Here is a 1,133,765-nt window from a genome sequence, read left to right on the forward strand (position 1 = left end):
TATTATTAGATATACTAATACTATGCTAGATATTGCAGTTTCTAGCCCTTACAAGTGCTCTTCTTGCATTACCTTTTAAAAAAACACAAAACAGGGGATCCCTGGGTGGCTCAGAGGTTTAGCCCCTGCCTTTGGCTCAGGGCGTGATCCTGGAGTCCTGGGATCAAGTCCCACATCGGGCTCCCTGCATGGAGCTGCTTCTCCCTCTGTCTGTGTCTCTGCCTCTCTCTCACACATCTCTGTGTTTCTCATGAATAAATAAATAAAATCTTTAAAAAAAATAAATAAATAAAAATAAAAAAATAAAAAAAAACACAAAACAAAACAAAAACCTTCCATTTCTCCTTCCCTTCCCTCTTCCTTCCTCAAGTTTGCACCAGGTAATAGGCAAGATTTAACTCAAACATAGTATCATTTAGACTTATACTTTGTTGTCCATTGTGTTGGGGGGGGGAATATATGCAATCTGTAAACTGTATACTAGTAAGTGTTATTTAATTTTGCTCCTAAAGCCTTACATGTAAGAATGGCTTACATTTCAGTATCTCCAGAAACAACATTCCCCGAGTAACAACTAATCTATTTCTCAATAGCCATTTACTGTTTCACTTTAAACATCTTCCCCATCACCAATCCTCACTGCCAGGAGTACAACTTTGCAGTCTAATATGTAAGACCAGCAGAAATAAAAGCTTAGCTTTTGCTTACAGAAAAAGCTATGCCTCCCTAAAAATTGACAGACCCCTGGGAATCCTTTTTTTTTTTTTTTAATCTTCTGTTCACATAAAAAGGTGTTGTATAATTTTCCCAGAAAGGACAGTCCTAAAGATAGCCAAGAGATGCAGGAAGACATTCACTCTCATTCTGAACTGAACCACTCATCTTTTATTTCCATGTTCGCACATTTATAAATTCTCTCCTTTCAGTGATAATAACTTTCTTAAAAACCAACCTTCAAAAAAAAAAACCTTCAAGACAGAAACCAGCTACTGATTAGTCTGCTAGTCAAGTCTCATATCTACCAGCCAATGCATTTCATTTATCACAATTCTTTAAATATTTTGTCATTTCTGGCATTAGGATATATGTTGCAGTCTGGGATACTATAGTTTAATAAGAGTGATTTTTTTCTTAGTGGCACGTAAAATAAGGATCCACCTGAGATTTGACAAAATAACTTTCTCTCCCAACAGGCTCTGGTTGACTACTAGAGATAATCTATGTGAAGCAGTGAGCACTGGAGATGGCATACAGTAAGTGTTCAATAAATCTTATTTGCTATCATCATCATGTTTCTAAACCAATAACCGAAGCTTCAAAAATAAAGGTAAATTAAGTTAAAGTTTGGATACATTCCCCTTATACTACTTTTTTTCTCTGAGTGCCTTTTGTTTGTTTCTGTCCTAATTTTCTAAAGTTTCCATCTGTCTCTACGTGAAAGAACAGTAAAAAAATCTGATGGAATTGCTAAAGGTTGTGCTAAATGATAACTCATAGTATTCAAGCCCAACAGGTTAGGATATTTTCATATCAAAGGAATTTGAACATCAGATCCTTTAGCTACCAAATCAAGAAAGTAGGAATCTCATTGGAAAATAGACTATGGGACAATTTCATCATGAGGAATCTTTGAAAATGGCTCTAATCAATCATCTTTTTTCCCCAACTAAATGTATCAAACCTATTTTTAAACCATGTGAGCTATTTTCTTTCACAACACTCTTCTACCCTCAGTCTTTTTTTTCCATTTCCATAAACAGCAATTTGAAATGTGTTTCTGCTTCAATTAGAAAGCAATCAATTGATTTTAAAGATTCATGCAGTCATTTTGGAATTGTCAATGAATATGAAATATAACAAATATCCAGATTTTAATGAAAAATATAATACAGCTACAGCATTTCTAAAAGTGAACAAATAAGGCAAACAGTATAGCTTTTTGGTATTTTTATATATGAAATTGTTTCTTTATTTTGTTCTTTATGGTTTTTGCCTTTCTCATATTTAAAATAACTTCACTGAAATCATAGTATAATTTTATCTCTAGTCAGGTAAAAAGTATACAGCTAACTGTAGTAACATTATTCTGTAGCAAAAACTATTAGATATTGATTCAATTTGAATCCTCATCTGAACAGTGTAATACAACAAACTTAAACTATAGTTCTAATTATTGAATTTTGATGTATCATATTGCCCTAAGATCAGAGAAATAGAATTGGCAAATTATTTGCATAAATACAATATGGTTATAATTCAATATAGATTGTTAATCTTCAGTTTTTAATTTTTTCTCACTAAAATGTATGAGGCCATAAGAAACATGAAAAGTATTTTTAAATTCTAAGAAAAATCACATTTAAGACACATACTCACAATACAGTCTATGTTCCTCTACTCTTTTATCTACACATACTTTATTTTTTAAATATTAAAATTATAGCACCACCATTTTGTAACTTTTTTTTAAATTTGATGATATAATAGCATTTTCAATATCCTTACATAATCTTCAAAAACATAATATTTGAATGGCTGCAACTGTGCAGTCCACCATTTGGAGAGGTCATAGTTACTCAGCAAATGACTGCTTTGGACATTTAGAACTTTACTGCTATAATAATGCAAGAGTCAACAAACCCTTATCTTTGCTCTGGTCTCTGACTTGTTCCTTAGGAAAAATTTCTAGAAGTGGAAAATGTTTATTAGTAAAGTTATGTAAACTTTTCCCAGGCTTTTTATGACCACCACCAAACTACCTTTGCCCACTTTCCCTCAAAGTCGATGCTTTTTCTCCACCCACCCCACTTTTTTTTTTCCCCGTGGCTGCTCTTCATACACAAGTGATAGTTTAGATACTGCAAATACTTTTTAAGGTTCTCATTTGCTTTTAAATATCATTTCAAGTTTTTTGACAAATAAAAAATGTTCATCTTACATAATCAAATCATTAAACTTTCTTTCATTAATACTTCCTTTGGTTTTATATCAAAGAAAGCTTTCCTCACTGTACTATCAAATGATTCATCCATGCTTTCCTCTAACTATTTTACAGTTTCCATTTTGGATATTTACTTTTTTAACCCATCTAAAATGTATTTTGCATAGAGGCTCAGTGGAGAGCTAATCATATTCTTTTCAGACAAAATTGTTCTAACACACCAAGTTTAAACCACCACTTTTTATATTAAATGTATAATTAATGGTCTTCTCACACTTTTTGAAACCTTTTTTTTTTTTAAATCTAGGGTATAAATATGTAGTAGCATATCCTATGTTTTTAGCTTCTTTTCCAGAGCACAGTATTAAGATTCTCCTTCATTTCTACTCTCTTATATTATCAGTACTATGAAGTACAAGAATCAACAGAACGTCCTTTTTGGGTTTTTTTGTTTGTTTGTTTGTTTGTTTGTTTGTTTTTTGTTAAACGTCCTATATTATAAAGGAAAGTTTTATGTTTTAGATCAATATACATCATGACAAGTACATCTGTAATGCACTACTTTAAAAAGTGGACTCAATTCCTCTAGCTATTGAAAAAGATCCAAAATTAAAAGCAGAAGATAAAGCTACCTAAGTTCTATCTTAAACTACCATGAAAATGCCTGCACTATTTCCAGTATACCAACACAGTACAGAGTGGGCTTTGATGAAATGTCAGCTTGCCCCAGAAGCATTTCCTGGCCCTAGACCCCCAATCCAGCTGGTTGAGGTGCCTCTCCTGGGGCTTTCCAAGCCACCTGAACACGTCTAATCCTAACACTTAAAACCTTGTATTCTACTTTCTGACTTACCAACAAGTTTCCCCACTAAAACATTAGAGCCTTAGAAGTAAAAACTTTATCTCAAAATATCATTTCATCCCTATCATCAAGCTAATAGAAAGCAGTTTGTAAATACTTGTCAAATATCATTTCATCCCTATCATCAAGCTAATAGAAAGCAGTTTGTAAATACTTGTTACGTGAATGCATGAGTGCAGGATTTCAAGACTTCTAGGCTCTTTCAAGTCTGTCAATTATTAATGATTAAAATAACAAATGAGTCATTTAAACTTTGTAAGCCATGCTGTCAAATTCAGAAATGGGTTATTTCTTAATAAAATTATCTATTGAATCTATTCAGGATCAAAATTCTGTAAGGACATGACCTCTATTTCCAGAACTCAGTCTTATACTCCCTCTGCTTTGTCTCCTCCTTGATGGTATTTCCAAGCTCTGACCAGTTTGGTTCTTCTAAACTGTCTTGACCTTCTCCACCCCACCCCACCATCCATTTCAAATGTTCTTATCATGTTCTCCTTAGGGTTTTTGTACATGATCAACCACCTTTACCTGTAATCTGAATGACAATACCTTTTAAGGTACCTTCTTTGTGCTAAGTTTACATGCAGGTGCACTGCATGACTTAATGGGAAGGTAGGAGTGATATGAGACGTTCAGGCACTAAGTCTGTGGAGCAGCTCTCAGTCTATCCTAACTACATCTTTGGAAAAAGCAAACAGCATGAGGCATGATTGCATTTCTACTCTGAAATAAATTATCTCTGTAGTAAAGGCTATTTTATAATTTTACTACTCACATTTCCATAATGATCACCAACAGAAAGGACACTTATGATTTTTTAGAATCATACCAAAAGAAAAAAAAAAAGAAAAGAGAAAAGGACTAGACTAATGAGCCCTTCTCAAATCTATTCTTATAGGTCTTATGTTTATGTCTTTCACTTTTTCTCCTCATTTCTGTTTTTTAAATACTTCCAGAAATTTTCAGAGTAACTTCACTTTGGACTGTACAACTTGCTTTTATTTTTTTTAAGAATTTGATGACATGTGGTGAGACTGTGGATTTTTTTTGAGTTGCCTTAAAATTTTAGCCTGTTGTTTTAAATGTAATCCAAGTTATAACAGGAGTTAAAATGAAATCTATAAAAAAGAAAGGAAGAAAGAAAATCTGTAAAAATATTCCAACTTGCTAGTGAATATTTATATACAAATATTTAGAATAGCATTTTAATTCAACAAATATTTTCTATTGCCAACCTGTGCTAAGTGTTACAGAGGAGCTAAGCTCAACTAACAATAATACAAGGTAGAATAAAATGGTCTTCAAAAAAAATAAATAAATAAACACATTCTCTAGTGGCATGAAAGAGTTTTAGCATTAAAAGAATATACAGGTAAGTAGAGAGAATTAAAACTATAGCTCTAATACCCTTCTGACTTTCAAGTATTTTTTGAGCAATAAGTAAGGGAGAAATTACCCAACCATGGCCTTTCCAAAGACACACTGCAGATTATGCTTCCAGCAGCACTTACGTAAAAATGGGCTCTGACTGGGAGTAGACCACTGCTTGCTATTCAGTAGACCCCTCTACTATCCATGGGAAGTGAGTAAGAAAAAAGTCAGGCAAGGTATGGTCATACACAGCAATTCAACTGGTAAACGTGGACTACATGACTACATACCAGGTCAGGTGAAAGGAAAACTTTGAGATGCTATTTAACAATAGAACTGGGAAGACTACAAGTTCATAATTAAACCAACATTTATTTAGAGTTTCCAATCATCCAAACATAATATGAAATGCTAGGTTAGTAAATAAAATCAAGGAAAAATGTTCTCTGGGAGACTGTGTCCCATGTTATACATTCATGTTTTAAAAGAAAGCAATAAAATCAGAGACCAATCCTTCATATATTTACCCTGAAAATATCCTATATATTCAAAACAAAGCAAATCAAAAGCCTTTCATTCTGAAACTACCTTTTTATAAAACACCTCAACTGGTAATCTTGGTCTGTCGCATCAAGTTCTCTTATTATATATATATAGATTCAAATCTATACATTATCCACATGATGAAATGGATTCTCTCTTTTCCTTAAGATATTGTTTTTATGACTATTTGCTGAAAAAACATAAGAATTTCCACTTACGACAAAATCAGATTGAAACTCCTCAAGGCAGCATTCAAGATCCTCCATCTCTATATATCCAACCTGTTTCCTAATAGCTTCCCCATAGGAATTTTCTGTTCTAGTCACAATATCCTACTAGTCCCACAAACACATAAAGTTTACTTGTATCTATTTATACTTGTTTTCTCTATGGCCATCCTCATATGACATATCTCTACATCCTATCCAAACTCACTCCAGCTTAACTCCAAAACAATTTCTTCCAAAAAGTCCTCTTATATCCTTCCTTCAAATCTACACTACTTTCTCCCTTATTATATATAATGTTCAGTTTATCTTAATGCTGTTTTAAATTATGATCAGCTGTTTTCATAGAGATTATGTTAACATTCTCAAGGTTTACCTTTTATTTTGTACTTCCTAGGATATTTAGTATATCACAGAGTGAACAGCAATTGTTCAAAATATATGCACTCTTTAAAAATGGTTAATAATGTAATCAAGTCTAAAAGTCTTTTTTTTTAATATATGAAGAAACAGGGAACAAAAAGTATTCCAAAATCACATACAATTTGATAGCTAAATCTGAAACCCAAAACTCTATACTTTTCAGATGGTTAAGAATCCTGCAGAGGATCCTGGAAAGGTAGAAGCAAGGACCCCTTCCCATGTAACACTGTAGAAGTTAGGATCCTTTGATTGAAAAAGCAGCTTGAATTCTGAATGTGGAATTACCATCATAGCCAAATGTAATATTTGGGCTAAATTAGTCATGTTATTTTGAAGTCTTTTGGATGGTTTATGTTTATTTTTTAATTGACATTATTGTATGGGCCATACCTAGAACAACCCCACACATATAAAGTAATCAATAGCAAATAACAGTATACCGTATAAGGAGTTTTACTGTGAAGGCATTACTTAGCCATCATATTTAACAATGCCCTAGCTCACAGTACTTTATCTACTTGGCTAGAAAAATAAATGGCCACATAAATTCATACTAGTCAATTTCTTTTCTGAAATATTTTGGAGTACAAAGAACATAAATTCATCTGAGAAGATCATTAATATATCATGGAATCAGGCTCAATGTAACACAATTAAAACTGGTTACCACAAAGAGTTGAAATAACAGGAGTGTTAGGAGACCCTTTTAGCAAAAAAGGGTTTGCCCAACTGCTATTGTAATGACAATGAAAAATGTTCTTTCTTGATGATCTCATCTAGAACACATTATATTTGACAGAATACAAAAGCATTCAAATATAATAGCACATAGGGACATCAATTATGACCACCCTCTCCCACAAATAAAAAAATAATTTTTGAGCAAAACTATAAAGTGTTTCCAATGCTTCCTGGAACTCTCTTTTTCCATTTAAGAATAAATGACTATATACAAAAGTCTGTGGAACACTCAGGCACCTAACTATCTTAGTAAAAAAAAAGGTAAAAACAAAGTCTATATACTCTATTTCTCATCCATTTGAAAAAAAAAATTTAATTTGGAAAGCACATCATTCCATTCTTAAAGTCCCTATACACTAAAATTAAATTCATTCTAAACTTTCATATTTGACAAAGACAATAATATCAAACAGCAGCCCACAATTCCCTAAAGGAGTGATGTCAATTGGTATTTCTTAAATTAATTCAAGTGACCTACAATAATGTGAGTTCTTTATACATAATGTCTGTCAGTTGGCAATACAAAAATTTCAGAATCACTTCTGGTGTCTGAACTCCTAAAAGCTACTGAAAAAAAAATGTATCTTAAGTAGTTCCTTAATTCCTACCTCACCTGGATCTGTTGCTTACAACAATATCAGAAAAATAAAAATTACACCAGGAACAGCTTACTATAAATTCAATTCTACAAATTAAATACAAGTTTAAACAAGATTTCTGCTAAAAACCAGTCATTTTTCTGAGCTAAAATCCCAAAAATCTAGGAAATCCCTTCTACCCACTATGAGTTAGTAAGCTTACAGGTGTTTACACAGCTCATTTTTTAAGTTACTTCATAGACAGTGTACAACTACATTCTTCAACTAAGATTTTAAAGGTCTTGAGAAATGGAAATACTCAAATTTAAGATTTATTTGTTATCCCTGAACTCTACTTTGACTATTCCTGAGAATGTAGGTGCCCCCCACACAGTGACCACCTGAAAATTCAGGAACAGAAAACTTCAACTACATCACCTTAACACATAACCCTACACATCAGATACAAACAATATATGCAAACGATAATATATGCATAACAATATTTGGAACAATGCACTAAAAATTTTTATTAGAATTCCACCCACAAAATATATGAAGAGTTCTGAGCATTTTACATGATACTACCCGTAAATTCTAGATAACAGTTAATAAAGAATAATATCAGAGAAATAGTATGTTTAAGACCAGAGGAAGTCAGAATATTACATATTTAGATTTACATATAAATTATTTGTACAATTACAAATATAAGTGAGAGGAGAATAAACATAAATTGTAAATATAAACACATTTTCTGAGCTTCACTCTGGCATCATTAGCTCTTCCTTCTCATCCCGCTGGTTCTAAGTTAGATTACTGGGGCTCACTAAAGGTTCAAGTCTAAAATCTCTTCTTTCTCCATTTACAGGCTAGCTCAGAGAAGAGCAAACCACTTCCTGCAGGTCAAGTCCAACCTACCACCTATTTTTATAAATAAAGATTCATTAGAACACAATCATACCCATTTGCTTAATTATTGTCACCATATTTCACAATACAAGAGCAGAGTTGAATAGTTGCAATAAAGACTGCATAATGTACCCATCTGACTCTTTACAGATAAGGTTTGCCGAACCTTTAAATCTATGACTTGACAACTCACAACATTCTGTCTTCCGTCTCAACCTAGATTTGCATTTCAACTTTTCAGGCCACATCTACTCTTGGATTTCTATTAGGCATGCAAATTTCACAAGTCTAAAACTGGAAATTTGCTTTCCACCTACCCCCTACCCGCTCCTACACCTCTCCTTTCTCAGTACACACATTTCTACTCATTCAATTGCCTTGGCCAAAAGCTTTAGAATCATCATCGTTCATTTCGCTGTTTCTATTCCATCCCATGCCCCAACAATCAAAAATTTATATCCTCAAAATATATTCAGAATCTTGCCATTTCTTACCTACTCCAATGCTACCACTCTGAGTCAAGCCACAACCATTTCTCACCATTCTCACCATAGGCCTCCTGAATGGCTCCCTAGTTCCACTCTCAGCCCCTTACATCCTATTTTCACAGAGCATCCGGAATGATCATGGAACCCCACTGCCAAAAATACTTTAAAGGCTATGCAGAGTATGGCTCATCAAAGCCCTACATGATCTGGCCCTTGGGTACATCCACCTCTTCTCCCTCTTTTGTTTCTTCACATGGCGCTCCTTGCTGTCAAGCATAATTCTGCCCAGGATCTTTCCACTCACTGCTGTGTCAGGAAAATTTTTCCCCGGATAGCTAGTTGGCTCACTTACTCTTTTTTATTAGAGTCTGCTCAAATAGTAATTCAGACTAGAGGCAGTCTCTAAATTAGTGACTTCTATCAACTCTATTTCTGCCATTGTTGGATTCTCTGGGAAACGAACTCCAAGACTGAGATTTGCATGCATTTGGAGGAGTGCTCTCAGAAACGACATCTGGAAATAAGTGAAGGAAGCAAGACAGGCAGAAGGAGACTGGACTGCAATGCATTTTTATCAGGGGCTTTAGCCAATGACACAAAAACCTCAAGTTGGGAATAGCCTTTCAGAATTACTCCAATTAAGGCAAGGGGCTGGGTCTTTGAGCCCACATACTGATGTATTATGAGATGTAGGGTATCCCAGAAAGGGGGCATAAACCAGAAGAAACATGAAAATGTGGTTTAGGGAATTTAGGAAAATGAAAATTCAAACCGCAACAACATAGTATTTTATGCACACTGGAATAGCTATAATCAAAAACATGGAAAATATCAAACATTGGCGAAGATATAGAGAAACTGGAGCCGTCACACATTGCTGATGAGAATGTGAAATGTTACACACAGCTGCTTTAGAAAACAGTTTGGTAGTTTCTTTAAAAATTAACATAAATTTACCACACAAACCAGAAATTCCACATCTAGGAATCTACTCAAGAGAAACAAAAATATAGGTCTATAGACTTATAAAGAACATTTGAGGATGCCTGGGTGGCTCAGTCAGTTAAGCATCTGCCTTTGGCTCAGGTCAGGATGTCAGGGTCCTGAGATCAAGCCCCACATCGGGCTCCCTGCTCCGCGGGGAGTCTGCTTCTCCCTCTCCCTCTGCCTGCCACTCCTCCTACTTCTACTCTCAATCTCTCTCTCTTGGGCAGCCTAGGTGGCTCAGGGGTTTAGCGCCACCTTCAGCCCAGGGCGTGATCCTGGAGACCCGGGATCGAGTCCCATGTCAGGCTCCCTGCATGGAGCCTGCTTCTCCCTCTACCTGTATCTCGGCCTCTCTCCCTCTCTCTCTCTTTCTCTCTCTCTCTGTCTCATGAATAAAATATTTAAAAAAAATAATTTTAAAAATCTGTCAAATAAACAAACAAAATAATATTTGTAGCAGTATTATTCATAGTATCTAAAAACTGCAAAAAAAACCCTAAGGTCCATCAAATAGCAAACAGATTTTTGAAAGGGAGTACATACATACACAGAATATTATTCAGCTATGAAAAGGAATAAAACATTTATACTTACTACAACGTGGATGAACCTCTGAAACATGCTCAGTGAAAGGAGCCAGACACAAAAGTCCATTTGTTGTATGATTCTACACAAATAAAATGCCCAGAAAGGACAAACTTATAACAACAGAGAAATTACTAGTGGCCTGGGCTGAGGGTAGGCAAGAGGAGTGACTACAAATAAGCATAAGGAATACTTTTAGAATGGTGGAAAATGTTGAGGCACCTGGTAGCTTAGTCAGTTAAGCATCTGACTCTTAGTTTCAGCTCAGGTCACGATCTCAGGCTCATGAGATCAAGCCTCACACTGGGCTCATGTCTCCTTCTCTCCCACTCTCTCTTCCTTTGTCTCTGGCCCTCCCCTCACTAGCATGCTCTCTCATTCTCTCTCTCTCATAAATAAAATCTTTTTTTTTTAATTGTAGAAAATGCTCTAAAACTGGTTTGTGGTGATGGCTACACAGCTCTGTAAATCCACTATGTATCACTGATTTCTACACTTAGCGTTGGTGATTTTTTGGAGATGTAACTTACACATTAATAAATATGTACAAAGGAAAAGAATAAAAAAAATTTTGGGAGACTCTTGAATTATCTAAAGTGATAATAATGATAATAACAAAGACTCACTGAGTTCGCTAGGAATCAAGACAGGTTCTAAGAGCTTAACATGGATTAACTCATTTAATTTTCACCATAATCCCATGAAACAGGAACTATTTCATTTCCATCTCAGAGATTAATAAATGACACACATGGAAGTAAGTGGCCCAAGATCAGAGAAGTAATATATCAAGAATGTATTAATTTATACTCATAAAAATAACTAATTCTACTTTGAAATGCTAAGTAACAGCATTTACTATATACAACAAACCAAGACAGCATCTTATGTGTATAAACATGGTAACTTTACCATAAGTAGCATATTTAAGATGGTCTAATAAATTACCATATTGCAATACTTCTTTCTGCTAGCCAATGAAACCAGCCATTAATATATGTTCATTGTAAGACAGCTTGGTCAGTAACAAACATATGTGTTAGGGACTTAATTATTATAAACAAATACAAAGAATATCCATCATCTAATACACTGAATCTCTGTATTCATAAAGCTACAAAAATATAATCATGGTATATATAAATATAACTTCATTCTGCAAGAATCATGCATAAGTATACTCACAAACACACATTGAATGACATATACTATATAATAAAGTTTTTCTAGTTCACCATGTCACCAAACTAAAGGCATATCATTGCTCCTATAACTGAAAAGTACAATGGGACAAGATGAGATGACAGTGTGTTTTATCTTCTTCATATGAAAGGTTAGTTATAAATTTCACATGGCAGTAAACCAATATAAATGGAAAACCTGGTGACAATAACTTCTCATGTATCTTTCAATAATACACTTCCAAATTTGAAAATAGCTCTAGATAAGAGAGCTGATAAATAAACCTTGTATGTAGCTAATTTTTTTAAAACTAAGGCACTTCATATAAATGATCAGCAAGCCTACATATTTGACAACAAAGTCTTTTGAACAGTCTAATAAAACCCAATACTCGGACTATGTAGGAAACAGGATATCTAACTAAAACTACATTCACCTTCAATACATTTGCAGGCTAAGACTGAAAAGCCCACATCAGCACTTTCTGTCTAAATGATATATTGATGGAAAGCTAGAATAAAAATGGTGCTGAAAAATGTACCATTTATAACTGAGAATAAATGTTTTAAGTGCTGACAAGCTTCTGTCAGTTAAATTGCTTTAACATAGAAATATTTTTCCCTAAATGTTTCTCTAGTATTTTTATTAGAAAACTTTATAATTAATTTATGTTCTAAACTAATAATTAAACACTTTTTTGCGTGTTAGTTCCAGGAATTAGTAATGTGTGTGTTTAATGCATTCATTTATACTTGAAGGAAACATTCCATAATAGAAAATTAATTCCTATTCTTAATTTTCTTAGAGCATAATATGTCTGCCTAGAAAGCAATACATCAATAATAAATTTATGATTCAATATGGATACCAGAACATAGCTAAAAATTTGTAGATCTATACAACCAAGTACATTAAATAGTCCCCCTGGGTAACATACAGCCACGCGTATTTCACAGAAGTCAATATATACATACATATAATACATGCATACATACATACAATAAGAACATTATAACAACGTGTGTTCGTTTTGAGTCCCAGTCCATTTTAAAAGAAGCTGTAGGTGTTATGAATGTAATGAATGAAATCATCAACTTGAACCCCCCCCAGAAAACAAAAGAAAACAAAACAAAAATTAACAAACAAAAAAACAAAGAACAAAAATATGAACTAAAAAGTATCTTAACCACTGTGAAAAAATTCTATTTTAGTTTTTTTTTAAGATGTTGGTATAATTTTGATACTTTGATTAAATAATCTTTTGATTTCTATATAAACAATTCTTTGAAATTCCTGAAAATAAAAATACACAGTGGGACACCTGGGTAGCTCAGCAGTTGAGCGTTTGCCTTGTCTCACTCGGGTCCATGGTCCCGTGGTTCCGGGATCGAGTCCCACATCAGGCTCCCTACATGGAGCCTGCTTCTCGCTCTGTCTCTGCCTCTCTCTCTCTGTGTCTCTCATGAATAAATAAATAAAATCTTAAAAAAAAAATACACAGTAACATAAAGCTTGCTTCTAATAGTAACCAGATTCAATATTCAGGTTTAAATAAACTTCATTCACTACAATAAATATAAGCAGAAAAAAACAATGATGCTGGACTGCTAAAGGACTACTTTCCCAATCATGTGTGTAACTAGAAAAGTAAGCAAATTATATGAGTTTATCTCAGCTACTGGGGAAAATGGCGAGACAGGCCTGTGACTATTAGGAGAAGGGAAACAAAGTAGGTGCTCTCCAAAACTGCCCACATTTCAAACTGGAAACCAAGCCCAGATTGTGGTATAGGAAAAGGGGACCCAAAAAGAGCCTCACAGGCTGAATATGGAGAGATACTGAAACTAGTGTTTGAGAAGGCTGAGATAGCCAGAATTTGTGGGACATAGTGCTGGTGAAAAGGGAGCTGTGCAGAGAAAAAAGCTATAGTAATTGACATAGAAATCCCCTTAAGGCTTTAAATATCAAGCTGTGTTTCCTTTTTTTTTTTTTAAGATTTTATTTATTTATTCTTGAGAAACACAGAGAAGAGGGAGGCAGAGACACAAGCAGAGGGAGAAGTGGGCTCCATGCAGGGAGCCCGATGCGGTACTCAACCCCAGGACTCCAAGATTATACCCTGAGCTGAAGGCAGCACTAACCCACTGAGCCACCCAGGGATCCTTCAAGCTGTGTTTCTTAGGGTGAAACTTCAAGAGGTCAATTGAAGAACAACTAGAAAGGAAAAATCAATTTCAGAGAAGCTATCAACTGAACAATTCCTAATTGTAGAGACCATGTTGAATACTCAGTAAATTCCATAGACTCCAGAAAGTTCATGCCTTAATAGTGAGGGTAAACTAGCTCTAGAATAAATACTATCCTAGATCATCCTATGAATCCTGATATTCATTATCTATTTTTAAAAAATACTAGAAAGGTATCTGACAGGTAAAAAGTCAGAAAATAGTACCCATAAGTAGGGGGGTGGGGAAATCAGTCAATAAAAATGGACCCAGAAATTGAAAAGATTAATATAAAAGGACTTTATAATAGCTATTAAAATAAGCTAGGTAGGATTAAAGACTTAAAGGAAAACACAAATACAATGAGAAAGGAAAAATATTTAAAAGAACAAATTAAACGTTTAAAAATAAAATACATAAAAAAAATAAAAAATAATAAAAAATAAAAAAAATAAAAATAAAATACATGACATAAAAATTTCACTGAATAGGATTATCAGCAGATTAGACAGCATAGAAACAACTTGTCAGTGAAACTGAAGACATAGTCCTGTGAATTATCTTAACCAAAGTACAGAGGAATAGTCAAAACATGAATACAGTCTCAATAACAGGTAAGACAAAATCAAATAATCTAACATTTGCATAATTAAGAGTCCTAAAGGAGAAAGAAAGTCAAAAAAATATTTAAATAAACCATGCCCCCGAACTTTCTAAATTTAATACAGGCTATGTACCTATGAATCCAAGAAGTTCAAGAATGCTGAGGCAGATTAATAATAATGAAAAAACACAAGACGTGTTATAATCAAATTGCTAAAAACCAGTAATAAAAACAAAATGTTAAAAACACACTGGGGAAAAAAGGTACATATACCCACAAGAACAAATATACAAATAACACAAACATTTCGTCAGGAACTATGCTGGCCAGAAATATAATAGAAAAATGTTTTGTTTTGTTTTTTAACTTCTAAAAGAAAAAACTGTGAAACTAAAATTCTCTATCCAGCCCCAATAGCTTCCAAAAATGAATACAAAAGTAGAGGGAACTTGGAAAGATGGTGGAGAAGGAAGACCCTAAGCTCACCCTGCCCCATGTTTACAAGTAGATTCCTTCTACATCCAAGTCAATAAACCAGAGAGCAATCTGAAGACTGGCAGAAAAAACTCCACACCTAAATATAGAGAAGAAAATAAATCTGAAAGGTCAGCAAGGTCAGAAAGGTGGAGGGAAATAGCCCAAGGAGGGAGGGAGCTGCACATAGGGAGAGGACAGAGAAACAAGCCCTTACACCAGTGAACTCACATAGGGGAGACTAATCCCAAAAAATTTGGCTCTAAAAACCAGAGAGATTGAATTCCCTGGGCTTTTAAAACCAGTGGGATTTTTGAGCCTGGAGCTTTAAAAATCAGCTGACTCAACAAATTTAACTATTAAAGAGACAACTGTGTTTTGAGACAAAGTAGAAGAGAGTTTTAGTTATTTTTAAGTACCTAAAATGTTCAATTCCATTTTATAAAACTTTAATGATTTAAAATTGGTGAAAACATAAAAAATAAAAATAAATAAATAATAAATAAATAAAATTCAGCTGATTCAGCACTGAGCTGAAAGGGGGAGTGATGCCTGGCAACCCTTTTTAAGGGTTGCCACCCTTAAAAAGAGAGCAGCCTACACAAAGAGGCAACATAAAAACAGCAGTATACACAATGCTAGGGACAAACGGGAAACAGATCTGTTCATACTGATTTTGGAGCATGTTGGAGGACTTCTCCAAAAATGAGGGAGCTGGTAGGGACCATTTTACTCCCCTACCCACCAGCATAAACATAGAATAACCTGCGAGGAGTGGTGCTACACAGACACTTGTGCCTAACCTTCTAGCAGCATGCCACACCCACAAATTCTTCTGAGGATTCATCCACTCCAAACCTGCTAGGCTGGACCCCTAGCTCCAGGGCAAATTTTGTTAAAGTTGCATGCATGCTCTACTTAGCCTCCAAATGCACTGCTGCTGCCATATGTCATATCCAGCCACCCCACAGAGCCTAGCCACCACCTGGTACCATGCCCAGGCTCAAGTCCCCAGCTGACCCAGTACACAGTCCCCAGATATCACAGTGCTTCGGAGGATACAGTATAGGCTAGGTGCCCAGAACAAATTTTGCTAAAACCACTGCCCTGCTCCCAAGTTCCCTGGCAAGCATTCCCTCTCAGAGCTGGTCTGTCTGGGTCCCGTTAACACCAAAAAGACCAAGTGGAGCCCACAACAGGCAGGGAGTCAGTGCAGCCAAATGCACTGAAAGGAAAAGTGACTCAGAAACAATTGCAGGATATAATCCAAAAACATAGGTTACTCTTCTGAAGAGGAAGGGTCAAGCAAAGAGAGGACACTGCACTACAAGGGCACTCCAGAACCTCTTCTTCATAAGTCACTACTTTCAAGAGGAGAAGACATAGCTAACTGAGAGGCAGACAAGAGAGAGGAGAAAGAGAAATGTATCCCAAATGAAAGATAGATAAGGCCATGGCCAGACGTGTAAGCAAAACAGACATAAGCAACATTCCTGATAGAGAATTTAAAGCAATGACCATAAGGATACTCACTGGACTTGAAAAAACAGTGGAAGACATGAGTGAGACCCTTAACCCAGAGATAAGGAATAAAATAGTTGAGATAAAAGGCTTAATAAAAAAAAATGAGAAACACACTTGTCAGAATGAACATCAGATGGAAGAAGCAGAGGAACAAATCGGTGACCTAAAAGGTGAACAAAAGAGAGAAAAAAGAATTATACAAAACAAGAATGGACTTAGGGAACTCAGTGACTCCATTAAGGGTAATAACATTCATATTATAGGAATCCCAGAAGAAAAAGAGAAAAGGGGACAGAAATTTATCTCAAGAAATAATAGCTGAAATCTTCCTTAATCTGGGATATCCAGATTAGATATCCAGATCCAGAAGGCACAGAGAACTCCCACCAAAATCAACAAAAGCAGACTCAAACCAAGACATATTGCAATGAAATTGGCAAAATATAATGATAAAGAGAAAATTTTAAAAGGAGCAAGACAAAAAGAAGTCATTAGCTTACAGGGGAAAACTCAGACTAGCAGATTATTCAACAGAAACTTTGCAAGCCAGAAGAGAATGGCATGATTTATTCAAGTGTTGAATGGGAAAAATCTGCAGCCAAGAATACTCTGTCCAGCAAGGCTATCATTCAGAACAGAAGGAAAGATAATAATTTTCCCAAACAAAAACTAAAGCACTTCATGAACACTAAACTAGCACCACAAGAAATAATAAAGAGAACTCTTTGACTGGAAAGGGAGATCAAAAGAGCCACTATAAAGGCAGAAAAAAAAGCAGTAAAAATGAATACTTCTGTAAAAAATAAGACAAGGAACTCACCAAAAAAAGAATATAAAAAAAATAACATATACCTAAAACATGGGAAGGAGAGGAGAAAAGAATGGGTTCAAACTTAAACAATCATCAATTTAATATAGACTGCCATATGCAGAAAGAGTTATATACAAACTGAATGGTAAGCATATACCAAAAGCTATTAGTAAGTATGCAAAAAATAAGGAGAAACAAACCAAAATATATCACTAAAGAAATTTAGCAAAACATGAAAGAGAGAAAGCCAAGAAAGGATCAGTCAAAATCATTAGAAACAACCACAAAACAAGTAATAAAATGACAATAAATACATATCTATCAATAATTATTCTGAATGTAAATGGACTAAATGCTCCAATCAAAAGACATAGGGTGACAGAATGGATTAAAAAAAAAAAAGACCCATTTATATGCTGCCTACGAGAGACTCATTATAGACCTAAAGACACTTACAGATTGAAAGTGAGGAGATGGAGAAATAGCTATCATGCAAACTGATGTGAAAAGAAAGCCAAGGTAGCAATCTTTATATCAGACAAACTAGACTTTAAAACGAAAACTGTAACAAGAGACAAAGAACGACACTATATAATAATAAAGGGGACAATCCAATAAGAACATAATAATCGTAAATATTGATGCATCCAATATGAGAGTACCCAAACACATAAAACAATTAATAGCAAACATAAAGGAACTAATCAATAACACAAAATAATAAGGGACTTTAACAACCCACTTACATCAATGGACATATCATCTAAACAGAAAACCAACAAGCAATCAATGTCTTTGAACGACACACTGGACCAGATGGACTTAACAGATAAATTCAGAATATTCTATCCTAAAAAAACAAAATACATATTCTTTTCATGTGCACACAGAACATTCTCCAGAATAGATAATTTACTAGCTCACAAAACCAGGCTCAACAAATTCAAGATTAAAGTCATAACATTAAAAAAAAAAAAAAAGCCATGCTATGCATCTTTTCTGACCATAACGCTTTGAAACTAGAAAGCAACTATAAGAAAAAAAATCTAGAAAGAACACAAATACATAGAGATTAAATAACATGTTACCAAACAATGAATGGGTCAACCAGGAATAAAAGAATTTAAAACTACATGGAAAGAAGTGGAAATGAAAACACAATGGTCCAAAACCTTTGGGATGAAGCAAAAGCAGTTTTAAGAGGGAAATTTATGGCACTACAGGCCTAACTCAAGAAGAAAAATCAACCTAGGCTTGCATCTAAAGGAGTTAGAAAAAGAAAAACAAAATCTAAAACCAGCAGAAGGAAGGAAGGAATAATGATTAGAGCAGAAATAAATGACAAAGAAACTAAACAAATATACAAAAACCATCACTGAAACCAGGAAATGGTTCTTTGGGATGGGGGTGAGGATGGGAATCAATAAAATTGATCAACGTCTTGCCAGATTTTTCAAGGAAGAAAGAGAAAGGGCTCAAAATCACAAATGAGAAGAGAAATAATCACCAAAATCACAGAAATACAAAGAATTAAAAGAGAATATTATGAAAAACTATATGCAAACAAATTAGACAACCTGGAAGAAATGGATAAATTCCTAGAAACATATAAACTACCAAAACTGAAATTGGAAAAAAAAATCAAATATTTGAACAGATTGATAACCAGTGAAGAAATGGAATCATTAAACAAAAAAAACCCCAGCAAACAAAAGTTCAGAGCCAGAGTTTTCCTATCTTTTCAAACTATTCCAAAAAACAGAAAATGAAAGAAAACTTCCAAATTCATTCTAGGCAGCCAGCATTATCTTGATACCAAAATCAGATAAAGACACCACAAAAAAGGACAACTATAGGACAGTATCTCTGATGAACATAAAAATAAAAGTCCTCAACAAAAGACTAGCAAATGAATTCAATAATACATTCAAAAAATCATTCAACACAATCAACAAGGATTTATTCCTGGGTTACAAGGGTGGTTCAATATTTTTAATATATCACATTAAGAGAAAGGATAAGAATCATATCATCGTTTCAATAGATGCAGGAAAAGCATTTGACAAAGTACAGCATCCATTCATTTTAAAAACCCAGAACAAAGTAGGTTTACAGGAAACATACCTAAGCAGAATAGAGGCCATCTACAAAAAACCCACAGCTAACATCTCCCTAAATGGGGAAAACTGAGAGCTATTCTCTCAAGCTCAGGAACAAGAAAAGGATTCCCATCCCCACCACTGTTATTCAGTATAGTACACAGCAATCAGACAACAAAAAGAAATAAAAGCCATCCAAATCACTGAGAGGTAAAACTTACATTATGTGTAGGTGATGTGATGTGATACACTACATAGAAAATTTGAAAGACTCTACTCAAAAAAAAAAAAAAAAAAAAAAAAACTAGAACTGATAAACCTTACCAAAGAGGTAAAAGACCTGTACCCTGAAAACTATAAAACACTAATGAAAAATCTTGAAGATGACAGAAATAAATGGAAAGGTAGTCCAATGCTCATGGAATGGAAAAACAAATATTAATAGTCTATACTACCTATAACAAGCTACACATTTAATGCAAGCCCTATCAAAACACAAAGAGCATTTTTCACAGAACTAGAAAAACAATCCTAAAATTTATATGGAACCAGATAAGATCTTCAAAGCCAAAGCAATCTTGACAAAGAAAAGCAAAGCTAGAGGAATCACAATTCCAGAATTCATGTTCTTTATGAAGCTTCAGTAATCAAAACAGCCTGATACTGGCACAAAAAAAAAAAAAAAAATAGACACATAAATCAGTGGAACAAAATAGAACCTAAAATGAACTCAAAACTTTATGGTCAATTAGTCTTTAACAGAGTAGGAAAGAATATATAATATAATATAATATAATATAATATATAAGAAGAGTGTCTCTTCAACAAATTATGTCAAGAAAACTGGACAGCAACGTACATTAGAATGAAACTGAACCACTTTCATATACCATACACAAGAACAAATTCAAAATGTATTAAATATCTAAATATGAGACCTGAAACTATAAAAATCCTAGATGAGAACACAGGCAGTAACCTATTTGACACCAGCTATAGCAATGTTTTCTAGAAAAGTCTCCCGAAGCAAGAGAAACAAAGGAAAAATAAACTATTGGGAGTACATCAAACTAAAAGACTTCGCATAGCAAAGAAAACAATCAACAAAATTAAAAGGCAAACTATGAAATGGAAGAAGATATTTGCAAAAAAAATATATCGATAAAGGGTTAGTATCCAAAATATACAAAGACCTTATAAAATCCAACACCCCCCAAAAAGAATAATCCATTAAAAAATTGGCAGAAGTCATAGAGACTTTTTTCCAAAGAAAACATCCAGATGGCCTACAGACACATGAAAAGATGTTCAACATCCCTCATCACCAGAGAAATGTAAATCAAAACTACAATGAGATACCACTTCCTATCTGTCAGATTGGCTAACATCAACACAATAAACAACAGGTCTCCTCAAGAATGTGGAGAAAAAGGCACCCTCCTGCACTGCTGGTGGGAATGCAAATTAGTGCAATCACTGTGGAAAACAGTATAGAGGTTCCTCAAAATTTAAAAACAGAATTATCCTAGGACCCAGTAATCACACTACTATATATTTACCCAAAGAATACAAAAATATTAATTCAAAGGGATATATGCATCTCAATGATTAGTGCAGCATTATTTACAATAGCAAAGATATGGAAACAGTCCAAGTCCATCGGTTGATGAACAAATAAGGAAGATTTGATATACATACAATGGAATGTTATTCAGCCTTAAAAAAGAATGAAATCTCATTTGCAACAACATAGATACAGCTACAGTATACAATGGTAAATGAAATAAGTCAGAGAAAGACAAATACCATATGATTCCATTCATATGTGAAATTTAAGAAACAAAGCAAATGAGCAAAGGGGAAAAAGAAAGAAAAACAAAGAAACGGACTTAATTAGAGAACAAACTAATGGTTACTAGCAAGGAGAGGAGTATTTGAATGAGCTAATAGGTGTTGGTTATCACAGAATGCATTTGTGATGAGCACCAGGTGATGTAGAGAATTGTTGAATCACTGTATCATACACTTGAAACTAATATAACACTATATGATAACTGGAGTTTAAAAGTTTTAAAAAATGAACACAGGGGTGCCTGGGTGGCTCAGTCAGTTAAGCACTGACTCTTGATTTCAGCTCAGGGTTGTGAGATCAAGCACCAAGTTGGCCTCCATACTCAGCAAAGAGTCTGCTTGAGATTCTCTGTCTCCCTCTGTCCCTCCCCTTGCTCATGCACTCACACACACAATTTCTCTCTAAAATAAATCTTTTAAACAAATAAATAAATAAATATTTAAAAATTAACATCAAATAAAGGCAGAGGTGTTGTAGATAGCTCATCTGCATTTTAAGAAATGTTGACAGTGGTTTCTCAAGTAAAAGGAAAATAATACCAAGGAAAATAATAGCAGTAATACCTTGCATCTACATAAAAGGCATGAAGAATATATATAGACACAGTATTTTCCCCTAAGTTTTCATCTCTTTAAAAACATAACTGACTATGAGGACACCTGGGTGGCACAGTTGGGTTTAAGCATCCAACTCTTGATTTCAGCTCAGGTCATGATCTCAGGATCATAAGATCAAGTCGTGCATTGGGTTCCATGGTCAGCATGGAGTCTGCTTAAGACTGACTCTCAGTCTCTCTCTCTCTCTCTTTCTGCCCCTCCTCCCTGCTCTCTCTCTCTCTGCCCCTCCCCCCTGCTCTCTCTCTCTCATACATAAGTAAATCTCTGAAAAAGTTAATTGACTGCATACAACAAAAATTATGTACTATGGAGCTTATAAATATGCAGAAGCAAAAAATAAGACCACAATAGCACAAAAGATGGCAGGGGCAACATAAAGTATACTATTTTAAGATATTTTTATGCCATTTCACTAATAGTTATTTGAAAGTACAATGTGATAATTTACTAATACCTACTAGTGTAACCACTAAAAACTAAAAGAAAAAGGTATAGCCAATAATGGAGATAAAATGATATATAAAATATACACAATTTTCCCAAAACCAGGCAGGAAAAGAAAATATTACAAACAAAAAGGAGAGACAAAGAAACAAAGTGGCAGATTTAAATTCAACCCTATAAATAATCACATTATATGTAAATAATCTAAACCAGTATCTTTACCAGGGCTCCCAGAAAGAATTAAGCCCTAATGCTCTAAGTCATAAGTCTAAGTCTTACAAAGCAATAAATTAACTTGTCTTCTATGTTACCTACATTGGTACTTGAAATGTCCCATCCTCAAGAAACTGGGAAAACAATCATTAAAATCATTTTCCATAGGGTTTAATTCTCTTGCAGAAGCCTAACTAAGCAAGGCCAGTACATGTCCAATTTAAAGGCATAGATCATCAGATTTAACAAAAGCAAATGCATGCTATCTAAAATGAGCCCAAATTAAATATAAGGACACAAGATGTTAAAAGTAAAATGAATTTAAAAGATACATAAATCATAATAACACTAAACATAAGAAGGCTTGAATAGCTACAACAATTTCAAAGTAGGTATCAGAACAAGGAATATCACCAAGGATAAAGATAGATATTTTATTATGATAAAGTAACCAATTCATCAAGAATACCAATCAATTAGGCGTCTGGTGGCTCAGTTCATTGTCTGCCTTTGGCTCAGGTCATGATCCTAGGTTTCTGGGATGAGGCCTGTAATTGGGCTATCTACTGAATGGGGAGTCTGCTTCTCCCTTTGCCCCACCCTCCACTCCTGGTCTCTCTCTGGTTCTCTCTCTCAAATAAAGTTTTAAAAAAATACCAATCAATCCTAAATACATATGCATTAAAACAGAATTTCAGAACACATGAAGCAAAAACTAATAGAACTGAAAAGAAAAATAAACCAAGATACAATAACAGTTGTAGATTTCAACAGTCTTCTTCCAGTAACAGATAGAACAATGAGAAAAATCAGCAAATTATAGAACACCTAAATAACACATCAACAAATTTGACCTAATTGAAATTTATAGAACACTCCACCACCTATGAGTGACAGAATACATATTTTTCCTGTGCACATGAAAAATTAACAAAGAGAGTATGTGACAGGCCTTGAGGAAAAAAACAAAACAAAACCAAAAACAAAACAAAACAAAAAAAAACTCAATTTGAAAGGACTGGAATCATTCAGAATACTTTCTTCAATAGCAACATAATTAAACTACAAATCAATAAAAGCAAAGCCAAAAACCTCTAAAATACAGAAGTCAACCAATATACTTCTAAATAACCAAAGGAGAAAAAGAAATCACAAGGGAAATTTTAAAGTCAATGAAAATGAAATGAAAACACAAAATATCAAAATGGGGAGGGGGGAGCTAATGTAATGCTCAGAACAGTGCTTCATAAAATGTGCTACACACTAGAATCACCTAGGGACTTTTTAAATATCCCATTGTACCCATTATCAATGTAAACAAATAAACCAAAATGTCTGGGGTTGGAAAACAGGCATCAGTAGTTTTTAATGATTCTCATATGATTTCAATTTATAACAAAATTTGAAAGCCACTGGTTTAGAAAAAATAATTTATTTTTAAGAAACATAAATTTCTATCTCAAGAAAGTAGAAAAAACAAATTAAAATACATAGAAAAACGAATAAACAGTATCAGATAAATCATAAACCAAAAGCCACTTTTTTTAAACTTTTTTTATGATAAACCTCTTACAATGACTAAAGGAATAGAAAATATAGAAGACACAAATTATAAATATCAGAAATGAAAGAGTACATTCTAGAGATGCTTCAAGCATTAAAACAAGGGAATAGCATAAATAAGCTTACACTAATATTCTTGATAACTTAGATTACAAGGATAAATTGCTTATACGATGCAAATTACAAACAGGATGCTAAACCAATAAACAATTTCATAAATTGAATTTATAACTAAAAGTCTTCTCATGAAGAAAATCTTAGGATCAGATGGCTTCACTGGTTAATTCTATAAAATATTTAAGAAAAGAGAAAAATCCTAAGCAAACTTGTCCAAAAAAGAAAAGGAGCACTTCCCAAGTTAACTCTAGAGAGCCACCAAACCACCAAAACCAGATGCATATTCCAGGAAAAAGAATATGACAAACCAATATACTTCATGAATATACACATAAAGATCTTTAACAAAGTAACACCAAATCAAATCTAGCAACATATAAAAGGATAACACATCATGATCAAATGAAGCTTATTCAGGAATTCAAGAGTAGTTTAACATTCAAAAATCAAATCAAAGTAATTCACCACATTAACAGATTACACAAAACCAGAGGACCATCTTGATAGTTGCAGAAAGTAAGCTACCATATTTGTTACTGATTTTTAAAAATTCAAAAGCCAGGTCGCCGCCGGTGGCTCAGCTGTTTAGTGCCATCTGCAGCCCAGGGCCTGATCCTGGAGACCTAGGATCGAGTCCCACGTCGGGCTCCCTGCATGGAGCCGGCTTCTCCCTCTGCCTGTGTCTCTGCCTCTCTCTCTCTCTGTGACTCTCCTGAATAAATAAATAAAATCTTTAAAAAATAATAAAAAATAAAATAAATGAAAATTCAAAAACCACTCAGCCAAGTAGAAACACCAAGTGTGGAGTTACAATTCCTTGACTGTTGGCTTCAAATCCACCCTCCATTGCCCTGCTGTGTTATACTGCAGCAGGTCTCTGTATTTGTTCCTTCCCAGCTGCCATGACGTTGTTTTGTCAGGAGAGGGTACTACAGGAACACTGCAGTAAGAAAATATTTGTTTCTGGTTTCAGTGTGATTTATACTTTTCCTGCTCCTCTGACAGCCAGTAGCATAGGGGTACCCGGAGGCACTCAACCCCATTTCCCCAGCAAGTTTCAGTAGCACCCACCTGAGCAACTTCTCAGGCAGTTTCCCCAGCAAGTCCCACAAGCCCCAACCAACAGTTTCCCATAAACTTTCAACAGCACCTCTGTGATCTCCTTCCCTGTGAATTCTGCCCATTGCTCGGGGTGGCTCACCGCTACCATACACCACAGGAGTAAGACAATCGGGCACACTGGACCCACAAAGAGAAACTCCTTCCTCCTGCCCTAGCAGGAGGCTGCCAAATGAATTTCAGTGACTCCTCCACAGACAGCTTCCCCAAAATGCTCAACAGGACCAGGGAAGGTAGCTTACTCGATAAACAACTATGGTACATCTATATAATAGGATATTATTCAACAATTTAGAAAAATGAGCTGACAAGCCCTGGAAAGACATGGAGGAACTTTATTTTTTTAAAAAACATTGATTTAAGAGAGAGAGCATGCACAAGTGCATGGCAGAGAGAAGGACAGAGGGAGAGGAAGAGAGATGACCTGAAGCAGACTCTACTCAGAATGAAGCCTGATGCGGGGTTAGATTTCACAACCCCAAGACTAAATCAAGAGTCAGACACTTAACCGACTGAGCCACTAAGGCACCCCACATGCAGGAACTTTAAATGCATACTAGTACGTGAAATAAGATAGTCTGGAAAAGGCTACATACTGTATGGTCCCAACTATGTGGCATTCTGGAAAAGTAAGCGATTAGAGAAAACAAAAAGGCCAGTGGTTACCAGAGGTACAGGAGGAGGCAGGGAAGGGTGAATAACAGGTGGATCACAAGGGATTTGTAGGGAGATTAAACTCTTCTGTTTGATACTGTAATGGTAGATATACAATATTATGCATGTGTCAAAACTGATAGAACTAAACGCAAGGAGACGCAAGGAGTGAACCCTGAATGTTAAGTAAGAACTTGCCTTAATAATATTTCATCGATAGAGGGTTCATCAATTTTAACAAATGTACCACATTAAATATGAGACTAATAAGAGGACATATGTAGAGAGAGCAGAAATATGTGGGAACTTTACTTTCTACTCAACTTTTCCATAAGCCTAAAACTGCTCTAAAAAATATAGTTACTGATTTTAAAACACACATTTTTAAAATATCACATAATTTATAATAATGTGTGGTAGGGAGAATTCTAAGTAGCCTCCAAGATTCCTGCCTCCTGCTGTACACACCCCATAATCTCTTTCCCTTGAGTGTGGACAGCACTGTGAATATGATAAGGTTCACTCCCTGTATCAGGTTACATTATATGACAAAGGTGAAGCGATTTTACAGATGTAATTAAGGTCCCAAAGCAATGGACTTTGAGTTAATCAAAGGGAGATTGTTCGGGGCTAATCAGGTAAGCCCTTAAAAGGGACTTAAAGCCTGGGACTTAAAAGAGAAAAGCCTCAAAACTTGGGAGAGATTCTCTGGTTGGCCTTCAAGAAAAAGGATCATATGGGATCCCTGGGTGGCTCAGCAGTTTAGCACCTGCCTTTGGCTCAGGGTGTGATCCTGGGGTCCCTGGATGGAGTTCCACATCAGGCTCCCTGCATGGAGGCTGCTTCTCTCTCTGCCTGTGTCTCTGCCTCTCTCTCCGTGTCTCTCATGCATAAATAAAATCTTTAAAAAAAAAAAGAAAGAAAGAAAAGAAAAGAAAAAGAAAAGAAGAAAAGAAAAGAAAAGAAAAGAAAAGAAAAGAAAAGAAAAGAAAAGAAAAGAAAAGAAAAGAAAAAAGAGAAAGGAAAGGAAAAGGAAACGTAAAAGGCACAAGCAAAAGTAAAAATGCCCCTTGAAAAAGGAAAGGAAATGAAGAAGAAAAGAAAAAAAAGAAAAGAAAATAACAAAACATAAAAGAAGAAAGAAAGAAAAGAAAGAAAAAGCAAGAAGAAATCACATAGCAAGGATCACCTCAGAAGGATTGAAAGCAGTCTCCAGACAATAGCAAACAACAAAATGGGGACTATAATCATACCACACCAACATGGGATAGGACTTCATGAGATTGCAGCCCCACCATGACCTTGGTTTTTACCCTGTGAGATTCTGCTCACAGAGTCCAGCTACGCCCAGACCAGATTCTTCACCCGCAATAACTATGGGATAATTCATGTTCTCTTCAGCCACTAAATTTGTGGTAATTGTTACATAGTCATAGAAAACAAACACTGTTACCCTCCAGCTGACAAACTACCAAAGTCAACAAATTAGGCCAAAGAAGTCATTTGGGATTTTTGTTTATTCTGAAATAAGTACTGTCATTGTTATAAAAATGCAAATTACTTTATTTTGCATATAGCTGGCATATGACATTTTGAAAAGCCAAAATACAACAAGCCTATATGACACAACCAAGGCCTATTTTTAAAAATGCACAATCAAGAATAAAATACAAGAACAATTCTTTTGGGAAGCAACTTTATATATATATATATATTTTTTTAAGATTTTATTTATTTATTCATGAGAGACCCAGAGAGGCAGAGACATGCGCAAAGGAAGAAGCAGGCTCCCTGCAAGGAGCCTGACACAGAACTCGATCCCAGGACTCTCTGGGATCACAACCAGAGCCAAAGGCAGACGCTCAACCACTGAGCCACCCAGGTGCAACTTTTTTAAATGCTACTTAGTATTTTGTAAAATGTCGCCAAGTGATAACTTTAAAAATAAAGGGGGGGGTCAAAAGACCCCCAAAAGAAGTACAAAGAGAAATCAAAAGTGTAAAAATTTGCAAATAAGACATATTATGAATCTCGAATTTCTGAATATAGATTTTACATAATTTTCAAAAGCAGAGTCAATATTAATTCTTTTCTATGTGCCAATCTCTAAACTAAAAAAAAAGTAAAGCCCACCCTAGTGAAACAAGACATTACACACCAAAAAAGCCCTTATACTATGATGTAACACATCTTATATCACAAAATTCAAAATTCTGGTGAGACTCACCATTTTTAAAAACATGTATATTCACTGATATTGAAAAGAATATTGAAAATTTGAGATCTAAGTATTTTTATGACTTTTCTTCTCCGTGTGGATAAAGAGTATTTGATTTCTATCTTCTTTTCTTATCAAATTATAGTGGAAAAAATGGTATCAGTCTCTGAGAAACCAAATTTTCTTTTTCTTCCAGCCATATCATTTTATGATTCATCATTAAATTTACAATTGTATTAGACTATATTATTAACATTTAAATAAATACTTTAAGGGGAAGGTCATATGGTCAACCAAGGCTTATAACTGGTTAAGATAAATTACTGAAAAACATAGTTCAACTGTATTTTAAAAGTTATTCTAATGGATAAAGCAATAAACAAAATGTGGTATATCTATACAATGAATTACTCTTCAGCGTTAAAAAGGAATGAAGCAGGGCAGCCTGGGTGGCTCAGCGGTTTAGCGCTGCCTTTGGCCCAAGGTATGGTCCTAAAGACCCGATATCGAGTCCATGTCAGGCTCCCTGCATGGAGCCTGCTTCTCCCTCTGCCTGTGTCTATGCGCCTATGTCTCTCTCTCTCTCTCTCTCTCTCTCTCTCTGATGAATAAATAAATAAAATCTTTACAAAATTAAAAAAAATTTTTTTTAAAAGGAATGAAGCAAAAAAACAAAAAAGAAAAAGAAATGAAGCATCAACACATGCTATAGGGTGGGTGAGCCCTGAAAATATTATACTAAGTGAAAGAACCAGAAACAAAAGGCCACATGGTTTATTATTTATATAAAATATTCAGATAAGTAAATCCATTCTGGATATGGGAGACTCCGTTAGGAATAATAGCTTTTTGGAACTAAAAGGTGACACAGCATTGTGAATGCCAATGAATGATATGCTTTAAAATAATTTTATATTATGTGAATTTTACCTCAATTTTAAAAAGTTAATCTAGTCAGTCTAAACACTGAATTATTACATATAGGTGACAGAAATTGGGAATAGATGGTCTCTGTACAACACTCAACTGTGCAAATAAAAATCACTAGCACATGAACAGAAAATCATTAACTATCCTATTTAAGTACACATTAAAACTTTATACATGATGCTTGAAAGGTCATCTGTTCACTGCATGAACAATAATGGAAATGTTCTATCCTGTGCTAGACATAAAATGTTTGCAACATTTTTCAAAAATTATATAAAATGTTAAGTGACAATGGCAGTTCACATAATTGTACTGAACAATATGCATGCTTTCTCTTTTCTCTACCAATTAAATATTCATAAATTATTGCCAAATGCCATGTTGCAGAAAGATAAGATTTAACCCAAATTTTGGAATCTGGTTTGAATTACTAGGATTAGCAAACAAAGCAGTCAAATAAAATATTAAGTATGTCAACCAAATAATACACTTTCCTGTTGTTTTTGGAAACACTTTATTAAATTTCCAAAGAGAAAAACATTCATACAAAAGATCTTAACCACTGCTTTGAAAACACACGTTTTAACCCATAATTGAAGATTTTTCAGTATGTTTGGTTCAAGATTATTTTCTAGTAAGACAATCAAAAGATTCCAATCAGAAGAAACACTTTAAAGGTATTTTTTCAATAATTTAAATAGATTTACAAGCTAAAATCTTGTCCATAATTACGAGAGTTGCCTACTTTACTCAGTAGGCAATAAATGTATCATATGAAATACAGAATGTAGGTGACAATTCAGAGTTCATACCTAAATGACATCATAAGTTAAGCAAAATAGAATATGTACTATCTTTAATAAAATTAAATGAGTACTAATATTATATGCAAGTAGTAATGAAGAAGGCACTAGACCTGCACTGTCCAATAGAGTAGCCATTAACCACATATATCTATCTAAATTTAAAGTAATTAGAATTGCATAATAAAGACTCATTTCTTCAATTGCACAAATTATCTTTCAAGTCTTCAATAGCCACAGAAGAAGGTCTAGCAGCTACCATATTGAACAGATTTCTATCAATACAGAAAATAGTACTTTTTGACTTGTTAACCATACAATTGCCCATGAAGCTTAAGCTTCAGGGCTCCTTGCTTGAATAGACCCTTTCAGGGACCTGGGAGGAGCCTTAGCAATGTGTTCTCATGATGATGCATTTTCATACACGATGCAAAATTTTAAGATGCTTTAGTCATAAAAAAATTCTTTCTCTTGCCCCTCCAACTTACACTTCACCACCCTTGCACTTGAATGCACATTGAATGGCATGAGTGGGTAGACTGGGATTCCAGCAAAAGAAAAGGTGAGTTAGAGATATATTCAGTTTCGGTTTAGTGGGACATATGCATGTGGGTCTCAGTCATTTTCTCATGTAATAAATTACTGTCATATTGCAGGATGGCTTCTGGGAATATACCTTTTTCCTACTACTTCACCTCTCCTAGAGTCATGAAATGAAGATGCAAAATCAGATATCAGAGGTGACATGAACGTGTCTCATGGCAACTAGAATCACAGGCTATATAAGTAGAGGAGAAACAGTCTGAAATGTACACAGCTAGAAACGAATCATTGGGAAATTTTTCCAATCATGAGATACGAAACAGTATAAGCAAATAATTTCCATTTTTAATCAATACCTGGCCAAATTTCTCTTATTATGAATATAGTTGATAATATATTTAATTATAAATGCACCATATTTTTTTTCTTATTGATAGGACTCATGAAATGGAATTTCTCTGAAATTGTACAGCACAGATTTGTAACACTTCTACAAATACTGGGCGTGTCTGTAAGTGAAACTGCATGTTTCTTATACTTCAACTATCAATAAAAACAAAATTTTAGGGGCACTTGGGTAGCTCAGTGGTTGAGTGTCTGCCTTCAGCTGAGGTCAGGATCCCAGGGTCCTGGGATCAAGTTCTGCATCGGGTTCCCCAGAGGGAGCCTGCCTCTCCTTCTGCTTATGTCTCTGCCTCTCTCTCTCTGTGTCTCTCATGAATAAATAAATTAAATGTTTTAAAAAAATTATTAGCCAAGTTAGAGCAAAGATTTATCTTTGGAGTTTCTTCATAGAAAATCGTATTATAAAAGCATTGTGATAGAAGCAAACACTAAACATCCTATACTTGTAGAAAAAATAATTTAAAACTACAATCAACAGTTTTAAAATGTCATTTTCTAAATATTGTGGTGATTATGTCATTGGCCTCTTTTGCAATCTGTAATCTGTTCTTTTTTCATTCTAAAAAAATGTTGACTTTTGTACATAAACTTGTATTTGTAATTTTGTACTTCTTTCTTAAAAGGGAACCCCCCCCCCCCAACAAAGATCTGTTTCGGTCCCCAACAAAACCTTGATCTGCTCATGGTGCTAGGAAATTATGTCTTGATTAAAATATATACTTACTAATTAGCAATATCCTCATTTTTGTTTCTTCATTTTACATTTGTTACAACATTTAATAACCCAGTCACATCACTATCATTAAATCCCAGAATTTGAAGTGGTTAATTTGAAATATATGCCTTCTACTCTCACTGAAGCTTATCTGATATCTCTTCAACCTTCAGTACAAAAAAAGTTCACACCTCACTAGCACAGATACAAATGTCAGTCCTGGTAATTGAGTTACACTGGGTGCCTTTGAGCTTTGTATTATACTGCTGCTAATGGCAGTTAAGTTCTTAATACAATTACAGTTATAGTTATTCAAATGACCAAGGCTTTTTTTTTAAGTAAACAATATATTGAAACTAAATGCTGGGGAGGGCAGACAAAAAAAAAAAAAAAAAAGAAACTAAATGCTAATCTAACAATAACAATTCATTTAAGTAAGACAAAAAGTTTAGTCTTTTAATTATATTTAGAAAACGTTCTATCAACATTTTAAACCAACTTTATGTATTATGAAAATGTACTTACAATAGTATAAAAATGCCCAATAGGTAATGCCATTCATGCAAATATTCCCTAAGTTACATTTTATTTTTTATTTCATACCCTTTACACTTCATTAAGCCATACTTCAGATAACCTAATTTCTCATTATTGTATTGCAAAGATATTCTCAACCTGAAATTACATCAAATAAATTGTAAATCAAATTTCTGAAAGCCATAACCATAGGTGGAAATCAAATGAAATGCTTAATTTCACATAAATGGCTAAAGCTTTAAATGGATTGCACTTATTTAATTGCCTAGGCACACTTATTCAGAAGTGTTTTTGTTGCTGTCTCCTCCTATAGCTGTAGGATGTTATTCTAATATGTAAACAATACATTGACAGTTAAGACAAAAAGATTTCAATCAACTAAAAAAAAATTAGAGGCTATGTGAAAAAATTAACTGAAATTAGACTTGGAAAGCATGTATTCTAGTATATTCCTTTTCTCTGATTAACCCTGTTTGATAAAAAAGAAAGAACTGAAATAAGATTAGAAGTAAAGAGACAACCTGTCACCCTTACTCAAGAAAAATGGTTTTATTCAGAGACAGAAGGTGGAATGGTGGTTGCCAGGGGTTTGGGGCCGGGAAGGGCGGGGCAAGGTTTGGAATAAGCGGTTACTGAGTTACTCCTTAATAGATACATACTTCCAGTTTAGGGAGATGAATGCTGATGGTTGCCCAATGAGAATATACTCAAATGCTACAGAACTGTACACGTAGAAATAAATGGCTGAAGTGATATGTTTTATGTTATGTACATTTTATCACTAAAAATATTTAATTCTTCTAAAGTAAATATACTTACATTTTTATGTTTTTTTTTTCTTTTCTGGGATTTAGCCTGAATTGAAAAGTACTTTGTTTTAAATAATGAAAACTAAGTACTTAAGTGAATCATTAAAAGTCATAGCTAATAAAATGGAGAAAACTAATTCAGTTTCTTGCTTCAGGCTCTGAACATTTTTCTCTACTACTACACAAATTGAGAGATCACCTAAGAAATTCCAAACTTCTCTCAGAATACTTATTTCAAAACAAATAAAATTATATATTTTATATGATTTTATAATGTTTTTATATAATTTTATAATTGGTCCTATCTATTGGACAAAGGCTCAAGTGAAAATTTTTCCAAAAAAAAAAAAGATAGCAAACTATACCTATCACACACTGAGCATGAACAGTTGATACAGTGGGCAGTATCAGTAGGAAAGCAAGTCCAGTTGTCAGTTGTGGAGAGAAAGGAATTAAGTCAACAGTATGAGCATGCAATTAACTTCCAAGAATCTATCCTATCACAGATACCAACATGTCCCATCTTCTAGAAACCCCGTTCACAAATTCTAGGATGCATGATATTTTTAAAAATGAGTTCTAAAAAAAAACAAATAAAAAAAAAATAAAAATGAGTTCTAGTTTATTAGAAGTTTATGTTTATAAATCTGAGTAGCATCTGTAGAACCCATTTTACAATAAGGGATATGCTACAGTAACTCCACCTTCTAACAGAGTCACATAGGAGGTAGAAAATAAATATGTTTAATTAGCAAGAAAGGAAGGAGAGAGGTAAAGGAGGAAATTGAGGGGGGAAAAGAAAGGGAAAGTGGGCAAATGGTTCTATGCACTTTAACAATCCATCAGCTGGCACTCAGAGTCTGGCTGTGCTGTACAGAAGAGAGGCTGGAAGCCGTTGATGGACAGTCAGGGCAGGTGCCCAGACTAAGCTGTGCAATTTTGTACATTTTATTGCTGGCTTCTTTCTTTATTGAATTCAAATATATTAGTGATCTATACAAAGTACCTGAACAACATCTGGGATTCATTACAACCATACATGATGTACAACTACACCATTAAAACTTTAAATACAGTCTTAATCCAGAGCAGTTTTATATATCCCAAAGTAGGTTTCTTCTCTGTGCAATAACTAAAACTCTGCATTTTTATCAACATTTTATGATAGATCATTTTGAAGCCAAATAGTAAACAATTATATCACAAAAGCAAAACATTTGAAATAATCATTTCAAATATTTCAATTTTATAACCTTTATAAAATATGAGCTTGTTTTGGCCAGAGAATTGTGTCGCTTTTTGCTGACCACCAGGCAAAAAACCTCTGTCAAGTGACTTTCAGGTTGATACACTATGTGCCATTATAAGCAATTACAGGCTGAACAGAATGCTAGCTGTGTGTACTTCTGGCATTCCCCTCAATCCATGTCATTAGTCATTTCATGAATCATTTCAGCTTTCCTCTGTCAACTACCCTCTCAGATTTTTCAGCTATCATTCTTAAGATCAATTCACAAAGCAATTCTTCACCTTTCCGTGTTCTTTTCAGGCAAACATTTACATATTTTGATTCCCTAAAGATGTCATTTTTTTGGCAAAACTAACTGGTACAGGGTTGGGGGCAATGAACAGAAAAATGGTTGCCTGTAGGGTGTGAGGGCAGAGTTTGACTAGTAATGGACATGAGGGAACATTCTGGGCTGATGGTAATATTCTGTATCTTGATAAAGGTTTGGGTTACACAGGTCTACACATATGTCAAAACTCAGCAAATGTTTCCTTAAGACTTATACATCTTTGTTGTATTTAAATTTTACCTCAAGAGGAAAAAGAAAAAAAAAAAAAAAACTATGACTGAACTCTAGTTAATGATATGCATGCTGAAGTATTTAGGGATAAGTTCCTGAAATTTACTTTGAAATGCAAAATAAATAAGACGGATTGACACATGAATAGAGGGATGAATAGTGGATAGATATATAATCAGAAAATGCTAAAATATGAGAGGTAGGTATTCTGCTCTTCACTGTAGAATTCTTCATTTGAAAATTTCCATAATAAAATGTCTTAAGGTTTGTAATTTCTTCATAATCCTTTTTTTTTTCATAATCCTTTTCAATTTAATATTCACCCAGTAAAGAAAAAGGCATCAGTAAATGTTCCCAAAGATTTTGACCATGACCTTGGTTACCCCCTTGCTTGATAACTTTCGATATTTATAAAAGTTGATCCAAATAGCACCGGATAAAAATATTGTTAAATTGGGGTGCCTGGGTGGCTCAGCTGGTTGGACATCCACCTTGGCCTCAGGTCATAATCTCAGGGTTCTGGGATTGAACCCGCATCAGCATTGGGCTCCCTGCTCAGCGGGGAGTCTGCTTCTCCCTCTCCCTCTGCCCCTCTCCCGCTGGTGCTCACTCTGTCTCTCAAATAAAATAAAATCTTTAATTAGTTAAATTAATTAAATATATAACCTACTCATCCATTCCTTCATTCATTCTACAAATATCTGTCAATCACCTTCTATGTACTAGATGTCTGTAATGCTAAAGGAAGAAAGCCAACTTAATTGTAATACGATGTGATACGTATCAAGTGATAGAGGAATATGACTGGCAGGACATTTTCCGGACTGTAAAGAATGAGTATGATTTTTCCAGATGGAATACAGGGAGGGGGGAAATTAATTCTAGACTGGGGAAAATTGAATAAGTAAGCATATAATACAGAAACTTTATTTCACATCTAAAATTAAGTTTATGGTAGTTGCATCTTAAACTTATCAAAATATCTAAAGTCAATTTACATATATTAGATGTCTCCTCCTACTATCTTACAGACTACTTTTGGAAGATTCTGCAGTCTTTTTCAGTCACCAATATAAATCTAGGTGTATCTTTTTTACCACTGACTTCAAGCTGCATATATTTCACTTAAATATTTAAAGGTATGTTCATATTTGATTTTACTACTAATTAGGGTTGGGTTGTTGTTTGTTTTTTTATATAAAGCTTTTTAGCTGGAACTCACTTTGGGAAGTTCTGGTCTAATGTCTTGAAATTCCAGGAGTGAATGAATACTAAGAGATTAAAAAGTTTCCCAGATCAAGCAGCAAATAAAAATGCAAATTTCTAACACTGCAACTCAGCTCAATATAAAATGCACCAAGGACAAATGTCAAAGTACTGTCTAAATTGTAGACAATCTATTTAGATATTTTTAATATTTTATATCCTTTTAAGATATGTAGATGGTCCTTTAATGACTACTTTGTCTCTCTAAACATTTCCTTTCATGACTACTTTGTCTCTCTGAACAACAAAATTCTAATATCTGTGGGTTTACTACAATGGGTTTTATCCACAAAATGTGTGTAGTGCTATAGAGCTCACATGCTTAAGAAAATTAAGTGAGATTTTTTTAAATGAAAAGGAGTTAGTGCTACTGTTCAATAAATAGTAGTAACTCATATTAAAACATAGTTATCCACATTCATACTCATGCAATTGCACAGATGTGCTTTTTGATCTGGGCCACAAGCTAAAGTGAGCCAGAATTCATCTTATCTTTTCAGTTTAGTTACAAAAGTCCTAACTCTTAGTCTCATTGCATTACTGACCACTTCAATGTCATGATAGCTTTTCATTTGCTCCCTTTCAGATCCAAACTCCTTACTTCACTGCTCACCCAAGACTGGCACTCTTTACAGAGTTCACTAGCAAAGACCTTAGAATTCTTTTATCATTTATCCGTTAGTGGCTGAGAATAGAAATATCACTGGACCTTGACCTCAAATAATCCTCTAAAAAAATTCCCAGTGACTGAGTTGGGCTAGAGGTTCAGACTCAAGATGCTTTGTAATTTGTTTCAAACCATTTTCTATAGGTACCTTCAAATGATCCCTAGGCTGAATGAGATGTTTTGTTCTGAGGGGCTTTGAAAAAGTCAGTTAGGAAAGGTAATATTAGGGGAGTTCTTTAGGGCTGAAAACTGAATTTTATAAAGAATATTCAGAGACCCTATGGAAAAGATATTTCTAGGGTGAAAAAGAATTAAATAGCCTGATTTCACTTGTTAGTACCTATAATGGCTATTATTATTTAATAATAAAGTACATTATCACTTTGAGCTAGAAAAAAGTGAGGATTTGAGGTTATACTTTGAGATCCAATTAAGCAGCCTAACTCAATCTTCAACAGAGGGGGGACGTTTGTGTGCAGAGTGTCAGAACAGTCTGTAAATTTGGGAACAACCCTGCAAAATGATCTTTACTATTGATCAATTTATTAATCTCCATGTTATGTTTCCATTAAGTGAAAACTAAAATAGTCTAGAGATTTACTGTTAAATTATAAATCTAGCCCAACATGTCATAAAGATTTAAAAACAGTTAAATCTTTAATAATGCCATAAGAGCAAATAGAGGCTAACACTCAATCTTATTAGGCAAGTCCATAACATGGACATTTTCTTCTCTTAAAACAGGTTGAATTTAAGATATAGGTATGAATCTTGTTTTGCTGGAATGCTAATTATACTCATTAAAAACCTGAAAGCTATTAGTCCTGATTTTCACTTTGTCATCTTTATGATATGCTCCTGATATGAGTGGGCTGTGAGCAGCTGTGCTCATGCTGCCCTCCTCGGCTGACTCCTGCCAGCAGGTTGTATGCATTTGAAGCTTCATGTTGCTCTTATTTGCAATATTCTAACAGAGTGATTTTCTTTACTGTCCCCTAGTCCTGTATTTCAATCTTAAAGAAAATGAGAGGGCCATTAGGGTCTTATTTAGCAAATAAGTCACCCTGCTTCCCTTGTCAAATGAATGAATGAATGAATGAATGAATATAAATAAACAGATGGTTTCTTAAACTAAATGAGGACACAAGGTAGCAAAAAAATGAAAACTAAAAAGGTTAGAAGAAATGGAGATTTCAACAATAATTGCTTACAGAGTACATAAAAATTTGAATGTCTAAAAATACTTGGTGAACCCATACAATCCTAAAAAGCCTTTACAAAATGATTCCTATGATAAATAAATAAACCTGTTATTTCAAAAAGAAAAGCAAAACTTTTTAGTAAAAGGAATAAAATCTGATTCCATTTAAAACTTTTTAAAAAGTACTTTGATAGGGAAAAGGAGAGAAAATAAGTGGGAAATATTAGTGAGGGTAAGAGAACATGAGAGACTCCTAACTCTGGGAAACGAACAAAGGGTAGTGGAAAGGGAGGTGGGCGGGAGGTTGGGGTGACTGGGTGACTGGCATTGAGGGGGGCACTTGATGAGATGAGCACTGGGTGATATATGTTGGCAAATTGAACGCAAAAAAAAAAATATTTAAAAAAAAATAATAATAAAAATAAATAAATAAATGGCCAGGTGCCTAACAATTTTTTTTACCCAAGAAAATCCTATTCTGTCTTTACTGACAATATGCTTTATTTTAAAACTAGAGTAGTACAAAAAGTTCAAAGGAAGACTTCCCAAAATACAAAAAAAAAAAAAAAAAAGTCTAGGATATACTAAGCCACAGCTAGAATGACTAGCTATACACCTTCCCAAATCTGTCAGGCTTAAAAGTATATTATAAGACAACATAACTATTTATATATTTCCTACTTGTATAGTTCTCAGTTGCCATGACTTATTCTTTCATTTTCTGCAAGTATTTAAAAAGCAGTACTGATTTTAAAGGAAAGAAAAAAATAAGTAGAAAAATAAAATGCATTAAGTTTTCACAAATAGAAAGCATATGATAAAAGATGGATAGATGGGCAGGGGGCAGATAGATTATGGGTGGATACACAGGTGGGTGGGTAGATACACAGGTGTGAATCAACAGATGCTCAGAAAGGCAGGTGAATGGATAAATAAGGTGCTTTCTATCAAAGCAAAAACAAAAAACAAAACAAAACAAAAAACCCACAATCTTTCTTTTCTCTTTTCACTCTTACCTGTAGAAGTCCTTAATACAGGTGTTCTCAAGGTCAGGAGAGAGTTTATGAGTCCCCATGGAGTCCCAAGGAGGGAGATGCACATTGATAGGGGCAGACACATGAATGTGTATGTGAAAGAAAGAGTGTGAGTCAGTGCGTGTATAGACATTCACTGATGCATTTACTGGAATTAAGAGTTCTTAAAGGTCTGATGACCTAAAGGAAAGTTAAGGCCCACTATTGTAAAGTGTTTTACATGATTCACTAAATGATAGGGCAATGCTAGAAAATCTTCTCAAAGCTGGGGAGCCATGCTAATAATTGCAAGAAAACCTAAGGGTTTTCTCAAACTCAGGGTACTCAGTTAACTCTTAGCTGCCTTAAAGAGGTTGAAAATTACACTGTTTAAGACTATTTTTTAACAAAATTAAAATTAAAAGCCTAAGCAGGCACTGACTGTTCTCAAAATTTACTTTTAATAAGACTGAAGTTAGGACACAAAAGTTCTCAGTTTTATCAGCATTCAGTACTTTGTGCAAGGAAAATTCTTAGCACTGAGTTCCCACAATGTGCCTTAAGATAACATACAGATGCATAGAATAGAAATAAAGTCCATTAACAAAAGGACCCCTTCTTTTGATCTTCAGAAACAATTGCCCTACTCTTTTTTAAAAGTGTACTTTGGGGACACATGGGTGACTCAGTGGTTGAGTGTCTGCCTTTGGCTCAGGTCGTGATCCTGGGGTCCTAGGATCGAGTCCCACATCAGGCACCTGAGAGGGAGCCTGCTTCTCCCTCTGCTTGTGTCTCTGCCTTTCTCTCTGCGACTCTCATGAATAAATAAATAAAATCTTTTAAAAAATAAAAATAAAAGTGTACTTTGCCAGAGTCACCTACCATCCAAAGAAGCAAGGCCTGAGTAAAAAGAATCTGGCAAAGCAGCTTGAACAAACATTTTCCATACATATAGGGAAGCTCTGGCACTCCCAGATGGTGCCAGGCATGGTTCCTGAATTCACAGCAGCAGGATAATATCCACCCAGTACATAACAAAAGTGCTGAAAGTCAGCTAAAAAAAATAATTAATTCACAATATCTTCCCTGATTTCATATTTATTAAACATCACCCTTTCATAATTGCCTGGGTGAATTAAGTAAAGGATTTAAAGATACACAGAATTGAACTCCAACCCAGATGAAACACTGTGTTTCTTAAGATTCCAAAAGCTAAATTTTGTCCTTCAAGAGTAGCAGAACTTCAGAAAAAATGGTATCTTACCAGAGATCCCTTTTGAGATTTTCATAAACATTTATCATGGTGGCAAATAATTTCATAAGTTACTTTATTGGACATATCAGCTCACATTTAGAGAAATTCAGACCCAAGAAGCAAATTCACTGCAGGAGGGGTAACACAGCACTGTGGAAAGTATGTTAGACCAGATTCAAATCAGAAGACATAGGGTCTTAGTGTTAACATCACATGGATGAATGTGAGCTCCTGGGCAAGCATGATCATGATGTAGTTTGCTTTCAGTTACTGCTGCCACATGTATACAAAGCAAACATGGGCGGGGGGGGGGGGGGGGGGGGACATTATAGCCTTGAGCCACTCTAGTTTTTGTCTCTCTGGCTTTATCTCATAAATAACAAAGTCCTGCTTGAGATCCTGATTAGAATACTAAGTTTTTTAAAAATTGGAGAATACATAAAGATATTGGAAATTATTAACATTAGGGAAAATGTATTTGATATTTTCACAGTTTCTGCAACGTGCATCCTAAGTATGCTAAATGACTTATGCCTGAAAACTACTGCCATTTTTTCTAAAAATAACTCAACTAAAATACTATTCTTCCTCTCTTTCCTGGTATAAAAAAATATTTTAAAAAGAAAGTAAACTTATAAAGTCTTAGGGAAAGCTAAGGATATCATCAAGTATGCCTTTTTAGCCTAGTCTAATATATTACTTTTTCATTTGAGTTTATTTTTTTTTAAGATTTTATTTATTTATTAATAAGAGACACACAGAGAGAGAGAGAGGGGCAGAGACACAGGCAGAGGGAGAAGTAGGCTCCATGCAAGGAGCCCAACGCGGAACCCGATCCCGGGGTCTTCAGGATCAGGCCCTGGGCCAAAGGCAGCGCTAAAGGGAAGCCACCCCAGCTGCACTTTATCTGAGTTTTTAACAGACCTATAGCTCTCAGAGTATCTCTTGATGCTAGTCTATGGGAAAGATAAAGACAAATTTCTTATCAGCTATTCCTTAATTTACTAGATATTCTAAGCTCAAGTCAAAATCCTTACTTGAGTAAAACGAGTAAAATTAATCACTTAGAAAAGTAATGGGTAACTGTTTTTAAACTATTCATTTACAAAAATAAGCTTTAAGAGATCTAAGTAGGGTAGCCAAGTATTTTCCTGAATGTTAGGTGTATAAAGTAAGAACTTGTACACGCGTGATTATTTTTACCATTTTGTCTTACTACAGGAAATAAACAGACAATAGACACTATTAAATTTAAATATGCTATGTCCTTTTTTATCTTGAGAACAAATGGGCTCCATCTCAGTAGTGGTTATTATACATGCAGCACTTCCATGGGATACAGCCAGGATTTATAGAGCTTCTGTTAGAAAACAAAACCTAGATAAACCAGAAAAGAAATGCAATCCTTGGTCAGATAATATTCATCACTCATGCATTTTGGACTTTCTTAAGATTTTACTGGCCAATGGAACAGAAAATTGTGCACTCATGAACAAGTCATTTTGCTCAGTGGGTCTCAGTCTTCTCATACATAATATTTATTATAAATTTTATTCATCTACAAACCTTTGTCAGAAGAGCTCATGGTACCCTGACATCTACCCATAATAGGCTGACAAAAACTAATGTGCAGGATACAAAATTACAAATGTTCTTTCCAGTCTATTTATTCTTCATTTCTTTAATTTCTTAAGTATTATCTTTGTGTGGGTAAGTCCATAAAATGTAGCAGAACATATAAGAGAGTGGAAGATCCATAAAAATGTGGTAAAAATTGAAGACAAGAGAAAGAAACAATTTGCCAGAGTTGAAGATTAGCTAAAGAACCATTTGCATTTATCTTTTATATTGTTAGACCAAAGTTTTCAGAGGATTCCAGAGACAGAAATTAAGATATGAGAAGATAAATTAGATCAGTTAAATCTTAAAATTGTTTTTTGATAAATATAAGTAATTCCAAGCTTTGATTATCCAACTTACTAAGAGTTGCCTGCATCAGATTTTACCAAAACTCTATCTAAACCTCTAGTGTTAAATTTTATAGAAAAGCCATAGAATTATAGTTTCTCTTCCGATTTCTCTTTGCTTGTTTTTTCCCAGTTAAAACTTTCCTATAATGCCTAATCATAATTTGAATTACCATAAAACCAAAACCTCTCTAAATTCCTTTTTTTGTTCGTTTTTTTTGTTTGTTTGTTTGTTTGTTTGTTTGTTTGTAGAGGAGGGAGAGGAAAGGAAAGGAGAGAATCTTAAACAGATTCCGCGCCCAGCAGGGAGCCTAACACTGGGCTCCATCTCACAACCCTGAGATCATGACCAAGTGTGGTACAATCAACCAACTGAGCCACCCAGGTGCCCCTTCCCTAATTTCTTTTTTAAAATGTTTATGCTTTTTGGGCAACAAAGAAATTAGTACTTAGAAATTCACATGTGGACAATCTTCTTAATATTCCAATATTAAGGAAAAAAGCTGTAAGCCACGAAATATTTAATACAAAATTATTGATAACAGTAAAATTCCAGAATTAACTAAAAATTATTAAAATAGAATGATTATAGAAATTGTAGCATACCAACTTGATCTTCCATTTTGAAGCCATTAAAAATGATGGACATAAAACCCACATTATGATGTGGAAATGTTTTTTTTAATATACACACACACACACACACACACACACACACAAATAGGCTGAAAGGAACGGCATTATCCCCCAAAAAGGGAACAGTTTTAACCAAATGTTGTAATAACACAAAAGCAAAATCATTCCTCATGGTATTTCTTAAAGAAACTAGAAAAGTTAAATTAAATAAACATCTTTAACTATGATAGGTCTGAGTTATCTTCCAAATCTTTTCTCCTCATACTTAGTTATATATAATCACTGAATACTTAAAGAATTTTTCTCATTATGTAAAAATCCAAATAAAGTCACTCAATTTTTTAAAAACTGTTTTATTATGTGGAATCCTGCCACTGAGTTAAACTCATAGAATTTAACATTAGATCATTATACAAAACTACACTTGTTTTTTTATGAAAATCAGACAAAATAGATCTTTAAAAAAAAAAAAACTCATTGCTATAAGAGTTTGAAAAAAATCCAGAGAGCAAAGAACTGTGTCAGACTTAGTACCCTCAGTAACAAAAGTATAAAAACGACACTCTCAAAAGATATGAATACAGAATAAATTTAATGGTGTCACTTAGCAAAGATTTTACTTTCAAATTACCATTTCTTTTCATTTCAGTATTTCTTCATGACCACCTAATTTTTTTTTAAGATTCTATTTATTTATTTATTCATGACAGACACAGAGAGAGAGAGAGAGAGAGAGAGAGAGGCAGAGACACAGGCAAAGGAAGAAGCAGGCTCACTGCAGGGAACCTGACGTGGGACTCGATCCCGGGTCTCCAGGATCATACCCCGGGCTAAAGGTGGCGCCAAACCGCTGGGTCATCGGGGCTGCCCGTGACCACCTAATTTAATCTTGCCATCAAATTACTACCACAGCACACTGTTTTAATTACTTATATAGCACTTATTTTAAACTGATATATATGCCTTTTATTTATGTATTATCTATCTGGCCCTCTAGCAAGTAGGCTCCCATAGTAAAGGAGTGTTTTCTATCTCATTAATAAGCCCAAGAGTCGTCACATATAGACATGTAGGTTCTTCATACATGAATAGTATCTCACTACAGTTATGCAATGTGCAACCTATACAAATGAATATGACAAGTCTGTCTATGAATAATTACCATACATGTCATAAAATACCAATGATCTTAACAGTACCAGGTCTTCCATGGTGATGGTAATCTCACTCTCAACCTGCATGTCAGGAAAAGCTGTTCCTCTAATTTTTCAATTCCTACATTTTCTTTAGCATTATTTCACATAAGCATGTATGAATCTGTTGTTATTCTATGAAGTTTATAAAAGCAAACTATTCCTGAGGCAGAAACCAGTCCATCAGAGTTACTTATTAAAGGCCAATCAGTATGAGTTATGATCATAGCAAATTTTTTAAAGTATTTTTCAACCCAAAATTACTCAGTTGTTTAGCACTAGGTACATAACATTATTTTTAAAATAACTTTCTAATGGTTTCAAAGAATACTATTACATTACATATATACCATAATATAATTCATAGAATATTAAGCATAGAAAGAGATCCTAAACATTAAAAATTATAGAACTATTCTTTCTAATAGAGTGCCATTTCTGTTTCATTATAGGGGCTTCAGAGTTTAAATTATTACATTCAGGTATCCCATACTGTTTCCAAACATAGTTCTTTTTATAATAATGTCTGACAATCCTACAGGAAACGAAAGCTCTACTTGTAATCAAAGTTAAGGCTAAGAACTATTTCCTGGGAAATCCAATTCAAAATAAGCAATCTCTTTTTTACTTGAGATTGTCCTATTCACACAAAACTGTGTGGCTGCAAGAAATGATAATGGAATATAAAACCTTTCTCTTCTGGGTTATTGTTTACAATCCAGATGAAGCTGATAGCCAAAAGAAAGCATACAAAGGTCAATGTGAAAAGAATCATTGGATTGGTCATTCTTCTTTCTACAAGACAAATGCTGACCAGTATGACTATCAGCTACTCAATAACCTTCTCATGCCCACATCCAGACCCCACACACCCACATAAAATGGAAGTTATAACCCCTAATCCCCACTTGGCAAATATGAATTAAACAAATTTTTGTCTACTATATGGTAGGCATCAAGACAATAAGAACTAGGAAAACACTACTTGCCCCCCAGAGGAGCTTCACACTCATAGGAAGACATTATTTGACAATGAAGAATCATGGACACAATGTCAAATCAAGGTGGGGCTCAGCAGTTAGAATTGGCCCTTCTATGGCTAGACCTAGGGCAGACTAATCTCAAACCATGCTGTTCTGCATCCCAGTATATAATCCTCTTCCGGAACTGCTTCCTTTGGAAGTAAGACTCCTTATGTAGCTATTCTAGCAACTTATTCCACAGCTAATATCTTCATCTCTGCTTTTCAGAAATGGTGCTTCCCAGTGGTCTCTTCCAATTCTTGTTTTAAAACTCCAAGGTCCCCATCTGAGGCACCCTCTCTACCTCAAGAGTCCTCACACCTCCTCAAAACCACACTCCCAGACTTGACCTAGGGAGGGAACATCTGTGTCTGCATGTGATGTAAGAAAAAGACAAATACACATCTAACTATAAAATAAGGAAGACAGGAAGAAAATGCATGAGAGCTCTGCAGGTAATGTGGTCTGAGTTTTTTATCATAAAAATGCCCAAAGATATATAGATGTTTACTGCAGAGTAGGGATTCCTTTTGGGGAGCCACCAACCATGTACTAGAAATTGGTCTGAAGGTAGCTATAGTGCATTTTATCCACAGGAACTTACAGTCAAAACTATTTCAGTCTTTTGCCTTCTCAAAACAAGCTTCAATCACTGGAAGTAGCTTTAGGGACATATATTTGAGAACTTCATCATTTGCAGTTGACTGATTTTCTAGACCTTCTCAATACTGAATTTTACCCTCTTAATGACCCTCTGCTCCCAATATAAACTTTCATCAATGCCAGGATATTGAACAAAATAACTCTGAAACCAGCCTTCAGATTAAGGGTGGCAACAAAGTACATCTCTAACCTTCAGTAATGGCCTGTGCTAATGAGGAGGCACAGGTGTTCGCTGCAATATGTATGTGTAGCTACCTCAAACGATTGCCAAGTACCAACAAAAAAGTCTGGCACGAATAAACTAGGACTCGATGCAGCTAATAAAGCTCAGAATACTACAAGGCTGAATATAAATACTAACAGAATTTTCTAAAATTGTATGCCAGTAGATCCTTTGTACATCATAGGAGGATAAGTGTTTTAACATTCAATTCCCCCATATAGTTAACTGCTGTGCCCAAGCAAGTCCTGGGAATTGAAAAGTTAAATGGAGCTGGCTTGGACCTACTTATAATTACCATTTAAGTACAAAAGAACAAAAGTCTCTATGTTGACAGAAACAGTATCAAAGTGGAACAGAGGCCTCACACTATCATCTAAAATGTCTCAATTTCACATTTGCTTTGGAAATACAGAGGATTTTTCACTTCACTTTCTCCTTTACAGAACCTCCAACAAAAAATCAGTTAGTAAAAATATATACACATAATAGCATTGATTTTTTTTAAGAAGGAGGCTTAAAGATTACTTCCTTCAATCCTCTTCATTTTAAAGATGAGAAAATAAAAGTGAGAAAGGATGATTCACTCAAGACCACACAATCAATTAGACAAGAATCCCTCTATTATTTATACTTATGCCCCATAAAATAACCCATTTTTCAAATAAAATAGAATAAATTATTTTACAAATCTACCAAAGTAACATACTACCTTCAATACATTCAGAGTGTTAGACCTGTCGGCAGAGGAGGACACTTGAGTAGGCTGGTCAAGGAAGCAGAGGACACAATCATGGTCTCTGATTTAAAAACAGTCCCAAGAAACACGGTAAACTTGAAGTGACTTGGTACAGCAAGGTACAGTGCTCCAATATTTATCAATCATCCTCTGTACACTTCTGAGTATGATGACATATTCGTGTACTGTTTTACATTCCTTCTCAGTCCAGGCTGCTACAGATCAAACTCTCCTCAAAATCTCTAAGAGGGACTTCAGAATCCTTTTTTTTCAAATGTTCTGATTTAACATTGAAAAGGCTGAAATTATTAAAAAATCTCAAAAAACTCAAAATCTCAAAATATTTAATTCAAATACATGCAGCTGCTACTCATTTCCTTTTTTACTTTTAAATGTAGGAGTTATTGTAAATATTCTAACACTTAATGCATTGTCACTTCTTTCTATACAGCCACAACAGAAAGAAGTGGTGAATTAAAAAGGGAATAGTTTGATTTTCCATCCCTTTTATAAAGGGAGGAAATTTTTAAATGACATTATATGTGCAAAAATTGGACCTTAAAAAAATATTGGGTGTGCATCTTGACAGCATCAAATTTCAAAAGGTAAAAAAAATGTTTAGGCTTCTAAATGACTTCTCTAAAAATAACACACAACATTAAATATACAGCCTTAATTTTGTTAAACACAGCATTTTTATAAAAAACTCAAGTTTCTTTATCACTTGGGAGAAATAAGGTTGTTACTATTTTCTATATTCCCCCATTATCAAACTCAAATTTGTTTGTTTTTCCTCCATTAATTATAATACCCTTTGTCATAATTTAAAATAATCTTATTCATTTATCTGTTGTATACCCCATATTTATATTCTGGCTCAGCTAATGCACAGGCAAATATGTACATGTACACATACCCACATATGCAGTCATATGATACATATATACATATGCACAGCAGGAAGACAGTATAGTGGTTGAGGTTCTAAAGCAATACTACTTGGTTCAAATTCTGGCTTCACCACTCAGAAGCTTAGGCAAGTTACTTAACCTCTCTGCACCATAGTTTCCTCACCTGTAAAGTGAGAATAATAATAGTAACCTGCTTCTTAGGATCTAAATATGACTAAATAAAGATAGATCATTTGTAAAGTGATTAAAATAGTCTATGGCACTTTTCTAGTATCATTGAATAGTGTTGAATTTTAGAAAATTATTTTTAACTTCCTTTTTCTTTCTTCTCCATCTCTCTCTCTTTCCTTCATCATCATTTCCACGGCAACATCTTTGTCAAGTGCTTAAAATCAAACCCAGCACCACAGATGATATCTATACACTTCTGACCCTCAGAAAATAAGTCACACTTAACCCTGATGATAATGTACATTTATTTCTAACACAAGCAAGAGAGTACGAGTAATAATCAAGGACAGAAACTACATAGTACAATCTACTTGGTCTTCTACCTGCAGTATGTCTACTCCTATAATGACGTGAAGACCTTTCTAAAAGGTGGTTAGACACACAATATTTTCAAGGGAATCAATTCCCAGAACCTCAAATTCCATATAAACTCTTTGCTAAAACCAATCTATGTGATAAAGCTCCTCTCACATAGGACCTCCTTTTCCATTTCCCTTCTCCCAACTACCCTCTTCTCTCCTGCTTTATAGGAAAACAATTGTGCTCTCACAGATCCCTAAGCATACTACAGTGTATCGTTCTGAGATGGAAAAGCCTGCATCAAAAATAAAAGTACAACTCCTCGTGTATTTTGCCACTGTTGGCACTCCCTGCTGAAGATAGGAGTATCTCCCCAAGTGAGCAAACCATACCCTCTCTCTCCTTCCTAACAAATTCACCCACCTCCTTCTTAGAAGAAGGATGGGGAAAAAAAGAAAAAAAGAATAGATACATGCAATACATACATTAGTATAAGCTGCTTTAGCCTTCAAAGGAGCAAATACATACAAGGTCATGGTGAATGACAAAGAAGCACAAAGCTGAAGACTGAGAGTAATGAAACTTGAAACTATGAATAGAGAATGGGAATTCAAGCACGTTCTCCAAGACATTCTGAGCATTTTCAGATGTTTCAGAGCTCAAATTAGAGGATCCTTTTTGTGCATTGCTGAAAGGGTAAAGGTTGGAAAATAGGATTAACTGAAGAAAAAGGAGGAGCAAGAACAAGCAAAGTAGGAAAGAAAAGAAAAAGCAAGGCAAACTGATTTAGAATTAAAGGAAGAAATCCTATGAAATAGACCAATCACATAAAGGCCACAAATAATTAATAGTGCATAATCAGTGACTGAAATGCTATATTATCAAAACAAAATGCCTAAATTCTACTTTGTCAATAAAGAAATCCTAAATTTTCTCTGGACATATCACTAGTAGCATAAGAAGAAAATCAATAAAGACTTGCTTAAAAGGAAGGCTTAAGCAGAAGATAAGAGAAAATATATAGGTCACAGAGAATATAAAACTAATGGTGTCTCTACATACAGACTTAAAACAATTCTGGGCACTAATGGGCAGTGGGGCTGAGGGAGAGAGATACCTTTAGGAGATACTCAGTGATACGTGGAATAGTTTAGACTTATCTTTTCCTAGTAACATTTCTATATTAATCAAGATGCAGGTTTATAGTTTAATTCTGAGTCTTACTGTAAGGTTCTTATCAACAATAATTTCGTATAATCTTCCATGACTATATATATGCATCACATTCAGTAAGGCTGTTACAGGGTGAAACTTAGCACGTCTGAGTCCATAATGCCTCTATTTCCCTTGCTGCTGTGATCTATGGCTAGAAACTTCTGCTTAGACATGCTACAAGCAAAGATTTGCAAAAACTGCTTTTTATCAGAATTCTGCCTCAGATAAGGGAGTGCATACATACATGACTATGCTATCTTCGATATTTACAGGAATGACGTGACCAGATTCTTACACACAAAGATCAACTGACCAAGGAAAAAGAAGTTACACAACCTTCTCTGATGTCAACAGATGTTGGTCACCTTTTGACCCAGCCCCCTCCTTCCCCCACTCTTTCTAACATAAAAGGAGCTCAATCTCATGCTTGACATATGGGCCTCTTGTGTGGCAGGTAGAATGAGCTTGGACTCAGTTGAAATTAAAAGCCAGAAGCAAACAATTATTTTAACAAGCCGTGAAGATAGGCAGTTTTCTTAAAGAAACATCGTTTATACTGGTCTTTTGAAAGTAGATGAAACTTAGAATTCCCTCAATAAACCTGTTACACAAAACTGTCATAAAATTCCTATAAAGCATGTGACCCAAATACTATCAAAATCTTTCCTAAATGAGATTCATTTTCAATAGACTACTAGTTTTTAAATTCTGACAATTTCCTGCCCCTTTTTCTTTAACATTTTATTTTCTCTTGCTCAAAGAAAGGACAAATGAGCATCAGAGGCTTATCTTTTATTATTATCATTAGTGAATTTATTACCATGTTGAAAAATACCCAACAGCTGACTTCCTGTTCCTCTGCCACTAATCTCTCTCGGGCAGGCCCAACCCCCCATCCTCTGGAGTTCTAGGAAAGAAAAGGAAATCTGAGTATCAAGTTGCTACCTCTCTTGAACTCAAAGCCAACATATTATTCCATTTATGTCCTGCCATCATCTCCTCCAACGCTCCTGGATCCCCTTGAGACCAACCTTTTCTAAACTTATATTTTAATATGCCATATAATTTGACATTTATTATATATAATATTTTAAATAATCTCTTGTCACTAGAAAAAAAGTAATCTCCACATGGGCAGGCATCTATATCATTTTGTTCACTGACCTATCCCAGCTACCTAGAACAGTACCTGACACATAGTAGGTACTCAAAAACATACTAACCCAACAAATTCTTATTTTGCCTAGGGTTCTACCTGTACCAAATTCCCCATCTGAGGTGCCACAACTAAACAGTTGCTCCAATTTTAAGTACTTAATTTACATGTGATTTTTCTCACCCTAATGTCATGGTCATGGGTAAGAATTTGTTGCCACAAGAATGGAAAGTGATATCAGCACAATTCAGCTTTCATTAAAACCCTAACAAGTACTTGTGTTCTTCATTTTATGGCCACAAAAAACCAAACATGTAAGAGTTTAGCTTGTTTCTTTTCCCTCCTTGGGCAGTGTCTTCAGAGTCTCCTGCTCTGACTACCTCTCCCATAAATTTACTACCTCCATTCATTTCTACGTACCTTATCCATTATGCCTTCTCCCAACCCTTACAGTAGACCTACTCCTCTGACTTTCCCTTGACCAACACCAATGTCCCTCAAAAACTTCCATAAAAAAAAAAAAAAAAAAAAACTTCCATAAAGGCCCATTAGCAGAAGAAGAGGTAATTAAGATTAGGTCATTGGGGTGGGCCCTCATCTCAAATGACTGTTATCCTCTTAAGAGGAAAGTTGGAAGGAGTCATGTGCACAGCCAGAGGAGAGATCATGTGAAGATACAAAGAGAAGACAGTCATCTACAAGGCAGGGAGAGAAGCCTGTGAAGAAACCAACATTGCCAACACTTTGATTTCAGATGTTGTTTAAAACCAAAAAAAAGTCATTGGTAATAGATTCACATACACATTTGCGAATCTATTAAACATATATAAGTAAATGCTGTAACATGTATTAGTATAAAAATATTCACAGTAAACTGTAGCTTTACTTTAATCTGATACATGTAAAGGTAAATGCTACTATAGAAAAGAATGAAATGAATAGCTCACTTTATCGTGAATATGGAACAACTCCAGGGCTTGACTACCTGCTCTTGAGTCAGTGAGGGATAAGGAAAAGAGACTGGGGTGGGGGGTGGGGGGAAGATGGCTGCCACCAGGGTGGTTTTGAGTAGTGCAGGTATTAGGTGATTAGCTACCTCCTACCTATAATCAATGTCTCAAGCTAACTGAAATATGACTATTTCATAAACTCAATCATTCCTGTTCTTTTAATTGTAAAAAGGAAAAGCTCCCTAAAATAAGATGCATTCATAAGTAGTATATAGAAAGCATTCAATAAATACCTGCTGAATAAATTAATGAATCAATGAGTATCTCCCTACGGTTTGGGAAGTTCAGCCCAAATTAAATGCCAAAATTTTACATGTAAAAGATTAGGTCTCAAAAATGTGTATTAATATAATAACACAATAATATATAATAATAATAATGTGATAAATAGAATAATAGTTAAATAAGTATAACTGGATGCTCAATAAGAACTTCATGCATTCATACATTTCATACATTCAACACATCCTCAAACCAATGTGAGCCAGTTTTACAATAAATTGAAACACTTTTGATTTGAATCAAATAATTCTCTAGTGACAATTTGTCAGTCATACAGCTACCAGAAAATGAGAATATTTGTTTCCTAAATTAGTGGGTCAAAAACAGTAAGAAAATTAATTTTAATTTACTCTCAATTTTGAAGTAATATGTATTTTGTTATAATAATTTTGATTCTGCCCTCCAAAGACATTTAATTTTCTATTTTTCCATATTTAAGATTAATCACATAAAGTAGTGAAAAACATTTCATTCTCAGCTCACTAAAATATAAAAGGCATTAAACACAAAGACTCTTTTTCAAATATAGACAAGCTCATTGCAAATATCTGTTGTTGTTCATAACATTTCAAAAGAACATTGCTAAAAAGTGTTGCTAGAATTCTTTTTTAATTTGCACAGCCTTCTTACTAAGAATTCATTCTTGAGACAAATGTAATTATTTTAATTAACTGGGCCATTACAAGGTAGGTGATCAAAAAGTATTAGTAGATTCTTGATTTTAGGGATCCCTGGGTGGCGCAGCGGTTTGGCGCCTGCCTTTGGCCCGGGGCGTGATCCTGGAGAACTGGGATCGAATCCCACGTCGGGCTCCCGGTGCATGGAGCCTGCTTCTCCCTCTGCCTGTGTCCCTGCCTCTCTCTCTTTCTCTCTCTCTCTGTGTGACTATCATAAATAAATAAATAAATTTTTTTAAGAAAAGATTCTTGATTTTAAAAGGTTTTTAAATAATTTTTTCTCCACTCAAAAATAAAATCTGGGCTAAATTTGATCTTCCAAATCAAAGATACAAATGAGAAATTCCAAATCATTAATACCTTGAAATACAGCTAAAATATAGAGTAATGAGTGGTAAAGGAAAAGGCCATTAGAAAACAATAATCTTTCTAGCATAGTGTGAATATAATCCTCCCTAACAAGTTCAAGTTCAGTAAAAGGCCTGCTGGGAAACCTTCTAAACTCTAAGATTTGTCAGGAAACAATGTGAAAAACTGTGAAATAGTCTAAAAAAATATATATGACATTTTTGTCATAATACTATCAATATATGATATAAATACATATTTATTGAAAATGCTACATATTATATTAATATTTATTAGTGGGTATCCTGACTAGTATACCCTTCTAGGTTATCTGGTTCTATAAGTCAAGCTTTTTTTTAATATTTTATTTATTTATTCATAAGAGACAGAGAGGCAGAGACTTAGGCAGAGGGAGAGGCAGGTGTAGGACTTGATCCCAGGACCCTAGGGATCACGACCTGAGCCAAAGGCAGATGCTCAACCACTGGCCCATCCAGGTGCCGCAGTGCTTACGTTTTTTTAATTTTTTTTTTTTAGTGCTTAAGTCTTTTATTGTCTTTCAGCTACTTTACAACCCTGCAAGGTGTAAAACACGAAATAATATAAATGATTCTTTTCCATTGAAATGCAAATAAATTCTCACATTGGAGAAAAAAAAATCCGTGGTGATCATAATCTACAAAATCATTGCCCTATGCATATTGACCAACTTTGTATCTGTTGTACATTCATTTCAACATCCCTAATTGCCTGTATCTATGTGCTCTTCTAATTCTCCGTGAACAAGCTGTAATATCATACTGGTTCCCTCAATTAAGGAGCTAAATAAAATCTTTGATACTTATCCATTTGATATTTGAGTAAGAGCCATGATTTTTTTTAAAGTAACCTTTAGCACTGTCTATAACTAAAAGTATGAGTTTTGAAATGACAATCACTTTCCATGAATACACATTCTTAAAATTTCCACTAGGTCATAAGTCATCCCATGTAAATTATTCAAGCTAAAATAATATAGTATGCTTCAGTGAATCCAAAACTCTATCATTATATGATATTCCTTTATTGTTTATATAAGAAAGGGAAAAACTGCCAACCAAACCATGAAACAATGTTTTCCTATCATTTAAGATTTCTTGTATTTTTTTCTCTGTGTTTTTCACTTTTTTCTATTGCTCTGCTTCCATGACTCTGTATCTAAGGCCAAATCGAGGATCTGGGAATTATGATAGTACCTAAAATACACTTAAACTCAATTAAAGCATTGATGCTATCCATGTAATAACAATAATAATCATATCAAAACCACCACCAAGGGCAACCCAGGTGGCTCAGCAGTTTGGTGTCTGCCTTCGGCCCAGGGCGTGATCCTGGAGATCTGGGATCGAGTCCCACATCGGGCTCCCTGCATGGAGCCTGCTTCTCCCTCTGCCTGTGTCTCTGCCTCTCTCACTCTCTCTGTGCTTCTCATAAATAAATAAATAAAATATTTAAAAATTTAAAAAAACCCACCACCAATCCAACAGAGAATGTATGAAGCTATCAATTTAAAGATGCTTGCCAATTTCAAGTATGTTGAAATATGAACCGAAATGTCCATCTTAGAAACCACAAAATACCATTGTGATAAATGTATAAACCTATTATAACATGATTATAAAAGGTAAATGGGAAACCCTATCAGAAACCCTATCACTAGATGGTCATCATTTGCTTCAATCAGAAACCCTATCACTAGATGGTCATCATTTGCTTCAATATTGGAACTAGTAAAATCCATGTAGATTGCTAGAAATGTAATTGTCTTAAAAGTAAGACCCAAAATCTCAAGTGAAGGCAAACAGCTCTTTAGAGGTAAAAATGAAATGTGTGGTCCTCAAATGAATCAAGGTTATTCAATCTCCTATTGACTGAAAGATTAGTAATGGGTCTTTATCTCTAGTAGAAGGGCAGGAAAGATACAGCATGAAAGGACTGGCTTATAATAAAAACAATGACAAAAAAAATCTCCACCATCCTTCTTAAGCAAATAATCTTCCTTTTCCTTTTTGATGAACTAATTACATATCTTTCCCATTTTCAGTCTAGTATAGATTAACAGCTTGCTAAATTGTTATTTTAACAACCACTTCCACTAATATAACATAAGGCTTTTTTCTTAAAGGATTGTAGCTCCAACTAGTTGTAATCTCCTTGAGGATAAAGGAGACAAAATTCTTCTTGAAGACTCAGGTACTTTTTCCAAGTAAAAAACCTAGTATTGTAAGTACTTATCAATGACACAATCAGATTTCCTGCTGAATTTTATTTTTTAATTTTTGGCTTTCCATAATTTCATAAAACTTTTAAAAGTTTTCATTGTCTCTTTATTGCTAGGGTTTGCAATATTGCCTACAATACCACAGTAGTCATAACCACTAGTAAATTTGTTCTTGACTCCACAAGAACCTGGATTCTCACCACCAACCAGTGAAGTAAGTATGGCAACAATCATTATTCCTCTTCAATACATGAAGAAACTTAAGTTTAGGACTTTGCTCAAAGTCACACGGTTAATAAATAGAGTTGTCAGAACTGAATCTCAGGCCCTTTGACTCTGGGTCCAGAATATTTCTTATAATCACAGACTTAATGCCCATGGCTAGGAGCTTTCCTTCCCTCTCTCTTCCGTCATATAACATGATATTTCTCCCTACATCTGGCTTGCTCAGTTACAGAAACTCTTTCAACAGGCAGTAAGTCATTCTTAATGTGGTAATTCTCTACCTGGTTACATGCAGCTAGCACAGATATGGTAATATTAAGTACAGCAGAAACCAGTGGAAATACACAATATTGACAGTCAGATTCCCCTGAGACTTGAACACTTAACTTTCCTATGCCTCAAATTCTTCCTTCACAAAAGCATGGTGAAATGAAGATGATCTCTCAGGTCTTTTCCTAATTAGAAACTGAATATTCTAAATCCTTATCAATGATAACAATCAGACCTAAATTTTCTACTTCTGGATATCTAGTCTTTCATAATGTGTTGAAAGAAAAAGAGGAAACTATAGAAACTTAGCTGTTAAATTCCAGCTAAGGATTTCAGTGGGAGAAGAATGGAGAATACATAAACAGAAATGTTAATATATTCCAACCATTGCCTAAGAATACTGACTGTACTCATTTCAAACTAGACAGTTTTGAGGATAAAAGAGATCTATATGGACACAATTGCCACAGAAGCCCTTCTAGGTATACAGGATGCTGTTAAATTTTACTGTACATCCTTTTTTTATACATGGAAAAACTACACTTTTCTCATTACAAATGCCCTAGTTTTTCCCACAAAGTTATTGTCAAGTCCCAAACGTAACTAATTTGTCCCTTAAAGCAACATGTGAAATACTCTGCCATATGAAAAATGTTCACCATGTCCTTTAGTTGCTTCAAGATACAGCATATAAATCATTGAGCTTCTAAAGAGAACGATACTATCTAGATTTTTTTTGCCTAAAAGATTTTAAACAAATTTCCCATATTCCGCCCCCCCACCCTCATTTGCAGCTTTCAGGTTACTTAACCTGCTTCAATCTCCAAGATATAAATTATTTTTTCAATCGGTGAATAAATAAAATTGATATTTTAGACTACCTAGGTAGCATAAAAAGGGTTGTATAAGCTAATTTTCCTTGTATGAGTACATCTTTGTAAGAGTAAATTTCTATTAAAATGTAAATTATTTCTATCAGTTGAGCCTGTCACTAGAAGTACTTTTTAAATGGTCAGAAAACTTTGATCAACTTTTATAGAATGCTGTTACTACCAACTAATTTCTATGATAATGCTTTGTTTTAACAAATGCACTACCACTGTGCTGCCTTAACTTATTAAAAAAAAAAAAAAAAAACCTGCCCTAAATCATCAGTAAAACGATTCTTCCAATCCCTTTCTCCTTTGCCTCTCTGCCCTATTTCCCTTCAAAAGTTCTCTTCAGGGCACCTGAGCCGGCTCAGTCAGAAGAGTGAGTGACTCTTGATCTCAGGGTTGTGATTTCAAGCCCCATGTTGGATATAGAAATTATTTTTATTTATTTTTTTTAAAGATTTTATTTATTTATTCATAGAGACACAGAGAGAGAGGGGGGCAGAGGCACAGACAGAGGGAGAAGCAGGCTCCATGCAGGGAGCCCAACGTGGGACTTGATCCAGGGTCCCCAGGCAGTGCTAAACCGCTGCGCCAAACCGCTGCGCCACCAGGGCTGCCCTAGAAATTATTTTTAAAAATTAAACCTTAAAAATTTTTTTTAATTCTCTCCTGAAAAATTTCCCAAAATGACCATTTTTTTCTCCTATCTCTCCTATCTCTTCATCCCTTTCTTTGGGATCCTCTTCATCCTTTCTTCCCTTTGATTCTCTGCCTATATTCACCTTCCTCCTACTTCACTCCTTCATAGGTCATTCGCTTCCACAAGCTCTGAACATTTCTATGATGATGAATCCCCAAGAACATCAGCCCTCATCTCTGACCAATCTCTAATTCTGCGTTTCCAGCTGCCTTCAGGATATATCTACTTGAAAGACTTGATATCCTGTTAGAATTTAAAACTTCTAGTTTCTCTACATACTCCCAATCTCACTAGTCATAATCTCATATTTAGGGACATCTAACTCTCCTAAGTAATTCTAACAATTTCAAATCCTGACCATACTGCCAACCACGATCCCAGAATGAATTAGGCTACCTCCTTTATTTCATCCCAGGATGCTAAAATGTCACTAAAAATAGTCACACACACAAAAAAGTGTGACAACTGTTTTCAATACAAACTGACAAGTTCATAGTATTCTCTCTTTTATTTTTTAAGATTTATTTATGTATTTGAGAGAGAGCGAGAGGAGAGAAAGAGTGAAGGCGGAAGGGACAGAGGGAGAGAGAAAGAGAATCCTCAAGCAGACTCCCTGTTGAGTGTGGTGCTCACTCAAGGACCCTGAGATCATGACCTGAGCTGAAAGAAAGAGTTGGCAGCTTAATCCACTGAGCCACCCAGGGGCCCCACAGGTTCATAGTATTCTATGAATAAATGTACTATGGTTCACTCTTTCCCTACTGGACATTTGCTTCAAATTTTTCGATTTTACAAATAAAGTTACAATGTTCATTATTATAATTCTTTTCATGTTCAAAAGTATTTCCTTAGTCTAGCAATACAGAAGTGGAATTACTGGATGATAAGGTAAAACGATTAAGATTCTTGATTAACACTGACAAGGTGATTCTTAAATAGTGCTCAAAAATATTAGCTCCAGGAGAACAGGGATCTTGTCTGTTTTGTGTGTATTACAAGTACTTAGAACAATAAGCAGCAAACATTACATGCTCAATAAATTTTGATTAAATATATGAATCAATCAACCAATAAGACCTATGAAAGTGTTCACACATACTAAATAAACAATCCTGTCAATCCTTGCTCTATTTTCCAGTCCTTTTTAAGAATGGCCATATCAACCTTTAACCAACAAAATATGAGCAAAAAGGACATAAGATACTTCCAGGCAAAAGTGTTAAGAGCCACTTGTCATGTTCTTTTTCCCTGTGACAGCAACCAAGGTGACAGGTAAATGTTTCTCTTCTGTAATTATTATTTATCATCATTATTTTCACAGAGTAAAAGGTAGAGGGTTTTTTTCCCTTGAAATACACCCTTTTATTAAGCAGAAAGTTACAGGTAATGCCCTTAAAAAGATCTGCATGCAGGGAGGCCCTTTGATAGGAGCATTACAGGTGTGGAATCCCAGTCCTAAGAAAGAATATAGAGCAATAAAGAAAATTGCTAAAGTCAGAAGGCATTCTTGACTCTCTGCTTTGAGATCAAGCAGACTTTGAAAATCAGAGAATACTTTAATTCAGAGAATTCCACTAAAGTTTTGTTAGAGTTCAGTGAAATAAAAATGCTTCATAGTGCAGCTCACAGATAGTTTTATTGCAGGTCTAGAAGCCCCAAAAAGCATCGAGAAACCAGGCAACATGCTTCATTTTAAAATTCCTATATACGAGGTGAAATGCACCCTAGCATAAGGCCAAGGAGATAAAGAGAAGGTAGCCAAAGCCTCAGATACAAAGTATAATTCAACTTGATATATTTTAACTGCAAAAAATAAACCAAACAAAACAAATGTATAAATATGGGGGCACATAATTTGATTTTCTAAAGAAATTTTAACCGTATGATCTAAACCCCATTAGATAAAGAATATGTCTTCCACAGCTAAACACAGATGTTTAGAAGTTTTATTTCAAATTCTAAGACTTAAAAGAATGTAGAGGAAGTCCAAATGGAAATGAGAAGTTTAATACCAATTAACGTTTTACAAAAGATAGAAGAGGAGGGTATTTTCTTATTGTTTTGTTTGTATTTCATAAGTAAAGGCATTTGTGGGAGATGTTTAAATAAATACTGGCTTCTTTATTTTTTTAAATAGTAAAAGAGAAAAAGTTAACTAGGAAAAGGAGGGAATAAGAGCAGTCATTTGCAAATTTTGCAATCCAGAGGAATCCTCAGAATATCCTTCTATGATGTTATTTGTTCTCATACTTAGTTCCCACAATTACCATAAATGATTACAGTCATGTAGTACAATTATCTAAAGCCAAATATAGTTTGTCATGCTTTCATCACAACTGAAGTTTGTTATATTTTTCCTATCATTAAACTAATTCATGGTCAATATAGAAGACAGGGAATTCAATGAACAGCAGGCAAAACGTGGAGGGGAAAATCATTTCCAAAACTGTGATCTAAGTAGATCATTACTTCATATCTTGGTATAGCCCCCCTCTCATATTTTTCCCAGAAGAGTTTCTGCTTGTTCATTTGTTTCTATATACTTTAATTCTCCATTTTTATTACAAAACATAACAACATAAGCTTTTACTCATGTTACCTCAATCTCTTCACAGGCTTCATTTTAATATAACATTCCATCAAGTGAGCATTTCACAATATGTATTTTGCCTTAGTGCTGGGTAGTTGCTATCAATTTCTTTTACTATCATAAATAATTCTCTGAAGAACATATTGGGCATAAAGTTTTTCTAGTATTTAAAATTCTTTTCTTAGAATATATTCCTCAAAAGTGAACTACTATATAACAAAAATGATAAAATTAAAAGGCAATATGATGTCTGGGTTTATAACAAACTAATACAGGGTAGGGGGGTGAGTGAGAGTTACAGATGAAACAAGATTGTGCATGTAGAAAAGTTTCCACAATAAGATGTTCAAACAAAAAAAAAAGCAGAACACATTCCTAGAATATATAATTTTTTTTTTCATTTTAGCAAAGATGAAAGTTTAAGGGCTCTTGATGCACATTGCCAGACTGTGTCCCTAAGGACTATAATCATTAATACCAACATAACCTTCAGGTTTATTGTGAAGGCTTCTTTTTTTTTTTTTATTATTCATGAGAGACAGAGAGAGAGGCAGAGGCAAAGGTAGAGGGAGAAGCAGGTTCCAAGCAGGGAGCCCGACTCGATCCCAGGTCTCCAGGATCACGCCCTGGGCCGAAGGCGGCGCTGAACCACTGAGCCACCAGGGCTGCCCGTGAAGGCTTCTTTAAGTCTTCTTTTCTTTCAAGTCTTTGTTTATACATGGACTTTGGTGTTGCCTCTCTAACCTACTACAATTTTTTTATATTGAGATAGGTTTCTGAGTTTTCACTTGATTCTAGAAACTGGTAATTGCTTTTATATGCTCTGTTGTTCATCATGGAAACATGATTCCACTCAGAACAACTGGATAACACAATGATTTACCTACAGGGGTGTTTATCATATTATTGTTTACAAGGCAAAACTGTATCCTAGCATTATTTAGCAAAATTTAGAAGCAATCATTACAGTATCACTTTCAGGGGCTATGCAGTATTTCATTTTTTTTTTAATTTTTATTTACTTATTTACTTATTTACTTACTTAGGCACACAGTGAGAGAGAGAGGCAGAGACACAGGCAGAGGGAGAAGCAGGCTCCATGCACCGGGAGCCCGACGTGGGATTCGATCCCGGATCTCCAGGATCGTGCCCTGGGCCAAAGGCAGGCGCTAAACTGCTGCGCCACCCAGGGATCCCCTATGCAGTACTTCAAAATGTAGGCTACAAAAATGTTTGTGACATAATCCTGCCTTGCTTATATTATATACACACCCATATGTATACATTCACATGGAAAAAAAAACTAGAAGTACATATACTAATAAAAATAGTATCTTCTTAGGGGGTTGATATTGATATTATTAGTGATTTTTAGAAACATCTTTATTTATATGCTTTAACAATAAACATTCTAAATTTTTTAATTAACAACCAAAGTAATTCCCAGCATATAAGTAATCACAACCAAGTCAATCTAGCCCCAATTATTTTAAGTGGACCCTATCTCCCCTATCAAATGTATGCTAATAATATATAAACACATAGCCAAAGAGTTTAACTTTTACTATCCAAACTAAAGGCCAAAAGGTCAATAAGACTTATCACTCCTGCTATACCTGACTCGCTGACCCCTATTTGGCAGTACATCTTAAATCCTCAGGAGTTTTTATGTCCTTACAATTCCTGTTTGATGATTTCACTGTCAGACAAGATTTTGATATTCATCAATCCCCCAGCCAGGCTATTCCTAGGTACGTGTAAGATACCACATTCAACTTACTATCCCAAGCTCTATTTAGCCTGTTAAAAGATAGTTAACAAATCCTCCTTTAGCCAGAGATAATGGCACTTTATAGTGATTTTCATCCCAAAATGTGTATGCTTGATTGGGGGGGAGAGGGAGGTTGGAGGAAGGGTTGGGTTTTTTTTGTTTGTTTGTTTTGTTTTTCTTTTAAGTAAGCTCCACACTGGGTGGAGCTTGAACTCACAACCCTGAGATCAAGATTTGAGCTAAGATCAAGAGTCTAACATTTAACGAACTGAACTATCCAGGCATCCCTATGCTTGATTTTGTTTAGGGTGGAGAAAAGAGATGATGTTTGAGGCCAGATGTCACTCTTTAGTAGCTTTTTTAGGAATGGGTAAGGAGCTGTGGAGAGAACTTGCAGAAGAGAAACTCTTACAGATATTTGGAAATTGTTAGCCTTCTTTTTAACTTAAAAACCTTAATTTAAAAAAAATCCCTTACTTGGCTTAGCAGAACATATCTTAGCTGCAACTATAATCAACAAAAAGTGAACACTGTTACTGTATAAAACACTTGAGATACATTTAAATGTACTGTATGTGTGTGTCTTATATAAAGGAGTAGCTATAGAGTTCATTGTTACAAAATCAGACTGACTGCCAGGCTAAATGACTAATTACTGGAAGAGAGCAATGATCAAGAGTACAGCTTTGAGGGGAAAAGGCCCTGGTCTGAATCCTCACTCCAGCATTTGCTGGTGACCTTGGGCAAGTTAACTCATCTCTAGGGTCCATAGTTTTCTCATTGTACAATAACACTTCTTTCCTCATCCAGTTATTAGTATAACTAAATAAGGTAATTTATAGAAGTCATTTAGAACAATTCTCATCACATAGTAGGTCCTCAGAAACTTCTGGTCCTAAAATTTCCAGCTGTATATATTGTCCAGCACTATATACAGTTCTACAAAAGATGGAATTGGTTGTAACAAGAGCATTTTGTTGCAGCTATAGTTTTTGGCTTGTTTCCTTCTACTTTTATGAGTCACACTGCTTACATTCACTTAAACACACATAGTACAGGTGATTTTAGAAAATAAATTTTCAATGATAACTGATGTTTACCTTGGATGCTGGATCCTGAGTTCATGACTAGGCTTCTTAGAATTACAAAGATGAGGAGGTTAATTACCATTTTAAACATGATGATTGGCTGTTGCCTTGTTTCCCTTTTGAGAAAAGGGCAAAACATTCTTACTAAATGCAAAAATATTCCTGTTGACAATTTATTCATTGCTGTTTATGACCTCTAGTTTTCTTTCAAATCAAGCAATTAGATTTTAAACAAACACTCATGAAATAGAAGCAAAAACCACTTCCTCAGCATATTTAGTACTTCTTAAAGGTCTCCCACAAGTAACACCCTCCAATTAATATTTATTCTCTTCCTCGAAACATCAATGACTAGGTTGCCTAAGAGAAGCCAGTTGCCAGCTAAGGCATAGAAGGATAATAATAATGTTGCATTATAAAGAACGAATATCTCATCCAACTGAAATATGCTAGGAGAATAAAGAAACCAGGAGACAACCAACTGTAAAAATATTAAGAAATACATAACAATTAAAGTCATTCTTTCTCACTCCAACTAGATCTACTAACTGCCAGCGTTACTTTCTTCTTACATTAGTATTACCTCAGAGAATCTATTGTTTTCCTATAAAAGCCAGCCAGCTGCACAGCTCAACCAAGGTATTTCTCTATATTAGTTTTCAAGTATAGAAAGCTTATCTGTAAATAAAAGCATACATCATTCATTGTTACCAAGATGTTATTAACTCTTGCTGCTCAGGAACCAAAATACAGGGATTTTCTTATAGAAAAACAAAAGAAATCTACTTGTTAACCTAACTCACATAAGAATCATGTAAGTAAACCATGTATTCAACCATTTGTTATGAGTATAGGAATGCTGTCAGGTCATACTATTCAAGCATGATGACTAGTTTCATGCTTGACTGGCCATTAAGAAGCCTAAAGTTTCATCACTAAAATAATTTTAGGTCTTAAAGGATTTCAGAGAGGGAAATGCAGAAGAGAATGTCCAGATTTAGACATAGAAGAGTCATCTAGGACTTAGATGCCACATAAGAAGAGAACAAATGGAATCAGTATGAGTTTTAAACAGACTAATTATCTAAATTGTGTTGAAAAGAACTCTGGAAGTGACATGCAAAATATATTAGAGAAAACAGTCAAAGAAAGAGAGAACACATGGGATCTTAGTAAGAGGATCCAAAATGAAGCACTGCAAAAAAGAGAACAGAGAAATACCCAATACATATTTCATAGGTAGATCCAAAAAAGATTCTGTATCTAACTGTATGAAGATGGTAAGAAAATGGAAATAAAGATGATGGCAAAATTTCTAACTGTGACTTGTAACTAAATACAGTAATGTCAAAAACTAAAATTATATGCAGAAGGAGAGAGCACGTTTGGTATGGGGAGAAGGCTGTGTTATGTTGGAAGAACCACAGAATATCATCATGTAGATATATCCAGTAGACAACTAAAAATTAAATCCTGATGCTTAGGAAAGAAGTCAAGTAGACAAGAAGTCAAAGACAGTGGGCAAAGAACAAAGAAGAGAAAACTGAGAAAGTAACCAGCAAAACAGAGAGCTAAAAGGAAAACCAAGAAAAAAAATTAAGGTAGTACATGACAAAGGACAAGAAAGTTCCAAGGATTAAGTATTTATAGTGTCTGATTCTGCTAAGATATCAGGAAGCATGCATATTGTGACCATTGTATTTAAGCATTGAGAAGGTATGGTAATTTTTCCAAGGAGTTTCTACAGAGTATTTGCGATTTAGATATGATTTCAATGGATTGAGGAAATAAGCAAATTAAAGAACTGAAGAGAATTCAGACTACTCTTTCTAGAAGTTTGAAAATAAAGAAAATGTGCCAATTTAACTCTAAATCATGATTGATTCTAGGGAGTGAGAGTCTCTGTTACCACTGTATAGAAGAGTGAAGAAAACAAAGGAAATTACAGGTAATTCTAAAGTCCCAAAATTTGGGTAGTGATATAGGGATCTAATGACCTCCGCTACACTGTCCAATATAGTAGACATGAGCCTCAGGTAGGCTACTGAGCACTTGAAATATGGCTCATCCAATTAGAAATATGCTCTGTGAAACTCACACCAGATTTTCAAGACTTAGTATTTCAAGATTTAGTATTTCATAATATTTTAATATTAATTACATGGGAAAATAATATTTTGGATAAATTGAGTTAAATAAAATTTACAGGGATCCCTGGGTGGCGCAGCAGTTTGGCGCTTGCCTTTGGCCCAGGGCACAATCCTGGAGACCCAGGATCGAATCCCACGTCGGGCTCCCGGTGCATGGAGCCTGCTTCTCCCTCTGCCTGTGTCTCTGCCTCTCTTTCTCTCTCTGTGTGACTATCATAAGTAAATAAAAATTTTAAAAAAATTTACAACTATAATTAATTTCTCCAGTTTCTTTTTCCTTTGTTAACATGCCAACTAGACACTTTGAAAGTACATATATAGCTCATGTTGTGCTTCTGTTGGATAGCCCTGATCTAGGGAATAAATACTAAATTGGAAGAAGAGCAGGATTCAAAAAGGCTCTGAAAGAATTGGCCCTTATGTATCTTTTAAGGTGAAATTTCTAAAGAAGTCACCCAGGAAAACTTCATGATTATATAGTTTAAAAAGCTAAGGTCCTAACTGATTAGATGGTTTACTCAGGTCACCTGCTTCATTAGAAGGAAAACCCAGAGGAGAACTCATCCAGAGGATTACCTCTATTATTTCACTTCTTGATTTGTCAGTGAAAATTAAACAATTTGAATTTAAAAAATTATAATAACTTAACTGTTAAATACAACTGATTCTATACCACATCCAATAAGATGGCTACCTGTGGTAAAAAAAAAAAATAATAATAATAACCTCCAACATTAAAATCATGACCTCAATAAACATTCAGTTTCCTATATGCACCAGCCAACCCATAACAATTTAAGGCATGTCAACCCAGAATTTGTTTTGCTTCTGTTTTACTTTGGGCATATATACACTCTGAATTTATTTCAACCTAATTCCACACTAATTTTAAAGATGGTATCACCCATTCAAGTATATACCTCTTTTAAAAAGTTGTACAAAAACATATTTGAACAATTTCAAGGAATTTATTTCTCAACTATTATGTCATTACCTGTCATTTGCAAGTGGTAACTCACTAAGACATCATGGTGCTCCTAAGTACGATACTTACAGCAAGTTAAAAATTAGAAAGTTCAAAGTATTGCTATGGTATATGATCGTATACTATATATTCCAAGTTCAAGCAGCATTTCAAGTCCTAGTTTGCCCAATGAAACCTTCAAAGCTCATTCAATGACTATGTTAAAGGTCAGCCTCAGTTTCAGGATCACCAACCAAATTATAACCAACCAAAATCTCTGGCTATAATTTCTTGATTATTCTAAGCTATTATAAATCTATTTATACTTCCTATGTAAGAAAGGGCATATCAAGAAGGTGAGGAAAAAAATGATATTTATGATATTTTTCTTCTCATGCTAATTTTCCATGTGAAAATTGAAAAAAAAATCACTTTAAACTGTACATACACAGTACTTGATTTTGTAGGGTAGCTTAAAAAGCTAATAACTGCTAAAATCATGCTAGTTATTTTCTTCATACAGTTATTGCTCCAAAATACAAAGCTGAAAAATGAAAAACAGATTATTTGATTAGACAGCATGTTTACTTCATTCTGTACATCCACCCTCTATTTATTTTAAAAAATAAAACTACTATTGGTATTCTAAAACATCATTATGGAAATTGACAGAAATAAAGAATTCCAGCTCCCACTTCTTGAATATCTGCTGCTATCTCAATGCATCACACAGATAAAAGGCTGGTGTGAACCTAGCATGGAGTTAGGCATGCACAGGGTGACTGTGCATTTCAAAGCAGGTTTCCAATTTTGATCTACATGTTTTCAATTCTTTGCCTTATGGTTTGTGGCCCCTCTACAAATAACTGGAGTTTGTGTACTCATCCATTTCAAAGGCATTCTAGTCTGGACTCCTATAGGGCAGCATGCCCACTGGCTGCAGTTATCTCCTAAAAGTACAGATCCAGGTGTCATTTAAAGCTGAGCAGCAGCACATTCTTAAAAGAGTTTTCCATTTTTCCCTCCACGCATGTGTCATTCAGCTTAATGCATAGTAGGTACAAGTGTCCCACCATCATCCATTCTTAGCAAAAGCATAATCCAGCATGATACTACAGAGGATCATTCCCCTTCAATGTTGGAAGACTGCATCTCACAGTGCTGGGTGTTTATGTCAACCTACCTTATATTAAGAATAACTGATTTAACATGATGGTGAGGAGGTTGTCTAAGGATCTGCAGCAGATTCGATATCAGTATTCTACACATAACATCTGAAGCCTTCAATTTGATATTAAGCCCAAAATTTGGTAGAAAGGATTGTTTATTTCCTTAACTTTCAAGGCATCACTCAGAGATAAGGTCACTAAATTCAAAGAGTCTTCCATTTTTCACTGCTAGTGAAAACCTGGCCGCGTTTAGGACTTCACTAGGACAAGGCTAATAAGGGATCCAGACATTGTCATGCTCATATGAAGCTAATGTTTGACACCTTGTTCTAGATCAACAAACCTACTCACCACTTCCTCCATAAAACTGTAAACACTTGCCTCAAAATATTTATACATGTTCTCTCTAAAATTTTCTTGCTGCTTCTCTGGTCAAGTATGTATCACTTCATCTTTAAAATCTAGTTTTAAATTCACATATTTTTCTTTCAACTCCTCTTCAGTAATTCATTAGTATCAGTATCCTATCAATGGTTGTTGGTATGGCTCTATAAGCTCATTACACATCATGTGTCTCTGACTCATCTCTTTGCCTGACCAACGATATACACAGGTAGAAACTACGTCTCCATTTCTGCTGTGGCACCTAACAACACTCTAACAACACTTAGCACCAATGGTATGCTGTTAAACCAGATTACTTAAAAAAAAAAAACACTTTTAAAGCCCTGATGTGTAGTGTTGACCAATTTTCATGATATAAATACTCCCACCATAGCTGACTTCAGGCTACCACCACTGACTTGGGAGCTAATTCAAGACAATGTATGATGCTGCACACAATGGCTGATTTGATGAATATGCAGTTTCCCTTCTAATATGGCCACCTGCCAGAATTTTGACAAGTGTCAAAAAAATCTATTTTTAAATCTGTCTTATTCGAGACATATTCATTCAGTAGAATGGTTAAGTCCCATGAAAGGAGGTATTTTGCCTGTCTGTTTTCTTTACTACTATATCACAGTGGCTAGTTCTATGCCCAGGGTAATCCCTTAGAAAATATTTGTGAGATGAATAAGTTGTTGGTTATTTAAATATAATAAAATACTATATAAGCATCCAATAAAAGCTGTGATATGTCTCTATCATAAAATAATTAACCTATACATGTAGAAAATAAAATAATCACAGAAAAAAAACAACTGTCAAGTTAAAGCGTATGTTAGAAATTATTGAGTGCAATCCCTTCATTTTATTTAAAAAAAGAAAAATCCACAGAAGTTAATCAACAAGAGTCTCTTGGTGCCAGAGTGGGCCTTGAACCCAGCAGGGCTGTTGGTATCTGGTCCAAGTCTTTTCTGAATAGAGAATAATGACTGCCCCTTGGGTTATTGTCTTCTTGAGCTTATATCCTATTGAGGAGCTGCCATTATTTTAAAAAGCAGATTTTTCATTGGTTTTCCACATTAATATACAATGCAGAACTATATTTGGTATAATATCTAATAAAAGAAAAATCAAGGTAATTATAAGACTATCAATGACCAAAAAAAGACTATAATTATAAAGGATATTTCTGTATATATCAGATAACCTTTTTGTCAACATAGCATCACAGAAGCAAAGATTAGTCCAAATTTTGTATTCATACCATCTTTAAATTTGGAATCATCTATGAACTTAATTATATTGATTACTCTATCTGATCATTAGTACAGAGGTCATGTGTAAAACTAGACCTTATATTGATTCCAGAAATGATTACCAAGATCTTCCCACAATTCAAAGGCCTAAGACAAACTGTAAAAATGGTCAAGAATTTACCAACATCTTTATAAAATTTTAATAATTTACATATATATAAATTATTGGGTTAATTTGAGAGAAAAAAAATCTTCCTTTAGACAATATTTGGGATTTCTACCCATTTATGTCTTTAATAAGACCTGAACTGAGAGAAACCCTTACAGGAATCCTAATTTCTTATATTGCATTTCTCTGAATGGTTCAATTAGGTTGGCAGCCTCTAAAATGTTTCCCTTGTCAAACACTTAAGTAGAATCCAAATTTAAAGAATTAATCAATAACAAAAAATGCATCATAGCTAAAATTATAGTATTTTACTGAACGATAGATGATACCCTTTTCATGAGAAATTATTTTACTCCATTTCTTTATTTGTTACCATTTAAAAGTCTACATACAATAAATGTGTTTAAAAAATCATACCATTCTGAAGATAACTAAAAACATCATTCCCCTCCATTTCTAAAGTAAAAGTGAGTATTCAAAGATAATTGCAGGAGGTTAAGTTCATTAGCCAATATTCCCCTAACACCTAAGGCAGTTTTCTGATTTTTTTTTCAGTATGATCTTATTACTGCCTAATTATCCATATTGCTTTTCTTCCTTTTTGTTCAACTGAAATTCACAGAAGCAGTTTAACCTTTCATTTAGAATCATTAAATATACCCCCCTCCTTCACTAATAATTGGCCTCTTTCTTTATTAACTGATTTCCCCTCTTGATTTATTATACATCTTTTTTGCCAAATTTGGATCCATTCTGTTAATACATTTTTTACCTTCCTTCAACTCAATTAACACACTGTCACGGTTACCAAAACTTTCCTATTATTTCTTCAAGTTCTTATTGCACTTTAAAGATCCTCTAGAAGAATAATGAATTTTTAATAAACTTGAATATTTAAATGATTCTTCATTAATTCTATAATGAAATTTACGTGAGACATACTACTCACAGTGAAATGTTTCCTACTGTTTTGTCATAACACTCTAGAGTAACTTTTCAGCATCCAAATACACAGATCTTTGCAATGTAACTTATGACCTCTAAAAGAACAAAAAGCCATATTATAATTATCATATCCATAGTCAAATCCAACTGAGCCAGCTTCTCTGTCAGCAGTTTCAACATCCATACAATTTTTAATAAAGTGAAACTTATATTTGTGGTGCCTTCAGTAAATATGAACATGACCTCTGAATGTGAGTAAACCTGTCACTAGATTATCCAAGGAGTAATCTTTCATAATATGGGGCATTGAGGCTTCTCGCTAATGGAAATAAACAGTAAAAAACAACAGCAGCAAAAACAGGATTCCTGTTCCCTTTTTGGACAAGAACATTTTCCTGAGCTCCAAAGCACAGATAAAGTTTGGTGGCTGTTGCTTTTAAGCCCTTTCCCTTTCTTATCAGCCACAGCCACATTTCCCAGCAACTGCTACCTCCACTCACCAAAAACAGTGCCTATTTTTTTATAAAAGGTAAAAAAAAAAAAAAAAAAAAAATGGAATGGTGACTACTGACCTTGGAGCAAATACAGTTATGTTGAAGTTTTGAAATTCCTTCCACATTTCCAGGACCTAAACTATGAAACAAAATATGGACACTGGCATTTCTTGTAAGAGCAAACGAACAGTGTTGACCAGCAGGAAGTGCATCATAAATTAACAAAACAGATAACCAGAACAAGAATGACCATTAGAAGCTTAATAGCTCAATTCTCAGGGTAAATTAGAAGGAATAAAGAAATGTACACTTTCTACAGCTTTCTTACTTATTTTAAATAATTGTAAGCAAGCGGGAAAAGATTTTGCTCTCATCCTCCTGTAACACACCTACTTGCCAACTTTTAATTTCTCCATTTTCAATAATTTCTACTGAAGACATAATCTTAACAAGCAGATTCATTTGATGCCTTTGACCAAAAGAGCTTTGGTGTTCAAAGTCTCCTTATCCATTCTAAAACTTCTGTTTCATATGCCAACATGGCTTCTTTTCTTTTAAAAATTTAAAATTCGTTTTGACTACTGCTTCACAAGTATGCAAAAGTCTATATTTTTCTGATATTCTGAGTGATTGATTCTTATGTCCAGCTCCTTAAAACTATTGTCATGCAATCTTAAAATGGAAGAGACCTTGGAGATCAACTGTTAGCCTATACTTTATATTTTGTATATGCTAAAACTGACACAGAGTAAATTAAGATAACTGGTACGAGGTCACAGGACAGTTAACAAGTAATATAGCTGAAAGGAGAAGGAAGATCTCCTAAGGCTTTATACTACACTTTGTACCAAGAAACTGGCAGGTACAGGCTGACAGAGTTGTTTTCTGTAAAAGAAAATAATTTTTATATTTTTTTAAGATTTTATTTATTTATTCATGAGAGACACAGAGAGAGAGAGAGAGGCAGAGGGAGAAGCAGGTTCCATGCAGGGAGCCTGACGTGGGACTTGATCCTGGGACTCCATCCTGGGACTCCAGGATCACACCCTGGGCTGAAGGTGGCTCTAAACCACTGAGCCACCCAGGCTTTCCAAGAAAATAATTTTTAGATAGTTGGTCAAGTTACCTAAATAAAATCAGTATTTACAAATGCTTGTAAGAATCTTTTGTAAAAGTTCACTTTACTTTTCCATATATTTTAAGGGTAATATTAGAACTGTTTTTAATTTTTAATTGTGTAACAAAATTTTCTACTGCCCCTAGAGCAAATTAAAGCAAACTTAGGAAACAGCACTCATTCATTAGCTCACCATTCTCTAGGACAGAAGTCCGGCAGGTTTGGCTGGGTACTCTGCTTAAGTTCTTCAGAAGGCCAAAATCAAGGTGTCTGCTGCTCTGGGCCCTTATCTGGAAAATGGGGGAGAATCTACTCTAGGTCTTATAAGGTTGTGGGCAAAATTCAATTCTATATAGTTACAGGACTGAGCTCCTGATTCCTTTGCCAACTTTTGGTCAGGCGTTATTCTTAGCTTCTAGAGGCAGCACACTTTTCTCTGCTCAGGGCCCCTGACTCTTCAAAGCCAGCAATAATGCTTCAAACCTTTCCTGCATTTGGATCTCTCTGACTTTTCTTCTACATCTCCCTCACGTCAACCGCTGCTTTTAAAGACTCATGTGGCTGGGTGACGGGCATTAAGGAGGGCGCACGATGGGGACGCCTGGGTGGCTCAGCAGTTAAGTGTCTGCCTTTGGCTCAGGGCATGATCCTGGAGTTCTGGATTGAGTCCCATATCGAGCTCCCTGCATGGAGCCTACTTCTCCCTCTGCCTATGTCTCTGCCTCTCTCTCTCTCTCTCTGTCTCTCATGAATAAATAAATAAAAATCTTTAAAAAAAAAAAAAAAAAAGGAGGGTGCACGATGAGATGAGCCCTGGGTGTTATATTGTATGACGGCAAACTGAATTTAAATAAAGTAAAATTTAAAAAGAAATTAACTCGTGATTAAATTGGGCCTGGATAATTGAAAATAATCTCATTATTTTGAGGTCAATTAAAGGTCAACCTTAATTACATCTGCAAAGTCCTTTGGCAATACAAGGTCACATATTCATGGCCATGATATTTCATCATATTCACTGTCCTGGGGATTAGAGTATATAATCTTCTTGGAGACCAAAATTCTGTCTACTATACTTACCACCTATTTTGTCAATGTAAACTTAAGGAAATGTGACTGGTTTGGGGTGTTTTGTGTTTTGTTTTAAGATTGATTGATTGATTGATTTTGAGAAAGAGAGGCAGAGGCCACATAGGAGAGGAGGCAGAGGGAGAGGAAGAAAGAAAGAATCCCAAGCAGACTCCCTGCAGAAAGTGGAGCCCAGGATAGGGCTTGATCTCATGACCCTGAGACCAGGATATGAACTGAAATCAAAAGTCTGACACCTAACCAACTGAGTCACCCAGATGCCCCAAAGAAATGTGACTTATTTTTTAAGAGATTCATATTGTTCACACTTTAACTAAACATTCCTTTTCTCACCTCTAATATTTATGCATCTGTTTCCAGTAATTGCTCACATCAGCCCAACTGATGTCCAATGCTGACCCCCATACCAATCACAGGGCCAGCTTCCTAAGGTTGCGACCAGTGCAATCACACAGGAGTCTGAGGCTCAGACAGACCACACACTTAGGCCTTAATGCTCTCCAGCTGCCATCTTAAAATTCTTACTAGTTTGAATGTTTTATAAGTGAAATCCAATAGGACAATGGACAATATGCTAGGGGGTGGTTGTCTGAAAAAGAGTATATTTCTCTTTGATTTTTGAAGAATAGTTCTAAAAGGTACAAAATGCTAGGCTGGAATTTTTTTTTTCCCTTTAGCACCTTACAGACATCATTCAGTTATCTCCTGCCTTCCATTGGTTAAGAAATCAGCTATTTTTTGCTTCTTTGACAATGTCTTTTTTTTTTCTCATTTCAAGATTTTTCTCTTTTTCTTTGGCTTTCAAAGGTCTATCATGTGCCTTAAATGTCTTTTTTCATTGTATTTATCCTGATCAGATTTGTAGTGCTTCTTGATTCTGTATGTTGATGTCCTTCATAAGTTCTGGAAAATGTCTGGCCTTTATTCAGATAGTACTTTCTCTGCCCCACTCTCTCTTCCTCTTCTGCTACCCCAATTAGATAGATGCCAGCCCTTTTCACTATGTGCTACACGCATACCTCTTGCACTATTCATTGTATGTCACAATCTTTTATCCCTCCGTATTCCAGTCTAGATATTTTCTAAGTCCTTTCACCCTGTTCATGAATCTTCTCCAAGACTATATCTAATTTGCTGTCAAACTCATCAACTGAGTTCTTGTCCTCAGTTAATACTAGTTTTCATTTCTAGAATTCCTTTTAATTTTTTTTTATAGATTCTGTTTTCTGATGAAATTATCCATCTTTTCATCAATTTTTCAAAATATTCATTATAATTATTTTATAGCCCATATCTGATCATTCCAACAACTAGATCATTATGATTGTTTCTATCATTTATTGTTCTATTTTGTTTTTATCTTGGTCTTGCCTTCTGACATGCATGGTGATTTTTTATTGAATGCCAAGCGTGGGATACAAAAAACTTAAGATTCTGCATGATGCCTCTTGCTTCTGGCAAAGACAGTTAAAGAAAAGGCAGATCATCTTAAAATCAGGATTTAGTTTATCAGAGACTGCATCTCAATTATTTTAAGTTATGGTCTATTTCTAGTTCTCCCTAACTCCTAGGATATACCCTTCAAGGATTCCAATTAAAAGTATGGAGTATTTACCAGGGTCCTGCCTCCTCCTTGAATTCTAGTTTGACCTCCTAGCAGGGTAAAACTGTCAAAAATTCTGCTCAGCCTCTTACCATCTTAGCTGCCACTCTTTGGCTTCTCAGTTTCATGCCTGTGGTGCTTACAAAGTGACAAGTAACCCAAGATAAAAAGTAGCACTGAATACAGGGTGCACCTCAATGTGTTTCTCTTCACTCTGGGATCTTTGCCCTTTGACAAAGCTACAATGCATGTAATTTTTTTTAAAATGCAGCTTTCTCATGTTTCTCAGTATGGGACTTAGTTTGAAATAAACCAGTCTATCACAGATGAAGATGGAAATCAGATACTGATTGATATTAGTGGCCTATCTTTATATATGTACCTATATTTTAATGGTTCCAGAAGTATTTTTAAAAAGTTGCCATACCTATGTAATAGTTTATTTTTCTGAGTTATATTTACTGTTTGAAACTTAAATTGTCTACTTCCCCAAAATTCTTATTATTTCTCTGTTACAATTATTTAAGCTTATATTCAAAAATTTTTTTTTTTAAGATTTTCTTTATTTATTCATGAGAGACACACAGAGAAAGGAAGAGACGTAGACAGAGGGAGAAGCAGGCTCCATGCAGGGAGCACCACGTGGGATTCAATTCGGGGTCTCCAGGATCATGCCCTGGGCCGAAGGCAGGTGCTAAACCGCCGAGCCACCCAAGGATCCTTCAAAATGCTTCTCCTTAAGAGTTCAATCTGACTCAGTACATATAACATAAAATGTGTATTTGGGAGCACCTTTATGAATTCTGTCCTGAACTTTTTTTTTTTTTTTTAATAAAAGTCACAGTGTTCTCAGATACTGGATTTTTCCACAGTGAAAATAAAACAGTTACAACATAACTAACTGTTTACAATAAACCAGTTACAAACCTAAGTACCTACTATTTCATAGAATATCCCCTGTATAAATTTATTCTTTGACAATTTCTAGTCATCTCTCGAAGGATATAAGATTTAGGAAATGGGTATATATCTTGCTATACAAGATATCCATAGCTTCTGCTCATTACCATAAAATCTCGATAATTCAAAAGTGAAACATATGATCACTGAAACATTTCCTAGCCCAGAACTAAGAAAATGTTTTATTGCGTAATTAAATGTATAACAATTGTGGAGGTAGTTTATCCTACTCAAGAAAGCAAATCGATATTAAGGGCTACCTCAAAGGCACCAACTTTTTGCATGCCTATGAAGAGCAGTTACAAAAACAGTTTAATCTATATCAAATAATAGCAATAAATACTTACACTGTCTCATTTTTTAAGGAATTGTTTGTAAATAAAGTTAGTAATGACTGCAAACAACAACGGGTAATTTAAAGTGCTGAAAACTAAATCTCTCATCAAAATAAACTGCAAACTGGATTTCACTGTACAACATTTTCACAGTCCATTAATTTAAAAAGAAAAGAAAAAATTCTGCTTATAGAACTTTTCTTTGAAAGTCATGGTCTTTCTAACTTTGTGTCCCTGAAATATACAATATTACCTACAAACTCAGAAAAATTTTTGGTTATAAACAAAAAAAAAAAAATTGGGAATGCATACAGATTCAACAGATAAGCATCCACAATTCTTCTAGCTCAAGAGATAACTGGCTTTTAATACAATTACAGGTCATCAGTCAGTATTATCCCCGCTCTGAGTATTTGTTCAAAACCTGAATTTGGTTTTTTAACAGATTCCAATTAATTTACCTCAGGGGATTAAGGGATATTTAAAGATTTACAAACACTCCAGACACAAAGAAACTAGCAAATTTCATTTTTTTTCCAAAGGCTCTATTCTATTTCATCCATTTTCCTCGCTGAAATCTTCGTAACTCTTTGCTCACACTCACTGCTAGAAATGCAACCATTGTGGTGGCCATCTGTCAAAAAATGGCAATTAGTTTACATGTCACAAACCAGCTATAGAAATTGTATGCACACTATATGTTCATAATAATGTCTTGCTGCTATTAATGAAGAGATACATTTCATAAACCACTATATCAGAAATTTTATTACAGAAATGGGGATATGATAGATGCCAAGATATTAGGGCCTGCTTGACTTCTCTGCTGAGAACGAGTAAATGTCCTCAACCAGAGCACCACCACTATATATAGAGGCTTTACAGTTTTAAGGTTAAGACCACAGGATTTGAGGAGAGGCACGTCAAAACTTTGCTTTTCCATTTACTAGCTGTACATTCTTAAGCAAGTTACTTAACCTCTCCATACCTCATTGTTTTGTCTATAAAATAAGAATAACAACATTATCTACTTTTGGGGGGTAGTTAAAATAAGGATTGAATAAAAATAAATATAGAACTCTTAGCCCTGTGCCTGGAAAATAATAAACAGTCAATACATATTAAAAACTATTGTGGGATGCCTGGCTGACTCGGTTGAGTATATGCCTCTTGATCTCAGGGTCATGAGTTCAAGTCCCATATCTGGCATGGAGTCTACTTAAAACAAATTCAGTTGTGAATATTTTTTTTCCTCTCTCTCATAGACTGCATGTATTTTTTTTTCTTTTGAACCTTATCACCACAATACTCTTACCAATACAAAGTGTTTAGCTATCTTGGGGAGACTGCCTTTGCTTCATAGAAACTACCTTAGTATTTTGCCACCCCAGACTTTTGAATCTAGGAAAGCAGCAGTGGTTGATGGAAAGGGTTTAAACACTGCGGTCTCCGTCCAATAAAAACAGAATGTGTGTCACATGTTTAATTTTGAGTCTTCTACCAGCCACATTAAAAAAAGAAAAAGAAGGAACGCCTGGGTGGCTCAGTGGTTGAGCATCTGCCTTCAGCTCAGGGCGTGATCCCAGTCCAGGGATCGAGTCCAACATTGGGCTTGCAGCGGTGGGCCTGCTTCTCCCTCTGCCTCTGTCTCTGCCTCTCTCTATATATCTCATGAATAAATAAATAAAATCTTTAAAAAAAAAGTTTAAGTTAATTCTAATAAAGTATTTTATCTAATGAATATATCCAAAATTTTGTCATTTTAACAAGTGATAATAACTACTTCAGCTGCTCAGTAGCCATATTTACCAGCTATGTCCAACAGGACAGGTTCAGAGTCAAGTAGGCCTGGATTCTCATTCTAGCTCTGCTATTCACTTGCTATTTACTTGTTAAATCTCATCTTCACTGGGTTAAAACTATCTCCAGACATTGTTATGAGAATTAAGTAAAAATAGCATACATAAAATGCATAGCACAATGCCTGATATACGGGGCACTCATTAAAAGAGAATTTCCCCACCCTCACCTTCTACTAGATCTAAAACCTCACATGGGCTCAGTATAGTATCATCTAGGACCCAGCCTTAGCTCCTTCTCTTCTATCTGTACTATAAACTTTAGACTTTCCCCCACCTGCACAGCTCTTCCTCCTTGCTTCTTAGCAGCAGTAACATGCTTGTGTAGACTTCGGGAAGCCATGGCGTCTCTCAGTCATGACCCACGTATGTGGTCCTAAGAAACCAGAATGACTTACGCCAGAGTATTTGCTTCTCTGGCCCTGTCTCATCTACCTCCCCAGCTCTTACCACCACTACAGCTTCCCCCGCAACTGCCATCAACAGCAATGCTTCTCCACTGGAACATACACTGACCTCAGAATTTCTAAAGGTAAGTATTTTTCTACAAAATAACTGGCAGAACCCTTTAAAGGTGTCAAGATCAAAAAAGATGAAGAAGAAATGAGGAACTATTACAGATTGGAGGCAACTAGAGAGACATTAAAAAATAAAAATGAAATATGGGATCCTACAATGGATCTTGGTGTAGAAAAAGGACATTAGTGGGAAAACTGGTGAAATGCATAGTTATTTAATAGTACTGTATCAATGTCAACTTTCTCATCTCAGTAATTGTACCACGGTAGTGGACAATATTAATGTGGGGGGGTGTAAGATCCATACTCTATGGATCAAATGGATAACATGGGGACTACAGCTGATAACACTGTATTGTACACCTGAAATTTGCTTAGAAAGAACTTAAATGTTCTCACACACACACACACACACACACACACACACAAAAGGTAAAGGTGACAGATGTGCTAATTAACACAATGAGGTCAATCCTATCATTATATATATATATATATATATATATATATATATATATATATAACCATCTCATTTTACATTTTAAATGTTACAATTTTATTTGTCAATTGTACATCAGTAAAGCTGAAAAAAAGATTATATGAGAACTCTCCATACTACTCTTACAACCTTTCTTGACATCTAATATCAAAATAAAAAGTTAAAACACTTTTAAATGTGATCATTTGAAACTATTATGAAGGAACCTCTGTCCCAATGGATTTGTTCATTGAAACATCACTGTAAATATGCTACTTATGTTAAGCCTATTGCAGTAAGGCCATCACACAGGTTAATGAAGAGTCAATTCCAAGGTATAGAAAATCCACCTTAATCACCACTATTAGGTTGCAAATCCACTAAGAGAGTATGATGTCACCTACATACACTCAATAATACTAAGCACTTGATGACAGCAAATGTTTTATGTGACTAGTAATGTTACTAAATAAATATAACTTTTGATTTAACGTTACTGAATAACATGTTTAAACATTAGCTCCACTATTCATAGAAAGAAAGTGACAGGAAAAGATAAGGAAGAGATGAAACGAAGCATATTCTAATCTGTAGCTCCTCAGACCCTTCATGCTTTAGGGAACAGCCTTGGTCAATAATCTCTGAGCAAAACCCACTGCAACAGAAAAGAAAGTCTGTTCTGCTACAGCATGTGTTTCTGTAACATAAATTAGCTCATAGGCACCATGGAGAAAGAGTTACAGTATAAAGCAGACGTTGCATTAGTTCATAAGGAATTTTTTCCCAGATCATTAATGCACTGTCTCATCAATAATAGCAACTGAAGGCTAAGTACACTAACAGCAATAAGCCAGAAAGGAATCTGTATTACATATTCAATCTTCTTAGAAGTGCTTATTGCAAGGTTAACTCTGATCTTTGTTTTAAATAAATAAAGTAAGTAATTAGGTAACACTGAACAATGAGCAGAGAATATACCTCCAGTATCCGTACATTTTATACAAAGCTTGCAATCTTTTCACTATTTGTAACTTCTAATGAAAATGTCCATCTGCCCTTCCATCAGGTTACCTTCAGCTTTTTTGTCTTAAATAAATCCTACATTTATTGCAGTGCTTATTTATAAAAAATTTCATGTCATTTAAACTGTGATAGCACTTATATTGAATTGTTTTTGTTTTCACTAGTGCTCTAGTTACAAAGTTGCACAAGCCCTACTACTTTATGAATTTGCAAACTGAACTTTTCCAGAAATGTATATATAATACATAATAAAAATGCTGTATTACTACAAACACCGAATATATGCAACACTGTCCCAGGATTTTTTTACTATAAACTGTTATACTACCTTGTTTCCAAAGATTGTATGTATCAATGAAATATGTTATATCAATTTATAAACAAAAAAAATTACAAACATTTTCTATTTAGCCTTAAATTCAAGTTTAGTCACATATTTCTTGAGTCACGCATCTCTTAAATACAGAAAATGTTCTGATGTACTAATGATAATTATGATCTAAGTTAAAACCAGACTGATAGATTTTCTAAGAAAAGCAAATATTCAGTGTTGATGTGAATTAAATATATATTCATGAACATTAATCAAACCAACATTAATCTTTTGAAATGAAGCAGTCTATAAAATATATATAAATATAAGGACATTTAAAAAGTACTTTTGTTCATAAAATTAAAAAGATACTTTAAATAATGTCTTTTATATAGTATTACATCATGCTAAAAAAGAATTTAGCAAAAGACTTTTTGTCTCTCAAAAAAAATCATTGCTTAATGATTATTTGTTCTTAAAATATATAATACCAATCACTAAGCATTCTTTTATGTAAATGGCTCCTTCTAGCAACAAGAATTATAAAAGAAAATTTGTGTTATTTGTACATGACAGAGATATAGCACATAATTAACTCATTAAAAATATAGCTGAACCCAAGTAGCTATAATTTATTATATCACCTTCAATTCAGATATGCTATTTTTCAGTTAATTTATATAATATGTATCAATTAGTTTAATATTTACATAAGAGAATAGTGTTCTGTTTTTCACATAGTCCATGATATGCTAGTGTACTTTCACAAACCCATGCAACCCTGAATTTCAAGGAGTCTCCTTTTTCCAATTATCTATTCAAATTTACCTGCTTCGAGATAGTCAGCATGTTTCTCTTGGAAAAAAAAAAAAAAACTGCACAATTGTCTGCTTACAGTGTGACCTCTTTCACTTGGGTGGGTATCCTCTCCATCACCGACTAAGTGAGAATGTAACCTTGTCAAACCAAAGGCAAAAGAATAATGAGCACACAACAGGCTAACCCAGCATGGAAAAGGTTGTTAAGGAGGTTGCAAAAAAAAAAAAAAAAAAAAAAAAAAAACTACTCTGAATGACAAAATAAGAGTCCAAAGAGTAGGTTAATATTAAAGAAAGCACTCAAGAACATGAGAAGCATTTAATCCCTATCCTTGGATGTCTGCCATACAAAACTCTATTCAAATGTTTTTATTTTATGAGTTACTACCAGATTTAGATAATAAGTTTTTTCAAATGAATCCTAGAAAAACAGGCTTGAAAGAGACACATTTATGAAACATCTATTTCCACAAAGTACTAGCCAAAGATAAGTTTGAACAAGTAGATCATGTTTTACATTTACCGAACAATTATAAATTCTCATCCAACAAAAAAGCAATCATTCCAATTAAAGAACCAGAAATATAAACTGGAAGTCTTCACCAAACACCAGGAATTTACTATCATTAAAACAAATGACAAAAAAAAAAAATGACAGTAACTGCTATATTAATTGCTACCCCGACACACTAACTGCCATAACAAGGAAGCATATAAAAACATTTTTATAAGTAGCTGAAACCAGAAGAAGTCAGGCAAGTTCTGTTAGTCTTCTCAGTGTGAATTTACTTTTAAAACAAACAAATCTCAAATCTAACCCATTCAAGCATGTGCTGGGACTGACTATGTATTATATCATTGCATTAGTTATGCACACTTTGACATTCTTTTTCTACATTAAGACTGGAATGAAATTTTTGCTCTGGACCAGTCAAAATGCTTTAACAGAGAAACAGTGCCACCTTTTGGTCCCAGACAAAAGCCTCCAGTCTACTAATCTTCCAAACTGCCTTATTTCAGTTCAATCACTGAGACATACACAGAAATATCAGTGAATTTCGTGTCACAATTATCACCTTTTAGAAATATTGTGTACCTACACAAAGTAATAAAAATGAAAGTAACATAAAGGTTGCTTCCAAGATGCAAAATTCCCAAAATAATCCAAATTGATACCGATTACATGTACTTTATGATCATCAATATAATTTCTAATCAACATTTCATTAAAGACATTTTACCAAATTCAAGTATATCAATCACTGGATATATTTTAGACATAAAAGAAAAATCCTTTTTTATGGCAATGTTAGGTTTCAAAAGTGATTTTTAAAAATATATTACATTTAAAATGTACCTATTAATGTAATAATTGGCAATGATATTAACAGCAAATTACGAGGTAACTCAATTATAAATAATTCTATATGCAAATATTATATGTTTCTGATTTACTTACACCAATGACACAATGTCACCACGTTGTACTTCAAAATTCCTCACTTTCCAGTGGTTCAAAAGCACCACATCAGATGACTGGCTCCCCCCAGGATTCAAAGAAGGCTAAAAAATAAGGAGAAAGAGACACATCTATCATTTGTATTTTTCAATCTTCATGGTTCCTTGCACTTCATAGCTCTAGTGCAGTGCAATAAAACATTTCTAATATAGTAGCTTTCAATAAATTGCTGTTCTAAAGTAACTGCCAATGATGAGTTTTCAAAAAGACTCATCGGTATTCTTCACAGGTGAACTGGGGGGAGAAATACATTACCAATACTTATTTGAAAGGAAAATGTGCTAGATATTCAAATCTTTACTAAGCTCCAGTAAAGAGGTATGAAAAGCTTTAAGAAGGATTATTTAAAAAAAAAAAAAAAAAAAAAAAAGAGGAGGAAGTGAATCAAACCTCCCAAAGGAATAGTCACTTGGGATCTAATTTCACAGTAGTGCACATCACTGTTCCGTTTGGGAAAAAGAAATAATCTTCAATCAGCCAGGAAAACAGCCCTAGGAAGAAGAGAAGGGAGTGGAAGAAACAAGAGATGGGATAATCATGGAAGATGTGGGCATTTCCACTTCAATCTCTCTTTTCTAGAGAGAGCAAGGAGTGAGGGTCCTGGTCCCAGTTGAAACCTAATAAGGGACATTCACGCTAGCATTCAGATGAGTCTCAACGTGCCTGAGGATTGATGGAGCAAAAATTGAGACGCATTTTGTGTGAGAATTCATCTGAAAGTCAGGAGCCATCTAGGCATAAAAATTTGATGGAGGAACCATGAAGCCAACACACCTGTCACTTGGATAGGGGTGCTGAAAAACCCGGTGAATAAGAAGTCTGAAACCTGAGGTGGGAATAGAGAAAATAAGAAAAGAATAAGAAAAACTAGGAGAGCTTTCTCATCATTGACTCTCCAGGGTCTCTGAGAATGCCATGAGGGGAAACGGCACTCTCTGTGCTAGTGGGAAGGTGCCAAACCACAGCTGAGCCTCTCCTGCCTTCATCGACAGTGGCAGCAAGAGGAGACACAGCCCCAGCAGCCAGGGCAGGAGCCAGGAAAACAGTGGATGCCAGACAAGAGCCAGTCCCAGAAGCAGTAGTAATATACTCTTTTTCAAAGATTCCTGAAATTATTTGTAGATTTCTGCAAAGCAGATGTGGGCAACACTGTAGAAATTTTTGTGTGGGGGCAATTATCCATGATCTTATTTTTTAACTCCCCTGGTTTTGTCATGGCCAAAATATATGGGTCATTTTTGAAGATCCCACACTCATAGTTTCTATCAACTCATTTACATGACGATAATGCCAAAGTATCTATATCTTTAGTTTTGAATCCCTGGCTACTCATTTTCCTTGACTGTCTTACATAAAATTCAACACAATCATATGGAATTTGTCATTATTTCTTACCAAAAAGAAGGTTTTCTTCCTTATTTTCTTACATCTTATTTACCACTTTCCCAGTCAACCAGCTTAAAATCTTAATCATCTTTTTACTTCATATCTAACCAGTCACCAAGCTAAGGAGGTTTTTTTTTTTCCCCTCACAATGCCTTTCACTTATGGCCCATCTTTTCTCTTCCCTCTCCCATTAATGTACTTCAAGCACCAATTATATAACTCATCATGTATCTACACTAATCAGTCTTTCACCTCCAACTCAGAAACGAATGATTCCATTTCTTTCTAGATATACGATTTTCGGCAAGTTACTCACATTTATTACATTTCAATTTCCTTACTGGTAATTGTGGTGATAATTAGTAACATAGCTAATTAGTAATAATACGCAATAATAGCCAATACTGATCCAATGCTTGCCATGTACACTGTTCTATGAATAATAACCAGATATACTGAGTGCTTACCATGTGCATGGCACTAAGGGCCTTACAAATATTCACTTACTTGGTGGATTATTCACTTTAAGTACATAGAACAGTTCTTGAGCCATAATCAAGTTCTCAGTAATCTATATTATTAGTAATACTACATCATGATTTTAATTATAGTTTCGTGTCCTCTCTCAGGTTCCTCCTCTAGCTCCATAATAAAGAACATAGTTGATATAATTGGATGAATCCAAGGGGCTTTGTTGGGCCACGTGCTATGAACGGAGCTTTTGCCATCACACAGTAGGGTTAGATTAAACATTCAGCTTCCGTTGGGGGTTTGTTCTCTAATTCACATTCTCTACCTCCCTCTCAGTCTTTGAGTTTAGTATCTTGTGAGTCCTTTTCCCTTATTTCTTTTTATTTTTCTTCCTATACAACTGATATAATTAAACGTGGCCTATGGGGAAACCATCTGAATCATAAAGAGAGAATCTCCTTCCCATTGCACCTTCACTGACTTTTTCTTTTCCTTGCCATCCGATTAGTGAAGAACAAAAGTGATTAAGTCATTTCTGATTGCTCTTCCTTACTTAGTGTCTTTTATTGGAGTTTTTCAAGAGTTTGTGACCACTGCACATAATGAGAAATGCACTTTACACACATGCACAAATGCACAATTCTGAACAAAATTTCACAATAATTACCTTTACTACATATACTGACATTTTTTCTCCCCTAACCTGTTTTTAAAATTCTGTCTATAACCACCACATTACATTCATATCCACTGTCTTTATTTTGTAACCTACTAATAAGTTGCAATCCACAGTGCTAAAACCATAGCTTTAGATGATTCTTCTTCAACCATTATCCTATGAAGGTTGCATTTTTCCAGAATTCTACCTATAGTTCATTCATTCATGTTATTAAATTCTTTCCCTGAAAAAAATCTCATTAACATTCTTAGTTGCAAATACCACCCATATACCAATGAATCCTAAATGCCCGGTCCCAAAATCACTTCCTCCTCAATCCATAGCACTTCACACTACAGCATGTACATTCTGTAATGTAATTTTTGCTTACCTGTCTCCACAAGTAAGTAGGAAGCACTTTTTATCCCTTATGTTAGCCCATGCTTAGATTTATACTTTAACACCAACTACTTCTCTGAGATTCTTCTCTGCCATCTCATCTCAAGTCATTCTCCTACCTTAAATCCTTCACTAACTTCCTAACACTACCAAAACAACTGCCTTCCATCAATCCCCACTCACACAGTTGCTTTTTTAAAAAAAAGATTTTATTTATTTATTCATGAGAGACATAGAGAGAGACAGAGACATAAGCAGAGGGAGAACTAGTCTCCCTGCAGGGAGCCTGATATGGGACTCAACCCCAGGATCCCAAGATCACGACCTGAGCCAAAGGCAGACACTCAACCACTGAGCCACCCAGGTGCCCCCCACTCACATAGTTCCTACGGGTTACATTCACTGACACTTTCAAGGCATCATATAAGCAAATATTTCTGTCTGAAATGCTTCCCCCTCTTTCTACCTTCTGCCATCTGGTTAACTCCTACATCAAAACATTTGAGTCTCATAAGGCAATTTCACAAGAATTCTTTCCTAACCTTCATCTCTCCTTCTCCCCATTCCCAACTTCAGTGTCCACTAGGTTATCAAAACTCACAAGTTCCTCATCACCAACCTGTGATCATTTCTATCACATCGTATTTAAATGTGCACTGTTATTATTGCCTTGTCTTTCTTTCCAAGAGCCTGTAAGCATTTTGAGAATATGTTGTTTCTTATGTCTGTGTTCTTGACCCCTAAGCACATAGGATGATTAATAATTTTCAATGGAAAGAATCAAAAATATCAATGACTGAAATTCCCAAAAATTTCCCAAATTAACATGCCCAGAACAGAGATAATGTTCCACACCAGCTCCCAATTGTATTTCTGTATTCCCTTCCTTAGTTAACAGTATCACTATTCACTCTGCTCCCCAAACTAAAATACTTTTGAGTCAGCCTCAGTTTCTAACTCTCCCTTTTAGTCTCTCATCATTTGACTATCTCCTCTGCCCTGAACACGTTTCCCCTACTTGGAAAATTCTACTTACCTCTCAAAGCACAGTTTGGATGGTGACTTCTGCATGAAGCCTTAAACAAACAAACACCTGCAGTTTCCTTGTAGAAATTAGGAAATTACACCCTGGTGCTCCAAGGTCGAGAACAGAAGAATCCCCATAGACTCAAATCTTGACACTTGGATTTATTTACCTTTCCCTTAGAGACCACTCATCAACCAGCTTTTCTAACTCCAATTGTTAGAACTAAAAGGTAATGAGTTGTAAACAAAAGATCTGTGTAGGGAAAAAAAAAAATCCCAGAAGGAAGCATATCTAATTTCAAACAGTAAAATATTAGAATCATCAGTCAACACTTAGAAGCCCTTGTTTGATTTTATAAAGGAAACAATAGTTTTCTTTTACCTTTCCTCTCCTCTACAAGGTTACATTTAATCATTCCCCCATCAGTGCTCCCTTAGCTATTTAGGTTAACTTCAATGATACTTTCTAAAACCTTGTTATTGGTACCTGCCTACACATATGATTCTTTCACTCAATTGTAAGCTTTTCAGTTGCAGAAATCATGTCTTACCCATGTTTGTATGCCCAGATGAAAGGCTGGAAAATAGTATTTCTGTACTTTAAAAGATTAAAGGTTTTTAAAAGTATATTTAAATAAGATGGTTCCTAGGCAATGTACATTATCTAAACAACTTATATATTTCTTTCAGTGAAAACATATTCTACCTAAGTCTAGTAAGAAATCTATTGTGTTGCATCAAGTTAGGCAATTTAAACACTAGAAATAAAGTTGAACAGTGCTTTATATTATGCATAATGAAATAATACTCTTGTATTATTCATAATGTGAAATAGAATAAAACAGAATAAAATTTTCACAACAGAATAAAATTTTTTCTTTACTGTTCATTTATGAATATGAATTACACTTATAAAGAAAAATTTTCTTAAATTACAAAACTGTTCTACAGTACTGTAACAACCATAGTTCTTTGTACTCCAATTTAAAAATTTATTAAAAAGAAAAAAAAGCACTTTAGTTCCTGAGTTTTCTAAAACAACTTTTGAGAAGAAAAAATAATGAACTTCAAAATGAAAATTTTATATGAAAATGAAGAAAATCTCATTCGAATAATGCTATCTCAGAAAAATTAGTAAGTCATGTTATTACTTAGAAATTTTACATCTCATTTTCCCTTGTGGGAATGGCAGTTTATGCTTCAGACAGAGCAAGTAATCTTTTCGAATCAAAGAAGTTATACACATGAAATCTAAATTAAAAGTCATAAACTTCCGGAATGAAGAGTCTGTATTTTCTTGTCATGTTGTTAATACCTTAAATCCTATATTCACCGAGACTACATCAAAATTATAACCAACTTAAGATAATAAACTTTTTGGAAGTAAGAAACCTGAGAATATTTAATTTAGGAGTTTCCACCTCTATTTAAAATGTGTGACTGTGTTAGATGTTCCTCCTAGTAGTTTAGGAGATTTCCAGTAGTAAAGGGAAAACCACTGATAGGATTATCAAGAAAGAACAAAACAAATCCCACAGCTGTTCTGTCTTCCTTTTCTTCAGTGATTTACATCCTCAACACTCAATCTCTTCACAGGCTTCTACCATGAAGGATTAAGATTAAAAATCAACAATTTACCCAAAACCAAAGTCCTCACCAAGCAGAATTACAGACCAATATCCCTGATGAGTATGGATGCAAAATTCTCACCAAGATACTGGCCAATCGGCTCCAACACTACATTAAGAGGATTATTCACTAGGGCAAAGTGGGATTTATTCCTGGGCTTCAAGAGTGGTTCGGCATCCACAACATCCACAAATCAATTGGTATGATACACTGCATTAATAAAAGAAAGGACAAGAACCATATGATCCTTACAAAAGATGCAGAAAAAGCATCTGACAAAGTACAGCATCCTTTCTTGATTAAAATCCTTCACAGTGAAAAAAAAAAAAAAAACCTTCACAGTGTAGAAATAGAGGGAACATATCTCAAAATCATAAAAGCCCACAGCAAATATCATTACCAATGGAGAAAAACTGAGAGCTTTTCCCCTAAGGTCAGAAACATGGCAGGGATGTCCACTCTCACCACTGTTGTTCAACATATTACTAGAAGTCCTAGCCTCAGCAATCAGACAACAAAAAAGAAATAAAAGCCATCTGAATCAGCAAAGAAGTCGTCAAACTCTCACTCCTCACAGATGATATGACACTCTATGTGGAAAACCCAAAAGACTCCACTCCAAAATTGTTAGAACTCATATAGGAATTCAGCAAAGTGGCAGGACATAAAATCAATAAACAAAAAATCAGTTGCCATTTCTATATACTAACAATGAAACAGAAGAAAGAAATTAAGGAGTCGATCCCATTTTCAATTGCACCCAAAACCATAAGACACCTAAGAATAAACCTAACCAAAGAGGCAAAAGATCTGTACTCGGAAAACTGTAGAACACTTATGAAAGAAATTGAGGAAGACACAAAGAAATGGGAAAAAAGTTCTATGCTCATGGATTGGAAGAACAAATATTGTTAAAAGAGCTATGCTACCTAGGTCAATCTATACATTCAATGCAATCCCTATCAAAATGCCATCAACAGGGATCCCTGGGTGGCACAGCGGTTTAGCGCCTGCCTTTGGCCCGGGGCGCGATCCTGAAGACCTGGGATCGAATCCCACGTTGGGCTGGGAGCATGGAGCCTGCTTCTCCCTCTGCCTGTGTCTCTGCCTCTCTCTCTCTCTCTCTCTCTCTCTCTCTCTCTGTGTGTGTGTGTGTGTCTGTGTCTGTGTGTGACTATCATAAATAAATAAAAATTTTTTTTAAAAATGCCATCAAAATTTTTCACAGAGCTGGAACAAATAATCCTAAAATTTGTATGGAACCAGAAAAGACCCCAAATAGCCAGAAGAATGTTGAAAAAGAAACCAAAGCTGGTGACATCACAATTCCAGACATTAGGCTATATTACAAAGCTGTAATCATCAAGACTGTATGGTATTACACAAAAAGAGACATACAGATCAATGGAACAGAATACAGAACCCAAAAATGGACCCTCACCTCATCTTCAACAAAGCAGGAAGGACTTTCCAGTGTTAAAAAGACAATCTCTTCAACAAACGCTGTTGAGAAAACTGGACAGTCACATGCAGAAGAATGAAACTGGACCATTTTCTTACACCATACACAAAAAAAGACTCAAAATGGATGAAAGACCTAAATGTGAGACAGGAATCCATCAAAATCCCAGAGAAGAACACAAGCAGCAACTTCTGTGACCTCAGCCACAGCAACTTATTGCTAGACACGTCTCCAAAGGCAAAGAACACAAAGGCAAAAAATGAACTATCGGGACACTTCATCCAGATAAAAAGTCTTTGCACAGCAAAAGAAATAGGTGACAAACAAAAGAGAATGGACAGAATGGGAGAAGATATTTGCAAATGTCTTATCAGATAAAGGGCTAGTATCCAAGATCTACAAAGAACAAATAATCCAATCAAGAAATGGGCAGATGACATGAACAGATATTTATCCAAAGGAGACATATAAATGGCCAACAGACACATGAAAAAAATGCTCAACATCACTTGACATTGTGGAAATACAAATCAAAACCACAGTAAGATACTACCTCACACCAGTAAGAACTGCTAAAATTAACATGTCAGGAAACAACAAAAACAATTAAATGTTGGCAGGGATGCATAGAAATAGGGGAACCTTTGTACACTGTTAGTGGGAATACAAGCTGGTGCAGCCACTCTGGAAAACAGTATGAAGGTTCCTCATAAAGTTGAAAATAGAGCTACCCTAGGACCCAGCAATTGCACTACAGGTGTCTACCCCAAAGATACAAATGTAGTGATCTAAAGGGGCACCTGCACCCCAATGTTTATAGCGGCAATGTCCACAATAGCCAAACAATAGCCCAGATGTCCATCAACAGATGAATGAATAAAGAAGATGTGGTATATAGATATATTGGAATACTACTCAGCCATCAAAAAGCAAAATCTCACCATTTGCAATGACCTGGATGGAACTAGAGGGTATCATGCTAAGCAAAATAAGTCCATGAGAGAAAGACAATTATCATATGATCTACTTCACATGTGGAATTTAAGGAGCAAAACAGAGGATCATAGGGGAAGGGAGAAAACAATAAAACAAGACAAAACCAGAGAGGGAGACAAATCATAAGAAACTCTCAATCATATGAAACAAACTGAGGGTGCTGGAGGGGAGGGGAGTGGGGGATGGGGTAACTGGATGATGGACATTAAGGAGGGCACATGATGAAATGAGCACTGGGCATTATATAAGAGTGATGAATCAATGAACTAATAATACACTACATGATAATTTAATTTAATTTTTTTAAAAAAATCAACAACTTACAGGAGTCTTTTGGATAGCCCTCCGTCCAAAGACAGAACTGTGGTCACATCTTGGTACCATTTCCTTACTAGCCAGATTACCTTAACCAAATCATGTTTAGAAAGGTTCTCAAATCCTCATTTCCACAACTACAAAATGGGGATTGCATACCACCTGTTAGAGGGTTGTCATGAGAAATAAAGAGGGTCCACAAAGTGTTAACACAGTGCATGATACAGAGTAAATATCAATAAACTAAGGAAACAAAATCAACTACAGTATTATTTCTGAAGGATTCAAGGTAAGAATAAGCATTTACATATTGCCCTGAATGTTTTCCCTTTTAAATAATAAACTGGAAGTCTTAAGACTGAAAATTCTACCTCTTCTTTCTAAATGCTTAAATTCTTTCTTCATTTCTTTTTTTTTTTTAGAAAAGTAGAGAAAGAGAGAGAAAGATGAGAGGGAGAGCAGAGGGAGAGAAAATCTTAAGCAGGCTCCATGCCCAGCATGCAGCCTGATGCAGAGCTCGATCTCAGAGCCCTGACATCATGACCTGAGATGAAATCAAGAGTCGGAACCCTAGGAACCCTAACCAATTGTTAGGGTTCCAATTGTTAGAACAATTGTTAGAACTCTAACAATTGTTAGAGTTCCAATTGTTCTGATTTTAGGAATTAATCTTCCCAAAATTTAATGTGCACAACTATTTAGTTAAAAATATTTTCTATAGGGACACCTGGGTGGCTCAGCAGCTGAGCGTCTGCCTTTGGCTTGGGGTCCCGGAATCGAGTTCCACTTCGGGGGCCCTGCATGGAGCCTGCTTCTCTCCCTCTGTCTATGTCTCTGCCTCTGTGTGTGTGTGTGTGTCTCACATGAATAAATAAAATCTTTAAAAATATTTTTTCTATAAAAACATTACACCCATTGTTTGAAGTTACCATTTTTAAACATACACACATATATATACATATATATATTCATTAAAAATCCAACAGTCATTATCTCTGATTGATGGTATTCTGGTTTCCTTTTCTTTCCTTTTTCTTGAGGGGGGGGGAATTTGTAATATTTAAAAAGGCTATGGTATGATTTCCTCTGACCTAAATATTATATCATTCACTCTAAGAAAGGCAACATAAGTCAGCAGATTTCAGCAGATGTTAATAAATTATGCTAAAGCTAGAAATAGCAGATTTCAAACCTGCTTTTGGAACAAGTACAACACAGCAGTTGGGCTTTAATGCTATCTCTGATCAAAGACTTTGCTGAAGGATTTTTTATTCCTCCTACAAACAAATATTATTGTCAAGGTATCCTAAATTCTCAGCTTGTGTCTAAGTTCAAACCATATGACAGTTTTAGAGGAATTTATGTCTTGGTTTAGAAAAATAAAACTCCCCTAGAGAACTGAACAGAGACATGATGGACTTCTTACCTTGTAAAATTTAGCCACAGCCATCAATCAGTAAATGATATTATTCTGACTTTGATTTTTTTCTGTAAATTTCTCATTCATGTTTTGCACATTCGTTTTTTAATTAAAAAAAAAAAAAAACAAGTTCACAACCTATAATTCACTATCATCTACCAACAAAGCCTGGTTTTAACCTCACTTCTCTGGGTGCAAAGCTTTCAACTCCTTCATGTCTAGAAAGAGCACTACCCACCCTGGCTATATACAATCTAAAATGTTGGAATATTAAATATTGTGCTTTTCATTGAGATGGTCCCCAGTTGCAACCATGAGGAACGAGCAGTAGCCCTCAGATTTCTTTTGAAGAACCATTATTTTAGAGAAATGATAATGGCTTTTTTTTAACTGCAGCACTGGCCAAGAAGCATGAAATACAGTTAAAATAAATGTATATTCTGATTATAGAATTATTTTTACTATGAGGAGCCACACTTTTGAAAGAATGTGGATAAAATGGTCTAAAATATCATCTTCCTTCTCTTGCTACTGAGGCTTCTAGAGTTCTTGGATTTGTCTCACTAGATGTACAAAATAAAATGGGTAATAACTGTGCCCTAGTCTCCGTGAAGGTTTAAGTTAGAAACGGACCATTCCTTTCAGACAAAGGATGCTTATTATCCCTTCCCCTTACTACTTGACCCCCTTCAAGAGCCAACCATCTAATTCAAAAATTACTCAAACTTTTGTCCATAGGGCCCTTAACCTGGCAAGGGTATTAAAACCTAGAGTCACACATACATAACGCTTGAATGCTAAAAGAAGAAATTCAAATCATAAGTCATTGCAGGAAATATATACTTATAAGCCCTAGTTATATCTGACACTTTATTAATAAGTACAGAATAGTGGGTTCTTCATGCCTGCTCCAGCTTCCAGAGGCTCTCCCACAGGAGCATCCTGGCAATATCATGAAGTTCCCACTGAGACCCCTCCTTACCAAGTCATTTGAGAGCCCTGCTCTAAACCAAACAGTCCTGGAAGCCTCTTTCTACTCACATCTGTAGACTTTGGACAGGCCCCACAGGAGCTGGGTAAGAAATATATTCTTCACATGTCCAACTTAAACTACAATAGGGAGAAAAAGGATGCGTTCACTATAGATGTGAAGCTATAAAAATTCATTCATGCTTCCTTTCACATATTCATTCATTCCTTCATCCCTGAAAAACTACTGAATTCCAACTCTGATAGGCACTGTGCTAGGCAATAGGATTCTTCGTTTTTGCAAATCCAGATATGGACCTGACCACATTTTATTCCAAGATCTGAGAGCCTTTTAAAAAAATAACTTTGCTTTAATCTCACCCTCTATTTTACAGATGTACAGTTCTTCAAGCATTCCCTGCTTAAAATTAGAGTGAATATTTTCTTCTTCCTTTTGATATTTCTGTATGAAATTTCATTCACATAAAAATAACTTGTATTTCTGTAGACATTAACTTTCTTCTTTTTTCTTTAAAAAGCAGGTCCTGGGGATCCCTGGGTGGCTCAGTGGTTTGGCGCCTGCCTTTGACCCAGGGCGTGATCCTGGAGTCCCGGAATTGAATCCCTCATTGGGCTCCCGGCATGGAGTCTGCTTCTCCCTCCTCCTGTGTCTCTGCCTTCTCTCTCTCTATCATAAATAAATAAATCTTTAAAAATAAATAAATAAATAAATAAATAAATAAATAAATAAATAAATAAATAAATAAATAAATAAATAATACCAGGTCCTGAGAGCTATATTAATACAATTTTTAAATGGACTTCTACCATATTAGTTAACTTGGAAGTACAGTGAGTTGCTAATTTCTCATTCTTCTAACCTTTCAATATATTTCCTATGCACCATAGAATGACATATCACAATTTTATAGGTACTCTCATATATTACTTGTACAAATAAGTGATTACAAACTATCTACAAGGAATTTGCCAAAATAAATCTAGTCTATAAAGTGGTCCTATCCTTAGACCTGGAAATGTCATATTTGGTTAAACAATATGGTACAGGGATATTAAAAGCCATTGAAAATCTTACTGCAGAAAAATATTTAAGAATATTTGGATATGGGGCACCTGGGTGGCTCAGTGGTTGAGCATCCGCCATGATCCTGGGGTCCTGGGATCAAGTCCCACATCGGGCTCCCCGCAGGGAGCCTGCTTCTCTCTCTGTGTCTCATGAATAAATAAAATCTTTTTTTAAAAAAGAATATTTGGATATGTTTGGCAATATAAATTAGGTGGTAATATATTTTTTCAAAAGGTATAATTCAAAATAGAGAAAGAAGGGAGAGTAGGTGGGGAGGGAGAAAGGAAAATTGTACAGAAAAGGATAAGAAGAATCTATAGTAGTTCAGAAATGCAAATTTTGAAGTCAAAAACCTGGGCTTAAATCTGTGTAATCTTCAACAAATTAATCTCTTTGCTCCTGTTTCTTCATCCGTAAAATGGGTAATAGTACCTTCACTATAGAGTTGTGGGGGATTTTAAATAAACTATTATATTCACAGTGAATGGTGTCCTGAAATACAGTGATCTTTCAATATTTTCCAACTATTATTATTATTATTGCAGAACAATAATGTCTTAGAGTAAGAACTAATTTTTTAAAAGTAAAACTATCTGATTTTTGCACCCTCTTATTACAAATATTTATGAAGTATGTTTTCTTCTTTAACAAATTCTTCAGTGTCTAAGCATCCCCCTAGCTCAGATCGCAATCTAAGCATCTGCCTTTGGCTCAGGTCATGATCTTAAGGTCCTGAGACTGAGCCCCTAGTCTGGCTTCCTGTTCAGTGGGGAGTCTGCTTCTCCCCCAATACTCTCTCTTGAGCATGCTATCTCTCTCAAATAAATAAATGAAATCTTTAAAAAAAAATGTTTCTGTTCATAGTTAGCTGGGTCCCAGAGGCCTCTTTTTAAACTAACCATCCCTCTTATTTTTCTTTCTCATTGTTCAAATTTTAATTACAGTACAGTTAACAATCATATTAGTTTAAGGTTACAATATAGTGATTCAACAATTCTATACATTACTCAGAGCTCTTCGGGATGAGTGTACTTTTAATCCCCTTCACCTATTTCACTTATCCCCCCCATCCACCTCCTCTATGGTAACCAACAGTTTGTTCTGTATAGTTAGGAGTCTGTTTTCTGGTTTGTCTCTTTTTTTCCTTTATTCATTTATTTCTTAAATTCCATGTATAAATGAATTGATATGGCATTTGTGTTTCTCTATTTCGCTTAGCATAATACTCTCTAGCTCCATCTATGTCATTGCAAAATGGAAAGATTTCATTCTTTTTAAGGCTGAGTAATATTCCTTGTGTGTGTGTGTTTGTGTGTGCATATATATTTAACACTTCTTCTTTACCCATTCATTTATTGATGGACACTTGTTCTGCTTCCATAATTTAGCTGTTGCAAATAATGCTGTAATAAACTGAGGGGCCTATATCTTTTTGAATTAATGTTTTCATTTTCTTTGGGTAAACACTCAGTAGCACAATTGCTGTATTACATGATACTTCCATTTTTAAACTATTTGAGGAACCTTCATACTGTCTTCCAGAGTGGCTGCATCAGTGTGCATACCCATCAACAATGCATAAGGGCTCCTTTTTCTCCACATCCTCACTCACTAACACTCACATTGTCTCTTGTGCTTTTGATTTAAGCCATTCCAACAGGTGTGAAGTAATATCTCATTGAGGTTCTGTTTTGCATTTCCCTGATGAATGATGTTGAGTATGTTTCCACGTGCCTATTGACCATCTGTACGCCTTCTTTAGAGAAATGTCTGCTCATGTCTTCTGAGGCATTTTTTAATGGATTGTGGGGTTTTTTGGTGTTGTGTAAGTTCTTCATATATTTTGGATACTGACTATGATATGTCCTTTGCAAATATCTTCTCCCATTCAGTAGGCTGTCTCTTAGTTTTGATTGTTTCCTTTGCTGTGCAGAAACTTTTTATTTTGATGTACTCCCAATATTTTATTTTTGCTTTTGCTTCATTGTCTAAGGAGATATATCTAGAGAAACGTTGCTGGAGCCAATGTCAGAAAAATTACTGCCTGTGCTCTATTCTAGGATTTTTATTTCAGGTATCACATTTAGGTCTTTAGTCAATTTTGAGTTTATCTGTGTGTATGGTATAAGAAATTGGTCCAGTTTCATTCTTTTGCATGTAGCTGTCCAATTTTCCCAACACTTTTTGCTGAGGGGACTTTTTCCCATTCATATTCTTGCCTCCTTTGTTGAAGACTAATTGACCATATAATGGTAGGTTTGTTTCTGGGTTTTCTTTTTTCTTTAATATTTTATTTATTTATTCATGAGAGACACAGAGAGAGAGAGAGAGAGAGAGAGAGAGAGAGAATGGCAGAGACACAGGCAGAGTGAGAAGCGGGCTCCATGCAGGGAGCCTGATGCGGGAGACTCAATCCCGGGTCTCCAGGATCATGCCCTGGGCCAAAGGCAGGTGCCAAACCGCTGAGCCACTCAGGGATCCCCTATTTCTGGGTTTTCTCTTCTGTTCCATTGATCTATGTGTCTATTTTTGTGCTGGAACCATACTGTTTTGATTACTACAGCTTTGTAGTATAACTTGAAATCTGAAATAGTGATAACTTCAGTTTTGTTTTTCTTTTTTCAAGATTGCTGTGACTATTCGGGGTTTTTGGTGGTTCCATGTAAATTTTGACCATCCCTTTATGTATTCACCAATTCAAGTTCCTCAAAACTCTGTTGACTTCCTATTCATCTGATTGACATTCACTCCATTCCCATATAACTATATTCATAACTCTTCGCAAACTAGAGCTCTCTCTACTTTGTCAGGCTGCTGTGGTACAAGGACCTTCAGAATCTTACACCATTATAATCTCTTTTGTCTGGCTAAAAGGATCTACTCAGTCACACCTTAAAGCTTTCTGAGGTCTTACCAAAGAGTCTTCCAGTCAAGATTTGATATTTACCCCAGGCCACTTTTTACTTTGAGGATCTTTGTCTGGCAGAGACTGCTAAAGAAATAGTTTTATTTTTTAAAACAGAAATTACTGGACACCTTGTATTCCTCTAAGTTCTACTTTAAGTTCTTTTCTTTCTTCCTATACCTTGTACAAAGCTATAAGTAACCAATTGACAATGTCAATATTCTGCCTAGAAATCTCCTTAGCCAGATCCATAAATTTGTTAGGTACACCTTCTATATTCCAAGTTCCTACAGGTAAGTTTCTCAAACTGTTTCAATATCATGAAACATGGTCACCACTATTCCAGTCTCCAAAAACAGCTCCCTTACCACCTTTCCAGCTTCTAGTAACAGTTGTCTGTCATTTGTCCAACTTTTGCCAATAATCTCCTAGCATTTTTCCAGCCCCCCACTGCTACCCAGTTCCAAAACCAATGCCATCTATTTTAGAATTTTGTTTTGGCAGCTCCTCCCTAAAAATGGCAATTTTTGTTTGGGTTACCTATTGCTTCATAACAAACCACTCCAAAACTATCAGTCTCAAAATAAGAACCATTTATTCACTCATAATCCTGCAACACAGGTTTCACTCAAAGGAGCAGATCCTCTGCCTAAGGCCATTCATGTGGCTGCAATCATTTGTGACTTGAAAAGGGCTGGAAAGGCCAACGTGGTCCTATTCACACATCAAGCACTGAACTGGGGCTCCCTGGCCAGGATGTTTCACTTGTCTTCCAATGCCCCCTCTAGCAGGACAGCCTGAGTTTCTTACATGTTCCCAGTTCACAAGTACTGACCAAGTTTCGACTTGAGTAACATCTGTTGATGCCCAATTGGTTTAAACAAGCCCATATGGCCAGATTCACTGTGGAAGGGAACTTTGTAAATCAATGAGGGAACTGTGTTTCACTGAGGAGTCATTACTGTAAAAATCTACACATCTCCCATGCTAAGTAAATGGGCCATTCTCTCAGGTGACACTCTATGCTTCTTCTTGGTCATTTTAAAAACTACAGATGGGTGCTTTGGTGGCTCAGTCAGTTAACGGTCTGTCTTCAGCTCAGCTAATGATCTCAGGATCCTGGGATCAAGCCCCACATCAGGCTCCCTAATAATTGGGAGTCTGCTTCTCCCTCTTCTGCTTCACTCTCCCTGCCCAACCCCTGCTCATGTACACTCTGTCTCAAATAAATAATAAAATCTTCAAAAAATATAAATAAATAAATAAAACTACAAAAAAAGAAAGATGGTTTATATTCATAAAAAAGAAAGAAAGAAGATTAGCTGGCAAAATAAAAAACTGAACAAAAAAGTTAAAAGATCTGTTGATGCTTTAAGCTATAAAGTACAGCCCACACATTTAAAAGTTAAAGTAGCGGGACTTTAAGCTATAAAGTACAGCCCACACATTTAAAAGTTAAAGTAGCGGGACACCTGGGTGGCTCTGGAGTTGAGCATCTGCCTTTGGCCCAGGGTGTGATCCTGGAGTCCCGGGATCAAATCCCACATCAGACTCCCTGTATGGAGACTGCTTCCCTCTCTGCCTATATCTCTGCCTCCCTCTCTCTCTGTCTCTCATGAATAAATAATTAAGTAAAATCTTGCTAAAAATTTTAAAAGTTAAAGTAAGATAATATAAAATCAAAACTAGAAGAAATTTAAAGTACAGTCTACAACTAGAAAGAAAAATCAAAATGAAAAGTATAAATTGATATAACTATTGATGCAAGAGATTACAAGCAATAAAATAAGCTAAAACTAGCATAAATATATAGAGAATGAAAAATGTATTTTTAAAAGGTACTAAAAGTTAGAATTCAAAAGCTTAACACACTAAGACAATCAGGAGTTTTGAAGCAAAAGCAGTTTCCAGGTCTGGCAAATGCCCCCAAAATCTGCCCTACCCAAGAGTTGGGATTCTCTACAACAAAGGTTTCTCAAACGTATTTTTTTATTAAAGCATAATTGAGACATAACATTATATTAGTTTCAGATGTACAACACAATGATTCAACACTTGTATACACTGTAAAATGATGACCCCAGTAAGTCTAGTTACCATCCATCACCATACATAGTTATGAAATTGTTTTTCAAACCTGAGTATTTACAGACCTTGTCACAATGCAGATTCCAAGGTCCTAGTAATGATTCCATTTTCATAGAACTGGGATCGGGCTCAGGAACTTTAATGAATAAGCACCCCAGGTGATATTAATAAAAACCTAAAAATGGCACTAACTGTCAAAGGGCTTTCTCAGACCATGGGCCTCCTTATCCTTTGCATTGCATTTACAGCTTGAAGCCCTTAGGACAAGCCCACATTTAGAATTCCAGATTCAAAAGCTAACATCCTCCTTAGCTATAGCTCAATTTGAGCAGCTTCACCCTTTCAAGCCTCCTTCCAGCAATAAAGCAGCTTTTTTCAAATTACAGGTCATGACCAATGAGTGAGTCATAGAATCAATTTAATGGGATGCAACCAGAATAGAAAATATCAGAGGGCACTGCACATAATGATGGTAATTACAATTTTAGTATTGTTACATGAAACTTCTGTTTCAGTTGTGTGTGTATAGGTACAATGAAAAACTATACTACTTAATGAGTCATGAGCAAAAAGGTTTGAAAACCTCTGCCAAAAGAATATGATGGATTCATCAAGAAGCTAAAAAGTTTTCAGGTGAAGAGTGCAGAAACACCCTCAAAGTCAAAGAAAAAAATTTTAATGATGATAATTTCATTTCATCATATTTCTGTAGGGTTTAATTATTCAAGCACTTCAATGCTTCAAAGAACAAATTTAATATGCATTTATTCAGCATCCCTCTGAATGGGTAGGTGAGAGGAATATGGTTCTTTTCTTTTAGAAGCTTACAAAGTAGAGTTAAGCATTAACCCATGAAATAACTAGAAGATTACAAGACAATACAAAACATGTATAATCATGAGTTAAATTTACAGTGCTGTGGGATTTCAAATAAATGAGTGACAGAATTAGGGAAAGTTGCCTGAAGAAGATAGGACTGGAGTTTAGCCTTAAAGGGAGCATAAGGTAAAAAAAAAAAAAAAAAAAAAAAAAAGCAGAGAGGAAAAGGTATAGTAATAAGTCTTGTTATATAGCCAAATGAGGCTAATGCCTATAAAAGTCTCAAACACTTGGCATATAACACAATAGTGAGTACACATACCACACTCAGTCATTCAGAAACCCAGGTTCTTTCTATCTTATAGATCCACCATCTCCTAGGGCCTCAGAGCCAGACCGAGTCTGGAAATGGCAACTTACTTTTCATCCTCTTTCCATTGTCCAGAACTCAGCCCCATTTTACTAGTAGGAAAGGCAAATAATATAGCCTAGGATCAAAATGGGAGTGCCTCCATTCATTGCTAGTACTTTCTCTTACAACTAAAGTATCCCAAACATAATACAAAGAATAAATAGAGGAAGACTCTGAAAGATAGAAAGAAGACAGACTGGAGGTTAGGGACCGTAGGACTTGAGGAACGACACTGTGGCAAGTTCCCTGGGTTCTTTTTCTCAGATATCCTAGATAAGGTACTGAAGAAGCCTGCAACCAGGAGCCACCAGAACAGGCAGAACAAAAAAAAAAAAAAAAAAATTAAAGAAAAGCTTACTTTCTAGCCACAGGGCCAGGAAAAGGATGTCCAAGGATGGAAAACACTTCTAATACCTATCTTAATCCCAACAAACACCAAAGAAAACCCTGCCCCAACACCAGATGTTAGTGGGCTAAACAGGAAACTGGGGCTAAAACAGCATCAATGAGACTGGGTACATTCCCTTCACTTCCCCCTGTCCTAGAACAAAGAGGTAGAATGAGAATGCAGGACATGTTAGTCAATACACACACTATCATCTAACCCAGGATAGTTTGATAATCTCTTTAAAATGAAACATAAACGTACCATATGACTTAGCACGCCACTCCTAGAAGTATTATTCACAATAATGAAAATGTGGAAACAACCTAAATATTCATCAGCTGGTAAGCAGAAACAACGTGGGAAAAAAAATCCATACAATGGAATTATTTTTGATAATTTAAAAAAAAAAACTATTGATATATGGTACAATGTAAGTAAACCTCAAAACACATTATGGTAAGTCAAAGAAGCAAAACATAAAACACCACATATTGAATGGTTCTATTTGCAGAGAATGCCCAGAAAAGGCACAGGTAAAAATAAGAATTAACTTAAAATAGACATGAGGGATCATCTTGGGGTGGATGGAAATGTTCTAAAAGGTGATGATTACATAACTCCATAAATTTATTAAAAATTACTAAATCATTCACCATGGATAAATTCAATGATATATAAATTATACCTCAATAAAACTTTTTTTAAAAATAGACAGAAGGGTACAATGAACTACCATTTTACCCATTACCTAGTGTGCACAGTTATGAAGTCATGGCCAATCTTGTTTCATCTATACCATCATTCCATTCTTCTTCCTCCCATATTACTATAATGTAAATCTCAGCTATTATACATTTCGTTGTAAATTTTATGTGATGAATACAGAATTTTTTAAACTAACCACAATACAATTTTTATACCTTAAAAAAATATAAAGGGCAGCCCAGGTGGCTCAGCGGTTTAGCGCCGCCCTCAGCCCAGGGCGTGATCCTGGAGACCCAGGATGGAGTCCCATGTCAGGCTCCCTGCATGGGGCCTGCTTCTCCCTCTGCCTGTGTCTCTGCCTCTCTCTGTGTCTCTCATGAATAAATAAATAAAATCTTAAACATACACACACACACACACACATATAAAAGTACAAGTGATAAAATGGAACTTTGGTCATTTTAAATAATCTTTTGTTGTTTTCTCATATTTTCAATTTTGTCTTTTATTTCTTTGAACATATCACATTTAGCCACTCATCGTTCTAATACTAGACTTTAAGGTCCAACTCTGCCAAAGGATGTTACAGACTCTCACTTGTAATAGTGATCTTTGCCTTGTGTGATATTTTTACTGTGAGATCATGTTTATCAAACATTGTATGTGCCCAGGAAGATTGGTGATAGCCCCCACTGAGTGCCTAGGCACCACTAAGTCCAAAGAGAATGAAAATCTCAATTTAGGGTATTTCAATTGCAGTGAAGGTGAATTCAAACCTCAGTCCCGCATTTAGGGCTTTTGTCCTTTACTCAGAGTCTAGAATTTTTTTCTTGCAGAACAGATTTTGGTTTTAGTGTATGCATTCCCTAAAGATATGTCTCCTCCATAGTCCTGAATTTATTCAGCATTCCTGTTCCACCTCTCTACCCTGTCTGAGCCCAGGGCCTTATCTTCTGATCCCCACGTGGCTGTTAAAACCAAAAACTCTGAGTTACCCGGAATTGACAAATGTCCATAGGACAGCTGCTGGCTTGAATGCGTACTTACTATTCTGGAAATGTACTCCCCCTTATTTGTGGTCTCAGATCATTTCCATCATTTCCCTCACCTCCCTGCAAGGTCACTATGCATTTTTAAAGATTTTTAATGTTTTATTTATACTTTTTTATGAGTTTTGCATTGAGAATATTTTCTAGATATCTACTCTGCTGTATTTCCACAAAGTGAAATCTAACTCCTTCTTTTATGAGGTCTAATTATAAAGTTTATAATCTTCAGTTTAAAATCGGGCATTTTCTATAAACCTGAGTTTCAAAGTTTGAAATGCTTCATCTCTCACTATAACATTAATTTCTACCTTTGTTTTAATTCCAAATGTATACAGAATGATCCCAAAATTAAGTAACTTACCAATTACACCACTGCATAAACAAAAATAAAATGGAACAAAATAGCTCTGTGAGCAGTATTATAGGAAGGTATTATTAACACAATAGTAATAAAGCATGACTTTTATTAATTATCATTTAGTAAAATGGAAAGCATTACCAGAGTTAGCTGGAGTCAGTTCTAAAGCTTGATGGCTATGTGAGTTTAGGTAAATTACCTCAAATGTTTAGCCTCAGTTTTTTTTAAATGTGCAGTTTAGAACTTGGGTCAATATCCTTTAATGTAGCAAAAGTCCTATCCAAGGGAATCTGAAGAAAGTATTACATTTAAAATTATGTAAAAGATAAGCATTAATATGCCAATCAGCAATGACCATGACTCAGAAGAGTATATAAAAGTTTCATTAAAGGGGCATGATGTACCCAACTTAAATGGCTCAATAACAATGTTTTTGTGTATGTAGATACATACACAGGTATGTACGTGTGTGTATACAGAGAGACATCAATACCTATGTTTGAGAGAGAGAGAGAGAAAGAGAGGGAGGGAAAAAGAGAAAAGGAAGAAAATAACATAAATGTGACAAAATATTGAGAACCCGTGGGAGTTCTCTGTACTACTCTTACAACTTTTCTGTAAGTCTAAAATTACTTCAACATCTTTTTTAAAAGTGTTATAAAGTCAGCATTTAAATAACAGATATAACCCTGGCTCCATAAAACAGAAGCATACTGTTCTTCTATCATGGGAAGTGAAGGAAATCCATGAAGGGACATTATAAAGTTATCACTCACCAACTGTTTCGGTTTCACATATGTTTGTTGCTATAAATACAAACTGATCTATTTGAATTCTCTATTAATGACAGGTTGCAGAACTACATAAAAATGTAGAACATCCTGAGGGGTAAACACCTTAGGTGAGATTTTTGAGCCAAAGGTAATTTGGGAAGAAAGCTCACACATAAGCTGAAAAAGCATTCCAACATTAACTCCTGGCTTCCTCCAAAGTCAGCCCCAGACGGCCAAGGGGAGTAAGAACACAGAGCATTCAGCATCACAGGAAATGTGTGCCCGGTGGTTCTCAGCATCTTGGAAGTGCAAATTCAGCAGATAACATAAAACTCCCTAAATCTACAATAAATTCTGGTGCATAAGTCACAATATATCTCTTTCCTTAAGAGTCTATATTTGTATCTAGCTTCTCAGAATGTAATAATAATAATTATAAACAATGATGATTGTTGGATATTAAGCCCACTATAGATTTAAAACTTTTTAATAAAATAAATAAATGTGACAAGGAGAGAGTGTTAGCCTCTTTGCTTATGTATTTGACAGAACTTTTAATTTTAAACTCAGCAGGAAACAAGATAATGACTGTAAAGAGCCAAGAAGGAGCCTAAGAAGTTTATTACAAACGAGTTTCTTCAAGATCATTTGCAGGTAGCTGAAAGTCAAGACAATTTTGAGCCAATGAAAGTGTGTTACTGATTAGTAAATACCTCAAAATGCTGATTAAACTCTATTTTCTCTCCCATTCTCTAACTTTCTAATATATTCTGCATAAATCTTTCTCTGAAGTCTGAGCTAGAGAGATGGAATTGTGGAGTAATGTTTTCAAGTATTTTCCCCTCTGGCTATGCCAACTGGAAAAAAGAAGACAGTATACTATATAAAAATTCTGTAGCAATTACAACAAAACAAGACAATGATACCTACAGTTATTTCCTTCACTAACTTCTTAAAGTCTTAAATCTTAATTTTAAATGTAGAAGGCATACACCTTTTATAAGAACCAGTGACCCTACTGCAGGCATTCTCACTCAAATAAAAATCTAAAACTCTGGTGTGAGGTCATTAAACTATTCCTAGGGCACCTTTTTTACTCTAAAAGCCTCAGTAAGCGATTGAACTTCTAATTTGAATAATTGCATTCCACCAACATAAATTCCCTCTGTAGTTTCAACTGTATGCAGTATCAGTCTCCATTTCCTGAGTTAAATTAATGTTGAGTAATGTGGTGCTTCTTTAAAAAAAAAAAAAGTGCATCTACTTTCACAGTAACCTTTCAGCAACTAGTAGAAGTGATTCATGCGCAGTAGAGGGGAATAAGTCAGTATGAATAATCATTAAGCAACAATTTCTGCCAGCATTCCCTGTGTGCAGAGCATTGCTAAAGGTATATCTCATCTAATAAAATAGATATATCTATATAACTTTATTTTTAAAAAATCAAGTGTTTCATAAACAATCCTATTTCCCATTGAATTATATCATATCATTAAAAACTTTTTCATTTATGACTTACCTTCAACAACTGTGAGTCCTCATGTTTCATCAACTCTATCCGTCTAGTCAGAAACCTAATAGATTATAAATTAAAACTGGAAAACCTAACCTACTCAATAGGGTTTAAAAAGTAAAGATTTCTTGTAAGAGGGGATCCTCTTCTATTAAATCTCAAGCCAGCAGAATTCTAAAATGACATAAGAAAGTTCTGATGCGGGGCAGCCCGGGTGGCTCAGCGGTTTAGCATCGCCTTCAGCCCAGGGCGTGATCCTGGAGTCCCGGGATCGACTCCCACGTTGGGCTCCCTGCGAGGAGCCTGCTTCTCCCTCTGCCTGTGTCTCTGCCTCTCTCTCTCTCTCTCTCTCTGCCTCTCATGAATAAATAAATAAAATCTTTAAAAAAAAAAAAAAAGTTCTGATGCAAAATTTGTTACCAAAGTGAATTTCCAGTGTTCCTATAAAAGCATTTATTCAATATACTCAAAAAGACTGGTAATATAGTCTCTCTAATGAGATTTGATCTTTGAATCCTTGGATTTTCTTAAATAACATTTCTAGAAGTTGCAGAGTAACTTTTTAAGAAAAGCCACTCTAAAGTGATGATCCAACTGGCCCTGGGTGACTTCCAACCTAAAGACATCTAAAATGGATCAACCCATTCCAGAATTCAGTGACTCAAAATTTCAATCTATTAGTTTTGTCAGTCTTTGGCTCCAAAGATTAGGGTCATTGTAAGTAGACTCAAAGGTGAAAAACAACTCTTTAGATTACCTCTGAAGTCAACTAAATACCATTGGAGTCATAGTGGATGTACTCACCTACTCACTATTCTTCCTTACCTCCTCACTTTACCATGACTCCCTGATCTCATTGACTTTGGGTTTTGACATGTGACTTACTTTGACCAATGGAATGTGAACAGAAGAGTAGAAGTTCTGAACTGAGGCTTTAAGAGGTTCTGACTTTTTCCACTCACCCTCCAGTATCCTGCTATCACCCAGGAGAACATACCCCAAGCACCCCTGGCTCCTTCAGCATAGGTCTCATAATGAAAGATACATGAAGTGGACTGAACCAAAACCATAGTCTAGAGTGACTACAGTTAATCTATTGACTCATGTGTAAGAAATGATTGGAATGCAAGCAAATGAAATCTTAGAGTGGTTTATTTATTGCTGTAGTAAAAGTTAATACAGTGGACAACAGTAAGAGGGCTCAACATATTATTTTCTGGTACCTCTCTGTTCCAAATTAAAAATTTCCAGGTCCAGTCTCCAAAATAGTATGCTAAAGCAAACTGGTTCTCATTTCTGATGCACCAGGCATTGGTCAAATATGTCTGACAGCTTGATATCTTCTCGTCTGAAAATGCATCCATCATTCACGATTAATAACTTTGAACCTCTCCTACTAAAGTAAAAGTACATTGAAGATGGAATCCGTACCTGATTCGCCATCCCCCTATAGGACCTAAAACAGTGTTTCACACTTTCTAGCCATTTGATAAATGACTTCCTATTCCAACTCAAAGTTACCACTGCTTTTCATTATTATCCATATCCCAAAATGACCTCCAGAGTCACAAAGTGCTTCATATATTTGAAATGACAGAAATGACTAGATATGATCTTTCCACCTGAATATACAGGTATTCTAAGGCACTACACAATGAATGATGCTAAAGACTAGTAACCTACACCAACATGAATTCCTTTGAAATGGCATAGATTCCTTCAATGAATAGTGAGATATAGAATAGGTGGCTATATGAAATATCTAATAGTGCCACACATAAAGCATGGTGCTGCCATGGAGGCATGTCAGCATTCAAGGGAGGTTTCACAAAGGGACCTATCAATGCCTTCAGGGGAGCACATTTCTGTCTTGCTCTCTTTCAACATCAGCACACATCCAGAGAACTCCCTTCCTTCACAACAAATCAACCAACTGCCAAATACCAGATATAATCCTCAGGTCTCAGAGTCAGTAAAAGCAGGTGTGTTCCCATGGCCAACAAGCACATGAAAAAATGCTCCACATCACTTGCCATCAGGGAAATACAAATCAAAATCACAATGAGATACCACCTCACAGCAGTGAGAATGGCTAAAATTAACAAGATAGGAAACAACAAATGTTGGACAGGATGTGGAAAAAGGGGAAAACCTCTTGCACTGTTGGTGGGAATGCAAACTGCTGCAGCCACTCTGGAAAACAGTGTAGAGGTTCCTCACAAGTTAAAAATAGAGCTACTCTATGACCCAGCAATTGCACTAGTGGGGATTTACCCCAAAGATACAGATGTAGTGAAACACCAAGACACCTGCACCCCAATGTTCTTAGTAGCAATGTCCACAATAACCAAACTGTGGAAGGAGCCACAATGTCCTTCAACAGATGAACGGTATATACTCAATGGAACACTACTCGGTCCTCAGAAAAGGTGAATACCCACCATTTGTTTTAACATGGATAGAACTGGAGGGTATTATGCTGAGTGAAGTAAGTCAATCGGAGAAAGACAATAATCATATAGTTTCACTCAAATGTGGAATATAAGAAATAGTGAAAGGGATTATAAGAGAAAGGAAGGAAACTGAGTGGGGGAAAAATTAAAGAGGGAGACTAACCATAAGAGCCTCTTGACTCTGGGAAACAAACAAAGGGTTGCAGAAGGGGAAGCATCTGGGGGGATGGGGCAACTGGGTGACAGGCACTGAAGAGGGCACTTGATGGGATGAGCCCTGCGGTTATGCTAGATGTTGGCAAACTGAATTTAAATAAAAGAAAAAAATTAAAAATAAATAAAAATTAAAAAGCAGGTGTGTTCCTTGCAGGATGCTCAAGAACTTCCAAAGATGTCCACACACCCTGCCAGCTATTTTAGTACTTGTGTCATTAGGGAGATTTCAAGACAAGAATTTTTTTCAAATTTTTGGTCAAAAATTCTGCTGAACCCCATGGTCTAAACATGTTCAGTTCATCAGAGCTGAATGGTAGCAAAGATATCTTCAAAAATGCTTAATTAATTAATCACTATATCCCATTATTGCAATTTCTGCTCCTAAATAATTTTAAGTATAATTTAGTAATATCTAATGAAATATAAACAATTATAGTTAGAAAAAGTCAAAATAATCCCCAAATACAGACCCAACTGTAATAAACATACACCTTTATTTTCTTCCCAGAACATCCTTTCCTCTTTTATTCTGAAAATAGCCTGCCTCTCTTGTGGGAAAGGTCATGCCATCTTACCCTGAAGGCTGAAAGTCCCCGAGCCACAGGTTAGGGGTGTATACCTGTCTGAAGCTGGGCACCCCAGGCCACTGATCAAACTTTATCTATATTTGTATAGATAAGGGCATGTGACCAAAACTGAATAAATCACAGTCTTTTCCCAAGATCTTTCAAAGTGAAATTAAGGCAAGAGGAGAGATCTCTCTCATTCCTTAAGAGATGATTCCTTAAGATCTCATTCCTTAAGATCAGGCATCTGATCAGGCAGCCATGTGCCCCGCACTGTGAAGAAAGCTGGTCGGAAAAAAAAAGCAGCAGAAGTCAGAAACACAGAAGACTGAGCACCCTGCAGCATCCAAATCCCTGGTTCCAGTTGTCCCTGATGATTGCCACACTTTAGTCTTTCTCCTAGGTACATAATAAGCCTTCCAATAAACTCTCCTGTATATCTAACACAATTCAAGCTGTTTTCCTGGAATCAGTAGCCAAGGAAGTTCTACATAATATACCAAACAAACTACAAGGTAACAAATTTGACTTCTTGGGAGTAGGGTCAGGAACACTGTAAGAAATGTACCTGCAGCAAAATTAGTATGAGTTAATAGAATAACACTATTTAACACTTTCTTCACTACCTTCCTAACTGGGGATAAGCTTTGTCTTTTCCTAAGCCAATCAACTTCTTGTATTTTTTAGTGAATTAACCTGTTAGCAACAAGTCATGAACACAGATGTTCAGTGGCTATATACTGGGCTAAAACATGAAGATTAGGATACTATGATTGCCATATGATTCTCTGGACTATCATTAGATCCAAAGTAAGAAGGCTTGTGTTCTGGAAAAATCTACCTCAAGACAGTAATGGTTGTAAACCAAATAGCACTCACTACCAGAACTCAGGAAGAGATCGGATTTTCCATACAATAATTACATTTAAAAAAACAAACTCATTCTAACTCCTCAAAGCTGATACCTATGCCCTTAACTAGTTCTGACTAAAACAAAAAGAAAAAACAAAATGGTTTTTCTTTATATAACTTCAAGCTCTTATCAGCTTACATATTCATTTTACTTGTTTTATACAGTTATTTAGCACAATGTGAACTTCATACAAGCTCATAATGGAAGAAAACAAGTCATATCACAAGATGCAAATTCTTCTGAATTACATAAACTTACTTACACGGCTAGATTCAAGACACAAAGTTTAGAACAACAAAGTCTTCTCTAAGTTATTCCAGAAGACTATTTGCATATTAAATTTTAGAAATCTCTACTGCAAAATTCTTCCAGTGTAAACTGGCATTTAATCTTTTCAATCTGCAACATGCTTAAAAATAATATGTCCAGAACATGTGGGACCAGTGCTCTAGACTTTTTTACCTGCTAAAAGTGTCTATGTATACACATATATACATATACACATATATAAACATGCATAGATATGTGTATTCATGTGTATATATACACACATATATATAGTTTGTATATATTTTCTATGTGTATACATATTTTGGGTGTGTGTACATATATATATACACTCATATATTTATATAGACATAGAGATAGATATAGCAATCATATATATATATATATACACACACACACATATATATACACACACACATACACCCACACACACATATACACACACACACACACACAGTGACTGAATTTGATCCAAACCCATCCTGCAAGTATACTAATTTGGTCTTAAAAGGATATTTAAGTGTGGATTCAAATATAGATAATCAAAATATCCTAAAATCCCAGGCCATATCCACAGAAAATGGTGTCATTTAGTACAATTTCTTTAGAATCTCTACTTAGAATTCCTAAAATAAATAAAAACTAAAAAATAAATAAATAAATAGACATAAAGAACTATTTGATAATTATGTTTATTGAACTCTACCTGTTTATAATATGACCACATTAAAAGACCTTTTAAAAAAATTTAGAAAAGTTAAATTTCAGGCCAAGGCCTTTTTAAAACTTTTCAGGTCCCAGCATAGAAATAATATACAGAAATCCCATTGCTGGTACATGAGAAACCGTAAAGCATGTGCTACAAATAATGAAGCCAGATTCATTTTTACCTGCATTGATGCTCCCTCCACTCTTGCAACACAGGCCACCCGGTCCAGGAAAGTCACTGCCACAGGCACTGCCACAAAAAAACCCTTACAGAAGGCCTTAGCATATCTTCTCACCCAGCCTTGTGACTGTGCCATACCTTAAAACACACAAAAGAAAGTATGAGATTAGCTTCTAAAAAAGGTAAAAAAGAAACAAAAACAGCACAAGAAAAGTAAGAGTTAAGGAAAAACCTCATCTCTTAATATAATTAATTGTATTTAAGTATATAATTATCAATAATACATAATATAAATATAATTAATAATTATATATAATTAATTATTATAATCTTAGTTTCACACTTATCCCTGTAAGTAGTGGAATAAATTTGACTTAAATCTCAAAGGCAAGTACACTAACTCAGGTTAATTCTCTTCAGCAACTAAAGTCCACTTGCTAACTTCAGTGGAAACTTTCTCTTCACAAAGCACTACGTTAGAAAACAAACAAGCATTCCAAAAGGAAATCCTTTCAGGTTGCTGACTATTATGGCGGAGATACTTCTTACACTCCTGAGATCTGTTCTCTTCCATAGTCACAGAAGTTTTTGTGGGACATATGGCTTCCTGGCCTCCCTTGCAGGTAAGTGTGACCAGGTGACTAAGTCTGATGAAAAGGCCTAAGAGCAAAAATGATAAACTTCTCCATCGTGCCCTGAAAAGGAAAATGTCCTCCCCTTTCCTGTTGCCCTTTTTATGATACCATGATAACAAGGTAGTAGTAGGAGCAGAAATAGCCATCTCAAGTTAAAGATGGCAAAGCAACAAGATAGAAGGGTCCCAGGTGCCCAGCACCATGGAGGCACTGTAATTGTGCTGCACTGCTTACCTTTGAACTATTAAATGAGACATCTACCACCTTCCATCGTGTTTAAACCACTCCTATAAGAGTCTGTATTACAGTAACCAACCTAACCCTAACTAATACAACAATGAAATCTATGATACATCAAGAAAAAAAATCACTGAACGTGAATTCAATACAGATAACTATGAATACTCACTCACTCTGTAACCACTTGAAAATTTTTCAGATTTTCTAGGCATTAGAAATCCCTTCATTGTCTCATGTAATTAAAAATAAAATAGTGGGGATCCCTGGGTGGCGCAGCGGTTTGGCACCTGCCTTTGGCCCAGGGCACGATCCTGGTAGACCCGGGATCGAATCCCACATCGGGCTCCCGGTGCATGGAGCCTGCTTCTCCCTCTGCCTGTGTCTCTGTGCCTCTCTCTCTCTCTCTGTGACTATCATAAATAAATTAAAAATTTTAAAAAAAACTATCTTTAAAAAAATAAATAAATAAATAAAAATAAAATAAAATAGTGAGAGATCAAGATATGCTACCCTACCAGACCAAATAGAGGCAAACACGGTCCAACAGATCAAGAATCTTGATGGTTGGGAAAGATAAATGATCATTTTGTTCATAGTCTTACTTAGACAAGCTCCAAGGGCTACCCAATACTGAAGGAGGTGGTGAATGGGACGGTGAGATGAGAGGTCTCTTGACCTCTCCTTCTTTGCAGTGTGCAACTAGATCAGAGTAAATGAAAAGTTCCCTAAAACAATCACAAGGCTTGTTTAGCCCTAAACCTACAGGTCAGTTTGCTTCCAAGAGATGACCTAAGATTTCTTGTCCTTTTGACAGCAGGTTCAAAAGGGTCCAGAAATGCAATTCACACCAAGCATATACCAGAAAGGCATACACCAGAACAGTATTTAGACTTTTCATTTTTAAGTTCCCAAAAGTCATACTTCCAATGAGAGCAGTGTTATGATAATATTAATATTAAAGACATAAAAATAAGCTAAAGATAGTATAAGAAGGAAAAGAAAAAGATTAAATATATTCATGAGCAATTTAGGGAGAGGGAGGCAGAAAATAAGTAAATATAAATATGTAAGTATAATTATTTACTTATTTACATAATACCAAAAAAAAAAAAAAACAGAAATGTTTCAGTTAAATTCAGTCCAAGTACTCAGTTCTGAAGATTTACCCACTGACCTATATAATTTAAACTTGAAATGAGAGACAAGAGGAACATATAAACAGGGGATCACTTCCAATAGCTTCATCCAAAAGACTTCACTTCTCACTTTATTTTAAAGGAATTTTTCCTTTGGAGACACATACAAAAGAGGGTCATATGGTAATGAAGAATGCATAACCTTCTCAACCTGACAGAGCAAAAGAATTCTCCAGAGTTATCGGTATAGGACAATGGCTTTCAAACTGCTTTGCTCAGGTCCCACATTAAGAAATACATTCTATAGAGCAACCAAGTACTCAAGTACTCACTCATACACACATACACACATACACACACACACACACAAAGACTTACACATGTACCCTCAAAATACAGCAAATAGAATTGAAGTTTCACAAAACAGCATTTATTCTTATTACATAATAGCCTATCATTTTAGTCTGTTCTATTTCACCGGTTGGGACAAAATGGACGTGGGGAGACCAGATTATTCTAGTGGTCCTGAGCAAGAGATGATGGTAGGTTGGACTATGGTGGTGGTGACAGAGATAGAATAAAATGAGCAGACTGGGGTGCCTGGCTGGTGCAGTCAGTGGAGCAGGCGACTCTTGATTTCAGGGTTGTGAGTTCTAACTCCATGCTGGGCATGGAGCTTACTTAAAAAAAAAAAAAAAAATGAGCAGACTTATGATACATACTTTGGAGGTTAAAATGACAGGATTAGACACAGGTGGGCAATGGCAGGGAAGGGGAGAGAGTTAAGAGAAGAAAGCGCCAAGAGGCAGTAGTGACCTATGAAAGCATTGTGATGAAAGAGAAGAGAAGAGGATAGGACAAATGTAAATAGAAAAGCATGCTCCTATATATCTGTGGCTCTTAGAATTAAAAAAAAGCAAACATGACAGAATGAAAATGTTATCTTTGCTGATTCCTTGTGTCCTGCATGCATGGACCTTCACTAAATGACTAGGGATATGCGCAGAATAGAAACTAGGAAAGCTTTTTAGAATATGATGATGCCGTAGCAACCTTGGTTATAAGGTAACATGCATGCTTACAACGTAAATTAAGGGGAAAAGAGAACATAAGTTGTATTAGAATTAAAGTCCCAGAATTTTGAGCCTCCCCTTCTTTTCCGATATCCACTCCCTCATATGCTGCCACTCCATTTGGTCACTGTGGCACCCAGGAAGGATCCAGGGCCCTGGGGTGGCCTATAACTAGCTGTGTGTCTCACCAACTTACTTTCAGGCCTCAGTATTCTTGTCTGTAAAAAGAAAGAGGCTAGATTCAATTTCTAAGGTCCTTTCTATGCCCAACATTCTTACTTCTATAAATTTTTCAATTGTTTCTCCAGGACTTCAGCAGATACTAAAATTTTAAAAAGTCATTCAGGTTATTACTAATAAGAGACAGGAAGTTGCCTTTTAGATTTGCTGATTCCTTGTGTCCTGCATGCATGGACCTTCACTAAATGACTAGGGATATGTGCAGAATAGAAACTAGGAAAGCTTTTTAGAATATGATGATGCCGTAGCAACCTCAGTTATAAGGTAACATGCATGCTTACCTTTGAGAGTCTAAGTGTTAAAAAAAGAAAATACTTTGCTGTTATTAAACAGGTAGTTAAAAAAAAAAAAACAGAAGCTAGAACAAGTGCAAATCATGTCAAAGAAGATTTAATTATAGTGAAAGCCACTGCTCATTCACTTCTTGTCTTTACAACTTCACTGCTGACCATCTCCTACACAACAAAATCAAGACAGGTATTTTTCCACCGAGAGACTCTCAAAGAGTATGTGGGAGGATGCCAATCTGAAGCTGCACGGATTCTGCCCAAACCAAGGGAAAAAATAAAGCTACCTTGCAAACATGTTGTCACTATTTTCAGAGGCTCAAAAGAAAAGATTCAGTATAGTCCAGTCCTACCTGAACTGTGAAGGACACCTATACAACATAAAAGTCAAACACTTTTAAAAGCTTCTATCACTAAAATGTTAAAGAAATCACACATAAATGAAACAAACATTACATTTCCATGTCAGGTCATACAAATAAATTAAGTTCTATGTTATTCACATTTTATTAAAGTTTATGTATTTCTTTTTCTATAGAAATTGCCAAAGAATCAGAATCATCTGGTCTTTTGTTCACACCTTCAATGTTTAAAACCTCCATACTAATAAGTACCTAGCATCTGTTTCCTCTGAGAAAATTTCCTTTAAGCAATGACAATATGCTACTAACACCATCCCCAGTAAAAAGGGAATAATTTTTATCAGTAACCTCATTCTTCTAGTAACCATGCAAGTCATTTAGGTTCAAAACATCACTCCTGAGAAAATTGATGTGTAAGTAGTAGGCACACCTGGTTCATTGCTGAACTGAGAATATTTTTAAATAAGCTTTCAGATTCAGTTGAAATCATATTTGCCACTTGCTATATAGCACCTGCAAGGGAAAGTTTCTTGGTGATGCTGACCTCAACCACATAATGACCTACATCATAAATGCCTCTTCCCTCTTATGACTTGCAATGGCTTGATCATGCATGAATTCATCTAAAATGATTCTTAAACTTGCTATATTTTAGCCTCTACAAAGTCACCAGTCACTCATCCATAGCAACCAGGTGGATAAATACACCTCAAGTCATCCTAATTACAAACACTATTTAAAAATTGTGTGGGAGTCTTGAAGGTAAGAGGAAAATAATAAATTACAAGGCAGTATCTTATATAAAATGTAATCTTTCAATCATAATAATGAGCCTGCACATTTGGGTAACCAAATCAAAATTTTATTTCTAAACTCAAATCATATATATCAAACTATGAACATCAGAGAATATAAGAGCAGAGATTCAAGCAAACTGGACACCTAATTTTCGGCTAACTCAATATGTATTTATTGCTTACCTGCTATGTTTCTAGGAATTGTGCTAAGGGATGAGTACACAATGCAGAAAAAGGTAGGTGTATGGTCCTTGGTCACACAGAGCTTATATTTCATTCTTGCTACACTGTCTACTTTGCTAGATACTGTGCTAGGACAGCAAAGGTAAAAAGACAAAGTCAAGTTCCCTCCAAGGGAGACTTGTTACAAGTTCATAAGAAATGAGTAGATGACCATGCATGATCAGACTACCCTTCTCCATGGAGCTCTCCAGGAGCCCATTACCAATAACCTTTGGATACAATTGAACTAACTAATGCAAGATAAAAATAATAACTGATGAACTATTACAATTTTTTTAAATATTTTATTTATCTGTGAGAGAGAGGAGAGTGAGAAGAAGCAGGGGGGAGGGGCAGAGGGAGAGGGAAGAAGCAGACTCTACTGATCAGGGAGGCCCAGGTGGGTGGGGCTCTAGGTAGAGCAGCTCCAAGTAAGGCTCAAGGCAGGGCAGGCTAGACGGAGAGCTTGAGACAGGGTTCCATTCAGGGTTCGACATGGGGGTCAACAGGGGGCTTGACTCCAGGACCCTAGGATCATGACCTGAGCTGAAAGCAGATGCTTAACCCACTGAGCCAACCAGGTGCCCCTGAACTAGAACAATTTGTTTCTACCAGAAGCAGATTCGGAAAAGTAACCTATGGAAACCAACTTAAAAAAAAATTCAGGACCACCTTGCTCCTGTCATTTAACAAACAATAGATGATAAAATAGACCATTGGTAATCTTTAGAACGTGAACTCCAGCACCAATTCCTTTATCTTTTAACTCATGTGACTTAGCAGTTCTTACTCAAAAATTCTTAGAACGGACAAAATGGTAAGAAAAAACAAAAAATAAAGAAAAACTAGCCAAAAATAATAAAGGGGATAAATGTAATGCAGTTGGACATAAAGTGAACCATGTTCTGGCAAAGATACCCAATAAAAGTCAACACTAGTAGCCTAACGAAGATAATAATAGTCCTCTGTCTTGACCTAAAACTGCTTCTTTGATAGAGATAATTGTAATTCTCTATTGGTAAACTAACGAGCATCTGGATTTCAAGAGAATAGAGATTAAAATTGATGTATTTAATTTTGAGCCAGGAATGTTTAAATGTAAATGAGTTCCACAGTTATGTTCTACTATAACTGGCATAGAGAGAAAACATCACCAGAAAACAACTAGGTTATACAACTTGATGAGTTTTTGGTAAGGACTCCAATTTGCAAATGTCCAGCATTTATGCTCACCTTTCCCTCTGCCTCAGAAAAGGAGACCTCCCTCTGTCTGAAGAAAAGCCAGCATTGCTCTGCAGAGGGAACATCAACAAAAGAGGGAAAGACAGTAGAAAGTTGGTGGCCTCTGAATCTGACTTCAATTCAAATCATGATTCAGTCATGCAACTTTGGACATATTACTTCATCTCGTTGAGCCACAATTTTTTCATCTGAAAAAAACCTGCAGGGTGTTTTGGAGATAACAAAATGTTCACACATGTTGTTCTGTTTAAGAAAGCATTTGTATGAAGAAAAAAGAGTCCCACAAAGCTACGATCTAAATACAGAATATTGGAGAACAATGGCTAGAACATCAAATAAAAGGTATTTCTTCAGGTAAAAGCATTAGCCATATCTAAAGAAAGGGACTAGCTATAACAAATTGAAAAAGGACAAAAGACTTAAGGATGTCTACTGCATGCAATAAAACCAGTAAAGCCTATCTTCTAGGTAATGGGATATCTACTAAACAGAGTGATGCTTTTATTCTGCTTTGAACTTAATCTTGTTCTAGGATTTAACTAGTTAGGGACTATCATATTTACTGATATTAGCTAGCTAACAATTATGAAGTGCCAACATTGTAGCACTGTCTTAGATGATTTGAGATTATTTTAAAGGCAGAATAAAGGAAAAAAATGCCTTACTGCCAGAATTAGATCACAGGAATAAGTCATAATAGCCACTGAAGAAAAAAAAAAAGATAGAAGCTGAAATTGCAAGAAAAAAATTCACAAGAAAAAGTGGAAAGAAAAAAAATGAATTTAAATGTAGAAGATAGGTTTAAGAATGTCCACTAAAAAATTCTTACAACTTTTCAGGGTGCCTAGGTGGCTCAGTTGGTTAAGCGTTTGCCTTAGGCTCAGGACATGATCCTGGGATTTTGGGATTAAGCCCTGCATCACATCAGGCTCCATCACATCAGGCTCCTCGCTCAGTGGGGAGTCTGCTCTCCCTCTCCATCTGCCCTTTTCCCTATTTGTGCATTCTCTCTCTCTTTCTCTGTGTCAAATAAATAAATAAAATCTTTAAAACATAATAAATAAATAAAATAAAAAATTCTTACAACTTTTCTATACATTTAAAAACTGCCATTATCGAAAGCTACATTTGTAACTAATGAGTATACTATATGTTGGCAAATTGAATTTAAATTAAAAAAAGGAAAAAACAAAAAAATTAAAAATTAAAAAATAAAACTGCCCATTTAATCTTAGAAGATTCTTATGAGGATTAAATTGGACCACACATACAATACATCCATAAAATGTTAGCCCCTTTGTCAAATGCTGTTCCAAATATTTTAACTCTGATACTCCCGAAGGTCGTTCTCCAGCTTTGGTTCTCCAGATGTAGTTCTAGCCTGTATCTGTATCTGTGGAACTGCCTTGTGACCAAATTAATTATGGTATAATTTGCATAGAATAAAATGGCACAGCATTGGGTAGGTAATGCTGTGATGCAATTTGAAAAAAAAATTGCCATTAAAGGGCACCTGGGTGGCTCAGTTGGTTAAGCAACTGCCTTTGGCTCAAGTCATGACCCCAGGGTCTTGGCATCAAGCCCTGCACTGGGTTCCTTGCTCAGTGGGGAGCCTGCTTCTCCCTCTCCCTCTCCCTGCTGTTCCCCCTGCTTGTGCTCTCTTTCTCACTATCTCCTCTCTCTCTGTCTCTCAAAAAAAAAAAAAAAAAAAAAAAGTAAAAATCTTTTTCAAAACGTTGCCATTAAAATGTTGGAAATAAAAAGAGACATTATATTTGGTAAATTTCTCAAAGAAAAAGAAAATAGGATTCTGAGAGTAAAGATATCTATGGCCTGAAATAGTGAGAATGCTGGCCAGACCACAAACAGGATATATGTTAAGAGAATTGAGGAAGGGGTAGCCCGGGTGGCTCAGCAGTTTAGCACCGCCTTCAGCCCAGGGCGCTACCCTGGGGACCCGAGATCGAGTCCCAGGTCGGGCTCCCTGCATGGAGCCTGCTTCTCCCTCTGCCTGTGTCTCTGCCTCTCTCTGTGTGTGTCTCATGAATAAGTAAACAAAATCTTTTTTAAAAATTCTTTAAAAAAAAAGAATTGAGGAATAAGACTGGATTTAATACTTATTTTTTATTTTGCTATTTTGTCCCTTAATATGGAAACCTTGACTTCACTATTTTTGAAAACCATATAAAACTAAATCCATAATACCATGGCTTCTCTAAGAGCTGGTTCAGTCCACCCAAATCCTATAAATTATCTTTATATTTTAACTCCATATAGATACCATTTGACCACATTTACAACTAATGCCCAATCTTAAATTTGTTATTAAAATGTCATAAATTCTGCAAAAATAGTTTTGCATAAAAATTAACAGGCAAGTGGATAGCTTTCTATAGAGTGAGGAAAATCCTATAAAATGACACCCATTAGCAAGGAGAAGTTTGATAAGCTTTAACTCTCATAATCACAAAATCTGGACATCAACACCGCACTCTTTTTTAATAGAAAAGCATAACTGCTGTTATTAAGTAGAAACTAAAGGCAATGAGGATTTTAAGCTAACAATGTGGCAGCTTAAATATATGTGTAAATGAAACAGACCACGTACTCATCTATAACCCAAAGTAGTTAGAGAATTTTGGACTATTCACCATAAGCCTACTTATTCCTGAAACACTAACCTTTTGATTTAGCAAAAGAACATACTTCCAGTATTATAATATTTACTGAATAGCTTTAAAATACACACACACACATACACACACAATTATGTAGCATTCACTGTGTGTGAAATTGGCTTTTAAAAAAATCACGGGGGCAGCCCCGGTGGCACAGCGGTTTAGCGCCGCCTGCAGCCTGGGGTGTGATCCTGGAGACCCAGGATCGAGTCCCACATCGGGTTCCTGCATGGAGCCTGCTTCTCCCTCTGCCTGTGTCTCTACCTCTCTCTTCGCTCTCTCTGAATGAATAAATAAATAAATCTTAAAAAAAAAGAAAAAAAAAAAAAGAACCAGAACAGTTTAAAAAAAAAAAAATCATGATAGTTTGTAAAAGGAAAAAGCTTCCTTCTCAAAATAAAATCTTAAAACCCTTCAAAAATCAAAACTAAGAAATAGGAAGTAGGGAAAATAATGAGAAAAATGTAACATTGAAAAAAACGTAACATTGAGAATCTAAAAAAGAATGGCACAAAATAAATAAGAATATTGGAAAGTAACCATCAGGCAATAACATGAGTAATGGGAAAATGTCCCTGGAAACACCATGCGACACACAGTTCCTGGAGCACAATTATCTGAGGTAGAAGCTTTGCTGATCCTTACCTACCTTACGATATCAGATTCTGGCCCACTTTCTAACTGCTTCATATTCATTTCTCTTAGTTACTATGTACACTACCCCTATTTTTGCCCTATTTCTAAATAGGGTCTCTAACGGGTTCAACAGTAAGTGGAATAAGCAATTTTTTAAAAGAGCATGATTTAAAAAAAAAAAAAAAAAAAAAGAGTGTCTCATGAAAATCCTATCCCTGCCTCAAATAAACTGCTTTCTTTACTAAGCTACAAATGCCTGTAAGTGAATATAAAACATCAGCTCAAATTCACATGAAGAGATAAAGGAGGAAAATGTAGCTTTTCCTTTGATGGGGGTTGGGAATGGGAAGCCTGAATGTTTCTCAAAATAACCAAAGTCAACCAGACCCTAAAAGGGGCAAAGAGGAGAAAGCAAGGTCATAAAAAAAAGAAAAAGTAGGACTAGAAAATACAATGTAACCATCAAACTTCCAGCCAGCCCAGGGATCGTTATTACTCTTTACAGAATGACAAAGATAAAAATTAGAAACACAGGCTCCCCCAGCAGGGAAGCATATTAAAGCTCTGATTAGTCTGTCAAAAATAAAACCTGTCCAAATGGTCGGAAGTTTTGGAAGGTTGCCCAAGGCCCAACTCTGGCAGCTGCATGTCCACGGGGAGCTCAAATAAGAGTGGTACAGGCTCAGTGCTCAATAAAGATGCAAGCCAGATGAGATTTATGCAATTTAAGGTAAAAGCAACAGTAACTGATGCATTTGGAAGAAGTAGCTACATCCTTTAAATTTACAAGTGCAAGTATAGGGTGCGGAGTACACACTTGTTGAAATGGCAACAAATGCCAGGCTGGCAACATAAGTTTAAAAACAAATAGCAGCCAAAAGGTCAAAGTACAAAGAGGCTCATCCTGTGCAGCCTAGAGACTAAGGCAGATGGAGCACAGCACTTTCTGGACTCAAATGTCTGCTGCACAGAAAGTCCAGGGATCATAATGAGTCCCTGGTGAGTATACAGCATATGGAGCTGAGATGTTAGTTAGATTGCTCCCCAAACATAAATACCTTATTTTGGTTTTACCTACTTGCCAGTAACTCTTAAGAATTACTGTTTAAGATGCCTGTGAAATTGCATCAACATGCAATGCTCTGAAGCCAGGATGTATCTGCCAATCAAAACATTCAAAATTACTCAGAGCAGTATGAAATAATGTAAAACAAAAATTTTTTAATGCTGTAAGCAGGTACCTTCAGTGAAATACAATGATCCCTATGATATAATTTTTTAAAGACATTTATTTATTCATGAGAAACAGAGAGAGAGAGAGAGGAGGAGACACGGGCAGAGGGAGAAGCAGGATCCCCACAGGGAGCCGGATGCGGGGACTCGTACCAGATCCCAGGATTACTCTCTGAGCCAAGGCAGAGGCTCAACTGCTGAGCCACCCAGGCATCCCTCCCTATGGTATAATTTTAAAGAAGGAGGAGAACTTGGGAAGATAAGACAACTTAAAATGTCACCAGATTATTATTAATGTTATTTTGTATATCTGTTTTTAGATACTTAACCAGTAAGTGCCAACAGCTGTCAAACACAGTAGATCATAGCATTAGGTGACATTCCATCAGTTTGATACAACACTCTTAAAAAGTGTGATATTCATACAAAAATAGCCAAATATATGAATGGAACAAAAAGGAACCATGGTGGCTTCAAAATATGTCTACAAATTCCTTGACAGGCCTCTTTCAAAATGATGAGCCTAATTCCCATCTTCTTAAGGGTGGGTGGGACTAGTGACTGGCTTCCAGCAAAGAGAAGGTGGCATAAATGACACTATGTGATTTGTGTGGCCAGTCATAAAAAGGAATGCCACCTCCTAGTTCTCCCTCCTAATCACTTCTAGACAAGACATCATCTCCTGAGAACAGCTAGCCATGGGAGAGGCCCAGTTGGAAAGGAACTGAGGCCATCCTCTCCACAGTCGTCAGCACTACTGTGGCCAGCAATATGAGTGAGCCAACTTCAAGGCTGATCTTCCTACCTGAGTGAAGCCTTCACATGATGGTGGCTTGGGCTGAAATCTTAACTTCAATAGTAAGAGAGACCTGAATCAGAACTGCTCCTAAATCACAGACCCACGGAAACTGAGAGATGATACAGGCTTTAAGCCACTCTTTGGGATAACTTGTCTTGCAGAAATACCTAATAAAATAGTAAACCCAGAAATAGCAAACCCAAAGATACAAAGAAACACGCTAAATAATGAATATATTAGCATTGAGGGGCTTGAATTAACAAATCATGTTGAGGGATCCCTGGGTGGCTCATTGGTTTAGTGCTTGCCTTCAGCCCAGGGCATGATCCTTGAGCCCCGGGATCAAGTCCCACATCAGGTTCCCTGCATGGAGCCTGCTTCTCCCTCTGCCTGTGTCTCTGCCTCTCTCTCTCTGTCTCTCATGAGTAAATAAATAAAATTAAATTTTTAAAAAAATCATCTTGAAATAACCAGCCACAACTTGAAGGGGGGGGGGGGATCACAGATGGATATTTACTTAACTCATTATAGAAAAAAATCTCATATAACTCAAAGATTAAATATAAAAAATACAAATATAAAATAAAGGAAAATAAAGGCAGATAGTCTTTTAGGGGTGGAAAGAGGCATTTCTGAACATTTTAAAAAACCCAGAAAACTCTAAAGAAAAATACTGATGGGTCTGACTACATAAAAATCAAAACACACCATAAATAAGGGTAAAAGATAACTAGCATGATCTAAAAAGCTGCAATATATATTAATCCTCAAAGTTTAATATCTCTAAAATTATACAATTCTTACAAATTATAAATGTTCTGAGTGAAAAGTGAGCAAAATATGTGAAAGGCATTTCATTGAAAGCAAAATATGGATAGTTATAGAGTTATAAAGAAGATGTTCAACCACACTAATCATAAAATAAATACAAATAAAAATCACCTTTTTCACTTATCAAGCTGACAAAGATGTAGAGAACTAAAAGCACCCACGGTATAAAAAATACAACCTCTCATGTTCTCCTGGTAGTGCAAATGGGTAAAAGCTTTCTTTTACTCATTTTTTTACCCATCCATCTATTATGGAGATGTGCACCAACAGGTTACACAAACACACCTTCTGTGCAGGGCCCCACCTCTAGGGCACAAAGATATGATCATGGATTTTTAGTACTCCATTACTAATAACAGTGAACCTGAAAGCAATCTAAAAAATGTCCATGAACACACAGACTATGACCTGCATGCATGAAGTAGAATCATTTGCAATCATTAAAGAGGATATTGTATACCTATATTGCTTGCTTGACATTCACTTTTGAAAAAAAAATTGGAAAACTTTAAGTTTCTAATAAAAACTCATTTATTTGAAATTTTATATACACACACACACACACACACACAGAGAGTATCATCACCATATCATCGAGAGAGGTCAAGTGAGAGAATATGAACAAAATGATGGCAGTAAGCGTTTATTGTAATCAAGGGATTTTTACTTTTTACTTTGTACTTTTCCATATTATTTAAATTTTTAATAATGGGTTCGTATTATCTTTACAAACTAGAGCAAATTAGTCTTTACTGCTACAATAGATATCTCTTTCATGTAAATTAGCTCATATGCAGGAAAATAACTTCAGTTGTGCTGGCTTATATATTAATTTTCCTCAGCACTTCAGGAGCAAGTTTTCTCACACTTAATGAGAAAATTCCATTTCATGACTTCAAGACTTCCACTGTCTATGTTAAGCTACCTGAGGAAGCTGGGGGTGCAGATAAAGAAATGCACTTTTTTTCTTCCTGTCTTTAGAATAAAATAAAATTGGTAAGTCAACACCCTGGATCAGACTTTTAACTTTGATGAAATTAGTCTCTGGTAGAAGTGGATGATTTTAAGGATTTACAGCTATCAGGAGGAAAGCCAGGGTTTAAGGCTGCCTAAGATTAACTGTGATGCTGGGTGTAAATGCCAGTTGAGATTTAGCCATTTTTATTACAATTGTCTTTTTTTTTTGTATTAGTTATGTTTACAACATTCCACTGGTTTCAAATCATCTGTTCTCATCTGTTCCTAACCCTGTTTTCTCTATAAGCCCTATCACTTCTAACACATGACTTTGCAGAATTAAAGATTTTTCAGGAATGCAAACAGCATTAATAGAGAAATGCCTATGCTATTCTGAGTAAAATGCAAAGAGATAGAGAAACATTCTATAAGTAAAAAAAGAAAAGGAAACAAAACTTTAAACTTTATTTTGCTTCAGCCACAGTTTCTAATGAAAGATGTGAAACACAGGGCAAAACAATTTCAATATTCATGATTTACACCATACATTTTTATTGCATCTTATACATATAAAGAAAAAGAAATGGTCTTTGCTCTACTATCCATTTAAAATCTAAACAAGACAGAGAATTAAACAGGCATCAACTATGGAAGAGGCAGTGATCCAATTAACTTTTTTTCCCCCTCACTGGCACAAACAAGAGAAAGATTTATTTCTTTCTCATATAAAAGAATACCAGAGGTGGGCAGTTCATTCTGACCCTGCACTGTCCATCAAGGCAATTCACCCATCATCATTACTTTTTTTAAAACCACTTTATTGCAGTATAAGTGACATAAAAAAGTGCATATATTTAATGGATATACCTTGATAAGTTTGGAGATAAGTATACACCAGTGAAACCATCACCACAATGTATTTCACAAACATATGGGACACCTCCAAAAGTTTCCTCCCACCCTCTTTTAATCCCATTAACTTTTGAACACAGTATTCAATTATATACCCTCAGTTGGGATGAAGGGAAAGAGAAATGTAAATGAGTGAAGCAGCTCTGAAACTATTTTAGAGACACTGCAGCATTGACCAAATGAATAAAAGTGTTAGTTGGAAACTCTGGTGCTCTGTGGAAAAGAGGAGATACAAATACACAGGGGGAAGTCAAGACAAGACCTTCTGGAGACCTAAAAGCAAAGATACTTCAGTAGGGACAAGTACTTCCAGTACTAGGATCTTAGGTTCTAATACCATTCCTTACTATAAGGAACCTAAGCTCTTCAGAGAAAGGGTTGACACCAGGGCTGGGCCTGAGAAGGTACAAAATGAGCCTGGAATATTTTGTTATACCACTAAGCAAAGAGGTGCTCAGCAAAATGATGGAAGAACAGTAGGACACAGGATCCTGCTTGAAGGTATTTCTACTGACTAAATGCAGGAAAATTTGATCACTAAATAATTCACATCAGTAATAATTATAAACTATCAAAAAATACCTTTCAATTTGCTTATTTTCTGAAATTGGCAGTATTAAAGAATTGAGTATTTAGCCCCAAAAGGTAAATTATGCAATGTGAATTTAATTTAAGTAATACCATGAAATTATGTATAAACTGTTAAGTTTAATAAAGTGCAAAATATTACTTTAAAATGAGTTTCCTTTGCGATGACCATCAGATATATGATAGAAATGAAGTTAGTTCCCTTGCAGGTGCAAAATACATTCTCAATTCATAAATTTTCCTTCTATATTATTTCCAAAGTATAATTATCGAGAGGAGTATATAAGGCTTCCCACTACTTTTTGATTTTATATCTGCATGTCCAGCTGTTATGTGACTTTGCGATCCAATGGTAAAATACAAAAGTGTGAGCCTGAACCACTTTAAATGCACATTTTATTATCATTAGTCCTAGTATATAATGGTCAGACCCCTACGGTTTGTTAAGAAACAGCTGGTGTTGAAATTCCTAAGCCTACAGAGCTTTGGGAAGAGCAGAGAAATGATCACCAAAAAAGGAGAAAGAATTAAGTTGGCATTTCTTCCTTCAGTATTTACTCCTTTTATGTCAATAAATATGTAAGTACCTGCTATGTGCAGGGTATCACACCAGTTTCCATACTGAAAGAATGAAGATGTATCTGTGTATCTATATAGATATTGAACATTAAACATTGTTCTTTTGAATTAATCTAGCCTTGTGATAAGGTTACAAGGGCCATAAAACTAAAATGAAGAAAGATAGGTTTTATAAAAGAGATAGGCAATTGAGGATGTTATGGAAAGACAAACTACACAGTATTCTATAATCTCTGGTCCTTCTGCTCTCAAAAAATGACTCTATCATCCAAATGGCTGCCCCAAGGTCAACATTGTAGTTAGCTGAAGTGCCCTCTACTAAAAAAACACAAATCACAACTTCCTCCTGCTTGAAATCCTTCAATAACTCTCCATGTCCTATAGCATAATATCAAGCTCCTTAGATTTAGCATACACTTATCTTTCATCAGCACATCAGGCTCCAGCCAAACCCAGCTACATGCAATTACTACAAAGTGTCGTGCTTTTACTTGTTTTTGGGCCCTTACATATGTTCTTCTCTGTTTTTGTCATTCTTCCCACCTTCCTTTGTCTTGGCCAATTATTATTTTTTCTTTTTCTTCTTCTTCATCATTTTTTTTTTAAGCAAGCCCAGTGCCCAATGTGGGGCTTGAACTCACACCCCTTTAGATCAAGAGTTGCAGGCTCTACCAACTGAGCCAGGCAGATACCCATGTCTTGGCCAACTCTTATTTACCCTTCAGGTCTGCTCAGATGTCACCCATCAGGAAGTCCACCCTGACTTAGGTCTGAATTAGATGCTCCTGCTCTGTGTTCCTATAAAAGTTTATGCTTCATCTCCCAGAGCATTTATCACACCTGATATTCTCATCCTTACCTCCTCAATCAACTATGAGTTCTGTGAGAGCAGGGCCTCTTGTTCACTGCCAGACCTCAGCACCTTGCAGTAAAGTGTTCAATGTTCAATACAGTTTTACTGAAGAAATCGATAAATTAGTTCAATAATTACTACAAATCATTAACATAATTTCCTCTCCATGTAGACTATCTGCACTGTATTCAGAATATGATGGATGCTATGGAGACATGGATTGAGAGAAAGGCATTGTTGGACCCCATGCAACAAGTTGTGTGTGTGTTTGTGTGCTGTGTCTGAGCACATGGGTGAGCATGCTCATGTGTGACTACCCTCTCTCTCAACTGATAACTTTACTTGGCAGTTGGAAGATATTTATTGAGAAAGTATTTCTTTTTAAGTTATATTAATGTACGTGTATGTTTATGTATCCTGAACTTCAAGAAGTTGATTTTTTTGGGGTATTTTTCTTCAATAAATTATAGCACAGCATTCATGTCTAAAGGCAATAAAGACAGGTAACAAAGACCAAGTAATTTTTCACAATCTACTCAATTGTAAGACATCAAGAATTCTTTTTTTCAATTAAAATCTTACTTTCAGGAAGTGTTTAGCTTGGGTTTTCCTTAAAAGCAATGTTTTTCAATCCATATTCCACAGTGGTCCTCAGGATTCCCTAGAGGTACAAGGGCCAAAGGATGCGGGTACAAAGTGACCAAACCTCTGAGTCCCAATTCCCTTCTTCAGTCAGAGCCACTCTGCTTCTATCTGTTTGGTTTTTTTAATAACAGAATTCTAAAAAAGGTTTTCTTTGAAGAGTTCACTACATTAAAAAATAAGAAAAAAAGGATAAAAACCACCACTTTAAAGAATTAGAGGTGGACTGAGGCTCAGACTATGTAATTCAAGTCCTAATGTTTTTATATTTTTTATTTAAATTCACCTCTGTCAGGTTTATAAGCCCTTACTTGTGCTAAAATGAGAAATACCATTTGAATGCAGAGATACCCAGGTAGAGTGAAAACAACATGGGTTTTGAGAAGTGAATTTATTCTCTGATGCAGCTGTAAGATTATTTATCTTATAACATTTAATAGCATTATTTATGTACCAATCTTCAAGTTAATGATTCATAACACAGAAATCAAAATAATATGATGAACGACAGAAAAGCTCACTGTAAGTGCTAGCTACAGCTGTTTTATGTACAATAGATGAATATCCCACCCCACTTTAATAATTTCTTACTAAAAAGATCACCTTAGGTGGGAAAATTCACCAAACTCACACTTAAGTAGCAATTTTAACTATTTTGCCAATAAAGAAGGGGGAACAAGGTAATTGAAACCAGGGGTTGCTCTATACTGCAACATTCAGAAGACCATTCAGAACACCAGTAGGGAGAATTCGATCTGCTGGTGAACACACTCAGGAGTGATATGCAGAATAGGAGTCTCAAAACAAAACCTTCAGCCATCCTCTGCACAACAGCATTGGAATTGTGGAATGGTATTCGACTGCAAGTCAGGTAAATACCTGAAAATTCCCAGCTCTGTAACTTCATAAAGTAGGTAAATCTGAAATCTTTAGAGCTAAAAATATGTAATTATGCCTAAGATCTACTGAGCTGAGCAACAACTAATCTAATTTTCATCTCTTCTGAGATATATTACATGAGTACTCTAACCCCCAGCACCATTGTCTAACCCGAGACTCCAATGGCATATAGTAGCCATATCCTCATTTGGCAGCCAGTATTATTATCTTTTTTTTTTTAAGATTTTATGTATTTATTCATGAGAGACAGAGAGACAGACACAGACAGAAGGAGAAGCAGGCTCCCTGCAGGGAGCCCAATGTGGGACTTAAAAAATAAGAAAAAAAGGTTAAAAACCACCACTTTAAAGAATTAGAGGTGGATTGAGGCTCAGACTATGTAATTCAAGTCCTAATGTTTTCATATTAGTCCCAGAATTTTGCTAAGCATTTATAGGTGCTAAGTTTTTCTTGACTGCGTAATCTTAGATATGGTTTCTATTATCACTCACTTATAATGTAATGGAAAGACAGTTTGGTATGATTGTGTCAGACACTCCATTCCTTTAAATACCAGTCAGGAGCATAAGAAAGAAACTAGAGGGCCAGAGCAGGCTTTGTGGAGAGCCATCGAATGAATCTGATACAGCACTTCCCTACACATGCCACTCCCAAAGAACCAAGTGCCCATCTTATTCTAGAGCTTGATCATTACTTCTCTTCCTATACTCAGTACTAAATTAGAAATCAGAAAACTTGGATTCAGGTCCTAGCTATGCCAATGACATAGCAATTCATTTCATCTATCTGAGTAGATTACCTGTAAGATTCTTTGCTTCAACTAGCTATGAGTCTAACTTCAGCCCTTTACCTCCCACATCAGAAATCCATGGAATACACCCCATCATCATCATCATCATCATCATCATCATCGCACCCCTGCTCCAAGACCATTTCTGACTTTTACTGCATGGTTAACATGCTCATGAAATCATGTTCATTCTAATGATGACATGGTTAAATTTCTTGCCTGATCTTTACCTGTGTTCATTTAACAAACACATGTCTCATGGTTGGTTAGATAATACAAAATAACACACACACCTGGGGAAACTTCTAATACATTCTTGCTTTCAGGAGCAAAGATAAGTATAATCCATTTGCAAATAAGCACCAGTAATAATAAATAAAATCACTTTCATATGGGTCGCCAAATACATTGTTGTCAACTTAATCAATAGTTCAATAGTCCTGAGAATAATTTCCTGATCTTTCTAATTTTGTAAGAAACTTATTTTTATTGTTTCATCAACATCAAATGATATTAGGGAACATCACAATGGTTGTTATGGTAAATGGCTCAGAAAGAAAATTTAGTAACAATTTTGATAGTTTTTAGGAAGCATATGAGCTTAGTTAAAAATATATGAACCATATAGAAATTCAAAGAAACTTAAATTAACATCTATCACTTTTAAATAATGAAGAGGTTTTCCAGAACGTAATATAGCTTTGTTCTGGAAAAAGACTAAGCATATCACCCAAAGACCTTCCCCTTTGCCTAGCCAAGTAATTTGTTACCCAATTAATTACAAAGAAATGTGACAACTTCACTTCTTCATGTGTCTAGCAAAAAGACCCATAATAAAATCACAGAATCCCCCAGGCAATATTTAAAATGCTATTTTCCCTTGGCCAAAATTATACCAACATTTTGCTATACTTTGGATGTTAACTTCAGTACAAACATTAAACAATCACATAAAAAATTCTGACTAACAGTACAGTGAGGTTTTGTTTCATTTTTAATAAGGATAGAGTGATTGGTGGCCACTCTCAAAATCAGTCAGAAATACTCTTTCACAAATTATAAGATCTATAACCTCTGAAAAAAGCATTAATTGGAAACAAAGAAAAACTGAAAGAAACTATTTTGAAACCATGAAATAAAAATTTCTTTCTAGAAAAGAATATTCATTTGTGTTGTTTAAAATACTGTATAGCTATATTAATATAAAAATTGTTATTCTATTTTGTTACCTCGATTAATCTCTTCCATTAACCTATTTTTATCCCATTTTGAGAGATATAAACTAATACTCACAGTATTTAAGTAATCTTCCTAAGGTCACACAGATAGTAAGTACCAGAGCTAAATCCAGATTGTCTGACCCCATGGCCCATACATTTGAGTACTACATTCCCTGCCTCCCATGTAGTTGCCACTCCCAGTAAATATTCACCACTCCCAATAAACATAACAAGAGTTACTGATTTCATAACTGCTACTACAGCCCTCAAATGCAACTAATGTCAGTGTCCTGAATACACAATTAGTTCAATCCACTATATAAAAGATAAATGTTGTCTCATTAATTTCTAATATAAATTTTCAATTGGGAAAGGGGTTTTACAAAAGGAAGAAAAGTACAAATCTGTATATACAACATCAATTAATAGAAAAATATCACTGAGTTGTTTTTGGACTTACCAAGTACTAAAACTCTTATTACTGTGCTATCCCTTTCAGCTCCCCAAATTGGCTCTTAGAATTTGAAATTTCACCAGGGAAACGAAAGAAAGCTGCAAGATACGTGCATTCCAAAACATTGTGCCTTTTTGCAAGTTCCCTTCTACATTTATTACCCAGATCTTTAAACGCTCAACTAGGAGCTAAACCAATTCAACTATATGTATAAAATGTAAAATTGGAAATGCCACAAAATCAACATGACCTTTAAAATGTAACATTTGCCACAATCATTTACTTAATAGTAGAAAAACATTTTATAGTGTTTAAAGCATAGTCTTCATGTGTAATATTTTCAGCAAACATAAAAGCAAATACAGAACAAAGTACTTAAAAATCAACCACATTTTTTCAACAAAAGCTGCAGTTTATTTTAAACCACCACTTTTTCTGCAGTAGTTACCTTAAGTATTAAACATTCATAGCCATATTGGTGTGTTTCACTTTTCACATACAGAGCTGATGTCACCACTACCCAAACCCAGTACTGCAATTGGTAAGGCCTACCAGTATGACTAATTCTCCCCCAATTTAGCCATATTAGTTTGCTTGAGAACTAAAAGTTCTTTTTTTTTTTTTTTTTTTTTTTTTTTTTAGATTTTATCCACTTATTCATCAGAGACCACAGAGAGACAGACACAGACAGAGGCTCCCCACAAGGAGGCTGATGTGGGACTCATCTGGGAACTCCAGAATCATGCCCTGAGCGCAGACGCTCAATGGCTGAGCCACCCAGGCGTCTGGAGATCTAAAAGTTCTGTCGGATGAAGGGCCAAGATGAGCCCTCTATAAGCCAACAGGACCACCCTGATTAATTCCAAGACACTGACTTCAACATGTTTTCTAACCAGACTCCTCAAAGTACTGAGAACAAAGATAATAATTAGGTAGTTGGTATTACCATAAAATTAAATTTTGTATAAGAGTAAATGTAGTCTTCTATCTTCAGATCCAATCATATATTTGTTAAAAGTAAAAGATATGCAAATAAATGCTAATAGGATGGCAAACTTTCCCCAAGAGAGAATCACACTTGAGATAAATCATCACTCTCACAATTTTAATTCCATAATCAAGTAGCAATCCTTGAGAATATATCTTTTCCCTTTGACTACTTTGATTAAGTATTTTCATAGAAGCTGATCAGAAAATACTTTTTCTCAATTTTTTTTTTTTTTTTTGCTGCACTACTTCTAGTAGGAGATTAAAATTAGCAAGACAAATGAAGTCAGAATCTACATCATCCCCATTTATTGCCTTTAACATCTGAAAATTAGAAAGAAAAAGAGATCAAGGAAACAGAGCAATCTAATGCCTGGCTAAAGGACAAATTCTATCTTTAAAATTGAGTATGGTTCTATCAACTCTATGAATTCAGTTCTTTAATGAAAAGAGTGAAAGATCAAGGTTATAGCATGCAGAGACAAAACAGTGCCATATCAGCCAAACAACTAAATTAGATACCTCACCTGTCGCGGAGAAAATCAATAAGGCCCAATGAATTTATATTGTACACTGATTCATTTAAGGAAAAACTGTGAAATACAATGTCTTTAGCTTTTTATGTACTTAACATATTCTGCTCCATTGGCTGGAAGAAATCTAAGAAAAGATGGCCTCTATGGCAGGAAGCAAATAGGACGCAGTACAACAGAGAAGTAGAACAAGATGAAAAAAAAGAAGTTGGGAAGGGGGAATTTTCCATTTGACAGACAAAAATAAGGGCTTTTTTACAGGGAAAGGAATGTGACTACCCTAAGACAGAAATAATCAGAATCAGCTTTGGTAGAAACAAAACAACAGAAGGATTAAAGGAGCCCTGAAAGTGGTTTACACCCCACACAAAACAAGAGACAAACGTAAGTAGGAAAAATGTGGTTCAACAATCAAAGACGAGGCAGCCCGAGTGGCTCAGCGGTTTAGCGCCACCATCAGCCCAGGGCCTGATCCTGGAGACCCGGGATTGAGTCCCACGTCGGGCTCCCTGCATGGAGCCTGCTTCTCCCTCTGCCTGTGTCTCTGTCTCTCTCTCTCTCTCTCTCTCTCTCTCTCTGTCTCTCATGAATAAATAAAATTTAAAAAAAATCAAAGACGAGAATCTGACCTGATTTTTTTCCAGCACCATCTTGTTCCCTTGTTCTCTCCTCCTTTCCCCTTCTCTCTTTCTACCTTTACTTATGCTACTCTTTCAGCCTAGAATTTCTTTCCAATCTCTCCACTCAACGCCATAGTCTCCTAATACAAGCTCAAAATCTCCCTCCATTTTGTGAAGTCACAGGCAATCTCCAATCTCTTACTTACACTCCATGTGTAGCACCCCAAAGCTTTGTTTATACCTCATTGTGGGCATTTAGATTATACTCTGAATCACAGTCATTTATTTACATATTCATCTCATCTTCCCCACCACTATACCTAGGAGTTCTTATTTTGGGGGGAGTTAGGGATATATTTTTTTAATTGTGGTAAAATACACATGATCTAAAATTTACCATATTAACCACTTTTAAGTATATAGTTCAGTAGTGATAAGTATATTCACATTGTTGTGCAACCAATCTCCAGAACTTTTCATCTTACAAACTGAAGCTATGTACCCATTTAAACAACTCCTTATTCCTCCCTACCCCCCACTGCTGGCAACCATCATTCACTTTCTCTTCTGCGAATTTGACTACTCTATGTACCTCACATAATGGAATCATACGGTATTTGTTTTCTTGTGACTTATTTCACTTAGTAAATATTTTGTCTATCCATTCATCCATCCATGGACACTCGGGTTGCTTCTACCTTTTAGCTATTATGATTAATGTTGCTATGAACGTGGGTCTTAGAGGCTGTTTCAATTGTTTTTTTTCTTTAAGATTTATTTATTTGAGAGAGAGAGAGAGAGCGCGCACAAGCAGGAGGAACAGAGGGAAAGGGAGTGAGAGACTCTCAAGCAGACTTTGTGCTGAGTTCGAAGCCCAGCATAGGGCTCGATCCCAGGACCCTGAGATGATGACCTGAGCCAAAATCAAGTGTGGGTTGCTTAACCAACTATGCCAACCAGGCACTCCTGCTTTCAATCCTTTTGTATGTATTTGTAAAAGTGGAATTGCTGGATCATAATAGGACGATTTTCAATTTTCAAAGGAACTGCCATACTATTTTCCATAGCGGCTAAACCATCTTATATTCTTATTAAAAGCACACAAGGCTTACGATTTCTCCACATCCTCACCAATACTCATTATTTTCCATTTTTTTAATAGTAGCTATCTTAATGAGTATGAATTCATAGTGTCTCACTGTGGTTTCCATTTGCATTTTCCTAATGATTAGTGATACTAAGCACCTTACCATGTTCTTTTCAGCCATTTATATATCTACTTTGAAGAAATGTCTACTTAAGCCCTTTGTTCATTTTTTAATTGGGTTATTTGGTTTTTGTTGTTGAGTTATAGGAGTTTTTATATACTCTAGATATTAACCCCTTATCAAATATATGAACAACTGATTTTTTTAATTCATTCTATTCTCTAATTTTCCAGAGTAGATCACATGTAACACAGAAATACATTTTAAGTTGAATATGCTTCTTCCTTTTAAAAAAAAATTTTTATATAATAAAAAATTCAAAATATCCAAAAAGGGATATACAATAGAAAATAAGACAACCTTCCAACCCTGTTTGCCTGCAACTCCCAGAGGCATTTTGCTCTTTCTAATTATTCCCTCCAGAGATATTCTGTGCATATACAAGAAAACATGTATCTTAATTTAGTCTCCTCCAAAATATTAACCTACTAACACCTACTGTTCTGCACCTTACCTTTTTGACTTAATAATTATTCCATTTCAGCATATTTAAACTGCCTTATTCTTTTTAACAACTACATATTCTACTATATGTAATATAATTTATTTATCCAATCCCCCAAGAATGGGCACTTAAATTGTTTTCTATTATTACAAAGAATATCTCTAAATATATATTATCTCATCCAAGTACAAGATCTATAGAATAAATTCTAATAAGAAATCAAATTATATGTGTATATTAATACATATCATTTGATAACTATTTTCAAATCAGTCTCAATGAAAACTGCAAAACTCCATACTCCCATTGTCAATGATGATTCTATTTCCTTATATCCTCAATAACACATTGTGTTTTCAAAATTTTTTATTTATTTCTTATTTGTCAGTCTGATCAACTACTAAGCCTAATATTTGGGTCATTCACAATCCAACCTCAATCTACATGTCCAATGGCCTTTTACTATAGTAAAATAGTTTCTTATTGTTTCTAAATTTAGGAAGAAGGTATTTCCTCTATGCTTTGTTCAAACCATATCTGTTATTTGGAATGTTCTTTGTTCCTTCAAAGGTTAGTTCAAGATGATCTCTCTGCTCTCCCCACAAACACAAAAGACTGCATGGATTTAACAACTATTTAGTAAGTCTACTATATTATAGAAAAGTAAATGAATTCTGTGCTATGGGATATCAGAGTAGGGAAAGTCAACCTAGAATGGACAGTGGTCTCTAGAACATTAAGCTATACAGGCATATCTCATTTTATTGTGCTATTCTTTGCAGATAATTGCTTTTTTGTTTTGTTTTTTGTTTTTTTGTTTTTGTTTTTTTTTATAGATTGAAGGTTTGTGGCAACCTTGCATCAAGCAAGTGTATGAGTGCCATTTTTTCAACATCATTTGCTCACTACACATCTCTATCACATCTTGGTAATTGTCACAATATTTCAAACTTTTTCATTATTATCATCATTGTTATGGTGATCTGTGAGTGATCTTTGATGTTACTCTTATTATTGTTTTGGAACACGACGATTCATGTCCATAAAAGACAGTGAACTTAATCAATAAATGTGTGCATACTGACTACAGATGTGGTGGAAAGAGCACTTTGTTATGTCTTTGACCATATGATATATTTTGAAGATAAAAAAAGAACTTTAAATTAGCAGAAATACAAAAAGTGAGATTGCAATATAAAAAAGATGTTAATGAAAAAGGACATGACTATTAGAGTTTTATTTTCAACTGAACAACATCAAGCATTCTCAAACTCAGAAGTGTAGAGTTTTCTATAACTATAATGCATTAGTATGTCACTGACCATTCTTCTAAGTATTTTAAACTAGAAGGACACTTTGAAACAAGAATTGCATTTAATATTATCACTTGCCCCAAGATTTCAATTTCCTGGGCAGCCTTGATGGCTCAGTGGTTTAGCGCCGCCTTCAGCCCAGGGCATGATCCTGGAGACCTGGGATGGAGTCCCACGTCGGGCTTCTGCATGGAGCCTGGTTCTCCCTCTACCTGTGTCTCTGCCTCTCCCTCTCTCTGTGTCTCTCGTGAATAAATAAATAAAATTTTTTTTAAAAAAGAAAAGATTTCAATTTCATAAGACTATTTGTAGTCTCTTCCTCCAAAATCTTTCTACCTAACTCTGCCTTGCCCTAGTGGCTTTAATCACACAGAGATTGGTCACAAGAACTTTAGAATCGAGCCTTTTCTTACCACAAACAGCAAATACTGTGTCGCTGACTCTATAGAAAAGGTAACAATATAATTTGTGCTTCTGGAAGGAAGACTAATATCTCAAGCTAACAACTAGGTAATAAATACGATTAGGAGCCAAGCACACAAGCTGAATATCCCAAAGTGAATATCTTTCATAATAAAATACAAGCAGGCTTAATCAACAAGACATTCAGAGAAAAAAATGCATTTTTTTCTCAGACACAGCTAAATAATCAACTTTTCAGCAGTACTGCCTTCTTAACCCCAAATTATTATTTCCCTTTATTACTTGTCTGCAAAACCAAAAAAAAGAAAAATTTAAAATTAAATGTAATAACCAAGTATGACTTACTAACTGAATAATCCCTTACATTTCTTTATAATGAGTTAAAATTCACATAGGATTTTGTGTTGCCTGGGTGGTTCAATTGGTTAAGCATCTAACTCTTGATTTCAGCTCAGGTCATGATCTCAGGGTTGTAAGATCAAGCCTGAAATCAGGCTCTATGCTGGACCTGGAACCTGCTTAAGATACTCTTCTCTCTTCCTCTTCTTATGCCCTCCCCCAAAAAAAACCCTTTACATAGGATTTTAACAAATGGCTCACATAGGGCTCAAAAATAACCTATAAAGTACCTGTTATCTCCATTAAAAAAAAAAAGTTCAGAGACGACAAGTTCTAATTCACATTGCTGATAGAGCTAGTACTCAAATAAAGCCACTTTTTTTTTTTTTCCACTATATATCACCATTTTAAAGTCTAGAAATTTGGGATGCCTGGGTGGCTCAGCAGTTAACCACCTGCCTTCAGCTCAGGGCATGATCCCGAGTCCCGGGATCTGAGTCCCACGTCGGGCTCCCTGCATGGAGCCTATTTCTCTCTCTCTATGTCTCTGCCTCTGTCTCTCATGAGTAAATAAATAAAATCTTTTTAAAAAATAAATAAAGTCTAAAGCTGTAGAAGTCAAGGACACTCCTTTTTTCTCAATGCGTTGTAGAGAGAACAAAGTTTTCCTTGGGAAAAAAAAAAATCTTTCTAAATTTCCCCAACAAGAGAGCTTAATGCCCAGTAAAAATGGGGAATATATTGACAATAAATAAATAAATAAATAAATAAATAAATAAATATATAAAAATAAATAGTCTAGAAATTTAATGTCTATTGTTTTAGTTTAAAACAAAGGTTTTAATGAAATGTTTAGAATATTAACATCATGCATTCATATATGCCACACATCTCAAACTATTAATCTCAAACTTAGTTATTACTGTCATAACTCAAGTGTTCAGACTACAGTACTTCTCTTACACATGAGAAATCGACTCATAAAAAAGCTAATTAGTTTATGAAGTGCCTCCAACTATCTTTATATAACGATACTAAATATTATTAAATGAAACTAAATAATAATTACTTAATATTTGAATCTGACACTAATAAAACTCTTATTAAACAAATACACTCTTGGAAAAATACCAAAATGCTTTATAAATACTCTGCTATACCAGGCAAACTAAAATTTAAGGAAGTAAGACTCTATGATTCCAACTAGATGACTTTCTGGGAAAAGGCAAAACTAGGGAGACTGTAAAAAGATCTATGGTTATCAGGGTTAGCAGGGTGAGGTTAATGAGGGCAGAGCAGTAGACTCTGGGGCAGTGAAACTACTGTATATTTTAATGGGGGATACATGTTATATGTTTGTTCAAATGTACACTAGAATGTACAACACAAAGAGTGAACTCTAAATACTGACTTTAGGCGAAAATACTGTGTCAGTGTTGGTTCACCAGTTGTAATAAATACATCATTCTGCTAAGAAATGTTGATAATGGAGAAGCTATGCATGTGTACAGGTGGGAGTATATGGGAAATATCTGTACCTTCCACTCAAACTTTGCTGTAAACCTGAAACTGCACTAAAAAAAAAATCTATTTTAAAAAATTAAGACGACTTATCTGTGGCAACTCTAATCTTTTCCTGCCACCTGTTGCTGTAAGTCCACTATCTACTCAGCAAAAACATTTTTAACCATGAACCCTAACCTTCAGTTGAACTCTTCTTAATATACCCAGGACCCCTCACATTGCCTGCTCTGCTCCTCATAGCCCGCTCATCCTCAAACATGACATTGGTAGACTAAGTCCCAAGACAAGGAGAAAGTATGGTACAGACAACAGATGGAGAAGGAAGGTAATGGAGAAGGAAGTAAAGAATTCCTAAAGAGGAAAATCCACATGAGAGAGCAAAAAAGGAGAAAAGAATACTGAGTTGCTCTGAATTTACTGGTCTACATAATGTGAAAATCATATGAAATGAAATTACTCTAAAATGTAAAAGATATTACAAACATTTCCCTTCTTTAAAAAAAGTTTTTGCTATACGCTATTCTAAAAGTAGAACACTACAACTTGATGTGTTTACTATGTATCCTCCAGCTACAAGCAAGATGATTTTTCAAAAGCTGACCATAAATGCTACAAACATTTTTCAAAAGAAAGATATATAAAAGAGTGTGTGTCAAAGTGCCATTACAAAGACCTAGCTCTCAAGATAAACTTTTGGATAAAACTGCAAAGATTAAATTTTTATGATTTATTACATGGAAGAAAGATGTACACTTTTATCTTCTAGATATTCTTAATCTGAGAAGTCAAAAACCTGCTATGAGTTACCAAGCCAAGCAGGAGTACAATGCGATTTTGAAACAGTCATACAGGAATGACTGTGGGGTGTACGTCCTTACTTGCTTTGGCCCTTAATGAGAATAGGCTAAGCACCTGACAGATCCAAGTATTAAGTCATTAAGGAGAGGTTAAAGGCAATAGTGGTAAACCAGGGACCCATTAGACAGGCTTAAAGATGGTTCTGGCAGGAGCCACCACCACTATCAATTCCACCTGAGCAAATAATGACTCTGCATCTGAAATTTCAGGGGAGGCATAAAGACTGCAGCCGTGCTAGTGATCCAATTCAGTTCAGCTAATAGCAATTAAACACCAATGAAGTAACAGGCACTAAGTTAAAGGTGCCATAAGACAATGAAGAGTAAGATGCAGCCCCTACTTTAAAAGTTTCCAGCCCAATACAGGGTACTACACATCTGCAAATGACTATAATCCAGGCAAAGTAGAGAAAATGCCAAAAGAGAGATACAAAAACAGAGATTCAGAGATTGCATCAAAGAGACAGACTGCTTAGCATAAAACTTGTGGTCACTCAGTTGACCAACAGGTTCTTGCTCTGGTTACTGTTCTTGTTTATAATTTTCTCCCACAAGATGTACTACTTCTATACTAGAAGATATGAAAAAATTGAAAAATCTATCTGCTACTTTAATGTTTCACAAATGATTTTCCATAAATTCGTCATTGAAACTCAAAGCTATGCTATGCCAGGTAGAGGTTGTTATCCTATCAAGCGGCCAAGCCCCCAAGATGATCAAATGATCCATGCCTCATATCCTGTGTAGTCTTCACTCTGAATCAGGGTGGGCCCATGAGACCAGTAAGACATCAAAAATGGTGTACAATGTCCAAGGATAGGTCATAAAAGACACTACAGTTTCTAAAGAGATTTTTTTTCTTAATTTTTTTATTCATGAGAGACACAGAGAGAGAGGCAGAGGGAGAAGCAGGCTCCCTGCAGGGAAGCCAATGTGGGACTCCATTCCAGGACCCCCGAATCACGACCTCAGCTGAAAGCAGACGTTCAACCACTGAGCCACCCAGGCATCCTGGCACTACTGTTTCCACCTTGGTCTCCTGTATGTCACTCTAGGGAAGCCAGGTCCCATGATGAGGACAGCCCCATGGAAAGCCCCTTGTAGAGAGGAACCTGTGACCACCAGCTTGCCAGCCAATGTGAGTGGGCACTCTGGAAGTGAACCTTTTAGCCTCAGGCATGTCCTCCAATATATGTACCTCCTGCTGGCATCTGACAGCAACCACATGAGATCCTGAGCCAGAACCACCCAAAGTGCTGACCCCACAGCAAACATGATATAATAAATAATTATTGTTGTTTTCAGCCACTGAATTTTTTATTATGTTACAAAGCAACAGAGAACTAATGCATCCCAATTTTACATTTGACGCTCAGAGAAACTAACTTACCTACTACCATTTAGGAGTGGGTAGGGAAACCAGGTCTGGAATCTAATCTCTCAGCTTTAGGTTCATTCTTGCCATTAAACAACATTACTTCTCAGGTAAAAATAAGTTATAGCACCATAAGCATGATCATTCCTGTGATTATACCACCACCACCAATATATCAGGTACCCCCTCCCCCCCAAAAAAAAGACATAGCACATGTCCCTATATACTTGACAGACATGAGGAGACCTGCAATAAAATTGAATTCATGTGTTCCTTGGTACTTTGTGTTTTTACTGTGTTCTGGAAGATTTCTGGTTGTTGGTTTTTTGGGCTTTTTTAATGCACAGATTTTAAAAATAAAAACCTGGGATGCCTGGGTGGTACAGCAGTTGAGCATCTGCCTTCAGTTCAGGGCGTAATCCCAGGATCTGGAATCGAGTCCCGCATCGGGCTCCCTATGAGGAGCCTGCTTCTCCCTCTGCCTATGCCTCTGCCTCTCCCTCTCTCTCTGTGTCTCTCATGAATAAATAAATAAGTCTTTAAAAAGTAAAAATTTTAAAAATTTTAAAATTAAAATAAAAACATATTTAGAGCACTTAATACTCAAAAATCACATTACAGACATTGAAAATATTTATATAATTTACAATCTTAATCGCAATAAACATCGGTATAATTTTAAACAGAACTTAACGTCAGACAAGAAATGCTCAACAGCTGATTGCTTAAGGATGTGCATTTTTGCTTTAGGTCTTCAACATTTTAGCATTATACAAATGTAGTATAATATAGCATCAAAATGTTCTTGATGGTGAAGTCTTAAATCCCAATCCATAAAATGATTACTACCTTGCAGGACCAGGTGGCTAGCTCTTAGCCTGTCTACTCCTGGAGAAAGCCAACAGAATATTTCATTGTCACAACCACATCTACCTATAATATCCCTTCACATAATCACCTCTTTTGACCCACACAATTCTACAAGTAAGACAGGTTTACTACCATTCCCATTTTCCAAAGGATGATGGGGCTAAGAGAAGTCTAAGTAACTTAACTGAGGATACATGCTATTAAAAAGAGTATATAAATTCTTAAATATAAAAGTATTATAACTTTTTAGCTCCAAGTCCCAGACTTTTCTTCTGCACCATATTTTAGCCCAATGGTTCTCTACCCAGGCTGCCATTAGAACTGGGGGTATTCTGAAAAATATCAGTACCTGAACATCTTCCCCAGAGACTCTGATTTAATTGCTCTGGTCTGTTTTAGCTGTCTAGCATATAATAACCAGTAGTGGTAAATTCACAGAAAGCTTAGACTGCAAAAGGAGAAATGCAGATATCTCTATATGTAAACTGAAACTTACATTGGGAAACTTCCCAACTTACTCTGGGAAACTTTATTTCCCAAAACTCCCTGAAAGACACAAATCTCTTCAATAAAACAAAAAGAACAAAGAGGAAGAAGGGATGAAAAACTCAAACCCACTCTGCCAGTATTACGGGGTCACCAAGGAGTACTTTATTCCCTCGATCCCACTCTTGAACCTCATCATCCCATACCTTAACTCCACTGCAAGTTCTAGTTCAAGTGTTACCTCCTATGTGAAGTCTTCAGATCACACAAAACAAAGCAGGCCATTTTTTGCATCCATCTTACTTTGAACCTCTATAACATATTGCCTATGTCATTTACTTACACAGCCATTTCTCCCCCTGACCTGAGGTAAGGGCAGGATCTCTCTCATTCATCCTTCCCATCTTATGTATCTTTCCATCTTATACATCTTAAAGCCTTGATGATAGCGGATATTAATAAGTCTGCTAAATCAAATCATGTTTTATGTTTGGCATGGTTAATCCCCCCTGGGCTTCCTAGTACATAGTCCTTTGAAATTTTTCAGTTTTTTGGGATGCCTGGGTGGCTCAGGGGTTGGGTATCTGCCTTTGGCCCAGGGCATGATCCTGGGATCTGGGATGGAGTCCCACATAAGGCTCCTTGCAGGGAGGCTGCTTCTCCCTCTGCCTGTGTTTCTGCCTATCTCTCTCTCTCTCTGTGTCTCTCATAAATAAATAAGCAAATAATCTTTAAAAAAAAAAAAAAGAAAGAAATTTTTCAGTTTTTAATAAAAGAAAGGGGACTTTTTCCTCCCACAAGTGGATTAGAGATTAGGAATTATGCAAAAAGGCGAGATGTGGGGAGAGCAAGTTAGCAGTGGAATTCTGGACTAGGAAAAAAGGGTAAATAGGATATTGAAGGGTAGGGTCAGGTATGCATTTTGTTTGTTTTAAAGGAAAGATTAGGCAAAGAGAGTGACAATCTGATTTTTATTCAAAGAACAGTAATTACAGGCAACCACCTTTTCAACATCTCCCTGTCTGTGGGGTTCCTTCCTCTCAGCATACATACATGCTACCTCTCCCCTCAAAAAAAAGACCCTGCCACAGTGGTTCTCCTCCTGAGACACATATTAGAATCCCTTGGCGAGCTTTGAAAATTCTGGAGTGAAGATAAATGAAGACAAAATCTCTAAGGAGGAGCCTAGCCATACCTACTCTCTCCTCACTCCTCCCCTCCTGTTCACTCATCTAGCCACACACTGTAGTCTCCACTCCCACAAGTCCAAAGGAACCACCGACTTCTAACAGGCACTTTACAATCCTCATCATACTTGATGATTCATAGCATTCCATTTTTAACTGGGTTCTACTTCTTTAAACTCTGCAAGTTGGCCTGAAAAGTTGTGCTTTCTCCTTCCTCCCAGCCTCTCTCGCCACTCCCCTTCAGCGTCCTTATAGCTGTCTCTGTCTTGGTTTATCCCTAAAATTTCAATATTCTCCAGGACTTACTTTGAGCCCTTTTCTCTATGTAGCTCCTCTAAGTACTTTTGTCCTTACCCACACCTTCAATTACTCTCCATATAGTAAGCTCCCAGAAATCTGCATTTCCAGCTTCCACATCTCTTGTGATGCTCCAAGATCCTATATCCAACTGCCTCTGAGACAGCCCCAACTCACCAAGGATATGCCCTTCAAGTAATTTAATCACATGTCCCAACCTAAACTCATCAGCTGCTCCTCAGACCTGCTTCCTCATTGCTCCTCCCTCTCACTACCCGGAAACCTGGCAGCTATCTATTCCAGCATCCTCACTCTCCCATTCCTGTTACATTCAGTCACCAAAACCAGCCAATCTTCCCTCCTTCTAAATATTTTTCCTAAACATTCTCATTTCTGAGTATCCCCACTACTTCCAGCCTTGTTTCTGCTCTTAGGTTTCCATTATCCATATTAATGCACTGTCGGCTTAGATCGCCAATCTTGCCTCCCCATCTGACACCACCTCACTCCACCACCAATCAACCCAGCACACTGATTTCAGTGACCTTTCAAGTCGCTCACAATGCTGCACGTGGCATAGAAGTGTGCCCTGACTTAGCTATCCAGTTTCATCTCCTTTCATTCCTGACTTTGCCCTTCACACTCTAATATAACTGACCTACATATAGCTCCCTGAACACACTATGCCCTCATAATGCCATACAACTACTCATGCCATTAGCCCTGAGTGGAAATGCTCTCTGCTGCTTGTCAACTGGCCCACTTCTACTCAACTTTCAAGATTCAGCTCAAACATAACCACTGCTAAAATCCTCCCCTGGCATTTCCATCAGGGATCAAGAGCTCCTGCTAGCCTTCGTTTGTACTTCTATCTTCATTACGGCAAATAGCACACAATATTTGAACTGTTGGTCAAGATGTCCACAATTCTACTAGAAGATCCCTGATCAAAGACAGTGACTTTATTTTTATATTCTCAGCATAAGTTCAATGTACATAGCATAGAGTTTAAAAGAAAAAAAAATTAATGAACTGTAAGCCAGTGAAAGGACAAGAAGATCAACTGGACTGCAAGTAGAGAAAAAGTCCAGATCTAAAGGAAGTACAGAATCTATTATTAAGTCCCACCTATTAAAAAAAAAAAAAAAAAAAGAAAGAAAGAAAGAAAGAAAGAAAGAAAAGAAAGAAATTATTATTCAGGTGTTATCAAGGTAACAAAAAAAAAAAAAAACTTATCAATAGACTAAGCAAGCAATAAGAAGTTAAGAGTCTCTAATGGAGCAGCTGACAAAAGATCAACTGAAAGGCCAGAGATAAAGGTGGTTCTTTCAAGTCATGTAATTCTTCAGCCTAAGTCCATAGACTATGATTGGCATCTTCCTCTGTCAGTTCACCACTCCTCCCCTTTGTCATTATTCTCCATAGCCTTTTCCCAGCCCCCATTATTAAATCCCAGATTTCAGGAGTAATTTCCCTCTACTAGAGCCACAAGTCCTTCCAGTGGATTAGTCTGAGACGTAAGGCAGGGGTTAGGGGGTTGACAATCGTTGTTCTTGTGGCAAGGACCTAGAGGAAAGAAATGAAACTACTATTTATTGAGGGCTAGCTTTGTACCAGATATCGTGCTACTACTTTACAAACATTAAATCTCAGAGTAATCCTGAGTAATTATCCCATTTTACAGATGAAGAATCCAAGATCACAGCTAAGAAATCACAGAGCCTACTTGAAAACTCAGAGATAATAGCCTCTAGAGTATTTCCATACTCCTGACTACCTCAAAATAAAGAGAGTTGTGCTGGGGGGAAAAAAATGAAGAGAGCTGTGGTCTAGCTGTTCTAGGTTGGAACTCAGAATACATTATTCTCTAAAATACTATTATAAATACTGGCTAAAGTCTATAGTACCACGAATACATAATGGGCATACAATGAGTTAAAGTAGCTCAGTTGGTTAAGCATCCAACTCTTGATCTCAGCTGAGGTCTTGATCTCAGAGTAGTTTTTTTAAAAACAAAGAATAAATAAACAAGTAAAAAAAATAGCTTTGGCATCCTGATCTGGAAATCCAAATGTTATTTGTTATTTTATTCCTATATGTACACTGTTCAACATCACAAACAAAAAATGGACTTGAAAATGACTTTTCAGAATAAAATGGGCTCTTAAGTGAGGCTTTTCTTTAAAAATATTTTCCGTCCATAAAAAAATCACCAAGGACAGAAACTATTTTACCTTGTTAACCTGTAAGAACAATGACACTAGAAGACACCTGTGGGAACTGTGCTTATCTGACCAGGTGCTCGTTTACAGTGTGCTGTCATTTGAATAAAACATCACACTAAACCCTGTAGACCAGAGCTTATGATAGACTGCCACAAACTACAGCAGTACAGCTGATATGCCTATAATCTACTGACAAAATGTACTCCTTAGCAAAGTGAAACCAGATGTCTGGTGTAAAATCTGATGTCTGTGGACTTGTCTTTCTTGGCTTCCAGAGCTGTATTAGATACACTAAATACGCAGCTTAGCTGTATATTAAACCCACAACTTGGCAAAATCATGACAGTTTGGACATGAAGCATCAGCATTTTTATTGTAATTCTTATAAACCAAAGACATTTCTGAAATAGAAATCCTAAATTTAAGCACTCAGCTAAATGTGGTAGTATGTCTTCCCCACATTAGGAACAGTGTCAGAGCTTTTTAAACATATTTATAGAAACTCTTTCCCTTCATTTTTCAAGCTGACACTCTTAGGCATGGCTACGGAAATGATTTTAAAGGGGGTGGGGGGGTGGGATTCAAACCACATCAGGTGTCAGTCCTTGTCCCAGAAATTCCAGGATCAGATAAAACAGGGCGATCACTGTGAAAATGCAAACACCTACCTTCAGGAAAGTTAAGTACTAGATGTCTTGTTTCAATTGCGAAGAAGATCATTAAGAATGTGATAGGTGACCAGATAAAAAGGGAGGGGAAATTAACAGTATCTATATGCCAGACGCTGGTTTTTGCACACTTTTTAATATGCTCAAAGTTCTGTTTTGACAGCTGAGAAGTTAGGGAGCAAAGTTCTAACTGGTACAAAGTTGTAGGGCTAATGAGATAAGAGCCAGAACTCAAGCCCAAGTTTAAAAGACTCTAAAAGACATGCTACTTCTATGTGAGGACTGAGGGTTGAGCTCCCTATGGGGACATAGCCAAGAATATGGAGGTAAAAGTAAGAAATTTACAATTTTGCCATATAGTAACATATAATCATGAAACAAAAAGTTGAAGAAATAAACACAAATAGTTGAGAGAGCTCATCTAAGTTCATAAGAGACTTTCTACTTTTATATCCCTGCAAGACTCATATTTAAGTAACTTTCTTAACCTTAGATATCCTTTGCAACCAGAAAAAGTTATCTTCAATAAAAAATGAGGTTAAATGTACAGAAACTCATACAAGTGAACAATCTAGTATCTTTCTTAAGTGCATCATCCTTACTACTCTCCATGTTTTCTCATCTTATGTCATCTTTATTGGACGATTCAACATATTAGCCTCATCTCATTTTTATACTGGTACATTTATTACACTAGAAAATGACTATAACACATTATAATGGTACTCCAATCTGTCTTAAGGGTTAACTTGCCTCAAGCTTATGCACTCCTTGCTTGCCGACCTAAGTCCCTTGGTCTGTAGCCAAACTAACCTAAATTTCCTTGAGATTTGCAAACCACTGGCCTTGGGGAGTGAAAGACCAAACTTGCCCAGAAGATAACACCTAATCACATTTGAAAACAGCTGCCACTGATACCAGCAAATCAGTTCAGGGTCATGTCGACATATCACAAATTGGGCCCCAGCTTCTCCTGTCTTAAGCACCTCCCCTTTAAAACTCTCCAGCTTTGCCTGGACAGGGAAGATGGTCTTTGGGACATCAGTCCACCATCCTCTCAGTCTGCTGGCTTCCCGAATAAAACAAACTTTCCCTTCCCACTTGTCTCTCAAGTATTGATTTTCAAGCTGCCAGCAGCCAAACCTGAGTTCAGAACTAATTTTCTGTCCAGTAACACTATTCTAAAACAGGACACAAATCACCATGGTCATTAATCCTTGAAAGTTTATCTGTGAAAGACCTAGAAGGTGGAAAAATAGTACTATCCTCCCATAACACTGTACAGACCTGCACATGACTAAGATCAATAGCAAAGGTCTTATACATTAACACTTAAGCATTCCAATAATCCACAGAAAACTGGTGAAAGGCCTGCTCCAAATAGCCTTCTCCAAAGCCAGTGTTATCATTTTTACCATCTTACCTATATATCTGTGCCCCACACTTTGGTAGCAAAAGTTAATAAATATCTACTGAATCAATGAATGTACCTATCATCAATAAACAACTATTTTCTGGTTTTTCATAAATTATATGGTTGTCTATCACTTGAGTACAGACAAGTAAGAAGACAGGTTCAGGGCACACGCAGCCAACATCCAATGGCTACAGAGAGCAATTCTAGCTTTCTTAAGTATCCAAGAATGGTTTGCTACATTGCTTGTGGCTAACCTGAATTTTAACAAATTTAAAATGTTTGTTTATACGGAGCACAGGATGCATAAGGTATTCCCAAGCTTCTCAGAGGAGCTGTGCTTCAGGATAGTATATTGGAGAAGTGATGGAAAATTGGCGCAAAAGAACCAATGAGGGATCCTTGGGTGGCTCAGCGGCTTAGCACCGCCTTCAGTCCAGGGCGTGACCCCAGAGTCCTGGGATCCAGTCCCACATTGAGTCCCTGCATGGAGCCTGCTTCTCCCTCTGCCTGTGTCTCTGCCTCTCTCTGTGTGTCTCTCATGAATAAATAAATAAAATCTTAAAAAAAAAAAAAAAAAAAAAAAAAAAACGATGAAAGCGATCACACTGAAACTCAGAGCAAACCTTCAAGGGCTTCCGTGCGCTGTGTGGCTACTTTCCAGAAGTGAACAGAGTATCTGTGAGAGGGTATGGATGTGAAAGTCACGAGCAAAAGGCCCGGCTTGGTAAGGTCACCCTCCTACACCAAAAACAAAAACAAAAACAAAGAAAAAAAAAAAAAAAACCTTCCTCTATGAGCCTGTGAGAAGAACCCAAAAGAATTTCAACAGTTACCATATTGCTATTAACCTTCCCCTTTGGTGTTCTAAAGAATTTTGACAGGAGTGTCTTTTTAAAAGGTAAAGATCTGGGGGATCCCTGGGTGGCGCAGCGGTTTGGCGCCTGCCTTTGGCCCAGGGCGCGACCCGGGATCGAGTCCCACACTGGGCGGCTCCCGGTGCATGGAGCCTGCTTCTCCCTCTGCCTGTGTCTCTGCCTCTTTCTCTCTCTCTCTATCATAAATAAATAAAAATCTAAAAAAAATAAAATAAAATAAAATGTAAAGATCTGGGCAGCCCGGGTGGCTCGGCGGTTTAGCGTCACCTTCAGCCCAGGGCGTGACCCTGGAGACCCTGGATCGAGTCCCGCATCGGGCTCCCCGCGAGGAGCCTGCCTCTGCTTGTGTCTCTGCCTTTTTTTTTTCAGTGTCTCTCATGAATAAATGAATAAAATCTTTAATAAAAATAAAATGTAAAGATCTGAGGGACGCCCGGGTGGCTCGACGGTTTGGCCCCTCCCTTCGGCCCAGGGCGTGACCCCGGGGGTCCAGGGATCGAGTCCCACATTGGGTCCCTGCATGGAGCCTGCCTCTCTCTCTCTCTCTCTCTCTCTCTCTGTGTGTCTCTCATGAATAAATAAATAAATAAATAAAATCTTTTTAAAAATAAACAAATGACTAAATGAGATGTGAAGATCTGCGAGCGGGGCTCCCGCCAGTACAGAGGCAGGACCGTGCCTCCCCAGCAGCACAGCCTCAGCGGTGAATCCAAGTCCGGGGAGAGCCGAGGCAAGGGAAGGCCAGTTCTCTGTCAGGTCAAGTGGCCACGAGGGGTGTAGGCCGAGCTGCCCAAGTCCCGGCCAGTTCTACCGGCTCCTGGGGCTGCGGCCTAGGCCCGCCCAGGGGGCCCCGGGGCCTGAGGGAACCGCGGCGTCCGGCCCCCCACGCCCCCCGGGGCAGCCCTGGCTCGAGACCTGCTCCTTCCACCCCTGCCTTACTTCCATCCCTTACTTACCCTTTCTCCCGCTCTTCCTCGGCGAGAAGGGGTAAGTGGTTATTTTGTGCCCAATTTGGCCAAAACCCTAAAAGTAAAAATGACAGAGACAGGTGCTTTAAAATCCTGACGGGCCCGCCTCGGAACTCCCGCCACACGCCCCGCGGTGCACGTCCCCACAGCGCTCCCTCCCGGCCAGGGCTTGGAGCCGGAGCTGCCGCCTCAGGGGCCGACGAGCTGGGGCGCGACCCGGGGGCGCCCGCCGGGCGGGGCACGAGCTCGCCCCTGCCCCTCCCCCGCCGCCCCGCGCGGCGTCGCCGCCGTCAGGGGCCGCTCTGCAGCCGCGGGGGGAGGCGGGGGCGGCCGCGCGGGCCTCGGACAAACACGCGCGCGCACACATGCTCGCGACACCGCCAGACCGCGGCCGGGCGGCCCTCAGCCTCCCGGCATCCCCGCCCCGCCGGGCGCCGACGCCCCGGGAACCGGCCCCAGCCCGGGGTGGCGGTGAGGGCCCCCCCGCCGGCCTCTCAGGCCCCCCCTGACCCGCCGCGGGGCTCCCGCCCTCCGCACCCGCTGCGCAGCTCGGCCCGGGAGGGGGGGGAGGGCCCCACGCTGGCCCCGCCCTCCGCCCGCGGCAAGCCCCGCCCCCTTCCGCGGCGCGCGGGAGCCGCGCGAAGCTCCGCCCCCGGCGGAACCCAGGCCCCGCCCCCTCCCGCTCCGCCTGGGATAAGCCCAAAACCCGGCGTGGATGTCGAGCGGATCCAAAAAGGTCACCGGTTCAGCCAGCCAGATGCTCGCGCCCTTTCTCTGCGGTCTGCACCGCGCTGAGCCGCAGGGAGGGCAACCGAGACCTGGAACTCCGTGGAACCGCGTCCCCGGCTCCTCGCCTTCCTAGAGGTCACGAAGCGGAGACCCCAGCGGTGGCTTGGAGCGCACAGTCCGCGGGCAAAGAGCCCTCCCGGTGCTCCCCCTCGGGCTCCTCCGTTACGGTGGTTTTTCTACTCAAGAGTACACAGGAAAACTATTTCAGTTTTGCATTCTCTACGCAAGCCAAAAGGAATCGTCCAAAACAGGTGGTTTTCCTTTGGAAAAGCTGGAGTTTCACGCCTTAGCTTTTGTCTTGAAACTCGACAGGGTTATGACAAACGACAAAGTGAAACCTAAACCTACCAAACAGACCTAAAATACTTATTCTCTCGTTTATCCCTCCCCCAATTATATATATCCCTTATTCCTTCTGTCTTTATCTTATGAATACTGACAAACTACCCTGTGCATTTTCAAATCATTTAATACAAACTATTAGTACCAGATGCTCTGGTTCTTTGGCTCAAAATTAATCCTAAAGGTTTAAGAACCTACTCAGAGACTCCAACGACCTAGTAACTAGAACCCCTAGCGTCTCCTGAGAATAAAATTGCTTTCCTGCAAAGAGGGTATGTGCCAGTTTTGTAGTTTTTCTCATTCATCACTGAAATAATTGCGGTAGGGCAAGCTCTTCTCTGCCAAGGCTCAAGGATTTAATTCCACGAGTACTTGGCTGTGAGGACCACCCTCATCAAATAGCAGTTGTGACCCATCTGTAAATGGGACTGGAATGCACTGGCCTTGTAAAAATTAATAAAGGGAAACCTCACTAAAGTGGAGTTGGATGAGGCCTGTTCTACAGGCCCCAACAAAGCAATGCTCCACAGGAAAGAATCATCAATGACAGTCCTTCCCAGGGAAAGATGTACACTGCGTCTCCCGCACGAAAAGAGGAGCCCAGACGGTGAGAAACCATCATCATTCTGCACTCTTGCTTTTTTCCATTGGTTTTACATTGAAAGCAACACCTCCTGACTTCCTCCTTCTTCTCCTCTCCTTTGTTGCATTTGCCTGTAGTTTTTGCCACAGTTTGCATGTTCCAAATCATTCTCTACTATTCCTAAATAAACCCATTTTGCTGATAAAGTAAGTGGCTGTTTTATTTTTTAGATTAACAGTACTAATAATTAATAATCAATTTGGATGACCCCAAATTTAAATAGATGGAGTTCCTGGCCATTATTAGCTGACCTTCTGGAATGGAATATACATGGATAAATAACAAAGACAGGTAGGTATGATTTTAAAAAATAATAATAATAATGAAAGTTAATTAGCATACAAAGGGTGTTGCTAAGTCTGACTGGACTTTGTCACTAAGATTCATCAAATGTGCTTAAAAAACTGAGGTCACCTGGAAAGGCTATGGTATAGTGTATGATGCCAAGTATGTGCCATTCTGGAAAAGGTAAAACTATGGAAACAGTAAAAAGATCAGTGATTGCCAAAGGTCGAGGGGCTGCATAGAGGGAAGAATATGTGGAGCACAGATTTTTAGGGCAGTGAAAATACTCTCTATGATACATCACATTATAATTTGTCTACCAAGAATGAACTATAACCATACACTACAGACTCTTAGTAGCAATGATGTGTCAATGTAGGTTCATTGATTGTAACAAATGTGCCTCTTTGGTGCTGGGATATTGATAGTTGAGGAAGCTGTGCAAATGTGGGGTCAGGGAATATGTTGGAACTCTATACTTTCTGCTCCATTTTTCTGTAAAACTGTCTCTAAAAAATAGTCCTGTTAAAAAAATGAAGCTGGGGTAAATCCTCAGAACATCCCACTTTCTTCAAATCCATCAATTAAATTCTAAAGTGAATATTTGGCTCTATGTATGGAGTTGAGGATACAATGATTTGTCTTCTAATATTATACCAGTCCTCCAGGGACGCCTGGGTGGCTCAGCGGTTGAGCATCTGCCTTCAGCTCAGGGCGTGATCCTAGAGCCTAGGATCAAGTTCAACATCGGGCTCCCTGAATGGAGCCTGCTTCTCCTTCAGCCTATGTCTCTGCCTCTCTCTATATATATGTCTCTCATGAATAAATAAAATCTTTTTAAAACTAAATAAAAATAAATTTAAAAAAAGAACAATCCTCCATGTGGCATTAATGTCATCAGAGAGAAAATGACTCATATATGTATGATAAGGTACAAAATTAAAGTATGGTTAGATGTGTCTAATATTCAAGGATATATTTAAGCAAGGTTAACCTGAAATAATTAAATTTACAAATTCTATGAATATGTTTATATTTCAAATCTATTTCTATTCACACATACTTACAATTCGTAAACAAACAGTCCAAGATATCACAGACATTTTCAAACTTTTGGGTGTCTGGACACTTGGGTGGCTCAGCAGTTGAGTGTCTGCCTTCAGCTGAGGGCACAATCCTGGAGTCCCAGGATCAAGTCCTACCTCAGGCTCCCTGCATGGAGCCTGCTTCTCTCTCTCTATGTCTCTGCCTCTCTCTTTCTCTCTCTATATATCTCTCATGAATAAATAAAATAAAATAACAAACTTTTGGGTCTCAAGATCTCTTTACATTCTTAAAACTGAGAGCTTTAAAAAGGTTTTAGCCTGTATGGGTTATATATGTCTATATTAACTGTATTAAAAACTAAGAAAAATTTTAGAGATGTGTTTAATTCGTTTTTTAAATAATAAACCCATTACATGTTACTATAATGAACATTTTTTAATAATAACTACTTTTTTTTAAAGATTTTATTTATTTATTCATGAGAGACACACAGAGAGAGGCAGAGACATAGGCAGAGGGAGAAGCAGGCTTCCTGCAAGGATGCTGATGAAGGACTCAATCCCAGACCCCAGGATCACGCCCTGAGCCAAAGGCAGACGCTCAACCATTGAGCCACCCAGGCATCCCAAGGACTAATTTTTTTTAAAAAAATTAGAAAAAATGGACTTTTCTACATTTTTTGCAAATCTCTTTATTCTCAGGCTTAAGGGAAGCAGGTGAATTCCTACATTCTGCTTCTGCATTCAATCTGTTGCAAGATGTTGTTACAGCTAGGGATATTATGAAGAAAAGCAGCCCTTATTCAAATTCTTAGTTAAAAAAAGGAAGACCTTGCAAACCCCCCTAAAAAGGGTCTCAGTAACCCCAAGGTTTCTCCAACCTCACTTTGAAAATTGCTGCCAAATAGCATTTTGCATTCATTTAACTCAATATTATGCATTCCCACACCAAAGTCTGCTAACACTTGAAATTATAGCCCTTCACTTATTCCAAGCTAAAACTCAAATTTGACAGCTCTTATCAAACCATCACATTTCCAAAAGTTTTTTCAAAGCTTTTACTATAGCAACTCTGATGAAATTGATATTCTTATTTGAATACATATGAAAACATTTGAGATTTCATTTATATCCCTCATTTCAAACTTTCTGGGAAATTTTGAATATAAATTGTGCCACCTGGAAAAATGAAACACTGCTGTACCGTTATTAATCTAATTTTAGGTATACTTATAATGAAATGTGTGCATCTTCTTTTATATAAGTAATTTTAAAGTGAGTTTAAAATATAAATAAAACAAGTAATTATAGGTTTATTTTTTACCTAAATAAATACTAGATTCTAAAGTTACTGCTTTGAAATAAAATTTTATTTCATTTTTATTACAAATAAAATAATGTAAGTCACCCATTTTGGCTTTTTAAATATAATTTCCAACTAAAAGAAACTGGAGAAAAAGAAACCACCACCTACCTAGAGAAATGTCTAATTTCAGGTCTGGGGCAGGATATATAGCTGATAAGTGTGGGATAACTTGTGCCACAAAGCCAAGGAATTCATTTACAACCAATAAGGATGTCAAAAGTTCACAAACACGAAAATTACAGAATCCCTTGGCCTAAGATGGGATAATTTGAGAACCAACAAAAATCATGAATGCAATTGTTTGAAACATATTGAATTTATAAAAATCCATGAGTACTTAATGATACTCCAAAGGTAAGAAACCAAAATCAAAAAACAAAGAAAAAAAATTGATTGGACACTGTTGAAAGCAACAAGGGCACTAACTCCTTATTCTATAGGAAAGAAAAGAAAGAGAAAGAATTAGAATGCACATTGCCTTTCCTATTTCAGAAAATCAAATTACTGTTGAGGGAAAGGTGTTTCTTATAATTAATGTGAAAGGAATAAGAGAATTGGAAAATTGCAACTTCACAATCCTGTGTGAAATAAATGATTCAGGCAACAATCATCAATGGATGAAACCATTACATGAAAGGTCAATGATGTACTTTGGAGATTGGCATGTCACTACCTCTGTCTAATAGTCTAAGTAGTGCTACAGATGAGACTCAAGACACTGTGTGCCTTCTGAGCTAACACCATCTGAAGCACTCAGCACCCCCATGGTGTATTCTTGCAAACACAAACAAAACAAAATCAAAAATGGAATCTAAGCAAGCCTTAAAACTGACTTCCTACTCACAGGCTTACAGGAAACACGAGGATGACAGGAACAAGTTAAATGACACCACAAAGAAAAGAAACAGATAAATCTAGAGTGTAAAACAGTGTATAAAACAATTGACATAATCTTCACAGCAAGTTAATAACAGGACAAAAGAGAGAGGGAAATGATTAAGAGAAGCTGTAGATTAAAGACACGCAGGAACCAAATGTAAAGTAGGAACCTTGTCTGGGTCCTGATTCAAACATCAGCAGTAAAAAGATTTGTAAGACAATCATGGACATTTGACCGTGAATTGTTGTTAGACAATGTCAAAGAAATACTGTTATTCTATAAGGTGTAGTAATAGCGTGGTGTGTTTATGTAAGAAAATGCCCATCATCTTTGCAGAGACATTCTGGAGTATGTTGAAGTGAAATGACATACTGTTTGGGACTTGCTTTAAAATACTTTTAACAAGAAAAAGAACATAGAGGGGAGGAGGAAGAGAGGGAGGAAGGAAGGAAAGAGAGAGAAAAAAGAAAAGGAGAAAGAAGGGATAGATGACATAAACGTGACAAAAATGGGTAATTATTGAATCTGGTGATGAACAGATATGAGTTCATTGGCCTTTCCCTCAGCTTTCATCCATGTGTGAAATTTTTCATAATACAGATTTAAAACTAAATGTAAGTGACTGCTTTAGCCCAGATTTTCCTAGAAAAGAGTGCCAGAGAGAAAGTGTACATGCTAAAACTTTATTGAGTGTGGAGGGTCCAGTCCTAGAGAAGCAAGAATGAGGGGATAGGGTGAGTAGGGTGAGTGAGGCAGGGACAGGAGGAAGGAATTTGTAGGTGATATGTTACAAGCTTCACAGTACAGGTGACTTGACTGAGTGGGGACTCAGTCAAAACTCCACATATAACTTTTGACTCCCTGAAAACTTAACTACTAATAGCCTATTGTTGACCAAAAGCCTTACCATAACATAAGCAGCAGATTAACACGAATTTTATATATGTATTATATACTGTATTCTTACAATAAAGTAAGCTCGAGAAAAGAAAATGTTATTAAGAAATGTTACTAATAATAAGGAAGAGAAAATATGTTTACTGTATTTCTCTTAAAAATTCCACTTATAAGTGGACATGCAAAGTTCAAACCTGTGTTGCTCAAGAATCAACTGTGTATACAGTTGACTGCTTGGTCACAAGGGGCATCTCAAGGAGACTATGAAACCACCAGGCACTGTAACAGAACTGTCCCTCAGAAGGAGAAACAGCATGCAACTTTTTCTACTGGCTTCTTCCTGCCTTCTGTCTCTCATTCATCAATGTTTGCTCCACAAAGCAGGGCAAGCCTGTGGAGAAAAAGGTTGGGAGGGGCCTGAGAGTGGAAATGGAGAGGCAAATAACCGGGTCTCCTAAAGTGACTGAGGTTGATTTATTACAACAATTTAGAATTTAAACCAATCAGTGACTTTCAGGTTTAGTGGAGACTCGCCTGTTAATGTAACTTCTGTTGACTGGAATAATCATTCTGCTTGATCTTTTTACCTCAGAAATTTTATCCAGGCCAAAGTCATTATTTTTGATTAACAAGAGCACACCCACACAAGTGGTTGCAGGAACTAAATGTAGAGGAATGGCTCTACCATGGTGCCCTGGCAACCTGGCACATCTCCACGCAGGCCTGCACGACCCGACAACCACCGCTGACCACAGGCTTGATGTGACACCGTTTGATCCTCCCATGACACAGCATCATGGGAGGCTTGTAAGGCGCTGCCACCAGCCACGCCGTTCTCATTTGCCTCCTGGTCTATCACAAAGGCTGTCCCAAGATGCTTCTCCTTGCCTCCTGAGCCCTGATGAGGTATCAAAGTTCCTACCTCACCCTCTGAGAGCAGGGCTGCAAGCTCTAAAGCTGCCTCTCTGAAGCACGCCGTTGGCTCTCAAATGAAGAGTGTCCAGTCATCCATGGCGCAGTCATCTGGGACCTTTCTTCAGTGTCACCCATGTAAACGACACGGGTGCTGATACCTTTGGCCACACGTGGTTTTACCATCTAAATAATTCATAAGCTGTTCGAATCTAAAAAACGGTTTATTGCTGCCTTACTGCATGAATCTGTCTGCCTTGTCTTGCTAAATCATAAGCAGAAATTTTCACTCTGTTTAACCCCAAAGACAGTCTTTACTCTTCACTGTTTGCTCTTCGGTCAGCCTGCAGTGTGGATGCTCAGCACCTAGTACACACACTGATCAGAAGATATGAATGACTTAGAGTCACATTTTCAGAAACAGTACTTTTTTCTCTAAGTGTTGCAGGATAATTTTTGATCATTGATGGAAGAAGACTTCCTTCTCCTTTTATATATGTATTATATACAAATTAATTAGTGGCAATACTTGTACAAATCAGGTAAAGAATTAGACCTCCTAAAACATAAAAGTCAATCAGAAGCATTTTCAGGGATCCCTGGGTGGCTCAGTGGTTTAGCGCCTGCCTTTGGCCCAGGGTATGATCCTGGAGTCCCAGGATCGAGTCCCACATCAGGCTGCCAGCATGCAGCCTGCTTCTCCCTTTGCCTGTGTCTCTGCCCTCATCTCTCTCTCTATGTCTATCATGAATAAATAAATAAATAAAATCTTTTTTTTTTTTAAAGCATTTTCAACAAAGTACACACATTTTCTCTTCCTGGTTTGACATCATCCATGTTGGATTTTAAAGGTCTGGTAACCACTAGAATAAGAGAGAAGCAAGAGCCCTACTTGCTCTTTCACAGGTAGGTGACTGCCTCCCTTTCTTATATATAAGATGATTAATAATGATGCCATCCAGCTAGCACTTGGCCATTCTTATTTGGTACACTGAGAGGCAGGATTCCTCTGTTCTCTTACAGAGACATAACAAAGCAGCAAACAGGAAGATGACAGATGACAGCATAAAACTTAAAGACTAAGGAATAGCTCATTCCTTTCATTCCTTTTCCTTCCTTTCCCTTATCGTGACTTATGCAAATTATTTCTTGGGAATGGAAACGTCTAAGCCTTACTAAATGATTCTATCCTATCAACAGTTAACCAAATCCTTAGATCCACAAAGGAAGGAAACGGTGACATGGAAGACACTGATCTGCTTCATATTTTGTCCACGGGTTTCCTGGCACTCTAAAGTGGTAACATGTGCAATTCTTTTCTTTTCTTTTTTTTTTAAGATTTTATTTATTTATTCATGAGAGACACAGAGAGAAGCAGGCTTCCTGCAAGGGGCCCAGTACGGGACTCGATCCCAGGACTCGGGAATCACAACCTGAGCCAAAGGCAGACGCTCAACCACTGAGCCACCCAGGTGCTCCCCATGTTCAGTTCTTTTAATTGGCTTTTGATTGACAATCCTGACATATCTGAAGGAATTGCTTACATTCTCTCATGAATCAGCCAGATAATAATTACAAACCAGCAATCCATAATAACTACTTGTGGGAGAAATGATTCAAAATAAAACAGCACATAGCAAAAATTTGTTAAAGTGGAAAAAAACAAAAACAAAAACCCAAGATTCATTCTTGTTGATAACTGAAAACACTGTGTTAGTAGGTTTAATGGAAATAATCAATACAAAATAATTTACCAAAAGCTTAAACTTCTCATGAATAAGGTATACAATTAACAAATTCTGTTTTCTTTCATCTGAAGGTGTTTTTATATCTCCCTCATTCCTGAAGGATATTTTCACCAGATAGGGAATTGCCAATTCTTGTCTTTCATTCGAAAGGATATTTGAAAAATGTTGGAAAGGAAAACACCACCTGTTTCTGACCTCCACTGTTGCCAAATGAATAACCTGCTCTTGTTCAAATCTCTGTACCTCTGTAAACACTACAGTATTTCTCTCTGCTTCCAAGATGTTTTAATTTGTTTTTAGTTTACAGAAGCATTGGGATGTCTTGCCATGGATTTCTTTATTTATTTGGTTTTGTTTTCTTTTCTGTTTAGGGTTCGCTCAACCTCTTAAATCTGCAGGGTTATGTCTTTCACCGACTTTAGGAAGTTATCAGCTATTATTTCTTCAAATACTATAATACTATAAGACTTATATTCTTTTTCCTCTCCTTCTGGAACTTCAAGGATACAAATGTTTGCTCTTTTGTTACTGCCCACAGGTTCCTGAAACTGTTCATTTTTTTTTTTGTTCCAGTCTATTTTCTCTTTTTTGTTCAGGTTGGGTAAATTCTATTGATCAGTCCTCAAGTTCACCGATTCATTTCCACTCTACAGTTGAACTCATCTAGCAAGGTTTTTATTTTGTTATTGTGTTTTTTAGTTCTGCAATTCCCATATGGAATAAAAATAATTTTTTATTTTTTTGCTGAGATTTTCTATTTTTTTCATTTGTATCAACAGAATTCACAATTGTTAGTTGAACCATTTTTGTGATGGCTGCTTTAAAATCTATGTCTCCTCATTCTAACATCTCATTCATTTTGGTTTTGGCATTTGCTGATTTCCTTTCCCTCTTTAAAAAAAATTATTTATTTATTCATGAGAGACACAGATAGAGAGAGGCAGAGACACAAGCAGAGGAAGAAGCAGGCTCCCTGTGGGGAGCCTGATGAGGGACTCATCCTAGAACCCCGGGATCACCATCTGAGTCTAAGGCAGATGCTTAAACACTGAGCCACCCAGGTGCCCCTGCTGATTTTCTTTTCTCATTCAAGTTGTGATGTTCCTTGTTCTTGAGTGATGGATAATGTTCAATTATATACTGGATATTGTGGCTATTATAAGACTGGATTTCATTTACTCTTCTTTAAACAATCAGTCTCCAGTTGAGGTATAGCAGGAGGTCCAGGGGATTTTGTATGTTCAGCTTCCTACTGGGTACCACCAACACCACCAAGGCAGAAGCAGAGCACTCACTTTTCCTGCCCTAATGTTGGCTAGTGAGGTGCCTTTCCAAAGGAAGTAAAACACTTACTCACACCACCTAAATGTCTCTGAGTTGAGGTGCCACCAAGGAGAGGGAAAGTAGACAGGTGACTCACACCATTTTGTTACGGCAGGACTGGAGTGGAATCTCAGCTCCCAATTCTGCACTGGGCCTCACTGACACAGCGTGGGGCTGGGGGGTTTTGAGGAGTAAGCAGAGTTACAACTAGTCCCGCCTCTGGGAGTAGAGGCTCAGCCACTCACTGGGCCCTTTAACAGTGGGTGTGGGGTCTGAGGAAGAAAATGGAGAACTGACTAGACTTGATGCCTACCAACTTGTTTAGTCTTATTGGTGCTGTGTGGGATTAGAGGCTTAGCTCTGTCCTAGGCTCCACTTACCTGGTAGTGGATGGGTGGTGAGGTAGGAACTGAGGCATGGCTGTGACAAATCTACCCCCTGCAACCTCACCTCATTAAGTCTGGCTGCTGCAAAGCATAGCTGTAAGCTTGGCTCAGTGCTGGGCCCTGTTGATAACCATGCTGGTGGGGAATTGGTGAAGATCTGCTTCTGCCAGAAGATGGGGGTTAGAGGTCAGTTCCCAGTCAACCAATCAACACCACCCCGTGTGGGAATCAGAGCATTGCTGCTTGCTTCCAGTGAGTGGGGTGGAAAGTCAGCTTTCTCCTTGGTCTTAATAGGACCTCAAGATGGGGAAGGGTGCAGTTTTTCCATCAGTGTTTGACTAGAGTAGGACAGTTATTACCAAAAAGTTGTGGCTAAACAGGCTTTTCTTGGAGCCTTTTTTGTATGTGTCTGTTGGTGCTTCCACGTTAGAAGTTCCTGCAGGGCCCTGTCCAGGACATGTGAAAGGCAACAAGGAAGCCCAGGAAGCCCATCACCATGTCAACCCTCTAGTTTGTACAAATACAAACCTTGTATGCCTGGGGTTTTTAATTGTAAGAATTAGGACCTGGAAGGAATGAGGATACTTCAATTTGACCAAAACCAGAAGTCCTTTCTGTATATATTTTAATACAAGAAATGCAAAGGAGATATGAGTGTACTATTACAACATGAAATCAGAAACTAATCTAAAATCCAAATCAAAAGCAATATCAATTTCTGAAATCAGGGCAAGCAGATAAAATAAATGACCTTATACAAAAGTTATGTGTGCTGTAATACTAACTTCAAGATGCTTTTGGATATGCTTTTAACAATTCTACAGACATAACACAAAATAAAAGAAAATTCTCTATGTCTAGGTCATTTGTTACAAAACAGAGACCAAGGTTACCAGATAGGGCAATTTATGCTTTGTGCATTCTAAATTTTTTATTTTAGAAAGGATAACTTTTAAATATTTGTTCCTTTTTTTTTTTGTAAGTAGATGCCACACCCAGCAGTGAGCTCATCACAGGGCTCGAATTCACCACCCTGAGACTGAGACCTGAGCTGAGATCAAGAGTCAGATGTCTAACCAACTGAGCCACCCAGACCTCCCAAATGATTTATTTCTTTTAAATATTTTTAAAAATATTTTGTCAATTTTTAGTCAATTCTCTTTGATATTTAGTTAATTCTATTTTATTTTTTTCTATTATCAGATAAAAGTCATTTTTGATATGTTGAAATATATATTCCTATAACATGCACTTATTGTTTTGTCCTTATTTTTACAGAAAACCTCTAAAATTTTTAGTACAAACCTACAACTAAAACTTTTAGTACAACCCTATTTATACAGTATATACTGATATACTGCTTATTATTATGGTCACCTATCATTGTTAAAAACACTTAAGTACAATAAAAAATACATAATAACTTATGATTTGAGAATTCCTGGAAACTCCTATTTTTTTCCTAAATCATAAATATATCTATTATGAATTTGGAAGCACTATAAAAATGTTAATGCTCTTGACTGATTGTCTTATTAACAAAGTCTCTCTTTTTTTCTTATTCAATAATAAAGGCTTAATCAAATATTTTGTCTCTCCAACTCACGTGTCCAAACTTACTTGGGTATCCTAGGCACTCTGATGCAGGGAAATGATGATATATGTTTAAACAACCTGAAAACACTCAGCCTACAGCAGGAAAGGCTTGGGTGAGAATTTCATAGCTATCTTCATATACTTCAAGGGCTGTCCTGAACAAGAGAGATTGCATTTATTCTTTGTGACCCAAGAGGATAGAATTAGGATAAATGACATGGGAAGAAAATTTTTATTTCATATATATATCCATTTTCTAGCAACTATAGAACTCTGAAAAGAGAACAGATTGCCTCAAGAAATAGTGATTTCCTGTCAAGGAAAAAGGCTGGACAACCACTTATTGGGGATATTATCAAAGGGACTTTTAAGAGTTTATGATTCAATCTATCTCTATTATCTCATTTTATTCTCCTAGTGAGATACATAGGGCAAGTATCAAAATTGCCATTTATGGATGAGAATAATGAAATTCAGAGAGTATATTGGTTAGGATTCTTGATAAATTATAAAAGCAACCTGAGCTAGCCTAAGCAAAAATGAAAGACAGTATAAGATTGAGTGCTATTTCAGAGAACCTAAGGCCAGTATAATGCAGTGGGGCTCCAGAATGGGGCGGAAGGCATCAGAACTATGTGTCTTGACATTGCTTTTTTCTATAAATTGCTCTCTTCTCTTTCTCTACAGATGTATTTTCTGTGCTTCCTAGCCACATGATAGGTGGGAGATATTTCTCCAAGCTCATTGTTTACATCTCTATTATTTAAGAAACAAGCCTAGAATGACTGGCAGTCTCCATTATTTTGGATTTTATGGTGCCAATTCATGACACCATTCTCCCATCTGATTCCTAAGCCAATTGACACATAACTGTAGTAAAACTGGATTGGAGAATGTGACTTGGAGTTGGAGCAGAAATGGAGTTTTCTACAGCTATCCTTGAATTGAGTGCACTCAGCCTCAGGCAGATTACCAAACAATTGCATTTCTTCCCTCTCAGAAGCAAGCCTGACCTGGTGAGATTATCTCATGGGGGAGGCATGCAGAAAGTGAGCACACTCCATTCACATACAAAAAGAAGAGAAAAAAAGAGTTTGGTCGGAACATGTGCAATGACCCTTTCCCAAACTCATCATTAAGTAAAACTTCAGGGCAGTCCTGGTGGCTCAGCGGTTTAGCACCTGCCTTTGGCCCAGGGCATGATCCTGGAGACCTGGGATCGAGTCCCACGTCGGGCTCCCTGCATGGAGCCTGCTTCTCCCTCTGCCTGTGTCTCTGCCTCTCTCTCTCTCTGTGTCTTTTATGAATAAATAAATAAAGTCTTTAAAAAAAAAAAGTAAAACACTTAACAGCGATGAGAGACTGAATGATGGAGAGAAGGGAAAAAACTTGCTCCACAGTATTTTCAAGAAGTTAAGAATTTTATAGGATGGACTAAGGCATGGAGACGGAAAGAGAATATCCTTCCCTCAATTGCTAATTCCTACTTCTGGATGTGGAAAGACCAATTGGCCCACTTTGAACCAGGTATTCATCTAAAGCCAATTGAATTATCATTCTAGCACAGTCACTCAAGAAAAACACATGGCTGGCAGTGGATCACCGTTATGGATAGGACAGGCAATTCCTGGAAAAAGATGGCTAGGCAGTATCCCAATACATACACTTAGGTTATTGCAAGGGGAAGGCATCCAATATATGTGTACTTGCATACATGTAAAAAGTGCACATACTTCTATCTCTACATTATAAAGCTATTCCTGATATTAAGGTCCAACTACTCCATGATCCAGTACAAGCACACACAACCACTAACATACACTTTGCAGCAGAAGACTACTCAAAGTAACAAATAGATAATCCATTACACCCCAAAAATGATGTCTGAGGGCCACTTCTCTTTTCTTACATGATTTCCATGTGATGTCCATCTACTCCTCTAAGCCAGTTTTACTTATGCTCTTATCTTACAATGAGTAGACAAAATACAAATATAACCACCCCCGGGACAGCTAATATATTATGCTAGAGGGAAATACCCATGTAGAGAAGTAGAAAAGAAGAAAACACATAGTGGTTACTGGTTCAGAACATGTGATTTATTCTGTTAGCCAGTGGCAGTATGAAAAGCAAAAGAACCATAAGGGCATAATTTTGACTTAAGTCCTTTGGCAAATTTCTCAGTGATGCAATGGTGAACTTCCAGTGGGTGTTATTGTCCTTTAAATTGGCTTGGAAGATTTCCTAAGACTTGAGTCTCCATTTTATTCTGATTTGAGTCAACTATGGGCCACATTTATCACATTTAGGTGTTTGGGGTTTTTTTTTTTTAATATTTTATGTATATATTTGACACAGAGAGAGAGAGTACAAGTAGGCAGAGCAGCAGGCAGGGGCAGAGGGAGAAACTGGCTTCCTGCTGAGCAGAGAGCCTGACGTGGGGCTCAATCCCAGGACCCCAGGATCATGACCTAAGTCCAAGGGCAACACTTAACCAACTAAGCTACCCAGGTACCCCATGTTTAGTTTTTTTTACTGGCACTGCAACTCCTATAAAGATTTGTTGGCTGGCTGTCACAGTCGTTTTGGACTCCACTTGCTAAAATCTAGCATCATAAATCTTGCTAGTTAGTGCACTGAAAATTTTCTACTATCTGAATTGAATAACCAGGACTTGGCCACTGAGGCCTCTGTGTTTTGTTTATTTGTTTTTGAAGCAACTCTGAAGGCTCTGTCATCTACACTATACCTTACCCCAGGATGTGAGTTAGAAACTGGTCTGAGGTGCTGCAGTTAGAGTGCCAGAATTTATTTCTTCTAACCAGCTATGGTATATTGTCCCTGTTCTATTTTATCTAGTGAGTTGTACTTTGGAAGGATGAGGGTGAGGATGTAGGGATAAGATCAGTGTTTCCTAACTTCTCTGGTTCCTCTAGAATGTCCGCATTCTTCTTTCCAGAATCCCAGTTAAGACATTTTTCTTATGCACAAAAAGGAGAGACAAATCAGGACTTGATTACTGCAGTTCACACCTTCTTGATTTATTTCTTCATATGAACCTCAGCAATCTGTTTGGAAGCTCAAATTTCTTTTTATATTTCCAGTCATGCAAATTCAACTTGATGTTTTTTCTTCTGCTGCACCTTTTACTGACAACTAAAAAAAATTGTATATACTAATGTTTTCTACTAAGGCCCCTGATAGTTTGGTGGACAATGGTCTCAGTTCTGTGACACAATAAATAAATTTAACTAGTTACTTTAATGTTGCAATTAACTTCTGCACCAAGGCTTGGGAGGGAGGGGGCAAGGCTCCTCCCTGCATTCCGGCTCATCCTACCCCATATCCTGCCTTGACTTGACCAATTTTTTCTGATTAAGAATGTCTTCTTCAAACTGCCCCTGGTACCAATTTTGTATTAAACAGAAGTCTCTGTTGTCCCTAACTATATTTTGAGCCTAACCAAGCAGGAAAATAATTTAATAGTATAGAAGAGCAGTCAAGCCTATGGATGGAGCTGAAAATTGACCAGATCTTTCTCCATGTCTCATGTATTCTTCTGTATGCTTGCTTTGTTTTTCTCCCTCTAAAGATAGGCTTTCTCTTATACTAGGTAGATAGTGGCCACACAACAGCTCCCAAGTTTATATCTCTTTTACTTGACAGATGAAGGATGGTATGCTAAAATCAGCAGTTTCCATTCAGTGATGTTCAAGGAGAAAATCTGATTGGCCTACTTTATCTTTGATCAATAGTATCTGTCCAACATCCAAACATCTTTCTCATGATAGAGAATCTCAAACTAGGTGGGCAGAAATTTGAGCTCTGACCTCTTTGGTTCCTAGAATGAAGACATATGACTTAATCTCAGCCAATCTGATGCTCTTCCCTGGAACACTGAATCTGGACCAAAAAAATAAATTGTTTGTTTGTTTGTTTGTTTGTTTCTATAGCTGTGATTCCACTGGCCTTGGCATCTAGTTTTCATGGCAGTAATGGCAGTAGCAGCTCTTGGTTTCTGGTGATGCAGTGCTAACTACTCAGCAATGACAGCGGTCACATCCTAGCTGGGTTCTTTCTGCAGCACGACTCTGGCTGTCTTGTGTTATGGCCTCCCTCAGTTATTGCTCATTGTTTTCCAAGCCCAGTTCTTCAGGTCTTCTCATGGATTTCACAAGCATTCATAAATTCTTGCAATAATTATTTTTTCTTTTTGAAAACAACAGAATCATTTTGTATTGTTTACAACTAAGAATTTGCCTGTCTTCCAATCAACTGTTATAGTTGGTCAAGTTCTTGTAGGAAACCTGATTGTCATAGATCCACCCCTGTGAACAGGAAAAGCAATTTCCAGGGGAAAGAGCATGGGCAAATACCCCCAAATTAGTGTCTTTTTGCACAGATATCGAGTTAGTTACATCAGACCATAGAGGAGATTGATATCAGGATTTCAAAAAGTATCTATGTCTTAGCAATCAACATTGGGTTTATTATTTTGTCTTAGGATTAATTAATTTTAACTTGTGAATTAATAATTAATGGGGAAACATAAGGTCATGAATAGAAAGGCTAACATAAGCATTTCAGAATATCAATAACTTGCTATTCCACGAAACTTAAAACCAATTTAGAAGAAAAAAAGTCTAAATTCAGTTCAACAACTTGGTTCTTTCAAAATAACTGGTTACTTAATTAAGCTTTACTATTGCTCTATACTTTATAATCAGATCCTAAATACCATTATGCTAACATGGGTCAGAGGAATGAGATACTAATAAAATTCATAATTACCTAAAAATTCTGTTAAAGCTATTTTAGTACCATGTAATATAAAATACAACTGTGATTTGAGTTTATCCCCTTGTATTGACCTGTTTAATTTCTGTAAAGGAGGTAATTTTTTAAATAAAGCAAAGGAAAAAAAGAAAGGGAAATAATGATTGGAATAATCAGTCCCAAGTAAATAAAATTTGCTATTTGTATTTGACCTGTATGTACATAAGATCAGATTAAATTTTTTTAAGTAAACGCAATAGATGCACAGAGATCATCCTTGAGCTTCAGTAACTAAAATTAACTTGAATTTCAAATAAACTGAGGAGTCTCAGACTCCTGAAGACATGAATAAGACTGTAGAAGTCCTTAAAGTTTTCTCCTACTCTTCCATTAGCAATGGCAAGAACAGATCATAAGGGATTAATGTTTAAATGCCTAAGGGTATATGTTTCAATATTTTTTTTGAAACACCAAGAAGTTCTTTTTGTATTAATTGATAAGTTATCGTGTATTTCCGATACAGACTTTGGCTTTTTTGTAGTAATAAGCCAGACAAAATCTATTCTTCTGAGAGATAGGCTGTGAGAAGCTTATAGAAGAAATGGGAAATAGGATTAGTAATCAAGTATGGATTCTTGAGACAGCAGTGCTATAGCAAATGGAAACTTAGATTAAGTGTCAACGATGAGAACAGATGCATTTTACTCTTTACTCCATGGTTGGGGAAGTGTCTAATTCAGCTTCCAAATAACAGAGGCAAACAGGTCCAATGTACTCCCATGGAATTATAGAATATTAGAACTAAGAGGGATCTTGATGTATTGGTCAGCTATTGTATAACAAACCAACTCAAAACTCAGTGGCTTAAAACAACAAACATTTGCTTTTGCTCATTTCTATGGATTATCTGGGGGTTGGCTAATCTAGTCTGAGATCAGCTGAGCTGACTCTGTTCCACGTGTTTCTCATTCTCCTTGGACCACAAACAAACAAACAAAAATATACTACTGCGTACTTTTAAAGCTGCCACTTGTCGAGGGCTTACTATGTGTCAGACTCTTTACTAAAAACGCTAAAAATATTATTTCCTTTACTCCTCATAGAAACATTATGAATTGATTACCATTATTATCTTAATTTTATAGATTGGGATGCTAAGAAGAAGCTTTCTCAAGCTCATGAAGTTAGTATAAGATGGGCCTGGAACACATAAACACAGGTTTGTCTGACATCAAACTTTATGTTTTTGTGTTTGTTTTTGTTTTAAGATTTTAGTTATTTATTTGAGAGAGAGAGACTGAGAGAGAAAGCAGCAGCAGCAGGGGAAGAGGCAGAGGGAGAAGCAGACTCCCTGCTGAGCAGGAAGCCTGACTGGGGCTCCATCCGGGATCATAACCCAAGCAGAATGCAGATGCTCTACTGACTGAGCAACCCAGACGCCCCATCAAGCTTTATGTTCTTAACCACTCTGCTATGTTCTGCCTCGTAAAATACACTATTCCATTTCCAGAGAGCTCTAACTACCAAAAAGTTGCTCTTTATATTCAGGGAAATTATTTTTCCTATAACATTCAGTCACTGATCTTAATTTGGCCCTGGAACGCACGTAAAATAAATATAATATTTCACAAATTAGATGATATAGTAAAAGGGCCCCCCAAACACTATGTGTGCAACAAAGATTCATCTAAGTCCATCCCCATGATGGGCACAAGAGTCATTGGTATAATTTCAGTAAGACAGGGCCAGTGCGAATTGCATCTCATCCAGCTTGCACTTCTCCATTTTATGCAAAAAACTATCAGAAAAAGGTAAATGCGATGTTTAAGTCCAGATATACAGATATACCATCTCTTTAATCTACAAGCTGAGTTTCCTTGTCAAAAAAGGTAATGAAAAAAAAAAAAGGTAATGATTCCTAGATTGGTGAGCAACAATTAGAACTTGGGGGGAAGTAGGCAAAGATGAAAGAACATTAAATAATGTTTTTTAAAATTAATAAGCATATATTTTATTAACAGGAAAGTAGGGAAAACCTAGTAAATGCTGACTTCCTTTGTAAATGGGAGAAAAAATTTTTAATAAATTGGGAAAAATAGAATTTGTTTAAAGGTAAAGTGTTGTTTATACTGAAGATTCAACTAAAGTGACAAAAGAACTAAGTAAATAATCACTATTGAGGATAATAAGGTTGTATTTATTTATTTAAAGATTTTATTTATTTATTCATGAGAGACACACAGACAGAGAGAGAAAGAGGCAGAGGTACAGGCAGAGGGAGAAGCAAGCTCCATGCAGGGAGCCCGATATTGGACTCCATCCCCAGACCCAGGATCACGCCCTGAGCCAAAGGCAGATGCTCAACCGCTGAGCCATCCAGGTGTCCTGATAATAAGGTTTAAAAAGATGATTTTTCAAAATGGTAAAATATAAACATTATATGAACACATGGAAAAGATTTTGTTAAGTTCATTCATTAATGAGAGAACCAGTAAGGTATTACAACCTATTCAAAAAAGAATCCGATTAGGGGCAGCTGGCTGGTTTAGTTGGAAGAGTGTGTGACTCTAGATCTCAGGTTTGTGAGTTCGAGCCCTACGATGGATGCAGAGATTACTGAAAAAAAAAAAAATAATAACTTCTTTTAAAAAGGATCAGAACAGAGAATATAAGGCAATCAGTAGTCTTGAAGTGAATTTGCTAATAAATGCAAAGAGTAGATCCTATAAGTGCCAAATGATAACACTAATTATAATATTTGGAATCTTTTCTATAGAGAGGAAATCAATTATTGTGGGCTCCTGGGTGGCTCAGCAGTTGAGCATCTGCCTTTGGCTCAGGGCATGATCCTGGGTCTGGGGATGGAGTCCGACATCGGGCTCCCTGCATGGAGCCTGCTTCTCCTTCTGCCTGTGTCTCTGCTTCTCTCTGTGTGTCTCTCAAGAATACATAAATAAAATCTTTTTAAAAAAATTATGTCTCTGCAATGAAGTTCATTTACATGTCTATGGGCAACAATAATTTGCATTTTACTATTAGTCAGTTTTCTACAATTCCCTGAGTTATAAAATAGCTCAGTCAAGGACAGCTCAAAGAACAAGCCCAAGAGAATCAGATAACCCAAAGATTAAGCCAGACGATGTCCCATGTTCTACTGAAGGAATACCCAGTAATTGTGCCCACGTCAAAAACCTTTCCCAATTCTTTCTTTTTTTTTTTTTTTAAAGATTTTATTTATTTATTCATGAGAGACACACAGAGAGAGAGAGGAAGAGACACAGGCAGAGGGAGAAGCAGGCTCCATGCAGGGAGCCCAACGTGGGACTCGATCCTGGGTCTCCAGGATCATGCCCTGGGCCGAAGGCGGCGCCAAACTGCTGAGCCACTGGGCTGCCCTTCCCAATTCTTTCCAATGCAGTTTCCTAATAGGACACTAAAGGAAAAAACTGGGAGAGCTTTGTTGTTTAAATGGGAATTATGATGTTTGGAATATCTTATAATTTTTTCAGAAAGACACTATGAAAATCTATAAGAAATGGAATAATCCAGAAAAATCATGAGATTATTTTCTTAGGTTCTTCTTTGTCACATTCTTCAAGTAAACTGGTTACTCACTATACACAAAACCAGATGGGAACTAGAAAAAAGAGAAAGATTGGAAAAATTAATAAATTCTGCTCATTCAACTGACAAAAATTATATTTAAAAGTGGTGTTATGTAATTGATGACATTTTGTATGTACAGATGATCACTGACAAGCTGAAGATATTCCTGATCTTGTATTTTAAAAAATCATGGGGGGACGCCAGGGTGGCTCAGTGCTTGAGCATCTGCCTTCTGCTCAGGGTGTGATTCCTGAGTCCCAGGGAGCCTACTTCTCCCTCTGCCTATGTCTCTGCCTCTCTCTCTGTGTCTCTCATTAAAAAATAAATAAAATAAGTAAAAATAAATAAAATCTTTCAAAATAAATCTTAAAAAATAAGAAAAACACTGGTTGGAATTCAAAAATGGACAAAGAAAATATTAAAAAGGCCAAGAAGCATATGAAAAGATGTTCGACATTCCTAGTTATTAGGGAAATACATTTCAAAACTGAAATGAGATACCAGTTCACTCGCCTTAGGATGGCTATTATCAAAAAACAAAATAAGTGTTGGTGAGGATTTAGAGAAATTGGACCCCTCTGCGTTGCTGATAAGAATGGTGAACCAGTGTAGAAAATAGAATAGTGATGCCTTATAAAGTTAAACATATGATCTAGTCATTCTACTCCTAAGTACATGCCCAAAAGAATTAGAACCAGGAACTCAAACAGACGCTTATATACCAATGTTCATAGTAACATTATTCACAACAGCCATCAGGTAGAAATAACCCAAGTGTCCATCAAATGATGATGGTATTATAAGGGGCCAAAAACTTCCTTCTACCTTCTTAGGTTTCGTGGCTCAGCCTAAGAATTAAACTAACATAAGACCGATCAACAGGAGAAAAACAAATGTTATTTAATACTTTTTTATGTACACAGAAATTTCCAAAAAGAAAATGAAGACCCAGAAAAATTTTGGAGCCCCAAATCTTGAGTACCTTTTTAAACAAAGAATGAAAAAAAATAAAAAATAAAAAAAAAATAAACAAAGAATGATAAATATGGAGATGTGACAAGTCAAAGGGCTTTAAGTTAGGGGCAGTAAAGTGTGAGACAGTAACGAGGAACTATATGGAGGACACTGACGGAAGTTTTGTGGTTTTTTTTAAAGATTTACTTATTTATTCATGAGAGACACACACAGAGAGAGAGAGAGACAGAGACAGAGACACAGGCAGAGGGAGAAGCAGGTTCCATGCAGGGAGCCCGACATGGGACTCGATCCCGGGACTCCAGGATCACGCCCTGAGCCGAAGGCAGATGCTCAACCGCTGAGCCACCCAGGCATCCCCGGCAGTTATTTTAATAGTTTTGTACTAAAATAACTGAAGGATTATTTTAGTAGGTTTGTTTTGCACAGATCCATTTCAGTGTAGGCTCTCAGTCTCCAGTGATAAAAATGTTCTTTTCCTGTTACAGAAAGGATACTTCTCTCATGGGAAATTTTATGGTCTGCTTTTAAGTAGAAAGAAGGCGGTCAGAGACCCCTTTTTGTATCTGTTGTTTCTCAAGTGCATTTAGCTCAAAATAATCAATACACAAAGTGGCATATTTGGGGATGACATGTTCTGAACCCTTTCAGTATATAGATACAATAGAATATTATTCAGCCTTAAAAAGGAATGAAATTCTGATACATGCTACAATGTGGATGAAACTTGAAAACATTATGCTAAGTGAAATAAGTCAGATACAAAAGAACAAATATTGTATGATTTGTGATTCCTTATAAAGTTAAACATGTGATCTATCCATTCTCCTAAATATGTCCCCTAAAGAATTGGCATCAGGAGCTCAAACAGTACGCCAATGTTCATAGTAACAAGATTGAACGTAGAGCAAATATTGCATGAGATACCTAGAATTGGCAAATGCACAGAGAAAGAAAAAGGAGAGATTTTTAATCACTGAGGGAGTGGAGAATGAGGCTATTGTGTAATAGTGATGCAGTTCAGGACACACACACTACTACACACTACACAGTTCAAATGGCAACTTGGCATATTGATGTTTCAAACTGAAGGAATTTGAGAAATGGCATGTGCAGGAAGGACTTTCTGACCTTCCCCTGAAGTAGATCATAAAACCCTTCTGGGGAGGCACTCTCCCTATCTGGGGAGAAAAGGAGTGTCCTTATCTCTAAGAAAGAGGGTCATCAAGGAGAATCTGATGAACAAGACTTGCCCTGTTTACTACACTTAGGGCATCTTTGTCCTATCACATCACTCTTCATCAAACCTGGCATAAAAACACTAAGGTTTAACCATTTCTTTGGGTTATGAAGGTTCCCCCCCACCCCCGTCATTGTAAAACTTACATTAGATAAACTTGTATGCTTTTCTGTTAATTTGTCTTTGTCATTTTAATTTTCAGACCCACCCAGTTACCTTAAGAAAGTCAAGGAAAATTTTTTTCCTCCCCTACGATAGGTACAGAGTTTCTGTTTGAGATGATGTACAAGTTCTGGAGATAGATAGTGGTGGTGGTTGCACTACAAGGAATGTTCTTAATGCCACTAAAAGTGCACACTTTAAAAAAAAAGATTAAAATGGTGAGATTTATGTTATGTGTAGTTACCATACACACCTGTGCACAAATTTTATTACTTGGAAGTCAAGTAGGTTTCAAAACTCTTTCAGAGCTCCAAACACCTCAAATTGTCTTTCGATTTTTTCTCTCATGAAGTTAATTGATCAATAAGCATTTGAGAGCTTTATACTAAACACTCTGCTAGGCACAGTAGAAAATTCAAAATAAGACTTGTTTCTTTCCCTGAAATCCATGGTTTAGTTCTTCTCAAACCAAGATTAAGAGAAAGCTGGTTAACTTTTTACATGGTTTTGTTTCTTTTACTGGGAAAATGTTGTTAATCAGTGAGCTGAGGGAAAAAATTTTTCCTCTTTACAAATAAACCATTAAACAAAGTTAAATGGATTTTTTTAAAGATTTTATTTATGTATTCATGAGAGACACAGAGAGGGAGGCAGAGACACAGGCAGAAGCAGGCTCCATGCAGGGAGCCTGCCACGGGACTCGATCCCAGGTCTTCAGGATCAGGCCCTGGGTTGAAGGCGGCACTAAATCGCTGAGCCATCCGGGCTGCCCATTAAATCGATTTTTTAAATTGTGGGACTTCTTTAATATGCAAACGTATATTTTGAATTTCCAAACAGGATTTAGGAACCAGTATTCCTAAATTTATTAGAACAGAAATTCTTTATTCTCTTGAAGCCCAATTAATTGATATGTGCCTCTTTTCCTGTGACTGCGCAAGTGGGGGATTCTCTTTTTCACAGAGCTAAATGTATTATGCAATCTGTAATTATGGTATGAATGTGTGGTTTATCTTATCTCTAAGTGTTTTAGAATGTATATGTTTATTTTTAACATTTAAAAAAATTAAAAATGTAGATCCAACATTAAAAGACAATAAATGTAATTTTCTTTTTTTAATTTAAATTCACTTAGCCAACATATAGTACATCATTAGTTTCAGATGTAGTTGTCAATAATTCATCACTTGTGTATAACACCCAGTGCTCATTACATCACATGCCCTCCTTAATGTAAATGTAATTTTCTAATTTCTTACCTCAATGTATGGTTTTCTATCTCTCTTGGATGGCACTTAATATTCTTTTTTAAAACGTTATTTATTCCCATTTTGAGAAGGACTTAATAGATTTTACAGAAAATTGTGGTGACAAAATTGTGGTATGTAATGTCTAAACATTTTTAATTAAAAAAAATAGAGCATCGGGCAGCCCGGGTGGCTCAGTGGTTTAGCGCCGCCTTCAGTCTAGGTCCTGGTCCTGGAGACTCGGAATTGAGTCCCACGTCGGGCTCCCTGCATGGAGCCTGCTTCTCCCTCTGCCTGGGTCTCTGCCTCTCTCTGTGTTTCTGTCTCTCATGAATAAATAAATAAAATCTTAAAAGAAAAATAGAGCATCAATCCTCATTTTTTTCTTAATAAAAGAATTCCTGGGGGATCCCTGGGTGGCGCAGCGGTTTGGCGCCTGCCTTTGGCCCAGGGCGCGATCCTGGAGACCGAGGATCGAATCCCACGTCGGGCTCCCGGTGCATGGAGCCTGCTTCTCCCTCTGCCTGTGTCTCTGCCTCTCTCTCTCTCTCTCTCTCTCTCTGTGACTATCATAAATAAATTAAAAAAAAAAAAGATAAAAAAAAGGAATTCCTACTAAGCTGTATTCTAATCAATAGCTTTCAGGATCTATGATTTTCCTTTGGATAATCGCAGTGTATTTTGCAGCTAATTGCAATAATTGCAACATATTTTCCATCATTTATAATATGTCTCCATTTCTTCCGTTACTAGACCTAGACTTCAGCCATAACCTTCAACGATATAGTCCTGTATTTTCTACATACTCTCCAATTTTGTACCATTTCTTCACAATTAAACATGGTGGACCAATTTACGTACAATTAAGTTGTACTTAATAATATTCAATTAGTTCTAAAGATACAGCAAATTTGAGCCCACTGATGATTTTAATGTTGGTCTTAATTATATTTTCATTAGTGGTATCACTTTCATGTTTATAAAATATCAAGTAAAACACGTAAAACACATTAGGATACTTAAATAATTGCACAGGCATTACAAAGAGAGAAAATGAAGTTGCCAAGATCAAACATTTGGCAGTCAGAAGCACCTTGTGAAAATGGGAAATGCTTATCAATGAAGGATGAAAGTCTACATGCAGCATAGGAAAAGGGTATAGATGTATACACTGGATGGAAGCACAAATTATCTGAAAGTCAAACATTCTAAAGCCTAAGACCCCCTGAAACAGAATATAGGGCCAAAGGCAGACTGCCCCAACATGAGCCACTCTACCATGAAGATTATTCTGAGCTAAAGGCAATCAAAACTGTACAGGCATGGGACACCTGAGTGGCTCAGTTAGTTGAGGGACTGACTCTTGATTTCAGCTCAGGTCATGATCTTGGGATCCCCTTGGGCTCCACATTCAGTGGGGAGTCTGCCTGGAGATTCTCTCCTTCTTCTTCTCCCTCTGCCCCACCTCTGCTCATTCATGTATGCACATGTGCAGTCCCTCACTCTCTCTTTCTCTAAACTAAATGGAAAAATCTTTAAAAAAAAAAAAAAAAAAGACTGTACAGTCTGAAGAGAAACATTTTTCCCTCCCTTAACTACACAGAAGACCCTAAATTGGGGGCTCTTTCCCAGAATAAGGGCTATTAGCAGCAATACATTTTATCTTGGTGACCCATCTATAGGACAGAGCAAATATCTAATACCAAACCTCTGCTCTTACTTCCATTGCCTTGTAAATTGGATTCCTTCCCTCTGCAGTCCTAAACCCCCTAGCCCCTTCTCCTTAGTTCAAGAAGACGTATGTACCTCATTGTGCTTGATGTCTTTGGAATTTCCATACCTGTGTGGATTCCCCATACATATGCTATTAAATTCAATTTTCTCCTGTTAATCCGTCTCATGTCAACTTGATTTTTAGTCCAGCTAGGACCCTTGAAGGGGACAGGAATTGCTCCCCAACAAAAGAACAAACAATACATAACAGGAACTCAAGGATGAATTCGTATTGGATGACTATGGAGGCCTTCATGAAAGAGGAAACATTTGGCTGCATTCTGAGGGATAAATACAATTCCCACAATTATTCCCAACTGAGGAGAGAGCCTGAGATATGAATATATATAGTGCATCTAGGAGAGTAATTTGGTATGCAAACTCTAGAGGGTGTGAAGGATATGGATGTAAATGAGACTAGAAAACAATAGTTTGAGGCCAGATCATTAGTGCTAACAAGTTTAGACATTATTCTTTTAGTAACTGGGCGCTGAGAAAAGTTTTTGAGCAGAGGGCATGATCTGTGTTTCAGGACAATTACTCTTGGGCCCATAGGGAATAGATGAGTCTGGAATGAGGCAGGGAGGCTAGGAGGCTAATTAGGATGTTATAATTGTTAGTGAGAAACAAGGAAGACTTGATTGAATGGAAAAAAAGTGTCAGGGAGGGGAAAATTTTCCTCTTACCCTTCTTAGTCCTTCTGGCTGGTCTAATAATTAAATTGACATAAGACAGATTAACAGGAGAGGAAAAAAATTAATTTCATATATAGAGAGGTCTCATAGATATAGGACCTAAAAAGGGACCAAAGTAGGCTTCTTATACCTATTAGAAAATAACCAAAAAACAAAATAAATTTGTGAACAACTGACAAGGCAAAGAAACTTAGGGTAAGCAGAGTTTGTTTACACAGCCTTCTCTATGTCTCTTCTATCTTTTAACTTTTCTATCTCTTTGATAAGGATGTCTCCCTATCTCCCAGCACACAAGGGAGATTCATTTCCTGCTTTCAGGGGGACAGAAGGAGAGTCAGAGTATCTATCTTTCTTGCACCAGCTGTTTCTCAAGTAATCTTAATTCAAAATAATATGCCACTTTGGCATATTTTGGGTTGGCCTGCTCTGAGCCCCATCAGAAACAATAAATAGGAGAGACATTTCAAAATGAAAACTAACTAACTGAACTTAGTGAATAAATCTATTAAAAATACATTTGGAGGGACACCTGGGTGGCTCAGCGGTTTAGCGCCTGCCTTCAGCCCAGGGCGTGATCCTGGAGTCCTGGGATCGAGTCCCACATCGGGCTCCCTGCCTGGAGCCTGCTTCTCCCTCTGCCTGTGTCTCTGCCTCTCTCTTTGTGTCTCTCATGAATAAATAAATAAATCTTAAAAAAAAAAAAAAAGAAAAAGGAAAGTGACCAGATATTGCTAAGATTCTTCATTTTTTAAAAAGATTACTTTATTTAAATAGATGCAGGTAGGCGGTGCTGGTGTCCGTGCAGAAGTTTCACAATATTAGGGACATTTTTCAGTTCTCTTATTTTTGAGTCAAGCTGTTGAACAACCCTCTCCTTCATAGCTGATTGAGGTGTCATTAGCCAAAGCAGAGTCATATGGCAGCTTCTAGCTGTAGCACAGGCTGGGAAAATTGGGAACTGGAGTGTCTTGATTGCCTGAGATTGACCATGGTCCACAACTAGGGGCTGATCACATTGTCTTTTTTGAAACAATTATTAGCATGGAATAAATAGGCATTGGGTATTAGGTAGAGAATTAACAGTGACTAATTGGATAAATGGGGTGCAGTGGGATGCATAGTGTCCCTCTAAAATTTCTGTCCACTCAGAACTTCAAAATAGGACTTCATTTAGACATAAGATCTTTGCAAATGTAAATAAGGTGGAGAGCATGGTGAAATCACACCAGAATAGGATGGGCCCTACATCCTTATAACTGTCAAAGACAAAACCACACTAGTTAAAATGGTAAGGACGGGTTTTAATCAACAATAAACTACCACAATGGGTAGGAGGATCTATCATGAATTGATTTCAACCTTGATTTGTGCACAGGTGACGGGGCATTTTAAAGGAAGAATGAAAGAGTAGGGAGGGAGAAAGGCAGGGTTTGAACACTCTGGAAAGGGACCACTTAGAAAAAGTGGGAGGAGGAGGAAGGGTTGGTTCATGTGAAATCCATCAGATTTGCTAACTGTCACTGCTCAAAGTTAGGCTTCTACTCTCACACATAGACTGGGAGACAAGGGCGCCATCTTCCTCAGGTGTTGCCTGGAACAAACAGTAAATCCTTTTGGCTGCCTTGAGCTCTCCCAGGCAGACACTTAAGAGGTCTGGACTGATTTTCCTAGGAATTTGGCCTGTAATTATTAGAAATGATGGTAGTGTTTGTTCAAATCTTTTAATGCATTTGGAGGGGGTAAGGAAGAGGGGAGAATGGACAAAACCAAAATGCAGTTTTTATAGACTAAATTAGAGGACTAGTAGAGAAGAGAGATTAGAGGAACCTGACCAGAGGTTGATCAAGGAGATAATCCTTGTCATTAGAGATGCAAAGTGAAAAGGCTATATGAAGACAGAGGCAGAGACTGGAGTCATGCTGCCAAAACCCAAGGAGAACCAGGACCCATCAAAAGCTGGAAGTGGCAAGGTAGGATCCTCCCCCAGAAACTTTGGAAGGAGCACTGCTCTGCTGATGCTTTGTTTTCAAATTTCTGGCCTCTTGAACTGTTAAGAAAATTAATTCCACTGTTCTAAGCCACTCAGTTTGTCACAATTTGCCCCAGCAACCCTAGAAAAATAATACACTGGGTGAAGGAGCATAGGAGCTGGGGAAGGTACCATTGACACGGGTTAAGTGTGTTCGCCATGAGACATTTGAGAAATGTTCATATGGGGATGTTAGGCAGGAACGGGATCATGGATTTAGGCTTAAAGAGTGACTTAAAGAGTAAAGAGACTGCTGGGGGAAAAAAGTGAACTCCATCTCACAATAGTTTATAATTTAGAATATAATTGTTGTGCCCACTTCAACACAATGGTTTCCCTCCTATCCATTTCCAAATTGTATCTCCATGTGGGAGGAGAAGAGAAAGCTAGCATTACTGAGGATTAATGAATTTGGTTTACAAGGACCAGTAAATTTTCACAAACTAAGACTGGAAAAAGTCCTTAGCAGGGCTTTGATTTCCTGTTTGCCTTAGTAGCAAATTTAGCAGCATTTTCTAAACTTCACTGTGAATTACTGTCTTTGTTATTTTTTTAAATAAAAAACCAACAAACCATATTCTCACTGCTCCTAGTGCACTTTGCTCAGAATCCTAGTATTGCATTTATACTATTATTTTAATTATCATTCCATCTCCCCCCCCCCGATTGTGATTTTTTTGAGGGCAATGTACCATTTTTTATTTTTTATTTTTTAAAAAAAGTTTTAAATTTATTTATGATAGTCACACACACACAGAGAGAGAGAGAGAGAGAGAGAGAGCGAGAGAGGCAGAGACACAGGCAGAGGGAGAAGCAGGCTCCATGCACCGGGAGCCCGACGTGGGATTCAATCCCGGGTCTCCAGGATCGCGCCCTGGGCCAAAGGCAGGCGCTAAACCGCTGCGCCACCCAGGGTTCCCAATGTACCATTTTTTAAAAGTAATTAATTTATTTGAGAGAGAGAGGGAGTGCAAACGCAGTGTGGGGCAGAGAGAGGGGGAGATAGAAATTTTAGCAGACTTCTCAGCAGACTCCTCATGGAACTCAGAGCCCCCACAGGGCTTGTGACCCCTACCTCTACCCCACAGGGCTGTAGGGCTTTATCTCATGACCTAAGAGATCATGACTCCAGTGAAACCAGGAGTGGGATGTTTAACCTACTGTACCACCAAGGGGCCCCCAGTGCACCATTTTTATTTGCATTTGTATCTCAATTATCTAGCACGATATTCAGCATTTTAGAGAATTTATGTAATAATTGTTGGATAAATTGCAGTAACAATTGTATAATGGCACAGTTTCTGAAGCTAGACCATCTGGAATAAATCCTGGTTCTAATGCATATTAGCTTTGTGACTTTGGACAAATTACTAAAAAAAAAAAAGTCACTCTGTGCCTCAGTTTCCTCTTTATAATATGGAATAATAATAAGACCCTCCTCATGATACTGTTGTGACAATTAAGTAAATTCATACATTTAAAGCACTTAGTACTGACCATATAGTAAGTGTTCAATACATGATCGATAAGCACAAATATGCTATCAAATTATTAAGTAGAATAAAGCCTTCTGACACTCTGTACTGCAGTCTAAAGTAGGCCTGCCTTGTGCTTTTATTTCACATATTCTTGTTTCCTTCTTGACAGTATCATAATCTGTAGGTTCATTAACTTCTCTATTAACAGTTAAGTCCCTTGCGGGCAAGAACCTCGTCTGTTTAGTTTTCCGCCCATTCTATGCCTAACCCTTTGTCTTCATCCAGTGGAGATTAGTAACAGTTTGTCCAAGGAATAAATTGTTGAATGATCCATTTCAGTCAATGACCATTGAATGCTTTGTAAAGTCTAAGTAAAATCTTTCTCATGGAGCTAACTCCGAAACTCCTTGTTCAAAGTCAAAAGAAAGGTAAGGTGTAGTAATAATCGACTTTCAGGCAGATCTGGGAAAGGAGACCTTGCTAGTACATCCAGGACCAGCTGTAAGGGTTCCCAGAAAAAGGACAAACGTCATTTGATTCCCCCAGCTATTTTTGTGATCTGTGCCTTACTAGCCCTACTTGCCCAGGCCTACTTCTTGCAGAACCTCCTAGGAGGTGTCAGAATCACGGAGAAATGGAAAACTTTCAGTAGTTTAGAGTTTTAAGGGAACAAAGGGAATGTAAAAATGAACAGCCTAGAGCCTTAACCACATCAGACACAATCAGTGGCCAGAACTCCCAGTGCTGTTTCACAAGTAAGCCCGGCCCTGAGTTCCTCACCCAGCAGAGGAGCTAAGACCCTACCCAGAGCACATCCAGAGCCCCTGCCCCCAGCCCCACGGTCCCCTCTGCTTCATTACATGTCAAAGACTCCACCCTAAGAGGAGGGTGAGCTTCCCTAACCTAACATAGGATGATGCTCTTACAGCCAAGTTTTCTACCTCCTCCCCGCCTTTACCTGAGATGACAAAGTTCTGTTTCTGAATATTCATCCTAACCCTAAATAAAAGGAGCTCACTCATCCCTGCTCAGGAAGTCAAGCCTTTATAAGTTATTCCCAGCCATCTCCTTATTTGCTGCAAATAAAGTCCAACGCCTGATGGAGCCTCTATCTGTAACTCACCAAAGAGCAAATTCAGCATTAGTTCCCTTACAGAACTACCTGAAAATAAGATAATACTTTGCATCATTGCATTAACATACTCATTTTTATCCTGTTTCTGCTCTTCCGGGCAGCCTTGATAATATCATTCTGTTATTCCAAATGCTCTTAGAAAAAGACTGATCTACTCACTGGTCACAGGGTTCAGGACAGGTTACCCAAATATGGCAACTTGACATCTTAAGAATTTTAAGCTGAAGGATTTTGAGGAAGGGCATGTACACGAAATACTTGCTGAACTTCCCCAGGAGCAGGCTGTACAATCCTCACGTGAGCAGCGCCTTCCCCATCATGCAGACAGGCTGGGTCCAAGGGGGTCCTTGGCTACATGCATAGGATAAAAATCAAACTTGAACCAGTGGTGAGAGCAGAGTTTACTGAAGATACAGAGAGAGTGGAGGTACAGAGTGTCTAGGAGACTCAGGATGAAAAGGGGAGAGAGTGTCTTTTTTTGCTCAGGGTTGTAGTCTGGGATATATGTCCTCTTGGTCATTCAGAGACAGGTTAGAACAAGGACAGGGGTCCAGGTGTCCCCCAGAAGTCGCTTATTTCTTGGAGTCATGGGGTCTTGGTGCCGAGACATCTAGCATCACTGGTCTGGAATAAGCACATGACAGCTTCATCTCATCATTCTTGCCTGATCCCTTCTTAGATGTTATCGATGGTGCTGAAAAACCCTAAAGAAATCATGAATTCCTTGCCCTTTACAAGAGGACATACATTATGAGGCAAGTGTGAGAGGGGGTGCAGATCCTAACAAAAATAGAAGCAGGAAAAGGAGCAAAAAGCAGATTTTTATGGATTCTCTTCAGCTTCCTTACCTCATCTATACCTGGAGGAAAGGAGCATCCTTATTTCCAGGGATGAAGGGACACAGAAAAAAATTGCTAGGTACCCCCTTTTTCCCCAATGTACTACGCTTAGTTCACATTTTTTATCCTGCTTTATCTTCCCATGACTTCCCACTCCTCATCACACATAGCATAAAAACACTCAGATTTAACCATTTCTTTGAGTCTTCGTTTCCTTAGGAAGACTCCATGTCACATAAAGCTTATAGTAAATAAATGTGTATGCTTTTCTTTTCTTAATACGTCTTTTGTGATAGAGTTCCCAACAGAGAACTTAGAAAAGTAGAAGAAAAAGATATTTTTCCTCCCCTATACTGCAATAAAGTGAAAGTTTATTTCACACAAATGTTCATTTTCTAATATGATCCGTATAGAGAGCGTCAATGAAGACAAATCAGCCATTTTTCAAATTGATCCCTCCATCAGGATACTAAAAGGATTTGGGAAGTGAAAACCTAAGAGAATCTTTGTGGCATTAAAAGTTTCCAAACCAAACTACAAAACAGCCTTACTTAACATAAAGGCTTTCACATTGCTTTGTCCTGCCATCCTTCTAGATACACACTGACTCGGAGGGGACGGCAACAAAGGAAGAATATGTAAACATTTAAATCATTTCTCACTTGCCATCTGTGACAATTCACAGTGCTGAAATCAGAAAGGATGGGATCACTTTTCCATTTCTCTAAGGTCACCAAGGACAGACAAGCTCAGGACATACTGTATTTGTCAGAAGCAAAAGAGATGACTGGTGAGGTGGCAGTGACAAATCTGTTCTAGGCTTAGCTCATTTTACTGAAGAATGTGTGTCCCCTTCTGACATTTATCAAAAGAAATTCAATTTTATAAAAAGAAGGATGTCAAATAATAGTACATAGCTAACACTCATTCTACTGCTGTCAGAAGGCCAGATGGGGGCAAAAGGGAAAGGGTAGATGGAAGAGAAAGTCATGCCGGCAAGAAACAAAAAACCAAACAGGGTGGAAGGTCAGGGCTACTGTACTTACAGGCTTGAATACATTTCTAATTGAATCACCTATTCTTGAGATCCCCATTAGTGCCTGATTCACACTTTGGAACACTCGTTTTTTCATGTGCTCTGGATAAAAGGAACGACACCAAGCGGGTTGTTGTTGGGATTTTGTTTGTTCGTTGTATTTGGTTATGCTTTTCTGTTTGTTTTGTTTTGGGTTTTGTCTTTTGTTTTTGTTTGTTTTCCTGCCGCCTCACAGAAGAAGGCTAATGAAATCTGGTGAAATCCCGCCATCCAGGTACAATGAAGTACACCCTGCAGGCAAAGCCGTCGGTATTTCTCGGGGTGAGGGGAACGATTTGTCTCTGGCAGCAAAGGATATTCTGGGTCAAAAAAATAAAACCAGAAGTTGTGACAGAGGCGGCAGAAAAAATAAATGTCAGATTAAGATCAAAGGAAGGAATTCCATTAGGAACTAATGATGAAGTTGACAAAACACTGTAGCCAGTAATAGTGTTTTACCATACTGCATAAAAATATTGGATTAAGGTACAAATTAAATCTCTTTCTCGGTAAGGGGTTTCTGCAGGACAGAAGCAATTAGACTGCTGTCTAGAGAAAGCAGAAAACTTGATTAACAGATCCAAAAAGACAGCGTAGGGAAGATGGGTTTAACACCAGGAGGTGAAACACCAACTGTTATGCAAATTGACTTTTCCCAAAATGTTGGATAATTTCAATCAAGGACCAAAATATACTTAAAAAAAAAAATCACTGTTTTCTGGGCTTCAACTACTCAAAGGAGTTATATTAAGTAAATGCTACTCATGCATGTGTCCCAGTCAGTCTCCTGAGGTGAGAACTGAGACCCTACAGCACAATGAACATGTTTTTGCTCCTCTTCTTTCAATTTCCTGATATTCAAGGTGTCCCAGCTAAGGATGGCAGAGCAGGGAACAGCTTGTGGGACCTGGAGAAGGATGCTGCCCTCTGTAAGGTGCCTATTGGACGTGATCCAAGGCAGTCTTATTTAGAATAGAGACTTTAAGAAGATGCTAAAATTAGTCAATGACAAAACACTCTTGTGTATTTCTCCCACCAATAGGGTATTAGATGCTAAGTCCAGAGGTAGGAAACCAGAAATCCAGAAAAAAATCATAACTATTAATACTCAGTGCCCAAACTTGTACTTACTGTCTTTGAGATTTTCAAAATCAAGGCCCTAAAAGTTTTGCAGAATATTTTTTAAATGTAGCTGTTATCAAGTATCTCTTCTTAAGCAAAAACAAATCAAGTTCGGTAGCATATAAACCACGTCTTTCTGCTTCTTCTTAGAAGATTTTTGGAAGAATTAATGTCATATAGATGATCTTCTACATGGCATTAATATTGTCATTTTGAGAAGTTTTATGACCAGCCCAGCTTTCAAGGTTTGAAAATTTGCACTGGGCTGGCCACAAACATTTGCATTAATCCTTTTGAATATAGGGAATAATAAACAATAAATGATCCAATAAATGAAATAAGTTAACATACAAATTTCAACCCTTCATATCAAGGGTTGGCAAACTTGGCGTTCTGTAGAGCTTCTTGAAACTACTCAGTTGTGCTGCATGACACAACTGCAGCCACAAACAATACTGAACAGGGGCGTGGCTGTATGCCAATAAAGTATTATTTACAATAACAGGTGGTGGACTTTGACCTGCAAGCCATAGATTGCTGACCCCTGCTTCATTTCATCATTTCCCCTTCACTTCTTTTCATTCATCCTCTATCACAAAGTCACAGTTTTACACTCAAAATGCAGCAAAGCTGTGGCTACAGGCCAAACATTGTAAACAAAGATTGCAGGGGTGAACCTGAGAATCAGTTAAAAGTCTGTGCTAAATCATTAATGAAATATACGCTGGGAAACATTAGCGTTAACAACCCATTTCCCATCCTGCTGCTTGAATAATTTTTTTTAAATGCAAATTTGATCACGGAAACCCCTGGCTTAAAATGCTTTCAACTGGTTCTTCTGGCTCCTCCGAGGTTGACCTTGCTTTCCTTCCCTATCTGATTGGCTGCCATTTCTTCCTCTCACATTTTAGGCTCCAGCTACCCAGGAGGAATTGTAATTTCCAGAATGAAATCTGCTCTCTTGCTTTCCGACCCATGGCCTTGTCACCCACTGTCCCTGAAACATCCTTGACCTTGCTAGCTCCTTGAAGATTGAGCTTAGGTGTCTTAGGCGACTTTGACTCCCAAACTGTGTTCCTAAGACATCCTTTGCATACCTGTATTATTACATTCTCACAACTCTCTATAGATGCTTATTTCCTTGTCTACTGCCCCAGATATATTTAAAATTATTGAATGCTGAAAGTGCATTTTCTTTAAGTACAGTGCCTAGCACATGGAAAACAATCCATGAGTGATTATTGAATCAATCAGTCCATTAATTAAATGGTCTTTGGGCCCCTTCACTTCAGCCTGTAACTTCAATTGTTTCCAACTACAAGCAATTTATTTTCTTTTGCATACTATTTATAATGATGCCCAAACAACTAATAGAGAAATGGAAAAAAAAGTCAGCTAAAAGGGTAGCTCAATATCATATAAAGTGGAAAAGTATTAGTAAAACCACTTTGCATTTACCACGTAAGTAGAAATCCTTTCTCAACCGCTGGTTATATGAGAGCCAGGTTTTTTCCTGAAGAACAATTAAACATTTATGGGGTCTACAGGAGACATGAACAGATGCTATATAAAGACGTCCAGAATAACAGACAGTAGAAAAAATAAATTTGTGTTTCAGGGGAAAACCATGTGTTAGCTACATATAGCATATATCCTTCTGGGTTATTAGAATCTAGCCTTTCAAAATCTTTGAATTACTTGACAACTCTTTGAAAAAGTGAATACACATGCACATTCTCTCTGGTCTGGTAGAGTTTCAATTGACTTCCCATCCTCCTGTGTAAACAAGTTTTGCTCCCATTGGCAATTCCATTTCTTTACTCCATAGAAATGTGTGCCTTTTGACTTTCCTATAAACCAATTATAACATCTACCTGGTTCCTTCATTGAATGAGTAACATAAAATCTTTAACACATGCTCGTTTTTATATCCATATGAGAGTTGTGATTTTACCTTGCCCAGAAAATTATCTTTTAACAGTTTTTGAGGTTCCACTGAGATGCCCAGTGGATTTACCTACCAGAGCCAGGAAAATTTCATAAGCCGAGAAGCACACTCCATGGGCAAGTGTATGCCCGAGCTGATTTTTTTCTCGGTTCCCAAAAGTGAATTCAAAATGGCAATAGAATTTTTTGCTCACTGCTTTTGTAATTTTAAGTTTCCTCTCTGCCTATTTTATATTTTGTGTTCGGGTTTTGGATTGTTTGTGGTGTAAAACAGAAAACCACAGGCCTGAAATGCTGCCACTTCGGTTAAAGCCCCAAGTCACTTAACCTAAGCTTAATTACCTAACTTGACTGCAGTTTCAACCACCCAGAAATGTAAACTTTAACGGGGTTATTTCCTGATCAGCACTAGGAAATTTACTGATAAATGCTTTCCGCTCACTGTGATAGGGTGACCTTGCCTTTGCTAATAATTTCCTTTCTTCCACACCTTCTATACCTTTAAAAACCCTCCCTGTAGCCCTTTGGAGCTCCCCTCTGCTTGCTCTGTAGGCTGCTGCCTGATTCATAAACTGATTAATAAAGACAATTAGATCTTTAAGATTCACTCGGTCAAACTTTTCTTTTAAGGATATCATAATAGTTTTTTATTTTATTTAAATTCAATTAATTAACATATAATGTATTATTGGTTTCAGAGTAGAAGTCAGTGATTCATCATGATGTCTTTTTTTTTTTTTTTTAAGATTTTATTTATTTATTCATGAGAGTCAGAGAGAGAGAGGCAGAGACACAGGCAGGGGGAGAAGCAGGCTCTCTTCCCATCATGATGTCTTCTATAACGCCCAGTGCTCATTGCATCCCATGCCCTCCTTAATGTCTATCACCCAGTTACCCTGTCCCCCGCCCACCTCCTCTCCAGCAACCCTCAGTTTGTTTCCTATGATTAAGAGGAATGGTTATGATCTCTTATGGTTTGTCCCCCTCTCTCATTTGAACTTTTGTTATTTAACAGTAGTCAATACATTATTTCCCAGTAATTAAGAGGAATTTGGTTTTATGATTGGACTATTTGACAATCTCCATAAATGGATTAAAAGTTTATAGAGATCTCTGCTGGCAGAGAGATGGCAGAGAATCTGGTGTGTTAGTCTTTTCTGTTTGTCTGTCTATTTTGAGATCAAATTAAGAATTTTGGGAAGGTGATATCTAAACTGATGAGCTTATAGTTCTTTTTTTTTTTTTTTAAGATTTTATTTTTACTTACTTATTCACGAGAGACACAAAGAGAGAAACAGAGACATAGGCAGAGGGAGAAGCAGGCTCCATGCAGGGAGCCCAATGTGGGACTCAATCCTGGGACTCCAGGGGTCATGCCCTGAGCCAAAGGCAGACACTCAACCACTGAGCAACCTAATGAGCTTATAGTTCTGTGTTTATTCTTGACACATGGCTAAAATTTTAGATTAGAAATTATAAGCTTTCTCCCTCTCTGTGTGTATATATGTGATGATAATTCAGGAAAGCCTTTATTTTCATTGTGTGAGTGTGTAATATTTTCTTGCTTTCAATACTGTTAATAAATTAGATTATAAAAACTCTTAAAGAAATTTTATTTTGATTGGCCAACAAAGCTAAATAAACACATATAATTAAAATATTTCCAAAATCCTCAGAAAATAAGGTAATTTAATTCCTCATGTTTTCAATGTGTTAGATTTAAAAAGTATTCAGCCCAGAAATGTTTTAAGAATTCATTTTCATGGGCAGCCCTGGTGGCTCAGAGGTTTAGTGTCTGCCTTCAGCCCAGTGTGTGATCCTGGAGACCTAGGATCGAGTCCCGCATGGGGCTCCCTGTATGGAGCCTGCTTCTCCCTCTGCCTATGTCTGCCTCTCTCTCTCTCTGTATCTCTCATGAATAAATAAATAAAATCTTTAAAAAAAAAAAAAGAATTCACTTTCATGAGAAAAGCACTGGGTGTTATATGTTGACAAGTTGAATTTAAATAAATATATAATAAAATAAAATAAAGAATTCACTTCCACGTAATTTAATAAATGAGACAAATTTAATATTACCAGTTTTATTTTTAAAAAAATAGCTCTGTCTTCTCTGCTTTGTTAATGCTATATACAAAAATATGTATATACATATACAAACATATACACATATAAATGTATATAAAAGAGAAGGTTTTTACTCACATATATTCTTTCTAATCTTAAACAGATTTACTGATCGAAGTTTATTATGTTACTTCTACTTAATGTTTTTTTTTTAATTTATTTACTCATGAGAGACCCACACACACACAGAGAGAGAGAGAGAGAGAGAGAGAGAGAGGCAGAGACACAGGCAGAGGGAGAAGCAGGCTCCATGCAGGGAGCCCGATGTGGGACTCGATCCTGGGACTCCAGGATCAGGCCCTGGGCTGAAGGCAGGCGCTAAACAGCTGAGCCACCCAGGGATCCCGCTATTTAATGTTTAAGATTATGAAATATTTAAAATTTGTATTTACCCCAATTAAATCATTATTCTGATAAACTCCATTTCAACAGTAATTACATTTTGTCATATGTCAGTTTGAAGACAATTCACAAGATCTATAGTTGACTTAAAACCTTAGGCTAATGCTAACTGAAGTTAATTAAGGGACATTCATTTGATAATTAGCGTGTTAGTAAGTATTTAAGATAGTATGATAGAATACTGAAATACTGATTAGTAATCATAATTTTAAGTTTATATCCATTTGCTTCGCATTTTTATGAGCCTATCTCTTGGGTCTGTAATGAGTATGCTCATTTCTGCCACTTTGAGGAATGTATATAAATGATGGCATGTGGCTGTAGAGAGCGATGTTATGTGTATTCATGAGCCCTTCTAGTGTGCTGCAAAATGCTGGTGTGTGACAGGCAGACAATTATCCACTCCTCAGTTTTCTCTGTGAATTAGAAGTTTGTAACTTTCATTAAAAGTTATAATTCATGTGGTTTAGATCATACTTAGGAGCCATAGTTTTAGAGAAATACAGCTGTGTATGTACTTCCATTTTTTTTTAAGATGCTATTTATTTATTTATTTATTTATTTATTTATTTATTTATTTGAGAAAGAGAGTGAACAAGTGAGAGACAGAGATTGAGGGAACAAGTAGAAGCAGAGGGAAAGGAAGAAGCAGACTCTCCACTGAGCAGGGAGCCCCATGCAGGGCTTGATCCCAGGACTCTGGGATCATGACCTGAGCTAGGGGCAGACACTTAACCTACTGAGCCACTCAGTGCCCCTCTACTTCCATTTTTTTTTTTTTTTTTTTTTTTTAAGGAGAAGAGTAGTTTTGTCCTAAAGGAGTAGGTTATCTTTGGTCTTCAAACTCCTTTGTGATCTTCAAGCTAATTGAGGACCCCAAAGAACTAAAACTATTTCTGAAATTTCTCAGAGGTCTCCTTTGAAATCACAAAGATTTGTTCTTTCACATCATAGAGAAGTGCTAGGGGAAAAAAACAGGTTTATTTGATATGCTATTATTGCTCAATTGTGTAGGAAGAGTAGTCAAGTAAGAAGAGATGCTTAGCCTACCCTAGGTGAAACTTATATGAGAAAAATCTTGTTAATACAAGTATTTCAGAAATTGAAGCCAGAATGTGAAGTTCCTAAGAGATTTGTTAATTCCCTCATTGTCCAAAATGTGTTTCCATTTATCACAGTTCTGGCGCTGCTTTGCCTGATATCAGATAACAGTATAATACTATCAGTCATACTTCCAGTTATTATTTTTTACTTAATAGCCTTATTGAGATATAATTCACCTACTGTAAAATTCAACCATTTAAAGTACAATCATTCAGTGATTCTTGATGTATTAGACGACCATCACCACAATCCATTTTAGGACATTTTTATCACCCCAAAAAGAAATCCTGTACCCATTAGCAGTCACTCCCCATTGTTCCAAAAACTCACCAACTTGGATTTGCCTATTTGAGATGTTTCATATAAATGGAATCATACAATATGTGATTTCTTTTTTTGTTATTGGTTTCCTTCCCTTAGCATGTTTGAAGATTCATCCATATTGTAGCATTCCTAGTGCTTTATTCCTTGCTATTGTCAAATATTATTCAACTGTATGAAACCAACACATTTTATTTATCCATTTCTCAGTTTATAGGAATGTTTTCCCACTTCTTGGAATGCTGGTCTAATTATCCATGTACCAGGGTTTGTGTGGACATACTGTTTTCATTTCTATTTGGTTTATACCTAGTAGATTTACTGGGTCATAAGGTAATTCTATGTTAATTTTTTTATGGTAACTCCGTGTTTAACTGCCAAACTGTTTTCCAAATGGCTGCACCATTTTACACTCCCACTACCAGTATATGAAGGTTCAATTTCCCCACCTCTTTGCCAACACTTGTTATTATCTACCTTTTGATTATTGCCATCTTTATAGGTGTAAAGTGGTATCACTTTATGATTTTGATTGACATTTCCCTGATAGTAATGATGTTGAATGTCTTTTCATGAGTTTACTGGCTATTTGTATGACTTTTTTTTTTGAGAAATATCTACTCAAATCTTTTGTCCATTTAAAAATTGCATTATTAATTTTTATTATTGAATTGTAAGACTTCTTTTTTTAGTATTTTATTTATTTATTCATGAGAGACACACAGAGAGAGAGAGAGAGAGGCAGAAACACAGGCAGGGGGAGAAGCAGGCTCCATGCAGGGAGCCTGACATGGGACTCAATTCCGGGTCTCCGGGATCACCCTGGGCTGAAGATGGCGCTAACCTGCTGAGCCACCCGGGCTGCCCAAGACTTCTTTATATATTCTAGCTACAAGTCCTTCATAAGATATGATTTGCAAATATTTTCTCCCATTCTGTGTTGTCTTTTCATTTTCTTGATGGTGCCCTTTGAAGTAAATTATGATAAAGTCTGAATTCTTCTTTTGCCATTTGCATTTTTGGTGTCATAACTAAGATGGCTTTACCTAACCCAAAGAAACAAAGATTTACCTCCTAAGAGTTTTATTGTTTCAGCTCTTATATTTAGGTCCACAGTCTATTTTGAGTTAATTTTGTGTATAAAGTGGGAAAAGGGTCCAACTTTATTATTTCATATATGGACATACAGTCATATATTTTGGAATGATGCTCACTTAATCAAGCTCACTTATGATCATGTACTCTTTTTAAAGATTTGTGTATTTATTGGGGGGGGGGGTAGTGGTGGAAAGAGAGAGAATCCTGAATCCTCACTGAGCATGGAGCCCGACCCAAGGGCTCAATCACGGGATCCTGAGATCATGACCTGAGATGAAATTAAGAGTTGACTGCTTAACTGACTGAGCCACCCAGGCACCCTATGACCCTGTACTTTTAACAAAGGAAGGTTTTAGACTTTATGAATAAGTGCTTACAAAGACTGATCAAGTAAACTAGCCTGTACCTGGCTTATGGGGTTCCCAGCCTTCCAAGTGAGTATGGTCACTTCTGGTAGGTTCAAGAATCTTAAGGTATTTTGGGGAACTGGAAAAGAGAAGAATTTGCCCAGATTTATAGGTGCAGGTGAAATCTAGTGGTGAGTTCTTACCTCAGTCTCCTAACCTCAGAATAGCAAATAACAAGAGGCTTTTAAAAGTCCATTCTGAGATTCCTTATAAAAGCTTCCAGCAAAACAAACTTAATACCTATATATCAAAGTAATATTTTTACTGCACCTATTTAAATAACCAGGCTAAATTCACTAACACCAACTTTATTTTGTAATCAAGAATAATCTTTTGAGATTTTTTTTTATAAAAAGGGGAGAGACTGTAGAAAAAATATGTTTTAGTGGAAAACTATGCATTACCTACATATAGCATATTTTTCTATGTTATCAGACTCTAGCTTTTCATAGTCTTGGAACTATTTTACAATTCTTTAAAAATTGATAGCCACATTCTGTCTTGTCTGATAGAGTTTCAATTGACTTCCTTCTCCCTTAGAAGACCACTTAGTCCTCCTTTTGCAATTCCATTGCTTTACTCCATATAGATATCTGATTTCTGACTATTCATTTGAACTGGTATAACATCTGCTTGCTTCCCTCGTCAAATAAGTAAGTAAAATATTTAAAACGTTCATTTTTACATTGTTACAAGAGCCATAATTTTACTTTTTTTTTTAACTATCTTTTCACAAAGCATTTAAAATGGGATAGAGATGAAAATCAGATAGGTGAGAAAGGGACAAAAGAGAAAGCACAGGTTTTGGATATATCTCATTTGGACAATGTATAGGTAATGAACAAAACCTTAGTGAGATTGACTTGTCCAAGGTGATAGAACCAGAAGATAGGGGTGAAATGAAGGTGAAGGGTAAACAATAATTAATGGAAAAATAAATGAAAATCACCAAAAGCATGTGAATGAGTAGTCAATCCCATGATGGTCTTAAATCCCCAAATAAAACTCTAGAACTCTCTTTTCTTCTCTAAGAGAGTGGCAAACACAGGAAAGGGTGCTACTATCCGGTATAAGCAAGGGGTGGTAGGAATAGGCACATTTCTGCTTTATGAGTGAGTGTACATTATAAACTCTTTGGAAGACTAATCAGTAATATTTATTAAGATTTAAATCTGGATACTCCTCAACGAGCAACTCTACTTTTGAATATTTAACCAGTGAAAGACTTGCACAAGTGATGATATATATCCAAGGATGTTTATTTCCACTATTACAATAATAGAAACACTTGAGAACACCCTAAATTCCTATCAGTATGGAGTTGCTTCAGAACAGAGTATATAGAATAATGCTTTTTTTTTTTTTTTAAAGCCATGTATATAAAGTAGTTAGCTTAGAGGGATGGAACTATGGAAGTCCTCCACTACACATTTTTTTTTTTGCTTTATATGTATGCATTACTTTTGTAACATGCAAAAATAATATAGTGAAGATATAAGAGAATCAAAACTTGATGCAGTATCTTTTCCAGTGCTCCATGATGAGCCATATCATACAAATCAACTCTTTTTTTTTTTTTTCAATGCACCAGTGGAAACTTACCAGTGGAATTGGGGAGAGTTATAGAACATCATTCTGGATTTGATCTACATGGGGTGGAGAGAGGTGATTACTCTCTGAGAAGATTTTCTATGGATAGGCTCAATATTTAGACAAAGATTTAATACAGACCCACGTATCCTGCTCAAACTATTCATAGCCTTTACCTAACCAAATAACAATGTCTTTGGGCAAATAACCGGGAGAATTTTACCCCAATTATTTTGAACAGTTAACTTATGGACTGTGGAATATGTGTGTGTACATAAGTTTGTATATACATATACATATACATATACATATACATATACATATTTTTTTAATTGAAATTGTCTAGATGTCTTTTGGCTATAGTGCCCATTGAAGAATTAAGTTGCGAGATGATGAATTAATGCTAAATTATCTGAACAGGCATCATGTAAATAATCACTTATGAATTAATATAATTCAAATGTAATAACATAAAGTATATTAATTTGTGGAGTTAATTGATTTCAAATTGCTTATACTTCCAATTTCAAAATAGGCCAATTTGAAGTAAGTAAAGTACCTTTAGTAGATGCAGAGCATATTACCATTTTAAAAATTTAGATCACAAATTATAATAAAACCTATAGGAAATAGATTTGATCAGACAACCAAACCAATCTCATGGTTCACTCTCCATAAACACCATGGAAAATAAGAGTAATTAACCTTTACCACAGACTTAGTGCATTGGAATCATCTCCATCAATTGTGCCTCCAAGCAACCCAGTGAGGTAGGCTATGATTAACAGGGGTACCCTGGGGCACAGAGTAAGAAAAGGATTGACTCCAGATAGGCCAGGGAATCAAAGCCAGTACACAGACCAAAATCCTGGAGGACAGCTTCATCATATTAGCATTTACAAAGCCACATTTTGGGGCCTTTCACTTATTGAGAACAATTCTAAAGAAATAAATCACACACATGCACACGCAAATCCCTCCACAAGACTGTGTGTATAGATGAGATAACATGATAGTCCTGGCTAGCTTCTATCCCAAAATCGTTTGTTGTTGAATATATATAATTTCTAACTGCTTTCCATTCATACTACAGTAAAACAGGAGGAAATAGATACATCGTGGAATGGGAAGCCCACAGGGAGACTGTTCAAACTTCTTGGCAGCAGTGTTTAGCATTATGATCCGTGGTCTAATTCTTCTCGCAATGCTCAGGATTGGGCTCTGAGCACAGTAAACAACCAGTGGAGGCTGCTGATTGACTGGGAAAATTAGACTAGGTCACAAGGATATCAGAGACTGTATTTCCCAGGAGGTCCTCAACAAATATTTATCCGTCGAGAGTGAATAATTGGTGTGGAGGCCATTGGGGCTAGATTACTAAGAGATGACACTTTCAGGACTATAATTCTTGAGAAACTATTTTTCTCTCCTTCATGTTTGGTCATAGAAATAGTTAAATCTAGCCTCTTCTGATCTGGTACCTGTCTGCCATCCTCCCCTCTGGAGAAACTGATTTCTGAATAATTTCTCTTGTACATGCATTTTAGAGGTGTGTAATTAACTGGTAACAGGTTGTTAGGTAGCTGATGAGGTGTGAACCAGCCACTAATTTGTTTTCTTTATTTACAACTTTCCTTGCTCTTGAAGATGACAGCATGGTGTTTTTCATTCTCTGCTTACTTCACCAGATTAAAAAGTGATTTGTGAAGCCATTTTTAATTCCTCAAATTCCATTAAAAAGGAATATCCAGGGGAGTCTTAATCAAGACCTAATAGGCACTAAAATGTGATCACACAACAGCACTTCTCATGTGGCCCGATTTCAGCTGTTAATGGCAAAGAATTGCCTCTAGTTAACTGAACTCAGCCCTAACACTGACCTACAGCCTCTGAAATAACCTCCATGCAGTTGGCACTGGCTTTATTGTAAATGTTTGCAGCTAACATACTTTACAGCTTTAGAATTTATCATTTAACCCCCAGGGATAATTTGTTACAAAATTATTATTATTGTATTATCACCCAAATAGCTTGCTTTCCCCTTCAAATTGCCTTGCCTCCTATTTAATAATGCATTTTAAAAAACAGTTTGAGAAGAAACTAAAATAGAAACATAATGAAATGAGAATTGCTGAAAACACGAGACTAGAATACTGAAAACACAGCTGAAACAGAAATGGCTAAGGGTAGAATCAGTATGTAACCAAAGGGGTCCCTTGAAACCTGGGAGACTGTGGAGTCATCAAATCAGTTTGAAAAGACAAATAAGAATAAAAATTCTGTTCTGCCTGAAAAAAAAAATGACTGAAAGTTAAGCTACAGAACACGTGAAAACATATGTTCAAAACTTCCCATAAGACTTGGACAGACAGGAAACTAACACGCAACAAAACACAAACGTTAGGCAAGCAGCAACATTGCCCTTTCTACCTGTCAAAGCCTACACCAGTACTTCCATCTAGAGCACAGTGGCCTCTGGGATACTATTTTTAAATACAGATATGTCTTGGCGCATCGCCTCTAGAAGCTGCTACGGTGACCAGTTTTGTATGACATGAATAGCCAGTGTTTATTGACTTCCGGATTTAGAGGTGGCATTTTTTCTTTTTAAAGATTTTATTTTTAAGTAATCTCTATCCCCAGAGTGGAGCTCAAACTCACAACCCCGAGATCAAGAGTTGTATGTTCCACTGACCGAGCCAGCCAGGTGCTTCAGGGAGGCATTGTTTATTTTGAAATTGTAATAACATTTTATTTAATTAAGTATATCCAAAATATTACCAGTTTAGCATATGATCAATATAAAAATTGTTAAGGTATTTTAAGTTCTTTTTTTCCCATACTAAATCTCCAAAATCCAGAGTGAGTGTACATTTCACTTCAAAATCCAGTGTATCATATTACATCTCGATTCTTGAGTGGCCACATTGCAAGTGTACAACAGCCAGTGGTTCCCCACTCAGGGATTGTCTCCTACCCAACTACCTAAAGTGGCCCAGCCACTCACCTTCTACCACAGTACTATTTTGTCTTCTTTGCAGCCCTTACCAGTACCTCAAGTCATCTTACTTGCTTGTATGCTTGTTTGGTTCTTTAAGACAAGGACTCTCTTTGAACAGTGACTGGCACAGAGTAGGCACTTAGTGCATACTGTCCCTGCCTGAATCTGTGTCCAAGGATGTATGACAGACCCCTGGGCCTCCTCTCATCCATGCCTGGAGCCACATCCCTCATCTTCCCTTCCTAGGACCCATCCTGAGATGTTAGTTGGGAATGGTAGATGTGAGTGAGAGAACTCTGCTTTGCCTCTGATTTCCTAGGGAGACCCCACACTGCCCTCCTTTCTCACCAAGGTGCTGCTGCAGGACCTGCCCTGCAACTGGAGATACCCGTTGGTGAACGGAAGGACTTGCTACAGTAGGCACTTCACAGAAGGATCTGTTTCAAGTTCTTTTTAGTGTTCTAGGAGCCAAGGGCAGGCTGTCCCAAAATGGGCCACTTTGACATGAACATTATTTGGAATTAAAAGTAATCAAAACTCAGCAGATTCGGGGAAGATCTTTATCTCTCTCTCTCTCAACTTTCCACTTTACCAGGAAGAGAGGTATAACAGATTCTTCTTTACCTAAGAAATGGATGTATATAATAGGGCAATCTTCATTTCCTAAACATTTCCTTTCACATTCCTGCTAATGATCTTTCTCTCCTTTGTATCCTTGACCCCTTAGAAGAGGAATACCTCTTCTAAGCTCCTATAAGCATTGAATTGCCTCATTATTTGGAATTTCCACATCTCTGTGGATTTCCCATTTGTACATTATTAAATTTGATATTCTCCTTTTAATCTGGCTCAGGCCAGCCAATTTGATTCTTAGTCCAGCTAGAAAGATCTTAAAGGGCAAAGGACATTTTTCTTCCCCAACAGTATTCTTTCACTAAATCTCCATAATAACCCCACAAATAGTTGTACTATTAGGTTTCTTATTTAATAGACAAAGGAACTGAGCCACTATTTTGGAGTTAAAAATAACTTGCATAAGGTTAAGGTGTTGGGGAAATATAATGAGAAACAAAACCTGCCAACCCAGAAAAATCTCTTCACAAAGGTTACAAGAGAAAGTCAACAGTTTTAATATTGAATAAGCATCAAACCAGAATGTGATGTGCATCATAGGCAATCCACTAAGAGACTGCAAAGACAAAAGAAATCTCTACTTTGTTGTGTAGCCAAGCAGGTACAACCCATTACATCCATCTTCTTTACACGAACAATAACTTAGTCCTCCAACAAGGACTGGAGAGCACCTTTAATCATACCTAGTTCATCCTTACTTCAGCTGGCCATTGGGGTGGCCATCTGCATATTAGCTCATTGGTTTATTCCAAAGAAACATAAACTTCTCTTTTATTTATGACAAGAAGTTTTGCAACTGGGAGCAAGGTGCCCACCTCAGAGAGGCTCCTATTTTTTCCTGGAAACTGGGAGACTGGGGCACTCTTTCCCTTAATGTCTCCATCTCCCTTCAAAGAGATGGCTCTCAGGTCTTTCAGAAAGACATTATTGGGTCATAAAGCTGACACACAAAAAGCTTATCTAGTTTCGAAAAGGATTTATTTGCATTTCAAAAAAGAGGAGAAAGTACTTATTAAAAGTTTTCTAAAGTAAAGGGCTTTAAGGAAAAGGATGGGAGGCAAATCTCTACTCTTATTTTTAACTGAGAGAGTTAAGCCTCCTATTTTTAATTAGTATTTGTCCTTACTATAGCTAACAAATGGGGGAGTTAGAATTCTAGAATTCCAGACAGTCTGACATTAAAACTCTCTTTAAAAAATCAATGGTATATACTACTCTGTCAGCTTCCTACTTGGAAGCCAATGGAAGGAGGAGATGCACTGAGGGAATACATGCATTCACTCATTGGATACTTACTGAGCATCTACTATCAACTAGGCATTTTAAGGATACAATTATGAATAAAACAGACAAGCATTTTGCCCTCATGAAACCTAGGGGCAGGTAGAGAGACCTATATTACACAGTAGCTTTTCAAATCAAAATTATGAAAATTGAGAAGAATAAAAGTACGGGGTGTTTTGAGAGCACATTACAGAAAGAATATGAGCGAGTCTACTTGATCTGAAAGGTCCTATAAGTTGAAAATGGAGTTTGTTGGAAAGGAAAGAAGACAATAGATTATTTGAAGTTTAGGGTATTAAATCATTTGGGAAGAATAACATGGAAAAGTAAGTGTGCCACAACCTTTGAATGTTTATTCGGCCAGAGTAAAACAGTAACTTCTGATATAAAACATTGTATCTTTGTCCTTCATTGGTGAGACCATCTTACAACCTATAGAGAAGGCAGTTATGTTGTAGAAAATGGGTAACAATGCAAATGTTTCTTGTCCAAAGCAATGCAAATGCTTATTTTCTTTTATAAAAATCCAAACAAATGTTGTCTGCCAGAGTTATAGTTGATTTCCACCTTTTAGAAAAGATGATTCCCAAATATTACACTTTATTGCTCTATAGAGCAATATTAGCCAATTTGCATCTATTAAGAAGTCATGAACTCATTCTGGTAGTCTATATAAATGTCTGTTCTTTACATTTTTTTTTGAAGTAGTTTTAACTTCTTACCTATTCCCTTATTTATAAATGAGTTAAAAAAAGTATTTGAGGGCAGCCTCAGTGGCTCAGCGGTTTAGCACCGCCTTCGGCCCAGGGTGTGATCCTGGAAGTCCCGGGATCGAGTCCCACGTCGGGCTCCCTGCGTGGAGCCTGCTTCTCCCTCTGCCTGTGTCTCTGCCTCTCTCTCTCTCTCTCTCTCTCTCTCTCTCTGTGTCTCTCATAAATAAATAAAATCTTTTTTAAAAAAGTATTTGACGTGTTCATTTTATTTTGTGTAAGAGTCATAATTATACATTTTTGAAAATTATAAGTTAACAAGTATGGTGTAAGATCTAACATCATATATTCAGGCACCAGTTCTTCCTGGTTTGGTAAGAAAAACAAACCTGTGGCTGTATTTCCACGTGGAGAAGTGTAGATGTCCCATGAAATGCTCATCAGTCCTTTAAACTCTTCTAAAATTCTACTCCAAGAATTTTTATTAGGCTTATTTTAATCCTTAAGAAACTCTAAAGTTGGGATCCCTGGGTGGCGCAGAGGTTTGGCGCCTGCCTTTGGCCCAGGGCGTGATCCTGGAGACCCGGGATCGAATCCCACATCGGGCTCCCGGTGCATGGAGCCTGCTTCTCCCTCTGCCTGTGTCTCTGCGCCTCTCTCTCTCTCTGTGACTATCATAAATAAATTAAAAAAAAAAAAATTAAAAAAAAAAAAAGAAACTCTAAAGTTAATGTGATTCAAGAGGGGAAAAACCATATACAAAAAGAAAAAAAAAAACTGTTCAAAAAACATGAAGTAGCCATAGAAAGCTCCAGAGGTTCCATAAAACCCAGTCAAATTTTAGTTAGCTCTGAGAAAAATTACTATTTGGCTCACATCCCTTATTTCTTATGTCCAAGAAACCTCTCTTTTAAAATTATAACACAAAATCAGTGTGTGCCTGCCCTCCCCAGCTCCTCTAAGCTAATTCTTCCACTCTTACCCCTGACCTTTGTTTTCCCCAGGTCATACTAAATTCCTGAGTTGGCTCCCATCGACATTTAAACAAAACAAAACAGAGCACTGAAGCTCCAGCCCCATCTCTTCCAGTTTGAATTCACTGCTCACTGGAAGAGAAGCCATCTCAGTTTATTGGTTTGTACTGCTCAGTGAGTAGTGTTCATTTTCTGAATAATATTTGCATTAAAGATATAAACAAAGACATATGAATATTTTGAATATTTGGAATCACAGTGAAGTTCTCAAATAGTATAGACAAAAAGTGAGAAAGAACATATCACTAGGAACTACTTGTGTAAATAAAAAAGGAAATAAAATATTCGAGAATAAAATAGAAAAATAAGAATGAATAAGAATTGAAGATTTTAATCAGCAGTGCCTAACTATAACAAGATTTTAACTTTGGTAGTTAGTACTGGAATGTTAAATATCTTATTTAAAGTGATTTTTCTTTAAAATTTGAATTTTATACCATCTCCATAGTCCAAAATCCTTCAGATAGCTTCCCATTGTACTTTATAAAAATAATAAAAATTTTGATGGAGTCAGCCTATTCTTGTCCCATCTTGCACCCATGACCCTTGTTTAGGATTTGAGGAGTGGAAGTGGGGGTGGGTGAGTAGGGCAAAGACACATCAGTAGCAAACTGCATCACTTCATTGTCCCATCCCATCTAAAACAAGCAAATATTAACATATGGGCTCCACATCCAACTTCTAGTCCCTTCTGAGAAAGGAGAGCCTCAGCCATATAATCTGGAGCTTGTTGCTGTGTGGGGGTGTGGCAGCATTTCATTTTTGTTTTTGTTTTATTTTTGTCATTTGGAGAAGACTCACCCATTGTGTGAATCCATATTCAAAGGCTAACTCCACACACCCAGGTTTACGTGAGGAAGGAGGCATTTGCCTTTTCTGAAATAGAAAGCGTGCCTCAAAATGTTGCCCTGCCCAACCTATTCTAATTCTCAGCATTGAAATCAGTTCTATGGGGGGCCTGGGTTGCTCCGTCTGTTAAGCATCTGCCTTGGGCTCAGGTCATGATCCCAGGGTCCTCAGATCGAGCTGCGCATTGGGCTCCCTGCTCAATGGAGAGTCTGCCTATCCCTTTCTCTCTGCCCCTCCACCAACACTTGCGTGCGTTTGCTCTCTCTCTCTATGAATAATAATAAAAAAGTATCAGTTTTATTTGTAAAGGGTTACACTGTTTTAAATAAAATAGATTTCACTTTGGACATAGTTTAGTATAAATTCATTGATTAAATAAGAAGCTCCAATTAGTTTGTTAAATGCCACAAGGCTGTTTCTGCCTTTCACACCATTCCCACCCACATTCATGACCTGAGTTAAAATCAAGCATCAGAGGCTTACCCAACTGAGTCACCCAGATGCCTCTTAAGAATTTCTAATCATGAGAATAAAACCTGAGAGAGGAGTGCATTGAATTGGGGGGTGAGGTGGGGTCGGTGACAACAGAGGAAAGGGTTTAAAGATGGATAGAGTGTTGCTCAGAGACAGGGCATCAAGGCCAGGGGCTCCACGGGTACTTGAACCTGGGACAGGGAGGCAGTTAGAGAAGGAGGTGCATGCAGAAGGAGAGTACCCCAAACAAGCTTGGCCCACTTTGTACTTCCAACCAGAGCCAGGGAGAACCTCTCTTCAGGGATTCTCAGCTGAAGGAGAGCAGTTCTGTGACCGTAGGTGGAAGAGAAACCTGTATTGGGCCAGTGGCTCAAAAAATAGTTTAAGAACCCAAGTCTTAGCCAATTTCTCATTACTATCTTCTTCCAATGCCATTTAAAAAAAAATTCAACCTCTTCCCTAAAACCTTATCCAATTTACTTTTTTGAGAAAACTTTATATCCTTAGGGATCTCTGATACTTTCCTCAGATGCACTTCTTAGAGAAAATCTGTCCTGGTTTGTGAGAACTTTGAAACAATGAGAAACAAGGACTACCTGGAGAAAAATATCCAAAGGCTAAGGAACCTCAAATGATGAGAGCTTGCCTTCAATTGGGAACACTGTGGTGGACTTGTTGGGAATATTTGTGGTGCATTTAAAATCTGCAATATTTTACCAACACATCCAACAGCTTTTTGCTCAAATGCCAAGGAGGAAAGGAAAAGAATAGACAAAGATGGGATAAACATGATGGTGTGCGGCCCTGTTGCATTGGTCTGAGGCTGCTCAACACCAACATCAGTTCATTTTCTCCCAAGAAGAAGTGTTTGTAAATTGTATTAAAATGATTCTGGACTTTCAGGCAGGCTGGTTGGCCTGGACTCCTGGAAGCAGCTAGAGAAGCTCTCGTTTGTAATGTCATATTGGTTTCTTATTATTTAATATGTCAGCCAAGGGAGAAAATGCCCAGATATTTGTGCTCACAGCAGTGCATGGTCTCTTCCTGTGTGAAGGATTTTAAGAGGGAGATGATTACTTTGAAGTGCTTGATTAGAAGAAAGAGGTGCATATCTGTTATCGGTGGCTCATAACTATGTTTTCGGTTAAATTTCTGCTGATGTTTTTAAGCATTCTACTCCATATTATGCCAACTGTGTAGTTTCAGATTTTAATGGAAACAACACAGTTCAAAACACATTAGAAATATATTAGTGATTAGAGAGCAACTTTTAAATTCTGTTTACCTCTGCATTTTAGAAATGCTAGAAAAAATATCATTTATTCTCTGCAATACTGTTTCACACTCTGTTAAGAATGTGCAAGAAGAAAGAATATGGTTTCTTTCCGTTTGTTTCTAAATTATCAAATAATGATCATTTATTTTGTTGTTTAATATAAAATATATATACTAAGCTAAAAATGTCAATGCTTTTAGGTCTACCTACCATTTTTCACATTTCCCTAAATGTTTTCATATGTAGTTAACAATACATATCTTAAGACAAAAATCTTACTTGAGAATGTAACAAACCTCCATTACATAGGTTCTTTCATTTGCTGCTCTCCTTGTTTTATGTATTGGCAGGTTACTAAAATTGGAAGAATTGTTTAATAATTTAAGACACCTAAAGATGAGAGGCAATTACGTTTCTCCTCTGTAGTATTGTATTAACTCTTTCAGACTAAGAGAATCCTATTTTCTAGATTATTTTTTCTAATAGACTTCTCAGCATCCCAGAACGGAGGTTAGTGACATTTCAGAGAGTGAATGGGAACACTGAAAAGCATTGTTAGAAGTCGAAAAATCAATCAAGGAATCACTCACTTAAAGACATTTGAGTTCAGCTCAAGTTTGCTGGTAAGAAGCCAGTAGATTGCTCTCTTTTGAGAGGGTTTGATTATTTTTTCCAGGACAATTTAATAGGGTGTATTAAATTACCTTATTAAAAAAAGTAGAACTCCTCAGTTAAAGTTCCTTTGAGTAACATTTTAAAAGCAAAAGAATGCTTTGTATCAGGTAGTATTCTTAGTAAAAAGAGCATATAAATACCATATCCCTAAGGGGTAAGGTTATTGGGATGAGGGTGAAGGGTAAACCCAGGGCATGCAGATAGTTGCCATTTAGACTAACCAGGCTGGGCTTAGTGATTCAGTTGAAGAGCTCAGTTTTATATATTTCCAAGGACCAGAAATTAAGAGGAGAAGACAAAGATATATCAGTGGACACGCCCAGCCACCCAGTTCAACCCACAGACTAATTAGAGCAGTGAAATGTTGCTAACCTCTCCAATTGATGCGCTCTTTGAAAATCATTAAAGACTTCCATCCACCCTGATGAAAACAATTTGTCATGGGGGAAGCTTCCACCTTCCTCAGTGAGGATCTCTTAAATGAAGAACAGAGTTTTTTCTTTGAATCCTTTCCAGAGAAGAGGACTTTATTTTCTATAGCTTACATTTTTAAAAATGGCAGAGTTTTTGTTTTTTTTTAAATATAAAATTATTAGTGACATCGGGCGGCTCACCAGTTGAGCATCTGCCTTTGGCTCGGGGCGTGATCCTGGGGTCCCGAGATTGAGTCCCACATCGGGCTCCCTGTGAGGAGCCTGCTTCTCCCTCTGCCTATGTCTCTGCCTCTCTCTCTGTGTCTCTCATGAATAAATAAATAAAATCTTTAAAAAGTTAAAATAACTTTAATAAATAAATACATATAAAATTATAATGTTAAATATAAAACATGTTTTTTCAAAGTCCTACCACCACATAAAACAAAAAAGAAACATTTCTCTACTAACTGACTTGAGAGCCCAAATTTCCACATTAGTTCCATCTTTGGATTTAGGTAGCACAGGGATCCTGTTACCACCTAATGTGTCTTCTGGTACTTTTATAGATATTAGTATATCAGATTGGTTCAAATCCTTAGGAGAGTTAACATTTGATAAAGGAGCCAAGATATGTCCTAGGTAGGGCTGCCTATTGAGGGCAGCTTCAGATAAAACTGCTACTGACCGGAATCCCAAGTGGCCATGGAAAGACCCATAAAAAGAAGAGCCCTGAAAAAGTGTGGCTATACCTCTTTTTCCTTAATTGCAATAACATTTGTGCAATCCCTTGAAGGATTAAATGAGTTATATAGGACAGACTTCTCTGCTTGTCCATGGGGCTTCAAAAGATGTCATCAGAGATGGAGCAAGTGGAGCTAGTTGATTGAGATTTACAACTGGCTACAAATCCACTGGCTCATTTTTGTGCTATTGGCTATGTTTCACTGTCAGTTTTCTGGTGAATATGTAGCGTAAGAGGCCATGATGTTTCCCAGGATATACTATCTTTCTTTTGACCACAGGACTTAAAAACATCCTCTAGGGCAGTATGAAGGAAGAAAAATTTCTCCTCTATCTTTCTAGATTATTTTGACTGGTCTAATAATTAAACGGACCTAACGCAGATTAACAGGAGAAAAACAAATAATTACATGTGTTCAGGAGCCCATAAAAAATATGAGACCCAAGGGTGAGTCAGGCAGTTGAGACTTATATGCCACCCTAAGCTAAGGAATAGATTAGGGACCTAGGACTTCAAAGAGGAGGAGGGTCCATAAGAAAATAAGAAGAGCAGATGTTTGATAATTAGATGTTCATCATGCCATGCAGAGAAAATCCGATACTGTGAAGAATCTGAGCAAACCTGTCCTGCAAGCTCCACCCTCACCACCACCACCCCTAGCCCATACTCTTTAGTAGCATCCCTGGTATAGCTCTCTTCATAGACCAGCCTCTCTATCTAAATTCTTTTAATTAATTAAGGAAGATATAAAAAGCTCTTCCTTTTTTTAAAGATTTTATTTATTTATTCATGAAAGATACAGAGAGAGAGACAGAGACACAGACAGAGGGAGAAGCAGTCTCCATGTGGGGAGCCCGATGTGGGACTCGATTCTAGGTCTCCAGGATCACACCCTGGGCTGAAGGCAGGTGCTCAACCACTGAGCCACCCAGGGATCCCCATAAAAAGCTCTTCTTGAGCCTTTTGGGCCTTTATTGTCTTCAGCTTAAAATAATCCATATGCCAAAGCAGCATGTTTTGGGGAGGCTCATTCTGAACCTCTTCACCAGAGGCCTGCCTGGCAAATAGAATATGATGATGATGCATAGAATCAACTGCAGTTCTCCCCAGAGTTTTGTGTCTGTCACCTCATAATGATACATTTTGAAAAGTTTGAACAAAACCACACTCTTGTAAATCAAATCATATACTACCACTGACTTTTTTTGACTTTTTGTTTTTTAAGATATATGTTTCCACACAAGATAAATCTTGACTCTGAAGCACCATGAAAATTCATATATGCAATGGAAAAATAAAACTTTATAATAAAATAATAGTATCAAATAGTTACATATGATTTTATATGTAACTGCTGTTCCAAATGAAAAAGTACCTGTTTTCAGTGAAGAATAGGAAAGAACACTAAACATTTTGTAAAGGTGCTCGAAGAACAATTTTTCTCAGTACACAATTTCTTGTCTCAATTTTTAAAAAAAGATTTCATATATTTGCTTGAGAAAGAGAGAGTGAGAGAGAGCAAAAAGGAGCAGTGGGGAAGGGCAGGGGAGAGAGAGAGAAGGAGGCTCCTCCCAGAGCAGGGAGCCCGAAGCAGGGCTGGATCCCAGGACCCTGTGATCATGACCTGAGCCCAACGCAGATGCTTAACTGACAGAGCCACCCAGGTACCCCTCTTTGTCTCAGTTAATTTAAATAATTGGTTTCCTTTCAGGTACCTTTAAACTAAAACTACTAATATCCAACAACAACAGCAAAGACACCAAACCAAATAACAGATAACCTCCCCTCCCTCGGTAGCATTTGCTCTGCACAAAGCACTGTGCTAAGTTGTCTACATGGGTTATCTAATTTTATCCTAACAACGAATTATTATTATTATTATTATTATTATTATTATTATTATTATTGGTGAAGTTGTCCTAAACATATAGAGATATGGATTTGAAGTTGTTCTGCAGTGTTTCTCAAAGTATATTGCTCAGGTTGCCTGTGCCAGCATCACCTGAGATCCTTGTTAAGTTCATCTTCTTAGGCCCCTAACACATAGAGATTCAAATAAGAGGTTTTGGTAGGAATCTGGAATTTGATTTTTATTTTTTTTAAAGATTTTATTTATTAATTTGAGGGAGAGAGCACAAGCAACACCCGAACAGGGAACCCAACACGGACTTCTGCCTTTAAAAACTTCCTGTCTATGGAAGTACAGATACAAAAAAGTCTATTGCCTTTAAAAAACAAAGATTTTTTTAAAGAGTGTTCCTTAGGAAGTCAGGATGTTTTTAGAGAAGAGTTTTCCAGGTAACATCCAAAATAAAGGAAGTAGCATGTGCAAAGTCTGAGGTTTATAAGAGCAAGGTGGGTTGGAAATTAAAGTGTAGTTTATGTTGCTGGAGTGGAAAGCACAAGGTAAGAACTGTAGGAACCAGAGGACATTAGACTAAACAGGAGGTGACACTAGATAGGGATGTGGGACCAGCTCATAAGAGCTCTTATTTGTCATGTTAAGAGGCTATTTATTCTGTATGCAATAGGAAGTAGACAATAATTTTGAATGCAAATATAATATAATCAGACTTACATGTTTAAAAAAATCCTTAGAAAATTGAGTAGAGATGGCAACTGGGTGGCTCAGTGGTTGAGCGTCTACATTTGGCTCAGGTCATGATCCTGGGGTCCTCATATAGAGTCCTGCATCAGGCTCCCCACAGGGAACCTGCTTCGCCCTCTGCCTGTGTCTCTGCCTCTCTCTCTATGTCTCTTGTGAACAAATAAGTAAAAATAAAATCTTAAAAAAAAAAAAAAGAAAACTAAGTAGAGTTGAAATAATCTGGATCACAGATTATAAGACTTTGAGGAGCCATAGCAGTTGTGGTTGTAGGCTTGGAGATGACAGGACTCTTGGGATGTAGAACCAATAAGTCTTAGTAATTGATTAGACGGGCAGAGAAGGTGAAGGAAGAATTTATGATGTCGCTAAAATTTCTGGCTCGGGCAAATGGGTCTTTGGTAGTATCATTTTATGAACTAAGAATTAATGAAAGGGAAACAGATCTTTCCATAATCTCTTTCGGGTATTCGCAACCTTATTAAATACAACACGTTCTTTTTTCATCAAAAATTTGTAATATCCTCTGACCATACTGAAAATTCATGGATAATTTAACTTACATATACACATACTTTTTAACTTTAATGCAGCGGCCCAACAGTAAGATAAAGAATAAGGAAAAGAAAAGTAATTGGGGAAAAAGTATCTTTAACAATATGTAAATGTTCAGGCATAATTACATAAAAGCATAATGAAGTAGTCAGATTTTTGGACCTACAGGTGAAGTCACTGTGACTTAGCCATGTGTTAGTCCAATATACCAACGTCATGTCCCAGAATGTTGGAAGAGAGTTCATCTTGGTTGCAGTATTGGAGAAATCTTCACAATGCTGGTAACATTTCAGTTTGGCTCTTAAAGGAGGAATGGGACGTTGAGAGCTAGAACTAGTGGAAAGAAGACAAGGGCATTCCCAAGAAAGGACAGGACAAGCAGGGAATAAAGAAAGGAAATCACAGGGTGATCTTTGGCTTTGGCTATGACAGTAGTTACATGGAGTTGGGCATGAAGCTGGCAAAGCATGTTCTGGTTAGTTCTGGTTAGGCCCTTAAAGCCTACCGATAAGCATAGACTTTAATAATCTCAGTTGAACTTTTAACTTGCTTATTTGCATTAATCATCAGCATGAATAATTTTATTTTCCCATAAATATTGAACAGATCATCTTCAAGCTAGCCCTGCCCAAATTATCTCAAATTCCAAAGTGATGGAGTACAAATTAATGAGATTTTATTGTCCAAATTGATAAAGCTGCATTAAAGAGAGTTTGAGGGTAATGAGTGGATATAAAAATAGATTTCTTGTCTTTTCATATAATGTCGGGCTTGAAAGGTTCAAATGAAGTATTTTGTACTTTTTCTTCTGGATAATAATCTGTGAAGAGGACATTTATGATCTCTGCTGGAAGTGATGGCAGGAGAAGAATAAAATGCACGTAGATGATAAGTGCCAGCCTGAGAGAAGAGAATGAATTCTATTAAACAACTTCCTAAAAGAGGGCTCATGTTAACATCCTATCATTTAAATCACAGAAGCTTTCTTTTTCAAAATATAAAGGTGTATTATGTAATAATATTGAACAGGTCTAAGAGGTTTGTTAACTATCCTTGTTAAAAGACAATAAGAGACTTTTCATTCAAGCCAAACTCTTTGGAGAAAAGTTAATCTTTCTCATTTTATTTTATTTTACTTTACTTTATTTTTTGCCTGAAATGTCCCATTAGGTTTTCAAAGCCCTAGCTACCTTCACTAAAGTGATCCATTTGGCTAAAGAGTCCACAAGAATCAGGAATGGGATAGTTTATTTTTATTTTTTATTTATTTTTTTAAAGATTTATTTATTTATATTATTCATTATAGACATAGAGAGAGAGAGAGCTCCATGCCGGGAGCCTGACGTGGGACTCAATCCCAGGACTCCAGGATCACGCCCTGGGCCAAAGGCAGGTGCCAAACCGCTGAGCCACCCAGGGATCCCCAATAGGAAAGTTTAAACTACTTATTCTGTGCATTTTAAGTCTCATAAATAATTGAGTTACAATTGATGGTTGCTAGGCTGCAGTTGAATTCCATTTCATCCTATTCCATTAAAATGTAATTTAGATTTGTTTGGTTGTTGTTATGGTTCTTTAAATCTGATGGGAGAGGAGGGAAAGCTTTTGGTGATCAAAGTGCTATACACAATAGTATCTATTCTAAAGCAATGCTTGGAGGTATTTCATGTCAATTTTTTTTTCATGTTTGGAAAATGAATGTGTAGAATTCCCACGCTAGCCCCACCACTGACAAAGTCAAAGAGCATGAAAATGAGTAGGGCCTGAAACTTGCTTTCCTGGGTTCCAAAGTGACTTTTCCCTTCAAGACACTCAGAGCAGAGGGTTCAAAACTCAGTTACATCAGTTTCTTGGGTGGAAGTCACCATATCAATGGAGTCAACACGAGAGCCTTGTAGCATCTTGTATTTCAGCCTCAGAACACTGGATAGGTTCCTTCTTCAGATGACAACTTTAGTTGGTAGGTATTTAGAGCAAGGACCTACAAACTATAGCTGGCAAACTATAGATAACAGTCCGTGGGCTTAAACCAGCCAGCCACCTGCTTTGGTAAATAACATTTTTTTGGACCACAGCCATACTAGTTTCTTGATTTGCAAAATGGACTCAGAGATATGTTTTGTGATATTCTCATTCATTCCATATGATCTGTGGCTGTTTTCACCCTACAATGGCAGAGTTGAGTAGTTGCAACAAAGACTGTATAGGTTCACAAAACCTAAACTATTTATTGTCTGGTCTTTTACAGAAAATGTTTGCTGATCCCTGGCCTAGGGCATTATGTTGGGAAGACTCCTGAGCTAGTCTCAGGAATAAAGAATACTGTGATTGATTTTTTTTAATGTCTGCTATATTCATACAGGAGGAGTGCCATACATTTATCAGCCACACTCTACCCTCTTCCCAGAAGTAAGAACAGCATGATGAGAAATATGAGCTATGAAAAGATAGGTTCAGCATCAAACCCAAAGCCTAATTATCTCCACCAGGAATGGGAGGACATTGATTAGTATATCAAAAGTGTTGGTGGCAAGGATGTGGGAAGTGATGTCAGGGAAAAGAGGTGACTTGTCACTGGGAATGACAGATAATATATATAACCAAATCTATCATTCAAACTGTAAGTGCATTAAGTTTAGTTTTCTATTCTATGGATTGATTTGCACTCATTAGCAATACAGAAAATCTGGAGGAAAAGTCTCTATAGGTTTATTTAAGGGAAGAAAAGCAGGCAGAGTGGTAGGAAAGAATTCACCCTTCCTCGAAAAAGCCTGGCTCCTTCTTCCCTCTGTATCATCCTTCACACAAATACACATGCACTGGCATTCCAGTCCTCCCCGTCTCACAAAGTTGGCTGATTTCCTCTTTATTGCAGTCAGAACTGAAATATAAAGACAACCCTGTCTAGTGGCCAGTAGTCACTTGTTTGAAGTGAGCTTAAATACAGTGCTTGTGATTGGACAAAGGGAGTATCTTTCCCAGTCTCTGGATCCTAAAAAGCTTATTCCTATGCCTTAGAGAGTCAGAATAGAATCTGCAGAAAGACAATCTAAAAGTATCTGAAGGTTTTTAGAATGTGGCACTAGGAATGCTCATTAGTTGAATTGCAAAAACCTCAATTTGGGCAAGACACAAAGAATCCATTGATTGGCAAATTTGCAAAATAAGAGTGGTCAGGTAGTCACCAAAACAAATCTTTAGGAAGAAACCAGCAAGTAAGTTTAATTTCTTTCTTTGACACACCAACAAAGGAGAAATGATAGATGATATATATCCAGACTTCAGTCAGGCTTTTGATATCATTTCACATGACATTTTTTTTCAACAAGCTGGTAATGCATAGCTTGGATCACAGTGCTGTCAAGTGGCTGAAGAGTCGCAATCAAAGAACAGCTATCAATGATTTCGTCTCATCCTGAGGACATTTGTCAAGTGGTGTCCATCCATAAGGGCTAGTTGTGGGCCAGAGTTATCCACAGGGTGATGGAAGTGTGTGTAAGTTCAATAAATTTGCTGATAACATCAATCTGGAGCAGCTTCTTACACTGGCAAGACAGGAACAGCTTTCAGTGACCTTGATTAAGTCGGGCTCGTAGAGTGGGACAAGCTCAAAGCCAAGATGCCAGGCCAAGACACAGTGGGCAGATTTTCTATGCAAGAGAGCTTATGGCATGTTGCAGCAAAATTCGACAGTGTTTTATTTCCAAAATTTTCTGAGGCACTATAATTAAGTAACAACTCTCCACGATGCCAAGTGGTTTAGAGCTACTTTTATTATACTAGTTTCCTGATTTGCAAAATGAAGACTCAGAGATATGTTTTGTGATATTCTTTTAGAATTTAAAAACCCCTGGAAAGTAGTGGATGCTAAATGTTAGTTCTCTTCTTCCTCCCTCTTTTCTCACTCTTGCTGTAGTGGGACTAGCACTGGGAAGGAAAAGCTCTGAATTCAATACAGAAATTCAAAAGGAAAAGGGAATCTTCCAAGAAACAAAAATAATAGCATTGGACCTTAAAGCATCCTCTGTTGGATCAAAACACTATCCTTTAATAATATTTTAATCAAGTGGAAAATTTTTGCAACATTAATTAGCTAATGCAAAGATATAAAAATTTTAAGAAATTGGCCATCAACCATTGGGAGAGTTAGAGAATTACTGCTTCTTTTACTTCATAAATCTTAGAAAAGATTAGTCCCATGCTGAACCCTTGTGCATCATTGGTGAGAATGTAAATGGGCACAACTACTGTATATTGGAAAACAGTATGGAAGATACCTCAAAATATTAAAAATAAAAATACCATATGATCCAGTTATTCCAGTACAGGGAATTTATCCAAAGAAAACAAAAACACTAGTTCGAAAAGATATTTAATGCACCCTCATGTTTATCCCAGCATTATTTACATTAGCCAAGTTATGGAAACAACCCAAGTGTCCATCCATAGGTGAGTGGATAAAGATGTGGTATATGTACATAATGAAATGTTACTCCATCATAAAAGACAATGAGATCTTGCCATTTTCGACAGTATGGATGGACCTAGAGGGTATTATGCCAAGCAAAATAAGTCTGACTGAGAAAGACAAATATATGATTTCACATATGTGTAGAATCTAAAAGACAAAACAAATGAGCAAACAAACAGAAACGGACTCAAACACAAAGAACAAACTGGTGGTTGCCAGGGGGCAGTGAGTGGGCCGGGGGGATGGAAGACATAGGTAAAAAGAAATAAGATATACAGAATTGCAGTTGTAGGGATTCCTGGGTGGCTGAGCGGTTGAGCATCTGCCTTTAGCTCATGGGGTCAAGGATCTAGTCCTGTACTGGGCTCCCTGCGGGGGGCTTGCTTCTCCCTCTGCCTATGTCTCTGTGCCTCTCGTGAATAAATAAAAAAATCTTTAAAAAACAAAAAACAAAATTGCATTTGTAAAATAAATAATTCACAGAGATGAAAAATAGAGCATAGGGGATATAGTCAATAATATTGTAATAACATTGGATGGTGACAGATGGTGAGAACACTTATTGTGGTGAGCACTGCATAATGTACAGAATTGCTGAATCACCGTAATGTACATTTGAAACTAATATAACATTGTATGTCAACTGTAATTAAACAAAAAGTATTAGTTCCAATGTACATGGTGGGTACTTAGTAAATGCTTGTTGTATTTGCCTTGTATATTGTCAGAAGGAATGAATTTTTTATTGAAATGTAATTGATATCCAATATTCTGTTATGTTCATGTGTACAACATAGTGATTTGACATTTGTATCCATTGCAAACTGATCACCACATTAAGTCTAGTTACCATCTGCCACCATGGAAAATTTATACGGTATTATTGACTGTATTTCCCCATGACCTATTTATAACTAGAAGTTTGTATCTCTTGATCCCCTTCACCCATTTCCCTTACCCCCATACCCAGGAATGAGTTTTTAATAATAATTCTAAAGCAGGTATTCTTAACCCCTGTGGGATTAGATCCTGAAAACAAGGAAGGAGTAATAAGAGCCAGTGCAATAACTAAAACACAGTTTTATTAGTAAGATCTTATCCAAGCCTACATAGAAGAAGTCAAGGTCAGTCTTAAGCTGTACTCCATTAGTAATGTAGCTGAACAGCTCCTGGTTCTTGAAGCAATGGAGTGACAGGTTAAGCAATGAGATAGCTGGCAGGCGTTCTTGGTCAATCTCTTTCAAAAAGTCAAAGATGTCCTCAGTTGTAAATATCTTCTGCTTACAGAGGATAAGATAGAAAGTCTCCCACTTGCAATTCCTTAAACTCAACTGAAGAAAATAGAGAACCACTGTCAGGAAAGAAAGTTTCTGGTATTTAACATCCCTTCCCCTATCTTCACTCGTGGCTTTTATTTCATGAAAGAAACTGGCCAGTCAAAAGAGCTTCTCCATATTTCCATCACTGAATATACAAACTTATTTGCATCTGTATCCCAGACTTGGCCCTTTTCCCTATCAAATTCAACTTCGTGCACTGATTCCGTTCCCTCCCACCCCGCCTTATCAGTTGCTACCTCTCCGTCCCCTTCCTGGGATCATTCCCATTAGGGTACATGCAAGTTAGCAAATCTCTAACCTAATAAAAAATAAAAAATCCCCAAATATTTTTAAAACCCTTCCCTACATCCCTTTCTAGCCAGAAGGTCACTCTTCACTGCCTTTTACCTCAAACTGAAAAGAATTGCCAGGAAACAAAAGCAAAAATGAGCTATTAGGATTTAATCAGGATAAAAAGCTTCTGCAGAGCAAAAGAAACAGTCAACAAAACTAAAAGACAACCTACAGAATGGGAGAAGATATTTGCAAATGACATATCAGATAAAGGGCTAGTATCCATGATCTATAAAGAGCTTATTAAACTCAACACCCAAGAAACAAACAGTCCAATCATGAAATGGGCAGAAAACATGAACAGAGATTTCACCAAAGAAGACCTACACATGGCCAACAAGCACATGAGAAAATGCTCCGCATCCCTTGCCATCAGGGAAATACAAATCAAAACCACAATGAGATACCACCTCACACCAGTGAGAATGGAGAAAATTAACAAGACAGGAAACAACAAATGTTGGAGAGGATGTGGAGAAAGGGGAACCCTCTTGCACTGTTGGTGGGAATGCAAACTGGTGCAGCCACCCTGGAAAACTGTGTGGAGGTTCCTCAGAGTTAAAAATAGAGCGACCCTATGACCCAGCAATTGCACTAGTGGGGATTTACCCCAAAGATACAGATGTAGTGAAACACTGGCACACCCGTACCCCAATGTTCATAGCAGCAATGTCCACAGTAGCCAAGCTGTGGAAGGAGCCTCAATGTCCTTTGACAGATGAATGGATAAAGAAGATGTGGTCTGTATATACAATGGAATATTACTCAGCCATCAGAAAGGACAAATACCCACCAATTGCTTCAACGTGGTTGGAACTGGAGGGTATTATGCTGAGTGAAGTAAGTCAATCGGAGAAGGACAATCATCATATGGTTTCACTCATACGGGGAATATAAGAAATAGTGAAAGGGATTATAAGGGAAAGGAGGGGAACTGAGTGGGAAAAATTAGAGAGGGTGACAAAACATGAGAGACTCCTAACTCTGGGAAATGAACAAAGGTAGTGGAAGGGGAGGCAGGTGAGGGGATGGGGTAACTGGATGACGGACACTGAGGAGGGCACTTGATGGGATGAACACTGGATGGGTTTGTTTGTTTTTTTTTTGAGACAGCCAACATGCCAGCTGCTTTATTTTTATTGAGAAGAACATTATCATAAAGGACAGCCTGTTTGCTGTAAAATAAGCCACTACACTGGACACTGGGCCTGCCTTTTCAGCACTTGGAGGTTTAGAGTCTGGCCCGAGCCCATCTCCCTCCGTACATTAAGAAGGGAGTACTATACAGCCTTGCCCCCATGGCCATACAGTGACACTTCACTGTCCCCGCCACAATTAGGAATCTGCTAGCATCAGAAAAATTAAAAGACGTTTTTAAAGTAAGAGAACTGAGCACATTTATAAGAGTATAATAGTTTGGGCCAGAAATCTGTTAACCCCCATTTAGAACAGACACAGACTGTGAGGCAGATGAAGGTTTAGACGCTGGATTGTGGAGATGCTTTGTTTACCTGGAGTTAGGAGGCAACGGCACCATGGAGGCTTTGGAAGCCCTTAAGTTCTCGACCAAAATAGGGGAGGGCAATTTCCTGCCATCCAAGCAACTGAATGGTAAAAGCCTTAAGGCTTAACAACAACAAAAACCCACACACAACTTTTTGCACTTTCTTTTTCCCTGTAAAAACACAACCGGCAGCACAGTAAGACAGCTGTCTGTTCTGATGGTTTTATACCTGCTCCAAATAGCCACAGACACGGTACTTTTTCAACCTTTGCCCACCGGTGCCGGGGACAGAGGTTCCCACAATTCGGGGCGACTGGCCTCACTACCCAGCCTGGGCAGCATATTAGCCCGTGACTCAGTTTCCTGTTCTCCAATCACCACAGGGCCTGCCAACTGGCCGTGAACAGGCTCAGCCTCTAAGCCTCTGTGACAGTCAGGTCCCTGGTGACCTGGAAAATGGCAAGGAGAGCTCTCAGCTGAATCTTCTCCTGGATACCAACAGAAAGTCTGTACTTTGTGTCTGTCTTTTTGGTCAGTAAATGTGCTCGAAGCGAAGGTGGGAAGTCAACTCTGTGCACAAAAAGTTCTTTCTGTCAGGCTACCATGTAGCACCAAACCCCTCAGCGTTTTCAACTCCCTAACATTTCTGTAGGCTGTGGGGAAGCCTGGAGTCAGCGTGCAGGCCAGGATGTCAACAATGTTTGACCTGAGGGGGTGCCCGGCACAGGGGTGCACCATTCCCTCTGTCACCTTCCCAAAGGTGGGAAGTCAACTCTGTACACAAACAAGTGTCTCTCTGTCGGGCTACCACGTAGCACCAAGCCCCTCAGCGTTTTGAACTCCGTAACATTTCTGTAGGCTGTGGTGAAGCCTGGCTTCGTGGTGCAGGCCAGGATGTCAGCAATGCCTGACCTGAGAGGGTGCCCGGCTCAGGGGTCCACCGTTTCCTCTGTCACCTTCCTGAAGGCCATATGGGTGCTCCGCAACATGGTCAGAGGCCTCCGCATAGCTCCGCTGGAAAGGGTCACCCGTGGTTTCATCCCGTCCTCACCGAGGCCCACTTTCTGCTCCCCTACCACGTGTTCTGGGTGGGGAGCCATGAGCTCTGGGGTCAGGGGACCGCATGGAATCTCTGCACCGGGCAGCAAGGCCAGGATGATCTTTGACAGTCGTCACCCCTGAGGCCGAGTGTGTATTCTTGGTGAACTTCTCCAGCACTCTCCTCAAGGCATTCCAGTATTTTTGTCTACACTTCCTTTCCTCTAAGTCATTCTCGAATGGACTACAATTACACTTTTGTTTCCTCTGTTGTACCCAAATTCCTATTAGCAAGATTATAATAAACCTCCACATAGATAGACCCAATGATGAATGCCCGGTCCTCGTTTTAATTGACCTGTTTTGATCACTCCCCCTTTATCTGAAACACTTCCTTCAAGATCCCACTTTCTCTGGATTTTTCTTCTACGTCCCTGCTCCCCCTCCTCAGTCTCTTTGACTCCATGCGACTACTTTCCTGACCTCTAAACACTGGAGTGCCCCGAGACTATGTCCTCAGACTTCTTTTCAATTTTTGTTGGGGTCTACAGAGTCAAGTCATGGAAACTCCTCTGGCTTCATTTCCTACACAATCCTTTGCTCACGCCTCTCGAGACATACTGCCCTCTTTGTGTTCCTCTAGTACCATGAACTCATTCCTGCCCCATAGCCTGGGCCCTTGCTACTCCCAGTGCCTGGAACCCTTCCTACTCACAAATCTGCATGACTCTCTCTTTCATTACATTTAGGTCTTTGCTGAAATGTCACTGACTCCAAACACCCTATATGAAATCACATAAACACAATTATCTCATCACTCTCCACCCTAAAGTAGGGTGATTATTTTAGTTCCTTTGCACTCATCACCATCAGACTAATATAAATTTATTTGTTGTCTATCCCCATCCACTAGGATACAAACTCCATGAAAACAGGAATTTTTGTCTCCGTAATTCACTGCTTTATCCCCAGCACTTAGAACAGTGTTTCACATAAAATAGGTGCCCCCTTCCTCCAAATATTTGTTGCATAAGTACTGCCTGGTGCAATTACTCAGAACTACAACCTTTGCTTCAGGAGATTGAGCTAGGATTACTTGGAATGATTTAAAAAATCAAACTGCAACATCCACATTTTTCTCTAGAATAATCCTGCAAGTGTGAATACTTGGCAAAGACTTTTTAAGACTTTTTTTTTGTTGTTATGGATATTACACCTAAACTCTAATTTGGTAGTATATTAGTTAGGGCTCTCCAAAGAAACAGAACCAATAGCATAGAGAGAGATCGAGACAGAGAGATAATTTATTTTAAGGAATTGACTCATGTGATTATAAAGGCTTGGCAAGACCAAAATCTGATGGGTAAAGTTGGTGGGCTGAAGACTCAGGGAAGAGTTATAGTTTGAGTCCAAAGACAGAACTCTTTCTTGCTAGGGTGAGAGGTCAGTCTTTGTTCTATTAAGGTTTTCATCTGATTGCATGAGGCTTTCCCACACTATGGAGGGTAACGTGCTTTATTCAAAGTCTACCAGTTTAAACGTTAATCTCACCCAAAAGATACCTGTACAGAAACATCCAGAATAAATGTTTAACCAAAATGTAGACACTGTGGCCTAGTAAAGCTAATACATAAAATTAGACATTAGGTTATTTCAAATATAAATTTTTTGAATTTGCTTGCTTTGTCCCTGCACTTATCTATAAACTCCCTGGGTACATTGGTTTTCAGGAAAGCAGGTGATTAATAAATATCTTGTTGTTATGTTGTTTTTGTTTGTTTGTTGTTTTTCAGTAGACTCCATACCCAGCGTGGAGCCCAATATGGGGCCTGACCCTGAGATCAAGATCTGAGCCGAGATCAGGAGTGACATATTTAACCGACTAAGCCATCCAGGTGCCCCCCAGGATTGATAAATATGAGGTGACTTTCATATAATGAAGCCAAGGCAACATAATGAACAAAAATCAAAAATTTACTTTCACCTTTAAAGGTCTCCAGAAACTGTCCTGTTAAATTGCTCAGTTACTTTTATAAAAAAGGTCACTGTCGATTTTTATATCCTTTACACAAGCTAAGAGATAAGTATAGAAAGTCCTCCAAACAACCACTTCCACTGGAGGTGGCCTAACAGAATCTGGGTTCTTTGATGGACAACGACCTAGAATATCATTGTTACATAAGGCTTTTCTTGGCTTGGAGAGACATGTGAAGCCATAAGCCCTGGGTAAAAATCTTAAGCTCTACAAAAAGTTGGCAAAGAGACTATGATCATTACAGATTGTAAAATTTTAGCAACTGTTGTGATCAATGCAAACCACATGGGTTTAGAGGTCATTGTAAAGCCTGTAGATGCCCAAAATGAGAGGGTGTGTGTGGGTCTATGGGTGTATATGGTGGGCATGTGCCTTTCTATTTTTTTTTGACAACAGTGCTCTTGAGCATTTTGTAGTTAACCCCTAAACGGTGAGATATCACAGGATAAGGCAATGGCTTGTAGTCATTTCATATGCCAGCATAGATTTGGAACTCAATAAATGCTTGACTGTGAATAACTAACTAACCAAATAAGACATTTTAAAGTCTTCATGTGGTTAAGTCCAAGGCCATGAACTGCATTTTCTCAGTAGTTGATACAGTGTTTTAGCAATGGCTGTCTTTTGTCAAGGCAAAAAATTTGACTAACTTTTAATGGACTAGAAGCTCTTATTTTGTTTTTTGCTATAGATTTAGCAAGAACTATTGAAATATGGGGTCAAGAAAACACTAACAGTAAAAATATAGCTATTCTAACAGATTGACACCAGTAGCTCTAATTTCATATTTCTATTTTTTCACTGGGATCCCTGACAAATTCAGTTATCAGCTGAGATGATCCTGCCCTTTCAGATTTAAATAAAGTTGGTTTAAATTCTTTGTTCTCTGTCCTGTGGTAAGTCTAACAACTCTCCCTGATACTTGCACAAAGGCCTTCAGGATCATGTTTCTATAATTATATCTGCTCTGAGTTCCCACTTCTGCTGACCTCCTCGTGCCCTTTGGTCTGGCCTCCCTGCCCCCACTCTTGTACTAACCCAGATGTGGACTGGAGCCCCATTTTCTTCTTGAGAAAATCACACAGATGAGACATTTGAGCGTGTAGCAGGCTTTACCAAAGATATTGGGAAACAGAGGTTAAATCACAGCAAGGTGAACAACTTAAATTTTATAAAGCTTGAACCACTCATTGTGGATTTTCCTCTAGTACCTCCCACCCACACCCGTGCTCCCTTCCATTCTCTTAGATAGTCTGAAACCAACAACAGCAAGACTGCCTAAAGGGTCTGATGCTGGCTGTTATAAGTTTTTTTCATCCATATCTGGAAAGGTGACATGGGAAACTCCAATTCTCTGTCTCTGTCTCTCTCAACTTGGATCAGCATGTGCCAAAATACTGATGGACTTCTTGCAGTTTTTGCAATTTTATCCTTTTCCTGATTCCATGACAAACATCACTTTAAAAAAAATCACCTTTTAAAAGTTGAATGTCCTTTTAAAAATTCTACATTTATATTCTTATAGCTGTAAGTAGATCCTGGTGTAAACTTTTTGTAAGCTGAGAAGTAGTTAGAGAGTCTGAACTGATTTATAGACAGACTTTTATTTCCTAAATATTACCTAATCTACTGTAACAGTTCTCTGCTTACATTATTTAAATTGTTCTATATCCAGAAAACTAGAAAGCAGAGACTCAGTGTCATACTGGAAAATTCCAGAAGTATCAAATTATAAAGTAAATATACTTGGATTTGTACCTCCCTCAGTACATGAGGACTATTTGGGTGGTACCTTGAACAGCATTATTAACAGTTAGTTATGGGTAAATCCAAAGACCTTGGTTTAATGGTTGCTCAAAATAAAACTTTTTCATTGGAGCCAAAAGTACATTTTAAGAAGTAATGTGGTGGAACATTTGGATCCAGATGGAGCTTTCGGTTCCTCAGAGAATTCATTTCCTTTATTTTGACAAAAATATACTTAAATGTTCACTGTGTGCCAAACACTGTGTTAAGTTAAGCTGTATATGAATTAAATAATTTAGTTGTCGCCACCAGCATAGGGGTAGCTATTTTTATCTCCATCTTACATATGAAAATGCTGAGGTTCGAGAAGGTTGAGTAACTTGGCCAAGATCACAAGATGCTGACACATCCAGGTGTATCAGACAGGGTGCTGGCAAGAGATGGTTGGCACGTAGAAATAAGATAATTGAGGAGAGTTTAATAAAGGAAGTGTTAGTCGGGGTGTGGGCAGAAGTAAGCAGGACCAGCAAGGAATGGTGAGCCATACACGGGCTAACAACAGTGGGGGCCATTACCACCTCTAGACCTCCAGGACCACGGGGAAGGAGTGCTCACCAGAACTCAGAGAGACCTGTAGCCGCAGGAGAGGGAATAGTCAAGAGAAGCTGTAATATGAGGTAGAAGAAAGCAGGCACTGCCAAACTGGGGCCCAAAGGGATGGGGATTGACCGAATCAATTCCTCAAGTTCTCATCATACCTCCTGATCTGCTAGTGCAGGCTATTGACCAAAGTCAACCTTTAGGCAGAGGTCAAAGGCACCTGAGTGGTACAGTTCATAAAGATGAGTCTCCTTGAAGAGTAGAAACGTAATCAATGTGAATCCTTCTTCCTCTTGGATGGTAGATCATGAGCTTCCCATCACATGATCTAAATTCCCAGGTTGTGGGTGTCTGGGTGGTTTGGCAGTTGAGTGTCTGCCTTCAGCTCAGGGCATGATCCCAAAGTCCCAGGATCGAGTCCCACATCGGGCTCCCTGCATGGAGCCTGCTTCTCCCTCTGCCTGTGTCTCTGCCTCTCCCCCTCTCTCTCTCTCTCTGTCTCTCATGAATAAATAAATCTTTACCAAAAAAAAAAATTTCCAAGTTGCAATGATTGAAGGGCCACAGCCTTCTCATCAAAGTAATAGGGCTGTGCATGATTTGAAATGTAAATCTCTGAATTGTAACAGCTGATGGGAGTCCATGTCAGTAATTTCCCAAGCTTTCCATTATCTGTGTTTTGTTAAAACAGAAGCACCAAGAGATCGTCCTCTGGTGATATGGACTGGATGTTTGTGTGTCCCTAGATTCATACACTGAAATCCTAATCACCAACGGGATGGTATTAAGAGGGGGGCCTTTGGGAGGTAATGGGGTCACGAGGGTGGGGACTTCAGGAATGGGCTTGGTACCCTTATAAAAAAAAACAAAAACATGAGAACCCTTGCTTCTTCTCATCGTGCTCTCCATCATGTGAGGATACGGTAAAAAATTGACAGTCTGAACAAAAAAAAAAAAAAGAAAAGAAAAAAGAAATTGACAGTCTGCAACTTGGAAGAGGGCCTTCACTAGAACCTGATCCGGCTGCCAGCATTCTCTTAGACTTCCAGCTTCCAGAACTGTGAGAAGTGGGTTTCTGCTATTTATAAGCCACCCTGTCTATGGTGCTTTGTTACAGCGGCCCAAGCTAAGACACACAGTCTACCACGAGCCGGGCATACTTCTGTGCAGAAGCCTACAGTGGCAAAACCATAGCCCCTACAGATGCCCACCTCCTAATCCCCAGAACTTGTGAATGTATCCTGCGTGGCAGTAGGGACTTTGCAGAGATGGTGAAAGTTAAGGATCTGGAGATGTGGAGATTAGTCTGAATTATCTAGGTGAATCCAATCTACTCACAGGAGTGCTTAAAAGCAGAAAAGCATCCTCAGCTGCAGACGACCAGGAACATGGCAGCATTAAAGGGACTTGAATTCCTCTCACTGGCTTTGAACATGGAGAAAGGAGGCCACGAGCTCAGGAATATGAACGACCTCTGCGAGCCAGAAAAGGTAAGAAAACAGGATCCTCCCTGGAGCCTCCAAAAAGAAATGCTGCCCTGCCAACACCTTGACTCCAGCCCCGTAACTGTATCCGAATTCTGACCTACAGAATTATTAGATAATAAGTTTGGAACAATTTAAGTTGCTGAAGTCGTTTGTTAGATCGGAAAGAGAAAACTAATACAAGGCCATGATCTTTTTGGTTCAGGGTAGAAAGAGAGCCTCTCAGTATATGCGTTTCTGGATGTTTGATGATTGACCTCAAATGTGTAACGGGCTGCAAACGTCAATCTGTAAGCAGGGCGTCTCTACAAGCTCTGGGCTCGGAGCCGTATTTCAGTTACATGCTGGTGTTACTTAAGAAGAGGCTGCTGCTTTGTGCTGTTGGTGCTGTTTTTCACACTGTCGTTTTATTTGGGGGAAGGAGGGTAGAGAGAGAGGGAGAGCGAGAATCTTAAGCAGGCTCTGCACAGGAGGGCTTGATCTCACAACCCTGAGATGGGGACCTGAGCTGAAATCAAGAGTCCGACGCTTAACCCATTAAGCCACACAGGCGCCCCTGCCTCCTGATTAGAAAAAGCTTTGTTTGGCCTGTCGTGAAATAGGGTGGTGTAGCCTTTGAAACATGGTCCCAGAGCCAGTAGCCCAACTGGCGGCCTTGTGCGAGTGGAAGAGTGAAAACTTCTTAAAAATCCACCCTGGGTGGCTCAGTAGTTGAGTGCCCACCTTTGGCCCAGGGTGTGATCCTGGAGTCCCGGGATCGAGTTCCCCGTCGGGCTCCCTGCATGGAGACTGCTTCTCCCTCTGCCTATGTCTCTGCCTCTCTCTCTGTCTGTGTCTCTCTGAATAAAAAAAAAAAAAAAAAAAAAATCTTAAAAAAAAATCCACTAAGTCAGCCACAGGGCCTTCAGTACAGCAGACACCATTTCTGCACCAGTCATCGCTTCTGTTGCACACACGAATGTTTGCGAAGTTTCTGACTTGTGTTCACCGTGGAAGTTTTAAAACACTCAAGCTCCTCAAGTACCAGATGACTCCAATGGCTTCGTGTAGCCGCACACGAAGTGCATACTGAGTTGTGTAAACGCACGCCCCCTGTACCCGATGGGTAACAATAATAAGGATGAGAGGGGTGCAGGGAAGATGTGAGCTGTCCAGGTAACTCACCTGAATTCTCCATCTGTGAGCCCAGCACTCGGGCCCTCAAGTGTGCTGAGAGGTAACAGCGCAAGAAGGACTTCTGGTGCTTTGGCAACTGTGGAGCCTTAAAGGCTAATTCACTCCACAGAACAAAGCTGATTTTCCAGATGCTTCCCCTGTGTTGTAAGTGGCACCACCTAAGGAGCCTGAGAATCTGTCTTTATACGAAGGCTTCCTTTGTTATTTTTGCTTCAGACATGGTTTCTGAGTTTGAAGTCCCAGGATTTTTAGATGAAAAGAGTTGTAGAGTGAGCTAAGGGAGGGCCCTATGCGCCAGCGCCTGTTTGCAATCTGCCTGTTTGCCATCTCGCGGGGTGCCCACATGCAGAGTGGCTGATTAGACAAAGGCCGTGGAAAGAAAACAAGAAAGTGAGCTGCATTGGGATGGGGGATTTTGAGTTTCACCACGGTTGACACTTATTTATTTTTTACTTGTGATGAGTTTCCCAAGACAGAGGAAGTTGTCTCCCCACCACCACCTCGCCACCCCAGCACCGTAGCACACCCCGCAGGGCAAGGTGCGGGAGTCGCCTGCAGAGGAGCCGAGCAGAGAAACCTGTCAACTACTGCTGATTTTCTCTATAAAAGAGGCTGTTTGTATTTCATCTCTTCATCCTTCCAAAAAGTTTTGGCCCTAAGTATCCTTTTTGCAACTTTGGCAGGTAAACTGGAGACCACCTAATGCATAAGACAAGTATTTCTGTCCTAGCTCCAAAGAGTGGATTCTGTTAACATCTCTCAGAAAGTTTATTTACACAGGTTCACACCTGTTGATGATTTTTCTCACACCTTTGGGTAGATAGCAGAAATGTGCTTGTGCTTCTGCATGTTCGAGTAGATAGAGTAGAAATCACATATGTCATGTCTCTGGTCTTAAAAATAATCACTGCGTTTCTGGAAAGATTAAGTGTACTTTAAAAAAAAACTACTTACTTTGAAATAGTTACTGAAGACTCACAGGAAGTTATACAAATGGTAGTCTGGTATATCCTTTCCCCTTCTTCTGTAGCTGTAGTGGAATACCAACACCAGGACACTGACATTGGTGGGATACCATTAACTAGGCTATAGGTGTCTGTTTTGTTCTGTGAACTAAGAAAAAAATGTGTTGGTCTCTCTCCCCAGTTCCTGACCCAAATCTCCTAAAAAAAAAAAAAAAAAAAAACACCTTGTCATTTCCTGGTAAGAGTAAAGTAAAAGAGGTGCCAAGAGCATCCTTTGTTCTGATATTTGGTGTTTGATCCTATTTCCTGGCACAAGCTCCTAAATCCTTGTCATATTCCCAGTAATAGGGTCATCTTTTGTGTCAATAAAGTGACTCCTGGTGGGCTCCTGGATGAGGGCTGGCCAAAAGAAAGACCAAGCCATGATTTGAAACTTTGAATTTTTAGCTCCAATCTTCATCCTCTGGGGAGGGGAGGGAGCCAGAGATTGAAATAAACAGGACTACTTTATATGAAGCCTCCATAAATTCAGGAGTAGGAGAGTTTCTGGGTCGGTGAACATATACACAAGCTGAGAAGGTGGCACAGAAGCTTCTGGACTCTGGATCCTTTCTTGTTTAACTCTTTGTACCTCGTCATCTGGCTATTCAACTGTGTCTTTTGTCATCTCTTTTGTAATCAGCCAGGGAACGAAAGTGTTTTCTGGAGTTCTGTGGGTCATTACAGCAAATTACTGAACCTGAGGCGGGACCGCCAACTTGTAGCCATATTGGACAGAACCATAGGCCAATCTAGGGGACTGACTACTTGTTCCTGGCACCTGAAGTGGGAGGCAGTCTTGGGGAAACTGAGCCTGTAACTTGTGGGTTCTGTGCTGACACCAGGTAGTTTGTCAGAATTGAATTGTAGGACACCTGCTTGGTATCCAGAGAGTTAGAATGACAGATTTTCCTTCTTCTTACAGCTGAATAATATTCCATAGGTATCCTTTAACCATTTGTTGATGGACGCTTAGGTTGTTGTCCTACCTTGGCCCTAGTGAATAATAATGCTGCTATGAACATGGGGGTGCAGATAGCTTTCCAAGATGAGGATTTCATTTCCTTTGGATATATAACCAGAAGTGGGATTGCTGGGTCATAAGGTAGTTCTGTGTGTAAGTTATTGAGGAAGCTCCGTATTGGTTTTCCCGGCGCCTGTGGGCTGTGCCAGTCTACATTCCCACCCCCTGCAAACCGGGCTCCCTTTGCTCCACCTCCCTGCCTTGCTATTGCTTGTCTTTTTGTTAATCGACAGATCGAGCTCCATCTCACAGGATGTGAAAGCACATCGGCGCCTTCCCCTGATGATGAGTGCTGTAGAATACCTTCTCACGTACCTGTTGGCCATCTGTATGTCTTTTTTTGACAAATGTCTATTCAGGTTCTCTGCCCATTTTTTAAATGGAGTTGGTTTTTATTTCGCTACTGAGTTATATAAACTTTTTGTATATTTTGAATGTTAATCCTTTATCAGATACATGGTTTGCAAAAATTTTCTCCCATTCCTTGGTTGCCTTTTCATTCTGTTGATAGTTTTCTTTGCTGCATAGAAGCTTTTTATTGGATGTAGTCCCACTTGGTTGTTTTCCTTTTGTTTCCTTTGCTTTTGATGTCAACTCCCCAAAAATTCATTGCCAAGGCCAACATCCAGGAGCTTACCTTTTATTTTCTTGGAGGAGTTTTAGGGTTTCAGGACTTACATTCAAGTCTTTAATCCATTTTGAGCTGATATATATATTTATTGTTCACTTTTATTCTTTGGAATATAGCTGTCCAGTTTTTCCAACTCAATTTATGTCTATTGTATGTATATTCTTGTGTCGTAAATTGACCATATGTGTGTGTGTTTATTTCTGGGCTTTCTATTCTGTTCCATTGGTAAATGTGTGTGGGTTTTTGTGTGTGTGTGTGTGTTTAAAGATTTTATTTATTCATGAGAGAGACAGAGACAGAGACATATGCAGAGGGAGAAGCAGGCTCCATGCAAGGAGCCTGATGTGGGACTCCATCCTAGGACTCAGGGATCACCCCCTTAGCCAAAGTCAGACAGATGCTCAACCGCTGAGCCACCCAGGTGTCCCTAAATGTGTTTTTATGCTAGTACTACAATGTTTGATAGCTATAGCTTTGTAACATGGTTTGAAATCAGTAGCATGGTTTGAAAACAAAATCAACTTTGTTTTTCTTTCCCAGGATTGCTTAGGCTATTTGGGAGTCTTTTGGGGTTCCATAGAAATTTTAGGATTGTCTTTATTTCTGTGACAAAATTGGAATTTTGGTAAGAGTCGTATCAATTCTGGAGATGGCTTTGAGTAGTATGGACATTTTAGCAATATTCTTCCAATCCATCAACATGGAATATCTTTTCATTTATTTGTGTCTTCAATTTCTTTCAACAATAGTGTATAGTTTTCAGTGCACAGATAATTCACCTCACTGGTTAAATTTATTCCTATGTATTTTTTTGGTTTTGATGCTATTGTAAATGGGATTATTTTCTTAATTTCTCTTTCTGTTGTTGGCATATAGAAATGCAAATGATTTTTACATTAATTTTGTATCTTGCAACTTTAGTGAATTCATTAATTCTATCAGTTTTTTGCAATTGTCTTCAGAGTTTTCTATATTAAATATCATGTCATCTGCATATAATATGAGACAACTTTACTTCTTCCTTTCTGATTTGGGTACCTTTTATTTCCTTGCTTAATTGCTCCAGCTAGGACATCCAGTTAGTATGTTGAATAAAAGTACTGAGAGTGGTCACCCTTGTCTTGTTATTGATCTTAGAAGAAAAGCTTTCAGTGTTTCACAGTTGAGTATGTTAGCTGGGGGTTTGTCATATATGGCCTTTACTGTGTTGTGGTCCGTTCCCTTTATACCCAATGTGTTGAGACTTCTATCATGAACATGAATGGATCTTGAATTTTGTCCAATGTTTTCTGTGTTTATTGAGAGGATCATAAGACTTTTATCCTTAGTTTTATTAATTATTTATCTGTGGATGTTGAATCATCCTTGTATTACTGGAATAAATACCTCTTGATCATGGTGTATGAACCTTTGGTTGAGAATTTTTGCATCTGTGTTCATCATTGAATTGAATAGATGCTTACCTTCTAGAAAACTTTTTTGAAGCTTTCAAAAGCAATCCAGTATGAGTACTAAAAACAAGTTGAAGTTATGGATAATAACCCAAACAGTTGAATATGACACTATTAAAGCCTTCCCACTTAGAAACTAAGTTAGGGATAGTTGTGCATGATATATCTGAGATGCATTTAAATTTAAAGTATTAATTACTTCATTTTTAAAAAATGAGGCATGATGCTTTGCCTTAAGATCAAGTTGACAATGATATTGGTTTAAGAACATGTCCATCTTCAAAAAAGGTAGTGGTGGAATAGTTTCCAGGTAAACTAATAGATCCCCTTTGCAATTTTTGCTATATATGGGCACCACCTGGTTATTATCTCTTTAAATCAACTCACATTTTCTTAAATACGTGTGATTATAAAAAAGCTCTAAATCACCGTCCCAAACTGGAAAACATTATTGCTGGTCATGAATAAAAGAGAACACATAAATACAAATGAAACCAGGTCTTCTATTCCAGCTGGTTACCATTTTTCCCAAATTCTTCGTTAAAAAGAGATACTATCATTACCAGAAAGACGTTAAAAACTTATTAACACTAAACTGAGCCTATTACCTTGGTATGATCAGAAGGTAAATTTAAAAAATCTTTTTAAAAAATTTAAAAGAATGAAGGGCATCTGGGTGGCTCAGTTGGTTAAGCATCTGCCTTCAGCTTAGGTCATGATCTCCAGGTCCTGGGATCGAGCCCCATGTCAGGCTCCCTGCTCAGCAGAGAGCCTGCTTCTCCCTCTCCTTCTGTCTGCTGCTCCACTTGTTTGTGCTCTCTCTGTCAAATAAAATATTTTTTTAAAAAAAGAATAGAACAAAATCATTTTATTACTATGATTCAACATCTACATACCTAATGAAGTTTGTGTGGCACCAGCCGAAGCCATCAGGATTATCAAACACTGCTGTGAAGCATAACTTCCCCCTTTCCTACATAATTAATATTGCAGATCTTCATCCATTAAGACCCATGTAGAAAAAAATATCTTATGACAGATTTAACGAGGGGATAATGTCTGACTTAACTAAATGCTAACCTAGGTAACATCTTTGGTATCATCCCAGCTGATCTGTTTTACAATTCTTCTGCAGTCTATAGCATGTCCTCCTTGACGCATCAGCCTATATGTTGGCATGGTACCTGCCATCTGTCCTATAAAGCTATTCCCCTCTGTAATATTTTGGCACCCAAGCCTAGAATTATCATCATGGGAGCAGCCAGTAAAGCCCGAGATGGACACTAGGCAATATACCAAGGATAACACCCCAGCAGACATCCACTGACCTTGTTAACCTCAAACATAAAACCATCAGTTATTCTACCAGCAAAAATGTGTTTATTTGGGAAGAGCAGGGAATTTCAATTCAGTACACACAAACTATTGCAAAACCACAGGCAAGTGCAGAAAACAAAGGGAACGGTTGCTCTTCTGCAGAGGAAAGCCCAAGGAAGGGTAGTTGGGAGGGGTTCTTATAAACAAAAAGCCTATTGGAATAAACTGGGAGTTCAGTTCAATTCACTGAATTGTGACAGTCTCTCTTTGGGCTTTTTCCAGGCCAGGAGAAAACCTTTCTTCCTATTGGGGTGAAAGTAGTATCAATTTGCAAAGTACCACTCCCTGTTGGTTTTGCAATTGACTAAAATCATAGGATGTGAGAGCTTCCCCTCGTGGCCTCTGGACTACATTAGTAAGGTCTCCTTTTATTAATTTTCACAACGCTGGTGAGAACGGGTTGAGTACAGGCAGTCCCTCTCTATTGCTGGATGACGTTTCAAGCCAGCAATCAGGTACTTGTAACATGAGAAAATTGGAAATCATAAAAGGCAATGTGACAAGTGCAAAGAATTTAGAAGGTTTTTGCAAAGGGCGTTTCTTAGAATTGGAGGTCACAGCCTTCAGGAAGGGCTTAGCTGCTTCACCTGACTCCTGAGAACTTCAGCTGCTCCTCAAGGGGTATCAACCAGGGCTGCTGGTAGCAATAACCCAAGGGCATATGAAATGCCCACACCCAGCTTCTTCCCCGGAGACTGTTTTAATTAGTGTAAGGTAGCTTCTAGAAGTATTTTTAAATAGCTCCCCACATGGTTATGAGGTGCAGTCAGGGTTGAGAGCCAAAGAGGCATCATACTCAGCAGACAGTGTCTACTGAGCATTAAGGGCGGTTGAGGGGCTAGGGTTCAATATACACATTTCGAAGGTGGGATGAGATCCACGTGTGTCTAGAAGTAGACACTTCGCCAGCTAGGGTCTGCATGGCCATTTCCCGTTTTCCGATGGCTAGCTACATAAGTTTAAAGCTCTGCTACTAAATCAGTGTTTATGAATAGAACGGGATCCATAGAACATTGACTTGAAGCTGATTTCAAAACATTGAAAAACCGGATCAGTTATTCAGAAGGATGGATAAAAATAAGTATCTTCACATACTGTATGAGTGCAATTACTTGATAGGAAAAGTCACCCCATCTTCCTTTGTTAGAGCAAGTGGAGCATCGTGGTGTCACTTGTAATTCTGGCAGAATCAGCACATCTCCTCCCACAGGTTAGAGCTCCATGTGCTGATTGTGAGTGACAGGAACAAATGTCATTCCAACCACTGCCTCAGCACGAGGAGGACTCCTGGGTAGACTGTGGTCTTCTCCCTTGCTGGGCTATTGCAAAGCTTAATTAATGCTTGTAAAACACTTGGAGGACCTTAGAAATTGCTATGCAATTGCAAAAGATGACTGTGACGGGAAATGCTAGTAGAATTTACTGGGAGAGGAGAAGGATTTAATTGGTAAACCTTATGCTTTACTTTGAAAATTATATTAGAAGCAAATGGACTTGATACGCACATAAGAACAAAGGGAGCTATGTTAAGAATAATGATCTATCAAGGGTATTATTAAGTTCCATGGCTCAATTTAATTTTGCTTAAATTCATAATAGTACAACCCTTTTTACATTAAAACCATTTGTTACAGAAATAAAGATCTGCCATTTATATGATAGCTGTCTTAAAAAAAAAAAACTACCAAAAAACCCAACCCTAGTGCATAAGCATTCTTGGTTTTCTGTGACCTTCAACCAGCTACCATGATGGTAATTGGGTTTACTTAGAGGTCTTTGCATCTCCAGAAAGCTTTTGGATGCTTGTGGAAGCTGTGTATTATATTTGTTGGATTATATCTTGTGAAACTTGAATAACCTCAGTTATATCTTTTATTAGTTTTTGTTTTTCCTGAAGCAGAAGGTCTCCTTTGTGCTCTCTCTGTCAAATAAACAAAATATTTTTTTTAAAAAGGAATAGAACAAAATCATTTTATTACTATGATTCAACATCTACATACCTAATGAAGTTTGTGTGGCACCAGCCGAAGCCATCAGGACTATCAAACACTGCTGTGTTTGGGCTGGACTTGATGACGCAATGTTAGAACCATGTAACTTGTAGTGTTCCTCCCCTGCCCCTTCCCCCCCAGTCTATCCTACGGTACAATATTAATCTTATACATGATGCTCCCTTATGTGCTAACAGATTGGGGAGAATCATTATTCCAGCCAACTCAAAGGAGCCCAAGGTTTGCAAAACCCAGTTACTGTGTGACTCAGGGCTTGAGTGGCTGGGAGTTGAGCAGCTCAACTCAGGACTGAGCTTGTTCGTGTGTCCAAGGCTGCAGCTGCCTGTACCCCTACACTGTAGGAAATGGTGCGTAGATCACCAGTGCCAGCCCTTGTCCAGGCTGACAACAGGCTGACTGTAGGGAAAATTAACTAGGTTGGTGCAGCAATCCAGAATTTGCCAATACTTTCCTTTACCCAGGAAGTGCTATTTAACCAAGATACTCCCCCGATGGTTTAGGAACTGTGGGCTGGTGTGATCAAAAGGAGTCAGTTGGAAGGGAGGAAAGAGATAAGGTTCTCTAAGAAAATGGGTTAAAATATGGTGTAAGTCTTATGAGGAATGGTGGTCTTGGTATATGCAAGCCTCAGGGCGAGAGGCAGGAATGGGAGACTCCTGGTCATCAAACTAAGATATGATGCTTGGACGGAGATCCGGGGAGCCTGGGGTTAGTGTCAAAGATGAAAGTGAGGAACAAGACAGGCGCATGTGATAGGCCAGAGGCTCGGGGAAGGGGAAATGAAATGGGGTTACCTATGTCAAGGAGTTTTTAAATGGAGACGGGCTTAGGAGCATCCTCACCAGTAGAACCCTGAAATTTTGAACTGGACCAAACTGTAAATATTCCCAGGATTCAGCCCAAAAACCTGCAACTTGCTACATAGAGTGAGACTTTTCTAGACAAAGCCTTAGTAACCAATTATATTCGATCTAGATGAGAAGAATTCCTACTGCCCACACTAGTTTAAAAAAAAACAAAAGAAAAGAAAAACCTTTGTAATCAACATATACAAGCATTCCCTTTGTGCTTAAAAAAACTCCTGACTTTTGCTCACGTGGGGCACTATTTGGGTTGCTACGATATCTTGTACCATGAATTGCAATTCTTTTATCTCAAAAAAAAAAAAATATTCTTGCCTCCTGACAAGGTTAGGTTGGCAGGCAAGTTCTTCTGAGGGGGAGGAGGGGCAAGTGATGGCTGCGGTCAGTGGGGTGTGCCTCATGTGATCAGACTTCACTCCTGCTTCCAAACCTTGAGTGCCTTGACTATCCTCCTTGGGGCAACCAGGACAAAGTCTGATGACTTTGAACGTGGCCTGGGTCTTATGCTGAAGGAGGCTGGAGGTGGGGGAGAAACCACCCACCCCCACCCTTTGTAATCCTGTGAAGGATCAGCCTGCCCTTGCATGTTCCCTGATAAAATCCAGAGACCTTTTTTTCAGTGACTTGCTTGTTGTATAAAATCTCCACTATCCTCCCTCTCTGGAGACTGTCCTCACTGATGAATGCTCTCCCTTTCACGACAGCCTGAATAAAATCACCTCTTTAATTGTCTGATGCATTTTGTCTTTCACAAATCTGGACTCATTAGCATTTCACAGAAGGCCCTTCATGGTCTAACTCCTTCATGCCCTAACTCCACACTCCCTCCCCTCTTGCCACTCAAACAATCCTCCTCGTACTCCAGCCTCACAGGCTGCTTGAATTTTTCCACCAGCACCACATTCCCCTGGGTCTCTCCGCCCTTGCCCAAGCTACCCCAACTAGACACTATTTCTTGCCCAACTTCTCTTCCCAGCTAGTCCCAACTCCTCCTACAGGATGAAACTGAGCTTTCCCATCTCTGTGGAAGCCTTTCTCAACCTCATCTGCAACTCCTGGCATTTTATTGACCTATGTCAGAGTGTTCACCATGCTAGTTTGGGCGTATACCATATCCCAACTGTCCTGTTTACTTACCTTATGACAGGTAAAACCCTATTAGACTCTGAGCTACACAGTGCCTGGGGAGAAGTTACTTAAATTCTGGAAACAAATTTGTTTGAATACTGCTCATTGGTTCAGAGTGGACCATCTATGATGATAACCACCTCTGTGCTGTTAATGTGCAAACAAGCGTTACCGCTCTTCTGATTTGATTGATAGCACTCATCCTTACAAATTGGAAGCCCTAATTAAGTGTCAAAAGGGACTAAATTGCAAAGCATGAATTGTTTCTTAATTAAAGAGAGAGGGAGCAATTGAATTAAATGATCGGGTAATTTTTTTAAATGACCATGCTGAGTCCTTAGAATTATCCTCAGTTTCTTTCTTGTCTAGGTGACAAATGAGAGTAGAGGGGCAGGCATTAACATTGTCAAAAGCAGAGCCTGGAGAAGGAAACCTTCTACTACCTAAATGAGCAGATCCCTTCCTACATACTTGGCCCTTATGACTTTTTTCTCTGGTACACTTTAGTTTACTCTTTCCAACTTTGAGTCATTACAACACAAGATTTCTTTTTTATAATTCCTGCCACATCGATGTCCCATTAATATTTTTACATGGTTTGTGTTTTGTTAATGTACACTAAAGGCAAAGCTAATATGACAACCTTAACCAGTAACCAGTATAACTTATCATGAGCCAGAGATCACCTTGAAAATATATAACAAATTCTAGGGGCACTTGGCTGGGTCATTTGGAGCAGCATGCAACTCTTGATCCTGGGGTCATGAGCCTCACTTGGGTGTAGAGATTACTTAAATATATAAACACTTAAAAAGAAAATTCTAACCTGCTAGGAAATCAGATCCACACTGAAGAAGAATTCAGAGAGGGCTCTTCTCTTGGATCCTAAATATGTTCTTCCCCCTTGATGATCCGCTTTGTATGATGGGCTTTGTATAAGCTGAAAAGCTATATTTGAAATGACAATTCAGGTCCTCTCTAAAGCCAAGCAGCTAGTAAGTTGCCAGTGGTGAACACCATGCACCACCACTGGTACCCGTACCACACCTTGGGTAACAATGCATGAGTTTACGCTCTCAAGAGATGAAAGGCTTGTGACTATCTTGATCACTACTGTGTTAAGTAGGAATTCCTAATTTTTCCCCCTATATGTGCCCTAAACTACTTCTGATTACTTTAACATCTTCACTATTTTACTTTCCAACCATGTTAACCACTTCTGATGCACTGCTCTAGGGTCCTCCTTATGATAATGCAGCTAGATAGAATTTGGAACTGACATTGAGCAAGCACCTATCTTAGGATGATTGATATGGCCTATCTCTTTTAATCTTCATAACAACCTTGAGAGATAGGTATCATGATCTCTATTTTACAGATGTGAAAACTTTGCTGAACATTACAGAGCTAGAGATTTAAATGGCTTGTTTGTTCACCCCTGCCCCATGCTGTCTCATGAAAGTGCTGGAGTTTTTTTAGTAGTCACATCATGGCTGAGTATCATGGCAGCATTGCCTCGAGATTCCTATTGATAAGTGCCCTATTCCTAGTAATAAAATCAAATCAGCTATGCCCATGACTTATTTTCAGTTTGGATGAAATGGTTATAGTGATTCCAGAGATGGCAAATAGGTTTCATCTGAATGTCAATGCCAAGCACAAGGCAAAAGCTGCCTGAAGCTCTGCATTGGGAGACAGTTTGAGGGCTTGGCAGGGAAAGGATAATTAATTAGAAATGTCTCCCATGGGCTCTGGAGCAGGGAGTGGCATAATGAGTACCATGAGTTTGCCATGCTTGATATAATCTTTTCTGGAAGTACTTATGTGCTCGGTCATTTCCCAGTGAGCATTTATATGCTCTATATTTTTTTCTTTTATTTACAGCATAATAGCATTGGGTTTCATATTATTTCTTTGGTGACTCAAGTTTTAAAATTTAAATCCAATTTTGTGAAGGTACTAGGGAAACTTTGTCATTTCTCTTCTTTACATAACTCAGTCTTACCTACCTACCTAAGATGGTAACAGATAAACCAATATAGATACTTCACAGAAACAGCCACTAATAGCCTCCCTGAAATTTTATAATCTGTTAAAAAAAGATAAAATTCACAAAGTATACAATAAGGTCTTGCCAATTTTTTGCTTTTTGATTCCTAAGTCCAAAATCGTTTGCTTCTGTCTCGACAAGTCTAATGTCAAATGGATCATGTAATTCATTGGCAGTTTCAGAGACTAAATTTTTCTGAGTTTGAAGACCAGCTTAAGGGTTCAAAGACAATTTTGTCTTAAGAATTTCACTGTTTAATTTGTTGCCTAGAATTCAATAAAAAGTGATTTTTAAAATTTACTTATGCTTTTTAAAGTGCCAAATCATCTTTTTTCTTCCTTCTCAAACTTCAGTAAGCCCCAGATACCGGTTTGCACATAGACTTCTAACCAATACCTGAGAGGGTCATATTTTCTAATATCCCTAAAAAGAAAAAAAAAAAAAAAAAAAAAGAAATCCTTTGCTTTGAAATGAAGTTTTATGTAAGTATAGAATATCTTTGAGGAAGGAAATGAAAACATATGTATAAGGTTACAATGAAAATTCTTATGTTTCTAGAGTAAGGAAAGCACAGTAATTTCTTTCCTACAAAAGAGGATGAACTTCGGTTTCATTTTCATTAGTCATTCATAATTACAATATGCTGTGTTTAGTATTTGCATGCTGATTCTTGGTTTAAAAAAAAAAAAGGTTGACTCTAAAAACTAAAATTATCTGCTCCAAATTACAGTATTTTCTTTGAAAGTCTTGTCTTTTCTCAAGGACCCCAACCACAGGCAAATGAAATGAGAGCTCAAGTCCTATGGCAGTCTCAAGAGAAAATTCATTTTAATTGCATTGATCTTACTTCATAAGGTTAAATACAATTGTTTCCCAAGTTATATATCATTTTTATTGAGGTTAATGTTGAGTCAAGATCTAATTTCAGTGCTTCTTAAAGTTATTTGAACTGTTTCTGCCAGCTACATCATGATACTTATTGTTCATTTGAAATTTCAATTCACAATGTCTTATTCTACTCATAAATAGTTCAATATGCTTTTGATAAATTCTGGTTCAAAATAAGAATATGTGCTAGTTATGCAAAGAAACATCAAAGGAATTCCATTTCTGAACTTTGCCAAAATTGATAGCATTACAAAACAAAACAAAAATGTGTGGTTCTGGAAGTTTTGAAAACACGGCCTCACATTCTTTAACCCATTAAGAGCTGAAGTCAGTACCCCTCCCATTGAATTTGGGCAGGTTTGGAAAGGTGCAACAGTAGAGCTCAGCGGAAGTGACACTAAATGATCCATGATGCTGGAACACAAAAGACCATAAAACTTGTTTGCAGGAAAAGACCTGGGAGCCTTAAGCTACATGTAAGAAGTTTAGCTACTGTGCTCAAGAGGCCCCACATAAGTTCTCTAGCTGATGGCTCCAGTTGAGCCTACCTTTCTGCCCTCATCACAAAGATGCCAGACAAAAGTGAAGAGGCCTCCAGATGGTTCTGGTCCTTTAAGTTACCTGCAGCTATTCAAGCCTTCTCAACTGAAGCTCCTGACCACATGGAACAGAGACGATCCAACCTCCCCGTGCCCTGTCTGACTTCCCTCACTAACAGAATCTACGAGCACAATAAAAGTGTGGCTATCTTATGCCTCTAAGTTTTGGAGTCATTATTCAGCAACAGATACATGGAACATAACTTGGTACCTCAAAAAGGGATGTGATCATAATAAAACCAAAAACATGGCATGTTGGGGGCCAGGCAGTCGATGGAAGCCTCTTGAACTTTGAGGAACATGAGGTGAAATATAGAGGGAACTTGACTGCCTTAGGGGAAGTTGGAGGAAAAAAGGGTCCTTGTTAGTGGGACGTTTGGTAGCACTGTCACCTGTGATAACCTAGAAAATAGAAAATAGGGCAGCCCGGGTGGCTCAGAGGTGTAGGGCCACATTCGGCCCAGGGCCTGATCCTGGAGACATGGAATCGAGTCCCACGTCGGGCTCCCTGCATGGAGCCTGCTTCTCCCTCTGCCTGTGTCTCTGCCCCACTCCCCCTCTCTCTGTGTCTTGAGGAAATAAATAAATAAATAAATAAATAAATAAATAAATATCTTTTTTTTTTTTTTTTTTTTTTTTTTAAATAGAAAACACACCTGATAAACTCAGTGATCTAGCTGAAGGAGAGTCTGTGCAGAATATAAAAGGTCTCTCCTGGCTTCATTTCTCCCTCTAATGAAATGTGAGAAAAGAGAAATACATTAAAGAGTTTGGAAAAAGTAAAAAAGGCACAAGTGCGTTTTCCCAGCTTGTAAGGGAAACTAAGAAAAAAATCTCAGAGAAAGGACCAAATGCTAGTTGGTGTCAGGATAATGTGGTCTCAGGGAAAAGACAAATCTTAGGGTATGACCTTTAAACCCTGTGTTTAGGCTTTTCAAACAAACAAAAATCTTCTAGGGGTCTTAAGTGTGTACCTGGGAGACACTCCCATTAGAGACTTTGTGAGAGAGACACACAAACATAACTTGATGTAATAGACCAATCAAAGACTCTCAAGGTCATTGTTCCTTGGCAGCCTCAGAGGGCCCAAGATAAAGACTTCTCAGGACAGAGTTCTGTGTGTGTCTAATGAAATATATTAATGGATCAACAAGAAACATAATTTTTAAAGAAATACTTCGAATGAAAGGGAGAGAAATAGTATAAAATGAAATGAGGTCTTTGGACCCCTGGACTTCTATGGGCAAGAAGCAAACTGAGAATACTTATCAGATGCAGAAATGAGTTATTTATTTTAGGAAAGGATGGAGGACACACAGAGTAAACCCAGGAACCCAGAGTGTGGAGTCTAGAGTCATGGTGAGTCATTTCCAGGAAGGCACTGGTCTGGAACTTACAACATGGGGCTGACTGATTTCAGAATTGCTAAGAACTGGTGACTGCTGTGTGCCTTCTGGTTAGCACTCCCCTCCCAGCCCCTGTCCCTTTTAAAAAAGATTCTATTTATTTATTTTAGAGTGTGAGAATGAGTGTGCATGTGTGTGCAAGCAGGGGGGAGGGGCAGGGACGAGGGAGACTATGTATTGAGCCCGGAGCCTGACATGGGGCTAATCTCACGACCCTGAGATCACGATCTGAGCTGAATTCAAGAGTCGGTCGACTGAGCCACCCGAGCACCCTTACCCCCTTTTTGATTTTGAGTAACTATTGCAGTAATTCTAGGTCTGTCCTGGCCCTGAATGGTGATACAGAGGGGTAGATTACTTATCTCTTTAGTTCACTGGTCTTTCAAACAAGAGAAATCCTATCTGAGAAACTGTACCCCCAAGAGCCTCAGGTACACCTCTGGACCTGATTTGGTTAACAAGATTCTGGTCCTCAAACCTGAACTTGATATTGTAGAAGGATGAGACTTTTGTGAGATATATATATATATATATATATATATATATATTTTTTTTTTAATAAAGTGAGTATATTTTGTGTAGGGGAGGAATGTAAATCCTTGGGACCAGTGAACCAGTTATGGCAGTTTTAAAACTTGGCCATAAATTCTTTGACACTTTCCCAATCAGAAGGTGAGGTTCTATAGATTTCCAGTCCATGAACATGGATATTGACCATTTGTGTCTTCTTCAGTTTTTTATTGGAGGACTTCTATGTTTTCCAATTTCCAGTGCACAGATCTTTTACCTCATTGGTTAAAAAATTTATTCCAAGTATTTTATGGTTTTTGATGCTTTTCTTCTTTTTTCTTTTTGTTAATTTGTTGATGTATAAAAACACAATTGATTTTTATATATTTTTGCATCATGTAACTTTTTAAAAAACATTTATTGTGAGAGAGTGCGTGCATGCACACACACGGGGAGGGGCAAAGGGAGAGGGAAGACAGAGAGTCTTAAGTAGACTCTACACTGAGTGCAAAGCCCATGTGGGGCTTGATCTCTCACAACCCTGAGATCACCACCCTGAGATCATGACCTGAGCCAAAATCAAGAGTTTTAACTGACTGGGATGCCATGTTCTCCATGTATTATGAAATTTTACTAAATTTGCTTATTCTGACAGTTTTTTGGTGAACTTTAGGATTTGGTTTATGAAATTATGTCATATGCAAATATAATTTTGGATCTTCCTTTCTGATTTGGATGCTTTTTATTTTTTCTTGCTTGATTGGCTTTGCTAGGACTTCACTACTATCTCGGATGGGAGTGGTAGGAGTAAGCATTCTTTATCTTGCTCTAATCTTAGAGGCAAAGCTTTTAACCTTTCACCATTGAGTATGATGCTAGTTGTGGGCTAGTCATGTATATCCTTAATAACGTTGATGTTTGTTCCTTGTATATTCAACTTGTTGAGAGTTTTTATCATGAGTAGATGTTTAATAATGTCAAATTATTTTTCTATATTTATTGAGATGATTGTGTGACTTTTTTTTACCTTTAATTCTATTAATGTGATGTATCACATTTATTGATTTGTGCATGGTGAACCATCCCTGTATCCCAGAGATGAATCCTACTTGATCATGGTGCATGATCTTTTTAATGCTGTTAAGTTTTGTTTGAGAATTTTTACAGCTATATTCATCAGATATACCTGTAATATTTTCTTCTTGTAGTATCCTTATCTGGCTTTGGTATCAAGGTAATGCGGGCCAATGGAAGTATTCCCTTTCTTTGATTCTTTTTGGGAAGAGTTTGAGAAGTATAAGAGTTAATTCTCCTATAAATGTTTGGTAAAGTTACTAGTGAAACAACTGGCTCCTGGGTATCCTTCAATGATTGGTTTATTTCACTTAGTATAATGTCCTCAAGGTTCACTGATGTTCTACTATATAACAGGATTTCCCTCTCTTTTAGAGCTGAACAATTTCCCATTGTGTGTATATACCACATGATTCCACTTATATGAGTTTTCTAAAATAGTCCAACTCAGAGAAACAGAAAGTTGAATGGTGGTTGCAAGGGGCTAGGGGGAAGAAGAAATTGGGATTTGCTGTTCAATGGGTATAATAGAGTTGGAGTCATATAAGATTAAAAGTTCTAGAGGTCTGCTGTACAGCATTGGGTTTATAGATTGTATTGTCCTGTACACTTAAAAATGTTTTTTCTTTAAAGATTTTATTTACTTATTCATGAGAAACACAGAGACAGGCAGAGACATAGGCAGAGGGAGAAGCAGACTCCCTGAAAAGAGCCCAATGTAGGACTTGATTCCAGACCCCAGGATCACCCCCTGAGCCAAAGGCAGATGCTCAACTGCTTAGCCACCCAGGCATTCCTAAAAATTTGTTGAAATAGTAGATCTCCTGTTATGTATATTTTACCACAATAAATATAAATATATAACTAAACAAAATTACTACATTAAAAAAAAGTTGGGTACCTGGTAGTACAATCAGTTAAACATCCAACTCTTGGTTTTGGATCAGGCCCTGATCTCAGGGTCTTATTGATCCCTGATGCCTGTGTTGCGCTCTGCACTCAGTGTGGAGTCTGCTTAAGACAGCCTCTTCCTCTCCCTCTGCCCCTCCCATCTGCATGTGCACGCTCTCTAATAAATCTTTAAAAAAAATCATGGTTAAGGCACTTTAAGCTACATATATGTCTGGAATAGAGATCATTGTACATAGTAGTATCTCCTTTAAAACTGATCCACTCAGAACACACTGGAACCTTGCTTAGGTTCTAAGCACACTGCTGAGAAGGCCATAGCAGGCCTTGGGGGGGGGGGGGGTAGTAAGGGATCCTGAACGCATGGTCACAGAAGGTTGGGAGGAATGTGTAGTCCAGTACAGAGCAGATTAAGCTGTATTCAAACACATGAGACATTGTTCTTGAGCAGAGAGACTTGTTTTCCAAAGGGTTAGGCTTCAGGGGGCCAATGTTGCAGTGGGAAAGCCTTTGGCTTTGCCAGAGTGCCCCAGAGCTTCACAGCAAGACAATACAATGTCTCCTGAGGGGTGAGGCAAGTCATGTAGCTGCTGGGTGGCCATCTGCTAGGGGACGTCAGAGGAAAGTCCCTTCCAGCTTTGAAAATCCTTGACTCAATGACAATACTTATCAGTTAAATTAACAAATTATTCTGTTAGACAATGAATTTTCATCAAGAACTCCCTCTACCTATTCTCTGCTATGTGATAAATATTAGCTGTGACTCAGAACCTGGGGGAAAATGTTTAAACCTTCTTTAGAGACCTCTGTGTGAGCACTGACATGGTGCCCTGACACTCCGGTTTTCTGGCCTGTGTGGCAGGGGCCATGTCACCTCCTGCTTGGAGAACCAGGCTCTTGTGTCTGTGAATCATAGAAATCCTCTTCAAACCAGCATAAGAAAAATGTGCAATTTATCTTAAGTTTCAACAGAGCTATTCCAGAACATCGAAGAGCAAGAAGTATAGTCTAGCCTGAAGGAATTCATTGTAGGAAAGCCATCAGGCAGGCAGCCACTCGGTTTCTCCCTATGTCTTTGTCTCCCTTAATCTCAAGCACATGATCTTCTTATACTCTCAGTCCATTAGCTTCATTCTCCTCTCTGTAGATGAGTGTTCTTAGCTTTTCCCCATGCAAAGCTGTCCCACAGGGCTACAGGCAGGCTTACAGAACTCCCCAAACTGCTGGCACAGTCTTGATTGACTAGCTTGGGTCAGATGTCTGCACCTGCTCTGGGTGGTCGTTGGTCAGTGACAGGTGGTAGAAATATGGGGGTTTCTCTAAATAGAAGGTAAATCTCAGGGGTGCCTGGGTGGCTCAGATGGTGAAGCATCTGCCTTTGGCTCAGGTCATGATCCCGGGGTCCTGAGATCGAGCCCCACATTGGACATCCTGCTCAGCGGGGAGTCTGCTTCTCCCCGTTCCCCCCCTGCTCGTGCTGTTGCTATCTTCTCTGTCTCTCTCTCTCAAATACATCTGTAAAAAAAAAAAAAGAAGAAGGTAAATCTTGGAGAAAGGGAGCAGTTAATGAATAGAGAAGATAACTCAAGGTGTTATTGAGATGACCAAGGGATAGAAAGTTTTATCACAGTACTTGGTACAGAAAAATTGATAAAATAAATATTAGATTTAGCTTAGCTACAAATACCAAAAGCAAAAAAGTTGACCCGAGATAGGAATTTAGCATGGGAGTGAACTGTAATTTCCTATACTAGCTGGGTAACTTGAAGCTCACAGAACTCAAATTTGTGTCCTAACAGAGTTGCAATTCATAATATCGCAAACTTCCAAGTTCACTATTAGTAACTCAAGGTAGTGATTGCTGAACTCAATAGTGTCAGAGATCTCTGATAATTATTACAAATAATTATTATATTTCTTTCTGAAACATCCACTACTAAAAATTGCAAAGAAAAATAAAAAGGCCAGGGGTTCAATATTTAATTCTTAAGATATAACATTGATCATGGTCAAATAAGATAAACTTAGGCCACTTAAACATTTCAAATTTGGCCCCACATAATGACCAAAATAATAATTTAGGGGCACCTGGGTATCTCAGTGGTTGAGCATCTGTTTTTGGTTCAGGGCATGATCCCAGGGTCCTGAGATCGAGTCCCATATCAGACTTCCCACAGGGAGCCTGCCCTCCCTCTACCTATGTCTCTACTTCCCTCTCTGTGTCTCTCGTGAATATATAAATAAAATCTTTAAAAATAATAATAATTTAAAAGCAGCAGGAAGGATTATTGAATATGTTACATCTTTGAAGTGCTTTTTGAAAAGTATTAGGTAAACTTGGATATTTTACTTAAAATCATCCATCACTTCTAGTGAAACTTCCATTGGGAATATCAAAACTATCCCGATGGGGTTAAAATAGGCTCAAAGACTGAGAAAATTGCTTTACGAGAAAATATAATCTATGGAGCTGTAAGCTCTGAGTTGGTGTGATTTTATATGACAAAGCCAATTATAGGCATATCCACTCTCTACTTACTGAGAGCTAATTTAAGCTAACATTATTTCATATAATATTCTTTGGGAACTAAATCCTTTGCTTCTTAGATGCATAAAACTCCTTCTGACTTCAAAGGGAGTTTTGCCTACCTTAGAAACTGGATCATGTTCCTAGACATTACTCTTATATGATCTTCCTTTTCTCTTCTTTTTAGTTTCTTGATGCCTGGAGATTTTGATGGATGGGTGCAGCTCCCATGCTAGTGTGTATTAATGTCTCTCCCACTGGCCTCAATGGCCCAAGTAGCATTTAAGAATAGTTCTGTTGGCATGCTCCTGAGAAATTGCACACTTTAATAGACACAATTTTAAAAATATATCAGTAGGTATTTAAAACACTAAAGGATGTGCCAGATGAGAAAATAAATAGTCCACAGCGCTGGCACGATGAACAGAGACATGTGCTCTGTTTTGCTCTATTGCACTCGTAAAGCGCTCTGAAATGCTATGGGTCAGGTAAGAGGGTAGAGAAACTATAGCAAAGGGTAGAAACTCACCAATTATTTGATACTTTAAAGAATTAATGAAATACAGCCCATTGGCTCTTGCAATTCTTTTCAAATGAAAGCATATCATCAGTCTTCTGTGAAGAAAAAAAAAAAACTAGCTTTGTCAAGTCAAGGCTAATTTCATTCAACAGTTATATGCAAATTGATATTTTAGATGAAGATGTTTCAACTAAAGGTCAAGAGAATGCCCCCAACTAAATTGGGTTTCAAAGGGCAAAGAGGAACTCCAGACTCATTTGTTTTTATCAGTATTTTGCTGCACCCACAGTGCCTGTGTCCTAATCGGATTCAGGCTGAGCGGAGAAGCCTGACGATTGGCTCTTTGGTCTGTGATGGTACCTGGCTCTGGAGTCCAGATCTATTCACATGACAGACATGGTCTGTTTCCCTCCTTGCTGCCAATCACCATTTTCTTCCAGTTTGGGAAAGTAATGCCAACCTCAGTTACTTGAGTTGTTTTCTTAATTAATTGAGATTATGTGATCATAACTAAGATTTTGGCAGCAGTGGCTAGAACAGACTTATTAATGATGATCAATTATGACCAGGTGGGCTTTTTGACAGCTGATTTTTACCTGACAATATGTGTAAAGCCTTTAATTAGATAAATATAGCTAACAAGCTGACCTCACCATCTGCTGTCATTTCTTGCGTAGAACATTTCATTCATTGCATATGAAATATTAACCCTGTTTAGTGCAGTTTCTGCTGCACAGAACTTACAGTTGATCCATCTGTAGAGCCAGGGGTTGAGAGCCTCTCGACCTCCTTGTAGCCTCATGACCCAGAAATAATTGCCCAAACCTGGTTGGTGAAGATGTAAACATTTCTATTCTTGCTCCAAACCAAAGTGGGTAAACTAGGCCCCTTTCCCTTTTGGGCAGTTCATCAATAGCTTCCCGCCAAAGCGATTCTCAGGCTTGAAGGCTTGCTTTGCTGTGATGGCTGGTGGCAGGCAGCTGCAGTGACAGCTGTAACCATGGCAGCGGTTCAAGTACACATAGTGGAGCTGCCATACCAGACTTGGGTCCTCTTCAGGCCTGAGGTGTCCCTTTCCCCAGCAGCGGGGGTGAGATGGGCAGGAGTGTCTCACAGGTGTGCTCCCCACCTCCACCCCCCCACCCCCCAAATTGCTTACTCTCCATTACATGAGCTTGCTCAGAGCTCCCTGTGGGATCAGCTCAGGCTCTTTGGCAAGACATCGAAGTTCCTCTGCTCCCTCTGCCACATCTTGTTTCCTCGCCTTCTCCCAGTGTTGTTCCTCAGCTCCCCAATAAAAGCCCTGCACCCAAATTTCTTTCCTACAGTCTGCTCCCGGACGCAAGAGCTACAACATACAGTTATGTCGCAAGAGCTTGCTTGTAGACGAATATTGAACCAAGACTGAATTTTTGCCTGGTTTCACATTTCTGGGCGCCTGGGTGGTTCAGTCAGTTAAGTTTCTGCCTTCAGCTCAAGTCATGATTCCAGGGTCCTGGGATCAAGCCCTGCATTGGGCTCCCTGCTCCTCGGGGAGTCTCCTTCTCCATCTCCCTCTGCCTGCTGCTCCCCCTTCTTGTCCTCTCTGTTAAATAAAATCTTTAAAAACCAAAAAACCCCAAATCTTCACATTTCCAGGTGCCTTCCCTAGGGATAAGGGATGGTGGCTTTATCAATGCATTTTATTATGAAAGACAGTATACTGATGGCTGCAGCTTATCTGGGTTGTTCACCTACATTCTTTCAATGCCTACAGTTATATCAGATACAACTGAAACATCCATGCACTCAGTCAAAGATTTTAGGAGCATAAATTGACCTTGAAATGCCTTCTGCCCACATCTTGTCCATGCCTATGGAGGATCCCTCTATTTTCCCTCCCTTATGATCACCTACTCTAACTCCCAGAAATTCCCCTAATATATTTGCTCCTAATATAGTTTGTGTACATACATATTGTTTTTACAAATAGTGTGCTTTAAGAGTTCGGACCAGCTAAACCAGAGGTACTTAATAGATATCCAACCAGAAAAAGCAAATAGTCTATTTGATAGAGCAATCTTGGGGCACTTGAGTGGCTCAGTCTGTTAAGCATCCAATTCTTGATTTCAGCTGAGTCATGATCTCAGGGTTGTGAGATCGAGCCCTGCATCAGGCATGGAGCTGGCTTAAGATTCCCTCTCTCCCTCTCCCTCTGCTGCTTGCCCCCCACCCCCACCACTGCTCATGCTCTCTCTCTCTTAAAAAAAAAAAAATGATAGAGCAATCTTGAACTCAGAAGAAATGTGGGAGTCAGCATAACACTGCCATATAAAACCATGGGGAGGGAATGAGGTTATCTAGGGAGAGTGAGAAGAGAGAGACGACAACTGAGGATGAGCTTGGAGGTTCATTCTAGAGGCCTGGCAGAGGTTGTAGGGTCTGCAAAGGAGACTGAGAAAGAGTGACCAGAGTGAGAGCAAACAAGGACAATGTCATATTCTGGGTGCCAGAGTGCTTCAACAGGGACAGAGTGGTCATGTGTGGCTTTTTAAAAAATAACAGCATTTTTGAGATATAATTCACATATCATAAACTTTGCCCTTTTAAAATAAACATTTCAGAGACCTGAGCATCCATTACTGCTATCTCATTCCAGAGTATTTTTATCTTCCCCAAATAGAAATCACATGTCCACTATCGGTCACTTCTCATTTTTCCTTCCCCTGGCCTCTGACAACCACAGATCTCATTTTATCTCTATGAATTTGTGTGTTCTGGATAATTCATATAGATGGAATCCTATAATATGTGGTCCTCTGTGACTGACTTCTTTCACTTATGCTTTCAAGATTCATCGTGTTGTAGCATTATCATTACTTTATTCCCATTTATTGCTAAATAATTTATCACATAGATATGCCACATTTTTGTTTGTTATTCATCGGTTGGACACTTAGGCTGCTTTGCTTTTTGGATATTATGAATAATTCTATGAACATTGATATATAACTTTTCGTATGGATGTATGTTTCGTTTTCTTGAGTATATACCTAGGGGTGGCATCGATGGGTCATAACATAACTGTATTTAACTGTTTGAGGAGCTATCAGACTGCTTTCAAGGTGGCTTCACTATTTCACATTCCCACTAGCAGCTATGGGTGAGGGTTCCATTTCCCCATATCTTCACCAATATATGATATTATCCATCTTTTTTGACTATGGTTATCCTAGTTGGTGACCAGTGATATCCCATTGTAGATTTGATTTGCATTTCTCTGAAAACTAATGATGTTGGGTATCTTTTCACATGCTTATTGGCCATTTTTATATTTTCTTTGGAGAACTGTCTGCTGGAATCCTTTGCCAATTCAACTGGGTTGTCTCTTATTTTTGAGTCATAGGAGTTCTTTATATGTCCTGGTTATAAGTCTCTCATCAGATAGATGCTTTGCAAATATGTTCTCTTGCTCTGTGTCTTTCCATTTTCCTAGTAGTGCCCTTGGAAGCACAAAAGTGTTAAACTTTGGAGAAGGCCATCTTACCCATTTTTAGTTTTGTTGCTTATTCTTTTGCTGCCATAGTCAACTGTGCTTTGAGTACTGGGAGAGATTGGGTAGAGTGAAGACAGAGAAATCCCTCCAGGCCTGGCAATGAGGAAGTCACTGTGACCTTGGAAGGTTCCTGAAATGTTGGGGTTGGACTCCTGCTGCTGGAGTAGATTGTGCGGGGACTAAGCCCCCTCCTGGTCCTGAGGCACATGGGGTAAATAAGAAAGAAAACCTCAAGTTGAGAGGGTGGCAAATTGCAGGGGAGGAGGGGTCCTCAGAGGTGTCAGATTTTAGATCAGACAAGGGAGTCAAAGGGATGTTCAGGAAAGGGATTAAAGTCATTGAACAGTTGTTGATCAGTATTTGGAAGTTAGAGAAGCCATGTAGGAGGGTTAGGAGGCTGGTGTATGATTGGGATGTTGGGCTACTTTGAGGGGAATCCTGGAGTGAATTCTCATTGATCCTTTGTCTTCACATCACTAGAACAAGACTTAAAATCCTGAGGTGATTTATCCAGCTAGAAATCTCTGGCTGCTGGGGAGCAGAGAGAGATGCTAGCACTCTTGGTTTCCACAGTGGGAGACTGAGTAACTGCCTCCCACCAATACTACCCACCAGGAAGGCTTCTCCTAACTGAAAATGGGGATTTGATTCTGGGTTGTTCTTCCTCTCAGAAGACAAAAGTCTGCCACACAGACTATTTGTTAAATTTTCATGTCGTCTTTAAAAGAATGTTTTAGATAAAATCCTCTGGGCTAGGTGACAGAGATTCAATATCAAGTCACATTCACATATAAATATCTGATTTGCTGTCACTTTTAACTGCATGTTTGGTCTAGATGGTTTGAGGTATGAATTCTATCAGCCTAGATATTTTTTTTGGAAAGTGTAATCTTCAGAACTATTTTTAAGGCATCATATATTCCTAGAGTTAAAGTATTCTCAACACATGCACATACACACACAAAGACAACTCATTGAAAATAATCTTTCCTGTATATGTAAAAATATGCTAAGTGTCTGCTTTGATTTATCCCATTCCACTTATGGCTGCTTACTGCAGTACAAATATCCAACAAGAAGCCCCTGGCAAACATGGTTTAATTTTACTTGCATCAATCTTTAATTTAAATTCCACATGTGTTGGTTAAGTTGCTTTAGTACTGTGGATGAAATTAGGTAGAGGTTTTATTTTCTTCTCCCCACATAATCCTCCCCATGTTCCAGGATTGGTCAATGGCTCTGATCCCTGTCCAGAAAGCTTTGCTCCGAATGTGTGGATTCCATTCCTAGACCCGAGGTCACTCGTATAGTGCTTCCTGTTTGCAACTGGCAGTGAAGGGGAAGGGCTGTGGGGCAGGGTAAGCAGCTGGTCTCTGTGTTAGAGCTGCCCCAGAACTTGCATGTGTCACTTAGGGTCACATTCCATTGGCGTGGCTTTAGCCACATGGTCACTCCAGCTACAAGCACGCTGAGGAATGTCTTTGCTGGGAGACCAGGTAGGTCTACCAGGGGTGAGGCTCTGTCCACCAAATCAGGGGACAGCTAATATGTGGATTTCTATCTGTTTTTCCACCATTGCCTCTGTCCTTGCTGCAATGCAGTTCGAAGAGGGGTGTCCTATCTAACAAGGACTCTCTTACTGTTTGCTCCTTACAGAGAGAAAAGGCGGTTACCCAGCACATGAGCGGGGAGAGTGTGGGAGCTACCTGAGCTGGTAACTCGAGCCTTGCTGTGCACTGGCTCTGTGACTTTGAGTGAATGACTTTTCTGTGCTTGCATCTCTTCACAAAGATGAGAGGGACGAAAGGTAGCTGTGTTACAACAAGCTCTCAATTATATTAGTTTGTATTTCTAGTGGTCACCGAGGGTAATAACCTGCGTTTTGCTAGTATTTTTTTTTTTAAAGATTTTATTTGTTTATTCAGGAGAGACACAGAAAGAGAGAGGCAGAGACATAGGCAGAGGGAGAAGCAGGCTCCTCATAGGGAGCCCGATGTGGGACTCGATCCCGGGACCTGAGTCAAACCCGAGCCAAAGGCAGACATTCAATCACTGAGTAACCCAGGTGCCCTGGCTTCATGTAATGTTTCTAATCTCATCCCTTGCTTCTCCCCGAAGTTCTTTCCCATTCCCAAGACTTGGCTGTTTCCTGTTTTGGCTCATTCCACTTCCTCCTTCCAAAGCCCTTCCATACAATTCATGCTCAGAATTTCCTTAGACATTTATCCCAAGTCCCACCATCCAACCTGCCCCCCACAGCCATAAATTCTTTGGTAACTTGATAACACTTTTAGTTATTTGGGGTTAGGGATTTGTCCTTTTCACAATACCACTAAAGCCCTGAGGGTTAGTTTTTCTTTTAAAATTAAAAAAAAAAAGAAAAAGACCTCTGAAGGGATATGTTTGAACATATAATAGGTGCATAATAATGGTTGAATGAATGGAAAATGAGTCACTGAGGCCAGGGAAACCCAGAGGTCAGGATAACAATAGTGCTTTCTGTCTTCCGAACAGCTTCAGGGAGTCTGGCCTGGTTGTAATTGATAAGGAAAATAGGAGTCTTTAATTCTTTCCGATGCTGTCTTGTCTAATTAACACTACAATTTATAGCCAGTGGTTACATGGGAAAAAAAAATGTTATCTTGGCATTTATGCTAGTAATTCCAAATGTGACACAAATGACCTGGACGCTGCACATGGTAGAAAATACGAAAAGGGCTTAATGTAAAATCCAACCTTTCGGGCCTTCGGTGACCACCTCTGCTACTCAGGATCCACTCACACCTGACCAGCAGCACAACCTACTTTTAATCCAAGTGTCTGGTTCACCAGCTGTTCCTTGGATCATTACATTTGATGGAGTTCCCAAGGCCATGCAACTAAGCTTCTCTGGACTTTTTTTTTTTTTTTAAACTAGGGAGAGACAACAAACATTTTCATCTTCTCATGGCTGTTTTTAATGGGATGTCAACTTATTTTTTTTGGGGGGGGGTCATATTTGAAGCGATAACTAGTCAATGAAAAATGCTAGAGCATGAAGAAAAGCATGAAAAGAGGTACAAAAAAAATGACAAGTGGCCATCATTATAGTGCGAGTCAGTGAGTGAGCCATGGTAATTACACATATGTTGGTCTACAAATAATGTCACAGCTAAAATAATAAAATGTGTGTGTGTGTATGTGCAAGTGTGTATCTCTCTCTCTCCCTCTCATAGACACACACACACACACACACTCCAAGGAAGATTGCACAGAGGGCCAATACAGCCATGTACGTTACAGGAACATACGGTTACATACAGCCCTGTGTTTTGATTTCTGACTCTCCCTTCCCCTCGACATGAACCACCCACTTCCACTGCACCCTCTAAACTGCTCCTCCCGTAGAACTGCTCAGAAATGGTAATCACCAGTACCCAATTCTTGGCCCACCTTCCTCTCCTTCCAGTTCTCACTTTTCCCACATCCCTTCTTTGGCTTTGTCCAAACCTCCAGTCATCTTCCAAGTCTATCAGAAGTCCACAAGTTTTGACTTCCCTTCCTGCCTGACCCAACCCAGTGGCCTATTGTTTTACACGTGTCTTTGGGCCCTCGTCCTTCATGCCCTGTTAGGCCTCAACTTATAATAAACTAGGATGAAGGCAACTTTCACCTACTTTCCTGGAAGCCAGCCTTTGGCCACTGAATGCTCTTGGAGGAAGTCAGAAAATGGCACCAGTTGACGTTATCAAAGATTTGTGATCTCCAATCACAGCTGGCCCTCCACACTGCCCACTAATACTTAAATACTTAGATGTCACCAACTTCAACAATTTTGGCCAAAACTTCACAACAATCCTTATGCCTACTTTATCAGCTCACTGTCCTTACTCTCAGAAAATAATTCTTCTCCCACTACATGGATAAAATAGGGCCACTGGGTAGGAACTCTTCAAAATCCCACTATATCCCTACAAATGCTGGTCCATATTCAATACCAGGAGCATTGGAGGAAGGGGCATCCTTCTTCCTGTTCAAGAAAAATCCCTCTCCTGTCCCCTGGATCCCATTCCCATTCTCAGGAACACCTTCCCCCACCCTGTAGGCCAATGCTTTCTCTGGCAGATGCATTCTGTTATTTCTCTTGCAGATCTCTTACATTGGTCCTCCCTGTGTCTCTGCATCTCTGCCTTTAGTTATCCCTTAATGCAAACCTCTAGGAACTCCTGGCTGATTCTTCTTCTAGTCCATCCTCCTCACCACTGTGCATAATCTTACAACAATCTTTCTAAAATGTAAGTTTGAGCATCCCTTCCTCCATTTTAAATCCTTCCGAGGCTTCTTATATCTACTACGGGAAAAGTTTCGACTCCCGGGCATGGCAAACCATGCACTTTGTAACCTACCCACCTCCTTAGCAGCAGGTCTCTACTCTCTGCCACCTAAGGCTCCTGCAGTCAGAGCCCACTCACCATCCCTGAAACACTACTGACTCCTGGGTCTCTGCTTGTGTAGGTGTCTCTGCCTGGAGGTCTTACCCCTGTCAAACTTGGTGGTTCCTCAAGTCTTTGATCAGGGCTGCCACCTCTGGGGTGTCTTCTCTACCCACTTCACCCTATTACTCCCCACCTAGGTTAAATGCCTTAGCATCACCATAGTATTCCTCTCATGGTTCTTTTATAGTTCTTACCATGTCTTATTATTTATTTATCTGTTTGGCTATTGATTTCTTTATTTATAGAAATAATCATAGAAAAATAAAAAATATACATAAACAAACCCCCTCCAGAAAAACCAAATGTATAATCCCCCAGATTTAATCAATTCTAGCCTTTTGGCATATATCCTAGCATTTCTAAGTTTATATAGGAGTGTGTAATTATTTGATAACGAGTTAATGCTATACGTGCTATTTTACATCATAAAAATTTTGTTAGCAGTGATGTGAATATCTTTCTATGTTAATAAATAGGCCTATGCATCAAACCTTTTAAAAGCTGTTGAGAGTTACAATGTATGGATATTTTAATCCATTCCCTGCTATTAGCCATTCAGAATATTTTAAATTTTTCATTATTATAATCAATGTTGAAATGATTATGCGTAAATGTGCACATTTCTACTAGGGATAGTTTCTTGGAATAAGTATTTATTTTTCTTAAGATTTTATTTATTTTAGAGAGCGAGAGAGAGAGAGATCGGGCATGAGTGGGGGGAGGGGCAGAGGGAGAAGCAGACTCCCCGCTGGGCAGAGATCCTGACACAGGGCTTGCTCCTAGGACCCTGAGATCACACCCTGAGCCCAAGGCAGACGCTCAACCAACTGAGCCACCCAGGTGCCCTGTTACTTTCATGAATAAATAAATAAGTTTTTTTTAAAAGATTTTATTTGACAGAGAGAGCAGGGGGAGGGGGACGCGCAGAGGGAGAGAATCTTTCAAGCGGACTCCCCACTGAGCGAGGAGCCCAATAAGGGGCTCCATCCCACAACCCGTGAGGTCATGACCTGAGCTGAAACCAAGTTGGATGTATAACTGATTGAGCCATCCAGGCTCCCCTGGAATAAGTTTTTAGAAGTACAATTTCTGGGTCAAGAGGGGTATTCATAGATCCTCGGCCCAAGAGCAGAATCACTCTATGTTTAAATGCTTGTCCATTTCTCTTCCTTGCCATTAATCTGGAGCCTCCTTCAAGGTGGAAACATTGTCTTGTTAGTTTTTATGTCCCCAGGAGCACACTTGGAGTATTACCCCCTCATATCATAATCAAGTATGTCAGAGATTCATGCCATTCAGCTGATTGCCCTTTTCTAAAAATAAGGAAACCCAAGACAGGGCTTCAGGATCATCAGCTCCAGATTAACTTAGTTTCAGCATCTTCAAGAAAATCAAGTTAACAGCATGACAAGCACAGTGTTTGAACCTATATGTTGAATGGGATATATAGCATATGAAGTCAGCATTTATGGGCTGTGCTGCTAATTTCATAATGAATCACTTATTCATGTCCACGAATGGCTTTTCTTGTGATATTATTCACCAGTTAATATATATATATATATCATTCCTGGAAAACAGGGACAATTATTTTCTTTGTATGCTTATAAGTTTGTGTTCTAAGTAGGCCCCAATTAAATGTTTTTTAATCACCCAAATACATCTAGTCTTTTTTTTTTTTTTTTGAAGATTTTATTTATTCATGACAGAGAGAGGCAGAGACACAGACAGAAGGAGAAGGAGGCTCCCAGCAAGGATCCTGATGTGGGACTCGATCCTGGACCCTGGGATCGTGCCCTGAGTCAAAGGCAGACGCTCAACCGCTAAGCCACCCAGGTGTCCCTAAATATATCTAGTCTTGATGATAAAACTACTAGGGGAAAGGGAAGGGACTTGTTCTACTAATGTTTTCAGCCCCTGACAAAGAGCCAGATAAGAAAAAATTAACCACCTCGCATTCTGCTTAGATACAGTTGAAGGTGGCTGTCTCTGCCCCATGTCACGTGTCACTCACGGGTGACAGTGAGCAGATCATCTTGGCTGAGGCAGCCAGTGGGCATTGCTAACAGTCAAGTCTGAGGCTAAAGACCATTTCAGCCTCTCAAGTAAATGTACTTTTGCTGTTGCCACCCAGGCCCCACCCTCCAACCCATCTCTTCCTTTCAGCCCTGTGTGTCTGATATTTTCTGTATCTAACTGGAGCAAATTGTCTGAATGACATACACCTTCTACCAGCTTAAAGAACGTAGGAATATTCTTTAATAACAGGAATATGGGAGAAAAGAAAATGAGTCCCTGGGAGCAGTCACCCACTTAGCAGCTCGCTCTGGTAGTTTTGACTTGAATCCTATGGCAACTAAGCACTCAAGGTTCAAAATGTACCCCGGGCCTTTAGCCTAAAAGGTTTGAAATCACAGCTCAGCATGGTGGAGGGAGAGAGCAAGAAGAGTAAAACAGGTCAAAACTTACTAAATTATAAAAAATGATTATTAAGTAACTACATTCTACTAACTGGTCCAGGCCAAGGTAAGAACTGAGCCTCTCATTCCTGTGGGACGGTTTGACTCTTGCATAGCAAAGTCTCAAAACCAGTGTCTGTAATTGTGCCCTCTCATCTCCTCAGGACTCCTGAGTGGCCCCGGGCCCTACGCCGTCACCCACACCGCGCACCAGCTGGAGGTGGGGCTTCTCCTCTGCTTCCCAGCCTCCCAGGTTTCATGAAATGGGAGAAAGCGGGGCTGGGCAGCAGGGTTGTGAGGCTGCTGCCTTTTAATGGTGCAAGTTAAAGATACTGGGGATGACCCTGGCATCCAGGTTCACTAACTGTATAAAAACACAGAACACAGCAACACCCTCGAAGGAGAGAGAGGATAAAGTGCCCCCTAAATTTGGAGAGTAAGCCAACAACAGATAACTACATCCTCTTATTCTTGTTTCTCTTTTTGTGAAAAATGCGTGTAAACTTGCTAATTGGGAAATACGGGCATTTGGGAAACTCTCTCAGTCTGTGCCTGCATGTTTCCCACTTTTCCCCAGCACATGCCTCAAAGCACTGTCTCTCTCTTTCTCATTTTTAAAAAATATTTATTTAGAGGGTGAGCAAGTGAGCATAAGCAGTGGGAGTGGGCGAGGGAGAAGCAGGCTTGGGCCAAGATCCCAGGACCCTGAGATCATGACCTGAGCCAAAGGCAGTTGCTTAACTGACTGAGCCACCCAGGCGCCCCATCAAAGCACCGTCTTGCTGTTTCCAGTCTGTTGTTCTGGGTCTCCTGCTCCTCTCCCCAAGCCCTTGGCCTCCTCTCCTAACACTCATCCTTTTCTTTCTCTGATTCTTCCTCCTGCCCCCCTCCTCCTTTGACCCCATGGAGCTGTGTGACTCCGTCGTGAGCCAACCTCTTTTTCTTACCTCTTGGCTCTGTTTCTCCAAACTCTGTTATGTTACATCCCCACAGGTCCTAATTATAGTCCATTCCCAGCATCCCCAGAGCTACTAAGGGAGGAAGCTGACTATGCCTTGGGGTGGAAGGATGTTCCCCCCCCCTTTCCAACCCCATTCAGCTCTGAGAAGATGAGCAAAGTTCACCAGATCCATGCCTGAGGCTGCTCCTGCTTCTCCTCCCCGAAAATTTTCTCACTTCTAGAAAATAACTCTGAGTTGGTTGTTCCTTGGCCCTCTTATCTTTTTTGGTAAATTATGAGTAATTATTTTAAAAGTTGAAACATTAAAAATAAACACAAATCGTCATCCATAACTTCACTACTGAAAACAACTTTTATCAGTTTGGTGTGTTGCTTGAAAGTATGTGCTTAAAAAAAATGTTCTGTCGGTGAGAATGTAAATTGGGGCAGCCACTGGAAAACAGTATGGAGCCTCCTCAAAAAAAGGAAAAATAGGAATGCCATACAATCTGGTAATTCCATTACTGGGTATCTACTCAAAAATAGTAATTATGAAAAGATATATGTACCCCTGTGTTCACTGCTGCATTATTTATAACAGCCAAGATATGGAAGTAACCTAGATGTCCACCAAAGATGAATGGTTAAGAAGATGTGCTAGCTACACACCGTGTACCATTAGCCATAAAAAGGAATGTGCTCTCACCATTTGTGACCATATGGATTGACTCAGAGGATATTCTATGTGAAATAAGTCAGACAGAGATACATGCCATCTGGTTTTACTTACATATGGGCTCTAAAAAAGCAAAAAAGAAACAAAATCCATAACTACGTAGAATAAATTGATGGTTGCCAGAGGAGAGGAGTGTGGGGCGGATGGGCAAGCAGGAGTGAAGGGGAAAGGAAGATACGGGCGTCTAGTTATGGAATGGATAAGTTATGAAGATCAAAGGGACAGCATAGGGAATATAATCAACAGTATTGTGTTATATGGGAACGCGGTGGCTGAACTTGTGGTGACCACAGCACAACATATGCAGATACGGAGCCACCGTGTTGTATACCTGAAACTAAGGTAACATTGTCAACTGTTTCAATGTATTTTTAACTATATTTCAACTTAAGAAAAATTCCTGTAATCATAGTGTGCATATAAAGTCTTTTTGCATTTCATGCACTATTAGGGTTTCCTCTTTATTACCAGACTTCAAAAATATTTTAAAAGGTAGTGTGTACCATTCCATTGATTGGCTGTGTTCTATTTTATGCGACCATCTCTATACCAATATTTCTATGTCTTGATATTTTTGCCTGTTGCTTCTCCATATGCATGTCCCATTTTGAAATATTTTTTTAGTATAGATTTCCAGTAATGAAGTTATGGCTCAAAGGACATGACCATTTTTTAGACTCTTGATCCATATTAACAAATTGTATTTGAAAAGGTTATCCTAATTTAGTGCCACCAGCTGTATCAATGGATACAGCTTTTACCGATTCTTCTCAGAATTGAGTGCTATCATTTTATACATATAGCTAATTTCATCAGCAACAAATGTTACTTTGTTTTATTTTTCTTGGATTAGTGGTTTTTTTTAATTTCCCATGTTTACCCGTCATCTTTTATAAATTACCTATTTATTTGCCTGTTACCATATTTTCTCCCTTCCTTTCTGATCTCTGTGCCTTTTTTTTTTTTAAGATTTTATTTATTTACCCATGAGAGATATATAGAGAGGCAGAGACATAGGCAGAGGGAGAAGCAGGCTTCCTGTGGAGAGCCTGATGCGGGACTTGATCCCAGGACCCTGGGATCATGACCTGAGCCAAAGGCTGGCACTCAACCACTGAGCCACCCAGGCGCCCTGATTCTCATGCCTCTTAACAGTGTCCTTGTTATTAGTTTTAAAAATCTGCATGTATGAATTCTTTATAAAGATATTAACATTGTCAGACTTAGTGCAAATGGTTTTTTGTCTGTTCTTTTGTCTTAGCTGTATTTTTCTTTGACTTACTTAAGTTTTGAAATTTAACACTGTGAAGTCGGTCAACTTTTTGTATATCCTTGGGCTTAGAAAGTTGCCTTACCAAAGGGAATAAAAAAAATGAGAAAGACAGAAAATGAAAGTTATCCTGCTGTCTGGGTTGGTATTCAGTTATCTCTATTCTGGGGTTTCAGACTCAGGCACTTTCAGATCGCTGTGATAGATAGGGTCAAAGGTCACCACCAGATTCCCTCTCACTTCCTTAGGGTAAGGAAGGGTTTCTGATAAGAGTTCAGAGGAGGGAGGGAAGTAAGATGGGATTAGCTCCTGGATGGGAAGCTTGACTCTGATGAGGAGACCATCTCTTCCTCTGGGTTGGGAATGAGGATTTGTGTAGGTTGTAGGTGTTCAGGCAAGAATTTGAACGTGAGTGGAAGGACAATGAGTGTCACAGGAGATCCTCTTCCACCAAATTTCTTGCCTCTAGGCCTGAAGCCCACATAACACTCACTGTGTATCTGTTTTTTTCCCCGTGGAAGGAACTAACCTGGGACTCCTGGCTATTGTTGGCAAGCACGTTACACCCAGACCTATGTGTGCTTCTACCAGAATGAGAAGTCACGTCCCTGACACAAAAGGAACCTGTAAACCGGTAAACCTTGCAGTGTCCTTTCGGAATCCTGTCTCAAAATTGTTGCTGCAGGGTGCCTGGTGCTGCTACTAAAGAACAAAGAGGATCTTGTGCTTTAAACCTGCTGCAAATGACTTAAGGAGTGTGATTGAAGTGAGCTTGTGTTCCTGCCAATCACTTCCACTCCTGGAGGACTTTCACCTGGGTCCAGAGACCAATCCCCCCCTTCACTTCCAGCGACCTGCCTGCGTCCCGTCTCTATTCCTTTAGGTAGACACCTGGTGGTAAACTCCAGGCAGGCTTCTCAAAGAGTGTTAGCTCCTAATCAGCAATGTCATAGAAAAGAGAAGAAAAAAAATAAGTCGGGGAACATGAAACCAGCATGATGGTATCTGAATGTTGTAGAATTCTTTTTTTTTTTTCAGTCTCTTAAAAATGTCTCACAGTTATATATGCATATAGTTCTACAAAACCACGTGAAAGGCGTCCCCGACGGTATTTCTGTCCCTAGCCATTTTTAATTCCCCAGAGACCAGTATTTCCACTTTAAAAGTTATTTCTCAATGTTTGCCCTGATATCTCTAAGTAAAAAAGTATCTTAAGTTGCTATCTTTTGACGGTCTTTAAATTTCAAGCATTTTCTATTACGGGGATCAAGGGCAGGCTGCCTAAACTATGCTACTCTGGCCTGTTGATTACCTTAAATAAAACTTATTTATAGACAGTCCGTGTGAGAAGGACAGTCAGACCCTCCTCTGTCCCCCTGAAAGCTGCAAATAAATCTCCTATGTGAAAGGTCAAGAGACCTCCTGATCACCAAAGATAGCAAATTTAGAGCCAAGAAGGCGGTATAAACAACCCTTGTTACTTTTTATTAATTTACTCCCCTAGTCCAAGTTCTGCTTAGAATTCCTTACCAACTGAAGCTCCCAAAGTTAAGTTTTCTTGGTCCTGAGGTCAATTCCTCACAGATTTATTGTCTCTTGGTCTAAAAGATGTAAAAGCTGCCTGCATTGGTCATTTCTTTTGGTCTCAGTTGCACAAATCCATGTAATAAAACTTCGGTTTATTTTCTCCTGTTAATCTATCACAATGCAAATTTAATTCTTAGCCCAGCTAGAAGAACCCTGGACCAAGGAAAAGTTCTTCCTGTCTTCCACTTGACATAGCAGGATAAACTTCCACTGGATATTGGCTCTGATGATTTCGTAGCTTTGAGATCGTGGGACATAGGACACAAAACCAGCAGAAGGTAAGACGACTTTTTTTTTTTTTAAGATTTTATGTATATATTCATGAGAGACACACACAGAGAGGCAGAGACACAGGCAGAGGGAGAAGCAGGCTCCCCGTGGTGAACCCGATGTGGGACTCGATCCCAGGACCCCGGGACCACCCTGAACCGAAGGCAAACACTCAACCACTGAGCCAGCCAGGCACCCCGAAGGTAAGACTTCTTAAGTCAGCCTCCCCAAATCCCTGTCTTATAGGGTCAGATGGAGCAAGAGAGGTGAGATTTTTGTTCCTTCTAAATTTAGTAGATTAAGTACCAGAATAATTCCTGGGGCTTAAGGACTCTTGGTAAAAATATGGTACTCTGGGGTTACTGATCCATTTCCTCCCAGAGATGGCCTTTGTTTCTCCTTGCCTGTCTTTTATGCCATTTGTCACTACAAAACAAAGCAAAACGAAACTCACCATTGGGCAGAATGCAGGCATGGATCCTATAAGCTGACTGTTCAGACTGGCTTCCCAGATAGGGGAATTCAAAGATTGTCAGACCACCGTCTACTTTGACAAGCTTTGTTGTGGGTGATTGTGCATATGACGTCAAGGCTATTGCTATGGGACACATTGAAAGCTAAAGCTACAGAGCTGGTGGGCATGGGGGACGGGGTGGGGGGGGCACTTAGAAGTTGTTAGAGCACTCACCGCCTAACCCAGAGGCCCTCGTGTTAGGATAAGTTGGTCACGGAATGGGTTATTTTGACACTAGGTCACCCGGAAACCTCAAAAAGTTCTGTGCAATGAAATACACTACAAAACATACCATCTCCAACCCTGTGGCACACCCCTTCTAGGTATTAGCGTGTTTCCAAGAGATCCAAGGCTGAGCTAAAACTGTTAATGTGCACATTAAGAAAAATTGGATGAGATTTTTGCTTTTGTCTTGTTCTGTCAAAGAGCTTGACTTTGGGACCAGTGAGGATACTCCACATGGTCTTGACCATTCAGCGGGCGCACTTCCCTGGATGCACCTTGGGTGCCACATGGAATGGGGATCGGAGACATGTAGTAATAAGCAGCACTCTTTGTCCAGCCCTGCCAGCCCTCAGGAATCTGTTAACCAAGGTCCTTTGTGGGCTAGGAGCTATTATCTCAACCTTTGTTGCTTGTTAGGACTGGCACGTCCCATTCCAGTAGAGCCTGCCTGGACAGGTCTCCCATGTTCTTATCACTTGTGCAACCACGGCCTTTACTCTCATACCACTTTTGGGAATAAACTTTTGGATAATAGAGAAAATGATTTTTTAATTCTTACCCCAGCTAGAACAGAATCTTGGACTCAAGAAAATTTCTTCCTCTCCTTCACCATTGACATCCCTTTATAGAAGATGAGAATTTATTCTCCACACATACAATTCCTTCCTTACCTTCATCCTTCCAGTCTAATTACATTATAATTTGGGATTAGATCAATATATGTTTAACTTTTCTGTGGCTATGTAAATATTATATGTAGCTGACCCCCACAGTGTACTATAATTACATTTACTTTTATACAATTTTTTTTTATTCTCTGGAGTTGACTTCATTTTTTTTTTTTTTCTACTTGAATAGCTTGCTAGAAACCCATCTCCTCCACCCCCTGACCCCTCCACCCGTCCACCCACATACAAAGTAAGAACTTACTCTTTGGTAACTAAGTTCAAACACAACAGACTTTTTATCAGCCTCATCTTCATGGAGACAGTTGACTCAGCAGACTGTGGCATTTACCACAGCTGTTCAGGTCGCCGTCCTCGCTTCCAGGTTTTTGATTCCTTCACGGATTGTGAATGACAGGGGTAAACTCTGGATAAGTGAGGTTGTATTTGTGTACAGAATGCTAAGGCTTTTCTAGTAAGGATCTTCCTAGCAATTTCTTCTCTGGGATGAAGTATTTTCAGTAGGTGCCATGTGAATATTAGCATTAGCTCGTTTCTTTTCTGTCTTCTTATCGCTCCTTTTCATTTCCTTTGTAAAGACATCAATTTCCTTAGCACAAGATTCTGTAAAAGACTTATGAACATTTTCTCAAATTTTGGGTAAGGCAGCAATGTTTTCTTCCCACATAGCACAAAATACTGCATCAATATCCAATCACGGAAAGATATTGCTGGTGGCATTAAAATTGGTACAACACTTTTGGGAACAAATTTGCCAATACGCAAAAGAACTATAAAAATCCTCATTCCTCTGCCTCTGCAATTTCAGTGTAGGAATACTTTGTAAGGAAATAACAATCCAAAACCTGGACAAAGCTGCATGTAAGAAGAGTCAAAGTGGTGGTGTTTGTAGGAGCCAGAGGTTGGAAACAATATAATGTCAATTAACAAGGGAATGGCTCAATGAATTATGGAATATATTACTTTGCCTTTACTTATGTTATATGCAAATAGTATAAAATAATTTGTCTAGGTTTACTGTGACTATAACTATATAAAATGTATACATTGAGAACTGAAACTATCTCATACAGCTGTAGTCTACATGACTATGACTCCATATTCCAATGTTCATTAGCATCAAGTTTACGAGGACTCTCTTGGTGAGGCAAATAACTTTATTGTTCATAACAGGAACTTTTCAATCGATCCTATCAAATCAGCAACAGAAAGCATCAACTGACAGTTCCTATCCTAGCACTTTCTGAACCCCTAAGCCCAAAATTCTGATCTTGTTATTTCCATCAAACCTGAACAATCCTATCATGATGTTTACCCAATCTTCAACAATGCCTGCTCACTGAAAGTCCCACCTTAAACAAAACTTCAAAATTCCAGCAAAATCTGATCTTGCCCTTCCCTCCCTGAGACCCAAAGAAAGCTCTATTGAGGTTGTGGTGCTCTCCCCACTGGCAATGAGTTGGCCCTGTATTAACTGGTTATGTTGGTGATTCTTGGGGAACCACACTCAACAATGTAGAAAAACTATGCAATAAATATACGCAGAAAAAATGAAAGGAATGTGTAAAAATAGTAATAGGGGATTGGAATTTGGTCAAATTTTCAAGGCTTTTTAAATAGTATTCTTATGTAATGAGGGCAAGGCTTATTTCAATCAATAACTAAGAATTCATTTGTTACAGCCACGTTTTAATATGTAAAGATCAAATAAAGGCAAAGCTGTGCAACTTGTTATTCTCTTTGTTGTGTTTTGTGGAACAATCAATAACCATCCAGAGAGAAGACTACTTCGGTAGGAAGCAGAGCTATTCATATTGTAATTATGCTTGTAGAATCGAAATACTTATGGGCTCTGTTGTAATGAAAATGATCCAAAAATGCTCTAAAATCACTTAGTTAATGTTGAGAAACAATCAGGAGGACATGACTATGGCCTTTAAATGGGTTTTGGTATTTAATGGGATGGAGGCTTTAGACAATGGCTTGCTTAGCACTGAGTCACATAAATGTTGTAAACCTAACACAGAATAGATGCATCTCACAACATTAAACGCCAGGTTCTATTAACAGAAATCTTATAGTCGATGGGTTTTGCAGTGTTTGTCAAATAGGTTTTCTATCTTTTTATGAAAATCAGGAAGAAAAGCTGGCCCGTGGATAGAATTTGTCACAGCTGGCACCAGCAGCTATTCCTTTGCATGGTTGGCAGTTACCGGTCTTGTGTCAAGTTTTTCAATGTAAACAAACCTGGATGGTTTTAGCTTTCTTTTGAGAGAAAGAGACAGTGTGAGCACAGCAGCAGCAACGGGGCAGGGAATATGTGTGGGGGTGGGTAAGAAGGGGCGGAGGAAGGAGGGAGAATCCCAAGCAGGCTCCACGCCCAGCATGGGCCAGCACGAGCCAGGCAGGGAGCTAGATCTCAGAACGCTGAGCTGATGACCTGAGCTGAAACCAAGAGTTGGCACCCCCCCATGCCTTGACTTTTGAAAATGGCTCTGGTTAGGTTAATTAATAGTCTCCCGCCCAGGTAAATCTTGCTTCTCTACTGGTAGTGACCAATACCATTACTTTTTCAACTTTCTTTTCCTCTAAAGCATAAATAAGCTTTGCAGGCGGAAGAAGTACATCAACCAAGGCAAGACAACAACAAAACAGATCTATCAACAAAGGTTATGACCAAGAGATACACACAGCTTTTGTTTTGGGCGAAGACACACTGATAACAGGAATAAAGACAGTTAAATTAAGATTAATCAGGTAATTTTATTAAATATTTACCATTCAGCAGCAACCAACATGAACATCTGAGCTAAGAGTCTTTTGAAATGTTCTGCTATATAGCTGCTTCAGAAATACACGCACGTGATAAATTGAACTGTTCATTGCCAAAAAACTTCTTTAAAAAATGGCTTCAAGAGCAGATAACACTGATTTATACAGTGCCCAAGCACTAGTCAACGATCTATTAAATTACAAAGGAAAAGGAAATCAAAGAAGCTTTGTTACCTTATGCATGTCAACTTATTTAAATGGAAGGCTTTACTGCTTAAAGCAACAGGAATATGGAGCTTCCTATGTATGTGTGTGTGTAGATAGTTTTAAGAATGTGATTACAAACACAAAGTGTTATCATCAAAAGCAAAAGCTAGTTCCAGAAATTTCTGACTGCAAAACTTGCAAGATACAAAGCTAAAATTCGTATGTTCCTTTTCTCCATTATGAATACTTTCACTAAACATAAATATTTTAACATATATTAATCTTTCTGACATTCAAAATTGTAAAGTCAATAATGGCAGAATTATTGTTAAAAGCACATATGTACAAATATTCTTTTCCATACATAAAGTATTTGGCATAATTATAACAATCATACTGCATCCACGACTGTTTGCTTTTATTTTTACTTTTTTTTTTTTACACATAATGGTATCTCTTATTAAAATTAACCAGTTATGTACAAAAATACTTGAACATTTATTATAGAAAACCTCTATAACCAGCCTCAACAGCATATACCTGCTGAATGGTTTCATTAAGAGAATATAAAAAAGTGGTCACTGCCTTCCAGGTAAGCTATCAACAAAAACAAACACGGTTAAACTAAAATGAGCTTCCCAACAAAAGAGGGAAAATATTTAACAGTATGATTTAAAATACAGTCATATTTATCGTCAATTGAGTGTTATAAACAGTCAGTAAAAGAAAAAGACATAGATACAAAATCCATTACTACATACAAGGTGCTTTTTTCACACTCCTGCAACTGGGGCCTTAGCATCCCTACCCAGCTCTGAGACGCTGTGCAGCAATACCCAAGCCAGAGGGGTCTGCGGCCATCTCCCCCTTCAACAAGAAGTGGGATCCGCTACGAAGGCAAGCTCCGCTAGGAGCCTGGGGAGTTGTGAAGACTTTTCCACTCAGTGCAGGACTGAAAGTTAATGCCCTTGCCTTCTGAAAGTCCTTTTGCCATTTAATCATGCTAATCTATTTTCTCCAAGGTTTTTTTCTTCATTTACGCTATTGATTTAATACTGTCCTGTATCGATTCCTGAATTCTCGTTAATGGGACACATTAATTTGTGCCTATTTAACACGTGAACATCTGCTCTTCTTCAATGACAAAGGCTGCGGAGGAAACTATCAAGTACGGAAGCACAAGATTCAAGTAAACATTTATCCCGGGCTCCTCTGCTTAATCGAGCCGACTGCGACTCCGACAGTCAACTGTACCTCGAGAAGAACTACAGTAGATGCCCTGGTGTCGGGGCACTAAGGGACCCACCAAGCAATTCACAGAGCAGAGGCTTAAGAAAGCAGACAAGGGGTCGAATGTCAAAAGCAACCTCCAAGAATTAGTTTTTGTTTCAAGAACAAAATCACCTGCAGCCCTCTTCCTTGCAACTGCTTAAGTGCATGGCCTAGCGAAGGCCGCCTGAACTGGGAACTCGGGGTGGGCACCCACGGGCCCACGAGAAGCCTCCCATTAGCAGGGCCACCACGTTAGGCTGTGCGCGGCCTTTGCTTTTGCAGGGGACCAAGTGCAAGGTCACAAGGACACGACAACTGCACGCGCCCTGTGGTTCGGCGACAGCCTCCTGGTGTGGACGTGCAACTGGATTATAAAAAGAAATAAAAAGTGTGTGTGTGGGGGGGGGGGGGGGCGGGGGTGAACATAAAAAGATCCAAAAGAAGTCTTTAACGCTCTTTACCACTTTCAGAGGGGAGACACCTAAGGAAAGTCAGCCCCAGGCCACGGACCATCCGGCGTTTGAGATCAGTGACTTTTTTTTTAATATTGTGCAACGTGTTAATAAGCAGGTTTTAATTCCGCCGGCTGAGGGAGCCAGCGGAGAGGGTCCGGGGCGCCCGCCCGCAGCGCCCGCCGCGGCTCACAGCTGGGACACCTTGCGGGGCAGCGGCCGGGGCCGGGGGCCGGGCTCGGTCCTGCGCGGCCCGTTCTCGGGGGGCCCGGGCCGCGGTGCGGGCGGCTTGGGGGGCAGCGCGGGCGGCTCGACCGTGGCCGCCACCGCCACCGCCACCGGGATGGACAGGCTGTGCGGCAGCGGCCCGGGCCGCCGCAGGGTCCGCTCGTACACGCTGTAGGGCGGCGGCGTCCGGCTCTCCCGGCGGCCCGGCTCCTCCGCGCCCGGCCCCGCCGCCTGCGCCGGCCCCTCGGGCGCCTGGCTCTCGAAGCCCGAGGTCTCCGACGTGCTGCACCGGCTCAGGGAGGAGATGCCGCTGCTGTAGCTGCCCGACAGCACCGGGGAGTGGGAGGTCAGGCCCGGGGACTGGTACTCCACCGGGGAGGGCGTGAACCCCTGCCCGGAGCCCTGCTGCGGGGAAGAAGACGGGGTGGTGAGGGCGGGCGGGGTGGGAAGCGCCCCCCCCCAGCCCCCTCCCCGGCCCCGACGGCGCCAGAGCTCCAAGGACGCCTTGAGGGTGGCCCTCGCGCTCTCTCGCGCCCTCGGATGGGGTCCTCGGAGGAAGCAATGTGGGTGCAGAGGCGCCGCAGGTGCGCTGAGGCAGCGGCCGTCTGCAGGCCAAGGAGGGGCCCCCCCGCGCCAAACCAGGGGGCGGCCACCCTGACTTTGGCCCCCGTAGCCTCCGGGGCCTGGAGGAGATGCGGCTCTGCTGTTCGGGGGCCTGGCTAGGGCGGCCTGCTGCCAACACCCACACTCGGGTGAGACCGCGGCATCCCCAGCACGAAGCACTTGCCGCGCATTGTCCACCTCCCTGCCCACTTTCCTCCTCCCCATCCTCCGGGCAGAAAGAGGCTAAAAGTAAGCAGATGGAGAACTCAGAGATATAGAATTAGTCCCATGACTCGAAAGACATGGAACTGGCCAACACCAGAGAGCGCTGGCAGTGCCATTCTCCCCTTTCTGGCTCAGCAAGGGTGGGGCGGTGCTGGAGCCTGGAGCAGGGCACGGGGGCTGGGTGCCAGAGGCACCAGAGGCCTGCCTTCCAGGTCTCTCGCTCCCCAGACCCCCGAGCTGAAGCAGCTGCACACCGGCAGCTCTCAGGCTCTGCTCTGAAATAAGACTTGTTTCATCCGGAGTAGTTTCTCAAGACCTGACTCAGTTGCTTTTTTTTTTTTTTTTTTTTTAAAGAGGAAGATTTCTCCTAAACCCCAGATTTTTGGCCTTGGATAAATAACTATTAGTTCTAGCAACAATGGCTCGCTTTCTCTTAATGGAGATAATCTTTTGAAACCGAGCGGGAGCTTTTCCTTGGTGACGGGGCATGAATTCTTCAGGATACCATAGTCTTCATGCGGGGTTCTACAAGCTTCCTTGGCTCATTTATGGTAGCTGTCCACTCCTCTGGCATCTGAATCTGCTACTTCCCTAACTGGTGTCCGATGGAAATGGGGGCCTAGGTGATGCTCTGTGAAAGGACGGTTCTACCGGGGAAATGCGTAGTACTCAAGTCCTCCTTGACTGCATTCAAAGGGTAGGAGCACGTTAAAGTCTTACAATAAAGAAAATGAAAGGACTTTGCAGCCCAGGGTTGTCTAAACGTATCTGACCACAGATCAGTTTTTTTGTTTATCACATCATGGTACGTGATAAACGTTAATCAAAAACTAATGTTCTAAGCCAACCGCACCTTGGTCTCTCTTTTTAAACAAAATGCTGGGAGACACAAAGTCATTTAGCAGGAGCTTAAAATTAAGTGTTGCCAATGACGAGATCCAAATTCAATGCTGGTCACTGTCGACAGTTAGACAGCAAGGTTAAAACAAGGCAGGTAAGCTGAGTCTCCCCCCCCCTCCCCCCCAGGATGGACTCCATCATTTAATTGCTGAAAAAACTAAGTCAAGGCAACCTAACTGCATTCTAGGCATAGCGAAACTCGTAACCTGGTAGCAGTGTGCCCTCTAATGTAACGCAGGAGTCACAACAGAAACACTCCATTCATTTTCTCTCCAAACCCCATTTGTAAAGCTATGGCCGTGAGCTACACCTGGCTAGGGAGACCAGCAGCAGCTCTGCGGAGAGAAAGTAGATGCTACCTTGCTAATAAACAGGACTGTTGGGTCACCACTTGAGTATTTTCATCCTTCAGTTCTTTTTTACAGAATCAATCTCTAAGACTTACCATCTTATCACTACTCTGCAAAATCAAGTTGGAAAATGCAGATGTTAATTGCATAGCAATACGTGGGAGCTCCTCGCGGGTAAGGCTAAATGTAAGATGTGGAAACATCATGATGCTTCCTCTCCCATCACATCAAAGTGATGGTCCGTGGCTTCCAGAGTGAAGGCAGTCACGTGCACTTTATGATTAACAGCTGCATTGCAGAATGACAAAAAAACCCAGCAAATAATTTGCTCTCTCCAGCGAATTTCTACATCAGAAATGTTGGCAATGCAAATGAAATCACACTTCTTTGCAATTTTCTCCATTTGGGGGCTTTTGTTTTCCAGATTCTCAGTTTCTATCAGCAACTATCCTTAGCAACACAGATGCACTGGATCACGACCTGCCCCTAAGTGTTTTTAGAAGCTAATTTGTCTTTTTCTTTCACATTAGCTAGAAATACCTCCCTAATAAAAAGGACACAGAGCATGTACATCCTCAGTCACTCAGATCCAAAATCATTCTTTTAACACTTCAACTTCATATTTGCCTCTGGTGCAGTAGCTCTGAACACCAATGTCTACTGGTATTGACAATCCTTGCAGCCAGTCTGATTCAATTTGGATAGAGACTAAATATTATTCTTTACCTTCATGAGGGATTTTGTATGTTTAGAGATGTTAAATAGCCTACATTTATATATCAATTTAAACATCTCACCTTTAAAGCTCTTCAGTTTGTTGCCTAGAAATTTTTTATTCATTTTACTATCTTGTTTTTCACTGTCAAGTATATAACTCTAATGTAAATGAAAACCTTGGTATGAAATATTAAAGGAGAACAAGTTGGTTTTGACTTTGCCACAATGGGTGAGGCTGACAGAAGCAAAAAGAAACAGGAGACCATTTACTAGGCTTGATTACTGAGTTTTTCAATTCTTTTCTTTCACTCCTTTCTTTCTTTTCTACCTTCCTACCTACCTTCCTTCCTTTTTTTTCTTTTATGTCCCTGAAGCCAGTAAGACCAGACTGAAACATCCTAAGAAATACAGTGTATTTCCTTGTAAATACTTGTTTCCTAATTTAGTGTATACACAGACTCTAGCCTGTATATTCTCGTTGCCACCATTTGGGGAATGAGGCTAATAACCTGAACACAAATGACTCCATTTGTGGAGGCGGCCTCCTGAAAGGAAAGCCTAGTGTCTTCTTACCAATCTTCCTCCGTCCCTTGCCTAGTTTGTGCCTATGAAAGCAGCTCAGTGGTGTGCCAGGGATGAGTCTTAAGGAAAGAAGGAAGGTGGGGCCAGTGTCTGGCCTGAGTCTAAATATGAGACTATACCTTCAACGGAGACCTCCCAGCAGGTGAGGGGGACACGGACGTCGTATGTCTTGCTGGTGAAGCTGTGAACAGAGAGAGAGAAGTCCTTTCAATTGAGAAAAGCCAGGAGGTTGATTCTCTGCAAATGCCCTTGTGTACAAACCCATACAGATGGTCCAGTGCCTAAAGCCCTCCTAGGCAAGGAGAGGTAGGGGAGAAACTAAATGACGCCCATCCAAAGCAGATTCCTCACTAAGGATGGCAGCTCCAAGACATGGGCCAATTAGCGAAAAGTCACCAGCACATACATGATGCTATAAGCAGTGACAGGGGCTCCAACTGGGCCAATGTTCCATTTCCCAGAAGTCCCGGTGCTTTTCCACTGCCTGGCCCATTTCGAAAGGTGCTTTCATGTGTGAGGTGCCAGGGAGCAGTCTTTGGAAAAGAGCTGCTGACTGGTCTGAGCAGTAATGGGGAAACCCACGCCACTGAGGCAGACTAGCAGGGGTCTGTGAGAATAAATCTACACCCGCCTCCCTTTTCACAACCTAATCCTCCTGGAATAAAAAACCCTTGGCCAGGCCCAAACAAGAAGCAAGAAGTTTTCCATTTCTCCCCTGCAAGCTTATACTCAGGTCTTCCCTCTGTCCCGGCCGTGGGGTTGCGGTGGTGGTGGCGGTGGTGGTGGCAGCAGCAGCACTCAGTGGATTTCATCATCATGGCAAAGAAATGCTCTCTTTCTGTTTTTCCCTCTAGGTTTTCAAGCCCTGCACCTGGGATGCAGCAGGCGACGGCCCTGCTCTACGTGCTGGTAGGTCAGGCCCTGCCCCCTGAAACACAAGCACGTGTGTGGAAAGCTGCCGCGACACAGTCCACGCAGCCCGTGTGAGCCCCATTTCCCAATTCCACCTGCACAGGTTTCACTGAGTTCAGGCTTTGCTGCTCTGGCATGAGCTGCCATACTCCCTGCTGCCCAAGTGAGGTTTGCGACTCTTAGGAAAACTAGAGCGAAGCTGAAGGAAATACAGACAGACAGACCTCCCAACAGTGACCACGAATGACGACATGAGGACAGACCAGGAGAGCAATCAGTGCAGAAGGGAAGGCAGCCCTGCAGGGTTAAACTGGGAGCTGTAGGGTCACCTGCGTGCTCCCGGCGCTAGAGCCCAGGGAGAGGGGCCCTTGACTGCTCTGGGTGGGGGGCGGGTAATGCAGCCTCTGCCTTGCGCCCGAGGGCATGCCATCAGCACATGCCACGCTCAGACACCAGGGTCAGCTCTAGCCTGCCAGTTGGGGGTGTTGCTTACAGAAGAAAATCCCATATGGGTGGAGAAACAGATCCTGACTGGGAACCGCAGTCCTGCCACGCTATGTGTGGCGAAGTCAAGGTCCTCCTCCTCCTGACTCTGGCATTCCGTGACCCCACCGCGGTGGGCCCTTGGAGCCACAGCATGTCCACAGTGATGTTTCTCTAGAAAGGCATTCTCCCCCAGACACCTAAAATGGTCCCATCATTATTCTGGCCTCTAAGTCTGAATGGGCCTAGGATCTTAACTACCATCAATAACACTGTTCCTCTGAAGATGCTTTTTGAGTTTCCAACATTAGTGATACAACCAGTTTAAACTGCAGACTCCTTGAACATATGTACAGCATGAATAGATACAAATTACTTGGTTGATGAATCTTATTAACCATCTCGGGTGATGAATCTTATTCACCATCTTGGGTCACGGTGGCATTCTAGTGTGGATTATCGAGTAAGCCTAGTTATTTCTTCTGTTGAAAAACCTCATGTGCTCTTCAAAACCTACTGGTGACTTTTAGCTTTGGCAAGTACCGAACACACTGGATAGCACATGGTTTGTTTTAAAAAGACAGAGAAAGTCAGTAAAAAAAGAAAAAGATGAGATGCTAAAATATAGTGAATGAAGTATGAATGATCAACCCAGGAACATCTGTGAAGGACATGTCATATTTCCTCTTGCTTTAGGCCAGTTCTATTTGTAAAGCTTCAAAACTACTCTAGATGTGTGCAAATGTTGAAAAGACTCTCCTTATCACCAGGATAGGCAGAGTCAGCAGAGTCGGTTAAAGACTGTACCATGTCAAGGTTACCAAGGTCACCAAGCAAATGGCTTATTCGGTTGGAAAGCCCTGTTATTGCTATAAGCTCATCAAGAAAGTTTCTTCAGAATTTTCACTGGTTCCCAAAATCTAGAAAGGTTTGGTAAAATACCGATTCTACGGCCTTACCCCAGAAATGGTGAACTTCTGATTCAGTAGGTCTGACATTAGGCCTAAAAATTTGCTTCTTAAACCACCACCTGACGGGATGAAGTACCCTGAATCAACCCCTTGAGAAATCTCACCTTTTTTTCTTTTTTTTAAAAGATTTATTTAGTTTAGAAAGAGAGAGAGCGAGCATGCAAGTGAGTGCGTGAGCAAGGGGTGGGGGAGGAGCACAGGGAGAGGGAAAGAATCTCAAGCCGACTCCATGCTGAGCCCTATGTGATGGGGGGCTCGATCCCACGACCCTGAGATCATGATCTGAGCTGAAATGAAGAGTCAGACGCTTAACTGAGCCACCCAGGCACCCTGCGAAATTTCACTCACTCTTGAATACAGACCCCTCTATGCAAGGGACATCAATGGATGGGAGGTTGGATGCTCCCCACAAGCCTGTCAGAGTTAGAGTTAGTCAGTTCCTATGTTGGGGCAGTGTGAAACCCTGGCATCAGTCCTGAGTACGAGTGAAGTGGCTGAGTTAGCAGAAGTTGATAAGAATGAGGCAGTTCAAGCAAAGGATCCAGAAAAATGCTAATGGCTTGGTGAGGTTAGGGGACCTCCTCAAATTCTGAGGATGAGGCCTAGCAGCAGAACATTCTACAAAATCGGTCTATGGGGTTTGTAAGGAACGGAGCACGGTGTGACTTAGTGTAGTTAGAAGTTCAGGGAAGAGGGAAAACATTGTAAGTGGATTGGGAGACTAAGGTTTTTACCTCAGAACCAAATGCCTACCTTTCTCTGAGGAATTCATGACAAGCTGGAGTAGTCATAAAAGTTATTTTATAAAAGTGATTGTTCAAATGCTTCAAATACCCACCAGTTTGTGTGGGTCTTGGAGGGACAGGGGGAGAGAGAATTTTCCCACTATCCGACATGTTCTTGGCTTCTTTCCCACTGTCCAGGCTCCAGCTGCTAGGGGTGGGATTCACAGCTGGAAGGGAATAACACAGCTAAAAACACACGGTCCACTTTGCCTTTTGAACACCTGAGATCTTAGAAGAAAGTCAAAATTATCCAGAATGAAAAAAAAAAAAACCCAACTGGATTAAAAAAAAAAAGCAAAAACAAAAACAACCCAGGAAACCTCCTAAATACTAAATCTTTATTTAATTTTCTACCTCACAGTTATAATTGACATTTAATTGGACGATGTCATGTCTGTTTATTTCCCCTCGAGCAGTCAAACAGAACTACCTCTCTTGACACCAGTTCGCGGGATCTTGTTGAGAATCACAAATGCTGGATAACAGATGGAGGATGGAGTCAATAAAGTATTTTAAAACTTGGTTTTTAGTGGAAACTCCTGGACAACTGGTGCCCAACAAGGGGGAAGGCAGTAACAGGCTAATATTTCAACTACCTGGCAGGATTACCCCGCCACACCACCCTGTTGACGAACTCTTTGGGAAAAGGACCCTCGTTCCTGAAATCAATGGATTACACTGATGTATGTCCTAAGAAAAATGATTTGGGATAGTGACAGTATCATTCCTTTTTTTGTAATTTGTCTGTTCCACGCTTCAGTAAGATGCAGAAATATGGAACAACCCTGTTAGGAGCAAGGGCAAGACACACCAGATTATAAATAGCTGCTAGGAAATCAAGTTTACAGAAAAGCAAGTCTTAAGATTTCCAGTGGCTTGCTCCCTGTACAGACACTGCCATCTGATGGACACGGCTAGGATTTCAGCATTTTACTCTAAATTACCACATCGATTTAATGGATAGTGGAATCACCGGTCTTAAAATAATTTTTCTCAGTCATTTTAAATCGCCTTTGCGGTTTTCGTAGGTAGAAGGGCTGAGAAAAATACCAAGTTCTCCAGGCAAAGATTCATATTTGACTTGTCAACGTGAAAGCAAGATTTGTGTCTTAAAGTCATTTTGGCCACCGTCTCACTAACTTCAGTCTCCCAAGGAAAAGTTTTAATGTTAATCTCTCTGTGGACTCAAATGACAATACAGTTTAGCTCTTAACGAGGACAATTAAAGTGCACTTTACGGGAACGTTTCATTAGTCACTCGATTCGTTGGCTTCCGAGACTGGCTGGGCTTTTTGAGGCCTGACCCTGAGGGAGGCGAATGGGGGACCCGCCGCGAGCCCCCACCTGCACCGTGGAGCAAGTCGCGCGGAGTCCGCTCTCCATCTTCTGCTGTGTTGCACACACTGCTGCTAATTGGCTATTAAGGGCTTTGCACGTGTTTGTCATGTTTTGTGCGACCTTGAGGCAGGGCACACTCCATTATGCACTGGATTGCGATTCTTAAATAGTCTCTGAGTCACCACAAACAACAGATGAACCAGCAGAATGAGCTTCGTAAGGGAAACAAAGGGTGGGACCAGAGACTCGAGCTGGGCAGGTGCTATTTTCATGTGCTGAACAAGGAGCCTCACTGGCAGCTTTGCTGCGGGGACCACAGGGATCGCCTTGGTGACCCGACACCAAAAGCCAGCTCGCAGAGGAGTTCCTAATTTGCCTAGATTCTGCTGTTACACCCTACAAGAAAACAGTTTGGAAAGACTGTATCACGAGTGACCGCCTTTCACGAATCCCCAAAAGGGCAAATGAGTCCCGATCATTACAGACTGGAGATCTGCCTTCCACACAGACACACGGTAGACTGGAGAGAATGAAGACACAACGAAGCCGCACACCTCTCGGGACCGATGGAGGGGCTGGCTTTATACCCACCTTTCTCAGGTGCAGAGAGATTTGGGTCGCTGCGTGGCAAGGCTCCTTCTGCAATATGATTAAACAGCAGCCTCTGGAAAGTACAAGAGTCTATTTTCATGATGCAACATGCTGTCACAGTGAGACCTTCTAGAGAATGAGATGACTGTCTCATTACTGAAACTTTTTGTTCAAAATAATTTTTATATGGCACATGATGAGCCTAGGAACCAAGAATTCAATCATATTTAAGGGAAAAAAGGGGGAGAAGAGTCTCAAGTTTAAGAAGCTTGTATTAGACTTTAGGTGTAAATGGTAAATAAGTTTTCATAATAAGATGGACGGAAAACTGGTGAGTAGCAGTTAAGCTATGGTGCTCTTTATAAACAGGAATGCGAGACTGGCCACAGGAAACGTAAATAAAAATTGAGAAATAGTAGCTCAAGAAATCTCTAGTGGATGGGCACGTTTTCGATCCTAGGTTAAAAACATGAAATGGATAATATTCTACAATTTTTAACCCACGAAAATGCCGATTTTACGTGCTTCTCCCTGACACATTAGAGGGAAAAGTGCAAGTCCTTAAAAGTAGAGGCACCATAGCAATGTGTATTACTGAGGTTTTGGCAACTACACACTGCTTCACATTTTACCAAAAGCGGACAAGGCGGAGGCTAATCAAGGAAGGTTTTCAGGGTCCCCCGCGCTGGCACCGCGCTCCTGGAGCAGACGGGAACAAAGGGTGAGATTCGCTTGCAACAGCAAGTGACAAAGGGAAGGAAAACTGGTGAGCTGGTTCGGCCAAACGCACTCAGAGAGAGTTTCTGCGAGACATCAGTGCTGTGCAGAGGAGGTATCCTGGGGCTTTCGGGAAGATTACACAATCAGCAAAGATAAACCAATCAAGCCACATCCCACTCGCTCTCATCCACTTCCAGATGCAGCTACCGACTTCTGCCAGGATGGTGTAGAAAAACAGAACAATTAGCCGGAACATACATAAGTATTGTTGTCCGCTCCTAAGTCATTCCCAGATCATCGGTAAACCTCAGGGCTACCCAAGAATCTTCGCCTCTGAGACCCCCCCCTTCAGAGCCCTCGAAGTGCGCAGGGGGGCAAAGCCCTGTCCTCACCTGGCATGAGAGAGGCCACGTCAAAATCAAGTGGGAGCAGGAACTGAGGGCCACGCTCCTTTGCTCTTGGGGGGGGGGGGGTGCAGGGAAAGCCCAAGCACCCAACTGCTCTTCCCTCGGCGCACTGAAGAACGGCAGGGGTGACCAGGATTGTCCTTGCTCTCCTGGGTGCCCCAGAAAGGAACCAACTGAGGCTCTCTCAGACTAGGGGGACGCCAAGAGGAGAGGCTGCTGGACAAGTCCTGTTTCTGCTCAAGGGTCTTTTGCTAACATCGAGAGTCGCTCGAAATTTTTGCTACACACGCATGCAAACACACCCAGACACTCCAACGCATCCACCTAATTACCCCTTGTGATGGTTACATCAGGTCAAGGAGGGCAAAATCACTTCCCATTTTCCGCTCAGCTTTACTGCTCAGGCAACCACCCGTGTATCTGTATCGGAAACATGGCTCCAACAGAAATTGCGAACAACAGGCATGGGACAGAGAGGTTGGCTCTTCACTCAGCTTGCCTTGTCGTCTAACAGCCCATCTGGTTGCCTCTGGCAGGCACAGGGCTTCTCTGCAGAGGTATGTAAGCCATTCCAGACACTGGCTTGTTTCCTAGTATCTCCATCCCATAAGGACTACCTGAGAAGGTTCCACAGGTGTTGGATAGATGGCACTGCATGGCCTCTCTCGCGGGGACAGGCAAGAGTTTTCTCTGGAATGTTTGTGTTTGTCAGACAACAAAGGGGAAGCTGAGAAGAGAAGGAAAGGAAGGGTCATCAGGGGGTGGTGCTGGACCTGCCCGGAGGGCTTGTGTGCTGTGGCAGCTGGCCAGGGATGAGGAACCTGAAGCCACAGCTCCGGGGGCGCCCCGGCTCAACCCCACAGCCCGGCACTGACCTCTGGCACTCGATGGGGCGGAGCTTGTCACGTTAGGCGAAGCGGAGTGAGTCGAACTCAAGCTTGAGGTAGATGGACTTGGCTGCAAATACACGGGAGCTGTTATCACCCACTGCTTAGAGGCCCCAGACAACACTGACATATTGAGAACAGCATCGCTGCTCTTTTCTTTCAAAGAGGCCAAAAAACCCAAACAGAACAGAACGAAACAAAAACGAAAAGAAAAAGGCCACTTAGAAATCTAGAAAAATCTCAGGGACCCCTGGGTGGCTCAGCGATTGAACATCTGCCTTCGACCCAGGGCATGGTCCCGGGGTCCCGGAATTGAGTCCCACATCGGGCTCCCTGCATGGAGCCTGCTTCTCCCTCTGTCTCTGCCTCTCTCTCTCTCTGTGTCTCTCATGAATAAATAAATAAATAAAATCTTAAAAAAAAAAAACAAACAAACCTCAGACTGATAAGACTGTCTGGATTAATCAAGGACCCGAGATTTAAAAAACAAACAAAATACTCTGGGGGAAAAAAATACTCTGAGATTTTTGACTCCTGACAAAGGATCGCACTCGCGTTAGTTTTGTGGACGTCCTGGGACTTAGGCCCGGGGAGCAGTGCCCTCCCTGACTAAAGTACACTCTGGAGGCCCCTGCCTAGGGCCCCGAAACAGCCGATGCTTCTCAAAGGTGGAACACGCACCTGCTCGTTTTCTCCAAAAATGTGCTCAAGGCATGAGTTTGGCAACATGTATTATGCCCCCTTTTCTAAGGGTAGTGGTGAGGGAAGTTTCAGCTTATTCTCAATAAATTATTATAAATGCTGTAGCAGTGGTGTCTAAGTACAATTTTATGTTGCAGGAGTTAAATGGACTCCTGTCCTTAAAAACTACTTTTTTCCCCCTTCAATCAAAATCTTTTGATCAGGGAAAATTTCTGACTCGTAAGTAGGTAGAGGAATCTTAGAACGACCTCTCCACCTCGTACCGTGAAGCAAAAAGGCCACTTAGCAATGCTACGAGGCGGCTAGTGGGTGGTGACAGGCTCCACGCGTCCTGAACCCAAGGAGCCAGTCCCAGGTGGGTTTCACAGCTAACCCTGCACGGCTGGCCCGGGCTTTTCCCACTCTCGCTCACATCTCCTTGGAGTGGATGGGGCGGTTTGGGGAGACACGTCTCTGGAGACTCTGCGGGGACCCACAAGGCCGTGAGAGCATTTAAAGGTGAGTCCTTAACTTAGCTCTTGCCCGCAGATCTGCCCGATAGGACGGCAGAGTGAACAGAAACTCTCAGGATGGAGACAGAAAAGGAATACACACGAGCAGACGATTAAGAAGCCAGTCAAGTACCTGCATGTTAAAGACTTCATCAGAGCTTTCTGATTGCCCTGTAATATTGCTTACTTCAGCAGACGCTTGTGAGGACAGTGAGGAAGAGGAGTATCGGTTCACAGCTGGGTAACTTAATGGGCTGTTTTGGGGGGGAAAAGGAAAGGTCATTCACTCAGTCTCTGAGTTGCACTCTATCCCATGCTGGTGCGGTAGAGAACCGAAGGGGGAGAATACACACACACACACACACACATCCCCTTTTGTTGTCTCCCGTTTGCCTCAACATAATCCAGAGTTGGAGTCTGTTTGTTTCTCAGCTGTTCTGTTTTACCAGTGGCAGATGTCTGCAGCTGCCTCGCGGGTTAATTATTTCATTAAGAAATCGCGTGTTTGACAAATTGTGCCATAAAGAATGAGAGAATCAGCTGAGATCATCTTGTGGGGCTGCCAAATTGTCAGATAATTCAGAATATGACTTACCTGCGTCTAGGAATTACCCTGGGGCCATCTGGGCTCAGAGAAGCAGGTGCAGAGTTTCTACACACGCGGGGGCTTCCATTGGGAAAGTGGACTGGGCTGGCTTGTATGCAGGCGGAGAACTCCTGGAGAGGGAGGAAAGGAAATGTTCTGTGGGCAAAACAAGTCGTGAGGTGTTTGAGCCTACTGCTGTGGTCTTTACGTCGGGTTACAAAGGTGAGTTTCGGCATCCGTAAGTTTTCTCACCCTTTTCTGTTTTCATAAAAGTTGAAGGGGGCAGATAGAAGATGACGCAACTTCCATACTGGAGGACTCCCTGGTGGAATGGTGCAGTTTGGTAGGAAAACCAAAAGATGTCACTATTGGATGCTTCGTGGTCCCTCTAACAAAGAGCAACCAGCAGCGGGCAGTGGGCAGCGGGCAGACTGCCTCCTATGGACGCTTGGTGGACGTACCTGTATCCCTAAACTTGACTTCATCACAAAGAACTGGTCGACCAGCTTTTTGTGGAGGGGTCTCATATCTTGAGGCACAAACTTCTCGTGCACGGCCAGACCAAACTCCAAAATCTGTGCCTGGATAATAAGACAAGGGAAAAAAAAAAAAAACCCCGCATCAGTGAGTAACTCCAAGTGCCTGCAAGGGGGTCAAGCAGTGTACCACGCGTTTGGCACGTGTCCTCGCTAATCCTCTCAATCCCACAAGTAAGGAGTGGTCCTTCATTTACAGATGAGGACACAGAGGGTCAGAAAGATCCCGCAGGTACTAAAAGACGAATGGGGATTCCAACTCAAGGTCTGATTTTCCTTCTGCCCTAAGCTTCCTTCCCATGTATTTTAGATCTGTGATAACAACCCGTGTAAGCAGTTACATGGCGTTGGTCCCCTTCTGCACTTTCCAGGATTGGGCAGGAGCTGCTCTCTGTTAGTGGGTCAGGTGCTTCTCCCCAAGGGATCTCTTTTCTGGATGGCACCTCCTTTTCCATGATACTCTCTTTCTCTTCCATCAGATTCTGCTCTGCCCATCTATCCTCCCCTGGGTTTCTAAAATTTGTTGAAGAGGACATGGAGGTAAGATAGGAACAGGAGGGACGCCTAGGTGGCTCAGTGATTTAAATAATTTTTTTTAAAGATTTATTTATTTATTCAAAGAGAGAGAGAGAGAAAGGCAGAGACACAGGCAGAGGGAGAAGCAGGCTCCATGCAGGAAGCCCGACGCGGGACTCGATCCCGGGTCTCCAGGATCACAACCCAGGCTGCAGGAGGTGCCAAACCACTGCACCACTGGGGCTACCCTGGCTCAGTGATTTAGCACCTCCCTTCGGCCCAGGGCGTGGTCCTGGAGACCCAGGATCGAGTCCCACGTTGAGTTCCCTGCATGGAGCCTGCTTCTCCCTCTGCCTGTGTCTCTGCCTCTCTCTCTGTGTCTCTCATGAATAGATAAATAAATTTTTAAAAATCTTAAAGATAGGAACAGGAATTCTGTAATAGTTGCCATGCTTTTTTGCTTTTTGTTTTTGTTAAAAACTATTATTCTGATTCACTATTACAATGCAATAAGGAGAAGCTCCCTTCTTTAAAAAAAAAAAAAAAAAAGAGCGAGAAAAGGTTTCCTGCATTGAGGATCCAAATGAGATGAACACAAACATTCAAGTTTCTTTTGTTCTTCAACTACTAATAGTGCTTAATTCCTTTGAGTATTAGCTGTCTTTTACATTTTAAAAAATGCCCCATGCTAAAGTGGTTAAAAGAACAAATTTCATGAACTGTGAGGAAAGCCCATCACACCATCACCACAGTGGTTTTTCTCTTTACATTTTATGAAGATTCAAGATTGAAAGCTCAAGTCAAACAGGACTGAGCCTGGTGGGTTAGAGCGTCCGGCACCCTCTGTACAGGGATGGGAGGGGCAGAAGCAGGACTGGACTGAAAAGAAGCCGAGACACAGAGAAGTCACACCGGGGAGCCCTGGGCCTCAGCTTTGTATGTGTATTTTGGATGTGGGCCATCCAAGACCAGGTGGTCTTGGGCCGGGGAGCATTCTGCAGCTGAGGCAATAGCTAAAGGACCTGAGAGCCCAAGGTGTATGTCGACGGCCACCACTCCCATCAGCTGGGACAACAAATCCTTTCTGGAAGAGCCACTGGGGCAGTACAACTCTGAGTCTCCTAGAAGTTTACCTGAACCAGCTCACAGAGGTCCACAGGAGGATGGTGCGCTTGCTAGCCTGATCCCCAGTCCCCTACTACCACAGCCTCACAAAAATGGCACGGCCGGCCCAAGGCCACACGGCAGACGCTTGACTGCTTGTCCTATGACAGAGATCTAAAGGTTCCTTGTGTCACAGCTCTTGCCACAAGACCCTGTGAACATAACCAGGCAAGATATGGAGGAAACAAAGGTTTCCAATTTTATTTTTCTTGAGAGCCTCCTTGGCCCTTTTGATTTTAATTCTGGGGAAAGAATTCAGTCAGACACCAAGTCAGAGTCCTAGTGAGGCAAACCACTCGCTAGAGACTGTGCGCGGGTTAAATATATGTGATTTTGAATATCAACAAAGGCCACAATCATTCCATAGAACTGAATAACCTAAGTTGCTCACTTCTAGTATCTATATCGCCCCCAGGGCCACATCGAGAACTTAACTTATTCTCTATTTCCTTGCAGGTCAACTTAAAGTAACTCTTTTCTCTTTTCCAGAAGCTGCATAACTGACCCTCTTCCAGCCATGGTCCCTGTCCATGGCCACTTCTTTCTCCCAAGTATTAAGTTCTGTGGGTTAAGCCTGCAGAGCATAAAATATGGATGAAAATCAGATGCAGCCTCATCACTTTCTAACCCCAAAGGGCATGCCTTATTTGTTGATTAATTTGGTATTATCAAGTAGAAAGAGATGCCTTGGTTATATTTTATGATATGTATTCTATTTTTTATGGATCTAAAATGTCTTTATTTCCTATTGAACCCCAGCCTCTTAACCTCACGTCTCCTCCTTCAGAGGTTTTCAAACCTTTTTCAGGCCAGGAGCTATCTGCAGGAACACAGCAGGCAAGAGATTACTCTAGTTCTTTGTACTTGCTGGAACTAAATAAATAAACCATGCTTCTCTGGAGAAGAAAATGATGAGCTTGTATCCAGTTTTGTCCATATCATATTATCTATAGGCTTTAGTCTTTGTTTTAAAGCAAAGTCTATTGATTGCCCCCTCACTGGAACATTTAAGTAAGAATCTCATTCCTTCACTTGTTCATTCATCTATTCATTTATTTTGAGCTGGCTTGATTCGAGCCCAAAATTTTGAGGGAAAAGTTGGCATCAAGCCTACAGCAAGTCTTTAGGGAGAGAAACTTCAAGCATTGTTCCAAGAGACTACATGACGCGGTCTGTTGTAAGGGGCTTAGTTTACTCATAGTTTACTCATTGTTTACTCACAGTTTACTTATTGCTGATTCAAAGTGGAAAGTAAAAATAAAAATTAGCAAGCTGGAATACATTACAGATGAATCCCTAACCCCTGACTGATGGCTTCTCTTAGAACACAGACGTAGAAAAGCCAAGTAGATGGTCTCTGGGTAATCATGCATAGCTAGGCAGGAAAGAGAGAAGGTGATTGGCTTCTGCCCCCACCTTACCTGCTCAAGCATCAGCTCTCTTAACCGTGCAATTTTCTCTCCATCTTCAGGGTGACTTAAGATATATTCTTTGACAAAAAATGCCTAGAGAGAGAAAGGATAGTCAGTTTACTTCAGGGGAGTTAAAAAGAAAGTATGAGCCACAAACCTGCTCCTAAAGACCCAGCATCTTTAAAGAAGCACCAGTGTAAACCACATTTGTGGTGGCAGAAGGAATTACTCCTACTATGGACAGCTGGTCAGAAAGGGCCTATAAGGAAAGGATTGTTTTTTTTTTTTGTTTTGTTTTTGTTTTTTAATTTTTTTTATTTATTTATGATAGGCACACAGTGAGAGAGAGAGAGAGGCAGAGACACAGGCAGAGGGAGAAGCAGGCTCCATGCACCGGGAGCCCGATGTGGGATTCGATCCCGGGTCTCCAGGATCGCGCCCTGGGCCAAAGGCAGGCGCCAAACCGCTGCGCCACCCAGGGATCCCCCAGGAAAGGATTGTTTAAGGGAGAGCAGAAATTATGTAAATAAGTGTCTTTGATATAGCAAGCAAGTAGCAAATCCAAATCAATAAGCTTTATATCATAAAATAAAGTGCTTGAAGAGTCAGTATGACTAAAATGGTGGCCTCACCTTCCAAGCTGTTGTGCTTTTCTGTTTAAAACCACAAGGGCAGATGAAAAGTCCACTTAAAGAATCTTCTAAACAAGATCAGATTTTTCTATGCCCAGGAACCTCTTTGGTCAGGGAACTGGTTTTAGGTAGACATTTATTTAACATTCTTGATAACCTTTATTCATCCAAGAACACACACACACACACACACACACACACACACTTTTGTCTTCAAAATATCACATATAGGAAAATGGAGTAAGTGTGCATCGCAAATGACTTGTTTGCTCTACTTAACAAAGAACTCTGTATCAGTGGGAGCCCTATATTAGCATGTGGCAATTTGTACACATTTTGAAAAAAGACTTCTGAACCCCTAAGAAATCACACTTAAAAACTTTAAGATTTTATTTATTAGAGAGAGAGAAAGAGAGAGAGAGATAAGCAAAAGAGAGCACAAGCAGGGGGAAGAGGCAGTGGGAGAGGGAGAAGCAGGCTCCCCGCTGAACAGGGAGCCCCACAGAGGGCTTGATTCCAGGACCCTGGGATCATGACCTAAGCAGAAGGCAGACACAACTCACTGGGCCACCCAGCTGCCCCCATTTAAAAACTTTCAAACAACAACACTGAATCCTCACCTCTTGATACCTGGAAACCCCGCCATTCACCGCAGCATCTATAACTCCATTCAGGCACATGGTCAAGGGATTGATATTCTGCATCTGTCTTGTCTGACACTGACTAATCAGAGTCTTCAGCTGCTGATTTTTATTTTCCAATACTTCAATTGCATTCTCCAGAGGACTCATTTCTACCTGAGAAGCAAATGAGAATAAACCACATTTTGGATTTTGTGACATTCAAGAAGAAAATAGATTGTCCATGTTCTGAATGATCTGTGCTCCCCCCTGGCCCCCATCAATATCTCTACCGGGGGGCCATACAGTAGAATAGACAAGGATGTGGAAGACAAATGAACTGTGCATTCAGAGTTCTGGAAAGTGAAGGTGATTATACTGACTGGTTGAAATGAGGTTTGGGTAATCAGCAATCATCAATTATATATTAGTACTGCAACAAGCCATGTAATCCTTAAAAGAAAACTCGATCTCATGTCTATTTAAACTTTTTTTTTTTTAATTTTTTTTTTTTAATTTTTATTTATTTATGATAGTCACACACAGAGAGAGAGAGAGGCAGAGACACAGGCAGAGGGAGAAGCAGGCTCCATGCACCGGGAGCCCGACATGGGATTCGATCCCGGGTCTCCAGGATCACGCCCTGGGCCAAAGGCAGGCGCTAAACCGCTGCGCCACCCAGGGATCCCTCTTTTTTTTTTTCTTATGAAGGGTTAAGTATTCAGGGGCCCTGCATGTTATTATCACCTTTTCAGTTGCTTACTTAATGAAGAGCACCACAGGAGATACAAAGATGCATTTACAAATCCTCTGATGTCAAGGAGCTTTCAGCCCAGTTGGGAAGATGGGACATATGCCCATATGGACCCCATATGCATATATATCAGCACCATAAGGTGGCACAGGATGGTACTCAGTTGGGAGTTACAGAAAATAAGATAATCATATATGCTGCAGGATCTATTTGTTGAAGGAGAGCCAAACAGAATTATAATGAGTTAAAAATTCTAGGTTATATGGGCGACCTGACTGTGAAAATGATGAAAGTGTTCTTCAGATGTTAAACATTGTGGCCATTATTGTCATTGACATTCTTTTTGAAGTGAAGGTCTGCCAAGCTCTTAGCCGTAAAATAATTCAAGCTTACAATAAGCACATTTAAATATTGGTTTTTTCAGTTAAGGAAACAAATTAGATTTTTAAAGGTCACTTACATCATCTTAAAACAACACTGAAAAGTACTAGAATAATTTGACTATGTCAAAATTAAGATTATACATTCTTCAAGAGACACTATAAAGAGAAGGAAAGATAAGCCAGAAAGGAGAAGATATTAATAACATATAATGCCATCAAAGAGCCTCTGTCCAGAATATATAAAGAACTCTTACAAACCAATAAGAAAAAAGCAAGTGACCCAATAAAAATTGGGCTAAAGACTTCTATAGGCACTTTACAAAGGAAGAAATCCAAATGGCCAATAAATATATGAGACGGTATTGAACCTCACTTGATCAACAATGTGAAAAACAATACCACAGTAATACACTACTAAGCACCCACCAAATGGCAAAAATAAATAGGACAAGAGCAAACAAGGATGAGAAAGTACATGCTAGACTCTCTCGATTTTGGCTGTTGGAAGTTCAAATTGTTTCAATCACTTTGTAAAACAATCTGGCATTATCCACTAAAGTTAAAGAGCTCTTTATTATACATTACGGTCCTACATGCAGTTCTCTGCAGGCATATATCTGAGAAAAAAGCAGAGTAGGAGATGTGTGTACATGTATGTGAAGAAACATACAAAAATGGTCATAAGTGTCTCAAAAATCTCTATGTTCACTGATAAGAGAATGCATAAACATACCGTGGTATGTTCACACCATGGGACAGGACACAGCAATGCAAAGGTCAGTCACAGGTAATACCATGGACTAACGTTACAAATAGTACTGAGTAACAGAACCAAATTATAATAGAATATACACACTATGACACTGTTAGATACAGTTCAAAATCAGGCAAAAGGAAACTGACTTGTTTTGGGGAAACAAACTTAGATGATCAACCAAGCAAGGGAATGGATACCACTTAAGTGAGGATAGCAGTGACCTGTAAGGGAAAGGAAAGGGAGAGAGTTGCAACTGGAAAGAGTACATGGGAAGCTTCTGGGGTGCTCCTGGCAATGTTCTGTTTCTTGACTGAGTGCTGGTTAGTGGGTATTTATGACACTATTTATGACAATAAACCTTTGTCTTATAATCACAAAAGCTAAACTATAAAGGAAAAGTCTGAGGACTCTGATGGATGGAAAGTTAAAAAGTAAGATGTCTTAGGAAGTACAACAGGGGTTGCTAGGGGCCAGTGAGGGGGAAAAGAGGAAATGTTCAAAGGATGCAGAGTTTTAGTTTTTGGAGATGAAACTGGTCTGTTGCATAACAATGCCCACATAGTTAACACGGTTGTACCGTACACTTAAAAATAGTTAAGATGGAAAATTTTATGTGTTTTGGCTGATGGAGAAAAAAAATCATGCTCATCTCTATAGATTCAAATGCTGTTAATATGAATACTTAAAAAGTAAATAAAATGCAACGCAGACCAAAGATAAATAATAACTTCAGGAAATGTTTCCACAAATATTCCTAATTATTGATATTTCTCAAATACTGAAGAAAATCAGACATAGGATATAACCAGTGCATTCACAAAATAAAGAGAAACAAGTAAATAATATGAAAACATATCATCTCCTCCAGTATTCAACAAATGCCAAAAAAAAAAAAAAAATCAACCCTAGTATGATCACTTTTGATCTGTTATTTGGAAAGATTTATTTTTTTAAAATTATTTATTTATTTATGATAGTTGGGGAGAGAGAGAGAGAGAGAGAGAGAGAGAGAGAGAGAGAGAGAGAGACCAAGACATAGACAGAGGGAGAAGCAGGCTCCATGCACCGGGAGCCCGATGTGGGATTCGATCCCGGGTCTCCAGGATCGCGCCCTGGGCCAAAGGCGGGCGCTAAACCGCTGCGCCACCCAGGGATCCCTGGAAAGATTTAAATAACACAACCCTGTTGTGCCCAGGGTTGGAGAGGATGCTGGGAAGCTGGGTATTCCCTAGAACAGTTATTCCCGCCAGACAAGATATAAGTTGATAATATGCTGTTGTTGGTCCGTGAATCAAAGGTTAAACTATGGACTCTTTGATAGATCGTTTCACCCCCAAGGAAATTTTCCTAGGGAGATGGTCAGAAGTGTGCAAAGAATATTGTGTAAAAAATGTTCATCAAGGGATTGTTTTCTGCTAGTCCCCAGACTGTGATCTTTAAATTCCGTTTACCACTACAAAGCAGCAGGAGTCATTGGAGAAATGGTTGCTTTAAAGTCTGGGGCAGAGCATGTATAACTGAGCATGGAGTACCTAAGTCATCCCAGTAAGCCAGGAAGGCAGCTGGGAGGAAGGCATTAAAGCAGCTGGCCTGTGACCCTTCACTCTCTTTAACGGAGGCATATCTTTGGGGAATAGAAAAGGCGGCAGGTGAGAGGGTCTTATCCCCTTGTCAATTGAACCTTCAAGTAAATACATTAAGACTAATTACTAGGAGGGAGAGATGGTATCTGTGTCCTCAGCTAAAGAATTGCTTATACTAATAAAACCTAGAACTCTGCCTGAAGACCTGATTTCCTACAGATTGTCCCAGGAAAGTTTCATAACTCTCTGCCGCACAAAATGGAATATTTCACAATTTAAATGTGCCCCCTGCGTGAGAAATCCTGTGAGCCTCACTTAAAGACTTTATTTCAAATTATTATTGATGTGGGGAAGAAGGATCTAGAAGATAAGGCTTGAGGTCTCAGATGTCTCTGTGCTTCATCTGAGCCTCCTGATTGCCTTAAAGTTATCAGCCAAGCTTGCTGCCGATTCCCACATCTGATTTGACAATCCAGGCCTGTGTGTCAGCTCAGTAACGACTACTGGATACTATCAGAGACTCAGAAGTCAATCTGAAGAGGCTCCCAAGGGCAAAATGGAACAACCTGAAAATTAATAACAGCAATAACTGCAACGGATTTAAAAAACTAAGCATGCTTAAATCCATGAATTACCAATGATACGAAAAACAAAACCAACCAAACAAGAACTTCTGTGGTCACTTTTATAGGCTGTTATCCTTCCCCTGCTATACCTCAGGGTACTCATATGGTTGAGGAGAGAACCTTCTCACTGCAGAAGTGTTCCAATGAATAAACAAAGAAGGAATGATAAGATACCACCATTTTGTGACACCCAGTAGCTGGGGGCCATGATCATCAGTGGCTGCCAACTCAGCAACAAGAGAGACAACCAGAAGCATGTAACATCCCCTATGAAGTACTCTTGCAAAAAAAAAAAAAAAAAAGAAAAAAGAAAAATCCAAAATAACAGTATCTTATCAAACTCCTAAATCTAACTGCCAATTTACAAAAAAATATAGGGACAAAGAAACCCATTAAATTATCCCACTGGTTCAGTCTGCAGATTGCAAGGAAAAAAAGCAATTCAAGGAGAACCTATAGATCAAAAGAGACTTTAGGAGACATTTCAACTAGCTGCAATGTATGGCCCTTATTTGGATCTGAACTGAAACAACAAACGACTATATGTTGGCAAATTGAATTTAAATGAAATATTAAAAAATAAATAAAAAATAAGACTAAATACATAAAATCTTAAAAAAAAATAAAAGACAACAAATGACCAAAAAAAGACCCAAACAAAACTCATAAAATAAACAGACCCTTGGTGAAGTGTGAACACTGACTTGATATTTTATGTGAAGGAATTACTGTTAATTTTTTTTAGATGAGATGATGCATGATATTGTGGTGATATTTTTTTGTTAATATACATACTGGATTATTTATAGATGAAATGATAGGATGCCTGAGATTTACTTTACAATAACCCAGTATAAAACAGGTGCTGGTAAAACAATATTGGCCTTTTGGATGGCTGTTTAAGTAAAATGATGGGCAAATCAGGTTCAATATATATTTTCTTTATTTTTGTATGATACAACTTTAATTTAAAAGGGACACCGGGTACTCTGCACAGAGGTGATTGCAGGGGATTAAGGGAGAAGCACATGACCACTTAGGTAGGACACTACTGCAGAAACCAGACGCTAGATGGTGCTATTAGTGGGGGCTGGCGAAGAGTGGCTGGATTCTGCGTATATTCTGATAGGAGAGCCCCACGACTTCCTGATGGATATAACATGACGTGAAAATATTCTCATTATCTGTAATTGGCGTTTAAAACCTCATCATACATTTCCTTTATAATTTTTAAATCTTGTTTAAAAATTTTTTTAAATGAGCTTACTTTATTAATCAGAAAAAAGTACAGATTTTTTTGTTCTCAAGACAATAAAGGCAATTTCCAAGAAAACAGTAGTTCAAAGGCATTGTTATCTTCAAAAGAATAGGATAATATATTCTGGGGTTATGACTTAGTGAGTAAAGGCCCACAGCCTCCTGTAACACCTCTGGTGCTAGATGTTTCACATTTCAGAAAATTTCAAATTTTAGAAATGTGATATATAGCTCGAAGCATATTACATAATCCTCAAGAAAGGTCTGGGGAGACTCTCTTTAACCAAATGCATTAATATTTCTGCAGCAAAACATAGGAATATTTGTACTAAGTGAAATACAGATCATGAGTGGTCTTACGTCAGATCAGGTTAGGCTTATTGCCAAACTGAGTTTTGGAGATGAGCTTATGAAAACATCTTTTGGTTTTGAGAATCTTTTAAGTTTTGGCATTGTACATAAGGAATTCAATTCAGGTTGGGATACATGTATTTAGTACCTACTACATGCCCTGATCTCGAGGACCTTATATGCCATGAACTGAAGCGGTAAACCAGCAACTTTAGTAGAAGGTGGGGACATTCCAGGCAGTAGGAACAAGAGAAAGACATAAGGTTGTTATGAGTGGGCTGTGTTCAGAGAACAAAGTAGCCCAATTTAATTTGTTCTGTTTGACAGAATGTAAGATTATATATATTCTAATAAAGTAGGCAGCTGACGTTTGAAAGGTTGTGTTTTGTAACGCTTCTTTAATCATTATCAGCATGGTACTTTTTATGCCTATTTGTACGTGTGTGTGTGTGTGTGTGTGTGTGTGTGTGTGTGAGGGGGAGGGGGTTATATTTCAAAGGTTAGGACCATTGGTAAGGCCTCAGAGAATTTAACACTCTGGGTAGTAAGTAGATGAAAAGGCTCTCTGAATCATTAATGCAGGGCTAGATGACTAAGAACATTCCGTGGTTTTGGGGCAATGCCATTCAGCAGGAAGCATAATAAGACCTTCTGACGCTGTTGAACAGCCTCTCCTCTTCCATGGAAGGCACCAGGGTATACTATGTGGGCAACCAGCTCTGGGCACCCTTGACTCACACCCTACAAGAAGATGAGTACACTGAGGCAGTCTACTGAACTGAGTTCCATTTGTTTTGGAAGCCACGTGGATTTTTCAGCACTGTGAAGGGAAGATGCCCCTAAATCCTGAGCTTCATCGACCATGATAAGCTGAGTGGTTTCAGTGCTTAGTGAAGTTTCAGGTTGGATAAGCCATTCTTGGAAGATGATTTGGGCAGGAACTACTTACTCCCTGACAGAGTAGGCTTGTCATCTAAATAAGAAAGGGGTTAAATGATATTTTCACAATTGTCAGGTTTTCTATCAGGTAGAGGGCTACGGCAATCAAAGGGCTGGCTTTGATCATGATGGATGCCCCAAGGGAGGGAGAAGGGCTGAGGCTTGGGAGCAGGGCTGCCATGAGGTGCTGTGAGCCTGAAGAGCGGCAGAGGCACCAGGGCGAGGTCTCACCCCCATATAGCTGCTGTCGGCTCCAGAACTGGGGCCCAGAGCTGGAGCATGTTTTACAGCCTGAAGGGTTCTGGGGTGCTGGTTTCCAGGTTCTAGAATGCCACCTGCTGGTCTCTAGCTGGTGTTCACCCGGGACTGCACAGTGAGGCTAACCCTTCTACTGCCAACAGGAAGACAGGGTGCTGGGGCTCTGCGCCAGCCCCCCTGCAGCCCCTAAGGACACTGAGCTAAAAGGCATGGATAGAATTGGCTTTCGAGTCAGGAAAATCTGGGCTCGAATCTATCCTTTTTTATTGTCTTGATGTGAGACCTCTGGCAAAGGCTTTTAGCTTCTTGTTGAAACTTGCAAAAATAGGGGTAGGGATACATACCTCATAGTTTTGGTAGGATGAGTCAATAAGACAAGGTAGAGAACCTCTTCCCTCTGGCCTACAGGCATTCGAATTCCGGATCTTTTACTCAAGGACCCGAGTTGTTCCCATGCTGTAGTCAGAGTCCTTTTTGAGGAATGCCTCTCGCTGGCCGGACTAGGAGTACAGTAACTCCGACCTCGGTCACAAGGCGACCTTCAAGCCTCGGTCACACAGGGGTCAATACCATTAACATTCACTAACTTACTCTGTGCGCTTCCGGGGACTTGGAGTCAACAGCAGAAGCAATGAATCTATGGCGTGACTCCCGGTGAGCAACTGTGATGGGAAAGTACCTGAGAATAAGCTCTGATCCTTACCACTTCACGCTTTTCCACTTCAAACCAGCGGGAAATTCCAGGTAAACTCTGCACCAAGTACAGTGATGTTCTCTCCACCCAGAGACTCTACGGAATACAAAACAAATTAAGTCCCCAAGTGTCCCTTCTTTGTAGTTACTGAGCTATGACTAATGTGTGCCATTCAACTTGGTCAGGTTTGCTTATTTCTGTAGGCTTCTCTCCAGCATGTGGGCCATCCCTTCACACTCGTGAAGCCATCACAGTAAGATACCACCGAGGCCGGGTTAATAGTTCCATTCTATGTTGTCAGACACTTTTTCCTGCGTGGACTACATGATCTACTTCAGACAGCAGGCCTGAGATATAGGAAGAGGCCACTACGTTATTTCCTTTGCCTGTTCTTTCAAATTCCAACGTAAACCCCCATCACTCTTTAAGGTCTTGCCATTTTTATCTAGAAGGGTCAAGAGTATCAGCCAGTCAACACAGGATCAGAATAACAACATCCTCACGGAGGAAAGGTCCGTGAGGAATCATGTAGCTCCATCTTTCTCTTATAAAGAGGAAGAAGCTAAGCATCAAGGAGGCAGTGCTGGGGGGTGACCTGCTTGGGGGTATGTTCTAGTTTCCTGGAGAAGCAGCACAGACCCTATCTCCTAGAACTTCTGATGTCCTCACTGGGCCACATTTTCTCATGCCCATTTCAAAGGCCATCATCCAAGAGGATCTGTATTTAAGGAGCTGAGGCTTCCCCTGGCCAGGAAGGGCACCCCTGTGACACGTGAAGCCACAGCTGCCTTATGGGAGCCGCTGCGGGTGACAGATTTCTCTTTTGTCAACCACGTTTCTGTGTGCATGCCTCTTTTTTCTTACTTCAACAAAGTACATTCTCAAGAGGATGATAAACTGGACAAACTCCCTGAAACAGTGCCACTTATTCCAGAACAACAGAAAATGGAAGGATTTCTTCATGTCGGCCAAGATAGACTGAGACAAATAGGGCAGGGTCCCTGGGACGGTGGCTGGGAGGTCGGTGGGGAAGGGAGGGCTCAGGGCCAAGAGGAGGGAAGGTCTGAGGTGCGGGGAGAGAGCAGGAGGCCACAGGCACATGGCCGGTGGGGGGAGGACGGTGCTGCTCAGGGAGGTGACGCGTGAGCGGGCTGCTGACGAAGCGAGTAGGAGTTTGCCAGGCGGAGGGCAGGGAGGGAGGCAGCGGGAAGCAGCCCTGCACAGGCCCCATAGCAGGAGACGGGGGAGAGAAGTTCAATGTCGTGGGAGCCCACGAGGAGGGCAGGCGAGTGGGCTGTGGCACTGATGAGGCTTCTGGAAGGGCAGCTCGGAGCCAGATGCCAAGTGCTGCATGCACAGGCACGAGGAGCCAGATTTCTTATCATTTTTCTAGGGGGACTGCCATCCCACTGACAATACTTAAAGTGACGGCCACGAGGAACTGCGGTGCAGAGAAGGTACTAGAAGGTGTGGGTGGTCGTGTGGGGCTCCGGGTCGTTAGGACGTGACTTTGAGCAAGTCGACTGCCTGACTCCGGGGGATCTCTCAGACTTGGCAATCAGTGAAAACACCTGCAGCCAAAACTACATCACAAACGAACGATCGCTAATTGGTTTTGTGGGACACAAAGAAAAATGTAAGTATCCAAAAGGACTAGAAAATGATCGTGGGTTTTCTCAGTGACATCCCAGGACTGTCTCTTCCAACAGGTTCTTTGCCTTGATGCGTAACCCGTCAGCCTCCTGGTGCAGAGGACGGCTTCGGTGTGAGGCCCGTCGTGACACTGCGGCCCAACCTCAGCTTCCCGTTGCGATCACCGGGCCGGGCCCGATCCCAGAGCCACTGCTGTGGGCACTGGGAACGGACACTTGGGCGGACGGAGGCCACGAGGCAACCTGACATCACGCCGGCAATGCTAATCGTGTTAGGAGAACGTTTCCCAGCGTAAGTAGAGACTCTGTGATGAAAGAAGCTAAGCCGATTGGCCCACAGTAACGGGTTTGCTTTGTGTTCTGACTACCTGGGGCTCTATCGGGTCTCACTGTTATCAAGGAAAGAAGAGATTATAATGTCTCTGTGGCACCCCCCCCCCCAGTGGGGCTGTGACAGCCCGAGAGACAGCAAGGCGTATTACAGCTGGTGAGAACAGACAGCTCACAGCACAGGCAAGGGGTCTATGGGGCGCCTTCACTCTGTGTCTTCTCAGAAGTCCTAGGGACACCCCATCCTAACAAGAAAAAGCAGGGATCACACGGAAATCTTCCACCGTACCAGCGGTCTACCTGGCTGTTCCCCGTCTCAGAAGCTCCTCTTCCCTGTCGGTCAGGCATTCGCTACTCACCGCTGACTACTGTCTCTGAGAATGAACACCCTGAGGTCCCCTCCACTCGTTCAGCATGAAGGAATGAGAGGACTGGGCTCAACCATGACATCTTTGACATGGTCTGAGGACCACTAGCATTGTCACAAAGAAGCTGATCCCAGGCCTTCCTCTCAGACCTACTGAGGCAGGATTCCTGAGCTAAGAAGGCTGGTTACGAAAGCACCCCATGGCACTCAACTCATACAGCTGAGTTTGAGATCAACAAGACTAAATGATTTCTGGTCCCTTCTGGTTCTATCACTTGATTCCATTCTTTTTTTTTTTTTTTTTTAAGATTTTATTTATTTATTTGACAGAGAGGGGGAGAGGGAGAGATGGAGAGACAGAGAGAGAGCAAGCTAGCAAGCACAAGCAGGGAGAGGGGCAGAGGGAGAAGCAGACTCCCCGCCGAGCAGGGAGCCTGACTCGGGGCTCCATCCCAGGGCTCTGGGATCATGACCTGTGCTGAAGGCACCCAGATGCCCCTACTGGACTCTATTTATCGAGGGGCTTGTCCCAAGAAGCTCACAGGAAGCCGTATGTAATGAGAACTGCACGGTACCTTGAATTCATTCTCTTTATCTTTAGTGCCTTTGTGAAATGGTCTGTCATAGCGGAATTTCCAGATATGATTCACTTTATAGAAACTTTTGATGTTGTCCGGAACACCCTCTCTCTGCAGGACCTCCTGGCTCTCCGGAATAGGAGTCACGGCATATATCTGCAAATCTAGGATTAAAAAGTCAAGGAAGAAACCTGACTTGGCAAACGCCACAGAAACCTGACTTGAGCTGCGCTGTGGCAGAGAGCAGAGGATGGGTAACAATCTGGTGCTTCCGTTGGGTCAAAGTCATTTAAAAAAATTGCCAAGAAGGCGCCAAGAACTCAGTTGACAACAAACCATTTCTCAAACTACAGGCCTTGCACTAGGTTTAGGGAGGTGATTCTAAGCACCTGATTAAAATAACTCATGAATTTATGTGTCCCTGATTTTTTTGTTTCTTTTTTCCTCTTTTTGGTGTTTTGGTGGGGGTGGGTGGGAAGGGCTTGGATCTTAGGTACTCAGAATCGTATTAATCCTAATCCTCATTTAAGAGACACTCTTCTCTTTAGTTCATGCATGGCCCCTCTTAATTAATGTTTGTAAAATAATGTATAAATACCCATGCAACCGTGGCCAAAGACAGAAACCAGTTCTGACAGTGATTTATATTTACCTGTGTGATGCTCTGTGTCTCCAGCCTTCCCACACTTGGGGTATCACTCTCCCAAATCTTGTACTGATTAGCAGAGTATATCATGTAGATGATATTTTTAAAATTACATTAAAGGGTATCATATTTACTAGTATAGTTACCTTCTTCTCAAAGAAGGATAGCAAAATCTTTTCCCTGATGTAAAGTCTTGCTTCTGTTGCATTTTATTTTCTACTTTGAAATGGTATCCATGATTATCAGTGGGAGCTTCTTGTCTCCTTAAAGATCGTAAGTTTTAGGAAGAGGCAGAAACATTCTCAAGGGGTGAATTCCGTTTGTCTCTAGGGCCTGGGTAATTTCAGTTGAGTTGTTCGTATTTTAGTCCACGAGAGTGTCAATTACACAGCAATCATCAAAGGCTGTCCAAGATGCCATGGCTAAGAGTCCCCCAAAGATACTAAGGCACCTCCTTCCCTGCCCTTCCTTCCAGAATAAAAATAAAAAGGGAAAAGGGGCTGAATGGCATATGCCAGTAAATATGATGCTATCATTTCCTCCAACCGAAGCGGTTTCCACAGGATATGTTGGAGGAAAGTTATTCTAAGGGAAATCACTAAAAGGAGCTTTAAAAGCAGGGCTGAGATAGAAAAGTTTTAATTGAAAGGAAAAAAAAAATCTTAACCAGAATCCTTAAGGGATTTCCTTTCATCTGACATTGTGATAATAACTAGGACAATGTTGTTTGGAAGGAACTAAGCTAAAAATCAAGAAGGGAAGGAGGGAGAGTAAGAACTTGGCTATTGCAAAGGGGCCAGAGGCTAAACAACCTGGCACAAAAATGCTCTGCAGCTAATGGCCAGTGGATCTAACCCGTCTAGGTGTGGATACACTGAGCTTCCGCCTGGAAGATGGTCTCATCGGGCTGGTTGGCATGCTGCATGGCGATGGCGTGGGGGAACTCATTCAGCATTCTCTGTTGGAAGGCCTCCAGCCTTTCGTAGTCATGCCCTCGACACACAAACTCCTTATTCTGGAGGTGAAATTAAAAAAAAACAAAAAAGAGAGCCATGTAATTGAGTGCATTAATTACAGAGAGAAGCCAAAAAGAGAGGACACACTGGCAACTAGTGAACGTATGCCTCACCTCCATACACTATAACACAAAACCCCAAAAACAGTCTGAAAAATCTGCCCACATATGGAGAATGCAGGGCAAGGATCGTGAGCTTCAGACCCGGACGCAGTGTGCCACTCTTAGTGTCAGTGTGTCGGGGACAAAGAGGCATCTGATTCTCAGAGCACCAAGATTCAAAACAAGGCAATCGTGTTCCCCCTGAGCGCTAACGAGCACGTGGTAAAGTTTTTTTTGTTTTGTTTTTTTGTTTTTTTTTTTTTTAATAAGCTAGGTATCAGAGTTTAGGGGATACATTCTCAATATGGAAAAAAAGAAGTAAATGCAATCTTCAAAAATGCATTTTGCTGCATCCTTTGCAACGGCCACAGAGATCAGCCTCAACTCCGGATCCCGGCGTGGAAAAAAGAAAGGCTGCGCCTGTTTGTGTTCCTGCTCTCAGCACGGCTGGCACAGGAAGCTTCTCTGCCATCACCAACTCAGCACGGCTTCCTGTAGCCAAGGGTCTTATTTACGGGCCCAAACTGAGATTTAGGATTTTTAGGGACTTGCCAAATGGTGGACACATTTTTTTTCGTTGTTTTTTGTTTTGTTTTGTTTTGTTTTTTTTTTTTTTGGTTTGTTTGTTCTGTTTTACAAGATGTACGAGTATTCTGTGGCCTGGGACTGTCTCTCATTCCGGAAAAATGAAGGTTATCCTTGAAGTAGGCCCGAGAGCTGGGAAGGTGGGCAGGGGTTTCTGGAAAGCCCCAGCACTGGTCAGGTTAGGTAAGAGGGAACTCTGCCACTTTGATGGTTATCAAGTTCACTGTGGACAAGTCACTGACACTCTGCACATAACTTATTTAACCTACTAAGAGGTAGCTGGCTCCCGCGTGGCACCCACTGTAGAGCTGGGACCGAGGCTCAGTATCCCCACGCACTCTGTCCGCCTGCACCGCATTCGAGCTCAGGGGTGGGACCAAGGCCTGAGCTCGGGCTCTGCTGAACGCGGCCAGTACATCCAGGAAAAAACTCCTACTTGCTACCGAGACCACGAAAGGTGGTGTTGTGGGTGACATGCCCTGAAGATCTTTTCAGAGAAAGAGGGAGACGTTCGAGGTCTGGGAGAGCTTGCTAAGGCCCAATGTTCTCAGCATTTCTCTGCTTGATGAGGTTCCTCTGTTGTACAAAACTGCCCTAAGAAGAAATCAGAGCCACCACCGGACGACTTCGAAACCCTGAGCAGGGCGGGGGGCTCAGGGCTGCGGCTGAGAAAAGGCAGCGGCAGGCAGAGGAGACAGCCGGGCCTGGGCTCCGGAAACCGGGCACGATCCTTTGGTGACACAGGCTAAGACAGACTACGTAGATGTCAGGCCCCCCAGACGATCCCGTGTTTAATATTTTCTAGGTAAAAGAAGGTATACCTTCTGATGCTATGTGCTTTTTACTCAAAAGATAATAAACTTGCTTGATAAGACTATATATATATACATATATATATTCCTGCATATTACAGAAGTCCTAAAATAAATATCTGAGTGCTCTAATAACTGCAATCTTGTGTATTACAGCAGTTTGTAAACTCAGGGGTTATTCTAAGCATATAATCAGTCAACAGTGTTAAGGCATTCTGAAATAAAAATGAATTTGGAGTCTGGTATTGGAGTTGTCAAGAAATAAAAAGGAGGGCAGCCCGGGTGGCTCAGCGGTTTAGTGCCACCTTCAGCCCAGGGTGTGATCCTGGAGACCGGGATCGAGTCCCATGTCAGGCTCCCTGCATGGAGCCTGCTTCTCCCTCTGCCTGTGTCTCTGCCCCTCTCTTTATATCTCTCATGAATAAATAAATAAAATCTTAAAAAAAAAAGAGAGAGAAAGAAAAGGGAGTTAAGCATTGCCCCCATCAATCCATTTTTTTCATCACAGCTTTGAGATATAGTTCACATTCCACAAAATACACCCTATTGAAGGTTTTTAGTATATCAACTATCACCACGGTCAAATGCGAGAACATTTTCGTTACCCTGAAGAGAAACTCGTACCCTCTAACAGTCACTCCGTTTCCCTTCCCATCCCCCCAGCCTCTGGCGACCACTCCTCTACTTTCTGTTTCTATGGATTTGCCTCTTCTGACATTTCATATACATGGAATCATATAACATGTGGTCTTTTGTGACTGGCTTTTTCAATTAACATGATATGCTTAAAGTTCACCCACTGTGTAGCATATTTCAGTACTTGATTCCTTTCCTACTGCTAAATATTCCACTGTGTGGATATACCATATGTTGATGTTGTTTATCCATTCACCAGTTGATGGATATTTGGGCTGCTTCCACTTTTTGGCAATAGTGAATAATGCTGCTATGAACATTTGCGTATAGGTCTTTGTGTAGACATATGTTTTCAATTCTCTTGAGTATATACCTAGGAATGGAACTGCTGGGTCACATTTGTTAATACTTAAAATTTTTTTTATTATCTTTTTCTTTTGAAAAGGAAATATATATCTATGGATTAAAGAAAAATCCCAAACAGTACAGGGCATACAATGAAAAGTAAATCTCTCTCCCATCCTTGACCTTGTTCATTCTTCCCCAATAAATCAGTCCTCAGAGGTATTCTGTGCCTAAAGAAATTGTCAATAAAGAAGCCATTTTTCATGAGGGTAAAAAAAAAAAAAAATCTACTTAGATCATACACTTATATAAATGTATTAATTTATTGCAGCTTGAAAAATTATCTTGAAATTGATCAATAAGGGAATTTTTAATGTTGATAGTTGCTTGTTTTTAAATTGAAGGACTAGAATCTGATTTCCTAAAAAGAGGTCCAGCCCTGTGATTCTGAAGGGTGCGGTGCCCCTTAGAAACCAATAGAGGGTGACCCTTCACTTTCACTTTGAAGAAAATGCTATTTATATCTAGGAAAGCTGTTTTGAAAAGACTAATAACATAGGTTGATTTATTCTAATTGACTTTTTTTAGAAGATTTTATTTATTTATTCATGAGAGACAAAGAGAGAGGCAGAGACATAGGCAGAGAGAGAGGCAGGCTCCCTGTGAGAAACTCGATGCAGAACTTGATCCCAGGACCCCAGGATCATGACCTGAATCAAAGGCAGATAGATGCTCAACCACTGAGCCATCCAGGCATCCCTCTAATTGATTTTCTAACAAATTTTTTTTTTATTAGCCAATTCTGTTTTCTAATTTGCTAAGTTCCCTTTAAAATTGTGGCTCCTAAATTTCTGATTTTAAAAAAACTTTACACTTCTATCACGGTTTCATTTATTAGATAAGCATCTAGAGTAGTTTATAGTGTACTTGCAGCTGAATTCAGAATTTGAGCAGGGCCACAATATGACTTTTGTGGGCTCCTTCCTCTATAAAAAAGCATTAAAAATCATACTGAGAGACTGATTTGGCATAGGGACAAATGAATACACGATAATCTAGTGTATCAGATACAATTTAATATATATTATAACATTTTCTTCAACAAAAAAACCTCACTTTTTTCTTCTGATCTTTAAAAGAAATTAAAATGCTTTGGTAGGTAATATTATGATTTGTAAACATTATACCCACTATATGTAATAGATTGATTAGTCCTGAGTATGATGTGGAAGAAAAAGTAATCTTTTGCTTTGCTTCATTTTGAGCCAAGAGAGGAAGGGCATCTGCTGCACCAGAGTTATGTCTGTACCCTCCTGTGGGGTCTCCAGCCCTCTCTCTGTGTGCTAGATTGTTTCTCTTCTACTCACTACCTGGATCCTGGCCATGCATTCTTGGTGGGGGTTGCTGATGACAGTCTGGGCCTAGTACGTCCACTTTCAAAATTTAGTCTTCAAAGTCAGCAAGTGTTCTAAACCTGTCTCTATTTTTGATCCAGAATCAAGCTTTCCTCTGTCCTTAGGTCCACCTGCAGAATCAGCTTTGTGATCATGTCACACACCATGACCATCATGCAGTTATTTATTTATTTATTTATTTATTTATTTATTTATTTAAATATTTTATTTATTCACAAGAGACACATCTTACTTATACTAATATAAAAACAAGTAATGAAGGAGAAGTATCTGGAGTAATTTAAAAATTGAGCGAATTCATGACAAACTTTAAATCTCAGCATACAAATACTTCAGTATCTGTGTCGCTCTGCATCTTGCTTTAACTGCCAGCACAATACGAATAAATATAGGATGGGGATCCTTGAAGGAGAAGGGAGAGGAGAAAGATTGGACTTCATTGTTTGTTTAATAATCATCAACTTATCATCAACTTTTAGAATGAAAGTTTTATACGTATTTCCTTATTTATATATTTATATATGAAGTTTATCTCTATACGTATATGCTAAATATAGACGTAGATTCCAAAATATCCAAACGTCATAGGCAAAAATTCATTTTAGTCTTACATAGAGCAAACACTCAAATGACAGGTTGATTGAAATGACCATATGCTTTGATGCCATGTAGACATTACATAAAATCTCCTTGCTGGGTTAACAGGGAATCTGCAGGGGATCCCTGGGTGCCTCAGCAGTTTAGCGTCGCATTTGGTCCCGAGTGTGATCCTGGAGTCCCGGGATCAAGTCCCACGTCAGGCCCCCTTCATGGAGCCTGCTTCTCTCTCTGCCTGTGTCTCTGCCTCTCTCTCTCTCTCTTTCTCTGTGTCTCTATGAATAGATAAAATCTTTAAAAAAGGAAAAAAAAGAAATTTAGGAAGAAAAATCAAATAATTGTTTGATACCTTGGGAAATTATTCAAAACAAGGTATTCTAGATTTAATATAGTGTCTGCAAACCAAAAAGTTAAATCTTATGACGTTATTGTCCTAAAAGGACAATAATGTCATTAGCATCTTCGTTTTCTTGACTGGGATATCTATACTGAAGGTATAACAACAAGTTAAATAGTGCATTAACTTACTCTTAAGAAAAATGGAAATTTCTTCCCATAAAATCCAACTCTGAAGAACTCTGGTTCAAGGCGTTGCTGGTCCATGATTTTATCATACAAAGAGGCTTCCATCATCTGGAAAGCAAAGGAGATGTTCCAATAATTTTATCTCACCCTTCAGCTCTCCCTATTTATGGAAGAGGATATTTCTTTTCTATAAACAAGAACTTCATTGTAGTTTCCAGTTTGCAGAAAAGAAGGTTTCACTCCCTTTCTATGCTTTAAGGTGGGGATCAGCAAACCGGTTCTGTAAATGGCCAGAGAACAAAAAGTCTAGGCTTTGCAGGCCATTTGGTCCATGTCACTACTACTCAGTCCTGTGATGTTCCACAGGCTCCGTTTGTTGACCCTGTATTTAAAGGAACAATTTTACCACATGTTCTCACCAGAGAAAATAATTTCTATTCACAAAGTCTCTCAAAAAGATATTTTCTTCACAATTAAATAAAAATCAACAAAAATGAAAAGAAAAGGAAAGAATGATTAGAGGCCGGATCTTTCTGGAAGATTCTAGTGCCAAAGGTACCACACCTGTGGATCTGGTTCTCCTTGGTCACAGTAATTCAGGACATTTGGAGGGTGCAACCTTGCACAGGGATAAACCAAACCAAAGGAGACCCATAGTGCAAAGTGCTGTCTGGGCTGAAAGCCCTTAAGTGTGTCTCTGACAATGTTGGCATTATGAAGCACATAAAGCTTATGGTTTTCCATTCATGGTATTATCATCCCCAGGGTTTATAGAGAAAGACTAATATTGCACTTGAAAACTTCTCCCCCTCCCCCTGCCCCTAGTAACAGCACCCCAAAGAGCAGTTGGCGTGAAGTGTAATGCTCTGGGTTTATAAAAATCCGAGTGACTATGGTACCCAAGGGCTCTCCCGGGTAAACACTGTAACCTCACTTCTGTCACGGGGACAGTATGCCAAGAGATGCACAGCAACGTTTTTATATAAAACTGCAGGGCCTGCCAGGGCCAGCATGATGGACTGAAGTTAAAACAAGGTTTTTTCTCTTTGGTTTTCATGTTAGGAGAAACATCGATGAACCACTGGCATGAAATACTACGCCAGCAGTACAGGACCAGTTCCCGCAGGCTGGATGAGTTACTTGTGGGGTATGGGATTTTACGAGCTGTTAAGGGTTGACGATATCATCTCTTAAACTGCTACCTCAGAATTAAAAGGCAACATCATAATCTTCTTCCTACTTCAGAAACCCTGCAGAGCTTAAGTGTTATGAGATGACACAAAATGCTCATGGCTCTGAAGAGTAAGGACTCAGGGTGCAAGAGGGGCCCATTTGAACCTAAAAAGAAAAGAAGGGACAAAACATTTGGTTCAGGGATACAGAATATTGAACTCCTTGAGCTCATGAGTACTAAGACCTTGGTTCAGGGTTAGCAAATAAAACATATTGCTGAAGCTAAAGGGATGACACTGACAGAATTTAGCCCCGAAATAGTTCCAAATGGGTCAGCACGCCATGTCTACTGTTTTGCGGTGCAGATTACGAAACTAAGAATGGTATGTTGTTGCAGAGCTCTGCGTACAGGTGAGAAGCTCTTCAAACAGTGGGGAGATTTTTCTTCAATAAACCAAAAGAATTAATCGTGATTAGATTGTGTATTCCAGAGGTGATGTTTAGAAGAGATCCAAGGCTCACTTTTGCGTACTAACTAAAAGCATTTGCTATTTGTATAAATAGCTGAGCATGCTTCAGAGGCAAGACTTCTCTTTCAAAAGCCTTCTGCAAGACAGGTCGAGATGATCACAAAGTTAGTTTTTATGGAACGATACGGGAAAGTGAGTGAAAAAAGGATGCCTGAGGCTGATTAGCATGCACCCGGGTGCCTTACCCTCATCTTGCTCAGGTTTCTATAGTCGTAATAACTCTCGTACTGCTCTGCAATCTTCCGGCACAAGATGATACCGTTCTCCCAACACTGTGGACAAATGAATGATATAAATGCTTACGATCCCACATCTACTTATTTCCACCCAGAGGTCAGAGTGGGACTGCTTTCAGATCATCAAGCCTTATTTCTTCATCTTTATAATCTACCTTTAATAGTGTCACTGCCACTTTAAGCTTGATCACAGCATGCAATCAGCATGTAAATTATTAAAAATCTTTAGGAAGCGAGAAAATATAATCCACTACAACAGGCATTAACATATGGTGCGGAAGCATTTTCTGGTGTCATTTCAGAATCATCATCTTGAAATAACTACAGTTCCACAATGGCCAAGTACATGAATAAATAGGCCCTCGGTGCTAAGGAGGGAATTACCACTGACCCCTAAGGCCCAATTATCCACAGCTGGCATGCTGGATGCCTTGCTTGGCTCAATTGCACTTGTAAATTGTGAGGATCTAACCCAGCTGGTTGCTATCAGCAGAAATGCAAAAATTCTTTCGTCTAGCCCAAGTGTCAGCAAACTTTTTCTACAAAAGGCCAGACAGTAAATAACTCAGGCTTTGTGGCCATACAGTCTATGTCACAGCTACTCAACTCAGCCATTAAGGCACAAAAGCAGCCACAATGAATAAACTTGTCTGTGTTGCAATAAAACTATCAACTAGGGACACCAAAATGTGAATTTCATGAAATTTTCATCTGTCAGATATTCTTTTTCTTGTGGTATCTTTCAAACACTCAAAAATATAAAAGCAATTCTTGGAATGTGGGTGATACAGAAATGGATGGTGAGCCAGCTGATCCAAGGGCCATGGTTTGTAACCTCCAATCTAGCAAAAAACTTTTGGAAGGGCCAAGGTAAGCAGATAGAGATTTAATGACAATTTATCCTAAAGATGGAAACTTTACCAATGGAGGATACAAAGGCATTTCCTACTATTAATGTTAAAAATGATATGTCAGTGTATTTAGATAAATAATAAAGGAGAATCGCAAAGAGGCAATTCCCTTGCATCAAATTATGCAATTATGTTTTGTAAAAGAACGACAGCCACTGTTTGTATTTTAGTCTCCTGTTTAACCTTGGCATTTGAGGAGCTATATTTAAATCTAAGACAGGTATCATCAAAGCAGCCAAATGTCCAATCAAATAAACAACTGTGGTTGGATTCATAAGTTTTCCTAAAGGGCACTGCAAGCTCTTGAAGAGGGAGATGGGTGGGGAGCAGGTGAAGTAATGGGCTGAATGGCATCATTAGTTCAGTGAGGTTTTTCCATACCCCATGGCATCTCTTAAGTATATGATGGGATGCCATAATATTCTTTAAACAAAGTGAGTTTCATTTATTTTGCCTTACAAAGAAAGTGGAATGGGGCAAAACACATGCCGATTTGGGGAGGTGGGTGAGGGTGGTAATGATTTTCCAGAAAATAAAATACCTGGTGTTAAAACCTCTGGACCAGTGTTTTTCAAATATGGCCCCAAGTTTGCACACACTGGAATTTCCTGAAGCCCTTGTTAAAGTCACAAAATCCCCTGCTTATGCCAGACAGACCTAATCAGAGTGTCTAGAGGTGAGACCTGGGAATTTTAACAGACTCTTAGGTGTTTTCAATGCACATTAAAACCTGAGGGTGCCTGGCTTGAGGAGGTGGGCATCAAAAAACTAAATGAAAGGACACATGCCACCCATACAACCACCTTGAACGAGGCCATGGAGGGGGCGGGGTAGGGCTACATACTTTGCCTCGGTCAAAATTCTGGATGATGGCAAGGTGTAGGTGCTCCTTTCGCTGCCATTCGGTTTGCATGGGGTAGGTCAGGAACTCCCGGAGGGGCCGATCGGACCATTCCAGCAGCTCATCGTACAACAGGAGAGTATATGCAGCCTCTGAAAGTTGAGTGGGAAGGCTGTGATCAAGACAGGATCCCAGGGACACCTGGGTGGCTCAGTGGTTGAGCATCTGCCTTTGGCTCGGGGCATGATCCCGGAGTTGAGGGATCGAGTCCCAGATTGGGCTCCCTGCATGGAGCCTGCTTCTCCCTCTGCCTGTTTCTCTGTCTCTGTCTCTGTCTCTCTCTCTCTCTGTGTCTCTCATGAATAAATAATAAAATCTTGAAAAAAAAAAAAAAAAAAAGACAGGATCCCAAACAGCATCCCCTCAAACGGGGCTGGTTTGGGACGAATTGAAAAAAAAATTTGTTGAATTTCATGATAACGAAGAAAAAATGTTCAGAATATATGCAAGAGCAGACTGATGAGTGATGACTTCCCCCCCTGGAAGATGGAACTGTATATTTTATATTTTGGCTCCCTATATTAATTCTCTCCCTTACTTCTCTTTCTTGCTTTCTCTTCCCATCCCTCTTCCTTGCTTCTACAATGCTGCTGGGGTAATAAAAATGTTTAAGGATATATTGTTGGAGCTTGTTCAAAGAAATAGGGCAACATGCCTTTGATTGCTGGGGAAGTGCACTGGTAAATCCCTTGGGGTAAGACTATGGGCATCTTCCAAAGGACATACTAGGAAACGAAAAATGGTAATTAAATTCTTCTTGATAATAAAAGGCTGAAAAGTTTGAAAATGGTGTTCTGGGGCAGGGTTAGGAGATCGAGGCAGAATTTGGGAGGTGCAAAGAAGACAGAGGAGCTAAAGGTAGAGAAGAAAAAGAAAAAAATCTAGTAACAGGAGGAACTAGAAAGGGCAAAAGTGTTGGTAAGAAGTGTGTGTGTATATGTGTAAAGAGAGAGACAGGGATATAGAGGGAGGACTGTTGTGTGGTATGATGCTAAGTTGGCCCCACAAATCTCAGTAATGACGTGGTTGGGATTTCTTGGGAAAACATGTAAAGGGGTGATATTCTGTATACACACATGGAAATGGTGATCTGTAGGCCTAAGCACAGTTGGCAGGTAGTGCACTTAACAGAATACTTGCCATTCTGCAGGTCTCTCCCTGAATCTGGCCAAACAGATCAACAGGAACCAGAGTTCCATTGTCACTGATGAAGACTATGATTATTTTTTTTCCTTTAATATTGTGACAGCCAAGTCGTTTATTAAATTGAATAGACAAACCCTTATGCTATTAATCCATTACCATCCCTATATGTCTCTTAAATGACGTAATGGTTGGCGTCTGGGTGGTGCAGTCGGTTGGTTTCAGCTTGGGTCATGATCTCAGGGTCATGAGATTGAGTCCCATGTTGGGCTCTGTGCTTGTCAGAGTCTGCTTGAGATTCTCTCTCCTTCTCCCTCTGCCCCTCCCGCTCAAGCTCTCTCTCTCTCTCTCAAATAAATAAATCTTAAAAAAAAAATGTAATGGTAGCTTTGAACATAATACCAATAAATGGTCATACTTAATCTTCACTTATTTGCCTTAAGAGTAGCTACACATAAGGCTCTAAAGTAGCATGCTAAGTCCTACATGATTTGACCATCTCAGCATATAAAATGTAGCTGTAATAAGAAAGGTCTGTGTCCCTATCACTTTTTTCTTGCCTCTTCTGCACAGAAGTCCTGTGAAGCACAGGTTCTGGCTTTTCTTCTTCTTAATTACCTTTGGTGAGCTTAGTCTCCGGGCTTCAATAACTGCAAAAGCTTTCATAACCCACCAGTGGTCTCTTATTCCCCTCTGTTCAGTTTGCACACTGTTACCAGTATGATCTTTCAACCGCCAAGGATCATGTCGCTCCCCTGAATCAGGGTGATTCTCAGTAGCTCACAATAAATGTAGGCTTCCTAACGTGACAGAGAAGGCTGGCCGTGAACTGGTCCCTACCAACCTCTCTGCTCACATTTCCCTTTATCCCTCCACCCAGTACAGGTAAGGAGGAGCTCACCACGGTTTCTCCTAAGAAGCCTCCAGCCTCCATGGTTGGGGCCCCTGGATCCCATCATCGGCTTTTGCTGAATGAAACAAGATGTATCCTGACCTGGAAGCAGCTGTTGCAAGAAAGCTTCCCCAAGGGATGGAGGTACCTTCTGCTTTAATGGGCACTAGCCACAGCTTTCTTGTGGAAGCTGAATGTGACATGGACAGAGAAGAGTATTGGCTAAGGGCTGTTGGTTACTTGGTGGATGCAGAAACAGAGCCGAATCGCCACAACATAGGTTGCCATGGAAGGCTGCTTTTGACAGGACAAGAATGATGATAATAATGACTGTCAGTTCTGCACTGTATCTGAATAGCTTTCTAGTTTTCGGTGAGACATCCTGAGATGATTTCCTGATCTCTAATTCCCCACATATCCTTATAATAAATGCCAAGCATCTAAGAAAGCTCTGTGTGTGTCTTTGTTCCTCTGTCTATACACTTTGCTCCTGCCACGTGAATAATCCATAGTTCCCTTCATTTACCACATGGGCTGACACCTGCAACCCCTCACAGACTGTTCCTTCAAACTCTTGCTGAATAACTCCTTTTTCTCTTAATACACAGCACAGGAATGATCACTTTTATCTCTCAAATTTCTTGTGTGTCTCCCCCAGGCCTGCGAATTCACAAAATATTCTTGCGATTAATTATTTCATAGAGAAAAGGATGAGAAAGACTAAGTTGAAGCGTTCAGCTGCCCACAGGGAGTGAATGGAAGGGCAATGAAAGTCCAGTTCACAGAGCCAGAAGGTAGAATGGTGGGGGAAGAGAAAATGGGAAGTTACTGTTTCATGGGTATAGTTTTGGTTTGTGCAGATGATAAAGTTCCGGAGGGAGAAAGGTGATGGTCGCACAATAGTGGGAATGTACTTCATGCCACTGACATGTGACCTTAAAAACAGGTCAGATGGTAAATTCCATGTTACATAAATTTTACAATAAAAAAAATTAAAAGTCGGGAGAGGGGCAACGAAGGGATTTTAGTCCCTAAAGTGCTTTCCAAATCATGCTTGCCCTGGGATGGTCCCAGGGCGTGATAGAAGATGGGTGTGCCCCTGAAGATAAGCAGGTATTGACAAGCCATCAGAAGCTGATGAGTGACTGAATGGGGACATGGAAAAGTGTGAAATTAGTGACACTTGTTTCAGAATCTGATTCAAGAAAATGATGTCTTTCTGGGGAAAATGGTATGTGCAATGGAAGCGGTAGAAACTTTTCATGAGGGACACCTGGGTGGCTCAGCAGTTGAGCGCTCCTTCAGCCCATGGTGTGATCTTGGAGTCCCTGGATCAAGTCCCACATTGGGCTCCTTGCAGGGAGCCTGCTTCTTTCTCTATGTCTCTGCCTCTCTGTGTCTCTCATGAAGAAATAAATAAAATCTTAAAAAAAAAAAAAAAAACTTTTCATGAAATCAAACATATATCTGTTTGAGGCATGACCGACACAGGAGACTACTGAGGCTGATTTTAAACACATTAGCAAACTGTAGACGCCTTATGGCAATACATCGGATATTTTTTCTTCTGCATCTCAAGAAGACAATAGCATGTACTGAAGAGGGAAGAATGAATCATATCCAAAATTTCCAGCAATCATTGAAAAAGTATTTATAATTTTGAACAAAAGGCATCACCACATAATTAAATATGGACCCTCTCACTCCATCATCTTGACAAATATACAGTGAGGACACCAATATGCAACAAGGAAGAACACAGGAGAAGACTGGAGATAAATTAGGAATGAAGAGTACTGTCACGGAAGGCTGCAAAGGGTTAAAGCCATTTAAACAGGATCCTATAAAGATAGAGAAGTTTTCCCATTAATTTCTCTTTCTCCAAGGACACACAAAAATGAGGACAGAGGAGTGATGAATAAAATGCTGCATGGGAGGAGAACTTATTTCTTATGACTTTGAGGGACATAAAAACTGCAAGTTCAGTAAACAAATTAAAGGAAAACAACCCACCCATTGCTGAAATATAATCCAACAGATTTGGACTGTTTCAGAGAACCAAAATATGTCTATTACATAGCTGCAAGAGCTTGTCCTAAGTTCCCTCCCTCATTTCTTTTTTAATGACCTTTAAAATTAGTCCACAAGGTGGTTTCTACAGCTCTAATAACTAAGCTCACCATTTCTGTCAAAATTTGGCTACTAACTACTATGAAAATGGTCAGTGAAACTCCCAGACAACATACCTCCAAAATCTTAGTCTATTTAATCAAAACCATCAGCGCATCTGTGTGAAGAGATACTGGGGCTTCCTTAGTGACTCAGGAATTATCAATATTGAAGGAGAAAAATCTCTGCAGGTGTTAAAATTTAACCAAGTAAATTTATTGGTGATGCATTTATTTAAAAATCTCACACTGCTGGGGGATCCCTGGGTGGTGCAGCGGTTTGGCGCCTGCCTTTGGCCCAGGGCGCGATCCTGGAGACCCGGGATCGAATCCCACATCAGGCTCCCGGTGCATGGAGCCTGCTTCTCCCTCTGCCTATGTCTCTGCCTCTCTCTCTCTCTCTCTCATAAGTAAATAAAAATTAAAATAAAAAAATTAAAAATCTCACACTGCTGGGGCGCCTGGGTGGCTCAGTCGGTTATGTATATGACGCTTGGTTTTTGCTTAGGTCATGATCTCAGGGTCCTGAGATTGAGCCTCATGCCAGCTCTGCTCTGGGTGTCAGGCCTGGAGCTTCTCCCTCTCCCTCTGCCCACCACCCCCCCACGCACATGTGCTGTCTCTCAAAGACAAAAACAAATCTCACACGGCTAGGCACTAAAAGGAGAAGACTAAGAAGAAAAAATTACGTCTGTCTTCAAGGAATTCACTCTTTAACTAGAGATATCTCAAAAAAAAAAAAAAAAACCCTAGAGATATCTCTACCTACCTACCTACACACACCCCTTATATGACTATTAAATACAATTTGATAACTACTTTCATGAATCTGAAAAAATGCAATGGTTAAAGAGTGGGAATCATCAACTCAGGGCATGGGCGAGGGGTGGGGGGCATGAGGTTGCTGTGGGAAATAAAAGGAAGAGAAATCCAGAAAAAGACGGTAAAGACACACGCCCTGAAGGATGAAGACAAGGCACGTAGTCCAAGTGGTAAGATGAGGCTGCACAGATGGGCAGGTGTTGGTTTTATGATGACGGACTCTGAATAAAGAGTTTAAACTTTTTTCTTTTTTTGTAGAAGATACCAACTAAAAACAGTTCTATCTAGAGAAGGGGTTGGTGAAATTGTCGAAAGGGGCCAGACAATAAAAAAAACTGATAATTAAAATGATCATGATTTACAGTCTAGCTTGCAGGTGATGTGATTGTTGTTGTAGCTACTCAGTTCTGCCTTTTGTGGCACAAAAGCCGCCATAGACAATGTCTGCGGAAGTGAGTGTGGCTGAGTTCTAATAACACATTTTTTTAAAAAAGATTATTTATTTATTTGAGAGAGAAAGATAGAGAGCACATGCACACATACCTGAGAGTGAGCACAAGCATGGGGAGGGACAAAGGGAGAGGGAGAAGCAGACTCCCTGCTGAGATGGGAGCCCCATGTGGGGCTCGATCACAGGACCCTGAGGATCATGGTCTGAGACGAAGGCAGACAACCGACTGAGCCACCCAGGTGCCCCTCCAGTAACACTTCCTTTACAAGATCAGGTGGTTGGTCTGCAGGCTGCAGTCTCTGCCCCTCTGCTCTAGGGAAGAACTCTGGGGCTACTTAAGAAACAGTCCAGGCGTGAGACCACGAAGGCCGCACGGAGGCCTGTGGGGGGCAGGGAAGGGGGGAAACAAAGAAAGGGAAATATTTTTGAGAGATTGTTAGGAAGGGAAATGAATAGAACACGGTGAATGATTAGGTTGCAGGAGGCTCAGAGATACCGAGGTCTCCACACTGAGTCAATGGAGATGCTGTTAATTGATACAGCAACACAGTAGCTGGAGGCAATATTTAAATTCTCGCCACACAAGCACCATTTCTGAAAGGATTGCTTTCTTTTAAAGCTGGAGGAAGGGCCACAATTCAGGAGTTCCTGGGAAGAACAGTGTGGCAGCAGACTCAGATTTATAGTTCCTACATCGAGCTAAAGCATTGTTTTCTGGTTACAATGTAGGGAGCATCTCATATCCTATCTTTCCCACTGATTGTAACTAAAAACCCTAGGCAGAAAATATAAGGCAACTCTTGGAGGATTCTGAAAAGTAAAAAAAAAAGAAGGTAGGAAGAGTAAGAAAAACAATACTCAAAGAATGACCATAAAATAGTGAGTTCTCGGGGAGCCTGGGTGGCTCAGTGGTTGAGCATCTGCCTTTGGCTTGGCACGGGGTCCTGGGATGGAGTCCCGTGTCAGGCTCCCCACAGGAAGTCTGCTTCTCCCTCTGCCTATGTCTTTGCCTCTTTCTCTGTGTCTCTCATGAATAAATAAATAAAATCTTAAAAAAAAAAAAAAAAAAGTAGTGACTTCTCGGTTTTTATTTTTTTGCCTTTCCCATCTCCTGGCTTAGCCTTCCTGGTCTCCTGGAACTACAAATGGAAATGGACAGAAAAGGCTCCAAGGAAAGCTCCTCTGGTGAGAGGAACTTCCTGGGCTGGGTGGAGTACTTTTGACCCTTCCAGCCTCTTCTGGGTCCCAGGAACACAGAGCAAACTTGTGGGGGAGGGGGGACAGTGCGAACAATCACAATGGCAGCAGAGGCGTCCACGGGCTTTTCTTCTGTTCAGTGATTGGCTCCCAGGAAGACCAGCTGTATAGAGTGCATCATAATGTGTGTGTGTGTGTGTTTGGGGAGGGGGGGGAGATCAAGCCTTGGCTTTGACCAATTTGGCTTTGATTAAGCTAGAGTGCTAGGTAAAGGAGCCCTTGGGAGATAGGAAAAATGAGGAAGATCACAGAGAGGAGGCACATAGAGAAAGCAATTTTTAAATTTGGTGTGCGATGTCATTCAAACATCTCATTCATTTTGGTTTTGGCATTTGCTGATTTCTTTTCCTTTTTTTATTTAAAGATTTAATTTATTTATTCATGAGACACACAGAGAGAGAGGCAGAGTATAGGTAGAGGGAAAAGCAGGCTTCCTGCAGGGAGCCAAATATGGGACTCGATCCCAGGATCCCAGGATCACAACCTGAGCCCAAGGCAGACGCTCAACGGCTGAGCCATCCAGGGGCCCCGAAAGTGGACGCTCTTAAATAGAAAGATATAAGCTCCCTGCAAAGAAAAGGAAGCTACAAAAAAACCCACAAAACAACAACAACAAAACAAACAAACAAAAAACCAAAAGTGGAAAGGAAATTTTACAACTGAGTAATAAAGTAACAAAAATTAAAATTTCACTGGAAGGTCTCAGTAGCTGAATGGAAATGGCAGAGAAGAGACAGTGGATTTGCAAATGGATCAGCAGAAATTATCCTATTTGAACAAGAAAGAAAGAAGAAACATTGGGGAAAAAATTAATAAAGCCTCAAGAACTTATGGAACAATACCAAAAGGCCTAACATTCATGTCATCAGAGTCCCAAAAGACAAGGACTGGTACAGAAAACACATTTGAGGAAATAATGCCTGAAAACTTCCCAGATCTGGTGAAGGAAATAAGTCTGTAAATTCAAGAGACACCATGACCTAAACAGGATAATCTTAAAGAAAGCCCATGCCCATGTACATCATAACAAACTGCTGGAAACCAAAGATAAAGGCTTAAAAGCAACCAGAGAAACTTAGACATTAAACATAGGGACACAATTTAGATGATGCTGATGTCTTACTGGAAACCATGGAGGCCAGAAGACAGCAGAACAACATTTTTCAAGTACTCAAACAAAAGAACTATCCACCTAGAATTCAATATCCAGCAAATGTATCCTTCAGGGATAAAGGCAAAATGAAGACATTCTCAGATGAAGCAAAACAAAGAGAATTCTTCACTACTAGATCTAGTTTTTTTGTTTTGTTTTTAAAGATTTTATTTATTTATTTGAGAAAGAGAGGGGGGGGGGAGGGAGGGAGAGAGAATCCAAAGTAGGCTCTGCACTGAGCACAGAGCCCATCACAGGGCTGGAACTCACAATTTTGAGATCATGACCTGACTGGAGACCAAGAGTCAGCTGCCGAACTGACTGAGCCACCCAGGTGCCCCTCACCACTAGATCTACTTTATTTTTTTTTTAATTTTTATTTATTTATGATAGTCACAGAGAGAGAGAGAGAGAGAGAGAGAGAGAGAGAGAGGCAGAGACAAAGGCAGAGGGAGAAGCAGGCTCCATGCACCGGGAGCCCGACGTGGGATTCGATCCCGGGTCTCCAGGATCGCGCCCTGGGCCAAAGGCAGGCGCCAAACCGCTGCGCCACCCAGGGATCCCTAGATCTACTTTAAAAGAAATATGAAGACAAGTTCTTTAGGTTGAATAAAAATGGTAACAAAGAGGAGCTGAGAACTTTCCTGAATGAAGAAAGAGCAATACAAACAGTAATATGGGGTTTTCAATGCATGCACATGTAATACATAGGACAGTGACAACATAGCATTTAATTTGAAGTGCTACAATACCAACTGTAAGTGGACTCTGAAAAGTTAGATATGTATTTGGTAATTGCAAAAGCAACCTCTCAAAAAACAATGCCAAGTGGTATAGTGACAAAGCCAATACATTAAAATGGAGTATTCAGAAACATAGATCCAAGCAAAAATTTCAGTTTGGAAGTACAAATGCAATGCTTGAGGCCTCAGCTCTAAATGTAAAAACCCAGGGAGTGACATGTCTAATAAACCAGTGTCCAGCCCACTCTCCCCAGCCTGAGCCAAAAGACAGAAAGAATTACCTGTAAAGTTTTGGGCTTTGAGATGCAGATCATAGAGTTTGTGGATGTAGCGTATGTACATCTCTTCCTTGTTCAGTTCAGTTTTATAGAAGTTCTGTAAAAAAAGAATACAGGTATGGACCGTTTCTCAACAGTCAGGCCTGCAAACAGCTGCCTTTTACTCTGTAGAAGTTCCATGTCTGGAACCACGAGAATGGATGCATTCCTCCATATAAGTGTCTTTTTTTTCTTTTTTTTTTAATAAATGTCTTTTTAAAAATTAAGTAAAGAGACCCAGTGATATACTTTTAATGCAATACTGTCTGTGTTAAACATTACCTAGCAACTACTGGATAAGTTGGTAATGCTTGGATAGTGTCACTACCAGTGACTCACATTTCTTTTGTACACTATTTGTTAGTTTTTACTGCCTATTCAACTAAAAATATTAAAAATATGTAACACATTACTCTGCTTATTAAGCCTGACTACTGATAGTCAAAGGATAGCTTAATTTCAAGTTTCAAACATATTTTGCTCTAAAGAAAAAAAAGTTTCTAAAATCTATGGGTAAGGATAAATAAAAATAAGGTAAAAGCATTTTTTTCTTCCTCTGAAGAATCCTGTAAAAGAGGGTAAATGAAAATGCTCTTTACTGGTAAGGCACTATTCTGAGTTTCTTGTGTTGGAGTTTCAGTTTTTCCAGCCAAGGGATTATTAACAAGAGATTTCAAACTATTTATAGAGGGGCATGCTTACTGAAAATATTTTTGTTTATTTAAAGAAAAAAATATCTGGATCTTATTAAACTTCTCTAAAATGTTTTGAGAACATTCAACTCAACTCTGACGTACCTGGACACATTACATTGGCTTTTTAAAGGCGTAAGCTATACACACCCACATGTACTCCTTCACCACATTGTACAAAGTACCTCAGCCCTCACTGAACTTAGTAAACATAGAACAAAAATGTACATGACGTTAGGTTCTGGCAAAAAAGCAAGATGCCATGAGGTTCTAAATGGGGCATTTTTTGTTAGCAGATCATTGTACAATATGAAATCCCTGCTCAAGTCATCCAAACTACTATCACTGTTGTTGACTGATCTAGCCAGTATGGGGAAGAAAGGAAAATGAGTGGTGATATGGGAATAAATCTGTTGACCTCAAGGAGTGACAGGTTTTCTTTAAGGGAGAAAGACCAGGAATTCTAAAAATCTTTGAAACTGATTAGCTAGACAGGGCTCTGGTGATGAACCAAACTAGCCAACGTGGCTGCTTAAATTGTTCTTGGCTTCAAGCCTGAGGACTTTCTGTCAAATGTACTTTCTGTCCACTACCTAATAGGTGTCTATTCTTCAATATGAGAACTCTTATAACCTTGAGGCACTGACATTTAGTTGAATGCATTGTAAGAGTTTTTTTCTTCCAATTTATACCATTATCCTCCCTCTTTTCTTCTTATCACCTATAGATCTTGGCATTCTTTAAATATCTAAGCAAATAGTGCTAGTCACATCTCTCTTATTATAACCAAAATCATTTTAATTAGCAAGAATTGTTGTACCGTAAACACGAGTCTAACAACCCCCCAGCAGGCTTTTTATATTATTAAGGGATGATTTGCTCTAATAGCTTTCTGGTAAGAAGCAGCTTTTTTTTTTTTTTTATAGAAAATAAGTGATCACTTTGTAAATGAATGATTCTCCTTGAAAAAAAAAAAAAAAAAAAAAAAGAAGAAGAAGAGGAAAAATTTCTCCAGTCAGCAGATGAGAACTCTTCACATATGTCTGGCAAAACTTGTGACACAAAGAACAAAACAATAATTACATTTCCTAGTATTAGTCATGTCAAACATTATGCATTTTTTTACCGATTTAACACTAGTTTAACTTCAATCTTGTGAAGGATGCCAGAGCTCTCCTGAAGACTATCTGGAAGTGGTCTTTCCAAAGAGTTAAGAAAAATCTCTAAGAGGAAGTGAGTAGCTGAAGAGAACCATATTACTACCAGAAAATATCAAGAACTTTCCATATGGACTAGAAGCTAAAAAGATTAGCTTCAAAGTTATGTATCTGGCACTTGGATAATAAGCCTTCTTGTGCTAGTTTGAAATTAGAACAGCTCTCACAATGTTAACATTTTCTGTGAAGATTGTTCTTAGTGCAAAGCCAACAGGATAAATTCTTTGTGTCAAGTGAATCCTGCTGGGGCTACTGATTTTTATTAGGTGTCTGGCTTATTCCTGCTGGGGGACTACACACATTTTGGGCAGAACATTCATTCCTTCATCCGAGGAAATGATCTCTTTGGTTACACCAACTGAGGAAGTGAGCCTAGAGTCTTGCACGTACCTGTTTACCTGCACACAGAAAGCACTGTGGGAGAAGATGGAGACAAGAGAAGACGATTGTTCTGGAAAAAGGTAAAGGTTGTCCTTTGAGGTTATTTCTAAGACTTTGTGGCAGGCACTGGGAAAAGCTGGGGTTAAGGAGACAGATTAAGAAAACAGAGTTTACAGAGCACTTTGGCTCTTCTTCCCAACACTGATACAGAGGCAGCTCGGGCTGAGGATCTCGAATGTGGTAGAAGGCTGGCAAGGGCAGGCAGGACACTGGGGAAACACACACAGGAGACTTAAAAGTGGTAATGACTACGCTCAAGGTTAGAAATGAAAGCCCAGGGCAGCCCGGGTGGCTCAGCGGTTTAGCGCCGCCTTCAGCCCAGGGGCTGATCCTGGAGACCCGGGATTGAGTCCCACGTCGGGCTCCCTGCATGGAGCCTGCTTCTCCCTCTGCCTGTGTCTCGGCCTTTCTCTCTTTCCTCTCTGTGTTTCTCATGAATAAGATCTTAAAAAAAAAAAAAAAGAAAAGAAAAGAAATGAGAGCCCAGGGAGGAGGTGAGTGGGCTGGCCTCGTGAGTCTGGCCTGGTGGCCTGATGTCACTGTTGGGTCTGATGACAAAAATGATGGAAGAAAGCGCATAAGATGTGGCCTGAGAGAGGACTCTGGGGCACAGTTTTTAGTGACCAGTATTGGAGGTGGAGATGTGGTGCCTGAATTCGAAATGAGGAACAAGCAGCAGGTGTGGTTAAGAAGGACACGGGCACGTACCCGGAGGGGAGCACGGCTTAGTGAGAAGGCAAGTGAGGGACACTGGTAAGGAGAAAGCAGAAGTCCTGTGCTTTGAAGAGGGGCTCTGAGGGGAATAAACAAGACGGGCTGAAAAGACTAAAGCCAGTGAGCTGGGATCAGAGAGAATGAGAGGGGGGCAAAGGACACTTCTAGGGTGCCGGCCAAGAGAGAAGAGGGGGGCATGCGAGCGATCCCAACAACCACGGTCAAGATAAGACTGTCTGTACAGGCACTTAGAATAGCTGGTGAGGTTGCATCTCTTCTGCAACATAAGTACTCACAAATTTAGAACTGGAAGCAGTCACATAGTCTGTATTTCAAATCTGACTAAGGGAAATCATCAAAAGCATCAGTACACCCTATATTAAAAAATATATATACAAAACAAGAATGTCTCTATGGATGGTTATTCTTTAGCTCTTTGGTGGGAAGTGAATCCTATCAACCATCCTATTTGATAATTAGTCATGAGACATTTCAATACAGTTCAGTTTTCCAGGAAAATTCTGGTGCAGCCTGTTTTCCTGACATCATTTTTAATTTTACTCTTAAAAAAAAAAAAAAAGTCCTGTTTGGGTGATCGATTATATGGTTATCTAAGTTATAATGCAAAACTTAACCATAGTGGTATCAGACACTTAGTTTGCCAACAAACTAGAGAGCGAAAATTAGTGCGTTAAGCAGAAACTGTCATTTGTTCACAAAAGAAGAGATGACGAGTATTCATTAAAATGTAGACTGACTATAAGAAGAGGGACAGAAAAAAAAAAGAGGAGGGACAGAAAGAAAGAAACTGTCTGCACAGAGGTAAAAAGATCTCTACCCGGGGACCCTGTGCCTTTTCCTAGGAAAGCCACCAAAGACTCGGGGATGGTGAAGCAGTGCCACAGGAGAACAGGGGGCATCACTCTGATCTCACGGAGCCTCGGGGGATGCAGTGGGTGCATTCTACAGTGTTCGCAGCTGAGAGTTTTCTGGGATTTAATTCAACCTGAAGCTTCTTTTGAAAACACTTTTAAGCTCTTCTAAGAAACATCCAGATAAAAAAAAAAAAAAACACATTGTAAACTAAAAACAAGCAAAACAGTATTTCTGTGAAAAATCAAACATTAGGCTAAAAGGAAGAAAAGGGGAATATGTTTACTAACCAGAAGGCTAACTGTGCAGCCAATCTTTTTGCCATCTACCTCTCCCATTTTCATGCAGTCCCTAAAAACAAAAAGCAATCGTCAGAACTCAGAACTCCCTTCCTAGGGACAGCTTCTTCATTTTAAGGCAGGGGTGGGGAGGTGGGGAAGTACTGTTAGAGACCGAGGCAATTTGCAAGTAGTAGAGACAGAGGCTCTGGGGACCAGAGGAGCTGCCCCAGGCTATATGATCTCAGGTGAGACATTCCTGAGCACCCGTTTCTGGGGCGCACTTCACTTGCATGTGGACTGCGCTCCCTGTCAATAGATGGGGGGGGGGGTCCCTCTGGGAGAAGGAAGAGTGAAGATGTGTTCTTATACACCTTCTTCCAGAGGGGTGAGACATAGCTGGAAGCCTGGCCATCAACAATGAGAAGGAGGGATTCATTCTTAAAAGAAAAACACCACCCATTTAAATGGGATGAACTGCTTTAACAGTTGAGATAACTTAAAAATTAAAAAAAAAAAAATCCCATCTATGAAAGGTAACGGTGGTGCGCGCCACACAGCACCCCCTTTCATAAGAAAGCAGCATGACTGTACAATTTTCTGTCACAATGTCCTCACCTTAAAACCCACACGGATCGACTGGTTCTACTGGCTGAGTCTAAACACCAAAAAGGATTCCTTTACTACTGGGACTCTGAGAACCTTCTCAACTCACTCTAAGACTTTGAAAGAACCGTCAACCAAAACAAAGAGAGAAAAAGGGGGGAAAAATCAACAAAAAACTCAAAACCAGCCAGTTACAAGTGCATTATCCTACTGCACAAGGTTCTGCGATCTGATTATCAATCCTTTGCGTGATTAACTCCAGCGGAAAGTTGACTGCGTTTGAACTTTGGGATTTTCTAGCTGGAGCACATCACACCTGGGAGATGGGGGGACTCTGCTTACCTGTAATCTAACAACCTCTCCATCAGACGAGTTACGGTGGCGATTAATGAAACGCCACTTTCCCTCCATGTTTCCCGCTCAATTTTCTTTAGTAGACTGGAAAAGAAAGAACCCAGGGCATTTTCAACATTTATTTTTATCAGTCACCATGACAACCATTTTACTTTCATCAGTACCTTAAATGCCTTAGCAACCACTGCAACATCTCACAAGTAGCACGATTTGCAAACAATGTCTTACCTAGGATAGGGACCAAATAGTGGAATTCTAATCCAGGAAGCATTGACAAAGCAAATTGATGTTCAGATTATCCAAGTCATAAAATACGAACACATGCATATGATCATTTTTTACAAAATATACAAGCACCCCCATGGCTCCAAGACATTTCCCCCTGGCTTCTCTCTTACACTCACAGAGGCTGGAGCCTACCCACAGCAAATAACACCACGAAAAGCAACAACAGGAGTACCTCGAAGTTTACTTTGAAATAAGATCTTGCTTTTATTCGCAGAAAAATGTTTTCCTACCTCTCGGTGGAATGCATCTTCATCCAGGCAATTTTACTGCAATGCAAGTGCTAGAGGAAAATCCTTGTACAGACGGTATGACGTTTGGCGTTCTTCCCTTCCCTTCACATTTGCCCACTCAATACATATTGTACTATCTGTGCACTCACTCAACAGTTTCATTCATTTTGTCATTAATCACGGGGGATTGTCTATGTGGCTGTTACAGCAGATTGATGACGAGTACCGAACCACATCTCTCCTCCTACATCTCCCCTAATCTTAAGCCCCTTGGAGCAGAGGCACTTCGTAAACACAAAATCACAACAATCAGGATAATTAGGATCTGTTTGACTTTCACTCCTGCCTCTTGGCAAATTAAGATTGCGGTTGGCAAAGCCTTTAGGGACTGAACTTTCTCCGAAAGATAAAAGTAAGAGCACAGGCATGGCACTGGGAGGATCCTTCCCTGCCCCTCCGCATTTAATGATCTTTTCTGTTTAAAATCTTGCATCCCTTTCATCTCGGTCTCGGGGAATAGCGGAGAGAGAAAGCATTTCTCAAGACTACAATCTAAGTCAATCATATATTGTGCTTAAAGGAAAAATAAACATTAAAGAAAAAAGCCATTCTGCCAAAGCTAGCTAGCTTCCTTCTTTCCTTCCTTTCTTTCCTGTGGCTCTGCTCTCAGTTTCCCTCCCCACTTCTTGCTGTTGCCATTCCAATGTCCTGTGTCTTGTTTCCTCATCTGTTGCCCAAGCATCTCTGATCATTCCTTTCCTGGTTTCTTCTGACTTGCTTCCATGGATTAAGTGGGAGGAGAAAGGGAGCAGGGGAGGGAGAAGTATAGGAAGCGATGGGGCCTGCCCTGGCTAATCATTCCCCAGGGAAGGCCCCTTAGTTTGTTTAAATGTGTTTTCTTTAAAAAACAAAACAAAACAAAAAAACAAACAAACCTCTGAACAGCACCTGTTTCAAGCTTAAATGCCAAACTGGTATTGAACCAAGTACTCAAATGCAAATCTGCCTGCCAAAGCAATGCAGGATGATGGAGAAATTTCCCCAAGTGACAGCCCACACCTCATATACTTTACGGGCTGAAAAACAAAGAACTCAAGTTAAGTAATGATTCTAAAAATATATGGAGACTTCCTTTGTGGGCATGAATTTCATTAATTTGCACAGCTCCTGATGCAGTAAGAAATCAGAGCTAGAGAAGCCCTCCTGTAAGAAGGGGCACAGCTGTGCAGAGCCTCCTTAACCTCGACTAATCTCAGACCCTAAGAACAGGTCCAGAACCCAAGTCATCTGCTTTCACAGCCAGCCTGCTCTTTCTGTCAGGAAGCTTGTTCTCCCCATTTAACTGAGAAGGGGAGCCTATCAGCAAGAAGAGAAGAGTCTTTCTAGAGATAACTTTGGTGAGACGGGGTATTTTTTTATTTGGTCTATAATCATGCCCATGGGCCCAGGCTGAGGACACAGGGAATGCATCCAGTAACAGTGAAGGGTGATTTCTGATTGCCAAGTTGATAGGCAATGGGCTTCTGTAACATGGGAGAGAGGGATACATACACCACAGTTCTGTAGGATGACATAATGCTCAACGGGCTCTTACGCTGTGAAAGAATATTAACAGGGGGAGGTAGGATCTGACCTAAGTTGGCTTCTCTCTACGCCATCGTGCCATGGCCTTGAGGCCATCACTCCTACATGAAACACTCGTGTCTGTCCATGCTCTTCTTAATCCAAAGACAAGAGTTAGACATATGTATTGCATAGCCAATGCTGGTCTCCAAACTAAAATTAAATGTGTGATCACCAAAGAAAGAGCTTCGAGGGACGCCTGGGTGGCTCAGCAGTTCAGTGTCTGCTTTTGGCCCAAGGCGTGATCCTGGAGACCCGGGACCGAGTCCCGCATCGGGCTCCTTATGAGGAGCCTGCTTCTCCCTCTGCCTGTGTCTCTATATCTCTCTGTGTCTCTCATGAATAAATAAAATCTTTAAAAAATTAAAAAAAATAGCTTTGCAATAACTTGGAGTCTTATTTAATTACTTAGAGCAACACACGAGAAAGAAATGAGAGGGATGGTATCTCTTTCAGCAAGTGCCCTACTGTGTGCTCTGACAGCACAGTCACTGCAATGTCCCCTGTCCCAGAAGAAAAATTCATCCCTGACACAGGGAGGTGCTTGATAAATAAAACCAAATAAGTAAATCACGTAGAGTCAGGGGAGGCAGGATTTAATTCTGGTACTCTATTCGGGAGATATCACTCTGGTGTCTATGATCTACAATTTCAGCATTATCAAAAATAATAAATCCTGACTCAACTTATCTCCAAAAGATGTTTTCTGGGTCCCTGAAGATAATGGGGGGGGGGGGGGAGGTGAGTGAGCTCTTAGGAAGGAAACTACTGCACACATTTCAGGTCTCCTTCTAAGGAGACTACTTGGGCAATTGCTACATGTTCAGGAAGCAGGGAGCTCCTTTCAGCTTCTGAACAAATGTGAAGAAGTTTTAGATATGAATTACAGAGAACAAATGAGAATCTGTACCATAATGGCATTTGTTCCTAATTCATAATGTGTGCGGTGACTCACTGTGCCTATACTAATTCATGGTGACTTCTATTGCCAAAGAAGCATTTCATTGTTTCCTGAAATATAGTTAGATTTTCACTTTCTTTTCTGAGCCCAGGTAGTAATGATATTTAATTATCACTTTAGGTTTTGTTTAATCCCAATATGCTGATGAGAAAAGCATGAAAGAAAAATATTTATAGTAACATTTCTAATAATATGCTAAAAATCACAAAAGAAAAATAATCTTCATTGAATGAAATCAGGCACCTTAAAACAGTCTTAACTATAGAGGCTTAATACATTAATTATTGGTTTGATTCTAATGTCAAGGTACATCTTCTATTTCAAAGCCCCATTTATACACAAGCAATCCAAATTGCAAGCTATAGGCTTTTATTAAAGCAGATAAGAGGCACTATAAAATGATGTATTTATTAATCTTGTGAGTTTATTATAAATAATTAATCACAAATCTCAAGAGATTCATTTCACTGAGTGCTTGCTCATTTTATTTCTTTGTTCCAACCAAGGACTGGTAACTGAAATGAGAGCAGTTTTCAAAGGCAATTTATTACACTGGATGAGGTTTTAATCAGAGTTCTTGCTAAACTCCAGCTGTCATGAAACGCCGGCGCTTTGTACACTAGAATGAACAAGGGCTTGGTGAATAATTACTAAAAGTTCCAGTTTAATTACAGTATCAGAAGAAAATGGTTTTGTTCAGGATTCAGTACAAAGAATGTATTTTATCATCACCCACCACCATCCTAAGAAATCTGTATACCCTTTCTTGACTTTTCCTTTGAATATAAATTTCTTAAAGGGTTCAGGGATGATTCTGAATTAGGCAACTTGAAATCTATCAATCACTAATAATACTTCCTAAACCTGGATACTAATGTATCTACTTTTTAAAATTAATAATCATAACACGAAGTATACAACTTTGCTTTTGGCTTATCAATCCTAAAGCATTAATAGTTTTACATGACACTTAGGCATAAATACATGGAAAGGTACATTCTGTAATAGAAAAATATATTGCTGAATGATTTTTGTATTTCTGAAAGACTTGCAAACATTTTCCAAGCATCATAAGCTAGTCTTGCCTTCAAAAAGAAACACACTTATCAATATCCTAGAACTGAAAATGGTTAAGATCCACAGAAAACCATAGAGAAAACAAGTGTTAGACTTTAAATCCTAAAGTACTAAAACATTCTTACATGTCCTCACTGGCCATCTCACACAGTGCATGAAAATTTGGTATAAGCAATTCACCCTGGACTGTGATCACCTTCTATTGATAAGGACAACCTCAAAGCTCCCTCCCAGCACCCTGTTGTCATTCTGTCCTCCATCTAAATCCAAATCACAGAAACTACTAAAAATGACTTGCTTCTGTGATATTCTAATAAGAAACAGGTAGACAGTAAATGATAATGCTGAGTGAGCAATCAGTATTGATGAATCAAATCAAGCGCTGAAAAACAGATGCCAGCTAGGTTAGTTTCCCCACCAACAAATCAGCCAAGGACATCTTGCCTTGGAAAGCATTGCACACGAACATGATAATCACACCACTCCTCTCCACTCTTAACCCTACTTAAAATCATGATCTTGCAGCCCCGGTTTTAATTCTTTGGGTTGAAAAGAGAGAGGTTTGTTACATAACACAAGTGACCTGACCTAATCAGAGATTAAAATAAGGAGACGTGTCTAATCATCAACATAAAAAGATCCATTCGCCAGAGTTAGGCAATTATCTTTTATTTCACACTACACAAAGACAAAGCACTCCTGTGAGACCCAGGCTGTCTTTGCAGCTCTCAGTCGCTTAGCACTGACACCAAATCCTCTGAATGGAACTGACTTACATACACATGCTACTCACATACTGTTGAAGAGCTCGCGGTATGTTTCATCACCTTTGCCTTCCGACATCAGGCTATCCAGTTTGTCAATGAGCTTGGCTTCCACCTGAAATATACCCAAATGTTACTCCCTTTCTTCCCCTTTACAAGTGGGATCTCTAGGCAAACCGAAACGCATTTATATCTGCAAGGGGAAAAAAAAAACCCACAGTGAATTTTATGAAAGCAACATTATCATAAACTGTGGTTAATAGCAGACAGCCCCTCGGAATTCTAGGGGGCTAATTTAGATGGAGCAACATGACTTCAAACTCCCGGAGGGGTACCATTTGCTGCCACCAGAGACATCTATTTGTTGACTCAAACACAAATGCTTGCAGCCCAGCTTAAACACTTGGATTTTTTTTTAAGAGCTATAAAAACTGGCAAGTCCTACTTATTTATTTTTTTTAAAAAATCACTTTATGTGTAAGAATGTTAGCAAAGAAACATACCCACAGACGTTAATTTAAATCTTTGATGTGTTTTGTATCTATTTTCTTTCTCAAAACAGTTCGAGGTTGCACTAAATCTTTGCTCAAGTTGAGAACTTGCCTTATCCATGTACAGATGGTAGATCCATAGAAATATTCTAAGTCAGCAATAAGCTACATGAGAGAGAAGGGACATATTTCCTGAAAAACTGTAGTCAAAACATTTATATCTTCAAGAATGTAAATCCTCTGGGCCTTGAATATCAGGAAAGCAGAAATAGCCCTTCATCTGTCTATTGGAGGCAGCAGAGACAGGAATGAGACACCCCCGCACGGCCAGAGAGAGGTAAACAAGTGCAGATTGGGAGGCATATTTGACTTTGTCAAAGGACGAAGCTCAATTCTTCCTTTGAATCAAATTCTATTAAGGGTAAGAAGACCAAAAGGAAGGAGTGCCCCACACCCAGGAAAGGTTTTAAAAGAGCCTTCCATTTACTTATTAGTTTTTTTTTTTTTTACTTATTAGCTTTCTTGAAATGAGATATTAATACAGGTGAAATGCCATGCTTCCGACAGTAGGAGGGCTCTGTGTTGTGTTCAGCTTGCTCATACTGTTTATAATCATTTTTAAAATTTGAGAAAGGCTTCATTTGGAGAAGCATGAAGTGGGGGGGCAGATCCTTCACACAGGTAAGTGTGTACAGGTCACTGCAGTGAGTGTGTGAACAGAAAGAAGCTATTATCCTCAATTTGAGTGAGCTGGTGTGGTGAAGGCAGCTGATTTCTTATGTGATCTGGTTTTGTAAAACAACAACAACAACAACAACAACAACAAAATGTGTTCTTTCCAAAACTGGAGCAGAGCTATCAGAACCTATGTCATTGAGAAATAATAGGCTCATCTTGGAATCTCCTTTGCAAGAATTTCCACTGCTTTCCTGTTTAAATTATCCATGCTTCAAGCAAACAGCAATATAACATACTGGGCATCCAATGCTCAAAACAAAGCCATTCACCAAATGCAATGATCAGGCCACTGAAAGGTCCATGATGTTAAGAAACATTAACCTTCTGATTCCTCTGTGTTGTGTCTAACTGGGAACAGATCAAGTCTCTGCTGGCTTTTAAACAGAGACCTTGGAAATCACAGAATTTTTCAGCTGAAAGGGATTTGAAGGCTTCCCCAGAGGCTTAGGGGGACATAAGACTGGAGAGGTGATCAAGGCCACAGGAATGGGAGAAGGCAGGCCGGGCTGGAATCTAAATCCCTTGACAGCTGGCTCAGTGCTCATTTCCCAACTCAGAGTTGAATCTCATAGCTCAGAGGTGCTCAAGGAGAACTGAAACTCTCCCAACTGCTCTGAGCAGCTCATCCACCTACCTGTTTAAAATTGCCGCTCCGCCTCTGCTCCCAATCCATCATATCATGAAAAATAGGAATCATGACATTCCGGAGATCTGGCTGGGGTATCAGGGTCACTTCTAGGAAAGGGCCAATCAAGGCAGGGATAAAATGAAGCTTGTGCTCTCCTAAATTGAATAACACATTTGAGTTTCAGTATATTTAACCATAGCAGGATTTCAGAAAATTAATATTATTAAATTTATTTTAAATGACTACCACCAGTATATTCAATTATAGTTGTCTCTCCAGGCAAGAAAGTATTTCCCCAAGCAGATATGTAAACAGTAAATTTCCATATGTTGATCAATGTTTCTCCATCATTTTTATTGAAAAACTATAGATTTACCTTTTCACAGTTAAAAAAAAAAAAAAAGCTATAAGATACCAGGAAAAAAATTACACCACAAATTAAAAATGACATTACACCAAAAGTTAAATCTTCAAGAATTGGTTATATATGTACTATTATACAGTCACGAACATTCAAATTTTTATGTAGTCACTAAAAATGAGGCTTAAGAAGGATAATCAGGCAAAGTTTTTCAACATAATTAATTGAAAAGCAAGGTACAATACAGTATGGACAGGTACCTCTTTCATTAAAAAAAAAAAAAAGCTATATATAATAGTCAAGAAGATCATATCCCCTAATGTTAACCACAAAGGTTATGTCTGGGTGGTAAGAGTACAGTCAATTTTTATATATGAAAAAAAGTGGTCCCTGCAACATATAATTTTTCTTATGTTTTTAAACATAATAAACACATAGCCTAAATAAAAAACTAAATGGTACTCTAAAAAAAAGAATGTAACAATTTTCTAAAAGTTTACAGTATAATTAATAACAGTGACCTCAAAATGGGGTATTACCAAAGTACACAATATATGGTACTGATACTTCTTTGAAAAGGAAGGTAGAGGGTAGGATGGACACTGACGATTTCATCTAGCAGATGAGTACTGTGTAAACCTGAAGAGACTCTCGCCATAGAAAACTTAATCCCTTCCTGATCAGCAAAGCAAAATTCTTTTTTTAAATGTCATATCATGCTGCACCTTCGTCCTTGAATATGCACATGTTATTATTTTTTAAAAGATTTTATTTATTTATTCATGAGAGACACACATAGGCAGAGGGAGAAGCAGGCTCCATGCAGGAAGCCCGATGTGGGACTCAATCCCGGGACTCTGGGATCACGCCCTGAGCCAAAGGCAGATGCTCAACCACTGAGCCACCCAGGCGTCCCAGCAAAGCAAAATTCTGAGCTATGTATGACAACAGCAAAATAAACTACTTAAATGATTTCTTTTTAAACTGAAGATTTAGTATACTTTCCCCAGCTCTAATTGTCAGCCACATGGTCTTGTTTTGAAGTATTTAGGGCATCTGCTACTTGGGCTGCTGGAGTTTTATATTTATGGGCGCAGAACAGCCTGTTAGGGAAGTATTGATTTTTCTACGGCAGTTACAAGACACTGTGTTTGCAAATGCAGAAAAAAGAGCCCACTTTATATTTAGTAAGAATGTTGGTTCAACTAAAAATAGCAAGAAAAAACTTAACCTTGAAGCACAATGAATGCCAAAGATGGGACACAGTAGTCAAGACTAGCCTCTTTCTTAGTAGACTATTCTTGTCAGTAGTAATGTACAATATTTTGGGGGAAACTTTATGTCTTCCCTATTCCCTTGACTGCAGTTTTAGTCCTTCCACTGGACTGAGGAATAACACATTTCAGAAAAGGTATTTACTTTTCACTACTTGGTCCTTACTCTTCAAAAGAAAATTACTTTATCAAATCTACAAGGAAATACCACCTCACACCCATTAGCATGGCTATTTTCAAACAAAAAAGGAAAGGTAAGGGGTTCATGGGTGGTTCAGTCAGTTAAGCATTTGACTCTTGATTTTGGCTCAGGTCATGAATTCAAGGTTGTGGGATAGAGCCCCACATCAGGCTCCATGCTAGGTGTGTAGCCTGCTTAAGATTCTCTCTCACTCTCTACTTTTGCCTCCCAGCCTGCTCACATCTGTGCTCTCAAAAAGAAAGAGAGAGAGAGAGAGAGAGAGAGAGAGAACAAATGTTGGCAAGGATGTGGAGACACTGGAACCCTTGTGGACTGTGAACAGGAATGTAAAATGGTGCATCACTCTGGAATACAGTATGGCAGTTTCTCAAAAAATTAAACCCATAATTACTATACGATCCATTGCTCAAAGGTAAATGTGGGGGATATAATGATCAGACTTGAAAAGCGTACAGCTTTGTGCTTAAAAGCAGACTAAATTATATGCACCCTTTAGTCCTTGCTCTCAACAGAAGGGAAAAAACAACTTGTTTCTAGCGTATGCAAGAGTTTCTACACTTCTAGGTAAGCATCGATGACCAAAATCTGATTAAAAAATATTGTTCAGTAAAATCTGTGTTTGTGTATTAGACTAACTGGGTAGTTTCAAGTGTCAAAAAATACATATATATATTCAGTACTCTCAGTATTTCCTCTTTGCAATTTATTTTTTAAAAGTTAATGTTTTTTGGTATCTACTAAAAACTGTTAAGGATCTTGATTTATGAAATCATAAATCCTACTTGCTTTACTAAAACATGATGATTGGTTTTTATCAAGATTTTTCTTATTCACACAAATTGAACAAAAAGTTTAAAATATGAGATTTAAAAACTAAGCTCTGTACTGGTATGGACCATTTTTTCTTATATCCCTCCAAATAAGTTGCACATAGCCAGTGCTTCATCAACTGTGATAAACTGAATTTATTGGCCTGATCTGTTAAGAAATGCACATCTATAATTATCTGAATAAATTCTTCTTTAGCATTCAAAATACTCAATGTGACATATTTACAGATAAACCAAATTATAATAGATATATTTTCATATTCCTAAGTAACAAGCTGACTTAAGGTCTATAAGGGGTGTTAAAATAGTACTCTGAATACTTGATTTTTCTTATCATTTTGTAAAAATATACGTTGGAAGAGAGTCTTCCACATTTCTGAACATTTTCCAATTCTAGTCATTGTACAAAGGCAGTGACCTTTAGAATTCACCTTACGCTGTGGAAGTGTCAGAAAAGTCAGAACACAACTCTAGGGAAATACGAAGAGGATGAAATACCAAGAGGAAAAACCAAGGAACGAAGTGAAAATTTACACTCACCCTGCTTTGGAACTATGTCATGCTGGGAATTTGTAGCTGAGTATAATGAAACTTTTCTAACAGACTGCTAGAACTGAGCTAGAGCTAGTCTTTAGGGCTGGGAAAACAAAGAAAGGGGAGAGTATCTAAAACAGTGCTTTTCAATCTTTCGTCAAGAATCACCTGGAGAGCCTGTTAAGACTCAGTTGTGTCCCACTCTTGGTGATTCTGTTTCAGCAGGTCCAGGCTAGAGCCAGGTAATTTGCATTTCTCACAAGCTCCCAGATGCTGCAGGCCCTACTGGAATTCCAGTGTTCTAAAGAGTACTGACATAATGCGTTACGGGGATCAATATGCTCCAGAGATTTTCCTCTAGATTTCTGAGGAAATTTTTGAGAAATCATTTCACATAAAAGCCAGAGAGCTAGAAATATTTTTGTTTTAAAGACCAAAGAGTTGGGAAAAGTTTATGAAGAATACAAAGACATCTTTAAGGAGACTAACGGTGCTGGCTTTATTTAACAAGCCAAAGGTCATGCACAAGGTGCATAGCTATCCTGGCTTGAATAAAGATTTATGTGGAAATAATTATACGTTATTGGCAAAGCCAATGTTCATCTAGGAAAGGAAACCCTCCATGTCTTCTAACATTTGTCATCTGAGTTCTGAGAAGAGTTTAATCAACCACAATGGCATTCCAATGCAGAATTCTTCGGAAAACATCTTGTTAAATTAATGCCAAATGCAATATGGACACAACAGGGCTTTGAAAAACAACACAAAGAATTAACAGAACATAAAGACTGAAAGGAATACTCTTTAAATAAGATAAACCGATGCTATTTTAGAGCTGAATCTAAAGATACATCATGGACTTCTTCTGGCTGGCCTTAGACAGAGTTGGAGGTTGCTTTCAAGATGCTCACTTTTTTCCTGAAATTACCAGCAAGCACTGAACACCAGGCTCAATTATATATAACAAGGCTTCCTCAAACTGCTATGAATATTGCTATACATATATACAGATCGTGGTCAAAAATCACTCTGTAACATGAATTGAAGTAAAACGATAATAGTTCTATTTTCATTTACAGAAAACAAATCCTGCCATTTCCAAGATGTGCTTGGATGAGCCCAAGAGAAAAGATATTTTTAGATCATTACGTATTCAATTCAAATAGGCCCATCACTTTAATGAATCACAAGAAGTTTACAGTGCAGTAATAGTAAATGAATACTATAAACTTGCATAGTTAGCATACAAAATTAAATAAGTTGGAATCTCCAGAAATAAACCCTATGCCAATGAGGTTGTAAAACAATTTATTTTCCAAATATTATTATTTTCTATGCAACCAGGTCTGGGTCATCAATTTGCTGGAGTAGTATGCTCTATCTGCTGTGTCAGAGTAACAAAATTGAATTTAATAGTTTCTTAGCAACGGCAGAGGCTTTAAAATCCTTTGGCTACACTCTTTATGGTATAGGTCCACGGTGTCAAGTTTTCAAGAGTACTTTTGTGCAAGTCAATGTTTCATGAAGTTAATTTTAAATCTTTTATGATTCATAGACTCAATTCAGAGTTCTAGAAACTTTGAGTTGTTACAATCTCAAATTCTGAAAGGTTAGCTCATTGCTAAAAATGTGCATGTTATTGGAGCAATGCTAGATTATAAAATTTATCATTCATTAATGATGAAACACACAAAAGTAAGGTGAGTTTTCAGATATCGATTTTAAAAATTAGTTATAACCATATTCAGTGCCAAAATGTTGATTACTTTCTATGGATAACTTAATTGATTTAAACATTTGGTTTCAAATGCTGTCATTGGTAAATTGCCCTTCTTCAGTTATTCACTTAGGAATATAGTGATAAACTGTACAGTGGAGGCGGCTTCTCTTTCCATCACTTACCTAGGTTTTGCCACATGCTGAAAATTTCACAACCCATTGTGACACGCATATCACCATACCTGAAATAAAACAAAAAGCAAACCTGATACAAAACCTCCAACAAAGAAGTATTTGTGTCTCTTTAGGATATAGCCTATCATTCTGAATTAAGGGACACTATATTTGTAATTAAAGATGTTTAATGTAGATGTCTTGATGCTTCTAATGTAAATCCTTATATAAATCCTTTGATAATACAGATCTATCCTCTAATTTATTTGCTTCTATAATATATTGATTCCTGAAAGACTGAGGCAAAAAAAAAAAAAAAAAAAAAAGGGTAAGTTGAAAATTTCCAGAAAAGAATGCTTCTTGTCCTCTTGCTCATTGCTTCTCTATTGTCATTTCCAGTTATAGACATCTGATCTATGAATCATTTGAACTAAACACCACTTTAAAGGCACAACATTTGATTTGCCTCACGTTCCCACCCAATTATACCCTGGTACTTACTTTTCTAACACCTTTTTCTTTTTGGAAGGTGTGAACATCTCCAACTGCAGACATAACTGGTTTATAAAAATGACCGCAAGGTAAAAGTAGGAATCCCAAATCTAAAACAAGAACAAAATATTTAAATGCTATAGTGTTACAAAAATATTTACAGATTAAGTGACACGATATCTTGGATTTGCTTCAAAAGTGGTAAGTGGAGGAGGGTACAGTTGAAATAAGATTGGCTCTATGTGGATAATAGTCAAAGTTGGATATGGGTATGTGGGGGTTCATTACACCATTCGCTCTACTTTTATATATGCTTGAAATTTGCTGTAACAAAGAAGTAAAGCAAATAAATACTGTCTATTTATATACTGCTTCAGTGCTGCATCACAGGTTTCTTAAGCTCTTGGGTATATGTTAAATGTTTTGTTTCTCTTATAATATGTCTTAGTATCTCCATGGAAGCTGAGGTATAAGCTGGGTTACTTTATTCCTGTGAGAATTCATTTTTGGAACTCCTTTTAATGGAGAATTAAAAAAAAAAGGCATACACTTCTCTGGATATGCTAATTGCTTTAAATTCAGACGGTGTATAAAAATTCCCTACCCAGACAAATCTTTTGAGACTAAGTTTTCTTATACTAAAAACAGCATCAGAAAGAGATCAGAATAAAATTCCCAGAAATAAATTTAACCAAAAACATGACATAATGGAAGGAAACTACTTCTTTACTGACACCAAGTAAAAATTAGAAATAATAAGGCAAACCATTGCAAAGAATATCTTTTATATACAAAGAGCCCTTACAAACAAAAAAGAATATGCTTAGACTAAGCAAAATAATGAACAAAAGTCAAGAACAGATACTTCACAAAATATGAATTTTAATCATTTCAGGTTGGTATATACGTAGGAAATAAAATACAATTGGTATAATCTTTAACTCAATAATTTCACTTATAAATATTTATCCAAAAAATAATTAAGGAGGTATGTCAAATTTTACTTTGCAAGAAGGCAAATAGAAAGAGTAATTTAAAGAATAAAATAGCAGAAACAACTTGAATATTAGAAAACAGAGCTGTAATTATAAAATTTACATGTATTTATTATTATATGGCATGATATAAAGACATATTATACAACCTTTAAATTCCATTGGTGTTTATTGTATTTGTGTTTGTTTGTTTGTTTTGTATTTTCGAGTTATCCAATAGGGATAATTTATTCAATGTTTAATATGAAAAATGTTATTTAAAAAGAATAATAAAGATGCCAAAAACATAAAACATCATTAAGAAGGGAAGCCAAAATAGGCACTGCCCATCTTTGTTTACCATTTAAAAAGTAGTATATCAAGAATTCTTGGGCATATCAAATTATATTATAGATGTATAGTGAGTTCTGCCTTAAAGAATTTTACCAACCTTTTATTTTGTTTCTTTTCATTAATTCATTCTAAAAAAATGTGAAGATGGAGAAATAAAGGAACTGGAGCATTTACTTTGCGAATATTTTCTTCACATAAACTCTACTTTAAAAAATGTCTTAAAAACTTATGTTGCAAGTTCCCTTTGCCACACGTGAGGACCATACAGGAAAGAATGAAAATTTATAGTAATGACAAGGAATTACATACAGCCTCTTAAGCATTGATTTCTACTAGGTTGGTAAGCATGATTAGTTTTAACTTGTTCACAAATATAATGAAAACTCTTCAATATTATTTATCATGAAATCTAATATAGCCCAAGATTAAATTAGGGTAGGGAGACTACATGGGTTTTCCTATTATTAAGAGGAAGAAAATATGTTGGGAAGTTTCCTTAAGTATAAGGTAAAAGATTTCAGCTCATGCAGGATAGTTATCCAGATGGACACTTACCTTATAATCAAAGTTTTCATTTAAGAAGTTCTTACGAAGTGCATCTGACAGGTATAGAACTGTTGTAATAATAACACTAATGATAAAAAAAAAAACAACATTTTACATTGGAAACTTTGCATTAGTGAGAATCATTTATTTGATAAGAATAAAAAGCAATTAAGGTAAAAGATAACTTTTAGGGGGCATTGGGTGGATCAGTTAGTTCAGCCTCCAACTCTTGGTTTCAGCTCATGATCTCAGGGTCATGTGAGATAAAGCCCCATGTCAGGCTCCACACTCAGGGTGGAGTCAGCTTGGGATTCTTTCCCTCTCCTTCTCCCTCCCTTCTACTCTGCAACCCTCCCCTCCAATCAATCAATAAGTTTTTTTAAAAAAGGAAAGAAAACCTTCAGAAAGCATGTAAAACAGTATTATGAATATCCTGTGCTAGCTTTTAAAACTTTTATTTAAAGTAATCTCTACATCCAACTTGGGGCTTGAACTCATGACCTCATCCAGATCATGAGTCACATGCTCTACCGACTGAGCCAGCCAGGTGCTCCCAATGTGGAACAATATTAGATAATTCATATTTGAAATAGAAAAAAGGGACACCAGGGAAACAAACAAAAAACAAACAAAAAATTAAAAATTTTATAAAAGAAAGAAAAAGAAAATCAATCACTGAATTTGGGTTCTTTGTAAAATGATACCCAGATCTATAAATTCATATGACCCAGGCAGAAATATATTAAACTCTTGATGTTTTTACAATGCTTTTATTAATTTCTGAACAAATCAAAATGATGAATCCAAATATAATATTCCATATTTTATTAACATGGAAGAAAGTCACACTTCAAAAACAAAAGGAAAAAGAAACGGAGCCCAAAGATGAAATGGATAAAATGATAGAATATACTAAGTATTTATTAAAAGTCTTCTCTCTGTTCTCTCCTGTTTAAGGGGTTAGGGGGCATGCAAGAGCTATGGAAGGCGGACTCCCTCTGTCCTAGTGACAGAGTGCCACTAAAGAAACAATTACAGACTGTGAAATTGTCTATAACGCAGCGCTAAACTGTGTGAAACTGCCAGTGGGTGTTAAGGCAATTCAGAGAATGGGGCATCTCAGGGCTGGAGAAATTAGGGAAAGCCTGACAAGGGGACATATGCAGCCATGTGTACCTTGCTAGGGAGATTAAAAGATAAGGGTTTGGTGAACACTCGTGGCTAATTCTAGAGTTATACAACTTGTTCAAAACCTGCTCCTTTTTTGCAGCTATATGAGTTGACATTCAGAATCCAATGCATACATATCTAGTTGGTTCATTTAATATTACATACAGCATTACACTGAAGCAACATAGGCCATTCCCCCAAAATACTATAATATAAACTAATGGAATATATATGGTTGATACTCAAAACCTCCTCAGCCTTTGCTGAGATGCACGCCCAGTGGAGAGTTTGTGATGTGATGAGACTCCAGTTGTCACCACAGGATTTAGAATCGAGGGGTAGAGTTCTGTGGCCGCAAATAAAATGAAATGATACAGAACACCCCACCAACGTCATTCACACCTTCATTATCCTACTGGTAAAACCAGTAGGAAAACCAGTAGGATTAGAGGGATATTTACTAATTAGAAGAATATTTATAGTCTTTGAAGGACATAAGGGTTCATTATTGTTATCTGCTGGAAAACCCATTATTATAGCCTTCTCCTGGGATAGGAGAATATTACTGAGACTAAGGGGCTGGATGGTTGAATGAGAATAGCTCAAGGTAAAGAAAGGGAAAGAGAAGAGAATCACCATTTTTCGGGCACCTACTCTACCATAAGCAAGCATGTATGTTTTATGTATGTCAATTATATCTCTCAATGAATCTTACTGTGAAAGTTAAGTATAAGCAAAGCCTATGAAAATGAAAAGTCCCTTTTTTCCAACGGGTTTGCCACCAGAACACAGGTATGGTGAAAACCACCACTAAACCTAAACCAAAATGGGAAAGGAAAAGACTCACAACAACATTGTCATTATTGGACACGTAGATTCGGGCACGTCTACCGCTACTGGCCATCTGATCTACAAATGTGGTGGGATCGACAAAAGAACTATCGAAAAATTCGAGAAGGAGGCTGCTGAGATGGGAAAAGGCTCCTTCAAGTATGCCTGGGTCTTGGACAATCTGAAAGCTGAATGTGAATGTGGTATCACCATTGATATCTCCCTGTGGAAATTCGAGACCAGCAAGTATTATGTGACCATCACTGATGCCCCAGGACACAGAGACTTTATCAAAAATATGATTATAGGCACGTCTCAGGCTGACTGTGTTGTCCTGATTGTTGCTGCTGGTGTTGGTGAACTGGGAGCAGGTATCTCCAAGGATGGGCAGACCCGTGAGCATGCCCTTCTGGCTTACACAGTGGGTGTAAAACAACTAATTGTTGGTGTTAACAAAATGGATTCCACTGAACCACCCTCCAGCCAGAAGAGATATGAGGAAATCATTAAGGAAGTCGGCACCTACATTAAGAAAATTGGCTACAACCCCAACACAGTAGCATTTGTGCCAATTTCTGGTTGGAATGGTGACAACATGCTGGAGCCAAGTGCTAACATGCCTTGGTTCAAGGGATGGAAAGTCACCCCTAAAGACGGGAATGCCAGTGGAACCACACTGCTTGAGGCTCTGGATTGCATCCTGCCACCAACTCGTCCAACTGATAAGCCCTTGCAGCTGCCTCTCCAGGACGTCTACAAAATTGGTGGTATTGGTACTGTCCCAGTGGGTCGAGTGGAGACTGGTGTTCTTAAGCCTGGCATGGTGGTCACCTTTGCTCTGGTCAATGTTACAACTGAAATAAAGTCTGTTGAAATGCACCATGAAGCTTTGAGTGAGGCTCTTCCTGGGGACAATGTGGGCTTCAATGTCAAGAACGTATCTGTCAAAGATGTTCGTGGTGACAGTGTGGCTGATGACAGCAAAATTGACCCATCCATGGAAGCAGCTGGCTTCACAGCTCAGGGGATTATCCTGAACCATCCTGGCCAAATCAGTGCTGGATATGCACCTGGGCATTGTCACATGGCTCACAGTGCTTGCAAGTTTGCTGAGCTGAAGGAGAAGATAGATCATCATTCTGAAAAAAAGCTGGAGGATGGTCCCAAGTTCTTGAAATCTGGGGATGCTGCCATTGTTGATATGGTTCCTGGCAAACCTATGTGTGTTGAGAGCTTCTCTGACTATCCTCCTCTGGGCCATTTTGCTGTTCGTGACATGAGACAGACGGTTGCTGTGGGTGTCATCAAAGCAGTGGACAAGGAGGCAGCTGGAGCTGGCAAAGTCATCACGTCTGCCCAGAAAGCTCAGAAGGATAAGTGAATATTATCCCCAATACCTGCCCCCCCCCCCAGTCTTAATCAGTGGTGGAAGCAGGTTTCAGAACTGTTTGTGTCCACTGGCCATTTAAGTTTAATAGTAAAAGACTGGTTAATGATAACAATGCATCGTAAAACCTTCAGAAGGAAAGGAGAATGTTTTGTGGACCATTTGTGTGTGTGTGTGTGTGTGTGTGTGTGTGTGTGTGTGGCAGTTTTAAGTTATTAGTTTTTAAAATCAGTACTTTTTAATGGAAACAACTTGACCAAAAATCTGCCACAGAATTTTGAGACCCATTAAAACAAAAGTTTAATGAAAAAAAAAAAAAAGTCCTGTGTCCTGTGGTGTCTCCAGCCCCCTAAACAGCAGAAATCATCAGTGAATTTCCTATTAAAGAGATAAATCACCTGCGAATTACAGTATAAAGTGGCAATTTTCCATAGTTACTACCAAAATCAATGACGGTAACTGAAGAAATCATTAAAATTCCCAAAGTGGTTTATCTAAAACTTACGTTAGGAAACTAAAACTTAATTATCAGAATATGAAATGCTATCAAGCAAAGAAGCAGTTCATCCTTAACGTGGTTCTAAGCACGAACGTTCTGCTTTGGTATTCAATGGAGAAATACACTCAGTCCCACCATACCTGAGTTTTACATAAAAAAACCACCTTCTGGCCCATAACAGTAGCATGAATTGTTGTCCAGAAACAAGAGCGTCCATGGGGCACCTGGGTGGCTCAGTTGGTTAAGCATCTGCCTTTGGCTCAGGTCATGATCCTGGAGTCATGGGCTCCCTACTCAGCGGAGAGCTTGCTTCTCCCTCCGCCCCTCACCGCACTCATGCTCTCTCCTCCCCCCTCCTCACAAATAAATTAAAACAAAAGAAAACAAAACAAAAGAATTGCATCCAGTGCTAGTGAAACTTGACATATCTGGGATTTAGACTATTGGGCCTAATATCCTGGAAAGCAGCCAACAAATCCAACCTTCCATGTAAGAGGTTATTTCACAGCAAAGATGACCCATTTGTTAGTTATATGCTGAGTCCTAAACACACAAACAAAATTCACAGCTTCCTGAACTGTTCTCACTGGTAAACAATGTGGAGCCTCTGTGGCCTTCTTGTCAACCAGTGAGTCTTAACCTGGCTGCTCCCTGGAATCACCCAGGAGCATTTAAAATAGATAGATACCTTGATCACACCCCTGGAGATCCTCATGACTGGACTGGGGTGCAACCTGGACATCAGGAGTGTTAAGGTGATTCCCCTGTGCACTCAGAGCTGAGAATGGCTGCTCTAGACAAAGCAGTGCTTCTCAAACAGTGGGTACCTGGTGATCTAGTTAAAAAGATTATGACTCGGTAGTCATAAGAGCTGCTGCCATTTCTAACAAGCTAAGGGGATGCTCATGCTGTTGATCCTTGGTCTACACTTTGAAGAGCTCTACACAGACCTAAGCCAGAAAAACTTGCAGACGGAACACTGCTTCACATTCTCCTGACTTCTAGAATCATTATACTTAGGAGATCTTTCACGGGGCGTGTAGTCCTTGTTCTAGACTGAACACCTCATCTTCTCACCAAGGCTGCTTCATTGTTAGGCACAAGAAGCACAGTGCATAGGACTAAGATCTTTTGAGGAGCTTTGGGAAATACTGAGACCTGAAAAAATGCTATGTGATCAAAAAATAAAACTGCAAAATAAAAACTAAAAAAAAAAAAAGGTTAATTACATATGTCCACAGAATGCAACATTATTTTTTTCATTTATTGTCCAATTTCATACTTAGGCAACTTCTATAACATTAGGAAAAAGCATAGGTTACTATTTACACCTTCCAAAGAATTCCTAAATATACAAAAGTGCTGAGAAATCAGAAGCAATTGGAGTTCACTGGTTCACTCATAGGTCAATAATTTAAAAAGCAAAATGTAAAAATTGCTCTTTACTTTTTTTTTTTCCTGCAGTAAAATGTGGTATGTGGGTCTATTCAGTACGTTTGATATGTTGAGAGGTAAGACCTCCAAAAATAAGACTTCTCAGAGCTAGAAAGACCTAAAATGAGTCTACTTCAAATGCTTTGCTTTTACGCTTCTAACATTCAGCCCAAGTCACAGAGGAAGCTCCCGGAGCTTTTTATGGTAACTCAGCACTGAGTCAGGAACCTGGCACACAGGTCTCCAAGCCAGTTAAGGGCATTTAACATTATTGCTCCTTCACTGTAGTCAATACCTGTGGTGTTTAGGGATCTTTCTTTACTCCTCCAAAACCACGAGGCTCCTTTGGTTTTATTCTTTTACTCATGACTCAGTTTCTGAATATAAGGACATTTCAAATCTCAGCACTCCCGATTCAATAGCCAAGAACGGTTTGCAATCTGTTACTACAAACAGTCAAGTTACCGATAGCTGCCGTAGAAGTGCAGGCACAGGATCACTTCTGACAACCTTCATCTATGGGCACAGCGTGATAAAACTTACACATAAAAGAGGAACTGGTGCACAGAAATCAAAGTTATTGCTTCAAGATTTTCAGTTGCCACCTCATTCTGGCATTTAGAAAGTATTCTTTAAGCAATGCTCTCTCCCTGCTACAGAAATCTCATTATAATTTGTTTGTTGTAAACTACTCCAGCCCGACAACGTGCTTAAGCAAAAGCCCACCTCCACAAAATATACTTGGACTGGGAGATGCCCCTTTGTGGATAAACTGGGTATCAACAAAGACCAATGTTTACACATTGAAAACCTAAGGACTTCTAATCATGGAGGACAACAACTTCCCTTCAACCTGGTGGGTTAATAGGAGCAGAAGAAATCAACACAAAGACACGTGGGGGAGAGGAGACTCCCAGAAGGCCATCAAGGGAACTGATCTAAGCTAGTGGCTCTCAAACATTAGAGTATGTGATGATCACCTGAAGGATTCACAAGACTTCAGGGCCTCACCACCACTTATGCCCTGGTGAGTTCAAGACGGGGCCCAACCAGAGGATTCTAACACACATGATCATCCTGTCTGGTTTTGGGGACTGTGTCACAGATGGAAGAGAAGACAGCCAATGGCTGGACCTTGGAGAGGAACAATGTTGAGGAGAGCTGGCCTTGTTAACTAACCATGGGTTCACCATGGGCCTAGGCCACAGTAAGTCTTACTAAATGACGGTAGCCTCGCAACTATATTTAAACCTGTGATTTGTTAGACTTCCTTGCTGTACTAGGTAATTCTCAAATGAGAAGCTTGTAAAACACTATGCCTTTTTAAAAGCTATTTTGAAGGAAGGGACTGAAGGTACTCCAAGGGGAGGGGACAGCATAAGCCAAAATGGGGAAGCAGGAAATGGAGTGATCTTGCTTGCGGTCAAGGAAGCATGCAGTGTGATGAGGAAGAGTGAACCAGGATTGAAATGGAGGGATTTTAACAACTCCCTTTACCTTCTCCACTGAGTGGTACTGGCAGAAAGGCACTCATGTGTCAACAGGCTCAGTTTTAGCCTCTCAGGCTCGAATCTTACGGAAGCCTTTTGTTCATGTATTCATTCTTCCTACCAGCTCCTCACAACTCACCAGGGATGGAGTATGAGGGAAATTCTTGTGCAAATATTTGCTGTCACTATTTAAGTTTGGCACATTTCATTGTAGCAATAGATAGTTTTGTGGTAAAAATCAGTATCTTATCTCTCTCCTGGACAGAATTGTTTAAGGATTATTACACCTAATAGAAAAACACCACCACCACCACCACCACAAAACAGTAGTGGTGTTGGTGGGTGCTCAACAGATTAGTTGCTCCACCACCCAATTTTCCATCGTCACTATCACACACCCTGTCTTCCCTCCTGTTACCATGCCAACGCTTCTAGCTAAGGCCAAGCTTTCTTTGTGTACACAAGATCAGAGCTACTCTAAGTGTGGCAAGCTTCTTTCACTGAGAAAGTCTTACCACATTGGCAACGCCAACTAACCTAAACTGCACACCTCCATGGTTGGTTTAACTTCCAGTGCAAGCTGACTGTGGACAGGTAACAGGCAGTTCTCAACGGGCACACTGCGATATTGCACTTGTACCAACACCACTGGCCCCCACAACATGCTCCTTCACTTATTCCTGTTTTCTTTAGTATCATCGGTATTTCTGTCTTTGCTGGGCCATTCCTACTTGTAAGCCCAAATACTCTATTATTCCATATTTTTAAAAGGGTCTTAGTCCCATAATTCTCTCCAGATGTAGCCCCATTTCTCTGCTCCCTTTCAAAGCAAAACTTCTAAAGAACTGTTTTCACTTTCTCAGTTCCTATCTGATCTTGAATTCACTCCAAGGCTTCCTCCTGCATCACTGCACTCAAACAGCACATGTCATGGTCATCAGTATCTACACCACTCTGCCCAACCCGGGGCAACTGTCTGTCTTCATCATCTCCAAGCTCCCAGCAGCTCCTGATACTGCTTCCTTCATGAAATACCTTCTTCACAGAACATTATACTCTGCTGGTTCTCATCTTTAATCACGGTTGCTCCTTTTCAATCTCTTTTGCTGGATGTTTCTCCAGATCTTGACCTTTAAAATAGGAGCACGCTCTACAGCCCATTCCTAAGTACTTTTCTGTTTTTAATCTACACTCTCTTCCAGGTGCTTTCATTCAGTGCCATGGCTTCAATTATCATCCATATGCTAGTGATTCTCAAATGCACATCTCCAGCCCTAACCTCTTCCCTCGGCTCCATATAAACAGGTTTAGCTTCCTCTTCCATGTTTCCACTAGGATATCTAAGAGTACCTCAAACTTCCATTTCACCTAAGATTCTTCACCCTCCCTGCCCCCAAAGCTGCTCCTCTGAGTATTTCCCCACCAAAGAGAATGGCACCACCATTCATCCTTCTGTTCAGGCCAAAATTCTAAAGGCCATCTTCCATTTTTTTCTCTGCCACCCACATCCAGTCATCTGCAAATTATGTCACCTTGATCTTCAAAATTGATCTTCTTTACCTTCACTGCCATCTACCTGCCCAAGCCATCAGCATCTCTTAGCTGGACTGTTATATTAAGCTCCTAACTGGTCCTTCTTCATTGGTTTCATTCTTCTTTCCCTCCCTCCCTTCCTTCCTTTATAAGATTTTATTTATTTATTTGAGAGAGAGACAGCATGGGTGGCAGAGGAGCAGTGAGAGGGAGAAACAGGCTCCCCACTGAACAGGGAGCCTCATGTGATGCTCAGTCCCAGGACCCTAAGATCATGACCTGAGCCAAAGGCAGATGCTTAACCAATTGAGCCACCCAGGTGCTGCCTTCTTGGTTTCTCTTATGTTTCTCTACTTCCTAATATTTGGGCCCTGTCTCCCCCTTCTAACCTCATCATTACTGGTTGCTTCTCTCCTCCTGTTCCAGCCACACTAATAGTCTTTCAGCTTCTTGAATGTGCTGTATTCACTCTGACCACAGAGCCTTTGTGTAAGCTATTCCTGCTGATAAGAACATCCTTCCTTTGCTGTTTGCCTCTTAACTCCTGCTTTGGCTTTCAGCTCAAGTTTTACTTCCTAATGAAAGAGGCTTCCAATCCCAGTTCAGAACAAGTTCCTTTCAAAAACATATTCAAAGAACTATACTCAATCTTTATCTAGTACTAGATATCTTTATCTATTACTTTAGGCAATGAAAACTATTTGGTGAATGGATGGGTCAGTAAATGAATGAATGACCTTCCCTATGAATTTTTGACTCCATAACCACCTATTTGCTACACTGATCTTATTTGAAAGCTAAATTAGTTGAGGGTAATAGTCAACTAAATAATTCAGTGTTTGGTGAGAAAAAGCACAAAACAAAATGTATGCTACTTTTGAAGCCAACATGCACTCAAGATAAACAAAATGAGGGCCTGAAATTTCAACCAAAAGGCCAGAAGGTTTTACTTTCCTCAGTAAGCAAGGCTGTTATAAGATTTATCTCTGAAAATGTATAAAGCTGTGACTTTATTTTTGTTCTATATTTTGCAATGTGTATGGGAAGGGGGTGGAGAGAAGCTTGTCTCAAAGTGTCCTGTATTTTTGGTACTTAATTTTCATCTCCCTTATGTTCCTTCTTTCTCAAATTGAGCAGTTGTTCTCATCAGAAACATCTAACAAGAACTTAGCAGTGAGGACAATATAGCTTTGCACACAAGCAAGAAAGACACATGTCTTATCCTTGCACAATTTAGGCTGGACACACTTACTGTGTCACCCAATACTAGACATTCAGGTGGAAATAAACAAACACAAGACCATACTAATCACCAAATGTCTGGTCACAGCTTTTGGTAGGACTTCACATAAAGTAAAGAAGCTACAGGATTTGGAACAACATGGTTTATAGATGAAAGTTAAAGGCATTTAACTTACTTGAAAACATAGAAAGGACCAAGGACCAACACATAAAAGAATACATATTTTGAAGGATGGGCTATTCAGCAGGGTTCAAGGTGACTTCTCAGCTAGTTACTATGATTTGACATGTATTAAGCACATAGTGGGTAATAAAAAATGGGAGTTTGGGTAAAAATGCCTCTTTGAGGGGCCCTGATCAAATATTTGTCTAAGAAAGTTAGCACCATGGAAGAAAGGTGGTCAACTTCAGAGATGTAGATCTAGCTCCTGCAACTTGCTTCTACATAGTTTGGGAAAGTGATAATGTCTTCTTTCCAATGTATGTTCTTTAACATTTTTAAAAAGTATTTTAACAGCATCCATTCCTGATCAAAACTCTTCAGAGCGTAGGGATAGAGGGAACATTCCTCGACATCTTAAAAGCCATCTATGAAAAGCCCACAGCAAATATTCTCAATGGGGAAGCACTGGGAGCCTTTCCCCTAAGATCAGGAACAAGACAGGGATGTCCACTTTCACCACTACTATTCAACATAGTACTGGAAGTCCTAGCCTCAGCAATCAGACAACAAAAAGAAATAAAAGGCATTCAAATTGGCAAAGAAGAAGTCAAACTCTCCCTCTTCGCCGATGACATGATACTCTACATAGAAAACCCAAAAGCCTCCACCCCAAGATTGCTAGAACTCATACAGCAATTTGGTAGCATGGCAGGATACAAAATCAATGCCCAGAAATCAATGGCATTTCTATACACTAACAATGAGACTGAAGAAAGAGAAATTAAGGAGTCAAGTCCCATTTGCAATTGCACCCAAAAGCATAAGATACCTAGGAATAACCCTAACCAAAGAGGTAAAGGATCTATACCCTCAAAACTATAGAATGCTTCTGAAAGAAATTGAGGAAGACACAAAGAGATGGAAAAATATTCCATGCTCATGGATTGGAAGAATTAATACTGTGAAAATGTGAATGCTACCCAGGGCAATTTACACATTCAATGCATTCCCTATCAAAATACCATGGACTTTCTTCAGAGAGTTGGAAAAAATCATCTTAAGATTTGTGTGGAATCAGAAAAGACCCTGAATAGCCAGGGGAATTTTAAAAAAGAAAACCATATCTGGGGGCATCACAATGCCAGATTTCAGGTTGTACTACAAAGCTGTGGTCATCAAGACAGTGTGGTACTGGCACAAAAATAGACACATAGATCAATGGAACAGAATAGAGAACCCAGAAGTGGACCCTCAACTTTATGGTCAACTAATATTCGATAAAGGAGGAAAGACTATCCACTGGAAGAAAGACAGTCTCTTCAATAAATGGTGCTGGGAAAATTGAACATCCACATGCAGAAGAATGAAACTAGACCACTCTCTTGCACCAGACACAAAGATAAACTCAAAATGGATGAAAGATCTAAATGTGAGACAAGAGTCCATCAAAATCCTAGAGGAGAACACAGGCAACACCCTTTTTGAACTCAGCCACAGTAACTTCTTGCAAGATTCATCCACGAAGGCAAAAGAAACAAAAGCAAAAATGAACTATTGGGACTTCATCAAGTAAGAAGCTTTTGCACAGCAAAGGATACAGTCAACAAAACTAAAAGACAACCTACAGAATGGGGAGAAGATATTTGCAAATGACGTATCAGATAAAGGGCTAGTTTCCAAGATTTATAAAGAACTTATTAAACTCAACAGCAAAGAAACAAACAATCCAATCATGAAATGGGCAAAAGACATGAAGAGAAATCTCACAGAGGAAGACATAGACATGGCCAACATGCACATGAGAAAATGCTCCACATCACTTGCCATCAGGGAAATACAAATCAAAACCACAATGAGATACCACCTCACACCAGTGAGAATGGGGAAAATTAACAAGGCAGGAAACCACAGATGTTGGAGAGGATGTGGAGAAAAGGGAACCCTCTTACACTGTTGGTGGGAATGTGAACTGGTACAGCCACTCTGGAAAACTGTGTGGAGGTTCCTCAAAGAGTTAAAAATAGACCTGCCCTACGACCCAGCAATTGCACTGCTGGGGATTTACCCCAAAGATAGAGATGCAATGAAACGCCGGGACACCTGCACCCCGATGTTTATAGCAGCAATGTCCACAATAGCCAAACTGTGGAAGGAGCCTCGGTGCATTGAAAGATGAGTGGATCAAGAAGATGTGGTCTATGTATACAATGGAATATTACTCAGCCATTAGAAACGACAAATACCCACCATTTGCTTCAACATGGATGAAGCTGAGAGAAGTAAGTCAATCAGAGAAGGACAAACATTGTATGTTCTCATTCATTTGGGGAATATAAATAGTAGTGAAAGGGAATATAAGGGAAGGGAGAAGAAATGTGTGGGAAATATCAGAAAGGGAGACAGAACATAAAGACTCCTAACTCTGGGAAACAAACTAGGGGTGATGGAAGGGGAGCAGGGCAGGGGGTGGGGGTGAATGGGTGACAGGCACTGAGGGGGGCACTTGACGGGATGAGCACTGGGTGTTATTCTGTATGTTGGTAAGTTGAACACCAATACAAAATAAATTTATTATTTAAAAAAATAAAAAATAAAGGGTTAAAAAAATGAAAAAAAAAGTATTTTATTCATTTATTTGAAAGAGAGAGTGAGTATGCACACAAGTGTGAGTAGAGGGAGAGAGAGAATCCCAAGCAGACTGTGCTGAGCACAGAGTTGACACAGGGCTTGAAGTCATGATCCTGTAGACCATGACCTGAGCCAAAGTCAAGAGTCAGATGCTCAACCAATTGAGCTAACCAGGTGCCCCTGCTCTTTAATGTATTTCAAATACCTTTAACATCTTTCAGAAAATTACTTTTCTACCAATATTATAGTGGCTAATTTTTTTTTATGTATAGAGCAGAAATAGTTGAAGGCTTATTTCTGGAATATATTACATTCACAAGGCAAGAAATATCTTATATGGTTTCATAATATAAATGGGAAATGGCTAGGGTGGTTAAATGGGGAGAAAAGAGGGAAGCAGGACAGCAGAAAGCAGTGTCTGTTCCAACTTGGCCAGCGTTTTCTACCAGACTTGGAGTCCTCTCTACAAATTAGGTCGGACTTGCCATTACCCCTGGAAAAACAGTAACTATTTCTTATCAGCACCAACGTGAGTGGCAACAGTATGATGTTACTGCATTTAGCAAAGGCTGATGGCTTTTTTGCTTGGATTTGCTTTGGGAATATCTTCTGTTTAAATGTTTTACACAGAGCTCATCTTTAACTCACGCTCCTGTTTGGTTAACACTGTAGATAAAAATCTCAAGCATCGTGTGTTTACTCAAAAGCAGGATCTATACTTCTGTTACCCATTTGTGTGACCATGAAGTCTTCATAAACGGAGTAGAGATTTTTAGATTGAGAGAGAAGGTGTTTTAATATAAAAAAGCCACATTGTGGTCATGGTTTTCAGGAAGCTCAAGTAGAGCCAGTGTGCATAAGGAACAAAATGTCACATTTATTTCTGGTTTGAATTTTTGCCATTGAGTATTCTAATTCAAGTCAAAATATCCTTCTGCACACAGGGCAGGCATAATGACCAAATGATAATGTTGCATGATGGTGATGTCAGCAGCCTGGACCTCTTCCTGCCTGGCTCCCTAGACCACTTCATAGCCCTCCGCAGGTACCCAAAATGTTAGTAGATCTTTGGTAACAAGGCCAGATTCATGACCAAAAGCTCCCACTTAAATCTGTGGCATCTGGACATCCAGATGAAAAGATATTTGATTCTGCTCACAGATATCAAACTAAATATGCTAAATTCTAAAGAGAGCTATTTCAGGAGTTTCAATTAGTCTTGAACATGGAAAAGCTGCTTCTGTACTTATGTAAAACATAATATGCCATATTATACTATTTGTTACTTCACAAGTTTTTAACACATCGTTTTAACACCTCCACATCTATAAATGTATACTGCAGCAGAAGCCATATTAGGCATATCTTATCAAAATCCAACCCTATATGCCTGTGGCTCTTACCACCATCATCTCTGGCATCTGGGGAGGACAGATGGTGTCTTTGGTCTATGGATAGATACCTGGAGAATTCAACCTTTATCCTGAATATGAGGGTGTTCGGGGCTGGACAAGAGGAGGAAGGAGAGGCAGACAAATGGAGACTTGAAGGAAAGAATGCTTATGAAACAGAGTGAATTATAAGTGTGGAAGTAAACACCAGCCAGTTTCCTGAAGAACTTTACCTTCATTTTGTACCTTGAGATGACACAGACAGGAAGCGGGAGAGCAGATACAGCTATGACACTGTCCACTCTGGGAAGGCTCCTGCCATTGTAGCTGCCCCCCCAATCTCCTTTCCTGGCTCCTATTTCTCAAGTACTGATTTCAGAGCTTTTAGAGCTTTTATTTTTTTGCTGGATATGCCTAATACAAGCTAATTTTACCAACTTCCAGAGCTTCAACATTATGTCAGTATCTCCCCAAATGTCTTCTCTAGTTCTGAATTTTGCTGAGGGCATTATTTTCAGCTCTCTACTGGCCATATCACTTGGCTGTAAAAAAGGAACTTCAATCTTCATGTATCCAACTCAGGGGTAATATCTTATTCCCAGGGCTGAGCACATGGTAGATGTGTAATGTACTCTGTTGAGTTAAACTGAATTGAGAAAGATTAGAAATGACTCAAGGGTCCAGCAACAGGGCTAGTTAAAGAAATGATGGTACATCGATACAATAGAACATTTTATGACTCAAAAAGAAAAAAGAGAAACAGAAATGAACGAGGGACTTTCTATGTATTAATGTGGAAAGACTGCCAGGATTGTTAAGTGAAAGAGCAATGTGCTAAATAGTGTATATATTATGCCATCTGTCAGGCTCTGCATTAAGAGAATGCTGGAAGGTCATGCAAGAAACTAATAAAAGTGGTTACTACAGCCTGGGGGTAAGGGATAGACACAGTAGGTGGGAGGGGGATTTTTCAATATACACTCTTGTTACATTGTTTGATTTTTGAAATATTACATTAACATGTATCATCTGTTTAAAACAAATATAGTTTTTCTAAGTGAGAGAAGTTAATTCAGAGATAAAGAAAAAGAACCCCAGGATTTGAAGTTTCCAAACTTGAGATCAAACTAAAAAAATCGTCTTATACCTCCTCTCCTCCATACAATGAGCTGCAATTATCATCAACTTAAACGTCTTACTTGTTAGCCACCAAGCGCATAACAGTCCAGTCCTTTGGAAACATCTCTGGGCGTATCAATATTCGGAACACAGTAAATATCTGCAGCAGGAAATCCTTGGGTAGGGAGGAAAGAGACCAGTTTACTGAGTTGTTGTAACTGTCAACACACACACACACACACACACACACACACACAGCACTGTCGTTACCATTTCCAAAGCAACAACAGAGAAGAAAGCCAAGTTTTCAGGGTTCACCAGGAGCAGGAATCATCCCTCTTCCTCACTCTTACCATTCTCCACCCCCAACTGGCTTGCTACCCTTCCCAAATGTTCTCTTTTCCTTTTCTTTCTTGTACACAGTGCAGGTGACATTTCATTTCTGTTCACAAGCGCTAAACACTTTGATTTCATAAATAAATGTGAACATTTCCGTTCACAAGCGCTAAACATTTTGATTTCATAAACATTTTGATTTCATAAATAAAGAAGATTTCATAAATCTTCTACTGGTAGTAGAAGATTAGCAGGCAAATATATTCTCTTTTTTTTTATTACAGTGTCCTCAACATCAGAACTTTTCATATCGAGCAAACCCCATCAGCAGTCCTTCCCTTTAAGCAGGTGTCAAAATTTAGAAAGTTACGTTCATTAAAAAGCATTTTAAGCAGACACCCATGTTTCTTCGAGGGCATTCTGAAGATGCAGTATTAATGGTATGCATGCAGGTTTATAGGTTGAGTGTGCCAAGCAGAACACACTCAAACAGGACGTGTGCTACGCTGAGCCCAGTGATGAATGCTTAGTAGCTGTGCCGGTACCAAGGAATTCTTCACCAAGATGCCATGCCAGAGGGCAGTGGTATTTACTGAGATGTTATCTTTAAACTGATCACCTGGAGACACTCTTGACAAGAAGCTACTGTCAGACACAGAAATACCTCTTCTTAAAACACTGCAAGCAAGTGACAGGGCCCCAAACACTGCAGCATATTGCACTTGAAGGGGACTCAAGGAGACAACATACTCCATGAACTGAATGACATAAAGCATGCCCAATCAGAAGGAGAGTGGCTTCAGTCTAGCTTTTCTTTAGATTTATTACCTAGAAAACTTAAAGATAATGTTGGTAACCTTAAGCAATGCTAGGAAAATACAGCTCTCTACCAATCTGGTTGAAGGCAACAGTATGATGTTGCTAAATTTAAAACACACACACACACACACACACACACACACACGAGTTTTATTTACGAACCCTAACAACACATTGTGTTAAACATGTAAGCTGCTTGAACATAAGATTATGGTTATCATTCATATCATCAGAAGATAGAATCTGAAAACATAAGAAACATGTGGTAGCTGTGTGCGTGTGTGTGTGTGTGTGTGTGTGTGTGTGTGTGGTTTTTTAACATTCTGTAACAGATCTGATCAAGCCCATAAATATTTTGACATGAAATTATTTTAGCTTCTTCGGCATCAACACGCATTCGTTGATAGGTAGTATGTGCCATGTGGGAATATGACCGCTAGGTCATTTGCCTTTAAATGGCCAGACAGACAGATCCTTCTCCTGTAGGCAGAATCACAAGAGAAACAATTTCCCAAATGCATTCTACTGCAGGTCAGATAATTTGGTAAAAACACTTGACATTCTAGTCCTCTCTCAGGGAAAGTAGGTTATTAGCATGCTAAGACTGTGAGAAACCCTTTTGAATGCATTTCTTTTTTTCTTTTTATTTAAATTCAATTAATTAACATATAATGTACTATTGATTTCAGAGATGGAGGTCAGTGATGCACCAGTCTTCTATAACGCCCAGTGCTCATTACAGCCCGTGCCCTCCTTAATGCCCATCACCCTGGTTACCCTGTCCCCCGCCACCACCCCTCCAGTGACCCTCAGTTTGTTTCCTATGATTCAGAACTCTTAGAGTTTGTCTCCCTCTCTGATGTAATACATTTCTCAAACTTATTCCAAAAAGTTCTTCAGTGAATGTATATGAATATATATAATCCCTGCAAAAATGGATGTTTGCATTTACCTTTCAAAGAATTATATCCTATTTCAGTTTTCTATCTGGTTTGACTTGCTTAGAGAGATGTTATAAAAAAAAAAAGTCATGAAGTGGGGAGCCACTTCTCATAGTCTACACTTGCTTAGGAATATTTTAATTTCTAAAATATTGAAACTTCATCCTTTCCCCTCAAAACTTTTTGAGAATTGGAAATTGGAGGTAGCCCCCTTAGCGATGGGGTATGTGTACGGTGGTGGGGGGTGGGGGAGAGTAGGAGAGAGTGATGCCCATCGCACAGAGAAAAAAATGGGCTGAAGAACTGGTGACAGGAGGCAGGACAATCTGCCTTCTGGGCAAGCAATTTTGGTTGTTCTTTTGTAGTGCTGGGGACAAAGGGTACGATAGTCCAGGTGTAGGAGCTGGGGACAGACAATCTGTTTCTGTGCCATCTTTTTTTCTTATTCCCACTTACCTCACAAAATAAAAGGTATGGCATCGTGTGACATGTCCCAATGACCACTGATCATGTATTGACTTAAATCTTTACTTCCCCTAAGAAAATCTTTTAGCGTCTTAAATAGCTTTCTAGGATATCCGCACAAGCTCATCTACCTTTATAGAACCCAACACATTGTGGCAATCTTACAATGAAAGTGAAAAAAAACATTACACTGAAAATCAGAAAGTCTAAATTTTAATCCTGCAATGAACTAGCTCAAAGGCCTTGGTAACTTAACCTCTTTGGAACAGAACTCTCATCCAGGGTTTTCAGGTCCCTGGTAATTAGAAGGGGATTTTAAAAAGTTAATATGATCACTGATCTATTCATATACTAGACAAAAATTTTTCTTATTTCTCAGCTGTAGACTGATGTTTCATCAGATGGTAATATAAACACTTTCTACTGTGGCACTCACACGTGATTTAGTTCAGCAAGGATTTACTGTCAGCTGCCATACAACAGGTTTCATTTCAAGTTCAGTTCTATATTTTAAAGCACTAGAATGCTGGGTACTTCAACATCTCCCTGCCTGTCCTCCCCAAATCCAATGCGGTTTCCTTGTCTGCCCCAAGTACTTGTCAGTTCTGATCATTTCACTGAATGTGTGCTTTTGCACATATGTATCAAATTATTTTGTACACACAGCCATAACTAACAGATCTTTCCCATAATTTAAAAAAAGAACATCGCTATAATAATATTCCAGTTTGGATAGCAAGAAATAAGTGTTTCATATGCCACTATTTTAAAATTGGTAGCCTGGGAGCAGTTTCTTTTTTTGTTTGTTTACTTCAAATAGCATAACATGGTAACTGCATTGCTGGTTTTATTCCAATCAGGGTTCAAAATAGAAAAAGGAACAGGGAGATGGCACTTTACAGAAGCACTTTTGCAGTGCAAGAGGTCCAAGTAAGAAAGTTCACGTGAAAACCAAAACGATAAAAAGTCCCATACTCAAACAGAAAAGAAAGCAAGAACAATTTTTTTTTTAATTTTACAAATCATCAGTGACATTTATTCATTCATAAATACTGAGCGCTCTGTTACGTACCAGGCACTGTGTTCGATGCTGGGGACACCTAGTGGGTAAGATACATTCTTTAATTTATTCATGCAAGAGTATTTATGGAGTGCCTGTGACACGCCATAGCACAGTTAAGTTAAATATGATGCTTGCCCTCATGGAGCTTATAGTTTGGTGGGAGAGATGAATGTTACTCTAAAAACCACACAGAACTATACATGCACTACAAAAAAGGATAAGTCTGAGGACCAGGTATTCCACACAGAGGGAAGGGTACCAGCAAGCCTTAAAGGCAAGAGACAACACAGGGTTGCAAGGACTGCACCATGGAGTGACAAGAAATGGGGATGAAAGAGAAATAAAAGGTAAACAAATCTCAGTCCTGCTTCACAGTAGGGAATGCAGCAATTTATCCTGAGGGCAACGTAAGGCAGTGAGGGATTTTAAGAAGACGAGTGAGAGAATTAAATTTATGTTTTACGTTCATTTCCTGACTATATTGAACAAAAAAATTGTTTTGTGTTTACACACAATACTGTGGTACCAGAAAAGCACAAGACAGAAATGAAGTTCATAAAACAAAACTAGTGAGACACGGGAGGAAGAATTCTGAGATGATAAAACATGAGGTAAGAACTCAGGAAAATAAAGCATCATGATGTGAGCAGATGGACCAAGGCCCGGTCTCCTTACTTCAAAAGCAACGAATAAGGACAGAGCCTTCTAGGAACATATTTCCTTCACCTATGACTTATGTCAAATATTATTTTAAAAACTTGCCACAAATTTCAAATGTGTAACACCCTTTGTATGGGGTTTGAATTCAATTAAAGGGTGTTAATAATCATTATCATGTTGAAATTCATATCCTTAAAGTTGAATGTTTAAGCACATTATGCAAAAATAACTTCCAAGCGGTCTTTAGTCTTCAAGAGCTATAGAACTATTTTTTAATAATAAAATGAAGACTATAAGTTGAGATGATTGTACAAAAAAAGATGGTTTGTGAGGTATGCAGATATTTATTAAGAGGGTTGTTTCATTCAACAGAAACACCGTTCTGGGCTCTGTGCTTAGGACACAAAAGACATGGTCCCTCCTCTCACAGAGCAGTCATCAAGGATCCAAGGAAACAACAGTACAAGGCATTGTTGGGTGCTGTCACAGAGGGTGGGGGTGGGGCACCGTATTCTGTGAACACTTCATAAGTAAAGTGATCCTTGAGCTGGATTTTATAGCAGGAGCTGAAATCAAGGAGGGATTAACAGGGGTGAAATTAAGCAATTCAAGGAGTAGTGGTAGAATGGGCATTTCAGGGAGACAAAAAAATTATTCAGAAGAATTAAAAACTGTATGCTTGGTTGGGACTAGTAATTTTAAGTGGCTGTTGTGAAAGGGGTTTGGAGGAGAGTGGAAGGTAATGAGGACAGAAGGTAGACTGAGGACAGGGATGACCTGGCAGGGACTGGATCTTGTCCTCAGGGGTTTAAAGCTGGATTGTGACTTGATCAGACATGATTTTTCAAAGCTAGTGAGCCAGCATATGGGAGACAATGAGAGGTTACCCTAGTGCTATACTTAACTTCCAGAACATGTACAATGTCATACTTCAAGCAGGATCCCCACAGTTCTTTATGAAAAGTCATAATCAACAAAGAACAGGAGACTCACTGCTCTCCATGTACGAGAAGTCCCATGGATATGGGCAAAACTTTAGCCCTCAGCAGAAGGTGGGTGTATAATAAAACATTACTGGCTACAGAAGGAGGAAAAAAAACAACTCTAATTACTTGCTAGTCTTTGCTTTTGTTCATTTCTAAAATAATGCCATGCTCTACAGAAGGAAAGGGCTACACAATGCAGAGCACCAGCCCTCGGGTCCTTGCTCCTACACAGTTCTGCTGACATCGTGACTCACACCACTCATCACACAGAGCACCTGAGGACCCAGGAGGAGAAATGGCAATATGGTTCCAAAATGCCAGAAGTCACTCCAACAATAACCCTGGAGATGTCCTAATTCTTCTAGCAGCAATGGAGACAAAACACTAATAATCTTAGTAGTTACGAGAACTACACACTTCCAAAATTTGCTTTCATTTAGAAAACCACTGTGAAATGCAAGGCCACATCTTTCTTTGAATTGATAAGAAGAAAGAAAAAAGCAGTGATGCTAGGGCTAAAGAACATCAAAAATATTAATTTGAATATCTCAACATAAAATTTGTCAGTATCAATGAAGATTTAAAATGCACATATCCCATGACCCAATTAGTTTGACTTCCAGGAATTCATTCTACAGCTCTAAGGGCAGAAGTCCACAGAGACAGGGGCATCATGATGTCCCCTGCAGTGTCCTTTCTATTGGCAAAAATCAGAATCGTCCTGTTGCTCAGCAAGAGGGGAATGCTTAAATTATCAGCATCCACATAGTGAAATTCAGAAGAATAAATGATACAGTGAGCTCTACAATATTCAGGACATATTATTGTGTGAAAAAGTGCAACTAATATGAAAAGTAGGATTCCATTAAAAATACATATGGTGTGTACATATCATAAAATACAGTCTATGAGGACACAACCTTATGTATTAACAGTAGCTACCTCTGGAAATTATAATACACGTGTGTGGAGGGGAGGGGGACGTATACTTAATCACTTTTAAGCAGTAGGTTAAATGGGATTTTTAATGTCTAATCCCAGTATCAGTTATGATTTTCCATTAAATAGCACTTTAGTAAGCTGTACCTTTCCTTATGTATAGTTCCCTTATATATTATACATTCCATTTCTAACCTGAAGATAGTCACAAAAACCCCAAATAACTCTCCTTCCATTAATTTGGCTTTTTATCCCCCATTTCATGACCTTATTACTTTATACAGAGTTGACAAATGAAATTTCATGCAATTTGATAGCAAAGATTTTGGTTTAACAAACTTCATTAAAGTTTACAAAAAAGCTGAGTTTAGCTGCCTAAGCAAAGAGCTCAGATGTTAATAGAATTCTAGGTCCTCTCAATTACTTCCTTGCGGGGGTGAAAGGAGTTTGGGTGAGATTAGCAGGAGTAAAATGAGGAAAAAGTGTTTAAGCACTGCATCTGGCTCATGGCAGTGGGAGTGGGGGTAAGGAGATAGCCCATAACTGTCAGCGGGCATCGCCGTGTTTATATACGTCACACTCATTTATAATTTAATGATTGAGATGCTCTTAATAACATCAAAGCATTGACAGAGATTGTTTTGTTAGTCTTGATATCCTTAATATCTAGCCAAGGTGCTCAATAGATGTCTGCTGAATCAAATAATTGACACTTGTAATTAAATCATAATAGTGCCTACCTTTGGGGGTTCTTTTCAGGATTAAATGAGTTACTACGAATCAGCCTTTGAGAACAGTACCTTGCATGCATTAGGCATTTGCTATAAGGGGTTCTCATTTGCTGTAAGGGGTCCTTCCCCACAAGAGCAAAATCCCAAAGTAGCCTAAAAATTTGGGTTTTATAATCCATTTGGCAGCAAAACCTGACCTGAGCTATATCGTTTTTATTTAATCCCACTTAGACTGAATATTTTTTGACTGCAGAAATATTAAGATGTTTGATTATAGCGGCTGTCCCAAATCCTACTGGAGGGGCTACATCATACTTGCTATGTGCACCATATTATCTTTCTGAAGTGTCAAAAGATTCTAATTTCTAAAAAACACATGATAATAAGGACTTTGCCTAAAGGACTGGGGCCAGGGTTACTATCTTTGAAAGATCTTGTAATATAGGTTTTAGCAGTATAAATAGGGGGTGTTTGGCTTTGAGGAAAAATGAGAACAAGAAAAATTGTCTGGGATGCCTTGGGTGGCTCAGCAGTCGAACGTCTCCCTTCTGCTCGGGGGGGGTGATCTGAGCCTGCTTCTCCCTCTGCTTGCATCTCTGCCTCTCTCTCTGTGTTTCTCATGAATAAATAAATAAATCTTAAAAAAAAAGAAAAATTGATCTCTTAAAAGGTGATCTCTGAACTTTAAAAATACAGATTAAAACCAGATAATTAGCCTTTAGTAAAATAAGTGACCTTTAGCTTGCCTTCACCTCAGTTACCCCCCCTTCCATTCTTCCTCGAAGTCAGGGCTACTTCTGTCCCCACCTCCAGCCTCCCCGCGGCCGTCTCAGGGAGTCTCACTACCCTGAGGGCTTCTTCCTTACACCTCACCTTCACCTTATAATCTACTAGCTCTGATCAGCAACATTTAAACACGCTTCAGTCTCCTTCATCATAAATACTCCCATGATACCAAAGTTCTCCTTCCGTAAACACCTTATCCTCCTTTTCTTGAAACACGGTTTACATCTACTATCTCTTTTTCCCTTTTTCATCCCCCAGTTCATGACAGCTTGGCTTCTGTCCTCTGCACTGAAATTGCTCATCTAGTTCATCAACAATATTAAAGGACCCTTTTAGGATCTTAGTTCACTTCCTTGCAGTAGCAAGCAGTGTTCAACATTTCTTCCTTCTTAGTGCTTAAGATGTTTTTTTCTTAAGATTTTATTTATTTATTCATGAGAGACAAAGAAAGGGAGGCAGAGACACAGGCAGAGGGAGAAGCAGGCTCCCCATGGGGAGCCCAATGCGGGACTTGATCCCAGGACCCAGGGATCATGACCTGAGTCGAGGCAGACACTCAACCACTGAGCCACCCCGGTGCCCCAGTGCTTAGGATTCTATTTAGATTCCTTCAATTGCATATTCTACACTCTCCTTGGATGTTCACATTTACTCTCATGATGTCGATTACTATTTATTGGCTGACAATTCCCAAATCTGCATCTGCAGCCCAGTTTTCTCCCCTGAACTTCAGACCCTATCTATTAAGACATCTCCATTTTGATGTCCCTCAGGTGACCAAACTCTAGCTGAAACTGGATTTATGTTCGTTCCCAAACCTGTACACCCACACCTCCTGGGTTCCCCATGCAGTGAGTGGCACCAACATCTGGCCAGTTGTCAAAGAGTCTGGGAGTCATCTTCAACTCTTCTCTCTTTCACTTCTGTTATAAATTCTATCACCAGGACCTGCCAGTTCAACTTCCTAAATGTCCCTCGAACTACCAATATGATCACCTCACTTTCAGGGCATGGTCATCTCTAGCTCATACTAGTGCATCAGATCCTTTACAGGCTTCTGCCTCCTGTTTGACCTCAGTTAATTTATTTTCAAAGGTGCAACCAGACAGGTTTTTCTAAACTCAAATGTGATCATGGCTCTCCCTTTTTTCTTAAAATCCTCCAGCTTCCAAATGTCGTCAAAATAAAGTTCACAGACACTCTCTAAGCCTTGTGTCTTAAAACTCTGTTCCTCATACTCTATATTCTACCAAACAATGAACAAATGTTTCTTGAGTGCCTACAATGTGGTAAGCATGTTCCGGGATCTGAGGATACAGCAATGCTTCACACACCAAGGAGCTTATAATCTAGTGACTAGGGGCTGGGATTCACACAAATAAACTAAAACATTCCAGATTTTGAATAGCTATTAATAAAAGTGGTGCAGAGAGTATGCTTTGTTAGTATATTCTTTGTCATTTTAGTTGAGAGATCTGAATATCCTAGCCAAAGGCAGGTCCGCTACACTCCTACTCTCCTATCTCTTAGCTCTCAGCTGAGATCACCCTTGGAAACTTTTCCTCATATTATGAATTTGGGTTGGCAGCAATTCGCAGATGCTCCAAAGCACCATGTGCTCACCCTGGGAGTTAACCCCCACTTGTGGGGTTAATGCCTACTATCTGTCTGATTTCTCCCCCTACAAGGACTGGACAATTTGTACCTGGCTGCATAATAAAACCAGTACTTGCCTGAATTTCTCAATCGATATTGCTTAAAGGATAGATTATTAATAGCATTCAATAACTTTCCTGGCCTGAAGGCCCAGTTAATTTTGAAGTGGGAAATTGTGAAAAGGTGTGTGGCTGACTGAAATGAGGAAAGGCCACATAAAACACTTTATTCATTACTTACTTCCATTTACTTTGTTATTTATTTATTTATTTTTTATTATTTTTTTAATTTATTTATGATAGTCACAGAGAGAGAGAGAGAGAGGCAGAGACACAGGCAGAGGGAGAAGCAGGCTCCATGCACTGGGAGCCTGATGTGGGATTCGATCCCGGGTCTCCAGGATCACGCCCTGGGCCAAAGGCAGGCGCCAAACCGCTGCGCCACCCAGGGATCCCCCATTTACTTTGTTATTATTAATGTGAATAATAAGGCATAAAATTCAATACCTGGATTAAATTAATTATGATTTTCAGTGTATGTTTCTCTGCATTTTTTTTTATTCCCAGGCTCTGTAAAAATAAGTAGCTTTTCCTATATGAAATTTTGAAATATGAAGTCATAGTCTTCTTATGTAAAACCTAATAGTTCCTGGGGCACCTGGGTGGCTCAGTGATTGAGCGTCTGCCTTTGGTGTAGGTCGTGATCCTGGGGTCCTGGGATCGAGTCCCCCCGTCAGGCTCCTCGCAGGTAGCCTGCTTCTCCCTCTATGTCTCTACCTCTCTATTTCTCTCATGAATAAATAAAATCTTAAAAAAAACACCTCAAAACCTAATAATTCCTTAACTGTTTTACATATTTAACTTCTGAAGAAAGTTAATGACTGTATAATTATCTTCCTTTTTAACCACATGAATTTCTGTATGTAGAGTGAGCATCTTCTAAGGCCTTTTATCTGTTTTTAATTCTAAACTCAAGATTGAAAGTAAACATGAAAAATGTATTTTTAGGCATGGGTATATGCCAACTGACTTTCTGCTAGAGCAATTATATCTGCCCAAACCTGTTCTTTGTTTTGTGATTCAGCTCGTCAACTGCTCCAAGGTAAGTGAAAGATTCTTCTGAGGTCATACAACATCTTCCTGGCAGTTAAAAATCAAAGATAAGTGATTTCTGTGAGTGATCTATATTAAACAAATATACAAGTCTTTCCCTGAGGTGCTGTGAAGGCTTCTGGTCATACAAACGTTGCAGCACAACTGTTCCTACTGTCCTATAATTCAGCACCACCAGCATGTAAGCACCCCGTCCATTACAAGGGCTTACATATAAAGGTGTCTGGGAAACTCAAGAGATGGAAGAGAAATCAAAGTAAATAAGAAGAGATGACAGGTCATTCCTCCAACTGAGGACAATCAACTTCTAAGGTTTTAGTGAACACCACGAAGGAAATATTGACGTTCCCTAAATCTCAGCAAAGATTGAACTTTTATAAACCTGGCATCAATATTTTCTATTTAATGTCAGCCTGTCACACTAGCACAGCATATTGATTAGGCCGTAGCTGATAGAGAATATCAAATACAACTCTGCTCCCTGGTCAGAACGCTGTAGCCAGAACTCACTGTGGTTCTAGAGAAGGAGGAAATCAGCTAATGTATTTACAGATTCTCCCTTCTATTAAGGCAATATTTCTAAGTCCACCTAACTAGAGTTAGTCTATTTGCTTTTGTCTCATTAGGTCTGTGATTCTGTTTTAGTTTATTGGATTTTGCTGACAGGTATTTCAACTCCTATGTTCTTGTATAAAAGCAAAGTTAATTGCTTTGCTTGAGTTGTTGAAATCTTTAAGAGCCAAAATAGATAGACATGTGGATGAAGGTGAGAAAAAACAGCTTAGAATTTAACCGAAACAGGTAAAACAACTGTCAAGAAGCTCTCTTAACAATGATGAATGAGAACAAGGAAAGCTAGAAAGATGTAGGAATTTTTTTAAAAAGTCACTTACCCTTAATTCTTCCTTTGTATTGAAACTATCAAGAAGTTGTTGATAATGTCTATCTGTCATTTGTCGTAATAGGGACAGGAGACAAGCAACAAACTCTCCCTAATTAAAAAAAAAAAAAAAAAAAAGCATACTTTTTAGTAACAGTAAAAATGAACATCAGTAACTTACTCTGAACTGCCCTCATACAGAACATTAAAAAAAAAACCAAAAAAACAGTAGGATCTAAAGTAACTCTATGAAGTCTTTTAAATCTAAATTAACCATAATATAATAGTCAATGTTTCTTCCTGTGATGAATGCCATTTACTTTATATATATATATATATATATATATAGATATAGATATAGATATAGATATATATCTATACACACACACACACACACACACACACATTTTCGAATTAGGAGTAGATATTTTCCCTTGGGTGGAAGCTTCTCACTAGGAAAGTAACTTCACACACTTAACAGAGGTAAAGGCCATTGACTGGGCCTTTACTATGTCTTCATTCATTCTGTCATTTGAAACTCATTATCAGTACTATGAGGGAGGGGGTATAATATTTATTTAAAGATGATACATTGTAGGTTCAGTGGGCTAAAAGTCACATCACTCAAAAGTGGAAGAGTTGAAGTTATCTCTATGTCTTTCTGACTCCAAAGCTCTTCCTGTAACCTCATGCTCCATTTTTGAATTCACACAATCTCCTCCAACTCATCTGAGTGCTGGTCTGCTGACTAGCAGGGTATAGAAAAGCCATATATTACAATGTTGGTTTCAAACTCCTTTTAAAAACAGTTTATTATGATCCTATTCTGCTAGGGTGCTTTCTGTTTGACTCCTAAAAAGTCCATTCTTAAAGATTAATAATGAAAAAAATAGCATCCATAGATTTGAAGATCTATAAAATTGCTATCACTTGCATTTCCCAAAGTACATCTAATTTAAAATATTTGTGCTCTGATGCAACCTTTTCTGCTCAGCGAAAAATGTATCTACTTTTAACGAGAACAATAACATTTAGAACAATATGAACACAACAAGAAGCAATCAGTGGTAACTGTAAATTTACAAAAAAGTACTTTAATTGGGGATTGGTAGGGTGTTTTGTTTTGCATTTAAGTGGAAAGAGACTATAGACTTATGTGTAAAATCAGGGACTGAAAGCTCTTAGAATCGAGATTTTCCAACAGAGGCAGTTAAGTTAGGAAAGTCCCTAGCAGCTGCCAAGGAAGGGCTGGAGATAGTACTTAATCACCATGTCAGGGTAACCAAAGATGCAGGCTGGCTTCTTGCATGAGGATAAACATCTGTAATAGACAAGTATGACAAATGATTGTTCCTTCACACTTAATGGGCCAAATATTTAAGAAACTAACTAGTAAGGGCTAGTAGAAATCTAAGCTGAATACTTTGTTAATGAACAAAGAAACTCTTGGTACTTAACACAAGAAGTGGAAAATTTAAGGGCACAGTGAGTCATATTTTAGTGCATATGTGTGAGGAAACAATCCAAGGCTAGGAAAATAATGACTAAAAAGGACTGAGAGAACACCACCTGGTGCTCACACAGGACTGGGAATAGTACTTTATCTTATCAGCAAGACTGGAAAAACCTTGCCATTATTAGGGTATCAGAATACTAAAAAACATCTTCTTTCAGTAGCAGGGAAAAATTACACCTAGAACAAATGCTGCTCTGATCCTAAGAAAGCTCATATGCAAGATATATAACAATCAAATAGTTCCTAAGAAATTCAACCTCATTCCAGAGCAAAGTTCAAATATATTTCTAGGAATTAAAAAAAAAACAAACCATTTTCCAATATAAAATTCACAATGTCTTACATTCAATAAAAAATTACAAGGCACACAAGGAAGCAGGAAAAAATAATGATGCAAATGAGGAGAAAAAAAAATCAATAAAAACAGCCCCAGAAATGACATAAGTAACAGAATTAGCAGTAAAAGGCATTAAAATAGCTATTATTGCTGTAGTTTATATATTCAGGAAGCTATAAGCAAAGTTTGAAGATGTTAATTACAGACTTTAAAGACAGCAAAAAGACCCAAATTGAACTTTTAGAGATGAAGACTATAATGTGAGAGATGAAAATTTACTTAATAGGGCTAATGGCAGATTAGACCTCTGCAGAAGGAAAGATTACTGAACTTGAAGACAGTAGAAATTCTCCAACCATTTTTTAAAAAGGAAATAAAAGAAAAAGTATCAGTAAACTATAGGACAACTTCAGGTAGCAGAATATATATGTAATTGGAGAGTTCAAAGAGGAGGAGGGCATAGAAAAAGCAATTGAAAAAATAGGAGAAAATTTCAGATTCTCTGAAAACTGTAAATTTATGTATCAGAACATTTCAACAATCCTTAAGCACAAGAAACATGAAAAAAATACACAAAGTTACATTATAATAAACCAGAGATAAAGGACAACTTAAGGACAGCCAGTGGAAAAAAAAAAACACATCACATAGGTACAAAGACAAGGATGAGATATTTCTTATTAGAAATAATACAAGCTGGAAGACCATGGAGCAACACCTTTGGAGTACAGAAAGAACAAAAACCACTATCGATCAAGACTGCATTACCCAGCAAACATTTTTCAAAAAGAAAGACAAAATACTTTTCAGACATTCCAAAGCTTAAACAATACACCACTTCTATTCAACACTATACTAGCCAGTGCAATAAAGAACAAATGATGAAAGGAATATACATTGGAAAGGAATAAAAAAATCTGTTGTTATTCACAGACAACATATTTGTGTACATAGAAAATGCTATCAAATCTATAATGAGCCACTAGAACTACTTAATTGAATTAGAAAAGGTCTCAGAATACAAGATCAATGTACCAAAATCAATTTTACTTCTACATATGAGAAATGAGTCATTGGAAACCGGCATTTAAAATAACATAATTTATAATACTATTGAAACATGGAAGTACTTGGTGATATAAATGACAAAAGATCTGCACACTAAAAATCATAACATACTGATGAGAACAATTAAAGAAGACCTAGCTAAAAAGAAAGAATACTATGTTCATGGATTGGGAGATTTAATATTGTTAAGATGTCAATTCTACTCAAATTGATATACAGATTCAGTGTAATCTCAATCAATATGACAGCAGGCCTTTTATAGGGTAGAAAGTGACAATCTGATTTTAAAATTCATATGGAAATGCAAAGGACTTGAAATAGCAAAACACCATTCAAAAAAATAAAGTTGAAGGAACTTCAAGATTTACTATAAAGTTATGGTAGTCAGGATACTGTGTTACTGGTGTCAAAATGGGAAAATACTGATGATAGAACAGATTTGCCCAAACAAAAAAACAACCAAATGTTCACGAAAGGGTGAATAGACAAATGGTAGTATATCTATATAATGAAACACTATTCAGCATTAAAAAAAAATGAACTATTGATATGCACAGCAGCAATGAAGAAACTCAGATAATTATACTGAGAGGAAAGTGGTCAAAATGTCACCACCTCTCACCAAAAAAACCCCCCAAACTAACAGTAACTATGTACTGTAGGATTCTATTCATATAAAATTCTAGAAAGGGTAGTAACAGAAAACAGGTCAGTGGTTGCCTGGGGATGATGTAGTATGGAGGGTAAGAGGGAGAAGAGAGAGAGGGGGGCAAAAGGAAACTTTTGAGAGTGATGGATATGTTATTCATCTCGATTGTGATAATGGTGTACAGGAATACATATGTCAAAACTTACCAAATTGTATACTTAAGAACATGTACAATTTTTTTGAATGTCTACTACACTTTAATAAATTTAAGAAAGACATTATGACAACATTATCATTTATGGAAATGGTACTATGTGTAAGTTACTATATTTTGATTCTATTATCAAATTCACTCCCTAACAGAGTTGGGTGGATACTATTAAATTCATTTTACAGTAAGATCTGTTAAGGTTATGGTATTTATCCCAGGTCTCACAGTCAGAAAATGGCAAAGCTAGGATGTGAACCCAGCCATCTCTGGTTCTTCTATTACTGCTCAGACTGATTTGATTTATAGAGGAAATATACCAGAGTTTGAGGTTATATTTCAAATTTAAATAGGTATCTAAGAATCTATCAGGTGATAAACAATATCTGATTTTTTAACCTCTCTGTTAAGTCGCAATTAAAAAAAAACAAATCCTACTTAGTAGAAACCTATTTAATTCCTCATCTGTTTTTCTACATCCTAACTACACTATCTCTAATATAGCTCCTAGATTAATATTCTTAAAATGTTTATTCCTAAAACATGCCATCCTGTGAATAGTAACATACCTTAAAGTTGGAAGAATTACATATTCCTACAATAATTTTAGTAATAAGAAAAAAAATTATTCAAAAAACAAGAGCCTTTCATTAAGTCTTTACATTCAATGTACATAGGAATCCATGTTATTATCTATATTTGTTACATCTGTTATAGACTGCAAACAACTTATCCTGGTATCTCATCTTTGGCACATTTACAATGTGTTGTTAATCTGAACATCTACTCTGCAATGTCATTTTGTTTATTCACTTAATTTATTTAGGAACTCTAAGCATATGTCTATTGGCCATAGGAACATTTTCCTAGGTATATCTCCTAAGGCAAGGGAAACAAAAGCAAAAATAAACTACTGGAACTATATAAAAATAAAAAGCTTTTGCACAGCAAAGGAAACCATTAACAGAACAAAAAGACAACCTTCCGAATGGAAGAAAATATTTGCAAATGATATATCTGATAAGGCATTAATATCCAAAATATATAAGTAACAACACAATGCAACACCAAAAAAAAAATCAAACAATGTGATTTAAAAACAGGCAGAGAACCTGAATAAACATTTTTCCAAAGACTACATACAGATCGCCAACAAGTACACAAAAAGATGCCCAACATCACTCATCATCAGCAAAATGCAAATCAAAATCACAAAAGGTATCACTTCACACTTGTTTGAATGGCTAAAATCAAAAAGGCCAGAAACAATAAGTGTTGAAGAGGATGTCAGAAAAAAAAAAAAGAATTCTTGTGCACAGCTGGTGGGAATGTAAATTGGTACAGCCACTGTGGAAAACAGCATGGAGTTTCCTCAAAAAATTAAAAACAGAAATACCATATAATCCAATAATCCCACTACTAGGTATTTACCCAAAGAAAATGAAAACATTAACTTGAAAGAATATATGTGGAGTTTTCCTCAAAAAATTAAAAACAGAAATACCATATAATCCAATAATCCCACTACTAGGTATTTACCCAAAGAAAATGAAAACATTAACTTGAAAGAATATATGTATCCTTGTGTTTACTGAAGCATTACTTATAATTTACAATAGTCAAGACACATGTCCTACATGTCTATCAATGAACAAATAGATAAGGAAAAGGTGGTAAATATACATCATGGAATATTATGTAACCATAAAAAGGATGAGATCGTGCCATTTGAGACAACATGGATGGACCTAAGTGAAATAAGTCAGACTGAGAAAGAGAAATACTATATGATTCCACTCACAAACAGAATCTTAAAAAAATAAACAAACCTACAAAAAGCAGAATTAGACCTATAAATACAGAGAAGTGATGGTTGCCAGAGGGGATGGGAGTGAAAGGTTAAGCAAAATGGATGAAGGAGGGGGGAAACACAGACCTCCAGTTATGGTATGAGTAAATCACAGGAATAAAAGGCAAAGCATAAGGAATACAGTCAGTGATACTATAAAAACAATGCAATAGTACAGATGGTAGGAACACTTGGGGTGAACACAGCGTAAGGTACAACCATGTCCAATCACTAAGTTGTACACCTCAAACTATACAACATTGTGTGTCAACTATATTCCAAAAAGATGTCCAATATTTTAACTAACATGTTTTCATCTATAATGTAATTTTTGTTTTTAAAATATTTTAAATGTCCAGGGGCACCTGGGTGGCTCAGTAGGTTGGGCATTTGTCTTTGGCTCAGGTCACGATCTCAGGATCTTGGGATAGAGCCTCACAGCGAGCTCCCTGCTCAGTGGGGAGTCTGCTTCTTCCTCTCCTGCTGCTGCTCCCCTGGCTTGTGCACTCGCATGCATGTGCGCTCTTTCCCCTTCTCTCTCAAATAAGTAAATAAAATTTTTAAAAAATTTAAGTGTATGTATAAAAACCCAAGGCTCAACAATTTGTTAAGAAGAATAAACGAAAACCATTCGTGGCCAAGATTAGCTTTGTTTCAGTGTGGGAATTTACATATACATCACCTTTAAAACAGTAGGTGTCTCCGTGGTTTGCATCCATTTTATGTATACGTTGAGTATGGTGGGCATTTCTATCAATAATTGTGAATAACAAGAGTATTAGATGGCTACCGTGGCCCTCATGAAACCTTCTATTATACATATGCACTATTTTTTCCAGAAATTTCTTACAGAATTCTGCATCTCTTTCCCTCTTCTGACCACAAGCCCACAGTGCATGGAAAGTTTAGACAAGTGTATCTTTCTTAGACATGGTCTGTGTCGAGTTGAGTCACCTGCACTATAAATGGTGATTAACTAAATTATCTGCAAAGAAGGAAGCATTTATAAATTGTAAGGAATTCTGGAGTCCAATTAGTTGAGGGTGTGAGCAAATGGCCATATATGCTGCTTTTATTAAAACTGCTTCCACACATAATTAGATTTTTGAAAGGAACCGATTACAATGGTGTTTTTTTTTTTCTTTCTAGCAAAGAGAGCACTTCAAAGTTTAAAGAACAGTTGGTAAAGGAACAAAAAGTACAATCCTTTTAAATAGCAAAAATAAGGCTACTGTTATCTAGAATTATGATACAGCGGAAGCCAGACCTCCTGTCAGCTTTATGGGGAGGCAGGGGGCTAGCCATGGTACTTGCCAGAGAACTGGAACACTTCACCATGACACACTGTGGGAACTGCTTTTACCCACAGTACGTCTACTTATTGTAGGCACTTTTTCTGCAAAGATTGAAAAGTGTTCAATGGAGGACTACCATCTAAATGTCTTGCAGCATAAAATCAAAGGAGCCAAATAATTCAAGTGCATGTTTCCTTTTTTTTTTTTAAAGATTTTATTTATTCATTCATTCACATAGGGGGAGAGAGAGAGAGAGAGAGAGAGAGAGCAGAGACACAGGCACACAGGCAGAAGGAGAAGCAGGCTTCACGCAGAAAGCTTGACATGGGACTCTATCCCGGGTCTCTAGGATCATGACCTCGACCGAAGGTGGCGCTAAACCACTGAGCCAGCCGGGCTGCCCTCAAGTGCATGTTTCCTAAGCAAATTTCAATCCGCATACCTTGAGAGAGTTTGGTTTTTCAGGGGAGGTACAACGTGGGTATGCTGGGTAAGTTTCTTTCTGTGATTTTTCCTAAAATTTAAAACAATGGAAGAATAGCCTGCCTGCCCTATTCCCAACTTCATCTGCAAACCTGATTCACTGCCTTTAAGTCTCCTAATTTGCATTGATTATTACATTGGGAAGGCCTGAGGGCCATGCGTCCATGCATATCCCAGAGAGGTTTGTCACCGACAACCCTGCCTATGGATAGAAGCAGTCTGAAAAAGGGTTTTAGCTTCTGGCCTCAGGCAGTCTTTATCTGCAGCCAGGATTCACTCTGAGGTTTGCTGGGCCATTATAATTTCAAAACTATGTTAGAGCTGTACTGCCAGGAAGCAGTTAAAACACTGCCATCTAAACCATAATGAAGGAGAATTTTCTCCTGCTTTGGAGAAGATGGGATAGATATATTTTTACCTAATCCTCCTGCTCAGTACCACGTTTAAAACCTCGCTATTACATAGGGAACAAACAGAAAAGTCTGAAGGTGGAGAAAAGACAGCAGTCTGGCCAGGGACCTTGTGATCTGAGGAAGGACATGGTACTGAGTTCTCTGGGTGTTCTTCCTGGTTTGGAGATGCCACACCTGGAGTTGAAGAAGCTGGCCACTCTGAAACACCAACAATCACAAACAACAAAAATCCTCAACACAAGTCTACTCTCTTTGGCCAAAGGATCAGGCAAAGGGCGATTTAGTAAGACAAAACTTTCAGTCATAATGGCTCTACTCCAGTTGAACACCACAAAAAACTTTGGCCTCATCCACACTGAGTGGGCAGCTTAGACTTCCATGCTTACCAAGCTGTGCAGAGGTGCCCTCATATCTTCCTAAGAGAAAGCCAAATCAGGAACCAGTACTTTCAGGAAGATATGGTCAGTGTTCAGTGAAGACAGTATGGGGAACCAAACTTCTACCTCTGGCCATTGCGAGTTAGCACCCTCCCCCATCCCCTACTGGTGGAATCACATAAAGCCAGCTAAAACAAGGTTTATATAAGATTCAGAGTCTCATAAGATAAAAATGTCCAGACTTCAATTAAAAATCACTTATTAGACCAAGAACCAGGAAGATCTCAAATTGAATGAAAAAAGACAATATAAGTGAAAAGTGAGTAATAGAGTATTAGAATTATCTGGCACAGCTTATGCAAAAATTTGTTTGTTGACTCAAATGTAAAATACAAAACTGTAAAAGTCTTAGGAAAAAAACCTGGGAGATAAACTTTAGGGTATAGGTCTAGACAAAAGAATTCTTAGACTTGACAGCAAAAGCATGATCCATTAAAGGAAATACTGATAAATTGGATTTCATCAATATTAAAAACCTTTAAAAAGACCTTGTTAATAATCTGGCTGAATCTCCAGAGAATTATGCTGAGTTAAAAAAAAAAAAAAAGCTTATTACAAAATGTTATATACTGCATGATTTCAGTTCTACAACATGCTTGAAATCACAAAATTATAAAAATGGAGAACAGATTTGTGATTGTCAGGGTTGAGGAGGAGGTAGAGATGGGAAGGAAGTGGGTTGGATTGTAAAAAGGCAACATGAGGGATCTTTGGGGTGATGGAAATATTCTGTGTCTTGACTGTATTAATGTCAATATCCTAGTTGTGATATCGTCCTATAGTTCTGTAAGATATTACCATTGTGGAAACTGGGTAAAAGCTCTGTAATATTTCTTACAACTCTAATAATTCTTACAACTGCAAGTGGCTCTACAATTATCACAAAACGAAAAGTTTAATTTAAAGAACATGAAAAATAAAATAAAATCAACCCCCCAAAACCCCAAACTTCCATATCCATGATGAACCCCAGGAGTCTTAAGCAAGCAATGACATGTTTTGAGCATTTACTTTGGATCAAGTAGTGTGCTAAATATGCAAAGCCAAATGTACATCCCACGATGTAGGTACCATTTTCCACATGAAATTGAAAAATCAATTGCTTGCTCCTCTCTTCTTTAAATGAGGCAGTACAGCTATTACACACATCAGGAAGCTTTTCATACTATCTTTAAATTAATTTGTTAAAAGAAAGAGTTTAATTTTGTTTCCCAAACTCAGAGCTTGGTTTCCTCAGGTAAATCTTAGCTCTGAAAGCAAAGAAAATAAAATTCAAAACAACGTGGCCATCCTAAAACAGGAGAACTTGGTAGGAGAGTCAGGGCAGACTTTTTATTTTTTTAAGTAAAAATAAAAATTATTTTCATCAGAGGCTAGGCAAACATTCTTAAGACAGAGGTTCTGCCGTGGATGATTTATAGAAAGAATGGCAAACGCTGACATTTTTGTAAATATATGTGAAAGATATATAGCATCTACTACCATTTCTGATATTTGAAAGAACATTCTTAATCAGATCTAAAAAAAAAAAAAGTCCCATTCTTGGTCAACTGAATGTGAACTTTAAATAGAATCCACCCATCCACCTATCCATCCATCCAACTCTCTCTACAGACAAACACACACACACACATATATATACACATACATAAACTATCAGACACATTATTTCTTAGTATTTTCTAAATCACGTTATATTAGACTCATAAAACTGTGGAGCTTGAAGGTTACTTAGAAATTACCGACGTCAAACTTTCTCATTGTATAGCTGAGGAAACTGAGGCCTCCCTAAGTTAAGGTCCTTACTATTCACAGTGAAAAATCCAGAATTAGAATTCAAGGCCCTTGATCCCTGGTTCTCTATTTCACTATTCTCATTTCCTCGAGCAATTTGATGGCTAAAAAGAGAATGAAGAGTTATCAAGAGGACTGGGGACACAGAATCACACGTTAATTTAAATTGGGCAAAGGAGAGCTAATAACAAATTCGGCTTCCTGAAATTAAACATATCTTAACCCAAGATCTTGTAACAAACAGTGCTTCTTATCTTCATTCCCTGGTAAAATGAAAGTAGCTTCATGTGTATTTGAAACAGACATGGGTCACTCACCCAAGGTCACATTTCCCAGATTCCCATAGCAACCCACCCTCAAAGGGATACAAGCTTTTATAAGCACAACTATGCTCTGTTCCTATACCATTTGCTTTATGATCTTACAGTGACATCCTGGAACTGGAGCCGCATGGCAGAGCCGGACGGCTGAGGTCGACTGGTGATCTCTAATATGGTTCTCAGCAGGATATCCAGCAGGCTGGCCACTATCACATCTATTTCCTCCAACACAGATTTTTCCTTAAGAGAAAAAAAAAATAGAGTTCAAAAAATGGTGGCTTATGTATCAGTCTCTCTTTAACAGAAAAGGGAGGAAAAACCCATATTTCCAAATACAGAATCAAAAAGTCAGGGGACCTGAGAACTTGGATTGGGCCTCACCTATGTCACCTAAGTAAATGACCTTCTTTTCCAGAAAACAAAGGCACAAGGAAGTTCACAGCTCACTGTGAACTCACAGCTCACTCAAGAGTACTTAACGAGGCTGTGCAGTGGACACCTGACACGCAAATGAAAAGGTGAGGCGATGTTCTGGAAAGCAGGCCAGACTTACTCAGAGTAGCGGCTATGCACTGACATGGTGTGTGATGTGATCCAGTCAGTTTGCCTGAGTCTGATTCATCACTTGAAAGTCTCTCTTGGGCCCCAAAGTCCCTAATTCTTTTTTATTGTGCTTACATATACTCTTCTCATCACTTGAGTTGCACAGGTCATTTTCCAGAGCTGTCTTATAAGTGCAGATGACTACTGCTATAAAAATGATTTTTAAAACATTCTCCATGTAAGATGAGCAAACAGCATTCAGTGTTAGATGAACACCAATAGCTCCAGACTAGACGTAAGACCAGTGGCCATGGGGGGGCACAGCTCCTCTAAAGCAAAATTAGTACTTGTATCCAAGCCCCTGGGACTTGAGAGAGAAACCCAAATTGCTCTGCACTGACTGTATACATAGTAGAGTTGGATTCTTATTACATCTGCAGAAGACAAAACTCTGTGTCCAAAGGCTCCCTACCAAGAAGACTGCCATTCCAAAAAAGAACCAGCCAAACAAAAATAAAAACTTTTACAAAGTGTGGGTTTGAAACAGCTTTTTAGCCAGAGATTTATGATAAACTGTCTTACGCTTGCAAGATAACTACCAAGGGTTCCCTTCTACCTCCCAACCCCATGCCCCATCCCCAGGGCAGAGTTTCTGTTCTGAATTCCCTATCAGGTAGGTCCAAAAGCTGACTGTAACTTCCAAACTGACACAAACAGGAGAAATTAAAAAAAAAAATCTTTTCCACACTGCTGATACTGGTTTTCAGTTTTCGGCAGCGGGCTATCTCACTTAGCAGAATTACGGTTCGCAAAAACATTCACACTAGGCATGCGATAGCTATTCTTTACTGAATTACATAGAAAAGTTTCAAAGCAAAACTAGCATTTCCTCCCATCGTTGCTCTTCTCCCCAGTCCAGTATCAACCTTGTGGGGCCTGGGATCATGGGGATGGGTAAAAGTCAGTCTTCCCTCCCCAGGCAGGTTTCTCTTAATTGCACTTTTTATACACAGATCTTCCGACCCTTTCCTCTCAAATGCCAACCTGTTCCCATAGTGTAGGGCCCTCTCACCACTGATTCCACTGGGGGTGAGTGGGAAGGGGAGGTCCCAGGCCAGCTTACCACGGAGCCCTTCAGAAGGTGAAGGATCATAAGGATCATAAGGAAGAGTGACAAAGATGGGGAAACTATGTAGCATAGGTCTAGAAGGGAGGCAGAGAAATAAAAGTCCCTGCATTACTCTATACACGCTGTCAAAGAGGACCATAATGCCAACTCACGGCTGCAACTGACAGAACTAGAATAGGACATCCCTTATATGGGAACTTCACATCAGCCCCGTGAGCCATGGACATGCACACTCTAAGAGTTGTCCCCATTTCTAAGTAAGCATGTGATTTTTTTTTCTCTATTTGTCCTGTATCCTCTAATGCAACCACATTGCATCAAGAGTCAGGTACATCCATAGGAATTCCCAAATCCATAACAATTTAGTGATAACTGTTGAGGCTGAGTAATGACTGTAGTGAGAGATACCCTCAGTCTCCTGGAGCTTTCCTGTTTCTCCAACTTCTGTAGGGCAGGGCCCAATGGCCATGGCCAAGCTCAGAGCATCACCATGCAGCCTTCCACAGAATGAGCCCAAAAAGACTTCACTCTGCAGGCAGTAATTTATTCTTGCCACAGAGTATTCATCATATCAAGATTAAAGACACATGTAGGAGGCTTTGAGATTTCTAATTTTTCTCACTGGGTATTCAGTTCTTTCTCGCAATACAAGTTTAGGGAAGCCAGGTTATTTGGGGTTACAGCAATCTTACAAGGTTAAAAAAAATTATTTCAGAGGAAAAATAAAATGTCCGACCCAGCTGGAAATAAAAGTTCAGAGCCTCAGAGGGTTAGTCTTCAGTGTGGTTTCTCTGAAGACCTTAACATTTTTATTTCCAGAAGCCATTTGATGGGAACTACATACTATGACCTGTATTTACTTACTGAGCTATTTTTCTTGATGAGACAAAATACGTTGCTAAGGATACGTGCGCACATGATCAGGTCCTTCTGTTCTTGCAGGTGCATATGGAGGTGATGTAACACGACGGGCAGGAGAATGTACCTGGAATCTGGAGAGAGAAGCAGCGTTAGTGTCCCATCTGTGGAGCCCCACACCAACCTTGTACAAATCCTTATCTACTCTTTAATCTAATTGTACTTGTTAAATGATTAACACAGTTAAAAGGTACATGACTGATATTAAAAAGCAGTGGTTCCTTTCCCCAATCCATGATTCCTGCACTCAAGAGAGGCCTTTGATTCTTGTACTGAAATATTTTTTAAATTGTTTGTTTTACCTCCAAATATCTAAATGGTATGCTTACCCGACCATTTTCTGATTTTTTCATTGAGATCGACTATTCACTGACTTCTTACTGGTAGATGAAAATTTAGGTTTTTTTTTTTTTTTTTTAACCTTCTTTTCTTCTCCCCAGTCTCACAAAAACAACACCCCCACCCCCTCAAAAAAAAAAAAAAAAAAAACCTATCACAATTTCTGGCTAAATTAATGTTTTGTATTTGCTACCATTCTGATTTCCAGTGCTTTGCACATGACCATGTTTTTGTTTTACTTTTGTTCATCTGTCTTTGAAAGCTTTTGGGAAATTGTTTCTGGTAATTCAAAATTTCCTGATTGTGTGCCTTGCGTTGGCCCTTGATATCTATAAATTTGTGTCCTTAAGCTCTGGAAACTTGCCTTGAAATACTTCTAGGATTGTTTTCTTCTCTCCTAGATTTTCTATTCTCTGTCTGGAATTCTGACTACATTTACATCATGAATGTCTTAAACTATCTTCTCTTTTTAAGTACTTTACCATCCTTTTGTCCAACTTCTTTATCTTCAAACTCTTCAATTTTTTAAATTTATGCTCTCATACATTTAATCTCCAAGAATTCTTTCTTATTTGCAAGGCTAGTGTCACAGATGTGCCACCTGTGTGATAGCACAGGGACCTCAGAAGGGCCCCACACTTGTTTTCATGCCCTGTGGCTCCTATCATGCAATTCCTAATAATTTTCAAAGAAGAGGCACTGTATTTTTATTATGTAGCCACTCCTGTTTATTTCTCTGAGTGATATCCTTTTATAACATGTTTCATGGATCTTTTCTCTCTGGGTTAGTCAGAGATGATTTTGTGATATATTTTTTTTTCTCCTTGAATTATCTTTTTCTTTCAAGTTCTCTTTTCTGTTTCTTCATTTTGGCCTCTGCTTGCACAACATTAAAGGTATTTCTACAGTATCTGGTGATTGTTGGTTGTCTTTACAAGTGAGCATTAAAATGCTAACTGGGGAACAAAACACAACAGCGTGCCTTGGCAAGCTTGTGAACTGGTGAAGCTTTACAGCAGGAAGAGTAGGTATCCAGATGTTTCATCAGGAGACCCCCAAATATCAGAATCCAAGATGCCTTTTCTTAGGCTGGCCAGTTCTCTACAGAGAAATCCGCCAATCTCCTCTCTGAGGAGCATGACACCATCATCTTTTAGTCATTTGAAATCAAGAAAGGAAGGAATAGGGGTCTCTCTGTTTAACTGTGAGGTTCCCTTTATGGTGCAGATCCTAATTCTTGAATTTAGCACTGTCTGATCTCCTGAATCCAGGCATATCTCATTCACTTTCTCTAGGGAGTGAACTTTCCATTTTTGCCTGAATGAAAGGAGAGGACAGGGCAGGGTGCTAACTATTCCTTCTTAGGGCTTTTAAAAATCCAATTTCCATATTTCTAGCACCCTTAATCTGCAGATACCTGGTACTTTCTATTTTCCATAATTTTAAAAAAGTTTGTCTTTTTTTAGTAATCTCTACACTCATTGTGGGGCTTGAACTCACAACCTGAAGATCAAGAGTCACATGCTCTTCCAACTGAACCAGCCAGGTGCCCCTGGATAACTGGTATTTTCAATTCCTGATCCTTTCTGAAACCGTCTTGAGCCATCTGCAGTACTGAGAAGTAAACTAGTTTGTTCCTGGCTCTACTCCAACTCCACACACCTGTGTGTGTCAGCCTTCTCTTGTCTGCTGTCAGCTGCCACTCAACTTTGTAAAAACTGTTGATATTTACATGTTATCTCCTCTCTCATGCTCCTAAAACTTGTGAGATTACAACATTAAAAAAAAAAAAAAAAAACTTTACCGACCAAAGATGCAAAAATGCTTTTTACAACTTCAGTCAATCAATTCTAGCAATAGGTAAAATACATATTACTTCACGAGGAGATAAGGTTTATCTTAAAAGCAAAGTTGATAAACATCTGAAAATCATACTTGTATACTTTCATCAGGGAAGAAAGATAAATATAGCTGATTCTTGTTATTCATGCTAGGTAAGTTCGAACAAGTCACTGGGAACAATGAAACAGCAAATAATGAATCATTTCTCCTAGGAGAAATATACATACAAATATGATACATATCCCACATAGATAACACTGTTAAATCCTAAAAACAACTCATCCAGTTAGATTCTATTTTATTTAACAAAAGATAAAAAGAGGTTCAGAAGTGGTAAGTGAGTTGCCTGAGGCCACTCTACTAAGAAGGGCCAAAGGTGGAAATCAAACTATCAAATGGCCCCAGAGCTGGAGCTTCTTGCACTGCACTGCACTGCCCCCTACTGCTCCATCCTCTAGTTATCCCTGTAAGAGAGTGGAAAGGAAGGCAGAGCATTGCCTTGTTTGATCTCAGCTGGGAATGTCTGCATTCTGCTACTCAAATTTTTCACTGCTCTTTGCATGTCCATGAATGAATGTAAGAGTGTCACAAGTATTGATTTTGAACTTACAAATACATTTTAGTAACTGAACCCATAACTAGTGAATTTTGACTGTACAAGTATCACTCCTCCATTAACGCAAAGTCTTATATTTATCCCGTCATTAAACTAGTATTTGAAATAATAAAGTAACTTATTCAGTATGTAGTTCAATATTTTGGAAAAGAAACAAGTAAGTATGCTTATTGTCTTGAGTGTTTGCTTTTCAATAGGATGTCATATGCACAAAACTATTTTCTATTATGTGCCCATCATGGTCATATATTTGTGGATATGCCCACTTGCAAATGCCCTAGCCTCTTTCCTTGATCTGCTTGGAATTTTAAAAGATGTCAACTGTGCAACAATTTAGATGAATTATTCTTGATTTATTAAAACCCATGTGCTTATAAATAGTTGCATAAGTTATAATTCAACTTGACCCACTCAAGAAAAAATGGACAGCTTAAATAACACTATACCTACTACAGAAACTGAACTTGTAGTTAAGAACCTTTTCACAAGAAAAATTCCAGGCACAGATGATTTCTACAAATTCTGTAAAGCTTATGGAAGAAATCAAGTCTACAAAAATTCTCCCAGAAAATAGAATGAACAGAGAACACAACTAACTCTTTTTATGAGGCCAGCATTGATGCCAAAATTAGTCAAAGATATTATGAGACAAGAAAACTATAGACTGCTATCTCTCATAAACACAGATGAAAAAAATCCTTATAAAATTTTAGAAAAATGAATCTATTTTTATATATATATAAATACATATATATGTCCATATATATATAAATACTATGATTGAATAGGATTTATCATGAAGGCAAGTTTCATATAACATTTGAAAGTCAATCCATCAATGTTAATTCACCATATTAACAGATGTAGAAAAAAATGTACAAAATTTAGCATCCATTCTTGACAAAAAACTATCAGGAAGCTAATAATGGAAGGTAATTTCCCAAATTGATGATGAGCATTAATGAAATGCCTACCTTTAGCTAATATTAATACTTAACAGTGAAAGATTGAATGCTTTCTTTTTAAGATCAAAATGAAGGCAAAGATGGTCAACCAACAACTCGGTTCAACACTATAGTGGATTCCTAGCCAGTATAAGAAGATATATCCATAGGTAAAAGAATATACGATTCTGAATCCTAACAAAAATCATAGGGAATGCAAAATATTCATACCTGGGAAAGTGCTATTAATCAGTGTTCGCATGATTTCTCTTATTGGTTTACCAACACAAAGGGGTTTGGCCTCAAGTTTACCATTACAACAAACCACACAAGGTACAGGCCATTCCTCACAAGGCAACACAGAACATTAAAATCCAAACTTGTGAAGTAATTCATTGCAGGCTTCCTTTAAACTGTAAGTCTGACCAGGAAACTTAAGTAATCATTTATAAATCAATTACTTGACAAAAAGAACCAAGGAAAAGAATCTACAAAATTAAATGACAGGAGTCACTGCCTAGTGATGATTAATTAGAAAGGAAGATAAAGCTTATCTGATGTGTTCCTGCAGCCAGCAGAATTTGATTTCTAAAAATTCAGTTTGCAACCAACTGTTAAGAGAATATTTACTGCAAAAAAAGTGAGTAAGGTAGACAAATAATTCGTGTGTGGTGTGCATAAAAAGAAATATAGGACTACCTAAACTGCAGATTTGCTTTTTCTCCATTACAAGGGCAATGTCAGCCAATGCAAATGATACAGTCGGTGGGTAAATGCCAAACAAGCTGACTGGTTAAAATGCTAATTCTTACCTTTAAAAGGAAACACCTGGACTCATCAAGCAAGCTCCCCACCCACCCCCCAAAAAAGAAGAAATCCACTTTGAACAGATACCAACTTTCCAAACATTTAACAATAGAATCTGTTATGCAGTTTCTGTCCTTGAAAGGGTCAGCACACTCATATTCCACATCTCAGGCAAAGCTTGCTGTATTATGTATCTCATTGAGTGTATAAAGGAGTGACTCTCATTTACTTTTTATTTTGTCCGTACACACTTGAGTGGATAAAGCCAGCTCCCATGAGTAATTCTCAATGGGTGTGGGGCTAAGAAGGAGAAGCAGCTATGAAATGCTGCTAGATTTCCTGCTGAGGTTAATTTTGAAGAAAGTCAGAAACTGGTCTTTACCTCCTCTACTAACCAAGACCCTTGAAGTCAGCCTCTGTCCATAGAGGAGTGAGGTCTGGGAGTCCTGCGGTGCCATGCAGGGTTGCCAGTCACTCTCTACAATGGGCGACGCAGGCTGGACACCAGCAGGGCCACCTCCGTAGCTGCTCCCAGGCAGCCTCAGGAGGGGGGGATTATAAAGCAGGTGAGCAGAGCTGCAGGCTGCAGAGAAGCAGCAGCAGGGCAGAAAACCTGAAATCGGAGCTTGGTTGGGCCCTGGTGATCAAAGCCACCAGCACCTGAAATGCCAATGCCACAGACAGCAACAAAACCTGCAAAGGAGCCTTTCACATGCTGGAGGACAGACAACATTCCGAATGGAAAGGAGGGCTGACTATGCAGGGGCTCTATTCCCATGCAGACAATGTCAGGATCACAGAGGACAATGACAGGAGAGGCCGAAGGATGGCCTGACTGTGGCTCATAGAGCTCACTCACTGGATTTAATCCCACCCTGGGTGCCTCCACCACGGGGCGCCTTCCTACAGCAAAATAGATGCTATGAACACTTGCTACTTTTTTTCCACTGAGCTTTGCTTCTGCTCTGGGCCTCCCACAGCCCAAGCTGTTCTGTTGTCATATTTGTGCTCATCCTGAGCTCAAAATTCGCTTTTCCAGTAAGATTTCTTTATACAGATCATGTATTTACTTATTGGTACTCTATCCTGATCCTGAATGTATGACCCAGCAGTACACAGTATTCATTCAAGAAACCTCTACTGAACACCTACTATGCACCAGGCCCAGTTCTGGAAGCTGGGGAGATCACGGTCATCAGGATAGATAAAACCCCTGCCCTCTGAGGTTTTCCTTCTGGAACGAGGGATGAAGACAGACTTTAAATGACTAAAACCCAATTCTTTATTCAGTTACAGATGTGTCAGGTCATCCAAGAAGCAAAACGCAAAGCGAGTATGAGAGAGAGAACTGAGCGAGCAGGGCAGAGAGGAGATGCTTGAGAAAGTGAGGGTTAAACTGAGCCCCCAGCAGGTGAACCGGGATCACCCAGGATGGGAGGGCGAGGAGCAGGAGAGCGGGGGTTCAAGCAGAGTGAAGCATAAAGACATGGGACCAGGCAGGTGAGCAGGGCGAGGTCACGGGGCCTGAAAGCCCGAGTCTGTTCTGTGTCCTCAAAACAGAGCACAAGCAGGGGATGCGAGCAAGGGAGCTGGGGGTGACATCACCTGGTGTGAGTTCCAGAAAGGATGGGAGAAAGGAGAGGGATGCAAGTATGGACCTGAGGGAGCGCAGGCAAGGCGGCAGTGTGGAAGGGCCCCGTGGCAGGCAGGCGGGGGACTGGGGGTAGGGGAGGCAGATGTGAGATGCTGTGGAGGCCCCAGAGTAGTCCAAGAGAGGTCGGGATGAGGACAGAAGGCGGGGAGGTTTGCAAGGACAGCTCCGAACTTTCTAGGGTTTGGTGCTGCCATATACTGAGATGGGAGGAGCGGGCCTGGAGGGAAAGGCTTTCAAGTGTTCCCCAGTAATGTGCTTGCTCATGCCAATCAGCATTGGAAAGTTTGGAAAAAAGGTAAGAAAACTGCTTAAATTGGGCCTCGATGTTTGCATTTGTTTTCACACAGATCAAGCTCAGAGTAGCAACTGTCTGCACCATACTCTATGTTCTGAGAAATGGGAACTGGCAAGAACTAAGTACTTGATCTTTGACTGATTATGTGTCCAGCTGATGCCCTGTTGTGTCCTTATCTCTACTTTAACTTGTCCTAGTTTAGATTTATAATCTTAAATTGGGAAAGTGTCATTTGTACCATCCTCCTGGCTAAGATGTATAGAGTCACACAAGTGCAGCACTCTGAGTCTCATTCCTTAAAACTTTCGATCCATAAATAAAACTCATAGATTTCCAAGTGGGTTTTTTTTTTTCCTTTTTTAACCTTCTTACATGCAGGTTATCCATCTGAGGGTAGACAGACTAATGGTCCCCCAAAGAGGTCCATGCCTTAATTCCTAGAACCAGTGAGTATGTAATGGCAAAATGGACTTTGCGTAAGTGACTAAGGGTCTTGAGATGATGAGGTTACCCGGGATTATCTAGATCGGCCCAATGTAAACACAGGGGTCCTTACAGGTGAAAGAGGAGAGACTGCTGAGTCAGAGAGAGAGAGCTGGCGATGCTCCACTGCAGGTTTTAAAGATGGAGGAGGGGGCCAGAGGCCAAGGAGTGCAGGTGTAAAAGGCAAGAAAACAGAACTCTCCTAGACCCTCCCCAAAGAAATGCAGCTCTGCGGACTCCTTAATTTTAGTGGAGGGGGAAGCATTTCGAACTGCAGCCCTACTGAACTGTAAGATACAAAATTTATGTTGTTTTAAACCATTACACTTGTAGTAACTGTTATAGTACCAACAGAAAACTAGTACCCCCAAACTGTATCTGAACAGGGTCTGATTTCATCAAATTTTGGTGATGCCATTCAATTCTCTAGGTTTATAGTTTCGAGGTATGTTTTAACCCATTCTCTATCATTCGGTTACAGTTACTTCTGGGGATATAAGATAAAAATCCAAATACCCTAAACCAAACCAAACCTTTCCTCTGTTTTAAGAAGTGTGTGTATACATGCCTTTTTTTTTTTTTCTTAATTAGAGGCCCAAAACGTTAGACTTAAATTCTTTTACTTGTTGTTGGCGGTGGCCTACGACAGGAATTCCTTTTAATTCTTTGTATCCCTCTCCCCGACACCTTTAGCTATAGTTTTATATTGTCCTTCTTCTTCTCCCTCTAGCTAGACAAAATCAGCCTAAGTTTGTGAGATGCAGGGATCTACATTCTCCTGTTAATCACAACCTAACACATCCTATCCTGTCCTTTGATACTATCTATGGAGCCTACTATTTGCACCGCACATCTTCCTTTCCTCTAACATCTCATATTTCAACTGGACAATACAGATAGGCTCCATCTATCATCTAAGTCCATAGTTTCCAACTTGGGATTTTGGAGTAGTTACTAGAAACACTCTCCAGGTTTCCCTAATGCTAGTGTTGGTGCTCAGGTAATTTAAGCAGAGCATAGTTGGCGACTTGGGAAGTTCTCAGGTAAATTTGCTGTTTTCTTTTCATGAAGACAACCTGTTTCCGATATGCCTTGCCATTTATATGTAAGTTTCTGTTTTCTCCAATGGTGAATCACTCAACATCAAGCCAAACCTCATCCTGGGGCAGTGATGGAGGTCTTTCCTTTTACTAGATCTGTATGCTTCTAGGTGTCCCATTGATCAGGAGCTGCTTCTGCTTCTCCAGAAGGTTATGTTTCTCCATAATCATCCTCCATGGGGAACGTCGCACATAACACAAGAGACAGGTTTCCCCTTCTCCTCCTCCTCCTCTGCAGCACAGTGACACAGTCACCAATCTCCCAACATGGCCTCTGAGCCTCTCCTCCACATCACCAGTAAAGACACTCCAACATCCACATTTCCTGGGTCTCTTGAGTCCATCCACCCCCACCTCAAGACATAATCTTACCACCTCCCACAAAGACCCAATTACTTTTCTCCTGGATTCAAACAACTTCTTCTCTTTGTGTCTTCTTAGTCCTGATTTCTGTACCACCAACTAAGCATCAGTAATCAGTAAGAACTGAGTCCACAGACAGAACACATTTCAGAGAGGCATATGATGAACACAATCCCTTCAGATAATTTCTTTACCTTTGAGAACAATTTTCATGATCTACGTTGTTCTTTTGGTGTTAGACTTTAACAAAGAATTAACTGGCCAGTGAGGGAGAAATATGGCAGAAACAACCAATTCCTCTGAGATGAGGTGATTTGGTGAAAGCAAAATCTTGATTTTCTTGATTTGGTGAAAGCAAAATTGGTGTTCTAGTTACACCAGGTACCTGGCCTGGACCTCTACCCCCTACGCTTTGCACCTCTGTTCCTAACCCTGGGTCACTGCAGAAGAACCTCCATGTCTCTGAGGAGCAGAGTTTGAAAACCACTGCAAGAAACATCTTTACTCCAGGATGAGATGTTTTCCTGGGGAGAAATTAGAAGGTTTGAAATTTCTTTTATTCACTGAAGTATTATTTCAGGGGAAAAAAAAAAAAAAACCCAAAACAAACCATAAACAAAGTCTATCAACAGGAGGAAGAATAAATTAACCATGATAAATTTGTTCAGAGTGGAACGCTATCCAATAATAATAAAAATAATAAAAGGACTAGAGCTGTATCTAGTAGCTTGGATAAATATAAAAGTATAATATTAGTCAAAAAGAAGCACTCTAGGGACGTCTGGGTGGCTCAGGGGTTGGGCGGCTGCCTTCGGCTCTCCTGTGAAGAGCCTGCTTCTCCCTCTGCCTATGTCTTTGCCTCTCTCCCTCTCTCTCTGTGTGTGTCTCTCATGAATAAATAATCTTTTTTTTTTTTTTTAAAAGGAGCACTCTATAGAATGTCATACAACATAATATCATCATATAAAGACTAAATGGTGAAAGACATTTGAAAAGATGAAAAAATATTTTTATAGATTTGTAATAAAGGCATAGAAAATAGAAACAGGTGTTCTCTGACAGTGGGAATTTCTCTGAAATAAGTAAGTACACGCAGGAGGGTCTAAATATATCTCTAATGACAAATTTCTTAATAAAAGACCTAGAGCAAATATCTGGTATTGTTGAGATTTATTAATGATTTACTATCTTATACTCTACTCTTGTCTGTATGTTTAAAAGGTTTTACAATAAAATACTGTAAAAAAAAAAGCGTTGTTTGCTACATTTGAAATGCTATTTCAAAAATATTATATACACATATGTATTCATGTGGAAAGATAATTTTCAATAGAGTCAATTTTTAAAAGTCTATTTGGTGATAGTGATAGAAACTTCTTAAAATAAACTTTAAAATGAGGCTGGTACTTTATTTCAGGAAAAACTAGAAGAAAACAAAAGGCAATGGGATTTAATAACAGATATTATGATGAAATCAACTTAGTAACTGGTCATTTGCTACTAGGATAAAATAAAAAATGATAACACATCAAAACTTTCACTCAGTTTCAGAACATAAATCGATGGAAACATTTTAAGAACAAGACAAACAAACAAGGATCAGGTCCCTGTAAACATCTCTGAATGTAAATGTTAAATTTTATTGAACCAAAAAAATGAAATCTATAACAAGAAAATAAGCATGCCTGATATCACAACTAGTTTGTGATTAGAATCAATTTAATCATTAGGGTTTTCACTCTTTCTGGAAATAAAGCATTAATAGCCATACCACTGTATTTGGCTACTAAATAAATTCATCCTACTATCCAAATACACAATGCTTCTGAGAAAGGAATTTTCTGTTTCCTCTTTCTCATTGCTTCTGCTGAACTATGACTACTGCAGGTAAGTAATGGCTTTCCAGAAACATTGTCTCTGGAAGGAGACTCATCACCCTACCTGGATTGGTGTAAAGCTGGCTTTCCACGGTTTTGCCGATGCACTGCAGTTTAACGGCCTGAAGGGAGTCATCTACGTGTACGATGGTCGGCAGACTGCCCAGCGTGTCCTGCACCAAGTTGGCCACTTCCCTGACATCAAAGAGCTTCAACAGTTCTGAGTACACAGCTGGAAAGGAGCTCAGAAACACAGCCTTAAAAGGAAGAAATGTAAATCAACTCCAATATGCACCCAGAGAAATCTGCTATAAAATGTCAATGAATTTAAGACTGTGACAAATAATTGTGAATGATTAAAAAAAATGAACGTAAAACATTTCTGGTGCCTAAAGCTAAAAGGCTGCAATTTTTTAAAAAGTGTAGCAAATTAGAACAGTATTTTTAAATGTGCCAGGGTGCAATATAATAAAACTGAGAATTTCTGGAAAATCACTGACATTAGCAAAATGATTGGCAAAAAATCCCACAGAATCAGCAAAATGCAGCATGATCGAATGGAAAGAATGCTCAACCAAGACCTGGAATGCAGTCACTTATAGTTCATTTCTTTTTGGAGAAGGTTTCTGAAGAGCTCATATAAATCTCATTTACCTTTAAGAAACCAAACACATTGATTCCCAAAAGCACTGAAGTTATGGTTAAAGAAAGAAACGAGACAGGGACTCAGTAGACCTAGATTGTATATCCTACTAGCTTTGCTACTAATCAACTCTGTGACCTCAGGTCATTTTAGCCTCTTGGGTTTCAGCTTTATCACTGGTAAAATGAAAAGATTATTATAACTAACCTTTAGGTTGTTTTGAGATTTATTGTAACCCCAGAACTGTGTGTACTCAGAACAATATTCTTTATGTAAGTGAAGAAACCTGATAATCATTTTTTAAGGAAAAAAAAAAAGATGCCAGTATTAAATCCTAAGGGGCACAAACTGGGCTGGGATTGTACATCAAAACAAACCTAGTCTTTTAAATTCCACAAAAGGAGGGCAATGGAAGGAAGCGTCAACCAGCCTCAAGTCTATGAAGTGGGGGAAGGAGGCACATGTTTCTAATATGCTGATATTCAAGCACTAGCTGGCTTACCAATGAGACCTGACACCAGCAGAAAGTAGGTCGAGTGTACATGTGCTGATGATTCAAACGCAGACTCAAATTCAAATTCATGGGTTTTGGCATTTATCTATACAGCAGCAGCAAAAATATCTAGAAGAGCCAAGACCTGTTTTTGATGCCAGAACCATCAAAATGCTTCAGGTGCTACAACTGACAGCTATGCTCTCCTTGACTCTTAGACATTATAGATTTACTTGAATGCATTTAAAATTAATAACTTGGTATTCTCTGTTAAAGACGATATTTATATAACCTTCATTTCATCTGCAAAGAGCTGAGTCATACAGATGAAGTTAAAAAAAAAAAAAACAATAAAATGAGCCCAGCTGATTACTGAAAAGGCAACTATGCTGATTTTCCTGAGGAATCTTTTCATTTATCCATTAATTCTTTACTTAGAGCTCTTCAAAAAAGCACGTGAATGTGCCTGAAGTGGAGACACATGTATTAAAAAGGATAAAGGAACAAGGACCTTGTGATTAAGGACAGAGAGACAGCTGGACCAAGCTACCTAAACTAAGGATTTTCATTGCAAATAAAAAGAAAAGCCTACGCTTGTTTTGACCTTCCCGATAACCAAGACAAATAGATAAAGGTAATTATTAGGAACTTGGGGCAGGGTCTTGGGCCTCAATTCCTTCTGACATTCCTCTTCTGCTCTGAGGGATCCAGGATAGGTATCTATCTGTGGAAGGGAAACCAAGAGCCACAGCTCCAAGAGCTGAGTGAAATGGCAGTTCTGTTAGGGCAGGGATCCCAAAGACAGAGTCATGAGTGAGCTGGGTTTAGGGCATCCCGGTAGAACCACAGGGGCCAGCAGATCTGTGGGGGCACTAGAAACGGATTCAATGTGAAGGTTTTCTGGGATGGTTGCTCTGCCTCCAGAAGACAAAAATTGCCCTGAGTTGTAGCCTACAGGGAAAACCATGCAGAGGAGAGCAAGGGAACCAGGTTTTTGTCTTTAAGGCAATTTAACAGTAAAATTCAGACTAGTGGGTTTCCTTGGCTCTGGGTGTGACAGAATTCTAAGATGACTCCCAAGACTTTTTCCCCCTGGCGCTGTTCCTAGGACTTTGTTATATTACATGGCAAAAACGACTTGGCAGGTATAATGAAGGTTACTAATGAGTTGATCTTAAAATATGGAGATTATTCATATGGGGTTGTCCTACTGACATGACCCTTCCAAGCAGAAGTTTTCTCTAGCTCATGGTGGGAGAACTGAGAGAGATCTGAAGCATGAGAAGGATCTGACCTACTGTTGCTGGCTTTGAGGATGGAGGGGCCACATACCAAGGAATGTGAATGGGCTCTAGAAGTGAGAAGGCCTCTCCCTTCTCCCAACCCCTCGCTGATAACCAGCAAGGAAATGGGAATCTCAGTCTTATGAACACAAGGAAACTGTTTCCTACCAAAGGCCTGGAAGATTCTGAAAGTGAATTTTTCCCCAGGACCTCCAAAGAAGCCATCAAAGCCAACACTTGGATTTTGGCTGTAGGAGATTCCAAGCAAAAAATCCACCCTACCCTCCTGATCTACAGAACTGTGAGCTAATAAATGGATGTTATATAAAGCCATTAAGCCCGCGGTTATGTGTTAGGCAACAACAGAAAAAAATCACACACAGTGTCAATCAGATTAGTGACACCTTCCTTCTTAGAAAAGAGAGCTATGAAGGTGTGGGGTCAAGAGGGGACTTGGAATAAGCAAAGTGTAAAGTGTTCCCCACGCTCCCAAAATACAGAGGGACTAGGAAGTCCTCTTTGCTTAATAAAGAAAATTAACCACTTCATCGTTTTAGATGAAGCCTTTTAGGATCAAACTAAAAGAAAATTGTCACATCACGTGGGCTCATATTCTCAGTTCAGGGCAACTACTGAGATGCAGTGGAAACATAACTTAAGGAAAAAGAATATTTCTCTAACTTTATAGAAGGGAAAAATAAAAACCTCTTGAGTCCCTAGGAAGGCATGTCATTGAGAAACCATGACTTATGGCTACTCTTAAAAGTAAGAGAATATTTTTCAGATGTGAATTAGATAAGTTTGTCCCTTTAACCGGTAAAGGTTTAAGATTAAAAAAGAAGTCTCAAATATAATAGCTTTTATAAAAGTAGTGAGTTACTGAGAACTTTGATTTAAAGGAATACATAAGTAGCTTGTTGGATTATCCTTTTCAAATATCAACTGCTGGAAGTAGAGTTTAGCTAGTGGGCAATGTGACTTTGAGGTATCTGGCAAGTTCCTTAAGTGCAGTGATTGCACTATTGGCAACAGAGCCCAAAATGTCATTTAAAGGGCCTGAGTTGTATCCTTGCCCAGATGTAAGATCTGTCCACTTGTGTAAAGAAGAGATTAGCAAGAATAGCCCCCAAAAGTGAGAAAAAGCACAGCGCTGCTATTGGAAGGTTGGTACATTTCTGCTGTTTTACCATTCTATGTAATGCCTTCCAAATGTCAAATGGCACTAAATTATGATGATACTCTAAGGGATCTAGTTTTGTCTTCTAATCTCCCATTTCTTTCCCCTAATTCTCGGTGATTATCAATCTCTACTCTCCAGGGGATGGCAGCAAAGAGGCTGCTTCTCCATCTGACAGGTTTTTAACCAAGTCATTAGAACTCAAAGTGTATCAAAAGGATTAAGAAAATGTAGAGTAGATATTGAGACCGATTGCTCAGAACACTTCAAGGCCAACACTTCAAGCCACTTGGAAAGTGGCTAAATCCCGTTCTCAAACAGAACATGTGGAGCTACTTCAGGTAATGGCATGTGGCAACAGCCTCTCAGCACTGGTCATACAAGATCGGTCCCAGGACAACTAGGGTCAAGTTAAATAAAACAAAACAACATGCAGTTTAGCCAAGTCCAATATAATGAGTCTCAAGTTGACAGATTAAAATGCAGTGAAAGGGTTGGAGTAAACAACAGTAACAAGTCAGCTCCAGTGAACTTCCTTCCCCAAGGCTGATGGTGACAGCGTGTCTACTCATCGGCATGTGTTCTGGGAACTGAAATCCAGGCTGCTGCAGACCAACAGTCTCCCCAAGAAGAGGGAGAACAGTTGGAGGAAAGGCAACCTAACTTCTGCTCTGCTGGGGCTCAGAGACTAGGGCACCTTTTAAAAGTCTGCAAAGTTGCTTACGCTACAAATATAAACTGGAGCTATGGATTTCTCGTTGGCGAAAACATTCGCTTCTGCTGCTGTGTAAACACAAATAAACTGGACTCATTTTTGCTCTACTGAGCAGAGACAAAAAAGACATTACCTGTGATTGAGATAACGCTCCTGACCCTTTGCTCTCTTGAGAAAGGAAGAAACGGACCGACATAAGGAGCTCCTGAATGCAGCAGCGAAATTCCTCTTCATTTTGTCCACCAGTAGCAAGGGAGAAGAGCCTTCGGGATTGCACTATATACTTAAAAATATATTCTTGTGCCTTAAAACAAAACATTTTAAAAGTTAGCCTCAAAAGAAACCAAGAGCATTTAACAATGACACGGCATAAAAACCACGGACAGCATTAGATTGTTAAATTATTGATTTAAATGCTAAGACCCCATGAGATTTTCGAACAGTATTTACTTGTGGGCAAAGAGCCATTTTTTTTCTCTGATGCTAGTGAGAGAAAAGGTATAGATAATTTGAAAATCCTTTGTAATTTTCAAGATATATGAACTTGAAATGCTTTTGATCCTCAGGTGGTTTTTAGTTAACAGAGAGATACGTCTGTTTCTCAAAAATTACTGTGTTTTGCTGGCAGGTACTCTTGCCACTTAGCATTTTACCTCCAATCAGCCCAAGGCGATAGATTTATAATCAGTAAAAGACTTGTTTTTAAAAATGTATACCTGTCAACTTCTATCTAGTGACCTCAAATAGAGCGGCATTCAACAATAGGACATCAGAGGACCCTCAGAGCAGCTAATGGACAATCCCTTTAAGAACCTGTGTTCTTGGGATGCCTGGGTGGCTCAGTGGTTGAGCATCTGTCTTTGGCTCAGGCTGTGACCTGGAGGTCCTAGGATGAAGTCCCGCATCGGGCTCCCCTCAGGGAGTCTGCTTCTTACTCTGCCTGTGTGTTTGCCTCTCTCTGTGTGTCTCTCATGAATAAATAAAATCTTAAAAAAAAAAAAGAGCCTATGTTCTTTTATGAACATGTTTGCAAGTAAAGTGTTAACATCTCCATATACAACTGAACACAAAGGGTCCAGACACCTGGGCAGCATTAAACCATGAGACCCAGCAAAACCTCAGGTCTCCTCACTGTGACCCCTGCTAAGCCACCCTATTCCCTTTCAAAATTAGGACAAATCGCCCTCAAATGGCCTCTGTCAGGGTATTGGAAGCAAGAGCCAGGAAGTCCCAAGCTTAACTGCCTATGTGTGGTCTTCTGTCATGAAACCTCCCTCCTGCTAATCCTAGACTTCACTCCGAGTGTTCTGGAGCTCAGAGGTATAAGGATTCAATCCCAAGCAGTTCCAGTGGGTGAGCCTGGCAAAGTTTCTTTCAAATTTCATCAGCTCTGGAGGAGCATAAACTGATTAAGAGCCTTGAATTGGAAAGCCAGTAATATATCATCCCCAATTACTGTCTGTGTAGAGGAAAGCAATTAGTTTAGGCAGCATCATGCAACAGCTCCATTAGACTATATTATCTGTTATTGACAGCACGTCATTACCTTCAACACCTCCTGGATGTGCTCTTGCCGTTCTGCTTCCGTGATCCTGTCCACGTACCACTTGAGAACTTTGATGAGATCTCTAAAATACAGGGGAAAATGTACAGAAGGTGGACTTGGTCGAGTTCTTAGGTAAAAGACAACAAATAAAATGCTGTTATCACAAGGAAGGCTTCTTTCCCATCGGTTCTCACTGTTTTCTGTCAAACTGCTTGATCTGATAATGTTAGGAATCTGCACATCAGCATCACTACCCCTTTTTGAAGATGCAGAGAGAAACACTTCCTCCCATTGAGATTCTCTTCAGTATGGATATATCCCATTGACTCTGCTGTTTTCTGGCAAAGCTTTCCAATGGGCAGACACAAATACCAGAGAAAAGGTCTCTGGCCAAGAAATCTGGAAGTCTGACCATCATGGTCAATCCTGGACAACTGCTAGTTGGGATTTCTTCCCCAGTGACCATGTAAATAGCTGGATGAAATATTCAGTTGGAGGCAAACGGGGGTGTGGGGAAGGATAAGGGATCATCTCTCTACTTCAAGTCACATGCCTGTGGGTTTATCTAGCCAACTCTCTGACCTGTGGGAAGAAAAAGGCTTACCCTCAGAGCGCCTTAGTAAGAGAATTTCCAAAACAGCCAAGTTGTTTTTTTTTGTTTGTTTGTTTTGTTTTTTAAGGAACAAAAAGAGAATTTAAAAAAACCCAACAATAATTCTCAAGATTACAGTCTTCCTACCTTTACCTTTGTTCAGTTCTTGGTTTCTGGGAAACAGAGCAATTTTTAAAAAATGCTCCTCTTTTCTCTCAGTCAGAAAAGAGCACGTGGATGTTCTACTAGACAGGTGCTGCCAGGAATGTTATTTTGAAGATAAATGTCAGTGAGTTTCTGACCACCCATAGCCTGAGAAGATTCCATAGGCCTTACCTGTCTTATTAGGAATGATTATCCTGCTCTCCTGGCCAACATAAAGTGTTGGAAATTATGCCCTTCCTCTCTAGCTTCCACTGGTAATTTCAATCACAAATGGTGAGGTGCTACTAAGGCCCCAAATGTCAGGCCGAGTGGTACAGTCGGGCCAACGTCCCAAACGGTCCCTGATAGTACATTTCACCCTCTGTAAAAATCATGTTGACATACCGTTCACTTAAATGTTGGAGGCATAAATCTTCACGTGCATTGATAGGGAATACCCAAGGTAATAGGATCAGATGCTTCTTTGATTACTTATTATCTTTTATATATCACATGATGGGGAAAAACGGGCAAAAACATGATTCAATCTTTTTAAACACACTTCTGGGAAAAAGGCTCGTATGCACAGCCATAGTGCTTAAGGGATGAGGTACAAACGTGGGCAGAGTAGCAATGGCAGTGTTAGAATGGGGAGAAAGAACTTTGGGGGAACATTCCAGGGCTGTATTTAAGCAGGGCCAAAGCCAGGGAAGATATTATACATAGCACAGGAGAGAAGCTGTTGCCTTCTGGCAATTATCAACCAGGCTGCAGGGAGGCAGGTAGGAGCTACAGCTTGTCATTACTCATTTGCTTTAGCCTTGCCTGCAGAGTTTGAGCTCATCAGAAGGGATGAGCAGTTAAAACGGCAGCTCGTATCACAGGGTGGAGTCCATGGCTGCACTGCTTGTGGCCAGGAATCCGGTCTTCACATTAATCAGCATGCACTAGGCACACAGTAGGTACTCAGTATACATGAGCAGATAAATGAATGAATGAGTTAAAAAGGTATTTTGACAAAGGCTGTTTTCCCTTCACCTCTTGTTCGTAAAGACTTCTAGAATCCCCAAGGAACGTGGTGGTTAAATGGGGTTCTTGGCAGCCAAACTGAAATAACCAGTTATTTCAGACCAAAGCGTATCACATGAAATAGAGACAAGAAGAAAACACTTTATATGTTAGGTTTTAGGAATAGAATTCAGAAAGGTTTTTTTTTCTCTTTTAATCAAAGTAAGTTGCAGCCATTAAAAAAAGATGTGTGAGAAAGGAAGAGACTGACTCAAGAGACACTTCAGTTGCTGTGCTTCATTTCTTCCTACACTTTCTTTTAAATTTTCCTATATTGCTGGTTCTGCCTAGAAAAGCTCAAAAGGATCTGCTTCTGAACCAATTACAAGATAAAGGCCTTACCTGTATGCAAGTGCCCCAGCAAAGTGACTCTCAATGTAGGTGTCCATTACAGGTTTAAAATGATGGAATTTGCTATCTTGCAGCAAATTTATTATGTGAACCTAAAAAGAAAATTGAGCTTTATAAACTGAATGCAAATCAAGATTTTTTTTTTTTTTGGTTCTTTTTAAGTGACTCTTAAGCTATTAAGTGCACATTTCAGAAAGTCTTGGTCAAGACCAAGAGACAAAATTGTTAAGATATAATTAAAGTGAATTTAAACTCACCAACGAATCAAATACTTTAGACCCATATTTTTGGGAATTTTCATCTAAAATTCCAAATAAGGTATCCAGTGTATCTTGCAGAAACTGTCAGATAAAGAAGTAAATCAATAAAGAAAATATCACCTGTCCTTCCCCCTCCAAATATTCTTTATTCCATGAATCTCCAAGAGAGGGATAACAAAATAGCATATACCTTTACTATCTCTGAGCCATCAATTTCTTTTAATTTAGAGAGACAGCCTGTGATCTTGTCTGGGTGGGTTCTCCATTTCAAGAGATCAAGCATATCACCTTTTCAAACAGAAAAGGAAGATTAATTGCCTTAGCAGAGAATAGTCCGTCATGTGAAAATATTTCACTGGTAAAAGCTAGGTTCTTACACATGTTACCTACTCTTCCCAGTCATCTAAGTTTCAAGTTCCCCCAGACCATGACTAGCTCTCTAGGATGGCATTTATTACAATGTATTCTAATTATTTCTCCCTTCCCAATGCTCTTGATTTACAAACTCCTACTCATCCTTCAGTTCCCAGAGTAGCTGTTGCTTCGTCCAGAAGTCTTTCCTGAAACCTCCAGACTGAGCCAACTGGCCCCGCCATGTGCTCTCATCCCAAAGTGGCAATGACCCCAACTATTTCAGTTGTTTACCGGTCTTTGCCCCTACTAGTTTGTAAACTCCAAGGGAAAACAAACAAACAAACAACACAACTGACATGCGGAGTCTGGCCCTATGGCATCCCAGCACAGGTAAAGAGCAGCACATAGGAGGCAGGTGATAAATATCTATGGAATCATTTTCTGCCTCCTCCTGTTAAAATGGGAGTTTCTTGAGGGTCAGGAACCTGCTTTAGTCATGTTTGTGTCCCCAACACATAGCACTCTGCCTAGAAATCAATTCTACCCAGCAATGAAGGTCTTCTGGACAATGTGACTCAAACCGGGCAGGACTAGAAGGTCCCCTGCACAACGATGACAAGTCTAGTCAATTGTCGGGTCATCGAGTGAGCCCGTGGAGCTGAAGAGGGCCAGTTCCTGGACTCCACGGTCATCATCCATCCCAGATTCTGGGCAGGCACAGGGCTGAGCTCTTCAAGTCCCTCCCTTTCCTAAACTGACAAGACATGGGCCTGAGTCTAACAGAGTCCTCTGAGAACCTCTTCACCTGGTGAAGGGGAAAAAAATCCTTCTCTCAGCTTTCCTGGGCATAAGTTAGAAAGGCTCCTGAGCATGGTGTCCAGCTTTACTAGTCTCCAGAAGGAGCAGAGAGACAATGGTCTCTGGAAGCCAATGAAAGCAATTCAGAACTGACATCAGGCTTGTGTATGCAGGAAGCGCACAAGGCGAGGGAAGCTGGCAGGGCCGGCTTCCCAGGCTCAGTGAGGCTGACAGACTAGAACAGCCAAGAAAGAAACCAGGAGGGATTTTCCAGCCTTAACAGGGAGAAGTTAGCTTGAAAGCACTCTTTCAGGAAAGACCCAAATGGGACTTGCCGAGACACAGAAAGACCAACATGGAAACAAAAACTAGAAGAAAACAAAAACAAGAAACCAAGGAAGAAGTAGCTGTGATGAAAAATAAATAAATAAATAAATAAATAAATAAATAAATAAATAAATAAATAAATAAATGATGTAGCAAAAAGAGATGAGAAAATATATAACAATCTTCAGAGGAAAAAGAAGCAACGTTCACCGAAGCCAGATTCAAGAGAAAAACTTCACAAAGGACTTAATAGTGAGAAATTTAGTATTAAATGGAAATATTGATCTACATCAAACAGGGATAAGAGGATGGTTCAGAATCAGGAAAATGAGGGAATTTTAAGAATAATGATTTTGAAAAATTTTTGTCATATTCCCTAGTGGAAAAAAATCGGAAAATGTTTACTATTCATGTCTCATTCAGACATCCTAGAGGTAGGATTGGAACCATTAAAAAAAAAAAACCATTGGTTATATTTAGAATATCACGTATTTCCACAAGTGGAGACGCGCCACAGCAGAAGTGCTCTGCGTTCTCCCATCAGCTCCTGCCTTGCGCTTCCTTCCTAATTCCAACCCGGGCATCCTCCCTTCCAGTTCCCCACGGCATGATCCCTGCCACTCCCTCTCGCTCCTCTCTTTCTTGCCCCCCAGAGCCAGGCTGTTGCAGGGGCATCCAGGGCAAAGCCTGGCGTGAGGAGCGGAGTGTGTGCAGAGGAAGGAGGGGCTCTGCAGGCCTGCGAGAGGCCTCCCCAGCGGCTGCAGTGGGAAACCAAGACCAGCACTGTCCTAGCAGAGCCGGAGGAGAGATGACAGTGGTCCAGACAACCAGATCGGAATGGGGCTGCTGACCTTTCCTGTGAGCAGTCTGATGACTCTCTAGGCTGCTCGTAATGGGGGAAGCGGAAGAGTAAAGCAGTGTGTTCATCTGGATGTAATTAATCATGTGTACAAAGTGCTCAGAATTAAGTCAAAACTGTCATCTCTTAGGTCTCTCTTTTAGCTGCCTGCAGATACATTAGTTGCAAATTAAGAGCTATGGCCCTATTGCTGAAAACTGTGATTTTTAAGTATTCCATTCAGCAAGCATTTTAGACTATACAGTATGTTTGATCTACCAAGAGCTAGAAAATAGGTGGATGACATAATCCCTACTCCTTTTCTTCCTTTTCTTTTAAATCACACTCTCAGGAAGAGACTGAATAAACCGCCCATTATTTGGGGGAGAAGGGGACGTGCGGAAGTCAGCAACTGTACAACTAACTGGTAGGCTAAATTTAAGCACTGTTTTTTATTTTTAGACTTTTTAAAAGTTATGTGTAACAGCCCTAGGAAGAAAACAAAGAAGTAAAAAATTTCTTCCCTGATCCCTACATTAAGAAGCTTAAAATATCTACTTGATCTGGCAACCACAGATGTTCGGCAGGGTGCTCTCTGGCCTTGGTATGCTATCCATGAACAAACTGGAATACGGAATATGTGCAGACAGACACACTTTCAGGATCCTGAAATGCAAATCTTCTATAAGAAATTGTTCCTAGAGACCATATCACTTGCTAAATGCCCGGTTGTAATAGAAATGGGATTTGTGTATTTTCCAATTTGAGTAAAATGAATACAAAGCAATTTAATTCCAATTTGGAACTGGATTACTTCTGGTCAGAAATGTGTGTCTAGCATGTAAATTTCAGAAAGATCAACTAACTTCCTTCTTCCCATCTCTTTGAAACACAGTATTTATTTCCTGGTTCATTTTGGGCTTTGTTACATTGACAAGGGTAATCAAAGTCAAATGATAATTAACCACTTATCAAGTGTCCAAAAATGAGCCAAGCATTGCCTTCCACACAGTGAGATGTTTAACATAATGATTTCTGAATAGGTTTATTTACCCGTATCTACTTGAAAATGTTCTCTGCTTTTACAAACCTAATTTTTAGGTTTTAGTTCAGTTTTATGTTCACAATTCTGTCTGACATCCTAAACCTGAGAACAAGAACAAATTAAGTCTGCAGGACCAAATACTTTGATGGCAGATAAGCTATTGTTAGGATTATCTGGGTGGGTGGCAAAATGATGGCCCCACAGATGTCAATGTCTTCATCTCCGGTACCTGTGAATATGTTTACCTTTTATGAGAAAAGAGATTTCACAGATGTGATTAAGTTAAAGGTCTTAAAACAGGGGGGATTATCCTGGAATATCTAGTGGGCCCCCTGTAAAGCACAAGGATCCTTAAGAGAGAGAAGATGGTCAGAGTCGTGAACATGTAAAGATGCTCTGCTCCTGGCTCTGAAGATGGAGGAGGGGCTGTGAGCCAAGGAATGCAGCTAGCAGCTATCAAAGGGAAGCAAAAGGATTCTCCCCCAGAGTTTCCAGGAGAAATGCTGTTCTGATGATACCTTGATTTTAGTCCAATGAAAAGGATTTCAGATTTCTGACCTCCAGAAACGCTCAAAGATATACTTTTGTTGTTGGAAGCCAATAATGAGTTTATAGTAATTATCACTACAGCAAGAGATAACTAATACAACCTGAAATTCCTCTACCAGAGTAATCGATCAGTTAAATGTGAACCTAGGTTCTATAGCAGACATACAACTAATCCACACAGAATAAATAGATTTTCTGTCTAAGGGAGTAAATAAATAGCAGGTTGATTTTCTTATCTTCAAAATCTCTGTAGGGTAGACTAGCACCATAAAAAAACATCTGCTGTTTGGTGAATGCTTTATAAACATTATAGAGATCTGTCAGTGAAGTTTTTTTTTTTTTTTTTCAGTGAAGTTTTAATTTAAGGAAAACCACTAATCCCTGAATACAGATCAAGTCTTGAAGTTTCTTAACTTGGTGATGGCTACCTTCAACCAAATTTACTAAAAATACGCAGCTGATTTTTAAAAAAATTTTCCCCAAAAATACTTTTGGAAGGGGAGAAACAAAAACTAATACAAATGTGAAAGGATCATTTGCCGAAGTCCTACATAAATATAACAGCGCCACAAGAGGAATCGAAAGGGATCTTAAAAGAGATCAATGTTATAGTGTGACATTTTACTTCTTTTCTCGGGTCACGTTCTAGAGAGGAACTGTGTTTCCTCCTACAAATGCTGTTCTGTGACACAGAAGAAAGAGCTAATAGCACTTACCAATGCTGAGGCCCAGGGACACTTTGTGAGATTCAATACCTTATTACGAAGTGACTCTCCTCAACATCATGAGTCTGACTTATTAATACGGCACTGCAAATGCTAGCCAGAAGCCTTATATAGCAACCATGAAGAATTAAAAAATATTTAATTTCCTTCCTTCATTACAGATGATGTTTTCATGACAATTTTCCAAGGAGAAGAGCTTGTTTTATTAATCATAACTTGCTAAACAATCACTGACATAAAAAATATGGTAGAACAGAAAAGCAATATCCATCTAATTAAGCTAAAAACAGCCCCTTGTTCCAAAGCCTGCAATCAGCACTGTTTATGGCGCTATAAAACAAGAGAGATTAAGGTGGTGGTATCCTTTGTCTCTCTGTCTTCCTCTTTTTAAAAAGCAGCTGGGTTTTGATGCCTTGTGCACTTGGGTTTCCATACTGGGATAATTTTGAAGTCTTTAAATTACACGCATTAACAGGCCATCGGGGCACAACAGTTTCCATTTTACTGGAGGTCACAAACAGAAGGACCAACAGTTTTTCTGGTGCAAAGTTCTCCAATATAACACTGGTGTTTGTTAAACCTGCCTGCCAAAATTCTCACGAGCGCTTAAGTACAAGGGCTTTCAAATAAAACAGCATTAAACGTTACCATTCTGTGTGAGTTTCGTGGAACAGAGAAAAGATGTTATCCAAAAAGACTCCTTTGTGGCCTTCATGGCTTGGTGATTATTTCCAAGGAGGATGCCCTTGGAAAAGGGAAGTTTGAGGTAGCGGGCAGTATCCTGAAGATTTGTATTCTCTTCACACTGTTAAAGATATTAAAAATAAAATTAAAAAGGGAGAGATAAGAGACCTCATGAAAATTGTTAAGCATACTTTCCATTTCTGCTGTTTATAAACTGGGAAACATTCCACACGGGATTACAAGTAGAATTTGGCTTTTAAGTAAAGTACACAAAAACAGAGAGATGGAATTAAGCATGGATTTTTGGGCTCAGACCAATTTGGGTTCAAATCCCAGTTCTGCTACTTCTCCCAGGAGTAACTCTATCACATTATCTCACCTCTCGAGATCACCATTTCTAAATCTAAACCTCAGTGTGTTATCGTAAGAATCAGGTTCCATAAAGCCTTTCACACAGAGCCTGATATACAGGAAGTACTCAAGAAATCATATTTGCAGTAACCACATTTAAAACAAATGCTTATTAAATTCTTCCAACATCTCATCTGAGGCTGCTATCGAACAGCTCCTAACTTTGAAAACTGGCAATTACAGGAAACTTTTTCAGGGTCATCTAAGAGTCCCACCATGTGAGAGAAATCTCTACTTCACAGAACATGCCAGTTAACAAATATAAGAGGGATTACAAATTTAGAAAATATAGTTTCATATCCCTAATGTAATTCTTTCTTTAGTCAAAGATGGTCACTTAATGCTAAAATCAGCAAGAAAATTGTTGGATAAAGAACTGGACATTTGGCACATGGGGTTGGCTCGGTAGGTAGAGCATGCAACTCTTGATCTTGGATCATGAGTTCAAGCCCACATTGGGCGTAAAGCTTACTTGGAAACGCCACCCCCCCAAACTAGACATTCTTATGATGCCAATGTAGTATAACACACAGATTAATTTCCAGTGGCAAGAGGACAAATACAACTGCACACACATGGGGCAGGGGGGAATCAGGTTGTGGTTATACCGATGCACGATGGTACAAATATCGCTGTCTGTAACGTATTCTTACTACAGATGTTGAACCTCAGTCTACCACAAGTACAGATTCCACTTCCATTTCATAATAGATACAATGGACAGAACAACATGCTGAACAATACTATAGGGGAAGCAACTAGAAAAACCCTGAAGGCAGCATTTTCTGCAGGATGCCAGGCTTTGTCTCTTCAAGTCCAATGAAGAAAGAAGAAAGAAGAAAGAAGAAAGAAGAAAGAAAGAAAGAAAAAGAAAGAAAGAAAGAAAGAAAGAAAGAAAAAGAAATAAGAAAGAAAGAAAGAAAGAAAGGAAAGAAAGGAAGAAAGAAAGAAAAAAAAGAAAAGGATTGTTCTAGACTAACCAACACTTAAGGCAAATGTGACATATAGTCCCAGATTTGGATCAACCTACTGAAAAGGATTTTTTGAAATTTATACATTGACTTAAGTTCTAGATGAGATTGAAAAAATTCAGTGATTAGAAAATCATTTACCCCAAAGATACAGATGCAATGAAATGCTGGGACACCTGCACCCCGATGTTTATAGCAGCAATGTCCACAGTAGCCAAACTGTGGAAGGAGCCTCGGTGTCCATCGAAAGATGAATGGATAAAGAAGATGTGGTTTATGTATACAATGGAATATTACTCAGCCATTAGAAACGGCAAATACCCACCATTTGCTTCAACGTGGATGGAACTGGAGGGTATTATGCTGAGTGAAGTAAGTCAATCGGAGAAGGACAAACATTATTCTGTATGTTGGCAAATTGAACACCAATAAAAAATAAATTTATTATTAAAAATTTTTTTAAATGTATTAGTCTAAAAAAAAAGAAAGAAATCATTAACTGGAAAAGTAGGTTTTAGGGCAGTATGATATAATGGCCATACTATTCATTTGTCTGAACCCACAGTATATACTATACCTAGAGTGGATCTTAAGGTAAACTGTGGATTTGGGGTGATTATGATATGTCAATATAGGTTTATCCTTGATTAAAAAAAAAACATTCTGGTGAGTGAGGTTGATAAGGGGAGAGGCTATGTATGTGGGGGGTTGGCATAGAGAAATCTACCTCCTCCTCTCAATATTATTATAAACCTGTTTTATGGTTCTGTTCTATGATATCATTTGTGTAAAAAAAATCCACAGAGAAAAATATCTAAAAGCATATACACTAGAGGATTAATAGTTAACAGCACCCAGGTAATGAGGGTATTGTTTTTATTTTGAATTATCTCTGTACTTCTTTATAATGATAAAAGTGATTTTAAACTACAATTCTGAAAAAAAATATTTTCACAGATACAGAGTTCGTATAACTTAGGCTATTTTGAGTATAAATTTTAAAACTCACATCAGCTTAATTCCTTTAAATGTTTTCAAGACTAGTGTCTTGGTTAACAGGCAGGGGTTTAAACAGAGAATCCCTTTGGTATTCCAAAGTACTGTGTGTGATTCATAAAATATTTAAAAAATTTTAAATAATAAATTTTAGGAAAGACCTAACGAGTTCAAAGAGATGGAATCAGAATACTACAAGATGTTCTTACTAGCACACCTGCCCAGTAACAGGAGTACCTATAAACACAATAAGCAGCCTCTATAATTCTCTTCTAACGTTACAACTCCAAATGCTTTCTTTTATTACTGGGAGATATTTCATGGAGACAGCAGAGCGTGTGAAACACACATATATGGTTTAGAGAATCATTACAAAGTAAATGCTTCAAATGCCTTCTTCAGAAACAGCCCTTTGGCAAAGTAATGTTCTGGAACCCTTGACTGCCATCCCTTCTTGTCTTGTTCTTGGTATCGGGGCTCGGAAGATAGCAAGCCAAAGCATGAGTCACAGCACCCCGCACTGCCCCGTACTTCCTGCCTGGGTCTGGTCTGTGGGGTCAGGAACATGCTCTGGTCTCCCAGCCCTCACCTGACTTGTGTTCCATCTATCTAACCGCCACTTCCTACTGTGACAAGCATGGGGGAACACAACAGACATACTGTCCAGCTATTGCCAAGCGTCCTCTTCAGGAGCTGGAGAGGCTCTAGCCTGCTGTGTTCCATCTACTCACAGAAATTGTGCCCCTACAGATATAGCTCTTATTCCCCCACCCATCAAATAATTGCCTAGCTCATGAGCACTTCTGGCACCCTCTTAGAATTTCTGCTTGATACGCTCATCTAGCTCTGCTGGTGGCCACGGACTGACGACTTCTGTGACTGAAGATAGGATGGCTGTTTCATGTATTTAGGGAGCCCTGTGAATAGAAGACTTGGTTGTCTTCTCTTGGGCCAATCACTGTGGCCAGATGAGTGCCACCAGCACTGGTTCACTTTACTTCTCCTTCAGCCTGGGTGGGGGGGGGGGGGGGTCAAGACCTCAGCATCTGAATTTGTCTGAGGCGTGATACCTTAACAATTCTTGCAGCTGAACACTATCACTCACAGTCAAGTACAAAGACAATAATTAACATAAATATTAAGATGTAAAAGTCATTTCAAGATCTCCCGCCAACAACACTGGGTATGTGTGCATGAGCTTGCATGTGCTAGTAGGGAAAGGGCAGGTAGAGAAAATTCTACCCACCAATTCAGCGAAGAAAAGCACATAATCACTCTTTGGTCTCAATGAACCTTTTGATGAGAACATTTGCCAGGAGTTTGACACTGAATTTTTTTGTCCAGTAGGAGTCCAAGGAGATAATGCTAGGTATAGGGTTAGAGTTGGAGGTTTGGATCTATTTCTGAAGAACTTATGTGGCCTCAAGAAGTTGTACAGAACAATCTCATAGCATATCTTTTGTTGTTCTCTGAGGTTCTCAGCATGCATCCTTAACACATCATACATACACTGGAGATTTTAAAAGCATCCAAGCAATCACCATTTATGATGGTTTACTACATGTCAAGCACTGCAAAGCACTTTATGTGCATTTTCTTATTCTCATAATCACCTCACAAGGCAGGACACTGTAATCTGAGGAGCTATGTGATTTGCTCAATGTCACATTATCAGTAAGTGTCAAGAGTTGGGATTTGAACCAAAGTTTGTGTTCACAACTACTAGAGAACACTGTCTCCTTCAAATGTTGTTTTAACCAAGTTTTGAGTTTTGTTATAATGAATAAACATTTATTGATCTATAGGTAACATACTGAATGGTAGGTAAGGCTAAGAAAGACTAAAAAGTTCACTTTTCCAAAAAAAAAAAAAAAAGTCTATTTGTGGGAGACACCCTGGGAGGCAGCTCAGAGTGGCCTGTAGAGCTGAAATGGATTTCTGTCAATCAAGCCTAGGAGCCCTACAGCGAGGCAGCTAGGCTCTATTCTGAAACCAGGCACGGAGCAAGGAGGATCATGTGACATGACTGTAGTGGGGAGCAAGGCCAGGTAGGAGCAGATTAGGCATGACACAGGAGCTCGGGAACTCAACAGGTGAGTCAGAGATAATATGTCAATTCATCTGAAGAAAGAGAATCTAATGAAGTAAAAAGTAGATGAGGAGCAGTGAAGAATAGAAATGAGGTTCAAGAAGGCAGACCTACAAGGCAGGGGCAGGTATCAGCAAGAGCTGAAGCCGAGAAGGTTCTCCAGCCTTTCATGAGGAAATGTACCGTTCATTAGCAAGAGCCAGGCAGTGAGGAAGACTCAGCATCAAATTCCTGGGGCACCCTCAGCCAGGTGGGAGAAGGGAGGGTACTGGGGGCACAGATCCAAATCAGGACATAGAGTGGAGAAAACAACCAGAAGTGAACAACCCTGATCCCCCTACTCTTAGGCTAAGAGTCAGTTAAGTCACAGAAATGAAGCTGGAAAAGTCTGGTGTGGCACTGCCTGCATGTTAACTGTAAATACTGGTATAAATGAGTCGTGGTTGAGTGTCTGCAAGCCTGTGAGTCCACCGTAGCTTCCCAGGAAGCTTCTCAGGAAGGCGAGAAGTGGCTTTGTCACCACAGTAAAATCCAGTTATACCACTAACCTAGATGAGCTGTTAAATACAAATCACTTGCATTTTGGGGACTCGCACAACTGTTTGGGTTTGGGCATAAGGGCAACTTTTTTCATCAAATCTGGTGCAGGTGTGGAACAAGGCAACGAGGACATGAGAATAATAAGACACTGTCCTCCCCGTACACTTGTGACAGACACAGCTAATGTACTACCAGTGTGATGGCTATATGATGATAGACAGATGAGGGAACAATGAACTGAACCACTCTTTCTGGAAGAAACAAGGCAACATGATCGCAGCCTCATGAGGCTGCCACTAGATTACAGGAGCAAAACAATGCCATTGTCGCAGTAAAGGACAATTCTCTGTGTTTGCTCTGATAGGCTGGCATCTGTGCACGCCATCTCAAAATGGAGTAAAGTTAATTTATTACAAATTAAGGAGGAAGGATTAAGAATGAGTCCTCTGCTTTACCACACTTGAGACTGAAATCAGACCTGACAGGAGAAATGTGCTCATAGAAGAACTAAGTGCAGGCTTTGTGAGGAGGCAGTGGTAGTCTCCATGAGCTTGGCTCACAGGCTATTCCCTCGCTCAGAGTTGAAACCACTTGGCATAGCAATGAGTGGTGCATCATACCCCAGGCCACTGTTTTGACCCTTCGTCCTAGACAAGGGAAAGAGAGCTGTGATGGTCCGTCATGAGCAGTGTTCCAGAAATGTGGTATCTGGAGTAGTATAAGCTATGTGACTGAGCATTAAGCATTTAAAATTTATGTAGAAATAAACTGGTATGGACATTCATAGTACATTAATCAACTTAAGGGGTCTATAATTTGCAAAAAGTAAAGAATTAAGTTGAAAAAAATACAGTAAGTTAGACAATGCAGTTGGAACTGTATTTAACCGGTCAATCAAAAGCAGATTTAAACAGTTTGTGGTAGCGAAGTATCTTCTTTTGGGAACACTCTTAGTATGATTAGCCATCCTGAATGATATCACAAATTTTAGAAATTTATTGAATTCCAAATTACCAGTCCTTTAATTTGGTATTCAGAACGTACCAGGGAAATAAACACTCCCTGTCCCTCAGGGCATTACCTACCTGACCTCTGCACCGTTAACACCCATGCCAATGTTGTGATGAGGGCCCCTGGATTCCCGCCCTGCTGGGGAAGGGAAGCAGGGTCTATGGGAGCAGGTCTGCCTGACTTCAGTCAGAGAGAATAAGAGGCTCACCAAGCAGGCAATGGAGGAAAAGGCATATCATGTGGGAGACATGGTAGCTATAAAGGCCTTGGGCGAATAAAAGCACATAAGTGAGACTATGGGGCCATGGCAATGAGGTGCAATGTGGGATCCTCGACTGGACTCCCCAAGAGAAAAATGACATTAGTGGGAAAGCTCCTGAAATTCACCTAAGTTTTGTGTTAACAGTACTGCACATGGGTTAATTTAGTTTCAATAAATATGCTATGGTTGGGTTGTGTAAGATGTTAACATAAGGAGAAGCTAGGGGAGGGGTATATGGGAATGTTCTATACTATTTTTTGCAATTCTTCTGCAAGTCTAAAATATTTTTAAAACCTTTTAAAATATTAAAAAAAAAAAACCTTTCTTCTTCATCTTCTCCCTTTTTTTTTTTATTTTCTTAAGAAAGCACAGGTATATTCAGACAACTACATGTAGCTTAGTAAGGCTGGAGCATGGGATCTTTCAGTACCAAAAAAGCCTTGGAACTGCCCTAAGCCTCTCAATTAGGAAAAACCCAAGAGAAAAGTTCAGTTTGGGACCTGATGAGTTTGAAGTGTCCCTGGAGAAGGCAGCTGTAGACGGTCAGTGGGCTGCTAAAAGGCGTGGGCTGGAAATCCAGTGCGGCCTTCTGCAGCAGAGATGTGGTGATGAGCTAACCCGCGGAAGTGGCTGAGATGGTTTTAGACTGGAGGAGTCACAAATGGTGGCCAAGGATGAAACCCATGAAAATACCCTCGTCATGTAAGGTGTAGATAATGACAGAAGGGTCCTCAAAGGAGAAGGAGGACGAAACTCAGGAGAACACTGTTGAATAGAGGCAAGAATGTGGGATTTTCAGGAAGGGCAATCAATGGTGCCACATGCTACAAGGAAATAAGGAAAGATTCTGAGAGTGGCCAGTGGCTTTAGCCACTTTGGGAAGACTGAAGATGTCCTGGTATAATTTGTGAGAATGAAGGTGCTTCCTGGATGTCACATTAATAGCCTTCAGCGCTAAGACCACGCCTGCAGATTATTTTAGCCTTTTTTTCTTTTCTCTGTTCATCGTGGCACATTTCTGCATTAAATATATTGATGTACTTCTAATTTTTAAAATTTTATAGGTGTTTCATTCTTATTTTTTTTTTTAAGATTTTATCTCTTTATTCACGAGAGACACACCGAGAGAGGCAGAGACACAGGCGGATGGAGGGGAGCCCGATGTGGGACTCGATCCCGGGAAGCTGAAGGCAGACGCTCAACTGCTGAGCCTACCCAGGTGTTTCCTTTTTAATTTCTGTCACAGTGAGTAATAAACCAAAGGTAATGTGACCCAGGTTGGGCACTCGTGGCCTCCAGGGAAAAGTTCACCTGAGCCGGAGGAGCCAGTGGAATGCAAGGAAGCAGCTACAGTGGGGGAAGACCGGCTTTTCACGTAGACGGATGGTGCTGGGAAAGGAAGAACCAGTGTGCGGCCCTTTAAAAAGGTTTTTGTGGTCTTTGTTTTTCAGAAAAAGGCTCAAGCAGGTTGACGATCTGAGAAAACACGGCCAGAAGAAAGGAAACAGACAGAGTTGCAGGAGGAAGAGCGGACAATGGGAAGAGCGAGGCCTCCAGGGAGTCAGGAGGGAGGGAGATCCTGAAGGAAGCAGGTGGAAGAATGAGGAGGGAAGGAGTCTGGTCCCATCGCCTGAGACAGGAAGCAGGAAGGAAGGGAAGGAGGCTGGGAGGTTCGCAGGTGGCAAAGGAGAGACCATGGGAAGCTGAGATTCCTGCCTGGTGGCTTCTGTTTTCTCTGCTAAGTAGGGAGGAAGTGGTGTGGGGAAGGCCCAATGGTAAAATCTGGTCAGTGGCCCCTGGGGGGCTGCAGGCGAACTGGGGACAGCCACCCTTCGCAAGCTGTGTAGCAACGTGTGAGTCTGTCATGTGTCTCTCAGCCTTGATTTAGATGGTTTTATCAATAAAGAGGTCTGAAATTCTATGCAGTCAAACTTACACGTTTTTTTTTTAGTACCTGATTTCTAACACGTGAGCCAGTCTTAGAAAGACCCTCCTTACCTCGATAGTATAAAAATGTTCAATCATATTTTTGTAAAGCTCTTACAAGTTTTTTTTTGTTTGTTTTCTACCTTTAATCTGGAACATGTTTTGGTCTAAGAAGCAAGATAGGAATCCAGTTCTTCCTTTTCCCCCAACACCCATCATGGTCATCTCAACACCACTTATTAAACAGGCTATTTTTTTTAATTTATTCAATGCTTTGAAATCTACTGTGCCTCCATTTTTTTTTTCTTTTCTACTTCTTTTTTTTTTAAATAGTAAATTCAAGGCTGCAATTATCCGCAGGCCGTGTGCCTTCCTGCCATGGCAGAAGAAGGATAATAAGCATTATCCTCATAATATGGTTTTATAATCATTACACTACAAGAGGCCTCAGGCTGAAACTGAACTTGTTGGCTCAGTACTATGAAAAAGAAAACCATGGCATCAATGAGACTAAAAACCAAAGTTGTTATACTTGGCGAGTATCCCACACCTCTTTAAATCAGCAATACCGAAAAACCCCAATCATAAGACAACACAGCTACTTAGGTTTCTCCTGTGGAGCTAACACTTCCTGATGGGTCTCCTCAAAGTAAGTCTGCCCAAAATTAGACAATCTATAGGCATCATCCTGAGCCTCCCTTGTGGTCGAGAAAGATTACTGGGAACACCTGCCTTTTCAATTGCTCAAGCTCAAATAAATAAATTTTCCTATGCTTTATGGATCAGAATTCTGAATACTCCATGAAAACTTATACAAAGGCCTGAGCAGATCCACAGCTCTGCTTCTGAGAAAATTTTTGCCTTTGCCAACAGACACAGACAGGCCTCTGATATCAAAGTAGAATGGTTCCCTGTCTGGGAATCGATATATCAGTTGAACTGCTAAATGCTTCTGTAGAGAAACAAGCCATGAGACCTGTCCTCCTGGCATTTTAAGTAGATGGATGTCTCTAAACACCAGCTATGAATCTTGGTATTTTTTAATATTTAGAGTCAACCTGGACTTGACTGGACACTTAGCACCTGCCCTAAAACACTGTCTAACCCGCAGGTGAGAAAGCCCATACCTGATGTGCCATATAAAAGTGATTCATTCTTCTATATATTATTAGGAAATGGGAGCTCAGTTTTAATTATCTGAGCCTTGCCTTTTCCAAGTCAAGATTTAATGCTACACAGAGGTAATAGCACAAACACTCATACAAAGTACCATATGTCTTTGGGAAATTGTAGCTAAAGACATTGCCTGTCGTATCTCACATAGGGCACCTCTCACCCAACGGTAAGATAAACTGATCCTCTCAGATGTCTAGGACATTGAGCTCCTCTGTTTGCTTTACTGATCACTTTAAGTTGTTTTTTCTTTGTATTTGAACACTGTAAGCGTCCTTAAGTCTTTTTTGAAGTAGAGAGAATATAAGTGCCAGAAATGGAAGGGACTTTACCTGTTTTGTTCACCACTACATTTCCAGTGCCTGACTTGTAGTGTGTGGTTGGTAAATACGTTGAACAAATAACTAGAAAATGAATGATTAAACGTGCATAGCAGCAGAAATTACCAGGTGTGTTGTGCATCGACACTCATTTTATTAGCAATAATCCAAAGGTAAGGAAAGTTTTTGTTTGTATCTTCTTCATTCATTCCATAAATCTTTGCTGCACATGTACCGTGTGCCAGAACCCCTGACACAGCTGTCACGCTTAAGGGACACATTCATCTATTGGAATAAGCCAAGGGAGCATTAGATACAGAATACAGAGACAATCCTTTCAAAAAGACATAGTCCTTGCCAGCAATCTCCTAAAAAAGTGTTCTTTTCAGTCATTTTTTCCTCTTTTCCAGAGTGATAATAAGATAACGAGTTAATAATTCAGTCCTGTTTATCGCAGCCTGTTGCCAACATCTGACTGATGTTACCTTATGCACGATGAGCTCATGAGTGCCATCTGGAAGAGTCCTACCATCTTCTTGCATCAGGGGGACAAAGGAGAAACCAAACAATTTCTTCTCTCCTTTCTCCTTTGCTGTGAGAAAAGAGAAAAAGAATTACTTGCTTTTCAAAATGCTTGCCTACTCACCCGTGTTCAGATACACAGACTGCCAGCAAACATGTTCATCAAGAAATACAACCCACGCTCACCAGCTCCCTCTCTATACAACGGAGAGCAGCCTTTATGATGAGACCTCTATCTACAGTAGCCACGCTCCGACCCATATTCCTGCCCCGTAGCCTGCAAAGTATCCTGCTTGACGAATCTTCTTCATAGGACTATCTCAGAATATGTTTTAGAAAAACTTCTGGATTGCCTATTTTTTTCTCTTTGCATCCTACCCTCCACCCCTGGCTGTAAGCACCATTGAGGGCAGGATTCTTCTATTTTATTTTATTCTAACTTTGGTATCTCAAAGAGTGCCAAGCACATAGTAGGTTCTCAATAAGTATATGTTAAATCAATGAACAAGTGAATGAATGAACATGAAATTCAATGTTTTGCTTGCTCCTTGTGCAAAGGCAGTTTCCAGGCTCTGCCTTGCTCTGTAAAAGAACTTTCCCTACGTCCATGTGTGTGAAGACAGAGAGCGCCGTGGAAGCCACTTCCTTGAGCTCTTAGGCATGTGGATAAATGACATGAATTGCTATCTATAATTTAAGAATTGCTTATTAGAGAGAGTAGTACTCTGTGAACTGGAAACGGAGCAATGAGGTTTTCAGATCCCTAATGAAGAATTACAATGGCTAGAAAGGTCAAGGATCATTGGGAATTATTTGCAGAGAAGGAAATTGAGATCACATGATACTAGGTAACCTGCTCTAGGTCTCCAGTACCATTCTGGTTCTTTCCACCAACCTTCCTCTCCTCCAAAAATGGAGAAAGCATTAAAAGAAACTGATTGGTTCAACTGGACTGTCTCTTTATATTTAGATATGTGGGAGGAGTTCCAAGCCTGCAGGCCAGACAGTTATTATTTCCCACGTAGGTGTGCAAGTGGAGCATTACACATGATAGAAGAGTTCAGCTTTGGGATGCAGTAAGGCCTGAGCTAGAGGAGTCAGACATAGTGACCTTGAAGATCAGACAAGAGACTTGAGCAACACATCACTCCCTCACGATTGCTTCTGGCATTTAACCACAGAGAAGTGGGCTCCACATACAGGAGAGAAATTTTGGCTAGCTGGTTTTGGCCCCTAGCATGAAGACATCCCTGAAAATGTGATTCTAGGAAATTATTTTCTTCTGAAGTCATTAATTTCAACCCCAGAGAGAAACTGGGAAAATATCCATGTTCTTTCAAGTTAAGTGAAAATCACAGTGAAGAGCTCTAGGATGCGATTTCTATATCAATGAGAGTGCTAGCTATGGAACTTATGATTTAGGGAAGAACACTTATTTAGAAGTAATTTCCTAAGTTTATCTGACTATCTCTTTGGTGTAGATTTGGTTTTTAATTTGGAAGGGGAACAAGATTCCGTGAATGAATAACATTAGCAAAGGTAAAAAATAAAGCAATCGTTTCCCCAAATTTGTCTTTTGTTATAAAAGAAGAATAAACACCGAACAAAGTTTAAAGGGCATGGCCTTTTGTCCTGAGCTACTAGATCAGAATTAATAAGTTGAATGGACTATTATGCCTAATATGATCCCTTTTTACTAATGAAGACCCTACGTTCATGGATTCCACCTCTTGACTTTTCAATTCGTTCTTTCTAATATCTCAACTCCAACAACTTTGCCCTGGGACCTCAGAATTTACTGATGCCCTTCTCCGTGCCCCTCTGCTCTCACTTCCCATGTCTACTAGGCTCCATCATTCTAATCACTTTGAATCCCCTCAGCCCACTGCTATCCTCTACCCTTCCTGCTACACTGCTGCACTGGGCTGAAACCCAACTTGCACCTTAGTCTACATCTATGCCAGACTAATCTCACTTTAATTAACTCACATTAACCACAGATGGGCCCTGAGCTGGGCAAACCTTCCACATTTTCCTGACCAGCTCACCTTTTCACTTTTCTAGACAGGGGTTTCATGCTTCTCAGCCTCCAATACCTCAGCACTTTCCTCACTTTCAGCAGATGCAGAGAGGACTCCTCCATGCTCTGCCCATTAACGCTCCTGCATCGGCCGTCCTGCACTATTCCCGAATTCTCCACTTAACCAGGAGCACTGGCCCCACGCTTCCCTTCCTCAAGGGCACTGCTCCTACACTTGTCACCTCTTTCATCTACATCAACAGTTCTTCCTCTCTTCTGAATCATCTGCACCAAACATGTTTTAGAACTCCACCTTAGAAAAGAAAAAAATACCCTCCCATGACCTACCATTCCATTATAGTTACTATCCCATTTCTCTGCTCTCTCATATTCTTTATAGCAAATTTTCTGGAAATCTTTGTCTGTATTTATTGCCTGCCCTTCCTTTCTCCTCCACCTCACTCTTGGACTCACTCACACCAGACTTTCATCACCACAAATCCACTAAAACTACTTGTCAGGTTCACTGACTTCCATGATGCCAAACTGGGTGATCATCCCTCTGTCCTCCACTTATTTATTACTGGCACCTGACATATCAGATCAATCCCTTCTTGAAAATCTTTCTTCAATTAATCTCCTGGATTCTATTACTGGATACTCCTTCTACCTCACTGGCAATTCCTTCTTAATTTCCTAAATGGCTTCTTCTCATTCCCCCAAGACCTCAATGTGAAAGTACCCCAGAGATCCATTCTTTGGCTTCCCTTTGCTATCTAAACTTACTGTTTAGGAATCACATCCAGCATCATGGTTGTGAAAATCACGGCTGCCCTGTAGCGCCTCACAAGAGTGGACAGTGTGCATCTGTCCCCAACTCCAAGTTGAGTGATGGTCATGTTTGTAGCTTGAATTTGCCCATGACAGGAGTATTCACTGATGGAATTCAGGGCCCCCTTCTGCCCCAGCCCACATGCTGGTTATTAAATGTTTACAGCACACCACTGTTTGTCCTCCTCCTAAAGCTTAAGTCTCTAGCTTGAATCTCATTCAACTGTCTATTTGACATATTGAATATCTAAGAGATCTCTCAGATTTCACATGCAATGTTTGGTTTTTGCTCTCTAAAAACACTTTTTTTTTTTTAACATTTTATTTATTTATTCATGAGAGACAGAGACAGAGGGGGGGTGGGGGGTGGGGGCAGAGACACACAGGCAGAGGGAGAAGCAGGCTCCATGCAGGGAGCCTGACATGGGACTCTATCCCGGGTCTCCAGGATCAGGCCCTGGCCTGAAGGTGGCGCTAAACTGCTGAGCCACCTGGGCTGCCCCTAAAAACACTTTTCTTGTTGTCCTTCTCCACTTCATTAAATAATCACTTCATTCTCAGGCCAAAATCTTGGGGGTCATCCTTGACTTTTCTCCTTCCTTCATAGCTAGTTTCTCAATAAATCTGTGAAAAAGAATTGATCTCCTAGCATTCTAATGCAAATAATTTTAACGTCTTACTTGGAGGACTGCAAAAGCCTCTTGAATGGACTTTCTGTTCACACCTACAACCTATCATACAAAAGCACCATATTATCTTCAGTCTAAATTCTCCAATGGTGCTCCTCACACCAAACAAAGTCTCAAGTCTTCCCCCTGACTTACAAGACAATATGGGATCTGGCTCCCCTGCTACCTCTGTGGTGTCATCTCCAAACTCTCCCCAGCTGCTCACTCTGGCCTCCTTGATATTCCTTGAAAATACCAAGCATGTTTCAACCTTGACTGTTTTGTATTTACTGTTCTCTCTGCCTGTAATATTCTTTCCCATGATATCCAAAGGCTCATGGCTTTATTTCTTTTAGCTTATTGTTGATACATCTCCTTATCAGAGAGCTTCTTTCTGACCACTCTTTGTAAAAGAGCAACACAGCAGCATCATTTTTCAGCACTTTACCCCAATTTAATCTTCTATACTGCACTTAACAGGACCTGATGTAGTATGTGTTTATTTGCTCAGATATGGTCTGTCTTCCCTTTAGAACTAAAGCTCTATGAGGAAGTATTCTCTTGTGTTCACTCATGTATCTCCAATGCCCAGGAAAGTGCTTGACACATAGCAGGTGTTCGGTGAACATGTGTTTCACGGATAAAAGATACTTCTTGAATAAATAGATATACAGAGAAATATTTGGGAGCTTTGTGATAAAGTAATCATACTGATTATCCAGTTTATGGGATTACGGGGATTTCTTTTCTTCATGCTTGTGGTGTTTCTTCTGAATTTTAACATCGAATATTCAAAAAAAATCAAATATTCAAAAAACAAACAATGTGAACAATGTTTGAAACACAAGGACAAGAGGACAGAAATCTAATAGGTTTTACTGAAAACAGCCTTTATTTCATTTTCCGAGTTCTGAGTTAAAATAAATTTCTCCAAATGCTCTTTCTCTCTTTTCTCTCATTTCATCCTTACTTTTCTCCTATCTTTTTCTTACCTTAAAGCTTAAAGCTCGTATTTGGCTCGACTGAAAATTTATAACAAAGATTGGGGAAGGAATGTTCTGACACCATTCCAAGGGCTTTATGTTTTCCCACTCTAAGTCCTTTCCATGACATTCCTCTGGGAATTTGGAAAAATGGTAGGACCTTGCTATTCATCTCCCTATATTGTGAAACATCCACGAAAGCATAATTACTGGGGCTCCCTGAGCCAATTCCAAAACATGCCATCATCCCTACAATAGGCAGTCATCCCCTCTCTGAATCCTGTGAGAATTGCATAGCACTCAGGTGAGGTCACCGCATATCTATTGGCAATGCCCCCATTCTTTCCAGACTACAGAGGAGTCTGCTGCTCCTCCAGTGATGTGATTCTTCTGTACCTCTCCTTTGTTCCTGAAGCAAGATTCACCAGAACCTTCTCTAGTCACAGTGTACACTTCTGGTAGTGTCCAAGATATACGTCAGGGACACGGGGATACCAGAAGATGGGAGTGGGGGCTGGAGAGGGTGGTAGAGAGAGCAAAAGAATTAAAATAGAGATGTCAAGAGATGACAATTTTAGGGACAGTAATGCTCATATGGGCAAATCCTATATCATCTCTACATCTTGGGTTTTTTAGATCTGTGAAATGAAACAATGATTTCACGTCATATTTGAGGCATACTGGCATTACTTGTCATTTAAATACTGAGATTGCATTGTGATATGGAGATAAGCCACTCAGATATAAATCTGAGCCCATAAATCCTAGGAACTTCACAGGCCCAGAAAAGTCCTCCTGGGTTCCCCTAAGCTCTCCGAGAGCTGGATGAGCTCTTGGCTGGAGAGCAGCGGATAGGTCAGGACTGCCTTAGACCCCCTGAGCCAGACAAGTTTTTAATGCTGTGTCTCTCCCTTTCCATTCAATCTTTCTAGATTACAAAAATGATAAACTCACTTTTATGAAAATGATCAATTTAAGGCGAATCCTGTAGACTTCCACAGGTATTGTTTCCCTCCTTCTCCTTCCCGTATGTTTCCACAGAGGATACTGGTTCTTCGAGAAGTAGTGAGCCCACTCACCTCTCAGGACTCCACTGGCCTTCATTCCTCCCTCTCCAAGGTCTCTGCTTTGTCACACTTTCCGCAGATTGGCCCATATTAACACTACAGCTCAGTAAGCACCCTACCCCAACACGACAAAGCCAACCCCAAGAAACACTTACTGGAACAATGCCGAAATTCAAAGCGGATGTGCGCGCCCCTGAATTTGTCCACAGGAATAGGAAGTTTCAGCAGTTCAGACCACCTGGGACTGTTGTTATGATAAAGCACAAAGGAGTGGTACTCACTAGCTGGCGGCTCTCCAGAGCCGAAGGAGATAAAATCCTAACAAAGGAAACAAGCAGGTTAAAGACAGCTTCATTTAGAGATGATCTGAAGAGCAGCAGAGCGGCTGCTTTGCTCTGCTTGCCTGCTCCCCAGACAGCACTTCCTCTAGAATGACCTCCCCGTCCCTGGCAGGGCTGGTTTGCACTTGCTCCCGCCTGCGGCTGCACCTGTTTGATGCCCAGACACAGCCCCCAGGGCCTGCTGCCTGCAGGTGGGCCTCCGGGACAAGTGCGAGACGGGCAATTGCGTGCCCAATCTGGAGTCCAACTGTGCGGCCCAGTCCCCAGCCTGCCACTGTCACAAGGCTGCTGTGTGCCTGGCTGCCAAGCTCCGAGACTCACGCAAAAAACACTTTTGGCATAAAGGAACCTGCTAGCACCACCCCAAATCAGTAACGCCCCACTGCTCATGACTCACTTTGATCAAAATGAAAATAACGGGGCTAAAGGTGGTAGTTTTTACCTTATTTGTGTTAACCCAGTCACCAAAGTGTTCATCTCCAAAACTATGACAGATGAAAGGGGGAGAATGGAATGACATTACAAATGCTATGTTTAAGGAAGAGCTGCCACGAGGAAAGTACTGCCACAGTTCATTAAACAATCCAACCTTAAAAGCCTTTTGTTTCTCTACCTTCTTTTCTGGAAGGTATTTCAACGATTAAAAAAAAGGAAAGAAAACTACACAGGGGTGGAGGAGAAAAATAAGATGAATAGGACTGCAAATCAGAAATTAACCACTCACATTAAAGGTGAACCCAAAATGAGGACGTGGGATTGTTTTACCAGAAAATACCCAGTATTCACATACCTTTAAGATCTGGCCACTACTCTCCACAATGAACATGGTAACTTCCACATTTCTGGCCACGCTCTTCCCTCCTTTCTCAAATTCACCCCTTTCTATAGTGATGTATAAATCATTTCTCATTTCACCTAGGAAGATTAAAACCATGTTTATATATGTGTGTGTGTGTGTGTGTGTGTGTGTGTGTAAAACCAGGAAGTGTAATACTCTATCAAGAAGGATCTTAGTTCATAAAATGTACTGCTATAGCATACATATAAAAGTAAAATATATTATATTTACACTTTTATATAAAGGTCCCCACACTCATTGCCAATATCCAAGAGAAGTAAAGGCCAGCCTCTGCTGGTCTGAATTTGCAATACTGAAAAATGTATAGTTAAGAGGTGAATACGGGGATTGAGTAGGAAGGTGTTGTCAAGTTTCATCATTTTTCAATATTTCCCTCATTTCATTTATGAGGTGTGATTACAAAATGACAGCCGAGCAGGGTGGCTCAAAGAAGCCAGTCTTAATACTTTATAGACACAACGCTTAAGAGTAGAAGAAATACCCAAGTGGAATAAAATGACAGGACTGCAAAGGGTAGAGTTACAATTTAAATCTTTTTCAAAATTCACGGACAAAATGATCTCACTGCTAGAAGAATCCAGGTTAGTGCTTTACGAACAGATGTAGAATAAATCAGTTACCATCAAGCTATAAAACAAGTAAGATTCAAACTGACATACTCTATGAACACATATACCATTTATTTTTTTAATCCATTGGTTATTTATAAAACTTACGGCCCCAAGAAAAAGAGAAAGTTGATGCCAATGCGTAAACTAAGGCCAACAGGCTGAAAGCATGCTTTTACTCTCCTATTAGAATTAAATTAAGGGTAAGTGGTGAGTGACGAGGGAAATGAGAAAGAAGTAAACAAACTGTTACCAGAACGTTTTTGAAGATGAATATTGGTGAGGTTGGCAGAGCTGAACTCACTTTTATTTAACATAGCTTTCAAACAGAAGAATTATAAGCAAACTTTTTTCTAAAAAGAAACAACAACAACAAAAAAACCACCTCTCCACACACACACACAAAAAGCAGATCACTAGAAAGTGATAACCATACAAGTAAGTCCACAATTGGGAGATTTACAAAACTTCCTGACCAAAGTGTGTACAAGAAAGTACCCCAGCTTTTGAAACCATAGGGGAATACCAATGTGACTGGTCATCTTCCTCCACTAAGATCAACTTTTGATGAGGGCATGACGTGCGAATGACCTGGGCTGACCAGGAAACAGATGGGCCATAAAAGAGACAAAATGAGTAAGTCCCAGAACAGATGAAATCGAAGCCACCCTTTACAAAGAGTATGTAAAAAATACATTGGAAATAATGGATATAATGGTCTCTGGCTTACTCATTTCTAGTACTTTCTTACAAATCAATTTGAAAAGGCAATGAACTTGGAATTCCAAGAGAAAACCAATGTATTTCAACACATTTAAAATTATAGCTGTATGCTTTTTGTTTTGTCTGAACCATCTCTCTTTTTTTTTAAGAAAACGATCCTGTAAATTTTTGTAAGTTTGCTTGGTTTTATTACTATATGTACTCATTCCTATACATACACACATCCTTAATAGATGTGCATTTTAACAATTCCATTACAGAATGACGAGTACATTCAAAAACTCTGTCCTCTGAATCAGCCAATTTCAACAAAATCAAAATAGGCCTGGTATGTTGATGGTCCGCACACGTGCTATTTCAACAATATGTCTCGGAGGAAATTCTTGACAATAGTTTCCCCACTAACAGATTTGGCAGATAAAAAAGAAACACTCAATCAGGGTAATTTAGAGCAAAAGATGTCTGTTAACAATAGCAAAATTCCTTTGCTTCTTGGAGTAGGTGACACATAATGAGTAGCTCTGCTTACAAACAGACTAAAACATACTGATTAAGGGGAAGTACAGCTACAGGGATTTTCACCTTAGGAATTTCTCCTAATGAGTAATTAGCTGGTCCAAACCCCATGGGGATTAATTGTCCTGCAAAAAGAAGAGTAAGTGTTTCTTGGGGAGGGGACATTCACTCTCATCTGTCGGAAGGAATGGCAACTTGGACTTTAACGAAGGCAAGAGGGGATGAGGGAGGTTTGCAAGGTGACCAGTTTTCCCCAGTCTGTAGTCTAGGTCCGAAGGAGGAACTGGGGTGATGGGGAGAGGAATGTACTGCCGGTACTATGACATTCTTTCTCCATGTCGTCATTCAGCAAAGATATTTTTAGCACCCACTACATGCCAGATATTATCCTGGGCCTTGTAGACCAGCAGTGAGCAAAGCAAAGCAAAAATCCTTTTCCTACAGAGTTTAGAGTCTAGTAATGGGGCGGCGGGGGGGGTGGGGGAGTCTTTAATAAAGAAGTTAAATATACAGCACGTTGAATAATAATAGGAAATCCTGGGGATAAAAGTCAGACCAAGAAAGGGGCATAGGGAGTGCTGAATGGGGGCAGAGGGGGTGTTATATGAGAAAAGACTGTACTGAGAAGATGAGAGATCTGAGGAAGCTATGGTATATTTTGACAAAGGAGCAAGGCTGAAAACGGCATTAGTTCCCAAATTAAGCCATAAAGCCTGTTGCGCTTATACCATAGTTGGATTCTTCGAACTCTTCTGAATTCAAAAGAGATTCTGGGTTCAAATAAGCCTAAGGAATATAGGGTCACGGGAAGATTGGAATAAAAGATCTAGACTCCAGTCTTCCTCTCTCTACTGTCTGTTGTGTGTGATATCAGTCTAGATAGGTTACTATAAACCTCTGGGTCTCGAGTTATTAAAATGGGGACAGAATAAAGACAGAGGTATGGGTAAGACAGGTGGTAGGAGGGACAAGACTACTTTGCTATGTCACGCTGAGTCTGTGACTTAGGAAATTCTGAAATATAGAATTCATAAACGAGAGCCCCTGATGCACAAGCTTTCCTTTACTGGTCTTAAACGGTCACTATCCCTGCAACCCCTTCCTCCTTTGCAAGTCTTTTAGACTCGAGTAAGATGTCTTTGAAAAGAGAACACATGACAAGGCGAATATTTCTGCTGGATGACATTCTACATATGTCTCCCCAGGAATTCCGCAGCTTGCTATGTTCCAATACTGCAAGGTACCACATCTTGCCAAAATATGCAGCAGGATAAAGTTGAAACATGTGCTAATTAAAATCAATACACTTGAGGTCAGCTCTGGAGAAAACTAATAAGCCCAAACGGTGTTAAGAAAGCATCTTGGGTAATTAAGAGAGAAACCATAAAGTGAGTATGAAATGGAGTCATAGCACTAGTGTGAAAAGCTATTTTCCTGACAATGTTTATTAACACCTTGCACCTCTCTCTCATATTTAATACTCTGTAAATTTGATGTGCATAACACTTTTCTTCTGTTTAGCAGGCCCACTGCCTTTGCACATGTGAAGGCTTCTGAAAATATCACTGTAGACAGAAAAAATATAAGGTCACAACAATGGGAACAAAGTCAAAAGAGTTCAGCGATTGCAGTCAAATGGGGTCAATTTATGGCTTGACCTCCAGAGCCAAGAGGTTTCCATCAGTAGCTGAAAACCTTGATCTTTGATTCTGTGCTATGAACTCCTTGCATAAAGCCGCAGAGTGCAAGCTCACCACATCAAGTAAACCACTGCACTCAGCTACGGGCTGACCAAGTGCCTTAATGTGTGCTGGATGTTTGTTAAGATTTATGGAACTGGAAAAGAAAAGCTCCTGTCCTTTTTATAAACAAATCAACACGTGTCTAAGACTAACAACTTAGATTACACTAATGATGATGACAGTAGCAGTGGACAGATGGTAGTTAGGTCTCTTCCAGGCACTACAAAGAGCGCATTAAGTCCTCACAATGACATTCTAAGAAGGCCCTATTATTTCCATTTTATAGATTAAAAAAAGGATATGTAGAGATTAAGAAATGTGTCTAACATATTAAATATTTTTAGTATGAAAATAAAATCTTTTTTTAGTATGAAAATCATTTCTTTTTAGTATGAAAAATGGAATTCAACAGGGTGAGAATGGCCATTGAATAAGCTAGTGCAATTCAGCTTTCTTCACCTTGAGCAAGGAAGGTATGACTCCTACTCTACCCTGCAATGGTCAGACCAGGCTTGAAGCACCAATTTCAGTTCTAGAGACTATCCTTACAGGACTGGCACAGACATGAACAGTATCCTCCAGGCCATAAATAATACAGAGCAAGGACTCAGAACCCATCGGAGGAGGAACGAGGGTCCCAAGAGAGTTAAGTGAATTTAAACATGTTGAGGTTTCAAGCAGAAAAACTCAATGCAATGGGTAGAAGGTAGAGAGAACCTGGTCCAACATGACAGAGGTCATTCTGAGATATGATGTGTTCTTGGTCATTATTAATATTCAAGTAACATGCCAGAAAACCATTACCAGGAACCTGAGGAAGAAACTCATGCACTGGACACACAGCTGGGCTGCATGACCCTTCATGTGTGTGGCAGCCAGGATAATGACACCACCTGCACTCCCAAAAGATGTCCATGTCCTAATCCTGGGAACCTGTGAATATGTGACCTTACATGGCAAAAGGGACTTTGTAGCTGCGATTAATTAAGTTAAGGACCTTGAGATGGGAAGATTTGCCTGGATTATCAGCATAGGTTCAATATAATTACAAGGGTCCTTATAGCAGGGAGAGGGAGAGGGAAGCAGGAGGGCCAGAGTCAGAGAAGGGGATGTGATGAGGGAAGAAGACACTGGAATGATGTGGGGCCATGAGCCAAGGAGTGTGGGCAGTCTCCAGAAGCTGCATGAGGCAAGGAACTCAATTCTCTCTTAGAGTCATCAGAAAAAATGCAGCCCTGATTATAGGGCTTGCTTTTAGCCTAGTAATACCTCTACAAATTTCTGATCTCCAGAACTGGAAGATAACATTTTTTTGTGGTGTTTTAAGCCACCCTGTCTGTGGTGATCTGTAACAGCAGCCATAAGAAACCAACACAATGTGCCATCCATATCCAAGATTCCATCACTTCATGAAAACTTCATGGGTGGGGGGAGGGACAGGGACAAGATCACAGGTAACTGGAAATCAAAGTAGAACACAGAAAGGGGAAATTTATGCATGGGTTGAAAATTCAACTTCAGATTTCTTGCTCAGAGTGCACTTCTGTGAAATCTATTAATTTTTTTTGTATTTTTTTTTGTGTCATTCTTATTTTTGTCTTGCTTTATTTTAGGAGAGTATTATGAGATATTGAGCTTTTTGGGGGTGTAGTTTTTACTTTTTTGCTTATGCCTATTAAGCAAACAATGGTAAATGCCACAATAGCATCCATGACAGGCTTGCCAGAACAGTGTTGTGTAAAAATAGGAGTAGGGATGGGCGGGGGCTCCCTGATGTCCATCACATTCTAGGACAAAGAACGGTCTTCTGGTAGGGACAGCTGGGGAAAGTCCTACTCCCTTGTGTAAAGGGGCCTGTAAGCTTCAATATTTTGGAGGAACCAGCCCCCCACTGCTTTATGGTTTGAGGCTGGAATCCCATCTCAGCATAACATGGGAGAGCCTTAAGACTCACCTCTCTTGGATCACTGCGGTATTCACTGGTTGGAAGACCATGTCTCCCTTCCCCAGCATGATCATGGGGTTCAGGCCAAGTGGTTGCACATACATGGCATGGAGGCCCGGTGACATGCACTGAGAGGTGGTGGGGTTTGGTTAGATTTAGGATGTATCTTAAGGAAGATCAAATCATATCACACTGGCTCCCACCTGCTTTCGTCAAAAGAAATCTCAGGTAATCCCATCTGCTGATATGTATTGTGTCTGTCAGTGACTGGTAAAGAATAATAATATTTATATTTAAAAGAACAAAACTGCATATCTTCTTAAACACGAGACAAACATATGTACATTTTTCTTACCCCAGCCAGTAAATCATTATCTAGTCATCTTTGACCAAAGAGAAATTTGACTTATGTGAACTATCACCTAACAGTCAAAGAAGAAGGCGGCTTATTGAATGATGCTTGAAAAATAAACTTAAATAAATCTTGAGGTCACTGTCAAAGCTACTTCCCCCAAGGGCAGCCATTTGAAACACAGGCTCTGCTAATTGTTTTCAGTGTGAGCCTCTCCCCTCCAAATCTCAACCTCCCCTTCTTCCAACACTGCACAACTTTTACTTAATTCCTTTTAGGTTAGGAACTTCATAGACCTCGTATGAAAGACTGTACCAGAAGGTATTAATTAGGGGTTCCCTAACAAAGAGTGACAGTTTAACCACTTGGTACATGGGAACAAGTCTCTAAGGGAAGAGGGCAGAAATGGGGAAGAGAATGTAGGGAGGCCGTGATTAAAGCAAAGGTCATTTTGCCTAAAAAGAACCATAAACTCGGAATAAGAATGGACCTTCAGGGTGGGGAAGGGCTCCGTCTGACCTCTCTTGACATTCCTGACACATTAGCCAGCTTTGCTCAAAAATGTCTGCTGGATGGAAACTTCGTGCTTCCCGATATTCAGCAATGGCCCAGGTCCTGCTCTGTACAGTCTGCTAAGACATTTAGAGGCAGCCTGTCCAATACTGTAACCGCTGCCATGTGTGGCAACTGAGTACTTGAAATGTGACTTGGCTAGAAAGAGATGTGCTGTAAATGTACAACCCTCACCGGCATTCAGGGATGGAGGTTAAAAAAAGACAGTGTAAAATAACTCATTAAGAATTTTTTGCAGGAATTACCTATTAGAAATGATAATATTTTGGATGCAGTGGGTTAAGGAAAATGTATTATTAACATTAATCCCAACTCTTTCTCCCCACTTTTTTGAAAGCGGCTACTAGCAAAGTTACGATTACATTTGTGGCTCTCATTACATTTCTTCTGCAGAGCATGGATTGAAATGTTTTTGCTGCGCTCCCCGTCATGGGCTCAGAGAGCGGATCGTGGAACTTTTGGCAGAGTTACTCGGCTTGTAGGTAGCAGTGATGGAGCTTCAAAGGAAGTGACTTAGCCTCTTTGAAAATTACACACCCTGAGAAACAAAGTGCTGGGTGACCGACCCTTAACAACAGGGAAGGGTCACGGTAGCTCGAAAGCGCACAGCCGGATCACCTCCTCACACTAGGTGACATCGTAGACATGTGCCCCTGCCACCGCCAGACCAAGGGGAGAGTTCCTGTTCCTGTGCCTGCTCCCCATTCCGTAAAGAGTCTGGCACTGAGCACAATCTATGGGCCTCGACGGGAGTTCGGTGTACGCTCGCCTCAGTGTCAAGACCACAGACTCCTCCTTCTGCAGAGAGGCAGCAGCTATGTTGAGGAGCCTGTCCTGCTGGTCTGAGCGCGGCCTCACCTGTCCTGACCCCCACCAGCACACAAATCAACTCTGAAGGATGAGTCTAGAAAGCGAGAAAATAGAGAGTCATGCCAGCAGACTGTCACTGCCACCCTGGCAGCGGAAATGTTGTCCCCACCCATTTTCTCGTTGGAGAATTCAGCTCAAGCGCTCATGAGAGGGCCACCCTGAGAATCGACTGACAAGTCAACATTCTGAAAATGACCAAGGGAAAGCCAGCGCCACGTCTGCCCACGTAAAACAGTCCCAGGGAGGTTCGAGGCTGCTTTCCGCTGTGGATGTAAACACACACGTCCTTCCCCTCTTTGTCTAACTTGGAAGATTAAGACGCTGCAGGAGAAAAAGGAGGGGAGAAAAAGCAGCAAGTGCTTTGAAATGATGTGTTGGCGTGCCCAGCACTGCAGACCTGGGCCTGCAGGCCGCGGGCCGGGCAGCGCGACCACGGCGGCCGTGACGGGGCGCAGGGAGCCCCCTTCCACGCAGAGCTCATTCCGTCAGGAAAGCCAGACAAACGCGGCCTGAGCGCGGCACATCCCAGACAATTAGTCAGCTGGTGAAGTGTCATGTTGCTTTATGTTTTTCCACTTCTCGGTGATACTGCCCAGAGACCAAGCTGAGGAATTCTTCCAGCAGCTGTCTGCATTCTGTTCGAAAATATGTTTTTTATATTAGATTTGCCCATCAATTTGCTTCCCAGTGGCATGAAGGTTTTTCTTTTTTTGTTACAAAGGAAATACCAGTTATTTATAGCAACTGAAGGAAATAATGAAGGGGGTGCGAGAGCCACCAAGTAAACAGTTCTATAAACAGTCATTTTCAATGACAGTGGCATGAGATGCTCAGGCAGGCCAGGTCCCTAAGCCAGGTCGGGTCATCTCAGGAAATTTCCAGGCTCTCTCTCTCTCAGCCTTCCTTGCATAAACAGATTTGCATAAAGAGATCACAGGGATGCTGCAACAGGGCGATGCTGGTCACTTGCTGCATCACGTTAGGTCTCTGTCCAGAGCAGTCTTACCATTCCTCTCACAGCTGTGCCAGAGGCCTTGTCAGATGCAACTTCCCGTGCCTGCTTTCATACGTGGGCCTTAAACGGAGATTTACACAATCTCGTTTCTAAAAATACTGTTAACAATTTGAGGGTATTTCATCTGGTCTCCTTTCTGTCTTGGTTGTAGAAGGTGGGATGTGGGGCACTGAGAAACTACTACTATGTGGCATTTACTTCAATAGTGTGACTCTCACTAACTGCCACCTTCTCCACTTAGAAACAGACACTTGTTTTCGAGTCCTTTTAGGTTGCTAAAAGAGATCTGGATAGATCTCAAACAGAACTAGGAAAGGTGCAGAAATACATATGGTATTTGCATATGGTTGCTTATTTACATATACATATTCTGGGTAGAAGAATCCTCCAAGAAGGACCAACTACTGCTCAATAATTACTCTTAACAAAACCTATAAGGATTTCCCCCAAGTGTCTTTGCTAACATTTTCCACCAAAGTGTAAAATATTTTCTGGATCCTACCCCAGTTCTCCATCATATCATGGTCATACAGAATGCAGCACGGCCCTATAAGTTACTCACCCTAATATAATAAAAATGTAAAGATTTAAAAAAAAAAACTTTTGCTTATTTATTATCACATACCTCATTTTCTTCTTTAGCAATGGTCCATTTGAACTCTTCAAAACTGACCATTTGAAAAATTTCTCAAGTGTCAAAAACAAACATAATACCCATATGTCAACCTTTGGTCCATCCCACATCACTTACCAGGCATAATAATATTAGAAAAACCCAACTTCCTTGTTATAGACACTCCGTGAGAAAATACTGATGAGTATTCTCTTCTGATTTGCTCAATGTCTCCATGTAATAGCTGTAGGGAAACCGCTAAACCTAAAATAAATGAGAGATACCAGAGTAAAAAATAGGAGGACAGAAATAGCATGAATGGAAATCTGAACTTGTTTCAACAAGCCCACAACTATAATAGCATTGTTGTAAACGAAAGGTTACTATTCAGGCAAAATCAAAAGAATCTATAGAAATAATTTCTAGAGAACACTTTTCCAACATAAATATCTGAGTTGGCTGTGTTTAAGGAGGTTCATAGTGACTGGAAAAAACTTGAGCAGGATACTAAGAAGAGGAAGTCTGGTTTCTAGCCCCTATACCCTCTTCTCCAGGCCCCTGCCAGACGGAAATATCCCTGCTGCAAGGACGCTCATGCCAGCAACTGTCAGTGGCTATCTGGCCCTAGAAGACACTGATCTCAAAGGATGAGTTGTTATTTCCTTTAACTCCATAAAACCTATGAATAGTTACTAAATAAATATAAATATATATGATATAATAAGTATCATAAAAGGATACACAAATAAAAAGTCATATCATAATTCAAAGATTTTTAAGGATATTCACAGAGATTTTCTTAAAATTTAAGGAACAGGGGTACCTGGGTGGGTTAAGTATCTACTCTTGGTTTTGATTGTGATCTCAGAGTCATGATATCAAACTCCTATAGGGCTCTGTGATTGGCAAGGAGTCTGCTTGGGATTCTCTTGCTCATGCACACACACACACACACTCTCTCTCTCTCTCTCTCTCTCTCTCAAATCAATCAACCTTTAAAAACTCACGTAACAGAGGTGCTTATAACAAAATCAAGATTATATTATGTGCATTAGAAACTCATAGTGGCATTATTTTCTACCGAGAATTAAGCAGGATACAGGCTACTGTGACAAATAAAAGAGTATTTAGTCAGGAAAGTAGTAAAACTGTCTTTCTTTTAACTGCAATTACAATGACATTACTAAAGTAGGATACATAAAAGATGAGTGAGATACATTTTTCTTATCTTTTTTTCCCCCAACTCTCAGTTCTTCTGTAGGCAAGAACTACAGAAAGGAAATTAATGCCAGGCTTGTGACTATGTTTGTATGTTTCTGAGATGCCACTTCTTTCTGCTTTTTTTTTTTCAAAAAAAAAAATTTATTTATTTACTTATGATAGACACAGAGAGAGGCAGAGACACAGGAGGAGGGAGAAGCAGGCTCCATGCCAGGAGCCCGACACAGGACTCGATCCTGGGACTCCAGGATCGCGCCCTGGGCCAAAGGCAGGCACCAAACCGCTGAGCCACCCAGGGATCCCCTTCTTTCTGCTTTTTAATTCCTTCTTGTTTTTCTTCTATTATCTTTAACAAGAAAGACCAAAAAAAAAAAAAAAAAGGAAAGAAAAACAGCAAAAAAGCCCCTTAGTGATAGAAAATGAACCCGATCAAAGGGGGCTGATTTTTAAAGCTTCCAGTCATCATTGAACTGAACTCAATTTTTTCCCGTTTATTTTATTATTTGTTTTTAATTTTAGGTAGTTGCAACAGTGCACTATTGATTTCTGTAGAATTCAGTGATTCATCACTTACATACAACACCCAGGGCTTATCACAAGTGCCCTCCTTGATACCCATCATTCATCTAGCCCATCCCCAGCCCACATTCCTCCATCAGCCCTCAGTTTGTTCTCTATCATTAAGAATCTCTTATGGCTTGTCTCCTTCTCTCCTTTTTTCTCCCCTCCCCCATATGTTCATCTGTTTCCTTTCTTAAACACCACATGAGTGAGATTATATGGTATTTGTCTTTTTCTGACTTATTTCACTTAGCATAATGTAATCTAGCTCCATCCATGTCATTGCAAATGGCAAGATTTCATTCTCTTTGGTGGCTGAGGAGTCAATGTTGTGTATATACATATATTGTGTATATACACTATATATATATATCTATCTCACATCTTTTTTTTTTTTCAAAGATTTTATTTATTTATTCATGAGAATACACAGAGAGGAGAGAGAGAAGCAGAGACACAGGCAGAGGGAAAAGCAGGCTCCATGCAGGGAGCCTGATGTGGGACTTAATCCCAGGTCTCCAGGATCACACCCTGGGCTGCATGCGGCACTAAACTGCTGAGCCACTGGGGCTGCCCTATCTCACATCTTCTTGTCCATTCATCAGTCAATGGACATTTGGGCTCTCTCCACAGTTTGGGTATTACTGATAATGCTGCTACAAACACTGGAAGGCATGCATCCCTTCAAATCTGTATTTCTGTATCCTTTGGGTAAACACCTGGTATGAACTCAATTTTAAAATGCACTTGGATGGTAGAGTTAAGAGGATGATAAATCTGTACTCCAAAGACTATCTATATCATTACTTACCACGTGCAACTTATCATTCCCCTTTCATAACTTACAGTACTACAATGCAATATCAAACATGAACCATAAGAATGACAACAATCACACTGGAATAAAAAAGAAATGCAAAGTTTATTTAGCACACATCTACATTAGGATCTTGCTTTTGTTCTCCCTCAGCAGTATGAACAGACAACAACAAAAACAGTGTCTTGTTTGTTGGTTTTACTTGGTTTTCAATTAAGTGGTAACAACATCAGGAAAATTTGTTTAAAAAGAAGCATTTGGTTCAGAGAGAAGATGGAGCCATTTCTGGGGTTCAAGTCTGACCTAGATGGGGCATACCTAAGGGGCGAAGCCAAAAAAAAAAATGACAGGTAGGAGAGGACTGCATCATTATGTCCTCACACCTTCTAGTGTGTGGGCCTAATAGGATGTGTCAGAAAGCTGTTGTTAGAATAAGGTTGAATCTGGCAGGATTCAGGAACTTTAATTAAAAGCTCATTCCATTTTACTTACCTATCTTTTATCTCCCTCCCTGCCCCCACTCCATTGAGTTGGGTGACTGAAGGCAACAAAATGGAGGCACTTCTGTCCCTGAGACCCACGGGGAATGAAGGAGGGTAGTATAAGTGGTCTGGATGGTTTGACGGTGAAACAGTCAGTGCAGCTTTGGGATACTTTTATGTGGTGTGATTGGTTCCTTTTAAAACCCAGAGGCAGTGGATGAAGACAAAGTGTAGCATGTGTTATAATCCATCTGTCCCAGCAGCTATTTCTTCCTGACTCACGCTCTCCCACTATCCCTACCTCATTACTGGTGTTTCTGTTCTCTTCCCACTTCTGTCCTTTTGCCTTCAAAATACTCACCCACACCATCACCATCATCATTAACATCATCAGGAGCTGGTATCTGTAGAATAGCAGTGTGTGCCAGACACCGTACATAAGAACAGTCCCTCCTGCTGGGAAGAACACTATCCAAATCTGGGGGACCAGAAACAATGCTTTCAAATAGAGAATCAGATGGATTTAACAAAATCCTTGGGGTCCTACAATTTTTTTTTTCTTTTTACAAGTGAAGGTCAATTCACTAGGACTTCTCATCAAAGGATCTGATCAGACACTGGCGACATTATGTGCCATGTCTAAAGTAGGAAAAAAACCGAACAGTAGTGAAAAGCAAAGACATCATGCTATTCAGGGTAGGGGCTGGAAGAAGGAAAAGTGACTAGAATTCTGGTTTTGCCCTATTGGAGCCAGAATTCATTTTAATCATCAGTGATTTTCTTTTTTTAATGTAAGCTGAATACCTAACAGAGGATAAGACAATGAAAGAAGAAAAGCATTCAGTCAGAGATGAAGCTTAAGAAAATCCAAGACAGACAAATACTACATGTTACGGAAGGATATAGATGTAAACAAGAAAAGAAAAATACATTAATGTACTCTAAACAGTAAATGCCATAGAGATTAGAGAATGCAAAAGGATAGAGAGGATTCAATTAGGGAGTAACAGGGAAGAGCCAGCTAGTAGATATGTGAAGGGAATGAAGAAGTGACAGGGGTAAATCAGACAAATACTATGGGGGGTTGGGGGGAAGGAAAATACTGTATTTAGGAGTTGAATGCATCTTAAAATTTGGTTAGACAGTTCAGCAGTTTTCATTTTAGAGGTTTAGAAGATGCAGATTTAAGCCCTAGGTGTAATGATTTCATTTGTCTTGCCAAGTGACACCAATCTGGAGGAGAGGGGAAGGTACTGCCATTTAGAGGTGACCCAATTTCTTCAAAATAAAGAGCTCACAGAGAGTCAAGAATTGGAAAGGCCAACAGAACTGAGGACTTCACCACAACTTACTTGGCTTCTCCTAAATCATCGACTCAGTTTTCATTAAAAAAAAAAAAAATTTAAAAACAAAAAACCCCACAAGACTCAACATGCAACACTCAAGAGTAGGTGTACTTTCAATAAAACAAAGAAAGAACATGATATAATGTGAGTCCACAGGCACTCACCCGCAAGGAGCCATTGCAATACTACTTATTTTTCAATCAAGGAAACTCCTGATCCTACTTTCATGGTGTCCCTTAATTACCATGACAAAAATCAACAGGGTGGGTAAAAGAGTCATCAGAAAAACAAGAAATAATGTATTAAGATGAGGAAACTACTCATCACCACAAAGGAGAGACTCATCAAATACTCATTTCAATTATCCAAGGATTAGCCCTATCCTTTCAGGAATGGTCATTTATGTGTCATAAATTTAGTTTGTTCACAGAGCAGTATTTTTATTTCTATTATATTCCTTGTCAGTCCTTACCTACCGTACCTGCTATCTCTGGGGCTGGGACTTCTAAAATTTTATGTGCTGTACACCTTCAATGAATGTAACACTATATTCCAACTATACTCAAATAAAAAGTTTTTAATTAAATTTTAAGAAATAGAATTTTATTTGTACACTAGTTTAGTTCTGCCGCAACTCATACTGCCCATTTTGGGTGTGGCAGTAACTTTCAGCTTGAGAGGAAGGTGAAAGGTGGGCTATAAGGATATTTTTGATAAGGTTCCTACTCCAAAGGAACTGATATTCTAATACTGAATACAAGACACACACACATAAATAAATGTAAAGCAGAATGGGTTAAATGTATGATAAGGATATTGAAATAAGAAAAAAATTACTGACTGAGGAAATTTTAAAGTGCAGGGTAGATTTTTTTGGGGAAAAACAAGAATTTATGACAACCAATAAGCTGAAGAACTAGGTTAGATTTTTAATTTCACAAAATAAATCAATAATGTTTTACAATCGCTTTTTCCTGGTCCTTAATCTAAGTACCAAAAATGAAATTGTTAAGGGAGAACTGTTCCTTTTATTAAAAGATGCAATCATTAAACTGAACATTTTTATCTGCCTAGATGCTTAAGAGTCAATTATAATGATTTGATATCTAATTTTAAATAAAGGAATAGGCATTAATTAATCTAGAGTCTGTCACAAAATAACGTATTTTTCATGATGCAGCTACACTTACAGAGCAGTAGTACAGGAAAGAAAGGCTTCATATCTGATAAATCAAACATGGCTGACTATTTATTAGCTCTAATTTCATAGGAATTGAAGTTAACTCACTCCATAAGATGGTTCTTTTCAAATTCATGAAATTCTGCACTTTTATATAAAAAATTGCCAAGCTCAGCATGATTTATAAGTAGCAGGCAAAATTAATTTTAGACTAGATCAGCCATTTTGCCACCATTGAACCAAATAACATGGAGCTGTGAACATACAGCAAAGCAAAAATAAAAAAAAAATGACAAATACATTTGATAAATACATGTTGTGATTAAGTGTGCAAGTTAAGACCCTGCCAAATGTTAACTTCTCTGTGCTCTGTTTTCCACATCTATAAAATCAAGATAATAATGATACCAACTCCATTAAACACTTTGGGTGATATCTAGCACAAAGGAGGTGTTCGACAATGTTGGCTGCTGTTACTACAACTACCACTGCTGCTACCGTTATTATATAATATCATTGTTTCTGTTTTTTTTTTTTTTAAGATTTTATTTATTTATTCGAGAGAGAAAGGCAGAGACAAAGGCAGAGGGAGAAGCAGGCTCCATGCAGGGAGCCTGATGTGAGATTTGATCCCAGGTCCCCAGGATTACACCCTGGGCTGAAGGTGGTGCTAAACTGCTGAATCACCGGGGCTGCCCATTGTTTCTGTTCTTATTCCTCCCTACCATTAATATCAACAAATTATCTTCTATCAAAAAATGTTTGACATCCTATGTGCCATATGCAAAGACTATTCCTTTCAATAGTCATGCCCACTTACCACTAGATTAAGCCAAGTTTTGCAAATCTCCTGTATATTTGAAAGATGAAATTCTATGGTGGCTTTGGAGGCAAATCTGTCTATCATGAGCAAGACTCAATTACTGGAGATTTGGCAAAGACAGACGTGATAAATACAAGTAGGTAATATGTACAGATAGACACATGTGAAGATGGGGAAGTTCCTAACAGCACAGGGAAAGCCAGAAAAATAAGTAGCAATCACAGGGGTCATAATTAATTACTGATGAGCACATGTATGAAGGCAGGAAATGATGGAGGCTATGCTGACACAGTTACAACAAAGATGGGAAATAGTGTTTAAAAAGTTACATACTGACATACAAGAAGTTATTTCTTTTTGGTACATGAGATGTGGGGGAATGAGGGAAAATAAGGAATCATAAGAGACTCTTTGAGTGCCTGATCTGAGAAACTCTGTAGAAAAATGTGGCTGTACACTGAGTTGAGAAGATTAGTTAAGAAAGGAGAAGAAACAGCAATCTATATTGTCTTTTATAAATGCATAAATGACCTTGAGTGGTGTTATTTTTCATGGAGATTTGGATTATGGTCTGGGTCACTTGCTTTCAGCCTGAACAACTTTAGTATTTCTTGCAAAGCAGATTTGTTAGCAAAAAATTCTGTTTTTTTTTTTTTGTTTGTTTTGTCTTTATTTTTCCTAGAATTTTGAAAGATAATTTTGCTGGATATAAGATTCTTGATTGACACTTTGGTGGGTTTTTTTTTGTTGTTGTTGTCTTTAAAAAAAAAAAAAATTAAGCACTTTGAATATGTCATCACTGCCTTCTGACCTTCGCTGTATATTATAAGAAGTTAGGTAGCAACTTCCTTGAGGTTCTCCTGGGTATGAGGAGTAATTTTTCTCTTGCTACTTTCAAAAATTCTGTCATTGTCTTTTAGCATTTTTGCTATGATGTGTTAGGATGCATATCTCTTCCTGCTTATCATACTCAAAGTCACTGAGCTCCTTGGATGTACAGATTAATGTTTTCCATCAAATTTGGGAAGTTTTTCTGCTACTATGTCTCCAAATATTTTTCCTACTCCTTTCTTTCTCTCCATTCCTTCTGGTATTCCTATTTTGTATATGTTGGTGCACTTGATGGTATATTTTTCTGCAGTTTTTTTTTTCTTCATTCTTTTTTTAAAAAAACCTTTTTCCAAAGTCTCCAGTCTCAAGAAGTCCCACAGGCTTGTTTCTCCATACTCTGTTTTAAATAAAGTCATTTCCTTTCAGGAGGGCTTCTTAATTTTCTCTCCTCATGAACTACCACTTCTCCTTGGGCCAAAGCTTTGATCCATTGCTCCAGAGTTGGAAGTGCGTACAGTGGTCTATTTTTTAGAGGGACACCCCTGCTTCATGGGCAAGGTACCAGGCTGAGATAGTAATCTCTGGGTTTTCTTAAGTTGCCTCTCTTTGTGAGGCAGCTCCATCCAATGAGCAAGCTGGGACAAGGGCAACTGATGCCCAATATTCCTGGCTTGCTGGATCACAGGTAGAGCCACTGTCCTATGACTAAGCATTTGGCAGAAGAAGGGAGACTCCTCCATAACTCAAAGCTAAGGGTGATGAAAGGTGCTGGGAGCCTTTACCTCTCAGCCAGATATGGTATCCCTTGACTGAGAGCTCAGAGAAGGAGTGTCATCTTCTTGGTCACATGTGCCTGGAGCAGAACATCCATCATGATGAGCAGAGGCAGGGGGGAAAGGAGTAAATGAGTATTGGCACAAGTGTCACCAAATCTCTCTATTAAGATTTAGTATGACTCTTGAATAAGTTTCTCTCTATATGCTGTACGTTCTTAGAAAAATCTTCAGATTTTAATGTTTTTCAATTTGGAATGCATCTATGTAGCTCCTCAGGCTGCTCTTATGAAGCAAAACTCTAAAAAAAACTAATTTTTTAAAAAGATTTATTTATTTGAGAGAGAGACAGATGCATAAGTGGGGGTGGGGGAGAGTGCAGGGAGAGAATCTTCAAGTGGATTCCCCGCTGAGCACGAGCCTGAGGCAAAACCAAGAGTTGGACACCTAACTGACTGAGCCACCCAGCCATCACTAAAAACATTATTTCTTCACAATATTTGCATACTAAAACATAATTGCTAGGACTTCTAAACTTGGAAGTACAAAATCACTAACATAATGAGGTAGCAGCAAAACGTGCAAAAGATGGTATTATGGGGCACCTAGGTGCTCAGTCAGTTGGACATCTGCCTTGGGCTCAGGTCATGATCTCAGGGTCCTGGGATCAAGACTCACATTGGGCTTTCTGCTCAGCAGGGAGTCCGCTTCTCCCTTTGTGCTTGTTCTCTTTCTTTCTTTCTTTTTTTTTTTTTTTTTTTTTGCTTGTTCTCTTTCTTTTGCTTTTTCTATGAAATAAATAAAATCTTTTAAAAAAAAGATGGTATTATTAGATTCTTTCATAAAATTATCTTCAGTAAAGTCTGCTTATTTCCAAAATATTTAGGACCTCATTGTTATCAGAAGAAGAATGTTTACTTCTATTTATTCCTATGTGCTTGATTTACAAAAATCTATCAACAGAGTTTTGCTTTGAGTACTAGAATATTATATGTGGAGTCTATAAGGTAAGATAACTAACTTTTAGTATTATTATTATTGGTTTTTTTTTGAGAGAGAGAGAGAATGAGCATGCGAGTGCAAGTGGGGCAGGAGCAGAGAGAGAGAGAGAGAAAGTCTTAAGCAGGCTTCACATCTAGCACAGTGCCTGACATGGGGCTCGATCTCATGACCCTGAGATTATGATCTGAGTCAAAATCAAGAGTCGGACACTCAATCGACTGACCCCCCTCCCAGGCATTCTTCAGATAACTGACTTTTAAAATAAATACACTAAAAGCATGTATCTAATGTGGGCCCAACTCAAAGCCAAAGAGAACTTTCAAGAGTAGATTCTGGCTGCATCAATAAAAACCTGGCAGGATTAAGGGAGTATTTACACAGAGAGGTCAGAGACAGGATCTCATAGTCTCTGGAGTAGAGGAGAGAAGGGAAGCCAAATGTCTAGCAGGAGTGCTGTCAAGTAAAACAGCACTTGGAAAATGAGTCAATGGAGCAAAAGTCAGAAGCACTAAAAAGACACTAGAGTGTCAAAATGAGTCAGATTAGATAAAGAAATAAAATGGGAGCCATGACAGTACTAGAAGCCCACTGAATTGTTAGGTACATGGTAGAGGGGCCTAGTTGCTTAAATCCTCTGCCCAGCAGGACCAGATTACCCAAAGGACAAGTGTCCTTTAACACTGTCATCTTGAAAATCCAGACACTATATTATTAATGTTGCCAATGCTCAAATTTGGGGATGTATCTCTTCTTTCAGATGTAGTTTTAAAGCCAACTTACATTTTAAAAAAAACTGAAGAAGAGAAAAAGAAAAGAAAGATAAAGTAAAAGAAAATCATTCTCCTTTCTTAATAGTCTAGTCACACCTCTATTTCTGCCTTTCAACCAGTATTATTCAGTTTGTGAATAAACTGAAATAAAAATAAATAAATTTAACTCAGGAAGATGTGATTTTGACACCGCTGAGGATAATCAAAGGGTCTGACTATAGGCTCACTTTCTGAAGATCATTTTCCTGAGATCTCTGAACAGGTAACCCTACTGATTGGGATGCTATGGTCTATCATGTAAAAGGTATGATAAATATGTGCAAATATTCTTGTAATTATAACTGCCAGTCCACAGATCTGCTATTTCAAAGTCTTAGAAAAAACTTTAAAGCTTTCTTTAAAGAAGTGGTTAGCCCATGGCTAAGGGTTATAGCACAAATAAGACTGAAGTAATACATAACGAGTTATGGAACATCAAACTAAAAAACAGAAGAGACATCTGCAATTGTTTATTTTCATTGAGTCGTAACCAGAAAAGAAATTTACTGACCAGAACAGAGGGATGGAGAGGGCATGCGCTGGCATGCAGTGGAAGCTGTAATTATAGGAGTGGATGAGACCATTCAGAGGAAATTCACATTTCCTTCTTAACAGAGGAGAATTTTCATCTTAAAATTTCCTTCCTTGTTATGATTTTGGATATCAACATTTCAGTTCATGAGGGTTCTGTCAAGCTTCAAAAGGGTTTTGTTTGTTTGTTACAGGTATATAATAATCATCATTATTATTGATTTGTAATTTTTCCGAAACATGAAGCAGGTTGTAAGCCCCTGGCTGAAAACTGTTTTTTTAAAATGTACACAGAACATATCATATATGAGTATAATTTAACATCTGATTAGTTTATTCATACACTTGCTTTTATAAAATGCAAAGTTTTTCTATATAGCAAATCTTCCAAACAGTTTTACTAGTGACTAAATTAGCAAAATATAAGTAATTTGGAGAATAAAATCAAGCTCTAATCACTACTTTTTTAGTTTATGATTTGTTTTTTGTATATTTCATGAAGCTATAAAAATACTTTATACATATAATTCATATTTTGAACTCTTTTTTGTTCACTGTAATTAAAGGAGAATGGTTTAGATTAAAGGAAACTGAAAAGATATTACAACTGCATGTGATACAGCCTGGATCTCTTTAATTATAAAGGACACTGAGAAAACTGTCGAAATACGAGTATGTTAATTTCCTGATTTTTATCAATGTACTTTGGTTATGTTGTCATGTCTTGGAGTAAGCAGAAGTATAGAGGAATCATGCCTGCATTTTGTTCTCAAACAGTTCTGGGGGGGAAAGTATTTGTGTTGTGTATGTATTATACGTATTGTACACACACGTTTAAACATTAGGAGCACTGGGCCAATCTTAAGAATTATACCAATTCAGTGATGCTAAATTATAGATTATAGAAGGAGAAGAGATTGAGTGAGTATGAAGTAGAGAAGGATACAGCAAATGTATAAAATGTTAACCTTTGAGAAACTAGGAATTCTTTGTACTACTCATGCAACTTTTCCGGAAGTAAATTTAGTTGAAACTAAAAAACCCCAAAAGAATAAAAGAGAGAGCATGGTTTAATAATTAGGGAATTTCTAAAGCGAGCAAAAAGGTCACATCCCACATTTCCAGCCAACAGATGGTGCCAATAAGTACCAGCTTCTTTTAACAATATTAGAAAGCAAAGTTTCTAAATGCCATGCCCAAAAGTCAGGAGCATTGATACAATCCTCAAGAATTCTAGCAGTTCAATAATAATGAATTAAATAACCACACTGCTCTATAAAGGTAGGTTACTCAACCCCAAAATGCAATATAATGATCAAAAGCCTCCTTTTACTTCAGCCAAAGAAAGAACACTGCTCACTTCCTGCATAGAGTTAAACTGTTCTTCCTGCACTCATGAGTTCCTCATCTAGGTAATTCCTCAATCTTGTGGGGGTTAAAATGCATAGTTGGCAGGAATGCAACTCATCTTGCTAAGGCAAAAAAAAAAGTGCAGAAATTGACCTAATTAGTTGATATGATTTCTTCTAGCTGGAAACTACATGTGTAAACTGCAGGAAATAGGATTTCATAAATATACAGATAATATGAAAAGATTTTGAAGTTTCTCTCAGGACATACTGAACCAGAGCCAATGATTCTTACACAATTTACTTCAAGTCACAGAACTGAATTTGCTTCAGTAAATCACACTGGCTCAGTCTTAGTACACATTCCTAGCATTTCAATTGCTAATGCCTATTGGAGGTGACATTTATAATAACCATTTGCTCAACAAACCTAAACCAGGCTCATTTCATGAATATTTTTAGAATTTCAAATTCTTACAATATTACTTTTGGATTTTAAAATTCCCACAGAGCACAAAAATTTCAAATTATTCAGCCTAACTAAATCCAACCAGAGAGATATGTTAATTCAATTATTTTTTTCTTCATCTTTAAAAGATAAATGGATCGCTTACAATTTTCTCCCAGCTTCTAAACTCAAAGATAGTGGTTAATGTGCCTTTGCAACATAAGTCTTAGTTAGGGGGTACAAAAACCCAGTTAACTAGACAAATCCCTTTAACTATTTAACAGACAAGATTACAACTCCAAGAGATAGGAAGACTTCAATGAAGCATAAAGGGCCTGGAAATTTGTTGGTAGAATTTGTTCCGAAAACTAATTTCAAAGTTCCTTTTTTTTTTTCCTTTTTTAGTATCAATGACCAAGGAATAGTGGGACGAAAGCAGGAAAAAAACAATACTTTACTGAATGAACTCAATTTTCTTGAAGACATCTGACCACACTACTTCCATTTAATCAACAATCCCGTGGTTCAAGGAGAAAACTATGTAAGTCAACAGATCTAATCACTGTGATAGTTTGAACATTAGGTATCCCAATTTCCAACTTCAATTTTGTGTACCCTTGTCTCCTCCACTTTTTGTTTCTAAGGATTTTATTTTTAAGTAACCTCTACACCCAAAGTGGGGCTCGAACTCACAACCTCAAGCTCAAGAGTCACATGCTCTTCTAACTAAGCCAGCCAGGCACCCTGCTTCTCCCACTATTTTTAATTAAGTCATTAAGGGTCTCCCTTTCAATAATAAAGCCAAACAACTCCTATTTCTCTTCTGTTCTTATATCTGTTTTCTACAAGGAGAATGATCCACTAAGACTGAAGGGTAGAAATCTCAGTGGAGAGACCAGAAGAGTGGAAGGCAGACAGATGTTGGCTGTGGGCAGCTGGCTGAGGCTCAGGCTTAAAAGGAGAAGAACGGAGAGTAGTGGCCATTAGAACAGGAATAGATGGGGCTCTGCAGCAGAAGCCAAGTATAAAGCACATAAATCTGGCTGCCTCAGCATCAAAGTATCACAGTAGGCAACAAAATGGAGGAGGATGGATTCTGCTAAAGGCAAAACCTTTCATTCAGGGCTCTACAGTACAATGGTTCCTTTCACTCTTTCCAAAGATGCAGCAAATAGTTTTTCATTTCAGTATGAGGGTTGTAAACAGAAAAGGGAACACTCAGGGAATATGGTGGTTTAGATGTCACTAACTGGTAGTCTCACTCCGGAGCAAGGATAAATGGTCCGTAGGTCAGTAAGATTGACAGATCACATGGAATAGAGAGGCATGTCTAAGCTCCAGGAACTTCCCAAGGAAATAAATTGTGCTGTCCTTCCTTCAGAATTAATCTGCATAATCACAAGGACAACAATTAAATTTCAAAGAAGGGAGGGATCTTAGCAATTAAATCAGCAGAGATAAGATGAAAGAAACAAAGTAGGAAGGCCCGGTCAATGATCTAACCTATCAATAATCCAACACACTTTGCATATGCTTTCTCCCTGATAATCCTTAGAAGATGATATTATTATTATCCCAGTAAAACAGTACTTAGGACATCCTACTTCCTCAGGCAAAGTTCTTAGAGGCTATCTGTTTTTTTTTTTAAGATTTATTTATTTATTCATGAGAGACACAGACAGAGAGAGAGAGGCAGAGACACAGGCAGAGGGAGGAGCAGGCTCCCCACATGGAGCCCCATGTGGGACTCGATCTTGGACCCCGGCATCACGCCCTGAGCAGAAGGCAGACACTCAACTGCTGAGCCACCCAGGCATCCCAATGCTATCCTCTCTTTAAGATGACTCTCATCTATAAGCAGAGAGAAATGTGCAATTTGGCTTTACTGGAACTCTGACCTCACAGGATATAGAATCAGTGATGTTAGGAATCTATCTGGAGGCATAAATCAAAGCACATCATTGAGAACTTCATCATGATTCAAGAGGCAACTGGGAATCACATCAGAGTCTGGACAACGATATGCGCAAACAATCCAAGAACAGAGGAATTTTGTTCTGCATGAAGCATAGTGGAAGAGGAAAGGCTTTGGAGTCAATAAGGAGTTGGGGAAAAAAAATCTACTGGGGCAGGCCAACACGCACTGCTTAGGCAAGAATACATCTGTGATGGTAGTGAGAGAAGGTAATCCATGGGGGAAAAAAAAAATCACAAGGTCAGGGATTTGTTTATTCATAAGGAGGCAAATGCAAATTAGGAGTAGTAGGAATCCTGAAGAGACATGGAAAGAACTAAAAAAAAAATTTTTTTTTTAAGATTTATTTATTTGAGAGAGAGAAAGAGAGAGAGAGAGAGAGCGCGCTACAGAAATCCTGTGCGAGTGTGAGCAAATGTGGAGAAGGAGGGCCAGAGAGATAGAGAATCTCAAGCCAACTTGACGCTGAGTGAGGAGCCCAACGTGGGGCTTGATCTCATGACTGAGATCATGACCTGAGACAAAATCAAAGGTTGAATGCTTAACTGATTGAGCCACCCAGGCGTCCCTGAAAAAAATCTTTAAGTCCAGGGCAGCACTATCTAATAGGGATGCAATTGGAGCCACCAGTGAAATTAAAAATTTTCTAGTAGCCATGCTAAAAAGTAAAAGGAAACAAAATTAATTTTAGTGATGTATTTTAACCCATTATCTCCACAATGTTATCTTTCAACATGTAATCAATATAAAAGTTATTAATGGGATATTTTACATTTTTTTAAAGTACCATGTTTTCAAAACCCATTACATATTTTATAATCACAGCACACCTCAATTCCAGTGCTGTAAGCCTCGTATCTAGTGCTCAAAAGCCACATGTAGATATTGCCCAATGAACTGGAGAGCACAGGTTTAGAGGGTAATTAATGATAAAAAATAGTCAGTGGTATCATGAAACCCCAGAAGGTTTAGAACAAAACTAACCAGGATTTACCTAGAAGTCTGCCAACGAATTTGGCATGATTAGTTTTTAAAAAGTGGGATCTTTGCCATCTCACCAGGCGTACATTTAAAATAAATCATGTGGTCTGCACACAACTAGTGTTATAATTCTTTACCAGAAAAGGTGAAGACAAATACACATACCAGATTCTAAAGTATCTTATCACTTCACCTTGTATACTACTCCTACCATCTCTTCCAGACCCTTTAGGGACTCTGCCTTCTACTGCTCCAAGTCTCTTTGTTTATTTAGCGGGTAGATGGAGGACTTTGTGTGAATTAGGTCAAACTCAAGTTACCTCCCCAACTCTTGGGAAAGGGAGGAGAGGGTGATCTCACCACTCATAACAACCTGAATGTTGCCACATGTGTGACCTGTCGATGCTTAGGACTCTCACTGAAGCAGAAAGTTTCTGTCTATGGTTACTTTTTTTTTGTGGGTCAGTGTAGCCTAGTAAGATGTGTACGGGTCTGAAAAAAAGGTGGTTTGAGCTCAGATTCTTGTTCTAGATTACCAGGAAGGTTGGACAAGGGCATAAATATCTATACTCAAGTTACTTTGAAAACCAGTCTTAAAAAATAATGCATTCAGTTCTATAGATGACTTAATGTCAAGTTTTTTATGTCAATGAAACCACACAGCTGCACAGTCTGTTTTGCTTCAACTTGGATTTGAAGGGGGGGGGGGGACAGGGAGCTAAGAATATTCACCTAGTTTTTGTCCACTGACCAAACGTAAAAATGTCACTATATATGCTGTATGATGCAGTATCTATGAAGTTTCCAGGTTAAGAATACGTACCACGTATCATATATAACTTGTAATGCTCTGTATTTCAGTTCCCCCTCTTACTACGCGTGCATACGTTTTTCTGTACGTGAAACTGCAGCCAACAACATTTGTCTCCCTAGCCGATTTCAACACATGAACCTGTATGCTTGTTCTCCAGTATGTTGTTCTGCTCCCAGCTATAGGCAGGGAAGCATGACTTTCTTGGACCTAACTTCCGTCCATCAACCCTATTCCATACCACAGTCAAGAACCCAAGCATATTTGTCATTTGGGTTTTAGTGACTGGTAACAACTCAGAGGCCTCACCACTTGGTATTACTGAACAAATCCACATACTCTGCCTTGTTTCAAACCAGAACAGAATACATTAAATAGAGTTACTTTAAATAGAGTTATAGCTATAAACCCATCTTAGCACAGGGAGACGTACCAGATTGTTGACTGTACGTTTTTAAAGTTACAAAGTGAATGCAGAGAAAAACAAAGCATGGTTCATCTCCTTCTTACACAGATACATAAAATAAAAGGCCTGAAATGAAAAGCGGAGGGAGAGTCAGCCAGTCCCACACACTCACCTGCGTTGGAGCCCGTCAGATTGTAACGTGCATTCAGTTTTTTGATGATGTTCTCGTGGATTTGGTACCACTCACTCTCTGTGTTACACCTATGAAGACATTGACACTTGGTTAAGCTTCCATAATGGATGAGATCAAACAATGGCCTTAGTAGCACACCTGTTCTGTTTGGAATAACCATCAGAACGTACGCCCTTAAATCTCCTTGGGAACTCCCCCAAACTGGTCAGTGATAGCATAATTGCCCCAGGATGAGCAGGATGCCCATATCTGGTAAATGCATGACTACCTACTTCATGCCAGGAGTGGCTGTGAGGAATGAACAATTTATGAGAGTCCCCCTCACCTCAAAATCTCAGAGAACTAATGCACACAGTGGAAGGCAGTGCAGATGAAACGTGCTACTCCCTGGATCTGAACCCTCACCAATAACTAAATTATGTTCTTTGGGCAAGTTATTTACCCTCCTTGTGCCTTGATTTCCTCATTTGTGAAATGGGGTTAATATATTACAGTTAAATAAGCTTGGGTTTAAGATGATTCTGGGCTTAGGATAACACCTGACATATAGTAAATGCTCCATGAATTAGTTCTCATTAGTGGGTCTCTGCCTACAACAACATGACCAAGTTGGGCTAGCATCAGAATGCAACAAAGCAAGCAAAATGCAACTGAGGTTAACACTACTTGAAAGAGGGTAATTAAAAATTACCCTTTGGACACCTGGGTGGCTCAGTGGTTGGATGGCTGCCTTCGGCTCAGGTTGTGATCCCGGGATCTGGGATCGAGTCCCGCATCGGGCTCCCTGTGAAGAGTCTGCCTCTCCCTCTGCCTATGTCTCTGCCTCTCTCTCTCTCTCTCTCTCCGTGTGTGTCTCTCATGAATAAATAAATAAATCTTTAAAAAAAAATTACCCTTGCACTGAAAAGTTAAGCTCCCCAGTTTTTCCTCTACTGGTTAATAGGCATCTTTCCATCTTCTTACTCTCATAGCCATCTGTATCTTGCTCTTTTAGCTCTTGTCACTTGCTAGCTCATGTCATCTTTGTTTTACATGCTGTAGTTCACCCAGGAAACTTTTAAGGTTTCTTGAGGAATGGATCTAGGACATGTGTCCCCCTTGGGACTCTAAATACCAAGGGTGCTGAAAAATTAATGAGCTGCATCAATGAATGGATGGAAGTCCCTCTGACTGGCAACTCCTAATGGCCCCTAAATATTGAGGTTGGTTATCCTTCCTTACTGCCATGACTGCCTCAGTTAGCCGGGGACAGCCTCCCTCATCTAACTATGTAAATCACTACTTCTATTAGCCACAAATGCTCCTTTCCTAAGGGCCGTGAATATCAAGCTTCTATACATATCAGTCAAAGCATTCCACGGCAAGTTCCTTGTCTGTGGCTGAGAGTTCACAGTTCGATTACATATTTATTTCATCACCATAGGCTTTTCCAGGATGTACATGATGGAGGGCATTTCTGAGCCACTTAACAGTAGGGTACCAAACAGAACAGGCATCTTGGAAGGCTGAGAAATTAAGATGAAATGAAACCATCCCACCATCCAGCTGCAGGATACCAAATTGCAATTTAGTATATTCGGCCTCTAGTTTTCTTATTTCAGCTCAGGCGGGGAAGGAAGAGACTTCCTATTAGTGAACGGACTCCCGGATTCATGCTTTTAACCTACAAAACTCTACGTAAAATCAAAGCTCAAAGTGTGACTGAAATATCTTCCGGGCTCAGATGAGGTATTTGTTACTGTTCCATATTCGAGTCCCAGATGGGTGAGGGATTCAGTCATATTAACAAATAGAAATTTCTTCCAAATTGTTTCTAACAGGCACTTCCTCAAAATGTTTTACTAAAATCACACTTTCTGTTTCATCTACAGTGACTGTTTTGATTGGCTAGCATTCCTCCTGAAACACATTCATAATTTGCTGAACTGGCATTTTCAAGGGGATCTCTCTTCCAACAAGAATAATCTAAAGCCTTATTTGATGCTTATAAAAAAACAGATAGTGACAACCACAAAGAGAAATACAATTTATTTTTTATGAGAGTGAGTGTCTCCCATAGGCAGAGCTGGAATTCATGGGTCTTTTTCAGCAGGTTGCATAGCCAAGGGTGATGCATGCAACTGTTGGTCCTGTTTTCCCAGTGGCAAGATAAATATAGTGCTTGCTAGCCACACCTGGAAAGACTACTCTAAGAAAGGATGAGACTGGGTTTCTAAGGAATTCCAGTTTTCTTAAAAAGCAATGCTACACAACAGCATCATTATCACATCACTAGACAGCGGTGTCAAATAACACCTGAGAGCACGGGACCTGGTACGTGACAGCTTGCGTTCTGGAGTCAGATATTCCTGATTTCACATCTGGTTCCTGTTCTGATTAGCCAAGTGATTTTGGAGCATTATCCAGCCTCTCTGTCCCCTTACATGGAAATCAGAGGCAATAGCATCTGCTTTATGTGTATGTCATGAAGATAAAGTGACATGACACATGGAAAATGCCTAACAGTTCCTTGAACATAGTAAGCACATATTAAATGAGGGCTATTCTCGCCAGAATTATTTCAAAAAAATTATATTTTATGATCACCAGAATGTGGGAAGAGGATTGTCATGGAAATTGAGGGCTGCCACATGATAAAAAGAGTCGTGAGTTTTCTACCCACTAGTTTCACCCAAAGTTTTCAAGTTTAATATCAAGGTCACAGATTTTATCCCTCTTAAAAGAGATAAAGTTAAAAAAAAAGAGAGAGATATAGTTTGTGGTCCTAAACCACAGGCTATAGACAAATCTCTGTCAACTAATTAGCAAATGTGTGGCACAGGTCCAGGGGGCACTGGATGGAGAATTGGATAAATCCATGAAACCCTCCAGCAGTGGTCAAAAAGCAATTTGAAGTCTATGTCCTACAGGCAGTGGGCTGCTTATATTAAGCCAACATAGGAAAACTATTGGCATCCATTGGGTATATCAGCTCCACAAACAGAAACGAAACTAGAGCACGCTCACTCATGGAGGTGACCAGAAGTATGGTCCTCAAATCAGGAATGAGGAAACCCCATCCCACCCCCCTACCCAACTCCCTCACCCCAGGGTGGGGACACCACTGTATGTCAACTCTCAATTTCCAAACCTGTGGGGAGATGCTCAGGGTGGGGTGATCTGAAGCCATGTGCATTTAAAAAAATCACCTAATTTAAGATTTGGAATACATTAAGTGATTTTCTTAGTGGAGTGCTATGAGTTGAACTGTGTGTCCCCTTAAAGAGAGAATCATGAAGTCCAAAAACCTTAGTACCTCAGAATGTGACTTTATTTGGACACTGGGCCTTTACAGAAGTAATCAAGTTAAAATTAGGTCACTGAGGTGGGGCCCCAACCTAATATAACTATGCCCTTAAACAAGGGGAGATGTGGACACAGAGATGAAGGCAGGGGCTGGGTAGTGCATTTAAGGGTCACAGAACACCAAAGACTGCCAACAACCACCAGAAACCAGAAGAGAGGGACAGACTGTCCCTCCCAGCCCTCAGAAGCCTCAACCTAGCCATCACCCTGACCTAGGACTTGCAGCCTCCAGGACTGAGACAATCCACTTTTGCTGCTTCAGCCTCTCTCTTTGTGGGACTTTGCTGGGCAGACCTAGCCAACTAATATTATAGGAAATAGAAGGGAAATCCCCTACCTGGGTGTTTTTTCCTACTTCTAATTAGGTTATGTTAAAAACTATTTTCATTTTCCAAGAACAAATGAACTCTCTGGAGGTAAAGACAGGTTAGGTTTTTAATTCAGAGAAGGTACTCTGTGAAGTAGATGGTCCACCCAACTGCTAGTTTGTTTATACTCTTGGGTTCTTAATTTCATAACTCCTCTGATTGGTGAATGGTGGTTTGTGGGCTCACTTGTAGTTGAGTCACCAGATTGAGTTTTGGGGGAGTGGCTCATAAACCCAATCGTTCCCTGCTCTTCCATCACCCTCCTTGGAGTAGCATTCACCACGGAGGGTCCACATGGGCCTCTGCACCCGCCCCAGCCCCTGTCGTGCTGTGTGTGCTTCTTACATGTACACTTTCAGGATGAGGTCATCTTTTGTCTCGCCTGTCAGCAGGTCAGCAATGCTCAGAACTGCACAGCCAAAGGGTCGCCGGTACTGGACACTACAGGCATTCTTTTTCTCTCCTGCTCCCATTCGACCTGTTCAATTGAAAAGCAAAGATGGCCCATGGGGCCATTTGACTGGTGCCCCTTAAACAAATACAGAGGTCATAGTAAATGTAACTGGGCAAGTAAAAGGGCACAGAAGATGTTACTTCAGTTCTTGATTCTCCTTTCTAAGCACCTAGCTGGGTGACCTTGGGCTTATAGATGAATCTCTGGTCTCCAGCTGTCACCAGTGAAACATGGAGACTGGAGCTGATCCCAGGTTTGGGAACCCTCTCCCAAGGATTCACCACGGTAACCCAGAAGGTTCGACTTAAGAAATGCAAAAATGGTGCCTGTTTCATTTTTCTATTTTTAAAAAATTTCCATATTTAAAGAACTATTTCAAACATTATACCTTTGAAAGGAAGCAGTTTGAGACTCCCTGAAAGTAGAAGAACTAAGCACAGACGATCAAATGAGCATGCATGCCCCTTTCCTGACCCAGGGCTCAGGCTGATTATAACTCAGCCAATGGCTGAAATCTCCTGGGATGCTTTTCACTCTCATACAGTTTCAACTTGTTATATATTTTTAAGTATTATTGAGATACTGCTGTAATTTATTATTATATTTACCAGTGGATTATTGTGAAGACAGGAAGAAGAAAATATAGTGAAGCTGAAATATAACAAGTTAATGTGAGGAAAAATAATGAAAAAAATATGCAAATCTGTTTCCAGATGCTTGGCAACAGATACATAAATTGTTTTCCATTTGAGCAAAATTCTCCCATAGCACATCTAGAGGACTTCAGCACTTCCGAAATCCAATGTGAAACAGTGTAAAAATAAAAGGGGGTGGGGGAGGATGGCAATATCCAATTTGGCTTCCATTCATCGGTAATAAAGTAAAATTACCATGGCAATGCATCATTTTTAGGGAAATGCTTACAAACAGCATGAAAATTTCTCATTTTATCAGCTAGAATCAAAACTAAAAAACATGCCAGTTGCTTTGTAGAGGTGCGAAATTCAAGGAAACATGTTTCATGGCCTGATGCTGTAACGTGTGGCTAAACTTCAATCCATGTTTTAATATAAATTACACTGGCAAATCATATGCTTTACATGTCATACTTGAATTTATCAACAAATCATACTTTTATTCACAAAACTGACAATCTTAAAACTCTAATGACTTATTAAATGGGAAAAAATTCTAGGTTATCTCTGTTTTGAATATTATTACAGATTGGATTAGGATGAAGCATACTCTCCAATCTTTACCAATATCATGATTTATTTTTCCTTCTTGATCATTCCCTTGCAAATGCAAGACAACTAAGTGATTAGAAGATTTCTGAGTGGAGTATTTCAAAGTCCTTTAACATCACACAAGAAATTCAGTACTAAAAAACAACAAGAAAACCCTGAAACTCTCACCATGATTATTCCCATGGACTCTCCTAGCTCTAAATTCCTAGAAGTTTATGCAGGGCAAGGCTATCATCCCAATTTTTTGGCCCCTTTTGGTTAGAACTGCATGAAAGAAAACCCTGCAGGAGCCTGGGGAGGACAGCCAAGTACAGGGGATGCAGGAGGCCATCTCTCACAACCAGAGGAGACTGCAGGGAGGTTTTGATCCCTCCCTCTAACTGCAGGTCAGCATCACTCCTGAGCCTCTGCACCACTCAGGTCCTCAGACTTTCAATTTCAAGTTTTCTTTCCTGGCTCTGCAGGCATCACCTCTTTGAACACCAAAACTTTGGTCTAAGTCCTGTACTGAAAAGACTGTATGATGCCAGCCCTGGCGTTCCCAACTCTAGAATTAATAAAAGTTCACGGTTCTGGTCAGATTTCTAGGAAAATTCTCTAAGCAGAAAGGAAGGTAGGCGTGGGGAAGGTAAAAATATCTAGCTGTATTTAGTGAATAGTTTCAGCAACCAGCTAAAAGCCAAAAGGAGAAACACAGAGGTGGAAAAACCTTTAGCAGGATGGCTATGAGGATATGGAACTATTTATTTCTTTTTTTCTCCTCCTCTTCTAACCAATCAAAGATCCAGGCTTAGATTGTGAGGCAAGGTGCCACTGCTCCTGTTTTCTGCAACCGGTGAGGGTCAGCTTGCCCTTTTCTTACTAAAGCAACACTCCAGAAAAAGTAGGAAGTATCTGCCCCTGATAGACAAGAATCTTCCACTCCTTAATTTCACTGCAGCAGATGAAGTCTTGCCCTTTCTTAGCGTTTCTTACCTTCAATTTTATTTCTTGTCAGTCTCAAAATGTCAAACCAGTAAATGTGACCAACCATCAGGCAGTTTTGGCGGTAATCTCAGGGAAGGATTAGTTTGACCAAAACTCGTTGGGTGGGTGGGGAGGGGGTACAGGTAATGTCTGATTCAACATTCATTAATGATCATAAAAATCTTAATAAAGAATGCAATCGCTAATCCAGGACCATGTATTTGAAAGGCAGCCCTATGACTGGTAACACGAAAGCAGCTTCCTCAGCAGTAGAGCCACCTGGGCCACAGGTGAACAGGGCCCGGGGTCCCGCTGCCACATGGGCTACTACCACCAAAGACCTGCAGCTACCTTTTAAAAAGTTCTGAAAGCAAAAGTACTATACTTTTTCTCTCGATACTATAGAAGATTATGTTCAAATGCAACGTTTACAGGAAGGTATCAAAAGCCACATTTTACATTAACAATTGGCATTACAAATTTGAATTAAAAACACACACACACAAAGAATTACTTGACGAACTGCACCCCTGCCATCCTGGGAACACAAAAGCTTCATCTCATAAATACACGGTAGCATGCATTCCAACTTTTCCAACCTTTTTAAGGATTCTTTCTGATTTTCTCCGCATATATACTCACTTATAAAAAGAAAGTTAACACAAAAATGTTTACTTTTTTTATTTCAACTGTCCCTCAAATAAAAAAATAGCATAAAATGAAAACAGGTCCCCGGAACTGACTTTTATGAGAAAAATGTATAGAAAATCTATGTTAGGATAGTAACATGTTTTATAGTCTCTCGATGCATGGTGCACTTATCAGATGCATAAGATACAAGACTATAAAAATAAAGATCACTATGCAGGATTGCCTGGCAATATATTACTATCCTGCAGAAGCATTCCTAAGCAAATGATGTAGTACAGTTAGTGAAGAAGTGGAAACCAGTTTCCAGTATTAGCTGGTTAGCTTTAATACAAAAACTGTGTAGGCTTTACCATTCCTCATTTTACCTAGTTCCTCTGCCATTAAATATCTGCTTTTAGAGGTATTTTATGGGTAAAAACAAGTGAACACATTCTGGCTTTGTTGTGCAAGCTCGGTGTAGAACACCCAAAGTGTGCTCTGCAAGATATTAATAAATGTTACATTATATAAATGTTTCCATGGTCAAATCAAATTTGTAGAAAGCTAGGGCCAACCAAGTTAGAGAGGCATTTTAATATTTCCCGGTAGGACTTCTCAGACCCTTCAATGAGCTGATATTATAAAAGTGGAAAAAATACATAGCATTCAGTGTTCCATAGCCCTTTAGTCTTTAGTTATAGCACTTTTTTTTTTTTTTAAGTTGTAGCACTTTTTGCAATAATGCTCTGTAGCACCCTGCACTTTGGAACATGTCAGTTAGTATAAAATTTTCAAAAACTTGTAGGAAATCCAGATTCTAAAAGTAATTTATGCTGTTAACAGAAATTAGAATTTAAAAAGACAAATGCCAAATTTTGAATCAAATCTGTTTAGGGAGTCCAATAAAACAAAAAGAAGCACAACAGACTACCTCGTGACTTCTATGGAAAGAAAACAAAGTCTATTTGTGATGCATGGGGAAGCTGGTGGTGGGTTTGGAGAGGCAAGGGAAAAATTTCCAAATGCGGTGATTCTGGGATTCCAAACTGGCTTTCACTTCTTGCTGATCCAGATAGCAAAGAAATCACAACACAGAGACCTTTCAGCATTTCTTCCCCCTGCTGTGCTCCTATCACACTGACAAATGTTGAACTTACCAATTCGGATAATGTGCACAGTGATATAGATGTCTCTTCTTAGCTCGCTGCTGCCCAGATCCTATGAAAAGAAAAAAAAGCAAAAAGAAAAAAAAAGCATGATTATTTTAAAACTCATAATTTATATAGAAGCATTAAAGGTCAAAGCACATTATTTCCACAAATAACAGATGACAAAGATAATGTAGACACTCCTAATGGAATTTTGTAGCAGAGGTATATAATTCAAATCCTGTTCTAAAAATACCACTCCAATCAACTTAACACTCTAAGTCTACTGATGTCAAATAATACTTAAAAAAAAAACCCATTCTTATTTTAATCTCTTACTCACTGATTCTTTAAACATTTAGTACATTCTAAATACCTATACGCTGTGCGGAGCGTAACAGGCTCTAACGTACACCAAAGGAAGAGAGGTGTGTCTATGAAGGGTGATATTCAGAGTTCGGGGCACTACCGTACTTCGTGTGTTATTTACAAAGTTTAAGCAAAGTCACTATGTTCTCTCACAATACTTCATCTCCTTTAAATAATATAAAGTACAATTGGAAGAATTCACCTGTAGATGAAACAAGATCGACCTACCACAAAGAGAGAGCAATGCCGTTCTGGTTTATCTGGGGCTTTGGGAAGTCCATTTCTATTCAGCCTCAAGAAAAATCTCTCACTACAAGAGAAAAAAAAGTTTCATTTTCTGAAAATTATTTAATATCTAAGGGCTTGTCACTCTTCTAGTTGTTCTTCATCTTAAGTTAGACTCGAAACATATTAGGTTCTTCATTTGATATCAAAATTGCTTGTTAATTAGGAGGACGCCCAAAACAATAAACATTTGCTTCACTTCTGACAATACTGGCAAATCAGCAACTACAAAAGCAGAAAACATAAATATACATGCAAGCGAAAAATTAACTTTTAAAAGAATAGGTTTCCATATCCGTGAAATCATTCTTATTATTCCAAAAAGTAGAAACAGGTGCTGTAAGGGAAAAAAACATGATCTAACATCTTTTTTGTGTTTGTATCCAAGAATATTGTTTTTCAAGTTGTATGTCTTAGTAGTTAATTAACATCATACAAGGACACCATCCTGAGTGGCAACCATCTAATAGAAAGCTTAATATGTTATGCTCCAAAACATAAAGAGAAGGCCCAAGAAATGAATTTGCACTGGTCCACAAAGGAAAAGGAGACCCCAAACTCCCCACAGAACTTGTGTTTGAAAATACAGGGTCCCCAAATTTAATACAAACACAAATGCTATTGGTCAGTTACTAATTCAAATCAATAAATACTTGTGGATATCATTTAGATCCAAGGTAATGTTATCCCATTTATAGTCAAATAAATAAATAAAACAGGAAGACTATCAAGCCCCCAAAAATGAATGTATCAGCAACCATGAGCTTCTGAATTTCAATATCCTGGTGCCTACAACAGTATCCAGTAGCTGCCTGCCTCGGGCAGAGAATACAGAGCCAACAATCCACAGAATGTGGTACCAGGGGGTATTAGCACACAGTGTGGCCTTGCTTGGGGTAGCTTCAGCCTGGGGACCGAGTGGAGAAAGGGACTGTAGGGCATTAGTGAGGCTCAGAACTACCAACCCCATGCTTATTCACCACCCAATCCTTGCCTTAAATAATGGCTCTATTGACTCCAATCTTCCTTCTCTCATACAAGGGGAGAAATGAGAGCCATAACCACATCTCCAAGGAAGCATAAGGATACGAATTTATGGCTGTTTTGAACATTTTTATTCTCTTTTGTGATTTAAATCTAGATAGATCCTTGTAACAGATTCAACTACCTGACTTACCTTGTTCTTTTTTTTTTTTTTTTCCTTCCATTATACCTATTCCTGACCTCTCATATGAGAAAGGGCAAACCAATGCACATTTCTGTGGGGTCATTTCCACACCTATTATCTATGGGGTTTTTGGGCTATTTTTCCATAGAGCGGTGGCTGATGAGATCTGAATGAAGAGAATATAAATTGCTGCAAGGATTCTCAAGTGAAGCTAAAGTTCCCACAATATACAATTCTGAAGAAGAGGTGGGAAATGACAGCTCCAACTGAGGATGCAGAGTTAAATTAATGATACCCAATCATTATTTCCTATAATGAAAGGAGAAGAACTGTAAGCTTTCTTCACCATGGAAGATAATTCACTATTATTTCTAAATAAAGATACGCTAAAAGGGAATATGTAAAAATCTTCAGATAAATGAATTAAATAATCATATTAAGTATTACTATTTTTCCCAGAATTTACCATTTGATGGCTATTCTGCTAAGGACTTTACAGGGTTTAATTCATTTAATCTGGGCAGCCCAGGTGGCTCAGCGGTTTAGCGCCGCCTTTGGTCCAGGGTGATCCTGGAGACCCGGGATTGAGTCCCTCGTCGCGCTCCCTGCATGGAGCCTGCTTCTCCCTCTGCCTGTGTCTCTGCCTCCCTCTCTCCCTCTCTCTCTCTCTCTCTCTCTCTCTCTCTGGGTCTCTCATGTATGAATAAATAAAATCTTTAAAAAAATAAAAGATAATAATTCATTTAATCCTCACTATGTCCTTATAAAGACAGTACTATTATGCCCGTTTTATAGATGGGAAAACTGAGAAATAGTAAATAGTTTTACACCCAAGATCACAGACCTGGTGTGTGGCTGAGTAGTGGCTCCAACCCATGTGTTAATTCAAAACCTATGCACTTCATTTGAATGCTGTATGGTAAATCTTTCTTCTGCTTTGTAGAAATAGAGAGCCAATATTTCCAGAATACTGAGATAAGGGAAAAGCCATTTATTTGCTTGGGACAACCACTGATTCAGTCAAGCCTGGTCCTAAGAGTACAGGGTCACTGTCTCCACTCTTCCTGGCCTCCCAGGAATGAAAGAAGTAGAGATCTAGTTCAGCAGGTATCAAACCAGTCCCTGGCTTAAAATAGTTCCTTGGTAGTTTGTTCAAGGAAACATACATAGAAAAATAAATTGGGGAATAAATTATTTTATTAAACAAACGCAGAGCTCCAAAATGATGTAAGAACTTGGCTTTAGTGAAACAAAACTCTTGAGATTTAAGACTGGTATTTGGTTTTGCTTCTTAGTCATCAAAGAACATTTATTGATTATATTTTAGCCCCAAAACACAAGCAGTGTGACCACTTTCCCCTCTTCTGTATCACAGATGGCACATACTACTTTATGTTTTTATATTTTGTTGAGATGCACTTAGGTTGGAGGTTCCTCTTTATCCAACATAAGTGGTAAAACCAATTTCACTTTATCTTCTGACAGGCCAGTCTAAAATAATGAATGCCAATAAGATTACTATACAAAAGTCAACAAGGCATTCTAGATATTAAAACCTTAACTTTAATACTGATATAAAATACCACTCCATATTTGTAAGCTTCATCAATATTCTGGTAAAGCAATGTTTCCTAAAGTATTCTATTTCAGAAAGAGATTCCTTTTGCTCTGTCACTATTTTAATTTCACCAGTCTAGACAGAATCCTGATTATGCAAGTATTATACTATATCATATCCTGTTTCAGAAAGAATATCAATATGTACTAAGCCAATGACATATCCCTGAGCTTAAGCATGCCTTAAGGGGGAGATAAAAATAGACCAACGATGGGTACTATGGAAAAATAACTCATGTGCAATTTTTTAAAAACCAGACTTCTATTCAAAGGAAAAAGAAAACCTCTGTTGCTAATTAAAAACAAAAACAAAAACAAAAAACAAAAAAACCCCACCTTTTTTATTCATTTAGTGACAATTTATTTTACAAACTCAAATCAGGGTCTCTTCAGCTTTGGTGATACAGAACCTATTTAACCAGCGAATGATTTCAGAGTAAACAAAAGACTTATAGCGACACATTTCAGAACTCTAAGTAGACAGGTGGCATCTCTCATTAGAAAACAAAACTAGTTTTTGTGAGTTTAAAAAGTGTCCTATGATAAGATGTAAATCCCTCAATTACATCCTTTACATTTTTCCTTCATCATAGCAGGTTTGTGTGTTTCTATTACATTGTGAGGAATTAGAGTACAGGGTGATCATTATTAACCTTGACATCCCCAGCTGCTAGCCAATGACTCGGTACTTCCTCAGTGTTTAACTAAAGACTGAACACTCTTTTAGGAAAAAATACAACACAATCCAAATAATTGGGGAGCTTTATTTCCTTTCTTAACTTTCTCTCTCTTCTCCATAGTGTCCTTTACTTTATGGTGAGAAATGTAGGAAATTCTCCAAAGAGACATTTCAATCAATGGTGCCTCCCCACCAGATGTGAGAGCCACCTAATTAACTTCGTGGACCTCCCAGATTCTAGATCATGCTTTTAACCTTGTCCTCATGCGCATTTTATATCTTTATTATATTAAACATACAGTAATGGAAAAATCTACAGTGACATCATATATTTCCAAATGAGAATACTGCATCCTTCATCATCAAGGAATGAATAAGCAAATAGAAACACTTCCAGAAACACTGAGAAATGTGAATTGGTATTACCAGCAAGGAAAAAAAAAATTCTCATTTGACTTTTCCATATACTGCCATGTTCTCCCAGAGGAAATTTCACTGCCAGAGAAATTTAGTGTCCACTTGAATTCCACATGTGAGCCCTTATAAATCATTCTATATTATAAATCAACAAGGAAATACGTTCTTTGGAAATAAAGAATAAAAAAGCCATAATTATCTATTATCTATGACTTGCCTTTTTCTAACAAGGATGCAAGAAAACCAAGATAATGAAATAGAGTGTAAATAAGCATTTCCAGGATGGCCCCAGGGAAAAACAGTACCAGTAAATACATACCCTGTGCTAGGCACCACAACTTACACTTCACATGGATTCTCTCACTTAATTGTCACAACTGCCCTATGTGGTAGGAACCACCTCTGTGTCCCTACTTTACATATGAGAAAGCTGAGGCTTGGAAATATTAGGTAAATCAGCCAAACCTGCATGATCAGCAAGGATGGAGCCAGGAAATCAATTATTCAGGGCTTGACTCCAGAATCTCAGCTCTTAACCACAACACTATGCTGTATTTAAAAGAACAGATTACCTTGAACAAAGGAGAGCAAGACTAACCATGTCGTGTTAACTGAGGGTTTTTATTGTGAATATTTTCAATAAAATAAAAAGTAATGAAAACGCATGAATCTGGAAAGAAATTAAGAAAGAAAGGCAGCCAGCAAGTCACAAACGTATCTGTGTTCAGTGTACATCTGTGAACCTGTTCAGCTGTACTACTACATTCTGAAATATTAAAAAAGATCTCTGACAACGAAGGGTGTATTTCCATAGCATAGTTTGATAGAAAAGTCCTTACTAGTGATCAAATACTGTGGGGTGTGCAGCAGGGCCATGAAGCCCCCTGATGGCTTCTGTTCCCATTCTCAGCAGGGTAGGATGCTCCTGTCTTCCTGACCCTCTATCATCTTCACTGAGAAGTATCACCCTTTTGTAGGAAAGGCCCTGCCTAGGGTCTTGGAAGCCTGCAGGCCAGATGCGGAAGGGTGCTTCCAGCCTTCTGAGTAACCTCATCAAGTGGTTCTCCCATAGGGTGTTCCTAAGATATTCAGTTGGCTTCAAAGAGCAATGCACCTAAAGTTAGGAATGGCCAATGCCAAGAAGACTTTTACATTTCTCTGTATGGATTCATGTTTACCTCCCTACAGTTCCCATCTTGTAAGAAGCAAAACTGCCTGATGATTTCAGGTATGTGAAAATTGTACAGCCTGTACTTTGTACAAAAATATATGACTGGGGAATATCTTGGGTAGAAACATGTGGTGTAAAAGATTAGTGGTCTAGTCTGATCAATCTAAAAAAAATTACAAAGAATATTTCTAAAATCATTTGAACAGTTAAATCATTGAAATAAACATATGGTCCCCAAGAGGAATAATAAAAAAAGAGAGAAAACATTTAGATGCTCATGTTCTGGTAAACTAATGGGAAAAAAACCTGAACTGTCCAGTTCTTTTACACTCATACTTTATGGAACCATTGGCCGAAAAAATACTCCATGTAGTGCCTTTGAAAATACAAAGTCACTTGTAAAGTTAAAGGATGACAATATCGACTCTACAATGAACAGAAGTGAGGTGAGATGTGCCAGGAGGCAAGGAGACAGCAGTGGGAGCGAGAGGACAAAGGGAAGAGTGAGAAGAGGTGAGGGAATAGTTCAGCTGTGCTGACTCCAGAGCCTCTATCCAAAAGGCAAGAGAACGCAAACATGCAGTGATTTCATGCTTCTATTTCACAGCTTCTGCCTTTTTTCAAATGCTTTCTGACTGATGAACAGTTTATTTTTTTTTAATTTTTTTATTAATTTTTTTAAAAATTTATTTATGATAGTCACAGAGAGAGAGAGAGAGAGAGGCAGAGACATAGGCAGAGGGAGAGGCAGGCTCCATGCACCGGGAGCCCGATGTGGGATTCGATCCCGGGTCTCCAGGATCGCGCCCTGGGCCAAAGGCAGGAGCTAAACCGCTGCGCCACCCAGGGATCCCCTGATGAACAGTTTAAGATGCTGCCAACAGTCTGAGGGCGACCATTACTGTGTTCTTTTCTAGAACAAGTGGTGAAGGACAACTCAAAACAGGAAGACTCAAGAAACTTTCTAAATGTGGACTAATGCCCCCCATGATCTGGTGCTATGGTTGGTCAGGCAAGACTTCGGGGAGGTGGCTGGAAGGTGTGCTGGCCGCTGGATCAGGGGATTCATTGCTCAGGGTGGCAGAGAGGAAGATGAAAGGAATGCTCAGTAGGAAAAAAGGCACTGCTGGCCTTCTCATCCAGGGGCTCCTAACCCAGGAGTGCATGACATGCTCTTGGGAGTCACATAAAACCCATACCCTACCCTGGACTTCCTGACTTCCGACGTCAGGATGGACTTAAAAGCTCCCTGCATGTTTAAAAGCCCAATCATGTTTAAAGACCACTGTTTTGACCCATATGTCCAAGCCCCAACAAGTCAGAATTGCCTGCCGTCTGTTACGAGACTCATATATACCAGCAAGCAGGCAACACATGCCTGGTACCTTCAGGACAAAGACTCTTTTCTCAACCACATGACCAGTAAGGGACAGAGTTTCTCCTTGGCAATAAAGAAAGCAACTCCTCAAACAAGACTTCCTCAATAAACCTATTAACGTGCTTTCTAAATTTAAAACTAAAGCAACACTAGGGTCATGAGCTTTTCTGATTACAGGGAAATGGAAAGAGTGATTGTCGATATCAAGGTTTCTGAAGTTCACCTAAAGAGTACAGACTCTGAGTTTTCTTTTTTTTTAATATTAATGTCCATGCCCACATTCACCTTAAGAATATTGGAGGGTGAGGGACTAAGCAACCAACTAATATGATGCCTTTGTCAGGACAGCAAAGGATTTTTAAGTTGAATGATACAAGGGGAGGTAAGTTTTTAAACTATAGTCAACTGCATTGCCGATTTTGAACATGAAACAGATTCTTTCTTACTATTTACGATGGCTGGGAAGTGCTTCATGTTATTCTTCTTTTCAGAGAATAAAGTTACCTGAATTGAAACTCTTTCTAGAAAAGTATAACTCAATGAAAAAAGAAATTCCGTGCTTTGTAAAGTTATAAATAAGTGATATATACAGCACCTGCCATTTTACCTTACCTGTGCTATTCATCACTGATGAATTTTAAAAAGTGATCTCGGATCTCGGTTGACTGTTGATTTGAGAAAAACAGTAATGACTATAAGTTCAAAAGACCCAAGACCCCAGAAGTCCCAAGGTTGTACTCAAGTAAAATCCTTAGAAATAGTTATACCATTTGAGCAATCCGGGAAATACTCACTTGCATCTATCTCAAGAGAACTCATTAAGAATTTCACTAGAAAACAAGTTTCTCAGAGAAGTAACAAAAAGCAGGCAATGATAGGATCTGGTCAACAGAAACAGGAACCACAAAATAAGAAGGCCTATATAGGCAGGATATCTTATGCTTATTCTTCTGGGAATTTACATAATTTGATCATTATAAATACTGTATCTCGGACATGCTGTGAGGGAGGAAACACTCTGGGTAATTATTCTGACCTTTCTAACAATGCCTCTTCGTTAGGGAAAGCACCTGTAAAAAAGAATCTTGAAAATAGAGCAAACCAGGGCTTAAATATTCTCTGGATTGAAGCTCGCAGGTCCTTGCAAGGAAACTTTAAATGAAAACAGAATAAATAATAAAACTGGAAGTAAGTCAAGCCCTGCAAAACCACTAAGTACAACACATCTTTCATGCATTTATTACTTCAAAAAGATGTTCTATTTTTTTAAAAGACAATAAGCGAAAATCAAATTTCCTTTCTACAGTTTACTGACAGATTCTTTGTATTCATTACAAGTTTAAAAACCGAAAGCTATCTAAATCATGATTAAATACTACTTATTAGCTAGATGACACATGCAGCTGGGCTTTTTAAAGGTCAAATGATCTTTTTTTTTCTTAACAAGACAGCTACAAAGTCTCTAAACTGACACACAAATGTTAAGGTGCATGAGAATAGGTACATTACTTTCCAGAGAGATTTACAGTTTCTGTAAGTTTGAGAAGGAGCTGAAGGCACCAAAAGGTTAGAAAGTGCAGTACTTTAGAGACACTGCAAATATTTTTGTGAAATGGAACCAGCATATTGGTTACAATAGGAAGAGATGGTATAGAAACTGTATTTTAAAAATACTTCTCGACTTAAAGCTTAAGAGTATTAGAATCCAAGTTCTGGAAGAGCAGGATTTTTTTTTCCCCTGTATTACTCACTGATGTGTCCCCACTGCCCAGATTGGTGGCTGGCTCTGGGGAGGACGGCAGTAACAGCTCAATGAATGAGCATCAGTGATTCAACAGCAACCGTGTGAAACCATGATCAATGGAAATAAAAAAAAGACATAGGCTCTGCCAAACGTGCAGTCAAAAATCTCTAAATAGAAATACTTAGGAAAAGACACTGTATTTGTCTCCACCATTTTTTATTCACATTTTTTAGCATGACAGATTTTGTAAGTGATGCCCCCATAGGGACAGGTCTGATGCACACAGAGTAACAGGAAACGAGTCCATCGACGCTCTGGAAGCCCTCAACAGCTTGGCTTCTCCCTCTCACTGATAAGCCATCCCCGCTGGAATAGGATGACCACAAAAATGAAGACAGTAATGGCATGATCTTACAATGTTTTGCTTCAACAACCACAGAAGACTTGTAAGCTTCCTTTAGCGCATCAATGCCCACCCAGTGGGCACAAACAGATGCTGAGAGGATAAAGTCTTATCTTCAGAACAGGAGCCAATGAGGGCCAAACCATTCATAATTCCTTTGTCAGCGTTCAACAGTCTTACAACAGAAATGGCAGCGAATGCCAAAGAAGTCCTTGCAAGATGGATTACTTTGTGTGGCTGCAGCTTCTTCATTGGGGAACTTAGGAAAATGAAACTTGAATTCTCTACAAGTAGCAAATGCAGCGCAGGGAAAGGGAGGCAAATGACCAGGTTCACCGTCTTCCAAAATACGGGAAGAGTGGGGCACTTGGGTGGCCTAGTCGGTTAAGTGTCTGCCTTCTGCTCAGGTCATGTTCTCAGGGTCCTAGGATTGAGCCACGGTTGGGCTCTCTGTTGAGTCTGCTTCTCCCTCCCCCTCCTGCCTTTCCCCTCCCTCTTTCCTCCCACTTCGCGCTTGCTCTCTTGTGCACACTCTTTCTTTCAAATGAATGAATAAAATTTTAAACACACACAAACACACGCACACACAGGAAGAGGGGTAAAAGGGCCTTCTGGCCACATTCTAAAATATTATTACACTGTTTAAGTAGGAAGAGACAAGGAGCCAGAATAACTGGGAAGAGCTAAGAACAAGGAAGCCAGTACTGAATCCACTGACTCTATGAATAGTTTTGTTTTTTGTCACCTTGAATTTCCAGCCACTTATCATCACAATAATGTACTAATTTGCAATTTGAAAAATAACTGGAATTGTATGGCTTTTAAAATGCTACAGGGAGGGGAAAAGAGTGGATGGCTGGTACCCTGGGTATTCTCAGCACAAATGAAGCTATTTCTCGCTTCTTTTATTCTAATTTAGATCTTCCTCCTGGTCCATTTCTTAAAATGTCTCCTATTAAAGATATCACTACATCTCGAAAGCAATTATATGTTGTTGTTGTTTTTTTAATACATGACACTGAAGTGCGACCAAAGAGGAAGCAAACCACAAAATCTGATTAACTCCAAAGGGACAACAGTCCCAATTTTCACACACCTGCTGGAAGAATTAAATGATGGTAAAGAAGAGGGGGAGTGGAAAGCAGTAGTGCCTTTAAACAGGAGGCCCCAGGGAAGGTCACTGCGGGTCACCGCTGCACAGACACCCACAGTGAGATGTGTGCCAACATGTCTAGACACAGCAGGAAATGCTCTGGGCCGTATGGAATAGTTGATATTGCCACAATCCAAGGAGGATCTCTGAACGCCTTCTTCATCTATTTATGTTCTCAAGCAGAGTTGTGCCCCCTGCACGTATGGCCAGATTTTTTCTCTGCATTATTGCTGTGCTTTGGAGAGGTTACAATTTTGAGTGAGCTTCATCACAGAAAACTCTAAGAAGAGATCTCCACCAGCTATCTTTCAACATTCACAAACCATAAATGCTCTTAATTTATGACAAAAATATAAATGCTGCACTTATGTGATCACACTCTAATAAGTTGTAAATGATGTATGAAATGAGAAATTCTAGCACAGTGCTCAGAGAATTAAAAAATCTTATCCACTCTCTTAACTGTGTTCTGTACTACAATACATACGATGTACCGTAATACATACAATACAAAAAATACATTTTTCCTGGTCTGGGCTGAATAACTATTCTGACAGCTGCCTTCTATGAGCCCTTGAAAAATGTTCCCAGTAACCGCATTTTTCAAAAACAAAACAAAACAGCATTTCTTTAATTTCCTTTAAAAAATGAAAAGGCTATTATTAGATCACCTCTGCCTCTGAAGAGACCTATCGGAAGCTTCAGTTGTAATTTCTTTGATTCTCCTCTCCATTATGCTATATTCCCAATCTTCTCATCCTTTCCCAACTCTGATATTTCAAACTCCAACTCCCATCACCTGCATCTGATCCCTACTTCCTGAGCACCACTGGCAAAAGCTGTGTAACTTGGGAGCGAGGATTCAGTACCCCTTTCAGATGTCCCTCTTGGGAGGTACCTCACCACACGCAGCAATTCTGTTATTCCTCACTACCTCACTTCCTATCACACTTGTGCTCAGCGTCCACTTCCCTTGTTCCTATAAATCACTTTTGGCCCTCCATTCCTTCCCTTGCTCTCCAATGACAGCAGATCTTGCTTCCCAGCCTTGACTATACATGATCGAGGCCACAAACCCCATCTCTCCATCTCAACATTTTCTGTCCATTTCACTGCCCTTACCTTCCTTCCTCCCCCTTTAGAAGCAGTGTCCTTCCTCTCAAAGTAGATTCCTTCACTTGGATCCTGGATCCCTTCTGCCATTTGCTCCAGGATTCATCTTTGAATCTCCAGGAGGGTCTCATACTGCTGGCACACAACAGATACTCCTATGTGCTTGTGTAATGAGTGAGCAAATGAACACGAGATTGGTTACAGGCAACATGCCATTCACAGAACGGTTGCATTTCCTCACCTTCGAGAGGACAAACTTGTACTAATTCAGAGTTTCTGGGAAGCTGGCCCTAATGAAGACATAGGATTTTGCTTGAGCCTATAATGTACTTCCCCTCACAGGATCTTTATTAATCTTCTAAGAACTGCTATTTTGTTGTACATCATACAAATCAGAGTTTATGCTTTAAAGGTAATATTGTAATGTCCATGTTATAAAATACTGATGTCCTAGACCTTAGGAAAACACTCCTCTTAGGCTTTGTCAAATACATTATCAAGAGTATCACTCAGTTTATATGAACCCAGGAACATTATTATAGGCAGAATGGAATCCAGACCATCCAAGCAACTAGCGACTAGACCAGACTCACAAACTAGTCTTCTTCAAAGAGACTGAAGAAAATGCCTGCCCTCATTGCTTTTTTGCCAACATGCACAAAACACGTGAAGCAGGCAATTCATTAACCATACATACTATATTGCTAAAAGTTAAATCAAGAGCCCATATACCTAAAGGGAATCCACAACCATTCAATTTTATCACACTAGCTCCACCTATCCCTTTTTTCTTTTTTGTTTTTTTTCTTCTTATTGAAGTACTTTAAAGAAAATCATATACCTGATGCCATTCTGTTTACTAGTACGCTTCTCTGAATCTTATCTAAATATAACAACATACACCTAAAAAAAAAGTCAAGAATAATTCCTTGTAAAATATAAGAATTCAAGACCAAATACTATGTATCATTTCTGGTTATGTTAAAGTATATTTCCTATTTTGGGTTTTTGAAAATCATAATCTTTATAGCTAACATTTACTGGCCAATTACCAGGGGTCAACCATTACACTACAAAGTATATCTATTATCTCATTTAATCCTCAAATAATCCCAAGAGGAAAGTGCTATTATCATCTTCAGTTAGCAGATAATTAACAGCCATAAGAAAAATGGATTAACTACCCAGGCTGATGCATCTACTAAACTAAAAAACCAAGATTTGAACCCAGACTATGACACCAGAGCCAGGCCACTTTTATACTATACAGTGGTGCCTACATTAGATATAGGAAGATACAGGTCTTGAGGATGGAGATAAATTCAGACATACTTCATAGTTCTATATAAACTCATAAAAACCTGTACTCCACTAATAATATTTGCTACTTCTCTTTTTCTTAAATGACAGAATTAGAACAATACACTAGAAAAGAGGGTGATTGTGGGTAATATAAAATTTACATGGAAATGAGGCATTTCAAGAAAATGGAGAGTTTACATGTATGATGGGAGGAAACATAACATGACTTCAGGAAAGAATGTGAATAAGGTACTGGAAGAAAGTAAATTTTATCTGAATTTAACTACTATGAAAAGACTTTTGGAATTTAATTACCAGAATAAGACTTTCAAGGAGTACTACCCTCCTGCTATTTTCTCAAATAAAAGCCCATGCCAGCAGCGTGCATGCATGAGCAGCCCTGTACTAAGCTAAGTACCCATTTGTGGCACTTAGGTCCTATTAAATATATTCTCTGATGAGAATGAAATACAGTAATAGATTAGTTGTGAAACAAATTTACAGCTTTAATTAATGAAGCCTTAGAATACACCAGTAAACAAAGTAATGAAAATTATAAGGGAAGTAGTCAACCAGTGAACGATGTCATTTTCATTGGCCCATATAATTTACAGTCTGTTGTAGATTAATTGACACATATCCACACAGGGAAGATATGAATGAGTACACACATGCAGATCTGTACAGCCTACGGAAAAGAGAAACACTAGGAGTATGTCTGTTAGCAAATTGTTCAACAACCAATTTTAAATGCAAGCCAAAGGAGACATTTGTAGCATATAATGTTACATAGCTTGATTTCTTTATATATGTATTTATTTATTTAGTTTAAATAAAACACACACACACACACACATATAGTTTAAAAAACCTCCTGATATTCCCAATCCTATAGCTCAGTTTATGCACATCCATACCCTTACTGTTGTCCCTTTCTCTGGTTCCTGGCTCATCTCTCTGCCTGAAGTCTCAAGTCTATTTCCTGAAGCCTCTGAAGGGACAATGATCCAGCAAAGGCTTTCCCTCTCCCCTGAGTACAGCCTCTTTTGTTACTGGATCCTTCCTGTCAACAAGCTCCTTGTCTCTCCCAGTTTCTTCAAAAAAAAAAAAAAAAAAAATCACAAACCCTCAGCAGATCCCCTACTCCACACTGGTGAGTAAAACTTGGTTGAGGAAGAAAACAGAACATGGTAAGTACTGAAGATGAAGAGAATAGGTGTAGAAAAGTGATTCAGAGTACTGATGAGTGCTGCAAGTGAAAATACCAGGCATACAACATACCAGCCATGTCACCTATTAATCGCTCTATGCCTCAGTTTCCCCATCCGTAAAAAATGGGAATGTTAATAGTGCCTACCTCATAGGGTTTTTGCAAGGGATAAATAAGTAAATATTTTTAAAAGGGCTTAGAACAATGCCTGGCACGTCATAAGCATCATATAAGTGCTTTGTTAAACAAATAGAATAGAAAAGAATAAAACAAAATTATAGATGATATCTAGGGAAATGGCTGCCTGACTTTTCCCACCCTTGTAAGACTAGGGAAATTATAAACTTTCAACCAGAGAGATGTTCTGTAAAATCACTTTACTCATATAAAACTTAATAGCTCAAACTCATTTTTTTTTTTACTAATTATGCTTTATAGTGATAAATCATGTCAAGACTTTACAAAACTCCAATAAGTAAAAGTATGTTATATTTGCTGATAGTTGAGTCCAATGTAGCTTTATCTGCAGGGGGCTCTGGGCTGGTGCTGTTATACAAGTGGCCAAGGAAGGTAAGCTGGGAAAGTGCAGGGTAGGTGTATGTTAGCAAGATGGTGTCAGAGATGGAGTGGAAGTGGATCTAATCAATTATCTGGAATTCCAGATAAGGAATTTGTAAAATTATATGAGTCAACATGGAAAAAGTGAAGACTGGCTGGAGATGGATATTTGATCCTGAGGGATACTAATTTCTTAGGTAGTAATTTCTTTGGAGTTCCCCTTTTTCAGGATATAGCCCACAATATTTACATTTGAAAATACGATGTTGGGGATTTGCTGTCAAATAATCTGGGGGCAAGGAGGAGGACAGGAAAGAGGTGTGGTTAAAACAAGATCGGGCCTGAGCTGATCATTGTTGAAGCTAGAGGCAGGTACATGGGGCTTCAGTGAATCATTCTACTTTTTCACACATCTGAAATTTTCTTAAAAAAAAAAAAAAAAAGTTGAAAAAAGAAATATAAGTTGATTTTAAAATATCCCTACAACTTACACTGTTGGGCCTAAGAAGAAACACAACAATGTCTCAAAATCATATCTTACCTTTATAATACCCTTTCCTGAGAAGATGCAAATACTTCACACTCACGAGTTAGGGTGGGAGCAATGAGGGAAGCCAGACTTGTCAAAAGTTTCAAGATGAAGGAAAAGACAGATGGAAGTGAAGGGCTCAGGGCAGCAGTAGTCAACTGCAGAGATCAGAGTCCAGTCCAGTTTCCAGATCTGTGCATCCTCTTCAAAAGGTAACGATGACACTGCCTTGTGCTATCAATGGAATCGAAGCTACTCACAGCAAGGTTTTGAAAACTCCCCAAAGAATAAGCACGGTGCTGCCCAAGGCCTCAGAAAGTCAAGTAAATAAATCTGAGCCTGTCCCATCACCTAGTAAGCACATACTTTCACCCTTATTCATTCTTTGGCTGATTACCTTTAAGGTGATTATGAATTTGGCTGCTGAGAGCCGATGGTCAAGCTCAGTGAGTAGAAGCAGTGAAGAGGATTTTGACTTGATTTCTTCTCGGCTTATATGTATCAGGGGGATTATTCAAGGGAGTGTGTGTGACAGAGGGGAGGGGAGGGGAGAGGAAGAGAAAGAAAAGGGGGAGGGAGACGGAGGAGGCAGGCACATGTGGTAGCCTAACCATGTCAAAAAAGGTCCAGCTCCTGGTCTGAACTTTGGGGCCCCAAAAACATACGGGTGGGGATCCCGCACCCAGGTTATTTTCCTACTCTCAACAAGTGCATAGGAATAAAACAAGGGAGAAGTCTGTTGATCAAAACCTAAAAGGATGTTTTAGGAAAATTCAAAATGTTTATAACAAGGCAAAACTAAGAGACAAAGCACTATTAATCCTAAATTAATGCCCTCCTATAGTAATACAATGTGAACACTAGTGGCAAAGGGGAATCTATTGTCCTAAAAACCTTAGCGTAACAGGAATGAGTAAAACAGTAGAAGCTCCTGGTTCTCATACATTTCCTATAGTTTGTTCAATATGTTAGAGACAACATATTACATAGACGATGTTATAAGGAATTTTTGGTCAACTACCTGGAAGCCAAGCTTTCTAAGACACACTTCAGTATGTTAGCAAGTATTACTAATCTTTCACATTTCCAAAGCAAGTGCTAAGCTGTAATTTGGATCTGTTCTTCAAGTCTTTGTTTTCTTCCCTTTTTAGCACTGCCGAGTTGTGAAGGGGGAAAAGTTTTCTAACTTACCGATTCATTTCCTCCTAAAGTATATAAAGCAGATTTTGAAACTATTATCATTGTTATTTACACATCCCATAAATTCTGTCCTTGCCACCCTAAAATTGCTACCCTTTAAATTCCATGGATTCAGTCCACTGTCAAGACTAGGAAAGTACTCTTACTAGCAGGTAATGATTAAGATATAAATTAACTCACCAAAGATTTTGTGGCTATAAATGCATTAAAAATAAACTTTACACATATTTTGTAGAAAAAGAATATATATCAAAGATTTTATTTATTTATTTGAGAGGGAGAGAGAGTGAGCAAAGGCGAGAACACAAGCTGGAGGGTGGGGGGGATGGGTAGAGACAGGGAGAAGCAGACTCCCCGCTGAGCAGGGAGCCCCATTAGATACTGGGACTCCAGGATCATGATCTGGGCCAAAGGCAGACACTTAACTGACTGAGCCACCCAGGCACCTGGAAAAAAAGCCCTTTTGATGAGGAGAGAAACACTCCAGAATTATTTTGTATTTATAAAACAATGTATTTGACTCAGAGTTGCTTCAAATTGTCAGCATATTCATTATTTAAATAAGCATCATTTTTAAAATGATATATTTGATCATTTTAAAAACATTGTAGAGTTGGGTCATTATGCGTGAATTGTGTGATACGATTTTAAGTTTAAATTTAAATTTTTTAACGTAGAAGGTTGTATGCACTGTGTCTAACTTTAAAACAAATACAAAAGAAAAAACTTGAAACCTAAAGAAGTCTCAACAAGAGTGGAAGTTTTCGAATACCAAGCAAAACATCTACTATAGCTTTTTCCTAAATATTGAAAACTTGCCCTAAGAGAAGACTCTCAGAATTGAGAAAGGAAAAAAAAAGTGAAACTGTTTACCATTTCTCAGCTCTGAAACTCTAATGAGGTTTCCAAATACTTACTCCCTTTGTGATTTTACCTGATGTAGACAGGATAAAAATAATGTAATTGTTTACTGAAGATTTGAAAAAATAAAACATGTTTACCTTAATAAGCAAACAAACTTTGGGCTTTAGAAATATTATGTCTTCCTTGCATTATCAATACAAAATAACTCAAATAGCAGACCTGATATCAATGCCATATTTTCATTTAGTATTAATTATTATGGTTCCACACCCCTGTTGAGTTTCTCAAAGCACTTCAGTACGCATCACCTGATTCAAGTTTCACGGAAGCCTCCAGAGGGTAGGCAGCTTAGAAATCCAGAGTTCTACAAATGAGAAAATTGCGGCTCACAGAGGAAAAGTAGACAAGGTCATATATCCCAACGCTTGCCAATTACCAATGCTCACCATTCTGACACTAAGAAATTCAAATCATGTTTCCGTACGCAGTTACCTGATTGGTCGATTCTCTTTACTGTCAAAGAGTGAGAAGATGACCTCAAGCTCCTCCCCCAGGTTGGAACACATGAGGCTCTTCATCTGCACAAAAAGGTGGTGATTGCTGGCCTGCACAGGGGTATCCTTCTTCCGATGCCGGTGTTCCATCTGAGTAACACCCACCCCAGCCCCGACAAAAAAATCAGATCAGCATGAACTGAAGAAAACAATGTGATCCAACAACTAATTAGCTATGGTATGATTATGATGTCCTGTGCTATCTTTTTTTTTTTTTTTCCTGTGGATTTGGCATCTGGTTGGATGTTACATTCCAAATTTTCTTCCAAACTTCTAAAAAAAGAAACCATGAAGTTTGCAGACTATTAAGGAATCTTGCTTTAAGAATTTGGTATGTATGTATTTATTTATCCATTCATTCATTCATTTAGACAGGGAGAGGTAGGGGAGAGGGAGAATCCACACTCAGTGCAGAACCCAACGTGGGGCTCAATCTCATGACCCTGATATCATCATCTGGGTCAAAATTAAGAGTCAAGACGCTTAACCAACTGAGCCACTTAGGAGCCCCAATAATTTGGTTTTGAATCATTAATGTTAAAATGATACCAGCTTAAAATGAGTAGATTCAGGCATCATGACGTTCAAAAGATCCTACTGTTCCCTTATCAACTCCCAGGGTGAGAACAAATTATTAGTCATCTTTAAAAAAAACAGACTCAATGGTGTCTATCTGGTCATTTCATTGATGGTAGTTGAACAATGCAGCTATGATTTCATATTTCTCATAATTAAAAGTCTTTTTAAAGTATACTAAATTGTGAAATTGTGGTAATTTTCTGAGACGTGCTGTGGCAAGTGATATTCAATCACAAGAGCAAAAAAATGTTTCTAACTTGCTGTGGAGCTACGGGGAGGCAGACTGGGAAAGCCAGTGAGATAGATGGCTAAGGGGTGGAGCAGCATCTGTGCCCATCTTATGTCTGCCTAGCGTAGGTTACACTTGGGAGGCAGGATCAGAAGTGAGAATTAACAGAAGTCGAAGGAGGGAAAGAATCACCCATAGTTCCAGGGTAAAGAGTCAGGCAACACATAGTCGTTAAGTGTCTATTATGTGCCAAGCAGTGGAATGGACTGATGAGCAAAAAAAGAAATAGCCCCTACCTTCATGGGTCTTATCTACCAGGGGGAGCAAACATCAACAAAATCATCCCACATTCAGATAGGAAACTGCAACTGTGACAAATGGAGGGGAAGAACCAGATACTCATGAGGATCTGCAAGGAAGTGATCTGACTTGTGTCTGAGCGGTCAGAGCAGGCGTCCTGAGAAAGTGACACTTTGGCAGAGAGGCAAGGAGGGAGCAGAGCGATGAACCATCTAGGACAGTGCTTCTCAAATTATGTGCAGGAAAAAAACCAAGTTGTTCTTCCTCCTAACCTACTATAGGCAGATATTTCCACGAAATACAATAAGAATGTCATGGTAATGTTAGAATGTTAGGAAGGTTCCTAAATCTTTACTCACCATTTTTGTACTTGGACCAGTAATAATCAATTCATGGTCCAGCTAGTTCTTGGACCACCTTCAAGGAGAACTGGCTCAGGGTAAGAGCAGAGGGAAAACATATACAGAGGACTATGTATTCACAGAGTCAGTGCTAAGAACGTGGAGGATTTTTGCTTTCCTAACAAAGATTACTAATGACCACCTCTTTTGGATCACTTGACAACTAAACAACTAAACTTGACAACAAAAACAATAAAACAGCTCAGGTATTAATTCTACAGTAATAGGGTAATATCCTTCGCTTAGGATTAAGGTACATAACCTGTTTCTACATTAACCATCTTTTTAAGTTTCTTAGTTCAGCAATTGCTAACTGACCAACATTTGAAAGGAAAAAAACATGATCTATATTTACAGGTGTAAATGCAACAGCTTGAAATTACCAGAATTTCACTTTTATCTTTTAATTTGCACTATTCAAAAAGTAAACGGTTAAAAAATGTAATTAAGCAAATGCATCTGTAATCACTGTATCCTCAACAGGTACAATGGACATCTCTCCGTGAAACTGAAGAGTAAGTACACTTTCTTGTAAAGTGCACCTCGGCATCGTGTTATGTGTTAGTCATAATTGCTAGAAAAAGCCTCCTGCAGAGAAATATTCTAACTATAGGGAAAAAAAAAAAAAACAAGTATAATTCTGTCTTGTTTTCTGAGAAGGTTGCTCTTTTTGTGCTTTTAAAGTTCTTTTTTACCAGAAGAAAAGCATCAGACATTTATAAAACTCTATCTCTTTAACTCACAAAGAAGCTTTTTATTTTTTGAAAATGCTAACTTATTTTCTGATATACTTAAAAGTTTAGGTTAACGCAGCACAGAGTACTATGAAGAAATGAATAACTACCGAGGACCAGAGTGGGAAAAACAGGTATAAAAACCTTATTTAAATAAAGGACTTCAAGGAGGCATCTGGTCTTTACTTCAAACAGTGCAAAGTTCCTAGCATCAGTCATGACATTTGCTAAAAACAGAGAGAAAAAAAAAATTAGCTCCTTTACTCATGCAAGGAATTCAATATATCTAGATCAGTGGTTCTCAACCTTGACTGCACTTTAGAATCACCAAGAGAGCTTTTAAAAAATACTTATGCCCGGGATCTATCCCAGAACAATTAAATTAGAATTTCTAGGGGGTGGGGGTCCAGACAGTGATAGTTTTAAAAGCTCCCCAGGTGATTCTAATGTGCAATGAGGGTGGAGAACTATGGATTGAGATCATATGCAAAGACATGCAAATCACAGGCAAATGAAAAATGCATTTTTGCATCTTCTGTGCAATTATTGCCTTGGAACCTTGATCTTTGCATGTATGCTTGGCCTAAGCCTGCCTGCTTCCACTCTGATTTTGCACATGTGACGCAGGTCATCACAAATGGCACTGAAATCTCTCCTTCCTCACCCACCTCTCTTCCAGGTCTAGAAAAGATGTGGATGTAAGTAAGTTAGGATGACTTGTTTATCTCTTGGTAACTGCCTACGATGGGGAACTGCCAAAAAGGTCTCTGTGAAAATATTATAATAAAAACAAAATTAAAGAGGCATGTTCATACCTCAAGGGCTATAACTTGGTAGTTATAAGAAACAGATAAAAATCTATCTCGGAAATAAATTATGGTTACGAAGGAACCTACCAGATGCTCTAAATGTGCTTACAGTTTAACTAGACCTTTGATTAGGAAAAGAAACAGATTTATTCCAAAGATTTATTGGAAGGATGCAAATTTTTAATCTTCATATAATGTATATGTTACTGGGTGAACTATCCAAAGTTTTTCAACCTCAACACTACTGTTAATTTGGGCTGGATATTTCTTTGTTGTGGGGGCTGTCCAACATTGTAAGATGTTTAGTAGCTTTCTCTGGCCTCCATGTATCAGACCCAGTAGCACCTCTCCCCACTCCCACCCCTACCTCACCTCTAACTGTGAAACGCAAAAATGTCTCCAGACATTGCCAAACGTCCCCTCCTCTCTGTTTGAGAGCCCCTGGTCCACCCACTAAAGATCACAAAGCAAGAAGTTAACATGATCTTATAAAACCAAGAAAGGCTCATAAAAAGATACTCTGTATGCACAGATAACCAGAGAATCTAGCTACGGCTCTCTTTATTTATAGAAGGATTGAAATCTGGCCTTTGGCAGAAAACCAAATATTCCAAGTGGACATATGTTAACACTGTGAGGTTTAGCACGTTTTACTGCTTAGATGAACATAATTAGGTGAGAAAGACCTGTTAACAGGGCTATCAAAAACCTAAAGCAAGACTTTTTTTTTCTTCTAATGATGCAATATGGATTTAGCAAGGCACAAACACTTGTGTTTCAAATAGGACACAGAAAAGACATAGTAAAAAAAGACAAGTGGCAACAATCAAGCATCCTCTACTGGGGCATGCATTGCCATGGCCCTTGATCCCTAAGTGACAATAAACACCAAAACAACAACAAAAGCAACAAGGGGTTAGTGGGAGCGCCTGCAAACTCTCCCTGGCGAAGTCAATATAGTCAGTCACTTTTATGCTGCCCAGAGATTGTCCATCGTGCTGGTTAACATGCTGGACAATCTGATTAGTGCTAGGCCAGGGTACTAAACAGAATCCTGAAGCTTCCTTAAAGATAACATGTCCTTCTGAGGCTTGTAATAGTTTGGCTATTATCTATGCTTTACAAACAGTAAAATACAGCCACTACTGGGAGAAATTAAATTTTTATAGAAAATCACAAATGAAGACTTTGAGCTAGGATCTGAGCTATAAAAATGGAAAACATCTTGGACTGGCAGTCACTGCTCATCAGGGATAGTTTCTTGCACCACCAGAAGCTACTGCTCATCAGTCACAGACCAGATGAGACCCCAGAATTGTATCAACATAGCCACCACTAACAAATTTGAATATTGAAAGACATAAAATCAATTTGCCATCCCATACACAACATTAAGTGAAAAGAACAAAGACAAAATCACACACACAGAAAATTATACTAAAAAAAGTAAAATGTATTTGTGTCAGACACTGTTAGTTGCTTATTAAATATAAGACATCCTTAGCTAAATATGGGGAATGTGACTATGTTCTGGCCAATGATATATAACTGCAAATATTGTGTGGAATTTCCAGCAAAGCTCCTTACAGTCGTTGAACTAAGAACCTTTCTCCTTCCTATTGCTGGAGAGCAGATGTAATGGGCTAGAGCTCTTGCAGTTGTATCAAACTTTGAAGTACCCTTGATGATGGAAGCCACGTACTATACAGCAGAAAAATAAGAGCCTGTATCACTTTTGACACCATGAAACCACATGCAAGCCCAGGACTTCCTGCCTCTTGGCCTGCATATTGTGAGAGATAAATAAATTTCTTTTGTTTTCTTTTTTTAAAGATTTTATTTATTTATTCATGAGAGACACAGAGAGAGAGAGAGGCACAGATACAGGCAGAGGGATAAAGCAGGCTCCATGCAGGGAGCCCGACGTGGGACTCGATCCAGGGGCCCCAGGATCACACCCTAGGCTGAAGGCGGCGCTAAACCGCTGAGCCACCCAGCTGCCCGAGAGAAATTTCTATCATGTCTAAGCTTCTACTATTTCATTGAACACAGCTGAATCTAATCTTAGATTAGATTTAATCTTATATACTAAGATTTAGTATATAAGGTATCAATTATTCTTGCCATCTTGCCTCTGTAATAAGGAAGAAATAAAAGTGAGCAAGGAATGAAAATCAACTGAGTGTTTAGATGCTCTGCAAACATTAACTGTCAATGAAAGGTATTTCACATGCATTTCTTATTTAATCTTCATAACACGGTTAGAATTAGTTCCTTACTTAATAGAGGAACAAAATTGAAGCTCTGAGAGACCAAGCAATAAGCTCAAGACCAAAGATCTGATAAAAGGAAGAGACGGAATTCAAATTTAGTTTTTTGGATCTATACCCATGGTCTTTTCATAATACCATAGTAACCTCAAAACACTGAGTTATTGCTTATTAAGTGCAAAGCACTAAACAAGATTATCTGGGGCATGGCAGAGGAAGTATAAGACAGTGCCCACCCTGAAGAAACTTCCAGTTGGGTGGGATTTAAAAAGCAAGAGGCAAATTTGATGCTCAGTGAGTTAAATAAAGTAACTACAATGAAGATGTTCCATGAGAGGATGTGACTGGCAAATAAGTTATACAGATTTTATTTGTTATACAAGTGAAGAATTACGGATAATTTTATCTCAAAATACTCGTTTCCTTCCTTCTCCTCTGCCTCCCTCCAACTCACCTTTAACTGTGTTTTTGCCATGTGCCAAATATTCTACTTAGCACTGATGCCACAAAGGTGTGCCACATGAAACATCACTCTCAAGAACCTCAATATGAAGGAAGTTATAAAAAGCAGAATGAATCCCAACTGACATAATACGGTGTAAACTGAATAGATCAGCGACTAGGGAAAAAACTGAAAGTGAGAGAATTACTTTCTAAAATCAGACATAAGCTCTGATGGGTTTACTGATGATTTTTTTCCCACATTTCTCAGACCCAGATAATCTCGGGTCAAGAATACCTCACTCTTCTATGAAGAATATTGTACACTTGGGAAGCTATCCAAAAGGGGCAGGATCCTCCAAAAAGAAGTCTACTATTTACCACAGGCATTCTTCCTTTGAACATGACAGTAAGATGCATGGGAAACTGTATCAAAGTAAAATTACACTGGTGTAATGGCCTGGGAAAGCCCTTCCCAGCCACATTCTTTTTTGATTTGGGGTATTAACTAAGAACTTAGTTAATATTGAGAGATTAGGTAATTTTAAAACAAGTATTAAGAATACAAGGCAGATTGGACCAGATTTGGGGAAACCTAGATACCAAGCAAATAAATGAATCTTAACATGTAACTAGAAAAAAATCTGAAATTGTAGGTGATGGGCAATATGATCAAGTATTTTAGAATTATTAACAGACTTCAGCACTTTGGATGGATTAGGGTGTAGGACAGCAGTTGGAGGCAATAGAGGAGATGCTTTCAATGGTCTTTGCACATTGTAGTAATGGGGGCAGGGAGGGGGCAACATGTTGGGGAACAATAAATGGATATCACTGGTCACAGCACTGTCCTGGAACACGATAGATAAATACGTGTGATTTGTAGGCATTTCACTAACAAAATGTACAAAGATGTGTAAAAGAACTTAAAACTCCTTTGGATTTACTTCCTAGTATCTAAGACTAAAGAGCTCAGTAGAGCATATCAAAGGATTCTCAAACAGGTAGAGTGCCTCAGTTTTTTACTTAGGGCATGGTCACCTCAACTCTCAATTCTCTTCACTTGCTGCAAATTAAACCTGGGACATCCTGTTCTCACAAAATCAATCAAGTATGAAGAGCACCATGGAAACCACAAAATTAGCAGTGAGGTTGTGAGCCAAGGTTTCTTGTACCTACCAATCGGTAGAGCTCGGTAATGCTGATGTCCTCTGGGTCCACCATCGCATACTCTTTCCTAGGCACCAGATCCAGTCCCAGTTGTCTAGAAAACACATGGCAAAAGATTGGGGGAAAAGTCACCTCGATAGAATATATCAAAAATCATTATTTTTATTATATCACCCCGAAATTACATATGTCGCACACCATGCTTCTTTCACTCCTATTTTTTGCCTCGTATTAACTGGTTACCACATTTGGAGTAGCGGATATAACTAGGCTGGACACTGGGCATAACTCGAGAAACAGAAGACGACGAAGGAAGGGAAATCCGGGGGATGGGCAGGCACTGTGAATGGAGTGCCTCTGCCACTGGAGGCCTGGTGCTGGGTGGTGGGGAGCCATCAGCACCTCAAGAACTATCACCATAGAAACCCCTCCAACTTGAACTGGGGGAGAACCAAGAGCGAGACCTAATTTTGTTCCAGAAATCAGAGTTGAGAAGAGGGAAGTTTGGCCTTTAGGATGTGACCTGGCATTAAAATTATATCCAGAGCTAATACATTTCTTTTTTTAAAAAATATTTTATTCATTTATTCATGAGGGACACACACAAAGAGAGAGAGAGGCAGAGACACAGGCAGAGGGAGAAGCAGGCTACACGCAGGGAGCCCAACGTGGGACTCGATCCTGGGTCTCCAGGATCACGCCCTGGGCCAAAAGCAGGCACTAAACCGCTGAGCCACCCAGGGATCCTGAACTAATATATTTCTAATGTGAATCTCTGGCAGTGTGTGTAGACCTCAGTCATAGAGTTCTGCAGTCACTCATTAGAAGAAACTCAGAAAAGGCAGATGACAGAAATTAAGGCACTGTAGTTTTAGGCCTGCGGTGGCGAAATGGTTTAATCTCTTGTGTCAGCTTGACATGATTGACATGTGGCTCTGCGGTCATACATCCAGCCTCAGTGGGAAGCCATCTGGTGACTGATTTGCGAGGTCCTACCACAGAGGAAAGTGTAACTGCTAAGTTGCTTCTAGTGACCTTGGTGACAACCTCCTCTCCAGGGTGCCCACTTGACTACATTGCTATCAATGCTGTATCACTCTATTCATCTCCTTAACCTTCCATAACTATCCCAAAAATGTCACAATATCTGTGTAATGCTACTGTCTCTCCCAGACTCCCCCTCAGTTACCCCATTCCAGGTATCCTGCAATTCTCTGGTGCGAATTTGTTCCGTGTCCTTTTCACATCATTTTCTAACATGGAAGCCTTCTGGCATGGCATTTCCAGTTATAAAGCCAGAGCTTCCTCACTTGTATTTTAAAAAAAATCCTGAAATTCTGTATCCTACTCAAAACTTCATTAGAGGTTTCATAAGTAGACCTTACTAATTCGGCCCTTACTTCAAGCCAGGCACTGACCCAGCCATTCTGAGGGATGGTTGTTCTTAAGAAGATCACATCTGGACCCTCCCAATGGCAGTAGTTGTTTTATACATGGAAACAGTTTCTTAATTTTCTTTAGTTATGGTTTTCTTTGAGAAACTTAAAAATCACACTCCCCCGTTCTCTAATTTTTGTTGAACTTTTGAATCATAGACAGCACTGTGATCTGTTCTCAAAATACTCATGTTTCCCTGTTATGGACTGAACGTGCCCTCCCAAAATGTATATGTAGAAGCCCAATATGCCAACCCCATCATGGCTATATTTGACGATAGGGTCTATATGGTAATACACATTACATGAGGTCATAAGGGTAGGGCCCTGATCCAACAGAACTGGTGTTCTTACAATAGAATAGGTGTTCTTACAATAGACCCCACAGATTTCTCAATGTCCATGCAAGCACAGAGAAAAGGTCATGTGAGGACACAGCAAGAAGGCAGCTGTCTGCAAGCTGGCAACAGTGTCCTCACCAAGGTCGATGGTACCTTGGTCATGGATGGACTTCTAGCCTCCAGAACTGTGAGAAAATAAATGTGTCGTTCAAGCCACTCAGTCTATGGTATTTTGTTATGGCAGCCCTAGCAAATGAATACATCCCCCTTGGTACACCTCACCAGGGATTCTGATAGGATCTATTCCCCATTCTCTACTCCCTCCCAAGAGAGAACCACTGCCCTACAATGTAAGACATCATTTGATACCAGGTCAGTATCACTGAGGAAAGATGATCTAGCAAAGGAAAGAGGATATATAACCACGTATGAATTCACCTCACCTACCCTACCCCCAGCTCCTTCTATGAGAAGCTGTCCTACCCATCTTCTTTGCTAGGAGGCATGAGGGAGAGCTGAGGCAGTCTAGTCATCTGACCATCTCCCCTTCCTGAGCCACACCTGCCTGGGCACCTGACCTAAGGATAAATAATCTATGGACTGGCCAGTAGCTTAGGAGTGACTGGTATAACATGCTCAGTCTAAACAGGAATAGTAGATTTTGGCTTTCAATGAGATTCCTTTTTTGAGAATTCAGACCTAGAGATTCAGAGCATCAGCCATATGGTGCAAGGAAGAAAAGATACATGAAGGGCAACTGGTTGACATCACTGTAGAATAAGCCAAGACCAACTCTAGCTGCACAGGTGCTGGAGCAGGTGTGAAGTCCAGAAACTTCACGAGCTTTGGGGCCCCAGGAACTTGTAACTTGCAAGTCTCTCTCTCTCGTAAGGCTTTCATTGCTCAACTTCTGCTGGCTTCCTGGGTCCTAGCTGTGTGAAGAGAGTCCCCTCTGTTTCTGTTTTGTTTTATTAATTCCTAGGTATATCGTTAGGATAACTCTCCCAGTGTTTGAGATTTTCTTAGCTCACAGAACAGGAGCATGGCAGTGCTTTTCAAACCAAGAAGAAGATAGGAGGCAAAGTGAGAAAGGAGAAAATGCAAAGAGAGCTCTCAGGATGCAGGAAACCAGAGCAGTGGGGTGGGGGTGGGGGGCAAGTTCTCTCTCATTTCAGGCACTGCACTGCTCTGGGACATCAGGAAAGAAGGATGAACAGATTCTCCATCCTGTAAGATCTTAGCAGGAAAAGTCAAAGGACAGTACAGGACTCTATGGGCAACAGAAACAGACACCATTATTTTAACTCTGTGTGATACCTCCAGGTGAGAATATTTCTTTTCATGGCTCTGTTGAGGAACAAAATGAATAACTCCTCCTCCTCTGCCCCCCAAGCTTCCCACATCCAGAGGGCTTCTCTTTACCACTCTTCAGCAGTTGTGATACACAACTCGAGACTGAACATTCTTAACTCCGTTTCATCCAGAGATCTACGTGCTAACAGATAATTTTGCAGGACAATCTGATCCAGTTTAATATGCGGGAGCATTATTGGAATTTGCTTTCCGGTTAGTACTATTCCTTAAGAAAAATGACGTTTTCTTATAGTCCGCGCACAATCTGTGTGCTACAAGCTGTTTTTAACTAAGTGGTCGAAGAAAAAATGAGACCTCAGAAAATTCGTGAATTTGAGGATGAGCTATATAAACTATACTGTTCATTTTCACACATCAATGTTTTAACAACTTACCATAAATTAGCCACAGAACTGCCCAAAGTACAGGCCAGAACTCACATGAGTCAAAACTGAGTCATGATTCAGTTAGAATTAGTGTTTTTCTCTCGGTCATCATCCTCCTTCCTACAACTGAAAAAGTAACTTCTTGCCTGCTCTATATTTCTAAGTTATTTTTGATAAGCTACTTCAACCAACTGCCTTCCTATTTACAAACTAGGCTTTAAGCAAGGACCAGCATAATGACTAAGAGCCATTATAATTCAGTGAAAACTCAAAGTTTTTTTTCAAAATCAAAAAGAAACACATTCTAGACAGCATGGGCCCCTTTCAAAGGGCCTTGAGATCCACTCTGCTCGGCCTGCCTCGTCTCACACAGCAAGACCGGAGGCTCTTGGGCAAGTGGCTGCCAAGTTCTTTTCCTCAGGAAATGCTATGTGTTTGGACTCATACTGTCCTGGAGCCAAGAGGGCCCATGCACCTCCTCTAGTTTAACATACTCCTTCCACAGGTCAAGAAGGCGAAGTCAAGAACAGCTCAGACATTCGTCTCACATCTTAAAAAAGCAGCATTCCTAGTCCAATGTCTTTTTGCCATTCCACACCTATGGTTGTTCTTTTTTAATTCCCTCCAGGAATCAATCTTGTAGATGTAAATAATTTAGGGCAACCATGCTGGTTGGTCATCTATAAAAGGATGAATGGCACATCTTAACAAAATAACGGAAGTAGTCTGCGTGAGCACGAGGCTTAAAATGTGTCAGGAGGTCCATGTGCTCATGTCTGTAGTATGTCACGTCTCAGCAGAATCAGAAGTGGCTTCTGATAGAGCTACTCCCTGTCATCAGAGGAAGTAGCACTCTAGCTTCAAATCGGTTTTTCCAGATTCAGTAAGAGGCGAATTTATCTGTGGTTTATGTCCTGCCATTTTCTCCTTTCCTGCCTGCTTTTCTTTTATTCCGTAGCCCTAAGATCCTCTGAAGGTCCAAATAGCAAATGGGGATTTGGGGAGAGAAAAGGAAGAGAGGATGTGACTTTGACATTGAGACACCTTTCAACGTCTTTCAACAAGCCTAGGATCACAGTCCAAGCTTTTTCTAATTTCTCACCCACATTTTAACATTCCTACTTGGTACAATATCAGCTTTGATCAGGGCTTTAAGTGATGAGATTTACTAAAGTGCTTTGCTCTTATTTTACATTAGTCATAGTTTTCTTTAAGAGTAAGTCTTGGTCTGCCTTTTACGGAGTTCTCCCAAGCAGCTCCTCCAAGGGGCCACTGCGTACACACAGGCGGAATCAGGGCAATCGTGAATGCCCCACTGGTGCACCTGTTTTAAGACTTTCAATAGGCAGTGTTAGCATTAGTATCTCCCTCCAGATTTCTTCGGTGACATATTACGACGCTACGGAAGGGGTATATATTAAAAGCAAATACACATGCCAAACCTAAAGCCTATTTTTAAATAAGATCTATTTAGCAGAAGCCATATGTGGCTGATCCCTGTGAACACTCCCTACTCTGTGAGCACATGCACACCGTCTGCCCTCACGGGGCACTAGTGAACAAACAGCAACCTGGTGCCCTCGCCAGCTGGACAGGCTGTGGTTCTCAGCTCCATGGGTGACAATCTTCCCCTAAGTCCCCAAAAGGAAAAAAGAGCTGAAACATCCCCCTAGGGTGTTTTCTGGAGACATTACCCTGCAGTGGCTCACACCTGTGCGCTGCCAGCAGAGATCCCCCCTTGCCCCCACTGCAGTGGACGGTACTCACTCATTGCCCCAGTCCAGGCGGGCCGTGATGTGGCGTTTCACGTCCTTCATCCGGTCGTGGGTCAGGTGGCCCACCAGCACCTGCCGCCGCAGATCCAGGATCTCATTCATGATGTGCCACAGCCGGTGGAAGAGATCGCCTTCGTTTCTCTGAGAGGTACACAAACGTGGCATCGCAGGTCAGTCTCCAGAGTGAATGGTGAGGAAACCAGGCGGGAAAGGGAAGGACAGGGACACCTGGGTGGCTCAGCGGTTGAGCATCTGCCTTTGACTCCGGGCGTCATCCTGGAGTCCTGGGATCGAGTCCCGCATCAGGCTCCCTGCATGGGGCCTGCTTCTCCCTCTGCCTGTGTCTCTGCCTGTCTCTGTGTGTCTCTCACGAATAAATAAATAAAATCTTGAAAAAAAAGAAAGGAAGGAAGGAAGGGAGGGAGGGAGGGAGGGAGGGAGGGAAGGGAAGGACAGTTGTGCCCACCCTCCACGTGCCCGCCACTCCGCGGGCAGATCCTCTGTTCACAGGCCCCTCTCCCCTCGGACTCTGGGCTACACACCTGCTCTGCACGCTTTCACCCAGCTCCGCGGCTCCGCTCTCCTGGCCAAGAGTCCAACTTCACCTCTCAGACCGCCCAGCGTCCTCACTTGGCCTCCACACCCGGAGCTCACCTTCCCTGCCTCCTTTCCCACTTCAAATCCTCCTTTCTTCAGCTCTATCCAAATTCTACTGTCCTTCAAGGCTCCGCCTATATCCCACCTCGGTCAGGAATCTTCCCTGGTAAGTCTCACCCATGTTCTTTTCTCCCTTCTCTGAACAGTGGCTGCATGCAACGAAGGCCACTTTAACGGAAAATACTGTTTTCTAATTATTTCCTGCATGTTGGTCTTAAGGCTCTCCGGTCTTTCTCACCATAAGCTGGGTACGCTGGGGGCTCTCAACCTCATTCACGGCTATTACCTGGTCCCTATTCAGACCTCTGCAAATAAACACTGTTTTTTTTCTGACTGGTTAAACATTCGTGTAGATTCAAGATACTCTCCTGAGAAATTCGTCCAGCAAGGGCGGTTTAATGTAAGGTAAATGAGTTAACTGGTTTCAGATCCTGGTTTTGCTACTTACTTGTTTTACAGGCTTTGGAACGAGTTTTGTCACCTGTGAGACAGACAGTACTACCTTCCTGTGAGGTTGTTTTGTGGACTGGAGATAAGGTTCGTGAAGAGAGCAGAACGGCACAGTGACGAAGAGCACAGACTCGGGAGCCTGACTACCAGGCCTGCATTCCAACTTTGCCACTAACTGGCTGAAAAACCTTCGGCAATGTATTAACTTCTTGGTGTATATTTTCTTATCTGTATAATGGGTATTATAATAACCATCTGATGGGGTCACTGTCAAGATTGATGAGTTAATATACCAAAACTCTTGAGAATAACACCTGGCCTAGAATAAATACCACCCAAGTGTTGGCCATTACCAATACTGCTACTGTTGTGGGTTTCATCTAGAATAAGCCCTCTACAAATGTTGTGTCCTTACCAAAAGCTAGCCTATCTCTCTTACTCGGAGACATTGAGGGCAAAACCATTTCTCAACATCCATCTTTCATCTTTCTTAACCAGAAGTTATGATTTTACTTTCTACTAAGATAGTAGTAGAGGACAGAAACAGTGTTATGAAAGGATTGAGATTATCATACACGTGAAGTCCTCTGCTGTGATAAACTACCAAAAATAGCAAAAATCCTGTGTGATGGGTAAAGATGCTCGGTTGGAACACAATTTTTTTTATTTTAATTTTAAAAAGTCGTGACATGTCTTCTACTTTATCAAGACTTGGTGACTTGGAGTGTTTTAATGTACTGTGCAGGTGAGACAAATGTGCTGGCTAAACAGCAAAGCATTCTCCGTGACACCATCCCTGAGATATAAATAATTGTGCCTCTTGACTCGTAAAGCACTCTATGGAGCTTCTTCGTCTCGCTCTTTACTCATGTTATATGCTACCATACAAGTCACACCAGGGGCATTGTGATGCAAGACTCTGGTAATTCGCCGCTCAGTGTCTGTGCTCTCCACTTGGTGTCAACTCCCAACCATAGATGCTGGGTCGGCCTTGGGTAGCCCCAGCAGCTGGAGAATGAATAAATAGATACTTGATTTATAGGAGGTCATTCTGTAGATCTTGAGAGGCAGATCCTGTGTAAGTCATGTGAAACAATAAGGGAAGAAGATCAGGAAAAGCTTGAGGAAGTCAGTGGTCAGTGGAAAGGTCCATGAGAGTCAAAGAAGTCCCATAAGGAGGATGTAAAATAAGTCAACTCTCATGCAGCAAAAGGGAGAGCCAGCTCCATAGACCTGACTGTCACAGTGTGAAAGTCATCTGCCCTGCTCTTGGGAGAGGTGTTCTGCAGTCGTTCAGTAGGATGGACTTGATTTTTTAATGATGTCACCTCTAGTACTTAGGTTGAAGAGAACGCTGACATGAAAAGGAAGCTGGATCCTTTATAAAAATGAAAACCAGCTGGTCAGCTTTCCCTTTAGGGGAGGGGAGGCAGGAACACTGACATCCTGCAGTCATGACCAGCACACCTGCCCTACTAATGTGCAAGCCGTACGCCTCTCATCTGGTCTGACAGCGGGTCATAAAATGATGATTCATCAAAAACTGGATTTCAAACACTGGACACTTATGAAGACTATTTAGATAAAAAGTGCTCTTGATTTTAACATTAAATGAAAAGGGTAGGGTGCAATACCAAGCACTTGGAGTAAAGCCATATCTAAAAGTTCCTGCAATATATTGGAGCTGTAGCAAAAAGCCAATTGGATTTTAGTGTTTTAGAGAATGGGTAAGTTTTCATTTGCCTCAAACGAAAACAGCATAGGGTTTAGAGCAGCAGATCTACCTTCAGACTCAGGCCTTACCACTTAGCACGGGACCCTGAATACGTTATCTCTGCTAAGATTTGAGAATAAAAACACTCTGGCAGAGCCCCGAGAAGAAAGATATAAAATATCCAGCCAAAGGCCTGCACAGAAGTACTTAGTAAAAGATGGTTGCTGTATTTCTCCTAAGCTTTTTGCGGTTATGTTACTGGTATTTCATTAACTGATAGTTGAAAGAACATTATTTAGGCTCTTCCCAATGATATTAAAAAGAGCAACTAGCACTTCTCAAGCAAGTATTTACCATGAGCTTTTAAGCTACAAGTTCTACTTATACAAAGTATACCTCATAAACGGCTTACAATTTACAAGATCTTAGTATCCTCATCAAACATCTACCAGGGGAGAAGCCAGGCACCTTAAAAACCACTAGAAAAGAACATGCACCGACCTGAACCAGACACTGGGCTTGGAACACCTGGATTAGGAAAAGAGAACCCAGATGGTCCGACACAGCCAAGTCAGCCTCATTCTCAAGGTCGAAAATCTATTATTTCCAGGTCCAACTTCCTATCTGTCCCTAACATAACTGACTACCATGCCAGTCTCCAGGGGCAACTTTCAAATCATTCTCTCTGTGTGTCCATTACTCAGGACGTCAGGAAGTGGAAAAGTTACTCCTGGGGCTTACAGCACATAGATTTTCAAGCCAATCAAGTATGTCCCCAAAATAGATGCTCGCAACCCGAAAAGCAGGTAAAAATAGCTAGATAAGACAGACTCAAGAGGCAATTCAACTTTGTTCCCCACAAGCTGCCGCATAAAAGGCAAAGTGCTGGGGCTCTAGCTCAACTAATGGATGACACTTACACTGCCATTATTTTTATAACTCTTCTGTTGGGTGTTTAAGATGCAATGATTTGAACGTTTCAAATAGCTTCATTCCCATGTTAATATTATGCACAATGTTATTTTAAGTGAAATAATAGTTGGATTTTATACTCATTCTAATATAATTTTTTTTTTCCAAAAAAATCTCAAGAGGAGATCTGCGTGCATTTCCTTTGTAGCCTCTCAGCTCAGACCCCTTGAGTTCCTGTTATCTTGACTTTGCATTTACCTCATTCCGGCAAAGCTTAGACTGGCATTTAATCTAAGACTGCCTTGTGGATTTTAGGAGTGAGTCCTAAAGCCACCAGCGCCAGGAGGGCATGGTCAGAGAAATCCAACATCAAAAGGGGTTTTATTTTTAAGATTTTCTTGCTTCAATGAAATATCCTATTGCATTTTATATGTAAGAGACAATAAAAACTGTCATTCCGTGCCAATGTCCTTCGCTAATTTGGATTTTCTCTTTGACAAGCTGTTTCAAATCGTTTTGTCAGGCTAAGTACACCTTTGTATTTTGAACGCATCCCTTCAAATGATCAAGCTGTTCTATAAATGTCTTTGAAAATAAAAGGAGAAATAGTGTTCCTCATCCTCAAACCTCCACCACCCCCAAATTTGTGCTTATCAGAGATCCAAAGCACTAGATTCACATCAGAATCCCAGCCCTGCCATTTTCTGGCTGCGTGGGCCAGAGCCAACACTTCACTCTCTGCCTCTTGCTCCTCATTCGTGAGCTGGGGATGATCACAGTCATCATTTCCTTAAGTGGTTGTAGAGATCGGAGGAGATGCTGCACATGGAGGACTTCCACAGGGTTTGCAACATAGTAAGCTCTTCATAAGTACAATTTGTTATAAAAAGTAAGTACATGAAAACATACTCCCCAAACATTGACCTGACCCCCTTCCATTTTGTTTGAGAAGCATTCCTTTCTCTTATATATTTAGAATAGTCTTGTTCATTCTGCCTAAGGAGTCTATCATTTTCAGTATATCTGAATTACTTACAGAAAATTAATATAAAATACCACCAATACTCCAATTGTATGCAAATAAATTCCTCTCTCCTTGAAAATTAAAAATACTCAGAAAGCTTGACACTAACTAGATCCACGTAAACCATTCTACTTGGTGAGATGTGCCAGAAAAATCATCTTTTACATTTCTGCAGCTTGAAAAAGAACTTAGCCCATGCTTAGTAGACTCTCAGATTGCAGCAAGGCTATGTGTTATTAGGCTCTGTATGTGATTTCTAGAGCAGTGCTAATGCCTTAAAGTGAGTGCTCAACCATTGGCCGATGCTGACTCTTGCTCAAGTATTTCTTAAAACAATTCGCAATCCTAAAAAATTACACCATTAAAAAGTTACCTACCACATACAGCTGCTTCCACATAGTTCCCCAGTCTCTTAATGTCGATGTCATTTCTGTTATAACGGAGTCTTCGGTGGGAATAACCATTTCAAATTGTCTGTGAAATTAAAAGAGAAAAACAAAGTATATATGCAATTATCATAGATAACAATTTTCTTTTCAATCCTCCGAAAGATAAAACTAGGAAAGGAAACTGCCTATTAGTTTGGGTTCTGCAGACAGTAACAAGGATCTGATTAGAGACCTGTGTGAGGCATGTTATGTGGGTCATGGCAGTACAACACCAAAAGGACCAGCCACTTTATCCACATCAATTTTGAGGAGTGTGGTGAGAAGCAACAAAATCAGAAGACTTCTGCTCCAGCCACAATGTGACCACTAAACAACAACTCATTTAAGTTCCCAAGCCCAAAAGCCTTCATGTAACATGAGGTCACTGAGCCCACATAAACTAGGAAACAGCTTTTGCTTTTCAAGCACTATGACCATACGATTCAAAGGGAGTAACAGACTTGCTCAATGATCAGGATATTACGGCTGCAAACGTCCAACCTAACCTAGTGTTATAAGTACCTAGACACCGAGGTACCAATTAAACAGTCGCTTGATTTTATTAACACTTCATTTTTATTATTTGTAAATGGGACCATGAAAAACGATTAATATACTAGTAATGTCATCATGCGTCATTGAACTTCAAAGCTTTTGCTATCACAGACGTTCGGATATCCATTGCACAACGCTCTTCTCTATGATTAGGGTAATATATTTTTCCTGTTTCTTCTCTAAAAGTGAAACACTATACTGGGAAAACACTCATACCAGCATCTACTGGGGTACATACAGTGGTCTGTTGTTGAGGAGATCCATGAAGCTATGGACGAGAAGAAAACCCAGAAGATTTTCTTTATCCCCTGCATCTATCTCTGATGTACAACAACCTTTTCCCTCATCTCAAGTTTCTTTTTTCAATTTTTTTTTCAGTTTGTGTGCAGGTTAAAATGCTTAAGTGGCTATTATTACTACAACTTCTCATAAGAATGCTGCCAGCTATTTGATGGGGATTATTTTCTTAACATTTGAGTATGTATTTTTTTCAAGGACAACATCTAATATGTACAAGGTAACAGCATTTTAGACACTGAACCAGGTTGTCTAGATGATCAAGGGAAAATTACTTCTTAGCATGAGGCTAATAACTGCTCTGTAGCTCCTTTGTGATGTTATATCCAAAGGGTGTATAATTGTCTTTTGTAAAGTCTTCTTGACAGCGAGTAAGAGAACGAAAAATCTTCACCAACAGAGCCTCATTTCCTCATTTCATACTGCTGCTAAAATGCGTGCTCTGTGAATATTTCCCTTCTTTCTAGAGCTGAAACACAGCTGAAAATGTGAAAGTGGGATTCAAAACTAGAAATAAAAGTAAACAGTAGTATATGAACTGCGACATATACAGATCCTTACATCAAGTCTACGTGTGACATTTTCAAATGGTAGCGCCTTTATTTTGCTTTTGAAGCAGCTGTTGCAATTTAAATGATGAATATTTGGAGACAGAGATTATAAAATGATCAGATGTAAGGTCAAAAAGGGAATAATGAATTTCCAGGACAACTCGACAACCTACTTAACATTTAAAAAGTGGCATGACCTCAAGCAGCAATTAAACACTAGAGAAGTGGCCTCATTGTTCATAAACCATCACTTAATTTAAGGACCCCCATCAGCCCAACATTGCTCCGAAGACCCAGGAATGAAGAAAAAGGCAATTCAGTCTGTGAGAAGTTGATTTGGTGTTTGTTCAACCAAAATGTAAATTTTTAAGAAGCTTTACAAAATCACCGTTTTCGGCAAGCCAGCTGTTTCCTCTTAATTACACCAAAACCAAAGTCGATGTTCAAATAGTTGTAAGTAGTGGCCCCTGAAATTACATTTTGTTCAGTTATTCTGATACACTTTGCAGCTACTTCATCCTTCCGAGATATACTTTGCAGCAGCCATCAGGCTGCTGATCTTAAAATAAGAGAGGTTAATGTCAAAATCCAAAGAAGTTCCTCTTTGGGAAAGCAATCATCTGGTAATGTGTGTTCTCAAATGTTTTCAGGCTCAAGATTTTCTTCCAGTTAATGGTCCTAGAATCTGGAGTCTCAATTAATTCCAATAACTTTTTTCTTGTTAAGAAAATAAATTTGTATTCTCCCCACAACGTTCTCCTGCTACTTAATGCTCATTATGCCCTGTGTCACATGAAGAACCCACAACCAAGTCTTAAACTTACACAACTAAATTCTGAGAACACTTTATCCTTACTTAAACTTCCTCAGACTCAGGGAAGGGGGCCAGGTCTGTAGTTTCTCCCTGGGACAAAAATAAATAAAAGAAGGCACTTGTTTTGATAATGCCCCACCCCAATCTGCTCTGAGGTAGGACTTCCATGGGGTAGAACGATGCTTGACATTATCTTTGCTAGCATTCTCTACTTCCCTTGGTCAGAGTGTATGGTGGGGGCTGATCATCCCTTTGCTCTGCATAGTTAAAGGGGTAGGGCTGGGCTTGGGGCACAGGCAGCAAAGAGAACTGACTGCATGGGTCAACCCAAGTGGATATTTTAAGGATCGGGGTAGAGAGCTTGGGGTTTCCATATTGTCCAGCCCGGATCACTAGAGCAGAAAGCTCAGAACAAAGAGTGAGCCTATGGCCCAAGCAACTGCTAGAGTTTCCTCTGGTTTGCTTGAGGGGAGCTAGACAGTGCAAAGTAAGCCTGGCGGGAGGACTCCAAGCTTGACTCATTTCTGGTGCGACATTCCCAAAGGACACACACTGATTAAAACAGTAGCAGCAGTGATAATTATTCATATTAGAATTATCATGTTTTTAATCTACTATTTTAAATAATTACTATGGCTACTACTAATGATGGTAATATTGCTTCAAGCAGTATTGAATGACATACAGTATAAGATCTCCTAGAGATTTATCCATATAGGTAACTCTCAAGGTACTTATACCACAGATGCTCACCCACCTGCAGAAGTTATTTCAATGAATTAAGATTAATACTTTACCTTTATAGACAGTGGATATAAGAATCATCCATTTAAATAGCATGACTTGGAACTTCTTTGGTAAAATTCAAGTTTAAAGATCTCATTTACTATGATTTAAAATGTGCTTTAGGGGGAATCCCTGGGTGGCTCAGTGGTTTAGCGCCTACCTTTGGCCCAGAGCATACATAATACTGGGGTCCCTGGATTGAGTCCCGCATCGGGCTCCCAGCAAGGAGCCTGCTTCTCCCTCTGCCTGTGTCTCTGCCTTTCTCTCCCCCTGTGTCTCTCATGAATAAATAAATAAAAATCTTTAAAAAAAAAAAAAGTGCTTTAGTAATTCAAATAAATTTTTTTTTATTTGAAGTAAAATGTAATTTTTTTAAAAAAGATTTTATGGATTTTATGTATGTATGTATTTATTTATTTATTAAGATTTTATTTACTTATTCATGAGAGACAGAGAGAGAGAGGCAGAGACGCAGGCAGAGGGAGAAACAGGCTCCATGAAGGGAGCCCGACATGGGACTCGATCCCGGGTCTCCAGGATCACGCTCTGGGCCTAAGGCAGCGCTACACCACTGAGCCACCAGGGCTGCCCCAGATTTTATTTATTTATTCATGAGAGACACAGAGAAAGAGGCAGAGACACAGGCAGAGGGAGAAGCAGGCTCTATGCAGGAAGCCTGATGTGGGACTCGATCCCAGAACTCTGGAATCATGCCCTAAGCTGAAGGCAGACGCTCAACTGCTGAGCCACCCAGGCATCCCAAAATGTAATTTTTAAGGCTGAATCTGTATTCTTCCTTTTGTCATAAAATGACAATCATTCAGTGATCTAGTGCATATTTGTTGTGACACTGGCAGTGAATGTTTGGGTCCAAATCCATGGCCTACTTATAACTTTCTGCTCATGACAACCACTAAAATAAGCAAGTTCTACTGTTTTATACTATGGTATTTTATTTGAATGATCTGTTATCCTGACAACGACTTTAAGTCCTTTTGGAAATAGACTGGAAAAACTTTTTAAATGTATAAGAAATCTTAGGTGATCAATGAGCTCAACCAAACCAAGTACAGAAATACCATTCCCTAAAATAGAAGAGTGGCTTTGTGAAGTGGTCACACAAGAATATGGTATTATCCCCAATTAGGAAAAAACAGTCAGGCTTGGCTGCTTATAATCAGTGGTAAATCTAGGAAATGCCTGGGGTTTGAGACATGACTCAGCACTCCATGGGTTGACTGCCATGCTTCTCTATATAGCAGGAAACCAAAAAGAACCAACCCCTTCTCCTTAAGATTAGGCTGATTCCATGATTTGTGGACAATGAAAGACCTCTGAGGCCCTAGATTCCCCTCTGGTCTAGCACACACAGATGCAGGGTATTACATTTTCTCCACCAACTGCCTTAGTGTAATCCACCTTTATCAAACCACACAGACAATAGCATGATCTCCTGTAGTTCATTTTTCAAGACAATTACTAAGCCTTTCAATTTCTCGAATAAGCAATGGTTCTGTGAAAATCCCCTCACTATTAATAAAACTCATTTCTTACCCTTTGTTCTTCACACAGGCATTTTTCAAGTGAACGTAGCTGGAAGGAAAGATACCCTGCAGGAGAAAACATGAGGTTATGGTGCTAGGTGACTGATAAGGCGGGGGTGTTTTCACAAGTTATACGTATAAAACACAGTCATACAACCATAACAGTACTGGGAACAGGGAAAAACAACATCTCTACCACACTGGATCCATTCCTCTTATTTTCTGCTATTCATTAGTTGACAAATTCAGGGATTCTCTAAAGTAAATATAATAAAACAAATTAAATCTCACTTAGAAGTATTTTCTTTATAAAACAAAATTTCTAAATTTTCAGGAATTCTGCATAGAATAGAAAGCATGTTATACCAAATAAGAATTTTTTTTAGTATTGCATAGTTTCTTTAATATTACATTAGTTTTTGTTTGTTTTGGTAGTTGTTCATTTTCTTCTAAAACACTCGTGTCTATTTTAAAATATACACTAAAAACAAAATACCACAATGAATTGGGAGACAATACATACACTATGTGTTAGCGGAAGAACTTTGATGAAAACATAGTAGCAATTAATCACCAGGCTGCATTGTGATGGAACAAAAATTAAACAAAAGACAGCATGCTAGCTCAAAGCTTTTTATTGTAGACAAAAGACAGGACAAGGAAATTGTTCCTTTGTTCCAAATGGGAAGTTGAAAGAAACAACATAAAAAAACATTAGCATCAATTTTATTGTCCATTAAATGACAATATCTTCTGAATGATTTTTGATGTATCATCACATGACAAATTCAATTAAATATTTAGGAAAGCAAATGTCATTTGAATATATTATCACCATTGTGGATCCAAGGATAACATAAAATTTAATAAGCAAATTCTGTACAAACAATAGTAGTAAATAGATATACGTGTTAAAAATATTTTCTTCAAAATTTACACTAACTCAATATGGTAAGATTAACCAACAGAGTTAATTATAATTTTTAAAAAGTCAGAATTTGAGGTTAGAAGAGGGGCAGAAATAAGTCAAAATAAATTTTTTTCAAAATTACTCTAAATGAATAATTAAATACTGAAGCTACATTGGCATGTGCCTTGCAGATGTTCAAAAATAACTTTAAATGAGAGCTAAAGTATTTAAAAAAATAAATTTCTATAGTCTTTTGTCCCTCAGCCTCTCCTTTAGAATGACCAAAAATAAATGAAATACAGTTATTAAACATAGCTAGGTGATCCAGAAAAAGGTATATTTAAGGAGAAAGGCAGGTAGAAGAACTTAGCTTATACTGTATTTTGAGAGTAAGAAATGATACATTTTCTTATCTACAATCCTAATAAAGCCAGAATTAAACCAAGAAATGAACATGACACGCAAGAGAGTATTATAGAACCTGGGAAGTGTGGATGAAAGTTGGAGAGATTAGAATAAAGTAGACAAACACAGAAAATAGTAAGGATTAGTGTCAAAGTCATAAAGTATACAAACGAAAGGTAAAATAAAAATCATACTACCTCCTTACTATAATTTCTGAGGATGTATATAAACATATAAAGGATAGTGAGTCTTAGTTTCTGTCTGGAATCGTAGGAACAGGGAGCTCTTTGTAACACGGCTTCCCCATGTTTCACCTGCCCAAACCCAGAAGGGAATCTTACTAGGCTGCTGAAATAAACGTGTTTCTCCACATCACTCTTTTACAAATGATACCACAGAAATCTTAACACCTCTATTCAATTTTTCTTTTGGAATATCTATTTCCCCTGCTTGAATTTTAATTTCACTCTCTGCTAAACTAACACTTCAAAAGATTTTGTTTATAATATAATGAGCTTATTAAGGTCTTCTCAGCACAAACTGCAAGAGCTACTAGGATTATCATTTGAGTAGCATGTCTTAACGATAATCCAAGTTCAAAGGAATTCCCAAAATTATGAAAATCTGTATTGCCATTTGGCACTTTAAGAGTCCCAACTGTAATTTCAATTGTAAAATGAATAAAATAACTTTTTTAAAAAAATCCCATAATTATGATTATGAGTAATATTTTTTATTACCTTGACATTTGGGTTTTTTAAGGCAAATCCTCTGTACCAGCCTGTGGAGAAATAATCATGGTCATTATTTTGATAAACCATTATAATATTTTAAAGAAAAGAAATTATTACAAATCAATCTGTCCTTTACTGACGGAATTTTACCCTACCAGTAAATATTCTGTGTATGAATAAAATGGGGGTTGGATTGGGCTAGACTATAGCTCAAGTGACTAATAGTTTAAGCATTCTATTAAGAAACCATTTAAAAAATTGTAATGGAAATCTATATGAAAAATAGAAACATGCATAATGGAAGTACAGGGTTTGGAATAGCATTGGGCTTAAATTCTGGCTTTGCTACTTATCAGACTATTTTATTTTGGGCAAGTTAATTGACATGAGCATGGTTTCTCCACATTTTATAAAAGGCTACATTACGTCTCAGGGAAATTCAAGAATCTGCACAAGATTTAATAAGTTTCCAATTTCTCTTTGCCTGACTACAAGGCCCAGACCCTATCACCAAAGAATAGGGCTCAGCCAACAGTCATAGAGTGAATTTGCACATCCTTCAGCCCATCATCTAGGTTTAGGATCAGTCTGATAGCATAAGAGGAAAATCAGGTATCACCTATCAAGGAAAGTGATTGGCACTCTTATCAGCAAAATGTCCTACCACCTGAGCTCACCTTAATGTTTATTCTGTGGAATGCCTATGGCTTAACCTCCAAGCAATTCTGAATCAAATTTTCAGCACTATCCTGAAAGAGGAACTTACCTTTTTATACCTTAAAACAAGTACAGGGTATATATATATATGAAAATAAATGGTAAATATATACTCCCTCTAAATGTATTATTTTCAACTTACAGTTTCTTCAAGTATAGAACGATTTTGTTTATTGGTAAGAAGTTACCATGTAACAAATATTCTGTTGAATTATTTTTTTTATTAATTGAATTTTTAAAACAAAATATTTGAACTTTATATTTCAATACTCTGTTCCTTTTAAATTTTTTTAGAAAGATATATTGTAAAATGTCATACCTAACAGCTTTAAAATCAGTCTGAAGAAAAGCAAAATGAATTGAACAGAAACTATCTCAGGATTTAAAAATCCCTTAAAGACACATCCAAGAAATATATCTATTCTTAAATAATTACTCTAACAGAAACCACAACTTTTTGAGAACTGCTAAAGTCTTAAAAGGAGGTCTCTGTTCAATTATATTGCAGGGGAAGGTTTTTAGGTTACAAAACAGCTCCCATTAGCCATGGAGCCCATTTTCATGCACCAATTCAAAACAGATTTGATATTTATCTGTATACAGGGTAAAAATAGACAAAATGCATCTGACAATAACATGAAAGACCTGATTATACTTTTAGAGATCTCATTTACAGGGCACAGAATAAATGTCCATGTACCATCACCATTTAATGCCAGGTTCTAAGTAATTTTAAGAGTTCTGTTTGGAGGAACACAGTTTAATAAATCTTGCTACGACAGAATGTTATCATATTATAAATCCTATTAAGCACAACATTTCAGGAGAAAAATGGATATTTAAAATGTGGTCATCTTAACGAGAATAAAAAAAGAGCAGTCATTTCAACTGGGATCTTTTTAAATATGAGAGCTTAAGCATGTCTTGTGGAACAGGACTGGAAACATTTGAGAACATGTTAAGTATTTTGATTTAATGAGTTACATGCAGTATAAATTAATAATCATAAGGCCCTTACAATATATTCCACTAACATTTCATATGCATTGAATAACTTTAGTTCAAGTTTGGGGGTGGCAGGGAAGAAGACTGCAGAACTACAGCAGAGTTGGCCTTGGCAGGAGTCTTCTCCAAGGCATCTGGTTACTTAACCTTGGAGAAGCCATTTCTGCTCTGGATCTGTTTCTTCCTGTCCTGGGGGACCTATTAGACCCCTGAGATCCTGAGAAAGACCTTCTAGTTTGGAACTGAGTCATGAATCCCCTCAAATACAGTAGCCTCAACTGCTTTATATGTTGGCATCTAGTGAATATAAGGAAATAATATCAGGAAAAATATATCAGCTTAAAAATAGCAAATGATGCTTTTCCATAAGCCAAACATTGAATCTGCAAGAAATAAGCTTTGTCAAAAATGGATCACTGTGACCACTGGAAAAATCCCAGAAATTAACAGAAGGACAGAATTTGCAAACACTATGAACTGTCCAATGGTGATGAGGTTGGTTATACAACCTTGAACAATCAGCACTAGCCCACTTACCATCACACTTCTCCAGGATCTGAACTGTATCTCCAATTTCCAGTGACAGGCCATATGGGACAGTTCCTCGAAAACTGGCAATAACTGTAAGAAATGTTATAGAATATATGAAGATAATCATATCCGTTATAGCCAGTTATACTGCTTGCTATTAAATGTCACTGACTAGAAAAACGAATGCAAAGAGGAAGTATACTTTGAGAGCTAAAACCTGCTGTCATATTTAACTTTTATATGTTTTTGCAGAGTATCACTCAATAACCTATGTGACAATGTTATTTCCCGAAGAGCTCTGTGCCACTCTTGTATACTGCTATATTCACTCTGCATCCAGACCCCTTGCCCACAGTAGTTCCTCAATAAATGTGTTCAATAACAAATGAGGAATACATATCCTACTCGCTGTTCAGCTTCATCTACCTTCCTATTATGTTGCTTGTAGGAGATTTCTTTTCTCTTAGACTGTAAGCTCAAGAGAAGAGGCTGCATTTATTTGCTTACTAGTATGTCCCCAGGGCTTGGCCACGTATGTGGCATAAAAGCGGTCACCTTGAGTAGTAATTAAGAGTAACATTTTATTTAGTCTTGACTAAGCTCCACCCCTAGGATTAAATATACACCCACTCTGACAATTCCCACATGCCCCAGCTCTCTCGGAATAGGGCACGTATGTCCAGGGGAGAGTAGGGTGTCACCATTTAGCCTTACCTAGTGGTTATGGACTGACTGGTTTCTGAAACATTTCACAGGGCTGGGCAGGGCGAGGATGTTAAAGCCAGAAAGAAAGTGTGTATAGGTTAGTTATCTCCGGATACCTCAGAGAGTTACAGAGAGAATGAAGCACAGTGATTCTCCCCGGGAGAGTAATGCCTGAGTCAAAAAGGAGATGAGGATGGAGAAATAACAAAAATGCACCTCACTACATGAAAAAAGAAGAAACATCTCCCGCTCAATACAGTGCACTGTAATCAACTTTCCATTCACGTTTGAAAAATGATAGTAAAAGCTTTGACTGAGTGATTTTTAAAAGACCAAAATTTTGAGAGTGAATTCTATAACTCTGTCTCACATAGTAAGATTCAGATACAACCCCAAACCCCCAAATAAATCATGGCTACTGTTGAGAACGTATTTTAAAAGCTTGAAGAAACACATGAATCTGTCAAAAATCAGGACATGCCGGTAAGTAATGGGCTTTTACAAGAGGTCTAAAGCCCTTTCATAATCTCAAAACAAAATTAACAGTAGAGATCAAAATGCAAGACAGAAAGCATAACCCACAGTACATGAGATGGATGAAAATAACTGTAGAGTAACCAAGTTAGAACGTTTTAGACAAGCATTAATCCGTGATGTCATTTTCCAACCTAAATACCCTATGACCTCATATTGACGTGCTAGGAGATGTTCACTCAAAAAATAATCCAGGGTCTGTATATCTTGACAGATTATCTTAAACAACTTTCAGAGACCTCTTCTTACAAGAGATCACAGCTGGACAGTCAGTAGACTGATTAGAATTTAAAAGACTTCAGAGCAAGCCTGCACCCAGAATCCCCTTTCTACATTCATGAAGTTATCTAGACTCTTCACGACCCTAGTGGTTCCACGCTGCACCGCTTCAAGATTTGAGAGCACAGACTACCCAACACGGCTCTCTCTATAGCTCTCACCACTCACAAATGGCTTTGTAATTCCCAGACTGCATGTTCTCTCCCAGCCCCCATCACCTTCTTGAACACAGTGGTACCATCCATGGACTTCATTTCTTCCTCCCCCCTTCATGCTCCAGCCCACTCAACACAGCCTTCCATGTGCTCTGAAACCACACTAATGAAGTCACTATCCCCTCACTGTGACCACGAGCATATTGCTTTCAGAAGTTCACCTTCGTTTGAACCTCATCTCTCACACTCCCCAGCCTTCCTCTGTAGACCTTCTCTTCTTAGCCCTCTCCTTAAATGTTGGTGTCACCTAGCATTCTATGCCCAAGATGCTGAAGCATAAAGGCTGAGGTGCAGGACAACAGCGTCATCATGAGACATGAAAGGAGAGCCCAGATTTTAGCAGTTATTAGCTGCATGACTATAGTCAAGATACTTCTCAAAATCTGCATCACCTCATCAAGCAAATGGGGGTAACAGTAAAAGAACTGCAAAAGATACTGGAGGCTTAATTAAGGTGCCTACTGGAAATAATTTACTACACTCAGGAACGTTCTAGTCATTTCATAAATACCTCAGTTATTTAAACTGGACTTTTAAAAAAATAAATAAATAAACTGGACTTTTCCTTTTCTATCATATATATTCATTCTTCCTCTTTGGAAAGAGTTTCAAGACTTCTAGCATCACCTGTTGACAGATGGCTTGCCAAGTCCCTCTCCAGGTCTGATCTGTGCCCCTGAGAATCTGACACAGACTTGCCAATTGTGTATCCCTGTTCAGATGTCTAAGGACCCAAAACTTAGTATACTTCCAGCTAAACCCATCATCTCCCCTCATTCTCTAACCAAATCTAAGATATTTTCTCTTCCAATCACCTAATCTGAAATGTTAGTCTAAAATTGTAGTCTATTGCCAGTCCTGCTTTATCCTGCTATTACTAGGTGGATTTCTCTGTATCGCTCTACAGGGCCACTGGGAAGCCTTCTCGGATGTCTCCCTGGTTGTCTTTCCTCAACACAAGGTCCATGATGCCACTAGTTACCTTTGATTCCGTCGCGTTTGGCCTAAGGTTTTGTGGGGTTTGTTGTTGTTTTCTGTGTGTGTTTTTCTGTTTCTGTATGTAGCTTATATTTCTTCCATTAGATTTCTATTTCTTTTGTTCTAAAAGATGATTAAATAGATTGTGCCGTGCTGGACAAGAGCTTGATCAGGCTGCTTTCCTCTTATTTAATGCTGCCATTTAGTTCATACAATCCTTAGGTGTCTCCAAACCAGATCCTCCTCCACTGTTCCCAGTTCTATCGAATGTTAGCACTGTCCATTGACTGGTAAGGTCAAGAACCCGGGGGTCATGAACTAGCCCTCTCATCCACATATACAATCCAACACCATGTCGCAATCATCTTATCTCTGAAACACCTCCTGGAGGCACCCTCTCTCAACATTTCCACTCCTGCCACTCCCCACACTGACTGGCCCTCTCCTGTGGACTCCTAACAGGTCCATGTTTAGATACTCAGGACCCTTTCCAATCCTTTTTTCACATGACAGTTAAAGTGGTCATTTCAAAATGCACATGTGATGATGTCATCCTCCTCCTAAATATATTAGAGCTCTGAGAATGATAAAGAGATCAGTACCACAGCCCATACAGTCCTGCCCTTCTCTCTGGTACCATCCTGTACTCCTTGACTCTGACTTTCTGTACTCCAGTTACAGAGACCTTCTGTCAATACTTTGGTATCTATTCCCTCATACGCTGGACTTTACACGTGGCTGACCTCTTGCAAAGACTGTTCCTTTCACTCCTTACCAAGTTAGGCCATTTTCATCCTACAGATATGAGTTCAGGGGTCAGTCACTTCTAGGGCAGCCTTCCTTGATGCACGTTCACTCATCCCAACTACGTGCACTCGTAGCAACAGACTACTGAATCACAATCCTTATTTGTGCAAATTTCCACAAATGTAAGGATTGTGCTGGTTTTAGCTCCCCATTGTATACCCAATTCAGTACTGACCTTGGTACTCAATCTGAGTTCAGTAAATAATCACTGAGGGAATGAATGAGGGTGTGGTCATTACTGCTAAACACTCTGATCTTAAACAAGAAGCTTCCTTATTATTGCAAATACTATTTTTAGAGGGTACTTAAAATTTCAAGATCCAAATTATATTATCTGTCAAAACTCACGCTTTCATAGGAGTTGCTGAAAGTGGGATGACACTTTGTCTGGGTTTTATCTGTGTATCATCTCATTTCTTATCTAAGTAGTCTATATGGATGAATTCTGATTTTACTCTTCAGCTACGTAATATTTGAAAACTAATAAGAGCATGCTAGTAAGTTCTTCAATCCCATTGGGCTTCAGGTGCCTCCTCTACAAAACAAAGGAGGTAGACAGGGTGCCCTGTGCTCAGCCATACCCCAAACTGTATCAAGATCTTTTTTGCAGGCCTCAGTGCCTTTATACATATTATTCCCTTTTGGGGGGTTACCTATGCCATCCCTTCTACGCGGGGAACTGCCAAGGAGTCTTCGTTTAAGTTCTAGCTCCACGGTTAGCTCTTTTGATTTCCTGATGCTACCCTTTTTCCTTTCCTCATCCTTGCTTCAAGTGTAATCAATTACTCTCTCATCCGTGCTCCAAAGGGACTCTGACCACACCTTCAATAGGATAAGGCACCATATGGTATTCTACTACTTTATTCATCTCTGTCTACTTAAGAACATGAACTATTTCTAATTCACCTTCAAGACTCAGTATATGAGTGTCTGAGTACATGAACAGAGAATGAACACACACATGGGATACATGAAGCCACTTAAAAATGGCATCCAGGTTTTAGAGATTCACAGAATGTTAGGGTCACCTCTTTTAGCCGAGAACACTGAGGGGCAAGCATTGAACTGCAGATCACATTAGGGTATGAAGCTTTTTCAAGACATAGTTCAGGCATGACTTTGAACTTTACCCTCTAAAATGGTAAGCCATTTTCAATCTTTGACTTACACAAGTAACTCCACCTTGCAGTGTACTAAACTTGTCAATGGATGGATGAATGCTATATTATTTATGCTTCAGGTTATGAAAGAGAAAGGCAGTTCTGGGCAAAAAAGCAAAAGATTTGAAAAATGGATTGGCTCTTGTTTATTAGTGGTAGTGTGTGATATATCATAAAGTAAGCAAACTGGTTTAGCAAAGCAAAGATTCAGGAGATAACACAGGCATTCACAAAGCCTCAATTTGCATTTTCATCAAATGTACTACATGTTATTTTTAGATTCCATTGTGGATACAACTTTCTAACTAAATCCCTTTAAGATCCTTCAGGCATTTTTGCATAAAACACGTCTTTTTAACAAATAGTTGAAAATCTACTTTGTCCCCGGTTATTCTAATGAAGTTATATCTTTCTACAAAAGTCTTCAGCGTATACTTTCCAGAGGCGTCTTTCCCCTAATAATATTGGGGCCTACTGAACATGACACACATGTCTTGATCCTTTTTTTCTTATAAATTGAACAATTTTAGTATAGATAGATCACTGAGAATGAACTCTTCACAGAACCGAAAATGTAAAGGTCCAATGCTATTGTTTCAGTCATAAACCTTGAGAGTATAATTTTAAACAGCATATATAAACTACTGTATGGTATTGTGTTCATCTCTCCTCACTTGCTATTATGTAAAAAAAAATTTATTTGGATTAACATCATATAACCAAAGTTATAATCAATTCTTTAAGAATATATAGGTAAGGTCAACATGTTCAATGTAGAGCATAATCATCTTGAAAATCTTATCAATAGCTATTATCACTCATAATGTTATTACTTTATATGATAATCAGTTTAGTACCTATTGCCCATTTATTTAAAATTAATGGCTGTGAGAAACATCCTCATATAGACTCAGACATATCTTCTATGAAGAAGGTAAAAAGAAAGCAAAGTTGTTCTGTGAAGTAGGGACTCATACCTCAGTTTCAATGACACTATTTGTTCATACAAGCAACAAATTCACATTTTAAAACTTTTAAGCAGTACAGAGACACTCCATCATAGAGTTCTATGACTTTTAAAAGCAAAACTAGAAAACCAATGTTTAAAAAAAACCTACTCTAAGTCAACTATGGAGCTCTACAGTGCAGACAATAACAAGTTGTGCAGCATCATTGTCAAAATAATATTTATGCAATTCTGTCCACTATAATTCAATTCAAGCCCGGCAAAGCCTGCCCTTGCCCTTTATGGGCTGACAATCTAAGATGAATGGAACATACTGTAAAAAATAAAATAAAAATAAAAATAATGAAAATGCTTTGTCACTTGTGGCACAAAAGAAGGAAACTCATCTCTCAAAGTCAGAGTTTTGGCTTCATCTTTCTAATAATAGGATCTCCAACTCATGAACAGGTTGTGGTCTGAAAGGTCACTTGTGGGCTGACTACTTACAATACAGAACATGGTTCTATTGTTCTCTAATTCTGGAATTAGTCCACAGAATTCTATTTAATACAAAAATGAAACTGCTGTTTTGCTCCACAAAAAGCGTGCTATGACTGCACCAGAAACCAAATAAACATGTTGATGTGAGCAGTTGTAAAATCTTGAGGCACAGCAGGGACAGTTAGAAGACAATGATGAAGCAGGTGTTGACCATAGAGGCATGCTAAGAAAACTCTTCCTGAGAGCCCATTTAAAACTGGTTCTTGCCTGTGTCCGCATTCATTTCACATTTCACATTGTTCATCTCTGGCTGGTCATAGATGGATCTACATTTAGGTTTATCAGTTTTGAGTGCCATTGGTGGCTGGGGGAGCACAAATGGATAAGTGGAGAAAGAGGTAGGATTTCTGAAGGTCCTGGATAAGGACTGGAGGAAACAGAAGAGGGAAATAAGCTTAATGAGGAAGTCTTTCCTGGGGCTTTATTTGATGAAATGGTGAACTGTGGAAGAGAACAAGGGGTCACCTCCTTTGCACATGCACAAAATCCTCCTGTAGGCAAAGATACAATACGGTAGGGAAAACCAAGATACTAATCTAATCAAAGACTCTTCTTTCTTTATAGCTGCCTGGAATAGGGCTTGAGGGCAGACAGAGGTCGCTTGAGGATTTCTGTTGGTACCATCACTAGTACAGGACAGAACTGTCTTTCTCCCAGGTCCTCTTCTCTCTTTTCCCTCCACAAGTTAGGAGGAAGTGGTCTTTCCTAACCCCACGGGATTTCAGGCTGGCTATCAGTATGACAGCAGGACTGTGCAAGCAGATGGCTCAGAAAGACTCAAGAAAAAAATTGAGATGAAATGTGGGAGGGGGTGGTGCCTGGGTGGCTCAGTGGGTTAATGTCTGTCTTCAGCTCAGGTCATGGTGCCAGGGTCCTGGGATGGAGCCCCACGATTGGCTTCCCGCTCAGCAGGGAACCTGCTTCTCCCTCTCCCCACCCTGCTCATGCTCTCTCTTTCTCTCACTCTCTCTTTCTAATAAATAAATAAATCTAAAAAAAAAAAAAAAAAAAAAAAGGAAGAAGAAAGAAAGAAAGAAAGAAAGAAAGAAAGAAAGAAAGAAAGAAAGAAAGAAAGAAAGAAAGAAAGAGGAGGAAAGAAAGAAAGAAAAAAAGAAAGAAAGAAATGTGGGACCAGAGAGAAAAATGAAAAGAAAAGAAGAATGTAAGGGGGGGGAGATGGAATGGTAGCTCCTGAATGTCGCTCTGATGCTGAAAATGAACTAAGAAAATGAAAGAAATGCTGTGCTCCTTCTTCTTATCCTCTGCGACTTGCCAGGAGTTTGGGATCTGACTCATCCTGGAGGTGGCCCGTGCCCACGGGCCCCATACACCTTGCAGGCACAGCTGAGGGGCCCACGCGTAGGCTCACTTACAAGCAGGATTCCATTCGTTTACCATTCATCAGTCTTGAGACTCCCTTCTGGCCCAACTGACTGAAAAACCAAAAGCGTACCGAGTAAAATATATTCAGTTCTGACATCTCACACGAATCACCTGAAAATGTATTGCTGTCCTTGACTGTTACGAGGATAATTCTATCAGGAACTGCAGAACTTCATTCTGCTTGAACCACTGCCATTTGGACTCCAGGTAAACATCAAGTCTGTGGTGGCTGCTGCGACACCAAGCTTCCTCTTCAGAAATGCATGACTTATTCTCCCAGCTGCTGAGAGAATCAGGGCAGGTGGCCCTTGGCTGTCAGCCCCCTTCTGGAATTATCTCAGCTGAAGAGAGCTGCTTTCCCCAAGGTCATGCTTTCCTCCCAGGGTGGCTTGCATGTGGTGACAGACTGGGTGGGAGTAAGAGGGTCAGATCCTCCTGCTACCACTTGGTATAATTCTGAAGGGTCATTTTAGCTCAAGTGACCAAGGCTGTCACTGGCCCTGCCTCACAGGTCTTCTCCCTCTGCCCCGCCCTGCTTCCTTCCACTGCCCTCCATGCGTGTGGAGCCCTAGAGCACTCCCTGATAAACACCCAGCAAGCTCATCTCCAGCCCAGAGTCTGCTTTCTGGAGAGCCCAACCTGCTACCAGCATTAAAGCTTTAACCACTCAAAATTTATTTCTTGCAAAATTTGTTTCTAAGGGAGAAGGAAAGCAATCTTATTGCATGGCTACTTTGTGTTAAGGGTTTTGCTAAATTCTTTATGTATTATTTCTAATCTTCTATGATGTAAATGTTTCTATTCCCATTTTAGAGAGAGAGAAAATGAAGAGAAGAGAGGCAAACAAGGAAACAAATCAACGATATCAGGAGGGAATTATTCCACATTAAGATTCATCGGAAGATACTGTTGCCGTGGCAGTAAACGAACCACTTTTATTCTCCAGAGTCACAAACATATTCTTCACCTTGGTTTTAACGCTACAAAAGCAAAGGCATTTGCCTAAGTGGCTACAAGAATAACTGAAGGTCAAACAATAAAGCTCTGAACTAATTATTGCATCCGCCTATCTGTACTTTTAAAAACAACTTAATATGATAGAAAGGTTATGGTTTTGGCCAAGTGCCCGCCAAGAGGAGGGAAGAGACAAAGTTTAAACAATTATCTCAAAAGCATCCCAGCACTTAGGAAAGGGAGACAAAGTTGAAGAGAGAGAGGAGGCCTGGGGCTCAGCTCCACTGCTTATGAACCTGGGTCCTTCCATTTACTCTTCTGGGATGACATCACCTACCTGGCCTTGCTCACAGACATGTCACGAGGATCACACAAATGTAGGAGAATGGGATTTATGAGCCTATAAAATGTAAGGAAATATAGGATATATAGGATATTATATTTTTACCATCATTGCTAACCAGAAACTTGGTGTCTGGACCTGAGTCTGTCTCAGGCAAAAACACATTTACAACAGTAAGTCAAAAACTTTCTGTTATTACAGCTTCTTGGAAATCATTATTAACAAGTTAAACTTAGATTCAGGCTCAGCCATTCGAGAGAGGGGGGAGGAAAAGCTGATAAAACGGAAATCTTTGGCAACTGAGATTGATAAGGAACGTAAAAGAGTAAAGAGGCATCTTCCTAAAATGCAGAGACAGGACAGGAAGGAGATGCAGCTTCAAGCGTTCACTCCACCTCAAGAGGGTTTATCTGAGGGAAAGGGGCATCAGGATCAAAAAAAATCACAAGACAGCCTTCGTGTCACAGAGTGGAATGAAGTGACAGGAAACAGTCATTGCTTTGCCTGGATCCAAGTGAAGAATTTCCACTAAGAAGCAAAACACCATTTTCCAAGGAAACATTAAATCTACCACCAAATATTTGGTGTAGATAGATGATATATATAGGATGTATATATGCACATATATACATGTGTATATATATCGCATATTATCTATGCATATCCATAATGTGCTTTTTTTTTTCCAATGTGAGGCAGTTAATATGAAAATTATGCAATTTAGGAGAATTTCTGAAACACAGGATTAAGTTTCCTGACATTTTTTTAGTTTTAGTTTTTTTGCTATAAGGGAAGAGAAAAAAAAATCTGTTATGTCTTCCCTTGCCTTTCCTTCCCCCTGATTTCTCTCTCCAAGGACTAAACACTCAGTCACAAGACAGGGCAGGAGAACTGAAGGGCACACCTGAGCCCCAGCATCTGTGCCTTCTGCACCACGGCGGAATGACCTCCAGGCTGCCCCCAAGTGGGGAGAGCCTGGCTTCCTCTCCTCTCCTCTAACCTTTTGTCCAAAGCAAACTATTATTCGGCCCTGTCCCATCTCTGGTCATTCATTCCCCCCCACAGTGAAGCATGCATATTTCTAGTTTTGTTTCCACAGGCTTTTCTTTTTCCACTTTGAAGTTTGACTTCCATTCCCAATGTTGACTTCTCAAGAAGTCTGCTGGTCTGTCACCTGCAACTTGCATAACTCCCATGCGAAGAGAAGCAAACTCTACATTCCTATTTATTACCCTCCCTCCTGCTCTGAGAACTAAGCCAGTTTCCAATTTTGAACAAACACTAGTTCTAAGTGGTTTCGGCTGCTGAAAACCAGTCAAAATTTCTTTAGAAAACAGGGAGCCAGTGAACAGTTCAATGGAGGAATAAAGCCAAGTCCAAAGGTTGTTTTTTTTGTTGTTTTTTTTTTTTTTTTTTTTTTTTTTCCAAAATCCGGTTACTACACACTTGTGCAATCTTCCCTTTATAAACCACATTCAATGGTCACAACAGACCTCTCATGGGTCTGAGCAAATGCTTTTCACACTACTTGGGATTCTGGATTCTTGTTGCCTTTCCCCACCAGGTGTTCTTTAAAAACACTTAAGCATCCTCTTCAAGGAAGGCTTACTCCCCCGCCCCCATACCCCTCCAGTTATACATCCTTCTGTTAACACTCATCCCCTCTAGTTTTGCAGCAACTTTTCATTTCCAACACCCAGCACAATGTATGACATTGTATGACAATGTATGACACCCAACAGGTACTCAAAAAGTATCTGCTGAACATACAATGTAATGAAATCACCAAGGTGTACAATTCGTTCACTGACTTATTCAGCCAATGGCCACCTTCTTGTATATGCCAGCTCCATGGTGGGCACTGGAAGCACAGTGAAGACAACGCTTTGGCACCACTTCGTTGAGTTCATAAATCACAAGAAGGAATGTTTCTTATACTTTTTGGTTCCTATGAAATACAGTTATTTTTCTATCCCCAGTAACTTTTTTTTTTTTTTAAGATTTTTATTTTTAAATAATCTCTACTCCCAATGTGGGGCTCGAACACACAGCCCCAAGAGTCACATGCTCCACCGACTGAGCCAGCCAGGTGCCCTTCCCCAAGTGACTTGTAAAATTACACAAAACTGACACACTTACACAGTTCTGTTTCTTCTTATGTGAAAAAAAAAGAGAATCCACCGTCTATTTTGTTAATTTCTCATTTTGAAATAATTTTAGATTTACAAGAAACATCAAAATTGATACATCCGTCATTTCCCATCATCGAATATCAAGATCTTAAATACAGCACGCTTACCAAAACCAGGATGTTAATGTTGATATAATACTATTAACTATTCAACAGATCAATATGTGAATTTCTCCAACTGTCCAAATGATGTCTTTTTTCTGGTTAAGGATCCAAACCAGAATTCCACATTACATTTCATGTTATATCCCATTAGTCTCCTCCCATATGACGATATCTCAGCCTTTGTCTGAGGCTTTTAAGAATACTTAATAATAAGTTATTTTGTACAATGCCTCTAAATTAGGTCTGATATTTCCTCATGATTCAATGTAGGATAGGCAAATTTGGCAAGGATACCAAGGAAGTGACCATATGCCCTGCCCAGTGTACCTTATCAGGAGGTATACAATGGCAATATGTATCACTGCTGGTGATGTTAACCTTGATCACTTGGTTAAGGCAGTTTTCCCACCACAGACTTACTATTTTTTCCCTTGTAATTAACAAGTATCTTTGAAACTATGCAAATATACTGTTTTTCATCATATTTTATAGCATTCATTGATGATTCTTGCCTGCAACCTTAGCCATTTAACTCTGATGTTTTTTCATAGGGTTACCCAGACACAGATGAATTATCTTAATTGCAGTCAAAAAATACAATGGACCCTTTTTGAAGTGGGCACAATATCCTGAGTGTAGGCTTGATTTTTTATGCATAAGGCATAAAATTAACACCACTGCTACCAGAGGCAACCTTGAGATGATCTCATATTAAACAAAATAAAACCTTAACCTTCACTTGTTTCAGAAAGTGAAAAAGTTTCACTTTTTTGCTCAGTTTTCAGTATATCCCATGACCTCTTCAGGTCCATTTCCTTAACCAATGAATGTGTGTGTATATGCGCACATGTGTGTGTTTGGTCAAAAACAGTTTTTGAGTTGAGTTTCAACTCAACATTTTTAAGAAAAATCGGATGGGTCCTGTCATTAACCGTAGCCATGTGCAGGTCTGAATCAAACTCTTGGGTCTTTATCATACTTACTGGTGCCTAATAAGGGAACCTTGGTAAAATTCTCTACTTTTATTTTACAGAAGAAATCTAGCCTTCTATGATGGCTAATTTGTCAACTTGACTGGGACTCCAGGTACTCAGATGAAACATTATTTCTGATTGTGTCTGTGAGGGTGTTTCTGGAAGAGATTAGCCTTTGATTTGGTGGGTTGAGTAAAACATATTGCTCTCCTTGAGGTGGGTGGGCATGATCCCACCCACTGAGGGCCTGAAAAGAACAAAGGTAGAAGGAAGAATTCCATCTCTGCCTGACTCCAGGCTGGAACATCAGTCTTCTCCTGCCCTCCGCAAGGACCTCTAGTTCTCAGAACTTTATCACCAGCTTGCATTGTGGAACCTCTCTGCCTCCATAATCACAAGAGCCAATTGCTTATAATAAGTCATATATATGTAAAATATAATAAATCATATAGAATCCTATTGGTTCCATTTCTCTGGAGAACATTAATACACCTTCCTAATCATTTTGTGCCATAATACTTCTTTTTAGCCAAAGTCTTAGGTTTTACTGGTGTTTACATTGGCTACTATTATTTATTAATTCTTCACATGCTGTATTAGAACTGATTACTAAAATCTCACTTAAAATGAGACAATGACTTACAAACTACAGTGAATCTCTAATTTGCAGGTGACTTACATTTTATAAATTTGGTTATTTAGAATCAATAAGTAGAACCTCAAGCTACCACATAATAGCCTACTTAATCAATTAAGCAGCTTAAACAATAATTTCACATGCATTGAAAATTAGGGGATGAGAGAGACTTTTGTCAAGGATATACTTTGGGCGTGGTGGAGAGGTACTGGCCAATGTGGAGAGACAATGGGCTAACTCCTTCCTGATAGGATGCTTCTCATCCTGGTCTCCTGGAAAACCTCCATCCCAAAGAGGGCCACCATACCTCACCTTGCCACGACCTCGTAAGCCAACCACACTGCTCAATGCCCCCAATAGAAACTGCATAATTATGAAGACATCTTGCTCTTCTTCCTTTCTCCCCAGAGGAACATACTTACAATAAGAACACCTCTCTCTTTCAACTCCACTCCCATCCCAATACCCAGTGCGGACACAAGAGCCACCTGACCAGTGGAAGCTGAGAGAACACATGCCCATATAGTCTACGATCTAGTAGGTACCCAGCCCAGCCCAGATTTGCAAAGTGGTATGACCAGAAGAACCTTATAGGAACGATCACAGCATATATACAGGGTACTTGTAAACCTGGTATTCATGTAGCTCATTTTATCCAAGAAATTCATCTAACCCTATTATTTCTACTTTATAAATTCTCTATGAAGCCTTTCTGTTCCCCCTCAATTACTATTTTTAAAATTAAAAGATATTAAAAAGAAATGCTGCCAGTTTATCTTTGAGATTTTAATGACAAGTTAAGGCAAACTCATGAAACTATAATGGCCAAATCAGGGAACCAGGATAAAAATGAACATTACCAATTCAGCACTTATCAATTATAAATGAACTTTTAAATCCTTCCTCAGGGTTTTTAGAGGGCACCAAGTTTCTCTGGGGATAGTGCCTCTTCCAATTTTATCAAGTAATGAAGCAACTGCTTCCCAAGCCTTTCTTCTCACTATGAATTTCAGCTATTGATCCCAGATGTTGTCTATAATAACTGAAATCTGGATTCTTTGTTAGCAAAATGTGGCACTTTTTAGAAGAAAGTTCTTAAAACTCTGACACCCACCCCCCTCGGCCACATTCCTCCCACACAAGTATCTCTCTCTCTTTTTTTTTTATAAATAAAAATCAGAAATCACTGTGCTCAGCTGGGGTTAAAAGTCTTTGTAAATATTTATTCTTTCTCCTTATACAATGGAACTCGCCAAATAAACTAGCTAAGTTTCCAAAATATCTTCAAAAACAGACAACAGGTCTGGTGTTAGAGCCAAAACCAGTCATTTATTTCACAATATGTTAATTAGAAACAATCCATCTATTGCAATTCCTTAGTCTGAATGATAATTTTGCATTTGTTTTTATTTTCCTGAGTATTACCGGAGGTGACTCAGTCTGGTCATGAACTAAATCTGACAACGTGAATGCCCTTGGGGCTTACGTACAAAGTGACTGCCTTTAATATTCTAGCCAGTGCAGAGTAAAATAACAAGTGCCCAAATATAATAAGATTAGAAAAAGAGAAAAAAATTTCAAGCAACACAGAAAATTTGTTTTTTCAGAAGATAATCTCAAACAGCACAAAATAACCTTAACACACAAAATTAAAATGACCACGGTGTGTGTTCTTCCACTGGTGTGTGGGAATTTAAAAATAATTCCATTTAACAAAATTAGAAGAATTAGGATCTCAAATTCCTAAGCAGCACTAGAATCAGTTACACATCCATGAAAAGTATATATGAGAAGATGGTGTATTTCTTCTTTTATTAGCGACTACAATGAAAAGTATCTTGTTTCATAGCCTCTGGTGACAGCGGTATGTTAGTTATCCCTTATAAAGCATTGGTGAGGGATCCCTGGGTGGCGCAGCGGTTTGGCGCCTGCCTTTGGCCCAGGGCGCGATCCTGGAGACCCGGGATCGAATCCCACATCGGGCTCCCGGTGCATGGAGCCTGCTTCTCCCTCTGCCTGTGTCTCTGCCTCTCTCTCTCTCTCTCTGGGACTATCATAAATAAATAAAAAAATTTAAAAAAAAATAAAGCACTGGCGAATTACTAAAAGTTTCATTATTAATTATAAACATAGGTAAGCAGAGTGAATTCTTAAAGAGCAACCCATATAAAAGAGTAATGTAGTTATTTCTAAAAACAAATGAACAGATCAAAAAGTAACTATAGGCTATCAAGACTCCATAAGCTCAAAAATTCTGAACTTACCAACTTGTAAAATTCAAATTAAAAAATGTGAATAATTATAAATGTCCCCATCATCTCCCCAAACTGTAGCTCTTATACAGCTAAGTGAAGTATCAGAGTAAAGGATTAGATACTTCTCGAAAGTTTTTTCAGTTACTAAGTTTGAAGGTCTTTTTGTGTCATTGTTTGTGTCTTTTTTTAACCCTTTCAATGAATCTGGAGTAGCAGATTTGCCTATTGGAGAATGCAACTTAAAAAAATTCTGCATTTTCCTCTGAGTTCTTAAAAACATGGGTGTCCCAGAAGGTCATTTGTTTGTCTGTTTGTTTACCTAGGAGATAAATGTAGAACTAAGCTATGCTATGCCAGGAAATTCCAATTTACAATTGGAGCTGCAGTTAAAAATACCGAACAGTACAGGGAAAAACTTTCCTATGCTGGGTTTGAAGCTATGTGACAGATATTTAAAAAGTCCTAAGAGCTTCTCAATCGTCTCCTCCCTACCAGCTGCCCCAATTCTGACAAACACAACAGGCAAAAAACATATTAACCAAGATCTCATCAAAACAGATGAGTTAAAATGTACCCACCCTTCCCTCCATCAAGCTATTATTTCCCTTTCTTTGCCTTAAGACTGAACCCTTTTCGGTTCATGATACATAAGTAGAAATAACAGATCATTCTGTCAGTTTCCCAAAGACAAGTGGGGTCCTACTAGATGTAAGATATGTCAAGCGACTCAATATGCATCAATCTCAAACTCCCAAGGTGAAAGAGTTCAGCTTCATACAATTCCCTCGACAAGGCAGCCCTTCTGCTTGTTTTTAACAACAACAAAAGAAACAAAAACCGTCTCAGTTTGAATCCTTGATGCCCTTCATTTAGTCTGCAGCTTGCACCTAGTGGCCTTGAGAAAATGAATTCCTGAATTTACAATTGTCTTTGAAAATGAGTTGATGTCAATCATTTTTTGAAGTCTTTGGCTTAAATGATCAAACTTTTAGTATCCCAAACCCAAGGGCTGGGTAAGATCACAGGATTCAGAAGAGAGGCTGATAAGGATCTTGCATTCTATGCCAAAGAGCCACTTGTACTTCACAAGTAAAATTTTTAAAGGAAATGTAATAAATGAACAAAAGCTAGGCAACAGAGCCAGAGTGCTAGAATAAGGAAAAGCGGAGGGTGGTAGCTACTAATCACAACGGCCTGGCTTTTAGATGAATGTTATCTCCAGATTTAGGTCCTCAAGACTTGAGGATCTATAAAATAGTGTAGTTTCTTATAAGGAGTTAGAATCGGCTCCTGTAATCAAAAAGCACACAGCCCCACTGTCTTCTTCCACACACTCGAATACTGTCATGAGTAAGTTAGAACATCAGGTCATTTGGGGTAGGGAAGGTAGCCGGGTTGCAGAGGTCGGGGGTGGAGGGGTCTCTTGAATTTACAGGTCCACATTTGATTCTACAGCTGGACAGTACGCTTACATATTGTCCTCTGTGTTTCTCATTCCCAGCGATTTCCTATGCCCCTGAGCCCTCCTCCCACTGGGGGAGCTGCATGGCTTCTAAAGGGCAACAAACAAAGGAGGCGAACTCGATTTGTTTCCCAAATCAGCTTGCTCATTTCCCAGTCAACAGTTGTGAAAATTGGGGCACCCCTGGGTGGCTCAGTGGTTAAGCATATGCCTTTGGCTCCTGGGGTCCTAGGATCGAGTCCTGCATCAGGCTCCCTGCATGAAGCCTGCTTCTCCCTCTGCCTATGTCTCTACCTCTCTCTGTCTCTCTCATGAATAAATAAATAAAATCTTAAAAAAAAAAAAAAAAAGTTGTGAAAATCAAGGCTTTCATTAGCCAGAGGCTGGCTTTGCAAGGGCAAGCGTCTTCTAAACTCCAAAGGGTGTCCTTTAAATATCAAGGCTTAGAACCTGGAGGACTCAGAGTCATGCTCTAAGATACAGAACATGAAGTTGCAGAAGGCATTCCCACCATTGGAAGGAGAAAAGCTCTTCCAGGAGGAAGAAAGAGGCAAGCCATGGAGGGTGGCATACAAACCTAGGGCCTGTCTGGAATCCTACTGGGGTCAAGACCCATGATGGGGAGAGAGATTCCCTGATGGAATTTGAAAAATTCAAAGCAAAGAATTCTGTGCTCACTGCTCCATGGTCCTCTGGGAGGGGAGGAAACGATTAAGCAGAGTACAAATGGCAGGCTGGTATCGTTAATAAGTCAGGTCAGAATTAGCTAGCCTTCACGCCTTCCCTCAAGGCAGCCTTTTCCCCTCGAGAGGCAGTAGAAGGCAGCTGAGAATACAGAATCGCATTCCTGCTGGACCTGCGGAGGCTGTGGGGTGGACAGCTCAGAGTCAGGCTGCATGGACTGTGAGCTGAATCTCAAAGGCTCAACACCACCAACTAGATCGAAGGTGGAGGCCAAGCGAGGATGGGAGATGGGCCCGTGACCATGTCCTGTGCTTATCAGGAGACACACACCGGACTGGACATGGAAGACAAAAGGTGATGCCCAAAGCTGCCATAATATTTCTCCATTGTTTTGGTTCAGAAATCAGCCCTTTAGATTTGAGCATTAAAAAAAGAATCAATAAACTGCTAGAATAAATATCATGAGCTTTAAAGCATGGACTTCAGCAAACCCATGTTGTTTGTTCAGAAAATTACTTGCTAGTTACGGGCCATGTTGTATATAGGTGAGGTGAGTCCCAGAGATAGAAAAGGTTATAAATATACCTGTCCTCTAAGGGCCTATACCTATATGAAGAAAAGGGCAGATACAAATGAAAAAATAAGGGAAAACATCAATCCTGTTTATCCTTTGAGTAGCTCAAAAAAAGAAAGAAGTAGTGTGTGAATTTCACACATAGTTCTAGCACGTAGGCTGAATAAAAACTCCTTAGGCTTCCTGCAGTATAGGAGGAAGTCTAACGTCTTCCAACAGGCAAGTCAGGCTAATCCTCTCTGGGAGTCTGTCAGTTGAAGCATTTCGTATCATCCACAAAGGATCTCATCATTTCCATAAATGCACCCAAATCTACTCCGTAAGCTAATTTTCCCCCATCTGTTAACAGTTTCCTTAAAATCTATGCGTTTTCATTTACTTACTGCACAGAGTACGACTCTCAAATCATTTCTCTCTGTTGGACAGGACTGCACAAAACAACAGATCAAGACTTGCTTTTTATCAATCTTTATCAACTAATGTGTGTTTGATATATTTATATATATATATATATATGTAAACAACACAAAACTGTCTAAAGTACGAAAAGACCGTTTACCCCATCTCCAGCCACCTTCTTTCAATCCCACTCCCTGGAATTAACTGTTCATTGTCTCTTTCTCGCCTCTCTCCTCCCTCTCACAGAGTGTTTTTATTCATTACTGTTAAAACTTTGTTTTGTTGGGATCCCTGGGTGGCTCAGCGGTTTAGCGCCTGCCTTCATTCAGCCCAGGGCGTGATCCTGGGGTCCCAGGGTCGAGTCCCATGTCGGGCTCCCTGCATGGGGCCTGCTTCTCCCTCTGCCTGTGTCTCTGCCTCTCTCTCTCTCTCTCTCTCTCTCTCTGTGTGTCTCTCATGAGTAAATAAAATATTTTAAAAAACCAACAACAAACTTTGTTTTGTTTCTACAGACAAGACAATTCGGGCTCACCGTATACATAGTCCTCCACGGCCTGCTTTCCGCTCGGCGACACAGCATCAGGGAAATTCCTGTCAACCGCTGGTGCCCGGGATGCACGGCGCGCAGTCCCAGAATTTACCGAGGCGACCTGTTACCAACGGGCATCCGGGCCGTCTCTCATTTTTGGCTAATTCAGACCCAAGCTCTTTGTCATGGGGTTCCCTGCTCCCCCAGCCGAAGCAGGCCCGTCGGGCCCCCGCACCCACGGAAGGCGCAACCCAGAGGGCCCAAGGCTGCCCAAAGGCCCACGACCGCTGTGTCTATAAAATATGCACCGGATCATTTGTGCTCCTCAGCAGGGGGACAATCGAAGGGGTCCAGCGGGATGCACGGCACTTGGCACTGCCGCGCACGGTGAGCGCAGGTGCGGCGGGGACCCCGAGGCCTCAGGGCTGCCACCTGCACCTCTGCTCTGTTGCCGCGGGGCTCCTGGGGCAGCGGTGATGCTCTGCGAACCCCGCGCCCGCCCAGACTACAGGCCGGGGCTCCTCTGGGGCCTGAGCCGGGGGGCCACAAACACCACCCTGGGGCACCCTCAGCGACACCCCGGACGGGGCCCGGGTACGGGCTCCCTGGCTCCCGGGGAGGAAGGCCACCCACACGGTGGTACCCGGGACAGCTCCAATCCCAGGCGGCTGATGGCTGTCCCAGCGGCGGCTTCCTGCCCTTGCCGGGGACAATCGCCTGCATGGCCGCGGGGGGGTCCAGCCCCACTTGCACCGGCAAGTCTCCTCCATCTGTCACTGGGGCACCAACAGTGGGTGCCCCCAGGGCTCGCGGAGGGCACCCCGGGCACCTGGAGTAAATCGAGGGCAGCCGGCACAGCGACGGCCACCGCCCCGGGCAAGCAGCTCAGCCGCGACGACGCGCTCCCTGCCCAGAGGCTCTTCCCTCCACTTCTGCCCCCGTGACTTCCCCATGCACGGCCCTTCTAAGCGCTAGAAACCAAAGTCTGCAGCCTGCTTCTATCCTGGGGGCCGGCGCCCGCAGAGCCCAGGCAGGCGCCCGCGTTCCCCGGAGGCTCTGCCGCCCACTTCCACCCAAGTCGCACAGAGCACCCGATCAACCAGGCCAAGCAACGGGGCACCTACACCCCGACTCACGGAGACACAGCCACCGCTTCCCCGGGGCCCTAACCTTAGTACGAAAGTATGATGTCAGACCCATCATCAATCCTTCTGAATCAGGAAAGAGAGGTTCTGGGGTATTGTGCTTTCCTTGATGCTTCAAATCAGTCATGGGGGAGGGCTTTTTTTTTTTTTTCTTCTCCCTTAAACTTTGTTCCTGGAATCCAACCACTAGAATACTAATGAAAGGGGGCCAGGCATTTTGCACTGCACCCCCCGAGTGGCGGTAGGGCGGCACTTAGGCCGCGTTATCTCTGCGACTCACACATCTGCAAGGAAAGTCCTCAACGGGCAGCCCTGGTGGCGCAGTGGTTTAGTGATGCTGCAGCCTGGGGTGTGATCCTGGAGACCCGGGATCGAGTCCCATGTCGGGCTCCCTGCATGGAGCCTGCTTCTCCCTCTGCCTGTGTCTCTGCCTCTCTCTCTTTCTCTAAAATAAATAAAATCTTTAAAAAAAAAAAAAAAAGGAAAGTCCTTAACTTATCAACTCATACTATGTCTCCGAGGAATTAACAAATACTCAACGTCAGACTTACTGTTTAATCTACAGTAGAGCTCTCTTCACGTCATTAAACAAATTAAACTGATATTTAATGCTGCTAACTGCTAGCCAGGAGACCTAGGGATACCAGTACTGAGGATTGTCTCCTTCCCTTGCTTGGTCATATGCTGGTCAACAGCTTTCCTTCCTAAACTGCTTTGTTTATGCTCTTCAGAGGCAAGACAGTATTAATCACGTACACGTTGGTTAACCTCCACTTGCTTCTCAAAAAAGACTATGTATCTCTGAAAAGATATCATCGAGGACACAATGCTTTCTATTTTCTAGTAAAATGGCTTCATAAAGATAATCAATTTGCTTTAAAACTTAATGAGTACATAGTTCAGGTGTCACAAGAGGGCTTTTTCCACCTGCTGGGCTTCAATACCATCTAAATCCTGAGGATTCCCAAATGGATGTATCTAGTTGTGACTCCTCCCTTGAATTCCAGATCAGTACACTCAACTATCTGCTTCATATCTGCATGAAACCCATCTCCCCATCTCCTTTTCCCACCCGCCCTAGTCCCCAGTCTCAACCCTGCTCTACTCCTAGCCCTATGTTTTAGGAAAGTATATTATCCCTTCTAGCTCAGGTCTAAAACCCAAGAGTCACCCTTGCCTCTTTTCTCTTACATCCTTTAACCAACCCACCGACAAATTCTGTCGCCTACTGTAAAGTACGTCTAGAGTCCCACCACCTCGTCCCCCTCCACTAACACCAGCCTAATCAAACCACCATCATCGCTAACCTGGATTATTGCAGGTATAGCCTCCCAAAGCTCTCTCTGCTTCCAAAACCCTGGCTTTCAGTTAATTCTCCACAGGGCAGCTGGAGTGATTCTTTTAAAACTTAGATCATATCATCTCTCACTCAAAAAAACATAATTTCTCCTCTACTGTTTCTTGACAGGCATTGATTTGTTGTTTTTGTTTTTGTTTTTGTTTTTTTCACATGTTGGGTTCTCACGAACAGTGCAGTTATCAAGACCTGTTGTACTTAGCCATGTATAATCTAAAATTAGCAAAGTGATATAAAATCTTTCACAAAATTAGCAAAGTGATACAACTTCTTCCTCATTATTTCATGCTACTAAATACATTTACAAAATAACCAAATTTCCAAGTTTAGAAACTTAGCTTGCATAACACAGCTGGTCATCGCGAAAGCACTAATCAAGAGAAATGTTCAAGACCCACCTAAAGCACTCAGTGACAGTAATGATAGTACAGATGTCTTCCAAATGCTGATATAAGCCAAATCCTCAGCGTTCACTCAGCAGCTCCCATATGCCAGCACCACGCTAGGTGCTAGGGATTGGGTGATGGATAAAAAAGCCCTTTCCACCTTCTCCTCACTGAGCTTCCAGGTCCGCTCGATTCCCTGCCTGTGAAATCACTGACAGCTCAGAGACCCCCAGATGAGAACAAGCAGTAAACACAGGCCCAGCTTCTGATCTGTACCATGGATGGTAGCAACACATGGTTTATTTGAGCTACTTTGGGTATTTCTTGGCCTTTTCGTCTTAAAGTGCTGAGGTATCAGACCAGCCAAGGAGAGGAAAACCTACTCCACACTATGACAAACTCCTCTTTCAGCCACCCTCACGTTCCCTCTGGCCTCAGCCCCTCGGATTCTCCCTGCATGTGGGTGTCAGCACAACATGCTGCCGACAGAGATAGGTCCCTTCCATGTAAAACCCTTCAGTGGCTACCCCCGTGACCGCTAAGATAGAGGCTGCATCTTTAGTGGTGTGACCCATACCAGCCTTATTTGGGGGTCTCCTCCTTCACCATCTTTTAATTGTATCAACACCACCAGAACCTGTAGTTCCTCTCACTCATGAGGCAGTTTCTTAACTTCTACTGTCTCATGTGAGTCTGTCTACTGGGAGTAGCCTTCTGCTTCATTCCCTACTTGGTCTATTATAAATCACTTTAAATTCAACTAAGACTGTGTCACCTCCACCAGGCAGCCTTCATGCCTAGTCCTGTGCACACAGCTATCTTCCCACCTACAAGGCTCAGTTAAGTGTCCTGGCTTGGTACCCCCATTAAGCCCAGAACAAACCCCTCTCACTATACTTACCCCTGTGTACATATAAGCATCAGTCTTCCCCACCAAACTTTAAGCTTCCAGAACTTTGCCTAACACACAGTACATTATCTAACACACAGGGGCCACTGCATAAAGGTCCCATTACCACCTTTCCAACTGTCCCCTAGAACAAAGGTCAGAAAAAGATGCACCACTGGCCACATCCAGCCTGCCACTTGTTTTTGTAAAGCCTATGAGGTAAGAATGGTTTGTTTTGCTCTGTTTTTGTCTGTTTGTTTTAAAGATTTTATTTATTTATTCATGAGAGACATAGAGAGAAAGGCAGAGACACAGGCAGAGGGAGAAGCAGGCTCCACACAGGGAACCCGAAGTGGGACTCAATCCCAGGTCTCCAGGATCATGCCCTGGGCCGAAGGCAGTGCTAAACTGCTGAGCCACCCAGGCTGCCCAAGAATGGTTTTTATATTTGTAAATGCTTAGAATAAAATCTAAAAAAAAAAAAAAAAAAAAAAAAAAGAGCAATAATTTGGGACTTGTGAAAATTTTATAAAGTTCAAATTTCAGCTTCCGTCAACTTTTATTGAACCTTCGTGCTCATCCATGCTCACACTGGCTACATGTGCTTGGCACTACATACTATGGCAGAGTTAACTTGCTGCAACAGAGACTATAGGGCGCCCAGAGCCTCCAATATTTACCATCTGGCCACTTACAGGTTTCCTGCCTCTACTCTTCAACCCAACTTCTTTGCCTATTACTATCCTAGTCCTTGCAAATCAATAGCACTTTGAATTGATATACAAAATGCAACATAAGTTCAAATTAAAGAGGATCAAAAAGATCACAAGTGGCAAAAGAAGGGAGATGTGCTCCAGCTAAAAACAGGGTTGCTCAGGATAGTTTTATGGCAGAAGGAGCTTAGCTTCACCACCTGAGCTTGGATGAACTGAGTTTGGATGAACTCATTTGCTACTCACTGGCACTTTATAATTTGGGGGAAACTGTTCAAAATAATTACTAAGATAATTTTTTAAGGACTTTATTTATTCATTCATGAGAGACAGAGGGAGGGAGGGAGAGAGAGAGAGTGAGAGAGAGAGAGAGGCAGAGACACAGGCAGAGGGAGAAGCAGGCTCCACACAGGAAGCCTGATGTGGGACTCAATCCCGGCACTCCAGGATCATGCCCTGGGCCGAAGGCAGGTGGCAAACTGCCAAGCCACCCAGGGATCCCCTAAATAAGATAATTTAACCCACAAATATTCTGGAAAAATCTGATACTTTCATAGAGTTCTAAAGTGCCAGATCCTCAGTACAGACAAAGTAACTTCGTACACAGGCAGGCTACCTTTCTTTACTTATGTCTTTATGGACTCTAATTTCTATTAACTAAAGAAAATAATTTATACCAAATTGATAAGCAAATAATAAACTAAGCTCATTCAGCTTTGGTATTTTTGTCAAAGCAGAAGACTATACACACTTTAAAAAAAAAAAAAAACAGGACACTCATGCTAAACCAAAGGGCTTTGGGGGGCCATAGACACATAGCGCAGGAAGGGAGGGAAAAGAAGGGGAAAAATACTCTTGATTTTTTTTTTAAAGGTTAATTTAACTTCCTTCACCACACACAAATCCCCTTCAATAGTCTTTCTTAAGCACCTGAGTGCCAGGCAGAAAGGCTAAGATACAAGGTGAGTAAATCTCAGCACTTTCTCCAAACTCACAGTCTAGGGAAGCGATGGACACTTGGGGTGCAGCCCAACAGTGACAATGCAGTTTGAGAAGAATGCTACAAAAGGTGTATACCGAGCAGTACAGAGAAGAGGCTTATCGACAGATCCGGGAGATGGAGGATAAAGCCTCTAGAAGAAACACAATACCTGACTTGAGTTTTAACTAATGAAAAGGATTGTAGAGAGAAGGGGGGCGAAAAAAACAGCAGGCCATTTAGGGACCCACAAGTAGGTGAGTCTCACTAGAGCCTAACATACAGATCCCACAGGGAAGAGAAGGCAGTGGAATTAGTCGATCAACTTTTTTAAAGATTAACTTGAAGAAGGCCCCACCAAAGGGTAGGTTCCAAGTCCAAGATCTCCAAGGGCTGAGACGCTCGGACTCAGAACCTCACAGGTGGCAGCAAAAATAAGAAATGAGCTCCAACATCTTCGCAGACCTCTATGAAGACACAACTTTCCCAAGAGCAAAAGCATTTCGTTGGCAGAGTAGAGGCTGAGAGCCTGCATCAAAAGGACCCATCCGTATTTGTTTGAAAACTGCCACCGCCCTGATCCCAGCACAGAACTACCTCATCTCACTGGCATGGTCTCAGCAGAAGTCACTGGCTAGATTGTAATTGCCCAATAATACCTTAAAAAGACCGACTTAACCTCTTCATTTAAAGAATCATCACATGGCTGAAATCAATGGGAGCAATTTCAACCCAGAAGAAAAGCTTTCTGAAAGAACCTAGATGAAGTGAAATGGAAACTCTGGAAAGAATGAGCCTCTCCAATCATCCTCTACACAGCAAGTCCCAGCAGTGCTCCGTTCTCCGGCACAAAAAGGCTCTAACTGCCTCACTGCCTCCCCTCAGTCCATTCCTCTCTCGGCACAGAGGACACACATGCCACACTGAATCATACTACCGCTCTGTCCTCCTTGTGTGCTGATTTTCTTTTCAGACTTCCAATTGTTTAAAAATAATAATGCTGGGGCTAAGATTTTTCAATCGAATACATCAAATGTGCATCAGACAGCCAAGCCAGCAGGGCTGATCCTACGATGCTACAATACAAGCAAGGTGCATTCGGAGCTTCCCCTCCTTTGTCTCCTGGCATCCAGCTCCTCCCAGCTGCCCTTGAAGAATCTGTCACTGAGCTGGGGGCACCCAGCTTGGAAATGTAGCTGCTCATACCTGAGTTCTCTCCTATCACTGGGGCCCATGAGATCTGAAGCAGATCTGATAAGCTAATCATTATGAATGTGCAGGCACAGAAAGGCTGAATGGCCGGTCTCTGGGAGCATCATCATTTCAACGACAGGCTTTTGTGGGAAGAACAGACATCTCTCCTCAGACTTCCCATCCCTGCACATCTGATTCATCAGGTGACCACAGGAGGATGAACAGCATTTTGGACCTCTCAAATTGCACAACACAAAACCACTTCTTTCACAGGGAGGCCTTGGATATGCATCTGTTTTGTAAAAATGAAAATCCGAAGCAGCCTCCAGGGGTAAACATAAATAGGAAAAAATTATTCATAAAACGTCATCATTCATTTTCAGCACAGGACCAGCACTTGGTATCTGCAACATCTTTTGCAAAGTCAAATCGACATTGGAGAACTGTCATTAACCCCTGAACTTCCTTGCTAACATGAAGGACAGAACTTACCACTTTCATTTGGATAATCTAAAATGTCAGCCAGCAGTCACTCCTGAACTCATGGAAATTCATTAGTTCCAACAGACAGCAGTGTTAATGAAGACAGTAATTGCGGTCACTGGGTGGTTTCTTTGCTTATGTTGACAGGAGATTCTATTATGAACCAATCTGATCCCCTTTAATCCTTGGAAGTACAAGGGTAAACTACTGATGCATCACAGAAAGTATTTTTAAGGAATACAGCCGAAACCGGTGTCATGATTCATTGTTTTTCTAGACATTCATGGTCATTAAATAGCTGTAATATTTCAGAAAAAAGATCTGAATGTCTAAATCACTACAAATGTAGCTTTCCAGTTCAAAATGTCTTGAAGAGTTTGCTTTCATAATACAAGCAAAGCAGTTAAGAAGGAGACCACTACCTATTGGTGTCAAGAATTTTGCTACTGGCATGTCATGTATCTAACTCGAATGCTGGCTTCTGATTCATACACACCAACAAAGAGGACCAGGACTTTGGTTTTGCAGAAAGTAGAAGAGATGTCCTTTTAAGCCCAAATTAGCCTTTGGGCATGAAACAGCAAGTTCCAAGTATTGATCTCCTAAGGAGAACACGCAGCCTCACTGAGCGGGCTGCGATGCGAACTCAGGTGGGGTCTGAACAGAGAACCATCAGATCTGAGACATACAAACCCAGCTGTACAAATACAATCCCTGTCCGAAGCCAACCCTACAGAATCCTGTGTTAATGCCGCCTCAATTAATGCAGCTAAAGAACGGATTCAGAGTGTTTCTAAAATCACACTGAAACTACAAACATCATGAAACACTCGCAAGGTGAACATTCTGCAGAGCGCTTTTATCTTTTCTAACCATTTCACTCAGGCCCCATACCTTGGAGGGAAAGGCCCCTCACATTTTACACGCCCTCTAGCCAGGCACTGAGTAAGGTCTAGCAGATTCTTCTCTCCAACTTCAGCCAGAGCTGATGAGAAAGAAGAGCTTTCATCTTTTTGGGACTTTGAGCTGTTAGAGATGTGAAAGGCTGGAGCCATACAGACAGAACTTGCTAGAAAAGAAACCTTCCCAGAGGGATGAAGAGAGCTCTGCTAGTACAATGAACTCCTGGAGCCAGCCGTGCTCCAGCAGCAGTAAGCACCGCAGATTTCTCAAGTTAATGAATATTTTTAGCTAGTTTGAATTTGGGGGAACTGCCAAGAACAGCGTAAGAATAGCGCAAATACCCAGAAAGGGATGCAACTGTAGGGCAAGCACTTGGAGCACTTTAAAGGAGAAGTTACTGGCTTATATTCTCTTGTGACTTGCAGTTCATCATGGTGAACTCATGCCTGTCTGTCCCCTTCAGTTAGTGTCACCAAATCAGAACAGAGCAGAGAGAGAAGAACAGGAGCATTACACAAACAGCAGAGACATTACGCAACCATGGCCATGACCTACCAACAATTATGCCATAAAATAAGAGACACCAGCAACCATGAAAGCCAAGCGAGGATGACCGTGGATGGAAGGATGCTGAAAAGCCTGGGCTGGTTCACCTCCACTCTTACTTCAGGCTGCTATAACAAAGTGCCAAAGACTGAGAGGCTTATAGACAACAAGATTTTACCTCTTGGAGTTCTGGAGGCTGGAAGTTTGAGATCAGGGTGCCAGCATGGTTAGGTTCTAGTGAGAGCTCTCTTCCAGGTTGCACACCATTGACTTGTCATCATACCCTCATGTGGCAGGAAGGCAGCCAGCTGTTCTCTGGACTCTTCTTAGAAGGGCCCTAGTCTCATTCATGAGGGCTGCACCCTCATGACCTGATTACCTCCAAAGTTCCCACCTCCAAAAACCATCCCACTAAAAGTAGATTTCAATATCTGATTTTGGGGAGAACACAAATATTCCATCCAGAACAGATCCCTAGCCAGCAAGGGTAGCCTTCTCCCAATTCCCCACTGACCCAAGTCATCATGCACGCAGTCAACTGACTCCCTTTCCTGTTTGCGGATCTTCAGTGGAGCTGGAGCATCACCCTCTCATTTACTTAAAGTAGGATGGCAAAGGGTTTCTCTTTAGGAAAGCTTAATTCCACTCTTACTCTTCATGGTTCGTTCCCTCCCTTCCTGCCATCTTCCTTCCCACCTTCCCTCTCTCCCTGTGATCTGGCCTTCCTCATATGAGCTTTAATATTGTTAAAGATGGATGACATCTTCCTACAAACTTTTCAAAAAGCACACCCAGCGCAGTATTCATAACCTCCCATTGTGTGCACTGCTTGCAAACCCATAATCAAGCCAGAACCTCTTCCTGACGCCTCCCCCCCCCCCCCCCCCCCCATTCTCTTGAGCTGTAACTCATGGGCGGACTTCTTTTCAAAGGGAATTTGCTATGTGCAGTTCATCATTTCAAGCTTCTTCAATTAATCTCATTGCTACAGGGCAATTTCTTGCTTCAGCCCAAGAACGTTTTTGAAACTATTAGATTAACCCTTGAAAAATAGTCTTAGAAGGGAGATACTGACGAATGAGAATCAGAATTCAGATGAGGTGAACATCTGCCAAAATGCCAAGAGATGCATGCAGTGTCCACTAGAAACTCAAATCAACCAAATCAAGTGGCATTCCTTCTTGAGAGTCACAACAAAAAGCATGTCTACCAAAAAAAGAAGGCAGTGGGTTTGCATGACAAGGCTGGCCATTATCTCCATAGGAACAAGACTGGAAAACACAAGTGTAAATGCTGAATTCACTGCAGTCTGCGGCACAAAATTCACCAGGATTTTTAATCTTGTCATAAGACCCTTAAGTAGGTCATAGCAAGCTTAAAAAAAAAAATGACAGCAAGAAAAGTGTGATGGGTGACAATGTGTACATCTCAGGAGGAAAATTCAGTATTTTGCTATTCTGACCAAATCTTGACTGCATTAAAATTATGAAATATTTAGGAAGAGAGAGTATAAAAATACCTTCTCAAACAGAGAAACTAGAAATACTATACCACCTTCAGTCAAAATATTTGGTGACTGATTAGGCTTGAGGTACTGCTTCCCTTAAATTGGAAATCCTAAGGGAATGGCTATAAACATCGAACACAATTACGAAGTTATTTATGCAAGTAAGCTAATTAAATTTTTGAAAATAAACCTTTTACATATTACTACAGTGAGGTCTCACATGAAGGCTGTTCTTGGCTTCCATTCGGGGGGCTGCTCGCGTTACTTTTAAAAGAGTCTTTTGGTATTTTGGTATTCATTGCAAGGTGTCCAAATACTCAAGAAAGACAGGTCTTAGTCTGAATTCCTCACTACATGATATTGTGTTGCAGTCCGATTGCTGTGTATTATGTGAACACCATATAAAACAGCAAGTCTGGAAGTGGCTGGAAGGTAGACTAGATTGTATTTCCAACCATACCTTTGTGAGCCCACATTGGTTACTTCTATTGTCTTATTCATGCCCCCAGGACCCCACTCTCTACTAAAATGGGGGGGGGGGGGGCAATAGCCTTTTATTCACAGTTTCAAGTGAACATTTCAGTATTAACTGAATAATTTTCTCCAATATATTTTGTTTTCTATGAGGAGAAAACATTCTAATCTCCCAGAGAAAAAAATCTTTTATCATAATATCCCCAAAGGAAAGGAGAAGGGAAGTGTTATAGCACTCATTTATTCAGCTAACCAATGTAAATATAATAAAATTCAGTGGAATTGTTTCTAAGCACAGTTACTAAATGCATCTGTTTATTTCAGCAGTCATAAATTTGAGCAAACCATCCAATAAGACACAGAGGTATATTTTAAATTTTTTCCCAATTTGTATATTGCATTTATCCCTGGAAAGCTCAATAGAAGGCAGATAATTCCGTAAAAAAATACAATATACAGACAGACAAATACAACAGAATTTGAAAATAAGCCAAACCTCTTTATCTTTCTAGACTAGAAAAAATGGGCTAAGAAAAGCAAATATAAAAATGATCATTTCTCTTGTTATCTATCATTGAGGCTTAATGAAAAAGCACAAAACTTCAAATTGATAAATGGATATTTGAATAATCTCAATCCCATTCCTTAAGACAAAGCAAAGCCAAACAAACAAAAAAGCACCCATGGGAGGGTAGAGGTAAATGCCTTTTATTCTGATGGCACTTGCTACAACCTGCTATTGCATTCAGCAATACTTTTCTAGGTGTGCCTAAAATTTCTTTTGGAAATTTACTTGAAATGCTTTCTCACCTTCATTCAAAATGCTGATCCTCTTTTAGGATCACAGCACAGCATTGTTTTTCTGACCATATCAGCTAAGACAGGGCTTCTTTTTCTTGACTTTACTGGTTTTGACTGCTTGATCAGCTTGTGTGGACACAGGATTATTAAAGCAGCTCTGCAGAGAACAGGCACAAAGAGCTGACACTGGTTCCCAATGTTCACTGCCTCAAATAACACAGTCCTTGGAAATCTGAGCCACTACACACTTCACTGTTAGGGGATCATAATCATCTTTACACTTAAAAAAAAATTAAATCTTTAAAGAGAATGAGTAAGCTCAACATAAAATCCACATCAGCATTAATGTTTCACTGTTAAATATAGTGCTCAGCATGAAGCAATCCCTAGAAATAGAAGTTTCAATGATAGCATCTAAATGTATGAATCCTGCAATAAAAGAGCACATTTTCAATTCATGGGCTCATCTATTGTGCTTTTGATTGGGTTTGGGTTCTGAGCTCCCTCTCAAACCTTTACTTTTTATTTAAAGAGCCTAATATTTTCACTTGCATACACATCTGGGGTAGGGGAAAGAGAGAGGAAGAGGGGGAGGAAGGTGAAGTTGATTCTCGTGTGTATCTGGGGACAGAAAGGGAGAAAGAAAGAAGATATGAGGATACATCATGTGACCAACTGAGTTTTACAGGGACTGAGTAACAATAGAGGAATCAAACAAGATTACTAAAAGTACTTCCTCAAATGCCTAATGGGTCATTTTAAATATCTTTTTAAAGTGATTAAACAAGGGAAAGAAACTATGTGTGCCATCGTTTGAAATGTGACCACTGAAAGAAACAAGACTCTAGCACAGTTCTGAGTCCTGCCCCCCAAGTTATTCTGCCCAAGAGTAGTAATAAGGAAAAACAATGAGCTGACTACACCCTGAGCGTTCTTACTTAAATGCTCTCAACTGGAGAGATCCAAATTGGAGATCCTAAAAGAAAAAAAAAAAAAAAAAAAAAAGCCTGACACTAGAATCCTGCATTTCCTCAGGTACCCCAGGCTTGCCATACTCCAAGACATTAAACAAAATTAGGGTCAAGTTAAACTAGCTGTGGCTACATGGAATGGACACATATCTAGGGAATTCAAAAATACACAGAAAAGAGAATACCCCAATAGGGTGACCAGCCATCTCAGCAAGGCTAGAACTAAGAGGGTTTCGTGGGATGTGGGATTTTGAATGCTAAATATAGGAAAATTCCAGACACATAAGGATGGTTAGTCACCCCAGGTCCAGATCCTCCAGCAAAGACTGTACTCTGCTCCAACTGACTTCTCCCCTTTCTCATGGCCCATGAGGCTGACAGCCAGCCCTCAAGTTGTACATAGGGATTTGAGAGACAATTTAATCCTGGATAAAGGAGGAACAGGATCAAGTGAATTGATCAGAACAAACAGATGTTGTGGAGAGTGGCCTCCATTATGCATGAATGAGATGACATAAAGGTAATTTTAAAACTCTACTAAAACAAAAAATACAAGAAAAGGATCTCACTTGCAAATGGCAGATGTGGAACTAAGACTGTAAGAACATCACCTTAGAAACAGGACTTGCAGTGAGAGTTTCACATTCTATAAAAACTTCATACAACTATGAGGCCTATAAAGCAAGGACTCAAAAACTAGATGACAGGACAGCAGGCTAAGATGAAAGGAAGAAAGTAGAAATAAGGAGATTCATATAAAATAAAACAACATTAGGTAGCTAGTAAACAAATCAGAGCAAGGGGTAGAAGAGATAAAAATCTAAGGGCACAAGTAAAGGTCAGAGATAAATCTTGCTACAAGCAGCAGGAAAGGATAAAACTAAGGGAAGAAGAGAGAAGGTGACACATGGAGAATCAAGATAATCAAACGTGAAGATGATTGTTGTTCTTGAAATAACACATATATACACACACACAGGAAAGAGAAAAGCAGTGTTCATATTTAAAAACCAGGCTACAAAGAAAAAGGAACCATCATGCATTGTTGGTGGGAATGCAAACTGGTGTGGCCACTGTAAAAAAAAAAAAAATTATGGAGTTTCCTCAAAAAAATAAAAATGGAATTACCATATAACCTAGTAATTCCACTAGTAGGGTATTTACCCAAAGAATATGAAAACACTAATTTGAAAAGATATATGCACCCCTATGTTTACTGCAGCATTACTTACAATAACCAAGTTTTGGAAGTAACCCAAGGGTCCATCTATAGATGAATAGATAAAGAAGATGTGGTCTATATACAGAAAGGAGTATTACTCAGTTCTAAAACAGAATGAAATCTTGCCCTACTCAACAGCATGGAAGGATCTAGAGGGTATAGTGCTAAGTAAAATGAAGTCAGAGAAAGACAAACACCATATGATTTCACTCACATATGGAATTTAAGTAACAAAACAAAGAGAAAAAGAGACCAAAAAAAAAAAAAAAAACAAAACAAAAAAAACCCACCCCAGACCCTTAGATACAGAGAATAAACTGGTTACCAGAAGGGAGGCAGGTGGGGGATGGGTGAAACAGGCAAGGGGATCAAGAGTACACTTATTGTGATGAGCACTGAGTAATGTAGAGAATTGCTGAATCACTGTATTGTACACCTGAAACTCATATAGCACTGTATGTTAATTATATTGGAATTAAAAAAATTAAAACAAAACAAAACCAGAGAACAAAGCATTATAACACACCAAAAACTTTCCAAAATAAAGGATGGAACTAAAACTGCAGCTCAAAAGGGCTTCTCAGGCCAGGAACAATTTATACATAATACAAAAGAATTGAGACAATGTTTAAATTGTTGAACAGAAGAATAAAAAAATTTCCAGACATCAAGTATAAAAAGCAAGCCATCTACTAGAGGGGGAAAGACCACAAAACTAGGGTGACTACAGACATCTTCATAATAATGTTCAAAGTCAGGAGATAGTGGGGCCGCGTGTTTAAAAACAGAAACGTATGACCCAAGAATATCATATTATTAAATACAGTTAATTTGTGGTTCAAGTACAAAAGCAAAACAAAGGCATTTGCAAACATTTATAAACTCAGGAAATAGATAATCCATGAGTATTCCTTTAGAATAAACAAACCAAAAAAAAAAAAAAAAAAAAAACTACTTGACCATGAAATCTGGATAAACAAGAGATGAATCAAAATAAAAAATTCAGAAATGGAAAAACTGTGGCAAAAGAACCCATGGTGAACACAGAATCTATTTAAATATAGAACTAAGACTAAACAACTAGGGGATTATGATTGCAGATCAGAGTATGAATGCTATAAAACCTGAAAAAAGAAAAATGAATTCAAGTAACATAAGGGGCGGTGGGAGGAAGCACCAGTTTGTTCATTCTTCTCATTTTTTCACAGAAAGACAATCCATAATATCTAAGATGCTTACATTTAGTTTGCTTAAACAATTTTTAAGTTGAGGCATACTTATAATAAAGTGGACAGACCTTAAGTATACAGTTTGATGGGTTTTGACAAATACATACACTCATAACCAATACCCCAGGGAAAATACAAAACACAGATGTTACCAGAGAACGTTTCCTTTCCAGTCTATCCTCCAATCATCTCATAGGCAACTACTGTTCTGATTTCCAACACCAAAGACAAATTGTACCTGCTCTTAAACATAATATAAATGGAGTCATTTAATATATGTGCTTTTGTGTCTGCCTGCTTTGCTCAATGCAATGTCGTCTATGTTGTGCATCCTTTACAGTCCCTTCCTTTCTTACTGATGGACACAATTCTATTGCATGGACATATCACATTTTGTTTGTGGATATTGTTTCTAAGTACTTTTGAAATGCACATTCGTGCACAAATCTTTTTGTAGGCATGAGATTTCATTTCTAGGGAGACTCAGTGGATTACTAGATCCTAAGATCTTAATTTTATAAGAAAAAATTTCTAAGGCCTCTATCATTTTACATTCCCACCCAGAGTGTATGAGATTTCCAGTTGTTCCATAACCTCATATAAACTTCGTGTTTTCAGTATTTTTCATTCCAGCCATTCTGAGGGTTGCATAGTGGTAGTATCATGATGACCCCAACCTCCTAATGGTTCTTAACTCTTTTCCTTACCTTAGAGGCATTATTCTAGATATTAATGTTTTAGGATGAAGGAACTTATTCAGAAATTCAAAAATCCCTCCAGTTTCATTTCATTAAATGTAATGCTTTAAATTCTAAAACAGCATGTACAACATGAAGCCACTGTTATAAAAGTATTCATACCAACCTACCTATCCACTCATTCGTCCTTCTAGTCGTAAATTTAGCAAAATTAGCTTCAAAATTCAGTAAAATTAGCTTCTGCTAATACTCCACAGACGATAATATTTTATTTCTGGCAGGTATGATGATTTGGAGATGATTTGTAACTGTCTTCTTTGTGTTTTTCTATATTTTTGGAATTTTATAAAATGAGTATGTCTTATATTTTAAAAGTGTTATGAAGTCATTATTTGTTGCTTAGTGGAAATCACAAGCCACATAAATGCAAATAGAGAAAAATATGAAGGTGAGATCCAAGTCCTTTTGAAAAATAGCTATCTCTATTTCGGGGACTTATGACTCCTCAAAAACTTTGTAGGGAGGAGCAACAGAAGGGATTAGTGGTGATAAACACTAATGTCATCATGCCACACAACTGGATGAGGACTATAGATCAATATGTCAAGTGAGGCCAAGAACAAACAGCTTGGAGGTGGCAGTACTGTCACTCCAGTGCCACCACTGGCTGTGGAGTTTCAAGCGCACTCTGGACAGGCTATACTTTATACTGTCATTGAGTGTGTATCCTGAAAACCACCACCAGTGGGACCATGTATCTCTTCCAGGTGACAAAGTAAAAAAAAATGTAAGAACCAAGTTGAATCTGGATAATCCTCAATTAAGTCAAACCTTGTTTGGTTCTAGAACCAACTTCAATCCCCACTCCTGAGTTACCATCTCTAATGTTGTGTGAAAATTAAAAGGCTTATGTCTGTTTCACTCAGTGGAAACTTTTTTTAAAAAGCCACAAAAGAGGCCAACTGGACCAATCAAACTACCATCTGGGCCTAAGAAACAGTGCCTCTCAACAAGTTCACCCTCACAGAGGTGTTCATGTCCACTTTGGGCTGCTCCTTCTCCTCTGAGAGGTGTTTAGTCTCTGCAAGACAAAGACTAAATAACAGGAAATGGGATTTAAACACGGGAAGCAGACAGAGAAACCAATATTAACATTCGTATACCATAACATATTATATTGCTTCAGGCTCAGTGAATCTCCAAGATCCTCCAGAATCATCCATATTGAAACAAGCACTTCAAACGCATTCCACACTTAAGTCTAAGTGATATCAGAACTGTCCCCAATGCTTACATTATTATTTCAATGGAAAGATACTTGCTGATTACCTACAGTATGAGGAACCCTGTCACAATTCCTGCTGATATGACTGAATTATCAAGGCACTTACTGTGCTATGCAGAAAACTGAAGATTTTATAGAGATTTTAAAGAGAATTTCATTTGGGAGCCTTAGAAAGGAATGAAGTCTAGTTTTAAACAGTTACTCATTCTTTTTCCTTAAGTAATTTCTTACTCGAAATCTTCTGGTTTTTATATATTATACCTACCCTTTTAGTAACCCTGGAAAAAAGAGTGTAGAAAGCGAAACCTTGTCTTTCCAAACGATGTCCAGATTCCTAAAGAGCTAAAAACTTCCCCCTCAGGCTACCTCTATATCTAGACCTGTGGACTCTATTAGATGCACAGATGTCTCCTGTTTCCTTAGCACTGTGTTTTAAAACAATTATAATTTCAGCCAACATTTATGAATGAGGAGTTTTTCATAAATAAATTTAATTTCCAGATTTTCTTAAAAAATCAGAAAATCCTGTTACTCCGGATCCTTGTTTCCCATGCTAACAACTTAGTTTGATTTACATAACAACTGACCCCTTTAGGTGAAAGACATAACCAATTATTGCCCCTATTATTTATTACCTGGCCCCTCCCACTCATGCCATGCACCAATCAGCATTTGAATTTTCAGCCCCCACTACACAACAGGTGTCTTCTATAACTACCTTAGTCATACTGCTGCTTTCATTAATACAGTTAAGAGTGAGTTTGGCAAAATTTTAAACCATCTTGTATGGAGCCCAGTAGCTGAGAAAATACTCTCCTTATATGTATGCTGACCCAGTTTAAAGTGAGGTCAAAATGTTTTACAGAGAAAATTTAATGAGATCAATATGAAATAACAATGTGTGAGTAGATGGAAATCCTCCAACAAGATTCTCAAGCGATACACTAAGTTTCCAGTTTCTGTGCTATCAACTCTTATGATTAGAATTCTATGTAAAAAGGTCATCATATTTAAGTGACACAAATAGGGGAAATTAAGTCACAGGTAGACTGTGCTTTTGTTTTTAAATATTCAATAATAAGAGTTTGATTAAATAAATCGCGGTGCACCATACAAAGGAATACTAGCATTAGGAATGATGTGACACAAGGAAATTTAACCACGTAAGAAACTGATCAAGAAGTAACATTCAGTGAAAGGAGCATGTTCTAAAACAGTATGTCCAGTTATTATACATATACACAGTAAGCATGTGCAATTATATATACAGGATTCTATAAATACCCATTTTAAAAGACAGAAAGTATATACAATGCTTAAAGTAGTTACCTCTGGGTAGTAGACTCAGAATTATTATTATTACTTTACATTTTAACATAACCAAATATTATTTTTTAGTATGACAATGATAACATAACCGGTTCAGCCTGAGATGTAGCCCCAAGTTGAAACCATTGTTTGAGACACCGTATGAACTATTTTCCTTAGGTTTAACAAAACAACTGATGAACACTGCCGATAGAAATCCTTCCAGAGTGTCCAGCACCCATCTATTGTGACAGGAAGGCCACAGAATGCCCAATTATTATAATTCTTTTCAGGAGAGGTGAGGTCCTGGGGTGTAGCTGTCAAAGCAGATAAGAATATACAATTGTAGGAGTTAAAAAATGTATTTCCTCTGACTCAAGGAAATGGGAGAAGAGAAGAAAATGGGATCATAGTGTATTTCCATATTAGTCAACATTTTTCACCAATTTATAGCTTGAGTGAATTTTAAGTATCAAATGTGACACAACTCACTGTATATGAGCAGACAACAGACAAATTTTAGACAAAAGGAGGGTCACTGACAAATCCACTGTTCAATGGATAAGCAACTTTGGGAACAAGGAATTTTAATCATTCCAAATCGCAACTACTGTGTCCCAATAGACCCAGACGTAAAAACCCTATCTTCAGATTGCAGACCCAATACTGTTTCTACTCTATCACTCTGCTTCTTGTGTCATTTCACCATGGGTATAATACAGGACTCAAAAGACATTTTAGTTATGGTTCCTGTATTCCTATCAACTTTCACGTTGGCAAAGACACTTACCATTTATGAGTTTCTTTTCCTTACCAATAAAATGAAGAACTAGATCTCCATGATTTCAATGACGCTCTAAGACTTAAAATGCTATGACTCAATGGCAAAGGGAAGACGTTTGCTTGGACCCCAGTCTGCCCCTCTTGGCACCACATAACTACTTCTAGCCCATTGGGTCAAGAGTGCCAGTCTGTGGGCTCACAGGGGAGCACGCTGCCGACATAAAAATTGTCCAGTTCCTAACAGAATGCAAGCAACCAGCTTCAAGGTGAAAAGGGTAATGTTCTCTGAAGATGTCTATCAATCATTTTAGTGCAACTCCACTCACTGGAATAGACATCACTGTAGTCCAGAGGAATCAATGACTAGGAGACGAACACTAAGCCCCAGGCTCAGGCCTTATTTGCCTTAGGACAGGAAGATCATGTCAAAAAGTCTCTCAGGGCACCTGGGTGGCTCAGTGGTTGAGCGTCTGCCTTTGGCTCAGGTGTGATCTCAGGGTCCTGGGATCAAGTCTTGCATCAGGCTCCCAACAGGGAGCTTCCTTCTCCCTCTGCCTATGTCTCTGCCTCTCTCTGTGTCTCTCATGAATAAATAAATAAATAATTTTTAAAAGGCCTCTCTCTCTCTCTCAAATAAATAAATAATTTTTTTAAAAATGTTAAAGAGGATACTGGACTACAGACAATGAGAAAGGATCAGAAAGTTATCAAACACTATTGACAAAACTCACATCCAAGACAGCAAAAATAAATAAAACCTGTTACATGGGAAAAGGGGGAGAAGATGATTTTGTGCTAAGAAAAATTCCATAAACACCACATGACAAAAACTAGAGCAAACACACCAGGGCGGGGAAGAAAGGTATTCAGCTGATAATGCACAACCTATACAAAATAAAATTGCTGCTGTCCAACCACTTGCTATGTGAATGACCAATCATGTATGGACAATAATAGGTCTATTAACACACTTTACCTGACACTTGGCATGTCAGGCACAAGAAGGAAATAAGCAGACATTATAATCTACCCATGAAGTACACAGTGACTTGTACATGTCTTGACCAAAACTGTGTCCTCAAATCTTCTTTACAATCAAAAAGATCCTAATCAATAATCTTACTATCTCTCTGAAAAATTTAACAGTTTTACTAATAAATCATATTCAATTTTTACACCCTCAAAAACTGCCAACGAATCCACTCTTAACCACAAAGGATGGGGTCTTAACACCAGGAACTTCCTTGTTTTGATCTGTACACACTGATGCACTGATAATGTAACAACACACCAATGAGAGGTTACAATGTAGATAATCAAGACATTGCCTAAAATGTTAAAGGAAAGATTAAGTCCTCTATTAAAAAGGCATTCATAAATGCCATCAATGGAGAAAATGAGGTGTCACAAAATCATGAATGTTTAATAAAAAGGCAGGCCATTCTCACAGAACATAGTCAATTTAAAGAACAAAATAATGCAAAGGAGCAGAGTTTGTTAGCAACCAATTACAAGCACCAGTAGACCCAAATGTCAGGGAGAGAACAGACAACTCTGGACAGAAGGGATATGAGAATATTTGCTATCTGAATAGCCCCAGATATCAAGCCAATTCTGGGTCCCCCAGATGTTCCAAGGAAAGTTCTAAAGCTTCCATTCTGAAATAAGAATCTTAGATGACATTTAGCAGGCTACATTATTTTGCATTTGAGGCAGGACACTCAGGTTAACACACAGACTTTGTGAAGCTCTTGCAACTAGTAAATTAGAAAAAGAATAAAAGTTAATAATAATAATAATAATAATATTATTATTATTATTATTATTATTATTTATTGGAGCTGCAGCTTTATTTGGATCCCACTACCTAAGTAACAGGTATTGTTTGAAGTGCTTGACATACATCCTGCCAATTTATCTTCTCAATTACTCTATAAGTATTATTATCAACCCCATTTACAGATAAGGAAATTGAAGCCCAGAGAAGCTAGGTTATTTATCCAAGGTCACTCAGTGATTAGAACCTAGGAAGTGTGTTCCAGAATCTGTGCTCCTTAACACTGCCCATCACCACTGTTTACTACATGTGGCTTTTATGTTAGTGGGACTTCACCCCTTCTATTACTATAACTTCATGGATAGTAGACTGTGTGCTGGGTTAGAAACAGTAGATGATGAGCTAAGTGACATGGGTTTCACTAACAACCTGTGTGTCCCTGGACACTTCATTCTACTTTCCGAGGCTTCAGAGTCTTCATTTGCATAAAATATGTTCTGTTTCATTATTTTTGTCTAGTGCTCAAAGTACATGAATTTGTTCCTCCTACTTTCATCATAATATGCCACAACAAATTTATCCTCTAGCCCAAACTTCTCCTCTCACTCTACACACATACATCCAAGTACCTAACGGATATCTCCACTTGTGTCTACTATTTACCTCAAACATACCAGATCCAAAATCAAATTCTTTCATTCTACTTAATCCCTCCAAATTGCCTGATCCCCATTCCTAATCACCCTGTTAAACATAACTCTCCTATACCAGTTCAAGACCAAAAACATTACAGCCATTCTTGATTCTGATTCTCCTCTCTTTTCGCACTGTACATCCAATCCTTCGGCAAACCCAAGGATTGGTTCTTCAAAATATCACCTGAATTGACCACTTTCACCACACAAGTACCCCATCCCTACCCAAGCTCTTCAGAATCTCATCTGGGCTGCTTTGACAGCTTCTAATCACCCCCACAACATCCCCAAAGTTTCTTCCCCTTCTTCCCCGGGCAGCAACCAGTGGGTAACTTCCAATGCCAGGGTTCTTCAAGTCTGTCTTCTCTGCAGAATCCTCCAGGGTCTTGCCCTAAAGCTCACAAAGAACACGCCATCCTTCACATCATGCTAATTAAGTCCAGGTGATCTGGTTCCTCACCCCACGCCCATCTTCTCCCCACCTTGGGGAACTTACCTCCTGTCATTCTCCCCTTGCTCATTCCACCTGCCACTCCAGCCTCTCTGTGGTTCTTCAGATACACTCAAGCACATCCTCCTTTGCTAGTTTTCATACCTGCCTCCATCTAGAACATGCTTTCCTTAGACAGCTGCGTGATTTGTCTTCTCACTTCTTTCAGGTCTCTGCTCAAATGTCACCTTACAAACAAAGGCTTTCCTGACTTACTAGATAAAAATAGTCCCTTCCCACTGTCAAAATCTATCCCATTACCCTAGTTTACCACATTTCCTAGACCGCCACCTCCTCACTGCCTCATTAAAATATTACTTCCATAAGAGTAGACAACAATTCACTGCTACAAATACACAGATTGGAACAGTATCTGATACACAGCATATTCTCAGTAAACACTCACTAAACAAACAGACAAAACAGCAAATAATTATCACAATGTGTTACAATGACCATTTGATACCGAATGCTTGTCAACAGAGAACAAGGATTAAGTCTTTTTTTTTATCCACACACACAAAATTTAGCCCTTACCTAAAAGATGATAATTGTTCAAGAATATTTATCTAACAAGAGCATTTTTTTTTTACCCCGAAACATACTACTTTCCATAACAGGGTAAGAACTAGTAGATTCAAAAGTCATGCCTCTAAATCTGATAGGCTGGTGAAAGCATGCCATTTTGTTCAAGAGAGCACTGTTGACCAAAAAAGCCCTAACAGACATTGAAAGCACTGCCATAGCAAATGTTACTATTTAAAAGATGAGAGAATATAGGTCAATTGCCATTTGCCAAAAGTTAAAAAAAAAAAGGTATATTAAAATTCATGCCTTATAATGTGAAGTTCAGAAAAGTAATAGGATTTTTTCCTTAGAGTAAAAAGAAAGCAAGTTCCCTTTAAGCTACCATTTTTAAGTTTACATTCATGGCATATGGAACTACTGCTTAGGGAAATCATTGTTCAACACCCTGCCCCTTGAATAACAACTGCACTTAAAATAAACAGAAGAACTTGCCAACTAAAAACCTACATCTCATTTGAGCTTGTTTTTTGTGCTGGATATACTTGTTATTTGCTATATTCTGGGAGCTTTAACAAGCAGTTGTTAAAAAAAAAAAAAAAAGCAATCCTAGGCCATTATGTTTTAAAATCTCTACAAGACAACCTAAAAGGTAATAATTACCCATATCCATGCAAATAATCATCATTTATTCAACTTTGGAATCAACAAAAAAAGACAGCATCCATCAGGGATCTTTGGGTACCAGTTAGCCTTTGTCCAAATCTGGGGCTGGCATCAGGAACCAAAGGTCTCATTTGTTCCACTTGAAACATTTAAGAAAATTCAGACAGCTGAAAAAAATGTAATTATACTCCTTCATAAAACATAAAGGCCAGTAATAAAAAAGTAAAAACCAAGATAAAGGGAAACAGTCTCCCAAAAAGCTGCCAAACTGAAAAAGAAGAAAAAAAATCCTCCAGTGTAATATTTCTTCACCTAATACTTCTGATTCTAAGATGAACAAATAGGAAAAAGATTTAATCTGCTGCCTACAATGCCAAAACACCAGATAAAAGATGCCTAACAGTAAAAATACACACACACACACACACACACACACACACACACACACACACACATATATATATATGTAACAGTGGTTTTCCAAGCCAGTGGACATGGGGCACTGAATGACAGGATCCTTGAGAAAGAGATACACATGAGGTGAGTTCTATGACTGCCCCAGCTTAATGCCTTGGGAGCATACCCAGGCCAAGTAGCACTGAGGAAAAGCACAAATGGAGCCCAGCAGGCTCCTTGAGTTGAGGAAATAGAGTTGGGAACCTGGGGAGACCAAGGAAGCTTTGAGTGGAAAATAGGATAGAAAAAAAGAATATTCAGGAGAATATTGATTCGTGCATGCATCTGAGGAAACTACCTAAGTCTGGGGAAAGAACTACCTTGAAGATTTGAAAGGAATAGTGTCTGGAACTCACAGAAGGCCTATTCCCAACAGCCAGATTAGAAAACCTCATAATTTACCAGGCATTAGGTAGAGAAGGGTTTTGCCTTAGCAGTGAGGCAAAAGTAGCCCCAGACTAACCACTACTCTGTCCTAAAGAAAATCTTAAAAGATCCAAAAGGATAAAATTAACTGTATCCCAGAATGAAGGTTAAGAATATATATAGAAATGTCAAATACCCACCCAAAATGGTAAAAGCTATTAGAATGTGCAATGATAAATACCAGAAATGCAAATAATCAAGAAAATATGGCCCTTTATGTAAAGAAAAATCAGCCAATGAAAAGTGACTCAAAACTAACACAAATACTAGAATTAGCAAAGACACTGGAATAGTAGTATAACTGCATTCCATATGTTCCAAAGTTAAGTAGAGACATTGAAAAGATATTAAAAAGACCAAAATAAAATTCTAGAGATGAAAACTACCATGCATAAGGTCGAGTGAGGGGAAGAACCACTATGAGATTAATAGAAAAAAGGACTTGTGAATTTAAAGACAAAAATAGTAACTACCCAAAATGAAATAAACAGGAAAAAATTTTAATGAACACAGTATCAGTGATCTATGCAACCTCAAGATGCCCATCACATGTGTAACTGGAGTCTCCAAAAGAAGGGCAGGGGCAAAACATGCATTAAATAAGTAATGACAACAATTTTTCTAAATATGACAAGAACAGAAATCACAGATCCGATAAACTTAATTAAGCCCAAGCATAAGAAACATGAGAAAACTATACCACATGCACAGAGATTGCTTAAAATTAGTGATAGGACATATTAAAGGCATATTGAGAAAAATATACATTATATATAGAGGAACAAAGATAAGAATGACAGATTTTGTGTCAGGAACAGTGTTAAGTAAGAGGAAAGTAAGGCACTGAAAGAAAAACAGTCCATCAAACTTGAATTCTACAACCATAAAAATATTTCTCAAAGACAAAAGATAAATACAGACTATTCAGACATACAAAAGCTGAAAAAATTTTTCACCAGTACACTAAGAAATATTAAAGGAAATCACTCAGGCACATGAAATGCATGGAGGAAAAAAAAGGAATAAAAAGCACCAGAAATGCTAATTACATGCTTAATTCTTTTAATTTGCTATAATTTAAGTCATTTTAACCGTAAGTTGACTGTTTCAACAAAAACAATAATAATGTACTTCACAGCTTAAAATGTATGTATGAATAAAATGTATGACAACAAGCATAAAATTCTGAAGGAAAGAAAGAAAAGTACACTATTTTAAGTTCTAATCTACATGTGAAGGTTCTGTATCACTTGAAGGTAAACTGTAAGTTAAAGATGTGTGCTAAAAATTTAAAGTAACTGCGATGCCTGGGTGGCTCAGTGGTTGAGCACCTGCCTTTGGCTCTGGGCATATTCCTGGGGTCCTGAGATTAAGTCCAGCATCAGGCTCACCACAGGAAGTCTGCTTCTCCCTCTGCCTATGTCTGTGCCTCTCTCTGTGTCTCTCATAAGAAAATAAATAAAAATCTTTAAGAAACTCTAAAGTAACCATTAAATAAACAATAGAAGCCAATAGAAGTTGATAAGCCTATAGAAGAAAAAATATAATCATAAAAAATACTCAATCCAAAAGAAAGAAAAAGAGGAAACACATAAATAGCAGATGGGGCAAACAGAACACACACATCAAGATAACAGATAAAATCTAAACATATAAATAATTACATTAAATGCAAATGGTCTAAACACCACAATTAAAAGGCAGGGATTGACAGATTTAAAAAAAATGAAGACCCAGTTATATACTGCTACAAAAAAAGCAATTCAAATATAAAAGCACAGGTTAACTTCAACATGGCAACATTAACCAAAAGAAAGCTGGAGTAGCTGTACTAATATCAGACAAAGTAGATTTCAGAGCACAAAATATTAGCATGGATAAAGTCATTTCATACAGATAAAAGAGTCAATTCAATAGGAGGATATAACAACCCTAAATGTTGACATACCTAAAAACAGAGCTTCAAAATTAAATACAGTGAGATCAAGCCAGAGGCGCTAGAAAGAGTATGGTGTTTAGAGGCCTACAGACCTAAATCTCAATATTAGCCTAACCACTAATTTTGAAATCCAGGGTAAGAAAGGAAACCCCTCAGGGTTTCATATCTTGATCTATATTGTGTGTATCCTCAAACCTATTTATTTGACGGATGTAAGAGGACTCGTCTCAGGGCGCCTGGCTGGCTTAGATGGTGGAGCATGTGACTCTCAATCTTGGGGTCATGGGTTCAAGCCCCACATTGGGCAGAGCTTACTTTAAAAAAAGGACTTGCCTCAAGACTTCACGTAATGTCTGATAGAGAAGAAAAACTCAAAATTGGTTATTATTCTCTCCTTTTACTTGTGACTGTGTCTGTTTCAACATTCCTTCTAAAATGAGAGATCTGTCTTTATAATAAAATCTGGCATTTTCCTCCAGAATTTAAAGAGGTTTCTCCTAAAAGTCTTTAGAATATTGGTCACTTTTAGACCAGCCTTGTTTTTGTTAAAATTTTTAAGGGGGGACCTCCAACTGAGATAAAAGGAAAGTTGACTGTGGTGGTAGCTCTGTTACCATTCAAAGCTAAGGTCAATGGGTCTACTCCCTGATTTTAAATGAAATGTACAGACCTCAGAACAATTCTAAACCTGGTGTTTATTTTCCCCAACGCCTTTTTAGTATTCTGTTTAATCCATATGTTATACAGTTGACCCTTGAATAAAAGCGGTTTGAACTGTGTAAGTCCACTTACACATGGATTTATTTCCCATAAATGCAGTGCAGCACAGTAAATGTATCTTCTATTCCTTATGACATTCTTAATAACATCTTCTTTTCTCTAACCTTACTGTAAGAGGAAAGGACATAATACATATACAAAGTATGTGTTTATTGGCTATTTATGTTGTTGGTAAGATCAAAGTACACTATTAGTTAAGTTTTGGGGGAGTCAAAAAAGTTATATGCATATTTTAGGCTGCATGGGGAGTGACTGCCCCAACCCCTGCATTGTCCAAGGGTCAACCGTATAATATTACATTGGTCCAAAAAAAAATACTTTTGAGTATTGGACTCCAGTTGGCCTTCCACGTTGTCAAATAGCTATTTATGTAGAAAATTAATGGTAGTCTTTGATATGAATGACTTATGAAAGTATTCCTAATAATACTTTTTTTTCTTTTCTGATAACACTTTTTAAACAAAAGGCAAGAGTGGGAATTCATTAAAGAATTATTTAAAAAAAAACAACAACAGCAGACAGCTCCAGCTTTGAGCACATAGTTCTTTCACAGTAAGGAAACTGGCCATCTCATCTGATTTTTCACTGACTTAAAAGTCTACATAAGATTTCATGTTGTCCGGGGCATCTGAGTAGCAAAGTCAGATGGGTGTCCGGCTCTTGGTTTTGGTTCAGGTCGTGATCTCATGGCTGTGGATTAGAGCTGTGCATCAGGCTCTGCTCTCAGTGTGGAGTCGGCTTGAGACTCTCTCTCCCTCTCCCTCTCTCACTCATGTGCTCTCTCTCTCTCTCAAATAAATAAATAAATAAATAAATAAATAAATAAATAAATAAATAAATAAATAAATAAAAATTTCAGGTTGTCACAACAAGTTCAGATTGCCAAGTATTACTAAAATCCAAATTCTGAAGCTAGAACATCCATGGGCTGATTTTAATTTTTACTTTCAAACGTAGTAATTCCCAATTACAGCATTATATAGATGAAAATGTATTGTGAAAATCCACCCTTTGCAAGATGGCCTATTGGGCTAAGAGTAAAGTACGGCCACTGACCACAGTTTAAAAAAGGGGGGAGGATATGATTAGGTACACATCTATATATTTGTGCTGGATAATATTACTGTACTATATAATACTATGCTGACACAGAGAACAATTAGTGTACAATTTAAAAAGTAAAGTGTTATTTTTAAGGTTAAGGAAAGCAACAGAACAGCAGGAGTAGGGTGGGCAGGAGTTGTGAGCGAAGGTTTCGCGAATAAGGCTGGAATTGCTCCTGGCTTTCAGGGTGGAAGGTTCAAAACTCCAGAGAGGATGAGGTGGGACACTTCAGCAACAGGATTTATCCCTATGGTGGAGGGCAAATTTAATGGCACCAGATTAAAAGAAGCCTTGAAGTTTCTGCAGATGCATTACATTTTTAAGACGGAAAAGTATCAATGACATTAAATTAGAGGCTCTTTTTAAATGACCTCTTTTGTAGAGGAGAAGACGAGCCAGGAAGAGTGAAGGAGTCAGAAGAATATGTAGGCTCGATACTTTCTGATGTTAATTTCTGAAATAAGATATCTGAAAATGACTGCAATCATTTTTTAGAGAAGCCATTAATAGGTCAGAAAAAGATCAGACAAAAGCATGGCATTTTCGAATAATGAAAAAAATTTAATTTGCACCTGGCTGCAAATATTTTTTTCAATAAAACTTGAGAGCATGAAGGAAAAGAACCTCAGGAGTTGTTCAAATGGTACATTATATGAGATGATTTGATATCACTATAAAAATATTCAAGCATTTTTAAAAAGACCAAAAACAATGTTCTTCATCTTCCCAAGACTATTCTAAGAAGACTTACCATTTTTTTTTAAAGATTTTATTTATTTATTTGACAGCAAGAGTAAGAGCACAAGTAGGCAGAGTGGCAGGAAGAGGAAGAGAAACAGGCTCCCGTGCTGAGCAGAGAGCCTGATGGTGGGCTCGATTCCAGGACCCTGGCATTATCACCTGAGCCAAAGGCAGACGCTTAACCAACTGAGCCATCCAGGTGCCCCAAGAAGACTTACTTTCAATTAAAACCTTAGAAAGTTCTAGCTAGACAGGTACCTTATATGTATATTTATAGATTTATATTTATAAGTACTTACTTATGAAATATAGACGTATTTTAATATTTTAAGTGTATACATATGTATATATACATTTTTAAGCTATCTTTCGCTATCCAAAGCTTAATATTCCTCTTAAAGAAAGCCCTATAAATACATGTTACATTCAGAAGAATTTTGAACTTTCATTTAACATTCTTTCTTATTTTCTATTCCTTCTTGCTTTTTGGGCATGTAATATATTACAGATACCCATGCTAGATTTCTTCAAAATCCATTACAAGGCTATCTTATTTCAGTGATGGATCACCAGACCTGTTTCCAACATACCAATTTACCATCTGTATTTCCACATTCTGTCTTGATGCCCTAGACCCAGCCCTGGACCGTTATACAAAAAGCTTCACTGCTTCCCACTCACCGACTAGCAATAATAGTGGCTGCTTCCTCACAGAAGCAGCTGGGCTTATACACCCACCCCCTCCCACCATTCTCCTTTGATGTGTCCCTGAATTGATTTCACACTCCTCTCCAATATTATTATTAAGCTCTTAATTCTTCCCCTCAACAGTCTTATTTTACAGTTTTACAAACGAAGGCCCGATACAATTTGCATAATTTATACAACATATACAGTCTGTCCATTTTAGAATCAATTGACAGAACACAACCATCTGATCCCAATTTCATGTTCTGCTTTCTATATCACCAAACTTATAGAGGTTTAGAAAAAAACAAGTAAACAAGTAAAAGCCCAGTTAAATGCTACAGTTCCCCATACCTTGTGTTTATTTCAATTATTATTATTATTTCAAAGGATTCATATATAATAAGACTCAATTTTCCTACCCATTCAAAGCCTAGAGCTTTTATTAGCTCTGATTCTTACTGACCAGCCATCACTGTGGAGAGGCAATGGCAGGCCATAAACCTTACTAATTATAGTACAAGATTTGGCCACATGCAAGACCCCAGGGTGCTATTTATATCCTTCTCAGATCAAGTTCAAAGGTTTGAAGTTCAAGGGAAGGACAAGCAAGGTGTCACAGTCAGACTCTACCACTGCAGACCGTTATCACAAGACGAAACACAGGCAAGTAAAAACACCCTTGTCCATCTCATTTTTATGACTTACTCTGTGTGTGTATCTTTAAACAGAGTTTTCTATAAGAAAAAGAAATCATTTCACTTATTTCATCCCCACTCCAAACCCCTATTTCTCAAAAGTCCAAGAAGTAACCCTGACCTTTCTCAGAGAAGAAAGTACCACTACCTAGTACAACCCAAGGCATCATCCAGCTTAATTACAGTGTCACTAACATCATAATAATAACACACTCTTTGCAAACACTTGCCTATACTTACACTACACAATATGAACATTTGTTCTGACAGTTTATTTAGAATTTTCCTTGCTCTCCCACTTAATGGTATGCATGCAATTACTAAATCTTGCAAAACCAGTAATGTCCATCAGAACTTGTGATGAACCTAGGGGGAGGAGTACTAATTGCAAATGAAAATGGGAGCTGGCCCTGGTTGCTGGATAGGGAAACAAATGTTCAGGAGGTCACCCTCTGAGCTTCTCCAGCATCCATCTCAAGGCTCTGATTCTCAGAAAACACTCCTTTGAAGAAATCACGATCTAATGAACAAATTAACATATTGAGAATAGTGAGGTTCAGAAAATGAGTACCCCAATGTCTGAACCAGGTCACTTTCCAACTACAAAATGATGAGATCTATCATTATATACTTTAATAATGTGTCTCCATGACAAGTGACCCCAATTTCCAGAGAAAAGAACCCCCATTCTCTGGTAATCCTAGCATTAAATCCTGACCCTGCTGCCAACACCACCACAGAAGCCATGAATTTATTAACTGACTTCCAAGTTAAAACTAGAGAACCCAGATGTTCCTCTTTTGTAAACTAGCCTCCTGAAATGGGAATCACTGACCAAAAAATTTTACAGAGTAGTAAGATACAACTAAATATTTTCGAGTTTTTGTGGGTAGAAAAAAGGTCTTCATATAAAATTAGACTTACCTGTCTCTGCTTCCAAAACCTTTTAAATAAGTCATTCACCACATTTTGGAATCACTTATTTTAAATGTATCGAGAACTTTTCTCCCCAAAATATTAATTTTTGAGTATTAATAAGATAGGCAATATTTTCAAAGCCCTTGTACTTATTCCAAAAGAGATTAAAGTACTTTAAGCTGTATGTATTAAGGGAAGTTAAAATAAGTTTGACTTGTTTAATATAAACAGAAAATATAAAAGAACTATGAAGCAAAAGAATATAAAAGGACAAAAGTACAAGAAAGCCAGGAGTGGGCCTGATGTCCCAAATGTATTCCATGCATTTCCATATACTGCAAAAGACCGAACAAATGGAACTTAACACTGTGTGTTTAGTACAAAAGATGGAACTGGCTCTAAGCTCTTCCTACAGAGAGGCAAAGAGGGAAATGATCATTGACAAGACTGTCAAGGTCCATAAGCTAAAAACCAAAGAAAGCAAAGGAGAAGCACAATGAGATGGTAAGATCTGAAAAAAAGTTTTCCTTCCTATCTGGAATCCAAGAGTGCTCTGCTAGCTATGGCTGGGGAGGCAGGAGGGCGGCAGGTGGGAAAGAAATAAGGCAGAAGAGACTCCAGCTCTTGAACACTGCATCAACAGCAGCGCTGCTTATTTTTACATTTATATAATTGGCCCTCTGTAATAAGTTACATTTTTTGTAATAAGTTATTTTTAAAAAGGGTTATGTGGCTTTATTTTAAGCAAACTGACAACCATTGAAAGAGTTAGGTCTACAAGATGAGCCACTGAGGTACACAGAACAGATTAGAATTTCTGTGTGCATGTGTGCATGCACATGTATATAAAATACATATATGTACTTTTTTCTACCTTAAAAATAAATTAAGCCCTACTAATGTCTACTATCCAAACTCTCCCTGGTACATTCTCTATGTCACATGGTATGGGAACTGATGAGGCATCCAGAGAGCAGAGGGGAAACTCCCCACCCCCTACCCAGAGGGAAGAGCTCATGCGGTTCTTCACTTTTAGCATGTTGTGAAAGACAGCAATGCACCTGGGTCTGGCTAAGTGGATTTACAAACAAGATTATATCAGTTTAAGTGAATTTGCTTATAAAATGAGCAAAGGCTTAAAAAGATTCTTGAAATCAAAACACAGATTAAGGATAATGCTAATAACATAAACACACGCACACAAAAAATGGTAAAAGTGATGCTTTTCATGGATTTACCTTAGTCAACCATATGTTACAGGTAAAAATTGAAGATTTAATTGGATGTGGAAATAAAAGGACTACACAAAGCATGCAACATAAGGCTGAAATAATCAAGAAAACTATTTGAAATGTATATTTTATACCCATTATTTCTTTAAAAGATTTTATTTATTAGAGAGAGAGAGAGAGAGAGAGAGCAGGATAGAGAGAGCACAAGCGGGGTGGAGGGACAGAGGGAGTGGGAGAAGCAGACTCCCCACTGAGCAGGAAGCCAGATGTAGGCTCCATCCCGGGACTATGGTATCATGACCTGAGAGCAAGGCAGATGATTTACCAACAGAGCCACCCAGGTGCCCCTTATACCCTTTTACCCATTATTTTTTAATAATGAATTATGACTGAACTATACTTTGTACATTAGATATCCTCTATTAAAATCAAATATTTTTTAAAAACTTCATCCAAAACTTATTAAAATACATACTTTAAAAATGGGTGCAATATCATATACAAATTATAATAAAAGCAATGAGGCCAAAGATAAAAAAGTACTTAGAAACCAACCTTCAAATGGCTGTACCACAAAGAAGCTAAGATTAAAAATAATGAACCATATTTAAACACACTGCTTTCATTAAAATTATGTATTATGTTATCTGATTAAAAGAGTTGTACAGTGTTAGTAAATATTAAATGACAAGCTTATTTAACTTTCAGCTCTTCCTATAAGGATGTTTTTGTAAGTGCTTTAAATTATGCTTTAAAAGAGTATATACGACAACATATGCAATTTGTAGGTAAAAATACCTATTTTGGGAGTGCAGGCTCATTCTTTCACCAATGGAGTTTTATCAACAGAGAAGATACTGTATGAACTATATAAAGTAGAAACATCTGGAAAATGTCTGGATAGGTACTTGCAGAGAAAGACTCTCAGTAGCAGTAATAGCACCTTATCATTGCCCCCATACCCCTGTTTATATTCTTCTAGTTTCATCTCTATCATGGTAAATATATTTTTATAATATGCCATTTAAGTAATTTTTAAAAATAAATCATTATGGGCAGCCCAGGTGGCTCAGCGGTTTAGTGCCACCTTCAGCCCAGGGCCTGATCCTGGAGACCTGGGATGGAGTCCCACATCAGGCTCCCTCCATGGAGCCTGCTTCTCCCTCTGTCTATGTCTCTGCCTCTCTCTCTGTGTCTCTAATGAATAAATAAATAAAATCTTTTAAAAAATAAATAAAATAAAATAAAATAAATCATTAAAACCTCTGTTGTAAGGAATAGCAAGTACTGTCTCCTCTATTCCATGAAGGCTCCAAATCAATAAGAAGTGATGACACGATCTAATATGCCTAAATTATTTTCATAATATGAATTACCCTAGCATAATCCACATTACATTTCATTGGTGACCTTTCATCTAAGCCACCCTACTTGATTAGAATCTCTATGTCTTCTCCGCCCTTTCAAATGCCTACCATCAAGCATGGGGCTCACGCATGGGGCTTCCATAAACTAAATTTGTCACCTGCTCCCTGTTTCATTAACCCAATCATGAACACATTAAATATTGAGTCCCTTGAGTAAAGGCTTCGTGTAACCAATTCTCAGAGCTTCAGTCAGGCAAGAGCCTTGATTACACTTTTGTCTGCTGTCTTGCAGAGAACATGGTCAGATAATGAACAGGAAGACAATGAAGTAAGCTGGACAGGGGAAGGGGAGAGAAAAGGAAAGAAAGCCAAATCTAGGAGTGGGTTCTATGGTGTACACTGTCAAAGGTCAAAGCCTACTACTTCCACTTCCTCTTCCCACATCTGCAAGGATCACATTCTCCTCTAATAAGTAAATTCAGGGAGAGACAGCTCAGAGAGGAGGAAAAAGGCTCTTCTTAAGTCACAGTTAAAAAAAAAAAAAAAAACCCTGAGGGAAACACTGATTTAAGTAAATAGCACTGGAAAGAGACAGGGCTTTCTGAATCTGATCTGGCCTATGTTTCATAAGACTCAAGAGGAAGACCTTGTTTCAACTGCTCAGGACTCTCAGAGTCACAATAATATTCTTACATGCATGTAATAATTACCCACTCATAAAATTACACCACTGCATTTCAGAATTTTTCCAATTCAATGAATATAAAATCACCATAGCAGAACTTAGGAACCTATTCCCTTTCACCTATCAAACCAAGGTATAAGGATGACCCTCTATTTTCCGTCACTTTCATAACAGCAAAAAGTGACACACAATTATTTTCCCAACTCAGGAGGGAATATATCAAAGAGAATCCTAGATACACAACCCTGACTAACCAACCCCGTCTCCTCAAAGAAGTTTCTCTGCTAGATTTAATAGGGATGGTTGACTAAAGCAGTAATTTTTTGATTAATATAAAAATTAACATAAACATGGACACATCAAAAGAAAAAAAAGATGAAAGCCATGGGACAGGGAGATTGATAAGAGGCTCTAGAAATGGGTGTATGGACACTTGCCAATGGCTGTGTCTAAAACCTTAAATCTTTCTTTTCAGATACTGGCATTTACTCCCCTCCCTCACCAGTCACTACTGCTGCTGTCAGAGTCTACGCCAAGTCATGATAGGAAGACGATATATGTAAGGGCCAACAAAAACTTTTTAAAGAAATTCTTAAGAGAAACCTTAGAAAATTTCCTCAATATAATGGAAAGAATTAATATCATATCCAAGGTGGGGGCTAAAAGGTTTGCCAGAGAGCTGATTTTATTTCTGTCTCCTTCAAAGAATTACAGAGAGAAAGAATGGATGAGCTTTCATCCCTCACTTTCACGCCATTTCAAGGTCAAAAGCACAATCTAACAGGAGAGGAATGGCCTGAGTTCATCATGTTAAGATGTACTGAGGTAACAGCGAAGGATCCCTCAGGTCCCACTTTACCTCGTGTTCTCTTCCTGCATGCCTTTATTTCACACAATGAAAACTTTCCAATACAAAAGGGAATGGATGGAGCTGCAAACGACTCCCCTTCCCTCCCTGTAACTCCCCCCTTCATCTTCGGGGGTCTCTCCCACCAAGGGCTGATGATCACACATGTGTAAACGAGCCTTTCCAGTAACTCTTGGGATGGACTCGAGGTGCGCCCTTGGGGGAGCAGCTGCACCCTGCCCTGACTGGCCTGCTCAATGCCCTCGACGACTGCAGAGGTGGTCACACGACCAGGCAGTTGCAGAAGGAAACCACGGAGACAGTCCCGTCAGGAAGAGAATGAGAGCCACACTGGGAATGACCGTCCCCAAGAGCCAGGCTCTGCTTCAGGAAGTGGCTCAAGGCGGACGCCAGGGCGTCAAACTCCAACCAGGCCTCCCCTCAGGGGCCAGGCCCTGGGCCTGCTCCACACCAGCCTGCCCGTCCCCTGCCTGCTACTACTACCCCACCCTCCTATCTGATACCAAACCAGGTTGGCACCAGCAAATTCTTCATAAACTCTCTGTGACCACTTGAGACAGTCTTGAAAATAAATACACCAAAGTTTTCCTTTAAAAATAATTATGATTCGCAGTAGCCTTTCCCGAAGTTCATTATGTGGAACAATATTCTAGGAACATGTTAATAATGTTCCACCCACACACAAAAATGGTGTACATCATTTTCAAAATGTCAACAGGTTCTTCTGTTGGAGAACTTCCCAGTGTCTTTGTTATGTTAATCGTCCCTGGGAATCTCCCAGAGGGGAATAAAGTCATGGTAGAAATGTTGATTGAGGCCAGACCAGCCTCCTCTCATATTTTTTTACATAGATTACTTAATTCTTAAAACAGGCATTTGCAGTAACCAAAATTATACAGTAAAAAGATGAGGAAAGGGAGGATCAGAGAGATCATGATAAGGCAGGTAGTAAGGAGCAGAGCAGGAACCTGAACCCAGATCTGGCTCCAAGGCACGTATCTTTGTTTTTTTTATTCATTCACTCACTCACCAAATAAATATCTACAGTAAGACACTCCTAATATGTACTCTGCCCTAATCATATTGGTAATCATGACCACCGTCTCTCCTCCCACTAACTTTTTAATTTTAAAAATTTCGAAACTACACAAGTTGAAAGAAAAGTGCAATGAATATCCATGTCTCCTGTCCTGGAAATTCACTTTGTGTAACAGGAAGTTTCAAAAGGAGAGAAGCCCATAAAGGAAGCCATGGAAGTGGGGGAAAAGCACTATAAACATTCACAAGACATTCTGAAGGAGCTCTTCTGCCTCCAGTAAAAACAAGGCTAATTCTTAAATCTTGTATTTTATTCCAAAGCAAAGACTGCTGTCAACATGCGTATATGTAGATAGTGCTTTATACGGCACTTCCTAATGAATATATTGTGGTGACCACCGAGATGTGCTGATGCGTCCTTCTCTCCGCTCTATCTTCAGGGCCAAAACCAGGGATACCGTGGGCGATGCCTGAGGGTTGACTTCAAATAATTCTATTTGTAAATGCATGCATACCGGCAAGTCTACAGTCTATGATTTAGTTGTGCCCTTCCTGACAGTACAGTAGCTCTCCCTGCCTTGACATCATGTGGACACTCAGGTGTGGCTGTGACATCCACACACAGTTGACCTCCCACCCCCATCCAAAGGTAGAAAGTTGCATCCAAAAATCTCTTAGTGTCCACCTAACAGACACAGAATCCCTCAGTTTAAAATAAACCACATTGGGCAGCCCGGGTGGCTCAGGGTTTTAGCGCCGTCTTCAGCCCAGGGTGTGATCCTGAGGCCCCAGGATCGAGTCCCACGTCGGGCAAACTGCATGGAGGCTGCTTCTCCCTCTGCCTGTGTCTCTGCCTCCCTCTCTCTCTCTCTCTCTCTCTTTCTCTCCATGTCTCTCATGAATAAATAAAATCTCAAAAAAATAAAATAAAATACAATACAATACAATACAATAAAATAAAATAAAATAAAATAAAATAAAATAAAATAAAATAAAATAAACCACATGGGGGAAGACATCTACAATACCTTCCACTGTGACCAAACAGGAGAGGGCCATCCTGAAGATTACAGCTAGGGTTCAAGATAAGCCCCAAGACAGAAGCCAGGGCGTCTCGAATGCGGGGTGTGCACCTGAGGCCAGCCTTTCTTCCGCAGCCTCCTGCCATCCCCCTACCTCACATAATGCAATCGAGTAATGGAAGGGTCTTTACTGATGGAAGGGACTCTCATGATTTCTCCACGCTTCATCTCCTACTTTGTGTTCTGTGTATCTCACTCGTGCCCTCTCAAAGATGTAACAGACACTGAACACAGCCCCTGCTCATGTGTTACAATTTTGCCAGGATAGGACTGGAGATGTCAAATGTGAATGTAACTTGGAAAAGTGGATCGTGGAGAACATCTGTCATAACTTCACGTGTGGGCACCCAAAATATCATTCTTTCTTGGTCCTTTTTTTTTTTTTTAATGAAGCTCCCCATACTGGGAGACCTCCCTTGCACTTTGAGCGCAGCCGTGAGAGCAAGTCCCATCACTCAGATGTGAATTTTGATTTGGAAATGATTTATGTGAGGGAACAAGACAGGCCCAGGACGTCCAGTTTGCTGGCACAGATGATACAGAGGTGTGAGTGCTGGGTGGGTCACAGCAGAGGCAATGTGGCTCTGGGGTTGGTGACAACAGCCAATCTCTTGTCAGACTAGTCCCGTGAGGTATTTCTAGAAAATTCTAGAAATTCATGGAAATTTCTCCTATGGCATGTTTCTACATCCTTTCAAGGAGTCTGTAAAACAGCTACATCTCACTTTAACTAGCGAGGGTAGATTCTAATATCTGCATCAAAAAACTCTGGTAGATAGAGAATTCTCTGGAAAGGAAATATTTTGAAACTGTAAAAAGTCCCAGCCAGGAGAGCAAAAATTTCATAAGCCAGTTCCAAATCACTTCCCACCCCTCCAACTCTAACGGAGGTTGCAGGGACACTAAGCCTGTCTCTCTTTTGTTTAGGGTATTTCAATTAAAAAATTGAGCTAATTAATTTACTAAAGTAATATACATGTCTCTCTTGGCCCGAATCACAGTTGATAAATAGGTGCTTTGCTCTGTAAGACTGACTCCTGTGACAAATGGGGGATTTTGTCAACTACATGAAGGTAGTTTGTATGGGCTGAACTATTGCCCTGCCCCAAATTCCTATGTTGAAGCCCTAATGTCTAATAGCTCAGAATGTGACTATATTTGAAGATGAGGCTTTTAAAGAGGGGATTCATTAAAATGAGGTAATTAGGATATCCTAAGGAAAGGAAGCCTGGATACATATAAGAGACACCAAGGATGCACAAGTACAGTTAAGACCATATGAGGACACAGCTAGACGGTGGCCACCTGCAAGGAGAAACCAACCCTGCTGAAACTTTGACCTTGGACTTCTAGCCTTCAGAAATGTGAGACAGTAAATTTGCTATTTAAGCCCCCTGGTCTCTAATATTGGGCTATGGCAGCCGGAGCTAACTAAGACACAGGAGACACTGACTAATGGGACATAAAATTCACAAAGTAGGTTCTGGCCACTCTACCAGTTGCCAGCACAGGTACGTGGGTACTAGTTACAACAACCTGGAACCCATCTCTGCACGCTCCCATCTTTCACTGCCTTGCAGACATACCACCCTTCAATTCCTGAAATATACCACGCTTTTGCTCACCTCAGGGTCTGCGTGTGGCATGCCTCAGCCTAGGGACTCTTGGCCACACTCTTCGCACGAGCGGCTCTTTCTTAGCTTGCAACTCCTGAGACCTTCTCTGAGAGGATGCATCCACTGACCATTGTATCTAAAATTGTTTTCTCTTGGTGTCTTACTTTCAGACGACTTACCATGATATAATGATTAAATTTTTGCTTGCTTGATATTTCACTGTCTTCCCTAGTAAGACACAAACAGCATAAAGGAGACTATCATGTCTACCCTGGTCATCACTGCATTCCCAAGCTCTCAAATTCCAGCCCACTGAATGGTGGGGGGCTACCTGTAGAAACCTTCTAGGGAACTTCTTATTCCCAGGCTCTAGCCCGAAGATTCTGCTTCAATTGGCCCAAGATGGTAGCAGTTTAACAAGTTCCCCAGATACCCTCATCATGCACAGTGGCTTTGGAGCCACTAGTCTAGATAATCTCCAAGGTGCACTGCAAAACTCATTTGTTTCCATGTCTTTGTGTCATTATAACTGTTTTCCTTTCAAACTATCATGTGAGGGGTTCCCTGGGTGGCTCAGTGGTTTAGTGCCTGCTTTGGGCCATGGCGTGGTCCTGAAGTCCCCGGATCAAGTCCCGCTTCAGGCTCCTGGCATGCAGCCTGCTTCTCCCCCTGCCTGTGTCTCTGCCTCTCTTTCTCTCTTTCTCTATCATGAATATATAAATAAAAAATCTTAAAAAAAAAAAAAAAAGACTATCATGTGAGCTCTTCTAAGATAAAACAAATACTGTTTGTGGAATTAGTAAGGAAGAGCCACGGCTATCACCATGTGATATGACACCAGGCATCCAAAAGGTGGTGTATGACCAAGAAGCAAATAAAATAAAATAAGATAAAATAAAGATTTAAGGGAGTGCCATGGTGCTACCACAGGATATAAAAACATCAGATGTCCAAAATGATAAAACATCAGATGCCAGGGGCAAAACAAACACACAGTGCTTCCCATACCTGAGAGTAAAAGCAAATGGCCTCAAGATATGAACTCTGGTTATCCATAGGGTTGACCTTTCCTTTCAACTCTTTTAAAAATGTTACACAATGGGGCTCCTTTGTAATCAATGTTTAACAGGCAGCTTAACCATTAAATGTTAAGTGCCTGCCTTCAGCTCAGGTCAGGCTCAGGTCATGATCCCGGGGTCCTGGGATGGAGTCCCACATCAGGCTCCCTGTTCAGCGGGAAGCCTGCTTCTCCCTCTCCCTCCCACTCCCCCTGCTTGTGCTTGCCTTCTCTCTCTCTGTCAAATAAAAAAATAATATCTTTAAATAAAATGTTACACAATGAGTACTATTAAATTTATAACCAGGAAAAAATAAACATGCAATTAAAATAAAGGAAGAAGAAGATGCCTATTCCTGGAATCAAACCGGATACTGCCACGACACCAAACAAAACACACCGACAACCCTAATGTGGAGAATCTGGCCAGGAGGGCTGCAGAGGGAGGGCACCTTCCTGCCTGGCATTCTGAGTAGGCAGGAGAGAGGGTGGGATTCCCAGGGGAGGTATTTCAGCTAAATCTTAAAGAATGGAAAATACCCTGAGCGAGGAAATCAAGTCTTTTGCATCCTCACCAGTGCTAAACAGAGGGCGGCAGAGGAACGGCAAGTGTGAATGACGTGGTAAGGTCCTGGGGCCCTTGCCTGCTTTGGAGCAGCACTGCTTTCAGGAAACAGGCAGGGACAGGTTTCCGGACAGATCTTCTAGAACTGACAGCTTTGACTTGCCTCCAGTACCTATGGGGACAGGGGAAGGGGGAAGCTCCCCAGAGATGGGCAGACATATAAAACATACCTTCAAAGGCCACCACGTGGAGTCCTTGGGAACCCTCCCACCCCTGCCACATCCATGCCGTGGGAAACCGCAGCAGGAACCCACCACATCTCTGGCTTGTCTGCTGCCAGCAGTTTAACAATTAGCACTTTGGGGGAAAGATCTATAAGGACTCAGGTGACAGCGCAACTGTGTCCAATCTCAGCCCATGAATCACTGCACTTAGATTTCATCTCAAAGCAGATACATGGTCACATATACACGGAGCCAAGAGAACCATCCACGTCCCACATGATAAGGGAAAGGAGAAATGAATGGAAGGACAATGTAATAAACTCCAGATCTCTGCTCCTGCACGGTACGTTGTTCCTGTTTAGCTGCTATTGGGGAGTCGGACAAGGAGAACTGGGCTGTTCGATTCACGAGGCAGTACTGCTACTTAATAAGAAGAGCGGGATGTCAGTCTTGCAACCCCTCACGGTCAGCTTCTTCTACCATAAAACGGGAGGGGTGTCCTGTGTCCCTCAGTGGGTCCTGGGAATGATCACATGATGTCAGATGACCTCGTAATGACCCTGGCAGTTTTTTCCCAGGTTGCTTGGGTTAGACAGGAAGGCAGGGCAGCAGAGTGGCTAAGAGCACTGGCTTTGGGTATGAATTCCAGCTGCATTCCTTGTAGGTATATGAATGTGGGCAAGTTACTAACCTCTTTGAGCTTCAGTTTACTCATCTCTATGATAAAGGTAATAATACTTATCCCATAATTTTAACATGAGATGTTTTAAAAATAATTCATGTGAAGTGCCTGGCACAGTTTCAGACACATCATAAATACCTACTAATGTTTAATTATTACCTCCATCTTAGGCAAAGAGAAGCCAGTAAGGCAACCTAAAAGAAAACCAGGCCTTCCCTGACAGAAACTTCCAGACATCCCCACAATGGCCTGAGGCAGACCCAACTTCCTAGAGAGTCCTATTCATCCCTGCAACCCTGGCATCTCCCACAGTGCCCTGCACTCTGGTTGAATTAATGGTCCCAAGACCCTTCTTGGGGATTCAGAGAGCCCTCTGATAGACGCAGGATCTCTACCTCTGGGTTACCCTCCAAGTGGTATAGCAGAGAATCACTTCTTTAATGACCTAACATAAGAGTACCCAAGTGAAACAGTTAAACACAAAAAGAGGAATGTTTGTAAATGATATCATCAGGGTGAGTTCCCAACTTCTATCTCTAATTCCACACTTACACAAAATGTGTCTCCTTCAGAGCAGTGACTATGCCTGACATTTAAAATGCATGCTCGAAAAAAATAAAGTAAAATGCACTCGCAAGTACCTTGAATAACAGTGACCAGCATTTTGAGCATCTAATGATTATCTGTTGCTTGACTGTCAGGCAATGAATGAAACAAGGAGCCTTTGTCATCAAATGGATGATGGTTCGATGCTTTTCTTCTGACAAGAATGTGTTATCTTCGGCTATGCAGGCTAAACACTTCTATAATGTTCATACCTTTGCTCATCTCCTCCTTCAAGCACTCATTTGACCAATTACTAATTCCTGCTTTCAAGGGGCTCTCAGGAGGTCCTCAGGAGGACCAGCACCATGTCACTGGTAAAGGTTGGGCTTCGCAGTGAAGAATAACTTATTTAAATATCAATTCTACCTCTTGTTGGAAGACTTGGAGATAACAGTTCAACTTCTCCAATTTTCTTATCTGTAAAATGGGGAAAATAGTATTTACCAGTCTCTTGACTAGGATTAGGGCCCTTATAAGCAGAAGCCAGAGAGCCAGCTAACTCTCCCTCACCTTGCGAAGGCTACCCCTCTGTAAACCAGGAAGAGGCTCTTGCCAGAAACCCAACCATGCTGGCACCCTGATCTCAGACCTCCAACCTCTGGAAATAAATGTTTGTTGAGAAATAAATGTTGTTTGAGCCACCCATTCCATGGTAATTGCCTACAGCCTCCTGGACTAAGACATTATTACTATTATTAATGGTGGTTGATGTGCACTGACCTAACAAGAGTAGCCAATTTAGAAGGAGGAAATGGAAAACTCAGGAAAGAAACTGCTTACTAGAAACAGGCAACAAGCATAGAAGGAAGGGAAGATAGCAAAGCAAAAATGGCATTTGCCAGCACGCCCCCTCCGCCCCCCCCCCCTTTTCTTTTACTATGAAGGTAGAAAGAGGATGTAGCTTAAGGCCTGCATTTCTTTGGATTTTTCTTTGAGTAACTATTACTGTTTACCTCACATAAACATATACTTATTATTGTAAAGCACTGGACAGAGAGGATGGTTCACTATACTGCATTTCTTTCAGCCAAACCAACAGTGCTTTGGGTTATTTGACAAAAAGAAAAACAATTGGTTCTACAAAGCCGTTTTGTCTTAGAAATGGTAACACCAGTTACGATGTGACTTTACCACAGTCCCCAACGGGACCCTCCTCCTAAAGCATCTGGCAGTTTTGATGGTTTCTGACACTGGCAATTAATGTGATTGCACTTACACAATTTTTTCTACCGTCTTCAATGGGTATTATTTACTTCATCAGTATTACTCAGTTCCCATTTGTTTTCATTTTTTTGTCCAAAAGCAGTTTGAAGCACCTTCAGGTCAGGAATCTCCTACTTCTTGTATTTCTCTTGTATCTTCTGCAGCTCCTCCCTGGCGGAGCATACTTAAATGTCAGAAAAATCAATACATGTTGAGTGAAGGGGAAAAAAAAAAGAAAAAGAATTCCTTGGCATTATCATTAAGGATAGTTTGAAATTTAACTGCTCCTACAAGATTTAAATTATAAATCTTTATTATTCTAGCATCTGAGAGTAAAAACATTTTTTAAAAAGCTATAATTCTATTATTTATTTTTTAAAGATTTATTTATTTGAGAGAGAGAGAGAGTGGGTGGAGGGGCAGAAGGAGTGAATCTCAGACTCCCCACTGAGCACAGAGCCTGACACAGGGCTCGATCCCATGATCCATGAGACCACCGCCTGATCCTGATCAAGAGTCGGGAGCTCAATCGACAGAGCCACCAGGCACCCCAGTTCTATTATTTCTTTAACTGGAATGAACTTGGGTATGATTCTATCTCAAGAGGAATGTTATATGAATTGTAAAATATTATATTCTCAGAACGGTTTCAATCTTCTCAAAGGAATTCCAGGAATTCAAATTCTCTTAAATATTTGCTATACTTTGAATGTACTTTTATTCAGTTACCTGCTGAGTTCTTATCTTCATCCTGGCATATCCCTGCCCATAGCACAGAAAACTACAAGCACATTAGCTAGAGGAAAATGCACCAGGAGCAGTAGGCAATACTGCCAAAAATAAAGCTAGCAGGGAGTTACTATCCAAATCCTGTCAAAAGAAGAGTAGAGCCTTACCTCCTAGTTTTTAAAAAGATTAGACTAATGAAATCCCAAATTACTCCTCTTTCTACAGTTTGAGAGGAATTTGCCTCTCAGAAGTTGAATGAAATACATACCCTTCATCCTGCTCAACTCCCCTTATTATAAGCCAATACGAAAATTAATTCCTGAGTCATAACCTGCATAGCTACTAGGATTTGGAAATATCTTCTGTTTTCTTCTTCAAAGGCTCTGACAAAAGGGTTTTCCATTTTCATTTACAAAACTCTAACACACCAGAATATTTTTATGTACTCAGGAACTACAAAGAGCTCATAAATTTATTACCCCTTTAGAAATTCTCATGTGTAAAAAAACTAGCCATGACCAGATTATCAGCTTGAAAAATGATATAACAATAACAAGCCAGTCAACAAGCTGTTTTTATTTCATTGAATCTTTACCAACACCTACAAAAGACATTATGCATAATATATAGGCCATTATACGTGCCCTTGCGATCCAGATCCCTTATCTGAAATCTTGGGGCCAGATACATAGTGTAATTCAGCATTTTTCCAAGGTTTAAAAAGGAAATTGGGTTAAATCTAACCTTCCCAGACAGATGCCCATTTAGGATCAGTATTTCTGCAGCAACGTGTATGTGTATGAATATTTACATCAATAGGTTAGATTAGGTTTTACTATCAAATGAGTTAGGACAATTTTTAGATTTTAGACATTTGGGGATTGGGGGAAGCAGTTAAAGAAGATTCACTTTCAACATCAAAAAACTCATAGTAGGGCACCTGGGTGGCTCATTCAGTTAGGCATCTGCCTTAGGCTCAGATCATGACCCCAGGTTCCTGACTCAGCAGGGAGTCTGCTTCTCCCTGTGCCTGCCCTCCAGGCATCCTTGCCAATATGCACCCTCTCTTGCATGCATGCATAAATAAATAAATTCCAAAAAAAAAAAAAAAAAAAAAAGGGAGGAGGAGGAGAGAAAAGCAGTATTTCATTAAAAAAAAAAAGTGCAGGACAGCCCGAGTAGCTCAGCGGTTTAGCGCTGCTTTCAGCCCAGGGCCTGATCCTGGGGACCCGTGATCGAGTCCCGTGTCAGGCACCCTGCGTGAGGCCTGCTTCTCCCTCGGCCTGTCTCTGCTGCGCTCTCTCTCTCTCTCTCTCTCTCTGTCTCTCATTAATAAATAAACAAAAGCTTTTTTAAAAAAGTGCATACTAAACTCAAGGAAGTTATTTCATTATCCTTCTCAGTTAATAAGCCAGTACCAGCTGGCCTTGGTCCCTAGGGGCACACAGGGACCCGGTTCTGAACTCAGCAAGAGCAGCACACTCTCTTCAGTCTGTTTCAGTTCTGTGGTTTCTAAGTTTTCATAATCTAACCTCTGCCCTCAGAGGCTACCTTCCCGATATTTGAGTGGTCTCTTCTTGCCTTGTCAGCTTCCTTGGTAACCCCTCTATACCTAGTTAACAATTCTTTCTATTAAAGTATCACTGTTCAAATAACTAGTGTAGTTACTGACCCTGACTGGATTCTGGCTGAGAAACGATCCCACAACACACTATCATCAATATGGGAACACATATCATGGAACAAAATATTTCAACAGCGGGGCCAAGGAAAGATAACTGAAGAGCTAAGAGCTGAATCAGAACCGTATATGACAAGAAGGAATTCACACCCATTAGAAAAAGGGGAAAGGAACACTTTGGTAGAAAATACAACAGAAGCAACCACACAGAAAATGCAGAGCCTCCTCATGAAAATAATTTTTGCAGGGGAAGAAAAGGAGGCCAGGTTGGAAGGCAGGCTTTTTGCTGTTACTAAGAAATGGGTATTTTTTGTAAACAAAAGAGAGCTACTGAAGACTCCCATGCAGTTCCCAGCAATGGGTGGAACAGCACTGATGGTGGTGTAGTGGACAGCTTCTAGAGAAAGTACAGCATACCAGAGAACTTGGAGATCAGTAAGAACTTGGAGATCAGTAAGTCTTTCCTTAAAAGATTTATATAATTTACCAGGAAATTCAGACACAGCTCACTAAATACTGTATAATTAAATATAACTAGTTCCCAAATTTGGCAGCAAACAAGGGAGTTTTATCCCACTCCCAAAAGTGGGATAACAACTTTAATTTCTGATGAGATTTTTATCATAAAGTACTTCTACATAGAGTCAACCACCCTCATGCATACACTATACAGAACCACAATGAAACTTGTGAGTGTGTAAAAGGCTAAACTTTGCCTTTATCTGAAGCGGGGAAGAAAAAGGAAAGTTCCCTAGAGAAATGAATAGCATACCAGGAATAAACTCTTCCAGTCCAAAGGAAGTACCCAAATAAATGCAGTGACTACTGATTTCTTAACTTGATTTTCTTTGAACTCCTAGATAATATAATTATCACTTACTCATATCCGTGCATTATCTGTTATTTTATCTTCTCTTAAGCTAGATCATAAAATTACTTTGTCAAAGAGAAGTATCACATGTGACACTTTTCCTATATTTTTCTAGAATCTGTCATAGTGAATCAAAATTCCTAAAGTATTTCTTGATTTATATGCTAAAAATATAGTATTCTCAGATATTCATTTTTTCAGATATTCATTTTAAAAACTCTAACACATACTACATGAAACCGTTTTGTTAGAACAGTTCTCAGTAATTTGAGGTGAACTGGGATTTCTGTACTTTTATATCCCTTGGAAACACGCATAACACCCTGTCCACAATAGGTAGATAATACATTATTTGTTGATTTGAGCTGACCAGGGAAGAGATCAGATGAAGATCTTTAACATATTTTGAAATCAGATTCTTCATTATTTTAGTATCTGGACAATCAGAATTAACAAAAACAAATTGGATTTGGCAAAAAATAGTTTAAATTTTTGGAACCATTTTCATATTAAATAGGTTATTTAAAAAAAAAAACATATGAGGAAAGCTTAGGACACCTTGGCACAATTCCACAGACTATTTGATGATCAAAGACATCTGGCTTTTTTGACTATTTACGGAATTCCACCCTAAGGCCCACTTGATATTTTCAAAATATGTTTTGCAATATTTGGACATTCTCCAGGTGGTTGGTTTAATTCACATTTCCCCAAACACTCATCTTATTGGAAAGCTTGATTATTATTATTCTTTTATGATTATAAATAAGCCCTAAAACCTAGGTAAAGTGTGTTCAGGGTTTCATATAACAAAGTAAGATTTTTAAAATTCATTTTTCATTTAAAATTGAAATGAAGCTTAGAACCAGTGGCTCAAGGAGTCGTTAAGTCTCATCTCTCTGTATAATAATATAGGTAAAAACTAAACATTACACAGAGTTTTATTTTTCAGGAATAAATACTACATTTAATTGTGAGATAACTAAATATACTATTTCTTAAAGGTGGGCAGGCACAAGTGTTATTTCCATAGCGTATAACAAAGACAGTCTCATTTAGAAATTCTTTTCTCCAAGAGATCTGTTAAACATAAATGTCAAGGTGTCTATGGTAAGTAAAATAGTTAGACATGGTTGATTTTGTTCACTGTGAAGCCAAAATGGGAAAAAGGGAGAGACACATCAATGGGACAGAGGAAGAACAAATGAATGCCAACCAATATCCAACAAATAAGATTATTGTTGGTCAATAGTCAGAAGTTCAAAACCCAAAAGCAATAAGCTTTTCTGGTGAAGATAACTTCTGAGATAAATCTTTCCTCCATCTCCAACACGGCCAATTACATAGTCAATGAAGCTATCCAAAAAGGAAAAATGGTACAGAAGTTGCTAAATATCTTACTAGCAAAAAAATGCAACACATTTGGGATCCTTCAGAACATTAAGAATAAAAATGGGAGAGTATTCACATCTGCATGATGGGAAGAACAACTCCTATGAAAGGAAACCAAATTAGAACTATTTTCATTTTATACTTCTGATACTATAAAAATAATTTAAATATTTATAGACACTAATATATCTTTTAAAAATATATGCTGTCTATAAAGCAGAATTATGAATCAGTTCTGCTCTGTGGTAAGAATGATGGACTAAGTATTTGGAAAAAAATCTTTCACTAATAAATCACTTATAATTGTTCCGTAATGAATTGTGGGTACCATGTATTATATAATATCATGTTTTAAACCACGGTGTATAACAGATTGCCTTCAAAGAGCATCTATAATTTATTTATATGTGTGTGTATGTGTATTTCTTAACATGCTAGCTATTTGCAGTATCACAGCAACATTTTAGGCTGAATGTTGATATTGGAAAGCAGTGAGTAATACTTATAATTTTCTCCATAATACCTTTGGGAAATAAGAACTATAATCAGTAAACTTAATGTGTTAAAGGTAGCTTAAAAATGTCAAAGCAGTCTCAGAAAGAATAATAATAAACATTAATCACTTTGTAGTAGTTATTCATTAAATGTACAAGCCAAAGTGAGTGAAATTATGACTATTTATTGAACACATCTGCATAGTTAGCACCCTAATTACTGATAATGTCGACGAACACAGGAAATAGTTCTCTACTAAATGGTACACTGATAGATGATTAACTCAGGATACATAAATGTACTGGATTCTTCTTGAAACTTTAGGGCTATCAGGTATATGAATATAATTTTACCTCTCATCTAGTTTTAAGAGGTGATAGAAGATTCTTTCTTTATTAAAATCTATATCTGAGTTTCCCTAAAACAAACAAGAAGTGCCTTTTGTCTCCCATTCTGTCCCCAGCTATATCTAATACCATTAAAGCTGCATATTGTCTAACGTGAAATAGAAATGGTCTGTAATCCCCCAGGTAAATACATTTTCCACTTGTTAACTCTCTGCTACTTTCATTGCTATTAAGCAAACTATTAGGAGTCTTACTATTTGGGGAGGAACTTTACAGGTATAAGCAGGGCACAGAATGACATGGTGATTTAGGGATAATATATCTCACGAGGCAGGATCACTGTGGATGATCAAAGGAAGGTGATTTAAGAGCCTGTCAGGTTATAAGGAAGCAAAAATGCTGTAACATAGCTCCAACCCTCTTCCCTAAGATGAGATGGTCAAAGAGTACACAACACATTGACATCACCCCATTGTATGTCCACTTAAGCCAAATACAAAGACAGGCAGAGGTTAGGAATGTCCAAGTAAGAACACACACAGGAGATACTCACATATTCATACATGCACTTTCCAGCAGAGTCTGGATCTCTGTTCTAAATACAAATCATTACCACCACTATGATTTATTATATGACATGATACCAGGAAGGAAGAGGGAGGTCAAATGAAATAATTTCTAAAAATCAAATACAAGTGAATTCCTATACATTTCTTTAAAAAAAAAAAAAAAACTGCACAGAAACTGAAAAAGACCAGGCTTCCTTGCATTTTGTGTAGATAAGGAAACTAGAAGTTTTACTCAAAGAAAAGCTCAAGCAGACTCATCTGTGTTATGTGAAAGATTGTTCACCACCAAGAAATAAAATTATTAAAATAAAAATTCTTATCATCCTTGGACCACTATTAGAACTATAGCACCCAGTAAAAAGGCCACTGAAAAAATCCCAATATACTCTACTTATAAATTATATTACACATAAAATGTACTTTTAAATTTTGACCATAATACATTCAAGGTCACTCACATACCATAGCTAACCCAGAGCTGAACGAGGATAGAAAGGAGTCTAGACACATTTTGCCCTACAAGGAATCAAAGAGGTGGAAACTTTTAAGACTACAAAAGAGAAAATACTTCAAGGGTTGACAAAGAGATGTGTCCTTGGTTAAGCTAATTAGCTTCTCTGTGCTTTAGTTTTCTGATTGATAACAAGCAGAAATCAGAAAAGTATCGGTCTCAAAATTTTGTTGTGATGATTAAGGAAAGTAAAACAAACTCTACAAGGGTGCCTGGCACATAACTGATGTCAGCAGGGGCTGGCTGTCCTCAGTAATACCATTATTTTCTAGAGCCTCCAGAGGGCAGAATTAGGAGCCATGGGGAAGTGAAGGTAAAGGAAAACATATTCACTGAGTATTAACTATAAATCCTACTTTCCTCTCTCTAGGATTCTTTACCCTCACTTTAAATCTAACCTAGTTGACTTCAGATAGGTCAGTGTTTAAACTCCTATGCTTCCTTAGCTAATTAAGTTTCTATCAGAAGAGCTAATCTTAGACCAATACGCTTTTATACACATTATTAAAAAAAAAAAAAAAACATTCTTACCTGACCTAAATGTGGATCAATACACTTTCTTCAAAGTAGGATTTCCAGATTAAATACAGAATGCCTAGTGAAATACAGATTTCAGAAAAATAACAGAGATGTTTTTAGCGTAAGTAGGTCTCAAATATTGTATGGAACGGACTTAGGTATAAATTTTTTTCGTTGTTTACCTGAAATTAAAATTTAACAGGGTGGCCTGTACTTTTATTTGCCAAATCCAGCAACTCCACTTAAAAGGGTAAATGTCACAAACCTCAAAGGAACCGAAAATGCTTTTTTAAAACAAATTTTCTGAGGAGGCTTTTTCACCTAGGATGTTTTCTAACACTGATAGATTTGCATATTTGCCACTTTTTTGTCTAAACGACACTTTAGAAAATTTCTCTCCCTGACACACCGTTTAGTCATATCTCAGATTTCCTGCGCCAGCTTAAATTGCTCAAGAAGAGGTTACCATGAGCCACGTACTTGTGGCAACTTGCAGGGACATCACTCCCCACTTGTCTAAAAAGGAAGACGGACCTGATGGTAGACTTTTGTTTTCACCTCTGTTAGGTACAGATAACACAGTTCTTCTGTGCCAGGAAGATTTACACAACTAATGCAACCAACCATTAGAGACGACCACTGTCAGAAAACACACGTGGTACCATCTTCTCAGGCTCCACAAGTATCCCCTCACCTCAGCGCTGGAAACTCATAACTGGATGCAGATAGTGAGGTATTCTGAGGTCTCAGCATTTATATATTTATGTCATTAAAAACTTAACCTGTATGACTTATGGGGTATAAGAAATGAGAAAGCAGATTTAAGTAACTGTTCTAGCTGGTGTTCAACAACATAAAAGAATTTTTATTTTTTTTTAATAAAGATTTTATTTATTTCTGAGAGAAAGAGGCAGAGACACAGGCAGAGGGAAAAGCAGGCTCCCTGCGGAGAGCTCAATGCGGGACTCGATCCCAGGACCCCAGGATCATGCCCTGAGCAGAAGGCAGACACTCAACCGCTGAGCCACCCAGGCGTCCCTAAAAGAATTTTTAAAAGGACACAAATGACCACTGTGGTGTACTTCTGGAGGATCTGCCACTAACAAAAATGCCAAGACAGGAAGGGGCACCTTCCTGGTGCCAGAAACAACAGCTCTGGAAGAACTGCATCAGGAGGAGGAGCCCCCAGCAGAGAGGAATGAAGTCCAGAGGACAAGGCAAGGAAGTAGTGAGGTTTGGAGGAGCTTCACAGAATGTGGGCAAGCTGCACTCCATGACTCAGTTTCCACATGACCACTGCTTCTCAGGGTTGTAAGGAACAAACAAGACAATCCATGTGAAAATATTCTGCACACTGTGAAATCTTTAGGAGATGCTCGTCATTGTGGTCATGAATCAGGATGGCCCACATCCAGGGCTCAGGGTGAGGGCAGAGGCCTCTAGGGAAGTCTGAGATGGAAAGTGGCCACAGCAGTATTTGTTAGGTAGGCAAATAAAGGACATGAAAGCATGCCCCTCAAGTAGGACTCTTCTAGGCAGCCCCCATGGGGGAAGTCATTTTATCCTGATGATCTGGGATTTATTTATTTTTTATCCTTTTCTTATTGTATCTATTTTATCAGCTACCCCAAATGTTTTGTAGACTGTAAAAGAAACAAATCTTTATAGCTCCATATCCTAACATAGGAAGCGCTCTTCACACAGCTGATGTTTAGGACATGCGTATTAAATAAGTAACTAATGGCTGTTTTCTTTAAGGGATCAAAAAGAAAGATGGCAACTGAACTTGGGACTTGAGAATGAAAGGAGGGAAAATGATCTAAGGCACCCGGATCTAAAATGTCAAGACCAAAGGAGGCAGATCAGAGAGGAATGGGGCATTTAGCATAGTGCTCATGAGTACAGGCTCCAAGGGAGACAGATGTGGCTTGGAGCCCTGCTCCCTCTCTTACCAGCCACATGACAAAATGGGCAAACCGCTGATCCTCCTTGGCCTCAGAATCCTCTGTCAAATGGATATCCTAACAACACTTACTGCAGAGAGTTGTGGGAACTAAATGAGATTATATATGGAGAGTTTGCAGGGGGTCTCTGACATGAAATAAACACTCAATAAATGGTAGTAGAAATAGCAATAATAGCAGTAATAATGAAATACTGAAACATGAAAAACTTCTTTTAAAAAACATATTTTATGACTAGAGGAAGAAGAAATCTAGGCTAACGGAACCATGCTTTCTTTGTAAGATCTCAAGGACATAATGTTTGGGTCACTTGGGTTGATCAGTCGGTTAAGTGTCCCACTCTTGATTTCAGCTCAGATCTCACTCTCAGGATCGCAGGGTTGTGAGTTCAAGCCCTGCATTGGGCTCCACTCTGGGTGTGAAGCCTAATTAAATAATAATAATAATAATAATAATAATAATAATAATAATAATAATGTTTGATCCTGAAATTCTCATAAATTACAATAATATCAGTAGTAGATATGAGTCATCACTACACCCTCATCTGTGGTCTGGAAGGTCAAGAACACTCCAGGTAGGGAGTTGATAATTCCACAGTAAAATCAAAGGGAAAGGAAGAATGGGTAGAAAGAAAGAAATAGGGGTGGTGGGCTCTGTGGTACGAAATCTACTTTCTTCTCCCCCTCGACTGGGAGATAATAGAACTGGAAAACCCTCAATGGGCTGGCATTTCCCATTGAATCAAACATCGCAACTGTGGTTTATTGCAAAATTTGTTTCTCTTCCTATAAGAAACTGGAAAATCTTACAGACAATGTACTGTTAAATGAAACACTTAACTAATGGAGATGGGGAGGCACTTAGGGATAGTGGCAACTCCATCTCTTTCCTGCTTGGATTACATTACATTTTTACTACATTGAAAGCTCTATATATTAAAGAGAGAGAGAGAGAGAAGGGAACGAAAAATACTAACCACCATATCACTTGCTGAGACACTTCGTATCAAAAGCAACTGAGGTCGGCCGTGCCTTTTATGCATCTGGAAGTATGTAATTTCGTAAACATGGCAAAAAGCCTACTCATGTGATTTAGTTAGAAATGAATTTGAATTAAGGAAATATCACTTATTGTGAAACATATTTAAATAAAAACCACTTTATTACTTTCAATTCATTATGGAAATTGTCAATTTAAAGTCCATTGGGCGTGCTTTGTGAATAGATTAAGCATACTTCAAATTAGCACTAATTATAATTAGCATTGATTATACCCAGTAAAATAAATGTTCTAATTTTTATAATGTACTATGTTTTAATAGGTTCATTACACTAATCTTTTTAATAAACCCTTTTCTCCATCAACTGCACCAAGGTAAATTTCAATGAAGCTTAGGCAGAATGATTGCTAATTAGGAATTAGAATTTGATATTAATAAAATTTTAAAGTATTTGAAAATAATTTTATTTGATATGTGATACCACCACAGTTGCCTCAGGCTTTCACATCTATCATCTCCACTGGTTTCATTTACAAGCACCCAGAGATTAGGCAACTTGACCCTGAAGTTCTGTGAGTTGGTTGAAGATAAAAGATCAGAATCTGAAAATTCTAGGGATCCCTGGGTGGCGCGGCGGTTTGGCGCCTGCCTTTGGCCCAGGGCGCGATCCTGGAGACCCGGGATCGAATCCCACGTCGGGCTCCCTGCTTCTCCCTCTGCCTATGTCTCTGTCTCTGTCTCTCTCTGTGTTTGTCTCTAATAAATAAATAAAATCTTAAAAAAAAAAAAAAAAGAATCTGAAAATTCTAGAGTTACTAGTGTGGTACATGACCCAGTTACTCTAACAAATTAAATTAACCTCTATTTCCTAGAATTTTACCTTTACATGCTGAGTTAACCCCTTACTCCCAGAAGTCAAATTCCTGGTAATACCAGGGATCCTTTTTGAGACAAATTGTGCAGAGAAAGGTAAAGAAAAAGGTTACCAAGTATCCAAAATAGCCATGAAAATGCTTCACTTCCCAGAAGGTGGCCTTAAATCCTCTTATAACATTTATTTTTCCTTACCCAAACATGATTCTTGGCAACATCACCTAGAACTCTCCCAGCCATTTTGATCCCTGTGTCTTTTTCACACATCCCATCAGTCTTTAATCAGGTATGGATTTTTTTTTAATTTTTTTTATATTTTTATTTATTTATGACAGTCACACACAGAGAGAGAGAGAGAGAGAGAGAGAGAGAGAGAGAGAGAGGCAGAGACACAGGCAGAGGGAGAAGCAGGCTCCATGCACTGGGAGCCTGATGTGGGATTCGATCCCGGGTCTCCAGGATCGCGCCCCCGGCCAAAGACAGGCGCCAAACCGCTGCACCACCCAGGGATCCCAGGTATGGATTTTTTTTTCTTTTTTTTTTTTAATTTTTATTTATTTATGATAGAGAGAGAGAGAGAGAGAGGCAGAGACACAGGCAGAGGGAGAAGCAGGCTCCATGCACCGGGAGCCCGATGTGGGACTCGATCCGGGGTCTCCAGGATCGCGCCCTGGGCCAAAGGCAGGCGCCAAACTGCTGCGCCACCCAGGGATCCCCCAGGTATGGATTTTTAACCTCTAATCTTGCTTATTGATTTCTGAAGGGTGTTTGACAGCACTCTGTGAGCATCTTGATGGCTTGATTACATGTAAGCATTTCAAGGTTATGAGGGAGCCGTGAAGTATTTCTTTATATGTTACCGTGTTAGACCTCTTCAATTTGAGGAGAAAACATTGGAAGAAGGCTTTGTGGCAATATCTACATGGCAACTATCTACATGGTAACTTCGGATGTCAAGATGAAGATATGAGAAGTATTTTTTCATGGTATAGGATATGAGTAAGAGCGCTGGTGTGAAGACAGCCCAACTTCAAATCACTGCCTAACCACTTCCTAGTTCTACAGCTTTACCAAGTTACATTTTAGCTTTTTCATCCTCCAAAGTGCAGAGGGCAATAATACATACTACTTAGCTTACCACTTGAAGGGATGATGGGGAAATGCCCATCACCACTCCTGCCACATATGGCAAAGGTCTAGTTAGTGACAGAACAAAACGGTATCAAGTCACATCCCTGGAATTTGGCATTCCATCTTACTTCACTCTGTGCAGATATAAAGGGGGGTTTTCTAAACAAAACAAAATAAAAAAAAAAAAAACATGAAGATTTTCTTTCACTTTTATTATTTAGATCTTAAAATTTCCTGCATTGGTTAATTTGTGGGATGTGAAGGAAACATTTTCTCAACCCACAGCATCATGTGACTGTTTCTTATTGCTAGTCAGCAGTGTGAAACCTGATGAAAGTGTATTAACTCAGGGTCCGGTACAACTGTTCAGCAAAGCTAAGCAGACTTTATTTAAAGAAAGTGCTTGTTCTCTTTTTATGAACACACAATTCATAAGAACGATGTATCACACTGTTAAGTAGTGGCTTTGGGATATTTTCCATATAAATGAATTTTCCAGTGAAAGCTAATCTCTTCAAATGTTAAACTTCAAAATATTTTTATAGCTTCTGATAGAAATGTTACTAAAAGTGTAACTGCCTTAAGCAGAGACAATTTAAACGTCTCTAACTTTTTCTCTATGACTGCATCAGCCAGCTATTGCTATATAACAAACAGTTCCACTACTCAGCATCTTAAAACAATTTTTATTCATTTCCATTCTCTTTTTTTTTATTTTTATTTATTTATTTATTTATGATAGTCACACAGTGAGAGAGAGAGAGGCAGAGACACAGGCAGAGGGAGAAGCAGGCTCCATGCACCGGGAGCCCGACGTGGGATTCGATCCTAGGTCTCCAGGATCGCGCCCTGGGCCAAAGGCAGGTGCTAAACCTCTGCACCACCCAGGGATCCCTTCATTTCCATTCTCCAGTAAGCTGATTGGCCAGCAGTGTTCAAGGCAATGTTGCCTGCCTGCCTGGTCTGGGTTTGGGTCCTCACTGTGGAGTAGATTTAGGTCCGTCCCACAAATATTTATTCTGGGGCCCAATCTGTGGGGACAACAAGCCAAGGGAAGCTTTTCTGATGGTGACTGTGGAGATACAAGAGGGTTAGTTCAAGGGTACCTGTATCACATCTGATTTGATTTCACTGGTCAGTTACTGAGCCTAACATCAGTGGCACAGGGACCACCTGACCTATGTATCTTGAGTAGATCCACTGAAAGAGGGGAAGTCAAACATCACGTCCTTGTTGAAAGAAGGTAAAAGCTCATAGTGTCACCAGTGAGATATTTTTGCCAAAGGAGTAAAGGAACAAACAAGCCTGAATCTAACCACAGTTCTAAATGGGATATCAAATTTACAGGTTATAGAGTAACAAGTGAAAGGACAGTGTACACCATGAGAAAGCCAACAGCAATATGGCACATCTGAACATACAAATGAGCTCATTTTGGCAACAAGTCAATGGCATGAAGAGAAGAAAACAGCAGCAGGGGAGAAAAGGACAATAATAAATAAAAAACTTAAGAGACCTAACAATCACTGTAAAATGTGTACTCTGTTTAGATCCTAAATTGGACCACATGCAGGGAACATCTATAAAAACACTTCCTTAAGATTACCAAAAATATGGGCTGGCTGTTAATATTACCTTTTGAAATTACTGTTCATTATGTTAGGTGTAATGATTAAAAGATAATCACTTCTTAAAACTAGTCCTCAGTTAAAAATGCATATTGAAGAATTTTGAGGTAAAATAACATCATACCTAGGATTTAACTTAAAATTCTTCAGAAATAGGGAAAAAGAGGATAGGATTGATAAAATGTGTATAATTCCTGAAGTTCAGAAAATACACACAGATATTTTAAACTACTTTTGTATACATAGATGTTCCAATTTCTATAATAAATTTGGGCAGAAAGTGAACTCAAGAAAAACTAAGGCACCACAGCTAACACTCTTTTAGGTATGGGGACTGTTAGTAATGCTTCAGTTAATGTTTACTTTGCCTGTCTCTTCTCTCTTTTCTTTTCTTTTTGAAATTATAGTTCTGTATTAAATAAGTAAGTTTGAGGGAAGTTGTGCTTTCTGCAACTTGAGAATCAATGAGACAGAAAAAAAAAATAGAACTGAGTGTACCAAAATTCATTCATTCAATAGTAGTCGAATCTCTACTTCTCTACTTCAGTCAAAACTCAAGGCTGTGCGGATGGAACAGTGTCAAAGACACAGGTCCCTCTTGTTGAAACAGTGGTTGCTAAAAATCTGGCAAATGTCAGCTTCCCCATTAGAATCAGAAATAAGGATGTGGTAACAGACGCAGTTTCCCAAATCAACTTTGGCACATAAAATGTCCATAAAACCCAGCTCCAAAGTCACATCTAACTGATCCTGATGGGCTTTATGCTGAGCCCAGGCCATCCTGCCCAAGCTCATTAAATGTTAACTGTGAAGCACAAGCAGGAGAATTAAATAGTATTCAAAGATCAGAATGGGGTTTTGTCCCAGTTTACATGGTCAACAGCACCAGGAAAAGAAAAGCAAAAGCACTAAAGGAGGATTGGAATACTCCACCAACACTCCCACTACCCCTGGTGGAAAAAACTCAGGAAAGGATACAATTTCAACAAGTTAAATAACAATGCATGCTAAACCGTTTGCACGAGTAAGAAAAGTTAGAAAAATAAAGAGGAAATCCTCAGGATTCTCAGTTCTACATTGCGTGAAGGCAGCTTACCACAGCAGGACTGTGATAAGCTATTTCATCTTTCAGGTTCCAAGATACCAATTTAGATGATGTCAATTCCCAGTGCTGATCCCTCTTTTCAATGGCAAATTTCCACCCATTCAGCTTCCTACCTGGAAGGATAGTGCTAATACAGGCAGGAAACCTTGATGGTGAACATCACACATTCTGAACTGGCAAGTTCAGATTCCCCTAGCGCTGCCAATGAGTTGCTCTATGACCTTAGGAAGATTCCTTAACCTTAGTGTCCTCATCTATAAAATAGGAATAATTCTAGTATATACCACTGAGAGTAACTGAGAGGATTAAACAAAGTAACGCATTTAAAGAGCTTAACGTAAAGAGACTCTTAACTCCAGAGAAGGGCTGGTGGAGGGGAGGGGGGTGGGGGACATGCTAGATGGGAGATGGGGATTAAAGAGGGCACTTGTTGGGATGAGCACTGGGCATTATATGGAAGTGATAAATCACTAAACTCTACTCCTGAAACCAATACTGTAACACTATAACACTATATGTTAACCTGAATTCAAATAAAATAAAAATAAGTAATAATAAAGAGCTGACAAGGATACTTGGTAAGTGCTCAAGAGTGCTTGTTATATGTTGTCAATGGGAAAGACACACCGGATTCTGAAGGCTTTCTTCTAAAAAAAAAAAAAAAAAAAAAAAGAATATGCAACATCTCAATTTTTATGTTACATATTAAAAGGATCTATTTTGAGGATATATTAAGTTAAATGAAAGATTACCATAATTAATTTCACCTTTTGTACTTTTATTAATTTTTAACTTTTATTTTTTTTAAGATTTATTTATTTATTTGTTTATGATAGACACACACAGAGAGAGAGAGAGAGAGAGAGGCAGAGACACAGGAGGAGGGAGAAGCAGGCCATGCCAGGAGCCCGATGTGGGACTCAATCCCGGGACTCCAGGATCGCACCCTGGGCCAAAGGCAGGTGCTAAACCACTGAGCTACCCAGGGATCCCCAGTTTGTAACTTTTAAATGTGGCTACCAGAAAACTTAAAAGAACATATGTGACTGAAGTGGACAGGGCTGCTCTGGAAGGATGATCTTTGGACTAGAGACCCATCATTTTTCCTCCTTTCCAGAGCTGATTAGATTTACTTGAGTTCAAGAACAGCTGTGCTACAGATGATCAATAAGGCAATCTGTACCCCTATCAGCGCTCCAGCCCCGAAGAAAGCAGAGGAGACTCCCAAGGGTATTTCTCAGGTCTTTCTTCACCTGGAGAAGACTAGACCCACTGAAGCCCCCCCATTCACAGCGTATGTGCTACTGAGATTTGAAATGAATGGCAGTCCATAAATGACACCCAGAATCCTCCCTGTACCTGCTGAAAGCATCTAGAACTGAAAAGCAAGAAACCTGTGAAGTCCACCTTATAAGTTTGTTGTCTTTTCTGCAGTATCGTTGGTGCAACCCTATCAACCTGTCTCCCCCTTGACCGTATCCGCAAGCCACACGGCATTCCGTCCAGGTATGATGCTCTCACTGACTCCCCAAACACCCAGACATCCAGGTGAGCACTCCACAAGCAACCCGCTAAAGGTTCTGCTGTGTCCCGAACAGACCAAGGCCCACCCTCAGCTCTGCTAACACCACATCCTCACCAAGGCCGCTGTGCAGCAACTTTAATAAATGAAGACACCAGGGATCGCACCAATTATTTCTTGCCTGACACACTATATTCGCATCATGCCTGGTCTTCGCCCTCCACGGAGTGCACGTGCCACACTGGTGCCACACTGGTGTCACACTGGTGCCACACTGGTCTGTCACGTAGGAGGAAATGAATGAACATTTACTGCCCACCGTGTGTGAAGCATTATTTTAGGGTTTTCACATTTTATTTCTTAATTCCTGCAACAAGCCCCTGAGATATTTTACACTTTCCAACGGATAAAGATGTTGAAATCCAATTTTGTGCCTACAAAACAGCTCTCTGCACATCTGACACGTGCTCGCTTTTGATGTCAAGGATCAGAGAACCGCAGCCGGAGGAGCGACGGCCTCTCGGCCTCTCTCTACCTGCCCGCGAAGAACCGGGCCCCCGCTCGCCCCTGGACCTGCACCAGGGCTGTGGGCCCCAGCACCAAGCCTCTGCAAAACAACAGCTGGAAGCACTCGGGGTGAAAAACGGTTTCTCCAAAGGCTACGGCGCCGCCGTGAGACAGCTGACGATGACCCTGCCTCGAACAGACCGTGATTTGCATTAAACTTCTCTGACTTTTCTTTTTTAACATGCCCGACAGGCAGCCCCAGATCAGAAAGCCATAATCACTTTTCCAGTTTTGAAATTGCACTGTCCTCCTTCCCCAAGAAGACGGAACAAAATGCACAGACAGCAGGCTCCGGGCACCAATAAATTACAGGCCTGCACAGCTCAGGAGGCCGGAGGGGGCTGCTCTCTCCGGGGGCGTTTGGGAGATGCTGGAACAGAATGCTAAACCACCTGCCTGCCTAGGCCCAGGAACCTGGTCCTGAGCAATCCAGCTCCAGTTTAATGACAAAGGGTTTACAGCTTCCCCCTTCCCCACGTTGGCACTATTACTGAAGAGGTAACTGCATAGAAGACAAAAGAAAGTAACCCAAGCGTGGGGAAGGGGTGTTGCTGCCTTCCTAAGTAGGCAGACAGTTTTACACCCACTTCCAAAGACATAGAGGGCACAATGTTACCCTGGAGTCACTTCCAGGCCACCTGATCATGACTAAACATTGAGTGGTTCCTGCCACATGTGCTTTCTCTCGGTACCACCACCTCCACCACCTCCACCACCTCCTCCACCTCCCCACAAGCCACTGTTCTTACTAACCTGGGAATGAATGCTCTCCAGGCAGCTAACCTGTTAAAAGTATCACTTAAGCTAGTCTACCACCATCATTAATCTTCACAGAAATAACCTACTACTTAATATTGCAGGTTAAGTGAAAAGTCATCAGACATTTCAAAAGAGGAAAAAAACATTATATTAATATTACCGCTTTGGCCTCCAGCGGTGACTGCCCTCCTGACTGATTCGTGTGCACCAATAATTCTAAGAAGCACGTCTGCTTTTCTTGTTTGAAACGTCGTTGCAGTGGAGCTGGGAATTAGCAAAGATGTTGTTTCTTTTATTTGTTTTATTTTTATTTTTTTAAAGATTTTATTTATCCATTCATGAGAGACACAAAGAGACAGAGAGAGACACAGAGACACAGGCAGAGGGAGAAGCAGGCTCTATGCAGGGATCCCGGGTCTCCAGGATCACGCCCTGGGCTGAAGACGGTGCTAAACTGCTGAGCCACCGGGGCTGCCCAGATGTTGTTTCTTTTAAATGAGAAACAGGGTATAAGCAAATCTACCTTTCTGTAAGGAAACTCTTCTGACTAGAATTTGTTATTTCAAAGACTAGTGCAAAAAATCCAGGGATTCTGATCCTAATATTTAAGGAACAGAAGGTCCAATACATACTTAATATAAAATTAGCTTTATAAAGCTTGTCTTAAAAAAATTAATAGCTTGCAGAAATATAAAGGAAAATAAAAGAAAAAACACAAAACTGTTTAAAATGGTTATTGTAGAAATTTTGTTCAGATTTCATTTTTATTTATTTGACAAAGAGAGAGAGGCAGAGAGCATGAGCAGGGTGGGGATGGGTGAAACAGAGGGCGAAGGAAGAAGCAGACTCCCCGCTGAGCAGGGAGCCCCATGCAGGACTCGATTCCAGGATCCCGTAATCACGACCTAAGCCAAAGGCTGACACTTAGCCAACTGAGCCACCCAGGCTCCTCAGTTATCGTTGGAATTTAAAAATTGTAAATTTAGTTTCTGTCTCACAAAAAATTACTGAGCCTGGATATTATAAAAGACTATTTCATTTACGTGAAGTAGATAGAAAAATACACTGAAATACCAGCAAGTGACTGGAAAATCTTTATATACATTGCTTCTTTCAAAAGCATATTCGTGCCATCTTTCAATTAAAATATAATCCATTTACTCCCACTAAAATAGTATGCTCCTTACTTCAATAACACTGGTCTGTTATAGGTTAAATTAATGGTCATCACAAGGAGGAAAAAACGCAATATTCTCAGGTCAAAGCTCAAGAATGAACCACAGGGAATTTTCTTCTTTGACACAGTGACAAGTTTTATAGATGAAGGGAGATATGAGAAAGAAAACTACATTTCGGTAAAGTCCATTTCTCCTTAACTGTAGGTTTATCAAATGGAGATAATTTTAAGTCAAAACATCTTCCAAAGATTTTGAATTTACATCTGGGGAATCTCCAGTCTTTATCAGTATTACAATTTAGAAAAGGACACTTTGCAAATTACACCAGCTTACTTGTAGCTAGCGTGAAAGATAGAAACATGATAAGCGCCTATTAAAATAAAAGGTGTGGGCACCTGGGTGGCTTAGTGGTTGAGCATCTGCCTTTGGCTCAGGACGTGATCCCGGGGTCCTGGGATTGAGTCTTGCTTCAGGCTCCCCACAGGGAGTCTGCTTCTCCCCCTACCTATGTCTCTGCCTCTCTGTGTCTCTCATGAATAAAAAAAATCTTTAAAAAAATAAAATAAAACCTGTACATAAGGATTTAAAAATGTGTATGATAGAAAATAGCAGAATCAGCAGCAAAGAAAGCTCGAAAACAAACTGAAAAATGGCCAGCTCTTAACAGTATATTCCAATGATCTTAATAGGAATTTTATTGTGAACTTTTCAGAGCAGAATAATTTGCAATCCTGAAAAAAAAAAATATCCCTCTGCTTACCATTGATCAGCCTCCCAAACATATAGGGCAGAAGTTACGCTCATTTTATACAGAACAAGGACCAGCTGGAGTCAAAAAAGGCAATACAGTAAGTTGAGAGAATAATGTTGAATTATCTAGAAATGAACAAAGACTTGCAGTTACTAAAGGAATATAAAAGGTTAGGAGGGAAGCAAAGGGGGGAAAGTAAGGGATTTCAACTGCTTTAAGAAATATTTAATTTAGATTTACTTTAAAATCAAAGGAGAAATGGTGAATAGGACACAAAAGGGAGTCAAACCCCAATATATACATTTACATATTTATTTATTTATTTCCTTATTTATCTGTTTTAGAGAGGGAGGTGTGGAGGGACACTGGGAGAGTGAGAAAGAAAATCTTAAGCAGCCTCCACACCCAGCACGGAGCCTGACTTGGGATTCGATCTCACAACCCCAAGATCATGACCTGAGCCAAAATACTCAGGCGCTTAACCAACTGAGCCACCCAGGTGCTCTAAACCCCAACATTTTAATCTCTTATGAGACAGAATATATATTTAAGTACCCAACACATTTCTTGAAATTATTTGGCTCCATGAATCCTATGAATAGAGAATTCAGCCAACTTTTCACAGAAGTCTTTTTTTCTCCTAATTGTTGCAGTGATAAGTCCATCAACAAATGGCTTCATTCTTTCCAAAACATGCATAATAATTTGAAAAACTTTTATAAAGTTCACTGAAGTAGAGAGGGACAAAATAAATGCAAGAAATTTTACAAAACAAAAGTTTCACCAAATTCTCTTAAGAAAACTGAATAAACAAGTTTCATGAAACTTTAGGTGTATCCAGAAGTGAAAAAGCCTAGGTATAATTAGGTCTCTCTGAGCAAGTTCTACAGTGAAATAAAATTTTGTCTGTGTGTGTAATTTAGGGGGGACATTCTTTTACCCACCATGTGTCATGTACTAATTTTGTTCTCTCAACTGATTATATGGCTCTAGAAATTGGGATCAGGTCTCACCTGCCTCTTTGTCACAACTCAAAGCATTGCTTTACTATATACAGTTGGTGTTCGATAAATGTTTATTCAGACACAAGGAACTCTAATGCTTTTGAATTCCCTTCAGGGGTCAAGACAATGTTAAACATCAGTGAGGTACTCCAGAATGAGTGAGATTTGGTGCCGGCCAAACCCAAAGACCAAGATGTAGCTGATTAGTCAAATTCCCAGTGAAAAGATCAAGACAGACATCAGACATAAGCCAAGCCAGCACAGAGATGAGCAACTGGACATTCCAGCAGTGGATCACCGGGTACGCATCGAGGACTGCAAGAACAGAAAGTCAACTGGCATCGCAACAGTTAAGTATGTTTGTCTGTGTAAGAGACCCAACTGGTGGCCTTGTAGATAAGTAAGTAGTCTGTGTAAGAGAGGCAGAGCAGCAGGGTCTCAGGGACAGGATTCAGTGCTGGGGCATGGGGTGAGTGCCTGTCTATAGGAAGTAGGACACCAATACAGAATAAATGAAATGCTTAAGAGATGGAGCGCACTGAGGCAGAGCATGGGAATGGACCGAGGACCTGGGGACCACCACTGGAGCAAATTCTTGTCCAAAGAGAAAGAGAAGTTCAGTGACTAGAACCTACCTAAGTGACCAATTCCAACCCAAACCAAAAGAACAAGTAATAGAAGAGTTCCAGCACTAAGTCACCAAACCATCAGATCAAGGATCCTTACACTTCCTTAGCTGGGGAAAGGACTGGTTCCAAACCCCAGGGGAAGGTCTGGACATACTGGAAGGCATACTGGAAGGTTTAAAGAGCTCTAGGTAAAGGGATGAGGATTCAGGTTGTCCCGGGAGCCCTCTGTAGACTACACACTTATGTTCTGAACATTATTTTGACAGTGAAAAGCTTAGTCACGCATGCCTTTGCTGTTCTCATCAGTATTGTGTGTAGTCATCACACAGGTGGACGCAAGGACAGAACTTTTTCAAAAGTCCTGGGCCTGTTAACTCAAGGACAATCGGTACCACTAAGCTGAGAACAGCCTATTAATAACTTCCAGAGTCATCAGGCTAAGATGCAGGAGGAAACAGAGAATGTCAGAATGCCAGAGAAAGCCCCGGTCCTAATACAGACTTTAGGGTACCAGAAGGTTGCCCACAGCAAGCAAAAATGCCTTAGGGGCAATGAAATATTATTATGTAACAGGGCTTTAAATACTCCGTACAAATGCCATGCTCTCTCAGGAAATATTTTCTCCTCTTCCACCCTGTGCATCAAATGTTTCCATGCTGCACAATTATTAGAAATGCCTTGAATGTGAGTAATTGTCAAAATTAAAAGGCATAAGCACTAAAAAAAAAAAAAAAAAATAGATCAACTACATCCCTCTGCTCAAATTCTCTGAAAGTATTGAACTGCTCCAGGAATTTGCAAGTTTTTATTCTATACAATACATATATATTATAATTAAGTTATATATGTATATGAAATCATATATGTAATTTCCTTTAGTGGTGAATAATTTAATATATACATATGTATGCATATGTCACACAATTTGAAATAAGATAAATACTAGCTCCAAATTAACACAGACTGAACTTTAAATAGACCAAGAAACACTTCACAACACCATAAAAAAAAAGCACATATTCAAATTTCTAAAACTTACTATCACCACTTACAGCCCAGAAGGGCTAATAAATAACAGTCCACAGAAACAGCAGACACCAGCCCTGATAACCCGATCTGTAGTAGGATCCACCACACACATGCCTCTCTTTAACAGTAGTCCCTTATTCTCTTTAACAGGAAAAAAGTAGTTTATTGTATTCCTTAACACAATTGATAACTATGCACTGACTTGTTTGTTGACGCACTCAATGCCGCCTGAAGTACTTCACTGTTAAGTTCCATGAGGTCAAGAAAGGGGCTAGTTCTTTTCACCACTAAGCAACTATCACAGCACATGGTGGGCATTCATTAAAATCGATAGATTGATTGACTGAATTCACGAACAAATGCTGCTTTCTTTTAGGTTCATAGATCTTACATCAGTCAGAAGAACTTGCCTTTCAAATCAACCAAGGATGAAGTTGGCTCAGAAACCCCATAATATGTGGGTAAAAGGAAAGTCAAAGAGACAGTTAAACAGACGACTGGCCAGATGGACACAGCAAAAGACAAAACTACTCCCTTCACTCATACTTAGAAATGTCGCTGGTGGTATTTGAGTCAATTAATATATTACTACCGACATGAGGATAGGTACGATATGAAATTCAGAATCAATGAAAAAATAATGAACAGGTTTTATTTTCGTGGAATTCTTGCACAAATTAAACACTGATAAATATTTGCAAAACAAGGACTCGCAAACAGTCTTTTATCCTTTTAATTCTAGGCTATTATAATTTTACAACTATATCTTTATTTTTAGTTTCCACGAAATAGTTCAACAAAAATAAATTCTGGCAATGAAAATGAGCTGTGTTTCAAGCCTACATATGCCAAATATCATACCTCCTTCCAACTGTGAATAAGGAATATTATGCATGAAGCATTTCATATGTTTTGGTATAGTTGCAATTCAGGTATTAGTAACCATGTAAAGCAATTGTTAAAATTGGATATCTCCAAGGAAAAATTAGACATAATTCTACCCAAAGATAAGTTAGTTATTATCTAACTAGAGAGTGCTCTTTGATCTATCTACAGCATGCTCTTTTAAGATCTTGGGCACTCCCCTGATTGACATGCATTTGGATGCTGGGTTAATACAGTATACCAGGCTATCCATTCCCTTGGTGTGTTTATTTGTGTAAGATTTATTTATTTGAGAGAGAGGGAGCACGTCTGCTAGTGCGAGCTGGGGAAAGAGCAGAGAGGGAGGGGGAGGCACAAAGAGACTCCCTGCTGAACCCAGAGCCCAAAAGAGGCTTGATCTCAGGACCCTGAAATCATGATCTGTGCCAATATCAAGAGTCAGGACACTCAACTGACTGAGCCAGCCACCCAGGCATCCCTATCCATTCCCTTTGAGAAGATACAAAGCAGCTATTCAAAGTCAATTTGTTATCCAACAGAGGCAAGTAGGCATGGAAGCTCCAATATTTTACATAAGCCTGAGAACACCCCCATCTTCCCCCACCAAGCCTGCCTGAAGAACTGCTTCTTTCTTAGGACTCATCCCAAGGGGCCCACCTTTGCCCCCACCCACTGGGAAAGCCTTGCCACAAAAAAGAGGTAGCGATTCCCTCCTCTGGACTCCCACTCCAAGTCCAGGATTGCATATATAAAAGCGCAACAGAATTACTTGTTTGCATCTTCTTCCCGCTAGAATCGGAGCTTGGTAAATTCAAGAACCCCAGCACCTTTACTCCCATATCCCCCAGGCCCAGCACAAAGTAGACATTCAAATGTTTACCAAAGGCAAAGATGAGGTCAGAAATTGTGATTAGTGAAAGCTCCTGATTTCTTCCTCCATCTGTGTCTGTCTGTCTGTCTCTCTCTCTTCCACATGTTATCAGGGCTAAGGGAAGGAAGCATTTAAAATAGACTCCACCCCTAAAGAATGGTTTATATTCCAAACTCTGATCTTTGAATTCAGACTTAAATAACCAAGTGAACAAAGCAATACTAACAAGTTTCTGCGGAATAGCCATTCATCTATTGTAAGAGTCTCCTAGGAACTGAGTCTGGGTGTGTTACAAAAAGACAGGGTGGAGTGACACACAGTGAGAAGATTTCCACTTTTGGCACCACTTCTAAGGATGAGAATTACAGTCAACAGCCCACCAAAAAATGTCATCTACTCAGAATTAACAAGCAATTTTATCACAGACAGTCCATCAGTATAAATTCAATTCCACTAACCCAGTATAAGGTTTACTTTGCTATATATTTCATATGCTAGTTAAGAAACTCATCTATGACATAACCCTCAAAATGTCTTTTGAATCAAGATGATGGTGACCCTGCCTACACCACAGCTCCAGTCCCCAGAGGGGTGAAATATGTGCTATAAAGGAGAGAGGCTTGATTTTTACACAGGGTTGCTTAGCATCAAGTGCTTTTATGTCAAAAGACAAATGGCACCAATAAAATAGCTTATTACAAAGGCTACCAATCAGCCCTAGAAAAGTCATGACCCACTGCCAACTTCCCAAAGCAATTCTCTCAGTTGAATTTGATATTTATTGTTGTTATGATTTTCCACACAATGAAATCCCTCAGAATCCCCCTCTCTTGGTATTTTTTAACTCGAATGCTTCACTATCCAACTGTAACTTTTTTGCCTTTCCCACACTGGCAATTACCATCATTTTTTTCCTTTTGCCCCCAAATAGATCTGTAGTTCATCCTGAACCTTCTACATTATATACCTGCTGAATGATTTTTTTTTAAGGTTTTTTTTTTGTCGAGCCCTTATATTTCACCCTTCCTTTAAATGCTGATGTTCTGAGGCCTTTACACACACACACACACACACACACACACACAGAGTAGATCTCTCCCTTCTACTCCCAAACTCCTCACTCTGTGGTTTATGTATCTATCTCCCACTGCCAGGCTGAGGTTTTTGAGGACAGGAAACATCCTTGACCGCAAGACCTAATTGATAGCAGGTCTCAATAAATGTGAGACTAGTGATCAAGCAAATGAGGAACTGTTATGTGGGTGAGGAAGAAAACGAAAGCTAGAAACACTGGGATTTCTGAAAGTAGGTGTAGTATGATGGTTAACAGAGAAAAGACTCCAGAGCAAATCACCAGGGTTCAAATCCCAGCCCTGCCATTTTGTAGTCGTGTAGCCTTTGGAAAGGTACCTACCTTACGATGTGTTACGATGTGTTACGATGTCTTATGAGGAATAACTAATAGACATCAAACACTTAGAAAAGTGCCTCTTAACATTCTAGACACTTGGAGTATTGGGAATTAACATTTACACAGTGAACTGATCTAAGAATTCTGGTTACTCTAAACTAAATAAAATAATTCTTTTTCTTGAGTTTTCTTACTGAAAGGAAGCAAACCCACAGATGCCTTGACTTCTGCCTCTGGTAACGCTGACTTGTATACGTGTCTCAGTTTACCTGTTACAACACAGAATTCATTTAAAGTATCTACAACATCAACTCAACTTAGATGGAACCCTTCCATTTATGAAACTTATAAATCATACCCACTTATAAATTTTTCCCACAATGTTTTAGGAAAATAGCATGTGATTAGTTTTTTTTTTAATTGTTGGATCAAAACTCCCAAACATGGAGAACAAATGGGAAGAATAAAGTGGAATTTTTCTGACAAGACTGTAGGTGCAGAGAACCTGAAAGAAGAGTAGGAACGTGAGGCTAGAGAACTCATGACCACAAATTCCCAGCATTACATGCCTCCCTTTCTAGCCCCAGCCCAAGGCTCCTGGGAGCTTTGTGGGAAAGCCCAGAGGACCACCCTCTGGCCTCAGCCGGAGGCATCTGACCCAGAGGAATCAGACCAGATTATTCACTCATGGCCCTTAAAACCAAAGTTTGAGTCTTAGGGTAAGGTAGACTGGTAAAAGATGACCTATAAAGGATTTTTTTAAAAAATGATAAACCTATGACTGCTCTTGCCTTAAGAACAGTCCTGAACAATCTCTCCCTTTTTCTGAGACCCAGGACCTAGTCCTACCTATCCCTCTGGCACACAGGGCCAACTCTCCAAGGACCGCCTGTCCAGCCTGTGCTTTATGCTGACAGGGAGAGGAAACTCAACCTCCTGCACCCTATGCTCTCCTCTCCTCTCCTCTCCCTACTGAGGCCAGGTTGCAGGGCAGGCTCTGCAGGAAAATTCAGTCTGAATTTTTTCCCTAGAATTGTGGTCATTAGAGAACAGGGGTTAGGTAGGTTAATGCTCTCTCCGTCTTATAATGATACTTCCACAACAGATGTGTTATTGCTACTGTATGTTCTGGAATATGAATCATAGCATGCAGCAATTATTACTGAATTACTTTTAAGTACACCACTGAAAAAGAATGCCTCATTAACCAAGCCGTGCTCTCTCCATTCGAGAACGAATCATTAGAGTAGGGCACTCTAAGAAGAAATGGGGAAAAAATTCCCAACTCAGAACCTTTATAGCTTTTTTTTTGCACATAATTGCAGGCCACGGCTTGTGAAATGTGGCTCACTGATTGCAAGGGAAGCACCCAAATTCAAAATTAACCTTGACTTGCTACCAAACTCTGAGAATCAGTCATCAGAAGAAATCTGCTTTTCCCCCCTATATTGGACAGCATAATTTAGAATGGACAAGTATAAAATACCACTTCTTAGGAGAAAAATATCAAGTGACCTCCTGCGTTTTAAATTTCGGCTAAAAAATACAGAAAGAATATTAAAAATGAGAAGGCAGATGTTTCAAAATGCTTGTAATGTGGTGGGGGAGAACAGAGTAAAAAGTAAGTTTGGAACAAAATAAGGTAGCATATAATTAACCCGATGCTAGATGGTGTGATATCAGTAATAAGCTGTACACAGGCTTATTTACTGAACCAGAGTGAGATCAGTAATGCTGGAGGTGGTAGGTTTAAGAATAACCGTTAGGAATCAAGAAAGGGATTAAAGCATTGTGTAAACAATTCCTCAGAGGTTGGTGGAATAATTTCTGGGATCATTAAAAAATGGGAAAATACTGGCCATTATCAGAAATGTGTCAGAGATCATATGGGAGACATTATTCTGATATCATATCCAAAGAGAAAAACTCCTAGTTCCTATCACCTTCGGTGGTGATCTGAAACATTTAGGTTAACTCAAAGGTGACAGTATCCTGTTACTTTTCCTTATTTGTTAGCTTTATTTTCAACCTTTGTCGAAATATGTATACAAAACTACAATTAAGAATATAGCAATACGATCAGAAAAACAATTGAAAAACTAATGTGAAAATCTAAAACTCTAACATAAAACAGATTTTAAAAAAAGTAGACACTAACCACGAGGGTATATAAGGACCTCTTTGTATTAATTTTTACAACTTCCTACAGTGCATAATTATCTTAAAATGTTTTTAAATCATTATGAGAGCAAAATCAAAATGCAAACATAACTACATGAGTTTAACTTGAGTAACCATGGCAAAGTTTAAAATTTGGTAGTGAGCTTCCTTGAAGCAAAGGCATAAAGCCACCTAATTCTAAAAGAAATTTCTTATAAGCTTTATGGTTATATGAAGGATGGGAAAACACATAATGGACAATGGACTCCACAGCAGACTCTGTTGGGCAGTTCCCAAATGCTACGGTCTGAATGTCTGCATCCATGCAGAATTCAAATATTGAATCTTAATCCCCAAGACGATGGTGTTAGGAAATGATTAGGTCAAGAACAGAGCCCTAATGAATGAGATTAGGGCCCTTATAAGAGAGACCAGAGAAAATGCTTTCTCCTACCATGTGAGGAAACAGCAAGAAGAGAATTGTCTATGAACCAGAAAGTGGGCGTCACCAGACACTGATTCTGCTAGCACCTTAGTCTTGGACTTCCCAGCCTCCAGAATTGTGAGCAATAAATGTCTGTTGTTTATAAACCACCCAGTTTCTGGTATTATGTTACGGCAGTCTGGTCAACTAAGACACGTATACAGTCTTCAGCAAGGGAAGAGAGCATAACATTCAGGTACGGCACTGGGAGGCGCCCATGGAACCGAAAAGAACATGGTACCTCAAGGTGTAACTGGATACAAGTCCTTCAGGCACAGTGAATGCCCCCCCCCCCCTTTTTAGGCAGGCTTCAGATACAAGCGGTTTGCCAGAAAGGCTGAGGGTACACTCTAAAATGCTCCCCGGGACTGATGTTCCCAACTGATGATGAGGCCAACCCTAAACACAAAAAGGTCAGACTAGCAGAGAGCAGAGCAGAGCCTGGAGTGTCAAGTTGAGATATTTAATCAGTTCCTTCCAAGCAAAGCACAGACACAGAGGTTGGGTGCCGAGGAGGCTGCAGGCCAAACAAGACATTTTCTTGGACATCAGCAAAGATTTTCCTCTGACATGAAGATATGTATTTGATCGAGCTAAGAATCTGCACATTGGACAATGGCAGAAATGCTCTGAATCTCTTAAGTTTTCAAAACGTGAATAAGCAGTGTCTTGGTCTAACCAGTGTTAACTACAAAAACATTTCCAAGGAATATCTAATTCCCAGGAGGGTGGCTTCCTGATAAGGCCTTTGATGTCACTAGTCCCAGAGAACTGAATGAACTGGTGAGCTACACCCAAGCATCATTCAACATGTGCCAACCGAATGCAGAGAACGACTTCCCAAAGCAGTCAAGATGCATGTGTGGATTTAAAAGGTAGATATATTAAATTCATCTTGACTTCTCCTTTCACCTTGAGTTTTAAGAATGAGAGAGGATATATGCAAAATGAGTATTACTTAGGTCTGAAGGAAAAAGAAGAGTAACCTATTATTCTGGCAATGTTTTGTTTTATTAATGACTTGGCAGCATTTTGCCAAATCCATAAAGAAATCTTAAGTATCATGTTTTGGCCATAGATCATTCTCATAAAAACCTAATAACTACACAAATTTATGAAGAGTTGATTTAATTAAAATTAAATTCAACAGATATTTACTGACCATTTATTATGTATGAGGCTTTAAACTAACACCAGATAAGCCCATGTATACAAGGCTCTATTTCACATACCTCACAATCAAATCAGGGAAAGGAAAGCGAGGGTACATAATATGTATAAATAGCCACTGTTCTGGATTGAATTGGTTTCCTCCTCTCCCCTCTCTTCCCCCCAAAATTAATATATTGAAGTCCTAAGCCCCCCAGTATCTTAATATATGACTGAACTGTATTTGGAGACAACCTTCAAAGAGGTTATTACAGTTAAATGAGGCCATATCCAATCTGATTGGTGTCCTTCTAAGAAAAGGAAGGGAAGTCAAGGAGGTATGTGAGGCCATGAAGAAAAGTCACTAGTCAAAGAGAGAGGCCTCAGGAGAAACCAAACCCACTGACATCTTGATCTTGACTGCCAGCCTCCAGAACTGTGAAAAAACAAATCTCAGTAGTTTAAGGGACCCAGTCTATGGTATTTTGTTATAGTAGCCCTAAGAGACTAACACAGCCATTCTCTGGGGGAAGTAATGATACATATCTTAAAAGGAAAGTTGTATTTTATTTAATCAAAGGAATCAAGAACAACTTCATGGAAGAACCTAGAATGGATGGATGGAATTCTAAAAAATGAAGGTGCAGAAGAGGAGAGAAAGAAATCATTGCAGGAATGAGCCAAGATCTCAGGGTGGCAAGGAGTAGACAATCTGGCAAGCAGCCAGTTGCCCAGTTTGATGACGTCCTCATTTCCCGTAACCAAGGAAGTAAGAGCCATAGAGCAAGGGCTTTGAATGTCAGCATCAGGAATTTGTCCTGAATTTGGTAGAGGCAGGACTGCAAATAAAAGAGAAATTACCAATTATATGGCTTTTAAGTGCAACAGGAAGGACTATTTCAGAATATGGAGAAGAATCTTATACAGGGCAATGAAGTTAATAAAGTTTCTGAGCTTTTCTTTAAAAAAAAAAACACATACACACTAAAGTTCTAAGTATAGTTTATTGTAAAATTCTAATATTATAATACGAACATTTAAGGGATTGCTGGCTTAGATATACAGATATTATTTCATGCAAGCTAATCCGAATTCTGAAGAGCTTGCAAAAATAAATGCCACTCTCTAATAAAGGAAACTATCCCAAATTCCAAATTCATATCCATTTCATAATGTTAGGTGTCATATCTAACACAGAAGTGATGCATATCCTTCTAGGAAACTGAACAGAAAGTGACAGAAACAAACAAATCCCTATTAGAAGCCTCCTATGCCTCTAAACTTGGATGGTACAAGTCAGGGAGACCCCTCCTCTCCCTCTGAATTGAAATTTCTACCTTAGTTCATAAATGAAAATATTTTCCACCATTAATTACACTAGTTATTATTAGACCACTGAGGATACTGTTAGATCACTCTCTTGGTAACTAGGCATTTATTTAAACTCCCTTAATTTGCAGACCCCAGTGAAACTTAGATAATTAAAAGGGCATTTAAAACTTAAGTCAGTAAAAGAACACTAGCCAAAACCCTAACTTTCCACAGATATCAAAATAAACTAAAAACCCATTTCAGGGGCTGACTTTTAATTACATTCTTTCTATTTATTGCAGACAAATGTCAAAATGCCCACATGAATGCATTTCAATGCCAATAGGAATCCAACAATTGTTGAAGAAACCATAAAAATGGATGCTGTAATCCTGCCTCTGAGGGATGGAAGATAGTAGAATACAGGGGATTTTAATTTGCAGTAAATAAAGCCAGACTCCTTATTTCTCAATGTTGCTAAGGAGCAGGGAGATAGAGGTGACCAATCACTTTCAGTGTTTGGCCCAGTTTTAGTTATTGAAGGAGGAGAAAAGGAAAGAAAAAATATCCCAATTCTAATCCCATTTCAAAAGATGGACATGAGAAGAAAGTGCTTTGCCTCTCTTAAAGCGTTAATCTCCATAAGAGCCGTTTCTTGCCTTTAGGCCACATGGTGACATTCCATTGGCATGGCTGGGAGGCCAGGGTTTCCTCTGGGCAGCAGAATGGGCAGGATGATGCCCAAGAGCACTCCAGCAGTGCCTCCAAACATCCCTCCTCCTACTCCCATATCCCCAAGCAAACAAAACAATATAAAAAACAGGCGTGAAAAAAAAAAAAAAAAAAAAACAGGCGTGAGCAACAGGAGACCCTTTCTCAATTGCCATACAGACAAGATGAAAGTTCTTGGCTGATGAGGAGTCATTCCCCCAGTTAGGAATACAGAGGAGGCAACACTGAAGGGTAGACCGCTGGCCAACTCATCTCTTGGCAGCCCTGAATGAGACGCAGAGAAGGGAAAAAAAAAAAAAAGTATATATATATATATATATGACTTCTTTCAAAGAAAATGGTATAGATAGTGGAGCAATCCAAGTCTCACATAAATGGTACCAGTTCTCATGATAAAAAAACTCCTGGGCCACCTGCTCTCTCAAAGTAAAACTAGTGAACTAAAAATACGATTGTATTGACTTTTAGGGATATTGTGTCTCAGCAGAAGAGAAGGTCTTCAGGTTTTAAGAAAGTTTAGGGATGCTGGTTATTGAACAAGTGCTACTTATTTGTGAGCAACCAGGGTGCACTTCTATATATAGCACTATTTTTTTTTGTTGAGCTGCCGTAAAATCACCTGTAAACACAGCATTGGATCCAAAAGCGAAGTCATCTGTGGATGCCCTCCCAGAGAAGCCAAAGGACTGCCAAACACGAATACGAGCCTCCAAGTCTCCCAATGCCAGTTTGTTTTATTAATATGCAGTAAAAAGAAAAGTAATCTATTAGCAGATAATTTCAATAAAGGTAAGAAAGACTTTAAATACTAAAGAGTCTTATCTTAAAACATTGTTAACACTTGCAGGGCTCAGTTAGGATTAGAATAAAAGCCCAAGGAAATGAGTATTTCGTACTGCTAGGTGCAGAGGCAGCATCTCCTATCTATGCATATTCCCTAGTCGGTGCACTGAGTCCCACCCCGTCCATCTCACAGCTTAGTCTTCAGAGACATGATGAAATTATTATATGCCAAGATTCTAAATTAAATAGGGTAGGACATGTTTATGTGCTATTACCCCTGTACTGGAGCCCTGACATTGGGCCTGTCTATGCCTGTCCACAGAGGAGGGTGTGGCAATCAGGATCTTCAGGTCACCCTCATCGACAGATGAGGCAGGGCAAAGGTCAAATCTCATAACCATGATGCATAGCAGGGGTGGGGGATTCATCCAGAAATCTCTCGGGGTGACCTCAGCCCTGCCTGGAATGCCTTCCTGATTGTAGCCTTCCAGATCTGGTATTCCCCACTGCCGTCTCTCAGACACTCCCACTACGGACCCAGTGTCCACCACTCAGGGAAATCAGGGAGGTGGGCAGCTGGAGGCGGCGTGTGGCTCACGTCCCACAAGGCCAGGGCAACCTACCTCCCCATGGTGCAATGTGCAGACACGTCTGCCTGCATCTTCGCCATTCAGAATGCACCTGTACCTCAGCAGAGACTTCTCAGCTATGTCCCATCTATTCATCTCCTACCAGCTCCCCTAACCCTTTGGAAATCCTCAGGTCTTCACATAGCAGAGTACTGAATCTTCAGGGGAGCCTCATTGGAAAAGGGGTGTGGTCATTTCTGAGGAGCACACGCAGCAGGTGATATCATCAAGGTAGAGCAAGAGTTGGCCTTTTCAGCTCATCATTTCTGGGGCACCTGGTCCTGCTATAGTTCAAGAGCTGGTTCTAGGCAGAAAAGATGACACTAAGGGAGGGGTTGTGAGACTACTGGGGAAGGATGGAGCCACCTCAGCCTAGGCAGTAATGGCTTGAGGTATGAGCAATGGACACGAAGACACTGCCTTCTGCGCGGAGGGGAAAAGGGACTGACTGCCTTAGTTCCAGTTGCTTCTGTCTGCTTGTCCTTAGGACATCTGTGAGAGTCCTGGTCGCAGTGGTGTCTGTATCAGGCTTAGAAAAACATTTTCATTTTCATTTCACAAATTGGTTGAAAGTCACCAGTTTACATTTAGATCATTAACCATACATTGAACTACCACCTATGCGGGGCATGTATGCTCGTCATTTGTCATCACTTTATTTTAATCCCAGTCAGTAATTTCTATTATACATATTTAGCCATCCTTTGCAATTTTTCATTGAATACTTTTAATGTTTATAAAGTCCTTACTCAGAAAACTTATCACTCCACGACACTTGGGTTTTGGCTCTCAGAACTCATGTGATAGTGCCCTGGCCTGGATAGGCCCTGGTCCCACATACGGAAGAGTCAAGGGTGAGGTTCCTGTTCTGGACACAGTATGACCTGCCTGTCTCACCTGGGATCACTAGCTATTTTAATTGAGTACAATAGTTCCCCCCCACTCCGTTTTGCTTTCTGCAGTTTGTGTCTCCCGAGGTCAACCACTGTCCAGAGGCAGATGACCCTCCTCCTGACGTACAAGGTCAACAGTCACCGAACACCACGCCACAGCACCTAATTCAGTCACCTCACTTCACTCATCTCCCCAGGTGGGCATTTTCTCAGCTCATCATGGTGAGTACAGTAAGATATTTAGAGAGACAAAGACCACATTCACATACTTTTATTGCAGTGTCTTTTTATCATTGTTCCCTTTTATCATCAATTACGATTGTTAAACTCTCCCTATGCCTAGTTTATAAATTAAACTTTACTATAGGTATCCATAGGAAAAACCATGGTATACAGAGGGTTCAATACTGCCCACTGTTTCAGTCACCCATGGGTGGGGGGGGGGGGGGAGTCTTGGAAGTATTCCCCCCCCCCCCCCCCCCCCGCCATGGATAATGGGGAATGGCCATACAGGTATCCTCATTCATGAAAAGGAGAGATGAACAGTCTATGCAAGGCTCATGATTCTTTGCCAAGGCCGTTGTATTTCAGCTCCAACCTGGGCGAACACTTTTTTCCACATTCATCAAGAAGATTCCTCTCAGAGTAAACTGTGAGTAAGCAATATGGATTTTCCTAGATTTCAGGGGAAGGAGCGCCAGGGCGTTCCCACCCACAGAACTGAACCAAGCCCTGCAGGCCTCTCTTCCCTCAACTCTTTCTCTTCAGCTCCAGCTCCCAGAGAGCCTTCCCTTCAGCTCTGCAAGGCAGTTCTCTGAACCTCACTGGCTTCTGGGTCCCCTCACCTGCCAGTTAGGGAGATAGCTGATCCCAAACTCAGCAAACCACAGATTTTCCACGAGGAGGATCCCTGGAAGGCAGGAGGGGATTGGGGGGAGGGGGGATTATGCGAATGCATATTCAATAAAAAAAATGAGCTTGCAAATCAACAGCAGCAACAAATTAGGTCAGAGGCTACCGTGAAAGGAGCCATTATTAGCGAATTCCCGAGGCAAAAGTGGGGCGTTGGCCAGTTCTAGCAGTTTAAAAACCAAAGAGATTTGTTCCTGAGTTCTCAAATATAAAGCCCAGTATCTGAGACCAGGAAGGAAAGTCTTAAGTGACCCCGGGGAACAGTGAGGGCGGCCGTGCAGAGCCTAGGCCTTCTGACAAGGGGTCAGCAGCCCGAGGGGGCTAACCTCTGGGCCATAAACGATTTAAAAAATGAGACTAAAAAGGAAATGATGACTATTAAGGTAAGTGGAAAGGGGGCGAAAAAGATCTTCGAAAACTGATTTCTCTAGATCTAACTCCATAAAAGTCTTCCCCAAACAGAAAAGCTTTGATAAGCGTAGCTTATTTTGAATACATTTGAAGGAGTAAGAAAACCGTATATCAGAGGTCAGCCAAAAGCAAAACATCCTTCTCCCCCCTCCCCACAACCAGTACCCCCCGCTTGACTTCCCTCTAGAACTACGACCCCGGGGAGGGGGTGGCAGATGTGCATGTGACACAGGTGAAGGGGACCAAGGGCACACTTACCACGATGAGCTCCGAGCAATATACCGAATAGCGCAGCCACTATACCGCGCACCTAAAACTAACAGAACACTGTACGGTGACTACACGGGAATAAAAATTTAAAAATCCCCTGCAAACATAAAGACATACGTACACTTCTGCACACATGCTAGAAAAAACGCGGTACAGCCTATACAATGGAATACAATTCAGCCATAAGACGGAATGATGCAGTGATTCGTGCTGCAACATGGACAAACCCTGAACACCTCAAATCAAGTAAATTAAGTGGAACACAAAAGACAACATAGTGTAACTCTGAACACATTAGGCTAAGTAAATGAAGTCAAGCACAAAACACAACCCAGTGTATTCCACTTATATGAAATGCCCAGAACTGACAAATCTAGAGAAACAGAAAATAAATTACTACTTGCCTAGAGCTGGGGGTTTGGGAGGAAATGGGAAGGATTGTTAGTGGATATAGGGTTTTGGCAGGGGGTGATGAAAATGTTCTGAAATTGATTGTGATGGTTGCAAAACTCTCAAAATACAAAAATAACCAAAATGTACATTTTAAATAAGTGAATTGTATGGATGTGAATTTTATCTCAATAAAACTGTTCATTTAAAATAACATAACACAAAGTAGAATAAAAGTATTACTAGTATATATGTTCCTTGGGCTCAAAACATCTGTGGTTTTGGGTTGTTTTTTTTTCATCTGACCATCCCCCCAAGTAGGGGGGATGGTCAGATGAAATGCTGAAAACCTAACCTACCTTACTGTGTTCCCCAGATGAGGGCACAAACATACCAGCCATCCTGGTCAAGATCTCATGGCACAGTCACTCCCCATGACGAATACTGAAATATATTGGCTGACTTAGTAATGCATATCTTCCAAATGTTGATGCACTTCGTTACACAATATTTAAGTATCACAAAATCACATCCGAAAAGTTTTAAAGTATCAGTACACTAGTGAGTTGACAGTGACAGACACAAATTTTTCAAAATCCTCATTTTTGCTAGAAAGGACAAATTTTATCATTGGCAATAACTGCTGTCAAATGCCTTGAAGTGACAGGCTCGTGTTGTTCATTTCCAAGAAAATGCCTGCCAAATATCCAAGTCTGAACGATTATGTCAATTAGTCTCCCATGAAAAAAATGGTGCTCCCTGAAAAATGCAGCTGGTTCATCTTGCAACCCAAACATTTGTGGAGGTGCTCTCCCTCCAGACCACCAACATTCTCTAGCATGCAGCAGTGCTATCTGAGCACTTTTCATTTTGTCACAGAGAATATTAAAAAGATGTGAACCTGAGGATTGAGATTTTTATTGCTTCATCAAGGGCACTCTTAAGTGAAACAGGTATTTTTTTCTTTCCTACAGGTCCAAGAAGGTGAAAAAGAGGACTACAGCTTGTGCCGTGACCTTGATTTCAGCTAAGGCACCAAGTTTCCCAAGCATTGGTTTTGTACCATTAATACAAATGCTCAACCCAGCGAAAACCCCTAGTAGTAACATCTTGCCATTATTATAAAAATAGCTTTGTCTTTGCAGGCTCTCCCCCCAAAACAATTGTAGGGAGACACCTAGGAGTCTGCAGACTCCACTCTGCAAACCTCTGGTTTAGATCATTAAAATTCATTCCTAATAGGAATCCCTATCTCCAGCAATCTACACAGCAGATAATTTTTATCTCAAAATGCTGCCAGATGCACTTAACCTAAAGAACAATTACAGATATCTATCCCTCCTGCCCCTATCAAAATCCTTGGAATGCTCCCCACTGAAGACAAAATTAACTGCAGATTCTTACACTGACATTAAAGATGCTCTGAGAGATTGCCAAATTGCTCACTCTGCCTGGCTCCTCCATCTCCTGCACTCACGCTTTGTCTGGTCAAAAAGAACATAGGTTCTCCCAGCTGGACATTCGCTTCTATAATTTCCTCTGCCCAGAACATACCTGTCAATATTTAATGATTCCTTAAACCTGTGGTTTTTATCCCTGGCTGCTAGTAAGAATCACCTGGGAATTTTGGGGGGGTTTTTTGTAAATACCTATTGTTAAGCCCTTCCTTCCAAAGATTTTGATTTAATTTGAACATGGCCAGGCCTGAGAACAGGTTTTTAGAGCTTCCTAGGTGACACTTAGTTCACCTAGTTCACACATAGCCCTCCCCCGTGAAACCATCTCTTGTGCTAACTGCCTGGAGGAAAGCCTTTTTGGATTTCTCCAGAAGGGCAGGTACATTTTCCTCTCTGGACACTTGAAGCCTACTGTTCTCACCTCCTCCACAGTGTATTTCAATTCTGCTTTATAACCTATTGTTCCATTTACCTCATCTCCCAACTGAGCCTCAACATCCTTTTTTTGTTTTAGTATTTAATTTATTTATTTATTTATTTATTTGAGAGAGAGCACGAGGAGAGAGCACAGAAAGGGGAGCAGCAGAGGGAGAGGGACAGACAGGACCCTGGGATCATGACCTGAGCTGAAGGCAGACACTTGATCTATAATCCATTGCGACAGCAAACTTGCTGCACTTCTTCCTGGGTCCCCTGTAGTACCAAGCACAGAACTTTTTCCAGGAAAACAAACCCAAAATATGAGGGGGGAAAGGGGGGATAAAATACATCTTACAAAACTACACAGTTTACATTTTACCTCTTTAAAGGTGTACAATTCAGTAGCACAAAGCAGATTCACAATGTTGTTGCAACTGTCACCACTACCCAGTTTCAGAGCGTTTTCATCACCCTGAGAACCCCATCCCCGTTAGCAGTCATTCCCTAAACAGCTCCTAACCTGCTGTCTCTATGGATTATATGACATAAAAGCCTATTAAAACAGGCCACACACATTGATGGCTTCCCACAGCCCACCATTTCACAGTGACTCACAAGCTGCGACCCCCGAAACCTACCTTCACAAGCAACTTCAGACAGTTTTCAAGTGAAAATGCCCTATTTATTCTGGTATTTATGGATTTCTTAACCACTTAACATGTGTAAAACCATGCTACCGTTTGTACTTGGTTCCTATCCTTTTATGAATGTGTCACTGAATGTATTTTTAAATGCTAGGTCCCTAACCCTGTTTTCTAAGTGCTGTGGTTTTCATTGTGCAATTTTGTGCAGCATGGTGATTTTTAGGAACACAGAAGTTGCATGATAACAGAACTGTCTATATATATGGCTTTTACTTCAAAATAGAACCCTAGGTCCAAGACCAGGCTTTCATGACCTGCTTCTTCTTTTGCTCTGACTCAATCCTGGACATCCAAAGACATCACTGCACTTATTAAAAGCCTCTCTCCACCAAACTACCTTCAGAATTTATTCTCACAAAAAAAAAAAAAAAAAAAAAATTTATTCTCACACCATATTAAGCAGGTACAGCCTCCTCCTCCACAGTCAGAAAAATCCGTGTAAGATTTCCTGCACAAGACACAGAGCTATTATATAAAGAAACTCTTGTTGCCCTCCTCACATCACCCATTTCCACACAAATCTCTGATCCGCTTGCAGGTCTCTTATTTACAAAAGAATGACAACAGAACCAAGATTGAAGGAATCGTTTCTCTCAAATTCCCTGGAGCTTACTTCCCCATAGTCAATTTTCCCCGTCTTAAATTTTAGAAAATTTATGGGGATTATTGAGCAATTTATTGCCACACTTAACTAGACTTAATTGGACTGCTCCAAATGAAAATCATTCAGAGAGAGAGAGAGAGAGAGAGGCAAGACGGTGGTTAGAATAAACAAGTGAGATCTCAGAATAATTTGAGAAGAACATTTTGGCCTCTCAGCATTGCCAAATAAACCATCAAAATAAAATTGACACTTCATGTAAAAATAGAGTAACAATTATCCAATAGCTCTGTCACATGTAGAGAAATAACTGCTGAAACGCGTTCCTCTGAAGTCTGGCAGTTGGGCGGCCAGGAGGGCTTTGCTCACTTCAGTAGGCCTTCCCACTTCCTCCCCGCCGTAATGCAGACTGAAGCGTAAGAGCATCTTCTCTTCTAACTCCTAGACCCCCGTCCAGGGCCTGGCCTCAGGCCCTGAACCAGACAGGCCAAAAGTGGCGTAGCTGTCAGGATACTCCACCTCTGGAGCTGCTTCCCACACCGCTGCACCTGCCCTGTGCACCTGCCCTGTGCAGGCCCAACTCCTTCAACGACTAGCCCCGAAGACGCACCCCATCCGCACTTCCCCCTCAACGCAGGTACGTTTTTCCCTGGAAGCTGAAATGCTCAGTGCCCACAAACAGCCCTCATGTATGTATGTCCGCCTCCTCCGAAGGAGACTGCAAGTACGTGAAGAAGAAACAGCGACAGGGCCAAGCGAGTCCCTCCAGTTAGCTCCCTGTTTCCAACAATCGCTGGCAGGAAAAACCTCTTCAAACAACAGCCAGGGACTCATGTCATTCCGTTAAGGACCCAGGGCAGGAGAGGAGATAGGAATTCTGCTCCAAGACAAGACCAGGAAACTAGAGCAGGAAAACAAAACAAAACAAAACAAAACAAAACACAAAGGGGGGGCGGGATGGCAGAGGAAGATAGGAATTCCATGAACTGCAGAATCCCAGAGGCTTTACTAGAATCCTCTCCCTAACCCCTCCTGAAGCCCAGAGGCTTAACCTCTGTCCCCCTCCCCACACTGCAGTAGATTACCACCAGCTCAAGCGCTAGGGGGGCCAGGGAGGGTAGAGATGCCCGGGGACAGGACGAAACTGAGGAGAGAGGAGTCCTCAGCCTTCCAAAGTTAAAAAAAAATCAACACTGTCTCAAGATGTCAGAATGGCTTCATGATCCACAGCACTGAGGCACCAGACACATTGGAACATCTAGGCAACCTGCAGGCCAAGTCCCAGCCCCTGCACCCTACACCAGAAACACGGCCCTTTGATAAAGATGCAGTGCAGGGCAGTGACAAGTTCTGTATAGCTTCTGAAGGCAGGTAACCGGGGCTCAGATTCCAGCACCATCTCCTCTGCCTTGGTTTCAGGCAGTCACCGTAGAGAGGAAGCACTGAGGAATTAGCAGTGTTGAGGACCTACTATGTGCTAGATAGACACCATGCTATAGATTTCATATAGGTTATATCCTCATATTCAAACCGCAGGAGTAAATAACTTGTCCATCACATAATGCAGAAAATGGCAAAGCTGGGATTTGGACCTAGGTCCTCCTGACCCCAAATCTCATGCCTCCTACCTGCCTCAAATGGGATTTCTACCTTAAATGCGGTATCTTCTGAATCTCTCAATAAAGAACCTCTGAATTCCAAGCAGTCTTCTCCCTTCCAGGGACAGTAGCAGGACTTCATGCTGTGACCAGATTCGATGAATTCACATGTTCTGTTGAGCATAGTTTCCCTAGTGCCTCCAAGAAGGCCCACACCCATTCTCCACTAACAAAGGGTTTAGCATAGTCTCCTACAAATCCACAGAAAGTCTCTTCTTTTTGTCCACAGCCACTAACCTCTTGGCATGAGGTTCATTTTCTCCTTTGAATTTTCAAAAGTTTCCCTTCCAAGCTTCTCACCTCTCTAACTTCATCAACCTTGTCTAGGAACTCTACCTCCACTTGAACATGAGAGAACAGAAAATACTCTTTGAAAACTTTTACCTTTTACTAATTAGACTCTATTTGCAAACAATCAGGAGAGAAAATAACTCCAGTCAGAAAGACTCACAGGCCAGCATATCTTTATTTTAGGGTCTGTGGTCCCCTTCGTCTGGTTCCCCATTATTCTCCTATATGAGGAATGTGGTTCTGACCACACCCATCCACAGAAACTGCTCCCACAAAAGTCACTGATGACATTCCGGATGCCAAATGATAACTGAGGTCTTCGTGAACAGACGAAGTTCCCTTCCATTTGAATCTAGAATATGGAAGTTCTCCACCACAATACTCTGTCAATTTCTCCACCCAGTTCGATTAGTATTTGATTTGCATTTATCCTTGAGCACAAAAAACCTTTAATTGAATTCTGCTTTGTCTGATATTAATAATGTCATACTTGCTTCTCACCATTGTTAACAAATGTTAACCTGTCTTTTTTAGTTTTAGTTTTGGTGTGTCATGTTTTTTTTAATTGTGGCAAAACCCGAAACGTAGAATGTGCCATCTTAACACACATCTTCAAGTGTCTAGACTGTAGTTGTGAAGTATATTCACGTGGTTGTGAAATAGATCCTGGGGACTTTTCTGTCTTTCAAATCTGAAACTCAGTATCCATTAAACAGCAGCTCCCTCTCCTCTCTTCCCCCCAACTCCTGGAAACCACCATTCTACTTTCTACTTCTATGAATTTGACTACTTTCGAGGTGCATCATTATGTTGCAAGACTATTTCTTATAAACAGCCTTTAGTTGGATTTGTTAAAACCCAATCCAGGGACCCCTGAGTGACTCAGTGATTAAGCGTCTGCCTTTGGCCCAGGGCGTGATCCTGGCATCCTGGGATCGAGTCCCACATTGGGCTCCCTGCATGGAGCCTGCTTCTCCCTCTGCCTGTGTTGTGTCTCTGCCTCTCTCTCTGTGTCTCTGCCTCTCTCTCTGTGTCTCTCATGAATAAATAAATAAAATCTTTAAATTAAAAACAAATAAAATAAAACCCAATCCAAGTTGGAACCCTGTAATGTTTAGTCCAAATGCATATACTGAGATGACAGAGATGTATGCATTTACTTTTTATATTTTGTTTAATCCTTTTTCTGTGTTACTTGCTGTGTACTGTATCTTCCATTTCATTATAAAGACTAGGATATGTCTTTAAATGATCTTTGTCTTTAAGTTATCAAATTACACAGTAATTAAGTAAGTTAAGTAATTAAGTTAAGTATTAAGTTACACAGTAAACCCTAAAAAGCAAGGTCACTTCCAATTCTGTCATATGCAGCAATAAAAAATTCAGCAACAAATTCATCAACAAATCTTTGACTTAAACTCAAAGGCCTAGTTAACTAAACCTAGTTTCTATCAATCATTTCTTTCATTCGAGCAAATCACATCTGGAATTTTAACTGCTATCAAGGTAAGTGACCTCTTACCCCTGGAATACGGTAATTTTTACATTCTGGGTCCAGTACCAACTTGAACTATCTATTCACTATGTCCATCTGTTAGAATTCAGGGCATGCAAGTTAAATCTCCATTCACCCCTGCATCAGCTGTAATGAGGAAAGAAATCTACTTTAAAAACTAAAAAATATGCTCCAAACCATAATAAGGAATTTATCTAGCTAGAAGGAATTTTTCTAGAAGTAACAGAAGCGCTATCCACACTTAGGTGGCACCCCCACTGCTCCATCCTTGTACTAATTATAATCAGGACTCTATCGCGAGAAAAAGGTATTAGCTTTCCAGATCATGGAGAAAATGCTTTAAGTGACATCATAAACCAACATTCTCTACAGCTTATTCTTGTATGTAACACATCAGGTGAGTGAGAAATGGTTAACATGGACAAACTTTTTCATTTATACTCAAATAAAAAATAAGTGGACGAGTATTCTCCTTAGACCTCACAGCCACACTAAAGGATACTTCGTCAGCATAACCTCTCTTCTGGCCAAGGAACAAGTCCCAGCCCTATTTTCCCTTCCCCCAGTATCAGAGGGAAAAGATCATGGCCTACAAACAGAGAAACAGTAACTGAAGAGCGGACTAGCGACTCATTGGCCATGTGACTTGGAAAATCTCCTTTTCTCATTTATAAAATGGTGACAGTATCACCAATTACTTCATAAGACCATTTTAAAGATAAAATAATATTATCAACTGCTTAGCATAGTGTCTGGCCCATAAGAGCTACTCATTAAATACTGTTTAAAACAAATGAACGAACAGAAAAACGTTTGTTCCATTTCCTTGTTTTTAATTCAAGGAACAAACCCACATTCATTAAAGTGATAAATTTACTGATACATCTCATATATCATTTAGTTTCATTTTTTTCATCACTTTCCCACCTATAACCTTCTTAAACTTCTAAGACATAGGCTGTATTTGAATCTATTCGTGTACTGACAGTGATAAACAGGCTGCAAAGAGATATTCATACCAAAAATGAAGCTGGTTTCACAAATATCACAACGTCTTTTCACAGGGAAGCTTCATGTGTAAGCATGGCCCTAAAGCACTGGGTTAATCTGGGGCCTCACTGTGAAAACAACAAATCTGAAATTCCATAGCTCCACCAAATTTGAAATTATAAACAATACTGAACTATATGTTTTAAAAGTTACATCCCTGATGAAGAGATGGGTGGGTTAACTCTCAGGTAACTGTAATATCTATTACTTTCATATCTTTATGATTTAAATTACAGTGTGTGGGGAAAAAATCATAGGTTTCAGAGATAATGCTTCCCCCTCCCCCACAGGGTGACCCCAACCCTTCTCTATCGTGTCATTTAGAGTAATCATCTTGCCTCTCAAAAATCCAAACTAGTTATTTAAAACATAGTAAGGTCAGTCAGATTCTTTCTTTCTGAAATATGAGGTGATTTTGTATGTGGGGTTGCTTACATGGACTTCTAGACAAAGCTCAGGCAGCAAACCCAAGAACTCCAGTTACCATCTGTACCATGCAGAGAACTGCATTTGAAAAAGCAACGGACACTAAAGAACAAGTACAGAATAATGGCTAGGGCACTAGAGGCAAGACAATTAAGACAAATTCCAGCTTCCTAAGATATATTGATCTTCATCCAGTTAATTAACCTCTGTAAGCCTTGGTTTCCCTCATCTGAAAAGTGGGTATTATAAGCATACGTAGTCATGGCTCTGGTACGAAGCTCAAATGAGACATGCTTACCAAGTATGGCATTACACTTGATATGTTATCAATAAATGAGACATTAATCATGACTGCTCTTCTTATTAAAGAGTCAGCAATGGATTTTTTTCTCTTTTGTAAAACTAGAGCTAATGAAGACATTAGGAATTTTAATCAACATAAAAATTAACCAAAAAGGCATAATATTGAAATAGAAAGAGAGGATCTCTGAGGATCTACCATAATCCAGGAAGTCACGATATTATCCTACTCAGTGCCCTCAACAGCCAGTGTATTAGGTATTATCATCTGCAATTAAAGATGAAGCTGAAGCTCAGATAAATACCCACAGCTAAAATGGGGAAGTGTTGTGAGTTAAACACCATCTCCATCACCCCTAAGTCTATATATGCACATTAGATCAGAGTATCCCCTGTGGTGTCTGATACTAGCAAGTGTCCTACTAAATGTTTGCCAGTGAAAACACTGAAGAGAATCAACAAAAATAAATCAGTATTACATAACCTCTTGGTATGTGTGCAAGTGCCTTTGCAAAGAACGTCTACTACAGTTATGGCTTACTTATTTAAAAGATTCTGAATCCTGTACCTCAGATGACTCTGTGAGGGTTAAATTACTGTCATCTTAAAAATCAAGCCCTCTCATACAGTGCCAGTGAAAATGTAAAATGCTATAGTCACTCTGGAAAGCACTTTGGCATTTTCTTATAAAATTAAACATGCACTTACTATATGACCTAATAACTGTACTCTCAGGCATTTATCCCAGAGAAATGAAAACTTATATGGACACCATTACCTGTATAGCAGCTTTAATCATTATAACCCCAGACTGGAAACAACCCAAAATGTTCTCCAGTGCAACGAATGGTTAAACAAACTGGTTTATATACTAGGGAACAACACTCAGCAATAAAAGAAATGAACTATTGATATAAGAACAACCTGAACAAATCTCAAAGCATTATGCTTGGGGGTGGGGGGGGGAGCCCATCTCAAAGATTATATACGGTATGAGTCTACTTACAGAATATTCTCACAATGACAGGATTATAGAGATGGGGGACAGACAAGGAGTTAGAAGGAGCCAGAGACAGCCAGAGACGGGTGCACTTACAGCAGAGTAGCTCCAGGGGGATCCTTTGTGGTGACTGAATAGTTTGTATTCCGACGATGGTGGTGGTGGTGACATGAACCTATATACATCGGATTAAACTGCATCAAACTATATACAAACACACACACACACACACACACACACACACACACACACACACGGGCACCTACATGCTGAACAAGGCATGTAGTCCAGTTAACAGTAATGTACAGTATCAATGTCATAGTCCTGAAGCTGTATCACAGCTAAATGGGCTATCACCTTTGGGGGAGCTAGGTGAAGTGTACATGGAACTCTTCATGTGCAAGGAACCTTCTGTGAGTCGATAATTTTAATTATTTTAAGATTAAAATAAAAGTTTTTTTTTTAAGGTCCCTAGCAGTTTTTTTTTTTTTTTTTAATTTATCCATGACAGACACAGAGAGATGCAGAGAGAGAGGTAGAGACACGAGCAGAGGGAGAAGCAGGCTCCATGCAGGGAGCCCGACGTGGGACTCGATCCCGGTCTCCAGGATCAGGCCCTGAGCGGAAGGTGGCACTAAACCGCTGAGCCACCCGGGCTGCCCCCCAGCAGCTTTTTAGCTCAACTGTATGTAGATACCTGCAAACAGGCTAGGCAACATTCTTCTTTTCTGAGGTTGTGATTTCCCCTAAAGCTCCTCAAACTAGCAGCAGATTGCAGACTCCTGTCACTTACCTCACAAAACAGCTCTCTATCACACCTTTCATAATGGAGGAAAAGGCAAATGCAAAGGTATAAATGTATTCACGGTCTCCGCCGTTAAGTGAAGCCATTCCCTCAGTGTTGAGTCCCTGGGGATCCTGATCCAAATGAACAGGGCCTTGATTACATCTAGACTTGGAAGCACCTAACTCTGCCTGGAAAGGTCATGGGAGGCTTCCTCCAAGATGTGAAATTTGAGCAGAGTTTGAAGGTTGGGGAGGACGTCACCTGGCATGACTAGAAGGAAAGAGCATTCCAGGAAGCCACAGGCCTGGGACAGCACCCCAGGTTTAGAGAGCTGCCGGGAAGGGGGTGTGACAACAGTACAACACACCCGTGGGAAAGAAGCAGTCTTAAAGGTCCACAGGACCATACTACAGGTGCAAAGCCTTAAAGCTCAGGGACCCCCACCTGCCACACCCCACCATTGACAGGCAGTCTCAACACTTCTCTTCACATTTTAAGAGATTTAGGCAGTATTTCGCCTCCTCACATGGTTAATATAAATAAGGTATCTTGGTTTGAACAATCCCTTCAATAATTATGATAATGCGATGCTTTGTCAGTGTGTCTTCTAAACAAGACAAGTGGGTTTCTTGAGCAGGAGAATTAAGCCAGTGATGAACAATATCAAAATTACTAAGCCAAATTATACACAAAAGCTAAAGGAATCTCACATAACATACCCCAAGTCTGTTTTTATTCAATCTTGCCCTTTCTCAAAGCTGGTCTATACTCAAAATAAACTTAAGCCATGTTTTAAGTTAGTTGATTGTGGGGAAAAGTAAAATATACAGGAGGTAACTAAAAACACAGAGGTGTCCTACCAAAAGGAGCCAATAATTCTTGATTTAAATTTAACAGCTTTGTTCACTATGGCAGTAAAATATTAATGGCACTGCAAAGTTGAATTCGCATGAGCAGTAATTCACAATTTCTGGAACACAGTCTTTATTTTATGTCAAGTCATTACATCAGTAAAAGTTACCAAAAATAAATCCATTTGACTTCCAGTATTTTAGACAATAAATAGAGCCATTTCTCCCCATGTCAAGTTAGCTTTGAAATACACAGACTTATAACAGTGAAAACTCCCATGTTATCAAAGAAATGGCATGCCAAATCCCATAAATATGTCTTAAAACTAACAAATGTGCTTCTGCTTCTTGTACTTTTGAGCTGTCTTCTGTTCTTTGAATTAATCTAAAACTCTGAGTATGAATTATATGCCACGTGCTGAATAGAATCAGCTCTCCTTACAGCTCCTAAGATTGTTTTCAAATGTGCTGGACCCACAATTAATCAATGAGTCTACAGTGACCAAAGGATCAAGTACATGCAGTAATGTGATCTCCTGTCTAGCTGGAGAGGCAAGTAACTCTTGCAGGACGCAGGGATGCCAACTTAATGGGCAATCATCATGGTGAGTCATTCACCTCATGAGGTACGTAATTGTCCACAGCTTTCCTAAGACAAAGAAGAAATCAAGAGCTTTCACATCTGATAAACCACGGGCCTTTTGTCAGTAATAACTGTCCTTACCTCTTTGTAGCCCCGGTCCCTAATACACTGCCTCTCAATAAATGTTTTTTGACTAAATGAATGAATAACAGAATGAATGCATGCCTGGTGCAATTCAAGAAACTGTTAAAATGTGACATATACATTATTTATCCATTCACTTATTTTTTTTTGCTACGAACATTTATCAGTGCTTATAATGAACCAAGTATCATGCTAGCTAATGAGGAAGACACACAAAAATCTTATGTCACAAGGGACGTAATAAGAGATGTGATAGGAGAGAAAGACATGACCCAAATGACCCAAGAGAGGATAAAGGGAAAAAAGCCAAGTATGGTCATAACAAACTGCACGCTTTCAAACTGATACATGGTACGGGGGAAGGGGAAGGAGGAGATGCTTTTAAATTCCATCCCTGCTTAGAAAGCCACTGTCCTGCTGGGAGGCAGAAAACTAACTCAGACACAAGGGGCCTTCATATGCTTATCATCTATAGGCCTGAAAGCTTAAAAAATCTCCTTTCAGAAGCATTTATTAATAATTGTATTGAGGGCAAAGATGAAAGGGATGTGGGAGCACAGGTTGGCAGTTCCCCAGACCATTAGGAAAACAGTGGACTGTCCTGGTGTGTAGTTTAGGAGTTTCACTTTGATAGGATCCCTGCACCCCATGTAAATTGGCCCCCTACTTCAGAACCCGAAGTCATTTTCTCTGTGGTTGTTATGTCTTAACGACAGGGATTCCTGAGGAGGTTGAAGCCACACAGTTTCAAAGGCACAGTTTTACTTGAAATTCGGTTCAACACGGTTAAAGAACAGATTGCCATCCCAAAAGGATTTCTAGCTATCACGAACAAAAGAATGGAACTTAACCAGGAAAAGGCTGGGGGGAAAACAGGACATGTGGTCATCCCAGCCTGGTGGCAGCTCCTACAAAGGATGCAATGCTAAAAATAGAATCAACAAACATTCACACGGAGATGGTATCTAGAAACAGCATGAAGATTGATGGCATCCCTCCCCTGAAAGGACCTTCAAGGAGGAAGCTACAGACCACAGGCACGCATACACACAGCAAGGCATGTGGATTCATGGTTTAAAGGAAACATTTTTTTTTTTAAAAATGCCTTTAGTCTTGCTAATTCACCTACATTCAATGTCCTTGGTTACCAAGTAGGAGGTAGCATGGACCACATGGAGAGCAGTTAGTAAAAGATGAGCAGAATATTCTCTGGTCATAGGGAGGTTTATTCCTGGCTTATGCTTGCCCTTCGGCACTGGCCCCATGGCCTGACAGACCCATTGTCTTTGCAGAATTCATTACTGGGAGGCCCCCAATTAACCAGTCCTGATGGTCAGAAGTTCCAGCTTTCACTCCCGGGTTTCAACTGACAATGTGAAGTGAAATGGATGACTCCAGTTAGTATTCAGGTTCCTTAGAATTCAGAAGCCCAAATTCCAGAATCACCACCCACCCCTCAACTCCAGAATTATCTAAGTCTCTAATATTGGAGTCCTGAGACTTCCAGGTCTTCAGTCCACCAGAATGGTGCCACAGGTCCTAATTCTCCTTTCAAGAGCTGGAGGCGGAGGAGGTGACAAGTGAGGGTGAGGTGGTCATGTGTCTACCCACCCAAGTCACTGAGTCTCTGGAATGCAGAAGCATGTCCAGGTATAATTCTTTTTAACTAGACTGAACCTGAAATGGAAACCAGGGCTGATTGAGGTGGAATTTATCTTGCCATTCCATAAATGTTCTTGTCGTGAGCCTTCTTAAACTTCCTCAAGCATATAAGCCACGCTTTCTTCTGTAATCTTATAATTAAGTCTTTAATAGTACACCTCCTTGCCCGAATGAAAAAGAAATACGGTATAAAAAGGCTGCTGGGGGGCGCTTGGGTGGTACAGTCAGTTAAGTGGCCAAGCCTTGAGTCAACTCAGGTCTTGATCTCAAGGTTGTGAGATAGAGTCCCGTGTAGGGCTCTGTGCTCATTATGGAGTCTGCTTATGATTCTCTCTCTGCCCCTCCCATACCAGATGCTCGCCTGTTCACACCCACTCTCTCTCAAATAAACAAATACATCTTTAAAAAAATAAAAAGGCTGCTTGGATGTGTGCTTACAAAGGACAAAGACTGCATCTTTGGAAAATCATATACAGGCATGTGTTTATTACTTTGGACCAGAGTTTTTCAAACTGTGAGTTAATGTCTCATTAATGGTTCCTAAAATGGCTCATGAAATCAATTTTTTGAATGGAATGGAATAGGATGGAAAAGAAAATATCAGAATGTATCACATGTTTTCAGGTTCTTATTTGTTGAAGTTTGTACCATAGTAGAGGCTAGGATTTGGCTTTCAAAATAAATTAAAAAAAGGAAAGGCAGAAAGAAGAAAAAAGAACAAAACCTATTCTAATAATGTCAACTTGACATTTAGAAAAATATAGATACAGTATTCATACAACTCATATTACTTTGAATTCCTCATTACAGTGATTCAGAAACATTTTAATTAGACAAAGTCCCATACCCTTTACAGTTTAGTCTCAAGATAAATGATATTAATAGACTGAGTTGAACCTTTACTACAATAACAACATTCCTCCTCCCTCGGGCACAGAGGCTTGCGGTGACACCAACAGCTTGCGGGAGGGGTAAACACACCTTTGAAAACTATTAAATTCCTAAATGCCTCAAGAAATCTACTCCAAAGACATCAGATGTGGACATGGCAGTTTGAACCAATGAACTGCAGAAACTGACCCAATAACTATAGGAGTGTTTGCACTAATATTTCAAAATAACTTTAAAAAGTTAAATAGAAAATATATCTAAGAACAAAAAAAAATAGATTTTAAAATAATTCTATCAAGATATGTTTCACAAAACCTTCATGTATATGATCCTATTTAATAAGAAAATGCCTGGCCTTTGATTCAATGAGGCAAAATCCATTTCTCAGGGTGGCAGTAATATGTCATGATATAAGAAACCTTTAGCTTCAGTAATTTTCTTAATCCGTATTCGCTCTCGATTGCTATAAAATTTATTTCACCCTTAAAAGATATCACACAAATAAATTTTAAATACAAATACAATCTTTACTTAATAAAGTCCTTTCTGTATAATTTACTCTTTATATATTCTTGGTCAATTTAAGGGTCAATTTTAAGACATAGTTTGCTTTAACTAAGACGTAACTATTCTGAGTGGGGCTCCTCAAATTGATTCTTTTACATTGCTAAATTAAAGTCTGTATTTTTTCAAGTAAATATGATCCAAGCTTATTGATAAATGGAGTAAACTTTAAGTCATTTAAAAATAGTTAAAACCATGAAAGTAAATGCCTTTTTAGTATCTACTTAAGGTTTACCTTTCTCTCCTTTATGCTTTTGTCAAAACTAGGGCATTAAAATCTCAGTATCTCTCTCTCTCCTTCTCCCTCCCCCTTCTTCCCTGAAGAGTACCATATTTATAATAGGTACTTGAAAAAAAATTATTTTCTGAATGGAAAAATTACACAGGACACATTAAACTTCTTCCAATAGCCAATTACAGCCAAACTTACTTATTAAATTTTACTCCCTAATACAAGTTTTTATTAGCTATATAATCTATCTCCTTCAATCAACAGAAAGCCATCAATCGGAGCCTTCAGTACTACACCCACTCAATTGACAGCTTGCTGCCTTGGTTAAGCTGCACACAGACTATTATACAAAGTATTACAGAACATCTAGATGTGAAATTCAACCATGAAAATCTTATTTAAAAAAAAAAAAAGACCCAACAGCTTTCTCTCTCTCTTTTCCAAGGGTTACATTCAATTCTCAACATTTCTCCCACCAAAAAATTAAACCACTCCAAATTACCACCAAAATATAACAATGAAAAACTGAATTTTGTTGCTGTCCCAGGAATATCTGAAAGGACAACTGACAAGGCTAATGGGTATAGAAAATCATAAGAAACACAAACCATCCCAACCATCCTTGTCAATTCCTTCCACATTCATCTGAATTCCAGACCACTTGCTCCAAAATAATTATTTAAATCTTCAGCCAAAAGGAGAAAAACCAACCATTAAGCAACAATGGAAAACTAATCAGATTTCTCTCTCCTGTCATCCCCATTGCCACAGGTTGAAAGGAGAATTCTTTGGACCAATTTCCAAAGATGTCACTATAAATTAAACATACTCTCCTATCTTTCTACCTCACTATGGTTTAGAACCCAAACCAAGAGCTTGCAAAATTTCAGATCTCTGAAGAAACTGAGAAAAAGGGAGAAAAAAAAAAAGGTTTTATTTTACGTCTGCTGTAAGCATTTAAAAATTGTTTTTTTAAGTATAGAAACTATAAAGAACTAGCAACACACAAAAAAGCATTATCTCCTTTGGTTTTTTCTCTCTGTGGTTCATTTCTCACCTGCAGTCCTAGGCTGCCTTGTAAACCATTCAGTCTAAAATCATGCCACAATTCCCACTCCCACATACAAGTACATTGCACTCAGGCAACACAGAATAATTTATATTAGCTTAATCCAGACATTTATGAAAAGATAAGTCAGCTACAAAATTCAATAATTCATTCACTCAGTCATGAATGTATGTATGTAGCACCTGCTATGTGTCCAACTCTCTGTGGGAGGATTACGTGGCGAAGATTTGCCTCTGCCCTCAGAGCTAGTAATCCGGTGGAGGACAAAAGATCAGATACAAATAACTGGAGTTCAAGGTCAAATGCTGTAAATACCATCAGATGATATAAACAAAATAACTCTAGGAGTCAAGAAGAGGCAAATTATCACTGGTTTATGTGATGATGCAAAGCTTTTTGGAGATCCAATTTAAATGGGGTCTTGAAGGATGAACAGGATTCTGAGAAGCAGAGATGAATGGATAATTTGAGAAATGAGAGGGCAGAGAGCACCAACATTTCCCAGAAGGCTAGTGTGTATGTGAACACTGTGCTATGAGTTTTCACTTATAGTGGCTCGTAATTCCTTTTCAATGAGGAAGCACAATGGGATTCGGCTGTAAGGTCTGGAGGGGAAACAGAACAGCAGGGAAGATGGGGGTAGGAGCAAGTATAGCATGTCTCCAATTCTGAGCCAGAAAGTCTGGACTCCATGAGAGAGAAAAGTAAAATAGACTATTACCAGCTAAGCTGCTGAATGACAAAAAAGAAAAAGAAAAAAAAAAAAGAAGAAGAAGAAGAGAAAAGAAAAGAAGGGTGGGTCCCACGCTGCTATGGATAATTGGCACAGAGAATTGCTAAGCTCATCTATTTTTTGTGACTGCTATGTGATACTCCTTACATTACATAAAATGTTAGGATTTGAAGAGTCCTACAAGGTCATTTATTTCACCTTCTACCTAATTGTGTGAATCCCTTTACATCATCCAGGAAAAATGTTCTGGCCAGTTTCAAGCATTTACATGAGGAGGAGCTTGACACTGAGCCACTGCTATGTGGCAAGCCCTGTGACACAGGAGGTTACATTTCTCAGCTACTTTGAGAGGGTAGGAACCGTTTCCTAAAACTAAAGTCTTCCTACAGCTTGGTCCTTCAGTCCCCAACCTAGGAGAACACAGGACAACATTTTTCCACTTAAGAAACGCTTTCTTCACATTGTAACAACTATCAAATCAGAAGGAGTCTTACCGTTAATTGTGTGTCATAATATTAATTGGCAGCAATTTTTCTTAGTGGCAAATAAAATAATGATGCATCCTAAAATCATGGGTTTCTCCAATGCAATAAAACATATCAGATAGTAGTGATATCTGTGACACAGCCTTGGCCTAACCCCTCTTCACAAGCTAATCTCTTCTTTGACAAATGTCCTCCAAAGCAGAGGTGATGAGTATAGGCCCTGGACACGTGGGGTCCCATGGCAGTCCCTCATATGCTGGATGGTTGACTTTGACCTGAGTAATGCTCCTTTGTACTTCAGTTCTTTCATTTGTAAAATGGAGCTAACAACAATACCTGCCTCCCGGGCTCTGTATGTGTGTGTTACATGGAATAACACATGTCAAATCCTTTGCACAGTGTTTGGCACACAACCAACATTCAGTAAACTGTTGCCCATTATCATCAACAATGTCTAGACTAAATAATTCCCTCCCTACAATCATCCTCCATAGGACATGGTTATGAAAACTTGCCCACTTCTGAATCCACTCCAATTTGTCAACATCCTCCTACAAAATCTTTTGTCCAGAAAGGAATAAGGTATGTTCTCAGTGGTTTGGCTTGAATATAATACAGGAGGACAATTATTGCCCTTACTCTTGACATTGAATATAGAGCAAGGGTGACTGTCTGTTTGGTAGAGCCAAAGTAGAATGATCAAGAAAGCATATGCCCAAGAATTTTACAATTTATACATTCAGGTAACACATGTGGAAACCAAGTATGAACACCAGAACAACAGAATACCAGGGCGCCTGGGTGGCTCAATCAGTTGAGCTACTAACCCCTGGTTTCTGCTCCGGTCCTGATCTCAGGGTCATGAGACTGAGCCCTGCGTCAGGCTCTGGGCTCAGCACAAAGTCTGCTTGAGATTCTCTCCCTCTCTTGCTGCCCCTCCCCATGCACTCTCTCTCTCTCTCATATAAATAAATAAAGTCTTTAAAAAAAGAGCATGAAGGGATGCTGGGTGGCTCAGCGGTTGAGCATCTGCCTTTGGCCAGGGTGTGATCCTGGAGTCCCGGGATTGAGTCCCACATCGGGCTCCCTGCATGGAGCCTGCTTCTCCCTTTGCCTGTGTCTCTGCCTCTCTCTCTGTCTCTCATGAATAAATAAATTAAAAAATAAAAATAAAAACAGAGAATGACACAATACTGTACCAGAAGAGGGCATGACTAGTTTCTGACTTCAAACAGATTAGAAAAGCTCATCACGTGCCCAGATTCTGAGAGGAGACACCACAGGACCCCTGTCCAGACCCAACGCTACCACGGTTACCCAGCTTTGCAAAAAACTGGTGGCGCCACCCACAGCAGCAGCTCCTGCAACCACCTGTAGCCACCCATGTTCCAAACCAGGGCTGCTGGGATTCAGGAAACAACCACTAAAGGCATGAAGTCTGGCAACCTCTCAAATGACACAAGAACCCACCTCCCACCTGGTAAGTAGGAAACCCAAAAGGAGTGATTCCTTTGAACAAAAAACATTATTAATTCCCAAAGCACAGCAGTCCGCCACGAGAAAAAAGGGTTTCTGGTTCCAATAACCAGTAATCCCAATAGCAGGCACTCTCACCAGTTTTTGCATAGAGGTTTCATCAAGATTATCATTTTTTAAATATAAAGAGCAATTTGTGGAAAAGACAGAGCTTAGGAAAAGGGCAATATCGACATCTAATTTTAAGATATAAAAGAATGGAATTCTCTTATTTAACCAAAACTGAGAGAGCTGAGAAAATATCAAATTAACAAATCCAGCAGCAGGCTGTACTTTCTGTAGCCAGGGAAGACAGAATAGCATGTGTTTTACGGACTAACAGTGATAATTAAAAGTTCCCCTGAAAAAATATATTAATAAAGTCAAGGTCACATAATTAAGAGGACCAATAAGGAAGTACTGGAAGGACAGTGAGGTCACTAACTGAGGAGGAACAAGGAGATGGTGGAGCCTGGGGTTTGAAGAGAGCAAGACAGATGAGATCCTGACAAGAATGATTGATATGACAGGCCATGGGCGGTGCTGAACAGAGAGAAGATGTTAGGGAAAGAGCAGAGCCATCAAGGGACCACGAGAGGCTCCATCCAAACTGTGCCAAGACACAGTTTATGGAGAAAAAGTAAAATATATATCCCTAGAATTTTAGTTATCACCCCACTCAAGCACCCTGTGGTTAATATGAGGGAAAAGAGGCCCAAGTCACTTGCCTTAAGGCTGTGAAGCAAAGGCACCCACTGAAGCAAGATTGGACACCACAGCTCCCAAGTCCACATTCACTGCTCTTCCCTCCCAAATTCTTGCAACAAGTCCAAGAATAAACACTAACACAGCTGTAAATCTTTCAAGAAAAATCAAGGGTTGAGCTGCATGGTTCCACTGAAGGATAAAAGTAGGAGATCAGTTAGACTAGCCAACCAGCCAATATCAGGCTCTATGCTGTCTCCTGGTACAAGAAACTCTGAAATGTAGACATGTTGGTGCCTCTACCCGCCTACCTCCCTCATTGGACACTGTCCCTCACTCTGATGCAGCAATGTTCAGACCACACCAGATCCCATGGACTCGTCCCCTACATGTGTGCTCAATGGTGTCATGGTATGTTCCACAGAGAACATAGTCTTTCAGATTAAACTCTGAGGCTGAGCTTCCAGGGTTTTTGTGTCCTTCCTTAAGATTAATTTCAGATTGGGGTGCCTCGGTGGCCCAGTTGGTGAAGCTTCTGCCTTCAGCTCAGGTCATGATCCCTTGGTCCTGGGATCAAGCCCCCATTGAGCTCCCTGCTCAGCAGGTAACGTGCTTCTTCCTCTTTCTCTGCCCCTTCCCTTGCTCACACATGCTCTCTCTCTCTCTCAAAAAATAAATAAATAAAAAAGATTAATTTCAGATTTTTTAGCCAGTTTATGTTTTCGTGGAAATGAAACAAATATTTAGTATTTTAAGTTCTGAATTCTGAAAAAAACATGCAGAAATGGAGTATTGAGGCTTTATTCCATGTCTCTGCTCCCCTACCAACAAAAATAAAAAAACTAAGCTCAAAATCATCTTACCTGATGCATTAAAAAAAACAGCAAACAAAACAGTGCAGAGACAAACACACACGGAAGGATTGTTTTTTGTCTTGCCTTTCAGCCTCTCTGTAGCAGCTCTGCACAAATCTCAGAGAAACAAAGAAGGCTTTGGGAGAATGCCTTTTAAGCCCTGTTGGCATCCTTCCAATGCACAAAGCCACAGGAGGCAAATGGTGGTGATATGTATTCAGAACCTGTATTAATACCTGACCTTGAGCAGAAAGAGCACAAGCCTGTACACCTGGTTCTCAGGAGGCTCCACAGCTGGTGAAGAAACCTATCCTTCCCAAATGCCCTGTCCCCCTCCTAACTCCCCTATGAGGCTACTCACGACTATTTCCAACCCTGAACAGCATCACCAGAGCTAGCAAACCCAGCTTCCCTGTCACCCCTCACCCAAGTAAGCATCCTGCATCATCCATCACCAAGGTACTGCCTCACAGATCCCAGCCCAGACACAGCAGGTTTATTTGCAAAGCTCAGAAGTTCTCAGAGATTTCTATATTCAACTCCTTCAAAAATCCTAAATACCACCTCAATCCTCTAAGGAATGGGAAAAAGTCTATAGGTGGTGCCACATATATAAGGGTGCTCAAAAAGACACAACCTGTGATGGTTTGTTTCCTGTGCCAACTTGGCTAGGCTCTAGTACTCAGTTTCCTACCAACACTAAGCTAGATGTTGCTGTGAAAGTGTCTTGTAAATGTGCTTAATATCTAATAAGCAGGTGACTTTAGGTTAAGACAATCATTCTTGATAATGTGGGAGGGCCTCATTCAATCAGTTGAAAGGCCTTCAAAGCAACACAGAAGTTTCTCTGAATAAGAAATTCTGCCTAGAGATTGTTCCATCAACTCCTGCCCAAGGGTTTCCATCCCTCCATCCATCCATCCATCCATCCATCCACGAATAGAATACATATAAAATCTCTTACCAGTTCTGTTTCTCTGGAAAGCTCTAAAGTTCTGACATAATCCAGTTCCCTATCTGCATCACTACAGACCTTTTAGAATCCAGGTTGCAAATTCCAATGCCAATGGGGGCCACGCAGGTGACATCACTGGGCGGAGGAGCTGTTAGGTGACAGATGGTGCTGAACGGGTTGCCTCAGTGACCAGGAGACACAAGGGAGTGCTGGGAATTACACTCAACCAGGGACACTTCTAACCTAGAAGGGACAGTGTTGTTGCCAATGGGAGACCAGGGTCACTCTGTGTTCCGCTTGTTCAAGAGAAGCCGGTAATACGTGCTTTGTAAATGGAACCCTCACCTGATCCTTAAGTACAGGTAACTCATTCAAATGTAAGACTCCCAGTAATCCGATCCTATGAACATCAAATAGGTGGAGTTTGTGAGCCAGAGGGGAGAGAAGAGAACAGGCTCTACAGGCTCTACGTACATAACTCAGTCCTGAGAACACCCCCCTGGGCCCCCTCTGCAGATGACCCAACTGGAGGTGACTAGCCAGGCGGCCGCGCAAGGCCACACGGCTAGTAGGCGGGCTGCCAGGACACCTCTGCTTACCTCGTCTCGAGTCCTCAGACTGAAAAGCTTGAGGCTCTTCGTTTGCTTTTCTGCACGTTATACGAGGCTTGTTAAGGCATCGTGGAAACTTCAGAAGTGGAGAAAATGGGACACAGAAAACTAACGGCAGGGCGAAGGCCTCACCCACGTAGAAGAGCCGCTGAATCAAAAGCTGACTCCCTCCTTGACCTTGCAACCCTGCAGGTGCACTACTCTCTCTCAGGAGCACGAATCCTGGCTGGGCTTCTGCAGGATCGTTATTTTCTAAGTTTTAAGTTGAACATTTTAGCCACTGAAAGAGTCTAGAAAATGATGCAGGGAACCACAGAGTGCCTGCCATTCCGTTTCAAAAATTACACGCCACAAGCACCCCAGATAGCTCACACGCAGTCCTCCCCGCTCACAGAAGTAATCAGGAGCCTGAATTGTGTATGTAATCCTTCACGTGCCAGTGCCACTGCTTCCACTAGCTTCTAGTACTACTCGGCATGCTTTCCCCCTGAGGTGAAGGGTGTCCTCAGGCATATACATCCTTCTACAACTGGGTTTCACTTCTTCAACATGAGCATCTGACATTTATTGATGTCTACTATTACATGACATTCCCTCACACAAAAATTACACACGTTATATATCCATTTGCTTGAATTTACTTTGCATTATGCACAACGCAACAAAGCAATATTCTTAAAAGATTTTATTTGAGAGTGAGGGAGAGAGAAAGGGAGGGAGGGAAAGAGGGAGAGGGAAGGGGGGCAGAGAGAGAGAGAGAGAGCACAAGCGAGCACACAATCAGGGTGGGAGAGGGGGAGAGAGAGGGAGAAGCAGGCTCCCTCCTGAGCAGGAGCCTGACAGAGCTCAACCCCACGACCCCAAGATCATGATCTGAGCCCAAGGCAGACGCTCAAATGACTAGGTGACCCCAAAGCAAATTCTGACTTTTTTTTTCCCCCAAAGCAAATTCTTACATAGGTCTTCTTGTGGACAAAGGTGAGGTTTTCTCTGAGGGTGGATAAGCAGGGGTGACAATTACATGGTTCTGCAAAATGTTAACATTTGGGCAAGTGGAATGAATGACAGATGTGAGAAGATTCTGTACAATTTTTGAAAATTTTCTGTAATTCTAAAATTAGTTCAAAATAAAAAGTTTTAAAGGAAAAAAAAAGGACTCCTCCTTCGGGCCACTTAAAGCAATTCCCAGGGCTTCTGGGTGGCTCAGCTGGTTAAGTGTCTGATCTTGGTTTCCACTCAGGTCATGATCTCAGGGTTGTGAGATCAAGCCCAAGTCAGGCTACCTGCTAACCATGGAGCTTGCTTGGGATTCTTTCTCTCCCTCTACTCCTTCCCTCCCTTTATAAAAACAACAAACAAACAAACAAACAAACCAATTTGCCCTAAGATTGCAAAGCTTTGGGCTAAATATCAGGCACAGATGAAGCCTCCACAACCAGTGGCAACAGGAAGAGGCTCAGTCCTGAGCAACCAAACCCAGAAATTTCACAACACAGCCCTAAGAACACGGCTGTTTGGAGCACTTCAAATAGCTGAGCTTACATATGGTCAAGTATGGATAAGTAAAATCAAAGCAATTTTTTGAATATCTATAAACCAAGACTGGAAGGAGTTATTTAAATGGAAAAGACAGGAAAGATTCATCAGAGTCAAAAGTCTCTTAAGCTACAGCACCTCTATCCAGAACATCAAATGACTTGTCTTTTTCATTCGATCTAAATCGGATATGATATATGTACTTCATTCTGTGTATTTGGCGACACATCTAAAAGTTTGAGACCCCCTAAACTATCAGGGGGGAAAACTCTGAGCGCAAACATCTCTTCTTTGCAACCAGTCAGATATCCTGCACTATTAGAAAATCATGTTTCTGTAAAAGCCCAGCAACTGAGACTGAGGAGAGCTGCATGGGCCAAACCCAAGCCCAGCCATCTCCTCTCGGAAGCCTGCCAGGACTAACCTCATCTGAACCACATCACTCATCTCCTCCTCTCTCCCTTTGGACTTCCACATTCCCTTTGGCCTCAATCACTTAGCACTTGTACATGTTGTGATTGGGATCATCTGTAAGCCCCTGTTATGTTTTCTCTTCCTACACGGACTGCAAACTCCTCGAGGCATTATGTCAATCCGTCAACAGGGGCAATTGCCAGAATAGAGCACAAAGAAGCTGCAACGGAAATGGGGGATAAAGCATAGTTTCTAGTAAGATCTCTGCAACCACAATCTAAAGATGTTACTATCTTTTGGGGGACTTGGTTTCTTTATCTTTCCTCAGTTTCTAAGACAGTTTCCTCCCATTGATTTCTATGTGTAAATCACTCATACATTCCACCTCCCTCTACTGACAGTTTATTAAGTGCAATTTACATGAACCATGGGAGATATACTCTTTGCCAATAAGAAACAACTGATAATTTTATTGCAGATTTTGGTATCTTCCACAACACAAGCAGCCCACTATCAACCAAACACTACTTACTAAATGTTGGTTAAAGCGACAAACTGATAAAGCCAATAGCTGGGGAATAAAAGCCTCAGTGGATCCTTTATCTAAAGGGTGTTTTCTCTATCTAGCTCTTCAATCATGGCCCACGCTCAGGAACAGTTTGACATTTTAGCACCATATGGCTCAGCGAGGATCCAAAGGCCACAGCAGAACTTGCCAGGCCATTTGGCATTTCCTGCGTTTGCCCATGTGGATGGCACCAGGCCCCCAGCTCACAGCTGCAGCCTGAGTCAGGTCTAGGAAGACCAGGGTCTCTCCAGGATGCCAGGTCAGCAAGGAGCCAGGGCAGTGGCCATGGAGCTTTGTGGTTCAGCATCATGTCGCCAAAATTAATAATCTAATGCTCATTTTACCCAAATTTCTGGCACGGCTAAGAAAATACGCCAGTGGTTTTGCAACCGACTGTCCTTCCATCTGAGGTATCCTGTAATCACACCCTACACCAAGATGCCATACCTCTGAAATATGTTGCAGTAGGCTCACTCTCCTTGGGATGCCTGCAAACATCAAGGAACCTATCAGGACAGGGAAAGCACAAAGGTGTGAAAAGAAGGATCCCATCTCAAAATGACCTCCTTTTCCATAGGCCTGGATTTCATCATTAGAGATCTTTTTCCGACTGGGTTATGAAACATCTCTTGCTTGTTAAAACTTTTTAAAGTGCTACACTTTATAAGCTATACACTCAGAACTTCTCTTGTGCCTCAGTAAGGGCAGCTCCCTTTGTGATGGAACAAGATTTACACTGAGAAAAGGAGGAAAGCAGAAGGTACCAGGGCAGGGACTGGATACCATGGAGGGATAAAGGTAGCAGTACCAGAGAGAAGAGGGACCAAGCAGCAATAAAGCCCTACAGAAAGGAAAGGCAAGTGTGCATTTAAGACATTTGCCTACCCAAGTCTGTAATGAGGGCATTTTATAAACATAAGTATTTGGATTTAGGCTGTGATCACTGAACCACATCCCTAAGCAACACTCTGCTTTAACTGGCCATGTCTCATTACTCCAGGCCCTAAAACCTCTCTTAAACAACATGCACACACACACATACACATATGCACTAATAAATTCCCATACTAGACCTAAGATTGGTTTGGCTCACAATAAAACAGAGCCACACACAAGCATATGTTGTTCAAGAAAAGAGCCTTGGGGCTTGCAATAATGCAATGCTATCTATGCGGAGACACAATAGAAGTCTTCCCGGTTTATAGTGCCAAAACTGGCTATTCAGAGGATGAGCTATTCCAGACGGGCTTACCATTCCTCATTTAATAACATTAATCTATATAAAAACCTAACAGGGTCATTAAACAGGATTTTTATACTTCCTTCAGGCTCACCTAATTTCATCCTTTCTCTAGTAAGCTTTGCATTCCACTAGACACGCATACACTCTAGGGATGATTTTAGAACATGATTTGCATGGAAATGCTTATACTCATCTGACTTATCTCCTAAAATCAGAAGTCCAGGTCACAAGTTACAAGTCACCAAACTTAGTTAACTTGAAGAAAAAAACTAAAATGGTGCAGGGAGGGTATGAGATCAAGTACATAAAAATTAATTTATGATAAATATTCCACGTCATCTAACTTTTCTTAAACTGCATACTTTATGAGAATGTGCACGAATGTTTGTGCACATTTCCAATATAGAAAAGGAGAGAAACAGACTGGAAGTTATAACATCCTAATAGGATGAAGTGTGTCTCCCAAAGCCAGAAGCCCATGGAGCAAATCTGAAGATCCAACATCTAAAATCACTATGGGGCAGTGGTTAACAAATACCTATAACATAGATCGGTTTTTGTAGCAGAAACACAAGATGACTTTACACATGGATTCAGCTTTGGGAAGTGGCTGGGTCTTACTTAAATGGTTTCCCACACTTTGTGAAATAAGCCTTTTTTTTAAGGCTCATGTGGGAAGGAGTTTCAAAGCCTCCTGCCCAAGGCTACAGAGGTCTTGAGAGCTTGGTCATCATGCAAAGAGTTAGCCTGAGCTTTCTTTTATAAACTAGCAAAACTTGATCACCCCTGCTTCTTAGTCACTGTAACTTCGGGAATGCCAAATAACAGGCAGGAATTACAGCACGCCCTAAGTTGTTTTATTATCTGTGTGACAAAGAACTTTGATACAGAAAGAATATTTGACAACCAACGTTCTCAACAGGCATATATATATACATATATATATATATATATACACCCTCATCCCATCTAATTTTTTAATTTATTTGTGGTTAAGGATTTGTGATAATTCAGTTAAGTTTAACATTATCTAAAATTTTAACATTTTCTCTTAAAAAAGGATATGATAGGGAAACCAAAAATGCCAATAAAAATGATTTTCCAGATATTTGAGACTTTCTTAAAAGTTCCAAAGCATTTTATAAACATAACTACCTAACAAATGGCATGTGACTAAGATATCCTATTTATTTATTAAAGCAGAATCCTTAGTAACATACTGGACAAGAATTTGTTATATTAGATCTAGTTATTAAAAGTATTTGAAAACAATATAGTTCTTATCTAATAACGTTTATATATACTGTCTTGTTTCTAATTCAGATTACCCTCAATCTGAATTCAGTGCTGTCATTAGAAACATACATATCGGGATCCCTGGGTGGCGCAACGGTTTAGCGCCTGCCTTTGGCCCAGGCCGCCATCCTGGAGACCCAGGATCGAATCCCACGTCGGGCTCCCGGTGCATGGAGCCTGCTTATGTCTCTGCCTATGTCTCTGCCTCTCTCTCTCTCTCTCTCTCTCTCTCTGTGTGTGTGTGTGTGTGTGTGTCTGTGTGTGACTATCATAAATAAATAAAAATTAAAAAAAAAAGAAACATACATATGTAAGCAATAAATTGTTGGTTTTTCAGAGACTATAATCCACATAAACCCAATCATTCATTAAAATCTTCTTTTCCAAATGGTAAAACATGTTTCTGGGGTCTCAAGGCAATCCAAACCTAGGTCCTAGTATTACCAGAATAAACAGTTTTTAAAAAAATTCCCTAGAATTCGTGTTTGAGCATAGCTATTTACAGATATATCAGTGCATGCTTATGCACTTTGAATTCTTTTCTGCATCTACTTTCCCTGTGATATTTCCCTTGTGGCTTAATAAAGATTCAAGATTCTGTTACTGGATATTTTACCTAAAAATATTCTCTTTTGATTCGGTTTTTACCCTTTGCCCAACACTTCCAAATCCTCAAAGGTAGGCAATATCCCCTACAAGCCAACAGTTTGCTGACTTCCTTCTATTCGAGACAAAATCTGGACATACCACATCATAAAGATTCCGGCAACAACTTGAACTAAAATAAGGGAGTTGTCTGGGAGCTAAGGAAGCCTACAGAAAGCCCTGAGTCACAAAAGCTCCATATTGAATTCAAGTAATTGAACACACGGGTGAAAAATCCATCCTTAACTACATAGGAACAGTTCCCAGGAGCAAAAGTAGATTTTGATAAGGAGAAGCTTCCATCAAGAGTAGGCTGGAAAGCCTCAATTTAATTACTTCTCCATCTCCTTATTATTCCACCCGATGTACTATTTCCCAACTCATTTCACAGCCTCTACAGGCTCTTCCCTCAGGCCTCATATTATCCCATCCACCGTCTCCCCCGCCCCCCCCCCAACCACCACCTGCCCCACTCCCAGGGCTCCATGTTCTCTGCTCTCTGTCTTGCTTTCACAGAGGCCAGCTTTCCAATAAACGGTCACTAGATCAACACCTTTCACTGGAAGTTTATGTAGACAGGAATCGTACTGATGAGTCAGAAAAGCTAAAGGGAGTCTCTTCCTTTAAGATGTGTAAACCATACAGTCGAAGAATTTTGGTTGCCAGAGTCAAAAACATAGAAATAAGGTGCCAGCGACACAATAGATATTGAACCTTTCAAAGTGCACATGTCAGCTCTCCAGTGCAGGCAAAGGGACATGGTGGAGAAGAAAACAGAGGAATGGCTGAGAATTGAAACTAATATAGAGGCAAAGGACCGGAGTCCTTTTCTGTAAATTTTTTACTCCAGACCCCCACAGGCAACCTGGGGAAGCCCATCAACCCCTTCTCAGAATAATGTTTTCAAAAGCATAAAAGACATAGGATTACAAAGGAACACAAATATATTGAAATACAGTCATCAAAATATTAAAAAGAAATTCTAATGTAATTGTATTTATACAGTGCTGCTTTATTAACACATTAACTCTAGTGGCATATTTCACGAGTGCTGTAATTTCAAAGGCTAAATATGAACCTGATAACTAAAGGAAATGCTAAATTTCAGCTAGGGATTAGCGAAAATGAGGATTTTTTCCCCCATTCAAGTTCAGAGACCTTGCAATTCTGTTCATGGGCTTCCAGGTTACAAATCTCTGCCACAGTTATTCTTCCCAGATTCTAAAATGGTTGAGGTTTCTTATAGGAATTACCTCTAAGTTCATGTCAATACAAATCCAATGCCAAATTCAAGTCAGTGATGATGGGACACACCACTACTGGACCCAAAGGGTAACTACCTCCTGTGTTTTGGGGATGTAAGGAAGCCTCTGCAGCCCTGAAGTCCAATTCCCTAGCAATGAGGGGAAGGCTCTAGCCATGCAACGTGCAGCTCTTGCTTTCAATGGATAGGTAGAGAATTGTCTTCATTCCCAGACACTGATTTTATACTTCTCAGAGTACAGATTCAGCACATTTATGTGGACCTATGAATCATCATGCTTCCTTGATGAAAGACAACCAAGTTCTTTTTTCGTTGCAACATTAATTAAACAAAGCTTTATTAGGGGAGGGGTGACAACATTAAACAGATCCACTGATTTTAAGATATGCATAATTTTCAGACATTATAGTGTGTACAGCAGAATGTCTCAGAATTAGATAAAAAAATATGTGATTTCATGTTATTATGAGGATCTGAAATATTATGCTTAGGTTGAAGACCTCAATGAAATATATCAAGCTTCAAAATATTAGCCCTTAGATTTCATGCATTCATGGAATCCATCAGATCATTTATTTAACCAATGCTTACTTGTATTTTAGCCTTTTGCAGAAACACACCAATCAGCTCAGCAGATAATCATTATTCATCAATTTATTTAACAAAAAATAATCATATTATTATTTAACAAACATTTATATAGTGCCAGGCATCATTCTAAACACTTTTTAAATACGAACTCAGTTAACTTTTAAGACAAGCCTAGGAGATTGCTAATATTCTCGTTTTACAATGAGTCAACTGAGGCACACAAAGGCTGAATGGCTAGCTTGGGATTGCACAACCACTAAGCTGCAGAGCATGATTCAACCCAAATAGTTTGGGCTGCAGGGGCCAGGTTCTCCACTGAGCAATCCTGCTTCATCTTGCTCTGTGCCTGCTTCTTTGAACACCACTTATTGAATTAATTTTTTTCAAAGTTTGAATAAGTGCTATTTGCTAATATATCTCTTTTTGGCATGTGGATATAGAGACTCTCCATGGAAATTTTTCATGCCAGTCAATAGGGACTTTGGACTCTGATCTATGGAATAAGAGATGGTACCAGGGGGATGCCTGGGTGGCTCAGTGGTTGAGGCGTGATTCTGGAGTCCCAGGATAGAGTCCCACGTTGGGCTCCCTGCATGGAGCCTGCTTCTCCCTCTGCCTCTGTATGTGTCTCTCATGAATAAATAAATAAAATCTTAAAGAAAAAAAAAGGCCATTATCAGGCTCTACAAGAGAGTGTCAATGCCATCTCTTTGTCATGATGGATTCTTAGCCTCCCACTTGAATACACCACTATTTCTATGTTCAAGCACTGAGCCCACTGGCTGTCTTTGGCAACTGGGGCTTTCAGAGTACAGACTCAAAGCACATAACTTTTCTGTTGCCCCGCCAACACAGGTCTGATAACCTCTCTGTATGTGAGAATATAGGGTCTTCTTAAAGACTCTGTAGAAAAAAAATAAAACAAATTTAAAAGAAAGGGAGAGAACATTATAAAAAAAAATACACAATTGTATCCTTATTTTACAGAAGATAAAAGAAGCCGCTCAAAGAGAAAACCCACTATTCTACCGTGGACAAGAGAACAGAAGTTCACAGATGCTGTGAGAAGAAATTCAGCCCTCATTAGAAGATATTATTCTCTAATATGTCTACACTCTGGACTCCCTACATCTGGAGGAAGGATAAAAAACCATTGGTGGAGAAAACACAATGAGCTTCCAGGCCAAGCCACAACGGGCAAGTGCGCAAAGGCTTCTGAGACACGCCCTAGGGCAGCCCCCAGAGGAGGCGGCTGGGCCTGGTTCAATTGCCACATGCTCAGCTGATGGGAAGGGTGGAGGACACACGACAGCTGCTGACACTTACTGAACATTTACCCTGGACCCAAACAAGGTGTGAAGTGCTTCACAGACACAGTCTCTCAGGCTCACAAAAGCAGTTTGTGTGTTATTATTGTCCAATGTGTTAGAAAAGAAAACGGGGACTCAGAAGTTAAGTAACTTGTCTAAGATAACAGAATGAGTAGGAGCCAAAGTCTGGATTTGAACATAGGTCTTACTCCAAAGTTTTGAAATACTTCCCTGCCTGAGGAATTTCTCCTCCTAAGACCCTAACATTTCCTTTATAACAAAGCATTTCCCAAAAGGTCCATCGCAGATGACAAGTGCAGAGGTAAATACATATTGTTTTATTATAGTTGGCAGAAATATCGGGGGAGCAAATACCCAGTGATTGGGTAATTTATGGGTAAAGAGTCTCAACCAACTCAATTATTTTGGCTTCATGGATGAGTCCATCTCCATGGGTACCCAGTTCGACTTTCTTTGAGTCAGGTGGCTCTCAGCCTCCACCCCTCACCTGAGAGATAACCTTGCCTCATCTTGCTTTTCCCACTTAGGTAGCACTGTGGATTGATTGTTTCCTTCAAAAACAGAAACAAAGCCCACCATTTCAACAGCAAGCCATCCCTGCTCCCCCTGCAAACCTCCGGACGTTGGACTTCTCAGCAGCCTAGCTGCCACTCACTGATCTTCCCTGAGCAGCTTTTCCAACATCTGCTCAGCTCACCTCTTGCCCAACGCTCCTAGTTTCTGATTCAGTTCCAAGTCCTCTGCTCCGGCACTCCCCACAGCTCTCAGTACCACGGTGACCTCCCCAGGACTTTCAAAGACCCTGTGTGTGTGACTACAGCCCTTTCTCAGGGCCCCCAAACATCCAGACACCATTTCTGAGTCACTTGCTTCTAAAACATTAACAAGACCGACAGCATCTCCTCAACTTAACTACAAGACACCACTTGGCTCCAGGAGGACTGGGATGCTGACAGACTCGGCAAGGTTCATTTGTTTCAGTCACACAAACCTCTTCAAGATTGGTCCTCCAGAGTTCTTGGGTGGGCAGCACTGCTTCTTTATCTCCACTAAGCACAACACATCTAAAGGAAGTGACATTCAGCTCTGGGGAGAATAACTCAGGTCTGTACACTCTTATTTACACCTGGGGCCAGCTCCTAGGACAGGTGATGCAATACCCTTCTTTGAAGCAGTTTTACAGCAGGAAAGGTGCACCCACAGCTAGGACAGGGTAGTGGCTAAAGCCTGGGGCTGTCGTACCTGACCCTGAGTTAGCTGCCCAGACTCAGTAGCTGGTAACTCTCACAACCACAGCTTGCTCACATATATGACACTCACAATCTCTACACAATATCTACCTTAGAAGACTGGAGGAGGTAAATATAATAATGCATGTTAGGTACTTATTTAAAATCCAGTAGATATTACTTAGTAGTAAAAAGGGGAATGACTCAACAGTGTACACACTACACCACAACTGTCACCCAGGGTAAGAAAGACAGCTGCATAAGGATCCACTTGATTTTCAGTTCCATGGAAAGGCAGGCACATTTGAGATTCAGATGGACACCCCTGTGTCTGGAGCTCATCATCAATATGCATCTCTGAGTCATCCACTGTAGTGGAGCATCCTTTCCCAAATCCCATTTTCACGCTGAGGTTAAATCTAGCGAACATGAAGTTGTGTTATTGTGAGTCACTGAATGCTTTTCTTACAAAGAGCTTGGTTGTTTTTGTTTTTATCCAATGAATGTCTTTTTTCAATAATGAGGGAAGTTCATCAAGAAGCAGAGAGATAAAGGACAAAAAGTATAATTTAATATGAAGGTTTCTGTGACCCAACAACCTACACAAATCTGTTATTGAAAAGGAAACTGTGTCTGGCTACAGATACAGCATGATGGGCAGAAACAGCAGTCACACACAACTACAGAAGGAAGAATCACCTATCTTTAACTAGAGCAGCAAACTGCTGCTAATTTCTTAGAAAATGAACTCCAGCTGATTCAAGCTAAAATGCAGTTACTAGATGCCTCGTTGCATCTGAGAGAAAAACCAAAATCCATTAAAAGACATACAAAAGAATAATAAATGCTATTTTCTCAAATACTCTATTTATATATATATATAGTTGAGCACATGCTCAACTTTAATTTAAAAAAAAAAAAGCTCAAGAAGAAATAACTCTTCCATTTACTATGTTAGTAACAAGCTCAGAAAATGGACAATAAGACCATTCCATGACAGAGGATTAGCATTTAACAAACTTGTATAAATATAAGCAATAAACAGTTTCAGCACAGCTGGCTTCTAAAGACTTCAATATTAACAAACAGACTTAATATTCTTGATTTACTACAGATTTTCCCATCAAATGAAATAGTCATGGTGATGATAATTGGCCCCACATGCCACACGGCATGCCTCTAAAGACACAGCTCTGTAGTGTGATGGGGTGCAAGTCACAGATTCCAACAGGAAGGCCATGTGTGCAGCATTTCTTAGCTTGCAGTAATGAGAAGGTTCTGTTTCCTCAATGCAACTAAAAATAAAGAAAAGGGGTATATGCCCTCCTAATGACCCTGTCACAGATTTTAAATCACACACAAAAAACTCATCCATTACTCAAAACATACCAAAGAAGACTAACTCCGAGGAGTACTTCCACAGCTTACAGCCACCAAGCTAAAGGACGTGTCTCTAGTCCTTGAGTAAAACAGGAAAACATCAACATTTATTCAAACTAAGATCCTGGGCACCTGGGCGGCTCAGTGGTCGAGCATCTGCCTTTGGTTCAGGGTGTGATCCTGGGGTACTGGGATCAAGTCCCACAGCCGGCTCCCCACAGAGAGCCTGCTTCTCCCTCTGCCTGTGTCTTTCTGCCACTCTCATGGATAAGCAAATAAAAACCTAAAAAAACAAAAACAAACAAACAAACAAAAAAGATCCTATGAGGGTTTATGATGTCTATGATGTCATAAGATTTTAAACATATTTCTGTGTTTAACCATTTCAAAAACATAACCCAAATAGGATCAGGAATCATACAAGATACAATATCATTTTCAATAGTAATTTAGAAACCACAGAATTTGGAATGACGGATAGGAAATATTTATCTTATAGTCTTTATACTTCAACATTATTTTACAATGAATTGTATTTACCTTTGCAGAATGGAGCACAATAAATTCTTATGCCTTTGTTACTACCACCATGTACTGACTTGCTGAGTTTTTAAGGAATTCTCTTTTCAACAAAAGAAAACCAGTGTGAATCAATAAAATGAGACCATTTTAAAACTGCATTTAATCAAAAGAAATGAAATATAAAAGCCACAGTGCTTTTTAAAAAGGCAAAACTTTGGCAAATAAAGCAGACACCATGAAATTTAGCTCCGCTTCCACCAGTTGCTAAATTTTGATTTATTTTAGCTTTCAGGTTAAAGTTCCTAAGAAGGGAGGAAGCTCCTACACTAAGAAGTCAGAAATAAAGTTTTAACACATATGTTATTTGGAATTTATGTTTTTAAAAAACGAGTTAGCGGTTCCCAGCTTACCAACTGAAGTTGTTGGCTGTGAAAAATTTAGCTCTAAGTCAGTTTTTGAAAGCATCTTCAGATCCTAGCACATATGTTTCTCTATCAGCTAAGCCATTTTATGGGTTAATTTAGTTTGGTGGACCATTCTGGGAACCCGCTCACTATTTACAACATTATCCCAACTGCAAAGTTAATTGCCAGTTCCCACATAGAATGTGGAATGTGTGCGAAGGACACACTGTCCTAGCAAAACAAAGAGATAACCCTCCAATTCCTACCAACCCCAGTTATTGAACCAGGAAGCAATGTGTGCAAGGCAGCACACGAGGTCCTTTGAAGGACTGTAAGCAACAGCGTGTCAGTGGTATTGGCACCCAGGCCAAAAACCACCAGGAACAAACATTAATCATTGTGATGGAGAGGACAAACCCGTCAAAATAATCTATTGATGGCACAGTTTTATTATAATTATTATTATTATTATTATTATTATTATTATTATTATTATTATTTTAGGTAAAAAGAATAAGGAACCTTTACTTAGGTCACGTAAGGGACACCATACCTAAAGAAAGTATAGGTTGGAGAATATAGGTTAGTGGCAATAACCACGAAGCAAGAGTCTGTTGCCCTTCTAGTGAGGGGTGACATCTTCATACCGCTTGGATATCGTTTGCACAACTCTTTTGTCTTCACACTTGCTTCTGAAATACAGACTTATACAAAACCCTACAATGATGTTCTACATTTGTCACAACGTCCTTCCAGACTTAACGAGTAGAAGTGTTAGATAACTTCCCCCTTTCATGAATAAAGATAGCAGCTGATACACAGAGTATTGTCTACTATATATCAAGACAACTGTTCTCTGGTAAAGAAGTGCTAAGACGGAGACTGGTATTTATTCCTCCACGAGATAAAGACTCTCTCATCTCCCAGGAATATTGGCTCAGGGTGAACGAGTTCATAAAGGGAAGACAGCCCATGCATGGCACCAGGAATCCTCCTCGTCAAACAGAGTATTTTTCATCATGTCAATCATATCACTACTGACCCTCTATTAAGAACAAGATCCTTCACTATCAGTGTGTGTCAGGGACACAGAACAGCAGCAGAGAGCGCACTGGGAGAGCTAAGCCTCGGGCAATACCTTGCTGTGGCTCAGATTCCACTAAAGGTTCAGACAAGAGGGGACCCAGGAGGCGATGCCTGCTCACATGTGCACAGCACTGGTTGTTTCCTAAGCACTACCACATAGACGATTTCATTTGAGTTGCCAATGTCTCTGACAAACAAGGCAGGTAATATTATTCCAATGTATTGATGAAGAAGTGGATAAGGAAAGTGACAAAGCTCAGGGAGGTTACACAGCTTTTTAGAGATCCACAGTAAAGCCCTTTTTCCCATTACAACGCTGCCTCAGTTGGCAAAATGACGTCTTTTGTCCTACTTCTAAATGCCGTAATAATAAAATATGCAGACAGTTAAGTTAAAACTCCTTTTATGTATTCCCTTCCCCAAAAAAGTCCTTTAAAAAGCCTATTCTGTGTGTCAAAAAAAAAAAAAATTACCTACAGATTACTAAGAATTTTCATTTTAATGTGTTCAAAAATTCACCACAGGACATCCTGAATTTCAATTTTCACTAATTCTTCCTCATTTTGGTTTATCCTTCCCCCAAGTGAATTAAGACGCTCTGTTGAGAAAATATTAATTGAATTTAAAATAATAATTTGTACCTGACAGATCGACAGTTTGGAACTTATGCAAAGAAACAGAAATCACTACCCTTCTCACAGTCTAACCTATTTTTTTTTTAAATGTCTTTTAGGTAATATTCCATCAACTAGTATTATGGTTAAGATGCAATCCCCAATCAGTCAGGAGGCCCCAGACTGTGGACAGTGTAGATTCCAGAGTTCAGAAAGATGAGAGTGTAAGTGGCTAAGAGCAAATATATGTCCAAGTCCCAAAGAAGTATTTATACATTTAGTGATTCTGTTAAGACAGTGGAAAGAAGCCTGTAAGGACTTTCTCAGATGCAGCCTCCAGACCAGTACGGTCCAACAGAACTTTGTGATGGCAATGCTCTGTATCTGCACTATCCAATGTGGTAACCCCAAGCAACATGGGACTATCAAGCACTTGGAATGTGGTAGTGTGGAAGAGAAACTGAATTTTAACTTTTATTTATGTTTATTTTGATTTAAATGCAAAGAACCAAATGTAGACATCCCAGCTCTAGAGTAATGGCATCACTCCACACAAAAATCTTAGCCCAGTTTTTTGTTCATGGAGCTCATGGATCCCAAGGCACCTATAGGTAACAGAAAGAACACGGGCTTTGGAGGCTAACAGACCAGGGTCTCTTACAAGCTGCACAACCTTGAAAGGTAACTTTATTGAGTCTCAGCATCTTCATCTCTATAATGGGGATCTCAAAGCTTTCTTGGGATGGTTGGGAAGAAAGGGGTTTCCCTCTCATGTGTCCAGCACATAACCTAGAAAACATTAGTCTATCTCCTTTCCATCCCAATCCAAAAGAACTTACACTTGGGACTTACCAGGCAATTATGAGATACTTCATCAATAATCTATAAAAATGTCTGAGTTTCTTAGAAATGAGGTAATGAAGAAAAAAAGAAAATTACATCTGAGCTTACATTTTAACTTGGTAAAAACTTTATGTAAAGAATTATGAACTGTATGCATTTTTTAATATTTGGTTAATTATAACTACACTTTATTAATGAGCCGGAAAGCTAAAGCATGTTCCTCTCTTATCTCACAAAGCATGACATTCTATAGCAGAAACTATAAAAACCATTTAAAATTATTTAAATGTTACTTTATATGATGTCGTTTTCACAAGTAGCAGATACGGAGACTCTGTATTACTATGTAGGGGAAGAATTACTTAGCAGTGTTCTACTTCTCAATAAATGTTTGACTGTAAAATTGATAGAAATAATTATAGAGAAAAAAATGATGGTTACCAGAGGGGAGGTGGGGGGTGCATTTAATAGGTGATGGGGATTAAGGTGTGCACTTGTTGGGATGAGCACCAAGTGATATACAGAAGTGTTGAACCACTATATTGTACACCTGAAATTAGTGTTACACTGTATGTTAACTGGAATTAAAATAAAAACTTGGGGCACCTGGGTGGCTCAGTTAGTTAAGCATCCATCTCTGGGGCTCAGGTCATGATCTCAGGATCATGAGATCAAGGCCCAAGACAGGCTCACACTTAGCACAGAGTCTGCTTGACATTCGCTCTCTTTCCTTTTCCCTCTCCCTCTCCTCTGCCCCTCTCCTTGTTGGTGCTCTCTCTAAAATAAATAAATCTTGGGATCCCTGGGTGGCTCAGCTTTTTGGCACCTGCCTTTGGCCCAGGGCGTGATCCTGGGGTCCCAGGATCAAGTCCTGCGTCGGGCTCCCTGCATGGAGCTTGCTTCTCCCTCTGCCTGTGTCTCTGCCTCTCTCTCCCTCTGTGTGTCTCATGAGTAAATTTTAAAAAAAAAAAATCTTAAAAAGAAATAAATCTTTAAGATAAAAACTTTAAAAAGATAAAACAGAGTTCAAGAATAATTACTGACATCCTTAATTACATACTCAGCTAGAGAGATAATTTAAAGACTATTCACAAACACACAATTTGAGATAGTCAATGAAGTTTTATTTATAAAGAAAGCAAATGGACTTAACATTCCATTACAGTGGAATTACATAAGTAAGCAAAGGTGCATTCATTCAATGGAATTTCATGTAGAGGTTAAAACATGGATTAAGGGGATCCCTGGGTGGCTCAGTGGTTCGCGCCTGCCTTTGGCCCAGGGCACGATCCTGGAGTCCCGGGATCGAGTCCCGCGTCGGGCTCCCGGCATGGAGCCCGCTTCTCCCTCCTCCTGTGTCTCTGCCTCTCTCTCTCTATGATAAATAAATAAATAAATCTTTAAAAAAATAAAATAAAACATGGATTAAGAATTTATGGTGAGGGGTGTGCCTGGGTGGTTCAGTCAGTTGAGAATCTGACTCCTGAGTTTGGCACAGGTTGTGATCTGTGTCCTGAGATCCAGCCCTGTGTCCGGCTCCACGCTCAGTGGGAGTCTGCTTGAGATTCTCTCTCCTTCTCCCTCTGCCCCTCCCCCCAAACACAAGCACATGCACTTTCCCTCAAATAAAACAAATCTTTAAAAAAAAAAGAGAATTTATACTGAGCGATTTTCACTAGGAGAGAGAGCAACATATAAATTTTTCCCCTCATACTTTTCTCCCATCTCTCTAGATTTTGATAATGACTATGTGTGACTTTTATACTGGGAGGTTGGGCACAAATGTTTTTAAAGTTATTCACTGTGGTTGAGCCCCAGTCATCTACATTTCCCATCATTTGAGACAAGAGCCCAAACCACAATACCTCAAATGTGTTTTGGCCCCCAGCAGCCTGGCAACCAGACAAGGAGAGTAATTACAGAGTGCCCATCCCACACCATCCTTGTGGCAGCCACTGGAGACATCTCCTCCCTGCCCCGAATGAAGGCATACTCGGTTCTCTACCAGCTGTTGGCTTGCTCTCCAGAGGTATGAACGTTTTAAAGCTGAACAAGCAGCCTCCCGGGGCAACTACACACCGAAGTAATCTGCTTGCAAGGTCTTCATTGGGTAGCAAAGATTTTTAAAATATGAAGTTTGTGGTCAAATAATTTTTGGAATGCTCACTTTGGCAGCACACAAATAATTTTTGGAATGATTATTTAAAGGAAAAAACACTACAACAGCTCAGAGAACAGAGCCACTAACTAGCGCTGCCTGGGATGCTAAAGAACAACTGGCTATAGAACTTAAGTGTGACTAGAAGCTCTCCAAGCAAGGAAGAAAGGGAGGGATGTTCCAGGTAGGGGAACAGTCAACACAAAGGTGAAGATGACATGGTACAGTCAAAGGTCTGTGCAATCATTTCTGCTGAGGCTAAAGTACAGCGAGGAGATCTTTAAAATGCAGACAAGGTCTGGACTAGACCACGAAAACTTCTTGCAAGCCATTCTAAAGACTATGGACTTGGTCCCACGTGACTGATGACAAGTTACATGATTCATACCTAAGAATGATTCCTTTGGCTACAGTGGGGAGGACCCGTTGGGGGAGTGGTGAGCCTGTTGAGGCAGGACACTCAGGTTGTGATTTCAATTACTGAAGAAGGAAATGAGTCTTGAGCTAAATTAATAACACTGAGGATACAGAAGAAAGGGAAGATGTGAGAAGTACTTCAACAACTGAATCCAGAGGATATGATAAATTGGTGGATTATAGAGAGAAGGAAGAGAAAGGACAACAGGATTCCTAACTGATCTTTTCTGTGCCATAGACCATTTGTGCAGTCTGTTGAGGCCCAGAAATGTTTCTCAAAATGTTAAGTGCATAAAATAACAGAATTAAAAGGGGACTATTAACACCGACATACAGTTCTCCCCATGAAAGCCTTTAGCCTTTATCAGAGTCACTAGGGAGGGCTTGTTAAAACTCATTGTTGGGTCCCAACCCTCAAATGCCCAGATGATGCTGATGAAGCTGGTCTCAGGAACACAGTCAGGAAGCACTGGTCCAGGGTGATGCCCAAGTTTCTAGCTAGAACCCTGAGCAGACTTGGTACTATTGACAGATTTGCTTACCTCTCTATCCTAGTGCCTATTATAGCTTAGCACGTAGTATGAATTCAATACATGCTTTGTGGACAAATGAAGTAGGAATACACCCACAGTAATGAGTTTAGAACTTAATATGCTTGGATAAGTTATGCCTTTATTTGTTTTTGTTATGCTTTTTTGGTAATCTTTGGAACTCCCAAAGACAACGGATTACACCATTTCGATCTAATTTACAAGTTTTTGTAAGATTCACCAGCTCTTCGGGTGACCCATTCTATTCCCCTATACGAATAAATATGTACAGCATGCATTTACATTTCAAAATAATACTTGCACAATCTGTTAAAATGCTGAATCCTACTTTTTCATATATAAGAAACCTCTCTATTAAGGCAAACAGTGTCAAATCCTGAAAATTTCTAAGGAACTGTCGCTTTTCATAAACTCGGCAAAGTCCAAAGGTTTGCTTGCCCAATAAAAGCTCTAAGGAATCTTTTGTAATAAATGGCTGAAAACTATTTTTAATTAGCATCTCAATGGTTTATTTATAAAAGACTGTTTCTCTAGCTCCTGACGGTGCTTTAAAAATCATATGTTTCCATGACTGTTTTAAATAGTCCTGGTTTGTTCTCATTTACTAGAACTATGGTGTAAGGTTTACACTTAAGGTAAGATTCAGCCCAGCTTTATTTATGTTACTACAAATCAACTAAAAGAATCTCAGTTCTGAATTCAGTATGTGTTGGTAAAGTGGCCTGATCCGTGCTGGATGCTATGGAGGATGCTACAGAAGCCAGAGAGAAAGTCAGCCACGATTTAGCTCTGTGAGTATAACCAAGTCCCTTTGGTATTGTACCTGTCGGTATATCACCACAAATGTGCCCACCTCAGAAGCACATTATCGTCTCCTAGAACGAAGCTCCAGGATCTTTCCGAGTCTACACCACTCTACAGATCACATAACCCACTACCCTCCCATCACATGACCGGGACTGTCCTTTTTCCTTCCCCCCTCTCTCTCATATTAACATTTCTTACCATCACCCCCACCCAGGTGCTTTCCAGGTAGACCTCTGCAGCAGCCTCTTAACCCTTCTCCCCATCCCCAGGAGCTCCCGGCTGTATTCCCACCACACACGCCACCTTTATCAATTTGGTCCCTCCCTCAAACCTGTTCTTGGCCCAACCAAGATCCTTGGTCTAGCACCAAAGTCTTCCATCATTTGATCTCAACCACATCTTCTGACCTATTTCCCTTTTGCTTCTCTCAACAAATTTCTCCATTCAAATTATCCTACGTGTAAAAAAAAAAAAAAAAAAAAAAAAATTATCCTACTCTCCTCTCCTCAAAACATGGCTGGTAACTCCTTATTTCTCTCGCTCTGTTATCACCCTGACAATGATGTCCTGTATCTGTCAAAGACTTACCCATATGCTGAAATCCAGCACCTTTCTGCCCTAGAAGCCTTCCTTATCCCACTAAAGAATCCTCCTTTCCCACTTTTCTGCAAGATAAACTGTCACATATTTTATATAATAGTGCCCAACTTCTCCTCTTGGCCTGATTGAAAGCTTCTACCTAACAAGAGCTGTGCCTCACTTTACTGTCATCCCTGGTCCATGACAGACCACTTTCACTCAGAGCAAACGCCCCACAAATATTTGACTCCAGGAGCCCATCTCTGTGCCTCAGTTCATCTGCAAATATAGGTTCCTGCTGTACCTCTCCCAAAGGGCTTTTATGAATATCAAACGAGATAATAAAATATTCGTTTTGAAAACACTCCACAGAAGGAATTGGTGGGATAATATAATTGGGGAGGCAAATGTATACTCCCACAGTACCAGAGAACCAAACGAGACAGCGCCGTCTCTAGCTCTCAAAGCGTTAGAATGTCACAGGAGTGCAGACAGCAAGCACCACTCCGGGCTCCTCCAGATTACTGCGGAAAGTTTCCTCTGGAGGAAAGAATTCGAGGCAAGACCTGAGGGAGGTGCTGGGTCAATGTGTGTAAACCGAAAAGGGGCAGCGAGGACAAAGGAGGCCTACCAGCCTGTCCAGACTCTCTGAAAACTATCTTAACCTCCTAGTAAATCATCAAGAATCTGAACATGGAAAAAAAATTAAAAAAAAAAAAAAAGAATCTGAACATGGTAGCCAGAGGTTACTTAGAAATCTTCCGAAAGGCATTGGGTGGTCTCCCTCCCTCAACAGGCACCATCACGTCCCCAGCCACAGGTCAGTGGCCAAGCAGGAAAGAAACCAGAATGTTGCTTCAGCAGGAACCAACAATAAAGTTGTTGGACTTTGGCTTTCTGTACATTTATCTTTCTAAACGAATGGCTTGTACTTGGCTATGGCCTCTAGGAAAGAACCTATCACTGCATTCATCAGTTTACATTTCACAACTCTTGCCCGAGAATGCAGCTTGGCAAACATTTTCACACACAACGTGGGCTCCAAGTTCTGAAGGCCGGACCCAAGGCCCACCATCAGGATCGCCACTGTGATCCAGCATTTCCTGTACTCTGATACAGGCATGTAACTAATATTTGAGGGTAGACAGACTTAACAACAAAAGTGAGTCATATGATTTTAATAATTAAAAACTGGCCTTGAAAGCTCACATGGACAGAAAAGGCCTATCAGCGGCCCACTTCCCATTGTTCCCTTTCCTGTTATGATGTCTACCTGCTGACAGCTACTCTTCAAATAAACCCCATACGCAAATACCTCTAGAGTATTGAACATATTTATTACAACCCATATAAATCCAATACATAAGAAAAGGTTGGGAAAAGACTTCTGTGAACTAGTGAATTTGCTGGGCTTGTTGAGAAAACTGAATGGGACACATGCCTATCGTGGAATCCAATTCTTCCCCTGCGTCACATACCCTAGTACCGAACAGCACAGAACAATCTGGCTAGGCACCCAGTAACAGGAAGGAAAGCTAAATACATCTTTCACGTCTAGCATGGAAAAATCTAATGGAAGGCTCTACTTCCTATAAATTCTAATTAGACTAGAAAGGGTTATCAGAGGATTGTGCTTTGATCTCATGATCTGTCTTTATCATAGTACCAACCTGTGAAACACAAAAGCAACTTATTAATTCTGCACTTGAATTTCAGGCCGCAAAGCCTTTTAGGGTAAAACAAATTGCAGTTCATGCTGACTGTCTAGAGAGATTGGGCTAATTTACGTGATATAAGGGATGCTTTATTTATGGACGAAGGTAGGCTAAGCTCTCCTGGGCATAACAACTTGAGCTCTGGAACAATCTCTCTGGACCACTTAAGCAATATCAATAGTTCACTTATGACATTTACACATCTTGGTTAATGCGGCATAACAAAACTAGAGGACCTTTATGCCAAGAATTTCTTTCCACTGTGACTGTAAGTAAACGATGACAAAAAGCCTTCATCATGGGCATCCTAACTAAAGAGTCTTCTGAACTCACAGTTGCTGCTCTCCCCATCCACACTGGTTTCAACTTTCCTCTCAAGATTTGGAAGGCAGAAATGGAGTACGTCATTTACTACTATGGCAGTTAAAAAGCTGATGAAAAAAGAGTTCCCATTTCCATTACAGAATCAGTATTACAAATTTGATTTAAAAAAAAAAAAAAAGATAGTGCAAGTAGTTTTTTTTTTTTACATGCACAATTTTTATTTTGCACATTTCCAAAGAGAGCAAGTAACTCCAAATAATGTGAAACCTCATTTATCTGGCATGGAGAGAGCAGAGCTCTGGAGGAGTGGTTTCCTGAATAACAAACACTCTGCCATTCATTTCCCTGGAGTGGAAGTCTCTCTCCTGCCAACACTCCTTCTCTAGAAAACTTCCCCTCCTCCACTCTGTGTACTCTGGAGGGGCTCATGTAACTCAGCCCCTTTGCCGAGGGGGAGCATGTGACCAGATGGGACCAATCACACCCAGTGTCCCCCTGGACACAGTGGTAAATCCATAAGCAAGCATGGAACCCAAGCAGGACCTGCATCCCTTCACTTAGGTTTGTAGACAGACCCTGGGAGGAAGAGGGTCTCTTCTCTCCTTTGTCCAAAAGACCCAACCATGTAGACTGGGAGCAAAAGCAACAGAGTCCTAAGAAATTCCATATAATCTCCCGAGTACTGCTTTGCCCCCAAGCCAGCCATACCTTTGAAACACCGCTTAGTTTTTATTACTGGAAACTAAAAGAATTCTGATTCATACAATGGACAAATTTCATCTGATTTAAAATTTTCCCAAGGTTAAAGGAAACCTTCCCAAAACAAACTGAATGCTTCTCTACCTTAGTTTTTTTTTTTTTTTTAAGCCATAGTAAACACAATTTAACCTTTTCTTATTGATCCAGCCACTTACATGGTAACATGTGATGTTCTCAAGCACTATTGAATTATCCAGGGATACTTAACTCTTCACTAAAGAGGTCAATACTGCTTTGTAACAGATTTCTGTGTCTATTATATTGTAAGCAACATAACACCTTCTGAGTGTGTTGGGGCCAAATGTGAATTTGTCCTCTCTTGTAGCTGCTACTGCTACATCCTACAGCAGGTGGACTTTTTTTTCTAAACGAACAAACAAAAAAAAACATTTGCTAAAGGGAAACAAATTAAGAAATGCCAGGCAAGTTGCTGTGCATGAGTAATCACCCCAGGTCCTTTGTCTCACAGGAACAGAGCTTCAATCAAATTACAATACAAAGAAACAAAAAGATGAGGGGAGAGTGAACAGGAAGTGCATGCTACATATATGCAGACACCCTGGCATGGCCAGTCCCCAACCTCTCCTCTGTTTCTCTGCACAACATGCCCCACTCTCACTGCCGCCCTGGCCCATGGCACCCCCTGCAGCACGCATCCTCTAACGGACACCCACCTCTCTGGTTTGTAAACTGCCTTTCTCACAACCAATTGGCTTATTTTCTCAACTTCCCAAGCATAACTTCCTGGAAGGGGGATCTGACCGAGCTCTTCTTCCTAGACTGGCCCCCATCATGTCAATGTCAACCAGTATCAGTCTCTGGGTTGGATGTCCACTCCTGGCACAATTAGCCGTAGCCAGAGAAGTTCCTTTTATATATTTGATATTTAATCATTTATTTTAATCATTTAAAATTTACATAGAGCTTAATAGAGGCAAGGCACTCCCCTAAGTGCTTTATAAATATTAACTTAATACTCATAATAAACAAATAAGGTAGGTACAATTACATCCCATTACACAAATGAGGAAACTGAGGCATACAGAAGGAAATAATTGCCCCAAGGTCCTTAGCCGGTAAGGGCATATGACCTTAAGTTGTCTCAGGCCACAATTTTTACTCTTAACCACTATGCCAAGGAAAAATTCATCATCAGTTAAAGGGACTGGGCAAGCACACATTTTGAGTTTAGTATACATTTATCCATTCATTCCAATTTTCTGAGCATCTGTTAAGTGTCAGACACTTTTTATTCTCTGAAGAGAGAGCAATGAACAAAACACACAAAGACCCTGCCTGGAAAGAGTCTGCATTATTTTTATTTTATTATTTATTTGAGAGAGAGAGAGAGAGCACACAGGTGTGAATATGCGCAGTAGGGAGAGTCAGGGGGAGAGGGATAGAGACTTGTAAGCCGACTTACAAGTAAGCTTGTAAGCTGAGTGCAGAGGGGCTCAATCTCATGGCCCTGAGATCAGGACCTGAGCAGAGACCATGAGTCAGAGGCCTAACCAACTGCACCATCCCCGTGCCCCAGGAGGAATTTATATTCTGATCACATTAATATTACCCTGCACATTTTTACTGGTTATAAAGGACTTAAGTGTTTTTTAAATATATGTGGGGTTTTTTTGGTTTTACAGTCTACATATAGCCATATTAACAATTTTATTATTGTTTTACAGTCTATCTATAGTCATATTAATAAGGTATGCGCTTGGTAGACTTTCTGAAAATGGAATAAATAATAATCGTAGTTGTTGTTCTCTAACCTGTCTGGATTACTCATTCACCCTGTGCCATGAACTATACGAAATGTGCACTACTTCATTCATACAAATATACTCCAGGCCTATATGCTCTATCTAAAAATAAAACAAATTGGATATCCATCTCACTTAAACAGACTTAGAACTGCCCAGAGGGCCTTGACTCAGGCTCGATATTTACAATTAAGTAAATGCTTTCCAGAGCACTAAGTGTGCCAGGCATTGTGTTAAATGCATTACATGCTTTACTTCATGCACTTCTCACAGCCGTCCTGAGGGGGTACGATTAGTCCTTCATACACATGTGAAATGTAAGGCTTAAACACCTGCCAAGTGGCAAAGCCAGAATATAAAGTAAGGTCTATAACCCATTCGGACAGGTCACTCATTGGTGAAAAGCATGTTCTTAAAACCTCATGTGACAGGGAAGTATCTATTAAGGAGTACAAAAATCTTTAAGTACTAACATCATCAGCAACTCTAATTAATACCAGCATTAAGCAGAGTATTAACTTGGCTTTCCATCTACGACAACCAACAAAAACTGTCCACTACATGTGTCTAAAGTGGATTTCTCTCCCTGGGTTATAATCAGCTCCAATATGAGAACTACTACTCTATTACCTCAATATTAAAATATCAAGTGTACTTCTTACATGACATTAAGGAAAAGCAAAAACTTTGTATCTTTCTGTAAAAAAATGAATTAAGCATAAGGTTGAGTTCTGTTAGAAGTACTTTGGAAAGCATTCAAAATCACCAAGATGACCACCCAAACCTAAGACTTAAACATCCTCTTCACCTTCTCCGCTCTGTTCCAAGCACTGGATTGTCTTGCGACCCCTCCCCTTGAAGTAAGGGCCACCTTCTGGGACCTGGGGCATGGTCACAACCTACAGCGTCACTACCGCTATGGAGGAGTAAATCAACGGGCCACTCTTCCTCACCATTTCTGTCATATCTTTTCTCTCTTTCCAAGAGGAATATCACATGCTGGGCTGCTGTTTCTTTTTTAATATCTTTTTTTTAAATTTTTATTTATTTATGATAGTCACAGAGAGAGAGAGAGAGAGAGAGAGAGAGGCAGACACAGGCAGAGGGAGAAGCAGGCTCCATGCACCGGGAGCCCGACGTGGGATTCGATCCCGGGTCTCCAGGATCGCGCCCTGGGCCAAAGGCAGGTGCCAAACCGCTGCGCCACCCAGGGATCCCTCTTTTTTAATATCATGTCCATAAGTGGCAAAGACAAGTGAGAACCCTTTAAACACCACTGCCCACTACACAATCCGAACCAGGTATCTCAGAAAATGAAAAGGCATATTGGAAGCATGAGATGATCTAGCTAATAGAACTACTCCATTAAAAAGAAAAAACAAACACCTGCCAAGAGTAAGTGTTTTGTTCTCCTACGCAACCACTGAGGGAGACCTTCACAATTCACTTTGGCCATACCTTGCCACTGAGATGCCTTCAGAGCCTACAGTATATTTCAAATCAAAACCCTTAAGAGTGGATTTGACTTTAAATTCAAATCACAATTCCCTCAAGATAATGAGGTATGCCAACCCAGCTACAACCCTTAAAGTAACAAAATTTTATAGGTGTTATAAGGCTATAACAAATTCCTATTTTCTTTTTTAAATATTTTTTTTAAGTTTTATTTATTTATGATAGTCACACAGAGAGAGAAAGAGAGGCAGAGACACAGGCAGAGGGAGAAGCAGGCTCCATGCACCAGGAGCCCGACGTGGGATTCGATCCCGGGTCTCCAGGATCGCGCCCTGGGCCAAAGGCAGGCGCCAAACTGCTGCGCCACCCAGGGATCCCCAAATTCCTATTTTCAATTCTGGCAGGATCACTGAAAAACAGATTAAATATTTAAAGTAACTTCTCTTAGGTCATACTAGTTACTTAGAAGAATAAATTCTAATAATTATATTTGTTTTAAAATCTAATAGGTTTTAAATGTTCCAGGTTTAAATGGTTTAAACCATTTAATGGTCCGGGTTCCCCCTAATACACCTCCCCAGTAGTTCTCAACTACAAAAGAACTTGTTTGTGGACAAGATTTCCTTCACCCTAATGGCCTATAGCTGGACCAAAGTCCCAGGATCTCAGCTAAGAGCTGCTATTCTTCAGGGAACAAAACCAAGAACCTGGATCATTCACCTTCCTCCCCTTTCCAAGGTCTTCCAAGGAATTTTTTGCAAATGATGTTGATGCCAGAAGAACCACCTCCATTTGCAAGTGAAACAGAACAGAAGCAGGTGGTCAAGGAGTTAAACTGGCCAAGCCCCTGGCCAGTGGTCACGTGACCTGCATTCAGTCTAGGCCAAGGTTGCCAATAACTGCCCAATGCACAGCTGTCCAGGAGCCAGTCCTACCTTTACAAGAAAAGTCAAGTCTTGTTGAAGACAACAAAAGACATGGCCAATAAAGTAAAATACTCACTTGATTACAGAAGTTGCTAATGCTGTAACAAACATTAGAAAATCAGCCTATTCATTTGAAAGGCTCATGGCAAAAGAAAGAACCCAGCAAAGACAGGTAAATCTGGTGAGATGGGTCATATAGATTCAAGGAATTTACCTTAGAATATCAATCATCAAAACTGTCCTATGTCACTCTTACAGTTCATTTTAACGCCTCTGGTTTTTTTTTTACTATTTCCTCAATTCCTGGTTCAAATACAACCTGACTCAACTTAAGAAATTTGATTAACAGGGGATCCCTGGGTGGCGGAGCGGTTTGGCGCCTGCCTTTGGCCCAGGGCGCGATCCTGGAGACCTGGGATCGAATCCCACATCGGGCTCCCGGTGCATGGAGCCTGCTTCTCCCTCTGCCTGTGTCTCTGCGCCTCTCTCTCTCTCTCTCTGTGACTATCATAAATAAATAAAAATTAAAAAAAAAAAAAAAAAAAAAAAAAGAAAGTCTTTAAAAAAAAAAAAAAAAAAAAAGAAATTTGATTAACAATGCTGGGCCTTGATTGTTTCTTCAGGGAAAAAAAAAAGGTACTGCACTACACAATCTCTAAGATCTTTTTAAGCTTCTTAATTTCATCACTATAAAATTAAAACTCCTTGGCTTTCTCCGAGGACAGTAAATATCTCACCAGCCCTTTCCTCACCCTTAATACATCTCACAATTGTCCTACACTTTGACATCTGTTAACTTGGATTCATAATATAGTCATGATTATGATTCACTTAAATCCAAAGTAGAAAACTGTATGACTTTTGAATCATTGACTCCACCACACATCACATTTTCTGGCAGAAAAATGCTATTATTCATGAGTACTTAAAAATACTCTCAGTTTGGAATAAAAGTTATCTGGTACCTTCGAGTAAAATATCAAGTACTGATCAAGTTTAAAATGTCTTGAGAGGATCCCCGGGTGGCTCAGCTGATTAATGCCTGCCTTTGGCCCAGGGTATGATCCTGGAGTCCCGGGATCAAGTCCCACATTGGGCTCTCGGCATGGAGCCTGCTTCTCCCTCTGCTTGTGTCTCTGCCCTCTCTCTCTCTCTCTCTCTCTCTCTCTCTCTGTCTCTCATAAACAAATAAATAAAATCTAAATAAATAAATAAATAAATAAATAAATAAATAAATAAATAAATAAATAAAACGTCTTTACATCTCAGTCCTCATTCTGGTATCTGCTTTCACCTGGATATATTGCTTGGAGCTGTAGAAATCAAAGTCTCTGGAGAAAGTGATTCTTCATTTTGGGCAAAATGCCAGCATACACACAAAAATTTTCTTTATGAACATAGTTAAGCAACACAAGAAATTAGGCAAGGTAAGTGCTGACCATAGCTGATGTTGTAAATCACTGAGGGGGAAAACCAGGTTCATCTGTCATCCCCAGTTTAGGTCAGAAGTCCATGAAAAATTGCAAGTTAAGCATGGTAACCCTAAGGAAAAAAAATTCAGCACACTGGTGGTCCTTTTAAGGACAATACACATTGATCTGTTTTATCGCTATTGCTCTGAAGCTCATTTTATAAACTAAAATTAAAATACCACTTAGAACAAGATCATTGAAGTCTCTGAAAGACTAAATGGAGAATTCTACAAAGCAGGTATTTGCTTTCTTAATGGAAGCACTTTGGGGGAAGTGAGGGGATTATAAATTAGTCTGTGCTTGACTCCATGAAGAAAATTTTGAAACCCATTTTGCTGATAGCTAAGCAATATAGAATTAGTCACACGAGCCTCAATTACGCATTTGTGGATGAGCCATGCCTTTCTCTTGCAGCCTTTGATAAGAATTATGGCCTCTATTGGAAAGTACAAATTAAGACTGAGAGAAACAGAAACTTTTATTTTTCAGCTGCAAAAATGGTCAAAGCTGACAAGACAGGAGGGAGACAAATCACTTCTGTGATTCACCAGCCAGAATTCAGGGCACTGGCCAGTGCAGCACAGGGTGCAAACTCACCTACAGTAGGCACCCCACAGAAGTATATTAATCCGAATAGGTAAACAACTCAGGAAGTTATCACACACTCCATTTGTACTTTTTTCTGAAGCAGAGCTCCCTAGCGTTCTCAGGCAGCTGACTTATACACAACCACTATAAGTTCAATTATCATAATCTTCATTCCCACAAGCAAAGCAGACGCAGCAAATTACAAGGAGGCAAGGGGCTACAAAGCAGCAAAGAAAATTATAAGTGATGATGTGACAACAAAATAGAGGAAAAAAGTATAAAAGGCAAGGAAAACATTCAAAAACCATATATACTTAGGTTTATTGTAGGAGTAAGCTATACTTAACTCAATAGCTCCAAACACATCATTACATTCCACAACAAGAATTGCTTTCATAATGATGACCTTGATTATTTACACAAAAGGTCAAGCTATATTCAGAATACTCTAAGAGGGAGAGGATATTTAACACCTTTTACGGATATTTTCTTAAGAAATATTTTCAACTAGGTGCTAAAAGGGAAACCCCAGGCATCCAGAATGCCTGAAAAAGTGCTCACGTAATCGAAGAGATTTTTTTTTTTAATCGAAGAGATTTTTAAAGCCAAATGCTCCCTGTGAATAATTATCAAGATACTGAGATACATAGAAATATTGTCAGCTACTGCCTCAGAAGATAGTATACATTCAGAAGCAAGACCATATGTGCTTAAAAGAGTGTTTTTCTAGCACAATGATCTAATCAGACACTGTACCTTGCAACCACTGCCAGGCATTTAAAATGTGATTTATCAATGTGAAAAATCTCTACAGTCACAGTACACAGATGCACACACGCATGCACACGCACGCACACACGCACACAGGCTAAACTGACATGAATATACATCAGACCCACTTCCACTAAACACCCACAACTTACTCTCCAGAGCAAGGTAAATATTCTCAATCCTAAATATTAGAAAAAGCTTCACAAGTGGGCCTGACCCTCCTTTGTAGCAGGTATTTGAGGATGATCACGCTTCAATGGTGCATGCTTCTGCATTTTTTTATCACATTGACAAGGCTGAATGGCTCCCTTCTGATATCAATTTTCCCCTTAAACAGAAAAATAATTAACCTATTTCCCATAAAGAAATAACTAATGAATACAATTACAATCTGCTTCCCAGAACAAACTAGCTTTTGAAAAGAAAAACTATGTAAATGATAGTAATAATAAAAAAATCTGACAATGTCTTATCCTATTTCACTAAATATAATCCATGTAAATAAGTTAATTTTTCCTTCTTTTATATCTAAATCTAATGCTTTTTCTTTTATCTTTAATATTTGATCCATGGGAAATTACACAATGTTAAATAACATAAGTTAGAAAGCATAATAATGTAATGGAATGTTTAATCAACCACACAATCCAGTCGCTAGAGCTTTCCCAAAAACCTGCATCCAACTAGGTACTTGCCTTCCCTTATCCCATGCCCCTACCCTCCCAAGGGGATATCTTCACACCCTCATGGAAATGTTCTCCGTATTATTATAGTTGGAAAACATATCCCCAAATATATCAAATGACTCTTCTGCAGCCTTATTAGTTTGCTAGAGCTGCCAAAACAAAATACCATAGAGTGGGTGGTTCAAACAACAGAAATTAATGTTCTCACGGTTCTGAGGGCTACAAGTCTAAGATCAAGGTGTTTGTAGTATTAGTTTCTTCTGAGGTCTCTCCTTAACTTGCAGACAGTTGCCTTCTTCCCATGTCTTTCACATGGGTGTCCTTCTTTGACTCATATCCCTGGTGTTTCTGTGTGTCCAAATTTCTTCTTATAAGGACACCAGTCAGATAGGATTAGGGCTTCCCTAAAGTCCTCATTTTTCTTTTTTAATTTAAATTTTAGGTAGTTAACATACAGTGCAATATAGGTTTCAGGAGTAGAATTCAGTGATTCATCACTTACATACAATACCCAGTGCTCATCACAAGTGCTCTCCTTAATACCCATCACCCATCTAGCCCACCCCCCACCCACCTCCCTCCATCAGCCCTCAGTTTGTTCTCTATCATTAAGAGTCTCTTACAGCTTCTTTCCCTCTTTCCTAAAGGCTTCAGGTTAACCACCTCTTTAAAGGCTCTGTCTCCAAATGCAGTCCCATTCTAAGAAACGAAGGAGTAGACCTTCAACATATAAATTTCGAGCCCATAACACTGTCCAAATGAAACTTAAAGCAAATATTCCAGTAAGTTTCCAGGGCTGTGAGTGTTGGGATTCTTTACAGCAATTTAAAGAAAACGTCCTCCCTCTTGGCCACACAGGAAATGTCCACAAAAAAAAAAAAAAAAGACCGAAACAGAAACACTCCTAGAAAAAGAAATGCCAGAGCTTTTATCTCTTCTTTGTGAACTCCCTTCAATGTGCCAGGCTCTCTCTTAGGTCCTGCACTATGTCTTTGTAAGAAGTTTTCCCGAATTTCTGGGAGAGCTCACCCTCTATCTCTAGTGAAAGGTGAACAATTAGAAGCACCTGACCTCAGATGAAGGCCAGGTATTCCTCATTTCCTCTGCATGGAAAAAAATGACTTTTAGATACTGCCAGCATTAAAAACAGAGGTAACAATCAGGGCAATTGCTCCTCTAAAGCTAGACTACACTAATTGCCTAAAATTACAGTAATTCACATTTTCAAGTGTTTATCTTGTGTAACAGAGATAAATCGATTAGCTTGCAATCTATCATTAAGCAGAAAAACTATATTATATGGTAAATATTATATGATCCTGTTATTAAAAAGAAGGCATCAAATACATTTTAAAAACGTAAAGACACAAAGGAAACACTGTAAAGAACAATAGCAGGTTACTTCTGGTATTGGCATCACAGATAAGATTTTGGTCATTCTTGACATTTTTTCCCCACATTTTCAGCCATGGAGTGTTAAATCTTATTTCCTGCTATACAGAAGCACAGGTAAAACTGATGGCCCTATTGTCCCCAAGGACCCTTATAGATAGACCTTAACCCAAAAGACACAGTCTCAGATAGGAACAAAACCTGGGAACCAGAGAGAAGCTTAATTACCTCCACTGAGCCCTTCGTGACAACCAGTCTGATCACACAGACATTTATCATTTCACTGATACCAAAGACATCTGGCATGTCAACAGCTCAAAGGCCAACCAATGATTACCCAGAATCCAATGTAATCCCCCCAACATTCTATACATTTGCCTGATTAATTTAGTGTCAGGTTTTACAGGCATCCTGTCCAAACACCAGGGAGGAAAACAAACCGCTAAAAAAGCATGATCTCCCTCGTGTGCTGGGTGAGAAAGAAACCGCAAAAGGGATGGTGCCTCCCCAGCCCCCAATTTCTAATTACTTTTCCATGTTTCAACACAACTGCTTCAACTCAAGGGAAGGAGGGAAATGTCACTTCCGGACAATAGACCTCGTTGTATTAGATTATTTTCCATTGTCTCTTTCTAAAGACTTAGTGGCCAGGCAGCTGTTTTGCAGGCAGCAGGTCCTCTTATCCCAGTTCCCAAAGGAATCATTTCCTAAAGAGATTAATAACGGGGCAAAACAGAAGTGGCTTTGAAGCCTGCACTGCTCTTTCAAAGGCAGTCAGCAGTTAGTTCAGAAGGGTTCCACTGGGATCTCGTGTGGCTTTCCAAATAGTTATTAGTTGGGCAATATTTAGGAATCACCTGCTCCCAGAGGCTCCCGCACACTCGCAACACGCCCCGAGGACGCGCTGGACACCCAGGTGCGGGCCTGGCCAAGCCCCACGGCAGCAAGACACTGTTCATGGCAATCCCGAGGGCCAAATGTCCCCCCCGCCCCACCCAGAGAGGCTATGTGAGCAGTGTCACGTCGAACAAGGCACCGAAGTCAGAGTATCGACTGGCCACAGGGACCCTGGGCCCCGGCAGGTGTCCCACGAGCATGCCAGCAAGAGGATCCCCCTCCTCCTCACCCAGCACCCAGGCTCCCTCGGTTCTCCCCCTGCCCTGCACCCTGCCTGGGCCTGCCAGGTGTGGCCTGAACCACGGCCAGAACCACGCCAGGTGCCAGCTCCCACCTGAGCAGCTGAAGACCTTCACCTTTTCAGTTGGCTTTGGGAGTCTGTGGGGTCCTATCAGACATTAGTACACCATCTGACATGACTCCTGCTCTCTGAAAACTGTCCACACAAGCACACATAATCTGGAAAAAACGGCTGTGATCCTTGAAACACAACGCCTTTCCCAGTTCGAGCTTTTCTCCCCCGATGGCTTTAACGAGTCAGCAGCTCGTCCAACTCACTGCTCAATTCAGTGATGAGCTGCCGGCCTTCCACCACAGAAATGCATGCGAGTGCCACGCTGCACAGGATCACAGGCTGATTTTCACCTTCGTCTGGCAAAAGGACCCCAAAACCCTCACTAGCACACCAGATTATTCTCACTCTCACACATACATGCACACGCCCCCCATATACATACCTCCATTTCTATGAAAGAAATCATGATTATAGGGAATAAAGGCAGACTTTTAAATAATAAATTCTTATTACTATTTTAATTAAAAGTTCTCACCACCTTAGGATAGAAGATGCTCCTCCCAACGCTTTTCTTCATGTGGTCCCAAAAGCCTCCAGAGCCCTCCTGATTTTAGGGTTTGTCCTTTCCATGTTGTATTCCCAGATGAATGGTACTTGTTTCTCACTAGATGATGCTTTTTCTCCATGTTTTCCCTAGTGTTTTTGCTTGTATGCCTACTAAAAGACTTACAACTATGCTTCCCCTTATACATGTTTAAGTTGACATCCAAAATTTTTCATCTCAAGTTTAAACAGTTACAGAGGATCTAATTGCCCAGGTATCATATAATTTGAAAACTAAATTGTAACATAATTCTCTGAAGTGAATTCAACTAAATCAAAACATCAGAACTATTTGCTACCTATCATTATTCATTAAAAAAAAAACTGAAGAAGCTCTTGAGAAACAGAAATATTACACTGTTCTTTATTCTCTCTGATTTTGTAGTTCCATCCCAGTTCCCCCGCAGAATTTTCTTTCAGTGTAAAATATTCTTATGCTTGAAGTTTTATTAACCATCCTATGTATAGCTTTGTAAATTAAGTATACATACATATGCATAATTCACAGAAGACGTTAAATGTTACAGGTGTGTAAATATGGTCACAGAAAAGTTGAAAATTTTACATATAAATTATTTTATGGTCACAGGGTCTTTGTAGATTTATGAAAACATAAATGTGAATTCTTTAGTTTCCTGCGATCCTAATTTTTTTCATCTGGATTTATAATATTAATGTACAAATGATAAAATCACATACTACATATTTCATAAATGATTATTAAAAATAAAAATTAGTTGCTTCAGAAATGCACCACTTAGGGACTGACGAACTTTTTCCAATTAAATTACACATCTGTAAATGAATATTGCTAAAATGAGACTTCATCAATTTTATTCGTATGTGCCCCTCCCTCTTTGTTAATCTAAAGGCTCAGAAAACTTGTTCACACAAATAACTACATGGAAATTTAAATGTCTTGTAATGATGTTCCTCAGTAGTTTGAATTCCTTCTGGAACATATGCCAGGAACAATCACAGGGTGATCTATCATCAAAATTATTTTTAATGATCAACTGACAACTCAATTAAGTCCTCTCTCAATTTGTAGAAGATAAAGAATTGGACGCCACCTGAATTGCCAAAGTATTTGTTATCCTGTCATTAGAGTCATTAATTCTCATCAACACCAACACCACTATTTCAATCATCCCTTTGTTTGGGTTCCAGGAGTTTTTCCAGCTCAGGGTCTGAAGAGCACCCTAGTAAGATTAGGAATGCATGGGAGACAAGACTGGCCTTACTGCCAGTGGGAAAAGACCTTCAGGGGAAAACAGAGGTAGGAAAGGAGACGATATGTAGTAAAGAAAAAATATATATGAAATTGAAATCTGGAAATTGATTACCTGAAATCCACCGAGCCCCCTCACCTGCTCATTAGCCTATGGGTCTGTGAGCAAGTCTAAAGATCTCCCCTTGACCCCAGGGTGTTCTACTTGGCCCTGACGCCAAAGACAAGGCGAGGCTGGCAGCTTTGTTCTTCCTTCCTGCAGTAGTAATGCAGCTGTCTGCATGACCTCTCCTTTTTACCTTCCCATTGTTAATAATGATACAAAATTCTTTTTCTTAAGGTTTATTTATTTTTATTTTAGAGAGAGAGTACACATTTTATTTTAGAGGAAGGGGCAGAGAGAGAGCACACTCCCCTCTGAGTGGGGAGTCCACCATGGGGCTCGATGCCTAGACCCTGAGATCTAAGCTGAAATCAAGTCAGTTGCTTAACCAACTGCACTACCCAGGTGCCTTTGATACAAAAGTCTTAATGGCTCAATTTGTTGGTACTGAAAAAATATGTTGGAGGGGGGAATTCTCATACATACAATGCCCTTATTTGGCTTTTTCAGAATCAAAACAGAAAAACCTGTATTTTGCGCAAACCTGCCAATTACTGTATTTTAATTACAGCAATTTTTACCCCCCAGAGTCTTCTAACCACTAAGTCCTGCTCGGTAACAATGTGGAATGTGGAAACTGACTCATTATAGTAAGCTGTCTCCTGAGTACCTACTTCTTTTAACCAAGTGCATTTGCTCCGAGAGTCCTGAATTCGGCGAGGAGATTGCACATAAAATAAAAACAAGTTCAGTGGTTACTGTTTGTATTTGTTTTTAATGAAAGCCCTGCACAGATGTCGATTGTCTAGGTGTGAGCAGCCTCATAATAAGATCTTGGGTAAGGTCGTCCTTTTGTAACCTGAGTTGCCCTAGGTTACGGGGATAGTGAAGTGGGGTGAGGGTTGGGAAGAAAAATAATTCTCCTGCCAAGCAACTTCCAATTCCAGTCATCCCTGTCCGACAATTCAGCTCCAGGCCAAGTCGTTAGGCAGAGACACTGGGAATCTACGCTGCCCCTGCAAAGCTGCGCCCGTTGAGCTGCTGCAGACGTCAGGACACAATCAGCATAGCCTGAGGACTTGCAGAGTTTCTGTTCAGGGATCAGAGAGCCCTGGGCCCAAAATCTGATACCACCCCTTACCATAGTTGTGTGACCTTGGGCAGGTAATCTTTCCAAACCTCACACAGCTCCTCTAAAACATAGGGATGATAATAATAGCATCTACCTCACAAGGTTATTGGGAGAAGCAGACAAGGTAATAATGCATTTAAAAGCACTTACCTTGGTGCCTGACAAATAGAACTATTCATTTAATAGTAGCTATTGTTGTTAAATAAAATATCCTCTCATACCTCTGTAAACCAATTTCTTTGCAAGTCAATTCACAGATGGTACGTCATATGCAATAGGGGGATATTGATTTTTTTTCTCCCACAGAAATCTGAAATGAGCCCTTTTATAAAGGTAAAAAAAAAAAAGTCACCTTTTGGGGAAATCTGGATCTCTATGGACATGGCATTAGGTTTGCATTACGGAAATGCTGTGCTTCCTGCTAGGGAGACACCACATCCAGTCTCTTGGGCATGAATGGCCATCGGTGATCACCCGTTCAGCAGAGCTGTGTGCGGGCACGCCCACGTGGAGACACACGCTGGGACACTGCTCCTGGGACTGCACGGCCACAGCAGAAGGCTGCAGAGCTGCAGGCAGTCCAACAAACGGTTTCAAGTACCCGGCATCAAGATCAGAAAACTCCGCGAATGCCTAATGACACCAGCAGCACTCTCATTCCCTGGGACCTCTGTGAAGGCTGCTTCTGGCCTCATTTCCCTTCCTCACAGTCGGGGACGTGACGGACGTGACAAGGCGCTACCGCGGCGGCTGGAAGGTGGGGGTCCTCTGCACGGCCTACCTGCTGCAGGCCCCGCTCACCTGCGCACCTGCGAGCTGAGGCCTACGCCCCGCCTTTGTCCCGCTTAACCTGGAACGTCTGAAGTCATCCCACAATTTAAGTGAGTCAAGAGGAGGAGGGAAGGTGCTGCAGGGCAGGCCGGGGAGCGGGCCCCCGCTTCGTGTCCAGAGGCTCCTGGGTGAACCCCCAGGTGCGCGGCCGGGCCAGCCTCTCCGGACGAAGCCACATCCCTCCTCCAGCTGACCCAGGCGCCGCCAGAGCTACAGCGGGAAGGACACAGCTCATCACATGGGGGGCATGGCTTTGGTGCGCTTTTAAGGGATCCTAAACATTGATTTTTCACTCCGCCGTCCATCCACGCTCCCCTCGAACCGCCCCTTTCCTCCTCAGTTGCGAACCACACGCGAGTCCACACGTATGTTCACATCCGTGCAGGTGGCAGGTGGCGCAGGCCGCGGCATCCGAGGCTGCGGTGGGGAACAGCTCACCCTGTAACCGACCCCGGACCCCGGACCCCCGGGCCCCATCCATCAGAAACGTTACTGAAACATGCGGCACCGTCAGACATAAAATGAACCCATGATGATAAAAAGAATCAACATTTTAAAAACCTGTGTTGGGAGTTTAGCCAAGTCCTCAAGAGTTAAGAAATGCCCAGTGGGGCACCTGGGTGGCTCCGTCGGTTAAGTGTCTGCCTTCCGCTCAGGTCATAATCTCGGGGTCCTGGGATCGAGCCCCATATCGGGATCCTTGCTCACTGGGGAGTCTGCTTCTCTCTCCCTCTGCCCCTCCTCCCCTAGTGTGCCCACACTCTCGCTCTCTCTCTCAATACATAAATAAAAAGATCTTAGGAAAAAAAAAAAAAAGAAATGCTCAAAAAGTTGTGATCCTTACTTAGGAATACAAAGAGACATGAAAGTGACCACAGAGAAACTGCTAAGTTTCTAGGAACCTTGCCTTTAAGGTATCAAGTAATAGAGTGGTAGTGTATCATTACCTGTTAGGGAGCTGCAGGAAAATGCCCCACACAAGGAGTTGGTTTTTTTAAACCTAGGTACACACACACACACACACACACACACACACACCCCCAGAGGTGAATTAAACTCAGCACACAAAATATCCCTTCAAGGAAATATGCAAGTGCCTCCAAAGGAAGTTTTTCTAGAATCACAACACGATTCTAACTGACACATAAAGTCACCTCAAAACCCTTTCTTCCACACTCCACAGAAACCTAACTTAATTAGAAATATGGAAATAAAACTGGCAGTTCTACAGTCAAGATTTAGGAGATTAGAATAGCTTTGTTGAAAAGCCCTCAAAATCAGACGCGTGCCAGGGAAACAGGCACCTGAACTGTGTGATGAATACTGAATGTACACTAGCATCACTTTAGTAAAAGCATAAACACTTTCCATTTAGACTCTATTGTGCAAACTTCTGGCCTGTCAGTAAGCTGACAAGTTGTCAATTCAGTTTGAAAAAGAGTGGGAGGGGGGGCCACATCAGCTCCTTGTTCTGTAGTAATAAGTCCGAAAAGCTAAAAGAGAACATGACTAGACAACAAAATTCCAAAATAAAAACCCAAAACTTGATCGTCTCAAAGTCAACCACTGAACAACTTAAGTACCATTCACCCGTAGCTCATCATGCAGAAAACTAACCATACGAAAAAAACGATGTCTGCTGAGCCCAAGGTTGAGCAGCAGCAGAATACAGCAAGGACCTCAATCCAGACCTCCCTGGAGGCTGCAAAACCTCCTGGGGAACCCTGCCCCTCAAACAGCCCAACCAGCATTCAAAGGACCAGAGGCCTCAGGAAAAACGGAGGCACAGCATCCCCCAACACACAACATCTTCCTTCCTTTGGCAAACAGCCTTGGACTCCACACAACACAATCTGAGATCAGCTAGGCAGATTAGATGGAAAATTCTGCTCCCCCAGGCTTGAAAGTAAGTGTGAGTTGATCCTGTGGAGCCCAAGCACCCAGAAGTGCAATCTGTGTGCACGCAGCTCAAAGCACTGGCTTTTCCTGAGAAAAAGAACAACACCGACGATAAAAGCACAAGCTCCGGAGTCACTTATGGAGTTGTCTCAGTTCCATGATGACAGCACGAGCTTACTGGCAGCTTGTAAGAGGCACCGTCCCAACGATGGCATCCTTCTTTGGAGCCGCTGGGGTCCCCGCAGAGCCGCCCAGCACTTCGTGGCTACGCACTGCTTCACCACGTCAGGAGGAGGGGTGTGCAGTGGGCTGGCCTACGTATTAGAGGACACTAAGTCCAGACTCCCAAATCAGTAAGTGCCTGCCGCTCTAGGAAGTCTCCCAGGCTTGATGACATGGGGCAGGCTGTTTTCTGAAGTTGATAAAAATGCTTCATAGTAACTACATTATTAAAGAAAAAGAAGAGAAGACCTCTCTTAGTAAAGCAGGGAGTATATGCATAACTTGCACACAACTCTTCTTGAGCAAATGAATCCTAGCGAAGCTGGATGAGCTAAAGATAACGAACTGTAAATGCTATTGATTTCCCTCACTTGGTGTACTGACATCACTTAACAAACTAATACAATATTCGAGATACTATCCAATGCTGGCGAAGGACTGGGGAAACAAAGACATTAGTAGGAGCACAAAATCATACATATTTGTGGGGAGATCATTTGTCAAGATCTATAAAAAGCTTACATGTGCCCCCTTTTTTATTTTTTTCTAAAGATTTTATTTATTTGTTTATTCATGAGAGACACAGAGAGGCAGAGACATAGGCAGAGGGAGAAGGCGGCTGCCTGCAGGGAACCCAATGCAGTACTTGATCCCAGGACCCCAGGTCACACCCTGAGCCAAAAGCAGATGCTCAACTGCTTAGCCACCCAGGTGTCCCTTTTTTTTTTTAAAAAAGCTTTTATTTATTTATTCATGAAAGACACAGAGAGAGAGAGGCAGAGACATAGGCAGAGGGAGAAGCAGGAATCCTGCAGGGAGCCCGATGCTGGACTTAATCCCAGGACCCTGGATCACGCCCTGAGCTGAAGGCAGATACTCAACCACTGAGCCACCCAGGTACCCCACATGCACCCCTTTTGACCCAGCAATTCTACTTCCAGGAATAAACTGTAAGGAAATATTCACATGTGTGATTACATGATTGCACATATTTGCCTATAATAAACAGAAATATCTTTGAGGTGGCATTGTTTAGAATAGCATGATATTGAAAACCACAAAGAGAGGTGTTTAAATAAATTATGATACATTCCTACTGCGTAACAGTATTCAACTATTAAAAAAAAAGGTAATTATTCACAGTAGTCAAGATATGGAAACAACCTGAACATCTACCAAGCAATGGACAGATAAAGAAAATGTGGTACGGAATATTATCCAGCCTTAATAAAGCAGCAAATCCTGCCGTCTGTGACAACATGAATGGACTCAGATGATACTATGCTAAGTAAAATAAGCCAGACACAGAAGGACAAATACTGCAAGATTTTACTTACACGTCAAATCTAAAATAGTCAAACACACAGAGCAGAGAACAGAATGGTTTTTGCCAGGGGCTAAATAAAGGGTGACAGGAAGCAGTATCACAGGATTGACATGGATGGACAACAGATGTATTTGTTTCTCACTGGTATAAAGGAAAAAAAAATAATGCCCGTGTATTGCTTTCTGTGTTAACAGGTCCACAGTGGACACTGGCTACGTGTACCCAAGTGGCTCACAATGAACTGACAGAGGGCTGCCCCAGGGATGAAAACTTCAGGATAAGCGCCAGGAACCTCAGTTGCCATCAGATCACTAATTTTTTGCACCTTTTGAATTTTATACCATATGCTATCAAGCAGATGTAAAAATGTCCGTTCTGAAGCCATGACACCCAGCTTCAAATACTAATGCTACAACCTTGCCCTGCATGATCTCAGACAAGGTACTTGATCTCTGCACCTCACTTTTTTGGGCTGAAAAATGGTACAAATAGTACCTATTCCCATAGAATTGTCATGATACACGTAAAGGGCTTAGAGCAATGAAGAGACATGGCGAGCTTCAAGTTTAAGTATTATGGTTGTTATTATCATACATAATTTTGAAAATAAATAATTTTGAAAATGTAATGGTTTTTAAAAGACAGCTAAATTCATAATATACTTCTATGGAAAAATATAATGCTCAAAAAAGTTATAAAACTTAAATACTATGAACATATTTTTAAGATTCATTTATTTATCTTAGAAAGAAAGAGTGCAGGAGTGTGAGCAGCAGGAAGGGCAGAGGGAGAGGACCAGACTCCCTGCTGGGTGTAGAGCCTGCTGTGGGGCTCTATCCCACAACCCTGAGATCATGACCTGAGCCAAATTCAAAAGTCAGAAGCTTAACCGAGCCCCCCCAGACACCCCCAAATGATCACATTTTTAAAAAGACGCACAGCAACAGAATAGGAAAGAATCGAAGAGGCTCTCCTCCAAAGCATCAGCAATGATATTTTTTTTTAAGCAATGATAAACTTTTAAAGTTCTTTTTTTAAGCAATGATAAACTTCTAAAAGGAGAGTGGGGGAAGGTGAAGAGAAACTTCAGCTTCATACTCTATACTCTTCTATGCTGTGAACTTTTAATCACAAACATGTGCAAACTGTATGGGTGAGAGACAAAATCTAGAGCTCACAGAGCACCAAAGCTTTGTTTCACTAAGGAAACTAGAGGACCAGGTAAAGTAATGAATAACACCCCTTTCATCCACTGGAATGAGAGAGGAAGCAGGTCAAACCAATGTCAGCTTTCCTAGCAACCAACCCCACACGGAGCGACACAGCTGGAAGTGTACACATCCCGCTCACTACCAAAGCAAAACCTCTAAGACTTAGAACAGCAGACATGGAACACAATGAGAACACAATGGTGCCCTCTGACCTTGTGCAACATGGTGGCCACTGGTCTACACAATGCTCCTGTTCAAATGAGCAGAAGGCACAGCTCAGGTCCCAGCACAGCTGGCTGGGTACAGCGGAGCTCTGGCAGACTCCCAGCCACCACTTGCTCCCTTTGTGCAGTACACAAACCACATCACTGTACACGGGGCCCAGCTAACACTCCAATACTGAGTTAAAGTCACAAGCATGCAGGCCTCCCACACCATGACTAACCTCGCAAATCAGCAGGCAGATTCTCTGCAGGGACAGACACCCTTGGGAAGGAGGGACTGAGCCAGGCCAGCCAAATACCTTCTCTCCAAGTAGCCAGCCAGTTGCCAATCAAGGGAGGCAAGCGGCAGAAGCAGCAGAGGAAGGGCAGGCTCTCTCTTTGATGGAGCCCCTCCACTTGGGAACAAGAGCAGAATTAAGTATTTCCTCTTAAAAAAAGATGCTATCAACTAAGGTATTCTCTGGAATTGAGGCAGAATGGCAACAAAACGTGGAAACCAGAAAGGGTGAAAGAAATTCCAAACAAAAGATATTCACAGAAAAGGGATTCCAGACGCTACTGATGGCCCACAAACTGTGAGGCCTTGGCTTTCATGCCTTAATTGAAAATTGCAAGCATGCTTCCCAAATTGTTACGTCATGGGATTTTTGTCTACTAGGGTTTCTAAGAGACAACACCGTAGGCATGTGGGATGGAGGCGTCTTTCCTTCTGGAGGCCATGTAGCTTTTCCAGGTAGGTCCAATGAATGCCACGAAGGGTTCCCAGTCACTCTATTAATGAAGAACAATATATTTCCAACACTCCTCAGAGTGAGGGGTGAAGAGTTCAGCTAGGCTGAGAGCCACAGATCTAAAATGGAATAAAGTCATACATCAGCTACATATAGGGGTATTCTGGTAGTAATTTTCCAGGAGTAATCTAGTGCAGCTCCCCCGCCTTTCCACACACCCCTACCCTTAGGCTTACTTGCCTCTACCTACACTTTTTTTTTTGAGAGTTTATTTATTTATTCATGAGGGACACAGAGAGAGGCAGAGACATAGGTAGAGGGAGAAGCAGGCTCCCTGAAGGGAGCATGATACAGGTCCTGATCCCAGGACCCCAGGATCACACCCTGAGCCAAAGGCAGATGCTCAACTACTGAAACACCTACGGGCCCCTATTAACACTTCCCTTATCCAAGAAAGTCCTTCTCCAATTCTCCCACCTACCTAACTTCTACAATCACTTCACAACTCTTTCCAAACAGCATTCCAAACACTCTTGCCTGCGTAGATATAAGGAGACCTCCCAGTGGGCCCCCTGCCTTCCCGAGGACCACAGTCCATGATCCTTCCTGTCTTCTCCATGCAGATTTGAGCTCCGTGGAATTCACTGTTCATCTCTGCACCCACAGCACACTGCTCTAACACACGTACCTAACACATACTTAATGGAGGAGTGAATTTCTAAGCTTTCTGAGATCCAAAAACCCCACCTTCCCCAATGTTGACCCATCCCCTAGCACAGCGCCTGGCACAAAGAAGGAACTCATAAATCAGAGAATACTGCACAGACAACAGGTGCATTAGTGACCATCACTTGCTAAGAACATCTGGCCAGGGTCAAGTCTTCCCAAGGCCTCCCCCCCTTCCCCCTGCATGATCAGTGGGCACTTGACATGGACGGTGCACAAGAGTCTCCACCTCACTGTCACACAGGAGCGTTACAAAGTAATCATCTGACTTGAGGTTTAATAAAGCATATACTCCAAAGTATCTTTCATTTTTATTCTTTTTTTTTTTTTTTTTCCTTTCTGAGCAAAAGGTATAAGCTACTCTCCATGTTTTGGCTAGTTTCAGTGAGTATGGCACTGAGTCAACTCATCAACATGCAATTCTCTGGAGATCAGCTGGTGACTCCCTGGCAGTGGAGCCCACCCTGCTCCTATTGTCATATGCCTTGGACAATGGCTTCCAGAAGAGTGAGCCAGGTCTTTCCCAAAGGGCTCTGTAAGCCTTTCTTTTTTTTTTTTTTTTTTTTTTTTATTTATTTTTTTTTTTTCTGTAAGCCTTTCTGCTCCTTCACAAACATCTGCGTGACCCCCATAATTCCTCATGAGGCTTGCAGCAGGTCTCGGGAGAAGGACTTATGCATGGTATCAGGACCAATTACTCCAACTAGAGCTGATTGCCATCTTGAACTTAAGGGTCATCCATAGTAATTCCTCATGCCTGTAAAGCCCTTTATAATTTCCATGGCTTCACAAGAATGATTTCACTTGATCATGATAATTACATTGTGAATAAGCAAGATAGGTATTATTATCCCTGTTTACAGGGCAAGAAACTACAGCTTTAGCACCTTTCCCACACTTAGAAAATGTTTAAATAAAACTGACATGGGCCATACAAATGATAAGGAAACCAGTAGTACTGAACTACAGGGTAACCAACACACACAGCACCGACGACGTGGAGGCAGAGCGTGGTCTGGGGAACACAGCGACAGAGCACGGGCTGGCACACTGATACGCTCATCCAAATGTGGTAGCCACCCATCAGGATCTCGTTTGGTCTACTGCTCACACGTGTACATGCACAAAGCATGTGGTAAATGGTCAAAGTTCTGCCACGGGGAAAATATGTATACAAAGAACAAAATGACATAGTCCTTCAAACAAAGAGCAGAACTGGGCTGTCTTGACCCTTCACATTTTATCTGTGCTCCACTGGTCACTTCATTCCCTGTGCCTCAACTGTGTCATCATTAAAATGGGAACAATCTCCTCCTATCTGCTTCTGAGACAATGAGAGGATCAAACAGGACCAGTGAGACAGCACTGCCAATTAAAAAAAGCCCCAAATCAATGGAATAGGGTATTATTATTCTGCACACAGGAAAGGTATAATTTAAGCACTCAAGTCATTTTCTATCAGACCTGATGACTTCATAAGGGAGTTGGAACATGGGTCATCCTCAGGGAGCTATCTGGGCCAAAGTCACTTGAAATAAAAGACACAGTCTGAACACAATACTTAATTTATGGGAAGGTGTTATCATCACATCTCTCTGGTATTGCCATAGAGCTCTCCCTCCACCCCATCCAAAGATATGGCAGGTCTCTACTGTTGTGCGTTGTTTTCATAAACCGCCTTTCCAACATTTTTTTTTAAGATTTTACTTATTTATTCATGAGAGACAGAGAGAGAGAGAGAGAGAGAGAGAGAGGCAGAGACACAGGCAGAGGGAGAAGCAGGCCCCATGCAGGGAGCCCAATGTGGGACTTGATCCAGGGACTCCAGGATCACGCCCTGGGCCAAAGATAGGCACTAAACTGCTGAGCCACCCAGGGATCCCACGCCTTTCACACATTATGAGTGCACTGTCCTACACTGCCTTTTCTAAGTGGAATCTAGCCTTTTTCTACATCACCTGATGAGGTGAGGACTACCACAAGGTGAGAAAGTACCTGCCATGACTGGCTGCAGCTGAGGGAAGGGGTCACTTTGGTAGATGTGTCCATCCCCAGCTGCACACTTAGGGATGCTCCAACACCAGGCTCCTGGAAGCAGTCCCTCTCAGCTGGGTCTCAGTCCAAACTCACTTCTGACGAGCCCTGGGGCAGTGATGGGCTGAGCTGGAGAAACTCTGGGACATCATGCTTATTCTCAATAAAGAACAGAGGATCAAGGGTCCAACCCAATGTGAAGGTTTCAAAATCAAAGGCTGTCCAACCAGTAGCCTTGGCTCTGTGTCAGTTAACACCTTACACTCATCCATCCTAGTGGAGTTGCCTGGTTTCAAAAGAAGTAACATGTGCTGCAATTATAACCATGGATTTTGTCAACAGCTTAACTTTAGGGCAATCGACACCCCCAAGGCCCACACTACCACCACCAACCCAAGCCAAAACAAATGGGCAAGAAAGACATGACCAGGGAGACACCATGACACAGTGGTGAAGGCACTGGGCTTTGGAATGTGACAAAAAAATCAGAGCTATCTTGGGCAGGTTCTGTAACATTTCTGTGCCTCAGTTTCTCATTTGTAAAATTGGGATGAAATAGTATCATGCAGTTGTCATGAGCACAGAACAAAATGTATACACAACCCTGGCATGGGACCTGACACATAAGTTTCAGTACACGTTTACTATTATGCTATATGAGGTGCTGCCTATTATAGTCTATATGATCACAAAATATGGTTGCATTAACCATCTGACATCAAATTAACATTAGTACTGAGGCAGAAATATAAATACAAGAATCTTCTCATTGTGCTTAATGAGACATCCACAGAAAAACTGCAGAATTTGGACCTAGTGTTCACCAAATATGTCACAAAAGTTTTCCCTTTTGGAAATACTAAAAACACAAAAAAACGCCACTACCCCCTTTAGAGTACTGCAAAAACTGCATGGCGACAGAATTTTAGAGACCTACAGAAGATGTGGCTTATTAGAGCAACAAAGGTCACTCAGCAAAAATGCCACAGCTATCAAAAATACCCCACAAAAACAGATATTAAGAGGAATCAGATTTTTGTACACATTCATGTATTTATTTGAGAGAAGGGAGAGAGAGAGAGAGAGAGAGAGGGAGGGGGGAAAAGAGAGAGAGAGCGAACAAGCACATGCACACATACACACACACACAAGCAGGGTGGAGAGGGGCAGAGGGAGAGAATCCGGAGCAGACTCCACAGAACCTGAAGCAGGCCTCAATCCCATGACCCCAAGATCACGACCTGAGCCAAAGCCAAGACTCAGACCTCTAATCGATGGAGCCATCCAGAAGCCTCTGTATTTTTGTTTTTGTTGTTGTTATTATTGTTTTAGGAGAAAAAAAGCAGTTAATAATGATGGGGAGGCATTAAATATTTTAAAAAGCCAATCATGATGGACACCTGGATGGCTCAGCAGTTGAGCATCTGCCTTGGGCTCAGGGCATGATCCTAGGACCTGGGATCAAGTCCCACATCGGGCTCCCTGCATGGAGCTGCTTCTCCCTCTGCCTGTGTCTCTGCCTCTCTCTCTCTCTATCTCTCTCTATCTCTCATGAATAAATAATAAAATCTTTAAAAAAACCAATCATGAGATAGACTAGCATTTGGCAGTTGCCCTTTTCTTTTAAATCCTGTTTAAAATGTGCAAATGCCCAAATAAATTTTAAGTATGCCAAAATACTAAGAAATTACAAAACTCTATACTAAAATAATTCATGTGTTACAACCATAATTACTTCTATAGTTAGAGAATTATTACCCTCCTGAGAAAATTCTGGCAAACTGCTTAAACCATTTCCCTTCTGAGTAAATCTAGGAGGCACAAAATGAAAATTCAGAGTTCAGTCACTTTGCTGTCCCCATACCTAAAAAGACTTTATTCTCCACCAATTACTTACATGCAAATAATTTCAAATGTCTATGCAATGATATAATTCCATAGCTTTGAGGTCTTCTTTCTACCTCCACCCCATTGTCACACCCATTTCTGTGGAATAAAAACGAAGGAAAGCTTTCTTCCTGTTTTGTGCCCTCTGCTTTTTTGCAACTCTTTGTCTGATCTATTCCAGACAACTACAGCCAGAAAGGAAACGGGAAGGAGAGTAGGGAAAGGAGGGTTTGGTTTTATTCTCAAAAGCCACCATTTTTCAGGTGGAAAATAAGGATGTCATGCCATGATGACATTTTGCCTTGTGTCACCATGATTAATAGTCCTAATTTTTTCCAATTAGGGACGTAATCTCAAACAGTCAGTGGAATCTGACCACTCTTGCACAGTGCGGTCTCTGAGTGCTATAATTTGGATGTGAAATGAGATCTAAGATGATTCTTTTCTTTTTGACGGTGAAGTGTAATATATTTCCATCCCTGAGCTCTTTTTATCACAACTGAAAAAGAAAAAATGCTTTCCAGAAACAAATTACTTCCAAATCTACACACACACACACACACACACACACACACACACACCCCAAACCAACCAATTTGTTTTCTTTGAATTGGTACAATGTGACTCGCAAATAGACAATGGGTTTGGTTTATTCATTTGAATAAGTTAATAACCCTGGCCAATGCCTATTAGGGATAGAAAGACGTAGGGGAATAGAGTGGAATAGAGTGGCCTAATGTGATATTTATCAAACACTTACCAAAATTCACAGAACCAAATTCCACAGGGAATTGCCCACAAGGCTTGAGATAACACATAAAGCTGCAAATACAGTAAACTGCCTGGCACAAGAGACCACCACAAAGAGTTAAGTATGTCACATGCTTCACATTCAGCTACCTAAACACAAACAGAAACATTTCAGGTACAGAATATTCCAGTCAGTTCCACTGACACCTAGTCCGGGTGCCCAAGGAAATCTCTTACAATGGGGTTCTAGAATTTCAAGGAGCCCTGGAAATCAGTTCATCCAACTCTCATTTTACAGAAAGGCCCTAAGAAGTCCCTAAGAGATACATACATTCATACAGTTCATACAGTTATTATAGGGGGGGACGAAATTAGAACCCTAACTAAAGCCTAGGGGTTCTCTCATAAGATCAACTCCCATTAACCCTTTGAATTCGGTTCTTTATAGTATGATGGTATCAAACAAATGCTTTTCTCAGGCACGAAAGCTTTACTGCATCATTATAAATGGTGCAAACTGGACCACATGAACAAAAGCAGTGGTTTGTACCCCCCAGGCCAGACTTCTCCACAGCCAATGAAAACAGTAAGGTGTCACCTCATCAACAGAATTCGGACAGTGACTGCAAAGACTGCTGCTCTAAGAGAGATTCAGCTGTGACACTTTAGCCTTGTTCCAAGTCATTCTGCCAAGTGAGTGGTTTTCAAACTTGGGTTTTCACAGTCAGGTTTTCTTATTTCTATTTATTTATTTATTTTTTTAATGAACTCTTGGATAGAACCCCAACATATCAAGCCAATAAAAACAGCATTTTATCTTAATAAATTTGTTTATATTTTCAAAATTCTATCTGCTCAATATTAAGGACAAGGACTGGGGCTCCTGTTAGCTCTTAGCACACTACTGTGTACTGCAAATCAGAGAAAGTGAGCATCCCTCCTTCTAGAGACAACGTTCCCAAACCAGCCACGTCGTGTAGAGCACAACCTGCAGCGCCACATATGAGGCACGACAGATGGCCTCTAATAAAATGTTCTCACGAATAAGCTGTTCTCATGAAAAAAAAATATATATATAGAAGCTGGGACACCTGGGTGGCTCAGTCGGTCAAGAGACAGACTCTTGATTTCAGCTCAGGTCATGTTCTCAGGGTTGTGAGGTGGAATCTGCATAGGCTCTGAGCTCAGAGGGGAGTCTGCTTCTTTCCTTCTCCCTCCACCCCTCCCCCTGTGTGGGCTCTCGCTCTCTCTCTCTAAAAATAAATAAATCTTTGTTTAAAAAAATGAGAAGCTATGAATGACGAGTGTAGTCTCTCTCTCCAGCATGTCATAGATCTGTTATTTTTTTGCTTTCAGTGGAGTGACGATGCTGTTTCTCTCACCAAAGGCTAAGTGCACACTTGGTAGCAGTTTTGTGTCTTTGTCTTTGATAACAGCCGTGCAATCTTAGGAAACTCTTATCCTGAAAGAGCAGCAGTATGAAACTTGTGTTGCAAAGCTGAATTACTGGCAAGTTGGAAAAGCACCCACAGCTTGCAGGAAGCACTACAAATGCATAAGATACAGACTCTTACCTATAGAGAATGAACCGGTGGTTACCAGAGGGAAGGTGTTGGGGGGCTGCTGGGGGAAATAGGCGATGGGGACTAAGGAGTGCCCCTGCAGTGATGACCACACCTACAGGGTGATGCACAGAAATGCTGAAACACGAATGGCACACCTGAAACTAATATTATGCTGTATGTTAATCAATTGGGATTAAAAATTAAAAACTTAAAAAAAAATGTCTAAGACACAGTGTTAGCCAGAAGATTTTCTACAATTGCTTATTACGTGGTGGCCAGACCATGTGACAAACAGATGTGCTGGAGCATCTTCTGGCATGTGAATGGAGTCCAATAGCCACATGCTGCTGCTGTGGAGACGTCACTGCTGAACAGGCTCTTAAAAACTGAGACCTGCCCACACTGACTCAAATACAATGTGCTTTATTTCTCACAGTATAAATCATGTAGTAAATGTTACACTAAGAGCAGAGAATACAAGAGAAAAAAAATCCAGTCCTGTCTCCACAGAGGTTAGTGGTTAGCGGTAGATCTCGTCATGCAGAAGCACTCACACCTTTCTTATTTTATTTTCTATGTGGATTTTTTAATGCCAATTTTATATGGTCACAAAACAAACAGAACCCTGCTGTATGTTTCAGAATTTGTGGAGGTAGTTTCATATGCTCTTGACGAATGCTGTCACTTCTCTGACAAATATCTGTCTTCCTCTGGACCAACACTTTAGCATGTTGGGGGCATTCCCCAGTCTGGTTGCTTCATCCTCTCAGAGGCTGGTTTATGCATTCTGGCAACCCCTGATTCATAAACCTAACAAATAATGGCAACGCCCCAGCCTTAGAGATCTCCTCCCTCATCCAAGGAACCCATTCACTTCAACCTGAACGTCTGTGCCACTCCCCATTTTGTATGTTGAAATCCTGATGCCCAGTGGGATGGTATTAGGAGGGGGGGGGGGGGTGGGAGGTGCTGAAGTCATGGGGGTAATGCCTCATGAATGAGATTAATGCTTGTATAAAAGAGACCCCAGGGCAGCCAGGGTGGCTCAGCAGTTTAGCACCGTGATCCCGGAGACCCGGGATCGAGTCCCATTCGGGCTCCCTGAATGGATGGGTAAAATCTTTAAAAAAAAAAAAAAACAGAGAGAGAGAGAGAGAGAGAGAGAGACCCCAGAGAGCTGCACAGGTCCTTCTGCCATATGAGGTTACAGCAAGAAGTCCACAATCCAGAAGAGTGTCTCACCAAACCTAACCATGCTGGCACCCTGTTCTTTTTTTTTTCTTTAAGATTTTATTTATTTATTCATTAGAGACACACACAGAGAGAGAGAGAGAGGCAGAGACACAGGCAGAGGGAGAAGTAGGCTCCATGCAGGGAGCCTGACGTGGGACTCGATCCCAGGACTCCAGGATCACACCCTGGGCTGAAGGCAGGAGCAAAACCTCTGAGCCACCCAGGGATCCCCATGGCACCCTGTTCTTGAGCTCCCAGCCTCCAGAGCTGTAAGACATGAATTTCTGTGGATTATAAAGCCACCTCATCTGTGGCGTTTTGTTATATCGGCCTGCACATGGACTAAGACACCATTCACTCACTGATTCGCCACTTACTGAGCCCACTAAACGTCAGCTCTTTATCTACCATCCAGGGAAATCAGAGCTGAACAGCACAGCATCTCTGGCTTCAAAGGCTTCACAGGCATACAGAAATGGCAGACAGTTTCAAAGGGCAGCAGAGAGGGTCCTGAGAGAAGCAGCTGCAGGCACAGATGTGCAATGATGGGCAAGAGTCTTCATTTCTGTAAGAAGTCAGAAATGGAAACTCTCAGAGAGAAGACACCACAGTTAGGTTTTCAAAGTAGAGAAGGGGAACCAGGGTGGTCAAGCAAGGCAGACCTCCAGCAAGCAGAGACCTAGAGTCTGAGACACTGTATGTGGTTCCCCAGGATGGAGCCCAGTGTGTGGGAGAAAGAGCCACCTGTCACTAGACTGGATTGCACACAGGTGCCACTTTACGAAGGGCCTTGTGAGCCATGAATTGACTGTGGACTCTACCCTAAGTACAAAGAAAACACCACAGGTATTGTTTCTCCAGATGAACCACACACCAAACAAAAATTTGCTTTACAAAAGAGATCGCTTGCAGTTTAATGCAGAGCATGTTCCAGAGAAAAGAAGAGACTACAAGTAGGGGACAAATTAAGAGGCTACCGCAGTAATTCAAACAAGGGTATCTCCAGCACACCAAGGTTGCTGAAGGCCCTAGCTCAGTGGCTCTGCACAGTGAGGCTGCCCCGAGCACAGACGGGAGTGAGACGCCTGGGTCCATGCAAAGCCAGGGCTTCCAGCATCAGAGCTAGCAGCTTCACAAATTAGGGCTTCCCTGGTTCCTAAAATCAATGCTGATGCTCCCACCTTTCTACCTCTCCTCCTTCCAGTCTCCCAGACACAAACCCCTGGTCACTGAGAACTTGAGATTTTTACTCCAGGGCTCCTCCTTGTTCCTGGTCAGGCTTGGCTAAGGTCCACTCTCATGCATGGATACATACTTCTGTTCCCTTCTGGTCACAGAGCATGGTCTCATCCTTGCCTCTCACCCCCCTCCCTCTTCCCCACACCCTTCTGGCACCATCTTCAACTCCTGATCCCTCCAGTGACCCCCTGGGCACCACTGTGCTCTATCACAACCCCCACCCACAGGCAGGCAGCACACAGTGGGGCTGGCCACCACCACCAGAGACTAATGCTGGAGCAAAAAGACAGTGTGAGTACAGGCTTCCCCCGCTGTCCGAAAGTAGGGCGTTCCTATGAAAACCTTCATAAGCAGAACTAGCAGAAGACAAAGAAGCAATGGCCATTAATTTACATGGAACAATTTGTGAGCATTCCCAGACTCAAAAAATTACCTCTCTCGGGCTTCTCTGATACGTTAGGACACATCTTGCTAAAGGATGCATGAAATAAGTGGAGATAAAGCACAGAAGCTCACAGACACAGTTCAGAGCTACGGTGGCTTGATGCTGAGTTCCCGGGGGGAAGTGCTTGGTGGCACCACTCTTGCAGCCAGGGGGTGGGCACTGCCGCCCTAACAGCTTTCTGCAAAACAAATGCTAAGTGCAATTTTCACTTTTTGCCTTTTTTCATAAAAGCAACAATCCTCTTTGGATTTCTTTCAGGTGGCAAAAACAAGTACTAATACAGGTCTGTCATAAAAGGGAAGGGGTGTAAGGTGAACTTTGGCAAAGCAAAGGATACCCGTGCTTAACTGCACACACTTCTGGTATTAATACCAGCAGTTATTTAAAAAGTAAAGAGGGCAGCCCGGGTGGCTCAGGGCTTTAGCGCTGCCTTCGGCCCCGGGCATGATCCTGGAGACCTGGGATCGAGTCCCACGTCGGGCTCCCTGTATGGAACCTGCTTCTCCCTCTGCCTGTGTCTCTACACCCCCCCCCCCCCCGCCTCTCATGAATAAATAACTAAAATCTTAAAAAAAAAAAAAAAAAAAAAGTAAAGACTGATGACCAATTTCTTCACCACCGTCCATGGAACCCCAAAGCCTGGGGCTAGGCCTCCAGACTTGGGCTTACGTGCACAGAGGAATGTGGTAGGTGTCACAACAGGCCTACAGCTTCGGGCTTGGACAACATGTCCAAATCTCAGCTCCGCCACTTACAGCTGGGTCACCTGGAACAAACCACTCGCCTCTCTCGATTTGCCATTAGGCTTTAGTGTGTCCGCATGGACCAATCACACAGGCACAGACACAGAAGCATTCATTCATCTTAAAGTTAGTTTCCTCTCTGCTCACCTACTCTAATTTCTGTAATTTAAACTACTATGGTTTTTATTTTTATTTTTATTTTTTTTAAAGATTTTATTTATTTATTCATGATAGTCACAGAGAGAGAGAGAGAGGCAGAGAGACACAGGCAGAGGGAGAAGCAGGCTCCATGCACCGGGAGCCCGACATGGGATTCGATCCCGGGTCTCCAGGATCGCGCCCTGGGCCAAAGGCAGGCGCCAAACCGCTGCGCCACCCAGGGATCCCTACTATGGTTTTTATTTATCGCTCCAAAATTCTCTTGAAGGGAGAGTAAGAAATACTGAATCCATCTTTCTTCCTCTGTCCAATTTTAGAAGGAAACTACCAAAGAGGGGGAAAAAAAAGGCAAATCATTTTCTAAGGTATTTGATGTTGGTGAGGTGATAGGAATGTGCTACGGGGAGGGGGGGGGATGTGGTGGGTGGAACACGGAAAATGCTTAGTAGGAAGAGGAAAAAGGGTTTCCAGCTATTTAAAGTACAACACCGCTCAGGTGTTTATATTGGACAATCCTAGCAGCTGGTGACTCACTTCTATGCAGAGTATCTTAAAATGAAACTTCTATTCTTTTGTACAAGTTCTCAGTTTTCCAGGATATGAGACACTCCCTCCTCAGGGTTGTTTCCTCAGGCTCACAAGTGAATAATATCACCATCCCAAGTCCTTATCTTCATTTTAAAGCTTGAGGGGAAATAACTGTCTTAACCTTCACACTGATTTCTCTGTTTATGCACTGCCTTACTGAATTTTTTAAAAAATAGATAACTACCTTGAATAAATGTATAAATTAAAGGAGATAAAAAAATAGGATACATGGCTCGCTTTCTCACTTATTCATGGATCCAGATCTGTATCTCCTTGTACGCCCCACCAAGCTAGCATATTGTCTTATACGTAGTAGGCATACTCAATAAATAATCATCCAATGTAAGATTTTCCATTAATGTGTCACAGGAAATGCCTGTATAGTCACCACTGAGGAAAACAAAATACGTAGCAAGTAAATTCTTAGAGGGATGTGCTACCAGCCATCAGGAAAAACATATTTAAGGATAGAGAATGGGAGGGCAAAAAATTTCCCCAAATATTGCTTTATTCTCCTCAGAGACCTGAGACCTGGCATTCAACACTCAGGCCTTTCAAAAACAAAGGACACCGAAGTGATGTCGCCAACCAAATTGCCATATGATAAAACTGCATCTACCTGTTTTAAACGCTAACCTAAATGTCAAAACTATCACTTCAGGCTCTTCGTAAATAATTGTAGCGGGAAGACTTAAAGCACCTCAAGACCCTACTTCTCTGGATGGCTTTCTAGTTGGAGGCTTTGCAGGCACCCGAAGTGATTTGATGCCTTAAAACAATGTGAGCAACTTTGCAAAAATGCCATTATTCAAACATGCATATGCCTGGAGAGGATAATCACCATCAGGCTGACTCAACCGAGTCTGTGCTTCCGAGTGTGGACCAGGGGAGTGAGATCTCAGCCACGGCAAGGATCTACACTGATTGCATCTATCACGCTGAGGTCCAGGATTCAGCTTCTATTTATTTTGTCCCTCTTCCCAGTACCCAAAACTGTTCAAATCCATCCTGTTAGCTTGGGCTGCCATCAGAACACCACAGGTGGTTTAAGTGACAGGGATTTATTTTCACACTGTTCTGGAGGCTTAGCAGTCCAAGAACAGGGGCAGGCGGGATCGGTTTTTGGTCAGAGACCTCTTCCTGGCGTGGGGATGGCTGTGTCTCACTGTGGCCTCACATGGCCCCCTCAGGTACACATGTGTGCAGACAGCAAGCAAACTCTCTAGGGTTTCTCAAGGGAACACTAATCCTATCCAATCAGGGCCCCACTCTTGGGGCCTCATTTAGTCTTTCTTACCTCCTTACTCCAGATACAGCCATGCTGGGGGGAAGAGCTTCCATACACGAATTTGGGTGCATGGGTGGGGACATAAACATTCAGTCCCTAACGTCCACCAATATGCAATTATTCCTCTGATTGCTAACTCAAATCTGCCAGTTGTGGACTCTCTGTGTCGACGAATTTCTGTCGCATAAATTATCCCAGGGCCCACTGCCTCACAGGACTGAGATCACAGAACAAGGGCAAGTGGGCAGTGACACCAACATCCGTTCTCTAAATGAATACATCATGGAGAGAACAGCATTTTTATCTTCGGTGAATTCCTCTGAAGCTCTTTTTCAAAGAAGGATTAGGGCTCTTTTTCAAAGGCTTCTACCTCAAGGCCATCTGAAAGCACAGATTCACTGTGGCTGAGGAAGAACCAACAGGGCAGCAACATCACAGGTAATCAAGACGGTGCACCAGGGAAAGGCACTTTGAAACTCTGGAACAGAGTACTTCCTGGACATAAATGACAAGTACATTCAGGCATTCCAGACTCAACTTCCACCAGTCTCACCTCTAATCCTGAGAGGAAACTCTATACAGGAAATAATGGTCAGCTTATAAAAGAGTGTAGATTGTTATTTCTGATTATAACAGAAATTCATGTTAATTTTGTAAATTATTAGAAGTACAAAGTCAAAACAAACAATGCCACTTCTCAACTGAAACAATTGGTTACAGCAACACAGCAACATGTGATTTTGTATCCCAATTCTTCACTTCTCTTAAGCACTTTCCCATTTCAACACTCATCATTGTATTTCTAACATAATTTATACCAAATGTTTCCCCTTTTAACATGGGGCCAAGACTGCAAATATCTGGTTGTCTGAATCAATTTCTATAAATTACAGCTGGGAGTATTACAGTGAAATGTAGAGTGCAATTAATACACATATAATTCTCCTTAAAAAAAGGCAAATTGAAGAAACAGCAAACGTTTACTATGTGTGTAATTTTGTAGGAATATTCCTATGTTTTTTCAGTGTTTATTACCCAGATTTCTAGAGAAAAATCTCAGCAATTTCTCCTACCTTCATTCTTTCTAAAACTACCAATTCGTGTTTGGATTTTCCTGTTTCTTTGAGAGCCCAGGTAACCTCTTACACCTGCTAGCAAAGAAGCTCCACTACCAACAGACTGTTGAACCAATTTTGGACACCTCAGGAAAATGACCAACAGGCTCTCTCTCCTCTCCCCAGGACCCAGGTGAGAGCTATTTTTAGTTGCCTCACATACAAGCATGCCCATGTTACTGAACGTGTTCACCTATGGTCACCAGTGACAGACAAAATATTTTATTTTGGAGAAAAGAAAAAGACATAGAACCCAATCTCTACATTTCTGCTTAAAGATATCAAGGAGATATTTTTAGGTTACTGTCCAATTAATACTCTTCTAAAAAATAAACAAATTGCTTGGTTTATGAAAATGGTTCACAACTTGAGGGAGAAATGGTTATTCAATTCACCAAGGGGAAGACTTGCTAATGTCATAAACCAAAGAATCACCACCAACCTCCCTCCTGCCAAGCTTCTTTTTCTGGCACACTTACCCAGGACATGAATTGAGGTGGATAATACACATATGTACTGGCAATTTCCAACAGCCTCCCCATACAAATGTCATGCTTTCCCTTCTTCCTCCCCAGCTGAGAGGCAGTCATGTTTTAGTTTATTACTAAGTGACAGATGCCTGTTTCCAGATTTAGTTGCTTTCCTCCTTCCGTAGGGACACAAATGTGATCAGTGACTGAGGCAGCCTGGTTCTCGAACCTCCCTGCAGTGCTTTGAACATGGCTGAAAATGAAAGTATGTGTTGAGTCCTCCTTACAGGCCTTCCTTCGAAATCTGGTGGATGTGCACAACTCTGAGTCAAGTTCCCAGCTATAAGCCATCATGTTCCATGTGCCATGGTTTTTGGCAATTCAGATGAGATCATCTTTTATCCCACTACCTCTTTCTCTGTCACCAAGAGACTGCAGGCGAAACTACAATATCCATCATGCTTTGTTACTGCAGCACTTCAAGGGCACCCATGAAATCACTTTTCTTATGAAGACCACAGAGCACTTCTCAAAGACAGAGGGGCATTTTTCATAGACTCCTTGCTACCCACCCACCCCCTTCCCATCCCAGTTGTTTCTGGAAGTGGTTATCCCTCAATGGAAATACAAAGATGGGGTGGAATGAGAAGGACCAGAGATGCCTCGGGCAGTAAACACTCCACATTCCAAGTATTGACCTGACATCTAAGCTGGAGACACGGGGAGAGATAGTGGTCTTCCGGCCCAGGTCACTGATGCTGCTCTGCTTAAGGAAAGAAAGCAGGGAGAAACCACCAATTGGTTTTCTTAATCCAATTCCATCTGCCTGAGGGAAATTACTCCCAAGTCTTGGCAATAGGCCTTCTGTCAGACTTTATTTTTAATATTATCAATGTTTGCCTCTTTATGTGCATTTCTTGATATTTCAGTGGGAAGTTACAACAGGCTACATTAGGGGAAGAGAGCCCAATGCCATCTTAAGCTGGAATCCCTTACTTCAAATGACATGTTTTTCAGAAGTGCAGTGGTATAACTTTAAGAGTTCTAAATTTGACCTTGTGGTTCCTAAGTGGTATTATATATTTACCCCCCCCCCACACACACACACAGAATCTGTATGTATTAATATATTGCTTTGGCTATCTGAGCATTTTCCCATTTTTGGATATATAAATACACTTATATGCTGTTTGAGGGATGTATAAATCTTGTTTATTGAAATATTTGTTCATTCTGGTTTTCAACATCCTGTTGGCGAAATCCCACAAACATGTACAATCTGGCATGAGATATTTGCTTGGGAGAGAACTGTCACAGAAATAGAGGTAACTGATGCCTTAGCCAGACAAGGCACTAACGGGAAGCAAGAAAAGACCATAAAATTTAGTTTACTACCAAGTCTGCCTAGACAGGTAATATTTCTTCCTTTAGAGTACCCTGCACCCATATTAATAAAGTGCTCCAAGATGACTGCTCTTTGGAAATTTAGGACCTGTCACCTTAAAATTTAGAATGAACAAGCAGACTACGTAATCAAAGCCAATACAATGAATAAAGTCTTATCTAGGTCAACCACTTCAATCGTCATACATAAACCTAAAAACTCTGTAACTATACTCTTTACTTCAGAGCCTCCCTCCTTTGCTTCAGGCTGACTACCTACCAGCTACTGCAGCCTGAACATTTGACAGGTATGGAAAACTGTAGGTGGCCAAAAGAAACTCTTAATCTTACACCATAAACCTGCCCTGCCTACAAAAATGCCTCCTATGTTTACCCATTGTTGCAGCCAGAAACCAGGGAGACATCCTAAACTTCTTCCTTTCCCAACTCCCCACATCCAATTATCAAGCCCCGTTGTTTCCCATTTTCTAACCATCTCAGATCCATCTGGTTTTTCACCTTGCAAAGACTGCTAAACTGGTTCCAGTACTACTCTCTCAAGTCATCTACTGCAATAATCTTTCTCATTTTTAAGCCAATTTCCTCCTCCAGTAGCAATAGTATGTGTGCTTTAAAGTTTCATACTGCTCATATTTCCAACAAAAGTTTTTAAGAAAAAATGTGCTGATAATTTCCATATTATAACAAAAGAATTATTCTCATCTATGCATTAACTGCATCTTCTCTATATGCTGTACCATTTACAGTTTCAGGCATAGTTGACTGGTGGCTCAGGTGGTTAAGAGGCTGACTCTTGATTTCGGCGCCAGTTGTGATCTCAGGGAGTGGGATTGAACCCCATGTTGGACTCTGCACTGAGCATGGAGCCTGCTTAAGATTCTCTCCCTCTCTCTCTTAAAAAAAAATAAAAACAAATTAAGGCATTAAGGTGCCTTAAAAAAACACAAAAACAAGTCATATAATCTGCCTTGTTCTTCTAATAATCAGCAAGCAATATGAGAAAAGGCAGAAAATAATGATAGGTGGTAATCCTAAAACTGACAATATTGCTCAGTAGATTTACTATAGTTATTCTTGTTATAGTGGTCAGAAATCATTCTCAAAGGAAATTACGTAGAAAACATCCAAAATCGGTCACTAAGTAGTCCATATCGGTCTTTGTCAAGAAGATCCTAGTTGGAAGACACACATGAACTTGAAGAGACAACTTATACAATGCATGTGATGGCTTTGGATAGGTGTTTTATCTTTAATAAGAAATAGTACATTAATAAGGCAGATTTTGACAACACTAAAGGAAAAAAAGCATGGTTACTAAATTCAAAATCAAAAATAAACACAAATATCTGACTGTTAAAAGACAAAACAAAACCAATGTCAAAAATGAACCTTACTAGAAACCCAACAAGAGTTGAGTTCCAGTCCTTTCTATATTATGAATGTAGTATCTAGAGAAGTGTTTTTCAAACTGTGGGTCAGGATGCATTAAGGAGTCATCAAGTTAGCAATGAGCTTTGCTTTTTTTTTTTTTTTAATTTAATAAAGAATAGAATATCACACAGAGCAAATATCGTTATACTCTATGTGCGTGGGCTGGTGCTGATGGTATTTGTGTATATACATCAAAAGACAAAAGTAAATGTATTTCCTATTATGAATGATATTATGGATTAATAGGATAAATTTATTTTCTCTTCAGTGTTCTTCCTAAACAAGATTAACAGCCACTGACATAGAGTAAGTCACTTAATCTCTATGAAGTTCCTTCCATATCCCTTAAATGGAACTTATTGTTCCATTTCAGAGAGTATACCAAAATAAAATAACTTCACAATGTTTTTTCCAACTATAAAACATGTATCAATATGTTATGGTTACAGCATCTTGGTTGGATTTCCTTAGAGTATAATGTTTCCCTGTCATATATGCTCACAGCATAAAATCACTATGCTAGAAATTTGGACATCCTGAATCAAAGATAATTCTGAAAATACAGTCTCCTAAGAGTAGAGCCAGAGACAGGAAAGCCTAAAGCTTCTCACAATTTGTATAATCTCCTTCACAGTGCCTATCATACTGCCTCTGGGGTGGGGGGAACTAAAGAGGAAAGGCAGCATAGCATCTCTGTGTTTCCAGGGCCTCGTGAAAGAATCCTCACTTAGTAGAACGGCCAAAAGAGGGAAACATGTTTATAGGCTATTCCCACAGGAGGCCAGCTCAAGAACATCAGCTGCCATCCTGCTGTCTGCACAGCCCTTCACTGGTACTTCGCCTAGAGAGACAAATCATCCTCTTTGCTTCCCATTTAAAGTGTACAATTGGTGCCAGGCTCTAAATGCCACAATTTCAGGCAGCACATCATTATTTATCTATACATGTTATCTGGACACATCATGGTACCACAAATAGGAAACATTTTAAGACACTAGTAGCTAAGAAACTGACAGCAGCTAAGAGGACAGGTACACTCGCTCATAACACTCCCACACAAGCTACCATTAAAGCACGCTTTTTTAAAGGAAAAGATATCCTAAAGATCCTGTATAACAAGAGAAGGTACCTCTTCCCCTAAAATAGAGGGAGCTTTAGTAGGAATGGGATTCCTACTTGAATGAGTTCAGACCACTTCAAGAGAAATGCAGGACAGGAATAGTTTTGAGGACTCAGTGTTACAAGTACTAAATACTTCATTTTTAAAATGACAGTTGTAACTTCAGCTTGTTCTGAGTTTTATTTCTTGTCAGGCTCATGAATTTTTTGCACTTATCAATCCAGCACATAATCTCCCTCCAAGCTTAACCAGGCTCACACATGTTAAACATCTGGCTGGGGTTGAGAGGTGCAGTTTGCAGCTCAGTAAGACACGCTGGCTCACCTGGGAAACTGGTGCATAAATGGATACTGAACAAATAAATACAGAAATGTATTTGCAATGGTCATAAAGTAACTTTCTCTGTGATGAATCCCCAACCCTTTATGGGAGGGGAAGGGAGGTATGGCTGATGAGAGCATGCAGGAACCAGAGTGATCATAAGGAAATTTGTGAGGAGGCTATCAAGAAAGCTTTGGTCACTGCCCATGGAGTTCCTACTAGAGAGAGAGTATCAAACAGATTGAAAAATGAACTCTCACCTGGGTTCTGGCAGTCTGCCAGCTCACTTTTGCTTACCTTTGGTCTTAGTTAAAAACCATATGGGATGTGTCACAACAAAAGTCTCTTCTTATAACAATCTCTACACCATGGAGATATTTTTCTAACCAAAGGACACATTTGTTTGGAAGAGCTCTCAAGAATTTATACTGGGAAGGACCTTGGATACCATTTGTCTAAAAGACTGGTACTCGGAAAGGCTAAGTGAATTACCTAAGGTCACACAGCTAGCAGCTATGACTAGCCTAGGACCAAGAGCTAACCAGACTTTCCCAAGATAAAATATGTCTATCATTGTGCCTACTAATATATTTTTAAAGAGACAAGGTCCCCTATCCCTCAGGACTACAGCTTTATCACTATGCGTTCTAATTCTCTAGAACCAGAACACTTAGGGTTGTAAGTATCCATTGTTTTTAAGACCATCCATTAATTGGACGGAGAAGAGAGTGCCCACATGTCAGATTTGAAAAGGTATTTCTATCTCTGATACATCTTAGTACAGGTATGAAATTTAAGTAAGTTTATCCATATTAACAACGTTGTTTCAAATTGAAACGTATATATACACACACACATATATATATAAAAACACATAATCATCTCATGTATAATCTATGGTGGGTAATAAGTATCATTGGAAAAATATACAATATGCACTAAAACTTGTTATTCCAAGTTACAAAGACTAATTTATTTCGAAGAATGAGGAAGTGAATTACTACTACACCCGATAACAACCAAACATTTTTTCCCGTAAAGTATCTCTTCTTCAGTATTTATGAAAACTAGATGCGAAAAGCACATGTACTAACCAAGGTTAAAAAAAAAAAAAAAAACTTGCAAGTATAGACAGCTACAAATAGTGCTCTCCATGGTGAGAAATGAAGTCCACACTTAAGTATCCTAGCAAAATTTTCACCACACAGACACACACACAAATGCACACCCCTAACAGATGGATTCTAAAAAATAACTAAGCATTCCATAAGCCAAATGCTCATAAATTAATAATAAAAGATTAACATCCCTGTATGTGTGATATTGTATAAATGAGCAGACCCTTCTGTCCTCATCTCAACCTCCTTTTCCCAATGCTGTACTCGCCCTTCCACCTCCCTCTACTCTGCAACCAGATCATAACCACCCAAAAGCAAGGTGTCTGCTGCAGCCCAAAACACTTGACCGATAATATCCGGTTTGCCATTCCAGGAAATCCCAGAGTGTGTTTTAAGCCTCTGCCCAAGGCTTATAAAGAAAGGCGAGAGAAAAACTAATCAATACCAGCACCCAGCTGTGACCTGGCACGTAAAGGAATCAAGAAAATAAATCCCATCCATAATCTGTATAATTTAACACTTGGAAGAAAGCAACATCTGGGATCGACTCCAAGCGGGACAGTGTTGCTGGATGGATCTGTGCCTCTTGCACTGAGTGGTAAACCCTGTGAGTGACTGACGGGGGGGCGGGGGGACGCTCCAGTTCCTCACCATTTCAGCAAAGGCAATATAGTTTCCTCGTAAGGGTTAATCCGCCCCAAAAGGAGGTGGAGGGGGTGGTATCAGAAGGAAAATAATAACCACCAACATCTACTCTTTGCCAGTATAGTGCCTGGCAAAGCCACACACACACACACACACACACACACACACACACAGTTTTAAGAGAGGGAAAGCTGGAACCCCTTCCCAAAGGTGGATCCAGGGCAAACTATTGTCTTGCAGAACGGTGACAATCAGAGTGAAAGCTAATGAAAATATGGGAATGACTGGTTCATCATACGGTCCTTTCAGGGGACTCCAAAGTCCTATCCCCATGCGAAGTTAAAAAAGAAAAAAAAAGAAAAAAAGAAAATCCCCTATGACTCTGATTCCCTGGAAAGCCTTTCCAGATTTTTTAAATAACAGGCAAATTAATTTAGACCATAAGCAGATACCTATACATTGTCTAAATCACTAGCTCTGGACCCAATTTTTTCCTTTCTTTTTAAAAAGTACACCAATCAGCAGGCATCATAGGAAATAAAGATCGTTGGTAAAATCCAAAATGCTTTCGCCCTGTTAAACCTTCCGAGGGGTTATAATTGCATTTGGCCGCTGCAGGCTTGTCAGAAGAGCCTGGCTTCTTAATAGCCACAACCCTAAAAGGAGTTAACTGTCAAGGGGGGGGGGGGGGGGGGGACCAGCTGAAATCAAACAACAAAAACGGGAACTGTAATCAGCCTGAACGGGAGGAGGGAAAGGAAGGGAGACTCCGGTATTCATCAGTCAACATTAATGTCCTTTGTTGTTCACCTTTGCACAGAACAGCGAGCGCTACCCCGCTCCGCGTCCCCCGAACCCCAGGGTCGCAGCGCTCCCTTCCCGAACGCGGCGCCCCGGCCCCGAGGACCCGGGCTTTCCGAGCTCCCCCTCCCCATCCCCACCCCACAGCTGTCCTCCGCCGGCCCCCAGCGCGCTCACCCCGGGCCGGGAGTAAAGACGCCGCTGAGATGCCCGTTCCCCTGCAAAGCCCAAAGGGGCGCAGATGCTGAAATGTACCGAGCCCCCCCAGCCCCTCGACCCGCGCACCCCCGCAACCCAGGACGGGAGGGGGGAAGGAAGCTGGGCTCGCGCTCGGGCTCGGGGGCGAGGACCGAGCCACATTCCGCACTCCGGGAACGCGGGAGAGCGCCGGGGCCAAGGCGCTGCGCCCCCCTTCTGGGTCGGGGGTGTTCGCTCCGCGCGGTCGTTGTCGTCTCCCTCTCCCGCCCGCCCCGGGGAATCGGCGCAGCCCCCTGCCCTCCCCGGGGAGGAAGGCGAAGGAGGGCGAGGGGAACGCCGTTCGCCCTCCTCTTCCAACTTGACTCACACACGCCCCGTCGCCGCTCCAAACTCCGCAGCGGGAGGGCTGGCCGCGCGCCTCCCCGCCGTCCCGGCGCTCCGGAGCCCGTGCGGGCGAGCCCCCGGCGCACGCCCCTCTGCCCGGAGCTCGCTCGCCACAGCCCCAAGCCCGCAGCGCGATGCCGCGATCGGGCGTTCGCAGCCCCGCGGAGCGCCAGGGGCGCAGGGGCAAGGACGCGAAATGCGCACCCGCTCGGGCCAGCGCGGAATAAAGTTCGCCCCGCCGAGACTCACCCACGCCGTATTTCTCGTGCTCCGTAGGTATCCACATGGCTGACGGGGGCTCCGGGGTCTTCGGGCTTCGTAATCCCCGCGCCTGCCCCGGCTCGCAACAATGCACCGCTCGCGAGCAGCGGCTGCAACGCTGGAGCCCGGCGGCCCCGTGCGAGAGCTGCGGGCGCTGGGCAAGGTCTGCGCTGGAAGCTCCCGAGCCCGAGCCCGAGCCCGGCGTTGACACCGCGCGGCTGAGGCTGCGCCGCCCGCCGCTCTCCCCGGCGGCGGCTGCTCACAGTCCTCCGACGCGCTCCCGGGGACCCGGCGGCGCAGTCATTGTTCTGATTCACTGAACTAAGCTCCACGCCAGGATACTCTCCGGCGCACCCCCCCCTTCCCCCCGCCCGCCAGCGCCTCTTCCAGCCCTCCCGGTCCCGGAGCCCCCCGCTGCACGCTGGGAATTGTAGTTCTGCGCCTCTCCATCCCGGAAGGGGGCGTGGCGCTGGCGGCCGGGGGCGGGGACAAGGCTGGACTCTCCGCGTCCTATTGGCCCAGGGCGCGACGGGGAGGCGTGGACGTCGAGGAAACCCCGCGTTGATGGGGAGTTCGCCTCCAGGCGCGTTCCCATTGGTTGCGAGGCCTCCGGGCGCTGCCCGCCCTTTTCTCCGCGGCCGCGTAATGGCTGCTCCCGAGACCCGGGGGGCTGCTGCCCGAGGGGAGGAGGACTGTGAGGGCGACCGTGGCGAAGCCGGGGGTGTCAGTTATGAGGGTGAGTACGGCGCCTCCGAAGCGCAAGTGGCTGGTCCCGCTTTCTCTCCCAGCAGGCGTGCGGCCCCCGGGGCGCGAGGGGGCCCCGGGCCGGGCCCAGCCCGACGGGAGGCGGAGCGGAGGGACCGTGGGATGGAACCGGGACACTCCGCCGCCGGGGAGGCTCCCTGAGCGTCTGCCTTCGGTTCGGAGCTCCCGGCTTCGCGCCCGCTGCCCGGTGGGCGTGTGTCGGGTCACGTTGGCGCCGGTGCGGTGGTCGCTCCGGGATTCGCGGCGCGCGCCTCGCGGTTCCCCGCCGCCGCCGCCCCGGGTGGCCTCGGCCGAGGTGGGTCTTCCCTGTGTGCGGGAGGATTTCCAGCTGCAGACCGGGCGCTCCCCTGCACTCCGCGCGTCCGCTCGGTGGGGGCTGGAGCGGCCTCCGAGGGGACAGTGTGCGGCGCGCGGAGCCCCGGGGGCGATCGCCTGCGCTCCGGCTGAGTCCTCGGGCACTGCCCGCAGAGCAGGTGGAGGATTGGAAGGCGGTTCTGAAAATCGTCTCTGCGACCTCAGCTCTACTTGTCTTTTAAGTTGCCTTCTGATCCGCCGGAGGGATCGGAAAGCAAACTTTGGAAGCCGCCAGCGGATTGTCTTGAGGATCCCTCGAGGCCCTTGTTCTTTTTCCCTTTAGTGCACCCGTCCTTGCCCGCCTCCCTTTGGTCTTTTTTTTTTTTTTTTAATGTTTTTTTTTTAAGTTTTTTTAAAATTTATTTATGATAGTCACAGAGAGAGAGAGAGGCAGAGACACAGGCAGAGGGAGAAGCAGGCTCCATGCACCGGGAGCCCGACGTGGGATTCGATCCCCGGGTCTCCAGGATCGTGCCCTGGGCCAAAGGCAGGCGCCAAACCGCTGCGCCACCCAGGGATCCCTAAGATTTTATTTATTATTTACTCATGATAGAGAGAGAGAGAGAGGCAGAGACACAGTCAGAGGGAGAAGCGGGCTCCATGCACCGGGAGCCCGATGCGGGACTCGATCCCGGGACTCCAGGATCACGCCCTAGGCCAAAGGCAGGCGCCAAACCGCTGAGCCACCCAGGGATCCCCTCTTTTTGGACTTTTGATGTGTCTAATCTAGCCCAAGTTGTCTTTTTTTCTCTTGGACATGGTTTGGGGCTTTAAGGTTCTCTGCCCTTGTTTGAGATTTTTTTGGGGGGGTGGGGTGGGGGGGATGGCTTTTTTGTTTTCACAATTAAATTGACATTTAGTCTTGGGTTTTTCATCACAGCAGCAGCCCAGAGATAAAGTGCAGTTTCTTCCCACTGCCCATCAGTGGAACTACCTACGTTTGAAATTATTTTAATATCTGTACCATTGGTAGGCTCTCGACTTTATTTTTTTTCTTTAAGATTTTATTTATTCATGATAGAGAGGCAGAGACACGGGAGGAGGGAGAAGCAGGCTCCATGTAGGGAGCCCGACGTCGGACTCGATCCTGGGACTCAGGCAGGTGCTGAACCCCTGAGCCACCCAGGGATCCCCAGGCTCTCGACTTTTTTTTTTTCTTTTAAGATTTTATTTATTTTTTTCATGAGAAACACAGAGGGAGAGGCAGAGACACAGGCAGAGGGAGAAGCAGGCTCCACAGAAGCAGGCTCCACACACGGAGCCTGATGTGGGACTCGATCTGGGACTCTAGGATCACACACTGAGCCAAAGACAGATGCTTAACCACTGAGCCACCCAGGCATCCCCGGCTCTCAACTTTAAATAGTTGTAACCAGGCCCTAAGCAGTTCATTTAGGGGGTGGGGGGCTCTTACCTGATGGTAAGATACTTACTAAGGTTTTCCAGATTCTCAGAGTTCCAGAGGGCTGCCTTTTTAACATTTAGAGATGAAATCTTTGACGGGTTTATCTCACAGAGTAACTCATAAAAAAGAAAATTGGGGACTCCTTTCCAAAACGTTGTGGAACTTTTAAATATCTTTAGTTACTATAAAAGTTTTCTTTTCTTTTTTTTTATATAAGTTTTCATTATAAATATTTGAAGCCAGTGGGTATAAGTTAAATGAAAGTTCCTCCACACAGTTTACTCCCACAATAACAACAGTTAAAAGCTCATTGTGTGTTCTTTCTCACGTATTCCTACATGAACACACGTCTGTATTGTTTTGATTTTGAAAAATAAAGAAGGACCATTTTCGGGATACCCTGGTGGCTCAGCAGTTGAGTATCTGCCTTCAGCTCAGGGCGTGATCCTGGAGACCCAGGATTGGGTCCCACATCAGGCTCCCCACATGGAGCCTGCTTCTCCCTCTGCCTGTGTCTCTGCCTCTCTCTCTCTCTCTCTCTCTCTCTCATGGATAAATAAATAAAATCTTAAAAAAAAAAAAGACCATTCTACGTAAGCTGGAAGATCCACAACCTCCTTTTCCCAATGATCTATTATATACACTCTTCCATGTTCGTATGTTTGTTGCTTCATTTTTTTAAAGGACTGTGCCAATTGTTTTCCATAATATGAATGTGCCATATTCACCATACCTCTGTTAATGAAAGTGCAGTGTGGCTTAGTGAGCAACTTTATATACATATCCTTCCCCTCTTGGTGTGTATTTCTTGAGGAATTGCTGGGTCAAAGGTAACACAAGTTTGAAATTTCAATAGATGTCAGATGTTCCCTTTGAAAGATGACAGCACACAGTCCTATCAGTAATATAGGAGTGTCCTTTTCCCATGTGCTTACTTACTGCAAGGAAATCATTAATCAAGGACCGATGTTTAAGTGACTATTGTATTAAATTGAGTAACTGCTATAAAGCTTAATTTTATGTTACAATTTGTTTTCAATAAAAGTACCGAGCAGCAGTGAATTTGAAGTATCTGTAACCAAAAAAATTCCTCACCCTGGCTTACAGCTGACAAGTGTTCTTACTAATTTGTGGCAGTCATTTGGAGAGCTAATGGTTGAATTTTATGTCATTCCTAGAAGGTAAGGTTGTCATTAAAAATCCCCTTAATAAATTTTGTGTCATTCTATAATTTTATCCAGATTCTTTTCTTTTTTCTTTTTTTTTTCTTTTCTTTTTTCTTTCTTTTTTTTTTCAAAAAAAGATTTTATTTATTTATTCATGAGACACAGAGAGAGAGGCAAAGACCTAGGCAGAGGGAGAAGCAGGCTCCTTGCAGGGAGCCCGATGTGAGATTCCATCCCCAGACCGAGATAAAGCCCTGAGCCAAAGGCAGATGCTCAACCGATGAGCCACTCAGCATCCCTATCCAGATTCTTTTCAAAGCCTGCAGAGTATGATACAAATTTGGGGTGGAAATAATGATACTAAAAGTATATTCATATTTTTCTGTTAAGCGGTTATTTAGGCCCTCAGGAATGCCTTTCCCTATAAAATAATTTATTTCTTGAAAACTCTCTTTTTTTAAGAGGTTTCACTCTAGGTCTAATTAAAATATCAATCTGTGTGCTTAATATCCCGGGACTGAAGATTTCTACTACAATGTCATTGAGTGGTGTGCAGGCAAGTACAGCACCTTACCTGAGATCTATGCTTCCAGACTTCCTCAGGCTCCATCCTTCTCCAGAAAAGTCCTTGATCTTGCACAACACTGCTTTGCATACATGTGAACTATAACTGGGACTTCATATTATCCTATGAAATTAAGAACAGATTGTAAATAGACTCAATTTCTCATACTTGGGATATATTATTTGTAGTTTTTCTTTTGCTGGTTTTAGTTAGAGGCAGTAAGATAACACCTATAGTTTATTAACTGACAGTATTACTTACAGGAAATTCTTCTGTTGAAAGTGATTTTTTTTTTTCTGACAGAATTAACCTTTGTATCCGTATTGTAGTATTCTGACAGAGTTCACTTTTTTCCCTGCAAATGGATGGTCAGTAGATGATAATCATGGGAATGCTACTTTGGATTTATAGTGTACTTCCTCTGGAGACCTTATTAACTAATTTGTGATGTCTCTAGAAAGAATGGGAGTAACAGGTGGTGTCAACTCATTCTTATGTTTCTTATTTCAATAAATAGCAACATGTCTTAGCTAGAAACATAGGAAGCATCCTTGATTTCTATCTTGACTTCACGTCCTGAATCTGATCAGTTACTAAGTCTTATTTTTCTGTGCCTGAAATAATCTTTTGAATTTGTTCTTCTCTTCATCTCTTTAGCCACTATTCTATTTCTAACCCTCACCGTTGCTGAGAATTACCTGTGTCCCCCATCCTCCAAACTGTGTTCTTGGGGGCCAAAACTTTGACGTGTTTGGTTTTGTCTGTCCAACCCTGTCTTGGCACTTTGTCAGTGTTTAATCATTGTTTAACTAGAAATGAATTCTAGCCTGGATGATTGCAAAATCTTCCTAGTGATCTCACTGACTCTTGATTTTTCTCTCCTTTAGTCCATATTCCAAAATGCAGATGTGTTCATTGGTCCTCACTTCAAATTTTCAGTGTGATTTCTGATGCTTGTATAATGAGGTCTAAATTCTCCACATGGCTCTAAGGATTCAAATCTGCTTTTCCAGCCTCATTTTCAGTCATCCTGCTTTCCTTTCCGTATCTCCATTATCACACTTGACATATAAAACCGTAGGTATTTATTGGCAACTTTGTCTACCCCAGTAGACTGTGAACTTCTTGAGGGCAAGAGTTGTCTTATTTTACTTTTATACATCCAGTGCCATCATGAAGTAAACACTTCAACCGTTCAATGGTTAGAATCTGTTTGAAATTTATTCAAAGTACTTAAATGGCTGCTACTTTACACTAGAAATTGAAACCAAATAAAAAACTGAGTATATGTTTCATGCTTGTGAAAGTTATACACACCAACTAGAAAATGCAGATTATGTCATGAAGATGATGTTCTGTCACAGGTAATCATAGTTAACATTTTCACATAGTCTTTTTTAAGTTAGTGTTGTATAGATAATGAATGATTTAAAAAAAAATTCCCGGGACACCTTGGTGGCTCAGTGGTTGAACATCTCCCTTTGGCTCAGGGTGTGATCCCAGAGTCCCAGGATCAAGTCCCACATCGGGCTTCCTGCATGGGGCCTGCTTCTCCCTCTGCCTATGTTTCTGCCTCTGTGTCTCTCGTGAATAAATGAATAAAATCTTAAAAAAAAAAAAAAAATTCCCATCTGCCCTTAATAACCTTGAACCCATAACTGAATGAGTTGGTGCATAGAAATTGAAATCAGTGTTCCATCATCTGCCTGGCGGTTATCTAGTTTTCCACAGGTTGTCATCTTATTTCCAGTGTTGATGCTTAAGTCCAGCCTCATACATTTGACATGACAGTGGAAAGAGAACTAGACCCTATCTTGGAAAAACTGTATTTGAATTTCAATTCCAATGTTTAGTAGTTGTGTACAGCTTTATTGCATGTGCTGTTGCATTTATGAAAATATGAATATAATACCTACTTTGCAGAGTTGCTACGATTATTTCATTCAGTTACATATCTATGACAGCGTAGCATTTATTTACTAGTACCATCTTGGAATTCAATAAATGTTAGTTCTCAGTATAAAGATATGCCTAAATGAACTATAAAACTGCCTATTGTCTGATTTTCTATTTACTTAGGAAGCAGTTTATTGTGTTATAGCCAAGGAGAGGCTTAGGAATGTGTTATCTTCATACCCATTCTCACCCCTACTCAGTGCTGCCCCCTCATCCCCAGCTCACCACACATATACCCACATTCAGAGTCAGCAAGAAGCTCAGATAATCTTGCACACTGGGATGGCCTTCCAAGGTACAGGCTAGAGGATGTCATGGAAGAAAAAGAATTATAGAGACCTTGTTTTTCAGGTTTGGTGTAAAACTCTGAAGAGGGCCCCTTCAGAGGATCCTTTATTTTCCTATGAAAAATAGGTGGAAACTGGCTCGTAGGATATTAAGAAGAAATGTTATAAAAGAGGATATAATAATAATGGTGGTGCTGTTGAGCAGTAACTGTGCTAAGTATGGTTTCAAATGCTGTCATAGGTCTTAGGCCATTTCATCCTCACAACATCCCTGAAGTGGATACTTGTATTATCCTTTTTTCATATATAAGTGAGGAAACTTGTGCAAGAGTGGCTTGTACAAGGTCACACAGTAATGGTAAAAGACCTTTTATCCTATTTACTATTATAGTGTTGTCTTATAGAAACTAAATTCCATTGGATAAGGTCAGAAACAGACTTTCCTTAAACATAAATATGTTCCAAAGCTAATGTTACTGTAGAAAGGCCGTGTGGTTACTTACCACCTATAGGCAAGTTAATTAACTTCTGACCCTCAGTTTCTCATCAGTAAAATGGATAATAATCAAATCTGTTTTGCTGGACTGTTGAAATGATAACTGAGATGATAGATATAGTAGCCTGGTCTTCAATAAATGGTGACTTATTGTGGACACAGGTGTGGGCTCATCTTTAGCTCGTGTGCCAGAGGTGATACAGGTCATGATTTTGAGTATTACGACCTTAAAGTGTCTTTCCATTTCATGTCCAGGTTCCTGTTGAGAGATTACTTGGAGTATCAGACACAGAATTTACATACACTTTTCATTGTGTTGACAAAGACCTTCCATTCATGCAAAAGAACAGTGCTATCCTCTGTAACACATACTCCTATACTTCCCATCTTGAAAAATTGAAGATAATGTTGACCAGGTTCCTACTTTCTTCTAAACCTAAATCCATGAGTAAATAGAAACAAAGTAGTATACTGCCATCTCCAGGGATTGAATCTTTAAATGTTTCTGTTAGCTGTTCTTGAAGAACTTTGCCATAGAATTAGGGTTCAGTTTTGCTACAATTTAATAAACTCATCAGACTCTGAATAGATTGGCCTTTCATTGACAGCATCTTAAAGAATTGCCATCTCTTGCTGAAACAAGTGTGTTCTTACTGACCTCATTGACTCAAATGTGCATGGGGCAGCTTTTTCCAAAAGTGGTGATGGATTTGACTGATCAGCCTTCTGCCTCTCTTTACATCTCAGCCAATACCCTTTGTGACCAGTGTCATTTATTTGTAAGATAGCCAACTGTGGTTGAGTGCTATTTTTAGCTCTATGGACCAAGTAAAGTTTCTAGAACTAAATAGGACTTGAACCTTTGCCTCATTTGGGAAGGGGTTGTCAACAATTGACATCATATTTTAAGTGATGTAAGTCAATGTGGGATACATTGGGATACTGGATACATTGAGTAAAAATGTGTGGAAGGAAAAACTGGTTTGAAAGTCTGAAATACTGGACTCTGATCTTGAATTTGCTGCTTTGTAGCAGTGTGAACTTGGGAAATATTATTTAACCTCTTAGTCCCCATTTCATCATGAAAATGCTGCAGTTAACTGCATATCTTATTGGGAGATTGAGTGAAGCAGTGAATATAGGAATGAATGATGCTGCTGATGGAGGAGTCTCACATGAGACTGTGACAGGTCTTTGGAATATGAAAAGATGGATTCAAAAGTAACTGTCAGATACAACCTATGTGACCTCAAGTCGTTTGACCTCATCATTATGATTACTGCTACTAAAAAAGTCAGTATGACTTTTAACTGATTGCAGACTAATCAACATTAGAATTTGAGTCAAGGCATACCCTTGGATTTATGTAAACCCTTTAGTGTCAGGGACTGTCACATATACCTTGGGATCACTTCATCTTCTACAGTGCCATGCTATGGTGGCATTTGGTGTGGTTGAGTGGTGACTGCGGATTGGCCCCATGCTGGGTCCTACATGGGGCACAAATTAGGAAGAACCCCTGGCTTTATCTGTGGGAATATTTCAATGTAGTTGGTGGAGCTCTACAGTCATATTTTATCAGACTTAATTGGAGAGTCCTTTCTGTTTCCATATCACAGTGTGGGAAGAAGTAGATACATTTGAATCTGCAGTTTGTATGTATTGACTGAGGAGCTGAAAGCTTTTAAATGTGCTTATTTATAAAAGAAAGGAAAAAAAAAAAAAAGAAAGGAAATTCATGTTCCGGCCTCTGGTTTCTCTAACACTGTCCTCATTTCATGCTATTTCTTCACTGAAAGATGCATCCTCCCCCAAGTAATTAGAGGCCCTGCCTTATAAAAAAAAAAAAAAATTTTTTTTTAGTGTTTTTATCCAAAAAAGAGATTTGTTTTTTAAGAGAAGGACCTCAGAATTGTAATTGTGGTTATTTAACACAATCTTCTGTTATGTAACAAGCTGCTATTCACCAGTAATAGCCAATTAAAAAGGAAAATATCTTGTACTACTAATTGTAATTATCATTATAAAGCAATTAATAACAGGAACTGTTGTTGAACAGTAACATAACAGCAATCAAGCTATCTTTGTTAAAGCAATCTTATACCTAATTTCCACAAATGGTGGAGGGGAGGAGTAGGAAAAGAAGGTGAAAAAGAGCCCAAAAGCCTATTGGAATATTTTACAAACCAGTTCGCAAATGATTTTTGAAAGTTTTATTTATAAATATGCACACACATAAAGAAAAGCAATGCTAATAACTCACTGAGACTTAGAGGTTTTTTTCCTACCAGCAGTGATCATAGATAGTAGTGTTCCATAAAGAGCTCACTGGACAAGGATCCAGAGACCTGAGTTTTAATCCTATTTCTGCTTCTGACTCTCTGACTTTAGAGAAGTTATTTGCCTTCATGGTTAAGATTTCCTGGTTTGTAAATGAGGTAATTCATTTATATTAGCATCCTCTCAGCTGCATTTTTCAAGTATCAATAAAAAGAAGATAGGTTTACAGCTAGGGAACCCAGTTATACATATCCTAGAGTCTATGTAAAAAAAACAAGTATCTCTGGGTATTCCCTTAAGAACTCTTTGCACATGTGAGTGTAATTAACTAGGTGTATCAAGGTAGAAATTTTGTGGAGAACCACTGCAATAGTTGACTTCTCCAGTCTCAAATTCCAAGAGAGTGTAGTTAGATCAGTAGGGCATATCGCATCTCATTGTATCCCCCTCTCCTTTCCATTCTTTAAATAAACAGTGTGAATCTGAAGGAGCTTTTAAGAGAACTGAGACTTCGTTCAAAATTTTTATTAAGCATTGCAATATACAAGCTTCTGTATTCTAAATGCTATAGAACACAAAGATCAAAGATATCAAGATAGGTCTTGCCATCAAGTATCTTAGAGCCTAAAAGGGAAGATAGGAGAGTACATAAATAACTACATTACAAGGTAGAAAATGTTAAGGACCATCAGAGTGATCAAGATGGAGTTGAATAAGAAAGAGATTAAGACCAGCAGGTGTTGCTCTGCCTTGAAGTGGAATAAGATTTAGACACGCAGAGAAATAAGGAAAAGCACTTATTATGTGCCTAAGCAAAGGGAAGGAACAATAGAAAAACTAAGGGCATATACGGAAGATAAAGTCAGTTCATTTTGCCTGGAGAAAAAAGGTAAATGGAAGCAATAAAAACAAGTTTGAAGAGGTAAGTCGAAGCTATATCATTTACTCTCAAATGTTAGACCCCATCTCTGCAGATAGAGGAAGAGAATGACAAGATCAAAGTTTAATCAGGTAGCAGTGTACCAAAGAGCAAAGGATGAATCAGGAAGCATGAGTATTTACCAAAGCAAGAGATAATGAAGACCCACACTAGAATTTAATAATATGCCTTTGTTAATGAAGTCAGAGATAGTTCAATCCTGTAAACAAATTCCTGAGATTAGAAAAATAATGCTGGGACACAGCAGGTGGCATATGAGGATTGTCCCTTTGATAGGTTGAGCTTCTGCTTAGGCCCTTTCATGACTCATGACGAAGGCCCAGAGACAGCAGGCAGAGAATGCCACAAAGATGATAAAACAGCCATCAAATGGGGCGCCTGGGTAGCTCAGTTGGTTAAGTGTCTATCTTTGGCTCAGGTCATGGTCCTGGGATCATCCCCACATCAGGCTCCCTGTTTAGTGAGGAGCCTGCTTCTCCCTCTCCTCTCAGCTTGTGTTCTCTCTCACTCTCTCTCAAAATCTTTTTTTTTAAAAAGGTATCAATTAAGTCTAAACAGGTCTAGAACCATGCTCAGTTCCAAATATAAGGAAAGATGGGGACTTTCAGCCAAGGAGCAAGCTGGGGGCAAGGGTTCGGAAGTTCCTAAGAGGAAATCTGGCTGAACAGACTTGACAAGGTTCTTGCTAAAGGCAGGCCAGGGTGAGATATCAGGTGACAAGATACCACCTGGAGGGCAGTAGAGGATGAGGAACCTCATCAAAAACAGAGAAGGGGAGAGTCTCTCTGAATTGACTTACCAGGATTCTTGCAAAAACTGGGCTGGCGAGGCCTAATCAAAAGGATTCAGAGGACCCTTCAGGAAACCAAAGTTTGGTCAAGAAGAGAATTTCTGTCAGTAGCAAGAACACAATCACAAATAAACTGGATTATAGGAATAGGTCTTAAACCATTAAAAGACCTAAAAGAAACAAGAGCAACATGGATTCTTGGTGAGACATTGAACGGACAGCTTATGGAATCAGGGCAATGGGTTGAGGACTCAGTTACTAGAAAAGGTGTACAAGCTGAGGCTTGGTTCTAAGACATTAGTCACATGCCCAGTGACTAGCATCCTGGATCCAGATGGAGATGAGGAAAAGCCTGGGTTGACGTAGAGCCATTGGTTTGAGGTGGTCCCCTGCTGGAGCAGAGCCAAATTGCTGGTAGGTCTGGGGACCCCTGCCATGCTGATTGGCAGTATTGGCAGAGGCCTAGCTCCAGGCAATTCATTACAGTTGCCCATATGGCCACTGAACTCCTGACCCTGAGCTCATTAATCCTGAATAATCAGCCAGTTGTAATATAATTCTCAAGTATAAGGTAATAACACCCTTTCTTTCACATGACCCCTGGACTCCATGGAATTTGATGCCTCAGAGAAAGATTCCTATTCTTGATCTTTTTCCTTGTGAAACATCTTAGGAGTTTATTGACAGAATAGATTATGATGTTAATAATATCCCCCCTGTTAATGTGATATTTTAAGGTATCAGTAGTTATTGTTGTTTCTATAGAGTATAATCCTGTTTTCCATTTATTATATGAAACTCCAAGTACATCCAACCATATGAATTTACACATTCTTAGAGCCTAAATGAATTAAACTTTTAAGTAATGGACTGAGAAAAAATTCATTTCTTGCTGTCATGCTTTTGAAAGATATTCATAGAAATTGCATTCTCATTGTTTTCATTCATCTATGTGATCGAAGTAGGTAGGGCTAATGTAAATTTAGTATGCTGTTTTTGTTTTTAGGGACAGTATAGAATAGAATCATGAGACAAAAGTATTATAATACCTTCTTACACAAAGGATTTCATGATCAAATAATTTGCAATGACTGTGTTAAACTTTTAGTTTCTTTAGGACTTTACTATGCTCATTTTTGTAACCAAGAGATAAATATTATACTGCAGTTTCCCAAATGCTTGACCATAGTATCTTTTTCTCAACCAGCGCACATTAACATTTCATGGGATGCTAGTGTTCTATGAATTTGATTTGGGAAATGCTAGTCAAGGTCATCTTCCTCTTAGGCCGGTATTTATTAGAAGCTTAGACATCCCAAAGAGTTTGACTTTTACTTCAAGCACTTAGTTGGGGGAAAATAAGCATAGAGTAGTAGGCACAGGGTAGAAACAAAAAGCATAACTATTTGTTCTGCCTCAGGGAGATCTAACACCCTGTAAAGAGCATTTCCCCCCTGTTATATCCAGAACACCAGTGTTCTTTCATGGTAGTAATGAAATAAATACTTGTATAAACAAAACCTAGCCCTGGAGCACAATATGAGAGCTCTTCAAATCAATGTCTTTTGTTTCTTTATTTTAGTATCCCTTTCTTAGTACATTTGAATTAAAGTGCTCCTAAGTAACCAATTTCTGACCTACTGTTCCAGGGCACTCAAGCCCGTGCTTCTTATTAAGTCAGGTAACCATAGCCATTTAATGCATTATTTAAGGTTATAAAAATTTAATTCATGTTCCTCTATCAACTTTCATTGACTTGAAGAATGTAGGTTGGTTGCAATTTTTTTTTAATTGCCTGTACATGGCATCATTGTCAGAAATGTCAGAGTTTCTGAATTACTGTTTATTAATGAAATGATGAATCCAGGCAGTTCTTTGATGTAAAATCCACAACTAGTATGATGTAGAGGAATTTTTTAGTGAAAGGTTTTTTAAAACAGCTTAGAAATGATTCATTGGACCATTGTTATTCACTTCTAGTTAGCCATATTCAGAGCCAACTGGCAAATCTCCATTTCTTCAGGATTCTCACTTAAAACGTGATTTCAGAGTAAACCAATTTAGGCAAGCAGTGTATAAGTGAAAGAACTGGATTGTTCTCTTTATATTGTCACCTTTTTCTAAAGTTTCATGTTTGTTGGTATCCCTTGTGATAATACATTACTCAGATTCTGAATTCATCTTATATATGGATAGTTACCAAAAGTGATTGTCATATTATTAATATTAGTTGATCTTTGGACCCTACTGTGAAAGTCAAACATACTTGTAAAAATTCAAACATGTTTTCATGTACTTATGAGCAACATTTTTAAAGTTATAACCTGCATAAGTTATAAATATTATAACCCTCATAAAAAATGTAAACCTTCTCCCTTTTTCTTTGTCATATTTAGAATCTTAGCTTAAATGTCACTTCTTACATGAAGCCACTCTTGAACCATAAACTGAATAAGCTACATACTTCTTTGTAGCTTTAATCATACAGTTATGTAGGAGAATCCCATTTGTTACCTGCTTGTAAAGAGAGAAATTTTTACTCAATTCAACTGTTATAAACTATATGAGCTTCCAAAGGCTGCCTGTAACAAATTACCACAGACCAGTGACTTAGAACAAGAGAAAGTTATCCTGTCTCAGTTCTGAAGGCCAGAAGGCTGAAATCAGGATGTCAGCAGGATCACATTCCCTTTGAAGCCTCTAAAGGAGAATCTGGTAGCATCAGGCATTCCTTGGTTTATGGCATCGTAACACCAATTTCTTCTTCTGTCTCATATAGACAGCCCTCTTCTCTATGTCTCTTTGTCAGTCATTGCATTTAGAGCCCACCCTAATCCAGGATCATCTCAAGCTATTTACATTAATTATATCTGCGGGGACCCTTATTCCACATAAGATCACATCTGAGGTTCCAGGTGAATCACTCTCTCAAGTCACCATTCAATCCACTATACATATTAAAGATATTCCCTTTTTTCCAGATTGCCTTGCCTTCTTTCTGACCTAGTCAAGGAGTACGTGCACAGGCGAGTGCTTGTTTTTATGTAAGTTGAGAAAGGGAAGGGTCCTTTCTCTCTCTCTCTCTCTCTCTCTCTCAAGCACTCTGTAGCACGTGGTACATGCTATTTGACTTTATGGACATTGGGACTTTACATTGACCTTATTCTCATGAATATTAAACTCTTTATAGAAAGTCACTGGCAAGGATTCGGAAAGAGCTTATTAAAAATCTTTAGTCTTTTTATGCTGGGGCTTTTCCATCACTGTTATTTTTTACTTTCCTCATCTTTTATTGTTTTAGGACCGTCAGCTCTTGTCCTTTGTACTTATAGCCTCTGAAATTTGGTCTTTGCCTGAGATCAAGAGCATGGTATAGTGAAAAGAACACTAAACTTATAGACAATAATCCAGTTCATATTTTAATTGTATGACTTTAAATAAATTATACTCCCTAAACTTCTATTTCACATAATAATGATAGAAATAATAATCTTTCTTACCTGGCAGTTTAATAATGAGGTTTTTAGGAGATGACTTTATAAAATGTAAAGGGTTATATAAATAAATCAGAAGTACATTAATATCATGCTTGAAATGACCATTTTTTAATTTACTGATTAGTGCCTTTCTACCCTGACTATCCTTTCTATCTTGAGTATGACTGGGCTCTTCCCCCTTTAAACTGTCAATCATTTATCAGTTAATATAAATACTTGTAGACTAAATAAATAAATAAATAAATGTAGAATATTTGAGCTGGGCATGACATGAGGGTAAGTCACATTGGAATATATTTTAAAAGTCCATGACATAGTTTCTGTCTTGCTTGTACTCTGAATGGAGAAGAGACACACATACGGGTAACTAGGTTAAGCTCCCATAAGTGGATACAGGAATGGATAGAGAAGAAAACTGCTTGAAAGGGATGATCATAGTTGCCTTCGTGGAAAAAGAGAAACCAGGGGGCTAGGAAAGATTCCTGCAGGCATGTGGATGGATAGAGTACCTGAGGCTCAGGGGGAGGGGAAGAGCCAGGTGTCATGCAGCCAGTGGCATTTCAGAGACTGCTTAAAGCTTCAGAGTAAAGAAAGAAGTAGTGAGAGATAAAATGGAATAAAAGACTATATCTGATAACCGTCTTAGAAGAACCAAGAAGCTCTTCAGTGCTCAGGCCCTTACTTACAAGGATGTAGATATTTCACGATTTGGATCTTTGTTCTCCTTCAGGCCAAATGGTCTCCAAAAGCAGCAGTAGAATCTCCCTAATTAAAAATAAGAGGGGCAGCCCGGGTGGCTCAGCGGTTTAGTGCCTGCCTTCAGCCCAGGGTGTGATCCTGGAGTCCTGGGATCGAGTCCCATGTCGGGCTCACTGCATGGAGCCTGCTTCTTCCTCTGCCTGTGTCTCTGCCTCTCTCTCTGTGTCTCTCATGAATAAATAAATACAATCTTTAAAAAATAAATAAATAAATAAAAATAAGAGAGCTCACAATTTGCCTTACAAATCAAAAAGAACACATTTGATTTTCTTAGGCTCTGAGTTTTATCGAGCATTTATTGAGCACTACTTATGTGCTAGGCCCTGAAAACATAAAAAAAGAACAAGACAAAGTTCCTACCCTAAAGGAGACACTTAAGTAGCAGAAGATAATAATGCAGAAGTGCAGTAAAAGAATCACACTGAAGCAATGAGATAACTCTGTCATATGTGCTTCTAACCCATCAGGGAGGTTTGGGTAGGCTTCTCCAAGAGGTGATACATAGTCAAGGTCTTTGCCAGGTGAGGTAGGCCTCCTTGATAGAGGAAGCTGCATGAGGAAAGGCTTGAAGTACATGTTATCATAGTCTAAAAATGATGTAGTAGAGACAAAGCTGGGAGATAAGACTGAAAAGAAGCAAGAGCTGTACTAAAAAGGAGTTTGAAAAAAAAAAAAAAAAAGGATTTTGGGGCAGCCCAGGTGGCTCAGTGGTTTAGCGCCACCTTCAGCCCAGGGCATGATCCTGGAGACCTGGGATCGAGTCCCACATCAGGCTCCCTGATGGAGCCTGCTTCTTCCTCTATCTGTGTCTCTGCCTCTCTCTCTGTGTCTCTCATGAATGAATAAATAAAATCTTTAAAATAAATAAAAATAAGTTTGTGGGCATAGCAAAAGAATTTAGATTATCTCCTACATGATGGAGAGTGTTTTGGGTGAGTGAATAAAATGAATCAGATTTCCTGAATAGGAACAACCTCATGGCAGTCCTGATATGAAGATGCATGTACAGAGACAGGACAAGTAGTTCAGAGGCTCTTGTTAATAGAGTATGTTCCTTAGGCAGTTCAAACTGGATGTCAAGGTAAATAAGTCTTTCTAAAATGTGCAAACCATCATACCACCTTCCAGCTCAAAAGCCAGCTATGATTTCTCTATGCCTATAGGAAAAGCCCGAAATGAAAATATATCCCATTCAAGACTCCTCATTGCCTGTCACCACTAATTTAATCTGCTACTTTACCACAGAGATAGCTGAGCGTTTTCTTTTTCTCCCTTACAGGTGTAGCCACTCCTCAGTTGTGAGATAAGTATTAGGAGAATAATTTAAGAGGCCAGATGGAGGAGTAAGCCTATCCATTGAGAGCTCACTTGACTTTGTCATGTGGAAATACACTTTCAAATTTTATTTTTTAGATGAAAGTAATTTTTAAGTTATATTTCTTCCTAATTATTTCTAAGAAATCTTTTTTTCCTAAGAAAAGTTGGTATCTTTTCCACAATTAACAGTGGCCATGTACCCCTACATTTCTATATTTTTGTTTTGATCCATGGCAGACTTTACCAGATACTTGTAATTTAGCTCCAGATTTTGTACAAGTCTTCCAAGAATTTTCAAACAAGACCTTACTTCGTTTGTGAGGGATGGTGATTGTGTATATTTAAATATTTTTGTGTGCATGTATGTGAGTGCAATAAAAATTTTGATTTGTAAACATTTTTAAATGATGTGTTCATTGGAGCAAAGTCTGATTAACCAGAAAGGTGAAATGCTGGTTTGTTGCCATATTTTTTCCTCTTAATGAAAACTTAGATGATATCTACTACCAAATCTTTCATTCTGGTTTAACACAACTAATATAAGTCTAAGGTCATCCTTACCCAGTATTCAGAGTTCTTGAATTTTCCAGTAGGGTACTTTTTAATGATAAACTGCATTTTTTTGTGAGGAGCTCAGTTACCTCTGAAGTCTCTGATGACTGCCATCTGGTTCTTTTTTTTTTTTTTTTTTAAGATTTATTTATTTATTTATGATAGAGAGAGAGAGGCAGAGACACAGGAGGAGGGAGAAGCAGGCTCCATGCCTGGAGCCCGACGTGGGACTCGATCCTGGGACTCCAGGATTGCGCCCTGGGCCAAAGGCAGGCACTAAACCGCTGAACCACCCAGGGATCCCCCTGCCATCTGGTTCTAATGAAGGATCACAGTTTTCCAAATTGTTTTTGGTTCCTTTCATCTCCCCGTTCTCCTATCTTTTTTCTATTTTCATAATTTATTATTATAACATTACTTCCTTGCCTATGAATGTTTTTACTGCTTTTTCTTTAACATGAATGACATCTCAATTTATATTTGAAAGTAAGCAAACATGCCATCACAGTACTATTTTAGATCATGTATTGGGATCAAGACAACCATAGAACTTCCCTCATTCAAAGAATCTTTCATGTGATCAATGTATAGCTTATTTTATGTATTCCTCCCTAATATCAAGTATATTTGCTTGACATAGGTATTTTGGGGGAGGCAATCTTCTTTTATGATGGTAGTTTCCACTTCATTAGGAAAGAAAATTACTATCAATTTAAAGTATTCTGTTTTCTCCTCTTAGCTCCCTTGGTGAAAACAACAGCAGTATCCAGGGACTGCCACCTCCGTTTCAAAAGGAGCTCCCCCCCCCCGCCCCCCACCCCCAGCCTTAGCTACAATGATTTCAAAGCCTTTATCCCATAAGGGACATATATTAAAGACTGAACAGATAATTTTTAAAGTGAATAAAGAGATCAAGGGTATTAAGATACTATTGGGAGTCAAGATAATTGGGATTAAAGTCTCAGGGGGAAGACAGACAACATGAATTGCAACCACAAGGAACAAGGTATCAACTAGACAAAAGAAGAAACCTTGTGAAATCAAATAAGGTGTATCCATTTGGAGATTAGAAGAAAGTAATCTGAAATAGTTTGTGGATTAGCACTTAATTCATGTAGGATAATGCTTTGAATATGCCTCTTCCTATTTTGAGTTGATTTTCCTACTTGGAATTAATTTAAAAGCCAGATTACAAATAAAGTACTGAGTATTGAGGCCACTTCTGAGGTTACTGGGAGTGCAGTCATGTATGTGTCCACAAACAATAGCACCCCTAGTGTTTGATGACAATCTAGGTATTATAAGGGATGAGCAAGAGTCAGAGCTGTTCTCTGGGATGATATTCCCTCAAGATCTCCAGAGTCCTGACTCTGAATAGCAGTTGTGTATCAAATGTTATGTGCAGTGTCCATATCAAGAAATTAGTGATGCAGTTTTTATCTCATTAACTTTACCGCACTGAAGTCTTATGTGTCGTCACTGGTATACCTTGTAATCTTCAGAGTAATGACTCATCATTCTAAAAGCCTAAAGGTACTTGAAAAATCCACTTCCACTTCCATTATCTCTGCATATTTTGAGAAGATTTATCATCTTTGGACCATTCTAACCGTAACTCATATATTCTCTCTGCCAAAAATATCTTTTTCCTGCCTGTCTACCTTATAACTCCTAGTCATTCCTTAAGACTTAAGTTTAGGTATCATCTTCACCTTTTCTGTGGAATGTTCTTGCTGACTCTTTGCCAGTACTAAAAAGGTAACCCAGCATTTACATTATCAATTTCTGATGACAGGTCCCATTTGGGGATTGTAGCTGTGATACACTTTGCTCTTACACACACACACACACACACACGTTTTTATTTTTAAGTTTTTTTTTTAAGTTTTTAATTCCAGTTAACATACAATGCGATATTAGGTTCAGGTGTACTAGTGACTAAACACTTCCATACATCCCTCATGAGGACAAGTGCACTCTTTAATCCCCTTTACCTATTTCACCCATCTCCCTACCCACCTCCCTTCTGTTAACCATCAGTTTGTTTTCTGTAAGAATCTACTGGTTTCTCTCGCTCTTTTTCCCTTTGTTCATTTGTTAGATATGAATGAAATCATATAGAATTTGTCTTTCTCTGATTTACTTTACTTAGCATTATACTCAGTCCATACGATTGGCAAATGGCAAGGTTTCATTATTTTTTTTTTTTATGGCTGAATAATACTGCAGTGTGTGTGTGTACATCTTCTTTATCCATTCATCAATCATTGGACACTTGGGCTGCTTCCATAATTTGGATATTGTGAATAATGCTGCAGTAAACTTAAGGGTGCATGTGTCCCTTTGAACTAGTGTTTTTGGATTCTTTGGGCAAATACCCAGTAATGTGATTGCTGGCTCATAGGATAGCTCTATTTTTAACTTTTGAGGAACCTCCATACCCTTTTCCAAAGTGGCTGCACCAGTTTGCATTCCCACCACAGTGCATGAGGCTTCCTTTTTCTCCTTGCCAACACCTCTTGTTTCTTGTGTTACTGATTTTTGCTTTGCTCTTATATTTTATATTCAGATGCTTAGTAAGAGATATCAGAGTTACTCCTGACTTGACACTTGCCATTTGGATGGGATTAGACATCTGTCTGCTGTATGTCCAGGGCTGAAACCAAGGCACCTCTGCTTCCGTCTTCTTTTTTTCCTTCCTGCCTCTTAGCTAGTGGAGGCTTACTGTCTTTGAAGAGCCAATAGCTATACCAGCTCCCCTCCACAGTCTTCACCATATTTTTTAGCAAGTCATATTTTCTAGAGCATTGTTAATGCTTGACTTCATTTTATCTCCTTGGCTACATTTAGGAGATGAGCAAATTACAAAGTAAAAGTCATAAGTTACACTATTAGTTTTTAGTAAGCAGCACTGTTATTGGATCCCTTATTGTATCCACTTACCCTTAGTGCATTATCATTATACCACACCCAAAATCCTTTCGTGCTGTCATTTTAAATATCTCTGCTTTGAAATAATAGCATTTTTTTGAGGATTTTATCTATTTATTTGAGAGGAAAGAATGACAGAGAAACAGCACAAGCAGGGGGAGGAGAGGGAGAGGCAGACTCCCCACTGAGCCCAGAGCGCAATGTGGGGGCGCAATCCTAAAACCCTGGGATCATGACCTGAGCCAAAGGCAGATGTTTAACTGACTGAGCCACCCAGGTGCCCCAAATGAATAGCATTTTTGGTTAATTTTTGTATATGATATAAGGAAGTGGTCCAGCTCTGACCTTCAGTTGTTGTAGCATCATTTGATGAAAAGACCGTCATTTCTCCAACTGAATTGTCTGGGCATCCTTGTGAGAAGTCTATTGACCGTAAGTGTGAGGGTTTATTTCTATACTCTGAATTATATTCCAGTGATCTATATAGATTTTTTTCTGTACCACCCTGTCTTTTTTTTTTTTTTTTTTTTTTTTTTTTTTAATTTATGATAGTCACACAGAGAGAGAGAGAGGCAGAGACATAGGCAGAGGGAGAAGCAGGCTCCATGCACCGGGAGCCTGACGTGGGATTCGATCCCGGGTCTCCAGGATCACGCCCTGGGCCAAAGGCGGGCGCTAAACCGCTGCGCCACCCAGGGATCCCCCACCCTGTCTTAATTACCATAGTTTTTTAAGGAAGTTTTGAAATCAATTAAGTGTGAGATATTCAACCTTGCTTTTCTGTTAAAAATCTTTTTAACTTATCTGCTTATTTTTCCAGGTTCAGTGTACATCAAAAGAAAGACACATCAGTAGTAACTCTTTGTTTTAGCATATAAACAATCTCTTGAAATCTTTTCTTAATGGGCTATTTTTAGATACTGCTCTTTGGTTATACTAGACCTGTTTTGGGGGGTGGGGCTTTAGTTTTTTTCTAGTGTTCAGTGATTGAGTCACTATCTCCGTTCTTGATAGCCTTTAAAAATTTGGGCTCAGTAATCTCTTCCTTATGTAGTTGAAGATGTACATAAAGTATAGGTGAGAAAAAGAGTTTCCTGATGAGTCAGTACTAATGAAACCTACATGGTATACAATTGGCAGTAAGTTTTAGAATGAAAAGCTAACTATGATAAATACCCTAAATTTTGTTAACCCTAGAAATTCTACATAATCTTTCACTAACAGTCATCCATATTTCATATTAGAAATTAAGCACAATCTAGTATTTTTAATTAGAACCCAAAAGGCAATTTTAGAAACACATGTCAAAGTGTCTCTCTGCAAATAAGATATATTTCCTATGACAGTGAGGTATTAAACCTGATTTAAATGTATAGATTTTAAAAAATAAATAAATAAATAAATAAATAAATGTATAGATTTTTATATTTCTTACTATTTCACCTATACTTTTTGTAGCAAGCATTGTTCCTTCTAGGTTCTCAGTTTATGCAACCTATTGAGATTCGAAGTAGGTTCTTTATGTTGTAATTTTAGATCATACTATACCTCTTTTCAGCATGTTGGGCCCATTGATCTTCTGGGTACCAGTGACTTCAACTTCTTTAGAATTAAAACAGAAAAACTCTAGAAATGAATGTATATTTACAGAGATAGAGTAGAAAAAGAAAAGAAGCATATTCCCTAAACAGATGTTTTGGTGTTTAATACCATATATGTATTATGTATACATAATTGTATGGTATACAATATACATATATGTATATGGGTTTGTTTGTTTTAATTACCTCTTTCTAATAAAGATACCCAACAATCTATTTATGATGTCACTTGGTGGCCCCGTTTTATAAAGTATCTAGATTAGGGGCACCTGGCTGACTCAGTTGGTAGAGCACGCATGCAGCTTTTGATCTTGGTCGGGGTCATAAGTTTGAGCCCCATGTTGGGCGTAGAGATTACTTTAAAAAATAAAATATTTTAAAAATTAAAAAGTAAAGTATCTAGATTAGAATTTATGGTCATGTGATTAGTTGATATGTTTTCTAAAGTGTTAATCAACATTTTCTATTTGTAATCTTGATACATACATTAAATGTATGTTTATAATTTAGTATTTTAAAGCCTCCCTCATTATATGCAATTAATTATTTTGTGATTAGAAAAGAATTTCAAAATGCAATTATAAACACTTTTCACAAATGAAATATAATGTACTCTGTCTACTGTTACCTAGGAAAAGTAGCATAAATCCTGTTACTGTATTTCTACTTTGAATGCCTAGTTACCGTCACAGAAGAGCTCAAATTATATATGTCTTTTGAATAAATGCTTTTATTTACAATGCCCAAAACTATTTTTTTTCCACACTCTTCATTTTTAGCCTTCCCTTCAAAAAATTATTCCTCTTTCTCACTTTCTGATGTATTAGTGACCACTCTTTCCCCAGTCATTTTGGTTCCTGATTCAAGTCTTTATTTCTTTTCAGTTGCCCCTTCACCCCTACTCTAAGACACTGATAGCAGTAGACCTGTACATTGTTTTGGGATCCACAGGCTATGAAGGGCAGTGTAGCTACATAAAGGTTAGAGAGAATGCTAGCTGAAGCTCCGACTACCTTCTCTCTTATTAGGGTTCTCACACAGGTTGAAAGCAGAAGAAAGAGAAATGGAAGGAGAAGCAGACGGAGGCAAGGAAGATTCTGGGTTTGCTCTTCTATCCTTACAGACTTCAGAAGTCAGGCAGAGTTGTTTTTCTCCTAGAAACACTAAGGGTATATACATATAATGTATCTTTTTGCAAGAAAAGAGTTTGGGGCTTCTATTTCTGTACTGGACACATGAACAATATTACCATGCTACTCTACTCTTGTCACTCACCCTTTTAAGGAAATGCTTAAAGAACAGCAGGGTCTTATGGTGACAAAGGCACTTTATTCTCAGTTTAGTATTCCACTTGTGGCCTTGTCTTTTGTCTTCTCTTCAATTGCAATTACAATAAACTAGCCTCTTACATCTCAAATGCAGTTGTAATTCCAAGGAAATAACCATATCAATGAATGTTTCATTAGCTGTATATTTCTTAATAATGAGATAAGAAAAAAATAAATAATAGGTCTTTGCAGTGCATGTAGTTTAGTAAAATGAACCAAATCCTATATTTGTGCGTCAGTATAGAAAAAGTTATGTAAACCCAAAAGGCATGAGTGGGATTGAGAAATTAGCAATGACGTCACAAAACTGGGTCCATTCTCACAAATTAACTGCAAATTTCGATGGCCTGATTTGAGTGTCGTTGGAAAGGCCTCTATTCCTCAAAAATCTGTACTGTAAGTTTGCTGCTGATTTTTAAAAATCTTATCTTTATCAATCCATTATTTTGCACTATACACTACCTTCTATCAAGAGCTATGTTTGGGTTTTTTTTTTTTAATGTGAGATATTATTCACAGGCAGCACATTGTGTCAGTCACCTCAGAAATTGTCACATCAGTGTGATTTTTACCAGATCATTTGCCAAATGGATTTTAAAATGAATCAATCAACAGAATGCACTGCTTTCCTTGGCTCTAAGCTGAGCACAATGGGGAAAAGACAGGTAAGCTACTTTTAAGGAGCACCTGGTATAATTTGAGACAAAACATGTAAAACAAAAGTATCAGTAACAGTATTTGTTAAGTGGCAAAAAGATTTAGTATATTAGAAGTATTTCTCACTATTGTTTTTAAGCGATAAAACTATTTTCTAGATTATCTTATGCAAAATCCCAACATATAAAACATATAAAAGTCAAGCCTCTTTGACTAAGGGGCGGAGGGGCAAGGAGCCATCTGCTCTGGCTGTCCTATCATCCCTAGTGGAGTTCTTTGAGATTTGTGGCATCTCAGATTACTTAAAAATACTTAAATTAGGACATAAACATGGGGTCTGCCAGGGACAGAAAAACTCCGAGTAGGGATTCCTTCCAAGTTGATGCAAACAAAGGACATGAGGTATGCAAAAAAAGGAAAGTAAGTTGGATAAGTGGATGGATAGGGCATCCAGGTGGCTCATTGGGTTTTGTGTCCACCTCTTGGTTTCTGCTCCGGTAATGATCTCTTGGGTCCCAGGATTGAGCCCCATAACTGGCTCCACATTGGGCAGGGAGTCTGCTTGAAGATTCTCTCCCTCTGCCTTTCCCCCTACTCATGGATGCATGCACATGTGCTCTCTCAAGTCTTTTTTTTTAAAAAACACCTCATTTAAAAAAGTGATAGACATTAAGTATAACCTAGAAAAACAGGCAGAAAAGTTGAGATATGTTGAGAAAGAAAATAGGGAGACACCAGGGTTTTAATTTTAGGAACTGATGTGATAAAAGACTTGAAGAATGAAGACTGGTAGCAGGTGCAAGATGGTTTAGATGGAGAATTGATGTTTATTTCAGATTCTTCCTTTCTCTCTGGCTCTTGCTAGTTTCTTTTTTTTTTTTTTTTTTTTTTTTGAGATTGATAGCCGGCCATCCACCTACCTTCTCCCTTTCTCAGTCCCCGGGACTGTGTATCATACCTGCCTGAGCCTTCCATCTCCATATTGTGTAGAACTGGATCCAAGTGAGCAAAATGCTCCTTTTTGCATAGCCACTAGCCTCAGGGCCATCATGCCTACCTGTACTTGATAAAAGCCCCTAATACCATTTCCTTCTCCTCCTTTTTAAAAGATTGTTTTAAATAATAATAATAATAATAATAATAATAGATTTTGGTTTTGCTTCTCTCCCTGAATTGCAGAGGAAGTATTCACCTACCAAAGATGGAACGATCTATATGTGGCTTTATCTCATTGTTAAAGAATTTATACCTTAATTTATGTAGATGCCAGAAATAGGCAATATGACTTAGTTTTATTTTCTCAGAAATGTTCTTGTTTTTATTGTTTTAATTCATTAATTCCTTGCTTTTCATTTTCCTGTGTACTGATGATTCCTCTCCAGTTGGTCCCCATAGCAACACTGGATCATGCTAATGAAACTGCAACATCTAAGCTCTCCCACAGAGCATCTCTGTTAAAATAGCCATGAAACACAGTTGCATTTATTATTTTCTTTCCTTGAAAGGAATTGATACTTTGGAATCTTTCCCATGATCAAGACTTAACCTCCTAACTGTCTGACTAGAATTGCAATCTAATTTAGAGAAGCTTTTTTTTGAAGGGTGCTAAACCATAATTGGAATACCACCTTTTCCTTGCATTCACACCCCCTTATTGGTGTATGACAGTGGTTCTCAAAATGTGGTTGCCCAGCTGCATCAGCATCACCTGGGAACTTGTTAGAACTACAAATTCACACACCACACCCCAGACCTACAGAATCAGCAGCTTGGGATGGAGCTCAGCGTTCTGTTTTGACAAGTCCTCCAGGTGATTCAGATGTACACTAAAGTTTGAGAACCACTGGTGTACAGGGTAGTACTGTAGTAGGCAACATCACACCCAGTTTGTGATGGATTTTGCCAACATAATTAGAAATATTAGCTGAATTCCAATTTGTGTTAAGATAAAATACAGCAGTGGAGAGTGATGTCAGCCAATGAAAAGAAATATTTCCTATTCCTTGTTTATCCGTTACTAACTAGCATGAAAAAAGCTAAGTAGTTGCCATTTAATTATGAAAACAGGTAATGACTCAGACTATAAAAGCATATGGGGTATTTTTTTTCCCTGGGTTTTTTTTTTTTTTTTTTTTTTTTTGGTTGTTATTGTTTCTTATGTTTTGATGTGTGGATGATGACCTGTATCCCCCTTTTTGAAAGGAGTATTTTAAAGAGTGCTTTTTCTGCTTGTAGTAATCCATCCTTTACATAATGCATCCAATGCAGGCAGTAAAAGCAAGAATCTTAGAGGCCATAATGAAAAATAGGAAGTAGATGTAATAGAGAATTGCAAAAAGGACAAGTTTACTTTGTCATGTGAAGTTGTAAGAGATAGGTAGGCCCCTGAAATTCAGAGATCCAGGCAGAAATTTGAGCTGGAGCAGCAGAGTGAAAGTTAAGGTCTTTAAAGTTTCTGGTTACTGCAAAAAGGGAACTATCTGTATACCAGAACCTAAGGCATTGCATGTGTTGATAGGTCCAATTGGAAAGCCAGGCCATCAGACAAAGTAAAAAAACAAAAACAGCCAAACAGCATTCAAAAATCAAGATAAGTAAAATTCATCTGGTCAGGAATCCAGAAGTCTCTCAGTCCAAGGAAACAATAGCTGCAGAGTGATTCTTATCACTCACCTGATAAGCACCTGGCTTTTGCTCTGTTGATCATCACTGCCCTAATTCAGACCCTCCTGTATTCCACCAGAACCATTGTTACTGCTTCCTTATTGCGGTCAGACCTCTGAATATTAGTAATATTCATAGTTCCATGATTATGCTGTCTCTGCCCTTATGCCATGTTTCTCCTTGAAGTGTTCGTGGTCTCCCTGCTGTTTCCTGCTAGGTTTGTTTCTCCCATATAGTACTCATATTTGCCCTTACTGTCTTAATTCAGGTAACTTCTGGACTTTGATTGGCAGATATAAATGCTCTCCATATCCTGGATTTACCTTATACCTTGCACATATCATTATTTATAACAAAGGCCATTATTGCTTGTGTTTCTACCTGTGCTTTGGGAGCAGGATCCATGTCTTCATCTCTTTAGTCTTTTCTTCTAGTTTGGTGCCTAGTATACTGTAGATTTTCAATAAATATTTTGGAATGAAGGTAGATTTTTACATGTGATAGGCATGACAAACAAATTATGGATTTTCTTTCTGAAACCTGATTTGAAATTTTTTGTTCTGTTCTCTCCGCTCTAGTAACTTCAACTATTGCTGTAACTCAAAATTATCTCTTTAACGTCTTACATGCAGAAATAACAAATCCTTTAAATGAGTTACCATATACCAGGGATTGGGAAAGAGGAAGAATATATCTCTACCCTTGAGGAAGGATGTGTTAGCCATTTAAGAATATTTCGAGGGAACTCCATTAATGAAGTCTTAAGCTAGGGGATAGGATAGAGTGTTTTTGTGCTTGTTTATGATAATTATTATAATTCTTGGACCAAATTGTCAGACCTTATAAAAAAAAAATCTTTCTTTGAATTTCAACACTCATCCAAAATTCAAAGTACTAGGGAAATGTGATTAGAATTGGGAAATTTTTTTAAATTTTACATTCGTTCTATGGGGTGATGGATTATAATAAGCTTTAATTTATCTGGTAACATCTCAGAAAACAATACAATGTTTTGTATAAGGAGTTTACCAGGTTTCTGAAGATTATATTGGGCAGTTATTTTTCAAAGGGATTACATAAGTCCCTGACTACAAACATCTGATCTTGAAGACTATTGATATAACGTATATTTTTATCTACTAATTATTCCTAAATTGCTTTATTTATTTTTTGTTTTCATAGTATTCCTTTGCTTCAAATAGTATTCCCTCTGATGCCCATGTTACTTTGCAATTCTTTTTGTACTTTTTGAGATTCTTTTATTCTTTCTTTCCTGATATTAACCATCTGTATTAATGAGATAATAAACTAGGCTTACTGTTAATGAATTGATTCATTCAACTGCTGGATTTAATTAGAAAAACGTTTAACATGCCATATGTTAATCAGATATTCTGATTTTGTTTCATTATCCCCAAATATAATAAAATAAAATGAATTTTTTTATGTTTTTGCATGAATTAAACTAAAGCAAGTTTTGTTACTCTACCATGTATTATAAAAGGCTAACTAAGGAGTTTTATCTTCATTGTATTCCATATTTCAGAAGGAAAATCAGTTTTCTTCTTTGAACACTCACCTAACTCTAATTGGCACAAGAATAAAGTCTAAGAATAAAGATTATCATGACCCTCAAATAAATAGAAAGGAAACTAAGCCACAGATCTATCTCCAAAGACTTTTTCTTTTTCTTTTTTTTTTTTTTTTCTTTTTTTTTAGTACTTTGGTAGGGGATGCATTTTCTGAATTAAGCAACCACTGGAAAAGTTACTTAAGAACTTTTATTCCAGAGACACTATTCAATGAGTTTGTTTTTTTGCTTTTCATGTTTTTGCTTATAGTGTCCAAAGGGACTTTTACTTAAAGAGGAAAGAGAGAACAAGGCAAGGTTTTAGGAGAGATTTTAATGTTCAGAGCTTTTTTTTTTTTTTTTTAAGATTTTATTTATTTATTCATGAGAGACACAGGGAGAGAGAGAGAGGTAGAGACACAGGCAGAGGGGGGAGAAGCAGGCTCCATGCAGGGAGCACGACGTGGGACTCGATCCCCAGTCTCCAGGATCACACCTTGGACTAAAGGCGGCGCTAAACGGCTGAGCCACTGGGCCTGCCCAATGTTCAGAGCTTTTATTAGAGAAATTGGCAGAGAAAGATTTAAGTGTGCTGGCACAAGCACAGAATTAACAGCTCAAACTGAGCAGTCGTCACTTTGGACCTTCGGCCTCTAATATGCCCCTCCAATTCATTTAATCGTTCTTTTATTGTTGGATATCAGGTCATTTCTATTTTTTTTTTCCTATCATTAAATTAACATAAAGATGTTCTTGAATAAACCAACTCAGTCTTGCATATAGGCCAGTTATTTCTGGGAAGGGATCACCATTAGTTACCAGATAAACTTTAATATTCATATTATATTTCAGAGTGTAAAGAATGCATCAGTTTTCCAAAACTAGGGCCATAAGAGAATGAAATCAGGAGGTTAGGTAGAGAGCAAAGCTAATGGAACCAGAAAGTTGTGCCTGCTGTGGTGTCTGTTGTATCTTCTCTGACTTCTGCAATGAGCACTTACATCAGAGAGTGGTTGCATTTTTCTCATCTGAGGTTCACTTCTTATAAATTTGTAATATTTTTTTCTTTTAGTCTTAATTCTTTCAGCATTTGGTGGAATTGTTCATGTCGGTCATATCCACTCACAAGACTGTGTGTGAGAAAGAGATTAGAGTTTATGATGATAGGCCACTGTCACCCCTAAGAATGGTTTTTAAGTAGAATTTGACTCAGTGGTTCTCCTGCTTATAGTTTGCTTAGAAAGCTTGGGAAGATACCAGCCACCAAAAAATTCCATGCATTAAGTAGCTTTGGAAAGTTTAAAGATGTCTTTTGGGCACTGCATTAGTCTTTGAATTTCCTACTGGGCTTTCCCTGTGCTAGAGGCTATCTGATGTCTGTTTCAACCAGGTGCTTGGTGATTAAAATGAAGCTTCAGCCCTGACATTTTCCTTCAAAACTAGCAATAATATACCTGAAGACCAATTGTGTTCCATTTCACCATTTGTAAAGTCTGTTTTACGAACCAGCCAACAGTTTGGTGTTCTGCCTATAAAAAATGAGAGAATGCAAAATAAATTTGCTAAATCCCAACAAGAGCTAAATGGAGGCATTTGGATATACCTAGCTACATCTACTTTCTGACTGTTTTTTTATTTTCAAATAAAGAAAAGTGATTGCTTCATTTGGGCTCATATTGATAACCATTTCTTGCTTTTTCTGTGAGAAAAGAATGATAAAGTGTTGCAAATGTAAGCAAAACCTCATATTTTAGTAGTAATCTTTCTCATTTATTTTTATGCTTCTTTTCTGAATATTACCACATGTAATATTGGTCTGGCTCTTACATTCTTTTAACCTTTGTGTTCTCTTTAGAATTGTGTCTGTTTTCATGAGTTTCTTCATAATCTTCTCTGCATTAAAAGACACCAGTGCTCTTTTGTGTAATCCTTTTGAATATCAAAGCCTCCACTCAAAGATCTTATGTCATTCTGCTTGCTTTTACTTAAATGTTCTGTAGTAGAAAACTCTTTTAAAGCAAGGTGACTTGAACTATCCTTTGTTCAAATTAAAGTTAGTTACTTTGTTTTTAAATAACATCCTTTGACTTATACCAAGGCAATAAATATCTTAGAATTCTATTTAGTTTTTTAAGCACTGTGCTAAAAGTTTAGTCTTGTCTTTATTCTTCTGTTCAGTGTCTTGTAGCATATGAGTACCAAGGGTATACTCATTTTCTGTAGAATTTGATGTTGCTTAACTCATTACTTTATATTTCTCTACAATGAGTTCTGTACACTGCTCTCAGCCTGCTTGCATTTAATAGTTCTCCTCCTTTCTACAATCTGCCCTTCTAGTTTTGCAGGCTCAGTAGAGTTCATTTCCCTTTATGTTCTGTTTTCCAAATTACTAAGACATTTTAAAAAGCAATAAAATAAAAAAAGATTATTATTGAGCCATGTGTATAGACTGCTTGCCCATATTTATGGATCTTAAAATGGCCAAGATGCTGGCCAAGAATTTTTAGCTTTATATTAAAGCTCAGAAAGAAAGCCAAAGGGAGAGCATCATAGGGGGGATTGTCATTACCAAGAGAACTTGGACTTTCAGTTCCCATGGTAAAAATAATTTTTAGTTTCAGGGTTTTTTTTTTAGAGATTATCAGTCTTAACTTTTTATTTATGAAAAATATACTGCACATGATTTATTTTCTATATTAATAACTGTGAGAGCTGATAAGTTAATTATATCAGTAAAGGTAGTTTAATGGCAGGAAAAATCTGTTCCATGGGATTATCTCTGAAATGTTTTGTAAACAATATAGAAGATATGTTTTCTAAGATATATTTTTTCTTATTAATACAAAAATATGTTGTTTATATTTAGAAACTCTTTGCAGCTTGGCATTTAAGAGATTATTATGTTGTTGTTTTTTAAGATGTTATTTATTTATTCATGAGAGACACACACAGAGAGAGAGAGAGAGAGAGAGAGAGAGAGAGAGGCAGAGACACAGGCAGAAGGAGAAGCAGGTGCAGGAAGCCTGACATGGGACTCAATCCCGGATCTCCAGAATCAGGCCCTGGGCTGAAGGCGGCACTAAACCACTGAGCCACCCGGGCTGCCCTGAGATTATTATGTTTTAAATGTGTTTCAGTTTTTAAAACTGGATACTTTGGGGTTATAAAAGTTGGTAGATAATACTGTTTAACTTTATAAGGACTTAACACATTCACAGTGTCCATAGAAGAATAAAACTAGGTATAATAATAAATTACCATATACTGTCTTTTTAAAAATATTTTATTTATTTCTTTGAGAGAGAGAGCTATAGAGTATGAGCCTGGTGGAGGGGCAGAGAGAGAAGGAGAAGCAGGCTCCCCGCTGAGCAGGGAGTCTAAGGCAGGACTCCATCCCAGGACCCCAGGATCATGACCTGAGCCGAAGGTAGACACTTAACTGACTGAGCCACCCAGGCGCCCCCCACATACTATCTTTAAATAATATTTCAAAGGTTAAGAAAAGGAAGGGGAAATCAGGGTCTCCATATAAACCATCATAATCCAAATATTAAGGTATTTGTTTGAGGTGAGTATAATGACTTAAAAAAAAATTAGGATCTGGAGTCAGACTGCCTGGATTCCAATCCTCTTGACTCTTATTGGATGTATAACCCTCTGTAACCGTCCTCTAGTCAAGGAAGAATTGACTCACTACTCAGTATCTGAAACAAAAAGCTAGATTGTTGCTGGACAGTGGAGACCTGTACTTGCAAAAAACATAAGACCTTCTGAACAAAGCAGGCTGCTGATTATTTTGGGTTTGGGGAACTGTAGAAGTTGGAACAGCAGGGCCCTAGAAGCAAGAGTGTGTGGGGATTGGTAGAGCTTTAGCTGGGGCAGTTTAGTTACTGAATGAAGCTATTGCCTCTATTGGTTGTCACTGACCTATTGAGATGAGTTACAAACTGTTTATGATTTGAGGCACCTGGGTTCCTCAGTTGGTTAAGCATGTAACTCCTCGTATCATCTCAGGTCATGATCATGGGGTCATGAAATTGAGCCCCAGATCTGGCTTGGCACTCAGTGGAGAGTCTGCTTAAGATTCTCTCCCTCTGCCCCTCCCTTTGTGCGTGAGTGTGCTCTCTTAATCTCTCTCTCAAATAAATATTTTTTAAAAAACGTGTTTATTATTCTCTCACTACTTAATTAAAAAACTACCTTTCTCATAGGAAGTTTCTGATAATTAAAATGTATATAAATTTCTGAGCATAATGCTAAGAAACAAACTATCATCTTCATCAATTTGGCCTTGAAAAGAGTAAAACCCCTCATATAAAAGCCCCAGATTCCACAGCATTTTCATCAACACTGCGGCTGTGTTGCACCTCAAATTTGTCTCATTCTTTGGCGTTATTTAGTACATGCCATTAGTTTTCACTTGGGTGTATGCCTAACGCACAGCTCCACAATGTCAGCATTTTATGTACTGTTCATCTCACTTTTAAAGAGACACCATTCACTTCACAGACAAGTGGGCTTTTTGTGGATTTGGTTTGGTTTTTAAGCTTTTATGAGCATCAGAGATACCTTTAAGAACCTAGTAAAAGCTGTGAACTCTTTCCCCTGAGGAATATATATGTGCATATACACATTTTTGTATTCTTTTTGTTTGTTTGTTTGTTTGTTTGTTTCTTGGGTTCTTGAACTCCATAAAGGTTAAGGCCCTGCTCTTCAGAACTACATCAGAAAGATAGTTCTCAGGGCGCCTGGCTGGCTCAGTCGGCAGAGCATGCAATTCTTAATCTCAGGGTCATGAGTCAAACCCCATTTCGAGTGTGGAGCCTACTTTAAAAAAAAAAAAAAGTGATTCTCTGTCAGATTCTCACCTCCAGGTTTCAGTTGCAGGACATTAGGTAATAGCAATTTAAAAAAGCCCTTTATGGTAGAAAACGTAAAGCATATCTTGGAGTTTGAGGGTAACTGGATTAGACAGGAAGGTGCCACATCCTAGAATCTACAGTGACCCTTTCTAGGCAGTAGTTCAGGCTGGGGCAGTAGGTGCTGAAGATCAGTATATGTAAGCACCACTGGGAATGCTGCTCCGGGCCTTACCACAGAATTTGATTAATTAGGTCTGGCACTAGGTGGCTGTGGTCCTAATCCCTCTAGGAGGAAACCTGAATTACTTTACTAAGTCCCAACGTGGTTATGACACAGCAAGTTCTCTCTGACCAGTTAACTGCCTTCCTCCAGCCCAATTTTGGCATCTTTACCCCTTGCACCTATGGATCTTGTGAAACAACCTAAGAATTTTTCTAGATCTTACGGTGTTAGATCTCTAGGTTAGTGGTTCTTAACCTGGAGGGTTTATTAAAATGCAGACTTCTGGACTGCACTCCCAGAGATCCTCATTTAGTTGGTACTGGACTGGGGCCCAGTAATCTGCATTTCTAAGGAGTTTCTAGGTGATACTGATATTGCTGGTGTGAGGGTCACACTATGAGAACCACAGTGCTCTAGTCACAGATACATCATTGGTCCCCCAGGCTCACTTACTGCTGGTACAAACATTAGATTGTTTATACCAGTTACTCAAACCCGTAGCTTAATTTGTGTTAGGTAATTGTTTATAGTGAGTCTAGGTCAGATGAAAGGGGTCATTGCTCTTGGTTATTGTCTAATAATAAAAGTATTACAGAAATGTCTTCAGGCTTGAGAGAGTGGGACAAGGGCAAGAAGTTTAAATAAATTATTCAATAAGATTTGAAAACAAATAAAAAAAAACCTGATCTTAGTAAAATGCTGACTGTTTCCTCTGGGCCCTAGCCTACCTCTGGTTAAAAGAAACTTTTGAACAGAGGCTGTGTCCCTACCCAAGAATAGGTCACACTTGTAATAGGGCCTACTCGAGTTATGGATATAAAGAGCTCCTGCAGCTGGAGAGGTGGTGGCATATTGAGTGGGGAATATGCGTGTATCAAGAAAATATATTTTGGATTTTTAATAAAAATATATGTTGAGATGATATGAAGAAAATTATCATAAATTTGTTATTTCTGAAAGGTGATATTATTGGTGTTTCCCTTTCATTTTGTTTAGAAGTTCTATAGTGAACTATATATTCATTTTTATAGTCTGCAAATTTTATTTTAGATAACTGTATGGATTAGTCAAACTAGTAAGTCGTTTAATCAAAATATTACATCAGTCAACCAAGAAGTACAGATGAAATTGAGAGCTCTTCCTTAAATTTTGAGTAGGAAGAAAAGGTGAAAGTCCCAGAGTAGTACTGGGTGCCTCTCCGTAGAAGAGAAGGATCATAACTGGAGAAGGAAACTTCTGGAGGCAGATATGTTGCTAACTATGCTCTCTTAAGCTTTAAGTGATAGCAACAAGTAGAAGCTATGAGTAGTATTATCATTGCCCTACAGAGAGAGGCAACTGTGCCTCCTATTATTAACATTACTACTTTTTTTTTTTTAATTCCTAAAATGACTGTATTGTTACTGTCTGGCCAGTGGATCACTAACAGTTGTCCAGTGTTATCACTGGCGGTAAAATCACAAACCAAAAATGAAGACTTTTTTTTTTTTTAACACAGTGGATAGAGTTGCCACAACTTGTGAAATTTCCAGTATGTGAAAACCTCACCAGCATATCACAACAAACTGATTTCTGAAAATAATTATAAGATTTAGGTGTGTGAAACATTGAAAACCTTATTGAAAGCCCTACTTCTATTGCATTTCTAAAATAGTTGCTTCACCAAAAACTAGCAATGCCAATAATGTTGTATTTTCCTTGTTTCCTAAATCATCCTATGGCTCTTTATAGTTCTGGTTCTTCTCTTATGGATTTATTAGAAAACTCAAGGACTCATCCTTAAAGTTTCTTAATAATCCCTTAATGCACAAAAAAAGTATATTTATCTTTTTATAAATGTAGGAATTATGTCTTTGATATTCATAAGTTTTCTGTTCTTTATTCTTCTTTGAGTACAAGTTTGTTCACCCCGGTGGCTTTCACCTGGAGGAGTGATTTCTGAAACTTCTCAAATTATAGCAATATCCTCCTCTTCCATTGTAAATTACTGCTTTCGAACACAGCAGAAATGACAGCTGGTAGTGAGATTCAAAGTGAGCACCTTTCTGCTTTGCATTGGTTCCCTTGACTACTACCATGTCCTCTTAATATATTCTTAGGTATATTGGATATATTGAATATAATTACTCTCCCATTAGCTTATTTTATATAACCCAAGTAACTTATTTTGCTTTTTACATTTTATTTAGTAGCTGTCATACAATATCAATGATCATTGTTCAGTGGAATGTTAGGATTTGAAAAACGTAGGGCCTTGATTCTGATCTTATTTTTTTATCAGTTTCATCAATTACTTTTCCCTGTTACGTTTGAACTACAGGATCTTTTGTTTTTTTTTTTTTTGTTTTTTTTTTTTAATATTTTATTTATTTATTCATGAGAGACACAGAGAAAGAGAGAGAGGCAGAGACACAGGCAGAGGGAGAAGCAGGCTCCATGCAGGGAGCCCGATGTGGGACTCGATCCCGGGTCTCCAGGATCACGCCCTGGGCTGAAGGCAGACGCTCAACCGCTGAGCCACCCAGGCGTCCCTACAGGATCTTTTGAAAATGATTACATTCTGCTCAAAAAGTCTCATTTCTTAAATGCTTTAAAGCTTTATAGAGTCAGAGCTGAAATGAGAAGAGGTTGGGGAATAAAGAAGGAAGAAAAGAAGGGCAATCAACAGCCCTTTGAATAATTGCTAACATTTGATTAGCTTTGCTGGCTATTTTTCTATTTGTTTTTTGTTTTCCTTGTGCCTGCATCTAAAAGTCCTCTTCATTTTTCCCCTTGCCTGTTTTTCCATTCTTTTTAATGTACCCCTCTTTGCTAGCTGACTGGAAGAGGACTAGGAGTTTTGAGGCATCATATCTAAGAGGCTGAGAGGCAGTTTTCTCTCCTATTGACATTTCCTCATTCCACAAGGGGATCTGAGCCCATTGCACATTCAAAAATAGCCGTGGTGGGAGCTCCCCCCCAACAGAGATCCTCCCCAAGATTTCTCTAGATGCTCCCACAGATGACTGAAATTCTCAAGCAAAAGGAACTCAGTCTCTCCTCTCATAAGCAGAGCTAAGCGTTTTTTATTAACTCTGGCCCAGTGTAAGACCCAAGTCTGAGTGGTTTTGAGTGGCATTTCTGGAAAGTCAAAGGTACTGTTTGACAATTTGACATGAAGACAAATTTATTTATTTTTTTTTTCAATTTTTATTTATTTATGATAGTCACAGAGAGAGAGAGAGAGAGAGGCAGAGACACAGGCAGAGTGAGAAGCAGGCTCCATGCACCGGGAGCCCGATGTGGGATTCGATCCTGGGTCTCCAGGATCGCGCCCTGGGCCAAAGGCAGGCACCAAACCGCTGCGCCACCCAGGGGTCCCCTGAAGACAAATTTATATGTTCCTTAGGGTTTACAGTGTGTGACCTTTCCTTTCTGGTTTTTTGTGGGGGTTTTTTTAAGTTTGTTTTTTTTTTTTGGTTTTTTTTTGTTTTTTGTTTTTTTTTAAGTAATCTCGACATCCAGTCTGAGGCTTGAACTCAAAATCCGAAAAGTTGCATGCTCAGGGCACCAGGATGGCTCAGTTGGTTAAGCAACGAACTCTTGATTTCGACTCAGGTCATGATCTCAGGGTCATGAGATTGAGCCACACATCAGACTCCATGCTCTGAGTGGAGTCTGCTTGAGATTCTTTCTTTCTCTCCCTCTGCCCTTCCTTGTGTTCACACTCATATGCGCTCTCTCTCTCTCTCAAATAAATAAATAAAGTCTTTAAAAAAAAGTTGCATACTCTACCAACTGACAAGTAGGAGCCTCTCCTCCTCTGAACGTTATCTTTTTTTTTTTTTTTTAATAAAATCATTTGGTAAACAGTAGAAATCTGGAATGATTTTATAATGGGAGAAGTACAAAGATGGTTTATAGATCATTGTTTCCAAATGTGTTTTTGTGTACCCAAAATTCAAATCCAAAGTCAGAAGATTTTCTGGAGTCGTGTATTCTTAAAGTAAAACACACCAAAGCTTTGGATGGATTGCTGTTGTTTTGTCGGTACATATCATCTCTCCTTGACTTGTTTATTTTTAATTACTCTCAACTTTTTAAAGATAATTACTGTATGTCTGTTTTACGTGGTTTATATAAACACCTGATTAGATTTCATTGAGTACCACTGAATAACTTCAGATATGCAGTCACTTAAGCATTTTGTTTTAATGTAAATTTTTTGAGTTTCTTCACTTTGAAAACTACATTTCTTTGATGTCAGTGTTTTCTTCCATGAGTCAGTACCCCAGATCTTACAGACTGGGACTATTGAGTAATACTTTATTATCTTTCTCCATTTAATATTTTTATCTCTCTGTATGGCAATTTTATATTTGGATATTTTTAGAATAGATCCATTCCAGTAAAATTGGTTATGAAGCAGTTTGAGTTTAAAAAAAAAAAAAAAAAGGCACTATTTCCTCATTGTTTTGCAGAATAAAACTGGAACTGCATTGAGGAAGGACAAAGCCTCCTTGTTGACTTGGTTATAACATGATGCCAAAACAGTTAAAATAGCCAGTCATTTCGCATAATGAGCATTGGCCTATATAAGAAGGCTCGTAAAGCTTTACTTAGGGATGCAAGTGAAGTAGAAAAAGCTGTGAGGTTTTCTTATCTTTAAAGTGGAGTTTTGATTCTAGGTTCTTATTAGTAACCTATGATATGCTATCCTGGAATCAATTTTTCAGTATTTAGAATACCCTGATTCCCAAGCCCTACTTCTTTTATTAAGGTCTTGTAAAAGTCTAAAAGCTGAATTGTATTATCAGACTTAGCCAGTAGATGCCCTAGTCTGTCCCAATGTATTGTGCCATAAAAATACTTTGCTATATACAAATAATAGAGGTGCTTCTGTCCTAGTAACCTTAGATTTATTCCTGAAAAAGTTTGCATTCCACGAAATCAAACAGTAAAAACAGATCTCATGTGGGTAGTAGAGTTAGGGACAGATCACTCAAAACCAGTAGAACTTTGTAACCCGAGCAGTCCTAATAAAAAAACTAGCAAAGTTAAGTCTCTACTGGATTTACATTCAGAGTCACAGTCCAGTTGATTCTTTGCATCCTTGAACTCAGGAATTCATGCTGCCTCCTTCAGAATGTGACATTTGCTCCTAATGAAGATATGTTTCATCAGAATTAAACAACTGACTCAGTATGTAGACCTCTACTAATCACGTGTTTTGTTATTAAGACTTTATGTTTTTAGAGCAGTTTTAGGTTTACAATACAATTCAGAAGGAAGTACAGAAGTTTCCCATATTCCCCCCTGCCCCTCACATGAATAGTCTCTCCCATTATTAACATCACTCACCAGAATGGTAAATTTTTTTTAACTAAGGATGAACCTACATTGACGTATAATAATCACCTGAAGTCCGTAGTTTATGCATTCTAAGGGTTTGGGCAAATATAGAATGGCATAAATCCATCATTAACTTACAAAGTGTCTTCAGTGCCCTAAAAATCCTCTGTGCTCTGGCTAATCATCTGTCCCCACCCCTAGTAGCCATTGATCTTTATTTATATGGTCTCTGTTGTTTTTACCTTTTCCAGAACATCATATAGTTGGAATCATACTGTATATAGCCTTTTCAAATTGACTTCTTCCACTTAGTAATATGCATTTAGGATTCCTATATGTCTTATTATGGCTTGATAGCTCCTTTTAGCACTGAATAATATTCCATTATGTGGATATACCAGTTTATCCATTTACCTACTGAAGAACATCTTAGTTTCCAAGTTTGGGCAGTTAGGGATAAATCTGCTATAAATATCTGTTCCCAGGTTTTTGTGTAGACGTGAGCTTTCAGTTCCTTTGGATAAATACCAGGGAGCAAGGTTGCTGGATCAAATGGTAAGAATATGTTTAGTTTTATGAGAAACCACCAAGCTGTCTTCCAAAGTGGCTGCACCATTTTGCATTCTCAGAAACATTAAGAGTTCCGTTGCTCCACATCCCCACCAACATTTGGTGTCAGTGTTCAGGATTTTGGCCATTATTACAAGTGTGTAGTAGTATCTTATTTTAATTTACATTTACCTCTTAACATATGTGGAACATTTTTTTAATATGCTTATTTGCCATCTGTATATCTTCTTTGGGGATGTGTGTTAAGATTACTGGCCTATTTTTTTTAATCAGGTTTGTTTTCCTTTTGTTGAATTTAAGAGTTCTTTGTATATTTTAAGTAGTCCGAGTGTGTCTTTGGTGAATCTTTTCTCCCAGTCTGTGACTTATCTTCTGACGTTCTTGATATTGTCTTGCAGAGCAGAAATTTTTAATTTTAACAAACTTCAGCTTATCAATTGTTTCTTTCATGGTGCATGTCTTTGATTTTTAGATAGTACCTAAAAAGGCGTTACCATACTCAGGTCATCAAGGTTTTCTCCTTTGTTATCTTTTAAGAGTTTTACAGTTCCATGTTTTACAACTAGCGCTATGCTATATTTTGAGTTAATCTGTGAAGGATGAAAGGTCTGTGTCTAGATTCACTTTTCTGCATGTGGATGTTCACTTGTTCCAGCATCATTCATTGAAGAGACTCTCTTTGATAATTAGGTGTTTTTTAAACACAGGAAGAAATGCCTTTGCACCTTCCTCATCAGCATCCTCAGCTTCCTTGAGTAGCTTAACAAAGTGGAAAGGGCGGGAGTTTTTTTGGTTTTTAAAGATTTTATTTTTTAGGTAATCTCTACACCCACTCTGGGGCTCAAACTCACAACCCCAAGATCAAGAGTTGCATGCTTCACTGACTAAGCCAGCCAGGTGCCTCAGAGATAGCAATTTTTGAGGCCTCTCCCTAGAATTTTCAGGAGTTTTGTTAAAGATCTTTCTATATTGCTTAGACTTTCTTTAATAATGTCCTGATTGATTTAAATCATTCTTTTACTGGAAAAAAAATACAGTACAACTTCTATGTTATGCTGACATTATTCTTTAGTTTATCAAATGTGTATGAGCCAACTCACATTAAAGAAACATATTGTATCAATAAAGCCTTTAATTTTATTACATTTCATAAATAAAGTCATTTTTTAAGTGAGCCTATCTATAAAATATAGTTTTGTCTATCAAAATAATGCCTTCTAAAACCTATAAGAAAGATGTGTTTCCTGAAACCAGAAATGATTTTTTACTCTTCCTCCCTAAAATGTCTAGTTTTTTATACTGACACTAAGTTATAAAGTCATAGAATTGATTCATATTAAGCTTTCCTTAGAATAGTAGTTTGTGGCTTCATATAAAACGTGTCTTAGTTACCATAGAGTTAATTTCATTAGAATCTCTGTGTAAAAAACATCATATTTCAAAAAGTTCCCTGGTTAATTCATAATGTGCTATCAGATTTGAGAATTACTGCCTGAAAATAAAATAACTAAAGGTATTCAGTTTCCATTTGGACATTCCAATGAAGCCCATGCTAGTTAGATTAACTGGTAGCAGAATTCAGAGTTTGATGCTGGGTGAGTAATTTGCAACATGTACCATTTATGTTAACTGCCTTCCATCTTATTTTAGAGATAGGAGATTTATTATATCACTTTTCGGGTTAATTTTTGAAATTGTGACATAAAACATTAACATAATATCTGAAATGCTAGGACTAAATTCTGTTGTGTGTTTGATTGTCCAGCATCATTTTTTTCCCACATGGTTTTGTGTTGGAAGTCAAGTGATTTTTGTGATGTGGCCACATATTTGTAGATTATGTTGTATCATGGAGATGGGAATTGTACTAAATTTCACTGAAGATACAAGAGAGGTTGTCATTCGACAAATGACAGTTACATGTTTTTTTTTTTTTTTTTTTTTTGAACAGTTACATGTTTTTAAATGTCCTGCAAACATGACTGAATTTCAGGTGTTTTGCAAGAGTTTTGAATGCTACTCATAACTATATCTTTATCAAAGAAGCCTAAATCCTGGAAGGTCCAAGTAACTTGCAAGGATTTGTAAAATGCCTCAAAGTAATGCCAAACAGTATCCAAGCAGCTAGCATGTGACTGGAACTGAGTAAATGATTCAGTGCTTCAGAATCTCACTTGCTGGGTACAGGCTACTTTACCATTATGCTTTGTTCTTTTCTCTCCTCTGGTGCTTGACTTTCTTAGTTGTATGAGATGTGTCTTTGAGCATGACCAGCCTCCCTACTGGAGAGGATGTGGCTTCCTTGAGGGCAGGATCCCTCTTATTTTTCTTCATTTATTCCTCAGTACAGTCTTTTAAGCCTATAAGTGGCCTGGAAGAGAGAATTACTTTCTAGGGAAACATGTTTGTAAAATGAAATGATACAATGAATTTCTCATATTCAAATCCTTTAGAGCCTTGTGATTACAGAGCTGCTTCATTGCTGAGAAGGCTATTATAAAGAGGTCTTTTACTATATTGACAATTATAATCCATCAGATAGAATCTCAGCTGGTTTAACCAGTGCTGAATAATCTAGAAAATACTATCACTGCCAAGGCCTGCTGTATTAATAATAGGTTTCCTTCTAAATAAGTTAGACAAAATTAGTAATTGATAATTTTAACATCTCACCCAAAAATCAAAAAGCAATTCACACGTTATCTTAATTTCAGAATCGGTTGTGGTATTTACTATTTACGAGAGCAGAATTGCTTGTCCAGAGAGCAGAAAATGTATTCAATGACTTTTCTCCACATGAAAAATTCATTCAGCATAGATACTAATTTGAAACTACCACTTGACTTTATTCTGAATGATTAATATATTTGGGACATAAACTGAAGAGTGAACTGCATTTATAGAGTTGTCAAAGAACACTTTCCAGTCAGTGGAAACACAAAAAACTATTTTTTTTCAAGGAACTAATTGATATCTAATATATACATACATATATATATCTCAAATCTGTACATACAAAATATGTATGTGTAGTATTTCTCATATCATGTCTAACATCTATCTCCGTATATACTTCAAATGCATAGGAAGTCAAATGTTCTAAAATAAGTGTTTAAATCAGTGGTTATATGATACTTTTGAAAAGTCTTTGTTTATTAATGTGTTTTTCTGTTCCTAAAACATTATTCTTAACCTGTTTCATAAAAACAAACTTTATTATATTTAAAAATACTATGTTGATGAATTAAGATATCAAACACTGAAATAAAAAGATGACATAAAGATGACATAGCTCTTTAATTTTCTAAATAGAGATAACTATCTTCATCTTACAACTCAGAAATTTGTGGTTCTATCAAAAACACTAATTGTACTTAATAAGAAATATCAGACAGGTGATTTAGAGTTTTCAAGTTGCTACCCATTTCATTAAAATATTGACTAGAATACTAATTCCAAAGTAATTACCTGTCAAATCAAATCAATTAAAGTAGGTTAAACCCAACCCCTGATGTACTGTGTAACTTCTACTGGGTACCACTTATTAGAGACAGTTTGTTGTTATTATTGCTGTGAGTCAGGCCAATAAACCAGTCAGTTCTTTCTGAGTTAGAATCTACCCTTCTGTCTTTCCCATCTTTCCGGCCATAGATTTCATTATATAAAACAACTCACCAATTCACTTTGTTTCCTCATTCCTGCCAAAAGGTCTTTTGACAAAGTCTTTTGTTACATTGCCCCTCCTGTCAGGATCACCAGCATTGTTTGCAATAGGTGATTCTGGTTAATTAAATTTACCATTAAATGAGATCAGAATTTTATTGCCTCTTTTGTTTATTTCCACATTTATATTCCCAAATCCCTGATGTCTGACCCCTGACTACTATCTTCTGCTGGTGAAAGAGGATAAAATTGAGGACTTTGTTCCCATTTGTTTCCATTATTTCTTAGAATGAAATATATATATATCTCACCTTGAATTCCACTTAAAGTCCCAGCATCACTGGTCCTATCAAATAAGAACTTATAGAAGCTTTACATTTAAGTACCCTGAAATACCTTTGATACTGTACAGTAGAAGTAGTAGAGGGTGTGAAAAAATATTTAAAGTAATCATATAACAAAGTGTAGTCATTTATCCTCCATTCCAAATCCTTTTGGATTTTAAATCTCTCATTGGCAGTAAACATTAGAGTGAAATTATTTCCAGAGAACTGAATATACTTAACCATGGAGGCATATTTTTAACAGTAGTAGTCTTATCTGATTTAAATCTACAAATTAATCATTTATCATATTAATAAGGAAAGCTTTATTTTTATCCATTTATATTCCTAGGATTTATTTCCCCCTAAAATACCATGAATTTATAATATTTCCAACAGCTGCTGCTGTTTGGAAACGTTTCAAGTAATAAGTAACATTATTGTTACTACTGCACTAGTAAATGAGATGCTACTAACTCCTCTTAAGGGAACAGGTAAAAAGGTATCATGTATAATCCGTAAACATATGTAATCTATAGCCAAGAAATGAAACCAGTATACCTTTTTGTTTCCCAGTTTTGCACCAAAGTTGCCTAAGAGGAAACTGTTTTGCAATTATTTCAAGTTTTTATTTAAACTCCAGCTAGTTAAATTTATTTAAATTCCAGTTAAATTTCCTCCTGAGAGTTTAATCACGTTTTCACTATTAGGCAGTTTTGAAAGTAAGAAATGCAGCATGGAAGGGAGGCAGCAGTCAAAATTTCTCTGTTTTCATAATATAATAAGGGAAAGGAGCTTAATCGGTATTATCTCATTAGCCATAGCATGGGTGGAAATCAAACTATTTCTCCATCCTCTAGTCTACTATATGGTTTGCTCCTAAGCTTCCTTTTTTAGTAGCTCCTAAGCTAATTGAGAGTTTTCCAGACAGCTAGATCATTTTGTAGATCTACAAATAACCACCTTCCAAACCATCCTTGGGGAATTTAATAAGATGAACAGTGCTTTGGAGATGTATAAGAAAGCAATTTCTGACTATTTCTAGAAATATTGGACATAGTAATAGCTCCAGCATTACAATAGGATGGTTGTCATCCAACCACGTGTTGTCATCCTGTCTTTTTCTGACTCATCTTTGCTGTTGATTATGCTTGCATACCAACTGACCAGACCTGCTTAACAAGAGGTAATTAGGTGATAGAAGCGCCTGGGTGGCTCAGTGGGCTAAGTGTCTGCCTTTGGCTCAAGTTGTGATCTCAGGGTCCTAGGATCCAGCACCACATCAGGCTCCCTACTCACTGGAGAGACTGCTACTCCCTCTCCTGCAGCCCCTCTCCCCTGCTCATGTGCTCTCTCCTTCTCTCTCTCTCTCAAATAAATAAAATCTTAAAAATATAAAAATTTAAAAAAAAAGAATTAGGTGATAGAATATGCTGTAGAGCTTAACACGTAAAAGTTTTTCTTTATAGAATGGGAATGTAAAAAAAATCTTTGGTGAGCAAGAGAGTTGTTAATCCTGATTCTATGTGAAAAATTTTGCCTTTACCGTTGACAAGATGCAATAATCTGAACCTATTAGAGACTTTCTGGAATATATATCCACATAGATAAAGAATCCCACGATAGTAAGTTCCTGTATTTATATAAAAGATAACATTGGGCTCCTGAGTGGCTCAGTGGTTGAGCATCTGCCTTTAGTTCAGGTTGTGAACCCCTGTTCCTGGAATGAGTCCTGCATCAGGCTTCCTGCAGGGATCCTGCTTCTCCCTCTGGCTATGTTTCTGCCTCTCCCTGTGTGTCTATCATGAATAAACAAATAAAACTTAAAGACAAAAAAAAAAAGATAACACTAGTCCAGATAACAGTAGTCCAGAGGGTTAATTTTAATGGCAGAGATTTTAGGCACCATGATAAACAGTTTTAAAAAAATAGTTTTGGGAAAAAAAAAATAGTTTTGGGGATCCCTGGGTGGCGCAGCGGTTTAGCGCCTGCCTTTGGCTCAGGGCGCGATCCTGGAGACCTGGGATCGAATCCCATGTCAGGCTCCCAGTGCATGGAGCCTGCTTCTCCCTCTGCCTATGTCTCTGCACCTCTCTCTCTCTCTCTCTCTCCACCCCCCCCCGCCCCCGTGTGACTATCGTAAATAAATAAAAATTTTTTTAAAAAGATTAAAAAAATAATAGTTTTGGGCAGCCCGGGTGGCTCAGCGGTTTAGCGCCTTCAGCCCAGGCATGATCCTGGAGACCTGGGATCAAGTCCCACATCCGGCTCCCTGTGTGGAGCCTGCTTCTCCCTCTGCCTGTGTCTCTGCCTCTCTCTCTCTCTCTCTCTCTCTCTCTCATGAATAAATAAATAAAATCTTTAAAATATATATATATAGTTTTGCCAGAGGATTTGTCTGTAGTCTCTACATTATACCCTATATAATTATGCCTGTTCTTGTGTTTAGGATCTCCTCCCTTTGCTCTGGCTGCAAAGTGAGATAATTTAAATCCTTACTACAGAACAGTGATTAATTTAGTTATTTGACTGCTTGAAATCCCAACATGAGGATACTTCATATACTTATCATAATTTAAAAATGTTAGACTAAACATTTAAACTTTTTGGGGTCCCCAGAATTTTTTAAGAATCTATTAAATCAAATGACCTTCTTACCAGAAAAACTCACATACATACAATTTGGAATACAGTTCCACATTGAACTCCATAGACCTGAGGTTGTGAATCACCTATGGACCCAACATTCAGAACTTCAGCACTAATTAGATCTGCCCTGTCTGATATGACAGCCAATAATCACTTATAGCTATTTAAATTAAAATTAAACACAGTTAAAGTTCCCTAGTCTCACCATCCACATTTTCAATGCTCAGGAGCAACATGTGGCTAATGGCTACCATATTGGACAGAGCAGATATAAAATATTTCCTTCATTTCAGAAGGTTGTGTTGGATAGCACTGGGTTAGATGTTTCTAAAACTATTCTACTTAAGAATCTTACCATTATGTATATATGTATATGTGTTTGTGTAGAAATGCATGATTTGACAGCCTAAAACATACATGTTGTAAGAAAAATTGGTTGCCTTTAGGCACAAAATATACATCTTTTCCTGAAACATAAATATGTCATAAAGTAAGGCATCTAGCTAACCTCAGCTGGGCCTTCAGGACTTTTCTACTTTGATTTTTTTTTTTTATCTTGTTGTATCTAAATTGCGTTTTCCATAGTAGTAGTTCTAAATTCTTCTACTCTTCCTTAAGCTCTTGCTTTTCAGTATGGTTGGAGACTTCATTTGTTCAGAAAACTGTGGCTATCATTCCTCAACTGCCCTTATCTCTGTATTAAAAATCTCATTGAGTTTTTTTTTAATCATCATGTGCTACAGAAATAGCAAGGTGATGAAGAGAATGCAAAAGCCTCTGAATTTCAACAATATAATCAGAACCTAAGAGTAAATAGTTACAGAATGACATAATGCTTTCGAAGCATGGACTCTGTTCTCATACAATTTGATCATTTAGGTCTATGTTAGGGCCATAGAATGTGTATTTTTTTTTTAATTTTATTTATGATAGTCACATAGAGAGAGAGAGGCAGAGACACAGGCAGAGGGAGAAGCAGGCTCCATGCATCGGGAGCCCGACGTGGGACTCGATCCTGGGTCTCCAGGATCGCGCCCTGGGCCAAAGGCAGGCGCCAAACCGCTGCGCCACCCAGGGATCCCCGAATGTGTATTTTTAATTAATCCACAGGAACTTCTAATATACCTCAATGTAGATAATACCCATCCTTGAACTTACAGCCATACTTATAATTATCAGTACTAACAATAGGAGTTAACCTTTGCTGAGCCTTTGTTTCCATCATCCATGTGCTTTATATTAATTTCCTCTCTGGAGGGTATTATGCTGAGTGAAGTAAGTCAATTGGAGAAGGACAAACATTATATGTTCTCATTCATTTGGGGAATATAAATAATAGTGAAAGGGAATATAAAGGAAGGGAGAAGAAATGTGTGGGAAATATCAGAAAGGGAGACAGAACGTAAAGACTCCTAACTCTGGGAAATGAACTAGGGGTGGTAGAAGGGGAGGAGGGCGGGGGGTGGGAGTGAATGGGTGATGGGCACTGGGGGTTATTCTGTATGTTAGTAAATTGAACACCAATAAAAAATAAATTAAAAAAAATAAAAATAAATAAATAAAAATAAAAATAAAATAATTTCCTCAATGAGCCCTCATAACAACTCTATCAGTGATCATTATGATCAATCCATTTTATGGTGTGGAAACAGGCTACAAGAGGTCGACTAACTTGCCCAGGACTGGTTAGGAGTTAATGGGATCAAATGTACAGTATTTGTAAATATGTGTACATTGTTGAACAGCAGATCTCTAGAACTTTTTTACCTTGCATGATTGAAACTACACTCAACAAGTACTCCCACATTTTCCCATCCCCCAGCCCCTGACAAACATCATTGTACCTTCTGCTTGTATGAGTTCAACTACTTTAGGTGCTTCATATAAGGGGAATCATACAGTATTTGTCCTTTTGTGACTGGCTTACATTTTAAGTCTTCAGCCCATTTGGGGAAGATTTTTGTGTGTGCTCTAAGGAAAAAGAAATGATTTCTTTCTTTTGCATGTGAATATCCAGTTTACACAACAGTGATGTTCTTTAACAAATGAAACTGTCCTTTCCCATTGTGTAGTCTTAGCATCTTTGTCAAAGATCATTTGACAATATAGGTGTGGGTTTATTTCTAGGCTCTCTTGTTTTGTTCTCTGGTCTCTCTCTATCTGTCTTTATGCCATTACAGTCCGTTTTGTTTACCGTAGCTTTGTAATATGTTTTGACTTGAGGAAGTGTGATGCCTGCAGCTTTGTTCCTCTTTATTCCTCAAGATTGTTTTGTTTTTTCAGAGTCCTTTGTGCTTCTATATGAATTTTAGGTAATTTAGGATTGTATCTATTTCTGCAAAAATCCCATTGGGATTTTGATAGAGATTACATGGAATTTGTAGATTGTTTTGGATAATGTGGACATCTTAACATTTTAAGTCTTCCAATTCATGAACACAGGCGGTCTTCCCAACTATTTGTATCTCAGTTTCTTTTATCACTGGTTTATAGTTTTCAGTGTACAAGTCTTTTGCCTTTTTGGTTAAATTTATTCCTAAGTATTTCACTCTTTTTTTTTTTCTTTTTAAGATTTTGTTTGTAAGTTATCTATACACCTAACGTGGAGCTTGAATTCACCACCTCAAGATCTAAGAGTCACATGCTCTACTGCCTGAGCCAGCTACCTACCCTGTATTTTACTCTTTCTGATGCTTTTTTAAATGGAATCATTTCCTTTTCAGAAGATACATTGTTAGTGTATAGAAACAAACTGATTTTTGCCTGTTGATTTTGTAACATGCAACCTGCCTGCATTTATTAGTTATAAAGTGTCTTGTATGTGTGTAATCTACTGTATTCTAGACATAAGTCATCCTCAAACAGTTTTACATTTTTTTATGATTTGGACACCTTTTATTTCTTTTTTCCTGTCTAATTTCTCTTGTTAGAACTTCCAGTATTCTGTTGAATAGAAGTGGCAAGAATGAGCATCCTTGTCTTATTCCTGATTTTAGAGGGAAAGCTTTCAGTTTTTCACAGTTGAATATGACTTTTCATATATAGCATTTACTATGTTGGGGAAGTGTTCTTTTCCTAGTTTGTTGAGTGTTTTTATCATGAAAGGATGTTGAATTTGTCAGATCCTTTTTCTGCATCTATTGAGCTGATCATATGATTTTTATCTTTCATTCTGCTCATGTGATGTATCAGATTGATTTTTATTATTATTATTATTTTCTGAACCATCCTTGCATCCCAGAAATAAATCCCACTTGATTCTGGTGTATGATCATAATGCACCATTGAATTTGGCTAGTATTTTGTTGAGGATTTTTGCATGTGTATTCATTGGGGATATTGGCTGATAGTTTTCTGGTAATGTCTTTCTTTGGTTTTGGTATCAGGATAAACCTGGCCTCATAAAATGAGTTTGGGAGTATTCATTCCTCTGATGTTTTGGAGTTTGAGAGGGATTAGCACTAAATCTTTAAATTTTTGGTAGATTTCTTCTGTAAGATCATCTGTTCCTGGGCTTTTGCTTTGTTCAGAGTTTTTTATTACTGATTTAGTCTCTTTATAGGTCTATTCAGATTTTCTGTTTCTTCACAATTCAGTTTTGGCAGGTTGTATGTTTCTAGGAAATTACCCATTTCATCTAAGTCATCCAATTTGTTGGCATATAATTATTCATAGTAGTTTCTTATGATCCTTGTATTTCTGTGGTGTCAGTTATAATTTCCCCCTTTCATACCTGATTTTGAGTCTTTTTTCTTTTTTTCATAGTCTAACTGAAGGTTTGTCAATTTTTTTTATCTTTTCGAAAGACCAACTCTTAATTTTATTGATTTTTTGCTATTCTGTATTTCAATCTGTCCTAATCTTTATTATTTCCTTCCTTATGTTAACTTTAAGCTTAGTTCTTCTTTGAGTAGTTCCTTGATTTAGAGTTAGATTGTCTATGAAATCATTTTTTTTTAGATTTTACTTATTTATTCATGAGAGACGCACAGAAAGAGGCAGAGACATAGTCAGAGGGAGAAGCAGGCTCCCTGCAGGAGCCCAATGCAGGATCCAATTCCAGGACCCTGGGATCACGCCCTGAGCCGAAGGTAGATGCTTACCACTGAGCCACCCAGGCATCCCGAGATCTTTCTTCTTCTTCTTTTTTTTTTTTTTTAATTTTCTTTTTTAAGATTTTAGTTATTCATGAGAGACACACAGAGAGAGAGGCAGAGGAAGAAGTAGGCTCCATGCAGGGAACCCAATGCAGGACTCAATCCCGGGACCCCAGAATCAAGACCTGAGCCAAAGGCAGAGGCTGAGCCACCCAGGCATCCCAATCTTTCTTCTTTTTAACATAAGCACTTACCACACTATAAGCTTCCCTATTATGTTTTTTGTTGCATCCCCAAAGTTTGTTGTGTTTTCATTTTGTTAGGACTTATTTTGTGACCTAATATGTTACGTTACTTCCTTAATTAAAGACCTTCTGAATCTACTTGCAACTTCCAAATTAAATATAAATCTTTGAGCTAGCATTAAGAGCCATCATTATGTAACCCCTCTACCCTTGCAGCCTTTTCTTTTTTTTTATAATAAATTTTTTTTTTATTGGTGTTCAATTTACCAACATACAGAATAACACCCAGTGCTCATCCCGTCAAGTGCCCCCCTCAGTGCCCATCACCCAATCACCCATTCACCCCCACCCCCCCGCCCTCCTCCCTTTCCACCACCCTTAGTTCGTTTCCCAGAGTTAGGAGTCTTTATGTTCTGTCTCCCTTTCTGATATTTCCCACACATTTCTTCTCCCTTCCCTTATATTCCCTTTCACTATTTATATTCCCCAAATGAATGAGACCATATAATGTTTGTCCTTCTCCAATTGATTTACTTCACTCAGCATAATACCCTCCAGTTCCATCCACGTTGAAGCAAATGGTGGGTATTTGTCGTTTCTAATGGCTGAGTAATATTCCATTGTATACATAAACCACATCTTCTTTAGCCTTTTCTTACTTAGACTGTAGCACCAATTGGACTATTTTAACTTTTTAACTGCCTGTATATATACTTGCTGGAATTCTTTACCATTTCAAATTTACCATTTCTTTACCATTTCAATTCTTTACCATTTCTTCCTCTATGAAGATTTTGCTTTATATCTCCTGGTTTGTGTTCTTTCTTCCCTTCCTATCCCTTAACTCTTGATTTATATGATGAACTTTTCATATATTGACTAGTATTATAATTACTTGTACAGTTGTCTCATATTTTCCTCTAGCAACTTCTTCAGGATAGGGATTTTACATTAATAATTGTTGCAGCTCTGATAGTGTCTAGCATATACTTTTGGCATAGTAAGCACTTGAGTTTAAAATGGTAAATTTAATAGAAATTTTTCATCTTAAATGTCAAGACTTAACAAAATGGCCAAATAAAAATTATACTTGCTTTATTTTTTTCTCTTAATTTCATCTTTCACAATCACATTGAGAAACTCATCAGATAACTTGCAGAAATTTTTCAGTGTGGGATGCCCGGGTAGCTCAGCAGTTGAGCATCTGCATTCAGCTCAGAGCATGAAGCTGGTCCTGGGATTGAGTCCCACATCGAGTCCCTGCTTGGAGCCTACTTCTCCCTCTATGTCTCTGCCCCTCTGTGTCTCTCATGAATAAATAAATAAAATCTTTAGAAAAATTTTCAGTGTTAGGGCACCTGGGTGGCTTAGTCAGTTAAGCATCCAACTCTTGATTTCTGTTCAGTATATGATCTCAGGATTGTGAGAACAAGCTGCATGTTGGGCCCTGTGCTGTGTGGAGCCTGCCTGAGATTCTCCCTCTCCTGCCCCCCCCTCCTCCCCTGCATGCAAGCGCGAGTGTGCTCTTGTGCGCTCTCTCTCTCTTTAAAAATAAATTTTAGTGTTAAAGAAAATTGGGGGTAAATGAATGCATTCATAGTCTCTGATTTTCTTTTTGTATGTTTCTTTCAAGCCCTGTACTTGTATGTGGGGTTTTTTTTTTTTTTTTTTTGGTTTGTTTTGGGTTTTTTTAGGTTTTGTTTATTTATTTGGTAGAGAGACAGAAAGGGGCACCTGGGTGGCTTAGTCAGTTAAGCATCTGCCTTCGGCTCAGGTTGTGATTCCAGAGTCCTGGGATGGAGCCGTGCATTGGGCTCCCCAGCTCAGTGGGGAGTCTACTTCTCCCTCCCCTTCTCCCTGTACCCCCTGTCCCACTTATGCTCACTCTCTCACTTGCTTTTTTTCTCTTTCAGATAAATAAATTTAAAAAATCTTTTAAGAGTGAGAAAGCACAAGCCGGGGGAGGGATAGAGGAAAGTTAGTTAAACATAGATGTTAAACATCTGACTTCAGATGCTTAACTGACTGAGCCACCAGGCACCCCTGCCATATATTAAAGAACTGATTTTGATTTGCATGACACTTAGGTTGTATCTATTACTTTGCTTTATAGGGGATGTTGTAATAAAGTTTTCATAGCTTTTCACTTGTGTTAAATTCATTCCTTAAATTTCTAAGCACACGTTTATTAGGTTTAAGGGTTGAATGTGTTTATAACTATTTCCACACCAAAGGCCGTGGCAAACCTGCCATCTATAGTTGAGTGTACTAATTCAGCACAGCCTCATCAGCAGTATAGTGTCAAGATGTATAAAAACGCCCACTTAAGCTTATTTCCTCCTTGCCCATATTCCCCTACTCATAGTAGTTGTACAGTAAATCAATCCTTTTAATATTAGGCCTCAGTAATTTACAAAATGAATTATTAGCCCAAAAGTAGTTAAATAAGGGTCTTACATTCTTACTCTGAGCTTTAGAGATAGATTGTGGTTAAAAAGACCAGACCCAGTCTTCTCCATTTTTTTCAAATGCATGTATATGGAGCACACACTTAAAAATTAAGGAACTAACAAAAAGAGAGAGAAAAATTAAGGAACTAACTTATTCAGGAAGTAGATTTTTTTTTTTAAGTTAAGAGAGAAGTACCCTTAACTTAGAAAGAAAGTTACCTTCTTGGAGTTTAACTTTCACAATAAAACTAAGACATAATAAATGAGATTGAGTTGGCATTGGAGTCTTATGGAAAAGGATGATGTTTATTGAATTAAAAGCTTAGAGAAAAAGCCTGAAAATATCATCCAGTCTTGATAAAATACTAAAACAAGCTATCATCAAATAAATGACACTAATGTAAATAAAGAACATACGTAAAGGAAATGTTTGCTTTGGAAATTAGGAGTTTGTTTACACATTTTCTAAGTTAAAACTACAAAAATAAACAAAAATACCCTGCCCATCTTTATATTCCAAATTTTATGATTATCAATTAGATTATCAGAGTGTGATAGGAATAGCAACTAAACTTATTTGATCTGGGTTTACTATATCACCAAATTACTGCTTTTTTTTTTTTCAAAGTTTTAGCAGTGTGATGGTAGTTTGCAAAGCAAAGTGTGGGTACTTAAAGGGGAACTTATGGGTCACGTGTTCTGTAGTTCCTCATGAAGGAATACTGAAAAACTTTTCATCAATTATTTGTTGATATGGGCTTTTATTTTCTCATTTGACTTAAGGGGGACAGAAACTTCAGAAGCTGCTTATTTTTCCTTCAAAGCACCAGCAGCTTTTATCTACTTGGCAGGAATGATACACGGTAAAGTCTAGGGTTGTCATTTTAGCACATCGAGGTATTATGAATTCATGACTGGTTTTGTTCCTAGATAGAACCTTACTACTAAAACATGATTGTGGATGAGCAGACTGACATCTTCTGGGAACTCTGACATGCAGAATTTCAGGCCTTTTTACCTCCTAGACCTACTCTGTTAATTCATGTCCTTCAAGAAGCACACACCAAGATGAGATTTGAAGTGTAAGAGATTTTGAGGGGAAGATACCAGAGGAGGGAAAAAGGAGAGAGTGCTGGAGGAGGTACCAATGTAGGTCTGACCCCTGTGAAGGAGAGGGAAGGAAGGGTGGTGGAGTAGAATGTCAGACTATGGCACAGTTGTAAGTAAGTTTCTGACAAGCTGATGGGAATCCTCCAGCCAATGTCACATGTCAGTGAAATTCCATGGCTCACTCGAACAAGGCTGATTTCCTATTTCTGCTGCCTCTAATCATTTACTGAGAGCAGCCTGTGGAAGCTTGGCTTCAGTGCAAGTAGGATTTCAGAGCACAGCACCTGAGACTATCTTTCAATTATGCTCCTAGCAGCAGGAGATTAGATTGGCATGTTTCCCTGGCCACCAGACCTCCTGATTCAGGATCTGCATTTTAACAAAGCCTCCAGGTGAATTATAAGCACATTAAAACTTTGAGAAGCATGACTCTAGAATAATAATTTGGCCCTTTGGGATCTTACCCAGAGTCAATAAAATTGTTCACAATCAGTATAGGATCTCCTCAAAAATTCAGCTCTCTTGGGATGGTATTTTTTTACAGTTCATTTGAACAGAGTTGCTGTTCAAAGTGAGAACTAGAGCAGATAATTTGTTGTTGTTAATTTATAACAAATGTGTGAAGCAGATTTGGGGCCAAAGCAGACTTTCCAAGATGCTTTGCCTCTTTGCTGAAAGGAGCTAGATATAGTTTATTTCCTTTTGCCTTTTTGAGTTCAAGGTCCCTTTAGCAAAGAATTCTGTATTTATTTATTTATTTATTTATTTATTTATTTATTTATTTATTTATTTATTTTTACCATGTGGTAAGTTGTAGCTATGATTCTTATAGTGGCAGCTAGAAATAAACAATGTGTTAGACATTATCTTACCGAATTATCTCTACTGACCCAGTGCTTAATATTTGAGAAGCTCTCTCCATAGGACAGAATACAGTGCCGGGTAAGCTTTGTCACAGGCCCTGTTCCTTGTTTACAGACGTCCATGTGTTCAAGATACCCATACTCTCATGTATAATCAAAATGTCCACAGTCATGTGGAATCATCCTTTGAACCATTGATCCCAAAACTTCAGTCTAGGGACAACTGCTTGGCAAAGTCTATAATAAAGTCTTGAAATCATTACTTTTAAAAAGCCCTCCAAGTGATGAAATGCAAACAGATTTGGAAACCACTGCTCTAAAGTAAAATACATCCTTGAGATGCATGCCTTTCCCATAAAAACATCCTCTGATGGAGTGGTATAATTTACTCTGCGTTCCAAATGCCACTTGTCTCTGTCTACTGGACAGAATGCATGAAAAATTGTAAAAGAACTTAGAAATTCCTAATTAAACATAACATACTTCTATTATTCTCAATAATACTTTTTTATCTTAGAATGTAGTGTAATTTTTACATCATTCTTTATTATCAGTGGGCTCATTATACCAAGGCCCATAGACCTAAAGATCTGGATATAATTATTCTAGACTACTCTCATTCTGGGTTAGAGAAAGTTCCCCTAAAGATAGACAGCCACAGGTGTTTCCTGAAATAAGGCTTAACTAGAACCTGAGTTAAAGGTACAACTCCAGTTTTGAGTATCTCTGATCTTATTCATTCTTTTAGGCAATTATAAAATACCATCTATGTTTCAAGCACTCTATAGTCTATACCAGAGATAGGAAAATAAGATTTAGTCCTTAACCTTGAGGAGTTCCCATACTACCCTAGAGACACTTATTACAACAGATATATTTGCTATTATTGGACATGCAGAGATGGAGTGAGTCAAGCCTTCAAGAGGAGTGGGTGGAAGGGTGCTGGAAACCAAGAAAATAACACTAACGCATCACATGAGACTAGTCACTGCTGCCCTTGTCCAGCAGCCATGCCAGGAATATCTAACTTTGGAGCCGATCATCTGCACTCATCTAAAGCTTAACTCATTATCCATTCCTCCAGAACAAAAAACCTGCTTCTCTACATACATTCCTAGATTGGTGACTGGTACCCCTCATTTATACTGCCTCCCCAGCCAGAAACTCTGAAGGCATCCTATTCGTCGTCTTCACTCCCTGTGGCCAGCCAGTAATCAGGGAACTATCAATTCAATCTCTGCAGCTTCTCCTCTGTCACCTCTAAGTGCTACTAACATTCCTGCCTTCATCCTGGATGCTGCAGTAATCTCCCAACTGGCCAATCTCATCATCTTGAGACTTGCCTCTTTCTAATCTACTCTCCCTATATCGGTTCAAATATAGGAGTGGCTCTACTGACTGCCTCAGTGTTAATGTATAGGGTAAGAGTGCTAAGGCTTAAGCCAGACTTGGATTAAGATCCTGGCTCCACCATTTACTAGCTGTCTAGAGCAAGGCATTTAGCCTCTCAGTGTCTTGGTTTCCTCAACTGTCAAGTAGTGAAGGAAATGGAATCTCTGTCCGAGGGTTATTGTGAGGACTGATTGGATTAATACTATACATATAAAGTTAATACTGAACATATAAAGTGCTTAACAGTGTCTAGCACAAAATGAACCCACAGTGGTGGTGACAGCCATGGTGCAGTAACCTAGTGTACATACCAGGTAAATAAAGACAACCAGGACTCATCTGGCCATCCAGGAATTAAAAGTCTGAAGTGGGGAAAGAAAAACAAATAGGTAAATTACTTATTTTGATCAATGCTGTTGTAAATTTGAACGTGATGCTAAATGATTAAGGAGTCAGAGAGAACACTAAAATCTTGTCCAAAATGTTCTATTAACATTTCTATTTTTCTGGGAGTGCCTGGGTGGCTCATTTGGTTGAGCATCCAAGTCTTGGTGTTGGCTCAGGTCATAACCTCAGGGTCATGATATCAAGCCCCAGGTGGGGCTCCACTTTCAGCATGGAGTCTGCTTAAAGTTTCTCTCTCCCTCTCTGCCCCTCCTCCCTGTACACACACTCGCTATCTCCCTCTCTCAAATAAATATCTTCAAAAAATTTTTTCTGGATTACATAGTACCTTGAGTTCCCAAAACAACTTAGTACCCCCTAAACCACAAGTTCCTCATACATGAAATTTGTATAGTTATGATTTTGTTCCTGTATGCCTTTACCGTAACCATAAGGGTTTGGTTCTAGTGTGTGTGAACATTTAGTTTCATTCTCTTAGGAATAATTTGAAGAAAGAGAACTGTGCATTGAACATACAAAAAGGAGGAGAAATGAACCACAGAATATTAGAGAGTTTGTAGTGAAACCCCAGAAAAGGGGATCCCTGGGTGGCACAGCGGTTTAGCGCCTGCCTTTGGCCCAGGGCGCGATCCTGGAGACCCGGGATCGAATCCTACGTCAGGCTCCCGGTGCATGAAGCCTGCTTCTCCCTCTGCCTGTGTCTCTGCCTCTCTCTCTTTCTCTCTCTGTATGACTATCATAAATAAATTAAAACAAAAAAAAAGAAACCCCAGAAAAGCATACCGACAATGACAGAGACCAACTGTACCCAGTGGCTCTTGGAGGATGTGGACTACTGAGTTTTTTTGGTGAAAGTAGTACCAGGGAGACTTCAGGACTCTGTAATCAGGGCAGATTACACAGAAATTAAGTGTGGCTTGTAAATACATAGGAATTCAAAATAGTACCGAATCGACACATTAAAGAAAAACACATTTGGGGAAATACCTTTTGGAACTGGAGGCAGAATAATGTAGTATTTGAACTTAGGCTTAACTTACTTATTTAGGCCCCTTGATTTAACTTTCCTAAGTCTCAGCAGTCTCATCTGGAAGACTTTCTCTTAGTAATAGTACTAACTGGGAAAGGTAGCTGTGATTGAGCAAGTGCCTTGAAGCCCTTTGCTGGTAATTTACAAATATCAAATACCTAGTAATGTTTGTTCTTGCTATTGGTGATGGCTAATACTGTTTTTTTGTTTTTTTTTTTTTTTTGAAGTCAGGAAAAATGAATTCAGATACATACATCATTCAGATTTGGGGAGAAGAGTGTAGGACAGTACCTGTTATTTTCTAGATGGCAGGCAATGTTTACCAAAGGTACCTTTACTTAGAATATATGTTGTCTTTTGTTCTAGTAAATGTAAAATATAGATTCATAAGAGTATTGCCTCTCTTCCCCCATCCTGTTTTTAACATGAGGGTTTGATTTCCCACAGAATTTTTTCTTAAGATTTTATTTATTTATTCATGAGAGATACAGAGAGAGAGAGAGGCAGAGACCCAGGCAGAGGGAAAAGCAGGCTCCATGCAGGGAGCCCGAAGTGGGACTCAATCCTGGGACCTCGGGATCACACCCTGAGCCAAAGGCAGATGCTCAACCGCTGAGCCACCCAGGCATCTCGAATTTCCCACAGAATTTAACCTACAAGTGAAAAACTATAGAATTCCTTGGTTCCATTGTATAATTTAATGAATGTAAAAGTTGATAACACATCACTTTTGTTAATAGTGCTTCTAGAAGTGCTTGTGTATTTTAAATATTCTCTCCCTTGTCATATATAATCTATCTCACCTTTTCTGGTATTAAATAATTTTATGGGGCAGCCCCGGTGGCGCAGCGGTTTAGCGCTGCCTGCAGCCCCGGGTGTGATCCTAGAGACCCAGGATCGAGTCCCACATCAGGCTCCCTACATGGAGCCTGCTTCTCCCTCTGCCTGTCTCTGCCTCTCTCTTCGCTCTCTCTGAATGAATAAATAAATAAATCTTTAAAAAATAAATAAATAAATAAATAAATAAATAAATAAATAAATAAATAAATTTATTTTATGGAACTAAGATAAAAGTTTAATTCAGCATACTTTAATATGAGCAGAGTATTATGAGCGATGTACTAGAGGACATGTCCTTTGGGACACTTTCTCACTCCAGCTCAGTTACATGACTCTCCTGTCCCCATGTTCCCACAAACCCTATACTTTCTATCTCTCTTTATCCTTTCAATTTATTTGTGCTGTCAAGCAGGTTGCAGGCACCTTAGCCTTGATAATAAGGACCCTGTTATGCAACATTAAGCAGAAAAGACTAGCACTCAGTAGCTACTCAGCTGGTTTTTGTGGAGTGAATGAATGCTTATCCAGTGTTGAGGCCATGGTCAGCAGCACCCCAGTGACTGATTGCATGAACTAGGCAATTAAGAAGGTCTTTAGAAATGAGGTAAGGTAAGATTAAAACAAGAAATAAAGTTAGTAGGAAGCTAATTCCAAAGACTTTTCTGTGGAATACCTGTCTTTTTTTTTTTTTTTAAGATTTATTTATTTTATTTTAGAGAATGAAAAAGAGACAATGGAGGGGAGGGGCTGGAGGTATAGGGAGAGATAGTCTTAAGCTGACTCCACACTGAGCCCAGATTGAGACTTGGGACTTGACCTTACGACCTTGAGATCATGACCCAGAGATCTGGACCTGTGCTGACACCGAAAGGTGAACACTTAACCTACTGCACCACCCAGACACCCCAGAATAGCTGTCTTTCTTTATGAAGAAGATTCCCTACCCTTCCTCAGATACTACATGTCTTACCATAGTTGCCTAGTTACTAACTACTCAGTAGACTGCATAAGGTGACAGGTCTAGCCTTCTCCCCTGAAAGACTAAAGAGGGCTCCTGACACAACTGGGTATGGTTTGAAACCTGGATTCAGACCTATAGACCTTATACAGCTCAACTCTTATAGATACCATAGGTGATGTTAGGAAAATGAAAGTTTAGGCAGGAAAAATGTTTACCATGTATGTTTAGTAATCGAACATTCATCTCTTTTTCACAAGGACTTGAATTATGGTATATAATTGTGTAACAAGCAAATGGTAGACATAAATCAACATTAAAAACTGCCACCTGGGCCACCCAGCACATGCTGTGTCAACCCAGTGTGAGAGCTATCTTCCTTGCACATGACAAATAATCAGAAGCAGGAAAAGAGTTTGCAGGTGCAACAGGAAGCAGCTTAAACACTGGCGTGGTATCATCTGGAGCCTCAGTATATACCATTTACTTCCCATAGTGTGATGACTACCAACCATAGGTCACAATCAGGCCTTAGAACCTTAACCCAGCATGTTGCAGCCATCCCCCTACAAGTACCCCCGGAATTGCTGCCATTGGCCAATGTCCAAGAATGCTTGAACAGCTGCTCTGACAAATGGGTTTCCCCCATTCAAGCCGGCAAATGGGGAGTTTGAGCAGCTTTGCAACACTCCCTGCCTCTAGGTTGCAGAATCTATTTAAAATGATAATAAAGTATCCTGCTCTCTGACACTGTGTATTTTTCATTTTGGAAATAAGTAAATATCATTAGAATCCTTTTAATGCAGGAGATGAGAAATGATCCTAAAGAGTTGATTTCAGCTTTTCCTTTTGCTTTTTTTTTTTCCCTCCCCGCTTTTGCTTTTGCTTTTTCTCTCTCCCAGACAGTAAGGATTGTATCCTGGAGCCGCTTTCCCTGCCAGAAAGTCCAGGTGGCACCACCGCTTTAGAAGGTTCTCCATCTGTGCCTTGTATTTTCTGTGAAGAACATTTTCCTATGGATGAACAAGACAAACTTCTGAAGCACATGATTATTGAACATAAGATGGTCATAGCTGATGTCAAGTTGGTTGCTGATTTCCAAAGGTAAATTTTGTTTTTTACCATAAATGAATTAAATCCAATATTCCATAAAGGAAAGGCATAACTTATATTTGTTTATAAATAAAATTATTCCTATGCAAATAGGAAAACTCATATTCTTTTTCAAGCATTGTTGGGAATGGAGATCTTTAGTTGAAGCCAGAAGGGTATTGTCCAAAGAATTCTCAGTTTAAGTGCTGTGATGAGATTGAGAATCAGGGGGGAAAAAGTCATTCAAAAACCAAAGGGGTATAAGAGTAGACAGTTGTTGAGGTCAGTGTATGAGGTACCAAGAGGAAGAAGATGAGGAGGATGAAGAACAGATAGATAGAGGCGAGTGGTTGCAGAACTGCCAACAGTGGGCATGTGTGAAATGTAGGAACTTCACCTACATAGCCAGGACTCAGAGTGAGCTAAACTCCAGTTTATGAGCACCTGACTTAGAATATCCACACCAATCCTTATTACCAGTTGTAATATAAGCAATTATTTATTTTTTTCCAATTTCTAATTGCTGGAACTGATTGTTCAACAGAAATGCTTCTTTTTTCCAGTGTAATATCTTCTTCCCTTTTTTTAATTTAAATTCAATTAGCCAACAAAGAAATGCCTTTTCATAAGCAGATGGAGTGAAGTAGTTATGTTCATGTTGTTGTTAGTTGACACTTGGAAGCATTTTCCATACCCACAATAGCATGGTAATTATCTGGCTTTGTATAGTTACCGAAAGCTCGCGTTTTGGTGTATCTGGCCAGGACCCATTTTGCAATATTCTGCCCTGATTTCCCTACAAAATATTGCAGTAGCCCAGATGTTATGGTATCTCTGCATCTAAACTCTGTGTCTGCCAGACCACATCATTCCTAGCACGCAACAGCTTTTTTATGATGGGTCTTGTAGAGCAACAAGCTATTTTACTAAAAGCGGACTGTGAAACCAGGCATAGGGTTGAATGCAGACTTGGTGACTTCCTGACCATGTGACTTGTAACAAATTACTTAAACCACTTTAAGCATCAGTTTCCTCATCAGTAAAAGAGGATAACAGCAACTCAAGTAAGATTGTTGGATATTATATAAAACAGGATATGTGTAGCACCGGCCAGTGCCTGGAACATCTTTTATTCTTATTTTTATTTTTATTTTTATTTTTATTTTTTCTGAGACATCTTTTAAATCCACCAGATGGTAGACAAAAATTTTATTATATTTTGATTACAAAAGATATATTTGAAATCATAGTTTTCTATAACTGAGTTTTCTGTAGAGGTATTTATGCTGGTCTGGAAACCTAGTTACCATTTGTAAACTATAACTTTGGAGAAAATTTAATTTAGGATCCTAAATACTCTAAACTTCAAGAATGAGGGTTTTCTTTTTTAAGTTGTAATAGCCAGAATGCCTACAGGAGTAATATTAGCTATTCTCTAACTCTTCATGTTCCTCTCAACTGCCTAGCACTGATACAGAATGTCTCTGGTGCTTTCTGTATTATTATGACCCCTTAAATCCACTCAGCATTGCGATTTTTTAGTAGATTTTGGTGTCGCCTGATTAAGCAGAGATAGAACACAACAGTAAAGGACAGTTATATGAGTGATATATGCCACCAGCTGGTAGAATAAACTAATTATTACATAATTGCAGAGGAAGCACTTAATATTTCTCATTCTCATTCCTTGGTCTTTATTTTCAGTTAAAGTATTTATGCCTCTGTGTGTGTGTGTGTGTGTGTGTGTATGGATGTGTGTGGATGTGTGTGTTTGGGAAGTATTCTGGGAGCTTCCTCATGTAGGATTTCTAGTTATATGTAGTCAGGTCTTTTGGTTTTGTTTTAGATACTTTTTAGGCTAGAGATCTTCAAATTCTTATCAAGTAACCATTGACAGGACTATCAAATGAGATATTCTTTTATAAGTTGTATCACTCAGCTTTTCTTTGATGTAAATATCTTCTTTATTTTCTTTTATTCTGCTTTGTCATGTAAATGCAAATTCTCCCTCGGGAATTGGAGAAAAATATGGTCTACCAGTGATAATTGAGTAACATTGAGATTTTCTTTCTCCTAAAATCTGTGAGAAGTATCTAGAGTTTGTATTTTCCCTTTGTTCTTATGTATGATAGCTAAGTAGCTATATTTTTACAAATCTGTCTTTTGTATGATTGATATTAATCCCATCTGCATGTGGGCAAGAAAATCAAATTATTTACTAGGTCTCAGACTTAGGAGTCAATAATTAATTGAGGGGAATCGATCACCCTCTAAATGTAGTTATGCAATAAAATGGGTGCTTTAATTTAAAAGAGAAAGAACATAGCTGATATATATAAGTGCTTTCTAAATAAAGTGTGTGGTTAACATGTACTTTAAATTTGGAAACCTAAATTTTCCTTGTCAACTGTCCTCCCAATAAGCTTTACTCTGGTGGTTCATTCAAATTGACCAAGAATGTATGTGAATAAACTCTTGCTTTTAAATGCTTTTTGATATATCCAGTCTCCTTTAGATAGTATCTGTCTACTATTTAGGGAAACTAAAAATTCCTCTCTCAAACAATGCAAACATTGACTGTGAGAATTAAGTTGAAATCTTCTCAACGTTTTATGACTTTTTCTTCAGAAAAATTGTGGGAGTGGGTGTATGTGTATATATTTACATGGATATGTGGATAGATAGATGATAGATAGATAGATAGATAGATAGATAGATATTTACATGGATATGTGGATAGACAGATAGATGTATGTATGTATACATATATAACTTCTCAGAGAGGAATTGTTTCTTCTGAGTACAGTAAGTAATAAAGATGATAAATAATAGATGAGATAGACTTACTTTGTGCTTTACTGGAAAAATTGTGCTGTAAATTTTCATATAAATATATTTAACATTTTCGTTATTGGAAAAAAGCTAACAGTAGTAAAACTTTCTCAGACAGAATAAAACAAAAATAAAAATCTTTCCTTCGAGCCATTTAACATAGTTATTTATACTGAACCATTTCTAGCTTTATTCAGTAAATAAATTTTTTCCAGAAGATAAATGCTAACTCCTTAATTCTTGCCCCTTTCTATATTAAATTCCACTCATTCAGTGCTACTTAATTAACAGCCATATCTCAAATCTTTATACCTCTGTCAGTAAGGACACCAATTACAGTGAGGGGCTGAACAGGCAAGATTACTAGAAGGATTTTTTTGGGAGACAATTCCGTGAAACATTAAAATTCTTTCAAAAGAAAAAAGTGTTTGCTGATGACCTAATAACTACTCTTACGGCTTTTTAGCAAAGTACGAGATGCCTTGATAACTATCCTCCAAATAAAGAATTCATACTGCATGTCATTTCTTGGCTACCTTTAAATATTGAGTGACTACAGTTGTAGCTTCAAATAAGCCAGAGAAGTAAGAAAACATGAAAAAAATGGTCCCTTAACATTGAATAGCCCCCACATGGTCTTCAGTAGAGTGGTAATCAGGAGTGAGGAACCTCTCCATTGTATATTGTAGGAATAGCCATGATGAAACTCCCTGTCAAACTTGACTGTCCTGGTTTTTGTTTAAGTCTGTTATCTCAGCACCCAGTTTTGCTGTATGAATTTGATTAGTCATGAAAATAGATGGTTGTGTAGTACAGTTTGGAAGAACAATCCAATTTCTATTCCTGACATCTCTAATAGAGGTTCTCCTGTGTTCCTTCATCCCTTGCACCACTTTGCCGTAGAAAATATACTGAAGGGAGAATAAGAAAAGTGGCTGGAAATGTCATTTTTGTTTTCTTAAGTCTTCTCTTGCCTTTTATTTCTCCCTTTTTCTCTCTCCCCTGGTCTGGGAATAAGTAATGGAGAATGGAAATGGAGAATAAGAGTTGCTCTGTAAGATACTGATAACTGGATGGTGCTGTCACTGCCCTAGGTGACCAAAGAATAATATTTCTGCCCTTTATAGATACTTTTCTTCTTTTTGTGCACATTAATGGATCTGACATGCACTTGCCTCCTGTATCTGACACTTCCAATATGGAAGCCAACAAGCTAGCCATAGTGTCAATATTTATGGTTTGAGGCTAAGCTGGATGCAGCCTCAGATCATCATTTTCAGATCTCTTAAGATAAGGTCTAGCACTGTCCTATAAGGAAAGAGTTCTCCCCTCACATAATCATCCAGGTCAACAGTGTGGTTGTACATGAGAAGAAAGAACTAAAACATGATTTTATTTTCATTCATTATTCCTTTACTTCTTTTCCTTATATGTTCTATATTCGGTGTTGTCATATTTATATTTTTTAACTGTCACAGTTCTCTTTCTCTCAAACCTCTCCCAGCACATAATTCTTTTTTCAAATACATGAATGCCCTTTCTGTAGAGCACCATGGGGTTGGGACATTAATGTTCAGACAAAGGGGAAGAAAAATAAAAAGGAGACAAAATAGTGCGAGTTGAGGGCTACTTAGAGAAGCTTACAGAAATCTTTAAATGCTCTTCTATCTCTTAAAACCATTTCTTGTTAACCTACTATGTACAGAACATTGCTAGTTGCTATATCAAACCATTTAAAATGTCCAAATTTTTACAATCTATTACTAAATCTATTTCAGTAGGTTCCATCCCTTTCAGGGATTTTTCTTTTTCTGTTGTAAGTGTTTTGGTTGTTTTTTATCAACCATATAGCTTGATAAACTGTCAGCTATGGAGTCAGCCTTTCCATGTTCCTTCTCCCCATGAAAGAGGCTACCTTCTCTTCTTGGTACCATTTGATAAATGAGATGCAGTTGCCAATGTAAATCGCGTTAGATAAATGGGAAGATGAACAGGTTGTTAAACCGTTTCATCTTGCTCCTTCTTTCCTCAGACAGTGCAGGTCTGGGTGTTACGCTTTGCTTTAAAATTTACCCAGGATGGGGGATCCCTGGGTGGCGCAGCGGTTTAGCGCCTGCCTTTGGCCCAGGGCGCGATCCTGGAGATCCGGGATCGAGTCCCACGTCGGGCTCCCGGTGCATGGAGCCTGCTTCTCCCTCTGCCTGTGTCTCTGCCTCTCTCTCTCTCACTGTGTGCCTATCATAAATAAAAAAAAAAATTTACCCAGGATGCTTCTTCTAACTCTGCTTATTAGGTACAAGAATTGTAAGCTTGGCCATTTTTCCAAAAATCTGCCTTGTTTCAGATACAATGTGCACATGCAAAATTTTTCTATCTTGTCTTATAGGTATTTAATTTAGGCTAACCTCTCATTGCATTATTTTTTTTTGCCTTCAGTTCTTTTTATGTATAAGATAACCACCCAACTTTCAATTTCTTGGAAATGTGTGATAAAGCCTATTTAATCATTGTTGCATTTTAAATTCACATAAACTTAGATGTGATTTCTAAAACCTTCATTATCACATAAAAATAATTCATTTTAACTTTCCCATATGTCTATTTATTGAATTTGGGGATAGTAAAGTTTAATCATGTCCATGCCTTTACAGAGTAATTTCATTTCATTAAATATTTATTTCATATTTCTAAATGCGCTACTGCCTTTCCATTTGTAAATTTTCTAGCAGTTATCAATCAACATTTGATATGTTGTTTTGGGATAATTAAATGGTTTTATAAAACCCTGTCACTCTACAATAAGGAGTATATTGTCTTCTTACCATCCTTTCTGTTTGATTATTCCAAGGTACATTTTATATTGGAGGAAAAGGTTCACTGAACAGCCCATTACAGACTTTTGTAGTGTGATAAGAATCAATTCCACAGCTCCCCTTGGTAAGTATACATCTTAGCTACCATCTTTTCCCTACAATCCAAAAATACAAAGGAATAATCGTACTTTCTTAAATTAGAATTCTCTCACTTTCATGATAGCTAAAATTAAATTGCCCTGTTTATGTTGCCTAACTTCAATAAAGCTAAAACAGTACTGTATACCAGAAGAGACATCCTAATGGACATACATATATGTATGTTTTTTAAAGGAAAAATTCTTCTGTAAAAAAATGATAAATATCATTTCTCCTTTATTTTCCTAATCTCTCAACAGAAGAACAAGACAATTACTTTTTGTTATGTGATGTTTTACCAGAAGATAGACTACTTAGAGAAGAACTTCAGAAACAGAGACTGGTAAGAATGGTTTTAGATGATAAACAATGTTGGAAATATATGCAAAATCATTTTTGTTATTCTTTTTTGTTTGTTTTCACTTTTTAATCTGTAAACTTTCAAACATACACAAAAGAGATAATACATAAAAATCTTAAAACAGAAGGAAAGTATACACTTGATTGAAGATTAAAGCGTTTCATGTTAAAAATGCAGTGAGAATTTTTGGCTTTGTTTTGCTTCCTGGATTATCTCTAAAATAACAACAGAGCTTACACATTTAGTGTAATTTTAGCTGCCTGGCACATGCTAGGGTTCAGCAGTCGTGGAAAAATGCCCTCAGCTAAAATTGAGTTGAATTAATTAACTTTTTTTTTTTCTCCTCTTCACTGGAATGTGCTATGCACTAGCACTTCTTTTATTCCCCTTTATGAATTAAGCATATGGTTTGATCATAGTAGCCTTTCTCACTTTCAACTTCAACCATAGCAAGCTAATTTGAAAATCTCAGCATTTTTGGTCTTTAAAAAAGGTAACAACATATACAAGTGTGAAAATTTTTATTTTCCTAAGTTGAACAGAAATTGGTTCATTTTTTTTAAAGTGTGCAGTTTTCCATTATTTGTGATTTAGCCTCAACAATTACTTGAAAATAACTTGTTCCTCCTTTGGTGATTACCTGTAAGTGTTCCTTGTGTCTTTGGATTTGGCTAGTGTTATGACAGAGAGCTGTGATTTCAGTGTTTCTGCTAAATCCTCAAGACATCTAAGAAAATAAATTCTATCATAGTCACAGGATTTAAGAAAAAGTCTCCTGAAGCACATTATATTCTGTAAACATCCCATATGATTATTTCTCATATAGGAAGAAACGATATGGTTGGATTTTGATTTATATGTCAAAAAAAGTATGCTTTTACTGTGGCAACAAACCCAGTAAGTAAACAGGACTTCTTAAGTCTTTCTTCTTTCCCTATTGTAATGTCTTAAGAAATCTGCAAACAAGGATGAATTTGTTTACTTGTACTTACTCATAATTTTTTATTGCTTTGAGTTTTTTCTCAGTTACAGTGGCTTAATCAAGAATGATCAAACTGAACTATTCCTGGTACCTCCAAGGATTTCTTTATATCAAACTACTGTTTCAGCCATTGCTAGTGCTCTGTACACAAAATCTACTATGTATCTGCAGATAGATTCAGTTCCTAGAAATAATAGATGTATAAAATTTAGGTGACCTTTTAAGATTCTGACACCAGTTTCAACATGTTTTTCCCCTCAAGCCACTAAGCAATTCTCCAGCACCAGCTGGGTGTCCTACAATTCAACTCAATTCTAATGCTATCTGCCCAGAGATATTATCAGATTCCACAGATTGAGGGCTCAGTCCCACAAAACCGTCCACCACTTTAAATGACAATTTCAAGTCCAGGTTGTTACCTCTGCTTCTGACCCACTGACAATAAATCAGAGGTTTCCATGATCCCCTCGCCCTGACCTTAGGTTTGATTAATTTGCCAAGCAAATTCCTCTAGGAAACCAGTTTACTGTCTACATTACCAGTTTATTTACAAAGGATATCCAAGAATATGTGTAAATAGCCAGATGAAGAGATACATGCATGGGATGAGATCTCAAGCAAAGGAGCTTCTGTCCCTACAGAGTTTGGGGCCCAGTAAGACAGCACATGGACCCTTTCTGATTCATCAGCCTGGAAGCTCTCCAAACCTTGTCTTAGTGGGTTTTTTGTGGAGGCTTCATTACTTACATATGACTGATTAATTCATTGGCCTTTGATGATTGAACTCAATCTCCATCCTCTCTCTCCTCCTAGACAGGAAGGAGGACTGCTGAAAATGCTTACCCTCTCATCACATGGTTGGTTCCACTGGCAACCATCCCTCATCCTTCGGTTACTTGTGTGCTTTCCAAAAGTCAACTCAGTAACATTCAAAAAAATACTTTTCTATAGCTCTGGACACTTAGGACTTTAGGAGCTATGTACAAGCACAAAGACCAAATATGTGTTTCTTATTAAATCACATCACACCTTCTTACCAACTTTATAGTCTGACTAAGTGATAGTGTTAGGGCAGCTAAACAAAGTGTGAAATTACAGTCAGTTCATATATACATATATATTTGTTGAATTCCTGCTTAACTAGATAATCATACAAAGGAAAAAAATGCAAGGCATGGTTCATGTCATAAAAGAGCATAAAGTCTAGAGAAAAAAGGCAAATATGTTCTTATCTCAGTACTGGCAATGATAGAATATCTTGTAGGGCTTGTGAAGATTAAGTAGATACTGCATATAATATACTTAGAACAGTATCTGCCACATAGAAAGCACTCAATAAATATTGCAGACAAATAACAATAATAATACTAGGTCTTAAACTATGAAATGGGTTTGGGCAATTGGAGAGTTGTGGAAATGGGAGGAAAAATGCATGTGGACCTAAGTAAGTATTCAAGATGTCAGGAAAGTTGATTAAATCCAATCTGGCTAAGATAGAAAGATTTGTGGAGGAGGAGTATGAGATGGATTTAATGATATGAGATGGAGCTGAGTTGTAGAAATCCCTCAGTGCCAAGAATATTGACTTGGTAGTGAAGACCCATCGATGTCTCATCATTGTCTATGGGAGTGAAGAGAAGAAAAGATAAGTTCAGCTATGTAAAAATCCACTTAAAGCTGACAAACTCGGGACGCCTGGGTGGCTCAGCAGTTGAGCATCTGCCTTTGGCTCAGGTCATGATCCTGGAGTCCCAGGTTCGAGTCCCACACCGGCCTCCCTGCATGGAGCCTCCCTCTCCTTCTGCCTATGTCTCTGCCTCTCTCTCTCTCTCTCTGTGTCTCTCATGAATAAATGAAATCTTTAAAATGAAAAAAAAAAAAAAAAAACTGACAAACTGGCAAGAGCAGACCAACATGGAGATATGGAAAGAAGCTGACAGTTACTAAGTGCCAGCCATATGCCATGCCTTGCCTTAGGTCCTTGCATTATGTCAACCACATGCAGTAGCTATTAAACGCTGTTCTATTCATGAGGGAACTGTGTCATAGAAAGACTAATTTTCCCAGGACCACATAGTGAACAAGAAGCAGAGATGGGACCTTAAACCAAATGTGCTTGATGTGTGCCTTTTTAAGGAGCGCCATGCCAGTCTAGTAGTAATTTATTCTGCTTCCCATACACCTTCCTCTTATTCTAGACTCTGGGAACAGCTCTGTCATGGATGCTCATAGTCTGACAGGTCTGTGTAAGTAGGGAAGGGATTCAGGCTAGGATTGGAGTTAAGGGAAAGCAGAGGAGATTTACAATAGGCTACCTCTGGGAATCATGGCTAGAGAATCATTAAGAAAAGATTTGCCAAGTAGCAGAAAGCTGGGTTGAATTTACAGTTAGCCATTTCTTCACAATTTTATGCTCTATAGTTATGGAGGCATGAAGATAGTGTGGGTGATCTTCCTTTGGAAGTTTGGGACGATGACAGAGTAGCTCTCTTTTATGTATAATGAGCTCTACATATCAGGAACAGGCATTTCCGAAAAGAAGTCCCTATGATCAAATGGAACAACTTTGAGCAAAAGTAGTAATACACCTTTTTTCTTCCATTAAGGACAAGAACTTTTTCAGCCCCTTTTAAGAATATGAATTGCTATGCCATTCCTGAAAGGTGCTTTGTGTAGGTTGTCGTGTATTGGAACTCTTGAAGAGATTTTATGCCCTTGGTCCTTATTTGCCTTCTAAGAACTCCTTCCAAGAATCATACACGCAGAGGGTTAAGTCACTCATTCTGCCACAGCTTGGTAGTTTTTTCTTTGTTTGTTATTGGTTGTATTTTATCAAACGGTTTCTCTTCATTCATCAGAGTTTAAATCTAGCTTCTGGAAAATGTAATTTAAACCAATTAAGTTGCGGCGAGATGGAGTAACTGGGTGACGGGCACTAAGGAGGGCTCTTGATGGGATGAGCATTGGGTATTATACTATATGTTGGCAAATTGAATTTAAATTTTAAAAATTTAATTGATTAAAATTAAAGGAAACCTTTTAAAAAATAAATAAACCAATTAAGTTGCTTTATGGTACTAGATATATAATGTAATCTATATTTAATTGAACTCAGTTTAATGTCAATAGGATCTCAACTCAAGTCCATGAGGGAAGCACCCTCAAACTGGAGTACTAGTGTGACATTTGCTCTACTGATTTGCATTAATGGTAACTTGCATATGGATTATATTCTTTGATATTTACTCTTGTTTGGAATTCTCAATAAAGCATTTATTTTAAATGCCTTTATATGCTTTGAGTTCAAATTGACTGTCATTTCTTTGAGGGCAGGAATTTTGTCTTATATTTAAATGTTCTTCAGTAGTATTCAATATATCACTAAGTTCTTGTTGGTATTTTTCCCCTAACTCCATTTTTATTTTTAATTCTTATGTGACTAGCTGAACGTATGTAGAGTTTAAATCATTCACTTGAGGTTACCAAAGCAGACTTAAGGCTAAAACCATATTTCTTTTTCCATTTTCTTCTAGACCTCACTGATTCCTTGTGACATTTCTGAGATTTGTGTGTGTTCCCAGTTTTCTTTTTGAAAAGCTTGATTCCTATTTAACACTTCTTTGAATTTTTTTATTTGTACTCAGAAGGGAACTACAAAATTAGGAAAGATTCTTGAGAGTTTAATAGCTTGTATACCTTCCTTTCTTTAACTTTCTTCTTTAAAAATGTTCCCTTGGACGCCTGAGTGACTCAGTCAGTTAAGAACCCAACCCGATTTTGACTCAGGTCATGATCTCAGGGTTGTGAGATCAAGTGTCACATCAGGCTCCACACTCAGCATGGCGTCTGCATAGGATTCTCTCTCTTTCCCTCTGCCCCTTCCCCCACTCACACTCTCAAGAAAGAAAAATGTCTTTTTAAAAATAAATAAAGTGTTCTCTTGATCTCATCATTCTACTTCAGTATCCTCCAGTGGATATCCTTTACCCTCTTCTCTCTCCAGTGAATATATAGAAGTTTCTCAGGGTCATTCCCTCCTCTAGGCTGTGCACTCCCATAACTACTACTACAGTCCTGATAGCTCAGATATTGGTGCTGGTGCAGAGTAGGTGGTCAGAATAAATACCTATTGATGGAGTTCATCTACAACTTTCATGCTGGCTCACCTCTAAACCCCAGTTCTAACTTCCCTTAGGTTACACTTCTCCATATGGATTTCCAGTCAACACTTTAAGTTGAATGTGCCTATGACATATTCCTTTCTCTACTGAAATTTGTGATCTGCCTATGTTCCTATGTAATGAATGGTACCACCATTCTCCTAGTCTTTCAATTTGGAAATTTCTAGGATTATCTCTAACTCCTGTCAGTTCCACTTCTAAGTCCTGACTTCATACCCTTCTTTGTAATCCTGATGCCTTTTTCTTACCTTACCTATGGACTCACCTCTCCGGTCAATTGACATTGCCTCCAGGATTTTAATGTTAATATGTTAATATAACTTAACATTTTAATATTAAAATATATAACAGATCATTTTATTGCTAAGCTTGCATTTCCAGTGTTATGTATCTTTCAATTACCCAGTGTCCAACTTACTCATTTATTGAATAAATATTTGTCTTGCATCAGATAGTGTTTTAAATGCTTTTAGTCTAGCAGTGGATGAAATAGGCCACAGTCCCTTGCAGGCCCTTGTAGAGAACACACTCTAATGAAAACACTACTTGTCTCACATTTACTTGAGTGTATTAAGTACATACTGGACTCTGCTTCATCAACCAGGAATGCTAGCCCCACCAATCCACCTATAAAACACCCCCCCCCAAGATATTGCTTAAATGCCACATTTTCCACAAAAGCTTCCCAGATGCCATCTATGAGAATTAATAACCTCTTCTGAGCTCTCTTAATGTACTATTTTATTTGGCTTTTCAATTATAGTTAGTTGCTTAAAAATCTGTCTTCCTTACTGTGATAGATGCCTGTTAAGGTTGGGAATGTCCTGTTTACTTTGTATCTTCTCTGAGCCTTGGTCATCAAGGTTTAACTTAAAGTTAATCCTCAGGTATTGGTGAGGTATTTCTATAAAACTGCATAGTCAGATCTCCCTGATTTTTAGGAGAGATACAAAATTGTGAGACAGACATCTTTAATCACTGGGTTATACTTTAGCATTAAGAAGCACTAGTTTTTCAATTGCCCTATAGAAGAAGATGATGCATGTGTAAGCTCTCAATAGCAAGATGTAACTTTTAATGAAATTGGGATAAGGGGAAACATCCATTTAACTGCATGGAAGTTTCTCTCTCTCTCTCTCTCTCTTTTTTTTTTTTTTTGTAATCATTCTTATGTCACCTTGAGCAGTCATTCATGACAACTACAAATATAACAATTTAAAAAAAATTTTTTTTAATTTAAAGATGTTTGATTTTGTACACCTCGACGGTTCAGTCTGTTAAGTGTCTGCCTTCAGCTTAGGTCAGGATCCCACAGTCCTGGCATCAAAACCCGCATCACATCAGGCTCCCTGCTCAGCAGAGAATTTGCTTCTCTCTGCCCCTTGGCCCCTCTCCCTCAAGCCTTCCCCCTGCTCATGCACACTCTTTCTTTCTCTGTTCTCAAGTAAACAAAATCTTTTCTAAAAATAAAACTAAAAATGTTTGATGTTAATGCTACTTTATATATCCCACCTCCTCCCACAATAGCACAACAAAATGAAATTCTGTATCTCCCAATAAGATTTTGTTTCCTCATGCCACTTTTCTTCATAGATCTTAGAAGTTTTTAGAAAAGGATTAAGTTATTTTCTATTGATGTCTTCAAAGTAAAAGGTCAGTTTGCATTTATACCTTTCTGGCATAATTCCTACCCTTGTAGCGCACACCCTCTAATTGCAACTAGAATAACTTTCCCAAACATAATGTGATATCTCCATAGATCTGTAGCATTATTAACAATCAACAGAGATCAAGTTAGCTAAAATGACCACTGAGCGATTTTAGCCTTCAGATTAATGTTTCCATTTAGGAAATAAATATAAACTCAGTCTGAAACTATACTAAACTGAATCCTAAACTTTACCACTTTGAACACCTTTAACAGAATTAAATTTTTTTTTAAAACACATTGGCTCTATGAGGCCAGTAAGGCAATATCATTATTTCTGTTTAGATGGAAAAAACAAAGTCAAAGTTGTTGGGAGAAATGTTCAAAGCCACAGTTATATAATGTATAAAATAGGATGGGAAGCAACACAGACTCCTACTATTTCCCAAACCCCATGTGCCATTCTTTTTCCAATTGTACCAGGATCTTTTATTCAATTAGATCTTAACTTCTATAAGCAAAAGTGACATTTTCTAAATTGACATTTGTTGCAATAAATAAAAACGAATGAGTGGGACTTAGATGCGTATGTAAATAAATAATAGTGTTTTGTTTCTGTTGCTAAGATTTTTTTTTTAAGAAAATCTAATTTCCTACTTTGTTATCCTAAGTCAGTGGTAAATAGTAAATTCTTATTTCTTTGGGCCTAAGCTTCTTACATTTTCTTTTAAAACTTGAAGATAGTGTGTTTTCAGAGTTTTTCCTATCTTTAAAGAAATATAGGGGTATATCTGACCTTGAATTTATCTAAGAAAATGCTTCCACAGGCAAGGTTATACTATACTGATCCATGCCATGCCATGCCATAGCTCTCTCTCCTTATAGTGGAAGAGGGGAACATTTTGCAGTCTCCTGTAGTCACCTTTCTATTTTTAAAATCCTCCTCTTCTTGCCTCAGCTAGATTCCCTCATATCTTCAGTACAATTTGAAATTAGGCTTTTCTAATTTTCATGTGTTTAACTCTTGCAATTTTTTTTCTTCTGTACTTCTTTTTTTTTTTTTTAATTGTAATGGTCTGTTCCATGTTAATGGTTACCTTTATGTAATCTTTTTCTCTACTAGTTAATTCTTTTAGATGTTCTGTCTCTCCTGTCAATTCCCTTCTCTTCAGGAGCCACCGCAGTACAACTCCAACTGGAAGAAAAATACTGTCTTTCTATCCTGTGTAGCAAGCAGATGGTTGTTGCTGTTATCATTGCTGTTTCAGAAAGGGTGGGAGGTGCTGATGTCTTTCAAGAAGGTGGAATATTAGTCACATCAAACCTCGTGGATTTGTGGGAGTATATCATAAACCAGTTAAGAAATTTCTCTCTGGCTTTTTTGTTTTACTGTCTTGCTTTAGTCATTGACATATCTTTTCTCATTTATTTATTAAGATCCTTGATATTATTGTCAAAGTTAACTTGTGATCAGCTCTCATAAAATGCAGGTTTTATTTTAAGAAACAGTATATGTCATTGATAATCAATGCTTTAATATAGTTATTCCTGCCTCTACATGAAGAGGTGTGTTTTTAAGTATAGTGAATGTATTAATACGGGTGCCTTACTAACGTGAATTCAAAATGCTCAAGTCATCAGATTTGACATATTTGTCTTTTCCTGGGGCTACCTAGCATTTTTTGACACTTAAAAAGGAATCCTTTAGGGAGAATACATACCTTTTTACTTGACCCCTGCTCAAGAGGGTTTCTAAAATATTTAAGTAAGTTGCAGGCAAATTCTGTTCTGAACATGGTTGAAACTCTACATCAATATCTTTAGACAAAATTAATTCATTTCCATTTTACTTTGTTAATCAAACTTGTTTTCCATTCCTGAAGTTGGTGGAAGTTTACTGAGCTTTTTGTACTTTAATTTCCTCATATTGAGTTTTTACCTTAAAGGATGTGATAGAAAAATAAGCCTTCACCATAACTCTGAGATCAAAATGAAAATACCATGCTTACTATAAGAAGATATGAGAAATGGCAGAAAGAACAGAGAGGATGGTGTTATTTTTTTTTTATCCTTCCTGATTCTGAAACAATTTAAACACCATTTCAATAGTTTATATAATGTTCACTCATTCAGTTCATATAACCCTAGTATATCAAATTTTCCAATACTTTCAAATTTATTTAGAATAAAAATCCAGACCCCTAACCAAGATCCCAAAGGTTCTGTTACCTGTTTCTCTCCCCCTCTCTGGTCACCATATCCAGCCACATAGCCACATCTCTATCTCCATTCCTTAGACACACCAGATTCTTTCCACCATTACTTGTTGTTTACATTTGCACTTGCTATTGACTCTACTTGGAACACTATTCTCCAAAATCTCTTGGCTTTTCTGAAGAATGAGGGAAGAGTTTTTGGAGAAGCTGATATCCAGGGTAAGCCTCTAGAATGGAGCTACAGACAAATGAATGCTTTGGAAATTCTTTTGGAAGATAAAGACATTCAGAGTCTTTCAACTGACTGAAGTGACTTAGGAAGAATTGGTTTCTGTAAAGGATTCACGTTAGCTATGAGCTGCAAGATAGACACTCAAAACTAAATATTGACTGATTAATTTACCAAGAACCTTTTTTTCTCACGGAGTAGGAAGGATTTAAACCTATTCTTAATTCCAGATTATGACCAAAGAGAAGGCATAGATCACAGTGCCCAGTATAATACCAAACCTTCAGTTAACCTTTGGGAAATTTTTGCTGAGTAAATGGCATTTGTTTTAGCCAACTGGAGTGTCCCAAGTCACCTGTTTTCACCAAAAAACAATATAAAACCTCTATGTTAATTTTAATTAATTTAACTTCTTTGAGGGAAGTAGGGATGTGGAGAACAGGAAGTAGATAGCAAACAGATTTCCATGGTTTCTTTTTTATCACCAGAGATAACTGAGGCACCATTCTCCATGCCTTGATGTCAGTTTCTCAAAGGAATGCCAGCCCAGAATCTCCAGTGCTGTACTTAGAAGCTGCAAATGTTCACACTCTTAAAGAGAAAAGGCTGATCAGTGTTCCATATGCATTAGGGGGCTTTGCCATTTGGTATGCAGTCTGGGTTCTGGTATTGTAACTAAGTCACTTCAAAAGAAAGCTAGTACTTTGTGACTCATTTATAACAACAATACAGACCTTTTTCTGGTCTGACAAATGTAATTTTTAATATTTGTTACTTTTCTTTTAAACCTCCATTTTGTTGATGATCTCCTGTTTCATTTTTTGCCCTGAACTTATATTGATGGCTGAAAACTTACAAAGATCTAAATTCTCAACCATTCCAGGTTTGATTTTTCTGCAAAGTTTTAACTCCTCTAAAATTCCTAAATACTCATGTTAAAAATCATCCCTTTTTTTGAGGGGATGACCTTTTGTAACCCATCATATAAGTGAAATGTGCTGATCTGGGGACATACAGGGGAATAGAATGACCAAGGGACGGTGCTGCAGGTCTCTTTGTCTACCTTCTCTCACTGCTATCATCCCATCAAGTTGTGGCAAACCTTCATTTCCATAAATTTTAATTTTTTTTAATATTTAAATCTCTTAACTCCAAAATACATCCCTATAACTTGCTTGAATCTAAGAAGAATGCATTGTAGAACTTGCTGGACAAACTACAGGTTAGGGTCTCCTGGGCCTGCCTTCATATCCAGCTCTCCTACTACTGAACGCTGTTGTACAGTCAGAAAGAACTCAGGAATGATACTTATTTCTCAGCGTTCCTGCCCTCTCCCCTGGCAGCAATAAACCTCTGCTTTCTGGTAAGGCAAGGCTTGGGGCCTTCCCCCAGCAGCTTCTGGCTTTTGCTCTAAATGCTAAAGAATGGTCCCGGGAAGCATCATGCCTGCTCACTGTTGATAGGCTGTCGTTCATATTTCTTTCCCCTACACCCAATCTTCCTCCTGAGAACTTGGAGGAAACCCATGGAGAAGAGCTGAACCGTTTTGTGACCAGGGTTCCCAGGGACTTAACCTTTAAAAACTCTGTGAAACTTCAGTTATTTTCTTCTACTTGCCTTTTCCTCACATGTTCTGTCAAAAGGGGAAATGATTTGTGTGTCCCTGTCTCTCCTGAGGGAGGTTCATTGCTTTTTGGAATTCAGTTTGTCTGGTTGCCTTGTGACTTCAGATTTCTTCTTTTCCTTTAAAAATAATAACAGCTCTGTTGAGATATAATTCACGTAAATACAATTCACCTTTTTAAAGTGTACAATTCAGGGGTGCCTGGCTGGCTCAGTTAGTACAGCATGTGGTTGGTAGGGGTCATGAATTTGAGCTCCATATTGGGTATAGAGATTCTTTAAAAAAAAAATTAAATGGGGCACCTGGGTACCTCAGTCAGTTTATGTGTCAGACTGTTTATTTTGTCTTAAGTCATGATCTCAGCATCGAAGGATCGAGCCCTGCCTTGGGCTCAGTGCTCAGCAGGGAGTCTACTTGAGATTCTCTCCTCTAACTCCCTCTACCCCTCACCCCCTTTCTCCCATGCTCATGCATATCCTCTCTCTCTCTATCTCTGTCTAAAATAGTAAGTAAATCTAAAAAAAATTTTAGATAATAAATTAATTAAAAATAAATACAGTGTACAATTCCATGGTTGCAAGTATATAGATTTTTAGATTCAAAGTAAGGAATGAGGGATCCCTGGGTGGCGCAGTGGTTTGGCGCCTGCCTTTGGCCCAGGGCGCAATCCTGGAGACGCGGGATCGAATCCCGCGTCGGGCTCCCTGCATGGAGCCTGCTTCTCCCTCTGCCTGTGTCTCTGCCTCTCTCTCTCTCTCTCTCTGTGTGTGTGACTATCATGAATAAATAAATAAAAAATCTTTAAAAAAAAAAACACACAAAGTAAGGAATGATTTTCTTTTTCTTTTCTTTTTTGATTTTCCAGCTTTTTTTCATTGTAAAGATACTCTCTGTGACTTTCTTTTTTAAGATTTTATTTTTAAGTAATTTCCACACCCAACGTGGAACTCAGACTCACAACCCCAAGATCAAGAATTGCATGCTCTACCTACTAAGCCAATCAGGCACACCTCTGGCTTTCTTTATCCTAAGCAGGGTAGCAGAGCAGGACTCCTCCTCCTCCCTCTGTTTTATTTTAATTAATATCTTAGTGATTAAGTGCCACTTTTGGTTAAAGTAGACGCTTTTCCATTCACAGAGTTCAAAAAGACACGTGTATTTGTCTATTGAATGACAGACATAGCTCCAGGAGACAATTGACTCAACTAACTAGTTATCATAAATTCGAAAACCTATTCTTATTTGGTACCCAATCTTGATCTTTTAACCAAGTTGTTAGTGATAAATGTATCGATAAATTGTAGTATTTAGTTACCTTAGTATATATTTTGCCTTTGTCTTTGGAGGAGATGATAGCAAATTATGTCCCTCATTGCCAGGTGTTATTTGGATAATATTCTGACAATCCTCCACCCACTTATCCAATCAGGGCTAGACAATTGGTGACACCTTACTTAAAATTTAATCCATGCTAAAAATTATGACCATGGTAAACAAAATACAACTTTAGAGACCAGTAGTAGTGTCAGAAGGATGGAGTGAGGATTAAAAATTATTTTTTAGGGGATTTTTTTTGTCTAGTTTGTGGCTATTCTCTTGAGTCATTTTAAGAAATAATTAAATGACTTGCCTTGCAAGATCCAGTCCATGTTTAGGATTATGCAATTTCTATGAGAATATCAGCCCACGTATTTCCTCATTACCTCCTAAGACCTGTGGCTCTACATCCAAGTGAGAGCCAGAAAAGCAACATTCCAGGTGTTTTACTGGAAAGACAAAGTCCAAATTATAACAGCCAATATTTATAAAAACCACATTCAGGAAAACTTTTTGAGTTCTATAGTTTTTCTAGATAGTCTTAAACTTTCAGCCTCCAATCAGGAAGAGGCAGGCATCTGTACTGTATCCCAGCAACCCTCACCCAACCCATCTGCACTTCACTGAGTTTGGAATGTACTTTGGCATGAGAGTGAACTTGTTTTGAGGATCGTTATGAGAACAGTCCATGTTGTTTAGTCTATTCCAATTATATTGTCCATTATATCACATTATATACCTATTGTCAATGACTTCTAGCTCCCCAGAGCTAAGCTAGACTTCAAAAGCACAGTCCTCCACACAAGACTGTCCTTACTTTAATACCAGCCAGAAGTGAGGAGACCTTCAGGCCACCTTCATTTGTGACCAGCTGGCTACAAATTCGGGGGTTCCCACTACCCCACAGCCTCAGAACTCAGGAAACCACTGTACTTAGGATTATAGTTTTGTTATAAAAATAGATACATATCAGAATTAACAGGAGAGATACATAGGGAGAGGCCTAGCAAAGTCCTAAACACAGTTTCCATAGACTCTAGGGATCTGTTGCCCTCCTAGCACATCAATATGTGACAATACAGAGTACTGCCAACTAGGAAAGCTGACCTGAGCTTTGGTGTCCAGCTTAATGATTGATTGCATCATTGACCATATAGCTGAATTCAGCTACCAGTTCTTCCGCTCTTTCTGAGGTGAGACTGATGTGGCTCAAAGCCCTAACTCACTGACCACGTGGTTGGACTTTCTGGCATGGCAGCCTCCATCCTGAGTTATCTCATTAGCATTAGCTATCAGGGGCTGTCAAAGGGCTCACCCTGAATAACAAGGACACTAGCCACTCGAGAAATGCCAGGGGTTTAGAGGTTACCTCCCAGGAATAAGGACAAAGCCATCACAAACCCCTGTCTGATCTGTTTCCCTTATCTAGGAAAGCTGATAGCCAAATTTGGGGTCCATCTTTATGTTTGAATTTGTGTGTGTGTACTTATTCATTCATAGTTCTTATTTTTATTTTTTAATTTTCAATTTATGTGTCCATCCTACCTAATACTTTCTTTCTTTTACTCTCATCTTTATGCTGCATTGTTTTATAGCTGCCTGAAATACTTACTGGGCCAAGGAGGAGGTGTAAATGAAATAATACCAAAAACCTCAGAGAAAGTAGGGAGCAGGAGGATAGGAGGTCATGCTGTCTGCCTTTGGAGGCTTTGGGCCACCACTCTGACTTTAGTAGGGACATACTTTGTGTTCTCTATTGAAGGAGCTCAGCTGGGCTTCTAAACCAAGAATGCCTAACAGGTTCTGCGGTGCTGCTGCATGTGATGTCAGATTGGGAAGGAACCTTAGGAGTGTGTTTTTTGTGCTCATAGTCACTCATACAACCATTCAATCCAGAAACTGTTGTGCATCTGTTATGTTAGTATCTATAGAATGCTTTTAGTATCTATAATTAATAACATCAGCTTTAAGTTTTACTTCCTGATGGTAACGCAAGCTGTCTCCATTGGATATATCATTCTAAGCATCCGTTTCTGCTTTCCTGTATACCACTACTTAACTAAATTGAGATTTTTCTAAATTGCTTTTTCCTAAATTGCTGATTTTTATAACTTTCAGCCTAACTCACATTTCCATTTTCTACCTATATATGTCAATCCCCTATGACTATTGAGTGCCATCTGCTCTATCTGCTGTTTCATTAATGTTTCCTCTGCCTTCGGCTTATGAATAAAGATGAAAGACTCTGCACTGACCCTTTTGCTGCCATTCTTGACATTTTAAACCAATTAGACAAAAAAATACAGCTTGTTATTATGACTCCTTGCCTAATACATAAGCTGATCTTGTATTCTTATAACTGTGGTTTTTATCCATGCCTATTTTGTAATGAAAATTCTATCGGATTTCATCAGATAAGTTTGAGAATTTCAAACATATAACATCTGTGACTTTCTCTTCATCCCTCTATTCTATAAATCCGTGAATAAAAGCTAGTATGCCTACCCAGCATGGGATTTTTTTTTTTTTTTTAGAAAAATAAAACCACAAAGCTGGTGGGCTTTGATTTATACATCTTTGTGTTGCTTTCTATGATTGTCTGTTAATATCATATTTTTTTGTTTGAGAGTAAGTTAAAAAATGTATGCTTGAACTAATCAGATATCATGCTTAACAAAAGAAAAAGGAAAGAAAAGAAAAATGATTTTTCTTGATTGACTTCTGCTTTCTATTTATTTCATTTATATAAGACTTATCTTATTTTAAAATTATCAAGCCTAGGAAGAGCAGAGAATCTGAATAAAACTAGTCCTTGTGTTCATTTTTCCCGGAAGAGCAGAGAATCTGAATAAAACTAGTCCTTGTGTTCATTTTTCCCGGTTATGAAATTCTTCCCAGATTTGTTAATATTAAAATGAGAAAAGTTTTATGCAAATGAAATAAACAGAGGAAGAAAGAAAGCAGAGGTGGAGCAACAAATGGCTTAAGTTGCTCCCCTTGGAGGAAGATCTGGAACGAAGTTTAGAAAGAGTTTGTATTGTAGACAAAAGGCAGCTCTTAATGGAATGAACTTGGGTAGAAATTAGAGTTGTTTGGGGCCTGCAAGATCAGGAATGATGGGAGGCACTCCAGAGTTTTTGTCTCTCTTATTGTGGTTGTCGATTGTGCGGGTAAACTAGCTGAGAGTGCACAGTACTCTGCCATCACCATATGAGAGAGAACCCAGAACAAAACAGCCTGGTTTTAGTTAACTTGCCATTAAAGTGATTTTGCTTGTTGTCCTGTCTATCCCATGCTGCCTCAAGTATACCAAAGTGTAAATTAGGCTCTCCTAAGAAGAATTTATATCATTTCTAATGTTTACATTGCACATTTTGCAATATAGGGTCAGTTGATTAAATTTGGCCAAAGAAAACCTTAGATGGCTTAGTATCACTCTGGTTTAGATTCACAATTGTGTTTGCGCTGAGCCGAAACCAAGGAGATTATTAAGGTGAGTAAGATTTTTCTTTAGCCAAATGGATTAGATCATCACAAACTTGAGAAATGTGAGCCAGAATGGTGACTCTTAATAAGCACTGAGTCTTGTGGACCGAAAACAGGAGCAGGCCGAGAAAGTACATGCTCCGTTTTACTGTACCAATAGAGATAGGATTCTTTATCAAGAGCTTTGTTGGCTGGGTTTTTGTTTTTGCTAACAAAGTTGTTGATGTAGAGCTCTGAAATGTGTTGTTTTGTTTATTTTGTCAAACTGTGCATGTTTATAAAAGTTCAGTTTCCTTTAACAACACCCCTTTTCTTTGACTTCTGTCCTTTTCAGTTTTGACATAAGGTTCACTTAAATTCAAAAAGCAATAATTAAGATGGTCTGATAAATCCACCGTAGCCCTTTTAATTTCTCTAGCTTTTATCTATCCACTTGCTACCAGCATAAAGCTTTGGCCTTCATAAATTTAAAAGTTCTTCTATTTCTTTTATATTTGCTGTATGCCTAAAGTGTTGAGCAAGGTCTTTTCATTCTCCATGTCAGAACTCCCAACGTATTCCAGTGCTATAACCTCTGGAATCTCTACTAAGCTTTACAGCCCTTGGAAATTCCTCCAGCAGGACTCATAGAGTCCTTCTTTATACATGTACAGCTCAGTATTTAGACAAAGATCCAAAGAATCCCAGTACAGGTTTCTTGAGCTCCCTCTCTTCAGCTCTCTTCTCTCTAGTACCTTGTCTCACAAAGTGTACTCACTATAGTGTCCTGAACTCCAGGCTGTTTTCCCCCTCTATCCAATGAGGTATCTACACCTCATTTCGGTTTCACTTCCCTATGTTGCAATTTGAAAAATACCACCCAGCAGAAAACTAGCAGTGTATTATTTTCTTCTTTCATGGATCACAACCCTGAACTGTCTATTATACAATGTCTGAAAACATAAAAATATACGAAGCAAGTTATTTTATGATAGTTTTCAGGGGAAGGGGAAGTGTGATATCCATTATTCCATCATGGTTGAAACCAGTTCATTGAATTGATTTTTATCATGGCAACCTTAATTTTGGTTCTTCAAGTGGATTAGTATTTCTAGATGTTTAGTGATACATTTCCAGAAATGCCACATAGAATTTATTACACTTCTAGGTAATTATTTCATTTTATGCTATTCTATAAATATTCACAGAAAACAGCAATAAACTTTATAAAATTCCTTTTTTGAGCTCCATGTATACGAGAAGCTAGAGAATAGAATGCCTATTATAAGAACAGCATAAAGACTTTCTTTTAACTTCAAAGAATTTTCAAATCCCTTCAGAAGACAAGGCAGACAAACAGTTAACAAATATGATGGTAATAAACCGTGGAAATTGGCATTGGCTGGATAACAATGATATCCAACATGTAATGACCCATGCACAATTTGAACTCTTTACATAAATTACCTGAGTTAATCCTATAAACATTTCTGTGAGATAATATTTCCATTCTCATCTAAAAAGTGAAAAAACTGATGGGGTGCCTAGGTGGCTCCATCGATTAAGTGTCTGTCTGCACAAGTCATGATCCCAGAGTCACAGGACTGAGCCTCCAGCTGGGCTCTCTGCTTAACTGAGAGCTTGCTCCCCCTCCCCTCCACCCCATGTGTGCGCTCTCTCTCTGTCTCAAATAAATAAAAAATTTTTAATAAAAAAACTGATGATTAAAAATGATAAAATATTGAGTAGCACTGAGGGCCAGAGTTCAAATCCAGGTCTAGTGTTTCAGAGCCAGAGCTTGTAACTCTTTTTTGTTGTTGTTTTTTAAGATTTTATGTATTTATTCATGAGAGAGGCAGGGACACAGGCAGAGGGAGAAGCAAACTCCCCACAAGGACCCGGATGTGGGACTCAATCCCAGGACCCTGGCATCACGCCTTGAGCCGAAGGCAGACACTCAACCACTGAGCCACTCAGGCGCCCCTCGTAACTCTTTTACAGTAGTCTGGAAATGGCTGCATGATAAAAATGCAAATCTTAAGTTACAGGTTAAGATTTGCAACAGGCAGAAAGCAAAGAGAAATAAAATGACGTCAAAAAAAAGATTATATGCAGAACCACCCTGATTGGAGCAGGTGTTACCAAAGCGTATTTAAAATTATTTACGTTGAAGAATGATAATTGTGTAGGAAAGCAGTGTTCGGAAAAGTGTGTCTGGGAGCACAAAGAAGGATGGATGTGATGAAAAAGAGATTGAGATCAAGGAGACCCTCTAAGAGACTTATTTATAGTAATCCAGTGACTGATTAAAAACTGGACTCGGGGTGATGGCATGGGTAATGGAGAGAAGTCAAAAGATGGTTCAAGTGAAAATTTTATAAGGACTTGATTATGAACTAAACTGGCAAAAAGGGGCAAATCAAAAAGCCCAGCACATTTTTGTTTGAGGAAGAGGCTGAGGATGGGAGTTAGCTGACAAAATCAGGAGGAAAACCAGGATAGGGAAGGGTGCTGAGACCCAGCTGACTGAGTTTTCTGCATAGCTCTCCAAATGGATTGTCTGTCAGCATTTTACAGTGTAGACTTGGAGTTTTGATTCAAGGACAGATATGGAGAAATTTGAAATGTTGTCAGTATTCATATATTCCCCCTTGTGCTTCTTCCCCAGATTCCTCCCATCCAGACTATAACATTTTCCATTAGCTAACTGTACATTTATTAAGATAATATCAAATATCTGTTTCTACTTTACAGAAAGAAATTCTGGAACAACAGCAGCAAGAAAGAAATGATAACAGTTTTCATGGTATTTGTATGTTTTGCAATGAAGAATTTTTCGGGAACAGGTTTGCCTTTATTCCTGTCTTCAAATATTACTTTCACCTGAAAACTCATCAAAATGTTCATAATGGTTATTTAAATTAAGTTCTGTGGATTAGCTCAAGATCCTTTCGTGTATCAGCAGTAATTTTTTTTAATATGCCTCACATCAAAGATGGACTACAGTTCCTCTAAACAGAATGAGGAAAAAATTTCTTATTTTCTTCTTTCATTGTTTTACCAGCTTTTATTTAATTTCTAGTTAGTTTACAGTGTAATACTAGTTTCAGGTGTAGAATTTAGTGATTTATCACTCACATGCAACTCTCCAGTACCCAGTGCTCATCATTATAAGTGCCCTTCTTAATCCTTGTCACCTATTTAAACCATGTCCCCCACTGCCACTCCTCTCCAGTAACCATCAGTGTGTTCTATGTATATAAGAGTCTGTTTCTTGGTTTGCCTTTTTCTTTAAATGCCAACAATAAATTTGTGTTTAATGTCATAAGACTTTTGCAGTTGACTGGTAGGCAAGACCATGTACAACAAACTACCACAGACACACCCTTCTATATTGTTAACTCTAAACCTTTAGAAGTTTTTGATGTTTCACTTTTGAATATTAAAAATGATAAAGCTCTAAAAAGAAAAAAACCAAAAACAAAAACTGAGGTATTGATAATTCTTTACCATTCCCAACTGGGTCCTAAACCAGCTGGCAAATTATGATTCAGTTCTAACACTAATTGCCCAGAGTTAGCATTAGGCTCTGCAGATTAAAGGGTATCATCCCCAGCAAAACTGCCTCCATTTTAGATACCAGCCACAAGTTCACTTGACCAACTGGCTAAAAATTCAGATTCTCACCAGTAACTTGCATAGTTCAATAATTTACGGAATGACTCACAAAAGTCAAGAAAGTAGTATGACTGAAGTTTTGTTATAAAGGAACAGCCAAGTGAAGAAATTGGGAACAGCTAAATGAAGAGATACACAGGGCAAGTTCTGGGAGGGTCCTGAACTCAGAGCTTCTAAGCCCTTTCCCCCGAGGAATCAGGACACGTCACCCACCCAGCACATCAAGGTATTCACCAACGAAGAATCATCACTGAGCTTTGATGTCCAGAATTTTTTTTTTTTTTTTTTTTTTTTTTTTTTTTTTTTTTTTTTTTTTTTTTTTTTTGATGTCCAGAATTTTTAATAAGGCTTTATGACATAAGCATGATTGATTCAGTCATTGAACTTAATTTCCAGACCCCTCCTCTCTCTGGAGGTCAGGCTGGTCAAAATCTCTACCTTCTAATCATGTAGTTAGTCTTTCTGTTGACCAGCCCCCGTTGTAAAGCTAACTAAGGGCCTTCAGTGAGTTGCCTTGTCAGCATAACAAAGTTAATCCTATCGCAGAGAAATTCCAAGGATTTTAGAAGCTCTGTGCCAGGAACCAAGGACAAAGACCAGACAGATTTCTCATTACACAGCATTTAATATTACAAATGTACATCACTTAAATACAAGTCATAAAGTTGTAACCCCTAGGAACTGGCAACATAAAGTGGACAATCAGAAAAGTGTCATTTTTCTGCCCACTTGAAAAAAGGCAGTCTACTGTATTAAAAAACCTACCATAGTAACTGATACTGTTATCTGAAAAACAATAAGAAGAGGGTAGCTACAGATACAGTATTAATTTGAATTTAGAAAAATGGTTTGGTGGCAACACAATGTTTAAAACACTGATTCTTCTGTAGGGCAATTGGCATAGAGAAAAATCTGTACCAAACGCACTGTGAAATACTTGGTTTATTCAGAGTTATCAGCAATAAATAAGTGGCTAGCCCAAAGAGCATATTAACTATGTGATTAATAAATGTGACTCCTACATAGTCAAAAAACATCAACATTTTCATAGAGATGGTTGCTTCATTTTATTTTCTAAAAGAAAAAAATAATAACCCTAAAAAACAGTGATTTGAGGGCCAGCTGAGTGTCTAAGTAAGCTAGATAAACTGTATAATGTGTCACTGTGTCAGTGGTTTCTGTACCAGTAAGTTCCCCAAAACTGTCATCTTTATTTTATGAACTAAAATAATAAAGAGAGTGCCTGGCTCGCTAAGCCAGAAGAACATGCCACTCTTGATCTTGGGCTCCTGAGTTGAAGGCCCATGTTGGGTGTAGAGAATGAAAGAATGGATGAATGAATGAATGAATGAATGAATGAATACACACACAAACATACTAACTAACTTAAGGAGCACCTGGGTGGCTCAGTCGGTTAAGCATCTGCCTTCAGCTCAGGTCATGATCTCAGGGTCCTGGGATCAAGCCCGCAGGCTCTCTACTCAGTGGGGCATCTTTCTCCCTCTGCTTCTGCCTCTCCCCCCTTCTCATGTGCACTCTCACTCATGCTCAAATAAATGGATAAAGTCTTAAATAAATAGATGTTAAAAAGTAATAAATAAAAATAAAGTTGTGATAAAGACCCAATCGAATAATATATTTTACACACAGACATTTTGCTAGGTAAAACTTAGATAATTTAAAATTTTCCTTTTGGAATAAACTAATCAACAGGCTGCCATAGGTGTATTCAGGTTATGGTACTTGGATGTACTTAGATGTGTTAATTGTGGGTTCCAGGTCTCAGATAGTGAGCTGATTAAATGTCTTTGATCCCAGGACATGCAGTGCAGGGCGTATTTCCCTTTGGCAGTTGTCCCTTCCTCCTCACCAGAATGAATTGGAAAAGTAGGCAAAGCACAGTTTATTTAACAGTTTAATTCATTTATAATGAATCATCTATACATGAATGAATTCATCTATAGAGTATATTCCTGTCCACTAGCAGATAATGGAATGCACTTAACCCACCTTAAAGAACTGTTGTGATTGTGTGTATACTTAAGTACTTGATAATGAACCAGTCTTTTATAGCCCAAATGTGTGTTTTAGTGTTTTACCTTTGCATGTACTTTTGATTAGTGTTATCATTATAAAAATGCTATTCCAAGAGCACCTGGGTTGCTTAGTCAGCTGGGTGTCTGCCTCAGCTCAGGTCATGATCCCAGGGTCCTGTTTCTCCCAATCCTGCTTCCCCTGCTTGTGCTCTCTTTCTGTCAAATAAATAAAATCTTTTTAAAAAATGCTATTCCTGACCTGATTTGTTAGATGGTTCATAAATAATATAAATTGCTCACATTTGTTCCTAGATCTGTTCTTTTAAACCACATGGCCAGAGAACATGCTTTCAACATTGGATTGCCAGACAACATTGTAAACTGCAATGAATTTCTATGCACATTACAGAAAAAGCTGGACAAGTAAGTATTTTTTTTCCATGAAACACAACCTGAAGCGATTTTAATTTTGGACTCTATTGGGAATTTTTTTTAATTGTCTGTTGTGAACTTTTTAAGATTAATCTAGCAGAAGTAATTAATAAAATTACTTCTCTCCATCTGTCCTGGAAATAGAACAGGGGCATCTGGATGGCTCAGTCAGCTAAGAATCCAACTTTTGATTTCAGCTCAGGTTACAATCTCAGGGTCAAGTCTGCTTGAAAGTTTCTCTCTCCCTCTGCCCCTCTCCCCTCCCCATGCATGCTCATGGGCATGTGCTTTCTCCCTCACTCTCTCTCTCTCTCTCAAATAAATAAATCTTTTTTAAAAAGAAATATAACATTACTAATTCCCTTGATTTTTCATGTGTGTCCTTCCTCAGTAGTAGCTCCCCATTTCTTAATTTTGTATTGGTAAATCATTTGCTTTTCAGTATAATTTTTAACATATTTAATAAATATATTGTCAAAATGTTGGCATTATTCAGCTTTATGTGAGATATTACATACTCTGTGCATTCTTTTACCTTTTAGTATTTATTCACATTTATATATCATAGCATTCCATTTTTCCTAAGGTCATATTGGGGTGACTGTGGGTATCTAGAGCTTAGCCTGTAAAAATAAAGAAGGAAATTCTCTAGGTCACAAAAATGGCTTTCAAAAATCTATCCACTTTTCTCTCTAGGAGAGGGACCAATATTTTTTCTCTCAAAACCTAGGAGTTCTTTTGTTTGTTTTGTTTATTTCTTTTTAAAGATTTTATTTAGAGAGAGAATGAATGAGTAAGGGAATGAGCAGAGAGGTAAGGAGAGTGAGAATATCAAGCAGACTCCTTGGTAAGCATGGAGCCTGACACGGGGCTTAATCCCACCACCCCAAGATCATGACCAGAGCCAAAATCAAGAGTCTGTCGCCTAACAAACTGAGCCACCCAGGTGCCTATATATATATATATATATATATATTTCTTTTCTTTTTTTTTTTAATGAAATCTCAGCTCACAATATTGGGAACAATAACATTACAAAAGAAATATTAAATGACATAGATCACTTATTAAAAGTTCTGAGTTCAAATTCTGGTATCAACACTACATTAAAACAAGTCCTTTCACGCTTATTAAATGATACTTCATTTATAAAGTAACAATTGTACTTTCTATCAAGATTAGCATAATCTTTTTTTAGCATAATCTTTTTTTAATGCCATAAATTACTTGCTGTAAAAGAATATAGTTATTTCTGTGACACAAGAAATGGTTAAAAGCATGTTTAGTAGTGATGACAAAAGAATTTGAAATTGAAACAACTGATTTCACTCATTTGAGAGTTTTCATGTAGAAGGAGCTTAGATATAATCTGTGTGACTCCAAAAAGTGGAACTCTAATGACTGATAGGGAGAAGTGATAGGCAGAATCTGCTCTCAGACTTAGGTTAGGAAAGACATTTTGTTAGTAATATGTTCGTTTTCGCTAGAAAATGAATGTCACCAGAGCAGACCAGTAACTTGACCAAGTCTCACAGCCAGTATGTACTGGAACTAGGCATTAAACCCTGCAAATTAGTCACAGGATATACCAAACCATGGACTAATTTGTTGCACTCAACGGAGGCAGCCACTGCTAGTTACCATAATTGAAGAACATACTTACATTTTCATTTTTAGAAGAGATAATTTGATTAGAAAACAAAATAACTTTTGGATATTAGCTATCTCTGTCACAGCATGAAGTAAGTACATAGCCAAGTTGGCCAATGTAGCCAACTACAAAATAAACCAAGCAAAATAAATAAATAAACAAACAAACAAACCAAGCTTGCATCCCACAAAACTGAATGAATGAAGTAAGACAGGTTCTGACAAGGATGTCGTATTCCACTTGAAGATTCTGTGTGACCTAAAATAAATAATCTTAAGACTTAAAAATTAAGGACTTCTGCAGCAGCTGTCCAAGAGACTTGTGTATTTTGTCAGAGTTTGTGTATTTGTTTTAGCTTGCAGTGCTTATACTGTGAGAAGACCTTCCGGGACAAAAATACACTTAAAGACCATATGAGGAAAAAACAGCATCGGAGAATTAATCCTAAGAACAGAGAATATGACCGATTTTATGTCATCAATTATTTGGTAAGGCTTCCTCTTCACAATTTAAAATTTGATTGAATTTCCATAGACAAAAATCCTTCTAAGGGCTGTCTAATATTTAAACAAGCAATTAGTATAAAGGTCAAAATGTAATCAAGGGACACTTCCGAGCAATGATTAGCTTCAGAATGGTTAGTTTACAGAACATAACTTGATTTGATTTGTCTTTGATTTGCCAGATGTTTACACAGTAAAAATGTCATTTCTCTAGAATTCATGGTGATCTGGCCCAAAAAAAATAATAACAAATTGAAAGCATTTGGATATCTATACACTCCTTCCCATTTGTTCTATTACCTTGAGTCCATAGATATCTATATTCCAGTAAAAAAAAACCATCTTTTGACCTCCAGATATGCTAGGTATTCTATGCTAGATAACTCTTCAAAACCAATCTCTTCATAGGGCACCTGGGTGGCTCATTTGGTTGGACATTTGACTCTTGATTGCTGCTGGGGTTATGATCACAGTGTTGTGAGATCAAGCCAGGCTCACGCCCTGGGTATGAAACCTGGGTAAGAGTCTTTCGCTCTCCTTCTGCCCCTCCCACTCCCCTTAAAAAAAAAAAAAAAAAATTCTCTTCATTCCTCCCTCTCTCCCCATTAAAAAAAAAAAAAAAAAAAACCTTATTATCCTCCTTGGCCAGCTTACCTTTGGTGGAAATTTTAGAGAAAACAAGTCATTTCACTAGGCAGAAGGACATTGATTTGTTTGGCTAATAGAATGTTATAATGGTGTTACCATGTCAAGGGTTTTAAATACATTGAAAGCCTTCCTTGCCCAGAAACTTCAATACCATTTGCTGACCTTTTTGGTTAAGAAGATTTCCAGTTGGAGGCAAGTATCACTAGGGGGACATCTAGAAATGTAAGAGGAGAAGGAGTATCTAGGTGTCAGTCCATTAAGCATCTGCCTTTGGTTCAGGTCGTGTGACCAAGGTGCTGGGATTGAGCCCCACTTCGGGCTCCATGCTTAGTGGGGAGCCTGCTTCTCCCTCTGCCTGCTCATGCTCTCTCTCTCAAATTTTTAAAACCTTTAAAAAGAAAAGTAATTTAAGAGAGGATTTTGTCTGACACAGTGACTGGAAGTGCTATGGGTCCTGTGCTACTGCTGAATTTGGGGTGTACATAACAAAGGTGAGAATCCACTCATGTAAAGAAAAGGATTAAGTCACTCTCCACTGGAATTAGTAGAAAAAGAGTTGCTTCTGACACTTTACTTAAGCAAATGGAAACTATTTTTTTCCTCTCAATAGGAATGAATTAGAATCCAAACTCATGGCCACAGAAGACATAACCATATTATCTATTGGACAGAAACAAGCATATCCAGAAATATGTTGGAAATCTCAGCTTTGGGGTAGAATTTTTGTCTGTTCTAACTAATCCTTTTAGCGTTAAAATGAAATTCCCCTTGAGAACCAAGTTTGACATGTGTTTAAAGATTGACTCTAAGAAGTTGCCATGATCTGCTACAAATGTTTTACAACCAGCTTAAAGGCAAAGGCACTCTTGTAATCCTTCAATCTTCTCTTGAAATCACTCAGTCATTAATTCCTAGAACAAACGCCGCTTCAGGGCCCAGCCAAATCCAGTGGGGAGTGGACTTTAGTGTTAGCTCTAAGAAATATCAGCTACTGCAGAAAGCTGTGGAAACAATTTGATAGTACTTCCTTCTGGGGATCTTTTAAAATAATATTCAAGAGCTTGGGACAAGCAGAACATTATATATATAGCTGGAGGTATTCACCTTTAGAGGAGACTTCAAAGGGACTGTTCACTCAAATTCTGCTGGTACTTTTAGAAAATTATGACACTTTATTCTCTGGGCATCAAGTAGTATGTCTGTCAAAACTGAAATTATCTGCAAGGACCAGCTGTCTCTAGATGAGTGTGCTAGATTATACTACCCACTGAGTGCCCAGATACGATGTGGCATGAATCATAGCTTAAGAGAAGTGTTTCAAGAGAATATAAGGACTTTAATAATATATAAAATGAAAATTAAATCATTTTAGGAGAATATTGATAGAAATAATTTTTTCTTTTAACTGGCAGCATTTGACTAGTTGCTAAGTGTCAGGCACTGTCTTGGGTATTTTCTTTAAGTCATTTACTCTTAACCATACCCATAATGTCACAAGTTTTATCATTATCCCCATTTTATAGATTTGGGAACGAGGCACAAATCTTTTCCCAGAGTCACATAGTTAGAGCAAGGTACTTCTTAACCTCTCCGTGTATCAATTTCCTTCAGTTTTTCCTCGGTTGAAATAAGGTACCTACCTTAGTTTTTTAGTTGGTTTTTGGTCAAGTAATAGTGATGAATTCATAATGATCTATTCACCACCTCCTGCCTGTTCTCTTTTGTACCAGACTAGAAAGTGAGTCAAGGTCAAAGTAAAGCCAACTTTAATAAGCTCATCAAGGGCTCTGGACCCACAACTTTAACCGTCTTAGCCCTGTATGCTTTCCTACTGAGGTAATAGCACACAAGAAGAATGAATTAAAAAACAAAACCTAAAATGTATTATGATTAATCTTAGCATTTTGGAAATGATGTAAACTTACCTTAGAAAAGAATTAAAGAAGCTAATAAAGTCTCTAAAGATGTTGAATTGTCCTCACATAGAGAAGTGCTTACCAGAAGTATCAACCTTAATACCATCCTGAGTATTATAGATAAAAGGTATAATAATACATGGAATGAGTATATAAAAGACTGTTCCAAATACTAGTATGTGTAATTAGAGGAAAATGTGAGATTGCTTAGCATTATTTTAGTTTTCGTTTAGACCCCACTAATGAAAATACCTATTATTTCACAAAAATATTTAATATGAAGAATAAATTCTAAAAGTTTACTTAAGCAATGAATAATGACATTGCTTTAGTTTTAAAAAGGGGGGAAAAAAACATGGAGAGACACTCACTGTGTATTCCTCTGAGGGAACAAGTGACATGAGCAATGAATGTGGGCCAGAGAAAAGAACTGTTATACTAGCTGTCAGGCTCTGCACATCCATTTCTCACGTCCTCTTCCCTGCTTCACTTTCATTGGCTTCATACATTCTACACACATTTGAGTGCCTTCCAGTACTAGATGCTGGTGGAATAGAAAGAAAAATACTACAGACCAGGTGATTAATTTAAGTCACTACTCCGAGAGTTTAGAGGTTGGTATGAGAGAGGGACATGTAAGCACATAATTCAGCACCTCGGAATAGGGTGCACAGAGTTAATGCTTGGACCTCTCCTGTAGCAGATACGTGCCCACAGAGTTCCTCACATCCACTTGGAATGGAATCTCCAGGCCAGCAGTGATGGCAGCATCCAGGATATTCCTGGCAAGATGCACTCTCATAGTCATCAAAAGTGGGAGAGTTAAGGGACAGAAGCTGTTTTTGACCCTTCTCTGAGCTCGGCAAATTGACAGATTCCTTTTTCTTCCTTAGGTGAGATAATTTCTGTATTTAATAATTAATATGTTTAATAATTTTAGAATAGTAACAGACTTGTAAATACATAAAAAGTCACTATGCATACTCTGGATTACCTACTACAGATTCTTTCTTTGTTTTCTCACAAACAAGAGGAGTCCGGGGATAGTGGAGATGGTCAGGGGGACAATTTCCCAGGCAGTTTCACATTCAGATGCCCCTGCCTCAGAGGGCAACACACCATGTGCATGGTGACTGAGCTACCTATTCCTAAGGTGTTCATGTTTCAAGCCCTGAGTTTTCCCTAAAGGAAACTATTTTTGCAGTGGTGTTACCATTTTTTATTTATATTTTTTATTCTTAAGATATACAAAGCCATTTGTAACAAAAGTAAGCTCTTCACCTGTTTTCCATAGCTTTAGTATAGTTCTTTCTACTGAAATTATTTATATTTAAAACACTTTTTAAAAAGAAAATTTTATTTATTTGAAAAAGAATGGAGTCAAGTGGGCGGCGCAGGGAGGGGCAGAGGGAGAGAGAGAGAGAGAGAGAGAGAGAGAGAAACAGGCTCCCTGCTGAGCAGGGAACCTGACACCAACACTGGGGCTCTATCCCAGGACCCTGAGATCATGACCTGAGCCATCCAAGTACCTCCATTTAAAACATTTCTCAACATACTAGAATTTAAATAAAAACTTGAAAAAATTTTAAAAACACTTTTCTTTCTCTGTTTATAACGGATTTTTTTTGTAGAAGTACCTATAAGTGTATGTGTTGAAGTGGTGGAGATGCTAGGTGAAGGAGATTTCTTTTTTTTATATGTTTTTCTTGTCTGCCCTCTCATTGATCATAAACCATCTGATCCAGGGGGTTGAGGGGGTGTGCTGAACATCTTTACTGACATGCTTTCCAAACTTTGTTTTTCTTGAAATCTTTGCTTTCCTAACATGATTCATTAGCAGGCACAGCATCTTAATTAAAGAGTTCTGTGCGTTGGGTTTTTTTCTTTACCTTTTTGGGTCTTGTTCCTATAATAAATCATATATATATGACTATACAAGCAGAGCATTCTAGGAAAGTCTGAGCCATGTCACATGCAAATCACTTGTTTCTTAATACACTAGTGATCAGCAAGTTCCATTTTCCTCTGAAGTGGTAAACGACTAGTGCTCTTGCCTAGGAAAATCCCTACATGTTATAATGAATACTTAGAATACTCAAAATAATGCTTTGGATTTGGAAGTTTGACACTGAAAGATATTTTAAGTCTCTGCCCAAAACATCTATCGATAAGCAACATTTGTCCATATATTGAAAATGGTAATACCACTGATGGCCCTTCTTTGAATAATATCTCGCAGCAGTGACTTTAAAGTACAAGTCCAGAGAGACCAAGTAATCCATGAAAGATTTAATTCATCACCAAAAATTCCAACTAACGGATCCTGTTGGCATTGTTGAAGCCATTCTTGGTGTCCATAATGAGGTCCAGACACTTCATGGCAACTTTGAAAAGTACATTATAGAGTCCAAATTAACTGTCTCTAATGACATTATGGTAAATCTCTGCATGTCTGAGTTTATGCATCATTTAGCTGATAGATAATGACAGCTTCAAAACCTCTCATTAAGTTGATGAATGATAGATTTTCTTTTTTCCCTAAATCATAATGGACCTCGTAGTTCTTTGTTTTTTTGTTAAATGAATACCTTTTTTTAAGGAAAAAAAATGTTCAAAACAGAGAGTAAATTTTTTTTTAAGATTTTATTTATTTATTCATGAGAGACACAGAGACATAGGCAGAGGGGGACACAGGCTTTCCACATGGAGCCTGATGCGGGACTCGATCCCAAGACCCCAGGGTCACAACCTGAGCCAAGGGCGGATGCTCAACCACTAAGCCACCCAGGTGCCCCAAGAGTAAATTTTAGTTATTTTTTTTTTCAAAAGAGAAATAACAAACAAGGTTATCTATATTTATAGCAGGTCAGGTTGCGCCTGACTGTAACTGCTTGGTTAGCTGCTTGGAAAGGTGTGCATTTTTGTTCTTACATCCTTCTTTAGTGTAATGTCTGCTTTTGCATGGCACAGTGGGGAAATCAGATGGAGAAAAAGGAAAAGAAAGATGAACAAATGATTCAAGAATAGAAAAGATAGATGATTAGGCCAAAAGAAATCATCCCTGCTCATTACTCCATAAAGTTTTGCTAAAAGTATGACTAAATTTGCCAGACAAAGCCCTGAGTAGGTGAAATTGTAAGAGAAGAAAGGGGACTGAAGTAGATATTTGAGTACTTACTATTGCCTGGTGCCACATACTTTATATACAGGCATACCTTGTTTTATTGCACTTCACTTTATTGTGCTTCGCAGGCATACATTTTTACAAATTGAAGGATTGTGGCAATCCTCTGTTGAGCAAATCTATCAGTGCCATTTTTGCAACAGCATTTGCTCACGTTGTGTCTCTGAGTCACATTTTGGTAATTCCCGCAATACTTAATTAAGGCATATACATTATTTTTTTGGACATAATGCTTGTGCACATAATAACACTGCAGTGTAATGTAAACATGACTTTTATATGCACTGGGAAACCAAAATATTCATTTGACTTTCCTTACAGTGGCAGTCTGTAACCAAACCTGCAATATCTCTGAGGTATGCCTATACATTAGCTAATTTACTTAATCACCTTACAAAAACCTTTTGAGACCGGATCTAAATTGGCATTGAATTTTTAGATTTTTTCAGTTACAGTTCAGTTTAAAAAATACTTTCTAGTACTTACTATATATGCTTGGCTCTGGAAATGTAACAATGAACAAAGTCCATGTCCTCAGGGACATTCTGGTGGAGAAAATAAACAGCAAGTAAGAAAACAAATAGATATACAGAATTGATTTCAGGAAATGATTGATGTTTAAAAAAAAAATCACAGGGGAATAAAAAGTAACTGGGAGGAGAGATGTTGTTTTAGACAGAATAGTTAGAAGAAGAGATAGTAACATTTAAGCAGATGCCCCAAGGACTGAGCCATGTAGTTATTTGAGAGAGCAATGTTGAGGCAGATGATGCAACAAGTCCAGAAGTAGCCCGGTAGAGGGGAGATTGCTGCGTTTAAGGGATAGCAAAGACACTGATCTGTCTGGAGCAAACTGAGCCAGAGAAAAAGTGGTGAGACATAAGGGATGGAAAAAGAGCCAAGGCGGAACGTGCAGATCTTACAGGCCATGATAAGGCTTCTGAATTTTGTTCTAAGTGTGGTAAGAAGCCATGGGACTTTTGGACAGCCCGGGTGGCTCAGTGGTTTAGCGCCACCCTTCAGCCCAGAATGTGATCCTGGAGACCCGGGATCGAGTCCCACATCAGGCTCCCTGCATGGAGCCTGCTTCTCCCTCTGCCTGTGTCTCTGCCTCTTTCTCTCTCTCTCTGTGTCTCTCATGAACGAATAAATAAAATCTTAAAAAGAAAAAAAAAAAGAAGAAGCAGCAGCCATGGGAAGGTTTATACAAACAGGGAAGTGTCCTTTAGAAAGATCACTGTGGCTGCTGTGTGATACAGGGAACCTCAAGGAGAAACAGCCAGCTAAGTGGCTGTTTTAGGATCCCCATCAAGAGATTCTAATGTGCATCCAGGGTTGAGATTTAAGAGAAAGGAATTTGAAAGAATATTGCTGCTTCTCCAAAAAGAAAAACATATTAAAAACATTTTAGGGGATCCCTGGGTGGCTCAGCGGTTTAGCACCTGCCTTCGGCTCAGGGTGTGATCCTGGAGTCCCGGGATCAAGTCCCACGTCGGGCTCCCTGCATGGAGCTTACTTCTCCCTCTGTCTGTGTCCCTGCCTCTCTCTGTGTGTCTCTCATCAATAAATAAATAATCTAAAAAAAAAAAAAAAAAAAAACATTTTAGGATACATCCTTCCTTGTCACTGAAATAACTTAATAAATCCTACTTGTATTGATTTAAAACCAGTGAGTGTATGTGTTTTTGAGTGGGTTTATTATGGTGGCTTTTAAGTCTATGCCTATTTTCTCTCCTTTCTCCTCTTCCTCTTGCTCCTTCCATCTCTAATTTTTCTGTTCTTCCCACAAAAGGAACTTGGAAAATCGTGGGAGGAAGTTCAATTGGAAGATGATCGGGAGTTGCTAGACCATCAGGAAGAGTAAGACTTCTTATAACTGCTAATTAATTGCTGTGTTTTAAGAGGAGGAAAACATTTATTTAGTTGGGTTTAAAATTATTATTCTGGAGAGAGAGTAGAAACGAAGAAAACTTTCTCTTTGAGCCATGCATCCTTCCATGTAATAGTGCAAAAGCTTGAATTCAAAGTAACTTTGACATAAAAATCACTAAAGCAATTGTTATTCCAACTAAATACGGTTTTGTCATTAAAACAGTTAATTGAGGGGTGCCTCGGTGGCTCAGTTGGTCGAGCATCTGACTCTTGGTCTTGGCTCAGGTCTTGATCTTAGGATCATGAGATCAAGCCCTATGTCAAGGTCTGTGCTTAGTGTAGAGTCTGCTTGTCCCTCTCCCTCTTCTCTTTCTCTCAAATAAATAAAATCTTTAAAAATGAATGAATAAAAAATTTTTTAAATTTAGGATCCTGGAGTCCTGGATGGGTCAGACAGTTAGGCATCTGCCTTTGGCTCAGATCATGATCCTGGGGTCCTGGGATTGAGCCCCATGTCGGGCTCCCTGCTGAGTAGGGCATCTGCTTCTCTGTTTCCCTCAGTCCCTCCCACGCCCTCTCCCTCGCTTATGCTGCCTCTCACTTTCTCGTGCTCTCTTTCAAATTAATCTTTTTTTAAATAAAATAATTTTTAAACTGTTAATTAAAAACACAGATAAAATATAATTTAGAGAAAAATACATTCCATTGGTGTTTTGCTCAGTTGGTTGGTACCCAGACCTTGAAGTGATACGACTTTTGGCTTCTCCACGCTGCTTGTCATTGAAATAGAGAATATAACGGAATTCAAGTTAACCTTGTTCCATGTGCATCCCATTGACCTAGTTAAAACATTCGCAGCTTCTTTCCTTGGAATTACAAGCTTGAGAAGTGTTCTTTTCAACTAAAAGGATTCCCTGCTATTCATTCTCTTTTCCTTCAAAGCTATTTAGCCTTTTTTCCTCTCTTGGGATTTCAATTTTCCAGGCTTAGGAATGACAAGAAGTTGGCAGTGTCTCAAAAATAAATGCAGGGTGTGGGGGGTAGGCAGGATTAGTAACATGAGTTCTGTATGTTTTTTGACTTCTGTCTACCACCAGATTTAACACTTGCCCATTTAAAATGATCAGTATTTCTCACATGAAGGATGTACGGTTTGCCTTTTTAAAACACACCATTTGTCATGCAGAGAGAGACACACTCCCAGCATTGCACCTCACAGCATGCGTACTTAGTGGTTGTGGCTAATGAGAGACAGCATCACATCTACTGATATGCCTCTTTTGCAAATTAAACCTAGTTGTCTCAGAAAAGCATTATACTGATTCTGTAGTGAAATAGTTGCTCAGAAGAGAAGCAAATAGAAGAAAATGGAGCAGCACCTGTTCGCTATTTATATTAATTTCATGGTGCTGCTTTGAATTTCAAAAGCTATATCAAGGAGTCATAATATGATGTGACAGTCTTTACAAAAATATCAGAGTTGAAAGAGATTGGCAGGGTTTCCCGGGGAGGAGGAAGTAATACCAAGTGACTGTGTAGTACACCCTTTTAATGAGGGGAATCTCCCTATTTGCTGTTTTCTTTTTAACACAGTGATTGGTCTGATTGGGAAGAACACCCTGACTCTGCTGTCTGCCTATTTTGTGAAAAGCAAGCAGAAACAATTGAGAAATTATGTGTCCACATGGAGGTGAGATACTTTTATTCATTTGAATTTTGTTTTGTTCTGACAGGGGAAAGCTGATCATGATTGTAATCTTACAGCATATATATATGAAATTTCTGTCACTATCCTATTCCTAAAAGTGTTGTAAGCAGAGTGCCTGGGTGGCTTAGGCAGTTAAGCATCCAATTCTTGGTTTTAGCTCCTGTCACGGTCTCAGATTTATGAGATAGAGCCCCCAAGTTGGGCTCCTTGCTCAGCGTGGAATCTGCTTGAAAGATTCTCTCCCTCGGACCCTCCCCCTGCGCTCACTCCCTCCCTCACTCTCTCTGTCAAATAAATAAATGAATAATTTTTTTTGTTTCTTTTAAGTGCTATAAGCAAAGCAGAAGAGACAGGTCAGAACCATCAAGAAGAACCAGAACTCAGGGCAATTTAGTACATTGCCCTGGATGAGTGTGAACTGTTAGGGTGGGATTTCACAGACCACTGATGCCATCCTACCTCTGAGATGTTCATGAGATAATTCTAGCTTAGAATGTGGGTCCTATAACCATGATTAACAGTACTCAAGATATGGACAGGTTCCGAGTCTTTTTCCACTGCTTTCTGTGCTGGTGAATGAAGAAAGCAGGAAGGGAGAAACTTCCATTTACAAAGCCCTTGATGGAAATGGAATAGTAGAGCATGGGGGTAGGGGGGTGGGCAGAGAGAGTACAGAGTGTGGCTGTGCAAGCTCCTTCAGTCACAAGGATTTGGAGGGAAGATATTTGAGGGCATTTCCAATTTGTGTGTTCCCTTCTGTGGATGCCATTTTTATATTATAATGAAGCTTGAAACAAAATCTTCTTTTTACCCCAGTATATCTGAAAGATGACACATTACCAATATCTCTGATCCTCAGCTGGACAGTGGAGGTGGAAAGGGGGAACATCTAATGAGTCTTGACAGTATCGCAGCTTGAGGGTAGAGGGGTGATTTGAATATAAGGAATATTATACTGGATGATTCTAATATGCTGTCCCTACCCTCCCCCAGCCATCTCTGCCAACCATCATATAGACTGTCCTATTTCACCCACCTTCTCCCCACTCTCATTCAGAAACACTGTTCCTAGTTCCATGAAATAAAAAAACTAGAAGGTGTTTAAAAGGCCATGAGCATTTACCCCTCCGAAAGCAGTCTTTTTTTCTGAAACAGGTTGCTAATAGTATGTGGGTATAGTTACCAGTATTTAAATTTAGTTCATAATATCCTAATATCTTTGAATTGAAAGGAGTCTTAGTACCCCCTACCCTGTGTAGGAATTCCCTTTGCAACATCCTTGACCTGTGTCCTCGGCCTCTACTCAGTAGCTTTCAATCATGAACTATCATGGAATTCCTAATTATCCTGCCTCTGATGTTACACTAATGCCTTCATAGGGAGTTGGATGGTCTTTATTCTCTGTAAGCTTTTAAGTTCAAACATTTACCCAGTTGGACGATTACAAGAATAGAGCAGAATAAGTCTGCATTGTAAAAATCAAAAGAAATGTAATTTATGATAAGATATCAGTGAGGAGAAATTTGCATTAAACCGTATATTTGACAGCATAAAACGAAAAGCAGATTTGTAAAATTACCTATGTGCTTGTGTAGCAAAGGACCTATATCCATAATTCTAGTCCAGGCGCACAGTATAGTAAGTAGGGCCACATCTTACTAGAGACTGAGGACACTTTTGTCAGACTGCAGAATGCATACACAGTAAATTGTGAAAACTGTAGATACAAACTGTGAATAATTAAAATGTTTTAACTGATTGGCATGACTTGTTTGGACTGTGCTTTAAAAAGTAGTTGGATGTGGTGGGGGGAAGTAGTTATATTTCGAATACTTCAAAAGCAGAACATGATGAACTGAGACGAGTTTCAACAGTGTTCAAACTCCTATGAATAAGCCGTCTGTTTATAACTTCAGCCTGAAAGATTAAATAATTTATATGCTCACAGATATTCATTCCTTTTTTTAGGATGCTCACGAGTTTGATCTCCTCAAAATAAAGTCAGAACTTGGTAAGTTTGATTCAGAAGTTGTTTTCCATGATGTGGCATTTTTATACACCATCCTGTAAGCGATGCCTGTGTTCGGTGTCGTGATGGGAGGGTGCACAGCCAAAATGTGTCTCTCCACAGATGGTCTCAATGGGACCGCCTGAAGCGGTGATTCACAACCATTTTGAACTGTAATATTCAAGTACGGTTTTTTATTTCATATGGTCTTTCTTCTTTCCTACATATATGAATGCTTCAAATAAAATACAAGCTATCGGTTAGTATCCATCATAAATAAGGTGGAAGGGGCTAATGGAAAGACCATGGATTTTGATGTCAGACTAGAGTTCATATTCCAGCTCCAGCACTTACTGGCTGTGTGACATAAGGCCTCAGGTCAACAGAATGTGACAGGGAGTAGATAATGTATATAAAACACCTACTGTACTGCTTGGCAGTGTAGCTGGATTATTTATTTATCACAGATGTACCCAGGTGCATCATTCTCAGTATCCCTATGATGGAAAGATTAGGGGCATGAAGATGTAAATTACTGACTCGCTAATGGATCAAAGACAGTAGAAAGCCTACTTCCCATTCCTCAGTTCACTGACTGCTTTCCTAGACTCTGGTATGTGTTACTTTTCTTTGCTCTTCTTACAGACATGTATGTACGTCAAATGCTGGTTCTACCCACCCACTGGCTATTCAACCTTGGGCAGTTTCCTAATACATGGCTATGATAATACTACCTATGTTCTGCAAAAGCTAAACGTATTAATACATGGAAACTGATTAGAACAGTGCCTAGCACATAAGCCCTATAAAAGTATTGGCTGTTACAGTTTGGTATCTATTATTATGCTTTGTAATCAGACTGCCTCTTCAGGTTGGTTAATAAAGAGAAGTGACTCAGGCACTTGGGTGGTTCAATTGGCTAATTGTCTGCCTTTGGCTCAGATCATGATTTCAGCGTCCTGGGATTGAGCCCTGCCTTGGGCTCCACACTCAGTGTAGACTCTGCTTGTCCATCTTCTGCCCTCTCCCTGCTCATGTCTCTCTCTCTCTCTCTCTCTTTTCTCTTTCCCCCCTCTTTCAAATAAATAAAATCTTTTTTTTTTCTTTTTATTTATGATAGTCACAGAGAGAGAGAGAGAGGGGCAGAGACACAGGCAGAGGGGGAAGCAGGCTCCATGCACTGGGAGCCCGTCGTGGGATTCGATCCCGGGTCTCCAGGATCGCGCCCTGGGCCAAAGGCAAGGCGCCAAACCGCTGCGCCACCCAGGGATCCCAATAAAATCTTTTTTAAAAGAGAAAGAGAAGTGGCTCCTTTAAAAAATCATAACAGTGCAAAAATGAGTCTGACTGATTCTAAAGATTGTATAAACTGTTGTTTTCAGGATTAAATTTCTACCAGCAAGTGAAACTGGTCAATTTCATTCGGAGACAAATTCACCAATGTAGATGTTATGGCTGCCATGTGAAATTCAAATCCAAAGCAGAGTTAAGGACTCATATGGAAGAAGCTAAACATACATCACTGCTTCCTGAAAGAAAGACCTGGGATCAACCAGAGTGAGTGCTACTCAACCACACATATACTTCTTTACTCTATATCCCTTACTTGTTCCTTTATTCAATTTCTCCAAACTTAAATAAAAGAGAAATATGTGTTTATTTTTTTTTAAAAAGCAAAAATCTTAGAAAACTTTTTTTTTTTAAGATTTTACTTATTTATTCATGAGAGAGAGAGAGAGAGAGAGAGAGAAAGGCAGAGACGCAGGCACAGGGAGAAGCAGGCTCCATGCAGGGACCCCGATGTGGGACTCAATCCCGGGACTCCAGGATTGCGCCCTGGGCCAAAGGCAGGTGCTAAACCACTGAGCCACCCAGGGATCCCAAAAACCTTATTTTTAAAGGAATCCCCCTTTTGGGATCCCTGGGTAGCCCAGCGGTTTAGCGCCACCTTCAGCCCAGGGTGTGATCCTGGAGACCCAGGATCGAGTCCCACATCGGGCTCCCTGCATGGAGCCTGCTTCTCCCTCTGCCTGTGTCTCTGCCTCTCTCTCTCTCTGTCTCTCATGAATAAATAAATAAAATCTTTAAATAAAAAAAGGGGGATCCCTGGGTGGCGCAGCGGTTTGGCGCCTGCCTTTGGCCCAGGGCACGATCCTGGAGACCCAGGATCGAACCCCATGTCGGGCTCCCGGTGCATGGAGCCTGCTTCTCCCTCTGCCTGTGTCTCTGCCTCTCTCTCTCTGTGTGACTATCATAAATAAATAAAAATTTAAAAAATAAAAAAATAAAAAATAAATAAATAAATAAATAAATAAATAAATAAATAAAGGAATCCCCCTTTTATATGTGTCACTAACTCTCAGATATTGTGGCATGAAGATAAAGATGAGGTATAGATTTTTTTCATTATAGTTTATTAACAATATTGTAAGCATTTTTCTATATCAATACATATCAGTTGCATTATTTTTAATGATTGCCAAATATGCCATTCAGTAGATATACCCTAATTTGCTAGATACTGAGGTTTGTTTCTTGCATTTTACTCTTATGAATAGTAATACAATGAGTATCCCTATGCCTATCTTATTGCACACTTACCCAATTTTTCATTTAAATAAACTCCTAGAAATAAAATTACTATGTCAAAGCACAACTATTAGAGCTTTTGGTATATATTTTGCATCTTAGCATTTTATAAATGTTAGGCAGTTGGTCCACTGATCCGTACCTACACAGAAATAACAAAAATTACTTTGTAGCTATATTGGAACAATAAATATAGCCTATAAAAAGTATGATACACTCTGTGTTTTATCAGGAAAAAGAAATCCTACAGTGGGGATGTGTTCTTCAAAGGGCATCGAGCCTAATCTATAATAGTACTTAAACAAATTTTTTAAAGATTTTTATTTATTCATGAGAGACACAGAGAGAGAGAGAGAGAGGCAGAGACACAGGCAGAGGGAGAAGCAGGCTCCTTGGAGGGAGCCTGAGGTGGGACTCAATCCTGGGACTCGAGGATCACGCCCTGAGCCAAAGGCTCAACCACTGAGCCACCCAGGCATTCCCAGATTGTGAGTTTTATGGGTACATCAAGTATAGGCTGAATGGGCAGCTAGCAAGGATGCTAGTGAGATTGACGTCAGCCAGTAAAGGTTAAAGTAAAAGTAATTCCAAAGTTGACACCCATACCACCTTCGCAAAATGCTGTTGGAATTGTGGGCAAGGAAACTTAGCAGAATTAATGTGTATGTTCAACTGCTAGAAACTTTTCTGGATATTTTATAGTTTGATTATTCACTGTATCTGTGGTTGTTTTCAGGTATTATTTTCCAACCTATGAAAACGACACTCTACTGTGTACACTGTCTGATAGTGAAAGTGACCTGACGGCTCAGGAACAAAATGGAAATATTACCATCATCAGTGAAGATACATCTAAACTGCATGCTTTGAAACAAAGCAGTATTTTGAACCAGTTGCTACTACATGAGGGCTTGAAAAACTAGAAGAAAATACCACAGAAGCAACTTTTCATGTTTTTCTCTTATGAGACAAACTCAGAAAAATAGTTTAAATTTGAACATCAGCAAAGGGTTAGTCCTTGGTGAAACAAATTTTTTTAAAAATACTTTTCAAAAAATAACCTGAGGACTTTTTGTATTTTTGGCTGTAAAACTCTACTATATGATCATTATAAGTGATCTCATTTCATTATACTTGATTGATTATCTGTAATAAGAAGGACCTGCAGGGTACCTGGCTGGCTCAAGTGGTTGAGCATGTGACTCTCAATCTCCAGGTATGAGCTTGAGCCCCATGTTGGATGACGAGATTATCCCCCCCAAAAAAAGTTTTTAAATAAGGAAGACATACAAATCACAAAGAAATGAAATGTTCAAATTATTTATAAAGTTAATTTCAGCCAGTAATTTCAATTTCCTCTCCCACACTCTTTCTTCATCCAGCAAGTCACAAAATTTGACTATTTGTGTAAACTGTAGAAGTAGTGACCAAAAGAAAGGAAAAATGGTCAAAGACCTGGAGAATGTACAAATTGGAAACTATTTCAGAAAAGTCAAGATCTGACTCTATTATTATTACTGCTTTCTGCCTAATGTAACCAAACTCCCTATAACTGGACATCAAGCCTCTTGTCTTCTGCAATGCATATATCACTAACAGATCAATGCCATTTTTAAAAAACAAACACATACCATTATGACATCTAACAAAATTAACAATAACTTCTTAATATCTTATGTTTTCAGTTTTCCCTAGTTGTCTCAAAAATGTCCTTTTGAGTAATATCGGTTATAGGAAAAATATTGTATGTTTCCTGATTAGATGCACTGAGGAAGAGAAAGCATCATGCTTGAGGAATTCTTCAAAAAATGCATAATGTAAATATAACAAAGAGATAGTAGTCAAACCCAAGTTGAGGGACAGTCTACAAAATAATCAGCCTTTATTCTTTAAAAGTCCAGGTCATGAAAAACAAAGACTGAAATACTATTCCAGATTAAAGAAAACTTTAGAGATACGACTACATGTTATACTGGATTGGATTCTGGACCAAGAAAAAAAAAGTTTTTTTCCTGTAAAAGATCTAGTGGGACAAATGGTACACTTTAAATAAGGTCTGTAGCTAATGTTAATTGGTATTAATTTCCATATTTTGATAATTGTACTGTGGTTATATATGAGAATGTCCTTGTCTTTAGTTAATACACAGTGAAAATTCGGGGTAAAGAGCATTTTGGCTGCAACTTACTCTCAAAAAAACAATGTGAATATGTAGAGAGAAAATGCTAAAGTGAATGTAGTATATTGTTAACATTTGGTTAGGTGAAGGTTATATAGCAATTCTTGGTACTACGGCAACTTTTCTGTAAGTCTTAAATGCTTTTATGGTTGGTTTGTTTAAATCAGGTCCCAGGTGAGATCCATATATTGCATTTGGTTGGCATGGTTCTTAAGGGTCTTTTAATCTATACAGTTCCTGTTCCATTCCTTTTGAAATGGCACTTTTTTGTTAAAGAAACTGAGCCATTTCTCTCCCTTTCTGAATTTGGATGATCATATGTTCTTTGTATCATGTAACGTGTTCCTCTATCACCCATTTTCCCTGCATACTGGTAGATTTAAGAAATTCCAGTAAATTTGTGTTCAAACAATTTTTTTTGCAAGAATAATCTATAAGTACTGTTGTTGTTGCATCATATCAGGCATATAATACCCCATGTGCCAGTTTTAGAGATTTTAGAGCTAATAGTCCATTCAGGTATCAGTCCATGCACCATTATAAAGTTCTCCATCAGTCTTTTATCTAACTAGTTTAGTGTTCATTGTAATTGTTATCTATTATTTTTTCTAGTGTCTTCAAAATGATGATATTTTCATTCTCTCATTTCTTTTACAGTCAGTCTTTACACAGCATGTGTACTGTAGAGAACTGTAGTTTGAAGTTCTAGTTTTCAACTGTTGATACCAGCCTATGTAGGCAGTACCCAAAGACTAATCTTGAAGTCATATGGCCTGTCAAGAGTCCCAAGAGTAATCTCCCACCATGTGATCCAGAATTTACTGGATTTGTGAATTTAATAGGCTCTGACCATGGCTTTAGATTTCTAAGCCTCCAGGTTTGCAGATATCCACACCAGTTTTTTATTAAAAAAACAAGCAGTGAAGGAGCACCTGGGTAGTTCAGTCAGTTGAACATCCACCTCTTGGTTTTGGCTCAGGTCAGGATCTCAGATTCGTGAGATTGAGCCCCACTGCAGGCTCTGTTCTCAGCAGGGAGTCTGCTTGGGACTCTCTCCCTCTGCCCCTTTCCCACTCTAAAAAAAATAAATCTTAAAAAAGAGAGATAGAAAAAAGCAAAGACATAGAAGCCTTACTATAATGGAAAATGCCTAAGTTAAAGATACAATTGCATTAAATTATTCTAAAAGATTAAGAAGATAGTTAGTCCTAAACCTAGAACCTTGTGTGTCTAGGAATCAGATTTGTTCAGGAAATCAGGGAATGTTTAGAATGTTTCTAGAATGTACTTCAGTTTTAGAACAGGAACAATGAAGGAATGAGAACAAAATTAAGAATAATTAAGCTTGTGAAGGAGAAAGATTTTTTTGGAGATAAAGTTGAGATCTTAGAGAACAGATCAGATGGATATAAGAGGAAAAATGAAATTGAAGGACAGATAAAAGGGAAAAGATGATGTACTTAGGTTTAATTCATGTAAGAGGTTATTTTTAAATTGAGTAGATGTTTTGGAGGTTTGGGTTTTTTTTGTTTTTTTTTTTGTTGTTGTTGTTGTTGTTTTTTAGCTCAGAAATAATAACTTGGTCCCAAAAAAATCAAACAAGAATAGAAGCAAAATTTCAGCCAACTGTGCTGACTCTCAGAGGGAGCAAGAATATAGACCACTACTGGAAAGTACTCTCTTAGAGCTACACAGAGAATAGAGACTACTTGCCAAAAACTATTGGGAAGTCCTCATTAAAGGCTGGGACACTGATGCCAAGTGTACCCCAAAAGGCTGGACAGTTTGAAAGGGGAGGATCAGTCAGATGAAAGTACTCTACTCAAGGGATTATTAAATGGTGGAGGTGCCATCTCATCTCTGGTGATAAGGTTGTTTGTTCCCTTCCTGATATGGAAAGTAGGGGATGTTGAAAGAGGGGGGAGATACCTTCATAAGGAAATTTAGGATCTTGTTTTCAGGTAGATAGGATACCACAGAGAGGTCATCCTATGCCTACTTTTTCTCAGTTGCCTTCGGCTCAAAATAATCCTTATGCCAGAGTGGCAAAGATTGGGGTGACATATTCTGATCTCCTACAGTCCCATATGTCACCCTGAGAGAAATAACAGTTGATTCTTCCCACAGAAATGGTTAAAGCATGTTGCCAGTGCTAACCTCTTGGAGGACACTCCTCCCAATCAAGTTTAAGTTTACAGGTCAGGGACTTGAGCATCCTGGTGAAGCTGAAATCAGGATACCACTGAGTCTCTGTTATGGAAGGTGCAGTGTTCTGGGAGCATCATTTTATCTTGGTAATTACTTGAAGATCTTGGTATTGATTTGTTTTCTTCTGTTTAAGTATGTTGGTGTTAAGAATTTTGATGATACTCTTTTAAAACTGAGGTATACCAGGGGCACCTGGGTGTGGTGCATTCGGTTAAACGTCCAACTCATAGTTTCCACTCAAGTTGTGATCTCGGGGTTGTGAGATCAAACCCCAAGTCAGGCTTCACGCTTAGCACAGAGACTGCTTGAGATTCTCTCTCTCCCTTACTCCTCTGCCCCTCCCTCAGTTTTCACTCTCTCTAAAATAAATCTTTTCAAAAAATCCTTTAAAAAGTGAGGTATGCCAGAAATTTGGTGTATAATTTAACTTTTGAGATTCTGATAAAAGCCACACCAGTGGTTCTCGTGAGACCCTGTCCAGGTTGCTGAAAGAACCACAGTGCTATCCAAGGCGTGAAGAACCCATCTAATTCAGAACAAGCACAATCAGAAGGATGAGTTTAACCCAAGCATATAAGAGAATCTAATCTTTTAACTTTTTCTCCCTGGGAAATTCACAATGGTAGAGGGGTCATATTTAAATCGGGGGACATCAATATTTGACTTTTTTTCTATGGAAGTATCTTTATATCGTCATAATCTCTTTTCAGAGCTTCTCTGATAGACTGACCAAACAACATAGTTAAACATAATTAGGACTGCAGAGTGAAATGAGAAACTTTCAGCTGGGATTCAGCATGGCCCTGGAATTATTTCATTCACTGAATTACCTTGTGAGGGCAATAGCTATTCTCTTTCAACCATTCGGATGGGAAGAGTAGGGGGATATGCTCATGGTGGGAGCAGCACTGTCAGGATAGATTGCTGATCTTCTACCAAGGAGAAGATCACACTCTTGGTTGGCCTTGAGCTTAATGGTTAAGCCCAATGAGCTATGAGAACAAAAACCCTGGGAGTATTGGAAAGGGGAAACCCCTTTCCCTAGCATCATGTTTCCATAATAAAAGGAATTCTTAACAATAACTTGCTTGGTTTCTTTCTGCTCTCCTGTTACTGCTATGAACAAGGAGAATGAATTTTGACTAGAACAGGAACTAGGCATCTATGACTCAACCCCTCCCTCCCCGCACCCCTTTTTCTCTTTTGGATCTGTCTACAGAGAGAGCACATTCTGTTCTTCTCCTCCATTCTGCAAACTTTAGAGTGGCAGGCTCTGCCTGTGACGTTGGAGGCCTGTGGTTACCCACCACTGTCTGTGACTGGATAAACCCGCCTGACTTTGGGGTTCATCGTTAGTGCTCACAACTATATGCCATGCTCTCCAATGGCATCTTTATTAGCAGTAAAGGTTATATTTCCTCTCTGTCTGCTTGACTCATGTATCACCTGTCCCCCTAAAAGGTACACAGTATCAGGGGATGGTAGGTACAATCAGGATTAGTAGGAAACCACTTCTTGGAGAGTTACTGGGAAATACTCTTAAGCCCTGCTGGTCAGGAGGCAAAACAGACTTAGTTCCAATCCAGGACTAAGGCTGGGCAATAAAGCCAGAGAATTCTAGGTTATCCTTGGTGAGCTAGCTGCACGTATACTTTTTGAAAGACCATTAGAACTAGGGTCTTAGGTTGAGTTCCACGAAAAATGTACCTGAAGGGCAGCCCGGATGACTCAGCAGTTTAGCACCACCCTCAGCCCAGGGTGTGATCCTGGAGACCCCGAATTGAGTCCCACATCAGGCTCCCTGCATGGAGCCTGCTTCTCCCTCTTCCTGTGTCTGTGCCTCTCTCTCTCTCTCTCTCTCATGAATAAATAAAATCTTCAAAAAAAAAAAAATGGACCTGAAGATAACTTGAGTGCAGATCATTTATTTCACAGGTAAACTCAGAAAATGTAAAAAATGAAATGGAAGGAATGCAAAAGTGTGCACTAATGAAGAATTACTGCTGTGGGAATTGAACCTCAACCTTTCCGAGGACTTGTAGGGGATTGCATAGCACACATAGTGTGGCCCTCCACCCAATTCTGCCACCAAAGGGCAAAAAAAAAATGGGATATTCATCCACCAACCCCCAATGGTCATGGATCTAGGACTGTTCCCACAGTATAAATTGCCTGGCACTCCCAGCCTGCCTTGCACAGATCTAGTGCCTTTGCACAGACTGAGGAAGCAGTAGTGCAAAAAGACACTAACAGTAACTGCTACAACTATAGATGTTGTGTGACCATAAAAGCAATGTTTTATGTAGAATTTAGCAAGCCTCACAACTTTTCCTTGTATCATCTGACCTGCCCCGCAAAACAGTGTTATGAGCTATCTAGTCAGGAATTTTTATCCTCATTAAGAGTAAAGAAATGATAAGAAAACTGAGAAACAGAGATGGGGACTTGTCCAAAAGAAAAAAGCCCCACCAAGTATTTTGTATTTTAATGACAAAATAATATATGGGAACTTAAAATGAAATAAAGCCAAGTCCCGAACTTCTTTACAGAATGGAGGAATAGCAATTCTTTTTGAAAGGACAGACTTAAATTTGAATCAGAACAAGACTAGATCCTTTAAAATGTAATGCTTTGCTGACTTCATATGCAGAATTAACACACCAGTCCACTTCCATCAAGGGCATCAAACTGCAGCTATTGTTTACCTGGTCTGTAAAAAATAGCCACCCTACATCCTTGAAGTTTAATTCAACTCTTTCAGTAAGCTTTAGATGATGGATAGCTAGAGGATTAAACCAGGAGCTGCAGTTGAACTCTTATGCCTCATAATTGATACTTTGAAAAGCTAAAACATGCTCACTTCCTGATGATAGCAATTTGCAAGATTGAATGACATTGCAAGCATATTAATTCAAACTGAAAACATTCAGCTAAGTTAATATTAATTTCAAAGTGTTGTAAGATTCAAGTGATGCTGAGTTCTTGTGGGCTTATAAAATTAGGCTACAGAAAACAGGATTTTTTGAAGATAATTTCAGTCAGTTGACTTGGATACAGGGTGAGCAGTAAATCAAGCTAATGAAATCATAGGCTTTCATTTTGGTGTTTTCATCACTTGGAAAACAGTAGAAAAGCAAAAGAATATGCTGTGGTAAATTGTAAAAACTAAAAAAGAAAAATGGAAAGACATCCAAAACCAAAAATTCTTAATCTCCTACTCTCGCAAAAGGCAACTCATTCCAAAACCTCCATCATTGTCTACAAAGATAATATCCAAAGCCTGTCACTTGAGACTTCTTAGAATCTGGACACAACTACCTCCTCCATCATCCAATCCATCACTAGGTCCAGTCAATTCTATCCCCGAAATGCATCTCCGTCTGTACCACCATCACCCTGGACTGAACCACTGCAACAGTCTAGTAGTTAGCCTTCCTCCTTCCTTCCTGGCTCCTCCAGTCTGCCCTCATAGCAGCTAGAGTGATTTTTAACAATGCTTCCATGGTACAATGAATTTTGGAGTTACTTGCCCAGCATCCACTTCCCTTTTCTTTCCTAATTGTTTCCAAATTGTTTTGGGAGGACCACTCCACCCTCACTAAGTATCCACATGCCATTTGGGATTGACCCCAGCCCTAGCGTCAGGAAGGAGGGAATCCTGACTAGAGTTAGAGCTTCACTGCAGGTATTGAGGTGTGTAGAGATACGCCCACTGTGACTGGTCCAGGCTGATCCAAACCCAGTGAAGGTGGGGGATTCTGTTAATTGGCCTACAGAAGCTAGACTCTCCCTCTCCTTGCAAAAAAAGAAACAGGTACCCTGGTTGCAGCCCAAACCATCTTGCCATCTTGGGAGAAAGTAGGCCAAGACAAGATGGCAAGATGAGGAATGGCAAATTAAAATGAAACCAGAGTCCTCACCTCAAGACCATCCTCCTCTGGACTTTTCAGGTATTCGGGTCAATAAATTCCCTCTATTGCTTAAACTGCTTAAGCTGGGTTTTCTATTACATACAGTGAAAGTGTCTGAGCTTATACACATGGCTTCCCGTTGAACGTGGAATCAAGTGTAAACTTCTTACATCACACCCAAAACCCTCATGATTTGGACCTGGCCACTCTCCTGCATGCCCACCACCTTCAGGCAACCAGGCCTCCTCCAATAGGCAACACTTCTTCCCACCTCAGCTTTTTTGCACATGTTCTGTCTGTATATTCTTGTGTGGACTCTTTACATGACTGTCTTCTTGTTATCCAGGCCTCAGCTTCACCATCACATGCTGGTCCCTTCCACTTCAGAGTCCTACGCTATCTTGGTGACTGCCAGTGCAGTTTCACTTTCAGCAACCCCATGAGAAAAGAACTGGGGGAAGGTCAGGCTATGAGTTGGAAATAGTCTTGGTGCCACAAGCCAACATGCATTTGGTTTCTCCCCACACTTGCCTCTGAGGAGAAAATTATAAATGTATGGGGACATCACATTTTTCTGGGGTTAGGATGGAGAATTTTATTCCCAAGAATGCCAAGAGGCTGCTTGCCATGAGACAAAAGCTGGACTGCACCTTACTGCCGGCTCTGTGGGATCTAGAAGGCCTGCAGGAAGCTGGTGCAATAGCACATGAGAAGGTAAGAGATCCAGAGAGCAGCAAGTCAGGAGAAGACTGGAGAGAGATTGCAGGGCTCAGAGAGAGGACAGGCTCTTCAGCACTGGAGGGAGGGTGAAGAGAACTTTGAAGATATATTCACGGACAGCAACACATGGTGTACTGGTGTCTTCCCTAAAAATGTTCCTGGGGAAACAAAAAATCGGGTTCCCAGGGAAAAGGGGAAATGGAGAGTTACTGTTAGGTGATTACAGAGTTTCTGTTTAGATAACGACAAAGTTCTAGAAATAGATAATGGTGATAATTGCACAACATTGTGAATTTTTTTAAAGGGGTGTTGGGGAAGAGCAGAGGAAGAGAGAATCCTAAGCAGGCTTCATGCCTGGTGCAGAGCCCCATGTGGGGCTTGATCTCACCACCCCAAGATTATGACCTGAGCCGAAATCAAGAGTCAAACTTAACCGACTGAGCCACCCAGTCACCCCCAACATTGTAAATTTAATTAATGCCACTGAATTATTTATTTTAAAATGTTCAGGGATGGGGATCCCTGGGTGGTGCAGCGGTTTGGCGCCTGCCTTTGGCCCAGGGCGCGATCCTGGAGACCCGGGATCAAATCCCACGTCGGGCTCCCGGTGCATGGAGCCTGCTTCTCCCTCTGCCTGTGTCTCTGCCTCTGTGTGTGTGTGTGTGTGTGTGTGTGTGTGTGTGTGTGTGTCTATCATAAATTTTAAAAAATAGAAAAAATAAAAAAATAAAAATAAAAAAATGTTCGGGGATGCCTGGATGGCTCAGCAGTTAAGCCCTGCTTTTGGCTCAGGGCATGATCCTAGAGTTCAGGAATCGAGTCCCACATTAGGCTTCCTGAGGGGACCTGCTTCTCCCTCTGACTATGTCTCTGCCTCTCTCTGTCTTTCATGAATAAATAAATATTTTTATTTTATCTTTTTAATATTTTATTCATTAATTCATGAGAGACACAGAGACAGAGAGGCAGAGACACAGGCAGAGGGAGAAGCAGGCTCCATGCAGGGAGCCCGACGTGGGACTTGATCCCTGGTCTCCAGGATCACGCCCTGGCCTGAAGGTGGCACTAAACCGCTGAGCCACCTGGGCTGCCCATAAATAAATATTTTTATTTTTTTTTAGATTAAATGTTCAAAATTATCTATTTTGTATTATGTATATTTTATCACAATAAGAAAAATATTTTAAAAATAAGCTGAGGGGATCCCTGGGTGGCTCAGCAATTTAGTGCCTGCCTTCGGCCCAGGGTGTGATCCTGGAGTCCCCAGATCGAGTCCCGCATCGGGCTCCCTGCATGGAGCCTGCTTCTCCCTCTGCCTGTGTCTCTACCTCTCTCTCTCTCTCTCTCTCTCTCTCTCATGAATAAATTAAGAAATCTTTTAAAAAAATAAGCTGAAAATGAGCAAAGGTCTTGAACATTTTTCCAAAGGAGGTCAATAGGCACATGAAAAGATGCTCAACATCAGCATTCATTAGGGAAATGCAAATTAAAACCACAGTGAGATACCACCTCATAATGCCAATATATCACCTGTTAGAATGCCATCATCAAAAAGATAAGAGATAACATACTATAATGGATGTGGAGGAAAAAAAAGCCTTGTGCACTGTTGGGACTATAAATTGGTACAACTGCTATGGAAAACAGGATGGAGGATCTGTAAAAAATGAAAAAGAGGGTCACCCGGGTGGCTCAGTCAGTGGAACATGTAACTCTTGATCTCAGGATTGTAAGCTCGAGCCCCAAATTAAATACAGAGATTACTTAAAAATAAGATCTTTAAGGAGCACCAGGGTGGCTCAGTCAGTTAGGTGTTCAAACTCATGCTTTTGGCTCAGGTCATAATCTTGAGGTCAAGGAATTGAGCCCTGTGTTGGGCTCCACACTCAGTGGGGAGTCTGCTTGAGATTCTCTCTCTCCCTCTTCCTCTGCCCCTACCCCTGCTCGTGCTCTCTCACAAATAAATAAAATCTTTTTTTTTTTTAGATTTTATTTTATTAAAGATTTATTTATTTGAGAGAGTGAGAAAGACAGAAACAGTGCATGAGTGTGGGGGGGAGGTGCAGAGGCAGAAGCAGACTCTCCACTGAGCAGGGAGGGACCCTGGATCATGACTTGAGCTGAAAACAACCACTTAACTGACTGAACCACCCAGGCACCCCTAAAATAAAATAAAATCTTTAAAAAATAAAAAGAGACCTACCATATGATCCAGCAATTCCACGTCTGGGAATATATCCAAAGGAAATAAAAACACTAAATTGAAAATGTATCTGCACTCCCATGTTCATAGCCTCATTATTTATAATACCCAAGACATGGAAACAACCTAAGTGTCCAGCAATGGATGAATGAATAAAGAAGTTATGGTGTATATAAATACATACATACAATGGAATATCATTGAGGCACAAATGCGCTTAGAGGAAGTCCTACTATTTGCAACAACATGGATGGACCTTGAAGGCATTATGCTAAGTGGAATAAGTCAGACAGAGAAAGACAAACACTGTATGATATCACTTACAGGTGGAATCTAAAACTCATAAAGAGATCAGACTTGTGGTTACCAGAGGCATAGTCTTAAGTTGGAAGGAGGTAGTCAAAAGGTACAAACTTCCAGTTATAAAATAAATAACTAGAGATGTACAACACAATAACTATAGTTAGCACTGCTGCATGATATATAGGCCGTTAAGAGAGTAAATCCTAAGAGTTCTCACACAAGGAGAATTTTTCTTTCCTTTTATTTTTAGTATATTTATATGAAATGACGGGTGCTAGTTGAACTTATTGTGGTAATCATTTCACAAAACATAAATTTTAAAAGAAATATTAATTTTAATTATATAAATATTTATATAAATATTAATTTTGTTTTTAGTTATATAAAAATTAATTTTGTTTTTAATTATATAAATATTTATATAAATATAAATTTTATAAATATAAAATACACCATAATGCTGTATGCCTTAAAATTATACAGTGATGTATGTCAACTGTTTCTCAGTAAAACTGGGAAAAGCATTTTAAAAATAAGCTATATAAAGCAGGAACTAACAGTAGGCCAAGCAAACCAAGAAAGAGATCACATCAATCTTTTTTTTTTTTTTTTTTTTTTCACATCAATCTTTATCAGGAGCTGATGAAAACTTGAACTAGGGCAACAAAATCAGGAAAAATTTGGAAGTAGAATGGTCAGGACCAAATGCCTATTATTTCGGACCTGCTGAATTTGAGGCATGTGGTGGACACTCCAACTCCCTCCTTCAGGATTGAGGCCCTCATTTCCCCACAGCTGGCCTGGGTAGAGATTGATAATGGCCCACAGCTTTATCCAGATATGGGCATTGCCCTTGGCCACATGGAGCTTCATTGTGCAGTGTGTCGTGGAAAGTTGAGAAGAAATGGTGACCAGAATGAGGGAGTGATGGACAGAGAAGGCAATCTAAGTGTTTCTGTTGGATTTGGCAACAGAGAGGTCTTTGGTGACTTTGGTAGGAATTTATTCAGAGGGACAAAGTCTGGATTGCAGGGAGATGGAGGCTACATGGGAGGCAATGAGGAGGGGCTAGGTCTGAGTCTTGAAGGAACAGTAGGAAGTAGGCCCCCGGAAGACCACCTGCCAGACAGGGAATAGGTATGAGCCAGGTAACCCAATCTGGGGAAGTCACCTCATCTAAATGGAGATCAGAGGAAGTTGGAGTGGGTGACTGGAAGGTAGGTAGTGCCAGCCATAGCTGTCTAAGTTGTAGGCTATGGAGTTTGAGCAGAATCAACCAAGCTGCCTCTACACATATGCCCTAGTTCCACTGGGTTTGGGAAGCTGCCCCCTAGTGGGAACTAGGCCTTCTCTCCCCTGACCACTGACATCAGTTGGATGATGTTTTGAGTGGTCCCTTGGACTCCATGTCTATGAATGCAGATGTAATAGATTTTCTGCAGTGAATTCCAGTAAGCTAGTTTAATTCCTTGATCAGTTTCTTATTCTTTCTTGTAAATTTGTCTCTAATATTTTTTACTTTTATTTTACTTATTTTCAAAGAACTCAATTCTGTTTTGTGTAGATTGTATGGGAAGTATTTATTTTATTTTTTTTAAGATTGAATTTATTTATTTATGAGAGAAACAGAGAGAAAGAGGCAGAGACACAAGCAGAGGGAGAAGCAGGCTCCATGCAGGGAGCTTGATATGGGACTTGATCCCGGGTCCCCAGGATCGCGCCCTGGGCTGAAGGTGGCGCTAAACCACTGAGCCACCTGGGCTGCCCGAAAGTATTTAATACATCCATCAAATTGTATCCATTATAACTTCTGCCATTGTAATTTTTCTTTTGTGAACATTGTTTTTGTCAAATCCAGTTTCCCTAGATAAATATCTACAGATATAAATTTTATCAAGACAACTTGATCTTTTTTTATTCTCTAACAAATTGTAGAGTGTGAAATTTTAACCATTATCAGTTCTTTTTTTTAACTTTTTTTAAAATTTTTTATTTATTTATGATAGTCACAGAGAGAGAGAGAGAGAGAGAGAGAGGCAGAGACACAGGCAGAGGGAGAAGCAGGCTCCATGCAGGGAACCCGACATGGGATTCGATCCCGGGTCTCCAGGATCGCGCCCTGGGCCAAAGGCAGGCGCCAAACCGCTGCACCACCCAGGGATCCCTTATCAGTTCTTTTTTGAGGCAATTATTCCTTCTAATAAAATTCATTATGACTAGGAAAAACAATTCCTCTGTAAAAACCTGTTGTCAAAGCTTCTGGAGTTGGATCTGTGTTCTTTTCGAATGTGCCCCAAAAAGGCAGGACTCAAGACAACCTTGTGGTAGGCCAGTTACAAATGGAGCAACACAAACTTCATAGTGAAATTTAGTGCATTTTACCAAGGACATTCTGAGGCACTAAAGACTCTTTCTTTTTTTTCTTTTTTTTTTTTTTTTTTCCTCATCATGTCCCTACTCTGTAATGAATGAATGGTTTCAGGTCTGGAAAGAATCTGGCTTAATAACATATAAGATAATTTTCCTTTTTGCACACTATTCTTTTCCTTAGAAAGTGACAACATGGTGATTTTAAATCTCCCTTGAAACCAATGACGATGTTAGGGGATCCCCGGGTGGTGCAGCAGTTTGGCGCCTGCCTTTGGCCCAGAGCGCCATCCTGGAGACCCGGGATCGAATCCCACGTCGGGCTCCCGCTGCATGGAGTCTGCTTCTTCCTCTGCCTGTGTCTCTGCCCCTCTCTCTCTCTCTCTGTGTGACTATCATAAATAAAATTTTAAAAAAAGAAACCAATGACGATGTTAATCATTTTATTTATTTATTCATTCATTCATTCACTTATTTATTTAGAGAGGGAGAGAGGCAGGGGATGGACAGAGAGCGAGAGACACTCTTGAGCGGGGCTCAAAGTGAGGCTCCATATCATGACTCTAAGATCATGACCCTGAGAATGTGACTTGAGCCAAAGTCAAGAGTGGGAGGCTTAACCAACTGAGCCACAGTAGCGCCCCAGTTAATCACGTTTTTTAAATACCTTCATTAGTCAAGGTCTTTCTTTCAGCAGCATTTCATTACCTCAGCCATGGAAAGGTTGTTATTAAAACCAACTCTCAGGACGCCTGGGTGGCTCAGCAGTTGAACATCTGCCTTTGGCCCAGGGCGTGATCCCAGAGTCCCAGGATTGAGTCCCACATCGGGATCCCTGCATGGAGTCTGCTTCTGTCTCTGCCTCTCTCTCTCTCTCTCTCTCTAAAAGGAAAAAAAAAACAAAACAAAACAACTCTCACCATGGTGCATCAATAAGCAGATTTACAATTAGGTGAACCCTGTAAAATTCCTTTATTTCTAGCATTTGGGACCTGAGAAATGGCAAAGTCATACGGATCAAGCTAATATGATTGGTTTTAAAAGTTAATGTTGGAGGTAAAAATTATCTGGCAGCATACAACATACCAAGATGAAAACTGTCTCCATGTTGGGATAGAATAAGAAATCCTTGTCAGATCTACTGTCAGTCAGTAGACAGTCAGTAGACAAATAGTCAGTCTGTCTTGGCAGTAGATCTGACATCAAAGCCTAAAATGTCCACCAAGTCCATGTTTAATACAAATGAGGTGGGCAAGGCAGAGACACTACAGTGACTGGAGACGTCCACCAGCACATCCTCCCCACCAGGGACTCACTGCTGGGATCCTGCTCATTTTCTGCTGCCAGTTATGACATCACAAACTCAGGCCCAGGTGTCAAATCTACTGTTTTCAGAAGAAGTCAGAAATCTGTATTTTTTTATGTGAAAAATACTGATTTATAATTGTTGTCTGATGGCTCATTCCTGTTTATGATTCTTGATATAGATGGCATGATAAAATAGGATAACAAATTCATCATTGCATTGACTATAGACCAGTATTCTCAAAAGAGAGATAGAAGGCATGCACTTGAGATATTTAAAATTTTTTATTTGTGTCTACTTACGGTATACATAATACACTAGAACCACAATACCTACATATTAAATCATAAAGAGTAATTTACAAAGAATGTATATAATTTGGAGAAAGAATGAGAATATCCTGAGAAAATATCTTTTAAAACATCTTACAGATAAAGGTATAGAATCAAAAAAGTTCCGGGAACCTCTGATGGAAACTATACCTCAAGAGTATGTCAGTAAGCCACAGTTCTCAAACTTGGATGGACTGAAAAATCTGGTTTCGGATGCCTATCCCTAGACCTCATACACCATAGTTTCTGATGCATTAGGTCTAGGGTGGGAATGAGAAATCTACCTTTCTAACAAGTGCCCTAAGTGATGTTGGGTCAAAAACCCATGAACCAGACTTCAACACAGACATATTGTTAGGAGTAGAGGCTCTTGAGTCAAAAGGTCCTGGTTTCAAATCTTGGCCCATATTTATCAGCCACTGGACTTTGAGAAAGTTAACTTTAACTTCTGAAAGTCACAAATTTCTCATGTGTAATATGGGAATAATATAAATGGGGCTAAGAAGTTTGTGAAACAATATTCAGCATGTAGGAGAGGTTAAATAAATATTAACTATTTTGTTATGATTGATTTATTCTCAAACTCTGTGGGAGGGATCTGAAGTGTTTCAGGGCAAGGTGAGCTGTCACCCTATTTCTTTTGTCATCCATCTTACAAAAAGCCTTTGTCTGAGCAGGACTCCTCCCTTTTATCATGACCTCCTTTGTCTGTTCTTTCTCAAATTCTTTTCCTCTTCAAAGGTGCCCTTGATGTTCTTTTTAACTTGACTTCATCTCCATAAAACATTCACAGACATGGGCGCTCATCATACTAATCTCTCTACTTATGAATATGTTTGAAATTTTCCTTTAAAAAAAAGTCTTTTAAGGTCTTTGTTCACACGAACTGCTCCAAACGTTGCCCTCCCTAAGGTTAGCTCTGACCAATAGCACATGAAATTTACACCTGGGCAGTGAATTTTAGGCACCATCTCTTGAACTCTCCTCACTGGAGAGCTGCTGTCAACACAAGTATGTACAAGGTCTGAGCCTTATTCATGATCCCAGCATGGCCTTTTCCGTGAAGAACATCAACCATCCTAGCGTGTATAACGTCAGTCTGTCAGAGCTGTCAGGGGGGTTGTTTCCAGGTGGACTGCCATCTCACTGCCGGGATGGATGATCCAGTTGGCTAGGCCCTGTCCTGGGTTCTGGGGCCTGATCCCCAACTCCAACCAAGGTACTCCACAGATAAACGCAGATGATCCTAAGAATAAGGTAAAACTAATTTAGCTAGATGAGCATTCATTATTACTGCTAGAAAATAAATTCAAAGCATATGCCCTAATTTCCATAACTCAGTGCCAACATCTTTGTAAAAAGGTACTAGATGGGGAAGTGTAACTTAAAAATTACCAAGAAAGTTAAAAAAATACCAGCAAGTGATTTTTCTATTCTCAAGTAAATGTTTGAAAACGTCATTCTCCTAAATACAAAAATTCCAAGTGAAACTTCCCCAAACCTACTACCAATAGGATTTAGGCTATCGTGCTGTAACAAAGAGACCAAAGGATACATTGGTTTACCTCAGGTTCTATTTGCCTCTCTCATCACAGTCTTGAGGTGCTCCAGGGTGTAGGGCTGCTTGGCCATCCCTGCACAGGGCTTCCAACCAAGTCGGGAGAAAGAAGGGGAAGAGCCACAGAGTAGCTGAGTGTTCTCTATCGGTGCACATCTGAGAAGTGCACAAGTCACTTCCAATGACACTCCACTGGACAGAATTTAGTCGCCTAAGCCGCCCTTAACAAGTCTACTGGGACATGCATTCATCACATCGCCACCCAAAACTCAGAGTCCTATTATTTTTTTTTCTTTAAAAATTTTATTTATTGGGCAGCCCGGGTGGCTCAGCGGTTTGGCGCCGCCTTCAGCCCAGGGTGTGATCCTGGAGACCCAGAATCGAGTCCCACGTCGGGCTCCCTGCATGGGGCCTGCTTTTCCCTCTGCCTGTGTCTCTGCCTCTCTGTGTGTGTCTCATGAATAAATAAATAAAATATTTTAAAATTTTTATTTATTTATTCATGATAGACATAGAGAAAGAGAGAGAAAGGCAGAGACCCAGGCAGAGGGAGAAGCAGGCTCTATGCAGGGAGCCTCACGTGGGACTCCATCCCCGGATTCCAGGATCACGCCCCGGGCCAAAGGCAGGTGCTGAACCGTTGAGCCACCCAGGGTTCCCCTCAGAGTCCTATTATTAAAGAAAGGAAGAATAGGTATTGGTGAGAAGTAGCTGATTCCTTCTGGTTCCTCCTCACTTCTTATACAGTAGAAGTGCAGAAACTTTTTAGGTCATCCAAATCCTCAGTGGGAAGTCTGTTCAAGATGATTGTGGAGTATATGGTATTTGGAGTCTGGGTGCAAAACCTGGTTTTCTCACCCATTTGTGTACCTGTAGGCAAGTTACTGAACATCTTTGTGCCTCCACTTTATTATGTGTATTTGGGAAATAATAATAGTATCTATCTCACAGGGTATCATACGAAATAAATGGGGATATATTATTAAAGTGTATAACATAGTTTCCACAATGCAACCCCTTTCAAAAAATTTTTTTTCAAAAACAGAAAAAAAAAAATCTTACCTAAAATTCACATGGAATTTCAAGGCCCCTAAGTAGCCAAAACAATCTTGGAAAAGAAGAACAAAGTTGGGAGATCTCACACTTTTTTTTTTTATATAAATCTATTTCTGGATTTTTCTTTTTTTAATTTTAAATTATTTATTTATTTATTTATTTATTTATTTATTTATTTATTTATTTATTTATTTATAAGAGACACAGAGAGAAAGAGAGAGAGAGAGAGAGGCAGAGACATGGACAGAGGGAGAAGCAGCCTCCATGCAGGAAGCCCGATATGGGACTTGATCCTGGGTCTCCAGGATCATGCCCTGGGCCAAAGGCAGGCACTAAACCACTGAGTCACCCAGGGATCCCCGATCTCACACTTCTTAATCTCAAAAACATATCATAAAGCTATAGGAATCAAAGCAGCATGGTACTGGAATACAGACTTCTAGACTAATGGGATGGAATAGAGAGCTCAGAAATAACAGTTTCTAGCATGTAGGATGCACTCAATAAGTGTGCCGCCATCATCATCATCATCATCACCATCATCATCTTCATCACTAAGCTGGATTACTTTTCCCAGCCCACTTCTCCATATATTGCATTCTAATGTCAGCCATTTAGTTCAGGTGCATTTCTTTACTTCTTTACCAACTTTGAGTTTTGCAAGTGTTGACTGAGTACAAGGAGAAATGTGATTTAGGCAGCGATTAATTGAGGAAGGGCAGATTCCAATCTTATTGGGCCCCAAGGATTCAACCTGACCAAATCTTTTCTACTTTCCAAGGTTTTAAATAGAAATGAAAAGACTTATTGTTGTCCCATCATTGGGAGTTGGTGGGCGGGCAGTGGTCAGCAAGTCTATACGCAAAGGCATAGCTCACACAAAGCCAATTATGGACCCCTAGGGGCTGTTGTTCAGAAGTACAGAGTCTTCAGAGCATGAGAGGCCATACGCGGCTTGTGGTCTTGAATGCCGCACTGCTGGGTAAATCTTTGATATCTCACTGCACAGAGAACGGAACAGTCAAATGAACAGTGTACAGGGGAACTTTATTGTACAGGTGATTGCAGACCCAACCTGAGGTCAAGGAATAAAATGTTGGGCTGACAGCTCAGAGGTCAAGGCCTGAGCATGCATTTTCCACAATTGCTTCTGGAGTTTCAGAGGAGCTTAATGAGAGCCAACAAAATTTCTGAGTGTTTATTGGTAACTATGCCAGAATGCTGGGTTGACATTCTCTCATGGCAACATCATTTGATGTCCTAGGTGGAAGCAGTTTGCTTTTTTCTCCTCTTAAATAATAGCTACAATTCAAATATGATAAATGGTAATGACCAATTCGAGTTTCATTTCATATTGTAAAAGTGTTAGTCCCAGTTGCCACATTCAGACCACTGTGAAAGTCTACTGCTGATTTTTATTTAAAAATCTATGTCTGGAAAATGGTCTCTTTCAGTCTTTTTTTTTTTTAAGATTTTATTTATTTATTTATTTATTTATTTATTTATTTATTTATTTATTCATGAGAGACACAGGCAGAGGGAGAAGCAGGCTCCATGCAGGGAGCCCGACGTGGGACTCGATTCCGGGTCTCCAGAAACAGGCCCTGGGCTGAAGGCGGCGCTAAACCATTGAGCCACCCGGGCTGCCCTCAGTCTTCCTTTTTACCAGGAGATAATTATAAATTCATCAACCTGCAAGAAGGTATAACTGTTACAAACACAGTTAAGAAGGTCATGATGTGTGCTCTTACTGCTGTTATCTAGCAGATAAATTCTATTGGAGTCCCCTTCTTTTCTCGCTTAACCACACCCAGAGCAGTTGGTGGTGACTCCCAGACTTCCAGCCCATAACAGGGAGCTGTCAGGTCATGAGTGCCTGAATCCTTGGTGTCTGCAGTTCCATTCTATGGACCTTGGGGCAACCTGAACCTTCCAGAGAATTAACACAATAGGGAGACTTTTCTGTTTTCCCAGGAATCAGGCCATGATTTGGGCCATGATGAAAACCAGAAAAACACTTGCATGCCTTACCACTCCCACCCTCCAGAGTCAGGGGATGATATGTATTTAGGTAAACAGGCATTAAATACCGATGTGCACAGTTCTGGACTTCAGTGAATACCAGTCCTGATGTCTTAGAGAACAACATGACAGACCAGGGGCTGGGGCTATGCTACAGGCTCAGTTACGGGTTAGAAACCTGGGGTCCCTGAACTCTCCCCGCAGGGATCCATAGCTAAAATCCGAGGAGTCTCTGAACACAAATGGGGGAAAAAAAATGACATCTTTATTTTCACCAACCTTAAACTGAAAAGTGTTTCCTTCCACTATGAATGTAGGCAAGACATCACTGTAGAGGCAGCAGTGCTTTTGATTATAGGAACCACAAATGTATTCATGTCGCATTCGCTGTTGTAGACATCTCAAAATATCATCTATATTCATTAGTACTCCAAAATTCAACAGTTACTGGGCTCACCACTGTATCTCGTTGAATGCAATAATAAAGATGCACATATATTACTGTAGCTTAAATAATTTCTAGTGTTTTTAGTTGACTGTATCTAACATGTCTGGTTTCCTTTGTATTTAATTTTCTTTTTCGAAAAGCATTACTCTGAACCAGTGTCCATAGTCTTTGCTAGGTGGCAAAGGGTGGCCATGACACACACCCAAAAAGCTTGGGGGAGGGGGAAGCCCTGCTCTAAAAGACATCACCACTACACTACTGATGGGACCTTTTCTCTCAAAGACTGGGTATAACTTTAGAATCCTACTCAACATAGTGCATCCGGTAGCCACCAGCAATCAACTAGGATGACACCTATTTACCACCTCTGATCAATAAGAAGGAACTGATATAATGCCAGGCATCTCCTGGCCCCCACAAGGTTCAAGTTGATTTAGAGAGTAGGACCTAACCCTGGATTACATCTGCCCTGGATAGTTCTGCCCATGGGGAAGACTTTAGCTGAGTGTTTGCAGCCGAGCCCCAGGCATCTATGGAGCTTCGAAGCAAGACAGTCTCTGGAAGAAATGATCAGTAGCTCAAAGATTTTTTTGATCATAACACCAGTGTTGTTTAGGAAGCCACCATGTGTCATCCGTGTGTTCCCTGTAAAGCAGCTACCAGTATAGCAGTGTGCATTGGTACAATATTAAAAGCTCCTGGAGCTCCTGGGTGGTTCAGGTGGGTAAGTGTCTCCCTTTAGCTCGGGTCATGGTACTAGGGTTCTAGGATAGAGCCCCATGTCGAGCTCCCTGCTCCCTGCACCACACATTCTCTCTCTCAACCTCTCTCTCAAATTAATAAATAAAATCTTAAAAAAAGAAAGCTCCTTTCCAATTGGTAAATAGACAGTGGCTCAAGCTCCCTGAATGCCCTTTTACCACTCTAGCCACGTCAGGCCTAGGGAGCCCTGGTCAGCACTAGAGGGAAATAGCCTTATAACTGGCTAAGGCTCCGGCATGCCTGAGGGTGTCCTATATGTCCCCCATCCTCCCTCTACTTCTCACCATCAATGATGCTATGAGTACATTCAGACACCAGTCCCTCTGGGAGCAGGATTGTTGTCCTGTAAGGAAATATGTCTAGTGCACACCTGGTCACCCCAAGGCTGCTGTGTCCTGCTGCCTACTGCCAGGAATCACTTTTACTTGGCCTCTTTGGGTCCATAGTGTACAATAATGGTTGAAATATTTTGACTATTCCCCTTATCACAGCCACTCTACCTGCCCCTAAATATCTGCCACTTTCACCAAGCAGGAGTTTGCACTTACTGAAATGGTTGTGTAAGGGATTCCAGTATCACTTCTCCATATTTTTCTTGTTTACCACTGGATGACTTGGAATTCACAAAGAAGGGCAGTGTTGCACTGGAGGGGAGGCGGCTTCTAGGCACTTCGGCTGTGTCACATCAGCTATCATTCTTTGAGCCAAACCTATTCACTGGGGCTCAACCACTGTAGTCCTTGGAGGGCTAAGGCCATGGCATCTTTGTTCCATCTGAGTGCACCTCTACTACTACCTCTAACAACTGCCCATCACTAAGATCTAGGTTTGGATCTCTGAGTGAAATTGGCTACAGAGCAGCTCTCCACCCCAAGAGGGGGCAGGGATAGGGCTTTTTTTTTTTTTTTTTCCCCCAACCCACAGCCCTCATATATGTAGATAGCTTCATTATTGCTTTAAAGTTTGGTATGAAAATTAACAGAAAATTTGGGAAATTTGATCCAAGAATGTCCCACCCAAACATTTTCTTCACAGTCTGGTATATTATTTCAGACCCTAAATGGTGAAAAATGCCTTTTGAACATCATTCAACAACAAAGTGTGTGCTGATTTCTGTGGTGTGCTGCTGAGCTGTTGCTAATGGCACCGCAGTTGTGTGCCAGCTGGGAGCGGCTTTCCTTCTCTTCCAGTGGGCTGGGCACTTGCAGTCAAAATAGCTGAGTGGATTTTTTTCTCTACCACTTCCAAGCTGCATGCCTTGGGGAGCCACTTAGGCTTTCCAAGCCTCAGCTATTTATCTAAAACGAAGCTGGTGTGGGGTTTAAAGGAATGTAAAAGGCCCAGCCCAATGGCTAGCATGTAATAAGAACTCAGTCATTTGTTATTTTTGTTGTTTTAATGCTCTTTGGTATTTCAGTGAGCCAAGAGGCTGCACGCAGGCAAAGCAATGGCGCATTTGGAAGGATGTAGGGAAGGCTCAACCTTATTATTACATAATTGTTGCCGGAAATTCTCCATTAGAGAAACATTCTTTGGATAATCACTTTTTATTTTAAAGATTTTATTTATTTATTCATGAGGGACACACACACACAGAGAAAGTGAGAGAGAGAGAGAGAGAGAGAGAGAAGCAGGCTCCATGCAGGGAGCCCGACGCAGGACTCGATCCTTAGACCCGAGGTCACGCCCTGGGCCAAAGGTGGCGCTAAACCGCTGAGCCACCTGGGCTGCCCAGATAATCACATTTTTTTTTTGGATAATCACTTTTTAAAAACGCAAATACCTCTCCGTAGTACTTTATTAAACTATTAGCATTAATTTACATTGATAGGATATGTGGGATTGGCCCAAAAACATAGCATGTCCTAAGCTTTCCCTCCCCTGGGGATTGACAGTAAAGGGAGAAGCAGAAAAAGGAACAAGAGAGAGAGCGCGAGCTGGAGAGGTGGGGGTGGAGACTGGGGCCCACTTTGCGCCGCGGGGCCTGAGCACTGAGAGCTCTAAAAAGAGAAAACTGGAAGAGGATAATATTTAGGGGGAAAAAAGCTGATGGGAGAAGGCAAAAAAAAAAAGGAGGGGGAAAAAGTCTAAACAATTCCGGCCGTGCTTGACACAATCCTTGTCTCAGGTTGGTTCTGCAGGAGCAGACGCCGCGAAGATGGAGCTTGGGTTGCCCTGGTCCTCCTAGGGGTGCACACCTGGAGAGGCAGGTGAGCGGAAGTGGGGGGCCGGGCCGGCCCCCGCCGCGGCCAATCACGTGAGGAGCCCTGGGCTGACCCCGCCCCTTCCGGCCTGCGGCCCAAGGCCACGCCTTCCCGCGCCTTCGGGCTGGGCCCGTCCATCTTCCCCTCGCGCGGAGGCTCCTTTCCGATCCGGTTGGCGGCGCAGTTGTCTGGGGCTCCTGGGTCTCGCGTCCTGAGGGAGACTTGGAGGAGAGCGGCGAGCGGAGCACGACCCTGAGTTCCCGTCACGCTCCGCCCCACCCGGGAAGCCCGAGGTTCTGGGCACGAGGCCGTCACCGCGGGGGGCGGGGGGGGAGGCGGGAAGGCGCCAGGAGGGCGGCGCCCCTGGTCCTCCGGCCCCACGGCGGGACCGCGCGCCTCCGCGCCCTGAGGGCCGCAGGCAGTTGCCCACCGGATGTGGTAAGTCGTCTTCCTCCCGCCGGTTCCGGGGCTCGGGGAGCGAGGACGGCCGGCCGCCTGCACTGTTGCCGCCTGGACGCCGGGGCTCGTGGCCCCGCGGAGCCTCCATCCGGATCGCTTGGTCCATGGTTCCTGCTCGTGGAGACGCCGCGGGAAGGCTTCGGCCTGGGAATTCAACCGCACTCCGGAGGGTGGACGCCGTGCCCCAGGGGCAAGGCCTTGGCAAACCCTCCCGGGCGAGCAGCTGCTCCTGAGGAACGAGGCGCGAGCCGGGCCGAACCTGCTGCTCCGCTGATGTGACGTGGCCCCTGGTCTGCTGCGGTGCCTGTGCGACCTCACACCAGGGGACACAGCACCCTCGGAGCCCCTGACGGTGTGGCCCCGTGCTCCCCTGTGGTGCCTGTGCGACCTCACACCGGGGGAGGGAACACCTCGGAGCCCTTGACGGTGTGGCCCCGAGCTCTGCTGCGGTGCCTGTTCGACCTCACACCAGGGGACACAACAGTCTCGGAGCCCCTGATGGAAGTGGCCCCCGTGCTCCCCTGTGGTGCCCTGTGCGACCTCACACCAGGGGAGGGAACACCTCGGAGCCCTTGACGGTGTGGCCCCGAGCTCTGCTGCGGTGCCTGTTCGACCTCACACCAGGGGACACAACAGTCTCGGAGCCCCTGATGGAAGTGGCCCCCGTGCTCCCCTGTGGTGCCCTGTGCGACCTCACACCAGGGGAGGGAACACCTCGGAGCCGTGACGGTGTGGCCCCGAGCTTTGCTGCGGTGCCTGTTCGACCTCACACCAGGGGACACAACAGTCTCGGAGCCCTTGATGGAAGTGGCCCCAAGCTCTGCTGCGGTGCCTGTGCGACCTCACGCCATGGGACGGAACACCCTCGGAGCCCTTGAGGGTGTGGCCTCGTGCTCCCTTGCGGTGCCTGTTCGACCTCACACCAGGGGACACAGCACCCTTGGAGCCCTTGATGGAAGTGGCCCCGAGTTCTGCGGTGCCCTGTGCGATCTCACACCAGGGGACAGAACACCCTCAGAGCCCTTGACGGAAGTGGCCCCGTGTTCTGCTGCGGTGCCCTGTGCGACCTCACACCAGCGGACACAACACTCTCGGAGCCCTTGGTGTGGCCCGGGACCTGCAGCTGGGAAGGGCAAGCCTGTCCTCAGAATATGTGGCTTTCCCAGGATCCAAGCAGGATCCAGGCAGCCCAGTTGAGGTTAATTTGTTGCCAAGTTACCTAGTCAGTCTCTTTGGGGTCGTGGCACCATACCCGAGGCTCAGCGCTGGTGTCTGTTGCTGGACCTTCAGCGGTGCCATTCATGGACCTTATACTTCTTCTCTTTACATTCGAATTGAATCACCGGTAGCAAAATCAGTTTGGTAAGTGAGAGTCCATGAATACCATGCTCCTGGCCCAGGTATTGCCCCCATCTTTTCCACTGTGACCAGATGCCAGCCCTCACATAGCTGATGGCAAAGGGTGGCAGGCACCAACTGATGTGGTTCTGTTACCTGCTTGATTGCTCATTACCTTGTCTCTGATAGACACTGTCTGGTGGATGCCAACATAGGATACACAGACCTTCATACTTTGTGTCCTTGCCCATATGTCTGACTACATGTTCTTTGCTAGACCTCTTTGTCCCCCATCTCCTGATATTTTTCTTTCCATGCCCCTGTCCAAAGGCTGGCCCTTTTGATGCCACCTGTGAATCCATAAGTATATTCTAACCTTAAGCCATTTCTTTTACTACACAAAATGAATAACCAAGTGTACCTACAGGAAGAATTTTCCCTTGCCACTGTCTTGCAAGGCCACCTCCAAGTGAGGCTGAAAGGCAGCTGCTGTCTATTTTCAGGTTGTCCGCACATACTGACATGACCCATCCATAAATCAAGCTTAAGCTTTCTCCTCCATCTTCAGTTAGTCATACAGAATCACCCATGCAGCCGTAAAGTGGGAGCTGAGGAAGGGAAGCTGGTGCAATAGTAGCGGGTATGTTGGGGTCTGGTCTCCCTTCTCATGCAGCTTGCTTATGCCCTCTGATCCTGTTCATGCTCAGTCTGGACACCACTTTCATTTTGTTGGGCCAGTCCAACACTGTGTCTTTTTTTTTTTAAGATTTTTTTAATTTATTCATGAGAGACACAGAGAAAGAGGCAGAGACATAGGCAGAGGGAGAAGCAGGCTCCTCGCAGGGAGCCTGACGCAGGACTCGATCTCTGGACCCGGAATCACGCTCCGAAATGAAGGCAGATGCTCAACCGCTGAGCCTCTCAGGCATCCCCCAACACTGTGTCTTAATGGGGCTTAGGATGGGCAGCTCTAGAAGCTGGTCCCTTGGTGTCCTATGTCAGGCACTCTGTCTCTACCAGTGCCCAGGAGCATGCCAGGAGTTTTTTTCCCCAGAAGACATGGCCTTGCTCCCAAGCCTTAGGGACCTATGTTATGATTCTTTCAATGGGGCTTGTCACATACTTCACACATCGTATTTTCCTTCCATTGATAACACCAGCGGATCCACTGAGTCATATGACTCAAACAGGAGGGCTGCTTGCATTGGAGTCTGGACTTGCTGCAGATCCCTTCCCTGTCTTACAGCTCTCAAATCCAGCCCCTATTCACCCCACTCCATATTTAGGTCATAAAAGTATTGCTAGCGGTATAAGACGATGTCTCCAGAACCCAGAGACACCTACATGGCATTGGGCATCCTTCTTCATTATAGTTGGTGAAAGATGTAATAGCTTGTCTTTCGCTTTGGAGGGGATGTCCAGCATGTCTCTGACCATACATTTTTTTTTTTAGGACCATACATTTTTTTTAAAGAATTATAGTTCTTGTATAGGTTTTTTTTTTTTAAGATTTTATTTATTCATTCATGAGAGACACAGAGAGAGGCAGAGACACAGGCAGAGGGAGAAGCAGGCATCATACAGAGAGCCTGACATGGGACTCGATCCAGGGTCTCCAGGATCACGCCCTAGGCTGCAGGCAGCGCCAAACCGCTGCGCCACCGGGGCTGCCCTAGTTCTTGTATAGTTAACACGTAATGTTATATTAGTTTCAGTGCATGATATAGTGATTCAGCAATTCTGTATATTACTCAGTGCTCATCAAGGTAAGTGTACTGTTAATCCTCTTCACCTGTTTTACCCACCCCCCATCACCTCCCCTCTGGTAACCATCTGTTCTCTGTAGTTAAGAGTCTGTTTTGTGGTTTGTCTTTCTTTTCCTTTGTTTTGTTTCTTAAATTCCACATGTGAGTGGTGAACTCATATGGTATTTGACTTTCTCTGATTTATTTTGCGTAACATTATACTCTAGTTCCATCAGTGTCATTGCAAATGGCAAGATTTCATTTCTTTTTTTATGGCTGAGTAATAATCAACCCTGTGTATGTGTATAACATATGTGCACACATACCAAATCCTCTTTATACATTCATCTATGGATGGACACAGGCTGCTTCCATAATTTGGCTCTTGTAAATAATGCCTCAGTAAACATAGGGGTGTATATCCTTTCAAGTTAGGGTTTGTGTATTCTTTGGGTAAATGCCCACTAGAGTAACTACTAGAACATGTTAGTTCTATTTTTATTTTTTATTTTTTTAAAAATTTTATTTATTCATTCATTCAAGAGAGAGAGAGAGGCAGGGAAACACAGGCAGAGGGAGAAGCAGGCTCCATGCAGGGAGCCCGATGTGGGACTTGATCCTGGGACTCCGGGATCACACCTTGGGCCAAAGGCAGGCGCTAAACCGCTGAGCCACCCAGGGATCCCCTATTTTTAATTTTCTGAACAATCTCCATACTGTTTTCCACAGTGGCTGCACCAGTTTGTATTCCCACCAACAGTGCACCAGGGTTCCTTTTTCTCCACATCCTTGAAACACATGTTCCTTGTGTTTTTTATTTTAGCCATTCTGACAGGTGTGAGGTGATATCTCACTGTGGTTTTGATTTGCTTTTTCCTGATGATGAGTAAGTAATACTGAGCATCCTTTCATGTGTCTGTTGGCCATCTGGATATTTTCTTTAGAGAAATGTCTGTTGATGTCTTCTGCTCATTTTTAACTTGGATTGTTTGGGTTTTGGGTGTTGAGTTGTATATTCTTTATATCTTTTGAGTATTAACCCCTTATTGGATATGTCATTTGCAAATATCTTCTCCCATTCAGTAGCTTGCCTTTTAGTTTTGTTGATCACTTATGTGCAGAAGCTTTTTATCTTGAAATAGTCCCAATAGTTTATCTTTACTTTCATTTCCCTTGCCTCAGGAAACATATCTAGAAAAATGTTATTATGGCCAATGTCAGAGAAATGACTACCTGTGTTCTCTTCTAGGATTCTTACAGTTTCAGGTATCACATTTAGATACTTAGCCCATTTTGAATTTATTTTTGTGTATGGTGTGAAAAAGTGGTCCAGTGTCATTCTTTTGCATGTAGCTGTCCCCAAATAATTATTGAAGAGACTCTTACCCATTACTTATTCTTGCATCCTTTGTTGAAGATTGACTGTTTAATTGTGGGTTTGTTTCTGGGCTCTCTATTATGTTCCATTGACCTGTGTGTCTGTTTTTGTTCCATTACCATATGGTTTTGATTACTACACCTTGATAGTGTAACTTGATATCTGGAATTGTGGTTTCTCTAGCTTTTTTTCTTTTTAGATTGCTTCGGCTGCTCAAGGTCTTTTGTGGTTCTGTACAAAATTTAGGATAGTTTGTTCTGGTTCTGTGAAAAATGCTGTTGATATTTTGATAGGGATTGCATTAAATCTGTAGATTGTGGGGCACCTGACTGGCTCAGTGGTTGAACATCTGCCTTTGGCTCAGGTTGTGATCCCCGGGTCCTGGGATAGAGTCCCACATCAGGCTCCTGCAGGGAGCCTGCTTCTCTCTCTGCCTATGTCTCTGCCTCTCTCTGTGTCTCTCATGAATAAATAAATAAAGTCTTTAAAAAATATATGTAGGTTGCTTTTGGAGTAGTATGGACATTTTAACAATGTTTGTTTTTACAATCTGTTATCATGGGATATCTTTCTATTTGTTTGTATTGACTTCAGGTTCTTTCATCAGTATTTTATAATTTTCAGAGTACAGGTCTTTCACCTCTTTGGTTAGGTTTATCCCTAGGTATTTTATTTTCTTTGGTTCAATTGTAAATGGGATTGTTTTCTTAATTTCTCTTTCTGCTGATTCCTTATTAGTATATACAAATGCAATGGATTTCTGTACATTGATTTTGTATTCTGCAACCATACTGAATTCATAGTAGGTTTTTGGTGGTCTTTAGGGTTTTCTACATAGTATGACATCATCTGGGAACAGTGCATGTTCTTCCTCCTTACCAATTTGGATGCCTGTTATTTCTTTTTCTTGTCTGATTGCTGTTGCTAGAACTTCCAGTACTATGTTGAACAGAAGTGGTCTTGCTTCTGACAAGTGGTCCTTGTCTTGCTCCTGATCTTAGGGGAAAAGCTCTCATTTTTCCACATTGAATATGATGTTAGCTCTGGGTTTTTAATTTTATTATTTTTAAAAAATATTTATTTATTAGAGAGAGAAAGCACATGTGTGAGTGGAGGGAGAGGTAGAGGGAGAGACTCTCCAAGCATACTCCTTGCTGAGTGTGAAGCTTGACACACGGCTTGAGCCCATGACCCACGAGATCATGGCCTGTGCCTAAACCAAGAGTTGGAGGCTCAATCAGCTGAGCCACCCAAGCACTGCAGCTGCGGGTTTTTAATATATGGTCTTTACTATGTTGAGGTATGTTCCCTCTGAACCTACTTTGCTGAAGGTTTTTACCATGAGTGGATGTGGTACTTTGTCACATGATTTTTCTGCATCTATTGAAATAGTCATATGATTTTTATCATTTCTCTTATTGATATGATGTATCATGGGGATGGATTTGTTAATATCAACCCACTCAGACATCCCAGCAGTAAATCCCTGACCAGAGCTATCCCTGAAAGGTATTGCCAATTAAGAGAAGGTAGTACATTTTCTACATTTTTTATGTTTGGATTTCTAAGATTTCTCTTTGAATATTTGGAATTTCTTTTAGGTAAACAGTGGTAATTTGAGCAAACTGTTCCAGAGAGGTTAACGGTATCTGAGAGATGTTTGTGACTGTGCTATTGGCAGTCCAACTTTCCATGGATATGAAGCAACTTTGCTATCTACTGTGGCCAAGGATTGTGCAGCTCCCTAACACCACAGCTGCATGAGCTAATCCACCCACCTTCCTACCTACCTACTTATCCATCCATCCATCCATCCATCCATCCATCCAGTTAACATTTACTAGTACATATTGTCTGTTAGACCCTGTGTAATTGGTGGATACACAATGGAAAACACAATAGTTACCATCCTTATCTGTAAGCTTATGGTATATTGGTGAGGAAATCAAATAAAAAGTCCTTTGCAACACAATGTGAATCTCATGCTATCAGAAGTAGCATAGGATTATGAATGAATGAAGGTCTACCCTGATAATTAATCCAAACAGTGCTCACTTCATCCAATCCTTTTTCTATATAGATGGCCTTCCTCAGTTTTCTTTCTTCCTCTTGCTCCCAAATAACCATTTTCTCTTACTCAGTTAACTTTAAGATGAGTAATAAATGAGGGAGTAACAGGAATATAAAATTCTTACTCTATATAAAGCATTTTACTAAAGTACTCTTGGAATATTATAATTTTATATCAGATACTTGCTGCTGTATTATAAATAAATGACCATACTGTCAAGATCACAGTCACATGAATGTTCTAGAAACATTGTAGCAAGAAGCTCAAATTCATTGAAATAATTGGATTAATTACCTTCTCTTCTGAGATTTGAGATTTTTCTTTCCCTAGTAACTCTCTTTAGACAAGTTTTATTGCATAGCCCTAAGCATCTGTCTCCATCTGTCTTAGATGGCTGGTTCGGGTTTTCCTGTGTGGTTTTAGCAGTTCTGGAAACTTGTTTGCCATTATTCCTTCAGTTCTGTTACAATTTGAGGTCCTTTGAAAGACAAATGGTTTGTTGCTGCCTGCATTATACTGACCACATCCTCACCTGTGTCAGTGTACTTCAGAGTTCCTTTATTACCATATCGTCAATCTCTGTAATAATGACTGAGTTTTTAAGGATTATAGATTTTTTTTTTAACTTACGTAGTCTCGTAATTTAAAAGAAACCTGATGGGGCGACTAGGTGACTCAGTGGGTTAAGCATCTGCCTTCAGCTCAGGTCATGATCCTGGAGTCCTGGGATCAAGCCCCATGTCGGGCTCCAAGCTTAGCAAGGAGTCTGCTTTACCCTCTGCCACTCTCCCTGTTCATGCTCCCTTTCTCTCTCTCAAATAAATAAATCAAATCTTTAGAAAAAAATTAAATAATAAAGGAAACCTGGTATTCATACTTCAAGAAGATGTGGGTAATTTCTAAGATTTTGAGTCCTTTGAAGTAGGATATTGCAGGAAATATAACGTCTTAACATTAAAAAAATTAGAAATGAGAAGAATTTAAGAAACATATAGATCTAGATATTGCTTTGAGAGATGAAAGAAGGGCGATTGAGTGCTATTGATTTATAGGAGAAATTTAAATATTATATAATCATTTCTGCAGTAAAGACTTCATTATAACATTTGAACATGAGATCAAATATCATAGTTTGTTTCCAACCTAAGTATTGCTTTAAAAGGTTTTTGAATATTCCATTTGTTTGTGCATGAGCAGAGTGGTATCTTCAAATTCAAGCTAATTAAGGAAAAAACACCTAAAAATTTTACTCAAGAAAGATTTCTAATTTGTTATTACTGTCAGTAGCACTCAAATTATGTCAAAATCTTGACTATAACTACATAATGTGTTTATATTGAAATGAAGACCAGAAAAAGATGTGCAGAATAAATATAAAATACATTGTGAGGGTGCCTGGGTGGCTCACTAGGTTAAGTGTCTAACTCTTGATTTCAGCTCAGGTCACAATCTTAGAGTCATGAGATCAAGCCCCATGTAGGGTTCCATGCTTAGTGGGGAGTCTGCTTGGGATTCTCTCCCTTTACCTTTGCCTTTCCCCTCTTCTCTTTCTCTCTCTCCCTCTCTCCCCTGCCAAAATAGTAACTGGTATATACTTATATACTTGTAAAGCAGCTTATAGTTTTAATTAAAAGAAGCACACAAATAATACAAGTGGTGGAACACATATCTGACAGAATTTTCATGTAACCTCATGATACAATAAAGTGAAATAGGACCTCTCTTTCGGTCATGTTTTAACTTTTTATTTATGAGCCCAAATCATAATTTTTCTGGGCTATAGAACCTTCTGGGTTACTAAGGTGACTTAGGGGTTGTCTATGTCCCACGTGCCCAAATCTAGCTGCAGGCTAGAACCAAGTCATTTATGTTAATACTAGTATCTCTGATAGATGGACTCCAGGGTTATGCCAGCAGGGGCAGCTCACCCCAGTTTCCCTAATTGTAACAGGTTTTAATTCAGGCAATAATCAGAATTGAGCCCTCTTAGCACCTAATCTCTTAAAGGAGAACTCTATTCTTAGGGGTGCAGTAAGTCAGAATGAAAGACCTTAAATAGCCACCCACTCCTTTATGCCCAGATCTGAGAATAGGGTATTTTTTCTGGATGACTTTGCTGTAGTCCAGGAGGGGAAGGTGGGGGGGTTCTTCTGTGTAGAAACAGCAGGTGGTATGGCAGATGCTCTGCCTCCCACCTGTCTTTGGGGCCAAGCAGGGGAGTCCCTTGACATAGTCGCAGGAAAGGCATGAAGAGCTGAGTCAGGTTTGACATGGCTTTTCTCAAGTAGTGTAGAGGCCCCTTCCAGTGACTCATCAGCTTTCCTGGTATGATGTGGTATATGTGACATTGTTATAATTATGAGATCTTTTTCTCTATTTCAGAAGAGGAACATGTTCTGAGATTGATTAAATCCTGTATCTGGTTGACTGTAAGGGATTCAAAAAGGATAGCCCTTTTATGTCTCTCTTCACTTTTTTTTAAACATTTTATTTATTTGATAGAGAATGCACACATGCACAAGCAGGTGGGAGGGGTAGAGGGAGAGGGAGAAACAGACTCCCCACTGAGCTGGGAGTCCAATGTGGGAATTGACCCCAGGATCCCAGGATTATGACCTGAACCAAAGGCAGGCACTTAACCAACTGGATACCCTCTGTTCATTTTTTTTAGAAAACACATGATTGGGCACCCCGGGTGGCTCAGCAGTTTAACGCTGACTTCGGCCCAGGGCGTGATCCTGGAGACCCAGGATCGAGTCCCACGTCGGGCTCCCCGCTTGGAGCCTGCTTCTCCCTCTGCCTGTGTCTCTGCCTCTCTCTGTGTATCTCTCATGAATAAATAAAATCTTTAAAAAAAAAACAAACATGATTTCTGATTTGTATATGTGCTTAGCAAATTCTCCAATCTTTCTCCTTCTTTATTGATTGAAGACCTGTGGTACACAATGCATGAGGTTATACTGTTGGTCAGAGGACCTTTGGAACATTTTTGTCCTTCTTAACTGTAGTCATTTGATACAAGCCCTGTGGACATAGGTTTGCCAGAAATGGGCCATTTACATGATACATAACATTTCAAGGATGGATTTGCTAACATTTCACTAAGAGTGCTCAATTTGTGCTTAAAGCTAAGAAAGAAGTTTAGTAATTCCAATTATCAATGAAAATGAATAAAATATAGAACAGGTTATTGTACATTAATATGAATATGAGCTATGAGACATATCTGGAGAAGAGAACATTTTTAAGATTACTTTGTTCTGGGACTTGATACTGAAATTTTAGATTCCCTGTCTTCTCTTATTCTCTTTCTCTCCCCCACCCTTCTTTCTCTGTTACAAAGTTTGTTGCTAACGGACATTGTATTGCTGTTTTAATCAAGTAGGGGAATGTTTGGTTTGTTTGCTATTTTATTTGCCTGGTATTACAAGTCCATTCAAATATATATTGATGTGGGGGGATCCCTGGGTGGCTCAGCGTTTTGGTGCCTGCCTTTGGCCCAGGGCGTGGTCCTGGAGTCCTGGGATCTAGTCCCACGTCGGGCTCCCGGCATGGAGCCTGCTTCTCCCTCTGTCTGTGTCTCTGCCTCTCTCTCTCTATGTCTATCATGAACAAGTTAATAAATAAATCTAAAAAATATATATATTGATGTGATATTTTCTAAAGTGTTCTTAAGCTATGATATATGTGAATTTTCTTTATGGAGTCACACTTAAGGATGCATTGTTACTTAACATTATTATACCCGTTGTTATAATACACTAGTGACATGTGATATTTTTCTTTTATTATTATTATATAAAACATAACCGAGGTACCTGGGTGGCTCAGTCAGTTAAGTGTCAGCCTTTGGCTCAGGTCATGATCTCAGCATCCTGGGATCCAGTCCTGCATGGGACTACTTGCCTGGGAGCCTGCTTCTCCCTCTGCCACTCCCCCTGCTTGTGCTTTCTCTCTCTCAAATAAATAAAATCTTAAAAAAAAAAAAAAAAACCAAAATTATAATTAAAGCAGTTGAACAGTACATAAAATATAGAATGTAATAATCTCAGATATTGCTGATTATAATTCAATATAATGAACTATTTTTAAATTATTCATTGATACTTATTTGCACTAAAGGGAAGCTTATTTTGAGGTTTTTGGCTATCTGCCTAGACGATTTAGTGTAGGTAATAAAACAATGCTGAATTCTATAGTAATATATGTGTATGTATGTATATGTATATATATACACACACACACACATATACATTTCATTTCTTTTTGCAGATTTCCTACATGAATGAGGAAAGTTTACTTTACCAGTTAAAACTTGTTAGTGAAACTACTCATTTGGGTAGGGAAATCATGAAGTATATATAATGCCCTGAGGTTTAATAAGCAGTTTCTGGAAAGTTGCAAGGCTGTTGTTGGGTAGCTATTACTATGAGGTTGTTATTATTTGATTAGCTCATTACAAAGGAGTCTTTCTCTGAGATTTAGCCATGGATCATTGTCTGCATTTGAAAGTTTTCTCTCCTTAGTTACAGGAGTAACCCAGCCATTCACTGTGGAGGATCGACCCAGGGATATCGCCATCTTAGGTTTGTAGGAAACATCACAAGTTTGCTCAACCCCTTTTAAAAGGCTGGTTAAAAGTGAATTTCCACAGCCTATTTAGGGAAAAGAGAAAAATTTTCTTGTTGATAATCCCAGAAAGAAGTCTTGAATATCAAGAAGTATATTCCATTTTTGAAGAGTTAGAAACCTGGTTAAAAAGTCACTTTTGGGGGATCCCTGGGTGGCACAGCGGTTTAGCGCCTGCCTTTGGCCCAGGGCGCGATCCTGGAGACCCGGGATTGAATCCCACGTCGGGCTCCCGGTGCATGGAGCCTGCTTCTCCCTCTGCCTATGTCTCTGCCTCCCCCCCCCCCTCTCTGTGACTATCATAAATAAATTTAAAAAAAAAAAGTCACTTTTGGTGACATATCTCCGTCATTAGGAACAATCCTTCTCTTAGTATATTTTGCCTCAGGTCCAGCCCTACATGTACCTGGAGTGCCAAGGGAGGAGGAACACCTAGAAGATTGAAAGAAGCATAAAAAACGATGCAGCCTAGGTGGCTGGACCCTGAAGATTCATAGGGATTTTAAAAAATAGTATTTATTCTGAATTGTTTTAATTATATAAAGAAACAATAGAAGATTTGAAAAATACAGAGAAGAACAAAGAAGATTTAAGATTTTAAAGCCTTTAGTAATTCTTTATAAATAATACTGTGATGAACATCTTTGTGCATAAATTTTGTGTGTGTCTATTTTCTCAGGATAAATTCTGAGAGCTGAAATTGTTCACTTTAAGCCCTCTGAAACTTACTAACTCAATTGCCCCCCAAAGAAGTCAGACTGATTTATCTTCGTACCTACAATGTTTGAATCCCAAAGCTCCTGCATCCTCAGACAGACATAGGGAGACAATAGTGTTGTCCATCTTGAGGGTCACACGAAGGCTACATTCAGGCTACAAAGCCACTGCTACTCCAGGATCATAGGAAGCAGCTATTTGGGAATTGTTAACAGTCAAAACTATGTCACACAAAAGTTCTTTCTTCGTTTTGCTATCAATCTCTGGGATTCTTTTTTGTTCTTATTGATGGTATTAGTTTTACTTAATTTTACCAAAACTTAATATTATTAAAGCCTCGATCAAAACCTTATCAATTCCCACTGGGATGAATATTAAAAAAATACAGATGGGGCACCTTGGTAACTCAGTAGGTTAGGTGTCTGACTTTTGATTTCAGCTCAGGTCATAATTTCAAGAGTTGTGAGATCAAGCCCCATGTCGGGCTCATGCACTGGGTGTTGAATCTGCTTAAAATGGTCTCTCTCTCTGCTCCCCCCACACAGACACTTTAAAAAAATACAGATAATAACAAGTGTTGGTATGGATGTGGAAAAAAATGGAACCCTCATACTTTGCTGATTAGAATGTAAAATGGTGCAGCCACTTTACAAAACAGCTTAGCACTTCCTCAAAAAGTTGAACAGAGAGTTCCCATGTGACCCAGTAAATCCACTCCTAGGTATATACCCCAGAGAACTGAGAATTGAAAACGCATGTCCATGCAAAAATTTGTGCACAAATGTTCATAGCAGCATTATTCATAATAGCCAAAAAGTGGAAACAACACAAATGTATGCATCAATTGATGTATGGTTAAAGTGTGGTGTGTCCATAGAATATCTGGTATTACTTGCCACTAAGAAGGAATGAAGCACTGACACATGCTATGACATGGGTGAACCTTGAGCACATTATGCTAAGTGAAAGAAGTTAGTCACAAAAAGCTCCACATGGTATGATTCCTTTATATAAAATGCTCAGAATAGGTAAATCTATAGTTAGAAAGTAGATTAGTGGTTTCTAGGGGATGGAAGGAAGGGAAAATAAGGCATGACTGCTAGTGAATACGGGATTTCATTTTAGGATGATGAAAATGTTCTGCAATTAGATAGTGATTGATAATGGTTGCATAACTCGGACTATACTAAAAAGCCTTATTCAACAGAATAAAACAACCACAGAGAGACATGCATGGGAATGTTTATAGCATCCACAATAGCCCCAAACTAAAAACCCAAATGTCTATCATCTAGAGAATGGATAAACAAAATATGATATACCCATACAATGAAATACTATTCAATGACATATTGAAATAAAGTACTGACAGGTGCTACAACATGTATTAGGATGAACTTCAAAAACATAATGCTAAGTGAAAGAAGTAGGAGCAAGAATCACATGCTGTATGATCCTATTTAAAGAAAATATCCAGAAAAGGAAAATTTATAGGCATAGAAATAAGATCTGTGGTTGCCTAGGGCAGTGGGGATTAAATGTATGTGGGCACTGGGGAGCTTTATGAGATAATGAAAACAAACTAACATCCTAAAGCTGGGTTTTGGTGATGACTACACAACTACAGATTTATCAAAAATCATCAACATAAATGTATAATGGGTGAATTTTATGGTATATAAATTAGATCTCAATAAAGCTGTTAAAAAGAAAAACTTGACCAGTAGAATTGGCTATAAATTCCATTTGACATTCCCCAAATTCCTTGCTGTAAGGATGAACATTTTCTACATGCCAAAGGGTATGAGTGGAAGAGGAGTTGCAAAGATGTTTTGAGCAATAGTAGCATCAGATTTCTACTCAAGAAACTGATTTGAAAAGAACAAACCTCACTTAGATGTTGCAGTGCCAGTGTGCCCCTCAAAGCACAGGATCCTTAAGTACCAGTAAGACTTCAGAGAGTGCTAGAGACTGAATGTTTTGTCATCCTCCCTCCACCTCTGAATTCATATGTTGAAACCTAAACCCCAATGTGATGTTATTAGGAGATGGGGGTCTTTGGGGTGTGATTAGGTCATGAGGGTGGAGCCTTCACGAATAGGATTAGTGCCCTTGTAAAAGAGACCCTGGAGAGATCCCTGGTCCCTGCCAGGGAAAAGGTGACCATTCATGAACCACCAGACACCACATCTGTCAGAGTCTTGGTTTTGGATTTCCCAGGCTCCAGAATTGTGAGAAATGTTTGTGTTGTTTATAAACCACCCAGTTTATGATATTTTGTTATAGCAGCCCAAACAGACTAAGACAGGGAATAATTTAATCTCTCTCTACCTCAACTTGGTCACATGTAATATAGTGATAATAACACGGCACTGATTACATATCCAGATTTTTGTAAAGGTCACATAATGTGTGGATAGTGCCTTGGAAAGCAGCAACCCTTATGTAAATATCTGGGCTTTTTAATCATGGGTCTATGTAAATTACTTGGAAACACAGTGGCTGTCACACTTGCTGAGAGGTCAGAACACTATTTACTCCTGTGTCTAGCTAATTTCTTCTCTTTAAGTCTCAGCTTCAATGTTACTTCTATAGGAAAGCTTTCCTGACCTCTCTCACAATGTTTCTAAACTTTTCTGAACATACTGTACCTACTTCTACCATTGCAGTTAAGAAAAAAAAAAAGATTTTATTTATTTATTCATGAGAGACAGAGAGAGGCAGAGACACAGGCAGAGGGAGAAACAGGCTCCCTGCAGGAAGCCTGAGGCAGGACTTGATCCCAGGACCCCAGGATCACAAACTGAGCCAAAAGCAGACACCCTAACCACTGAGCCACCCAGGTGCCCCTTTTGTAGTTTTTATATGTGTTGTAAATACTTGCTTACTGATCTGATTTTCAGATCCTTAAAGACAAGGATAACTATGTCTGTGTTGCTCACCATTTGTATCCTTAGCACTTGTCAAAATGTCTAGCACATAGTAGATGTGCTCAATAGGTATCTGTTGAACGAATAATTGGGTGAATGCCTGGAAGTCATGATGCTCTTTTAGAACAACACAAATATGGATATATTCAACACCATGATACCAGAGAGGAACAAGTTTATTATCAGGCCATGTGTACCATACTTACACAAAAATGTCAAAAACATACACACAAACACTTGTGCCCATGGAGGGAACCTGAGTTGATGAATAATGTATGAATGATTATTTGTCTCAATAACCAAACATTTTTGTGCATATTTTCCTATCATTCTTCTTTTTATTCTATTCAGACCCATTGCTCCTGCAGTTTTCTTTTATTCTTCTATCACCAACTTTTCTCTTTTTTTTTTTTCAAAGATTTTATTTATTTATTAGACACACACACACACACACAGAGGCAGAGACACAGACACAGGCAGAAGGAGAAGCAGGCTCCATGCAGGGAGCCTGACATGGGACTTTGATCCCAGGTCTCCAGGATCACACCCTGGGCCGAAGGCAGTGCTAAGCCACCCGGGCTGTCCTCTCTTTTAGATCACACTCGTCAGTACACAAACAGGCTGTGCTACCCCTGTTCTTAAAAAATAACAACAACAAAAACCCTTAAATTTTAAAAGCTCTTTGACCCCACATCTCCCTCTGACCGCTGTCCCATTTCTCTGCCTCTTTTTTCTTAAACTCGAAAGATTGGTCTGCGCTCCCCAGTTCCAGTTCTACTCTCCTTTCCTGAACTCCTAAGAAAGGATTTTGCTCCCCTCATGTACCAAAACTTGTCTTTTTGAGATCAACAAGCACTAGTATGCTGCTTATTCAATGGCCAACTCCTAGTCTTCCTTTTATTTGACCCATTAGCAGCATTTAACCCATTTGACAGAGTTGATCGCTCCTTCCTTCTTGAAACTATTATTCTTCACTGGGCTTCAAAGACATTGCACTTTCCTGGCTTCCCTTCTTCCCTTCTAGTGGTTTCTTTTTTTTTCTTTCCTGGTTCTTTCTAGTTGTCTTGATCTCCAAATGCTGGAGGGCTCTTGGCTTAGTCCACAGACCTGTATTCGCCATCTACATTCACTCCTTTGGTTGGTCTCATGCAGGCTCATGACTTGAAATACCATCCATGGACCATCTATGCCCAGCTCAGACCTCACACCTCAACTCTAGATTCAAAGAGCCCAATGTCTACTGGACATACCCACCTGGATGAGGTTTCTAGAGCTCTTAAAATGTTCAAACCTAATCTGGCTCTTTGTTAACTCTCTGACCTATTTCCTATGACTCCTGGGTGTCCACTCACTCTGTTCTATGCTTTTCTAAACACATTAGGCATACTTCCACTTCAGAACCTTTGTAATTGCTTTTCCCTTTTCTTGGAACACTGTTCCTATAAAGCTACATGGCTTGCTTCCTCTCCTTCGGGAATTTGTTCCAAGATCCTGTTTTTACTAAGGCTTCCCCTGACTACTCTTTTAAAAATAACAGATCACTCTAAATCAAGCCCTTCCCACCCTCCCTTCTTATCTTATTTTTCCAGATAGCCCTTAATCACCATCTCAATATTATTTATTTGCTGATTTGTTACTTGTCTTCCCTCCCTAGCTTGTAAATACCACAAGAGCAGGGATTTTTAAAATCACTCTTATTTGCTGTTAATCCCTAAGGTCTAGCTAGAATAGTGCCTGGTACATAATAGGCATTCAATAAATATTGTTTGAATAAATAAATCTTAAAGTGTTTAGAAATGTAAAATTTCCTTTAGGACTTAGGGTCATCCAATTTGGGTAGTCTTTCCTGATTAACCCTTTCTTCCATTCTCATTGGAGCAGAGTTTTATGCTTTCTCTTCTACTGCTGTTTCTTGCATGTACTCTTATAATTGGAGTCTTCACACTGAATTCTAATTTATTTATGTGGAGGCTGAGAAAAATTAAGGCCATTCCACCTCAAGTTTAGCATTAGCACAAGTACAGCCATCTTAGGCCCCTCTGAATAAGAACTGAACTTTATGGGAAAAACTGCAGAATGTCCTCGGCAGGGAATCCCATATCAGAAAGACAACAGAGCCCACACCCATGGCAGAAAGCCCCATATTAGAATGAGAACAGAGCTCAATGCCCTTGAAAGCTCCATATCAGAATGTAAACAGAACTTGAGAAAATCCTCCACCCATTCTGAAAATCCCCTAGACCAGCCCATTAAAAAACCCAGCTGTAACCCACTTCCGGGGTCCAAGTCCCTGCTCCGCTGTGTCGGGTATACTTGGACCCAAGCTCCAGCTTGCAAATAAACCCTCGTGCACTTGCATCGGTGTCTGGCTCCTTGGTGGTTTCTCGGATTCACAATCTTGGACACACAATTTATAAATATGTCTGCCTTCCTTTCTACACTTTAGGGCAGTAGCTGTATCTCATCTATTTCTAAATCCCCACCACCTTGAATAGTGTCTGGAACTGGTTAGACGCCAGTTAAATGTCAGTTAGAATGAATTGCCCACACGTAGAAGAGTAGATGCAGACATAGAGCATGGGACATTTGATTCAAAGCATGATTGAGTTTGTTGTTCTACTATGTACGGTTAATGTTACCCTCCTTTTCTCTCAGCTTACTGAATCGTGGGATCAGAGTACTTCCACTTGGCATGTGAATTACAAGTAACTAGCTGTCTCCTCCACCTTCTGCCCCCTCTACACAGTAAAATCTCCCCACGTCCCACTTTCTGGAGTTAAGAACAGAGGCATACTCCTTGCCACTCTTCTTTGCCTGCCTCCTTCTCTGCCTGCAGCACCCCTCCCTCCATCTGGGGCTGCTGACAGGACTGCCTCATCCTGGTCCCACCTCTCTTCTTCATTCCTGAGTGTAGGATCCTCCAGGCTCTGCTCTGGGTGCCTTTCTTGTTTCATATACTCTTTCTTGATGATCTTATCTAGTCCTTCACTTCCACCTATGAAAATACCATCAAACCTATGATTTTAGAGAGAATTTAGGACTATTTTGTATTAAGCACCTTCTAGACAACCTAAAATTTGGCCTCACAAACTTTGCATTTGCAAGCTATCTGCACAATTTCCACCTTACCAGACTATTGCCTTTATAATGTAATGTTGCTTAAAAACCAACATGCCGAGATGCCTGGGTGGCTCAGTGGTTGAGCATCTGCCTTCAGCTCAGGGTGTGATCCGAGTCCCGGGATCAAGTCCTGCTTGGGCTCCCTTCATGAAGCCTGCTTCTCCTCTCTCTGCTTATGTCTCTGCCTCCCTGTGTGTCTTTCATGAATAAATAAATAAAATCTTAAAGCAAACAAACAAAAACAACCAACATGCCTTTTTTCTTTACCTAGCCAAAGAAATAATGTCAATGAAATCAAGGCTTTCTTGTGCAATATATATATATACATATATATATATGCAATATATATCAGTATATATATACTTATACACTTATACTTAGTAAATAAATAAATATATATACATATATATGTGTGTGTGTGTATATATATATATATATATATATATATATATATATATATATGGTAAAACACATGAAAATAAATAGAAAACATTAAAATGAGGTTTCTGTGTGGACCACCTAAAATCCTGCAGTGTATGTGTACCATGCTTTGGGGACTTGGATTTAATGCAGCATTTTCACTTTGCACGGAATGAAGTTGAAAATCAAAGAGACTTAGCAACACAACTTAGGCCACAATTTGAATTGGCAGTGAGCCTTGACTCCACCCTTGACCCTGAGACCTTCAGCCCTCTACCTTCTCCAGGACCAGAGACTAGTTTTCCCAACTCCCTGCTCTCATATCTCCTTAGATAATCCCAGCAGCATATTAGATTTGGCCCTAAACAGAACTCCTTTTCCCCCCATCTCAAAAGCTGTTCTCCTCTTGGCTTTCATTATCACTACCCAGACTCCAAGCATCTGCTTGATTCTTCCACTCCTATATCCAACTGCTGAGACTGTCAGTTTTACTCCCTCATTATCTGGCCTGTCAATGGCAAAGCTGTCCTGTGAAACCCAATGGCAGCCAGCTTTCTCACCTCTGAGCTCTCTTAGTACTTTGTATGCTTCAGTTTGTGGCATTTATTAGATACTACCTCTCCTATTCATTTTATCTGTAAATTTATCTACAAACTTTTCTTTTTTGAGGAAGCATTTAATTATTATTGAATCTCCAGTGTCTTACACATGTATACAGTGCTCTGTGTAAATGAATGTTTGAATGAATGACTGAATCAGTCAATCAATCAATCAGTCGACGAATGGATAGATGAGTTAACTACAATTAAGACAAGGTAAAAGCAGAATAGGGAGTTACGATTTTAAAGTAATCGTTTGTTAATATTTCAGTAGTAAACTTTTAGAAAACAACTTACATGTAAGTTTTCTGGATGTTCTATGAACTTAAAGGTAGTATTAGTATAGAGTCAGTCGAACTTGGCTCCAGGTATGAAATATGAGATATTTCTAACTCAACGGTACCTGTAAAAATCCAACTTGTTATTGATCACATGTGACGTATAACAAAGGTATAGTCTGTTAGTCAAACAATTAACCTATTTGAAGTATAAACAGAAGGATAATTAATAAATATGTTAATTACTTTTTCAGGACCATAGTGCCAGCAGTCAGCTTTTAACTCAAACATGTATACTGTCTTGGTAGTAGAAGTATAAATCTGTAATACTGTTGTTATGACACAGTATTTACAAGTTACTAAATTGGGAAACTCTAGAATTATGTCCTTAAATATTTTTTTGTCTTATACTAACTAGAATGCCATATTCTTGTTTCTTTGGCCAGTGATTTCCTTACTGCCTTATATCATTCAAAATCAGCTTTAAATCTCATTTCAATATGTCATCTCCCCTGGTTCCTGGGGAGTAACCTAAGCATTTTCATTGAACCACTGCCACAGGTGGCTGTGATTTAGGGGGTTCCCACGCCACACTTTGTGTAACTCTCTACAAGACTAGAAGTGTTTTAAGAATGAAAGTATTGAGTGCCTGGGTGGCTCAGTCAGTTGAGTGTTTGCCTTTGGCACAGATCACGATCCCAGAATCCAGGTATGGAGCATCTCATCAGGCTCCCTGCTTGGTGGGGAGTCTGCTTTTCCCTCCTTCTTACCCTGATCATGCTCTCTCTTTCTCAGATAAATAAAATCTTTAAAAAGGGGGAGGGGGATGAAAGTCTTCATTCATTTGTATTTGTTAGACCTCTATGGACTATATGCTATGCAGAGACACATAATGAAGATGCAGTCTGTTAGTCAAACAACCTGTTTGAAATATAAGTAATACAGTATAAGCAGACAATCTACGGATACATATTGAATGAATGACCTCAGCCACTGTGTATGTGTCACTAGAACACCCATCCCAAACCCAAACCTTAGTTTTAAGTACAGTTCTGTAATAGCTGCTTTCTTGCTATTTGCCTTGGTATGTAGTATTAAAGCATTTTTACTATTATTTCAGCATCAATACAGTATAATTTATTTTTTAAGATAATGTTTACTCACTTTGTAAAATTCAATTACAAAGATAATAAGTACTTATAGTAGAAGACATGGAGACCATAGACCCAAAGAGGAAAATACAAATCACCTCTAATCCCTCCTCTGATTATGTTATACCCATTGCTAACATTTAGGCCCATGCTATGATTGAATTATACATAACTGTACTTTACATTTTTTAATTAACAGAATTATCTTTTAATACCTCTCTCTGGAGAAGATATGTAGAGAACAAGTTTCAGACATTTTGTAAGTCATAAAGAGTGATGACATATTTGAGGAGCAAAGTACTTTCTTAGTTAGCTTTCTAATTAAACATTTTTACTTTATTCATTAAAGCTGTTGTTCAAGCAGCAGAAACTAATTATCACTAAGTTGACCAAAAAGAAGCTTTACTGGAAAAATATAAGGGTCTCATGAGATTGAAGAGAGGCTAAAGAACAGAGTTTATAATAGAGAGGGATCTAGCAGTCTCAGCCTGGCCTGCCTTCCTTGCTTGTACCTTTGTTCTCAAGAATCAAAGAACTGGGAGAGAATGAATTTTGTTTTGTTTTGCTGAATTTGGGTTACATAAAAGTAGCTGGACTTGGCAATAGACTAAGTATGGATGGACAGGGGAAGAGAGGGACCAAGAATAATTTCCAGTTTCTGGCTTGCATAAATACATTGGTAATGATGCCATTTCCTAAGATTGGAATAATGAAAGATGACCAGTTGGCTAAATCTTGGGAGGGGTTGCATGAATGGTTTCATCTGAGGCATGCTGAATTTCAGGTGCCTTGAGACATCAAAAGATGTTAAGTAGGTAACTGGATATATGGGTTGTTCCCCACATTTTCTGTCTGCCCTTCCAGATCACCTCTCCACCCTGCTTGCAATCCTATGGGGCTGACCTGCATCAATGAAGCGCCTGGCTTCAGATCACATTAGTTCAATGGGGGTGCACTAGCAGGATATCAAAGGAGGAAAAGGAGTGAGTTGGGTCTTTGTTTTCCTGGCTTCTTCCCTGCCAAGTTGCTGTGGAAAGGCTGCATCTCTGAACCAAAGGTCACAGCTCTTGTCAGACACCTTCCCATCCAAGCCTTGTCTCTCGAAGGTCTGGCTACATTCTTGCTTGTTCCAGAACACTGTGCTACCTCTTTTAATTTCCCTATACCCTGTCTACCCACCCAAATTGTGCCAGTCTGAGTGTATCACTCATTTCTGACTGATTCATGCAAACAATTCAAGGGACAGGCTAAGGCTAGAGATGTATTTTGTGACCCTCTGTTTATAGATATAGCAGAAGCTGGTGTGGATGATAAATTCCTTTGTGGGAGAGCACAGTCAAGAAATCGAGAGGACTTAGGACTGAGCTTTAAAACACTCTGCCTTGCTTCTCACTGAAACAGGACTGTGAGAAGGACCTAATGAAAGGAGACTTGGATGCATTAAAGAGAGAATGACCATCCACAACAGCCTCACACAGCAACAGAGTGGCAGTTCAATAAAAGGAAATCAGAATGATATTAAAATGAGAGAATGGATGTTAGGTGGCTGGACCTAACACACACACCTACATAACTTTATTAAAATGGAGTACAAATATTCCTGCTTTGTCATCAATAATAATTCTGCTGTGGATGACAGAATATCCAAAATGGTAGTAATGTAAAAAAGATATCCATTTATTTCTCTGTCATGTAAATGAAGTTTGGAAATAGTTCAGAGCTGATGTAGACATCAGTCACAGTGTCAGGGTTCAAGGCCTCCTCGATATTGTTGCTCTGCCATCCTTGTCATACAAGTTCCATCTCATGGTTCAGGATGGATACTTGTGTTCCATTCAGCTTGTCTGCATTTAAGCCAGCAAGGCTCTCCCCAGATAGTGCACATAATACTAATCCTTATATCTCACTGGCTACGACTTAGACAAATGACCATATCTACTGGTGAATTACCAAGAAATATCTGTTTCCAATGGCTGTTTAAAATCAGAAGTTCGGGGCAGCCCGGGTGGCTCAGCAGTTTAGTGCCTGCCTTCAGCCCAGGGTGTGATCCTGGAGTCCCGGGATCGAGTCCCATGTCGGGCTCCCTGCATGGAACCTGCTTCTTCCTCTGCCTGTGTCTCTCTCTCTCTCTCTCTCTCTCTCTCTCTCTCTCTCTCTGTGTCTCTCATGAATAAATAAATAAAATCTTAAAAAATATATAAAATCAGAAGTTCTAATATAAAGGAAATGGGGGGAATGGAAATTGGAACACCACTAGTGGTCTTTGCTAAACATGTTATTTTGTTATGTTTTCTTTTTCATTCACCTATTTCCTTTTTTCAACTAGTTTTGATGACTCCTTGCCAGCCATAGCTATATTGTAATATCCTTCCCACATACACGGTGTCTCATAATCCAAAGCACCCATGAAAAATATCATATAACATCAAGGATTTAATACAAGGCTAGCACAACTTAGGAAGATTCCGTAAACGAACTCTTGTGGTCCACAAATATTATAATATTAGAGTGAAAAGAACCTGTAGAGAACTTCCAGCCCAGGAAATGGAGCAGCAAAAGATCAAGGCACGTATTTCAGGAAAGTGCAGCCTATCTCCCAAAACCTGCCTCTTGTAGCTTGTTCTGACTTTCTGTGATTTCAAAATACTAAAGAATCTTTGATTCATGGGCACATTGACACCCTACTTTAGGCAGATGTGAATGTGCACATGTTACCCCTGGCTACACATCAATTTCTAGACAGGAATAAACTACCCATTGCTTTTTTTTCTAGGAGGCATATGATGCTGTGGTGAATGGGGCCATAAATTTCTGCAGGAGATGAAAATTCCACAGTAGGCAGTCATTACCATGTCATTGGACTGCCTTTTCCCATAACAAATATGGTCAATTTTGTTTATGGGCTTGTAAGGAAGGTAGTTGTTGGCTCAAAGAATCTGGCTCATTAAGCTAGAGTAAACCTGCCCCCCCCAAAAAATAATGCCTTAAACAATGTAGAATAGAAAAAAAATCCAAAGTCCAGCGAAGGGTAGGTTGAGAAGGCAGTTAGGTAGTAGGATTTTTCTTATTATTATACATCTATTTACTTTTTATGCAAGCATAAGGAACCAGCAGTTACTCTGTGTCAAATTGTTTTTGAATTCTAGAATTATCAAACCCTGTCCTAAATATATAGCAAAGAATAAGCATGGTAAAAAGGGCTTGTGATAAAACATTTAGTACACAAGAATTTTGGTGAGAAACAAATGTAACTGTAAATGATGAATAATACAAGCTTTAACCTTTAAACCAATGCTATTTTAATCATCATTTTCTTTATCTTATGTCTCCAGCATGGACATTATTTAGCCAGTAGGAGCTATATATATTAGTCTGATATAATTATTGGGTTCCAGAGAGCCTTAGGTTGTTAGTCTCAAAGGTGCTATCTTAGCCAGATGGCCAAAAGGTTTTGTGGAGCTCTGTTCAGTGGGAGAACTAGTGAGTCACATAATTTTACCCATTTGTGTGGGTAGAAAGTTGTTTAACTTGAACATAGCACCAGCAATTAAAGATATCTCTCTGGAACACTTTTAAAAGAACCTAATAATTCTCTAAGATTATAAAATGAACCAAGTGTTACTTTGGTTCCTGGCAAACTCTGTTCTCTATATCCTACTACTTCTTGGTGACAATAGTTGAATATGTTATGGTGCCAAATTATTAATATATTAGATTTTGAATCTTCATGTAAAAGCCTGCTACATGTTGACTTGTTTACTGACCCATGAAAATACTATGGTACACAAAGTAGGAAGTAGGATTATTTTCCCCTATATTATCTAAAAAGGATCTTCAAGGCAGCCCAGGTGGCCCAGTGATTTAGCACCGCCTTTAGCCCAGGGTATGATCCTGGAGACCTGGGATCGAGTCCCACGTCAGGCTCCCAGCATGGAGCCTGCTTCTCCCTCTGCCTGTGTCTCTGCCCACACCCGCCCCCCCATGTGTGTGTCTCATGAATAAATAAATAAAATCTTTAAAAAAAATAAAAAGGATCTTCAGAGTTTCTTTTTAAGATTTATTTATTTATTTATTCATGATCCAGCCACTTCTCTCACAGACTGTTCTCAGGGACCTGGTCTATCCTGAGTGTAGGACTTAGATCTTGTCTGACTTTTTTTTCTTGGCCTCTTCAGTTTTCCTAAAGCACAAGTCCATGTAGAATCCTGTCACCACTCCACACCAGTTCCAGATGATCTGGGTCTCTCCCACTGCCTCAGGAAGACCTTCACTGTACCTGAGCTTTTGACTTCTGCCACTGCAGCTGCCTTAGCAACACCAGGGCTGGGGGGCGGCATGGGGAGCCGGTTCCATTTCTCCTTTTCCTGGTTGGACTCGCTCAACCACGTTCTTCTGTTGGCAGATCTGCTTCCAGGTTGATTTTTAAGAACCATCACTTTCACGTTGCTAATTTTAAGGCTCAAAGTTTGTGCTAATTTGTTATGTAGCAATAGAAAATTATCCACGAGTGGGGCCCCTGGGTGGTACAGTTGGTTAAGCATCTGACTCTTGGTTTTGGCTCAGGTTATGATCTCAGGGTCATGAGACTGAGCCCTGCAATGGGCTTCCCACTCAGCATAGAGTCTGCTTAAGACTCTCTCTCCCTGGATGCCTGGGTGATTCAGCCGTTGAGCATCTGCCTTCAGCTCAGGATGTGATCCCAGGATCCGGGATCAAGTCCCACATCGGGCTCCCCATGCCTGTGTCTCTGCTTCTCTCTCTCTCTCTGTCTCTCATGAATAAATAAGTAAGATCTTAAAAAAAAAACAAACCACATAAGTATCTTATTTAAATAAATCTTTTAAAAAAAGGACTCTCTCTCCCTCTACCACTCCCATAAAGCAGAGAGAAAAAAGACTAACAAAGCATTGATGATTGTGAGCAATATCAAGTATTCTAATACATGGGTAATTGAAGTCCTAGGAGAAAGGGAAAGGGCATATTTAAATATATAATGGCCAAAGTGTGTATAATATTTAAGCCAATTATGTAATATATAATAAATGAAATTCTCACCATGAAAATTTACTTTCTCTTCAATACTTTAAAAAAACTGAGCTGAATGAAGTAAGTCAGTCGGAGAAGGACAAACATTATATGTTCTCATTCATTTGGGGAATATAAATAATAGTGAAAGGGAATATAAGGGAAGGAAGAAGAAATGTGTGGGAAATATCAGAAAGGGAGACAGAACGTAAAGACTGCTAACTCTGGGAAATGAACTAGGGGTGGTAGAGGGGAGGAGGGTGGGGGGGAATGGGTGATGGGCACTGGGGGTTATTCTGTATGTTGGTAAATTGAACACCAATAAAAAGTAAATTTATTTAAAAAAAACAGAGTTGTGGAAATTAGTTTGCTATTTAATTTACTGAAAGAGAAGTTACTAGATGAAACATATAGAACCTATAAAAAACAGTATGTATATTTTACAGGCTCAGTGCCTAAAATATTGATCATAAAACTTGACCCAACCTAAGCATTTCAATATTAGCTACTATGTAAAAGCAAAATAATTTATTAAAATCAAGACCATTTGGGGATCCCTGGGTGGTGCAGCGGTTTGGCGCCTGCCTTTGGCCCAGGGCGTGATCCTGGAGACCCGGGATCGAGTCCCACATCAGGCTCCCGGTGCATGGAGCCTGCTTCTCCCTCTGCCTATGTCTCTGCCTCTCTCTCTCTCTCTCTGTGACTATCATAAATAAATAAAAATTTTTAAAAAATAATAAAATCAAGACCATTTGTCAGACAATCATTTCAAAAATATAAAACTCCAATGCCATTGTGGTAGGAAGCCTCTACAATAATACCTAATGATCTCCACTATCTGATGTTCATGCCCGTGGGTACTTCCCACTAGTGCTCTGGAACGGAATTACTGGCTCACTTCTAATGAATAAAATATGGCAGGAGCGACATCATGTTACTTTTGAGATTATAAGAAGACTGTCTTCTGTTTTAGATTCTCTCTTTCTCTCTCTCTCTCATCACTAACGATGGAAAGCCAGTTGCCATGTTTTGAGGCAACCCTGTGGAAAAATCCAACTGGCAAGTGATTGAATCCTGCCGCCAACCACAAGTATGACCTGTGGAGTGGATCTCAGCTTTACCACCAGTCAAGCTGTTGGATGAGACTACAACCCTAGGTAAGAGCTTGATTGCAACCTCCTAAGAGACCTGGAACCAGAGGCACCCAGTTAAGCTGCACTCAGATTCCTGACACACAGGAATTCTTTCAAGTCTCTGTGGGTTGGAAAAATTTGTCATACAGAGTAGGTAACTATACAGTTTAATTATTCAGTAGTTTGATCCTTTTCATTAAGAAATTCTGAAGATCTGGGGATCCCTGGGTGGCTCAGCGGTTTGGTGTCTGCCTTTGGCCCAGGGCGTGATCCTGTTAGGATTTAGGTCTTCCATTTCTCTCCTCATAATGGTCATGTTTCTCTACCTTCTTGAATATTTATAATAACTCTTTCAATATCTTTGCTAACTCATCATATTTTTCTTTTCTTATTTTTTAAGTCAAAATGTCTCCTGGTTATAGATAATATTTCCTATTTCTTTTGCATACATGGTAATTTATGATTGGATGCTAGACATTGTGAACTCCATATTTTTGAGTGTTTGGTTTTGTTGTATTCCTTAAAATTGTGTTGGATTTTGTCCCAGCACATAGTTAAGTTACTTGGAACCAGTTGGATCCTTTTCACTTTTGTCTTTAAGCACTCTCTGTCAGGGAAAATCTAGAGTCACCTTTAGTTAGGAGATAGTTTAGCCCTACTACTAAGGTGGCCCACTTTTGAGGATTCTACACAATGCCCCATGTATTATGAAATCTTTCCACTCATGCTGATACAAAACAAACCATTCCCAGTTCTACATGACCTCTGGGAATTGTCAGGACTTCTCATGTCCCATGTTTCTTTTCCTGACCTTGGGTAGTTTCCTTTCGGCACTCAAAGAATAATAAATAGTCAACCAAAAATACTCAAGAGCATGCTTCTGAAGATCTCCAGAGCTTTTTCCTTTTCTTTTAGCAGCTCCCTCTCTTCTGGTAATTTGTCTTGAATATTTTTCCTGCCTTATCCAATATTTCTTTTTTGTTTCTTTAATTCCACAGATGAGTGAAATCATGTGATATTTGTCTTTCTCTGATTGACTTATTTCACTTACCATTATACTCTCTAGCTCCATCTATGTTATTGCAAATGGCAAGATTTCATTCCTTTTTGTGGCTGAATAATATTCTATTGTATATCTATACCACCTCTTATTTATCCATACATCTATCAGTGAACACTTGGACACTTCTATATCATGGCTATTGTAAATAATGCTGCAAAATATGATCTATTCTGGAGAATGTTCCCTATGCACTTGAAAAGAATGTGTATTCTATTTTAGGATGGAATATTCTCAATTATCTGTTAGTCCAATGTGTCATTCAAAGCCACTCTTTCCTTGTTGAATTCTTATTTAGATTATCTGTCCATTGACGTAAATGGAGTGTTAAAGTCCCCTACTATATTGTATTACTATCGATTACTTCCTATATATGTGTGATTAGCAGCTTTATGTATTTGCATACTCCCATGTTGAGTGCACAAATCTAAACAATGGTTATATCTTCTTGGCTTGTTCTCTTTATTATTATACAGTGTCCTTCTTTGCCTCTTGTTGCAGTCTTTGTTTTAAAGTCCATTTTGTTAGATAGAAGTATCACATCCTGGCTTTCTTTTTACTTCCATTTTCATGATAAATGCTTTTCCATCTCTTCATTTTCAATCTGCATGTGTCCTTAGGTCTGAAATGAGTCTCCCGTAGGCAGCATATAGATGGGTCCTTTTTATATATTCTGTCACCCTAAATCTTTTGATTGGAGCATTTGGTCCATTTACATTCAAGTTAGTTATAGATGGGTATGTATATTTTGCCATTTTGTTGCTTGTTTATGGTTGTTTTTATAGTTCTTCTCTATTCCTTTCTTCCCTTCCTCTCTTTTCACTTTAACTTGGCTTTCTTTGCTGATATACTTAGATTCCTTTCCCTCTCTTTCCCTCTTTTGTATATCCATTACTGATTTTTGATTTATGATTACCATTAGGTTTATATATTACATCTGCATATAGCAGCCTATATTAAGTTAATGGTTAAGTTTGAACCCATTCTTTACCCCACCCCCCATTTTTAGTATATGGAGTCATACGTTACATCCTTTTATTTTGTGAATCCCTTTACTGATTATTACAGATACACTCATTTTTACTCCTTTTGTGAAACTTCCTACTTTTCTTACTCTTAATTATGGTCTTTACTTTCCATTCAAAGAGTCCTCTTTAACATTTCTTGTAGGGACAGGAGTCAATTTGGAGTGATACTGATCACTTTTGGAGCTGCTTGCACCCTGCCATGTTTATTAAAGGAGGTGGGACGGGCAGCCCTGGTGGCTCAGTGGTTTAGCGCCGCCTGCAGCCCGGGGTATGATTCTGGAGACCCGGGATCGAGTCCCACATCGGGCTCCCTGAATGGAGCCTGCTTCTCCCTCTGCCTGTGTCTCTGCCTCTCTCTCTGTCTCTCATGAATAAATAAATAAATAAAAATCTTTAAAATAAAAAAAAAATAAAGGGGGTGGGTGCAGGAGAGCACTGAGGTGGGGTGTGTAGTATTTGCTAGGTTTGTACAGGTCTGCTATGGGAGGTAGCCAGATTGGAGGGGGCAGTTCTCCAGAAGTGTGCAGGGGTGGGGATGCTGTTAGCAAGCTAGGGGGGGAATGTTCATGCTGTGCTGATTTGTGTATCTAGGCAGGGGGGTGAGAGGTGGAGATGACACCTGCCACCCCTTCTGTTCTTAGAGAAGTCTCCCAAAGATCCCTGCCCCTGCAGCAAAGGCCCTAAGATTAGCAAACAAATCGCCCTCCCATACACTCCAGGTGTCTTTCAAATTACCACGTCTGTGCTCTATCTCAGCAGGGCTGTTTCTTGTGCTATTTCTTTGAGAGCAGTTACTCAGTTTTCCATCACTCTCCAGGTTTCCTAGAGCCAAGCCCACTGATTTTTAAAGTTTCAGGTATTAAGCCCCATTTATTGTAAGAACTCTAGAAGTTAAGCCCCTCTGGTTTACGAAGTCAAATGTTATGGGGAATTGTCAGCATGGTGCAGGTCCTCTGTGCCTGGGGTACTGGAGTGGAGTCTGATCCTTTCCCCTCCCTGAACCTGCAGGGTCCCTTTCTCCTGTGGCCATGCCTTTGGGTCATTTTGGCTCCTGACTGCATCTCTTTCCCACCTACTCTCCTTGATGTGGTCTCTTCTCTATATTTCACTGCAGAGAGTAATTTCTGCCAGTCTTTGGGTTGTTTTCTGGGTTATTTACAGTGATGTTGGTGTTATCTAGGTGTATCTGTGGGACAAGGTGAGCCTAGGATCCTCCTACTATATGCTCTCTTTCTCAGAAGTCTGGATACCCATTTTAAAGTGTCAGCACCTAGATCTTTAGATCCAGGCAACATGGTTTCTTTTCCTTTTCCAACTGGCTTTTGGCACCAGTATTTCATAGACACAGAAAACATATAAGGTTCTCTGTCACTGTGATCCAGAGCTTGGCTCTCATCTAGTACAACCTATGACATTATGCCTCTATCCTCAGGGCTAATACTGTTCAGGACGTAGCAAAATATTTATCCACATGTTTTGCCCAAATACTTTTAAACAATAGGCATTGGGATCTGAATGCCCTGAACGTCTGTGTGTTTTTACCACTATAGACATTGGAGATAGGCACTGCTTTAGTGTGAGAATTTGAGTAGCGGAAATGTTTAGTAAAGAAAAGACAAATTAGGGATCCCTGGGTGGCGCAGCGGTTTGGCGCCTGCCTTTGGCCCAGGGCGCGATCCTGGAGACCCAGGATCGAATCCCACATCGGGCTCCCGGTGCATGGAGCCTGCTTCTCCCTCTGCCTGTGTCTCTGCCTCCCTCTCTCTCTGATGACTATCATAAAATAAATAAAATTTAAAAAAAAAAGAACTTTAAAAAAAAAAAGAAAAGACAAATTAATTAACTTTTGCATGCCTGCTCTAAGGTAACTTGAATGTAATAGATTCTTGCACAACAAAATATCATTTTTCAGTAGTGCAAATGTCCATGTTCTTGCTTCTCCTCATGTTTCAATCTGTGTTTCCAGAGCATTGTGTCCACAAAAACTGCAAATGGTGGCCAAGAAATAGTTTGCAATATTAATTCATATTATTTTAAAGATTGTATATATGTGGGCCTAGATGTAACATGAATAGAATGCAATACCAACTCTATAGGCTGTCAACTAAATGGATACTAAATGCTAAAAAGTTGTGCCAGTTTTGGTTTTTCAGGAAGCAGATGCCAAGACAAAGTCAGAAGTACAAGGGATTTATTTGGGGAAATATCTGTTAAAGAGAAAAGGGAGCAGGAAGGAATGGGTCAGGAAAGTCTTCAGACCACAATGTACATCTGACACCCAGGAAGGCAGAGAGGAAAGTAAGTAAGTTTGGGAAGGAGGATACCCTGACTGTAGTACAGTTCTGAGGCAGTGTGGCCCAGCATGGTGGGGATCTCTAGGGTAAAGATTGTGGGTAGAGGAGTCCTGGATTGAGCAGAAATGGCTAACAAATGGAAAACAAATGGCATTTGTTTTCAAATGAGAAACATCTCAGCAGCCTCTAGCTGAGGGCCCCCATGAGATTGGTATAGCCTCAGCCTGCACACTGAGGTAGATCCTGAAGGTATGGCTAGAAGCCATTGATGACTGCATACTTCATGGCCATTTCTCTCTCTCTCTCTCTCTCTTTTAAAGATTTTATTTATTTACTCATGAGGGACACAGAGAGGGAGGCAGAGACACAGGCAGAGGGAGACGCGCTCCTTGCAAGGACCCCGATGTGGGACTCCATCCCAGGACCCTGGGATCACAACCTGAGCTAAAGGCAGACTTTCAACCACTGAGCCACCCAGATGCCCCCCATTTTTCTCTTTCAAGTGAATTCTGAATGACTTACCTCTGTGGCTGGCAAAAATTGTAAATCATTTTATTTTTATAGAAAACGTAGTGAGATTTAATATTTCCAAAAAATAACTTAAATATCACTAATCATGCTACAACATGGATGAAATTTGAGGATATTATGCTAAGTGGAATAAACCAGGCACAAAAAAACAAATACTGCATGATTTCACTTATATAAAGATCTAACTAAAGTAGTCAAACTCTTAGAAACAGAAAGTAGAATGGTAGTTGCTAGAGGCAGAGGGGGAAGACAAAAGAGAAGTTATTCAATGGGTATAGGAGTACATACAGTTTCAGTTTTGCATGATGAGAAAGTTCTAGAGATCTGTTTACAAGCTACATATAGTTAACAGTATTGTCCAGTATACCTAAAAATGGTTAAGATGGTAAGTTTTAGGAGTTTTTTACCACAAAAAAATAGCTTTTATTTTTATTTCTGTTTTATTTTGTTTTATTTTATTTTTAAAAGTAGGATCCACACCCAATGTGGGACTTGGACTCATGACCCTGAGTTCAAGATCTGAGATCAGGAGTTGGACATTGCACCTACTGAGCCACCCAGGTGCCCCAATAATAGTTTTTTTAAAATATTTTATTTATTTATTAATGAGAGACAGAGACAGAGAGAGGCAGAGACATAGGCAGAGGGAGAAGCAGGCTCCATGTAGGGAGCCCGACGTGGGACTTGATCCCGGGTCTCCAGGATCACGCCCTGGGCTGAAAGTGGCACTAAGTGAGCCACCCGGGCTGCCCCCAATAATAGTTTTTGCCTTTTCATTTTAATATAACATTTTGAAACATGAATTAAAATTAAGTGTTTTCTTTTTTAATTGAGATATAATAGACATATGAGTGTCATATAGAACAATGATTCTATATTTGTATATATTGTGAATTGATTACCACAGTAAGTTTAGTTAATATCCATCAGCACACGTATTCACAAAAACTTATTTTTTGTGATGAGAACTTTTAAGATCAACCCTCTCAGCGACTTTCAAATATACAGTAGAGCATTGTTAACTGTAGTCACCATGCTGTGCATTCCATTCCATGACTTAACCTATAACTGGAAGTTTGTGCCTTTGTTTCACCTTATCCATTTCTCCCACCCCACCCCCCACCTCATGCCTCTAGTAACCCCCCTTCTATTCTCTGTATCTGTGAATTCAGTTTTGTTTTATTTTGTTTTAGATTCCACACATTAGTGAGATCATGGTATTTGTCTTTCTGTGACTTATTTTAGCTAGCGTAATACCCTCTAGTTCTACCCATGTAGTCACGAGTGGCAAGTTTTCTTTTCCTCTGTGGCTGAAGACCACATTTTCTTTATCTACTCATCCTTTGATAGGTACTTGGGTTGCTCCTATGTCTTGGCTATGGTAAATAACGCTGCTGTGAAAATGGAGGTGCATATGTCTTTTTGAGTCAATGTTTTCGTTTTCTTCAGATAACTACCCAGAAGTGGAAACGCTGGATCATATGGTAGTCCTATTTTAATTTTTGAGGAACCTTCATACTGTTTTCCATACAGGATGCACCAATTCCCGTTCCCACCAACAGTGCACAAGAGTTCCCTTTTCTCCACGTCCTCCCCAACATTTTTACTCTAGCCCTAGGCGCCACAAACATTGAAATCTGCTGAGCTTCCATTTCTTTCAGACATAACCCTCTCTGCCCTAAGTATAGCAATCAGACACTAACAGCCTGTTTTTTTTTGTTTTGTGTTTTTGGTTTTTTTATGTCCAGTCTGTTGTTTCAGAAATCTGAGTCTTAATTGTAACTTGTCCCAAATGATTTAAAACAAGAACCCCTGCCTCTGGCACATGCTGGGTCACGTGGACAGAGGGAGGGTAAAATGGGAGGAACGAGGTCTCAGAGGGAGAGAGCAAGGAGACTGCTATAGTATTTTAGGTTAATGTTACTAAGAGTGAAACCAGCAGTGAAGAGTGGGTATTATAAGGCAGGAAAGGAATATCATCTTTAGAGGAAACCGAACAGTGATGTTAATTACAGCCCATAACTAACATAACTGTAATTTTCATTTGTCTTAAAAAAAATCACATAACTGACCCATTCTTAAGATAGAGTTTCAGCTGTTTTAAGATGTCAAACACAACAGTGTATACTCAGAAATATTAACTAGAAACGTTCAATTCATTCTCAAGATTTTCATTAAATCAGACCCACCTAGTGTTAAGCTGTTTTCAAAAGGCCAAAGGCTGGACGGGAGGTGTGCAGAAATTTTGGATATGTGGAGAAATTTTGGAACTGCACCTATCAGAGCAAACTGGTTGTGTCCAGAAAGTGCTATTATTGGGAGCATTGAATTATTGTGTTATTATGTGAATGAATACAGAAGAACAGGCCCAGCTGGGCAGTATCCAGGTGGCAGTACTTTCAAGCTGTTTGGCTTTGGAATAGTCACTTAACCTCTCTGTGCTTTGGGCTCCTCACTGATAGCAAGGACAGATAATGATCTAGTGGTCTGCCCTATTGGCAGTTTTGCTTTCTGTGGTTTCATGGACTTGCAGTCAATTGTGGTCCAGAAGCAGATGATTCTTTTTCTGATGAATCATCAGAAGATCAGTAGCAGCCTCACTCTGTTACAACACTTACATTATTCACCTTACTTTGTCTATCAGGTAAGCATTTTATCATCTCATATTATTACAAGAAGACGGGTGAGTACAGCACAATAAGATATTGGGTGGGGGGGAACTACATCCACATAACTGTATTAAGTCTATTGTTATAATGGTTCTACTTCATTTTTTGTTATTATTGTTAAACTGTTACTGTGCCTAATTTATAAATTCAGTTTTATCACAGATAAAAACATTGTGTATCTCAGGTTCAGTACTATCTCTGGTTTTAGGCATCCACTGACATGGAATATATTTCCCATGGATAAGAGGGAACTTCTAGTACTTCTTATCTTACTAGACTACTGTGATGATTAAATGAGATTATGCATGTGAATAAAGTACTAGAACAGGGCTTAGCACATACCACACCTTTATTAAATATTATTCATAATTATTGTTCCTTATCCATGTGTTTTTGGCCCCCTCCATGAATTGATTATACGTCTAAGCTACCTGCTGCCTTGCAAAATGTATTCATTAGGAGCATGTTGAGTGGACCAGTTTAAACTCATCACCACCACAAATAAAAATAAAACTACTCAAAGATCCTATGATAATGGCAGTGCATCCAACTGGTATCCTTGTACCAAAAGACTAGTATTAGATTAGGGTGGATAGTCCATTTTTAAATCCCTACTATAAATCTACCATTAAGGTTTCAATACGATTCTTTGAAAGGGCCTAAAAGCAGTTTATTTTTCATGCTGCTCTTAAAGTATACTATAGACTCTATGAAAAAGGAGGAGAGGAAGTAGGAGGGAAGAGTTCTTAGGTGAATGTGAGATTTAGGATCTTGCTTGCCAAAGAGTTTTAGTCTTGTTTTTACACATTTCAAAATTGTGTCCCACAGGTTTCAATGATGACATCCAAAGTTGGTTGAGTGGCTGATGAGAAAAGCATATGGCTCTGTCTGGCACTTCAGGGCTTCTGCTACTATCTGCTCTTCACCCCCAACTGTTCACTACTATTCACTGCTCACCCCAAGAGCCATGGGGCCAGAAACCCCTATATCTCTTTGCAATTCCAAATTGGTGATATCAACAAGAATATGGGAATCTGAGGGCCTTGAAAATACCTTGAAATTATTATATGGAATTCTATTTGAATTCTACTACATTGAGTTCTATTGATTTTTTTTCTTTGATTCTGACCAACCTCACTATGTGTGAGAACCCTCTCATTGCCCTCCCAGGTGCCAACTCTGAAGATTTTTCTTCCTTGAAAGGCAGACATAGGAAAACAAGGCCTACAATATCCAATTTCATTCATTGCCTGCTTCTCAACCTTGAGTTCCAATTCCATGTGTGAGGAATAAATCTATTCTTGTCGCTGGATGTTTCAAGGGAGGGGGAGCTCCCAGCAGGGAATGGACTTGCTTGTTAGACCTTAAGTTGACCCTCTCCCCTAAAAGATAGCTAGGAGTTGTTTTGACACAATGGTTCTAAAGACAAAACCAGCCACCCTCTCGCCCCTCATGAAGTGGCAGGTGTGCCATCTAGAGGCACACAGAGTGACTGCTACCACGATGCCAGTCACAGCTCTGAAATGGGCTCCTTAAGTCTCTTTAGACTCAACATCCCAGCTTCCTTCCACTTGCTTGTGTTTTGGGGCTCCAAATCTCCTTCCTCTCCTGTTTAAAATTCTTCTATTACTTTTGGGCCACTTCCCTCTGAAAGGGAGGTCCCTGGAATGAAATATTTGACTCCAGATGTGGCGTGACAGGGCCAGGTACATAAGTGATAACTAGTCAAGGAGATTATTTTTCCTAGCTTCTGGAAAAAACCTTGACTATACTCAAAACTTCAGCCTACTCTTAGGATGGTCAAGGTGTCCAAGGTGTCATTTTAATCTTTTTTGCTTTGAAGTTTTGAGGAGAATCTTATGTCACCTTGCTCTTACCCTCTGACTTTATTTAAAAGACTTCTTTATCTCATCTAAAACCCTGCCTCAGAATCCAAAGCCTCCCTAGGCTGCATACAAACTTATGAGAGTCAGCAGACATTTTTTTTTCATCTCTTGGCTCTGGATGGTCAAACTTATGTAGCCACTTTACAAAATGAGCTGTCCTCAACACAGCATGTTGGATTTTCTTTTCTGGCTCTGTGGACATCTTGGGCAAATGACATTCATGTCTGGTCTCTTTCAGTTATCTGAAGAGTCTTGTCTTCAGGTATTAAAAACTACTATCTTGACTAATCAGAAACGTAGATGTCAGTTTGGAAACCAGGCACCCCTTGTCCACAGCTGGTATGAGGGCCGCCCTTCTCTTCCTGGGTGCTGGCAGCTTTAGCCTTTTAGAGGAACATGGACACCAGTTTTTCTGTGGGGGACATGTGTCACGTTTTCTCATTTTGGTTTCACACGAAGCTCTTCCCTGACCGCTCTCTCCCCCCCACAACATTTCATGGTGTGCCTGCTGCTGCTTCAGCGAACTCCCCTATGATCCGGCTCCTTGACAGGAATTCCCCACTGGGCTGCACTCTTCATAGTTGTGTAATTTTCCGCATGTATGTCAAACTTCAAAAAAGTTTATTTAAACGTTTGACAGTTAATCTTGCATTGACAGGCACACTTCATCTTTGCTTCGTAGTTGCGTGGCTGTAACCTCTGACAAGTTTAGGAGTCCATGCGTGCACGTAGGGAGCTTCTTGATCTCCACCGGGACCCAACACGGGGTTTCCTTAAAGCGGAGGTGAGCACCCTCATGTGACCTGGGGGTTCATTTGCCATCATCATTAGCCAAAAGAAGGACGCACCCGCTGTGGACCCTAATGGGTCTAACAGAAGAGTTAGAGGTTTTCATGGGCTGCAAGCTGCCTGGGAAAGCACTCCAACAGCTAAGGCACTTGTAATTCGATCATGAGAATAGTAGGGTATCTGTTCCTTTGTTGTGTAACTTCAGACTTGATGAACAGGTTTTTATAAGCTGAGATATATATATATACACTGTTTTGCTGAAATTAAGAAGAGCCAGTTGGACTGCAGAGTAAGCTAGGTGCCTGAAGGGCATCCCTTCAAATAGAAATGTATATATACATTTTTGCTTGTCGCTTAAATGCTATACTTAGGATGGTGACAAGTGCCTTAGACCTTTTGCATCTTGCCTCTCATTAATCACTCCCTCAAAGAATGTGTCTTACCTCGTAGAAACAAAAACTTCCCCTTTGGGAGATGATTCTGTATTTCTAGGTAATTCTAGCAATTGTTCTGTAAACCCTAGAGCCCACCCTGGCTATTCTGGGTACCCGTGGTGGGACCTTGCTTTGGTTGAAAAGCTCTGCCTTAACGTAGAGCAACTCTTTTTCTCTTATTGGATGACCTTGAAAAGCACGCCACTTCCTTGCTGTCTCTGGATGTTTTCTTTTTAAAGCGAGAAAGACTGTTAGAGAAGGTGACCTTCTGATTCAGCTCTTCATGCTTTAACATGAGGCAGAACAGCTGTGTTCTGTGGAGTAAGCAACTTTCCCAAACAGTGGCCCTTATTCATCATTAAGGTTTTCACAGGGAGGTAAAAATTACCACTTAAAGTTAAAAATAGGTTAACCAAATTTGCAGACCACTCATTTTAGTGTATTGTGTTACTGTGCAGTCCAAAAAGTAGAAAGACACGGTATAAGGCTTATAGAAGAAAATATGAGAATTTGCTCATAGGTTGAAGATTTTCTGATGACTTACAAAACAGATTTCACTCACCGGGGAAATCTTTATCTTGTAATCCTGGAGGCATCTTTTTCTTAAAAAAAAAAAAAAAAAAAATCCAGAGCTATTTTATGCACAATAGTTTTGACACCTTATCAGCATGCAATTAAAATCCCTTTGTCTAAGGTTCTGGCTCTAACTTCTTAAACAGGCAGAAGCTCAGAGTGAACTATGTTCTACCTTTCGAAAGAAGAAATGAATTTGGCAACTGCTACAGTTGCGCCCGCAGGAGGGCGTGAGCAGTGCAGTGCTGCACTCTGTTGGGCAGCTGTGGAAACATATAGTATGCATATTGTTGGTCTGCCAAGAGAATCTTCCCCAGGAAATGTCTCCAGTCACTTCCCTGGGAATAACCTGGCTGTTGATTCAACATAAAGACTCTTCCTTTAACAGAAGAGCAAGAGAAACACAACAGGCTAAGCAACAGAATAGAAAATTAAATGTTAAAACTCTTTTGGTGGGTGGTGAGTGTCTGTATGCCCCAGCCCCCACCCCCAATATCCTGTTGGAGCCCGAATCCCCAATGTGCCGGTATTTGGAGTGGGGTCTTTGGGAAGTAATTAGGGCATGAGGGTGTAGCCCTTGTGAATGGGATTAGTGCCCTTATAAAAGAAATGCTTTTTTCCCCCTACATCTATTGAGATGATCATAGGATTTTCATTCTAAATTCTGTTAAATGTGGTGTCTAGAATTTGTGTAAGTTCAGCCATCATTGCATCCTATGGATAAATCCTCCTTTTTTGTGTTGTGTGATCCTTTTTATTAGGCTGTTGAATTTGGTTTGCTATTATTTTTTTGAGGATTTTTGCATTTGGCTGGCACATTGATCTTGGATTTCCTGGCATCCATAACTGTTAAGAAATAAATGTAAACTAGTTCTGGCCAATGAAATATAAGAGCAAGTAGTCTGGGGGAAAGATTTTTCCATTTAATAAGAGCAAAATCTGCTGGAAAAGAAAGTTACACCTGTCTACTCATCTGTCCCTGCTCAAGGAGCTGTTACGTGAGACTGTGCTGCCTAGAACCTGGCAGATACCTTGTGAGCATCAGGTGTTAAATCTGTGGATGAAACTACTGACCTGATGACCACCCCTGGAAGAGCCGAGCTCAGAGCTTCTTGTTCCTTATGGCTTAAGCTTCTGTGGTTGAGTATTCTATTACTTAAAGCCGAATGCTTTTCAGCCGCTGCAGATGGTTTAAAGTTTGGGTAGGAGGTAATGCTTCTTCACACCATTGCCTGGAGGAGTGTTAGAATGGGCCATCTTGCCTTCTATTAATTCCTTTAGTTAGTGCTTTGATTACTCAGTGACCTAGGAGCCCTAACGATTACAGTTCAGTAAGGCTTGATATGTGTAAAAGCAGACTTCTAACCTGAAGCGGGGCTCTAAAAGTGTGGTTTGGGGTGCCTGGCTGGCTCAGTCGGTGGAGTGTGAAACTCCTGATCTCGAGGTTGTGAATTAGAACCCCACGTCAGGTGTAGAGGTTACTTAAAAGTAATATCTTTACAAAGATAAAAATTAAAAAATAAAATCTTTACAAAAATAAAAAAGTGTTTTGAATGGCCATCAAAATCTTCTACTCAGCAGATAAATTTTCTTACATCCTGCTTTCAGATCTACAATTCTATTGGTAAAGATTATTTTTCTCAGAGTCTTTAAGAGTTCTTTCTTAAATTACATATTTTTCTTGAGCAGAGACTAGCATCCTATAGGCTTACCAGCTCACGTATCAACTGAGATGGAGGAGTATAAGATGGGGACAAAATAAACAGAAATCTTAGGATCTGTGAATCAGCAGGGATCTTTGACATCACTTAACCTCACACCTTTATCCTGTAGATGAAAAATACTGCAGAGTGGAGAGTCAGTGGTTTACCCTCCTAGTGTCCACCCTGCAGCCAGAACCCTGGTTCTCAGACTTCCAACTCAGGGAATTTGATACTCGGTTGCCACACCTAAGGTAAGTGTTTTAACAGTATGCCTGGAGAAACCTTGTTGCAGTTTGTCTCTCTGGGTCTGAAGTCTGTGGGCTTGAAGCTTTATTTGAATAGTAAATGTACTTTTTGCAATTGCAGGGGTGAACAGCAGGAAAGGAAGAAAGGACCGGAAACTGGAGGGAACACATGGCCACTGGCCTCGGGATTTTGTTGAGGTCTAAGCCTGCTTTTGCCCTCTGTCTGTTGGAAAGGGCATTTCCTTCTCTCCCTCTCCCCACCTCCATTCTGACTGACCTGTAGGCTAAATGCATAATCATCTTTAATCAACAACCCATTTAACATTTTGACACTTGTTAGCTCATTTAACAAATGTCACTGCATTCTGTATTTACAGTAGCATCACAGTCTTTAAAGAAATCCATTTTTTAGATTTGTAAAATTAATCATGGCTATGCATGTTTATTAACGTTTCAGAGACTTTATTTCTGTGAGATTTTCAAATAAAAGTATTTCTTAAAATTTAGGTTAAATTATTTAGACAGATTCCCGTATTTTTGTCAGGCATTTAAGGTTCTATAAAGAAATGCATCATTTAAACCATTTAAATAAATTCTGACTTTTTATAAAACAAGAATTTGTTACGTGTCAACGGTAATTAGTCACTGCCTTGGAAATGCTGTTTTTAAATATGATCTTTCAAAAGAATCACACCTGTGGTGTTTTTGTTGTTTAGTTTTGCAAAGACACCTATAGAGCCCTTCTATTCCAAACATTTCTCGGATCACAAATCTTGGAATGGTTTCTGTGTTCTTTTGCCCTCTGCTGGCTAAATTGAGACCTTCTAAAAAACACATCCATCAGATAATCTTAAGGTCACCAATGTACCAATGGTCCTCTGTCCTGCTCATCTTTAGGTCTATGTGGCAAGCCTTCTTGACAATCTTTATGCCAGAGATAAGAATCTAGCTTTAACTGCTGCTTTTTTTAATCAAGATATCCATGACCTAATGGCTCCACCTATGAGATCTGTCCATTCTCCAGCATCTTTTGTATTTATCCATGGCATCCTATGATCAGGACCTTATTATATACTATCCTATTTCTGGGTTGTCTGTACTGCATAATTTAGTAGATATATCAGTGTGTAAATATAAACAAGCTCTATCCTGTCTTGTTTACTAATTGCTTGGTGTTTATCTTGTTTTCTCAGAGGGACTCTCAATTCTCTAGGCCTTCAACCCCATCAAGTGGATTCAAAAGAAGCCTCAGCCATGGCAGCTAAGCCCTCACACATCCTCTAGACTTGAATAGGAATGATGAGGGAGCCTTCATTCTTGCTGTGAACCTGGCATACCCAGGCCTCCTCCAGTCTGCAGTGGTCATGATGGAGCACACACATACGGGGAAGGTCCACCCTTCCCTTGTGGGCCCCGTGGAGGAGAGTGAAGCAGCTCATGGTCTTAGACCTGTATTCTGCTACTCATCTCTGGCGGTGAGCCCAGGCTGATATTTAGGTTCTACTAGCAGCAAGACCCCACTGCTCTTTTTCTCTTCCACATAATTCTCACAAGTCTGGGCTTCTGGACTGGGCTCAGGAGTGAAGGCTGCCCTTGGATTTCTACTGTCCCACTTACATCTAAATGGAAAAGTGTTCTCCCTCCCTCTTTATAATCTATTTGGAGTTTTTTGGTTTTGTTTTTTTTTCCCCCTAGAGGGAGAGTGTGTGAAAGATTTGAATCTGGGTGGCTGGTGTTTTTATCCCAAAGGAAAACCGCAGAAGCTCTCTTCTGATTTTTCGGGTTTTGTTGATTTTATTTCTCAAGGAGATAGAAAACAAATCAGCTGAACAAGGTGGGGGGGTGGGGAGGATATGGGGAAGGGAGAGGATGTGAATCGCTGTTGGGGGGTGGGGACCTGGACGCTGAAAGGGCAGTGTGACTGGCTAGGAGCAAGAAGGTACCGCTTGTGGTCTGTGGTAATACATTTAAAGTAAGACCAGTCAGCATGACCATGGGCTTTTCTCCAACCATGGTCAGCTGCATCCTGTTGCGGTTTTACCAAATGGATGCAAAGAAATGTGCAAGACAGATAGGAGGACAACTTGAAAGCACTCAGTGAAACACAAATAGAGGTGAACAAATAAGAAGACATCCTACCTTCTTGGGTTAGGCAATATAGCATCAAGAAGATGCCAGTTCTCTCCAAGTTGATAAATACAATTATTGTGACCACATTAAAAATGCCTGCCCCCCCCCCCCCGCCCCCGGAGTCAGAAAAGTTTCCAAAGTACTTTCCTGAAAAAGAGGCACAATGGACAAAAGATATGAACAGGTGGTTAAAATTTTAAAAAAAAATTTTAGGGGATCCCTGGGTGGCGCAGCGGTTTGGCGCCTGCCTTTGGCCCAGGGCGCGATCCTGGAGACCCGGGATCGAATCCCATGTCGGGATCCCTGCATGGAGCCTGCTTCTCCCTCTGCCTCTCTCTCTCTCTCTCTCTCTATCATAAATAAATAAATAAATAAATAAATAAATAAATAAATAAATAAATAAATAAAAATTTAAAAAAATTTTTAAAGGGGATGGCCTGTCTCTCAAAAGCTACTCCATCTTATATTAAGAGGAAAATGAATTTAAAAAGTATTTTAGGGCAGCCCCGGTGGCTTAGCAGTTTAGCGGCACCGTTAGCCCAAGGCATGATCCTGGAGACCCGGGATCGAGTCCCATGTTAGGCTCCCTGCATGGAGCCTGCTTCTCCCTCTGCCTGCCTGCCTCTCTCTCTCTCTCTCTCTCTCTAATGAATAAATAAAATCTTTTTTTAAAAAAGTATTTTAAAATATTTCTACTCATGATGGTAGCTACTTCACTTGCAGTGAGCATAGCATGATGTCAAATCACTACCTTGTACACTTGAAACTAATACAGCATTGTCAATTATACTAAAAATATATATATAACTGCTCATCTATCTGACTGGCAAAACTCAAAATGTTGGCTAATACCCTCTGTTGGTGAGGCTGCGGAGAAACAGTTGCTGTCATAATTGTTGGGAGTGCAAAATGGTACAGCCTCTATAAAGAATAATCTGGAACTAACTAATAAAGCTACATTTGTTTCACCAGTGGACAGCAATTCTACTTTTAAGATTCTCTAGAAATTTGAAACACTGTGTGCAGGGAGTTATTCATTATGACATTATTTAGAATAGCAAACAATTAAAAACATATATTCAGCAATTGGGGACTTGTTAAATAAAGCAAAAGAGAAAACACAATAGCTGTTAAAAAAATAAAAAGAAACAGCTTTCTAGAAACAAGATTCAGAACAAAAGATTAGTGAAAGACATATATAGAATACTGTCTTTTGTGTAATAAAGGAGGAGAAATATGAATGTTTGCTTATTTCTGCCAAAACCAAGGCCTTGGAAGGTTAAGTAAAAAATTAGTAAAAATCACCTAGAAGGAGCAGGATAAAGGACTGAAGAGATGGATGATAGTGGAGAAGACACTTCTTTAAGTACAGTGAAAAGTATAAACATTTTACAAATTAAAAAATAAAATGAAATTAAAAAGTAAAATAAAAGCAAACCCTCATACTGGAAATAAGTGAATTTAAAATGAATAGTAGTGGTGCCTGGGTGGCTCAGTCAGTTAAGGGTCTGCCTTGGACTCAGGTCATGATCCCCCAGGGGTCCTGGACTCCCGGTTCTAATCAGGCTCCCTGGTCAGCGGGGAGTGTGCTGCTCCCTCTCTCTTTGCCTCTCCCTTCACTTGTGTTTGTGCACATGCGCGCTGTCTTGCTCACTCTCCTTCAAATAAATAAAATCTAAATGAATGAATGAACAGCAGATTGAGCGACCCCATGCCTCTTGTTAACCCATCACTTATGAGCTTCCCCGGTAAAGCCTGCACTTCATACCAAATTGTGGGACTCTGTGGAATTTGCACAACTTGTCTCAATTATGTTTATTGACTGTCGTCCAGCTTTTCCCATTCAACAGCCAGCTCTATAGGGTAGGGATCTTTAATTGTTTTGTTTACTGTCATATCTGGTCTATACAGTGTCTGGCACATAGTAGGTGCTATACAAATACAATAAATATTTGTTGACTGGATGAAACTCTTTGTGGGCAGGGAAGCCATTTATTGTATGTACGTATTTTAATGCCCCAAATCTTGTACAGGGAGGGCTAGCATAGGGATCGCTTAATATATATGGTTATCTGAGCCCAAAGGTTTTTAGCAGAACTACAACTACATTTCTGTCCTCGCTGTCATTTATTCATGTCTGGGCAATAGCTATATTGCTAGAGCTGCTATAACTTTGTCTGCAGCTGGACATCCCTGGAAACCAAGACATTGCCCAGGCTCATGGTGCGTTGAACATGGCCCAAACTGTCTAAGAATTACTCTTTCATTTTTGGTACACCCCCAGCTGAGTGGCTTTGTAGACGATTCAGAGCCTATCTCTCCGTTTCTTTCTACTCAGCTTACAATGACAGTGATATTTTGGATTCATGGAGAAATCACTCCCTCTTTGAAAATGTCTATATACAAATGAGATTTCTTTCAGTAGGTCTGGTGTAATAATAAACTGGATCGATCCAACTCTCACTAAGAACAGCATCAACCTTCCCACATCCCTCTCTGGAAGTTTCCTTCTCTCCATAAAATCCACAAAAAGGCCTCAGCTGGGAATCCATGTCATAAACCGTTTTGCCCTGGGAGTGAGACGAGGATTTGAATCCTCACTCTGACAAGTTATTAAGTCACTTTTCTAGGACTCAGTTTCTACAATTTCAGCAACATCTGGCTTTTGGAGCTGTTGGAAACACCAGCAAATGTGTATGTCACCCCCCTTGCACAGCCCGGGTTCTCCGCTGAAGTTTGCTAGTAATAAAAATAGGCTTCCTATTCTTACTAAAAATTGTAGGAAAAAAAGATTGGAAGGAAATAGATCAAAACGTGGAGTTGGGATGCCCGAGTGGCTCAGCAGTTGAGCATCTGCCTTTGGCTCAGGGTGTGATCATGGGATCTGGGATGGAGTCCCATATTGGGCTCCTTGCATGGAGCCTGCTTCCCCCTTGGCCTATATCTCTGCCTCTCTCTGTGTCTCTCATGAATAAATAAATAAAATCTTAAAAAAAAAAACAAAAACATGGACAGTTATGGCCATGGGGTGGTGAGATTTTTGTCCTTTTTATCTTGGTGATTTAAACTTTCCTGGATTCTCCACATCTTATAAAGCCATTAGACGAGAGTTTTATAATCAGAAAACATCAATAAAAGTAATTTGTATAATTCTTAATAAACAAAATTATCGGTTCTCCTTTCATGATTCTGTCCAGTTTCCCAATAATAATTCTTTTTTTCAAAGATTTTTTTTAATATTTATTTTTATTTATTTATGACAGACATAGAGAGAGAGGCACAGGTAGAGGGAGAAGCAGGCTCCATGCTGGGACCCCGATGCGGGACTCGATCCTGGGACTCCAGGATTGCGCCCTGGGCGAAACCACTGAGCCACCCAGGGATCCCCTCCCAATAATAATTCACAACAAAAATCAAACTAAAACAAGTTGTGTGTCTGATCATTTCATTTACAACCAGGAGATTACAAGCACACAGACCTAGGGCCTGAAAAAAAATTTTGTTTCTGCAAACAAATATGAATGAGAATGAAAACTGAGGACTTGATCTTTAGCACAAATATTGAAGTCAGAACTTTTAGGACCTGCTGAGCAGATGGCAAGTCTTTGAGTGTTGGGCAAGAAGAACCATCTCAAGATGAGGCTCAACAGAGTGCCCCGTGTGAAGCAGAGAGAGCCGAGGTGGGGTGCATATTTCTCATCAAGCAAGGCACCCTCTCTCTCTCTGCAGGGAAGGCATCTTCAATGGCCCTCTGGGGAGCCAGGCATAGAGCAGTGAGGCAGCAAGCATCACCCATGCTACAGCCACCCTTGGTGATCAGTGTGGATTGGTGAAGATGCCACAGCCGGGTTGTACGCACCCTGGGGTGGAAGGGCTACATCTGCACCACCTGATGGGGGGAGGGGACAGGGGCGGTTATCAGAGATTGAAACCCAAGAGGGAAGGAAGTGGTACAGTTGGTGGTTAGTGCTCTTCAGACCTGCCAGCCACTCCCACCGCCTGTCAGTCGCAGGGACTGTGATCAGGGTTGCAGGAGAAGTGGGGACAGAGGAGGCATTTGTGACCACTCAGTCCTCATGCATCAGACTTCTAACCACTCCTTCTAACCACTTGGTGTTTCACCACTGAGAAAATAGGAAGTGAGGACTTAGAAGGGAACATGGGGGCTGGGAGCAGTAGACTCAAGACTTCCAAGGGCAAGTATTTTTGCCAATACAGGTTATTCAGTAAGCAAAGATGCTGAAAAGCATTTCTCATGTGGCTTTTTTTTTTTTTTTTAATAGTGTTGTTGACCAGCTCTATAACTCAAGACATCTGCAATCTGTTGCAGGGCTCTGAAGCCTGAAAATCAGACCAAACCATTCATCTCACAGGCCTACAGCACAGAGCAAAGGTCAATTAGCTACCAAAATTGATACTTATTACAGGGAGAATTTATAACAGAGAATAGATGGCAAGCCATCTTTAAAATTCTGGCAGCACCCTTAAATTGCATAGATAAGATCAGGAAATTAATAAAGTAGTTGCATTCTGGAAAACATATCTAATTTTTTTCTTCTGCTTCACTTTCATCCATGTCCACTGTGAGCAGGTTTTTAATTTTCTTCCTCCTTCTCATTTAACTCTTTTATTTTATTTATTTTTTATTTATTTATGATAGTCACAGAGAGAGAGAGAGGCAGAGACATAGGCAGAGGGAGAAGCAGGCTCCATGCACCGGGAGCCTGATGTGGGATTCGATCCCGGGTCTCCAGGATCGCGCCCTGGGCCAAAGGCAGGCGCCAAACCGCTGCGCCACCCAGGGATCCCTCATTTAACTCTTTTAGAAGAAAAACTTGAGCGGTGTTTTCAGGAAGAAAGCACCTTTTTCTGTTCAGGGCATTCCCCTGAGTCACAGGTGGAAATTCCCAGTTATCAGTAGGAGGACCTGCCCATTTGGCTGCAGCTCAAGAACTGAGGTCAGGAGGCTCCTGCCCAGAGAAGGAAAATAACCAGTTGGATCAGTGGGCGAGAGGTGAGAGCGTAAATAGGGCTCAGACAAAGAAGAGGTCAACTGCAAGTGGGTCAGGAGATCAGAGTGGGCCCCAGTAGGCCCTGGAATGCTCTGCTGGGAGGCCTGCCAGAGAGGATTTCTGTCCCCAACACCCTCCAGCCTCCTGCCCCGCCCAGGTGTGGGAGGGGGTGGTAGGATGACTCAGCATTTCCTATTATTGCTAATAAGGCCAATTCCAGAGGCCCTAGCAAGGCTGACTACTGTTAAAACCAGACTGGTCTCCTGGCTTCTGGTTCATTCTAGGTCTACATAGCAATAGGGTGTTCCAGAAGGGATACGTAAGTCATCCCAGTATTTTATGCTCTTTCATTACTTTTTTTTAACTTGGGCCAACAGCCTGAGCTGGTCAGGCTTTGGGCTGATACCAGCTACTTTATCTGGGTGCATTGTCACATAATAACAAGTAACATTTTTCGGTGATTGTTGGGTCCTGACAGAATGGGAACTTTACACAAACATCCCCTTTAATTCTCAGAAGCAAGCTGCGAGGTAGGTGTTATATCCATCTGCATCAGCGGATGAGAACTGAGGCTCAGAGATGTCAATGAAATTGCTCAGGACTGAGAATTTAACTCATGCCTTTCACTTATGAGTCCATGTTCCCTCTAAACCTGTACTCTCTGATGAAGTTTTGGAATATAGGTAAGATTTGGTGGGGTGAGGTCCAGAGCCGAGACAAAGAAAGAATTTTTTTTTTTTTTTTTAAGAATTTTTTAGATTTCTTTGGTGCAAAATGGTGGTTTTCTTAAAGCACAGGGACGGAACCCGTGGGCAGGAAGAACTACTGCCCCAGGCCTGTGAGGGGTGGCTGATTTTTTTTTTTTTTAAGATTTTATTTATTTATTCATGAGAGACATAGGCAGGGGGAGAAGCAGGCTCTATGCAGGGAGCCAGATGTGGAACTCCATCCTGGGGACTCCAGGATCACACCCTGAGCCAAAGGCAGATGATGGATGTTCAACCGCTGAACCACCAAGGCTCCCAGGGGTGGCTGATTGGGGGGGTTTGAGGATAGATGTACTGTAAGGAATTTTGGAAGCAAGGTTTCCAGGACCTTGAGGGAACTAGCTATTGTTGGGGAAAGGTTACTTATTACCGTCTAATAAAACCAGAGTCATGAGATCCTTCAGATGTCTATCGGTGGGCCGTGTGCTTGGGGGATGATTGCCAACATGTATCTTGGAGGGTAAAGATAAAAAAGATTTCTAAAGGAATTTTTCTATGTTAAAGTATACTCACAGGATCCAGGGGGTCGGGCTAAGATAGGAAAGTATGAACATCGAGGCAGTTGAGTCCATAGAGGAATGTCCTTTGGCTGTTTCAAGGACTCGTCAGCGAGCTGCCCCAGGCTCGTGCTTTGTCCTCAGCTAGCCCTGTGTTTCCCCATCTCTCTCTTCAGCCCAGCAGAGATTAGAAATGGCCTATTGAGTTCAAATGAAAGTCAGAAGGTGATCATACGCAGGAGAATGTGGAGAAAATTAAAAGCAAACAGAGGAACAGGAGAGAAGCATGTGCTCCTGCTGGAAAGTGGAGGTGATAAAACCACTGGCTCTTTATGATCACTCAAGGCCCTACCTAGAGGCTTGTTTACCTATTAACATCTCTTCAAGATGGACATGGTTTGTTGACTCCGTTTTCTGTGTATGAGTTCTGCGAATGCATTATCTAGATTTGTATTCTTCAAGCCACCGGAGGATAAGTGTATATTCAGTGTGACAGTGTGTCCCATGTGTCATACTGTTTCCCCATCTCCTACCCTCCCAGAAATTTTCACTATTCAGGTAACTTGGTAGCACAGCAAATACTGGACTTTGTCTCCAGGAGGTTATTTTTGAAATGTACGTGTTGTCCTCCAAGTCAGAGTCCATGAAGGCAAAGATTTTACTTGTCCACCTGGGAATGTAGAAGGTAATCTTTGTGTATTGAATTAAGAGTATATAGCTAAACGGATTAGAGGGGAGCAGGAGATAGAGTGTCCCTTGAAGGCTTTGTTGAGACTCTTGTTAGGTGATTCATTGACTTTGCAAGGTAGAAAATGGGACTGGGTAACAGGTAGTATTTGGGGGGACGTGGCTGGGTAGGATAAAGGGCAGGAAAATGTGGGGCTTGGGACTCTGTGGTGGGAGACCTGGTGGGTAGGGTCAACTTTCCCTCTACCTTCCTTCCACTTGAGTATCAGTGTCTCCAGACTGGCCTCTCCTCTGGCCCTCAGCTCCGGGAGAGCAGGCCCTCTGATCCAACAAGGCTGCCATCTCCAGCCTGAGGCTGTCTCCAGCTTGATCCTTATCTCCACTGCTACCTTCGAACAAGCATGTGTAGTCTTCCTCCAAGAAAGATGGAACAAAAACAAAACAAAACAAATCTGGTTCAAGTCTGTAGTTCTTGATGGTCATCAGACTGTTTCTCTTCTTCCATTTACTGTTAAACTCGAATAAATAGTCTGTACTTTTTATCTTCATTTGTCCAATACCCAGTAACGATAGTTCCTTGAAATCTGGCTTTTGCTTCTACTGCTTTACTAAAACATTCTCTTTCCCTCTCTCTTGTAGAAAACCAACAGAACAGAACACTTTCCGTCTGACCACTAGTCATCCCTGGTATTCCTTTCTTCTTTTTTCCTTTTATGGATAAAACTCTCCTGAGTTTTAGCTGGTCATATTCATGCCCAACTAGAGTCTACATTTCCCAGTATCCCTTGCAGCTGGGTATGGCCGGGAACTGGGGGCAACTTGGGGCTTCTGTCCTGTTTTCCCTGCTGACTAGAAGCAGCCTTGGAAACTGGCAGTCGAGAGGCAGGGCAGGCATGATGAGGATAGCAGTGCTGCTCCACTGGCTCTGGACTGATCACCTTTGGGTCTTTACATGAGAGAGAAATAAACTACTGTATTTTAATAATTTTATTTTGGGGTCTCTCTGTTTAAGCAGCTTAGCATGTACCCTAATAAACATTTTTTAAAAGATTTTATTTATTCATAAGAGATACAGAAAAAGAAGCAGAGACATAGGCAGAGGTAGAAGCAGGCTCCCTTGTGGGAGCCCAATGCGGAACTTGATCCCCGAACCCCAGGATCATGACCTGAGCCAAAGGCAGACACTCAACTACTGAGCCACCCAGATGCCCCATAAACATTTCTTATTCAAAAACTAGTAGGGGCAGCCCAGGTGGCTCAGCGGTTTAGTGCCTGCCTTCGACCCAGGGCCTGATCCTGGAGACCGGGGATCGAGTCCCGCATCGGGCTCCCTGCATGGAGCCTGCTTCTCCCTCTGCCTGTGTGTCTGCCTCTCTCTCTCTTTGTGTCTCTCATGAATAAATAAATAAAATCTTTAAAAAATAAATAAATAAAAAGTAGTATGCATTCACTGTAGAAACTATAACTTCATGATAAATAGAAGATGACACAATTCCTGTTAATCCTTCTACTTTTCTGACTACTTATTCTCAGTAGCCTATGCTTAATTGCCTTCTTTTCTTTCTCTGACTTACAATAATGGGCATAGCCCAGAACTAAGTTCTCTACTCTTTTGTCTCTCTGTACTTTGACACAGAGAATGACTCATATGGTGATTGATTCAGTCATTAATTTATTCATTCAAAAATAATCTAGTGAGGATGGACATTCTGCTAAGTGCTAGGGATACAAAATGAGTCAGACATGACCCCTACCCCAGAGTTAATGACAGGCTGGAGAGGTGAGGAAAAGGGAGATAGATACAAGTCCTAACATAGTGTGCTACGTACCTGGAGGGAGGTACAAGGGAGGAAGATGAGGAGAAAGGGAGACTCTGAGCTAAGAGGTCAGCCAGGCGCCAAAAGCCTGGATGTGAAAACCTGTAAGGTTTTTGCAGGAAAATACAGGCAGTTTGTTGTTGATACCGTGAAAAGTTGAGTGCTGAGGGTGGAGAGGTACAATGGACCAGGTCATGGAGGTCTGCTTGTCATGCTAAGGAGGCTTAGAGCTTTCTCCTAACTGGGGCTTTGATGAAGGGTGCTCCATAGATTGTGAAATTGTAGATTTGCCTTCTGGATAGACAGAGTGTTCTAGGTACAGGGTCATGGATTTCTGGGAGGTAAACAGGAGTGGGAACAGGGAACCTGTTAGGAAGCTATTTGCAGTAGAGTAGGGAAGAGATGCAGATGGCTAGATCCATGGTGTCGGCATTAAGAATGAAAAAAGAGGAGCACCTGGATGGCTCAATAGGTTAAGTGTCAGACTCTTGATTTCAGCTCAGGTCATGATCTCAGTTCAGGGTCATGAGATTGAGCCCCACCTTAGGTTCTGTGCTTGGTGTGGAGCCTGCTTAAGATTCTCTCCCTCCCTCCCTCCCTCCCTCCCTCCCTGCTCTTACCCCACCTCCCTCCTCTCTCACTCTTTCTCTTAGAAAAAACAGAATGAAGACAGAAATGGATTTGAGAAATAATTAAGGGGAAAAATGGGCATGACTTGGTGAAAAGAGGAAAGAAGAAGAAGAATCAAAGACAATTTCTGGGTTTCTAGCTAGGGTGGTCGGACAGATGGGGCAACAGTGTTAGCGGCGTTAAGCTATCACTTGCCCATAAGGTAGCTTATTGTGAAGATGAGAAAGCTTAACCTTCACACCTCCTTCCTCGTATGGGTCCATTCAAAGGCTCTGGGTGTGGCACCGGCAGTTTTGTAGTCTTAAATATATATTCTTTTTCTTAAAGACAACCTACACCCTCTTTAAGCTGATAATAGCTTCAGACACACAGAACCTGAACCCAACCCTGCCCATCCTCTTTCCATTCATTCTTCTGATTACTAGATTAATATTCCTATAAAAACCATGGACGACATGTCAGTCCTCTCCTTGGAAGCTGTTGTAACCGTGTTAGTGGCGATTTTACTGGAACACTGCCTTTTACCTCTTTCTAAAATTGCCTCCCAACAAATGTTTATGATTTGAGAAAAATAACTTTGACCCGTCTGCCAAAGAGCAAGGACATCAATTACAAAGGTCCTTGAAGATCCATCTAATCCATCTACTGAAAGTTGCAATTACTCTGCTGCACTTTCTTATTACCACTCTTCTTTCTTTTTCTTTTCTTTTTTTTTTTTTTTTTTTTTTGGTTCTTGCTTGCTTGCTTTGTTTTTATACCAGTTGTGACTTTTCTATGTTCCTTGCTATTCAGACTTGGCCATTCAGCAGCAGCTGGTGTTTGGAATGTCTCATACCTATAGAAAGCTTCTGTGCTAAAGCCAACATCACTTTGCATTTTGGCCGTGGTGTATGTACCTCTATCATTTGATTTTGCTTTAATATTCTGTTTTTGATAGTGTTGAATCAAAAGTGATGTGCACTCTAGAATGTTCATCCAGGCTATAAACCTTTGAGCATTAGTTACTCAATAGTTCCAATATCTGGAATATAATGTGCTGTCATCTGCAGTCGCAGAGCTATCCCGGACCATTCTCTCATCTGGAAGAAGAGTTGTGCTGGTTGTTGTTTGCCCTGTTAGCCCCTGATCAATTATTTCTGAGGGTTTTTCTGCTATCAAGCAGCCACTACTCCATGTGTGAAATATCTAATTTCACTTCCTAAGCATTTTTCCCATAATGTCCCTTCTGCTTCAACAAATTCTCACTCAGACGCACTAAAACGGGACTCATAATAATCAGTGTATTATTTTAGCAGTCTCAGTAAACGAGACAGTCTCACCATGTTCTTTTTCACCATGTTCTTTTCTCTTTAGCAGTAAGGCACACCTAGCAGTTTTCTATAAAAGAACATACTGTGTGGCCTCATGTCACAAAAATTTCAGCTTGGTTAAATTTTAACAGACAGTCCTTCACTTTTTCTTACAAGATGACTTATTATGGAGAAAATTTGTTACATAAAAGAAGTAAAAACAGGGTGTTACTATTAGGAGAGATTGTGAGCAGCGGAGCCCAGTGCTGACCTTTTATACTGGATCTTTGTCCTCTTCCTTTTTCTCAGCTTCTTCCTACTTCTTCAGTCTCTCCCTCTCTTTGTCACGTGTTGACAGATCCAGATCAGAGGTGCAGGGGGCTTGACAGCACCCGCAGAGGCCCAAGGACGTCTCTTGGATAAACAGATTTAGATCTGCCGGCCATGATCCCACAGGAGTCATGAACCAAGGAAAGCAAAAAATGATAATACTAAGAAATGTGGGACAAATGCAATGTGGGGCAGGAGGAGGACTTGGGAGTCTGATTCTTTTTCGGTAAATCACTGTTTTCTAAACCATGAGTTCTTTCCTGTGGGAACAAGCCTTCTGATCTTCCCGATGCTTTGAGGGATTCGGGCAGAGGTGAGTGTAAGTGGTGGCAGGAGAGCAGAAGGGCAAGGCCAAGAGCAGCCCAGGGAGGGGGTGATGACCCAGGGAGCCACAACCTGCGGAGTGTGGAGCTGCTGCCTGGCTCCGTGCTCCGTGCTGCTCTCTGCGGGCGGATGGACAGACGGTGGCCAGCGCAGATGTGCAGAGCCAGTGAGCCGTCTTGAAGGATTCTCAGAAGCACCTAGAAGGAGAATCTGATGTAAGAAAAATGCCCTTCTTGTCGCACATAACAAGAGCTTTAGCTTTGATCCTTGTTACCCGTGGACGACTGGACAAGTCATAACATCTGGCCTACCCAGAACAGACACCGGTGAGCACATGTCAATCACCCCCCACCTCCTTTCCACATACACACTCCCTCCCCGTCGGTGTTCATGTGACTTCTGTCTCTTCCATTTGGAGTTGCCCAAGTGAAAAGGGGAAGACTGGAAGGTATTTTATATAAACAGAGCAAAGAAGATCTCAGTCACTCGCCACCTGTTTGTAGCTTAATATCCCCAGAAGTGGCCCTGGGCACTAGTGTAATCTGGTGTCCGAAATAGAGGGTTCTCCCAGCATCCTCTCTCATATAAGGCGGCATCATATTCCCCCCAAAAGGCCAATGGGGGTGAAAAGGCCATTCATCAGAGCTCCTTCAGCTCCGTGTTCTACAAGTTAATCCTTGATATGGCTGGACCTTGTTAGATTGATTTATTAATTCTTACCTTTTTTTCCCCCTCCCTCCCACCTTCTCCCTGCACTCCCTTTCTTTTGCTCTTGCATTTGTGGTCCTAGAAAACTTTCTGTTCATTATTTTTCAGGCAGTGTTGCTGCCACTCTCTGTATCTTGTGTTGCCTATAGTGGCCAGAAATCTGCATTTATCATTAAAAGCTGAGAGGGGACGCAGGAGGCTGAGGGGGAGCTTCAGGATGGGTCTCGGGGTTACTGCTTAGAACTTTTTGCCAGGAAAGGCTTGTATGAAGACCTGTAACATTGTTTTAACTCTGTGTCCTATTACATTTTGAATTAAGGATCTCAATGTAAAGATGTATGACAACAAAATTCAAATTGGTAATTCAGCATGACAGTCCTGAACTTTTTCGTCCTCTTTGATCAACAGTACTCTAGTATGGCTTATGGACTTTACTTCCCCATCTGTGTTGGAGGAGAGGAATGACACATAGCAGCAGGGACTTTTTTAGGTGAGATCACTGAGAAGCCAAGTGACAGATGAGGTGCAAGCATTTATCTTTAGTCTCATGGTTAGAATTTATCCTCCCTCCACCCATTCTTCATGTCTGCACAGCCCTACTTCCCATGGTGTTGTAATTATGGGAGGATAGTATCCAGGGCAGTAGGAACTCCCTTGTCCTGACCTCCAGAGTCATGGTTCCTATACTCTCTGTGTTTGTAGCAAAGATCATAGGCACTATCTCCCTCTGTCTAAATGAGTGGGAGCAGAAAATTCAGTTATGAGAGTAGTATTTGCAATAAAGAGGAAAGGGACTACCAAGTGTCCTGTATGTTCACTGTGATCTTTTTGAATCTACTTTACATGGAAACCTGAGTTGTCTAGGCCCTCAAATTCTTGGAAAGTAAACACTTCATGTTCGTCCCTGACATCAATGTATTTATTCATAAATATGTTACCCATTTTGTCCTTTGCATCCTACGTGCTCAATATTTACTAAGCAAATAAATGACTCTTGCTGCCTGTAATCATGTTGTGTTGGAGGTATACGAATAATTTATAGTAGAATGTGTTAGTCATCGGGCCAGTCGTTTAGCCACGTCCTCTCATGCCTTTTCCAGCAATTACATGATAAATACACAGGCAGGAATGCCCATAGTAGTCTTTGTATCCTTTTTTTGTTTTATATCTATTTGTTTTGAAAATCAAAGATCAGTTATTGGTGCCTCCTATGTACCAGGCACTGTAACTGTGATTGGCATTTTATATACATTCTTTGTAATTCTCACAATAGCGCTGTAAGGGATTATCTTCATTTTTTTATTCATTCACTGGCCCATTCAAAAATAGCCAGGCTCTGTGTTAGATGCGAAGGACAAACAGTGAACGAGACAGACAGCATCCTACCTTCATGGTGCTTAAAAGCTGAAGCTTACAGAGGGAACGGGTAGTTAGGGGACACAACAAGTGACCAAGGCTGGATGTGAATCTGCTTGTTTCCAGAACTATGAAAAATAGTGACAGTCAGTTACAAAGGACCTCTAAGTGCCAGTCCTTTATGACTGAACTCATTTTTAAACCTTCAGACCACTCCCATGTGTTAAGGATTATCTCCATTTTACAAGTGAGGGAATAGGGCTCTGGGAGGCTAAATAACTTGCTCCTGATCATAGAACCAGTAGACAGCAGGACTAAGACCTGGATGCAGGTCGGCCTGTCTCCAGAGACCATTTTGCTTCCATGTGACCATGACAAAGGTCACGGGCCCTGTCCTGTAGGAGCTTACAGGCAAGACAAGCAAAATATAATTACAGTGCAAAGCACAACAGCATAAGGCCAACAAGAAGAGTATAAACAAAGTGCTCTAAGGTTGAGAGGGAATTATTTTAGTCTAAGGAGTCCTTGAAAACAGAGGACAAGAAAAAATGCTCTATTTGATAGATCTATAGGGTGTCTGTCATTGTTCAAGTAGAAAATGACCTATTATTCTGAGTGAAGTATAAAACTAGAATTCAGAATTATTTCACTTCCTTGTTTTTGCTTAGCAAATGTATTCATTATATAAAATATATTGAGTGGCTGACTGTGTAGAGCACTGTAAGGAACCTCAATTTCAGAGATGTTGAATTGTTTAAAAATGTGGATCTTGGAATCAAATACAATTCTCTTTTTTTTTTAAGATTTATTTATTAATTCTATATATGTATATATATATATATATAGAGAGAGAGAGAGAGAGAGAGACAGAGACAGAGAGACAGAGAAGCAGGCTCCTCTCAGGGAGCCTGATGTGGGACTTGATCCCGGATCCTGGGATCAGGCCCTGAGCCGAAGGCAGAATATCAACTGCTGAGCCACCCAGGCGTCCCTACAATTCTTTTTTTTTTTTTTTTTTTAAGTAAGAGTGTATGCTGTATTTGTTTGAAGTATTTTCTATAGAAAATGTATGGAAGAGTCCTAGGATATTTTCACTTGCATTGGCACCCAAATGGGGCTGCTATTTAGAAGTTGTATCGTTTGTGTGCTGTACACAGGTACCCAGCTGGGGGGGTGCAAAAGGATTGAAATCTAATCACATTTCCCATGCCGAGCAGTGCTGCCTATTGGAGGACTGCCTCCCTCTCACCAAGGGGAAAGGCAACTTGATGAGTTTTAAAATTTTGTAGAAGTTAGAAAAGATTCTCTAGGGGCTAGCAGTGACCCTGGGTCCTACAGCAAGAATGCTGATAACAGCACTGCAGCAGCTGGGGTTGAAGTGTCCTTGTTATTTTGAAGTTGAGGGATACTTGATATACAGTAGTCTATTAGTTTCAGGTGTACAACATAGTGATTTGATATTTTTATAAATTATAAAATAATCACCTCGACAGGTCTAGTTACTCTCTGTGACCATACAAAGTTATTGTGATATCATTGACCATATTCCCTATGCTGTACATTATCATCCCAATGACTTATTTATTTTATAACTGGAAGTTTGTACCTCTTAATCCCCTTCACATATTTCACCCTCCCCCTCCCCTCTGGCAATCACCAGTTTGTTCCCTGTACCTCTAAGTCTCTTTTCTGTTTGTTCATTTGTTTCTTAGATTCCACATATAAGTGAAATCATATGGTATTTGTCTGAGTTACTTTATTTGCACAATATCTTCTAGATCCATCCATGTTGGTGCAAATGACAAATTTCATTATTTTTCATGGTGGAGTAATATTGGAATATTATGTATATATTATGTATATAAACACACACACGTGTATACACACACTCACATAACACATATTTTTTTTAAAGATTTTATTGATTTATTCATGAGAGACACACAGAGAGAGAGAAAGAGTCAGAGACACAGGCAGAGGGAGAAGCAGGCTCCATGCGGGAAGCCCAGTGTGGGACTCGATCCTAGGACTCCCTCAGATTAGTTTACCCATAGTATTATACAGAATGATTCATTTATTTATTTTTTTATTTATGATAGGCACACAGTGAGAGAGAGAGAGGCAGAGACACAGGCAGAGGGAGAAGCAGGCTCCATGCACCGGGAGCCCGACGTGGGATTCGATCCCGGGTCTCCAGGATCGCGCCCTGGGCCAAAGGCAGGCGCTAAACCGCTGCGCCACCCAGGGATCCCATACAGAATGATTCAAAAAGAATCAAACACTTAACAAACAGAAACATGTGTTCAAAACCTAGTACATTCCCTATGGCTGGACACTTAAAAGGTCACCCACAGTTTAATACATACGTGATCATATATTACCTGGTTACGGAGTAGTCCACTTTGGAAGCGTTCAATACTTTTTGAGTCGCCCTGTATCATTTTATCAACTTCCTCTGACAGGTTTTAAGTGCCAACCTGGCAGTCCTAGCTTTGGGTGCTATTGTGCTATGGATACATATTTATTATGGCTCACTTTGCAAGTTACCTTTTATAGGTTGGATTAACGATGAACAGAGTAATTCTTTATTGAATGACAATAATTTTACTTTAGATTTGCATGAGTGATGATGCCATTACCTCCCTACTGCAATACTCAAAATCAGGTTGAAAATATAACTTCCCCAGATCTGAAGCATCTCTTAAAGGTTAGAATGGTCATAGCGACCACTTAATTATAAGCTCTTCTACTGTCAGAGAAAGTGAAGTTTCCCGGGGACAATAAGTCATTGTTTAAGCAGAGAGAGCCTCTAAATGGTTCCCTCATTAGACCAGCCAGTGTGCAACTGTAAAACATGCATTTTGACAATGTGGTTTTCATCATTAGCCAGGGGCTATCTTCCAATTCACAAACTGTTTCATGAAACTGTCATGTTAAGTATTTATTTTTCTGGCCAAATGTCACCTTTAAGAAATACTATTTCATTAGAGAGTTTTCTGAGAGGAGACTGGCTTCTTCTTCTTTTTTTTTAAGATTTACTTATTTTAGGGGGAGAGAGAGAGAGCACGAGAGAGCATGCAAGCAGGAGGAAGGGCAGACGGAGAGGGAGAGAGAGAATCCCAAGCAGACTCCATGCTGAGTGAGGAGACTGATTTGCAACTTGATCTCAAGATCCTAAGGTCATAACCTGAGCTTAAACCAAGATCCGGGGCTTAATTGACTGATCCACACAGGTACCCCTGACTTGGGATTTTACCGTAATCTAGAGGATATCTGCTGCAGGTAGAGGGAGTGGGGAACCACTAGTTCACTAGTTGAAATGCCACACAATCTGACTGCAACTATATACATGAGCTCTATCAGCCAGTATAAATTAAAGTTGATTAACAGCAGTGTATTTATCTGCTCAGTTTAGATAATAGCTCTTTGTAAAATTTTCTCTTATTAGTAAGAACATTCGTATGTTAGTATAGCATTAATTTGGAAATGTTTTATCCATTTTACTTTGTTGATATTTTTCTTCTTGAAGGCATCAAATAACATTGACTGATTATAAACCACATTTCCTTAATTTTTTCCTTTTTAAAACATGCAAATATTTGTTCAAAGAAGACATGTTTTAACCATGAGTGAAAGCTGAGTATAAGTAATTCAGTATGAAATCACCAGGGCACATGGCAAGCATTTTGCTTTACTATCTAGACCAACAGGGATGAAAGTGATTGCAGGCAGGATTTATATGCGAGGGATATTCAACTATCAACGTTTCAACAGGTGGCAGTTTTCCTTGCCTAATACATAGATGATCCATAATATGGGCTGACATTTTGTTTACCTGACAAATATTTGCTGAGTGCTTCCCCTGTGCCAATCATGGAGTTGGGTGGCTGGGATACACAGATCAATAAGGTAGGGCCTCTGTGTGTGGCATCCTGGATAATCAGTGGTTCATGAAAGAGGCAAAAGTTTCTCTGGGAGCACAGAAGAGGGAGGGATGGGCTCTAGCTGCGAGGGAGCCAGGGAGCTGTGAAATCTGGAAATGCAGATATATTATTTCATCCTGTAATGTAACATAATACCAACAAAATTACTATATATTTGCCTGTGTTTCTGGAGTTGGTGGCCAGCTAGAAGATGGTCAGGAAAGACCTTATAGGAAAAGATACTTGATTTGGGTCTTGAATGTCAAAAGAAATTCACCAGGTTTGGAGAAAGGGCCTGGGAAGACATTCCCAGTTGAAGGAGATGTTTGTTTGGGGAACTACTACTGATCTTGCTTAGCTGAAAGGTAGACGAAGCAAGATGGATGTGTAGAAGCCAGGTACCCGAAATTTTGTAAACCACGTTGAAATGTGTGGATTCTATACTACAGGCGATCAGGAGCCAATAAAGGGTTATGAGCCAGGCACTAACATGGTCATTCAATCAAAAAGTGTTCATATAGTGCCTACCACTTTTCAGGCCAGTGCTAGATGCTGAGCTACAAAAATTAGATGCAAGTATCTCAAAGCCTGGTAAAGAAAAATATAGAGAAGTCGGTACAATAGAACTCATGGATTTTTCTGTGATCATAATCATATTATTACGTTTATCGAGTATTTACTGCCATGTCTGGCATGTGCTAAGTGCTAACATGCATTGTCTTATTTAATTCTCCCAATAATCCTAAAAGTGCTATTGATTAATGCCATTTTATAGAAGAGGAAAGCAAAGTACAGAGATTCAGTGACTTGCATCTGGTAAAGGGGGAGCCAGGGTTCAAATCCTAACAGTCTGACTCCAGAAAATGCACTTTTTACCACATCAGAGGGGACGATCCATTCTGCAGGGACAGAAGTAGGGTTTGGAAAGTCTACATGGAGACAGTGATGAAATTTGCCTTAAGGAGGATCACTCTTAACTAGGAATGGCAAAGAGGGAGACAGAAAAGGATACTAGGGGGAAAAGTCCACAAAACACTCACATACACTAATGGAGTGAAGGAAGGGAAATTCTCCAAATAAAGAGTTTTAACAGGGTGTCCTTGGACAGACTTCTGCGGAGGCGGCATGAAGTGGGCAGTGGCACTATGTTGGTACATTCTATGTACAAAACAGCAGATGACAGGAGTGAGGATTTCAAAGACATTTTCTTTCTTGGAACATATGGAACTTTTTAAGGGTTGTAGGGGAATAGTTGAAGGATTATTTTTATTCAACTCACTTTTAAATACATATAAGAATGTTAGAAATTGCCAAATGCTACCATCATTTTAAAGAGATTCTTAGATGTAACAGCATCAGTTGGGATCCTTTCAGCCCCAAGTCACAGAAATCTCCGGTTAAAACAGACTTAAGTAATAAGTGCTTTTATTATCTCACATAATGAGTGGTCTAGAGGTGGTAGGTGATGCTACTTGGTAATTGATGTCTCAGGAATCTCATCCAGTTTCTGTAAACCTTCTCTCTTGCAGTTCCTGGCGTATTAGCTTTATTTGCCATCATTGGTCTCAAATGACAATATACACAGAGAAAGACCATCTCTTTTTGGTCTTGGTCTCGGTCTCCTGGGAAGGAGAAGTCTTCCTGCCAAACCCCTCAACTCTTAAACACCATTGGTTAGAATTATATTGTGTATCCAGGACTACACCAACCATTTGTAGGAGGAATCAGTCATGGGATCATTCATGACCCAGTGCCTGGAGCTGGGACTAGATCCACCCTTCCCTGAGGCACATGCCACTCAAAGGGGGTTGGAAATCTGGACAAAATTGGAGTTTTGTAAATGAGGAGGGAGGGTTGGATAGATTTGGAGTAGGCATCTGCTTCAGATTAACTACTACAAAAGCCTTTCTTAAATGGAATGGAAAAGTAATTGTTAAATGTATCTTATTAAAATTTTCAGTCTTTTAGCAATGTGTCCAATAGCCAATTTTCTCTTATTTTTAATAAAATAATTATAATTTTAAAAGTACCTAATATAAATATTTCAGTGTGATGGGCCTGGTATGGTCAGTTCAGTTTGGTTTAGGTTTTCAAACTAGCTCTTCAGAATTCTTTTGGCTGGGATGGTTCACAGTAAATATCACTGATGATGAATGAAATTTGGCAGTTCAACTCATTCTCCATAATTTAGAAAAATGCTAAAATGCTAACATGCCTCCAAAGTGTTGGAGAATCTGTTCCTACTTCCTACTGCCTTTCATCTGAGAGTAGAGGATAGGCTCTGCAAGTCCCATTTGCAACTGCCTGAACAGTTTCCTGGGTCTCCAAGAAACATTAGATTCAAGGAAACAGGGGAGTGCCAAGAAGAAACTATTAGTTACTCCGGCTTACAAGAAATAGAAACAGACTAGACCTAACTTGAGTCCAAAGAAAGGGTTTATTTTAAAAGTTCAGGGATGATCCTGGGACCCAAATTCAGCTGAGTCTCAGGAAGTTCTGCTATCTGAAAGTAGAAGCCCTTCAGGAGCCTGGCAGTTTATCTCTTGTTCCTGCTTCTCTCTACAGTACTGCTTGGTTCTTTCTTTTCTCTCTACAAACTGACTTTCTTGTTTTTTCATATCTGTGGTGGGCAGATGATAGCTAATTTATATTCTTTGACATCATATCCCCTCTACTCAAAAGACTAGTTCAGACTCTGACCGAGTCTACATTCTAACTCTGAATTCCCAGTGGAGAGAATCTAATTTACAAATGAGGAAGCTGTGGTTTAGATTAAGTATCTTGCACAAGATCACCCAGCTAGTAAGTGTAGATAAGGCCTTTTGACCCTAGGTCTGTCTGGATCTAAAGCCTGGTGACCTTCCAGCAAAATATGTGGCCACAATTGGATTCTCAGAAGCAAAGCTGGATGCCTTGTTGACTCAGTCTAGTCTTGTCCTGTTGGTAAGCCTGATCTGGGGGCTTGGTGCAGCTCTTCGTCTTAACCCCTTTATCAGCTCCTCACCAAAAGACCTTCCCTTGCTGACTGACATCTACAATTCCATCATGAGGAGAGTCATTTTTTCCTTTGGTTTAACACATGGACTATCTCATCATTACAGAATACCTGACAGATTGTGAAGACTATATAATGATCTCATTTTATTTTGACAATCCAGTGACCTAATAGGCAGGGTTATTTACGGCCAGTTAGATGTAAGGAAGGACGTTCCCAGGAGCAAAGTGCTTTGCTCCAGAAGAGAGGACTGACCTCCCTGGGGACGGGGAGAGGGGGTGCTGTGGACTAGTTGCTTGGGGGGGTAGATGAAGGCTCTCATTGGTCATATCCCTGAGGAACATAAAAGCATCACTTCTACAGGGCTATGAGGGCAGGACAGCCACAGGCCACTTGGCACTGAACTCTTGATAGACTGGGGACTTCATGAGGGCACTGTTCTCACCCATCTCTTTGTTCTCAGATTCTAGCATTATGTTTTGCACAGAGTAGCCACTTGATGATGAATATTTGTTGAAGGAATATGGGACTTCTTAAAATGATAACTATCTGGTATTGGAATGATCTGCCTTGAAATTTGTGTGATTCTTAGTACTGGCAGGGTTTAAGAAAGATGGATAAATATCTGCTTCCTATATTAAAGACTAACATTTATTGAATGTTTACTATGTGTTGGGCCCTGGGCTCAGTGCTCTGCATAGTATTGTTTCATGTATCCTCATTACAAGTCAACGCAATAGGTTCTTTTATTCTTCTCATTGAAACCAAGGCATGGAGAAGTGAAGTGATTTGCTCAAGAATCCATTGCAAGCAGTGTGGCCAGGATTTGAATCCTGGTAGACTGAGTTAGAGATCAGGATCTCGGTCGTGTTGCCACAGCATTTCCTAGATGAGACAGGAGTTTGAAGTAGATGACCTCAAGTCATTATTTTATTTTTATTTTATTTTATTATTTTATTTTATATTTTATTTATTTATGAGAGACACAGAGAGAAAGATAGAGACATAGGCAGAGGGAGAAGCAGGCTCCTCACAGGAAGCCTAATGCAGGACTTGATCCCTGGACCTCGGGATCATGCCCTGAGCTGAAGGCAGATGCTCAACTGCTGAGCCACCCAGGCATCCCCTCAAGTCTTTCTTGACTTTAAGATTCTCTGGTTGTTTGGCCAGAAGATTGGTGCTGCCACAGAGAAAGTGGGGAAGTAGAACTGGCTGTAGGGTTTTAGGAAAGAGAGGTCAGAGAGAACAGATTGATTTTGATTATATTTGGTATGAAGTATCAGAGGATATCCAAATGAAATAGTCCAATGATAGCTCTCTCTTCAAAGAAAAGAAAATCCATATGTATGCCGTTTTCATGAAAAGCCCGTTCATTACAACATGTGATGAGCATTACTGTCTGGCTGTATATATTATGTATGGCTCACAGCCCTCTTCTAACATACCTTATACTGTATTATTGATACTACCACAACTTTGTGAGATAAGCAACATTCTCTTTTTAGAAGACAATTGACAACCCTATTTTTTTTTTCAGAAATTTCATTAGAGAAAGTGTATGTAACTTCAAAATCGATGACCACAAAGAAATGTCTCCTACATTAAAAAAGTGAAAAGGCGAACAAAATATATCTGAAGCCTTAGGAGTTTTAACTAACTTTGCCGCCGTATCCCTTCTTAAAACAAATAAACAGAGACTTCATATTCAGCATGTTGTATTATCACCTTCCCTGGCAATAAAACAAAACTTGCAAACAGGTTAAGAAAGCAACATACAGGGAGGCCTGGGTGGCTCAACGGTTGAGTGTCTGCCTTTGGCTCGGCACGATCTCAGTCTGGGGATCCAGACCTGCGTCAGGCTCCCTGTGAGGAGCCTGCTTCTCCCTCTGCCTATGTCTCTGCCTCTCTCTGTGTCTCTCATGAATAAATAAGTAAAAAATCTTAAAAAAAAAAAAAGCAAAATACATTGAACATAAGTGATAATCCATTTAAATGTTATTTGATTGAATAACATTGCTATTTGATAATATAATTCTGCTATAGCCTTTGGAATATCAGAAAACTCTAAATCTGCCAAATAACCAATCAAACAAGCAGTCAACAACAGTAGAGGTCAAGGGACAGTAAAAAGTGGGGGAACAGGGCAATATTCTGCCCACATGGGCCCTCCTAGCAGGACTACACTCATAACCCATGACTCCTCGGAAGGAGCACTCAGGGTCCCATGTGGCCGAGGTCAGCCAAGGACAACCTTGGGATCAGACGGGCCTGGGCTTTAATCACAGATGAACTATTTACTAATGGTATAACAGTGGGAAAGTGGCTAATCCTCTCTGAGCCCAGTTCTTCATCCACAAAATGTTAAAACTAATCTGTCCTGCGTATGGTCACTATAAGAAGTGTATGAGATGTATAAGATGAACCTAGAATTAAGTGTTCTTATCACACACACACAAACACACACAAGTTGTGTAGAAGGAAATTTTTGTAGATGATGGGTATGTTTATGGCATTGATTGTGGTGATGGTTCCACTGGTATATATTTATTTCTAAACTCATCAGGTTGTATCCATCAAGTATAGCTTTTTGTATGTCAATCATACTGCAATAAAGTAGTAACAAAGAGAGCCCTACAACAGTGCCAGCAGCAGAGTGGACTTCCGGTAATGGTTAAGTGTCATCTTCTCTCTCAACCTGAGTTTCAGTCTTTAAGAAAACTGCTCAGAAGAAATTCTGAGTTTTACAAAATTCTGAGTTTGCAGTTTTACAGAAGAAATTCACTCCCTCACGGAATTAAACACTTACTAGGGCCACTTACCAGGGCCACTGTGTACAGATGGACAGGTTGTTGCCTGATGAAGGGGGAAAGGGGGCTTGAATTCCAGCTCATTATCACCCATTAAACTGGGTGCCCTTGCCTGTCTTTCTAATTTGCACAAGAGTGCTACATGTATTTTTTTTTTTTTTTAAGATTTTACTTATTCATGAGAGACACAGAGAGAGAAGCAGAGACACAGGCAGAGGGAGAAGCTGGCTCCCTGCAAGGAGCCTGATATAGGACTCCATCCCCAGACCCGGGATCACGCCCAGAGCCCAAGGCAGACACTCAACCGCTGAGCCACCCAGGCATCCCAAGAGTGCTACATGTAAAGCTCAGGTGCTTGTAAACTTTGGTGTCTGATTCAGTAATGATGATCTTGGACTTTGCCCACTCTGTGTCTGATGGGAAGTGGTCATCAGGAATTACAATATGTATAACTAATGCTATTCCAGGGAAGGCACTATAGGATTGTAGAAGAAAGATATTTAACCTTGATGCTATGGGGGCGGGAGGCCCAGGATTGGTGACTTAAAGGATGAGGGGAGATTATGGAGAAGGATGTTCCAGGCAGAGGAGTGACATTCAGTTATTTGTCCATTTATTCATTTGGCAAACATGAATATCTACTAAGTGCCAATACTGAAGATACAGCAGTGACTAAAACAAAATCTCTTTTCTCATAATTCTGACATTGTAGTAGGGCCAAGAGTAAACAATGATTGAACCTGAGAAACAGGTGGTGAGATGTGCTTTAGGAGAATAACATACATGGGGGGGGCGGTAAGTGGGGTGAGAGGACCACATCAGGATGGAGAGTAAGGGTGGGGCCTCCTAAGGGAGGCGTCACTTAAGCTGAGATCTGAATGGCAATTGTGAAGCTCAAGGGTGAGGGAGGGCTGGTACAGAAGTCTAAGGGGTAGGGAATGAACTTTGTATTCTGAGGTGGCAAAGAAGACACTCAGGCAAAGTGTAGTGGGTGAGAAGTCAGGCCGGAGAAGTAGCGAGGCACCAGGCCTGTATGAGGCCTGGTGAGCACGATGAGCTCTGAGACCTGCCAGGAGTTCCATATGGTCAAAGGGAAGGGACTGTGTTGTTAGGTGATGAGAGGTGGGTTGGAAGAGACAGGCAGCAACGAGGTTATGAGAAGTCTTAGCTGGATCTGGGAGACATTTAATTTTGCTTAATACTATGCAAGGAATCCCAAGGAAGCCATGACTAAAGTCATTCAAAGACAACCTTTTATGTTTATGCCTTCAAAGGAGGTTTGAATACCAAGTCTTATTTGTGTTAATTGTTCTTGAACCATATTTCTCAATATACTGACCCCATGAGCAGCTTAGAACTCTTCTCAGATAGGTGTGCCCACAAATTCAGATTAATGTACCATTTATTTTTGTAACAATGAGTGTATTTACCGTGATAGTGATATCTGAGTAGGTTGTATTTCGTAGGAGGAGGACACATCTTCCTACTACTCAGAAGTGAGAGGCAGCACATAATGTCAAGTTGGTAGCAAACATGTGATATTTATTAGATCATGGGAAAACTTTGTCTCAGAGTACAAGAAGCAGACACTGCTAGCTGCCCACCCCACATCCATGATCTCCCCTTTGTTCTTTTTTTTATTTTTTTTAAGTTTTTTTTATTTATTTATGATAGTCACAGAGAGAGAGAGAGAGGCAGAGGCAGAGACACAGGCAGAGGGAGAAACAGGCTCCATGCACTGGGAGCCCGACGTGGGATTCGATCCCGGGTCTCCAGGATCGCGCCCTGGGCCAAAGGCAGGCGCCAAACCGCTGCGCCACCCAGGGATCCCCCCTTTGTTCTTATTAACAGAACCTCAGATTTGACGGTCAGTAAGCCCAGCTGAAAATACTTGTCTTCTAGACTCCCCCTGCCCCTTTTTTAAAGATTTTATTTATTTATTCATGAGAGAGAGAGGCAGAGACACAGGCAGAGGGAGAAGCAGGTTCCATGCAGGGAGCCCGACATGGGGGACTCGAGCCGGGGTCTCCAGGATCCCGCCCTGGGCTGAAGGCGGCGTTAAACCGCTGAGCCACTGGGGCTGCCCCTAGACTCCCCTTTGGCCAAAGATCATCGTGTGACAAAAGTCTGGCTAGTGAGATCTAGGCAGAAGTCCCTGGAAAAGGTATTCTTTCCTGGGTAAAAAAAGGCAAATTCTGGCTAGGAAAAGGCCCTTGGGTCCTGTTCCCTTTCCTCCTGCTATTTGTAGTCATTTGGTGACTCAATGTTGTTGGGAGTCTGTAATTTACTTTAAATATGTTGTAAAGCCAATGTGTGGAGTTAAGGTCCACTGTCTTGTGAGAACTGTGCATCTTTCTGGCACTTAATCTGAGGTAACTACAGACATAAAAATATAATATAAAATATAAAATATATATTAAGATGAATTTATCAAAAATACGTCTCAGAGTTCATAATTTGAAACTTATCTTCTGTGTATGTAATGTTTTTCCCTTTTTTTACACTAGAGAAATATAGTCAACAATTATTTCCTAGAAGTTCATTTAACATATACTGGCTATATTTACAAAGATAACACTTCTTTATATGCCATGAAGAATAGAGATGATGAAAACAAGGTTCTTGTTCTTGGGGAGCTGGCAATTTTATTAGATGACGCATGTGTTCATAAATAAACATAAAACAAGTACTTATGTCATGTGGTAGGCCATGGCTGGGCCTGCCTAAGAAAAGCCTCTAAGTGGACATGAACATGGATGCAAATAAAAGGAACGTGCCCCAGATGCAGGCAAGGCACAGATCAAAGCCTGGAACCTGGACATCCGCCTGGGAAATGGGCTCAGACTGTAGTAAAATTATTGCCTTCTGTGTAGTGTTAGTTATTTCTGGATGATGGAGAGCCTGGTGTTATAAAAGGTATGGAGTTCTGTGCTCCTCCAACCTGGGGTCACCTCACTCAATGCGGGCCAAGGTCACTAGACTGCAGATGTGTAGTCGTCTGGAGGGCTGATGGAAGGAGGTCAGTGGGAGCCGTGTCCATCAACCTGTATCCTTATTTGGTTTACGTGCTCTGTGCAGTTTACTTGCTGCTTCAGGATTCAACAGAGGAAAAGCTACCCCAAAATATGGCCCCTTGAAGAACATCTTTGAATAACCTGTGTGGCCTGTAGGGATATAATAAGTGGCAATAGAATGTTACAAAGAGCCCTAAGAGTTGTCAGGAGAGAGAAACAATTCTGGTTAAGTATTTATGAAGGAGGTGGCATTTGAGCTAGATCTTGAAAGGCGGGATAAAGTGTTAAGATGAAGGTGAGAGTCAGGGCATTACAAGAACATGGAACTATGTGAGCGATAAAATGGAGGAGGAGAGCAGAGCTGTGTCCTGGGAATGACAAGCAGTCGGTGCAGTGTGGCTGAAGACTGGGATGTGCTTGGGGAAGCAGGGACAGGTGGAGCTGGACAGGGAGCCCAGGCCGGGCTAAGACGGTTGGCATCGAACATAGTGGTAATGGAACCAACGAGTGTTTTTGAGCAACTATTAAATTAGTGTATTAGTAATATAGGGGAGCCATAAATAAGCCTGGCAGCATTATCATGCGTGAAACGTTGGTGAAAACACTGGAAGGTCCCTTAGAGTGCCCAGGTATGAACTGAGGCCATGTGTGAGGAGAACAGGACATGAATTTGAGTTTTATTGTAAAATTGATTGTTCTGGGGGGCACTGGAGAGAGAGCCGGAACCATGTATGAAGTTGAGTTTTTGAATTTGGACATATGGGGAGAAGAGTAGTACTGTGGAGACACGAAGGGCAGACAGGAAGAGGGAAACAGTTGTCCTTTTAACGATATTGAAGTGCAGGTGGCCCATTCCCGTGGAAATGTGCTGCAGGAGGCTGAGAACAAGAGAAGGAGCCGAGGGGAGAGGTGGAGTGGGGATGAGTCCCCCACACTGGGGTGAGGCCGTTGAGTTGGGGCTGTCCTAAGCCTAAGACAGATGCTAATAACAGGTCCTAAATACACAACAAATGTAACGAGGAAGGCCTATCTAGGTAGCACCTTGGAAAATGCAGACCTGTCTAGGAGCACCTCAGAAAATGCAAACCAGGGGATCCCTGGGTGGCTCAGTGGTTTGGCACCTGCCTTCCATCCAGAGGTGATCCTGGAGTCCCGGGATCGAGTCCCACATCAGGCTCCCTGCATGGAGCCTGCTTCTCCCACTGCCTGTGTCTCTGCCTCTCTCTTTCTCTCTCTCATAAATAAATAAAATCTTAAAAAAAAAAAAAAAGAAAAGAAAAGAAAATGCAGAGCTGTCTAGGAGCACCTCGGAAAATGCAGAACACCGTGATACCGGTATTTATAGTTCATGTTTGTTTTACCAGCTGTGAAATTCTCAGAAACCAACTCTTATCCCCGGTTGACCTCTTGGCAGGCCGACTTGTCAAAGGACTCACTCTTGTGCAGAATTTGTGACTCACGTGACACCGAATAGCCAGATCTTTCTAGTTCCTAATAGGAGAAATACCCACACTACACGACTAACTAGACTAAAGCACAGCCTTTTTTGGGGGGTAGGGGGCACACGGGGGGGGGGTGGGGTAGAATCGCACAGCTCGATTACAGACATTGGTGACCGCTAACCTAATTAAACAGCTAAAACCTTGGAGGTGTTCCCGAGGCGGGCGTATGGGGGCGCCCGGCGGCGGCTGCACGGAAGCCGGGGGAGGTTAAGCAGGAGGCCAGCCGCGACCCAGAGATGAGCTAAGCGGATGGCGTGGCTCCCGGCTGGAAGCTGGCCGTCGTCACCAGGCATACTCGCTCCATTGCTCATCGCCGGGAACAACTCAGGCTATTCCGAGGCGGGGCCGCTGGGAAGTACGGGAGAGGTCACGAGTCGGGAGGCAGGAGGGAGCAGGAGCGTCCCCACCAAGGCGTACTACGTTTCCCAGAGGCCAGTGCGGCAGCGAAGACTTGCTCGCTGGGCCCCGCTGGCAGATTTGCGACATGGGATTGGTAGTCAGCGTCCCTCGGCCGCCGGAGGCGGGCCTCTGGTGGGGAGATCTATAGGGATTGGCTGGTCGGCGTTCGAGTCCCGCCCACATATGGTGACGACAGGCGGCGGTCTTGCTACTTAAGGCGTCGTGGCCCACACCGCCCCGCCTTAGCTCCCGCGCTAGAGAGAAACATGTATCGTTTCCGATCACAGCTCTTCACGGGGATTTCTGCTGCTGCCACCGCCCACTCGTACCCCCGCCGCTTCTCGCCTCTGTTGTTAGCCGAAGACTCGCCTCTTAGCCGCCCGCCGCACAGACGCACGAGTAAAAAGTGCAGCTCCATCGGCTGATCCTCGCTACGCTCCGAGTTTAGGCGGCACCGGGCGTCCCACGATGCCGAAGAATAAGAAGCGGAACGCTCCCCACCGCGGTGGCAGTGGTGGCAGCGGCTCAGGGGCAGCTGCAGCGACGGCGGCGACAGCAGGTAAAGGGGTGTCCCCGCCGCCGGCATCCCGGTGGCCGGCCGGGCCGGCTAGCTTCGGGCACCGTGGGATTTGTAGTTCCGTCCGTCTGGACGTAAGCGTCGGCCGGCCGCCTCTGCCTGGCTGGCGAACTACAATTCCCAGAGTGCCCTGGGGGGCGGTACCTCGCGCGATTTGGATCTGGCGTGCGAACCGAAGTCTTGGGCACCGGCCTTGGGGGCGGGGAGGGAGGGCGGAGGGCGGGGGGCGGCGCGAGTAGGTCCTGGGGCCTGAGAGTGGGTTGGGGTCCGGGGTGACGGGGCGCTGAGCGGCGGGGGCACCGTTTTCCCAAGCTGGTGCTCGCTCTTCGGAGCTCCCCCCTCCCCCCACGGAGGGTGGGGCCGAGCTAGGATGTGCGGCTTGGCTGTCAGTGGGCGCCTGCGGCCCCCCGACCGCGACCTGGGGTTCTCGGGGATGCCGAGCGTCCGGCGGGTTCGGCGGGGCTCCTGCGTCAGAGGCCCGGCCTCGCGCGGTGCGGCGGGGGACGCGGGGGACGCAGAGGCGCCGTGGCATTCCGTGGCATCCCGTGGCATCCCGGGGCGCTGCCTCCTGGGGAGCCCGCGAGTCCACCTGGCGGCGGGGCGGGGCGGGGCGGGGCCGCTGTCCCAGCCCAGGCTGTGCTGCTGCTGCTAACCGGCACCTGCGGAGATTCCCCCCCCCCCCCCCCCTGCAGCCGGCGGCCCGGCGACCTCCCCCCCCCCCCCCTTCCTTTGTGCTGTTCTCCCGTAGGCTCTGCGCCCTGAGGCCCGGACGGGCGACGTGTTGAGGAGCTCAGGTTGCAATTGTGGCCACGACCGTAGAGTGTGTGTGTGTGTGTGTGTGTGTGTGTGCGTGTGTGTGGTCTCTGCGAAGGTGAAGCTTTTCCTGGATGAGTAGGTGCTTCGATGAACTAGTGATTCTCTCCTGCTAACTCTAGGCTTAAGGAGAAAGGACTTCGAAGCAGGAAAGTCCTAGGAGGCGCGACCGAACTCAAATCGAGTGTTCAACCGGGTGAAATCATCCCATTTAGTAATTTTTTTTTTTTTTTTTTTTTGGTTGAGATTTTTGCAGTTAAGCATTGGAATATTCTCAGATTTGGGCCCATCGGAACTACTACTGGCCGTGAGGTGTTTGTCAACACAATTGCTAATCCGACCCTCCGAGTGATAGGCCTTCGTTCATTAGTAAACAGTCCAGTTTTTTGTTAAAGATCTCTGGAAAGTGGCATTTAAAACGCTTTCCTTGGGGGATCCCTGGGTGGCTCAGCGGTTTAGCGCCTGCCTTCAGCCCACGACCTTATCCTGGAGTCCCGGGATCGAGTCCCACGTCGGGCTCCCTGCATGGAGCCTGCTTCTCCCTCTGCCTGTGCCTCTGCCTCTCTCTCTCTTTCTCATGAATAAATAAAATCTTAAAAAATAAATAAATAAAACGCTCATGAATAAATAAAATCTTAAAAAATAAGTAAATAAAACGCTTTCCTTTAGGATTTATAGCAGCACGAGCACTTGTGTTCCTGCATTAAACATTGGCAATAGGAATGGGTTACCATACTTGAAGTTTTTCCCTTTTCTTCATATCGCTCCTTGATTGTATGCCCGCGGTCGGTATTCATGAAATTGGTTCGTGATCAAGATGTAAAATACAAAATTTGCTTGTTGCAGCGTCTCATTGCTGTGTGTGAATAGGGAATACCTCTGTTCTTTTCTGTATTTCAGCTTTTCCTTCTTCGTTTTATTTTCCTTTTAAGTTTTACCTCTTGTTGGTGGAACAAACAATGATGAAACAACAAGCCAAAGTCAGGTTAAAAATTGTAACTGTGTTATTAGTGGCTTCCTCGATTTGCAAACAAACCTTTATTCCGTCTGAAGCTCCCAAGTTTCCTTCCTTCCTGGTACTAACAGAATAACCTCAGGTGGTGGTGGGGGCTGCCTTTCAAAATGTGCTTCCAGGCTCTTTCCTTATCTCCCATCAGCCTTATTGCTGTTGCTTTTTTTTTTTTTTTTTTTTTTCAATATTTTCAGTAGAAAAGGTGAATTTAAACACTTGATTTAGCATATCTAAGCAAATAGAAAAGAATTCAATTAGTTTATAAAACTGTACAGGCAAAAAAAAAATAAAAAAACAAATAAAACTGTACAGGCTTTGAATATCTTTCGAAATTTAAACTAGAACTTGTTATCCGTGCTTCCCTCTGGTGAGTTGAGTATGCAGTGCGATTTATTTTTTAAAATCAGAATTTGGGGGTAACCCTGGGTGGCTCGGCGGTTTGGCGCCTGCCTTTGGCCCAGGGCACGATCCTGGGGTCCCGGGGTCGAGTCCCACATCGGGCTCCCTGCATGGAGCCTGCTTCTTCCTCTGCCTGTGTCTCTGCCTCTCTCTCTCTCTCTCTCTCTCTCTCACCCTCCCTCTCCCTCTGTCTTCCTCTCTCTCTCTCTGTGTCTATCATAAATAAATAAATAAATCTTTTAAAAATAAATCTGAATTTGGTTCCAAGTGCCTGTATTATTCAATAAATGAATAAATAACTGAGAAGAGATGGAAAGTTGTCACAAACTTGTGCTTTTCTAGCTGCTTACTTTGTTGGTATTTTTAAATATCTAGAAGAGTTGGGATTCAAATGAGATTTTAACATGTACAATCAAAAGATAACCAACTTTCCTTTCACTTCAGTTGATTTTCCATTTAATTCTCTTTTAAGTTAGTGAAAGGTTCTAGAAAGCTGATAAAATTGACAAGTATGCATACTTTCCATTGCACTTAATTTAAAGAAAGCATCTTTTATGAAAGAACCAAACCTTGTTAGTTAAGTAAACCTAAGAAATAAAGACTTCATGTGTCTAGAGTGCCACCTAATTAATATTACTTGAGATGGCAAGGTGGGTGACTTTGATCTAGGTATCAGGCATTCATACAGGGTTTTCTTGATTTTTTGGCTGTTTCTTTAACTTCTCTTTCTCTGGAGTCTTGGAAACTGAAACGGAGAGAAAGGAGCTGAGTAGGAGCTATATAGGAATACTCTTCTTGGCAGTTTAGAGGTAGACTGAATATGAAAAAAAAAATGAGTTGACTTGTGACTAGGTATTAGTAGTAGTAAACAGATGACTCTGAACTATCCCCATGACTTCAAATCATGAAGACAATGAAGATAGACCCAGAAATAGAGTATGATATCATAGGTCTTGGGTTGTTTATTCCTGCCCTAAGCACTCTGATTAATACATTATGGTATCTTGGCTTCTTTATGCTTTCCTACTTTGATTGGCAAAGTTACTCCTTTGGGATACCAAATAAATTTGAAGGCTGCTTGGCACCTTCTGTTGATTTAAAAATCAGCCAAATTCTCTCTCTTGATTTTTAAAAAACTCCAAAAACCCCTAAACTTAGCAAGCTTAAACCTAGAGGGTTAAAAAAAAAAACTTTTTTAAAGGTAATTAAGTGCCATGAATTTTTTGAATATAGGCACCTAGTGATATTTGATGCAATCTTTGACTTGATTGATAAGGAAAATTGGGCTCAGAGGTGAATCAGGTGACACAAAGTCACTTCGGGGGCAGAATTTGGAACTTACTTTAACTCCATGCTCAATGTAATTCATGACTGAGCATTACTTCTGTTAATATTAAATCCCCACAAAACAAAACATTACTATGGATTTATTTATTCATTTTTAATTAATTTGAGGAAAGATTCTAGTTTTAAAAAATTTTATTTTGGGGCACTTGAGTGGTTCAGTCAGTGGAGCATACGATTCTTGGTCTTAGCGTTGTGAGTTCAAGCTCCAAGTTAGGTATAGAGATAAATCTTTTTTTTAATATTTTATTTTTTAGTAACAGCCCTGATGTTTTTAAACTGTTGGGTTTGGGGATCCCTGGGAGGCGCAGCGGTTTAGCGCCTGCCTTTGGCCCAGGGCGTGATCCTGGGAGACCCGGGATCGAGTCCCACGTCGGGCTCCCGGTGCATGGAGCCTGCTTCTCCCTCTGCCTGTGTCTCTGCCTCTCTCTCACTGTGTGCCTATCATAAATAAATAAAAAATAAAAAAATAAATAAATAAAAATAAACTGTTGGGTTTGTTAACCTTTCTTTTAAAGATGAATTATCTAACAGGCTTTTATACTATATTAAAAACCAAAATTTCTATTTTACTCCTCCCCCCTTTTTAAAAAATATTTATTTATTTGAGAGTGAGCCTACACACGTGCCAGCGAGCAGGGGGAGGGGCAGAGAGAGAGAGAGAGAATCTCAAGCAGCAGACTGTGCACTGAGTCCAGAGCCCTACATGGGGCTTGATCCCAGAGCACGTCCTGAGTTGAAATGAAGAGTTAGATGCTTAATCAACTGAGCCACCCATTGCCCCTCCTTTTTTCCTCTCTTAATTCAAGTTATCTTTAAAACTACTGTCTCTTAATGTCTTAGTTCTTCACACATGGTGTGTAACTTAAAAATTAACCCATTTGCCATGTTTGTGTTTGCTAAGCTCATTCTCCTTGAAAAATAAACTTCTTATTCTCTAATTTCACACTCTATTTCTGGGTCTATTGTAGTTTTCATGATTTGAAGTCATGTTTTGGAGATCATTTTTTCAGCCATAATACCAGTTTTTGATACATTTCTGAAGTTGATGTATATTGTAAACAGTTGATGGTCTGAAAAACAGGTGAATTGACTTATTTAAGAATATTTATTTTTTTTGTAGCATAATCATCCCTTTTCTTAAATAAGGTTGGGTTTTTAGTGCTGGGTTTCTGCTAAGTAAATTTAAAAATTCTCAAGTTAAATATTTGAGCATATGGCAATACAGTTATTTACTTCCACTTTCTTTTACCTAATAGGTGGCCAACATCGAAACGTTCAACCTTTTAGTGATGAGGATGCATCGATTGAGACAATGAGCCATTGCAGTGGTTACAGCGATCCTTCCAGTTTTGCTGAAGATGGTATGAGTTTTAAATTTAAATGGACAACTTTAGATAAAAGGATGTTTTAGGTAGAAGAATTTTTAGAGTTAAGGCACACTATCACTGTTCCCTGCTTGTTTTCTACTTAAATTATAATGGTTAGTTTATATTATTCCTTAGGACCAGAAGTCCTTGATGAGGAAGGAACTCAAGAAGACTTAGAGTATAAATTGAAGGGATTCATTGACTTGACCCTGGATAAGAGGTAGGAGATACTGGAAATTCTGTTCATTCTGTGTGATTCTGATCAGCTACTACGTATATAATGTGCAGTTTTCTGATTTAACAATATGTTTTTCTAAGCTTGATTTATTTACTTTGGATGTTTTAATGTTTCTTATTCCTTTGGACTTTTAATGTGGATAGGAACATGCCACTAGAAATTAGATCGACTCAAGTTAGTCATTATTCTAGCATAATGGCATTAAACTATATATGATTACAACTGAAATAGATTTGTTGGATTCAAAGTTCTTCTTCAGCTAGAACAGGTAAACTTTGCTTTAAGCCTCTTTTCTGTTCATTATGTAGCAGACAGAAAAAAGAGCAAAGCTAAATTTTCATATTTCATAGTAGTTCTAGAGCTGACTTATAATAATTAAAAAGTCCCGAAGATTCACATATGAACTCTAGACTTTTGAAGCATCAAAAAAAGTGAGCTTACTTAAATATGTCATATAGAACATGTCTTTTATGTCTTTTGTGTAATAAGATGAATTATGGATAAAAATTAAATTAAAGAAAAATGGTTAGAGCTTGATGACAGCGATAGAGGGAAAAAAAATCTACAAATCTATGAAGAGAAATTGAGGGAAATAGTGAAGTTTTTACAAGTCATTGTCTTATGGTACACTCCAAATGGATCTTCTGTTTTTTGTTTTTTTGTTTGTTTGTTTGTTTTGTTTTAAATAGTGCGAAGACCAGGCAAGCAGCTCTTGAAGGCATTAAAAATGCACTCGCTTCGAAAATGCTTTCTGAATTGATTCTGGAACGAAGAATGACTTTGACAGACAGCATTGAGCGCTGCCTGAAGAAAGGTAACCTTCTTTTTGAGTCAGAGGCACCAAACTAAAAAGGGATTTGGTGCTTATTAAGGGAAATGGAAGACTGGCTCACTCTTTCAACTTTAGAGTTGTCAAGGAATATGCCATGCTAATTCAAATTAAAAATGAGACTTGTGAGAAGTATTGTTTTTGTTTATGTAATAAACGGCTTGAAACTCGAATTGTGGATTGCCATCCTTTTTTGTATTGGAAGAGATGATCACCATTCTCATATATAAGAAAGTCTTGAAAACCTGTGTCAGATTTTCACAAAACTTATTATTAAAAAAGCCATTCTACTTCATTCTCCTGAAATTTAAAAAGTATTATAATCACATAGCTTATTTTCCCTTGCGGTTACTGAAAACATCAATTATACCTGTGAATGACATCATTTTTCAGGATATCCTTTAGAATATTTGAATTCTAGAATTCTGTGATAGAAATTCTAGAATTCATATTGTTGTGATCATAGAACTTTTAAGAATGAAGAGAGATCTGAAAGGTTAAGTCTGGTATTACTGGACTTCATTCAGCTTTAGGAACCACCAAAATTAAAACGACCTAGAGATGCCATGCCAGCATAATTATTTTGCCAAGTAAGAATATTGTGAGAATAATGACCTTCTGTCATTAGGTCTTTATTAACAAAATATTTCTAGTGCCAGAAATGTGGGAAGCACACGTGCTCTTTTAAATTGAATGAGCTTACTAGGTTATGTCCTTGTTTTTCTTATTTTACTTCAGTTGAAAGCTTTGTCATGAATGGGTATTTGGAAACCTTACATCTATTCCATCTCTCTCATTGTACGGAATAAAGGCCTAGGAAACGGGAGATTGGTTTAAGGTTATATAACTTCTTGTGGTATAGTTGAGCAGAGCCAACTTTTTTGAGATAGTACAAAGGCTTTGAGTTGTTTACGTTGGAACTATTTCCTATAATGGTAGCTGGATTAGATGACCTTTAAAAACTATATTCCGATCTGTTTATTTTATAAATTTTTAATTTGTCAGGTATTCATTTGGTGTCTGCAATTTCTGTATGGTCTTAATCCTTTATTTTTAACTTTATTGTTTTTTTCAAAAGCTTCTAATTATTTATTTGTGAGAGAAAGCATACACATGCAAGTGAGAGGGGAGAGAGGAACCCAGGGCTGGATCTCACAACCCTGAGGTCATGACTGAGCCAAAATAAGGGTTGGATGCTTAACCGTCAGAGCCACCCAGGTGCTCCAAGAATCATTTATTTTTAATTCCTTGTTTGTTTATATAAAAAAAAAAAAATTGGAGGAGGGGAAGCCCTGAAGGCTTAGTTTACTTCATAGGCTGGTTACATCTGAAATGCTTGAGCAATTAACTCAGGGACTACCTGAGCACTGTTCTGTGAGTACATGAAAGATTTGGAAGGTCAAGGCAGCTTGAAACATATTATTTTGCTGATTTGTTACACTACTCCCTAAAGAGCAGTGTTAATCTTCATTTCACTGCTGAAGAAATATGTTTTGAGAATAAGAATTGTAAGTCATTTGGCTAATAAGTGGTGGATCTAGGGTTTGAGTCAGGTCTGTTTCCAGAGTTTGAGCTCACTATATTTGCAGCTCATGTCAAAGTTTAGAACATATTATGGGATTTTATAAATGGTAGATGATAGTTTGGAATTGTACAAATTAGGGAAATTGCTCTTTTATTAAGTCTTCTCAAAATAATTTTTCATGTTTGCACCTTTGCTTTCTTATAGGTAAGAGTGATGAGCAGCGTGCAGCTGCAGCATTAGCATCTGTTCTTTGTATTCAATTGGGCCCTGGAATTGAAAGTGAAGAGGTTTTAAAAACTCTTGGACCAATCCTAAAGAAAATAATTTGTGATGGAACAGCTAGTATCCAGGCTAGGCAAACAGTAAGTATATGATTTTTTAAATTTCTAAACCTATCTAGGAATGACACCCAGATACTCTAATGAATGATCTAGGAAGGTTACATTTTTTTAAAATAGATTTTTTTTAAAGATTTTATTTATTTATTCATGAGAGATATACAGAGAGAGAGAGGCAGAGACACAGGCAAGAGGGAGAAGCAGGCTCCATGTAGGGAGCCTGATGTGGGACTTGATCCCAGGACTCCAGGAGCCGAAGGCAGGGGCTAAACCGCGGAGCCACCCAGGGATCCCAGAGTGAGCAGACTTAATACGACAATTGTTTTCTTAAATTTTCTGAGATGCCACAGACCATCCCAGATAGAGCAGATTTCTACGTCTTTGCAATCAAAGGGCATACTCTGATAGGAAATACTATCTTGAGTTATTTAGGATGATTGAAGAATAATTTTGATAGGAACTTAAATGATCTAGACAGTGTTTATTGGGTGGTTATTTTTTATTCTAAGAAATGTAATAGGTATTTAAAAAAAAATTGGCTGCTGTGGCCTACAAGTCCTTATGAAAAAGCTGAATGCTTTATTTCCATGGGTGGATTTGGGTATTAGATGTAGGAATCTGTAACTTGTGAGATACTCATCTAGTCATGTCATGGGATTTGAAAAACCTTTCATTCTCTAATTTGATATTTATCACCCATAACTTTAGATTGTGGGGTTTGTTTTTGGTGTGCTTTTGTGATTGTTACAAACATCCTTCTGGGTTTAGAAAGTGGATTTGGATCTTAATGGATCTTAAGAATCTTTATCTTAAGAATTTAATCTTAGTAGATTTGAATCTTAAGTTGTTTTCCTAAGAAAAAAACAGTTCAGGTTTAAAACTTTTTTAATACTGACTTTTCACATTAGCCTTCTCTTTAGTGTTACTTAAAGTAAATGGTGTTGATCTTTGTGTCTGATAAACCCTGAAATCTTAGTGGGCTTAATAAGTTTATTTCTTGCTCATATCACTGTGTAAGTGGGCAGAGTCCGTGGGTGGCTATTCTCGGCCCTACCTTTAGGTCCTCTGTATGGCAGCTAGGATGGCTAGGTGGGGAAAGAAAGAAGGCAGATAGATGCTCAGGCCACAACACATCACTTAGTGGCCCGTTGCTTGGTTTACCGACTATGTAGAGGCTGGGGATAGTTAACCTGTTTCGCCATAGGCAAAGAAATAGGATTTTGGTAACTTCATAGGAATCTCTGCCCTCTAGCAGTTAGTAATCCCCAAATAGCTAATTAAACTTTTGCTCTTTACATTTTTATCCCCTCTTTTTGGATTTTCATGCAACTTTTGAATCATGTGGGACGGTAGAGGTATTTTAAAATGCTCGACAGAAAACACTTGGGTAGATATTTGTAGTGAGCCGTTAATTTTTGTTACATGTGCGTTTGTTGTCTTTTTTTTAAATACATTTGATGCTTGCTGTGAATTAAAAAAAAATACTTGACAGCTAATGGGACTAATTAGCTTAGTTCTAATTGTTAAGCTACCTTTTTTTTTCACTTAGAGGCATCAAAAGAAGAGATGTGGTTTTGCCTCTGCTGCTTGCATAGAACAAGGATTTACAGATTGAAAGTTTTGAAAGTTGCCTTTACTGAGAATAATACCTAGACTACTTTTTAATTTTAGCTATGTTTAGTTTTTTTTTAAGATTTATTTATTTATTTATTTATTTATTATTTATGATAGACAGAGAGAGAGAGAGGCAGAGACAGGCAGAAGGAGAAGCAGGCTCCACGCCAGGAGCCCGATGCAGGACTCGATCCCGGGACTCCAGGACCACGCCCTGGGCCAAAGGCAGGCACCAAACCGCCGAGCCACCCAGGGATCCCCGCTATGTTTAGTTTTTACCAGGATGTAGTAAGAAAATAAAATTGTGATCCCAAGCAGATTAGTGCCACAAATGTCCTCATGATACCAGGCACTTGGGCATGTGAATGGTGACTTTAAAGACTTAATGCCTTAGTGGCACTCAGAACAGCACGAGAAAATTTAAAGTGAAGACGGAAATGGAGAATAAAAACTCACAAATTTTAAATTGTTTTCAGATGATTTATTTGTTGAGAACGGTGTTCTGAAAATTAATGGCTCTTTTTTTTTGTTGTAAGCAGATTGTATATAAATTTTGCTTTTTTTTTTTTTTTTAATTTTGTATTCTGAGCTCCATTTTATTTGGTAACTTATACCTTGGTATGGTAGTCCTCTAGTGTAATCACTTGTTGAGCCCCCTCTTCCCCCTAACAAAAGGCAATTATAAGATTCCTGAACATTTTTCAACATATTCGGAAAAAAGTGAAATCTGAATCAATGAGATCCCTGTTTAGGTGGCAAGTTTGAGGACCTTTATTTGTTTATCTTTAAGATTTTATTTAACACAGAGAGAGAACCAGAGACTACAAGCCAGAGGGAAAGCAGAGTGGGAGAAAGAAACAGACTCCCCGCTGAGCAGAGAGCACTAGGTGGGGCTAAACCTCAGAACCCTGGGATCATGACCTGAGCCACCCAGATGCCCCAAAGACAATTATTTAAATTTTAGGAGATTTCTTCTCCAGGTGTGCTTATTTCTTGGAAAATGATTTTTTTTTTAGAAGTTTTCATAATAGGGTCTATGTAAAAACAGATGAATGTAAATGGTTTTCAGTGCTTCAAAACCTATAACAAACACTGTGTTTTTAAGGTTTTTAATAGAGTAGGCTTCTCTATCTCCAATGTGCAAACTTCATCTCTGTCTTTAAATTGGAGTTGGAAGTTTGAAAAGGGTCTGTTGGGTTAATGAAGGAAGACCTAGGAGAAATTGAATAACTTTCCTAAGGTCATACTCTCAGTTTGGTAGCAGAGTTTGGGTGAAACCCATTCCCCCCCCCCCTTTTTTTTTTTTAAGATTTTATTTATTCATGAGAGACACAGAGAGAAAGAGAGGCAGAGACACAGGCAGAGGGAGAAGCAGGCTCCATGCAGGGGGCCCGACATGGGACTCGATCCCGGGTCTCCAGGATCACACCCTGAGCTGAAGGTGGCACTAAACGGCTCAGCCACCCGGGCTGCCCCATTTCCCCTAACTCTTGATCCTATGTTCTTTCTCTCTTTTTATTCATTTTTTAAAAAGATTTTATTTATTTATTTGAGAGCGAGAGAGAGCATGAGTGGGCATGGTGTGCAGAGGGAGAGGCAGAAGCAGACTCTACCGAGCAGGAAGTCCAACACGGGACTTCATCCCAGGACCCTGGGACCATGACCTGAGCTGAAGGCAGATGCTTAACTGACTGAGCCATCCAGGCACCCCTCTCTCTTTTCATTCTATATTTGGGACCAGTGTAGTCGTGTAGTTGAGAAAACTTCCACATCGAATTCTAAAAGCAAGAAGATGCAGAAATAATAAGAAAATTACAAATACTAATGTCTGTATTTACTTTTTTTTTTTTTTTTAGTGTGCAACTTGCTTTGGTGTTTGCTGTTTTATTGCTACAGAAGACATTACTGTAAGTAGAAAACCCTTGACTCTACTTATTTGCACATTTCAAATTTAAGGTGGTTACCTTATTTCATGTTCTTTATTTTTATTTTTTTATTTCATGTTCTTTTACATTAGGAGCTGTATTCAACATTGGAATGTTTGGAAAATGTCTTCACCAAGTCCTATCTAAAAGAGAAAGACACTAATGTTATTTGCAACACCCCTAATACAGGGCTTCATATCAGCTCGCTTCTTGCGTGGACATTATTATTGACCATATGCCCAATCAGTGAAGTGAAGAAAAAGCTCGAGATGTATGCACTCTTAGTTTCATATTTTATAAAAACAAAATTTATTGGCATAATTCATTGTGTTTACACAGTAATGACTGTTTTTTAGGCATTTCCATAAACTTCCAAGCCTCCTCTCTTCTGATGATGTCAACATGAGAATAGCTGCTGGTGAATCTTTGGCACTTATGTTTGAATTGGCCAGAGGGATGGAGAGTGTAAGTATCTGATGGATAGAGGAAAAAGATTGTGTCGCAGGGACCATTATTCTATCATTATCTTCATAATGAAGAATTTGATGATAACCTTGGAGTACGGCCACCTTGAGAATCAAGTGATTGCCCTGCCTCTTGGCAGTGGTGATACAATAATTTTTTTTTTTTTAAGATTTTATTTATTTATTCAGGAGAGACACAGAGAGAGAAAGAGAAAGGCAGAGACATAGAGAGGGAGAAGCAAACTCCATCCATACAGGAGTGCCTTGTGGGACTTGATCCTAGGACCCCAGAATCATGCCCTGGGCCGAAGGCAGCCCCTAAACTGTTGAGCCATGCTGGCGTCCCGGATACAATAATTTTAAGAGCATATACCGGTAGGGGTTGGTAGAACAACATTTGATTATAGTTAGTTAATTACACTTAACTCTTGCTATCTAGAGAACTCAAGTTTAGGGACACTGTTCCTCGTGGAGAGAGTTGTTTACTGCAGTCTGTATGGATCTGCTGGGATTTCTCAGACACAGGGCACAGTAAGGTGATTGAGGCACGGATGCTTTATAATAAATGTCAAACAAATGGATGAGATACTAAATTGACATGAGTTTGAGATCCGATGAGTTTAGTCACTGTTGTTTAACTTCTCTGAGCCAAAGCTAGGAGCAAACATGGCCCTTTGGACTAGGATGTGTGCTTTGCAGTCCCCCCCACTGTCCATGGATATTTGTTACATCCATTTGGCTCTCAAAGGTATTTGAGTTTGTAATGGGTGATCAGCTTTACCAGTTTGCCTGGCTCTGTTCCAGGATTAGCACTGAGTTCTCTGTTCCAGGAAACCTTTCATCTTAGGCTAACGGGGGACATTTGGTCACCCCATTTCACGTCCCCTGTTTTGAAGCTTGGGTTACTTATTAGCTACTTTTTAGTGTAGGAACAAAGACTATATTTCTGGAATGAAACCTTCTCTGGAGTTAAAGATGTCATTTAACAGTTAATAATTCATTCCATTCAAGTCCTATGTTTAGAAATATCCGAGACACGTCTTTTTTAGGCTTCCCCCAGCCTATCCCCTTTTCTTTGAAGGATAGCAGGTAGGAATGGAAAGAAGTTATTAATGCTTTCAGTAGCAAATGAATCTGCTTATTTGAGAAATTGGACTAAAGTTTAGCAATCAATCTAATTTTATTGAGCTAGTTAATGGCTCCTTAACCTCAAGGCATAGAAGCCAGATGTCCCAATTTTTTAATCTTCTGTTTTTCTACTGGCTAGAAATGGTAATTTCTTCTCTTTTTCCTTTGAAGTGTATCTTAAAAGTAAAGTGATAATGCAGTTTAAATGATACATGTTGAATTTTTAAAAAATTTCATAAACATACATTTATTATTGCCCACGTATTGTATATTCTCTGGGTTTAATAAATCATATAAGATAGCTAGGGGAACTCTGATCAAATTAAACATGTTTGGATAAGTCCTTGTCTAAGGACAAAAATGAATGGATTACAAAACAGAACCTAGTGTTCTGTTTGCTATTTTTGTTAAGCTTTTTCAAAGGAGCCAGTGTGTGGTGGTGGTGGTGGGAGTAGTTATAGGGTGTTCAAAAAATTAATTAAACCAAGTGTTCATGTATATATAGGCTCATTTAAATTAGGGTTTTGGTAGCAAATTCATAGCATTGAAATATTCAGAGCCTTTTGCTAACATAGTTTTAAGTGGACATGAGGAATTAGGAGTTGTTTGTGAGAGCTCTCTAGTGCATTATGCATGTTTGTTCTATAACCAAACTGGTAAGAGCGTACTCTGCGTCACTCTCCCAAGTTCAAATCTCTTTTTCCACCCTTACTAGTTGGATGATGTTGAGCAACTTCTCTATGCCTCAGTATCAGTATATTTAAGATGGAGAATAAAATAGTAACTACCTCATGGGGTTGTTGAGAACATAGGATAGATACAGTGTAAGCGGTAGCTATTGTAACTGTTCACTAAAGTGAGGATTACGTCCCCCTCTTTGGCAGTCATCTTTTAGTAGTGGCCTTTTAGGAGCTCTCTAGGATAATCTGTAATAAGATAGACTATTTACCGGGCAGAGTTAACAGATCTTGGCAGCCACATAACATACTGACTCAGGAAAATATACCAAAATATAGACAGACCTTCCCCAATTCCTTTTTTATCCCCCACCTAACCTGCGACAGGGGAGGTGCTGCAGGAAGGAGGGGAGGTGCTGCAGGAAGGAGGCCGACCCACACACCCCCTTGTGTGTTAATGATTACGCTATTTTCTTTTTATTATTGCTAAGAGTTAAGGTATGTGTCTCCGAGAGCCCGGTTTTCATTTGTCCCTGGGTGAATAGTTTTACTGTAGAGTTATCCTAAACTCCAATAAATTGGCTTTTGGATGCTATTTTATGGACTATTTTTTATGTTTTACATTTTCTTTTTAATGCCCAAAAAGGTTATGGAGAAATTTCCCTACAGTACTTAACATTTATTTTTCCAAGTTAGTGCTATTGAACTCCGTGATTCAGACTGTAAAACTAGATTGAGTTTTACTGATTGCAGGGGTCGTTTACAGTGGGTTTTTTCAACTGTGCATGTTGATATATTATTGGGCTGGATAATTTTTTGTTGGAGGGGAGTCAAACCAAGGTAGTAGCAAATAGTAATATATTTCGTGGCTTCTCTTCAAAGGGGATTAAAATATTTTCTCTTAGCTTGAGTAATTTAATTACTTGAGTTGCGCACTTGATTTAAAGATTTTTTAGAAATGAGGGTGCTTTAGGCATTACTGATAGCTTGTACTTTTAGAATAAGAATATTTGGAATTCTGGGGATGTGTGCTTTGGGGACTGAAGAGTGCCAAAGAATAGACGTTGTTATCGTATTTGTGGTATCTTCACTGAACTTTGAAATCTCAGAAATGTCTTGGATATGGTAGGAGCACAATAAGCATTTGTTGAATGTATCTGGATATACTTGGGAGGGGAATGTTAATTGTTTAGTGGGAGTATATCATCTTGTAGTCAGCATTTCTGGATTAAAATTTTTGCATGATATTATAAATGCTTTAACGTGTGCCTGTATGCCAAGATCTCTAAAGAGCTCAGAGATAATGTGATTCTTCTACCCCTGCTAGGTATTCTTTGTTAGCTAGGAAAGGTTGGGGGTGGAAAAGAACCCAAATAACGAACTAAACAAAATTGTTTTTCCTGACCAGGACTTCTTTTATGAAGACATGGAATCTTTGACTCAGATGCTTAGGGCTTTGGCTACAGATGGAAACAAGCACCGTGCCAAAGTGGACAAGAGAAAGCAGCGGTCAGTGTTCAGAGACATCCTGAGGGCAGTGGAGGTAGGTCTCTTAATGCTCTCTCTAATGGCTACTCCTTTTTTTTTTTTTTTTTTTTTTTTTTTTAAGTAGACTCCATGCCCACTGTGAGGCTTGTACTCATCATTACCTTGAGATCAAGAGTCAGTATGCTCCACCAACTGAGCCAGCTAGGCGCCTGCTACTCATTTTGAAATGAGATTGTTTTAGGCTAACCTGGACAATTGGGTCATTTTTTTTTTTAATTTTACCTTTCATCAAAATAATTTTCTCATTTTAAACCTGGAGTAGGTTTTTAACACAGACATAAAGACAGCTTTTTTTTTTTTTTTTTTTTAAGATTTTATTTATTTATTCACGAGAGACTCAGAGAGAGGCAGAGACACAGGCAGAGGGAGAAGCAGGCTCCATGCAGGGAGCCCGATATGGGACTCGATCCTCGATCCCAGGATCATGCCCCGAGCCAAAGGCAGACGCTCAGTGCTGAGCCACCCAGGTGTCCCAACAACTTTTTTTTTTTTTAAACTAAGGAAAATTTAATTCTGACACATAAAGGTACTTTTTTTTTTATGTTAAAAAATAAGATTCATAGTTTACAAAAGTGTATTTCAGGTGGTTGTACTTGCCATCATTTAAGCTGTGGTACTTAGCACGTACATACTAAGTACAGTGCTTTTTATGGATAGTAAATTATTTCCTACCCCTCAGTACTTTTAAGGAAAGACCTTTGTATTCTCCCTAGGAAGCCTAGGTGCTAAAAACTGAAATAACAAAGAAGCGTTTATTTTTTTTAATATTCTTTTTTTTTTTTTTTTAGATTTTATTTATTCATGAGAGACACAGAGAGAGGAGTAGAGACATAGGCAGAGGAAGAAGCAGGCTTCTTGCAGGAAGCCCAATGTGGGACTCAATCCCAGGACCTCAGGATCACTACCTGAGCCAAAAGCAGATGCTTAATCACTGAGCCACCCAGGGATCCCAAACCCAGTGTTTAAATAAGGGTTTAAAATCATCTGATGCTTGAGAACCTTGTACAGTGTTCTAACCTATCATCTGATGCTTGAGAACCTTGTACAGTGTTCTAACCTGTTTCTATCTGCCTGGCAAAGAAATTGATTTAGAAACCTTCAGGGATTTGAACAGAATGCATGGTTAAAAGGAACTGTAGGATAAGAGCAGTTTTACTGTGGAGAATATAAAATTTTTTGTTTGTTTTGTTGGCCAGGTAAGAAATATTTCTTGGATATAAAGAATAAATATCTGGGTTTCTTGCTATATCTGATAGAGCAGTTCAGTTAAGAATGTCACCAAAGAGTCATTAACTTGACACGTATATGAAAATTTAGAATGGGAATTTAAAATAAAGATGCTAAGGCAGGTGCAGTTTTGAAATGTTGCAGTGATTCTCATACATAGCCTGCTTAAGAACTACTTTCTTCTAAAGCCTGGGGTATAAAATAGTTTAGAGATCTTCTGGGATCTAAACATTTTGGTTAATGCTAACTGTCATTTCATTACAGTAATATTGTATATTTACTCTGGTTTTTTATAATGTAAAAAACAAAACAAAATCCTCAAACTTGAGCAGACATCTATATTAACAATTGATCCCTTTGGTTTTAAAATTTTAGTGTGGCTGTATCCCCAAATTAAGCTGTTTTCTTGAATAATTACAAACTACGCCTCTCTTGGGATGTTGCCTCTAAAGAGAAGATAATGGTGTGTTGTGGGTTTTCTGGATTAGACCTGACGTCACATTTTCTGTCTGGATGCATCCTCTCTGGATAATAGATTTTTTTTAAGAGTCAAAACAGGATGTGAGCAGACCCTGTGACAAACCCCTCAGCCTAAGCCACCCACAGCACATGGCACTGATTCTTCTTAGACACAAGCCAGATCTCCGTGTCCACCAGCTCTAACAGGTCTCTGTGTGCCTGTCGCTCTTGCCCAGCACCACTCAGTGAAAGCGTTTTCTTGGCCTCGTGATTCTGACCTGTGGTGCTCTCCCTCCCAGGCCTTATGCACCCTCTCCTCTCCATCTCAGGATTTCTGCTTCTCCCCTTCCATTTGACTGGCTTCCCTGTGCTCTGCCTCAGTGCACCTGCCAATGAAAAAGGTCTGTCCTCACAGCCTTGCTAAGTGTTTTTGTTTCTTTGCTTAGAGGAGAATTTTCCCTTTTAGGTGTAGTTATTGGTGCTTTTATCATTTCTTTTCCTCCAGAAATCTTTCCTTAAGCTCATGTATTTCTTAAATCAGCAAGCAATATGTTAGGTCCCTTGACATTCAGTTTTCTTATTTCATTTCCATTATAACACTTAAGCAACAGAATTATCTTTTTAAGGAAAAACAGACTAAAGGCATAGTTAAAGATCAGTAAGTAGCATAGCTGGAATTTGAACCTACTGTGCTGTCTTTCAACTGTGTCAAGTGCTGCTGATCGGGCAAGGGACAAAGAATCAAAGTGTCAGTGGGCTTTGTCAGGTAGGTCATTGGTGATGACCTTTATAAGTGCAGCTTCAGCAGAGTGATGGCAGAAAAACATGATGGAAGTGAATTGAAGAGTGAATGGAAGTGAAGAAATGGGAGATGGTCTTTTTTTTTTTTTTTTTTTTTTAAGATTTTATTTATTTATTATTGAGAGAGAGAGAGAGAGACAGGCAGGCAGAGGGAGAAGCAGGCTCCATGCAGGGAGCCTGACGAGGGACTCAATCCCGGGTCTCTAGGATCACACCCCGGCCGCTGAGCCACCCCGGCTGCCCAGAAGATGGTCTTTTGAAAAATGGATTGTAATTGAAACGGGAAGAGAGTTGATCAGTGGACTGGGGGGAGGGTTTGTTATTGTGTCTTGTTGAAGATGCTGGATCAGTTTATGGGAGAAGGAACCCATGGAGAGGGAACATTTGAAAATATAAACGAAAGATTGAGAGTGTGATGTAAACAGTATGATTTGCCTTGAACTGGAGAGATTTAGGAGAGGAGTAGGTAAGGGTGCGGATGAGTTAGGAGGGAGTTCTTTCCTGGTGTGTTAGTATTTTCTGAAATACGGACGGCTGAAATAGTAGAACCCTTGTGGGTTTCTTTGAACTGTTGTGACAGACCAGGCACTGTATGAGGCTCACAGGTTTATCTCACACATCTAACAACTGTGGTACAGGCAGGGAAAGCCCCACCTGACAAGCAGGGGCATAGACCCAAAGCAGTTAAATTACTTACCAAATTGACAAGCCGGCAAGTTGTTAAGTCTAGAGTTCACGTTCTTTTCTCCCATATTACATGCCGTGTCTGCTGACAAAGAAAGGAGCTAGGTAGATGTGGGGAAAGCAGTTGGCGTGCTCAGGTTCCATCTCCTTTCTCCCGTCCCTGTGGTGATCCACTGTTCGCTACCTGCTTTCTCTTCATAGTCCTCATTCATCAAACAATGGAGCGGCCAGGTCTTTTTCATCCCAGGTCTGCCCCTATTCTGGGTGACTCCTCTGTGTTTTGAAAAACCCTATTCTGTATTTGGTACAATGATCTTTACATTTTCTCTATTTCCGTTCACTTGATTCCCTCTCAGAAATTATCTTCTGGCAAAATTGTTCCATCTCTAAAGTCTTAAACTCAGTTGTTCCCTCTCCTTTCCTCCTCCCTCCCTCCTTATTGTTAGAGAGTGAAAGCTGAATGAGCACAAGCAGAATGTGAGAGGGAGAGGGAGAAGCAGACTTCCCAGCCCATGCGGGGCTTGATCCCAGGACCCCAGGATCATGACCTGAGCTGAAGGCAGACGCTTAACCGACTGAGGCACCCAGGGATGCCCCCTCTCATTTTCTTAGTAAACCTGCTCTTAGACCCTTGGAGTCGTCTAGTTGGTGGTCCTTTATTTTTTGGTTGGTGTCTTAACCCCATTTGTCTTCTCTTGATCCCTTCCCTTCTCAGTACCATCGCTGGCGTGTGGGGACATCTTGTCTTCTGACTTGTCTTGCAACCTCCTCCTCCTCCCTCCCCATCTTACCCCCCATTGGCAGATCAGTACAGATATCTGATTTTTTTCCTTCAAGTTTATCAAGTGCTCTTGAAATTTAAAGACATTCACAACAATGTGGTTTTGCCAGTATTATTTATCTGAACTCAGTTGTGCCAAGTCTATGACAACTTGGCAAGTTTTACACCCTTATATTAGGATAGTACTTTCTAGTCTATTCACATCTCAGGGATGGAGGTATCAGGTTTAAATCATCTTTTCTTACCTCAGCATGTAAATGTGTCTATTTAGAAATTATATTTATGTATCTCTTCAAGCCATCTTAATTTCTCTTAATATTTTGGTTGTTTTGTTGGCTAGGAACGGGATTTTCCAACAGAAACTGTTAAATTTGGTCCTGAACGAATGTATATTGATTGCTGGGTCAAAAAACACACCTATGACACCTTTAAGGAAGTTCTTGGATCAGGGATGCAGTATCATTTGCAGGTGAGTGAGTGACTTCTCTGTGTGTTTGCTTTTAAATTAGGGAGCATTTGACGGGATAAGCACGGGTGTTATGCTATATGTTGGCAAATCGAACTCCAATAAAAAAATATTCAAAAAAATGAGAGAGCAGCTTTAAATGTTCTCTTAATGGGCTTTTGAAGTTGGTTGTGCAGAATACTTTCAGCAGGATACAGAACTATAATTTATTTATTTATTCATTTATTTATTTATTTAGATTTCATTTATTCATGAGAGACATTTTTTTAAAAGTAAAATTGAGTAAATAAACTGTTCTTTTTGTATTGTATAAATCGGGTGGATCATCTATAAATTTAGTAGAGCACTGTTGCTTTCCTCATAACTTTGTCGGATTCGAGGCATTGGAAACAGTTTAGTCTTAGAAACAGAAAATAAGTGACCTGAGTGCTTATTTATAAGCTCTGCATAACTTCCGTTAATCAGATTTCACTCTGTGTAATAAAAAAAGAGCTGGTATTTAATAATGAGCCTTATTTCCTTTCTGTTTTACCAAAGTCCAATGAATTCCTTCGTAATGTATTTGAGCTTGGACCCCCCGTGATGCTTGATGCTGCAACACTTAAAACAATGAAGATCTCTCGTTTTGAAAGGGTAGGTTTTGTTTTTGTTCTCCTCAAGACTAAATGCATTGAAGAAAAGCAGAGCCAAAGCTTTGATTCTCCCAGGTGGGGGGGAGGGTATTTAGTATTTAGTCTGGGCTAAATAGGTATTTAGTGGAGTCTGGGCTTACAGTGCTTCATGCTGTATCAGACACAGAACAGCTGTATGAAAATTGTAGAAACTTTACTGCGTCTAGAGTATGGAGGGGTGATAATGAATAATTTTATCCATAATCCCATTAACGTAGAAATTCTCTCCCTTTCTTGTTCTGTTAGCCTTTTATATTTAAGAATAAGTCCATAGTGCTTTTATATCTGACAACTAAACCTACTTAATAAGTACCAGATTCATTTTGCAAGTTAAGGAAATATGTGCTCAGAGAATTTGTAACATTCCTCAAAATTTCCTTAACATTTCAAAATTCTTAATTATATTTTTATGTTTTTACCGAGGTGAAATTCATATAACATGAACTATTTTAAAGTGTACAATTCAGAGCATTTAGTACACTCAACAATGTTTTGCAACTGTCTGTCTAGTTTCAAAATATTTTCATCGCTGGGAAAGGAAACCTAAACCCTTTAAGCATTCACTTCCCATTCTCTCTCCCACTTCCCCCCAGCTGCTGTCAGCCGCTAGTGTGCTTTCTGTCTCTGCATTTACCTATTTTGGATATTTCTTATGAATAGACTCATGTATCGTGTGACCTATTGTTGGCTTTTTTCATTTCGCGTAAGGTTGCCAAGGGTCATCCATGTTCTAGCGCACACCAGTACTTCAGTCCTTTTTGTGGCTGAATGAAACCCCATTGTGTGGCTGACACCACATGATTATCCAGTCATCCATCCATTGATGGACATTTAGCTTGTGTCCAGTTTTGGGCCATTGTGAATAGTGCTGCTATGAACATTTGCGTACAAGTTTTTGTTAGAACAGCTGTTCTCAGTTCTTCTAGGTTTATACCTAGGAGCAGAGTTGCAGGGTCATATGGTAGTTCTGTGTTTAACTTTTTAAGGAACTGTTTTCTGTAGGGACTGATTTTGCATTGCGATCAGCAGTATATGAGTATTCCAATTTCTATGTCCTTATCAACACTTGTATTGTGCCTTTTTTTGTTTTTGTTTTAAATTATAGCCATATTAGTGGGTGTGAAGTGCAACATTTTTGTATATATATGTACATATATATATATATAATTTTTATATATATATATAAAACTTTTTTAAAGAATTTGCTTGTTTGAGAGAGTGTGCTCAGGAGCGTGTGAGTTGGGGGAAGGGCAGAGGCAGAGAATCCCAAGCGGACTCCACCCTGAGCAAGAAGCCCAATGCCAGGCTTGATCTCATAATCCTGAGATCATGACCTGAGCCAAAACCAAGAGTAGGAGCTTCACTGACTGTGCCACCCGGGTGCTCCTGAAGTGCTTAATTAGATTTATAGACTTTTTATAGTTAATCATTTATATGGCCATGTAATTGATTGTTGGGTATTTTAATATTAGTATCTTTACATACTATTTCTCTTTTGAAATTTTTCTCTTCACATGGGGATATGGGGCTGGATTACTACTTTTTCATATGTACTGCCAAATTACCTTCTAAAGTTATTCTATCATTTTGAATTGTTTCTAGTAATGAACAAAGGCACATAGCAATTACACACATTCTTGACAGCATTGAGTTTTAGGATTTAAAAACATTTGTTGGTTTAATTGGCATCGAGATGGAAGCTTATTGCTTTTTTCCATGTTCTTTTAATTAATTGGATATTTTGCTCACTTTGGTTCATGATTTGTTTTTGCTTTGATCAGATGAAATGATGCATTTTTTTTAACTTTTTGTTGGAATTTTCTTGGTATTTTACATATTTGATTAATATTTTTTCTTTTTTTTTTTTAATATTTTTTCTTAATACAGAATAGCTATCATCTATTATGTGTTTTCCCCCTTGTTCTTTTTGTGTATGTGTTTTATAAACATTTAAAATATTGATAAAGTTGAGTTAGCTCATTTCTTTCCTGTGATTTTTGTTCATCCTTTTCTTTATCAGGATACCTTAAGCTTTAGTGATCCACATGTGTTTTCCTTTCCTCCATTTCAGCACCTGTATAACTCTGCAGCCTTCAAAGCTCGAACAAAAGCTCGAAGCAAATGTCGAGATAAGAGAGCAGATGTTGGAGAATTCTTCTAGATTTTCAGCACTTAAAGACCACTTTCTAATATATATTTTTTTTAATTTCTAATGTATTTAAACTAGAGACAGTTTTTATCTTGGGTCAACATAGATAGCTTTTGTAGCAGCAGGGGTTATATTATAATTTAATGTTGCAATATTGCAAATGGTGAGTTCTGATTATTAAATATTCTCTGTAAATCATTAAACATAAATAAAGTGTAATGTTTGGGCATTTTCTATTTATGAGAGAACAAAAATACAGTATTTCACAATGAGGAAAACTATTACCCAAGGTTAAATTTCTTGATTGTGGTTGTCCAAAAATATTGATTATAATGGTGTAAATATACGAGGCATTTAACTTAAGATGTTAGGCAAGTTCTGAATACAGTTTTGGGAGCTAGTTCTTCTGGAAAAGCTGCTATATTTTAATTTTTAAATGGAACCTAATTTAATTTTGTCACTGGGATCAACAGAATTACACTACGAGACCTTACAGCTGCACTTAAAGGTCATTCAGTCCAGCTGTTGGGAGTTCATGAAGAATTAGCATACGCCAGAAAGGCTGCTAACCTTGACCTCTGAGGGTACTAACACATTTTATCTGCTATATTCTTGTATTTTGAAATAAAGATTTTTCACATAAGAAGTGCTTCTTTCCTAATAGAAATAGTTATGAGTTTCAAGTAGAGTTCACAGTGACCAATCTAGATAGGGAGTGAGACAAAACTTGCTTTGTATATTTGGACGCATAAGAATAAATGAAAAAAATGTAGCCATGTCACCGGGAGTAGTACTGTAGAATAATAGTGTAGTATATCATTGGGATTCTAGTTACTGATTTCTTTGGTATTAGTGTAGAAAACAGTAATAAGAGGGCGGTTGAAGCATGTACACTGTAGAGAAGAACCCAAGTCAGTGAAGGTGCTTCCCAAACTAGCGTTCTTCCTCTTTCTCCTCCTCAACACCTCCTGGGAGGTCTGATGTGACCCCTCCCTGCACACGCGGTGGCCTGTGGAGTCTCTCTGCCTCTGGGAGTCTGCGTCCCATCCCTCAGCTCCGGTGCCGGGGAAGACCACCTTGGAATCCAGGAACTTGAGTCTGCGTGCTTTCACCTCCTTGTACTCCCAAGTAGCTTAGAACCTTGGAAAAGAGATTGCAAGGAGTGTTTTTCCCCCGTAAATCTTCAGTTGCCTGTATGTATATACCTTTAAATAATGAGTTATTAAAGTGATCTATGTACATAGCTCAGTGGTGTTGCGAGGATGGTAAGGGAGAACGCTCCTTGCTCTGTCCTTTTCTCGGGGGACATTTCAGACTTGAGGTTTCTGCTAGTGCTTTGGCTTCAGACTTCTAAGTAATAGTCTTATGCTGCTTATTTATTAATTTACTGTGTTTAGGCGTCTGACAGCTTCCCATTTGATACATGAAGATTTCTGCCTTTTTACTTTTTTCCCATTCTCCAGTATTTTTGCATTAAATTGGCATCATTGCATTATAGTGACCAAATTTCTATGTTCCTTCCTGAACTAGTTTACTGTGCTTCCATTTCCATTCTCAACATTTGGTCTTGGTTTTACATACACATCACCACTGCTTCCAAAACAGCCCCAAATATGTAAAACTTAAAATTATTTTCAACTGGTCAAAGCTCAACCGCATACTTAGTTGTTTCAGTCTAAACTAATTGGTCTCATTCATGTATACAGCTGTTTCCTGAGACTTCACCCTGTGATTTGTTTTCCTCTCATGTTGGGAGTCTGCGTTTCCTGGACCCTCTGTCTTTGTTACTAGATTATTTGCTAAAGTGGAACACTTCCTTCAATAACTCCGGTGATGGGTACAGGGGAGGTCAGTTACTTCTAAGAGTACTACACGTCTGAAAGGTAGCATGGCTTGGTATTTAAATTTTAGCTAGATCATCAAATTAAGAATTTCGAAGGCATTGCTCTATTCTAATTAAAGCATTGTGATGTGTAATTTTTATTCCTGACTTGTTTTTTTGTTAGGGGCTCTTTAGTGTTCTTCTAAAATTGTGTGATACTGTGCTTTGGTGGCCTCCGGCAACCCGGAAAGTATTTGTAAGTTCTTAACCCTGCCCTGCACTGTCCTCCTCACTGCCTTCGCCAAAAAAACCCAACTGAATGCGCACACGTTTTGTGTGTGAACCCCATGACCTACTAGAGCTGCTGGATTGAGCCTCTGGCCTTACTTTTCATTCATTAATTTTTCTTTCTGGGAGATTTCTAGAACAGTTTCCCAATCTTCATGAAATTACCTTCCTGTATTTAGCTCCTTACCTGTTTCCTCGAATTCTAGAGCCTGCCAAGATTCTGCACCTCCCCCATCAGTGATGGGCCTCTGGAGGTCTGCTAAGGCAGATTAACAACCACTAGCTCTTCCGTATTCAGCACATTTGTTGAAATCTTGTTCAGCATTGTTTCTTTCAATTTTCATTCTTGTAGTATTGTAATTTTTATTCCTATTCTGCTTTTTTTACTGGGGTTTTAGGAGGAAGACGAGAGAAATGAGTTAATCTACATATTAAATTTATAGATGGGTACATTTTTTTAATAAATTTATTTTTTATTGGTGTTCAATTTGCCAACATATAGAATAACACCCAGTGCTCATCCCATCAAGTGCCCCCCTCAGTGCCCATCACCCAGTCACCCCCACCCCCGCCCACCTCCTTTTCTATAGATGGGTACGTCTTCATGAAATTTATTTATGGGTGATTGCTCAACAAGGATTACTGGGGATTCAGTGTATAAAAATGTTTGAGTTTTCTTGAAAGTAGTAAAACAGTGTATGATAGACGAGCTTATTCCTTGATTCTTTGTTATTCCTGCTGGTTTAAAGGAATTTTAAATGGTCCCTGCCTACTAAGTTCTTTATTTTGAGGCTCAAGCTTTAATTTTGGAGCATCCAGCATTCCATGATTCAAGTCTCTAATGGCATTGACTGAATTTCCTGGGGTTTGAATCCAGATAAAGTATTGAAATAAAAATTAAATACTTTTTTTTTTTTAAGATTTTATTTATTTATTCATGAGAGAGAGAGAGAGAGGAAAAGACACAGGCAGAGGGGGAAGCAGGCTCCATGCAAGGAGCCTGTCATGGGACTCGATCCCGGGACTCCAGGATCATGCCCTGGGCTGAAGGCAGATGCTCAACCGCTGAGCCACCCAGGGATCCCCCAAATTAAGAAATACTTAAAATGCCCCCAGACAAAACAATTCAGGTGAGAATACCTATTTTCTTCTGGTAACTCTGAACTCTTCTTGATGTGGTCTTTCAGGTATGTAATAGATAAAATGAGGTATGTTATCTTGCTTTGTTAAGTGGTTCTCCAGAACTGGAGACAATTGGTCATAAGCCATAAAAACTTTCATCCCCTTCACTGGCTTCAAATAATGGTTTTATTCAGATTTGTGGTGTAAGGATTGCTTAGGCTCCATCTTCTTCATCCCTGAAGGGGAAATGATACGTCACAGGCTTGTAAGGTTATAGGAGAGAGAAAAACACAGTAAATGCTCAAAATGAGGCTATCCTATTTCTTCAAAGGTTCGATGGTTTAAGATAGATCAGATAGTTGGAAGATTATGTCAAAAACAGGTTCATAAAAAAAAAAACCGGTTCATAACAGCGAACACATTCTCATTTTTCAAGGAATTTGGCATAGTTTTTTTATTTTTTTTAAGATGATTTATTCATGACAGACACGGAGAGAGAGCAAGAGAGGCAGAGACACAGGCAGAGGGTGAAGCAGGCTCCCTGCCGGGAGCCCGATGTGGGACTTGATCCGGAGTCTCCAGGATCATGCCCTGGGGCTGAAGGCGGCGCTAAACCGTTGGGCCACCCGGGCTGCCCTTGGCATAGCTTTTTAATGTATAATATACCTCTGAGAAGACAGAGGTTACATCATTTTCCTCCATGAACTGGCCTGCTGGTACAGATGAAGCTTAAGAAAATGGCATTCCTGGGATCCCTGGGTGGCGCAGCGGTTTGGTGCCTGTCTTTGGCCCAGGGCGCGATCCTGGAGACCCGGGATCGAATCCCACGTCGGGCTCCCGGTGCATGGAGCCTGCTTCTCCCTCTGCCTGTGTCTCTGCCTCTCTCTCTCTCTCTCTCTCTCTCTCTCTCTCTGTGACTATCATAAAAAAATAAAAAAATAAATTAAAAAAAAAGAAAATGGCATTCCTTTCCTCTAAAAATACAGTGAGGTCTATACTGAATATAAATGTAGATTTATTTATTCATGAGAGACACGGAGAGAAGAGACACAGGCAGAGGGAGAAGCAGGCTCCACACAGGGAGCCCGAGGTGGGACTCGATCCCAGGACCCCAGAATCATGCCCTGAGCCAAATGCAGATGCTCAACCCCTGAGCCACCCAGGCATCCCCTGAATATAAAAGTAAAGGGAGTTGGGTGAAGCAAACATTTTCTCATTGACGTGCAAAGTGTTTCAAGGATGAATAACGTCCGTCTAGACGTAGCAAGGGAAGGTGGGACTAGACAGGACTGCACGTCCGCTGCCTACCTCGCCCTCAGTGTCCTGCTGGGGTAGTCGGTCCCTGTGGCCTGCAGATGGGACTGGGGATGGCAGGTCTCACTGTAGCTTCTTTCGTGTACACCAGAGGGCAGAAGCTCCTTGGCATGTGTGTGAGGGAACCACGCAGGAGAAAGCCTGACGTTCCTGAGAAACGTGCATAGAAACTCAGAAAGAATCAAGCCCCTGGGGAGAAAGGGCCGTGGATGACATGTGCTCTCGGCCATCCGACCGCCCACTCACAGCGCTGTTTGGTAGCTGCTGGGAGCCCCAGGGGGTGTCTGACGGTCACCCTGGGTTGTCACCACCCTATCCTGCCCTTGTTGGCTGCGGTCTGGGGGCCCGGGCCAGCTGGCCTCTGCGGGTTAATACCCGGGCGCCTAGGGTGGCGCAAGTGCTGGCAACGGGTCAGCTTCCACAGTCACAGCGGCCAAATAAGGACATTAACTTCGGCCCAGTAAGAACCTTCTCCGTTACCAGTTGAATCAAGGCAAAGTGGCTTCTTTTGAAAGCATAGTTTCAGTAATACCTTCACGAGAAACCTTAAGACATTTTGAAAAAAGTTAGTATTTGGAACCTGACATTGCTTGGCTAGACGAACCCTAAATCTAGTCCGGCATCGTGCTGGGGTTCCGGGGCCTGCGGGAGCACCCGTGCGCTGAAGGAAGGCAAAGGACCACAGAGTTTGCAAAAAGTTTTATTACAGTTGCTTCTGAACAGTTTTTTTTTTTTTTTTTTTCCTGGTAACCTAGCAGGCAAAGCTCACATTTTTGTAAGTAATTTGCATGCTATTACTCTCCCCACACTGAATTATATGATTCTTGAGGCTGGGATGTTTTTTTGTTGCATGCGCTCTGTGCTTTTAACTTTTGATAGAAGTGATTTAGACTTGATTTAAAAAATTAATTCCTGAATGTGAAGAGGCACCGACTCTGAAATGGAATTAAGGAACAAATTACCATGACTCACTCAATAAAGCTCCCTATTAGCTCTGGATTAAGCCCTATTATAACAATTCTGATCCCGTGGCAAGCGGTGCCGGTGTGCTATTTCTGTGCTTTGATTCCGAGCACCTATGGGAAAAAAAAGAGCAAAGCAATTTTCCATAGACAACTATTTTGTCAGAATATTTATTTGTAGGTAGTGAAAGGAGTCTCAAATGATAATAAGAATCAGCTGTGAGCGTTGATCTAAGCTGGAGGAAAACGGACTTACTTACATGTTGTGGGGCAAAGGTCTGAGAAAGGGCTCCATCGACCGGCTGCTGCTTTGGTCGGTCTTAATGGGATCTGCAAAGCAGCGTGAGGGAGGGGGGCTGAGCTAGTGGGATGCAGAATTTAGTGACTGTGGCCTCTCCAGCCCCGCTGGTTGCTGCCCTATACGGAGAGATAGCAACAACTGGATGTCAACAGCATGGGCCCCGGTTTCAGGGGCCCATGCCATCCTATATCCGTTTTCGCCCTTGGGGGCCGCGAACCACAGCCCGCCAACTCCATTTTCCTTACTAGTTCCTTATTGTCCTCTTGCATGTTGAGTTAATTTAAAAATATATGAAAGTGGCATCCATTTATTTTTGTGACTTCACCCTGAAGAAGAAATTCACTTTCAGGGCACTTCCTAGCTTATTCTAAGTTCCTGCCTTAGTGCTTTTGGGTTTGATGTTGTGCTGAGTCACCTTTGTAGTCACTAGAAGCAAGCTTGGCTCATAATTTGGAGATTTAATCAGCTGCCCTGCTCTTAGGTTAGCTCACTGCGGCCAGGATTTTCTGGTTGGTCCTCCACTTTGTAAACGTCGATTGAGCTTCAGTATGAGATCTGAGCGATCGGAATTCCGTTCCTAAAGGGGAAGCTAAGGCCTAAGGACGTTATGTCAGAGATCCAAAAATGAACCACACGTCAGTCACCAGGCCCAAAATAGAAGCTGTGGCTGGAGTGAGGATCCTGTGATGTGACACACACACAACCTTTAGCCCTCATCAAATATTAGTATTTGGGATAATAAAGTATAAGAGATGATAAAATGCAAAACATTTCTAAAAGAATAGAGATCTGTGACCGGGGCTCAGCCATTCTGGTTTCATCTATGAGAGGATAAGATCGGATTGATCTCCAAGGCTCCTTTATTTTACATGCTGCTGCTGCTGCTGCTTTTTAAAGAAATGATCATGTCATTCCCTTAGGAATGCTCCATGAGGTATATTTGGAATTCAGTAATATCAATATCTAAGGTGCTTCAGTAGCAGCTAATCTAAGATACCCAGAGAATTCTATTTTTTTTGTTAATTAAAATTTCAAGATAACTGAACCACCTTGTTTAGTTTTTAGCTTTGAGAAAACGTTTAATTAGACCATGACATTTTAAAAAAAGATTTATCTGTTCATTTCAGAGAGAGAGCATGTGTGATGGGAGGAGCAGAGGGAGAGGGAGAGCATCCCAAGCAGACTCCCCGCTGAGCTTGGAGCTGGGATTGGGGCTCGACCCCACCACCCTGAGATCATGAGCCGAGATCAAGAGGCAGGTGCAGCTGACTGAGCCACCTAACTCCCCAGGCCATTTTGAACCCACTGTCTTCCTTAGGGCTTTGGGAGCATATTTTTTCCCAAGTACTAGTGGGTTTCAGGTATCACTGGGACATTCTTGGTTTTAATATTTTAGACGGCAATGTAGTCTACTTAGTAAACGGCTGATTCTTTTATCAGATCTTCTACAAGTGTTCACACCTTTCTTTTTTTCTGAATTTGGTTTCTCCTACTTTTCTTCATTCTGTAACTGCTATTAAAGGAAAATTTTTAAATGTTTATGGGACAAAGCGTATGGCTTTATATCAGCAGGCACAGAGTTTACGGACTTTACCAGAGTCCAGGTGGATAGCACATGGGGATTTTTTACACCCAGTTTTATTTCTATGCTTGTATTTATTATTAACTGCCTCAAATTCTTTTGGAAATGGTGAGCTTCAAATCTTGAATGAAATATTTTAGTTGCTCCGACTTCACAAAAGTCACTGGCGTGTACGTTTGACATTGGGCATTTGAAGAATAGGATTGGTGCCCACCCTAAGGAGTTTGCAGGCAGTTGGGAAAGTCAAAGATGTGGCAATAAATGCTGGAAAACTGTAGAAGTGTTCTGATGGGAGAATGCACCGCGTCGAGCAAAGGCACAAAGGAAAAGCAGGTTGATTCTTAGAGGACCTGAGGTTTGAGCTGAGCCTTGAAAGACAGCGAGGGAGGGATGTGGAGAAGAAAGGAGGACACGGCGAACTCTGAAGCAAGAGGCCCGCTCGCAGCCCTGCAACTACCTGTACCATCTGGGCCTTTCACCAGCCGAGCTTCGATTTCCTCCCTCGTGGGAAGGAGGGGGACCAGACCAGACCGTGTCTATACTCCCTTTCACATCAAGGCCCTGAATCACCAGTAGACTCATTTTAGGCAAAGAGGGAACTGTGACAGAGATGGCTTTGACAGTAATTTGAATTTGTCTTCCTAGAGCCCTTCATTTCATGTACTTAAAAGGCCACAAGGTCTCTGTTGTCCTGGAGAGACCTCTTAAAATAGACCTTTGGAACCATTCAGGCTTTTCAGGGTTGCTTGAAGTTGTGCTTCAAGAAAATAGTACCTTAAATGTAAGCCTCACTTAAAAAAAAAAAAAAAAAAGATTTTATTTATTTGAGAGACAGAGAATGAGCAAGAGAGAGAGCACGAGCGGGGTGAGGGGTGGAGGGAGAAGCAGGCTCCCCATTCGGCAGGGAGCCTGATGCAGGGGTGAAACCCAGGAATCTGGGATCACAAAGGCAGACTTAACCCACTGAGCCACTCAGGTGCCCCGTAAGCCTCACTTTTAAAATTCTGTATTATATAAGTGACCTCGATCTAAGGAAATTCAGGAGGAAGAGACCTCAGATGTCCCAGAGTCTAGCCTCCAACCCACCGTATGGTTCCTGTCTGTAGCCCCTGAGCTTGCAAAGATTTTGTCTGGAGGACTGAGCCAGCATCTCCTGGCTAAAGGATACATTTAGGGTAGAGACTCTTTTGCCACATTGAGGGAGAATATAACAATTGCAGTTTTGCACAGTCGATTGAGCGCTCAACTCCTGATTTCAGCTCAGGCCGTGATCTCAGGGTTGTGGGATCAAGCCCCGTGTCAGGCTCCTGTCAGTGTGGCGTCTGCTTGAGATTCTCTCTCTCTCCTCTCTCTGCCCCTCACCCCTGCTCTCTCTGTCTCAAAAAAACCCCAAAAACAAACCACATAGAATCTTTAAAAGAAAATTGCAGTTTTGTTTTAAAGCCTCATGCAATTAGGAGGGTTCATGGTGCTGTTCTCTTCCTCCCTCGGAATCTTTGGGCCACAGGCCAACTGGCTTAGTCTTATCTTTCTGTGCCTTTATACCTACTTTTCTTGGGTGAAGAATTTGAGGCATCTCAGCAGAACATACATGCTGTCATAAAGAAAGCTGTGTAGGGCAGCCCGGGTGGCTCACTTAGTGCCACTTTCAGCCCAAGGCGTGATCCTGGAGACCCAGGATCGAGTCCCACGTCGGGCTCCCTGCATGGAGCCTGCTTCTCCCTCTGTCTGTGTCTCTGCCTCTCTCTATGTGTGTCTCTCATGAATTAAAAAAAAAAAAAGGCTATGTAAAAGTGAATTACAAAATGAAAAGCAGGCCCAGGGAAAGCAGGGAGAGCTGAGAAATCCGAGGAGGCAGGGAGGGGAGGACGTTCAGAGAAGTGAGACATCAAGGGCTCAGCTTGGGCCACTCACTGGAGCTGAGCCACTGAGCAAAAGAACAGGCCCCAAGGGGTCCCCACAGGCCCTGGGCCCCTGGACGACCTAGCTTTAATGGGGCTTCAGCTGGGGGTAAGGCATGTGGCTGCGGCCTCCCGCGGCCTGTGACTCCTGTGACGTGGGGCTCCCGGGCCCAGCCTTCCACCTCATGGCAGGTTTTCTTCCAGGAACGATGACTCACTGCTCCCCAGATGCCGGCTCTCGGGGTTCGCCCGAGGGGAGGAAGCTGTACGTCGTGGACTCCATAAACGACCTACACAAGCTCAGCCTCTGTCCCGCCGGGTCACAGCCCCTGTTCCGTATGTGTGCCCTCCCAGCTTGCTGGCCCTCCCGGCTTCCAGGCCACCTGCAGACGGTCGCTGCTGGTGTGGACCTGGGTTAGGGGGAAGATAGTTGGGGGGGACCGGGGTGGGGGGTAGGAACAGCTTAGGAGGGAAGTGCTAGTTATTATTAGGCAGTTTTTGGTTTTGTTCTCTTAGTCTTTGACAGGCTTATGGGCTTCCTTGGCTCCTAAGCAAGATTTGGGATCTGTCTTCAAGGGTGCTGAGAAGTCCTGGGGCGCTGTCCCCCGGCCAGGCGTGGGGGCTCCCAGAGGCTCCTCATCCCTCTCGGCTGCTGCCGGACCTTCCGGGGACCACAGCCAGGCCCCCCGGGTGCCCATTTCCCTGGACAGCTCTCGTTCATTCATAGCGGATTGCAGAGAAGATGCCTGCACACGTTCATCCCGCTTTTACAAAGTCCTGAAGATGTTGTTGGGCTAAGAAGTCCCCTTCGTTTCCTACTTCCACGTTGCAAATGGCCCCAGTTAAAGGGTGAACACGGGAAGGGGAAAAGCAAAACTCTACTAAATACTAAGCCCCATTTTTCCAGCTTCAACTTTGACATTCAAACACAGGCCCTAATATTCCACTGGCCGCCTGTTGCGTTCCCGCCCCAAATCCACATCTATTAGTCCCCTTCTAAATCCTTCCCGAGGTCTCACTATCTGCTTCATTTTGGTGTGTTCAGGTTCTCACTTGCTTTCACTGCCGCCAGTCTCATAGACAGGTCCTGGGGGCCAGCTAGGGCCGTCGCTTCCATGAGGGAGCACGGTGGTGGCAGGGCACGGGGCTGTGCTCCGCAGCCCAGGACAAGGCCACCCACCGGGCTAGGCTGCGGGACTAGGCGGCGGGACTGATGCTGCGGGAGAGGACACACGGGGCGGCAGCAGCCTGCGTTACCCTCAGTTTCTCGATGTCAGTTAATTTACCTAGAGTGTCACTGGGCACACAGGCCTCACGGCGTGATGGCCAGACGCAGGCATTTCAGGCTGCGGGGACCCCAGCTGCGTTCCGGGGTGCAGGCTGATTCCAGGGCACCGCATGGGAAGAACCCTGTTTGGGGAGCAGGGCCCTCCCAAGGAAGCTCTAAGGAGCCCTGAATACCTCGGGCCGTTTTCCTGTTTAAATGGACAGAGGCTCCCCTATGGCTCCTCCATAGCTTCCCCGATGGCTCCCCGATGGCTCCCTGATGGTTCCCCTGATGGCTCCCTGATGGTTCCCCCATGGTTCCCCCATGGCTCCCCCGATGGCTCCCCCGGTGGCTCCCCCAATGGCTCCCCCATGGCTCCCCGATGGTTCCTTGATGGCTCCCCTGATGGTTTCCCCAATGGCTCCTGATGGCTACCCCAATGGTTCCCCTGAGGGCTCCGGATGGCTCCCCTGATGGTTCCCCCCCCCAATGGCTCCCCATGACTCCCCGATGGCTCCCTGATGGTTTCCCCGGTGGCTCCCCGATATTTCCCCCAATGGCTCCCCGATGACTCCCCCGATGGCTCCCTCGATGGCTCCCCCATGGCTCCCCTATCGCTCCCCCATGGCTCCCCGATGGCTCCCCGTGCAAGGAGCCTGCCAGGTGACACCTTCTACTCAGGAGATGGCCCCAGGCGGCTGTGTTCCCTCCGGGGTCACGTCGGGAGGAAGGGCGCGAGGCCTCCAGGACTCTGACCCCTGATGGCACCTAGGGACCCCCCCCAAGCCCGCGCTCCCCTCTTCAGGGTTACCAGCACCTTGAACCACCGCGAGGAGGCTGCGAAGCCGCCTGCGCTTTGAACCCCGACGGGAGGAGGCGACCCCAACCTGGGCCCGGCCTGTCCTGAAGCAGGTCGCGGCCCGGCCCCGCGGCTGCGCTCCGGCTCTCGTCACTGTCCCTCTGCTCCCTGTCAGCCCCCCAGGAGGAGCTCCCGGACACCCGCGACCCGGGACACGGCGGCCGGGGCCTGTTCTTTATGGGGCTGATAACTGTGCTGATTGTCAGCCTGGCGCTGGTCTCCTTCGTGATTTTTCTAACAGGTAAGGCCGCGCCCCTGTTCTCATCACCTACACGCGGCCTGCCGGGGCTTTGGCTGTGTCCTGCGGCGGGCGGTGACCGCGGGGCTCCCCGCTGGGGGGGGGGCGCACGGGCACCGGGACACACGCCCACCACGGGGCCGACGGGCACCGGGACACACGCCTACCACGGGGCCCACGGGCACCGGGACACACGCCCACCACGGGGGGCCCCACGGGCACGGGCACCGGGACACACGCCCACCACGGGGCCGACGGTCACCGGGACACACGCCCACCACGGGGCCCACGGGCGCGGTGACGGTCACCGGGACACACGCCCACCACGGGGGGCCCCACGGGCACGGGCACCGGGACACACGCCCACCACGGGGCCGACGGTCACCGGGACACACGCCCACCACGGGGCCGACGGTCACCGGGACACACGCCCACCACGGGGCCCACGGGCACGGGCACCGGGACACACGCCCACCACGGGGCCCACGGGCACGGTCACCGGGACACACGCCCACCACGGGGCCGACGGGCACCGGGACACACGCCCACCACGGGGGGCCCCACGGGCACGGGCACCGGGACACACGCCCACCACGGGGGCCCACGGTGACGGTCACCGGGACACACACCCACCACGGGGGGCCCCACGGGCACGGGCACCGGGACACACGCCCACCACGGGGGCCCACGGGCACGGTGATCCCACCCTCCGCCCCGCACGTGCGGCCCACGAGCCCGGGGCAGGTTTTCTCCCGTCCCGGGAATCAGCTGCAGGGTCCCGGGTGCAGCGCGAGGGGGCGGTGGGGCCACTGGCCTCCCGGTGGGCACTGGCTGCTCTGCCGCGCGGCCCCGCCCCGTGACCCGGGCTGGCGCACACCGCCCCTCGGCCGCAGACCCCTCGCGCCCCCTGCTCGTTGCCTCCGCCCCTGCAGCCCGCAGCGCCCGCGAGCCCCCCCCACCCCCGGGGTTCGCATCCCTGGGGCGCCCCGTGGAAGGAGCCCGCGGGGAGGGGGTCGTCTCCCCCTCCTTCCCCCAGGCCCGGCAGCCCCCGAAACTCCTAAGCGGGGAGCGGAGCCTGGTCTGGGGAACGCCTTTAATCTAGATTCACTCAGGATTAATCCTGCGGTAGTGGTGGTGATGGGGGTGATGGGGGAGACAGGCGGGCTGAGGGCGTGACCTTTAAAAAAAAAAAAAGGGACAGAGCATGAGCGGAGGGGGCTGTAGGGGCAGAGGGAGAGGGAGAAGTCGGCTCCGCAGGGCGCAGAGGTTTGCGCGGGGCTCGATCCCAGGACCCCAGGATCACGACTTGAGCTGAGGGCAATCGCTTAACCCACTGAGCCCCCGGGCGCCCCAGGTGCGACTGTTCAGAGCTTCAGACCCCTTTTCTTCCCCAAGGCCCTCCTTCCAGCTGGAAGGTCTTTCCGCAGCTGGGGACAAGGACCTCCCGCTGTTGGGGCTCCCGGGCCCCGCCCCGCCCTCTGGCGCTTAGAAGCCGCAGTGGCAACCCTCCTCCCTCTAAGGGCGCCCTTGCATCCGTCAGCTGCATGTGGCTTGTTCCTGAACCTTCGGGGCCAGAAAGGTCCCATGGGCAGTGCTCTTCTGAAATGTTATACCAACAAAAATTACTGCTCCACATACCATTCTGTTTACTGAGTTCCACTACTGGGAAACGTTGGGAATGCCCCCCGACAGGAGAGCCCCCCAAAGAACTCTCTTCTGCGGGATCATAGGTAGGATAAGGATGATGACAAATGCTAGATTTGGGGTGCGCACTGTTGCACACACTGTGCTAAGCACGTGATGTCTGCTCACACTCTCGACTCTGTGGTGTAGGATCTACTATTATTCTGGTTTTACAGATGCTGAGGCTTCGATTCATGACGGTGCCCGAGGTCCACAGCTACTAAGTCCCCAAAGACACTCCTGCCTGACCTCACAGAGCATGCACCTTAGCACCGTCATTATAAATAGGATTTATTTTATATTTGCTGCTGGTGTTTTATATTGAGGGTAAAGTTATATTAAGAAATAGGAAGACATGAATAGAGAAGAATGTCTTTATGGGGCGGTTGCTCTGTGCCAGACACATAAGTACATTATCTTAAATCTTTACCTCTTGGGCCGCCCCGGTGGCTTAGGGGTTTAGCGCCGCCTGCAGCCGGGGGTGTGATCCTGGAGACCCTGGATCGAGTCCCACGTCGGGCTCCCTGCATGGAGCCTGCTTCTCCCTCTGCCTCTGTCTCTGCCTCTCTCTCTCTCTCTCTCTCTGCATCTCTATGAATAAATAAATAAAATCTTAAAAAAAAACAAAAATCTTTACCTCTTAAGATAGTATTTAATGTTTCTATTTCACCGAAGCAAGACTAAGGCCCAGAGAGCCTACCTCTCCGTGTTTACCGTGCAAATCAGAGCAGCCCTGAGATCCAAGCCCTCATCTGTCCGGATCCAGAGCTCCCCTGGCCTCGGTGAATAACGGGCAATAAACGCAATAAAGCAATAAATGAAGGATCTCGTGTGGTTTTCAGACAAAACTTAACCTAAGACCAGAGTTAGCCCCGGCATCTGGAAGTGACCTTGGCCTGTGCTCATCTTTAACATGGAAATCTTTTTGCTCTCAGTGGTATTTAGTGCAGATTTGTAGCCTTTTCACTGAAGTGAAAGAACCTGTATTCTTTATAACTCTGGTCTTTTTACATGAGAGAGAGAGAGACAACTTATTTTATACTGATTACTTTCTTATTAGAGCATGGGGCCTTATGTTTTTGTCATAATCTCTGTCCTATAAAGAAATAATTGACAGCAAGGGTGGATGACTATGGATGCCTCAGGTCACGGTTTCTAGTGGCCAAGTCGTGTATTCTAGAGACTACTTAGGGGCATGGGATGTTACCAAGTGTTGCCTGAAGAGAAAAAGGATTCTCTGGTCAAATGCATTTGAGAATTGCTGAGTCAGATAATGCTCAAAGTTTTTTTTTTTTTTTTTTTTTAATATTGTAATTTTTTTTTACTTCTGAGTTTCCAAGAGACAAGTCAGTATATAATTTTTCTCTGAAATTTTTGCACATGCAACTTTTTTTTGGGGGGGGGGATTTTAATTTGGAATTAAATTAAAATTTAAGTGGAATCCACTTAAGCCAACATGGCTGCTGCTTCCTTCTCTGACTAATGTTCTAGAAGGTTCCCAAGAGGGGAAAGGATATCATGTGTTAGGAATTTACTTCAGTTTCACATTTTTTCCCAGAGGCAAGTGGTATTTCTGCCTTGCTCTGCAGCAAGTCTCAATTAAGATCCTTCCTTCATGTCTTGGGCCATCCTTTATCCAGCATAAGTTTTCAGACATGAGGAAGAACCAGCTTCTGAGCAATAGTTTGTCCTGAGCCTGGCAGGGGAAGCTCTGATGTTTGGTTTACCTTCCCACATTAGTTTATCCACTAAGCTTCATGGCACGTTACCAAGTATCATTAGCTCCTGAAAGATACCTTGGAAGAAACTTGCCTAAAATGGAAATCAAGAAGCTCAAATATTAAGTGTGGATTTTGTGCTGCGTTTTCTGGAAATTTTAACTCTGATAAGCAGACCTCAGGGTGTTCTGTTCCATAGCTGACTGTGTTGCCAGGAGTTCTGTTTATTTTGAAAATATTGTCTCTGCTCTTTTAGGATGGTCCGAGGGGAGTTATTACATATTCATTTATGGGCTGGTAATTCATAGCCAGCAGAGCCTATGTCAAAATAGGCTGAAACCCAGAAAACCTCATTTCCCGATGAGGAGCCAAAATCCTTTTGAGATGAAGTCTCTAAAAAAGACAATGTAACAGCCCCTTCTCTGACATGCTCATAATGAGGCACGCTGGAGGTTTCCTCTGGTTGCTCACAGTGATGTTTCTCAGCCAAAGTGTGTGCAGAGCTTCCAAAGGTAGTCTAAGCTGGCTCCAATAAATTGGAAAAATAATCCATTTGGTAGAGAACTGTAGTCTTCAGCAGTTTCTCTCCCGGGCTTCTGGGCTGCGTGGGATTATCGGAGCAGGGGACTTGCCAAGAGGGCCTTTCAGCATTCAGCTGAGCACCAACACAAGGCACTAACGAGTCCCGATGGAACAGTCTGGAAACCAGTGTAACACAGTCTGTTTTCTATTTTGAAGTTCAGACTGGAAACAAGATGGATGATGTGTCAAGAAGACTAACAGCCGAGGGAAAGGACATAGACGAGCTTAAGAAAATCAACAGCATGATTGTAAAGCTACTCAATCAACTGGACGCTGAGCAAAACTAAAGAACTGAGCATCTAAGAGCCGCTGCTAACACCTGAGCTTCGCACTCTTTCTGGGTGTGCGTGCGGTTCTGACCTGGGCACGTGCATTTCTGCAGGACCCCAAAACATCTGGTCAGTGACCCCCGCCCTGGGGCCAACTTTCTGCTCTAGGGAGGGGAGCAGCTCCTAGGCAAAGGGGCTGGGGACAGCAGCCTTTAGAAAAGGGCTCGTTTTCTGAAAGGGTCCTCCCGCCCCGTTGGGGTTAGGGGTGGCTGGCGTGGCGGGGAACCAGCAGCGAGCAAGAGAATTCGCCTCTGTACCTACAACTTCTCTTACAAGAGGAGCTTTGTCAGCAGAGTAAGTTCACTGGGCCGGGGAGGTCCGTGGCACCCCGTGCAGCTTTATGACTTCCTGGGGGCGCCTAATGAAGTCAGCGAATGATTTGTAGTCAAGAGAACCAGGTGATAATTCTTTGCAATAAAAGATGTTCTGCTCAGGTGATTAAACTTTGACTCTTATTTCCCCAGGGGCAGGGGATGGCTGGACATCAGAGCTAGTGGCCTTCTGGTATTTGCTAGTAGTATTTCTATGTGTATGGGGGGAGGGGATGGGGGCTGGTGAAAAGCGAGAGCCTAATTTATTCAGCCAATGTTTATTGAGCTCTTCCTTTGTGCAAACCATCTACTTTTCTTTTCTTTTTTTAATAATAAATTTTTTTATTGGTGTTCAATTTGCCAACATACAGAATAACACCCAGTGCTCATCCCATCAAGTGCTCCCCTCAGTGCCCATCAACCAGTCACCCCCACCCCCCGCCCTCCTCCCCTTCCATCACCCCTAGTTCGTTTCCCAGAGTTAGCAGTCTTCCATGTTCTGTCTCCCTTTATGGTATTTCCTACCCATTTCTTCTCCCTTCCCCTCTATTCCCTTTCACTATTATTTATATTCCCCAAATGAATGAGACCATATAATGTTTGTCGTTCTGCGATTGACTTATTTCACTCAGCATAATACCCTCCAGTTCCATCCACGTTGAAGCAAATGGTGGGTATTTGTCATTTCTAATGGCTGAGGAATATTCCATGTATACATAAACCACATCTTCTTTATCCATCATCTGTCGATGGACACCGAGGCCCCTTCCTGCAGTTTGGCTATTGTGGCCATTGCTGCTAGAAACATCGGGGTGCAGGTGTCCCGGCGTTTCATTGCATCTGTATCTTTGGGGTAAATCCCCAGCAGTGCAATTACTGGGTCGTAGGGCAGGTCTATTTTGAACTCTTTGAGGAACCTCCACACAGTTTTCCAGAGTGGCTGCACCAGTTCACCTTCCCACCAACAGTGCAAGAGGGTTCACCATCTACTTTTCTTAGAAGAGTTTACATTCATTTGGGGAACCAAGGAAATGGTTTGGTTATATATAAATTACATAAACTTTGTTGGCGTCCTTTCTCATGAAAACAATCCTTCAGTGTTCTGAGGATTCCTTTGGAAGAAATCTGATAGGTTTGTGGTCTTTACTGAACTACAGTAGAAAATTGTATATTTGGAATATTTGCAACCCGCCCTGTTTTAGCCCCAAAGGTAAGATACACAGTTTATAAGACAGAGTGTGACATAAATGAGCTTATAAAGCTATGAGTCTTAGAAAACCTTTTACTTAATACAAATATATCGTGCAAGTTGACTGAAGAATGCATTGTGATTCAGTCATTTGGGGTTGATCAAACACCTGCCATTAACTATTAAACACATACACGAGCAGTTATGTTTTATGACACTAGTTGATGAAATACATCACAAGACATTTTACTTACCCATTTTTGCCCTCAAAAGCATTTGTCCTTTATACTCACTTAGTTAAAATTGATAGATATCATATAGAGTATTTTAATAATCTAAAATTTGTGTTTACTGGAAAATTCTTATTGAAACTGTTGATGGGTTGTGGCAAAATAATTTTATCTGGAGGGAGGGAGACAGAGAGAGAGAGAGAGAGAGAGTCCCAAGCAGACTCTCCACTGAGCAGGGAGGCGGACACAGGGCTCAATCCCAGGGCCCTGAGATCTCGACCTGAGCTGAAATCAAGAGGTGGACGCCCAACCAACTAAGCCACACAGGTGCCCCTTTGCTTTCATTTTAAACAGCTTTCTTGAGCTATCAACATATAAAAATTGTATATATGTAGGGTATAGAACTTGGTGTTTTGATGTATGTATACATTGTTGAATGAGCACCACAATGAAGCTAATTAACATATGTATCACCTCTATGGTTACTGTTTGTGTTTGGGGGGTGCGGGGTGAGAATATTTAAGATCTATCCTCAACACATTTCAGGCATACAGGACAGTATTGTTAACTGTCGTCACCGTGCTGGACATAAGGTCTTGAGAGAGGATTCGTCTTGTGTTACTGGAACTTTGTACCCTTTGCCTACACAGCTGTCAAATAGGGCCATTGAGACGCGGGCTGGGGAACTCAAACCTCCTGGTTCAGATCCTGCTGCCACTATTTACTGTGAGTTTTGGAAAATTAACTTCCGGTTGTTTATCAGCACAACCGCATAATTATAAAATCTATTTCTTAGTATTGCTGGGAGGCCTAAAAGAGATGATAAACCACTGAAATCAGAAACAAAGTAAGTACTAGTTGTTCTAGTAATTATTATTGTTAAACGCAGTAAGTGTGGGATGGTGGAAATAACCCACTACATTTAAACCTCTGCATTAAATCTTTGGGACTTAAAAAAAATAAAAAATAAAAAATAAATCTTTGGGACTTAAAGCCAAAATATCTTTTCTGCTGCAGAGTTCAAGATCACAGCATCCTGAGCTCATCTGGCCACGGACGATAGGGTGAGAGCCTTTTTTTAGCAAAAAATTTACTATGCTGTAGGAGGTGATCAATAAATGCAGGAGGGTTTTATTGTTCCCCAAATAGTCTAGTCTGAAGACCATCAGGATCCCCACTTGCCTACTCTGAGATGGAGCCAGGAATCTGTGTGTCTGTCCTGCGCTAAGGGCTTGACCACAAGGTTCTAGGGGGAGGCGGAGCTAGCAAAGGAGGAGAAAAAGAAAGAGAAGAGACAGCCGACCTGAGACATGTCCTGATAGGAAAAGAATGTTTTGCATCATTCTTTGGACCCTGTTGTGTGTTCACAAGAGGCTGAGAGTTGTTTTTTTTTTCCCCCCTGGCAATGGGCTCCACTGTGTTGGGAGGATTCCACACACCTTCTGCCCCACCGCTCCCAGGCCAGGTAATTTCTAGTCCCCCTTCCCTGAGCCCCTCCGATTGTGCTGCTCTGGCAACCACCTGCAGGTGAGCATGGCCGAGCCCTTGCCATCACACTTGTTGACACCTGGCTTACTCCTCCAGAAAGGACCTGGGCCATCTGCCCGAGGCCCTGCGGGTGGACGTGGACGCCAATCTCCAAAGCCCAGCTTCTGGGTAAGAACAAAGCAACCCTGCAGGGGTAAAAATAACACAAAGCCATTGTTTGCCTTACTAAGGACAGCCCGTGGCAAAGGGCAGCGTCCTGCTGTGCATGTCCTGGGGAGTCACCCAAGGGTCTTAGGAAATGCGGCTCAAACCATTGTGTTCTAACCCATTTTTATTGCTTTGAAAGATAATTTCAGCGGAAACGAGATTTCTCTGAGTCAGGGTGTATAAAATGACTTTATCCCAGCTTAGCATAATGACCCCACTGGGGTCAGCCCGGGAGGAGGGAAGCTGGTAATCTAGCCCCTTTGTAAAGGAGTTTGCCCACAAGCAGCTGCAAAACGCAGGAAGGGCCAAGAGCTATCGCTCCGCGGGGGGCAGGAAGTGTATTTTTTTTTAAGAGGAAAAAATGAAAACATTCTTATTGGAACCTCTGTGCCCCTTTATTCTTATTTGGTGAAGACAAATGCTTCTCAGTAAACTTTTTTATGGGGAAAACATTACTGAAATGTAATCCTACTCTTTACGAAGGCGAAAAGGGTTATTTTTATTTTTTTAATTTAAGATTTTATTTATTTATTCATGAGAGAGGGGGAGAGAGACCGAGGGAGAAGCAGGCTCCCTGCAGGGAGGAACTCCATCCTGGGTCCCAGGACCAGGCCCTGAGCTGAAGGCAGACTCAGCCACTGAGCCACCCAAGGGTTTTTATTTTTTATTTTTAAAAGATTTTATTTACTTATTTACTTATTCATGAGAGACACAGAGAGAGAGAGGCAGAGACACAGACAGAGGGAGAAGCAGGCTCCCTGCAGGGAGCCCGACATGGGACTCCATCTCGGGTCTCCAGGATCAGGCCCTGGGCTGAAGGTGGTGCTAAACCGCTGAGCCACCCAGGTGTCCCCCAGGGGGTTTTAAAGACAGGTTGAAAAAGCAAGTGGGAAGCGAGCAGGGTGCAGTATCCAGCGGTGGGGACCGGGTCGGGCTTCCCGGAGCCCACGCTGCAGGGACCCGAGAGGAGGCTGTGGGGTGGTCCCTTCTCCTTCTCCCCCTGGGCTTCTGATCTAGGTGCTATGGTAGGTTAGTGACAGATGATTTTCCAACCTGGGGAAGTCACATGGGACATGCATTACCTTTGGTTGGGGATGGGGGGCATTTTGATCATCATGTAGGTTTTATGAGAACAACTGATGAACTACATCCACGTCAAGTGCTTATAATGGTTATACTTCCAGCAGCTGATGATAATAGGCTGTCTTATGGTCTTACTCCGAGAGGCTCTGATACTTAAGGTTTTTTAAGAGAAATGTTATTCCTTGAACCAAAAGATTTGGTTAACATCCCCATATTTCTTGTTTTTAAATTATAACTAGCCAGAGAAAACACACAGAAGCATCTAATGTGCTGCTAAATGCCTGGCTCTGTGCTGGTTTCTTTATATAATTTTTTTTAATCACAAGAAGAGAACGTGTTAGATTTCTTTAAAAAATGGGTCAGATGATTACTTGAGGCTGAAAAGTAAATTTAAAAAATGTTTTAAAAAATGTTTTCTTGTTTTCAGTTTGCTTCTATGGAACAAGTGAATTGTAATCACTGGAAACGGGGGTGGAGGGGGGAAGAATGTTTGTACAAGTAAGACCTAAGAACCCAGTATGAAGAAAAAAAAAAAAAAGAACCCAGTATGATCTATAACCACAGACAGATGGCAGGTCCCAGCGTGCCCGCGGGGGGGTCGCCTGGGAGGCTGAAGAAAAACCCTGATTCCAGATCCTACTCTCAGAGATTCTGATCTGGCAGGCAGGGGGCAGGGGTTGGGGGCTCATGTTTTTAAAAGGTTGCTGTAATGATTCAGGTCCTCACCTTGGGTGGGCCGCTGCCAGGTCACACTGTGTAAACAGAGTCACTTCTCATTTCCACTGCTTGTTTTTGCTCCTCGGTGCTGAGGACCGAATTCATCATTTGCCTCCCTTCACGGTCCATGACTGTCACTGGTTTCAGTTGACTGTTGATTATTTTGGCTTTGATTGTATTTTTTTTTTATTTTTTTATTTTTGGTCCCACCACCTGTGTAGAGTTGACCTGCGGGTTTACTGGAAATGTGAGACACACAAACCTGAACAGGCAGGTAGACCGTCCAACAGCTTGTCTTTTCACATACGTTGGAAAGTGGTGCCTTTGACGTTGATCTAAAGACACAGATCTAAATGACTCAGATTTTAGGTTTTTGCTTGAGATAGGCGGTGCTGCCCAGGGAGTGGCCTGGCTGCAGGTGAGAAGGACCCACCTTTGCCCCATCCCTGCAGGTTATGTCAGAATCCACCTTGTCTTCATTTCGAATGAGAATGAGAACGTCCTGTCTTTCATATAGTCAGCTGAAGACATTTTATAGGTCCTTTGATGGAATATTGATGTTCCCTAGGGATTAAAAATAATGTTGGCGAATGGTCAGGTGCCCCACCTCTTTGATCCAACAGTTATAAGTGACCTAGAAACAACTCTATGGAGGTGGTGGGACAAAAAAACAAAACCCGGTTGAAAACTGGTCTTAACATGTAGTTGAATTTTCTGTCTTTGCAAGAGTTCATCTGGATAAAGCTTGAGTTGCCCCTGAATTTCCTTCACCATCTAGAAGAAATCAAACGGGGCCTGTAGGAAGTCACATGATTGGTCAGAAGGAAATTCGAGGAAGCTGTTACCTTTGTTTCAGGTCTTATTTTTTTCCTTCAGAGTTGGTCTTGCCAATAAAATACTAAAGATTTTTCTGTAGACCTTTGCTTTCAGGTGAGGAGCGTGGGGAGGAGGACGTGAGGGGAATGAGGGCAGAGGAGCAGAGAGCCCGTGGGCAAGGCTGTGGCATTTGCCATCTTCCCAGATAGAGGAAGACGTGGCTACTCTGTGCCTCCCCACAGGGATGAGGAAGCCATGGGCTGTGGGAAAAAGGAAATCATGATCCTAACTTTTCCTTGTTTTTGGCTTCCTCTGACTCTCGTGTCCCTTTTTAAATTTCGAAACCTGATGCATTATTCATGCATGAATCCTCAAAGACACAGATTGTAACAGGCTTGTTCCATCAGGAATATTCTTCCTGAAAGTGGAGTGCTGCTGCCACAGAGCATTTATTGTCTGGTGAACAAAGCAAGTAAGCCAAACAATTGAAAAACCAGTTAATAATTTAATTGTGGCTTCTCACGTGCCCAAAGGGCCTGATTTCCCAGGCCCTAGAGTCATTTTAAATACTGCCACCAACGAATTCTAATTCTCTTCCACATCCTTCCTCGCCCAAGCTTCTTTAATATTGATGAGTTGGGGTCGGCTTTGGAATTACACTTAAGGGCTCAGAAACCGTTTCTTGAAGACTCAGGACAAAACCAAAACCAACCAGGAGGGAAAACACATCAGGTAGCCTTTGAGGTACAACCTAGGACCTATTTTTAAACCTTCATTCAGTCCGGATGACAGAAAACCCAGGTTCTTTCCATAGTACTTGTAGAAGTCACAGAGGAATCTTCCATAATCATCACCTCCATCAATTTGATGCAACCTATTCCTCCTTTGTGCCTAGGACTTGATTTGACCCTGATTTTGCCTTGTCATTGTGTGCCTGTGGTGGACCCTTCGCTTGGCTCTCTCATCCGGGCTTCCTCAGGGTATAGAGTACGCTGCTCAATAACGTGAATTTGTGTGATTGAATGAAGCCAGGAAGTCTTTCCAGTTTGCCTGCGTTGCCTCTGATGGCAATTAGGACAAAGTGGGGCTCACCAATAGGAGAGGAGGGACACCTGGTGGCAGTTGGGTTATTTCAGAGGAAGGAGGTCACTTTGAAAGGAAGAAAGGAGGCAAGAGTGAGAACAGAGTGTGTGATCTCCATGGGAGAGTGAATGGTTGTTCCAGACTTGGGACAGCTGAGGGCTTATGTCTGGAGAAAGGCCACTAGGCTAGGGGGCCACCCCCATAGGGGCGAGGACTGTGTGCTCTGGTGTTGAAGGGCCTCCCTCCGAATCTGGTTCTGTGGCTCACCAGCTACGTGACCTTGGCTGGGCTACTTGACTTGTCCTAGTGTTGATCATCTTACCTGTAAAATGGGGATGATTCTACCTAATAAGGTTGCTGTAATAGTTGAACAAAATGATGCCCCTGGGACTTGGTGAGCACTTAATTACAGGGAGCGGCTGTTATTTTTCTTGTTCAGAGCAAAATGGTGAGAGTGGGGTTTGATGCCAAGGAGCAGTTTTCTGCTGGCTCTGGTGAGAGGCTCATAGTTTTCTTGGATTATAGGACGGTCTGCAGAAGGGGCATCTTTGATCTCGCTTTTAGGAAGGTCTACACGAGGTGACCTTGTTTCAGGTCTGTCGGGAAGTATCTCCCCATGAAGCAGAGGAATTTATCAAGCTTCTCAAGTGTCTTTCCACCACCTAGACGTGCCACCCTCATGGAGCTTCTCCTTAAGTGGGGAGATGAGATCACCACACAAGGGCAGAACAAGAAAGAAGGCATAACCCCAATGTTGGGCCCAGAGAATAAGAGCTCCGGGTTCAGGGAGGGAAGGCATGTCCCTGAGCAGACAGTGAGTGGACCAGCTGTCCTGCAGGAGCCTTCTGTCCCCAGCAAACTGGGATTGTCAGTCACCCTACCTTCGGAGACAATACTGGGACCATCAGGAGGGTTTCTCTCAGGGTCCGTCTTCTTGCTCTACAGACCTGCCTACAACTGCAACCCCAACTGTGGCTTTTCCCCAAGACCCAGGTCAAGGGCGCCGCCTTCTATCCTGGATCTCAGTCTCTTTTCCTAACTTGGGGCCATGCTCTCCAGTCACTCTGTCCTTTTGCACAGCGCCCTCTCTTGTGGTGGATACCCGGGGAAGTCTCCCCGAGCCTCCGAAATCCTTCTCCTGCTATCTCCTCTAGCCTCTGTCTTTTCTTGCTGTCCTTCCTATGTGTGTTCCCAAGACGGTGGACTACCCCCGTTGTCTCTTAGGATTGGATCCCCTTGTCTAGTCCTCGCTGTCTGCTGCAAATGGGCATTCAGCCCTGCCTGTCTTTGGAAACTGTCCTTGTTGAGGTCATAAAACGTGTGACCTCATTGCTAGACCCAATGCTCATTTCCCAAAGTTTTTCTTAGTGGACTTTTTTGTTGGATTTGACATTGCTGATCCTTCCTTCCATGCACCTCTTCACTCTCTTGACCTCTGGGTGAGCACCCTCCGGGGTTTCCTTCTGTACTCCTGGGCTTTCCATTCTATTTCCTGCCGGGGCCCCTCTTGCTCTTCCTCCCTCCTCATTGTTGTCATTCCCTGGGGCTTTGCCCACTGTTCTGTCTCCACATACTATTCCTGGATTAGTTTATCTTATGGCTTTAAATGCCACTTATATATAGATGACTTCCGTATCTGTTTTTTCAATCCAGATCTTTCTACTGTGCTTCAGCTATGGAACGAATTGCCTGTTTAATATCTGGGCTTGGATAAACAGAACACGTTTAATATGACTGGACCATAACTGCCACGAAGGTAGAAACTACGCTCTGTTCATCCTTGAATCTTCAGCACCTGTCAGCCCTTGGCCAGAGGGGGACTTTTTGCATGTATGAATAAAAGGCTGTAAAAAAAAAATTTTTTTTTTAAAAGGGCTGTAGCTGTTAGAATGTATTACATACGTGTGTATTGCCTACAACTGCTTGCTTATTAATACTATTTTGGGATAAGAAATCTCGAATTCTCTTGGGCCTTGTAGGTCTGCTCTACTTTTTGCTAAGGTAGCTTTTACTCACCAAAGACAGATTGTGGATTCTGCAAAGAGACTGTGGATTTAATCTGGAAAGATTAGAGGGGTTGCTTGACCAGAGAAAGACTTTATTAACATGTGGTGACCCTTGTGGGGGAACCCATTGTTCTGTGGGCTCTTATGATGCAGCTCATGCTGTCAAGGCATATTCTCATTAACCTTGTGCTTATCATCGTCCTGGGGAAGGAAGACTGGGGAAAGTCAGTCGGCAGGTGTGACAGAAAGAGGGGGTGAGTCTCGCAGATAAAGGAGGTGGATGGATGGTCCTTGCTCTTGCTTTACTCTCTCTCTAGATTGATCTGTTATCTTAGGTGGTGGTGGTGGGGGAGACATTTTGTGAATAGTGGTAAAATTCTTTACAGTCTTGGGTTTATTGCAGGATCAGCTATCTAATTTATGGGGTCCAGTGTAAAATGAAATTGCAGGCCCTTTGTAAATGATTAATTCCAAGATGGAGATAGGAGAGCATTAGACCGAGCACGGGGTCCTGTGCTGCTGCATGTGTTGATTGCTTATGAAACTGCCCTGTTTTGGGGACTGTAACTTGTGTTCGAGACAAGAAAGTCTTTGTGTTGCTGGCATTTTATTCAGTATTCAGCTCAATTTCTGACTCATGAAGTTTAGAGAAAGAGCTGGCCGGCAAGTCCTTTCTCCTTCATAAAGCTGGGTTGTGTTCCCTGTAATTCACATCAGTTATTTGTTTGCCCCAAACCCCAAAAGTCTTTAATTATAGATTTTTCCAGGTTTGATTCTTTTGTCCTCCTGTTCTCATCCTGCTCTCTTCCTGTTAGGATTTGTGCCCTGTTTTTATGACTAAATTTCATCCATGCATCCTTCTTTGCTTTTCCTGTCTTTTAACCAGATTTTCCATCTTTAATTAATTTAGATTGTCCTAAAAAAATCTGCTCTTCTGTGATCACTTTTAGTTTTCCTTGGATTCTTTCCAATTTTCATTTGTTCCTCAGCAAATAAAGTGCTTAAAATGGAGTGTGGTGTTTGAGGAGCCATGGATGTGTAGGCAGCACTTGGCTGCCTTATCTTAGGAAACCTAGCTTATCCGTGGATGGTTCACCAGCCCCCATCCATTGTTATGGTCCAAATTATATCCTCACTCTTTTCTCATAATTGGCTCCTGTTATACAATATATTTGGCATTTCCTCTTTTTAATCTTTTCCTACATCTGTTCAGTATCAGTTTCTTAGGTAGAGTTGCACTTCCAAGTTTTTTTAGTTAGCACTCACCTTTAGTTGAATCTGAATTGATTTTGTGTCTATTTCTTGGCATTCTTTGGCTCCATATCAACTTATTCTTTGGTCCTAATGGTTGTGTTAAGGGAAGGAGGCCCACTCATATTAGGGCAGATCAGAGATTTATTTGGTTTAGAATTCTGCCTTTGCACGATCAAGGATCTTTTAATGGGCGAATATGGTGGTTTTCCATAGCTCCTCTGAATGATTACGAATTAAAAACATATTGTGGGGACGCCTGGGTGGCTCAGTGGTTGAGCACCTGCCTTGGTCGTGATCCCGGGTGATCGAGTCGTGATCGAGTCGTGATCGAGTCCCACATGGGGCTCCCTGCAAGGAGCCTACTTCTCTCTCTGCCTATGTCTCAGCCTCTCCCTGTGTGTCTGTCATGAATAAATAAATAAAATCTTAAAAAGTATTTTGTGGATCTGTATAGCCTATGATATTACCTAAATTCTTTGTAACTACTTATTTATATGGTCTATTTATTTTCAGTTTTTACTTCCCAATTTCCCCTGCCAGTCTCTCCCCTCTTTCAGAGCTGTAAGATGTCCTCTGCCATTAGCTCTCTTTGTCCCTTTTTAAGGAAGTGATGTGTTGTTCATGGGAGGGTACTCATATTGGATACTTCCACATGGACTGCCTTGAGTTTATTTTTTTCCCCCAAGATGAGGAGAATCGTTACCCCGCAGTGAAGAGATTTAAAGATACAGGAGGTGAAACTATAGTTTTAGTTTTGTTGTCATTGTTGTCATTTCTATGAAACCCCATGAATTCTACTTGTTCAATGTATCAGATACTGTCACATAGGCAAAAAGAATTTTCTGGAAAGATATTAGCTAATATGCTGACATCCAAGGAAAAGTCAAACATTAAGCCTTAGGAAATGGGAGAGGGATTTCTGCTTCTGATCAAGACAGAGTAACAAGGACTGGATTCACCATACTCCTGTCCCCCAAGATATACCCAGCTAGGGTTTCAAGATGATGGACTCAGGCATTGGAGGACCATTATCTCTAGAGTTTGGAAGCAAATAAGGTAAGTCCTACCATAGTCCCTGTTTACTGCCTTGAATTATATTCAATATGTTTAAAAAGCTAGAGAAAAGGGAAATATAAAAAAGACTGAAATTAAGCATCTTGATGAAAACTACAAGGCATGAGATGAGAAATATACTGGATGCACTTACAGCAGATTAGACATTGCAGAAGACTTTTTCAGTGAATTCGATGGCGTGGTGGTAGAAATTGAAGTAAAGAGAAGCCAACAGAAGTAAACAGAACTATTTTACAGAATAGAGTTCCTCAGTGAGCTGTAGGACAACTCCAAGCAGTCTAAGATTTGTATGGTTGAAGAACTCAAGGAACAGAAAGAAAACATTTGAATAAATGCCCCCAATTTTCCAAATATGATGGGAGCTAAAAATCTCTAGGTCCAATAAGCTCCATGAAACCAAACCATAGAAACATGAAGAAAGCATATGGTAATCAAATAGCTCAAAACCAGTAAGAAAGAGAAAATCTTAAAAGCAGCCAGAGGGCAGCCTGGGTGGCTCAGTGGTTTGGTGCTGCCTTCAGCCCAGGGTGTGATCCTGGAGACCCGGGATCAAGTCCCACATCGGGCTCCCTGCATGGAGCCTGCTTCTCCCTCTGCCTGTGTCTCTGCCTCTCTCTCTCTCTCTCTGTGTCTCTGTCTCTCATGAATAAATAAATAAAATCTTTAAAAAAATGCAGCCAGAGAAAAGGATATGTTAAATAGAGAGGTATGGTGATAAGGATGACAGGTTTTTCATGGAAAACAGTATAAACAATATAAAATGAGAATATAGTAAAACAATATCTTTAAGCTACCAAAATTAAAATAACTACAACTGTCAGCCCAGAGTTCTGTACCCAGCAGAAATAGCTTTTAAAAACAAGAGAAAAGAGATTTTTTTTCAGACCTACAAAAGCTTAAAGAATTAACCACCAGCAGATCCACACACTCCAGGAAACGCTAAAGTTCCTTTTCCAGAAGGAAGTGAGAGGACCTAGAAATGAGAAAGAACAGATGAAACAAGGGCATTTTCTCAGTCTGACTCTCTGGGACTCTGTGGTCCCCTTGTCTCTGTTTCATTCTTCTTTCTCTGCAGATCAATCTTTGCTTTACTGTTCAAAAACTTCATGATAGCCCATAAGCTTATATGTCCTCAGTTCCGGAAATGATCTGGCTCTCTTTGAACCCCATCCCAAGTTCCTAGGAGAATCCGTGGCTCAGTTTTTACCAGGTGGCTATTTCTGGGCCCTTCACATATGGCTGAATTGGAGTGGCCATCCTGTATGAACAGGGTAGTTCTCGGAGAAAAGGTTTGTTATGAGCTGGACATATACTCTAGGAGGTGACAAATCGAGCCTCCAGACTGCATCCTTCTCCAACCCTCCATTGAACTCATCCTGGAGATATATCAATCTGGATTAATCCTAATGTTTATTGAGAAATGGGGATGCTAAGGAGTTATCAATATGGATATTCAATGACCAAATCTGATGGAATAAAGTGAAAAGGAAGAGTTAATATTAGTTTGGGCACAGACTTTTCAGAACGTGAATTCTGAATGTGGGGTGGGAATTGGTACTGGGGACTAAGAGTGTGGTGTAAAAATGGGAGCTGAAGAAAGTAGAGGATATCTGTGACCTCACCTCCTCATTAAGACAAGAGAATCCAGAAAATATTAAGGCTCCATTTAAAAGCACAGAGAGGGAGTTTGTTGACAGGAGACAGCCAGCATTTTCCTTGACTGAGGATATAGGAGGAAAGGGATGACATACATTCAGATGCAGGGCACTCAGGGTAGGGAATTGAGGCGGTTAATTTCTAGAGCGTGAAATATGAAAGTTGAAGGTGATCTAGGGAAGTGGGACACTGTTTCATGGTGCAGGAATCCCGAAATGAATGAATCAAAGGACAAAAAGATGTGCAGGCAACTGGATCCTCAAGTAGAAGAGCAGGTAAGGCATCACACATGTAAGGTAGGACCTTGGACTTCCGGAAGTATGATTTCTGTGTCCCTATTGGCAGGTTTGTATTTTTTTTTTTTCTTTGCTGACTGAGGCCAGTGATGGGATGATCTAAAACCAAGATTCCCCTGGAAGGAGGAGGAAAATCTTATTTTTCTTTCAGTGTCACTTCATGCAGATTTAGTGCTAGAATGGACTGAAGTCTCCTGGGAAGATTAACCATTTTCTTCCCTCTCTTCTCCTCCCCTTCGCTTCTCTTCTGCCTTGGTCGGATCCTTGGTCCATAATCTCTACATCAATCTCTGTGCCTTCAAAACTACTGCATGTGATGGCATAGTCAAAGTAAATAAAGCATTGGAAAATCCTCATCTATGAATACACATAGAATTGTCTCGTCACTGTGAAATGTAGCCTCAGAATTTACTGAAAGTGTGGGATCCTGCTTCACAGTCTTGAGGGAAAAGACCTGGTTCTTTCTCAATTTGAGTGACTACCATAGACTGATGTGGCTTTATCATGCTTGACACATCCAAGAGATTAAAGCTGTGCCTGATGTTATCCACTTGTGCATATATCTTGATGTCGTCCATACTAAGTGAATACAAAAATGAAAAAAAAAAAAAAGTCCTAATGACGGAGGTAGATCTCTGCAAGTCCCAGTAGCTATTGCTTGTCTCAGAAATGGAAGCATTGCTGAAGCCTCTGAGGCCCAAATTTACAGCATCTTTCATTGATTAAAGTGTTTGAACAGTTCATTCCTTTAAAGCAATGTTTTCAGAGTGACCTACATAGGTAGCTAATGGCTAGCAGTTAATGTATTCTAAATTCTAGAAAGGATTCAGAGCGAAGGATGGAGAGTTTTTCCACTAGGTGGTAGGATTTTGCCATGGTCCTAAGTCTCAAACTACGGTGAGGAGAGAAAGTAACTTAATCAAGAAGAGTTGAATTAAGATAGAAAGTGAGTGTAATAATAACACTACACATTGATCGAATAGATTTCTTTTCTTGGTCCAAACACAGAAAATTACTCCTAATGCTCTTCTTGCCGTGGGTCCAAAATAAAGCATCAGAGATTCTAAATTTCCAGAACAAAACTGGTCTTTTTAAAAAACACTTTTAGAGGGAAACTTAGTTGTAGCTTATACCCTTTTATACCTGTAGAATTTTCTACCAATGTGCATGCCTTACATACTCAAAAAACGAGTTGACTTTTGACTCCCTTTCGGCTTGAGGGAAGAGAAAAGACATGGCTCTTTCTCCCCTTGAGTGACTCACGTAGATGAACGTGGATGTGGATTTTTAAAGAACCATCTTGGACCTCTGCGAGACCCCAGTCCTCCCTGATTATACTACCTTTCAGCGAGTATGCTGCTCTAGCATTTGTCAGAATTGGGTATTTTATTAACACCTTCCTTCTCATATTAATACTTTGAGAAAGAAAGCCCAGAGAATGGAAGAGAGAAAAATGTCAAAAGATACAATTATTTACTGTCAAAATAGTTTTTTAAAATTGAATTTCTAGTTTTCTTTCTAAGGAAATCTTCCTCCTAGTACCTAGCCTCCCTCGCCTGCTTCATTACGTGCTGTGGTGTTGGCAGGTCATCATCTCACATACCACCAAACACGCTTGGAATCCATTATTCCCACTTATAATTAGGAAGTAAGATTAGATAATATTCCTTGTGGGTTTTGTTTGTTTGTTTTTTTTTTTTTTTTGCAGGTTTTTACTTGGCCAAGGAATTCACATGTCTTCATTTCCATCGGGTTTTTCTGAATAAAATCCTGGCTTCCTAGCCACACTTTACTTTTTCTTTATCTAGGGAGTAAATCTTTCCGATCCCGTCATCATCCCCCAGTGTGACCCCCTGGCCCTTTTCCCTAGATCTTTTGAGCACCATAAAGGCCTCTGCTGAAATAGGATTCAGCTCAATAGATGTGGGTCAAGATCTATGATTAATAATTAATTTCCGGCCTTAGATAAAGGTCAGCTAGACATTGTTTCTCTCCCAGTCCCTTTGTGGCCTAAACTCACAGTATAATTTGCCAGCCAGCATCCTAGCTCTGACCTTTTAGCCTTTCTGCTATCTGGGTCTTTCTTCCAGCTCAGGCCTTGCCTTCTGTTCATGAAAAATTCACACACTGAAGCTGTTTTTTTTTTTTTTTTTTTAAAGATTATTTATTCATAGACACACAGAGAGAGAGGCAGAGACACAGGCAGAGGGAGAAGTAGGCTCCATGCAGGGAGCCCGATGTGGGACTTGATCCCCGGTCCCCAGGATCATATCCCAGGCTGCAGGCGGCGCCAAACCGCTGCGCCACCAGGGGTGCTCTGAAGCTGGTTTTGAGTGGATTTGGCTGAGGCTCTTGTTGGCCCTCGCTGACCTGAAGTGCTTTCCTTCATGCAAGAAGATGATACATCCAATTCACTAGGTATATGTTCTGGACTGTTTTTTTCCTGTTGTGTGATGCTTTTGACCATTGTCTAGTGCCCTTGTGGCAGCTACCTTATTGGAGATTTGTTGGTCAGTAATTAAGATTCCCTATTTTTTACTAGGCATTGTGCTGAGGAGATATAGACACGCAGAGGTAAATGTGGTCTCTGACTTCACAGACTAAATGCCTAGTGTGGGGTAGAGATGAGCAAGCTGGCAATGACGATTCAGGATAAAAAGGTGATCTCTCGAATGAAAAAAGTGTAAGATGCCATGGCAGTCCAGAGGATGGAAGACTGAGCCAGACCTGTGTGGCCAGAAATGTGTATCAGTCAGTGGTGCTGGGCAACAAATTGGCCCAAAACTTAGTGGCATAATACCACCATCTTATTACACTCATAGAATTTTTGTGGATCAGGAATTTGGGAAGGACAGAGTGGAATCAGTTCTCTTCTGCTCCACAATGTCTGGGACCTCAGTCAATAAGACTTGAGTGGCTGGGATAACTTGATGGCTGGAATCATTGGCGGCATCTTCATGCACACATTTGGCACCAGGCAGAGGCTATGAACTGGGGTACGAACCCATGGCTTCTCACTGTGGTCTGGGTTCCTCACAACATGACAGCCTTGGAATAGTCGGACCCTTACGTGGTCAGCTCAGGGGTCCAAAGATCATGTGGGCTAAAAGACAGTATTGTGGCCACCTTTGGAAAATCCTTCCTAACCCAATTCCCACCTAATGCTGCATAAATCACCCTGGTAGATTATCTGCTTTGGCTGAGGGTCCCCGGGTAAACAAAGACGTTCTTAACAGGAAGGACCACTGAAGGGCCTGAGATCAGTTTTCAGGAGCCAAGGGCAAAGGCCAGACCGCCCTTTGCACAAGGTTAATTCTTTACTAAGCAGTAGGATTAATGGATGGAAAGTAAAAAGTAACTTGGTGGTTTCAGTGCAGGTGATTGGGAGGACAGAGGTGCTGTTTTTGGAAACAAAGCCAAGCAGCAGACCTGGGTGGGACATAAGGAGGACAGGAAGAAAGGAGACGTTCTTGAATTTAGCTTTTGAGTTTGAGATGATGGCTCCTTATCCAAGAATAGCAACTGACTTCACGGTGGCAGTGGCAGGAGCAGTGCTGCATCACTAGAATGGGAAGTGGAGGCCAAGGGCAAGTGTGGGAAGACCCTGGAGAGAGAGAGAGAGAGAGAGAGAGAGAGAGAGAGAGAGAGAGAGAGAGAGAATATAAAGGAATGAATATATGAGGACTTCAAGGCACCAGGAACCACCACTTTCTCTGCCAGGCAAGTCTCAGATTAGGAAAATGACCTCCGAACAGCCCCCCTCCTGCCAGGCACTTTGGGGAATCACTCTTTTTATAGACGCCTTCAGTCACAAACCTGTCACTTTGGGCCATTCCGTCACACTGTAAATTTTTAGCTACCCCATGGATGTGAATTATTTTTTTTTAACAAAAATACACAACACCTTTGAGGTTTATTTCTGTTAGGGTATTTTGCCCCCATTTCAATTTTTAATTTCCAAAGTCCCAGAATTATCTGCCAGATAATTCAGAGCACACGAGAGATCTCAGACTGGCTGCTTTTGGTAACTTCCAAATGTTCATTTTCCTAGTACACCCATAACACTTTCTGTTTGTGATATCCCTTACTTAACTCCGGTCTAAATTTGCCTTTGATTTTTCTTTGTAAAGATGCTTTGGGGATTAACAGCGCACAAATGACTCCCCTGGGTATGCTTCTGCTTTTGGTGTTTTCTCCACTAAGTGAACTTTCCCAAGACCCCTGGGCCATCTTGTCTACATAGTCATTGAATTGCCATTGCCTTTGCCCAGAGCCTTCCTGATGATGGCAGCCAAATCGCAAGCTGGTATGTAAATGGGACTCTGCAAAGCTCTAAGCAGATGTTCCTGGAGGCTGGAAAACAAACGTGTCCAAGCTCTCAGGGAGGTAACAGGCTGGGCTGAGGCATGAGACGGGGGACTTCTCCTCCCCTTACCTCTGAGCCAGAGGAAGCAATGCATCACATTTTTCATTCTCCTGAAAGATTGCAAATCCCTCCTGTTGTTGACTCTCCTCCTTGCACAGATGGGCTGGCTGAGCGCCTCTTGGATTGTAGAAGGGGGATGAGCCTCCTAAATACCCCAATTCTCAGAACGCCCCATACCCTTGGCAGAGCCTTCATTCAGCAGGGGGAGAAGCCTATCGAAGAAGGGTCTTCAAGAGTCAGTCTCTCACTCTTCCTTCAGGTAAGTGGCCACCGATAACGTCCTGCCTGTGCTCTGCCGGGTGCCACTACCTTCACATCCCCCCTCAGCCCTTCTCCCAGAATTACCTGAGTGGAAATTTAACTAATAGGCCTCAACATAGAGAACAGATGGGTAACTGTGTATGTGTGTCACAAGGCCGGGGCTAGAACAGAGGTATAGCTGTGTCTGGCATATGGAATGACAGCCTTTCCCCTCATGCATCTATTTGCCTCCACGTGTATAACAAGGTGTCCTATAGGCTGCTTTCTCTGAGTCTTTTTCTTTTCTTTCTTCTTCCTTCTTTTTTCTCCTTCGGAGAAATTGACGGCTGTATTCATAATGGAATCACCTGGGACCAGATCTTTCATTGAAGATTCAGTTGGAGTGGGTCCTCTTAGTTCATTAAGTTAGGTAAGCTGGTCCCTGCTCTTGGCAAAGGGGTGAGGGGAGTTTTTGTCTGACTTGGAAGGGCCAACCTCTCCCTTGGTGTGTAAAATCTGGGGACAAGAGAGATCAGTTTGCATAAGAAGCCGTGGGAGTGTACACCCACCTCTTCTGAAGATTCAGGGCTTTGCGTTAGGAAAAATGAAGCCTTTTGAGCGAGCCTACGTGGTCCTAATCAAGGCCCACAGCCTGTAACATTGGGGCTTGTGAGGCTCAGCAGCTGTTTCCCAGAGAGATGCCACCCTTATCCTGTATCCTCGACAGAGAGCCTCTGAGCGGCCTACACACCTGGAGGAATGAGGTCAGCAGGATGGTGGTGAGGCCCTGCAGGGCCATGGGGAAGGTGGCGCAGCAGAGGCTGGAATCTAGGCACAGCTCCAACTGATCTGTGAGAACGTGTGGGATAATTTTTTTGGAGTCCTCCTGAGGGGTTGTAGAGGATCTTCATGGGACTGGAATAAAGAGGACGCCGTAGAGTCAACAAACATTGGCTTGAAATATCAACAGAACATCTGCACGGCTGAAGGGGTGACCCAACTTCTTGGCTTGTCTTCTCACCACTGCATTGCCTCATTCCTTTCAGAATCCCCATGTACTCAGCCAGGTTTCCTGGTGTCTTAATGTGCTTGGGCCATCATAACAAAATACCATAGGCTAGGTGACTTAAGCAACAGAAATTTATTTTCTCACAACTTAGGAGGCTAGCAGTTCTAGATCAAGGTGCCAGTGTGGTTGGGTTCTTTTTTTTTTTTTTTTTAAGAGTTTATTTATTTATATATGAGAGACAGGGAGAGAGATAGAGACATAGGCAGAGGGAGAAGCAGGCTCCTTGCAGGGAGCCCGATGTGGGACTCGATCCCTGGACCCCAGGATCACACCCTGAGCTGAAGGCAGATGCTCAACTGCTGAGCCACCCAGGTGTCCTGCATGGTTGGGTTCTAGTGAGGACTCTCTTCCTGACTTGTGCATGGCCACCTTTTCACCATGTCCTCACATGAAGGAGAGAGGAAGCAAGCTCCTCGTCTCTACTTATAAGGGCACTAATCCCATTGTGAACGTACTACTCTCATGACCTCATCTAATCCTAATTACCTCTCAAAGACCCCCATCTCCAAATACCATCACATTGGGGATTAGGGCTTCAAATATAAACTTTGGTGGGGCGGGGGACATAATTCAGTCTGTAGAACATGGGTTGCTCTGAAATCCTTCACTCATATCTCAGTCTTCCTAGAAAGGGGAAACTGCACTTGTTCTTCCTTTTAAATCTATGAACGTAGGTATATATTTGTGCTTATTTTTTGATAGTGAAATGAAAGCATCCACAAACAACGCTAAGTCCTCATTTTTACCAGTAACTGAACTTGGATTAGATTTTGTGATCTAATTGGCTTGATGTCATCTCTAAGTTAGGCAAGAATATCATACTTTACATGGACGTTAAGTGAAGAAAAATGACATGAAAAGCATGAAATCTGAAAATAATGGATCTTACCTTTTCACATTCATGGCTGGGGGAGAGGACCTACGGTATTCCCACTCGAGCAGCAGGCTCTGTGTGAAGGCATTTATGCGTGTATGTATGTGCATAGTCTTAACTTCTTGTTTAAATTCCAGTTAACGTATAGTGTAAATCAGTCTCATGAGTAGAATTTAGTGATTCCTCACTAACTTAACACCCAGTGCTCACATCACAAGTACCCTCCTTAATCCCCATCACCCATCTAGCTCATCCCCCATCCATCTCCCTCCATCGGCCCTCAGTTTGTTCTCTGTATTTTAGAGTCTGTTTTATGGTTTGCCTCTCTCTCCCCCCACATCTCCATCAGTTTCATTTCTTAAATTCCACATATGAATGAAATCATATGGTATTTGTCTTTCTCTGACTTAGTTTGCTTAACATAATACAGTCTAGCTCCATCCACGGCGTTGCAAATGGCAAGATTTTTTTGTTTTTGTTTTTTTTATGGCCAAGTACTATCTACCGTATCTTCCTTACCCATTCATCAGTGGATGGATGTTTGAGCTCTTTCTATAATTTGGCTCTTGTTGATAATGCTGCTATAAACATTGAGGTGCGTGTATCCTTTTGAATCAGTATGTTTGTATCCTTTGGGTAAATTCCTAGTAGTGCAGTTGTGGGTCTTAGGTTAGTTCTATTTTTAACTTTTTGAGGAACCTCCATACTCTTTTCCACAGTGGCCGCACCAGTTTGCATTCCCACCAACAGTGCAAGAGGGTTCCCCTATCTCCACATTCTTACCAACATGTGTTGTTACTTGTGTTGTTAATTTTAGCCATCCTGACAGGTGTGAGGTGATATCTCATAGTTTTGATTTGTATTTCCCTGATGATGAGTAACATTGAGCATCTCTTCACGTGGTGCCATTTTCCTAAGGAGAGCATCTGATCTTTCTCTGAGACTCATTCTTCTGAGCATTCGTTTACATCTTCCTTGACTTGGCTCTTCCAAGTCAGTCTTTCAGTCTCTTCCTTATGGCACATACCCATAGGCCTTGCATCCTCCCTTGACACAGAGGCTGTGTCACAATTATGAAGAATAAGGAGTCTGACTCTGCCCTGCTGCCCTCCTCTTCACACCTCAGGGAGAGAAGAGTACCTTCAGGCCTTGTGTCAGCCTCCTGCTGAGATGGGAGTTGGGGAGGCAGCCCCAGCCTACAGGGTTTGGAGGCTGCCTTCCCACAGCTGGGAAAACACTGCTAACCACCCCTTCTATTGGGTCAGAGTTTTTACACTAGAAGCAGTGGTGATAATCAAAATATTAAGTGACCCGTAACACAGGATAGATGCTGGTCATAAGAAGACATAGATACTGCCATATAGTTGAAAATTGCCTCAATGTTATTTCTAGTTGCAAGAGTTAGGACTCTAACTCCAAGTGAATTAAATCAAAAAGGGCTCCTGCAACCCTTGGTAGCATCGGATAGAGATGCTATGTGCATATGGCTTGAAGCTTGACTGGATCCAGGGGCTCAAATGACATTGCTAGGGCTTTGTGCAAGTCTGTCAGTCTCTCCCCTCCACCTTTCCTCTGGCCCCCTCCTGCACACTGACTCTCAGTGTGGTGAAGGAGAGAGTTAATGAAAGTCCCATAGAAACATCGTTTCTGTTTAGCAACACCAGTGGCCAAAGGCACCTCTCTGTCGCCATGTCCGTAGGTCACCATAGGGAAGGGCTCTGATTGGTCCATCTGAGATCATGTGCCTTTTCCTTGCCTAATCACTGTCACCAGGGGGATGAGGTCAATTTTGTTGTTTTCTGCATGTGGTTTTGCTTGATTGCATCATGAAACTCATACGGAACAGAAAAAAGAATAGTTCCCCGAAAGAAATAGAAAAGTACTGGCAGGGAAAAACCAGATTCATCCACTACCTTTACTTGTTAATTGATAGCAAGATGTCAGGTGAAGAGTAGAAGAACTTCTCTCCCCACAAACGCGTGCACCGCTGCACTTGATGCGGCCTGCAGCTTGGATGCTGTTTCTGTAACAGGTGGGCGGAAATCCCAAAAGGCTGATTCCTGGGGAGTAGCAGGGTGGAGGGAAGGGGGGATGGCCTGTGGGACTTGGCTTTCCTTTTGTGCATTTGCAGATGAATTATTGGGTGCTCAGCCTCTGTATTTGTTCTGGGAGCACCTAGTAGACTCTCATGCAGGGCAGGGGAGGTGACGGGGCCCAGGGCACCTCCGAGCAGCTTTGTCTCCTGAACGGTTACCCACGCAGGCCTCCCGGTCTTGCCCAGGCTGCCTTCCTGTGCAGGGTGTGGAGACAGAGCTCTTCCCAGTTCAATGAAGAGAGGTTGGATTAAACTGACTCATTCTATTTTTCAAAGGTTTATTTTTATCAGCAGTGGGTGGATTGAGGTTAGAAGGTAGCTGATGATGTTTAGGTGTGAGTGGGAACCTGCCTCCTATTTCCATTCACTATAATTGGATGTGGATGGGTTTTTGAGGAGCAGGTGGGATGAGAGGGGGGTGCTTAGGGATGGGAGGGCCCACGGCGGGAGGTTGCTGCGGGCCAGCAGCTAGAGAACAGGAAAGAGTCACAGCCGGAGGTGGGCAGGCGGGCAAGGGCACCTTCGGGGTGGGAAGGCTGCCGGGGCAACAGATGGGTGCAGGGTGGGGGGAGCTGGGGAGACCCCCGCAGGGGAAGGAGCTGAGGACACCTGTGAGGCTTGTGGATCAGCCAGGAAATGCGCATCACAGCGCAAGCAGCGCCCAGGAGCCAAGAGATCAGGGATGGGAGGTCGGGGTGTCGCCTGCACTTGGGGAATTTGAATTTGCGGCCGAGGCGCGTTGGTTGGTTGGGGGCCTGGCGTGGGCCGGGCTGTGCAGGTGACACTGTTTTCTAGGGGGAGGAACAGGTGCACAGAGCTGGGCTCTGGGCCACGGTGGCTGCATCCTGGCGCCCGGGGACGCATCCCCTTCCACCTGCCAGCTGCGCCCTGCAGGTGACCTGGGCTCCCAGGGGCGCACCCAGCGGCTGGGGACCACAGGGACTCGCCGCGTTGCCCTGTGGGGGGGGGGGGGCGTGAGCTGGAGGTGTCAGCAGGGCGGGGTGGGGGGGCCCGTCGGAGGCCGCCCCAGGGCACCTGCTGCGCTCCGCGTCCACCACACCTGCCTGGGCCGGTGTCTGTCTCTTCGCTTGGTGTGCTTGGGGGAAAGACACCAGCCCTACTGGATTAGGGACCCACCCTGCCCCGGGTGACCTTGTCCTGACCCATTACACCTGCAACGCCCTGTGTCAGAACAAGGTCCCATTCTGGGGCGCTGCGCATTAGAACTTGAATCCGGGGCGCGGACCCCGGGGCCGGGGGGGGGGGGGGGGCACGCCCGGCCGCAGCCTCGCAGCCGGTTCCCACCTCCTGCGGGGCGCCCGGCCCGGCCCAGCTGGGTCGCCCCGGGGGCAGGTGCTCACCTCCTGCCACGTGGCGGCCGCACCTTGGTCATCACCGCGCGGAGGCCCCCGCGGTCCTCTGCCAGGAGCCTCCCGGCCTCCCTCTGCGGGCTTCTCTGTCGATGGCGCGGCCGATTGTTTAATAAATGCCTTAATGACCTAGTCCTGACTGCACACGCGGCGCGATCATCTCCCGCTCCTCTCCACGGACTCAAAGATGCGCCTCCACCTCCACCTCTGTCCCTGCTGAGACCCCAGGCCCCCAGGTCACTAGGATGCCTGCCTGGGGCTGTCACCGCCCCCTGAGGATGACATCCTCAGCCTCCTCGCTCCCTCTCAGAGTGACTGGGGGGCTGAGGCTTAGCTGGCCTAATCTCCTGGCTGGTTTCTAGGCAGCCGCATACTTGGCAGGGAGCTGCGATTTGAACGCGGGTGTTAACTCCCCAGAAAAGCAGGACCCCTTGTCGTCCCCCCCTCTTGCGGGTCTGGAAGTCTGCAGAGGACACACACAGTCACATCCCCCCGGACTGTATGATGTTCCAATCAGCAGCGGGTGATGAAATCCAATTAATGTGTTAGGCTGTTGTGATTCTAAAAATATTTTACATCCCCCCCCCCCACCCCACCCAGGGCCTGAGGAAATTGGAGGAATCAAGGTATTCTAGCGAACCCGTAATTTGCAGGAAGGTTCTTCAATCATTTTGGAGGTGGAGGATTTGGTCTTGAGAAAACAAAAATAGATCACCTCTCCAAAATGAGGCTGTCCCTGAGATCATTCTGAGGATTCTTTATTCAGACGCTAGGCCTTTTGCGCAAGTCTAATGATCCCTCGGTTCGGATACATATGAATTATTAAGGTCAGTTAATTAACACATTTTTCTTCTGCTGAAGTAATTAGATGAATAGAGTTCTTGCCCTCTTTTTTGGCTTTCCTGGCAGTTGCTCAGGGCTGAATTGAGGCAGTAAACATATTGCCACCCAGATGCCAAGCAGAGAAGTAATTTCTCCGTCTCCATCTGATTTCTGGAGTGTCACCCTGCAACCGTAGGGCGCTTTCACTTGGGGACGGTAGTGGGAGGGCAGGGGGAGCTCAAGGGGGAGGGACGAGAACCAGTGCTAAGCCTTCGTCTAAAGCTGCCCCAATGCATCTTCTAGATAACCGATGCCCATTTGTCACTCTGCCTCATTTGAGGTTTTACATCTTTTGCCGAGTCTCGGTGTCATTTATGTAAAGGTTATCCGAAGTGAATAGTCACCAGAGCTGTTTGTATTAATATTCCAAGGCCATTTCCTCTCGGCCCCCAGTGTGAACACAGATTTTACAGTCGCCAGAAATTAGAATTTGGTATGTTTGAAGTGATTTTTCTGTAATTTGTGTTTCCTGATTTTCTAGGTCAGTGGTTCCCAAGATTGCCTTTGTCGCAGAATCATCTGGAAGCATAATGAAGTGCAGATTCTCAGCCTTCCCCTCACTTCTATGGTCTCAGAATGTCTCGGGACGGGGCCTGGAAATCTGGATTTAGAAAATCTCCCAGGGTGAGTCCGATGCTCAGTCAAGGTTTGGGGACCGTGATGCCTGGTAACAACAAGGGAAACGCCAGCGCACAGCGTCCCTCCCCTTCTTCACTCACAGGCAATCTGCGAATGTTGTGCACACGCTGGGCTTGATCTCTAGCCCCTCGAGGCTCTTGCAAATCAGCCCAGGCAAACACACCATATGGGACCCGTGGCTTGGGGTCGTGGGTCCTGATCTGCATGGCCTGATGTTTGCGACTCCAGGGCTCTGCTGACCAGAGCCCTACGTTTTATAGAAATGTCCTGCTGTAAGAAAGCCTGGCTGGCGAGGAGGCCTCTAGAACAGAAGGATAGAGACATAGGTCCCCACTGTGAGGTGCTCTATTCAGAGTCCCAAGGAAATTTGAGAGCCTGTGTCGTGGAAGGATGATGATGATGATGGTGATGGTGATGGTGATTCAGCAAAACTCTGACTGAGGGAAGGGAGCAGAAGGGAGGGTTGGGGAAGAGGAGGCAGGAGCTGTGCTGTCTTGAAGGTGGGGCAGGTGGCCCAGCAGTGCTACCTGTGGTCCAGAAAGGCTTCCTTGCTCACCACGGCCTTGCTGAGGCTTCATGTGTTCCCCCCACCCCCATCTTTCACCCTGCATGATTACTCTTGCTAATTTTAATAATATTTGCCCTAAAAAATATTGTGGCTACAGGGGAAGGTCTACGCTGGTGTGATTTTACCCAGTTCCCACCTTTCCAGAGTGGCTCTGCAGACAGGTCTTTGCAGGGCCAGTCTATAGCACCCCTCTTAGGAACTTGGGGACTCTGCATGAAGACTGGCTTGGATCCCCAAGAACAACGGTCAAACAGGCTTTATGACTGGTGGTAGGGCTGACAGCAGGCAAAGACAAGAGTTCAAGATCAGAAGCCGGAGTGAAGATGATGCCTCTAGCTTTGGCGCTTTTTGCGATAGCAGAGTTGAGGCACCTGGCCTGAGTAACTGGGATATTGGGTCACATCTGGCGTCATTTTGAAGGAATATCAGATAGGAACTTTTTAATTCTTACAGACACTCTGAAGCAAATATTATCATGAGGGGCACAACCCCTTTGTGCAATTCTGAAATCCCCCAAAGCTTTGAAAACCTCCAGGTTTTCATAACTCATTTGAATGTAAAACTGACGTGACCTGAAATCTTTTGATAGGAAAACATAACTTGAACTTATGTGAGACCGTTTATTTTTTTTTATTTTTATTTTTTTTGAAGATTTTATTTATTTATGAGAGAGAGAGAGGGGCAGAGGGAGAAGCAGGCCCCATGCAGGGAGCCCAACGTGGGACTCGATCCCGGGTCTCCAGGATCACGCCATGGGCTGAAGGCGGCACCAAACCGCTAAGCCACCCAGGCTGCCCCTGTGAGACCGTTTATAGTTTCGATTTATCCCACCAAATGTGAATATTCATATGTTGTGCCACAGAAATACATTTTTCTGTAGAAATATTAATGGACTCGATTGTAGGAGACTGTGTCAGACCTTGCTGGGTGTAGTGCGTAATACGTGGTATGGACAGCGCGTTGCTGTTCTACAATCCAGAAAGTCTGAATTCTGGGGACACATCCGACCCCACTCTGAGTTTTGTGATAGGGATTTTCATTTTGTTTCTCCACTTCTCTAGAAACATGGAAGCTTAAGGGGGTTAAGTAATTTGCTTGGTGTCACAAAGCTGCTAAGTTGGGGACTATGGTTCCAATATAGGTCGATTTGGAGCTTTTCTGCTAAAAGCTGCTATTTCTTCCTTAGTTTTGAATCATGTCCCCAGAAGCTCCACTTTTTGTTATCTTGGTTTGTATGGCAGGCCCCAGGAAGAGGGGTGTGTGTGTGTGTGTGTGTGTGTGTGTGTGTGTGTCTACCGAGGTGTGTGTCTATGTCTGTACGGGGGTGGGTATGAGCGTGAGTGTAGGGAGTAGAGTCGGTCTTCCTGCCTGGCTGCCCTCCCTCTTTCTACCCTCCACTCTGTAAACACTTGGCATTTGTCCTAAAACACAATTCTGATCATTACACTCATCTGCTTAAAATCTCCCGGGGCTGCCAGAGGGTCAAGTCCAAGGGTGGGATATAAAATCCTCTCTGAACTGGCTCTCCCCTGACTTGAGTAGCACGGAGTGCTTATGGCTGTGGACTCGGGAGCTGGACCAGAGGTTAAAACTCCCTCTCTGCTGCTCCGTGCTGGAGCATGACCTTGACCTCTCTGCCTCAGTTTTTTTTTTTTTTTTTCCTTCTGCAAAATAAGGGCACTAGTCATCTCCTTCCTGGGGTTGTAGTGAGGAGTGATTGAGTTAATGCCACGTCAGCTCTTCAGAGAAGTACACACAGCACTCAGGTGAGGTCAGCTCTTATTAGTAGGGTTTCTTCTTTTTTTTTTTTTAATTTTTATTTATTTATGATAGTCACACAGAGAGAGAGAGAGGCAGAGACACAGGCAGAGGGAGAAGCAGGTTCCATGCACCGGGAGCCCGACGTGGGATTCGATCCGGGGTCTCCAGGATGGCGCCCTGGGCCAAAGGCAGGCGCCAAACCGCTGCGCTACCCAGGGATCCCATTAGTAGGGTTTCTTTAGTGGTTTTTTGCTGGTTGCTGAGACTCCTTCTTTTCCCTGCCCGACCCCACCCTTGGACTGTCTTCCCAAAATAGGGAAGCCTATCATAATCTTCTTGACCTTGATCATGTTTTTGCCTTGGCCTATGCCCCACTGCCTGCCTATCAGCAACTGTTTATCTTTGGCAATTCAAGAGTCATCTTCCCCTTGAAGGCTTTCCCAACGCGCCCTGCTCCTCCCTGTCCTTTAGGCCTCCATGATGCTACATTTGTACTTCTGTCATGGCCACCTTCTTGGTTTGCTGATCATTCTGTTTCCCTGAATTGGAAGGCCCTCGAGAATAAGTCCTGTAAGTGTCTGTGTCTCTTCTCTGGCAGAGAATCTAAGTCATATAATCAATGTGTGTGAGTAGCTTCTGTGGAAAGAATTCTTTCCAATTTGGGTGGGAATTTCTGCTATAGACGTTATTTACAAGCAACAGAATTCACTCTTGATAATTTGAGCTCCGAAGCAATTTATTAAAGGATATTAAGTAACTCACAGGATTTCCAAGAAGCCAGAGAATGGGACGTGGATGTTTTAAAGCCAGGAGTAAGATGGAAGTTATTATCAGTGGGTTGTTCCAGGGGAGGCCCTCCTGCCATGGTGAGCCACATGGTTAGCAAGGATCTCCCTTGCTGACAGTGAGCATGGGGCACTGCCTGCAGATCACTGCCACTGCAGCCTCTGAAAGCTGACCTTCTCTATTGTCACCCTCCCCCATCCTTGCAGCATGTAGTCTTGCAGTGCCTGGCCATTGCCTTCCAATTGAATAGCTTTCTCCCCTGAGTGAGCCTGATTGGTGGATCTTTGGTTACACGACTGCATGTAGCCTGCAATGGAGTCTGGAAGTGGAAGAGAAAGTGAGTTCAGGAAGTGGGGGAGGGATACCAAGCACAGAAGGGGGTTTCCAAGGTGCGGAGTGGCCAGGGTGTCTCGTGTGATGAGGTTGGCCTTGGTGGCAAGGCTGTATCAGTAGCAGTGGGGGTGGCGCAGGAGTGGAGTGGACGGGGTTTCCCGGACAGAAGGTGAAGAACTTTTATAGACCAGGAGTAGGAGACTCCTAAGACTCCATGCAGAAAAAATGAGAGGGACTTTTCGAGCTTAGAAAAGTCAGACCACTGACTTTCTTCCATGTGCTTGTCATTATCCACTCTCAACCTTCCCTGTGAAGACAGGTGTTGTCTGGAGAACTGAGGATCACACTGAAGCATCACAGTGGCTCTCCTTTCTACACTGTTGACTGCAAGGTGTTCATGGAGGAAGGAATTATTGTCTAAACCAGGCGGTTCAACCGATGTTCTTTATCTGCACTGCCCACTAGCCACATGTGGACAGCACTTGAGGTATGGCTGATGGGACTCAGGCACTGCATTTTTAATTTATTCAATGTTAATTTAACTGTAAATAGCCACATATAGCTAGTGGCTGACTTACTGGATAGTGCAGGTCTAGATAATGTGACCTGTTGAAGAATGTAAAAAAAAAAAAATCACTTTTTTATGTGTGAAAAATACATATAATATATATATATATATATAACCACACATTGCTTCCTGCCAACTAAAGCCTTTATTTTATTGATAGAAATACTGGGGTGACTGGATGGCTCAATGGTAAGCCTCGGACTCTTGATTTCAGCTCAGGTCATGATCTCAGGGGTGTGAGATCCAGCCCGACATCTGGCTCCATGCTATACATGGAGTCTGCTTAAGATATTCTCGCTTCCTCTCTCTTTCCCCTTCTCTTTTTCTCTTTCTCTCCCTCTCTTAAAAAAAGGAGAAATATTTGGTGGCTTGTTGATTTAGTGACAAACATGTACATAGTAAAATATTGGATTTAATCTTTAATCATAATTCCTCACTTTAGGGTTTGTTAAACTAAGAATCTAAAAACTAGAGTTTGCAATAACACTATTATTTTCCAAAAATAGAAAAAGGGTCAGTGTTTAGGATATTGGTCCTCAAACCACGCATCAGAGTCCCCTTGGCGGGCTTGTAATAACATAGACTGCAGGGTCCCACTTCCAGAGCTGCTGACTGCATAGGTCTGAGTGGGGCTGAGAATTTACATTTCTAACCGGTTCTCAGGTGATGGTCATGCTGCTCACCTGGGGACTGCATTTGAGAATCCTTGACTTAGGAAATGCTCTGTTAAATAAAGTGAAACCGAGCTTTTCATTGTAGGACATCTCTGAATCTTTCATCTGCAAATAGTAGTCTGGTGTTCTGAAGTTCCCGGGGGGAGCCACGTGTGTCACATTCTCCCACCTTGATCTGATCCGAAAACCCTTCTTCTGCAGGGTATCCCAAGGACTAAAGCTGGAGAGACACAATTCTATGAAATTCTGTTGAGTTAAACATAAAGCTCAGTTTCTCACTCTTTGATTTCCTGTATCCAGCCACAAAATTGGAGTTCCCCTGGGCTCCATTCCGACATGCTTTTTTTTTTTTTTTTTTTTTTTACATCTCACCTCAGAGGAGAGCTCATCTAGGGCCATGACTTTAAATGCTGAGGACACCCAGTTTGACATGTCTACCCAGTCTCTCCTCCGAACACACGGTGTATCCATCCCCTGCCTACCTAGCATTTCTGTCTCAAATAGAACATGGCCCGAACTGAACTTCTGTTGGCAGCTCTCCACTGACCCCATCTGATTCCTCAACTTGGTTTCCCCTTCTTAGTAAAGCGCATCGCCTTTCGTTGCCTTGATTGTCTTCAAATCCATCAGCAAGATCTGTCATTTCTTTCTTTTTTTTTTTTTTAAAGATTTTATTTATTTATTCATGATAGACATAGGAGGAGAGAGAGGCAGAGACACAAGCAGAGGGAGAAGCAGGCTCCATGCCGGGAGCCCGATGTGGGACCTGATCCCGGGACTCCAGGATCGCGCCTTGGGCCAAAGGCAGGCGCTAAACCACTGAGCCACCCAGGGATCCCCAGATCTGTCATTTCTGATCGAAGTAGGTACGTATGAGAGTATATGTGTGTACACTTGATGCACGCGAGCTCAGCCACAAGACACATGTGAACGTGGTGTGTACGTATGCCCACATTCATGAATAGGTCTTTTTCTTACTGATAATGCCACATGCTAGTTCAAGATATGACTCATCTCTGATTATATCATCACGCTCTTTTAAAATGGGATGACTCCCGTTTCTCTAGGCTGTGCCATCCTGGAGGTTACGATGGTGTCATAATGTAAGAGAAAAAAAGATATTTCTCTAGCTCTGCTCCCATCTATGATTGTGGAAACTCAGGCAATTCTCAGATCTTTGCAGCTAGTTCAGGAAGACCCTGAGATGCTGTGCATGTGTTTGGGAGCTAGCCCTCCGTGTCAGCTTGCCGACTCTTCCTTCCCCCGCTGTGGCAGTGTCACCTGTCACCCAGAGAGGGACTCAGATGCATATCATTCTCTCCTACCTCTCTTCTATTTCAGAAAGAGGTGGGTCCAACTTCATGCCCGGGCTGCTGTATGTCTCCTCTAATGAGCTCCACATTCCTCTGAAGTGGGATATGAAGGGATACTGAACTCTTCTCTATTCTGTTATACAGGCTGTCAGAGTTCCTTTTTAACTTTTTGCAGAGTACTGCTTTTTTATGTTCTGTTCCTAACTGAAAATTTAGCGAAATAGATCTTTTATTTTTCATTTCTTTTATTTCAGGCTCTTCTACTGGAACTCAGGCAAACAAGCGTCCCTAAATCTCTTTTTCTTTCCCATACCGACCCGGTGTTCTTGGATCAAGTTTGTGTAACTTTATTCTCTTCTCTTTTAGGAAGACTTTTAGAAGGTGCCTGCTAGTGTCTCATACAAACAGAACTGTGGGAGGTCTGCGCCTGGTGACCTTCCTTGTTTTCTTCAAACTGGATATACTGAACCTCTCGCTTACTATGTATCCTGCCCCCCCCCCCCACTGACATAAATGTTCCCGTCTGCGTGTGTGTGTGTGTGTGTGTGTGTGTGTGTATTATGTAAATGATAGGTCTAAGCCTCTCCATTTTATTTGTACCACATCATGAAGTCCAGAAGTGGATATTCTGCAGGCTTCTCTTTTTGTCCTCTTCCTTTTGGAGTGTCCTGAATTGTTCTTAGTTACCTTCAGAAACCATGTATGAGAGTCAGAGATAGAGATTTTATCCTTTGAACCAGGTTGGTTGGAAATCTAAAGATCATTAAGCCCCTGAGTCTACTTCCTCAAGCTTTATGGACTGTGCTCACATTAAGAGAAAGATCCAAATTGCAATCTGAGCTTCAGAGGAGAGCCTCACAGAAGAGCAGAATGCTCTACTTGTCTTGCTCTGTCCACCCCTCAGTTATGCTCTTTCCACCAGAGCCAACCTTCTTGCAGCTTGCAGGGCACTGGGGGCTACAGAGGCCGCCGGGAGTTGGGTAGGTGGAGTGGGGCTTTAAGCACAGTTAACATGAGTGCTGCCTTGACTGCTCATCAGAAAACCATGTGGACAGATGGTGGGTCTTTTTAGTTTTTCACTTATTAGCAGTTTGTTATGTAGCATAATCCTACTTAGGCAACTTGATACACTTAGGGCTATGTAATTTAAAAGATCAATAAACAAAGAATGAAGGAGTTGTGAATTTAGTGTGTGGTGTGTATCTTTTCAAACTCAAAACAGCACGCAACATGGTTTTAAAACATACATTCAAAGGGAGAGCGTGTCTATGGTTGTATCATAGTCCTGAATACATACTTGAGAGGTTCACTTGTCCAGGCCCTATGCCAGGTTAACCCCAAATCATTCAGGTCACTGGATGGATCCAATTTTCACCTGACACTTTTTCAACAATTAAAATCTTACAGTAGAAAGATAGAAACATCTTCCCCTGTATGTCTGTTGAAAGGGAGATTCTAGGAAGAGTCTTAAACCTTAGGAGGGAGGGGGAAAGAGTGGGATTTGTGAAACCAAAACAGTGATTCCTGATTTTTTCCTGAGGCTTCTGAAGTCCTGCTGTAGACAGAGGACCAAATGTGTCAACAATAGCTTTAATCTCCCCTCTAGAACAGTGGCTTCTGAACCTGACTGCACAATTGAATCACTGGGGGAGCCTATTAAAAATAGAGATTCTTAGTCCAGTTTGGAATATTAGATTCAGTAGGTCTACGAATGAGGAACTAACCCACCTTCAGAGTAGATAGCAGCCTCTTGATTTGCTTTGCTTCTGGGATTTTTGCCGAGGAAGGAAAAAAAAAAAAAAAAAAAAAAAACACAAGCTAAAGACCAGGTGTTCCAAGTTTTCATTAAAACCTAACCTCACTGAAGAGCTGCTTCTACAGGGTGACTCTGGTCCCAATATGATTTCTTATAAAGTATTTGGAATAACATTTTATTTCTTCTCAATTTTCTTGCAACTCTCTCTTTAAATTAGATTTTTTGTGCAAATTTGTATTGCCTGCCTGGTGAATTTTTGGTCGGGCACCAGGTATCTCCCAAATGCCCTCATTATAATTAGTGACTATTATTAATTTATTGCTTCCAATAGAATCATCCTTTTTTAAAAAAAAGATTTTATTTATTTATTCATGAGAGACACACAGAGGCAGAAACACAGGCAGAGGGAGAAGCAGGCTCCTTATGGGGAGCGTAATGTGGGACTTGATCCCAGGACCCTGGGATCATGACCTGAGCCAAAAGCAGATGCTCAACCACTGAACCACCCAGGTACCCCACAATAGAATCATTCAAAAAGCATAGCTTTTTGGCATGCATCTTGCATTGCTTTCAGAGCTATATCATTTATTCAAAGATCTATTCATCCAGTTTGCCTGTGATTTATTATCTGGTGTTATTTGTACAATTTAGATAATCAGTACATAGTGAGTTTACTAATCATAGTATTCAAAATATATGTATATGTGGATGTTTGCTTGTATTTATATACGTAGGTAAAATAATCAGCCATTTCTTCCCTAGAAGTGACATATAAAGGAAAAACGTAATCAGTTGTTTAAATATTAGATGCAAATGAAGTTTTGTGCATTATTATAAACATTTCTCTGTGTTTGCTCAAAATCTGAAAATTCTCATATGGCTCCTCAAAAAGTGATGGAAAGAACAGAATCCTTTAAGGCACAAAACAACTTAGAACCTTATAATTTATTTTCTTGCTACCATGAAGCTAATTTGAATAATCAATTTTTTTATAGTGTAATAACTCTGATTTAAAATTCATCATTCAAGTAAAGGACCAACATCACTTATGTACTCACTAAATTTGAAATGGTTGTGATTAGGTCTCAACTTCACCTTTCTACCCTGGTCCCTTTTCTTCATTAAGAGACAACTCTTTATCTTTTGCCAGGCTCAGATCCATGCCTCATGGCCACTGGCATGGAATGGCTGGTAGCAGCCAATGCTTCTGGATTCACAGAAGTGAATTTCACAGTGTTGAAATTCTTTGCTATCCTTTCCATTTCACACTTGATTTCCTTGTTAACCATTGATCAAATTCCACCCGAATCCTGTGATTAATAGCATTTAAACATCTCTACTTGCTCTCTCTTTCCCTTTTAAGGAACATTGCTGTTTTCGATTTTTTTTCTTCAAAGTTAAGTTCCTTCTGAAATTCAGAACTTTTTTGCAGGAGACAATTTTTCTCACAGGAAACAGTTTTTACCTTCAGGCAGTTCTTGCTGTAGGGAGCACTTTGTACATAAAATAGAAGTAGACTCTTTTGGGTGTCTGCTCAGCCCGCAATAACCATTCCACCCCCCACTTTCATCTGAGAACTGTCTCCGGATCCACAGGGGTAACCCCCTCCACCCCCCTCCACCCCCACCCCCACAGCCCGGTTTATGCTAATAGCCTTGACTAGCCTCTCTATGTGTTAATATACCTGAGTCATGGGGGGCAGGGAAGGGACACTTGACGCAAACTGAATCTACTGTAGTCTCTTTCCTCAGAAAGAAAATTTGGGATTCAGGCACAGAGAGGCTTGGTGAGTGACTATAATTGCCACATGTGTCAGTTAACTCTGAAACAATAATGCTGCAAAACAATCACAAATCCTGGTCCTATGACGTTCGGAGTTTCTTTATGTCTATGTTTGGCTGATTTAACCTTGGCCCAACTGAAGCCTTCCATCCTCATCTCAGAACCAGTGGCCTAGGCTGGGCATGTACTTATGCTGCTCTGATCTGAATGTTTGTGTTCCTGACTGCATTTGTATGTTGACATTCTAATCCTCCAGGAGATGGTATTAGGAGATATGGCCTGTGAAAGGTAAGTAGGTCATGAGGGTGAGGAACGAAGTAAGCACAAAGAATCACAAAGAAGGGATGGAAAGTCCTGATGATCTTCCTGTTCCTGGTTCCAGGTCCTTTTTGAGTCTTTACTGCATTTCTGTCCTTGGTTTCTATGCAAGATCTCTGAATACTTTTACTCAATCTATTCTCTGTGTGGATACTGATTGTAAAGTAGAGAGGTGGTCAAGTGGAACTAGCTAAATCACAGCACCAGTGCAAGCTCATCTGAGCCACAACTCTAAGTGTGGCCAGGTAAGCAGGTGAGTAGAGGATGCTTCTGCCAAAGACATTTCAAAAATTATGAACAGATCAAGGGCATAGGCAGCTTCTCACTTCTCAAGAAGCAAGATCAGTCAGAGGAAGATTTTCCTTAAAAGATGGCTTTTGGAGAATCTTCAAACATTGGGAAGCTTTGCACTCTTTGCAGAAAGCCTTTAAACTTCCCTTGGGTACCTTTCCTCACTAGGAAAGTAAATAGAATGCCAAGCTTTATTGGTCAAGTAGATAAAGTAGAAAACCCTATTCTAATGTTGACAAGTTACACATGATTGATGATCTCCAAATTTGAATCTCCAATCAGTTCCAGCTTCACTTTAAGCTCCAGGTTTGGATACCATCTGCCCTTTGACATCTCTATTTAGAAGTCTAATGGGCATCTCAAACTTAAAATGTCCTAGGTGAAATTGCTGACCACCCTCTTTCCCTTCAAAACACTTGTTCCTGTCCTCATCTTCCTCCACTACAGTGGATGGTACTGCCAGGCACCCCTCCATCAAACTTCTAATAAAATTCACATTTATTTTGGCTTGCTCCTTCATATCATTCAGGTTTTTGTTTAGTTATTACCACTCAGAGAGGTCTTATCTGCTCATCCTCTGTAAAATAACTGACCTGCTTTGCCCACCCCTGGTCCCTGCTAATTTCCTTAACTTTTGTTTTTCCTCATAGCCCTTATTAGTTGAAGTTATATATTTACTTTTTTAAAAAAGATTTTATTTGAGAGAGAGACAGAGAGAATATGCATGAGCAGGGAGAGGGGCAGAGGGAGAAGCAGACTCCTGGCCGAACAGGGAGCCTGATGTGGGGCTCAAGCCCAGGACCTGAGCTGAAGGTAGACACCCAACTAACTGAGCACCCAGGTGCCCCTATATTTACCATTTTTTATAGTCTCTGTATCCCATGAGAATGTAAAATCCATGAATACAGTGACTCTGCCATTTGTGTTGCTATATTCTCAGTTTCTAGAACAGAGCCTGGCCCAAAGTAGGTGCTGAATAAAAATATTTTCTGAATGAATGATTAAATGAATCCTGAAGTATGAGATATTCAGGGCCACTATCCTGCACGACTTCATTGGACTATGTTTATTCCATAGCCACACATGGCAGTTCTGAAATTTGCAAAGGACAAACCTATATAGTAGATATTTTATGGACAGATTGTTTTCTAAAATTATTTCTGCCCATTCCTTCTGGAAGTTTGCAGGATCAAATGAGAACTTTAATTGGCCAGGTAGCAAGAAGCTGTATAGGTGAGCATCTTTTCTGTTTCTTATAAGATGGAATAAAGGCATCCTTATATATTTTCCTCCGATTGGAACCTTCTGTTTTCACTCCGGTTATGTTGGGTTAATTTGCACATAAGAGCTTTTGGTCATTCTGTGAACATAGAGGATAGAAGCAAGATTTTTATATATCTGAGAATAGTTCTATTCAATTAACCCTAAGTATTTTGTCTCACTCAGAGTAGAAGAAGGGTGGATTCCCATAGCAGCTTTTTAAGAAGGAAAGAAAATCCTGAATTGTGGCATCAGGATAGCATGATGATGAATTTCTGGGCCCCTTAGGGGACCCATTCAGTTGTAAAAGGTTTACACATGTTAGGTTAATATACCAGAGCCTGCTGCTTGCCCTCATTTTCTTCCTTAATAATACAGCTAAATGAGGTTACTAAGAAGATTATTTTTTACCTTAATTCCCAGATCAATTGCTCTTATTCCTTTAGGAATACCTTACCTGGCCAGAGGGGAAGAGGCCAACCATCACTGATATCCAGAGAGAGAGAGAGAGCTGTTCTTGACAGCTCCAGACCACCCACAGGGATCTTCCCCAGGCTCACGAGCAGCTTACTAGAAGTGGTCAAGTCCCCCTGCACAGCCCAGCAAAAGTCAATGACATTGTCACACACCAAATGTTTCTTCTTTCCTCATCTCTCCATCTCAGCCTCCTGATGGCAGCTCAGTGTCCTTGCATATTCTCACTCTAGACCCTTCATTTCTCCAAAGCAATTTCCTCTTTATTTTCACTTCTGTTTTTCTGGTCTAGAAGCTCCCTTTTTCTTGTGTGGAATATGTGGCCTAATTGAACAGAGTAGAAGTTTGTGGACTTTCCCAGTATCATCTCCTTCCATTTGGGTTCTCTGTTCAGTATCCTAGCCAGATTGTCATGGACTTGCCTGTTAAGCAATTCTTGTTTGATACAAGATCCAAAACCCAACTGTTCCAGCTATGATGCTGACTTGGCTGGCCAAGGTGTTCTTAATTTAATCTTTACCTGGGATTTAGGTGGGAATTTTTGTTTTTAAGATTAAGCAGAGGCAGCAGCACGTTCTGTTTGAGAGGTTTTATGCAAATTTACTCCTCAAATGTTCAAGCCCAGTTGAAATAGACTTTCTTTCTTTCTTTCTTTCTTTCTTTCTTTCTTTCTTTCTTTCTTTCTTTCTTTCTTTCTTTCTTTCTTTCTTCTTTCTTTTTCTTCTTCTTTCTTTCTTTTTCTTTTTTCTTTCTTTTTCTTTCTTTTCCTTCCTTTCTTCCTTCCTTTCTTCCTGCCTTCCTTCCTTCCAACAATTACTGTACTCTTTGTGTTATATCTTTTTCCTCTTCTGTTCTTTCTCAAAAATATCCTGGCAACTCATATGCAGTTGGATATCCTAACAAGGGAGTGTCCAGTCTCTTTCATTTCTGAAGAGATACTAAACTTTTATCAAAAACAATAGTGAACATTGTAGGAGCCAGTTAAGTCAACAAATTGTCAAATATACTGAAGCTTCACCATGAGACACACTTTGGAAGCTGTGTTATAGAATTATGTATTCATCAAAATAGGGTGTAGTGACTTTTTTTTTCTTGATAATTAATATCTATGGCTCAGGATCCAAGACTGATTTTTGTCTTAAAAATTTCAAGCTTTATGAGACTGGGTTATGGTGATAACCCTCTGGCATTCTTATTGGGCTTTAGAAAGTCACTTACACTGATGGTAGGGCTAGTATGTGTAACAAGAGGACAATGACTCCTCTATAGCTTCTAAAAAGACCGGAGATGAACTAAAGATTATAGGGTTTTATTTTAACAGTTTGTTTTATTGAAGAGATTTTAGCACTGGCTTTTTCAGACAAGATTTCATTTTTTAAAAAGACTTTATTTATTTGACAGAGATGGGGAGAGTGAGCATGAAAGAGAGAGAGAGAGAGAGAGAGAGAGAGAGAACCATTTAGGGAAGAGGGAGAGGGAGAAGCAGGCTCCCTGTGGGGAGTCCAGTGTGGGACTCGATCCAGGACCCCGGGATCATAACCTGAGCCAAAGGCAGATGCCCAACCAACCAAGCCACCCAGGTGCCCCAGGATTTCATTTTTATAAAGCATTTTTCTTTGCAGTTTTTCTAAATTTCCCCCATAGGGCTATTTACATTGCTAGACATATTATTTTGGGAGTTTTGCTATTATTTTTACTTAGATTGGCTGCCTAGCCTGTCCCAAATTCAAGAGATAATTGAGTTTTCCAATATTTAACTCTGGATATAGGCCTTGATAAAAATTAATGTGGGGGAGGACAAGAGATTCATGACATTTGAGTTGGCCTAATAGGCATATATCTTTAAGCATCGGTCTTAAATTCAAGCAATGTGCTTCATAGATATTCCCACCCTCTTCGGTTCAGGGGTAGCATGAGGCTTAGGGAAGCCTATTGTACATTTCTAATTTTTGTTTAAAATACAGAGAATGCTTATATTTGATAAGGCTGCATCCACATGACTACATCAAAATGTTTCTTCAAGTCAAAACCACAGCTGCGAAGTGACCCTGCTCTGATATCCTGCTTTTGAAACCACTCCAGTTGAGACACTCACATTTAAAAAGTATAGAATACATGGGGCACCTGGGTGGCACGGTCGGTTCAGGTCCGACTCTTGATTTTGGATCAGGTGGTGATCTCAGGGTTGTGAGATGGAGCTCCCTGCTTGGGATTCTCTCTCCCTCTCCCTCTGTCTCCCCCACCCCCAGCTCCTGTTCTCTCTCTAAAATATGTGAATGAATCTTTAAAAAGTATAGAACACACAACAGATACAGAACAGAATGTAAGTGATGTCAACTTCAAAAACAGAAAAGCAAAAAGGTAGCTGCCGATAGATGGGAGTGGGAAGGGGGAAATGAGGTGGAAGTTAGGGCAGAGGTGTTAATATTTTCATTTTACAAACTGTGGAGTCAAGAGATGGCAATTTAATTATTTAACGTTACAAAGGCAAGCAATAGATGAGGTAAAGGTAATTATTTAAACATAAAAGTTGAGGAGGCAGGAGGAGGAGAAGGTGGGCAATGGTGTGCACTGAATCCTTACTGCTTGGGGCAGAAAATCCACAGATTCACAGGGTCTAAAGTTGAGAAGTCAAGAAAGAGCAGTGTAGGGACATTCTTTACAGATATTGAGGTAGTAAGTGGAATAACTTAAACTGGAAATGGTTTCAAGTGGTGTTCTCTGTGGAACAGGACTGGAAGTCAGAAAGGGTTGGGTGAGAGATGCTGGCTTTTCAGGAGAAGTTTTGGGCCTATTATTTATATGATAGATACATAAATTCACTTTAATTTTTAAATCAGAAAGTATTTTGGTACAAGTCTTAAGATCTAAAAGTTATTTTTTGTTTTTTTTCAGAAAGGGAAAAGGGCCAGAGTCTTCTGTAGCATAAACTGTTGCTTAGTGCCGACAAAAGAAATCTCTAAGAGCTGCTGTGGAAGCCACAGGAGTGTGACAGCTAATTAGGGAGTGGGGAAGGCCTTGGCAGCAGGACTGTCATTTTGCCTATATATATATATATAGAGAGAGAGAGAGAGAGAGAAAATGTGTGGGGTAGATGAGGATTACTCTCCTGTCCACCCAGGGCCGCCTGTACAGAGGGCTCATTCCAGAGCCGCCTTTCCCGTTCGCCTCCCACCAAATTATACCCGCCTCATCCAGCCCCCTCAGGCCCCGTGTGCTGTCTACAGTTTTAGCTCTAATCAGCAGAGGTAACCTGCCCGAGTAGGATAGTGGTGGCTACATTCTTGATAGGAGAGAGCGAGTTCCAGGGCTTTCCTCCCATCTTGCTGCTGCCCTGGAAGCAGCTGCCCGTACCTTGCTTTGTGGAGCTCGGGCTTGCTGGCTCTCTGGCCACACATCCACTGACCCTTCTACCTGAGGCCTCCCCCATCAGTCTGCTTTGCTAGGGATGCCGCAGGCCTCGGTCTGAGGGTGTCCTCTCCTTCCATCCATAGCCTCATTCACGCCTGGAACAAGATTGCCTGATTTATATGTATGTCCAGGCTCTATACTTAGTTGCCTACTTCATCTCACCATTCAGCACCTCAAATTTAACTTCTCTCCAACTGGACCCTGCATCTGTTCCCTTAAAACTGTGCCTTTGAATGAGTAAATGAATGAATTGTGGTCTTCTGCAGATGGTGCTGCAATCAAGAGAACTGGATCTAATGGTGAAAGTTGCAGGCAAAAATCAGGCCGTTCCGTGACGTGGGGTAGTCTGTATCTTATATAAAACTCTGGTTCATTGAAGCAAATCTCTCTCTCTCATACACTTGCCAGAGGAAAAAAGTATGATTCCTCTGTGGCCCCCTCTCCCCCTTCCCCAAGAAGGAGAGATCCTTGGGGAATGGGGGAGTGGGGGGGTGTAAATCGTCTTTGTGTGTCTTAGAAAGCAGGGGTGGGCTATGCAAGGAGGTGGTGAAGAAAGAGAACCCACCCTGGAGATAAACTGAGACAGACTTTTGTGTGGAGGACACGGAAGAGTTGAAGTAGGCGGTAGCGTCCTGTCGACCTGCTTGTCAGATGGAGAAGAGAAAATGGAAGGTTTACAAATCTGTCTGAAGAAAACAGCTGGGCCCCTGTGGGAGGACAGTTGCCACCTTGCAAGGTGACAGGGCCTTAGAAAGGTCATGGAGAGGACTGGCCATGAAGTACTTGGCCCTGTGGATAGTGCTGAAGGTTTCCTTGGCCAAGCTCGGCAAGGAGGAGGTGGAGTTACTGTTGAAACTAGTTCCTTCCCATGGTGGGGGGCACTACCCACATGGACTGAGAATCAGATCTCCTTCCTGGTTTTTCTAGATCTTGTAAGACCAAGGATTTTGTATGATCCAAAGAGAGAAGATGATATCCATGAAAATCCATAAATATATTTTTTAAAGATTTTATTTATTTATTCATGAGAGACACACACAGAGAGAGGCAGAGACACAGGCAGAGTGAGAAGCAGGCCCCATGCAGGGAGCCCGAGTGGGACTCGATCCTGGGATTCCGGGGTCACGCTCTGGGCCAAAGGCAGGCGCTCAACCACTGCACCACCTGGGGATCCCCCGAAAATCCATAAATATTTAATGTCTTTTCAGTCTTGTTGAGAGCAGAGGAGATCAAATAAGATCGATTTTGAAATATGTCTTTTAGAGAACTGGGAGGGAATTCCTATCTGGGATATTTGTGATAGCATTAAATCACCCCTGACCACTGTATTCTCTGTGTTTCCAGATTGACCCAGGGTTTATTTCTAATCACTGGCACAAGAACCAAGGACTCATTCACGCAAATACAAATTGGCCATGAAAACAACACCTTCAAAAACACTTTGGTGGCACTCTAAAAAGAGTTCTAAGTCATGTTTATTAAAAGCAAATATTATCTTTTAAATATTTGTCCTAAGCAAATTCATGGGTTTTGTCTGGGAAGCCAGCATAGTGGGGAGAAAAAACAAAACAAAAGAAAACACAAAACAATAAAAAAACCCCAAAAAGTTCTTCATTTGTTTGTTTGAAACTGGGAAAATTTGTTGCAAAGCATTTCAGGCAATATATCTACCATCTGTTGATGGTCTCTTCTGCTAAGTCACCGTGACACCTGTCTGAGAACCATGGCACCCATGTCAGGGGTGGGGCGAGGGAGACAGAGTTTTCAAGAACTCTGCACTAGCACTCCTGGACTGTAGTCACAGGAGATCTAGAGTGGACTTTTAACTCTGTTTGCAAGAAGAACCTGAAATACTCTGGATGAGTTGCATGTCCCACGTTACCAAACCTAGAAATCTAATAAAGCAAATTCTCAGTCTAAGAGCTTTTAGCACAATGTCCTTGCTGGCACCCACTGTCGTTGTTCGGGGCCCAGCATTAGCCCAGAGAACCTAGCACAACAGCCGCAGACTGAGACTGAGCCTGTAGCCCAGGTCATTTGTGGGAGAAAAGTGTTGGAAGCCGGGCTGGATAAAAATAATATGAAAATCACTCCGTCGGTTAAACATTTGTCAGATTATATTACATCTATTTTTGGATGGAGCTCTTTAGTAAAGTAGGGTAGAGACAGCAAAGAGCGTGCCAGAGGGACTAAGATCAAAAGATGGAAAGCACAGCAAGTCCTCATTAGCTGGAGACCCAGGTCCTTATTTCTGTGTAAAATATACAAAGTCGAGGTACCTCATAGACTTTCTGTTTCTCTTTGGGGAAACTTTGGCCGTATTGACGTAGCAATCAGAATAATTGCTGCTTCAGAAAGTTGGATTTATTAAAAATTGTAAAGAAAACCACCATGCTTTTACATGTCTATCCCTCTTTGCTTTAATATTTCAGGTAGTAGTAGTACAGGTGTGGTGAAAGCCCCCTTTGCAATTTACTCACTTTTTAAAACTCTTTCCCAAAGCTAACCCATTATCTTGCAATGTGTGTGTGTCTTCCTGCCTAAATTATTATTATTAAACAATCTTTTATCGTAAAGTACGGTTGACATACAGTGTTGTATTAGTTTTGGGTGTTTAGCATAGCGATTTGACAGTCCTGTACAGTTTGCCACACGGACCACGCTAAGTGTGGTCACCATCTGTTACCACACCATGGCATTGCAGGACTTTGGACTCGATTCCCCACGCCATTCTTTCCATCCTCGTGACTGACTTATTTTATAACTGGAAGTTTGTACCTCTTAACCTCCCTCTCATTCCTTTTTTGTGGCCGAATAATATCCCACTGTATAATTTTACCTCGTCTTCTTTGTCCACTCATCTACCTAAGGTTGCTTTCCTATCTTGACTTTTGTAAATAATGCTACAACAAACATAGAGGTGGATATATTTTTTTGGAATTGGCATTTTTGTTTTCTTTGGGTAAATACCTAGAAGGGAAATGACTGGATCAGATGGTATTTCTGTTTTTAGTTTTTTGAGGAACTTCCGTACTGTTTTCCAGTGACTTCACCAATTTACACTCCCACCAACAGTGCATGAGGGTTCCCTTTTTCTCCACATCCTTGTTAACACTTATTTCTTATCTTTTTTTTATTTTTATTTTTTATTTTTATTTCTTATCTTTTTGATACTAGGCACTCTGACTGATGTGAAGTGGTATCTCATTGTGGTTTTGATTTGCATTTCCCTGATAATTAGTGATGTTGAGCATCTTCTTCATTTGTCTTTTGGCCATCCGTATATCTTCTTTGAAAAAATGTTCAGATCCTCTGCTCATTTCTTTTTTTTTTTTTTTTTTTAAGTTTTCATTTATTTATGATAGTCACAGAGAGAGAAAGAGAGGCAGAGACATAGGCAGAGGGAGAAGCAGGCTCCATGCACCGGGAGCCCGACGTGGGATTCGATCCCGGGTCTCCAGGATCGCGCCCTGGGCCAAAGGCAGGCGCCAAACCGCTGCGCCATCCAGGGATCCCCCTCTGCTCATTTCTAATCAGATTTTTCGTTTTGTTGAGTTGTAAAAATTTTTTATGTATTTTGGATATTAAGCTCTTAATTGGGTGTATTATTTGCAAATATCCTCTCCCATTCAGTAGGTTGCCTTTTTGTTTTGTTGATGGTTTCCTTAGCTGTGCAAAAGTTATTTTGATGTAGTCCTACCAGTTTAATTTTGCATTTGTTTCTCTTGCATGAAGAGACATATCGAGAAAAATGTTGCTAAGGCCAATGTCCAAGAGATTACTGCTTATGTTTCTTTAAGGAGTTTTATGGTTTCAGGTCTCACATTTAGATCTTTAATCCATTTTGAACTTATTTTTGTGTATGATGTAAGAAAGTCCAGTTTCATCCTTTTGTATGTAGCTGTCCAGTGTTTTCAGCACCATTTATTGAAAAGATTGTTTTTTTCCCCATTGTATATTCTTGCTTCCATGGTCATAGATTAATTGACCATATAATCACGCATTTATTTCTGGGCTCTCTATCCTGTTTCATTAATCTGTGTCTGTTTTTGCACCAGTACTATGTTGCTTTGATTACTATAGCTTTGTAGTATTGTTTGAAATCAGGGAGTGTGATACCCCTGGGTTCTTCTTTTTCAAGATTTCTTTGGCTGTTCAAGGTCTTTTGTGGTGCCATACAAATTTTAGGATTGTTTGTGAAAACAATGCTGTGAAAAATGCTGTTTGTACTTTGATAAAAATACAGTTATGGAAATTTTACTAATATTACTTCTTTCCAATCCATGACCATGGAATATCTTTCCATATATTTGTATTGTCTTCCAATTTTTTTGCATCAGTGTTTTATAGTTTTCAGAGTATATGTCCTTCACCTCCTTTGTTAAATTTATTCCTAGGTATTTTACTTGTCTTTTGTGTAATTGTAAATGGGATTGTTTCCTTAATTTCTCTTTCTGCTACTTTGTTGTTAGTGTATAGAAACAACAGATTTCCACATATTAATTTTGTATTGTGCAACTTTACTGAATTCGTTTATTAGTTCTAATAGTTTTTTTGGTGGGGTCTTTAGAGTTTTCTATGTATAGTATCATGTATTCTGCAAATAGTAACAATTTTACATTTCCTTCCAATTCGGATGCCTTTTATTTATTTTTATTGTCTGATTGCTATGTCTAGAACCTCCAGGGCTATGTTGACTAAAAATGTTCCTGCCTAAATGATTTCTAAGGTGTATGCTGTATTTATGAACATTAAAATTTTTGTTTTCTGTATTTGTAAACTTTAAATAAATGGTATTATAACACATATGTCCTACATATTATTTAACTCAATAGCAACTCTTTATTAGCAGCTTTACTGAGATAATTCATATACCATACTATTCACCTAATGGACGTGTACAATGTAATGCTTTTTTTTTCTAAGATCACAGATAAATGCAGCCATCACAATGATTTTTAGAACATTTTCATCATCTAGAAAAGAAGACCTTTGCCCATTAGCTATCATCACCCTATCTTTCCCCTTTTGTCTCACCCTCAATCCTAAGCAACCACTAATGTACTTTATATTTCCTAGATTTCCCTATTATGCACATTTTATAAGAATAGAATCATATAATACATGGTCTTTTGTGACTTATTTCTCTTACTTAGTTTAATGCTTTTAAGGTCCCTCAATTTTGTAGCATGTGTCAGTATTTCATTCCTTTTTAAGGCCATATACAATTGATTTGTATGGATATACTACAGTTTGTTATCCATTCATTCATTGATGGACATTTGGATTGTTTTCACCTTTTTACTATTAAAAATAATGCTGCCATAAACATTCATGAACACATTTTTGTGTGGACATATGTTTTCATTTCTCATGGGTATATACCTAGGAATAGAATGCTGGGTGGTATGGTAACTCCATTTTTAATTTGAGGAAGTGGGCAGCTGGGGTGGCTCAGTGGTTTAGTGCCACCTTCAGCCCAGGGCGTGATCCTGGAGACCCAGGATCGAGTCCCACATCAGGCTCCCTGCATGGAGCCTGCTTCTCCCTCTGCCTGTGTCTCTGCCTTTCTCTCTCTCTGTGTGTCTCTCATGAATAAATAAATAAAATCTTAAAAAAAAAAGATAGGGTAATTTGAGGAAGAGCCAGACTCTTTCCAAAGTGGCTGTATCATTTTACATTTCTGTCAGTAATGTGTAAGACTTCTCATTTCTCCACATCCTCTCCAACATTTGTTATTATCAGACTTTTATGTTAGCCATCCTAGCGGGTGTCTCACTGTGGTTTTGACATGCATTTCCCTGATGACCAGTGATGTTGAGAGTCTTCTTACATGTTTATTGGCTATTTTAATGTCTTCCTTGGAGAGATATATGTTCAGATCCTTTGCCTACTTCTAAATTGACTATTTGCCTTCTTGTTATTAAGCTGTAAGGGTTATTGATGTATTTGGAATATAAGTTCCTTATGAAATACGAGTTGCAAACATTTTCTTTAATTCTCTGGTTTGTCTTTTTACTTTATTCCCGGTACCCCTTTAGAGCCTATTTTAAATTTTGATGAAGTGCAGTTTGTTTATTTTTTCCCCCCTCATGCTTTTGGTATCTTGAATAAGAATCTATTGCATAATTCAAGGTCATGATTTATCCCTGCGTTTTCCTAAGAATCTATGGTCTCATATTTATGTCTTTGATTCATATTGAATTAATTTTTGTATTTGGTGTGAGGTAGGGGTTGACCTCATTATTTATTTTTTTTAAAGATTTTATTCATTCATGAGAATACACAGAAAGGAGAGAGGGAGAAAGAGAGGCAGAGACACAGGCAGAGGGAGAAGCAGGCTCCATGCAGGGAGCCTGACATGGGACTCGATCCCAGGTGTCCAGGATCACGCCCTGGGCCAAAAGCGGCGCTAAACCACTGAGCCACCCAGGCTGCCCAGTTGACTTCATTCTTATGCATGTGGCTACCCAGTTGTTTCAGCATAATTTGTTGAGAAGACCATTTTTTTCCCACCAAAGGTCTTGGCATCCTTGCCAAAAATCATTTGACCATAGGTATATGGGTTTATTTGTGGACTCTCAGTTCTATGCCATTGATCTATATGTCTGTCTTTGTGCCAGTACCACACTGTCTTGATTACCATTGCTTTGTAGTAAGTTTTGAAGTTGAGAAGTGTGATTCTACTTAGTTCTTCTTTTCAATATTGTTTTGGACTATTCTGAGTCCCTTGCAATTCCATACACATTTAAAAATCGGCATGTCACTTTCTGCAAAGAGATCAGTTGGGATTCTGGTAAGTATTGAATCCATATGTTAACTTGGGAGTATTGCCATCTTAGCCATGTTAAGTCTTCCAGTTCATGAACTTGGGATGTTTTCTGTTTATTTAGATCTTCCTTGATTTCTTTCAACAACATTTTATAGTTTTCAGATTATAAATTTTACACTCCTTTTGTTAAGCTTATTCCTTGGTATCTTTTTGTTGCTATTGTAAATTAAATTTTGTTAATTTAGTTTTTAGATTTTTCATTGTAAGTATATGAAACAATTGATTTTTGTGTATTGATATTGTATCCTGCAGTCCTGCTGAATTTGTTTATTGGTCCTACTTGATTTTAGTGGATTCCTTAGGATTTCCTGTACACAAGATCATGCTATTTATGAATAGAGATAGTTTTATTTCTTTATTTCCAATCTGGATGACTTCTCTCTCTCTCTCTCTCATCCTCCTTCCTTCTCTGTCCCTCCCTGCCTGCCTGGCTACCTAATTTCCTGCAGTGGAACCTGCATTACAATGTTGAATAGAAGTAGCAAGAGTGCACATCTTGTTCCTGATTTTTAAAAAATATTTTATTTATTTATTCATGAGAGACATAGAGAGAAAGAGAGAAAGAGGCAGAAACACAGAGGGAGAAGCAGGCTCCATGCAGGGAGCCTGAGGTGGGACTCAATCCCGGGTCTCCAGGATCACACCCTGGGTTGAAGGCAGCGCTAAACCCCTGAGCCACCCCAGCTGCCCCTTGTTCCTGATTTTAAAGAGAAGACATCAAATCAATTACAATTAAGTATAATGTTAGCTGTGGGTTTTTCATGGGTTGAAAATGTTCCCTTTTATTCTTGGTTTGTTGAATATTTATTATGAAGAGTCAATGGTATGCTACTGAGTTTTCATCGTACATCTGTTCATTAGTTCTAGTTCATTCATCTAACTGTTATATAGTTTTCAGTATAAATATACCATAATTTATAAATTTAAATTTCTCTCTCCCATTTTTCTTATTATAAATTACACTGCAGTCAACATGCTTGCACATGTCTCCAGATCCATGTGATCTACGGTATCTCAAGCATATAGTCCTAATAGATTGTTGGATTTTAGGAGGAATTCAAATTGTTCTAAAAGGTTTTGGCAATTTATACTCCCACTTGTTTATGAGAGTGTCTTATTCCCATAACTGTCCCCAAGTTTATGATTGTCATTTTATTAAATTTTTGTTAATTTGATGTGTTTAAAATATATCTCATTTTATTTTATTTTATTTTATTTTTTTTTAATTTTTATTTATTTATGATAGTCACAGAGAGAGAGAGAGAGAGAGAGAGAGGCAGAGACACAGGCAGAGGGAGAAGCAGGCTCCATGCACCGGGAGCCCGACGTGGGATTCGATCCCGGGTCTCCAGGATCGCGCCCTGGGCCAAAGGCAGGCGCCAAACCGCTGCGCCACCCAGGGATCCCATATATCTCATTTTAAATTTATATTTTCATGTGTTTGTTGATGAGATTTCATCTGTGATTTGTCCATTCCCATTAATTTTTGCTTGTTTTTCTTTTATTTTTTTAAGTTTTTATTTAAATTCCAGTTAACATACAGTGTAATATTAATTTCAGACGTATAATTTAGTAATTCAGCACTTAACATACAACACCCAGTGTTCGTCACAGCAAGTACACTCCTTAATCCCCATCACCTATTTAACCCATTCCCTTCCCACCTCCTTTCTGGTAACCATCACTTTGTTCTCCATAGTTAAAAGTCTGTTTCTTGGTTTTCCCCTCTCTCTCTTTTACCCCTCTGCTCATTCGTTTTGTTTCTTAAATTCCACATATGAGTGACATTGTATGGTATTTCTCTTTCTTTGACTGCCTGACTTAGTTTAGCATAATACTCTCTAGCTCTATCCATGTTGTTGCAAGATTTCATTCTTCTTTATGCCAGAGTAACATTCCATTGTATATATGTACCACATCGTCTTTATCCATTCATCAGTAGCTGGACAGTTGCCTGTTTTCATAATTTGGCTATTGCAGATAATGCTGCTATAAACATTGGGGTGCATGTATCCTTTTGAATTAGTATGTTTGTATTTTTTTGGATAGATATGAGTATCTAGTAGTGCAATTGCTAGATCATATAGTAGTTCTGTTTTTCACTTTTTGAGGAACCTTCTGTTTTCCAGAGTGGCTGCACCAGTTTGTATTCCCACCAACAATGCAGGACGGCTCCCTTTTCTCCATATTCTCAACAACGTCTCTTTTTTTCTTGTGTTATTGATTTTAGCCATCTGGCAGGTGTGAAGTGATATCTCATTGTAGTTTTGTTTTGTATTTCCCTGATGATCAGTGATATTGGGCATCTTTTCATGTGTTTGGTGGCCATCTGTATATCTTCTTTGGAAAAATACCTGTTCATGTCTCCTGCCCATAACAATCCATTCATAGTAAAAATCCTCAACAAAGTAGGTTGAGAAGAACATACCTCAACATAGTAAAGGCCTATATGTGCAAAATCCACAGGTGATATCATCCTCAATAGGGAAACACTGAGAGCTTTTCCCCTACAGTCAGGAATGAGACAGGGATGTCCACATTCACCATTGTTGTTTAACATAGAATGGCAAGTCCTAGCCACAACAATCAGACAACAAACAGAAATAAAAGGTATCTTCAGCCTATTTTTCTATTGGGTTTCCTCTTAATTTGTAGGAGTTCTTTATATAGCCTGGATATCAATCTTTTGCTGACTTTCCACAGTACAAATATCTTTTCTCAGTTTGTGGTGTTTATCTCTCTATTGTATAAAAGTTTTAAATTTAAATGATGCCCCATTCACCAGTTAGTTTCTTTGTAGTTTGTACTTTTAATCCTGTTTTAGAAATCCTTCCCTATCGTAAGACCACAAACATACCTTCCATTTATTGTTCTGAAATTTAAAACTTCTGCTGTTAAATTGAGTGCTTTAATCCTTCTGGAATTTATCTTTTGTGTATTGTGGGAGTAGGGATCTATTTTTCCTCATATAAAAGTACCATTTATTGACTAGTCCATTTTTTCCCCTTCCTGATTTGTAATACTATGTCTTTCATCTATTATATTTTTGGATGTGTTAATCTGTTTCCAGTCTTTCTATTATTTTTAATTTGTTATTTACTATATTGGTGATTCCTTTAATCTCTAGAGCGTGAGTAGATACACATATGGTATAAATATGTGTGTGTATGCATGTGTGTGTGTAAAATACAATTTAAAAGAGAAAGTGAGAAACTATATCTGGTAGGGCAAGTCCTTGTTACATTCTAAATTTTTTTTGGCTTTTCTTGATCTTTAAGTTTTTAAAGTGGATATTATCGTGAGCTGGTCAAATCCTGTGAGAAGTCTTGCTGGATTTGCATTGAGCATACATATTTATTTGGAGAGAATTGACATCTCATACGTGTGTTGATTTTGCATCCAGGCACCTTTCTGACTCTATTTCTAATAATTTGTCTCTAGGATCTCTTGGATTTCAATGTGGAAACCATATTTTCTCCAAAATGTGACAACTTTGTCTCTTCCATACTATATTTTTAACTTCATACAACTTTTTTTAGAATTCTTGCATCAATTATGACTTTCAGTATACCTTGAACAGTACAGGGAATAATGGAAATTGTTCTTTTGGTTTTTACTTCAATGAAAATGTTTCCAAAGCTTCATCCTTTGCTGTTAGTTTTTGATAGAGTACTTAGAATCAAAGCTGTTCCAGAGCAGTGATTCTTATCTTGGATCCACTTTGGACTCCCCTAGGAAGCTTTCTAAAAAAAACTGATGCCTAGTTCCTACCCCGAGAAATTCTGATCTAATTGGTTTTGGATTCAGCTTGGGCATTGGGACTTTAAAACCTCTCCTGATGCTTCTAATGTGCAACTCTGACTAAGTTAAGAACTGCTATTCTTGATTAATGCCTACTTATATTGGTCAAGAGTCTCTTAGTGATGGGTAACAGAGACATATGAATAAATAGCTTGAAACAAATAAAGAGGAGGATGTTTATAAGCTTATAAAATCATGGCAGTTGCGGAGCTAGGAATACCTGGATCCAGAACTAAGGCTCTCTGGATCCTCTTTCTCTCCATTGCCTGTCTGTACTCTTGTTGCCAGGGGCAATTATTCTCTACTACAGCAGTGGGTTGTCTCCAGAGAACAGTAGAGAGCCCTGAGTCCATCTTGTAATAGCCTCAGTGACAAGGGCATCTCTTTTGTACTAGCTCTAGCCAGACAGATTCCCAAGAAAGGCTCTGATTGCTTGACTTGGGTACCTGCCCTTTTCTGCACCAGTCCCTATGGCCCACATACAGGCAAGTGATTGCAGCCAAGTCTTGTTGGGCAAGCTGAGACAGTAACTTATTTAACATTTAGACTTTGGTTAACTTTAACTTTCTTGAATGCAGCCCTAAATCTGACAGTATAGGAAAGTCTCTAAGAAAGGATGAAAATAGAATTCATAGGAGAGATGTGAAACCATTCTTAAATATTGTGTTAAATTATGTTACTCATTTAATAAAATTGATAATTTGGTTTTCCCTGGCAAGTTGCCTAGGTTTTAGAAAAAAAGACAGTAGGATCAGGGAGGGATTACTGCTGACGCTGATATACTGAAAGTGGTCATTTGTAACAAGGGAGGAGAGAGGTAAATCATCAGGTAAAAGCTCAACAACCTGGCTTATTTAGTTATAGGAGGAAACAATACTTGACAGAACCCGCAGCAAGAAATACCTATCAAAAATAACTATCAAGAGTTCTAGAGGAATGCAGAGGAAGAGAAATCAAAGGTTTTAGAATCAGACACAACTAGATATAAATTTTAGCTAAAATACGTATTTGTTTTTGGATAATTTAAACTTTCTAAATCTTAGTGTCTTTATCTGTGGAATGGAGATAAGAATGCCTAGTGTATAGGATCACTGACGAAGTTAAGTGTTATACATTTGGCACATAGTGCAATATAACTGCATAGTAATGTACAGTAAGTACACAATAAATGTTAGTACTCATCCTTTCCATCTTTTACCATCATAAATAATGATAACAATGATCTTGAGTTTACATGTAAGATTGCATTTTGTCCAGTATATTGTCTGTTGGGAAGGTAGAAAAATTTTAGGGATATTTATATACAAATGGCTAAAATTAAAGGTTTAGTTCCTACAGTAATAAACTTTATCTAGAAAATTCACTTGTACATATAAGGCATTACTCAACTGCTACAATGTAGAGGAGTTTGAGAGTGTCAACTTTATATTTCCAACATGTAACTATAATCTGAAATTTACTTGTTAATAGGTTGAATTGTCAACCTTGTATGATTCCATGATTTCTAAATCTTTTCCCACTGACGCGAGTGAAGAATGGATGATAAACTCTTTGAAGAAGCTATGGAACTCCTGGCTGACCTGAGCTAGAAGTGCAAATGAAGACTTTTCTGTCCTGGACCATCATCATCATCATCATGGAGGCTTGTGGGTGGTTTCAGGTGTCCCCAGAGGTTGCCCGTGGATACTTGGACCCGAGGTCCAAGAGAAGACCTCAAACCTGTACATTTCCAGACAAAACTTCTCTTGGATTATCTGATGGGGGAAGGAACACCTGATAAGGCTCTTCTCTCTCAAAGGCTTCCCTCTTTATCTGTGTTACTGTCCCCTCCTGGTTTCCCTGTAAGTTCTCTGGTCTTTATTCTTACCCTTTTCTACATTCTACATGTTTCTCTTAGTTCTTTCATTCTCATCTACTCTGATGATGTCAGTCACCATTTATGTGTGGCCACTCTTAAATTTATATTTCTAAAAAAAATTAAAAAAGTATTTATATTTCTAGACCTCAACCCCTCTCCCAACCAGTTTTTAAAAAAGATTTGTTTATTTATTTATTAATTAGAGGGGCAAGGGGTGGGGGGAGAATCTCAAGCAGACTATGTGCTGAGTGTGGAGTCCCATGTGAGGCTCAAATTCACAGCCTAAGATCATGACCTAAGCTGAAATCAAAAGCCAGTCACTCAGACAACTGTACTCCACCCAGGCACCCTGACCAGTTTTCACATATGCCACATATGCATTTTAATAGCAGGCTGCTTCCCCAGGTCCTTCTAACTCAGCATCTTTTTCATCTTTCTCTCCTCTCATTTACACCTGTTTATCCTCTGTTTTTTTTCAGCCCAGTGAAAGGCATGTCTGTTTATCAGGCATGCAATCCAGAAACCTATAAGCCATCCCTATCTCACTGCTCCCATCTAATACTCCTCCTCCTTCTACTAATAGCTGCTGCTGATGCTACTGCTGCTAATAAAAAAAAAATAATAATAGAAGCTGCTCTTTCTGGGAGTCTTACTAAGCCGGAATTATTAGTAATAAAGAGCTAACATTCACTGTTTCCTGAGTCTTGCTTTCAGTCTCTTTACTTTAACTGCCAGTCAGTTCTCAGGCCTCACTGATTTTACCTGGTTGTTATATTTTAGATCTTTCTTCTTAATGTGTAATGTATTTGGCCTGTTCTTTCTATCCAACTCTTACTGACTTAATCATATCCTCCAAATGGTCTCTCTGCTCCATCTTGCCTTCTTTCAGTCCTTAATATGCTGCAGTGAGATCTGAACCTCTTTCTGAGACTGACCACAAACCAAATATGCCTTTGGCATTTACCCCTCTGTGTTACACAACTCCTTTATACCACCCTCAGAACAGATGTCTCCTCTTTTCTCTTAGAGCCTGAGTGTGATAAACATTTTAATTCATTTTAAGCAACTGAAACAGCTAATCAGGTGTTCTTTCAGTGCTTAGTGTCAATATATTTAGTATTCATAGAAGATTCGTTTCAGCTTTCCTCAGCAGCTTGCCATGTTCCTCCCAGCTACAGCTCTCATTGATGGAGATGAGTGCTGCAGGGCAAGGGAATTAGATGAAAAATGCTCTCATAATCTCTATCAACACAGGAGTTGAGATGCTACATGTACATGGGAGGTAGGACTTACTAGAGAGCCACAGGAGAGCTTTAGAAGAACTGGTGCTAATACAAATAGGCTGATTTTCAAGTAGAGAAGAATGCTACACTCTATAATCTTCCCCTTGGAGCTATCATTGTTAATTAAGAACAGGTTAAGGGTCATAAGATACTCTGTATCCAATAATAAACTATGCTGGTTGGCAAATCAAGGTACACAACAGGCTTCTTTCTTTAAAAAGAATTAAGATGAATAAACAGAAAAGTTTGTTGGAATTTATTAACTTGCTACAATGTGGAACAACTTTTAAAGAGATTAAAAAAACCATTGCATGTTATGAATTATTTTCTAGAGGATTTATGGAATACATAGGATTTTAGAAACCAAACTTCTTAAGGAAGTAATACACAATCATAGGATGCAAAGTTCAAAAAGTGAAAGAGAGCAGACTTTAAAAATAAAGTTACTTCTACAGAAGTAAAGCTGTTAATAGTTTTTATTGTGTTTCCAGAAATAATATATCATAGAATAAAATTTGAGTAAAAATTTTATCAAAATAAGCTTCTCCATCTTCTCAATACCAAATGTATTGTCTCCTATATAGTAGGTATTTTTTATTTTTTAAAAATATTTTATTTATTTATTCATGAGAGACACAGAGAGAGAGAGAGAGAGAGAGAGAGAGGGAGAGGCAGAAGGAGGCTCCACACAGGGAGCCTGACGTGGGACTCTATCCCGGGTCTCCAAGATCACGCCCTGTGCTGAAGGCGATGCTAAACTGCTGAGCCAACCGGGCTGTCCAGTAGGTAGTCTTTAAATCCATAAGCATATAGTAGGTATTCTTCTGTTTCTGAAGAATGTTTTGGATAATTTTATGAAAATATTTTCTAAGTTAAAATTACCCTTGGCTCACCACATAAAAACAGAAACAAGATGAAGTTAAGCAATGATAAAGGGGAAAAGAGGTATATCTCATCTGAATTGCTTCATTGCAAGACCACAGTTGACATTATAGTCAATAGTGAAAAGTTGAAAGCTTCCTTGATAAGGTCAGGAACACAACAAGGATGTCTAATCTCACCATTTCTGTTCAACATGGTACTAGAAGTTCTAGCCAGAGCAATTAGGCAAGAAAAAAAAAAAAAGCATATAAATCAGAGAGGAAGAAGTAGATTATCTTGTTTTTTTTTTTTTTTTTAATTTTTATTTATTTATGATAGTCACACAGAGAGAGAGAGGGAGGCAGAGACACAGGCAGAGGGAGAAGCAGGCTCCATGCACCGGGAGCCTGATGTGGGACTCGATCCTGGGTCTCCAGGATCGCGCCCTGGGCCAAAGGCAGGCGCCAAACCGCTGCGCCACCCAGGGATCCCCAGAAGTAGATTATCTTGTTTTGCAGATAATATGATTTTTTTATAGAGAAAATCCTAAAGACTCACCAAAACAGAACTTACAGATGAATTCAGTAAAGTTTTGATTTTGCAGGATACAAAATCAACATATAAAAATCAATTGTGTTTCTATATTAATAGTTAACTATCTCAAAAAGAAAGAAAACAATCCCATTTAAAATAGCAACAAAAATAATATAATGTGTAGGAATACATTTAGCCATGGAGGTAAAAGATCTGTACATTGAAAATTATAAGTCATAGATTAAAGAAATTGAAGAAAACAAATAAATGGAAAGTTGTGCTATGTTCTTGAATTGGAAGAATTAATACTGTTAAAATGTCCATACTACCTAAAGCCATCTATAGATTCAATACAATATCTATCAAAATTCCAATGCATTTTTCACAGAAATAGAACAAGCAATCCTAAAATTTGTCTGGAACCACCAAAGACTCCAAATAGCCATAGCAATCCTGAGAAAGATCAAAGTGGGAGGCATCACACTTCCTGATTTCAAACATTATTAGAGAGTCGTAGGAATCAAAACAGCATGGTACTGTCATTTTTCATAAAAACCAACACATAGACCTAAAAATAAACTCTACATATACGGTCAACTAATATTTGATAAGGAAGCCAAGAATACTCAGTGGGAAAGGAATCTCTATAATGGTGCTGGGAAAACTTGATATTCACATGCCAAAAAATGAAACTGGACCCCCATCTTATACCACTCCCCAAAATTCACTCAAAATGGATTAAAATCCTAAATGTGAGATCTCAAACTGTGAAACTACTGGAAGAAAAGCATAAGGAAGAATTTCCTTGTCACTGGTTTTGGCAATGCTTTTTGGATATGACACTACAAGTATAAGCAACAACAGCACAAATAAACAAGTGGGATTATATAAAACTAAAATTTTTTTTCATAGCAAAGGAAACATTCAGAAAAATGAAAAGACAGCCTATGGAATGGGAAGAAACATTTTCACACCATGTACCTGGTAAGGGGTTAATGTCCAAAATATATAAACAACCTCTAAAACTCAGTAGCAACAAAACCGAACGATCTGTTTAAAAAATGGACAGAAGAACTGGAAAGACATTATTCCAAAAAAAGACATACAGATGGCCAACAGATACATGAAAAGATGCTCAACATCACTATTTATTAAGAAAATGCAAACCTAAACCCTAAGGAGATATCACCTCCCACCTGTTAGAATGGCTATCATAAAAAAGATAAGAGATATCAAGGGTTGGTAAGAATGTAAAGAGTACCCTCACACACTGTCGGTGAGAATGTAAATTGGTACAGGCACCATGGAAAACAGCATTAAGGTTCTACAAAAAAATTAAAAATAGAACTACCATATGATCTAGCAATTCACTTCTGAGTAGATATCTGAAGGAAATAAAATCAATATCCTAAAAAGATATATGCACCCTCAGGTTCACTGCAGCATTATTTACAATAGCCAAGACATGGAACCATCCTAAGTGTCCACTGATGGATGAAAAGATAAAATGCTATGTACACACACACACTAAATATTATTCAGCCATGAGAAGAAGGAAATCCTGACTTCTGCAGCAACATGGATGAAGGACATTATGCTAAGTGAAATAAATTGGTCAAAGACAGACAACTGCCATAGCATATCACTTACACGTGGAATCGACAAAAGCCAAATTCATAGAAATAGAATGGTGGTTGGGAGAGAGGTTAGGCAAGTAGGAGAAAGGGGGAGATGTTTCTCAAAGGGTGTAAACTTCCAGCTATGAGATAAATAGGTTTTGAGGATCTAATATACAGCATGGTAACTATAATTAGATATTGTATTATATACTTGAAAGTTAGGAGAGTATATATTAAATGATATCACTACAAAAAAGATTATTGTGTGAGATGATGGATGTGTTAAATAACCGTATTGTGGTAATTATTTTGCAATCTGTACGAGTATCAGATCAGTATATTGTACCCCTTAAACTTACATATGTTATATGACAGTAATATCTCAGTAAAACTGGAAAAAATACCTGAGGTGAATCGGACTTTAACGTAAAAAACAAAACTAAAAAAGTCATAGAAGAAAATATGAGAGGAAACTTCCTGGGTATAGGGTGTGTATCACTGTATTTTTTGTAAAGATTTTTATTTATTTATTCATAACAGAGAGAGAGAGACAGACAGACAGAGACAGAGACAGAGGTAGAGGGAGAAGCAGGCTCCATGCAGGGAGCCCGATAAGGGACTTGATCCCAGGACTCTGGGATCATGCTCTGAGCTAAAGGCAGATGCTCAACTGCTGAGCCGCCCAGGCATCCCTCACTGTGTATTCACAGCATCTTCACTGTAGACTCTTGTACTTTATGAATGTTGTACTAGGTACATGTATTACATAGACAAATATTTTTTTAATAATGAAATCATTAAATAAGGATATTGTCTCTACCTGAATATTCGCGTCTAGTTTGTACACCAAAAGCTGAGTATTAATTCATTTCTTTCAAGCTTCATTTCTGCTGTGACAACACAAACCTGTAGGCAGTTTGTTTGTTCTTTGTCCTTACTGCTCTCTGGTGAAATGGGAGAGAGGCTGCATGGCAAGAGAAAATTCTAGAAGTGAGAAATAAAACACATCAGATAATATTTCAAAATGTTTATTTGGATTCCTTTCTCTGCTATCTCATCTTTCACTGAGGATATTTCTATGCTTAAAATCTAGTATTTCAAGAGAATGACTACAACTTTGGGGTTTCCTGATCAGCGAATAACTTCTAAATTGCTAATCTGAGTAATTTACAAATATAAGAACCTTGGTAGAGACTGTTTGTTTTGTTTACTTTGTTGTTCCCATTTCAGACTGTAGCTGACTGTTATTGTAGTGCATGCATCACTAACACGAGTAGATAATATTCAACAATTTGAACCTGGAAAGTTGCTAGAGTTTAAAGCAGAAAGGATCTCCAATCTTTATTCTAGATTGGTTAATTATTACTTTAAAATTTTAAGGAGTTTACTTTTGTTCATAACACAGAGGTGAAGTGGTCCCACAAATTCCAAGCAGATAATTATAAAAGCTTGTTAAATAATTTGAAAAAAATTACAGTTTATGGAAAATGTCCAAAGCAGTTGAAAGCCAGAGGAGAGTTTAATCCCTGATGATGAACCTGACAGGGGAAGAACTATAAAATTTTTCTAAAGCCCAGGATGCAACGGAGGAAAACTACAAGACAGTACTGAGAGAAACTTTAGAATTTAGGATTTAAATAAATGGAGAGATATGCTTGTTCCTGGATTGGCAGATGCAGCATAATTAAGATAACAATGAACTCCAAACTGATTTATAGATTTAATAAAATCTCAATAAAAGAATTGAGTGGGAAATTTAAAAAATAGAAATTGACAAGCTGATCCTAGATTTTATATGGACATGTAACTACCTAAAAGAGCCAAAAAAATTTTGAGTAAGTGAAACTGGATAGCTTTTCAGTAGGAAAAAGAAAGAAGTTAGAGAACTAGTTTCAAGATTCATTATGAAACTACTATAATCAAGTCAGTGCAACTGGTGTAAGGATAAACATATAAATCAGAGTCCGGTGATTTTTTACAAATGTGCTAATATAATTAAATGGAGGGAAGAAAATGTTTTTTCAACAAATACTGAGGCTATTGGATAGCCTATATGCAAAACAGTAACTTCCTTCCTTACCTCACACTATAAAAATTTTTAACAAAAATTAGATGATAGGCCTTAAGCGTGAAGAGCTAAAGGTATAAAGCTTTGATAGTATAGGAAATATTTATAATATTTCATTAGCCAAAGATTGCTAAGGCAAGACGCAAAAAGCATGAAGAGAAAAATTGTTAAATTGGAATGCATTACAATTAAACCTACACCTATTGGATAAGTCCTTTATTTTTTCTCCTTCTCTTACGGGCTACGTTAACAGTTGAGTGACAAACTAAACGTTTCTTTGCCAGTTAGTGTAATGCTAGGCTTTGTCAGTAGAGGGCACTGGAGCAACATTGCAGGATGATAACAGTAGGAACTTTTGGGGGCGATGGAAATGCCATGCACTGTCTAATACGGTAGCTGCTTGTCACATGAAGTTATTTAAATTAAGATTAATTAAAATGAAAGTTACTAATTCTGTTCACTCAGTCTCTAAGTCACATTTTAATGGCTTCCATATTGGTCAGGGCAGATAGAGAACAATTCCATCATGGCCAATAGTTCTACTGGACAGCACTGCTCTAAATTTTGATTCTGTTGAAGGGTACAGGACTGTGTACATTTGTCAAAAGTCATCAAATTGTATACTCAAAGTTAGTAGTTTTGTCATATATAAATTACACTTCAATAAAAATTTAGCAAAGTGCTATTACTTTTTGATTTAAAAGATGTTAATGAACTAATCTAAGGTTTTATCCCTGAAATTGCACCATTAAAAAAAAGAAAAATCTTGTGAACATCAATATTGCCCTCTCCTTTTTCTCTATTCTTATTTATCTTTTTGTGCTATAGTGTTTATAGTCTTGTGTGTGATGTTAGTATGAATTTCCATTTTTTTAAACCAGGCTTTTCACCTCTTATCTAGCTTTAGAAAATTAAAAATACATCCTTTGAAGATTTAAACAATTTTGTTACCATTTTTAAAATGCTATTCATGAAACTTAATATCCTAAGAGAACTGCCAAGCATTTAAAAGTATTTTCTAAGTGGTTTAAACAGTTATTAAAAAATGATCTTGAATCATTCTGTTGTGCATCTGAAGCTAATATAAGGCTGTATGTCAGTTATCTTCAACAATATATACATTTTAAAAATTAGTTGATGTGTGAAATAAAATCTACCTATCTAGTTCATTTCCTAGATGCTAGATGATTGCCTTTCCTAGAAAAATGATTAGGTTTTGAATGAGGAAAACCATGGAAGTTAAACCATGGTGGGGGCAAGAAGCAGGTAGAGATGATGCCTATTTTATTCCAGAATTGCCATCTTGAGCTCTTGACTAGTACCTCATACTCAGGAAATTTCTGTTAAGTGACTGACTGAGTGACTGAATGAATTCATGTATTGGGGGAAGTCTGTAATTGGTTTTGGATTTTGAAACACAGTGTAAATCACCAGTAAAGAAGAGGACTAGGGAAATACATAGCTTTAATTTATTTTTTACTGAGATACGTCTCCAAGTTTTTTTTGATTGAGTACCCAGGCCAATTTCTTAATTTCAAACTGAATTTGCTATAGCATAAAGCCAGCTGGACAACATATTCTAGTCATTTTACATGAGCAAATATTGAGCTTCTGTGTGCCATTTGGTTTCAGCATTTGAAACAGATGATTTGAACCACAACCTTGGGGATGTCTATCCAGCTACCTCCAAACTGCTTTCCTTTGAAGTCCTCCAGACACTGCAACATCAGTGTGCTCAAATCCAAGTACTTCATCTGTCTGTAACTCCCCTCTTCTGGTCTGATTTTTGCATCTTGGTAACAAGAAAAATTTTAGCCCCTCACCCCAGCCAGAAACCAGGGAATTGCTAGATTCTTCCAATTTTTCTTTCTCATTATCTTTTTTTTTTTTTTAAGATTTTATTTATTTATTCTTGAGAGACAGAGAGAGAAAGAGAGAGGCAGAGACACAGGCAGAGGGAGGAGTAGGCTCCACGCAGGGAGCCTGACGTGGGACTCGATCCCGGGTCTCCAGGATCATGCCCTGGGCAGAAGGCAGGCACTCAATTGCTGAGCCACCAGGGCTGCCCTCTTTCTCATCTTTTCAGAGGCAATCAGTTGCCTAACCTTTGGGAATTACTAATGCATTTTAAACTGAATTGCCTCTGGCCATGTCCAGAAGTATCTTGGGATTGAGGATAGGTGGGTATGAAGGCTGGATGAACAGACTGGAACTTGGTAAATAGGGAAGTATTGGCTCCTTTGGGACATATTCTCAAAAAGTAGCCTTTGTTTTTTTCCACAATAATTGTTATTATTAGGATAAAAATTCTTAAAGGAAACAACATGAACTCAAGACTCTGGTATAATGGAGAAAGTGGTTGGAGCAATGATACTATTTTTATTTATCTTTCCAAAGCAGCCAATGACAGAGACACAGATTCATTCTCTGTTAGAATTCTTTATCTCTACTCCTACTTTTTATTTCAATTCTTCCCATCTTTTTTTTTTTTTTTAATTTATGATAGTCACAGAGAGAGAGAGAGAGGCAGAGACATAGGCAGAGGGAGAAGCAGGCTCCATGCACTGGGAGCCTGATGTGGGATTCGATCCCGGGTCTCCAGGATCGCGCCCTGGGCCAAAGGCAGGCGCCAAACTGCTGCGCCACCCAGGGATCCCCAATTCTTCCCATCTTGATGACAGAGTCATCCTTCTGAAACTAAAATTTTTATTCTCTACTTAAAAGCTTTTACCACTTGACATCCAGTAGAATGGCTAGGAAAAAAGTACTGATAATAAAAGGTATTAATGAAGATATGAAAGAAGTTGAAACGCATACACAGTGCCAGTGGGATTATAAAATGATGCATCCACTTTGGGAAATATGCTAGCAGCTCCTTAGATGATTAAATGTAGAGTTGCCATATGATCCAGCAATTCCATGCCTAGGTGGATGCTCAAGAGAAATGAAAACATATGTCCGCAAAGGAACTTGTACAGAAATGTTTATGGCAGCATTATTCATAATAGCTAAAAGATGGAAACAACCCAAATATCCAGGAATGGATGACTGGATAAGCAAAATGTGGTTTATCCACATGATAGAATGTTATTTGGGCATAAAAATTAATGGGATACTGATATGTGCTACAACGTGGACGGACCTTGAAAACATTATGCTAAATGAAAGAAGCCAGGCACAAATGACCACATATCATATGATTCTATTTCCTACAAAGTATCCAGAATAAGCAAATTTATAGAGATAGAAAGCAGACTAACAGTTGCTTAGGGCTTTTGGAGGACATAAGGTTATGGGAGTGAGGAGTGATAGCTACAGAGTATAGTTTCTTTCTGAGGTGATGAAAATGTTCTAACACAGTGGTGATAATTGCAAATATCTATAAATACGGTAAAACCCAATGGATTGTAACTTTAAATGGATGAATCATGCTGTATTTGAATTATATATCAATAAAGGCGTTTAAATAAAAATAAGAACCCTTCAGTGATCTACTCAATAAAGCTCAAACAAATTTCACCCCATTCTGTACTTTCTGCAGGTCTGGCTTCATTACTGGCTCAGTGTAATCAGTCTTGACTTGATGTTTCATTCACATGTTGTCCTTGGATATTCCAGACTGCTCGGTGGGTCCAATGAACTCTTGCTTATGCTGCTTCCTTTGCCCTGGAATGTCTTTCCCAACAGTCCCTTCCTTTCAGGATCTGCCAGGCAAACACATACTTATCTTCCAAGTCTGTTCATTGGTCACCTCCATTTTGAAACCTTTACCCAAACTCCCCAGGCTGAATTGGCCACTTTCTCTTTCTCACTCTGATTCTACACCTTGTATGAACTTTTAATCACAGCCTCTCTGCTGCTTGTTTGCTTACATGTTTCTCTTTCCATTTTTAGACTGTGAGCTTTTCAGTGGCAGGGCTGTCACTGTGTTCTTTTTCTCCTTCTTCCTTGACTCTGTGGAGTTGCACACACCTGCTAGCCCTTACCTACCTACCACTTACTGAAATCGAAGCTTAGGACAGAGACCAGACAGTCCTATCTTGGTTTTACTCACACCCTGACCCTATTGCCTTGCGGTCCTATGTCTCTATCTAGATTATCTTTCCAAATGCTGAACTTGAATCTTGAACTCTGACCCATGCCACCAAAGTTTTGGCACACTGCCTGACCCCTGCTGGGCTTGTATCTCTGGAAGTTGCAGCCTCTGTACGGGACTGTGAACCTTGCCATGTCTTTCTGGTTTACCTAGATAGCCTACACTCTCTCTCTGCTTCATTCTAAGGTTGATGGAATCAGGAACTCTAAACCTGTGCCATGCCCAAGCTGTCCTAGCCTTAGCTCCTGGTTCTGCCCTTCCTGATCAGCCTTATCCCATGTTAGCTTTGTCTTGGCATGGTTTCCTCTAGTCCTAACTCACTCTCTCCTATCAGCACAGTTTTCTCTGACCCTTTCTCGTTCTCTGCATGCCCAAAGCTTTCTGTGCATACACCAGGTATGTATAGTTGCACCTAACAGACTACCGTAATCACTGTCTATCTGAATGTCTCTCTTTCCCACCAGACATCCAGGCTAGAGCTGGTCAACACTTCTTTTTTCTCCTTTGACCCACGATAGTTGAATTCCATTTGTTGACACACTCCAATAGGTTTATCCACATGATGGGCCACAGCAAAGACAATATAGGATGTGGAATATCTGCAGTTTGTGAATTGTAACTCTATCCCTTTCATTCCTGCTCAGGAATGCACGTCCTGATGCCAGTAAGTGAATACAAAGTTATAAGGACAACTGAATCCATTCTAATCTTTTAAAGTAAATATTTCGCCAACTTCAGCACTTCATTATTAATAGCAGATTACTTATGCTAGACCTCCAAGGGGGCTGCACTACACCAGTGTATTCCAAGGGCCTCTGTTTAGAATCTGGAATCCCTGAGAGCAGGAACTTTACAGTTGTGTCTGTAAATCCAGTGTCTTGCATACTTTCTGGCAATAGCAGGTGCTGAGTGTGTGTTTAATTGGTGACTGATAAACTATAAGATGAAATTTATCTTATTATTTTTTAAAGATGAAGTTAAAAATTTTTAAAAAGATTTTTTATTAGAGAACGTGATGGATGAGGGGCAGGGGGAGAGAGAGTAGCTGACTCCTCCCTGAGCTGGGAAACTGATGTGAGGCTTGATTTCCAGGATCTCAGGATCTCAGGATCCCAGGATCATGACCTGAGGTGAAGACACTTAACTAACAGAGCCATTCAGGCCCTGTTACACTTAACTAACAGAGCCATTCAGGCCCAGGATGAAATTAATTTCTTAAAAATTCACTGTGTTTGCATAAAAACAAAGAGGACTGCAGGTGACCATTTCCAGCTGTCTACTTGCAGCTCCTAAGACCAGACTTCTTTAGAATTGGGTATTCCTTCAAAGTCAAGCCATGATAGAGATTACTGTTCAGAAGAAGTAATATACGAAGTTGGTCCACTCCTGGATTGTTACTTTTACACACTGGTGAGTGGTTTTCTTTTTTCTTTTTCTTTTTTTTAAGATTTTATTTATTTATTCATGAGAGACACACAGAGAGAGGCAGAGACACAGGCAGAGGGAGAAGCAGGCTCCTTACAGGGAGCCTGATGCAAGACTCAGTCCTAGGACCCCGGGATCACAACCTGAGCCAAAGACAGGCACTCAATCACTGAGCCCACTCAGGTGCTCCTGGTGAGTGGTTTCTATTCAGTTATTGTGGATATCTTCTGAGTATCCATATGGAACCCGCCAGGTGAATCCACAAATCCATATCATAGTCTTTTAGTCAAATGTTTACAGAACAATACTTTTATGGTGTTACTTCATGGAGCCCACAATTGTAAGTAGCACAGTGGAAATAGTTTCTTTCTTAGAAAGCATGATTCTGATACAGTGCTCACTATCTGACATATGACTTTAGCCTGGTCAACTCTGCTTTGCTGATCCTTTAAAATGGGAATGAATGAATAATTTCCAATCTCCTCATTGGCTTTAAGATTCTGGATTCTAACAAGTAGAAGAATTTAGAAAGGATGTGGACAGAATGTCTTCTTATTAAACAAGAATAGGATATTGTAAAGGTTGGTCAAAATCTTCATGTACCCTCCCAAGGAGGAAAGCTTGGTGCCTCAGTCCCCACATCATACGAGATTGTGGGCTTCTTTGCCAATCCCTATATGAAACGGGTACCTGGTCTGAGGTGGAGAAACAAGGATTCCACGTTTGCTGCATGGCTGGTACATATGGATTTTGTTTTGGGGTAGTTCCATAACCAGGTCCAGGCATGATACTTTAGGGCAGTATAGTGGAATTTGGATTAGATTGTAGTTTAGACAGAGCAGTCCTTTTGGCATTTGGAATCCATGAGCCTGTAAGCATCCTTACCAATCTGTATGATTTGTGAGAAGCACATTGCCTAACTTGCACAACTGATATGATGGGGTCCAGAGCCCAATGGAAACATTAGCCTTTGAGGAGCAGAATGACACATTTTCCATTGTAGGGGGAGGAAAGATGGAGAAACAAGCACTGACACAGGTAGGTTTAAATATGGAGATGAGGACCTATATAATGATATCTTGTTTTTTAGGAAGTAGGTCAATATCATCAACTGAGAGTACAAAGGGAAGGATATATAGAAGGTTTGGGCGAAGGAAGGAAGTTTGAAACAATTGTCTTAGAGAGAGGGAAAGTGAGCTTACTAGGGAAACATAGTAGACATCCCAGGAAGTGTTATGTACCCATTTGAGATTTGTATTCATGAATTTAAATGATTTTCTCTAGCATCATGCAAGAAACAGGAAAAATGGGTATTCAGGTTCAACCAGGGTTTTGTTAGTATAGTACACTTGAAGGAGAGAGCGTCAAGGGATTGATAGTGCTAATGGACCATAGCATCTAAGGTTGGAAAAAAGGTAATTGAAGATAGGAGGTATTTCAACAAAAGATAAAATCTTTATCAAGATTTAAAATGGTAGCAGTGGAAGAGGTTGTTAATAGAATAAGGAAACTCAAAGAAATAAAGATAGTGGCCAGAAATGGGATGTTTGAAACGGAGATTATGATAGAGATGATTCCCACCATGTGGTATGGGAATGGCTGGCTGAGGTGGTACGAAAGGAAAAATCCCTGTTGTAGAGGCAGTTAAGAAATTAAATGAGACACTGAGATGTATGATAGGTCATCCATGGAGATGTCATCATCACTAAGAATGAGACAAAAGTAAGAGTTATAGTAAAGATTCTGATCTAGGATCCAGGATTGCATCTTGTCCAAAAAGGAGGGGAATAGCTTGGAGTTAAGATGATAGCATTGAGGAGGTAGAGTGGTTAGTATGGTTGGCTGGCATGAGCCTGAAAGCAATAGAAGGAAGGGAGAAATGATTTGAAGTTGCAGTGGAAAGCACAGAGGATGATTTACCCTCTAACTCTTTTCTACGGTGGGCAGGTGAGAGAAGAACAGCCTCTACTCGAGGAGATTTCCAGGGAAGCAAGACTCTTGGATGACAGCCTGGTTTTGTTTAAGGCAAAGAGGAGAAGGGTATGTTCAGAGAAGTTGTTGAGGGTGCAGTGTTCACTGCTTAGGAATTTTAGAGAACTCAAGAGGAAGATGTGGAAGGGAAGGTGGGGATGAGTCCTGGGTCACATCCAAGGATGTCCTTGGAAAGCTGGGAAAAGTAATGACCATGGAAGAGCATCAGGCTTCTAAAAGGAGAGGGATAGGATCATGAATATAAGGTCTCCACCATGAGAGGGCCAAGAGAGTCTCGAAACACTTACCTTAGTGACGAGATATCTTGGGAGCCTCATATTCTAAGCGTTAGAATTGTGAAGGCTTTTAGGTAAGAATAGGTATAAAGCAAGCCTCTAGGGCACGCACTTAATTTCAAGTTATAATTAGGAACTTCTGGATCCAGTAGATTTGTTCTTTAAATAAACTGATAAAAATATTTAGAGCTCAGAAAAGAAGGCTTTGGCATTTGGAGACTATCTGGGATGCACACCAACGGGTTGAAAAGTGAAAAAAATCATGTCTTTTCTCCCCATCATAAGTTCTTCACGTGGTCCAGTTTTTGTGGAGAGAGAGACTGTACCTTTTGCTAAATTCTCAAAGTGGTCTTTGACGCCAAAAGATTTCCAATCACTGGTCTCTATGATCAATCAAATATTGGGCGAGTTTCTTTCTTTTTTTTCTGAATTGATTGAAAGTGGACTGGATACCAAGCCTTTTATCATCACTTTGACACAACCTTAATCTTTAGTTTACATAATTGACTTCTCTGTGAACTCTTCTAACAATATAATGAGAAATACTATACAGTGCAACCTTAGTAATTTCCCCCAGTTACTAAGAGAGTTTTTGCAAGTGTATTGCACTTCATAAATCAGTGAGTAAATAAATAAAGAGACATGGTAAACAGACAAGGGCATGTTGTCCCTGAGAATATACTTGACTGTGTAATAATAATAAAAAAAAAGCCCCTATAAACTACTCGGAATGTACGGCAATGGTTTGAATAGTACTCTACGCAAAAACAAACACCTCATTAACAGACTTCATTGGAATTGGTGATAATTCTGACCTGCAGAATGGAGTAGGGGGGATAACTGCATTTTAAAAAATGTGTTTGATATGAATATTAATCATGTAAACAAAGAAAATGGGTAGCGCACTGGAATGAAGTCCCTTAGTCCAATAAGCTATTTTCAAAAGCTTATTTGTAAACCATGTTTAGAGTATTTGAATAGTACCAATGAATATGTTAATGACAAATGATTAATTATTTACTGAAGAACTTGTGAACATTTCCTCAGACCCACAGCCCTGTTTCACTCCCCTGCCAGTTAGCAGTGTGACTCTAGGTCTGTATACTATGAACCCCAGACTTGCTCTCCCTCCAGTTTGTGTGGATTTATTAAACGGAACCCAATTTTAAGTTTTTCTTTCCTTTAAAATCCATAAACATAAAAATAGTTTGGGGCTCTATTATAAGAGACTATTTTGAAACAGATATTCAGGCCTATGAGTTATCAAAATCAATAGTTTCCTTTGACTTGTGATAATTTCAGATGATTTGAAATGATTAAATGATAGTTGGATAAATTGAAGTTTTTAATTTGGGATTCATTTTCCTATTCTTACAACAATTGAAGGTAAATCAACATATAATGTTATGAGTTAAAATGAGTTAAAATGTTATGAGTTAAAATAACAAAATTTAAAATACAAATATGAAACTATGATATAAATTGAGCTGGATTATAAATCTCAGGATGGGAGGGCCCATATCTGTGATTTATCCTCATTACCTAGCAGAGGGCCTGCCTGGGTCATTGTGAGTGTTCAACAAATATTTTTGCTAATGAGTGAATTAAATATGAGAAATAATTGACATATTTTTGATGAGTAGAAAACATTGACACTTTGGAGAGACATTGTATTATAAGTCATTTTCTGTGGCTCAAACTGATTAAAGGTACATATTTAACAAAATGTGTTTGGAAAGTGTACACAATAGGTGTTTAATAAATATTAAGTAAACAGATGAAAAAATAATAATAGACAATTTAAAAATATATTTTATTTTTAAGTAATCTCTGCACCCAACCTGGGATTTGTACCCACAACCCTGAGATAAAGCGTCACACGCTCTACAGACTGAGTCCGCCAGGGAGCATGATAAAAATTATTTTTTTGCATTATTTCTATACTTGAATGTTCTGGTTCATTCATTTAGCAAATATTTATTGAGCAAATATTCTATGCTGGGCACTATCCCAGGACTGAGACCCAGTTCCTATGCTTGTGGTACTGATATCATAGAGTACTAGAGCTAGTCTGATAGAGTACTTGGTGCTAGGCAGGGTTCTAACACTTCACACACATATTAACTGTTGAATCTTCACAAGAGCTATATTCAGTAAGTGCTTTTATTATCCATCCTCATTTCACTGATAAGGAATCTAAGACTCAAATTGGTTAAGAAACTTGCCCGTAGTTACATAATTAACAAGAGTTGATGATTTCAAACCTAGGCAGTACAGCTTCAGAGCTGTCTCTGTGACATGTTCATGATTATGGGGGAAATGAAATAGGACTGAGGTTTGGCAATGGGGCTCTAAATGAGCAGCTACTTTACTAACGGGGTAAAAGTTTTATAGTAATTTAATGCCCATTGTCAGTCAAAGATCATTTCACACGTATTGCTTGGATATTTGAGTGACTTCTACTAGAATATTGGGTGAAAGATTTGGTATTAGAAGGCAAGATTCTTGGACAAAATTTTCTCTTTATAGACCACTATGATAATTCTCCCTGTCATGAGTATAAATATTTTAAACAAGAAGTATGATATATCTCGTTGATATATTTTCCCCCCACATTTTAATTCTAAAGAGGTGAAAGAGAAGAGGTCCCAATAAAGAGTCAATAGAAGGATATAATGCCACCTTAGACATTCCTGAGGGGTAATAGTGGGAGAATAAGCTTTCAGATCTCATAATTACAAAGGAGTTCCATTAAATCCATTTACTTTAATACTGAGAAGTCTGCTTTTGGTCATTTTTTTCGCACTCTGACCTGAATCCGAGATTGCTTGTTCTTATAGTCTATAAATACAGTTTCAGTGCTGTAGTAAGGCGCTGGCTCTATGACTAGAGGAAGGAAGGGAAGAGCTGGACTATTTGGCTGATGTCTAGGCAGCCAATCTGAACAGATTAGGAGACAAGAGAGGACTGATGCTAGTCTGAAAAGTAGACTGAAGCCTAAAAGACTTAAAAAGAGACATGGAAAAGAGAATTAAAAAAAGGTGCTGAAGAATATATTAGGATTAGAAGGTTGTGAGCTAATATCACTAGGTTGAAAGGAGCGCTAGCTTCCTCAGATAGGCTTTTCCAGCTCTAACAAGCCAGAGGACTCCCTGGGGAGCAATCTGCTGCTGAAGCAGGAAGCTTGATGTCCAGTTTGCGTCCTCACTCATCAGGCTGGCACAGGCTGGCCTCTCTCATTCTACAAGCAGCTGGGACTGAGCTGGCAACCAGGGGCAGGAGGGCTCAAAGATGACTTGCCTGAGCCCAGACCAGAAGATATTTTTCATTAGTGTTTGGAATAGAAATCAAAGTCCTTATGATTATACATTATGTAGCCTTCAGAAGATTGTCAGGTGTGTGACCTTTAAAGTATGAGTCCTTCCCCATGCATGCTTTTTCATGATTGTGCATATTGATGAGAACAAATGAAACTTTAAATCTCCTTCTTTCATTGTCTGTAAAGGCAGCAGAAATGACAGCAATAAAAAAAGTCCTGGTTTCTATTACAGGATCAATGACCAGTCCTTTCATATCCAAGGTAGTTCATGTGACAATAAGCAATGGTCTGCAGTACCATTATCACTTAGACACCAGCCAGCAATTTTGTTACAGAATCTTCTGAGACAGCTTGTAATTTGGCTGTTTAATTAAACCTCACCAGCCCAGATTGCAGAGGGAAAGTACTGGGAATTGCCCACTGAACTGTCACTCTAAAACTGTGTTCTACTATGGATTTGGTGTCAGAAATCACAACAATATTTAATGCAAGATAATTGGCATAAAAATGATCTTGAAGGGCAGCTTGCATACTTGGGAAGTTAAATTAAAATTGATGTGCTTATTTGTGTCTCAAACTGTCAAATCAGTACATGCACCTTTTGCTTTTCCAGCACTGCTACATCTTGGGGCAGTTGGCTGCAATCACTAGTTAACTCTGTGCCTATTAGCTACAGAATGGATTTGATTCCATTGCTTTCTTTCCTTCTTCTTCTTTTTTTTTTTTTTAATGTTAGTGAGAATAATGTTAATGGTAAATTACCAAAATGAGACTGTAAAAGGTTAAATGTTTAGGTGAATATTTTCTTGGCTTAATTCATCTGTCCAGGGAGTTTAGGACAATGTAAAGTAGCTCATAATGGCAGTGGCTACCATTAGTGAGTGTTTACTCTGTGCTGGGTTCGAGATTCAAGCTCTACTATTCCCTCACTTAAAACTTCAAGCCTCTCAATAGAGGACCGCTTCATAGATGAGGAAATATGCCAAGTCCCATAGCCAGTTAATGGGGGCTCTGTGATTGCAGTGCAGGTCTGCCTAACTCTGGAGCCCATGTTGCAAACTATGATTACGTCATAATGCTCTCTGCCACAAACTATGCCCTTTTCTGCCAAAAATCCAATTCTTTTCCTAAGAGTCTAAATTTGGAAGAAGCTTTTTTTCTATTGACTTTTACCCCAAGGAAAAATATTTATTCTAGAGCAACATACAAAAAAAAAAAAAAAAGTTAGAGATAAATATAAAACATTTAATTCAGGTACTTTTACTTAAGAACAGTCATAAAACTTAATATAGTTTTACAACAGTTCACATTATTATTTTTATTTCACTTCTACACTGGCTAGATGAGAGACAGAAGGTGAGGGAAAGGGGAAATGGGCAGGAGACATGAAAAGGAAGCACTGGGAAGTTGAGGGAAAGGAAGATTGATGGGAATGAGGAGAGGGAGGCATGGAAACAATTCCTAGAAACAGTGGGGAGAGGTCCTGGGAAGGCTCTTGTACCATGTTTGGTCATTGCTTCTGGGAACTTTCTCCCATGTCTCTCTTTTAATCCAGGTCTTTCTTTTAACATAGTCAATTTCTTCCATCCATTGACTTTATCTTCTTTGCTCTCAAAAATACACAGCTCTCTTTTAACATGAAAAGCCTTCCCGTGGTCTTAAGCCCTTTTTATCACTGATTGAACTAGTGATTGACTTGATGTATGAGGTCTGGGCATCCACTTGCCAGGCGTTAGCTTCTAGGCTCTAGGGGCTCAGAGTAGCACAAGATAGAATTCCTTCCTTTTCATAAGTAAACTTTCTGAACGATTGAAAATTCATCATGAGCTAATCATGAGTCAGTAGATGTCGAAGCTCATATTTTGTTATGATCATTGAAATGAGAATAAAAAGCTGCCAAACCAGCTTATGGTGTCCTATTGATAAATCCGTCACCACAGTGATCATTTTCCTCCTTTTCACCCACTTCTTTTTGTGGGCTTTGATTACTATCTTCATTTCCTTTCTGCCCACTTATTATGATAGTTTGGTACACACCTGTCCCCTGCTAAGCTGTACCCTTGAATGTCACTAATTACTTCTTTTTTGATAAATCATGTTTCTTTTACTCTCACGCTTCCTCTTCTTTCTATTGTACATATTGTATTTATATATTGGACAGTCTCCTTCACCATTTCACCCCACCCTCAAATTATTTCTTTTTAGAACTATAGCTCAAATATTCATTTCATTCTAGAGCAGCTTTATGTCAAACTTGGTTAGGACATAAGTATCTTGAACTTGTGAGCTTGGCTTGCAAATTTAGGGTAAGCCACTCAATGGGAAATTGAGGTTCTGTTTATGCTAAGCCATATCTTCAGGTCACAAATTTCATTCTTTTACATCTGGAATATACCTTCCAGTGATAAAAGGAGATAGTGTCTTTGTTGTGTACAATTTAGGGGGAATTATTTTATTTTTGATGCACATAGATATGAAGGAGATGGATTGTAAACCTAATTTTTGATATTAAGTGATTTAAACCTTTTGGTTGTCTAGGTATAAGGTGAATGTGTGTGTGTGTGTGTGTGTGTGTGTGTGTGTGTGTGTAGAGGAGACCTAACTTTGATAGAAGTAACATAAGTTGAATTCTAACTGTCCAATCTACCTTCTCTTACTCTTAGAGGGAAGATCACCCATACTCCCTGGATTTTACCAAAAGAATCTTTCTTTAATAACAGTGTCCTCATCATAATGGCATAAAGTATCTGCTTAAATATTACTCATGTACTTCTGAACTCTATTTTGTGTAAAGTCACCATGGAGTTACTTATTTTGGGAATTGAGTGTTCTATGAAATTGGTTATCAACTTCATTATAGAGATACTTTCTTTTCCCCTCCTCTGTTTAGAATGACAAAACTTACCTGTTTAAAAAAATTATTATTCTGCATGTTTTGCTTACTGACATAGTAAGAGATTTGGGTTATGTCCATATGAAGAAGAACTGAATGGTTGAGAAGAGATTTGGGTTATGTCCATATGAAGAAGAACTGAATGGTTGAGAAGAGGGAAAACAGTTACTATGGTCATGAATCTATCTATATGACACCATAAAACTGGTTTGTCTGACTTCTATTCTTAATTGATTCAATTATTATTATAAAATATGGTCTTAGATATCTACAAGCTCATGATTAATTTCTGATTCATAACCTTGCCTTTTCTGACAATTTGCCTTTAGAAATTTTCTAATAGGATTGAAAACTTGAAAAATGAGTATTAGATAATTTGAAGAACCTGGAGCCCAGATGAAGGAAATAGAGCCAATTTATATAATAAGACTCTAATTCATTCTACTTTAAAAGACCATACAATATTTGGGCTCTTGAATTTTTTTAAGTTTTATTTATTTTATTTTATTTTAAAGATTTTATTTATTTATTAATGAGAGACACACACACAGAGAGAGAGAGAGAGAAAGAGGGGCAGAGACACAGGCAGAGGGAGAAGCAGCTCTCCATGCAGGGAGCCTGATGTGGGACTCGATCCCTAGTCTCCAGGATCAGGCCCTGGGCTGAAGGCGGTGTACACTGCTGAGTCACCCAGGCTGCCCATATTTATTTATTTTAAAGTAAACTCTACACCCAATATGGAGCTTGAACTTGTGACCTTGAGATCAAGAATCACATGCTCTTCCCATTGAGCCAGCCAGGTGCCCCGGGCTCTTGGATTCTTAAGGATATTATATTATAAGAATATTATCTCAAAAAAAAGAATATTATATATCTCAATTATAATTGTGTATTTTATTATTCCAGTAGAGTGGGTGTGGTTTCAGTTTTAATAGTCACAGAGAATGAGAAAAGAGCACATGTGAACTATAATTTCTATGTAACTGTTAATAATAACAGCAGTTATTGTTTTAATTACCTCTGAAAGTCAGGCTAACTCTCCATTGTCAATAAAAGAAGCGGGCAGTCCATGGCAGGTTATATCAGTCAGGATCCAGGCAGGAAATAAATGGCTCACTTAAAAGAGTAATGGAGAAGAGTTTAACGAAAGGACTGTTTACAAAGTTGTAGGCAAGGTCAAAGTGAGGCAGCAAGGAATGAAACACTACAGGACTAGCAATAGCAGGAAGCCACTATCATCCTAAGCCTGAAATAGCAAGACGAGAGAGCAATTACCAGAACCCCAGAGTGAGAAAACAGCTGTAAGAGAGTCTGACAAGTGTTGTGGCTTTTGGCAAAGGGAAAGAGTTAACCATGGCCAAGGAAATAGATACCTCTTTCCTCTCTCAGTTTGATGCTCTACTAGTGCCTTCCATTGGCTGAACCCAACTGGATGTCGGAAGATAATACAGCCCAATGATGCAATTCATATAAGTTTGCCACCAGCATAGAGAGCAAGAAAGAGAAGTTTGGAGGGTGAATTTGCTCTGGAAAAGCAAGGGAAATATTTCCAGCTTAAGGGCTAAGTTTGATCTATTGCCTACCTCAGTTCACTTGGGGTCTTCTCTTTTATTGGTCTAGATATTAGCATCACTCCTTTTCTTGAATGACACCAATTACTCCCTTCTTGCTATACCTAATGTTCGTTTACTCTCACACTTTTTCTTTTACTTATACACATTGGATAATCTCCCCTTTATTTTTCCCATTCCAAATTATGTATTTCTAGAACTGTAGCTCAAGTCTCCATTCTAGTCCAGAAGAGCATTATTTTGAACTAGATAAGATGACTTCCTAAATTCAGAATAAGCCACTTGAAGGGAATTGAGGTTCCATTTGGTGCTTCCCCACCCCCACCCAACACTATGTAAAACTTAGATTGTTTCCTTGGGTAGACACTGGGACTATGACTTCTGAAGTCCATGGATACTGTGGTTAGAAGCATGACAATATTGGCAGTATGCCAAGGTACACAATCACTGTCTTTATGGATCAATTATCTTCTGTGACAACATCTCCTGAAAACTGTTAGGCAAATGGGAAAAGGAAAAGAAAAAAGTCTTATATCTTTTTGAATTTACACAGAAACTGCTATATTAGGAAGTGTTGAGCTGTTAGAAGACTTGAATGTCTTTAAAACATACCTTGTAATAGTATCCAGCCTTACTATCTTTGTCTTGATGTGAATAGAATCTGTTGGATAATGGCTCCAGGCAAGTTTACCAACATGCTTTGCCGAGATGAGATTACTTTTAAGGAGGGATAATTTGGCCACTTTCTCTCCAATCTCATCTTTCACTATTCCCTCACCCATTGTGCATGTCCACACACCCAGACATCTATCCCTAGATAAGCTCTACTCCACCATACTAAGCTTCCTTTTTAACTCTAGATTTTGCGTTTGATGTTCATCCTGCCAACAACACTTTCTCTGCTTCTTATATTTTCCCCATCCCCAACATATTTTCATTATGTTGTATTATATTTGATTATTAATGACATTAGACTATCATTAGGCTGAGAGCAGGAGATATTTCTGACTTGTCATTGAATCTCCAGGATGGTGCCTGGCATATAACTTTTCATTATCTGTTGGATTAAATGAATGAAGGAAATAGCAATGGGAAAATTTTGTTCACCAATGTTTATCCTAAAGTTAGTTCTGCTTAGGATAATCTCATTTGTAAGTGGGAAAGAAAATTGATAAGTGTCTCAGTAATTCACAAATACAAGTTCACTACCTGAGTAAGCAGCTGAGCAATAGACAGTATATTGCATCATGAGGGTCACAGACTTGTTAGACAATTGTGAGGAAGCTGGCAGCTACTATAGTGCTTCTCAGATTAGATGCCCACCAGAATGCCTTCAGATTATTTGTCACAGTTACCCAAGTTAGACTGTCTGCATCCCAGAACTTCTGAGTCAGCACCTCTGGGAGTGGTACTGAGAGTCTGTGTTTTATTAACTGCCCCCCATCATCCTCCAGGTGCTGGTTCTGGCATTTAGTTAGGCAGGCATATACTTTTCTTGACCCCTGAAAGGTTTTCAAGTTCCCTAAGGATCTGTGATCTTGCCATGGTCATGGGTCATCAACAACCTTAAGTTTGTAAATGATACTTGTAAATATTCACAGTTTTATGTTTTAATTTTTTATGACTTGTAGGCTTTCCCCTGGGGAGATGTTTAATTTTCTTTTGCTGTTTTGTATTGCAGGGTCTTATTCACTTGATTAATTTTTAATTGGAGAATCATGCTGAGCTATTTCCAGACTATGAGTGGAAGCAACTCTGTACTGCTTTTCCAGTAGAATTCTGATTAATGCACTTTCTTTGTGGTCCCTGGAGACCGATTTCCTTGCCCCCCAATTATGTTTATTCTCTTGAGAGATAGGCAGAAAGTTGGGGAAAGGTAAACACAGTTGAGCACGGTTGAGATGTGCTGTGTGACAGTGTTAAAACCTACTTTTGCATGCCTGTAGGTATGAATTTACTTGCATGTTTCTGTGGCATCGTGCAATGTAGTTCTGCCTCTTTGTTTTCACAATCACTTGCTTTTATTAGAAAATTGTTTGCTCTAAAATTAAGCATTTAATCTCATCAGACACCTCTGCTAAAACTTCCTAATATGCATCCTACTCTAGAAAATGATTGTTAGAGTCATTTTAGTTAGCTTGTTCTGCCAATTCTTCTACTTAGGCTTGTTATTGAAGCCAAGTGAGTCATTTTCCTATAACAGCTCTTTGTGGTCAACAGACCTCTCCTGACAGTCACCTGGTGGCCTTGCTGTTTCTCCTGGTGAGCCAGATTTGGAGTCTTTCTACAAAGCTGCCTGAAAATATTAGATACAATAGAAGCACGGCATGTAAAGTCCCAGAAGGATAGTACATTGGTTATCACTTGCAGCGTAAGAAATTACCACAAAGTTAGTGGCTTAAATGATACCCATTTATTAGAAGAGTTGGGTAGGTCAGAAATATGTCAGGGGATCCTGTGGGTTCTCTCTTGGGCTCTAACAAGGCAGAAATCAAGGCACTGGCCAATGGGAGATGGGGGAACTCTAATCTTGAGGCTCTGGGGAAGAATCTACTTCCAAACTCATTTAGGTTGTTGGCAGAAGGCAATTCCTCCCAGTTATGAGACTCAGGTTGCCATTTCTTTGCTGGATGCTGGCTAGGAGTCTGTCTTAGCTCTTAGAAGCTACTCTCTGGTCCTTGCATGCAGCCCCTACTGGTCCTTCTGCAAAGCCAGCAGTAGTGCGTCAAATTCTTTTTCAGGCTCACATCTCTGAGACTTCACTCTACTACCAGCCAGAGAAAATCACACAAGCTTTTACAGGGCTTGTATGATTAGGTTAGGCCTCCCCATATATCCTCTGCCTCTAAAGGTCAATTGATTTGGAGCTTTACATCTTAAAAATCCCTTTATAACAGTACTGGGATTAGCATTTGATTGAATAGTTAGGGGACAGGAATCTTGGGAGTCTACCTGAGAATTCTGCTTAAAACCTATCATTATTTAAGATGATAATAAAATGGTTGTATTTATAAATATATGCAATTTATATCATATATGCAATTTAGATTATTCAACTTTAATTGGCTGATAATATGGTTGCTATCTTTGGCAAATATATTAGTTGTGGCAGGATATCATTTGTGCATTATATGAAAACCAGAAATCAGACTATGAGGATATATGATCTTTTACTGAATTTAAAGGTGAACCTCCTTTTGAGTTTTGCACAAAATAGTTCACCTCTACAGGTAGGACATTTAGGTCTTCCAAATGCTCATTCTAATGCTGTAATCTGCTAGACATTTCCCAGTAGTTTCCTGGTAGACCTGAGGGCCCATTTTTTCCTATCTGGTGCCTGATTTCAAGCATTTATTTATGGACCATAATAGCTAATACAAAACTCCTGTCATGCGTGGTTTGTGTTGTGTTTAAACCACCAACATTTAGGAAAACTACCTTTCCTGACCGATTCAATAGGCCAGCTAGCATATTATATCAAAATATTTAAAATTCTTACTAAATATATACCTTTTTTTTCTTTTTCTTCAGTTTTATGGAGTGGTAAATAAATGAAATCTGTTTTGGATAGTGTACTTAAAATCAGTGATAGAAAACAGTGTTTACAATGAATAGGATCATAGGAATTGGGTCAAAGATTAGTGTGTATGGTTGAACTATGAATTTGCACATCGACATTAGGACCAAGAACAAAAGCTATAGCAATATGTGTATAGAGGAAAGAAGACTCAGGAGAAGGATGAGACCAGGAAAGTGCCCAGGGGATGATGGATAAAAATAACCAAAGGGTGGAATGAGATAAGCTGCCCAAATCTATGTCTGGGCACATCCTGAAGCCTGAGTGTGAAGTAAGGCAGTGAGTCAAACTAGTAGGAATACAGAAATAAAAAGAACACAGATAATAGAGATCAGTGGTTCCTAATTTCTAATAAAACCCAATTGTTCTCCTTCCAAACACACACACACACACACACACACACACACACACACACGCAAAACTACACATGCAATTTTGAATTTAATTCTGGACTACATAGGGATTGTGTCTCTGTATACAACAGAGATCCACAGACACCCAACCCAGGTTCTGGAATTTAGATACAGACCCAGAATTGAGACATGGTCTGAAACCTCCTGCAAAACCATACTGGAGCAACGATCAGCAGGCACCAAGGTCCTTGATTCTGAAATTACCCACTGCTTTCACCAAGAACCTCCTTATACATTCTGGTCACTTAGTAACCAGTGTTATGGTGTGACTGACCCCTGCGAGGTCTAGAAGGAGTGAGGCGAAAGAGGGTGAACTCGGGTGTGTAAGATAGAAAGAAGTGTGAGCCCTAATACCAAGATTATATTCTCAAGTGTTCTGATGGATACTTAAACTGGAACTACCTTTTATTTTTTCTCTTTAAAGATTCGTGTTCTCCTTACACATTTCTAGCAACTTTATGGTACAATTCTTAAATCTGTGCATCTCAGAAAATTGTTGAAAGGATTTTTAAACTGGACGTTCACAGAAGCTTATTTAGTTTATATTCCTGAGTATTTAAATAATTAAGAAGGAGCCTCAAGAAATTGTCAGATGAAATAGGTGCCTAATAATTGATGAAATACAAATGACTTTCCACTGGAAAGACAGAGCAACAGTAGACTTAGCCTCCAAGGCAAGATAGTCAAGAGAAAGCATTTGAATATATATCGTTAAGTTTTGTCTAGGATTACTTGTCAAAAAGTCACTAAAAGTTAGGGTTTTAAGATGACACTTTCTTCTCTCCCCTTTATCAAATCTGTAGCTGGAAAAACTATGTGGGTTGAGAAGTTCATTGATTATAAGCATCTACTTGGCATCCAGAAGGGCCAAGCATTCTCCACATAGAGTGTTCCCCCAGAGGGGATTATCCTGGCCTATCTGCATGTTGCAACCACAACAAGGGATTCAGTGTGTCACTTTTTCTCCCTATTACCCTCAGTGGTTTATAGTTAGTTTCAGAAGGGAATAGTTTGAGGGAATTTTAGGCTATTAAGCACGTCACTACTGTCGTAACTGGAGGTGTGTCTGTGTTCTGAGTTCAGGTTCCATTCAGGTAGGAGACATTGCTAGTAACTATGGACATCCCAAATGCTTGGGACTCCTTCTTAGGAAGGGGATTCATGTACAGGGACTAATCGAAGGAAGGGACCCTGGAAATCTATTGTAAACAAATATGTTTGGAACAATCTATAGTAAACAAATGTGTTTGGAAAAATCCAACCACTCTTCTAGTGAGTAATCGTTTGTATTGAACATGAGTTAATTGAGCATAAGTGGTAAATATCATTCATAAATCATTTAATATCCCATGGTTAGTGTTTCTCTGTGTGTCAGAATGCACACGTTTATAATCTTAAACTACATGCGTCTACAGAATGCAGTGTTCTTAGCTGCAATATTTCTTTGATGGTTATAACTCTATGAAGTAGGCAGCAGAGTTGTTAGCATTCTTAGCTTTAAGAGATGTATAACTGAAGCACACAGGGATAAAATACCTTGCCCAAATTTACACACATTATAAATGGCAGACCTAGGACCTGAACCTTGTCTCCTCATTCTTGCATATCTGTAGATGCGCTTCTGCTCCACCATCCTAAGGAAAGGTATTCTGTGATTTGTTTTTCAAGAGGCAATGATAAAATTGTGCTTTACAGTGGTTCCTTTAGAAACCCCAGCAGCAACACTCATGTCAGGAATGAGTGTCGCAGCCTGGGCTACTCATGTTGGGCTTTTCTTCAAGATGCAATTAACTGTTATATTTTTATGATCAAAACACGTTTTGTTCAACTTTACTAGATAAATGCAAACCAACTCCAACAAAACACCTGAGACAGTGTCTGGCACTTGGTAGACACATAAAAATTTTTGTTGAATTAACTGTTCTTAGCATTATATTTATGACTGAAACTTTTATAGGATGAGTTTGGTCAGAAGAATTTACTCATTTATTCATTAATTCAACAAATATATATCAAGTACCATTCTGCCCTTGGCTCTGCTCTGGGCTCTAGGGATTAAAGGGTAAGAGAACAAGGTCCCTGCTTTCATGAAGTTCATAGTCTAGTATGGAGAGACAGATATTTAACAAATCAGAAAATGTCATATATGATGAGTGATGCAAAGAAAATGTAAACAAGGGCAGCCCGGGTGGCTCAGCGGTTTAGCCCCTGCCTTCGGCTCAGGGCATGATCCTGGAGACCCGGGATCGAGTCCTACATAGGGCTCCCTGCATGGAATCTGCTTATCCCTCTGCCTGTGTCTCTGCCTCTCTCTCTTTGTGTCTCTCATGAATAAAAAAATCTTAAAAAAAAAAAAAAAAAGAAAGAAAATGTAAACAAAGTGATAAAATGGCTGAGCTGTGGTGTGGATAGGTATTTCAGAAAATCTTCTCCGAGGAGGTAATATGCATGGTAAGATTTGAATAATACACAGGTGCCTGCTGGGCAAGGATCCAGGTGATGAGCTTTCTAGGAGATGATTCTTGGAAGTTAATAAGCTAGGCATGTTTGAGAGACCAAACAAAAGGCCTGTGAAGTTGGAGTGTCTGTATCAAGGGCACAAGGAGAATATGATGAGGGTAGAGACAGAGCCTTAGGGACCATGATAGAATTTGAAATTTATTGTAATTATCCTCAGAAATTGCAGGAGGATTTGAAGCAGGGTAGTCATAAAATCTGATTCATAGTTGAGTCAGACTCTTGTCTAATGAGTGGGCTGTAGGGAACAAGGGAAGAAATGGGGTCCAGGTGAGAGATGTTGGTGGGGGGTGGGTAGAGAGGGTATCCGTGGAAGTGTTGAGAAGTGGCTGGGTTTGACATGCATATCTTGGAAGTAGGATTTGGTTGCTATGATGGGCTGAGGTGGAAGCAGGGAAAGACACTGATCCAGGATGATTCTAGGATGTAGTCTTGAGCAACAGGTGAATGGTAGTGCCAGCTTGTGGGGATGAAGATTTGTGTTGTGTGGGTGAGGATGGAGAATCAAGAATTGCTGCCCAAGAGCACATTTGCTACCAAAAAACTCTGCTTGTAAAGGAAAAAGATGAGAGAGGAACGGATGGAACTAGGATGTGAGAAATTTGGGCTTTCTTTGATTATTCCCTACTGTGGTATTAAGTCCAGGAGAGTATATTCATAACTCTTTTTTTCTGTTTCTTCACTTAATGAGTGGCAAGATTAAATACTTGAAAATGCGTGTGCACAGTAGCCTCCCCCAAGTGTCTTGAGCTCCTTGGATTTCAGTGTTATACAAGTGTAAATGGTTCCCCAAAAGGTCAGGCAGTTTATCTCCTTGAGAGTGATTTATGTTAGCAGCCCTGGTTGTTTATCTCTTCAGCAGCTCTGCTGCCAAGAATAGAAAGAAAATCCTGAGACATCTTATTCTTCATTAGGCGGCAGGGAAAGTGGTTTAAAGCTGCTGTCCAAGTTATTAATTAACCACTTAACTCAGTTCTATAATAAAATATAAGGAATTCTTTCTTCTCATCTTAAAGGAATGTTGAAGAAAACAAAATATGTAAACTAAACAGTGTGAGCAGCATAGGTTACTGAAAAAAAATAGCACTTGTCTCCTTGCTGTGCTTCAACCTTTAAAAATAATTCAGGGCTTTGAGCATCCATTAGTATTTGGTTATAATTTAATCAACCTTTTCATTCACTGGGTAAAATAAGCTGTCACCAGGGGATGATTCTTGGGTGCCAGTAAATGACTTCTCTGATTTCACCAAGGACTCTAGATGGTCTTTAGATTGGCATTAATAACAGGAATAATGAGTGAAGTTAGCCAGAATGATTATCTCTCATAGGGTGATGCGATTTTTTTTTCTCTGCACATATTTGACACTCAAAGATTGCTGAGCATTTTTAAAACCCTAAACTTGTGAGACTTTTAACAGCTGAGAATTTGAGGTATTGAAGGGGTGGAGGGTTTATCTAATGGCACGCCAGAATTAGACTCCGAAGAATCTAAGTCTATAGTAGATGAAAAGGTGGAAATGTATTTCCAGTGACTAATGCCCCCACCTTCTTTGTCTGTATTATTTCCCTCCCACCCAGGGGACCAGGGCCTTACTGGATACACTTCCTAGAGCTCTGGTTTCAGTGGAAAAGGTTATTATTGATGAATTCATGATTGAATCAGATTGGTGACAATTTAAAGTGTGTTCCTCCAGGGAGGATTTGAATTTTTAAGAATAGTTAGAGAAATGCTTTACTGAAGGGGGTGGGGAGAAAGCTAGTCTCTGATAGTGGACTTTTAGTCATGCGGTCTCTGGTTGGACACATGTTTGAGGCCAGGAGCATCTTCCTGTCATAACAAATCAAAGATTGCCCACCCTGTCACTGTGAAGACGGGTCCTGATGTGGCTTCCATTGATTCTCTGAAGCCCAAGAAGCAATAGAGACAAAAATATCCATCCCACCACTCGTAGATCTGTTTTCTTATAAATAAAAATGAATAAAATAAAAATAGAGTATTCTTACTCATGCACTCTCTATGAAATATTATTTACATAAATGTATTTGAGAAAAATAGCAAAACGTTTCTTAAATTCTCCTTTGTGCTACGCTTCCTCCTTCCTGCTAGTACGTAAACAAGAGATAGCTGGTTAAATTAAAGCCATTAACTGGTCGCATGTGAATGAGGGCTTACCTTAGTATAGTGGTTCTCAAACTTGATTGTGCAATGGGCATCAGAATCAGGTGAAGGGTTTATTAAAACACTGATTGCTGGACCCCTCCGTGGAGTTTCTGATTCAGTAGGTCTAGAGAGAGTAGGGACTGAGAACTGGCAGTGCTAACAAGGTCCTAGGTGATACGGATGCTCCTAATCTGAGGACCACATTTTGCGATCTACTGAGTTAACCTGTACTCTCATCTGACTCCCCTGAGTCTCTGTAGGAATAATGAACAGTGGACATAACAGTGACCAGTACTTTTCACTTCGAACAAGAGGAACTTAAGTCTTAAAACTTAATTGCTATATTACTCTCCCCCTTAATTTTATCCAGAACATCTATTTCACATGACTTACTTTTTAAGGGCTAAGAATTGTCTGCACTTAGACAACCCCTCCAACTTGTAATAACAGTTCCAGAGACCTCTCACGGTTCAACCAGATGCATCTCTGTCTTCTCACTGACTCAGTCTCTCTAGTATGTTGGAAATTTGTGTTATCTGTCATTTGGTTTAAAAATCAAGACACAAACTGGGGTTCTTCCCTGGGTTGACAAAGATCAAATTACCCAGTGGTCTGATTTCCATCAGCTGCACTGTGGTGAAATGGGGTTCTTCAGGTGCTATTTCAAATGTCACCTTTTCATGAAACGCTCCCTCTCTCAAGCAGGAGTGAGCTGCCCTGGCATGGTCTACACACACTTAGCTCGCATGCTGGTGTTTCTCACAGGGAATTACAATATATTCTAACCCAAGTTTTTTCTCTCGGTAGACTATGAGCTGTTCAAGAAGGATGAACTTTTTTTGTAACTTCCACGCCAATTATAATGTCAAACGTAATAGACATTAAATGTTGCTAAATGAATGAAATTTTTTAAAAAATATTTTATTTATTTGAAAGAGAGAGAAAGCATGAGTGGGTGGGAGTGGAGGGACAGGGTGAAGGGGGGCGAAGGAGACAAGCAGACTCCCCCCTGAGCAGGGAGCCCGGTGTGGGGCTCCATCCCAGGACCCCAAGATCATGACCTGGGCCAAAGGTTGACACTTAACCCACTGAGCCACCCAGGTGCCCCAGTGAATGAAATTTTAAAGTGTTATTGTTGGACAAACATTGATAAATAGCAGAAGATGATAATCTAATTTTATCAATAATGGTGCCCCATTTCCCTTCTGGAATAAATGATAAATAATAACAGATACAATTTGTTAATCTTGTGGCTGTTGTGAGGTATAAAGAACATTCGGTGAACTGATTTCGATTATTAAAAAGGTGACTTTTGTGGGATATATCAGAAAGGGAGACAGAACATAAAGACTCCTAACTCTGGGAAACGAACTAGGGGTGATGGAAGGGGAGGAGGGCGGGGGGTGGGGGTGAATGAGTGACAGGCACTGAGGGGGGCACTTGACGGGATGAGCACTGGGTGTTATTCTGTATGTTGGCAAATTGAACACCAATAAAAAATAAATTTATTATTTAAAAAAAGGTGACTTTTGTTATAATACTAACATATTTATTGCAAGCAGTCTGGAAAACACAGGAAGGAAGATATTTTAAAAATCACCCCTGGGTTTATACCTAAATTCCATAACAAAAGTGTATGGAGTTAAAGCAAAGTTTCTGTTTTAACTATCACATCCATCCTTTCCTAAGACATAACCATGTTAACAATCTGGCTTACCAATTTCACACAGATGAGGTGCTATTTAACATGTTGTTCTTACTTGACTTTTCATTTAATATCCTATATTTTGATCACTCTGGGTACCGATATCATAAATTTGTACTTCATTCATCTGCGTGTGTCATATTTTTGCATAGTTTGGCTTCGTAAGGAAAGGAAACCAACAGGTTAGAGAAATCTCCATTTTCCCAGATCTACTTCTTCCTCCCATCCAGGGTGTTAGACCTGGAGCCATCTGCTCCCATCCAAAAAGTCATAAACTTACCTCCTCCAAATATGGAAACATTCCAGGCTTGTAAGCTCAGACATGCTTGTCTTATCCTTCCCCTGGAGACATTTATTTATATTCCTAGCATCCTTTCCCTTTTGTTCCCAGGGACAATTTATTTATATTTGGGTACAGAGGTCTCTTACCTCTCAGGGGAGAAGCCAGGGAGCAGCTGTTCCTCTTCTGTATAAACTCCCAGGTTTATGTTTATGGAGTTCCCCGTCTGTAGTACAGACCCTTTTATAGGTGGGGTGACATCTATCCAGCTCTCATTCTCTCGTCCCAGAAAGGGGAAGACTTGGGACAAAGAGGAAATACTAGTTATTACGAGTAATAATCCGTCCCTTCCCCAGAAATTTTGTGACTATTTTTAAAGATACTATGAATAAGTATAGATGTTAAAAACTAATCATTTATTCCATAGAATAGCTATACCTAAACTATTTAACACTTTTTCCTTTTGAAAGCATTTAGGTTGTCTATCTTTTCCATAATCACAAATAATGCTTCATTAAACAGATTTCTGTAAGTCTGATTCTGAGGAGTGAAAACATTCCGTTGAATGGTATGTGCATTTAAAATTTTGTCAATATTAGGAGATCCCTGGGTGGCTCAGTGGTTTGGCACCTGCCTTTGGCCCAGGGTGTGATCCTGGAGTCCCGGGATCAAGTCCCATGTCAGGCTCCTGGCATGGAGCCTGCTTCTCCCTCCTCCTGTGTCTCTGCCTCTCTCTCTCTCTCATAAATAAATAAATACATACATACATACATAAATCTTTAAAATAAAATAAAATAAAATAAAATTTTGTCAATATTAGGGGATCCCTGGGTGGCTCAGTGGTTTGGCGCCTGCCTTTGGCCCAGGGCGTGATCCTGGAGTCCTGGGATCAAGTCCCATGTCAGGCTCCTGGCATGGAGCCTGCTTCTCCCTCCTCTTGTGTCTCTGCCTCTCTCTCTCTCTCTCTCATAAATAAATAAATAAATACATACATACATACGTACATAAATCTTTAAAATAAAATAAAATAAAATAAAATAAAATAAAATTTTGTCAATACTAAATGGCCCTCCAAAAAGGCAACACTGATTTATAATTTCATCAACTGTGTATATTACCACTTAAAAATTTTTTTATGCTAATCAGATAAAAATAATACTACCTTGTTTTTATATGCATTTCACTCTTTACTGGCTGGGTTAAGAATCTTTTCATATATTTATTGTTCATATATATATTTCTTTTTCTATTCATTGGTTCCTCTGATGTTTTGTTCATATTTATACTCTGTTGTTTTTCTTAGTGATTCGGAGATCATATATTAGGAGCACTGGTGTTCATCTGTCCTATATACTGCAAATATTTCCCCCCCAGTATGTTTCTTTTTGTTGTCATTGTTATTGATTTTACTTTGTTTTGGCTCCTTTTGTCACATCAGAATTATAAACTTTATGTAGTACATCTATCAATCTTTTCCTATCCTTCTTACTGTGAGTTTTCCATTTTTCTTATTGTGAAAGGAATCACAGATTGACCCCCGTGGTGAAATTCCAGCTCCCCTGTAGAATGACTTACTTCATCCTGAAGGCTGGGGAGTAGAAAGGCTAGAATGTAGAAAGACTACATTTCACAAAATCCATCTGAGCTTGAGTTCTACATGTGAACTAGCTTCTAGCAGGGAAGCCCCTTCTCCCCAAGATTTAGAAGGTGGCAGTGAGATGGGTCCATGTCTTTACTTGTCTAGCTCCTTCCACAGGTGAGCATGATGGAAAGGGTATTTGGTTTTCAGAGATAGCAGAAGTCTCCATTCCTGCTTTTACTTTCATGGATGTCAAGAAACAGGTAGATGGGGGCTCCATTTAGCTGGAATGGAAGGGCTGATGGAGGTGAAGTGGTCTTAAAGTTAGGTGATTCTTCAACTTTCTGGTCATGGAATTTTCTGAGTAGAGCAGGGTGATTTTTTAGGTGGGCTAGATCTACAATGATGTCTGGAAATTCTTTTTAAAAATTCTATTTACATCTTGTTCTTCCAATCCCTTCTAATAATTTTCTAAATCATTAGGTTCTCTGTATTTAATTGTTTTCTGCTTAAGCCAGGTAGAATAATTTCTGTTATGTTTGGTTAAATCCTGATTCATATACTTTGCAATGCTTCCTTAAAGTTACATACCCATTCTCTTATATTTTCTCTCTTTTAAAAAATAAAATATTTTTAAAGTAATCTCTCCACTCATCGTGGGGCTTGAAAATTCACAAACCTGGGATCAAGAGTCACATGCTCTATTGACTGAGCCAGCTGGGCATCTTGCTTATATTTCTTCTAATACTTTTATAGTTATGGTTTTTCATTTAAGTTGGAACCACATCAGGAATTTATTTTTGTTTTTGGTATTAAAGATACAATACATAGGGTTAGTACCAACAAAATTCTTTGAACAGTCCATTCTTTCCCATGAATCTTAAATGTTAACATTTTTCTTCGATCATATCCCACCTTTACAGAAACAGGAAACTGTTTAAGCTCTTTATTCTCTATTATTTGAAATATTTATTATTTTGATGAATATGACATTGTTTTTATTATTGAAGCTCTCCAATGTATGTTTTGAAATGATCAAGTTGGATCAAGTTGTAATTAAGTTTGTAATTGTAATTACATTGTAATTAAGTTTTCATCATTTCCATAGGTAGTTTTTAATATTTACATTTGTATTTGAACTTAAGAATTATCTTTTTCATGCTCCATAAAAATTTGGGAGGAATTTTATTTAGAACTGCATCAAAATTATAGAGTAATTTGAAGAGAATTGACATTTTTATTAGTAACAATTATACCTTCTGTAAATTAACTCATTTAATTCTCATAAGAACTTAATTAAGTAGACACTATTTTCATTTCTATCTTACAAAGGAGAAAGAAGACATGGAGGTTAAATAATTTACCCTACTTTATAAAACTAGAAAAATAGTATATCCAGAAATGTAGTATGTCATTCCCTTTATGAAGTGCTCAATATCTCCTTTAAGAAGTTCTATGATTTTTTTCTCATAGGCTTGACACATTTTTTATGATGTTTATTCCACATATAATAGGTTTTGTTGCTAGTGTGAGTGAATATTTTTCTCATTATTTTGTGGATTGGTTAATTGCCAGCACGCAGGAATGCAAGTCACTTTTGTATGTTGATCTTATATCTAGCCATCTGATAAAATTCTCTTATTAGTTTTCATAGTCTTAAAAATATTTCATAAATGCTGTATGTTCACTGTGATAACTGATAATCCAAATCCAGAACATCACACATGGGTGTGTACACGCACACAGATGTATGTGTGCACACATAAACCACACACGTGGGCACAATATACTGCAGAGCTCTTGGAGCTCTCAGCGGACACCCAGGGTTTTAGCCCTGCTGGTTCAGCTTCTACAAGGTTTGACATCTATCCCTGTGACAATAGGATCCCTGCCCACTTGGAACCGCATCATTCCCTACCCTAATCATCCCCACCCTCATTCCCCAAATCATCACCTCTCTAAAAACTGCAGTGTTTTCCTTATTTGAGTTTTCAGTAGAGCCATTCAGGACTTTCAAATTCCACATGTCAAAAGCCTTTTCTGTCTTTAATTTGGATAGTCTAGTTTAAATGCTCTCGGTTAACCAGATCTCCCAAAAGTAGAGCCTGATTATGCTCAGGGCAGTACTTGAGTGTTAACTTCTCCTTTACTAGCCAGGAGACACAAAAGCTCTATCTCAGATCCAGGAAAGGAAAACATGGGCCATGCCTTGGCTGGCTATCTTCTTGAAAAGAGGTAAAACTACCTTTTATTCCTCACTAATGTGTTTAAAGAAGTGGGAACAAAACTCACATAAATTTCTTGCAGAACACCCTATCTTTTTTTTTCTTAAGATTTAATTTTTTATTTGACAGAGAGAGAAAGCACAGCAGGGGGAGCAGCAGAGGGAGAGGGAGAAGCAGGCTCTCTGCTGAGCAGGGAGCCCCATGTGGAGCTCAATCCCAGAACTCTGAGATCATCTGTGTCTCTCATGAATAAGTAAATAAAATCTTAAAAAAAGAAAAAGAAAAAGAAAAGAAAAGAAAAGAAAAGAAAAGAAAAGAAAAGAAAAGAAAAGAAAAGAAAAGAAAAGAAAAGAAAAGAAAAGAAAGAAAAGAAAAGGCTATTTGGGGCAGTCTTTACTGAATTTGGTGTTATGCTAGCCTTATAGAACAAGTATGGGAATTTTATGTCTATTCTATGCCCTGAACAATTTAAATAAAACATGGGGTGGGGGGAATCTGCCCTTTAAAAAGGTTATGTAGAACTCACTCATAAAATGGTGAGTTTTTAAAACAATGGACTTTTAAAAATTTACTGATGCCTTATTTATTTATTTATTATTTATTTATTTATTTATTTATTCTTTTAAAGATTTTATTTATCTATTCATGAAAGACAGGGAGAGAGAGAGAGAGAGAGAGAGAGAGAGAGAGAGAGAGAGGCAGAGGGAGAAGCAGGCTCCATGCAGGGAGCCCGACATGGGACTCGATCCCAGGTCTCCAGGATCATGCCCTGGGCTGAAGGTGGTGCTAAACCACTGAGCCACCCAGGGATCCCCAGATGCCTTTTTTAAAGAGTAGATTTTTAAAAATTATGTTTTCAGTTTTTTCTATGGCTATGTATTCAGTTTTACATCTTCTTTGATATTATTTTATAATCTATATATCCCAAACAATTTGTTTTTCTAAAATTTTAAATTTATTGATATGCGTCAGATACAAGACTTTGGATTTTGTAGGTAATTATCTGTATCTTTGGTTATGTATTAATTCTTATTTCTGGTGTTAGTTCTTTCTCTCCCTCTCTATCATCAGAATTACCAGGGGCTTGTGTATTTTATTGGGCTTTTCAAAGAACTAATTTTATTTTAATTAATCTAGCTGCCTTTTGGGGGCTATTTTCTATTTAATCTAGTTCTGTTTTATCTTTTAAAATTTCTTCCTAATTTTTTTGTTTGGTTTGGTTGTTTTTCTCTCATCATGAGGTGAAAGTTTAATTCATTTATTTTCTGTCTTGTTTTCTAATAAATGCACTTAGAATGTACATTTCTGCTGAGTATTGCTTTGGCTGCATGCCATAGATGGGAAGTGTGGAACTCTGCCTGTTCATTTTGTCAGTAATTTAGGGTTTTTGCTTTAACCCAAGAATTACTTAGATAAATGGTTTCAAATGTCTCAAAATGCCTTTATTTTACTCTCATGTCTTTTTTTTTCTTTACTTTTAAATAGATGAATTCAGTTGTGCTCTCAATGTCACAGACAGGTCTTAAGTATCATTTTCCATAGCTCGGCAGCTCCCAGATGTTATTAATCTGCCTGTTGAACTGTTCCTTTATCAGAGACAGATAACATCCAAAACCTTTCTGATTTCCTTGTTTTTAACTATCACGGCTCTTTAAATTGAAGCAGCTGAATTCAACACAAGGTTAGGATTGTTTCCCTCAAGAATGAACTCCTCTTTCTCACCTTGAAATACTGAACAAGTAAGTAAGGCCTGGTCTTCTCCAAACCTTGCAGATATGTTTTTTACCCAAGCAATTTCTAATTTCAAGGAGAGACCACAATGTTGGTTGAATCACAACGTTGTTGGAGAAGGAAGCGTACGCAGACCTCATTCTGTCATGAAAGACCAGTGTTGGGGCCTGGGATGTTTGTACGTAACGACAGTGGGAACTACACGTAGCAACTTCCTTTTTACTGCCCCACTGTTTGTCAACCAGGGCCTTATTCTTCCTCTTTTCCAGGAGACTGAGTTCTACCCTGATGTGATGGAAATCTCTCTATGACCCTTCTTAATAAATGTGCATTGCTTCAGGTTAACTAAGCTCTATGCTGTTGGAGTTAAAGATAAACAAAATACAATCCCTAAAAGAAAACAAAACAAAATACCAGCCGAGTATCATTCTTTCATCTTTCAAAACAGGGAAGACTTGGACACTTCCATGGCTCCTTTGTAGCTTCCCAATGGACAGAAAGAATAGGGAGCCAAGGATCTCCACAGGCTAAGCTTTCTCTAGAATCCTCAGTTACTGGTCTGCTTTCTTCCTGCTGATCCCTGGTGTGCCTTAGGTTCACCTCTCCACTTGAAGACTGACCAGAGCCACACACCCTCCAAGCCCGGGGGCCATTTGTCTGGAAAGTAGTGTGGCAGTTGGATTGGAGGTGAGAGCCAGTGAACAGGAGAGCAGAGACCACCACCTTCCTCTCCCAGACTTTTGGTTTTTATCAGTCTTATGAACATAAAATGATATTTCATTGCATTAATTCAACCTTCTCTAATAACTAAGAAGGTTAAGCACCTATTTTTTTTAAAGATTTTATTTATTTATTCATGAGAGACACACAGAGAGAGAGCAAGCGAGAGAGAGGCAGAGACACAGGCAGAGGGAGAAGAAGGCTCCTCGTGGGGAGCCTGATGTGGGACTCAATCCCAGAACCCCAGGATCAAACCCTGACCTGGCGCAGATGCTCAACAACTGAGTCACCCAGGCGTCCCCTCAAGTGTACCTTTTTGTAGGTTTCATTTTTGCCTTCCTTCCCTGGACCCTCTTTCCTTCCTTCCTTGATCTCTTTTCTTTGAAATCAATTGAACTTGCTTTCTTTCTTTCTTTCTTTCTTTCTTTCTTTCTTTCTTTCTTTCTTTCTTTCTTTCTTCTTTCTTTCTTTCTTTCTTTCTTTCTTTCTTTCTTTCTTTCTTTCTTTTTTTAAAGACTTTGTTTATTTATTCACGAGAGACACAAAGACAGAGGCAGAGACATAGGCAGAGGGAGAAGCAGGCTCCCTGAAGGGAACCCGATGTGGGTGGGACTCGATACTAAGACCCCGGGATCACACCCTGAGCCAAAGGCAGATGCTCAACCACTGAGCCACTCAAGGTTAAGCATCTTTTTATGTGACCATTCAAATTCTCTCTTTTGTAAATTGCTACTATTATATTCCTTCCCATTTTCCTATTATTTATTTTTTCTAATTTGTAGAAATATATATACTTACATATATATTTTATAATGTCCAATTTTATATTATATATAAAATTTTATATAATTTTTATACATTGTATAATATCAATTTATACATTTTCCAGACACTAACCCTGTGTTGTTAAATGCATCACTACACTCAGTGGTATCTTCTCTTCATTTTGTAGTGTCTTTTGTATAAAAGATTTTATTGTTAATCTAAGACGCTTGTTTTTTTCTTTTTAAAGAAGGAAATAAAATTGACGGAGGATGCCTTGTCTTCCCCACTGCCTCCAGTTCCTAAGAAAATGTGGAAAGGGAAAAATTGATGATTCGCTTCTCTGACTATGATCATAAATAATCGGTGATGTTAATAGGAAAAAACCCAAGCTGTTTTTAACATTTTTATACTAGAGCTTTAAAAAGCTGCTTAAATGTCAATTTGTGCTAAATGACAGGCTTTAAAGAAGGCCCACAAAATGAACTGTCAGGGTCATAAATCCTAAGGAAAAAAAACCAAACCTTAGGTCACATGAATGTCTGCCAGCACCGTGTAATTCTCACTTGAACCACGTTTTAGTTGACAGGAGTCATCTGTAAATGCCGAAACCTTCTTATTTACAGGACAGGGTGGCTGAGTCATCTTGATATTCAAAGCAGAGGGTTTAAGTGTGTTGTGGATCATCTTAATGCTGTAATATTAATGGGGAAGACACATATATAGAAGGAACAGTGTTGAAAGCAGTGGGTTTAAAACATTACTACTCACTTTTATCTGTTATGAAGGGAAGGTCTCTGGCTACCATGGTAACTGCTTTTACTTGTGAACTCATATCACATACAGACACAGGGTAGACTAGAAATAAAAAGATGGCAACTTTTGCTTTTCAAAACCAAAAGTGACTCATCTCCTACCAAAAAAAAAAAAGTGTTTTTGTGATTATATATCTAATGGCCCAAATCCTCACCCAAACTTCATATTTAACTCTTTTTTTTTTCATATTTAACTCTTGATAAGAGGTTACACTTGTTTCTAGTTGACTTAATTCTGAGAACTGGCTTATGATATTCTTAGCAATTTAGTGGCTTTTGGCATTTTTTATATGTGTGCATGGCATAGGGAAAACAAACTCAAAATAATCAACTCCTAAACTAATACGCAATTTATTTCTCTGGTCTTTTCAAAGGTAACTTCCTACAAGCTTCTGCCCTCTTCCCAGCCCTCTAGGGCAAGCTGAGTCCCACATCTTGAGATGGACTCCTGTCATAGGGTCATTCTTTTATTGGCTCCATTGTTGGGGGAGCCTGAAGACCAGATGCACCTAGGGGAGGGCAGCTATCCCCTGTGTTGTTTCTGGTGGCTGATCTGGCACCCAGTTCTGTATGACCTTGATCCTACTCCCATCTTCTAACTTAATTCAGGCCTTCTTCAACTATGACATCTTGACCTGTGACTTGGATCCTGGGCAGTGCCACTCAGTCTCAGTGGTTGACCAGATGGTTCTCATTTCCAGCCCTGTCATCACCTCCCAGGCAGCCTATTTTAGATGGTGATAGACAACAACTTTAAATCCTTATAAAGATGTTCTTCTCTCATAATAGTTCGTCTTTTTTAATTAGAAAAGCTGACGTGTTGCTGGGAATGGCGAGCAAGTGCCACTTTCTACTCCTTCCTTGTTCCCTACTCCTTCCTCCTTCTCCCTCAGGTCAGCTGTCCTCAGCTCCTTCCAGGCAAGGAGCTCTTTTCCCTCGGGCAGTCTAGCTCTGGGGGCCTCAGCCTTTAAATAAAATTTCACATTCTACCCCCAGGATGAGAGAAATCCCCAAATTTTCCAACCCCAAGCTACCCTCTTGGAAGGGAAAAGAAAAATGCCTTCCTTTCAGGAGGAGCAAGACTGGGTAGGGTGGGGGTGGGGCACCCCAAGCAGGGTCCAATATATGGTGAGTTTGTTGTCATGATTGTTGCTGTTACTCTTGTTAGGTTTTTCAGTTTACGCAGAAACAACTGGTGTTTCCTATTCCAAATATACCTGGGCTTCCAGGATCACAACAGTTAGTACGTGTTAAATTCTCTCTAAAGGCTTTACATGCAATACCTCCATTTATCTTCGCAGCTGCCCTATGATACATGGACTGTGATGATTTGCATCCCCATTTTAAAGATAAAGACACTGAAGTCTAGAGATGCTAAGTACTTGCCAAGGTTACAAAGGAGGTGACGCCTGAGTAGGTTCAGAAGCCCCTGTCAGAAGAGTCCAGAGGCCTTGTTCTTACTCCCAGAACAATGCTTTGCAGGTGTGTCCTGGAACCATTCTGCTCTTCCAGCTAAATCTGGCCCCATGTCAGACTCTTCCTTCCCTAAGGGGGATTCCCTTTCAAGGACCCACCTGGATTCTCTCGGCTCCCCTCATTCTTACCCTGGTGCATCAGATGAGTCTTTGAAATCTGTACATCTGAATTTGATTTATGGTTCCAGATTTTTTTTTTCCCCAAGAGGTTCTCTAGCACCTACTTAAGTCAGAGGATGGAAACAAGTATTTAGTTGTTAAGTGGTTCCAAGTTCTGGTTGTAGTCTAATCAGAACCTCCACTACATGTAGGAATCATGATCCGGAAATGCAGATGCTTCTCCCTCCCTCCCTCCCTCCCTCCCTCCCTCCTTCCCTCCCTCCCTCCCTCCCTCCCTCCCTCCCTCCCTTCCTTCCTTCCTTCCTTCCTTCCTTCCTTCCTTCCTTCCTTCCTTCCTTCCTTCCTTCCCAGAAGCTCTATATTTCCTCCTGCTCCCTAGGTCTACAATGCAGGAAAGTTACTATTGGTGAGCAGTTACACATGGATTGCATTTTTAGGGTGTACTGGTTTACTGAAAGTATGAGCAAGCCACCTTTATATTCAAATCAATATATCTATGCTTTCATCTTTTTCCTTGCTGAGCTGATATTCAGGAGGAGTGAGTTGGTATGACCATATTGGCTGTTTGCAGCCAGCCTCTGTTATGATTAGTTGATGCCCAACTGGTTGTAAAATATTTTGAATATCCCTTTTGTGTGTGTGTGTGTGCGCACACACGTGTGTATATTCACAGAATCTATCTCTATTAAAAGAACAAATCCATAAACTCGAGGCATACTGCTTTTAAAACTGCAGTACTGTGGTTATAAGGTATGTTAATTCCCTGGCATTTAAATTCTTCTAAAATATCTTTGTAAACTTTGGATCATATAAGAGAAATAGAGGATATACTTCCTGTACTTAGGATATTTTCTCTAGTTTGGCAGAGAACTATATTTATTTAACTTTCTAAAATAAAAACATAAATACATACAAAACCATCACATCAACAACCTTCACAAGTGATTGCCAAGTGCAAGGTAATATAGTGTCAACCTGTATCAAAATCGTTGCCTTCTTCTGCCTTCAAGATAGTAGCAGATATTGGTTATTTGTTGAGTGCCAAAGGATTTTCAAATACCATTTCATATGGGTTGAATCATACCTCCACAGAAATATGTCAAAATCCTAATCCCTAGTGGCTCATAATGTGACTTTATTTGAAAGTAGGGTAGTTGCAAATAGAATTAGTTGGGATGAAACCATACTAGAGTAGAGTGGGCCCTGAATCCAGTGTTAAGGCTTCTCCAGGAAGAGCTGAGGAACACAGGGAGAAGAGGGTCATGTGATGATAGAGGCAGAGATTGGAATGATGCATTTACAAACTAAGGAACACAAGAATTACCAGCAAACACCAGAACCTTGAAGAGTCAAGGAAGGATATTCCCCTACAGGTTTTAGAGAGGATATAATCTGACTCCCACGTCAATTTTGGAGTTCTAGCCTCTAGAACTGTGAGACGATAAATTTCTGTTGTTTTGAACCACTCAAATTGTGGCATTTTGTAATGGCAGCCCCTGGAAACTAACACACCACCTCATTTAACCCTCTCAATAAACATATGACTTAGGTAATATTATTACCCCCATTATAGAGACTAGAAAATGGAACAACTTGCTGAAAATTACATAGCTAGTAAAAGAACAAGAGTAGAGGCAGGATTTGAAGCAAGACTGTTAAATAACTATTGTCCTTAAGTACCACCCTCAATGCCTCCCACAGATGCAGGGGTCCTCATTCTTTCCTACTGGCAGTTACCAAAAGGTCATCAACTAGCCTGTACCTGCTAACTAGATGGAGCTGTTCATGCAATCCTATCCAAGTGCAGCATTGCAATATATTATCCTAACCTCCCAACTCAAGCAATGGACTTTCAGGGTAACTGGTTTCTATCTAATATTCCATGGAAGTTCATTTTTTCCCATTAATAACTACCCGAGATATTTTAGAATCATTTGTAGAAATAAAAACTTTGAAGAAAAAGTCCTCATGTAATTGTGTTATTTCTAGAGGCAAATAAACTTTAGTTTATTATACATAATATATCTAGTGTTCTGTGTTTTAGAAAACTTTTCTGGCTTCCTGATAGTCCCAAACACAATCTGACACATCCTCAGTAAGCTAGCAGAACCTCCAACTATCTCCCTGAGGAGTATTGCTTCCTGACACTGCCCTTCCCTCAGACCCACCATTTCAACATTTTCCTACTTCTGTAAAATCCTATGTTCTCATCTTGAGCTCTCCAATTCTTAGACATACTTCAAGGCTCAGGGGCCATTTCCTTCATTCAGCCTTCTCCAATCTTCTTAGCCCCGGGGCTTAGCCTGCCTTGATGCTTCTAGTGGGTGAAATTATGTATCCTCCTAAAACATGTCTAAGTCCTAAACCTGATAACTCTGAATGTGACCTTGTCTGAAAATAGGGTTTTATAGATATAATTAAGGACCTTGAGTTGAGATTATCTTAAATTTAGGGTAGACCCTAAACCCAATGACGTATGTTCTTATAAAAGACAGAAAAGGAGATGACCCAGAGATACGCAGGTACATGGGAGAGATGCAAGGATGAAAGGGCCATGTGAACACAATGGCAGAGATTAGAGGGTAGTCACAAGCCAAAGAATACCAAGGTAAATCCATTAGTAGAAGCTAGAAGAGAGTCATGGAACAGATTCTCCCCCAGAACCTCTGGAAGAATCCAACCTGCCATCACCTCGATTTCAGATTCTGTCCTCCAGACCTGTGGGAGACTAAAATTCTGTTGTTTTGAGACACAAAATTTGTGGGAATTTGTTACCAATTTGTCATTATGCTAGTTAAACTAGTCATGTTAGTAAGAAACCAGGGCACTAATTTATTTCTGGTACCTAAATTACTTTGATGATATAGCACCTGCTGTTTACAAACTATTTATTAGCATTTGTGAATTATAATTTAATATGAAAGCAGCCCAAGTTGTATATTGATCTTGACTGGAAGTGATGGCCATGTTATTTTCCCTTGTTAATGCTGCAACAGGGAGCAGACATAAATACTACGCAGTTTCTTCATTCTAAGTAAGATTATTTTAAACTTAAATAACTGAGTAGATGGAATAATGTATTTTTTATAGACCTTGAAGTCTTGAACTTGAGATATTTTAAAATAGAAAAGCTGAGATGGACATTATTCCCACATTAAAATTTCTTTTTAGCTTTTTAATTACAAAGCAGTATATGAGAAGATTCTTGTTGGAAATGGAAACAGTATAGGTAATAAGTGAAAAAGTGAAAGTTTCCTTTTATGAATATGTGTTAAGTATTATAGATACATAGCCTCATCTGTTCTAGATTATTAAATATTTTCTGCTCATTTGTCCTTGATTTCCCCTTCTTAAAACTTTCTTCATGTTATCTTTTACCCTATAGAAGGTTTACATTTCAATGTAGTCCAGTTTTTCAGCCTTTTTAATTTTAGTTTCTGGGGTTTGTGTCTTGCTTAGCAAGACCCTTACCATCTCAAGATTTTAAAATTTTTCTCCCTTTCTTTCAAAGCCTTTTTTGCTTAGATAATTAATTTTATGTTAGGTAGAGAAAAGAAATTTAGTTCTCCATCATATTTAGCGGAGTTCCATCATTTCCACACAGATATTAAGCATCAGTTTCATCAAACATTCTATTGCCATATATCTGAAGAGCAATTTCTGGACTTTTTAGTCTGTTCCGTTGATTTGCTTTTGTATATTTCAGTGCAAATTCAACTCTGTTTTTATTATCAAGGCTCCATAGTATGTTTGAATAGGTGTTTCAAACATTTTCAATATTATTGGGTATTTTTCTTCCACATGAATTTTAGAATCAGCTTGCTAAGTTATATAAAAAAACAAATGTCCATTGAGATTTTGAATGAAATTATATTAAATTAACAGACTAATTTGAAGAAACAATCCAAGAACAAGGTGGGCTTCTGTATTTATTTGAATATAATTTTATATCCTTTAAGTAAGCTTTGTAGTTTTTCTCATACACATTTTAAACATGTTTGATAGGTGTGTTCCTATATATTTTACATTTCTTTTGCTATTACAAATGACAATTTTTCTACTATATTAAAAATTGATTACCACTAGTATATCACAATGTTGTAGAATTTTTTATACATCCATTTTATTTTTACCTATGTTACTAAACCCCCTAAAAAATCTAATAGTTTTTCAATGGGTTTCTCTTGACTTTCTACGTACAAAATCATCTTTCCTTGCAAAGAATGATAGTTTGATTACTTTTCTATTATTTATCTCACATATTTTGTTGTCTAATTGTGCTGGGCAGGATCTCATGTTCATGACTGAATAGTCCTGGTGAGGGCGGACATCTATATCTTGTTTGTGACATCAATGGAAATACTTTCAATGTGTTCACATCGAGTATGATGTTTGCTCTTTGTTTCTGGTAGATATTTTTATAAATTAAGAAAATGTCCTCCTATTTCTACCTTTTTTTTTTTTCCTATTTCTACCTTGACAAGATTTTGTGTTGTATTGTTTTTAATCAATAAGAGATGAGCTTCATCCAACGGCATTGGGTTGTATAATGTACAGCTCTTCTTTTTGAATCTGTTTTTGTAGTGAATCACATCAATTGATTTGTTAGCATTAAGTTATCTTTGCATTATTGGGATAAAGTCTACTTTGTCAACATATTAGTGTGTGGTTTTAGTTACAAGCAAGAAAAACAACTCATGCTAAGTTATGGAGAAAAACAAGTTATTAAAAGCTATCAAGGAACTCTTGGAATCCCTGGCGAGTCAAAAGAATCAGGCTTATATGCTATGTGGTCCAGAACAAAATCTCACATTATTTTGTGGAACTGGTCCAGCAAAGACACACTATAGAAACTACTGAACACTGACACCCTCATTTTTGTCACCTAAGCTGCACAGCAGACACACCCTTTGGTTCTACCATTTTTGTACTTGAATGTAGCCTCTACTGCCCAACAAATGAATTCTGAGCAGTTCCTGCTTCTTTGTCAGTTGCTTTCAACCAAAGTCTGCAGGGGTAGTATCTGATGCGCAAAGCTTACGTCACATACCTCTTGCTTAACTTCAGGGGAAACTGGGAGTGAAAATACGTGGTAAGAGTAACATCTTTGATGGGAGATTAGGAATTCCCTAAACAATAAAAAGGTTTTCAGATACTCAGTAGCGCAGAAGGATATCTAGTGTCCCTGATGGTTCTGATGTATTATTTAAAAAATAAGCTGCTGGATTCAGTTAGATAATATTTTATTTAAAATGTTATGATTACATATTAAAATGAAGTTATCTATAGTATTCTCTTTTTGTGCTGTCCTTGTTTACTTATTTATTTATTTTTATTTTTATTTTTTAGATTTTATTTATTTATTCATGAGAGACACAGGGAGAGAGGCATAGACAGGCAGAGGGAGAAGCAGGCTCCCTGCAAGGAGCCCGATGTGGGACTCTATCTTAGGCTGGGATCACACCCTGAGCCAAAGGCAGATGCTCAACTCTTGAGCCACCCAGGCGCCCCTGTTTATTTTCGATATAAAGTTAGGCTATTATTATAAAATGATGTGAGAAGATTTGCACACTTTCTATGCTCTGAAAGACTTTACATAGTAACTACCTGCCCTTTATAGCTTTAGTAATACCTATAAAATCATGTGGGACTGGATCCTATTTTTAGGTTAGAACTTTGACAGCTGGGGCAGCCTGGGTGGCTCAGTGGTTTAGCACCTGCTTTCGGCCCAGGGTGTGATCCTGGAGTCATGGGATCAAGTCCCACATCGGGCTCCCTGCGTGGAGCCTGCTTCTCCCTCTGCCTGTGTCTCTCATGAATAAATAAATAAAACTAAAAAAAAAAAAAAAAAAGAACTTTGACAACTCTTGCAATTATTTTTACAATTATTGCTATATTCATGCTTTTTTCTTCTATTTGGTTCAATTTGATATTGTCTATTAAATATATAATATATAATTGATATTATTTCATCTATATTTTCAAATTAATTGGTATTAGAAAGTTTAGCATTCTTTTATAGTTTAAATAGTGTTGAGGCACCTGGGTGGCTCATTCAGTGAAGTATCCAGCTCTTGATTTTGGCCCAGGTCATAATCTCAGGGTCTTGAGATTGAGCCCTGTGTTGGGCTCCATGCACAACGAGGAAACTGCTTGAGGTTCTCTCCATCTCCCTCTGCCCTTCCCTTTGCCCTCACACTCTTTCTCTCTCCCCATAAAATAAATAAGTAAATCTTAAAAAACAGTGTCTTCTGTAGATATATCTTTTTCTTCATTATGAATGGCGTTTATTTTTCCTCTTTCATTCTTAGTAAAAGATTAAAGCTGTTATCTATTTTATGGGACTTCTTTTCTTTCTCCAGGGGTATTTTATTATTGTTTTTATACCTAATTGATCCAAACAATTAACTTACTTTGTCTTTTTTTCTTAAAATTATAAATTATATCAAGCAAACAGGAAAATGTAGAGAAGGATATGATTATATTCTCAATGCAACTTGGACAAATCCTAATATTTTGCCAAGTTTGCTTCAGATAATTTAAAAAATAAAATATTTCAGATATTAAGTCCCTCATGTATTCCTCCCCGGGAATAACTACTGCCCTCCATTGTAGTAGAAATGCTTTTCTATTTATTACATTTGTATGTGCCCACAAGCAACACAGAGTTTATGTGTTTTTAAACCTCATATAATCGGATCCTACTTTATATGTCCTTTTGCAAATTCCTTTGTGTTTGCTGAACACATTATGCTTAAGATTTATTTGTGAAAATACATATAGCTTCAGTTTATAAATTTTAGCTATTCTATAACTTCTTTTGATGAACGAGTCACAATTTATTTATCCAGCATCATGCTGATGAGTCTGGGGGAACAAAAGCTTTATCCAGGATATTACTGAAAGGAATAGAAGACTGATGGTGGTAAAAGATTTATTTTGGACTTCAGACATTGCTACAAGAGTATAGCCAGAGCCTCACTTGGCATCTTGTTTGAAAATTATCACCTTTCTCATTTCTTTGTCAAAAGTGTTAAACTATGTTTATTCAGAATTATTTTTGTAGGACTCAGATGTAAACCACTTAGATAATGTAATTAAAGTTTATTTTTCATTCAGTGGTCACAAATTTTTGTAAAGCCTGTTTTCCCCTCCAACTTAAAATTAGGAAAAGAGAAATAACTGCAAAAAAAAGTTGGATTTTCTGAGGTTAGAAATAACTTAAAGTAATACTGGTAAGTCTGCTCAACTTTTATACTTTCAGAATATGATGAATACTGGATTTTCTTTTACCTACTTTCTCAAATTCCTGCCTCCCTGTCGTCCGCCCCCACCATCTGTTACATTCTACCTTAACTCTGTAACTGAATATGGTACAGAACTAAAATATTGAATGGCTAGATGTTCTCTGTTCTAAATTTTAATGCAGAATATTTCTATTTCCTCTTTAATATAAAAATTGCTTTTTGATGGATTTTTATTCAGGTCAAAAGTCTCAGTTTAAAAATGCATGGTTGAGGGTGGGGGAGGGAAGTGGTCCTCATCTGATAAGGCTTTTGAAACTACAATAAAGCCCTTGAAATTGGTACTTTACATATTGTTTCACAAAAACCTCCTTCTATAGGATTGACTTAAGCTAGATGGTTTGTCTACATCACAACATCAAATCTTTCATTTAAAATATCTGCTGTAGCTCCAGATCAAAATTTTATATATATACATATATATGTATGTACATGTCTAATACATACAAATTATATATACATATATGTATATATATTAATTAATTTTAATATCTTAAAACACCTCTCTATCCTTTGGCATTTTGAACTCAAGAAATATCTATGTGATTATTAAGAATGGATTGTCTTTTTTTTTTTTTTTTTTAACTTTAGGCCTGTTATTACAGAGGTAAAAAAAAAAAAGTGCCAAATATATGTTGCTAAAGCTGTGTAAGACTAAGAAAAAAATGATTGATTCATAGAGAGTAAGAATGAGCTATGATATTTTGAGATGTATTACCAGAATATATTTTAAATTTGAAAACAAAACTTAAAAGAAAAAAGCTCCAAGGAAGAGTATCAAAGAATTTGAAGCAAATCTCTGCCATTCATAAACGTTCCTCAGTGGAGGTACCAATGGTGAGGAGTGAGAGAAGGTGGGTTTCTCCTTACCATCTAGCATTTTGGCAGCAGGGCAAGACCTGAGAAAACTCATGAAAACAGTCTGAAGTTCCTACTCACTTCTCTGTGACTTAAATCATAGTGTTAAAGTAAACTTCTGAAACATCTTTAGGCATTCACCATTTATTTATTTAGTCAAGAAAAATATATTAAGTACTTTTCTATATTAAGTAGTGTGCTACTTTCTGGGTGTTTTAGTAAATTGAATACATGCAGTTGCTGCCCACAAAGGGACTTTGTGTGTAGGGCATTAATTTGTTTGGGTCTACTAGAAGTTTTGTTTTTTAACCTGTTCTTTCTGGATTGGAGTTTTTTTTTTTTTTTTTTTTTTATTTTACCTCTCATTAAAGATCTGAAACATGTCATTTGTCATCTACTTAATGGACAAAAATGTTCTCTGTCATTTGTGTCCTTTCAGAAAGGGACACAGTGAGCATGACCTCATTAATAGCAGTAGGTTAGAGCCAGCTAGGAAGGCCTAGCATGTGGGTTATTCTTGCCCTCTGCTACCAGAAAGACACTGGAGTACGGATGCATGTTGGGGTGCTGAGACTCTCATCTAGTAGATAAAATATAGCCCCTAATAACAATAGCAAATACTTGCATAGCATGTAAAATGTTCCATGTTGTGTAACATAATTCTTGTATTAACTTGTTTACACCACACCCCCATGAGGTAGATAGTGGAGTTTACCTTCTTATCTTAATTCAGAAACTAAACATATTCAAATGACATGGGATGTCTCTTATTACCACCATTTTAGAGAGAAGGAAACTGAAGCATGCAAAGGTTAATGGCTTGCCCAAAGTCACATGATTGAAGAACTCGTCATTCAAATTCAGTCTGGTTGTAGAATCTGTGCTTTTAACTACTGCACTGTACAGCCTCTACTTCTCTCCTTTTCCAAATCCATATATCAAAATAAAACTTCAAATACCAATGTAGATCTGAACATTTTTACTAGCAAGTGACTAAATCCAAGATAGTCTTCTATGGGTTAAAGGAGGGCCTAATTATAGTGCTAGCTGCAGAGAGAGCATCTGTGTGGGAATGGCAACCAGGCAGGACTGACATTCTTGAAGGTCCTTCTGTCAGAGCACATTCTGTATATTTCTGTCAATACATTTAGCCATATTCTATTAAAAGTATTTGCTCATGTGTCCTTATGTCGTGTCAGAGAGAACCCTAACTTATATAGTCTTGTGATACACATAAAGTCCCATGCTTTTTTTTCATCATGGTCCCCTCCTATCTGATTTGGATGTGTCCCTTGAGAATGACCCTTTCCTCCCTCCAGAAGCTTATGTGAAATCCCAGCTTATGAACATAAAACTTCTTGAAATCCTAAGACAACAGTTGTGTTGATTTTTCCCCATTTGTTTTCATGTTGACATGATATCTCTATATTACGGAGAGATGGAGAATCTTGAGAAGAGTTTTATAGATGGTAGAGACTGACTTAGCTCCTCAATATATACATTATCCCTTTGCTGCTTGGTAGTAAAGCTCCCAATTTAAAGCTGTCTAAAATCAAGACTAAATTCCCCAGCCTCTCTTGCAGTTAGATATGGCCATATGACTGGGTCCTAGTCACTGAGATGTAAGTGGAAGTATTATTATGCGCAGCCTCAGGAAGTTTCCTCAAAGAGGATTATGTCCTTCCTCATGCTTCTTCCTTTCTGTTGACCAGAATGCAAAAAGATAGTTGAAGCTTAAGTAGCCATCTTGGATCTGTGTCTTGAGTATGATAAATCAGTAGGACAGGAGAATACTAGCGATCATGAAACAATCATTCAGCTCTGAATAGATAGAGATAGAGATTTAGTTATTTACCTCCAGGCTTTATGAGAGAATAAAATTCTAACAAGTTTAAGTCATTATTATTTTAAATTTTTATTTCTCATAGCTAAACCTAATAGCTAATTTCTCACAGCTAAACCTAACTAATACAGATATAAGGTAAATGTAGTCTCTCTCCCTTATCTTGGGGGCAGTACCTGCCTGTATATCTGCTCTCATTCCGCTTTCCCACCAACCACCATTACATCTCCTTATGGAACTTCAATAGACTTTTCACCACAGTCCACTTATCCTGCCTCCAAGAGCTCAGAATGGTTAGGCCCTGGAATTGGCTGATGTCTTAGGAAGCACAAGGGGATTTTTTTTTTAATTTTTATTTATTTATGATAGTCACAGAGAGAGAGAGAGAGAGGCAGAGACACAGGCAGAGGGAGAAGCAGGCTCCATGCACCGGGAGCCCGACATGGGATTCGATCCTGGATCTCCAGGATCACGCCCTGGGCCAAAGGCAGGCGCCAAACTGCTGCGCCACCCAGGGATCCCCACAAGGGGATTTTGAATTGCATAGTAAGGTTTTGTAAGTATTAAGGATTTGTTATTGTTGTCCTGTGATTGTTGGATAGTCTATTTAGAGACAGTGGGGATAAGGAGGTAGGGGGACTTTGTGACTTCTTTGCCTTTTGGGTTATATTTCCTTTGTGATAATAGGTTGTGTGAACTGGTATCCTGAGAATAAAATGATGACCATGCTTCGTCCTTTAGTTATATTGAGTGTTCGGGTTCCTGATGACTTGCTTGCTTAGCTAGGTGGCCTGAGTTCTGACTCCACAGTATTGTCTAGCTTTTGGATCCTAGATTTTTAAAAAGTATTTTATTTATTTTAGAGAGAGAGAGAGAGAGAGAGTGCATGATCTGGCTGTGGAGCAGAAGGCAGAAGAGAAGCAGACTCCTCCACCCACTGAGCAGGGAGCCTGACATCGGGCTCAATCCCTGGGATCTTGACCTGAGCTGAAGGCAGACGCTTAACCAACTGAGCCACCCAGGTGTCCATCATCCTGATTTCTTATTTCTTCCTTTATCTGGTTTCTTCTACAGCAAAGTCCTTAACCTGGAATTCATGTATCCTTAAGGCATTGGCTGGAGGTGAGGGGAGCCTGTGAAATCTTCATGCATTATATATTCTGTGGTTATGTGCATGGATATGTTTCTTTCTTTTTTCTTTTTTTTCTAAGTAGAAACCTGCATTTCATTAAATTCTCAAAGGGATTTCTAACTGTGAAAGGCTAAAGATTTTCCATTTGTTAAATGAAAGCATGGGACTTATTATTGACATCATAGAGCCTTTTTGTTACTGAATTACTTTTTAAAATTAAGAAAAATATTGAAATACAATTGACATACAACATTATGTTGGTTTCAGATGCACAACATAATAATTTGATATTTGTATATATTGAAAAATGATCACCATAAGTCTACTTAATATCCATTACTATATTGGGACGCCTGGTGACTCAGTGATTAAGCATCTGTCTGCCTTCGGCTCGGGGCATGATTCTGGAGTCCCGGGATCAAGTCCCACATTGGGCTCCCTGCGTGGAGCCTGTTTCTCCCTCTGCCTGTGTCTCTGCCCCTCTCTCTCTATCTCTCATGAATAAATAAAAAAAATATTTAAAAAAAACCATTACTATATATGGTTATAATTATTTTTCTTATGAGAACTTTCAAGATCTAGTCTCTTAGAAACTTCAAATATATAATCTAGTATCATTAATTGTAGTCTCCATGTTTTATATTACATCTCCAGGAATTATTTACTGTATAAATGGAAGTTTGTACCTTTTGGCCATCTTCACGAGCCCCTCCCCAGTGCCTCTGACAACCACCAATCTGCTTTCTTTATCTATATGAGTTCAGTCTTTTTGGTTTGGCTTCATTTTTGTGTTGTTTTAGATTCCACATATAAGTGAGATCAGATAATACTTGCTTTGCTCTGACCTATTTTTCTTAGCATAATGCCTTCAAGGTCCATTTATGTTTTTGCAAATGGCAAGATTTTCTTTTTTTAATGCATGAATAATATTCCATTTTATATATGTAACACATCTTCTTTATCCATTCATTCATTGAGGGACGCTTATTGTAAATAGCAATACTTGGACACTTGGCTATTATAAATAATGCTGCAACAAACATGGAATTATATGAACTTTTCAAGGTAGTGTTTTCATTTCTTTTGGAATTCCAGAGTGGATTTGGTGGATCATGTGGTAGTTCAAGTTTTAATTTTTTGAGGAACCTCCAAGCTGTTTTTCTTTTCTTTTCTTTTCTTTTCTTTCTTTTTTTCTTTTCTTTTCTTTTCTTTTCTTTTTTTCTTTTCTTTTCTTTCTTTTTCTTTTTTTTAAGGATTTTATTTATTTATTCATGAGAGAGAGAGAGAGAAAGGCAGAGACACAGGCAGAGGGAGAAGCAGGCTCCATGCAGGGAGCCTAACATGGGACTCTATCCTGGGTCTCCAGGATCCCACCCTGGGCTGAAGGTGGCGCTAAATCGCTGAGCCACTGGGTCTGCCCCCAAGCTGTTTTTCAAAGTAGCTCTGCCAATTACGTTCCCACTAACAGTACATGAATGTTTCCTTTTCTGCACATCCTTGCCAACACCTGTTATCTCTTGTCTTTTTGATAAGAGCCATTCTTACAGGTGTGAGGTCATCTCTTTATCAATTTCATTGGCATTTCCCTGATGATGTTTTTGAGCACCTTTTCTTGGAACCTGTTGGCCATCTGTATGTCTTCTTTGGGAAAATGTCTTTTTAGATCATCTGCCCATTTTTTTTTTTTTTTTTTAGATTTTATTTATTTATTCATGAGAGACAGAGACAGAGAGACACAGAGAGAGAGAGAGAGAGAGAGAGAGAGGCAGAGACACAGGCAGAGGGAGAAGCAGGCTCCATGCAGGGAGCCTGATGCGGGACTCGATCCCAGGTCTCCAGGATCATGCCCTGGGTTGAAGGCGGCGCTAAACCGCTGAGCCACCCGGGCTGCCCCATCTGCCCATTTTTAAATTTGATTGTTTGTTTGAATTATATGAATTCTCTATATTTTGAATATTAACCTCATATCAGGCATATGATTTCAAATATTCTCCTTCCATTTAGTGAGTGGTCTTTTCGTTTTATTGATGATATTCTTTGCTGTGCAGAAGCTTTTTAGTTTGATGTAGTACCACTTATTTATTTTCACTTTTGTTGCCTTTGCTTTTGGCTTAAAATTCAGAAAATCATCACCAAGACCAATGTCAAGGAGCCTTCTACCTATATTTTCTTCTCGGAGTTCTGTGGTTTCAGGTGTTTACATGCAAGTCTTTAATCCATTTTGAATTAATTTTTGTGTACAGTGAAAGAAAGTGGTGTAGTTTCATTCTTTTGTATGCACCTGACCAGGTTTCTAAGCACCATTTATTGCAGAGACTGTCCTTTCCCCATTGTGTATTTTTGGCTCCTTTGTCATGAATTTTTTTTTAAGATTTTATTTATTGATTTATTTATGAGACACACACACACACACAGAGAGACAGAGACACAGGCAGAGGGAGAAGCAGGCTCCATGCAGGGAGCCCGACGTGAGACTCAATCATGCTCTGGGCTCAAGGTGGTGCTAAACTGTTGAGCCACCCGGGGTGCCCATCCTTTGTCATAAATTAAATGACCACATATGCATGGGTTTATCTGGGTTTTCTGTTCTGTTTCATTGATCTATGTGTCTGTTTTTAATGCCAATATTATACTGTATTGATTACTATAGCTTTGCAATATAGTTTGAAATCAGAAAATGTAATGCCTCCAGTTTTATTCTTCCTTCTTGAGATTGCTTTGACCTAGTGACTTCTGTAAGTGTCATTTCTCTTATTTTTACTGTATAAAACTCAACTACAATTTGTGGCCCATCTCTAGTTTACCTATAATTGTATCTTATTTTTCACACCCAGCTTTGTACACAGCTCACTTTTATTTTATTTTATTTTATTTTATTTTATTTTATTTTATTTTATTTTATTTTATTTTAAAGATTTTATTTATTTGTTCATGAGAGATGCAGAGAGAGAGGCAGAGACACAGGCAGAGGGAGAAGCAGGTTCCATGCAAGGAGCCCGATGTGGGACTCGATCCCAGGGCTCCAGGATCACGCCCTGGGCCGAAGGCAGGCACTCAACCGCTAAGCCACCTAGGCGTCCCACACAGCTCACTTTTAATCTCTTGTATGTATATTAAGTAAGCTGCCTTAAATTCTTCTTTTGAAAAATATATGATAAAAATGTACAATGATAACTTATTTGAAGAATTATCATTAATTTCTTGTGAAAGACTCTTATGTTGTGCTAAGGGTTGTACTAACCATCTATGCCCAACATTAAACATACTTTCCCTATCCTGAGTCCAAAACAATTGTGACTCAGGATGGTATCAATCTAAATATCTCTGTGGTCGACCTAGTGGGTGGAGAATTGTGAAGTTTAGGATTGAGGGAAATGGCAGAAAAGAATTGGAGAGAAAGCCTGGGAAGATGACATAGATTTTGAAGGAGAAAGGGATTATTTCTTCTGCAACAAAAGATAAAAAAGGATAGAAGTAAAGATAAAGACATTTTAATATAGATATAGGGTGAAAAAGAATATACAAATGACGGCTCAGTGTGTTCAGTAAAGAAAGTATAGGGGAGATTTTAAGCTATCTGCATGACAAAGGGAGGGACAGGGGGTCCAGGTTATTCTGAAAGTAACAGTCCCATTGGGGTAAGAGGAGTCAATGAAGGAGTAACGAAAATAAGTAGGGAAAGAAGGTCACTTCAACAGTTCAACAAACTTCTATGACCATTACCCCTTTCTACAATACTGTGCAGGCACAGGATCAGAGAACATACAATCCCTTTCCTTGGAGTTGTCACACTAATTAGGAAAGCCCCCAGCAGGGCCCAGTTGAAAGGAGAGGAAAGCGAAATGTTAGCATCATCTCATGATGATCTTCAGTGATGTCAGCTGGATGTAGCAGGAGAGAAAGTAGAGTTGAGGGCGGTGATGATTCAGGTTTACTAACAGCCTCATAGAAATATTCAAGGCAACACTGGTCTTGGTGAACATGATGTCCAGATGAGGAAAGGAGATATGTAGAGTAAGGGGAAAGCCCTGCTCCTGTGGGGAGAGGTGGCATAAGCACCAGGAAAGGTGCCACCTTTAAAGCAGCCATAAAGTGGGAGATCATTCAAGTGGTAAGAGGTCTCACAGTTAAGCCCTGATGGTGGGTCATGGAGACAGGCTAGAGGGACAAGCATGAGCAAAAAGTGCTGTAAAGATGTAATAAGGGCTCACACATGTCATAATATGTCAAACAAAAAGAAGTGTACAGGAGTTGTGGGGAGTTTTTATCCCCACAAATATGAGAGATACCAAGACACATAAGGCCCAGCTCACCTATGAAAGTCTAAGTACAGGAATTCTGATTCTAAAATCACCTCCACTTATGTTGGTTTATCTTTCTGAGACACTTAATTGCTTCTGAGTGGCCTTGCTATGAAGATTTATTACCTTTTCTCAGCTCTTCTTTTATTTGGCCTGTTACCTGCCTCAGGTAAGACTTTAGCAATAATAAGGGAAGAGTTGATACAAATGAGAAGGCTATGTGAAATGGCACAACAGTTGTCTCTTGGTAATGGTACATTGTAGGTGCTCAAGAATGTTTTGAATGAATGAATCGTTGTTTCTTTATGAGTGACCCCTGGAAAATAGAATAGAATTTGGAGAATTCCAGGATTCCCTTTCTATTTCATCCTAAATTTCTCATCTCCTGTATTGAAGTAGAATCTCAGATTATTTCCAAGAAAAGGGATTTAGAGATTATCTGCTTGGCCCCCTCATTTTACAAAATGATTTTGAGACCTTGAATCCAGGTCCTCTGATTTCCAGTACACCACACAATTTTTATTTCCATTGTCATGTTTCTCTACCTGTTTTAATGAAGGTACAAATAATGTCCATTTTGTAGAGTTTAATTGTGAACCTTGAATGTGTTTATCCAGGTAAAGAGCTTTGAAGGAGTACTTGACAAAGAGCTTTTAAGGAGTGCTCAAGAAACGTTAACTATTATTATCATCATTACAATTATTGCCTCTTCTTTAGTTTATTCCTTTCAGTAATTTTTCCTTTCAGTTCAGAATGAGGATGATTCAGTTCAGAATCAGGATGAGCCCAGAAAAAACCCCATGAAATTGTTTATCTTTACAACTCCAGGTACTCATGCAGTGATAACATCTTGATAGGATTAAGAATGGAAAGGAAGAGGGGAGCCTGGGTGGCTTGATTAAGCATTGACTCTTTTTTTTTTTTAATTTTTAAAAAAGATTTTATTTATTTATTCATGAGAGACAGAGAGAGAGACGCAGAGACACAGGCAGAGGGAGAGGCAGGCTCCATAGGGAGCCGATGTGGGACTCGATCCTGGGACTCCAGGATCACACCCTGGGCTGAAGGCAGGTGCTAAACCCCTGAGCCACCCGGGGATCCCCAAGCATTGACTCTTGATTTCGACTCAGGTCATGATCTCAGAGTTGTGAGATCAAGCTCCTGTGTTTTGGGTTCTGTGCTCAGTGGAGAGTCTGCTTAAGGTTTTCTCTTTCTCCCTCTGCCTCTACCCCTCTCCTCCATCCCCCTTCATGCCTCCACTTTCTCCCTAAAACAAAACAAAACAAAAATTTTAAAAGGAAAGGGAAGGATGGGATGAGGAATAAGAGATAACATCAGGAAGATGAAAACATTGATGGTATGAAGGTGAGAAGAAGGAGAAAGAGTCATTGATGGCACCAGGGGGTTAGGTTCAGTCGTTTAGAAAGTTTTGGTGACATTAATAGAAATGTGAATGCAGGGAAAGGAAGCTGGTTTGGGAATGAAGCCTGTTAAAATGATTTGAGAAATGGTTACTTTGAAGTGACAGTAAGACCTCTAAGTAGAAATAATCTAGTAGACGGACAAGCAGAAATATGAAACCAGGAGAAAGCTTGACTGAATAAACATTGAGGGACCCTCCACAAAAGTATGTTGGCTGAAGTTCTGTGGATAGATTACTATTCCCTTCCTTTATCTCACAGGTGTGCTCTGGGCATGGGGATGATAAGCGCTGTGTGTTAGTGGAAGACAAAGGCAACACCAAGAACTATCATTCTTTGCTCTTCCTTCTCTCGCCTACTTTTTTTTTCCCACTCTTCTCCCCACTTTGCTCTCACTTGATATATATTTTTCCTGTTCCTGAACACGTAAGAAATTTCAGGAGTTCAGTGAAATATGTTTTTTTTTAAAGCTAAATAATTAGTAAGATTCAGACAGAGGAAAAAAAGCTTAGAAAAAAGTAATTTGGAATAGTGATGATATTATGTTCCACAATGATCCCCGGGTGAGGTGCCTGACAGTGGGGAATAGAGGAAGACATTGATGCGGATTCCAGTTTGGAACATCCTGAGAAACTTCACCTTTTTGTACCTGCTTGTTCTCACCTGCTGGAACGGCATGACATCCAGCATGGCATCATCTTCTAGAAAATCTAGTTCTGGCCTTTCTCCTTAATTCCTTAATTCATCCAATAATGCTGGGCTTATTCAATCCAAAGGAAGGTTAATCAGTCATTTATATCAAGTCAGGAGCACCATCAGTCCCTGTCAGTTCCTTCTAAAATGTATTTTTTTAAACCTGATTAAAAACTATTTTGTTCTGGGATGCCTGGGTGGCACAGTTGGTAAAAGCACTTGACTCTAGGTTTCAGTTCAAGTCATGATGTCAGGGTCATGAGATCAAACTCTATGTTGAGCTCCATGCTCATCATGGAGTCTGCTTGAGATTCACTCCCTCTCCCTCTGCCCCTCTCCTTTTCTCTCTCTTTACCTCTCTCTCTCTCTCTCTTGTTCTCAAAATAAATAAATTAATAAATCTTTTTAAAAACTCTGTTTTGTTCCCATGGGCCATTGCCACTAATTCTACAAGTTATCCTATTTGCAATCTCCGCGAGAACTTTATGAATATATCTGCAAATAAATGTAGTCCCCTGTTTTGCTTATTTGTTATCTATCTGCTTAATTTTAGGAACTGAAGATGATTATGTGATCACTAGCTTTCTGGACTGTAAAAATCAAACATCATGTAGTTCTCCAAACGAAAATGGAAGCTGTTCTCATGTTAATGAGGAGGTTGGAATATGTGTCTTGCGTTTTAGAAAAAAAGCAAAGCAACCAGCCATAAAGAAATAGAAAATTAGGAAGACAGAACAATCAACACCCTTGTCTTATTTAAAAATAAAATCTGTTCTCTCTTCTCTTTTCTTTTATAGTGACACATTTATTTATTGACAATTTTCTTTTAAAGATTTTATTTATTTATTCATGAGAGACACACAGAGAGAGAGGCAGAGACACAGGCAGAGGGAGAAGCAGACTCCATGCAGGGAGCCCAATGTGGGACTCATCCTGGGATCACGCCCTGAGCCAAAGGCAGACGCTCAACCACTGAGCCACCCAGGCGCCTTGATTTATTGACAGATTGCACAAAAGTTTATAAAGGAATTACAGTGAGAGCCAACATTTTTTTTTTCTATCCAGACAGATCAGAGAATGCAGAGGAAGAACACAAAAGAAGACCTATTCTTTCAGGATTGGGGTGGAAATTTGGAGGAGCATGAAGTGTGAGAGGAAAAGATCTGAAGGGGCATCTGTAGTGTGTGTGTGTGTGTGTAAATTGTGGAAAGAGGAGATAGAGTAGAGGTTACTATATTTTACTGCATATTGTGAATGGAGCCTTCCCTCCATGTTTTGTAGATTTGGGTGAAATCTTAATTTCCTTTAAATGATTATCGTTGGCTCAAAATCTCTGATCATAACAAGTTAGTGTTTGTATCATTACCTGTGATTTCTTTCCTTGACTGTAGAAGCCAAGTATACATGCTATCTTGGCCTTGGTAAAATAAGAAAGTGAGTCTTTGAGCCTGGAACTCCCTGACATAGCCCCTGGAGCCTCGGATGCCCATGCTCTCTGCAGCAACCCTAGTCCTCTGCTTGCAGGGCTGCAGCCCGGCCAGGCTGTCCTCCCCAAGTACCTTAGCCACCAAGATCCACTGATTGCACTATACAGCTTCCCTCTGAAACTGCTCTCTTGGCTTTTCAGGAAAAACCCACATGAGTGAACAATTCTAATTTGGGTACAATAGACTGCCTACCCATGCAGAAGTATTTGCATTTTAAATAGGAAGCGTAGTGCTAGTAGGTGAATTTCAAACTGTGTAACTAAAGTGAAGAATTTCAGGCAAATATGGGTTTACCAGTCAGGGCTCTGGGCGGAAACAAATGAGACATTCAAAGAGGTTCCCAAAGGTAGGAACAGGCAAGGTCATCAGACAGCTGGGGCAGCCACCAGGGAAAGCAATGTGGGGAAGAAGTCTTTCATTGACAAGCCTCGCCTGAGGGGAGGAGGGAGTTAGCAAGGGAAAAAATTAGCAAGTGAACAATACAGCTTTGTCTTTTATTATTAATAGAATGGGGGCAGCAGTGAGGCATGCAATGGAAATATTGGTATGGTTGTGCTTCAAGGAAAGAGTTTTTGTTTGCCTGCTTGTATTAGAATTCAGGTCACACGTGCAGGACCCACCTGTGGGGTCTAAGTGGCCTGATGGGCCCTGTCCCCCACACTGGGTCCTGCCCCTCCCCAAGTGAGCTGATCCCTTTGTGATGCTGAGGTGAGTGTCCAGGAGGGCCTGTGACAACCACTCCCTCTCCCCCCCATTCTCAGTCTCTACCTGCCACCTGCCCTGGGCAGATGTCCCTGTCAGATGTTCCTGTCATCAGGCTTGGGACAGTGAGCAAGGCAGTCCCCATGCCACCAGCAGCCAGACATGGTCTCCGTGGAGCTCCTGACTGAGGTAACCACACAGATCTGGGCTGTGGTGTTAAGGCCTGCCGCAGCCCCTCACGGCTATATGAGGGATGTGGACTGGGCCAGCTCTGCAATTCATCTTCCCACAAAACCCTCCCTGCCCTGTGGATCATGAAGATTATAGCCCTAGACCCTGTTTCCAACATCCTGTGTGCTTTAGAAGGTACATTGAAAACATAAAATGTACTGTTCATGCCTCTCACTCCTGTAAATGTATCATTTTCTATTTCCCTACTTGTCTCCCACCCCCATCACCACCCCTCAAATATCCAGGGATGGTTGCACTAGTTTTCCACACGGCCTCCCAGCCTCAGGCTTGTTCTCAAATTCATTCTTCATTGTCCCAGCAGAGAGAGAGAGAGAGAGAGAGAGAGTGTGTGTGTGTGTGTATGTGTGTGAGAGAGAGCAAGAAAAGAAGAGAAGAGAAGAGAAGAGAAGAGAAGAGAAGAGAAGAGAAGAGAAGAGAGAAGAGGAGAGAAGAGGAGAGAAGGCTGGGGGAGGGGATTCTATGGCTTATCTATTTTGCTGAGGGCAGGGATCTGAATTTTATATGCTGAAATTCATGTGTTGTTGACTGGTATGACTCACAGAGGACTTCTGAGTATATGATGTACTTACAGTCTCTGGGAAATGAGTGCCAGAGAGTCCCATGAGCCTTGCTTTTGCTTTGGCAAGCCAGTGTTCATTAAGAACCTAGCCTTTGAGTCAGCAGAGCTAGTAAGTTAGAAAGAATGGGTCACTATTCCTGTGGCCATGTTGTAAACTGGATGGAGTTGCAGGTAGTACACTGCTCAACCCCATCCCCACCCCCCAAAACAAATGAACAGAAACAACAACAAGCAATGGCGAAAACAGCCTGGCAAAAGGACAATAATTAACACTTCTAGTACGTACTCAATATGACATAGGTAGTATTTACCACTTGTGTGAAGAAACTGAGGCCCCTGAGGATTAAAGAAACTTCCTGGGATCATGGGGGTTATGCGGGATGATGTCGGGGTTCAAATCCAAGCAGAAGTCTTTACCCACTCTCCAGAGAAGGCAACTAGAAGCAAATGTGTATATTAAAGGTATAAATTTGACATAACATACGGTGACTGGTCCAAGTTCAAAGCAGACCAAGCCAACCACCTTGATTGAATAAAGGTGGGAGATCCCATAATTTCTACACAGAGTCATGTTGACTTTTTAAGTGGAATATTAGGGAGCTGGAGAGAGCAACAGGACCCACAGGTAATATCCAGAGCAGGAACCAATTTTAAAACATAGTCTGTGTTGAAAAAGTCCTTTCAGTCTATAGTAAAAAGGAGTCGGTCAAAAATATGAACACAAGAGACTGCAATCTCCTTTAAGAAAAATAATCATATGTACTAATACCAGGAAGATGTCAATGGGAATAAACCCTGATCTAATCACATTATGATTAGACAGTGAAGCCAGAAGGCTTTGAACTTATTTAAGGTATATTCAGGGTTTGATGTCTTATTCTTAGGGTAACCAGAAAATAGAGTAGATATCAGTAAATTTACATGTGAATTTATACTGATTGATTGGCAAAAAATATGTTAGGCTTTGCTTGCACATTCACCAAGCAGTGTTAAAAACACTTAACAAGATGATTGTGAAGTTCCAAGCTAAATTTGGAAACCTCGCTATTGCCTTTCCGGCTCCCTGAGCAGCCTCCTGGTAGTGTCTGTGGGGGGTAAGAGTCTGCAGGGGGCTGAGCTAACCAGCTGAGCAGTCTTGGGACCTTCACACAGCAGAGGAAGCAGACATCGGAACTTGTGCTTATTAGAAACAGACTGTGAAAACAGATGATCATATTTTGATTTCAGTTTAATTCAGCAAGTTGATTGGGTATTTATGACATTTGCGACATAGTCCCTGTTTAAACACAACTCTGCATTTGGGAGTCTCTTGGGCTCATTTATGTGGGGACACCATGTATGCTTCATAATGTGAATTATTTCACACAGTTGCCTGAGATGATGGGATAATGTTTTCATCAACCAGGTTGACAAAGACCAGAGAGTCGGTGAGGGGGTAGGAAAGTTGGAATGATTTTTCTGGAAAGCTGTCAGTCTGAATCAAGAGGCTTTAAAGACTCTTTAACCTAAAAATTTCACTTCTGTTTTTTTTTTTTTTTTTACAGGAAATAAATAGAGGTATGCCTAGAGATTGGGTTAGAAGTGTATTTATTGCAGGTCCCCCACCCCCACCCTCTTTTGTTGCTCTCCTGTCACAGCTGACCACAAGGTAGGAATTCCTTACTCTTCCCAATCTTCTCTTTCCCAAGTCCCCTTCATCTTGTCCATAGTTTCAGTTAACCTTCTCTTTACAGAAACCTGCAGACCTCCTTCTTCTCTCACAGAGCAGCCAACTGACTAATTGACATGTCTACTTGGATATCATGAAGGCATTTCAAATTCAGGAGGCCCAAATGGAGCTCATGTTTTTCTACCTGGCCCTCTTCCAGTTTCCCTATGGGGAAATCATGTTATTCCTGTACTAAAGAGATTTTAGTGGCTTTTCGTTGCTCTTAAAATAAGGCTGTGCCATGTAATTATAAGGGTGAAGATAAAATTCTAAAAATTAATATGACCAAGCCATTAGACTCCCTTTTGCCTTCCAATTTTAGGTTGTTGAATATTACAGTGAAGCGCTGGACATTCTAAACCAAGCAGAAATCCAAGACATCTGCCCCTCATGTTCCTTTAGCTCAACTGGTAATTTCTGACTTAATTGCCAAAGAGTCTTCTTATGGGTAGTAGTAAGGTGAACTTTGAAAATAGAATTGAATTTCTGGAATGAAAAGTACAAAGTATATATTGTGATTTTCATTATTGAGGGTTTTTAAAAGTTATTTTTACCCTAAGAAATATTCTGTTAAGGATACAAAGTAAGTTTTTGTTTGTGGTTCAGAAAAACCAGTAAGACTGGATCAGAAGCAGATGTGTTATTCGTAACCCTCCTTAAATGATTTATGCAGCATCCTTCTGTTGGACTTACCTTTGCAAAGCATAGAACTGGAGAGAAATCAAAACAGTAGACAGAAAAACCAAATCTATCCACTCGGTTCCGGGAGTGTTACAACCCAGTGAGGCTGATAAGCGTATTAACTTTGTGGTGTCAACAGCACCAGTTCTCTGGAGCAGTACGTCTCACCAGGGGTTGCACATTAGACTCTCCTGGGGCGCTCAGAAAAGTTTGGATACCCTGGCTGTACATCAGAATCTCTGGGGCTGTGACCCAGGATGAGTATTTTTTAAAGCTCCCCAGGCAATTTCATTGAACAGTGAGGTTGGAGAATTAAGTATGAATGTATCATCTTCTTAATGAATTTCATTCTTTGAATCCCCGAGAAAAGCCTTTTAAAGAGGAGTCTGAATTTAAAACAAATGCAAATTTTAATGTGGGGATCACAGAAGCAGATTTGGAGTTCTTTTAATACTATTTCACTGACACTGACTTCTACCTCTGAAACCAATAATATGTTAATTAATTGAATTTAAATGAAAAAAAATTTAAAAACTTAAAAAAAAGAGTAATATTCATACTTTGGACCAAAGAAAGTCTAGATTGTGAACATTTAAAAATTAAAATTTACAACGTTAAAATGAACTCATCCTGCAAAAATAAAAGCTCTGAGTAAAATTTCAAAATTACTATTATTATTATTTTTGAAGATTTTATTTATTCACGAGAGACACACAGAGAGAGGTAGAGACATAGGCAGAGACATAGGCTCCTTCCCCACAGAAGGAGCCTGATGCGGAACTCGATCCCAGGACTCCAGGATCACGTCCGGAGCCGAAGGCAGATGTTCAACCACTGAGCCACCCAGGCGTCCCTAAAATTTCAAAATTATTCTAAAAAACCCTCCAAAACCAAAAAACAATTTCACTGACTGAGAAGGGGGGAAGTTAGGGACCAAGATGGTGTGACTTTTAGGCAAGAAAGCAGTGTGTGAAAAGATTCTTAAATCATTGAGGTTTTTCAAAACTCAATTTCTTAAATTGGGGAAAAGAAACATCTGAACAGACAAACTTGTTTCGTGGCAGTCTCTGGAAACATGCTCATCAGCATGCCCTGTAACCCAAGTGTGAAAAGAAGTCTCATCAAGGCCTGTTGTATTTTCTATGCTGGCACTACCAGTGTTGATTTTAGAAGCGCTCACCTTTTTTTTTTTTTTTTTTTTTTGATTCCAGATGATTTTCATTCATTCACATGTGCAGATCAGAATTGCTCTGATTAACTTATTTTCTTCCTCTTGAAGATACTGAAGAGGTACAACTAAAGCTACGCCAAGTGCTTGAATGTGCACTTGGAGAACTGTCTCTGTGTGTCTTCTCTGATGATACCCTGCATCTTGCCAACCAGCACTTGGCTTAGCATCTTAGTGGCACTCCTCCTCCTCAGAAAGCCACTCCACTCGTTCAGAGCTCAATAGCAAAAATGGGGTTTTCATGCTTCTGAGGTATGACTGGTACTCAAAAGCTCATTGGAACAAGCCAAAGCAAAGCAGAAAATCAGTGCCAAGGCATTTTCCAGTTAAGGCTCTTCCCCCGTCCTCCTTACCCTCTTAACGTCACCTAACTATTTTAACAAATCATCTTCTAAACTATTACCTATTAAAAATTATTAACTAGGGATCCCTGGGTGGCGCAGCGGTTTGGCGCCTGCCTTTGGCCCAGGGCGCGATCCTGGAGACCCGGGATCGAATCCCACATCAGGCTCCGGGTGCATGGAGCCTGCTTCTTCCTCTGCCTGTGTCTCTGCCTCTCTCTCTCTCTCTCTCTGTGACTATCATAAATAAATAAAAATTAAAAAAAAAAAATAAAAAAATAAAAATTATTAACTGGAGATTTTGAATTCCCCATTTTTATTAATCACCATAAATTTTGTTGATCTTATTGTTTTTTAGAGACAACAGACCCATCTAAATTTATTAGGCAGCACATATTTTGAGAATTTTTTTTAAAACTGTGCTGAAGTTGTAGTTTCAATCAGTGAGATTCAATACGCTTTGTAAATAATTGGTTTCCATAAATATTGTTCCAAGTATGTTGGTGACAGTGATATCTGATGGAGAGATTATAAAACAATAAAAATGACAGTGTCATGCTTAAATAGAAAAGATGATTTGCCAAGATTATTCTGGGCAATATTACCAAAATGATCGTGGGCCTGACCACCATTTGTGTAAATACCGACACTCGTGGAAACTCTGCTTGTTGAATTGCCGGTCGGATTTCGAGTTGGCCTTCTGCCTCTAACAATGATAAGGGATATTTTTTGGAGCTCCTGGTTGCTTTTCATGATACCTAAAAAGACTAAGCTGTCACCCAGACATCCTTACTATTTTTTTTTTTTTAATGTCTTGGCTATAAATTAATCATGAATTTTCCTAACCATTTTCCGAATCAGTTTAGATTTTGAGCTTATGCTACGAGTTCAGTGTGGGAAATGAAAATGGACAAATGCTACCTTCTTTAAATGTTAGCATTTTTCTCAGGATTTATACGACTTCTAAACACATAATCCATGATTTAATAAATTACTGTAAATTTTTTTATTTTTATCGAAGTAATATTTGGATATAGTGTTTAAGTCAAACACTACTATAAGATTTTTAAGGAACAAAGAGTAGCCCTCAGATACGACTTCATCCCAACCAGGGTTCCTGTTCTGAGTCTTTCAGTTCAATGGTTTTCTCCTAGCATTTACCTCTATTTCTCAATAACATGCATATAGTCCTATTTTTTTATGTTCCTACTGTAGACATTGCATATTGGCTTTCCACTCTGGAAGATGATATCTTACTCTCCCAAATCATCTCTCTCAGAGACTATCTCACACGTACACATGCATATACATGCACACTGCCAGCAGCATGCACTCTGCACATACTTGCCCTTTCTCCATCTTCCCAAGGTAATTATTGCACAAGATTTTGGTTAAGTCCATATTTAGTATTTATATCATCAGGACACAGTTATTATTCACAGATGTCCCACACATAGTGTATGATGATTACATTTCCTTTTTTGTTTAGCTTGTCGTTTTTCCTGGCATTAATATACTTTGGTTTTTTGTTTGCTTGGTTAGCTATTTTTTACTGAACACTTAGCAAATGGCAGACATTGTGCCAAATACTTTATAATACAGTGACACTTTATCTCTTGCACTTCTCCTATGAGATAGGTATTCTTACCATCCCCATTTTACAAATGAGTCACAGAGAGGTTGAATAACTTGCCCAAGTCAAGTTATTCAGTTTTGAGGTTAGATGCTTGAGATAAGAGGGGTGTTATTAGTGAACATGAATGATCTGGAGAAATGATCTAGCTTGAATTTTTCTTGGCAAATGGAGAAGAAGGAAATGAAATTTTGAACATATTAGAATGATGTACCTCAGGATATAAAAAGATCTGCTCTCTGGACAATTAGACATATGTGATTGGGGTAGAAACTTGCACTGTGGATATGGATTGGAGAATCTTTAACATAAAAAAGATAGGCTAATCGGTTAGAAAGTATGGAAGTACATATACAGAAAGAAGACCGGAGAAAATAGAGTTGAACTTTATGGTAAATACCTAGTTAAAAATGGGAGAAAAGAAGAAAACGTTAAAATCAGAAATAATCATAAAGGTGGGAGTAGAATCAGAGTAAAGCTAAGACCCCAGCTAGGAGACACTTACCAAAAGATGAACACAAAATAAAGATGGTTAAGCCTTTCAAAGAAATAGAGGAGAGAGATGAATGAAAAAAAAAAAAAAAGATTTAGGAAGTAGGTGGTTATTAGTGACCTGCAAGAACTATTATAAATATTAAGTATAAACAGTGGTAGATGATGCTACTCTTTATTTTGTGTTAAATTTTATTTTGTTTCTGCGATGTTATCGTTTTGTTTGTTTGGAGTAGACACAAAGAGTGAACTGGTGCTTCTCTAAGTCCTTCCAGGTCAGGCTGCCAAAATCTTGCCCAGGGATTAGGTGCCAGCAAAGATCGGAGAACCACAGAATGTCAGCAATGAGAAGGACCTTAGGAGTTCATCTTGGTTCATTTCATGATGGGGGGTGGGTAATGGGAGGGAAATTGAGGCACAGAGTATTTGAGTGACTCCCATCAGGGAAGCTCCCTGAGTTGGGCCCGGAGATCTGAGCTGGATCTAGTTCCCCCCTCTTTCTGATGTGTCTTGATGTGGCTTTGGAACAACAGATGGAGTCCGCTAAAAGCCTGACACTCTCTTTTGACTTCCATATATCTAGCTTGCACCAGCGCCACATTATGGAGGGAGACTGTAGATCCAATGAAGAATTTTTTAATTTTTATTTTATTTTTTTATTTTTTATCCTCCATTGTTGAATCAGAACACTGAGCTGTGCCTGCTTTGTTGGGTTCAGTGCTTTGGATGCCTTGGTGCCTCTTTTAGATCTAATAAGAGCATATTTAGGATCAGTAGTGTCGGAAAGAAATATATGTTCCTTCTGGAAATGGATATCTATTTAAAGACTTTAAAATTGTGACACATACCTTGTAGCACTGAAAGATATTGAAAGTAACAGTGGTTGAGATTTTAAGAATAAATTTTCGGATGTTTGTGTGGTTTAGCACATCCCCAAAGAGACCGGCTACTGGAGCCAGCCTTGTGACTTTTCCAACTGTGCTGCTCCCACAGGAAGTGTGTGCCACTGTTTCAAGAAGGAATTGTAAGCTAGTTTCTGATATAAAAGAATGTGACTGCAATTTCAAACTACTAACCTCCTAGACCAGTGAGAGCTTGAGGCTGCACCGGGCAGGGATCCCTGGAAGTGTGACCATTGCTTTGTGAGCTTGCTTAAGCTTTTTGTATCTTTGGACTGGTCTTTTCTCAGTGGCATTGGCGAGATAGAAGCAACTAAAACCTGACTTCCTGGATGGCATTAGATAAGGGGCAGAAAGAATAATCTGTTTCATTTTATTTTATTTTTAAAAATTTTATTTATTTATTCATGAGAGACACAGAGACACAGAGACACAGGCAGAGGGAGAAGCAGGCTCCATGCAGGGAGACTGACTTGGGACTTGATCCCTGGTCTCCAAAATCACACCCTAGGCCAAATGCAGGCGCTAAACCGCAGAGCCACCCAGGGATCCCGAATAATCTGTTTTATAGTTTGAATTGAGCTTGGAGGTTGCTACCTAAAAAAACAAAATGCAACAAAACCGACCCAAAAAACCTTCAGTACTTTGATACCATTTTTATCTTTCTGGTCTATGCGAGACATTTTCGTTTGGCAGTAGCTCTCTCAAACCTGAATCTGCACAAGAAAGCCAGATAGCAATTAAATGCTGTAAAAATTGCCTCTGTCCCAAAGGTAAGCCTGGGGAGCTATTGCTTAGAATTCTCAAAAATGTGCAAATTGTAGGACTATAACGTGCTGGCTTTATCATGGTGCATTTATTTGAAGGTGACTGACAGCCAGTTTGTTTGCAGCAGCAATACATGTACCATGGAAAATACATGAAATTTTCTAGGCCAGGAACAAAACACATTGCTTGATTCATATCAGGCGGTACCATAAACCATTTTTCTGAATATTTTGTGCTGCCTCATGGTTTTTTTTTTTTTTTTTTTTTTTTTTTAAGTAAATATTTTCACCTTGTAGAGGGCATATGTACTCCGTGTGGAGAATTCGGAACATGAAGAAAGGCACAAATCCTACCAACTGTAGCATCTGCATTTCGTAAAGTGTCAGTGTCACTCTCAAAGATGTAAATGAGAGACTTTTGTTAAGAACAGAATTTTTCTTTTTTTTTCTTTTGTTTCATATTAAATATGTGTCTAATATCACAAGCTTAGGGAAAAATGAACTCTTCTGACTGTTTTACTTACATTGATATTATTATTGTTACTACTACTAAACTCTCTCCCTGAACACTTTGCGTCAGACGAAGAGCTAAGCTCTGTATATGAATGGTCCCCCTGGGTCTACACAAGAAACCCAGGAGGCTGACACTATCCCCAGTAATGCCACACAGATGGGTTAGTGGAAGCACAGAGTGATCTATAACATTCCCTGGCCCACAGAGACTGTAGTGAGGGACTAGGATTCAAACTCACTGCTCTCATGGTGAGACTACCTCACTCTACTACTGCAAACTCACTACTACCTCACGGTGAAAGAAGTGGAGGGAGGAGCTAATTGATTGAGTTGCTCCATTGCCTATGGCACTGTGTTGCTCACTTCCCTTACAGATCCTGGGCAGTCCTCCCCACTTCACAAGGTAGGTAATGTTATGGTCTTTTATAAATGTGGAAACTAAGGTTTAGGGGATTAGATGCTTCAGTAGAAGTCATACAGCTGAGAAGTGGTGGCGCTAAGAAGTGACCCAGCTTTCTGTTTCCAAAGTTGTCATTGCTAGCCAGCCACACAAGAGAACTATGTTTATGCTTCTTTTTTTCCCACGTGGATTCATAAGATAAAAGTTGTTGCCTCTTGGGCAGCCCGGGTGGTTCAGTGGTTTAGCGCCTGACTTCAGCCTAGGGCCTGATCCTGGAGTCCTGGGATCGAGTCCCACATCGGGCTCCCTGCACGGAGCCTGCTTCACCCTCTGCCTGTGTCTCTGCCTCTGTCTCTCTCTCTGTCTCTCATGAATAAATAAATAAAAATCTTTTAAAAAAATTGTCTCCTCGTTTAGTAGATTTGTACAGAATAATACACAAAGTGGACTTTGAAGGCCCTTTCACCTCATAGATTTACGCCAACTCAGACTTTGATGTCCAGCTTGGAGAATGCCACCAGATGCACCATCAGATCCTAAGATTCTATTGAATGCACGATCTGATGTCTTGATATCTTAAGGTGTAATCTCAATTTCAAATAAATTGTGAATAGATTTGATGCTCCAGCCAAAAATGGCATTTTTAAACTGAATAGGAGGAATTTAAGCATGTTGCTGAAGTTTTTCCCCAGTCATTTACTGATTAAATAACAAATGAAAAATAAATACATTTGGCATATTATGTAGCATGTATTTTTGTCTGTTAAATAGTTTTTTTTAAAGAAATTATAGATAGTAGAGGGAAGTGATAGGAGATATCTGGGTTAAGAGTAGTATTACAGTTAGTTCATTCAAGAGATAACTAGTGAGCATACTTTTCTAGGTGCTGAAGAATCAGCAGTAAGAACAGCAAAATCCCTGCTCTGAGATAACTTTCTGGTGGCAAAACACAGACAGTAAGCATGAGACAAGTTGATAAGTAGTAAAATGGTGTGTTGTGTGATGGAGAACAATGAAGGAGGATAATGGAACGTAGGAGAGATTATTGTTTAAATAGGGAAGTCAGGAAAAAAAAAGAAGTCCGAGATCTCCCTTGTAAAATGGAAGCTATAATTTTTTGCCTTATAGTGATGATGTAAGAATATGGGATAAAGTATTCAAAGCTCCCTGTGCTGAGCATAGAGGAAGCTATTGCTGTATTTTATAGAGGAGAAACAGATGTGTATTAACGAGGTCAGATCCACTCAGTTAGTTCTAACTGGCAAAGCTAGGATTTGAACTCAGTTTTTCCGACTCTAAAATCTGTGATCTTCCCCTTCCATCTTGCGGTTGTGCTGTTTCCCAGGGGTGTTGATCACTCTCGGACAGACAATGAAGATAGTATTTGCCTGCAACCTAAAATAAATGCTTATTTTTTGTTTTCATAAATTTTTCTGTGAGATGCATTTGTTTTGAAAGTATATTTAGTGTAATTTTGTATGTTTATTTAAATGTGTTTTAAAAGTTATAATCTCTAAGGACGTGGATTGATCTATATTAATGTGTAACTGATGTTACAGCTCCTTTTACAGCCTCTCGGGTTTTCACATTGTTTTTAAGAACTGAGTGCAGTTACAGGAAACACATTTGAAATGATGGCATAAATCAGCCCTAAAGGAGTAGGAAAAGTCCTGGGAGTAGTCTTGTAGATTCCTATAAAGATAAGAGTGGTGATTTAAAATAAAGAACTAATTGTGCTAATGCTATTATGGTATTAAATATATTGTTAGATTTGTCCTGAGTAATTTTTGTATTTGGCAATTCATTAAATCGCTCTGAAAAATTGCAACATCCAAGGAAATGACAGAGAAAAGTGCTCTATTATATATAATCAGAACTCAAGATGAAATATGAAGAGTAATTCAGTTATAAGGGAAAAAACAAGACCCCAATATAATTGGCGAGCATATAAATAAAATGACATCAAAGTAGGACTAGAAGTAAAAATGTTTGTGGTCGCTAGTAATCATAAAATGCAAATTAAAAGGCAAAATAAGTTGTTTTCACTCAGTTGAGTTAAATAAAATCATTGAGAAGATATAATGAAAATGGTATTTTTATACTATGCAAGTGGGGAGATAAATAATGCAAACACTCTTGAAGAACAATGAGGCAATATAAATCAAGAGCCATAAAAAGAACAAGCCAATTTATTGAATTTATCTTACAAAACTAAGCTAAAAGAAGGGGAAAACCTTGTTGAGGAAGATGTTCATTGCAGTATTACCTATAATGGCAAAAATATTGGAAGAAAAAATAGCTAACAATATCATACTAGGTAAACGAGAGTAGATCTATTTGTTAGAAGATTGTGTGACTAGTAGAAATGATAATGAACCTCACACAGCAACACAGAAATGCCTCAGATTGAATGTTAAGAGAAAATATGAAATAGAATGTAGGCTGTTATTAGGAATCATATACAGTTATGTAGGGAAGACCAAAAGAGAACATATAAAATAGGTCATAACCTATTTAAGGATAGTGAGATTCCATATTTCCTTCTCTATTTTTCAAATGTTCTGCAGTTGTTATAATGCTTTATTAATAAAATTTTAAATTCATAATGTATAAATGGTATTCTTCACTTATTTCCAGAATGACTGTTAGCATTGGCTGTAAATATGAAACTTTTTTCCACAACACCATATTCTTAAGAATGGCATATTCTTATGCAGTATGTGGTAACATGCATGATTACCCTCTGAATTGGGTGGTATTTTCATCCTGTTTCCTCTACAAAATTAAGTTTCCACAAGAGACCTCATGGTCACTGTACGTAAGCAGTAATGAACAAAAAAGCCATTATTCTGAAGTGTCAAATGCTTCCTATGCTAAGATGTTTTTATACATTTATAACTCACAAACAATCAGCTTGATTTAGGTACTGGGATCTTAGAAATGCGTGCGACATCTTCATATGCCCAGAAGACACTTAAACCCAGAGATTCAAACACAGAACTATTTATGGGGAAGATCATGGATGTAGGTTTTTTTTTGGCTTTTGTTGTTGTTGTTTTGTTTGGTTTTTTACCAGTTAGGAAAACCATGCTATGGGTCTCAGAAGAGCAATGCTTGCACCCCTTGGAAAATGAAGATCACTTTTACATCCTAGGTCTCCTAAGACCTAACTTGGAGAGAAATCCACTTCTGTGGGTTAGGCAGAGAATGGTGTAAATAGCTTGAGTATGGACACCAAAGTTATATTCAATTTATACAAGATTCCACATCCCTAGCCCTTTCCCGTCAAGTCTGGATCTCTTTCTCTATTCCCTCCCTTGATTCATAGTTCCATCTTTCAGGAATTTACCTAAGAGAAATACTTCAGTTATTTCAGATTTCCCTCTCCTTCATCCAGGGACTGTCACCTGTCAGCTAAACTTCTAAAATGCTTCTTGAGTTGATTTCCTCTTTATATCTACATCTGGACTACTGTATTAGCTTTTGATGGTTTTCTACCAGAGTTATCTTTCCCAAATGGTATTTAAAATTGTTTCAGAGGTGCCTAGGTGGCTCAGTTGGTTAAGCGTCCAACTCTTGATCTCAGCTCAGGTCTTGATCTCAGTGTTGTGAGTTCAAGCCCCACGTTGGGCTCCATGCTGGCCATGCAGCCTACTTAAAAAAATATTTTTACTTTCATATAAAAAAAATGTTTGGTTGCTCCTTACTGCCTGTAGGAGAAGATCCAGATTTCTTTTAAATTGAAAATTAAAAGCTGGTAACTGGTCATTTACCTTTAATTCTCCTAGCTTTCTTTTTTAACTTTCCCTTTATGCTCTTCACATCTGATTCAGACACAGCAAACTATTTTAATTTCCTTAGTATAGAAGGCCTGTGCTTGAATATCTTTTCTATAGCATATTATAGACATTTGGCCATTATCTGCTTATACCCATCTCCCTCACTACATTGTCAGTCACTCAGGACAGAGACCATGTTTTGTTCATCACTGTATACCAAACAAATAACATAATTTAATTTAAGGAACATAGGTTCTGTGTTATCTTTCCTGTAGCCTCCCATAGATAGCTTTCCATAGCAGATGGGCCAAAGTTATAATTTCTGCTAAGATCCCAAGATAGAAAGAATCTGTGTAGGTAGAGTGGAACCCAATATTTGGACAGGCAGCTGAGTTGAGGGCAGAGCTGACTTCCACTCTTGAGTATTAAAGAGCTTAACCAACACATGCATGCACCAACAGTTAGAAGTAGACCAAAACAGTCCAGTTAGAGGAAACAAAATGAAAGAAACAGACTCAGAGATGAGGGCTTTCTAACAGCCTCAATTAGTGGAAAAATAGGATATGAGGGAGCAATAGAGAAAAGGATCATTGACATTTGGAAAACAGTGAAAGATCTGAGGTGTCTGATCCCTGTCTCCTGGTGTTCACATGTAATCCTTTCCTCTTAAATGGATAGAAACTGTGATTTGATTTTAACAGGTAGAACATGGCACAGGTGATTAGATGTCAGTCTCACGATTGCATTACATTCTATAATACTCTGTCTTGCTAGCAGATTCATTCCCTCTCTTACCTCGGTGGTTCTGAAGAAATAAGTGCCATGAATTTTATAGCCACACAGAACATGTGAACAGGGAAGAAAATCCCTCCCTAGTTGAGCCTCCAAAAAAGAATGCCACCTGGTAGGTAGTGAGGATTAAGGTGCGCATCAGTGCAGGATTAAGGTGTGCATCAGTGCGCTTGCCATGATGAGCACTGGGTGATTAAAATAAAAACTTAAAAAAAAAAAAAAAAGCATGTTATCCTCATCGGCACTTTGAAAACAGCCTTGTGAGATTCTAAGCAGAGGACCCAAGTCATGTCTACCTATTGGCCCACAAAAACTACAAGATAATAAGTGCATGTTGTTTTAAACCACTAAGTTTGTGGTGATTTGGTATGCAACAATGGCAAACAAACACAGACTTTAGCATCTGGAACTGGGATACTGCTGTAGCAAACACCTAAAAATGTAGGAGGGGCTTGGAAACCAAACAATAGGTGGAATCTCTGGAAATTTTAAGTGTCCTGCTAGAGAAGGCCTGATTTGCCTCCAACAGGTTGGTAGAAGAAACCAGGGCTTCAAGGAACCCGTCAGAGGATCCAGAAGGAAGTAAGGAGCATGTTACTGAAGAATGGAGGACAAGGAATCCTCGTTATGTAATAGCACAAAGTTAGAAAGATTGTTTCTGGCAGTGATGTGGAAAGCAGAACCATAGCTAAAGATATTTCCAAGCCAAGTTTTGAAGGCTCTTACAGAAAAATATGAGAGAAGAAAGAGAGAGATTGTAGAAAGAACTATTAAAGAGCAGGAAACCCAGGACCTGATGATTTTGAAATCTCTCTGCAGATGATGACATGCTAGAATTAAAGCAATGTGACCTAGAGAAAAAGCTGAGGACGTGACTGTACCACCTTTTGTTTAATCCTGGAAAGATCAAAAGGTGAGAATATTCCGTCATACAAAGTCTTTTCAAGAGATGAAGGGTTTCCTCCCAATCAAACCACAGGACTCTAGGAAGCTTTAGTTTGTTGTTCTTTAGGCATCTCAATCAGAGCCAAAGAGAAAAAAAGAAGATTATCTTGAAAAGATCAGTGGGTGTGGCTTTCAACTCATGGAATGAATCCCATTGAAATCCATGGGAGACACACAAAAGTTTTGAGAAAATTATTTCAGCAGAAACACCTCCATTTTGCGTGGGAAGAGAGTACAAAATGAAAGAAGGCTGTTGGACTCCCAACATTCTCCTGTCGGCAAGCAGGCGGATAAAACTACTTGGTTGTAAATATTTGCTATCATTTATGAGAAAGGAAAGATGTTTCAAAGGGCAGAACCAAGATCCCAGATGACTGGGCTGAGAGCCATGGAGAATTACTGAAACTTAATAAAGAAACTCTCAATTTTTGTCTGGCTAGATTGATTTTTGAGCTGCTACAGGCTGGTAACACTTTTTGCCTTCCATTTCTCCCCTTTATGAACTGGAATGTCCATAGCTGTTTTCCCACACCTATCCCACCATTGTGTGGTGGGTCTGTTGGGACAGATAACTTTAGGTTTCACTGATCTGCAGATGGAGAAGAATTGTCTCTCAGGAGCTGCACTGAATAGATTATATCCAGAACCCGTCTTAGATGTTGACTTTGAACTTTGGTGCTTTAATGCACTGAGACTCTTGGGAATCTTATGAAGAGAAAATCTACGTTGCATATGGAAGAGATGTGAATCCTAATGGCCAGAGGGTAAACTATGGCAAACAAACTCTAAGGTGGTCCTCATGGTCCCCACTTCCTAGTGTCATTACCTTTTCTTGCAGGACCTATGACTTCATTCTAACCAATAGAATATGGTAAAGATAATGGGATGTCCTATGATGATTATGTTATACTAGATCCTGTCTGGCCAGTAGACTTTATCTCTCTCTTTACTTGCTGTTTTTAAACAAGACTCAGAATCCCGTAACTGCAAGGAACTGAATGCTTCCATCAACCACATGAGTGGGGAAATGGATCTTTCTCTAGTTGAACTTCCAGATGAGAGCCCAGCTCTAGCCAGGGGCTTTGTGTTGCCAGTAATTAGTTACCCAGCAACAGATGCCTAGTATATAAGCATAGGCGGCAAAAGCTCTTGATAATCTCACTTTCATCCCCAGGGTATAAAAACAGTTAAAGTATTAAGTTTTGATGGGGAAACAACTGCATTTTATCTTACTAAGCTTTGTCAAAGCTTTCTCAAGCATTTTCTTAGTTTTCTATTCAAAAAAGTAAAGAATTATTAAAGCCAGTTTTCCACTCAGATTAATCTTCTACTTTCTTCTCCAGCCTTCTATATCTACCCATCTTTGCTTCCAATACAAGCTATGTCCAAAGCCAGCTCTGGGGGTCTAGTTTCAGATGGTGAGCCCTTAACTGCCATCAATTGCTTTTAGATTACTCCAATGGCCCATTTTCAGTTTAACGATCTTTTTGCACTTCATAAATATGTGAGAATTTCAGCATGTCCTGTAGTGACGTTCAGTGAATTGTAACCATTTATGAACATATTATGTAAATGAATATTAATCAGAATATTGAATCCATTTATTATCCATTTTGTTCTTGACAATAAAATGTAAAGAGAGACTATGAAAAAATATATACTCTTGACATTCTCTATATTGATTTAGGACAGGTGAGAGAAGCAAAGCTATTTCTTTGAACATTCTGAATGCTATAGTTTGGTGAATTTGAAAAGTAAAATAAATGACTAATAATGGTGCACTCTTCCTATGATTCTTTTCCTTATCATCTCTGCTTGCTATTTTTTTTAGATACTGTAATTCTTCCTATTTTTATGTCTATCTGCCATGGTATATCTCCTTGACTAGTTTTTAAGTCAGTGGGAATTGTGCACATTGGATCATAAAAGCAAAATTGAGGAAGACTTAAGCTCCAAATTGCTGTAATTCATAATATTATACTATAGCTGATTTACTACTATACATCGACATCATAAACTATGCTTTTAAAAACTTCACTTTCAGAGGCACCTGGGTGGCTCAGGAGTTGAGTGTCTGCCTTTGGCTCAGGTTGTGATCCCGGGGTCCTCAGATGAGCCCCACATCGGGTTCCCTGCAGGGAGCCTGCTTCTCCCTCTGCCTGTGTCTTTGCCTCTCATGAATAAATTTTTAAAAAATCTTTTAAAACTTCACTTTCAGTGAAATAGACTGGTGAAGTGTTACATGAATATTATTAACAATTTATCACCAAATGATATATACAGTTTTCTAAAAAGATAAGCAGAGCTAATGAGTATAATGAATGTAAATGCACGGAAAAGATGACTATGAAGCTTGAGATGACTCTATAGCTTGAAAAGCCTGAAAGATACCTGTTTCAATTCTCTCATTTTGCAGGTGAGGAAACTGAGATCCAGGGAATTGATTGAAGTTATATGGGCTCAAGGTATATGAGATTGTAAAAGACCCCAATACTGAGAGGCATCGTTCGCATGATCTAACTTAGATCATGTGAATGGTGCTCCTGAGTTTCCAGTGCACAAGCTACATGACTGCAAATTAGTACAAATGTGTTAGTTAATGCAACTCATGGGACCAAAATGCAGATCTTTGAGATCCTGGGCTGGGGCTCTTTCAACTATGCTAGCCTGCTTTATATCTTTTTCGCTTGTTTTGACTCTGCTTTCTAAAAAGCCTAACGATTAACCACTTTTTTCATGCCTTTTATATTTTCCAGAATGTGTACTGTGTTAGGGCTCTCATGTGGAATTCATACAAAGAAATCAAAAGAGCCCTTTATGGTTTGAACTATGGCCTCAGGTTAAATCCTTCCCACATTTGTACCTTCATATTCAGAGGTGCCATCGTCAAGTCTATTATAAATGAAAATGAAGAGTTTGATGAGCATGAAGAACATGAAAAGGTAAATGTAATTTTCAAAAAGCTTTTGACATTATGAATTTTAAATTAATATATGTTCCTTCTGTTAGCTAAAATTTTAACCTCAATATGAAGTGTGGAGTGAGAACACTAAGTTACTAATTATAAATTTGGGGGGAGAAATTTAGAAATCATGGCCTCATGATAACATAAAAAGCCTGGACAAAAATGATAAAACAGAAGACTTGAGTACGTGACTGATGTAAAGCTGTATCACATAAACTCTCACTAACATGCTTTTTCAATGTTAAGAATCTCTGAAAGAAGATCTTTACATCTTTGCAGATTTTAGATATCTTTGGAAAATGTCTGAACGAAACGCTTAGTTTTATACCTGGTACATCAGTGTCACATTGATGGCACTTGGTCATTAATTAAACATGAGATGAACTGCAAATAATCCTTCTGTCTTTGCCAGGAACCCACTTTGCAGGGTATGAAGCTGCCTTTTGGTATTGTGATACATGCAATTCCTGATCAATCTGATGCAATCTTGTGGGATTCTCTTTGAGCTCAATTAAAACAAACTTAGAAATCTTAGATTTCTCGATCTTTAGTTTCAGTCCAATTTATTGCCACATAGTTCTTGCATCTGTGTTTTTGGGTAGGAAGGCAAACTTCATCTGATCTTTGCCACACATCTTTACACAGGATTTCTCAATCTCAGCACTACTGGCATTTTGAACCAGTTAATTCTTTTTTTTTTTTTCCAGGTTTATGAAGATATAATTGACTTTGTGTAAGTTAAAGGTATACAATGTAATGATTCGATATATGTATATGTTGGAAAATGATTACCACATTAAGGTTAGTTGGCACATCTATCACCTCACAGAGTTGCAATTTTTTGTGGGTGGTAAGAGCTTAAAAAATCTTTTCTCCTACCAACTTTCAAATATAGAGTATTATTAACTATAGTCACCATGCTATACAATGCATCTCCAGAGCTAATTCATCTTATAACTAGAAGTTTGTACCTCTTGACCAGGTTCAATCATTTCCCCCACACCCACCAATGGCAACCCACCAATCGGTTTTCTGTCTCCGTAAGTTTGGGTTTTGTAGATTCCACATATAAATAAGATTATACAATATTTATCTTTCTCTGTCTGTATTATTTTAGTTATTACGATGCTGTCAGGGTTCATTTATATCACATATTGCAGAATTTTCTTTTTTTTTCAGAATTTTCTTTTTTATGGCTGAATAATATTCCTCTCTGTGTATTTTTTTATTTTTTTGAGAAAGAAGAGAGAGAGAGAGAGTGCACATGACAGCAGGGGGTGGGGGAGAGGCAGAGAGAGAGAGGAAAAAAAGAGAATCTTAAGCAGGCTTCATGCCCAGCACAGAGCTGAACATGGGGCTCAATCCCATGACCCTCAGATCATGACCTGAGCTGAAATCAAGAGTCAGACACTTAACTGACTGAGCCAACCAGGTGTCCTCTGTATTCTTTTCTTTATCCATTTATCTGTTAATAGACATTTAGGTTATTTCCATGTCTTGACTATTATAAATAATGCAGTGAACAAGGGGTTGCATATATCTCTTCAAGATAGTGATTAGATTTCGTTTGGATATATACCCAGTAGTGGGTTTGCTGGATCATATGGTAGTTCAAGTTTTAATTTTTTGAGGAACTTCCATACTATTTTCCATTCTGGCTGTACTAGTTTACATTCCTACCAGCAGTGCACAGGGTTCCCTTTCCTTCACATCCTCAGCAGTCCTTGATATCTCCTGTCTTTTTTATTTTAGCTATTCTAACAGGTGTGAGGTGATACCTCCCTGTGGTTTTGATTTACATTTCTTTATGATTAGTGGTGTTGAGCACCTTTCCATGTACCTGTTGGCCATTAGAATTTCCTTTCCTTCCTTTGGTCCTTTGCCTATTTTTTAAAATTAATGAATTGATTTATTTAGGGAGCACACAAATGGAGGGAGGGGCAGAGGGAGATGGAGAGAGAGAGAGCCTCAAGCAGACTCCACTGAGCACAGAGTGTAACTGGAGGTTTGATCTCACAACTCTGAGATTATGACCTAAGCTGAAACCAAGAGTTGGACACTCAGCCAACTGAGCCACCCAGGAGCCCTCTTGCCCAGTTTTGATCAGATGAAGTTGATGATGGTGGTGGTGGTAATTTTGCTATTGAGTTGTATGAATTACTTTTGGATGTTAACCCCTTATCAGATACGTGGTGTTCAGATATTTTCTCCATTCCTTAGGTTGCTTTTTCATTTTGTTGATTGTTTTGCTGTATAGAAGCTTTTGAGTTTGATATAGTCCCCTTGTTTATTTTTGCTTTGTTGCTTGTGCTTCGTGTGTCAAATTTATAAAATTATTGCCAAGACCAATGTCAAGGAACTTTTTCACTATGTTTCTTTATAAGCGTTTTGTGGTTTCAAGTCTTGGTTGAGTCTGTACCACGTGGGGCTGTCCTGTCCATTGAAGGATGTTTAGCAACATCCCTGGACTCTACTCAGTGGATACCAGTAGTTCCCTCTCAGTTATAAGAACCAAAAGTGCCTCTAGAAATAGCCAACTATTCCCGGGAGGGGAGTGGGGGGGCACTAAGCTGTAACCAGTTGAGAATAATTGTTTTATTCCTTTGGACTCATGTAAGGTTTTTGAAAAAGGATATGAGCAAAAACATCTTCTGTTGTTTGGGATTTGCTGACATTGTTAAACTCTTCTGACCTTGTCTAGCCCCAGACTTATAGATACTCTATCCTTTTACCTCTTGCAAACAGCCAGTCCTTACCTGATCTCATCTCTCTTGTAATAACTTGCCAAAAAGTGGCAAGGAGCTGCAAATGCATAGTGACATTCTGGCTTTTTTTTTTTTTTTTTTTTCAGATGCTTCCATTAGAGCTGTTGGCATGATAGGCATATGATTTATCTTCCAAATTATCACAGGAGACCCTGTTACCAAAAGTTTTGCTGTGGCATAGCAAGAGTCACCAGATTTTTAGTGTCCTTTATTCTTGTCATCACACTGCTAAATCAATAGGATATTTTAGGCTTTTATTATGGCAACACTCCACTTCTGAGTATTAGTCTCGGTTAAGGGTTTGAATGACACGAATAAAAAAAGATTTTGAATGGAAGAAACAGCTAATGGAAAGATGCAAGAGTAGGAACATGCTTGGTGCATTTGAGGAAACAAAATAAAGCCAGTATGAATGGAACTTAGTGGGAAAAGGGTGGGACAATCTAAGATGAGGTCATAGAGCTAGGCAGGGCTCAGGCTTGTAGGCCTTTCTAGCTAGTGTAAGAAGTAAGGATTTGTTCTAGGAGCAAGGGGAAGCCATTGGAATATGTTAAGCAGAGAAAGAGAAAAAGTTGGGTCATTCTGGGTACCGTGGGTGAAATGGAATGCAGGGAAATGAGCAGGAAGTCTTCTAAGAAGTTGCATGAGGTACAACAGTTGCTTGGATGTGAACTATAGTCAAAGAGATGGAAGAAAATGGATGGGTAAAGGAAGTTCTAAAGATAAAGCTGGAAGGACTTCTTGATAAATTGAATATTGGGTGTAAATAAAAAGAGAAATCAAGGATAATTCCTGGATTTTGGCTTCAGTACTTGGGGGAATCGTGGTTTAACTTGTTCAACTGGAAAGGACTCAATGATAAAAAGAGTTCTATTTTTTTTTTTTTTTTTGTCAAATTAAGTTTGAGATGCTATTAGTCAGCCATGTGGTTATATTAAGTGGCCTATTTGCTATGTGATTCAAAATTTCCTGGAAGATATAAGGAACAGAAGTTTTGACTTGAGAGTCACAAGCACTTGAGGCTATTGAAAGCCATGGTCCCTAAGTGAGGTCATTGATGGAGAGTGGAGAAGAGGAGAGGGCTCAGCATAGGCTCTGGAGCTTAGTAACATTTAGCATTTAAGGATAGTAAGTAGAAAAGAGAGGAAACTGACAAGGGACAGAGAGAAGGGTAGAAAGGCCCAGAGAGATTGGGTGTCAGGGATGAGAAGTGAATCTTACTTCCGCTGATTTCCAGTCCTCTTGACAGTAGCAGTTTGGGATATATGCTTCCAAGAGGTATAAGCAGGTAGTTAATACAAGAGGATTCATGTTCTTTAAAGAGACTCAAATCCAAACAGGAAGATATAATACATTTTTGCAACTTACTTTCCTAATGGTAACATCTTAAAGATCTTTCCATATTATACACACACATTGACCTTTTCCATGACTTCATAGTATTTGAAATTTATCTTCAAAGTCTAAGCAACTCTCCATTTTTGGATATCTTATAAAAGGATGCTCTTTCCTCCTCTTTCATTCTCTCATTCTCTCTCACATACACACACACACACACACACACACACACACTAATAGTAAAGAATAAGAAGAATAAGAAAGAAATCCTTCCAACATGAAACATTCCAATTTGAAATAATGAGTACTTGGAGCATCAGATTTGACCTTAACTTTGAGATTTTTATAATTGCTCGAATGGAGAATTATGGAATAGTAGCCACAATGTTCTCAACCACTAGAAGAGAGAAATGTGGAAAAACTAGAGAACATGTTCCCTTGTATGGATTTCATGCACTCAAAAGTAATAGAATTAAATGAATACCCTCTGACAATGCAGTGGAATGGAGAGTTATTAAAACTATCCAATCATAACCCCTGATTGCTGGAATCCTTGCTTCAATTAACAAAGCAGCTTACTTTGCTTTTATTGAGTTATAAGTAGAAAAATTCAACCTGTTGTCATCTGAAAATGTTACTAACCAAGGGTGTAAAAAATTTCTTCTATATATTTCTGAACAATTATGTTTCTTACTGCATTGAAGCAAGAGCCTGATAAAAAGACTAATCGCTGAATGCTTCTATTACCATCAAATTATTCAGATTCATTTGTTAGATTGCTTGTAATTGTAAAACAGCGTTTTGAACCACAGAAATAGACTTTGTATAATAATAAGTATGCAATTAGTCGCCATAAACAAACTTAAAAGAGTAACAACTTTTGAGATAAAAATGTCTCACTTGTGTTCAGTAAATGATCATTGCATTTAGGCATCTTTAATGAGGTGCTAGCAATTCACATTAATACAGTTGAGATGTCATCTTTTTTCTTTAATAGGTTTATAGAATATGCCCAACTGATAAGCATTTTGTGGATGTTACAGACTTCAACCGTCCTGAAACGGCTGATTTCTATGACAAGTAAGTACTGTAACAGATGAGAATTTAAGCTACCTAAAAAAAATTTCACTGTTATACTGAAATAGGCTTAATTAATTTTTTTTTTCGAGCTGTTAGTATAAACACGTGCCCACACCAAGATCTGAAGGCCTGGGAGGGAAGGAGACTCAGGCCTGGGCACCTATATCCACACTGTGTGCTTTTAACCTGAAATTTTGTTCCAAACCAACTCAGAAGTCATGCTACAACTTGGGGTTTATATTTTTTCCTGGAAGAGCTTTTTTTTCTTATCTGATATACAGGCTCCATGGCCTCAGGCTTTCCCTTACTCTCATTTTTCTCCCATCTGGTCAGGCCTGTATGTACTGTCAAGATCATTATCCTTAAAACATTTTTCCTTTCACCCTCTTTGCCTTTCTTCTGCTGGTAGAAATTTTTAAAGAACAGATTCTGTGTGATTCTTTCAGCCTGGGCTCAGTCTCTCTTCACTTGTATTAGGGAACAAGGATTCATCTTAGGGTATTTTTATTTTTATCAGGGATTATCACACTACCTGGTCCCTCAAAGCAGGGTTAATTGTTTGTTTCTCTGAATTTTGTCTGTTTTCTTCAGCAATTTATTTCTTCTGTTTTATTTTTTCAAGAGGCTATACAGCATATTGATTGATTCCTGGCATTAAAAAAATTTTTGTTCCAAATTGTTCTGGTTTAAAATAATATTTCTCAAAATGTGGGGCCTGAGTTTAGGATCCTTTCCTATTGTCAATGCTGATGGTTTGCTCGTTGTTATTTTTGTTGTTCTTTTCATCTGGTTTGGAGGATGGCCTTTTTTTTTTTTTTTTTTTTTTTTGAGGATGGGCTTCTTAAATTCTGCCCCAGACTACCAATTATCTAGGACATAAGCCCCCAAGGCCAGGATCTTGTTTTATAATCCACTCTCTGCCTAGTTCAAGATTATTTTGGAATAAAGAATGACTCACAATAGCTGTAGGGGTATACTGTTTATATCAGGTATCATCTGACTCTGGACACTATATTCAGTTGAGTGGTGTGGACCTACTAGACTTAAAGCATCCGGCTGTGTAGGTATGTTTCCATCACAACTGTCAGCTCCTTACCCAGGTGGATAGTCCTTCCTTCCAGTTTGTGGCCTCTCTTGCCTCTCCTGCTCCCCACAAGAAGCTTACCTCCAGACATCTGCAAATCTCAGTGAGCACTGAGAATTGCAGGGGATGAAGTGCATTTTAGACACTTGGTCTGATTCAAATGAATGCTATATGCTAAGTATTAAATACTTACATATAGTTCTTCTCTAGAAGATATAGAAGAGGTTTTATAATATAAATATATTTATTTATATTCTGTAATATATTTATTATATATTTATATATAAATTATAGAAATATATTTTATATAAGTATAAAGATTATATGAATATAAAATAATTTTTCTCACATGAGCAGTTATGTATGCATTTATGAAACAAAGAGGTACATTGCCTGCCCGCTGTATGCCTGGCCTTGAGTACCAAATACAGTCATGACTGGGATAGTCCCTGCCCTCAGAGGGCTTATGATCTAGTGAGAGAAGAAAGTAAATACAGATTATATACGTTTGCACTTGGTTTCAAGGATTGAATGAAAACAATTCAAATCCTGCAGGATCCAGTCATTATTGATAATAGAGATGAAAGTTGAGAGAAGTCTTTACATTTTATTCCCCGGCAGATTGGAGGAATAGATTGGTGATTGTTTTTTTTAAAGCAAAATGCTTTTGAAATTTTGCCTGAAATTCAAATAAAAATTTTGCATAACATTTCTGGGCTTTAAAGAGAAAAAAAAAATATTTGGCAACCCAAGGTATCTTTACTTAAGATAGATAGGAATCTTTTCGTGTTCCCTGAGTACTTACACTTAAAGTACACTTAAAGTCAAGGATTCACACCAACTATTCAAATGCAAAACTCTCATTGAATCCAACAGCTTTCTCTTCTGCTTTTAGCTACTAGTTTATTTTCCCCTTGCTCTTTGAAAATCAATGCTGTATGCAAATTGCTAGGTATCCTTGCTAAGGTGTAGGCATAAATGGTACCATCTGGTATTATTAAAATGCATTCTTACCTAAATAGCTGTACCATGGAAGAAAGTTAACCGCTATCTTATTTACTAAACCAGGAAAACCTGCTGTGTTTATTTTAACCCAGTATCTTTTCATGACTGTATTTCCAAAGTTATGTTAAGATTTTTGCAAGAGAAAATTAAAATTCTGTGGTTTTTTTTTTTTTTCCCCTCAGTAAACCTGAGTTCTCCTTTACGAAGATCTATTTCTCATACGTTCTTGGAAAAGCTAAGCAAATCCATGTATGTATCTTTTAACTTTGTGGAATAAAAAATAAAAAGGATAGGAATGCCAAGATTTGAGCATCTTTTAGATTTTCTTCTCTATTTTTCTATTGATCCCAACTATCTTAAAGCAGATTTCTTTCACAGTTCCAAGGAAATGCCATGTTCTCATTCTAGATGACAAAATAAGATGGATGGTTTCACAATTTCTTTTACAAAACAAAACTCTTACTATTAAGCCTCATTTATAGCATTAAATGTGTGACTGATATCATTCATAAGCTTGGAGAATTTTAAACTAATTGAAACTTCAAGGAAAGAAACAATATTTGAATAGTACCAAGATCAAAAAATAAAAAGTATACATTTTCCAAAAAAAGGTTTTTTTCAACTTATACATTTAAAATAGGAGATAGAGAAGTATGTACTGCATTCCTTTCTGCCCTACCTTAGACCTAAATTCTATGATCGCTAACTGACCTTTTCTAACAAAATGAAGAATCTGCCTCAGGCTTGACTATCGGCAAGAGCAATGACTAGACTTGGCAGTAGAATATGCAGTGGCCTTGGAAATACAGACAGCCTTGGCTGAAATTCTGCCTCAGACTTCATCTTCTTCATCTTTCAGAGCCTCCTCATATTGATGTGGGAAAGAACTTGGGTTAGTTCCATGAACCCTGACCAAAAACTCTAGGACTTTCATCTTGGTGGTTTCACTGTGGGCTCTTGGGCCCCAGAGAAATTCAAATTGTGTAGGAGCATTGTGGAACCTGAGTAATCACTCCAGGTACTTTTCCTTTATGAAATCTTGGATGATGAGCTCACTGGGCTCCCCAAAGACAACGTGCTTACTCCCAGGATCCATCCCCATCCAATTCAGAACTTCCTAGATTTCCTCTTCAGTGACACCATCACCCTTCACAGAGATCATACCCAAGGTAAGTACCAGGATGCTGGTCTCAGGCACACCCTTTTCACCCATCAAATGTGAGGCCCAATTTGATGAAGAGGTCATAGTGGTAGGTGGTGAATCTACTTCCTTCACATCAAGGCCAAAGATCACTTCCATGTGCTCAGACTCTCAGGAGGATCTCAGTGAAGTGGTCCTTCAACAGATCTGCCTTTGTTATTGATTCATTCATTTGATACCAGAGCAGCATGAAAATGACCAATGAATCTACTACTCTCTTATCTAGGGGCACGTTCTTGGGGTCTGGCCCAGACTATAAAGTGCTATTTTAGTTCTTCTTGGCTATTGGATCCCATACATATGTGCTTGATGAGGTGGCTATGATGACATTGGAAGATGAATGGAAACTCTTGAGGATTCTGAGGAATACTAGTTATACCAACATCAGGAGCCTCCCTTCAGCTTGCTAGGCTTTAGAGGATGAGAGGACAGACAGATCTCCTCCAGAGGTTTGGATACCCATGTATCTCCCAGGCTTGGGGTCTCTCATTTCAGGTTTGAAGAGGTAGATCATGTAAGCACTGAGGACTCTTCTGAGGTAGAGGCATGATGTCTCTTGTGGATGGCAGTGAGCAGGAATGCGGACCAGAAAGTGGGCAATGAGGAGTCACTGCCAAATGTCAGTAATGAAGCAGGGAAATGATCCACCTCATACATTGCTGGTAGTAATTTAAAATGGTACAGCAACTCTGCTTTTTTATTAACAGTCATATCCCAGAAGAAAATGTCTTCTTGAGACTGAGTCAGTATAGCTTGAATTTCTGGAATCTGATGGATATAGATTTTCTTGGGGATAGCGAAATATCCTAGAAGGCTCAGTTCTGTCACATATAACATAAACTTGGGCTTCTTTAATTTTGAGGCATTCAAGAGCATAAAAGATCACTAGTTTATCATAAAAGGATATAACTCAAGAACAGCCAGGTGGAAGAGATGTATAGGGGAAGGTAGGGGGAAAGTACACGGAACTTCCACATCCTCCCCAGGTGTGCCACTCTCCCAAATCCCCACATGTTCACCAACCTGGAAGCTCTGCATTATTGTTTTTTAAAGCAAGCAGTTTTCATTCCATTTGCATATAGCACTTTCTATGAGAAACAAGGGACTTAAAGAAACAAGGGCTACTTAAAGCTTAAGTTATTCTTTGTTCTTGGTAGCCTGAAAGAAAGCAGCATGGTTGAGGTGTATAGGTCAGACAGGGCATGGTGTGATGTGATCCTGGACAGACAGACAGGGACCAGACCATATTGAGGTCTTGTGGAATTGGGGATTTTATTACAAGAGCAGTAGGAGGTCACTGAAAAGATTTAAGCAAGGGGCTGGTGTGGAGAAAGGTAGTCCGGGTAAGGTGACATGCCCCTAGATTCCTTGTGAGTTTAGCCTCCATAAGTATTCTAACCTATTTTTTTCCTTTACACATTGTCCATGTTAAAAAACAAAAACAAACCTAGTGAAATTAAAGACCTGTTCCGCTTTATCCAACAATTCATGACTCAGACAACATCCCATCTAACAAATAGAAGTGCGCCTCCAGGAGTCTACAAAATGGAAGGTGTTTATAGGCAGAAATGAGGTGGGATAAGGAAGTTATTAGCAAAGAAAAGAAAGAATTGTTTCAGACAAGGTCACCTTCCCTTAGGGGAAAGGGCAGGAGGTCTCATCCTGCAGATTGTCTCCCAAGTGCTAATCAGGAAATTCCACACTGATTGGTTTCAGATTCCACTCCAGGGACAGGCTGAAACTGCAGTTAGGTTAGGTATTAAGTTGGTGGTGCTTAGCAAGTGACTCCATTTGGGGTCTGTTGTTTCTGTTTAGCAATAATAAAACCTATTTTTATTTTCAAATAAATGATAATGACTCTGAGTATATAAATAAGTCTTGAGGCCAAAAAGTTATTGCTATTGAGAAAAGAGAGAAATTTATTATTTTTCTAATGAAAATTTCTACCATACTACGTATTGCCTTGATCAGTCTGAGAGTTTGCTCCTTTTCAGATGACAAATTGTATTAGTTTAGTGCCTACTCTGTGAAACACTAATTTGTTTTTTCATCTTTAAACTACTTTTATTCTCAAGGAGTGCCCCCCAATCTCTTTCATGTTAAGACAATCCAAACCCTTAGTAATTTTTTTTTTTTAAATTTTTAAATTTTACCTCCTCTCAGCTTTTATATGTCTGGATCAGAGATTTCTTTGAGGATATTATATTGCAAGTCCATTTCTTTGAAGATCCTTGGTCAGATCTTCAAAGAAATAGAAGCCCATAGCCAAATACTTACTTGCTCACCCTTCTCTGTCTCAGGTCTGTCTTAATTTATCTTTACTACTTTGTAGCTTAAGGTCCAGATAGAAAGGCAAGTAAATTATCTGCAAGTGTTCTACATGTGCACAGGTGTATCAGTTAGAGATTGTTGATTGCAAGCAACAGACTAATGAAACATGAACCCTATTAGAAGAATTTGCTCACTGGGTTTCAGAAGGAACAAGAATCAGGGCTATTCCAGGATCTCTGTAGCAGTCTTAGGAGGGTGCTCTGGAGACATTTTGCTTCATATATTTGAGAGATGAACACATTAATGTATTGTGGCAATGGCTTCATCTTAATATTGTAATTTAAAGGACCAAAAAAAAAAAAAATCAAAAGCCAAATTAAAAAAAGAAGAATCTAACACACAGAAATGAACCTACTACTCATATTTATGGAAGGTAACTTGACTATGTATTGATAGCTAAAGAAAATGATCCTGTCCTCTGACCAGTAATCTTAACCTTATAACAACAACAACAACAACAAAAATGTTTGTGTTAGTTATTAAGTTTACATTTTTGGGAAACTTTCAAATGCATTTAACTTTGACTTTCATTTGGAGAATACTTTCATAAATTATGATTCTGTGGAATTGAAATTTTAATCACTATTTCACAATATTTCCTGGATAGCTTTTGACCATGGGATTTAACAATCCCAGTCAAATTTGTGACTTAGAGCTGTAGCGAACCCTCCCAAAGGGTACCATTCCTAAAGATGTACAGTCTGAGTCAGTGACTGAGGCAGAAAACCTAAATTCACAAAGGGCTGCGTTAAAGCCAGTTCCCTGAATCCGAGACTCACAAACATACCTCTGCCTTCAGCTAAGTGCACTTAAAACTTGGAATTTGAATCAAACTTAGCACCAAGGCTTATGAAGTGAAAGGTCAGCTATTTAATGGCATAGTTTTAATTAAATGATAATGGCTCTTTGTGTTATATTAAAAGAAAGTAAGCAAGTTCCAAAATGGAGGACTGAATAACTAATTCTAATGAGGAAATCAGACTTAGGAACACAGACAGCGAAGTTCTTATTAATTACTTTTTTTAATGAAAATTTATTTTGTTCCATTTGCCTCTGCATTAACTTTTATAATGGAGTGTATTTCCTATATTTATATTAAGTTTTTAATTATAGTAAGTGTTGCTGAGTCATCTTACCCAGAATGTGGAAAATAGAACAGGAATACCAAAGACGTATTGCTATTGGAACTTAAGATAACTGTACTGATCATTAAAACTCACTTTTCAATATCCAGTATTTTAGAAACAAATTTGGAAGTTAGATATCATGTTAATTCAGAGTCAAAATTATTTTTCCTTCAATATTGACCATTTCTATCTCAGAACTGAAAATGGTTTTTGTTTTTCTAGACAGGGTTATAAATGTTCATTATTTAGTTTATGGTTACTATGGTTAATTTACATCATAGGAACCGGAGTGATTTTGTGAAGATTCTTGTGAAAGTGAAAATAAAGATTGAGTAATTAACAAATTTAATGTACATGGAAATAGGCTGATGCACTGTGTATATTTGGGGGAGCTGGTGCTGGTACTGCTTGACTCTTTCAGCGTTGATCTGACTGCCTCCCTTTGCTTCTCACTTTTGCCTTTTATAAAAACTTGAAATCTGCCTTTTAGGCAAATTACCCTTTTGAAAATGTTCTGAGAAATCCAATGATTTTCTAATTGCTAGTGCCAGTGATTTTTAATATATTTTTAACGGAAGCTTAAAATAACACGTTGAAAAATGCACAGATGATAAAACTGTACATCTCAATGAACCCTGTCTTCTAAAGGCAATGCTATTCTTCCCTTTATGGTTTAGTTTTGCCTGAGTTTTGACCTTTATGTAAACACAATCATATCTCTTCCTGATTTCTTTGTTCCAGTGTGTTTTGAAAGTTCTTCTATATTGTTAGATGGAGGTATTTATTTTCATTTCCGTAGAGTGTTCTATCATAGAATGTGTCGTACTTTATCCATTTTCCTGGGGATTTGAGTTATAGCCGGGTTTAGCCATTTTGAATGCTTCTGTGGACACTTTTGTGCACATATTTCTTTTGAGTTATATATTTAGGAGTGGATTGCTCTGTCATAGAATGAATATTCCAACTTTTATAAGACATGCCAAAAATTGTCTCAAAATTGTTTGCCTTCATCAGGGATGTGTATAGATTTTTTCATTATACAAGCATGTTATTTTGAGGTGAATTGAAGTATTTTGGTAGGTGATTAGTAGTGTCTCATAGCATTTTTTGTTTGCATTTCCTTGATTACTGATGAAATTTGTCACTTTTCAACAAGTCTATTGTTTGGATTTCCTTTTGTGCAGTACTGGTTCAGGGCTCTTGCTCATTTATTTATTTGTTTTAATGCATTGTTGTTTTTTTTCTTATTGATTTGTAGTTATATGTATACACTACACATATCTCCTCCCAGTCTGTGGCTTGACTTTTTACTGCCTTAACTGTGCCTTTGATGAACATACATTTTTTAATTTCAATATAATCAAATTTGTCAATTTTCTCTTTCACCGTTAGTGTTACCCGTGAGAGAGTCTGCCTTCTGTGAATGGAGGTCTCAGTTCTTGGATTGTCGGTGAAAAGATTTGTGTGAAGATCTGCAATCAAATAAAGACAGCCAGAAGGAAAGTAGCAAGGACAAAGCAGGTTATTGAAGTGAAAGTATACTCTTCAGGTGGGAAAGAGCACAGGTTTCCGAGGTGGAACCAGCCTCTAGGTTGTTTTGGGATTGGATGTTTTGGGATCTTTGTGAGCTGAGAGGAGCTGGGAGGTACACTGGGGTGGTCTCTAACGGAGGCTGCTTCCACTCATTGTCAACCCTTGATGCAGTTTGTACTGGAACTGTCATGGCCACCTTTCTCAATGGGAGTGGGCCTGTGCCCCAATGCACATGCATTATAATGAGTCTAAGGGTTACCCTGGAGCCTTGGTGGAAGAGGAAAGCACCATGGCTCTTGGTCTGTCAGTCCCAAGTTCTTGGAAGTTACAGCTGTTTCCACTCATTGTCAACCCTTGATGCAGTTTGTACTGGAACTGTCATGGCCACCTTTCTCAATGGGAGTGGGCCTGTGCCCCAATGCACATGCATTATAATGAGTCTAAGGGTTACCCTGGAGCATTGGTGGAAGAGGAAAGCACCATGGCTCTTGGTCTGTCAGTCCCAAGTTCTTGGAAGTTACAGCGTGGGGATGTTGTGCTCCTGGGGTTCTAATGTGTAGAGCCTATTTATCACCAGCCTTGCCTCCAACTTAGGTCTCTATCATTCCCTTCAAGAACTTGGAATTCTGCCTGGGGTGCTTCTTCCACGGCTCACAGCTAGCTTCTACCTAACATTAGTACTTCTTACATTCAGTTGAAGAAGTCATTTTCTCATCCTGAAGGCATGAGAGTATTTCCTATACCGTCTTCTAAATGTTTTATTGATTTACCTTTTAAAGATCACTTTTGGGCATTGTAGAATTAGAGAACAAGTCAAACAAGGCTTGTAGGAGTGTTATCGAGGAAAAGTAGAGATCTTAAGTTCGATATAAATGGCTCCAAGTCAAGAACTCAAGCAGTTTTTACTGAAAAAAAAAAAAAAAATATATATATATATATAGTCTTAGGTTCAAAGGAGGGGAGGTATAAATAGCCTTTTTGGGGGGACAATGATGGTTGTTCATTCTGGGGTCAGTGGGCTTTGTGATTTGCGACTAACCGGGTTGCAGTATTCCTGAGTGCACTAAAAGAATGAATTGCTTTGGGATGTGAGGGATGCAAGCCCAGCTTCCCTGAAGACCATCAGGGGGAACAGCATACCTCATTCAGAGGAAGGGCTTTGAAATCCTTCCTTGTAGGAACAGTAGTACATTTCAGCTAAGAGATGTTTGGAGAAAATCATAGTGCTGTTTTTTCATAGTTGGATTTTTATCTGAATTCTAGTGTGTTTGTCACTGAACAGAAAATAAAACATGAGCCATTTAACTGAAAGAAAAAAGTATCAAGGTAATCAGCTTCACAATTACTTAAATGGAATCTATTCTACTATTGTTCTTTTTTTAAAAAATAACTCCTATTTTACACTTCCCAATTAGCAGTATTTTCATGGAATAGCTAGCAAATGAAATAAAACTATATATAGATATGGAGACAAATATACTGGTAAAATTAGCTTCCAAACAAAGTGGTTGCAATACTCTCAGTTGAAGAAATTATTAATGTTGAGAGTAGTCGGGATTTCTGGAAAGGGGCAAGACTTGAATTGAGTCATGAATGACTTTGATTTTAGTCATTTGAAAGGTACTGAGTGAGGGAATCCCAGAAATGTGAATGGCATGAGCTGGGCTAGATCCTTGATGGGTTGGAGATGGCAGGAAAGTTTTCGAAATTAAGCTAGGCGTGATTTGGAGGGCGTTGAGAACGAGGCAGAGGTGTGTGAATTTGATGTGTTTGGAAATGTGGGAAATTGTTGGAGAAATTAAAGAGTGATGAAAACAATGTCTCAGAAAGGCTAGCTGTGCAGTAGTGATTCTGTGGGGGGCAGGCCAGCTGAGGGGCTATGTGGTAGGTGAAACGGGCAGGTGCTTTCAAAACAGAAGAGCCTAACTGTGCTCCCTACTGCTCTACCATCTAGCCTCTCCGAGCCTCTTTTTGTCTTGTGTTAGTCAGTAATCATTTCCTGGCAAGCGATGGAATCTCAATCTAGGTTTAAAAAACAAAATCTGTTGGACAAGTACTGGATTGACTGCCAAAGCTGAGGGATTGCAGAACAGCCAAGCCTTGGGAAAACGTGAACTGAGGGTGGGACTCAAGAAATGGAACTCGAGATTTCTCTTTTCCTCTCTGGGGAAGATTAGAGTGCAGGGTAGCTTTCGCTAGGGAGTAGCCACTGGAGGTGGCTGCCCGCTACTGTGGGCTCACTCACCTCTTCCTTGTTTCTTTACCAAAGAGAAAAAGACTCTTTCCTTAGCTAGAGATCTTAAATTCTGAGAGAAGAATTTATGACCTACCTTATGACTGTAGGCAGGTTCCCTAACCTCTCTGTACCTCTATCACCTCATCTGATAAATGAGAAAAATACTGGTTCCCATGTCGTAGAGTTGTTGTAAAGGATGAAATGCCTTAAGATGTTACAACTTTTGGAAGAGTTGTTGGCATGAAGCTGTAGTGGCACTGGTGTGATGGTACCATCGCTCTTGGGCAGCCCAGGACCATCCCTGTGGCTGGGAGTGTGAGGTTTCATGGTTGACCATGGTTAGCCTGGGAGGAAGGGGAAGGGCTCTATCATCTATATCTATCATCTATCATCTATCATCTATATCATGAAAATGGATGGGGAAGGCGCAATGCCCCAAAAGATGATGAGGGGAAGACAAGGGGTGTCAGGCAGACAAAAATAATAGCTTTTCTCCATTTCTCATTTGTAAAAGCTTTAAGATTGCGTTGCAGTGCTACTGTGAAAATTAATAAAAATGTATGTAAAGTGCCTGTCACATGGCAGGCCTATAAGATGTATTAGCTCTATATAATCAGCACATGAATAAAATCAAGGCCTGGGCTAGATACCAGTAAGGGGGATTAATGAAATGAACATTTGGAAGGTAAACCAGATGGACTTAGTTTGTGGATTGTATCAATGGTGGGTAGGGGCTATCACTTCAGCTGTTTTGCCTTTTGGCAAAACAAACAAACAAACAAACAAAACTCCTTTTTGTGCCTTATGACAAGGAGAAGTTATATACACAGAAGTTCACATTAAAAATATGAGTTTTATTAGTTCCTCCCTTGGTTGGGAGAGTTCCTCAGAGGGCGGGGGGTATATCTGGGTGTTATTCAGCCCATGCTATTAGAGACTAAGGTCTCAGCATCCTGCAGGTCCTCTAGGACCCTAGGTTATGCTCCCTTCAATCAGAAAGAGTGACCTCTTCAGTCAACAGGTCCCAGCAGAGAAAGCAGTGTGTGTGGCTGCCCAGAAAGATATTCTAATCCAACAGGTTTGTAGAAGAGGAGTCTCCCTTTTTATGAAGCTAAGAAGGTACTGTGGTTCTTACCAGTGCTACCAGATGATCCATTCATATACTCTTTTCTCCTTGCTAACATTCACGTTATTCAAAATCCAAACCAACATTAGATCATCATATTGCATTGTTCATAATTTGGGGTCTATAGGCTTCCACTAATTAAATTACTACTGTAGGGCTCATTCTTTAAAAAAAAAAAAAAATCCATTATTTGGTGAATTGAATAGGTGAATCCAGTGTGAGAGATGATTCCAGACCTTCCCCCAGGCTCAGAAATGAAAGAGAGGCATGAGTCAGGGATAATTCCAGGTTTTAAAGCTTTAGCAAAGAGGTGGGAAAATATGTTTTCATTTCAAAATCTTTGGAATGTGCAGGTAAACAAGCACTCAAAGATCTTTACGTATATGATGTCCTAAAAAAGAGCTACACATTCCAGCAAAACTTAGCATTGTGACATTGCTCTGAAAAAATTTTGTGAAAGGAGTTGTGTAAAGATTTGATTGACACAGATGATCCCTGCAGGAAAGAAAAAGCCTAGGAAGGGAAAGAGGAAGAGAAAATGGAATTTTTGATTTATCCTACCAGAGAATAGCAGACCAGAGGGGTTAAAAGAGAGGAGGTCGGGAACAAAACAGGGAAGGTAAAATGCAGGGGTAGAAAGAGAGCCTGCAGAGGACTTTGTAAAACAGGAGATTCTGAGCTATCTTTGCCTTCCGACAATACTCTCCAACGTGTGGAAAAGTGTTAGAGGGGTTCTTATTTCAGAGTGGTTTATTTGGCCTCCTGTTAGATGCTTATGGCATTCACTGACCAGAGTTTCTTTACCATCTTAATCATTCCTGGGTCTGCCATACGTATGCACACCCCCTACCCCAAAACACACCTGTATCTATAGGTATAAATGTTATCATTCTGTTAGAGAAGAAGAAAGCAGTGCTGGTCACGGCCATCTGTGGTGTGTGCCTATGGAGGATGTCCCTCAGTTACTCCGATATGTTGCATGTTAACTTTATTATTAATGTATCAGTTCACTTTGCACTTTGAGTCTTCTAAATTAGCTAATTGTATTGATCAAATGAATTCATAATCACCAGTCACCATCCTAATTAATTCATAGCAGCAGAAGCAGTAGCAGTAACAACTTTCTGCCTCTCCAGTATTTTACAGTGTGCAAAGTGCTCTCACAGATTTATCTTACTTGATGAATGAGCTGAGCTTGCGAGGCCTGTCGTATACGTTCAATCAGCCCCTTAAGGAGACAAAGAGGCCTATTTAAGTGAGGGTATCTTTTCTCACAACCACAGAGAATGACCTCTGTTCCAAAGCCTATTTAAATAAAAAATTCATATAGACACGAAGAGACCAAAATGTCATCCAAAATGACAGTGGTCTACCCACTGGGCAGTGGTCTGTGCTGAAGTCATGCAAGCTCCACTGTTGCGTAAGATTGGTTGGAAGGATTTCTATGAAATTAGAGGGGCCAGTTCATTTCTGCTTGAATAATGTCGAACATACTGAACACTTAGTCCTTTTTTTGTGATTATTTTATGGCTGATAACTACTTCTAAAATAGTTTTTGGTCTAATGTTTCTCTCAGTTTGGCTGAGGGTTAATTGACATAAATGGCATATATTTACTATGTTTGTTTTGAGGAGCTTTGACTTACATGTACGCTGTGAAACCCATCACCACAACCAAGATAGTAAATATAACCATCACCCCCAAAAGCTTTCACAGTGCCCCTTTGTAATTCATGTTCCAAGCCCCCACTTCCAGACAACCACTAATGTGCTCTTTGTCACTACATATTAGTTTGCATTTTCTAGAGTTTTATTAAATAGAATAATACAATAGGTACTCTTTCTTTGGGTGGGAGGGTCTGGGTTCTTGCAGTCAGCATAATTGATTTACCGTCCATGTTATTAATGTAGATAAATACGTCTTTCCTTTTTATTGCTGAGTTCTATTCCATTGGATGGCTAGTCTCTGATTTGTTTGGTCATTCACCTATTAATGGACATTCTTTTTTTTTTTTTCCTTCAAACTTTGGGCTCTTGCAAATCTGCTATGAACATTTATGTACCAATCTGTGTATGGCTATGTTATTGCCATTATCTTGGGTAAATGCTTAGGAGTGGGATGGCTGGATCATATGGTAAGTGTATGTTTAACTACTTAAGAAACTGCCGAACTGTTTTCTGAAATGGAAATCAAGCTGATTGTTTACAAAACAAACCTTTCTTCCAGATGAACTGGCATTTGCACTTTTTAGAGCAGTTGATTCCCCAAGTGGGGGTGTGTGGGGCGTTACTGTTTAAACTAGTTAATGAAAATTCGTCTTGGTGGAGTTAATACATGTTTTAGAATTTCTGATTGACAAACTAATGTTTGCTCCAATAGAATTTTTTCAAGCTATTTAGCCCTAATATGCCAAATATAATCCCATTATCCATTTGAGGGATCCATTTCACTGCCTGGGCTATAGCACAAATGTGTCAGTCACTTGTCCTGCTTCTTCCTTTGTTCATATTAAAATTAACATATAGAACATACAGAGAATTGAATATAAATGTATAGGTATTTGTACCCAGCCCTCCTCTTCTATTTTATAAGAATTTTTTCCTTTAATGTGAATGGCATGGGGCAGTCATTTCTGCTTTAACATGGTAATGGCTGTCATCCCCATTCTACACATGGACCCAGCAACCTCACCCCTTCCCACTTTACTAGAGATTTGAGAGCCTCCTAATCATCTTTTGCTTTGAGTTCTTGCTGGTACCAAGCTCTTGAGCTCTGTATCTTGCCTCCTACAGTTGGTTTCTGCCCCACACCAACACAAATATGGACTAGCCTGCTTTTCTGCATTCCCACAAAGTAATACAAGAGCAAGTCTCTTGCAGTTAGCAGAGTAGTATTGCAGGTTTGGGGACATGGAGGAGCAAAGGATTGTATCACATCCCAGCAAACAAAAGACAAGAGTAGTCCTTCTCAAACCTGATGTATATATGTGGATCACTTGGAGATCATGTTGAAATACAGATTCTGAGCCAGTGTGTCTGAGGTGGGGCCTCAGAATCTGTATTTTTTTTTTTTTTAAGGAGGCTCCACACCCAGCATGGGGCCAAATGGGACTTGAACTCATGACCCTAAGATCAAGACTTGAGCTTAGATCAAGAGTCAGACACTTAACTGACTGAGCCACCCAGGTGCCCCTGAAATTCTGCATTTTTATCAAGCTTCCAAGTGCTGCAGCAGCTGCTGCTTGTATATGAACCATGCATTTAGAACCTCTGGTATGGCATAATCTAACTCTGCTTATCTTATTTTTATTCTCTGCTATGTTGGCATTAGGAACATAGGGAAGACCTCGGGCATCCTGCTAGCATTAAGAAAAAAAAATGTTTTATACATGTATGAGAAAAGAAACTATTTTACTCCATAGAGTTCTGAGTTAGGTTAAAAAAAAAAAAAAGTAGTCTATTTTCCTCAGCTTCTACTGGTAACCTACCCATCATAGCTGTAGTCCTATTTAACTAGAGTTTAAAACCAATATGCATGATAACGAGTAGTCTTCAAATAATATAATAGAATTGACCCTGATAGAATCAGGAACTCACCCATAGTAAGCTCTGAGGGGTTGATATTGCCAGCGTTATCTAACCATAATCCCACTGAGGCAGGAATAACTTGAAAGTAAAAAGCTCTAGATTAGTGTAATGGTTAAGGATAGGGGCTGGAGCCAGAGTGCCTGGGTTAGAATCTTAGCTGCACTGATTACTAGCCCAGTGGCCTTGAGAGCAACTGCATACAGCAGTGGTGGGTGTATAATGGTGCCCACTGGAGTTGGGTGGTATACAATCTGGATGGCCATATATATATAGCCCTGCACCTTGAGCACCCTTGAAATTATTCTCTTTTTCCTTATTTGTAAATGGAGGTAATAACTACCTGCTTCATAGTAGCAGGGCAAGTTTTAAATGACTTCATACTTACAAAGTGTTTAGAACAGAGGCTAGCATATGGTAAACATTCAGTAAATGCCATGTTGTCATTAATTTTCTCTACAAAAGGGTAGTAGGGATTTCTGCAAAACACAAGAATTTTTTTGTGGCTTTTGAAACAACTAAGGAGTCAGAAATTGAGGAGATTACGGAGAAAAAATATTTGAGATGTACGCTTATTATTAGTACAATTCTATTAAGAGTTAATAAAACAAAATACTAGACAATATTTTTTACTCCAAAAATCCAGCTTCAAGCCTCTTAACGCCCAAATGAGAGACAGTCTGTTTGCCTAGGAAGAAACTGGGTCAGGATCAAGAACAGTAGAAGTAGCTAAAGGAGAGAGATGTGGGAAGGTTTTCATTCAACATTATTCAACAAGTATTTATTGAACACAAAGGATAGGTGCCAGGGATACAGTGAGGGATGAGATTACAAGGTCTTGCCCTCTGAAACTTATTTATCGTTTAGCCAGAAAGACAGACAAGAAAACAAGCAATTACAGTATGATAAGTGCTGCAACAGGAAGGACAGGGTGATTTGAGGTCAAGCATTTTCTGTTTCAGCCTAGGATTTGCTGTTTTTCTGAAAATTTTGAGCAGATATGTTTAAAACCATTTTAATGGAAACAAGTGAAAGGGAGGTAAATACCTTTCCTCCTAAGGTTTTCCATGAGTCATGCTCCTCTCTGGCCATCTCTGGGGGAGCATGTGACTGCCTGCTCAGACCTGCCCTGCATACTCACAATCCTCGGTGTTCCTTTACATGCCACATGCCAAGGAACAGGTTGGGATAAGGGCATATGTGATAATTTCCCATTGCAATGAAAGATGGTTTGGGATAACTTGGTGATGATCCTGTCAAAGTAATAGACTCTTTGTTCCCTATCAGTGAGATCTCAGAGAAGACAGGGTTCCTGAGTAAACATGGTCATGTTCTCTTGAAGAAACTTTGTGCTCTTGTTCCTTCACTCTTGGACCTCTTTCCTTTTTTTGCTCCAGAACTCAGATCGAGTATCTCTGGCACAAGAAGGGATACCCTCTGACCTGCCCTTCTCTCCTCTGGCTCCACGTCCCAGTTGTGAACAGGCTGTTACCTCCCTGCTTGATTCATATCAGACTCATTTCATTTCGAAAAGCCTTCACAGCACTATGACTTAGACCTTGCCCACAGATTCTCTCAAGTGTTGACCAGTGCATCAGTCCTACAAAGAACATTTTCTGTAGCTTTTAAGGAACCACTAGCAGAACTATATCTATTACAGGCATATCCCGAAGATGTTGTGGGTTTGGTTCCAGACCACCGCAATGAAGCAAATATTGCTGCAAAGTGGGTTGAATGAAATTTTTGGTTTCCCAGTGCATCTGAAAGTTTTGTTTACACTATACTGTAATCTGTTCAGTGTGCAGTAACATCGTGTCTAAAAAAATGTACAAGCCTTAATTTAAAAATACTTTATTGCTAAAAAATACTAACCATCTGAGCTTTGAGTAGGTCATAATCTTTTTACTGGTGGAGAGTCTTGCCTCAGTGTTGATGGCCGCTGACTCATCAGGGTGGTGGTTGCTGAAGGTTGGGGTGGCTGTAGCAATTTCTTAAAATAAGACAATATGAAGTTCGCCTCATTGACTGACTCTTAAATGAGTGATTCCTCTACAGGTTGCAATGCCATTTTGACAGCATTTTACCCACAGTAGAACTCCTTTCAAAATTGGGATCTCCTCAAATCCTGCTGCTGCTTTGTCAACTAAGTTCACGTACTATTCTAAATCCTTTGTTGTCACTTCAACAGTCTTCACAGCATCTTTACCAGGAGTAGATTCCATCTCAAGAGACCACTTTCTTTGCTCATCCATAAGAAGCAACTCCTCATCCCTTAAAGTGTTATCATGAGATTATGGCAAGTTAGTCATATCCTCAGGCTCTACTTCTCATTCTGGTTCCCTTGCTATTTCTACCACATCTGCAGTCAGAACACACACACAACATTTATAGTTAAGTTTGCCGTCTTATAGGGACACGGTTTGTGGCACCCCAAAACAATTATAATAGTACTATCAAAGATCACTGATCACAGGTCACCATAACAAATACAATCATAATGAAAAAGTTTGAAATACCAGAATTGCCAAAATGTGACACAGAGACACGAAGTGACCAAATGCTGTTGGAAAAATGGTGCTGATAGACTGGCCTGACGGAGGGTTGCCACAAACCTTCAAATGCAGTATCTATAAGAAAACACAATATCTGAGAAGAGCAATAAAGTGGAATGCAATAGAATGGGGTATGCCTCTACATTATTTGGTAGAGATCAGTGTGATTTCTTCCGGAATTTACTGCCAGGCAGGTGATGGAGTCTAGAAGGAGTATATAGATAGTCACAGCTGTGAAGCCACCTGCTTCAGCTGCAAGGAAGCACAGAGCTAAATTTAGTACCCAGGCAGAGGATTATATCACCCTCACTTTCCTTTTTTTTTCTATTAATTTAGATCTCTGTCTTAATTTAACTTCCTTCTGTATATATGTATGTGCCTTTTCTCTAAGAAGACTGGATTCCATGATGAAAGTAGGAAAGTTGTAAATTATGCATGTATTTTTGAAATAGTAATATATTTGATAATGTCTCTATCATTTTTCAAGTCATCCAGGCCCAAATCTTACAGTCCTCTTCTCCCCTCCCTTCATTCCCTAAAGCTATGTCGCATCAATTTTTTTTTCTCTAGCAAATCCTTAGAGCCGCTTTTACTCTCCATCACTATCACCCCCACTAAAGTTCAGGCTCTAATTATGTGATGCTTAGATGATTCCAGCATCCTCCTATTACACCCTGAAGTGTGTCCCCTTAAATCTAGCCTCAGTATCCACATTCATTAAGTGCTACTTTCATCGTGCCACTCCCATGCTCACAAACTTCCAATGATTCTCAATTTCTTTGCTAAGTTTTGTTTTCATTGCCAGGTCCTTGGCCATCATTGCATGCTTGTCTGACCTTTCTTCCTTTAACCTCTATTATCCAAACTCCATTCTTGTCTACCTTGTTTCTTCACCACCTGGTGCCTGTCTCCAAACTTTGGTTCGTGCATCTGTCACCAAGGATGCTTTCCTTCTCCTCTCTCCTCCTCAGAGATGCTTCCCCCCCCCCTTTTTTTAAGTATTATCTTAACAAAGTGGCATCAGAGTTTCTCTGAGGGAGAGACCATTTTTGTTTAGAGAACATGTAAGAACAAAACTTTGATAAGCTGGTTGGGTGAAAAATGGGACATGGGTCAGTAGAGGCTAAGGCAGAAAAATACGTGATGCCTCTGCAGTAGAGATGGAATGGGAAGGCGAGAGAGCAGAGGAGAGTAAGGGGGGCCAGAGAAGTTTGATTTTATTTTTCTTTTTTTAAAAAATATTTTATTTAAATGCAATTTGCCAACATATAACACCCGGTGCTCATCCCATCAAGTGCCCTCCTTAGTGCCCATCACCCAGTCACCTCGTTCCCTCCGTCCTCTACTTCTGCAATCCTTTGTTCATTTCCCAGAGTTAGGAATCTCTCATGGATTGTCTTCCTCTCTAATTTTTCCCCACTCAGTTTCCCTCCTTTCCCTTATAGACCCTTTCACCATTTCTTATATTCCACAAATGAGTGAGACCATATGATGATTGTCCTTCTCTGATTAACTTATTTCACTCAGCATAATACCTTCCAGTTCCATCCACGTTGAAGCAAATGGGAAGTGTTCATCCATTCTGGTGGCTGAGTAATATTCCATTGTATATATACCACATCTTCTTTATCCATCCATTTGTCAAAGGATATCTTGGCTCCTTCCACAGTTTGGCTATTTGTGGACATTGCTAAGAATATTGGGGTGCAGATGTCCTGTTGTTTCACTACATCTGTATCTTTGGGGTAAATACCCAGTAGTGCAATTGCTGGGTCATAGGATAGCTCTATTTTTTACTTCTTGAGGAACCTCCACACTGTTTTCCAGAGTGGCTGCACCAGTTTGCATTCCCACCAACAGTGCAAGAGGGTTCCCCCTTCTCCACATCCTCTCCAACATTTTTTTTAAAAGATTTTATTTATTTATTCATGAGAGAGAGAAAGAGAGAGGCAGAGACACGGGCAGAGGGAGAAGCAGGCTCCATGCAGGCATCCTGACGTGGGACTCGATCCTGGGTTTCCTGGATCACACCTTGGGCTGAAGGCGGTGCTAAACCACTGAGCCACCCGGGCTGCCCTAGCCTTTCCAACATTTGCTGTTTCCCGCCTTGTTAATTTTCCCCATTCTCACTGGTGTGAGGTGGTATCTCATTGTGGTTTTGATTTGTATTTCCCTGATGGCCAGGGATGCGGAGCATTTTCTCATGTGCTTGTTGGCCATGTGTAGGTCTTTTTTGGTGAAATGTCTGTTCATGTCTTCTGCCCATTTCATGATTGGATTGTTTGTTTCTTGGGTGTTGAGTTTAATAAGTTCTTTATAGATCTTGGATACTAGTCCTTTATCTGATACGTCATTTGCAAATGTCTTCTCCCATTCTGTAGGTTGTCTTTTAGTTTTGTTGACTGTTTCTTTTGCTGTGCTGAAGCTTTCTATCCTGATTAAGTCCCAATAGTTCATTTTTGCTTTTGTTTCCCTTGCCTTCATAGATGTATCTTGCAAGAAGTTGCTGTGGCTAAGTTCAAAAAGGTTGTTGCCTCTGTTCTCCTTTAGAATTTTGATGGATTCTTTTCTCACATTTAGATCTTTCATCCATTTTGTGTTTATCTTTGTGTGTAAGAGGATGGTCCAGTTTCATTCTTCTGCATGTGGCTGTTCAATTTTCCCAGCACCATTTATTGAAGAGACTCTTCCCTCCCCCCCCCCCGCCCCGCCCCAGTGGATATCCTTTCCTGCTTTGTTGAAAATGGGTTGACCATAGAATTGAGGGTCCATTTTTGGGTTCTCTGTTCTGTTTCATTCATCTATGTGTCTGTTTTTGTGCCAGTACCATATGGTCCTGATGATCACAGCTTTGTTATACAGGGAAGTTTGATTTTCTTTTTCTTTTTTTAAATTTATTTATTTACTCATAGAGAGAGGCAGAGACATAAGCAGAGGGAGAAGCAGGCTCCCTGTAGGGAACCCGATACAGGACTGGATCACAGGACTCTGGGATCATACCCTGAGCCAAAGACAGACACTCAACTGCTGAGCCACCCAGATGTCCCAGAAGTTTGATTTTCAATTTGAAATTACTTTCTTTGCTGTAATGGAAGAGCTCTGTCTTCCATTTTCCCCAACCTACACTTTGATTTGCTCTCTACACACAAGCCTAGTATGAGGGTTTCCTGATAGAAACCACAGAGAGGAGTTGTTTCACATTTGATTCAATGGAGAATAGAATATCTGTTTTCTCTTGAGCTAGATTTTAAGCTCTTTGAAGGCAGAAGTTACAATATATTTTCCTTCAGAATTCCCCACAGGGCCAAGCCCAAAGCTGAGCAGTCACATACTCAACTTAGCAATGATGAAACTTGCCCTCACATAGACATGATGAGCAATTCTCAGGTACGTTTACAACTGGCATGGTGGATAACAAACCTGTGTGTAAGAGTAAAAGCAAATTGTTGTAAAACCTGTTTTTTTAGGAAGTGAGTGAAAACATTCTCATTTATAGCAGAGGTTGGCAAACTTCTTCTACAAAGGACCAGATAAAAATATTTTTGGCTTTGTTGGCAATAATGTCTTTGTCATAACTACTCAAGTTTGCCCTAATAATGTAAAAGCAGCCATACCCAACAGGTAAACAAATGGCCATGAATGTGTTTCGATAAAACTTTACGGGCACTGAAATTTGAATTCCATGAGCATTTCATGTCTCATGAAATATCTCTCTTCTTTTGATACTTTATAACAACTTAAAAACGTGAAAACCATTCTTCGTTGGTGGGCTGTACAAAAGCAGGTAGTGGACGGTCTTGGTGGGTAAGCGGTAATTTAGAGAATCTATGTTGCTTGCTTATGTACTTTATGAAGTAAGCTCTTATTTTTAAAATATCTACATTCTACTCTGGGAATTCCATGCATAATTTTGTTTGAAAATAACGTTGTCCTGCTTTGTAAAAAGTTTGAGAACTTGTGGGTAATGATTTTAGATCACCATCAAATGGTTTTATTTCCCTTGAGCCATTAACAAAAGTATGAAGTGTGCATCAGTGCTGGCAATTTATAAATGACTCAAAGACATGGGTCGGGAGAGAACACATATAGGATGTGAATACCCAGGCATTTGTATATTAGAGGGCTAAATCACAGAGACTGGGTGTTTTTCCAAATCTCTAGAACAGTTGGAGGCTGTTTCAATTAACTACTTAAATGTATGCCCATTTGCATCTTTGCCAGTGTTGGAGTACTTAAAATGTGTCTATATTAAATTTGTGCAACATTCCTGAGCTTGGTATCTGGTGGCTTTAGGAATATTATGTAAGTTTTTAAGCCAAAATTCAAAAGAATACTTTGGCTTCAGACTGAGAATAATGCAAGGTTGTTGTTTTCTTACAGAAATTCCTAAAGTTAGAGCTTGACTTGCCTAGGGAAGAAATTCATAATTCAGTAGACCCTGTTACTTTTCCTGAAGCCCAAAAAAGCTTGAGTTTAACTCAAGTACTTACACCTACCAAACTTTTATTTTGCATTTCTTCCACTGAGGGTCATTTAGCTCTAAAACTCACTAACCATTTTCATAAGGATATCACAATATACTGCAGGGATGATTGTAAACATTAAAAAAAAACTCATTCTGATAATACATTTTACATTGATTATACTCCTGACTCACCATGGTTACAACATATTCTGTTCTAAATTTGTCCATAAGGCCTAGAGAAAAACTGAAGACAGAAAAAGATAATGATACCAGGAAAATGAAAATGTACTTCAGTAAACCCCTGGAAAAGAGGCATAGGTATTATCACAACAAATGAATGCAGATGTACTGGGTCCCTCAGTAGAACTAAATATGACACGATTCCTAACCTGATTGCCTCCTGGTGCATATCAATATGATTTCCCTTCTTATTGCTGTAGTGAATTGTATTTGGAAAAGATAACAATTTCATCTAGTTTAATGGTTTTTCTTTCTATTGTGAGTAACATTTAATCTTTTTGTGTTAAGTAAAAATGAGTGCAGTTCATAGCACATTTAAGTTAACCAAAACAGTGAAGGAAACTTGAGAAGGAAAGGAAACAGTTACATTTATCTTATTAAAATTGTCTTTCTTTTAGATTCTCATGGTCATCCCTAGACATCTCTCACACTATCACAGTGGTAAAACTATCAGAAAGATGTACTTAATCTTCTAGCAGTACACATTCAGATCCAGGTATGTATGTGCAAAGTTGAGAATAAAAATTAGAAAAGCTGTGTTAAAAAAAAAAAAAGAAGAAGAAAAAAAAGCTGAGTTTGACTTTCAAGCCATTAGAACCAATACTGACGAAAGAAGGAATTGTAGTTTTTCATCTAGAAGTAAAGCTACCAGAAGGACAGGCAAAAATAAGAGACAAGTTTGGGCCCCTACTGCGTGTATAGGTGATGGATAATTAGTGTCGGTTCAGTTTTGAAAATCCCATCAAACTGCTTTGTAAATAAGTAAAATTATGAAGTGGTTTGTTGACTTTTTCACTTTTTTTTTCAAGCAGTTTTATGTTACTTAGCTACAACCTGTGGAATAAGTAATTGGAAGTGTAAGGTTATGAATGATCATAAATCATGGACAGAGACAGAGAGAGAAAAGGAAGAAAGTGTCTGATGTTGGCCCCTGGGAATGTTAGGATGATCTTTTCCCCTCAGTGTCTAGTTTCCAAGATTCCAGTGACTCTAAAATTCACTCAGTTGAAGAGGATGAAAATCAATTTTCAATTTACAAGCTTGTCATGTGTGTTCCCAAGCAGCTTGGGGGATTGTTTATTTGTTTGTACTTATGTTTTCAGTCAACGCTAGAATTAATTTTAATTGTACACAGTTTTATTTAAGAGGTCTTATTTTTTTTTAAGTTGTAAATATTAAAGCCACAGTGAGAAGCTTTTGATTACTTTCTTCCCAATCTCTACCCAGTGCCCTAAGTGAGCTATGTGGGGAAAATAAATGCTTTTAGAGGTTAAAAATTATTTCAGAAAATTTTTTTTTAGTTATTTCTCTATTCGGTCATAGTCCAAGACAGAGGTCAACAAATTGTGACCCATGGGGCAGATTCAGTCAGCCACCTGTTTTTGTAAGGTTCATGAGCTATGAACGCTTTTTATTTTTAAATGGATGAAATTCATCAAAAGAAGAATAATATTATCCCAACATTTTGTACTTGAAAATAATATGAAATTCAAGTTTCCATGTTCATGGTAAAGTTTATTGGCACACAGTCATGCTAAATTCATTAGCAAATTGTCTGTGGCTGCTTTTGCACCATAACAGCGAGTTAAGTGTTTGAGACAGAGACTTGATGTCCACAGAGCTTAAAATATTAACTATCTGGCTCCATAGAAAAGGTTTGCCAACCTCTACTCTAGCAAAGTCTTGTCCACAAACTGTGCATGTAATTCAAAGAGAGGACAAAGAAAAGAAAAAGCCCAACTATTGACTGATAGCAACTAAGATAAATTGGTTACTGAGCAAGTCTGTTTTACTGATCTGTAAATGCCTGCCCAAGAGGTTGGAATTTGGTGAAGGGAATTAGAAAGAAAGAGATGAGGCTTTATAGTGTTTAGACTCTAACTGTTTTTGTTCTTGGATATAATGAGATCGGAACTGGTTTTAATTTGATCTGTGGAGTTTCACCCTTTTTTTACTGGAACTCATACTGGTTCGTAAACAACTACAGTTGTAAGTGAGACTAGTTTATAACTTGTAAAGAATGATATAACTCAAGAATTAGAGATATACCCATCCATAAAGAACATCTAATGAGTGGTCTCAATCTTTTTTGATTATATGCCATCAGCAACAATATGGAATGTGACTTCCATTCTTTTGTTAGAAACATTTTTATTGAGATACAATTCATACACCATAATTTATCCACTTAATATGTATAATTCAATAGTTTTTAGTAGGTTCACAGATATTTGCAATCCCCATCACAGTCCATTTTAAGACATTTTTATCACCTCATAAAGAAATCCTATGTCCCTTAATTATCCCATTTTCCCATTTCTCCTAGCCTGATGCAACTTCTAATATACATTTTCTGGTATAGATTTACCTCCTCTGGGCTTTTCTAATAAATGGGATCATATAATATGGGGTTTTTTTTGTGAGTAACTTCTTTCATCCAGCATATTGTCTTCAAGATTCATCCGTGCTGTAGCATGTATCAGTACATCATTCCTTTCATGGCTGAATAATATTCCATTGTATTAATATACCACATTTTATTTATCTGCTCAAGCTGATGGACATTTGCATTGTTTCCACCTTTTGGCTTTTGTGAATAATGCTGCCATAAACATTTGTGTATAAGGTTTTTTGTGGACATATGTTATCATTTCTTCTTGGCATATACTTTGTAGTAGAATTGCTGGGTTAAATGGTAATTTTGTGTATGACTGTTTGAGGACATACTGAAATGTTTTCCAAACTGACACACCATCTTAGATTCCCATTAATAGCATATAAGTGTTCAGCTTCTCCACATTCTCACCAGCACTTGCTATTATCTGGCTTTTTAATTAACCTTCTTAATGGGTGTGAAGTGGTATCTTATGTGGTTTTGTATGTGCTTATCATATGACTAATGATATTGAACATCTTTTCACGTGCTTATTGGCCATCTATACATTTTCTTTGGAGAAATCTATGTTCAGACCCTTTGTTCATAACTCATTTAAATTGGTTAAAATGGGTGTTAGTCCATTCTATAAATAAATAAATTATGACTATATAAGTGAAGTCCAGCTTAGCAATTATTTTTTTTCATAGATTACGTCCTTGGTCCTGTATCTAAAAGGCATCACCATATTTCAAAGTCATCTAAGTTTTCTTCTATTTTATCTTCTAGGAATTTTATAGTTTTGCATTTTGCATTTGGATCTATAATCCATTTTGAGTTAATCTTTGTGAGGAATATAAGGTCTGTGTCCAAATTCACTTTTGGGGCCGTCACTTTTTCCAGCACCATTTATTGAAAACACTGTCTTGGCTTCACTGTACTGCCTTTGCTCCCTTGCCAAAGAACAGTTGAGTACATTTATGGGAGGTCTGTTTATAGGCTCTGTAGTCTTTGCCATTGATCTGTCTATTCTTTTGTCAATACCACACTGTCTTGATTACTGTAGCTTTAGAATAAGTCTTGAAGTTGGATAATCTCAGTCCTTCAGCTTTGCTCTTCTTCAGTATTTTGTTGGATTTTCTAGATCTTTTGCCTTTCTATATGAGCTTTAGAATTACTCTGTTGATGTCTGTTAAAAGAAATTTGCTAGGATTTTAATTGTGATTGCACTGAAAGTATAGATCAAGTTCAGAAGAACTGACAACTTGACAATATTGAGTGTTCCTGTCCATGAACATGGAATATCTCTCCAGTTATATAGTTCTTTGTTTTAATTCGTTAGAGTCAAAGTTTTCATCACATAGGTCATATATTATATTTTGTTAGATTTATACTTAAGTATTTCATCTTGAGGGGGTGCTAATGTAAATCATAATGTGTTTTTAATTTCGCATTCTACCTTTTTATTTTTGGTATATAGAAAAGCAGTCGACTCTTGTATATCCATCTTGTATCCTGCAACCTTGGTATAATTGCTTACTGATTTGGGAACTTTTGGCTAATTCTTTAGGATTTTATGCATAAATGATTATATCATCTGAGAAAAAAAGCATTTTCATGTCTTCTTTCCAAATCCGTTTGCTTTTTATTTCCTTTAGTTGCCTTATTGCATTAGCAAGGACTTCCAGTATGATGTTGGAAAGGTAGACCTTTCAACCAGATCTTGCCTTGAACCTTATTTTAGTGGGAAAGCTTCTAGTTTCTCACCATCAAGTATGATGTCAGCGGTAGGTTTTTTGTAGATAATCTTTATGAAGTTGAGGTGATGGATTGCATTAATTGATTTTCAATTATTAAATCAGGCTTGTGTGCTGGGATAGATTCCACTTGGTAATGATATATAATTTTTCTCACATCTTTTTAGCTTCAATTTTGCTAATATTTTGTTGAGGAATTTTGTCTGTGTTTATGAGAGATATTGGTCTGTAGGTTTCTTTTTTTATATATAGTGAATTTTTCATTTCAGTTTTTGTAGTTTATAACTGCAATATCTCCATTTGGTATTTTTAAAAATAATTTTTAATCTTTCTATTGGTATTCTCTTTTTGATGCAACATTGTTATACCTTTCTTTAAAGAAATTTTTAAATTTCTTTTTTTAAAAAATTATTATTGAAGTATAGTTGACCTACAATGTTGTATTAGTTTCAGGTGTACAACATAGTGATTTGACAATTCTATACATTATTCAGTGTTCATTACCTTCCTTCACTTCAGTAATCATGATATCCTTGAGATTTGAAACATATTTATAATGACTATCTTGAAGTTTTTGTTAATTCCAACATCAGGTTGGTCTCAAATGCAGTTTATGTCACATGCATTTTTTAAGATAATGATTGTATTTTTTTTGTTGTTAGAAACTAGATGTTTTAGAAAATATATTGTAGAAACTCTGGGTACTGTTCCCCCTCCCCAACAGTAGGGCTTGTTATTGTTATTTGCTTATTTGTTTAGCGGCTGGCTGGATTTTTTTTTAGTGAAGTCCATTTCCTCCCACAGTATGAAATCTCTGATGTTGCTCCACTGAGGGAGGGGGGAGGTGGGGGGGGGCATGGGAGGTGTGTGCAGCCTTGAGTAGGCCATAGTTAATCCTGGGTTTTGGCAGAGCTCTCTTAGATTATCTTCTTCCTGACCATACCCATCTCCTAATTACCAGTATTGTTGACTGGTTGCTTTAAGTTTCCAATATGCCCTGGTCATAAATTGTATTATCATCCGATCCAATAAAATTCAGGCTCCTTTGAAGGGATATTCCAGATGTGAATGCTAAGATTTCTACTGAGCCTAGGAGGGCTCCTCCCAGATGTCTCATCCTAGCTATCTGTTTTCTCTGACAAAACTATGTGATATATGGTTTAGCTTTTATCTCCAGTGAATCTGTCAACCTCTTCCTAGTTGCCTTTCCTCCACAATCTTCACTGTTTTTGAAAGGATGCTTAGGCTTGCTTTAATTTGTCTATAATCTGTTACAAATGAAGTCAGTTACTTTAGGAAGAGATTTGGAGCTCTTTTACATCCTGATTCCCACTCTGAGCAAAATCTCTTGAGTCAGAGCTTGAGTTAGGGATAAAATATTGTTGCTTTTCTATCAGAGTGATATCTTCACTATAGGAGTTGATTGCTAGTGGAGGGGATGGCAATAGCTTCAAGTCTTCTCAGCTTGCCTCTCTTGGCTGGGAAGACCTGATTTATAAACTACCAATGGAGTCATGGCAAGGATGATCTTGGCCCTAGTATTCCTAGCATGCTGCCCCCAAGATAGAGCCTGTATCCTACCAATGAGTAATGGGTAGAAGAAGGGAACTCCACTTCTTAGTTGTACTCATCTGGAATTTAACTTCAGTAATAGGGAACTGGGAGCAGGATGAGGAATATTGGCATCCTTCTTCCCCTGGGATGATAGCCCTCTAGCCAGGATGTGGTGGAGAGGTAACCATGTACCAGTCTAGAGAGTAGTTTTTGTCTCATTGAGCTGTAAGAGGATAAGAAAGAAGCAGGTATTAGTTCATATTTCATAAACTCTGTTTTTTTAGCATGGGTAGTGGATTTTGAATAAATGTTTATTTATTTGCTATATGCCCTTAGTACCATTTCCCCTGACTTAAATTTGATTTTAAGATAATTTTCACCAGGATGCCTGAGTAGTACAGTTGGTTGAGTGACTGACTCTTAGTTTCGGCTTAGGTTGTGATCTCTTAGGGTCTCAAGATCAAGTCGCACCTCCTGCTCTGCACTCAGAGTGGAGTCTGCTTGAGATTTCCCTCTGCCCCTCCCGCTCATTCTCTCTCTCTCTCTCTCTCTCAAATGAATAAATAAATCTTAAAAATAGTAATGATTTTCACCTATTTCACCAGGGAGTGGGTCTGTGGAGCTTTTGCTTCTCACAGTGTCTTGCCAGAAGTGGAATTTGATTTTAATTAATTGAATATCACACACACGTGCTTTACTAATGCATTATGCACATCATAAATAATTTACTAGAATATAAATTTTTGAATGATGAAGTCATTTCAAATAAAGTATTTTTAAGAGATACTTTATATTGTACAAAATATCTTATGGCTTATCAAAATATTATATCATTATATTGTAAATGATTACAATTATACTAATATTTTTAGTGAGAATAGTGTGACTGAGCTGCTTCCTTATTTTTAAAGTCTTGGATCTATTTCAATGTATTTGGTAGTTGCTTTTAATAATGCGCTAGCTGGAAAAACACCTAACAAAGAACTGCAGATCTAAATGGAAGAAGCACATCATTGGATGTACTTACTAAATCACTTCCAAGTCTATTCAACAAGGAGCCAAAGGCTTTTGTTGAAATTTGACTAGTAAATTTCCATCTTCTGTTATGCCCATCATTTGCTTTTGTAAATGAAATTAGATAGTTTTGCATTTTTATACATTTTTAAAAGGGAGTTCAAAAGCCAATGAAATTCTTTATTTGAAAGATTTTAAAACAAATTATAAAGCTCTGTTTCTAATTTTTTAAAGTGTTCAGATATAACAATTTGTCAGTGATAAATTACATTGTTTTGCCACAAAGAATGCATAGCATGGGAAATAGTTTGAAAATACTGTTTGGGGCAGCCCCAGTGGCTCAGCAGTTTAGCACTGCCTTCAGCCTAGGGCCTGATCCTGGAGACCCAGGATGGAGTCCCACGTCAGGCTCCCTGCATGGAGCCTGCTTCTCCTCTGCCTGTGTCTCTGCCTCTCTCTCTCTCTCTCTCTCTCTGTGTCTCTCATGAATAAATACAATCTTAAAAAAAAAAAAAAAGAAAGAAAATACTGTTTGTATAACACAATTTATTTTGAAATATTTTCCTTCAAAAAAATAATCAGGTGTTCTCTGTGTTTCTCTCTCTCTCTTTTTTTTTTTTCTCTCTCTTTTTTAATCTTTAAAAAACAGTCAGATTAGTTGTGTTCATGTGTTTGAAAACATTGGATGGCTGGCATATACTTCACTGCCCCTTGTCATCACAGAAGTGGTCAGCAGGTTTGTCTCTGTAAAAGAGAAAAGTCTGGCAGCTTTCTTAAGGATGAGGTAATCAGTGAACCTCTGGTTAAGATTTTAAAATTCACCATCAGCTGCTCATCTCTTTACAAAATATTGGTAGGATACTTTATTTCAATGTCTTGTTTTTATATGAGTAATTACATAGCTATATGCTTTAGTACTATGCTCACTAGTAACTTTACTACTTTGCTGCAGTACTTTGCTTGCTATATTGACCTAGAATCATTTTTTAAAAACAGTTCCAGTTAAGGTAGCAGTTCTAACTACCATAGTTTTCCTGTAAAACATTTTTTTCAAGGCTAGGAAGTGATTTACTGTTAAGACTATATCTTCTCTGATGCATCTTTTCTTTATTGTCTCACAAACCAGAGCTCTGTGTGTTGTAGAATTTAGAGACTTATCCGTAACAATTGTAGGGGTATAATAGTTCAAATAGTATTCTTTTCCTTCCTTCCTTCCTTCCTTCCTTCCTTCCTTCCTGTCAAATCTAATTTCATCATCATTGTTTTTACTTTGCAGTATAGCTACCAAGGGTTTATACTAGGAATAGCATATCAGGTCTGCCATTTTCTTACTGTTTGCCTGTATTTACATTATTAGGTCTGTCTTTATTCCCTGTTTTCTTTGCAGACATCTTTTTAAGCTGTTTATTTATTTTGTGAGGTTTATTTCATTATAATTATAGAATATAGTCTATAAACTCCCTTTCCCAGTGCAGGTAGCTATAATACATTGCATCACACTGAAAGCTAATGAGGATGAACTTTACGTTTACAACCCATTACCCTTCCCTGCATTATAGGATCCTTATCCTCCTTTGAAGACATTCTCCTGTCATATGGACAGACCCATGTGTGGAAGGAATAAGGGCACCACTGTCTCTCTAAATATTGAATAAAGCCTAATTTATTATTTTTAGGAAAAAATATAAAGAGAAGTCCTGATTTTTTTCTGTTTCCCAAAAGATTTTCCTATGCATCTCTTGAGCATTCACCTATCTTTGGAGGCCTAGGAAAAAAAAAAAAACCCTCACAACCCAGCAGTTATTTTTAAAATGTGAATATTCTAAAAGCCAATGAGATCTAGCAGTTTCTATTTACAGAAGGATTTGCTAACTCATCAAAGGAGTTATATTTTACTGACTTTATATGGCACTTAACTATGCACCAAGCACTATTTTAAGCAGTTTATACATATTATCTCATTTAATCCTTATAACAATCCTGTGGAGTAAGCATAACTACTTACTTAGGGAGCTGAGGCCCTGGAGCTGGGAAGCTGTTTGGTTCTTATCCAGTACACTCAGCTATCTCTGCCTATTGAACAGTTATTAGAAAAGTATAACCCAAGTCTGGAATGCAAATGGTAAATCACAGTCCAAACTTCCTCCTCACTCTCACTCCCACCAATTCCAAGGTCAGAAGTCTGTTCACGCTTCATTCTAGGTAGCAAGCCCCCCCATAGAATGTTGTTTTCCCAAAATAAGTTTGTAGATAATAGTCTGGGAAAACAAGTGGAATTAGAATATTCTTTTATTCTTTTAGAATAAACTCTGCTCTTAGGAAAACCAGGATTCAAGAGACAAAAATTTATTGTAGATTAAAAAAAAAAAAAAAAGAGGCCCTGTGAACATAGGTGGTAATTAGAAAAACAGAGAAGAAAGAAAACAAGGATGCTTTGGAAGGAAAACAGAATGTGCTGACCACAGTTCCTATATGTTTGGGGGTAGGAGGAGAATATGAAGGATAGCAAAATGACAAGACAAAGCTTGAAAGGTCTGCCAACAAAATTAGGGGAATGAGAAGGAGGTGTAGTTTTTAAACTTCATTTCATTTTTAAAACTTTTTGTGATTTCTAAAGCCTCTTTATTATGAGAAGCAAATACTAAAATAAATATAATTATGTGCATGACCCCCTGTGTGACCATGACCAACTTTCACTCATGGTTAGTCTTATTTCATCTATATAACCATACTCCCTTTCCTGGCAGAGGTTTTAAAAGAAAAAGTTCATACAACACGTAAGTTCATCCATAAATATTTTAGTATATATCTTAAAAAGATAAACTGTTTTAAAAAATAATTTCAATAACATCATCACACCTAAGCAAATCTAGCAATAATTCCATTATATCATCAAATATCCATTGTTCAAATTTCCATGATTGTACCATAATTTTTTTTCCAATTTGTTTGCATCAGATTCAATATAAGAACAAGGTTGATGTGTGTTTTAAGTCTCTTTAATATATAGGTTTCTGTTACATTTCTCTCTTGCTTTTTTAAAAATTGCAATTTATTTGTTTAAAAAGGGGTGAGTCTTGGGGAAACGAATGATTTGGTGTCACTCACATTGTGTTGAAGGTGCCAGTTAAACATCCAGATGGAGCTGCATAGGAAACAGCTGGCAGTGAGGATCAGGTGTTTAGGTCAAAGCAAATTATATTGATTTGGTAAATATTTAAGCAAAGGTTTATATTGGAGCCATAGGAGCAGATGAGATCTCATATTGAGAGGCCACAGTACAAGAGGGCTGGATGAAGAACTGAGCTGTAAGAGTAAGAACACATGGGGCCAGGACAAACCAAGGGAGGAAAATGCTTCAGGAAAATATTGCCAACAGTGCCAGTCTCTGTACCAGGACTAAGGAAGATAACTGATAAATGAATTCTAGTATATGGTTATCCCGGGAGCTCTGGCAGTGAAGAGGAGGGTTGGAAGACAGTTTGGGGAATTGTATTTTGTTTTACTTTAAAAATACTGGAACTCTGAATTTGTTTTGATAAGCCCAGAAGAAATAGTAAGGAAGGAGAGACTTGTGGTTTCTCCCTGGTGAGGGAGAAACAGTGGAGATAGGAAAGAATCATGGATGTAAAAGATTTTGAAGGTTATGATTGACCATAGAAGCAAGGACACATGTAGAGGAGTTGGCACTGGGAAGGTGGAAGGGAGACAGGATGAATAAAGGTCCAAAGAAACTTGAAGTGCAGAGAAAGGGAAGTTGAGGGAGCCAACACGGAGGGGACTTTGTCTCCTGAGACTGAGAGAGTCTAGGAAAGTGAGGGTAAAATTTGGGACATGAAGAAAAGTAACTAGCCTTTATTTCTGCTAACTTAGTTCTCTTCTCCTAACCTTCTAATACCAACCTGAAAGCTGAAGAAGTGGGGAGTTAGGGGCTGCCAAATTGATGTCATGTCAGCCTTAGAGTTAATCCTGAAGTTTGTGCAAGCTTTCGGCTCTTGTAAAATTTCTACCCTCCAATAAATGATCTTCTTGACTCTGGGGGAAAAAAAATAAGATTTTATTTATTTATTCATGAGAGACACAGAGAGAAGGCAGAGACATAGGTAGAGGGAGAAGCAGGCTCCTTGCAGGGAGCCAGATGAAGGACTTGATCCTGGAACTCCGGTATCACGCCCTGAGCCAAAGGCAGGTGCTCAACCGCTGAGCCACCCAGGCATCCTATCTCTGGAAAATTTAAAACATGGAGCAGATTTCACTGTTTGAACACCCTCTACCAAAGAGGAAAAGACTACTATTACAAGATAAATTGTTTGCTCCCCAAATTACTGACACGTAGTACCTCAGAATGTGATTATACTTGGAGATAGGGCCGTTAAAGAGGAAAGTAAGGTAACATGAGATCATATGATGGGGCCCTATTCCAATAAGACAGATGTCCTTGCAGGAAGAGGGGATTGGGACATGTAGACACAGAGGGGACCAGATGACACAGGAGAAGACAGTTATCTACAAGCCAAGGAGAGGACTTCAGAAGAAACCGACCCTTCCAACACATTGATTTTGGATTTCTAATCATCACAATTGTGAGAAAGTAAATCTGTGTCATTTAAATCACCCAATCCGTGATGCTTTGTTATGGTATCCTTGGCTGCCATACCTGTACCCTCTTGTGAAAGCCATTTGATCCTTCAGACATCAGAATATGATTCCCTACAGCAGTGGCCACAACTGTAGGAGTAAAGACAGTCATCGCCTCAGGTATCACTCCAGTGGAGAGCACAGAACCACGCTTCAGGCAAAGTAAGTGCACTCTCTGAGGTCATCACGGTCTCTGGAGAAATCATCAGAGCACAGTATCCTCCTGGACAGTGTGCATTTAATAAAGGCTGATGCAATGTGGAAAAAATATTAAAGGAAATTGATGTGCTGTTAAAAAGTAAAAATGGAATTTGGAGAGCCAATAAATAAAAAGCCATTTAACAGTGCTTTTTATTAAACTTGCCAAATTTTCGTTAGATTCTTTTAAATTTACTAGATATTATCATCCATCACAGAGCATTGCTTATCTCTCACAAGCAACATCTAGCCATATCAATTTTATTTTCCTCCATGGTAATGCTAATTATTAAGGTTCACAGCACCCACCTCCACCCAATCTCCTTATTCTCCTCAGACTACATTTTCTTTTTAAAAGATCGTTTGATAAGGAATTGAAACAAGATAGGGGAAAGCTTCTAGAGAATTGCACAGGACAAACATGTTGATATAGTGGAGATGGGGAATTATGTACATTTATTATTTTTGTGGTTATCTTAGAAGGAGATTTTTTTTTCTTTAATCAGAAAAAGAAATTTGCCAAGCTGCATGGGCAGGAATTGGGATTAGTCAAACTGAAAATCTTGATTCTGTTACCTTTTGTTGTTTGTCTTAAATTAAATCTGTCTTCTGGTCAGTAGACACATTCCAGTGGGGATTGATAACAAGATTGCTGTAGGACCTTTAGGGCTCTCATTGGGCATAAAGTCAAATGTTTGTGTGCATGACTAATTGATTTTGGTGTGTGCCCATTACCCTAAGAGGAAGCAAAGACCTCTTGGTCAGATAAAGCTTTGATAAAGATCTGTGCCTCAAGCATTTCTTGTCTGCTGCAATGCACCACCCAGATGAGTTCTTAACATTCTTAACATCTCTAGGCTGTACCAACTTCAGGTTACACAAATATTGATACTCTTTTGTTTTCTTTTACAAGACTCATAGGGATACTATTAACAAGAAACAAATAGGAATTCCTAATCCTTGAGTAGACATGAAATGAATAGGCTAAGTCATGGGAAAAGTGTGTAGGCAATTTGGTATGAAGGAGACCAGGCATCTTAATCTAGCCAGAGCAACTTCCTATAGAATCATTAGAAGTATGAATAAACGCTACCTCCTCATATCCCTCAATCTGACAGTCTGGGTAATTCTATTTAGCCTGTTTCTGATAGTTGTGGGAGAGAACAAGGCATACTGCTGAAATGGGTGTGCCATGATTTACCTTCTGGGTGTGGGACTTGTTTAAGCAGAAAAATTGGTAGTAAAACAGTAAAGCTAACTGGGGGATTGCTTGGCCTTGCTGATACTAGAGGGATAGTTCCTATTTTAGCCTGTGGGAAGGTTACCACTTAGCAGATTCCACCCTCCATCCAAAAACCAAAAACAGAGTCCCTCAGCCAGAAGACACACTGCTCACAATGGTAAGCGGGGAAAGGGCAGTGTTCCAACTGCAGCTGCCCATTGGGCCACCCTAAAGTTTGCCAAGTAACTCTCTTTCATTCCTTGGGTCTTTTGAGTCTGCACTTGAAGCTTTCTTATAACTAACCCTATAGCCGCAGGATTCTTATCTTTGGGGCTTGTTTTGGGCTATCATTTCCTATTTTTTCTTCAGAGATATGACCCTGTCTACTTTTTATTTTTCAGGTGTTTCTCAAAAGTTTTGATCCTTCATATTGTTTTCTAGTGTTGTTAATAATTTATTATTTTTAGAAACACATTTCTTTCCTGAAAGTTGGAAGGAATCAGGAAACTTGCTGTCTTGATCCAACTAAAGATGAAAAGTTACTTTTAAAAGAAATCATGGTTTGTAGGAAGAAAATTCAACTATTTACACTGGGCGTTAAGCTATCATCTTGCCAAGGAGTGCTAGATAGTTAAATAAATACATAAATATTTTGAAAAGCTATTTTCTATAAAACCATATACCAAGGTCATAAAGACCATAGCTAATAAAACCTTGAGATTCATTTTCAAATCATATTATCCTAAAGAGGCTACTTTATTTATATAAAATTAAAATTATTTTATGTTAAAGCAAAAGCAAAATTTATAAGACAGATGAAGATAATATCACATTTACCAAACAAATGCTTAAATAAATACTCTGACATTTTTGTTTTCTAGTTAAATGTTCCATGTTATGTTACAACCTGTTCCCCTATTCTTACACCATGTTGAAGATTTTTAGCTAATAATCACTCTAGAACTCCAGAAGTAATCAGTTATTTATTGTTGTTGTTGTTTTTTTAAGATTTTATTTATCCATCAGAGACACAGATAGAGAGAGGCAGAGACACAGGCAGAGGGAGAAGCAGGTTCCCTGCTGGGAGTCCAATGCAGGACTTGATCCCAGGACCCCAGGATCATGACCTGAGCCAAAGGCAGATACTCAACCACTGAGCCACCCAGGTGCCCCACAAATTATTTATTGTTAAACATACACATACGTATATCCATTGGATTCTATTTTTCCTACTTCAGAATTTAGAATTAAAGTAGTACTAAGTACTTTGAGTACCACAATGATATTGCTGGGGCATAGGAAGGGGAATTAGTGTAGAGTTTTCTTCCTCTTGATCAGGAAAGCACCTAGAGAACAGAGTAGACTCCCATGTAAGGACCAAAAAGCACAGGATCCTGGGAAGAGCATGACCTCAGAGAGCTGGACCCTCTGTAGAAGGAGAAACATTAATCCTGCATGAACATACCATGTCTTCCTGACTCTCTTCCTGAGGTTAAGTAGTTGCTAAATGGGTGAGCCAAACCTACACAGCACTTGATAAATTTGGATGTAGAAATACCAGGGACACCTGGGTGGCTCAATAGTTGAGCATCTGCCTTTGGCTCAGGTTATGATCCCAGGGTCCTGGGATCAAGTCCTGCATCAGGCTCCCAGCAATGAGCTTGTTTCTCCCTCTGCCTATGTCTCTGCCTTTCTCATGAATAAATAAATAAAATCTTAAAAAAAAAAAAAAAAAAAAAAAGAAAGACCAAGTTGCAGAGAGATTATCACCAATATCTTAGCAGAGAACTGGCTCCTTGTCTACTCCATAATAATTATCAGCCCACAGAGGTAGAGATCTCTTTGCCTGTCACCATTCACTTAATGTATCCTCAAATCAGACTTGGGCTCAGTCAGTCAATAAAGAGAAATAACATCAAAGGGAATCTAGTATCCAGAAATAAAAATTAGGCCAAAAAAGCCAAGCACTTAGTGAAATAGAGCTATTAGATAAGACAGATTAAAAACCTGAGTTATAAAATATCATTATGACTTGAGGGGATTCAAGTGAAGACCATAAAACACTCCTTTAATTTTATAAACGGTAACAAAACATAATTCTTTAATTAAGTGATTCAGTAAATAAAATGAAGTTGATTTGAATTAGTGACCTGGAACATCTAGTAGAAGAATTATCTTGCATCAGTTTCCTAGGGCTGCTGTAACAAATTACAATAAATCTAGAGCTTAAAACAACAGATATGTATTCTCTTACAGTTTTGGAGACTTAGAAATCTAAAAAGTCAGTAGGGCCATGCTTCCACTGAAGTGTCTGGGGGAGAATCCTTAAGTCTCTTCTTAGCTTCCGGTGGTTGCTGCTAGTCTTTGACATTCCTTGTGTTGGCAGCTGCATCACTCCAATCTCTGTCTCCATCATTATATGACTCCTTTTACTTTGTGTCTCTGAGTCTCCAAATTTTTCTCTCCCAATAACAATACCAGTCATTGGATTTAAGCCCCACATCCTCTTCACTCTTTACATCTACAAAAACCCCATTCCCAAATAAATTCACATTTCATATGTCCAGAGGATTAAGACACCAACATATCTTTTAGGGGACACAATTTGACCCACAATATATCTCAAAGTACAAATAAAAATATAATGAGATGTATATCAATAGAGAAAAGGTAATAGAAATATATATTATCTCCAGGAAAGTAAACCTGGAAATAGTAGCAGCTTCAACTGAAAGGTAATTCTGTAAATGAAGATAAGGCTCTGATGATAGCTAAAGAGGAAGACAATGTCCTTGAGCTAAAGAGCTAAATTTTTAGGTTAAATATTCATCACATTCCTGGCCAGATTGATGAGAATACATATAATTAGACATATCATAGGAGGTTTTTGAGTTCTAAGGATAAATAGAAAATATTCAAAACTTTCTTGTTTGTGTATTTACATTCACATTTGCCACCCAATGAGTTAAAAGATTATGCTTACACTGGGGTGTTAAATTATTATAAAAAAATTATTAGGCTTTGATTCATTGTTTAAAATACCAACAAAAGGGGCACCTGGCTGCCTTCAGCTCAGGTCATGATTATGGAGCCCCCTGCTCAATGGGGAATCTGCTTCTTTCTCTGCCCCTCACCCCACTCTCATGTTCTCTCTCTCTCTCAAAGTAAATAAATAAAATCTTTTTAAAAAATAAAATGAAATATCAACAAAACACATACAGAATCATATTTTAGTTACTGAAGGGAAGAATTCACAATCTGAAATTGTACATTGGTAAACAAACTTTGCAATATAAAAAAGATATGATATAGAAAATTTGTGTACACCTCGTAGTTCTCATAGATTCTCTGGAGAGCACTTTTTAAAAAAGGTTTGTTTGTTTATTCATTTATTGTAGATAGCGTGGTGTGGGGGAGTGGCAGGGGGAGAGAATTTTCAAGTTGGCTCCATGTGGAGTGCAGAGCCATGTGGGGTTCAATCCCATAACCATGACATCACAACCTGAGCCAAACCCAAGACTTAGTTATTCAACTAACTGAGCCGTTGAGGCACCTCTGGAGAGCACAAAGACAACACAAAGAATTCCAGGACTATCTTCTTTATCTAACAGTAAGACTGTCTTCTTTATCTTAATAGTGAGACTTCCACGACTCACTCACCGATAACAAAATCATCCACTATCTCTTTCAGGTAAAAAATAATAAAAAGATTTTCTTGATTAAAAATAGAATAAACATACAAACAATCCCCTCTATAGGCAATATGTATACCAAGAACTATGAACTTCTTTCTCTGTCAACCCTCCTTATTGATTGCTTTATTCTGTATTAAACAAGCCTTGAAAATCATGAAATTGTTTCAACTTAGCATTTTCCTTCACCTTGCATTAATATATCAGGATATAATTGATTTTCTTAATTCTTTTAATGCTAAACATTATGTAAAGTCTTAACAAAACCACTGATTAGCCTTAATCACCTCCACTCAGAATTTTTCTAAACTCCGTTTTCTCTCTCCTTTTCACCATCCACATTATTTTTTGAATTCTTAAAATGTTTGGAATATCTTTACAAGTATCACTCTGTAGCATAAAACTTTTTCCTCATTATTCCCTCCTCCCTCAAACCTGGGACAGACTGTTGTGTTTGAGCCTGTGTTTGCCAAAGGTTCTTCGATTATAAGGATAATTTAAGACAAGCAATTTGTTTAGAATGCTCTAAATAATTTTAAAACTAACATTAGATTTTTATAAGGGTGTGATGATCTAATATCAAAGGGACAAAGGAACCATAAAAGTGCCTAACTGGAATGAAATAGACCCATGAGTTCCTTAAATTTGTTTGTTTGTTCATGATTACAGAGATAGTAATATATGATCATTGTAAAAAATGTGGAAAATTCAAGAAAGAATAAAGACAATAGAAATCATTGTAACGTCTGTACCCAGATGTAACAACATTTTGATTAAATTTTGTTTTAAAATAGACTCTAAGCTGCCATAGACTTCCAGAAGACAATCAAAATAAATGTCTTTGTCTTTTTTTTCCGTTTGGAGAATTCAAAGAGCAGTACTCATCAAAGGAGAAAAGAATAAGCAGGAAGAGGAGAAATTAAAGGCTTAATGGCTACCATGTATTAGCATGCCAAAAGAGAGCCATTCACATGCTTTTTCTGCAACAATGTATTTTTTTAAAAAAACAGTTAAATTTGTCTGTTACTTCCATTTGGCAAATTATATTACACCAACCATCTATTGTAAATACTGTGTTCTATATCAGTGTTTGACATTCTTGGTTAAAAAATTAAGCTGTGGTGGTTTAAATATGTCTGATTCATGGATTCTGCATGTATCTTCATTTTTCTTTATTTTGTCTCAGTCTATGCATTATTTCAGTGCTTTAATCAAACATCTTCATGTGTGTTTGCAATGTTATTAAACAAGACAATGAGTGTCAAGATCCATAAGTTTCCCTGTGCTATGAGTTTTATGAAACATCTTGTCTCCAGGTCAGGCTTTTCTCATCTATTTACTCTGTCTTGGTGTGTTTAGTATCTATCTTTGGAGCTTTTCTAACACATATACATACCTTTGAAGGATGTTGTACATTCCTATTCAACCTTCTCTTCTTCTAGCTACTCTTCTTCATATACTCTTTCCTTGAAATCCAATTTTTATAAATGAATAATTCTTATTTCCTTCAGGACCACCCAAAGTTACCTTTTCCTGTCTCCTTAGGCTTTACTTGAAAATAAAATATTATTCAAGACAAAAGAAAGTTTTTGACAGATTGTCCCAGTACTGGCACTTCAAGATTTTATAGTAGGTAAATATTTAAAGACTTACAAAGTCAGGTCAGGGATTGACCTTCTACGCTGATTCCTTATGTGCAAATTTCTGTCATTCTTGTTTTCTTTATCTTATTTCTTCATTATAACTTATCTTTATCACACTTAAATATAATTCACTGACTTAAGCTTGAACAGAAGAAAAGTTATCCTGCCTATTTTATAACAACATCATATTTAAAACTTTTCTATAACATAGTTGTACATTTCATTTTCAGAAAATATTAGCAAGATCACATTTTCAATGTAAAAGACAAATCAAAGCTTGATAATTGAGAAATAAATTAAATCCATAAAAAATGAAATGGCTTTTATTTAAATTAACTGTAGCGTCTAGAAATACCACTTGAAAACAGACAACAACCTGATATTATATAATAGGTAGCTTGGAGAAAAAAAAGATTTTATTTTATTCATTTATTTATTTTAAAGATTTTATGTATTTATTCATGACAGACACAGAAAGAGAGGCAGAGACATAGGAAGAGGAGAGAAGCAGGCTTCATGTAGGGAGCCCGATGTGGGACTTGATCCTAGGACTCCAGGATCACACCCTGACCGAAAGCAGACGCACGCAACCCCTGAGCCACTGTGAGGCATCCTGAAAAAAATGATTTTAAACAAAATATTTACGGCTTAGCTGTCTCGGCTAAGTATATTTTAAAAATAAATGGATAGATATAAGACTAGTTATACATGATTCTTCTAAAATATATTTTGAAAAAGTAAATTGATCACTTTATCATGTAGTATTAATATATTTTAATGATAATATTAATTGATTGATTGATTGATTATAATGCCCAGAAACATATATCTGAGGAAGCAGTTATAGAGCATATATAGAAGCATATATAGAGGAAGCAGTTTTTTAAAATCCCTAAAAAAGAATCTCCTCAAAACTTAAAAGATTTCAAAATGTGGCATTAGCCTATTAGTTTCTAACATTAAAATATATGTATCAATAGAACATTGAAACCTAACAATTCTTCTAAATCTGAATATTATAAAATCTGTATATGCCTTGATTTACCTTGGAACTAGTTTATTGGTTACATGATAGGTAAGATGAATTTCAAGCCAGAAATCTTGGCTCAGGCTTTCAACATGTATTATATTGACAAATGGAGAATCAGCCATTATTGAATAATATGTTTCTCAAAAGATATTAAGCCTAATTCTTGAATCTTTTGAATTTAAGAGATTCCACTAAAACTTTTAATTTGCTTAAGGACACTCCTATCTAGTTAATGCTTCCCAAACACTCTCAAATTAATTTTCCTCCTTCCCCCTCTTTTCTTCCTTCCCTGAAATCATTGATGGACACATTAATTCATTATTGATTTCTTGTTGATTGCATCCAAAGGCCAGGATCCATGCTAGATATTGGGAATGGAAAATTGAATAAGGAACATTTCTGCTTCTAACTATTACAGAGTAATTGACACTAGATTAGTTTTCATGCTGTAAGAAATCAAATAACTGCACAAAGTACATGACACCATTGTTTTCAGTTATTGGACAATGAACAGCATAAGATTGTGATCCCTGAAAAGAAAATTCATTAGATAATATCCCATAATCACCCTGGCTCTTTGCCTGGCAAGGATTAATCAACTATGGCACAATGAGATAAAGTCCAAGCAGAGCATGGAAGTCCTGCTTGGAAGAGATTCAAAATGGGGAAGATATAGTCACTGCAATGTGTGGGATAGGAAATGAGGAGGGAGCAGTGTGGGGGAGGACATAGAAGTTTATATGTTCTAAACATGCATGAGATGAGACTACACAGAGAGTATTTGCAGTAAGATAGGGATTTAAACAAAGATTCTCAAGGTTGAACAATTTGGAGGCACATTATAGTTCTAGTCCAGAAAGAATGTTAACACTCCAGGCATCCAGATGAGGCAGCAGAAAGCCATGTCTTAAGAGCAAGACTCATGCTTTTAGAAAAAGTCTATTCTAGAGCTACCCTAATAAAACTGAAAACCAACAACCTTAAAGTCTGTATCTAATGTAATCATCTTTCAAATGTGAAAGAGGAATAAAGACTTTCTTGGACAAAGAGAAATTGAGGAAATTTGTTGCCTGTGAACTTGCCTTGCAAATGGTAAAAAGAAGTTCCTCAGAAAGAAGGAAAATAATAAGGACAAAACATTAGGCCTACATAAAGAAAAGGAGAATGTTAGGGAAGGAATAAATGAAGGTGAAATAAAATCTTTTTTATTTTTCTTAACTCATCTAACAGAACAGTTTGTTCAAAATAATAGTAGCAACAATATACTTGATGATTATAGCATATGAATAAGTGAAGCAAATGGCAGTAATATTAGACAGGAGGGATTAGGAATACTCTGTTATAAAGTACCCACACTATCCATGAAGCCATATGCTATTATTTGAAAGTGGACCTTGGATTGGATTAGTTGAAAATGTTTATTGAAAAAAAAAAAAAGAAAGAAAAAAAAAAAGAAAATGAATATTGTAAACTCTAGGGTAACCACTAAAAAAATTAAGAAGTCTTACTGATAGGCTAAAAGAGAAGAGAAAGGGTAATCGTATAACATGCACAGTTAAAAGCAGAGACCAGAGAAGGCAGAAAAGAAAGAAGAGGAAGAAGAAAGGGCAGGAGGAGGAGGAAGAAGAAGAAAAGAAAGAAGAGAAAGAATAAGAACAACAGCAGCAACAATAAGTGCAATGAATAGAAAACAGTTACAAAAATGATCAATATTTATCAGTAATCCCTTTATATGTGAATGGTCTGAGTACATCAATTAAAAGGCAGAAACTGTCAGAGTGGGATACAGAAACAAGACTGACTATATATTGTCTACAAGAAACCACTTTAAATAAAAAAGATAATTTAAAGTAAAGCAATGGAGAAAGAGATACCACAGTTAACATCCATCAGAAGAAAGCTACAGTGGTCATATGAATCTCAGACAAAGCGGACTTCAGAGCAAAGGCAATTATCAGGGATAAAGAGCATCATTACATAATGATCAAAAGGGGTCAATTCTTTAAGAACACATAACAATCCTTACTGTCTACTTGCCTAATAACAGAACATCAAAATCTGAGGCAAAAATTGATAGAACTGCAGGGAGAAATAGACAAATCTATTATAGTTGGAAACGTCAACACCCCTATATTAGTAGTTGACGGTTCCAGCAGGCAGAAAATCGGTAAGAATGTAATTAAACAGTCCATCAATCAGTATATCTAGTGGACATACATAGGATACTTCATCCAACAACAAACAGCAGAACAAACAAACATCCTTTTCAAGGTCACATGGAACATTTACCCAGATCGACAGTATTTTGGCGAGCCAAATAAAACACACCTCAACAAATTTGAAAGAAGAAAATCAAACAAAGTAAGCTCTTAGACTACAATGAAATTAAAAGTAGAAATTAAATATTCAGAAAGAACTGGAAAATCCCAAAATATTTGGAGATTAAACAACAGACTTCTAACCATGGCTAAAAGAAGGCTCGAGAGAAATTTTAAAAATACTTAGAATAAAAATGAAATTACAACCTATCAAAATTTGTGGGATGCCGTGAAAGCAATAATTAGGGTGAATTTTATAGCACTGAATGAATTGCAGACAAGAAAGATCAATAATCAACAATTTAAGCTTCCACCTCAGGAAACTAGAGGAAGAAAAGTAATATAAACCTAAAGCAACCAGAAGAAACAATAAACATTGCAGCATAAATCAATGATATTGAAAACAAAAAATTAATAGAAAAAAATCAATAAAACCAAAGCTGGTTCTTGGAAAAGATCAATAAAATTGATAAAACTCTATTTAGCTGACAAGGAAAAAAAGAGAAGACACAAATTATTAATGCCAGAAATGAAAGAGAGGCTATCACTGCTTACCCCATAGACATTGAAAGGTTGTGTTTCTCTGGTGGAACCTTGAACGACACAGGTCCATAGATGTAAATTCATAGATGTATGCCAAATACAAGATACGAAAAAATACTCATCAAGATCAATAAAATGTTTGAGTTTGAGGAAGAACCTGGGATAGAGTTTAAATGTGGAAGTGGGTTTTGGTCTTATTAGCTAACAAAAGAAGATACTCATATATTTCTTGTACACTTAAACACTTTTCAAAGTAAAAGAACAGTTGAAAGTCTGGATTACTACCTACTCCATACTACACAAGCCAACGGGGAAGTGTGCAAAACAAAGGTGAAAAGAAAAGCTTTCTGTCATTTCTGATCACATTATACACTTTTAGTAAGTGCTTGCAATACGCCAGCAAAGGTAGTGGGGCTAAAAAAAAAAAAAAAAGAGAGAGAGAGAGAGAGAGAGAGAGGACAAAATGGTGTCTACTCTTCTGTAAGGGAGATGTCCTCATCAATACCATGTTTTGTGCATCTACTCTTATCCCCAGGAGTCATCATTTATCGAGCACTAACCAAATGCCAGGCACTGTTCCACCTGTTGGCTGTGTTTTACCTGTATTTTCCAGTCAGCTTTCAGAACAACAACACTCACGTAGGCATTGTTTTTATTATCCCTGTTTTATTATTTTTTTAAGATTTAATTTATTTATTCATGAGACACACACACACACACACACACAGAGGCAGAGACACAGGCAGAGGGAAAAGCAGGCTCCATGTAGGGAGCCTGACGTGGGACTCCATCCCAGATCTCCAGGACCACACCCTGGGCTGAAGGCAACGCTAAACACTGAGCCACTCGGGCTGCCCTATTATCTCTGTTTTAAAAGTAAGAGCCTAAGCACAGGCAGGTAGGGACTTGCTTCAGGCCGTCCAGCTAGAGGCTGGGAGCCCAAACAAGCAGCCCGATCACGAAGCCTGACTTCTTAACCACAGAGCTTTGCTACCAGTACCGCCTTGTGGTCTTATTTGATCCTCATCAAAACTGGGCTAAGCGCCACCCACTATTATTTACAGATGGGGAGACCGCAGCCTGAAGAGGTCGTGGAATTGGTGTAGGTCACGCTGATAGACGGCAGAACCAGCCCTTTTTCCAGGATTCTTCTATATGAGGCTGTAGAAATAGATAATTGTAATAAAGTGTCGTAGAGGCTTGGATAACAAACACCTACTGGCTACTGGGCCTCTTTGTCTTCTGTCCCTTAGTCCTCCCTCCCCTTGCTCCTCCTTTTCTTATTTCTTGGCATAGATTTCCTCCTCCAACTCTTGATGGCTTCCTTCTCTGTCAGCCTTTCTCTCTCTCCTCTGTCTGCCTGCCTCTCTTACCCCACCCTTTCCAAATGCTCCCAAACTCCCAAGTTAAAAAACAAAACTCTTTAGTCCTCAGTCGAGGGAAGGGAAGGAGAGGAAGTGCTTATGCTCTTGTTTAAAGTCAGGTTTTTGACTATTGATCAATTATTGCCTGAAAAGTTAACGGTGTTGTCTTCCTGTCCACATCTCACAGTTAATATGGTTGCAGTGGTTTTGCATATGCATCTGTGTATCCTTCTACACAGCATATACAAGTGTTGATGGAATATTCCTTTTATTGGTAACGGTTGCCAGCTGGTGCCTGGGTGCTTATACTGCCTATGGCTCTTGAATCACATGCTGAAACTTCATAATGAAACCCGAAAATCACAGAAGCATAAACACAGCTGCTTATGCCTATAAAGTAAGTGGTTTACAAGGGAAAGCATAATCAGTAGAATCTAGTGTTTAGTCAATTACATTAACAGCAGACAAATAGAAATCATATGTATTTGACAGGAGGCCATTTTAAGAAACTGTATATTTGTATGTTGCAAGCATAATGAGACATCTTAAATGTCATCCATTATTCATGAATTTGAATAAAATAAAAGGGCTTTCCCCTAAAGACAGAATATTAAGATTCTGTTAAAAATGTGAGGGTTTTGATTTTAGGAGCTCATTTTATTTCTTAAATTGGTTCAGAAGTGTTTGTTTTTTTTAAGTGATTACAACCAAAGAGATTTAATATCTCTTAAATATGCCAAAGATACCATGTCAGAAAACCTGTACGTTTGGGGATATCCAAGAGTGTAAAAAATACAATCTCTATCAGAACTTGAACTGGGTTGGGGGAGGGCCATAGAGAATTATTGGACCCAGCAGAGTGAGGCAGGTGATTCGGGAAGTTACCTTGATTGATGGTAAAAGGTACTCAGTCAAGACAGGGAAACTTGTAGCAGTAAAGGTCAGAGGTCAAGCCAGAAAGCTCGAAAGAGTTGAGTTCCGGCCCTTGGGATTGGAACACACACAAGAGATATCACTGATAAAATGAAAAAGGAATCAGAAAGACCCGTGTGCCAGGACAAGAATGTATGGCTTTGGCTATTGGATTTGGGACTCAAGACATGGGACTGGTACAAGGACCATTTCCAGGACGTCCAGACATAAGGTAGTGTAGTCATTTCATTTCTTAAATTCTACTGATTAGGTGCTGTTTTGAGAGCCTGGAGTGGGGCTGAGTCTTCAAGTTCCAGGAATTGTGTGTTCATTGTAAGGTCTGTGCAGAATGGGGGAATACAAGTTCCAAATGATATTTTACTAATCTGGTATAATTACAATGGTGATAAATCAATAAAGTTCCAGTGAGAACAACCAGTTGTTATGAATTTCACAAAGCATTTCTCAAAGCGTTTCTAAATTTTAATTATTATGGGACTGGGAGTCCTTAAAGTCTCTGTTAATAAATAATAGGTAATAAGTGGATAAGATACATGGGTTGTGTAATTAGAAGAGATCCCCAAAAGACTGCATGAATCAGTTGCATCAGAATCACCCGGTGGTGCTTTCAGAGCAGCTTCCCTGGCCCTTAGGCTGTCTATGAAGTCGGCATCTGAGAATAGAGCCTAGGAATCTGATTTTCTTCAAACTCCCCTTTAGAACCTTGTCAGATTTATTCCACAGAGAGCGTTTCAAGTCCTGCAAAGAATTTAAGAATTTTTAATTTTTGTTATCTCAAATAGTTGAAGCATCCTTCCCTCTTTAATGGTATCTTGTATTTACATGAATACAGTTCCTTGTTCTACTGGGACACATAGCTTTAGCTCAGTGCCCCTCAGAATTATCATGAATTCCAATTTCATAAGTCTAAAATTGATGACTTTTAATTCCAGAAAACCGTCCCTCTCAAATCCTCCTTTCCTCTGCAGTTTATGGTCCCCCCGTGGGGTACATCTTCTCTTGAAGACCGTGTGCTTAGAACAATCCCAACTGTATCTTTATTTTGTGTACTTCATTCCTTACTATCTTCCCTGTCATGCTGAAGGGAGTTTTGTCTGGTGTAGTAGAGATGTGAGAAGACTTGATCCAGGTCACCAGTCAGATTATTGCCCCCCAGGGTATAGATGAAGACATAGAGGTGCAGAAGACTTGGCCACCTAAGGAGGCTTCTTGCCACCAAACCTCTTAGCAGGTCTCTCTGCCTAGCTGAGGATGGTTTCCGAGTATGCTCATGGTCCCTAGCAGTTATTCCAGACTTGTGGAAAGGAATCGGGACTGGAATCCTGGTTTTGCCTCCGGGACTAGCCTGCTATGCGGCCTTACCTAAATAGCATCATTTCTCTGGGTTCTAGTTGCTTGTAGTAGTAAAGAGCTAGGGTTCAAATGCTGACTCCACTTCTATAGATATAATTTGGGGCAAGTTATTTAGCACCTAGTGCCTCAGTCTCCTCATTTATAAAGCAGAGATGGTCAAAGGACCCATCTCAGAGAGTTGTGGCACTTTACTCAGATTGCCTATTCTTTTTTTTTTTTTTTTTTTTTTTATGATAGTCACACACACAGAGAGAGAGAGAGAGAGAGGCAGAGACACAGGCAGAGGGAGAAACAGGCTCCATGCACCAGGAGCCCGACGTGGGATTCGACCCCGGGTCTCCAGGATCACGCCCTGGGCCAAAGGCAGGTGCTAAACTGCTGCGCCACCCAGGGATCCCCAGATTGCCTATTCTTAATACAGTGGCACAAAGTTAGATTTTCTATAAATGTTAGCTATTGTATTTATGAAGAAGTGGGATAATAGATGTGAGAAACGCTTTGAAATGGTTTAAAGTGCAGATGTAGACAAGAAGGTAAGTGAGAAAGATGATACAGTATTAGCTATCTTAACGCTGTGCATCAAAGTAGTAGCTTAAAAACTGACCTACCCCAAATTAATTATATTATCTCCCAGTTTCTGAAAGTAAGTTTTTTGGCTTAGGATCCCAGCTACCAGGAGCTCGGCTAACCCAAAGAGGGAGCTGAGCTGTTAGGTTTTGGTGTAGCCAGTAAAACATCAGGACAAGATGGAAGCAACTGAAGCCTTCAATCACTTATGGCCATACTATAAGAGGCTAAAACCAGAGGAGGTGAAGGCTGCCCCCAGTTCCATTTTGCCACATGGAACAACATGCCTATTATGGGGGAAGAAGTGGTAGAAATAAGAGCTAGGGGTGGAGCATGGGTTACTTGGTCTGAGAGGGGGAAAAAGTGTCTTCAAGGTCCACCCCAATGAGGAGGCCTCCAAAGAGTCCCCTTGGCTGAAGGTTGCCTGAGCTGGAATTGCTAATATACATGAGAGCCTGGCTGACCAGAGGAGCTTGAGTCCTTGACTGAAGCTCCCTTCGGAAACATTAACCTATTGGCTGTGCACCAAATTGAGTTTGCAGAGGGCAGTGTTTCCCCATGAGGCCTGCCAGGTAAAGACCTTGTAATTGCCTGTGGTCAGGCCTGAAAAATCACACACAGGTTTTGCATCAGGAGCTGGACTCCTCAGCCAGCCCAGATGGGATCAGCTTTGGGGGCAGTGCCAGGCTGCATGGACAGGGCAGGATCAGAAGCGGGCGGCTGAAGCAAGGACCTATAGCCCAGTTAGATAAAAGCTAGAGGGGAAATGGAAGGCAGGATCAAACGGATCAGATCAAACAGACATGTGTAGACATAGGAGGCAAACAAAGTGAGCAAATATCTGAGGGCCAAGAGTAATTCCAGTATCCAGAATCCAGGCCCAAGAGTCGCTCAGTGTGAGGTGCTGGGACCAGCTGTGTGTCACCTGAGAAACTTATAAACACTCTAGACCCCCCACCCTCAGTTTCTCACTAGTTTTAACATAAAACCAGGACCTTTAAAAAACATTTTTAGCAAGTTCCCCTGTGATCTTAATGCATACAACAATTTGAGTACCACTATGAAGAGGTCAGCCATGAGGAGGAGAGACTGGGCAACCACAGGGTCAGGCCATAGGCACTGAATGAACACTGTGCCCTCTCCCCTTGGCTTTGTTCCCCTTTTTCAGATGGGAATATTCTGTCTTTGGTTAGATCTAGCCTAGAAATATACACACACAAGGTAGTTGGGAGTGGCTTTAAAAAATTTAAGATGTTAGGGGCACCTGGATGGTTCAGTTGGTTAAGTGTCTGACTTCAGCTCAGGTCATGATCCTGGATGAGCTCTGAATTGAGTGGGGCTTTAAGATCAGCAGGGAGTCTGCTTCTTCTTCCCCTTCCCCAACTTGTGCTCTTTCTCTCAAGTAAGTAAATAAGATCTTTTTTTAAAAAATGCAAGACTTGGTAATGAAGAACAGGTGTGGCTCTTAAGAGTGGTCCTTAGTAATTGCACCAGGCCAAGCACCAAGGCTGGTCTTCACCTTCTCTGTGGCATTGACCTGTGAACTAGAAGGGCTGCTTCTCACACATGATCTGCACCCCTTGTGGCAGGTTGATGAGAACTATAGAGCTTGACTTGATTAATCCACTTCAACCTCTTAGGAATATTTCAGATTTCATTGAACTCACAATGATGCTAAAGAAAAGATTGTGTTGTATTTCTAAAAAAGCCATCTGGACTTCAGTGGTCCTCTGAGATAGAGTTCATTGTTTGAGTGGTGAGTGATTATGGTCACCAGTCATGATCCAGTGAATGAGCAGTTAATAAAGTGTGCAAATCCTAATGACCAGTACCTGAGCAAGAGCGGGGAATCAGAACTGAAAAAGTCACAGCTTTCGTTCTTGGTAACATGCTAGAGTACCATCAGCATTTGATATTTGTGTCTTCCATCCCTACTGGCCACAACCAACAGTCCAGAAAATTCTGGAAAAAGCATTCACCAAAATCTAAAGGTCTTTAGGATCTTAAAAAGCCCAATGGCATAGCCTTAAGAAATGTGGATGAGACTTGTGTTCATCTACTGATTGTTTTCTGACCAGATCAAATGTTACACAGAGGTCCACTTTAGTGAAGAGAAAGGTTTCATACTAAAGAAAGAGTGGGGATCCATTTCTAGCATTAATATGGGTCAGCTATTCTGATAAACCATTTTGCCGAAATACACATAAGTCCTAAATGACAAATATACTTTTAAAAATGGCTGAGTTTGCAAGGAAGAGTCCCAAGAACTAAAAGAAAAAACTGTGAGTTGAAATCAGGGTGGCAAGTGAACACAGAAGCCCGACTATCCTGGAACAAAGACTGATGGTGGGAATCTGGAGTACCGGGTTTTATAATTGTTAAGGAAATGAAAGGGTAAGACCTGTGGCCGTGAAAATGAAGGAAATAGAACTTGAAATGTATATATAAAGTCATAACCTATTGAAAGGGCTATGTGATCTCCACAAAATTGTGTGTGAGAGAAATATCCGACACTCAACAGAGAGCAGCTAAGTGGAAATCTGCCTGGGTTGTAGCACTGGGCTGAAAACAACATTATCATCTCATCTGAGTGTTTTTAACCTTATCCATTTGTGACTTTGGGGTTTTAATGTTATTCTGCATTGAATTTATACTACCCACAAGCAGGAAAATCCCAAACTGGAAAATAAGGTAGTCCTGGATTGAAAGTATTCCCTGGTCCCTGACATAAGCAAATAATAATCCTAGAGAAAGCATCTCTTACTTGAGGCCTTCAGGATTCCAATATATTTGATTAAAGCAAATAAAAATTCCCAGTGAAAAATTGCCAGACATAAGAAAACAACTCTAATGAGTGAAAGCCAGCAAACATGACAAACAATAGGTCTAGATCATAAGGAATTCAGAAAAAGGAATTATCTAATGTTGACTATAAAAAAGCTATTTTTAAAAATGAATGAAAAAATGCAAAAATGAAATATTAGCAAATGGAATCCAATACCACACTAAAAGGCTAATATATCATGACCACATGAGATTTATTCTAGGAATGTTGGTTTAATATTAGGAAATTTAGTAATATCCTAATACCATATTAATAGTTGGAGATGGACATACACTTTTTAAATAGCCTTATTGCGATATAATTAACCTACAATAAATAGTACATATTTAAACTGGATAATTTGGTAAGTTTTGGCACATATGCACCCCTATGAAACCAGCACCGAGGTCAAAACAATAAGCACCTTCAAAAGTTTCCTTGTGCCACTTTGTGATCCTTTCTTCTTTTTCCTTTTTGTGACCTCTCTACAACTTAGTGTGACTACTTTATGTGCCATAGATTAGTTTGCATTTTCTAGAATTTTATGTAAGTGGAATCATACAGTATATGCTCTTATTTTGTCTGGCTTCCATTCTGCATAATTTTATCAAGCTTCATCCATGTTGGTGCATGTATCAGTAATTCATTTCTTTTTATTGCTGAATGTTCCAATGGTTGGCTCACTTGAAAAAAATCACTGGTAGGTTCTCTCCCCTTGAATAAGCCCTAGAAATTTTGCAGCTGAAGAACAATAAAAGAGAGGAAAAGACCTCTACTTCTTGAGATTTAGCTCAACAGCCATAGGTCTGTGTGGATTCACATCAATAATCCTTAAGTTTGGATCATCCCATGGGAGTGAGTAAAGCTCTTATTGGAAGTGGGCCTGTGAATCTAACTTGTTTTAGTTTGTGACTGCAGGGAGGGCAGAAAACTGGCCAGTGTGCTGGGCTTCCAGGTGTTTGCACTAATGTGCACATTGGGGAATTGAGCCACAATGTGAGGCCTTTCTTTTGATCTGTTTGGAAAAAGTCAATTCACTCCAGCTAGGGTTGGGTCCCTCTTTATCATGGGAGCCCAGAAAGAAAATAACTCAAGCTCTTCACTGAAGATTATATTTCATGGGGAGAGAGAAAACTGCTTTGAAATCGGTAATAATTAATTACTGCCCACTAGTATGCCCATTATTCCTTGGATTATTTTTTTTTTTTTATGCAAAATGCTCGGGGTGGGCAGGAGGAGGAAATCCAGGACAGGAAGCAAGAGGAAAGTTCAAGAGGACTTCTAACTCATCAAAGATACAGAAATCTGTGGGTCCATGGCAATTTCCTCAACTGTCTTTCATGCAAGGGTGAAGGCAGCAACAGATGGAACTGTAGAGACAGGAGGGTAGGACCAGAGAAACTGCCACAGGGTCTGAATAAAGAGTATGGAATCAAGGGATAGAATAGTTCAGAGGTAAAGTCCAGTGGTCACCCTGACCTGATAGTCCAGGAAGCATTGAGAGAGGTCTAGAAAAACCCTGGCTGAGGGTCAGGAGGACAAACTTGGAGTGGAAGTAGAGAATAATCATCAGGGGTGGGAAAGGAGACTGAGATCTAGTGTACGACCATGTTAGGAAAGGTAAGAATGACTGATAATGGAAAAAGTAAATAAGAAATTTTCAGACTTGAAAGATGTATTAGCAGGGGCACCTGGGTGGCTCAGTGGTTGAGCGTCTGCCTTTGGCTCAGGTCATGATCCTGGGGGTCAGGCGTTTCCGTAGTGTAGGGGTTATCACGTTCGCCTCACATGATCCTGGGGGTCTAAGGATCAAGTCCCACATCAAGCTGCCCATGAGGAGTCTGCTTCTCCCTCTGCCTATATCGCTGCCTCTCTCATGAATAAATAAATATAATTTTTTTTTTAAAAAGGAAAAAGATGTATTAGCAAGGGTGTTTGCCATCTCTGGTCTTGGAACATACTCCCTTCTAACCCACACTTAAACTGTTCTCAAGCAGGCTGTCACGGAGGCAAAAGAAAAGAGTTGTGGAGGAATGTAGTGACAGAAGGGAAACTGACTTGAAGGGCATACTCGGCATTCCTGACAAAGCAATTCTATGCTTAAACAAATTTTTTGAATAGTGGCTCTTCTAGTCCCTTAAAAATAATTTGTATATACAGAATTTCTGCTTAGTAGCCAATGTAACCTATTGTAAAATAATACTTGTACTTCCCACATTGCTGTCATCCCCACCCCGCGGGATCTCAAATGCAGCTAAACGTGAACCACATTTGCAAGTGGTCACAGCAGTGGCAGCAGCCAATGCTCCTCTGGCTTGCTTTGTGTCAGAGGCTGTTCTGAATCCTTCCCAAACATTAATTTATTTAATTCTCACAGCAGTCTTATGAGGCAAGCATCATTATTCCCATTGTATAGGGTAGCCTGTTTACATTTCACTGGGCTAACAATGCATTCATTAGACCAACAGTATTTTTTGCTAAGATCATGTAATAAGTGTGTTAATAATATTTGGGAGGGATGCCTGGGGGCCTCAGCGTTTGAGCATCTGCCTTCGGCTCAGGGCATGATCCCCGGGTTCTGAGATCGAGTCCCACATCGGGCTCCCTGCAGGGAGCCTGCTTCTCCCTCTGCCTGTGTCTCTGCCTCTCTCTGTGTGTCTCTCATGAATAAATGAATAAAACATTTTTTATTTAAAAATAAAAAAAATAGTATTTAAAAAAATACTATTTGGGAAAATTTAAAATCTGTTCAACTAATGATATAAAATCAGTTATGCTAATAATCACATTTATTCAATGACCTTTATTTACTAGAGATTTTTAGGCAGTTATGTACTGATAAGAGGGTCTCAAGCAGAGTGTAGCTGTAATCTCTATCTTTGGAAAAGAAATAATTTTTCATGATTAGGAAAGAAATGTTTAGCCATTATAGACACAGCAAAAGGTTCTATGGGGTTTCTCTTTTTCTTTACTGTAACTCTCAGTGACTTCTGATTTTTCCACTTTTGGTGACAATTTATATTGACTACCTAAGACAGTTTTCATTCTAACAAGCACATTGTCCTAGAAAATAACATTGAGACATGGATATAATAAGCACATTACATTTTAAATTAATTGTCATAGAAGATAAGATAAATAATTCTTGGGGTGTCCAACTCTTGATTTTGGCTCAGGATCAAGGTCATGAGATCAAGCCCTGCATCAGGCTCTGCTCTATGTGTGGAGCCTGCTTAAGATATTCTCTCTCCCTCTGCCCCTCCTCATGTGCTCTCTCTGTCTCTTAAAAAAAAAAAAAAAAAAAAAAGTAATTCTAAAAATGAAACTGGTTCTAAACTGGTTTGACCAGTTTGGTTTTTAGAAGTTTTGCATCTTTAAAAATGGTCATGCTATGAGAAGATACAATTTTTAAGAATTTTTATTAAGGACAAATTACATGTAAAATGTATACATTCAAACTCATTTGATCAGTACAAGGATGCTGAGGACGCCCATGTTCATGTAAAAAGAATAATACAAAATGTCTAAAGGCAGTGTTTTCTTCCCCCACAATAAATTAAGTTAACTAATATGTCAAGTGTATGTGGGAGATGGCCAAACTTCTTTCTGCTCTGGATGCATTAAGAAGAGGGAGAAATAGGAGAGTGGATTTCTTCAAGAAGCAGAAGAAGGAAGACTTTGTCATGAAGACAGGTGGAGAAAACAGCTGACTTAATAAAGGACCTAGACGTACCTTTCTGGCTAAAAGTATATCCTATTGGCCTAATGGGACCTGACAGGATGAGTAAAGCATTAAATCTCCGTCTTTCATGACAACTCAGCAATACAGCCAGGTTGCACTTTAGACTTTAACCATTTTCCTAATTTCTTCCTTCCCACTTCTTCTGAAAGGCGTGGGGAGAGAGGAATAAGGGACACAGGACACAGGACAAAGGGTTGAGGATTCCGGTAGGGCATGGCCAAGCGGAATGCACGTGGGAGACCCTGGGACCTAAACACTGTCAGGACCCCTTTTGAGCGTGGACTACACAGGATCTCATTCATCTCAACGTGATGAGAATGATCACGAAGTGCTTTGGCAAGCAAGTCAGCAGGACGCCAGGCCTTGATCTTCCTTTTCCACCCTCCCGCCTTCTCCAGTAGAGTTTGGCATTCTCCTGAGAGCATCTCTTCTGTTGACTCCCACATTTTAAATTCCAACCCAAACCTCTCTTCTGAGCTACAAATCTATATAATTAATCTGCCTATTCAACATCTCCATTTGAATATCTCTTGAGGCAAAGTAGTGAACAAAATAAGCAAAAACCCTGTCTTTGTGGAATTCATTTTCTAGCCCATCCTCAGTATGTCCCAAACTGAAGCCATATGCCCGAAATCTACCCAAGCCAGTCAGTTGCTTTGGCTAAAAACCACATCTTACTGTGGACACCTGGGCGGCTGAGTGGTTGAGTGTCTGTCTTCGGCTCAGGTCATAATCCCAGGGTCCTGGGATCGAACACTGCATCGGGCTCTGCCTATCTCTGCCTGCCTCTCCCTCTGCCTATCTCCCTGCCTTCTCTCTGTGTCTCTCACGAATAAATAAATAAATCTTTAAAAACTACATCTTACTAGCTTTACCTCTAAGGTATTATTCTTCTTTGGCGCCAGCACATGGATCCAAGAAATCCGTCATTTCTCTCCTGAGCATCTGCAAAAGCTCCTAACTGGCCTCCCTTCATCTACTTATATTCTCCACCCTAAGCTAGAATGGGTACTTTATTTCATTTTCTAAGAGGGATCCTTTTAAACTGCACATCTGCTCATGATGTGTGTGTGGGGGGGTGGATCATGACATTCCCCTGCTTAAAATTTTTTCAAATGCAAATTTGAATGACCTGGCTCCTGTTCTCCTCCCCAGCTTTTGCCTCTTGACTCCGAGTTACAGCACAGTGATTTTTCAGTGCATTCTTACCTATGCCAACGTGTTTTTTTTTTTTTTTTTTTTTTGCCACTTGAGTGATATTCATCATGTCCCATTCTCACTCCACTCATTTTCAGATTTCAGGATGAACACCATTTGTTCTAGTCTCTAAGTCCTGCCATATCACCATAAGACCCCTTATGTATATATTCCTAGTACTTTTTTTCTTTATGGTTGCTAACAATGGAATTACTTACTTAGGTGATGATCTGCTTACTGTCTGTCTCCACCATTAGACTGTAAATGCCATCAGAGCAAGAACTGTACCCATCTTTCTCACCACAGACTTGCAGAGAGATCATAGTGGAAATAGTGGCCACTCAGTAAGTATGTATTGTACTTGTTAAATATAAGGAAAAGTTCTAACTCCCTCAATTAAGCCACAATTACAACACATCAATGAGAAATAAAAGTTCACCATGAAGGGGGTGATTATGGAAAAGGAAGGAGTACTAGTGGGCTAACTAGAGAAAAATAATGTAAATAAAACCTTTACTGTCAAGGTGAAAACAGTGTATTAATACAAACGTTAAAGGGGGAAATTAATGTTGCTATGGAATGAGAGTGATAGGAATAAAGAAAAAACATAGTAGCAGTTCCAACCTGGAAAGATTGATGGTGGAAATGTCACTATGGATGGGATCTATAAAAGGATCCTGCAAACCTCCCATCCTACACTAAATGTCTTGGAAGCTGTGATCTCCCTACACTCAGATATTTAGATGTAGTTGAATAGAGTTGTGTAGAGAATAGCAGAAAATGGTAAACTGGAATGAGTGAGAAGCTATGCAGCTGGTAAATAGAGAAAGAAGAAAATACTGAATAGTCTTCATGAAGGTTGATTCCCATGATGACTTTTAACAAATGCTTTAGAAGAGATAAATACTTCACTGAAAAGCCTCAAGGTTGGGAATGGCCTAGTGCATGTAGAACATAAACATCTTCTGCATATAACTCCTTTAGATTTCATATTTCAAAAGAATAGACTGGGCCAAAATTACTTGCTGTGCAATAATGATTTCATAAGGAGAACGTGTTGTCTCAGGGTCTAGAACCTTCTACATTATTCAGAAACCTTCTGAAACTTTTATTTTTCAACCTCAAATGATAAAGTTTATCTTGTTTTGGGAAGAGAAGATGCATCTGTATTTCTGAGAGCTTGTTCTGTAATAAAAGTAAACCAAGATAAACAGGTTTACATATTGAGAACATGCAGACTATGTTTGCCACATTTTAATTTAAAAATGCGAAGTTAAGCATTCCGAATATGCTCCATGTCAAATATTATATCAATATATCAAGTGCTACTTATACTGGGCTCCTAGGTCAATGTTCAAAATACTTATGAAATCTTCATTTGCATTTATTAATAAATTGCTTTTCTTTCAAAGACACTTCATAATATTGCACTGTCACCTTTTCTTGTTAGTTAAGCTATGAGAAGAGGGTCTGCATAGAATTCTAGTTTCCTATTCCTGTAAAAGACCTAAGCTTGAATAAAAATATATCTTCCTTTTCTTTCTGTTATGTGGTCAGTGTTAACAATACACAGAACTACTTTTTGAAAGGTAATTCTTAGTCACTCTGAAAAAGTTTGGCAGTTTCTTTAAGAACCGAATATGCAACTACCATCCAGTCCAGCAGTTATGCTCTTGTGCATTTATCTCAGAGAAATAAAAACTTCTCATATAAAAACTTATAAATGAATTTTTAAATAGCTTTATTCATCATAGCCCCAAACTAGGAAATAACCAAATATTCTTCATTAAGTGAGTGGTTAAACAAACTGGTACGTTTATACCGTGGAATACCACTCAGAAATAAAAAGAATGACTTATTGAGAGGTATGTAAAAACTTGAATTCATCATCGGGGAATTACACTTATTGAAAAAAGGCCCATCCCAAGAGGTTGTGTACTTTGTATATGATTCCATTATATAACACTTTTGAAATCATCAGATTATAAAAGCGGAGGACACATCAGTGGTGGTTGGGGAGCAGACAGGAGATGGGGGAAGGGAGAGGGGCAGGAGATTCAGTAGCAAAGGAGTAGAGTGTGGTTATCAAAAGGCAACATAGGGATCCTTGTCTTGATGAAAATACACTGTATCTTTGTTTATCCATTCACTAGCCACTGGACATTTGGATTATTTCCAGTCTTTGGCGACTGTGGATAAGATTGCTATGCATATTCATGTACAAGTCTTTGTATGGATCTAAGGTTTCAATTTCTTGGATGGGTATCTTGGGGCAAAATTGCTAGATAATTGTAAATTACCTATAGCAATAGTTGTGTTTAACTTTTGAAGTCATTGCCGCAATGTTTTCCAAAAATGCGTCATTTTACATTCCCACCAGCGATCTAAGAGCATTCCAGATTTTTTTTTTTTATATACTTGCTAACACCTGAATTGCTGTATGAGTTCTAGCAATTTTGGAGTGAAATCTTTTGGGTTCTCCTATTCAGTATAATGTCATCTGCCAAGAGTGAGAGTTTGACTTCTTCGCCAATTTGAATACTTTTTAATTCTTTTTTACTGTCTGATTGCTGAGGCTGGGACTTCTAGTACTATGTTGAATAACAGTGGTGAGAGTGGACATCCCTGTCCACTGACCTTAGGGGAAAAGCCCTCAGTGTTTTCCCATTGAGAATGATATTCTCTGTGGGCCTTCCATTGATGGCTTTTATGTTATTGAGGCATGTTCCGTCTATCCCTACACTCTGAAGAGTTTTAATCAGGAAAGGATGCTATATTTTGTCAAATACTTTCTTCTGTATCAATTGGGAGGATCATACGGTTCTTATCTTTTCTTTTATTAATGAGATCTATCACGTTGATTGATTTCCGAATGCTGAACCACCCTTGCATCTCAGGGATAAATCCCACTTGGTTATGGTGAATAATCCTTTTAATGTGCTGTTAGATCCTATTGGCTAGTATCTTGGTGAGTATTTTGACATCCGTATTCATCAGGGATATTGGCCTGTAACTGCCCTTTTGGATAGGGTCTTTGTCTGGTTATGAGATCAAGATATGCTGGCCTCAGAGAACAAGTTTGGAAGGTTTTTTTCCATTTCTATCTTTCCAAACAGCTTCAGTAGTATAGGTTTTATTTCTTTTTTAAATGTGTGGTGGAATTCTCCCGGGAAGCCATCTGGCCCCAGACTCTTGTTTCTGGGAGGTTTTTGCTGACTCCTTCAATTTACTTTCTAGTTATTGGTCTGTTCAGGTTTTCTCTTTCTTCCTGTTTCAGTTTTGGTAATTTATAGGTTTCCAGGAATGCATGCATTTGTTTCAGATTGCCTAATTTGTTAGCATATAGTTGCTCATAATATTTTCTTAAAATTCTTGTATTTCCTTGGTGTTGGTTGTGATCGCTCCTCTTTCATTCATGATTTTATTAATTTGAATTTTTTCTCTTTTCTTTCTTAATAAGTCTGGCTCTAGGGGTTTATCTACCTTATTAATTCTTTCAAAGAACCAGCTCCTAGTTTCATTGATCTGTTCTGCTGTTCTTCTGGTCTTCATTTTGTTGAGTTATGCTCTAATCTTTATTATTTCTCTTCTCCAGCTTGGCTTAGGCTTTATTTGCTATTCTTTCTCCAGCTGCTTTAGCTGTAAGGTTACCTTGTGTATTTGTGATTTCCCTAAATTTTTGAGGGAGGGTTGTATAAACTCTAATTTATCTGATATGAGGATTGCTACCCCAGCTTTCTTTTGAGGACCATTTGGATGGTAAATGGTTCTCCACCCCTTCACTTTCAGTCTGGAAGTGTCCTTAGGTCTAAAATGAGTCTCTGGTAGACAGCATATAGATGGGTCTTGCTTGTTTATCCAGTCCGATACCCTGCGTCTTTTGATGGGATCATTTAGCCCATTCACGTTCAGAGGAACTATTGAAAGATATGAATTTAGTGTCATCATAATACCTATTCAGTCCCTGTTTCTGTGGACTGTTTCTTTGGGCTTCCTCTTCCTTTCATAGGGTCCCCCTTAATATTTCTTACAGAGCCAGTTTGGTGATCACATATTCTTTCATTTTCTGCCTATCTTGGAAGCTCTTTATCTCGCCTTCTATTCTGAATGACAGGTGTCTGTGGAGAAGTCTGCTGTTAATCTGATATTTCTCCTCCTATATGTTAAGAATCTTTTGTCCTGAGCTCCTTTCAGGATTTTCTCTTTATCACTGAAATTTGTAAGCTTCACTATTATATGTCGGAGCATCTCCTTGTGGACCCTTAGTTGTTTTTCTGTTTCTCAGCTTCCTTCTTTTCCATCAACTTGTTTTCTATGTCACTCTTCTGCCTCATTTACCCTAGCTGTTAGAGCATCCAGTTTAGACTGCATCTCAGAGTATTTTTAATTTCAGCCTGATTAGATCTCATTTCTGCACTAAGAGATTCTCTAGAGTCTTTTATGCTTTTTTTCAAGTCCAATTAGTAACTTTATAATTATAATCCTGAATTCTGTCTATGACATCTTACTTAAATCCTTTTTCATTAGATCTGTGGTAGAGTATTACCTCTGGTTCTTTCTTTTGTGGTGAATTCTTCCTTCTAGTCATTTTGTCCAGTGCAAAATGGCTGTATGAATGAGCAGAGTCAAAAATATCAACCATGACCCAAGCAAAATACACACTAGGCCATTATGAAGAGGCCAGGGGCCAAAAAATAGAAGAAAAAAGACCAAGAAAAAGGAAAAGCAAGTTAAAAAAAGAGAGGGAAACAACAACAAAAAAAAAGGGGAGGGGACATGAGTGGGGAAGAGAGAATATAATCTCACAGAGTGGACCAAAATAGTGATCCCCTTGGTTCTGAGTCTATTTTGGTCAGTATGTTAGAAGGTACTAAATTCTAAAATTAGGGATGCCTGGGTGGCTCAGTGTTTGAGCGTCTGCCTTTGGCTCAGGGCGTGATCCCAGAGTCCCAGGATGGAGTCCCACATCGGGGTCCATGCATGGAGCCGGCTTCTCTCTCTGCCTATGTCTCTCCCTCTCTCTGTGTCTCTCATGAATAAATAAATAAAATCTTTAAAAAATAATTAAATTCCAAAATTAAAAGAGAAACAAAACATATATATACAAAAATAAAATTGAATATGGTGAAAGGAAGTAAAAAATGAAGAATATATCTATAACCTGCAGCTGTAAAATGTGAAAGAAAAATAAACTTAAAAATGAAGAATTGATAAAATATTATAGTTAATACAGAGAGAAAAGAAAGAATATTGGAATATTTTAACCTGAAAGATAAATGGATCATAGGAAAAATAACCTCGAGTTCTAGATACTATTTTCCCTCAGTCCTGGAGCTTTCCAGTACTGTTTGGTCAGTAACCTTGCTCTTCCCCTGTTCTTCCAGCTGGTCTTCTGGGGAAGAGGCCTGCTGCGCTGATTCTCAGGTGTCTGTGTGTAGGCAGAGATGCCCCGCCCCTTGCCAGGTGGCTGGGCTCAGTGTAAGCTGTTTGCTTACAAACAGCTTACTCAGTGTGTGACATGTTTGTTCCCTGGAGGCTGCTCCTCTTTTGAGGGGAAAAGGGGGAAAAAAATTGGCTGCACACAGATCTCCAGCCCCAGAGCCAAGAGAGCCCAGTGTGTGCCAAACTGCACACTCCTACAGTGCCCACCCACTCAGATCCTGTCTGGGGGCAGGTGAGGGGACACTGATTTGTGCAATTTGCAGGGCCCCGGTGGGGAGACTGGCTTGGCACGCATCCACTCTGCCCTTCCCAGAGAAAGGGGAGGGTTGCCCTGCTTCTGTCCATTGCAAGGCCCTGGAACAGAGTGGTCACCTGGTGGAATCTGCACCCGCTCAGCTCTCTCAGGCAAAAGTGGAGTATTGCTGCCTTCCAGTCCTTTGCAGGGACCCAGCTCAGAGAGCAGTAACCCCATCCAGTCCTGGTTCCTGGTTTATGGCACAAGCTGAGCTTTCTCCTGGGCTCACTGACCCAAATCCATTCCTCACTCCAAAGCTTGGGAACTCTGCTGGCTCAGGCATCCCTGTACTTTCCGTGTCTCTGGGAATACTGAGACCTCACTGTCTCTCCTTCGGTTTTGCCCCATTTTACCACTGAGCACCTTTCAGGCAGGAAAGTCTCTCACAGGAGCTTCTAAAGTTCCCTATTTTGAGTTCCAGGGCCAAATCTCCTTCCTGCAGTGGGTCTACAAAGGCTCTCTCCCCTCCACCATTTATCTTCCCATATATCCCCTCCCTTTCTCTTCTCCGCACTCCTACCTTGCAAAAAGTGGTCATTTTTCTATTTGTAGAGTTCCAGCCATTCTTTCTTTGTATCTCAAGTTGAATTCATAGGTTTTCAGGATGGTTTGATAGTTATCTAGCTAAATTAGGGGGCCAGAAAACCAGGGCTCCTACTCTTCTCCACCTGGCCTCCTCCAACCTGTTTTTCTCCATTCTTAAGAAATCTTTGGTATTGGTATCAAGGTACATTTAGCCTGATTTTCCTGCTCATTACTGCTTTTCTTCTGTTTGTTTTGGGTTTAATTTGCTCTTTGTTCTCTTAAGGAAGAAATTTACATGATTGATTTGACACTTCTTTTCAAATATTGGTGTTTAGAGCTATATAATTCTTATTGTCTTGACTTCATCCTATACATTTTGAAGTATGCTTTTTTCATTCTGGGTTAAAAAGCTTTCTACTTTGCCTTGAGCTTTCTTAGTCTCATAGGTTGTTTTTTTATTTTTTATTTTTTTTTAATTTATGATAGTCACACACACAGAGAGAGAGAGAGAGAGAGGCAGAGACACAGGCAGAGGGAGAAGCAGGCTCCATGCACCAGGAGCCCGACGTGGGATTTGATCCCGGGTCTCCAGGATTGCGCCCTGGGCCCAAGGCAGGCGCCAAACCACTGCGCCACCCAGGGATCCCTCATAGGTTGTTTTGAAACATGTTATTCAATTTCCAAGTATTTGGAAATTTCCCATTTGTGCTATTGATTTGTAATTGTATTTAATTGAGGTCAGAGGACATACTTTGATTGTTTATGGTTTGCCATATGATCTGTCCTAGAAAATGTTCCATGTGTACTTGAAGTGACTCTGTATTTCTCTATTGGGTGGAAGAGGCATGTTTATATGCATCTTAACTTATTATAATCTATACCAGGTTAAATGGATTGATAGTGGGACACCTGAATGGCTCAGTAGTTAAGTGTCTGCCTTTGGCTCAGGTTGTGATCCTGCGGTCCTGGGATCGAGTCCTGCATCACACTCCCCCAGAAGGAGCCTGCTTCTCTCTCTGCCTGTGTCCCTGCCTCTCTGTCTGTGTCTCTCATGAAAAAATGAATAAAATCTTTTAAAAAATTAGATAAGTAAATGGATTGATAATGTTGTTCTGTTTTTCCATTTGATTTTTATGTCTATTGGTTCAATCCATTACTGAAATTAGAGCATTGACTTCTCTAATTGTAGCTGTTTATATGTCCTTTGAGTTTTGTCAGTTTTTATTTATTTTGATTTGAGTCTCTTTTGTTAGGCTATTATAAATTAAAAATAGCTTTATTTTCATAATATATAGACTTATTACTATAGAATATCTTTGTCTTTAGTAAGAATTCTTAAAGTTCATTTTGTCTTAATGTAGCCACTTCAACCATATTAATATCCTTTTATTTTCAACTATTTTTGTCTTGCAATATGTATTGTATCTCTTATAGAGAGCATATGATAGGATAGTGCTTTTTAAATTCAGCCTGACAATTTCTGCCTTTTGATTAGAGTGTAATCACAGTTATGTAACTATTGATTTTGTTGGAAATATGTCTGCTTTTCACTATCCGCCTTCTAGATGTTTCACGTATTTCTTCTCTATATGTTCTGCTTTATGGCCTTCTGTGGCAAATTTGTAGTATATCATTTAAATTCCTTTGCTAACTTTTTAAAGTATACTTATGGGGTTATTTTCTTAGTGGTTGTGTTAAAGATTATATATGTCATAATATATATAATATGTCATAATCAGTGTCAGGTTAAGACTTAATTCTGGTAAAATAAGGTAATTCTGCTCCAATACACCTTTTTTCCTTTCTTCTTTGTACTATTATTGTCATATAGAGCACTTCAACTTAGTGTTCTAATTACTGCTTTATATAATCTCATGTCTCTTAAAGTAATTAGAAGAAGAAAAGAAAGAATATTATTATTATTTTTTTTTTGGTAGATACCCACATATTTACTACTTCTGGTGCCCTTGGTCTCTTTTTGTAGATGCAGGTTACCATCCTGAGTCACTCCTATCAGTATAAAGGGCTTTCTTTAGTATTTTTTTTTTAGGCAGATCTAAGTTCTATCACACTTTGCTGGGTACAGAATTTTTGACTGGTAATTTTTTTATCCAGTGCTTTGAATGTGTTTCTCCACTGTCTTCTTCCCTCCACTGTTAAGGCAATCCTAAGCAAATTTGGCTCCTACTTTATTTTTGAACTCAAAATCCAGGTCCTTTCTAGCTTACAATTCTGGCCTTTATATCATCCTATTTTGGGCTCTCTTGGCCTGCGTTTCCAGTTATCCCTGAAAACTCCTGACCCCAGGCAATTATACCTTCCCATTATACCTAGACTAATCTCTGGAAGAAAATAACTTTGTTTCTTGTTCATAAAAGCAATGCTATTACCATGGCTTGCCAGAAAAATCTTCATGAGAAAAATAAAATCATTGACTCTTGGCGTAATTACCTCTTTCTTTATAGAACTAGCCATCTTTCTAACAATCTTTTAAATGTTGGGCTTTTAAATACCCTGATACCAAATTATTAAAGAAACTAGGCCTCTGGTTAGGTTTAGTTTTTAAGCTGCCAGGACCACTGTTTTCATTTTATTTACTAAGCTATCAAATATAAAAATTAGCCCTGGGGTGTGGGGCTTTCTGACACATATGTGATTCATGCAGTCATGGGTTTAACACAGCTCATTTATACATTCAAAGAATGCAAACTACAATCTTTACATTAAGAATTTTACCAAAAATTAAAAAGGGAATAAAACTGTTCTATGTGCTTTATTGTCAAAATAAACATTATATTTAACAAAAATTAGATATCGTGGGAACATCTTTTTAATGGCTCAGAAAAAGTATGTGTCAGGAGACAGCAGTCACACTAGCCATTTAATAGAAAATAACCCAAAGAATTATCCATTAGGTATGAAGTTAATTACCCGACAAAAATGCAAAAAAGAGAAAATAAGGAAATCAACTACAGGAAGCTGCTTCCACCTCTAGGACTGGGTACACAAAGAGAAAAGATAGGTGTATCAAAACTTAAAAGTTTGGTGAAGAGGCCACATGGAGCATAAACTCAGATTTCTAAAGAGAGGCCTCCAGGCAACTGGTCCTGGGTATCTTTGAAGATGACCAGAGGTTATAGGAAGTGTCCTTATGGTTGTGCAAGTGTATGTTGTGGAAAGGAATTGGCTTCTTGAGGTGCCGAAGTATTCCTGGGTTGATGCTCCCAGGAGCAGGAAGCACGCTGAAAGCAAGTAGTTACTTCTTCTTCCACCTAACTCTATCGCTCTATCACCTCCCAATGCAAATACACAAACCCACACCCTTTGACACTCACACATTACTGCCACCACCACACACACCTACCACATTCACATACAACATACATACACGTATTACCAAACATAAAAACACGACCATATACACACACCACATACACACATCACCACACCCACATACATCACCACATACACATCACCACATATTCACACCACATGTACACAAACACTGCATACACACACTACTACAAACAGACACACCCACACACTGCAGTTGGCTAAGCTTAATAGGGAGCCAGCTGGCAAAGCAGAAATGTGGCTCGCAAAGTCCACATTCTGACATCAAGTAACACAGTAGGAAAAGTATATTTGGTGCTGAGGAACAAAAACTTAGCAACTGGGATGCCTGGGTATCTCAGTGGTTAAGCACCGCCTTCAGCTCAGGGTGTGATCCTGGAGTCTTGGGATCGACTCCCATGTCGGGCTTCCTGCATGGAGCCTGCTTCTCCCTCTGTCTGTGTCTCTGCCTCTCTCTCTCCTTCTCTCTCATAAATAAATAAAAATCTTAAAAACAAAAAACAAAAAACAAAAAATTTAGCAACTCACATATTCATTTAAGTTTCAATAAAACCTTTCCTCTACCTATCCAGTGTCTTTGTTTCCTATGTATCTGAGATCAGGAGGATGTCCAATATGAAATAATCAAATGTTATTGTGGTTTACATTTTCCTACAATTTAACAAAGGTTAAATCAAAGTTGACTTGGATTTTCTTTTTGGAGGGATTAGTAGGACCAAAGGGAATGGATTCCTATATGTTTCCATCATGGATCTAATTTTATTGTTGACTACCTCAAATATGTTGGAGATCCATGGAGTATAAATTGTAAAAAAAATAAAACTAAGCTGTGCCAACTAATAAAAGAGATTCTCAACAATTCCCTAAGTGTGTAACCTGGAGAGGGGGATGCAATTTTAATGGTGGATATTTCAAGTTAGAGAGCAGGAGATGATGATAGAAGAAAGAAAATACAGTTTGAGGGGCACCTGGGTGGTTCAGTGGTTAAGTGTCTGCCTTCGGCTCAGGGCATGATCTTGGGGTCCTGGGATCGAGTCCCACATCAGGTTCCCTGTGGGGAGCCTACTTCTCCCTCTGCCTGTCTCTGTCTCATGAAAAACTAAATAAAATCTTAAAAAAAAAAAAAAGTTTGAGAAAACAGACACAGCATTTCTTCAATCTCACCTGCATTTCTCATTCACCTGAAGGCCAACAGCCTAAACAAGTACTAATTTCTGGATGGAAAAGCCACTTTGGAGAAGAAAATGACCAAGAACGTATATATCTAAGATAATAGAGCTGGGCACCTGTGTGGTTCAGTGGTTGAGCACCCTTTGACTCAGGGCATGATCCCAGGGTCCTGGGAGGGAGTCTTGCATCATGCTCCCCCGCAAGGAGCCTGCTTCTCCCTCTGCCTGTGTCTCTGCCACTCTCTGTGTGTCTCATGAATGAATAAATAAATAAATAAATAAATAAATAAATAAATAAATAAATAAAATCTTTTTAAAAAAAAAGGAATGGAGCTTAGATTTCCTTGAATTAAAAGCAAGATGGAAATAATTTTACTCTGAAAACCTTCAGAATACTGTTGAATTCTCTTTGGTACGTTCAAAGGAGTCTTTAATTACTCTTTTACCTTTAAACAAGATTTTAAAAACAGATTTTTAAAAATCTGTTTAAAAACAGATTTAACCAAGATTTTTAAAAAAAATTGACAAAAAAAATTTGTCAATTTAGGTGTGAAAGAATTTTTAAAATTGCTGCAAAAATATATACTGATACATCTTGTTATGCGATGGTACTTAACATAAAACAGTATGTTTTTACTTATGCTTAGGAAAGCTTGTTACTTATCTGCTTTCAAGCATAGAGCCCTCCTCCTAGTCATAAAGAAGTAGGTCTATACATTCCTAAGGACCTTGAAATTCTTGTTAGGTTGAAGAATTTTGAAGAATTAGGGAAATATAGGCTATACTCCATATTTTACAACAATGGTGTTTTTTTGTTTTGTTTTGTTTTTAAGAATGGTGATTTTTCAACATAATATGATCTTGCCGAAGGGAAGAAGAGACTGGTAGGGGTTATTTAAAAATTTTCCTAGGTAACTTTGATATCTGCCTGCCCCCCACACACCAGGTTTACAACCAGCGGAAGGAGGAACATGGAGGTGGAGAATTGGAATGTCAGAACAGATGTTACCCTGCACAGATTTTCCATCTCATGATATTTGTGATTATTTTATTGTTTTGCAATACAGACTGTTTTAAATAATAGCCAGGGCACTAACAACCACCACTGCCACCACCAAACAAACAAACAAACAAACATTGATAACTGGGGATTAAAATGGCCCATCAAGGCAGGCAGCTCAGTGTGACTGGAATCTGTCACAGGGAATATTGGATTGCACAAAACAATAGGAATGAGGACCAAATTTAATCAGGCAAGGTCTAGTCATGATGAGACAAGGCCAGGGGACATGGAGGTCAGAGCTTGTGGAGATTACAGCGGGTATAAGAGACAGTAGGCCTGCTAGGGGCAGAGAGCTGACCAGGGCGGGGGCCCTTCTCTGGGGATAGGGCCCTGGATACAGGCTCTTGTTTCTAAATTTTCTGTAATACAGCTAAAAATTTCATCCTGCCAGGTCACCAGCCCAGCTGAGGGCTTTTCCTTTCCTGATGAGATTCCTATTGTGCTCCTACAGTTTCAGATTCCCTTGACTTGCAAAAGCAGTCAGTGAACCAACCCAATTTCCACATTATCTGAACATTATTATTCCATATTTCTCCTGTATTATCTAGGTTAGAAAAACTTACTTATCAGAATAACTTTATGTTGTTATCTATGGTCTCAGGTTTTGTTTTTTATTTTAATTTTATTTTTAAGTAAACTCTACTCCCAACATAAGGCTCGGGCTCATGAGCCTAAGGTCAAGAGTCCTATGCTCTACGACTGAGCCAGCCAGGGGCCCCTGGCGGTCTTAAGTTTTTAAGGTAAAACTTTTCATGAGAAAATCTATAAAAGGGAGGTAGGGATATATTAAACCCTTGGCATTTTTAGAAGATCTGTGGTATCTTCTGCCCTCATTTGCAAAATGTCCATGTCATACGTCTATTTATTTATTTATTTTTAAGATTTTATTATTATTTGAGATAGAGAATGAGCAGGGGTGGGTCAGAGGCACAGAGGGGGAGGGAGGAGCAAATTCCCTGCTGAGCAGGGAGCCTGACTCCAGGCTCCATCTGGAGAGAGTAGGGAACCTGACTTGGGGCTCCATCCGGGGACCCTGAGATCATGACCTGGGCTGAAGGCAGATGCTTAACCCACTGAGCCACCCAGGCATCCCTCCTGTGAAGATAATCCACTGTAATCCATAGGGTTGTTGCGGGAATTAAATGAGATGATAGAATCCTGAGCAAGAATTTACACGTCAGAGGCTGAAAGTCTATAGGGTATTCTTTTAGGGAGGAATCCAGTGAAAGTCCACTAATCCAGTTAATGATTGACTCCATTTTGAACATTCTTCAAGGTTCCTACATATATTAGAATTTCACCACATATTCTTCTCTGCCTTGAAAGAAAACATTTTGAACACTTCAATTGAAGAGACACAGTTTAGACAAGGACAACAGAAACAGGCTTCAGAGCAGGACCACCCAGGTTAGATCTTGCCTTTTCCTGCTGAGTGACATAGGCAGGTTAGACTACTTCCCTGCCTCATTTTCTCATCTCTAAAATATCAATAATGATAGTACCTCCTTCATAGGATTGTTGAAAGGATGAAATGGGTTAATATATGTCATGGCTTTCAACAGAGGTTGGCTGTTGGTCAATATTAGCTATTCTCTAGTGGTAAATTAAAAAATGTCTCTCAAATCAATCTGGCTTCTGGAAATTTATTTTTAACTTAGTTCCAGTAACAGCAAAGCTAGTCTTAACAATTTTGCACACCCCCCACCATTGAGAGCAAACTTGCATAACCCTGTTTAAAACCTTCTTTTCTACTTAGTTTTTTTAAAGTCAGTTTTTTTTTTTTTTTTATTTTTTATTTTTTTTTATTGGTGTTCAATTTACTAACATACAGAATAATACCCAGTGCCCGTCACCCATTCACTCCCACCCCCCGCCCTCCTCCCCTTCTACCACCCCTAGTTCGTTTCCCAGAGTTAGCAGTCTTTACGTTCTGTCTCCCTTTCTGATATTTCCCACACATTTCTTCTCCCTTCCCTTATTTTCCCTTTCACTATTATTTATATTCCCCAAATGAATGAGAACATATAATGTTTGTCCTTCTCCGACTGACTTACTTCACTCAGCATAATACCCTCCAGTTCCATCCACGTTGAAGCAAATGGTGGGTATTTGTCATTTCTAATAGCTGAGTAATATTCCATTGTATACATAAACCACATCTTCTTTATCCATTCATCTTTCGTTGGACACCGAGGCTCCTTCCACAGTTTGGCTATCGTGGCCATTGCTGCTAGAAACATCGGGGTGCAGGTGTCTCGGCGTTTCATTGCATTTGTATCTTTGGGGTAAATCCCCAACAGTGCAATTGCTGGGTCGTAGGGCAGGTATATTTTTAACTGTTTGAGGAACCTCCACACAGTTTTCCAGAGTGGCTGCACCAGTTCACATTCCCACCAACAGTGTAAGAGGGTTCCCTTTTCTCCGCATCCTCTCCAACATTTGTGGTTTCCTGCCTTGTTAATTTTCCCCATTCTCACTGGTGTGAGGTGGTATCTCATTGTAGTTTTGATTTGTATTTCCCTGATGGCAAGTGATGCAGAGCATTTTCTCATATGCATGTTGGCCATGTCTATGTCTTCCTCTGTGAGATTTCTGTTCATGTCTTTTGCCCATTTCATGATTGGATTGTTTGTTTCTTTGGTGTTGAGTTTAATAAGTTCTTTATAGATCTTGGAAACTAGCCCTTTATCTGATATGTCATTTGCAAATATCTTCTCCCATTCTGTAGGTTGTCTTTGAGTTTTGTTGACTGTATCCTTTGCTGTACAAAAGCTTCTTATCTTGATGAAGTCCCAATAGTTCATTTTTGCTTTTGTTTCTTTTGCCTTTGTGGATGTATCTTGCAAGAAGTTACTATGGCCGAGTTCAAAAAGGGTGTTGCCTGTGTTCTTCTCTAGGATTTTGATGGAATCTTGTCTCACATTTAGATCTTTCATCCATTTTGAGTTTATCTTTGTGTATGGTGAAAGAGAGTGGTCTAGTTTCATTCTTCTGCATGTGGATGTCCAATTTTCCCAGCACCATTTATTGAAGAGACTGTCTTTCTTCCAATGGATAGTCTTTCCTCCTTTATCGAATATTAGTTGCCCATAAAGTTCAGGGTCCACTTCTGGATTCTCTATTCTGTTCCACTGATCTATGTGTCTGTTTTTGTGCCAGTACCACACTGTCTTGATGACCACAGCTTTGTAGTACAACCTGAAATCTGGCATTGTGATGCCCCCAGATATGGTTTTCTTTTTTAAAATTCCCCTGGCTATTCGGGGTCTTTTCTGATTCCACACAAATCTTAAAATAATTTTTTCTAACTCTCTGAAGAAAGTCCATGGTATTTTGATAGGGATTGCATTAAACGTGTATATTGCCCTGGGTAACATTGACATTTTCACAATATTAATTCTGCCAATCCATGAGCATGGAATATTTTTCCATCTCTTTGTGTCTTCCTCAATTTCTTTCAGAAGTGTTCTATAGTTTTGAGGGTATAGATCCTTTACATCTTTGGTGAGGTTTATTCCTAGGTATCTTATGCTTTTGGGTGCAATTGTAAATGGGATTGACTCCTTAATTTCTCTTTCTTCAGTCTCATTGTTAGTGTATAGAAATGCCACTGACTTCTGGGCATTGATTTTGTATCCTGCCACGCTACCGAATTGCTGTATGAGTTCTAGCAAATTTGGGGTGGAGACTTTTGGGTTTTCTATGTAGAGTATCATGTCATCGGCGAAGAGAGAGAGTTTGACTTCTTCTTTGCCAATTTGAATGCCTTTAATGTCTTTTTGTTGTCTGATTGCTGAGGCTAGGACTTCCAGTACTATGTTGAATAGCAGTGGTGAGAGTGGACATCCCTGTCTTGTTCCTGATCTTAGGGGAAAGGCTCCCAGTGCTTCCCCATTGAGAATGATATTTGCTGTGGGCTTTTCATAGATGGCTTTTAAGATGTCGAGGAATGTTCCCTCTATCCCTACACTCTGAAGAGTTTTAATCAGGAATGGATGCTGTATTTTGTCAAATGCTTTCTCTGCATCCAATGAGAGGATCATATGGTTCTTGGTTTTTCTCTTGCTGATATGATGAATCACATTGATTGTTTTACGGGTGTTGAACCAGCCTTGTGTCCCAGGGATAAATCCTACTTGGTCATGGTGAATAATTTTCTTAATGTACTGTTGGATCCTATTGGCCAGTATCTTGTTGAGAATTTTTGCATCCATGTTCATCAGGGATATTGGTCTGTAATTCTCCTTTTTGGCGGGGTCTTTGTCTGGCTTTGGAATTAAGGTGATGCTGGCTTCATAGAACGAATTTGGAAGTACTCCATCTCTTTCTATCTTTCCAAACAGCTTTAGGAGAATAGGTATGATTTCTTCTTTAAACGTTTGATAAAATTCTCCTGGGAAGCCATCTGGCCCTGGACTCTTGTGTCTTGGGAGGTTTTTGATGACTGCTTCAATTTCCTCCCTGGTTATTGGCCTGTTCAGGTTTTCTATTTCTTCCTGTTCCAGTTTTGGTAGTTTGTGCCTTTCCAGGAATGCGTCCATTTCTTCTAGATTGCCTAATTTATTGGCGTATAGCTGTTCATAATATGTTTTTAAAATCGTTTGTATTTCCTTGGTGTTGGTAGTGATCTCTCCTTTCTCATTCATGATTTTATTAATTTGAGTCTTCTCTCTCTTCTTTTTAATAAGGCTGGCTAATGGTTTATCTATCTTATTAATTCTTTCAAAGAACCAACTCCTGGTTCTGTTGATCTGTTCCACAGTTCTTCTGGTCTCGATTTCGTTGAGTTCTGCTCGAATCTTTATTAACTCCCTTCTTCTCTTGGGTGTAGGATCTATTTGCTGTTTTTTCTCTAGCTCCTTTATGTGTAAGGTTAGCTTTTGTATTTGAGTTCTTTCCAGTTTTTGAATGGATGCTTGTATTGCGATGTATTTCCCCCTTAGGACTGCTTTTGCTGCATCCCAAAGATTTTGAACGGTTGTATCTTCATTCTCATTAGTTTCCATGAATCTTTTTAATTCTTCCTTAATTTCCTGGTTGACCCTTTTATCTTTTAGCAGGATGGTCCTTAACCTCCATGTGTTTGAGGTCCTTCCAAACTTCTTGTTGTGATTTAGTTCTAATTTCAAGGCATTATGGTCCGAGAATATGCAGGGGACAATCCCAATCTTTTGGTATCGGTTCAGACCCGATTTGTGACCCAATATGTGGTCTATTCTGGAGAAAGTTCCGTGTGCGCTTGAGAAGAATGTGTATTCAGTTGAGTTTGGATGTAAAGTTCTGTAGATATCTGTGAAATCCATCTGGTCCAGTGTATCATTTAAAGCTCTCGTTTCTTTGGAGATGTTGTGCTTAGAAGACCTATCGAGTATAGAAAGAGCTAGATTGAAGTCACCAAGTATAAGTGTATTATTATCTAAGTATTTCTTCACTTTGGTTAATAATTGATTTATATATTTGGCAGCTCCCACATTCGGAGCATATATATTGAGGATTGTTAAGTCCTCTTGTTGAATAGATCCTTTAAGTATGATATAGTGTCCCTCTTCATCTCTCACTACAGTCTTTGGGGTAAATTTTAGTTTATCTGATATAAGGATGGCTACCCCTGCTTTCTTTTGAGGACCATTCGAATGGTAAATGGTTCTCCAACCTTTTATTTTCAGGCTGTAGGTGTCCTTCTGTCTAAAATGAGTCTCTTGTAGACAGCAAATAGATGGGTCCTGCTTTTTTATCCAGTCTGAAACCCTGCGCCTTTTGATGGGGTCATTAAGCCCGTTCACATTCAGAGTTACTATTGAGAGATATGAGTTTAGTGTCATCATGATATCTATTCAGTCTTTGTTTTTGTGGACTGTTCCACTGAACTTCTTCTTAAAGGGGAATTTTAAGAGTCCCCCTTAAAATTTCTTGCAGAGCTGGTTTGGAGGTCACATATTCTTTTAGTTGCTGCCTGTCTTGGAAGCTCTTTATCTCTCCTTCCATTTTGAATGAGAGCCTTGCTGGATAATGTATTCTTGGTTGCATGTTCTTCTCATTTAGGACCCTGAATATATCCTGCCAGCCCTTTCTGGCCTGCCAGGTCTCTGTGGAGAGGTCTGCTGTTACCCTAATACTCCTCCCCATAAAAGTCAGGGATTTCTTGTCTCTTGCTGCTTTAAGGATCTTCTCCTTATCTTTGGAATTTGCAAGCTTCACAATTAAATGTCGAGGTGTTGAACGGTTTTTATTGATTTTAGGGGGGGATCTCTCTATTTCCTGGATCTGAATGCCTGTTTCCCTTCCCAGATTAGGAAAGTTTTCAGCTAGAATTTGTTCAAATACATATTCTGGCCCTCTGTCCCTTTCGGCGCCCTCGGGAACCCCAATTAAACGTAGGTTTTTCTTCCTCAGGCTGTCGTTTATTTCCCTTAATCTATCTTCATGGTCTTTTAATTGTTTGTCTCTTTTTTCCTCAGTTTCCCTCTTTGCTATCAACTTGTCTTCTAGGTCACTCACTCGTTCTTCCACCTCGTTAACCCTCGTCGTTAGGACTTCTAGTTTGGATTGCATCTCATTCAATTGATTTTTAATTTCTGCCTGATTAGCTCTAAATTCTGCAGTCATGAAGTCTCTTGAGTCCTTTATACTTTTTTCTAGAGCCACCAGTAGCTGTATAACAGTGCTTCTGAATTGGCTTTCTGACATTGAATTGTAATCCAGATTTTGTAACTCTGTGGGAGAGAGGACTGTTTCTGATTCTTTCTTTTGAGGTGAGGTTTTCCTTCTAGTCATTTTGCTCAGTGCAGAGTGGCCAAAAGCAAGTTGTATTGGGAAAAAGAGAAAAAGAGAGGAGAGAAAGAAGGAAAGAAAAGAGAAAGAGAAAAAAAAAAGGGGAAGAAAAAGAAAAAAAAAACGAAAAAAAAAAAAAAAGAAGAAAAAGAGAAAGAAAAAGAAAGGAGAAAAAAAGGGGGGGGTGGGGGAAGGAAACAAATCAAAAAGCAAAACAAAACAAAAACAAAACAAACAAACAAAAAAAGAACCACCGGGGAGTATCTTCTGATTCTGTGTACTTTAAGTCCCTTGGCTTCTCCTGGAAGTTGTCCGTCTAGCTGGTGTTCTGGGGGAGGGACCTGTTGTGCTGATTTTCAGGTGTTAGCAGTTGGGGGAGCTGCTGTGCCCCTGCCTGGTGCAGGGCTCGGTGGGGGTTGTTTACCCCGTGAGGCCGCAGGAGGAACAGCCCCAGTGTCGGGGCAGCTCTGGAAACCTGGATTCAGCTCCGGCAGGAACTCCGTCTGCAGGGCCTGGAGGCTCCGGGGCGGGGCCGCTGATCTGCTCAGCTGGGGCAGGAGCGTCCTCGCTGTCCTGGGCCCTCCCGGCCTCTGCCTGTCCCGGGGGAGGCGGGATCCTGGGCTGTGTCCCGGCGCCCTGTGCTCCGGAGCCTGCGCTGTTGGATTCGCGCTCCCGGGCCGCGCAGCCCCCTCCGCGGAGCCGCCGCCCGAGCCCCTCCGAGCTGCTCCTGGAACCGCGCAGGCCCCTCCGCACGGAGCCTCTTCCTCTGCCCGAGCCCCTCCGAGCTGCTCCCGGGGCCGCGCAGCCCCCTCCGCGGAGCCGCCGCCCGAGCCCCCCGAGCTGCTCCGGGTCCCGCCGGGTCCCGCCGTGCGCGCTGCAGCCCTTAGGGAGCTCGGCGCACTCTCCTGGGCGCGCAGTTGCTGTTACTGTCCCCGGGAGCCCGAGGGCATCCCCGCCCTCCTGGGTCCTGCTCCAACTCCCCGCGAGCCCCTTTCCCCCGGGAAGGTCGGTGCAGCTCCTGCTCCTCCGGGACGGGGCTCTCCTGTCCTGGGGACACTCGCCCCGGCCTCAGCCCGGCTCCTCGCGGGGCCCCTCCCCCTTGGAGGCCTTTGTTCCTTTATTTCTTTTTCCCCGTCTTCCTACCTTGATAGAAGCGCGAACTCTTCTCACTGTAGCATTCCAGCTGGTCTCTCTTTAAATCTCAGGCCGAATTCATAGATTTTCAGGATAATTTGAAGGTTTTCTAGGTAGTTTGGTGGAGACAGGTGATTTGGGGACCCTACTCTTCCGCCATCTTGCTCCTCCCCCCTAAAGTCAGTTTTTAAAAAATATTCCAAGGAACTCTACTAAGCTCAATGAATTGTTTGCTAAGTCTATGGAATTGGCATCTCCAGAATCCAATTCGAAAATTAATATATTTGGCTCATTTTGATCTGCTTTGTTTTGATGTACAACAGTTTCCAAGTCTGTTATCTTTTTAAAAAAATTTTATTTATTCATTTTAGAGAGAGTGATGTAGAGTGGAAGAGAAAGAGAAGGAGGGAGAGAGAGCATGAGCCAAGGGGAGAGGCAGAGGGAGAAGGAGAAGCAGACTCCCCACTGAGCAGGGAGCCCAATGTGGGGCTTGATCTCAGGACCCAGAGATCACGACCTGAGCTGAAGGAAGATGCTTAATCATCTGAGCCCCAGGCAGCCCCTAAATCTGTTATTTTTCTATCAATAACAAATACCTAGTGATGCAGACGGCCTGACTGCGGAATTGTCAGAAAAGTTGGCTGAAAAATGCCATGGAAATACACTCAAAGAAAGCAATGGTATCTTCATTTTCCAAAAGTATTTTCATGACATGTTGCCAATTTTTAAGGTCACCTCAAATCAAGTAGCAATTATAGCTGCCACAAATAATTAGTAATTTGTATCACAAAACAACACTGGCTCATCAGCCCTGTTTCTTTCTGAATTATTATTTGCAATGCTTTATATAGATAATATAGTGAGAATTACAATGTAACTAGTTCATCTTATAAAGCTTAATTTAAAATGTATATAAAGAATGGTAGAAGCTCATAAATGATGAACATAGGCATTAAAAATCAATTGCTGATAGAATTTGGGCATAAAATTAATGAGGCAGTTCATGTTTTCTGGTAATTTTTCTTCTATTGCATGGGATTTTCCATTAGAAACAGAGTTTAAGGGATGGTGTGTCATCCATTTATTTTTTCTAGTGACAGTTTTTCTTTTCCAACTTGTTCTCTTATAATAGTCTTGGGACAAGCTATCATCACTTCAGCATTTATATTGTATATTAAAATACAGTGAACAGACCAGTATAGAAGACATTAGGAATTAAGCAGTAAAAAACATGAAGAAAATAAAATGAATGGACCTGGAAATAAGTGACCTGCAGGAAAACCATCAAACTCTTCCTTTTTTTATTTTTATTTTTATTTTTTTTTTATCATTTAGGCAACAAAGTTCTCATTTTGTGGTAGATAATACATTCCTCATTTCTGAAAGAGTATAAAAATAGATTGAATACTTTTAAAAAGCAATATAGTTGGACTATAACTGTGCTGTATAAAGAATCATAGCCAACATCAGTTTCTTCCTGGGAAGTCATTAAAAGAGAATTGATTAGCAGGTTTGATATTCTTTGGCATAAATTAGATTTTATTTTGGACAAATCTTGGCTGGAAATGAATTTGCAAATTAAAATGTCTCCTAATGTAATTACATTGTCTTCTAGTATAAATCATTTCAGAAATGAAAACTCTAGTTTTAACAAGAAATGAATGCATATTCTTAGCAGAATTAAATGGAGATTCAAATAGAAACTGAAATGCATATGCATTGTGGACCACAAAATGGAAAAATATAGGATGCATAGCATCTCCAAAATGCTTTGAATATGAGTAGCTGCACACAGGACTATAGGCTAAGTTTGGTGCATTTGTTTTAAGAATCTATGTATTTGTAACTTGAGAAATCTCAGGAATTTGAATTTTTAAAAGTGGGATTTGTTGCAAAACTTTTGTCCATCTGTTTCTTCTAGGCAATTAACTTAGGATATATTTAAATAACATGACTAATGTGTGTTTACTAAATGGTGGAAATTATGTCCTAGTGGGATGTATGTTGAGGTTGGGATGAATTTGAACTGGTGTGAATCCTGTTTCTCATTTACTATCCGAGCAACCTTAGGTAAGCCTCATCTTTGAAATAGGGATAAGAAAAAACTTACTTTGCAGGTTCATGGTGACAATAAAAAGGATAGAAGAGAGTGACTTGCTGGTGCTCTAGGTTCCTGAAATATTCAAGAAGTAGTGGTTTTTAAACTTTAGGGATCTTATTAAAAAGGATGTCTTAGGACAAGGCAAACTGTTTGACTAAATCAATTACTCTCTTTTCTGTCATACTCCCATGTACTATCCATAAAGGTCTTAAACAGTAAATGTGGGTTTAAATCTACCTTATTTCTATGTGTCATGCCTTTTGTATGTTCTGTTTGTATGTTCTGTTTTTCTCCCTTTCTTGCTTTTGAAGTAATTGGGTTTTTTAAATTCCATTTTTTCCCCTCTATCAGTCTGAAAATGTTCCCTTATTTTATGGGAACAAATTTATGCCATTTTTTACCCTAGAAATTACAAGTTGGTATTTTAGCCCTACTCCAGGAAAATATGGCCAAATATGCTCCTAATTGCTTATGCTCTTTATTTTCATTTTCTCTGTATTTTACACCCCAGACATTATTATTTAACATAGTTTGTATTCATTTAAGTTCACCCATATATATGTGTGTATGTGTGTGTGTTTGTGTGTGTGTGTGTGTGTATCTGTCTTTGGAATTCTTCGCTTTTACAGTTCGTCTTCTAACTGATGTCCTTTTCCTTCTGCCCAAAAAATACTTTTCCTTCCTTCCTGCAGATCTGCTGGTAGTAAATTAAGCTTTTGCCTGTAATATTGTTACTACATCTTCATTCCTGAAGGATATTTTTGCTGGGTATAGATGTTGGTCATTATTTTCTCTCAGCATATTGATTATATAATGCTTTTGTCCTTTGATTTTTCTCATTGCTGTTACTGAAACAAAGCTGCTAGTATACATTCTGATTCTTTGAAGCTCCTTCTCTTTTCTTTTCTCTTTTTCTCTCTTTTTAAATCTAACTGCTTTAGATTTCTCTTTGTTTTTTCTACAATCTCATTATGAAAGTCTGGATATAGATTTTTCAAAATTTCAATTTGATCAGGATCCATCACTAAAATAATTTCTTTTCTCATCAGAGCTAAAGTTATAAGATCATTCCCAGTTAGAAACCCCCATCTGCAAAAACCTAGTTTTAACCACAATTTTCTACAATCTTAACACCCATTACACAAAAAGAAAACAATTTCTTGACTTATAAAATAAAGGAACATTAGAAACTTTTAAATTTATTTTCTACCTCTCTTCTGAATGACAGAACGTGAATATTACACTTATTATTTTCTTTGGCTTTCCACTCCTACAGGTGGGAGGTTAAAAATGAAGGGTAAGTGACTGTTCAAGGATGCAAGAAAAGCAATTGAAAGGTTTTATTGAACTCTTTTTGACTATGAAAAGCCTGTTGGGCCTGAAAAACATTTTTAAATCTACTGTAGCAAGTGTGACCAGCCAAAATGTTGTCAAGTATGACCCAGTGTTAAATGGTTGAATCCATGCATTATCCAGAAAGGCCAGATGAAAAGACCTGACATAGGGTACTTCAAGTCCTTCAGAGACACTACAAAGCAATCATGGATATTGTTGAAATTCTTACCTGGAAATCTTTTATCTCAGCCAGAACCAAACTGTTATCTCTCAGCCTATGACAGGAATGTCTAATTTTTAAATGCCAAAAGAAATGCAGATGCAGCTCCTGGTAAATAGTCCTAGTTACAAGGGGCTAAAGTAACTGTATACAAGGGGAAGAATCATTTCCTAAAGTCAGCCCAGAAGTTCTGTTGAAACATTGTCTTCTTTCAAGACATAGGGAGAATGGTTCCATGTGAGGAGGGTCTGTGTTCTTTTATTTTGGACATTGTATCCTTCATGGCTCTGTAATCCTCCATAAGGGGGACCCTCGGGACCCTGGATTGAAAAATGGTTTCAAGTTTCTTATATATCTTATATATCCTTGGAGAAACCTCTGTGATTTCGGTATCCAAAATATGCCTTTACCGTATATATTAATTGACAAATTCATTCCAGATATCATTTGACATGATATATATATATATATATATATATATATATATATATATATATATATACTATATTGATATGATATACATAGTATAGTTAAAAGTGAATTTCTATATTTGGTGTTTGGACAGTGTAAATAATCTTGCCTCCATGCTGGTTCTACTTTAGCATTTGCTTAAAGTACCAGCAAAGTAGGGGTATAAAAACAAAGTAATTTGAAGAAGCTTGATATTTAATAAAAATATTTTTAAATTTCCCTTGCAATTTTGAACCATTATTTACTGAGTAGTTTGTTACTTTACAGTATGCTTTTATGGATGCTTTTATGATTGATTTTAATTTATTTTTGTTATGGTCATAGCATATATTTTGAGGGCAGTCATTGAATTTTAATGAGACTTGTTTTTTGGCCCAGCATATGGTCTTGGTGAATATTCTGGGTGCACTCGAAAAGAATATATACTCTGCAATTATTGAGTACAATGTTCTGAAAATACCATTTAAGTCAAGTTGGTTAAAAGTGTTATTCAGGGACACCTGGTTGGCTCAGTTGGTTAAACGTCCAACTCTTGGTTTTGGCTCAGATCATGATCCCAGGGTTGTGAGATTGACCCCCTTGTTGGGCTCCATGCTCAGTTCAGAGATTTTTATCCCCCTCCTCCTGCCCCTCCCTCTCTCTCATGTGTATGTGTTCTCTCTCTCTAAATAATAAATACTTTAAAAGTGTTGTAAAATCTTCCATAATCTTACTGATTTTCATCTAGTTATTCTAGCAATTACTGAAAGACCAGTGTTTAAATCTCCACATACGATTATAGATCTTTTTCCTTTGTTTCTGTCAATTTATGCTTCATGTGTTTTTTTTCTTGTTGGTTTTTTTTTCTTTTTTTGTATTTTGTTAGTTTTTTTTTTTTTTTTTTAAGATTTATTTATTCAGAGAGAGCGAGAGAGAGGCAGAGACACAGGCAGAGGGAGAAGCAGGCTCCATGCAGAGAGCCTAACATGGGACTCGATCCTAGATCCCCAGGACCACACTCTGGGCTGCAGGTGGCGCTAAACCGCTGCGCCACCGGGGCTGCCCTTTTTTTTTTTTTTTTTTGTATTTTGAAGCTCTATTATTTGCATGCACATTTAAACCCTTTGGATAGGTAGGTCTTTTTATCAATTTGAAATATCTCTATTTCTGAAAATGCTCTTTGTTTTCAAATTTGCATTGTCTGATACTAACATAATCATACCAGCTCACTTATGATTAATATTTGCATCTTTTCCCTCATCTTTTTCCTTTAAAATGATTAGTGTCTTTATATTTAACATATATTTCTTATAAACAGCCATATTGTTGGATCTTGTTTTTCATCTAGTCAATTGGCTCATCAGGAGTGATGTTGTTCCCCAGGGCACATTTAGAACTATCTAGAGACAATTTTGGTTCTTATAACTAAAGGGAAAGGGGTGATGCTACTGGGTAGAAGCTAGAGATGCTGTCGAATATGCTGTAATGCACAGGACAGTTTTCTTTTTTTTCTTTTTTTTTTTTCCCCCACAGGACAGTTTTCTACAACAATGAATTATGTGGTCTAAAATGACAATAGAGCTGAGGTTGTGAAACTGATTTAGTTTGACAATCTCTGACTTTTAATTGAAGCAATTAGTCCATTTACATTTAATATAATTACCAATAAGGTTAACTTTAAATCTGGTATCTTGGTATTTGTTTTCTATTGTCCTATTGGTTCTTTGTTTCTTTTTTCTCTTTTCCTATTTTACTTTTTTTTTTTTTTTAAGATTTTATTTATTTATTCATGAGAAACACAGAGGCAGAGAAATAGGCAGAGGGAGAAACAGGATCTCTTGGTGGGGGTAGGGGAGTCCAAGTGGGACTCAATCCCGGGACTCTGGGAACATGCTCTGAGCTGAAGGCAGATGCTCAATCCCTGAGCCACCCAGACGTCCCTCCTTTCCTACTGTCTTTTGAATTTAAAAAAAAAAAGAAAATCAAATTTTTAAGCATTCTATCTCCTCAATTTATTATTCCTCTTTGTTGTAATATATCTTGTTCTTCAAAGTTTTAATGTAAACATGTATTTATATCAGTATGGACACATAGTCTCCTATTTTACTCCATGGGCTATAGTCTGCTACTATCCTTATATATTCAAATTGTCTCAGCTCTGGCCATTGGGAGTTGTTTTTAGCTGCTGTTGGTGCCTTTAAACTGTTACCGCATATTCTTTGAGCACTGATTGCTTTCTGAACTAACAGATATTCCAGGCTTATCTTGTTCTTTTGCTTCTCCAACAAGAGTTACAAGAAGTAATCAGGTATTTCTCCAAAGAACATTGGTTTCTTTTAGTGGAGAATAATATTCAGAAGTCACAATATATGATATAGATGTATTCATTGCTATTGGGGCACTGCTAATCTCGAGCTCTCTTACAGGCAAAACTAAGTATTATATGTATAAAACACACACATAAATGTTTAAATATATTTACATCTCTATTAATTTCTCTATTAACCACTTCCTCTTCCAACCCAACATCTTAGAGGTCATTCTAGTTCTCTCCATTTCATATTTGCAATTGCCCTTTGAAAGAAAAATATGCTCCTATAATCCTTAATGTATTTTTATATTTGATAAATCTCTCCTGTGTAACCAATCTCCTGTTACCCTCTCCCCCCCTAACCCTAGTGTTCCCTTCTTAGCACATGCCAGATCATCCCCCTTTTTTGTTGTTCTGGCACATTATGACATCTCATGCCATGGACTAACCATCCCGCCATGATTGCCATCCAGGGATTTTTTTTTTCTAATATAGTTATCAGTCCTAGAATATCTATTTGGTTCTGAAATTTCCTCTTTGCCTATTGTATCTGTCCTTTCCTGTAAATTCCTCAACACATTTTAGTTTTTAAAAACATTCTTGTCTGCTAGTAGCCTACAAGTGTCAGTTGCCTGCATACTCTTTTTTTTTTAAATCTTTTATTTTTTTTATTTATTCCAATAAAATGAACATATAGTGTTGTATTAGTTTCAAGTGTACTATATCGTGGTTCAACAATTCTACACATTACTCAGTGTTCATCATGATGAATGTACTCTTAATACACATACATCATCTTCTTTATCCAATCGCCTATTGACAGGCATTTGGGCTGCTTCCATAATTTGGCTATTATAAATAATACTGCAATAAACATAGGGGTGCATATATCTTTTCAAAGTAGTGTTTTCATATTCTTTGGGTAAATATCCACTAGTGGAATTAAAGATCATACAGTACTATTTTTAATTTTCTGAGGAGCCTCCATATTGTTTTCCACAGTTCCTGCATCAGTTTGCATTCCTACCAACAGTGCATGAGTGTTCCCTCCCACCCCCCATCCTCTCCAACATTTATTTGTTTCTTGTGTTTTTTATTTTAGCCATTCTGACAGGTATGAGGTGGTATCTCATTGTGGTTTTGATCTGCAATTTCCTTGATGAGTGAGTGATGTTGAGCATCTTTTCATGTGTCTGTTGGCTATCCGTACATTTTCTTTGGAGAAATGTCTGTTCATGTCTTCTGCTCATTTTTAAATTAGATTATTTATGGTTTTGGTATTGTGTAAGTTCTTTATATATTTTGGACACTAACCCTTTATTGGATACGTCAATTGCAAGTCTCTTCTCCCATTCAGTAGGGTGTCTTTTTGCTTTGTTGATAATTTATTTTGCTGTGCAGAAACTTATTTTGATATAGTCTCAATAGTCTATTTTTTCTTTTGTTTCCCTGCCTTAGGAGATATATCTAGCAAATTGTTCTTATGGCTCACATCAGAGAAATGACTACCTGTGCTCTTTTCTAGGATTTTTATAGTTTTATGTCTTACATTGAGGTTTTTAATCCATTTTGAGTTTATTTTTGTGTATGGTGAAAGAGTGTGGTCCAGTTTTCCCAACAGGATTTGTTGAAAAGATTGTCCTTTTCTCATTGCATATTCTTTCCTGCTTTGTTGAAGACTAATTGACCATATAATTGTGGGTTTATTTCTGGGCTCTCTATTCTGCTCCATTGATTTATGTGTGTAGTTTTGTGCCACTACCATACTGTTTTGATTACTACAGCTTTATAGCATGTCTTAATATCTGGGATTGTGATATTTCCAGTTTTGTTCTTCTTTTCAAAGATTGCTTTGACTAAGGTCTTCTGTGGCACCATACAAATTTTAGGATTATTTATTCTAGTTATGAAAAATGCTATTGGTATTTGGATAGGAATTCCAGTGAATCTATGGATTCCTTTGGGTAGTATAGACATACAAACAATATGTTTGTTCTCCCAATTAATGAGCATGGAGTATCTTTCCATTTATTTTTTGTCATCTTCAATTTCTTTCATCTGTGTTTTATAGTTGTCAGAAAGGTCTTTCACCTCTTTGGTTAAGTGTATTCCTAGGTATTCTTTTTGGTGCAATTATAAATGAGACTGTTTTCTTAATTTCTCTTTCTGCTACTTCAGTATTAGTGTATAGAAATGAAATGGATTTCTGTATATTGATTTTGTATCCTGTGGCCTTATTGAATTCACTTATCTGTTCTAGGAGTGTTTTGGTGGAGTCTATATAGTATCATGCCATCTGCAAATATTAAGTTTTACTTTTTCCTTACCAATTTGGATGCTTTTCCTTCCTTGTCTGATTGCTGTGGCTTAGACTTCCTTTTGACTACTTACTCTTGCTAATGGGTCTGATTCCTCCCTTCTTTGTGTCTTATGTACAATGCAGAATGCATTTTTAAAAATTATAACAGTGGAGAGTAAAGTGTACATTTGGGTCTGTTGAGGGAGTGCATGCCTTTCATTCTCTGGTAATTAGGGTGAGGAACTTATCCTTCAGAATTCTCCACAGGTTGAATTGAGCTAGAGGTGGGCTGCAGCTTTACTTAGACTGAGTTCGCCTTCAGTTAGCCCAGTCCCTAATCTCCCATGCTACATCTGTCAAGACTGAGCATCTTTTTTTTTTTTTTAAAGGTTTTATTTATTCATGAGAGAGAGAGAGACAGAGAAAGAGAGAGAGAGGGAGAAGCAGGCTCCATGCAGGGAGCCCGATGTGGGACTCAATCCCGGGACCCCAGGATCATGTCATGGGCTGAAGGCGGGCGCCAAACCGCTGAGCCACCCAGGGATCCCCAAGACTGAGCATCTTGATTATTTTAGTGTTTGAACTGGAATAAGAGTTGTTTTAGATAGTTTGGATCCAAATGTGGCAATTAAGTGTGATGCATAACGCTATATAAATTCCGTCTCTAAGCCCTGCTCCACTACCAGTTTCTTGGCAAAATTCCAGGGCAAGAGGGCATGCTTGTTGGGTCAATCTTTTAATGACCTTTCAGACCCATCTCGCCAGCCCACAATATTGTCAAAACTTCAGCCAATTTCTTTTTTCCTGCACAATCTTCTCACCTATGGCAGTTGCACTTCTAAGTCACCAGCACCCAGTCAGGCATTTGCCCCAGGTATAGAAGCTGCTCCAGTCTTTGTTACTTATGAACTCCTCTCTCTTTGGGATAGACATTGTCATTTTATTGTTATTGATGAAGTAGTTGCTTTATGTAGAAAGGAAGATAGGAATCCAAAGGGTAGGTGTTAGAGAAAAAGAGCAGTAGAGAAGAGAAATTGATGAGAATGGGTATTAATGTAAGTGGATATGGATTACAAATTAAAATCCTCATTCCATTTTCCCTATCAGTACCTACTTGTGTAGAAATCATTATATGTTAAGGACTCCGAAGAACCTAGAAATGCCTATTATAAAACTGTATTAAGATGGCATAGGTGTAAAACTCCATATAGACAGAAACAAAATTATTTTGAGAAAATTCATTGCTATTTGTATTTCTAAGTCAGAACACAAAGGATTTCTTAAAAAAAAAACGAAAAAAAAAAAACCCCTCCATATATAGTGTGTCAATAACATTCAATATTATACCCAAAGAATCTTCGATGTCCTGGGGTGGGAAGGATAGAACAAATGACCTGCTACAAAAATAAAACTGCTTTGAAGTCTTCTGACTTACACTAAAAGCTAATGTAAGTCCTGCCTACCAATACTTTGGTTTTTTTTTTTTTTTTTTTTTTTTTTTAAGATTTTATTTATTTATTCATGAGAGACCCAGAGAGAGAGGCAGAGACACAGACAGAGGGAGAAGCAGGTTCCTTGCAGGGAGTCCGATGTGGGACTCATTCCTGGAACCAGGATCACACCCTGAACCAAAGGCTCAACTGCTGAGCCACCCAGGCGTCCCACTTTGGTATGTTTTAACATAAAAATACTTTTACTTTACATGGAGTAAACATTGCTGGTCTATATCTAGGAAGATACACCATGTTCCTCTCTTATCCTTGGCACACTACTAAAAATCTTCAATTTGTGATAGATCAATATTTGTAGGGACAGAAATGTAGTAACAAAAATCTACTAAAATTGTCTATTCTAATTTAATACCTATAAAATGCTGTGAGGTCATTACACAAGATGACTGGTCAATTTTATTTTTAATCAAAATGGTTTTTATGTATTGATATTTAAAAATTTACTGATTAACCTACAGATTTTACTTTTGAATCAGCTTTGGTCTAAGTAATAACAACAGCAACAGTACTTTCTAATACACATAAATGTAAATTACTGTCAACAAAACAGTTGCTCAAGGTAATTACTACTTAAATGTCACTTTTCATACTAGTCAATAGGGAAGATACCCCAAACGTGAGATACTTGTAGTTGCCCTAGCTTGTTCTGTGAACCTGTTTATGTTGATAGGCCAATTTTTTGACTTTATAGTCCAGTTGTCACTGATGAGCATAGTAGCCATCTTCTTTGTTCATCAGACTTCTTTTAATAATTTCCATTTGTGAAAAGTCTCCAATTTGTCTAAATGTTTCTAAAGGGAAATCAATGAAAGACTCAGTCTTTATCATATCAATGTCCTGATGAAAATGAATTCAACAAAAAGCTTTTTTGTGACATGAGCTATGTTTTAATTCAAACCTGAGGTTTTCCTTCTTTAATCTTGACATTTACTACTTTTAAAAAATGTGAAATGTTTGGGGCACCTGCCTGGCTCAGTTAGTAGAGAGCACGGTATTCTTGATCTTGGCGTTGTGAGTTTGAGCCCCATATTGGGCATGGGAGTTAGTAAGAAAAATATATTTTTAAAAATGTGACATGTTTTCCTTTGGTGATTCTGTAATAGTCCTTAATATTAATTGAATGAAGATCTTGAAAAAAATATCGTTAATTTATAAAGAAAATGAAGTAATTTACAATCAAGTTATTCCAATTTCTCCTCAGAATTCTAAATTCAATGTCAAAAATATTCTTTTAGGGGATCCCTGGCTGGTGCAGCGGTTTGGCGCCTGCCTTT

At 39.5% G+C, this 1,133,765-nt stretch overlaps 6 protein-coding genes, 1 long non-coding RNA gene and 1 pseudogene across 21 annotated transcripts in view; 5 read left to right on the forward strand and 3 right to left on the reverse strand.

Annotated features, from left to right (window-relative positions):
* The window catches only part of IMMP2L (inner mitochondrial membrane peptidase subunit 2), an 848,583-nt gene extending 699,013 nt beyond the window's left edge, over positions 1-149,570 (reverse strand). For 3 of the 8 annotated variants that reach the window (XM_038557367.1, XM_038557364.1, XM_038557368.1), the window contains exons 1-4: positions 149,518-149,570; positions 148,969-149,035; positions 109,999-110,135; positions 81,785-81,888 (exon numbers count right to left, since the gene is read on the reverse strand). In XM_038557367.1, the coding sequence (XP_038413295.1) occupies positions 81,785-81,888; positions 109,999-110,133 (239 nt within the window). In that variant the 5' untranslated portion in view covers positions 110,134-110,135; positions 148,969-149,035; positions 149,518-149,570. The other 5 variants (XM_038557370.1, XM_038557371.1, XM_038557369.1 and 2 more) reach the window with 5 other exon arrangements.
* A 65,089-nt stretch (positions 149,571-214,659) lies between these two features.
* Positions 214,660-223,171, reverse strand: LOC119876956 (annotated as a pseudogene).
* A 38,564-nt stretch (positions 223,172-261,735) lies between these two features.
* On the reverse strand, positions 261,736-671,676 carry DOCK4 (dedicator of cytokinesis 4). 3 transcript variants are annotated; one of them, XM_038557373.1, is made up of 53 exons: positions 671,376-671,676; positions 488,147-488,230; positions 485,894-485,934; positions 483,849-483,904; positions 479,241-479,337; positions 474,099-474,247; positions 468,825-468,909; positions 461,821-461,972; positions 444,766-444,847; positions 444,178-444,238; positions 440,069-440,201; positions 435,990-436,078; positions 419,610-419,735; positions 410,446-410,570; positions 409,470-409,632; positions 403,709-403,815; positions 393,489-393,645; positions 388,395-388,492; positions 388,202-388,285; positions 387,936-388,036; positions 385,790-385,871; positions 384,377-384,547; positions 379,997-380,189; positions 369,559-369,686; positions 367,128-367,262; positions 356,667-356,765; positions 345,360-345,454; positions 330,402-330,477; positions 328,528-328,628; positions 328,036-328,094; positions 322,939-323,087; positions 321,105-321,190; positions 316,361-316,387; positions 316,121-316,216; positions 315,185-315,245; positions 310,922-311,015; positions 301,955-302,103; positions 300,149-300,235; positions 298,264-298,368; positions 293,102-293,243; positions 291,580-291,746; positions 288,665-288,751; positions 281,054-281,230; positions 279,811-279,894; positions 276,635-276,754; positions 276,183-276,304; positions 275,721-275,841; positions 274,383-274,464; positions 274,125-274,234; positions 272,381-272,453; positions 270,505-270,618; positions 267,420-267,481; positions 261,736-264,325 (listed from the first exon to the last, which is right to left on the reverse strand). In XM_038557373.1, exons 1-53 carry the CDS (start codon positions 671,410-671,412, stop codon positions 263,885-263,887), a joined length of 5,922 nt encoding a protein of 1,973 aa, XP_038413301.1. In that variant the 5' UTR covers positions 671,413-671,676; the 3' UTR covers positions 261,736-263,884. The 3 variants fall into 3 exon arrangements, with proteins under 3 accessions (XP_038413301.1, XP_038413303.1, XP_038413302.1); XM_038557375.1 differs by lacking the exon at positions 270,505-270,618 and having other exon boundaries at positions 263,885-264,325; XM_038557374.1 differs by lacking the exon at positions 316,361-316,387 and having other exon boundaries at positions 263,885-264,325; positions 671,376-671,675.
* On the forward strand, positions 332,389-333,774 carry LOC102153873 (putative elongation factor 1-alpha-like 3). Its single transcript, XM_038557376.1, has one exon. It carries the CDS (start codon positions 332,389-332,391, stop codon positions 333,772-333,774), a length of 1,386 nt encoding a protein of 461 aa, XP_038413304.1.
* A 306-nt stretch (positions 671,677-671,982) lies between the features above and the next one.
* On the forward strand, positions 671,983-780,871 carry ZNF277 (zinc finger protein 277). 2 transcript variants are annotated; one of them, XM_038557378.1, is made up of 12 exons: positions 671,983-672,123; positions 731,181-731,382; positions 737,051-737,139; positions 737,414-737,496; positions 755,931-756,022; positions 759,203-759,313; positions 761,329-761,461; positions 769,017-769,084; positions 770,690-770,786; positions 772,773-772,815; positions 774,195-774,369; positions 776,138-780,871. In XM_038557378.1, exons 1-12 carry the CDS (start codon positions 672,033-672,035, stop codon positions 776,322-776,324), a joined length of 1,371 nt encoding a protein of 456 aa, XP_038413306.1. In that variant the 5' UTR covers positions 671,983-672,032; the 3' UTR covers positions 776,325-780,871. The 2 variants fall into 2 exon arrangements, with proteins under 2 accessions (XP_038413306.1, XP_038413307.1); XM_038557379.1 differs by having other exon boundaries at positions 671,992-672,123; positions 731,185-731,382.
* An 18,593-nt stretch (positions 780,872-799,464) lies between these two features.
* LOC111098665 lies at positions 799,465-840,372 on the forward strand. 2 transcript variants are annotated; one of them, XR_005369737.1, is made up of 5 exons: positions 799,465-800,801; positions 825,814-825,997; positions 836,100-836,225; positions 839,071-839,191; positions 839,307-840,372. It is a non-coding gene; the product is annotated as an uncharacterized LOC111098665 (long non-coding RNA). The 2 variants fall into 2 exon arrangements; XR_005369736.1 differs by lacking the exon at positions 836,100-836,225.
* A 29,242-nt stretch (positions 840,373-869,614) lies between these two features.
* IFRD1 (interferon related developmental regulator 1) lies at positions 869,615-894,388 on the forward strand. Its single transcript, XM_038557380.1, has 12 exons — positions 869,615-869,931; positions 874,777-874,881; positions 875,023-875,107; positions 875,815-875,939; positions 877,684-877,841; positions 881,288-881,338; positions 881,449-881,627; positions 881,713-881,821; positions 885,034-885,168; positions 889,466-889,594; positions 890,129-890,224; positions 892,334-894,388. The coding sequence occupies exons 1-12, from the start codon at positions 869,841-869,843 to the stop codon at positions 892,421-892,423; spliced, it is 1,353 nt and encodes a 450-aa protein (XP_038413308.1). The 5' UTR covers positions 869,615-869,840; the 3' UTR covers positions 892,424-894,388.
* Positions 894,389-897,174: 2,786 nt separating this feature from the next.
* On the forward strand, positions 897,175-908,822 carry LSMEM1 (leucine rich single-pass membrane protein 1). 4 transcript variants are annotated; one of them, XM_038557384.1, is made up of 4 exons: positions 897,175-897,732; positions 901,908-902,105; positions 903,945-904,070; positions 908,212-908,347. In XM_038557384.1, exons 2-4 carry the CDS (start codon positions 901,913-901,915, stop codon positions 908,229-908,231), a joined length of 339 nt encoding a protein of 112 aa, XP_038413312.1. In that variant the 5' UTR covers positions 897,175-897,732; positions 901,908-901,912; the 3' UTR covers positions 908,232-908,347. The 4 variants fall into 4 exon arrangements, with proteins under 4 accessions (XP_038413312.1, XP_038413310.1, XP_038413309.1 ...); XM_038557382.1 differs by having other exon boundaries at positions 897,177-897,522; positions 908,207-908,822; XM_038557381.1 differs by having other exon boundaries at positions 897,189-897,732; positions 908,207-908,822.
* The last annotated feature ends 224,943 nt before the right edge of the window (positions 908,823-1,133,765 follow it).

Source organism: Canis lupus, chromosome 14 (genome assembly GCF_011100685.1).
Source record: "Canis lupus familiaris isolate Mischka breed German Shepherd chromosome 14, alternate assembly UU_Cfam_GSD_1.0, whole genome shotgun sequence".
Taxonomy (NCBI): Eukaryota; Metazoa; Chordata; class Mammalia; order Carnivora; family Canidae; genus Canis; species Canis lupus.

Bases quoted from the DNA above. Each gene is read 5' to 3' on its own strand.
- ZNF277 (XM_038557378.1), top strand. From the start codon at position 672,033: ATGGCTGCTCCCGAGACCCGGGGGGCTGCTGCCCGAGGGGAGGAGGAC. The intron at 737,140-737,413 runs GTAAGTATACAT...ATCTCTCAACAG, and splicing joins CAATTCCACAGCTCCCCTTG to AAGAACAAGACAATTACTTT. The intron at 770,787-772,772 runs GTGAGATACTTT...TCCTTTTTTTAG, and splicing joins AATTATGTGTCCACATGGAG to GATGCTCACGAGTTTGATCT.
- LOC102153873 (XM_038557376.1), top strand. From the start codon at position 332,389: ATGGGAAAGGAAAAGACTCACAACAACATTGTCATTATTGGACACGTA.
- LSMEM1 (XM_038557382.1), top strand. From the start codon at position 901,913: ATGACTCACTGCTCCCCAGATGCCGGCTCTCGGGGTTCGCCCGAGGGG. The intron at 902,106-903,944 runs GTGTGGACCTGG...GCTCCCTGTCAG, and splicing joins CCTGCAGACGGTCGCTGCTG to CCCCCCAGGAGGAGCTCCCG. The intron at 904,071-908,206 runs GTAAGGCCGCGC...TCTATTTTGAAG, and splicing joins CTTCGTGATTTTTCTAACAG to TTCAGACTGGAAACAAGATG.
- DOCK4 (XM_038557373.1), bottom strand. From the start codon at position 671,412: ATGTGGATACCTACGGAGCACGAGAAATACGGCGTGG. The intron at 488,231-671,375 runs GTGAGTCTCGGC...CATTTCTTACAG, and splicing joins GCACGAGAAATACGGCGTGG to TTATTGCCAGTTTTCGAGGA. The intron at 311,016-315,184 runs GTTAGTAAACAT...CTTTTTTTACAG, and splicing joins GCTGCACAGTTAGCCTTCTG to AACTTCTATAAAACTGAACT.
- IFRD1 (XM_038557380.1), top strand. From the start codon at position 869,841: ATGCCGAAGAATAAGAAGCGGAACGCTCCCCACCGCGGTGGCAGTGGT. The intron at 874,882-875,022 runs GTATGAGTTTTA...ATTATTCCTTAG, and splicing joins TTCCAGTTTTGCTGAAGATG to GACCAGAAGTCCTTGATGAG. The intron at 890,225-892,333 runs GTAGGTTTTGTT...CCTCCATTTCAG, and splicing joins AGATCTCTCGTTTTGAAAGG to CACCTGTATAACTCTGCAGC.